The 1,149,037-nt window shown below is 39.7% G+C and overlaps 7 protein-coding genes and 2 non-coding genes across 16 annotated transcripts; 8 read left to right on the top strand and 1 right to left on the bottom strand.

Moving 5' to 3' along the window:
* The first annotated feature begins 16,795 nt into the window (after positions 1 to 16,795).
* On the top strand, positions 16,796 to 16,901 carry LOC118666658. The gene has a single exon (XR_004971014.1). It is a non-coding gene; the product is annotated as a U6 spliceosomal RNA (small nuclear RNA).
* Positions 16,902 to 19,623: 2,722 nt separating this feature from the next.
* On the top strand, positions 19,624 to 20,202 carry LOC118665670 (ATP synthase subunit d, mitochondrial-like). Its single transcript, XM_036326977.1, has one exon. The coding sequence runs from the start codon at positions 19,652 to 19,654 to the stop codon at positions 20,132 to 20,134; it is 483 nt and encodes a 160-aa protein (XP_036182870.1). The 5' UTR covers positions 19,624 to 19,651; the 3' UTR covers positions 20,135 to 20,202.
* A 43,510-nt stretch (positions 20,203 to 63,712) lies between these two features.
* On the top strand, positions 63,713 to 68,080 carry YAE1 (YAE1 maturation factor of ABCE1). The gene is made up of 3 exons (XM_036327449.1): positions 63,713 to 63,902; positions 65,577 to 65,698; positions 67,477 to 68,080. Exons 1-3 carry the CDS (start codon positions 63,774 to 63,776, stop codon positions 67,904 to 67,906), a joined length of 681 nt encoding a protein of 226 aa, XP_036183342.1. The 5' UTR covers positions 63,713 to 63,773; the 3' UTR covers positions 67,907 to 68,080.
* A 9,658-nt stretch (positions 68,081 to 77,738) lies between these two features.
* LOC118665968 (F-box only protein 31-like) lies at positions 77,739 to 79,761 on the top strand. The gene has a single exon (XM_036327448.1). The coding sequence runs from the start codon at positions 77,947 to 77,949 to the stop codon at positions 79,486 to 79,488; it is 1,542 nt and encodes a 513-aa protein (XP_036183341.1). The 5' UTR covers positions 77,739 to 77,946; the 3' UTR covers positions 79,489 to 79,761.
* A 20,525-nt stretch (positions 79,762 to 100,286) lies between these two features.
* On the top strand, positions 100,287 to 142,034 carry RALA (RAS like proto-oncogene A). The gene is made up of 5 exons (XM_036327447.1): positions 100,287 to 100,424; positions 119,732 to 119,880; positions 129,396 to 129,604; positions 136,425 to 136,599; positions 139,901 to 142,034. Exons 2-5 carry the CDS (start codon positions 119,767 to 119,769, stop codon positions 140,021 to 140,023), a joined length of 621 nt encoding a protein of 206 aa, XP_036183340.1. The 5' UTR covers positions 100,287 to 100,424; positions 119,732 to 119,766; the 3' UTR covers positions 140,024 to 142,034.
* A 49,518-nt stretch (positions 142,035 to 191,552) lies between these two features.
* On the top strand, positions 191,553 to 303,078 carry CDK13 (cyclin dependent kinase 13). Of its 4 annotated transcripts, none has more exons than XM_036327443.1 (14): positions 191,553 to 193,369; positions 221,983 to 222,600; positions 227,609 to 227,779; positions 229,014 to 229,168; positions 230,908 to 231,078; positions 258,238 to 258,427; positions 259,345 to 259,401; positions 273,009 to 273,110; positions 273,204 to 273,281; positions 285,827 to 285,943; positions 286,530 to 286,661; positions 293,100 to 293,305; positions 299,035 to 299,490; positions 300,078 to 303,078. In XM_036327443.1, exons 1-14 carry the CDS (start codon positions 192,138 to 192,140, stop codon positions 300,926 to 300,928), a joined length of 4,536 nt encoding a protein of 1,511 aa, XP_036183336.1. In that variant the 5' UTR covers positions 191,553 to 192,137; the 3' UTR covers positions 300,929 to 303,078. The 4 variants fall into 4 exon arrangements, with proteins under 4 accessions (XP_036183336.1, XP_036183338.1, XP_036183337.1 ...); XM_036327445.1 differs by having other exon boundaries at positions 191,554 to 193,369; positions 299,215 to 299,490; XM_036327444.1 differs by having other exon boundaries at positions 191,566 to 193,369; positions 229,029 to 229,168.
* On the top strand, positions 210,970 to 211,158 carry LOC118666695. The gene has a single exon (XR_004971038.1). It is a non-coding gene; the product is annotated as a U2 spliceosomal RNA (small nuclear RNA).
* Positions 303,079 to 326,429: 23,351 nt separating the features above from the next.
* On the bottom strand, positions 326,430 to 328,394 carry LOC118665965 (M-phase specific PLK1 interacting protein). Its single transcript, XM_036327442.1, has 2 exons — positions 327,927 to 328,394; positions 326,430 to 326,947 (listed from the first exon to the last, which is right to left on the bottom strand). The coding sequence occupies exons 1-2, from the start codon at positions 328,377 to 328,379 to the stop codon at positions 326,747 to 326,749; spliced, it is 654 nt and encodes a 217-aa protein (XP_036183335.1). The 5' UTR covers positions 328,380 to 328,394; the 3' UTR covers positions 326,430 to 326,746.
* A 948-nt stretch (positions 328,395 to 329,342) lies between these two features.
* Positions 329,343 to 886,159, top strand: SUGCT (succinyl-CoA:glutarate-CoA transferase). 5 transcript variants are annotated; one of them, XM_036327436.1, is made up of 15 exons: positions 329,343 to 329,515; positions 336,029 to 336,080; positions 336,948 to 337,021; positions 344,473 to 344,558; positions 345,065 to 345,115; positions 354,305 to 354,425; positions 379,019 to 379,110; positions 385,623 to 385,766; positions 436,689 to 436,784; positions 520,811 to 520,882; positions 531,474 to 531,571; positions 564,531 to 564,633; positions 748,165 to 748,236; positions 794,132 to 794,195; positions 885,135 to 886,159. In XM_036327436.1, exons 1-15 carry the CDS (start codon positions 329,416 to 329,418, stop codon positions 885,296 to 885,298), a joined length of 1,389 nt encoding a protein of 462 aa, XP_036183329.1. In that variant the 5' UTR covers positions 329,343 to 329,415; the 3' UTR covers positions 885,299 to 886,159. The 5 variants fall into 5 exon arrangements, with proteins under 5 accessions (XP_036183329.1, XP_036183332.1, XP_036183331.1 ...); XM_036327439.1 differs by lacking the exon at positions 520,811 to 520,882; XM_036327438.1 differs by lacking the exon at positions 748,165 to 748,236 and having other exon boundaries at positions 329,344 to 329,515; positions 885,135 to 886,158.
* The last annotated feature ends 262,878 nt before the right edge of the window (positions 886,160 to 1,149,037 follow it).

Raw genomic sequence — 1,149,037 nt, 5'->3', positions numbered from 1 at the left:
GAGGGGAAAAGAAGTTTTAACAATGAAGTGCCTCCTCTCAAAGGAAAAATACAGAGTGGCTTATCGACCACATCAGAATAGCCTTCACTATTAAAACTTAGGGATTATTTCATTTTTCAAAATAAGTTACTCAAAAGATCTGTGGGCCAAAATAACCTAACAAGCCAGAGGGAAAAGCAAGATGGGAGGATGGCTGTGCACGTGAGCACTTGAAACCTGTGGTTGGTATTCTCTACAGGTATAGGCAACAGGTGTTGCGTTAAAGGAGCAGGGAAAAGGAAACCATCAATATGCCTGCTGTTAAAATGTAAATATTCCTGAATAATTCGTTAATAAGCATGCCCATGCACTCGCTACAAGTAAATTGTAAAAGGAAAAAGAGAAAGCCCACCTCAAGTTGCCCAACTGATGAGAAATGCCATGTTCCCTCCCTGATGAGGGTTTGCGTCTCTTCTGGTAGCCCCTTTGCTGGTTGGGTAAATGCAATGGTTTAATTGTCCCCCTTCCCCTGGGTGATTCATGCAGCAATTGGGACATCACCAGCAAGGAAACTTTAAAAAGAAAAAGCCTGTAGGTGGAAGCGGTCACTTGCAAAGGTGTTTCCATTTTGCCAGTCTGATACTAATTGGACCACAGCTGACTTGATCTTCAATGGTAACCACATCATGGTACCCGTTTCGCCACCTCCAAAACTGTACAAATACCAACAACCCAGAAATCCAAAAGTATATAGATTAAACAGATTATGTATTCTCCAAGACCTGCTCCAAATTCCACCAAGAAAAGCTCCCAAAGAAAACTTAACAAGATAACATAACAGATGATGAATGCTCAATGTTTAAACACGTGCTAGCAGCAGTGACATAAGGCCTGCTCAGTTTCAAGATCTATAATTGGGAGGGTACAACGAGGACAGTGAAGATATAAAATAAAAGTAGTCTTCCAGAATGGAATATAAAAGAAATATATTTATCCCACAGTCGTAAACCCATTCATTTTTTTATAGTTTTATAATTTTGTATTGTTTTATAAATTATTTATAAGGTGTTGTAATGCTTCTTATATTGATTTTTTACAGATAAATTTTTTGCTACAAGGCATAAAAAGGTGCCTGAACAGATTCTTAAGAATATCAATTATATTGTGTATACAAGTCTTCTGAACCACACCTATTGCTTAATTTTATTAAGACATTTCTTATTTTCACTTGTAAACAACTTCATAGGCCAATAGCATTTAAGTGTTTTATATGTTTTCATGAACTGAAGGTAAAGGTTGCCACTAACAAAAAATAAAAGCCACTTTGGGCATATGTGATTGTATTTCACGCTTCAATATTTTTCTTACATATTTTTAAATTATTGTCATCTTCATTTTCTCTATTGTTTGATGAAAAAGAGGAACAACTGGTGTTATATTTTACACTTGCTTTGTGGGAGTTTTTTTCAACCAGAAAACATTTTGAACAGTTGAGAGTTTTAATTGCATTGTAAGGTTTTGGTTTCACGATTGTAATCACATAAATACACATTCAAGTGTGTGTGTGCGCGCGCACACACAAACACACACACACCAAAAGAGAAAGCAAAAAGGTAAAAGGAGCTAGGAAAAACAAACAAGTAGAGGCGTATCAAAGAACTCAAGCTATAACCAAAAAGAAATTGCGAAATGCCTTTGCTCACCTTCTCTATGCTGGACCAAAGCTCAATATTTGTAGGTATGTGCACATTGTACAGATATGGCTAAATGTTGCTGACAATCTCGCAATACTAAACTGTTCCTATTTTAAGAAAAGAAAAAAAAAGTACAAACTGTTCATCAATGTTTTACCTCAGCACTCTACTTGTACCAGTTAATGACCAAGCTTAAACAAATGGAGAAAAGGAAATTGATTTTCATTTAAACGTTTGACTGTAAAATCTGTTTGGATAACATTTTGTAATGAGCTTTTTTGTCATGTGATTTGTTTGTCTTCAACTTGAAAGTACGTGAGGCACATTTGCTTAATTGTTGTTAAGAGAGTGATTTTTTTTTTGTCCTGCGTGCTGTGATCTAGACTGGTCACCAGGGTCCCTGACGAGGCACCACGAAGGAGCCGCCTCCGCTGCCTGGAGCAGGCAGAGGCTGGAGGACAGGAAAACAGACTGGGTTGTTTTGAAAAATCATCATGATGAGAAGTTGACATGATAGACTTGTGACCAAGAAGCCAAACTGGATATTTAAAAGCTCCTTATTTGCTCTAACATTGAAACCAAAGCTGATTTATCTGCACAGGTTGCTTAACGTTAAAAAAAAAAACTGACAAAAACTGTACTTAATCTAGAGCAATATCTGTATGGTCAGTAAAGCTGCACTTTGTGTATTTCTTAACAGCTTCAGATCTGTCACTTTTAATTTGTACCATAAAAAATAAAGAATTGTTTGACATGAGCTTCTAGACTAGCTGTGTCTTAAACGCATAGGTGTCATTTACATTGTAGGCATGTAAATAAGACTATGTTACAACCCCAGATGTTAAGGAAAGGAAGGGGTTAATGTGATTATTTTAAACGAAATACTATATGATTTAGGACTGGATCCTTTGGTTGCAAGTAACAGAAACCCAACACAAACTTCGTTACACAAAAAGAAACTAGGTGGTCTGATTCTGATTGTGGACCACAAGACCAGCTGGATACAGTGGTTCTAAAGACACCATCAGCCTGTCCTGCTTGGCTTCTTTCTCAAAGACCCCAGACGTTGTCATACATCTGTCTCTAAAGTGTATGTTAGGCTAAGCACTGTGTTGGGAGATGGTCTGATTGAATAGGCCATTCAGGATCACAGGCCCAGCCCTGTCTGGGTCTAGGGTAAGGGGCCTCATGATAACAGCCGCACCAGACCACAAGGATGAAGGAGGTTGTCTCAATGAAAAGTCAGAAGACGGCAAACGAGTAGGCCGACAAACCCAGAGCCATCGCAGGCTGCTACTAAGACCCAGCTGTGTGCCAGGTGTTGAGAACCCTGCTGTGGGAAAGAGGTTTTGCTACTCTTTGCATTGCCTGTCATCACATATTCTGGGAAATTTAGAATTTAAAACATGTTTAATGTGAATGGGAGGGGTGAGTTAATGTTGCTAGATAATTTGCTAATTCAAAAGTAAAATAGGAGCATCTTGCTAAAAATACCAATAAAAAAGTTTTTAATGAGGATCATAATCTTCATACTTTTAGTGAGTTTTAGCAGATATTTCTCATGCTATATAGAGACCCATATATCAACTTCATATTATGATTGATAACAAGTGCTTTGGAGCAAGCAATGGGACCAAAAATCTGAGTGCCCATACATTATAAACGGTCCAGGAAAGTGGCCAGGAAGCTCCCAGAATGACTTTAAGAGGAGCACAAAGATGCTGATGCTTCTACTTTCATGGGTGGAGAAAGGCAAAATCAAGTCATTTTCAAGCTTTCTTTCCATCTAAAGTACTCTAAAAGTATTCTGGGTGAAGGTACTGCCTATGATAATACATATTATTACCCTAAAGTGTCTTCTTTTAAAAAGATAGCCATCAGCCCTGGCAGGTGTGGCTCAGTTGGTTGGAGTGTCATCCCATGTGGAAGGTCTGGGTTCAGTTCCCAGTCAGGGCACATGCCTGGGCTGTGAGCTCGATCCCCAGTGGGGGCGAGTGTGGGAGGTGACCTATCCATATGTCTCTCCTACATCGATATTTCTCTCTCTCTCTCTCTCTCTCTCTCTCTCTCTCTCTCTCTCTCTCTCCCTCCTTCCCTCCCTCCCTCCCTCCCCCCTCCCTTCTTCCCTCTCTGAAATAAATTTTTAAAATAAAAATAATTTTAAAAGATAGCCATTAATTGATTAGTTTCATATTCCATAAATATTTGCTAAGCATTTCATATGTGCCAGAAACTTTTATGTGTTAGGGACCCAGAAATAAAAATTTTAAAAAATGAATCCTTGCCTTCAAACAACTAATATTCACTGTGCAAAAACCAGTAATATTTCTCCAGAAATTAAAATTATCTCATGTTCCTGGTACTACAACATTTCACAAATAAAATCAATTTCCAAATTAAAATGATGAGAAGCAGTTCTGAGGCTGACTTCGAAACAGTAAATGAATGGTTAGAAGTAGCCTAGGTTTACAAGTCAATCAGCAGTATCTGTTTTAAATGATTTCAAAAGCCATTCCAATAATAATTTTCCACTAAGCCAACCACATACACATAATCTATTTAATGGCAAATATAGCGAGACAGTGGTTGATAAGTTTAATCAAAAAAAAAAAATCTATGGTTGGAAAGAGTTCAAAAGCAATCGGTCGCAAAGTAGATGAAACCAGCTCCCTTACTGACCCAAGCAGGTCTGGGCTGCTCATCCGTTGTCCAAGCAAACAGCCCTTCTGACCCATTTGGCTTATCTGCTGTACCATGAGGAAGGTCCTGGTCAGGGAAGAAGACATCTGAAGAGGTTTCTAGTGTATTGAGTGAAAATCTATCTAAACATGCTTCTCCTCTCCCTAGTCCCTGGCTTTCTACTTCTCTCTTTTTCTTTTTTTGCCCTTTTAAATTTTTTAAATTTTATTTTTCAATTACAGTTTAAAGTCAATATTATTTTACATTAGTTTCAGGTGTACAGCACAGTGATTAGACAATCATATGCTTTACAAAGTGGTCCTCCCAATATTTCAAATACCCACCTGGCACCATACATGGTTGTTATATTACTGACTATATTCCCTAAACTGTGCTTTACACCCCTGGGACTATCTTGTGATTACCAATTTGTACTTCTTTTTTGTTGTTTAATTTATTTTTATTGTTGAGACTATTACAGATGTCCATCATTCCCCCCACCCCCACTTTGCCTCTCTCAACCCAGCCCTTACCCCACCCAAGGCCTTCAACCGCATTATTGTCTGTGTCCATAGGCTATGCATATATTCATTTAAGTTCTTTGCTATATCTCCTCCCCCCTCCCCCACTTTTCTCTGAAATCTGTCAGTCTGTTCCATGCTACCATGTCTCTGAACCTATTTTTTTCATTAGTTTATTTTGCTCATTAGATCCCACATATGAATGAGATCATGGGATATTTGTTTTTCTCTGACTGGCCTATTTTGCATAGCATAATAATCTTCAGGTCCATCCATGTTGTCTCAAAGAGTAAGAGATCCTTCTTTTTTTTATAGCTGCATAATATCCTAGCTTTTTTACCCACTCATCTACTATTGGGCACTTGAGCTGTTTACTAGAGCTAGAAAAATTATAATAGAAAGTTAGACAGACTGAATGTTCTAAAAATTAATTTGGCTTCAGAAGGAATAAATACCCAGAACCAAATGTAAGGCTCCTAGGACGGCCTTCTTTCCCTAGTGATGGTCTGTTTGGTGATCCTTTCACCTCAAGGATCTCTCGCATTGAGCTGTAAGTCAAGATAAAACCACAGAACAGTCACATGAACTGCCGTTGTCATATTTTCACCTCATAAAATTAATTTATGTTTTTAACCCAGGTGCAGGATTTTGTGCGCATTCCTGTTTAATTTCATCTCGTTAGTTTGGGCCCACATCCCAGTCCACCAAGGTGTTTCTTGTATTGATTTGGTCACTTAATAAAATATCTGCTCGCTCTCAAAATTGAAGGCCAACATTTTGCAGCTCCTGAGTGGATGTCTTCATCACAAGTTAAAGAAATCATCTGTAACAGGGGTGGGCAAACTTTCTGACTCGAGGGCCACAATGGGTTCTTAAACTGGACCAGAGGGCCGGAACAAAAGCATGGATGGAGTGTGTGTGTGAACTAATATAAATTCAAAGTAAACATCATTACATAAAAGGGTACGGTCTTTTTTTTTTTTTTTTTTTTTTAGTTTTATTCATTTCAAACGGGCCGGATCCGGCCCACGGGCCGTAGTTTGCCCACGGCTGATCTATAACTTTCTTAGATTAAACAGGACGACTTATTGAGAGGGAACTAGGACCTCAGTGAATTGAAATTGTCCAGATGATCCGGCTAAGAAAATGGATAGGAACTGCAGACTAAGAAGCAGGAAGGACAATTATTTTTTAGTAGAAATAATCTAGCTAAGATACTTCAGCTACCACCCTCAGACACCATTGCCATTGCCCATGACTTGGTGCTGCTTCCATCTTGAATGAACATGAAAATCCCTTCGTCTTACTTGAATTTGCTAAACAGAGTATCTAATTAGCCAAGACTCTGCCGCATGCCTGGAAGCCAGGGAGTGGGGAGAGAAAAATCTTGGGCCTTTTACCATCAGTAGCAAGAGAGTGAATTCCAGCCACTACAGCATGAAGGCCACACACCGTGGAGATTACCCCCAATACAGCAGCTAGAATTGGACACTGGAAAGGCAAAAAATATCAAAGTTCACCATAAATGTGAAATTTTATTTTAAAAAGTGTTTTGAGATAGCATAAAGCAGAACTGATGTTCAGCTATATACATCACTATAGGTATGCCTATTGGTCATAGCCAGCATCTGTTCTAATCAACCTGTGTTGTCAAATATTTTTCCTATCATCCTGTATAAAACTATACGAAACAGATTTGACTAAATAAGTTGGGTTGATAATGCTAAGTAATATAATTTTTGTCAAATAACAAGAAGTGATTGATAAGCAATGAAGCTACTTTTCTGGTGTGATTTGTAGATAAGCTCTAGGGGCAACTTCAAAAGAGGAATCCAGAGTTGTTTTGTTTTGTTTTTAATGTTTCGGGGATTTTTTTCACCTTTGACAGTAGCATAAAGAGACTATTGGGAGAGATAGTTTGGGTTTTCGTTGGTTTTGTTTTTGTAAGTAAATGCTGGTGTTTGTTTAGAAATCAGTTTTATTTTGCTTTACCTCACGGTCCCAGAATAAATGTGCCCACATATAAAAAACAAAACAAGACATCCTTTATGTGCAAAGACAATATGCCTGACCTATTGCTGTTAGTCATGAGCTTTGCAAAGAGCAGCAATAGGAAACTTGGCTAAGAAAGTGAGTAAAGGAAAGATTTCTTTTAAAAGGTAGTGATTGTGTTCAAATAGCCTAGAATCCATGCCAGCAAAAGAGAGTTGGAAGGAAAAACATAAGAAGGAATAGCATGGACATGCATTCAATGAACCAAAAGGATCAGCACAACGAGGAAAGCAAACTGGACTCACAAGATAAAATTTTAAAAAGAGGCAACCACAGGCATAGGAGAACAAGGGGAGGGGAGAAATAAAGAACTCAAAATGAGTCAACAGAAAATATACAAAGAAAAATAGAATTGTAGATCTTAGAGCTGAAAAATCAAACCACTAAGACCATACAAAGCCCCTGGTGAAGGGATACTGTTCTCTGTACTAAACCTTTTCGTTTTTCATCTTCTTGGCTCTGAACACCCAGAGAGGGACATCTGTCTACAAACCTCTCCCTAATCCCCCCCCTTGTTGGGAAGTTGGATCCTCATAACTGAGAAGTTTCCAGTATTCTGATGAAACCCATTATTCTTTACTATACTTTTAACCACAGTTGATAACTCGTCTCTTTTCCTTCCATTATTACTCCTCGCTATTTATAGATACAGCAATGGTCTCTTTCCTTCAAAATATGCATATTCAGTTCCCTTGATCCCAGCGGCCTTCAAAATGAATGACTTTGAAAAGAGTGGGAGGAGAGACAAGAGTCATCTTTATGATCCTTTGCATATCCCCATTATCAATGTCTTCTCAATAATGAGAAAGGCCATGCTGGGCCAGACATTTAGTCCTTTAAGTGAGCACTTCTACCTGCCCTCCCTACATATTGATCAGTTGATTGGTTTTTAAGATTTATAAAAGTGTACTCACTGCCAAGGTCTCCGGGTACCTCTGTAATAGTAACATTAAGCAACATAAAGAGGTAAATTGTTCTTGTCCCAAAGGCTTCCTCTTGTCACTTGAGAGTTTTTTAAATGCACATTTACAGGTAGACTTTGCCTTCCGCTGAGGGTCATCCAAACAAGGTTTGCGTGGGGTTCAAAAGGGAAAAGCTTGCAATGCCAATGACAAACGTATGCAAAAATCCCTCTCTCCAGCCTTCAGAAATCCAGAATTATAATCTTGGTAAAGCTGTTAAGATTGACTATTTCCAAACACTAACCAATGGTGGAGAGCCAGTCTTTCGCTGGTCCAAGTAAAGTTAGAAAAAAGCCAAAGAAGTTTTCCTAAAACCTAACTCAACTTAAAGAATCAATTAGTACTCTGAGATAATGTTCTTCCTAATTTTTAGTATTGAAATAGTTGTTTTAAGCAATATTATACTTTACTTGACAAAGAAAAAATAATTCAAAATCAAGAAGCCACTGATTTAACAGATGAGAAAACTGAGCCTCAGAGAGGCTGAATGAGGCCTCCTACCAGCCCTACCCAGTGCAGATGAGGAGACAGACCTAACTCCCCCACGGGCCTGCTGCTCCTTTCCATCGGCCAGGGCTCTGAGAAGCCCACTTAAGTCCCCAGTGGATATGTGTCATTTCTTGCCACCCCAATTCAAAGCTTTTTTCCTCTTTAGAAAATTTCTCCTCACCATATAGCTCAGAGGTTACTTCCTCTCCTCCACTTTCTGGTAGCTATAGGGTGTGGATGCTTGGGCCAGGCAAGGTGGCTCAGATGCTCCCATTTGGGACTTCAGATCTTGAAGGAGTAACTTAGAGATATAGCGACTATTAGACACTTTGATGGAGGCAGAGCTAAGAGCCAGCAAAGGAGGTACAAAGAGCCAGTGGCTCCAGAGGCATCTCCCTAACCAAATACTTCAGCAGCGGGGCCTCAGCTATACCCTTGGCTTCCCAGCCTCCTTGGTTCCTTCCTTTTCTTAGCCTGTAACTCTTGAAATACGTGTGGGGCTTTTTGAAGGGTTGCTAGACTTAGTAAAAAATATATAGAGTTAGAGTGACCTAGGTTACACTTGAATGCTCTTCTTAATCTTAGCCCTACCTCTGGGCACTGAATTTGCCTCCCACTCCACAAAGAAAATAAAGGCTATTAAACATAGTCTTCTACCATTTCTTGCCTCATCTCCAAATACTAAGTCCAAATTCTTGGCCTGCTTTCCTGTGGCAGGAATGATAGGAATGAGGAAGAGAAAACATGCTAAAGTGCCCATCCAGGGTTGGAGGGAGTATTTATGAGAAGAAGCAAAAGTAAAGTGAGCAAGTCTGAGTGGGGTGGAAGAACTCAGGGCCTTAGGCAAACTGCCAGGTCAGAAGAAGCAGTGGGTAGACCACAGCCCAGAAAAGCAGCATAGGGTCAAAGGCGTGGCCTCTGTATGTGGTGTACAGTGGCAGCCATCCACTGGGGTCACTGGCAAGAAACCAACAGTGCCGGGGAAGCATTATGGAGACCCGGGTATCACAGAATGAACATGTGCCTGAGCCGATAAGAAGGAGCAGCAGGCACTTGTGGGAGTTAGGTCTGTCTCTTCATCTGCACTAGCTAGGGCTGGTCGGAATCATTCAGCCTCTCTGAGACTCCGTTTTCTTTTCTGTTAAGTCAGTGGCTTCCTGATTTTGAATGTCACTGGTTTATTTCTCTCTCTCTATAAACCAGCTCTCTATGTTCCTCTGTAAATATGCTGGATGATGATCCTTAAATATCCACCCTGGTCTAATCAGCCATGTCTAGGTCAGCACAGTCAACATGACACAAACTTAGATTCTGAGCTCTACCATTGATGGCAAGGCAGTTTAATGATGGTCTCCGTGGAAGGGAAAGGGACTGGGCTGGTGGACGGCCCTGAATGTATCCTAGAAGATCCTATTTCCCTTCCTGATGTGGTTCCTGACTACTTCTCAATCTCATCCCTCACTACTCCTCCACAGTCCTGTATGCCTCAGCATCCTGCACTCATCTTCCCATCCTCTTTCTCTCTCATTTCCAAACCTTGACCCCAGTTGGTCCTTCTGCCTGGGAGCATACTTTCTTCTCTCCTCCTGACTAACTCCTTCTTGCCTACCAGGTCTCTGTGTAGGTGTAATTTCCTTCAACCAATCTTCCAGGACAAAATTAGATGCTTCTCATTTGTTTTCCTCCAGCTCCCAGATCACTGTAGCAGTTAGCACACTAAACTATTTAATTAGCTACCCCTCCAAATAGCCTGTATACTTCTCAAGGGCAGTTTTCCCAGAACCTGTGCCTGTAGCTGCCTGGCATGTTGTCAGTGACCAATAAATGCTCAACAAATAACTCCATCAGCTCCCCAGATTCCCCTTCCTTCTCTGCTCCACCCAGCTGAGCTTTCCAATCAATCACTCCAACAATTTTACAAACTTTCTCAGTCCCCTTACTCTGTATTTCTATGCCCTACCAGGCCTGCACTCTGCTCATCCTCAACCCTGATTCAATTCAAACCTCTCTTTTCTTCCTGGGCTGCCAACACTGCTAGAAAAATTACAGACAGATGCTGAAAGGAACCATTTCAATCATAGGTCTCTGGTCTCCATAGAGCAATGAGTGTTCAGCAATTTTGAAACTTTTTCTTAGTCTTGTAGATTTTTCATTCCCTAGGCAGCTATTCTAAAACTTTCTTGCCCTGGCTGGCTTGGCTCAGTGGATGGAGCGTCAGCCTGTGGACTGAGGGGTCCCAGGTTCGATTCTGGCCAAGGGCACATGCCTGGGTTGCGGGCTCAATCCCCAGTGAGGGGGTGTGCAGGAGGCAGCCGATCAATGATTCTCTCTCATCATTGATGTTTCTATCTCTCTCTCCTTCTCCCTTCATCTCTGAAATCAATAGAGAAATATATTTTAAAAAAATAAAACTTTCTTGGCATGCAGTCTAACTTAAGTCTCAGTTTGATGCGGTCATGTTCTGGCCTGTCTGGATATGTTGAGGGGAGGTATTAAGAGAGGGTTCTCTGAAGCCTGCTGACACGGGACCCAGGTTATGCCCATAGCTAAGTTTTAGACGATGTAGTGGTGTAAGGCAGGAGATGATGATGGAATCTGAAGATGCCTTCAAGACAGAAGTCTTGTGAGGCTATTATTCACATGTATGCCTACTCCAGTCCTTGGGTATTTGTCTATACGCCAGGGAGAAAGAAATAAAAACTGAAGGAGCTGTTTCTCTTCACCCTGAAGCCCGTGCAGGCTTTGGGACATGCTAACAGAGAGTAATCTGAGGAACCAGCAGGAGGAAACTGCCAGGTCAGAAGAAGCAGTATAGAGACCACAGCCCAGAAAAGCAGCATAGGGTCAAAGGCGTGGCCTCTGTATGTGGCTCTACAGTGGCAGCCATCCACTGGGGTCACTGGCCAGAAACCAATGGTGCCCAGGAAGTACTATGGACACCCTGGTATCACAGAATGAACATGTCCCTGAGCACATAAAAGACACTCTGGTAACTCCTGAAATACTTGTGGGGCATTCTGAAGGGTTGCTAGACCGAGTGAAAAATATGGAGAGCTAGAGTGACCTAGATTACACTTGAATACTCTTCTTAATCTTTACCCTGCCTCTGGGGACTGAGTTTGCTGCCCACTCCACAGAGAAAATAAGCACTATTAGATATAGTCTTCTATCATTTTTTGCCTCACCTCCAAATACTAAGTCCAAATTCCTGACCTGCTTTCCTGTGACAGGAATAATCAGAGTGAGGAAGAGAAAACATACTAGAGTACCCATCTGGGGCTGCAGGAAATCTTGATGAGAATGAGCAAAAGTAGAGTGAGCAAGTCCTAGTCTAGGGTGGCTGAACATTGGTCCAGGGACCTCCTTTGGATCCATGAATATGGATAGGAGAGATGCTGCCTGTCTTCAGCACAGAGGCTTAGGCTCTGCGGGAGGAGAAAAACTCACACAACTTCAGACCATGTTTATACCAATACTTTACAATATTTTAAATCACATGGTCACCTAGAAAAGCCTTACCTGCCATAATCCTTCAGTGTAAGGGTGGAGGGCTAAGAGGGAGTGGCCTGCAAAGAGCAGATGGATGGGATTTGAAAGGACACTTATAAAGTAGCAAACTGAGGAGAAGGAAAAGAAGAAAAAGAAGGAGAAGGAGGAGGAGGAGGAGGAGGAGGAGGAGGAGGAGGAGGAGGAGGAGGAGGAGGAGGAGGAGGAAGAGGAGGAGGAGGAGGAGGAGGAGGAACAGAAGAAGGAGGTGGAGGAGGAAGAGGAGAAAGGAAAACAGAAGAAACAGCAGACTTCATAAACACAAACCCAAGCCTCAGTTGGAAAAGACAGATACCTTCATCTGAGCTATGGTCCAACTCAGGAAGGGAAATGAACCCCACCTGCTGTGATTTTGTCTGAATCCCTTTACAAGTGAACTGCTGGATCAAAACGCTTGCTAGGAATGGCTTTCCTGGGCCCATAGGTAAGGTGAGCCAATGTCCTTCTGAAGCCATGAAAAAAAAAGAAAGAAATTGGCTTGGTATGGAAATGCAATAAACTTAAAAGCAGTAGGTCCATTATTTTTTTCTCAAGATTGACATTTATCAATAAATATCAGTTTATACCTGGCCTAGACATGTGATATTTAGTCATACATATCACATTTGCAGTGAAAAAGTTCACTGACCCCAAAAAATAAAATAAAGTAAAAAAATAAAGCAAATCATTTAAATTAAATAGTTTCTTTATTAGATTTCATTTTCCAGCTCTTTTAAGTTAATAGACTTTTTTCCTTAATTTCAAATGGTATAATGCCTTTTGGCTGAACAATGATTATCTTTCCTACCCAACGGCCTTTTTTCTGTCAATGGCAATTAAATGCACAAAGATGGTGTGCTCTCTAACTGTTTAAGATTCTTATTTTCCCATTACACATCAGAAATTTGGCTCGTGTCAACCAAATTTTGTTACAAAAATTGTATTTGATAAGAAAGGATCTCATGTAGAATTGTACACCTGAAACCCATATAATTTGATTAAGCAATGTCACCCTGATTAATTCAATAAAATATGTTTTTAAAGAAAGAATTCCAAATCCCCAAATTAAAACGCAAACATCCTAGAGGGATGCCAACTACAAGTTGTTTTGCTGTGCAATTACTGCGGGGCTTTTTACATACTGAGGAGCTGAAAACCAGACTTCTTAGCCGTTTTGTTTTCTTGAAGTGTATTTTCTAGGCTCACCTAACATAAACCTCCACCAAAAAATTTCTTTTACTGTTCTTTACTACTACATGGCTTCATACTTTTTATGTGGGATTTTAAATCTCCTTATTTTAAATAATCATTATCTATCTCTTAGTGAGCATAGGTGAATCTTTTAGATAAAAGTGAACAAAATAGATCCCAAAGCTATTTTTTTACAAAAACATCCTACATTTTACAACTCTTTTTAAACCATAGACATAAGCACCCAAAACAGATTAAAATACAAAGTTATGATTCTTCCTTTTTTTCAACTGTTTCTGAACTATCCAAATCAATTCTATGTGTTATTGCACTTTTGAATGGCTTCTAAGGTTTCAAAATTCAAGCTTAAACACTTTACTCATTCCTCTGACCATGGGATTATATTCTTTGAAACACACAAAATCTAATTAAGTCCAAACTTTTATACAGAATGTCATTTTTGTCTACCTGGTTTTATTCAGCAATCTAAATGAAACTAGATTCAACCAATGACCAATGAGGAGTACTTAATATAGATGTTCAAAAAGGGGAAAAAAATGTATATTAAGAAAACTCTCTATTCTAGAATCAGGTCTTGAGGTGGAGGAGAAATAATTCCTCCTCCAAATTGTCTTTGTTCTAAATGCCCAGATAGGAAAGACCGCATGTATTCCATTATGCCCACAAAAAGGACCTGACCACAAGAATCTGAAAAATTGTAATGAATTCTGTCCATCAACAACATAGGCCATTCAGTCCTTTACTCACTCCTCCAGTGGGACTCTCTGCTCACCTCCTCTCTGGCAATCTAAAATTCTCACTTCCTCTAGGACCCAGCTCTCAGCTTCCAGAAACCCTTCTCTGACCTGCTACTGTCCATGCTAATCATCCCTCACCTCTTTCTTTCATCACTCCATACAGGGCTTGGAATCTTGCTTCCCCAGCCAGACTGTAAGTTCTTCAAGGGCCAAAAGTTTACCTCTGCTTCTCCTGTCTCTCCAGGTGCCTGTTCAATTAATGCACTAATAATAATTGTATTCTTCTTTAGGTGAAAGATATTGAATGCAGAGGATATGACTTCCAAACCACACTAATCTATTAGGATACCTATGACTCAGGGACTCACTAACACTACTTAATGCATTATTTATCTAGTTTATTGATTCTATTTTCCATCTGCAATAAATGTGCATGCCCTCTTCCCAAACAATAGCTCAGTAAGTACAAGATAATTCAACTTCACTTAAAACCTGCCACTGGCTTCTATGAGCTGCTTAAGCACTTATTTTTTATGAGCTCAGGGCTCCTGGGTCTATCAAAATTCTTGCCTATAAATGAATCTTCTTAATCACATCACTCTGGATTTTGACATCAATTCTCATTAAGTAATTCTGCCCATTTGTTAGTTCCGCTAACCTATGTTGTGATATCAAATAAACCAAGATTTCTTGGTGGTTTTGTAACCTAAAAGTTTGGCCTTAGCCCACACAAGTCCTTGCTTTGGAAAGCAAGACTCTCTTCTAGCCCCTATAACATAAGAAGAAAGCAGATGGAGGAGGGACAACTGCCTTAACATAAAAGTGACTCTATGTCTCTTCCACTTTTAGTCCATTGTTCAGAACTGGTCACATGGTCCCGACTCGCTCACAAGGGAAGCTAAGAAATGGAAGGCAGCACGTAGCCATTATTAACAGCCTATAACACACCATCCTTCAAGGCCCAACTCAAATGTTTTTTTCCTCCACAAATTTCTCTGCAATCCTCCTCAAATAGGTGTGGTGTCTGTCATTTTAGCTCCAAATACCCAACACCACACTGGGCCAGGTTCATGCCTTGCAAGGTTTATATTTTCTGCCACAGATGGGATGTGCTTGTTTTCTCTACACTTTCTGACCCCTGTGCTCCTTGAAGTCAGGGACTATGTTATAGTCAGCTCTTTAAGGCCCCTTTAAAAGCTGGCACTGCTCAAGAATCTTTGCCGAGTTCACAAGAATCAGACACAGACCAAGGAACATCGGGATCTGAAAGCACCTTTGAGAAAACAGAGGGGCAAACAAGGCAGCAAGGTTTATAGAATTTGAGAAACAAAGCCTCCTTTTGGAAAATGCTTCCTCATTTCCTCCTCTTTGGTGGGCACAGCAAGACAGCATCATTTGAAAACATTGGCTATGACTGAACAATACATTACAGATTTGCTTAAAATTGGCAGCTTAAAAAAAAACACAAACGTTCCTTTGGACAGGTTCGGCAAAGGAAAGCTCTCGCTCCTAGAACTGTTGTAAAAGTTAGAAGGCAGCTTTCTGCCCATTCCAAATTGCCAGAAGTGAAGTATCAAGTCATAAATGCCCCCCAGTGACTGCCTGGGCTAGCTGGTAAGGGTTTTCTCCCTTCTGCTTTTCAGAAAGAAAAGATAGCAAAAGTTCCTTCAGCAAGCTGCCAAGGTGCTCCCAGGCCATTGTGCAGAATCATTGTCAGGTTAAATTAGGGAGTACAGACTCCATGAGTGTAAAAAAATCAATACTTGATGGAAGATTGCTCCCCAGAAAATCTGTTTTGATTCCAGGATTAATTTGCGACCAAAGGCTTCTGCAAAATGACATGCCATTAGTCAGAAAACGAACACATTCCATACTTGAAATTGGATGGAAATATGTCAGCTGATTGACCCATTCATTCTCTTCACTCCCTAGGCAGAAAGAGTGGGTGTGGTAGCTATGTGAATCAGTGCCCCAAACCTGGTCCATTTTCAAAACTGGATTAAAAAAATATTTTTTAAAAGTCCAGTGTGAATTGGGAGTAGTCTCCAGGCCATTGTTGGGAAAATATTGCAAATGTGTTCTGTCAAGGCAAATGCATTTGTCTGGAAGGTCCGACTCTCTGGAGTTTTCTAAGCCTCAGAATAAACCCTACTAAAAATCTTAAAATAAGACAAGAATGTTCCCCCCAAAAGCAGTGACCTGCAATATTAATGACGATGTAATGTCTTTGTCATATATGAAGCAACATTCCTCTCACTCCTACCTGTTAGGTTTCTTCAACTAGAAAATTTCACAAGAGGCAAGTCCCAGCTCTTCATGTGTGCTAATGTCCTCAACCTTCCGGGCCTTTCTTTCCCAATTGGTGTTGTTAGATCTGCAGCAGGGATGAATTTCATCCCACACCCTAATACCTGTAAATATCACTTGCTGTGATATTTAAATCAAATTAAGTGTAACTCTGAGGCCATCAGAAACAAAAGCCAGCCCTGACTGGTTTGGCTCAGTGGATAGGGTGTCGGCCTGCAGACTGCAAGGTCCCAGGTTCGATTCCAGTCAAGGGCATGTACCTTGGTTGTGGGCACATCCCCAGTAGGGGGTGTGCAGGAGGCAGCTGATCGATGTTTCTAACTCTCTATCCCTCTCCCTTCCTCTCTGTAAAAAAAAAATCAATAAAATATATATTTTTTTAAAAAGCCAAAGCATGGGTGGGGGCAGGTGCCAAGAAGAACTAAGAAACAGAGTTGAGAGAAGGAGGTTTATAGAGAGAGCATTTCTGAAGGGCCACAAGATGTGTGAAAAGAAGAGGGAAAAAGAACAAGACTTTTAAACATGTGCCGTTATTAATGTTCTTTGAGATATTCAAGGAAAGGTTAAAATACTCATTACTTATCTCAATTGCTATAATTGTGCATTTGATCATGACACCCTGTATAAAAAGTAGCCTGGTGCTTGCTTTGGCTGCACATATATTAAAATTGGATGATACAGAGAAGGTTAGTAAGGCCCATGTGCAAGAATGACAAGCAAATGTTACAAAATCTTAGCATTTGTGACAGCATGGTGGACCTAGACCAGGGGTGGGCAAACTTTTTGACTCGAGGGCCACAATGGGTTCTTAAACTGGACCGGAGGGCCAGAACAAAAGCATGGATGGAGTGTTTGTGTGAACTAATATAAATTCAAAGTAAACATCATTACATAAAAGGGTACGGTCTTTTTTTTTTTAGTTTTATTCATTTCAAAAGGGCCGGATCCAGCCCGCGGGCCGTAGTTTGCCCACGGCTGACCTAGACAGTATTATTCTAAGTAAAATAAGCTAATCAGAAAAAGACAAATACCACGTGATTTCACTTAAATGTGGAATCTAAAGAATAACATAAACAAATAAACAAAACAGACTCATAGATATAGAGAACAGAGGAGAGGGGCTTTGGGGGACTGGGTGAAAAAGGTGAAGGGATTGAGAAATACAGATTGGTAGTTACAAAACAGTGATGGGATGTAAAATACAGTATAGGAAATATAGTCAATAATATTGTCATAATTGTGTATGATGCCAGTTAGGTACCGGAAATGTCAGGGGGAACACTTTATAAAATATATGATTGTCTAACAACTATGTTGTACACCTGAAACTAATATGAAATAATATTGAATGTAAACTGTAATTGACAAAATTTTTTTACTAGTAAAAATTTTAAGTAAAACAAAAAAGTTGCCTGGATTTCAACATCATCCTCTGCTGGAATTCTGATTGTATCATCATCCATAAAGGTAGTCTCTAGAATAACTTTTGGGTCTCTGTAACTGAGGCAGGGTTCAAGGATTCTGGAACTACCTGTGACTCATGCTGCCAAGGGGGCAAGAACAGTACTCAGCACATGATGGGCACTGAAGGAATGTCAGCTCCTCGGGGAATTGCAGTGTTCAGGAGCCAGGTAGGGAGAGGGTGGTATCAGCGAGGTGGGCTGATGCTCTCCTACATTCCCTCAATATTAGGTCAATGTGGAGAAATGTTAGAGAAAGAGGGAGAGAGAGAAATAGAGGGAGAGAGAGAGGGAGGTAGAATCTTATTTGAATAATTTAATGTATTATTCTTGGACTTGTCCTTTGGGGAGCAAACAGTAAGAATAGAACATTCTAGGAAGTGACTATTGAAATAGGGACAGAAGACTTAGTACTACTCTTCCCCTTCCCCTTTAACTTGTAAAGTTGAGGGTTAATATGCTGGCCTATGAATTGTAAGTCTGCCAAGGGCATTTCAGTAGTTAAGTGTTAAGTAAAATGCCTGCAAAATGGGATATTGAAGAAAGGGCCCGACTGAATGGATAGATCTCAGCCTGACAGCCTGAGCACGTGGGAGCGCCTGCCTTGGCAGATGGCCAGGGAAAAGGGTTCCAAGTGTGACTCTCCTTGATAACAGCATCTCATTATTTGAGATTAGAACTCTAAAGACCAACATTTCTTGGTGCCCCTATTGGTGTTCCTGGTTGGTAAAGGCCTAAAGAAGAGGGGTTTTGTTGAACCCACTTAAGCCCCAGCAATGCACACCCTACAGACACTTGTAAACCACTTTTGAGTCAGGAAATTGGGATTGGTAGGGGGACAAACTCTAATATAGTTTTCATCAGCAGGCATGAAAATAAAAGTAGCATGTCAAATAGTTGAAGGCAAAATATATTTCAAATTCTTTTTTCATAATAGCAAATCTTTAAGACATCCCTAGAATTAAGTATTTTTGTCAATTATTTAGTAAGTGCCTAATTTTCTCTTGCTAGGGAAGAAAATTACATGGTTGTTCCTAAACTATTAAATAATGTTTTTATGGCATTGACAGACCAAGTAGCAAGCAAGGTATTGACCAGTCACTCTGCTATAGGAAAACTCTAGGGCCACTCAGTTTTGTCGTCCTAGGTGAAATTGAAGAGAAAAAAAGTAATTAACTTCTGTGAACTACATCTGCAAACTCTGAGGGAAAGTCACACATAAAGTTCATTGTCCGTTATCAGACAAAGTAGAAAAGTCCACAACTATCATCATACTTAATGATGAAAGACTGAATGGTTTTCCCCTAACTCAGAAACAAGACAAGAATGTTTACTCTCACCACTTCCATTCAGCATTGTACTGGAGGTTCTGGCCTTATTTCTATAGAAATAAGAAAACTTATTTCTACAGATACCATGATCTTATATGTAGAATGTTCTATTGCATCTACCAGAAAAAGAGCTACTAGAATTAATAATTAAGTTTAGTGAAGTGACAGGATACTGTATCAATATACAAAACTCAATTGTATTTTATACTAACCATGAATAATCAGAAATTGAAATTCAAAATATAGTATTTACATCAAAAGATATGAAATAATTAGGGGTAAATCTGACAAAAGTCATGAAAAACTGCAGGACCCTGTTGAGAGAAATTAAGGAAGACCTAAATAAATGGAAAATGACAATGTGTCATGGTTCAGAAGACTAAATATTGTTAAGATGTCATTTCTCTCCAACTAGATCTGTAATTCTATTCAATTTCAATCAAAACCTCGGCAGACTTTTTTTGTACAAATAGATAAACCAATTCTGACTTATGGAAATGCAAAGGATCATCTACACTAGCCACAGTAACTTTGAAAGAGATACTAGCTGATTTCAAGACTTACTATAAAGCTATAGTAATCAAGACAATATGGCATTGGCATTAAGATCAACAAATAGATCAATGGGACAAAATAGAGAATTAAGAAATAGACCATCGGCTCTGTGGACCTTGGGCAGCCGGGGTCGGTGAAGGATCTCAAGATGGCTGGGCAAAAACTTGCTCTAAAAACCATTGACTGGGTAGCTTCTGGGGAGATCATACCCCGAAACCAGAAGGCCATTGCTAACACCCTGAAATCCTGGAATGAGACCCTCACCTCCAGGTTGGCTCCTCTACCTGAGAAACCGCCTGCTATCGACCGGGCTTACTACAAGGCCAATGTGGCGAAGGCTGGCTTAGTAGATGACTTTGAGAAGTTTAATGCCCTGAAGGTTCCTGTGCCAGAGGATAAGTACAGTGCCCTGGTGGATGCTGAAGAAAAAGAAGACGTGAAAAGTTGTGCTGAGTTTGTGTCTCTCTCAAAGACCAGGATTGAGCAATTTGAGAAAGAGCTGGAGAAGATGAAGAACATAATTCCATTTGACCAGATGGCCATCGAGGATTTGAATGAAGTCTTCCCAGAAACCAAATTAGACAAAAAGAAGTATCCCTACTGGCCTCACAAGCCAATTGAGAATTTATAAACTTGAGTCTGAGAGGAAGCTCTGCTCCTTGTATTTTAAACTCTGGACATTAAAAATAATCAGATGGTAAAAAAAAAAAAAGAAGAAGAAGAAGAAAGAAAAAGAAATAGACCATCACATATGCGGGCAATTGGCTTTTTTTACAAACATGTAAAGGATGTTGATAGAGAAACAATATCTTTGTTTCAACTATACTTGCCATCCTATATTAATTTCAGGTGTACAGCATAGCGGTTAGACAATTTATATAATTTATGAAGTGATCCCCCCCAATAAGTCTAGTACCCATCTAGCATCATACATAGTTATTATAATATTATTGACTACTTTCCCTATGCTGTACTTTACAATCTCATGACTATTTTGTAACTACCAATTTGTACTTCTTTAATTTTTATTTTTTGGAATTTCAATTAATTAACTTACTAATCATTCTTTATTTAATACATTTTTTTCTTTTTTCTTTCAACAATTATATAATTTAAAAAGTGATCTCACCAATATTTCAAGTACCCACCTGGCACCATGCTTACTTATTACAATATTATTGACTATATTCTCTATTCTGTACTTTACATCCCCATAACTATTGATTTTGTTAATTCTCATCCCAGGATATATTTTTCCATTGATTTTTAGAGAGAGTGGAAGGGAGTGGGGGGGAGAGAGAGAAAGACATAGATGTGAAAGAGATAAATCGATTGGTTGCTTCTCACATGTGCCCCGGCTGGACAAGGGATCAAACCTGCAACTCAGGTATATGCCCTCAACCTGGAATCAAACCCACAACCCTTCGGTGTGCAGGCCGATGCTGTAACCACTGAGAACACTGGCCAGGGACCCGTAAATATTTTATGTAACTACTGGTTTGTACTTCTCACCTTTTTCACCCAGCCCCCAACATTCCTCCCCCCCTAACAACCATCAATTTGTTCTCTGTATCTATGAATCTGTTTGTCCTGTTTGTTCTTTAGATTCTAAATATAAATAAAGTCATATAGCATTTGTCTTTCTCTGTCTGACGTATTTCACTTAGCATAATATCCTCTAGGTCCATTCATGTTGCAAATGGTAAGATTTCATTCTTATGGCTGAGTAATACTCCCTTGTATATATGTATCACATCTTCTTTATCCAATTGTCTGTTGATGAGAACTTAGGTTGCTTTCATTTCTTGGCTATTGTAAATAATGCTGGTATCATGTGCACTTGAAAAATGTTATAGTGAAATGCTCTAAAACTAACAATTAAATCCATCTGGTCTAATGTGCCATTTAAGACTGCTGTTTCCTTGTTGATTTTCTGTCTGGAAGATCCATTGATGACAATGGGGTATTAAAGTTCCTTACTATGACTGTGTTGTTGTTGATCTTTTATGTCTGTCAGAATTTGCTTTATATATTTAGGTGCTCTTATGTTAAGTGTGTAAATGTTTACAAGGGTTATATCCTTTTATTGGATTTATCCCTTTATCATTATGAAATGTTTTTCTTTGTCTTTGTTTTAAAGTCTATTTTGTGTGATATAAGTATTACTACCCCAGGTTTTCTTTTTCCTTTCCATTTGCATGAAATATCTTCCTGCTTCCATTTACTTTGAGTCTGTGTGTGTCTTTTGATTTGAACTGGATCTCTTGGAAACAGAATATTTATCAGTCTTGTTATCTTATCCATTCAGATGTCCTATTTCTTCTTATTGAATCCATTTACATTTATTTTTTAAATTTTTTTAGTTAAGTTTATTCATATTGAATTATTGGGATGACATTGATTAATAAAGTTATATAGGTTTCAGGTATACAATTCTATAATACATCATCTGTATATTGTAGTGTATGTTCACCACCCCAGTCCATTTACATTTAAAGTGATTATTGATAGGTAGGTAGTTATTGCCATTTTATTATTCATATCTATGTTCATATTTTTTCTTCTTCTTAAAGAAGTTTCTTTAACATTTCTTGTAATACTGGTTTGGTGGTGATGAACTCCTTTAGCTTTTTCTTATCTGGGAAACTCTATCTCACTTTCAATTTTAAATTATAGAATTGCTGAGTAGAGTAATCTTGGTTGTAAGTCCTTGCTTTTCATTTCTTTGAATATTAGATCCAGATTTCTAGGATTTTGAAATAGTCAGTCTACTCATCTTCTTAACTGATGGAGCCTCAAGATATTACTAAAAATTTAAATCATGGTAAACTTGGAAGGGTAAATAGAGAACTGTGACTATCACTGTTAAAGTATATTTTACATATTTTGGCTCTTGTGAAAATGTATATTAGCCCTTATTGCTGTTGTCCTCAGAATCTTCTAGAGACAACAGAGGAAAAACACAAGATTATAAATCTAAACCAGGAAAGGTTGGGTCACCCATTGAACATCTATTGGTTTTCTTGCTGTAATGGGTTTTCATTCTACAGAATTTTGATCACCATTAGTAATCAAATTATAATGCACAATATGCATTATAAATTTTATAACTAGGACATTGTATAGAGTGTTTGTGAAAAATTACTTGATTTTGGAAATGTCTCAACATCTTGAGAAACCCTAATGTTTTGCAGCACACAATTTAGGAAATTTTGCCCTGGAGAGGTTAAAATGAGATGTTAGTTCTCTACATAGTCTTCTCCCCACACTCTAATCAGCACCATCTAAACTATCATGGGCTAAGAGCTGAAAACCCAAGCCGGTTTCATGAAGTTCAACCCCCCTCCCTAATGCAGTCTTCCTCCTAGATATCAACCATTTCTCTTCCCTTAGTTCCGATTCACCAGATTGGATCATGTCCATCTTCACCTATGAATCACTGAGCTGGCTTGTTCCACTCTACATCATCAAATATTCATTCCAACGGTGCACACATATTCTAGAAAGGGCATATCTTGAATTCCAGCCAAGCTGGTGGCAGTCTCCTCACAGTGAAGCTCTTGAAGCTGTTCCTGGATAAATGTTCCAAGGTCACTTAACACCAGGCACAAACTTGAAAACATGACGTGCCCATGGATAAATGGACCATTTACGAGATTAACTGACAAATAGGTTTAAACACTTCAAACTTAAGATCCATGCTCCAAAACCCACTCATAATTCAGATATCCTACCATCCTTCTTAGCTAGCTGATAATATATTTCCAATGGCAACAGTTTGACAAGACTGGCACAGGCAGTGCTGACAAGGAGCCATTGTCAGAGAAGGTACTGGGCCAGAGACTACGTCTGCTAGGTGAGTTGGACTTACTAGAATGCAAAAGTTCTCAGTAGAGTTCACAATCTCTATTAACCACCATTTATGGATCTAATAGCCCTCGTCTTTAAATGACCATCACCAAACAAATAAATTTGTTCGAACACAATAAGTATTTTTCAATTTGAATATATTTTCTGGCAAAATTCACTGTCAAAGAGCATGATTATTAAGGGCCCATAATTGCTCCTGAATGGAAATGGAATTCAGCTTGCCAAGTTTGAGATTCCTGAAGCCATAACATCAAGCTAAGTCTTTCACCCTGTGTGTTAATTTGGATAATAGTCTTCTCTGCCAGGGTTGCCTATCTGCAGACTGGCAGTGTGGATGAGAGTCCCCATGACTATCTTAGGAAGCTGACAATCCTTCTATACCTCCATTTCCTAATCCAGAAAACAGAGAGCATCACAAGCATCCAACCACCTTACAGGGTCTACACTTAATCATACGCATGTTTGACAAGTTTGTATGAAATTCCCCAGGCCTTAGGGAGTGGTCCCAAACACAGCATTTTTATTGGCTTATAAAGCTTTACTAATGAGGGAGGATACTAGTTAAAATAGAAGGAAAATACATGATGTTTCTTTTTCCCTCCCTCCTATCTTACCCAGAAAAGGAAACATCCTCAATTACTAACTTAGCACAGAGATTCAGATACGTGGCTCCGAACAGGCAGCTGGTGCCGTAGAGACTCCTTTCTTATTAAACAGAATCTAGCACAGGGTGCTGCAGGGGGTCAGAGGCCTGCACACTTTTGCCTTCTGACTGCTGTCTGAGAATCTGCATATCTTCAAAAAGAAAAAACAGTTATAAAATACAGTTGCTATTTTAAGGGACCTGAAAAAAAAAAATCTCAGCTAGGTAAACTGCCTTTGGTTCTGAATAAAAGAAGGCAGTATTTATATCAGAAGGATAAATAACTCCACAGGACTCCTCAGGCCCTCTCTCCCATCATCACACATAATGACTATTACCCTCCAGTCCCTCACTACCCCCATTACACCCACCACACACACACACGCACACACATGCACACGCACACACTCTTGCTCATGCTCACACACTCACACACACATGCACTCACACACTCACATTCATATTCCTACTTCCTAGTCCAACAGACCTGGGCTGGGCAGTTATTATATCAAGCAACATTCAAAATAGCTTCAAAATCAAGTTTCATATTTTTCCTTGGAGTCCCTTGACCTGGCTCTATGAAACACCTGGCTGGAGAGAGCAGAGCCTTCCTATTTTGGGTGATGGGTACAGTATTAAATAGAAAATAATCCAGATGGTTCAGCTAATAGAGTCCCAGCAGTAAGCCTATATTAACCCAAGGGGAACCGGGATTACTAGGAGAGAGGTAAATGCCTCAGGATTAAGCAGGACTCTAGCTGTTTTCTACCAAGAAAACCTCAATGGAGCTGAATGTTCTTAACTTCAAAAATTACTCAACAAAAACCAAGTGAAGACAAGGAGAGGGATAGGGGAGAAGGGATAATTTGGTCACAGAAAGGGTTGGAAATACTTGAAGAGAGCTGACACACAGAGACACAGAAGCCATTTTTCTACCTATAAAAGAAGCACTCCCATTATCCACACAGATTTAGCAATGCCAGAGAATTTACCAATGTTTTGGAGAATTAAAAAAGAGTGTGCTGTCTTTCATTCTCTCTATGGTGGACATTGGAAAGTTTATGTGATGTTATAAACCTTCACTTAATTTTTAATTGAAGTACAGTCAGAATATGAAGTTTACTCATAAGCAGTATAGATGAGGTTTGGTTCTCAAAAAGAGAAGCAGGCAATAATAGTTAAGTCTCTCTTGCCACATAGGTATGAACTAATAGTGATGTACACACTTTGCATATCAACCTCACACCTCACTTTACATTATCTATCTTACCTTTATTTCCTAAACCCTGATCTTATCTGCCCTGATTGATTTCAGAGAGGAAGGGAGAGGGAGAGAAACATAGACATATCAATGATGAGAGAGAACCATTGATAGGCTGCCTCCTGCATGCCCCACACTGGGGATTGAGCCTGCAACCCAGACATATGCCCTGACGTCCTGATTCATAGGTCAACACTCAACTACTGAGCCATGCCAGCTGGGCATACTCCTTTTCTAATACAGTGGGGCCTTGACTTACGAGTTTAATTCATTCCAAGACCGAGCTCGTTAAGGAGCTCCTTAAGGAGCTCGTTAATTCAAATTACTCTGTCAACTCAATGCAAAAAATCGGCGGAGAGACAGCTGGTATCTCAAAAAACTCATTAGTCGGGACACTCGTAAGTCAAGGCCCCACTGTACTGCATTTTGCATTTTTTTTGTTGGCCACATTTAAATTATCTCTTAAAGGCTTAAACCATACTACTTACATGTATTTGTGACTTAAAAAATACAGCTAAATTACTTCTGGCTAACATTAGTTTTAGCCCAGAGGCATATAGTGAGTGTCCATTTCTGACATTGCTGACAAATCAGCTGCCAGGGAAGCTGAACTATAACAGTGTTTTTCATAGTGCTCCTGGACCGACATCCTGGGCATCACCTGAGAATTTTTACAAATGCAAATTCTCAGCTGCACACCTCCAGACCCAGACTATTGTTTTGCTTTTCCATCACTACTTAATAAATTACCACAAATCCAGCAGCTTAAAGCAACATACACGCATTACATCCACAGTTTCCATGGTCAGGAGTCAGGGACACCCTTCTGCTCAGGGTGTTACTAGGCTGAATCAAGGTGTTGCTCAGGATGTCAACTCACCTGAGGCCTGGAGTTCTTTTCCAAGTTCACTGTTTTTTGGAAAACTCAGGTCCTTGTGTTTATAGGACTAAGGTTCTTGCGTTCTTGATAGCTGTCAGCCAGGTGCCATTCTCGCTCCTAGAGGATGCCACATGGCCTTCTCCACAGATAGATTGAGGAGATTTCTCTTGTTTCCAATCTCTTCTGACTGCTAAGAAAAAGCCATAAATAATATAATATAATGCAATATAACATAATGATGATTATCTCACCTTTGTCATATGATATAACCTAGTTAAAGGAGTGACATCCCATCATATTCACAGACCCTGCCCACACTCAATGAGGGTATTACACAGGGTGGGAATCTTGGGGCCGTCTCAGAATTCTACCTATCACACCTTTTGAGTCAGAGTAACTAATCTGAGATCTTTGATGATTTCTCCATACCTCCCAACAGCTCAGCATAAATTGAGAAATTTAAGGAGGTGGACTATTTGAAGGAGTCTATCAGATGAATGTCTCCTTAGTATTTCAAAAGAAACTCTCCACAAAAAATATTCATCTATCCTGAGCTTCACGGACATTCTACTCCACAGGTGCACGGAAAATCAGTCTCCACCCTGACAGCTGAAAGACCAGATCAATCAAGGGGTTAATTACACAGATCATTTTCCTGGTTCCCACGGGCATGAAGGTTTCAGACGGCCGCATATTTATGCAGTCATTGTTAAAAATTCAACCGCAGCATTTATTTCAATGAACTCCTTTGCTACATGATCAGATGCACTAAGGGATGACATAAAACATTATCTCCATTAGTTCAAATTTTCTGACTTCTTAAAAGCTTTCACTGACTGAAGGAATATAGTAATGCATCTGCAACATATCCCCTTCAATGACAAATGTATTCATTAAAATACAAACAGCATGGCAATAGTGAGCATGATTAGCACGTGCATACACACACACACACACACACACACACACATACACACTCACAAGGTGCAGATTTTTAATAGCAGTTACATTCCAGGCTTTACAGTTATTAACAGATCAGGATGATATATACAAACCCTCAACACATCACTTTAAATTATAATCAATGCCTCAGATGCTTTCTAAGTACCCTCAGTGCTGCCTGGTACTGTCCACCAAGAACAGCAGGGGCTTCTGCTCCGAATGGATAGGAGAGAGGCTGTCGTCCCTAAGGGTCCTTGGTATGTCCCTGCCCAATTTCCAGCCTCAAATCTCCTCCCAGTTAGAGGGCGTGTGTAGTACAATGCTAATTCATATGGTGGGTCCCACATCTTCAACAAAATCTACCCAGGGAGAAGTCCCCCAAAGCATCAAGGCATGTGTCAGTGTTTAATGGCGCAGTGGGAAGTCGCCTCAGAAAGGAGAATAAGAGACACTCCTCTCAACACTGTCTGCAATGGCTTTGCCCACGAGTGTCCCTTACTCCAGACCACCCAAGTCTGGATTACATCAACTTTCCTGGCTGACAGTGTGGCGAGCCTGTGCCCACACCTTGGTTACATAGCTGCGTACTCTTAGAGATGATGGCTGACTGTAACCGCCTCGGATACCACACAGGTGATGCTTTCTCCGACCTGCCACCTGGTGAAATGGTGTTTCCTTGTAATCACCAGATAGTAAGTAGCGTCAATAGAAACCACTGTGCAAACGTGTGAAAGGACTAACTCTGCCAAAGAATAACAACCTGAATTACCACAGCCACCATGAGGAAGTGGCTTCCCTAGTGTCAGGGCAGTGAGGAGAGAATTTCTCTATAAGTTCAGACTCCTCTAGTGCTGAGAATTACTGTTTGTCCTTGGAAATTCACCCTCTGAGAAGACGCACCAGCTCCTCTCTGGGGGTCTGAGGAGCCCCTGGCACTCTTGTTGGAGAAACAGGGAGTCTATGATGGGGAGCAGAATAATTGGACAGTACTAGCCCCAAATGGTGAGTGGAAAATCTCCCTGTCATATTGGGAAGGTGGATTTAAGGACAGGAAAATAGGGGAGCTACCCTTCTTCGCCAGCACTGAGTAGGGTTAGGGGGACATCTCCTTCGGATTGCACGCATTTTGCTGATGAGGAATTGACACGTGAAGGATTTCACCACAGCAAACCATTGATTATGCCTAAACTCATACTTGGGTCTCTAAATACTGTGTCTTTATGACTTTACTATCTTAAACCTATCTTATACTTTGGCCTGTGTGAGCACATGTTTTTAAAATCCTTTTGAAAACATACATGAAAGATATTATGGAAGTATGGAGTAATGTAGAATCATTGGTTACCTATGGGAAGAGAAGGTTATCTTAATCACACGTCTAGCCTTACAGTCAACTCTTAAAACAGCTAATAATATTCCTTCTCTCTTCCTACTTCTGTCAGAGGCTGAACAAGTTTCAATTAGCATCAACATATCTAAATAATGGTTCCAAAAGGGAACGTTGAAATAAGTAGAACTAAGAAGACCTAGGAGAAAACGTTGTTCCCTGTGGGCCAGGAATGAGCTGCTCTCCAGATGCTTTTTCCACTCTGCCGCCTGGTGAAATGGTTCTGCCAAGAAAAATGATTAGGACTAAACTAAAGACACCAAGACAGTTAACCCTCCCCACCACCTTCTCTTCTCCCTTGTCTCACAGAGGACCTTGAAACATGGAGAGAAGAGTGGAGAGAGAAGGAATTATTTTACTTTAAATCATAAATCCCTGGTGCTACTGTGTTTGGGGTTCACCCCACACATGCTCAGCCTCCCTCTGACAGCAGGAGAATAACATGAACAGGGAATGACAGGGAATGACCTGTGGGTGCCAGGTCAGATCCTGCTAGGTGAGATGGTGGATTACTGAAATAGGGTGAATTATTTGGTTCAAAAGTTGTATCAAAAATGTCCCTCAGTGATGTGCACTGTTCCTCTAAAGAAGTGGCCATACCACTCTGCACGAGATTCCTGTAAATCAATCAATCAGCAAAATGTTTAACTCCTGGCCTGCTGTTTTAAGGGACTTGACTTCATAAAAAGCAGAACTGATGAAAATTTCACTCATTTTAAAACATCCCTCCTTCCTCATTGCCAGGGTTCTTGTTCCAGCATTAAGAAGGGTTCAGGAATCTGGAGAAGGCTGTGCGTAGATTAAATAAGAGTCCAGAGACGAAGCATCATTTTGAAAGGCATTTAGGAGTCAGAGGAGCTTAGCTAAAGGAGCTAAGATCTAAGTTCTAAGTTCTCCTCATCTCAGGGCCCCATGCTTTTTATTAACACAATTTGTCCTAAGGCGAGGCAGAGATATACACTTCAAAGGGTCAGGGTTTCCTACAGAGTCCATTGTCAGAATGGGGGAATTAGCCTATGGCTGTTCAGGTGTTTGGCCAGTAGGAGGCAATAACATGTAGATTAAGATGCCCTGAGCTGTTGGGCAGCCAACAATCAATTTAATGTATCCTATTCAGGTTTGGGGAAATGCCCCCAGCCATTTCCAACAGGTGACTACATATGTGACTCAACCCTGTTGAGTCCCCATGTTCCATCAACCTTTTGATGAAACTCCTGAAATTAAGACATGCTAGAATTGGCTTCCAGCACCTCATCCCAGTCTCAAAATCTCTTCCCACAGACCTTCACTCTCACTATTCCCGTACCCCCGCCCTAAGAAGCATCCTCTATGTTCCTTGACGCCTTCCAGAAAGACTTGTCATTCTTTAACTTCATAGCTTCCATGTTTCAGGCATATACCTGTTGCACACCTTTCTTACTTCCCCTCCTGCTTGGCTACTTTCTGTCTCCTTGGAAGTAGTGGGGGGTTATTCTGATTTTTAAATCTATGGTCTCTGTTTTGAGGTTTTATTTTCCTCATCACAGTCCTAAAGAAAACACTCGTGAGCACAGTGGAGGCTTCTAGGGAAAGGGGGGTTGCATTAAATAGTAACACCCAAGCTGGTGGGAATTCTGACCCCAGGCATCCTACAGTGTGTGAGCATGGAGTCATGAAAACTACTTTTGCAGTCTCTTCCTGGAAAAAGGAATTTCAGGGGATGTTATTTCTTCTCTTGCTACCCTTGTCCAATCTACATTTCTGGGTACCTACAATGGTGAGAGCAGGACTGAATCCCCTTCAAAAAACAAGTTTAAGTGAGATTTGTTTTCATTTTTCTTTAGAAATACTGTGAATATTTTTGCCACTTGAGACCTCAGTAAAGGTACTGTGTGATCCATACCTTTAGGGAGTGTCAGCTCTCCCAGAAAGGGCCCTAGAGTAGACAATTTGACAGGGACAATCCTTAGCATCACTGGTAACAGGGCACAGTAATCAACGAACTCCCAACTAACAAAAGTCCTGGACTGGGTGGCTTCACAGGTGAATGTTACCAAACGTTCAAAGAAGAACTAACACCTATCCTTCTCAAACTATCCCAAAAAAATTCAAGAGGGGGGAAAATTCCCAAGCTCTTTTTACAAGGCCAGCATTATCCTAATTCCAATACCAGATACAGACATGGCAAAGAAAGAAAACTATAGGCCAATATCCCTGAGGGACATAGATGCTCAAATCCTCAACAAAATATTAGCAAACCAATCCAGCAATGTATTAAAAATATCATTCACCATAATCAATTGGGATTTATTCCAGGGATGCAAGGTTGGTACACTACCCACAAATCAATTAACACCATACTCCACATAAGCAAAATGAAGAATAAAAGCCACATGACCAACCCTAACCAGTTTGGCTCAGTGAATAGAGCGTCAGCCTGCGGACTCAAGGGTCCCAGGTTCGATTCTGGTCAAGGGCATGTACCTTGGTTGCGGGCACATCCCCAGTAGGGAGTGTGCAGGAGGCAGCTGATTGATGTTTCTCTCTCATCGATGTTTCTAACTCTCTATCCCTCTCCCTTCCTCTCTGTAAAAAAATCAATAAAATATACTTTAAAAAAAAAACCCACATGACCACATCAACAGATGCAAAAAAACATTTGACAAAATCCAGCACTCATTTATGATAAAAACTCTTAGTAAAGTGGGAATATAGGGAACATACCTCAATGTAATAAAGGCCATATATTACAAACCCACAGCCAACATCATACTCGATGGACAAAAACTATAAGCACTTCCCTTAAGACTGGAAAGAAGAAAGGGATATTTGCTTTCACCACTCTTATTCAACATAGTACTAGAAGTTCTAGCCACAGCAATCAGACAACAAGAAGAAATAAAATGCACCTAAATTGGGAAAGAAGAAGTAAAACTGTCATTATTAGTAGGAGACATGATACTGTATATAGAGAACCCTAAAGATTTCACCAAAAAAACTACTAGAACTGATAAGTGAACTCAGTAAAATAACAGGATTCAAAATAAAACCAGAAATCAGGTGCATTTTTATACACCAATAATTGCTGGGAGCCGGTCCATGCTTGCTGTTTCAAGGGACCTGGCATATATGGCATACTGTTCTTAATATGTTTGCTCCCCTTAGCGCTGTGTGTTTTAACCAAGGTTACCTCTCCGAGAAAGGTTGTTTCCCCAGGTAGGGATTTTTCCCTGAAGTTAGGGAGGGGATGAAACTCCTTAACTAAGTGCCAGGCGGGTAGTTAATCACTTTAACTACAAACAATCATGCTTAAGCTACATAATCTTTACTCCCTGGAATGGAGATAAGAAACGCCCTAACCTTTGTAATAGAAATTGACAGGATTAAAATCAACTGGTATAAATACAGATGTAACAAGACAATAAAAAGCAGAACCTCTCTGGAGATCCAGACCAGAACTTGGCTGGAGATCCTGGCTGGAGATCCTGGCTAGGCTGCTGATCAACTGAACACTGTCTCCGTGTCCTTCCTTCTTCGCCGACTCCATCTACACCTTTGGGAACCCCTGGACCTGCTGGGGTTGGACCCTGGCAAATAATGAACCATCAGAAAGGGAAACTAAGAAAATAATCCCATTCACAATTGCTTCAAAAAGAATAAAATACCTAGGAATGAATTTAACCAAGGATAGAAAAAAACCTGTACTCAGAAAACTATAAGACACTGAAGAAAGAAATTGAAGAAGATACAAATAAGTAGAAGCAGATACTGTGTTCAGAGACAGGAAGAATTAACATCATTAGAATGCTTATACTGCCCAAAGCTATCTCTAGATTCAATGCAATTACTATCAAGATAACAATGGCATATTTCACAGAACTAGAACAAATATTCCAAAAATTTATATGAAACCACAAAAGAACCCAAATAGCAACAGCAATCTTAAAAAAGAAGAACAAAATTGAAGGAATCACCCTACCTGATATCAAACTGTACTACAAAGCCATAGTAATCAAAACAGCATGGTACTGGCATAAAAATAGACATATAGATCAATGGCACAGAATAGAGAGACCAGAAATAAACCCACCCCTTTATAGTCAATCCATATTTGATGAAGAAAACAAAAACATACAATGGGGGTAAAGATATTTTATTCAATAAAAATGTTGAGAATATTGGACAGATACATGCAAAAAAATGAAACTAGACCACCTTCTTACACATACACAAGAATAAGCTAAAAATGGCTTAAAGACTTAAATGTTAGACTCGAAACCATAACAATTATAGAAGAAAACATAGACAGTTAAATCGTGGACATTTCTCATAACAATATTTTTTTGAAATATTTCCTTGGGCAAGGGAAACAAAAGAAAAAAAAACAAGCAAATGGGAATATACCAAACTAATAAGTTTTTGCACAGCAAAGGAAACCATCAACAAAATGAAAAAGCAATCCACTGAATGGGAGAACATATTCACCAATACACCTCATAAGGGGTTAGTATCCAAAATTTATAAAGAACTTCTAAAACTCAACACCAAAAAATCCAATTAAAAAATAGGTAAAGGACCTGATTAGACACTTCTCCAAAGAGGACATATAGATAGCCAATAGATATATAAAAAAATACTCAACCTCACTAATCATCAAAGAAATGCATATTAAGACCACAATGAGATATCACCTCACACCTGTCAGAATGGCTATTATCAATAAGTTCACAAATATCAAATGGGGAAATGGAAACCCTCATGCACTGTTGATGGGAATGCAAATTGGTACAGCCACTATGAAAACAGTATAGATGGTCCTCAAAAAGTTATAAATGAAACTGCCCTATGACCCAGTGATTCCACTTCTGGGGATTTACCCAAAGACAACCAAAACAGCAATTTGAAAGAATATATGCACCTCTATGTTCACTGCACCAGTATTTACAATAACTAAGATTTGGAAGCAGCCCAAATATCCATCAGCAGATGAGTGGATATAATTCAGCCATTAAAAAAAAAAAAAGGAAGAAAATCTTACCCTTTGTGACAGCATGGATGGACCTGGAACACATTATACTAAGTTAAATAAGCCCGTCAGAGAAAGACAAGTATCATATGATTTCACTCATATGTGGAATCTAATGAACAAACTGAACTAACAAGCAAAATACAGACCGACTCATAGATGGAGAGCAGACTGACAGCCGTTGGTTGGGAGGGGGCCTATGTGTGTGATGGGGGGAGACTGGAGAGATTGAACAAAAAAGAAAAAATCATGGACATGGACAATAGTGTGATGACTGCTGGGGGCAGGGGCTGTGCAGGAGGTGGAGGAGAATATAGGGGGGATAAGAGACCAGAAATGTGATGGACAGAGACTTGACTGTGGTGGTGAACACACAGTGTGCAGATGATGTGTTGTAGAATTGTGAACCCAAAACCTGTATAATTTTGTTAACCAGTGTCTCCCCAATAAATTCAATTTTTTAAAAAAGTTTAATAATAAATAAAACTTCTAAAAAAGCATCATGTTTGTACCAAATAATCTTTCCAAGCTCAGTCCTTTAGCGCCACCTGGTGCTAACTACTCTAACCAGTCTTTTACCCAACAAAATTAAAAATACCTTTATAAATTTCTTTTCTAAATGACCTAACTACAGAAAAGTCTAATTATACAGTGCCGAGCTCACATACATAGGTAGCGTTCAGATGAAAGAACGACGTTAGCATTGCCATTCTTTCAGTGAATCACAGGGCATGGCACACAGTCAAAGTGAGAGCAACCATAATTGTTTTTATTGCCATGTCTGTTATTTTCAAAGAATTCAACAGATGGGGATTTAAAAGAAGTTTTAGTGATGAAGATATAGTAGCTTTTCAAATTTTCAATGAATTGCCTTTTATGAGGCACAAATAACAGATACTTGAAAAATCTAACAAATATAGGTGTTCCCCACTATCTGAAAGTAGAGCGTGCCTATGAAACCTTTGTAAGCTGAAATGGTGTAATATAAAGAAGCAATTTGACCGCCCTGGCCAGAGTGGCTCAATTGGTTGAGCATTGTCCCCTGCACTGGAAGGTTGTAGATTTGATTCCTGGTCAGGGCACATACCTAGGTTGTTGTTTTATGTCTGGTTGGGGCGCGTCTGGGAGGCAACCAAAGATACATTGATGTTTCTTTCTTTCTTTGCCATCATCCCTTTCTAAAATTAAAAAATAATAATAAAAGTGGCAGGGGTAGGGAGAGGGGGGTGATCAACCAAAGAACTTGTATGTTTATATGCATAACCCATTGACAAAGACAATAGGATGGTGAAGGTTTTGGGGAGGGGGGGGCTAGAAGGGATCAAGGGGGGAGGAGAAGACATATGTAATACTTCCAACAATAAAGATTTTATTAATAATAAAAGTAATAAATGCAATTACCATCCATTTATATGCAAAAAAAACTGTAATGTTCTGAGACCCAAAAAACATAGTAAAAGCAGGAATGCACAAAATAAATGGAGATAAAGCACAGATGCTCATAGACAGTTCAAAGCTATGGCAGTAGCTTGAGATGCTGGGAATGTTCTTCTGGGGAGCTTGGGAAGGAGTTTGGCTGGGCCACTCTCACTGTTTGGGGTGCTCGCTGCCTCTGTGAGGGCTCGCTACATGCTGAACACCATTTTTGCTTTTTGCCTTTTTCCCTAAAAGCAAAAATTCTCTCAGATTTCTTTTGGTTAGTGTAAAAGATAATGATGCAGGTAGGTCTTTTAGGTCTCCTACAAGCAAAGTGGCCTAAAGCGAACTTTTGTAGAGCAGGGAGGGGACCCCTGCATAATATTAAAGAAACATGCCTCAAGTAATTAAAATGCTTAAAGAAGGGTAAGCTCTCCCTAACTGACTTTTATCCATAACAGAGGCTTAACCAAAAAAATGTTGAGTTTGTTTCCTTTCATATTTTAGAATATTCCTATAAAATAGGGATGTTAGTGCCCATCTCCCTGAGAAAATACAAATAATAATAGAAGCTTTGATATGGCCTTAAAGTTATTGTTCTGAAAATAAAGTATATAAACAAGACAAACACCTACTCAGATCTCGGGATATAGCTTAAAACAGTGGTTCTCAGCCTTGGCTGCACATGAGAATCACCTGGGAATCTTTTTAAAATTCTGATTTCTGGGCCTCGTCCTCCGGAAATTCTGTTTCTTTGTTATGTGGTGGGGCCACAATGGCAGCAGCAGGCAAGCAAGCTGCCAAGGACAGGGGTGTAAGAGTGAGCACCTTCTGCCAACCCAGAACCTCTTGGGTGGGGCCACAACATTAGTAACAAAGAAGCAGAATTTCCGGAGGATGAGGCCCAGAAATCAGGATTTTAAAAAGATTCCCAGGTGATTCTAATATGCAGCCAAGGTTGAGAACCACTGCCTTAAAAGCTGATGTGTGTGTTTTCATTATACTTTTCCCTAAAATTGAGTGCAGCAAAACATTTCCATTAATTAAACCAGACTATACCAAACATGGCTGAACTTATAAATGAATACATATTTGAAAATTCTCACACATAACCTGTCCCAAGGAGTCAAGACCTGAAAGAAATTGATGAAGGCCCTGAGCTATTGGATGATGAGAATCACATCATCTGAAATAAGTTCTTCAATCGTGTATTGTTCTAAATGGAGAGGGAATTGGTCAAAAAAATAGTTATCAAAATAACTTTTGAGCACTTGCTATCTGCCCAGCACTGTTCTTCGTGTTTAATATGCATCATCTCATTTATCTTCAACCTGATTTTTCTGATTCCTCAAGAGTTTTCGTGTTAACTATTCTTTCCATGTTTGACAGAAGAGAAAACTGGTGTTGAGAGAGATTAAGTTACTTGCCCAGTGTCAATGGTAGTTAGTAGCAAAGCTCAGTGTGAACCCACTTCTGTCGAAAGAACCAGAATAACCCTCTCCAGGAAAGACCTGTGTCAAACACAACACAACTCTGTTCTCCTGCCCAGAATGGGTAGGGTGCTGCATCAAGCCAGCCTGGAGTCCCCAGCTGCCACCAGTGCTGCTGCCTCTGGGAAGGGCTTGGTCTCACTAATGGGAGCTATCACAGCATCAACAATTCAAAGCCACAGGTGCTGACAGGCTGTAAATAATTTTAAAAGTATAATCTGTGTCCATCCTGAATATGGGAACCATTGGACTCCAATTCCTCTGATATTTATTAAAATGGAGACATCCGTTCCTACAAAGGCTCTGACTAACAAGGATAAAAATAATACCTCAGGTAAATATTTAAGTTTTATATCCACTCTTGCGCTGCGGCCACTGAAGTACAAAGGACGGAGGTTGTGAGTTTAGCATGGGTTTGCCGTGAGCAGGTGTCTTTCCCCCTTTGGCTGACATGAAAGAAGTTGGCAATTGTTCAGTGATAGAAAAAAAGGAAACAACAGTGTTTCTAAACAGCAAGCTCTGCAATTCTGTCTGTAGGAATATTCCACAGAAGAAAAATGTTAAATAAGCAATGGTTTCCAGAAGAAAAAAAAAGACCAAGAAACAGACATTTCTCAAAGCCTACAGGTGTGCTGAACAGGAATATGAGTAAAAGAGAAGTAGAGATGCATTCTACCATGTATCTGCCTCGTTCTGGATGAAAAGCAAAGAAAAATGAGAAGAAAGAAGAGAAATAAGAAGGATGGTGAAAGAAAGAAAAAAAATTTAAAAAAGAGGGGTATGCAGGGAGGGAACCAAGATGGGGCAGGGGAGACTGAAGAAAGAGAGAACCAAGACCAAGGAACTGGAGTGAGAGAGGAGAACGGACCGAGGAGGGGGGTGGGAGCATGAGGATCCCTGACTTCTTGCCGGGACCACTAAGGGGCCCTTCACACTGGAAGAAAGAGAGCCTTGCTCAAAGATGCCTTTACACATTTTCTCTTACACCCTCATGTCCTGCAAGGAATTTCTGAGCGGAGGAAAAAGCCTCCAGTCTTCAGTGAACACCGAAAGCCTGAGAAGGACTCTTCATTCGTTTCTTAACCTCCAGAGTGAACAGCAAGTCTTGCGCTATCAGACATTTTCCTCTGATTCTACGCACACAAACACACTCACCTGTACATCCACGCTCATGCACTCACACTCTCATGGATACACAAGTATGCACAGCCACAACTATGCTCATACACATGTATCCACAGCCGTGTCCACTTAAACACACACAAACACACACACACACACACACACACACACACACACACACACACACACACCCCTCCGCTCCGACGCACCCCTTACACCTCTCTGGCCCAGCACTTTGCCCTATAGTGGGCCACCTGGGGCCTTATCTTCCTTGGGAACTGCACATGGGGCCTTAGAATTTCAGTATCACTCCCTGCAGAAAAATATTTTTGCCCAGTGTACTCTCCTAGGAGTACAGTTTAAGGTTTGGCCAATTCTAAGAGAAAGATTGAATTGATTATATTGCTTTCAAAAGGAAACTTACAGAAAGAAAGAAGGGTGAGAGAAATGTATATAACCCTTCCTAAGAACCTGCAAGGTACAAAAGCTATGCTAAGGGTCTTAAGCCATTCAGGCTGCTATCACAGCAATACCATAGTCTGGGTAGCTGATAAACAACAGAAATTTATTTCTCCCAGTAATGGAGGCTGGGAAGGTGTAAGAGAGCTCTCTGGGACCTTTGCTGTAAGGGCACTAGTCCCATTCATGAGGGCTCATGACCTATTCACCTCCCAAAGATTCCACCTCCTAATGCCATCACCTTGGGGGTTAGGGTTTCAGTATAGGAATTGCCTGGAGGCACAGCCTTCAGCCCATTGCACTAAGTCAGTGGTTCTCAACCTTCCTAATGTCGCGACCCTTTAATGCAGTTCCTCATGTTGTGGTGACCCCCAATTTCATTGTTACAAATTGAACATAATTAAAGCATAGTGATTAATCACAAAAACAATATGTAATTATACATGTGTTTTCCGATGGTCTTAGGTGACCCCTGTGAAAGGGTCGTTCGATCCCCAAAGGGGTCGCGACCCACAGGTTGAGAACCGCTGCACTAAGAGTTCCACATGTGGCCGCTCAGTGATGCCTCAAACAGTAAACAGAGGTGGAGTTTATGATCTTCTTTTGAAGATAAGGAAGCCGAGGCTCAGAAATATGAGATCAGCTGCCCAAGAACACACAGTTAACTCAGAGCTGGACTTGAACCAGATCTGCCTGGCTCCGAGTAGGGCATCAAGAACTGTGTGAGGAGAGAGGGCGTCCTAAATGTAAAGGCTGCTACTGGGCACCGCGCTCCCTGAAGGAAGTTACGGGCGTAGGGGCCGGCCCTGGCACCTCACCAAAGAATGACAGGTTCCTACTATACAGTTTGGTTCTGCCTCCTTGCAGGCTCCATTTTGTTCCCTGCTCTTCTTTCACTTCTTTCTTTGGCTCCTATGCTAACCCAATAGATTTCGAGTATTCTTCAAAGCCATCATCAACCTGTTTTTTTAAAACTCCTTAAAAAATAACGTATAAAAAAAGAATTCAAAAGAAACGTGCTGGCAGCATAGATTCCAAATCACCCAGGACCAGATTCTAAATGACCTGGGACCGGAGTGGCCCATTGGGATGTGATTAACTGAGGGCAGAGCTGGGTCTGAGCTGTGAGCCAGGCCTGGCTCCATTTCTCCAAAGCAAACTGGATCTGCCATTGCTTTCCTGAGTGAGCATAGCCCGTTGTTACCCTGCAAAGTGTGATCACAGGATTTCCCATGAGGTGTTTTAGAAAGGGTTTGAAGTGCTTGGGTGAAAAGAACCATAACACAATCTTTTCTTTTCTTTTTTTATTGGAATGTCAATACCTCGCACCCATTTTTCAGTTACCTCTTACGAGCAGCTGAAGTTTGTGGTGCTCCAACGCCGCTCACTTGGCATCAGGATTTGGTCACTGAACGTTCTTAAAAGCTTTTTAAAAACAACAAACGAGCTTATTCCTGAGCCCCAGTCAAACCCTCAAGGCCCCAGGACAGATATTTCTCACCTCCCCACAGCACTGCGTCGCTCAGGGCACAAGCAGGCCTAATGCAGGCAGACAGACCTGGGTCAACCCCTGTCTGCACCCCTAACCAGCTACACTGACCTCTATATCCCTGTCAATGAAATGAAAATTATAGCGGTACCCACCTCAAGCTTTGTAATTAGGATTAAACCAGATGATGAATATAATGTGCCCAGTGGATGTGAGTTGCTATCTCCACATGACTAGCAGCAGGGTGTTCATCTTCTCTCCTCCACCTACCCTTTCTTAGAGAAGACACAACAGAGGTTTGGGTGGTGAAAGGGTTCGTTTTGGACCTGGCAGAATGTGCTAGGAACTCCATTTTATTGATAGAAGATCTTTTCGATTCATCTCCTCCCCTGGCCGCTGACAGGGATTTGACATTGCCAACCTTAAAGTCCCTGCCAAGATTCAACCAGGCCACCATCCCATGTGAAAATCAAAGGCAAGGCTCCATGTAGCTGGGAAGTCAGGAAGCTATGCCATCTATGTCTGAGACGAGTGGGGAATTAAATGCTCAGGATTTCTCCCTCTGTCTCTTTGTTTTTGCTCTTTTTAGAATTGGGGTCCTTGTTACCGGATTTTGGAGACAGCAGAATTAGGAGGAAAATTGGGGGAAGCAATTGTTATTTGCACAAGCACTTAACCAGGGCAGCTCCTATCAGGGTGTGTGGGGCCCTAGCAAATATTTTTTTGCAGAGCCGCTGTCTATATAAACAATTTGAGTCACCAAAATCTGTGTATCGGCACAGCTGTTGGCCCAGTTTCTCATGTGATCCCACAAAAGAAATACCAGACAATGAGTATTGTTATGCCCAGATTTCAAGATCCCCAATAGACCATCAGGGAGCCAGCCGAGTCCGATGCAAAAGAGAGAGTCTTTATTCAAACTAGTTTGGGCCCCCCATCAGCCACATTTGCCGACGCAGTGGCAAGCGGGCCGTGGGAAGAGGGGTTTAATAGGGGGGTTGGAGTGAGGGGAGGAGAGATGACTGTGGGCCCTGCTGATTGGCTGGGCGTAAGTCGGTGTCTCCGGAGTAAGATGGAGGGCATAGCCCTCGCCCTTTCAGTATGAGTTATCCTCCCTCCAGGCTGCCCGCTGGAACTGGGCCTCTAGTCCCAGAACAACATCACAGGCATGAGTTGCAGATCTTCTGAGGCATCTGATCAACCCCATATGAATGGTAGAGGATAGGAGAATGCACTAAAGGGGACAAACAGCCACCAAGCCCCACACGAGTCCTGGTACAGGGCCATGAATCCCACCTGGATGGCCCTGCTACTCCTGCCTATCTCCAGTATCAGAAATGAAATAAGAAAAGTTCCAGGAAGATATTCCATAGAGTCCTCTGAGGTATGAAATTGGGTCAGGGGCCCAGGTGGCCTAGTTCTCAGGACAGAACTGCACTTCATTCAAAAGCCTCTGTGAGCTCTAGCTGGTTTGGCTCAGTGGATAGAGCATCGGCCTGTGGACTGAAGGGTCCAGGGTTTGATTCCTGTCGAGGGCACATGCCTGGGCTGTGGTCTGATCCCCAGTAGGGAGCATGCAGGAGGCAGCCAATCGGTGATTCTCTCATCATTGATGTTTCTGTCTCTCTCGCCCTCTCCCTCTCCCTTCCCCTCTGAAATCAATAAAAACTATTTTTTTAAAGCCTCAGTGAAGGTCTCCCTCTCTGAGTCAATCTCAGAAAGAATACTACCTCCTTCCTCTAAGAATGTGTGGACATCATGGGATTCTCCTAAATTCTAAACCAGAAAGTCTTCTCTCTTTTAAGTAACTCCAGTATATCAAGGATCATACTATGGACTAGTTCATTACCAGGAACTATTTGCCCTACTAATAACATAACAGCTCAATTCTAACAGAAACTATTTGAAAATTCAGTGTGTGTTTTTTTGGTAAATTATAAGCCTGGACTCCTGCACAGGCCTACTTCATTTGCAGACCTAGGGCAATAATGCAAATGGAGGCCCCTGGCTCACAGCCCACTCCTCTCTCTTTCCACCCCTGGTTCTACCCAGATCATAAAAGTCCCTTTCCATATGCATATGGCTATCCCCGCTCACTCAGCCAATCTATATTTCTCCCCTCCCCTGCCAATCAGCCACTCCTTGGCCACACCTTGGGCACACAGGTGGCACCATTAGCCCTGGAAAGGACAGACCTGGGGAAGAAACTCATGCAAGGCTTTGTGTTTGGGCAGGTAAGTCCAGTGTCCCTGGTACTTAGCAGATAGTCTAGACATACAGGCATTGGCTCCAGGTGGGCACATCCCTTGGCCTCCTGGACTTCCCATCCCATGGCAAAGGCATAGCTGAAGGAGAGCCACAGCCACGCCTTTGAAAGCATGGAATCAGAGTAGAGGCCCATCTGCCTTGGTCTACAGATACACCCCAGCATATGCTTTCTAAACCCATACCCTGACTCTTACTTCACTTTCAGTTTCTACTTTCTCAATCCTCTTCAGCCCACTCCCAACTGCTCTTTTCTCTCATGTATAAGACTTCCTAATTCCTATTTTGTTGTTGTTGTTAATCCTCACCAGAGGATGTTTTTCCATTTATTTTTAGAGAGAGTGGAAAGGAGGGGGAGAGACAGAGAGAAACATCGATGTGAGAGAAACACATCAATGGGCTGCCTCCCGCATGCGCCCCCACCAGAGCTGGGGATCAAGCCACAACCGATACGTGCCCTTGACTGAAATCAAACCCAGACCCTTCAGTCCACAGGCTGGCACTCTATCCACTGAGCCAACTGGCTAAGGCCCTGGTTTCTGAATCTGACCTTGAAGCTAGTGTTCTACCAAAAAAAAAAAAAAAAAACCCAGAGAGAAAGAGATTGTATCTTTTTTTTAAAGTCTACAGAACCTGAATATTTATGATATGCCACATCAAGATGTCCTGGTAAAGAAATGTAATTATTGTCACCTATGGCTACTGAAAAATGACTTTCTGGATACACTAGTGGCACTTTCTATCTTTCATAGGCTGACAGATAATGGGATTGCAAGTTTCAAGCAGTAATCTCCTCATCTTATGTGCTTTCTGGGGGGCAGGAGGGTAGAAAGGCAACAAAATTAAGTTCTATAAAGTACTAAACAGACAAGCAAACAAAACAACCCTGTACAGCAAGACGCCCCTGTCCAGTGAGAGATCTGAGGCAACTCACACTCTTCCCAGGGGGATTGACATTGTTCTATTTTGTGATTGACGATAGCAATGAAGAGACAGGGGAATGGCTATGAGACTCCCCAGAAGTCAAACCCGGATTCCAGAATCCAAGTTCTTCCACGTCACGTGATGCTGCGATATCACAATAGGAGATCTGAAAACATGCATCTGATCTTTCTTTGCTCCTAATCATGTAACACTTTCCTTGTAATTTCCTGATGGTGGTTGTGATAGGATAAAAAATACTTGGTCTTTGCCCCCAGTTGTTGGCACATTGCTCCTATAATAACCCTTGGAATGTCTGGAGTGATGAGTGTCTTTTGTATGGTAATGAGAGGACTGATGGCTGGGTGCCCCTAAATCGCTTCAGGGGGCTGGTCTCCATAAAGAACAAGTCTGATTAAAAGCTTGGAACTTTCAGCCCCGCCCTCCAATCTTCCATGAGGGAGAGGAACCAGGGACTTGAGTCTAATCACCAATGGCCAATTAAACAATTGTGTATATGTCATGAAACTTTCATAAAAACCTCAAAACAGTAAGATTCAGAGAGGTTCTGGTTGGTGAACAGATCCATGTAGCAGGAGGGTGCTGTCCCCCAACTCCACAGGACGGGAGACCCCTCCAGGTCTCCTCCTATGTACTTCTTCCGCTGTATCCTTTATAATAAACAGTAAATGGGAATAAAGTGTGCTCTTGAGTTCCGTGAACCATTCTAGCACATTACAAACCTAAGAAGTTGGTCACGGGATCTCCCAATTTACAGCTGATGGGTCCGAAGTAAGGGAGGCCCAGCATTTGTAACTGGCATCTGAAGTGGGGAGGGGGCGACCTTTGGGACTGAGGCCTGTGGCATCTGCACTAACTTCAGGTACTGTCAGAATTAAACTGAATCACTGAACACCTGGCTGGTGTCTGGAGAATCAGAGAATTCTTCGCTGGCATGTAACACACCCCAAAATGACCACCCGGCGCTGTGCTGTGATGCAGTCGTTTGTGGTGGGGGGCACCCTTGTTGCCCTGGGTCCTCCATTTTTGGGGCAGCCGCCATGTGCTCAGGAGAGTGCCTTCTTCCTCATTTTCTTTGAGGACAAAAATTGTTTTCATATTCACCTTTGTATTTCTTACAACACCTAGCACAGGGCCTGCGTTGTATTAAGATGAATAAATAATATTGAATAAGTTCTTATTTGTCAACTGCTCCTTGGGTCTTCTTTATGATCCTGCATGTTTAGGAAGGCCAGGCTGGACGAGGCTGGGCTATGGCTTGAAGTCACCAGACATTTAAGAAGCATGGCATTAAGTGTAGTGGTTGCCACAGGGAGGGGGTGGGGGGAAAAGAGGGTCCTAATAGGAGGTGACAGGAGAAGATTTGGCTTTGGGTGGTGGGCACATGGTGCTATATACAGATTTTGTAACTTAGAAATCCACATATGAAACTTATATGTTCATGTTGACCAACGTCACCTCAATAAAATTTAATTTAAAAAAATAAATAAAACTAATTACCTCCCCAAAGCCCCACTTCCAAATATTATCACATTGGGGGGTTTGGCTTCAATATAAGAATTTAGGGGGACACAGATCAGTCAATAGGTTTCTTTTCTATCTATTACCTATCTAGCTAGCTATCATCTATCTACCTATCATCTACAGATACATATCCTATTGGCTCTGTTTCTCTGGAGAAAACCGGCAAATGCATCTTATCATCCCTAGAATCTAAATTCCCAATAGCCCCCTGACCAAATCCTATTTATAGATCCCTCACTTGCTTTTTTTTATTTATTTATCTTTGTTGTTGAAAGTATTACAGAGGTCCCCTTTGTTTTTGTTTCTTTCTTTCCCACCGATCCCTTCCACCACGCACCTGCCACTCCCAAGCCTTCACCACACTAGTGACTGTGTCCATGGACTACGCATATATGCATATAAATTCCCCGGTTAATCTCTCCCCGTCACCTACCCACTCTCACCTGGCCTTCCCTCTGAAATTCGTCAGTTTGTTCCATGCTTAGAAAAAAAGAAGCATAGCATTCACCAAGGATAGTCTCCAAACCTTACACAGAATAATTTAAGAAGCATGGTATTCACCAAGGATAGGTCTCCAAACCTTACAGGAAAAAAGAACGGAAAGGGCTGTAATAAAAGGTAGAGGGAGGCCAACAAGATAGGTCTGGTTACTGTTGTGCCCAGATTTCAAGGTTCCCAGGACCCCCAGGGAGCCCGTCAGTCCGATGCAAAAGCAAAGAGTCCTTCATTTCGAACTAGTTCGGCTCCCCGACCACACTCACCGATGCAACGGTAGCCCAGTGGCCGAGAGAGAGCGAGGCCTGATGGGATTGTGGGTTTTATAGTAAGGGCAGGGGAGGGGACTGTGGGCCCCGCCGATTGGCCAGGCGCGAGTCGGGTAAAGAAATCCTGGGCGTGGCCAGCAGGGGCCTGGGCTTCCGGGAAGAAGGCACTCTCCTGAGCACATGGCGGCTGCCCCAAAAATGGAGGACCCAGGGCAAGATGGAGGGCGCAGTCCTAGCCCCCCCCCCCCCAGGGCGAGCTGAGCCCGGGCTCCAGGGGCCAGTCCAGTTGCTGGGGGTCCAGCAGATCGACCAGTTCCAGCCCAGACAGGAAGTCCACGTCCTCCATCTCCTCGGGCGAGGGCACGCGCCCCGCCCCGCCGCCGCTGCTGCTGCGTGGGTCCGGTCCGGGGGCGGCAGGCGGGTGGCAGCCTGCGCCGGGCTCCCGCCATGGGCTGGGGAGTCGGTGCCCGAGGCCGCCAGCAGCGTGGTCAGGCCCCGCGATGACTCGCCCTTTCAGTTACTAGGTAACTGACTCTCAGCCACAACTCCCTGGCGGTTTAGGTCATTCCAATTTATGCCCAAGCAACATTCTGTAATTTTTCTTATAGAATGGACTTCCAAATCACACTCAAATGTCTTAAACTGTAAAAGTTACAGCTTAAATGGTCAGAATCTACTAGGATGTGAAAAATTGCTGCACAGCCCAATCAACTAAGAAAATGTAAGATAAGTTGAACTAATGAGGAGAAACTCCCCAAGAACTGACTTGAGTCCTTCTCAGCCTCTTTTTTAAACTGAGGAAAATTGACATATAAAATTATATTAGTTTAAGGTGTACAGCATAATCTATAATAATAAAAGCATAATATGCTAATTAGACCAGACGTCCTTCTGGACGACCTTCAGGACCAAGATGCGGTGATGGGGCCAAGGCAGCCCCTTGCATGAATTTCATGAATCGGGCCTTAGTGATTTAATATTTGTATATATTATAAAAATGATCACCACAATAAATCTAATTAACATCACACACAGGTTACAAAATTTATTTTCTTGTGATAAAAAAATTTTAAGTTCTACTCTTAGTAACTTTAAAATATACAATACAGTTTTATTAACTATAGTACCCATGCTATATATCCCATGATATATTTATTTTATAACTAGAAGTTTATACTTTTTAGCCCCCTTCACCCATTTCGCCCACCTCCAGCCCACCCCACTCCCACCTCTGGTTACCACCAATCTGTTCTTTTTGTCCATAAGCTCGATTTTTTGGTTGGTTGGTTAGTTGGTTGTTTTTGTTTGTTTGGTTGGTTGGTTTCTAGATTTCACAAATAAGTGAGATCATGAAGTATTTGGTTTTCTCTGTCTGGTGTATTTCATTTAACATAATGCCTTAAGGTTCATCCATGTTGTCACAAATGGCGATATTTCATGCACTCATTTTTAAGGCAAAATAGTGTGTGTATATCCATTGTGAAATGGCCAGCACACCTCATTAATTCTTATTTCTCATGCTGACTCTGGTGGGCTTAAACCTCTAATCTCCTCCAAATGCCAAACCACAAAGCAGGGAGCAACAGAGAGCAGACATCTTAAGAAACACCATGACGACTCATTCTCAAAGGAATGCTTTCCGAGCCTTTGCCATCCTTTATTTAGAAGGGAGTAAGGGAGAGGAGGAGAGGAAGGGAAGAAAGAGCAGAGAAAAAGGAAATGAGGGAGGAGAAGGGAGGGAAGGAAAGAAGAGAGGGGAGAAGGGAGAGAGGACGGAAGGAGAGGGGAGGTGTGGGGAGAGGTGAGGAGGGGATCAGCCAGTGCAATGTGCAAGACAGATGCCACACCTAACTAGCCAGGACATGGGCATGTGGGCTTCCCAAGGCTCAAACACTAAAGTGTGATTCTTCAGTTCAGCCTGGAGAAATTTATATTGGTTGCAGCAAAGGATTCAATAAAGCAAGAGCTGACTGGATACCCCGAATCATAACCACAAAAGGCCATTTTGTGGTTTTTGTGGCTATTTTAGTTCACTCTCTGGAGCAGAGCACAGTTGATTCCCTGCAGGATAATCTTCAGTATGTCATCCAATCGCTTCTCAAATGCCTTAAGCAGTGGGATTTTCACAGCTTCCCTTAGGAAGGTATTCTTTTCAAGCAGAATGGCCGGGGTATTTTTCCTGATATTGAACATCCATCTTTCCTTTTCTTAACTTCATCCCTGTTATTTCATGGAATAAGCTTATGTCCTCAGCACTGTCTTTTTCTCTTAGTGTTTACTGATGCATTTGCCAGGCATACTGACTGTACCACTTCAGTTTCTATGCACTCGAGCCTCAGAGATTAAGAAACGGCTAAGAAATGCAGTGACAAATAAGAGCTCTGCCACCGGGCAGGCATAAACATAAATGAGATGTGAGAACAAAATTTCAATAAAGAAAGGATCATCATCAATCCACCCTCCATGCAGAGGCCCATGACAACCGCAGAATTACTCTGCAGTGACTGATGCTCTGCCAATGGGACTCTGTTCGCACTGTGATTCATTTTTACAACCTAATGAGTTCTCCCTCCCTCAAAATGATTTTATGAAACATTAAATTTATCTTATTATATCTACCTTTAACTTTATTCACACAACTTGTTGTACTTTCTATCTTCACTGTGCTATGGCATGAAAACAGAAGCCTGGTGTATAAATTCTCATCCTACAAAACTTTTGAGAGTTAAGAGCTTGCTAACTCCTTGCTTTAGGTAGACAAGTCAAAGTGAGCTCTGACAGTGGGCTGCCCAAGTGGACATTAGCCTTGTTTTTACCCTGATGAATGTAGAGGGATTTGGCTCTTTTCTCCCTACATTTAGAACCTTTTTTCACGACCCAGGAAATCTCTAGTAATTAAAAATAGCTGTTTATGTGGCTTCCAGTAAAGCTGGTGGAGTAGGTAACCTCTGTGCTCACAACCTCCCACAACCACATCAAAATTACAACTAAATTACAGAACAATCATTTTTTTAAAACATATTTTATTGATTTTTTTACAGAGAGGAAGGGAGAGAGAGAGTTAGAAACATCGATCAGCTGCCTCCTGCACACTCCCTACTGGGGATGTGCCCGCAACCAAGGTACATGCCCTTGACCGGAATCGAACCTGGGACCCTTGAGTCCGCAGGCCGATGCTCTATCCACTGAGCCAAACCGGTTAGGGCCAGAACAATCATTATTAAAAAAACACCTGAAGACTAACTGATCAGAATTCCTGTAACTAGGGATGTACAGAAGAAGCTACCCTGAGACTGGTAGGAGTGACAGAGATAAGGGTCAGACAGGTCCCACACACATGTGTGGCAGTTAAAAATCTTGAGGTATATCTCAGCTATGGAGGTCCCCCCTAAGAAGTGAGGGGCTCCAGCCCCACACCAGGCTTCTCAGATGAAGGTACCAGTGCCTGGAAGAGTGAGTGAGACAGAGGACTTGTGGAGACACAGACGTCCTGTTATAGAGCCCACACACAAACTCACTCACACACAAACGCACTGGCTGTGAGTTCCAGTGCTGGAGCAGCAGCTTGAAAGGAAGTGGAATTGATTAGCTTCAGGGTGATGTCTTGAGGGGTTAAGGGTCAGGACAACTCTCTCTGGAGACAGAAGTGCCCGCAGGTGCCATTTTTCCTTTGTTGAACACCCCTCTGACCTAGCCAGCCAGAAATAAGCTGATGTCAAATCTATGTTCTCCATGAACATAGCTAACACCACTCACGCCACCCTGGTGATTCCCTGAGATCCCACCCCAGCCAACTCACCCATCTCTTCCAGCAGCTCCTCCACACAAACAGTCTGCCTCGGCTCATGCTATGGACTTTCCCAAAACCTCTTAAAGATCCACAAATCCCAAACAGCAGCGGCTGACTTCAGTGTGCCTTGTAGCAATTACTAAGAGGCTCCCAAGCCCAGCCCAAGTGGTGGCTGACTTCAGTGCACATTGAGGTGCCCATCGAGGGGTTCTGAGCCCGGCACAAGTGGCAGCTGACCTTGAATCACTACATAGCCTCCCCCAGGCACCTCCAAGCACAGCACAGGTGGCAACCAACCACAGATCACTTTGTAGCTCCTACCAAAGGGCCCCAAGCCCAGCAAAAGAATGGCTGGCCTTGCCTCACAGAAACACCTCACAAGAGGCTCTATAACCAACACACCTGATGGTCGGTTTCAGACCACACCAGAGCACCACCCAACCAGCTTCACAAATGACACACCTAAGGCCAGACTCAGCTGGCACCAGAGCCTTGCTAAAGTTGAGAGCACTCAGTGGAATCAGTCCCCATACAACAGCTCATCTGATGTATTCACAGTCAGTCTGAGAGTCAACCCAATGCACTGACATGCGAGAGCAATTAGGGCTCATCCACCCGCAAAACCCACACAGGTGACCAGGGAGACTGCACCACTGAGCCCCACAAGACACCTTCCACATAAAGATATTCTGTCAAGACTGGAAAACACAGCAGATCTACCATAAACAGAAACAAATACAGGAGGTCAAAAAAAGTGAGGAGACAAAGAAACTTGTCTCAAATGAAACAACAGGACAAAACTCTAGAGAAAGAGACAATCTACCAGGTGCCAAGTTAAAAACACTGGTTATAAGAATGCTCAATGAACTTAGGGAAAGAATAGATGAGCTCAGTAAATACTTCAACAAAGAAATAGGAAACACAATAAAAAAATAAATAAATATGAAACATAGAAATGGATATAGAAAACATAAGAAGAACTAGTCAGAAATAAAGAATGCAATAACTGAAATGAAGAACACAGTACAAGGGATTAATAGCAGGTTAGATGAAGCAAACAATTGAATCAGTGATCTGTAATACAAGGTAGCAAAAAACATCCACTAAAAAAGAAAAAAAGAATTTTAAAAATGAGGATAGTTTTGCCCTAACCGGTTTGGCTCAGTGGATAGAGCGTCGGCCTACGGACTCAAGGGTCCCAGGTTCAATTCCAGTCAAGGCCATGTACCTTGGTTGCGGGCACATCCCCAGTAGGGAGTGTGCAGGAGGCAGCTGAATCGATGTTTCTCTCTCATCGATGTTTCTAACTCTCTATCCTTCTCCCTTCCTCTCTCTAAAAACTCAATAAAATATATTTTTTTAAAAAATGAGAATAGTTTAAAGGACCTCTGGGACAACATCAAATGTACCAAGAATTGCATCATAGGGATACCAGAAAGAAAAGAGGGAGAAAGAGACTGAAAACCTATTTAAAGAAATAATAAATAAAAACTTCCCTCCCTGATGAAGAAAATAAATATACAAGTCCAAGAAGTGCAGGGAGTCCCAAGCAAGCTCACACCAAGACATATCATAATTAAAATGCCAAAGGTTAAAGACAAACAGAGAATCTTAAAAGTAGCAAAAGAAAAGCAGTTAATGACCTACAAGGGAGCTCTCATAAGACTGTCGGCTGATTTCTAAACAGAGACTTGGCAGGTCAGAAGGGATTGGCACAAAATATTCAAACTGATGAAAACCTGCTACAACCAAGATTATTCTACCCAACAAAGTCATCATTTATAATTGAAAAACAGATAAATAGCTTCCCAGACAAATAAAAACTAAAGAGGTGGTTTCCTCAAAAAACTAAAAATGGAACTTCCATTTGACCCAGTGATCCCACTTCTAGGAATATATCCCAAGAAACCAGAAACACCAATCAGAAAGGATATATGCATCCCTATGTTTATAGCAGCACAATTTACAATAGTTAAGATTTGGAATCAGCCTAAGTGCCCATCAGCAGATGAATGGATTAAAAAACTGTGGTACATCTACACAATGGAATACTATGCCACAGTAAAAAGGAAGGAACTCCTACCATTTGCAACAGCATGGATTGAGCTGGAGAGCATTATGCTAAGTGAAATAAGTCAGTCAGAGAAAGATAAATATCACATGATCTCACTCATTTGTGGACTATAATGAACAACATAAACCAATGAACAAAAACATATCTAGAGACAGAGAAGCATCGATCAGATGCTCAAAACTCAGAGGGAAGGTAGGGGAGGGTGGGGGTAAGGGGGAGAGATCAACCAAAGGACTTGTATGCTTGCATATAAGCATAAGCGATGGGCACAGGCAACAGGGGGTGAGGGTGAGGGCAAGACTGGGGGGATGAGGGGACAATGGGGGGATAAAGACACATTTGTAATACCTTAATCAATAAAAAATTTAAAAAAAAAAAAAACATTGAAGAGGTTAATCACCACCCAACCAGCATTACAAGAAATGTTAAAGGATCTTCTTTAAAAAGAAGAAAAAAAGATCAAAAATATGAATAATAAAATGGCAATAACTACATTTCTATAAACAATTACTTTAAATGGAAATGAATAAAATGCTCCAATCAAAAGACATATGGTGGCTGAAGGAATAACAGCATATACATTTAAAAAAGAACTACCTTTATGTCCCAGCAATTCCACTTCTGGATATTTAGCCAAAGAAATCCAAACCACTAATTAGGAAAGATACATGCATCCCTATGTTCATGGCAGCATTACTTACAATAGCCGAGATATGGAAGCAACATATACACAATGGACTATGACTCAGCAATAAAAAACAATGAAATCTTGCCATCTGCAACAACATGGATGGGCCTAGAGCAGGGGTGGGCAAACTTTTTGACTCGAGGGCCACAATGGGTTCTTAAACTGGACCGGAGGGCCGGAACAAAAGCATGGATGGAGTGTTTGTGTGAACTAATACAAATTCAAAGTAAACATCATTACATAAAAGGGTACAGCCTTTTTTTTTTTTAGTTTTATTCATTTCAAACGGGCCGGATCCGGCCTCGGGCCGTAGTTTGCCCACGGCTGGCCTAGAGGGTATTGTGCTAAGTGAAATAAATCAGACATTGAAAGACAAGTACCATATAATTTTACTTATATGTGGAATCTAAAAAACAAAATAAATGAACAAACAAAGCAGAAACAAACTCATAGATACGAACTCATTGAAAACAAACTGGTGGTTTCCAGATGGGAGGGAGTTGGGGGGATGGGTTAAAAAGGTGAAAGGATTAAAATGTACAAACTGCCAGTGATTGAAACAGTCCCAAGGCTGTACAGTGCAGCAGAGGTAATATAGTCAATAACATTGTAGTAAGTATTATGGTGTCAGATGGGTACTAGATTCTCGGGATGATCACTTTGTAAAGTATATAAATGTCTAATCACTATGTTGTACACCTGAAACTAATGTAATATTCTATGTCAACTGTAATTGAAAATGAATTTTTAAAAGTTAAAAAGTAAACACAGAAAATAATGGCTTTTGAACCACCTAATTTATCTCCTATCCACACTCTACCTCCACTATATATGCACTCTGTTCATCCCACTCTCTTTCGGACCTTTTACTGTGATGCCTCTTAGAAAATGTTCCTTTTCCCCACCAAACATAGTTTAAAGAATTTATATCTGGACAGGTCCTTAGTTGAGACTTTTTGTAGATGACAGAACTAGAGACTCAGAAAGAAAAAGTTAAATCTGATGCTCAGTTTAGTGCTTTTTTCCCCATTTTTTAAAAATACATTTATTGTATGGCATAGAGATATAAGGCACAGTCCTTACCCTGAAGGAACTCTCAGGGTAGTGGAGATGATAAACAAATAAACAGAAAATTGCTTTTGTGATTAATAAGTGCTTTGTTCAACAACAACAACAGAAAGTACCAGGTTCTTTAGGAATATCTAGGAGGGACTGCTAACCCAGAGTGGGGTACATCATTCTTTTTGCTCTTTATCTCCCTCCTAGCCATTCTCCAGATTGTAGTGAGAGTAATCTTTTTAAAAATGTAAATAAAATCAGATCATTCCTCTGCTTATGAAAGTTCAGGGACTTCCTATGCATTCAAATGGAATTCAAACTTCCTATTCGGTTATACACCATTATAGGAGAGCTGGCCTTGACTACCTCTGTAACTCCATCTTCTATCACCCTCTCCATGGCTCATCATATTCCAGCTCCACTAACCTGTTTTCAATTCCTAGACTTTATTTTTTAAAAAAAAAAGGCACAGAGATTTCACTTGCCCAACTTCCACCAAGTGAGGGTACAAGAAGTTGCCAGTCAGCAACTTGGAAGAGGGCCTTCACCAGAAGCCAACGAGGCTAGCACCCTGATCCGGGAGCTCCAGCTTCCAAAACTATAAGAGCAAGTCTTAGACTTCAGCAAGAGTGTGAAGTAAATGGTCTCTGCCCCAGTGGCGTCATAAAAATCTTGTGTGGCTGGACAACCTCCATCACCCATTATTGTCTGATGATTTGCGAAGGAAAACGTTGCCTCTCCAATGTTTAAGTGATTTATACTTTCCCCCGAAAAGTTGAAAATAGAAAATGTAGACACTTTGAAAGCATAAAACGCTTGGCAAACTTCACTCACCCTTGTCATTCCTGAAGATTGAACATGATCCCTGTCTTTATTCACATGGAGAATTGTCACAGCTCCAGGGAAATGATTTTTCCCCTGAACTCAACAGATGATGAGAGACTCTAGAGAAGATAAACAGAAAGGAAACAAAAGGAAGAACTGAACACTGAACTACATTAAGCTGACTCTACTAAATAAAAGGTGAGGCTTCACTGCTACACTTCACTATGCAGGGGGGATGCTTCCATTTTATTACCGGAGTAAATTCAGATCAGAAAGTGACAGAATATTGGCATTTCAATCAAGGCAGTTTCACAAAGGCACACATGTGGACACACACACACACACACACACACACACTTTCACATACACATTTTCCTGCCCAGTTCACTGATCTCTGTGTGTTGAAAGCTTTATGAAAGAAAGCCTAGAGGATATCCAGAGATCACTGACAAGATGCAAAGGGATAGAACTTTACAAATCCTTATAAAAGAACTGGGAGCCCATACCAATAGGAAGTTGAAATATGTCCCTCCACTCCTCTGGCTGTACAGAAAAATATCATAAACAACTTGCAGAGAATATACATTCCCACAGAATATATCACCCTCAAGCTGAGTCTTACTGTCCTCTCTTCTTCTTTAAAAGCTAGGAATTAGTGATGTTGCTTGGGTAATAAAGACTTGCCTGGCTCCTTCAATCACTTGGCAAATTATAAAACAGAGGTATGTCACTTCAGCTACTGAAATAAGGAGGCAGACTGACATTACCAAGTAAGCAAGTCCAGTGCAGGGGTATAAGAAATGGGGTGATATTTCAAGTGCTTAGAAAGTGACAAATTTTATGGTGAGCTACATTCACTGCAGGGGCAGACATTGCATGAGAGTAAACTGTTTGGTGCACATTTGTAAAATATTTACATTCCACCAGGAAAATAATAATGCTTCTTTGCACATATGCCAGATAAGTTTTATAATGGAAGTTTTAGCCTGTTTCTATGTAAATTATTAAATCACCAGTTCTCTAATGAAATATAATTGTCTGCTCTGACCTTCCAGAGAAAATGACTGCCCCAGAATAAGGGAGCTAATATGATACCATACTTCAGAAGATTGTAGAAAATTAAAGAAACCAGCATTTATTGAACAAAATGTCAGGCACTGAGTAGATGACTTGCTATGTAATTTTACTAAATCCTAATATCAACTTACAAAGAAAGAATAATTTCTCCCATATCAGAAATGAGAATATTCAAAGAGGCTAGATCACTTGCCAAGAAACACAATCCTAAGAAGTGGTAGAAATAAGGTTTGAAAATCTAGGTCTTACTAAAACCTAACTTCATTCAAATACTGTATACAAACTCTCAACCTGGACAAAGCTGGCCTAGATAATCTTGCCCTGGCTTTTCAAGACAAAATTAAATATAGTCTTAATAAGTAAGTCATCTATCAACCAATGTATGTTAATGTCCATACATGTTAGGTAATTTGTGTCAGGCACTGTACTACATTTCATACATATAGACTGTGTAACCTAATGTGATTGCTCTTAGTAATCACAAGTAAGGTCAGAACAACTTTTCAAAAAGAATTTATCAAAATTGGAAGCTAAGTATCATCTAATTCATCTTTCAATTTACTGACTAATTCATTCAACAAATATTTGTTGAGTGCCTAGGGGTCATGTACTGTTCTAGACACTGTGGATATAGCAGTAAATAAAACATATATCATCTCTACTCTGATAGATCTTAAATTTTAATGGTGAAGACAGATAATAAATAATATCTTTACCTTGGAGAAACTTAGCAAACACTACCTTAACCAAGTGATGAAAGTTAACATCACCAGCATATCATGTGGATGACATTTACCTCTGATATGATGTGATGAAAAAGGCACTTCACCTTTCTAGTATTCTTTCAAAAAAAATAAATAAAAAACAACAACCTAACTCCAGTCTAATTATGAGAACAATATCAGGCAAACTCATACTGGGGACAGTCTACAGGATACCAAACCAGTACTCCACAGGGCTGTCAAGGTAATAAAAAAAAATAAGTTTACAAACATGTGGAAACTAAACAACTCACCCCTGAACAAACAAAAAGTCAAAGAAGAAATCCAAAGGGAAATAAAAAAATACATATCTGAAAACTAATGAAGATGGAAACACAACATATCAAAATCCATGGGATACTGCAAAAGTAGTTCTTAGAGGGACATTTATAGCAACAAATGCATGTATGTTAAAAAGAAATATCTCAAATAAGTAACATATTTGAGATATGGTAACCTCAAGGAACTAGAACAATAAAAACAAACTAACCCAAAGGTTACCCAAGGGGTCCCGGATTGGAGAGGGTGCAGGCTGGGCTGAAGGGCCGCCCCCCCCCCTCCCACCCTGTACACAAATTTCATGCACCGGGCCTCTAGCCCTATATAATAATAGCCTAATATGCAAATCGACCAAACAGTGGAATGACCAGCGGAATGACTGGTCGCTATGATGCGCACTGACCACCAGGGGGCAGACGCTCAATGCAGGAGCTGCCCACAGCCCACAGGCCCCAGACCAGCCAAGGCAGATGCTAGTGGGGGTCCCCCAATCGCCCCACTGGTTGCCCCATAGATCGGCCCTGATCGCCGGCCAGGCCTAGAGACTCTACCCCTGCACAAATTTCGTGCACCAGGCCTCTAGTAGTATCATAATTGACTATTATGAACAATTACAGGGTAAGGCAAAAGTAGGTTTACAGAAAATATGCAATAAATAATAATACAAGCATAAACTCTGTGTTTCGCATACTCACAACTGTAAACCTACTTTGCCCCAATCTGTATATGCCAACAAATTTGATATTTTGGAAGAAATAGATAAATTCCTAGAAACACACAACTTATCAAGACTGAATCATGAAGAGAAAAACAATGTAAACAGACCAATAATGAGTGAGGAGATTGAATCAGTAATCAAAAACCTCCCAACACAGCAAAGCTCAAGACTAGATACTTTACTATTGAATTCTACTAAATGTTTAAGAAAGAATTAATGTCAATCCTTCTCAAACTTGTCCAAATTATTTAAAATATTTTCAAACTCATTTTAGAAAGCCAGCATTACCCTGATACCAGAGCCAGATAAGAACACTACAAGAAACGAAAATTATAGGCCAATATCCCTGATATATATAGGCATAAAAAAATTCTCAACAAAATATTGATCAAATACAGCAGCACACTAAAAGGATCATATACCATGATCAAGTGAAATTCATCTCTAGAATGCAAAGATGGTTCAACATATGAAATCAATAAATCTGATATACCATATTACTAGAATGAAAGATAAAAATCATATAATCATCTAAATAAATGCAGAAAAAGCACTTGACAAAATACAACACCCTTTCATTATTAAAAAACCCTCAACAAATTGGGTATAAAAGGAACATACTTCACCCTAACCGGTTTGGCTCAGTGGATAGAGCGTTGGTCTGCAGACTGAAGGGTTCCAGATTCGATTCTGGTCAAGGGCATGTACCTTGGTTGCGGGCACATCCCCAGTGGGGGGTGTGCAAGAGGCAGCTGATTGATGTTTCTCCCTCATCAATGTTTCTAACTCTCTATCACTCTCCCTTCCTCTCTGTAAAAAATCAATAAAATATATATTTTTTTAAAAAGGAACATACTTCGACATAATAAAGGCCATATATGACAAACACAGGTAACATCAGACTCAATGGTGAAAAGTTAAATGCTTTTCTTCTAACATCAGGAACAAAACAAGGGTGGCCACTATTATCATTCTTATTCAACATAGTACTGGAAATCCTAGCTAGAGCAATCACACAACACAGCAAAATAAAAGACATCCAAGTCAAAACAAGAAAAAGTAAAATTGTCCTTATTTGAAAATAATATAATCTTATATATAGAAAATCTTAAAGACTCAACTATAACATTTTAGAATTAATAAGTTTAGTAAAGTTGCAGGATATAAAATCAACATACAGAAATCAGTTGCCTTTCTATACATGAACAATGAAATACCTGAAAAATAAATAAAGAAAACAATTCCATTCACAATAGCATCAAAAACAATGAAACAGTTAGAAATAAATTTAACCAAGGAAGTGAAAGATCTATACAATGAAAACTTTAAGACTTTGATGAAAGAAATTAAAGAAGACACAAACCAATGAAAACATATCCCATATTTATGGATAAAAATAATTAATATTATTAAAATGTCCATACTACCAAAGCCATTCACAGATTTAAGTCAATCCTTATCAAAATCCAATAACATTTTTCACAGAAATAGGAAAAAGAATCCTAAATTTCTATGGAATTACAAAAGATCCCAAGTAGCCAAAGCAATCATGAGAAAAAACAAAACTAAAGAAATTACACTTCCTGCTTTCAAACTATATTACAAAACTATAGTATTTTAAAAAGTATTTTACTGGCATAAAAACAGGTCAGAAAATAATCCCCACCATGAAACAGGTTTAGAGAGGCCAGAAATAAACCCCCACATATACATTAAAGTAATATTTGACAAGGGAGCCAAGAATAGTCAATGGGAAAAGGATAGTGTCTTCAAGAAATATTAGTAGCCCTGGCGAGGTGGGTCAGTTGGTTGGAGCATCATCCCCATACACCAAAAGGTTGCAGTTTTGGTTCTCAGTCAGGGTACATACCTAGCTTGCAAGTTTGATCCCTGGTCAGGACACATACGGGAGACAATTGATTGAAATTTCTCCCTACCCCATTCCCCAGAATAGCCAAAGGAGAGCTTGGAGTTAAGGAAGGCATTTTTGAAATATAAGACAGATTTGAACATGCTTAAATGCTTCAGACATAGCTGTCCATCAATTGGCCATTTGAAACACCAATCAGCCTTCCTGTCTGATATTTCTACTTATCCTATCTAATACTCAACAAACATTCCATACTGGACTAATAATTTTCCTCATAGCTTTGACAGCTATATTATAACTGGGGTCTTCTGTAGACACAATACTTTAAAATAAAGGCATCTCTACCCAGGATCAACCTATCTACTGTACTTATTCTAAAGCCCTCTCTTTAGAAGCCATATTTTGAATATTCTCCCATCATTTTCAACACTAGCAACAATTATATTTTTAATACATATTATACAGCCTTAGAGAAAACATGATATTAAAATTAAAAGATGACACCCAAAGACTTAGTCAACCGAATAGCACTGAAGTTCATAGAAGATAGGAAAGTTTAGAAGGGACAAGGAAAAATGGAAAACTACTTCCCTTGACACATAGAAATCAGGAATTCTGCCGGCTGGTTGCCAGAGATTTAATGATTAAAGCCAGTATGCTAGAAACTTTGACAAGGAACCAAGAAAAAGGTCTGTGCCCTTTTAGAGTTTATTATACCAACTACCAAATAGCAGTTTACAAAAGGCACAAATAAGGTGTAGGAAACTGAGATAAAAATGAAACATAGCAGGAGATGGGAGATAGAAGGACATAAAAAAGAACTGTTGAAGGCCTTTGAAGGAAAAGACAGGATGAAGGATAAACAGAATAGGAAAAAAATCTAGTGCATGCTAAAGGTTGACTTCCTCATCATAAAGTATATATATATAAGAACTATTGAACTGCACAATAAGTTTCTAAATACTTTGAGTAAGTTCGCACTGTGACACCGAAATTTATACAGGGGGTTGTCACCGTTATTTACACTTCATTTTAAAAAGAAACGCTATTTTGGAAAAAAATAGAATCACATTTGAAAGGACCTTGAAAGATCATCTTGTTCCTGGCAAAGGCATACAGCTGTCAGCCTCCAGCTGTTAGCATTTACAGGACTAAGTGGAAATCCGCCTCAGATTTCCAACCAAGGTCACACTCTACAAAGTCATGACCCAGCCAGTAACTAACCATGGCAGGGGTACCAAGGCCAGGCCTTGTGTGCATAACACAGAACTTCTCTTTGCCTTTTGCCCCAAAGCCCGCTTTTATATTGGCCAAGACTTTGTCAGATCTACATACCAATCTGAAGCTTCCTCAGCCCAATCCTGCTCCCCCCCACCACACACACACACACACACTTTCCTATTGTAGGGATAAGATCAGCATCCCCTTCCCTTTTGTAATAAGAAAGAAATCAGGCAAGAGGAGACTTTTGCAAGATCTTAGAGCCATAAATGCCACCATGGAAGATATGGGCTCCTTACAACCTGGATTGCCCTCCCCAGTGGCAATTCCACAGGAGTATTGTGTTGTTGTTATTGACTTACAGGATTGTTTTTTTCACTATACCTCTTCACCTGGCTGATTTTCAAAGATTTGCATTCAGAAAATTTTAAACAGCCTTATCAGAGATATCAATGGAAGGTTCTCCCACAAGGGATGAAAAATAGTCCTACATTTTGTCAAAAGTTTGTAGATCAGGCATTGCAAGTTATTAGAAATAAATTTTCAGATCTATATCTTATTCATTATATGGATGATATTTTACTAGCTCATAAAGATTGGGTTACTTTACAGGAAATTCTTACACAGACCGTCCTTGCTTTAGAAAAACATGGGCTAAAAATAGCCCCAGAAAAGATTCAGACTGAACCTTCTTTTTCCTACTTAGGCAGAATATTACATACCTCTACTATCACCCATCAGCCTTTACAATTAAGAAACGATCATTTAAACACATTAAATGATTATCAGAAACTATTAGGTGATATCAACTGGGTCAGGTCATATCTAAAAATAACCACTCTTGACTTAAAACCTCTATTTGACATTTTAAAGGGAGATTCTAACCCTAAGTCTCCCCGAAAATTAACTGTAGAAGGAGAAAAGGCTATAGCAAAAATAGAACAGGCCATCAATAAACAGCAACTATAGTATCTAGATTATTCCAAATCTTGGACCTTAATTATTCTAGCCACTAAATATACTCCTACAGGATGCTTATGGCAGGAAGGACCATTAGAATGGATACATTTACCCGTCACTCCTAGGAAGATTGTAACATCCTATCCCTCCCTAGTGGCCACTCTCATTATCAAATGTAGATGACGAAGTATCGAACTCTTTGGAAGAGAAGTTACTGAGATAATAATACCTTATAAAAGAGAACAATTAGACATACTATTACAATTTGAATAAGAATGGCAAATAGCTATAGGTAACTTCCCAGGACAAATTTTACATCATTTGCCAAGATCACCTATATTGCAATTTCTCTCCCTACATCCGTTTATATTTCTGATTAAATGTTCAAAAGAGCCATTATCACCTCCTGCCTCCTTAGTATTCACAGATGGTTCCTCTAGTGGTAGGGCAGTAACAATCATTGACTCAATAACCCATGCTCAACAAACCCTAGAGACATCAGCCCTGAGAACAGAGCTTTTGGCAGTCATTTATGCTTTTGAACAATTGCAATAGGTTCCCTTTAACTTGTATACTGACTCTCAATATATAGTTAAATTATTTCCTCATATTGAGACCGCCTCTCTCCCACAAGGAAGAACAGCCATTTTCTCTTTGTTAGCTCAGCTACAAACTTACATTCACAAACGAGAAAAGGCTTTCTATATTGGACATATTAGAGCTCATTCCTGCCTACCAGGACCCTTAAGCGAAGGAAATTATCAGGCGGATTTACTAACTCGCCCAGTAGTTTGTACAGCTCTAGAAGAAGCCCGGCGGTCTCATGCCATTCACCATCAAAATGCTTCTGCTCTCCGTCTATATTATCGCATATCTAGAGAAGCTGCTCGAAGTATTGTGCGTGACTGCGGCCATTGTCCTACTCATTTTCCTAGCCCTGCTACTGGAGTTAATCCAAGAGGACTTAGACCCTGTGACTTATGGCAGATGGATATTACTCATGTCCCATCTTTTGGCAAACTGTGCTATGTGCATGTTTGTATTGATACCTTTTCTCATGTTATCCTTGCTTCAGCATGTACAGGAGAAGCCTTTAAAGATGTAAGTCAACATTTATTCCAATGTTTTTCCTACCTAGGAATACCAAGGGCACTTAAAACAGACAATGGGCCTGCCTATACCTCTAGAGCTTTTAAAAACTTATGCTCTACATTCGACATCGCACATACTACAGGAATACCCTACAATCCTCAAGGCCAAGCAATAGTAGAAAGGGCTCACCAAACTTTAAAAACACAAATTAAAAAATTACAAGAAAACGAGCTTAAATATTCATCTCCTCATCATGTTCTACAACATACTCTATTTGTAATTAATATACTAAATGTAGATTCAGAGGGAAATTCCCCGATGTACAGACATTGGAACCCTGATCTAACCAAACCTAAAGCCCTCGTCAAATAGAGAGAATTACTTTCAGGACTTTTAGCCTGGGGGCGAGGATATGCATGTATATTTCTACAGGACGCAGACTCACCTGTGTGGATTCCAGACCATCTAGTCCAACCTTATGTCTCACCACCCTCCTTCTCAGTCTCATCCTCCTCCTCCCCGGTATCATCCATATCAGCCAACTCAGGGCACAGCTGACTCCTCCCCGGACACCGACACCACCATCAAGCGCGGCCCTGATGGACCCTTTGATCCAGCCGTTCAACACGCTGACACTTCGGGAAGGTCGCCACCAACTTGGTGACAGCTGAAATCCTTAACTGAAGAGGCCAGCAACCTTCTACAGGAACAAGGCTCTGTGTACACTCCATCCACTATGTTTATTGCTATGCTCGCTATTATTGCTTGTCAGTCTTCTGAGTCTTAAACAACCCAATCCGAGAGGTGTCCGCTGATTTACAGGTGCTATCATTTAAAAAATTAGAAAGGGGGAAATTGCCAGAAGCCGGTCTATCCTTGCTGCTTGACACAGTCACTGCAGGGAAGAAACATCTGTACAGCATATGTTTCAAGGGACCTGGCATATATGGCATACTGTTCTTAATATGTTTGCTCCCCTTCTTAGCGCTATGTGTTTTAACCAAGGTCACCACTCCAAGAAAGGTTGTTTTCCCAGGTGGGAATTTTTCCCTGGAGTTAGGGCTTAACAGGACTAAGGAGAGGAATAAAACCTCTTAACTAAGTCCCCGGTGGGTAATTAATCACTTTAACTATGAACAATCACCTTTAAGCTACATAATCTTTACTTAGGATAATCTCCTTCAGTTACTTCCTTGTGTTGAACAGAACAATAGAGTAGTGACTTTGGAATAGAGATAACAAACGCCCTAACCTTTGGAATAGAATGGATAGGATTAAAATCAACTGGTATAAATACAGATATAACAGGAGAATAAAGACAGAACTTGGCTGGAGATCCTGGCTAGAGAACCTGGCTAGGCTGCTGATCAACTGAACGCTGTCTCCATGCCATTCCTTCTTCACTGACTCCGTCCACACCTTTGGGAACCCCTGGACCTGCTGGGGTTGGACCCCAACACCCAGGCTACCTTTGGCAGAGGTCAAGGTCAGAGGGCCCTGGTGTGAGGAAGGAATCACCTTACCCACAACAGGTGCAAGTTGACACTTCAAGTCAACTAAAGATGCCTGTGGACTAAAAGGGGACCAAATACTAAACCTGACAAGCTCAGGGGAGGCCTGCATGGTGGGTCTCACAAACTGAGACCTAAAGTAACCGCATAGTACTGTCTGAAACTAAAACTTCCTAACTAAAAGTGAATTGTGGTGGGTAGTCCTGTCCTAGACCAGTATCTTCTTGACAAAAAGGTCCCTCTCTACTGAGCCTATCTACTGTCACTGTCTTTTTGCATCTATGAATGTCAGAATAATTCCCTTTTGCCATACCCCTCAGGGCACAATCTCCCTCCAGAGCAGGGAGCAGACCACAGAACCACCACCCCCCCTCCCCCCATTCTTGTCTGGTTCCACCTCTGTGTGTTGTAAATGCCCCACCGTTATAAATAGATGTGTCTATTCATTTTTTTATCCAATCCCAAGGACTGCCGGCTTTGCTTTCTCCCACCTCCTTAATCTATCATCAATGGATTTCATGCAACCCCTTGGGCCTCCTCCTTCGGGTGGAATGAATAAAATAAGGTGCAAAGCTGCCATTCCCTGGAGGCATTTCCCCAACCCGTTGAGATTTTGCTCTCCGGCAATTGTCGTCAGTTTGGCTCAAATGAACTTTTAAATCTTCTCTGCAGGTTTAAACGTTTCTCAAGTTGACGTGCCCAGAACCCCAGTGAGGGGAAAGCTCCTGCCAGAGCCAGGTCCCACGTGTCCGCCCCGCCCACCCACACACCCTCTGCGCGTGCGCAGCCCCCGCCCGCCAGTCAGGACTCCAGGCATCCCCGCCCCTCAGACCGGAAGCGGCTGCGGGCGCTTCCTGCGCTCCCCGGGCCGTGGGGTTGCCTAGCGATGTCCTGGGTCCCAGCAGCTCCCGGGGTCCGGGGCGGCGGAGAGGAGGGGGAAGTGTTCGACGAGGAAGCGGACGAGTCGCTCCTGGCGCAGCGGGAATGGCGGAGCCAGATGCAGAGACGAGTGAAAGTAAAGCTGCGCGGGCGGCCGGCGCGGGGTCCCTGCTGGGCTGGGTTGCGGGGAGGGGCGCGGGCTGGTGAAGAATCTGGGCCGGACCTGGGAGGCCGGAGTGGTCTGGCCCGGCCCACGGCGGCCCGCATCCTGCCAGGATCGCCCAGGGGGGTCCTTTAAGGCAGTGGTTCTCAACCTCCTGGCCCTTTAAAGACAGTTCCTCATGTTGTGACCCAGCCGTAAAATGATTTTCGTTGCTACTTCATCACTGTCATGTTGCTACTGTTATGAATCGTCATGTAAATAGCTGATAGGCAGGATGGTCTTAGGCGACCCCTGTGAAAGGGTCGTTCCACCGCCAAAGGGGTCGCGACCCACAGGTTGAGAACCGCTGCTGAAGGCGTGTGAACCACCGCTCGCGCGCCCGCGGGTGGGTAGGCGCAGGGTCCGACCGCAGGGAGCCGTGCACACTTGGAAGAGGTTGGGGTTTGCCGAGGGCCGCAGGGGCGCGGAGGGGGATGTAGATGCTGACGGTGCTGGTTATGGCTGTCAGAGGACGTGTGCGGTTCGCAGGGCTGCTTGAATGGGTGAGGAGCCCACGGTTCGGGGTGATGTTAACCCGGGTACGTACATGGAAACATGGGTGTAAGGATGTTGTCAGAGGGCTATACGGGGAGGCTAATTGGAATACTGGTGACCGGGTGAGAAAGCATTAACGTTGGGGGTTTTTATCTCTTAGGTGTGGTTTGCCCGTCTCTGATTTGATTCACTTTTCATGAGATTAAGCTTCATACCACACCCCCCGTTGCCAGGTGGAGCCCTGGCACCAAATGGCGAGGTCCACTTGCACTCACTACCATTGCCAATCATTAAACTGCCCTGAGCCTGCTTTTATTTAATATTTCAGTCAAATAATGGCTGAGCCCAACGACCATGTTGTCGATTTCAGAAACGCCGTTGGTGAGGCTGGGGCATCTTTTGAGCATCTTTTGCGCGGGGTGAGATGCAGGACCTAAAGCCCTGCCCGCCGTGGATTTGCCGTTTAATTGAATGTAGATATCAAGCAGAATTTCTAAAGCTGGATTTTTTATTTTCCTTTTGCTAAACCAGTTTCCTCGTTCCCTCCTTCAGCTAATTATCCAAGGCCTTTGATAACCCTACTTACTGCCTTGCTTCCTCACCTACCATACCAAGCCAATCATTGGCAAAGGGGCCAGGCATGAAATTCTCCATGTACCCTTTCTGTGAAGCCGCTGCCAACACAGGATGTTAATGGGATAGAGTCTATCCCGTGGTCGGCAAACTGCGGCTCTTTGGCCCCTTGAGTGTGGCTCTTTCTAAGCCTTAGGAGTACCCTAATTAAGTTAATAACAATGTACCTACCTATATAGTTTAAGTTTAAAAAATTTGGCTCTCAAAAGAAATTCCAATCATTGTACTGTTGATATTTGGCTCTGTTGACTAATGAGTTTGCCAACCACTGGCGATAGACCAATAATATATTTATATGAGAAATATAGTCCAGTCTACTTTGTGTAGCTACGCCATATGTTTTAGAACCATGATGTTAAATAACACAGGAAAAGCTTGTTTTCATTAATTTTCTAAATTGATTCTATGACTTTCTAGAAACTCCGATAGTGGTTCACTTGATGTTCGTTACAGCTGCAGTTCTTCATTACTTATTTTTAGGAAGGCTATAGAGATGGACTACAGGCTGGCAAAGCAGTTGCCCTTCAACAAGGCTTCAATCAAGGTTATAAAGAAGGTGCAGAAGTCATTATAAACTATGGACAACTCAGAGGAACGCTGAGGTAATTTTTAAAACTTAAATCTGGAGTCATTTTAACCTCAGGACTACTGGGAGATTTTTATAAAAGTAGTATGTGAAAACCAAAGTGTTTAAACGAAAGTGCTTTTTCTGGTGTTAAATCCACAAGAGGGCTGCAAAGCATTAGAATAATATTGCCTTCAAAAAGTCAAGATTATCAGTTCATCCCACTTTAATATGTGAGCCAGGTGTCCTTTATAGCAAAGAAAAGATAGAAGGTGTGTATTTTTTACTACCTGAACTATCACCAGTCTATATCTCAACGTCATTTAAAGGATCTTGAGGTTTTGAATAAAGCTTTTAGTCTTGCACATGTGGCAGAACACAGTATGACAGAAGTCTATACTAGAAGTACATGATGAAAATTATAGCTGGTAATAGAGAGAAAAATTATCCCATTTACTTTAATCCTGAACATCGAATACCTGCCAAAATCCCATAGCAGTAATGCCATATTTTAGAGCCAGTAGTCAAATGGCACGTGGAGCTAAGAGCATGACATAGTTGTCCTTTTTGATACTCTGTATCAGGGGTCCTCAAACTGCGGCCCATGGGCCACATGCGGCCCGCCGAAAACATTTATCCGGCCCTCTGGGTGTTTTTGCCGCCGCTGCCTGTCCTGCTTAGCAGCCAGCTCGTCCAGGCCCGCAGTGCACATGTGTGGAATGTCTGAGGGACAGTGAACTGGCCCCCTGTTTAAAAAGTTTGAGGATCTCTGCTCTATATCTTTTAAATTGCCCTCAATAGAGAAAATGCTGCAAAGAATCATTGACTTTTTAAAGGGTAGAAAATAAGTTATCAAAACAACAAAAATGTATTGTTTAAGGTTTTAGAAAATTCAATGGTAAGAATCAATATGTATCCTACTACCATAGGAAAATGATCATCTTTATCTTTACATCAGGTTAAATCCTTTATAAGCTTAGAAAGCTTATTGCTAAGTCTTTTTCATCATTTGATTCCATTTTAAAACATCATTACTTTTCACAATCTTTTTATGTCATATCTGAACTATCAAAAAAAAAGTACTATCTATACTAGAAAAGTAAGAAAAATATTTATTAGGAATAGAATGATTTTTACCTTCTTCAAGAAAATTGTTAGCTCAGCAAACAGTGTCTGCTTATAACAAAGTTGGGAAAGTGAAGTGGCCTAAAAACTTATTTTCCTAATCTTCAGTTTTGATGGCAAGCAACTGCTGTATATGATTAGAACAGTGGTTTTCAACCTTGGCTGTACCTTGATATCAGCTGGGCAGCTTTAAAAAATAATACCCCTAGCCTAGAGATTCTGGCTTAATTGGTCTGGGATATGACCTAGATCTTGATAGTTTCAAGAGCTCCCCACCTGATTCTAATGTACATCCAAGATTGAGAATCACTAGTTTAGAAGCTGTTTGATGTCTTTAAAGGAAAAACTAATTTTTCTGGTCTCTCTCTCTCATTGTACCCCTCTTCAACAGAAGCTACACAGTCATAAGGGGGAAATCTAAAATGAGGAAAAGTGGATGTAGATCTGTGAAGGAGGGGTTATGATATAGAAACAGTTTATATGGTTAAGCCCAATTGTTTAATTCCTGTTGAAAGATATATATTTTTAATCCTATTTTGCCATTATTACTTTCTTTATTTTGACTTGCATTATTGTTAATTCGCTTTGCATGGTGTTATCTAGAAACGAAACAGGTAGCATAGAAAGTTCAAAAAGCCTATGATTGTTTAATTTTTTCCCTATTAAACTCTTGTTTATATTTTCATTCAGTGCTTTGCTCTCCTGGTGTCACCTTCATGATAACAGTTCGGCTTTGATCAGTAAAATAAATAACCTTCTGGATGCAGTTGGCCATTGTGAAGAGTATGTGCTCAAACATCTGAAATCAATCACCCCACAGCCACATGTTGTAGATTTATTGGACTCCATTCAGGACATGGACCTTTGTCATGTATCTCCAGCTGAGAAAAATATTTGTGAAGCTGAAGATGAAAGACTCTGTGAAAATAATGCTGAGTTTAACAAAAGCTGTAGCAATAGTCTTAGTGGGGTAGATTGTTCATCTTTAGAATGTTGTGGAACACAGGAGCATACACATTCTGAAAACCCAAGCCTCACTTGGATTTTAGAACAGACAGCTAGTTTGGTAAAACAGCTGGGAGTATCAGTAGACATATTACAGCACCTCAAACAACTATGAAAATTATCTTCACTTTTCTGGTGAAAATAATGTTCAGAACATTCCTTGGAGCATTTTGTTTCTTAACAAGTTTACCAAAATTTGTACTGGTTTCTACATTGAACCCTTCACTAGCCTTTGTGGAAGTTTGAAACATCTTCAGAGTTAACACTATTAAATGTAATATAAGCTCTTTTTCTCTGTCACTGGTAATTTTTACAAAGTTTATGATATGCTCAGAAATTCCAGTTATCATCATCATTTCCAGATTTCTGATCAAAACCATTTTCAGACTCACTAGCAAAAGTGAATCAAACATTTTGTAAGGGCCTAACCCTACTTTCTGCTCTATCACCATCATTTAGTTAGGACCTCATTTCCAGCTAGTCAGACCAAGGTTACCAAATATAATGGCTAACATCGTAAATAGATAAACACACATAAATTTGTAGATAATATATTGAAAATAAGAGGCCATAAGTATAAAAAAACTGAAGATGTGTTTATACTGATTAAAAACATGCTATAAACACTAAAATTGATCTTAGTTTAGTGTTAATTAAAAGTAAAAACATACAATTCCCTGAAAAATACAGAAAATAACTTATTTTCTACCCTTTTTAAAATCAGTGATTCTTTGCAGCATTTTCTCTATTGTGGGCAATTTAAAAGATATAGAGTATCAAAAAGGGCAACTCTGTCATGCTCTTAGCTCCATGTGCCATTTGACCACTTGGCTCTGAAATATGTCATTACAGCTATGGAATCTTAGGTATTCAATGTTGGTGCTGAGGCCACCAGCATTTTTTGTGATTGATAGGAACTGGGCAACTAAATTCCCCTACCTGCATCCTTATTTCATTTATATCCTAACCCAGCTTGCTAACTGCTTTGTGGTAAACCAGAATGAAAGCTTTGAACCAAATCCAAGTTGTGGTCCTCGCCCATCTTCAAACTAAAATTAAAGGTTTGTGTTCCAGTCTGAGACTGAAGATATATTAATATATATATAGGAATAGAGTCTAACGTAATTCTAAGTCTTATTCTTAATTTCAGAGCAGTGGATGAAGTAAATATCATATGCTATATTAATAAACCACCAATCAGACTTCTTGCTCTGCAGAAATTCTCCAAGCTCCGTCATGCAGATACTTCACAATCTTAGTTGGCTCTCTACCGCCTTTCCCCAGCAATCTTACTCCTCTTCCTCATTCCTGGCTGTTCTGCCCAGAATACTGGAAGAGGAGTCTTGTCACTGTCTCAGCTTGTTTTCTTCCCATTCATATTCCTCAGCTTCAAACTGCTTTTGGCTAAGGTCACTGATGGCCAAAGTCACACAACTGCCCCTGACTTGTTTTAGTTCTGTCACATGTCTCCATCACTGGACATGAACCATCTCTACTTTTATAATCCTTCCTTCTACAGCAGCTCTTTTTCTTATTATTACTACTTATTTCTACTGTACCAGTTATACACTTGAATTTTTCTGGGCCCAAGCAACATTGTCATTCTGATCTCTCATCCTGCCTCCTGCTCCCCAAACACTCCACACTTTTTTATGGATGATGCTATAATATTTTATGGACAATTCCCAACTTGCAATATTACTCATTCCTGACTGTTCTGCCCAGAATACTTTCCCACATCCCTCCTTACCAGAAAAGTCCTATTTATCCTCCAATTACAGCTCAAATTTCAACTTCGTCAGTTAGTTGCTCTTCCCAGTGTTCCCTCTGCGTTGTTTTGAGAATCTCAGACTTCATATTTTTTTCAAGAAAGTGCCTTATTGATTGTTACATCACCAGTACTTAGCACCATACCCTGTACATAGATGCATAGGTGGTATTTGGTGAGATAAAAAATATTTAAATGCATCTACCAATGAAAATCAGAAATTTAAGAAAGTCCACATCTACAAATTGTGTTGTCTTATACCAGGCTAATTGTAACGTATTTACCAATCACTAAAAGAATTGCACTAATGAATAAATTACATTAAAATATATTTAAAGATACAAAATTTTGTTTATAGTACAGTTTCACATAATAAAGGACAGTAGGAAACTGCAAAAAACCCTGGAAGAACACCCAAAAATATTAGTTTCTATCAGGATGCCTGGTGCATAGTATCTAATAACTGTAAGAAGGAGTTGGAAGAAATAGAGGAATGGAAAAGTAATAGCTAACACATGGTGTTAACGATATGCAGGCAGTATTCTGAAAACTTTACATATATTAATTTGTTTAATCCTCATAACCCTATCAGCATAACTATTACGTATCCTAGAGATGAGGCAACCGGGACACTGAGAAGACTGGGTAACTTGTCCATTTCACAGCCACCAAATGGTCCAGTTGAGATTTAAAGCAAGGCAAATCTAGCTCCACCGTTTGTTCAGGATAGAGGCACACAAAATAATAACATTAGCAGTCATTGTGTTTAATAGAGGGACTAAGCTATATTTCCCCCTTGCTGTTAATTTCTAGTTTTGTGCACTTTTCAAATCTAACCCAGCAGCAATTATTGTTTATAATGTGTATATTAGTCAGCAGCTACAAAGAACAAATAAATTACCAGAAGTTTGTTTGCTGTCCATCTAGAAAAAGAAATACCATTCCCTATTGGAGAGAATCTTTGTCATCTAGGAAGTGGTATAGAAAGGTGTCTTGAGCCTTTACAGAAACTAAATTCTCCTTGGAGGCCTTAGACTTTCCATACTCTTGGTGGAGAGGATAATTTGTTTCACTCATTTTGTGATGCTTCTTAGCTCTCATAAACTATTTAACTTTCAAAAACAGACGTTAGCTCACTACAAATATATGTATTGCCAAAAAGAGCCGAAAGTCCTTAACATACACCAAACTCCATTTTCTTGTCCTATAAATTGTCTGATCTTTCCAGAAAGTAGGATAACAAAGTAAGATCAGAACTACCTACAATGGATTCAATTCTGCAAAAGTTAAATCCTGGTGCTTTCAGGCATGCCTATGTAATACACCATTCAGAGAGGCGCTAGACTTCGGGGTCATATTTCCAAGGAGCTGCTAAATTCATTCAAGGCCACTGGGTGGTGCTGGTGCATCCTGATTTGTAATGTGCTCTATGCTGCGTTTTCATGGTCACAAGGACAAAAAGCCAATGATTATCCCTAAAGCTGTGCCAGTCATTTGTCAGGTTGGGTGGGTGAGGATAGTTTTCTGAGGTATGTCCAAAAATGCAAGAAATTAGAGTACCCACCATTTTTTAATTCTAGGCTGATATTTTTTCTAAATCAAAGTAACCAATCATAAGGAAACCCATTCACAAGAAAAAAAGCACATTTTATTCTCTCCAAACCCCTGAGGCCTAAAAATAAACACCTAGAATCCAAAGCATACAGCCTTTAATCAGAAGTGATATAAAATTATAATTTCACAGGCATGAAGCATCTTTGTCAGGCAGGACTGTACCTAAACTAAAAATCAATCTCTCTCTCTCTCTCTCTCTCTCTCTCTCTCTCTCTCTCTCTCTCTCTCTATATATATATATATATATATATATAATGTCATCTGCAAACAATGACAGTTTTACTTCTTTCCCATTTGGATGCTTTGTTTCTGATTGCTGTGGCTAGGACTTCCAGTACTATCTATAATAATAAAAGCATAATATGCTAATTAGACTGAACACCCTTCCGGACGACCTTCCAGACGAAGCTGCAGTGGCAGGGGCCAAGGCAGAGGTGGAGACCAAGCCCCCTTGCATGAATTTCGCACATTGGGCCTCTAGTGTTGAATGAAAATGGTGAAATTGAACAAACTGTCTTGTTCCTGATCAAAAGGAAAACACTTGTAGTTTTTGCCTATAGAGCAGCGGTTCTCAACCTGCGGGTCACGACCCCTTTGGCAGTCGAACGACCCTTTCACAGGGGTCGCCTAAGACCATCCTGCATATCAGATATTTACGTTACAATTCATAACAGTAGCAACATTACAGTTATGAAGTAGCAACGAAAATAATTTTATGGTTGGGTCACAACATGAGGAACTGTATTTAAAGGGCCAGAAGGTTGAGGACCACTGCTATAGAGTATGATGTTGGCTACTGGTTTGTCATATTTGACCTTTATTACATTGAGGTATGTTCCCTCTAGTCCCACTTTGCTGAGCGTTTTTTATCATAAACTAGAGGCCTGGTGCACAAAATTTATACACTCAGCGGTGGGGGGTCCCTCAGCCCGGCCTGCACCCTCTCACAGTCAGGGAGCCCTCAGGGGATGTCTGACTGCTGGCTTAGCACTGGCTGCCATGGAGGTGGGGGAGGCGGGAGAGGCTCCCGCCACCACAGCTCGCCAGTCCTTAGACTGGCTTCTGGCTGAGCAGTGCTCCCCCTGTGGCAGCACACTGACCACCAGGGGGCAGCTCCTGCATTGAGCATCTGCCCTGTGGTGGTCAGTGTGCATCATAGCAACCGGCCCTTCTGCCATTCGGTCGATTTGCATATTACACTTTTATTATATAGAATAAGTACTGGATTTTATCAAATGTTTTTTCTGCATCTATTGATTATGTGATTTTTTTTAAAAATATACTTTATTGATTTTTTATAGAGAAGAGGGGAGAGGGATAGAGAGTTAGAAACATCGATGAGAGAGAAACATCGATCAGCTGCCCCCTGCACACTCCCCACTGAGGATGTGCCCGCAAACAAGGTACACGCCCTTGACCGGAATCGAACCTGGGACTCTTCAGTCCACAGGCCGACGCTCTATCCACTGAGCCAAACCAGCCAGGGCGATTATGTGATTTTTATCCTTCACTTTGTTTGTGGTATATCACATTTATTGATTTGTAGATATTGTAACAACCTTGCAATTCAGGAATAAATCCCTTAATTATGGTGTAAGATCTGTTTAATGTATTTCTAGATTTGATTTGCTAATATTTTGTTGAGAATTTTAGCATCTATATTCATCAGGGATATTGGTTTATAATTCTTTTCAGTGTTGTTATCTGGTCTTAGAATTAGGATAATGCCTGTTTCATAAAATGAACTTGGGAGTTTTTCCTCCTCTTAAATTTTTTGGAATAGTTTGAAAAGGACAGGTGTTATTTCTGCTGTGAGTGATTGGCAAAATTCACCTGTGAAGCCATCCAGTCCAGGACTTTTGTTTGTCGGAGTTTTTTTTATTACTGCTTCAAATTCACTAGTGTCAACTCAGATTCTCTGATTCTTCCTGATTTAGTTTTGGAAGATTATATATTTCTAGGAATTTATCCATTCCTTCTAGATTGTTGAATTTGTTGGCATATAGCTGTTCATAACATTTTCTTACAATTATTTGTATCTGTGTTGTCAGTTGTTACTTCTCCTCTTTCATTTCTGATTTTATTTATGTGGGTCCTCTCTTTCTTTATTGATGAGTCTGGTTAAAGATTTGTCAACCTTGTTTATCTTTTCAAAGAACCAGCTCTTAGTTTCCTTGATCTTTTGTATTGTCTTTTTAAACTCTATTCCTTTTTATTCTTCCTGCTCTATCTTTATTATTTCCGTCCTTCTATTCACTTTGGATTTTGTCATTCTTTTTAAAGTTCCTTTAAGTGTACAGTTAGATTGTTTATTTGAGATTCTTCTTGTTTCTTGAAATAAGCCATTAATGCTATGAATTTCCCTCTTAAGACTGGTTTTGCTATGTCCCATAGAATTTGGGTTGTTGTGTTCTCATTTTCATTTGTTTCAAAGTATCTTTTTATTTCATCCTTGATCTGATTGTTAACCTATTCTTTGATTAGTAGCATGTTTATTAGCCTCCATGTCTTTGTGTGTTTTTCAGTTTTTTGACTGGACTGATTTCTAGTTTCATACCATTATGATTAAAAAAAAGATGCTTAATATGATATCAGTCTTCTTAAATTTAGAGAATTGTTTTGTATCCTAGAAAATGATCTATGAGCAACTTGAAAAGAATATATACTTGCTGCTTTGGGGAAAAATACTCTGAAGATATTAGTTAGATACATCATATCCAGTATGCAATTTAAGGTCTCTGTTTCCTTGTTGATTTTCTGTCTGGAAGATCTATCCATTGATGTCAATGGGGTGTTAAAATCCTCTACTATGATTTTATTATTGTCAATCTCTTCCTTTTTGTCCATCAATATTTTCTTTACATATTTAGATGCTTTTATATTGGGTGCATAAATGTTTACTAGGGTTATATTCTCTTGTTGGATTGTTCCCTTTATTATTATGTAGTGCTCTTCTTTGTCTCTTATTATAGCCATTGTTGTAAAGTCTGTTTTGTCAGATCTAAGTATTACTATATTCCAGCTTTTTAAAATTTCCGTTTGCATGAAATATTGTTCTCCATTCCTTTACTTTTAGTCTGTGTATATCTTTCATTCTGAGGTGGGTCTGTTATAGACAGCATATATATGGGCCTTGTTTTCTTATCCATTCAGTTACTCTATGTCTTTTGATTGGAGCATTAAGCTGTTTACATTTAAATTGATTATTGGTAGGTACATATTTATTGCCAATTTATTCTTTAAACTTTGTTCTCCTGTCTCCTCCTCCTCCCTTTCTTCTTCTTCTTCAAGTAGGCACTTAAGCATTTCTTGTAATATTGGTTTGGTGGAAACAAACTCCTTTAACTTGTTCTTGTCTGGGAAGCTCTTTATTTCTGCTTCAAATTTAAATAACAGCATTGCTGAGTAAAGTAGTCTTAGTTACAGGTCCTTGCTTTTCATCACTTTAATTATTTCATACCATTCCATTCTGGCCCGAAATGTTTCTGTTAAGAAATCAACTGACTGTCTTATGGGAGCTCACTTGCTTTTCTCTTACTGCTTTTAAGATTTTCTCTTTGTCTTTAATCCTTGGCATTTTAATTATGATGTGTCTTGGTGGGGACCCCTTTGGGTTCATTTTGTTTGGAACTCTCTGCACTTCTTGGACTTGTATGTCTATTTCCTTCACCAGATTAGGGAAGTTTTCGGTCATTACTTCTTCAAATAGGTTCTCAATCCCTTGCTCTCTCTCTTCTCCCACTGGTGCCCCTGTAATGCGGATGTTATTATGCTTCATGTTGTCCAAAAAGTCCCTTTAACTATCCTCATTCTATTTAATCATTTTTTTCTTTTTGCTGTTCTGATTGGGTGTTTTTTCTACATTGTTTTCCAAATCACTTATTTGACCCTCTGCTTCATCAAACCTACTGTGTATTCTTCCCAGTGTATTTTTCATTTCAGATATTGTATTATTCATTTCTGATTGGTTCTTTTTTATGGTTTCTATGTCCTTTCTCATGCTGTTGAGCATCCTTTTAACCATTACATTGCACTCTTTATCTGATAAATTGCTTGCTTCCATTTCATTTAGCTCTTTTTCTGGATATTTCTCTTGTTATTTCATTTGGGGCCTGATTCTTTGTCTCCCTATTTTGGATCCTAGTCTTTGTGTGGTGGCCTTATGTAGTAGGTGTCCTTGGGGGTCCAATAGTGTAGTCTCCTTGATCACCTGAGTTGGGTACTCCAGGAATGTCCTTTGTGTGGGTCATATGGACCATCTTTTTGTTATTGAGTCTTGATTGCTATTGGCCTATTCATGCATGGATTGACCCTCAGGTTGGCTGACTCTGAGGCTCAACCCTGACCATCACATGAGAGCTTCTGTGCAGGTGCTGACCATCTGAAGCAGAATTTACCTCAGCTATGTTTGGTGCCTGCTGATATCATCCTTTAGATATCTTGCTTGTAAAGCTAATTAGATCCTGCTCTGATGTTATCTGATGCTGGCCACTGGGTGTGTTGGTTCTGGGTCTCTTGGGAAGGAATCTGGTGCAGGAAAATGTAAGATGCTGTCTGTGACTGGCCCTGGGCAACCTCTTTGTAGCTACAAGTGATCCAGAGTTTGTGGCTACTTCTTCAGGGCCTGAGTGTGTGAAGGACGGAAGGTTGAAGCTACATACCAAGACTGGCTTTTACCAGCACCAGGCTCGGGACAGGTCAGTAAGAGTCTTAAGGCACTCAGAGATCTGCCTCTGCTGGCCTTCACCTACGGGCTGCTCTTAGGCTCCGTCACTGAAAGAGCCTCTGGCAGTACTCATATCGCTGGCGGTAGATTCACAATGAGTCACCAGGTTGGGGCAAGTGGTTGTCCCGTAAGGGGGAGGTGCTGGTCAGGCTTCCAGGAAGATGGTGTTGTGGCCCCCAGGCTGATACTACACATAGGGGAGTGTTCCACCCAAGAAAGATGGTGTCTGAGGTATAGAAAAATGATTCAGCACAGGGATCGTGGTGCCTGTCCCTTCAGCTCTCTTGCCAGAAACATAAACCCCAGACTCTCCTCATGCAACTCTAATCTGCTCCACTCCTCCTTTGAAGGAGCCCAGGGTGAGTGTCTGTGAATGAAATTTTGTGTGTCAGCCTTTTAAGAGGGCACCTGGTCTCTAGTGGACTCTCATCTCTCCCTGATGAACAGAACCACTAATTTTCACAGCCAGATGTTATGTGGGCACCTTTTCCTGGCCCTCGTGCTCTGGACTGGGAGCCTGGCTTGGGGTCTAGACACCATGCTTCTCAGGGGGAACCCCTTTAGCTGAAATATTGCTCCAGAACTTCAGCCACTGCCCATGAAAGCAGGGCGAGTCTCCTTGACCCACCAGACACACAAGTACCCTTGGAGACCGTCCCTCAAAGTCCCATCAGTGCAGGATCCTGAAAGAAGAGTCTTTGCACCCATTACCCAGTTGCATACCAATAGTAATATGCGGCTATTCTTCAGGGGAGGGATTGAGAAGTTTTAGTCTTTAAATGATCGAGGTCAGTGTCTGTGGCAGATGGAGTTTGCACCCCTCTATCAAATAAACTGCCCTGAATGTCTATTCCTGACAAAAGGCAAATCAAATTCCTTCCAGGGCACTGGGAGGACCCTCCAAAGGTCAGAGTGTTTCTCTGGTAGGAATCCAGAAAGGTGGAGAGAAGAAATCTAGCTGCTCTCAACATGAGAATGGAGGCCTGTCTGAACAAGCGGGGCCAGTCTCAGCCCATAGGAGAGTTATGTTCACGGTGGGCAGATGGTGAACTTTTTTTTGAGGGCATCCATTCACCCAAGGAGCTAGCAGGGTTAGTCACGTGAAAGTGAAGAACTGAGGTCAACCGAAAGTGAGGAACTGGAGTCCATCCTTGCTCACATGTAGGAGCCCATTCCTACCGGGGGCCTGGGAGATTTGGCAGAGGCTGGGTTGAGGCTGAGCATAGAATGGATTTCCCTTATGGAGTTCAGGGTCAGGTCAACCTACAGTCAGTGACTCTGCTCTAAACTATAGTGAAGTACCACTCAACACTCCCTAGGATGGCTATCATGTATTTTTTTTTTTTTAAAGCATTCATGAAAATGTTTAAAAGTTGGACCCCTCGTGCAGTGCTGGTGGAAATGTAAAATAGTGGGGCCACGTTGGAGAGCGTTTTTGGCAGTTCCTCAACATGCTAAGCATAGAGTTCCACTTCTGGGTGCATGCCCAAAGGAAATGGACACATGTTCACGCAGAAAAACTTGTACACAGTGTTGGTGGCAGCGTTGTTCATGAGGGCCTCAAACCGGAAACAGCGCAAATACTCATCAACTGATGAATGGGAAAACAAAATGTGGTACACCCATACACTAGAATATAGCATACATAAAACTTTAAAATGTTATGCTAAGTGAAAGAAGCCAGTCACAAAAGACCAGATATTATGACTGCATTTATGTGAAATGTCCCGTTCCCCCCCCCCCCATAGGCATATCCCTGGAGGCATATCCCTACAGAAAGCGGATTAGTGACTGCCTGGGGCTAGGGCGGGAGGACAGGGAGGGGGCACTGGGAAAGCGTATGGGATTGTCAAGGGCGGGGTGGGGAGGAGACATATGTAATACTCTTTGTAATACTTTAAGCAATAAAACAATTTAAAAAAATAAAGTCCTACAATTGGCTCCTCTCTGGGGGGGCGTGGCTAGACCCTGGGGGGCGTGGCTGGACTCAGCTTACTGCCCGGCTGAGGAGCAGGAGCCCACACTGGTGGCTGTTACACGTGGAGGCATGGAGGAGTGCGCTTGCATCTGCGGCGTGGGCTCTTCGCGGGGACGTCGATGTCGTCAGCAGCGCCAAGGCCCAGCTGAGACGGCAGCGGCTGAGGGCAAGCCGGCCCGGCACCAGCAGAAAAGCGCCTCGAGGCGGAGGCGCAGGAGGAGGCGGAGGCGGAGGCGGAGGCGGCAGCGGCGGCGGCAGCGCGGTGCCGCGCGGGGAGTGGAGGAATCGCGAGCCCCATGCCGCCCCCCGCACTGCTCGCTGCAGGACCTGCCCGTGGAGATGCTGGTGGAGATCTTCGCCTGGCTCCCCGGCACCGATCTGCTCAGCCTGGCCCAGGCCTGCACCAGATTCCACCACATCCTGCACATGGACAGCATCTGGAGACGGCGCTGCCGCGAGGAGTTTGGCGTTGGTGAAAACTTGCAGAACCTGGAGACGATCGGTATGTCTTATCGAGAAGTCTATGCGAAGCTGTTCCACCCGTACAGACACACTTTGGGATTGTGGCAGCTAGGTAATGACTATAGAAGACTGCTGAATGTCGCGGTGGACGGCTTAGGCATTACTGGTTGGACGTACGGACCTTCCCTTGACACCCACGTGGATGGCCCAATGCAGTTCGAGCCCGCGTTCAGAATTCGCCTGACGGAGCGGAAATCAGCCGCGGTGGAGTGCATGGAAGGCCGCCACCGCAGGCCCCACCACCGCCACATGCAGATTGAGAAGAACAGGTTCACCACCCAGTGCGACAGGACAGACCACGTAACAGATTCACCAACGCGGCTTAGGGGAGGACGGGGGCTGGAGCTGTCGGAGGAGGACCTACAGGGGTTTGACTTCCTGACCTACCACCGCCTCTACCTCCCGCCGAGCCACCCGGACGACCTCATCAGGCCAGGCCTCTTCCAAGGCAAATACGATCCCTTCGGCCTATCGATTGTCATGCTCAGCTTCCATGGGGAGTATGCCAGGGTCACGAAGGTCACGGGATACTCCAACCAGATATTAGAGATCCACCTCAAGCGACGCATCCAGCTGCGAGATGGCGAGATCTTCCGCAACTTCAACGAGCTCTCCCGCGTGGTCCAGGAGATTGACAAGCAGGTGATCCGGGAGCAGCAGCAGCAGCAAAAAAACAGGACTGAGGAAAGCAAGGGCCATGGCTGGCAGAGCCCTGCCCAGCCCAGCGGCGGGGAGTCCGGGGCTGCAGCTTCGGAGGAGCAGCCGGCCCCGTTTGTTCTGCCTGTGGGCGTGAGCTCAATAGACCAGAACTACCCCCGGACCTGCAGGATGTGTCTCTGTGCTAGCGTGGACATTGTTATTATTGCCCGCCATGGCTTCCCCTACTGCATGCACTACCCTGGAGTCTTCATCCTGTTCGATGAGGACCACTTCGGGTTCATCTGTCTGGAGCTGAATTACTTCATCCTGTACGGCAGAGTCCAGAACACCTTCCAGAATGTGGAGGCACCATCCCCGCACGCTTTTCTGGAGATGCTCTCGAACATTCAGTCCGGATTCCCTGGTAGGAGCAGCTTGCATGCACTTTGAAGATTTGACCTTCTGACCAGGTTACCCACCTTTGTTTGTTTTTTAATCCTCACCCGAGGATATTTCCCCATTGATATTTAGAGAGAGTAGGGGAGAGAGGGAAAGACAGAAATAATCCATGTGAGAGAAACACATCAGTTGTTTGCCTCCTCCCCAAGCCCGGACCAGGGCCAGGCTGGGTAGGAGCCAGCAATTGAGGTAGAAATAAACCTTAGACCAGTGGTTCTCAACCTTCCTAATGCTGTGACCCTTTAATACAGTTCCTCATGTTGTGGTGACCCTCAATTTCATTGTTACCAATTGAACATAATTAAAGCATAGTGATTAATCACAAAAGCAATATGTCATTATGTATGTGTTTTCCGATGGTCTTAGGCCTTTTGCATCCGCAGGTCCAGGCTCTATCCACTGAGCCAAGCCAACTAGGGCTGAGCATGTCTTTTTTTTTTTTTTAATTGTTTTATTGCTTAAAGTATTACTAAGAGTATTACATATGTCTCCTTTTTTTTTTAGCCGCCCTTGACAATCCCCTGGCCTCCCCTACCCCCCAGTGTCTTATGTCCATTGGTCATGCTCATATGCATGCATACAAGTCCTTTGGTTGATCTCTTACCCACTCCCCTCCTGCCCCCCAACCCTCCCCAGCCTTCCCGCTGTAGTTTGACAGTCTGTTCGAGGCTGCTCTGCCTCTTGAGCATGTCTTTTTAAAAAGAAAGAAAGAAAAAGGAAAGATCCTAAAATTAGATAGTGGTAATTGTTAGATTGTACAACTCTGAATATAATAAAAACCACTGAATTGTACATTTTATTTTTTTAATTAAATCTTTATTGTTCAGATTAAAAACAAAAAAAGAGAGCAGGGCGAGCCCTTTCTATGACTCTGTTCTTCCTACCAGTCTTGATGTAGCTTCTTCTGTAAATCCTTGGCTATCAGACCTCTCTTCAGCTAGTCTTCAGTTGGTTACTCAGGATGATTATTCTATAATTTGGTTGTAATTCCAGTTTGGTCTTGGGAGGAGGGGAGTGTAGCTTTTACCTATTTCACTGCCATCTTGATCTCTTGTAAGGGAATATTTTAATCAATTCATTATTTTTAAAAAAATATCTTTATTATTGAGAGTACAATTCATTTTTTTAAATCTCTCAACTTCTCATACTGTTTATAATACACATACAAATTGATTTTTTCTTTTATTGAAGTTGATATATTTATCATGCCTTTAATAAAAATAAAACTATTGAAAAATATATTCAACATTCTCTTAAGTAATACATTTTTTAAAAGTAAATTGGGGCCCTAACTGGTTTGGCTCAGTGGATGGAGCGTTGGCCTGTGGACTGAAGGGTCCTAGGTTCAATTCCCATCAAGGGCATGTGCCTTGGTTGCGGGCACATCCCCAGTGGGAGGTGTGCAGGAGGCAGCTGATCGATGTTTCTCTCTCATCGATGTTTCTAACTCTCTATCCCTCCCCTTCCTCTCTGTAAAAAACCAATAAAATATTTTTTTAAAAAGTAAATTGGGTCTTTCAGTCTGTTATATGATCTGAACAATGTTTTTTAAAATGTGAGGCTAAAATTTCTATATTTAAATTTTTATTTCTCTTGATTACTGAAAATAAAAGGATAATCCATTTTTATAATTAATTCTGTTATGAGCCTTTTTGTTTTTCATAATTAAAGGTAACTTACTAAAGTCCCTGACATCTCTGTAACAAAATACTCTCCTGTTTGCCAGGAGGCCCTATGACGCCTATCAAGGGTAATTTCAGGAATTTGGGTGGCAGCATCTACATCAGTAACAAAGCTACTGCAGTCGGTCAGCATTTAGGGAACTGCAGCCTTATTTCAGGAAGCTCTGCTTGGAGGCAGTAGGCAGATGAAAAGTCACATATCACCACAAGACATAAGACGATGAATCACCAAAATCCCCTTTCCAAACCTTGGGATTGAGAGACAGATAACACCTGACATTTGTCACTAGTAAAATATCTATGTGATTACACAAACAGGAGGTTCCAAATACAAAGGAATATAATTTCAGTACAGTTCACCCCCATCAATGTGAAAATCTGTGTCTATAAATGAATTATTAATGAATATATACTATGTAAGTGTTTAGTATTTCAAGTATTTACAAAGACACTGTACTAAATACTGTAAACCATAATAACATAGTTAACATCATAATCAAACATAATTACATGTTAATCATTTTAATTACTGGAGATATTTTTAAAGAAATTATCATTTATATGCATCTCACAGAGTTGTCATGAAATTAAATGATAAAATAATGGTACTTATTGAGCACTTAAAATGTGTCAAATACTAGCTAAGGGATTTACATAGACTGTTATTTTATTCTCATTAAGTGATAATATTATTCCTATTTTACAGATAAATAGCCAGTAAGATTCAACCCATATCTGCCAGGCTCCAAAGCCTGTCCTTTTAATTACTATGATCTTTAGAAATATCCTCTCAGGCCTTTACAATGGAATGCCCACTTTTTTACAGAGCTTAATATAACACTTGCATTGGCTGCCTTTCTTTCCTTTCTTCTCTCCCTACCTCTCTACTGTTAAACAAAAAAATTTAACTTGCTGGACAGGAAGTCTTTTTAAAAGTAAGGGTTAGGTCATTGCTAGAAAAAAATAAAATAAATAAAAAGAACACTCGTCCTAGGTCATGGAGTCTAAACCACCAGCAGTTTGGCTGGGTAGAAAATACATGTTCAGCCCTGACCGGTTTGGCTCAGTGGATAGAGCATCGGCCTGTGGACTCAAGGGTCTCGGTTCGATTCCGGTCAAGGGCATGTACCTTGGTTGTGGGCACAACCCCAGTCGGGGGTGTGCAGGAGGCAGTTGATCGATGTTTCTCTCTCATTGATGTTTCTGACTCTATCCTTATCCCTTCTTCTCTGTGGAAAATCAATAAAAAATATTTTAAAAAAGGAAAGAAAAGAAAATACATGTCCAACATCCAAGAGTTCTGCAAGCACTTTAATGCACCAAGTCATTCTGAAGGAATTTACATTAGCTATTGGGGGTGGGAGAAGGTGAAGCAGGGCTAGTTCTGTAGCAGAGTCTGCAGCACAATGAGTTAAGCTCATGTGTGAAGAAGATGCGGAGCTCCTGGGGTTTTCAGGGGCCTGGCTATTCTCTCTTGGGTAATCACAGACATCACCTGAAAATTAATCCTAAACTCTAACATATGTACGTTTGTTTTTTAGGGTATTTTTCTTTTATGTAAAACATCAAAAAATTTTAAATTACAATATTATATTTGTTTTATGTGTACAACATAGTGATTATACATTTACATAACTTATGATCACCCCAGTTAAGTCTAGCACCTACCTGGCACCATACATATTATCTAATCTAATAAAAGAGAAACATGGTAATTAGCATACGACCGCTACTCTTTTCATTGGCTAATCAGGGCAATATGCAAATTAACTGCCAACAAAGATGGCGGTTAATTTGCATATGTAGGCACAATGCAGGGAGGTGAAAGGGAAAGCAAGAAGAAGCCCCCTGTCACTGACAGTGATCGGAAACCCAGCGGGGAGCTAAGAGCCGGGGGGCAGGGCAAAGGCGGCCATGGTCGGAGAATTGGGCGCCTTTGCCGCCCTGGCCAGTGATAGCGGGAAGTAGGGGTGGAGACAGCAATGGGAGCTGGGCACGGGCGAAGCTGGTAGTCCCAGGAGCTAGGGGTCCCTTGCCTGGGCCTAAAGCGGAGCCCGCAATCGCTGGGCCACTGCCGCTGCAGGTTCCCACTGCCCAGGCCGGACGCCTCGGCCAGAGGCGTTAGGCCTGGGCAGGGGCGGAGCCTGCAACTGCAGGGAGCTGGGGGTCCCCTGCCCAGGCCTGACGCCTCTGCCAGAGGCCTCAGGCCTGGGCAAGGGGCCGATCCGGTGATCGGCGATCCGAGGGTGATGAGGGTCAACTCCTCTGGCCGAGGCATCAGGCCTGGGCGGGGGCCGGAGCCGGTGATTGGGGGGATATGAGGGTCCCCTTGCCCAGGCCTGAAGCCTGGGTCAGAGGCATCAGGCTTAGGCGGGGGGTGGAGCAAGCGATCAGAGGGAGATGGTGGTCCCCTGCCCAGGCATGATTCCTGGGCCAGAGGCATCAGGCCTGGGCGGGGGTCAGAGCCAGTGATGGGGGGAGATGGGGACCCCTTGTCCAAGCCTGACACCTCTGGTGGAGGCGTCAGGCCTGGGCAAGGGGCTGATCAGGCGATCGGAGGGTGATGGGGGTCGACACCTCTGGCCGAGGCATCAGGCCTGGGCGAGGGCGGAGCCAGTGATGGGGGGGAGAGGGGGGTCCCCTGGCCAGGCATGAATCCTGGGCCAGAGGCATCAGGCCTGGGCCAGGGGCGGAGCCAGCAATCAGAGGGGTCTGGGGGTCCCCTGCCCAGGCCTGACGCCTGGGCCAGAGGCATCAGGCCTGGGCAGGGGGGGCAGAACCAGTGATCGGGGGGAAATGAGGGTCCCCTGCCCAGGCCTGACGCCTCTGGCAGAGGTGTCAGGCCTGGGCAAGGGGCCGATCCTGGGATTGAAGGGTGATGGGGGTCAACGCCTGAGGGCTCCCAGTATGTGAGAGGGGGCAGGCTGGGCTGAGGGACACTCCCCACACACACACACACACACACACACACACACACACACAGTGCACGAATTTCGTGCACTGGGCCCCTAGTCCTATATAATAAAAGGCTAATATGCAAATTGTCCCCTCGGGAGTTTGACTGACTGGGAGTTTGACCACTTGCTGTGATGTGTGCTGACCACCAGGGGGTGGCACAGAACGAAGGAAGGCCCTAGCCAGCAGCTGGCAGCCAGGGAAAACAAGGCCTCAATCAGCCCTGATCGCTGGCCAGGCCTAGGGACCCTACCCGTGTACTAATTTTATGCACCAGGCCTCTAGTTTATTATATTTCCTATGCCCCATGACTATTTTGTATCTGCCAATTTGTACTTTTTAATCATTAAAGGGCATTTTTCTATGGAGATGTAAAACTCTAGATACTTTTCCTAGGTATGTATTAGATTAAAACTCTGGCGTTTGAGTTTTTTTCCTTTTAGCACTTTATGCCATTCAGTTGCCTTCTGGCTCCTGGTAACAGCCTGTTGTCATTATGTGTCACCGTTGCCCTGTTTATAATGCGCTGGTTTTCCCTGGCTGCTCTAAAGAATTTCCCTTTAATTTTGGATTTCAGTGGTTTGATTATGACATGCCGAGGTGTGGTTTGCCAAGTATCTTGGATGTTTACTGAATTTGAAAACATTTTGGCCATTGATTCTTCAAATTGTGGAGTCTCTCGCTCTCTCTCACTCTCCCCCACCACCCCCCATGGGACATCAATTACACATACTGTTAGACTTCTTGATATTGTTCAACAAGTCACTGGGGCTTTGCTCATTTTTTTCCCAGGTTTTCTTCTGTTTGTTTGTTTGTTTGTTTTGTTTTTCAGATTGAATAATTTCTATCAATCTATCTTAAAAGGTACTAATTCTTTCTTCTATTATTTTCAATCTATAGTTAGGCCTATCTAGTCAATCTCCCATATCAGATATTTTAACATCTAGTTCTAGAATTTCAATTTTTCTTTTTTTAGTTTCCGTTTGTTTGCCTAAATTTTCTATATGTTAATTCATTAAAATTCTATTTCCTTTTACGTTTTGAGTATAGTTATAGTATCTGCCTTAAAATCCTTGCCTGCTAATTACAAGGCATCCTCAGGTTAGTCTCTACTAATTATCTTTTCCTTTGAATATTGGTCACATTTTTTTGTTTCTTCACTTGTCTTGTAATTTTGGATTGTGTAATGGACATGGTGAATGATACATTGTAGAGACTCTGAACTCTCTTATTTTCTTCTCAAGAATATTGACTTTGTTTTAGTAGACAGTTAACTTAGCACAACTCAAACTCCAAACTCTGTTTCCTTTATGTTGGGCAGCAGCTGAATATCGTGTTCTGTTCTTTTAGCCTTTAGGCCACTTAGATTCTGCCCTGAGCACACATAGTGCAGTGGTCAGCCAGATGTCAGGCAGAGTTTATACTCATGAACTGGGAGCCCCTTCTACTGCTCTCTCTTTTCTGGAATATTCTTCTTCACATTTCAGCTGTGGTTGTTCTAAGCATTGACTCTGAATACTTAACCTGTAAAATTCAAAATTTCATTGGAGGAGAAACTGTTCCATGATGTGACCACTGTCTGTCTAGCAAGTTGGACCTGGGCCAGAACAGAGGTTGCTTCCTGCAAACCCCACTTAGAAACTGTCTGATCTTAACTGATGCCCATTCTGACATTAATCAGCACTCCTCCTTTGCTTCCTGCTAAGTGCTGATTCCTACAACAGATTGTTGTCCTGACCTGGTCAAACAGGTAAAGTAATTTCTGTACCTGATGGTATACACATACCCTTTACCCTATACAATTATCTGTCACAAGGATCCATTTTATCTTTCAGTCACCTAAGATATGCCTGTATGTAAAACTCCCTTAATAAACAGACTCATAGATACAGAGAACAGACTGACTGATGCTTGCCAGAGTTGAGGAGGTTTGGGGGACTGGATGAAAAAGGTAATGGTATTGGGAAGTACAGATTGGTTGTTAGAAAATAGACATGGGGATGTAAAGGACAGTACAGGAAATATAGTCATTAATAACATAATATTAATAACTAGAGGCCCAGTGCACAAAATTCATGCAGTCCCTCAGCCTGGCCTGTGCCCTCTCGCAGTCGGGGAGCCCTCAGGGGATGTCTGGCGGGCCTAAGCCGGCAGTCGGACATCTTTAGTGCTGTGGTGGAGGTGGGAGAGGCTCCCGCCATTGCTGCTGCGCTAGCCAGCTGTGAACCTGGCTCAAGGCTTCTGGCTGAGCGGTGCTCCCCCTGTGGGAGTGCACTGACCACCAGGGGGAAGCTCCTGTGTTGAGCGTCTGCCCCCTGGTGATCAGTGCAGGTCATAGCTACTGGTGGTTCTGCTGTTTGGGCAATTTGCATATTAACCTTTTATTATATAGGATAACCTTTGGGTACTGAAAATATCAGGGGAACACTTTGTAACGAATATGATTGTCTAACCACTGTGTTCTACACCTGAAACTAATACAAAGTAATATTGAATTTGAACTGTAAAAAAAGGTTAAAATATAATCTGAAAGTCCAAGAGCACCTTGTTAGCAAATTATATAAGCAAAACAAGGCAGGTATACAAAGACAAACAAGTGTTTAAAAAAGGAAATGCAACCATAGTTCTCTGTTTGGTTTTATAATGAATAATATTTACATCATCATAATGATATAAACATTCATTTTTGGTTTATCAAGAATAATGATGTTACCAAATTGGAAGGAAGGGAAAAGTTGAGGGGGTTGTTTATAACAGAGCCAAATCATTATCTATCAAACTGCAAGTCAACAGATAATGTTTACAGCTGATAAATAAGAAATGATGGTGCGAGCTCATTATTGAGAAACATGACAATAAATACTGGAAAAAACAGGTGTAAAAGCTAAAAAGGGATTTCAATATTGTTTTATTTTTTATTTACAGTATCAGTTTGATAATGATTTATTGTGGTGAGCTGAATACTGCCCATACCCAAAGATGTTCATGTCCTAAAATTTTGGAACCTGTGACTATGTTATTTTATATGGCAAAAGAAACTTGGTAGATGTGATTAAGCTAAGGATATTAAATCAGGAAATTATCCTAGATTTTCTCATAAACCCAGTGTAATCATAAAAATTCTTATAAGAGGGAGGCAAGAGGGGCAGAGTCAAAGAGGAGATGTGATGACAAATCAAGGTTGGAGTGATACAATTGCTGACTTTGAAGATCAAAGAGAACCATGAGCCAAAGAATGTGAGTGGCCTCCCTATGCTGGAAAAAGCAAAGAATAGAATTCTCCCCTAAAGCCTTTAGTAGGAACATAGGCCTGCCAACCACCCACATGAGACTTCTGAGCTTTGGAACTGAAAAATAATTGTCTGCTTTAAGTCACTAAATTTGTGGTAATGGTTACAGCAGCAAGAGAAAACGAACACATTTATTTAGAAAATAGATAAGAAAAAATAGAACATGCTAAGACATGAATTATAGAAACTTACCAGCTACTGGCAAAAGTTCAAAATGAAGGAATAAATTCATCTGAATTAGAAAGGGATAATTTGAATATGATTACATGATTACTTATTATGCATTAGGACAAGGTTAGGTAACTAAAGGGTAGTCATATGAGTCGATGCTTAGCCACATTGATATTCTTTACCGTATATATTTTTCATTATTCCTCCTCCGTTTTTCTTCCCCACGCCCTATGTATCTTTTCTTCCTGTCACTGATATACTGTTGTGATAGCTGTCTGGCTCCCAGTCCAGTGATTCTATCATATCCTGAAATGGTCCCTATATCAGTCAGGGTTCTCCAGAGGAACAGAACCAATTATATAGAGAGAAATTTACTTTAATGAATTGCCTCACATGATTGTGGGTGCTGACAAGTCCAAAATCCATATATTCATTGGGCAGGCTGGGAACTCAGCAGAAGTTGCCATTGCAGACTTGAAACACAATTCTCTCTTTTCTAGGAAATCTTTGTTTTTGTTCTCAAGGCCTTCAAATTCAACCACATTATCAAGAGGAATCTCTTTTACTTAAAATCCCGATTGTAGATGTTAAACGTATCTACAAAATGCCTTCACAGTAACAACACCTAGAGTTTAATTAAATAGCTGAGTACTGCCCTGACCGGTTGGCTCAGTGAATAGCTCAGAGCGTTGGGCCTGGGGACTGAAGGGTCCCAGGTTCCATTGCGGTCAAGGGCATATACCTTGGTTGTGGGCACATCCCTGGTGGGGGATGTGCAGGAAGCAGCTAATCGATGTTTCTCTCTCATCGATGTTTCTAACTCTCTATCCCTCTCCCTTCCTCTCTGTAAAAAAATCAATAAAAATATTTAAAAATAAACAAATAAATAGCTGAGTACTATAATGCAGCCAAATTCACACATAAGATTAACCACCACAGCCACCAATTCTTGAGGAGTGGGTGGCAGGCACCATGTTTGTGCTCTGTGACTCCTGCTCACAGGTGGCTGGTTCAAGAGTGGACACATCACACCCACAAGACTATACAAAGGCCTAAGATTGTACTAAAGGAATCTAGAAAAAACACTTGGCCCTCTCTTTTGTGGTGGCAGCCTTGAGAAGCAAAGATTGGAAGATATCAGTGGCCATATGATAGCTTTCATTCTGAACTGGAAGAGGCTAAAGCCAACGTACAGAAAGAATCAGAAAAAGATCTGGAAGAGTCTTGGTTACAAATATGACAACTCCGAGCCACTCCTGCATTTTGAGTGGTTTAATTTCTTTCAGCTCTACGATCTCATTATTCCCTTATCTCCTAAACTAGATTGAACTGGATTTATATCACATGTAACTAAGAGTCTTGACTAAGACATACGAGTAGGGTATCTTTGGGCTATATAGAAATGTTCATGTTTCCCTCTCCTTCTGGGCACGTGGGGGGTTACCTGCTTTGAACAGGCAGGACTACATAACTTGCTCTGTCAAAATATGAGCAAAATATGTCACTTTAAGAGCAAGTGAAAGATTTGCCAGGTTCTCGGTGCCTGCAGTGACTGTGGAACACTTGTCACTTGGTGCCTCCAACAGATGAGTTCCTAAGTGACAGTGAGGAGAAAATCCCAGCAAGCTGGCACATGTATCATAAGCAAGCAATCACATTTTGTGATGTTAAGCCACTGAGATTTTCTGCTTTCTGTTCCTGCATTGTAACCTACCTTATCTTGACTAACAGAGAGGGCACTTACCTTCATAATATTTTTTGCCATGATTCATTCATTTAAAAATAATATTGATCTAATATAGGGCCATAACAGTACACAAAACAGATCTACTTCCTGACTTCCTGAGTAAGAATTGTCTTTCTTACAATCCCAATAAAGTGTGATATGTGCCAAGAAAAGTACAGGCACAAAGGGAGCTCAGGCTTCTGTCACCTACCGTCTATGGGAAGTTTAGGAGAAGCTTCCTGGATGAAGTGATATAAAGATGAATGAAGGGGAAGTAGGAGGTTGAAGGGGGAGGAGTGTGAGATTTTTCTCCAGGCAGAAAAAAGAGCAGGGATAAGAGCACAGGGAGAGGTGGCATTGAACTTTACACATGAATCCCCTCCTTCCCCACCCTCTACTTTTTCTAGGCTGAACTGGGATCACAACACATCCACTGATAAAAAGTGAAGCTGTTATTACATAGTGGTAATTGTCAATTAATAGTCTAACTTCAGAGTAATGCCACCTTTGCACAGCAGTATTTGTGCAATTATTTATATAATTTTTTGCCTTTGAACTTAATATTTTACAAAACTTAATGAGAAAATTAAAGTGCTGCTAACAACAGTATAATTGAGACAAAGGTTGGCCTAAAGTTGTAAATCTTTAGCCTAAATCAGATGCTTATTGGACTTGAAATTGCCTATGAATTCATATGTAAAGGAAAAGAACTACATTAAAGAACATTGGGGAAATACTAGAGATTTATCCTTGACAATTGTGTCTAAGACATAAAATACAGTAACAAAAGATATGGAAAGGTCATTAAAATTATCAATTGATAATTACATCCATAAATATTCCAATGATTTAAATACATAAAAAACATAGTATAAATGAAAATAGGGATGTGCCCTAACCGGTTTGGCTCAGTGGAAAGAGTGTTGGCCTGCAGACTGAAGGGTCCCAGGTTCGATTCCAGTCAAGGGCATGTACCTTGGTTGCGGGCACATCCCCAGTAGGGGGTGTGCAGGAGGCAGCTGATCGATGTTTCTCTCTCATCCATGTTTCTAACTCTCTATCCCTCTCCCTTCCTCTCTGCAAAAATCAATAAAATATACTCAACAAAACAACAAGAAAACCCACTGCATGGGAGAACTTATTTGCCAATGATAACTCTGATAAAGGTTTAATCTCCAACATTTGCAGGGAACTCATACAACTTAACAAAAGGAAGATAAACAACCCAATCAAAAAATGGGCAACAGACCTAAATAGAAACTTTTTGAAAGAGGACATACATAAGGCTGAGAGACGTATGAAAACATGCTCAAAGTCACTAATCATCCGAGAGATGCAAATCAAAACGACAGTGAGGTACCATCTCACACCTGTCAGAATCATCAACAAATCAACTAGATTGAACTGGATTTATGTCACATGTAACTAAACATCAACAAATCAACAAATGACAAATGCTGGCGAGGATGCGGAGAAAAAGGAACCCTTGTTCACTGCTGGTGGGAATGCAAACTGGCGCGGCCACTGTGGAGAACAGTATGGAGTTTCCTCAAAAAACTAAAAATGGAACTCCCATTTGACCCTGTGATCCCACTTCTAGAAATATATCCCAAGAAACCAGAAACACCAGTCAGAAAGGATATATGCACCCTATGTTCATAGCAGCACAATTTACAATAGCTAAGATTTGGAATCAGCCTAAGTGCCCATCAGCAGATGAATGGATTAAAAAACTTTGGCACATCTACACAATGGGATACTATGCTGCTGTCAAAAGGAAGGAACTCCTACCATTTGCAACAGCATGGATGGAGCTGGAGAGCATTATGCTAAGTGAAATAAGTCAGACAGAGAAAGATAAATATCACATGCTCTCACTCATTTGTGGATTATAATGAACAACATAAACTGATGAACAAAAACAGATCTAGAGACAGAGAAGCATCGATCAGATGCTCAAAAGTCAGAGGGAAGGTAGGGGAGGGTGGGGGTGAGGAGGAGAGATCAACCAAAGGACTTGTATGCACACACATAAGCATAAGCGATGGATGTGGACAATAGGGGGTGAGGGTGAGGGCAGGATTGGGGGGATGAGGGGACAATGGGAGGATAAGGACACATTTGTAATATCTTAATCAATAAAGGGAAAAATATATTTAAAAAAAGAAAATAGGGATGCAACTTACTAAGGAATCTGTTATCAACAGAAAGCTGGAATTCAAAATTTTCAGTAATTTTTCGAAGTTTATAAGACAGTAACAGAAATACCATCAATACTTTGCAAAATCTACATTATCAACTTCTTCCCAATGTGAAAATAAATTTTGTCTACTAAATGTCACCACAAATGAGATCATAATGTGAGTAAAGAAATTAATTTATGATATTTTGTGTTTAATCTGTTTTAAATATATATGTACTAGTATATACATGGCCGGGATTAAAAACTAAAACTGTTTTAAATATGTTTTTATTGATTTCAGAGACAGGGAGAAGAACACAGATAGAAACATTAATGATGAGAATCATAAATCAGATGCCTCCTGCACACCCCCTATTGGGAATCAAGCCTGCAACCCAGGCATTTGCCCTGACTGGGAATTGAACCATGACCTTCTGGTTCATGGGTCGATACTCAACTACTGGGCAACACCAGCCAGGTAAAACTGAAGCTTAAAAACAAATAAAATTAAATTAAAAAAAAAACACACAAAAAAACAATAAAAAAGAGAAACAAAAAAAGAGGGGGTAAAAAAAAAAAAGTGTGATAGCCCTAACCGGTTTGGCTCAGTGGATAGAGCATCGGTCTGCAGACTGAAGGGTCCCAGGTTCGATTCTGGTCAAGGGCATGGACCTTGGTTGCGGGCACATCCCCAGTAGGGGGTGTGTAGGAGGCAGCTGATCGATGTTTCTCTCTCATTTTCTAACTCTCTATCCCCCTCCCTTCCTCTGTAAAAAAATCAATAAAAAATATATATTTTTTAAAAGTATAATATGTGCCAAGAAAAGTACAGGGCACAAAGGGAGAAAAAAAGAAAAACACCAACAAATCTAAAACTTTTATACAACTGGGAATTTTAGAATTTTGATATCTTTATAATCTTTTTTTTTTTTAATATATTTTATTGATTTTTTACAGAGAGGAAGGGAGAGAGAGATAGAGAGTTAGAAACATCGATGGGAGAGAAACATCGATCAGCCGCCTCCTGCACATCTCCCACTGGGGATGTGCCCGCAGCCCAGGTACATGCCCTTGACCGGAATCGAACCTGGGACCCCTCAGTCCGCAGGCCAACGCTCTATCCACTGAGCCAAACCGGTTTCGGCCTTTATAATCTTTAAAACCTAACTTTTACTCATTTAACTTTCATGTTTTTTTGGACTGCCATATGTACAAAAGCAGGCACCCGTATTTTTGGAGCCAGGTGTGTGTGTGTGTGTGTGTAGTGAGGGAAACAGTAAGTGACCAGAGATGAGACTACAGAAAGAAACAGAAATTAGATTGTATTAGGCTGCACAAGACACATGAAGGAATTCAGACTAACTTGAGATTAATGGGAGTATTGAAAGAGTTTAGGCAGAGAAGATATATGATCCTATTTGCCTTCCAGAAAGATCATGATGGTTTCAGTGTGAATATTGGATTTAGAGGAGGAAAAGGCTGAACCCACTGGACCTATACTGCAGTAACCGTAAGCAGGTAATAACTTGAATTAGGGATGTAGTAGTAGAAATGGAGTGGGATGGATGATTCCGAAATATACTAAGGAGGAAGGTTTAACTGCCTGATGATTGAGTGGATACTGAGGAAAATATAGAAATTCAAGGTTAACATTTAGATTTCATGGGCATTTAATGTATGATGGCAATAGCTCAGTTTAGACATGTTGTGTTTGAGTTGGATGTCTATAAAACACCTAAGAGATACCAAGTAGGGAACTGAATATTTGGTTTTCAAGCTTAGGAGTCAGCTCATGGGTAGAAGCCATCCATGTATAGAATGCAAGAATCATAGCATAGATGAGATCATCCAAGAAGAATGTGTAGATTAGACTAGAGTGATAAGAGTCTTAGAATTCCTTGGAATGGCAATATTTAAGTAAAAACAGAAGTGTCCAAAGGACAATGATGAGTGGCCAGAAAGGAAACAAACAGTGAACTGTGTTATTACAGAAGGTAAAGAATGTTTCAGAAAGGAAGTAATGATCAACAGTTAAAATATTAAAAATTAAGACGTCATATAATAGGGATGATATTGGTGACTTTATTGAGACTAGTTTCACAGCAGTGTTGGGAATATAAGCCTGATTACAAAATGATTGAGAAGTAACTTGGAGAAGACAAAGTAGAGATGGCAAGCACAGAAAATTCTCTCAAATTTTTTATTTAATGAAAGGAAGGAAAATTTGGGCAGAAGCTAGAGGGAGGAAGAATATGTATGAGGGAAACATTTTAAACAACTGAGCATGCTAATGGCAAGGACCAGTACTCTGAGAGATTGTGTTATGGGTTGGCTCAACGAGATAGACCACCGACTCAGAATTTAAATTTAAGAGCCTTTATTAAGCTGGCCAGCTGACCACAGCCCTATCTCCCCCTCTGGGAGATTCGGAGCATGTGGCAGAGATCAAGGGTGCAGTATGATCCTTTATAGCACAACAGTGTTACCTTAGAAGTTCATGGAAAGTTCATAAGAACAAAGGGGGGGGGGGTAAACAGAGTCACACCTGGCTGGAGCATATCATAACACATTGTTTTTCTAAGACAATCTAGCAATTTTTCTTCCATGGTTCTTAACCCTGACACAATCCTCCATACGTCAGTCCCCCCTCCCAGCACATTCTGTAACATTCTGTAACCCTTCCATGCCGCAGTCCCTCACCCTAGCACAGTTGAAGAAACAATAGAAAGAGAATAATTAATGGAGCAAGGTTCTCAAGTAGACAGGAATTGAGATCCAAAATAGACTGAATGATGGCCTTCCCTTCAAAAGAATGAAGGGATGGGTATGGTTCAAAAGTTGGTTTGATCATGCTAATTAACATGCACTAGTGAAAGGGCGAGGGCTATGCCCTCCATCTTGCCCCGTACCCTCCATGTTGGGGCAGCCGCCATGTGCTCAGGAGAGTACCTTCTTCCCGGAAGCCCAGGCCCTGCTGGCCACGCCCGGGATTTCTTTAAACTAACCAATGACAATCAAGGGAAGTGCACGCCATCAATATGACTACATCCTGTGTAATGAGACACCAACTTGCGCCTGGCCAATCGGCAGGGCCCACAGTCCCCTCTCCTGCCCTTACTCCACCCTCCTATAAAACCCCCGTCCCATCAGGCTTCAGTCTCTCTCTGCCACTGGGCTCACCGTTGCATCGGTGAGTGTGGTCGGGGAGCCAAACTAGTTCGAAATGAAGGACTCTTTGCTTTTGCATCGGACTTGCTGGCTCCCTGGTGGGCCCTTGGGAATCCTGAAATCTGGGCACAACACTAGCTCATGTAATTTTTAATTCTTATAATAAACTATACAGTATAAGTATTTTAAAAGACAGGGAGTAGCCTGGGCAGTATGGCTCAGTGGTTGAGCATTGACCAATGAACTAGGAAGTCACAGTTCAATTCCAGGTGAGGGCACATGCCTGGGTTTTGGGCTTGGTCCAGTAGGGGCCTGTAGGAGGCAGCTGAGCAATGATTCTCTCTCATCATTGATGTTTCTATCTTTCCCTCTCCCTTCCTTTCTCTGAAAACAAACAAAAAAAGTTAGAGAGTAATGTAATTTGTTCAAGTGTCCTGCTTGTTAATACTATTAATACTATTTTTCTGACTCCGAGCCAAGATTTAAACTACCTATGTTGTAATGTACCCCTCAAATCTCAAGAAGTCGAATTAAAGAGTCATATTTATTGCAAATCCAGGACTATGAGGGGGCATTTCAGCTCTCCCAAATCTCATAGTGATAAGATGGCTGCAACACCAGATTTATAGGCAAAGATCACAAAGTTATTGATTACATCCCAGGGTTTGGAATGAGGAACCTGGTTCACAAAAAAGCAGTTTACAGAAGCAGAAGCAGCATGTTATCTAAATTATAGTTTTGGGTCTCTGGATCCCTGAATTGACAGAAACACATTATCTAGAGCCCTCAGGTCTGGAATGAGGAACCTGGTCAGACTTAAGCATGTTATCTAAATTACAGTTTTTGGTCTCCGGAACACTGAGTCAACAGGGACACGTTAACTGGAGCCCTCTGACCTTGGGATAATCGTGCTGTCCTTCCCAGGTAAAGGAAAATGTGCTTTCTATTTCTAAAACCAGTATGACCAAACCAATGGGATATTCATATTACAATCGATAGAGTATTTAATCGAATGGAGTGATTTATATAATTCAGAAAATTAAAATAACTTTTCTATTATTTTAGCAAGCAAATAAATACAGAAACCAAACAGCAGGGTTAAAGTTAAACTATAGTTTCTACCTGAGATGACTGCTACCATACTTCACCTAGATTTATAGAATTTCACCAAATATTCCTTATTTCAGCAGTTTTCAACCTATGGGTCGCGACCCCTTTGGCGGTCGAACAACCCTTTCACAGGGGTCACCTAAGACCATTCTGCATATCAGATATTTACATTACGATTCATAACAGTAGCAACATTACAGTTATGAAGTAGCAATGAAAATAATTTTATAGTTGGGTCACAACATGAGGAACTGTATTTAAAGGGTCAGGAGGTTGAGAACCACTGCCTTATTTTGTAAGATGCCTGGTACAAAGTCTGAAATATAGTAAATATTCAATAAATACGAGTTTAATTCTCTTTCCTTGACTAATTCCTCCTTCTGGCTTCTCAGATCTAATCTATTCTACTTACCAGATCCCTCCTGACTCTATTTTTTGGTCATTCCTCACCTGAGGATATTTTTTCATTGATCTTTAGAGAGTAGGAGAGGGAGAGAGAGAAGCATTGATGTGAGAGATAAACATCGATTGGTTGGCTCTGCAGGCACTCCCTAACCAGGGCCAGGGATTGAGCCTACAACCAAGGTTCATGCCCTTGACTGGACTCTAACCCGGGGCCCTTCAGTCTGCAGGCTGACAGTCTACTCACTGAGCCAAATTACTAGGGCCTTCCTGACTTTATAAATACTTTCTGTCTGGTCTATCCCTACCTTTACCCTTTCCCAGGACAAATTAGTTCATGTATAATAGAATTCATTTGATGAAGTACATTAAACACTAAATTAGCATTCAGCATGAAGATATGAAGGTATTCTGTGTGTGTGTATACACACAGACAACACACACAATAATACAGGAGCCACTAGATACTAGAAATTGATACTAGGTATGTGGAAAAATAATGCAACTTATAAAACTGGATAAAAATAAAATGGGTATCAATTTCCATAGAAATAGATGCTGACCAAAGGCGTATTTTCCCATACTTTGCCAAAATGTATCAAAAAACCCTTAAAAATATTGAACTGGCCAGGCGGCAGTAGCTTAGTGGTTGAGTGTCGCCCTATGAATGAGGAGGTCAAAATATTGAACTGGCCAGGCGGCAGTAGCTTAGTGGTTGAGTGTCGCCCTATGAATGAGGAGGTCATGGTTCAATTTCTGGTGGCACGTGCCTGGGTTACGAACTCAGTCCCTGATGGGAGGCATGCAGGAGGCAGCCGATCAATGGTTCTTTGTCATCATTATGTTTCTATCTCTCTCCCCCTTCCTCTCCCTCTAAAATCAATAAAAACATATTCTCAGGTGAGGATAAAAAAAGAAAGGTCATAAAGAGTTAAGTCACTTTTCTAGGATCATACAATGAACAAAACGTAAAAGGGCCTTAGCCAGTTTGGCTCAGTGAATAGAGCGTTGGCCTGTGGAATGGAAGGTCCCAGGTTTGACTCTGGTCAAGGACATAAGCGTGGGTTGCGGGCTCAATCCCCAGTAGGGGGCGTGTAGAAGGGAATCAATCAATGATTCTCTCTCATCATTGATGTTTCTGTCTCTCTCTCTCCCTCTCCTTTCCTCTCTGAAATCAAGAAAAATATATTTTAAAAAAAAAACAAAACAGAAAAGGAACTCAAGCTCAAGATCATTTACGTTAATATACCTAAATATAGGTGTCCCAAAAAACGTATACACACACTTTGAATAATTATAAAGGCAGGGTTTATAAAAAAATACATTTCCTTTTCAAAATTGTGCTATCAGCTGCTAAGGTGTGTATACATTTTTGGGGGGACACCCTGTATATTTCTACTCTAGAACAATTAAGAATAATGTACTTAAATAATCTAAGAACTGAAAGTGAGAGTTCCTCATTTTTTTGTGTTTAAAATGCTGCTCTCGCCCTGACCGGTTTGGCTCAGTGGATAGAGCGTCGGCCTGCGGACTCAAGGGTCCCAGGTTCGATTCCAGTCAAGGGCATGTACCTGGGTTGCGGGCACATCCCCAGTGGGGGGTGTGCAGGAGGCAGCTGGTCGATGATTCTCTCTCATCGATGTTTCTAGCTCTCTATCCCTCTCCCTTCCTCTCTGTAGAAGGATCGGTAAAATATATTTAAAAAAATAAAATAAAGAAATAAATAAATAAAATGCTGCTCTATAGGAATATAAAACAAGACCTAATAATCTTTGACACTGTAGCTATTATTTATAGGGCTTTTGCTATTTGTGGTTTTCTGAAGCCTCTGCTCAAAATGATCCATACTATTTCTGAGGGCTTTAAGACAGGTTAGCAAAGCTGTGAACAACCGAGACAGCTGAGACAGGCTAATGAATTTAAAGTTGTCTTTCCTTGTGTTCCCGCTGCTCACTCCTAAGGTCATCCTCCTTCTAGTTCTCCATTCAGCAGTTATTTGCACAATCTGCCATCCTCAATCCTTCATCTGTGGCCAGTTTAACTAACCTAATATCAGAGATCAAATTTAAAATATCTTTTCATTAAAATTACATTTCAATTTACCAGTTTATGATGCTATACTCTTACCGCTGTCATATTCAGTTCCCTGTAAGCCTAGCCTTTATGATCCTCAGACCGTTAAGCGTTTGGGTATTAAGTCTATAGATGGGCAGAAATCATCACATGAGGGAGGGGAGTGGTTTCAGTGTAACATTTCAGCACTTTCCCAAGAAAACATAGGAAGAAAGGAGAAGTGGTTTTGAAACTGCTCAGTGAAGTGAGACTGCCGTCTGCCTGGATGTGGTTAATACATACCTGGGGCTTTTCTAAATCCAGCCTACATCCTCCCCAGAGCCCTAGATCCATATTGCAACTGCCATTTGGCCACACCACTGCTACTTCAAACTCATCGGGTCCCAAATGGCACTCATTTGCTGCACCCCTCCCCCATCTGGCTGCCACCCTTATCTCATTTATCCTCTCCCGAAATCAAAACAGCCTCACTGCCTCATTCCTCCCCTTACCCCTCCCACCTGACCCCAGCAATCAATTACCAAAATCAGTTGATTTGGCCTCCTGAATATTTTAGGAATCTATCTTTGCATGATCACTGATACTCACATAATGATCCTTGCATCCTCGATCTCTGGTCTACAAGTTCTCTTCTTGCCCTGCTCCTCCCAACTAACCTGTCCCTCGGCCCACAGCTTGTACAAGTGCCCAGGCTCATTACTCTAGTCATTGCCTCACCATGGCAGGGAAGGTAGTTCTCATGATTTGTCTTCTGGCTGCTTCTCCAGCCTCATCTTTTTTCAGAAATTCGGGCCTGGAATGAATTCCTCAACACATTATCTGTCCCTGCGCTGCATGACTTTTCTGTTAGGATCTGGACTTGCATCCCATCCCCCATTTTTGAGCTGGGAAACCCGCATTTGACTTTAAAATCTAACTGCAGAGTTAGTGAAGTCACTTATTCTTGCTCCGTCAACCTTGATAGACCACACTTCCGATCATAATTATATGCTTTCATGTCTGCCTGCCTACCCACTGAGTGTGTCCTGCCGATCCCTGAGTTGGTACTCAGGTTGGAGGCAGGGCGCAAAGATAAGAGAAGAAATAAAAGTTAAAAAAAAAAAGAGAGAGAGGTAAGGCTCTGTAGTTACAACAAATGCTAAACAAATGATCTATTTTGAACCTGTGGCTGGATTTAAACAAAGCAACCGACTCTGGGAGCACTTCTAACAGCAACCAAACCCAAGGGTGGAGCCGCAGGGCGACCTCAGCGCCGCGCCGCCCAGCAGGGTCCCGGGGGGCAGGGGGGGGGGGGTGTGGGGGCAGGGGGCGCGAGCCCCTGGTCAAAGGCTCCAGCGTCCAGACCACCTGGGCGGGCAGCGACCTCCACGGACCAGCCGACGCGAGGCCCGGAGGCGGCCCCCGAGACCCTCCCGCCCGGGCGCTGGGCTGACCCACTTCCTAGGACTCGACCCGCGACCAGCCACGGCGCCGGCTCCGCTTCGGCAAACCCCGGCCGCCGGACGGAGAGGCCTCCATCCTCGGACGCCCCGGGAGAGGGGCTGCTCCCGAGAAGCAAGATGGCGTCCTCCGGTCTTCCCTCTTTCCCCCCAAGAACCCCCTCTTGGCCCCCATAAGAGAGAGAGACGTCGCGGCGCCGACGCAGAGATCGGGAAAGTCCCCGAGGCTGCGGCCACTCCCAGGCCCGCGGGGGGTGACTTCATCCCGTCGGGCACAGGGAGCTGGGGGTGGGGACGCCCGGCGGGCCGCGCAGCCGGGCCGCAGCCCGCAGAGGGTGGACGCCGGAGAGCCCGCGCCCCCCGCCCCCCGCCAGCTATTGTTCTCCAGCTCGGCCCCCGACACCCTCGGCTCCGCCAAAGGAGCGGAAGTCCCGCCCCATCTGGGCTGCTCCGCCCCTAGCGCCCCGGAAGTGCTCTGCGGCGGCTGCTGCAGAGCGGGCGGGAGGAGGGTGGATCTGTCGTGAGCGGGGCGTCCCTAGTCCTCCTCCTCCTCCTCCTCCGCCTCGTCCTCCCCCTGCCGCCCAGCCTCCTCCGCCACCGCCCGTCGGACGCCTCCTGCTGCTGCTCGCGGCGCAGAGCCTCCCTGACGAGGACCGAGCACTCTCGGCCGGAGCCAGCCCTGCCGCGGCTTCCGGTGCCCGTGGGGCGGCGGACTGGTTTGCGGTGCAGGTGAGCGACGCCGGTCCCGGCCGCTCGGGAGGGTGGGGGCGGCCGGGGGGCGGCGGGGGTGTGTCCGGCTGGCAGCGGGCGAGGCCGCGGCGCGGGGCCCGGCGCGGGGATTGCACATCGCGCGTTCTGCCCGGGGCGAGCCCGGGATGGAATCCGCGCGCCGTGTTCGCTCGGGGCGGCCGAGCGCGCCTCCGAGGGCGGGCGGGCGGCGGCGGCGAGGGCCCCCGCGCCCGACACCCGCTCCCAGGTCTCTCCGTCGGAAGGTCACCCCGCATTTCTGGCCCTGCGCGCGGAGGACCTTGCCTGGGCGGTGCCCGCGACCTGGGGGACCCGCCGCCGCTACCCCAGCCCCTGCGCCTCCCTCCGCTTCTGTCCCCTCCATCCCTTCCTTTCAACTCCTGGCCTGGACGAGAGCGGTTACAGGGAAGGGTTTTTTTTTTTCCAGACTGGTCGTTAGATTTTACGCACTGAACTCAATAGCCGGCTCTGGGCTCTTGCACAGGTTTGGCCCCTATTCGGGTAATTCCGTCTCTAAGACGAGGAAGAGAGTGTAATTATTTGGAGTGCAGGGTGGTCCGTCCCTACCGGCTTTCCAGAAGTGGCAGGTGTGATTGGTACGCGGGAGACTGATAGGTGTGCAAGTGGGCGGGGTCGCCGTGCGGCGTTGTTTCCAGGTTTGGGGAGAATGAAGGAGTTAACTGGCCTTTGCTCGGGAACCAGAATGTCCAGACGTGTGAGAGCTCATCCAGGTGCCATGGAGGTTGTGTGAGAACTCCAGCGCCACACCCAGCATGTCAACCTGAAAAACACCTCATTTACAAATTGTGTCTGGCGGTGATGGTAGGGGGAAGCTATAAAACATGTGTCATAGGTTAAATCCTGTCCTTAATGACAGCTTTAATCGTGTTCCGAAAACGGGGTAACAAATTTCCTTAGTGAACTCACAGTAGAAGGCATTTGCCTTAGCTTATGTTTACTGATCTGTTTAAATACGAATATCTTATTAGTTGTTTTTGTGCCTTTATTAATACAGTGTTACTATAAAATGACTAACTCTAAAACATTATTTTTAGACTTAGAATTTCTTCAAGGCAGAAGCCATGTCTTCTGTTTCCATGTGATGGGCCTACATAGACGTTATTCATTCATTTCTTCGTTGAATGAATGAAAGTCTAATTAGCTCACAGTTGCCTTCCAGGAGTCGTTTATTTTATTTGGCTAGGTTGTGTGTGTGTGTGTGTGTGTGTGTGTGTGTGTGTGTTCCAGTTTCTTAACACATACAGACTTTGCTTTGCCTGTCTGTTCTTTAGCACGGTCAAAGAACAATTCAACAAGAATCCCTCGCTCTCCTACCAAAACTCTGTCCTCCCTTGAAAGGTTAAAATTATATTTGGGGAATTGTGACTAGGCATTATAATAATTTGTATCCCAGTGTTAAAGGTTTACTACTTGAGCATGTTTGTCCAAGGTTATCAAGCAGAGATTTCCTGGTGATAGTAAGTTTAAGTTTAGAGTTGACAGCCATACCCTGTCTTAAAAAGAGGAAATTGGGAGCTGCCATTGTTGGGAAAACATGGTGCATCCTGGAATTGCTTATAGTGGCTCATTTTTCCCATGGATACATGAAATCCTATGACGTCCAGTATGACCTTGGCATAATTTACCAGTAGCCACGTTCACATTTCTTTTCAGAGATCCAGATGCTGCTCTCTAGTGTGTCTGCTGAGCGTGCAGTCATCTGCGTCCTCTATTTTGAAGCAGTTCTTCAACCCTTTTTTTGAAGGGCTTTCAGATGGAAAGAACCAATTATAGGAAAGACCCTTGCCTACCATTTGTGTGGGGGGATAATTTCTGTCTGTAGGTAGTTGGGTTATTTTCACTTTAGGAAGGTCCAAATAAAAAAGTGCTGATACCTTCTTTCCTTTCCAGATATCTGGTGGTAGTTCTGCACTGGTTTTCTAAGCTCCACTTCTAAATAAATGTACCAATATCATTTCTTGTATGTGTGTGTATCAGTGTAATACGTACTAGTAACCCTTATTAGTTGGATGGCAAGGACAATCACTTTTAAAATACTAGAATAAGAGGCTGCTAATGAGGAAAAAGATTTATGATTTTCAAGAAGTAGGGAGACAGTATATGGTTTCCATTGTTTTATAAAATGTTTTCATTTTTAGACACTAAGGAGAGGAAGGAAGCCTGCAATTTCTTACCTCATTGTCATTATCACTGTACAGTGGTCAGATTTCCCTTTTTGAATGTACCAACCCTCCTGATAATAACATTCCTCATACATTGATTGCCTGCCAAGTCCTGTGATAAGAGCTTTACTTACAATATTTCAAATCTCCACAGTACCTCTGCAAGATAGGTAGTTTTCCTACACTTTACTAAGTGAAGCTATTTGCCAGTGGCTAGGCAGCTAGCTAGTGTGTAGTAAAGTCTGAATTTTAAAGTAATGACTTCTTAAAGCTTGGGTATTGCAATTAATCCTAAGAGGCGGAGGAAAATGAGATTCAGGAAAGCAAGATACTGATCTCAGCACTTGGTTGGCTAGTGGGGCCTGGGGCTGCTAGTAACCCTGGCCAAGTGGCTGGCAGTGGCAGTGGCAGTAGCAACTCTTCTGTTTATCTCCAGTGTACCTATAAATACAGTGTTATCACCCTTTATATGTGCTGTGATAAAAAAAAAAAAAAATGGTTGGGCATTATTCATATAAGTGTCCTGGAAAAATAGAGTACATATTATGAACTCAACTATGGTGTTTGATGACTGCTTTTTCCCTCTGAAGTATTTGAAATGTGAGAGGATTTTTTGAAACCTATTTATAGTAAGCTTTCCTTGAGGCATGTTGTTTTTTCTTTCACTAAAAGAGATGGGGGAGAGGTTGTAGGGGAATGGGAAGAATGGTAAAAGAAGCAAAGGTGTACTGGGTGTATTTTTACCATTTTAGACCATATGTCATTTCCTTTTTGGTTTTAATATGGAGGCTTAAAGTGGGCTGAACTCTTGTAAGGGTCTAATTGCTATTCAGTGCTAGAAGAATTCTCTTCACTCTCTCTAAGCCTGTGCAATTTTTTGTTTTTTTTTAACAATTTTAAATGGGCTTAAGACAAATGTGTTCATCTCTTGGTTTTAAAACAAGTACATAGCTGTATGTAAAAACAGCTCATTATCTAGCCCTCATTAGTAACAATTATTTTCTTATTTCTTTTTAGCTCTAAGACACCTTATCATACTCATTAGGATTTGGTTATAATATATAAAAAGTAAAATGAAAGGTCTTAGTTTTTCAAGGACTTGTGAGTAAATTTTATAAGAGAATTTTTATCTTTGATTTAATTTTACCTTAAGGTGAAGACTTAGTTTCTCAATGTCAAGAAGGTAGTCTGTACAAGCCAAAAAAGCAAATTTCCGTAAAATATTATAATACTATTCTGAAGGGCTTTCCCAGCTAGAGTCCTATATGAGATTCAGTAGATATAACCTTTGACACAAGTAATCTCTTTGAAATGTGGGATCCAGTTTCACTGCTGAATTCACTTATTGAAGCTAAATATCAGGGTTTGACAGTGTCATCTTGAAGAATAAAACAGCAAGATTGTGAACTGACTTCTACTCCCAAATGCATTGTGAAGGTGAGGCAAAGATCCCAGGTTTTCACAAAGATCATGATTGTCGTCATCAAAACCACAGGATCTCTGCTTCTGTGTTAAGCGGTTGGATAGCCAGCATACTAGTGCCTTGAAAGTGGAGGTGCCACACCACTGAGTGATTGCAAATGCTTTAGTTGAGCTGCTCTGTCCAGATCTGCTCTGGATTTCTGCAGCAGCCTTTTAGCCTCGGGTTGCTCCCCACCACCAACCCCTCTCTCCTCCCCATTTTGTTAGAGCAATCATGATACTCCCCCGCTTAAAACCCTGTTGCAACTCCTTTTTGCCCATTAAAATAAAATCCAAACTCCTCTTATCCTCAATCACATATACAAAACCTTCAAGATCTCCTTCCTAACCTCTTTTTTTTTTCCAGGAGATTCAGTCTCAGCTTCTGGAATCCAGCATTTTCTCAGTCCTCCATTTTTCTGGAATTCTAGCCACTCCTTCCCCCCAGTCTAGTATACTTCTACTGGTCCTTCGGAACTCAGCTTAGGTTATGTCTCCAAAAATTTTATCTTGATTAGATGCTTTCTCTTAACACAATTTCTGGGGGGGAAGGGGGAGACAGACAAAAAACAACTTTCAAGACAGCTACTTGCTCTTATGTGCCATCATAAAAATCTATTATAGCTCTTATACTATGGACAGTGCCTTCATTAGCCTATTGTAAATTTTGTTAACCACAATCCACAGTAACCTCATAACTATGTACACATACACTCTTAAAAGCCTTCACAGGCCTTTATCAGAAGTTCCCAAACTCTCAGTTTATGGCAGCCTTATTATGTCAGTAAGTTTTTTATAGCATCCCTAGGTCAAAAGAAACATGTAATGGTTTTATTTCTTACATAGTTAGGTCCAAACAACTTAATATACATTTATGTCCTAACAATTTAGAAGCTGTTTGAAAAACTGATACACATAAATAACTTTTCCTTCTTGACTGCCTAGAACTCAATTGTGTGTACAAGGGTTTATTCAACCATTCTCTTGTACTTGGACATTTCAGTATTTACCAATATTTTTCTATTACAAATGATCTATAGTAATGAAAGCATAATATGCTAATTAGACCAGACGTCCTTCCGGATGAAGCCAGGGCTATGAGGGAAGCCCAGGTCCCGGGTGCTAGAAGGAAGCCCGTGCCGGCAGCTGGGGGAAGGAAGGCCTACTCTTGCACAAATTTTGTGCATCGGGCCTTTAGTGTTATAATGAAAAACTTTGCTTATATGTATTTTTGTATTGTTGGATGTGTATCTTCAAGATAAATTCCTGTATAAGATTTATTAGATACTAGAGGCCTGGTGCACAAAATTCGTGCACTGGGGGAGAGGGAGTGTCCCTCAACCCAGTCTGCACCCTCTCCAATCTGGGACCCCTGTGGCATCAGGCCTAAACTGGCAGTCGGACATCCCTCTCACAATCCGGGACTGCTGGCTCCCAACCGCTCGCCTGCCTGCCTGCCTGATCGCTCCTAACCACTTCTGCCTGCCAGCCTGATCACCCCCTAACCACTCCCCTGCCAGCCTGATCGATGCCTAACTGCTCCCCTGCCAGCTTGATCGCCCCCAACTGCCCTCCCCTGCAGGCCTGGTCCCCCCCAGCTGCCCTCCCCTGCTGGCCTGGTCGCCCCCCACTGCCCTCCCCTGCAGGCCCGTTCGCCCCCAAATGCCCTCCCCTGCAGGCCTGGTTGCCCCCAACTGCCCTCCCCTGCAGGCCTGATTCCCCCCCCCCCCCCAGCTGCCCTCCCCTGCTGGCCATCTTGTAGTGGCCATCTTTGATCACATGGGGGCGGCCATCTTGTGCAAGGGTGTGATGGGCAATTTGCATATTACCTCTTTATTATATAGGATTGCTAAATTCCTCTCCCTGTGCAGTTTACTATTTTGAGTTCCCATCAGTAGTGTGTAAGAGTGCCAGTCTCTGCACCCATGCCTTTCCCTCCCCTCTGCCCTGTTTACCCCTATTCCCTCAGGTGCATTACCTTTGCCTTTCTCTTAAGCTCCAAGGGCCCTTCTTTTGCTTCTATAACTTGTTTCCGTAGCCCATTTCTTCTACAGCTCACTTTTACTACCTCTGTAACTTTCTAAATAAACTTTCTCTTATAATTTGAGTTCCTGGTTCTGAATTCTTTCTTTGCCAAACGCAAGAACTGAGATTAATAATACATCATCTATATATTGTATTGTTTGTTCACCACCCCAAGTCAACTCTCCTTCCATCACCATTTATCCCCTCTATACCCTATACTTTTTGTGTTATAGAAAAAAGAAAGAAAGCAAAGAAAAAAAAAGAGCGCCACAGTCTCACCAACAGAGTATGTTACCACGCTTTTGAATTTCTGCCAATCTATTAGATGAGAAATGGTGTCCTGGTGTAGTTTTTTTTATTTTTTTAATATATTTTTAATTGATTTCAGAGAAGAAGGGAGAGGGAGAGAGAGATAGAAACATTAATGATGAAAGAGAATCATTGATCAGTTGCCTCCTGCCTGCCCCCTACTGGGGATCGAGCCCGCAACCTGGGCATATGCCCTTGATCGAACCCTGGACCCTTCAGTCTGCAGGCCGACACTCTAGCCACTGAGTCAAACTGGCTAAGGCTGGCCTGGTGTAGTTTTAATTTGTATTCCTCTTACTACAAGCGAACTGAACATTTTTTTGTGTGTTGAAGGGCCATTTTTTACATTTTAAAATTATTATCTGTTCATGTCTACTTTCTAATAATTTTGGGTCTTCATTTCCTCAGATTTAAAAATTTCTTTATATTTAAAAGTATTAGCCATTTAACTTTGGCATACATTGCAAATATTTGGCATTGTTTATGGTGGGGTTTTTGTTTTTGCTATGCAAAAGTTTGTTTTTGAATAGTCAAATGTGTTAATGTTAAATTTATCATATCTGGATTTTTAGTATTAGAAAGAAAGCTTTTCTCTACCAGGTCATAGAAGAATTCACCCATACTTTCTTCTAGTACTAATAGAATTTCATTTTTTCACAGTTCTCTCATCCATTTGGAGTATATTTTGGTATATGGTGTGAGGAATGCATTCAATTTTATCTTTTTTTCACAGAATTATCCAATGCCATTTATTTATTTAAAGAACTACACAAAACAACCTTTGTCATATGAAAGGTTTATATATGTAGGTGGGTGTATTTATTCTGTTGGATTATCTGACTATTCATGCACCAGTACCACACTGTTTAAATCAGAGAGGCTTTGTAAGTATGATCTAATATCTGGTAGGACTAGTCTGTCATTGTAGCTTCTTCAGTGTTTTCCATGCTATTCTTGCATGTTTTATCTTTCCCTATGAACTTGAGCATCAATTTGTGTAAATCCATTAAAAAGTTCATTGTTATTTTTATTGTGATTGTATTAAATTCATGATTGATATATTGAGCCCAACCAGCATGACTCAGTGGTTGAGCATCAACCTATGAACCAGGAGGTCAGGGCTCGATTCTCAATGAGGGCATATGCCCATGTTGCCAGCTTGATCCCCAGTCAAGGGTGTGCAGGAGGCAGACAGTCAATGATTCTCTCTCATCATTGATGTTTCGCTCTCTCTCCCTTCCTCTCTGAAGTTATTTGAAATACACACATACACACACACACACACACACACACACACGCCCCAGTGCACAGATTCATGCACATTGAAAGGAAATTAATTAGAAGGTGGCTGAAGGGGCGGGACTGGGCGAGATGGGCCTGCCACGCCCTGGAGCCAACCTCCCGCGGTCCCTCCCCGCTGGCTGTACCTGGGGCAGCGCCACCGCTCGAAAGGCATCTGCGGAGTGAGCAGGGTCCATCCAGCAGGTGGGGTCCCTCGGCCTGGCCTGTGGGGATTGGTCCAAAACCAGGGGATTGGTCCAAAACCGGCTCTCCGACATCCCCCAAGGAGTCCTGGATTGTGAGAGGGCAGTTCTCGGGTGATGCACCCTGGAATTGGGCTCCCTCCTCTCTGGTTCCCGGGTGCGTCACCTGAGAACTGCCACTGCCAAGTCACCACAGCTTAGCAGCTCCTGCGTTGAGTATCTGCCCCCTGGTGGTCATTGCGCATCATAATAACCGGTCAGACGGTCGCTTAGCCTTTAATATATATATATAGATTTTTAAAAAGAGCACTGATATATTGATGATATTGAGACATCTTAACCCAGAGCAAGTGATGTCTTTCATTTTCCAATGGTTTATAGCAGCGGTTCTCAACCTGTGGGTCGTGACCCCTTTGGGGGTCGAACGACACTGTCACAAGAGTCGCCTAAGACCATCAGAAAACATATTGAATGTATAATTACACATTGCTTTTGTGATTAATCACTATGCTTTCATTATGTTCAATTTGTAACAATGAAAATACATCCTGCATATCAGATTTTTACATTACGATTCATAGCAGTAGCAAAATTACAGTTATGAAGTAGCAATGAAAATAATTTTATGGTTGGGGGTCACCACAACATGAGGAACTGTATAAAAGGTTCGCAGCATCAGGAAGGTTGAGAACCCCTAGTGTATAGTTTTCTTCACATAAGTTTTTAACATTTCAGTTTATTCATAAGTATTTTATTTTTTGTTGCTATTATAGGGTTTTCTTGTCCATTCTATCTTCTAACTGGTTATTCTTCATGTATATGAATATTGCTAATTTCTGGATATTTCCTGCTGCCTTGCTGAATCCTTATTGTTTGAGTTACTTTAATCATTGCTTCTCTTAGATATACTATCCTGTCACCTGTATATAGAAATTGTATCCCTTTCTTTTCCAATGTTTATGCCTCTCATTATTTATCTTATCTAATTGCATTGATTAACATCTCCAGAACAAGGTGAAGTAGCAGTATTACAGTGTCTTTAGTAGATATGTTGAGAGCTTTATTGTATTATCTTCTCTGGATATACAAAGATGTACATTTGTATGTTAATTTAGCTATGGATATGCCTGTCAAAGACTGTAGTCCTTCGCTATCTCTAAGATGTCTTTAATGGAGATGAATGCAGTAAGAGGCAGGGCTTTCTTGGTGGGCAGCAGCACCAAGTACAATGATAAGCAGTGCTAGAAATGTTCCATGGTACCCGGTTCATACAACTAGCCCTGAGTTTTGTTCCTGCTTCTCCACACAATTCATCCAAACTTCATTGTAGTCTTCACTCAACCAGTCATGGATGTCACTGTGACTTCTAGGCTAATGCTGCTATAGGTCGATGAAAATCTAAGGATTGCCTTCTAGGTTTTCATAGTCTTAAGTGGTTTCTATGTTTTGCAGATGAATTGGGTTAATGTCATATTGATGTGGTTTTGGCTTGGGTCTATAGGTTATTTGGCAAGGCAAGTTTGTAGACTAGTTTATCCATTGGGATGGCCTAGAGTACACAGCTGTGGGACAGTTCCAGATACACTTGTAAAGCCTGGATCGTCTGACTTTGAGGCTATTCATTCTCCAGAACTCATTTATGAAGACCTAGTTCTCTGGCTGGAAGTGATGTGTTGGTGTAGAATCGGGTGTTGGCCCAGCATCCTGCACATATTCCACCCACATGCAATTATAGGCAACACCAGTGCTCAGTCTCCCAACTTTGGTGGAGTGTTTTTATTTCACTGCCATCTAATTCATCCAGAAAGTTCAAGTAGGATATTTTCTGTAGATTCTTATTCAAGTTTATTTGGGTGCATGTGTGCACTCTTAGTTCACATGCCATTATTTATCTCTGCCGTCCGAAGTATTTCCTTTCCCGGGAGTGTTGATGGTAGGATATTTGTTAATTTCTTGTCCCTTATGCTGAGATACTTCTCTCTAGAAGTTTCTACAATTCTCAGTTCATCTTTGCTGACCCAAGAGTGATGGTAGCTGGGTGTTTACTAAATAATCTCTTCTTGTCCCTAGGTTGAGGAGCTCTCACTTACTTGGTGAGTACTCTTTGTCCAGGGCTGATTGTCCATCCCTACTTTTCCTGGCACCCATGTTGCCTTTTACTCTCCAGGTCTTGCTGCCTAACTGGCATGCCATTCAGCCTTGGGTTGGAGGTTAGGGGGTGTCTCACCCTCTAGTACAGTGGTTCTCAACCTTGGCTGCACATTAGAATCACCTGGGAATCTTTTTAAAATCCTGATTTCTGGGCCTCATCATTAGTAACAAAGAAACAGAATTTCCGGAGGATGAGGCCCAGAAATCAGGATTTTAAAAAGATTCCCAGCTGATTCTAATGTGCAGCCAAGGTTGAGAACCACTGCTCTAGTATATGCTGCCATCCTGATGGCAGGGCTTGGTCAGGAGGCTAATCTTTTCCATTCCCTCTATTTGCCCCTCCCCACACTCCTTTTTAGTCTGAGGACAGTCTGTTTCCCCTCTTATTTCTGCCTGAGACATTTTGTCGGTGACAAAATCCCTGTGCCCTGAGGACTTAGGTTTCTGGGACACCAACCCTGCTCTCTTAATTTTTGGATTATTAGTAACTTTCCCAACACCCTATTAATCACCAGGGTCTTCCTATTTCATGTGACTAAACACTACAACTAAGATAATTCTCTCTGAGTCTGTTGCTTCATTTAATCTTACTTGGTGCTTGGGGTTTTGTTTGTTTGTGTGTGTGTGTGTGTGTGTTTTATATGTTTTTATTGATTTCAGAGGGAGGAAGGGAGAAGGAGAGAGATCAGAACATCAATGTTGAGAGAGAATCATTGATCAGCTGCCTCCTGCATGCCCCCCACTGGGGATTGAGCCCGCAACCTGGGCATGTGCCCTGACTGGGAACCACACCATGACCTCCTGGTTCATGGGTTGACACTCAACCACTGAGCCACACAAGCCAGGTAGTGCTTGGGGTTTTTAGTAGTTGTCTTGGTCCTTCACAATAAAATAAAACTTGCTCTAACCGGTTTGGCTCAGTGGATAGAGCATCAGCCTGCAGACTGAAGGGTCCCAGGTTCAATTCGGGTCAAGGGCATGTACCTTGGTTGCGGGCACATCCCTAGTAGGGGGTGTGTAGGAGGCAGCTGATCGATGTTTCTCTCTCATCAGTGTTTCTAACTCTTTATCCCTCTCCCTTCCTCTCTGTAAAAAATCAATAAAATATATTAAAAAAATAAAATAAAACTTGATCAGATTATAAAAACTATTCCTGTCTTTATGTTTTATTTTGTTTTGAAGATTATATGTTTGGTTACAACTGTTTGAACTTTTGTACATTCAGTGGTTATTTATATTTTTTATTCTGTGAAATGCCTTTTTATGACCTTTGCTTATTTTGGGGATGTGGGAGACTGATTTTTTAAAATAACAAGTTTACTAAGATATAATTCACATATCATAAAATTTACTCTTAAAGTATGCCATCTAGTAGATATAGTGTGCAATCATCACCACTATCAAATTCAAGAACATTTTCATTACCCCATAAAAGAAACCCCATGCTCATTAAGTCATCACTCTTGATTCCATCACCCCTATAGCCCCAAGCAACCACAGTTGACCCTTGGACAATGTCGGGGTTATGAGTGTGGACATCTGTACATTTGAAAATCTGTGTATAAGTTTTAACTCACCCCAGACTTAACTACTAAAAGCCTACTGTTGACTGGAAGCCTTATCGATAACATAAACAGTTGATTAACGTATTTTGTATGTTATATACAAATAATATATATTCTTACAATGAAGTAAGCTAGAGAAAAGAAAATGTTATTAAGAAAGTCATAAGGAGCCCTGGCCGGTTTGGCTCAGTGGATGGAGCGTCGGCCTGCGGACGCAAAGGTCCCAGGTTCGGTTCTAGTCAGGAGCGTGTGCCTTGGTTGCAGGCACATCCCCAGTGGGGAGTGTGCGGGAGGCAGCTGATCGATGTTTCTGACTCTCTGTCCTTCTCCCTTCCTCTCTGTGAAAAATCAATAAAATGTATTTTTTTAAAAAGTCATAAGGAAAAAAATGTACAGCATTGTACATATTTAGTGACAAAAACCCATGTATAGGTGGACCCGTGCATTTCAAAACTGTGTTGTTCAAGGGTCAACTGTACTTAATCTACTTCCATCTGTACAGATGGGGCCTGCGGGCTGGGGCAGCTCCTGCGTGGAGTGTCTGCCCCCTGGTGGTCAGTGCACATCATAGCAACTGGTCATTTCGTCATAACGGTCGCTTAGGCTTTTATATATATAGATTCTGTTGCTTTTGCTGCCAGAAACCAGTAGGTATATTAATTGGAATAGGTTAGAATAGTCAGGATTATATGTCCTACCAGTTGAATTTCTTTGCGAACCCATCAAGGTCCCAGAGAAAATTGGGAACAGTTACTGGTTCCTTTCTGGCTGAGACCAGCTTTTCTCTAAAGGAAGCTGTTAGAATTCTTTTGTTCTCATTTTCTCTTAAGTCAGTAGGGAGTGGTAGTGGAGGAGATATAAGGCAAAGGAAGAAGGGAAGGGCAAGTCTGGACAAGGAAGCTCAGAGAGCAAAGAATATAGTGGAGAAGTTATAGAAGAGTGAGAAGTGGAGTGTTGTAGGCATTTATCAGTTTCAGAAGAGTTCAGAGACTATCTCTAAAATTTCATTTGGCTGCCTCCAGCAGGCCCCTTACTGGGCATCGAGCCCACAACCCACGTATGTGCCCTGACTGGTGACTTCTTGGTTCATTAGTCAACCCTCAACCACTGAGCCACACCAGCTGGGCTGATTAACTTTTCTTAAAGAGGTTTTATTATTATTTCTTTTAATCCTCATTCGAGGATGTTTTCTCACTGATTTTTTAGAGAGAGTCGAAAAGAGAAGGAAAGACAGAAATATTGATGTGAGAGAAACACATCGATTGGTTGCCTCTGCACACGCCCTGATAAGGACCCGGGCCAGGGACGAGCTGGCAACTGAGGTACATGCCCTTCAGTCTGCAGGCAGATGCTCTCTCCACTTAGCCAAACCAACTAGGGCTAAAGAATTTTTTTAATTAAAAAATTTTAATGTTGACATTGCAACTTCCCCTATTTCTTCCCACCTTGCCCACCTCCACCTACGCCAGCCTCCCTTTACCTTGGTGTTTCTTCACCACACTATTGTCCTTGTCCATGGGATATGCATATATGTTCTTTAGCCAATCCCTTGAACTTCGTTATCTAGATACACACACACAAATCCAGCACTCCCCAATCTGTTCCTTGTATCCATGCTTCTGGTTCCATTTTTTTCATCAGTTTATTTTGTTCATTAGATTCCACATACTGCTGAGATCATTTGCCTTTCTCTGACTGGGTTATTTCACTTAGCATAATACAGTGGGGCCTTGATTTACGAGTGTCCTGACTAACGAGTTTTTCGAGATACGAGCCATCTCTCTGCGATTTTTTGCTTTGAGTTGCGAGCTAAAATTCGGGTTATAAGCCAGCTTCAGATACCCCACCGCTAGTTGGCGCAGCGAATGTCACAGTGAACGCCACAACATCAGCCCAGCATCACGTGTCTCACTCGTTCACTTTATGATTTGACATACGAGTAATTTGAGTTACGAGCTCCATCACGGAACGAATTAAACTCGTAAGTCAAGGCCCCACTGTACTTTCCAGGTCTATCCATGCTGTTGCAAAGGGTAAAAATTCCTTCTTTTTTACAGCTGAAATATGGGATGTACAGCACATAATTAGTAGGGAACTAGAGGCCCAGTGCATGAATTCATGCATGGGTGGGGTCCGGCCGGTCTGCCCTGATCAGGGCCGATGGGGCTGGGCCAGCCAGGGGGAAGGGCCGTGGGCAGTTGGTGGGCTTGCCCAATCCCCGATCGGGGTGGGGGGTGCCAGTCAGGCCTGGGGGTGGCCGGGGGAGGGACCCCAGGTGGTTGGCGGGGCTAGCCCTGCCCCCTGGTTGAACTCTGGTCGAACTTTCAGTCGAGGAGATAAATTGCATATTACCCTTTTATTATATAGGACTAGAGGCCCGGTGCACAAAAATTTGTGCACTCGGGGGGAGGGAGAGGTCCCTCAGCCCGGCCTGTGCCCTCTCGCAGTCTGGGACCCCTCAGGAGGTAACGACCTGCTGGCTTAGGCCTGCTCCCGGGTGGCAGAGGGCAGGCCCAATCCCTAGGTGCAGCCCCTGGTCGGGCTCAGAGCACGGCCGATTGGGGAGTTGGGGCACCGCCCACTGTCATGCACAGAGCAGGGCGGATTGGGAGGTTGCGATGCCACCCTAAGTCACACTCAGGGTAGGGCCGATTGGGGGGTTGGGGCACCGCCCCCTGTCACACTCAAGGCAGGGTCGATGGGGAGGTTGCAGCGCCACCCCCCGTCACACACAGAACAGGGCCCATCAGGGGGGTTGGGGCTCCATACCCTGTCATGCACAGAGTAGGGTCAATCAGGGGGTTGGGGAGCTCCCCCCTGTCACTCACAGAGTAGGGCCGATAGGGGAGTTGGGGCACTGCCCCCTGTCACACATAGAGCAGGGCGGATCAGGGGGTTGGGGCGCCACCCTCTATCACCCACAGAGCAGGGCCGATCAGGGGGTTGGGGCGCCACCCTCTATCACCCACAGAGCAGGGCCGATCAGGGGGTTGGGGCGCCGCCACTGTCACACTCAGGGCAGGGCCGATGGGGAGGTTATGGCTCTACCCCGTCACACACAGAGCAGGGCCCGTGGGTATGTGGGGGAGCTTGGGGCGCCACACCCTGTCACACACAGAGCCGCAGGGCGATCAGGGGGTTGGGGAGCTCCCCCCTATCAGGCACAGAGCAGGGCTGATCAGGGGGTCGGGGTGCCTTCCCCTGTCACGAACAGAGCAGGGCAGATAGGGAGGTTGTGGCCCCACCCCCTGTCACACACGGAGCCGCAGGGCGATCAGGGGGTTTGGGCGCTGCCCCCTTTCACGCTGATCCCTGTGCCGGGAGGCCTCTCGGCTCCGCTGATACCGGTGCTGGAAGGCATATTACCCTTGTACTATATAGGATAGAGGCCTGGTGCATGGGTGGGGGCCGGCTGGTTTGCCCTGAAGGGTGTCCTGGATCAGGGTGGGGGTCCCCACTGGGGTGCCTGGCCAGCCTGGATGAGGGGATGATGGCTGTTTGCAGCTGGTCACACACCCTTCAGGGTGGGGGGTCCCCACTGGGTGCCTGGCCAGTCTGGGTGAGGGGCTGAGGGCTGTTTTCAGGCTGGCGGGTGACTGAAGCTCCCAACTGCTCCTTTTTTTCTTTTATTCTGGGCCAGCTTTAGCTCTGGCTCCAGCTCTGAGGCCTCTGCTGCTGAAAGCAGGTATCTGGTTTGTTTGGGTTCTATAATTGAAACACTGTATCAACTCCAGCTCTGAGATCCCGGCTCGCTGAAAGCAGGTTTCTGGGGTTTTGTTTAGCTTCTATATTTGTTACAATGTTTCAAACTGCAAGCTCAGAGGCCGGCAGTGGCAGGCGGGGAACGTTGGTTTCCTCTGTCACTGAAGCAAGCAAGCCTCATGTTAGCTTCAAGCTGCCTGACTGCTGGCCGCCATCTTGGCTGGCAGTTAATTTGCATATCGCCCTGTTTAGCCAATGGGAAGGGTAGCGGACGTACAGCTAATACCATGTTTCTCTTTTATTAGATAGGATTATTATATAGGATAATTGCACTTTGGGAATATGTCTTTGGGACCCTCTTCCTTTTCTAAGTCACAGACTATATTTTAAATTGTTGTGAAAGGAAAAGTGTTTTAACCCAGTTGGTATAATTGCTAAATGTTTTGCTTTAAAAATGAGCACACAGCTCTGGCCCATGTATCTAAGTGGTTAGAGCATCAGCTCGAGAACCGAAGGGTCACAGGTTCGATTCTGGTCAAGGGCATGTACCTGGGTTTCAGGTTCCCCTGGTTGGGGCATGTTGGGGAGCAAACAATTGATGGGCTCTCTCACATCAATGTTTTTCTCTGTCCTTGCTCCCTCTCCCCCTTTCCATCCAGTCTCTCTAAAATCAATGGAAAAAATATCTTCCAGGAAGGATTAACAAAACAAAAAATGTACACACACACACACACACACAATTTTCGAGTATTGATATGGTAACACCCTGAGCTCATGTGATACTTAATGTTTTAAAAATAAAACCATAGTTAAGAAGCCATGAAATGATTACAGCTAGTAAGTAAGGATTATAATAGTGAGAAAGAAGTAATTTCCTGATTTATTTAGGCATACCAGCAACAGCACACTCTATAAACTTGTTCAGGCTTGGTTTACACTTATTTGAAGTGTATCCTGTTTTCACTATTTCTGAGCAGTGGTAGTCAGAATCAAATGATCATGTCCTTGGTATCCAGGAAAAAGAGGGACTCAATCCTGTTGTTTGTGGTGAACTTCAAGCCTTCAAGTGTGGATTCTTTACCGTACATTTCACAGTTTAAGCTGCTTCTGCTAAAATGATCTATATACATAAAAACCTAAGCGACCGGCCAACCAGCCGGTCGCTATGACGTGCAATGACCACCAGGGGGCAGATACTCAATGCAGGCGCTGCTGAGCTACAGCAACTGTGCAAAGTGCCCTCTCACAATCCGGGACCCCTCGAGGGATGTTGGAGAGCCAGTTTCAGCCCGATCCCCGCAGGGCAGGCCGAGGTACCCCACTGGTGCACAGATCTGTGCACCAGGCCTCTAGTTATGATGTAATGATAAGAATAAGATGAAAATTTACATCTTACAGTATGATCTCATTTATGCTTCAATTAGATTCAAAGCAATCTCAAAAAGTGTTAATGCCCCGACCAGTTTGGCTCAGTGGATAGAGCGTTGGCCTGCGGACTGAAGGGTCCCAGGTTCGATTCCAATCAGGGGCATGTGCCTTGGTTGAGGGCACATCCCCAGTTGGAGGTGTGCGGGAGGCAGCTGATCGATGTTTCTCTCTCATCAATGTTTCTAACTCTCTATCCCACTCCCTTCCTATCTGTGAAAAATCAATAAAATATATATTTTTTTAAAAAAGGTGTTAGCATATCATGTTGTTAAACTTGCTATCCAGCAAGTGTGTGGGGGTCTATTTCTTTCTTTCTTTCTTTTTTTGATAGCTCAATTTTGAAAGTTACATGTATTTTGCCCTAAGCAGTTTAGCTCAGTGGAGGGGGGGTCTATTAATACGTTTCTGTATTGGGCAAATAGTCATGTGGAAATGATATCTGGGTGCAGCCTGAATTAGTCTTGAGTGCCCTGTGTAGATAGCATGTGAGGCACAGACTCCAAGCAGATTGTCCTTGCACAGACTTGTGATTGAGTCTCTCATAGCAATGGCTACTTTTACCAGTACAGTGTAAAGCAGCAGTTGCCAACCAGGGGTCCACGGACCAATGGTGGTCCGTGAAGACCAAAAGGTTGGTGACCACTGGTCTAAAGCATGTCCCAAGTTTAAGTCAGACTTCTGACATTTGTTTATTTGTTCATTTGTTCAACACATATGAACTGAATGGCTGATTTTGCCAAGGCATGTTAGTTACAGCACGTGTGAAGTAAACCAAATAAACATGGCCCCTGTACTCCAGTTACTTCTGGTATATTGGGGAAGACCCCTATTAAACGGCTAACACACTCAATTTCAACTTGATAATGGTTGTGAAGGAAAAATATCAGATGCTATAAGGAAAGAGAGCAAAGGACAGGGGAGAACCTAATTTAGACTGAGATTTTCAGGTAAGGCTGAAATCCTAAAACTGAGAGGAGTTTGCCAGCTAGAATAAGAATGTGCCAAATGGAAGAAACTGTATAGCAAAGGCTAAGAGGTGGAGAAGAGCATATGAAGAACTGAAGGGAGACCAGTGTGTGTCTGATGCAGCTGAGCTGAGAGAAATTAGCACAATATAGGGAAGTAGGCAGGATGGTTGTGGTCCTGTGAGTGGCAACTTGGGAAAGCTGTATCTGTGGCCAAAATAAGTGAAAGAGATGCTGAGAAGGAAAGGTAAGTCCCCGGATCTCCTAATAAGATAAACTCTTCTTGCTTGGACCTCCACATAGAGTCAGTGTTTGTTGTGACCTCGTGGCCTGTTGGGGTCCAACCCCAACAGGTCCAGGGGTCCTCAAAGGTGTGGACGGAGTCGGCGAAGAAGGAATGACACGGAGACAGCGTTCAGTTGATCAGCAGCCTAGCCAGGATCTCTAGCCAAGTTCTGGTCAGGATCTCCAGCGAAGTTCTGGTTAGGATCTCCAGCCAGGTTCTCTGTCCATGTTCTCTTGCTAGGTTCTCCAGCCAGGTTCTCCAGGTTCTCCAGCCAGGTTCTCCAGGTTCTCCAGGCAGGTTCTGTAGCCATGTTCCCTCGCTAAGTTCTCCAGCCAGGTTCTGTCCAGGTTCTCCAGCCAGGCTCAGTCACCAGGTTCTAGTCAGGTTCTCTTGCCATGTTCTATCCAGGTTCTGTAGCCAGGTTCTGTCTCTAGGTTCTTCAGCCAGTTCTCTCGCTGGGTTCTGTCTCTAGGTTCTGTGGCCAGTTTCTGTCCAGGATCTTTTGCCATGTTCTCTCGCTAGGTTCTGTCTCTAGGTTCCGTCTCCAGTTTCTGTCCAGGATCTTTTGCCATGTTCTCTCCAGCGAAGTTCTTCTGTCTCTAGGTTCTGTGTAGGTTCTGTGTCTAGGTTCTGAGTCCTGTTGTCTTGTTACATCTGTATTTATACCAGTTGATTCCAATCCTATCAATCTCTATTCCAAAGGTTAGGGCGTTTCTTATCTCCATTCCAGGGAGTAAAGATTATGTAGCTTAAGCATGATTGTTCGTAGTTAAAGTGATTAACTACCCGCCTGGTACTTAGTTAAGGGGCTTTATACCCTCCCTAACTTGGGGAAAATCCCTACCTGGGGAAACAACCTTTCTCAGAGAGGTGACCTTGGTTAAAACATATAGTGCCAAGAAGGTGAGCAAACATATTAATAACAGTATGCCATATATGCCAGGTCCCTTGAAACAGCAAGCATGGACCGGCTCCCGGCAGTGGCCTCCTTTTCTAAGACCTGGTACCATAGTCAAAGGTAACTCGGTGCCATTAATTTACCTCACCAGTACAGCTTCTGAAGGAACCTGGCCTTTCCACGCTGAGCACATGCATGCAGTAAACAAATGATGCTTGTTCCACAGAAGGGCACAAGATCCAGGACTTGAAACATTTGTGTATTAGCCATCCACCCAACATTCCAGTGCTAGGATACTTTGGAGTTGGGGTAGATGGTGTTGGATTCTATTCATAATTCTACCACCAAATTGCTGGGATGTGGTTTCTTCTTTTCTAAACTTAAATAAGCCTTCCAGTTGGCATTCTTCTTTTGTTGTCCAGTTTCTTACTGGAACTAGAAAAATATCTCTTCAATTATTGCCAATAGAGGTTAATATGAAAACAAAGTGATCATTTAACCGATTTTCATAATCTATGCGATTATGGTCTCATACAACTCTATTATCGTCAACGTGTGGTTGCACTGGGATGTTTTCACTTTTGGTCACAGCTCATTACTGAAAACTATTATAAGAGAAATGACCTTGAGTTATATACTTGTTTTATTGGCAAGGTGTTGTTCTCTGATAAGTGGTTTTTCCCTTAAATGAGCACATTTCATTTGCCATCTGTTTAAAATCACTGCAGGATGAAAACTAGTATCTTGAAGCATAAGGACATCATACCTCTTTCCTTTACTGGATTCTGAAGAAGCATATACTGAACATTACTTATTCTCTCATTCTTTTTAGATTCTCCTTACTCCTTTGGTGAAAACTGATATAAGATGGCCACAAATAAGCCCAAGGGTCAGAATTCTTTGGCCTTACACAAAGTCATCATGGTGGGCAGTGGTGGTGTTGGCAAGTCCGCTCTGACTCTGCAGTTCATGTATGATGAGGTAAGTGCTAATTTTATAATGGATATCAAAGTTTGGGCTTTCAGAGAGTGTTTCTCTAGCTTAGTTTGGTGCTGTTTTGGATTAATTCCTTGAATCTTTGAACACTATTAATCTTTTTTTTTTCCTTTTTAAATTCAGAACCAACATTTATATACAGATTTATATACCAAGTCAAGAACGCAAAAGTTCATAAAAACCTTATCCTTTAAAAAAACAAAACAGATCTAGAAGCAGTACCTATTCTTAAGCAATCTAACTTGGGCCTTTATTTTTAGTGTTTTAATGGCAATTCTCACCTTGAATTAATAGAACTGGTGAATATAGTACCTAATTGAGACTTGAGGTCTCAATACATAAGGTGTCCTATAATAACTTCAGTTAAAAGGTTCTTTATTGTGTATTTGGCATGGTACTACATTCACCATTAAACAGGTAAAGGCTGTATGCCTAAAATGTAATTGCTAGACAGGTTATCAGATTTGTGTGCATATAATATATCAGACTTTATCGATCCAGATTCTTTCCCTGGAAGACTATTATCAAGTCTAAATAAGTTAAGAGTTGGTCACCTAATTTAAGCATTTATCCTCAACTCTTCTAATAGAAGCAGGGTTTTGTGGTTACTCTTTCTTACCTAATGCTCATAAAAGTCCTGCATGGTAGGTAGTAGTATTCCCATTTTACAGATGAGAAAACAAACCCTCAGAGAGGTTATTCAACCTGCTTAAATTGGTCTCTTGAAAAAAATCTTGCAGATTTCTACCACCCCATGTCTTCTTCTATTGCATCCTTCTATACCATATTTTTCATACACACAAAAATCTTAAATCTATCAGTTGTCTCACTTGTCAGTGACTATAATAAAAAATTTGAACAGAGGGAAAATTGAAATAGTACTTTAAATGAAATTACTAGCGTACCTGTTCAATTCTGTTGTCCATACTATTCATTTTAACAGCTACTCTTCTTTTTTTAATTTATTTTTTATTGATTTCATAGAGGAAGGGCGAGGGAGAGATAGAAACATCAATGATGAGAGAGCATCATTGATCAGCCGCCTCCTGCATGCCCTCCACTGGGGATCGAGCCCGCAATCCAGGCATGTGCCCTTGATCAGAATCAAACCCAGGACCCTTCAGCCCGCAGGCCGATGCTCTACCCACTGAGCCAAATCGGCTAGGGCTCTTCTTTTTTAAAAAAATCAAAGTGTACAAACTACACTTTGTCAAGTGGTAAGAATAATGGTTTCCTTTTTCAAAAATTATGACTTATACAACATTCGTCCACAAAGTACTTGCTCTAGCATCCTAATTAATATTTCCTTTTTCTTTTTTAAAATCATTGTCATCTTTTAAAAATTTTTATAATTCATTTTTCAATTATAGCTGACATACAATATTATATTACTTTCACATGTACACCATAGTGAGTAGACATTTAAATAATATATGATCACCCTGATAAATCTAGTAGCCATCTAGTACACCATACATAGTTATTAAAATATTCCCTATTCCCTATGCTGTACTTTACATCCCCATAACTATTTTTATAACTGGCAATTTGTACTTATTAATTCCTTTCACATTTTTCACCCATTCCACAAACCCCTCTCTGATATAGAGACCATCAATTTGTTCTTTATATCTAAAGTTTGTGTCTGTGTTATTCATTTATTTTATTTTTTAGGTTTCACATATAAGTGAAACCATATAGTATTTGTCTTTCTCTGTCTGACTTCACTTAGAATATTAATCTGAGTGAAGGGTGTTATGTTGTTGCAAATGGCAATTTTTCATTCTCTTTTACAGCTGAGTAATATTCCACTGTATATATGTACCACGTCTTCTTTTATCTATTCATCTATCAGTAGACACTTCGGTTGCGTCCATATCTTGGATATTGTAAATAATGCTGCAGTGAACATTGGGGTACATAGGTCTATTCAAATTAGTGGTTTGGATTTCTTCAGATAAATACCCAGAAATGGAATTGCTGAGATGTGTGGTAGTTCTATTTTTAGTTTCTTGAGGAGCCACCTCCATACTGTTTTCCACAGTGGCTGTACCAATTTCGAGTCCTATAACACCAGTGCATGAAGTTCCCTTTTCTACACAACATGTTGTTTGTTGATTTATAGATGATAGGCATTCTGACAGGTGTGAGGTTGTATTTCCTTCTGGCTTTAATTTGCATTTCTCTGATGATTAGTGACATTGAGCATTTTTTCTTATGTGTATTGGCCATCTGTATGACCTCTTTGAAGAAATGTCTGTTCAGGTCCTCTGCCCATTTTGTAATTGGATTGTTTGTTGTTGTTTTTGGTGACAAGTTGTATGAGTTTTTTATGAATTTTGCATATTAACCTCTTATTGAATGCATCACTGGTCAATATCTTCTCCCATTCAGTAAGTTTTCGTTTTGTTGATGATTTTAGTTTGATACAGTCCCATTTTGTAATTGGATTGTTTGTTGTTGTTTTTGGTGACAAGTTGTATGAGTTTTTTATGAATTTTGCATATTAACCTCTTATTGAATGCATCACTGGTCAATATCTTCTCCCATTCAGTAAGTTTTCGTTTTGTTGATGATTTTAGTTTGATACAGTCCAATTTTTTATTTTGTTTCTCTTGCTTGAGGAGTCATAGCTCCCCAGAATATTGCTAGGGCCGATGTCAAAGAGTTTAATGCCTATTATTTTCCTTCTAAGAATGTCATGATTTCAGGTTTTATATTTAAGTGTTTAACCCATTGTGAGTTTACTTTTGTTTATGGTTTAAGAAAGTGGTCTAGTTGCTGTTTTTTTCCATGTGTTTGTCATTTTCCCAACACCAATTATTGAATGCACTATCTTTACTCCATTATATATCCTTGCTTCCTTTCTCATATATTAGTTGACCGTAGAAGCATGGCTGGGCTCTCTGTACTGTTACATTAATCTTTATGTCTGTTTTTATGCCAGTACCATGTTTTGATTACAAAAGCCTTGTAGTATAGTTTGATAACAAGTGGCATGCTACCTCAGACTTTGTTCTTCTTTCTCCATATTGCTTTGGCTATAGAGTTTATTGTAAATCCACATAAATTTTAGGATTCTTAGGTCTAATTCTGTGAAAAATGCCATTGGTATTTTGATAGGGATTGCATAGACTCTGTCGATTGCTTTGGATAGTATGATATTTTTAACAGTATTAACTCTTCCGATCCATGGGCACAGAATATCCTTCCATTTGTTTGTATCTTCTTTTATTCCTTCAGTGTCTTCCAGTTTTCCAAGTACAGGTCTTTTACCTCCTTGGTTAAATTTATTTCTAGATATTTTATTCTTTTCAATGCAGTTGTAGATGGCATTGTTTTCTTAATTTCTTTGACAGTTCATTGTTGGTGTATAAACATGCAACCAGTTTCTGAATATTAATTTTGTGTCCTGCTACTTTATGGAATTCATGCGGATGCTTTTTTCCCCCTTATTGGATTGCTATGGTGAAAGTTATGGTAACTGTGGGTTTGTCATATATGATCTTTATTATTTTAAGGTTTGTTCCCCCATCCTCCTCACTTCATGAGAGTTTTTACCATGAATGAATTTTGGATTCTGTCAATGCTTTTGCACCTATTGAAGTGATCATATTATTTTTACCTTCCTTTTTGTCTGTTTTAATCCTCACCCGAGGTTTTTTTTCCATTATTTTTAGAGAGAGTGGAAGGGAGGGAAAGAGACACAGAGAGAACATTGATGTGAGAGAGACACATCAATTGGTTGCCTCTTGCATACACCCTGACCAAGGCCGGGGATGGAGCCTGCAACCAAGGTACATACCCTTGATGGAATTGAATCCAGGTCTCTTCAGTCCGCAGGCCAACACTGTATCCACTGAGCCAAACCAGACAGGTCTTTCATTTTATTCATGTGGTGTTATCTATCATGTTAATTGATTTGTTCACATTGAACCAACCTTGAATCCTGAGAATATATTCCACTTGATCACAGTGTATGATCTTTTTAATGTATTGCTGAATTCAACTTGCTAATATATTGTTGAGGATTTTCCTCTATGTTCATCAGGGATATTGGCTAGAATTTTCTTTGTCTGATTTTTTCAGAGTATACTGGCCTGGTAAAATGAGTTTGGGAGTCTTTCCTCATCTTTAGTTTTTTTTTTGAATAGGTTAAGAAAGATAGATGTTAATTCTTTGAATGTTTGGTAAAAGTCCATCTGTTCCAGGACTTTTGTTTGTTGGGTATATTTTGAGTACTGATTTGATTTCATCAGACTTTTTGGTTCTTCCTGATTCAATCTTGGAGGATTGTATGTTTCTAGGAATTTTTTACTTCTTCCAGGTTGCCCAATTTGTTGGCATACAAATGTTCATAGTATTTTCTTACAATTCTTTATATTTCTGTAGCATCAGTTGTCAGTTTTATTTCTGATTTTAATAATTTTAGTCTTCTCGGGTTTTTCGTGATGAGTCTGGCTAAAGGCTTATCAGTTTTGTTTATGTTTTCGGGGAACCAGTTATTGCTTTCATTAATCTTTTAAAATTTTTTTCTGCTTTGATCTTATTATCTTCTTCATTATAATCACTTTTGGCTTTATTTTTCTATTTTCTTTAGGTATGAAGTGAGATTTTTCTTGCTTCTTGACATAGGGCTGTATTGCTGTAATTTTCTCTCTACAACTGCTTTATCTTGTCCCATAGATTTTGGGTTGACTTGATGTATCTTTTGATACCTTTCTTGATCTCGTTAACCCATTCATTGTTTACTAGCACATTATTTAGCCTCCACATGTTTGTGTGTTTTTTCAGTTTTCTTTTTGTAGTTCATTTCTAATTTCACACCATTATGGTCAGAGAAGATGTTTCATATGATTTAAGTCTTCTTAAATTTATTGAGACTTGTTTTGTGGTCTGACATGTGGTCTGTTCTGGAAAATATTCTGTGTGCACTTGAATGTATATTCTGCTTTGGGGTGAGATGCTCTAAAAATATCAACTAAATTTATATGGTCTAATGCATCATTTAAGGCCACTGTTTCCTTGCTGATTTTCTGTGTGGATGTTCAACCCATTGTTGTCAATGGAGTGTTAAAGTCCCCTACTGTTACTGTCTTACTGTTGAGCTCTCTCTTTATGGCTGTCAATATTTGCTTTCGGTATTTACATGCTGCTACATTTGGTGAATAGATGTTTACAAGTGTTCTGTCCTTTTTAAGTATTGTTCCCTTTATGGTTATAAAGTGCTCTTTATTTTGGTATAGCCTTTGTTTTAAAGTATATTTTGTCTGCTATAAGTATTGTGATTCCAGCTTTCCTTTTTGCTCTCACTTGTCTGAAATATCTTTTTCCATCCTTTTCAAGGTGTATCTAATCTGAAATGGGTCTCTTGTAGGCATCATATATTGGGTCTTGTTTTCTTATCAAGCCAGCTACCCTATGTCGTTTGACTAGAGCACTAATTAATTTATACTTAAAGTAGTTATTGATAGTTATGCAGTCATTGCTGTTTTATTATATCTTTGATCTTCCTCCTCCTCCTCCTCCTTCTTCTTCTTTTTCCTCCTCCTCCTCCTCCTCCTCTCCCCCCCCCCCCCCTTAACATTTCTTAAAATACTGGCATGGTGGTGATAAACACTTTTAGCTTTTTCTTATCTAGGTAGCTCTTTATGTCTGTCTGCTTTGATTCTTGTGGGGTAGAGTAATCTTGGTTGTAGGTCCTTGCTTTTTATCACTGAATATTTTGTGCCATTCCCTTCTGGCCTACAAAGTTTCTGTTGAGAAACCAATTGACAGTCTTTTGGGAACTGCCTTGTAGGTAATCGCCTTTCTCTTGTTGCTTTGAAGATTCTCCCTTTGTCTTTAACCTTTTGCATTTTAATTATGATGTGTCTTGGTGTGGGCCTTTTTGGATTCATCTTGTTTGGGACTCTGCACTTCCTGGACTTGTATGTCTATTTCCTTCACCAAGTTAGGGAACTTTTCATTCATTATTTCTTTGAATAGGTTTCTAATTCCTTGCTCTCTCTCTTCTTATTCTGGTACCCCTGTGATGTGAATGTTGTTATGCTTGATGTTGTCCCAGGAGTCCTTTAAACTAGTCTCATATTTTTCTTTTTTCTTTGTTGCTGTTTTGATTGGATGTTTTCTTCTACCTTGTCTTCCACATCGCTGATTCTGTCCTCTGCTTCATCTAATCTGCTGTTGATTCCCTCTAACACATTCTTCATTTCAGTTATTGTATTCTTCATTTCTGACTGGTTCTTTTTTATGGTTTCTATCACTTTGTGTAAGTTCTCACTGAATTCATCTATTCTTCCCCTAGGTTTTTGAGCATTCTTATAACTATGTTTTGAACTCTGTATGAGATAGATTGCTTGTCTCCATTTTACTTAGTTTTCTGGCATTTTGTTCTATCCTTTCTTTTGGGGAAGAGTTTCTTTGTCTCTTCACTCTGGTTGTGTGTGTATGTTTGTGTCTGTTTTTAAGTGGATCTTGCTATGTCTCCTGGTCTTGATAGTGTGATCTTTTATGTAGAAGGTGTCCTATGGGGCCCAGTAATGTAGTCTTCCTGGTCACCTGTGCTTGGTGCCCCAGGAATGTCTTCTGTGTGGGTTGTGTGTGCCCACCAGTTGTAGTTGGGGTTCAGTTGCTGTTGGCATGTGAGTGAGTGGGGTTGACCTCGGGCTGACTGCCTATGCGGGTGACTGTGACAGTAGCAGGCATGCTGTTGTGTCTTGACTGACCCATTGAAGCAAGAGTTGCTTTAGTGGGGCACTGGTGCCCACTGAGTCTGGCCTTTAGGTTTGTCATTTGTGGAGCTACTAGAGAGATGCTGTGGTGTGTTCTGATACTGGTCACTGGGCATGTTGGGTCTGGAGCCTCCTGGAAAGGGCTCCAGTGCAGGTCAAGGTCAGCTGCCTTTTGTTTCATGCTTGGAGTCTCCAAGTAGAAGCTTCAAAGTGATGTATAGTTGGTTGCCACTGGCACTGGATTTGGAGATGCTTGGGAGAGGCTACACTGTCTGCTGAGGCTGGGCGCTACTCGTTCCTGTCATGGGACCCTGTGATGGGCACCATAGTGCAAATTGAGACCAGACACCACCTTGCCAGGTTTGTGGCTGCTTAGTTAAAGCTGTGTTCCAGGCCAACACTGGCTACTGCTTATGCCAGGCTTGGGGTCTGCTGATGGGAGTTAACAGTATAAGTTGAGACCCGTCACCCTTTTGTTGGGCTTGGGGCTGCTTATTAAGAGCTATAAGGTACACCAAGGTCAACTGCTGCTTTTGGGGGTTCGGGGATCTTTCAGACATTTTGAGAAAGTTCACAGCAGTAGCCAAGGCAGGGTACTTTTCTGTAGGAGCTGCTGGAAGAGGCTTGGGCTGGGCAAGTGAGTTGGATGGGACAGGGTCTTGGAATCATCAGGGTGGGGTGCATGGTGTTCGCCAGGTTAAAGGAGAGCACGAGCACAGATTTGGCTCCCCCTTGTGCCTGGCTGGCTAGGTTGAGGGGGGAGTTCAACAAAGGAATGGTGGCACCTGCCAGCTCTTCTGTCCACAGAGAGAACTGCCCTGATCTCCCCCCCTCCAGCCCCCTTCCTGAAGTCAGTCAGTTTAGTTCCTCCCCAGATGTTGCCAGTGGTTTTCAAGCTGCTGCCCTTGCATGGGAACTTAGAGCTACTGAGTTTGTAAGTGAGTGAGTCTGTTGCTGGCCTCCCAGGAAGTTCACATCAGTTCCAGCAGTCCCGTCTTTCTCAAATGCACAGCCCGATGTGCAGACTCCTCTTTCAGACCTCGGTCTGCAAAGCCTGGTATAAGGCTGGATCCACTTCCTCCTCAGGGGACCTCCACAGCCAAGATACCCCTCCTGATACTTAATGTGGGGCCTGCCCGTTTCACGTCTTCACCCATCCTACCAGTCTGGATATGGATTCTTTATACCCTTAGTTTTAGGACTTGTGTGCAGCTAGTCTTCAGGTGGTCTCAGTAATGGTTGGTCTATAATTTAGTTGTAATTTTGTGGGGTCATGGGAGGAGGAGAGCACAGAGTTTACCGACTCTGCCATTCTGACCGAAACCTAGCTACTCTTTCAACCTAATCCTAAATCCGTCTCCTTGACAATAAGGAGGTCAAAAGTAAGAATATTCACAATCCTGACCTTTGATGAATGGTTAAGCCTTCATTTAATATTCATAAATATAAATATTCATTTGATGTTCATAAATATTTGTAAAACATTAGCATGTAAATATGATAGAATGTTCTATAGCTTTTATAGTTATAAACACACTCTGTTCATTTTCTAAAAAATAATTTTTTATTGGTTGTCTAAAATGTACCAGGCACTATTTTAGGCTTTGGAGATATAGTGATAAGTCCCAGTAGTCAGCACCTGCTCCTAGAGGTTAAATTCTAGCAGGAGGATATAGACATTGAGTAAATTAATAAGAGAGTATTAAAGAATGAAATACTTATAGGAACTAATAAAAACCCCACAAAAGTGTGTTCATATATAGACTCACACTAACAATAATGCACTGATGAAAATATCAAGGTGAGATTCATGAGGTTGAAAATAGAAGTGGGCATGTAAAGTTGTTTAATTTACTATTTAAAAATATCAGCCCTAGCTGGGTTGGCTCAGTGGGTAGAGCATCAGCTTGTGGACCAAAGGGTCCTGGGTTTGATTCCAGCAAGGGCACGTACCTTGGTTGCAGGCTCCTCCCCGGTCCAGGCCCTGGTCGGGGTGCATGCAGGAGGCAACCCGTCTGTGTGTTTCTCTCACATCAATACTTCGGACAGAGGTCTTTCCCCCTCATCCATTCTCTAAAAAATCAGGAAAAATATCCTTGGATGAGGATTAAATATATATGTCAAAAGTTTAAGAAGAAATCTCAAAATTCAAGATTTGACATTCTGCAGAGAAGTATAAGCCAGTTTGACTTGATTCATTTTGGAGAAAGAAAAGATTTAATGGTACTTTCAGTGTTGACCTAAATATAGACTTACTTTCAAGTTATTTCCTTATTTCCACAATTCTGGCATGAAAATTTATATTTAGAGTCACATAGAAAGGGATTCTTACGCATTTAATAAAACACTGGCATGCGTCGTTTTATAGCACCACACTTTACTGTGCTTCGCAGGTTTTATGTTTCCCAAATTGTAGGCAAGACCCTTTCCACCAACAGAAAGATTACAACTTGCTTTATTGTGGTTGTCTAGAACCAAACCTGCAATATCTAAGGTATGCCTATACTTATGTAATAGTGTTTGCAGGTAGTGTTTTAAGGAAGAAAAAAGGCACACATTTCAAGCTGTAAACAGCCTCACTTTTTACAAATGAGGAAGCTGCCAAATTGTCTAAAATGAAAACTTAAATTAACACCATCTTTATCATTGGGGAAAATTGAATGAGGGTACAGGACCTCTCTACTATTTTGGAAACTTCATGTGAATTTATATTTCAAAATAAGAAGTTTTGAAAAGTAAAGCTAATTTTTTTTTCATCTTTTTTAGTTTGTGGAGGACTATGAGCCTACCAAAGCAGACAGCTATCGGAAAAAGGTAGTGCTGGATGGGGAGGAAGTGCAGATCGATATCTTGGATACAGCTGGGCAGGAGGACTACGCTGCCATTAGAGACAACTACTTCCGGAGCGGGGAAGGTTTCCTCTGTGTGTTCTCTATTACAGAAATGGAATCCTTTGCAGCCACAGCTGACTTCAGGTATGTCAGCGAGTAATGTTGATGCTCTTATTGCATAACAGTTTCTTCCCCAGAAACATGTGGACAACTAGAGGTTCTTACTTGGTAGGCTTTCACTCTGTCTAATTTTGTTTATTCCTTCTTTGATATGTGGCTCTGTCCACTATGTACTTACACGCAGATGCTATTCCAGTTCCAGCTGTATTGGAGCTTGAGTTTGTGACAGCCTCGCTACCCAACATTACAGTAGTCTCTTCATGCATCATAGTAGTATTTCTCTTTGAAATAGAGTATTACTGCTGCCATAATAGTTGACATTTGGATCACATAATGGAGCTCTGACCCACATTTTAAATCTTTCTTCGCTAGTCACTGTTTTCTCAGCACCTGTGTAGTGCTCAGCAGGCATATTGCCATCCTCCTCACAATATAGATGTCCTGATAGCATGAAATGAGGTTTTTAATAGAAATAATAATACTGTAGATTGGCACACTAGGTTATTTTGTATAATATCTTTTCTATCTTATTTACCATTTGCTTAATCAAAATCTGACATCCATTTGGTTTGATGGAGAGAGGAATATGGGAGAGAGGGGTTCTCTTTATACCCAAGAGAAATGTAACATAAATAAGCTCCTGAGTAGTCTCATAAATACTACATGCATAATCAAAAGTATTCTTTAATTACATGTTTTTATTTCTGTGTTAAGTACCTGCTTTGGTATGGGGGACACAAAAGAAGCATGTCTTGTTTTCAAGATTCATACAGCTTAGTTGAGTAAGGCATGAAACCAAAAGCAGGTTAGTCACAAGTAGGAGACATGAACAGTGATCATTACAGAGGACCCAGGAGAGGCCTTCATGAAATAGATGAGCCTGAAGAACAAGAAGGACTTCTACAGTTGAGGAAAGAAATTATTTCAGGTGGCTGAGTAAAGAACTGAATCTAGGCGTATACAAAGTATTCCTTTTTATGTACACTTAAAAGTCTCAAGAACTTAAAGGATTCTAGAAGAACATTCTTTACAAAAGCATATCATTGAGAACCTTTTAAAATAATGGATTTATTTACAAAATTAAGTTTGTTGATTTCTATAAGGAAGCAGTTTTGTATGTGGTAAAGTGCAAAGGGTGGCAGATTGTGGTAGCTTGTAACACTGGGAGACAGGTTGAAAGTTACATAAATGTCAGTGCTTATTCATTCAGCAAATATTTGAGTGCTTATTGTGTCATAGCAAGTTCTATTGTAGGTAATGGAATAAATTTTATCACCATAGTCACCAAAGCCAAAGTGGTATTTCAAGGAAATAAGGTATTTTTGTGCCAAGAGAAAGACTCTTGGGCTATTGCTATTACAGTGAATCATCCATTACTCCTCTGTTATACCTGCAGTATGTTGCCCTTCTCATAAACAACAATGTCCTAATGACTGACCAGCGATTATCGGAAGGGGATTGGGGACTGTCAGTCCACATGGTCAAACCTGCAAAGTGCACCACAGGTGTCAGCTCCTCTGTGTAGTCTTCCTGGTCCTCCCCCTCAGGGTGGAATCCATTGTTTCTTCATCTCTGTTTGCTATGTACTTTCCCCAGCTCCAATAGCACTTATACTGAGCTTGATTTATAGGTAAAGATTCTTGAGAGCAGAACTCATTTCTTATCCATGTCAGTGTTCCTAGCACCTGTAATTGGCACAGTTGCTAGCATATCTATACTAATAAACGGGTAATATACTAATTAGAACAGACGTCTTCCGGACGACCATCTGGACGTCCTTCCGTGCTGGGGTCCAACCCCAGCGGGTCCAGGGGTTCCCAAAGGCATAGACGGAGTCGGCGAAGAAGGAAGGACACGGAGACAGTGTTCAGTTGATCAGCAGCCTAGCCAGGATCTCCAGCCAGGATCTCCAGCCAAGTTCTGGTCTGGATCTCCAGAGAGGTTCTGCTGTCTATTGTCTTGTTACATCCGTATTTATACCAGTTGATTATAATCCTGTCAATTTCTATTACAAAGGTTAGGGCGTTTCTTATCTCCATTCCAGGGAGTAAAGATTATGTAGCTTAAGCATGATTGTTTGTAGTTAAAGTGATTAACTACCCGCCTGGCACTTAGTTAAGGAGTTTTCATCCCCTCCCTGACTTCAGGGAAAAATCCCTACCTGGGAAAACAACCTTTCTCGGAGAGGTGACCTTGGTTAAAACACACAGCGCTAAGGGGAGCAAACATATTAAGAACAGTATGCTATATATGCCAGGTCCCTTGAAACATATGCTGTGCAGATGTTTCTTTCCTGCAGCAACTGTGTCAAGCAGCAAGGATGGACCGGCTTCCGGCACTTCCGGACAAAGCCATGGCGGCTGCTACGAGGCCTGGGCCAAGGCTCAGGCCAGCAGTGGCAGCAGCAGCGGGGGTAAAGGGGGCGGCACCTTCCCCTGATCCACCAGGTCGCCTCCCACAGAGGGAGGCCAGACTGCGGCTTAGGCCAGGGGCCAAGGCAGAGTCAGTTAGGGTTGATCAGGCCAGCAGGGGGGCAAGGTAGGGGCAATCAGGCCGGCAGGCAGAGGCAGTTAGGGGTGATCAGGCAGGCAGGCAGAGGGGTTAGGGGCGATCAGGCAGGCAGGCAGAGGGGTTAGGGGCGATCAGACAGGCAGGCAGAGGGGTTAGGGGCGATCAGGCAGGCAGGCAGAGGGGTTAGGGGTGATCAGGCAGGCAGGCAGGCAAGCAGTTAGGAGTCAGCGGTCCCAGATTGCAAGAGGGATGTCCCAGATTGGAGGGGGTGCAGGCCAGGCTGAGGGGACCCCCCTCCCCCATGTACAAATTTTGTGCACCGGGCCTCTAGTCTATAATAATAGCAGTGTACTATGCTAATTAGACCAGATGACCTTCTGGACAAAGCTGGGGCTGCAAGGGAAGCCCGGGTCCCAGGTGCCAGAGGGAAGCTGGTGTCAGCAGCCGGGGGAAGGAAGGCCTACTCTTGCACGAATTTCGTGCATTGGGCCTCTAATAACATATAATGCTTAGTAAACAATTGATAGAAATGTTAGTAGACTCTCTTGCTTTTTTTTGATTCACACTTTTATGTCAAAAATGAAGAAGCTGGACCAGTTTGTAAAGGTTCTTATTCTAAAAGTCTATAATGTAATACCCTCTTTAGCTCTATTTAAAGAGAGCATCACAGTAAGCAAATGTGTATGAATGTTCTAGACACAGCAGTATCTTTCTCTGACATCCAGGAAAGCAGCTAATAAAACCAACTTATTAATAACTTCAAAGAATGTTGCCTTCTCACCTCTGAACCCATTACGTCCAAGTTTTCCACGGCCATGTTTCTGATAGCATTAATCACACTGTAATTTCAATACTGGCTCTTCCTGAAGCACCTGACTCATAGTAGTTTTGTAGGTATTTATTAAGAAATAAATTTGCCCTAACCAGTTTCGCGCAGTGGATAGAGCGTCGGCCTGTGGACTGAAGGGTCCCAGGTTCGATTCCAGTCAAGGGCATGAACCTGGGTTGCAGGCACATCCCCAGTATGGAGTGTGCAGGAGGCAGCTGATCGATGTTTCTCTTTCATCAATGTTTCTAACTCTCTATCCCTCTCCCTTCCTCTCTGTAAAAAATCAATAAAATATATTTTTTTTAAATTTTTTTAAAAGAAATAAATTAATGATTATATATAATATGACCAGAAGTGCTAGAGTCACAAATTAGAGTTATTCTTACATTCCTGGTGGTTAGTGAGACTGAGTGGTAAGTCAGTTATTAACATCTTAGTTTAGGCCAGTGGTTGGCAGAGTGTGGCTCTTCCACAAAATACCACGTGCGGGTGCACATGTACAGTGCAATTGAAACTTCATGGCCCATGTACAGAAGTCAGTATTTTGTGGAAGAGCCACACTCAAGGGACCAAAGAGCCGCATGTGGATCGCGAGCCGCAGTTTGCTGACCACTGGTTTAGGCTGGTGTTCACAAAAGAAACTGGGTAAGAAAGTAGCAGCAAATTGGTGTTACCAGCACTGGGAAGATTGTGATTGGCCGAAATCCTCTTCACAGATACATCATAAATTTAATACCAATAATGCTGAGTGTTGAGATGCTTTTTGCAAGAGATCATGTGAGTGGTAGGAAACATAGCATTCTAGAACTGTACAGCTCAGCCTGTCACCCATATTCGGTACTCCATTAACATTTCTACTTTCTGAAAGAATGTTTAAGGTAACTACAAATCGGTGAAGGATGGAGGTGACTGTATGTATGGTCCGTAGTTTATTCATACTAGAAAAACTAATAATTCGGATCCAAAGAGTGTCCTGCAAGCATTGAGTCAGAGTGTTTATCACTTCATCAGTAACCAGGTGAATGTGGTACTAATGATGCTAAGACACACAGTTTTTACATTTTGTCATCTATTAAAATCAGGGCTGCATCATATTGTATGACATCTTAATTGGCAGCAATTTTTCTTAGTAGTTCATGAAATAAATAATGCATATCATTAGTGACTTCTTAAAAGTGTGTGTATGTTAAATATTATCCAAATTTATAAATGAAGGAACCAAAGCACACAAAGATTCAGTGACCTCCCCCCGGCCATGCAGTTAGGAGTGGCAAAGCAGTTAAAATCAGGAGGTCCCTATTCTTGCTTTTAAAAACTCTGCAATACTGGCTCTCGTTAAACAACTGATGGCTGTTTTATCACACCATATGGCCATCCCATTTCATGTTGTTAAAATGGAATATGGCGAATTTTCTTTTTAAAATGCAGCCCTTTCCCTACTGTGTATTTTTTAATGTATTAAACATTATTATGTAAGGCATTGTTTTTAAACTATGTAATTAAAGTATTTTATGACATCATATTGTATCACTAGTTACCTTGTTAGTATCAATCCTAACCCTCAGTTGAAACAACTAATTGAAAACATTTTCTCAGAAAGGTAAATGTCTTCATATGATCAACACTTTTCTCCCACCTTTCTTTTACCTCATCTTCTCCCACAGGTTGGCTCTGATGACTATAACTAGAATAAAGAGGTTTCCCTCTGCCAGTTTGTAACTTTGCCATGCAGGGGAAATGTCCTGTAACGTGGAGACCCTCACCATAATGCCCAGTGGACACCTTGGTGTTCATTCCGTATCAGAGGTAGGGGGCTCTTGTGATGACTAACTTTTGGGAACTAAACCTTTTGAACAGGGTTTGTTCCGTTAGACATTCCATTATGGGGAGGCCCCATAGTATCTAGTGTAGAAGTGTGTGTGTGCTCTGGAGTTAGATTTCTCAAACTCATATCCTACTTCTACTTAACTGTGACTAAGCAAAGTACATAAGTTCTCTGTGCCTCATTTTCCTTACCTGTAGTAGGACGATAATACTAGTATTATCTGTAGTTAGGGGTGAGGATTAAATCAGATAATAAATGGGAAGCACTTACAACATTTAAAGCACCTGCTGCATTGTGAGCACTCAAAATGTTAGCAGCAGTGGAGGTGGTGGCATCATTTAGCAGATGCTAAGAGCCACAAAATAAACTAACCTGGAAATAAACCAGGACAGATTGATACTGTGAAACGTCACGGTAAGAGTCCTACAAAATCAGATGCACCTGCTGATCTGTCACTCTAATCCAGGGGTCCTCAAACTTTTTAAACAGGGGCCAGTTCACTGTCCCTCAAACCGTTGGAGGGCCGGACTATAGTTTCAAAAAAAACTGTGAACAAATTCCTATGCACACTGCACATATCTTATTTTGAAGTAAAAAAACAAAATGGGAACAAATACAATATTTGTATTTGCATGTGGCCTGCGGGCCGTAGTTTGAGGACCCCTGTTCTAATCCCTTAATTTTCTGATTTTCTCTTAGTCTAAAGTATTTACATTTCTATAGTTTCAATGTCTCTTGATTTCAGAGGAGAGGCATCTGTAAGATAGTAAGCTAGTAAACCTATCTCACAAATTTCTCTTGTTTGTTGATTTTATAAGAAAACATCTTTCTCCAATGGATTAGTAATAATCCATAAGAGTAGCTAGCATTTCCTGAATATTTACTGTGTGCTAAGCACTTTATGTTTAATTCTCACAGCAATTGTATAAGGAAGATATTATTGTAGTCCTACTTTACAAATGAGAAAACTGAGGCAAAAAAAAAAGGGCTGTATTCAGAGTCGCATGACTAGGAAGGGCAGTGCTATCTTTAAAATTGGTGGCACTTTCAAAGCTGGAAACTCATCTCTAAATGCAAAATCTATACTAAAGAGCTGACTTCCAGATATTTCCAGCATGTGTGGGGCTTTAAAAACATTTAGTTGGATCTTTGATATGGTGTGATAAGAATGGCATTCTCTCCATTTGTGTCCTCCAAAATCCCATGACCCCAGTTTAATCATGCGAAAAGCATCAGACAAATCATAATAGATATTTTTCTACAAATTACCTAACCAGCACTCTTCAAAACTGTGAAGGTCATCAAAAACAAAGAAGGTCTGAGAACTGTCCTAGCCAAGTGGAATCTGAGGAGATAGGATGACAAAAGGTCATGTATCCTAGGTGGAATTCTGGAAAGCATTCAGGGGGAACTTGCATTTGATACTTTTATTTCGTACCTCATCTGCCATATTTTATACTGTCTTCCTTGGGGTATTTTTCCTTTTTCAGTTAAGTGAATGTGTAACTCAAATGGTTGATGGTAGAATAAGGAAGAAGTGCTGCACATTTCCTACTATGGAATAAATGAGCTGATTGTTATTATGCAGAAACAAATAAGTGCCAAAAGCAGGTGGCATTTTAATTATTTTAACAAGTACAGGTAATGTTAATGTTTCTTTCCCATTTTCTCTCATCCAGGGAGCAGATCTTAAGAGTAAAAGAAGATGAGAATGTTCCATTTCTGCTGGTTGGTAACAAATCAGATTTAGAAGATAAAAGGCAGGTTTCTGTAGAAGAGGCGAAAACCAGAGCTGACCAGTGGAATGTGAACTATGTGGAAACATCTGCTAAAACACGAGCTAACGTCGACAAGGTAAAGGTGGCCCGCTGTACTGCATGTTAAAAATAGGCTGATTTGATTTAACTCTGCTCCATTTTGTCCAGACATTCTGAGACTTTCAAATCACAATTTAATATGTGTTGATTTTTTTTGTCAGCCCTGAATGCTCAAGTGCAACATGTTAGGGATTTCTTACTTCACTTTGTCCCTTGGTTTCCAAGAGACATTACAACAGGAGACACCATAGCGAATGCACATTTTTGTTGTTGCACTGCTGGGATTCCTGGCTTGAATGCTTGCCCTTTTTTTCCCTCCCCTTTCTTTTCTTGATTGGTGGCTGGATGATTTAGAAGGAATTTTATCAGTCCGCAGAGCTGACACCTGTCTCCCCATTTAAGTTCTCAAAAGTGAAAGAGCCCTAGATTAGAGGATTTTTAAATCTCTGTATAACTCTACTCCCCATCCTCAACCTCTGTTTTGCCCTGAGTGGAAAGGGAAACTGCCTACCCTCTTTCCTTATAGTCCCACTTGGTTCAGATTGGTCTTTCCTGGAGACCGGGAGAGGAACACGCTACCTTGTTTCTAGGAGCCTTCCCAGGCGCATTTCATCCTGCTGCCAGCGATTGTCTTCAGTATTTAGGAAAACTGCCTGTTGGGCTGAGGCAACACAGGTGCTTAGAGCCGGGGTGGGGGAGCCTTTTTCAGCCCCCAACCATCTAGACCCCACCAAGTGCTTGATAAACACACATTTCGCCCTAGCTGGTTTGGCTCAGTGGATAGAGCGTTAGCTTGCGGACTGAAGGGTCCCTGATTCGATTCTGGTCAAGGGCACAAGCCCAGGTTGTAGGCTCGATCCCCAGTAGGGGGCGTGCAGGGGGCAGCCGATCAATGATGCTCTCTCATCATTTATGTTTCTCTCTCCCCCTCTCCCTTTCTTTCTGAAATAAATAAAAATAGGTATTTCTTAAAGACACAGATTCCTGGTCTTACTCCCCAGAGATTTTGATTGCTTTGGTTCAGGGTGGAACCTGAGAGTTTGCATACTGGTTGTCTCCCAGGTGGTGCAGACTGGACTGCTGAAGCCCACTGCCTGAGGAACAGCGCTGCTCTAGGTGGCCTCATGTTCTAGGGAACTCTCCTTGTGCTTGTAGATTTACAGCCCTGATCCAGAATTCAGAAGGTTAAAAACATTAGCAATTTTTTTTTGTTCACTTACTGTAGGTCTTAAGACAGTGTCATTACTATATCAAGCTGATTAAAGTTTTTTTAGTCACATGGTCAGATTCCTATAGATCCAAGATATCTGTACAAAATGAATGCTATAAAATTTCTCCTCAGTATACAAGTTTTCTCTAAAGTTATGGCCAATGTTTTTTAAAGTATTAATGAAAATATGTTTTAAGGTTGTACGTTTGGGGTTTTGAACGGCAGTATTGCACATTATCATAGCATTAGTGTATATATACTTTGTTTTCTCCTCACTGATGTTTTGAGCAGGTTGTAGAACATACTCTAAACCAGTGGTCAGCAAACTCATTAGTCAACAGAGCCAAATATCAACAGTACAACGATTGAAATTTCTTTTGAGAGCCAAATTTTTTAAACTTAAACTATATAGGTAGGTACATTGTTATTAACTTAATTAGGGTACTCCTAAGCTGGCCTTTGCTAAAATCATCCTCAATCTGATTGAGGTACGTTCGCTGAGGTCGACCCCTTCCAACTCTCCCATCCTCAACTCGTGCATGAATCGTGCGCGTGCAGGCCCCCCCCCCCCCCCCCCGTGTATCCCGTGGCCCGACCGACCGACACCCCCCACTTCTTCTAACGCCACTTCTTCAAAATAGACTCACCCAGGCTGAAAACCGACTTCTGTGCATGGGCCACGAAGTTTCAGTCGCACTGTATGCGCGAGCCCGCATGTGGTATTTTGTGGATGAACCACACTCAAGGGGCCAAAGAGCCGCCTGTGGCTCGCAAGCCGTGGTTTGCCAACCACTTCTCTAAACCATACGGTCTATCAAGTGGAAAACTATCATGTTTTGTCACAGAAAACAGATACTATCTCCCTACAAAATTCTGTCCTCATCTGGTTTCCAAATGGACCATTGGGTAGATGCTTCAGAGAGGCAGATTTAAATCCATCAGTGAATCCACCTTGTGAAAAAGCTTCGTGACCATCAGAGTTGTTAAGCTAGAGCAGGGGTCCTCAAACTTTTTAAACGGGGCCAGTTCACTGTCCCTCAGACCGTTGGAGGGCCGGACTATAGTTTAAAAAAAAACTATGAACAAATTCCTATGCACACTGCACATATCTTATTTTGAAGTAAAAAAACAAAACGGGAACAAATACAATATTTGTATTTGTATTTGCATGTGGCCCGCGGGCCGTAGTTTGAGGACCCCTGAGCTAGAGCCTAGCCTGTTCCAGGAGGCTATGCCTATCACAGAGGAATTACCCAGATTTAGAGGACCATCCGACATACCTGCTTGTGTACTGACTGGGTGCCAGGTTCATCTGATGACCTTCTTAATACCCTTGTAGCTAAAGGCTTTGGCTTTTTAATATTATTTTGTTTGCTTTTTCATTGTATATTGCTTATACAATATGCTTATTGTGCAAAAAAAATTCATAATTTGGAGGGAGAAGTATGAGGAAAAAGTGAGTCACTCTTCACCTAGATTCTACTTCCCTCCCCTTCCTGTAGGTAACCGCTGCCAACATGTATGTATCTTTCCAGGCGTTTGCTTGCATTTATAGGCCAGCATACAGAGTCTAAGGGAGAGTGTGTTTGCTTGTTTTTCCCCGTATAAGTGGGGTTTTTACAGTACGTAGTATATAAATGTATAGTGTGTTTATATATTATATGTATAGCATTTCTGTATATGATGATAGACAATTTCTGTGGTTTGTTTTTTAAATTGTACGATGGATAGGGCTTGTAGTTCTTTCCATGGCATTCTATATAGATGTACCACATTCTTTTTAGATCTGCAAAGTGTTCTATAATTAGGCTTTTTCATAATTCAGATGCAATCCATTGAGTTTTATCTTTGGAGCTGTCATCACTTTTATCTTAAAAATTGGAATGGAAAGACCGGGTTATATTATGTGAACATTTTTACCAAAAAATGTAATTCAGAAAATTTCCCAATTTTTACATTTTTCCAATATACGTAGAGAAGTAGACTTTAATTTTCCTCTCCCTATGCTCCTCAAACAGCCCTTAAATATTTTTTCTTATATTATGTCCAAGGGTTACTGCTGTGATTCCGACAAGTACCAAGCTCATACTATCTGTTTGCTTTATTTACCTTCTTTTCTTCTTTCTAGGTATTTTTTGATTTAATGAGGGAAATTCGAGCCAGAAAGATGGAAGATAGCAAAGAAAAGAATGGAAAAAAGAAAAGGAAAAGTTTAGCCAAGAGAATCAGAGAAAGATGCTGCATTTTATAATCAAAGCCCAAACTCCTTTCTTATCTTGACCATACTAATAAATATAATTTATAAGCATTGCCATTGAAGGCTCAATTGACTGAAATTACTTTAACATTTTGGAAATCGTTATGTATCACTAAAAGCATGAATTGGAACTTCACTGAAAGTCAGATTCGCTTTAAAAAGAAATTAATGAGGCTTCACAAGAAGCAAAGTTCAACTTACTTCATAATTGCCTACATTATCACGATCCTGAATGTAATGTATGAGCTTGTGTTTTGAGGGCAGTCTTTACTAAACTGTTAAAGGGGTGCGCTGGGGGTGGAGAGTGGGAGGTAAAGCTATTTTATATCATTTTAAAATGTTGTGGTCTCCTACTGCCTTGAAAATGACAATTGTGAACGATAGTTAAACTGTACCACTTTTTTTAACCATTATTATGCAAAATATAGAAGAAAAGTTATTGGCATGATTGTTGCATATAGTTATGAGAGTAATTTATCTGTGAACCTGCATTAATTACCTGGTGATTGACCTAGAAGAGTGGTGTAAACTTGCACATGGACATTTTTAAATATGCCTTAACTTAGAAACTAAAAATACCCAGTTACATCATTCTGGGTGTGTCCTCTTTGGTGCCATGGGCCATTACCCCGTGTGTCCTGGAGAGAGAGACTGCACCTGGTAAGGAATACAAAGGTTCTTGAGAAGTAACTGCTAGGGAGTCTGTTCAAATTTAAAATGTGTGCCATACTCTGGTTCTTCAAAGTAAGCTTCCAGAGCTCCTGAATGCTTTTAATTAACAGTACGGGAGCTTAAAACGAAGGGCCAGCATATACCTGTAAGATAGTTTTAGACTATGAGGATTCAACACCAGTTACATTTTAGTGAACCCTCTTTTTCTTTAAGATGCTAGTCGCTGGAATTCTCTTTCCACAAGTGGCAAGCATGTTAAGGTTTTTTTCTCCTTGGAGCAATCACAGGAAAAACATCAGTAGCATTAATGCATTTTTGCACTAGAACTTTGGGGAAATAGTCATGCTTGCCACCTGTTAAATTTTTTTTCCATCTTCATCACAGGATATGTTTTTATTGATTTTTAGAGGAAGGGGGTGGGAGGGAGAACCATCGGTGTGAGAGGAAAACATCCATCAGCTGCCTCCCATGTGATTGCCCTGACTGGGAATCGAGCCTGTAACCTTTTGGTGTACAAGATGACACTGACCAACTGAGCCACCCGGGAGGGCACCACCTGTTAATTTCTAAACTTGTACTCATGAGATTACATTTTGGCTATATGGGCGTTATTAGGTGTATTGTCTCCTGTTTGTGTTCATAATGAACACTGTAGCTATATTTTCCTTAAAGTTAACATCAAGCAATCAAACCTGAGTACAGTGCAGAAAACAAGCATGCACAGGTAAAACCTTAGGCCTGTGTCACCATTGTGTGGGGTGCCCACTGGAAGAATTCTAGCATGCTATTTAGGAACATAATTTCAGTGGGAAATCTACCACTGTCCGATTTTTCTTTTATTTTTTGGAACGGAGCTAAGACAATTGATTCGCAGAGTTTTTCTTTCTTTTTGCTCAGTCCTAATTTCAATAGTTCAGGCATTCCAGGTAACAGACGTGTAAGTAAAGTTAACAAAAATAGGCTTTTTAGAAACTCAGCTCTTTAGATATTGCACCTGGCTTGTTATGTTAAATACTTGTCCTGAAAGGGTTTGAGATGTACATCTTTTATTTGGTATTTTTCATAGGCTATGCCATGTCAGAATTAAAGTACCAATGTCACACCGGCCCTGTGGGCCCTGCGCTCTCCATGTGTACTCATTGTGGTCTTATTTAACCAGGGGTCCTAACCACTAACATTGTGACTTTGCTTTGAGACCTTTCCTCTCCTGGGTACTGAGGTGCTATGAAGCCAACTGACAGACACATCACATGTCTTAGGCTGATGCCACTACCCAGTTGCTTTATTTGCAATTTGAGCCATTTAAAGACCAATAAACTTCCTTTTTTAAAAATGTTTGTGGTGTTACTTGATGTTTACAATATGACATGTAAAATTCAGATTTATCAACCCTGGGTATCTTTACCAGAGATTTAGAAAACAACTAGATCTTTTGAGCTATCTGTTTTTGAGACTTCTTTTGTGTGACACCAGATTTCCTAAATAACAGTGTTATCATTGCTCAGGTTTAGTCGAGGCTCAGAAATAGAAGAATCCCACGCGCACAATTACATAGAAGGTACTCAGGCTGCCGTGAAATTCACAAAATTGTGCATTAGTTTTAGAATACATTAAACTCTAGAATGAATAGAGTGACAGCTTCATATTCATGTGCAAAACAGAAGCCTCCCCTCCCCCTGAGACTATTTAATTTCCAAATTGTTGCTGGAGTAACCACCCTGTTACCATTTCACCAAGTTTCAGCCCATTCTCTCTCACATTCGGGGTCTGGTGAGAAAGAGTGGCCTGTTAACTATCAAACAGCCTGTGGGTTAGAAACGATTGATCCAGTACTGAGCACAGTCTTTCAAAATTCAGTTCATTTAGGTATTAGAAATCTCCTTTAGCAGATACTTTGGCAGTCAGAAGTGGCAGGTCAATAGAGGTCTTCATACCTTTAGTTTTCAGTACATTTTTATGGACCACCTCCTGTGGGCACTACTGGGAATCCAACAGGCCAGGTGAGGGACATGAGTTACGAGCCACATGCATTAGGAGAGAAAATGAAGGTAAGAGATTAAGTTTAGTTCTTACTCTAGGCTAGACCTACTTATGATTTTCAACCCTAACAATAATGGCAGCAAGCTCACAGTGCATCTAATAACAAGATACTATATATACATTTACATTTCATAACCCTATGAAATAGGTGCTATCGTTAACCCCTGTTTTGCAGATGGAGAGCAGTTGAATAACTTTCCCAGGGCTACAAAGCTAGTAGTAGTGATTATTAACTGAAATTGGAAGCAAAGTAGTCTGGCCCCCAAGTCTATGCTCTTTATCACTGCAGAGTGGAGACTAGAATTAATTATGGAGTAGCCTATACTAAGGTGGGAAATGCCTGGTTTCCCCAAGGCCGTGGCCACTTGTTCAGTGATTGTCTTCGGAGAGCTTGCAGAGGCTGCTTTGCACGGAAGAGGCGTTTTGTCATGACGGCCTGGCTGTTAATAGATGAGATGCTGGGCGGGAGAGCCAGGCGCAGAGCTCAAATGTAGAGCCGGGCCTTGCCGTGCTTTTTCCATGACCTCAGTAAAGAGGCAGCATTTCTCTGGCAGGTCACCAGCTTTCATCCCATACGTTTTTAACTGCAGAATAATTTCCTATTCCTAGCCTTTGCTCCAGCAGCCCTGCATGCAGCTGTGGTGGGCTGCAGATGCATGGCCAGCGGGTGGGGAGGAAGGTTCGGTCATCTGCATTCTCGATCTTTAAGAAACTCCGTTTCTGGGGATAGAGGGCGGGCAGGGCACTGAACATCTGTTTAAGAGGCTGAAAGACCTGTCATTCACTTTCATGGTTAACGTAATAGAAGGACAAGGTGGCTTTTATCAAAAGCTCCAAGGAACATAAACAGCTGAAGTGCTTGGTGCTTCACCTAGGACCTAGCAGAAAATGCTCCTAAGGGCAGAGTGTGTGGGAGGACCAAAAAAAAAAAAAAAGGTCGGCAAGGCTTGTTTAATTGGAAGGTAAAGGAGCAGGTCTGAGAGCTGACGCCTGGGCTTCTGCGGAAAGGAGCACCTCCATGGGCGGGAACGACTTTCAGGCTGCAGCCCCGACAGTTACAGCACCTGCCAGCTCTGATTGTGGACTCGTCCTTATCACGACACCAGAGCCTCCCGTACAACACTCTTCATAGCAATGACATTTACTGCCGCAGGTGCTTAATACCTGCGGGTGCCTCTGGACTGTGACTTCAATGCGTTAGCTGCAGTCTGCTTTTCCCCGTCATGGCCCCTTGGTAGCACAGGCCAGGCACACATGCTAATGCGCAGCAAGTATTTGTTGGGGTGAATAGGATTGGTAGAGATTTGTAAAAAAATAAAAGTAAAGAAATTTTAAAAAGGCGCAAAGAAGCCTTCAAACCAGAAAAAAGAGAGACAGATTCTGTGACCAGTGTAAAGCAACATGGGAAGTGCTATCAAGGTGTGAAAAAGTCCTGTCAGATTTAAAAAGTGGGGAGTCTGAGTTACATCCATGGAGCAATGTTATCTATATAGCTTGTTACTATAGACAATTTAGTTATTCATAAGAGTGAAGAGAATAATGGTATAATAGACCCCGGGTACCTTTCATCCAGTTTCAGTAAGTATTAATATTTTCCCAAATGTTTTCATCTTTTTTCCCCAACTCCACTTTTTTCTAGAGTATTTTCAAGTAACTCCAAGGAATTATATCACTTTACCCATAAATACTTGCATCATTCCACCCATAAATACTTCAGTATGCACCTTCAATAGGTCAAGATGATTTTTGTTCATAAACATCACATCTAACAAAATATTTTTAATATTCTCTAATACCCAATCTATATTCAAGTTACTGATGTTTTCTCAAAAAAAAATTATAATTTGAATCGGGATCCAAATGTGTCTCCATGTATTTTATTACATGTTTAAGATTTTTTTAATAGGTTTTTGTGTTAGAATTTTAGATTTACAGAAAAGTTGCAAAGAATTCCTATATATCTTTCCTATATACTACTAACGTTAATACAATCAGGGTCACAACTAATAAATTAACATTTGTACAAAAGACAATTAGTTAAACCACAGACTTTATTAACTTTCACCAGTTTTTCCAGAAACTTTTTCTGTTTCACAGTCCAATCCAGAGTCTGCATTGAATTTAGTCTTCATATCTCCCTAGATTCCTCCGGTCAATGACTGTTCCTAATAGAGATGAACTGAAAGTATGTGGCTGGGACACAGAAGACAATAAGTGTGAAAGGTCTGCCCACCTTACCCTCACCTGCTACTTGTCTAAATCCCACTCCTGCTCAAGGCCCACCTCAAACATTCCTCCTCTTTGCAGTTGTAGGCAATTGAAAAACAAAATAGTGGATCTTATATTCAAAATTATGTGGCTGTTGGCCATTGTATGGGAAAACACACATGTTGGTGAGCGCTTTGGCAGGATCTACTAAAATATAAAAAGCCCATACCTTAATACACAAAGTTTACTTTTTCTGTCTCTCTAAAGCAGGGATGTGGGACTTTTTTTCTGCCAAAGGCCATTTGGATACTTCCAACATCATTCGTGAGCCATACAAAATTATCAGCTTAAAAATCAGCCTGCTGTTTTTGCTCAGACATTTAATTAACTCACCGCTAATGCCTTGGTAGGGCCAGACTAGGATTTCTCGGGCCTTCTGCGGCCGGTTCCCCACCCCTGCTCTAAAGAAACGATTGCAGAGTCACGTACCAGGTGTGGTTTATTGTAGCCGTTTCCCAGAGGAACACTAGCCACTACCTAGATGCCTAGGAACAGAGGAATGACTCAACAGAATGTGTCATAGTCATACAGTGACTTACTGACTGTACAGTAGTTTAAAGAAACAGACTGATGATGTTTATCAGCACAGGAAAGCACTTTTCAACCAGTGTGCGGCAAGGATTTTTAAAACATGCAATAACTGACTAGTCAGAGTGCTGACCTCTTTTCCTTTAGATTATCAAATTTAGAAATGAAAACAGTCAACAATGGTCATCTGGTGAATGAATCAAAATTATACCTTTTTTTGTCAGATTGGCAAAAAATATATTTTTTGGTGTGCTACAGAATTTTAGTAATTAGTTTATGTGTGCCATGAGACGAAACAGATTGAAAACCACTGGCATGGAGAAATCCCTAAAATATTTTTGAGTCAAAAATGCATTTTGCACTGTGATACAAATAATACAACTATTTTGCAAAACATATTTCTAAAACAACACTATAGGCATTTTATGAATTTGTATATTTTGAGAAAAGTATTTTTAAATATCTAGATAGCTATACCTCAAGTACATAATAACGGTTACCTCTGGGAGGATGGTGGAATAGGAAAGGATTTGCGGGTTTAAACTTTATCTTATATTACTATTTTGGAATTAAGAATGCATTCATGTTCTTCTTACATAGTTGAAATTAATTTTTCAAAGTATATGATTATGCATAGCCAGCAAAGGCCCTATATCTAGAATATATTTTTTAATTCAAAACAGTAAAAAAAATTAGAAAACGGAAAAAAGACAAACAGATATTTCACTAAATGGCAAATAAACATATGAAAAGATGTTCATCATCATGCCACTTGGGAAATTCAGATTAAAGCCATAAGATACTACTATGCACTTATTATAACAGATAAATTAGAAGTAACACCAAATGTTGACAAGGATGCAGAGAAACTAGATTTCTCCTACATTGCTGGAGGGGGAATATAAAATGGTACAGCCCATTTGGGCAATTTATTAACAAATCTGGAAAGCATTTTGTCAATTTGTTAAGAAAACTAAACATGCATTACGCAGTAATTGCACTCTTAGACATTTATCCTAGAGAAATAAAAACTTATGTTCACACAAAACCTGCATACAAATGTTCAAAGCAGTTTTATCCATAATAACAAAATACTAGAAAGAACCCAAATGTCCCTCATTGATGAATAGTTAAACAAACTCTAGGACATCCATAAAGCAGAATGGATATCAACAATAAAAAGGAATAAACTATGTTCATTTACAGCATTATTTACAATGGCCAAGATTTGGAAACAACCTAAGTGTCCTTTGACGGATAATTGGATAAAGATGGGGAGGAGACACACACACACACACACACACACACACACAGGAATAATACTACTTAGCTATAAAAGAAAAAAAAAAGATGGAATATTGCCATTTATAACAACATGAATGAACCTTGAGAGTATGATGCCAAGTGAAACAAGTCAGATGGAAAAGGACAAGAAACATATGATTTCATTCATGGGATATAAACTCAAAAGCAACAAACAAGAAAAACAAACAAATTCATAGACAGAGACAACAGAATGGAAGTTAACAAAGGGGAAGGGGGTTGGAAGAAGAAGAGAATAAGGGTGTCAAGTGGGTGGTGACAGAAAGACTAGAATTTGGGTGGTGAGCACACAATAGAGTATATAGATGTCATATTATAACATAAACCTGAAATTTACATAATGTCATTAACAAATATTATACCAATACATTTAATTTTTTAAAAAGAACAACCTACAACCAAGATGGCGGCATAGGTTAACGCCGGAGTTTGCTGCCTCGAACAACCACTTCAAAAGTGAAACTAAAAGACGGAACGGACATCACCCAGAACCACAGGAACACTGGCTGTGTGGAAGTCCTACAACTAGGAGGAAAGAGAAACACATACCGACACTCAGAGGAGGTGCAGTGCTGAAGTCAAATACTGAGGTGCGGAGTGCATGCAGAGCAGGCTGGTGGCTGAGGGTCCGGTTGGCGTTTTCAATTGGGAGGGAGTCGCAGACTCTGAGCTCCAGATCCGGGCGAGTCTTTAGGGACCCTGACTCAAACAGGAGAAGCGGTACTGTCTAGCTTCGGTCCGAGCGAGTGCAGCTTTCTCTCCGAGGTTTGCAGCGGTTGCTGGGACTCAGAGAGGCAGAGCCCCTGGGGACAGGACTGAGAGCAGCCATAACTGCTCTCTCTCGGCCCACCCTTTGATCCCCTGCAACCCACCCGCCCCGCCCAAGCCCTGCACAGAGGCATTTGCCGGATAGCCTCAGGCAAATGCCAGATTAGCACCTCCCTAGAGGACAGAAGTTCTCTCACTGCAGACACAGCTGATTCTCACAGCCACTTGGCCTGGAGGTCAAACCCTCCCTGGTATTAGCTACAACAATCAAGGCTTAACTACAAGACTGAGCACAAAGACCACTAGGGGGTGCACCAAGAAAGCATAACAAAATGTGGAGACAAAAAAAACAGGACAAAATTGTCAATGGAAGATATAGAGTTCAGAACCACATTTTTAAGGTCTCTCAAGAACTGTCTAGAAGCCGCTGATAAACTTAATGAGATCCTCGAGAAATCTAATGAGACCCTCGATGTTGTGATAAAGAACCAATTAGAAATTAAGCATACACTGACTGAAATAAAGAATATTATACAGACTCCCAACAGCAGACCAGAGGAGCCCAAGAATCAAGTCAAAGATTTGAAATACGAGGAAGCAAAAAACACCCAACCGGAAAAGCAAAATGAAAAAAGAATCCGAAAATACGAAGATAGTGTAAGGAGCCTCTGGGACAGCTTCAAGCGTACCAACATCAGAATTATAGGGGTGCCAGAAGATGAGAGAGAGCAAGATATTGAAAACCTATTTGAAGAAATAATGACAGAAAACTTCCCCCACCTGGTAAAAGAAATAGACTTACAAGTCCAGGAAGCACAGAGAACCCCAAACAAAAGGAATCCAAAGAGGACCACACCAAGACACATCATAATTAAAATGCCAAGAGCAAAAGACAAAGAGAGAATCTTAAAAGCAGCAAGAGAAAGAAACTCAGTTACCTACAAGGGAGTACCCATACGACTGTCAGCTGATTTCTCAACAGAAACTTTGCAGGCCAGAAGGGAGTGGCAAGAAATATTCAAAGTGATGAATACCAAGAACCTACAACCAAGATTACTTTATCCAGCAAAGCTATCATTCAGAATTGAAGGTCAGATGAAGAGCTTCACAGATAAGGAAAAGCTACAGGAGTTCATCACCACCAAACCAGTATTATATGAAATGCTGAAAGGTATCCTTTAAGAAGAGGAAGAAGAAGAAAAAGGTAAAAATAAAAATTATGAACAACAAATATGCATCTATCAACAAGTGAATCTAAGAATCAAGTGAATAAATAATCTGATGAACAGAATGAACTGGTGATTATAATAGAATCAGGGTCGTAGAAAGGGAATGGACTGACTATTCTTGGGGGGGAAAGGGGTGTGGGAGATGCGGGAAGAGACTGGACAAAAATCGTGCACCTATGGATGAGGACAGTGGGTGGGGAGTGAGGGCAGAGGGTGGGGCGGGAACTGGGAGGAGGGGAGTTATGGGGGGGAAAAAGAGGAACAAATGTAATAATCTGAACAATAAAGATTTAATTAAAAAAAAAAAACAACCTAGATCAGCGGTTCTCAACCTGTGGGTCGTGACCCCTTTGGCGGTCGAACGACCCTTTCACAGGGGTCGCCTAAGACCATCCTGCATATCAGATATTTACATTACGATTTATAACAGTAACAACATTACAGTTATGAAGTAGCAACGAAAATAATTTTATGGTTGGGTCACAACATGAGGAACTGTATTTAAAGGGCCAGAAGGTTGAGAACCACTTACCTAGATAAATCTGGTATTCATTTTCTATTACTACTGTAATAAATTGCCACAGACTTAATAGCAACACAAATTTATCATCTTATAATTCTGGTGTAAAGAATCTGATATGAGGTTTGAAGTCCAAAATGGAACTCATTAGGTTAAAATTAAGGTGTCAGTGTTCATTCTGGAAACCTATGGGAGAATTCATTTCCTTGCCCTTTCCATCTTATGAGGCTGCCTGCATTCTTCGACTTACAGTCACCTTCCATCTTCAAAGCCAGCAACACTGGGCCAACACCTTCTCACAATGCTGTCTCTCTGGTTCTCTGCCCATGATTCCCTCCGCTTGTAAGGCCCTTGTAGTCACACTGGACCCCCCAGGATAATCCAGGATAATTTCATTATTTTAAGGCCAGCTAATTAGTACCCGCATTCCCTTTGCTATATAACTTAATGTATTTCAGTGGCTCCAGATTAGGACATAAACATCTTTGGGAAACCATTATTCTGTCTACGACAAACCCAAGTCAGTCTATAAAGGTTACCTATTCACATACTGAGAGGAGGGGGTGGGATGGGTACCTCGCAGGAGCTTGAGGAGACAGCACGAAGGCCTCAGGTCCTAGCACTTGGAAGAGACAGGTTTTTGGGAAATGGTCAGGGTGTTATCAAGAAAAGATATCCTCTTAGTGAAATAAGCCAGACAGAGAAAGACAAATACTGCATGGTATCACTCGTATGTAGAATCTTTAAAAACAACAACAAAAAACACGTCAAACTCATAGAAACAGAGAGTAGGGACTTGGTTGCCAGAGGCTGTAAGTGGGGGAAATAGGGAACGGTTGGTAAAAGGGTACACACTTCAACTACAAGGTGAATAAGAGGCTGTAATGTAAAACATGGTGACTATTGCCGAAAACCCTGTACTGTTTAACTGAAATTTATAGGGAGTGAAAAGACAAATATGTGGGGTGATGAATGTGTTAATTAGCTAGCTGGGGGCATCTTTTCACAACGTATATGCATGTCAAACCACCATGATGTACATGTTAAATAAACTACAACTTGATGTGTCAATTATACCGCAATAAAGCTGAAATTTAGGGCCACGTCTGGCATGATCTGTTCCCTGTGTTCAGCACAGATGATTTCTCTCAGAACAGAGGCTGCAGGATAGAGTCTAGAATTCAGGTTCCAATGCATCCGGGAACAAGTCTCCCTGGGGGCTGGAACCTCGCTGTCTTATCCATTACGGTATCTTCAGCACTTGGCACAGGGCCTGGCTCATAGTTGGCCCTTAATACAAAGAAAGGAAGGAAGGGAGGACTGACCTCTTTTCAGGGACCCTCCCCCAAGCTGGGCTGAGCCAGGGTCTGTTTCCATCCGAGGAAAACACCAAGGCCTGTACTTGATACAGACACTCCCCTCCCCAGCGCCCTGTCCTCCAGAAATACCAGCGGATAGACGCCTGCCATGTAGGAATGTCCAGCCGCCTCTGGCTACAGACCCGCATTTCTCACTGTCTGCTGGCCATCTCCGCGGGACCCGGGGAGACTGCCTGGCAGTCAGCCTCCCTATAAATGCCACTCTGGCCAATCCCCCCTCCCCTAGGCACACCTCCATTGGTTGAATAGACTTCTTGGTTTTCCAGGGCGGCATGTCCCTCCCCAGTCGGGAAAAGCCCTCCCCAGCCTTTCCTCCCATTGCCGCCTGAAGCCCACGCAACCTTCCCAGGCAGAATCCAAAGTCAGCGGCCAGATTCCTTAGCGAGGCCTTCTCTGACCCTGCCCCACTCGTGGCCACCACTCCTAGTGGACACAGCTGTGCCCACTTTGAAACCGAATTCAGGAGGGGGTGCCTCTGCCAGGCACTTAAATATGGCCATCCCTCTGGGCACTTGGCCTAAGCTCTCTTCTCACCTCAAGTGCCATCTCTGCGGGTAGTTTCCAAGCCTCTGTTGCCAGCTCAGATCTCTCCTGACCTGTGAACTGTACTGTGTAATGTCCTCATTCTTTCACTCAAGAAAACGGGTCTCTCCATTCTCTGAGGGGGTCTCAGGAAGAATAAACCAGTGAAAGACAAGTCCCCACTTCTCACCTGTCAGCCTGGAGGGTGGCAGACCAGCCTGCCTACCTCCTCCAGCAGGAATGGGAATGTTCCGTGTGACATCCGAGCCCCTTAAAATTAATTGTTGCCTTAACCGGTTTGGCTCAATGGATAGAGCGTCGGCCTGTGGACTCAAGGGTCCCAGGTTCGATTCCGGTCAAGGGCATGTACCTGGGTTGCAGACACCTACCTGGTAGGGAGTGTGCAGGAGGCAACTGATCGATGTTTCTCTCTCATCGATGTTTCTAACTCTCTATCCCTCTCCCTTCCTCTCTGTAAGAAATCAATAAAACATGTTAAAAAAAATTAATTGTCCAGTTAAAGCTTTGAGACCCACGAGACTGTATGTTCCCCACCTCAGGGAAGAACTGGAAGTGGACCCCAGAGCAGGAAGGCCTTGGTCCAGGAGGACTCCGTGTGGGTGGTTTAGAGAAACCATTTGATATCCTCTTTTCTCCTTTCTCACTGTTGGAGTTAATTTAGGCCTTCGGGACCCCGGGGCTCACAATTCATTTTATGAAAGGCTTACGTCTCCACACTCATCTCTCATGGCTCCCTTTGTCCCCCAAACGTACCTCGGAGACTTCGCACATGCTGTTTCCTCGGTCTCGTCCTCTGCTCCTGGTGACAGCCCTGCCACCTACACTCTCACCAGCCCATCTGCTACCCCTCCCTCTGATCTCAGCTTACATGTCACATCCTCTAGGAAGCCTTCCTGAACCTCAGAAATTGGTTAAGTCTTCTTTACAGATGCATATTAACGGGTGTAGGAATGAAAGTGACACAATGTCTAGGATTTGTTTGAAAAATAAAGAAAGAAGAGAAGTAATTATCAAGAGTGACCAAATTTTGATACTTATTGAAATTAGATTGTTATAAGAGAATTTATTACACTATTCTCTCTACCTTTGCATATATTTGAAATTTTTCCAATTTAAAAAAGAAAAGAGAAAAGGCATATATATATATATATATATATATATATATATATATGCTCTGAGTGGCCAGATTATTATAACCACCTGACGTTTATAGGCAAATTAGCTATAATTTCGCGCTGAAGTTGCTAGAGGGCCAGACCATTATAAATAGGGAAGCAGGTTGTTTACCACGACAGTAGAAGTGATTTTTTTCTGAAGATATGGGTAAACCACGCGATTTAACAGCCTTTGAACGTGGGATATATATATATATATATATATATATATATATATATATATATACACACACACACAAAATCTTGGGTAGGAGTGACAAAGCCAGAACCAGACACTTCCACTTTTGCTTCTGGCCAGTGTCCTGTTCTTTGTCTAATATAAATGATTAGCTAAGATTAGAACCATTTGTCCCCTTGAAGCCAGCTAGACACAGAGATGGTAAACATTTCCTGTTTAGCTGACTGAGACTTTTCCTGATTGCAAAACAATCCCGACAGTAAATCCCCACACCTGCAGCTTGTCTGCTTCTCCCTGTAAATGTCTGAGGCAAAACCGCACTGCCTAGGCCCTACTCTCCGGCCCTCAGATCTCCCTAATGCAATAAATGGAAGAAAATCCTTTTACTTACTTGCCTGGATTTTGTCTTTGATAGGAGTCCCTTCTAGTTTCCACAGAAATCCTCTCCATCAGAGATATCCTGATGAACTGTAATTGCCTGTCTGTCTGTCTATCTTCCCCCATATCAAGCACAATACCTGGCATAAAGTAGATGCTCAATAACCATTTACTAAAATTTTAAAAATAGTCAATCTGTGACTCTTTTTTTCTGGTAATAATGATCTAGCAGACAGTCCTCCTCGTTTGAAGGAATAATGCATACCATATGTTTATTACAAAATGCTTATCTTTCCGTTCACTGTAACAAGAAAATGGAACTGATCCCATGTAGAAGTTTTATGCTTTTAATAAACAAATTGAAAAGAAGGGAGAGTAGATCATAGCACTGTGTTAGGTTTGTTTGAAGATTGTTTCCATGGAAGTCTGGCTTCCGCTTTTCCAGTGACAGACAGCTAACAGTGCTTCTCAACCTTAGCTCACCTGAGAGTCCTAAAAAAAAAAAAAAAAAAAATGCTACCTGGGCCCCTCCCCTAAAGATTCGGATGCAATCGGTCCAGGGGGTGTCCTGGCTACAGATCCTTAAAATGTCCCCAGTGGTCGCACTCTGCAGCCAAAGTGAGAATCACATACGTCTGAGGCAGAGCACCCTCCGTGCCCCCTCCTGGCAGCATCAAGGGGACAATGGAGTGAGTCTCCACTTGGTGGCACCTCCCTGGGCTTGGCGATCTGACTGGCAGTGCTGCCAGCAATCTCAGCGATGGCACCTCTAGCCAACTGCAGACAACCCAGCGTTGCCAATCTGGACTGGTGGCAGGAAGCCATCTCTGGGGTGGGTCGAGGTCTGGCAGCTCTGATCTCATTACCAAGAGGCCTGAACAGGGGAAACTGGTCAGTAGCCAGACCGAGAAAGCTGCTGGAAGAGCTGGATGAGGGCAAGGCTGGTGCTGGCCAGGGTTGCCGGGATGACAACCTCAGTGTCCTCATCCGTAAATTGGGGCTAAAAATAGTATCTGTTCATAAGTCATTATGGGGAATAAATGAGTTGACTGGTATGGGCAGGAAGTATTGCTAAGTGGTGTGTAGGCCTTAGCCATTGTTGTAATTGTTTGGAGAGGTGAGGAAGCAGGCAGCTGTTCCAGTGGATAAAGCAGGAAGGCTTTTCATGCGCATCTCTTCCCTCCCCGTGTGGCCTCTTCATATGAAGGTGCTCCCCCTTGACTTTGTTTTTAGCTCCTATCCCAATGAAAGCGCTTGCGGTGGTGATGTAAACGCACTGCTGCGTTGTACGTCCCGCCATTTTCATGTACTAGCATGACCTGTGTTCTGGCAGACTTCGTTGCATTTTCCTCCTTTAGAACATCAACACGACGCTGGGGTTTATCCTAGGACTTGCCATGTTGGGGGAGTGATCGGGAGGGACCTCACGCCCATGTCTACCAACCAACTACCGTGCCTTTACCTGCGGCCTGACCTCCTGGGCTAGCTGATTGGGAACAAAAGACCCTTAGGAGGCTGACACTGGGAAGCCAGGGACAGGCGGGTGTGCCATCCCGTCTCTGTGAAGTCACGGGGTGAACCGTCCTGAGGGGCCCCCCTGCTGTTCGCCATACCTGCGCAGGTCCGGGTCTGCGGTAGCACCAGAGCTCCTCCTAAGCCCTGGGGGTGTGGACCTTTCAGCTGTCCAACTGGAGCACAAGCACAGCAATTCCACCTGAAGACACACAGGCTCAAACAAGAGAATTCAGCCCCCCCACCCCCTCCCCACCCCCCGCCAGGGGTCCCATTATTGTTGTCCCCTGAAGAAAAAAAGGCCCAGGAATTGTCCACAATTTTAACCAACTGACACAAGGGGCGGGGGGGGGGGGGGGGGGGGGGGGCGGAAACACTGTGTCAGAACAAGAGAGACTGTAGACTATTGTCTAATCCTCTGGAAAACCAGGCATCTTTTGAAACGATTTGTATCTGAAATTCAAATTCTAAATTTAAGTACCTTGAACCTATCAAAAGCAGCTCACTGACATTCCTTGGAGCCCTTTGTATGTCAGTCAATGATAAATGCTTTCTATATGTTTAATCATTTAAAATCCTTTTAACAAAACGAATGCAAAGATAGCCCAGAAATTCTGAAAAGGAAAATAATGGAAGGGGAACTCCCCCCCGCCCTCCCCACCCCCCAAACACTAAAAGACACGGACAAGAGTTTTCCTAGTGGCATTACTGACAATAGCCAAGAATGAGATAATATCCGCATTCCCATCAACAGGAGAATGGATAAATGCATTGTTGTGTATTCATAGAATGATGCAGCATAAGGAATGAACTCCTGCTACACCCAACAATGGGGGTGAATCTGACAGATACAACGATGAGTGAAATAAGCCAGTCTTCAACGAGTGCACGCTATATGATCTACTTCCACAGAAAGCTCAAAAATCAAGGCTGACAGAAGCTGGAAGAGAGGTTCCCTTTGGGGTGTGAAAAAACAATGTACATCGAGCCACTTCAAAATGCAATCGGCAGCTATCCCAGAGGAGCTGTTTTGCATGTCTTACTCCTCACACCTTTTGAATGTTAAAACTAGGCAAAATAACCTTTGGACTGGGCCTAAAGCGGCATTGTATTCTAAAACTTTCTTTTAAAAAAAAAAATTTATTGATATTTTACAGCGAGGAAGGGAGAGGGATAGAGAGTTAGAAACATCGATGAGAGAGGAACATTGATCAGCCGCCTCCTGCACACCCCCCACTGGGGATGTGCCCGCAACCAAGGTACATGCCCTTGACTGGAATCGAATCTGGGACCCTTCAGTTCACAGGCCGACGCTCTATCCACTGAGCCAAACCACTCAGGGCAAAACTTTCTTATTTTATTTATTTTTTATTGGAGAGAGAGAGAGAGAGAGAGATTTATAGCTCCGCCTATTTATGCATTCCTTGGTTGATTCCTGTATGTGCCTTGACCAGGGATCAAACCCACAACCTTGGTTTATCAGGAGCGTGGTCTAGCCAACCGAGAGGCCTGGCCAGGACTGCACCATGGTACTCTAAACAGCTGTTTGTTCTGACTGTGGGACTGAAAATTAAAGACTCTCTTTGGAGTTAGCGTCTCTATATGATCTTTTCTGCGTTCCTTAGCTTATGAATCCCCATGGACATTCCTTGCTTCTATTCATGCAATCATTCCCCTTCTCTTCCTCAGAAAGACTCCTTCCTTCACCCAATCAAACCGCCACTTGGCTTTCTGCCCCAATCAGTGCTTCCTGAATGGCTATCCTTTTGGATCTCAAATTCAATGCGTTTTCCCTTTAGCCTTTTCTTTTTAGGCTAATAGGGGCACAAGAGAGGATTCCGATGTAATGATTACACTTTTTAAAAATTCAGTATTAGGCCGAAACCGGTTTGGCTCAGTGGATAGAGCGTCGGCCTGCGGACTGAAAGGTCCCGGGTTCGATTCCGGTCAAGGGCATGTACCTGGGTTGCGCGCACATCCCCAGTAGGAGATGTGCAGGGGGCAGCTGATCGATGGTTCTCTCTCATCGATGTTTCTAACTCTCTCTCTCTCTCTCCCTTCCTCTCTGTAAAAAATCAATAAAATAAAAAAAAAAAAAATCAGTATTAGAATTTACCAGGAAATACAGGGAAGAAAATAAGTGAGCTACTCAACAACATGCGTAAGTTCACCAAGTTAATATTGAGTGAGATAAATCAGGCACACATGTATGATTCCATTTATATAAAGCCAAAAGATAGTCAAAATCCATGTTAAACTTCAGAAGAGCGCTCATATCTGGGAAGCCAGCTCTGAACGAACGCGAGTGGCCCAAGCCACCCTGGGCTCAGAGACGGGAGGACCCCATCGGCCCCCCGTGTGCCTGTGCCCCTCCCGCTTACGCCCGATGTCCTGGCGTCATTACTTCTACTTCCCTTTTCATCCTCCGAAGCGCCCCAGTGTGAGTGGTAAATTATATATTATCCTTATTGGGAACCTGACGGGAGTCCATTCTCTCAACAGTCAGCAAGATTTGGCAGCCTCAGTTTGGAGAACCCGGGTTCGGGGACACTGTGGTGGTCCCCAAAAGGTAAAAGGAAGGGTGAGTGCAGGGGGGGTTGAAGTTGTTCAGCTGAATGTAGAAAAGACCCAGCAGGCAGAGACATGCTCCGTTCACCCCCTGCTCCTGTCAATGTGAGAAAGGGTTAAACCTGTAGAGAATTCGTGTGAGTTTATTTGAGCCAAACTGACGACAATTGCTGGGAATCTCAACAGATTGAGGAAATGCTCCAGGGAATGGCAGTTCTGCGCCCTATTTTATGTTGCAATCAAAGGAGGGGGTGTAAGTGGTTTACTTGAGATCAATTGGTGATCGATTAGGGAGGCGGTAGGAAGGAAAGTTGGTAAAATGAAAGCCCGGCCGGTGTAGCTCAGTGGTTGAACCCAGAGGTCACTGATTCAATTCCCAGTCAGGGCACAGGCCCAGGTTGCGGGCTTGATCCCCAGGAGGGGGCATGCAGGAGGTAGCTAATCAATGATGTTTCTCTCTCATCGATGTTTCTATCCCTCTACCCCTCTCCCTTTCTTTCTCTCTAAAAAAGAAAAAATAAATCAATAAAAACATATTTAAAAAGAAATAAAGCGATATACATATACATCTTTTACAGAGGTGGGTACAGGATAGTTAACAGTCAACAATGAACACAGTAACAATAACAGTGAGGGGATATGTGAAGTCTGCTGTGGTGAGGTCTTTGTGCCTAGAGAGGTCCCGAAAAGGGGAAGTACCTTCCTATTCCAAAGGTATGTAACTGCAGATGCAAAAAGACAATAGACAGGCTTAATTAAGGCAAAGATTGACTTTTGTCGGGGAAGGTTCTGGTCTACGACATAACTACCCACCATCAACTGCTTTTAGTTAAAAGGTTTTCATTTCAGACCATCCTATGTGGTTACTTTAGGTCTCTGAGTTTGTAAGGCCACCACGCAGGCCTCCCCTGAGCTTGTCAGGTTTGGTGTGACGCCCCTTCGTCTGCATCCCTGTCACCCTGTCTGCTGGGCACCCACCCTGCTGCTCCCCGTACTGGGAATCCAGATGCATGAAGCACTGACCTCAGCCTGTGATTAGGAGAAATCAAACACTCATGCCATCTACCAAGCATCTGCGGATGCCCTCCTTAGGGCTGGGGACAGTCATACATCCTGGGAATCCAAAATGAATTTCAGGAGAGTAAGTAAAGACATCATTCAGTGAGGTAAATGCTGTCAGTTAGTTGAGCTCAAGGTGCCACAGGAGCCCAGAGGAAGAAGTGGCTGGCTTTTCCTGGAAAGGGAAGGGGGTGGGTACCAGGAAAGCTGCCACAAAGGAGCTGTGTGCGTCTGGCTCTGCAGAGAAGAGGAGGGATCAGATATCTCCATGTGGGAGGCAGGGAATTCTCAGCTTTCAAGAGCCAACCAGCCATGATTAATAGGACGTGTGAGACAGCAGCAGGGCCCAGGCGGGCAGATGAAAAACAGGATGATAGGGTCTTGGAGGATGGGGCTGGTGCTCCTTCCACTCTCCTCTTAGCAACAGCTTCCGCCAGGACCTGAGCTCAGGCTGGGTCTGCAGGTCAGTGGCCTCTAGATAGCCTTCAGGAGGGGAGGGTAGAAGAGGGGAGGGGAGGGGAGAAGAAGGGAAGGGAGGGGAGGGGAGGGAGGGTCTGAGAACCAGAGAGGCTTTTATAAAGTTTATCTGACATTAGATAAACTTCCTGGGAAGAGCGTGTGAAGCAGCAAAAATAGGCAACCCCCCAGGACTGGATTATGTGTGCCCAGAAGAAAAGCTTTAGAAACAGGGCTGCCTTGCTCACACCTCCAAGCCCCTTCACTGTCCACGATTTCTTCCAACTGCAGGTTGTGCTCAGTGGTGAGGTGGAGATCCCAACACTGAGGACTCGGCCCTGGCGGGTAGTTCAGTTGGTTAGAGAGCATCATCCTGAGAAGCCAAGGTTGTGGGTTTGATCCCCAGTCAGGGCACATACAAGAATCAAGCAATGAATGCATAAGTAAGTAGAACAACAAATCTCTCTCTCTCTCTCTCTCTCTCTCTCTCTCTCTCTCTCTCTCTCTCTCTCTCTCTCTCTTTCACACACACACACAACAACAACAACAACGAGAATGCCATTAGGTTAGGGTCTGCTTGAGGTTGCCTAGTGGTTTTCAAGCTTCAGCATCACCTGGGAGGGCTGTTAAAACACAGATTTCTGAGCCCCAGTCCAGAATCTTTAAGTGCATAGAGGTGGGGTACCCCAAGTTTCCAGTTATCTGACTCTTGTGTTTTGAGAACCACCGAAGTAACTTGTTCTGACCTGAGAGGCTGTCTGGGGCTGAGGAGAGGGCATGGGATTTGCAAACAGGCAGCTCTGGATATGGGGTTTGACTCCTCAGGGTAATTCTGAGGCTCAACTAAGACCGTAGTTGCAAGCCCATTTGTAAACAGAGAGGTGAGATTCACTGTCAGTTATCATTGCACCCAACATAGAGCTGTAAAATGTGCTTTCTTCTCCTAAAATAATTATAGCTGTGACCTAAGAATCACACTCCTTTGTCACTCCTTTTCTCCCATTGGGTTAATCAGATCCTCCCATGTAAGTGTTCAGAACATGTTTAATGTCAGAAGGAAATGCGCATCTCTTACATTTGAGAAATGCAGTCCCTTTAAATGTCTCAGCTACTTGTAATTTTACTGGTCCAGTCCTTGGAATGGGTTATCCAGAGAAAGAGATTCAGGCATTTCGTTTGCGAAGGTGAAATGCAGACTGGGTAAGTCTCTTCCTAGAATGGCATCCTCTCTGAGGGCACCACATCTACTGGAGGCGTGGCTTAGCACACAGCCGCCAGCTGCAGCCCCTGCAGGACGTTGGAGGTGTGAACCTGTGTGCAGCTAATGGATTCTCTCCGTGGCTCGCTTCAGTAGCTTGCCCTGTTCCGTGTTCATCTAGCATTTCTTGCAGAAGAAATCAAGTTCCCTCATGTATCAATTCACACTGAAACTGTTACAGAAGACCAGAGAAGACCAAGCAACGCTTAGAGAGATGGAGTTACATTTTTTATTATTATTACGAGCAGGCCCAGAGAAAAATGTCTCTAGAATTCTGGGTGAAGTCACACAGGAAGTTTCCTGTATTTATACCTTTTTATCCTCTTTGTCTCCCAAATATGGGGTTTTTCCGGTTCCCTTTGCAAGTTCTTTTTTTTTTTTTTTTAATATATTTTATTGATTTTTCACAGAGAGGAAGGGAGAGAGATAGAGAGAGTTAGAAACATCGATGAGAGAGAAACATCGATCAGCTGCCTCTTGCACATCCCCCACTGGGGATGTGCCCGCAACCCAGGTACATGCCCTTGACCGGAATCGAACCCGGGACCTCTCAGTCCGCAGGCTGACGCTCTATCCACTGAGCCAAACCGGTTTCGGCACCTTTGCAAGTTCTTAAAGAGCCCTTATGTGCTGGGGCTTTGAGACCTCAACCAAAGGTTTGGCCTAGTGCCAGCACTGATAACTTCATCTGGGAAGGTTTAATGGCCTCTCTGAAATGGGAGTAGTCTTATTTTCCTTATTATTTAAGCCAGCAAGCATCTACAGAAGCCAAAATAGCAGGGTTAAAATGTCGAACAGCAGTTTTTATATAAGATAGATGCTCCAAAACAAATTTGTATTTTCTAATAGCAAAACTGACTGTTCTGCCAGAAGGCTGTAATGCAGTCATTAAGAAGGTGCTGATATGGAAATAGCTCTAAAATAAATTGTAAAGTAAAAAAAAAAACAAGGTGCAAAAAAAAAAAAAAGTGCTACATCTCTGTAGCCTGGCAGGGAAAGTGTTTGTGGATTTAGAATACCTAACTAACAACCTGAGACTTCCTCTGAGCTTTCTGCTGAATTGCCTGGGGTCACTTCATCACAGCACCCTGGAGTGCGAGGAGGTATGAGAGCTGTTCTTCCGAACTGCAATGTGTATACTCAGCACACGGTGACTGGTCAAAGGTAAATTAGGATACCTTCGAAGAGCCTATCTGACCAAAGATCAGTTTGGATCGGGCCGTACCAAACAAAAGGTGGTCACGAGCCCTCCATCAACAGGTGTGAGGAGAACGATTTTTATAGAGCAGATGCCAAAGCAAATCCAATAAATTGCTTGATCGGCTGTAGCTTGAGCATGGTCTTATTTAGGAAATCCTAATTGGCTGTTTGTTCTTAAGTTTTGTTTTCTGAGATTCGAGCGCATTGACTGTGGTTTAGGTTTTGGTTTGTTTACGTACGCTACCGAGGCATCAGCGCCACCTCGGTCCATAGTTTTACACTAGGGTTTACTCTCGGTGTCGCACATTCTAAGGGTTTGGACAAATTTATAATGACAGGTATCCATCGTTATAGTGTCATCCAGAGCGTTTCACGGCCCTAAAAATCCTCTAAATTTCATTTGTTCATCCCTGCCTCCTCTCTAACACCTGGCAACCACTAACCTTTTTATTGCTTCCATAGTCTTGCCTTTTCAAGAATGCCAGATTGGCTTCTTTCCCTTGGTATAGTAAAATGTATTTAAGTTTCCTTCCTGTCCTTTCATGGCTTGGTAGCTCATTTCATTTTAGTGCTAAATAATATTTCATTGTCTGGATGTACCACAGTTTACTTATCCATTCACCTACTGAAGATTCTAAAAATCTTTTATGAGTAAAAGGAAACCCCATACTCATTAAGTACTCACTCCCCATCCCCTTCTCTACCCACCTCCTGGCAACTACTAATCTACTTCTGGTCTCTATGGATTTGCCTCTTCTGGACATTTCATATAAATAGAATCTCATTAATTCTTTTACCTTCCTTACACTTTAGTCTTTCATTCATTTGCTCATTTTCCACTTCTCATCCCTAGATGCTCAACCTTCTCCTGCTACAAAGTGTGACATTGTGTTAACTTCCTTTGGTGTATTTGGATTTTAAACCCATATGAATGTAGCAGGCATAAAGCAAAAAAAAAAAAAAAAAAAAAAAGTATTTTGAATCATTTTTCTGGGCCAGGTGATTCCCCTCACCTGGTTCATCCTCAGAGTCACCTGGAGAATTTCATGAACTGCAGATTCCACCTGGCCACGAGAGAAGTCTTACCTAGATTCCTAGGGTGTCTTTGGCATGGCTTCGAAAGTCGTCTTTTGTTCGTGTGCATTTGTGAGCACTCTGGGCAGGGCTGGAAGCAGTGTAACAGTGAGCCCTGGGCACAGCATGAGGGTAGCACTCATGCTACCCCCTTGCTCCACCCCAGTCAGGGGTCTCCTAAAATTGTGTGGGGAAAATAGGTGCCTCTAGTCTAGGCAGTGGTTCTCAACCTTGGCTGCACATTAGAATCACTTGGGAATCTTTTTTAAATCTTGATTTCTGGGCCTCATCCTCCGGAAATTCTGTTTCTTTGTTACTAATGTGTGGCCCCACCCCATAACAAAGAAACAGAATTTCTGGAGGATGAGGCCCAAAAATCAGGATTTTAAAAAGATTCCAAGGTGATTCTAATGTGCAGCCAAAACTGAGAACCACTGCCCTAGGCTAGGGGGTTGGAGCCAGCAGCCTGGCTCAGAAAATACACAGGTTATACTGATAAGGCCTCTTGACTTAAATGGCATGGGTTTTCACTGTTATCTTTTAAAAGATGGTATCTTTAATCAGTGGCCACAACCACAGGGCAAGAGATGTCTGAGAACTATTTATAATTTGTGACATTGACTTGTCTCAAATGGAAGCGTTCTAAGACGCTGCATTAGTCTCCTAGGGCTGCTGTAACAACTACCAAAACCTGGGTGGCTTGGAACAGCAATTCATTCTCTTCCAATTCTGGAGGCCTGACGTCTGAAATCAAGGTGTTGGCAGGGCCATGCTCCCTCTGAAACCTATAGGGGAGAATCCTTTATCTGCTCTTTCTGGCTTCTGGGATGTGCTGGCCAACCTTGGCATTTCTCAGCTTGCAAGTGCATCCCTCCAATCCCTGCCTCCACGGTCACATGACCTTCTCCTCTCCTTGTCTGTGTCTGTATCTCTGTCTCGAAATCTCCCTCTCCTAGTAAGGACACCGATCATTGAATTTAGGCAGCTGTAATCCAGTATGACATCATCCTAACTGGATGGCATCTGCAAAAAAACCTATTTCCAAATAAGGTCGCATTCATAAGTTCCGGATGAACATGAATTTTCACGGGGTGGTTGGGGTTACTATTCAACCCAGTCCAGGTCGTTTTTCCATTTGATTTGGGCTTGTTCTCTTCACCTCGCTCTACATAAGCTGGGGACTTTCGTCAGGATTTTAATGTTGCCAACCGTCTAGCACCAATTTAAAAAGAACGGAAAAGGATATTCTCACACCTGAATCGGCACATCACATTCTTCGTGTGCTCTGCTCCCCCATAGAAATGCACATTTATAAGGGAGCTTCCTCTAGGGTCTCACCAGCTTGTACATTCCCAAATATAGCTTGTCTCAGTTTGTAGTCAATTCAGCCCTAGGGAGGCTCAGTGATTTTCTAAGTTCACGCAGTTCATCAATCGCCTACAAAATGTTTGTTAATTCTCTACTACATAGAACCCTCTATGCCGAGTGGTGTAGGGGCCCTTGACTCTAGATTGCTCGTCTCTTGCTTTTTCCTGTCTAAAATGCTATGTCGGCCCTGGCTGGTGTGGCTCAGTGGATAGAGCGTCAGCCTGTGGACAGAAGGGTCCCGGGTTTGATTCCGGTCAAGGGCACATGCCCAGGTTGCTGGCTCGATGCCCAGTGGGGGGCGTGCAGAAGGCAGCCGATCAATGTTTCTCTCTCATCATTGATGTTTCTCTCTCTCCCTCTCCCTTTCTCTCTGAAATCAATAAAAATATAAAAATAAATAAAATAAAATGCTATTTCATCTCACAGCCTCAAATCATCTGCTTCTGAACCCCAGCCATGATTTGCTTTGTTCACTATGGGACTGATGGTGAAAAGCAATCATGGTGAATTTGTTTTGGGTTTCAGCAGCACCAAGCTGTATTGTAGTCATTGCATTCTTTATCTCCGTACACTGGCAACTTTTGAAAAAGCCAGTATCATTTAAGAACGTTCTCTCTGTTTGTTCCATTTGAGTTCTGATTTGAAGGAGCGTATGCTGGGTTCTTACAGTCCCAGTGAGGGGCAGCGACAGAACACTTCCTGTGAGATAACTTGTTAACAGCAAGTCCCAGTGGCCTCGCCCTGCAAGCCCACATAGGCGTGGGGTGGTAAGGAATATCGGCGTTGGCCTAACACTACCTTCTGGGAGGTATCTAAACCCTTCTCCCACTCCTGGGCTCCAGCCAAAGGACATTCTTGATAAACCAGTAAAATGTCATTAATTTTTATTAAATCTTGATCCTTGCATTGACATCTTTTGAACAGCCCGTATATGAAATAAGTGCATGTAAAGCACTTTTGCTGCATACTGAAGTACTGTGGTTGTCTGAAAAGGCACTGAGTCATTGTTTAAGTTGCAAACGGAACTGCCTGCATTTTCCATGGAGCACCATTTTTATTTTCTGAAACAACACCTAGCAGACAAACTAGATTTATTCCCACTTGAGTATTTGGCAGGCATTTCTTAAAAAATGAGTGAAGTGAGCATGCCACTTTAAGGAAAAATTATCAGCATTGTTGCCAATGATAAAATTTGAAGTTTCAAGTAAAAATTAGAATTTTGGAGAACTTGTACCCATCACTCTAGTGAGTGGGACTGGAGGAAGGGTTTCCTCATGTCAGTGTAGGGGGCCCTCTTCCATGATGACTAATTGATGCCTCAGATGGACCTTTCCTTTGCTTTCTTTCAAATCATACATGTTCCTGCTTCAGGGTCTACATTATTCCTTCTCCTGGAACATGCTTAGTTGAGATCAGGGATCAAAGATCAGGGGTCAGCAAACATAGCCAATAGTCTATTTGTTATACTGCATCTGATCTAAGAATGTGTTTTGCATTTTAAAATGGTTAGAAAAACATCAAAAGAAAAATAATATTTTGTGGCCCATGAAAAGTACATGAAATTCACATTTCTTTTTGTCTCCTCATTTTGACAGGCTCCCTGTGTTTGTTTCTATGTAGTAGACAGCTCTGTTATGTCTCCCAGTCTTGGAAGAGGGGCCTTATATAGTAGATGTCCTGTAGGGCCCAATGGCACAGCCTCCCTGGTCACCAGAACTGGGCATTCCAGGTTAACCCCCACGTGGGCTGTATGCACCCTCTTGCTCCAGCTGAACCTTGATTCCTATTTTCACATCAGTGGGAAGGATTGACCCCAGGGTGATCAGCTGTGAGGAGTTGACCCTACAAAGCAGAACTTGCTTCAGCAGGGCTCTGGTACTTGATGAGTCTGCTCCTTGAATGTGTCGCATGTGGAGGTGGTTGGGTGGTGTTTTGGCATCGTCTGAAGCTGTCCACTGGCTGTGCTGACTCTGGGGCCTACCAGAAGGTCAAGGCCAAAGCCAGCTGCAGCCTGTGCCCTGCTGTGGGCCAGCTGGCATGAGCTACGGAGCAATTTGCGGATGGCTGCTACTTGTGCTGGGCTTGGAGGTGCCCAGGAGACGCCAAACTGTGAGCCGAGGCTAGCTGCTGCTAGTACCAAGCCTGCGCCCCCTTAGCAGGAGATATGGGGCACCTCAAGGCCAGATGTTATTTTGGGGGTGTTTGTGAATTTTTAAGAGATTTTAGGCAAGACTGAAGCATGAGCTAAGACAGACCATTTGTATGGGAAAATCACTGGAAACAGCTTGGGTGGGCCCACAGTTTGGGTGGGCAGGGTCTCAGGGAATCAACTGGGGAGGGGAGAGGGGTCGTGATCAGTGTTAGCCAGGTTGGTGGAAACTTGGATATGGTGCTGGTCTGCCGTCTCTGTGGAGGGAGGACTCAGCAATGGAACAATGGCTCTGCCAGCACGCCTGTATGAAAGAAAGCTGCCCCTCCTGCCTTTGCCCTGAATCTAGATAATTCAGTTCCGCCCTCTGTGTCCCTGGCACCTTTGGGCCGCTGTCCCAGAACTGGAGCTCAGAATGAGTCAGCCTGAGTAAGTCTGTGTGAAGGCCCTTTAAGAGGAGCACCTGGGACTCCAGAAGCCCTCTGTCTCACTCAGGGACAATCTCTGCTAATTTTCACAGCCAGAAGTTATGGGGACTTCTCTTCTTGGCACTGGCACCCTGCGCTGAGGAGCCTGGTGTGGGCTGGACCTGTCACTCCTCAGGGGGGACCTGTGCCACCAAGGGGTCTCCACCCCTCCTGCCATTCTTGATGTGGCTTCTTCTGTATATCCTTAGTTATACGACTTCTGTTCAGCTAGATTTCAGGCAGTTTTGAATGATAATTGTTTTGTTGTTTAGCTGTAATTTAAAATATATATATATATATCAGAGAGTAAATGAGAGGGAGAGAGAGATAGAAACATCAATGATGAGAGAGAATCATTGATCGGCTGCCTCCTGCACACCCCACACTGGGATTGAGCCCACAACCCAGGTTTGTGCCCTGACTGGGAATCAAACCATGACCTCCTGGTTCATAGGTTGATGTTCAACCACTGAGCCACGCCGGCCAGGCTGTTTAGTTATAATTTTGATATGGTTGTGGGAGGATGCACATACCACACTTATTAACTCGGCCTTCTTGACTGGAAGCCTGCACCTTGGATTTTAGATGTGATCATTGGTTTCTATCAGGCAAGGCCAGGGCAGAGAAGACCCAGGGAATGGTTGGTATGCTGCACAAAAGATGCCTTCATAAGGGCTGGTGGTGGGGTTTTAAGTGAAGGAGATGAAGAGAATATTTGCAAGAGAGGCAATGGGAATTCCTAGGGTAAAGAGAGGGGGAGGTACTCTCCAAGGGACACAGGTCAAACCCAAGTTACCTGTAAATATGTATATCTCTTATAAATAAATAGGAGAAATTTAGATAGTGCTTCTATGTGCCAAGGATTATTCTAGGTCAGTGATGGCGAACCTATGACACGCGTGTCAGAGGTGACACGCAAACTCATTTTTTTGGTTGATTTTTCTTTGTTAAATGGCATTTAAATATATAAAATAAATATCAAAAGTATAAGTCTTTGTTTTACTATGGTTGCAAATACCAAAAAATGTCTATATGTGACACGGCACCAGAGTTAAGTTAGGGTTTTTCAAAATGCTGACACGCCGAGCTCAAAAGGTTCGCCATCACTGGCCTAGGTGTTTTACAAGTTAACCTCCCAGCAACCTGTGATGTAGGCACTATTAACATCTCCAGTTTCATGTGAGTGAGCTGTGGTGAAGAGCAGTTAAGTAACTCACTCAAGCTCCCGCAGCTGCTAAATGGTGGATCTGGTCTCAAACAAGTCAGGCTTGTTTTAATATCCTTCCACCAAACCATGAAACGGTGGTGTTTGTATGACCCGGTGCTGAGGATAGCACAAAAGTCAGAGTTACAAATTCTGGTTGATCTTCCTTCCCCTGAAACTGGATCACCCTTACAATCCCTTGGTTTACTCAGCCAGGACACTGTGGGTCTCCAGCCTTTCCCCCTGCTCACAGCCAGTCCCGGGATCCCTCTTGGCTTGTCCTGTTCTTAGATGGGGTGTCCTGTCTCTGTTCCAGTGAACAGTCAGGGTTCAGTCAGAGAAATAAAGACCACCACCACCAGGAGTGCTGTTAAACGGGGGACTGACAACGGGCACTAAATCATTTGGGGAGCTGGTCAAAAGGTCTAGTATGATGTTCTGGAAGTGAAGATGGATACAAAGCGGGGGGGGGGGGGGGGGAGGACAAAGACAAACTTGAACCCACAACCATAAAGCCAGAACCAAAGGAGAGACTGCAACCCACGTATGTCTTTCAAAAAGCCTCCAAATTCAAGGAAGTGGGTGTCCCATAGAAAAGCCAGACCTGCCCCTATGGAACTGAACACACACTTGGCCCAGGACTCAGAAGCCGAAGGAGGTGCCAGTGGGAGCTGGGGAGTCCCTGAGGCACTGTGACCGACCGCACCTCAACACCCTGCAGCAGTCTATGTAGAAGGAATTTGGCAGCTGTTTCACTTCCGCCTTCCAAATCCCATACCAGATGTCTCCTGCGGCCATGCCAGCCGAGAATCTGCGGGAAGGGGAATTCCAGGAAACGTAGTTCCAGTTTAACTAAATTACTACATTACCAAGCCACATACTTGGGATGGGACACCCTACTTATGCTGGAGAAGCCCCACTGGCTTTCACTGGCTTTTAAAATTTGGGGGTGGGGTGGGGTGGAGAGGCTGGGTAGTAGTGGGGGCAGAATCCAGAAAATTTCCTTTCTTTAATATTTACTTTGTGTTTTATTTATTCCTCCCACGCCCACCCCTGGACATAGTGGTACTTTTCAGTTACAGTTCATGTTTAATATTATTTGGTATTAGTGTCACATGACTGGCTGCAAATAAGAATTTGTGTGCTGGCCTTTTAAGAGGGCACCTGTGTCTCTAGCCGACTCCCTGGGGGACAGAATCCCCACTGATTTCCACAGCCAGATGTTTTGTGGGCGCCTCTTCCCCCTCGGGTGCTCTGGGCTGGGGAGCCCGGCATCGGTTTGACCTCACACCCTCCGTGGGTGCCTTTGCGGCTGAGGTATCCCTTCAGGTTCTCAACCGCGACCTGTGGGTGCAGAGAAGGCCCCTTTCGCACCTCAGCCCTTCCTGCGAGCCTGGGTGTGGCTTCTGTACATCCTGGCTTATAAACTTCTCTGTTCGGGTAAATTGTGTTATAATTCAGTTGTCATTCCAGTTTGGGAGGGAGGGAGTGGAACTGTCGCTTTGGGCAAGTGTTTTGTTGACTCCAAGCCCAACAGGAACTTCTTTTGGAGAAGCGTGTTCTGGCGCCCCCTGGTGGCTGACCCGCCACCGTCTTGGCTCCACTTCGTGATTTAGCTCTTAGAGCAGCGGTTCTCAACCTGTGGGTCGAGACCCCTTTGGGGGTCGAGCGACCCTTTCACAGGGGTCGCCTAAGACCATCATCGGAAAACACATATATAATGACATATTGTTTTTGTGATGAATCACTGCTTTAATTATGTTCAATTTGTAACAATGAAAATACATCTGCATATCAGATATTTACATGATGATTCATAACAGTAGCAAAATTACAGTTATGAAGTAGCAACGAAAATAATTTTATGGTTGGGGGTCACCACAACATGAGGAACTGTATGAAAGGGTCGCGGCATCAGGGAGGTTGAGAACCACTGTCTTAGAGCCTCTGGTGGGGACACCCCATGGGTCCTTCAGAGTCACCCTCCCCCTCCGATGTCCTTGAGCCTCTTCTCCGCAGAAGCGGTTGTTATTCCCATCAACACTCAGTTATGAAGAACAGAGAATCCCTGACAGTCACCAGTTTGGGAAGTGCAACTGATTTTTTTTTTTTTTAGGATCTTAATGATATAAGCCTTACATTTCAAAATGCATTTCCCCTTAAGTATTGAACAGTGTCTTTTGAATATGCCACAATTACATGGCAGAACGTAAAGGACAGTGTAATCATATCTCCCACTCTGATCTCCAGGGTAGGCCCAGGGTTGTTTTTACTTAAATATCCTCACAATTGGAGGTAACATAGCCTCGGGCAGAGTCAAACTTTTGCCTGTGGCAGAACCGCCTGGAGGGTTGGTTAGAACTCTGCTGGTTCCCATTCCCAGAGTTTCTGACTCTAAAGGTGTGGGGTGGGGTCTGAGAACTTGCAGTCCTATCATGTTTCCAGGTAATGATGGTGGGTGCTGGCCTGTGGCCATACTTTGAGAACCACTGGCTTTGTGGTTAAGATGACAGGCTTCGAGGCCAGGCGCCATGGGTTGGGCTCCCAATTCACCATCTCTTTGCTGTGTGACCTCAGCCAAATTGCCCAATATCGGTATGCTTCGATTTCTTGCCATGTGAAATGGGGATCATAAGGGTACCCACCTACTTTTGGGGGTTACAGTGAGGCTTAAATAAATTAATCCACATAAAATACAGATACTGTATTTATCCATAAAATACCTTACCCATATAAAATATAGAGACAGCATATAGTAAGCACTCCGATATTTGCCATTATTTTAATTCAGAATGTTTTGTGCGTCAGTAATTATGTAGCAAGTGCATATTATAAAATAGTCCAGATCCACAGGTGTTTCATACTTACTTATGAAGGTGGAATCAGCAAGAAATTGGAGGGGGGTTTTTTGTTGTTGTTTTTTTGTTAGTTTGTTTTTTTGTTTTGCTTGTTTTTTGGTGGAGGTGCCGGGGATTGAACCTGGGACCTCGTGCTGTTTGTTTTTTTAAATATATTTTTTATTGATTTCAGAGAGGAAGGGGGAGAGAGAGAGAGATCAATGATGTGAGAGAATCATTGACCGACTGCCTCCTGCACACCCTCTACTGGGGATTGAATCCACAAACCAGGCATGTGCCCTGACAGGGAAGCCAACTGGGACCTCCTGGTTCATAGGTCGATGCCAACCACTGTGCCACACCAGCCGGGCAGAAATTGAAGTTTTAAATTGAATTTCTCAGTAATTCCTTGTGAAATTTTTGTATCTTTTCATATTTGCCCCTGCATACTTTTCTAATGACAATCACAGAACTTGGAAATGTCCAGCAAATGCACTAGGAAAAAACGTATTATGATAGAAATACAGCGTAACATTTAATGGAAAAGCTAATTTTAAGGCAAAGTTTTAATTTCCTAGTTGAACAGAGGGTGGCAGCACTACACGGGAATTCTGCAGAAGAGTGTTGCTCTGAGCTGCCTCCCTATCTCCGACCTGCACTTTCCACCACAGGCTGGCTGCTTTGTACTTTGAGCCGCATTTCCTGGGTCTCAGACTCTTTAATATTCCTGTTTAGGCTTTAGACCTTCAGTGGACGGAGCTCCCTTCCTGTCGGGGACTCCATGTCAGTTCATGGGTTAGGAAACAAGTTTCACCACCGCAGCAAGGCTAGCCCGAAGTGGGACTCCAAACTGGTTCCTGCGCCTCTGAGTTCCTGTGTAAAAGGAGGACAGTGGAATGGGGGCTCTCCGAGATCATCAGCCCTGACAGCCGGGGAAGTGGAGGGGCGTCCCAAGTTCACAGTGAGGCTTGCAGGAGGTGTCACAGCAGGCAGGGCCATTTGAGCTCCCCAGCGAGTTCGGGCTGCAGGACTGCTGGAAGCGTGGGTCCGCGCCAGCCTGTGCCAGGCCAAGACCAACACGGCGCCCCCTGGAGCATCCTGTTTAGCTGGTGTAAGAAATGTAAAAACACCGTCTGCCAAGTTAAAACAAACCAGGATGTGCCAGGAAATTCAGTGGAAACTCACATCCATGTTTAACATACAGCCGATGACGTCAACGAAGTTGCATCCCTCCGTAGACTTTTTCAGGGGCCCCCTCTTCTGTCTTTGGGGTACTTCAGTGGAGATTGTCGCTTTGGGCAAGTGTTTTGTTTAATCAAAGCTTAACAAAAACAGATCCAGAGACGGAGAAGCATCGATCAGACCGTCAAATCTCAGAGGGAGGGTAGGGGAGGGTGGGGGTAAGGGGGAGAGATCAACCAAAGGACTTATATGCATGCATATTGGCCTAACCAATGGACACAGACAACAGGGGGGTGAGGACATGAGAGGGAGGATAGGAGGTAACGTGGGGGTAAGGACACATATATAATAACTTAATCAATAAAAAAAAAGCTTAAGGTGTTTTTGTTCAACAGAAACGTCTTTTGGAGAAGGATGCTCTGGCGCCCTCTGGTGACTTCTCCTAAGTAAGGCACCATTCACCTTATTAATGCCTTTGAACCTCTCACACCAAAATAATCCCGTTTTTACCTTGGAGTCCTGTTACCTGCTTCTGGATTATTGCTTTTTTAAAGCTAATTCTATGATCCCCCCCAAGTAGCGGTTATGAGGTTCCAAGTTAGTAATATGGACTCCAGACAAGGTCAGAGCAGAAACACTAATTAAGCTGACTTGGTGGCACTGCCAAGTCTCTGGTGGTGGTGATGGTTGTCAGTCCTAACAGGGACAGGGAACATCCGCCAGGAGCCTCACATTTTCTGTGCTGGTGGTCCAGGTAGCTGTCACTCTGGAATCCCCGCGCCTACCCTTTCCTCCACCTCCTGACTCCTCGGCTCCACGTCAGGTCCTGCTTGAGGTCACAGTTTCTCACAGACGGGCTCCTCTTGGAGCCCCGACATGCAGTGAACGAGGGGCCAGCTCCTGACCTCTGTGCCTGGAAGTGTTGCTAGAAATACCAATATTTCTCTAGGGACCAACTGCATCAGAATCTTCTGAGATGCTGCTGACGTCCAGACTGCTTGGGTCCAGGCCCCTCGGGTCCAGCCCTGGAATTGCTGCACTAGACTCTCTGAAGGTGGAGATGAGAATTGTGCATTTGCAACAAGCTCCCTAGGTGATTGTTAGGCAAGCCGAGATTTAGAAATTGCTTCATGGATCTGTGACTCATCGTCATGATACCCTCTGTCCACATAATCTGTGCCTGCATTTCTGCTGCCACTTCCCCACCCCACCTCCAACCGAACTGCACCAGCGAGGGTGCATGAGAAACGCAGAATAAACACATCATAGAGTAAATTCCTCAGCTCTTTTCTGGACTCATTTTTGCTTCCATCGGGCTAGTGTTTCTCAGATTGCAGCAAAACTCTTTGCTGAGCAACTTTAAATTATGCCCCTAACATTAAAATAAAAAATGTCAGGGAACTTGTAAGGTCATAAAGGCGTATGTAAGCTGTTATGAACATATCCCCAGAATCATTTATATTTAGGCAAAAATAAAAGCTACCTAATCAAAACAATTGTGCTGTATTTTGGTAGCTTTGCTCAGCTGAGACACCTTTGTCTCCATTTGTGTCTGTCAGTCTGTCTTTTTGTCTGTGACAGGCATGGCACTCAGTTGTGCACTTATCATTAACAGGAATAACTTGAAAGTGAGCATTTGGCATTTCTGTTAGACAGAAACCCATCCCAGGGTTCAGGAGCTCAGTGTTGGGAAGGACAGTAAAGTCCAGCGTCTTCCTCAGGGCAGGAATCCCTTCCCCACACGCCCACTCAAGGGACATTATCTTAGATACCGACTTCTGCAACTGCCTGCCCTTGGACCTATGTTCAGGTATACTTTTTTAAAAATATATATATTTTATTGTTTTTTTTACAGAGAGGAAGGGAGAGGGATAGAGAGTTAGAAACATCGATGAGAGAGAAACATCGATCAGCTGCCTCCTGCGCACCCCCCACTGGGGATATGCCGGCAACCAAGGTACATGCCCTTGACCGGAATCGAACCTGGGACCCTTCAGTCCGCAGGCTGACACTCTAGCCACTGAGCCAAACCGGTCAGGGCTGTTCAGATATACTTTTAATTTGAGTACCTGAGTGCTTCCTCACCCAGAAAGGCTCACAAAATAGGAAGAGAACAAAATAGCCTACAAGCTCACTAACGCTGGTCAGTAGCATTAGAGTGCTGTTGCTCACAGAGTCTAGGGTAGTGCTAACACCATAGCCAGGGACCACATGTGGCCGCTGAAGACTTAAAATGTGGCTCACGTGGGAGGAACCAACATGATGGTGTAGGTCAGTGATGGCGAACCTTCTGAGCTCGGCGTGTCAGCATTTTGAAAAACCCTAACTTAACTCTGGTGCCGTGTCACATACAGAAATTTTTTGATATTTGCAACCATAGTAAAACAAAGACTTATATTTTTGATATTTATTTTATACATTTAAATGCCATTTAACAAAGAAAAATCAACCAAAAAAATGAGTTCGTGTGTCACCTCTGACACGTGTGTCATAGGTTCGCCATCACTGGTGTAGGTAAACACTGGTACTCACATCCTCCTACAACCACATCAAAGTTACAACTAAAATACAGAACAGCCATCATTCAGAACTACCTACAATCTGGCTGAATGAAAGTCCTACAACTACATTAGTTTATATATATATATATATATATATATATATATATATATATATGTATATCCTATATTATATATCCTATATAATAAAAGCCTAATATGCAAATTGTCCCCTCGACCTGAGTTCGACTAGAGGGCAGGGCCAGCCAGCCAACCACCCATGGCCCCTCCCCCCAGCTGGCCCCGCCCCAGCCGGCAGCAGCGGCAGCTGGGGGAAGGGGAAGGGAGGCCCCAACCAGCAGCCGGCAGCTGCTAGGGACCCTACCCGTGCATGAATTTCATGCACTGGGCCTCTAGTATATATATGTGTATATATATATATATATGTACGTATATATATATATATACATACATACACTAGTGGCCTGGTGCACAAAATTCATGCACATTAAAAGGGAATTAATTAGAGGAAATATTTTAATATTGCTATTTGCCCTTTCTCTATAATAGAAGTGTCAGAGATGAAAATTAGTAAAATGTATATGAAAATCTTCCTCCTGTGAGAGTCTGGGGTGCGCCGCAAGACCTAGAGTCAAGTCCCCACCCACCACCTGCATGCACTTTGAAAACGCAGAAGACCCAGACCCAGCCGGCCCCACCCTTGTCAAGCCCCTCCATGTGGGGGCATAGCCTTAGGTCCCTGAGCCCGGCACCGGGAGGGTGGGGGCGCAGTCTCAGGTCCCCTGGCCCAGTGCCGGGGCGGGGGACACAGCCTGAGGTCCCCTATCAAGCCCCGCCAAGCAGGGGGTGCAGCCTGAGGTCCCCTGGCCCGGCACTAGGGCTGGGGGGGGCACGGCCTGAGGTCCCCTGGCCTGGTGCTGGGGCAGGGAGGGCATGGCCTGAGGCCCTCCGTCAAGCGCCGCTGAGCAGGGGGCACAGCCTGAGGTCCCCCGGCCTGGTGCCGGGATGGGGGGTGCGGCTTGAGGTCCCTGTCAAGCCCCATGGGGTAGGGGGCATGGCCTGAGGTCCCTTGCCCTGGCCAGGTGCCATGCAGCCTCAGGTCCCTGCTGTTTGGTCATGACGTTATGGTGTCCTGGCTAATTTGCATATTCCTCTTTTATACAGATAGATAATATTCTGGATATGTTGGACTATATAAAAACATCGTTAAAATTAATTTTACTTGTCTATTTGTCCTTTTAAAATTTGGCTACCAGTGGGCAATTTAAAATTGCATAGCATGGCTCCGATCCTATTGGGCTAAACCTGTGGTATTTATCTAATGTTCTCTACTGTGACTAACCTTCTGGGGCTTAACTGCTTCCCCAGACTATGTGATCAGTCTGGTTCTTCCTAGTTCTTCCCTCCGGGCCAACCCTATCCTAGTGCCCATGGAGCTGTGTGACACATGACAGGTCTTGCTAGAATGCTGCAGGTTGTTCATTTCATTGCTCCATAACACCAGCTGTCAGAAGATTCAACGTTTATAGAAGCCAAAATATGCTTCCCTGGGGAGCAGCTTTCCATGAGAATAAATGAGTCATAGTTAATGACCACATAGGAACAAATTTATGCCATTTATTTAACCAGTTCCCTAATGCTATTATTTAGTCTGCTTTCAGGTTTCTAAAAATTGTATTATGGTAATCATCCTTACACTTAAATCTTGATACACATGTTAAATGATTTCCTTTATTTTTTTAAATATATTTCTTTATTTCAGAGAGGAAGGGAGAAGGAGAGAGAGATAGAAACATCAATGATGAGAGAGAATCATTGATTGGCTGCCTCCTGCACACTCCCCACTGGGGACTGAGCCCACAACTCAGGCATGTGCCCTTAGCCGGAATCGAACGGGGGACCTTTCACTCTGCAGGCTGACGCTCCATCCACTGAGCTAAGCCAGCCAGGGCTAAATGATTTCCTTTAGATAAATTCTTACTGATATCATCATTAAAACTTTTGACACCATTCTGTACTACCTGATGACATTATATATATATTTTTTAAATTGGCTTCAGAGAGGAAGGGAAAGGGAGAGAAAGAAACCTCAATAAGGGAGAATAATTGATTTGCTGTCTCCTGCACACCCCATACTGGGGATCAAGCCTGCAACCTGGGCATGTGCAGTGACCTCCTGGTTCATAGGTCGATGCTCAACCACTGAGACACACCACTTGGGCTAGATATTATATTTTTATCTTTGTATTTCTATTTATTTATTTATTTATTTATTTATATTTTATTGATTTTTTACAGAGAGGAAGGGAGAGAGATAGAGAGTTAGAAACATCGATGGGAGAGAAACATCGACCAGCTGCCTCCTGCACATCTCCTACTGGGGATGTGCCCGCAACCCAGGTACATGCCCTTGACCGGAATCGAACCTGGGACCTTTCAGTCCACAGGCCGACGCTCTATCCACTGAGCCAAACCGGTTTTGGCTGTATTTCTAATAAAATGATAATTTGTTTAAGATGTTACATTAAAATGATTTAAAATAAGTTAAAAATGTTAATTTATTTTTTTCCTTTACTGTGGTGGTATGATATTGGAATTTTATTAGTTTAATTAGCACCTAATTTCATCTCAAGCTCCCTTTTTGTTATGGTAGAAATTAAGTAGAATTCAATTGCTAGGTTTTAGCTGTGTGTATTCTTCAGGAGGTACTTTTTGCATTTTCTTTAAAAAAATTTTTTTAATATATTTTTTATTATTGATTTCAGAGAAGAAGGGAGAGGGAGAGAGAGATAGATACATCAATGATGAGAGAGAATTATTGATCCGCTGTCTCCTGCACACCCTCCACTGGAGATTAAGCCTGAAACCCTGGCATGTGCCCTGACTGGGAATTGAACCATGAATGCATTGAAGATTCCTCAAAAAATTAAAACTATAATTCCCATATAACCCAGAAATTTCACATCTGGGTGTTTATCTGAAGAAACCTAAAACACTAATTCGGAAAGACATGTGCATGTCTATGTTCATTGCAGCATTATTTTATTTTTATTATTTTTTCATTGCAGCATTATTTACAATAGCTAATATATAGAAACAATCCAGGTGCCCATAAATAGAAGAATGGATAAAGAAGAGGTGGTACATACATACAATGAAATATTACCCACAGGAAACAATGAAATGTTGCCATTTGCAACAACATGGATGTACCTAGAGGGTATTATGCTAAGTGAAGTATGTCAGGGAAAGACAAACACCATATGATTTCACTTATGTGTGGAATCTAAAAGACAAAATAAACAAACCATGAAAACATAAACAAACTCATAGATAAAGGGAACATTTTGATGGTAGCCTGATGGGAAGGGAGTTGGGGGTTGGGTGAAAAAGTGGAAGGGATTCAGATATACAAATTGCCTGTTAAGAAAGTTGGTCACAGAAATGTGAAGTTCAGCACAGGGATATAGTCTATAATATCAAAATAGCTATGTATGGTGTCAGACGGGTATTAGGCTTATTGGGTGATCACTTTGTAAGTTATAAAAAGGTCTAATCACTATGTTGCACATCTGAAACTAATATAATAGTATATCAACTGTAATTTAGAAAAATGTTAAACTATTTTTTAAAAGATTAGTGATTGCCAAGGGTTAGAAGGGAGCTTGAAAGGTTTAAATAGATGAAGTGCAGGGGATATTTTGTTGTATGTGTGTGGGAGGGGTATTTTTTAGGGCAGCTAAACTGTTCTACGTGGTACTCTAATGGTAGATACATGAATTTCATAGCTGTTTTATTAATAACTAGAGGCCCGGTGCACAAAAATTTGTGCACTTGGGGAGGGGGGGTGGTCCCTCCGCCCGGCCTGTGCCCTCTCGCAGTCTGGGATCCCTCAGGAGATAAGGACCTGCTGGCTTAGGCCTGCTCCCGGGTGGCAGAGGGCAGGCCCAATCCCTAGGTACAGCCCCTGGTCGGGCTCAGAGCACGGCCGATTGGGGAGTTGGGGCGCCGCCCCCTGTCATGCACAGAGCAGGGCGGATTGGGAGGTTGCGATGCCACCCTCAGTCACACTCAGGGTAGGGCCGATTTGGGGGTTGGGGCACCGCCCCCTGTCACACTCAAGGCAGGGTCGATGGGGAGGTTGCGGCGCCACCCCCTGTCATGCACAGAGCAGGGTCAATCAGGGGGTTGGGGAGCTCCCCCCTGTCACGCACAGAGCAGGGCCCATCAGGGGGTTGGGGAGCTCCCCCCAGTCACGCACAGAGCAGGGCCGAGCAGGGGGTTGAGGAGCTCCCCCCTGTCACTCACAGAGTAGGGCTGATAGGGGAGTTGGGGCACCGCCCCCTGTCATACACAGAGCAGGGCGGATCAGGGGGTTGGGGCGCCGCCACTGTCACACTCAGGGCAGGGCCGATGGGAGGTTATGGCTCTACCCCATCACAGACAGAGCAGGGCACGTGGGGGGTGTGGGGGTTGGGGCGCCGCCCTCTATCACCCACAGAGCAGGGCCAATCAGGGGGTTGGGGAGCCGCCACTCTCACACTCAGGGCATGGCTGATGGGGAGGTTATGGCTCTACCCTGTCACACACAGAGCCCCAGGGCGATCAGGGGGTTGGGGAGCTCCCCCCTATTGGGCACAGAGCAGGGCTGATCAGGGGGTTGGGGCGCCTTCCCCTGTCATGAACAGAGCAGGGTGGATAGGGAGGTCGTGGCCCCGCACCCTGTCACACACAGAGCCGCAGGGCGATCAGGGGGTTTGGGCGCTGCCCCCTGTCACGCTGATCCTGGTGCCGGGAGGCATATTACCCTTTTACTATATAGGATAGAGGCCTGGTGCATGGGTGGGGGCCGGCTGGTTTGCCCTGAAGGGTGTCCTGGATCAGGGTGGGGGTCCCCACTGGGGTGCCTGGCCAGCCTGGATGAGGGGATGATGGCTGTTTGCAGCTGGTCACACAGCCTTCAGGGTGGGGGTCCCCACTGGGGTGCCTGGCCAGTCTGGGTGAGGGGATGAGGGCTGTTTTCAGGCTGGAGGGTGACTGAAGCGCCCAACTGCTCCTTTTTTTTTTTTTTTTTTTTTTTTTTTTTGTATTCTGGGCCAGCTTTAGCTCTGGCTCCAGCTCTGAGGCCTCTGCTGCTGAAAGCAGGTATCTGGTTTGTTTGGGTTCTATAATCAAAACACTGTTTCAACTCCAGCTCTGAGATCCCGGCTGGCTGAAAGCAGGTTTCTAGGGTTTTGTTTAGCTTCTATATTTGTAACAATGTTTCAAACTGCAAGCTCAGAGGCTGGCAAAGCAGACAGGGAACGTTGGAGTCCTCTGTCACTGAAGCAAGCAAGCCTCATGTTAGCTTCAAGCTGCCTGACTGCTGGCCGCCATCTCAGCTGGCAGTTAATTTGCATATCACCCTGGTTAGCCAATGAGAGGGGTAGTAGATGTATGGCTAATTACCATGTTCCTCTTTTATTAGATAGGATAGCTTTAAATCAACAACAATCTGAATGTCCAACCACAGGTGAATGGAGAAATAATGTGTATATCCACACAATGGAATACTGCTCAGCAACAGAAAGGAAGGACAAGGTGATGAATCTCAAAAACATTATTCGGAGCAAGAGAAGACAGATCTGCATAGTCTATGATTCAATTAACCAGAAATTCTAGAACAAGAAAACTAATCTATAGTTAGTTGCTGGAGGCCAGGTGGTGGTAGTATATCAGCAGTAAGGTTGACTGGATGATCTGCACACAGAGGAGATTCTCAATGGATAGACCTTCTTTCAGAGCACAGGTAAAGTCCTAACTGGTTTGGCTCAGTGGATAGAGTGCCAGCCTTGGACTGAAGGGTTCCAGGTTCAATTCCTGTCAAGGGCACATTCTCAGGTTGCAGGCTCAATTCCCAGTCAGGGGCCTGCAGGAAGTAACCAATCAATGATTCTCTCTCATCATTGATGTTTCTATCTCTCTCCCTCTCCCTCCCTCTCTGAAATCAATAACAATATATCTTTAAAAAAGAATGGAAGATTTTTCCTGCTGTACCCACTCCTTCCTAGCACCCCTAGTTCTCTCTAGGCCAGCGGTTCTCAACCTGTGGGTCGCAACCCCTTTAGCAGTCAAATGACCCTTTCACAGGGGTCGCCTAAGACCATCCTGCATATCAGTTATTTACATTACGATTCATAACAGTAGCAACATTACAGTTATGAAGTAGCAGCGAAAATAGTTTTATGGTTGGGTCACAACATGAGGAACTGTATTTAAAGGGCCAGAAGGTTGAGAACCACTGCTCTAGGCAGTTCGTTAGAAAAGAAGTCTCCATTCCTCCCCAACCTGCACCACCACCCATCCAGGGGTAGTCAGTCACCTGACTGCCAACTATTCTGTTTCAGGGTTTGGATGGCACTTGTTCTGTTCCCTATATGGCTTCAAATCAGTCTCATCCTGATGCACTTCTCCTTCCTTCCCTTTGTGATATTTTCTATACCCAAGTCCAGAACCTTTTCCAAGTTTTGCAAATGCAAAGGTGTTAATTTTTTCTGAGGATTTTGTGTGTGTGTGTGTGTGTTGTCCTCTGATGAGTGATTTAATCTGATTAAGGGAAACCATTTTTTTGAGAATAATTTAGCATTTTAACAGTAATCCTTTACTTGTCATCCTAACTTTATTTTTTATTGCCTTCCTTTTTTAAAATTTCTTTTTTTTTTAAAAAAAATATATTTTTATTGATTTTTTACAGAGAGGAAGGGAGAGGGATAGAGAGTTAGAAAAATCGATGAGAGAGAAACATCGATCAGCTGCCTCCTGCACAGCCCCACGGGGGATGTGCCCGCACCAAGGTACATGCCCTTGACTGGAATCGAACCTGGGACCCTTGAGTCCGAAGGCCGATGCTCTATCCACTGAGCCAAACTGGTTAGGGCAAATTTTTTTTTTCTTTATTGATTAAGGTATTACATATGTGTCCTTATCCCCCCCTGACCACCCCCCCCACCTCCACTCATGCCCTCACCCCCCTGGTGACTGTGCCCATTGGTTAGGCTTATATGCCTGCATACAAGTCCTTTGGTTGATTTTTACTTCTTGATGTGCATCCATTTTATCCTAGTTGAAGGGCATTGCATTAATTATCTATTGCTTCATCACAAATATCATAAAATTTAGGGGCTTAAAACACAATAAAAAGGAGATGAAAATCATTGGGGATCATCTTGGAAGCTGACTAATGCAGTCAGTCAATGCTTGTGTGTTTATGCCCATCTACTTCATTTTTATGCCTCACAGCTGTTTCACCTGCCACTTGTGAAGAAAACACTAATCAATGTTATTAGTGCAATAAACATCACTAAGAAGTTCATAGTTTTTAAAAGTACAATTGTATGTGTTTTTCTCTTTTAAAAATTTAATAGAATTTTTAAAGCAGTTTTAGGTTTATGAAAAAATTGAGCCAGAAACATAGAGTTCCCCTATACTCCTCATTCCCCAGATTCTTCTATTAACATCTTACATTAGTGTGGTACATTTATTATAATTAATGAGCCAATATTCACACATTACCAACTAAATTCCATAGTTTACATTAGAGTGTTCACTGTTTGTGTGTTGTACATTCTATAAATTTTTTTTTTTTAAATATATTTTATTGATTTTTTACAGGGAGGAAGGGAGAGAGATAGAGAGTTAGAAACATCGATGAGAGAGAAACATCGATCAGCTGCCTCCTGCACACCTCCTACTGGGGATGTGCCCGCAACCCAGGTACATGCCCTTGACCGGAATCGAACCTGGAACCTTTCAGTCCGCAGGCCGACGCTCTATCCACTGAGCCAAACCGGTTTTGGCCATTCTATAAATTTTGACAAATGTATAATGACACATTTTCTTACAGTACAGTTTCACTTCCTGAAAAATATCCCTTGCTCCCCTAGTCATCCTCTCCCTCTGAAATTCTGATCTTTTTACTGTCTCTAGTTTTGCCTTTCCTAACATGTCATATAGTTGGAATGATGCAGTATGTAGCCTTTTGAAATCGGCTTCTTTCATTTAGGAATATGCACCTAAGATTTCTCCATTTCTTTTTGTGGCGAATAACAATTATTTTTAATGCTGAATAATAATCCATTGTATGGATGTACCACAGTTTGTTTAACCATTCCCTTACTGAAGGATACCCTGGTTGCTTCCAAATTTTGGCAATTATGGATAAAGCTGTTATAAATATTGATGTGCAGGGTTTATGTGGATACATACCTTTTCATCCCTTGTTCTTCAGGTTTTCTTAGATGGCTTGTTTCTTCCACATCTGAGAAAAACTCTTTCATCTTGCATAATGAGCCTGAATTCTTATTAGGTTCTCAGAGATATTACCACAAGGTTTTTCAAAATTCATAGAAAATCTATAAAATTTGTTGAGTGATTTTCAAAGTCCTTTAGATTTCCAGGAGCTGGCCATTTTTACAGAAAGGTAGAATTATGTGCTATAATTGAGACTGGAACACTAAATAACTTATGCATAGTGCAACAAAAATTATTTTAAGTTCTTTTCCGTTGATATCTTAAATGTCTATTTTGTAATTTTTTCTACCTTTAACTGAATACTTAAGTAAAACTTCTAGCACAACACAAATTAATTACTAAACATTCCATTTGACTACAGAATGAAGATTTGTTTTTATAAAAGCATCACTCAATTCAAGTGTTTTGATGACCTTTTAAGCCATTCCATAGGCCCTACATATGCCCAAACAGACTGCTTTGTGTGGGAACACATGTTTTGCTTTAGTTCTACATAGCTGTAACAGACAGCTGTACTTTCTTGGCTGCTCCATAGCAAACCCTTCTTCCTGTTTGAGGGCATTCCCCCACTGTCTTAGTCACAGGCATGCCCTCCTTTCCACTCTGGAAGTGGGGAGGGACCATATCCTGATGTTCCCCACCTCTAGCGGTCTGAACATGGGCACTTGATCTTTAGCCAATGATAATTTTTTCCAGAAATTTGAATCTTGACCAATTGACAAAAAGACAAAGAGGTGATGATGAGATATAATTCGCAGCAGCGAGGAGATTATTCCAAGGGGGTTGAGGTGGAATCCCAAGGAGGCAGCAGCAGGGCCCTACAACAGAGGTGGTTGTGTTCTGCTATTCCTGCAAACATTTTCCAGCTTCCTGGCTTCCCAGAGTTACCTTGGTCTTTACCTATTTTTTTAAGTTTGCTACTATAGCTTTCTGTCAATTTGTGAGCCCTTTACACTTATCCAATAAATTCCTTTTTCACTTAAGATTGTTAAGAGTAGCTGTTACTTTCAATAGAAGTATTTTAGCCGAAACCGGTTTGGCTCAGTGGATAGAGCGTTGGCCTGCGGACTGAAAGGTCCCAGGTTCGATTCCGGTCAAGGGCATGTACCTGGGTTGCGGGCACATCCCCAGTGGGGGATTTGCAGGAGGCGGCTGATCGATGTTTCTGACTCTCTATCTCTCTCCCTTCCTCTCTGTAAAAAATCAATAAAAATATATTTAAAAAAAAAAAAAGAAGTATTTTAACTGATGAATCAGCAAAATCAATTCATTCATTAATTCTCCCAATATTCATTAAGCACCTACCAGGTACCATACATTGTTCCACGCTTAAGAATATGATGGTGAGTAAAGAAGACATCGTCTCTACTGTCTTGGAACCTACAGTTTACTGGAAAATACAGATGAGGAAAAAGATGACTGCAGTACATGTCTGTTGGGGGAGGACACTATTCAATGGGAACAGTAAGGAGGAGTATTTAATCTAACCTTAGTGGGGGGGTGGGAAGGGGTATCAGAGAAAACTTCAAGAGATAGCTACATTGAGATTTAAATATGTAAAAATTAGGCCTAGTTGATATGCAGGAAGTGGGATGAGTATTCCAAATAGTGGGGACAGTCCATGTGAAGGCCCAGAGTTGAGAGAAGTCCAGAACCTTAAAGAAACTGAAAAAAAGTCCCATATGACTGACGTACAGAGTTCAAGCCGAGATAGAAAGATGAGTCTGGAGCAGTAATGGGACTCATGCAGAGTAGTGTGTACATTATTGCACAGAAGATTGCCCGAGACTGTGCTCTTTAGTGTTTTTGCTTGTATGTCCTAAAAAAGTTTTGAGAATCTATGTATCCCTTTGCACCTTTTGATGTTGACAGTTAAGATTAAGATTCTGTTAAGTATAAATTTAAATAGTTGCAAAGGATGCAATTTTTTGTGGTTTTTATGAAGATTAACATCTAAAAATAACACTATTATATCATTCTGTGTGTATCCAAAAGACTCTCAAACAAAAACTATTTGATATCCACTATCATTCTTTTAGTAAAATGATATCAATTGGCAGAATTTTACATTGTTCTTTTTACTTTTTCAATTTGTATTTCCATTCCATTACTCTCACCATTTTATCCTAATGTAATACACTAACATCCATTTTTGCTTTAAAATCTTTTGTTAATCACTCTATCATCCTGCCATAAAATATGTATGTAAATGGGAATTTATGTTGATTTTTCTCTAGATTGAGTCATAATTATAACTATCAGTACTATACAATTGATTAAAACAGCAGGTATATTTCACATTTTGATGAATAATTTTTAAACATTAATGTGCCCCCTACTAGTTCATGTGTCCATAGAAGAATATCACTTACTATGAGACAGATTGTCTTGATTAAAAAAGCCTTTCTTACACCAATGTTTTGAATCTTGGCCTGGTTTGCCTTTGTTCTTACACTTTTGGGTAATAATATTAGAGAATGAATGACAATTGTGTCTTTGTTTTTTAAAGTGGGACAAAGAGAACCAGCAAGATACTTTGATCACATTTTCAGGCTGATCAATGTTAGAAGTATTGAAGTTGAGGATCTGAAAACTGATTTCCTCAAAACTTTCTAACCTATGTACCCTTTAGAATGTCTTTGGGCACCACTAATGAGTTTGAAAACCATGAGTTCATGTAAAGAGTACTGAGTAAGAGAGAGATAAAATAAATTGGGCTTCCTTGACAAAGTAGCAGTAAGATCTTAGACATTGGATTTGTGTAACTCTCAGTTCCCATCAATAAAGTGAGGAGAGGGGTATTGAGCTAATTTTTACAGATTCTTTCCAGCTCTAAGTTTCCTTAATTACCATTGGAAATTTTTAGCTACGCCCAGGACACTGGGAAGAAGGCCAGGCACCAATAGAGAAATGGAAAAGAAGTACTTTGTGGCCACTGAGGACAATAAAGGACAAAGGCATTGCTTGGATATAGATTAAGAAACACTTTAAAAAAAAAGTAATACCTTAACCAATAAAGAAATTAAAAAAATAAGACTGTGTTACAAGCTTAATAATGTAATAATAAAAGTTTTATGGCCGAAACCGGTTTGGCTCAGTGGATAGAGCGTCAGCCTGCGGACTGAGGGGTCCCGGGTTCGATTCCGGTCAAGGGCATGTACCTGGGTTGCGGGCACGTCCCCAGTGGGGGATGTGCAGGAGGCGGCTGATCGATGTTTCTCTCTCATCGATGTTTCTAACTCTCTCTATCTCTCTCCCTTCCTCTCTGTGAAAAATCAATAAAATATATTAAAAAAAAAAAGTTTTATGTAATATTTTCCTTTAAAAAAAGTGTTTTTCTGTTCAGGATGCATATGGGGGTTAAAATTCCAGTTTCACATTATTGTTTATATGGTATAGACAACTCAATCTCTGAGCTTTACTTTAGGTTAAGAGAGGAAATAAAGCTTATTTCACTTAGCATCAAGTTTTCAAAGTTCATCCATTTTGTAACATGTATCAGAAATTAATTCCTCTTTATTGCTGGAAAGATACTATATTAGAGATATGTCATATTTTGTTTGTCAGTTAATCTTTTGGTGGATACTGAGGTTGTTTCCATTCATGTGCAAGTTTTTGTATGGAAATATGTTTTCATCATATCTTGTGGGTATATACCCAGGAGTGGAATCAAGTTTAAATGCCAATTCTAATACTTTTATTGTAATGCTCTGAAAATAAAGTAAGAGTCACATTGTCAGTTAAAAAGTGCTGGTAGAAATTATTTCCTTTGATTTATTGTAAGATTATAATGACCTTATTTATGAGAACTTTCTTTTCTTTTTTCTAATAAGACTAAATATATTCGGGGGAAAACCAAGATGGCGGCATAGGTAAACACCGGCGATTGCTGCCTCACACAACGACTTCAAAAATACAACTAAAAGACGGAACAGACATCACCCAGAACCACAGAAAGGCTGGCTGAGGGGAAATTCTACAACTAGAAGGAAAGAGAAAAGCATACCGAGACTCAGAGGAGCTGCGGTGCGGAAGTAAAATACAAAGGTGCGGAGGTGCGTGCAGAGTGGGCTGGCGGCTGAGGGCCAGGTTGTCTGTTTCAATCAGGAGGGAGTCTCAGGCTCTGAGCTCCAGTTCTGGGAGAGTCTCTGGGGACCCAGACTCAAACGGGAGAAGCGGGACTGTCTGGCATCGGTCGGAACGCGAGGGCAGCTTTCTCTCCGAGGTACTTGCAGCGGTTGCTGGGACACTGAGAGGCAGAGCCTCTGGGGACGGGACTGAGAGCAGCCATAACTGCTCGCTCTGCCTGCCCTGTTGATCCCCTGGGACCCGCCCTGCCCAAGCCCTGCAGGGAGGCTTTTGCTGGATAGCCTCAGGCAAAGGCTATATTAGCACCTCCCTAGAGGACAGAAGTTCTCCCACTGCAGACACAGCTGATTCTCACAGCCAGTTGGCCTGGAGGTCAAATCCCCCCCAGTGTTACCTACAACAATCAAGGCTTAACAACAACAAGACTGCGCACAAAGACCACTAGGGGGTGCACCAAGAAAGCATAAAAAATGCGGAGACAAAGAAACAGGACACAAATGACAGAAATGGAGGAAAGCAAAATGCTGGATATAGAGTTCAAAACCACACTTTTAAGGTCTTTCAAGAACTGTCTAGAAGCCGCAGATAAATTTAGTAAGGCCCTCGAAAAGACTGGTGAGACTGCCGATAAATATAGTGAGAACCTCAAGAAATCTAATGAGACCCTCGATGTTGTGATAAAGGACCAACTAGAAATTAAGCATACACTGACTGCAATAAAGGATATTATACAGACCCCCAACAGCAGACCAGAGGAGCCCAAGAATCAAATCAAAGATTTGAAATGCGAAGAAGCAAAAAACACCCAACCGGAAAAGCAAAATGAAAAAAGAATCTGAAAATACGAAGATAGTGTAAGGAGCCTCTGGGACAGCTTCAAGCGTACCAACATCAGAATTATAGGGGTGCCAGAAGAAGAGAGCAAGATATTGAAAACCTATTTGAAGAAATAATGACAGAAAACTTCCCCTACCTGGTGAAAGAAATAGACTTACAAGTCCAGGAAGCGCAGAGAACCCCAAACAAAAGGAACCCAAAGAGGACCACACCAAGACACATCATAATTAAAATGCCAAGAGCAAAAGACAAAGAGAGAATCTTAAAAGCAGCAAGAGAAAGAAACTCAGTTACCTACAAGGGAATACCCATACGACTGTCAGCTGATTTCTCAACAGAAACTTTGCAGGCCAGAAGGGAGTGGCAAGAAATATTCAAAGTGATGAATACCAAGAACCTACAACCAAGATTACTTTATCCAGCAAAGCTATCATTCAGAATTGAAGGTCAGATAAAGAGCTTCACAGACAAGGAAAAGCTACAGGAGTTCATCACCACCAAACCAGTATTATATGAAATGCTGAAAGGTATCCTTTAAGAAGAGGAAGAAGAAGAAAAAGGTAAAGATACAAATTATGAACAACAAATACGCATCTATCAACAAGTGAATCTAAGAATCAAGTGAATAAATAATCTGATGAACAGAATGAACTGGTGATTATAATAGAATCAGGGACATAGAAAGGGAATGGACTGACTATCTTGGGGGGAAAAGGGGTGTGGAGGATGCGGGAAGAGACTGGACAAAAATCATGCACCTATGGATGACAGTGGGTGGGGAGTGAGGGCAGAGGGTGGGGTGGGAACTGGGAGGAGGGGAGTTATGGGGGGAAAAAAGAGGAACAAATATAATAATCTGAACAGTAAAGATGTAATTAAAAAAAAAGAAATAAAAATTGAGAAAATGTAAAAATATTCACTTAAAACAATAATCCCACCATATATGAATATAAATAACACATTTATTTTCTATTAAAATATATTTGTTATTGTTGATAGTATTACAGACATCTGCAGATCTCTTTATTGCCTGGTTTAGAAATGAAATTAATTCTAATATCTGCCTTTTTATGCAAGTTTGCAATATGTTGTTTTACTGGAAATATATGAACACAATGTTTTTGGAAAAGGGATGGAATATCAATAACCTTTCAAGATAATTGTGTTTACTCTTTGACACTGTACTAAAACTCCACAATAGTGTCTTAAAGGTTAGTTGTGGACTCTGAAATTATATCAATGAACTTTTTGTGCTGTTACATTAGAAACAATCTGTCTTATAGTTTGAATGAATCTTTTACTCATGCTTTTTTGTTGTTGTTAATCCTCACCGGAGGATATTTTTTCCCATTTTTTTAGAGATAGTGAAAGGGGGAAAGGGGGAGAAAGACAGACAAAGAGAAACATCGATGTGAGAGTGACACATCAATTGGTTGCTTCCAGCATGCGCCCTAACCAGGGCCCAGGATAGAACCTGCAACTCATGTATGTGCCCTTGACCGGGAATCAAACCCTCAACCCTCCAGTGTGGTGGGCCAATGCTCTAACCACTGAGATGCCGGCCAGGGCTACTCATGCTTTTGTAATATTCATTACTCATTTGGAAAATATTGGTTCATTTCAGAAACCTAATAGCTAGAACATTCTAGAAAACATGTGACACACAAGCACACATTCCATTAGCCATTAGAATGATGATGTCATATTGCCTCTGGAAAACTCCACTATACATTTGTGAAAGAATGAGAGGGAAAAAGATAAATCATAACATTATTATTATGAAAGTAATCTTGACTATGCTATTCATTGAAAAGGTTTTAGTTTCAGAGCATACTTTAAGAATAGCTGATATGACCTGTTAAAGCCAAAAACTTACCACCTGTTTTTAAAACCAGGATACAACCAGCAAAATACTAAAATAGAGTCCCAAGTAACAATTTCAAATCTCTTTATATGAAGGCAACTAGACAAGCCTATTAGAAAATAAGATGGCTTCTAATTTAAAAGTCTTTCTCATTTTTGGGAGTTTGAATCCTATTAGCGTTTCTGTGCATGTGGGCAAGTATTTGGGGGAGCTCAAAATGCTTCATTTCTTCTGCTTCTACACATCTCCCCCAAGGTAGAATCTTCGTGGAAACATGTAGCTGGCAAAACCCCCATTAAAGATATTTTAATACATGTTTTCTGTTTGTAATGTTTGCAAATTTCTATCCATTTACTAAGGATCAAGTTTTCTTTGCAAGAATACAATAGAAGATGACTTTTCAAGTGGAACTGGTTATACATGTGAAGAACTTCTAGATAAATCTTGTATTTTGCTCCTTGTTCTGTTACATCAGGCTTTTCAAAGTAGGATGATAGGGTAGGTTGATCTTTTTTTTAAAAAACAACAACAAACAAAAAACCTTGCTAACTAGTTTTAGCAGGAGGCTGGTTATAGGACCTCCACTCAGCAATTCTCAGCCAAGGAGAAACTTGTTTTAGGCATCCTGCCCCCCGCTTTCCAGTTTCCCAACGCGCTCATACCACTTCCTTTTGGCTGCATCGTAGGTGGCACGATGCAGCCCACCTGGGCCTACCCTCTTAAGAAATGCTGTGACTTCTAGATAACCGATTCCTTCGCCTCCTCTTTTATCCTTCAGCAACAAATACCCTTTGTATTCATTTTTTTTTTCATTTAAGTCTGGTCTTAGACCAGTCCAGTTTGAGATACAGTGTTAGTGGATGTGATAATTAAAATTATTGACACTAAGGTCTGAATGAGGGCTAGATACCAGATGTTTAAGAACTAAGAACCGACTAACGGTCTGAACAAAACAATCTGCAAAGGGGTGACAACATGTAGCCAAATGAATGGACCTAACTTTTATTTCCAACAAACCATATTAAAAGCCAGTAAGCCATTTAGATTTTTAACCCAATTATTCAAAGTGTCCAATCTATAAATAACAAGCAAGCCTGGTAAGGCAAGAAATGAACCCTGCTGGCTTGGCTCCATGGCTGAGCTTGACCGATGAACCGAGAGGTCATGGTTGGCTTCCCAGCAGCAGGATGCGCCGGGGTTCACAGGCTCCATCTGCGGGAGGCAGCGACCCGGGATTCCCCCTCATCATTGATGTCTCTGTCTCTCTCTCTCTCTCTCTCTCTCTCTCTCTCTCTCTCTCCCCCTTCTTCTCTGAAATCAATAAAAATATTTTTCAACAATCTTACTCTCCCCCTGCCGCCCCCCCAAAAAGACAACGAATGAGACGCGAGGGTCCCGAGTGGCTACTCGGTGACAGCCGCTCAGATTAGGTGTCAGGAGAAAGCGGGGAAGTGCCCAGAGGGCAGTCCTCCCTGGAGCATGATGTTCCGACTTCAAGGTCGTTGGTAATGATCCTGATGTTTCTCTGTAGCCCCTTTGACGTTTCATTTATTCCCCGGATTAGTTTAAGGCTTTTTTTTTTTTTTTTTAAAGTAAATTTCAGTGCTTATGAAAGCTCGACACCGTGATTTCCAAGTGTGTTTTCAGGGTAAGATGTGGCCTCGGGTTTGGACGGACGTGAGGCCACGGAAGCCCACGCCACCTTCGCTCTCCTTGGCAGGCGCCGTTCAGCGCTCAGCTGTCCCCACCCCGGGGTTGGCGGAGGGGAGATGCTGGGTAACTACCGAGCCCACAGGCTCGCGAACGGCATGTTCCCCGTCAAAGTCTTCCGGTTCTGGCCTCTCGCCCTGACCTCCCGGCAGGCAGGCGGTGCGGCGCCAGCGGAGGGTCGGGGCCGGCTCTGCGCGCGGGACGTCAGCCACCGGCGCGGCCTGCCAGGCGTCGCCGCGAGTCCCCGCGACAGCAGTGGGCGGCGCGCCGAGCCTCTCCTTTCTTTCACCCCGCTCCCCACGCAGGCGCACCCTCGCCGGAAGCTCGTACGCTACGTCACATCCGGTCGGGGCGCCCGTCGCCGGCGGGAGCGAGCCCGCCGGTGCGAGGCCACTTTGTTCCCGCCTCCTTCGCCCCGACGCCACTCACCTTGGGCTCTTGCGGAGCGTGGCCTGCGTGCGCGCTCCCGGCCGGGCGTCAGGGCCCGGGGACAGGCCGAGGGAGCGAGGCGAGGAGGAGGGGCTGGGGAGGTGCGGGCCCAGCCAGCCAGTCTCGGCGCCCTCCCTCCGCCTGACGGGGCGCGGAGAGGGAAGGGGAGGAGCGAGCGGGGCCGGCCGCACACCCCAGAACCCTCCTCGTGGGAGGGGGGAGCGGAGGACAGGGGCAGCTCCGCCACCTCTGCTCGCGCCGGCGAAGGAAGGAGAAAGTCCGGGCTCCTACCCACCGCCACGGACTCAGAAACCCCCCCCCGCCCCCATCTCCCCGGAAACAGCCCCCCGCCCAGTTCCGCACACTCGCTGCCCCGACCGAGAGCCGTAGCCCGGTCGCCTCCGCCTCGCCCCGCCGCCCGCCCCTGCGGGCCGCAAAGTGCGCGAGGCCCTAGGCCGGGAGTTGTCAAGACCCAGCCATTGCCGAGGCGCCCGCCGTGCGTCGCCACCACCCCTGGAAGACGACGTCGACGCGGAGGAGGAGGCGGCGGCGGCGGCGGAGGCGTGTTGTTGTCTCGCCCACTCCCCTCCCCTGAACTCGCACCCAACGTCAGGGCGCGATGGAGTGAAGCGACGACGAAGGTGGTACTTCCGCGTTGCGCTGCCGGAGCCGAGCGCGGCCCAGGCCGCTCCCCAGCCCCGGGGGCACTTGGAGGACTCCGGACTCCCCCGCCGGTCGGCGCCCGCCCGGCGCATCGGCTGTTTCGGCTGCTCGGGACTAGGACGACCAGCGCGAACCGGAGCCCGGCCGCCCGGATCCCTGCTGCCCTCGGGCCTGGAGGCCGCTGCGTACCCCACGGTGACCTGGAACCCGGGGACCCGCGTCCCGACCCGGATTATCGTGGCCTGCGCGCCGCACCGCCCGGGTGCTCGGTGTCCCTCCGCCGCCGCGGTCCCGTTTCCGGCGGGAGCGATGGCCAGGATCTGACCCGGGAGGAGGCCGCACCCGCGCCGCGCTCGGCGGCGAGCCCTAGGCGATGCCGAGCAGCTCGGACACGGCGCTGGGGGGAGGCGGGGGCCTGAGCTGGGCGGAGAAGAAGTTGGAGGAACGCCGCAAGCGGAGGCGATTCCTGTCCCCTCAGCAGCCGCCGCTGCTGCTGCCGCTCCTCCAGCCGCAGCTCCTGCAACCGCCGCCGCCCCCGCCGCCTCTGCTCTTCCTGGCTGCTCCCGGCACGGCCGCCGCCGCCGCAGCCGCCGCCGCCGCCGCGGCCTCCTCCTCTTGCTTCAGCCCGGGCCCCCCTCTGGAGGTCAAGCGGCTGGCGAGAGGCAAGAGGCGCCCCGGAGGGCGGCAGAAGCGGCGCCGCGGGCCCCGCGCCGGGCAGGAGGCGGAGAAGCGCCGGGTCTTCTCGCTGCCCCAGCCGCAGCAGGACGGCGGTGGCGGTGCCAGCAGCGGCGGGGGTGTGACCCCGCTGGTGGAGTACGAGGATGTGAGCTCCCAGTCCGAGCAGGGGCTGCTGCTGGGGGGCGCCAGCGCGGCCGCGGCGGCGACGGCTGCCGGGGGGACGGGGGGCAGCGGCGGGAGTCCGGCCTCCTCCTCCGGCACCCAGCGGCGGGGGGAGGGGTCGGGGTCGGGGTCGGGGCGCCGGCCCCGCCGGGACCGCCGGCGCAGCAGCGGCCGCAGCAAGGAGCGCCACCGCGAGCACCGGCGGCGGGACGGGCAGCGCGGCGGCGGCGAGGCCTCCAAGTCCCGCAGCCGCCACAGCCACAGCGGCGAGGAGCGGGCCGAGGCCGCCAAGAGCGGCAGCAGCAGCAGCAGCGGCGGCCGCCGGAAGAGCGCCTCGGCCACGTCCAGCAGCAGCAGCGGCCGCAAGGACCGGGACCCGAAGGCTCACCGGAGCCGGACTAAGTCGTCCAAGGAGCCGCCGTCGGCCTACAAGGAGCCGCCCAAGGCCTACCGGGAGGACAAGACCGAGCCGAAGGCCTACCGGCGGCGGCAGCGGTCCCTGAGCCCCCTGGGCGGCCGGGACGACAGCCCGGTGTCGCACCGGGCCTCGCAGAGCCTGCGGAGCCGCAAGTCCCCGAGCCCGGCGGGAGGGGGCAGCAGCCCCTATTCGCGGCGGCTGGCGCGCTCCCCGAGCCCCTACAGCCGCCGCCGCTCCCCCAGCTACAGCCGCCACAGCTCGTACGAACGGGGCGGCGACGTGTCCCCCAGCCCCTACAGCAGCAGCAGCTGGCGGCGCTCCCGGAGCCCCTACAGCCCCGTCATCAGGTGAGTCGGCCGGGTTCCGGGGGGCAGGGAAAGGGGTAACGGGGCTCTGCAAAACCACCCGGGACTGAACCCCCGCTCGGGGCGCGCTTCGAGGATCCGGAGGCGTTTGGGCGCCCGTGACGCCGTGGAGGGGGCGGAGGCACAGCAACAGGTCCGGCAGAGCGTGTCTCCTCGGTGAGGGAGGTTTCCCGGGAGAGGGCAAAGCCTTAAACTTGTTGCATGGATAGGTCAACAGGTTCCTCCCAGCTGCCCTTGCTTTTTCCAGCACCGTTAGTTCGGGTAAACCCAGAGCTTGTTTAATGTGTCATACTTTTTTTGAAAGCCCTCTAAAGAGGTTTCATTGTTGAAGATTTAGGGGCTATTTATTATAAAGGAGGATTTGAGTCACGTGCTGATGTCAGGTTTAGATAGATTGTTAATGTGTCAACGATGGGAAAGCAGCTTTTCTGTAAGGTGTATTTCTTAATATGTGGAAAAAGCTTATAGTTCTAAATTCTTGAAGACAAGGAAGAAAGTTCATTTTGCGATATTTTGGGTGGTAATAGTTTCTTATGCAGTCTTTCAGTCATAATTTCAAAAAGTAGAAAAATGACAAAGACAAGATTGTTGGTGTGTTTTTTTTAAGGCTGTTGGTTTTTGATGACACCAGTTGTTAATTACGTGCAAATGTAATCTAGTTGATGTAGTCCAGTGTAACCAAGTAAATGTTCTAGTACATTCTCACGTTAACTATTATTCTGAGTTCCTATTTACACTTACTTTAAAGTAAAATACTAGTAGACCCTTAAATATTAGGATTTTTGTTTAGAAATCTTCTAAAAGGTAAATTTAACCTAGCAAAATTAGAGTAAATCTTTCATATAGCTATTCTGCCTTGCTGTATTTCTCAAAAAAAAGCGTGAGCATTGATATATAACTACCTGTCAGCACGGTGAATTATAAGGAACTTTTGAGTATTTTGCATGATCTTATATTCTTTAAGATGTCTGGAAATTCTAGGCCTCGTAATTTAGGATTTTACAGAATGACATTTGCATTGATTGTGATTTTCCTATTGGTCTTAGTTTTCTTTCAGTAATGACAAATGGATGCTTAGTACCTCTATGTACGAGTTATGTTGACTAAGTATAGTATATGTACGTGTAAAATTAGCAGATTTTTTGAAGTGCCAGCCTAGTGTTTGTAAAGATGTGATGTGAATAGAGATACAGGTATGAGTTTATCTTTAAACTAAAACAGCTGTATACATTTCATTTCTTTTTTTAAACTTTATTTTTATTGTTTAAAGTATTACAAATAGTAGTACATGTGTCTCCTTTTCTTCCCCATTGACCTTCCCCGGGCCTCCCCTACCCCCAGCACATGCCCTCACCCCCGCCCCCCCTGTCTTGTGTCCGTTGGTTATGCTTATATGCATGCATACAGGTCCTTCTGTTGATCTCTTACACCCCCTCCCCCAACACCTCCCCAGCCTTCCCGCTGTAATTTGACAGTCTGTTCGATGCTCATTTCTTCATTCTTACAGTGTTCAAGCACACTCAAAATGCTAGTTGATTGATGCTTTACGCAGACTATCAATACTGAAAAGTCATTTCACCAAATTTATTCTTTACATCTTGTAAGACCTTATATCAGTGGTTCTCAGCCTTCCTAATGCCGCGACCCTTTAATACAGTTCCTCATGTTGTGGTGACCCCCAACCATAAAATTAATTTCCTTGCTACTTCATAACTGTAATTTTGCTGCTGTTATGAATCGTCATGTAAATATCTGATATGCAGGATGTATTTTCATTGTTAAAAATTGAACATAATTAAAGCATAGTGATTAATCACAAAAGCAATGTGTAATTATATATGTGTTTTCCGATGGCCTTAGGCGACCCCCAAGGGGATCGCAACCCACAGGTTGAGAACCACTGCCTTATATTTTACTTTTAGTTAAGATATTTTAGGTTTGCCAAAAGGTTTGTGTTTTTTTTTTTTTAATTGAATTTGTTTTTGAAAATCGATTAGGCAAAATTTCAGGACTTTAGTAATTTTCAGTGTGATGTAATATTAAGAATGGATTTTATGTTTAGCAGGCTTTTTAGTTGCTGGATACTTTAGCAAGGTCCTTTATTATCTAATAGTGCTATGCATTTTGTTTATTTGATATAATAGTGGTATGTGTGATTAGGGTTATCCATATTTAGCAAGTATTTATTGAGTATATATTATATGCCAGATACTGTTCTAGGGACTGGGATATAGCAGAGAAGAAAGACAAGGTCCTTGCCCTTAGGAAACTTGCCTTCTAGAGAACCATTCATAACTGAAATATTTCGTGGTGTTTATATTGACCACTAGTATTTCTAAAAGATTGGATTTGGAATGAGCTTTAGAATATCTTGACTAACATTCCTGACAGCTGGCCATTTGGTGTGTTCCTGAATACATCTAGAGGTGGGAAGATGTTGCTTTGAAGACAGCTTATTTCATTAGATCTGGGACTCAAGTTCTAGTCTTGGTTTGCCCAGGTTTTAGCTAGATCCTTGGAGACTCAGTTTCCTAAGCTGTAACAGGAAAATACCTGTTTTGTGGTGTGTGTGTGTGTGTGTGTGTGTGTGTGTGTATGTATTTCAGGAATTAAATGAAAATTTATGTATAGAAATAGTGTAGAGTATTACAGAAATCTAATGTGGTTTAGATGTTATTGAATTATTAGAATTCTTCATATGGAAACAGAAATCCAGCTCTGTGTCAGTTCTAACCATTGCTTCAAATTTAACCCTTTGAAATGATTACAGAGCAAACCTGTATGCTACCTCTTTAAATATAAAGAGTTACTGTATCTTTTGAGTCTTCTTTTCTTGGCCCCCAAACTCATTTTTCATAAGGTATGCTATTTAGATTTTCCACATTATATCTAGTTTGTCAAATGTCCTGCTTAAAATGTGGGGCCCAGAATTTATAGCTAACATAGTTGATCGAAAAACTTAAAGATTTTTAAATATAGCAAATGTATTAATTACTGTTTAGGAACAATTAATTGGACTCACTTGTCCAGTTTAATACAAAAAGTTTTATTTATTTTTAGAATATAGTAATTGTGGTAGGTGACCCATATTGTTTAAGGAATAGACTACTGGATTGGGAGCCCCATGAAGGCAACTAGCCTGTCTTGACCACCATTATAATCCTAGTGCTAATCATAGTGTCTGACAGAAGTAGACTCAATAATTGTTGAAAGGGTAAATGAAGGGATGATGGACTTTACTGAGCATATGAAATATTCATGTGGGCCCGGATTATATAAGTATTTAATATAGACCACATGTTATGCTGCAGGAAATAAAACTTGGATCTGTTTCCAGCCACATGGAGCTTACATATTAATAAATTGTCAATGTAGATATTTTTAAGGAACTGCAAACACATTCAAAATACTAATATTGAAACCATGATTGATATTTTTCTTGGTATTAGCTCCTAGATAAACCCTCTCCATTCTATTGATACCTGCGTTACAACGGCTCTTTGCCTTTATTTGAACCTTCAGTCCTTTGCTCATGCTTTTCTTGTAGTCAGTCACTTTGTAGCTTGACTCTCCCCCCGTATAACCAGTTTACCATATTTTCTTTAATACTGGAATGTTGGAGTGTAGGAAGTCACATAGTTTTGCTGATTGCTCCTGTAATAAATATGAGGGTGCACTGAAGAGAGGGGCTGTTTAGGAAAGGTACTAAGATGAGTTTTACTATGTGCCACACGTCGATAAATATGATAAATATTTAACGTACATTCACCCCCAAAACACATGTTATCGGTAGTTGGAAACATTTCTGTTGATAGTTTGGGAAATGGAAACTCTAAAAAGTTAAGTGATTTGTTACAAGGTCAGCTTGGATTGGACTGATTCTAAAGTACATGCTGTTGGTATTATGCTGTATCAAACCTCACCTGGCATTCAAGGGAGCTGGCCACCTCACATAATAATTTGCTTTGCTAAAATTCAGTTACTGTTTGGATATTTATGTATTAATTTCAGTTTTCCTGGCCACCATTGCAACATTTGAGGATTTTAAAAAACATGTTCTTCTAAAGATTCTTTCAGCTCATTTTGTCTTTACTAATTCATAGCTTTTATGAATAGGAACTTACAAAAAACGTTTCTTAAAGACGTTAATTACTCTTAGTTATTGATTCTTGATCCGAAGTTGATCAAGTCAGATCAGGTACAATTAATACAGTACATTGTTATAAATAATTGGTTGTCTCTCTGAACCTATAGAAGTTCTATTCTACCAAGAAGTAGCAGAGTCTCCATTATGGAAAAACAATATGACCCAGTGAATCTAAAGATGGGTGGATCTAGATGTAAATAAATGAATTTATTAGTATTCACTTGCATATGATGTGGGATATCTCTATCATGGATTACTTAGTGTTTTGTCCTAAAAACCTGTGTTCTAAAATATACAAAATGAAGACATTCTAGAATTTTAAAAAAAGAAGCTCATAATGCTACTGGTTTTAATATATATTTAGTAGAAGTAAGTCATGGGTATCCTTAGATGAATGGAATTCTTAAAATGCTTTTTAAAAGCGTCAAAAGTATAGGATACTAGAATAAATGCAGAAACACTCAGAAGGGCTGTAAATTTAGGTGAACTCTCTTAAATCTCTAAACTTTTAATCACTCCTTTTGTTATTTTGCTCCTTTTTCTGACCAAATCTTACTTGACATTTGTATCTACTCAGCCCTTACCACATTTTTGTTCTAACACAAGTTATTTATCCCATTTCCATTTTTAGCTCCTTAGTTCAGCCCCCCCCCCTTTTTTTAATCGCACTTCCTGTTATTATTTCTTCCCTATTCATCTATTCTTTTATTTCTAACTAGAGGCCTGGTGCACGAAATTCGTGCACTTGTGAAGGGGGTCCCTCAGCCCATTCCGCACTAAGCCAGCAGTCGGACATCTCCCAAGGGGTTCTTAGTGTTGCCATGGAGGCGGGAGAGGCTCCCGCCACCACCACTGCACTCGCCAGCCGTGAACCCGGCTCAGGGCTTCTGACTGAGCGGTGCTCCCTCTATGGGAGTGCACTGACCACCAGGGGGCAGCTCCTGCATTGTGCGTCTGCCCCCTGGTGGTCAGTGCATGTCATAGCGACTGGTCGTTTCGCCTTTCGGTCACCTTGCATATTAGCTTTTTATTATATAGGAGGACTAGTGACCCGATGCACAGTTTCATGCACATTGAAAGGAAATTAATTAGAAGGTCGCCGGTGGGGTGGGACTGGGTGAGACAGGCCAGGCATGCCCTGGAGTGAACTTCCCACAGTCCCTCCCCAGAGTCTGGAGTGAGCGGGGTCCCTCTGGCAGGTGGGGTCCCTCGGCCTGGCCTGCGGGGGTCAGGCTGAAACCAGCTCCCTGACATCCCCCCAGGGGTCCCGGAGTGTGAGAGGGCACTCTGCAAAGTTGCTGTTGTACAGGGTGTGGAATGCAAACGCAAGTGTGCAGTAAACCAGATTCGGGGCCGACAGTGCCCCCAGCAACAACATAACCCACGGCTGAAGGTGGAATCATGCTGCCCTGCGTGGAATAGCACAGCCCTGCGAGGAATCGGGCTCCCTCCTCTCTGGTTTTGGGGTGCGTCACCCGAGAAGCGCCGCTGCCATGTCTCTGCAGCTCAGCAGATCCTGTGTTGAGTGTCTACCCTACCCCCTAGTTGTCAGTGCGTGTCGAAGCGACCGGTCAGACGAGCAGAGGGACACTTAGCATATTATCCTTTTATATATATAGATTCATTCATTATTAGAATTTTCTTAACATCATGGTTAGATGTGTCACTTTCATTATATAGAATTAAATCCAAGCTTTCTAATGCATAATCAGGTAATGTCTTTTATGATCTGGCCTCATTCTAACAGAATTCTGTTTTTAGAGGCACTTTCATTAATTTTACACTTGCTGTTCTTTTAGCTTGAAATGCCCTTTTTTCTCTTCTCTGCCTCCAGTTGCATTCAAAACCCAGCTCAAATCCCACTCCATCTTGTAACCTTTCTGCATTCATCTAGAAAAAGTTTATTCCTTTTCTTATATTCCTTGCACTTTGCTTTTTCTTTGTTATGGGGCTTAAAAAACCTATTTAATATTCTAATTACTTGGCTGGCTACATTTGTGTTTTCTCTACTAGACTGTAAGCTCCTAGAGGACAAATTCCAAAGTGTATTAGTGGTTGAATTAATTGAAATACCTTTTTTTTCTTAAAGTAAATATACTAAAATGTTTATTAGATTGAAATACCATTTTTCTCCACAGATTAATGCAAATGAATCTTTGCACAGATATCAGTTGTGTGTTTTTCTTAGTGATAATTTTCTGAGCAGACTGAATGTCAAGCTCCTATAAGCTAACTGAAAAATTGTAGCTATTTCTGAAAAACCAGTTTAAAATTAATGTTGCTTAACATTCACTATTTAAAATCATTTTATTTACTTGTTTTTTATTTTTTTAAATAACTTTATTGATTTCAGAAAGGAAGGGAGAGGAAGAGAGAGATAGAAATATCAGTGATGAGAGAGACCTCCTGGTTCATAGGTTGATGCTCAACCACTGAGCCACGCTGGCTGGGTTTAAGATCATTTTAGTTTTTTCTCGTGTACTTTTAAAATAAATATTACTGAAGTCTTTATTTTTTTGGTTTGCTTTGTTTCATACGTAGATATCTGTAAGCTTTAAAGTGGGTGTTGGAAGCAAAATGATCAGAAGTATTACTTTTTGCACTGATTTTTGTTCCTTAAATTTCTAAATTGTGCATATCTAAATTGTGGGAGAATCTTATGGTCTTAATATATTTGGAAAATAAAATGTAGATTAGAGGGTAAAATTTAGGTTAATACTGGAATTTTTATAAAGTGGAAAAGAAAAGGGTAGTGAGATAAACGGAAAGCTGAAAATAGTTACTGGGCTGTGTGCCTTCTTTTCTATTTCTTTAGTTTCAGTTGCATAGGGATACTTTCACTGAGAGGTTTTTTTTGACACTCCAAACTTAATTTATCTAACATTAAATTAATTATTTTACCTTTCTTGGAGTCATATTTTTCAGATATTGCTCGCCATTATTTTTCACTTGTTTACAAAGATAGTAGAGGCTTGTAGAAATTTTTGGTTAGTATAGAAAAGGGTAAGAGATTCAAGGTGTGTTGAGTCCAACCACTTGAGATGTTCACCCTTGATATTTTGATGAACAGTCTTCTAGACTTTTCTATGCATATGTACATAGGAACATAAGATTTTATATAAATGGGAACATACTACAATGCTGTTTTGTACCCTGTAGTACAGCTGTGGGCAAACTACGGCCCGCGGGCCGGATCCGGCCCGTTTGAAATGAATAAAACTAAAAAAAAAAAAGACCGTACCCTTTTATGTAATGATGTTTACTTTGAATTTATATTAGTTCACACAAACACTCCATGCATGCTTTTGTTCCGGCCCTCCGGTCCAGTTTAAGAACCCATTGTGGCCCTCGAGTCAAAAAGTTTGCCCACCCCTGCTGTAGTATATAGTATATTTTTATTGACTCCTAGGATTCCATTGTATTGGTGTCCTATAACTTGTTTGGTCAAGTCCATTTTGCTACTCTTAGACTGTAAGCTCCTAGGACTTATTTTTACAATGTGTTTGTATCTATTGCAAATTTTGTGTGCATTTGTCCCATAATACCTTCTAGATTAGATTTCCCAGGGGTAGAATTCTTGGGCCAAAAATGCTATGCACATTTGTAGTTTTGATAGTTCTGTCATATTGCATCTTCAGAAAGCTTTTATCAATTTGTATTTTCCAAGTATTGGAGTACCCATTTCCGCAGTCTCCACTGTCTGTGGAGTTGTCAGTTATCCCATTCCTGTTTTCAGTTGCATTTCTTTAAAATCTAGTAATGCTAAATTTATTTTCATCTATTTTTTGGTTCTTATATCTTGATTTTTGTTAGTTTTCTTATTAGCTTTTAAGAGCCTTTTTTGTATTAGAGATATTAACTGGTTATTTTGTGTGTGTGTGTGTGTGTGTGTGCGTGCACGCGCATGGCTTTAATTAGCAAGTATTTTTCATGAGTTGTCTTTTGTCTTTTAACGTTGTTTATGTTTTAAGAAGTTTTTGATTTGTCTATGTGTGTGCAAGTGTTTTAAGAGGTAGTTGTTTCTCCCAGACAGCTATGCTTAAAGTAATATTTATCTTTTCTCCCTCCCCACTTCGAATAAATTGTTTGTTCTGTTGGTGCTTTTGCAGTGGTTTCTAGTCCACTCTGATTTAGTTTAAAACTTCTTAATTTATGGATCTTCTTATTGTTGGATCTGCATGCTTTGGGTCTTGATTCTTCAAGCTCCTACCGTTTTCTGCATTGAAATTAATCTTAAAATACCACTTTGATTCTGTCATTTTCCTATAAAACATATTTACAGATTCAAATTTTTCTTCTTTAAAATATATTTTTATTGATTTCAGAGAGGAAGGGAGAGAGAGGTAGAAACATCAGTGATGAGAGAGAATCATTGATTGACTGCCTCCTGCACACCCCTCACTGGGGATCGAGCCTGCAACCTGGGCATGTGCCCTGATAGGAATCAAACCATGATCTTCTGGTTCATAGGTCGATGTCTACCACTGAGCCATGCCAGCCAGGCCAGATTCAAATTCTTGTATTGGGTATTTAAGGTTCCCCACCCAAGACTCACCCAAATTACCCTTACTTCTTATATACTAGAGGCCTGGTGCACAGGATTCATGCACTGCTGGGGGGCTTGGCCTGCCGGGATTGGCCTTCTGTTGGAGCACTTGCCCTCTGAGCGGTTGCTCTTGCAGTGGTAGCAGCCACTCATCCCGGTCAGCCAAGCAGCACCCCATTGTGGGAGTGCACTGACCACCAGGGGGCAGCTCCTGCATTGAGCGTCTGCACTCTGGTGGTCAGTGCACATCATAGCAACTGGTTGACCTGTCGTCTGGTCATTCTGCCGTTTGGTTGCGGGGCTTTTTTTTTTTTTTTTTTAAATATATTCTTATTGATTTTTTTACAGAGAGGAAGGGAGAGGGATAGAGAGCTAGAAACATTGATGAGAGAGAAACATTGACCAGCCACCTCCTGCACACACCCCACTGGGGATGTGTGGTTGCTGGGCTTTTATTATATTGGATGTTGATTACAGTACAAACTGGACTCCTTAATATTTTCCTTTCTTTAATTGTTTTTTTTTAAGGAGGAGATAAGATGCATTTATAGAATAGAATTCATTTGTGAATAGAATTTTTCTCCCTGCCCCTTATTATATGCCACTCAGTTGTCTCATATTGGTCTAGTGTTCTTTATTTAAATAAAAGCAAATATGAATATATGTTCTTATTTCCCTTCCTACTTTTTTATACAAAAGGCAGCACATTACATAACTTTTCTGTAACTTGCTTTTTGTCCTTAACAGTATGACCTGGGACCTTTCTATGTTGGTACAGGAAGAGTGTGGGAAGAGCTCAGGAGATTTATCTCAGTGCAGTGGCAGATGCAATGGTGTGAGCGCACCCCGCCTATACAAGCTTCCTCGGCACACCGGGAAGTGGCAGCGCCCGCCTGAGCAAGCCCCCTAGAGCCCCTACATAGTACCCTGATCTTTCCTACTATTGGCTGCCCTAAGGATTGTGTAAACTTCTGATTGGTCCAAAATGTTACATATATTGCTGCACTTACACAATAAACTTAGATCTGCGTCACTGAACCTGGTCTCCGGAATCAGGCATGCTTCATTAGGACTCCGTCGGCCTCACCCCCGCGGGACCCCCTGCTTCAGAAGAGTTCCCTTATTCTTATATTCCAAAGGTGCATAGTATTCCATTGTGTGAATGACTGCCTCCTAGTTTATGGAACCAGTCCCTTACAAATGGAAATTTTAGTTGTTTTCAGTATTTGCTGTTACAAGCAATACTTCAATGAGCAAAAGCAGCTTTTTAAAAGGATTGCACAGCACTGCATATGCTACCTTTTTTCCTTTTTATTGACTTTATTAGAATGACACTGGTTAGAATTCTGTAGGTTTCAGATGCACAATTCTATAACATCATCTGTCCACTGTATCATGTATTCACCACTTCAGTCAAGTCTCTGTACATCACCATTTATCCCCCCATACCCTCTCCCATCTCTCCCTATCCCCCTCACAATCACTATACTGTTGTCTGTGTCCATGAGTTTTTTTCTCCTTTTTGCTCAATCCCTTCACCACTTCATATGCTATTTAAAGTGAGATTATTATTTTTCAGTCTTAGAATGCTGGTTGGTTTTATTGGTTGATAAATTCCCAATCATTGGTATTCATGAATGAAACATTGATGGTAGGACTGACATCCCTTCGTAATTAAAGTATCATTAATTTGCCCCATGGAGGCTTATTGCTCTATCTTAAGTTTATCTATATCATAAAAGCCCAGTGACCGTTACAGCGGAACAACCAAAATGACAGGTCGCAATGACGCGCAGGCCGCAAGGGCCGCTGCTGCTGAGCCCAAGGGCCCCAGGGCCAGTTGTGCAGCTGTTGCCAAGGCGCTGGTAAAGAAGAACGCGAAGGTGGCCAGCGTGAGTGCACAGCTTGAGATGAAGGCTCGGTGGGACGAATTCAATCAGCTGGGCACCGAGATGATCATCACCAAGGCTGGCAGGTCAGGGCGCCCCTCTCCCCGCTGTGACCCTCCCCACATGGCTCCAGTCTCGGGCAGCGGGCTTTGGCCCAATCCACGTGAGCGAGACTGACAAGCGGGGTGGGGGCACGGCCTGGCCACCTGTGGGTCCCTCTTAACGCGGGCCAGCTCCTTTGCTGTCTGAGTCCTGGCTCTAGTGACAGCCACCTGGCGTGCCAGGCTGGAGGGTACTGCTTGGGAGGCCAGGAAGGCAATGGAGAGAAACCCTGTGGACCTGCCGCCCAACCAGCAGCCCAGGGCCTGGCACCACCAGAAAAAGACTGGCTCAGAGCACACTGAGCTTGGGGGGAAGGCAGCCGCCTGTGAGGGGCCTTGTCACCAGCTGGCTTCTGGTGGATCCCGCCTCAAAGGAAACTCAGTTTTGGTTCCTTAGTTCAATCTATCCTGGCTAAAGAGGAGCAGCTGGGCATATTTTAGGGGAGAATTAAGACTCTAAAACAGTGTGTTCTGTTCTGTGGAGATTGCTACCCAGTTGTCTTAGGCCTAAATTCTGGGTGATTGTGGGGCCTGGCTCTGCCACTGGGGCCCACGTCTTCCAATTAGCCTCTATTTGTTGTAAGGGCTCAAAGAGAAGAAGGGGAACAAGTTTTTTGTTTGTTTTTTTAAAATATATTTTATTGAAATTTTACAGAGAGGAAGGGAGAGGGAGAGAGAGTTAGAAACATCGATGAGAGAGAAAACATCAATCAGCTGCCTCCTGCACACCCCCATTGGGGATGTGCCCGCAACCAAGGTACATGCCCTTGACCGGAATCGAACCTGGGACCTTTCAGTCTGTAGGCCGACGCTCTATCCACTGAGCCAAACCGGTTAGGGCGGAACAAGTTTTTTTGATGCAATGGATTTGACCAACAGACAAAAGCGAGTGCTGGGCTGTGTCTAATGTACACACAGAGACCAGCTCTGAGTCCGCCTGGCCAGAGGGAGTTCAGGGTCTGTTTGTAGAGTCTTCTGGTGGTTTCTGTTTCCTTGCTGAGGCCATCCTCCCTGGAAAGCCTGGGGCCCATGCTCAGCTCTAGCTCAGTGGGTCTTTTCCAGGCCCCTCCCCCAGGATGGCCCCACCCCCTATCCGCCTGACCCGACCCCACCTGTGCACAAATTTGTGCACTGGGCCTCTAGTATAATAATAAAAACTTTGGAAATTTTAATAGTGAAAGCTTCTTAAAGCCCTTTGCTCAAGAAGTCTGAATCATTGATCACTGACATTTCTGTCATGGCAGCTGTAGAGCAAGTTAACATAATAAAAGTGAATAAGGTAAATTCCACTTCAGGTTCTTTTGTGTTTTGTTTGTTTGTTTGACCCATCCCTCCGCCCCCTCCCTTCTGGTAACCATCCAGCTTGTTCTCTATTTCTATGGGTCTAAACTTCTTACTATTTTAAAAAGCGTGGAATTGTAACCCTCTGTACTGTAGTTTATGCTCTTGACTCAGTTAGCCAATCCTCTTGTCCATTCTTCCAGCTATAGTTCAGTTGACATTGAAGAAGCCTTCATTAATCTCATCCAGAAGTGATTTCTCTTAATTTCTTTAGCACTGAGATAACTTTTTTTTAATATATTTTTTATTGATTAAGATATTACATATGTGTCCTTGTCCCCACGTTACCCTCTACCCCCCCGCGCCCCCCCCCCGCTCATGCCCTCACCCCCCCCCCCCCCTCCCGTTGTCCGTGTCCATTGGTTAGGCCTATATGCTTGCATATAAGTCCTTTGGTTGATCTTTCCCCCTTACCCCTTCCCTCCAAGGCCCGACAGTCCAATCAATGCCTCTCCATCTCTGGATCAGTCCTTGTTCATCAGTTTATGTTGTTCGTTATATTCCACAAATGAGTGAGATACTGTGGTATTTATCCGCTCTCCAGTTCCATCCATGCTGTGGCAAATGGTAAGAGTTCCTTTTTCTTCTTCCTCTTCTTAAAGAACACCTTTCAGCATTTCATATAATGCTGGTTTGGTGGTGATGAACTCCTTTAGCTTTTTCTTATCTGTGAAGCTCTTTATCTGACCTTCTATTCTGAATGATAGCTTTGCTGGATAAAGTAATCTTGGTTGCAGGTTCTTGCTATTCATCAGTTTGAATATTTCTTGCCACTCTCTTCTGGCCTGCATGGTTTCTGTTGAGAAATCAGCTGACAGTCGTATGGGTACTCCCTTGTAGGTAACTGACTGTTTTTCTCTTGCTGCTTTTAAGATTCTCTCTTTATCTTTTGCTCTTGGCATTTTAATTATGATGTGTCTTGGTGTGGTCCTCTTTGGATTCCTTTTGTTTGGGGTTCTCTGCGCTTCCTGGACTTGTAAGTCCATTTCTTTCACCAGGTAGGGGAAGTTTTCTGTCATTATTTCTTCAAATAGGTTTTCAATATCTTGCCCTCTCTCTCCTTCTGGTACCCCTATAATTCTGATGTTGGTACGCTTGAAGTTGTCCCAGAGGTTCCTTACACTATCTTCATATTTTTGGAATCTCTTTTCTTTTTTCTTTTTCGGTTGGGTATTTTTTGTTTCTTTGTATTTCAGATCTTTGACTTGATTCTTGGGATCCTCTTGTCTGCTGTTGGATCTCTGTAAATTATTCTTTATTTCAGTCAGTGTATGCTTAATTTCTAGTTGGTCCTTTTTCACGTCCTCCATGGTCTCACTATACTTATTGAGGGATTCATTAAATTTATCGGCAGTTTCCATAAAATTCTTGAAAAACCTTATAAACGTGGCCTTGAACTCTATATCCAGTCGTTTGCTTTCCTCCATTTCTGCCATTTGTGACCTGTTTCTTTGTCTCCGCATTTTGGCTGCTTCCCTGTGTTGATAGAGTGGCCCTGCGTGCCAGGTGTCTTGTAGGGCCCAGTGGCTCAGCCTCCCCAGTTACCCGAGGTGGACACTCTTGGTGCACTCTTGGTGCCTTGGTTGTTGTAGGATCACTGGGAGGAATTGACCTCCAGGCCAATTGGCTGTGAGAATCAGCTGTGTCTGAAGTGGGAGAACTTCTGTAGCACTGAGATAACTTTTATGAATACTTATTATATCCAGATTATATTAGAGTTGTCCCTCCTCCTTCTTAGATATATATAGGATGTTTCAGTAATTCATTAAAAAAACAATCACAAATCAGTTATATTGAGGTATGATTTATATACAATATGATTCATCAATATTAATTGTATAATTGAGTGGATTTTGACAAAGATACACTTGTGTAACCACCACCACAATCATGATAAAAAGAACATTTCCAGCCCCAGCTCCAGATGTTTCATGTATCCCTTTCATTCTGTCCCCTCCTTCTACCTGTGGTCCTTGGCAACAACTGATCTATTTTCCATCACATTACTTTGATCTTCCTTGAACTTTATATAAATGGAATAACATGGTATGTATGTGTGTGTGTGTTTTTAATCCTAATACTCGAAGATATGTTTTTATTGATTTTAGAGAGAAAAGAAGAGGGCGGCGGGGTGAGAGAGAAACTGATCGTAAGCACCACAATCAGAGATCAAACCCGAAACCTTTTTGGTGTATGGGACAATGCACCAACTAACTGAGCCACCCAGCCATGGCCATAGTATGTAGTTTTCATTGTCTACCTTCACTTAACATGGTTTTGAGGTTCATCAGTGTTGCATGTTCAGGTGTTTTGTTCCTTTTTATTGGTGAGTAATACTCCACTTATGGACATACCATTAATTTGCTTATTCATTCACCAAATTGAACATTTCGAGTTATTTTCAGTTTTGGGCTGAACAAAGCTGCTGTGAACATAGGAATACAGGTCTTGTTTTTGTTACTTGAACATTACAGTTGCTTCACGTCCTCACCAAGACTTCAGTTTATGTCAGTCTTTGATTTTAGCTATTGTAGTAGATGAGTAGTGGCATATCATTGTGGTTTTACTGGCAATTCCCTAATGACTAACAATGTTGAGCATCTTTCCATATGCCTATTGGCTTTTCATATCTTTTGTGAAGTGTCTTAAAATTTTTGTCCATATTCTTCATGAATTTTATTGTCTTACTAAATTGTAAGAATTCTGTACATATTCTGTAAACAAGCTCCTTGTCAGACATATGTTTTGCAAATGTTTTTTTTTCTCAATCTGTGGCTTGCCTTAATTTCAAAGAGCAAAGGTTTTCAATTTTGATGAAATCCAATTTAGTAGTTTTTCTTCTATAACGTGCTTTTTGTAGCCCCCCTTAAAAAAACAAAAAAAACAAAAAACTTTGCCTATCTCATGGTCACACAGTTTTTCTCCTTGTTTTAAAGTATATCTCTTCAATTTATCAGTCTACTTTCATGCATAGTATGACATTACAAAAGTATACTTGCACTTTCTTCTTCTCTAATACTATTCTTGTCATGCTTTATTTCTACATATGTATGACTTATGCATGTTATATATACATGAAATTTAAAAATGAGAAAAGTTTCTTTTGTAAACACTTTCTCATTTCTTTGTGCACATTCAGACTTTGATGTAGTATTTTCTTCTGTCAAAAGGAATGGCTTTTAACATTTCTTACAATGTAGGTCTGCTGTTTTGTTTGTCTGAAAACCTCCATTTTGAAAGATATTTTTGCTGGGTATGGAGTTCTACATGTACTTTTTATCCCTTAGTACTTTGATTCTGGCTTGACGACTATTTTCATATTTTGTTTTTACTTTAGCTACTAGATTGTAAGTCCCATGAGGTTCTTTTTAAATCTTGTCTTTTAAGCACTGACACAGCGTATGATAGATAGTAGGTACCCGGAAAATGATGTTAAAGTGATTTAGATAAGAAAACATCCAGAAACTCAGAATTTAAAAAAATATATATTTTCATTGATTTCAAAAAGGAAGGGAGAGGGATGGAGAGATAGAGACAATGATGAGAGAGAATCATTGATCGGCTGTCCCCTGTACACCCCTTACTGGGGGTTGAGCCTGCAACCTGGGCATGTGCCTGATTGGGAATTGAACCGTGACCTCCTGGTTCATGGGTCGATGCTCAATCACCTAGCTACACTGGCTGGCAAACCTCAGAATTTAAAAAAAAATCCTGTTGATATTAACAGGGTCCAGTGTTGGCCTATGAATAAATTCATAATAACTAGGCTGGACTAATCAAAAGTATGTGTCTTTGGGCAAATCAAGTATTACGCTCTTCCTCTACTCCTCGCCATCTTTTTCTTGAGCAAAACATGAAGACATGCGCAGAGTTTATGCTCAGTGAATTAGAACTTGTTTAGCTGAGCCACTCTGTAAAAAGTCAGCCATGTGTCTTTCATTTTTTTTAACTTTTAGTGTTGTGTAAGGAACATATAGGAAAGGAAGTATACTTTTAGAACAGCAAAAAACATTTTAATTTTGTTACTTTTTTCTAGTTTTAAAAATAACGCCTTTTTTTGAGATATAATTCACACACCCCATGCAATTTACTCTAATTTTAAGTGATACTATCATTGGTCTTTAGTATATTTACAGAGTTGTACAGCCATCATCACTAATTTTAGAACATATTAATCACCCCCTCCCCCCAAAAACACACACACAAAACTCCACCTGTTAGTAATCACTCCCCATTTGTACCTCTTGCAGCACCTGGCAACTACTTTCAGTCTTTATGGATTTGCCTATTCTGGACATCCTATATAATAAAAGGCTAATATGCAAATTGACCGAACGGTGGAACAACTGGTTGCTATGATGCACACTGACCACCAGGAGACAGATGCTCAATGCAGGAGCTTACCCTAGCCCGCAGGCCCCAGGCCATCCAAGGCGGGTGCCAGCGGGAGCCCCCAGATTGCCCTGCAAGTCGCCCCACAGATTGGCCCTGATCACCAGCCAGGCCTTGGGAACCCTACCTGTGCATGAATTTCATTCACCGGGCCTCTAATTTCATATAAATGGAATTATACAGTTTATGCTCTTTTTTTTTACTCAAGCATAAGGTTTTTAAGACTCATTTATGTTGTATTATTTATCAATACTTCATTCCTTTTTATGGCAAGTATTATTCCATTGTATGGATATATTGCATTTTATTGTTAGTTGATGGACATTTGGGCTGTTTCCACATTTTGGCTATTATGAATTATGCTTCCGTGAACATTTATGTATAGTTTATTTTTCTTGGGCATATACCTAGGAATGGAATTTTGGGTTGTATGGTAAATCTATGTTTAACATTTTAAGGAACTGCCGAACTGTTTTCAAAGGCTGCATCATTTTTATATTCTGACCAGTAATATATGAAGATTCTGATTTCTTCATATCCTTGGCATTAGTTGCCTTTTTTATTATTATCCTGGAGTTTAAAATGGTATCTCATTATGACTAACGATGTTGAGCATCTTTTCATGTGTTAATTTATATATCTTTTGGAGGGAAATATTCATTCAGATCCTTTACTTATTTTAAAATTGGTTTTTCTTCTTATTGTTGAATCTTACGAATTCCTAATATACTCTGGGTACAAATCTCTTACATGACTTGTAGCATTCCTCCTCCTAGAGAGAGGAATTCTTGTATTCAGGAGAGTCAATTTTAATTTAATACAAAGAAGTGGAGTCTTCCCCAGGTGATTTGTTCATAACCATTTCGGCCATTCTAATAGTGTAACATTGAACAAGTCATTTAGCTTCTGAGTCATTGTTTCTGGACTCAAAAGAAGAAAAGAAAGAAGTTCTAGGGTGAGGTGTCAACAAAATCAAATGACCACTATCTGTTAAATGGGTAATTATCCAGTAGAAAAAAGCAAGGGCTTAGAAATTATACAGATATGGATTTAGGTGCTTTTGTAGCAGAGTTATAATAAGCATTTCCATTAACTTACCTTTTTTGAACTTTGGTCTTTCTTGTAAAATGGGATGAATAATGCCTACCTAATTAAAAAACAACTTGATCACTTCTCGGCCTTTTGGCTAAGATCAAGTGTAGTATCTTCTTATCAGTTTAACATCTGATACGTCCTCTATCTGAGAACATTATATTAAATGTATTTTTGGAATAGGGAGATGGAATAGGAGCTTGCTCTGTCCACTCCACGCATTGACCCAGTATTGCAGTACCTCTGGGAACAGTGCACCAAGGGGGAAAAACAAACAAACTCAAAACAACCCAAGTACTATGAATAAAGGAGCAGTTAAAATAAATTGTGGTACAGGTACTTAATTTGCAAATACTTTCTCCCATTGTATCCCTTTGATGATGTCCATTAAAGCACAAAAGTTTTAAATTTTGTTGAAGTTCACTTTGTTTTTTTCTTTTATTTATGCCTTGGTGTCATATTAAAGAAGGCTTTGCCTAACTGAAGGTCACAAATATCTATATTTTCTTCTAAGAGTTTTACAGTTTAAGCTTTTACATCTTGGTCTTTGATCTGTTTAGAGTTAATTTTTTGTATGATGAAAGAGGTCCAACTTCATTCTTTTGCATGTGGATATTTAGTTGTCCCAGTTGTTAAAAAGACAATTTTTTCTCCATTGGCATTCTTAAAAAAAAAAAAAAGTAATTTGTTGTTGACAGTAATACAGATGTCCCCCATTTCACACTCCTCCCCCTCCACTCAGCCCCTACTCCACTGCAGACCTTCAGCACTATTTTCTGTGTCCATGAGCTATACATATACAATAAAACCTCGATGTAACAGGCTAATTTGGGCTAGGGAGTATCTGTTAAGGCGAAAGTCCATCATAAAGTGGGTTTTCTGAATGGGTACGTTAAAAATGGATAAATTAGTTTATCTGTTTTTACTTATGCCAACACATTTGTGTAATTAAAGTTAAGCATGTATGAAAAGTTTAATTTCACAGAAGAGTTTTCTATATGTATTACTGTAATTTTAAAATCTACTGAATTTAAATGCATGCATTCACCAGTAACCTCTAGTAAACAAATGCACACAGCTGGGGCATGACTTAGAGCCCAGCTGGGCAAAACTGCTGCAGAAAGTTCCACTAGAAACAACAGAACCAATTACTGAGGGATGTAGTGTGATCACCTGCTAATCATTCTCTGAACATTGCTTGAGAGCAGTGACTCTTGGATTTAAATATGTAGACTTCTAGGTACCCAGTGCAGGAATTCATGCACCTTGAAAGGAACTGTGGGCCATGAGGCTGTGGTGAGCACAGGGGCGGGTTTTGGCCCATCCTCCATGCCCCCACCTGGCCCCTCCTGTCATGGCTCCCAGTCCCGTCTGCCGGCAGCTCCATTCCCACCACTACTGCACCCACACCCCGAGGGTGCTGGCCCTGCTCGCACCTGCTGAAGGCATGGTGCAAGTGGGGCTGGAGCCGTTAGTGGGTACAAGTGGTGGTTGCTGCCCTGATCGCCCCTCAGGAGCAGGAGGAGGTGGAGAAGCCCGCAGGGGCGATTGGGACCAGCGCTGGGCGCTGGCAGCAGGTGAGAGTGCCGGGCGGGACTGTGGTGCACGGGAGCAAAGAATTTTCAGTAACCACCAGAGGCTTGCCCTGATGACAGTGACCAATGCCCCACCTTGGTCTGGTGCCCCCACTCACCTGCTCCACCATCCCGTCACAGCCGACGCCCACCATGTTTCACACTCTGCCGCCTGCTGCCAATGCCCGCATGTTCTGCATGCGCCCCCGGTGGTCAGCACACATCATAATGACTGGTTGTTCAGTCTATTTGCAAATTAGAGTTTTATGTATATAGATAGTTGTAGAAATATAATATATAGTTGTAGAAATATAATATTAATTTATGTCAGTGAAATTACTACAGTGTTTTTTCCAACATGTGGCCTATTTGCTAAAATGTATTAAAAATAACAGTGAGCTAACAAAAAACTCTGATAATTTAATTATAAGCAAATCTTAACTAAAAGCATTTTAAAATGAACAGGGTTATAATTTTCACATATGACATATGGACTGGGAATTTTGTCCATTAAATCCGAAGTCTGTTAAAATGAGACCCCCAAAATCGAGGGTTTACTGTACCACACATTCTTGATTATTCTGCCTTTATAGTGATTTTGAAACAAGAAGGGAGTCTTTGAATTTTATTCTTTTTTTTAAATATGTTTTATGGATTTTTTACAGAGAGGAAGGGAGAGGAATAGAGAGTTAGAAACATTGATGAGAGAAAAACATCAATCAGCTGCCTCCTGCACACCCCCCACTGGGGATGTGCCCGCAACCAAGGTACATGCCCTTGACTGGAATCGAACCTGGGACCTTTCAGTCCACAGGGTGACGCTCTATCCACTGAGCAAAAGCAGTTAGGCTGAATTTTATTCTTTTATTTATTTATTTATTATTTTTTTAAAATATATTTTATTGATTTTTTACAGAGAGGAAGGGAGAGAGATAGTTAGAAACGTCGATGAGAGAGAAACATCGATCAGCTGCCTCCTGCACATCTCCCACTGGGAATGTGCCCGCAACCAAGGTACATGCCCTTGACCGGAATCGAACCTGGGACCTTTCAGTCCGTAGGCCGACGCTCTATCCACTGAGCCAAACCGGTTTCGGCAGAATTTTATTCTTTTAGATTGCTTGACTTTTTTTAATTTGGTGTGGGGGCTGCATTTCCATGTGAATTTTAGGATCACCTTGCCAGTTTGTGCAAAGAAGGTAGCTGAGACTTTTGTAAGGATTGCATTGAATCTGTTGATCAACATGAGAATATTGACATTTTAATAATGTTAAATCATCTAATATATGAACATGAAATTTCTTTCCATTTAATTACGGTTTCCTTTATATTTTCCATTGTGTTTTGAAGTTTTCAGAGTACAATACTCGCACTTTTGTTAAATTTATTCCTGGGTTTCTTGTTAAGCCTATTGTAAATAGGAGTTTTTTTGGTAATTTCATTTTGATTGTTCATTGCTAGTGTATAGAACTACAATAGATTTTTCTATATTTTTCATTTTTCCTTCCATTTTCCTGACTTGTTTCTTAGTCCTAATAGTTTGTTAGTAGATTCCTTCAGATTTTCTATATACAAGATTAAGTCATCTCCAGAGATAGTTTCACCTTTTTTCCCCCCTCAGTATTGGATTCTTTTATTTTTGTCTTATCTAATTGAAATGGCTAGAATCTCAAGTACAGTATTGAATTGAAGTGGTGAGATTGGACTTCCTTGTCCTGTTCCTGATCATATAGAAAATGTATTCAGTTTTTCTCCACAAAATGATAGCTGTGAAGTTTTCAGAAATGCCTAATTTTATTTTTTTATGAAATTATTTCACACAGAGTCTAATTTTTGCTGTAAAAACAATTCTGGGTGTTTTGGTTGACCTTAAACATGAGCCTGTGTAATTATCCATTACTATCCTAGAGGCTAGGAAATAAAGAAATCTTCTATTTGTTATGAAAAATATATGCATAATGTTGGTAGTATTTTCTTTATTTAGCTAGTATTACTAAAAGCATTCTGATTTTCTAGATTTAATTATTTGAAGTTAAGCAGTTGTAGTAGTGGGGTAAGAATAAATCTGTACACCTTTTTAATTTTAATTTATACTATATGTTTTGGTTTATAGTAATTTTCAGTGGTGTTTATCTTTAAAATTTTCTGTATTTTTTTTTTAGTTTTCTATTATAAAGTTTTTTTGCTTCTTTTAATCTGCCCTCTCTTTATATTTAAAACACATATGAAATTACTGAAAACAGTACAGAAGCATACAGAGCAAGATGTAAAAGAAGCCCTTTATGTCTTTTCATTCCCATTACCTTCCAAACATATAACCATGCAAGTAGATTGAAGTACATCCTTTTTCTGTGTATATAATTACAAACATATATACATATAAATGTTAAGAGTGTTTGCCATCAATATTGTTATTTACATGCTTTTTTTAAAAGTAGGATTTGCAGGTCCTTCTGTAAGGCTACATAAAATTCCATAATGAAATTTATCAAGTTTTATTTAACTATCAGTTGTTGGGTACTAAGCTGATTTTTCTATATTACAAACTATCCTTTAAAGGATATTGTATAACAACTTGTTGACACAAATGGAAATATTTTCTACGAGGGTATTCTTGTAAGTAAAATTGCAGATCAAAAGCATTTGGTAGATATTACCAAATTGCCTTTTAAAAAGCCTTAACAATTTTATATTCCCTTAACAATTTATATTTATAAATTGATAATTTATGTGTGACCATTTCTCTGCATTCTCACGATTACTTGATATTTTCAAAATTTCTATTTTGGCCATTCTGATGGTTGGAAATTTATTACCATTATTTTGTTTTGCCTTTTCTGGTTACCAAAGAGAAGGGAGCATTTTAATTTCTTTACTGGTGATTTGTATTTCTTATGTGATTGTATTATTTTTATAATCACTAAGATCCTCTATTATTAAAAATAAGGAAATGTTTACATTAGAAAAATTAGTTTTGCTTATTACATTCATTATTAGAAAATGGATGTAAAATGTTTGATTGTTAATGAAAATAATAAAATCATCTCAGTGTTTATATGAAGATACCAATTAACTAAATGTAATAGTTTTCTAATTTTTCAGTTTAAGGAGAATTTTATCAATGGACCTATGACTATTGGTTAACTAGCTGGTTATCAATGACGAAAAGCATTCTGTTAATATTTGCAGGCATTCGGAGAAGAAGATAACCTGTTTATTCGTTTTTATTCATCAATTCAATAGAAATCTTTTGATCCCTTGTTGCATGACAGAAAAAGTTTTAGGCACTGGCGATGTAGTGATAAACCAGACTGGTGGAGGAGAGGGGTATAGATGTGTTAATATATCTTTCTGGTGAGGGGAAGTCTCACTGTGGAGTTGATAAATGGAAACCAGAATGATGAGAAAGAATCAGCCATGTGATGATCTAAGCATCCCAAGAGAAAACAGTATGTGTGAAGATACCAAGTCAGGAAGAAGTGTGACCTTTTGAAGAATCAGAAAAGAGTCCAGTATGGCTGGAGCCTACTGAGTGAAGTAGAATATAAGGATGAGAGGCAGTTTGGGTTTTGTAGATGACAAAGATTTTGACTTTTATTCTAAATGCAGTGTGAAGCCATTGGTAAGTTTTAGACAATCCAGCTTATGTTTTTAAAAGACAAAAGACAAAATACAAGGCAGTATGTAACAAGTATTATGTGATTTCAGCAAATGTGGAGGTTATAGAGGAGATGGTACTTTAGCTTGATCCATGAAAATAATTAAGAATCAAATAAGTGAAGGGGAAGGATGTAGTATGGTGTAGTAGCAATAAATAGTGCCTGGCTTTGAATTGGAAAACTTGGTCTTGAGTTTGACTGTACCTCTTCATAGCTCCTGGACTCTAAATAGACTTCTTAACCATCTTTATTTTAGCCCCCCCATCTGCTTTCTTTTATACCTTGGTTGCTATGAAGAGCAAGTCAAATTAAAAATGCCTAGAAAAGTGTTTTGTAAACTGTGAGGTTCAATGCAGTATGTTTGTTTATTCAGTAAAAAACTGCTATTTATGTGGTATTATGCTAAGGGGTGTGGAATGATAAAAAAAACAACCCAAAAAACAATAGACATCAAAGAGGTCCATTCTGCTCCTCAAAGAGGATGTAGTATAGTAGACAATCTATATATATAAAAGCCAAGCGACCGGAACAACTGGTCGCTGTGACGTGCACTGTGGCCGGTCAACCAGCCAGATTGGGGTGGGGCCAGCAGGCCAACATCCTGTGGCCCCTCCCCCTGACCAGCCTGGCACCGATCGGGGTGGGCCAGCTGGACCCCACCCGTGCACAAATTCATGCACTGGACCTCTACTGTGGTACATAAAATACAACGTTGAGTCATAAAAATCATATAAAGTGCTATTGGAAGTCAAGCAAGCAAGGAGAGCTTGCTTCTTTCTTGGTGTTGGTGGTAAGGCTTTTTGAAGAAAGGACTCTTGAAGTAGGCCTTAAAAGATGGATAGGACTTTAATAGAAGATGGGAGGAAGAGAAATTTCTCAGTAGATGAATCTGTGGGAGTAAAGGCATTGAAAGAAGCATTAGGCAGATTCAGAAATTGATAAGAACGGCAGGGTTTCAGGCTAAAGAAGGTGAATTAATTCAGTAAGAATACTATCAGCAGTATACTTAATTCTGCAAATATTTATTAAGCATCTGCTATTGCTATGTTTGTACTAGGTAGGACTATGAAGACACAGTAATCTCAGTTTAGTTAGGGAAGATAGATGATCTAATTATTCTAATGAGATATGATCAAAAGCTGATAATCACAGGACAAGGAACATCTTCAGCTGCCTGACTTCATAAGGGAAAACTTTATATAGAGGTCTTGTATATCTGATGCTTTGAAATGAAGTATCTCTTTGCTTAGCAGATAAAAGAGGTGAAGAGAGGAATGTCAGAGAAATATTTCTCTTTATGTGTTTTGGGATGGCTTGGCAAGGCCTTTGTATGCAGTGCAAGGCTGTGAAGAGTTTTGTAGAGGGGTAACTGAAAGATGCAGATGGCAGTATGGAGAGTAAATTGGAAAAGATAGAGACTAGAGGTAGGAAACCTGGCAAAAAGGATATTTTGGAAATGACGTTTTATGGTTTTGGTCTCTATACTAATTGGGCCAAGTGAGAGATGATGTAAGCACTAATGTGAAATGGTAACTATGGGGATAAAGAGCCTGGAAAACTGGAGAGATGCTTATATGTAGAATTAGCAGGTCTTGGCTATCAATGGATATGGAAGAAGGGAGGAAAGGAATATAGAATGACTTCTGGGTTTCTATTTCAGTGAATGCCATTGCCTAAGAATAAGATACATTTAAGGAGAAAGGAGGGTGGGTTTGGAGAGGAAACAATAGTTTTAACTGTATGGTGTTGAAGGTACATATAGGATAGTTGGAAGGGGGAGGATGACTTGGTGGGGTAATCAATAGTTAGGTGATAATTAAAGCTGTACATAAGCATAAGTTAAATTATTGTGGGAGAATGAGTGTAGTGAAGAAGATAACCTTAAAGAGCACCGAGAATCCTAGAAGTAAAAGAATCAGGGAAAAAGTAGTGGAAGTAATTAGGAAGTATTTTTTAAGGGTGTGATCAACATTGTCATCACAGATACTGATATTTTTCTTCCCTCCTTTCTCCCACTGCCCAAAATAAAGGAAAGGTAGATCATTGGTCACCTCAGTAATTACAGTGAGGGTAAGAGCCAGAATTTGGCTGCAATTGGAAGAGGTAAAAATATAACATCAAGGTACCATCATTTGCATGTTTTGTTTTGTTTTCTGGTCTGTTTTTAAAAAGCTGAAAGACTTGAGTTAATTTATGCCTTGAGACGAAATAGCAAATGGACTATTGCAACAGAAATGCTCAGCATAGTGCATCTGAAACTTTAATGAGGGTCTTATTAAATGTAGGCTCTGTGTCAAAGGGTCTTTGTTGAGGCCAGAGATATAACATTTCTGACAAGCTTCCAGATGATGCCAGTGTTGCTGTCTTTAGACCATACTCTGAAGATCTAGACTAGAGAGTATGAGATTGATAGCATTTTAGAGAACTTAGCCTTGGACCTCTACTAAGGTGGAATGTAACTTGGATAGAGATAAAGAATACATTTGCAGGCAGGAGACATGCTTTTGATAATCTTTTTATTTTTTCTGTGAAATAGAAGTACAGTGATGTTAAGAAAAGACATTGGGTATGGTAGGTGAACTTGAAGAAAGTTGTGAAGGTTTGGAATAGGTACAGAAAAGAGAAGGAAAGTGAGTGGATTGGAGACATGCAATAATCACTGAATAGTGAGGATTACTTTGGTTATCATGTCTATAGAAATAATTGGAGCAGGGAGAGATTAGATATGTGAAAAGATCAGTTATTTTTAATAAGTTAAGGAAGGAAGCCTACAGGGGAGGTAATGAGGTCTGAAATAGAACAGTACCCTGGAGAATTGAAGATGAGGGCGTGTAGTCTGAATAATGCCACACCCCTCCCCAAAGATATTCCTGTGAACCTGTGAATGTTATCCTACATGACAAAAGGGACTTTTAAAGATGTGATTAAAATAGGGAACTTGTGATGGAGAGATGATCCTGGATGGGTACTATGTAATCACAGGGTCTTTTTTTCTTTCTTTTTAATTGAATTTATTGGGGTGACCGGTTCGCAAAACCATACAGGTTTCAAGTGTACAACTCAATAAAACATTATCTGCGCACTGTATTGTGTGCCCATAGCACCAGGCGAAGTCTCTTGGTCCCCATGCCCCCCCACTTTGTCCACTTCCACCTAGCCTCCACCCCCTTTCCCTCTGGCTACCACACAGCTGTCTTATCTATGTGTTATGTATCTATGTTTTTTTAAAAATATATTTTTGTTAATTTTAGAGAGGGAAGGAGGGAGGGAGAGAGTGGGAGGGGGAGAGAGAGAAAGAAACATTAATGATGAGGGAGAACAATTGATCAGCTGCCCTCCTGCACTATGGAGACCAAGCCTGCAACCCTGGTATGTGCCCGGACTGGGAATCAGACCGTGACCTCTTGGTTCATAGGTCAACACTCAACCATTGAGCCACACCGGCCAGGCTGTATATATGATTTTTGGCTAATCCCTTCATCTTCTTTCAGTCAGTCCCCACATGCCCCACCCCTCTGTCAGCTGTCAGTCTGTTCCAAGTATTCATGCCTCTGTTTCTATTTTGTTCATTAGATTGCACATATAAGGTATTTATCTTTCTCTGACTGGCTTATTTCATTTAGCGTAATGCTCTCCATACTGTCACAAAGCATAAGAGTTTATTCTTTTTCATGGTTGAATAGTATTTCATTGTATAAATATACCACAGCTTTTTCATCCACTTATCTACTGATGGGCACTTGGGCTGTTTCCAGATCTTGGCTGTTGTAAATAATGCTGCAACAAACATAGGAGTGCATATATTCTTTCACATTAGTGTTTTGGGATTCTTAGACTGTATTCCCAGAAGTGGGATCACCAGGTCAAAAGGCACTTCCATTTTTAATTTTTTTGAAGAAATGACATATTGTTTTCCACAGTGGTTGCACCAGTTTGCATTCCCACTAACAGTGCATGATGGTTTCCTTTTGTCTACATTCTAGCCAGCACGTTTGTTGATTTATTGATGATAGCCATCTGGCAGGTGTGAGGTAATATCTTATTGTAGTTTTACTTTGCACCTCTTTGATGATTAGTGATATTTAGTATTTTTTCATATGTCTGTTGGCCATCAGTATATCTTCTTTGGAGAATTATCTATTCAGGTCCTTTGTTCATTTATATATATATATATCTCCTATATAATAAAAGCCTAATATGCCAAGTGTCTGGTCATCCAGTCGACTGTTCAACCAATCAAAGTGTAATATGCTAATGATATGCTAAGGCCTCTCAACTGCTCACTATGATGTGCACTGACCAACAGGGGGCAGATGCTCCGACCAGTAGGTTACCTTGCTGCTGGGGTCCGGCTGATCAGGACTGAGTGATATGTGCCAGACATACTCTGGAGCCCTACTGTGGTCCCTCTCTGGCTGGCCAACCTCCCGCATCCCTCCCTGGCCCCGATCATGCACCAGTGGGGCTCCTCAGCCTGGCCTGTGCCCTCTCACAATCCCGAACCCCTTGGGGGATGTCAAAGAGCCGGTTTCAGCCAGACGATGTAACAACCAGTCGCTGTGATGTGCACTGACCACCAGGGGGCAGATGCTCAATGCAGGAGCTGCTCCCTGGTAGTCAGTTCGCTCCTACAGGGGGAGCAGTACTCAGCCAGAAGCCAGGCTGATGGCTGGGGAGTGCAGCAGCAGTGGTGGGAGCCTCTCCTGCCTCCGCAGCACTGCTAAGGATGTCCAATTGCCATCAGTCGGAATCCCCTGAGGGCTTCCGGACTGCGAGAGGGCACAGGCTGAGCTGAGAGGGGACACCCCCCCCCCCCAGTTCACAAATTTCGTGCACTGGGCCTCCAGTGTGTGTGTGTGTGTGTGTGTGTGTGTGTGTGTGTGTGTATTCGTACATATATAAATATATATACCTTTATTATTGATTTCAGAGAGAGGAAGGGAGAGAGATAGAAACATCAATGATGAGAATCATTGATTGGCTGCCTCCTGCACACCCCACATTGGGGATTGAGCCCGCAACCTGGGTATGTGCCCTGACAGGAAATTGAACCTTGACCTCCTGCTTCATAGGTCGATGCTCAACCGTTGAGCCAAACCGGCCAGGCCTCCAATAATTTCTGAGACGTGAATTGCACAGTCATTAAGTAGTTCCCAAGATTTAGAGACTTTTACTTATTACCTAATGACAGGTGTTGTCTTTTTCACTCTTGTAGACAGACCTACTTCTGAACTTAATGGGTGAAGATGCTTTTGAGATGTAGAGATCATCTCCCTGGTAAAAGATCAGTCACCCTGCTACTGCTATCCATGGTATCCTTGTTGCCTGCTTCTGTTTTCTTGTTTTGTTTTGTTTTTAATGTTTTTATTGATTTCAGAGAGGATGGGGGAGCGAGAGAGATAGAAACATCACTGATGAGAGAGAATCATTTGATTAGTTGCCTTCTTCCTGGCCCTCCCCATTGGGGATCGAGCTCACAGCCCTGGTAATCGAACCATGACCTCCTGGTTCAGTGCTCATCCATGGAGCCGCACCTGATGGACTTCCTCCTAATTCTTAACAGTATTTCTTCTCTCAGAATCTGTTTTCATCCAACCTCACCTTTGAGCTTTTGTAGGCTAGGTCAAGATACTCAGACATTCGCTCTAGTTTCAGTAAAACTATAGCCACCAGATCACCAGACACTATTCTACTTAAAAGCACTTTTTGTTTTTTAAAAATCCTCCCACAAAAACTATATTATGATTTTGAAATTAAATAAATCTTTCATTTCACAGGCTGGAGTTAGCAGTTTTTATAAATTTCAACTGAACTTTTCTGAATTACTAACTAAATCTTAATTATTTTCCACCAGACGGTCTGCCAAATCCCGAAGCAGAAGCCCATATTCATCTAGGCATTCAAGATCTCGTAGTAGGCACAGATTGTCTAGATCCAGAAGTCGGCATTCTAGCATTTCTCCTAGCACACTAACTCTGAAGAGTAGCCTGGCAGCTGAATTGAACAAGAATAAAAAAGCACGAGCTGCAGAGGCAGCCAAGGCGGCTGAGGCCGCTGCCAAAGCTGCCAAAGCCTCCAACACTTCGACACCTACCAAGGGGAACACAGAAGCTGGTGCCAGCGCATCACAGACAAACCATGTGAAGGATGTGAAGAAACTTAAGATTGAGCCTGCACCTTCTCCCTCAAGTGGTGGAACTTTAAAAAATGACAAGGCAAAAACAAAGCCACTTATTCAGGTAACAAAGGTGGACAATAATTTGATTGTAGATAAAACCGCCAAGAAAGCAGTTGGGAAGGAGAGTAAATCTGCTGCTACAAAGGAGGAACCAGTATCTCTTAAAGAGAAAACCAAACCACTTACACCAAGCACAGGAGCCAAGGAGAAGGAACAACATGTGGCTCTAGTGACCTCTACATTACCACCGTTACCTTTGCCTCCCATGCTGCCTGAAGATAAAGATGCTGATAGGTAAGTGCAGAAAATTTGGTCAATAACTGTTTATTATTATTTTTTTTGTTAATCCTTACTTGAGGATATTTTTCCATTGATTTTTAGAGAGAGTGGAAGAGAGAGGGAGAGACAGAGAGAAATGTTGATGTGAGAGACACATTGATTGGTTGTCTTCTGCATGCACCCTGACCAGGGCCAGTGTATGTGCCTTTGACTGGAATCAAACCCAGGACCCTTCAGTCCATGGGCCAATGCTCTATTCACTGAGCTAAACTGGCTAGGGCAGGTCAATAACTGTTTTAAGAAAAAAATATGTAAGTTTGAAGTGAGAAATTATTTGACTTTTTTCCCCAAAAAAACTTTACATTGTATAATGACAAAATTATAGCTTATGCTTAGAATTCCCTGGAAAAACTTGCCAATGTCTTGGAATACAATGTATATATCAGTTTGAGTTTGAGAATTAGAACTGCCGGTATATACTTTGATTTAATATTCCTTGATGATAGTATCAGAGACAGGACATTTAAAAAAATATATATATATTTTATTGATTTTTTTACAGAGAGTAAGGGAGAGGAATAGAGAGTTAGTAACATTGATGAGAGAGAAACATTAATCAGCTGCCTCCTGCACACCCCCTACTGGGGATGTGCCCACAACCAAGGTACATGCCCTTGACCGGAATTGAACCTAGGACCCTTCAGTCCATAGACCAACGCTCTATCCACTGAGCCAAACCTGTTAGGGCTGAGAGACAGGACATTTTATGAGGGAGTCTGTACTGGGTAATATAAAGCATGTGTCTTGGTTTTTTAAGTTTCTTTAGTGGCCTTTTAAATTTACCAGTTTGGGTGGATTTATGAATTTATCCTTTTAGTCTTTCTTGACTTTAACTTTTTTGCAATTAGGGATTGATTATATATTACAGAAAACCCATAATGTGGTTATGCTTTCCTTTAATATATTTACGGATTTCTATTATGAATATTGGGGATGTGGCTTGCTTTTTATTTTGAAACATTTTATTTTTAAGAGGATGAAGGTAAGAATATGTGTAAATTTCTTAAATGTATGCTAGGATAGATGCATTATGCTATTGCGTTATATCTGCCTATTATACCACTTAATTTTTTCAATTTTTATGAAGGAATTAGAGCTGTTTTCCTTCTTTCTATTGAGAAGCAACTTTATGGACAATTTTCCTAACTGAAAGAATTCTGCCAAAACAAGCAGATAAAAACACCACGTGGGTAGTTCTTTCAAGTGCTCACTTTGGTTAGCATTATGAAAATTTTATAACTTAAAAAAAAATTTCCTGTGTCATGCCTTCTGAGGCCCTTTTATCCTACAATAAAAAAATGTTACCACGATACCCCTTTCAATTTAATTTGGTGTTATTCCATTATACTACTATAATTGTGGTAATTCCAGGTTTGACTGTTATCTAGGAGTATTGAAGGTTCATAATAGTGATTTGGAATTTTTGTAAGTGCTGGAATGGGCTTTTCAGCACAATTGAGTGCAGATTTGAGTCACTGGTACCTGAGAATCCAGTGATTCTGGACCAGTGAGACTTGTCTCTACTTTATTTTTCATACATGCTTTAGGGATAAATTTTTACTGGTGGTATTTTCAAGAACTCAGGACATACCCATGTGAATGCTCAAGGAGGATATTCTCTGTGCATCTGTTTTTGTGTGTGTGTGTGTGTGTGTGTTTTAAGTTTATAGTTTATTAATCCTCTCATGAAAAATCTGCACAGACACCACAGATAAAGTCACCGAAGAATCTTTACTCCTTCTGTAGTTCAATCTCCAGCTCACTTTTTGCCAGCACCAATGTTGGCCTTTGCAGTGCCCCTGACTTTCTTCATTCTGTTCTTGCGTTCCTTTCTCTGTTTTTTTGAGGTCTTCTTCTTATATAGGCCATGTCTTGCCAAGTCTGTGTTTGGGTTCATTTTTCTTTGCGTAATCCAAGGAATCATAAATCATGCCAAAGCCAGTGGACTTGCCACCACCAAAGTGAGTTCTGAATCCAAACACAAAGATGACATCAGGTGTGGTCTTATACATTTTGGCTAATTTTTCCCGGATTTCTGTCTTGGGTCCTGTTGCCTTCCCAGGGTGAAGGACATCAATGACCATTTGCTTCCGCTGAAGTCGTGTGTTGCTCATGAACTTCCTGTTCCGGGTAGTTACCGTGTCATTCGTGATGGAGGTTGATCTTTAAGCAGCCAGGGAGGAAAAGAGCTCTGTGCATCTATTTTTAATGAGATGGTGACACATTTCATATTTGGTCATTAAAAAATTTCTTTTGATCTACCTTCTTTTCTGTTTTTCTATTTGTTGTGTCTCTGCTTTTATTTTTCTGAATGTGTTTGTATGTTTCGTGGATATATAATTTTCTTCTTTTTTTTTTAATCGTCACCCGAGGATATGTTTTCATTGATTTTAGGGGGAGAATGAGAGAGAAAGAAACATCAATATGAGAGAGAAACATCGACCAATTGCCTCCTACATGCACCCTGAACAGGGATTGAACTCTCAACCTGGGACATTGCTCCACCCAACTGAGCCTCAGCAGCCAGGGCAAAGATGTTTCTTTTTTTTTTTTTTTTTAATTAAATCTTTATTGTTCAGATTATTACATTTGTTCCTCTTTCCCCCCCCATATCTCCCCTCCTCCCAGTTCCCGCCCCACCCTCCGCCCTCACTCCCCACCCACTGTCCTCATCCATAGGTGCACGATTTTTGTTCAGTCTCTTCCCGCATCTCCCACACCCCTTTCCCCCCCAAGAATAGTCAGTCCATTCCCTTTCTATGTCCCTGATTCTATTATAATCACCAGTTCATTCTGTTCATCAGATTATTTATTCACTTGATTCTTAGATTCACTTGTTGATAGATGCATATTTGTTGTTCATAATTTGTATCTTTACCTTTTTCTTCTTCTTCCTCTTCTTAAAGGATACCTTTCAGCATTTCATATAATCCTGGTTTGGTGGTGATGAACTCCTTTAGCTTTTCCTTATCTGTGAAGCTCTTTATCTGACCTTCCGTTCTGAATGATAGCTTTGCTGGATAAAGTAATCTTGGTTGTAGGTTCTTGGTATTCATCACTTTGAATATTTCTTGCCACTCCCTTCTGGCCTGCAAAGTTTCTGTTGAGAAATCAGCTGACAGTCGTGTGGGTATTCCCTTGTAGGTAACTGAGTTTCTTTCTCTTGCTGCTTTTAAGATTCTCTCTTTGTCTTTTGCTCTTGGCATTTTAATTATGATGTGTCTTGGTGTGGTCCTCTTTGGATTCCTTTTGTTTGGGGTTCTCTGCGCTTCTTGGACCTGTAAGTCCATTTCTTTCACCAGGTGGGGGAAGTTTTCTGTCATTATTTCTTCAAATAGGTTTTCAATATCTTGCTCTCTCTCATCTTCTGGCACCCCTATAATTCTGATGTTGGTACGCTTGAAGCTGTCCCAGAGGCTCCTTACACTATCCTCGCATTTTTGGATTCTTTTTTCATTTTGCTTTTCCGGTTGGGTGTTTTTTGCTTCTTCGCATTTCAAATCATTGACTTGATTCTTGCGCTCCTCTGGTCTGCTGTCGGGAGTCTGTATAATATTCGTTATTTCAGTCAGTGTATGCTTAATTTCTAGTTGGTTCCCCAACATAACATCGAGGGTCTCATTAGTTTTCTTGTAGATCTCATTAAGTTTATTGGCGGCTTCTAAACAGTTCTTGAGAGACCTTAAAAGTGTGGTTCCTCAACTCTATATCTTCCATTGACAATTTTGTCCTGTTTCTTTGTCTCCGCATTTTGTTATGCTTTCTTGGTGCACCCCCTAGTGGTCTTTGTGCTCAGTCTTGTAGTTAAGCCTTGATTGTTGTAGCTAATACCAGGGAGGGTTTGACCTCCAGGCCAAGTGGCTGTGAGAATCAGCTGTGTCTGCAGTGAGAGAACTTCTGTCCTTTAGGGAGGTGCTAATCTAGCCTTTGCCTGAGGCTATCTGGCAAATGCCTCTGTGCAGGGCTTGGGCGGGGCGGGTCGCACAGGATCAACAGGGTGGGCCGGAGAGAGCAGTTATGGCGGCTCTCAGTCCTGTCCCCAGGGGCTCTGCCTCTCTGAGTCCCAGCAACCGCTGCAAACCTTGGAGAGAAAGCTGCACTCGCTCTGACCGAAGCCAGACAGTCCCGCTTCTCCCGTTTGAGTCTGGGTCCCTAGAGACTCACCCGTATCTGGAGCTCAGAGTCTGCGACTCCCTCCCGATTGAAAACGCCAACCGCGCCCTCCGCCGCCAGCCCGCTCCGCACACTCCGCACCTCAGAATTTGACTTCAGCACTGCACCTCCTCTGAGTGTCTGTATGCGTTTCTCTTTCCTCCTAGTTGTAGGACTTCCACTCAGCCAGCGTTCCTGTGGTTCTGGGTGATGTCCGTTCCGTCTTTTAGTTTCACTTTTGAAGTAGTTGTTCAAGGCAGCAAACTCCGGCGTTAACCTATGCCGCTATCTTGGTTCTCCTCAATAGCTTGTAGTTTTATTATTTCTTACAACAAAACAACTTTCGTTTCTTCATTGGAATAAAACCAAATGCTATTACAAAATTAATTTTCTTGTAAAAGTTTACTTTTTGTTCTAATAGAGCCTTATAGTAATTATATATTATTTTTAAAAATACACAGACTTTTACAGAAAAATAAGAGTCCCCCATAAACCCTGCACTCAGTTTCCTCAGTATAAACAACATTAGTATGTTACATTGGTTAAAATTAATGAGCCAATATTGATAATCCATACTTTGTTCAAATTTCCTTAGTTATGAAATTATACATAGTTTTTTACCACCCGATTTTAAATTTGCATTTGAATATAGTATAATATTTTATCTGGAAAATAAGAAACATAGTTCAGTATTTTGCCATTGTATGCTACTTAAATATAAGACTTGGCTGCATTTTTATTTTTCAGTGAAATAAAGTTTTATTGGTTTGCGTTTTTTTGTTTATTTTTGTCTGACTCCTTTGTTTTTTAGCTTACGAGGAAATATTTCAGTAAAAGCAGTTAAAAAAGAAGTAGAAAAGAAATTACGATGTCTACTTGCTGATTTACCACTGCCCCCTGAGCTACCAGGAGGAGATGATCTCTCAAAGAGTCCAGAGGAAAAGAAAACAGCAACACAGTTACATAATAAAAGGAGGCCTAAGTATGTGCTTGCTTTCTACCTGCTCTTAAATTGACCAGAGGTGATTCTGGATCCTTATAAAACACGAAATTAAGATTTAAAATAATAAAAAGTGTATTTATTTGTTCGACTTAAATATCTGAATAAACTCTTATTAGAGTTTTGAAAAAAATTTCTTAGTTGCCTGCATACCTATTCAAAATGACTAATAAAATTAAATTTAACTTTCTCTCACAGTTTGTAATGTATTGATTTTGGGGGTTATTGTATGTGTTAAAGATAACTTTTATAATGAAGATATTTAAATAACAGAAACACTGAAATTGGGCAGGTGGTAGTCAGCATTAAGTAATCCCAAGCAAAATTAGTAATGGGCAAGCTGCTGGTCTTTCCTAGGCTGCATCAGTCAAGCAGGGAGAATGTTGATTTCTTTTTTTTTATTTTTTTTTTAACTTAACCAATCGAATGTGTAGAAGTTACATCCGTTGTAAGCATTGCTGTTCAGGTAGCACCTATTGTAAGAATATAAGATGATTTTTCTAGTATGGAGCAGAAAGCTAGAAAACTTTTAAAAATAGTCTTTCTTTGCGTATTAATAGCTTTATTCCATTATATGAATTTCTGTTACCGCAGAATATTAAAATACTACAAAACTACATTTTTTTTAAAGAATGTCAAATATCATATGTATAACACACACATACACGCACACACACTTAAAGTGTGGATTCCTTAGTGTTGATTTTATTAATACTTGTGTACTGTCAGACTAAAGTCTTTCTGGTGTTTCCATTTTCAAGATAATTTTATCTACCATAAGTCTAAATTTGTCAGTGAGCCTTATAGTTAGATTTTTGGTAATGCTCATTATCAAAATTCTGTGTTTTGAAAGCAGATATATAGTCAATGAATGAAAAAGAAAACTTTCTGGAGGTTGGTTAGAGAACTTAACTTTGGCTCTTCATACCAATGTTGGTTTTTTCCACTAACTGCAAATGAGGTTTTATTTCTAAAAGTCCTTCATATAAGCTTTACGTCTTTTCTTCCACAGTTTAAGTGCTATTGTACAAAAGAAGAGTCAGTGTGGAGATTGATACCTTGACTTTCTTGATATTTTATAGTACCAAATCCCGGAGTTACTTGCATTCAAATGTGGAAGGGTATGGGGAAATAAAGGATGTAGGATTAGGTGGTGGGAGGAGATTGAGTATTTAACAGTTTATTCAGTTTGCTTGATTGTATATAAAAACTTCAGAACTATATTTGATAGAATATGTGGGCCTCGCTATGGTGAAATCAAAGAAAAAGATATTGACTGGGGAAAACGATGCGTGGATAAGTTTGATATCATCGGAATTATTGGAGAAGGAACCTATGGACAAGTTTACAAGGCCAGGGATAAAGACACTGGTAAGAATGCCAAATGCTGTGGATCTTTAGGACTATGGAATGTATTTGTGTTTCTTTTCTAATGAATAACTAACTTCAGCAATTTTCAGGAAAACAGTTAAATTTTTATTATGTTTTTGTTTCATCTTGTTATTTTATATATGCACTTAAGTAAGAATTGAGTACATGTAAGTGGGTGTGCATATATTTATATTCTAAAAGTGTTTAGTATTTGTAATATGTAGTATGCTGAGATTTAGGTTTCTTTTTTTATGGTGAGTAAATTCTTAACGTTGTCAGTAATCAGAGGAAAAAAAGTATATTGATGTTATTAGACTTAGTAATAAATCTTGTTGTAGTAAGCCTTATACAACACTTATTTTGGCCAAAATCTTTTTTTTTTTTTTTTCCTTCTGTAGAAATTACCCTTTATTTGGAGGCCAGATTTAGCAGCTGAATCTTTCAGAACATAATCAGGAACCTGAGAGAAAGTTTTAAAAGGCCTTGCAGAAGAGGAAAATGTAACTGTCAGAGGCTGTATATTTTACAAAGTAATGCTCTGAGCCAGAGTATAATCTTATAATTCCTTGTTGAAATAACCAATAGATTAAAATAGCATAGCTATTCAGGCCATTTAATACAGGGAGGACTACCTTATGCTTAGAACCTCCTGAAGGCATTTATAGCGTTGGAGTAATAATATTGATAATGATGATTCTGCTTTATCAAATATAGATTAAATTATAACCTTTAAACCTGTTTAGTAAAACAAGAAGTCCCACATTTTAGAATTCCCTATAAAAGAGTCAAATACATTTTAATTACTAAAGGTAAAAACATTTTTCTTTTAAAAAATTTGTAAATACAGAATTCTTTTTTCTCCAAAGTAGAATGAACAAACCTTTATTATAGTGATGAATATGTTCTTATAATAGAATTTGTATATATGCATGAGTGTATTTTACTTATTATTTAGGGTTTATCTGACACAAATATGTGTAAATTATTAGGCTATTAGAGCAGTGGGAAGAGCAAATTTTGAGACAGCTAAACCAGATTTTGAATCCCACTTTCACTACTGGATAATTGGCCAACTTTAGGCAAGTTAATATGTCTTAGCATTTCTCACCTGTGCAATCTACAGAATTTTCTCTTCTGTTCAGAGGGATCTTATGCATATACTAGAGGCCCAGTGCACGAAATTTGTATACTGGTAGGGTCCCTAGTGGCTGCTGGCCAGGTACTCCCTCCCTTCCCCCAGCCGCCCGCCACAGCTGGCCAGGGCATCCCTCCCTTCCCCCAGCTGGCCCCACCACCTCATTAAACTCCCGGACAAACTCCCGGTTGAGGGGACAATTTGCATACTATGCTTTTATTATATAGGATAAGCTTATTGTATATATTTGTCTTCTTTACTTTTCAAAAATGGCAGTGTAGTTTATCTACTCTTTCTCATCATTCTTTTTTCATTTATCTTGGAGAGCATAAAATAACAATACATATGCACCTACCCTATATTTTTATACAGTTGTATGGTATTCCACAGCTTGGATAAATATCTCATAAGTTATTTAGCCAGAGATCTAATTTCTTAAACTCTCAACATTATAATGTGGTATGTTGGAAACTAAATATATATTTTGGGTTCTAACTTGAAGAGGTAGGAACAAATATTATGAATTAAAATAAATTTAAAATTAAGAAAAATGTCCTGTGGTTTTTGTTAGCTAGTAACTTGATTTTATTTAATTTTCTAATAGGAGAAATGGTTGCCTTAAAAAAAGTACGTCTCGATAATGAAAAGGAAGGCTTTCCGATTACAGCAATTCGAGAAATTAAAATTCTTCGGCAGCTTACTCATCAGAGTATTATCAATATGAAGGAGATAGTTACCGATAAAGAAGATGCTTTGGATTTTAAGAAGGATAAAGGTATGTGTGCATATTTAATGAACCAATCTGTGTATTCATGATTAAGCTATCTTGAAGATTTTGTTATAGGTGTTGACCACTTAAGTAAATGTAGTTGAATTGAAGAGTTAATTTATTTACTTCAGTGGTTTTTGAGTCACCCAAGTAGACATCAAAGCACATTTACCAGTATCACACATAAAATATTCACTAATAATACTTAGTTTTTGAGCATCAGTGTGATGGAGAAATAATTTATAATAGTCTTAGAATATTTATTTATACCTTACATTTTTAATGTTATAATGTCTTAACATACAAGGAAATTTATGGTAGGCTTATATATTAATTCTAAAAGTCTGGAGTCAAAAATCTTACCTGAAATTGCATTTAATAAACTGTACCTGGTACATGGTTGGCTTTTAGCAGAAAAGTTGAAAAGAAATTAGTGTATACCATTAGGGAACATGATGGGTGAAAGAAAAGCTCTACTGGCCAGTAGGTTTTAGATCTTCAGAGTAAGATTTTGGAGCCAATGCTACCTCCTTTATAATCTATGGTTTTTGAAGAGCAGAATTTTTTTTCAAACAAACTCTAGCAGCCCTCGCTGGTTTGGCTCAGTGGATAGAGCATTGGCTTGGAGACTGAAGGGTCCCAGGTTCCATTCAGGTCAAGGGCACATGCATGGGTTGGGGGCTCAATCCCCAGTAGGGGGCGCGCAGGAGGCAGCTGATCAATGATTCTCTCTCACCATTGATGTTTCCATCTCTCTCTCCCCCTCTCCCTTCTTCTTGAAATCAATAAAAATATATTAAAAAAAACAAAAATCCTAACTCTAGCATAAAACAGATTTAAGTGGGTATGTTCTGATTGAACATGGTCTTAACTTCCTTCTATCCTCAACCACACATATTCTCATTCTCATTCTCTCTCTCTCTCTCTCTCTCTCTCTCTCTCTCTCTCTCACTCTCACTCTCACTCTCATTCTCTCTCTCTCACACACACAGTCTTATTCTGGGGAAAACACTGTAAAATGATTGATACACGATAATTGTTTTGTATAAAGGAATTTCTGTTTGAGAGTGTTTTTATGCACTCTGGAGATCATCAAAATTATCTTTTTAATCTATGTCACTTCCATTAGTTTTTGCCATAATAAAGCTCATATTCCTTTAGCCTTATTTTTAATCCACTTTGTATTTTTAACTTTATTTTTCATTACTTCTTATTGTGTAGTTGAAAGGATACTGGTTTGACTTAGGCTAGTATGTCTGGGATTTGTGACATAGCTTATTAGCAGTGTAGCCTTATTAGCTGTTTATACCTTCATTCATTAAAGGGAAACATTACTTCTCTAACTGGATAGTAAAATTTAATTAAAATTTTATATCTGAGGATTGTGTGGAAATGTTTTTTATTACCCTAGTACTATAATCAAATTAATATTTTCTTTTCCTCCATCATACCCTGAACCTCCTGTTTCTTTGATCTGTGGGGACACACTGCCTGCCCATTTCTTCAATCCCATCTTTGCCATTTTTCTGATTGCTCACCAAACTTCACTTACATTGGCCTTTTGAATTATTACATATGCCATTGCACTTCTCTGCCTTAAACATGCTGCTTTCCTGGACTTAAACATCTGCACTCCCAGCACATACATACCACACACTTACACACAAATATGCATGCACCTGATTTAAAAGGCTAACTTCTTATCCAGTAGGTCTCAACATGAATGTTGCTTTATTCATTAGTAACGCCTTACCTGACCAGTCTTTCTATTTCCTGCTGAATATAGACACACACAATTTAAGAGCCCTAGCTAGAGACTTGGAGAGGGGGTTGTAAGTGGAGACTGACAATGAGTACGAGGCTCTTTTTGTGGTGATGACAGTGCTCTAAAATTCAGTGTGAAGATGGTTGCATAACTGCAAATACATTAAAACCAGTTGAATTGTACACTTTATAAATGGGTGAATGTACAGTATGTGAATTAGATCACAATAAAATTATTTAAGACACACACAAAAAACCCCCAATAGCTTTCAATAATTCCATGTTCTACCCTGGCCAGTGTTACTCAGTGGTTGAACATCTATCCATGAACCAGGAGGTCACGGTTCAATTCCCAATCAGGGCACATTCCCAGGATGTGGGCTTGATCCCTAATAGTGTATGTGCAAGAGGAAGCATATCCGTGATTCTCTCTTCTCACTGATGTTTCTCTCGTTCCCTCTCCCTTTCTCTCTTTGAAATCAATAAAAAAAGAATTCCGTGTTCTGATGAAAGTACTGTGTGAATTGAGAGGGATAACTGTTGGGGGGAGTGGTGGATCTGTAGAAAATGATGCTGTAGAAGTAGGTTAGGACCAAAATTGGTGCTTGACCTTAAATCTATGCCAAGAAACTAAAATATTAACTTTTACCTTCTTTAACAATAATAGTGCAGTGCTTATCGTGTATTTGAACTAGCATTTATAGTAATTTTATTTGATCTTTAGCAATTTGACAGATAAAAAATTGTATTTTATCTTTTTAATATTTCTTATTACTATGACGATCAATGGTTTTTTGTGCTGTATTTTATCTTTTTAATAATTATTTCTTATTACCATGGAGATTGATGATTTCTTGTGCCCATATAATTTCTTTTCTCATATAATACTTGTTTATGTCTTTTGCCCATTTTTATTAGTGTATTAATGTTTTTCTTAGTTGGTGTTAAATATGGTTTTTTGTTGTTGTTAATCCTCACCCGAGGATATTTTTCCATTGATTTTTAGAGAGAGTAGAAGGGATGGGGAGAGACAGGGAGAGAAACATCAATTGATTGGTTGCCTCCCTCTGGCACATGCCCTGACCAGGGCCAGGGATGGAGCCTGCTGCAACTGAGTTACCTGCTGTTGACTGGAATCGAACCCAGGATCCTTCAGTCCTTGGGCCGACGCTCTATCTACTGAGCCAAACCTGCTAGCACAGATGTTAAATTTTTTTTACATAGTAGGAATGTTTATATTTTGAGTGACTAACAGAAAAACTATATAGCCATCTGGTTTCCTTCTTTTCCATGTTTCTCTTAACGTTAGTGCTCAGTAAATTTTGAGTTGAATTGAGGAGAAAAGTATTTATAAAACAGATAGTAGTCTGTTCCAGATTAACCAAATGAACCTGTCATGATTGTGAATTTTGCATAATCAGGAAAAGATATAGGAAGGTGCTTTAGTTATATTTAGTGAATTATAGCAAATAATCCTTTGCAGGGGAAAAAATGACTTCCTTTTCTGGGTCACAAGGAAACAGAGTTAGTATCATGTGTTGAAATTCAGAGTTTATAGAACATAGAGAAATCAGAATATATAGGTGTCTACCAGGAGATAACCTATGGCAAAGAATTTAAAGGAAAAGGAATCTGTGGCAAAGTAGGGAAGGTATAGTGGAAATAGAAAGGGGTGGAGGTGGGGCTTTCCCCTGCCAATATTTCCTAAATAGGTGAATAAGAAATAATGTTCTTTTGAGGCAGATGTAATAAGGTAATAATAATGGGAATTACATGTAGTGGTTAAGAATATAGTTTTGGATCCTTGGTTTTCCCATCATTACATACTGTTTTCCTCATCTGGAAATGGTGTAATAGGACCTAACTCATAGATTTGTTATATTAAATGAAATAATGCATATGAAACACTTATCCTAGAATATTACACATAGTAAGTACACAGTAAAATTTGCTTTTATAGCTTGTTGGTACATCATGAGGGCAGAAATAGATCAATAATATAATAATAATTGTTTATAATTAAGCAGAGAGGATGGAGGTTTGGAAGAAATTAATATTTTACTTTTAGTCCTCTAATGAAATTTATGTGGAGATCAGACATCAGGAATGGTGTTGACCCAGAAGTAAAAAAAGAATTTTTTTCTGAAAGTTTAGAAGTAGTCTCTAATTATTGATTGTAGAAGTTTCAAGAAGATTGAAAAGCTCTAGTCACATCTTGTGATTGATTGGTTAAACTAGCTGTATAAGGAAGTGTTCGCCATCACCTACCTTTACCCAGTGTCCGTGTGCCCTGTGAGGCAAGGTCCCACACGGCCACCACAAGGTGTCCCTGCAATTGCACCTAGACCAGGTGGATGAGGACAAGGAGGATGCCAGCTGCCACTTCCAGATTCTCGGGAAAGTATTGCATTCTGAATGGCAGAGAGCTGTGTATGATGAGCAGGGAGAGTGGATGAGGTTTCTGCTGTGTGCTCAACCAAGGTTAGGACTGGAAGGTATATTGGATGTTACTCTTTAAAAATATATCTCTATAAGACATTCAAGCTTTCAAGAAGACAAGGAGATTCAGAAGAAGAGCTGGCTGATATTAAATAGGCCTATCTGGACTTCAAAGGGGACATGGATTAGGTCATGGAGTCTGTGCTATGTGTGCAGTATACAGAGGAACCAGGATAAGGAACATTAATCAGCAAGCTATTTATGCTAGAGAGGTCCCATCCTATAATGCCTTTGTCAGAGAATTGAAGCAAAAGATGAATGCTAGGAAAAGGAGGGCTCAGGAATTGGCTAAAGAAGCAGAATTGAGCAGGAAGGAGTTGGGACTTGAAAAAGAAGATAACTTGAGAGCAATCATTGAGAGAGAGCGAGACAAAAGGTTGGTCAAAAGAAAATGGACAATTTTCTGTCTCTGATGGAAGCAGAGTACTCAAGAATGAAAAGAAATAATGGAGTTTTCTCTTCAAAAGTCCTTAAGTGTCAATTGGTGCCATTGTAGGCAAGGTATAGTCCAGATTTAAAGACAAGCCAATTCAACCCCCGAGAACAGTTGTCTTTCCTGTCTAAATTATTCATATTGAGTATGGTAACCACATCTTAGTATACCCTAGAAATCCCCTGACATTCTGTGAGGTCCTCCTATGAAGGAATTTGATGGTGATCAGTGAGGGAAGAGGGGGAGGTTGGTGTACTTCCGACAACATTTTTGTGGCTATTTTATACAAGGATATTTATCTAGAATGTGCGTCTGCCTATACATCCTTTACCAGTTGTCATTTTGCCACACAAGAGTGAGCTGCAGAATATTCTGAGTGATGTGTGTGTTTATTATAACAGGCACTTCAGGCATCTTTATAAGACTTATACATGATTAAATAAATTAACAAGTAAAACATGACTGTTAAGTTTTAAATGATCATTGGGAAATTACTGCTGAATGTCCTTAGGCAGGTCACTGAGTTTGTCTGAACTTGTGTTCTCACCTAGGAAAGGCTGGTGGAGTTTGGGTAAATGACTTAAGCCATCAGTGCTTGTTATCTTGTACTCATGGTATTGATTTGTGAGAATAGTACAGACATTTTCATTTACATTTAATTTAATTGTATGTATTCATTAGAACATATGGAAGTTTTTAGGGACTGTTCAACTGAAAATCGCTTGATTTATAGACTAATAAATACATTTAATGCTGTATGCATGAAACAAGCCTTTTGTTACTGAGCTTTTATGTGTCATAACTTATCTGAGATGAGCACGACATGTTTTCAGTTTGGATTATAACAGGTTAAAAATACTCTTTAATTGTATTAGAATATAATTTAATGCATTAGAATGCTTTGATATATTAAAACAATTACCCCTCCTCTGAAAAATAAAATAAATATTAATCACATCTAAAAAATATCTTCACAGCAATATCTACACTGAGCACTATAGCCTCGCCGTGTTGACACATATAATTAACTACCACACTGTATTGGAGTGATTTCAGCAGAGTGACAGAAAATCCAGTTGAAATTGTTTAAACCAAATGGGACTCTCTTAGCTTACTTAAGAAGAGGTCCAGAGACTAAGCAGACTTTAGGGTTAGTTGATTCAGTGGCTTAAGGATGTCATCAAAGACCCCAGTTATGTTACCCATGCATCTGTTTCATACTCATTGTAGTATGACTTGGAGTGGCAGTGAAAGAGATCCTTGGCTTCCTTTCCATGGCTTTCTGAAGTCCAAGAAGGCTTCTCAGGGGTCTTATTGATATTAAATCTAGGACATAATGTAAAATTCCAATTGGAATTTTAGCTGGACTGGCATGCTAATAAAAGGAGTTTTTAGGGGTAAAAAGACAGGTTTAGGAAGCTTTAGAAATTAGGGGGCCCATGGGGGAGAAATACAGGGCTGCAAAGCTGGGAGCTGCAGAAGGTATATATTCACAGAATAAGGGAGCTGCCAGAAGGCATACATTCATAGAATAAGGGGCCTGGGAGCGGCCCAAATGTATACATTTATAGAATAAAGGGAAAGGAAGCCACTCATTCAGAAAAGGAAGCGGAAGGCCAAAGGAAGCAAAAAAACAAAAAAAAGAGAGGAACCCCACGTAGGGTTTGAGCTCTGAAGCTGCTTATATAGGAACCAAGAGAGAGGGGGTATCAGGACACAACTAGCCTTTATAAACCTTAGAGAAGAGGAACTTAGTGCAGTGATGGCGAACCTTTTGAGCTCGGTGTGTCAGCATTTTGAAAAACCCTAACTTAACTCTGGTGCCGTGTCACATATAGAAATTTGTTGATATTTGCAACCATAGTAAAACAAAGACTTACATTTTTGATATTTATTTTATATAGTTAAATGCCATTTAACAAAGAAAAATCAAGCAAAAAAATGAGTTCGCGTGTCAGAGGTGACATGCGTGTCATAGGTTCGCCATCACTGGCTTAGTGGGTCTCTCTCTCCCTTTCCATGTGGGAGTCTGTGCTTGTTTCCCAATACATTTCCACCTTTTTCTATACCACCTTTTTTTCATGGCTTCATTCTTTGAATCCACCTGGACAAGAACCCAGGAAATCACCTTTGCATCCTGCCCAGAGGAAAACAACGCATTTCATTTTAATTCCGCATTTCACTACTGTTAAAAATTAAATGGTTACATTTGTCTTGTCCTCGAATGTCATTGAGGTTGCACATACCTCTCATTGTATAGCCAACTCTTACAGCATGTTACATTAAAAGGTGACAATTTAATGGAGCACTCATGATTAATTTAAAGAGAAGTTGAGTAAAATAATAAATAGCCTTTTTAAGTGGTGATGATATTGTTATGGGTAAAGCAAGTTATAGGTAAAGTTTTTAGAAAGCCAGGTAACTTTGAAAGATAAAGTTGCTTTAAACATATTGAATTTATAAATTAAATTAATCCAAAATTCACAAAGGTTAGTTCATGTGCTAGTCTTTAGAAATAATAATTTTGACTCTTTAACTCTATACAGTTGTCTTTGAGGTAGACCAAAAATTTTATGAAAACAGTACTAAAAAAGTAGAAGCAAATATACTTTTTGAAAATTAGAGAAAATTTTAACAAATCCAAAAAATGAGTTAGTATTTTATGTCATTTGAAAAAGGAGCCAGGTTCTGTCCTAAGCTCCTTACATATTAATCCTCATTAAAAAATCTGTGAGGAGCAGAGAAAGAAATGAGGTACAGGAAAAGTTAGAGCCATTCTTTGATAGACACAATACTTGATAAATGAAAATAGTGACTAGAAATATTCTTTTTCAAGTATATAGTCATTTCAGTTTATTTTAATAGGATGTGAAAAATCTAATTTCCATGTATCACAGTATATTTGTGGGAAAAGCATTGGAAATTCAGATTTGAGGCCAATACACACCTATTCCCTCATACTCCCAGTTTTGGTAGCATTAATAGAGCTCTACTCTTTTTACTCCTATCACCTTTCATGTAGTGGAAGCACATTTATTTACCCAGCTTACTATCACTGGAAGCCTGAATAAGTTAGGAATGGAGGCCCTGAAGTGTGAAGAGCCAGAAGCTCTCAAGTTTTTAGCATTTGAAGCTTGGAGAGCTTGGGTTTTCTTTGAACCTCTTTTTGGTGTCAACACCTCTGAATTTGAGATAATTTGTTTCCAGGCTGGTCTAATCATCAAACCTTTCTCTTCTGCCATTTCAGGAATTGATAAATTTCTCTCTTTATTGCTACTGCCACTCTCAGCCACAATTTCTTATAATATGTAATGTGCATGCACTCCTTTTTAGGTTTTCTACCACTAATACCAATGAGACAGAGAGGTGTGCGAGTTCCTTCCTTCTCTGACAACACTCACACCCCCCAACCCCTACCTCTCATTTTTTCCTGTCTCTCTGACCTATGGGAATACAGACTTATGAATGTGACTTTGAGGTAAATAAAAATGCTGAAATAAGATCCATGAATACTTTTAGAAGAAATTAATTTCTGTTGAATACCTATTAAATGCCATGCATTGTTCTAGTTGCTGGGAGCAGGCAGTAAATGAGATAGACAAGGTCTCTACCCTATGGCCTACATTAGCAGTATAGTGAGTATGACTTTCTTTGACTGTCTTGGATATTCTATCCTAAGAGCTTAGGATTGGGGCTGGTGGTGGTGGTGGTGGGGGGAGGGGGGGATGTTAAAGAAACAAGGAAAAGAAAAGAACACAAGTTCAAAGAAGAGTGGAGGAGTGTCCCTATCCGTCCTCAGTGGTAATATATGGGTTGGGACTCCAAATCTTAGGTTAATTCACTTCCTCCTGTTAAAGCTAGAAATGTTTTCTAGCAAGTATGGATTAAAGTCAAAGATGGCCACAGGAAGAAATGTTTTGCTTTTTTTTCCTTTGCAGATTTCAGGCAGAAAGTTTTTGAATTTCATACAAATGTCTTGAAAATTTACATATTACAAATATTTAGTACTTGATTTTTTAACTTGTTTTCTCAAAGAGCAGTGTATTTTTTTGTATCCTTAGTTTTACAGTTAGAACTGTTAAATCATGTCTGTTAACTTCTTTCTTGATTATTTCTGATGTTGTATTTGAGAAACAGAATTCTAATATATCTTACACTTTTCTTTTGAATTTATAAAGATATTTGGAGTTGTAATTAATGATTTTCTAAGACTCTTCACAAAGAAATTCATACCTATTTATTTGTCCTTCTGTTATAAACCTGCCCTAACCTTCAATCTTGGATTGATCACTTTTTTTAATATTAAACTTACTGGGGAGCGGGGGGGGGGGGGGAATCATATAGCCATGTAGATTATTTTCTCCTCAGACTTATGGCCCATAGCAGTGATGGCGAACCTTTTGAGCTCGGCATGTCAGCATTTTGAAAAACTCTAACTTAACTTTGGTGCTGTGTTACATATAGAAATTTTTTGATATTTGTAACCATAGTAAAACAAAGACTTATATTTTTGATATTTATTTTATATATTTAAATGCCATTTAACAAAGAAAAATCAACCAAAAAAATGAGTCCGCGTGTCACCTCTGACACGCGTGTCATAGGTTCGCCATCACTGGCCTAGAGAGCTGGAACTCCAGGACTGCTGGACAGTCCTTAATCAGCTTCTTCTTCCCTTCCACAAAGCAAACACTCTGTTCTCTGAAGAGAAGAAATTGCTTCATTCTCTACAAAGAAGCTTACACTTACCGATGAGAGTTTACTCTCTCAACTTCTAACTTTCCATGCCTTTCCTTCACTCTTTACTATTTCACTCCTTTATTTCAGAGTAGGTAGTATTTCTCCTTCCTGCTCAGAGCTGATGCTTTCAGGTTCTTAGGAACCAATGTGTGTCATCTCTTCCTTTCAAACTCTTCCCTCTTCACTGGCTTCTTACTTTCAGCACTAAACCTACTCAAATCTCTGTCTTAAACAGACAAATCTTGCTCTGATTTGAGTCAGCCAATGGCTCCATTACTCTTTGTTGCCAGATTTTTTGAGAGAGTAATCAGTATTTGCTGTCTGTACTTTCTCACTTTTTCATTCATTAATTGGTCTGAATTTTCCTACTACTTTATAAAAATAAGGTCACTAATGATCTCTTGCCAAACCAGTAGTAATTTCTTAGTTTTTTCTTTCTTTTCATGGGCAATATTTATTATGTTGATTTGCTTCTTGAATGTTTTGGCTTTTCTGAAAAAGCTCTAGTCAGATTTGTTTCCTCTCTGTCTGATTATTGCTTCATAGCTTAAATCTAATTGGCCCTTTCTTTGCCTTATTCTTAAATGTTGGTGTTCCTCAGGGTTATGTCGTTGGTGGTCTTACCTCTTCTTCCCAGATACTCTCATAGCTCTAAGGTTATCATCATCATCAGCTCTAGCCCTGAGCTCCAGAAAGCTACAACTATTCACTAGATCCCTCCATGTTCACATTTTACAAAGGTATCTCAAACTGAGCACGCCCCTGTCCCCATCATTCACTTGCTCCAAGCCCTGCTATAAATCTCAGCTTAAATTTCTCTTCATGATTCCCGAGTCAGATTTCATCTTTCAGGATACCACTGCATTTTAAAGCCTATTAGTTAAAGCATTATGATATAATTATTTAGTTGTCTATCTGTAGTGCTACCTTATCTATTTGTGTTACTGTATTAGGCTACTCTTATTCTTTTTTGTACTTAATAAAAATATATTTCTGTTGACTGTTTTGTTGTATAAAGTCTCACAAAAGTAAAATCCTAAAATAATTGATAATAATATAAAGAGTTCATATAAATATATAGTCTAAAAAATAAATTAGGATTTGCAAGGGAAACTTGTAGCTTTTTGGTTCACATTCACTATTCCTATCAATTATGTCTGCTTTTAGCCATTACTGATTTATTATTTTTGAACAAATAGTCTCTAGGTTAATATATATCATTTATAGAATGGATAATTGAAAGTAGATTGGTCTTTCACATCCTTTTCTTGAAATGTGTTTTTAATTAGGAATAATTTTACTATAAGAATTTTAAAACACATTTTTATAAATTGTGCTAGCTATGATTTCACCTTTTCCTAATTGGTCATGATTTTGGAATTAGTAATAGGTAGACAATTTAGTTTAATCTATTTAAATTGGTGTGCCAGTGAAATTGTTTACTTTCTTGGTGTAACCCACGCTCCCCTTGCCATATATTTTTAATATAATTTATTTTACCCAAAATATTGTTTTAACATGTAATAAATATTAAAATTTGGGGGTTATTTCCCTTATTTTTATACTAAGTCTTCAAAACCCACAGAACATCTCATCTCAGTGAGTCTAGCCATGTTTCAGGTGCTTCATAGGTACTTCCAATGGCTTCTGAATGGACAATATAGTCATAGATAGAATAGATTGGCCTTTTGTTGAGGATCCACCTTTTATCTAATCTAAGTCCCTGTAACTCTGGAGCTGACTCCACTTTCAGTTCCCTAGGGGCATGTCACTCAGATCCTTTCCGTTCTCCTGTCCAGAGTTTGAGACTTTCCTAAGATTTTACATATCGTAACTGTGAGATGTGAGCCTAAGGCAAGAAGGGTCCGTTGCTGCAGCAACCACCTGAGGCCGTATGGGTTCTGAGGATACAGCCAGCACTGAGAAATGGATAGAGGGACCCTTTTTTTAAAAAAAAAATATTTTAAATTGATTTCAGAGAGGAAGGGAAAGGGATAGAGAGATAGAAACATCAATGATGAGAGAGAATCATTGATCGCCTGCCTCCTGCACGCCCCCTACTGGGGATCAAGCCTGCAACCCAGGCATGTGCCCTTGACTGGAATCAAATCTGGGAACCTTCAGTCCCCAGGCTGATGCTCTATCCACTGAGCCAAACGGCTAGAGCTAGAGAGAGGGAATCTTGCCATAAAAATTCTGAAAGCTCTATTTTACTCCTTACCCCAAACAAAGGAAAATTTTTAGAAGATTGATAAATTTTCTTTTTTTGTTCCAGCCAGTGTGCATTGGGTTGTAGAACATCCAAGTTTGAGAGGTATGGGTTAGGGAGGTCCATCTTAAATAGCCTGTCTTAGAATGCCCCAGTAGCATCACATTATTCTGAAGTTGATGATTGGAAGTTGACCAAGTAGAAGTCAGGTCAAGTTGATTCCCAGTCCTCAAATGTTTGGCTTGACTTCTTTTTAAAAAAATATATCTTATTGATTTTTTTTAAAGAGAGGAAGGGCGAGGGATAGAGAGTTAGAAACATTGATCAGCTGCCTCCAGTAGGGGATGTGCCTGCAACCAAGGTACATGCCCTTGACCGGAATTGAACCTGGAACCCTTCAGTCCACAGGCCGACGCTCTATCCACTGAGCCAAACTGGTTAGGGCTGGCTTGACTTCTTGTCAAGGGTTGTTCAGATCTTTTGGTGGGCAGATATTGAAGGATTCAACCTAATTACAGTGAACAATAATGACTGTACCGTCTACTACTCAATGAAGGGGATCAGAAATGCAAGTAGCACAATAATTTATTTCCCCTGCAGTGTTCTCATTCCATTTTATTTCTTTGCCTATGAGGAAGGAGTTTAATGTGACTAGCTTTTACTGAATTAAAAATCGCTTGTATTTTAACGGCTTATAACTATTCTGTAATTTTTTCTTTTGGAAGTAGAATTCCTCTGTAAAAAGTATAAAAGTAAAATTAGCTTACCATAATCGTTGAAATAATGCTAATCTATGTGAATAAGAAAAAATTTCCCATTTTCTGTTGCAACTTTCTGCCCAACCCATTGTTATCAGCCTGTTGTATCCTTCTAGACCTATGCTCAAGAATGGCAATTCTTTTTTTTTAAATTTTTTTTATTTTATATTTTATTGATTTTTTTACAGAGAGGAAGGGAGAGAGATAGAGAGTTAGAAACATCGATGGGAGAGAAACATCGATCAGCCGCCTCCTGCACATCTCCCACTGGGGATGTGCCCGCAACCCAGGTACATGCCCTTGACCAGAATCGAACCTGGGACCCCTCAGTCCGCAGGCCGACACTCTATCCACTGAGCCAAACCGATTTTGGCAAGAATGGCAATTCTTGAGCATAGAAGGCCTGCCTGTTTGGTTCAGTGGATAGAGTGTTGGCCCTCTGACTGAAGGGTCCTGGGTTCAATTCGGGTCAAGGGCACTCTCGTACCTTGGTTGCAGGCTCGGGGGATGTCAGGACACAGAAATAGAGACAAAGACAGAGGCATAGGAAGTCCCACAGACACAGAGAATCTGACTGACAGACAGACACATACACACATAATATTCTGACTTTTAAAAATACTCTCTTCCACCTATTCATTCTCACCTCTTGAAACCCTGGCAACCACTGAATTTTTTACTGTTTCCATAGTTTTGCCGTTTCCAGAATGCCATATAGTTGGAAACATACAGTATGTAGTCTTTTCAGATTGATTTCTTTCACTTAGAAATATACATGTAAGTTTGCTCCATGAATTTTCATGCCTTCAAACATCATTTCTTTTTAGTGCTGATTAATGTTCCATTGTCTCAATGTACTACAGTTTATTTTTCTCTTCATTTTGGCTGCTTTCAAATTTTGATGGTTATGAATAAAGCTGTTAATAGACATTCATATGCAGGTTTCTGTGTAGACCATAAGTTTTCAGCTATTTTTGATAAATACCAAGGAGTGTGATTGCTGGATCATATGGTAAGAGTATGTTGGATTTTGTTAGAATCTTTTACACTGTCTTCAGTGGCTGTATCATTTTGTATTCCCACAAGCAATGAATGGTGGTCCAAATCCTTATCAGCACTTGGTATTATCACTGTTTCGGATTTTTGCCATTCTGATGTGGATATGATTTCACATTATTGTATTAATTTGCCATTCTCTAATGAAATATGTTGAGAATGTTTTCATATGCTTATGTGGGATGTGTCCATTCTTTGGGGATGTGTCTTTTCATATATTTTGCCCACTTTTTAATTGGGCTGTTTGTTTACTTATTGTTGATTTTTAAGACTTCTTTCCATATGTTGGATATATTTTTTTAAAAAGATATGTTTTATAAAGATTTTCTCCCAGTCTGTGGTTTGTTATTTCATCCCCCTAACAATGTCTTTCTCAGAGCTGAAGTTTAACATTTTAATGAATTCCAACTTCTTCTTACACAAAAAGACCGTTTCTTCTTTACAGGTTGTGATTTTAATGGTATATCTACCAAGTCATCGCCACATCTATGTTCACCTAAATTTTCTCCTATGTTCCCTTCTAGGAGTTTTACAGTTTTGTATTTTACCCTTAGGTCGATGTAAGGTCTGTATCTAGAATCTTTGGGGGTGTTTTTGGTGTGTGTGTGTGTGTAGGGGGTTGTTTGTTTTTGTTTTTATATCTGTGTTTACTTGTTCCAGCAGCATTTGTTGAAAAGACTACCTTTTTGCTAGTGAAGTGTTTTTGCTCTATTATCTAAGATCTGTTGACTCTTTGTAAGGGTCTATTTTGTGAACTTTCTGTTTTGTTTCATTGACCTACTTGTCTGTTCTTTTGCTAATACTACAATACTAGTATTGATTATTGTAGCTTTATAGTGAGTCTTAAAGTCAAATAGTAACAGCCCTCTAACTTCATTCTCCTTTAATACTGTATTCAATATTGTGTTGGCTATTCAGATCTTCATTCTTTTTTATATTAAATACTAGAGGCCTGGTGCACGAAATTCGTGTACTTGGGGGGGGGGGTGTCCCTCAGCCCGGCCTGCAACAATGCCAGTGTCCCGTGCCCGGCCTCTGGCCAGAGACCCCTCCCTCCACACGGCCAGGGCCAGGACGCTGGGCTCACGATCCTGGGGCGATACTGCCAGCATCCCCCTCAACCCCCTGCCACTATGTGCACCGCCATATTTGTCATGGAGTGATGGTTAATTTGCATATTCTCTTTTATTAGATAGGACTAGAGGCCCGTGCATGAAATTCATGCACTGGCGGGGGTGTGTGTGTGTGTGTGTGTCCCTCAGCCCAGCCTGCACCCTCTCCAATCTGGGACCCCTTGGGGATGTCCAACTGCCGGTTTACGCTTAATTTCTGACTGGTCCTTTTCCATGTCTTTGACATTCATACTTAGACTCTTGAAAGTCTCACAAGTCCTTTGAAGCTCTCATTAAGTCCCTTGAAGCTCTCATTAAGATCCTTGAGTAACCTTATAATCATTGTTTTGACTGCTGTCCAGTGGTTTACTTGCTTTCATTTCTTTCATTTGTGACGTTTTTCTTTGCCTCTGCATTTTGGTTGCTTCCCTGTGTTTGTTTCTATGTTTTAGGTAGAGCTGCTATGTCTCCTGGAATTGGTAGAGTGGCCTTGTATATTAGGTGTCCTCTAGGGCCCAGTGGCTCAGCCTCCCCAGCCACCTGAGCTGGGCACTCTAGGTGAGTCCCTGTGTGAGCTGTGTGCACAGTCTTATTGTAGTTGAGCCCTGATTGCTGTTGGCATTATTGGGAGGAATTCAAGTGTAGACCAGTTGGCTGTGAGGACCAGCTATGACTACAGTGGAAGAGCTGCTGTGCAGGAGACACCCCTATGGAGCAGGACTTGCTTCAGTGGGACTCTATTGCTAATTGAATCTGCCCCTTAAGTGTGTCACTTGTGGATATATAGAGTTGTAACCTGGCATGGTCTGAAACTGTCCACTGAATTAAAATGGCTCTGGGGCCTCCAGGGAAGTGCAAAGTCAGCCACTGCCTAGGGCCACCCATCAGGAGCTACAGAAAGGTCTACAGATGGCTGCTTTTTGTATTGGGCTTGGAAGTGCCCAGGCAAGGCCCTGCTGTGAAGCAAGGCAGGCTGGTGCTAGTGCCAGATCTTGAGCCTTTTACTGATAGGTTTGGGGCAAACTGATACCAGCTGCTGCTTGTCTGAGAGATTTTAGCAAAGCCTGAAGCCTGAAGCAGGATAGGCTATTAATAAGGAAAAGCCACTGCAAACAACTTGGGTGGGACTGCAAATTGAATGGAGAGGGGTCTCAGGGAATTTCCAGGACAGAGCAAACAGTGTGAGCCAGGCTGATGGAAACTCAGATATGGCTGCCAGTCAGCTCTGGGACAGGGGAGGTCTCAGCATAGGAACAGTGATCCTTGTGAGCACCGCTGTCTGGGAGAAAACCACCCCTGAGTTCCTGCCCTGATGGCAGACAGTCCAGTTCCTACCCGTATGTCCCTGGATTTCCCAAAGCCACTGCCCAGCACTTGAGCTCAGAGGAAGTGGGATCATGTAACTTTGTAAGTCAGCCCTTTAAGAGGAGCTGTCTGGGTCTCCAGCAGCCTCCATTGTCACTCAGCCACAATCCCTGCTGGTTTTTACAGCCTGAAGTTAAGGAGACTTCTCTTCAAAGCTTGGGAATCCTGGGCTGGGGGGTTTGATGTGGGGCTAGGACTCTTGCTTATCATGGGAGGCCTCTGCAGTGGAGATATCACTCCCCACCCTGTGCCCCAATTAAAAAAATATGCGCATGTGAGTGTCAGACCAGCCTGTTCTGTGACTCTACCCCTCCTGCCAGCCTTGATGAACTTTGTTGTTTACTTCTTTAGTTGTAGGACTTCAATTCAGCCAGCATTCCAGTGGTTCTGAATGATGGTTGTTCTATATGTTATTTGTAATTTTGATGTGGTTGTGGGAGGCAGCGAGTATTGGCATTTACCTGTGCCACCATCTTGGTTCCTTTATTTCTTTTTTTGAAGTTTCATTGTTAACATATAGGAAAGCAGTGGATTTTTATACATTGCTTTTGTATCCTGCAACTTGACTGTATTTTTTCATTGTTTCTAGTAGTTTTTTTTGCTGGGATCTTTAGGGTTTTCTATATATAGAACATGTTATCTGCAAAAAGTAACATTTTTATTTCTTCCTGGATGCCTTCTATTTATTTCTCTTGCCTTATTGCTCTGGCTAGGACTTCCAGAACTATGTTGAATAAGAGTGGCCTCCTTGTCTTGTTTCTGATTTTAGAGGGAAAGCTTTTAGTTTTTTGCCATTGAGTATAATATTGTCTGAGGGTTTATCGTATACTAGAGGCCCAGTGAGGTCTCTTGGCCTGGCCTGTGGGAATTGGGCCAAAACCAGCAGTCCACCATCCCCTGAGGGGTCCCGGATTGCAAGAGGGTGCAGGCCAGGCCGAGGGACCCCACCGGTGCACAAATCTGCGCACCGGGCCTCTAGTATGCATATAAGATCTTTGGTTAATCTCTTCCTGCCCTCCCTCCCCCCCTTCCCTCTGAGATTCATCCGTCTGTTCCATGTTTCCATGTCTGTGGTTTTTGTTCCTGCGTTGAGCGTCTGCCCCCTGGTGGTCAGGGCGTGCCATAGCTGATGGTCGGACAGTCGCTTAGGCTTTTCTATATATAGATGGCTTTTATTACGTTGAGGTACCTTCCCTCTGTTTCTATTTTATTTATTAGTGCTTTCATCATAAATGGGTATTTAGCTTATCAAAAGCTTTTCCTGCATCTGTTGGTAAGGTCATATGATTTTTATTTTATTTATTTTTTGGGTTAATTTACACCTGAGGATATTTTTTAAAATATCCTAGTTCTTTAAGATGTAATGTTGATTTCAGAGAGGAAGGGAGAGGGAGCGACAGATAGAAACATCAGTGATGAGAGGAAGTCATTGATTGGCTGCCTCCTGCACGTCCCCTACTGGGGATCAAGCATGCAACTTGGGCATGTACCCTTGACCGGAATCGAACCTGGGATCCTTCAGTCCACAGGCTGATGCTCTATCCATTGAGCCAAACTGGCTAGGGCTCCATTGAGTTTTAGAGAGAGTAGAAGGGAAGGATGTGAAGGGGGTGGAGAGGGAGAGAGAGAGAGAAACATCAACGTGAGAGAGTCATATTGATAGTTTGCCTCTGCATGTGGCCCAACCAGGACCAGGGAGTGAAACTGAGACCCAGATATGTGCCCTTGACTAGGAATTGATTGGGTGACCCTTTGGCACATGGTCCGGTGCTTTAACCACTGAGCCACGCCAGCCAGAGCAAGATCATACGAGTTTTCGTGTTTTTGTTGATGTTGTGTATTACATTGATTTGTATATGCTGAACCATCCTTGTGCTCCTTGAATGAACCCCATTTGATCATAATGTATTAATTTTTTGTTGTATTGCTGTATTTGATTTATTAGTATTTTGTTTAGGGTTTTTATATCTGTAGGTAGTTTTCTTTTTGTGTGTGTTATCCCTGCCAGGTTTTGGCGTGAGGGTGATGTTGGCCTCATAAAATGTGTTAGGAAGTATAGCCTCCTCAATTTTTTGGAAGAGTTTGAGAAGGATAGGTTTTAAGTCTTCTTTGAACATTTGATAGAATTCGTTGGGGAAGCCATCTGGTCCTGGACTTTTATTTTTTGGGACTTTTTTTATAGTTGTTTCAATTTCTTCACTGCTGATTTGTCTATTTAGATTTTCCAGTTCTTCATGATTTAGTTTAGGAAGGTTATACATTTCTAGGAACTTATCAAAATTATTGAATTTGGTGGCATTTCTTTCTATTGTCTTTGGGTTGCTTTTGTTTTTCTTTTTCTAGTTCTTTAAGATGTAATGTTAGATTGTTTAATTGAGATTTCTCTTATTTCTTGAACTAGCCTTGCAGTGATATAAACTTCCCTATTACTGCTTTCGCTGCATCTCATAAGTCTTGATATGTCATATTGTCATTCTTGTTTGTCACTGTATGTCTTTTGAACTCACTTATTTCTTCTTTGACCCAGTCATTTTTTAGTAGTATGTTGTTTAATCTCAACATATTTGTGGATTTCTTTACTTCCTTTTTGCAGTTGACTTCTAATTTCAAAGCATTTTGATCAGAGAATATGCTTGATGTAATTTCAGTCTTAAATTTATTGAGGCTAGTTTTATAACCTAACATATGGCCTATCCTTGCGAATGTTCCATGTACAATAGAGAAGAACGTGTAATCTGATGAAAGGTTCTATAAATGTCAATTATGTCAATTCTAATGTGTCATTAAGCTTTTTTATTTGTTTAGAGAATCATTTTCCACCCTTTCACTTTGAATCTACCTTTGTCTTTGCAGCTTAGATATTTCTTTAGAAGGCAGCTTATGGTTGAGTTTTGTTTTTGATGCACTCTGCTACTCTGTGCCTCTTTATTGGTGAATTCATTTCATTTACATTTAGGGTAATTATTGATGTACTTGAGGCCCGGTGGGGTCCCTAGGCCTGCAACCTCTCGTAATCCAGGACCCCTCGGGGTATGTCGGAGAGCCGGTTTCAGTCCAATCCTGCAGGCCAGGCCGAGGGACCCCACTCATGCACTGTGTCTCTAGTATGCACTTAAGATCTTTGGTTAATCTCTTCCCGCCCTCCCCCTTCCCTTCTGAGATTCATCAGCCTGTTCCATGTTTCCATGCCTGTGGTTTCCGCTCCTGCGTTGAGTGTCTGCCCCTTGGTTTATTCCTGGTTGTTCAACTTTAGCTGCTTCAATGAATGGGTTTCTCAGGTGTGCTTCTATATTGAGCAGGGAATCATTTGTTATAGTTGAAGTTTCAGGAGGAGAAGCCGAGGGGATCATCATGCTGCCATTCCTAGAAGCAAATATTATTGATGAAAACACCTCAAAATTTACAACTAATTGACAGCACTTGCTTATATTAAAACAAAATCTAAATTGCATTGTTGCTTGTAGTAAAAGAAATACTTCTTGGCAGCTATAAATGCTTCACATTTTACAAGGATGCTATATCTTATTTATCTTCAATAACAGCTTCTATAAGCCAGCCACAAGGTTATTGCAACATCCACCTCACTACCTCTTCAAGGTCTTTATATGAACTTTTTTAGCTTGTCAATATCCATAAAATAACTTGCTGGGATTGTGTTAAAAATCTATTGATCTATTTGGGAAGAATTGACATCTTGACAATTTGAGTCTTTCTTTTCCCATGTACATGGAATATTTCTACTGATTTAGAGTGTGGTTTCTTTCATCAGAATTTTGTGGTTGTTCTTATATAGCTCTTGTATATATTTTGTTAGATTTATACCTGGTGTGTGTTTTTCTGCTAAGGTAAATGATGTAATGTTTTTAATTTCAGATTCCAGTTGTTCATTGCCAGTAGGGGGAAAGCAATTACCTTTTGCATATTATCTTGGTACCTTGCAACCTTATTGTAATTGCTTATTAGTTCCAGGACTTATTTGTTGACTCTGAGATGTTCTACATAGACAATTGTGTGATTTGTGAACAAAGGCATTTCATTTCTTCCTTGCTAATCTATATATCTTTTCCTTCTTTTCCTTGACTTATTGCATTAGCTAGGTTTTACAGTACAATGATGAATAGAAGTGGTGAGAGGGAATATCCTTGGCTTGTTGATATTATTGGAAGTTCTCTCACCATTAAAAATGATGTTAGCTGTAGGTTGCAGATATTCTTTATCAAGTTCAGGAAGTTCTCCTTCCTAGTTTTTGTGTGTGTCAGGAGGAGAATTATTATTATTTTTTTAATCATGAATGGTTGCCAAATTTTTTCAAATACTTTTTTGCATCTGTTTCTATGATCATATATGTGTTGTTTTTGTTGTTGTTTAATGTAATGGCTTACATTAATTGAATTTTGCCTTGCATACTTGGAACTAGAGGCTTGGTGCACAAAAATTTGTGCACTGGACGGGGGGGGGGGGGCGGGCCCTCAGTCCAGGTTGCCCCCTCTCACATACTGGGAGCCCTCAGGGGATGTCCTGCTCCCTGCTCCCTTGGGGAGCGGGCCTAAGCCACAGTCTGGCCTCCCTTTGTGGGAGGCGACCGGGCTGATCAGGGGAAGGCACCAGCCCCATCACCCCGCTGCTGCAGCCACTGCCAGTCACCGCAGCCACCAAGGTGTTTTCATCAACACGGACTCCAGTCCCTTTACCATGAAAAAATGACAACTTTCTTTAGGCATTTTCAAGATGTGTCTTTCATAGGATATGACATTTCTTTCTTTCTTTTTTTATCCTCACCTGAGGATATGTTTCCATTGATTTTTAGAGAATGTGGAAGAGAAAGGGAAAGACAGAGAGAAACATCAAAGTGAGAGGAACACTTTGATTGGTTGCCTCCTGCATGAGCCCTGACCGGGCCCAGGCCAGGGAGGAGCCTGCAATGTAGGTACATGCCCTTAGTCAGAATTGAACCCAGACCCAGCAGTGATCATTATCCACTGAGCAAAACCAGCTAGGACAGGATATGACATTTCTTAACCCTCCAGCAGCGGACCTTCCTTTTTTTCTCCAGGAGTGTAGTAAAAACCCCTAGATCACCTATTTGGATTCTTATTACCAAAGTTACTAAGAATATTACCAGTGGCATACAGGGAGTTAAACCAATGAGCAGTCTGAAAAGGTGTTTCCTCTGCAGTTCACACCAATTGCCGGCTTGGCTCCTGCCCAGGCCTAACACCTCTGGCCGAGTCATTAGCCCTGGGCAGGGGACCTCCAGCTCCCTCAATCATCGGCTCAGCCCCTGCTCCCCATGATCGCTGGCTCTGCCCCTGCTCCCTGCCATCGGCAGCTCCCTCGGTGCTCCCCGCAGTCGCTGGCTCTGCCCCTGCACAGGCCTAATGCCTCTGGCCAAGGCCTTAGGCCTGGGCAAGGGACCCCCAGCTGCCACCATCACCGGCTCCGCCCCTGCTACCCCTGATTGCTGGAACCACCCCTGCCCAGACCTAACACCTCTGACCAGGGCATTAGGCCTGGGCAGGGGACCCCCAGCTCCCCGCAATCGCGGGCTCCACTCCTGCTCCCCACCATTGCTGGCTCCCCCACTGCTCCCCACCATCACAGCTCCGCCCATGTCCAGGCCTAACGCTTCTGACCGAGGCGTCAGGCCTGGCAGGGGACCTCTCAGCTCTGATTGCAGGCTCCGATAGCTGCTGGGCACCTGTGTATGCAAATTAACTGCCATATTTGTTGGCAGTTAATTTGCATATCATGCTGATTAGCCCATGGGAGGCGTAGTGAAGGTACGGTCAATTACCCTTTTTTGTCTATTATTAGGATGACTCTCATTTGTCATGGTTTATAATTCTTTTTATATATTGTTGGGTACAGTTTGTTTATATTTTGTTGAGGATTTTTACATATATGTTCATGAGAGACTGCTTTTTAGTTTTCCATTCTTGTAATGTCTTGTTTGATTTTGGTATTAAAATAATGCTGACCTCAAAGAATGAGTTGGGAAGTGGTCTCCTTGTATTTTCTGGAAGAGATTGTAGAGAATTGGTATAATTACATCCTTAAATTTCATCAGTAAATCCATCTGAGCCTGGTGCTTCCTGTTTTTGAGAGTTATTAAGTATTGATAAATTTTCTGCAATAGTTATAGGCCTATTGAGATTATCTATTTCTCCTTTTAGTTTTGGTAGATTATGTCTTTCAAGGTATTGATCTATTTCATCTAAAGTATTAAATTTATGTATATCTAGTTGTTCGCATATTCCTTTACCATCCTTTTAATGTTCCTGGGAGCAATAGTGATGACCTGATATAGTGATTTCATTTCTCATATTAGTAATTAGCACCTTAACCTGGCTAAAGGTTTACCAGTTTTATTGATCTTTGCAAAGAATCAGCTTTTAGTTTTGTTGATTTTTTCCCCCCTCTGTTGAGTTCCTATTTTCAATATCATTGATTTAAGTTCTGATATTTATTACTACAAAACCTTAGTTTTTGAACTTTTTTATTCTGAAGGCTGTTTGAGAAGTGATTTGTTTGAAAAGTGAATCATTTTTTCCTATTTGAAATGTAAATTGGCCTGGGATGGGGCGGGAATAAGGTGGCAGTGGGCCCTGGGGGGGCGGGGGGGGGGTGAGGGGGGAACATCTGTAATACTCTCAACAATAAAGATTTAAAAGAAATAAATAAATTGAATTAATCTGTTCTAGACACACAAATAATTCCATTTTAACCTTTCTTATATACAGTACATGTCTAATGTACTGTTTGATATAGAAATAAACACTTCTTTTCTTAAATTTATCGAACCACCCCCTACTAACCTTAAAGGAATCACTTTCAGTACTAATTCCAGAGGTATCTTTCAGGAAGTCTGTATGCGGCATCTTCCTGCCTCCAAAACGGCTGTCACTCTCAAACTGCTTTTCCTTTATCCAAATCACCAGCAATCTTTCTACCTCTTCAGTTTCCTGTGATCCTTTTTTTCACACCCTAGCAACATTAGCACTCTTGATGGCTTCTTTATGTTTTAAAACTAGTGGCCCGGTGCATGAAATTTGTGCGGGGGAGGGGGTTCCCTCAGCCCGGCCTGCACCCTCTCCAATCTGGGACCCCTCAGGGGATGTCCTGCTGCTGACAGTTGGACATCCCTCTCACAATCCGGGACTGCTGGCTCCTAACAGCTCGCTTGCCTGCCTGATTGCCCCTAACCCTTCTGCCTGCTGGCCTTCTCGCCCCCAACTGCCCCCCCAGCCAGCCTTCTTGCTCCCAACTGTGCTGGCCTGCTCGACCCCAACTGCCCCCCCTTCCAACCTGCTCACTCCCAACTGCCTGATCACCCCCACTACCAGCCTGCTTGCCCCTAACTGCGCACCCCCCCCCCCCTCCCCGTCGGCCTGCTTGCCCCTAACCCCCTTACCGCCTCTTGTCTTGGCCCCACCACCATGGCTTTGTCCGGAAGGTCTCCCGGTCTAAGCATATTACCGTTTTATTGGTATAAATGGTGCTGATCCTTGATTTTGCCATCAACAAAAGCATTTTCTCATTTGTTTCCTGAGAGATGTTTTTTTTTTGGTGAGGTATCAGCATGAAAGGGTTGTCTGGTCGAAAACTGAAGTTTTGTTCTATAACCAAGACATTTTTTTCTGTGAACAACTTGGTTGAGAACCAAATTGTTTCAAGGTGGGAGATGTTTGAGAACCAAGTTGTAACTGTATTTCTACTTTTCTGCTTACTTGTAAATTTAATTTGCTCTTTCTCTAGAGTCCTAAAGTGGATAGTTAGGTTGTTGATTCTAGATCTTCTTTTCTTATACATTTACTTAGTGCTATAATTTCTCTCTAAGGAATAGCTTTGCTGTATCCCACATATTTTAGTTGTTTTTATTTTAATTTACTTCAAAATATTTTAAAGCTTCTTTTTAGACTTCATCTTTAACTCAGGCGTTATTTTAAAGTTTTTTATTTTTTTAAACTCTGAGTGTTTTTGGTTTTCAGCTATCTTCTTGTTACTGATTTTTAGTTTTATTTCATTGGCATAGTTTGTATGATTTCTTTTAAATTTGTTTAGGTGTGTTTTATGGTCATGAGTATGCTCTGTATTGGTGAATGGTTCATGTGAATATGAGAAGAATACGTATTTTGTTATTGTTGGATGAAGTACAATATAGATGTAATATTTATTTACCAGTGTAATTCTTTCAGGTTTTTTTTCTGATGTATTTTGGCAGCCTTTTGTAAGGAGTGAACACAGTAAAGGTTATTATATGTTCTTGGAGAATTGACCCCTTTATTCGTGATAACTTTCCTTGCTCTTAAATCTGGTCTGTCTGAAATTAATAAATTACTCCCACTTTCTTTTGATTAGTGATAGTATGGCATAGCTTCCTGTGTTCTTTAATTTTAATCTTTGTCTTTCTCTATTTTTTAATGCTTGCCCAAGGATATGTTTTTATTGATTTTTAGAAAGAGGATTTTTAAGGGGGGACAGGGGAGAGAGAGAAGAGAGGGAGAGCGGGAGAGAGGAAGGTGAGGTGAGGTGAGAGAGAAACATGGATTGGTTGCCACTTCTACATACTGTGACCAGGGATTGAACCCACAATCTAGGTATATGTCCTGACTGGGAATCAAACCCATAACCTTTTGGTGTATGGGAGAATGTTCTCCAGCAGTCACCAACCTTTCGGACCTCACGGACCACCAGTTGGCAACCGCTGCAGGGCTCTATTTATATTTAAAGTGTATATAGGAAATATCTAATTGGGTCTTATTTTTCTTATCCACTTTACCAGTCTCTATGTTTTAATTGGTATATTTAGATCTTTGGTATGGAAGGTGATTATTGATATAGTTAGATTAATATCGTCCATATTTCTATTTGTTGCCCCCCCCCCCCTTTTTCTGCCTTCCCTGGCTTTCATTAAGCTTTTCATATGGTTTCATTTTTCCCTCCCTTTCTTTAGCATATCAACAATGCTTATTTTTTTAAATTATCTATAGTAGTTGTGCTTATGTTCACAGAATACATTTATAATTTTTAAAATAACATTGTACTACATTATAGGTAGTATAGGTACCTCATAACAGAGTATTCCCAGTTCCTCGCTCCCATTTGTTGTAACATTATTATTATTCTTTCACAAGCTAGTTACAGAAACCATTGCTGTTATTTTGAACAAACAGATCAATTAATAAGAAAAATATTTTATTTTACCTTTATTATTTTCTAATGTTCTTCCTTCCTTTATGTGGATCTGAGTTCCTTTCCTGTATCATTTTCCTTCTTTCTGAAGATTTTTTTGGCCTTTGGCAAAGCAGATCTACTGATGACAAATTTCTTCCTTTTTTTTTTGAGAATGTTCTTATTTCTCTGTCACTTCTGAAGAATAATTTTGCTGGATATGGAATAGGGAATTTTAGGTTGGTGGATTTTTCTTTCAACACTGTAAATATTTCATGCCACTCTTTTTTATTCAACGTTTCTTAAGATAAATCAGTTATAATTTTTATCCTTGAATGCGGTTATAGGTAAGATGTTTTTTCCCTCTGGCTTCTGTCAAGGTTTTCTTTTTTTGTCTTTGATTCTCAGCAGTTTTGCTATTCCCCTTGATGTCCTCCCTAGTTTCCTGGATCTGTGGTTTTCATATATTTTATTAATTTGGGGAAATTTCAGTCATTTTTATTTTACATATTGTTTTCCGTTCTCTCTTTTTCTGTTGTTTCTTGTATTCCCATTACACATATGTTAACACTTTTTGTAATTGTCCACATTTTGGGGATATTTCTGTCTTTTTCTTTGCATTTTTGTTTTGAAAATTTCTATTGACTTATCTTCAAACTCACTTATTCTTTGCTAGGCCATATCCTTCAAACTGATGAGCCTGTCAAAGGCATTCTTTACTTGTATTATGCTGTTTTTGGTTTCTAGCATATCCTTTTGATTCTGTCTTAGAATTTCTATTTTTGTTCACTGACTTAAAATGTTTTAGTAATTATTAGATATACAGGGTATTCTCAAAAAATGTATACACACTTTAACCGCTAATAGCTCAGTTTTGAAAATGAAATGTATTTTAATAAACATGCTTTTATAATTATTCAAAGTTGTATGTATACATTTTTTTGGAACACCCTTTGTATTTGGGGTTTGTTTTCTGGTGTATGTATATTACACTGTTCTGTCTGTCCTAATAGTATGGTAATTCATATTAATTTCTGGTAGAGTAAATGTTTATCACCAGAAACATTTTGGCTGGTACTCTGGTTTTTAATTCTTATTAAAATTTATTCCTAGTCATTTGTAATATAATTTTTTTCAATTGTGGAGTCATTTAAATTTTATTTTCTAATGAATTGTTGCTGGCATATATGAAGTCCTTTGCTTTTTTGTATGATTTTCTGTAACTCTCTTTTTATTCTTTTGGATTTTTAGACAGTAAGTTTACTATGAGTTCTTTGCTTTGTTTTTAATTAGAAACTGTGAACTTTCTTCAGATGCCTTTTTTTGACATATTGATATTTTTTCCTTTGACAAATAGATGTATTGAATTTTATCAGCCTTTTCATTCTTGAATTGCTAAATTAAACTGTACTTGATTGGGATATTTTTTTGATACAGCTTTGGATTCAATTTATGCAAGTTTCACTTAGGATTTTTGAATCTCATAAGTACAGTTGTGTATGTGCTATGTTATGTTTTGGTAGGATTAAGCTGGCTTTATAATACAAAGTTGTAATTTGTATGCTTCCAAATGCTCTGGAGCTGTATAGATAGAATGAAATTATATGTAGAAGGCTTAAATGGATTCATCTAAAGTCCAACTGAGCTCAGATTTTTTAAAAATTAAAAACAACTCTTTTGCCACCTTCAAATTTTCTTTAATGAGCTGTACTGATTTTATTCCCTTTTCACTAAGAGACAATTTGTTCAATATGTAAAACAGTTAAGAATTTATTTTACATTAATTATACCCAGAAACTGTGCTATGTGAAAATCAACAGGGTTGGTTATATAATAAGAGTTTTGTTTACGAGGCAAAAACTGGGTTAAATGTGTCCTTGGGATGTATTTATTGATAGTAAACTCAGAGAGAAAGATGAACATTATCAAAGTGATAAAGTAACACTTCTTTTCAAGGAAAGGATTAGTTTTCAACGTAGAATTTTAAAAAATTTTGAACCTATAGAAAAGTTGTATAAGAATAAAAATCTTTAATGTTTTAATTGTTCTTGTTCTTAGGTGCATTTTACCTGGTATTTGAATATATGGACCATGATCTGATGGGACTACTGGAATCAGGCTTGGTTCATTTTAATGAAAATCACATAAAGTCGTTTATGAGACAGCTCATGGAAGGTCTGGATTATTGTCATAAGAAGAACTTTTTGCATAGGGATATTAAATGTTCAAATATTCTTCTAAATAATAGGTATGATATAACTTTGATATGTAAGTTCAAAGTGAGTGTTATATAATGTATACCTTGATTTTGTTCAAAGGATTTTTAATTTAGATTATAGTTGACTCTTGAACAACTTGGGGGACGGGGGGGGGGGAGGGGGGCGCTAGGGTGCTAACCTCCTCTTCATCCTCCCAACACAATTGAAAATTTGTGTATAATTTTTGATTCCAAATACTTTACTAATAACCTCCTGTTGACTGGAAGCTTTACTGAGAATATAAGTATTTGATGAATACAAATATCAAAGTTTTAAAGTGGCCTTTTTGAAGTGCATACACACACACACACACACACACACACACACACAAAGCTTGTATTGAATATTTTACTGGCAGCATAACCTGAACTCCTGATAAGTCTATTGTAATTGGTATTATTTGTTAGTTTAAGTGAAGCATGTCTGGTCCTGATTTGGGTTAGTATAAAGTGTTCCAGGCACCTTGCCCCTCTAAGAACAGGAAAATCAATTTAAATTCAAAACATTGTGATTTAGATCTTGAACATTATTGACTTGAGCAAGTAATTTGTCTTATTACTAAGTCGTAGAAATTGCCTCATTTTGTGTTATTTTCTTTGAAGTATACTTTTCTAAATAGCAACTAAATAGTGCTGAAATACTGTTATACTGGTAATACTGTAATAATAGCAATAATAATAAAAATAGTACTAGTATTATGGTATTAGCTGAACTTCTTCCAAAGAAAAATTTTTTACCTTATTTTATCCTGAGTTTATCTACTTTCCTATACCTATAGTACCTTGAGTACTGCAGTGTGATCAAAGTTAAAGTTTACATATTTTTTATTAGTTCTAAGAACATGATTTTGTATGACCACTTCAAAGTAGAATAATATCTTTTATTCATTTTGTTTTACTTCCACCAGAGGGCAGATAAAACTTGCAGATTTTGGACTCGCTCGATTGTATAGCTCAGAAGAAAGGTAAGGGTACTTTAAATTAATATAGACATATTGGAGACCAGTTTTAGAAGCTATGTAAGAATATCTTATTGATAGTTTATTTTTTTTAAGAAAAAGGAAATTTACTTTTTTGTAGTTAAATAAATGGGGTAATAAAACTTTACACTATAATTGGCTTGACTATTTTAATTACAGAATTTTATACATTTATCTCAATTTTAAATAATTGTGTTTTTAACACTTAGAGGTAAATATAATTTCTTTTAAAATGTGCCATTGTAAATGTAACTTAAGTGAATTTAGGAATTTGTTTTTCAGTTTTTTATTTCAAGAAAAATGATTTTAAATATAAAAATGTTACATGCAATAAACCTTAATATTTCAAGAAAAATAATCTTAAATATAATGTTACATGCAATAAACATTAGTATCACAAGAAAAACAATTTTAAATATAATGGTATATGCAATAAACACCAATTATTCAAGAAAAATGATCTTACATATAATATTATATGCAATAGACATTAATATCTCAAGAATCAAAGGATTTTAAGTGTAATAATAATTCTAAAACTGTACTAACATGGTATGATACCACAAAAGTTGTAGGGAATATTAAAAGTCTGCAAATAAAAGATTACTTCTATTATATTCTAGAATATTTTTCCCCTCTCTGGCTCTGTTTTTGTTCATCAGTTTATGTTGTTCATTATAATCCATAAATGAGTGAGATCATATGATATTTATCTTTCTCCGACTGGCGTATTTCACTTAGCATGATGCTCTCCAGGTCCACCCATGCTGTTGTAAATGGTAAGAGTTCCTTCTTTTTTATAGCAGCATAGTATTCCATTGTGTAGATGTACCATAGTTTTCTAATCCACTCATCTGCTGATGGGCACTTAGGTTGTTTCCAAATCTTAGCTATTGTAAATTGTGCTGCTATGAACATAGGGTGCATATATCCTTTCTGATTGGTGTTTCTGTTTTCTTGGGATATATTCCTAGAAGTGGGATAACTGGGTCAAATGGGAGTTCCATTTTTAGTTTTTTGAGGAAACTCCATACTGTTCTCCACAGTGGCTGCACCAGTCTGCATTCCCACCAGCAGTGCACGAGTGTTCCTTTTTCTCCGCATCCTCTCCAGCACTTGTTGTTTGTTGATTTGTTGATGATAGCCATTCTGACAGGTATCGTTTTGATTTGCATCTCTCGGATGATTAGTTACTTTGAGCATATTTTCATATATCTCTTGACCTTCTTTATGGTCCTGTTTTAAAAAGTGTCTGTTTAGGTCCTTTGCCCATTTTTTGATTGGTTTGCCTGTCTTCCTTTTGTTAAGTAGTATGAGTTCCCTATAAATTTTGGAGATTAAATCCTTATTAGAGATAACATTGGCAAATATGTTCTCCCATGCAGTGGGCTTTCTTGTTTTGTTCATGGTTTCTATTGCTGTGCAGAAGGTTTTTATTTTGATGTAGTCCCATTTGTTTATTTTCTCTTTAGTTTCCATTGCCCTAGGAGCTGTATCGGTAAAGATATTGCTACGACATATGTCTGCTGTTTTTGCTGCCTATGGATTCTAAGATTTTTATGGTTTCCCTTCTTACATTTAAGTCCTTTATCCATTTTGAGTTTATTTTTGTATATGGTATAAGGTGGTGGTCTAGTTTCATTTTTTTGCATATATCTGACCAAATTTCCCAACACCATTTATTGAAAAGACTATCTTGACTCCATTGTATGCTCTTGCCTCCTCTGTCAAATATTAATTGAGCCTAATGGGTTAGGTCGATTTCTGAGTTCTCTGGTTCCATTGGTCTATATGTCTGTTCTTGTGCCAATACCAGGCAGTTTTGAGAACCGTGGCTTTGTAATATAGCTTGATATCTGGTATTGTGATCCCTCCAATTTTGCTCTTATTTCTCAGGATTGCTGCAGCTATTCGGGGTCTTTTTTTATTCCAGATGAATTTTTGGAGAGTTTGTTCTAGGTCTGTGAAATAAGCCGTTGGTATTTTAATGGGGAGTGCATTGAATCTATAGATTGCTTTGAGTAGTATGGACATTTTAGTGGTGTCTATTCTACCAATCCATGAACACAGTATATTCCATTTGTTTATGTTTTCCTCTACCTCTTTTTTTCAAAGTCTTGTAGTTTTCTGAGTATAGATCTTTTACCTCCTTAGTTAAATTTATTCCTAGGTATCTTAATTTTTGGGGGGTGCAACGGTAAATGGGATTTTTTTTTTTTAGTTTCTCTTTCAGTGATTTTGTTATTGGTATATAAAAAAGTCATAGATTTCTGGGTGTTGATTTTGTATCCTGGTACATTGCCAAATTCATTTATTAGTTCTAGTAGTTGTTTTTTGTTTTTTGTTTTTTAAGCAAATTTGTGAAGAAGTTCAGTGTATCCTAGTAACTTCTTTTTGTGGAGTTTCTCTGGTGAAAGTTGGCATGTATATCCCGCTTTGGTACTTTTATACCTAGTGGCAGTGAAATATGACTTGTTTTATTAGAACTAATATGGAATTTTAAAATATTTTTTGTGAAGTAGTGGATTTTATATAAACAAACTATGGAATTATAACTGAGTTTGATAAAGCTCTAGTTTAGCCCATTACTTTCCTGTCAGTATAATTTCTTTATTTTTAAATACATATTTAATTCTAACATTCTTTATGGCAACTCTGTAATTTCTTTGGTGTAACTACAATGTAATAAAATATTAGTTAATTAGAATTCTTAAAAACAGGTATTTACTTTCACTGAGTTTTTGCCAGTTTAAGATTAGTTGAAAAAAATCCGGTTTTGTTTGAATTTTTAGAGTGAAAAAAAATCTGTTTATTTTCAAATCTTGCAGTGCCCGTGACATCATTCTGAAAGTTATTTTCATTGTTTACTGTTTAGGAGGTTGTTGAATGGTGTGTTTTGGGTCCATTTGAGTTTGTGAAACCCCTCAGAAACTGTGGTGTGGATGGGTTATTGGGAACATGGCTACAGTCCCCTCTGTCCACTTTAGCCAGAGCCTTTTTTGCTTTTGTTTTACCCACTACACAGCTATAACCCTCATTTTGTATTTGAGAAAACTGAGATCCAGAAAGGGTTGAGTGACTTTAAATATAAAAAAATACGTTGTTGGCAGAGTTAAGAGTGTATATATAATTCAAGGTTTCCAACTCCCAATTTTTTATTCTTTCCATCATATATAATAGTGCCTCATGGTAGAAATTGAAGGGAAAAAAATGAATTGGTCCAAATGTGTACTTAATCCAACACTTCACTTGAAATAATGTTTTTTGAATGACTAAATTTCAGTTCCTATTCTTTAGGGGGAAATTCTACTTAATTAAGGCATCTATCTGCTTAGCTGATTAATTGAGATTTCACTGTAATTAGATCATTCTTTCATAATACAGTATGTGTCTATCATACTTGAATATAAACTCACTTTTTCTTGTTTATATGTTAGGTGTCAGTGTAGACGGAGAACAGCTAAATCACCATTTCCCCTCTCAGGTTCTTTTTATGCAGATATTTGTTCACATTGGAATAGATATGTTCCAGAAAATCTGATTTTAAAGCCAAATTTTATCAAAACGTTTAAAATGTAATGTTGGGTGTGCCATGGGTGTGGGATGTTCACTGAGCCATGGTCCTCATTGCCCTGCTAAATTCATTTGGGAATTTTGAGCTTAGAGGAGCAGGAAATTTAAAATCTTGGCATTTTTATATAATATATACTGAATTTTTCTGCTTAATCAAATTTGTAAGATAAAAATTTGGTGTATCATTTTGTTTCATAAGTAAGTATCATATCCTTCAGGAGTTTATATATTCTTTTAAAATTTATGTTTTTCAGATTTGAATATTTTCAATTTCTTTAAAATTAGAGAAGTAGGCTTATTTTGATGGTATGACTTTAAGAAGTATATATTGTTCCAGTAAAGTTTAATAACATAACTTGATTTCTAACACTGAAACCTGCCTTTAACAGATTGTGCTGTGTTGTCCCAAGTTTTCTGGATATTGAACTAAACATACAGCAAATGATTTTTCATTCATATTTTTTAAATTATAAACAGAAAGGTAGAGCTTGACCGTAATACTTATCCATCCAAATGTCAAATCAAAGAAAATATTACTTTGAAATATTTTCTAAGTAATTAGCAATAGATAGAATAACTAAAGGATTCAAGAAATTATTATAAGGTTTATTTGTTTAAAAATTGAGCAGATTTGAGCTTGCCACTTTAATAGCATCAACCACATCTTTTCACTCTTGTACTTTTGGATATCTTTTTTGAGTTTGAGGAAAACTGGATGGAGTTACAGCTAATATGGAAGAATTGAACATTGAGAGGGTGTGAACAAAATGGATCTCCGCTGTCATGTGTACTGCAATATAAGAAAAAGCAAGAACTACTAGATTAAAATGAGAAGGAAAACAGTTCCTTTAAAAACTTGCAGAATCATTTTCTCGTTTTGAACATTAATTATTCATATTTTATCTCATTTGGCATTGGGAAATATAGATCTTGAGACCAGACCCCCAATTACTTCATTTGATTATTTTTGGTAACTATTTTAAGTCCAACTTTTCCTGTGACTGATATGCCCTCTTTCGAGTTTTTATTTTACTAGATTGCTCCAGTGCTTTACTAAATGATGGAATATCTCTTTTTATGTGATTGTCCCATATAAAAAAGTATGTGCTTTCCTATTAAGTTGAAATTAATTTCATTTTCTATAGAAGAAACTATAATTTAGCACATTTACTTTTTTAATGCAAGTAACATAAAACATGTAGGCCCTAGTCCTGGCATTGCTGTTTAATCTGTTGTGGAATATTGGGTAAGTCACTTAATCTCTCTAGACCTCATTGTTCTCAACTTTAAGAGGTAGGATTAAAAATCTCTAAAATCCTTATTTATAAGGTATTGAAAAACATCTTTTATGGTTCTAAAAATTAACTGATCAAAGTAAGTCTTGAAAACATTTTGGAAGGCAATATCGCCATCTAGTGTTTTTTCATAAAACTACCATTAAAAGCAAAATTAAATTTCTCCAAAGCTCTATGTATAGGTTAAATGGTAGAGAGGTATTGCCTCTGATATTTATCCGAGGACTGAGTGAAATTATATTAATGATAACATTGTCACCTTAACGCTGATCTTATTACTTGTGTTCTTGCCTTTTCACTCAAGCTAGAATTGTAGTTATACATTTATAGTAACTGTTTCATTAATTTTTATTTATAAAAAGATTATCCTGATCTGGAGGATGCTTCTGGTATAGACTATTGCAGGTAGCTTTGGGAATTCTAGATAATGCAGAGGATCTTCTGGGAGACCGTGGACACTGTTGGAACCATGGTAATATAAAAGATCACTCATAACATGAATAACAACAAATAATGTGACTAAACAAGCTTCAGAAATGGAAATCTCATTTAGATTACTGATTTAATTTTAATTTAACAAGATTAAATTGTACTTTTCTTTGTGGCCCTAATGGAGTAGGCTACATTTTGTGCTGGGGTCCAACCCCAGCAGGTCCAGGGGACCGGCTTCCGGCAATTTTGAGCATATAAAATGGGAAAGGCAGTTTAATTCTTTCAGGTAGTGTTACCATACCTCAGTTCCATTAATGATGAAAACTTACATATCTGAATTTCAAGCCTTGATCCTTTTTTTGATCTCTAAATCTGGGTGTTTACGGGACATAATCTCCTCCTAGATTATCTAAGTACCTTAAACATAGTTACAAAACCTATCTTCACATCCCCTCAAAAAAGTCTATTTCTTTTACCTTATTCTCCACTTTAGTTAAAGGTATTCAGTCATTTTCACATATAAATATCTCATATAGACCATTGCAAAGAAAATTTAATTATTTTTCCTGCCTCTGTTCTTTTGCCCTAACATTCTTTTCTCCTATCTATAATAATAAAAGCATAATATGCTAATTAGACCAGACAGCCAAACAACCTTCCGGACATCCTTTTGGATGAAGCCAGGGCTGGGAGGGCTGGGACTGCAAGGTCTGGGGCTGCGAGGGCCGAGCCCCTTGCACGAATTTCGTGCGGCGGGCCTTTAGTATTCTTATAAACTACCACCCCCCCCCCCCCCACTCCCTAGTAATAACAATGTTGAACTATTAGCACTTTCCTAAACAGGTTGGGCTCTTGACTACATTTGTGATTCTACATAAGTTGTTTCCTTTTGTATGGAATTGGACTTCCCTGTTTCATTAGTCTGACAAATTTGTGGGTTTTTTTTTTCTTTTTTCTCTTTAATGTGCAGTTTTGACATTATCTGAAATCTTCCCTGAATCCTACAGGCAACATCAGCACATCTTTCTCTATGTGTCCAGAGCATATTATTCATTCTTTTATGTAGTACATAGAGTATATTGTTATAATTTATATCTATATTGCCACCAGACTTTAAGGCTCTAAACAGCTACAACCATGGTTGGTTGGCTGGCTGTTAATGCAGTGCCTAGCTTAGAATTTAAGTAAATATTTGTTGTTTATAAAGAAATGAACACACTTGCCGAAACCGGTTTGGCTCAGTAGATAGAGCGTCGGCCTACGGACTGAAAGGTCCCAGGTTCGATTCCGGTCAAGGGCATGTACCTGGGTTGCGGGCACATCCTCAGTAGGAGATGTGCAGGAGGCAGCTGATCGATGTTTCTCTCTCATCGATGTTTCTAACTCTCTATCTCTCTCCCTTCCTCTCTGTAAAAAAATCAATAAAATATATTTAAAAAAAAAAAGAAATGAACACACTTAACTAGCATTTGTGCATGATACTATTCTTTTTATTATATTTTTTAAAATCCTCACCTGAGGATATGCTCTATTTATTTGAGAAAGAGGGGAAGGGAGAGAGAGAGAGAAAGAAATCAATGTATGAGAGACCTGGGAATCAAACAGGCAAGCTGCATGGAGCCACGCTCCAACCAACTGAATTACACCAACCAGGTCGCATGGTACTTTATTTATACTAGTGACCCAGCGCACGGATTCATGCACATTGAAAGGAAATTAACTAGAAGGTGGCCTGCAGGGTGGGACTGGGTGAGACGGGCCAGACACGTCCTGGAGCCAACCTCCTGCTCCCCCTCCCTGGTGTCTGGAGAGTGAGCGGAGTCCCTCGGCAGGTGGGATCCCTCGGCCTGGCCTGCGGGGATCAGGCCAAAACTGGCTCTCTGACATCCCCCCAGGGGTCCTGGAGTGTGCGAGGGCACTCTGCAAAGTTGCTGTCGTACAGGGTGTGGAACGCAAACGCAAGTGTGCAGTAAACCAGATTCGGGGCCGACAGTGCCCCAGCAACAACAACAACAACCCACGGCCAAAGGTGGAATTGCGTGGCCCCGCAAGGAATAGGGCTCTCTCCTCTCTGGTTTTGGGGTGTGTCACCTGAGAACCTCTGCTGCCAAGTCATTGCAGCTTGGCACTCCTGCATTGAGTGTCTGCCCCCTTGTGGTTAGTGCATGTCATAGCAACCTGTTTGACACTTAGTATATTAGCCTTTTATATACTAACTAGAGGCCTGGTGCACAAAATTTGTGCATGGGTGAGGGGTCCCTCAGCCCGGCCTGCACCCTCTCCAATCCAGGAACCCTCGGGGGATGTCTGCCTGCCGGTCAGACATCCCTCTCTCAGTCCAGGACCACTGGCTCCTAATCACTTGCCTGCCTGATTGCCCCTTACCACCTCTGCCTGCCGGCCTGATTGCCCCCTAACTGCTCCCCTCTGCTGGCCTGATTGCCCCTAACCACCTCTGCCTAGGCCCCTGCCACCGTGGCTTTATCCGGAAGATGTCCGGTCTAATTAGCATATTACCCTTTTATTAGTATAAGTATATACTAGAGGCCCAATGCACGAAATTCGTGCAAGAGTAGGCTGCCGGCACCAGCTTACTGGTGTCAGTTCCTCTGACACTGGAACCTGGGCTTCCCTCCAGCCCAACAGGCACCTGGGACCCAGGCTTCCCTCGCAGCCCTGGCTTGTCCAGAAGGACATCTGGCCTAATTATCATATTACACTTTTATTATTATAGATAGATGGTTTCCTTTTACAATAGTTATTTTAAGGGAAAGCAGTCCTATGACATGGGTGGTGTGAATATCATTATTCTTACTCGCGTTTTAAAAATTGAAGTTTAGAAAACTGAAGTTTTCACACAGTAAGTGGCAGAGCTAAGTAAGAATTAAACTTGGATTATTTGGCAGAAAAGCTACTTATTTTCATTAAATTGGAGTGCTTCCCTTGTTGGACTCTGGATGTAACCTTGATTACCTAAAAAGTATTTTACAGGTGGAGAGCTCAAGCCTGCTTTGGAGATATATGGCAGTTTTTTGGAGCTCTTTTGTAGCAAATATTGTCTGCTGAATTTCATTGTCTCTGTTATCTTATCCTTCAAATATTGTGTTTTATTTTTGCTTAAAAAATGTTACCTTGCCGAAACCGGTTCAATGGATAGAGCGTTGGCCTGCAGACTTTAGGGTCCCGGGTTTGATTCCGGTCAAGGGCATGTACCTGGGTTGCGGGCACATCACCAGTGGGAGATGTGTAGGAGGCAGCTGATCGATGTTTCTCTCTCATCGATGTTTCTAACTCTCTATCTCTCTCCCTTCCTCTCTGTAAAATATATTTTAAAAAAAAAATGTTACCTTATTACCAGGTTAGCAAGTGTGTGATATTTTAATTTATGAATCTCACTTGAAGTTTCTTAAGTATCTAATAAGAAGTGAGAAATATTTTGGTAGCATTAAATATTTAAAATTACCTGGGATTTCACATGAAAGTTTTATTAGTAAAAATCCAATGACTTTACATTTTAATATTTTTGTTTGCCACATTAAGGTAGATAGTTTAAAATAAAAAGAAAGTGTTTTTATTTTTAGGTGTTAATTCCCCAACTGTTCCCAAGAAATAGTTCTTCTTTTATTTTTTAAAATGTTATTGAGATTCACAGAGGAAAATATTTAGTAGAAATTGAAATTCAGAGTATATAACATTGTCACCATTATTTCTTTTTAAAAAAATATTTCTAAATTTTTAAATTGATTTGGGGGTGGGGGGGGAGAAAGAGAAACATCAATGTGAGAGAGAAACATCTATTGGTTTGTCTCCCTCACATGCTGCACGCTCCCTGACTAGGAATCCAACCCACAACCCAGGTATGTGCTCCAACCAGGAACTGAACCCACCACCTTTTGTGTACCGCAGATACTCCAGCCGATAGCTACACCAGCTAGGGCAAGACCATTGTGTCTTGATCTTTACAAAATTTAGTTTTTGTCCATCTAAGAATGGAGCTCATTGGTATTCGTATTTTTTTTTTTTTATTTTAATGGTGGAGAGATTTTATGTATTGGGTGTGTTGCTAGGTTATGGGATATATTGCTTGGAATTTAACTATGAGGATAAATTTGGTGTTCATCTATTTTTAGGTTTTCCTTTTTTAAAGTATATTTGCTCTGTAACACCTAAGAACCTGACCATATGTTTTTCATTCCTGTTTTTCAATAGGAATCAGTTTTTTTTGTGTGTATGTGGAGAAATTGGGTAGACATCTCTCAGAAATGTAATTTTTAAAAATTCATTAGAAAAAATAAAGCATCATGTATGCGGTGTCACATCAGTTTGCGTTTTCTTTTTGTGATCTAGACAGGACCATCTTTAGAAGTTGACAGTAGGTAGCCAAACCTAGTTGACCCAAGTTTAGAATATTCACTTTTGAGGAGTCTAGATTTTTATTTATTTGTTGGACTTTGGATGATATATTTTCATATTACAACAGTACTTCAGTTTTCTGGGATTTAAATGTTCTCGTTCCTAAACACAGTTTCAGTGCCTTTTACTTTTGTCTTTACGTTTGTAAACACAGCATCCTGATCATAGCATGGAATATTTTCTTCATAATGGTCTAAACCAGTGGTTCTCAACCTTCTGGCCCTTTAAATACAGTTCCTCATGTTGTGACCCAACCATAAAATTGTTTTCGTTGCTACTTCATAACTGTAATGTTGCTACTGTTATGAATCGTAATGTAAATATCTGATATGCAGGATGGTCTTAGGGGAGCCCTGTGAAAGGGTTGTTCGATTGCCAAAGGGGTCGCGACCCACAGGTTGAGAACCGCTGCTCTAAACAGTTATTGACTGTGTGATTCAGTTGACCTTGTTTTTTGTTAATGCCACTTAGCAATTTGCTTTTATGATTAAAGTCCTTTTGTCTGCATACTTACTCGATGTTTGCTTCTTTCGCATTAAACACTAAAGTGGAAAGTGATGTGTGGCACCTGTTTTGCAAAAATTTGGAATCATCAAGAAATTTTTCTTGACTTTAATAAAGCAATCTTTTTTATTGTCTGTTGTCGGTGTTAACTTTTAAATGTTTATTAGCCCAGCTGGCATGACTCAATGCTTGAGTATTGACTTATGAACCAGGTCACTTGCCAGGGTTGCGGGCTCAATCCCCAGTGGGGGCTGTGCAGGAGGCAGCCAATCAATGATTCACTCTCATCATTAATGTTTCTATCTCTCACTCTCCCTCTCCCTTCCTCTCTGAAATCAATAAAAAATATTTTAAAAATGGTTTATTAACTAGTTTATTAAAAAGCTTAAAGTATTTTTTGAAAAACATTTAAAACATATTTTAAACTGCTAAAATGCTCTAAGTGTTGCCTAGAACTTGAGATGTAAAATAATAATCTTATTTAAACTTCTTTCTCATTAAGATTTAGTAACCTTTTTGTGTGTAATTTCTCCACATAATTCAACATGTTTTTTAAAAAAACATCTAAGCCTTTACCTGTGTGCTCAGTTGGTTGGACGTCATCCTGGGCCTGTTCAGTTCCTGGTCAGGGCACATGCCTGGGTTGTGGGCTGTATCCCGTGTAGGGGGCATGCAGGAAGCAGCGGATCAATGTTTATCTCTCACAGCGATGTTTCCCTTTCCCTCTCTCTTCCTCTCTGTCTAAAAATCAATAAAAACATTAAGAAAACCATTTTAAACATAAAAAGATTTTAAGATTAGCTATTTACAGATAGATTTATATTAATTTAAACATTTTCTTTACTATAGATAAATCGTTGCACTTTAGTAATAAGAGCATGGGTTTCATAGGCTTATAGACGCTTGAAATGTTTTAGAAAACTAGTCTTCATAATTTTCACAAGTTTTGTTCTTTGAAACAGGTCGCTAATTCACGTATGTAACTTAAAGTTGCAGGCCCATAAACATTAAGGTGTCTGCCCTATGCCAGCATTGTTCAGGCTTTGTGTGTGGGGTTCATAATAGAGAATGGTTTCTGGGCCTTAGCTCGTTTGGTTCATTTGGCTAGAGCATCGACATGTGGACTGAAAGGTCCCAGGTTCGATTTCAGCCAAGGGCACATGCCCAAGTTATGGGCTGGATTTCTAGTAGGGGGCATGCAGGAGGCAGCCAGTCAGTGATTCTCTCTCATCATTGATGTTTCTAGCTCTCTCTCCCTCTCCCTTCCTCTCTGAAATAATAAAAATATCTTTTTAAAAAATGACTACATTGAGCATGTATTATTTTTTTTTTAAAAAAAAGGATACTCTCTGGGGTCGTTTGACTCTTTGGGAAGGTAGAAAACCTAAAATAGAGTGTTTAATACAGTGGTTGGTGTGATACAAATTTCAGAATGTGAAAATAAATCTAATGTAAACAGAAATTAGTCATTATGGAGATGGGTCTTTCACTGTTCCTTGAAAGAGATACAGGATTTGATTGAGAAAAATAGGGAAGGAATTTCAAATTTATAATGAGATAAACATATTTTTAAAGAATGATTAAGTCCAGTTTAATTAGAGTAGTGTGGTACTAATTTAGTATCTGTATTTTAAAAGACCTTATGTGAAAATAAGTGGTTCTGGTAAACAAACAAAAATCACTAAAAATGGTATTTTAATAATGTTAGAAAAGTCAAATTCTAATTTACTATTAAACATATACTTCTTATACTATATTCCTTATTTTCACAATTTATACCAAGGTCAATCTTTTTTTCTGCTTTGGCATACTGTTACTATAGTCCTGCCTGTGATAATGCTGTGATGCCCAGATTGATGGCATATAGCACAAGTGTTTAAATTATTTGGAGAAATTTGGCTGGGTGCAAGCTGCTGAGGTCTTACGCTATCTGGAACTTCAGACCTATGGTTAGTAAGAGGGAATTGCTTTATAAATTATACTAGAGACCCAGTGCATGAATTTGTGCATCAGTGGGATCCCTCAGCCTGGCCTGTGGGATCAGGCCGAAACTGGCTCTCCAACATCCCCCGAGTGGTCCTGGATTGTGAGAGGGTGCAGGTCAGGCCAAGGGACCCCACTGGTGCATGATCAGGGCTGGGGAGGGATGCAGGAGGTTGGGGAGGGATTGTGGGAGGGCTCCATGGTATGTCCGGCCTGTCTCGCTCAGTCCTGACCGGCCAGATCCCAGAAGCAAGCTAACCTACTGGTCAGAGTGTCTGCCCCCGGGTGGCCGGGTGGTCAGTGCACGTCATAGTGAGCAGTTGAACAACCTTAGCATATCATTAGCATATTACGCTTTGATTGGTTGAACAGCCAACCCGTTGACTGGACACTTAGCATATTAGGCTTTTATTATATAGGATACTCCTTTCCCTATTCCCAAAACTGATTCAGGGCTAAGCCAACCTCAAGTGAAATACAGCCTTAATGGGGCATTTCCTATGAGATGGCCTTGGCATTCTTGTGATTCAGATGATATCCAGAAAGAGGTTTAGAGTTGATCTAAACACATAGTGATCAACCTGAAGTATATAACCTAAACACGATCAATACAACAACCACCTCTAACTTCTTAAGACCCTCTTTAGTCATGTGAATCAGCAGGGTATGATCATTCTCTAAGGATTGAAAACATTTTGCCAGAGAATTTATACTGTGGTGGTAAAACTTGTCCCTAATACAACTTACTAGATAATCTCTTCTATGGTAAATAAAGAGATAGCAGTATATATATGCCCTCTCTGTTAGAAGGTGACAAAGGAATCATCTGATAAAGTATTATACCTGTTGCTAGTGATTTTTTGCAGCATAGACTTCAGCTACTACAATCTACATTTCTGTACTTTCTGTTCACATACTAAAGTGGATTGAAACCAATGAAAGATTGCCAGAGATATGCCCAGTTGAAAACTTTTGTTAGGTGTTCCAGTTGAAACTATATCTTGCTACATATTGGTAATTTGCCAGGTTTAGTCAAAATCACCTCTCTTTAAGCCAGTAAATCTCTTTAAACATTATTATAGAAAGGAAAAGCAGTACTGAACAGTGGAGTTGATAAAAAGACCTTTCTTTGGCCACATTATAATTAAAACCAGCCAATTTTTATTTTTATATATTAAGGGATTTTTCAGTTAATCACATTGCTCTCATGTATTTTATAATCATATATTATTTGTCTGTATTTAGTAGGCATATGAAAGTGATTTTAGTTAGGATTTTAGTTTATTTTTGGGCAGCCAAACTAATATTTCCTAAGAGAATTTCTCTTATTCTAACAGATAATAAATCTAAAGAGTTGGTGTGTTTTTGTTTGTTTGTTTTGCTTTGTTTTAGTCGGCCATATACTAACAAGGTCATCACTTTATGGTACCGTCCACCTGAACTGCTGTTGGGAGAAGAGCGGTACACACCGGCTATTGATGTGTGGAGCTGTGGGTAAGATAGAGTTATTGATTGGTTTAATTTACTTGAAACCTTTGTTAAGTAAAATCCATATCATTTGCTAATGATGGGTATTTTTTCCATTAGATGTATCCTTGGTGAACTCTTCACTAAAAAACCTATATTTCAAGCAAATCAGGAACTTGCACAACTAGAATTAATAAGGTAAGCTTATGATTGTAATATTTGCCAAGTGGAGGTTGTTATACTCTGTAGGATATTTAAAATCTTTCAGAATGTTTTCAGAGGGAGAACAGCATGATTCTCTTGATGGCTGTAATGACTGCTGAATGATAGAGAAACTAGAATGCAGGCACTTTGATCTAGTAAAATTAAGGATCTTAAGGTCTCTAAATCTGTGTGTGTGTGTGTGTGTGTGTGTGTGATTAAATCAAAGGGCTTGAAGTAGAAAAGATGAGACTGGGAAGGAAGAATAAATATGAGGGAGGAGAAAATGAATGGTAGATACATTTTCATTAAGTATGACAGGATGGAAGAATTAATGGTTTGGGATATTGCAAAGAAATACTCTTATTTTATATACATTTGCATATATGTTTAAATGTATCTACATATGTATACACAGCAAAATATATTCATCATGAAGCATGGGTCTTCATGATTTGAGCCCATCATATGACCTAGGTTGTAAGTAATTATCATACATCAGTCACCTTTCTCTTCATCTAATATTTTAAATAATTTTTTTTTAAAAAAGAGCTTTCCCACCCTGGCTGGCTTGGCTTGGTGGATAGAGCATCAGCCTGCGGACTGAGGGGTCCTGGGTTCGATTCCGGCCAAGGGCACATGCCTGGGTTGAGGGCTTGGTCCCCAGTGGGGAGCATGTGGGAGGCAGCTGATTGGTGATTCTCTCTCATCATTGATGTTTCTCTCTCTCCCCTCTCCCATCCTCTCTGAGGTCAATGAAGAAATATATTTTTTAAAAAAAAAAGCTTTCCCCCCATATATAATACTAGAGGCCTGGTGCACGGAAATTCGTGCACGGCCGGGGGGAGGGGGGGTCCCTCAGCCTGGCCTGCGCCCTCTCACAGTCCAGGAGCCCTCAGGGATGTCCACTTGCTGGCTTAGGCCTGCTCCCCGGGGTTTTGGGCCTAAACTGGCAGTCAGACATCCCTCTGGCAGCTCAGGAGCCCTTGGGGGATGTCTAACTAATGGCTTAGCACTGCTGCAGAGGTGGGAGAGGCTCCCGCCACCGCCGCTGTGCTGGCCAGCTGTGAGCTGGCTTCTGGCTGAGTGGCACTCCCTCTGTGGAAGCACACTAACCATCAGGGGACAGCTCCTTCGTCTAGTGTCTGCCCCCTGCTGGTCAGTGTGCATCATACTGACCAGTCGTTCCACTGTTGGGGTCAATTTGCATATTACCCCTTTATTATATAGGCTTAATTTATAACTTGTAAGATTTGCATAAGTATTTTAAAATATGTATGAAAACTTTTAGAAAAGGAATTGATATGAGACAGATACCAATATACTATGAATTTTTCCTTCAATAGACTTGTTAGATTAGTAGATAACTTTCCATTTCTTCTGTAAATAATACTAGCTTAGATAACATGGGAAGCTGAATTTTTGCAGCTAGTAACTCTGGTAACTATCCCACTAGTTGAAGAGTATGATGACCAAGAGGCAGTTGTTTCCAATCTTTCATGCCAACTTTTTATTACTGTATATTTGTCATTTAATTAACAGATGCAGTGCTTTGCAAGGACTTAAAGTTTGGCAAATAGATATATATTAGAAAGAAAAGTCATAAAAATTTAGAAGACACTCTGATTGTTTTAAATCCTTGATGATATGTATCGATGTGGTTTATGCAAGAAAGCTAATGTAGAATCCCATTCAGTGAATCCTCTGTGCAAAGAGAAAGCGTTGGCTATGTCAGGAGATTGGAGAATAAATGTTCATTTATAAATTTTATGTTAAAATAAAAATGTTTAAATTATGTATGTGTATCTTTTTTTTTATGATTCCCTCTGACCATTTTTTCAGTTTACTTACTGTTTGTTCTGATTGTATTGGATACTAGGGCATCTATTTTAATAATAAGTTCACACATATGATGCAAGCATTGTTCTAAGAATTTCATCTGAATTGGCCACATTTGAGCTCTTTAACAACCCTTTGTCTTCTTTTTATAAAGTTAAGAAAAATAGACTTTACAGAAATAAAGAATTTGTCCAGGGTCAAATAACTAGAATGGTGACAAAATTAAAATTTAAATGTAGACATTTTTACCTTAGTATCCAGACTTTTAATCAATTCTCAGTACAATGTAAGAAATAAAACTTTTTACAAAGTTAGTGTGATACAAACTTCAAATTGACAAAGACAACATGAAAAATTTCTATAGAATATTAGTCCAAAAATTCAAAAGGAGAGATTAGCCAATAGTGTCAGGCTTTTCATTAGAAAATTAACTTGCAGAAAGTCAAGTAAAGTTCACTTCAAGAATAAAGGATGCTTTGTTTTAGGAAGTCTGTTCTTATAACTCTACATTTTAATAGAAGTAAAATAATATGGTTATCTTGATAGGTGTTGAATAGGTATTTTCTAGAAATATAAACTTCCTAAACTGAGGAAGTGTAGAGAGATATTTCTTTAACATAATAAAAATGTATATCACAAATTAGTAGCCTGAATAATATTTAGTGGTGAAATATTAGAAGTAAAGACAAGAATGATAAAAAGTTGTCTTCTAGTATTATTTAAGAGTGTTTGAGAAGTACTAACCAGTTACCTAAGAGAATTAGAAAAGGGATCCAGTAAGAGGTATAACAGTGGAAAAATGAAGGCAGAATTGTCATAATTCATATATGACTAGAGGCCTGATGCACAAAATTCATCCGGAAGGCCATTCAGCTGTCCAGTCTAATTAGCATATTACACTTTTATTATTATAGATAACATCACATATATGCATGCCACATAGAAAGGAATTACCTGAAACATCTTAAATAACAAGTTTGGTAAAATGGGGAAGTGTGAAAATTGTGTGTGTGTGTGTGTGTGTGTGTGTATACACAAAAATGTGCTAATATATGTTATATAATCATACATACATATTAAAAACAATAGCTTTTATAAAATATGAAACAATAATCACCAGTTAGAAACATGGTGGGAAAGATGCTTTTTTAAAAACCACCACCATATATTCTCCAGAAATATTAAAAACTATAATGTCCTGCTTAAAACTATAAAGAAGATTGAATAACTATTATATAGACATAACTTGTTTTAGACTAGGAAGACTTAATTGTTTTTAAATATGATAATTCATTCTATGTCATTGTAGTTCTAATGAGAACTTAAAAAAATATTTTGAAATGATGTTTGATTTTTGATATTCATCCTGGAGAGATAAATATGGGAATAATCAAGAAAATTCTCAAAAAGAAGGAAAATTTGGCATATCACATGTTAAAACAAAATTATAGTAACTAATAAGACTATTTTGTACTGGCACATGATACATAGATAAATCAATAGGATTATATGGAAAGTCCAGAATTAAACCAAGTTTATATGGACCTTACATTATAATATAGAAGACATTTCAAGTTAGGAGATTAATTGAACAGTATTTATTGACTGCTGGTTGTGTGCCAGTTCATAGGTTCTTTTAGGACACAACGGAGGGTCAAGGCTATATCCTCAGTGCCTCATAACTGGCACACAACTTCTTTTACTTTCTAGTTGAAGACGTCAACATTAACAATAAAATATATCGAGTGATTATATGTGAAAGGGGATGGAAAATGGTAGAAGGTAGTGTTGTAGGTAGAAGGGATGTCTCTCCCATAAGGTATCATTTGAGCAGAGATCTGAAAGAAATGAAGGAACAGCAAAGTAATCAAAATCCTGAGGCATGAGTGTAGTTGAGTTATTTATGAGCATGTTAGCTTAGTGTGAACCACATGGGAAAAGAAAGAAAGCTCAGTCCATCTGCTTAGCAGCGAGTGTATAGTAATTAACAAGGAAATGGTAGATCTGAAGGTACTAACATGGAAAAGCAGCATGATTCCATGAAAAGAGCGGTTTTCCAGAAGTCTGTGTTTAATTTGATCCCATTTAGGTAAAACAAACACATCGAGTCTGGAATTGTTTATCAACATGGACCTGTTTTGCTTTCCAGTTTATATATTTCAGAATGTTTTGGTTTTGTTGGTAAGAGACCATATTTAAAACAGAAAGAGATGCTTCACCTTTGATTCTATAGCATTATTTTTTAAAATATGAAGAGAAAATGGAAGTTTCTGATAAAAGAAACAAGTCTCTGATTTGAAGGAGGCAGCAGAGTGTATTGAAAGGGGTGGGCTTTGGAATCTTACAGACCTCCGTTCTAATGACCATCAGCCACTTCCTGCACTTGTGACTTACGGTAAGTTCCGTAGTGTTTGTTTCTCCACAAGTAAAACAGGACTTATGCTTAGGGTTATAAGAATTAAATAAATGTAAGTTTCCAATACATACTCCCCCCCCTCCCCCATCTTATTTGCAGTAATGCTGGGATATTTCTGTCATCTTAAAAACAAAACAAAACACCTCAGGAATGATGAGGTCCAGAGTTTATATTATAAAAATAATGTGTAAACTGATCAAGAGTGGGAATACTAATCAGAATCTGTCTTAAAGAGCTTTATACTACTACAGTAGGCAGGTAGTCTGTATGTTGCTTTGTCCCAAAAAGTATCTTAGGCAGATCACAAAAGTTTTGTGATAGAAGAGCATAGGTTAAAAAGTGATGGCAAGCCCTGGCCGGTTAGCTGAGTTGGTTAGAGTGTCCTCTTGATACTCAAGGTTGCAGGTTTGATCCCTGGTCAGGGCACATGTAAAAATCAACCAGTGAATGCATAAATAAGTGAAACAACAAATCGATGTTTCTCCCTCTCCCTCCCCCCTCCCCTTCTCTCTCACTTTTCCCTTCTCCCCTCCCCTCTTCCTCCCCCTCTCCTTCTCCCTCCCTCCCCTCTCCCTCCCCCTCCCCCTCTCCCTCCCTCCCCCCCCTCTTCCTCCCCCTCTCCCTCTCCCTCCTCCCTCCCTCCCTCCCTCCCTCCCCGTCTCCACCTCCCCCTCCTTCTCCCCGCTTTTTCTCTCTCTAAAGTTTTTAAAAAGTGATGGAAAAAGTGAAAAGCAAAGGTGAGGACATAGTGGGATGAATGAGGGCAAAAATGTTTTTACACAAGAGTCAACCCTTTTTAAGACTTCTTGCTGCCAGCGAAAGACTGTTTATATATCACACAGTGTACATTACTTATGAAATAAAAGACACTTATAATCATGGAAGAAATTGAAAATAGATTGGAGTGAAAAGAATCCTGCTTCTCTTTATCCAGCCTTCCCCTATTCCCCCCACTACTCTTCCCTCCAAAGCCTCAGGCTTGGATGGTGACTCAGATGAAATTTTAAAAACATTAACAGCACAGGCTTTGGCTTTTTTCAGAATATAGGAAAAGAAGGAAAGTTCCCATTTTTTAAAAAATGAAGCATATGTAAATAATAACAAAAAAAAATTCTGTAGACTTGTGCTTCTTAAGCAGTTTTGGTCTCAAAACTTATCTACACTTTTAAATATTATGAAAGGCCCCAGAAGCTTTTGTTTATGTTGATAGTATTTATTGATATTTACCACATCTGAAATTAAAACTGATAAATTAAAAATACTTTTAATTCATTTAAAAACAATAGGTTAAAAATAACATCTAAAATTGTAAAAAAATCATCTAAATGGAAATAAATGTTGGTGAAATGAATAGCATTTTTATATTTTTAGAAATCTTTTACTTTTTGGCTTAGTAAGTACATCTGGGATCCTTATGTCTGTGATACACTGTTCTCACTAGTCTTTTCAAATCTTTGTGCATATTCTTTTTTCAAACTGCACTAAATAAATGGTAATTTTTTTTGCAGGTTAGTTATGTGCAATCTGAAACCAAATGAAGGAATACTTTGTACTCTAATATATTGAAATCCATTGGTCTCTCTTACCATCTGAATGGATTTTTTACAACTCTGATGATTTTATAAATTGTATATTGGTCATTTGGAAAATATTGTATCACTGAATTGGGCATCTCTTCCACATGTAACATTTCATTATATATTATTTATTATCACCACTGTTCTCAGCAGAGGAGCCTGTAGGTATTTATTATGAAGCTGTCAATTTCATGGGGTAGATAATAAGCTTTCTAGTATTCTGATTTTTCTCCTGAAAGCTCGAATTGTGTAATTGGCAGTAAATATTGCAATTGTCTTCCTTGAAGTAAAAAGCTGACTTTTAACATATTTGAGAAAATGTCTGACAGATACCCAAGTCTGAATGATCATAGTTTGTAGTTGTTTTTGCAGGTAAAAGTGATCCGTGAATAAAGCAGCTACTTCAGCTTGCAACTCAAATAATTGTTCAGGTGCTTCTCAAGGTAGCTATCAGATTTTGTTGTGCAGAAGTGCTTTATGAGTATTTTATATTTCATTACTGAGAATGTTAAAAAGATATATCCTCAAAGTATTAGGTTTAATACATTAATATTTTTTACTGCTTCAACAAGTACATTCTTAAGTGAAACTGGCTTCTGCCTTGCTCCTAGATTGTGTGGTAATGAAGAGTACTTACTGCTTTGTGTCATTGCCTTGAATCATGTTAAGGTTATGGTAGTTTTACCCACTATTGGCTGTCTCCTATCAGTAGTAAGTCAACATATTGAAAAGGGCACATATGTCTTAGTAATACCTTCAAAGTGCCAGGCCCTCGAAGGGCCTAGGGGACACCCAAGGGTCTTTGGATCCCAATTTTGAAAACTGCTGCTATATACCAATCTCACATGAGTGTTGATGCAGGACAAATTAACAAGTAGAATGCACCATATTACAAAAATAATAGTACTTTTATTAGGCCTAGGTGGCATTCCTTTTCTGAATGTAAGGATAATCGAGTATTAAGGAAATTTTTTTCTACATTAGTAGCTTAGTGAAGGAAATGCAGATAATGATTATAAGGTTTCTAAAAATTAAACTGATTACACTAAAGCATCCTTTAAATATTTAAATCCATAGTAAAAAGGAATAAAAAATGCTTCCTGAATAGGACATCTGGCTGAATTTTTGTGTACCAGTAACTATCTTTATTATGTATTGTTTTCAAACGAAAGTCATCATCTTTCCCAGTGGTAAGCAATGAAAGTACTCCCATTAAAATCAGAAACAAAGCAAAATTATCCAGTATTGTGTAGCACATCATTATCATTATTACATTGATTGGAAATTACTATATAATGTAACATGCCATAATGATAAAGAGGTATACTCATTTGAAAAAATGGATGAATTTTGATTACAGGTAATACAATTATAAACCTAGAAAGCCTCAAAGAAACTACTACTAAAACTGTTAGGAGTCATAGGATCTCAGATGGCTGCCTAAAATTTTTATGTCAAATTTCAAACTTTTCCTACAGTAAAACTTTCCTACTTACTGCTTAGGGAATACAACAAGGATAGGAATTTTTAAAAAGTAAAAACAAAACACACACCTGTAAAAGAAATATATAAGCCCTAGCCGGTTTGGCTCAGTGGATCGAGCATCAGCCTACGGACTAAAGGGTCCCAGGTTTGATTCTGGCCAAGGGCACATGCCAGTGGGGGGCGTGCAGGAGGCAGCCGATCAAGGATTCTCATCATTGATGTTTCTGTCTCTCTCCCTTCCTCTCTAAAATCAATAAAAAATATACATTTAAAAAATATGTAAGATCTAATTGAAGAAATATATATTAAAATGAATGAAATATTAAAAATTTATTTTTGTGATAGAAATATTAAGCTTTGTAAGGATAGCAATACTTTCTGAATTAATCTATAAATTCAGAGCAGTAGTTGAATTCCAATAGGATGCTCTTACTTATGGAGTGTGGCAGTATTGATTCTACATTTTAGCCGTAAGGAAATTCTGAGAAGACTAATTAGAGGAATGGGTAGGTAGAGGGGTTTGTCCTGTCAGCCTAATAAAAAATGTAGAACTCATATTGTATTGACATCAGAATATATAAGTCAGGTAATAGATTTCAAAATTAGACCTCAAATATTTGAGGTTTAGCATACAATACATTTTAAGACATTTTCAGTAAATGATTTTCGGATAGCTGGCTGATCATCAGGCACAGATGTTGCTAATATGTAGTTATCAATTCCTATCTGCTTCCCTAGTTCTAGTAACTTTCCATGCCTCAGTATGTCTATTCCATCCTGAATGCTGGTACCAATTGATAATTTTAAGACTTAGATAATTTCCCACCACATATATAATGAAGTAATTAAAACTCTTTAGCTAAGAGGTATTGAAACTGATATTTATTATAAGGCTATTAATGGGCCAGGATGCTAGCTCATTTAATTTCACAGCTCTTAAGTAAAATTAATCTGTTTTATGAAAGAAGAAACAGATTCTTATGCAATGCAATTTGATCATTATCACATAGGATTCAGTTCTGAAGTTTGTCTTCATTGTACAGTTGACCGTTGAATAACATGGGAGGTTGTGGCACCGACCCCAAATGCAGTCAAATCTGAGTATAACTTCTGACTCCCCCCAAACTGAACTACTAATAGCCTACTGCTGTCAGAGGCCTTGCCAAATAACAGAAACAGTCAGCTAATAAATATCCTGTTACATGTATACTGTACTCTTACAATAAAGTAAGCTAGAGGAAAGAAATGTTATTGTAAGCAAAATACATTTACAGCATTTATTGAAAAAGATCTGTGTATAAGTGGACTTGTGCAGAACTGGATTGTTTAAGGGTCAACTTTATTTAGGCAAACTGCCTCTTAAAACTGAATTGTGTGGCCCCTGTTTATCTTCCAGGTAAACCTCCCTGAGCTCTAAATTCCTCCTGTACTGATTTTCCTAGTCTTCCTCCTAAATGTCTAAATTTGGCCACTTCATACTTTTGCCTGAGTACTTCTCTTTGACATTAACATATTTCTTATTCCCTTCCCACCTGTATATTGTTTAAAGGTCATGGTTTCCAAATAATAATTTAGTAAGACAAGCGCACATGTAAACAACTAACATACAAAGCAGGATGAAATAGTGTCAGAGGAAACAAGTAGCATGCACAGAGCAACCATTCTGAGTAGTATTGGGGAGAAAGAAGGCTTCCGTGACTGGATTACTTTTTATCTGACCCTTGAGAAGTGAAAAAGATTTAGGTAGGTAGGATCTAGGGCAGTGATGGCGAACCTTCTGAGCTCGGCGTGCCAGCATTTTGAAAAACCCTAACTTAACTCTGGTGCCGTGTCACATATAGAAATTTTTTGATATTTGCACCCATAGTAAAACAAAGACATATTTTTGATATTTATTTTATATATTTAAATGCCATTTAACAAAGAAAAATCAACCAAAAAATGAGTTCGCGTGTCACTTCTGACATGCGTGTCATAGGTTCGCCATCATTGATCTAGGGAGAAAGGAATATGAGCATCAGTAAGGAGGCATGGTTGGTCTGTGGGGAGAGAGGAATTGGGAGATGAGACTAGGGAAGGCAGTTTGGGACCAGATTATAAAAGGCCGTGCTCCTAGTTTGGCTTTCTTCCCTAAAAAAGAAAAGATTGGGAGTGGACAACGAATAAGATTTTGGTACTTTTCTTAAAGCTTGGGCTTATAAAAATTGAAAACTATAGTAGTCCCCATTATCTGTGGTTTCAATTTCGGTTACCCTCGGTCTGAAAATATTAAATGTAACATTCTAGAAATAAAACTTAGTTTTAAGTTATGTGATGTTCCTGGTAGTGCAATGATGAAATCTTACGTCATCCCATTCCTTCCCACGGGGAACATGAATCATCCCTTTGTTCAGGATGTCCACACTGTATAAGGTTAAGTCCAGTGCAATAAGATATTTTGAGAGAGCCCTAGCTGGTGGTGTTCAGTTGGTTGGAGCATCATACCATACACAAAGAAGTGGCAGGTTCAATTCCAGGTCAGGACACATACCCAGGTTGTGGGTTCAATCCCTAATCAGGGTGTGTGCAGGAGGCAGTCAATCAATGTTTCTTTCTCACATAGATGTTTCTCTCTTGTTATTTCTGTCTCTGAAATCAATAAAATTAAAAAAATTATAAAATAAATTTTTATTAAAAAAAGGATTTTGCCCAGCCGGTGTGGCTCAGTGGTTGAGCGTCGACCTATGAACCAAGAGGTCACAATTCCATTCCTGATCAGGGCATATGCCCGGTTTTAGGCTTCATTCCCAGTAGGGGACATGCAGGAGCCAGCCAATCTATGATTCTCTCTCATCATTGATGTTTCCATCTCTCTCTCACTCTCCCTTCTTCCCTGAAGTCAATAAAAAAAAGAAAGGACATTTTGAGAGAGAGACCACATTCATATAACTTTTATTACAGAATATTGTTATAATTTTTCTATTTGATTATTAGAGTTGTTAATTTCTTGCTGTGCCTAATTTATAAATTAAACTTTACCATAGGTGTGTGTGCATATATAGGAAAAAAACATTGCATACATAGGGTTTGCTACTATTCCTGGTTACAGGCATCCACTGGGGTCTTGGAACATATCCCTCAGAGTTAAGGGAGATTATCGTATATTGAAACAAAAAGCACAGTTTGGTTGACATACAACTTTAAAAGTGTGAGAGGTTCTCTTACATAATAAACGTGCTTCTGAGATAGCATTCTGAAGCCCAACTAAAGAATGGCAATTTCACTTGTCAAATGCTTACGCACATTGGTGCATACATTTATATTTATGTATGTATAGAATATTTTTAGTCAGCAATACATGGGCCTTTTCTTTTTACGTTTAAATACCAGCTGATCATTTTACATACTATATACATTTATCCTTGAGATTTAGTATATTTAAGTTAAGCATATTTAACCAATTTTTTATCTGCCTATTACCAAAATCAGTTTTTAACTATTTACCAGCTGGAGTTACCTATTACTACATTTTTTAAATAAATTATTCTAACAAAGACTTACTAATTAATAAAATAATTATGAGGGTTTTCTCCCTGGCTGGGTGGCTCAATTGATTGGAACCGTTGTCCTGTACACCAAGCATGTCAAACTCGCAGCCCACAATGAATGTTTTTGCGGCCCAGCCAATGTAATGGTATGTAAGAAACGTTTTAATAAAAATTTTGTAAGTTAATTCTTACAATATCTTGTTACACATTAGTAATGAACTACAACGTTCAATAATGACGTATTATAATAATTATAATTATTATAATCGTGTTGCATTCATTTCCCTTATGCGCCTTACGCGCAGGCGCACTATTTCTCTCCACTAATGCTAGCAGCGAATATTTCAGCAGCCCATTGCCACGTCATTAGTCTTGTACTGACTTGTTTGGTGTGTGCAACAGGAAATAATTTGCCTTTGGAGGACAAGAAAAATAGGTTTATTTGTGATATGCTTATTAATCTGAGCAGTTATTCATTGTCTGGTAAGTTAATGTTCAAAAATACTAATTTTTATTAAAATGTTCTATATTTTATGTTAACAATTACTCATTTATTTCAGCCCTTTGTATTCAGCATGTCTCTATTGAAATAAACCTACGTTTCTATGAAAATGGAAGGTTGTTGTTTTTTTGAGACCCACATACACTTAAACCTTGTTTATTTGGCCCATGTTAGCCTTTGAGTTTGACATGCTTGCTGAACACCAAAAGGTGTGGTTTGATTCCAGTCAGGGCACATACCGCGGATGGGAGCAACCGATCTATGTTTTTTTCTCACATCGACATTTCTCTCTTTATATATATAAAAAAAATCAATAAAAACATGTCCTCTGGTGAGGATTATTTTAAAAATATCTTTTTTAAAAATTAGTATTCTTTTTTTTTTTTTTAATATATTTTATTGATTTTTTACAGAGAGGAAGGGAGAGAGATAGAGAGTTAGAAACATCGATGAGAGAGAAACATCGATCAGCTGCCTCCTGCACACCTCCTACTGGGGATATGCCCGCAACCCAGGTACATGCCCTTGACCGGAATCGAACCTGGGACCTTTTTCAGTCCGCAGGCCGACGCTCTATCCACTGAGCCAAACCGGTTTCGGCAAAAAAAATTAGTGTTCTTAAGATACAGATAAGCAGAGAGTAAAGCAGTTAAAATTTCTTAATACCTTGAAATCTGTGGCACAGTTTTAAAGAACTTACATGTTTTAAGAATGTTACTTTTAGGGTCCACCAGTTGACAGAATTTAACAGTCTTTATTTACAATGTGCTTACCTTCCTGAGTGTAGTATATCTGTTTCTGATTTTATCGCAAACTTCATTATATTTATGAAAAGTGGTAAATGACAGGTACCTATAAAACCAGAGAAAGGCATATACTAAACTCTTGTTTCTCAATTTATTGGAATAAATTTTTTATTTTGTTCAACATATGATCAGCATATTTTGAGTGTTACCTTTAAGATTTGATTTTATAAATAAGAAGGTTTTTTTTCTAGGAACTTGAATGTTTGGAGTATTAGAAGTATCCACGGAAAATAAATTGGTTTCTTAAAACAAGTAATTATGTTGGGATGACTGAAATATTTAATAAAATTTCTATAATTATATCAGGACTTAAATGAGTTGATATTTTGTATAGCAGTTGTATTATTTTGTCTGTGTAGTTTATAGTGATGTACTTCTTTTTATGTTTAGCCGTATATGTGGGAGTCCATGTCCTGCAGTGTGGCCCGATGTAATCAAACTACCATATTTCAACACCATGAAACCAAAGAAGCAATATCGTCGAAAGTTAAGAGAAGAATTTGTTTTGTAAGAAGGGGATGCTTAAACATCCATATTGCATTGAATGGTTTTTGTTTGTTTGTTTGTTTGTTTAGTTAATTACTCTGAATTCTAAATGTTACTCAATTCTCTATTGACTGAAAGTAGATCTATCACAATTATTCTGTGTCATTTTATTTTGAGTTTCCCTTTGCTACATGCAAATTATCATTTCACCACCATTATGGAATCAGTGGTTTGTGTTTGTGTTAGATTTGGTACTTACATAAGAAAGAACTTTTACATTATTTTAAATTTTATTGAAACATCTTTCAAGTTACTTGAGCTCAGGTTTTTATTTTTATTGTAGGAAACTATTCTGTTCAATTCTTAATTTATGTTATAACAGCAAATTGCCCATAGAGTAATAAAATATACTATTGTTTGCCCAAACTAAAATATTAGAATGATAGTTATAAAAATATATGAAGTATTTTTCAAAAGAAAATTGATATTTACTGGAATAAAGTATTATAAACATCGTATAAAATGCTAGTACTTGAAATAAGCTTCTAAAGAAACATTAAACTTGTGTCAAAGACCATAAATGACTTTTTTAACCCTCTCATGTTAGTATTCCTGCAGCCGCACTAGACTTATTTGATTACATGCTGGCCTTGGATCCTAGTAAGCGCTGCACTGCAGAACAAGCTCTTCAATGTGAGTTCCTGCGGGATGTGGAACCCTCAAAAATGCCCCCACCAGAGTAAGTGACTTTTTATTATTAGGTCCCTTACATAAAGAAACTGGATAGTTTTAATAACATCTGTATGTAACTTTCAGAAGCTTTTTCATGGTTAAGTCAAAAGAAATAAAAAGAAGTAGAATAACAGTATAAAATATATAATTTGCATATCTAGAATGGTTAATGTTCAGCTAACCATAGGACTAACAAAAGTAGCCTTCCTCTAGCCAATTTTATTAATATATTTTAATTCAAAGAAGATATTACTGCTGCAGCTTATTGTAGTACCCATACTACCGCTTATACTATTAGTTGGTGTTGCTAAAATTTTGAGTGCTAATGTTAAACATTTTTCATGTGTTACATTCATACTCTCAGGTGAGTATTATTATCATCATCACCATTTTACAGAAGAGTAAGCAGGCACAAGGAGGTTAAGAAACTTGCCCAAGAATACAAATATAGTAAAGGGTGGACCCCGCTCTCAAATTCAAGTTAGTCCAATAAGAGAAAGAAGTTCTAATATATTCCTTGGCAAACTATATAATAAATTTTTTATATATATTATAAAATTTCTAATCATTGGATAAAAGAATATTAGTATCAAAAGCCTGTATAAACTGAGTTTATTGTCCAGTGGGGGGCTGTGGAATGCATAGAGTTTGGGAGTCAGAATAGCTGGGTTCTTGAAACTTTACTCTCTTATGGCTCCTATACTTTCTTTAAGATCAATTTGGGGAAATGGGAGAGGACAAAGCAGATTATTTGGTTCTTGGCAAGATCTAGAAACTTTGCAGGGATTTTCTTAATAATTTAAAAAAATGCTGATGAGCGTCATAAAGCAAGCCTGTGCATACAATAATAAAATGTTTCCATGTAATACAGTTAACATATTGTAAATGAACAAACATGGGCTTTGGAGTTCAAATCTTGACTCTTTCACTTACCACTTAGGTTGGGTTTACTGTTATATTTCTGTGAGACCCTCACACTCAGCTTCATTAAGTTTTTGCTGTATACAAATAGCCTTTGTGGAGATGATTTGAAAGGCTTAAAGGATATATCATCTGAAATATTGAGGGATCTGAATTATTCATTGTTGAATTGTCTCATGGATTTTTGTTGGGTTTGCTTATTAGTAGCTATTAGCTGTCATGAAACTTTGGCTCTAGTATCCCTTTAAAGAATTTTTTCAACTTTGGATTTGGAAATTTTTCTCATTTACATTAACATAGAAAAAAATAATACAGTGAGCATTCATATGTCCTTCACCTAGATTTAACAGTTAGTATTTGGGCATGTTTGCTTTATCACTCTATGAAACTTTTATCTGAACTGTTTGAATAATATTATATTGTGGAAGTGATGCTTCATTTATAAGTGATTCTATAAGAACTAAGACTAATTCTGTATAAAGCATAAGAAATTTAACATTGTAATATTTAATAGCCCATAGTCAAATTTCTCCACAATAATTTTCTTTTATACCCCCCCCCCCTTTTTTTTTTAGGGCAGGCTTACATATTTCATTTAGCTGTCATGTGTTTTCAGTCTTTAATCACTCTTTGGATAAGATTTTTATGACATTGACACTTTTGAAGAGTACAAGCTAGCTGTTTTGTAAAACATTCTAAAATCTGACTAATTGCTTTCTTAATATCAGGATTAGAGTAACTTTTTTTTTTTTTTTTTGCAAGAACTAGCTAGGTAATAAAGTGTGCTTCCTGCTTTATCATATCAAGAGGAATATAATGTCATTTTTCTTATATTGATAATGTCTAAGTTGATCTAAATTGATATCTTGGTTTAGGTATTACACATGAAAGAATTCTGCTAAAACTGTATGAAAGTTCAATTTTAATCGACATCTAAACTTTTTAAATCAATGGTTTAAATAGTTGCAAAAGATGTAATTTTCAGTGTATCATAAATGTTGACACTTAAATGGAACAGTTACATCACTCTTAAAAATATATTCAATGAAATAAAAATATCTTTTCTTTATATTCACAAACATTCCCTTAGAAAACATATGAAGATCCCTAGTCGTTTGGCTTAGTGGATAGAGTGTCAGCCCATGGACTGAAGTGTCTCAGGTTCGATTCCGTTCAAGGGCACATACGTTGGTTATGGGCTTGATCCCAGGCCCCAGGGCCACATGCGTAAGACAACCAATCAATGTGTCTCTCTCACATCGATGTTTCTCTCTCTGTCTCTACCCCTCCCTTCCATTCTTTCAAAAACTCAGTGGAAAAATATTCTTGGGTGAGGATTAACAACAATAAAAATGTATGAAGAAACTAACAATTTGACATTACTCTTTTTTCATTTTGGACTTACATTGCTTCTGCAGATTTTTAATGCAGCATATATTTTTGCTTGAAAGCATTAATTGATTACCTTGTGATACATTTTTAAAACAAATATATGTATACATATAATGGAAATTTGATTTTTAAAATCTGACTACAAAGTTCTTTTTCTTCTTAATTTGTCATTGCAAATATTAATAGCACACATTTCAGTTAAGAAAAGGAAAAAAATATTAAATTTTGTTGGAAATGCAACCTAATGAAATAAGTAGGGCTAATTTCCCCATGCAATTTGCATATCTATCAATTAATAGTACTTATTCTAGAATGCAGTAGCTCCACATTAATGTTAGTATTATTATTATTTTTTTTTTTAATATATTTTATTGATTTTCCACAGAGAGGAAGGGAGAGAGATAGTCAGAAACATCGATGAGAGAGAAACATCGATCAGCTGCCTCCTGCACATCTCCCACTGGGGATATGCCCGCAACCCAGGCACATGCCCTTGACCGGAACCGAACCTGGGACCCTTCAGTCCGCAGGCCGACGCTCTATCCACTGAGCCAAACCGGTTTTGGCAAATGTTAGTATTATTTTAATAAGTTCCCTTGTAAACAAGCATTTGAGAATAGGTGGAGTTTTGTCATAGTTATATCACTGAGTTTTAAATTCCCTCCATATTATATCTCCAAAACCACATAGTAATCAGTCATCAAAAATTATTTTAATGACCTTTCAGATATAAACTTAAGATTTTTTCCTCCTTTAATGTTTTTGACAGTAAAGCCTGGAAACTACATGACTTGCCAAAAGATAAGTTATTCAGTCATTAACCACTTAATTTTTCAAATTTTGGGAAAGTAAGCCAAAGAAGCTTTACGAATACTTACTAAAATACTTATTATACTTGTTACTTTTTCTTTTTATTTATACTTGTTTAATCCAGTATACTTACAAAAGATTAGGAAGTCAGCATGTCATTTCAGTGCTACTTTGCCAGTCAATTTATTAAATTGTTTCTTATTACATTTTTAAACTACATATGTTTTTTGTCAAAACTTTGGCACTATAGATGTATTCCCTTCAATTTATGAAAAGTGTCTCCCACATAACTTAATTGAAAACACTGTTCATATTATCAAATGTAACACCTAAATTCACTGTTTTTATCAGAACATACCTGATTACATTTTTTTTCATTAAGAATAAACATTAATACACATTTTGATGAAAAATCTGTAAATCAGTAATAAATTATGGGAAATATCACTAAGGCAGTCAGGTAAAATTATAAAGATGTCAATCTAATATTTAAATAAAAAGTTATATAAACAATATAGCCTCTCATTTTGTAATATGTAATAGATAATTAAAATTATAAATTATTTATGAGCTAAGGACGATGAAGAAAGGCATGGCATTCCTTAGGAAATATGTGTATATAATACTCTCTTCTGATCAATTTTTTAGGAATAATCAAATGAGAGTGGGGTATTAAAAAATACAAAAAATAATTCTATTAATTGTGTTAGATGTCCTGTCAAAATTTTCTGAAGTATTTAATGAAAAGAGAAAAAAATATATATTGTTAAAAAGGGAATTAGAATGGCACCTAGCCTATAGTTTTTTTCTTAATAGCAAGTATAAAGTATTAAATAATGCATTAGGTAAAATATGACCAGCTATATTTGCATAAATATTTCATGGTGTGATTTAATAAAAATAGCTTTAAGCTACCTTTTTGAATGATGATAAATTGAATCAAACATGAATATATTGCCTAACCATGCTCGAGATCTTACATATGTTAACGTATATTACCTCTACCCTATAATGTATTGTTATCTCATTTTTAAAAACATGGAAATTGAGGCACAGAAGTCATTACTTGCCTAATGAAACACAATAAATAAGTGGCTGAACCAGCATTCGAACCTTCAGAAAAGAACATAAAAATGTGCTCATCCTAGAAAACATTCCTGGCATATCTGTGAGTCAGCATCACTGATTTAATACTGTGTTGGCTATTTGTTGGGTGATGTTTCTCTGTCCTAGAGATGAGTGTTGAAATCATCCATAAAGAATCTCTTACCTTTAAATTATGGGAGGGAACAAAGCCCTTTTAGTGGATTTCTTTGCTTTACACTCATGGGACTCATTTTCATAAGAGCCATGCATTCCCAGAATATTTGGATGGTGGAAGTAAAATCACTCGTTACTGCAGTACTGTAGTACATCTGATTTCAGAATATCTCCACAGAGGCTAAGGCTACACATCTTATAAAAACACATGAGGGGCCAAGGGGAGAAAAAGGAGAGGAAAGGCTTTGGCGGGATTATGATGCCTTATAGCTTCCCAGTACCAATATTTCAAATTGTCCCTTTGTTTGTTACTCCAGGAGGTTTTTACACGCTGAGGCAATGCGCCATAGTAAGATGGCTGAGAGGTATGCCTTTGTTTTGTTTTTGGACCTCAGGTGCATAGACTTGGTTTAATCATAATCCTTGTATCACTCATCATTGGTCCATGCATGGCTCTTTTTTTTCTTTAGTTACTTAGTTATTTTCAGTGGTTTTGATAAGCAGCTATGAGCCTACCAAATGAAAGCTGGAATCTTGAAAACAATCTACTTTAATCATATCATACCTTTCCCCACTCCAACCTTACACCACTACCTATATCCCCTTGCCTTCCTGTACCTGAGGTAACCATCATCCCTGTTTTCTTTTGTATATACTTTTTGTTGCCATCTACATGTACTCATAATAATTTATATTTTTTAATTTTATAAAAGGGGGTCATGCTGTTTGTATTCTTTTGAGAATGACTTTTTTTTGCTTAATATTATATTATTACATTGCTAAGATTCAACCATGTTGTTGCATATGCCTTTCTTTTATAACATGACATAGAGTAATTGTAAAAGAGGAGGTATGAAAGAATTTGCTGAATGTGCAGGCCATTCTCAAAGATCAATTGTAGGAAAGAGGACATGTGGATATGGAAATTATTTTAAAACAATTTTAAGTGTACCCCCTTAAAAAGTCTTCATGTATCCTTAGAGGAAAACATGTATAGACTGAAGACTGCAGACTTTTATCACCAGGTCGCGGCTTCTTAAGGAAAATTGTAGTTATTCTGGGCAAGTTTATTAACCTTTCCAAGCCTTAATTTTCTTATTTTAAATAGACACAATATTGGATTATTAGGGTAAAAAGAAAATATTTATAAATCAAATATTTAAGTCTCTTTTTAAGCAAAAGTTATTCTGCATGGTTGTCAGGTTTATGAAATTACATTCAGGTAGAGTTGTTTCATAATTGAGGGTAATTTTGATGATACTTGCTAGCTATTCAGAACTTTTGTTGATGAATAATGAGCCTGGATTACCTATTTTTGAAATGCCTCTAGCATCAGTTTAATTCTAGGGCATTTGCTTACAGCAGCAAATACAAGGGTATTAAAAAGTTGAAAGTTTTTGCAAGAAAATTTTTCACAGTTAGTATGTCTTAGTCTTTGTACTTTCAATCCTCTGTCTAGTCTAGTTTCTGCAAAGGCATATTTTTTGCCTTTTTAAATATCATATTCAATGTATGATGTTCTATGATAAGAATTGGCTTTAAAAGGTTGTACCAAGGATCATTGTAACCCATTTTTATACATTATTTTTTTAAAATATATTTTTATTGATTTCAGAGAAGAAGGGAGAGGGAGAGAGAGAAACATCAATGATGCAAGGGAATCATTGATCAGCTGCCTCTTGCACGCCCCCTACCGGGGATCAAACCCGCAACGTGGACATGTGCCCTTGACACCAGTATCGAACCCTGGACCCTTCAATCTGCAGGCCGACGCTCTATCCACTGAGCCAAATCAGTTAGGGCTGACCATATATTCTTCACTTATAGTTTTAATAAATGGTTATTTAGTGATTATTCAGAAGCCACCATCTGTTTATAAAGGTGAAGGACTGAAGGAGGTGTGCATCAAGGGCAATTTTTATTGGAACAGTTTGTAAAGCCTGTGTGTGAAGTCTTCAAGAACAACTTGCAGGGGCATGGGAGTGGCAATTTGGTTGTTCAGAAATATTAGCATTTTGTTAAGAAATGCCACTGAGAAACAATTTTATTCTCTTTTTTCTAGCCTTCCTTTATGGCAAGACTGTCATGAGTTGTGGAGTAAAAAGCGAAGAAGACAGAAGCAGATGGGCATGACTGATGATGTTTCCACAGTGAAAGCCCCCAAAAAGGACTTGTCTCTGGGCTTGGATGACAGCAGAACGAACACACCCCAGGGTGTGCTGCCAACTTCACAACTGAAATCTCAGGGCAACTCGAATGTGGCACCTGGTCAGTAATGCTTCCGTGGTTTTCTTCCAGTTTTGTGGCTACTGTTGATTATATTGTTCTAGTGCTAAGGCATTGGAGGTTAAAAGTTGAACATTAAGCTTTATTCACTGAACTTGACATTTTTTTATTATTTGCTTGTGCCAGTACACATGTGTTGCTGGTATTGGCACCGCAATATTAAGCAATGTCAAGGTAAGATGAACTTACAAAGAGGGACTCAAATTATATATGACTAGTCATTAGTCAGATTTCTCTTCTTTCTTTGTCCTCCTAGTACAGGAATCCCTAGGTCTTTTGCTAACACTGTTCTCACTGAGGCTCAGCATTTAATGTCTGAATGCTCAAGAAGTAAGAAGGATATAGGAAAAGAGCCAAAAATTAGAATAGAAGCTCTTTTGTACTGTCTATAATATCCTTAGAAGTTACTCTTAATACATTTCCCATTATATTATAGAATCTCAAAGATTGGAATCTGATTTTTTGTGCCAAAAATGACTTGAAGGATATTTGGGGAAAACTTAAATTTCTTCCTCTGACTCAATCTATTGTAAGAGTAAGCGTCTTCATGAGAAATCAGTCTCTTCAGTGTTAACTTTTTAAAAAATGGAATCTATTCCCTCATTTGGCCTCAAGAAACCAGAAAGCATTCAGGTTTAGTTTAGTGTGTGTGTGTGTGTGTGTGTGTGTGTGTGTGTGTGTGTGTGTGTGTGTGAAGACAGAGACTAATATGAAATATATACAGGCATACTTTGTTTTATTGTGCTACACTTTATTGCACTTCATAGATATTGCAATTTTCATAAATTGAAAGTTTATGGTAACCCTGCATTGAGCAAGTATTTCAGTGCCATTTTTCCAACAGAATTTACTCATTAGTCACATTTTGGTAACTCTCAGAATATTTCAAGCTTTTTCATTATTATATTTATTGTGGTGGTCAGTGATTGATCTTTTATTTTTAAATATTTTTTTTATTGATTTTAAAGAGAGGGGAGAACATCAGTGTAACAGAGAAACACTGATTGATTGCCTCCTATATGCAACCCAACCAGGGGTCGAACCCCATATATGCCCTGACAAGAAATTGGTGACCTTTTGGTGCATGGGACAATGCTCAACCAACTGAAGCCACACCGGCCAGGGTGGTGATCAGTTACTATTGTTATTGTTTAGGGGCACCCCAACAGTGCCCATAGAAGACAGCTTACTTAATTGGTAAATGGTATATGTGTTCTGACTGCCCCATTGACCTTTTGACCATCTCTCCCCATCTCCTTGGACCTCCCTATTCCCTCAGACACAACAGTAAATTGAAATTAGGCCAGTCAATAACCTCATAATGGCCTCTACATGTTTAAGGGAAAGGAAGAGCCACACTTTAAATCAAAAGCTAGAAACAATTAAGTGTAGTAAGGAAGGCATGCCAAAAGCAGTGTCTGACCAAAAGCTAGGCTCTTGCACCAGGTAGTCAAGTTGTAAATGCAAAGGAAAAGTTCTTGAAGGAAATTAAAAGTACTACTCTAGTAAACACACAAATGGTAAGAAAGCTAAACCGCCTAATTCAAAGCAAGGCCATAACTCTCCTCAATTCTGTGATGGCTAAGAGAGGTAAGGAAATGGCAGAAGAAACATTTGGAGCTAGTAGAGATTGCTTCATGAGGTTTAAGGAAAGAAGCTGTCTTCATAACATAGAAGTGCCAGGCAAAGCAGCAAGTCCTGATGTAGAAGCTGCAGCAAGTTATCCATAAGATCTAGCCAAGATAATTAATGAAGGTGGCTACACTAAACAACAGATTTTCAATGTAGAAATACATCCTTAAACTGGAAGAAGATCTAGGACTTTGATAACTAGACAGGAGAAGTCAAAGCCTGGTTTCAGACGTCAGGCTAACTCTTGGTAGAGGCTAATGCAGCTGGTGATTTTAAGTTGAAGCCAATGCTCATGTACCATTCTGAAAATTTTCGTGTCCTTAAGAATTATGGTAAATCTACTCTGCCTGTGCTTTATAAGTGGGACAACAACGCCTGGATGACAGGACAGCTGTTTACAGCATAGTTCACTAATATTGTAAGCCCACTGTTGAGGCATAATGCTCAGCAAAAGAAAAAAAAAAGATTCATTTCAGAATATCACTACTCATTGACAATGCACATGGTCACTCAAGATCTCTGATGGAGATGTACAGCGAGATTAATGTTGTTTTCATGCCTGTTAACATAACACCCATTCTACAGCTATGGATCAAGGAGTAATTTCCAATTTAAAGTCTTACTATTTAGGAAATACATTTTGTAAGGGTATAGCTGCCATGGATAGTGATTCCTCTGATGGATTGGGCAAAGTAAAAACCTAGAAAGTATTCATCATTCTGTATGCCATGAAAAACATTCATGATGCATGGGAAGATTTCTAAATAACATTAACAGGCATTTGGAAGATGATTCCAAACCCAATGGATGACTGAGTGTTCAAGACTTCAGAGGAGGAAGTAAGATGTGGTGGAAAGAGCAAGAGAACTGGAAGCAGAAGTGAAGCCTGAAGATGTGACTGAATTGCTGCAACCAATCTGATAAAATTTCTAACAGATGGGAGTTGTTTCTTATGAGAGAGAAAAGAAAGTGGTTTCCTGAGATGGAATCAACTCCTGTGACGATTGGTGAAATGATAAAGGATTTAGAATACCACATCAACTTAGATGATAAAGCAACTTCAGTGTTTGAGAGGTTTGACTCCAATTTTGAAAAAAGTTCTACTTTGGTAAAGTGTTATCAAATAGCATTGTGTGCTGCAAAGAAACTGTCACCCTAACCTTCAGCCACCACCATACTTCGTCAGTCAGCAGCCATCAACATTGAGGCAAGACCCTCCACCAGCAAAAAGGTTATTGACCAGCTGAAGGCTCAGATGATGGTTAGCATTTTTTAGTAATAAAGTATTTTTTTATTAAGTATGCATATAATATTTTTAGAAATGTACACTTAATAGACTTCAATATAGAATAAACATAGTTTTTATATGCACTGAGAAACCAAAAAATGTGTGTTGACTTGCTTTATTGCAATATTTGCTTTATTTGTGTGGCACCAAACCCACTCTATTTCCAAGGTATGCCTGTATGTACTAGTATATATGTGTGTATGTGTGTATGCAGAGGTGGTAGTTTATCAAACATGAAAAAGTAGCCTAGTACATATTAAGAGATGAATAAATATTGGTTGGTTAGTTAATTGATAACAGATCTGTGAATCAGATTTGACTTTTGGTGGTTGAGTATAAATATAGATTAGACTAGCTGAGAAAGCTTGAGTAAGATTACCATTAATGCTTTCCCACGTAATCTGCAAGCTCATACTTGATCTTGGTCAGACAACATTAAAGTATTGATACATGTTACTTTAAAAACCAGCAGCAATTTTTATTTCTTGTAGAGAAGTATTCAGAATTTCTTGAAAAGTGAATTTCCCTTATACATTAAAATATTTTATACATAGCTCTGGAAAACATGTCTGCTGTACACATTTTTTGTTATCTACATATTTAATAACCCTATTAATGGTGGACAGTTTAATTTTATTATTTTGTTTTCCTTTTTTTAAAATTCACTATTAAGTGAGAATTCTGATTTTTTTAAAATAGGAATGTATCCTCTTTGCTTAATTTTCTTCATTAATCAGTAAGTGTCTTGAAATAGGGAAATGCCACTTCTGTAGAGGAGACACCATAAAGAGTACTTCTGAACTCATACAGAGACTGCCTCTGTTAATAGAGAAATGAAAGGGAAAATGAGGAAAAATGGCCTTTGGGATGTAGTAATCAAACTTTGTTCCTTATTAATGCTGGTCACAAGAATAACTTATAAAAGTTTGATTTAATCTAAAACTGATATCTGTAATAATAATAAAAACATAATATGCTAATTAGACCGGATAGCCGAATGAACTTCCGGACATCCTTCCAATGACCTTCCGGATGAAGCTAGGGCTGCGAGGGCTGAGGCAAGCGGCTGAGGCTGCAAAGCCAAGTCCCTGGCACGGATTTTGTGCATTGGACCTGTAGTTATATAATAAAAATATCTCAAAATCTATAAAGAGAGAATAGAAAAAGACAGCATTCATCATCAGTTTTTAATCTTTTTGGAGTGTTTCTTCTATGATGTGGTTATGGAAATTGCTTATCAGTGTATGTAGTATTATGTTGTACTAGAGGCCCAGTGTATGAAATTCATGCCCTGGGTAGGGTCCCTCGGCCTGGACTGTGCCCTCTCGCAATCTGGGACTCCTCAGGGGATGTCGGACTGCCTGGATTGGGCCGAAACTGGCAGTCCGACATCCCCCAAGGGATGTAGCAGTGCGCGAAGTGGCAGGCAGCTGGGTAGGAGCCCGAGCCAGGCTCAGCGCTTGGTACTGCTAACCACTTGCTGCTCGCTCCTTAGTGCTGCTGCAGAGGTGGGAGAGGCTCCTGCCACCGCCGCTATGCTTGCCAGCCGTGAGCCCGGCTTCTGGCTGAGTGGCGCTCCCACCGTAGGAGCGCACTGACCACCAGGGGGTAGCTCCTGCCTTCTGGTTGTCAGTGCGCATCATTGCGACCTGTCATTTTGGTCATCCCATGTAAAGGTTGCTTAGGCTTTTATATATATAGATTATATGCATTTGAGCTTTGTTGTTATATAGGGGTGGGGAAAAGTAGGTTTATAGTTGTGGGGGTATGATAGTTTATTCTTATATTATTATTTATTTGTTTTTGGATTATTTATTATTAGTAACCTACTTTTGCCCACCCCTGTATATGATCCAGATAAGCTTTCACAAGAACCTGTATAAACCATCACAAGTCTAAACTGGAAATTGGAAAATGAAAAACCACTGAATCTGTTTTGCTGGTGATGAGTTATTTACCCAGAATAACTTAAAATTAGAAAAAAGTAATTTAAATAAAGTATACTTTATCAAAGAGCCTATGACAAAAGTTTGAATTAAGCACAAATCCAAGATGGAAGATTTGACTTGGGTGGTAAACATACAATATAATATACAAATGACATATTATAGAATTGTATACCTGAAACCTATATAATCAATGTCACCCCAATAAATTCAATAAATAAAAATAAAACATAAACTTAAAAAAACAAATACAAGGTTAGGTTCTTAGATAATAAGCATTATTTTAGATAAGCAGTACAGTGAGTAGTTAAAAGAGTGCAGATTCTGGAATCAGAATGCCAGGTTCAAATCTCAACTCTGTCACAGAGTTTATGACCTTAGACAAGTTATTTAATCTCTCTGGATGTCAGTTTCTTCTTCATTTAAAAATGGGGCCAATAATAGAGTATGCCTTATATTGTTGTAAGTAATAGAGAATATAAAATGCTTAGAAAGTACCTGACACTAGCTGTCGTTGTCGTCATCATCATCATCCATTCACATTCACAGGTGACATTTCCTAGTTACCTTTATAGTATAGGGTTCTAGTGATAGTTCTGATTTTCCTTTTGAAATATTTACTCCTAAAGATAATTTATTCAAAATGGACCACATTTCTTTTTTTAAAAATTTATATAGTTACATCTTAAATGAATATGAAATTAAATTAAACTGAGATTCCCTTTTTACAGTGTTTCTTAAACTGTCCTACAAATATACATTTTCATGTGGTCATACAGAGCCATTTTGTGGGTGGGGCAGCCATGAATTACAGCAATTCTAATTAATACAAATTTTGTCTTTAGTAAAAACAGGCCCTGGACAGCAGTTAAACCACACTGAATTGGCAATTCTACTAAACCTACTACAATCTAAAACAAGTATTAATATGGCTGATTTTGTTCAAGTGTTGAACATTAAGGTAAACTCTGAGACTGAACAACAGCTAAATAAAATAAACCTTCCTGCTGGAATTTTGGCAACAGGTGAAAAACAGACAGATCCATCAACACCACAACAGGAGTCTTCAAAACCATTGGGAGGAATTCAGCCTTCTTCTCAGAGCGTCCAGCCTAAAGTGGAGACTGACGCTGCCCAGGCGGCCGTGCAGAGTGCGTTTGCGGTTCTGTTGACTCAGTTAATAAAGGCTCAGCAGTCAAAGCAGAAAGATGTGCTGCTGGAGGAAAGGGAAAATGGATCGGGCCATGAAGCAGCATCGTTACAACTGAGACCGCCGCCAGAACCTAGCACTCCAGTATCGGGTGAGTGTGCAGATAGCAGACCACTAATGTAGCTGCGTTCACACTGTTTTCTTGCTGTTGATGGTTATCTATAATGTGTATTGTTGAGTGGCATTGCTAGGAGATGTCTGAAAATTCTCAGGTTTTAGGTTTTTTAATCTGTTTACTTCTAAAAGTTGACGCTTTAGCAAATTATCCATGTGCGATATAACTTCTTATGAACGTCATGGATTTCTATGGTTAAGAAATAATCTTTTACTCCAACTACAACAGGATGATTGACCAAGGCAGAAATTTTGCGTATACAGTAGCTTTTGTTCTTCAAGCAATAAACAGGTATATATGAGATACCTTTGAAAAGTCAAATATGGTTTAATTTTTTGGTCACGATAGACTTAAATGGTAGTAGGCAGTATTAGGATTTATATACCGTTTCCCTTTTCTTTCTTTTTTTTGGGAGAGGGGGAGCGGTTATGCAGAGATGGAACTTCTAATGCTCTTTAGGACCACCCATAGGAAACATTAACTATTTTGAACATTTGGTTTTCCACAGTATATTTTTACTTTTCTTCTTCTTCTTTTTTTTTCTTTTTTCTTTTTTCACTTAGGGCAAAATGATCTCATTCAGCACCAAGATATGAGGATGTTAGAGCTCACACCAGAACCAGACCGGCCTCGTATTCTGCCTCCTGATCAACGACCTCCGGAACCACCTGAACCACCACCAGTCACTGAAGAAGATCTGGATTATCGGACAGAAAACCAGCATGTTCCCACCACTAGTTCTTCACTAACTGACCCTCATGCCGGAGTGAAAGCAGCCCTGTTACAGCTGCTTACTCAGCATCAACCCCAGGATGATCCCAAAAGAGAAGGTGGTATTGATTACCAGGCAGGTGATACTTATGTACCCACTTCAGACTACAAGGACAATTTTGGATCCTCTTCTTTCTCTTCTGCTCCTTATATTAGTAATGATGGTCTAGGAGGTGGCTCTGCTCTACCATTGGAACGACGTAGCTTCCTTGGCAACTCAGATATTCAGTCTTTGGATAACTACAGTACTACTTCATCTCATTCTGGTGGTCCACCTCAGCCTTCTGCCTTTTCCGAGTCGTTTCCCAGTTCAGTGGCTGGATATGGAGACATTTACCTCAATTCTGGTCCCATGTTGTTTAGTGGAGACAAGGACCATAGATTTGAATATAGCCATGGCCCCATTGCAGTCCTGGCGAACAGCAGTGACCCTTCCACAGGGCCAGAGAGTACTCATCCTTTGCCAGCAAAGATGCACAACTATAACTATGGTGGTACCTTACAGGAAAACCCGGGGGGCCCCAGCCTCATGCATGGACAGACCTGGACTTCTCCTGCCCAAGGACCTGGATATTCACAAGGATACAGGGGACACATTAGCACATCAGCTGGCAGAGGTCGAGGCAGAGGGCTACCATACTAAGTATCAGTTTTTCCTCAGGCACATCATTTTTATCTGGAAAGACTTTTCTAGCTGCAATTTAAGGCAGCAATCCAAGAGACTTGAATAATATTAATTCAACAACAGCTTTATTTTTATGTGGAAAGGGTCTTGCATACAATAGTTTAAAAAGACCAAAAAAACAAAAAAACCCACCTTTGCTTAAATTCATGCTGTTCTAAAAACTAGATCTATTGATTGTACATCTTCACAAATTCTAGTTAACAGTTTTATTTTGTATTCTTGCAGTTTTAAGTGGATGCTAATATTAGGGACATAAAAGTTCTTTATGGCCCTCTTGCAGATCTGAACTATGCACATTTGTGCTTTTTTTTTGTAAGTTTGGACCAACTTTTATGTAACAACCAACCAATCCCTCCCTTCTCCAGTTTTACAACAATCAGAAAGGGCACTGATTTATTTGGTATTTTTCTTTTTACAAAGCTACCTTTAGTCAAAGGTCACTGTCAGTCTTTGCACCTGCTTTCAGTGTTATTGTGAAAGGTGTACTTTGTGCTCATTTCAGAAAATAAAACACAACCTTTCTCTTGATGCAAGTTTTTATAAAAAAAAAAATGGTCAATGTTATTTTTATTTTATTTTGCAGATTATCATAACCTAGCAAAATGCATTCAAATGAAAAGTGGGTTTTATATGAAAAATATGGGTAGGGTGGGGAGGGTAAGTAAGTGCCTTAACAGGTAAGCTTAAGGTCTGAAAAGTAGTTAACCTTTACACGAATTTGTCTTCTGAAGGGAATCAATACATTGTATTGAAGAGGAAGGGAGCTCTTGGGGGTTTAGGGCTGCCTGTTCAGTTCCTGTTAGATCCATTCTCTGCCCATCACACTTTCTCCTTTTCTGCCTGTCTTTGGGCTGTGTTATCTTCCACTACCACCTTCTCTTGAAAAGGGAGGGAGAGTAAAGAAAGGGAATAGAACTGTGATCAGTACTTTGTTACTTCCGATAAGGTCTAAAAAGTTTTGTCATTTAAATGTTGAAAGTAAAAAAATATATATTGAAAGCAATAGCTTAATGAGAATTTCAGAGCATGTTTTCTTTTAGGCTGCCATGTCCTTCCATTTCCATTTGCCATGGGTAATTGACGGGCAGTAACATAGAAGCAAGGCATAACAACAGAATTTGCATAATTCTATTACCACCATTGGGGGGAGGGGTAGCAAACACCATATTTTAAGTTACACAAATGCCATTTTAAGAAAAATTAACGCTGTTCACTTGTTAATTACAAACATTGCCTAAATTTAATTTATTGCAAGTAAAGAAAAAGTGAGAGAAAACTTCTCCTCTCACCTGTGAGGTTTATTAGGACTTCTGCCAGACTTAGAGCAACTGTAGTTCAATTCAGCATTTTATTAAAAGCAACAAAGAATGGAGAAATTTTTATTTAAATTGTAATGTGTCAAATCTAACTTTTTGTGCACACTCACACAGATAATTACAATAATTTTAGAAAGGAACCAAAGGTACATAACCAGTGTTTCCACATCATTAAATGAAAAAATAGCCTCTGGAAATGAGAGTTGTATCAATTTACCATTTTGTTTTCACTGTTCTCTCCTGGAATCTGATTTGGAGTCTTAAATTGAAACAACTGTTATAGAATGGAAATTGCTCCAGTTCTAAAGTCAGTCTTTTAACCCTGTGCCCTCTATCTGACTTGTGAACCTTCCTTTAATATAGTATATGGGAAGCATTCTAGCTTGGTGAGAATAAGAATATTTTAAAGTGGATAATTTACCATTTTACTGCTATAAAATGATGTCAGTTGACCATTTTATTTTTTGATGGAATTTTTTTGTTGGGAGAAATGAAAGAAAAACTTATTTTGCTTTTATTTGGATATTAAGTACTAACAACTTATAATGAAACTGCATTGCAGGAAGTGAATAAATATTTTGAAATTTTACAAAATAGCTACAGTATTCAAGTATCTGAAATTTTAATATGGTGAGTCTTAGAGCTTTAGACTTTCCTATAAGTGACAGTATCTAAGTTATTCTTAATAGTCATACTTGTTAATTCTGCTGACCATAGTAGCTAACATAAAATTGAAGATATTTATGTGTCATGAATAGACTGTGTTTTAAAAATTAAATATTTTATATACAATTGAACTGTGTTTGGATAGTTTTTCTAATTAAATCTTTTAGTTATGTATTTATGTTGCGAGAGCGGCTGGATGGATAGGGAAGTTGTTACTTGAATATTGCCCTAACGCAGCATTGATTGAGAGACATACCAGTATTTTATGCAACACTTAGAAATAATGTTGCCAATTAAACCACATACAATTCTAAATAAGATGAGCGAATTTAAAAATTCTCCCCAAATTCAGAAATGGGAAAGAATTTGTCTTAAAATCTATGAAATATGGTAGTAAAAATTTTATACCATTTAATATTTTAGGAATTTGGATAATAAAAAGAGCAGGGTTAGGAAATGGCTAATTCTGTAGGTTATAATAATTGTAGTAATCACTAGGTATTCTGGAGAGAAATCTAAGGAACATAAAATATTGCTTAAGTTTTTTGGAAAACAACCACACGGTAAGTCGGATTCCAACGAAAACAGAATAGATTGACCTATCAAAAGAAGAAAATGTTTGTCGCCCATGTGAAATGCCTTTGTGTATTTCCTGACACAGCAAGTTTTTCTGCATGCAACTCATTATGTTTCCCATCTTTATTTAGTTCATTATGTGTGGGAGAGTTATAGTCACCCATGTAATTTAAAAAGACTCATTTTAAGGGGTTTATTGATAAAAACAGTTTTCAAATGTGAATTAAGATAATGTGTTAGCTGTGATTCAGAACTTCATTCTATCAGTAAATATATATTTAGTGCCTACCAAGTGCCAAGTACTGTTCTAATTACTTGGAATACATCAATAAACATGGAAGGCATTAAGTCATACTTTCAGTAGGCTGACAGTGAACAGGGAGATTTTTAAAGTGTCTTGAAAAGCTATTTGCCACTTGAAAATGTGAATGTCTTTGTAAAATTTTAAAGTCATAGTTGAATACAGAAATAAGGTTCTGGAAAGAATAGAACAACTGGAAACTCAATAATGAAAACAAATTTTTAGTTGCATCTAGCTAGTTTGTAGTAAGCCAATTTGTAGGAAATATCAAGATTTCTTGAGAAAAATGGAAGGTAAATGGGTTCAATGCTTCCAAACTACTCTCACTGGTACTAAGAGTTAAAGTACCAGTATTTGTATGAGCTTAGTCAAATTTTTAATAACTTTTCACCATAGGTCCTTTATGTACTTATTTTTTTGGAGTAAGTCTGAAATACATGTTTTGAATAAAGATCTGATTCCCTGGGATATTGGTTTTGATATTTTAAAAGTCTGAACAGGATGTCCAAGTAATTTAAAGTTATCTGGTCCATCTCTTCACTTTACAGCTAAGAAAATGAGACTTAAGAGAGATGGATTGCCAGTGCTTGTTCCTCTAGCTAGGTTTAAATTCTGCAGAAAATACTTAACTTTTCAATAGGAAAATTGACTATTAAAGTACCAATGTTTTAGTAAGAAAAATTAAATTTAGAATACTGAACAACTAATTTAAGTCAGATGACTTTAAAAAGTCAACAATCCAGAAAAAATAGGAAAATAAGCAATTTTAGAAAATTTAATTAGGGACTATTTCATATGTGGGTAGTCTTTAAAAAGGAGGCTCCTCTTTTTTTTTTAAAAAAAAGATAATAGCTTCTTAAATATCCAACAATTAGAAAGTAAGACTGAATCGTTAAAGTGTATTTTCTATTTGTAGGAGGAAGAGTGATATCAGCAAGTCTGCAAACATTGCTTTTATACTTTATCAAGGTTTTATGATTTTTAAGTTGTTTTATAGGGGGAGCAATGGTTTGTGAGGTACTAGAGGCCCCTCCAGATAAGGTCTTAAACTGTTTCTAGTTTAATTAAAAATAATAGCTGTAAATTAATAAAGTATCAAGGGATCCAGTTGAAGAAGGGGAAAACAAAATTTTAATCATAATGGAAAAACCTTGCCCTTCAAACTATATAGACTAAAATTTTGTGAGTCTTATTCCTTTCACCATATCAAATGTCCCATTAAAAAAGAATTTTCTGGTTCTACTTGCATTCCAAATGCTGCTGTGTAGTGAATTACCCTTTAATTTTTTCCACAAGTTAATTTGTTGTAAAGTTATGCTTTCTTTTTTTTTTTTTTTTTTGGCAAGAACTTTTAGTAAAGTCTTGTAACTGTTAAATCTAATGTGTTTAAGCCATTTGTTTTAAAAAAAAATCTGTATTTGATAGTCTGTAAATAAACTGCCATTAAGAATTTCCAGGCCATTTTTAGCCTTGTTTTCTTCTTGTTTATCTGCAGAACAAATTTAGGAATCTTGTCTGATAAAGGTGACCACTTGTTATCCCCACTCTGGCATGTTTTATTGACTAAGTTTTAAAACCTGGAACCTTTTTTCCTTTTTTATATGAGTACATATGTGAAAACATAGGAACACAACCAGAGATAACCACCATTAATATTTTTCCTTTTGATGGATGTGAAAGCAAATCTATTTTTTAAAAAAACAATGGGATTACATTTTGTGATTAGTTTTTTTTTTCATTTAATATATTGTGAACATACTATGTCAATAATTCTATACTCTTTTTAGTGGTTCTAAATTCTTTTATGGAAAAACCGTAATTTAACAACTTCTTATTGCTGAACATAAAAATATTTCTAATTGTTATAAATAACAATATGATGAAAATCCACATAAATACATATATACAAGCATACACAAATTCCTTGGAGTTGCTGGCCTAAAGAGTATACTTCTAAACTTTTGCTTCTAAATTTCTAAGCTTAAAATTGCTCTCAGGAATGGTGCTCAAGTTTTACATTCTTCTTCTGCTTTTCATTTAGCTATGTTAGCTATTTAAAATTTTTAAGTCTTTGCCAGTTTAACAGGTAATACATCATTTTATATTTCTTAGTGAAATTTATTATTTCATGTTAGCCAGTTGTCTCTTGTTTATGAACTATTCATAAGCTTAATAGGTATTTATCTCTTGCTCTGAAGAGCTCTTTATATAAGGAAGGTAGCCCTTTTTAATCTTAAAAATTCTGGGGATATGTTTTAATTATGTATAGTGAAGTCTGTCTTTCTTTATGGTTTCTTCTTAGAAAAGCTTTCTCTAAGATTACTTTGCCCTGGCTGGTTTGGCTCAGTGGTTGGAGCGTCACAGGCTGAGGGGTCCTGGGTTTGATTCCCGGTCAAGGGCACATACCTTGGTTGCAGGGAGATTTTTAAAGTGTCTTGAAAAGCTAGTGGTATTTGCCTAGTAGGGGCTCCTGGGAGAGGCAACCGGTCCATGTGTGTCTGTCACTGCATTGACTCTCTCTGTCTCTCCCCCCGTCCTTCCTCCTTTCCACTCTCCCTGGAAATCAATGGAAAAAATAGCCTCAGGTGAGGATTATAACAAACAAAAAGATTAATTTTTTACACAGATATTAGTTTACTTCTCTAGCATTCTACTTTTACTGTTAATTCTAAGCCATTCTAGAATTTGTTAGATGTGAGGTAATGACCCAAATTTATACTTTGTTACTAATTAGGCCAACAACATTTGTTAAACAATTCATTCTATCCCTAGGTAGAAATTCTTGATACTCATTTGGGGGTATGTTTTTATTGATTTGAGAGAGGAAGAAGCATCAACTGGTTGCTTCCCATTCTTGCCCCAACCTGGGATCGAACCTGCAACCTGCGTGTGTATCCTGACTGGGAATGGAACCCACCACTTTCTGGTATAAGGGCTGACTCTCCAACCCGCTGAGCCACACCGACCACGCTGGCTATCCCTAGTTTTAAAATACCAGCTCTGTCTTACGTGGGTCTATTTCTGGGCTTTCAGTTACGTTCCACCCCGATCTTTCTCTTCTGGTTACAAGTACTACACTCTGTTATAAACTATGCATCTTTCATTGTAGTCTTTTTTAAATCACTTCAATTCCAGAAACAGTTTGTGACACAGACAATATTTGTTGTAGGATGGAACTTAATTGTTCCTTTGTCAAAGTTTTCTATTGCTGCCCATTTATTTTTCGATGTGACTTTCAGAATCACATTTTGATCACTTAAGTATTGTGTTAGTATTTTAACTGTAAATGTACGCTATATTACGTGTTTAAATTTATAATGGTGAGCAGGTCTTTTCATTGAAAGCATAGTGTTTTATTTTGGAATGTTCCTCATTAAAAGTTTGAAATATTCTTTATTATAGTTCTGATATATTTTTTTTAAGTTTCAAAAAATATTTGTTGCCCTGGCCGGTTTGGCTCAGTGGATAGAACGTCGGCCTACGGACTCAAGGGTCCCAGGTTCGATTCCGGTCAAGGGCATGCACCTTGGTTGTGGGCACATCCCCAGTTGGGGGTGTGCAGGAGGCAGCTGATCGATGCTTCTCTCTCATCGATGTTTCTAACTCTCTATCCCTCTCCCCTCTGTGAAAAATCAATAAAATATATTTTAAAAAAATATTTGTTTTGCTTTTAGAAATGGACTCTTCTATTTAAAAAAAAAAAAAAAAAAAAAGCCGAAACCGGTTTGGCTCAGTGGATAGAGCGTCGGCCTGCGGACTGAAGGGTCCCAGGTTCGATTCCGGTCAAGGGCATATTACCTGGGTTGCGGGCACATCCGCGGTGGGGGATGTGCAGGAGGTGGCTGATCGATGTTTCTCTCTCATCGATGTTTCTGACTATCTCTCTCCCTTCCTCTCTGTAAAAAATCAATAAAAATATATTTTAAAAAAATGGACTCTTCATATTATTATTAAGGATTGTAATATTTGAAACTAGTCACTACTTATATAGAAAAGCTGTTGTGTGTTTTTTTTTTAAATTGGCCACAATACTTGGCTTTTCTATTATCATTTTTAATGGCTTTCAGTTGACTGAATATGATAATGGGAATTCTTTTTCTTTTTTAAAAGATTTTTTATGGATTTTTAGAGAGGGAGAGGATGAGAGATAAACATTTATGTGAGAAGGCGACATTGATTGGCTGCTTCCTGCATGCCTCCTACTGGGGGATCAAGTCCGCAACCCAGGCATGAGACCTGACTTGGAATCAAACCAGCAACCTGCCAGTGCATGGCACAACACCCAACCAACTGAGTCACACTGGGTAGGGTGGGAATTTTTGTTTTGGATCTTATGAATGTCTAATTTTTGCTTTTTGTTAATCCTGTCCAGAGTTTATTTTTCCATTGATTTTTTAGGGAGAATGGAAGAGAGAGGGAAAGACAGAGAAACATCGATGTCGATTGGTTGCCTCCTGCGCAAGCCCTGACCAGGGTCCCACCAGCCAGGTTGCAGGCTCCAACCAAGGTACCGGCCCTTGACTGGAATCAAATCTGCGACCTTTTGTTCTGCAGGCTGACGCTCTATCCACTGAGCAATCCGGCTACGGCATGGATATCTAATTTTGAGTATTTCAAGATTTTTTTTTTTTTAAATATATTTTATTGATTTTTTACAGAGAGGAAAGGAGAGAGATAGTCAGAAATATCGATGAGAGAGAAACATCGATCAGCCGCCTCCTGCACATCCCCCACTGGGGATGTGCCCACAACCAGGTACATGCCCTTGACCGGAATCGAACCTGGGACCTTTCAGTCCGCAGGCCTATGCTCTATCCACTGAGCCAAACCGGTTTTGGCGCAAGATTTTTTTTTTTTTTTTATGCGTTTCTGTATTTACCAATATATGGATTTTCTCCTTTAACCTAGTGATGATAGATACCAGTTACATTAGTAGAATCTAATATTGAGCCATCTGTTTGCTGCATTCTGTTGACTAAACTTGTATTTAGGATTTTGTATTTACTATTCACTCATAAGAGAGAAGTCTGGTTTTGATTAACAGGTTTTGATGTCTTTCCAGAGTAAATTAGAAAACGATTTCATGTTTTATTTGATTTAGAATAGTTTATATATTCTGAGAATTACCAGTTTTCTGAAGTGATGTTATTTTATTTATATCCAAATACACCTGAATCTTTTCTTGAATGTAATTCTTTCACAAGTTTTCTGTTTCCTCATGTGTTCTTGTTTTATCTCTTGAGTAAATCTTGGTAATTTCCCTTTTTCTGGAAATTCATATATAGTCTACCTTATATTTAAAATGTTTTTTTAGCATATGGGTACACTTAATGTTTTAAATATATATGTTATCTACTATTACATATCCTTTTTTTGTCTTTTCTCCTTGTCTAGACAAATAGGATTTGCCCCATTCCACCTCCATATTCTTTTCTCACCACCAGAGAATAATTATCATGTATTTCTAATTTATTATAGTATATTGATTTTGATTCCTTTCCTTTACTGTCTTTATTTTTCTTCAATTCTAAAAGAAACCATTTTAATGATATGAATTCTCTTCTGATTATTTGGCTCCATCCTATAGGTTAAGAATGTATTTGTTTTCTAAATTTCTGGCAGTGCAAATTTGATTGCTTGTTTGATCCAAGAATTATTTAGGATAGTGTATTTCAACTTCAGGTGGTTGGGATATTTAGAATTTTTAGTTTAGCTTTTTTTGTTAATCACTTGTAATTTCTATTACGTGTAGTTTTCTTTTAGAATTTATTAAAGATTTCTTTTTAGGTTGCTAAGCAAACAACTTTTGTAAATATTTCCTGGGTGCTGGGGTGGGTATGTCCTTTGTACAGTTTTCATATAACTATTAAATTGATATTATTAATTAAACACTGGTGAGATTCTCTATAACTTTCCTTATCTCTCAAGAAGTGAGACAGTTAAGTAAATTCTTATGCTGCTATTATGTATTTTTTCCTTAGATGTCTAATCCTTTTTGCTTTATGTATTCAGCATACACCTAATCATAAATACTTAATTTTTTTCCATCCAAGTTTTTTTTTTAATATATATTTTGAATTACTTGGGCTCTATCAGTTTATTCTGTACTTTGCCTTTAAATTTTATTTTTTAAATGCTACCTTGCTGGCTTTGTTTCTAATCTTTTGCTAAATATTTTTCATTTTCTCTCTTTTTTAAATTTGTACTTTGGGGTTTTCTGTTGATTTTTAGTGTGTACAGGCTTTCTATTTAGCTTTAAATATTTCAAAGACTTTGAAAATTCAAACTGATTGTAGGCTATTATTGACCTTAGTGGTTTAAAAAGCAGGCTTACAAGCCAGCCCAAATCCTGGCTTTATTATTTATTAATCTGTATGACCTTAGGTTATCGAAATATTGATTCTCAGTTTTTACATTAGTGAAATGGAACAGTGAAACAATACCTAAAGTTTTCAGGATTGGATAACTTAAAAGTGCCTGGTATATTGTATAGTAATTGCTTTATGAATGTTTGCTGTTGGAGAAAGAGATTGGGTGGGTGTAGTAAAGGAAAATTTTACTTCATCATTGATGACTATTTCTTATTCTAATTAAAAAAAATGTCTTTGTATTAAAATAAATTCTGAGTTGGAAGGTGTCGATTTCAATCAACCAATAACAATATTCACCATTGATGCTTTCCACATAATATAAAATATTTGAACTATCTTGTTTCTAGTTCCATCTTAAACATCTGAAGGAGTGATTAGTGCAGAACTCTCTAAAGTGTCATTTTCTTTAGAACACTACAGTTTATTTTCAAATTCAGAGAAATGATTTATTTCTCTGTGTCCATTGGATGAGATAAGGTAATTCTACATTTGCTAGAAGGAAATGGTATAAGTCTTCTAGCATCTGAACCATTCACTTCGGATATCCCATGTTCAGATTGGCTCTTTCAGGCCATACCTGAACACAAAAGTTTCAGCCTTGAATGGGTATCAGACTCACATGTTAAGTTTCATTTTTAATTTCATTTTAAAAGTTATTCAAGTATAACATGTATAAATTAAGGTAATATTAAGTGCACTTAATGAGTTTTATATGTTTACTAGAGGCCTGGTGCACAAGTTTGTGCACCAGTGGGGTCTCTTGGCCTGGCCTGCGGGATTGGGCCAAAACCAGCTCTCCAACATCCCCCAAGTGGTCCTGGATTGTGAGAAGGCACAGGCCAGGCCAAGGGACCCCACTGGTGCATGATTGGGGCAGGGAGGGATGCAGCAGGTTGCAAGCCGGGGAGGGACAGCGGGAGGGCTCCAGGGTGTGTCTGGCCCATCTTGCTCAGTCTCAATCAGCCTGACCCCAGCAGCAAGCTAACCTACTGGTTGGAGTGTCTGGCCCCTGGTGGTCAGTGCATGTCATAGCAACTGGTCAACTGTCTGCCCCATGGTGGTCAGTGCATGTCATAACAAGAGGTTGAGTTGCCTTAGCATATCATTAGCATATTACGCTTTGATTGGTTGAATGAACAACTGGACACTTAGCATATTAGTGTAATATGGATACCCATGTAATCACCACCCAGAGCAAGACAGAATGTATCTATTATTCCAGGCCATCTTGCTCCTTCCCAATCATTACCCCTAAACAGAACTATTCTCATTTCTATCACCTTTAATTACTTTTGCCTGTTCTTAAGCTTCATATTAGGGGAATCAGACAGTATATACTCTTATTAACAACTTTGGTCCAATAAATTTGGTAAGTTAGATGAAATAGACAAATACAATTTAAGATTGGCAGAAGAAGAAATCTAAATGTCTTGTATGTATGAAAGGAATTGAATCTATATTTTTCCCACCAAAAAGAACCCCAACCCAAATATATCTGAAGGCTAAGAATGCTTCACTAATGAAATCTTTGAAACACTTATGGAAAAAGTTATAATTTTACTTTTAGAGACTCTTAGAGATTAGAAAAAGAAGGAATAAGTTCCAATTCATTGTATGAGTTCAGCATAACCCTGACACCCAAATCTGACATGGACCTCATGAGATAATTATAAGCCAATATCTCACTGAACGTTCTTAACAAAATAAAAAATTCAGAGATTTTTTAAAAGGATGCTACATTATGACCAAGTGGAGTTTATTCTAGGAATGCAAAATTGAGTAACATTCATTAATCAATGTAATTTACCATGTTCATGTAATAAGGGCAAAAGGTATAACATTAAACATCCACTTATAATTCCCAGCAGACTAGAAATAGAGGGGAATTTTTAATTTGGTAAGGATACCTATTAAAAAAAAAAACTACAGTAACAAAGCTAATGGGGAAATAAGGAACATTTTCTCCCTGAGGTCCAGACAAGACAAGGATGTTCACTATCACTACTTGTCAATATTTTACCAGCGGTCTGAGCCATATGGCAAAGGGGAAAACATAAAGATTGGAAAGGAAAACAAAACAAAACTGTATTTGAATAACATGATTGTGTATACAGAAAATACAGAAGAATCTATAAACAGGTTATTTTAGTAAGAAAATTGAATAAGCCCTAACCGGTTTGGCTCAGTGGATAGAGCGTCGGCCTGGGGACTCAAGGGTCCCAGGTTCGATTCTGGTCAAGAGCACGTACCTTGGTTGTGGGCATATCCCCAGTGGGGAGTGTGCAGGAGGCAGCTGATCGATGTTTCTCTCTCATCGATGTTTCTAACTCTCTATTCCTCTCTGTAAAAAATCAATAAAATATATTTTTAAAAAAAGAAAAAAAGAAAACTGAATAAGGTCAATATACAAAAGTCAATTGTATACACACACACACATATGCTAGCAAAGTTGGAAAACAAAATTAATCACATTAGCATAAGAAGTCATCTGCTTAGGAATAAATCCTAAGGTGTACTTCTATACTAAAAACTATAAAACATTGCTGAGAGTAAAGATCTGAAGCTATGCAGGGAGCGGGAGGGAGCATGGGAGAAGGCACTAGCTCAGGAATTGGAAGCCTTGATAGTATAAAGGTGTACTGGTTAATAATGCAGATTTTGTAATCAAAGAAAACATGATAATTACAAGAGAAAAATCAAAAGTGCTTTATTCAAAGTAATGTCCGTTGCTAGCTACACATTTCCCCATCTTTAGGTAATTTGTGGATACCGTCCCAATAGAACTTTTCTTGTTTTGAGGCAAACCATTCAGAGACCCAATTTTCCACTTCTTCGTATGTTTTGAAGTGCTGCTCAGAAAGTGCGTGTGCCATCGATCGGAACAAGTGGTCATCTGAAGGAGCAAGGTCTGGTGAATACGGCGGGTGGGTTAATGCTTCCCAGGCAAGATCTTTTAATGTGTCTTTAACTGGTTTTGAAGTGTGTGATGGTGCGTTATCACGAAGCAAAATTACTTTGCCGTGTCTTCTGGCCCATTCTGGTCATTTCACCATCAAAGTGTGGTTCAAATTGATTATTTGTTGTTGGTAGCGATCAGTATTAACGGTTTCACCTGGTTTTAGAAGCTCATAATACACCACACCTTCCTGATCCCACCAAACGCAGAGCATTGTCTTCTTTCCTGAGCAGTTTGGCCTTGCAGTTGATGTTGATGGCTGACCTGGATCAACCCATGATTTTGTGCGTTTGGGATTCTCAAAATAAATCCACTTTTCACCGCCAGCCACAATTCGATGCAAAAAAGACTTTCTTTTATGCTGTTGAAGCAACATTTTACTGATGACTTTTCGGTTTTCCATTTGTCTTTCACTCAGTTGATGTGTCATCCATTTTCCTTCCTTTAAAATTTTTCCCATTGCTTGTAAAGGATCAGAAATAGTTTGCTGAGCAACGTTTAATCTTTCTGCAAGTTGTTTTGAGTTTGACACGCATCTTCATCCAAGAATGCTTGTAATTGTTGGTCTTCAAACTTTTTCAGTTGACCTGGATGTTCTTTGTCTTTCACATTGAAATCATCACTTTTAAAGTGTTTAAACCAGAGTTCACAAGTATCTTGAGATGGAGCATGTTCACCATAAGCTTTCTGAAGTATACGATAACTTTCAGCAGCACTTTTCTTCAAAATAATGAACTAAAACTTTCAGCAAATGCTCTTTTTTTGGCATGAAAATCGACATTTTTAAGCGTAAAAATATTTATGATGTTAACACCTTCAGAAAATTTGACATATGAAGTTTTGAAGCTTGCTGTCAATACAACAAAATAGCATACATATCAAATCGCATATATATCAACATATGTATAATTCCATCTATTGGAAAAAAAAGCCGCATTACTAACCGGTACATCTAGTATTAAAATTCTCATGTTGGGCTATCTATAGATTCAATGCAATCCCAATTATAAACCCAGCAGGTGTGTGTGTGTTTGTAAATCGACATGTTGACATTAAAACTGATGTGCAAATGTAAAGAAACTAGTCAAGGCAACCTTGGAGAACAAGGCTGAAAAACTTTTCTACCAGATTTCAATGCTTAATATAAAGTAACAGTTTATTAAGATCATGTGGTATTGGCACAAAGACAGGCATAGACCAGTGATTTTCAACCAACGTGCTACAATAATTTTTTTCTTAAATCTTTATTGTTGCACAAGAATTTTTAAAACATGCAATACCTGACTAGTCAGGGGCACTTTGTCAAATTTAAAAAATGACAACAGCCAACACACTAGCTGCCCAGTATGAATGAATCAAAATTATACTTACTTTTTTTTAAGATTGGCAAAAAATATATTTTTTGTGCTACAGAATTTTAGTAATTGCTTTATGTGTGCTATGAGATGAAAAAGGTTGAAAATCTCTGACCTAGGCCAATCAGAAAGAAAACAAATTGTTAGAGGAGGGTGTGATACATGTTACACCAAGCTGTACCAGAGGCTCCGCCCTCCCCCGCCCCATCCTTGGAATGTATGTTCTGTCCACCATTGCCACAGTAGAGGGCATTTTTGGGGACACAGTCTTGAGAAGGCAATGTGTTGTTGAGACCATCTGGGTGGTATATGTGACTGAACCATCCATATAACCTTTTAAAAATCTGGCAGAGGGGTGGAAGTCTACTCCTCGAGGAGCCCAAGATAGGCGTCATATGTAAGTTCTCTTGCTCATTAAATCTGCCACATACCAATCTGGAGTGGTCTGCCTCTGTCTTCACTCTCTCCTTGCCCTTTACTGGAGCCCATTTCAGATTTCATCTGGGAAGTTCCCAAGGTTTTGAACCAACCCAAGTCCAGAAACAGACCCTGGCGTACATCACCTTGATGGTCCCTCCCCAGCTGGCCAACTTCCAGCATCCCTCCCTGGCCCCGATTGTGCACTGGTGGGGTCCCTCAGCCTGGCCTGCGCCCTCTCGCAATCTGGGACCCCTCGGGGGATGTCGGAGAGCCAGTTTCAGCCCGATTCCACAGGCCAGGCCTAGGGACCCCACTGGTGTATGAATTTGTGCACTGGGCCTCTAGTTTTCTTAAACGAATCCAGAAAAGGTTGGGCTTCAGACATAGTACATGAGGAATTCACGTTTACTTCTTGGTAGTTCTCTTGGTTCTGTCTTTCTCTGTTTGGCTTTATCTTTAGCATAGTAGTGAGATTGTTGTGGCTGTTCCATGCATCATAGTGAAACAAAATTCCCTAGAGCAAGAAGGATCACCTTTTAAGAAGTATATCTCACTAGCCCAAATTGAGCTACATACACATTGCCAAGTCCATTACTGAAAAGAGGAGTGAAATTACCAGTGACTTAGACCAGGGTTGTAGGAATGTTGGAGAATCACCTATATTTATTATTAAGCATTCATTAAAAAATAAAACAAAAAGTTGACAAAAGAAAGAATCAGAATTATTGAATTTAAAAACATGATTGCAAAAAAAAAAAAATGTGGATGGGCTGTAATATAGAATATCCACAACTGAAGATCAAATTAATGAGCCGGAGTATCAAGCTAAGACATGCTAGGGATGATCCTCCCTAGAACTCACCACTAAAAAAAAGGGGACATATGTAATACTTTCAACAATAAAGATTTAAAAAAAAAGAGAGGGAAAACTAACTAACTAAAATTAAGTAGAAAAAAACATAAAATGAAAATTAAGAAATAGAGAGTAGATTTAGATATTCCAACTGTTCATCTGATAGGAGTTCCTAAAGGAGAGAATGGAGAGGAAGAAATAAATACTAGAAGTTTTCCCAGGGTTGAAAGAGACATGAGTCTCTTCTAATTAAAGAGGTCCATGGAAAGCAAAGCAATATATATGATAAAAGATTTACTATTGAAATACATCAAAGTGATATTTCAGAATTTTAAATTTTATTGGAAATCTAGATTTATTTTTATTGAAGAACTAACAAAAACAGATTGTCTACTAGTAAAAAGAAAGAGAACCAGACTGGTGTCAGACCCCCCACCATTAACACTGAATGCTAAAACTTTCTGCAAAATTTAAGGGAAATAATTTTGACCTTAAAATGCCATAGTCAGTGTGTTACAGTGTAGTTGTGTTCCCTTGGCCTTCTTGCTTTGAGGCATGGCTCTTCCCTGAGAACACTGATTGCCCTGCATCCCTCGCAAGCAATAGCTCTTTTGTCCCCCTTGCATCAGTGGGCCTGGAGTCTAGTTAGGTGTCCTTAATCTTTCTTTTCACTTTCAGGCCATTCTTGTTGCCTCCTTAAAGCTGCATAGCTTTCAATTAGAAAGTAAAAGAAATAAAATAATAAAAAGCAAATAACAAAGCACCATACCAAACACACACACACACACACGCACGCACGCACACGCACACCTGCATAGCTTTGACTCTCATGTCATCAGACTGTATCACTCATTTCCCCCTGTTGCAGTTATTTACTGATCTCTGAGTTATTCTTCCTCCTTCACTGTCCCCACCATACGCTGCCTCCTACCCATTCTTGGAAGATTTTAATTCCTGGCTTTCACTCTCTCCTATTTCTATCTTTTTTTTTTTTTTTAAATATATTTTATTGATTTTTTACAGAGAGGAAGGGAGAGAGATAGTTAGAAACATCGATGAGAGAGAAACATCGATCAGCTGCCTCCTGCACATCTCCCACTGGGGATGTGCCCGCAACCCAGATACATGCCCTTGACCAGAATCAAACCCGGGACCTTTCAGTCCGCAAGCCGACGCTCTATCCACTGAGCCAAACCGGTTTCAGCTATTTCTATCTTGATGTCAACATGCCTGTGGATGATCCTTCAAATCTTGGCTTCATTGTTTCTTGACCACTTCTCTAATGCTCTTATCTTCCACCTCATCTCAGCTACTTTTGCTCTTGTAAATCCCTGGACTTAAATATCAATCACATACTCTCCCCCCTCCCCCAATGGCAACTGAAAGCATACTATTTATACTACTTGAAAACCCCCTCTTAAGTTTGCAGCTCACTCCCTTTAGTACTCAGACTCCAATTACCTTTTCCATAATCACTCCCTCACTCGCTTATATACATATTCAACTTCCTTGTCACTCTCTTGCTTTCCTGTACTCGGCTGAAAAAACAACATATTTTTTAAAAAATGAGAAAAGTATATGCATTATTTTGTAGGCGTTTACGTTTATGTGAAGAATAATACATAGGCTTTGTGTGGGTCTTTCCTCAAAATTAGTTTGGAGTTTTTCGTATTGTATCATATAGTTCTAATTAATTCAATTGCTGAATTATGCAAATATGCAACTTATGCATTCTTTCTCCTATTGGTGGTCAGATTGTTGCCAGCCTTTTGATTACTACAAAGAACATTCTTGAATATGTCTCCACACAAATTCGAGTGCATGTATTTCTCTAGGTTACCTATGTTTTCAAATACTTTGTCATAGAGTTCATCATCCTGTGTTTGTGAGAATTTCAAAGCCTTTACTGGTATTAATATAATTTCTTCATCTTAAACCTCAGTATACCAGGAAAACCAGTCATCATTTGTTATGTGTCCAATGGACCTTTTTAATTTTTAAAAATAATTCTGTATTTAGTGAAAAGGTAGAGAATAAAGAAATAAACTTTAATAGAAATTCTAATAAGAATGTAAACATAGAAAACACAACTTTTAAAAAATATTTTTTCTGGTTTTGAAGACATTTAATACACAAAATGGTTATCATCCCTTAAACACAATTGGGTGTTCAACTATCATGAACCTAGAATATAATCACCTTATGAACCGTGACTCAATTTCAAATGTATCTTTAATGGGCTCTCGCTTATTATCAATTTTTATTTTGTACTTGCATATTCAAAATGTAATACATTTAAGAACTCTGATGTCACTTTTTTTTTAATCCTTACCTGAGGATATTTTTCCATTGATTTTTAGAGAGAGTGGAAGGGAGAGGGAGAGATAGAGAGACACATCAATTGGTTGCCTCCCACATGCGCCCAGATTGAGCCTGCAACTGAGGTACATGCTCTGGATCCGAATCGAATCCGGGACCCTTCAGTCCAGGCTGATGCTCTACCCACTGAGCCATACAGGCTAGGGCTGATGTCACATTTTTATTGGAGAGGATGGCCACCTTTTTTGCTTCATAATTGCAAAAACATTTTCACTTTGATTTCTAAACACCTATCAGAATGGTAAACCCAATTGATTTTTCACTCTTATATAATCTATTTACCCCCTCCCCCCCACCCCAGTTTGGTTGGATATCTTTATTTCAGTTATGTTTGGCTAGAATAAGTAATGAAATTTGGAGATACAATAAATTCTCAGAGAAACTGATCTGATCATCAGGCTTATTCAGCTTAAGTTGTACCTGACTTTACTTCATCTTTTTTTTTAAACATGTATTTTTTATTGTTGATAGTATACAGATATCTATTTGCCCCCTCCCCCCTTCCCAGCCTCTACCCACCCACTCTAGGCTTTCACTACCCTATTGCCCGTGTCCATGGGCTATGAATATAAGTATATAAGTTCGTTGGTTTATCTCTTCTCGTCCCCCCAACCCCACATGGAGGTATGTCAGTCTGTTCCATGCCTCCATACCTATTTTGTTGGCCAATGCATTTTGTTCATTAGATTCCACAGATGAGATCGTGTGATATTTATCTTTCTCAGATTGCCTTATTTCACTTAGCATAGTATTTCCCAGGTCCATCCATGCTGTCCAAAAGGGTAAGAGATCCACAGCTGCATAGTATTCCATGTTGTAAATGTGCCACAGCTTTTTTTATCCATTCAACTACCGATGGGCACTTGGGCTGTTTCCAAATCTTAGCTATTGTAAATAATGCTTCTATGAACATAGGGGTGCATATAGTCTTTCTGATTGGTGTCTGGGTATTTTTTGGACATATTCCCAGAAGTGGGATTGCTGGGTCAAATGGAAATTCCATTTTTAATTTTTTGAGGAAACTCCATACTGTTTTTTATAGTGGCTGCACTAATCTGCATTCCCACCAGCAGGGAACTAGTGTTCCCTTTTCTCCACATCCTTGCCAACACTTGTTGATTTTTTTGACGATAGCCATTCTGACAGGTGTGAGGTGATACGTCATTGTGGTTTTAATTTGCATTTCTCTGATGATTAGTGACTTTGAGTATTTTTTCATATGTCTCTTGGTCATTTGTATGTCCTCTTTGGAAAAATGTCTACTCAGGTTTTCTGCTCATTTTTAAATTGGATTGTTTGTTTTCCTTTTGTTGAGTTATATGAGACTATATATTTAGAATATTAACCCCTTATCAGATGTAACATTGGCAAATATGTTCTCCCGAACAGTGAATTCCCTATTCATTTTGATGATGGTTCTTTTGTTGTGCAAAAGCTTTTTATTTTGATGTAGTCCCATTTGTTTATTTTCTCCTTAAAAAAAAATATTTTATTGATTTTTTACAGAGAGGAAGGGAGAGGGATAGAGTTAGAAACATCCATCAGCTGCCTCCTGCACACCCCCTACTGGGAATGTGCCTGCAACCAAGATACATGCCCTTGACCGGAATCAAACCTGGGACCCTTCAGTCTGCAGGCCGACACTATCCACTGAGCCAAACTGGTCAGGGCTGTTTATTTTCTCCTAGTTTCTTTGCTTCAGGAGATATATCCATAAACATATTACTACGTAAGATGTCTGATACCTTAATGCCTATATTTGCCTCTTTTTTATGGTTTCATGCCTTACACTTAAGTCTTTTATATCCATCTTGAGTTTATTCTTGGGTATGGAGTTAAGTTGGTGGTCTAGTTTCATCTTTTTGCATGTGTTTGCCCAGTTTTCCCAGCACCATTTGTTAACAACATTGTTTTTACTCCATTATGTTCTTACCTCTTTGTCAAATATTAATTGACTGTAATGGTGTGGGCCAATTTCTGGGGTCTCTGTTCTGATCCATTGGTCTATAATATAAGCTTGTACTTACACCAGTACCAGGCTGTTTTGGTTATAATGGCTTTGAGGTATAGTTTGATATCCAGTATTGTGATCCCTCCTACTTTGTTCTTCTTTCTCAAGATTGCTGCAGCTATTCAGGGTCTTTTATGGTTCCATATAAATTTTTGGAGTATTTGTTGTAGCTCTATGAAGTATGCCATTGGTATTTTAAAAGGGATTGCACTGAATCTATAGATTGCTTTGGGCAGTATAGACATTTTAATGATGCTAATGCTTCCAATCCATGAACATGGTATACACTTCCATTTGTTTATATTTTCCTTTCTTTTTTTCAATGTCCTATTTTCCCAGTACAGGTCTTTTACCTCCTTTGTTAAGTTTATTCCTAGCATCTTATTTTTTGTTGTTGTTACAATGGTAAATGGGCTTGCTTTTTTCATTTCTCTTTCTGGGAGTTCATTATTGGTTTATGAAAATGCCATTGATTTCTGGATGTTGATTTTGTATTCTGCTATGCTGCAAATTCATTTATTAAGTCTAGTAGTTTCTGGTCGAGTCTTTAGGGTTTTCTATATACAATATCATCTGCTTCCTCCTTTCCAATGTGGGTGCCTTTTATCTGTTCTTGTCTCATTGCCATGGCAAGGACTTCCAATACTATGTTGAATAAGAGTGGTGAAAGCAGATATCCTTGCCTTGTTCCTTTTCTTAAGGGAAACGCTTTTAGTTTTTGCTCATTGAGTATGATGATGGCTGTAGGTCTGTCATATATGCCTTTTATTATGTTGAGGTATGATCCCTCTATTCCCACTTTACTGAGTTTTTATCAAAAAATGCTTTTTCTGTATCTATTGATATGATCATGTGGTTTTTATCTTTCAATTTATTTATGTGAAGTACCACATTTATTGATTTATGAGTATTGTACCAGCCTTGCATCCCTGGAATACATCCCACTTGATCATGGTGTATGACCTTTTTAATATTCATCTATTTACTTGAATCACTTTTGAATATATACCTTCCTTTAGTATTTGCCTACTTACAAACACTATCATGTAAATTATGATGAACAAACATAAAAGATGTTGTCATAAAGTATTGTGTGATTAAGTCCTTTCTTTTGGATGACTGACTGGATGAGAGTATGTATTCCTTTTGTCCTTAGAAATATATATATTGTCTGCTCATTGAATTTTGAATTTGAGAAAATTTTCTGTCTGAGATTTTACTTTATGAGTTCTGAGTACTGATTTGTTTAAAAATTATGAAGCATCTGTTAACATGTTTTGGCATTATGGGTGAAAAAAGAAAAACACTAAATTCCTAATTGTGCCCAAATAAAAGCTTAAAAGACATTTACAACCTGGCTGGGTGGCTCAGTTGACTGGAGCAATATCCCCTACATCAAAAGGTTATGGGTTGGATCCTTGGTTGGGGCACAAGCAGGAGGTAACCAATTCATGTTTCTCTAACATCAATGTTTCTCTCTTTCTCTCCCCCTTTCTCCTAAAAAAAAAAAATCAATAAAAATATATCATTGGTTGAGGATTAAAAAACATTTACATAAATTATGTCTCCAGATTTCTTTTATACCAGTGGTTCTCAACCTTGGCTGCACATTAGAATCACCGGGGAATTCTTTTTAAAATCCTGATTTCTGGGCCTCATCCTCCGGAAAGTCTTTCTTTGTTATGTGGTGGGGCCACATTAGTAACAAAGAAATAGAATTTCCGGAAGATGAGGCCCAGAAATCAGGATTTAAAAAAGATTCCCAGGTGATTCTAATGTGCAGCCAAGATTGAGAACTACTGCCTAGACTAGAGGCACCTATTTTCCCCACACAATTTTAGGAGACCCCTGACTGGGGTGGAGCAAGGGGGTAGCATGAGTGCTACCCTCATGCTGTGCCCAGGGCTCACTGTTACTCTGCTTCCAGCCCTGCCCAGAGTGCTCACAAGTGCACACGAACAAAAGACAACTTTCGAAGCCATGCCAAAGACACCCTAGGAATCTGGGTAAGACTTCTCTTGTAGGCAGGTGGAATTTGCATTTCATGAAATTCTCCAGGTGACTCTGAGGATGAACCAGGTGAGGAGAATCACCTTGCTCAGAAATATGATTCAAAATTGGAAATTGCATAGATATCTTGAAGATGATTATATAGTGATTTAGAAATGTATTTGAAAAGTATTTATGTTTGTTACAAAATTAGAAGAGAATATAAAAATCTGACATGGAAGAACTAATCTTAAGTAGTTTTCTACAGTTAAATGCACTATGTCCTTAGATTACATTTTATGGGCATTTACACCTATACCTACATGTAATTATATGTTCTGCTTTTAAGTATTGTTTAAGCCAGTGGTCAGCAAACCGCGGCTCACGAGCCACATGCGGCTCTTTGGCCCCTTGAGTGTGGCTCTTCCACAAAATACCACGTGCGGGCACGCACATATAGTGCGAAGTTGACTTAAAACTTTAAGTAAAGTTTATTAAGTTAATTTTAGGGAACATTGTGGAGTGAAAGAAGATGTAGTGTTGAGGATTGAAAAAGGTATGTTGAGATGGTTTGGACATATAGAGAGGATGAACGAAAGGAGATAGACGAAACAAGTATACAAGATGAGTGTGGATGGGAGAGTTGGAAGGGGTGGCCTCAGTGAACGTACCTCAACCAGACTGAGGACGTTTTTAGCAAAGGCCAGCTTAGGAGTACCCTAATTAAGTTAATAACAATGTACCTACCTATATAGTTTAGTTTAAAAAATTTGGCTCTCAAAAGAAATGTCAATTGTTGTACTGTTGATATTTGTCTCTGTTGACTAATGAGTTTGCCGACCACTGGTTTAAGCTATTTATCAAGCTAAGATTCACATTTTAACATCTCTGAAATTAGGATGCATCTTATAATCAATGGCATATCATAGTTTATTCTTTTTGGCATAACATAATTTAGTTGGCAATGTTTTTCTTTTTACTAAGTGATATATAATGGCGAATCATATAATAATAATGTCTTACATTAGAAAAAATTATATTTGCCTATGGAAATTAAAAGCAAAAAGATAGTCATTAGTAATTTCAGGGCTTATGCAAGGTATCCTGACGGCTATTATGTTTTATGACTACTACTGATGACTATTGTTTTATTTACAGTAAAACCCACACTATACTTGTTAATTTTTAAACCTAAATATATAGTAAGAATGGAAAAAGCAGATAAATAGCTCAGAGACAATAAGCAGGAGCCTTGGACCAGGTAAAATTTTAATATGAATTTACAGAATCTAATAATGAACCTGGCAAAGGTTAATAAAAAAATATTTCACCCAAGAATCTGAAAAATGCTCTAGAAAATATAAAATCATGAACTCACCTCTGAAATATGATCTTTCAACTTGAAGATGTAATGTTAATTTGTGAGAAATAAAAAAGTAATACACTTGTTCTAATTTTAACTTTCTCCTTGAAATCATGCAAATTCTGCTACTCAGACAGGTTTTAGACGTATTCATCAGGCTCTTTACCATTATTGATAATGGTGAAGACAGTTTGCTTGACATCAGATTCACCAAAACCCGTAATGCTTGAATATGCTAAGATAGATGAGGTCAGCAACCTTCCAATTAGTTGCCTAAAAATAAGGGTCTTTCCCTCAGGCTCTCTTTGCTTTACTTTCACACTACTCAACTACAGGAAAAATGGTTTTTTGAATAGTCAGGTGACAGAAAAAGCAAAGTCATTATACAAAACCTGTCATCACTCTGTCTTCCTACTTGACAATACATCTAAATTCTGAACATCTCCACATTGGCCAATATAACCCATTTCTAAGACCACATCTCAACCACAATGAAAATACATTACCTTCCACCATACTTCCTTGGTGGAAAGGAAGGAAAGATCTACTCAAGTTCAAAGGGAAGGGACCTAAGTTCACGTCTTGATGGGGGTAGTGGCAAGGTTCTAGAAGAGTATGTGAGACCTGAAATATTATTGGGGTAATTTTTGAAAAATACACTGCCATAGGTATTTTTTTTTTTAAGTGGGATAGGATGATTACATAATGGCAGAAGAAAAATGGAGAACTGGCATAATCCACTGGTCATGGAGGTGGTCTTTAAAGGCAGATCAGTTTTAACAAAGAGTACAGAGGGGAATTGAGGATCTGGCTCTGGGTCCCTTAAAGCTTTCTGTGCCTGCATATCCCTTGGAAAAGTTGGATATTGTTGCCTGAAGACACAACTATAGATTATTTTTACATTCTTTAATTATATAAATATTTAAGATGCATACGTAAGTATAAATTTTTCTAATGAAATTATTTAGCAGGTAAAAGTGTGTATTCTGAAACACTAAAAAAACAACCATTTTTCATTTAAAAGAATAATCCACTTTTTTTCATTCAGCTAAACAAAAGTAGGCTAATAGAAACAAACCAAAATATCAATGTCAAAAGAACTTTGATAACTGACATGACCAACTAGAGTATACAGCAATGTATCTTTTCTGATAACAAAAAGTGTTTCTCTTAAAAAAATTAGAAAAAGTCAGACCTCTGGAAGTATATGTTGGTAACTTAACAGGAAAAATAAGTTTTACATTTAGTTGTTTAACATTACACTTAGAGTAAAATAAAATGCACATAAACTATTAGAAGTTAAAATTTGAAAGTCTTCCAAATATATATTTTAGCACAAAAATACTCCTTGACTTCCTTTATCATTTTTGCCAATAACCCAGTGATCTCTGAGTTGCTTTAATAGTTATTTCCAAAAGCTATTTCCTAAAGATAATATTTCTTACCTATGAAGTTCAATAAAAGATTTAAAAAAGTAATACACTTGTTCTAATTTTCATTATACGTCATGACCTTGAATCATTTGGAAAGACGAGATGTTAGGGAATAAAGCCATTTCCTTTAATATACTGGGGGAAAAGTATTTACTATTTTTTAATATACAGGATATAAGGGCAGAACGATATAGTAGATATAATCAGAATGTCTGCATTTATTCACCTAATATTGATTAAGCACCTACTTTTTTTCCAGGCATCATTCTAAGAGCTGAGGATATTGGGGTGAATGAGAAATAGCCACAAACTGTGTGAGTGCTCACCATGTGCCAGGCTCTGGCCGAACAGGGTCACACATGTAAACCCATTTAGTCCTCAAATACAGCACCTCTATGACACGGGTGCTGTTAATGTCTTCATTTTACATGAGAAAACTGAGGCATAGAGAAGTTAAATAACTCATCCAACTAGTATTTGGCAGTAGTACTCCTGGGTATCATGGAGTTTTTATTAATCTAAAGTCCTTCCCTTCTCATTTTCTTCTTTGCCTATGTGAAGACCTAACAAAATTAACTGAGTATGGCTCAACTAGGTGGTGTGATCATTTCATTTTTGGACATTTATTTCTGGGAACGTGTAAACAAAATTTTAACTAGCTCTATTTTCATGTATTGTGACCTCAAAATATTTAAAAAGCCTGGATGTTATAAGACTTGATTTTTTAAAAATAAAAAAAAAATCCCTTCATATTTTTCTCTTCATTACTGTATGTAAATATTCATAACATTTCTCTCGGTGGAAAACCACTTCTCTACTTCAGGTAGGCATAGTGGGGCTAAAAATCACAGCTCCATCTCATTCAGGGGAGTGTTCACTGTTCAAACTAATTAGGCCTCATACCTTGGACAGTTACTGGAAAAGGACTACACAAACACAACCTAAGGAAGCACGGCCAACCTGCCTTCCCTGGATTCCTAAGGTGGGAAAGGTCCTCTTCACAGGGGAAGTGAATAGAGACTGCCAGCAGCCATCTTTCTTAGCCTCAAGAGAAAATGACTCCACATACTGAGTAATGTAGAGACATTCAGACACAAAATTCTTTGACCTCGCTATGCAAGAAATAGGTATGTTCTTGCCTTTTCCAGTTAAATAAGGGTTCAAAACTCTTTACTTAAGCTTGAGTTTCTGTGGCTTCCAGTCAAGTTCCGATGCATTTTAACAAAAGCATTACAGAAAATATGCACAGAAAACAATGGTTATAACAGACAGGAACAGAACTCTCCTTTATTCTCTTCCTTGACCCCTCTTTCCCTGGGTGAACAAATATCGAACTGTCTATAGCTCAAAGGATGGTTTATTAATTTATTTTCAAAAGTAGTAGGCAAAATATTTACTTACGAATTCTGATGACAAAGCATTAATTTAATACTTCTATTCCTTTAGCATATGACAAAAGCACAATATAGCTAGGAAGACAAAATGTTTTATTTTAAAACACTGGAAAAACATTAAAAGACAAATGTCCATTATATAACCAAGAATGTTAAATAGTTGGAAACTGTAAATCTTCTAAAATGTGGTAGGCACTTTCAGAGAAATATTGCAAATTATCCTACCATATTTCTTTTCTCATACCCACAATATTTGACATGATGAAAAATACCAAGAAGACTCAACTAATTATTCAGTCAGAGTCACCATGTCAGGGTTCAACTTAGGCACACAAGTGAGTTTTGTCCAAGATGTTCCTGACACATGAAGCTTCCCGTTGAATTTCAGAAATGTTAACAAAAGTATCTTCCTTTTTTGCCTGTGAATGTTTGAGTATTGCTGTACTGTTGGCTTATGTCCACTACAGACACTGGTTCTAGGCCAGCCCAAGGGTCTTCAAGCATTGAAGGTTTGAAATAACTTTCCAACTCATTAGACATTCTTTTTTCTCTACCACGCCCTGATCCAAAGGGTGTAGATGTCCTTGGAGAACCCTTTAGGAGAAAAATCATCAGTTAAAAAAAACATTTCCTAGGGATGACTGGTACTTTCGAAAAGGTCGTAAGGGTCACACTGCCAGTTTCAAGTTGATGTGCCTTTGAAGCCAAATACGTTCAATTGCAAACTCCATCTGTATTTAATCTAGTGTTTTTGTTTTTAAAATGTATTTAAACCAACTTGGTATGCTCTTCTATTATTAATTCCATGCTCACGGTCACCTCAAAATACTTTGGGTTTTCTAACTTTGCAGAACTACCAACTGGTGGTGAAATTAAGAAACAATTGTATTTCATTTTTTCTCCCCCTCAAAATGCCCCTATTTTCTGGGGGGATTTAAAACTTGTAAACCCTACAGCTTAAAGATTTCTAGAACCTTCCCATCTTCATTAGCTCTAGATTTAAAGGGACGGGGTTGACTTAGCATAAGCAAAGATGGCAAGGCATCGAGTACACGCGAGTTGCAAGCCACCAATCCTGCGCCCACCGGAAGCCCCCTCTCCCGCACCCGCTCTCACTGAGGGGAACAGGAAGCGGCCGCCAGCACCGAGCTTCCCCGGACAACCCTTGGGGCGGAAGCCAGTGCGGTTCGCAAACAAAGCCGGGGAAGGAAAGGGGGGAGGGTGCAGGAGCTAGGACCCCGCAACCGAGCCGACCGCTGTGCCGGGAGCCGGAGCTGTGCGCCTGGAGGCCGGGCTCGGCATAAATGCACTGAGACGGGCTGACGAGACCTCCGACAACGGGGAGAGACCTGGGGGCAGCCGAGGGCTCTAGAAAGAAAGGCTTTGCTCGGGGAACCTGGAGACCGTTACTTAACTTCTCTGAGCCTCAGTTTATTCGTCTGCCAAGAGGGGCTACCAAGCGATAGTCTCACCTCAGAGAGGATCGAAAAATAAAAAATAATCCACGGACAGGGATTACTGGTACCGTGCCTGCCATACAGTAAGAACTCCGCCAACGCTGGCCATGTGTTACCTGGGGGTGGGCCTGCTGCCCCGGGGAGTAGCCGAATTGCTGCTGGGACCCCGCGGGGGACCTGGAGTAGGAGCCAGGGTAGCCGCCAGGGGACGGAGACCCGAACCGGCCCCCGGGGAAGCTGCCGCCGTGTCGCGGAGAGTGGCTGCTCCCATAGGGCCTACACCGGGGCCCGAACGACGGCGTGTGATGCGGGCTCCCGTACCCGTCCCGAGGGGAGGGAGGCCGCGGCCCGCCTCCGCCCGGGGTACCCCGGTAGCTGCTCCCGCTGCTCCAACCTCCTACCCCCGGGCCGGGGTAAGGAGGAGTCGGAGGTCGGAAGTTCTGTCGGTGCATGTCGGCAGAGGAAGGCCTCACTCCCGCGTCCCCGGAACTGTCTGAACTGAGCCACCGGGGAGAGCTGGTGGTCCCATACCAAAGCAGTCCCCCGGCTGCCGGAGCCGCACAGCACATTGGTTCCGGCTCCCCAAAGGTTCCGTTAGGAGCAGGGGAACAAGTGGGGCAGTATTTATTTCTATTGATTTCAGAGAGGAAGGGAGCGGAAGAGAGATAGAAACATCAGTGATGAGCGAGAATCATTGATCGGCTGCCTTCCGCACGCCCCACACTAGGAATCGAGCCCACAACCGGGCACGTGCCAGGAATGGAACCGTGACCTCCTGGTTCAGAGATGGACGCTCAACCACGGAGCCACGCCGGGCGGGTTATTTAATGGGGTAAAGAACCAGCGAATTAAAGAAAGGCAGGAGGAAGAAGAGGACACTAGAGAGGCCGGACGCCCGGCTCGGAAACCGCCTGTACAGTCTGGCGGCGCCTGGTCGGGGCAGCTGGTGGGACACCTGCCCAGCCAGTGACGCGAGCGGGTGAGCTCCGCCCCGCGCTCCCGCCCCCGCCCAGGCGGGGAGAGCTCCGCCCCGCGCTCCCGCCCCCGCCCGGGCGGGGAGAGCTCCGCCCCGCGCTCCCGCCCCTGCCCGGGCGGGGAGAGCTCCGCCCCGCGCCCCCGCCCCTGCCCTGGCTGGGAGAGCTCCGCCCCGCGCTCCCGCCCCTGCCCAGGCGGGTGAGCTCCGCCCCGCGCTCCCGCCCCTGCCCGGGCTGGTGAGCTCCGCCCCGCGCTCCCGCCCCCGCCCGGGCTGGTGAGCTCCGCCCCGCGCTCCCGCCCCCGCCCGGGCTGGTGAGCTCCGCCCCGCGCTCCCGCCCCTGCCCAGGCGGGTGAGCTCCGCCCCGCGCTCCCGCCCCCGCCCGGGCTGGTGAGCTCCGCCCCGCGCTCCCGCCCCTGCCCGGGCTGGTGAGCTCCGCCCCGCGCTCCCGCCCCCGCCCGGGCTGGTGAGCTCCGCCCCGCGCTCCCGCCCCTGCCCAGGCTGGTGAGCTCCGCCCCGCGCTCCCGCCCCCGCCCGGGCGGTCCCGGCGGCGGGGGGCGTTCCCCGCGGCTGCAGGTCGCGCGGGCGCCGGGCTCACTCCCGCTGGGGCCGCGGTGTCGCAGAGGCTCGAGATGCTGGCTGCGCTGGCGCGGGTGGCTGCTCTGCGGAGGACCGGCTGTGTGCGCGGCCCGGGCGGCAGGAGGCAGCTGTGGACCGGCCCCCCGCAGTCAGGTACCCCCACGGCTCGGTCTGGGCGGCGAAGCGCACCTCGCCCCAGCCTCCAGCCTCCGGCGGCGCCCGGAGCCAAGTGCCCGAGCCTTCCGAAACTCCTGCTCGCCCCGCCGCCCGCCCTCGGGGCTGTCCGCCTCCCCGCGCCCGGGCTCGGGGCCTCGGGGCTGGCGTCGTCCGCTCCACGGCCGCCCCAGCTGCCCGGCGTGCGGCCCGGGGCTGGGAGCTTCCCGCTGCGGGTCCGCCCCCCGCTCCGCCCTGGGCTACCCGCTCTCTCCTCCTTTAAATAACTTTAACAATGTGCACCCGCATTTCAGAAGGGGGTGCAGAGTGCATCTCTAACTTGGAGAGTCTCTGCAAACAACTGCCGGACTTTACCCCTCTTTTGGATTAGCAGGCGAGGGAGGTGGCTAGGAAGCAGGAGGACTGATTTTCAAAGAACAAAATTTGGCCAACGCGCTCACTTATCGTTTCACAGACTTTTCGTTATAAAGAAAAATGTGATAAATCAAGAACGACACCCAATGTATAATAAAATACGCCTTGGTATCAGACAGCTGTCCCGGAATTTGTTTAGGATTCGAAATTTAAATTGGCCACAGTTGTGTAGAACGTTCTTTACTCTTTCAGAATTTGGGGTTATAGTCACAGAAACCTTGAAACCAGCTTGTAGGAAACAGTCTTAAAGTGTTGGCGGCGGGAATGTCACCAGGTGTTCGACTCCTGGGGTCCCTGGGCCTGGGTTCAGCAACCTGGGTCCTTGCGTTCTGGCTAAGAAAGAATTCAGAGGCCAGACTCAAGACGCAAACTATACGGTAACCTTTATTTATAAAATCACAGAGGTGGAAGGAGTAATTCATAGAAGAAATACGCTTCAGTTATAGAGGCAAAGAAAGGGCCCTGGGAGCTTAGAAGGAAGGAAGGTAAAGTTAATGAACCTGGCAGGGGCGGGGGATGGTGAGGTGGAGGGAGAAGGTGGAGGCAATGGCCTGCTCCAGGGAAGGAGAGGCAGTGGGTCCCCGTCCTGTGGGTTTTAAGGGTAGAGCTTTTAGGGGAGGTCCCAGGGGAAGATCTCAATAGACTGTTCAACAGCTTTCCAGGTGTCCTTTCCGGGTCAGGGTCTCCACTGATTGATTGCTGGGCGCCAGGGCAGGGAGTCATTATTCAGTGTAGTTGGTCCTGAGGTCCGTGGGGCATTGCTTGTCTGTGTGGTTTTGCTGCTTTTCTGAGCTCAAGCTGAAATGCAACTGAGGCCTAGATGTTATCTCAAGGGAAGAATGGTCAGGGAGTCTAAACCACATGACCAGTGATATGCTAGGGGGCAATGGTCACCCTGGGAGCGAGGTGCCACCCTAGAATTGTCCTTTGCTAGGTACCCCCGGCTATCGCGCGCCGCCACCGCCCCCCCCACCTCTGTACCTGCCCCATCGTCCTTGCTCTGCTCATGTGTGTCTAACCACCTACCACAAAAGAACTTAAACTCATTCATTCTTTGCCTCATGGATAGCCTGTGCTTTTCAGCCTATACATGTTTTTGCAGCTGCCACTCCTCACTCTGTTTTGCAACATGCCTAGCCTAGAGTGTTAACGTAAGAAACATTTAAATATTTTTTTTTTTTTTTTTAGTTTATTGGAGCATAGTACTGGAAGTCCTAGCCAAAACAATCAGGCCAGAAGAAGAAATAAAAGGCATCCATGTTGGAAAGGAAGCAGTAAAACTTATTTGCAGATGACATGATACTGTATATAGAAAACTCTAAAGATTCCATAAAAAAAAAACTACTAGAACTTAACAAGTAAATTCAGTAAAGTAGCAGGATACAAAATAAATATCTAGAAGTCAATTGCATTTTTATACACCAATAATGAATTATCAGAAAGGGAAACTAATAAAACAATTTTATTCACAATTGCTTCAAAAAGAATAAAATACCCAGGGATACATTTAACCAAGGATAGAAAGGACTGGTACTTGGAAAATTATAAGACACTGAAACAAGAAATTGAAGAAGATACAAATAAGTGAAAGCATATACCATGTTCATAGATAGAATTAACATCATTAGAATGTCCTTACTACCCAAAGCAATCTACAGATTCAGTGCCATTCCTATCAAAATGCCAATGGTGTATTTCACAGAACTAGAACAAAAGTTATATGGAACCACAAAAGACTCCAAATAGTAACAGCGATCTTGAGAAAGAAGAACAAAGTTGGAGGACTCACGCTACCAGATATGTAACTATACTGCAAAGCCATGTAATCAAAACAGTGTGGTACGGCATAAAAACAGACATATAGACCAGTGAAACAGAAAAGAGAGCCCAGACATAAACCCATGCCTTTATAGCCACATGAATATTTGACCAAGGAGGGAAAAACATACAATGTGGTAAAGATAGTCTATTCAGTAAATGGTGTTGGGAAAATTGGACAGATGCATGTAAAACAACAAAACTAGACCACCTTCTTACACCAAACACAAGAATAAACTCAAAATGGACTAAAGACTTGAATGTTAGACTCAAAACCATAAAAACCCTAGGAGAAAACATAGGCAGTAAAGTCTTGGATATTTCTTGTAGCAATATTTTTTCCTGATATATTTCCTAGGGCAAGAGAAACAAAAAGGAAAATAAACAAATGGTACGACATTAAACTAAAGTTTTCCACAGCAAAGGAAACCATCAACAAAATGAAAAGACAACCCACTGAATGGGAGAACATATTTGTCAGTACATCTGATTAAAGGTTAATATCTGAACTTTATAAAGAACTTACAAAACTGAACACCAACAAACCCCCCAAACAATCTAATTTTTAAATGTATAAAGAACCCGAATAGACACTTCTCCAAAGAGGACATGTAGATAGCCAATAGACATATGAAAGGATGCTCAATGTCACTAACCATTGGAGAGATGCAAATTAAAACCAGAATGAGATATCATCTCACACCTGTCAGAATGATTATCATCAATAAATAAACAAAGACGTGTTGGCGAGGATGTGGAAAAGACAACCCTTGTTCACTGTTGGTGAGAATACAGACTGGTGTAGCTACTGTGGAAAGCAGTGTGGAGTTACCTCAAAAAATTAAACATGGAACTGCCTTATGACCCAGCAATTCCACTTTTGGGAATTTATTTGAAGAAACCTGAAATACTAATTCAAAAGAATATATGCACCCATTGTAGCATTATTAACAATAGCCAAAATTTGGAAGCAGCCCAAGCGTCCATCAGTAGATGAGTGGATAAAAAAAGCTGTGGTACATTTACACAATGGTATACTACTCTGCTGTAAAAAGGAAGAAAATTTCTCCTTTTGGGAGAGCGTGGATGGACCTGGAGAACATTATGCTAAGTGAAATAAGCCAGTGAGAGAAAGACAAGTACCATATGATTTCACTCATGTGGAATTTAATGGACATACTGAACTAACAAACAAAACAAAGACAATCTCATAGATAGAGAGCAGGCAGACAGCTCTGGAGTAGGGATGGGAGTAAAGGGGTGGTGGAGGGGTAATGGTGGGGAGGGGAGGGGGATTGAGCAAAAAAGAAAAGAGAGAAAGTACTCATGGACATAGACAACAGTGTGGTGATTACTAAGGGGAAGAGGGTTTGGGGGGATAAATGATGATGGAAAAAATAAAAAAATTGTTTTTGCCTTGGGTTAATCTTGGGTTAATTGATTTCAATTAACTATTTATAGAGTACTTAGTATGTATAAAGCTTAGTGATCATCAGTGCAAAAGTACAAAATGGATAGGAGATAAATACTGTATAAATAATAAGAACCCAAAGCTGAATAAAGTGAATGTCTTAAGAACAACAACAACATCTGTGAGTTAAAGTCACAGAAATAATACCCAGTTAGAAAATAAGAAATAAATTCATTGAGAACTGGCAATTTAATGGGGACTTGAAGCATGGGTAGGATTTTAGCAAATGATGTTGGGAAAAAGTATATAATGAGAAGGAAGGAACATAAATTAGAGCTTAGAGGAGAGATAGATACAAGGGTAAATTCTTAGGCAAACATTTCAGTACTAGAGGCCCGGTGCATGAATTCGTGCACAGGTGGGGTCCCTAGGCCTGGCCGCCGATCAGGGCCAGGCCAATTGGGGCCTGCTGGCCACGGGGAGGGATGGGGCGCAGGAGTTGGCTGCCAGCTCCACAGAGGGAGCTGGCCTTTGGCCCCCCTCGGAAAGGGATCCACCACCACCTAATCCCGGTTCCCTGTCCCAGCCCAGAGCTGAAGGTGACGGTCACCAGCCAGTGCGGAAGCAACAGACGCCAGCTGCCAACACTGCTGGCCGGCTGTGGGAGGTTGGCTGTGGGGGTGCACTGACCACTAGTGGGCAGCTCCTGTGTTGAGCATCTTCCCCCTGATGGTCAGTGCGCATCATAGCGACTGGTCGACCGGTTGTTCTGGTCATTTAGTCCTAATGGTTGCTTAGGTTTTTATATATATAGATTAACATAGCATAGGATCAACTCTGTGGTATGTTGACAATTTCCCATTTCTTCAGACCTCTTTTGGAATGTCTGGTTCTGCTGTTTGCTTTAGTTCAAAAGCCATTCCTTGAATGTTCACGAAGTAATCAGCACTCTAAGTCACTCACAGAGATAAGTGTTCTCTTTTACTATGTGCTCAGAATTCTCATTAGAATCTTGGAGTGGTCTGCTCAGAAAACTGGAGCATCTTTCTGATGTGTCTTTGTATAGTTTTCCTTTTCATTTCTCCGTTGAAGATGAATGATTCAAAGAATCCAAATAATGCTTGTGAAAATATGCTCCATCTTAAGGGAAAGTGAAAATCACGCCTGACTCCAAAAGCTCTGGAAATGTCAGAATTTTCTGTGTATGGCAGTAGCTGTGATGTACCCACTCCTACAGGCTTCTCTCCCAGCCCACTTAGTGCCGCAGGAACTAATGAAGTCCATTAAAAAAATGTATCGAACATCCCTGGCTGAGTGGCTCAGTTAATTGGAGCATTGTCTGGTACACCAAAATGGTGTGGGTTTGATTCCTGGTTAGGGCTTATACCTAGATTGGTGGTTTGATATCTCTTTCTCTCTCTAAATCAATAAAATCATATCCTCAGGTGAGGATTTAAAAAAAAAATGTATTGAACCAATTAGTTTCATCATTTTTCTTCATAAGTTCAGCCTGATCTGAACTTTGTAAGCCATTTGACCGTAATTTGATTTTGTGATTTAATGTTGATGTTAGATATGCAGTGAATTAATGAGATAATTGCCAACCTATCTTCTTTTCTTTTTTAATCCTTACCAAGGACATGTTTTTTAATTGATTTTTTTAAGAGAAAGAGGAAAAGAGAGAGAGAAACATTAATGAAAGAGAGAAACATCAATCGCTTGCCCCCCACACACGACTGGGACCAGCTATGGGGATTGAACCTGCAAACCAGGTGTGCCCTGACTGGGAATCAAACCCGCCCTCTTTCAGTGCACGGATGATGCATCAGCCAACTGAGCCACACTGTCCAGGGCTGTCTTCTTATTTTTAAAGCTAATGGGTGGAAAGAAAAAGGAAATGCACAGATGATTGTAAATTGTTTAATAAACTTTAAAAAATCATTTTTTCTTCCTGTCTTAAATGTAGAACAAATATGCAGAGGTCTTTATTGTTATTTTTTTGTTAGAACTTTTTTCTTGTTTAGTTTACTTTTTATTTTATTTTTTTTAAAATATATTTTTATTGATTTCAGAGAGGAAGGGAGAGGGAGAGAGAGAATCATTGATCAGTTGCTTCCCCCATGCCCCCTTATCGGGGACCAAGTCTGCAACCTGGACATGTGCCCTTGACCGGAATCCAACCCGGGACCCTTCAGTCCGCAGGGTGACGCTCTATCCACTGAGCCAAACCAGCTAGGGCTGTTTAGTTTACTTTTTATTTGTTTTTTAAAGGCTGTATATTTTTAGAGCAGTGTCAGGTTCACAGGAAAATTGAGAGGGAGTTACAGAGATTTCCCGTATATTCCCTACCCCCACACATGCACAGCCTCCTCCAGAGGGTACTTTTGTTACGATTGATGAGCCTACATTGACACATCATAATCAGCCAAAGTCCATACTTTATATTAGGGTTCACTCTTGGTGATGTACATTCTTCGGGTTTGGAAAAATGTATAGTTACACATCAAACATTAGAGCATCATATAGAGTATTTTCAGTGCCCTAAAATTCCTCTGTGCTCAGCTTATATACCTCTCCACTTCTTACTTTTTATTTTTCAAACTATTGCAAGTGTAGCTGGTGACTTAATAGTGAATAATCTGGGATTGGGGGTTTTAATTTTTACAAACTGACTTAATTGGATCAGGTCAAGATTTCCGTGTTACATATAAAGCAGAAATAGTGTAAAAGAAAAACATTTTCTTTTGGTAGTAATAGAAATTGCTCAATACACAGTGTGAAGAAGTCTTGATTCTTTCTCCTGAAAATTAGTATTCAATACTCTTCAAGTGTTTTCCGTGTTTTGGCAGATACTGACAATGTGAAGCCATTGGAGGGTATAAAAGTTCTGGATCTAACAAGGTTTGTATTGGCCTATCTGTTTTTTGGTGGTTGAGTTTTAACTTCTCAAAAAATATTCATCTTTTATATTACAAGAGGGTGCTTATATGCTTAGTATCTAAATTTTGGAAAGAAAAAAATTCCTGTAATTTTATCATTCTAAACGACAATTAGTATAATACTTATGCATTTCTTTCCAACCTGCATATTTAAATATATTTTTAAAAACAAATATTTGAACCATATTGAAATGATAGTTTTACCCATATTTTAAATATAATGTTATATTTTTAATGTTTTCCTGTCATTCAAAAATCAACAAAAATATACAATATTTTATTATATAGTTGTCACAAAATTAATCATCCCTCAATATTTCACTATTATAAGGTAGGTTTCCTATTACATAAATCTTTGTCTCAGTAATTTTTTTTTAAAATATATTTTATTGATTTTTTACAGAGAGGAAGGGAGAGGAATAGAGAGTTAGAAACATCGATGAGAGAGAAACATCAATCAGCTGCCTCCTGCACACCCACCACCGGGGATGTGCCCGCAACCAAGGTACATGCCCTTGACCGGAATCAAACCCGGGACCCCCCAGTCCGCAGGCCGACGCTCTATCCACTGAGCCAAACCGGTGCTGGCAATCTCAGTCATCTTTTAACTTCTTCCTTAGGATAGATTTCTGGAAGTAGAATTACTACATCCAAGGGAATATACTTTTTAAAACTCTTGAAACATATGGCCAAATTACATTTTGGACAGTTTTATCAATTTTAATTCTTGCTATCATTATATAAGCTTGTCTGTGTTGATGGACTATTAAGAAAATTAATATAAAAATCTTCAAGGTGGTAATTTATATATCATTGTTTAACATTGTAGAGTATTGGCAGGACCTTTTGCTACGATGAACTTAGGAGATCTTGGAGCAGAAGTTATAAAAGTGGAAAGACCAGGTAAAATTATTGCTACCTTTAAAACATTAAAAACAAATGAAAAAGTATTTTTAATAGTTTAAAAAATGTCCACGTACCTGCATATGGGATGAAGAAAGAATTGAAATGAAATGATTTTCTCTTCTCCATTCCTTATTTTCTTCTGGACTTAGACTAATCATCTCTTTTTATTTTTATTTATTTTTTAAAAATCTTTATTGTTCAGATTATTACATTTGTTCCTCTTTTTCCCCCCCATAACTCCCCTCCTCCTAGTTCCCGCCCCACCCTCCGCCCTCACTCCCCACCCACTGTCCTCATCCATAGGTGCACGATTTTTGTCCAGTCTCTTCCTGTATCTCCCACACCCCTTTCCCCCCCAAGAATAGTCAGTCCATTCCCTTTCTATGTCCCTGATTCTATTATAATCACCAGTTCATTCTGTTCATCAGATTATTTATTCACTTGATTCTTAGATTCACTTGTTGATAGATGCATATTTGTTGTTCATAATTTGTATCTTTACCTTTTTCTTCTTCTTCCTCTTCTTAAAGGATACCTTTCAGCATTTCATATAATCCTGGTTTGGTGGTGATGAACTCCTTTAGCTTTTTCTTATCCGTGAAGCTCTTTATCTGACCTTCTATTCTGAATGATAGCTTTGCTGGATAAAGTAATCTTGGTTGCAGGTTCTTGCTATTCATCACTTTGAATATTTCTTGCCACTCTCTTCTGGCCTGCATGGTTTCTGTTGAGAAATCAGCTGACAGTCGTATGGGTACTCCCTTGTAGGTAACTGACTATCTTTCTCTTGCTGCTTTTAAGATTCTCTCTTTATCTTTTGCTCTTGGCATTTTAATTATGATGTGTCTTGGTGTGATCCTCTTTGGATTCCTTTTGTTTGGGGTTCTCTGCGCTTCCTGGACTTGTAAGTCCATTTCTTTCACCAGGTAGGGGAAGTTTTCTGTCATTATTTCTTCAAAAAGATTTTCAATATCTTGCCCTCTCTCTCCTTCTGGTACCCCTATAATTCTGATGTTGGTACGCTTGAAGTTGTCCCAGAGGTTCCTTACACTATCTTCATATTTTTGGAATCTCTTTTCTTTTTTCTTTTTCGGTTGGGTATTTTTTGTTTCTTTGTATTTCAAATCTTTGACTTGATTCTTGGGATCCTCTTGTCTGCTGCTGGATCTCTGTAAATTATTCTTTATTTCAGTCAGTGTATGCTTAATTTCTAGTTGGTCCTTTTTCATGTCCTCCATGGTCTCACTATACTTATTGAGGGATTCATTAAATTTATCGGCGGTTTCCATAAAATTCTTGAAAAACCTTATAAACGTGGCCTTGAACTCTATATCCAATCGTTTGCTTTCCTCCATTTCTGCCATTTGTGACCTGTTTCTTTGTCTCCGCATTTTGGCAGCTTCCCTGTGTTGATAGAGTGGCCCTGCACGCCAGGTGTCCTGTAGGGCCCAGTAGCTCAGTCTCCCCAGTTACCTGGGGTGGACACTCTTGGTGCACTCTTGGTGCCTTGGTTGTTGTAGAATCACTGGGAGGAATTGACCTCCAGGCCAATTGGCTGTGAGAATCAGCTGTGTCTAAAGTGGGAGAACTTCTGTGCTGAAGACACCCTTCTGGGGCAAGACTTGCTTCAGTGGGGCTTTGGTGCTCACTGAGTCTGCTCCCTGAGTGTGTCCCTTATGGATCTGAGGAGTTGCAATCTGGATGGTCCCCCTCTGACCACTGGGTACAGTGGCTCCTGGATCTAAGGAGGTGCTAATTCAGCCTCTGCCTGAGGCCACACAGCAGGAGCCACGAAGAGGCTCAGCTGTGAAGCAATGCAAGCCGCTGCGGGGCCTTGGGCCTTCTCTTGGAAGTTCCGGGTCTGCCTGGCTCGGCTGCAGTTAGGTACATTCACATGCAAAAGCCTCTGCCGCAGCCTGGGTGGGGCGGGGTCTCAGGGAATCAAAGGGCAGATCAAGGAGCTATGGCTGATTCTCCGCCTGGAGTCGCGGGTCTCAGTGACCCGCTAATTGTTGCAAGCACCTCTGACGGAAAGCCGCCTTCAAGTTCGCCCGCTGCCGGACAGATCAGCTTCTCCCCGTATGAGTCCTGGGTCCCCAGAGACTTCCCAGAACCGGAGTTCAGAGCAGTCGGGAGCTTGTGATTCAAAAAGACAGCCGCGTCCTCAGGTGCCACCCCCTTTACTCGCGTGCGCGCGCGAGCCGGCCGTACCTCTGCACTTGTACCTCTGCACTTCACCTCTGCAGCTCCTCTGGCTCTCAGCGTGCTTTTCTTTCCTTCTAGTTGTAGAATTTACACTCAGCCAGCCTTCCTGTTGTTCTGGATGATGTTTGCTCTGTCCTTTGCGGTAATTTTCAATTGTTGTGTGAGGCGGCAATTTCCCGGTGTTTACCTATGCCGCCATCTTAGTTTCTCCAAGCCTTACTGTTGAGACTGAGATTGGACTGAGCCTGGCCACACTCCCTCCTGTGGGATGAAAAAGAAATCAAAGTCTCGGAAAAAAGAAACCCAAATACCCTAACCTAAGTCATTTTTTTTCTATTTTTAATAAAAGAAACCCTTTTCCATTTTATAATTTTAAAGATTTTTAGGGAAAACACCTAAGCTTCGTTTTTATGTTTCTCATCTGACATCTTTCCGGTTCTTTTTTTCCCCCTTTGTCCATCAAATAAATGTTCTTTGTGTATACAATTCTCACTTTTATTTGGTACCTTCTTAGCATTTTGGTGTTCAGTTCATGCTATTATAGACACTTAGAAAAGTGTCATGTTGTGTGCCCTTTCCTCCAACAAGAGCTCAGAGCAGAGTCTGTGTTCTCTATGTCCTCTACATCCTATCTAATAAAGAGGGAATATGCTAATTGACCCTTATGCTGTTGCAAAGATGGTGGCACCCACAGCCAATAAGGAGGGAATATGCTAATTGACTGCCCCACCCTCAAAGATGGCAGCACCCACAGCCACAAGATCGCCAGCAGGAGAGGGCAGTTGTGGGCGATCAGGCCAGCAAGGGAGGGCAGTTGGGGGCGACCAGGCCTGCAGGGAGGGCAGTTGGGGGGAACCAGGTCTGCAGGGGATGGCAGTTGGGGGGTGCCGGGGTCCAACCCCAGCAGGTCCAGGGGTTCCCAAAGGCATAGACGGAGTCGGCGAAGAAGGAAGGACACGGAGACAGTGTTCAGTTGATCAGCAGCCTAGCCAGGATCTCCAGCCAAGTTCTGGTCTGGATCTCCAGAGAGGTTCTGCTGTTTATTGTCTTGTTACATCCGTATTTATACCAGTTGATTTTAATCCTGTCAATTTCTATTACAAAGGTTAGGGCGTTTCTTATCTCCATTCCAGGGAGTAAAGATTATGTAGCTTAAGCATGATTGTTTGTAGTTAAAGTGATTAACTACCCGCCTGGCACTTAGTTAAGGAGTTTCATCCCCTCCCTAACTTCAGGGAAAAATCCCTACCTGGGGAAACAACCTTTCTCAGAGAGGTGACCTTGGTTAAAACACACAGCGCTAAGGGGAGCAAACATATTAAGAACAGTATGCTGTATACGCCAGGTCCCTTGAAACATATGCTGTGCAGATGTTTCTATCCTGCAGCGACTGTGTCAAGCAGCAAGGATGGACCGGCTTCCGGCAGGGGGGGATCAGGCCTGCAAGGGAGGGCAGTTGGGAGGGACCAGGCCTGCAGGGGAGGGCAGTTGGGGGTGACCAGGCCTGCAGGGGAGAGCGGTTAGGGGCGATCAGGCCAGCAGGGGAGGGCAGTTAGGGGTGACCGAGCTGGCAGAGGAAGGCAGTTAGGGGTGACCAGACCAGCAGGGGAGCAGTTTGGGGTTGATCAGGCTGGCAGGGGAGTGGTTAGGGGGTGATCGAGCTGGCAGGCAGAAGCGGTTAGGGGCAATCAGGCAGACCGGCAGGCGAGCGGTTGGGAGCCAGCAGTCTTGTATTGTGAGAGGGATGTCCGACTGCTGGTTTAGGCCCGATCCCTGTGGGCAGTCGACAGTTGGACATCCCCTGAGGGGTCCCAGATTGGAGAGGGTGCAGGCTGGGCTGAAGCACACCCCCCAGTGCACGAATTTTGTGCACCGGGCCTCTAGTCATCCTATAAAAAGCTTTTCTGGGAAGGTTTCAAAAATTAGCATTATTACTTATTCTTCAAGATCTAATCCTTATAGATTTGAAACAGAATTCCCAAATCAGTGAAAATGGTCTAGTTTTGAATTGCACGCATGTATCTATAAGACAAGGGACTAATTTTATAATTATATCAGCTTATTAATTCGCCATAGTGATTAAATGGTATAAAGTAGAATACTCGATTTGGAAGATTCAACTTTTTGCTAAATACATCTACTTAGGAGGCAAAGCAGTTAGCAGAAGATTTTTGATCAGCATGGGGACTCTCTCTATATATATAAAAGGCTAAGTGACCGTCCCACTGGCCAGTACCTATGATGCACACTCACCACCAGGGGGCAGACGCTCAATGCAGGAGCTGCTGAGCTGCGGTGACTTGGCAGCAGTGGTTCTCAGGTGACACACCCCGGACCAGAGAGGAGGGAGCCTGATTTCTTGCAGGGCCGTGCGATTTCATCTCCAGCCATGGGTTATGTTGTTGCTGGGGCACTGTGGGCCCTGAATCTGGTTTACTGCACACTTGCGTTTGCATTCCACACCCTGTTCAATAGCAACTTTACAGAGTGCCCTCTCCCACTCTGGATCCCCCTGGGGGATGTCAGAGGACCGGTTTCGGCCCGACCCCCACAGGCCAGGCCGAGGGACCCCACCTGCCAGCGAGACCTTGCTCACTCCACAGACACCCTCCTAGCTGTGGTGCCACCCAGGTGCAGCAGGCTGGGGAGGGACCATGGGAGGGTGGCTCCAGGGTGTGTCTGGCCCATCTGTCTCACCCAGTCCTGCCCCGCCAGCCACCACCGGGGACCGCCTGCACTAGTCCCTGCACCAGAGCCAGTGCAGTGAGCTGGAAGACCCGAGCGTGAGTTTTCTTTCATTTTTCTCCCCTCCCCCACCCACCCTCACTCCGCAGACGCCCTTCGAGCTGTGGTGCCACCCCAGGAATTCTAATTAATTTCCTTTCAATGTGCATGAATCCACTACTATTATATATTACTAAAGGCCTAATGCACGAAATTTGTGCAAGGGGCTTCGCACTCGCAGCCCCGCTGCCTTGGCTCTCGCAGCCTGGCTGCCTCATGGCCCGGCAGCCCCACAGTCCCGCTCACTGGTTGTTCCGGAAGGTTGTTCCTGAAGGTTGTATCACAGTCGCCATCTGGTCTAATTAGCATATTAGCTCTTTATTACGTAGGATTACATTTATCTGACTTCGTTTATCAGGCTCCATCCAGGTGGTAGAAGAGCCTGGTAAATTCTGCTTTCCAGAAGTAGTACTTTATTTACCCAGCCATTGATGTTTACTGCTTTTAGGCTTTGCTGGATACATGCTGAAAAATGTTTTCTTTCTAGCTAAACCTATTTTCCAGGTTCCATAAAACTTCTAATTTCCACATTGCTATCAATTTCAATACCACAGCACTTTCTAATTTCAACCACTGGGTCTTCTATTTTAGATCGAGCATCTGATCTAATTTCTCTTGCTATTTCAGTGTATCAGTAGATGAAATATTTGTATCTACATTAATTTTAGAAATTGTAGGAATTGTTATTTTTTATTTACTTAGGCCTATTTTCCCTTTGTGCTTTTCCCTTCCCAAGTTGGGGGACACCTTCCTTTGTCTGGGCCTTTATTATGTCTCATAGCCATTTATTTTCTATCAAGCTTCATTCCCAGCAGGTGCTCATCATTGTTTTTCTGACTGATTGATCTCTTTCTTTTGCCCAATACATTTTAGTGTGCATATTATATATACTTAATTGTTTTGGGTTTTCAAAATAGTTATTCAACACAAATATGAAGGACAATGACTTGGCAGTATTTTCAAATTTCAGTAGAGAACTAGTCACTTTTTGTGTCCAGTTCTCTCATTAAATAAAAGTTGGCTGTAGTTTGCTGACTTAGATTATTTTTATTTGTGTAATCAAAGAGTATATCAAGTTCAAGTATATACATATTTTCTTTTTTGAGAGTTAGTCAGGGAGTGTAAACTGTATGTCTGCAGGGCCAGGCAGGTAACCTAAATGAGTGACAATGGACTGTGTATGGCAGCAAATAATGCTGCTGATATTCCAGGACTGTCCTCAGTAGGTGGCGATGTGAAGGTAGGGATGTTGGTTTTTTGTTCACTGCAGTGTGTACTCTCCAGAGAGCAGTGTCTGTGACATCGCAGGGGCCAATAAGTATTTGCTCAATGAATGAATGTGCTAAAATATCAATTAAGACCATCTGAATTTTTAAATATATTGGCACCCTCAAACTATAAAAAATTAAATAATTGAGTCAGTTATTTACCTCTGTTTTTTTTTTTTTTCTGAATTCAAAAGGGCTGTGTCTGTTTTTCTTGGTCAATTTCAGTAAAGTCTAATGGACTGTTAGATTAATTATTTCATTAAAATGAGATTGGAATTTAAGCTTTAACATATATTCGCAAATTCTTTTTGGGAGGTTCCTGATAAATACTTTAACTGCAATTACATAGTTGATTAGTCACTTATATCAAGATATTTAATCAGAAGTTATATTATAAATGTTTTAAGTGATACTATTTTGTGCCATTTAATTGCTGATCTACTTTCTGAGTTCTATGTATGTTGTCTGTCAGTTGCTTACTGTGCAAAGAAAACTTTTTCCTCTAACTCCATAGTGTCTGAATCAAACACAAAGACATTTCAGAATCCCTTGAAGTAGATGTCCAGAATAAAATACCCTATTTTTGATGTTTTTTAAACTTTTACCTTGAGGCCAGAAGTAGAGTAAAATCTTATTCTAAAATAGTATTTTAAACTAGCTGAATTTGCTGTTCAGTAACTTATTTTGCCTCTTCTAATTTGTTGTCGCTACCAAATTTTTATATGGTGTATTTAACATAGGCTCACATGCCGTTGTATCATGTCATTTTATCACTTATCATTATTCTGATTTAAATAATATTTAACAAACATCTTTTGCAGAGTCAACATTTTCTTTGCATATTTAATGCCAAGAAACACAGACTGAATTGCTTGCCAAAAACTGAGTGTAATTTTTTCCCCCCTCAAATTTGCCATTTATTAAATGTAAAGACTGCTGGTAGGATATTTCCTTCTGGATTTTGACTTTCAGGGATGGATTTTAGTGAAAAGATAGGAAAGATTTAGTGATTAACATTTACAGGTAAAGAGTTTAGACAGTTCTAATGGGCTCCTCTACGTTGTTAATTCCACTTAACAGAACTGATTTCTTCAGTCATCTGTGAATGCATATGATGAGTGAGTCTGTTGGTCTAAAATGTCTCATGATGTTTCACAGTTAGAGATTAATAAGTCATACTATTACTTTCAGGAGCTGGTGATGATACACGAACTTGGGGACCACCTTTTGTGGGGACAGAAAGTACTTATTTTCTCAGTGTAAATCGAAATAAAAAAGTAAGAATATAATTCTTTTCTGCTTTCTTTGTGTAATTCTCTTATAAAAACAAAACTTTTGATATCCTGGTTTGTTTGTTTTTACCCTTTTCTGTAGATGTAATTAATATTTTAAATAAGGTGAAATTTTATTCATTTGACAGTTACAAATAGAAACAATAGACCTTTTTACTAATCTTCCCTACTAACTTAAAACAAGAATTGATAATGGAAATAATTTTATTAAACTTATTAAGTGGTTCTTTACATTTGTTATTATTTTGGAGATTGATAACTGCCTAAAAGTGGGTATTATAATTTGAAGCATTTTTACTGTAATCCTTGCTACATTCTAACATATCTAAATTGCAAATAAAATAAGTAAAGATGATTTAAATATTTCTTCAGGAGGAAAATACATTTGCTTTAAGAGGAGAATCTATGGTATGATTTGCTCCCTTATTGAACTGTTATTATTAACAAAGAATTTTATGATACCATTTTAATATACATATTTTAATTTTTAGAGTATAGCTGTTAATATCAAGGATCCAAAAGGGGTGAAAATCATCAAAGAGGTACAGTATACTCAATGAAAGGCATCTTACCACTGGGGTTGTAATTAGGGATATGAGCAACAGAGTAAATGTGTTTTAAAACTTTATTTAATTGACAATCTGTAATCTTTTTGTACATGCCATTTAAGAACTTAACTTTTACTTTTATAGTAAGTATAATTTGCTTTATAATTTCTTTTATATTGTGTATAATGTTTCTTCACACTGTGAAGGTAGGTATTCCATTGTAGTACTGGCTGCTATTGACTGAGTGCCTCCTCTGTATCAGATCTTAGGCTTGAGCACTTTACTTACATTATCTTCTCAAATCCTTAGAATACATGAGGTGTTGCTAGTAGAGTCTTCATTTCACAGGTGTGAAATGAGTCTGATGGGGCTTAAGTGATGCTGTAAAGATCACATAGCTAGCAAAAGGAGGAGCTGAAATTTTGAACCCTGGGTCATGTTACTGGCCAACACTTTTTCTTGTTGTTAATCCTCACCAGAAGATATTTTTTCCATTGATTTTGAGAGAGAGTGGAAGGGCCCTTCATTCTCAGGCACTTCTTTTTATCTTCTCTGTAGTTATTATTATTACTAGTGACCTGGTGTGCGAAATTGTGAGCCCCCCCCCCCCCGCCTTGACACCCTAACCTCTCTACCTAGAGCTTGAGTGCGCCTGGCCACACCCCCACCCCCTACAGTCTTCTCTGGCTGCTTCAAGCCCCACCTTCGGTCCTGCGAGTCGCTTCAGGCTGGTCCTGCCTCCTCTGGGTGCCTCCCTACTTTCGCCCTGTCTCTGGAGCAACACGGCGGCGTCCCCCCACTGCACACGCACACGCAGCCTCCTGCTGATCGGTCGTTATGGTGTGAGGGTGTCATGACTATTAGCATATTAGCTCTTTATTATATATCTAAGGGATTGTTCTTTCCTTAATTCTTCTCTTTCTGCTCTGTGTTTCTTAGTTTCATCTTTAGTTTCAGCTCCTACTTCTTTGCTTTTATTTCAGGATATTCTGATATTTTATCTAGTCAAGGTTTCATGTTTGATTGAACAGATACGGCACCATTTCAATAGGGCTTCTCAATGGGGCAGTGTTGGGTGGAATTCATAACTCTTACTACTAAGACATTTGAACATTTTAGGCCAACATGTATCATTCTGACCAAAATAAATGAATTGCTGGGACTTCCTTTTCACGCTCCTTGGGTCTTGCCAGTGTCCACCATACTATAACAATTTTAAATTACATTTCATTGTGGGCTTGATTTCTCTAATTGTTAACAATAAAGTACATTTCAGCTCATAATAAACTTTGGTTGTCTGGAGACATTATTCATGCCTATGGGTTTTAGCTAGTTATATCACTTAAAAGTTATGCATCTTACAGCCTAGAGGAAAAATTATTTTTGCCTAGTTTTTTTTTTTATTCTTCAGGGCATGGATTTCTTTTTTGACCTTAAGAATAGTAAAATAACATCTTTACTAGTATTCAGACCTTGGCGGCTATTATGGCTAATATAATGAGTCTAGATTATAGAAACGGTTCCAAAGTATTATACCAACCCAACAGTGGATATGTGAGAGCCCCCCAAAATGTGACTCCTTTGTCAAGTAGGTTAACCAAAAACAGGTTGTGTGGAAAACAAAACTCTGCTTAAAAAATCTATGTGGAGCCTGGTATTTCCATGGCAATATGATATGATAACTTTCTAACATGTTATCTATATTTCAGATACTTTTCCATGTTAGTTGACAGTCACACTATCCATACTGTGTCTATAGAACAATGTGATTGGTTTTGTTTTCCTCCAACATTATACTGTGAAACATAAAACATAACAAAAACATTGAAAGATGCAACAATTTTAACATTTTGCTATATTTGCTTATTTACATATGTATTCATATGTGTATGCATATGTTTATGTGTGTATTTTTGAACCATTTGAAAGTAAGTGGAAGATGTTATGAAACTTTGTCCTTAAATCCTTCAGAATACATCTCCTACAGATAAGGATATTCCTTGACATAATATTTAAAAATTATTTTATGATTTTTTAAACTCATAAATATGGTTACATTATCATTATCACTTTCTCCTCTACTTCTGATGTTGCTCATCCATTCTGTTCCTAAGTTACACCTAATAAAGAGAACTCAGAATTTGGTACGCTATATTTCAAATTGATTTTAGTTCTTATTTTACTCTGTGCCTGGAAGGAAGAATTAGTTTTTCCCTTTCAGAAAGAAAGAGATGGTGGGTTCTCTAAGTCACAATTTTTTTTTTTTAAATTTTGGGCAACATTCTAGAAGAGGTTATTTGGTAATTTGTGAGCAACTCGATGAGGCAGAGGTGATCAGCAGTAAAAGTGGGAACCAGTCTTTTTTTTTTTTTTTCTTCTTACTTTACTTTCTAGTAGATTATTAAGTAAGGGAATCCAGTAAACAAATTTCATCTCTACTGGAGCAGTTAACTTGTATAATACTTGAAGGTAATGTGGAGATCAGTGTAACTCAGAAGTTTTCTGATGGCTCTGATTTTAACACTGTTGTGTTTAGAATTTTTATGAATGACTTTGCTAAAGCTATAGGAAACATACATGATATTGAAATGGGTGAACATCCTCAAACAAGAGAGGGAGAGGTAATATTTTGGATGACACATTCACTAAGAATATCTATCTAGTAAGTAGCTAATTTTTATTTATTTAAAATAAACATTTATAAAATGGAGAAAAGGATAATTTCTGCCCTATATCCTTTTCCAGGGATATTTTATCAATAAATATCAAAATGCATATATATAGAGTTCTTGGGTATCATAAAAAAACTACTGGGTATCTTTATCAGGAGAAATCTTTAGCTCTTAAACTCAACTTTTGCATACTTTTTTATCACATTGTACTCTCAGACTGCATGTTACTTTGAGTACATTTTTAGTTAAAAATAGTTTTTCTTGTTATATAAGTTATAACTGTTCATGGGCAAAAGGATTAATATTTTAGCATATCATATAAAATGTCTTTACATCCTTGAGTACCAATTTTTCTCCCCCAAACATGAGATAATACCATGTACATTGTTTTTTTTATCTGATTTTTTTGTTAATTAAAATATTTTGAATACTTTTCTACTAGGATAAGTTATTCATTATATTTATATTTGTGTTTTGTGGAAACAGTGAATTTGTGCTCCATCTGGATACTTTATATGGATTGAGTTGTCATTTAGGATCCCATAGAAGTCTAAAAAATGCAAATACCCTGCATTGTTAAAAAATTTGTTTTTATTGTGGTAAAATATATACAATGAGAATTTCCATTTTAATAATTTTCAAGTTTACAATCCAGTGGCAGTAATTACATTTAGTGTACAACCATCTATCTGTTTCTAAAATACTTCATCACTCCAGGCAGTAACTCTGTATACATTAAGTAATAATTCTCCACTTCCCTCTCTACCCAGTCCCTAATAATCTTTTATCTATTTTTTGTTTCTGATTTTTCCTATTCTGGATATTTCATGTAAGTGAAATTATACGATATTTGTACTTTTTTGTCTGGTTAATTCACTTAGCATAATACTTTCAAGGTTCATTCATGCTGTAGCATGTATAGAAACTTTTAATAGCTAATAATATCCCACTTTATGGATGTATCTGTCTGTTGTTGGACAGGAGGTGTTTCCACCTTTTGGCTACTGTGAATGGTGCTGCTATGAACATTTGCAAACAAGTATTGGTTTGAGTCCCTGTTGTCAATTCTTTTGGGTATGTGCCTATGAGTGGCATTGCTGGGTCATATGGTAATTCTATATTTAACTTTTTGAGGAACTGACATGAGTTTTTTAAAACAAAAAATAATTTATTAGGTGTCATTTGCGTAAGGTACTATTTTATGCACCATGCAGAAATATGACCAGTGTAAAAGCGTAGGTGTGCTTGATATAGTTTGTCTTCTTTAGTGCCTGCCGGAGTGAGTGCCTTGTAAGTAGTAAATAGAGGCTCAGAGAAATATTGTGGAATAAATTGATGTGTAAATATAGATTTGTGTTGTATTTCATACTAACCCCTGCCGTCCCTCCAAATCCCCAAGCAATACTTTGTAGAAAATTAATAATAAATAAATGTATATTTATTGGGATTCTCCCTGGAGCATGCTACATGGAGTTGCCCACAGGAGAAACAGGTCAAATGGTAATTGGCACCTAAAATTCGGAAGAGATGCCTATGCTTGAAACTTGGGGTGCATGCTTAAGCCTTCCTATCTTAACATATTTGTCATTCCTCCCTCGTCGGTGGTCAGTGAGGCTCCTGGTGCATCTGTGTCAGGAGCTCGGGAGGATGACAGCTTATTTCCTTAAATGTGTCCTAAGTTCTCCCCTCCCCCTGAATTTGGTTGTCAGGCAATTCCTTATACACCGTCCCAATTTGGTGATGCAGTAATTGCATTCAATTTTTAATAAGAGTATATTTTTATTGATTTCAGAGACGAAGGGAGAGGAAGAGAGAGATAGAAACATCAATGATGAGAAACAATCATTGATCGGCTGCCTCCTGCACGCCCCAGCCTGGGGACCGAGCACACAATCTGAGCATGTGTCCTGCCTAGGAATCGAGCCGTGACCTCCTGGTTCATGGATCAAGACTCAGCCATCAGCCATACAGGCTGGGCTGTTTCAGATAGTTATTGATACACTGGGTTACAGTTTAATAGTTTAAAAAATGGTTAACTTAATGTATTTAACACACTGGAAAGAAAGCACCTGAAAAGTTTGAGAAGATGTAAGAAGCATGTTTACATGTGCTTATATGTGTATGTTGTAATGAGGGATATCACATAATAAGGATGGAGAAATAGTAGAGTCATTATATTTTGTTTTTTAAGGGTTTAAAAGATGTTTTTCATGTATTTTCTTTACTTATATTCTGCCGGGAGCCGGTCCATGCTTGCTGTTTCAAGGGACCTGACATATATGGCATACTGTTCTTAATAAGTTTGCTCACCTTCTTGGCACTATGTGTTTTAACCAAGGTCTCTGAGAAAGGTTGTTTCCCCAGGTAGGGATTTTCCCCTGAAGTTAGGGAGGGAATAAAACCTCTTAACTAAGTGCCAGGTGGGTAATTAATCACTTTAACTATGAACAATCATGCTTAAGCTACATAAACTTTACTTCCTGGAATGGAGATAAGAAACGCCGTAACCTTTGGAATAGAGATTGATAGGATTGGAATCAACTGGTATAAATACAGATGTAACAAGACAGCAAGACTCAGAACTTAGAAGACAGAGCTTAGAACACAGAACTCAGAAGACAGAACCAAGAGAGACAGAACCTACAAAGAATGTTCTCTAGAGATAGAAGAACTTCGCTGGAGAGAACATGGCAAAAGTTCCTGGACAGAAACTGGCCTCAGAACCTAGAGACAGAACCTAGCGAGAGAACATGGCAAAAGATCCTGGACTGAACCTGATTACAGAAATTGGCAAGAGAACCTGACTAGAACCTGGTGACTGAACCTGGCTGGAGAACCTGGACAGAACCTGGCTGGAGAACCTAGCGAGGGAACATGGCTACAGAACCTGGCTGGAGAACCTGGAGAACCTAGCAAGAGAACATGGACACAGAACCTGGCTGGAGATCCTAACCAGAACTTCGCTGGAGATCCTGAACAGAACTTGGCTAGAGATCCTGGCTAGGCTGCTGATCAACTGAACGCTGTCTCCGTGTCCTTCCTTCTTCGCAGACTCTGTCCACAACTTTGGGGACCCCTGGACCTGCTGGGGTTGGACCCAGCATCTGGCGCCCGAACAGGGACCCCTAGGTAAGCGCCCCGCACTCGGGACAGATCGGACTCCACCGTAGGAAGAGGGTGGATAGTCTTCGCTGACTCCGTCCACACCTTTGGGAACCCTGGAACAGGATTCCCCTAGGTAACCCCCCCCCCCCCATTGAGAACCCCACACTCGGGACGGATAGGACTCCACCAGGGTACTGCAGACCCCCCTATAGAGGATAAGTAGGGTAAGAAGGTGGATAGTTCAGAACTTAGATTGAGAAGATGTGCCATACTGAGTCCAAAGAAAGAAGACTTTGTATTGATCTTTAGATTAAGAAGATGTGCCATACTGAGTCTAAAGAAAGAAGACTCTGTATTGATCTTTTAACACATATGCTTGCTAGCAGAGGAATTAAGGTTACTCCCAGTCAGACAGAACGTTTTATACAAGAAGTATGTCCATGCTTTTCTGAGGAAGGAAAGGTAAATGTAAAGGCATGGGAGGAGGTAGGCCCAAGGAGCCTTATCCTTAACCCCACTGCAGCCTTTCCACCCCAGGAAAGTGCAGGATTGACAGGCTCTCCGTGGGGTGATAGATCAGGACTCAGGTAATAGCGGAAAGCGCCAATCCTACTCTTAAAATGGATACAAAAGAGCATTTTGGATTTTTCTTTTGAATGCCTGCTTTTAAAAAATAAAAAAGGGGGAATTTGCCGGGAGCCGGTCCATGCTTGCTGTTTCAAGGGACCTGACATATATGGCATACTGTTCTTAATATGTTTGCTCACCTTCTTGGCACTATGTGTTTTAACCAAGGTCTCTGAGAAAGGTTGTTTCCCCAGGTAGGGATTTTCCCCTGAAGTTAGGGAGGGAATAAAACCTCTTAACTAAGTGCCAGGTGGGTAATTAATCACTTTAACTATGAACAATCATGCTTAAGCTACATAAACTTTACTCCCTGGAATGGAGATAAGAAACGCCCTAACCTTTGGAATAGAGATTGATAGGATTGGAATCAACTGGTATAAATACAGATGTAACAAGACAACAGGAGACAGACCTTAGAAGACAGAACCAAGAGAGACAGAACCTAGAGACAGAAGAACTTCGCTGGAGAGAACATGGCAAAAGATCCTGGACAGAAACTGGAGACAGAACCTAGAGACAGAACCTAGCGAGAGAACATGGCAAAAGATCCTGGACTGAACCTGACTACAGAAATTGACAAAAGAACCTGACTAGAACCTGGTGACTGAACCTGGCTGGAGAACCTGGACAGAACCTGGCTGGAGAACCTAGTGAGGGAACATGGCTACAGAACCTGGCTGGAGAACCTGGAGAACCTAGCAAGAGAACATGGACACAGAACCTTGCTGGAGATCCTAAGCAGAACCTCTCTGGAGATCCAGACCAGAACTTGGCTGGAGATCCTGGCTGGAGATCCTGGCTAGGCTGCTGATCAACTGAACACTGCCTCTGTGTCCTTCCTTCTTTGCCGACTCCGTCTACGCCTTTGGGAACACCTGGACCGGCTGGGGTGGGACCCCGGCATATGGCGCCGGAACAGGGACCCCTAGGTAAGCCCCACTCTCGGGATGGATAGGACTCCACCGTAGGAAGAGGGTGGATAGTCTTCGCCGACTCCGTCCACACCTTTGGGAACCCTGGAACAGGATTCCCCTAGGTAAGCCCCCCACCTTGAAAACCCCCACACTCGGGACGGATAGGACTCCACCAGGGTGCTACAGACCCCCCTATAGAGGATAAGTAGGGTAAGAAGGTGGATAGTACAGAACTTAGATTGAGAAGATGTGCCATACTGAGTCCAAAGAAAGAAGACTCTGTATTGATCTTTAGATTAAGAAGATGTGCCATACTGAGTCTAAAGAAAGAAGACTCTGTATTGATCTTTTAACACATATGCTTGCTAGCAGAGGAATTAAGGTTACTCCCAGTCAGACAGAACGTTTTATACAAGAAGTATGTCCATGCTTTTCTGAGGAAGGAAAGGTAAATGTAAAGGCATGGGAGGAGGTAGGCCCAAGGAGCCTTATCCTTAACCCCACTGCAGCCTTTCCACCCCAGGAAAGTGCAGGATTGGCAAGCTCTCCGTGGGGTGATAGATCAGGACTCAGGTAATAGCGGAAAGCGCCAATCCTACTCTTAAAATGGATACAAAAGAGCATTTTGGATTTTTCTTTTGAATGCCTGCTTTTAAAAAATAAAAAAGGGGGAATTTGCCGGGAGCCGGTCCATGCTTGCTGTTTCAAGGGACCTGACATATATGGCATACTGTTCTTAATATGTTTGCTCACCTTCTTGGCACTATGTGTTTTAACCAAGGTCTCTGAGAAAGGTTGTTTCCCCAGGTAGGGATTTTCCCCTGAAGTTAGGGAGGGAATAAAACCTCTTAACTAAGTGCCAGGTGGGTAATTAATCACTTTAACTATGAACAATCATGCTTAAGCTACATAATCTTTACTCCCTGGAATGGAGATAAGAAACGCCCTAGCCTTTGAAATAGAGATTGATAGGATTGGAATCAACTGGTATAAATACAGATGTAAGAAGACAGAACCAAGAGAGACAGAACCTAGGCACAGAACCTACACAGAACGTTCCCTAGAGACAGAAGAACTTCGCTGGAGAGAACATGGCAAAAGTTCCTGGACAGAAACTGGCCTCAGAACCTAGAGACAGAACCTAGCGAGAGAACATGGCAAAAGATCCTGGACTGAACCTGACTACAGAAATTGGCAAGAGAACCTGACTAGAACCTGGTGACTGAACCTGGCTGGAGAACCTGGACAGAACCTGGCTGGAGAACCTAGCGAGGGAACATGGCTACAGAACCTGGCTGGAGAACCTGGAGAACCTAGCAAGAGAACATGGGCACAGAATCTAGCTGGAGATCCTAAGCAGAACCTCTCTGGAGATCCAGACCAGAACTTGGCTGGAGATCCTGGCTGGAGATCCTGGCTAGGCTGCTGATCAACTGAACACTGTCTCCGTGTCCTTCCTTCTTCGCCGACTCCGTCTACACCTTTGGGAACCCCTGGACCCGCTGGGGTTGGACCCCGGCAATATTCTAATTTTTCTACCTCGACATCTGAAAATATATTTGCACCATGTAGCCTAGATATTCTTTTACATTTAACATAAGCAGAATCCATTTAATACTATGGTATTTACTGAAAACTTTAATAGTCATTGTTTTACTGGCAGTAAGACCTCAAGTATTTGACCAGAGCCATTTTGTTGATCTAATTCTACTTTGTAATTCTACTTTTCCTGTGCTTTTTGTATGGACTATTATAAAAATGAGGGTCAATTTTGTTTACTGAAATTAGAATTCTATAATGTGCGGATTTGTTAAATGTTTGACAGCCATTTAAGAAATCTGATTCATCTTCACCTCTTCCTTCAGCTTGCAGCTGTGTGTGATGTATTTGTGGAAAACTATGTCCCTGGCAAACTATCTGCAATGGGCCTGGGATACGAAGAGATAGACAGAATCGCTCCTCACATCGTCTACTGCTCCATCACAGGTATTTCGGGACCACATACTCGCCAGGGAATAGATTTTCCAGTTTCTATAAGAAACCTCTTACTAATGTTCGTTTTCTTGATGCGATTCTGCTGTTCTTCCCCTCCCAAGACATTTTAGGTTCCTGAAAAGTAACCTTTAAAAACATTAACTTAAATGAACATCTTTTTTCATGTATGTATCGGCAATTTAAATTTCTGTGAATTGTCTGTCTATAATTTTTTATTTTGCAGACATTTTCAAAGTACTATTAACTCATATAGAATTACAGTTGAAATGTTAATAGCCTTTAAGATAATACAAGAATCCAACATATCTCTTCAATATATTCATAAGTGCTAAGCCAAGGAAAAGAGTGCTATAAAGTCTTTCAGTTTTTTCAGCCTTTGTAGTCACCTTCGTGTGTGTGTGTGTGTGTGTGTGTGTGTGTGTGTGTGTATGAATGTGTGTGAATTTAGGTCAAAGAGGAAAACAGTCATAATATATGTTAGTTTTACATATTTAATAAGCATAATACCACATTTTTTGGTTTCATTATTTTATGGTTGAATAATATTCCATTATTTTATGTACTACATCTTCTTTATCTAATTGTCTATTGATGGGCACTTTGATTGTTTTAATATCTTGGCTATTGTAAATCATGCTTTAATGAACATAGAATTGCATATATCTTTTTGAATTCGTGTTTTGGAATTATTTTGATAAATACTCAGAAATGTAATTGTTAGGGCATCTGATATGAGTATTGCTACCCTAGCTTTTTTTTTCATTTCCATTTGCGTGAAACATCTTTTTTCATTCCTTTACTTTTAGTCTGTGTGCCTTTTAATTGGAAGTGGGTCTTTTTTAGACAGCATATGTATGGGTCCTGTTTTTTTTTATCCATTTAGCTATCCTATGTCTTTTGATTGGAGCATTTAATACATGTACTTTTAAAGTGATTATTGACAGGTACATAGTTATTGTCATTTTATTGTGATATTTATTTTCTCTCCCCCCTTCTTCTTCTTCTAAAAGAAGTCCCTTTAACATTTCTTATAATCCTGGTTTGGTGATGATGAACTACTTTAGCTTTTTCTTGTCTATATATCAATATGAGATCAGGATAAAAAAATGTTTTTATTGATTTTAGAGAGGGAGGGAGAGGGAGAGAGAAACATTGATGTGAGAGAAATATCGACTGGCTGCCTCCTGCACAGCCTGTACTGGGGGTCGAGCCTGTAACCCTGGCATGTGCCCTAACCAGGAATCCAACCAGTGACCTTTTGGCTCATAGGGGGAAGCTCAACCAAGCCACTCGGCCAGGCAGAATTTTTTTCTTTAAATATCGCAGTCCAGTGGAAATGTTGAGGTCTAAAATATTAAAATAAGTAAAATATTATCTTTTGAATTGCCCCCTTACCATAAAAATACTGCGTATGTGACAAATGCAAAATCTTATATGCCAATAAGAATTTATTTCTCATTTCCCATGAATGTGGGCCAACTGGGATTCAGCTGATTTAAACTGATTTGATTTGGCTCCATATTGCAGTTTGGGGCCTGGTTTGCTCTACATGTCTCTTATACTCCTTGGACCAGTGGCTACCAAATGCACGTTCTGCTCCTAGTGAAAGGCAAGAGCACAAAGAGAACAAGCCCAGTCTCACAAGCAAGTTTACAGCCTCTCCTCATGTAACATCTGCTAACGTTCCTTTGGTCATGGAAAATCACATGACCAAGCCCAGTATCAATGGGCCATGAAATATATTCTACTCTTGTGGCAGGAACTACAAAGTCACATGACAAGGAGGTGGCTTCTGAGGAGGTGAAGACTGGGAATGCCAATGCATTTTGTCAATCACCTAGCCAAATAAAGTGTTAATCTATGTGGGAAGCCTCACACTTGCCCAAGTTCCACATCTATAACTAATGGTGGTTAGAGTCAGAAATTCTTCTGGGCCATGGCTTATGACTGGAGAATCTCTAAATTTTCTTCCCGTTCTCAGATCCTTTATTAACATTTTAGTGAGGCAAAGGACCTCGGATATAGGTAATATAATTCAGAAGTTTTCGGCTCGGGAAATTGGGGGTATCATATGCTTTTAAGTAACAGGGATGGGGTAATAAGGAGGTGATGGGGAGAGGCATGCGTAGTCTGAAAAAACACCTCTCATAATTCTGTAATTCCCTACGTGCACATCTAACAATCATTAGAAGAACACCCATATAGTACTGTCTCCTTTATTTCCTGATAAAGAAACAGATCCAGAGCCGCTAAGGTACCTAAGTTCACACAGCTCTTTAATGGCAGATGGGTTTAAAACTCAGGCTTCTCGACTAGTATTAAGTGCCTCTATGCTTTTCATACTCAGACATATATCATTGTTAAGTGATGACATGGATTTTGTGATTACAAGACACTGAACAGCTGTAGTTGAGAATAATATATTTTTGCTCTTCTATTTCATTGGTTGTTAGTCATATTTGCGATGGAGGAAATCATGAAAAAATGTGCTCATCAGGGAGTCTAAATTTCAACAGATTCTTCTAGAAGCAAAGGTCATTTATGAGTCATGAGTTTGTGTGTGTATATAAAGCAAGGGCCATCTCTCTTTTAAAAGTTTGGTATTCTTGGTAATCAGTGTTTGTTTTTTTATTTTTAAGTAAGACTGATTAGATCAGTCTAAAGTTGCACATGTTATGATTGGGATCCTAGACTTTCCTGATGTTTCCCAGTGGTATTGCTGTCTCGTCAGTGCTGTCCAAGCCCAAATAGTCTGTTCTCACTCCCATGTTGGCCTTACTGCTTATGTGAGCAATCTTAGAATGGTTAGGAGACTTACTCTAATGCATCCTGACTGTTGTGTGGTTGAGATTGCCTCGGGCTGTGAAATCTGGTCTGCAGGACAGAAATGCTAGACTGATCACAAAGGAGGAAGGACCCGATTATTTTTTATTAGCATGATCCCACTGTCATTTTAGAGGAAGCTGAGTATGGACATTAGGGGGCAGTGTTTAAAAAGTTATAATTCACTAGGAATTTCATTTTGAGAGAACTTTAGGATTTTCTTCATGCCACTGGGTAGAGAGAATCTCTGAAAGGACCTATTTATACTTTTTAAAAAGTCTTTCTTTTAAAAGCCACTGTTCTGTACCTCTCTATACTTTTAGAATTCTATCGATATTTTCCTTAACAATTTAAAGTTGTACCTTCTTTCCTTCGAATACTCTGAGCTTGTTATTAGTTATAAAAATGTAGCAGTATGACTTTGGTATACCACATTTAAAAATATTTCTTTCTTGTTAACTTCATTATTCTTTCTTTCCAGAAGGATAAACATTACATTATATTTTTGACTAGACTAATTTTGTGGTAGGAACAGTACATATAACCTTTAATTATACCCCTCCCTCCCTTTTTTTAAGGAAAGAAGTTTGGAAAGTGCCTTTTTGTTTTTTTGTGAATTTCCCAGTGGCATTTTCTTAATCTCTGTCCTTGAGTGGACAGATTGCAGGGTTCTACTTGGTCTCATGAGGACCTCTTAGGGAAATGGAAGTGAGTTAATGGGTACCAAAAAGCCATTATATCATTGGTGTAGGTGGAGCCCTGCATTGGAGCCTTCTGTGTGGCTGAAGCTCAGTTGGTTGCTCTTTGTCTTATAGGAAGCTTTATAGGATCCTCAGAGACCTCAGACTGAAGATTTTACCCTTCGGCCTCTGTTTTGTGTGTGTGTGTGTGTGTGTGTGTGTGTTTTCATGTTCCTTATAAAGAGTCTATCTTTTCAGGTCACCTTATCTTATAAGCAGCCCTCATGGGTAAAACTCTCTTTAAATGAACTAGCTCTGCTCTCCTGATAGTCTGCTTGGCCCACAGGGAAAGCTCCCCTTCCGCTCTTCACCATTGGAGGAAGTACAGTTCACTCCCAGATCTGTTAGTTCTGCAGCCTTTAACTGATGTAACCATCGTCTCCTGCTTTTGACATAATTTTAAGCACATGTCAGGTCTTTGGTATCTCAGAGCACAGGCTAAGATTTCAGATACTTTTTATGAAGTATCTCTCATATGGCTTGAAGTAAAGGGGAGGCAGTTTGCTCCTCCCCTATGACATAGTGAAACGACATTTCTTCCTCAGGAAATCCTTACTAAAAGTCTTATTTACCTTTCTGCCTTTTCTTGTGTACTCACAAATGCATTATAAACTAAGGGCAGCAAAACAGATTTCATAGCATGACCTGCATTGTGTTCTGGCACTTAGGATATCTTCTGAGTTGGAAGCCTCAACTGAAATTTATTTTGTTGAAGAAATATGTTTTTCAGGTGGCAGAGTAAACCTGAGATAACCTGTCTTCAAAGTTTTTAGTATGAAGATATAATATTTCCCAAGATAAAAGTGTTTTGATTCATTTCCTATACATTGTCAGTCATTTAAACAAATGAAAAAGTCAAGTTTCTCCAGATATATAATTCTAAATAAATATATTTTTCCAATAGCAAACACCACTTTAAAGCCAATCCTGTCTTGTTCCTGGGATAAGGAACATTATTAAAGTTTTCTTTGGAAACTCCTTATGAAACTGTAGGGTTAAGAAAATCTACTGGATTGGAACATAGACAAAATGAGTCCCCAAAATGATGGAGTGAGTACCACTTCATGACATGATTTTATTCATTTGAATGTATGTTTGAACTATTCAAGTTCCAAGATACTTTGATTTTTCTTGATTGTTCAATAAAAGAGAAATCCAAGACTTGAAAAGGAGATTGGTTTGTTTCTTCAATGCTTTCAAATTCCAGAAGCAAGACATAGCGTGGGCTAGGAATCTGGTGGGAACCTAGAGCCAGCTGGTTTTACCTTTGGTCCCTGATTTCTAGTATGTGGATATAGTGGCTCCCAAGTTAAAGAACCTTTTGGGGACCAGAAGCCAGCAAGAGGGAAAAAGATGACAATGTTAGTTAATGTCAAAACAGTAGTTATTTTAGAACCTTCACAAGTTAAATGTTTCATAGCGTGTGCCAGATAAACATGCCAAGACTTAACCACCATAGAAAAACTCTGTCGTCAGAACTGAATTGTTTCTTCTTTTAGTAATAGGCCTGGGAAATAAATCATAAATTTAAAGAAGCAATGCTAGATAAGAAGAAATGTCATACTTAAATAGGTGAAAAAAATAAATGTTAGATAAAATTTATGTAACATTTATTTCAGGAATGCTAATGATTTTTTTCTATTTAGCATTAGTGCGATATAGCCTTCAGCCCATTATTTGAACCATAGTATCTTTTAAAAAATATATATATTTTTATTGATTTCAGAGAGGAAAGGCGAGGGAGAGAGAGAGATAGAAACATCAATGATGAGAGAGAATCATTGATGGGCTGCTTCCTGCACGCCCCGTACTGCGGATCGAGTCCACAATCCAGGCATGTGCCCTTGACCAGAATCGAACTCAGGATTCTCCAGTCCGCGGGCCCATGCTCTATCCATTGAGCCAAACTGGCTAGGGCGACTATTATTTACTTTTGATCTTTGTGATTAAAGATACTATGGTTCAGCCATAGTATCTTGACTAGTCAAAGAGTTTCATATGCCCTCCCTTCGTTCTTTCCTCCCTTCCTCCCTCCCTCCTTCCCTTCCTTCCTTCCCTTCCTCCCTTCCCTCCTTCCTTCCTTTAAAAAAATCTTTATTGTTGAAAGTATTACATATATGTCCCCCTTTTCCCCCCAATAACCCCCTCCAGCCTGCCCCTACCCCCTGCCCCAGGCCTTCACCACCCTATTGTCTCTGTGTCCATGGGTTGATTACCTCCCATCTACCCACCCTCCCTCACCTTCCCTCCAAGATTCTGCACTCTGTTCCATGCTTCCATGTCTCTGGACCCACTCCATTTATTTCTTATCAAATGCAAATAATATTTAGAGATACCTGAAGGTTTGGCACTTCTATGCTATGAATGGTTCAGGATTTTGGAGCTGATATTTCTCCATTAGTAGGGAGAGGTAGATGCCTGCAGCCCACAGTTCACACTTTTAAGGAAATACCAGGTTATAATTACCTTTTGTAGAACAGAGATTATGGGTCTAAATTAAAGTTTTCTTACAGCTTTCATCCACAGGAGAAAGCCTGTTTTACTTTCCTTACTTGTTTTGGGAAACCCGGGTGTTCTAAAAAGGATTTTAATGTTTTATTTTTCATTTTGTCTTGTTGCAGATGTATAGATAGTTTACAAGAAAGCATGAAGGATCATGCCTGGCTCGTACCCTTTTTATGTAAGAAGGAAAAAGAGATTACAGGGCAGCTAGGAGGTTAGGCCACATGCAAGGATATTCCTGGTGGAGTTTCCTTTTCCATGCTGACTGTCCACTGGGATGCTGGTATTTCCTCTCTCTCAATATTAGACTGAATGGTAAATTGTTTATAGAATCTGTATCTGAATTTAGCAGAGGTTTGTTGCACCAAGGTTTTTAGTCTCTTGCTTTAACTAACTGATACTATTATTAGGCTCGTGCCACAGACACTGTGTGGGGTCTGCCTTCTCTCCTGCCACCCCCCCCCCCCCATGAATTGCTTCCAGAAGTATTCTTATCTCCACCCTGCTTATAGTGCATTTTCTTAGTTATCAAAGCATCCCAGCATGCTGTGCATGCCTTCAAATCCTCATTTAATTTCTCCTCTGTTGTGTACTAGAAATTGGTAGTCTATAAATGGCTGTGGAAACAGGAAAGTGAATGGGCTGATGGAGGACCTAAATTCTGGTTCTGGAAAATTGGTGTGTGTGTGTGTGTGTGTGTGTTTACATGCAGTTTATGGATTCTAGAATTAATGACTGTACCAGGCTACTCCTATAAAATCTTGCATTTGTGGCCTGTCCCAAATAGCTTCTATTTTTTATATATTTAAGGCCCGTCACCTATGTCAAAGTGCGGGGGGTTCCCATATAGGTGCTGCTCCTAAGTGGGACATGCACAGGTGGCCTGGACTATCCGCTTGAGGCTTGTGCCAATACCTTCTGGTCAGATACTTTCACAGAGACAGCACCGAGATCTGAGCCGAGCCCGAGAAATTACACACAGACAAACAGGTTAGATGCAAGCACACAGGGGGTTTATTTACCAGTTCCTGATGGGTCTCAGGCACCGGGAAGCATCCACCCAGTGATGCTCACTGATACACACAAAGGGGTAGACGGCGCTGTTGGCTACTGGCTCTTTCGTCGACGGTTAATTGGGCAGAGTTTCGTGCTGGGAACCGAGACGTGAACACACACTGGTCCTCACGCTCTGTCGACAGGAGAGCTGTGTGCTGCTGGGTCAATCAGACTGTCTGGTATATACCCCTCTGTAGGCGTGGTCTTTGTTGGTGTGTGTGTTATCAGCGGCTGCCATATGTGGATCCACCCGGGGTCTGCTAATCTATGGGTGTGTACAGGCTTTGGGCGATCCCATCAGATAAGTTGTTTACCAGTACTAGTGGGGTTACAAGGGTGCATTCCTGGGTCTCACACAGTATTCCTATATCAAACATTAGGTACTATAATAATTACTATAACAGTCCACACAGGGTTACATGCTTTAAGTCTTACATTCTAAGGTCCTAACATTAAGTGACATAATGATTACTATAACATTATGATTACTATAACATGGCCAGAGATGTTTAGCTATTTGCCACTAATCCTTATAGAAAAAAAATAGCTTAACAAACTGTCACTAGTGTCCCTTGAGTCTTGCATGGTTAGGGACTTATATTCCAAGAACAATTTACACAATTAAAAAAAACACGTGAAAGCAAGAGTTGCTCTGTTAGATTATTTTATTTTACTCTTTGGGGTACTATGCATATAAACTACTTTATAGCAGTTATGTTTTTATTAAATAATGGAAGCCTGGCTCCTAATGCTCCAAATGAGAGGAAAAAAGGGTGTTAGAATTAGCTATCATCATGATCAATCATCTCAATTGTAAGAGTCTGGTCACCTTGTCTCTTAGGGATGTAGTCACGGGGCTGGCTCCATGGAAATTTTCCATGAATGAACCTCTCTTCACCAGGTGTGCTGATAGTAGGGCGATGATTCCATTCTTTGTATGTTTCAAACAAACATCTAATAGGTACAATAAGACAAAAATTAAAAAAATTAAAAACTCGTCAGCAAGAGCTGAAAAAAAAGCAACCAGTGCAGCTAAAACCTTAATATAGAAATTAAAAGGGACTTTGTTAAAAAAAATATCTTTGACCCCCCAAATCTCTGAAAATCTTTCCTTAGAATTCTAAATATTTTGCTAATTGCCATATAAAAAGTATCAATTAACTAATTAGGGTCTGGTAAAGCTATGGAAGTCTATCCTAATCTCTAACTGGCTGGCCTGTATGATTCTGATTCAGAATAGAACACATGATTTATCATTCAAGAATGTGCTTAATCCTTTGCACCAATTGTGCTTTTGGTGGAAATTGTCCACTAAACATGGAATGTGATGTTATCTTCTCTTTAAGTGATTTTCCCCTCTCCCTCCTCCTCCTCCAGTTTTTTATGTTTATTACATGCCTCTGTAGGTATTTTGATGGGATGTTGAGAGAAAGCATACAGGGATTGCTGTCTGCTGCCATGTTAACCCAGAAATTAGAAGGACCACTTTTGCTACATTTCCTGATATTTCGTCTGGCTCTAATGATATTCCCAGAGTGTTACAGATATTTATGTACCTCTGGTGCAAAGTTAGTATTAATTAAAAACATAAAGCTGGCTTTGTAACCTGACTGTATCGGGGGAAACTTGGTATTGGTACATGATTTTGTGATAAGTCTGTTACCAAGTATTTTCAGGCCATGAGACCATCAGACCAAGTGATAGTGCCCGAGCGATGATGGAGGAATGTATTGCTTAGTCTAAATTGTGTGGAGATGACAAAAGCTGACCATCTCTAATCACTTTGTCAAGCCCATTGAATTTAGGTCTGCAACAGAAACCACTCTCTGTGCATTGGCTTTTCATGCACTTAGGAAGTTTTCGATTTCTGGTAAAATTTGACAAATGAATAGAAATAACGTTTTCAACAAAATAATGCCAGCTTCACCTTAGTTTTTTTTATTCTTAGAAAAACACATGGTAGCCTTGGCCGGTGTGGCTTCGTTGGCTGAGCATCGATCGTCCCATGCACCAAAAGGTCACTCAGTTTGATTCCTAATCAGGGTACATGCCCAGGTTGCGCGTTTGGTCCCTAGTTGATGTTTCTCTCTCTCTCTAAAATAAATAAAAACACTTAAAAAAAAGAAAAGCATGGTAAATTCTCAATTATTTATTTTTGGATTAGCTACAGAAAAATTTTGAACCTGGCCCGATTCCCCCAGATACAAAATGTGTTTTTTTTAAAAAAATTCTTAGTTTATTAATCCTCTAATGAAGGATCGGTATAAGCACCACAGTAAAGTCACTGAAAAATCTTTACTCCTTTTTTTTTGCTAGCATCAACCTTGGCCTTTGCAGTCCCCTGATTTTCTTCATTCTGATCTTATGTTCTTTTCACTGTTTTTTTCTTTAAATTTTTTTTTATTGTTTAAAGTATTACATATAGTATTACATATGTCTCCTTTTCCCCCCATTGACCTCTCCCTGGCCACCCCCAACCCCCACATATACCCTCACACCCCTAGTGTGTGTGTCCATCGGTTATGCTTATATGCATGCATACAAGTCCTTTGGTTGATCTCCCTGCCTTACTCCCACCCTCCCCTACCTTCCGTCTGAGGTTAGAGCATCTGATCGATGCTTTTCTGTCTCTGGATCTGTTTTTGTTCATCAGTTTATGTTGTTCATTATAATCCACAAATGAGTGAGATCATGTGATATTTATCTTTCTCTGACTAACTTATTTTGCTTAGCATAATGCTCTCCAGGTCCATCCATGCTGTTGCAAATGGTAGGAGATCCTTCCTTTTTACCGCAGCATAGTATTCCATTGTGTAGATGTACCACAGGTTTTTAATCCACTCATCTGCTGATGGGCACTTAGGTTGTTTCCAAGTTTTAGCTACTGTAAATTGTGCTGCTATGAACATAGGGGAGTATATGTCCTTTCTGATTGGTGTTTCTGATTTCTTGGGTTATGGTCCTAGAAGTGGGATCACTGGGTCAAATGGGGGTTCCATTTTTAATTTTTTGAGGAAATTCCATACTGTTCTCCACAGTGGCTGCACCAGCCTGCATTCCCACCAGCAGTACATGAGGGTTCCTTTTTCTCCACATCCTCTCCAGCATTTGTCTCGTTTGTTGATTTGTTGATGGTAGCCATTCTGACAGGTGTGAGATGGCATCTCATTGTCATTTTGATTTACATCTGATTAGTGACTTTGAGCATGTTTTCATATGTCTCTTGGCCTTACTGTTTTTTTTTCTAGAGGTCTTCTCAGACAGGCCATGTCTTATAAGTCTGTTTGGGTTCATTTTTTTGGTTAATCCATGGAATCATAAGTCATGCCAAAGCTAGTTGTCTTGCCACCACCAAGATGGGTTCCGAATCCAACTACAAAGATGACATCAGCTGTGGTCTTAAGACATCTTGGCTAGTTTCTCCTGAGTTTCTGTCATAGGTACTGTTGCCTTCCCAGGGTGAAGGCCATCAGTGACCATTTGTTTCTGCTGAAGTAGTCTGTTGGTCATGAACTTCCTGGTCTGGCTAGTTACTGTGTCATTCATGATGGTGGTCAGTTTTCAAGCAGCCAGGGGTGAAAAGAGCTTTTTTTTTTTTTTAAATAGTTCTTAGATGAAATGTTTTGAATTATTTTCCTTTGCTATTGTTTGGATTGTGGAAAAAAATGTAAATTTATCTTAATACTTGTTTAGCTGAAAAGATGAGGGAGATAAGTATATTAAAAGAAATCCACGTTTTTATATTGAAGATACACTAAATGGACAACTTTTGTTTTGGTTTTTGGAGTCAGTGTCTTCACCATCAGTGGAGATACCAAAGATATAAGTATGGTTAGATCTTCTCTTAGGATTTATCACATTCTTAGCAAAAAAAAAAAAAAAAAAAAAAAAAGAAATGCAGTTTTTATCACTTTGTATTGGTAAATGTACTTTGTAATAATTAATTGATATCTAATTATAAAATAAACCAGATGTTTACATTAGCTATGTTTTAAAAAATATATTTTTATTGATTACTGGAATTTATTTGATATCTTTCTTACTTGGGTTCCTTTTGTTTCATTAATCTCTATTAAATAAAGTTGGTGATATTACTTAACTAAGTATTTTTCTCTTGGCAATGGAATAAGGCTAAAGGTGATTCTTGTTAATGTATCAGTCAACTGAGTTATTCATTTATCTGAATTTAATTTGAGATGATATTTAGTCTCTGTAAAGAGATTAGTACTGAACATTTTTGTGTTTTTTGCCCAAAATGTCCTTTCGCAGGCTGACGTAGTGCTGCTATTTAGAGTGTGGGAATCTTACTATCAGGAATTGGTTTTATGTGAGAGTCTGGCTGGGTTTTTATTTTCTTTTCTACTCATAGAGTGTGTTTAATATTTCTGTCACTTATAATTTGATTTTGTTCCTGAAAATGATAAATAGATAACAATGGTAATTCTCTTTATTATTTAATGATTTTAAGGGGCATCCCAAAGCGTGAGCTTCATTTGTATTATAGAAAATGTTGACTCTTGGGATATAGACGTAACTGCTGATATAGTTTCTTTTTAATAGATTCTATGAAAATATATTTGAATTTTTAATTTGAGGGACAATTCTCCAATTAATTTTCACGTATCAGTATGGATGATAATATCTTTTCCCCTCCTTATTTGAATAAATTTTCTGGGATTTAGGATATTCTCTCTCTCGCTCTCTCTCTCTCTGTATGTACATTATTGTGGGTGTAGTTAAAGTCACTCTGAGCATGATTATCAGAGCCTTTGCAATTGTAGACTCCATTTGGATCATGATAGTTTTAAAGGCTTTTCATTTTTTTCTATAAAAAAACTGCATATTACAGGCAAGATGGTGTCTTGATACTCAATTCCTGTCAATCTTGTGAAAGCATTTATCTTTATAATTTATGTGAAGAATATCATAGGTATGCACGAAATGGTATAAATAAAAAAATATGTAGTAGTACAAGTAATGAGTGTTTAAGTTCCTACTGTCTGCTTAGTGTTATGCTAACTAGTCGGGGGAACTGAAACACATACATAAGAAACAATTGTCGCCCGGCCAGCATGGCTCAGTGGTTGAGCATTGACCTGTGAACTGGGAGGTCACGGTTCGATTCCTGGTCAGGGCACATGCCCTGGTTTTGGGCTCAGTCCCCAGTGTGGGGTGTGCAGGGGGCAGCTGATAAATGACTCTCTCTCATCATTGATGTTTCTATCTCTCTCCCTCTCCCTTTCTCTCTGAAATCAATAAAAATATATTAAAAAAAGAAACAATTGTCAAACAAAACATACTTTTATACATTGGCACCATCAAGTTGGGTATCATAACATAAAATGGTAATTGTGAGATAATGATATATCATCAGGGTAAAGGTTTTTTTTTTTTTTTGGCTTGGTATGCTTTTGCTGCATTGATGTATACTACTTAACTCACAAATTTATTTACCTTCTCTGACTAGGAATACATACTTAATAGTATTATACTTTGCTGCCTCTCTGGGATAGAGATTGAAGGATCTAATTTGAAAGGTTATTGAGGTAGCAAACCAAATGAATCACATTTTTGGTCTTTGGACAATGTATGAACTACTGATATTCATAGAAAATACTTTATTAACGTGGTTACATAGTAGTGAGTGTCAACACGTCAATAACTACCTATAGAATTATGGTACATAGATGTGTGACCTTGGGTAGGGTACTTAGTTTCTCAAAACCTCATTTTTCTCAGTAGTAATTAAAATAGGGTAATAAAATTTACCTCCTTTAGTTCTTATGGGGCTGAAATGAGATAATACCCAGCAAGCACCAGCATAGTTCCTGAAACATAGCAAGTGCTCGGTACATGCTAACTATTATTATTACTATTATTACCCCTAAATTACCTTTGTTAGTTGGCTTTATGGAGTTCTTGGGTTAAGTGCTAGTTTTGATTGTTTAGCAGGTTTGCAGGGAGGTGTCTTGTTGTATTGAAATTAACAGGAATCTCATTGGAATCCTGCTACACGGTGTGTAATCTTGTAGAAAGGTGCATATCTTACAGGTTAGAAATGCTGTATTTTTACCCCGAGGGAGAAAGAAATAGAACATACCAAAATGAGGCAAGACTGTGAGAATCCTAATTGTTGTGCATGTGACAGAAGTACAAACCCTAATAAATGGAAGGTCTGATTGTGGGAAAACTATAAAAGGAATAGGAAGGTTTTTTTTACAATGCCAACAGGAAAAGCTGAGCGACAGACCATAAGAATGTGCAACTTTGGCCCATTTGCTGAACACATCCCATGTAATTGTCACAGTGGAGGAAAGAGGCTGAAGGGAAATGTCTACAAAACAAAGCACACAAATGAAATAATAAAACACTTATTAGAGAACTGGCTCTTTAATATGTTTCTGAATTAATCCTATAAAGTAGAAGAGATAGGAGAGTCTTCAGAATAGAATAGAACTCTCCTGTTCACATGGAGAACAAGACTTGGAAACTGAAAACTTGAGTGTGAGTCATGGTTTTGCTATTGATGGGCTTTATGGCTTTGGACAAGTCCCTTAACCTGTCTAGGCCTTAGTTTTCTCATCTGAAAAGCAAGAATTTTTGCCCTAAACCTATTCAGTTATAATATTCCTTGTATGTCGTTCTTAAGTTTATTTATTTTTTGACATTTTATTGTGGAAAATTTTAAAATCACATTAAAGTAGATAGAATAGTTTAATGGCTCTTGGCACATATAACCCAGCTCAATAATGACCATAGCCAATCTTATTTTGTTTACAAAGCCACCTCTTTTCCATCTCTCTAGTATTTTAAAAGCAAATTTTATATATTTTCATTTCTAAATATTTCAGAATATATCTGAAAGAACTCTTTTTAAAGCATAAATATCCAATGTTATCACATGAAAATAAAAAATAACTATAATTTGTTAACATTATGAAATATGTAGTTGGTTTTCAGATTTTCCCACTTCTCTTGCTCATTCTTTTTACAATTTGTTAATTTCAATTGGGATCCAAATTAAATCCAGTTATTTCAATTGATTGATATGTTTCTTAAATCTTTAATTTTTAATTCCTCCTCAATCTCTTTTTTCTTACAGTTTATTTGTTGGGAAGTTTGAGTTTTGCTGCTTACATTCCCATGTTGTTTAACTTTTTATTGTTCTTTATAAATTGACACATTTGTGGGCTTACTCAGATTTAAACATTTTTTGGGGGTCAAGAATATTTTATAGAAGGAAGTTTGTAGTTCCAGCAGGAGGAACATAAGGTCTAGCTGTTGGTGTTTTGTGATGTTAACAGCCATTGATGATGATTGCCTAGATCTATTCATTAGGAGCTACAAAATGAAGTTATCCTACTTCTGCCATTCCTTCTTCATATATTGGTTGGAAAGTTTCTATAAAGGGAATCTTCTCCTCATCAACTATTTGATTACCCTGAAGTATAGTTCATTTAGTAAAGGCAGGGTAGATGTAAATTCATTCCACTTACCAATTGTCATGATAATGAACTTATTCCCTAGTATCCTCCAAGGGTGACTTATGATTTAAAAAAATCATTATAAACTCACAAATTTTAACAAATTTGATGTGTTTCAGTCCATTGAAGCTATTGTCGTTATTGATACTCAAACTATTTCATCTTTGGCCAGTAGGGGCCTTTTTAAGATGGCTTCTGCATCCTTTTGATGATCAATAGTCTTTGATTATTGGTATAACAAGATATTCTAGGTGTACTTTGTATATTTCCTGCCCCATCCTGGAATCAACTATTTCCCAAAGGAATCTTAATTCCTTTTTTTGCGGGGGGAGGGGGGGTTAATTTTATTATTTTTTTTTATAATTCTTCATTGTTGAAAGTATTACATATGTCCCCCTTTTCCCCCATTGACCCCCCCAGTCCCTCCTACCCCCCCTAATTCCTTTTAGTGAGAAATGGTATTTAGGGACCACAGTCTGGATGTTAGGGATGCTCATTGCTATTGGGTTAGTCTTTGCTTCAAGGTCTTTTCAGTAGACAGATAAGAAAATAAATATATTTACAAAATTAAATGCATCATGAGTTTATAATTTATCATTTTAATTCAGAAACAGTCTACATACCAGAAAATGAGCAGAAACAGAATCCAGATACTTGTATACATTTTGAAAGATTCTATTCTTTGTTGTCAAATATTTTATTGCCTTCTGTTCTCCTTTTATGTAAAAATATATTGTTGGAGTTTCTCTAGCTGCTGAAAGGTTGATATCGCCATGATATCAACTTCAGACATACCTGTTTTGTTTTTTAATTTATTACCAAGATAGGTCCTAGTCTTCTTGAAACCTCCTTTCTTGTTCTTAGGAGCCCATTATCGACTAGGTCTTTATCTTGAGTTCTTTGTTTACAAGACAGACCAGGAGGTGGGGGTGATAAGTAAAATGGAGTGTACAGAGGCCCAGAGGAATGAAAGAGCCTTATATATGTGGAGAACAGTTAACTAAGTGTGCGTTGTTTTAGAGGAGTGGCAGGAGATGACGTATGGAGTGGTGAGGGGCCAGGTACAGATGACTCAGTGTGTCATACTAAGAAATTATTATTTTATCCTGTAGGCAACTTAATAAAAATTTAATAAGGGAAATGACTTGATCAGAATGACATATTCAGAAGGCATTTATAGCCAGGTGAAGAATAAACTGAGGTGAGGGACCAGGTAGTAAGCTATAAAAGGGCATAATGTTTTAAATTGATTTGTGAGTTATTTGGCAGATCAGCTAATAATGAATTAGTGATTAATTGGTTATGGACACAAACGGAAGGAAAACTGTCCAGGATGACTCTTAGGGTTTGGATCTTGCAGATGTGTGGGCGATGTTTCGTTCAGTAAAACAGTAAATGTGGAAAATGCCTGGTCTGGGTTGGTGGCACGTGAGTGTGACTGAGGTGGCATTTGAGTCTGTTTGGGGCATCTTCAACTTGAGCTGCCTTGGACTTTTGGTGGAGATATCAACACTTGCACAAAAAAATATTTCTGTGTTTACAGGCCCAGACTTGGGTTAAAATCCTAGTCCTGCTACTTCCTATTACTGTGACCTTAGACAGGGCACTTAACCTTCCAAGACTCAGCTTTTATAATGATAAAAAAGGCATAATGGTACCTAACTCATAGGGTTGTGTGAATTAAATGATCTAGTGGACAAACATTTAATAGAGTGCTAATACATGATAACTCAATAAATATTGTTATCATTCTAGATATGGGTGCTTCTAATATCTTGTTTGGGCCATGGTATGGATGAGATGCACAGAGAATGAAAAGAGAGGGGACCAGATATGGCAGTGATGGCGAACCTATGACACGCATGTCAGAGGTGACACGCGAACTCATTTTTTTGGTTGATTTTTCTTTGTTAAATGGCATTTAAATATATAAAGTAAATATCAAAAATATGTCTTTGTTTTACTATGGTTGCAAATACCAAAAAATTTCTATATGTGACACGGCATCAGAGTTAAGTTAGGGTTTTTCAAAATGCTGACACGCCGAGCTCACAAGGTTCGCTATCATTGAGATATGGTCTACTAGGGAGTATGAACAGTTGAACCTGGGAAATTTCGTTGTCGGGACCTTCTTACTCTGTCCTCTACCCTAAACAGGTTATTCCAGGTATTACTGGAGGAAGTACAGTTTAATCTTTGCCTTCTAGCCAAAGAATAAGTGTTAAGTTAGATAAGTATTAAGTAAGGTAAGTGTTGTTTCTATTTCCTAAGCTCATTTATTCACATTTATTTATTCACACATTTACTGAGATACCTGTAGACATTGTAGGTGCTGAAAAGATATGGCAGAGAACTGACACTTGTCACAGCTCTCATGGTGCTTGCTTCTAAAGGAGAGGCAGTTGTTCATCAAAAAATAAAAAATATCAGAGAGTGATAATTGCTATAGAGAGAATGAAAATATGATAAAATGTCAGAGAGTTCCTAGGAGTTTATTTTCGATTGGGCGGGCAGGAAGGCCTCTTTGTGGATGATATATTTAAGATCAGTAGTAGCCAGCCATGTGAAGAGTAGAAGAAAAAAAAAAACATTCTAGGTAGTGCAAATGCCTCAGGAAGGGATAAGCTGTTGGGATAAGTCATGAAGGACTCTAAGACAGGGATAAGTAGTTCAGATTTACTCTAGGTGACTTGGAAAAGCCCCTAGAAAGCTTTAGGCAGGAAAGTAGTGCACTCTGATTTATGTTTTAGGAAGATCACTGTGATCAGAAGAGGCAAGGATGAGGTAGAAGCAGGAGGCTAATGAAATAGTCTAGATGGAACCTTACTTATTTTGTCCTCCTATTTTTGGGCCGAAGACCCATTCTGAAGCTCCTAGTTGCATGGAAGTCTCAAAGGTGTCTTTGAATTGATCCCCCACAGGCAAATTGTGCTGATAATCTAGGTGCTGTGGGCCTGGAGCAGATAGAAAACAAGCAGTGATTACCAACTGAGGGTCTTTAACCAGTTTTTTAGCTATGGGTTCATGAATGGGGTTCTAGGAGTGTAAGCATGTTCAGTTACTTTTTTTCTAGGAAGAATTTATAGCTTCTTACCAGTTTGTCAGAGGGACCTTTGACCTCTAAAAGATTAACCTATGATAGGCAGAGTGTTGAGAGCTGTGGGAGGAGGTGTCATAGGCGGTACAGAAAACAAAAACACCAATGAAGCATTTGCTTTTTTAAGAGCTCATAAGTTAAGGAGACAACCCAGGTAGACACAAGAAAAATGAATGAAACCAGAAGTGGGCAGGCCACATCATCTGGTGTTCAGGCAAATGAAAAGATAAAATATCTTTGCCTGGCTGGCATGGCTCAGTGGTTGAGCATCAACCTATGAACCAGGAGGTCATCGTTTAATTCCTGGTCAGGGCACATGCCCAGGTTGTGGGCTTGATCCTCAGTGTGGGGCATATAGGAGGCAGCCAATCAATGATTCTCTCTCATCATTGATGTTTCTATCTCTCTCTCTGAAATTAATAAAGATATATTAAAAAAAGATAAAATATCCTTTCCCTTTAGCTTCCTTCCCTTGCATTTTTACTTATAAAGTCCGGAAATGCAAGTTTTGCTCTGTATTAAATGTTCATAGAAACCACAAGATGGCGAGGTTGCTCCTTAAAATGAATGTGAGCACCTGAGGGATTGGAATGGGGTTGGGGAGGAAGGAGAGAGAGAGAGAGAGAGAGAGAGAGAGAGAGAGAGAGAGAGAGAGAGAGAAAGAGAAGGGGGAGAATCGATAAGGAAGAGACAGGAGAGAGAGAAGGAGTTAGGGAAGGAGAAGGGAGAGGGAGAAGGAGAGGGAGAGGGGAGAGGGAGAGGTGTTTCTCTCTAATTTTCCATAACCTCTTTAGTTTTCCTTATCTTCTTACTTGATTATAAAATAGAACTGACATGCTTAAATTTTTCCTCTTTAATTTTGATTATAGTTGTTTTTGGAATTGTAAAGTTTACAATTAAAAAAGAACTATCTGGCTCCCATGCTTACCATTTTTTCAGCTCTTTATTAAGTTATTAATAAATAATTCAGTCCTCACATTGCCAACAGAGTAATCTTTGCAAACTACCATTTTGATAATGTCAGTACTCTGCTTTAAAATTTTCTATTTCTTGTCATAAATATATGTTGATAGTACTGGTAGTTAAGGTAAGTATAATGCAAAAAGGTAGAATAATTTTTGATTCATACTACAAAAATATGTAAATATATTTTATTATTATCTTCTTTTCTAAAATGAACAAGTACAAAAACTTTCCATTTTAATGGGTTATTAAACAACATAATTACAACAACACTTAAACTATTTATTCTCATCATTTCATCGTACCTCAAGGCAGTTTTTGTTTTTCTCAATATTTTGTGGAAAGGGCAAGCTACTATATTATTAGCATATTAATCAATGAAAATTTATTAGCTAAGTATATTTAGCTCTCATAGTAAAGTGTATTTTGTTTATACTGTTTTATCAAATTGAATTCTTGTAATAAATCTATGAGATAAATGTGACTATTGTGGACACAGAGGCTCAGGGAGGTTAAAGGAATTGTCAAAAATACAGTCGTTGGCAGAGCTATAATTTGAATCCAAATGTTTTCATTCCTAAAACTCATCCTCTTATTCTTCATGCCATACTCCCTGCCTCCACAAGAGTAACTGTTTATTTTTCTCTTTAATAGAAATATTTGGAAGTTAGAACTTGCATCGTAAGGCAAGCACTGCAGTGCACTTTTACTTAGCAAGCTGTGTGTTTTCTGTGTGTGTTTTCCTGCAGGCTTTGTTTGGAAGAGTCCATTTAGAGTTGTGATGGTGAGGGCTTCTGTTTGTCTCATTTGATGGGTTGGGTTCCTGGCCAGAAGCCTGAGCACCTGATTTCCCTAGCTGGAGCAGACTGACCCTTAATCCCTTAATTCCTTCTTTTGCCTTACTGTTGGGATAACAGGTTTTAAAGAGAACGCGCGCGCGCACGCACACACACACACACACACACACACACACACACACACACACACAGTGTTCCTGCCTTATGGCAGAGTTTCTCTCTGCTCCTGGAGGCCTGTTTTATGCTGGGGATACCAGGGCTTCAAGGCTGGCAGCATGGTCTAGGGTGCCCTTTCAGCTGTGAACTAGCTGTCCTGGAATATAAATTCACTCCTCACACTTGACGCTCATTTCTGCATGGAGACTGTTGACTTGTACTTCATTCCCTTCATGCCCCCTTCATATCTCATTTTGCTTTTCTAATCGCTGCAAGCCCCTTGGAGAGAAAGCTGCCCTAGAGTTCTGAGTGATGCCAGACAGTCCTGCTTCTCCCATATGAGTCTGGGTCCCTAGAGACTCCCCGGAACTGGAGCTCAGAGCCTGAGACTCCCTCCCGATTGAAAACGACAACCGCGCGCTCAGCCGCCAGCCCGCTCCGCATGCACCTCCGCACCTTAGTATTTTACTTCAGCACTGCGCCTCCTCTGAGTCTCGGTATGTTTTTCTCTTTCCTCCTAGTTGTAGAACTTCCACTCAGCCAGCCTTCCTGTGGTTCTGGATGATGTCCGTTCCGTCTTTTAGTTGTATTTTTGATGTGGTTGTTCGAGGCAGCAAACTCCGGTGTTTACCTATGCCGCCACCTTGGTTTTCTTCTATGTCCTTTCTTGTCTATTTTTTAAAAAAATATATTTTATTGATTTTTTACAGAGAGGAAGGGAGAGGGATAGAGAGTTAGAAATATCGATATGAGAGAAACATCGGTCAGCTGCCTCCTGCACACTTCCCACTGGGGATGTGCCCGCAACCAAGGTACATGCCCTTGACCGGAATTGAACCTGGGACCCTTGAGTCCTCAGGCTGACGCTCTATCCGCTGAGCCAAACCGGTTAGGGCTCTTGTCTGTTTTTTGGAAGAGTTTAAAAAGTATTGATACATCTGGTTAAATGTGTAGTTTAAGTCCAGTATTTTCTTTTCTTTTTTAAAAATTAATTCTTTATTGTTGAAAGTATTACATATGTCCCCCTTTCCCCGCCTTGACCTCTCCCAGCCCAGGCCTTCACCCCCCTATTGTCTGTGTCCATTGGTTATGCTTATATGCATACAAGTTCATTGGTTCATTTCTTCCCACCTGCCCACCCTCTCTTGCCTTCCCTCTGAGGTTTGACAGCAATATTTTCTTATTGATATTATGTCTTGGATGATCTGGCCATTATTGAAAGTGGAATATTATAGTCCCCTACTATTATTGTATTGCTGTATTTTCCCCTGCATTTCTGTTAATATTTGTTTTATATATTTATATGCTTCTATGTTGTGTGCTTAAAAAGTTATAAATGTTATGTCTTCTTGTTAGATTGACCCCTTTATTATTATATAATGACCATCTTTATCTTAAAGTATATTTTATCTGATAAGTATAGCTATCCCTGCTTTGTTTTGGTTGCCATTTGCATGGAATATATATTTTTTTATCACTTCACTTTCAATCTGTGTCCTTAAAGCTAAAGTGAGTTTCTTGTAGGAAGCATGTAGTTGGGTCTTGTTTGTTTTATCCATTCCGATATTCAGTGTCTTGATGGGAGAATTTTGTTCATTTACATTTAAAGTGATTATTGATAGCAATCATGGACTTACTATTATCATTTTAATTGTTTTCTGGTTGTTTTGTAATTTCTTTTCTCCATTTTTTTCTTTGTGATTTGATGATTTTCTGTAGTTGTATGTTTAGATTTCTGTCTCTTTATCTTCTGTGTGTCTGTTATATGTTTTTGCCTTGTTTCTTCATCTTCCTCGAGTGTCTGTGTTGGTTTTCACATATTAGCTGAAACAGCTACCTCTTTCAGTCTTTACAGACTGACCTTGTGTAGGAGATGAATCTTGTGGATGAGCCCAGCCTGAGCTCCTGGGTGCCTCTGAAGCCTGTGTAATTGCCCAAGACACTCTCTTTGTTGCCTCTCAGTAGTTGAGGGTGTGAGAAGACCCATTAATGTCCCAAAGGGAATGGTTGCTGTCAGCACCTAGATGTAGGCTGATTAGAAGCTGGGCCCCAGGCAACAACTGTGAAAGCTTGCAACCCTTCTGCATTGAGCCTGGGCATATAGCTGTGGGGGGTGCTCCTTAGCCTTTAAAAAACCCTGCCTGTTTGTTTACTACAGTCCTGTGGGACCCATGAAAGCTTGGCTGGCAGTCTAGCCAGGTGATCCAGGGGCCCATCCCTCAAGAAGTAGCTACAAAAATTGGGGCATGAGACAAGTATACTAGTAGAAGTTCCTTCCAGAGAGTCTGGTGAGTTGGTTTTATTGTTGGCGTTAGCTGGAGAGAGAAAGTGGGGGATGTGCCCACAGGTTCTTTTTGGTTCCAGGTGGGATCACAGTCAGCCTCTAGAAGTGTATTAATTACTAGACTCTCAGGTAACATCTTATAAAGTATGCAGTTACACTCTTTCCAGGGAAGGAGAGACCAGGAGGCAGACTTTTTTTTGTCTGTTCTGAGCCCTGTAGGGGTAGCTGTGGTTAGGGTTCCTCTGCATCAACAACTTTGTTTGCTACAAGTCTGTGGGCCTGAACTCTGCTAGCTATCAGAGCTACTTGTTTGGGGGCCCACCCCTCAGGTGGGAGTTTAAAAATTGGGGCATTTACTGTGCTGTTGAAACCCTTTGCTCCTCAGGGAGAAGCTGGGAGTTCGGGGTTCCATCCTAATTGTTTATCACTGTGCCTAGAGTGGACCTTATGACAAGAGTATGTCTCAGCCTTTCCTACCAATTTCGATGTGGGTATTCTCTCCTGTCCAATATTTAGGAATCATTCAACTGGTTTGTGGATTTCTCTCAGAGTGAAGCTCCACATGTAGCTGTACATTCAGTGTGTCCAGGAGAGAAGGAAAATGACCTTCTATGTTTCCATTTGGTCAATTACAAAACAAAACAAAATAGAAAAAAATCCTGTTGTTTTCTTTATTAATTTACTTTTTATGGATTATTTGTGTTTTGGAAATAATATCTTTTATATAACCAGCAGTCATTCATTCATTCATGCAATAAGTGTTATTGGATTCTATTCTAGATGCTGGGCATACAACAGTGAGTTGAATAGAAAAAATCCTATATACATTTTAGTAGGGAGGAGACAAAATAAATCAATAAAAAATATGTTATATATCTTGTGGTGATAAAGGCTATCAAGACAAATATAATCAGGTAAGGGTGATAAAGAGTGAGGAGTAAGAGTGTTCTTTCATTAACATTCGCTAGGGAAGGTCCCTTTGGTAAGAAATTGTTTGAGTGCTGACTTGGAGGATGCGAGGGAGAGAGTTATGTGGATGTAAGGACTGAAAGAGGGAGCGTGTTCCAGGTGGCTAGAGAAGCAAGCAAGGACCTCGAGACACTTCTTTCCTGATCTTTCTGAAGTAGAGTATGCAAGGAATTTCAGCCAAGAGCTGATGGCTATGAAAGGTTCTTCATCTGGCCACTTTCTGATTGACACATGGGATTTGGAAACAGATTCATGTATCTCCGAATATAACCTTTGTTATTCCACAGTAAGCACAAGGACTGAGGAGAGCAGGATAAAATATTTTTTGTGTTTTAGCTGATGGCAAAAAAAAAAAAAAAAAAAGTGATACCTTTTCAGTCTCTTTGTAACATAAAATTCACTGTTAGGAGATGTTATCATTTTATTCATGCTCAGGTTTTTAATTATTTATATATTTTTTATATACTTGAGATAATATGCAAACAGAACCTAGGGAGACATTTTTTTTTCCACTTTGTATATTGCTTTGTATAGAACAAGAATAGCAAATACCTGTTGGAGTCTGGAAGGTAAGTTAAATGAATGAAACAGGCTGAGGCATAAAGGGGTGAGTGGTGGTGGAGACTGGCAAATTGGAGAATTTATGCCCTGTGTAAAGGGGAAGAGCTATTACTTAACTCTTATTGTTGCCATGTGAGAACATGGGCCTAGTTTTTATTTTCTGATTTTTCAAAAAATGCCTGCAGGGGTTCTTGTTCCAGCATTAAGAAGGGCTCAGCAATCTGGAGAAGGCTGTGCGTAGATTAAATAGGAGTCCAGAAATGAAAGATAATTTTGAAAGGCATTTGGGGGTCAGAGGAGCTTAGCTTAAAGCAGTGGTTCTCAACCTTCCTAGTGCCGCAACCCTTTAATACAGTTCCTCATGTTGTGGTGACCCCCAATTTCATTGTGACAAATTGAACATAATTAAAGCATAGTGATTAATCACAAAAACAATATGTAATTATTTATGTGTTTTCCGATGGTCTTAGGCGACCCCTGTGAAAGGGGTCATGACCCACAGGTTGAGAACTGCTGGCTTAAAGGAAACTAAGATCTAAGTTCTAAATTCTAAGGTTTCCTCTTCCCAGGACCCCATGCTTTTTATTAACACAACTTGTCCTGAGGCGAGGCAGAGATATACACTTCAAAGGGTCAGGGTTTGGTACAGAGTCCATTGTCAGAATGGGGGAATTAGCCTACGGCTGTTCAGGTGTTTGGCCTGTAGGAGGCAATAACATGTAGATTAGATGCCCTTTAGCTGTCTGGCAGTCAAGAAATCAGTTTAATGTATCCTATTCAGGTTTGGAGAAATGCCCTTGCCACTCCAGATGATTCAGCCCTGCTGAACATGCTGGAATTGGTTTCTGGCAATGCCAGAAATTTTTATTTTTTGTGCTAACTTCTGATTTTTAAATGTTCTAAATAAAAAGATTTGAAAACACTCTTCAGACTAGACTTGACTAAAACATTCGTGCAGGTGTATAGTCACCAGTTTGCTACCTTCTGGGGTACAACCCCATGATTAATTTTTACTCCCTTCTTCAAGGGATTGTGTTGACGGTAATAGTAACAGGATGCTGCAGGATTTCTGCATACAAATGGTTTTAAACGCACCATTGTACTACTGCTCTCCTTAAGTGGTGCTGAATGTGTCTGTTCTCATTGTGTTAGGGTACGGCCAGACAGGTCCACTGTCTCAGCGAGCTGGTTATGATGCTGTGGCCTCTGCTGTCTCTGGTCTGATGCATATCACAGGGCCTGAGGTAGGTATCCTTCTTAAGATTATTCATAATTTTTCACCAGGTGTTCCAAAAGGATTTTCAGTCTTTACTAACCCATTAAACTTGAGTTAATTTTAGAAAGAATCCAAGGAAAGCGAATGACTTACGAAAGTTATCTATATCCCCTAGATGTGAATATGGCCTCATAGAAAATAACACTCTTTTTAGCAAGAAGCAATAGAGTGTAAACACATGTGGCATATGTATTATGTTCTTCAAGTTCAACATAAGCACCTTCATGCAATTTAGGAATAGTATTTCTGTTAAATAGAATGGCTGACTAGACTGGTGCACAGATGTCCATTTCTGCAGAGTGCCTTCACTTGGCATGTGTACATAGTGGAGGGTTTCTTTTTCCCTCTGGAATAATGTAAGTTGTTATTTATTTTAAAACTTATTAATAATGCCTCAGGTGTAGTTGTGTCTGATTGTTATGTGCATTAGATTCTGACAGTGAAAAAGTTAATTTGATTTCATAGTAATCCTTCTTCGTTGATGACAGGTAGGGAAGTTCCTAAAAGGTATATAGGTGGCCAAAAGGTGCTTGGTTAGAGCAGACTCTTAGAAAATGCACATTTGGGGAAAATAATAAGAAAGTAATTAAAGTTAAAAAAAAGGTATGAAAGCCTAGTAAATAGAAATACTAAAAGACATTCATTTCCAAAACAAAATAGATTGATAGTCTTAAAAAACTGTTTCTAGTAGGTGTTTCTTCCCTGAATTACTTGCTTCAGTTAATTCTTCAGAAAGTATTGCTTAGTGTTAGGATAAATAGGCAGAGTGCCTTTGTCTTCTTCTTCTTCTTCTTCTTCTTTTTTTTTTTTTTACCGTCTACTTCTTTCTATTAATTTTAAAGCAGGCACTAGGATATTAGTGACTTTAACTATAAGGTCTTTTGTATTCTTCTTATCTGTTTTATTTTCACCAGTCTTAGAAAAAATGTGTATGGCCTTTCCTTAAAATATTTAAGTGCACTGATTTTCTTTCTATCCCTTGTGAGAATAGAGGATGGATATCTCGCTCTTTACTCTTATGTTATTAAAGTTCTTTTATGTATAAGGCATGATTGTGAGTGGTCTTATTTAAAAGCACTGAACTCAATTGTGAATATGTGAAAGGATCTTGGATTTTTAAATTTGTATATTCAAAAATTAAAATGGATTAACACAAAAACAACTGAGGTAGGTGAAGGATTACTGTGGCTCCTTTAGTATACCTTTTCTCGAGATACCTTAAGGACACCACACCAGCACTCAGCTTATTTAAATGTTGAATTTGTTATCGGTGGAAGTGGGGTATCCCTTTCCCCACTGAGTGTTGGGGGTGGTGTTCTTACGATATCTTGAGGAAAATAATTTTCTGAGACTCCCACAGGAGGATGAGTGATTTTTATTTGTTTACATCCCAGGGTTTTCAAAGCCCCATTTCCCTGAATTCCAGACTTGGAAGAAGTGCAGCTGGGGATCCAGTAGAGCTAAAAGCAAAGTCTGTCCAGCGTTTCCGTTCCATGTTGCAGCCAGGTCCAGTTCAACATTTGACTCTTTGCAGCCCATTAGTCCATTGTGGTGGGGGTGCACCTGGGGTGGGTCCTGTGGTTGAACGCAGGAAGCTAAGCCTAAGCCAGGAGCCAAGTGTGCCGAGAAGAACCAAGAGCTCAAACTCCTTGTTTAGGGGATTAAATATCTCAAATCTTTGCACATTTGCTGTGGCCACGCCCATTCTGGCCAATGACCTATGTTCACAGGTGTTGCTGACAGCAAGCATCTTTGCTAGTCCCCTCTCCCCGAAATGTCCAGTCCCTTCCCCCAGGAATCTGTGGGGAATACACTACTGGTTCCTGGGGAGTGTAAAGCTTTAGCTTCCTGGTGAAGCTGCCTAAATGACATGCCTATACTATTTGGCCTTCTCTTTGCTCCTTTCCTGTTATTAATAACTAGAGGGCTGGTGCATGGGATTCGTGCACTGGTGGGGGGCGTGGCCTGCAGAGATCGGCCAGCTGTGGGAGTGCCGCTGAACCCAGTCAGCTGAGCGGCTGCTCCCTGGTCTGGCATCTTCTGTGGAGCCAGAGCACTTGCCTCTCCAGGGGACCTGGTTGGGGCTGGGCCCAGGGACAATAGCACTGAGAGGCGGCGGAGTAGGCCTCAGTCCCAAGGTGGCCATGAACCCGCCTCCCAGCCTCCGGTGTCAGCTCTGTGAACTCAGCAGCGGCGCTGTACTGCCTGTGGGCGTTCGGAGGAGGCTACAGGGAGTGAGGAGGAGGAGCCTGGGGTGAGGAGGGGAGGATTGCAGCTTGGGCTTCTCCCTGTCAGCCGTGGGGTTTGCAGCGAGAGCAGCTGCTCATCCCAGTCAGCTGAGCAGTGCTCGCACTGTGGTAGCTCACTGACCACCAGGGGACAGCTCCTGTGTTGAGTGTCTGTGCCCTCTGGTGGTCAGTGCACGTCATAGCAGCTGGTTGACCAGTCGTTCTGGTCATTCCACCGTTAGGTTGCTGGGCTTTTATTATATAGGATTAGGTTAATTACAACACTATCAATAGGACAAAAAAGGACTTTTAAGTACACATGAATACCAATATAGAAAGGGAGTGTACATTGGGCACATTGTTTTGAAATATCCAGATTATGCATGGATAATATTTACTTACTTCAAATTCCTCTCATTTGGAGGTGCTCATACTTGGTTATTAAACCTGCAACTTCTAGGGTAGGGACAGTGTCACTACTTGTCACTTCTTGCTCTCCAACCTCACATCTAGTCTGTGGTTTTATAACCGTATGCCAACACTCACTCCACTTCTAAAATCTGCGCACGGACCCTCTCTTTCCCAGACTCAGCTTCAGTCATCCTGGGCTTGTCTCTCCCCTGCTATGTTATCTGGGAACTTTAACCCTCACAGTTTTTTTGTTAAGTCCAGTTCCTGTCATTATCTTTATTATCTTCATTGGTGACCTATTTAATGTCTTCATTGAACAGTCTTGGGAATCGGAAAACCAGAATTTGAACTTTCATTTTGTCATTCAGTGTAACATTAGATAAGTTGTCTGACTTCAGTTTTCACTTCTGTAAAATAGGGAAAAATACATTTTTATTTTTATTTTAAAATATTTTTATTGATTTTAGAGAGGAAGGAAGAGGGAGAGAGATAGAAACATCCATGATGAAAGAGGATCACAATTAGTTGCCTCCTGCACACCCCACACTGGGACTGAGCCCGCAGCCTGGACATGTGCCCTGACTGCGAATTGAACCGTGACCTCCTGGTTCACAGGTTGATGCTCAACCACTGAGCCACACTGGCCAGGCGGAAAAATATATATTTTTAATTGGTAGTGATAAAGTTGTGAACTGATGGTGGAGGCATCACCTGAATTATATGAAAAAACCACGCTGAAGTCTAATTCAAATGCCTATTTATAGGCAAGGAAGTGAAGCTGCTTAGGAGTGGATTCTATAGCTCTCGGTTCAGTGTTTCAACTATTAAGTGGGATTTCCTTCATGTAAGGGAAAGAATACTTTATGAAAATTAATTTTGTGACTGTGTTAAAAGCATAATTTTAACTTCAGTGAGTAATTTGAGTAGAGTGTGTGTTTAGAATAGAAGATTCATATACTGAAATAATTCAGAGTTTGTTCTTATGAACTGTGGAGGCAGAGACTGTGGTGACTGTGTTCATGTGCACTGAAATCCCCATTTGATATGAACGTGCCACTTTTTGTTCTCCATGTTGTTCTTTGTACTTCTAAATAAGTTTTTCCTACTAATCAGGACTGTAAATAATACTTACAGTGGTTTTCATAGTCAAAATATTACCTTGGAAACTTAATTTTCTGTTGATTGTTTTTCCAAATTAATTTCATTTTTAAAATATATTTTATTGCTTTTTTACAGAGAGGAAGGGAGAGGGATAGAGAGTTAGAAACATCGATGAGAGAGAAACATCTATCAGCTGCCTCCTGCGCACTCCCCACTGGGAATGAACCCGCAATCAAGGTACATGCCCTTGACCGGAATCGAACCTGGGACCCTTGAGTCTGCAGGCTGATGCTCTCTCCACTGAGACAAACCAGTCAGGGCTAATTTCATTTTTAATCCTGACTCTACTCAGCCAATAATCAAAGTCTAAGAATTCAAATTTCTACGTATCTCTTCAATCCATCCATCCTCCTTTCTCTGTCCTTGATTGAGGTTCTCATCTTCTCTCTCCCCCTCTGAACTATTGCCAAATTATTTTATGAGTCTCCTAGCATCACACCAAGAGTCTTTTAAAAAGTCCCATTTTTGTAGCCTTTTATATTCATAAAGTGCTTTGATGCATCTTTTGTTATATAATTCTCATATCTACCAATGAGGTAGATTTTATCATTACCCTCATTGAATAATTGAGAAAAAACTAAGAAAGGCCAGGACTTTTCCAAAAGTATTGAAGTTAGCAAATGGTGGAAGAATTCATATTTTAGAAAATAGGTCATTAAAAAAATTAATGTGCTCCCAGGTAAAAACAATATTTTCTGTAGATTACAGTAGTATAATGAATGACTCAGTACGAAATAAATGTATGACTTATAGACACAGATACATTTAAGAATAATTATTTATTTTGAAAATGAAACTACTTAAAAAAGAAAGTTTTAACATTTTTGTTGTTTTATAAGTAATTAGGCTGAGTAATAAGACTAAGGAGAAAAACGCTTGGTGACTTTTCAAATTCATGCCTCCTAATTGAATTATCTGCCAGAATTTATTACATTTTATTGCATACATCTTTTAAAAACCAAAACAAGATTATAAATAACTAGAGGCCTGATGCACGAAATTTGTGCAAGGGTCTTGGCCCCCGCCTGCCGTGGTGGCCATCTCTGTCTTGGCCCCCTCCCGCGGCAAGGCTGCCTCTGCTGCAGTTTCGTCTGGAAGGTCGTCCGGTCTAATTAGCATATTATGCTTTTATTATTATAGATAACTTAGAAAACAGATGACTTTTCATTCTTTCTCCCTCCTTTCCTTCCTTTTCTACAATCTAGTTCATTGGGCAGACAAAGTAGGGAAACAGACATGGGAAAATGAATGAAAATGTTAAATAGTCTTAAATTGTGTCTGGAAAATAATCTTTTTAAAATTCTTAATTTTATAATTTAGGATATTGTGATACGAAGGAAACAAAAACTTTACAAGTATTTTCTCTCCTGTTTTTTCCCTCTTATTTTCCAGCTTGCATTATTATCATTATTATTTTTTATCTTTACCCAAGGACATGCTTTAGAGAGAGGAAGGGAGAGAGAGAGAGAAAGAGAGGAAGATAAATAGAGAGAGAAAGATAGATACATAGAGAGAAACATCTATGTGAGAGAGAAACATTGGTCAGTTGCGTTCTGAATGTGCCCCAACCGGGGAGCCAAGCCTCAACCCAAGTATGTGCTCTGACCATGAATTGAGCTGGCAACCTTTCGTTGCCCAGGACAACACTCAACCAACTGAGCCACTCCAGGTGGACTAGCTGCTATTATTTTTTAAAAATAAAAAACACTATAAGATTTCTGCCATCTCAAAATTATCATATTTTATTTTTAAAGAAATACTTCAGGTTTTACTTTTCAACATTTTTATTTTTAAAAGTTTTATACTTACAGAAAAGTTACAAAAATGGTACAGAAGATTCCAATACTCTTAATTCATAACCTTCATCATTACCCTATACTGTATATCCTTCACCATTTTGTAATATTAACACTACAAAACCATAGTACAATGAATGATCAAAACTAAGAAATTAACACTGGTACAAAATTATTAACTAAACTCCACACTTTATTCAGATTTCAGTAGTTTTCTAAGTAATGTTCAGGCTTTACTTTTAATGAGTTTTTGAATACATGGATAAATAGGGGAATGAAGGAGTATAAGAAAATAACATTGATAATAATGACTGTGGAGAAACACATGAATGAATATGAAAAGTGAGTAATTGAGAAGACTCTTAATATTTTATTTTATACTTTTTCCTTCCACTGTAATTGTATATCGTAAGTCTTGAGTAAAATTTTCCTTTTCTGATGCCTTAGTTTTACAGGAAAATCACCAAAGATTGTTCTTACAAAAGAGTTTTGTTAATGTATTAAAAGAGATAAATACATTTAATGCAGTTTCTAAGAGACTATAAAAAAATAAGTCATTCTACTAATAATTTTTAGAATTAAAATTTAGTAAAATATAAACAAGGTAAAATATATAAAAAAGAACTTAAGACATGTTTACAAATTTTATTTTATTTGGTTTGGCTTTGGTTGGTAGGGGATAGGGCAAGAAATTCAGCAAATATACAGTAAATATAAATATATTCTTACCACCAACAGATATCTATAGTAGTTTGTTGTATTTCTTTAGTGTGTGTTTGCATATACAACTTTTTCTTCTCTTTGACCTTAGAATACTTGAGAAATCATATGATGGTTTTAATTCTCAATTGTCTCTGTTTTTCTCAACCCAACTCTTAAATCAGGACGGAGATCCAGTTCGTCCAGGAGTGGCCATGACTGATCTTGCCACTGGCCTGTATGCATATGGAGCCATTATGGCTGGATTGATACAAAGATATAAAACTGGAAAAGGACTGTTCATTGATTGTAACCTACTGTCATCTCAGGTACCAATCCAAATAACATTTTAGATAATGTAGTAAAAGCATGTATCTGGGTTATACTTTTTCATACTACACACAGTGATCACATCTGGAAAAACAGAAAACAAAACAGAAAAAAACAAAAAGCTGTTTTGTTTTGATGTATTTAATTGTTGTCATATTAAAATAACCACAAAAATTTTGTTGTATGTAGACATTGCCACTGAACTAGATTTTAGAGACGGTTTTTATTGTAATAGATCTACTACAAGAGTATAAGTGTTTCTATTTTATTGTTTCACTAGAGGCCTGGTGCATGAATTTGTGCACGGTTGGGGGGTCCCTTGGCCTGGCTGACGATTGGGGCTGATCGGGGCCATGGAAGGTTGGCTGGGGGGAGGGACCGTGGGAGGTTGGCCAGCCAACCCGATCGGAGCTTATCAGGGCTGGCTGGCTGGGGGGGGATCGCGGGAGGTTTGCTGGCTGTGGGAGGTTAACTGTGGGAGCACACTGACCACCAGGGGGCAGCTCCTGCATTGAGCGTCTGCCCCCTGGTGGTCAGTGCGTGTCATAGTGACCTACCAACTGGTCGTTCGGTTGTTCAGTCGGTCAGTTGGTCGGTCACTTAGGCTTTTATATATATAGATGAGCTCTGTAACTTATTTTGACCAAGATTTCTTCACCTTCTTTGTACTTCGGACCCTTTGGGTATTCTGGTGAAGCCTGTAGACATTTTCTCAGAATTATGTTTTTAAATATATAAAATGATATAGGTAGGTGTACAAAGGAAGCCAATTATATTGAAATGTAGTTGTTTCAATGTAAAAACAAATTTTTGCTGTATCATTTATAATTCATACTGTATACATTAATGTGTTATACCATTTACATTAAACCACAAGATCTAATAGTGAGTCCAATAACTATTGTCATTTGAGGTATTGAGCATAAACAACATTTAAAATAGATGCAATAACTATAATATGGTATGAAAATGTGTATATTATTTATTAGTGATCAAGTCATAGGTACTACTATGGTACCTGTCCTGTGTTTGTTGATTTGTTACCTATATTCATAATTGAAGAAAATGCTAAATTTTGTTTAGAGTTTGATGAAAATAAAGATATGCTTTTTTCTTTTATTAAAAATATTTTAAAATATGTTTTTATTGATTTTAGAGAGAATGTTAGGGAGTGGGATAGAGAGATAGAAAGTTGATGAGAGGGAAACATCGAATGGCTGCCTCCTACATGCTCCCTACTGGGGACTGAGCCTGCAACCTGGGCATGTGCCCTGACTGGGGAATTGAACTGGTGATCTCTTGGTCCATGGGTTGACACTCACCAATGAGCAACACCAGCCAGGAAATATATATTTTTTTCCATTCAGGTTAATTAGGTCCCAGAATTCTTTCCATGGACTCTAGATTAAGAACCCCTGGTTTAGATAGCTATCAGTTATGTTATGCTAAATACTAAACTAAAGGAATAAAAGTGTTAACTCTTGCCGAAACCGGTTTGGCTCAGTGGACAGAGCGTCGGCCTGCGGACTGAAAGGTCCCAGGTACGATTCCGGTCAAGGGCATGTACCTGGGTTGCTGGCACATCCCCAGTAGGAGATGTGCAGGAGGTGGCTGATCGATGTTTCTCTCTCATCGATGTTTCTAACTCTCTATCTCTCTCTCTTCCTCTCTGTAAAAAATCAATAAAATATATTTTTTAAAAAAGTGTTAACTCTCTTTCAAATGGACATTTGCCTCTTTTTAACTAGAGCATACCAAGTTGCTGTACCATATGTGAAGCTGATTCTGAGTAGGTAATTTTTTAGGGATACAAAAAAAATATTTAATTTGTACAAGTAAACATTTTACTGTAAAGAAAATTACTCTATAGACAGAGACCTCAGTTGGGTATTTCATATTTAAATGGCATACATGGGAAAATAATAAACTTAGAATACTGCTTTGGAGATTTTTTTTTCTCTTAGGCAAAATTAAAGAAGTGTGTGAAAGTGAAATACTATGTATGGGTTTTCAACACTAGCTTTGAGTCACAGTCAGAATTTTAATGATTACATAACATGGTAAAAGAATTCTCTGTAAATGATCTGTCTCCTTAACAGCGAAACACAAATGTTAGTTATGGGAAGAGCTGAAGTTTTTTTTCCTTCCCTTAATTTTGCATCTGTAAGGAACCTGAAATTAGTTAAGTGACTGGCTAACGGTTGCACATCCAATAAGTATGGATGCCTGGAAGAGTTCATGGGTGTGTGACCAGTTAAGTCACAGAGGGCCCTAGGCTTAGTTTAAATGTTTTGTTGTCATTGCCTTGAAATTCTTAGTCATTTTAAACAAGAGGCCATACATTTTTTATTTTGCTCCAGTACTTAACAAATTTCGTAGCTGGGCCTGGATTTGGGACTCTACTTATGTCTCCTGATCTCTACCTAGATTGCTTTACATATCTGTTAATGATTAATTAATTAGCTTTGGAAAAAGTATTGTGGAGTTTAATTCTCTTCCAGCACCTAACACAGTGATTTACAATGTCAAAGTCTGTGGTTCTGTGGTTTTTCTGCGGGTGGGGTTGGATACAGGTAGAATCACTGCTAGGGTTGTTTCAAGTGAGGGAACAGTAAGGGCAAACTTAATGCATATATACCAGCCCTTTTGGGTGTGTGTCTATATTTATTGTTCATGTTACTCCTTGAGACTGTAAGTTCCAGGAGTGCAGAAATAATATTTGTTCTTGCTTTCATTGGTATCCTCACAGCCCAGCTCAGTTAGTATTTGTCAAATGCTGCAGACTCCACCCATCTTTTGAAATCAGTTGGAGATCAGTTGTTACCAATGGATATGTCTCATGGCCCCTAGGTTTGCTAGAAAAAGGTAGAGAGCCATTGAGTTAGGGTACTTGATAAACAACTAATGTTGATATGATTTGCTTTTGGCAAATATGGTAGCAGTGATTTAGCCTATTGTGCTTTAACAAACTAACGTAATCAGAGGTTGCTAAGATTATTAGTGCATTTAAAATTAATGAACCACCTTTTTAAAAATTGGGATATAATTGACATGTAACATTATATTAGTTTCACATCGACAACATAATGATTTTATATTTGTATATACTGTGAAATGATCACCACAATATTTAGTTAACATCTGTCACCACAGTTACAACATTTTTTTCTTGTGATGGGAACTTTTAAGATCCACTCTCTTAGCAACTTTCAAATATACAATTCAGTAACATTAACTATAATCACCATGCTGTATATTACATCCTCATGACTTATTTATAACTGGAAGTTTGTACCTTTTGACCCCCTTTACGCATTTTGCCCAACCTCATCCCCTGCCTCAGGCAACCACCTATCTGTTCTCTGTATCTATGAGCTTGGTATTTTTTTTTTTAAATTAAAAAAATATTTTAGATTACACATGTAAGTGAAACCAGCCCAAACAACCCTCAGGTTCTTTTGCCTGACACCATGAAGCCAAACACATGACCCAGGTGCTGATGAAAGGAAAGTGATTTATTTCGGTGCCAACATCCTGAGAAGATAGCAGGCTTATGCTTTAATAACCATCTTAATATCTCAGGGTAGGCAAAAGGGCTTTTATAGGGGGAATCGTGGAAAGAAGGGAACTAAGGAATTCTGGTAATTCGTAGTTTCGCATCGGGTGGTTTCGATGCTCTCTTTCATGGGTGTCAGTGTCTGGCATCTTTTCTCTCTGCGGGTTTTATTTCTGGGGACAGGATGTTGCAGGCCTGGCCAGCCATTGGCATCCGCTACACTCCTGTGGTCGAAGTTGGCGAAAAGGGGAACTGGAACTGCTGCTGCCTGCAACATGTTTAATATGAAACTATCAATATTTTAGACTATAAGTTTTGTTAGTATTTTTAATTCTTGGTTAGTTAGTTAACTGTGAGGCTTGTTTTTAATACCCTATACCCTGTTATATAAGTCAGATCATATGCTATTTGTCTTTCTCTGTCTGACTTATTTCACTTAACATAATACCGTCAAGCTTCATCCATGATGGCCGAAAGTGGCAGACTTTCCTTTTTTTTTTTTTGGCTGAAAAATGTTCCATTGTATATAGTTAGCTGTTGAACAACATGGGTTTGAACTTCATGGGTCTACTTATTCGTGTATTTTTTTCCCAATAAGTATACAGTCTGCTCTCCATATCCCTGGGTTTCATATCTTCAGATTCAACCAATTGGAGATTGTAAACAGTATTTTTCTATTTCTTTTTTAAACTTTTACTTTAATATTTTATTCTTTAATTACAGTTGATATACAATATTATATTAGTTTCAGGTTTATAACCCAGTGATTAGATATTTATATAACTTATGAGTGATCACCCTGATATATCTAGTACCCATCTGATACCATACGTAGTTATTACAGTAGTATTGACTATCTTCCCTATGCGGGATTTTATATCTCCTGACTAGTCTGTAACTACTAATTTGTATTTTTTAATTCCTTCAACCTTTTCTACCTGTTCCCTCAACCCTCCTGCCATCTGGTAACTGTCAAAATGTTTTCTATATCTATGAGTTCATTTCTGTTCTGCTTGTTCATTTATTTTGTTTTTAAGATTCCACATGTAAGTGAAATCTATGGAGGTCTTATTTTGTTATCCATTCGGCCTTCATATGACTTTTGATTGGAACATTTAATCCATTTGCATTTAGAGTAAGGGGTGTCCCAAAATTCACGCAAGAAGTAATTTTGATAGGAGACACAGGTTTATAATTAAAAATTGTAAATTTTTTATTGATTCATAAAGTATACAGTATAGGGTTATGTACGGAATAGCATATCGGGTAAATGGCCTCCACGGTGCCACATACCATACAGCCCGAGAAACAATTCAATTACTGCATGAGTCATTTCCTGGTCATGTAATTTCCCGTTTTGGTGATCAGAATTGGCCGCCCAGATCATGCGATTTAACGCTGTTGGACTTTTTTCTTTGGGGTTTTGAAGTCTAAGGTTTATGCCAACAAGCCCACGACCACCCATGCCTTGAAGGAGGAAATTGAGCGCCGTATCAATGAAATTCAGCCACATTTATGCAAAACAGTCATGGAAAATTTCAACAAAAGAGTGCTTATGTGCCAGCAAAGCTGTGGAGGCCATTTACCCGATATGCTACTCCATACATAACCCTATACTGTATACTTTATGAATCAATAAAAAATTTACAATTTTTAATTATAAACCTGTGTTTTCTTTCAAAATTATTTCTTGCATGAATTTTGGGACACCCTTTATTTGCTGATAGGTATTTATTGCCATTTTATTATTAGTGTTTTTTATTTTTTTCCTCCTTCTTAAAGAAGATCCTTTAACATTTTTTTGTAATACTGATTTGGTAATGTTGAAGTCTTTTAGCTTTTTCTTGTTTGGGAAGCTCTTTATCCATCCTTTGTTTCTAACTGATAGCTTTGTTGGGTAGAGTAATATTGGTTATAGGTCTTTGTTTTTCAACACTTTGAATATTTCTTGCCACTCTCTTCTGGCCTGCAACATTCCTGTTGAGAAGTCAGCTGACAGCCTTATGGGAGCTCTCTTATAGATAACTGATTGCTTTTCTTTTATTGTTTTTAAGATTTTCTCTTTTTCTTTAACCTTTGGCATTTTAAGTATGATGTGTCTTGGTGTGGACCTCTGGGTTCATGTTGTTTGGGACTCTCTGCACTTCCTGGACTTGTATGTCTATATTCTTCACCAAGTTAGGGAAGTTTTTCATCATTCTTTGTTCACATAGGTTTCAAATCCTTACTCTCTTCTCCCTCTGTCACCCCCATCTATCCCCCCCCCCCCAATTGCTAATTTTGGTGTGCTTGAAGTTGTCCCAGAGGCTCTTTATATTATCCTAAATTGTTTTCTTTTGCTGTTCTATTTGGTTGGTTTTTACTTCCTCATCTTCTAAATCTTTGATTTGATTCTCTGCTGAATCTACTCCACTTTTGATTCCATGTAATGTAGTCTTCATTTCTGACTGGTTCTTTTTATGTTTTATATTTTTATGTTTCCTATTGCATTGTTGAAGTTCTAAGTTCATCTACTCTTCCCCTAAGTTTGTTGAGAATCCTTATAGCCAATGTTTTGAACTCTACATCTGGTTGATTGTTTGTCTCCATTTTGTTCAGTTCTTTTTCTGGAGTTTTGTTCTGTTCTTTCATTTCTTTGTCTCCATACATTTTCACAGGGCTAAATGACTATTCCTGAACCTATTAATGAGGCCTGAAAGAGTAGGCTGATTGCCTTAAGCAATTCCTGGCACTGGTGTTGGGGTTAACTTCACTCAAATCATAGGGCTATGACTATAGAGAGGTGATTTCCCGCAAAGAAAGGTGTGGTTATTTTTTTTTTTTCGGTTAGAGGAAGGGGAAATGGACATTGGGGAACCAACCACCAATGTTCAGTGTACTAATACTATACTGTGTTGTTTAAAGGATCTAATTCAATAAAGGATATAAAAAATTCTTTGTAAATTGAAAGTGTTCTGCTGATGACTAGTATAAATTTTATTAGATTATAAAAATATTTCACAGTGTTATAAATGTGCTGAGATTTGGTTATTGACTGATTTTATCATAATTATTATAACTTTTCATAATACAGAAATCTTGACTAACTTCACTTAGTCTTTTCATTTAAGATAACATTCACATACTACAGATCCAAAAACCAAACCACAAAATAATTAAAAATGGCATTATGGAAAGTGCTATTTGCAGATAGTTTACAAATAACATAATAGGAAACTTCTCCCTTAAAAACTGTGTTCATTTCTTTTTAATATAAATTTTCACCTGCATTAAGTAGATTATATTAGCACCTAATTTTACCCTGGTGAAGAATGCCTGTGATTTCATACAGTGGTAAAAAACATACTTTTCTACTCATTTTTATTACATTAGAGAATTACAAATGAATGTTTATAACATTTAATATCAATTGCTAAAGATGAAATTTTGTATTTCCTCTCTTAAGCGTGATCTAATGTACAATAGATAAATTACACTGATTTGAATAGTAGCTAATTATTAACTCAGAGATGATTGCCTCAACCACAACAAAACCATTACATTGTACAGATATGACAGTGGCCGGGATGTGGTTTTTAGTGGGCATCAAGTTTTTTGGAGTTTCATGGCTATAAACTTTTAACCCTTTTCATAAAGTTCTTTGATTTTTTTTTTTTTAGTCTTAATATGATTTAAAGTTGTCAACTAAAGATTGTCTATCATCAGCATCTAAACAGTATTCTTTAGATAATATTGGTAAATAACAAGGAAGTGGTTTGGGATGTGGTTCCAATTATTCTGTTGCTTTTATTCTTCTGTTGTGGCTTACAGAAATATCTATTGGAAGTTTTAATATCCTTCCTGTACTTAATTGCAACCAGGCTCTCATAATTACTACTACAATGAGTTAGTTTTTTTTTTTTTTTTTTTTTTTTTTAGCACCAAACTTAAATAATTATTTCACATACAGAATGTTTTGGCATTTTTGTTGTCACTATTCTTTCTCCATGTTTGTAATATTGTTTATATTTAGGGTACATAATATTTTAACTCCCATTATTATAGCACAATTTTATGGATAAACTTTTGAATTTCAAACAAGTATAGTAATCTGAAATTTATCTTTTTTGTGTCTTTAGATGCAACTGTGTTTCTGCTTTTTTTTATTGCTATATCTTTTTTTTACAATTTTCATGAGTTATATTTTATATACCACAAAATTCACCCTATTTGAAGTGACCATGTGATAATTTTTAGTAAATTTAGTGAGTTATGCAACCATCACCATAAATCAGGTTTTGAAATAAATACTCATACAGTTACCTCTGGTCTGGGTGTTCCCCCTGAGGCTAGTGGGGAGGGCTGTAAGGCTGAGCTCATTCAGAGGAATTCAGGGCCCATTATGACTCCTGTGGGCCCTAGAAAATGTTGCCTTTGTGGGTACGTTTCTCCATAAAAATATTAAGAATTATAATTGCATTGATATGAAGATAAACATAATTCATTATTATGTGTTTAACATTATTGCATTCACTTTTTTTCTTCTGATTTCGAAAGAAATTAAAATTAAACGCTCTTTTGTACCTCTGAAGCATGGGTGGAGAACCTTTTTCTGTCAAGGGCCATTTGGATATTTATAACACCATTCACGGGCCATACAAAATTAACAATTTAAAAAATTAGCCTGCTCTTTTTGGTCAAGCATTTAATTCAATCACCTCTAATGCCTCCGCAGGGCCAGACATCATTTCAAGGGCGTTTTATGTCCCACAGGCCTGACGTCTCCCCCCCCTACTCTAAAGTATCATGGGCCTTAAGCACTATACTAAATTGGTAAGTCAGCTCTAGAATGTGCTAAATCTGTGAGGGAAGACAATTGTGCATCCAAGAAGGGAGTGGAAGCTGAAAGTTGAGATTATGCTGAAAGGTGAATAGAAAAAGGAAAGGTAGAGAGGCAGCGGTATATGACCAACGAAGTGGAGAGAACTGGAGTAGGGAGAGGGGAAGCAGGATAATACGAGGAAGTTCAAGAAGTCAGGGAACTGTCAGTGTGCATTTGAACCTCCTCTTTTGAGGAGCCCGATGCATTCCTGCCTTGAAGGCCCTTGTCAGCCTGTTGGCAATTTTTCATCCTAGTCCAGCTTCCATTCTTTAATGAGCACTCTCTCTGAAGCCTCCCGCTGTCTATTAATTTAAGTTCAGGGGATACAAATGGATATTAAGATTTGCCTAATATTAAGAAGAGCAACCAGGAAGATAAAGATATACACACACACAATGAAAAAATCAGGTGACTTCCAAGGAAAGGTACAAAGTACTTTAGATAATTTTTTATTTTATTTTATTTTTTTAATACTGTTGGTTAGATTGAATATAGGTGACTGCAATACAAATCATGGTTCACCATTTTTAAAAGAAGATTCAGTGAAATGCAGGTAGGATTCTCTGGTTTTGTATAATTGAAGTCATTAGTTATATTCATGGGCATTGCATATTTTTATATGTAAGCCACAAACAAGAGCTTGTAAGTAATAGTAATCAATAATTATTAGTGGAGGATATCTCAAAGGAGAAGAGAATAAAGTGGGAAAATAAATTTTATTGTAATCTAATTTAATTCTCTTGTTAGATAGTACTTTAAAACAAGTTGGTGCTTTTAAAATGTTTAAAACAATAGAAACATAATTAAGATCAAGATATAAAATAGGAGAAAGATCCATTGGTATTGACAAATATTCCCTGAAATTAGATTTTTTTCCTTGTAGACTCTTATAGAAAAATAAATTTAATTGTTCTTAAAGGTGGGTTTAACAGTTTTAGAATCACCTATATTCTCTATTACTAGAGTTAGAAAAATTTGTTAGGCAAATGTCTTCTCTGTTCATCAGTTTCACCTCCATCTTTGTCCTTTCTAGAATCAGAAAATTTTATGTAGAATAAAATGTAGTGATCATATTTTTTTGTATTGACTAATTAAGTAGTAGATGTTGCATTATATAGGCTGTTTATAATTAAGGGTGACTGTTTATCTGCCATAGGTATAGACCAGCTGATTCCTAGTGGAATGTGTCTATTTGGCCTCAACTATTATGCCATCATTGTAGCTAAGTAGACCACTAACATCGGGCATGGTAGCTGAGATTTAATTTCTAGCAAAATCATTTTAGTTATTAACAGAATGTGTATTAGGTATAATGGTGAGTAATTTTAAAATATTTTGCAGCCTAGAGTCATTGTATAGCAGCAATTTATAATATCTTGATTAGCTGGAGTGCTTAGCAATTTGGATATTCTGGTTGATTTCATTTTCTAGATGACTGAGGGCTAAAGGAAACTGGGTTGGTTTCCAACATTTTCATAGAAAAATCTTCTAAAATGCTTTAATATACTTTTCTGTTGTGGTAAATGCCATCTACTAAATATATTTTTTACCTTAAAGATTATTATTATGATCTTTATTTTTTTAACCTATTGATACTCACTTTAGGGAATAAGAAATTAAGTCAAATTTGTACTAACAGAATCCATTTATCATCCACCCATCCATTTATACCTGTTTTTCCTTATTTGCCAGAGTATACAATAAGTGATAAATAATTCAGCAAGTTCCCTGCTCCATGAAATTTACATTGTAGTTGGAAATAATAGGCGGTAAACCAAGTAACAAGAGATAAATTCACAGAAGGAAATTAACAGTTTTGATAAAGATAACAGGGTCACCTATTTTAGCCAGGGCAAGATTATTCCAGATAGAGGGAGCAGTACATGCAAAGGCCCAAAGCATGTACAAACCGTGGCAAGTTCTAGGAACCGGCAAAATGCCACTGTGACCCACTGAAAGATGTTCCCTAGAAGTTGACATTGTCACTGGCCATTGTTAATACTCATCTGCAGAATAAACATGGGGTGTAACTCAATATTCTATGGCCAGTAGGCACATTAGAGGTTGGGAATCAGTGATAGCCTGTTCTGTTTTGGGGGGAGGGAATTTCTTGGCATGGTACAAGGTCAAACCTGTAGAGCAAGAGTTGAGTTCTGGTGCAGTTTTGGTAGAATGTTTAATAGAAGCAACTCAAGACTGCAAACAGCTCTTATGTTTTCTGCGATCTGGGCTGACTGGAGACACGTATTGAGAATTTTGAGACAGGTTCTGGAAAAAGAGTGCTGTGATTATTAACAGTGTCTGCCAAGGTGTAGCACTGGGAGAGTGCTATAAACTTCCCGATGTTATAGTAGATGTTGCATTATTTAGGCTGTTTATATTTATCAAAGTTGAATTTTTGAGAGTGACTCTAATAACAGTAAAACTTATGTCACATTTACTTTATACTAGACTCTGTTCTAAGCACATTGCATATATTCACTAATTTGTTTCCCCAAACAGTTTATTGTTCCTGTTTTACTGAGGAGGAAGCAGAATAGCAACATAACCTGGCCTAGGTCACACAGCCAGTAAGTAGCAGGTCTGGGACCTGAACTCAGACTGAAAGCAGACTGTGCTGTGCTTCTACTCTCCCTAAGAGGATAAAGTCCTCCCGGCATTAATTCACTTAAATATTTATTGAGTGCCCAGTGCCTGGAACACTGTTATTCTTGACAATGTTATGGTGAGTGAGGATGTCTGGGGAATATGTTTTAGCTCTTATGAGGGATTTACAGAGATACATCTTGGCTTGTCCTTTGGGGAGAATGATTTTTAATAAGTAGTGTGATCAGCACTGAGCAACGGAACTTAGTATGATGATTGTACATTGATCTTGTGTCTTAGAACCTAGTAGGGCTAGCTTTTTTAGTTCTAAGAGTATTTTAGTGGATATTTTAGGATTTTTCCATGTACAAGATCATGCCATCTATGCATTGAGATAGTTTTACTTCTTCCTTTCCAACATGGATGCCTTTCTTTCCTTCTTTTTTTAAAAAAATGTTTTTTCTTGATTTTAGAGACAGATAAAGGGACAGAGAAAGAGAGAGAAACATTGATGTAAAAGAGACATTGATCAGTTGTTTTCTCTATGCATCCTGACAAGGGATTGAACCCTCAACCCGGGGTATGTGCCCTGATCAAGAATTGAACTGGTGACCTTTTGGCACTTAGGATGATGCTCAACCAACTGAGTGACACCAGCCAGGGCACTTTTTGTTTCTTTTCTTGTCTAATTTCCCTGGGTAGAAAGAATCCCAACAATCTTATATAATAAAAGGCTAATATGCAAATGGACCAAAAGGCAGAACAACTGGGACAACCGAACAATCGAACAACTGGTTGTTATGACATGCGCTGACCACCAGGGGGCGTGCGCAGAACATGGCAGGCATTGGCCGCTGTGGGATGGTGGAGCAGGTGAGCGGGGGTGCCAGACCAAGTTGGGGCGTCGGTCACTGTCATCGGGTGAGCCTCTGGTGGTTACGGAAAATTCTTTGCTCCTGCATGCTGTGGGCCTACCCGGCACTCACACCTGCTACAGGTGCCAGCCCCACTTGTACCTGCTGCCAGTGCCAGAACTGCCGCTTGCACCCACTGCCAGCGCCCAGCGCCGGCCCTGATCGCTCAGCACCGTCAGCGGGTGTGAGTGGTGGCTGCTGGCCCCATCACCCTCAGGGCTTCTTCACCTCCCCCTGCTCCTGAGGGGTGATTGGGGCAGGAGCTGCCCTCATCCCCCAGGCCCAGATTGCCAATGGAGCCTGTTGGCCAACCTCCTGGTCCCTCCCCTCTGACGGTAGGCCTGGATTGTCCTATTGGGGCCAGACCCCTTGGCTGGGACAGCTAACCAAGGGTGGGTGGCAGCGGATGCGGCTCCTTTCCCAAGGGGGCCGAGGGCTGGTTCCCTCCTTGGGGCCGGTGGACAACCTCTCGGGTCCCTCCCCCATCCCTCCCCCAGCTGGCAGGCCCTGATTGGCCTGCTGCCTGCCCACTGTGGTGGCAGTTGGCCCCTCTTCCTGGCTGGCAGGCCCTGATTGCCTGGTCAGGGCCTGCCAGCCAACCTCCTGGTCTCTCTCCCGGCTGGCAGGTCCTGATTGCCCAATCAGGGCTGGGCCCTGGGCTGGGATGGGAAACCAGGGGTGGGTGGTGGCGGACACTGGCAGCGAGGGAAGGAGGAGGCGGGGAGGTGGGGAGGCGGGGAGGCGGGGAACCTGATCGGCCCTGAGGCCCTGATCGCTGGCCAGGCCTAGGGACCCCACTTGTGCATGAATTTCATGAATTAGGCCTCTAGTGTTGAAAAAAGTAGAAAGAGCAGATACTGTTTCCTGTTTCCTGATTTCAGGACAAAACATTAAGTTTTTCACTAGAGTCTAGAACAGTGATGGCGAACCTATGACACGTGTGTCAGAGGTGACACGCGAACTCATTTTTTTGGTTGATTTTTCTTTGTTAAATGTCATTTAAATATATAAAATAAATATCAAAAATATAAATCTTTGTTTTACTATGGTTGCAAATATCAAAAAATTTCTATATGTGACACGGCACCAGAGTTAAGTTAGGGTTTTTCAAAATGCTGACACGCGAGCTCAAAAGGTTTGCCATCACTGGTCTAGAAGATCTATCCAGTGATATTAATGGGGTGTTAAAGTCCCCTACTATGATTGTGTTGCTTTTGATCTCTCCCTTAAAATCCTCCAGAACTTCTAAAATATATCTGGATGCTTCTGTATTGGGTGCATATATGTTTACCAGAGTTATATCCTCTTGTTGTATTGTTCCCTTTAGTATTATGCACTGTCCTTTGTTATCTCTTGTTATGGCCTTCACTTTGAAGTCTACTTTGTCAGATAAAAGTCTTGCTATCCAGCTTTTTTTTTTTCATTTCCGTTTGCCTAGAAATTTTTTCCCCATCCCTTAACTTTCATTCTGTGTGAGTCCTTTGTTCTGTGGTAAGTCTCTTGTAGATAGCATATATATGGGTCATGTTTCCTTATCCCCATTCAGCTACTGTATGTTGTTTGGAGCATATAAGCCATTTATATTTAAAGTTATTATTGATAGGTAATTATTTATTGCCATTCTTATTCTTTATGCCTGTGTTCTTCTCTTTCTCTCTTTTTCTTCTTAAAACTGTCCTTTTAGCATTTCTTGCAGTGATGGCTTGGTGGTAATAAACTCTTTTAGCCTTTTTTTTTTCTGCGAAGCTCTTTATTTCAACTTCAATTTTGAAAGAGAGCCTTGCTGGATAGAGTAGTCTTGGGTTTTAGGCCCTTGGTTTTCATTTCTTTGTATACTTCATGCTATTCTCGTTGGCCTGAAGTGTTTCTATTGAGAAGTCAGCCTACAGTCTAATGTGAGCTCTCTTGTAAATAACTTTCTGTCTGTCTCTTTTAGCCTTTAAGATTTTTTTTTGTCTTTAATGTTTGCCATTTTAATTAACATGTGCTTAGGTATGGGTCTTTTGGGGTTTATCTTGGCTGGGACTCTTTGTGTTTCCCGAACTTGAGTGACCAGGTTGCTTCACCAGGTTGGGGAAATTTTCTGCCATTATTGCTTCAAATAGATTCTCTGTTCCTTCCTCAGATTCTGCTCCTTCTGATACCCCTTTAATGCAAATGTTGTCATGTTTCATGTTGTCCCAAAGCTTCATTAGACTCTCCTGCTTTTAATTTTTTTGTCCATTTGCTACTCTGACTGGATATTTTTTCTACCTTGTCTTCTAATTCATTGATTTGGTTCTCAGCTTCTTATAGTCTATTCTCTAGTCCTTATAGGGTGTTCTTTATTTCAAATATGTCATTCCTCATTTCCAATTGACTTTTACTTAATGTTTCAACCTCTCTTTTCAAGTTGGTGTAGCTCCCATTAAGTCCCTTATAATTTTCACTAATTTCCTTATAATTCTCACTAAGTTGCTTGTAGTTCTCACTGAATTGTTTGAGCACCCTTATTACCGTTACTCTGAATTCTTTATTTGACAAATTGCTTGCCCCCAGTTCATTTAGTTATTTTTTATGGTGATTCCTCCTTTTCTTTAATTTGGGGGTGTTTTTTGTCTCCCCATGTTTTCTGTCTCTTTGTTTTTGTTTCTATGTATTAAATCAAACTGTTATGCCTCCCAGACTTTGTGGGCTGGTCTTATGTAGCAGGTGTTTTGTGGGACCCAGTGGGATCTCCTGTGTTGGGTGCTCTAGGATGTTGGGGTCCAGCCCCAGCAGGTCCAGGGGTTCCCAAAGGTGTGGACGGAGTCAGCGAAGAAGGAATGACAAGGAGGCAGCGTTCAGTTGATCAGCATAGCGAGGAGGTTCTCTAGCCAGGTTCTCTAATCAGGTTCTCCAGCCAGGTTCTCTCTTTATTCTCCTGTTACATCTGTATTTATACCATTTGATTTTAATCCTATCCATTCTATTCCAAAGGTTAGGGTGTTTGTTATCTCCATTCCAAGGTCACTACTCTATTGTTCTGTTAAGCTACAAGGAAGTAACTGATGGAGATTATCCTAAGTAAAGATTATGTAGTTTAAGCATGATTGTTTGTAGTTAAAGTGATTAACTACCTGCCTGGCACTTAGTTCAGGGGTTTTACTGATTTATTCCCTTCCTTAGTTCTGTTAATCCCTAACTCCAGGGAAAAATCCCCACCTGGGGAAACAACCTTTCTCGGAGAGGTGACCTTGGTTAAAACACATAGAGCTAAGAAGGGGAGCAAACATATTAAGAACAGTATGCTATATATGCCAGGTCCCTTGAAACATATGCTGTGCAGATGTTTCTTCCCTGCAGCGACTGTGTCAAGCAGCAAGGATGGACTGGCTTCCGCCACTAGGAAAGCCCCTTACTTGAGTTGTTTGAGTTCTCCTGTTGTAGTTGGGTCTTGAATGTTATTGTGCCATTCGTGGATGAAGTCTCCTCTCAGACTGATTGATTATGTGGCTCACCCCTGACCACATTATGTGAGCTATTGTGGCGGTGCTGTCTCCAGGTGTTTTCTGTTCTTGATATGTCTCCTCCTCAGCTGCACTTCAGTGGGTAATTCCTGGTGAATGTTCTTCAATTTAGTTATATTTCCAATCTGGCCCTGGGACGAGGTGCACGACAGGTCTGTTTATTCAGCTGTCATTTTCTCCCTCCCTAATAGCCTCCATGCTTTTGTTTTGTTCTTCTAATTAATTTTTAGTTACATATAATTTTGTTTGGAAACTATATTTGATATGAATTCAGTCCTCTTAAGTCAATTGAGACTTTTTTGGTTTCATAATATTCCGTTAATTTTGGAAAATGTTCCATGTATGCTTAAAAAGAATGTATATTCTGCCCGGCCAGCGTGGTTGAGCATCGACCTATGAACCAGGAGGCCACAGTTCAATTCTCAGTTGGAGTACATGCCCGAATTGTGGGCTCGATCCCCAGTATCGAGGTGTATAGGAGGCAGCCGGTTGATGATTTTCTCTCATCGTTGATTTTTCTACCTCTCTCTCCCTTTCCCTTCCTCTCTGAAATAAATAAAAATATATTTAAAAACAAGAATGTATATTCTATTGTTTTGTTGTGAAATGTCTTAAACATAGTCAATTAAATTCATCTATTCTGATGTGTCTTTTAAGGCTGCTGTTTTCTTGTTGATTTTCTGTCTGGATTATCTATTGTTGTTAATGGATTGTTAACGTCCTCTACCATTACTGTATTGCCTTCATTCTCTTCCTTTATATTTGTCTATATTTACTTTACATATTTAGGTTCTTGTATGTTGGGTGCATAAATATTTAGGAGGGTCATATTCTCTTGCTGGATTGATAACTTTATTATTATGAAATATCCTTCTTTATATTTTTTATAACCTTTGTTTTAAAGTGCATTTTATCGGATATAAGTATTACTACCTCAGCTTTTTTTGTTTTTGTTTCCATTTGCATGAAATATCTTTTTGCATCCCTTTACTTTGAGTCTGTGTTTGTCTTTATATCTATCGTGGGTTCCTTATAGTCAGCATATATTTGGGTTTTGTTATGTTGTCCATTCACCTACCCTATATCTTCTGATTAGAACATTTAATCAATTTTCATTTAGGTAATTGTTGATAGATATGTACTTATTACTATTTTATTATTCACTAGAGGCCCAGTGCACAAAATGTGTGTACTGGGGGGGGGGGGCTGTCCCTCAGCCTGGCCTGTGCCCTCTCACCGTCCGGGACCCCTTGCTCCTTACTGCCTGCCTGGCTTCTGGCTGAGCAGCGCTCCCCCTATGGGAGTGCACTGACCACCAGGGGGCAGCTCCTGCATTGAGTGTCTGCCCCCTGGTGGTCAGTGTGCATCATAGCAACCAGTTGTTCCCCTGTTCGGTCGATTTGCATATTAGGCTTTTATTATGTAGGATATTTTTTATCTTTTTTTCTTCTTCTTAAAGAAGACCCTTTAACTCTTCTAGTAATACTGGTTTATTGGTGACAAACTCCTTTAGCTTTTGCCTGTCTGGCTTTATCTCTCCTTTGATTCTAAATGATAGCCTTGCTGGTAGAATAGTTTTTGTTGTGGGTTCTTGCTTCTCATCACTTTGAATATTCCATGCCAATCTCTTCTGATCTACAATGTTTCTGTTGAGAAGTCAGCTGACAGCCATTGTAGGGAACTAACTCCTTTTCTCTTGCTAATATTAAGATTCTCTTTTTACTTAATGTGTGGCATTTTAATTATATTATGTCTTGGTGTGGGCCTCCTTGGGTTCAGCTCATTTCAGACTCTGTGCTTCTTGGACATGTATGTTTATTTCCCTGGCCAGGTTAGGGGAGTTTTTTTGTCATATTTCTTCTGATACATTTTCAATCTTGTGCTTTTTTTCTCTTCTATTTTTTGGTACCCCTATTATGTGAATATTGTTACACTTGATACTTTCCTAGAGGTCCCTTAAACTATCCTCATCTTTTATTCTTTTCTCTTTTTGCTGTACTGATTAGTTTTTTCTGCTATTTTATTTTCCAAATTTTTGTTTTATCTAGTCTGCTGTTGGTTCAATCCAATATATTCTTAATTTCAGTTATTGTATTCTTTATTTCTTTTTTTAAAGTTATTTTTTTCCCTTTATTTTATTTTCCATCATCATTTATTCCCCCATACCCTCTTACACCTACACCTCCCTCACATGCAATCACCACACTGTTGTCTGTGTCCGTGAATTATCTTTTTTTTAAAAAATATATTTTATTGATTTTTTACAGAGAGGAAGGGAGAGAGATAGAGAGCTAGAAACATCGATGAGAGAGAAACATCGATCAGCTGCCTCCTGCACATCTCCCACTGGGGATATGCCCGCAACCCAGGTAAATGCGCAGGCCGACGCTCCATCCACTGAGCCAAACCGGTTTCGGCAGAATTATCTTTTTTTGCTTAATCTGTTACTGGGAAACCCCCAATTGGGTTTGAGCTGCCTGTCTCTATGTCCAGCAATGAAGGCAGGGTTGAATCATATAAGGCAGCGGTTCTCAACCTGTGGGTCGCGACCCCTTTGGTCAGGGGTCCTCAAACTTTTTAAACAGGGGGCCAGTTCACTGTCCCTCAGACCGCTGGAGGGCCGGATTATAGTTTTTTTAAAAAAACTATGAACAAATTCAGCAACAGGCAGCGGCGGCAAAAACATCCGGCGGGCCGGATAAATGTTTTCGGCGGGCTGCATGTGGCCCGCGGGCCGTAGTTTGAGGACCCCTGTCTTTGGTAGTTGAACGACCCTTTCACAGGGGTCGCCTAAGACCATCCTGCATATCAGATATTTACATTATGATTCATAACAGTAGCAACATTACAGTTATGAAGTAGCAACAAAAATAATTTTATGGTTGGGTCACAACATGAGGAACTGTATTTAAAGGGCCAGAAGGTTGAGAACCACTGATATAAGGCGTTTATTGAGAAGGCCAGCTAATCAAGAAGACAGGGCCTTACAAGCATTCAAATTCTGTCTTCACAGTAAGGTGTAGGAGACAGGATTATAAAGGGAAGGGACTAGGGTGAGGCAGCCCTGGAGGTCTGCAAATGTCAGCTATTATTCTTTACTCATCAGGTGATGAGATGATGTTGATAAGATGTTGTGACTCCTGGTGGGTTGGTCTGACTCTGTTTATCAGTTCTGTTTGCTGGATTCACAGCTGATTCACCTCCTTATTAACTTTACACAGGCCTTAAAAAGGAAACTTTGGAAAAACGTAACCCCTATTCACATTAGTATATGTGCTCTAAAATTTAAAATAATATGATTATTTTTTAGATTAATTCAGCTTCTTTATCAGATTATAGGTCCCCCTTATCAAATTCTTCCATCCTTTCCCTCACTAACCTCCCCACCCCCCATCAGAGCTATCTGCCTGTTCTCTGAGTCTGTTTCTATAGTTTGTTCTTTCTCTAACTGGCATATTTCACTGGCATAATGTTCAAATCAGGTTATTTATGGTGATACCTTAAGGAGACCCAAGCGAGACTCCACTTAAAATTTATAAGCATGAGCTTGAGTGCATTTGTCCGCTGCTCCTCCTTGTTCAGGTGGGTTCTGATGGAGTAGAATTCACTATCTCCTGGGTCTTCCATCAGGCCCTTCCCTATGTGGATGGTGTAGGGCATGCAGAGAGCCAGCTCGCTCTTCTCCGCTTCCTCCTTGAACTGCTGCATGCAGTCCAGGAAGGCCACCATTGCCTCGTCAAACTTGTTACCCCAGAGAGCACTCTACCGCCAAGTGCAGAACATGGGCAGCCCCATGGGGTTGTCTATTAATGACTTCAGATAGCAGTGGTCTCCACAGGGAAGAGCCGGTACTTCTGAAACTGCAGACCGACTGTGTTAGACGGGGCCAGGAGCAGCAAGGCCGTGCTCCCCAGGCTGTGTTGATCTCACTGCAGCTCTCGGGGACAGTGGGGACGCAGCCCAACCTGAAGCTATTGATGATAGCCAAGGGGCCATCACAACAGATCTCAAATAGGGCCTTGAGGGCATTGGTTTTCTTCAGCCAGGTGAGCTGGGTCTGGCCGTACAGCAGCCGGTCCTCCACGCTCCACAGCTCATCCTGCAATTCCAGTTGTTGCCATTGCAGTTCACTGAGGTCCCTATAGTACTGCCTTTCCTGCTGCGCCAGTGTCTCCGTCTCTGCCCGCGCTACCTCCAGAGCCATAGCTGCCCTTTCTCGGTTCTTCTCCACCTCCTCCAGCTCCTGGACCAGCCTCACTTCCTCCAGCTCCACGACCTTCAGCTCCTCCTGCAGTGCCTCCCTTGCATCCTCACTTCATCCGTCCCTGATCTCCAAACAGCATTTTTAGTTCTGACTGTCAGATTCTGAGATCCTGAGCTGGGGTGTCCAGCTGCTCCCGAAGACTGTCAGTACAGCCCTCCCACAGGGAGTGGTCCAGCTCTTCTTCACCAGTTGGATGTCAAAAACACCCCTCGTGGCTCTCTGGATGCTACTGAGAGTCCTCCCAGAGCCCAACTTCCTGAGCAGGGTGAAGTTGCTGGGACCATACCCAGAAATCTTGTTATCACCAAGGATGGTCCAGCCAGAGGCACTATACTGAAGCTCTTCAAGGTCTACTAGTATCTCCATCCTGGAGCTAGAGCCTTCCTCTGGAGTTGCTCCTGGCTCCCCCTGAGCTAAGGGGAATTTCAAAGCTGCAGGCTCTTGGCTGAGGTCAAGGCCCAAGGTCTCCGTAGAACAAGTCAGCTTCAGGGGCCCGCGGCAGAAATGGCAAATGAAGCGGATGGAGGACATGGTGGAGGTTTTGACTTTCACCGTTGACTCTACGTTTTTTTCTGTATTCTTTATTTCTAACTACTTATATTTTATGATTTCAGTCTCTTTGTTTAAGTTCTCACCGAGTTTATTTATTCTTCCCATAAGTTCATGGAACATCTTTGTAACCAGGGTATTGAAATCTTGTATTTGGTAGATTGCTTGCCTCCATTTTGTTTAGCTCTTCTTCTGGAGTTTTGTTCTGATTTGTCATTTGGGACATGGTTCTTTTTCTTTTCATTTTGGCTGCCTCCCTGTGTTTGTTTCTATGTATTAGTTAGCTCTGCAACATCTCTCCCACTTGGCAGAGTGGCCTTATGTAGTACGTGTCTTGTGCCCAGTGGTAAAGCTTCATTTTTCACCTGAGCTATGAGTTCCAGGTGTGCTTGTCGTGTGGATTGCGAGTGTCCTCTTGTGGTTGAGTCTTGGTTTCCGTTGGCTTGTCCGTGGGTAGAATTGGCCCTCTGATTGACTTGCTATGAGGATGGGCTGGGACTATAGTGGAGAGGCCTTGTGTGGAGGCTCAACCTACAAAGTAGGGTTTGCGTCAGCAGGGCTCTGTTATCCATGGACTCCACCCTTCGGGTGTTTCATTTGTGGGGCTAATTGCGTGGTGCTCTGGTGTAGCCTGTAGCTGGCCACCAGGTGTGTTGTTTCCAGGACCTTGGGGGCAGGGCTGAAGCACAGATTAAGGTCTGTTGCTGCCTGTGCTCTGACTGGAGCCACCTGGTAGGAAATACAAAATGATCTGTGTTTGGTGGCTGCCTATGCTGGGCTTGAAGATCCTTGGGAACGTTACGCTGGTAACCCAGGCTGCCTGCCACTAGTGTCAGGCTTGGTGCCACTTAGCAAGAGGTACAGGACACACTGAGGTCAGCTGCTGTTTATTTGGTGTTTGTGGACCTTGGAGAGAATTTAGGTAAGTCCTCAGTGCCGGCCAAGGCCATTTGCTTCTGAACAACAGCCACGGAGAGGGGTTTGGCCTATGTGTGAGTTGGGTGGGGCGGAGCCTCAGGTAATCGCCAGGGTGGAATGAGCAGGGCTAGCAGGTTGTTGGAGACTCACGCTAGGCAACTTCCTGCTTCTGCTGGCTGTGTAGGAGGAGGGCTCAACAAAGGAACCATGGCTCCTGCCAACACTTACGCCTGCTGGCCGGGTGGGGGAAGGTGTCAACAAAGAACTATGGTGCCCGGTAGCAGGTCTGTCCCAAGAGAGCTGCCTTTTCAGCCCTCACCCTGAAGCCAGACATTTTAGTTCCTCGAACTCTTTATGTCCTTGATGTTTTTTGAGCTTCTGTCCCTTTGCTGGAGCTTAGTGACTGTGAGGGAGGGAGGGAGTCTGTGCTCGGGCCCTCTAAGGGGACACCTGGGTCTTACAGCTGCTCTCCATCTCACTAGGACGGAGTCCTGTCCGTTTTCACAGCCAGATGCTGTGAGGACTCCTCTTTCCCTCACTGGTGCTCTGGGCTGGGGAGCCAAGATTTCCCTCTAGATTCTTAACTGCCACATGTGGGTGTGGGACCTGCTGGTTCTGAGTCTCTGTGCCTCTTTCTAGTCTTGACTTTCTCTTTATAACCTTAGTTATAGGACTTTTGTTCCACTCGTCTTCATGTGGTTCTCAAGGGTGGTGTTCTATAATTTAGTAGTCATTTTGATGTGGCCATGGGAGGAGGCAAGCCACATTGTTTACCTACTCTGCCATCTTGAGTGGAAGTTAGAGAATGGATGTAAAATTCATAAGGAGATATTTTACATTTTTCCTACAGTGTCTTTCCCATTTAACATGTACTTTGTACCTTCAGCACATCTTAATTTGGCATATCCTCATCAGGGCTTATTAGTCACATGTGGTTAGTGGCTATTGCAATGACCAGAACAGCCTTTGAACACAGAGAAGGGGAGGTGCATTGAAATCCCAGTGTTTCCTCTCTTTCCTCCCCACTTGTGTTGAAAAGGAAAAGTAATGTTAAACCATGATGATGTCCAGTCCTATTCCTTTCTTGTTACTATCTGTGCTAAACCAAATAATGGTCCCAGATGAGTCCATGTCCTCATCCTCAGAACCTATGCATATGCTGCCTTTTATGACAAAGGGAACTAAGTTCAGGATGTTGAGATGGGAAGATTTCCCTGGATGGGGGTGACCTAATGTAAATACAAGTGTCTTTTAAAGAGAGAGGCAGGAAGATCAGAGTCACTAGTTTGAGGTGTAACAACGGTTGCAAGAAGGTGGAGTGAGTGAGGAAAAGACCATGCACTGAAGGAAAGCTGACGGCCTCTGGAAGCTGTAAGGCTGCGGTTCTCAACCTGTGGGTCGCGACCCCTTTTGCGGTCGAACGACCCTTTCACAGGGGTCGCCTAAGACCATCCTGCATATTAGATATTTACATTATGATTCATAACAGTAGCAACATTACAGTTATGAAGTAGCAACAAAAATAATATTATGGTTGGGTCACAACATGAGGAACTGTATTTAAAGGGCGAGAACCACTGCTGTAAGGTGAAAGGTATAGGTAACAGGTTCTCACCTGAGAGTCTCCAGAATGAACCAGCCTTGCTGACCCCTTGACATTAGCCCAGTGAGAGGGAGTTTAGACTTCTGACCTCCAGGACTGTAAAAGAATATGTAACTAAATTTGGGGGTATTATGTAACAGCAGCAATTAGAAACTGCTTCACCACCTTAGTGGTCAGAAGTGGCTATGGAAAGTTTGGTTTTATATGTAAACTAGAGTCCTGATGCACGAAATTCGTGCATGGGGGGGAGGTGTGTCCTTCAGCCCAGCCTGCACCCTCTCCAATCTGGGACCCCTTGAGGGATCCTGGTGGGATGGGGCCTAAATGGGCAGTCGGACATCCCTCTCACCATCCAGGACTGCTGGCTCCCAACCGCTCGCCTCCCTGTCTGCCTGATTGCTCCTAACTGCTTCTGCCTGACAGCCTGATCACCCCCTAACCACTCCCCTGCCAGCTTGATCAATGCCTAACTTCTCCCCTGCCAGCCTATTCACCCCTAACTGTCCTCCCCTGCAGGCCTGGTTGCCCCCAACTGCCCTCCCCTGCTGGCCCAGTCACCCCTAACTTCCCTCCCTTGCCAGCCTGGTCACCCCTAACTGCCTTCCCCTGCTGGCCTGGTCACCTCCAACTGCCCTCCCCTGTAGGCCTGGGTCCCCCCGCCCTAATTGTCCTCCCCTGCTGGCCATCTTGTGGTAGCCATCTTTGACCACATGGGGGCGGCCATCTTGTGTGTTGGAGTGATGGTCAATTTGCATATTACCTCTTTATTAGATAGGATTTATGTCAGTGTAAAAGAACTCATGTTCCATGCAAGCTATAATGATTCTGATTCAAGGTTTACATCACTGATTAAGGTACTTATTATTATTATTATTGTTATTATTGTTATTATTGTTATTATTTTTAATCCTCACCCAAGAATATTTTTCCATTGATTTTTAGAGCGTAGAAGGAAGGGGGAGAGAGGGAGAGAGACACATCAATTGGTTGCCTTTTGCACAGGCCCCTATGGGGGCTGGCTGGGGATTGAGCCTGCAACCGAGGTACATGCCCTTGACAGGAATTGAACCCTGGAACCTTCAGTCTGTGCGCCGACGCTCCATCCATTGAGCCAAACCCGCCAGGGCGGTACTCGTTTTTAATGTGAGCAATTTTATATTTTAAGATGGATTTACATAGAGGCAGAGGACTAAAACATTGCTGAGAAGCAATTGCCAGAAATTTCAGGGTAGCTCTAAAATTCCAGGAACACTGTGTCTTCTTGGTGGCATAGTTTCTTTTCAGTTCAATCAGTTCTTCCTGAAACTGAACCACACTTATAGAATTAGATGGTAATACAGATACATTCTGAGGTTTTCTCTAAAGGAAGCTGCAGAAACTTAAAACATGATTTGAAATCATGTAAATCATTGAGTCTTATTTGAAATGATGACTTCCTTTCCACCAAATAGCTCTGTAATTCTTTTATATTTTTGATTCTATTGAACTGAAGCCAGACCACAAATGAGTAAAATGAGTACATTCTCCTTTTGTCTTCTGTTCAATCTATAGTTCCAGTTTGAGTCTGAAATTTGTACTTCTTTGAGTAAAGTCATGCTTTTTAAATTCTGTGACTATGGTTTTGGTTCACTGTGTTCATATATGTTGTCTCCAGTTGAATAGCATACTGTTATGTAAGCCACTGAGGGAAGACCAAAAGACTTAAGAAAGAAGCTTACTGAATCATTTAATTTCTTTGACATTGATACCTTACTGAAAATCTAATTTGTTTTGATACACATTCTGCTTCTGCATCTTCTAAATATCCTCAAATGGTTGCACTTAGATTTGTAACAGTTTGAAAAAAAAGTACAATATTGGTCACTTCCTCCATCAAATTATGTAATGAATCTGATTTTCAATATTTAAAGCATATGTTTTCTGCCATTGAAGGTTGTACTTAATACGTTTCCTTTTTGTTTGATTCGGATAAACTGTTACCCCGCCCCTTGGTATGTTGCCATATCAGTAACGAGAATTTTTCTGTGTTTAAATTGTGATGAACAATTCTTTTCATGGCAGCTTATTAGGTCTTAATTGTTGCCACCATGACTGACTAACTGGGTATTAAAAATTTTTTGTTGTCGTTAAAAATCTCAAGTTGAGTTTGCCCTGACACCCAGAAAGGCTATATTTCGTCTCTGAGCTGTACATTGAGTCAGACTTGGTTATACATTGAAATCACTGGGGAACTTTCAAAAAACTGCTGCCTGTGTCCCGTCCCCAGATTCTGGTCTAACTGGTATGGGGTCTGGCCTGGGCATTGGGATTTATAAGCGCTCTCCGGATGATTCGAATGCCCAGCAGTGTATGGGAACTGCTGTTCCACAAAATGTTTCCCAAAATTAGGATGTATGAAAATCACTAGGGGCTTTTGTTTTAACTTACTGTTTAGAGCAGTTTTAAGTTTACAACAAAATTGAGAGCAGGTACAGAGATTTCTCATATAGTCCTTGCTCCTATCCCGTTATCAACATCATCAGAAGAAGGGTACATTTTTACCAAGGATGAGTCTACACTGACACCTCAGAATCATCCAAAGTCCATAGTTTAACTTAGGGTTCACTTTTGATGTTATACCGCCGGTGGGTTTGGATAAAAAGTATGTTGATTTATTTCTATTATTATAATATCATAGAGTATTTTCTCTGCCCTAAAAATCCTCTGTGTTTGCCTATTCATTCCCCACTCCCCATACTGCCCCACAACCACTGATCTTTTCATTGTCTCCATAGTTTTGCGTTTTCTAGGATGGAATCATGCAGTACATAGCCTTTTCAGGTTGGCTTTTTTTTTCACTTAGTAATAGGCATTTATGTTTTCTTCATGTCTTTTCATGGCTTGGTACTGCATTCCTTTTTGGCGCTGAGTAATATTCTCTTATCTGTATGTACCACATTTTTGGTAATTATGAATAACCAAAGTTTTTGCAATTATAGTTAAGCTGTTTTGGTGGTTATGAATAAAGGTATTATAAACATTCACATGCAGGTTTCTGAGTGGATGCATGTCTTCAACTCTTTGGGTAAATACCAAGGCGTGTGATTGCTGGATCATGTGGTATGATTACATTTAGTTTTGTAGGAAGTGGGCAAACTGCCTTCCATAGTGATTTGCATTCCCTCCAGCAATGAATGAGAGTTCTTGTTGCTCCACATCTTTCCCAAACTTGGTCTTATCAGTGTTTTGAATTTTGGTTACTCTAATAGGGAGATTAAAAAAAATAGCAAACAACAGATTCTCTAACTTCCCACTATTATTCATCAGGTCCAGTGGGCCTGGGACAGGACTCTGGAGCCTGCATTTTTGGAGCAGCACCAAGGTGACTTTGATATAGGAGATCTGTGGGTCATAATTTAAACAGATGTGTCTTAGAGTAAACCTGCAACATATCTCTTCTACGTATTATCTTCATACTCTCAAAATTAAATGGCATTAAAGTTCCCCCAAATAATTTTTAATCAAGACTCAAGTCATACAAGTAGCAAGTTTTTTGGCTGGCCTGCGGGTTTAGTTATGGACATCAAAGTGTACTTTAGGCCTTGGTTCTACTGAAACTCCATGGGACTTTTAGCTGGGCAGGAAATGAAAACAAAAACATAGAGTGGTTAGAAAGAACCTTAAAGTTTTATGACTGTACTAGAGGCCCGATGCACGAAATTCATGCAAGAGTAGGCCTTCCTTCCCCCAGCTGCCGGCACCGGCTTCCCTCTGGCACCTGGGACCCAGGCTTCCCTCACATCCGGCTTCGTCCGGAAGGTTGTCTGGAAGGATGTCTGGTCTAATTAGCATATTATGCTTTTATTATTATAGATGGTACACCTAACTTTAGGCAATGCTGATGATATGGACTAACAGAGGATCAGCAGCTGAGTGGTCAGTGTGATTTGCAGTCTCGAGGAGTGTGGGAACTCTTCAGATGAACCCTTGTCTTGAAGGGAAACAGCTGTGGAGAGAGACATTCCAGTGGCCACAGACACGAACCTCGAGCTTGACTCCACTTCTCACATATTGGTGACCAGAGTTTGCATATTTGTCTTTTTAATCATATTTACTCCCATAGGCTTGTTCTCAATCGTGGCATTTTAAAAATGAAAGAATTTAAAAGCTGGCTTAGCTACTAACTGGAAAATATATTTAAAAAATAATTGGATTTGGAATTAGTTCTGTGGTAAAAGGCATTTGTTTATTTAAGCAAAAGTTGTGTTTTACTTGTGTATGTTAAACATCAGTTGCAAAACAATAGAAATGTGTGAGGTATGTATAGAAAACAGAGATTGGCCTCTGTTTCTTCCTACCGACTGTAATGGAGTGGAGCACAGGACTTTTCTACACTTTTAACAAAAGAAATACATGTTCAGGGAGAAAGTGCCAAAAAATACAAATATGTACCTTAGAAACTACTTTTTTTGTGTAATTCTACTCTTTAGCAATAATTACTATTAAAAGTTTGATGACTGTTTCATAAAAAAAATCTTATTTAAAGAACTCACTGATCGGTCTTTTTGAATTCCTTCCAGGGACATATATAATTATTTCGTCTTAGTGATATAATTAGCTATAATATTATGGTTTTGGATGAAAACTAAACTTTAAAATTCAGTTAAGTTACAATGTGAACATTCCTTATATGAGAATTTTTAAAAAAGTAATTGCCTATCTATTTAGGGCTACAGGTAAATTTTGCCTTGTTTGATGCTTGCCCAGCTCTCCTTTCTACACCATGTATCTCCTCCACCATATGCTTGATTGCTGCATCTGTTTCCTTTTGGAGGTTCCATAGTGCAGGTACTGTGATGGGGATACTTGCTTTGCTGTTTAGAGCAGGTGTTCCAGCCCTCCTCATTGACTGCTTCTGACTTCCACAGTCCACTGACTGAAAGGCTATACTGGGAAGCACTGAACTACCCTATGTGGTGACAATATTATGTCCTCACTGCGTGACTAAAATGCTATTAGTAAATAGAATGACTTATTGAGGAAAATGAAGTACTCTAGTAAATTATCAGCAACCTCTCTTATCCCTGAAGTTAATAGTTTGGATTGGTCTTATCAAACTCGTGTTTTTTTTTTTTTTTTTTTATAATATATTTTTTATTGATTAAGATATTACATATGTGTCCTTGTCCCCACGTTACCCTCTACCCCCCCCCCCCCCCCCCGCTCATGCCCTCACCCCCCCCGTTGTCCGTGTCCATTGGTTAGGTCTATATGCTTGCATATAAGTCCTTTGGTTGATCTTTCCCCCTTACCCCTCCCCTCCCCTACCTTCCCTCCAAGGCCCGACAGTCCAATCAATGCCTCTCCATCTCTGGATCAGTCCTTGTTCATCAGTTTATGTTGTTCATTATATTCCACAAATGAGTGAGATCCTGTGGTATTTATCCGCTCTCCAGTTCCATCCATGCTGTGGCAAATGAAGTACTCTAGTAAATTATCAGCAACCTCTCTTATCCCTGAAGTTAATAGTTTGGATTGGTCTTATCAAACTCGTGTTTTTTTTTTTTTTAAAAAAGAAATATTGGGGGAGATTTAACAGTTAGGGTAATTTGGTAAAAATCATCGTAAAAAAAAAGGTAGGGTACTACTAATATTTGTTTCATTTTTTATGTGAAAATTCCGGATTAGTTATAGAAAAGATGTGGTAACTTGCAGAAGAGGATGTACACGTGATTCACCTACTTTATCACTGGATGGCACTGTGGGTCCATGAGCTGCACTTGAAATACGCTGCCTTGGGTGGCTAAAATATTGTGCTCCATCTTTCTGGGGATATATTAATTTCTAATATTTGCAATTGTACTTGGTACCCGCTTCCAAGTCCACATTGCAATTTACATTGTGTTTATTAAGTAGAACATTTTAATATGCATGCAAAATATATTTTTTTTCTTTAAAGGAAAAAGACTTCAGTTTTTTGTTTTTTTTTTTAAACACACACCCACAAACTTAATTTTAAGGTTATTGTTGAATTAACTTCTTTCCATTTGGTAACCTTATTCAGGCTTATGGGGAAGTGATTAGGAACATGGACTCTGGTGCTAGACTACTGAGATTTAAGCCCTCAATATGCTACTCAGTAAAGGGTGTCCCAAAATTCACGCAGGAAGTAACTTTGATAGAAAACACAGGTTTATAATTAAAAATTGTAAATTTTTTATTGATTCATAAAGTATACAGTATAGGGTTATGTATGGAATAGCATATCGGGTAAATGGCCTCCACGGCTTTGCTGGCACGTACGCACTCTTTTGTTATTGCCTGAGCAGCCGCATTTTCGAAGAAGAATGGTCCGATGATGCCTCCAGCCCAAAATCCGCACCAAACAGTGACACGTTGTGGATGCATTTGTTTCTCAACAATCACTGGTGGATTTTCTGAACCCCGAATGCGACAATTTTGTCGATTAACCAAGCCATGAAGACGAAAATGAGCCTCATCAAAATTCAGCCACAGTTATGCAAAACGGTCATGGAAAATTTCAACAAAAGAGTGCGTATGTACCAGTAAAGCCGTGGAGGCCATTTACCCGATATGCTATTTCATACATAACCCTATACTGTATACTTTATGAATCAATAAAAAATTTACAATTTTTAATTATAAACCTGTGTTTTCTATCAAAATTACTTCTTGCGTGAATTTTGGGACACCCTTTATTTGAGGCCCTTGGGCAAGTCTTAAAATCGCTCTATACCTCAGTTTTCTCATTCATTAAATGGGGATAATAACAGTGTTTGTCTCTTAAATTTGCTGTGAGGATTAAAATTCGTTTATATATGTAAAGTGCTTGCAACAGTGCCCACTACATAGTAAGCACTAAGTCAGTGTTAGCTTTTATTATTATTAATTTTATATTAATTATAATATAATAATTATATATACTAATATAGTCATTATAATATTAACTATGACTCTTACCATTGTCTCCACCTTAGTTTCTCCTGTATTGTTTCCTTTGCTGTCACCCCTCTTCAGCACACTCTCACCTTATTATTACATCCCTTAACCCTGCATGTACTGACCTAGGAGTACATGGGTTGCAGCAATTATTTAGAATATAAACATTAAAAATAGTCTTACTTTGCTACTGCTTTTTTTTTTAAAAATATATTTTATTGATTTTTTACAGAGCGGAATGGAGAGAGATAGAGAGTTAGAAACATCGATGAGAGAGAAACATCGATCAGCCGCCTCCTGCACATCTCCTACTGGGGATGTGCCTGCAACCCAGGTACATGCCCTTGACCGGAATCGAACCTAGGACCTTTCAGTCCGCAGGCCGACGCTCTATCCACTGAGCCAAACCGGTTTCGGCGCTACTGCTTTTTAAGTCGAGAGAATGTGCATGTTCAAATGCCTCAGTCAAAATTAAGTTAAAAATACTGATGACATATTTATTGCTTATTGTAAATATGCATGTGAGGCCGGTGATATCTTGTTGTAAGTCCTGGAAATACTTATTTGCTAGTCAGCTGCAGTGAAGGTACTCTGGCTGACTTTGAACTCTTTCACTAAAAGAGCTGTTACTCTTGAAGTAACAGGTCCACGCCTTTAGCATTAGTTTAGTGAAAATCAACACAGTGAACAAAGTTCAACATCAGTTAGTGAAGCTGGTACATGTTACTGAATACAGGTAAACTCTTGTACTTTTTGCTGTTGTTTTTCTTTGTTTTGTTTTTGTTTTGTGGAATATTGACAAACTTCTCTTGACTTTAGTGTATCTTTTTCTGAGTTCTCCCATGTACACTCTAGAACAGCGGTTCTCAACCTGTGGTTCGCGACCCCTTTGGGGGTCAAACGACCCTTTCACAGGGGTCGCCTAAGACAGTCGGAAAAGACATATATAATTACATATTATTTTGTGATTAATCACTATGCTTTAATTATGTCCAATTTGTAACAATGAAATTGGGGGTCACCACAACATGAGGAACTGTATTAAAGGGTCACGGCATTAGGAAGGTTGAGAACCACCTCTCTAGAATGTCCCATGTACATGGGACCATGCTTGATGTTCTTTTTCCCCCTCCCTTCCTTTTTCCTTTCTTCCTGTTTCTTTAATCTCCTTGTTTCCTTACTACAGTAAAATTGACCTTGTTATAGTTTTGGGGCTATGGTCGAATTTCAAATACTTGTTATTTTTGAGCATTTTGAAAAAAAGAAAAGACCAGTAACCATGCTAAAGTAGGTCTGAGACTGAAAAAAAATCTGGTGGGAGGTAGAGGAGGGAAGATGGAATTTAAAAGTGGTGCATTGAGGTAGACACTCCTGACAAATGCTCATGTGGCTCCTTCCTTGTGGCGTGGTCATGCTTACTGCCAGGACAGTATCTAGAGATACAAATCTTTGATGTGAACTGTTTTAGGAATTTCTGTGGGTCTGTGTCCTTTCCCAAATTTTGTCTTCTGTCTTTTGTCTTTACTCTTGGGACCTTGGAAGTGGTTTGTGGAAAATGCTTTTTGTCTAGCAGGTCTATGATGCTCATGCCCCAAAGGAGGAAGTGATAAATGAAAGTGTTATTGTCTTAGCAAAAATCACATACTGTGACATGAAAGGGAGTATTGCTCACTACTGTCATATCCAGTTTCATGTTCAGACATTCTTATTGATAGAGTCATTTAATCAGAGGTTTTTCTTCTGTAGGAATTTTTCTGCCCAGGTTTTCAAGATCTCCATCAAATATCCATATATGGTCTGTAGATAAGCCAAAAACCTTCATAGTTTTTTTTTTATGTTCAATAAGCATTTATTTATTTTTTTAATTTTGTTTTATTGCTTAAAGTATTACAAAGAGTATTACTTATGTCTCCTTTTTTCCCCCTTGAAGCCTTCATAGTTTTGAGAAGCAATGGCTATTTTGCACCTAGAAATAAAAATTCTCAGTTTTTCATATTTTGCTTTTTAAGAATATGCAGTTAATATTACTAACTTAAAAAAAATACCCATTTTTTGCTAACTGCTCAGTTTCAGACTTAAAATCTATTACAATGTTATTTTTTGCTTAAATAACACAATAGTTAGAAAGGGGAGAAAAAGGAATCTAAAGGCAGTATTTTGATTTGTCCAATAGTGTTGAATTTAAGCCTGGTCTTTGTTTTTAAGTATCAAGCAAGCACATTGACTTGGCTTTTTAAATTTATTATTATTCAAGAGATTTTAAAAATAGAGTATGACTGTAAGCCAGTTTTAGCATTTACCAATTCTCATGGTGTAAATATTTCCATATTGCTAATTTCAAGCTTCAAATGTGATTGTCACTAAACATGTTTTGAAGAGATATTAACAATGGCGTTTTAATAAAAATAAATATATATTTTATTGATTTTTTACAGAGAGGAAGGGAGAGGGATAGAGAGTTAGAAATACCGATGAGAGAGAAACATCGATCAGCTGCCTCCTGCACACCCCCTACTGGGGATGCGCTGGCAACCAAGTACATGCCCTTGACCAGATTCGAACCTGGGACCCTTGAGTCCGCAGGCCGACGCTCTATACACTGAGCCAAACCGGTCAGGGCTAACAATGGCTTTTATGAGCCAGTATAAGCTGGCTCCCTACACCACTAGCCCAGTGTAGCCAGAATTTCAATTTTGAAGCAAGAAATCTGAATTTTTATAAAACTTTTCAATTTTTGAAATACTGTGTAGGCTGAACAAAATACATTAATAAACTGAATCATACTCACAAGCTGCCAGTTTACAACCTCTGGAGATAAACAGATAATACTTGTCTTAGAAATCTTATTAGAAATCAATTTTTGCTACTTTATAGTTAAACTGCAGATGTTTAAGCAGTAGTTCCACTGGTATTTTTCTAAACTAACAGTTTTTCAATGTGTGTTTAATATTTGTAAAAGGTAAAAAATGTACAGTTCAGAAATTTGTCTTTGATAATAAAAGCAGTAAATATACTTGGAATTTCTAAAGCTGATTAGCTAGATTTGCCATCTGCGACAGTTGTTTTTTATAAATGGACTAGAGGCCCGATGCATGAAATTCGTGCAAGAGTAGGCCTTCCTTCCCCCTGCAGCTGGCACCGGCTTCCCTCTGGCACCTGGGACCTGGGCTTCCCTCCAGCTGCTGGCAGGCACCCAGGACCCGGGCTTCCCTTGCAGCCCCGGCTTCATCCGGAAGGTCGTCTGGAAGGACGTCCGGTCTAATTAGTATATTATGCTTTTATTATTAAGATTATTTGTAACAGTGAAAGATAGAAAACACCAATCTAATATATAGAAGCTGTAAATTGCTCTATAGTAAAAGCCTATGTTAGCTGTTTGGTCTGTATTGGCTTGGATAATATGTTTTTCTTTTTTTAAATGATACTTTTGATTCTTACTTTGGAGTATTTTCAAAGCACTTTTATAATGTTATTCTGTAGTCCTACTTTCAGGGCTAGGAGGAGGTTGGTGATGCTTTGCAAACTTGACTCAGGGTTCAGAACTTTGTAGTGAGTGTCTAAGCTGAGGCTGGGATTCAGGCCTGTTGTCTCAGGATCCACATTTCTCTCCACCACACTGCTGAGGATGTCAAAAAGATTCAAAGATTATGCCCTCTTTAGAACTGTCTAGCCCTCCAATTGTGGTTAAGGAGTAGGTGGAGGATGTGGCTAAGAGAATGGTCATTGTCTGATGAATAGGAGAATTGACAGAACAAAGCAGAGTGGCTTCTTAAGGGTTCTATCATATTACAGTCTTCTAGCATATGAAAACATATTTGTGGATATGTTAGAATGCAGATCATATGCAAATGTGCCAAATTAAGGACATATGAGAATTTGGATATATGATACATTGTATCATCAAAGGCTGATTATGTGGGTGTACGTTTGAGGTCTCTTAGAGGTGATGTTGAAAAGCCCCACACGTCTATAATTTGCAGCTTAGATCTTAAAACCTGTCCAGGTTGTGCCATGTGGCCAGTTGCTGATGAGTTCTGAATGTGATAAAAGTTAGTGATGTTCTGAAATCAGTTTACTTGAGTTTAATCTCTGGTGAGATGTATTAAACATAGGCGAGATAGACCAGGTGTTTATATATAGTGGAATATTCTCATTGTTTCTCTTTCTGTGAAGTGACTCCCAAATTAGTCAAGATGGCCTTTATATTTGCCCAATGCATTTTGTGTGTGTTGGTGGGAGGAGGGGGCAGGGAAGTGTGAAAAGAACGTGTTTGTCATACAAACTTAACTTTGAGCTGAATTCCCTACCAGTGGTCAGCAAACTGCGGCTTGGCAAACCGCGGCTCGCGAGCCACATGCGGCTCTTTGAACCCTGGAGTGTGGCTCTTCCACAAAATACCAGCTCTTCCACAAAATACCAACTTCTGCACATGGGCCACAAAGTTTCAATCGCACTGTACGTGCGCGCCCCCACGTGGTATTTTGTGGAAGAGCCACACTCAAGGGGCCAAGAGCCGCATGTGGCTCGCGAGCCACGGTTTGCTGATCACGCGCCTAAGCCTCTTCCAATCAGATTGCTGCCCACAGACCACTCGTGTCACTGGGCAGGCTTTAGCATGTGTAACGTGTGTCTTCTCACTAGACTCTGTTCCATGAGGGCAGAGACTCCATCACTTTTTACCACTATCTTTCTAGCACCTCGCACGCTGACTGAACAAAGTAGCCAATCAATAAGTATTTGCTGAGTGAAGACAATGAAATGTAAATGCAGTATTTTTAAGACTTTTAAATAGAATTAGTATATAAAAATATAGAATGTGTTTTCTCTCTCTTGGTGTTCTTAGAGTTGTTTTTTGTTTTTCATCACGGAGTTGGTTTTTGTTAATTGGCACAGCAGTTCTTGGCACTGGTGTATGTGTATTCATTGTATGAATTTTTTGCTTGAAGTGTAATGACATGACACATATTTTACCTGCTGAATCATTTGGTCACTGACATCGTGATTTCTTGTCCTAATCCACACCTGGCTTTACGCCTTTCCCCAGAACTCCTACGAGGACTCACTAAAAAGCGTCACCACTAAAGAACTCAATCATGGACTGCATTCAGTGAGTCTCCCCTGGTATTCTGGGAACTGTTCCACAGAAGCTCAGCAAGCAGCACAGTGTGACATGGCCAGACAAAAATCATCATCAGATTCACCTTTACATTCTTAGTGTCAGTCATTCAGAATGATCAGCTATAGGCAGAGTGTGCAAGTTAATTTCTTTCTTTCTCATGCCAGGCCTGGTTTATAACCTGTTGTTGTATGCAGGGCTGTCTTATATAGTTCTGTGACCTAAAGGCTCTAGGAAACTGCCATGATTATAAACTTGGAAAAAGGCCTAAAATTTCACTAGGCGGGATTCATTCCTTTAGCTCCAAGGCTTTTGGGTCTTCATTAATTTTCTATTAAAACCTGTATATACTGGAAAAGGAAACATGAGCAATCTTTACTTGACACCATTTTTGGCGATTGGGCCATGCATTCCAGCTATTGTTCTACCTCTTTCCTCCTTTCATTGCTGAATTTAAAATATTTGTATTTGAGGTTTCTGCTTCCTACCTACTTCTCTAATCCCTGTGTTAACGATGTCTACTCCAATTCCTCTATTGATATTGTTGTTAAAGGCTAATTTCTTTGTAAAAAATATTTTTATTGATTTCAGAGAAGAAGGGAGAGGGAGAGAGAGATAGTAACATCAATGAAAAACATTGATTGGCTGCCTCCTGTACGTCCCCTACTGGGGATCTAGCCTGCAACCTGGGCATGTGTGTCTTGACTGGGAATCGAACCGTGACCTCCTGGTTCATAGGTTGACGCTCAACCACTGAGCCACAGCAAAGGCTAATTTTTTTTTGTTGGTTCCAAGATTCTCACTCTCATCTTCCTTGACCTCACTTGGCTATTTGACATGCATTCAACACTATTTCTTTTAACATGCTCCTCTGTTGGCCTCACCACCCTTGTCTGTTATTCTTCTTACCTTTACAACCTATTCTTTTTTTTTTTGTCTCTTACTTGTTTGACTCCAGTGCCCTGCCCTTGTCCTCTGCTTTCTCTCTAATTACCTAGTCTAGTCATCCACTTTAATGGTTTCAACCCTGTATTAGTTTTCTATTGCTGCATAATAAATTACACAAATGTAACTTAAAAATAGCAAAAAGTCATTATCTCATAGTTTCCATGGGCGAGGAGTCCAGGAAAGGCTGGATCCTGTGCTTGGGTCTTAAAAGGCTGCAATCAGAGTGTCTACTGGATTGCATCTCATAGTCCTCTCCCGAACTCAGGTTGTTGGCAGAATACAGCTCCTGTGTCTGTAGCGTTGTTGGAGGCTGCATCTTTGAGGCCAGTGGGAGCATGTCTCTCTGAGCTTCACCTTCTTTTAAGGCTCTTTGGATTAGATCAGGCCCACCCAACAAATCTCCCTTTCGAGTAGAGGTCTTTACCTCTAGGGAGGGCATAAAGGCAGACAGAGGGGATCAGAAATAAAGGTAAACAGTGGCAAATAGAGAATTGTAGAAGGTACCCTGAATTAGCATAATTGAACAAGTGTATGCAGTTCTTCCCAAAATGAACCACAACCGTGTGTGTGTGTGTGTGTGTGTGTGTGTGTGTGTGTGTGTGTGTGCGCTCACGTGTAGAGGAAACAGCTTCTGGGCTCCATGGAACAATAAAGGAAATCTGCAGGGGCAGTGGGTATCAGCCTTTATTCAACTTCTTAGCCTTTGAACTGCCTACCCTCCCTTTTAAGACCTTTTGGATCCCTGTTACAGCCTCACCCAATCCCCTGTTATGACTAAAAGGAAGAGTTGTTATTTCATCTCTCAACTCATCCATGAATTTTTAACCTCATCATATACTCACTTTTAGGTCCCTGAAGATTCCCTTATTATTTCTTAAGTCACCTTTGTTGCTTTTCTCACCCTGAATACGAGCCCACAGGGCTTGACATTGTTATCTAACTCAGCCTCTGTTTTTGTCTACCCAGTCAGCATATGGTAAAAGAATGGGTGGTCTTGTTCTTTGTGACTCCAGTGGCCAGAGCCAGGGTTTAGAAAGAGAGAGGCAAATATCAGCCTATTTTTATTCTATGAAGATGCCTTTTCCTATCCTGCTTTTATGTAGGGATTGCATCCACCTTTTCTCTTTTTCACTTGAACTATTTCTTTTTCTTCATTGAGCTTCTCCTCCCAAATTAGAGAAAAACTGTATCATTCATTCATTATTTACTGGTTAATAATTGCTGAGTGCCTACAGTATGTCTCAGGTAGTGTTCCTACCACTTGACAGAGAGCAGCAAACAAATCAGACACATTCTTTCCCTCCCTAATCTTCCGTTCTAGTGGACAGAGAGACAGAAGAGGAAGCGACTTCATCTCAGCGAGTCAGGGAAGACTTCACTGAGAGATGACATTTTTTACCCTTAATCCTTCACTCGCACGTTCTTACTTATTCTCTTCTGTTTTGCTCAAGACTCCACACCTTCAGTTAATTCTTTTTTCTAGTATATTTAAATGAACTTTAGGGTTTTTTTTTCATCCTCAAAAATAAAACTTTTATTTTCCTCCTTACCTGCTTGAGCTACTGTCCAGTCTCTCTCCTTCCTCCTTTACACAGCCTCTAAAATACAGGCCAGTGTGGCTCAGTTGGTTGGGTGTCATCCTGTGCACAGAGGATCGCTGGTTTGATTCCCAGTTGCAGGCTCAGTCCCTAGTTGGGGGGGGGGGGCACTGATCGATGTTTGACTTTCACATCAATGTTTCTCTCTCTCCTTCTCCCTTCCTCTTTCTCTAAAAAAAAAAAATAAAAAAAGAAATCAATAAAAATTCTTAAAAAATATTTTTGCAGCGCTCACATCCTTTTTATTCATTCCTTAGACCCCTTTAATCTGGCTCTTGTCCCTGCTGCTTTATTGATATTGCATCTTAGTGATCATCTATGATCTTCTGGTCATTACATCTAATGCCTTGTTTCAGTTTTTGTTTTCATTCATTAACTAATTTGTTCAAAAAGACCCAATACTTTTCTATCTCTGCTGTGACTTTGTTCACAATTTTGCTTTCAAATGGGAGGCCCTTTCCTTTTTTTTTTTTTTTTTTTTTTTAACATGACTAAATTCTCTTTATCAAAGGGTCAGCTCAAATGGCACTTTTTATCCCGACTTGATGGCACTGTTATTTTTCTTTTGGATTTTAACCTTCTTGAGAAACTCTGTTTTATTGATTTTGGGACCTTTCAGGACACCTGACAGAGTGCCTTGCATATAATTAATAAGTGCTTATTAATTATCTGCTAAATGCAGGAAGGAAGCAATAAACAAAAGTAACTTTCATCTTGTTCTTAGAACTTCTTTTTAAACCTAGTGTTGCAGAACAAAGCACTATTTTATTCTAAAAACAGACATCTTAAAGAACTAAGTTATTTGAAATGTAAGACCATATCTGAAGAAGACTTTTGAAATTGAACAAATGGAATCACAGAGATAAATAATGTCATTAAATGTTACTTTTCTACATTTCCACTTACTCATCACATTTTTTAGTTCTTCATAACTACTTTTTGAGAATAATGATTGATTGGGTCAGTGGTTCATGGTAAGAAGTATGTTTGATGTATTATCTTAAACATGCTTTTGAAATTCTGTCTCTCTTTGCTGTCTGGTCATACCTCTGGCATTTGATATCCAATTTCCTTATATATCTGTTTTTGACTAAGATGGATTGGAAAAATTATTCTGAGTATAATGCAACTATGTCTTCATTTAGAGTTTATTATATAAAATAAACATAAATATTATTTGACTATCATTAGTGATAATTCAGAGGAATGTGAAATGTGTGTGTTCTTTTCATTAAGTTAAAAATTGTTACGAAGAGGATATGATAATGTTTTTTTCTTTGCTAAGTAAATAAATGTAGAGATTTTAAAGTTAATATAACAGCTCTACTGGTTTTTCAGTGTTCACAGGTAAAATATTTATAGATTGAAATTTATTTCAAGTTACATTGGGATAGAAGCCAAAACACAGTTGCAGCAAAGCAGAAAACTGTGAATGAGTACTACATTAAATATTATATAATAATTAAAGTCAAACTTAACTGCAGAAAGTTTACCTAATTGAAAAGGATGCTTAATCACTGTTTTTTTATTTACCAAGTAGGACAGTCCAATAAAACTTTTCCATGACCAAAGTCATTCAGTAATCTTCAGTAATCTGATTATGTATATAATATAGTATAGATTGCCAGAATATAGACTAGCTGAATTCAAGTACTGGCTGGATATATAGGTATATAACCTTGGGCAGATCACTAAACTGCTCTGTGCCATTTGTACCTAAAATGAGTTAATAGAAGTCCCTTTTTCATACAGTTGTCATGATGATTAAATGAGATAGCTCATATCAAATGCTTAGAACAGTGCACAATAGGTGATTAATAAGTTTTAGCTTTTATCATTAGTAAATACCAAAACTTAATGACAAATGTGGTATGAATAGGTAGAATTCTTATTCTTCTTTCAACTTGAGGTAGTCAGAATAACTTCCCTACTCCTGAATGTTTTTCTCCTTGGCCCTAGTGACTCTGAAGGAATTCGTTTACTTTATGGTGTGAGGGAGAAAGTGTAGCAGATTAAATTGCACAGGAATCTTGACATGCAAAGTAATGAAAAAGAGAGCTATCAGGATCTCAACATGTTTTTCTGATGGGAGGATAATTTTCCCTTTTTGAAAGATGTGTTCTCATTTATCTTCTAGTATTTTTCCCTGAAAATGCTTTGTTGTTGGCAAATCAATGAGGTTGAGTAGAAGAACATGAGAAGAATTATCGATTCAGTTAATGATGTGCTTTCTAAGCAAATGCAGAGGACAGTTGAGTGATCATGGAGGGGTTCCAGTTACTCTAGTATTTGGGGGGGGGGGCTTGCAGGGAATATAAAATGTGAACTGCAGAATATAACCTAGATATATATAAAGTCAAGTGCTACTAGGGTGAGAGGGACTGGGAGCAGAGAGCTTGAGCAGAAGCAGGTACTGTAGTGTGTAGGGATGGCTTAGAGCAGTGATGGCGAACCTTTGACACGTGTGTCAGAGGTGACACGCGAACTCATTTTTTGGTTGATTTTTCTTTGTTAAATGGCATATAAATATATAAAATAAATATCAGGAATATAAGTCTTTGTTTTACTATGGTTGCAAATATCAAAAAATTTCTATATGTGACACGGCATCAGAGTTAAGTTAGGGTTTTTCAAAATGCTGACACGCCGAGCTCACAAGGTTCGCCATCACTGGCTTAGAGCATAGAGTGACCTGAGTGTTAGTCATAGCTTTATCATCCACCAACTGTGAGATCCAGAGGAGATACTTAGTCTCCATGGGCTTAGTTTTCTCATTTGAGAAGTGGGAGTTGTAATACCTACCTCTTGTGAGGTAATTTAGTTGTATTCATTGCCTCTTGAAACCTCATATAAAATCCAGGTAATCGAATTATATAAATCAATGGCTTCCCATGACCCTTAGAATAATATCCCAGATCCTTACCCAAGCCTATAGGGACCCATGTGATCTGGCCTTTGCATACCTTTCTGGCCTTACCTTGTACCAATCCCTCTTTTGCTTACTATGTTGCAGCTCCAGTGGCCTTCTTTCTCTTCTTGCATATGGTAAGCTCTTTACCACAATAAAGTCTTTTAATTAGTTGATCTTGTCACCTGGAAAGATTTTCTCTAGATTTTCACATGTCTTTTCTAGGTCTCAGGTTCAATGTTACATCTTCAAAGAGGTCTTCACTAACCTGCTAGTCTAGAAGAGCCCTTTCTGTGATTCTATTTCAGTTTCTTCATATCACTTATCATTTCTTGATATTTTCTTCTTTGTGTATATCTGAATGTACCTTACACTAGAATGTAAGCTTCATGAGAATGCAACCATATCTATCTTGTTTTCTGCTATATCACTTGTACCTAGAATAGTTCCTGGTACATAGTAGGTGTGATGTAAAGATTTTTGAATAAATGAGTGAACCAATGAGGTGCTAGTTGACATTAAAATAAATAGTAGGTCCCTTTCCTTACCCTACGACTCCTCTTCTTTTTATGCTTTCCCGTAAGAATGGAATAAGACATATAAGGATGAGCCTGGAGCATCCTGTAGTGCCACAAAGAAGAGAGTGCTAAAAGCAAAAAAAAAAAAAGACAAGACACACAAAAAATACATGACAATGGTGGGGAGGATGTCAGGGGACACAGGAACCAACTGAAAGAGCTCCCAGTGTCCAAATCTGGAATGATTTGAGCAACAAAATAAAGTAGTATTGCATTATAATCCAAAGTATAAAATAAATAAGTCTGTGCTGATATAAGTAAATGATTGAATAAACAGGGGAGAAGAGACAGATTTCCTGTGCAGAATTCTAAATAATTTATATAGACACTGACCCTCTAGAACAGGGTCCTCAAACTACGGCCCGCGGGCCACATGCAAATACAAATATTGTATTTGGTCCCGTTTTGTTTTTTTACTTCAAAATAACATATGTGCAGTGTGCATAGGAATTTGTTCATAGTTTTTTTTAAACTATAGTCCGGCCCTCCAACGGTCTGAGGGACAGTGAACTGGCCCCTGTTTAAAAAGTTTGAGGACCCCTGCTCTAGAAGGAGGATCATAGTCGCCCACCTCTTAAGTGGAGAAAAAGAGAGTAAGTTTACAGAGGAGAAACCTGATAAACACAGCCTCACCCAGGTGATCAAGTTCAACACCGAAAGTGATAAATCATGTCGATAGTCTATGCCTTTGATATGATGTGTTGAAAATGGTGCTTACTTTTGTGGTCTTCATTCCAAAACCCCATAATCCCAGGCTAATTATGGGAAAAACATTTAAAAATTCCCAGTTGAGGAACTTTCTGCAAAATACCTCATTACTACTCCTCAAAACTGTCAAGGTCATCAAAAACAAGGAATGCATGATAAACTGTTACAGCCACAGGAGGCTAAGGAGCCAATAACTACATATAATGTATTAGTTAACCTGGATGGTATTGTGGAACAGAAAAAGGACATCAAGTAAAAACTAAGGAAATCTGAACATCTGGATTATAATCATTAACAGTTTAAAAATATGTTTTTATTGAATTTAGAGAGAGGAAGGTAGGGAAGGGGAGGGGCATGGTGGGGGAGAGAGAGAGGAGAGGAGAGGAGAGAGAGAGAGAGAGAGAGAGAGAGAGAGAGAGAGAGAGAGAGAGAGGAGGGAGGAGGGAGGAGGAAGGAAGGAGGAGGGAGGAGAGAGAAAACATTGATCGGCTGCCTCCCACATGCACCCTGACTGGGGACCGAACATGCACTCTGGGCATGTGCCCTGACTGGGAATTGAACCGTTGACCCTTTGATACAGGGGACACCCACCACTCAACCAACTGAGTGCAACCACCAGGGCTAATCATTATGTTTATCAATATTGGTTCTTTAAATATGTGTCACACTAATATGTTAGTAATAGGGGAACTGGGAGTGGGATATATGGGAACTTTCTGTACTATCTTGGTAATTTTTCTATAAATCTAAAACTTCTAATCTCTTCATCCCTTCACCACTTTCTAAAATAAAAAAATTTTTTTTTAAAAAAGAGAGTAGTCAACATTTTCTTAAATAAAGCTGCATTCTTCTGTTGTATTATTTTCAGTGCCTACTTTGTCTTCCACTATATATAAATATTGTATCTTATTTAACTTATGCCCTGTTTAGGGTATTTAAATTGGTGCTAGTAGTTTGTACCTACATCATTGACCATACCTGTGATTAGTGGACAGGCTGTTTTGACATGGAGACTTATCTTTTGTTTTATATTACTTCTGATTTCTTCTCTTAGTTTATCTCTACATTTCCTCTTAAGGCAGTGGTTCTCAACCTGTGGCTCGCGACCCCTTTGGGGGTCGAACGACCCTTTCTCAGGGGTTGCCTAAGACCATCCTGCATATCAGATATTTACATTACGATTCATAACAGTAGCAACATTACAGTTATGAAGTAGCAATGAAAATAATTTTATGGTTTGGGGTCACAACATGAGGAACTGTATTTAAAGGGCCAGAAGGTTGAGCACTACTGCCTTAAGGGATGACTTTATGAATGTTCTATATTTTGATGACTCCAGCCTAATTGATTGTCTTGCAGGCTTCTCCATTTCAAAATGTTCAAATGTGGACTCTTATTTTCCTTTCCTTTCAACTTGTTCGTTTCTCTGACTTTCTTTTTTCTGTTAATGTCTTTTTTAAAAAAATAAGTCTTTATTGTTCATATTATTACAGTTGTTCCTCTTTTTTCTCCCCATAGCTCCCCTCTACCCGGTTCCCACCCCACCCCATGTCCTTGTCCATAGGTGTTCGATTTTTGTCCAATCTCTTCCTGCACCCCCCACATCCCCTTCCCCCTGAGAATTGTCAGTCCACTCCCTTTCTGTGCCCCTGATTCTATTATATTCACCAGTTTATTCTGTTCATCAGATTTTTTATTCACTTGATTTTTAGATTCACTTGTTGATAGATATGTATTTGTTGTCACTTTGTTGTTCATAATTTTTATCTTTACCTTTTTCTTCTTCTTCCTCTTCTTAAAGAATACCCTTAAGCATTTCATATAATACTGGTTTGGTGGTGATGAACTCCTTTAGCTTGTTCTTATCTGTGAAGCTCTTTATCTGACCTTCAATTCTAAATGATAGCTTTGCTGGGTAGAGTAATGTTGGTTGTAGGTTCTTGCCATTCATCACTTTGAATATTCTTGCTACTCCCTTCTGGCCTGAATAGTTTCTGTTGAGAAATAGCTGACAGTCCTATGGGCACGCCCTGGCAGGTAACTGACTGTCTTTCTCTTGCTGCTTTTAAGATTCTCTCTTTATCTTTTGCTCTTGGCATTTTAATTATGATGTGTCTTGGTATGGTCCTCTTTGAGTTCCTCTTGTTTGGGGTTCTCTGTGCTTCCTGGACTTGTAAGCCTATTTCTTTCACCAGGTAGGGGAAGTTTTCTGTCATTATTTCTTCAAATAGGTTTTCAATATCTTGCTCTCTCTCTTCTTCTGGCACCCCCATAATTCAGATGTTGGTACGCTTGAAGTTGTCCCAGAGGTTCCTTACACTATCTTCATATTTTAAATTCTTTTTTCTTTTTTCTTTTCCAGCTGGATGTTTTTGCTTCTTATTTCAAATCTTTGACTTTATTCTTGGGATCCTCTAGTCTGCTTTTGGATCTCTGTATATTATTCTTTATTTCAGTCAGTGTGTGCTTAATTTCTAATTGGTCCTTTTTCATGTCCTTGAGGGTCTCACTAAATTTCTCGTAGCTTTCTAGAAGATTCTTGAGTAACCTTATAACTGTGGTTTTGAACTCTATATCCAGTAGTTTGCTTTCCTCCATTTCTTTCATTTGTGACATATTTCTTTGTCTCCACATTTTGGCTGCTTCCCTGTGTTGATAGAGTGGTTTTGTTTGCTAGGTTCCCGATAGGACCCAGTGGCTCAGCCTCCCCAGTCACCTGAGGTGGACACTCTTGGTGCACCCCTTTGTGGGCTGTGTGCACAGTCTTGTTGTAGTTAAGCATTGATTGCTGTTGGTATCACTGGGAGGAATTAACCTCCAGACCAATTGGCTGTGAGGACCAGTTGTGTCTACAATGGGAGAACTGCTGTGCTGGAAACACCCTTATATGGCAGGACTTGCTTCAGTGGGGCTTTGGTGTTCACTGAGTCTGTCCTGAGTGTTTCTCTTATGGATCTGAAGAGTTGTAATCTGGTGTGGTCTCACTCTGACCACTGGGTACACTGGCTCTTGGATCTCCAAGGAGGTACAAAGTAAGCCACTGCCTGAGGCCACCCAGCAGGAGCTACAGAGAGATCTGCAGATTCCTTCTCTTTGTTTGGGGTTTGGAGGTGCCCAGATGAGGCACAGCTGTGAAGCAATGCAGGCTGCTGAGGAACTTTAGGCCTTCTTTTGGAAGCTCTGGGGTTCTTTGACCCAGCTGCAGTTTTTTAGGTTTTAGATTGCAAAAGGCCAGGCCATTCATATGCAAAAGCCTCTGTGCACAGCTTGGGTGGAGTTGTAAATTGGGTGGGGTGGGGTCTCAGGGAATCACAGGGTGGTTCAAACAGCAATGGTTGCCTGTCGGCCCTGCCCCAGATAGGTCCCTGGGTTTCTATGTCCCGCGGCCCTGTGCAGGAGCAATGAATGCTGCGAGCACCTCTGAGGGAAAGCCGCCCTTGTTTTCCCGCCCAATGCCCGACAGTCCAGTTTCTCCCCATGTGAGTCCAGAGTCTTGCCCGGAACTGGAATTCAGAGCAGTCGGGAGTTTGTATCTCACTCCCGATTGAAAAAGACCACAGCGTAACCAGTTGCCAGCCCGTTTCGCGCGCCTCTGTACCTCCGCTCTTTTGCACCGCTGCACCTCCTACCAGTCTAGATGTGCTTTTCTCTTTCCCTCTAGTTGTCGGACTTCCACTCAGCCAGCCTTCCCGTGGTTCTGGATGATATTTGTTTTGTCTTTTAGTTGTAGTTTTGATGTGGTTGTGTGAGGCAGTAAGTTCAGGTGTTTACCTGTGCTGCCATCTTGGTTCCTTTCTGTTAATATCTTAATAGCTTACCCAATATTCAGCCAAAAATCTGCCAGTGGTGAACCTAAGGGGGGGGTGGTGAAGGATTAAAGAAAACAGACAAGAGAATACAGTTGGGGCCAGGTGGGATACTGTTCTCCGATGGAGAGACAGTGCCACTGCCTGTAAGCCGAGTCTTTATTTTATAGTCAGTTCCCACAAGGCAAAGCAAGGGCATGCTCAAGATGTTTACAATGTTCTCGTGAGTTTTGAATCTACTTGATTACATGCACCTGAGAACTCTATTAAGCTCTGTGTTGGCAGCACTTGCTGCACCTCCCACAGCCTACATCAGTCAGCCACCTGGGACCACAGGTTCAGACTATAATGTCAAGCTAACAACCATAGCCTTTGGCTATAATTGTGCTGGGAGCACTTTGCCCTCCAAGCTGGGACCTGCACGTGGCTTTGCCACGAGAGGACCATGCCTTCTCATTAGTCCGAGGCTTGAACCTGTCCAAATGCTGTAGCCGCTCTCCACATTTTACCATGATCTGCAAGGGCTAGCATGATCTGGCCTCTGTCAGCCTCTCCAATTTCATTCCCTATTTCGTTCTTGGAACGCTTCAGTTACAGTGGTCTACTGTTAGGTTCTCCCCCCCGCCTGCCCCAGCCCTCATGCTAATCACTTTCCAGCATTAGGGCTTTCACACATGTTATTCTCTTTGTTTTTAAAGTTCTCTTCCAGCTCCTTTCCCCATATCAGTTTTAATAAGTCCTAGGGGGGCAGGATAATGTCTTTTGCATTTACTTATGTATACCCAGTACCTAGCATAATGCCTTACACAAAGCAGCACTTAGTATTTGTTGAATAAGTAAGACAACAGTAATTAGTCATTCATGTGTTAAAAAATTAGTGTGCAAGCTCCATGTTAGGTGCTGTGAGAAGGTACAAAGGTTTTATAGTACATAATTTTTACCCTGAAATAGTTCCCAGTATAAAAGGAGTGATAGGATAAGATGCTAAATAAAATTGTAACATGGAGAAAGGCACTATTTCTTTATTTAGCTATCCTATATAATAAAAGGCTAATATGCAAATTGTCCCCTAGTCTGGGAGTTCCACTGGGAGTTCGACCAGGCGGCGGGGCCAGCTGGCTAACTTCTCCCATCCGTTGCCCCAGCCGGCATGGCCTGACTGCCCCGATCGGGGTGGGCTGGCCAGATGCCACCCATGCACGAATTCATGCACTGGCCCTCTAATCTGTAATATTAAGGAATTTGACTAGACTTTCCTCAGGGTTGTTTACAGTTAATAGTCCATTGGTTAAATTATTTTCCCCAGGCTCCATCCTTGAAGAGTCTGATTCAGCAGATTTGGAGAAATCCCCATGTGATTGTACGGCACAACTAGGTTTAGATACTATTGATCTAGGTCAGTGATGGCGAACCTATGACACGCGTGTCAGAGGTGACAAGTGAACTCATTTTTTTGGTTGATTTTTCTTTGTTAAATGGCATTTAAATATATAAAATAAATATCAAAAATATAAGTCTTTGTTTTACGATGGTTGCAAATATCAAAAAATTTCTATATGTGACACGGCACCAGAGTTAAGTTAGGGTTTTTCAAAATGCTGACACGCCGGGCTCAAAAGGTTCTCCATCACTGATCTAGGTCTTTCTAGCTTTTCCATGTTATAATTCGAATTGTAGTACAAGGTTGACTGTGAAAGTGTAGCAGGAGTCAGGCAAATTAAGGTCTCATACCGTATTTGTTCAGAGGCAGGGAAAATATTTTTGTGCTTCAGTGATGGGAGAACTTAATGGATAAGATCACATTGAAATGGACTTTGAAGACTGGATAGAGATATGGGCAAATGCAGAAATGAAGCGTGACTGGGGTTTAGTCCACAGTTTAGTTAGAGGCCAAAATATATGCAAGAGAGTGGGTTTTGCAGATGGTGAAATTACCCATTTTGATGCAGTGGACCATAGTTCTAGTCTTGTTTTCCCCAATTTGCCTGTCATACTTGGTTGTCCTTTTGGAGATGAAAGATTCTATTATTGCAGCTTGATCCTCATTTGGTAGGAGTGAAACATGTGGTGACTGATATCTTGAAGCTGCTTTGGGAAATAATTGTGTGTCTTCTTACTCAATCCTTTAGGGACTCTGCCCTTTGAGATCCACTTTGACCACCCCATTGGTTTTCTGGTCAGAAACAAAGAATATTAGGATCCACTATGTTATCTAAAATAATAGTTTTGCTGTCAGAATGATTATTATTAAATCAAAGATGGCTTTTTTTTTGTTGTTTAGATGAAACCACATAAAGGCAACATTCTGAGTAAATTATATAGCATCCACATGATGAAATAATGAGCCTAAGTTTAGACGATGAAAATAATGATATAATGCAATATTTAGAATGGATATACAGTATGTACTTATTAACCAAAAAGTCACATCCTATGTTCATTTGAGTTTTGCAAAATTTGTCATTAATTGCCAGGAAGCCTCTGTTTTTTTTTTTTTTATTATAAATAATCACATCATAACTGTTGACTTTCTCCCCTTTCTCCTGCCTTAAAAAAATCCTTCTAAATAGTAGATTACTTTCAGATCCGTAATACCCCTTTTAAACATTGGGTTACTAAGTTTAGCCCAGTGCTCTCTTTTTTCAAAGTATAATTCATTTCCCTCCAACTTTGCCTCTGAGTATTTACTGATAAATCATACTTTCTTTTTGGATGACATCTGGCTTCAAATCTTATTTAATCTGTTTGCCCAGTGGGAGCACGCTAGTTCTGAAATGTTTGCTGTTTTCATGAGTCAGCACTGTGTGGAGAAAATGGATATAGTATTCCATTTAGAAACAGTCTGTGAGATGAGTTCTGACTCTTTATTCAAACTGACTCCAAATGGGGCTGCTTTTATTAAATAGTTGTCAAAGACAGCTATCAAGGTGGGGACAGAAACACAGAAGCCAAAATTGAGAAGAAAGAATGAGGTAGTGGGCAAGACAGCCAGGTACGGTCCACCCCATGCGAACCCCTCGCAGTTGTCTCAGGTCAGTCTAGGATTTAAGACTAACCTGTGATCATCCAGTCAGCCCACTATCTCGTGCAGCCCTTGCTGATGTGGATGTATTAATTATCAGTTGACCTTGAGATTAGAGAAGTGGGAATACTAAGCCTGTTGTGATTAATTGTTTGCAAAGAATTACTTTTATTAATGTGAACTAGAGGCCTGATGCACGAAATTTGTGCAAGAGTAGGTCTTCCTTCCCCCAGCTGCCACCATCGGTTTCCCTCTGGCACCTGGGACCGGGGCTTTCCTTGCAGCCTCGGCTTAGTCCAGAAGGTCATCCGGAAGGACATCTGGTCTAATTAGCATATTACGCTTTTATTATTATAGATTCTTTGCCTCCAGTAGCAGCAGAGCACCTTAGAGGATGTTTGAACCTAATGTATTTGAAAGAAACAACCTCCCCCTGATCCATCCCCCCCCCCCCCCGCCCCAAACAACAACAACAACATAGCTAGATTAACGAAGATCCTTTCTTATAGGTAAGAAAATAGAAAAACCTTAGACTGGAGAAAATTTCCTCAATTTTACAGGAAAATTACTATTGCATCCCTGCTATCTTTTACCTGCCAGACTTTTAAGAAGAAGAATAGGGTCAGAAGTGTAGAGAACTTGGAAGCAAAGTTAAGACTATTTACTATTTTGCAAATTGTGTTCTGTGTTCATGTTGCGCAGGGTGGCATTGCAGGTCTGCCTCTGCGTCAGTCAGAGCACGTGGGGTATTATGTGCATATAGAGGGTGTCCCCAAAAATGTATACCCACTTTAACAGCTAATGTTCAATTTTGAAAATGAAATGTATTGTAATAAACAGTGCCTTCATAATTATTCAAAGTGTGTATTCATTTTTTTGAGACACCCTATATATTAGGATTTCCTGTATTATGTGGTTCGATATAGGAGTTCTGCTCTTTTATAAAAAGCTTAAAAAATTGAAAATTGGTTTGGGTCAAATGCCAAATATACAGAGAATGTACCTGAAAAATCAAAGTAGTTAAATTATATACCTACAGTGGTACAACTATTTAGAGGTAGACTGAAATGAGAAACCATGAACCCGGACTTCCCATCCAGTGCATTTTTACTACAAAATGTTGATTTGGTTTTCCATTTTGAAATACACAGAAGTGATCTGTGAAATGGTGATTAACATTAGGCAGCCCCAGGCAGCCCTGGAATGCTCCATGGTTCAAATGCCCAAGACCAGATGGAGGTCCAGAAGTGGATGACTCAAAGTTTATTAGTTTTGCCACCTGGGCAGTACAGCCGAACCAGCTGCCATAAGGCAGTTCCAATTTCAACAGAGCAGTAAATGAACATAAAAGTCAGTGTAAATCCCAAGAATACGCTAAAGGAGAATGGCTGCCGCTGCAAGGGGATTCATTCAGGCCGAGCCCTATTGATGGCCCTGGTAGGAGGCACCAGGCAGAGGCAGTCACAGGTTGTGGCACCGAGCCTTGAAAAGTCACCCGTTGAGTTGTCGCAGGAGTCAGCCTCAATGTGGAATATATTTGACTTGCTGGCTAGATAGATTGCTAGTCACATCTGATGATTTATAATGGGAAAAGCAAGCCCATGCTCTGTCTTGATGATGTTAGAAGTCAAGATGCCTTTTTTTCTGGAAACTGAAAAGTTATTAGGTCACCTCCTTTCCATAGTTCTGGGCCCTCAAAGGCATGGCGTCTCACTGGAACATAGTTTCTTGGGACAGATCTCCAGGGAGCAAGTTATTATCTTCATGCTATCCTTATATGGAGTTGGATTATTGTGGGTTTTCAAGATCTGCATATGAAATGTTGCACGAGTCAGTTTTAGATAACCCCTTTAATAGAACTATGCTTCTTGAACATGGAAATAAGTATAATAATGAGGCCAGAAGCAAGTTGGGAAAGTTACAGTACTTTTTGTTTAAATGAGGGTGATTCATGCTGAATAAAAATCAATAAATAATCCTGATTCTCTGTGTTAGTAAAAATGCTTTAGGCAGCAAGGAACAGAAAACTTGACTAAACGGACTTAAAAACAAAATAGAGGCTAGTTAGTTAGTTTGTTTATCTATATCTGTAATGACAAGTTTAGAGGGATGTGCCTCCTGACTTTGGTTCACCTGCTCAGTGATGACACAGCCTCATTTTGTGTCATCTTGATGGAAAGTAAAAGGGCCGGAGGAGCGGGGAAGGGAACGTATGATTGCTGATTTATTTTGCTCAGGCTTTGATGCTAAAAGCTTGACCAGGTTCCACCTGCTGGGGCAACTTCTGCCTTCAGGTGATCTTTTCAGGAGCTAAGTGTTTCTGTATTTATACTTCTCAAGTGACCATTACTCATGCACTAACATAACACTGCTCTTCCTTGCTTTGTGTGATGAAAGGTGATGCCTGCATATTTTCTAACCTGTTGGGAGTTTCTTTTTTTCTCTCTTATCTTCTGCAATGACATTAAGTGAAATCAAATCAGAACTTTCATATTATAACCTTTTGTCAATGAGTGAGTATAGATACACTGGCTTTTTTTTTTCTTTTTCTTCTGATAGGTGGCATGTTTAACCCAGGTAGCTGCTAATTACCTTATTGGCCAAAAGGAAGCGAAACGTTGGGGCACAGCTCATGGCAGTATTGTTCCCTACCAGGTAAGAATACAACAAGAATATAGCGTTGGGCTACTATAACCTGCAATTTTGTATGGTATGAGTTTGTGAAATGATTTCCTTAAAAAAACATTCAGAATATTCTGTCATATATCTTTGTCTAACTATAACAAGGTTCTGTTGTTCACTGAAAATGCTGTGTTTTGCACATTTCCTCATCAGAAGATTAGTAACAGGACACTTAAATGGATCAAAGAAACTTGCTGAAAGTAAGTAACTATTGGACTCAAGATGGTTTGCTTTATTTTTTTCTTTTTTCACCCCAAAGAGGCACTAATTGTAGCCATTTGAGAAAGTGTGGTTTGTTCACTATGTCACTTATAAACCAAATGTTACCTACCTCGGTTGACAATAATATTCTCACAGGGTTGGAGTAAAATGAAAATTTGCCTGTGACAGATCTTCATTTTTGAGCAAAGCAGATGGTTCAGGAACTGCTGTTCTTTATTAAGTGTCTAAACTTGTCCTTAGAAATTCTTGACTTTGGCTAGTGTGAATGAAGTGGGAAGGAGCCGTGATCTTTCAAAAATAAAAACAAAAAACTCCAACTCTTCTTCCAAACCCCTAACCTTTGCTTAGCCCAGTTGTATTATATCTCATTGTATTTGCTAATGTATTTGTCATATCTTCTGCATTATGTTGTAAGTTTAAGAGTAGAGGTGTCTTTTTCATGGTGTCCTTTTTTATACCTAGTAGAAGCACATACTAGATATTATAAAATTTCTGTTGAATAAGGGAGTGAACTTTGCTATAGTCATTTTAGTGCTAGTGTTCTTAACAGAACTCATAAAAGTCAGCATTTTCCATTTGTCGGGAAACCCATCAACACTGCTAATCATCCTTTTAGTTTTAAGAACAGTATTTCCTCGGGCAAAACTAGTTTCATTTCAGTTTTTTAATACAGATCTGAAGAAAGTGGTGACCCAATATGATTCCACAATTCTCTCTCTATTTCTGTTTATGGTCTTTATGCCTGAGACATCACTATGATTTTCCTGTAGAACCGCAATCTCTCTTTTGAACACATTTAGTTAATCTCTTGGCAGAGTTACAGTGTGGAGATGTTTTCTTTAGTTCCTTCCCTCTTTTCTCCCAATGTGGTTTTGTGACCACCATGGGTTACATTTTGCTTCCCGTCTCCTTAGCCTTTTGCATTTGCTCCTACCCTTTTAGCCAAACCTACCTCCTGTCACAAAAGTGGTCTTTTGGACTAGTTAGAGATGGTCAAATTCAGCCTTCTCATTTTTCAGGTAAGACATCTTGTACTTAGATTGGTTAGATGGACTCCAACTCTGACCTCCTGCCTCCTTGTGGAGTTTTCTTTCAGACCCTGCTACCTTTGATAGGAGAGTGTGTGATTCCAGTTTCCTCCTTCTACTCCACCCCACCCCTGCTCCACCAAACTGGCTCCTAGCTAAGGGGTCTCATCAGCTAATTAATTTATGCTCATCGTTAATAATGGAAATCCCTGTCAAGGGCATTTTTAACAGAGGACAATGCTAGAACCCTTGGGAATTCATCTCAAATAATGTCTGTCTCGGCTTCACTTTTTTTTCTTTTTTTAAAAAATTCTTAATTAGTTAAGGTATTACAAATATGTCCTCATCCCCCCATTAAACTCCCATTCCCCCCCCTCCCCCACTCATGCTCTCATCCCCCTGTTGTCCATGTCCATTGGTTTGGCTTATATGCATTCGGCTTCACTTTTTGATGTGTATGGAGAAAGCATTTATGAGTTGGAAGGTTTTACAGTGTAATTCCTACTCACGTTACATAGCGAGGGGTTCATGTATGTGTTCAAGTATAAGGTTTACAGTTTATCTTTCACTTATTTTAAAAAATAGAATGTATTTTTTAAAAGTTTTGTAAAGACTTCAGTTATCCACCCTGGTGTTTGCACCAGAGCTCTGGCATTTTGGTTGTTTTCTAAATTACTTCATTGTGATGTGAAAAGAAATTTACAATCTTTGGCTTTTGTAATTGTAGTTAAAAGATATAAGTGTCTGTGTGTGTGTGCACGTGTGCGCATGTGCGCGCTTTTGTTTTTTGAAGACACAAATGTACGTCTTCGGCTTGAATTGTCCCAGTGATATAAAATGGATAATGTGCTTATTTGATCTAGTTGATTGCAGCTTTATTATTAGTAAGAAGAGGAGATCTGCTAGGGTCTTTCCTCAGGAGCCCAGAATTAATTTGTTTTCTCTTGGTAAAGTTCAGCACTATGACTAAGGAACAAATACAAATGTAGCTCGAATGAGGCTAGCATACCAAGATAGGTCCTAGATATACTTGTAGAACCTGATCTGTTTACAATTTTAGAAATATATTTGGAAAATATTTTTATGGGTGAATACGAGGATAATTATAATTAATTTTATATAATAATTATTGTTTGTATCTAGTTTGAGTTTTCTGAGTTTTGATATGAAGGTCTACGATGGAAGACTCTGGTGGTCTTAGGAATTAGTTAAGAGGCCCAGTCCACTCTCCTCTATTCTTGCTGAACCATATCTGAAAGATCATAGACCTTGAATGCATGGAATGTAAATGTCTGGAAAGTATTCTATGCCTGCACTCAAGCAATAGATATGGGTAGAAGAAAACATAAATACAACCTAACTCAAAATTTATGACTGCCTCTCTCAAATTTCTCCCAGCTTTACCCAGCTATCCTACATATTTACTTCTGGGATGACTATTTCACACCTCCTCTCTCCTCAAGTCTTTCCCCTCTCTCCTCACCTTTACCTTCTTATTTCACTCAAAAGTGATGCAATCAGAAGAGAACTACTACATCTTTTCTTTATAGTACCTCCCAAACTTCTACATGTGTCTTCATAAGTAGTTCATTTCATTCCCTTCTATCACAATGGATGAATTGTCCCTTTCCTGCACGTCATCTCCTCTATCACTTACATTACCCAGTGTCCGTGGATAAACATATGATCATATCGTTCACCATAAATAATCCCAGAAACCTTCCGTGGATTCCGTGGCACGTCTTTTTCCATCTCTCATCCCATTTCTCCATGTTCTCTATTACAACACTCCTCAAAAGAGTTTTGGGTGGTGTCTGCTGGAAGGAAGCACTCCACCATTTATACTACAATACAATTGGTGCCTCTCAGGCAGAGAGATTTTACAGTACTCTGAGGCCTCAGAAATTTGGGCTCTTGGAAAAGTTGACTTTCTGAGCAGTTCATTAATAAGAATAATCTTTTTTTTTTTGAGCCAAATGTAGAAACTTCAAGTGGAATTTTCCCCAATGGCCTGATAATTTACATGGGGAATTTCTTTTAATTTCCTCCCCCCCACCAATAGCTTCTAATTTAAGAAATTGAAGAAAACAGTTATTCAGATGATTAAGTAAAACCCAGTTTCCCTTTCTTCAGTTGGCCCCATTCAACCAACGAGTGGAGCAGGAAGCTGTGCCCTGTTGTTTCTGGGGGGGACTTTATACTGTATATTGAGTTTGGCACAAGCAGAGACCCGAACAGGCGGTAAATTACAAGCTTGAGGAGATGTAGCACTTTGCTGTCAGTCCTTAGGAAACATCAAAATGCTGTTACATCATAGCTTATCGTATTTTCAAACCTATTTAAGGATTTTTTAGTAAGTCAAAATGTAAACATTATACATCTATCGGTTTCTTTGTGAGTTTTTCCTTTATTATAGTCACACTACACATTAACTAGTTTTTCCGCACCATAACCCTAACTTTAAATCTAACCTTAAACCTAAACATAACTCAAAACCTAACCCTAACCTAAACCTAAACCTTACCTTAGCTCTTATCCTAACTCTAACATTAATCCTAAACTTAATTTAAACACAAACCCCTAAACTCAATGCTAACTCTAATCCTAACCATAATTCTAACTCAAACCTTAACACCAACTTTAGTAAAAACTTAATCCTCACCCTAAAACTAACTCTAAATGTAACTTTAATTTAGCTCTTAATCAAATGCTAACCCTAGACCTAATCTAATTTTAAAACAAACCCTAACCTTTAAGTTAACTGCTCTAACACTAACCCTGAACCTAATCATAAACTCAACCCTAATCCTAACCCTTAAGCATCCCTAAACCTAACCCTTAACCTAAACCTAACACTAATTTAAATCCAAACAATAAACTCTAACTCTTATTCTAACCTTAACCCTAATTATAAACTCAACCCTAACCACAACTCTAACCCTAACCTTCACACAAAACCTAACTCAAAATGAAATTCTATCACTAACCCTAAAACATAAACTTAACCCTAGCCCTAGCCCTTACACTAAACCTAAACCTACCCCTAATTTAAAACCACATGCTAACCTTAGTGCTAACTCAAACCCTAATACTAACACTAATCACAAACTCAGTGTTAACCTCAACCTTAACCTGAACTCTCTCATCCTAACCCTAACCTTATTTTAACTCAAAACATAACCCTAACCTTAACCCTGACCCTGAACTGAGCTCTGATCCTTGCCTCTACCCTAATCCTACCCCAACCTTAACTCTAATAAATCCAAACTAAAGTTTGAAAGTATAGTTTAAACAAGCATATGTTGGCATTGCATATTTAATTTAATTGATGCATTGGTTAGTCACAGTAATATCTTGCAGGCTCCATTGAACATATACTATGTAATGGATTAAATAAATAAATACACATACATTTACACACACACACACACACACACACACACACACACACACTTCTCATTTTATTTGGATGAGAGGGACACCTGGAGTGATTGAGCAACTTTCTTATGACCATACCTAGGGTCAAAAGAGCCTGAGTTGAAACGATGGTTTTAAGATTTCAAAGCTTGTTTTCTTCTTATTTCCAAACTGGTAGTTTTTTTGGTGTTTGATACATTGTGGATACCTGCCGTTTAATTTCTTTGGCAGATGGTAGAGTTCTTCTAATCTGTTTTCATCATTTCTTTGACAAATGACTTATTTGTTACGATTCTAGAAGGTACCAAACCTAACAGGTGACCTTGCTAGAGTAATATATATGAATTCTGAGCTATATATAGGGCAATTATAGGTTTTCCTCTACTATGTTTTTCAACTCATGCTTTTGCAGAGCTCCTGATAAATCAAATAAACAACCATTTCTTGATCCCCCAATGGAGTTTCATGTCCTGAAGGCTTCCAGTTGAGGAAGAACTGGGCTGTTGATTCCTAGAAACTCAGAGATAATGTAGGAGGCACAGCCGGGAGTGTGTGAGCTGTGGAGTCAGGCAGACCTAGGCTCTTGCCTCCATCACATAGTCGCTGAGAAATCTTGGACAAGTCTTTCACTCTCCCTAAGGTGAGCTGCTTCCTGTCCCAGAAGGTAATAATGATAGTTGTCTTTATGTTTAATGAAGGAATTAAATGAGATAGTGTGTGCAAGTGTTTTGTGTAGTACCTGACTCTAATAAGTGTTCAATTAAAGGTAGCTCCTATGATTATTTCTGTAAACTCATAATTATAACTTTGTATAATAGTTATAGGAAACTATGGAATAATTTTATAAAAACCATCATGGCAGCTTAGGGGAAGAGAAAATAAAGATCTAACATGCTGTGGTACTTTTCTGTTTTAAAAATCTGTTCTCAGATCTTTTTCAGAAATTGTAGTATTGAGCCATTGCCCAATATAGCATTGCAGTTAGAGGAGCATCATATATAGCAACACCGCTCAATTTTCAAAGGGAATAGAGAAGGATTCTAGTTTACTGAAGTGTTTAGTTAATGTAGTTTTAGTGTAAATTCATTAACAAAATGAAACATGACAAAATGATTTTCAGAAGTGATTTCTGAGAAGCCTCCAAGAGGGGAACCTATCTGTATAAAAGATACATACCCACCCCTTTGATAGCCAACAGTTGTGGAGATTTCTCTCTCAGTTTTAAAAAGTGAGAAAACCACAGAACATTTTAAACATTTATTCTTATATCCTTAAGATTGCAAAGTACTTTGATAATGTTATCCCAGTAAGAAATACCTGGATATTTATCGGGAACAAAAGTGTGGGCGACAGCAAATACATTAGAGGTTTCTGTAAACTTTTTTATTACTTAGCACTGATAAGTTAGAATATTCAAAGTTTTTGTTTGTTTGTTTGTTTGTTTGTTTGTTTGTTTTTGTAAATTAAGGCATGAGTTGCCTGAATTTCCCCTGCGCCTTCCGTTCTAAAGGTTTTGGTGAGGTAGCTTTTATGTAGTATTTGCTTTAAAACTTATGTGTGCCTTCATCCTTATGAATTTGGGAATCTTGTTGAAACAAAAACAAAACCGTTTATTTGAAGATCCAGATTACTTTGAAAGGAGTGTCTGGGACTCTCATAGTCCTAAGAATACGGGTAATTGGGCATGCTAGGCTCCTGGCATAATAGGCTCCCTCTGGGCTTCTCCTTAGGTTCAACTTTCTTTGATTTTAAGGAACATCCTAAATTTAAAATAAATTAGGCAATATGATGTTTAAGGACAGCATATTGCACAAAGAATAAACATACTTATGACTGTTCAAAGGCCATTGTGTTGTAAAAAAAATCAGAATTGCCTCCAATTGACAAATTGGCCTGTTTTATTTTATTTAAAAAAAAATTTATTGATATTTTACAGAGAGGGAAGGAGAGGAATAGAGAGTTAGAAACATCGATGCGAGAGAAACATTGATCAGCTGCCTGCTTCACACCTCCTACTGGGGATGTGCCTGCAATCAAGGTATATGCCCTTGACCGGAATCAAACCTGGGACCCTTCAGTTCATAGGCCGAGTCTCCATCCATCGAGCCAAACTGGTTAGGGCTATTTTATTTTTTTAAAAAAATACTTTTATTGATTTCAGAGAGGAAGGGAGAGGGAGAGAGAGATAGAAACATCAATGATGAGAATCATTGATTGGCTGCTTCCTACATGCCCCCTACTGGGGATTGAGCCTGCAGCCCCAGGCATGTGCCCCAACTGGGAGTTGAACCGTGACCTCCTGGTTCATAGGTCGATGCTCAACCACTGAGCCACACACAAAGAAAGGAAGTTATCTTAAGGAAAAAACCTGGAATTTCTTTAGGATCTTATCAGCTTCTCTTACATTCTTAATTTTCTCATTGTATTCATGGGATTGTATGTGTTTATGTATCAAATTTGGCTAAAATGATCCCAAATGAATATTCAAATGCCATTATGAATATTTAGTTAAATAATATTATTACTAATAATATTAATAATATTATACTAATAGAGATCACATTTATTGAATGAATATTATTATGCCATTATTAAATATTTAAAATATATTAATTAAATCTTCATAGCAATGCTGTGAAATAAGTATAGCCCCTGTCCTTACTTTCAGATGAGGAAACAGAGGCGTGGAGAGGTCAGGTAACTTGGCCAGCACCTCATGTAAGTGGTGTGGCTGGGATTGCAACCGAGGCAGGGAGACTATACGCTATAACTACGTGAGCAGATGACGCATGCGATGCTACTTACTTAAACGGGCATGTTCAGTTTCATTTTTTATCTTTGACCAACAATTTTTTTTTGGTCAATTGATTTTTTTCTTTCTTTCTTTCTTAAAATATATTTTATTGATTTTTACAGAGAGGAAGGGAGAGGAAGAGGGATAGAGAGTTAGGAACATTGATGAGAGAGAAACAGATCAGCTGCCTCCTGCACACCCCTTACTGGGGATGTGTCTGCAACCAAGGTACATGCCCTTGACCGGAATCGAACCTGAGACCCTGCAGTCCTCAGGCCGATGCTCTATCCACTGAGCCAAACCGGTTAAGGCGGATTTTTTTCTTTATTAAAACATCCCCCCCCATCACCATTTATTCCCCCTATACCCTCTTCTACCCCAACCCCCCCTCCACCCCACAGTCACCACACTGTATCTTCAACCAACTTTTGAGGAAGAGTGATGTGATATTTTCTTCTACATAATTTTTCCTTTAGGGATTGCCAAGAGCAGTTGAAGAGGTATGAGCAATTCCGTTGTTTACTCATTACAGAGATCCTTAATTACTACTTAAAAGCAAATTTCCTTCAGGAAATCAGGTTGTACATCTTTTGAATAAATCCTTTGGTTGCATATGCTAAAATTGTATTAGAATTATAATTAAGTCACATGAACTATCTCTTGCTCCCGTCTGTGTAAAGAGTAATAATGCCCAGGAGGCTTGGTTTTAACTATTGTGAGGCTCACAGTTTCTGGTTTTCAAACTCAGGTTTGTGAAGTTGGTAGTCTGGGGCAGAAGTTGGGGTGTGAAGGAATATTTGAGGCATGAAGAGGCATGTTCAGGGGCCTGGGGTAGGGGACAGCCTTGGGAGAAATCCGGGAGGCGGATCTCAGTTTTCCAAACCCATTTCAACCAGAGCAGCTCTGCTTTTTGTTTTATTTTGCATTTGTTTTAATCCTTCACCTGAGTACATGTATCCCCCCCCTCCCCACCAGCATTGAATCTAGAGAGAGAGGCAGAAAGAGGGAGAGAAGAAAGGAGGAGAGAAACATCAGTGTGAGAAAGTCACATTGGTTGGCTGCCTCCTGCATGTGCCCCAACCGGCAATCGAATCCACAACCCTCTGATGCATACGCCAACCCTCTAACCACTGAGCACACCAGCCGGGGCTACTTTTTGTTTTTTTAAATATGCGTGCCACTGCTTGAGAATGACAATTTGTCCTAGATCAATGGACTTGTATTAAAGGATTCTACTGGACTAGGAAGTGGGCGTTGTGCATTTTTGTGTGTTCGGGGAAAGGGAGACTTGTTTTTCTCAATGTGGGGTGGCTCTGAGAACGGTGACCCCGAACCAAGGAAAGCGGCTCGTTTACCTGGGCTGGGGGCCTTGGCAGGGGGAGTTTGTGGGGGGGGCCTGACAGAGCTCCTCTGGGGCGGGGTGCACACATTACTCTACAGCTCAGAGTCCTGCCTGGTGGCTCTGCATGGAGGTCAAGGCTCTTCGGCTCAGATAAATCACATGGGACTGGACCTGGAAACAGTTGGATTTAAATGTATTTGCATATCCTTTTCTGTTCTTAGGGGTGCCCAGGGCAAATGTTGAAATTCTGAGTAGGTGTGCTTAGTATTTATACATTCTCATGAGGGCTCCCTTTTCAGGTACAAGTTAACTTGGGAGCCGGGGAGCATGTGGAACTGAGTTCTGATATGGCACAAATTATTTTTATAGTGTAACCCAATATTGGGCAAATATAATAGTAAAAGGAAACCTGTAAGATGTTATGTTCTGCAGTGAACCTGTATTGGGGACTTGAGCAAATTGTGCCCACATATAAATGTGGCTGTGAAGTAGGCTCTTTACCTTCTTAGTTTTGTTTCTGGAATGTAGGATAAGGAATACGGTATAGGGCAGCCGTGGGCAAACTACGGCCCTCGGGCCGGATCTGGCCCGTTTGAAATGAATAAAACTAAAAAAAAAAAAAAGACCGTACCCTTTTATGTAATGATGTTTACTTTGAATTTATATTAGTTCACACAAACACTCCATCCATGCTTTTGTTCCGGCCCTCCGGTCCAGTTTAAGAACCCATTGTGGCCCTCGAGTCAAAAAGTTTGCCCACCCCTGGTATAGGGAGTCTGCTCAGACAGGAGATGGTAAGTGTGCATGCTGAGAGGGGCTAGTGAAGTAGGGACAGTTTAAAAAATCATTTGACTTAATTAAATTTTATTTTTATTTTTTAATCTCTATTATTGAAAGTATTACATAGGTCCTACATCCCCCTTTCCCCCATTAACCTCTTCCAGCCTTTGACTTAATTTTTACCTGGAAATGATTCTCTCATGCTGCCCCCTACCCCTCCTTTTTCCCCTTGAGAAGTAAAAGCAGGTGTGAAATGCCCTAGGTCTTCCCCACTCTACGTGGTCCAGTGAGAAGGGGTGTTGGCACTACCTGGAAGCTTGTTAGAAATAATAGATTCTAGTTCATTCTCCTGAACCAGAATCTGCATTTTAACAAGATCTCTAGGGTTCATTGTTAGGTTAGATTTTGAGAAGCCCTGCTCTAAGGTACAGGTGAAATCCTTTTGGGCATTATATTATGAGTCCACTAGATGTCACTCTTGTAACCTGGTAATGGAATGGCAATTTTCTTTGGGGACTCGGAAGACTCTGGGAACATGATCACATTATTAGATGATTTCCTCTCCATCCTTAGAGCTACTGATATTTTATTTAAGGTAAAACTACCGTTTTCTTTGGTTCAGTGTCCTGGAGAGAGATTCCTGGGAATGATTTTCATTTTGTGGAATCAGCACTCTTGCATTTGTCTCTTTCCCTCCTTCCAGCCCCCTGCTGCTCGGGCTCTTCTGTTATTATATAACTTCAGCACTGAGTACCCTGCAGTTGCTCTAAGGGACTGGCTTACCAATGAACAGCATCCTGCTCAGCACAGAATAAATGTGCAGGTTTGATCTCTGTAGAAATGACCGAGAGCAGAAGGGAAGCAACACTGTATCCTAAAATAAGCAGCAGCCTCCTCTGTGATTGTTGGAGGAAGTGCTGACCTTTCTGAATTCTTGGGGTGTCTCCAGGGTGGTTTTACAAAGGAGATCGAGTCCACTTTTGCTGGGAAAAAAGTGTCCCAGGTGTAATCTTGTCGGGCATTAGTTTCAGTTATGAAGATGAATATTAGGGACATTTACAGGTAAAGTAAGATCCACAGGGAGATGATGTACTTTCTGAGATATATGAGGCCCCCAGGACAAGTCCTGTTAACAACTGGTTAGGTCTGCATATTAGGAAAGGGGGTGAAAAGGTTAAGGAGTATGCTTTAGAATTTTCAATCGTTACAGGTAAAAAAAAAAAAAAAAAGTAGTTTTTTTTCCAGCTGCTCAGCTTGAGAAAAGTTAGTTCTTGAAATAAATCAACCTCTTGCAAAGTCTCCTCCCTCTCAGTCTGATATGTTTTTTAAATCTGTTTAAGTTAATAAGGGTAGCAAATAAGTCCCCAAAGTAGTAGAGCTGTGTGTATACTTGGGTGTGTTTTGTGAGTGTGTGTATTTCCTTTTCTTGGTGTGAGTGGGAGCATTTCATTTATGGCATCACTAAATGAGTGAAAAAAGTTTAATTTGATTTCAGTCAAGTTAATATTCTTATTTATGTAAAAACAATATGGCTTTAGCTTGCATATAATTTTCTTTTGTTCAAAATAATTAAGATGGCCAGAGTAGTTACTGTTAAGCTTTAGAGACCTTTTTGTAGCACCATTTGTTATCATGTGATTCTGATGACAAGGAGCAGAATTAATTTTAAAGCGTTTTACTGAAAATCAGTTTCACTTAAAAAACAGTGCCTAAGTTATGGAAAATAAGCCTAAAATTTGCATTTCTATTCCTAGACACAGTCTCAATTCCTGCTTCTGCAGTGATAGGATTTTACATCACTACCCCCTTTACTGTTGAATTTTCTTCCCTCCCTTTTTTAAAGACGATTGCTGCTTAGGCTCCAGATGCTGCCAGATATAGCAGCATACTTAGATGCATCATTTAAAAATACGGCCTTTGGAGTCAGATAGACCTTGGGCAAATTGCTTCATTCCACTGAGCTGGTTTTTTCATTTGTAAAAGAGATAATACTACCTACCTCATGGGTGCTGGTGATGATTTAGCAAGACAGTTGTAAGCCCTGAGGGAGAGAGGGGGAGGCAGGCGGGGGAAAGACACCTAAGAAGGACTCTTGGTGGCTCAAATAAAAAAAGCAGGAACCTAGCTGCCTGTCATGCAAATTGCACTTCACCCAGAAGTCTGCCTCTGTGCTGGACTGTGTGCCTCTGTCCTCAACTGCCTGCGATTCTGCCATATGAGACAGCCCTTACAAAGGAGATCCCGGAGTCCTATTCCAACCAATAGGACTGAGACTTTCCCCATCCAATTAGAGTAGCACAGCTCTGACCTATCAGAGTGGCTCTATTTTGACCAATCAGGACAGTGGCTTTTGTGCCAATCATATCATGAGGGTTCAGAGCCCTCATTTGCATAAGTATGGACCAGTCAAGGACCAGGGACCAGGGCTCAGGACTTCTGTCCATATAAGCCAGCCCCTCCCTGGTTTGGAGAATGCACTTTCAATGAAGTTGTGTCTCCCTGACTAAGCTGAAGCACTGAAGATGTCTCTCCAGAACAGAGTGAAGCAGACCATTATGGAGTGGACCTGACTCTCTGGAGAGAGGCCCATTCCCTCCGGGGCCCCCTTTCCTCAGAGCCGTTCTATAGCTTTGCTGGTTGAAAGCCCTGCTGTATTGCAAGTGAGCTGCTCCAAGCCCTGCTGTTTTCATGCCTGCGCTGTTGCTCTATAGAACTGTTTGCCCTGAATAACATTTCCTTCTTCACTGCATCCCAAATTGGGGATTCCTGTTGGCCTTTAAATTGGTGGCCGTGACCATCAGTTAGCATAGTGCATGTAAAATATGTGGCATTGAGTCAGGCACCATACAGTGTATGTTCAGCAGACGGTAGCTGTTATCACCATTATCACATCCCAGACCCCAGACCTACTGCTCTTATCTCCAGCTCTCAGTTGATATAACCCAGTCCTCCAGCTGCTGGAGGAGCCCTTGCTTCTATACGTCTTCTCTAAGAGGACAGCTCCAAGTCAAGAGGGCATCTCCCTTTCCTGCTGCCTGGAAACTGTGTATGATGAGTTGGGTTGATGGGGAGCAGATTAGTAGAACAGTAGAGTGGAAGGGAGGATGTTGGTCCCAAGACTGCGACAAGGATCGAAGTTCTGGCAACTGACACTGGAGGTCTCCATGAAAACTTCCCTCAGTGTTATAAAATGGTGATCAAGTCCAATAGAATTGTTAGCACTGTTAACGTTGTCAGTACAGACATATCACAGGCTGGCCCATGATCCTATTTGCCAATTTAAACATTGTTTCTAAAGAGAAACAAACTCAGAGACCTAAACTGCCAAATCCCAATTATTTTTGTAACTTACTTTCAGGATTGCCTGCTCTTTACATCTTTACGGCTTTGGAATGACCTTTGTGGTGTAGAGAGGACATCTAGGCTTTGAATATCAGTAATTCATACCCTGGGCCACTGGGACATTACCCGATTAGGTCCTATAACAGTGATGGCGAACCTATGACATGCGTGTCAGAGGTGACATGTGAACCCATTTTTTTGGTTGATTTTTCTTTGTTAAATGGCATTTGAATATATAAAATAAATATCAAAAATATAAATCTTTGTTTTACTATGGTTGCAAATATCAAAAAATTTCTATATGTGACACGGCACCAGAGTTAAGTTAGGGTTTTCAAAATGCTGACACGCCGAGCTCAAAAGGTTCGCCATCACTGTCCTATAAACATCCTTGTACGTCGTTGCAGTTCCATGTCGGCAGCCCTATGGTTTCATTTGATACCATCCTGCTGATGAAGAACAAGGGAGATTTTGATGAAACAGTGTGCTGCCTCAAATAGAAGAGGATAAAAACTATTAAAGAATCATGAGCACTGTGTATCTTTAAAATCTACTCATTTTTCTTGCTAGACTTTTGGAAGCTACATTGGGTTTTGTTTTTACATAGTAAATTTTAATATGTTTTTGGTAATTGTTTAAAATACGTTCCAAAAAACTCTTAAAATGGGGCATAGATTGTTCTTTTTTCCCCCTACCACATCATTCTTGTTTCCATTGCAAGGAGTTAAGTCAGTAAGTTCAGACTTAGTTCAAAGAAGCTGGGGGTAGGGAGCAAAACTTATAATGGTGTTACTGTGCAGATTGCAAAAGAATCTGAGGTTTGTTCAGCAAATATAATGGTGCATTGAGGTGTTGTGTTGATGTGGGGGGTCAGAAAATGAGCTCTGTGTGTAGCAAATCTGTTAAGTGGCAGTTTAGAATTTAACCTAAAAATTGAGAGAAAGTTGGGACGTGCAGGGGAAGCATGCGACTTTGCAAAGTTGATGGTGGCGGAGAGTGGAAGGAGGAGTGAAAGGAGAAGTGAATTGTGTCGTGTATTAGATGAAGAAGGGGGTGGAAAAATCATCCATCTATACAAACATAAAATAGACAGCTTTATAGAACAGCAAAGACCCAAGTATTTAAATGCACATTGGATGTATAAACTCTAGAAGTATGCAAAAGAGTGGATAGAATGATTGGTAGCAAGTAAGGGTCCCAATTCTGTTTTCGTTTGGTAGAAGGAGAAACCTGGTAGAAACCAATGAAAACTGGTACTGCAGGATTAGAAAATCTATACAGGTGTGGTAGGGATCGATGAACTGATAGGATTATATCATTTTATATATAGAAATGATGAAATCAGAATAAGCATAATAAAAACAGTAAAGAAAAATGTGCAGAATAACACAGGACAAATAAATTCTCTGTAGATGAGAAATGCATGCTCAGTTATAAGAATATATTTAGGGACACTGTGGACCAGTGGCTCTTAAACTTTTCCCCCCTCTCATAATTTCTTTGAGAAACTGGAGAAAACTAGAATCCTTTCTCAGAAAAGTGCACATACCCATATATATACATGACTCTGCCTATGATTTCAGGGGCTTCTCAGACCTCCTGGCACCCATCCTTGAACCCCAGGTTAAGATACTGTTATGGGTTCACTCAGTGAGATAGACCACCGACTCAGACTTTACATTTAAGAGCCTTTATTAAGCTGGCCAGCGACTACAGTTACAGCACCCTGCCGAAGCAGAGGCTGAACTGCAGCCCAGACTATAGGAGTTACATTTTATTATTACATTCTGTGGAGGCCCAGAGAAAAATGTGTCTTTCAAATTCTGGGCCCCCAATATGGAGGAAACTCTCTTTATTTATACTTTTCCCAGTCTTTTGTCTCCAAAATTTGGAATGAGACTTCCGGGCCTTCTGAGAAAGAAGGCCTGCGTGCTGGGAAGGGGCCATGAGACCATATCTCAAGGCCTGGCCTGATGTCAGTACCTTCCTATCTGTGTGTTTTAGGAACAGACAGCACAGCATGACCCGTCTGGCCAAAGTGCCAGATATGCAGCCCAGCACAATACACCACCAGAAACCAACTGGATGGGATAAGGATATTGACATTCTATTAATAAAGCTGGAAAATTACACCCAAAAGTAGTTATGAGGGAGATCCTATTCAGAGACTAAAAGATCTCATACATATTCTGCTTCATAGGGCAAGTTTTAGAATTAAGGAAAAAATGAACTTACACTGGACTTGGGTCTAAGATTAGACTGGGATTGGTGCAGGAAATTATCTGTGACTATGGTAGAATGCTCACAACTCAATTACATTCAACCTTTGGAAGGGGAGTAAGAGACCAAAAAAAAAAAAAAATCCTCATCACATTACTGCTGAGTTTTAAAGAATGGAGCTATTATCAAATCAATGTGTGTATTAAGTGAAAATTGAAAATAATATTTTCAAAAGTTTATAATTTGTAGGAAACTTGGAAGTGCTTTAAACACATTAATGGAAGGGCAGGAAAATATGTCACATACCAAAGGTTAGGAGTATATATAAAAACTTTTACATCCATCTCATAAAGTAAAAAAGAAGCAAAAGTAGGGGGAAAAGTAGGAAAAAGATTGTTCAAGTGAGAATAGGGCAGGCGTCAAAGTGTGGTAGGTCAGGTGTAAATAAGAAGCCAGTCAGACAATAAAGGAATTCACGAAACAGCACAAAAGAGACCGCAATGCAGGAATAAAAGCTTTTTTTTTTTTTAATACATGAAAGATAGAAGGTCAACTGGGGAATCAGTGGGACCTCTTGATGATCAGGGTGTAAAAGATGCACCCACGGGGAAGAAAGATCTCGAGTCTCAATGAATTCTTTGCTTTGGTCTTTTTGGAAACATAGAAGCTTCCACTGTCATCATGCCTTTGAAGCAAAGAGGTTGGAGATGTAGTGTTAGATCAAATAGTGGTAAGGGAGCAGGATGTTCTACCTGATTGACATGCTGAATATAAGGAAATTGCTGAAAGTTTATGGCATCTATACTAATAAAAGGGTAATATGCTAATTAGACTGGATAGACTGGACATCTTCCAGACGTCATTCCAGATGTCCTCCTGGACGTCCTTCCTGACAAAGCCGGGGCCCAGGCGAAGTCACCCGGGGTCCTGGGTGCCTGTGGCTGGGAAGAAGGAGGAAAGCCTGGGTCCTGGGTGCCTGCAACCGGCCAGAGGAGGAAAGCCTGGGTCCTGGGTGAGGGGGCTGAGGCAGAGGTAGTTAGGGGTGATGAGGCAGGCAGGCAAGCAGTTAGGGGCCATCAGGCAGGCAGGCAGTGGCGGTTAGGGGTGATCAGGCAGGTAAGCAAGCAGTTAGGGGCGGTCAGGCAGGCAGGCAGGTGAGCAGTTAGGAGCCAGCGGTCCTGGATGGCGAGAGGGATGTCTGACTGCTGGTTTAGGCCCGATACCAGCAGTCAGACATCCCTGAGGGGTCCCAGATTTCGAGAGCATGCAGAATGGGCTGAGGGACCCCCCCAACCCCTGTGCACAAATTTTGTGCAGCAGGCCTCTAGTCCATTATAAGGCTCTGAAGAAACTCAAGGGAATAAACGGTGACCAAACATACAAAATAGGTTATTGCACTTCACTATTAGTGAATTCCAACTCTTGTTTCCATTCTGATGAGGAGACCCTACTGTTTATTGCCTGATGAATCTTATTCATATTGTTAGACTCCAAAAGTTGTAGGATCATTCACCATTTAGTATAATAAGTGGAGGAAAGTATTGTTCTCTATAACATGCTGGAATTGCTCTAAGAGGTAAATAAAGCACCAGGAAAACAACAATAATAAACGTAATTTGTTTAGACTATCAGGCAGTCAGTTACGAAGTTTCACAACAAAGCCATTCCAAATTGTGTTACCATGGTATTAGAAGGAATATTTTGTCACACATAGGTATTAATAAAGGAAACAAAAAGTAGGATGTGTGAGCCTGCTGTTGATGGAAACGTGTAAACAGTGAGCCCCTCGAGGGATTTCTGCTGGGCCACTTTATTAAACATGTTTATAGATAATCTGGAAGAATAAGTCCACAAGGAAATCTCTGAGAGTGCAGGACTAAGCTCTTTTGGCCAATGAAATGATAAAACAGAAGGAATAAGCATTTGAAAGACTTGATAGGTGGACAAGGACAATGCAGGGACCCTCCAATTCTTTGAGAAATGTCACCCATTTAGGGAAGAGGAAAACAGACTAAACTTGTAGAATTGTGGGCTTTGAATTATTTAGAAACCTGCTTTCGTTCAGGAACCAGGAAAAGAATTTGGAGTCATTGTAGTTGCAGCCTTCTGACTAGGCTGGCAGAATGTTGGCAGGTTCTGAAAACGGGTACACTTGAAGGAAACCATGGTGGCTCCCATTCTTTGGTTTTGACGGTCATCTATCAAAAAATGGGTGTGAGGAAGACCTGGTTTTGAACCTGACTTAACCTTCAAAGGATTGTTAAGAGGACCAAATGAGGAGTAAGTGAAATTGCTTAATACAGTGGCCCAGGGCAAGCATTGAATCGGGTCTCAGAGGGGACATGGCTCAGTCACTCAGCTGGTACAGGAGAGGCCATAGTCAGTGCTGAGCCACCTTCCCTCCAAGCCAGCCACAAGGAACTCACTTCTTACAAGGGGGACAGTTCAAGTGTTTAGCAGCTCTAATTGTCATTGAGGACTTCAGACTTTCTCGAAAGCAACCTCTCTGTAATAGCATAACAGGCTAAATGGCTTCTCAGGCCCCACTTGCTCCCATTCCCGGAGAGGAGACGGGACCTGAGAAGCCACTCAGACGAAACCTTTTACTTTGTGGAGAGGATGAGTAACATAAGGTGAAACCAGATCTCGGCAAATAACCCAAGAGACACATTCGCAAATGAGGAATCAATGATAAAGTTATTTACACACAAACGAACACACTTCTGTTTAGTTACTGGTTGCTAGAGGTTGTTTAACTCCGAGTGGTTGAAGTGTGCAAAGTGTGTAGGGCATTTGGCATTCCATTTTCCGGAGTCTTTTAAAAAAGTATCTGGGAGACGTGTCACCCATATCGACACTTTCTAATCCCAGCATCACTATTGGTCTCGCTCAGCCTTGAAAGAATCTATCCGAAATATCTGGGCTCTTTTTAGAATCGTGGCGCAATAAGAAACATTTTATGTGAAGTAATGACTGTTAATAAACATATTTGCTTGCTTATTTATTTATTTATTTATTTATTTATTTATTTGATAAATCTTAAGGCTAAGCTCTGGGGTAAGTTCTGTAGTCATAAACCATACATACAAACAACTACATCAACCTTTTATTCTTAGGTGTATCGCAAATTTTTATACTAATTCATCTGTTCATTCTGAAGATTATTGTTGTTATAGTTGTTAGAAATTGCCATTAGCTCATGAAACCACAGCTGTTATAATTACTTGCATAATGTAAATAAATTTGTGTACTCGGTAATTCATGATATTCATCTATAACAATTACCAGCTTGCTCTCTCACAGAATGTGCTGGACGGGTTTATAGAACAAATTAGACAGACTTGGGACTTGAATCCAGATCTTTTCAAGTGAGGAATCAGCAACCCCGTTTTGTATTCCAGAACTAAGTTCTCATCTCTGCTGTCTGGTGTTTGCTGGCAAACACAATGGGTGGCTTAACTTCTCTTTAGTACTCACCACAGTCTGGTTGCTGTTAAAATCTTTATTTTAAATCTTAATGGGAAATGCTTATTGACATACATTTAGATTCAGGAGGCATTAGGGGACTGGCTGTTGTATCAGGGGAATGATCTCTCTCTTTTTTTCCTGTACATTTGATTTAGCTGTTGCTCTAGTGACTAACTGTTGGCATTATAGTAGTCCTTTCCAAGTATTTGAGTCTAGCCCTTGCCATTCTATTTTCTGTTTGATGTTGTCATTGCACAAATTTTGGAGCCTCCTCTCAGAGCCTTGCTTCTTCTGAGTCGCAAAGTGGAGACTGTGCCACTTGCTCCCCATCTATTGTATCACCATCTCATTCCTCTAGTAAGGCCTTTTATATTATTGTCGATGCTGTTTTTTTGATTGTAAGATTTATCAGTGGATCCCTGGTGATTTCACTTATTTCGGCTCATTTAGAATATGCCTAGCAGAAAATCTTCAAACTTTCTGTTCCAGTGTCCTTTATTCTAGTGCTGTTCTCTTTCTTTCTTTTAAAACAACTTCTAATATAAATAAGTAAATAAATAAACAAAATAATAGATAAGTTTAAATGCATATCTAGGAAGAATAAAGATAATAATTTTCATGTCAACCTTTTACTTATCAGTTACACATTGTTTAAAAAAAAAATCTTTGCCGCCCTAGCTGGTTTGTGTCTGAAGGGTCTCAGGTTTAATTCCAGTCAAGGGCATGCACCTCTTTGCAGGCTTGATCCCTGGCCCTGGTTGGGGCTCATGTGGGAGGCAACCAATCAATGTCTCTTTCTCACTTCAATGTTTCTCTCTCTCTGTCTCCCCCTTCCTTCCACTCTCTCAAAATCAATGGAAAAATACCCTTGGGTGAGGACTAACAAAAAAAAAAAGTTTAAAAAATCTCTGCTATGGAAGACAGTATGGAGTTTCCTCAGAAAGTTAAAAATGGAACCCCCATTTGACCCAGTGACCCCACTTCTAGGGATAATCCCAAGAAAACAGAAACACCAATCAGAAAGGATATATGCACCCCTATGTTCATAGCAGCACAATTTACCATAGCTAAGATCTGGAAACAGCCTAAGTGCCCATCAGCAGATGAAAGGACTAGAGAACTGTGGTACATGCACACAATGGAATACTATGCTGCTGTAAAAAAGAAGGAATTCTTACCATTTGCAACAGAATGGATAGAACTGGAGAGCATTATGCTAAGTGAAATAAGCCAGTCAATGAAAGAAAAATACCACATGATCTCACGCATTTATGGATAATAAAGGCCATTATAAACTGATGAACAAAAATAGATACAGAGGCAGAGCTGCCTCGAACAGACTGTCAAACTACAGCGGGAAGTCCGAGGAGGGTTGGGGCGGGGGGTTGGGGGGGGAAAGAGATCAACCGAAGGACTTGTATGCATGCATATAAGCATAATAGTGGACATAAGACCCTGGGGGGTATGGGAGGCTGGGGGAAGGTCAAGGGGAGAAAAAAAAGGAGACATATGTAATACTCTTTGTAATACTTTAAGCAATAAAACAAAATTTAAAAAAAGGTAAAAGAATTGATAGGTGAATCATACTCATTGTTTTATTTTTACTTGTTATATTAAGAATTTTGAATGCTTTTTTAAATTAAATGTATAACAAATTATTTCTGTTCTTTGTTTATTGTGGTGTAAGTCTTATGAGCTTCAGGTGACAATATTGTGCCTGTTAGTTGTTGTAACTGTTCTTTCCCAGTTTGTTTCTGTTTTCAATGTATAAAATGTTATGGTTAGGTATTAAATTTAATAATTTTTTGTGATCTGTTATTGGTTTTATGCTTCAAAAGCATTTTTCATTCTGAAATATGACAATAATCTATCTCTTTTGTCAAATTCTTATGATTTCACATTAAAAAATTTATATCTGCTTATTTTCCCCTTTGGGGAAAAATAAACAAATCATGTTCCTGTTTCCTTGAATGGATCGTTAGATTTATTTTGGTATTCAGCATAATGTACTAACAGTAATGTGATTGTGTTTTTTTTAATTATCCTTCCAAGATTCTCCAAGCCTTTACAAACATTATCTCATTAATTCACACAGCATTCTTGTGGGTTAGGTAATAACTCTGATCAGAGATTCACATGCTGTTTTTAGAAAATCTCTAGAATAAATAATGCTTCATTTTGTTAACAGAACATTTGTAAGCAGTCTTTAATGACTAGGTGACATCACATTTAGAGTTTGGGATAAAAACATACTTCTATTTAATGGCAGCTTTGCTAGCTTATCTGTTTTCTGTCTTCATTTTTTAGTCAATGGAAAATTTCTACTCTTACACCTCTTTAATACGTAATAGTAGGTGGGTTATGATTGAAGAAAAGGATATTTTAAATTTTAGATTAGTGGTTCTCAATCTTGTCTTCACATTAAAATTATCTGAGAAGCTTTTTAAAATTTATTTTCAGAAATTACTTGAATTTCAGTGTTTTGTGGTGGAACTGGACATTAAGAGTTTTTTAAAAAAATGTTTTTATTGATTTCAGAGAGGAAGGGAAAGGGAGAGAGAAATAAAAACATCAATGATGAGAGAGAATCATTGATTGGCTGCCTCCTGTGCACCCTCTACTGAGGATTGAGCCCACAATCCGGGCATGTGCCCTGACCAGGAACCCTGACCTCCTGGTTCATGGCTCAGCACTCAACCACTGAGCCACACCAGCCAGGCAAGAGTTTTGTAAAAGCTCCCCAGGTGATCTCATCTACAGCCAGAGAAGAAAACCATTATTTGCCATCAGTGGTTCTCTAAATGTGGTCCCTAGACTGTGCATTCCCTAGGATCTTGTTAGAAATGTAAATTATCATGTTATGTTCCATATCTGTTGAATCAGAAACTTGGGGGATAGAGCATAGCAGTGGTGTGTGTGTGTGTGTGTGTGTGTGTGTGTGTGTGTGTATGTATGTATGTAATTTTAAATTTTTTTGATGAAATAACTATAGACTCACATGCCATTAGAAGAACTAATAGAGATCTGACTTCACCAGTCTTACATGCACTGGGGTGTGTTTAGGTCCATGCAATTTTATCACATGTGTACTACAACCACAGTCAAGACATAACAAGGATATTTTGGGCTCTAGGTGATTCTGATGCAGCTGAGTCTTGAGAATCACCTCTAAAATGAAACTAGAAGAACAGGAATAGACAATTTTTTCATAAGTATTTGTCAAGTATTCAAAGTGAACTAATAGACAAGCAACAGTCTCACCACTAATCTGTGTCCCATAGATTTTGGGTTGTTGTGTGTTCATTTACATTTATTTCCAGAAGACTTTATTTTTTCCTTGATCTCATTGGTAATTCATTCATTGTTTAATAACGTGTTTAAATGCATTTGAGTGTTTTTATTGTAGTTGATTTCTAGTTTCATGTCATTCTGACTTGAGAAGATGCTTGATATGATTTCAATCTTCTTGAACTTGTTAAGACTTATTTTGCGTCCTAATGTGTTCTATCTTTGAGAATGTTCCATGTGCACTTGAGAATACTGTATATTCTGCTGCTTTGGGATGAGAAAATTTCATGGGACTAACAAGGGTTAAGCTTATCAGAGAAAATGAAAACCATCATTAACACTACTAGTTTAATGTCACATGATAAATTCATATCTTTTCCTCAAAGTATTTGCTGATGAATAATTGAATGAATAACCATAGGCTTTAACCACCCTGGTGGGACAGGAGTCGGGCGGAGGGGGCAAAAAGGAGGGGAAGTGGGGAATACAGTACATTTTTACAAGCTCTGTAAATCTGTCATAGTCTCTTTTGCTCCACACATAATTTTTCCCACCCAAAGTTGTAATACATAGTAGATCCCACTGAAGTTGTATTGAATTAGTGTTTTTTTTCAACTTTTTTGGGAAATATTTTTGTTCATAGTTGTTCCATGCAGTTTAGTTATAGAGGCTAATTCTTTAATCACTTCAAAGTCGGCATTGACTCCTTGTATAAAGAAGAATTGAGCCGTATCTATAACATCTGTTATCTCATCAAAGCCAAGGAAAAGCACTCAGAATAAAGAACTTAAATGCATATATGCACAGCCCATGGACACAGACAATAGTGAGGTAAAGACCTCTGGTGGGACAGGAGTCAGGTGGAGGGGGTGAAAGGGAGGGAAAATGGGGAACATCTGTAAGACTCTCAACAATAAAAATAATTAAAAAATGTGCTTCATTTTAAAATTGACTGTTTATATTGTTCCCAATGTCTTCAACTCTTAGTTGAATAGTCCTAAATGAGTTTATTCTGTTTGGACACATTGCTTCAGCTGCTGTAATCAAATACAATTTAATTAACTCACCATTGGTAAATGACTTTCATTGTTTGGCTAACAAGTGAGCCACTCACAAATTCACTTTGGTTACTGTCTCATTTTCAGGGTTTTTTTTTTTCTTCTTTTTTTTGACTTTAGTGAAGAAATTTTGCTGGGATGAGATATTCTGTTTCAAATTTTGTAATTTTTCTGACCACTGATTTTTTGCAACTAATACATTGCAACTAATATGTTGCAAATATCGTGATACATGCTTAATTGGGCACATATTGTATACTTTTAGTAAGGATATAATGTCATTGAATAATAAACAAAATGCTTTGTCATCTAATTCAATAACAGCATAGCCCATCTTCAGTGTGTGCTACAACTGTGGACCATGTTGTTCTTTTCTTGTTTTGATGAGATGGTTTTTTAGCGGGAATAAAATAAATTGGGGTTAAAAGAATACACATGAAATTTGAAATGCTGTCACATTATGTTCATGTCACTGTGATTTGCAGTGCATTGTCAATGTACGGAACATCCAAATCTGTACAAATTTTTATGAGCCAAACTGGTTACACTTGCCAGGAAGCACAATCTGAATGTATAGACATTATACAATATATGGGATCCTAAAGAGAATGAAATTAAAATGAATTGTTTCATATTAGGTTAAAAATAGCTGAGCATCATGAAAAAGTGTTTAGTAGCTGGGAATCATTTAGTCTAGGTTACTAATTTACATAATAATAACTGAGAGCATATTATTTTGGGTAATTCAGATGTGAGGGAAGTTGCAGCAGACAAATAGAACACTCTATAGGCTATTTCAATAAGGCTTCTTACTGTTACATTTTATAATTAAACTAGAGGCCTGGTACATGGATTCGTGCACCGGTGGGGTCCCTCTGCCTGGCCTGAGCCCTCTTGCAATCTGGGACCCCTCGGGGGATGTTGGAGAGCCAGTTTCGGCCCAACCCCCACAGGTCAGGGAACCCACTGGTGCATGAATCTGTGCACCAGGCCTTTAGTATGCATATAAGATCTTTGGTTAATCTCTTCCTGCCATCCTCCCGCCCCCCTTCCCTCTGAGATTCATCAGTCTGTTTCATGTTTCCATGCCTGTCGTTTCCACTCCTTTGTTGAGTGTCTGCCCCCTGGTGGTCAGTGCATGTAATAGTTACTGGCCAGTTGGTCAGTCGGCTGGTCAGCCTGTCGCTTAGGCTTTTATATATATACTAGTGGCCCAGTGCACGAAATTCGCGTACTGGGGGGGTGTCCCTCAGCCCAGCCTGCACCCTCTCGCAATCCAGGACTGCTGCTTCCTAACCACTCTACCTGCCGGCCTGCTCGCCCCCAACTGCCCTCCCCCGCCAGCCTGCTCGCCCCCAACTGCCCGCCACTGCCAGCCTGCTCACCCCCAACTGCCCTCGCCTGCCGGCCTGCTCGCCCCCAACTGCCCTCCCCTGCCAGCCTGCTCGCCCCCAACTGCCCCCCCTCACTTGCCTGCTCACCCCCAACTGCCTTCCCCCGCTGGCCTGCTCACCCCCAACTGCCCCCCATCCCGCCCGGCCTGCTCGCCCCCAACTGCCCCCGACTGTTGGCCTGCTTGCCCCCAACTGACCCCACCTGCCGGCCTGCTCGCCCTCAACTGGCCCACCCACGCTGGCCTGCTTACCCTCAACTGCTCCCCTCCTGGCCTGATCACCCCTAACCGCCTCTGCCTCAGCCCTGCCACCATGGCTTTGCCTGGAAGGATGTCCAGAAGGTCTCCCAGAAGGTCTCCCGGTCTAATTAGCACATTACTCTTTTATTAGTATAGACTAGAGGCCTGGTGCATGAAATTCGTGCACAGGGGGTGGTGGTCCCTCAGCCTGGCCTGCATCCTCTCACAATCCGGGACTTCTTGGGGGATGTCCGACTGCACAGGGATTGGGCCTAAATCAGCAGTCAGTCAAACCTCTCGCAATCTGGGAACACTGGCTCCTAACTGCTCACCTGCCTGCCTGATCGCCCCTAACCAACTCTGCCTTGGCCCCTGCTGTGGTGGCTTTGTCCAGAAGGAGGTCTGGAAGGTCGTTCGGCTGTCCAGTCTAATTAGCATATTACGCCTTTATTATTATAAATAGATTCCTTGAAAAAAGTTATGCAAAGAAACTGAATTTTCAACAGGAAAAGAATTTCAAGCCAAAGAAACTAGTAGCTAATAGTGTTTTTAGGAGGGTGAATTAGTGTATTTTAACTATTTAATGTACTAGATTATTTAAATAAAGTCCCCCATCCCTAAATAAGGAGTGCCTTTAGGAATCTGATTAGTCTCTAGGACATGGGTAACTAAGGGACATAAGCCTATTAGCCAAAGGTGCATTTAACACAACATTTTCCTTTTTTAAAATTGATTTTAGAGAGAGAGGAAGAGAGGGAGGGAGGGAGGGAAGAGGGGGGGAGAGAGAGAAAGAGAGAGAGAGAGAGGAGAGAATACCGATGTTCAATACATTTTCAAACTCAGTATTGCATGCATATGAAGAACTCAGCTTTTAAGCATCACGTTGGCATGAGGCTCTGTTCCATGAATATGCACTCCTTATACTAAACTCAGAGGCATTTCTCACTCCAGTAGCCTTAACCTTGTGTTCTGTCACTTCCTAGAGCAAGATTGGATGTGACATGGCCATGTAAGTACAAGTTTCATGTTTGCTTTGTTTTCCTGCTACAAGGGTATGTTAGATAAGGGTTGGCATACTGGCGTTTTCATATCCTAGCTTGACCTTGTGGGCCAGGTGCTTACCCTTCTGGAGCCCTGGTTTCTTCCTCTGAAAAGCTGTAATCTGATCTACTTCAGAGCTTGATTGTGGAGATTAAATGAGACAATATGTGTCAACTGCTGAGCACAGTGCTTGGAGAATGGTAATTGTAGATATTTATATTAAAGGACAGATTTCATACTTAATGTTTCTTAATTTAAGATGACTAGGTGACTGTTGACACTGCATAATACAAGCTCATTATGGACAGAGTTAGCACTAACTACTTACAAATGTTGGATGAATGTCTTGCCCGTGAAAAATCACGTTCTTTCATGGAGCCTCAAGGAAAGCATTCCAGGGACCCACACATGGGAGATTGTGGCGTGGTAAGATTTATTTTGGGTGGAAACAGAAGGCTGGCCTCAGGTTCCCCATGTCTCATCTCTACCCTTCCCGCCGAGGAAAGTCCCATCTTGTCTTCATCAAGCTCAGTAGAAAGGCCGACATCCAACATTTCTGTGCCATGCCAAAGCTTAGTTCATGTCTGGCCCCATCTGGGCTAGCATAGTCTGTTCCTGGCTGGTGCTGTGCCCAGGCCTGTGCTTGGTCTGTGTGACTGCGGGGCAGCAGGTGGCTGCTAGGGCCACACAGTTGTTATGGAGGGAGAATGTCCAAAGGAATAGGCCAGAGTGTGTTACTGAGCAAGAGAGAGAGAAAGCTTCCATGTTAGGGTGACTATATTATCTCGGGCTTGGGACCAGGTACTTTTTCAAAATAAGCAATCAACTTCCCAATCTTTCCCCGGCTTCTACTGGATCCACCCCGTAACCAATGTATTTCCTAGGTCTTTCAGGGTGCCATGTCCCTTACTCAGTCCCATCCTTTTCCTGGGCTAGACTGTCAGGCCATCTTGGTCACCATCTTGGTTTTTACTGCACGTGCGTCCAACAGAGGAATTTCTCCTGCTGTTTTTATTCCTCCCCCAGGGAGTGTGCGAAGCTGTTGCTTCCTAGTGAAGCAGCAGGCTCAGTGTCTGACTCAGCTCCCCAGCTGATTAGGCTCAACCTGTCCCATTCCCTTTGTTCCTTCCCTTTATTAATATTTAGCTAAGTATGCTAACAAATGAACTACAGCCCTTTAATATCTACTGAATAATCCATGAGTCTGCTTTGCATGTGTGTGCAAGATATTTTATCACTTTGTTAATCCTCACCCAAGGATATTTTACTATTGATTTTTTGGAGAGAGTGAAAGGAAGAAGGGATGAGGGAGGGAGGAGAGAGAGAGAGAGAGAGAGAGAGAGAGAGAGAGAGAGAGAGAGAGAGAGACATTGATTTGATAGACATTGATTTGATCAATTGGTTGCCTCCCACACATGCCCCCAACTGGGGCTGAGGATCAAATCTGCAACCCAGGTACTTGCCCTTGACCCAGGCCCTGACTCAGAAGGGTCATGGGAATTGAACCCATGATCCTTCTGTGTGCAGGCTGATGCTCTAACCAGGAAGCCACATTGGCCAGAGCTGTGCAAGACTTTTTTACTTCCTATTTTTCTTGTTTTTAAACTTTGATTGAAAAAAATCAATGCAATTTTGGTGAATGAAATGTGAGAAGAAATACAGGGGCTATTAATCATTCATTAATTTATCCATTTATTTTAAAAAATTTAGAGTGGTTTTTGAGAGAGAGAAAATCATTAACTTGTTGTTCCTCTTATTTATGCATCCATTTGTTGATTTTTGTCTGTGCCCTGACCAGAGATCGAACCTGCAACCATGGCATATCAGGACAAAGAAGCTCTAACCAACTGAGCTAACTGGCCAGGACGGTCCATTAACTTTTAATTTCAACAAATAGTGTGAGCACACTGTGCCAAGTGATGGGTGACAGTGAAGAACAAGATGTGGACTCTGTGCCTAATGTGCTGCTCACCTGTAGCTGGGGAGACAATCAAGTTAGTGATTGATTCAGTAACAGAGGAAGTACGTGGTGATATGGAGATGCATGAAAGGGGCACCTAACCTGTTTTGGGGAGACCAGCGATTTCCCAGAGGAAGGGAATCTCTGCGGAAGCCAAGTGAAGGGGTTGAGAAGGGATTGGACTAGTAGCAGAGGCAGCAGTGAAAGCATCTGGAGGGTTTTTATGGGCCTTGTAAGCCATGTTCTGAAACACAAGCACTATCCTAAGGGCAGGAAGGAGCCTGTGAGAGGTTTTAAGGACACAAAACATTTGTGTTTGGAAATACAGTCTTGGTAGTAGTGTGGAGCAAGTTAAGACCGTGGGCATGGAGACTGTTTAAGAGGCCGTGGCAGTCTTCCAGGTGAGAGAACATTGTGGCTGTGGGGCTAGAGAGAGAAAGCAAACAGATCGAAGATCCAGTGAAGAGTTTGAATTGATTTTACTTGGTCATGATTGTGGGTGAGAATGTAAAAGATGGAGGATTAAGTCATGATTCCCAAGTTTTTTTACGTCAGCCTCTAGGTGGATGTTAGCGCCATTCACTGACATGAGAGGAAGAACAGGTTTTTTTTTTTTTTTTCTGGAGAAATAATGAGCTCTGTTTTAGTCATATTGGTTTTGTAGTGCTTATGGGACTTTCAGATGGGGATCCCCTAAATGTCTGCAATTTAGGAAAGGCATTCTTAACATGTGTTTGATTTCCCAGTAGGCAGACTAATCAGATTTTTGGGATACCAACAGAATACAGGCATCTTACCCCTCAAAGAGGGAGAGCGTTAGAAAAATCTAGAAAGTAGTGATTTTTAAACTTCAACATACTTTTAAATTTTGTGTCCACTTAGAATACATAATTTTATTTTGTGCTTTGGTGTTGTTTTTATTTTGAGTGACGAAGGCAGTGGGAACCAGAAATATAGATTTGGAAGTCATTGGCATAAAGATGATAAAGTGACTGTGGATGAGATTGTTCACAGAGGAATAAAGAGCAGTAATTTCCTTTTCTGATTGCACAATGGAATCACTTAGGGAACTTTAATAAGTCCTAATACCTGAGACCTATCTCCAGAGGCTCTGACATTGTTGCTCTTGGGCAGTGGTCGGCAAACTGCGGCTCGCGAGCCACATGCGGCTCTTGGCCCCTTGAGTGTGGCTCTTCCACAAAATGCCGACTTCTGCGCATGGGCCACGAAGTTTCAATCGCACTGTACATGCGCACCCACACGTGGTATTCTGTGGAAGAGCCACACTCAAGGGGCCAAAGAGCCGCATGTGGCTCGCGAGCCGCAGTTTGCCGACCACTGCTAGGGTGACCTGGGTTAAGGTTTGAGAAGCACTGGCCTGGAGTGAGAAGAGATCCCAGTACAGAATAGGGAGGATCACAGCATTTAAGGACCTGGTCAGAGAGGAAAGTAAGACAGGGAAGCTGCCGCAGAGCTGAGGGAAGTCACACCCTTCAGGAGAGCATCAGGGTCGCTGCATCACAGGTGCTTGCTTCAGGTAATTGACAAGTTCAACACCAACTAAGCAACCAACCAATTATCACGATCCTCCCAAGTGTCCATCAATACCAACAGCAGTAGCCTGCCTGGGATGTGTAAGGATGAACATGACTACTGTGTCAGAGATTCTGTTACTAGGTCTGCATGCTAGAGAAGGGAGCTTAGGAAAGGAATTCCTGTGTGCATCTGGCCGCAGTGTGTGTGTAACCTGAACACCAGCTGCGTCTCCCATATTCAGAAGGGATCCTGCTGCCTCTTTTTTTTTTTTTTAAATAGGTATAAAGATTAATTACATCATATAATTTTTTTTTACTTCAGAATGTGCTACATAAATATTTTTTCCCTTTTCTCAAATTTATTTTTCTACAAACGTTGAAAATGCTTCACATTTCTTTCTAATTCTATCTTTTTTTTTAATGCATGTGGCTGTTAGCATTAAGGTGATGTGTGGGCATTTCTCATTAAAGCAATAATTTATGCCACTTTATATGGCATGCTAACATCCTGTCTTGACAACCTTGTTGTGACATGTTCCAGTTGTTAGGTGGGGTTGCTGCATATACAGATGCTTAACCAGATTTTATTGATTATAAATAAAAGAGCTTAAAAATAAAACTTTAAAAATATAATCACTGCTGCTATTGTCACAAAAAAGTCAAAATAAAAAAAATATAGGGTGTTCTCTGAAGGACAGAAAGATGGCTTGGTTTTCTTTGCACCAGGATACAGATGCAATCCGGAAAGCCACCTTCAGAACCATTACAATTACGCAATGTGGTGCGTCCTCAGGAGTGTGCAGAAGACAGGCCGAGAATGACCATGGTTTTAGAAAGCCCTTTACGCTATACTCTTAAAAATGAAATGTAGATAGGCTGTATCAGTCTTCTCAGTTAGCTCCCCTATGTAAGAAATGCCACGGTACTTAATTCTTTTTAAATCAGCCAAAATCCAATCCAACTCAGCTGCCATCTCTCCACCTTGAAGGGAATTCAACCTCCGTCACAACGCACAAAGTCATGGCCTGAGAGAATGATCTACAGAACAGAGTGACCCTTTTCCTTTTAGTCCAAATTTCTATTTTGATGCCCATCGTTCACCAGTTTCTCTTAACAGTGTACTGTCATTTCAGTTGAAACAGTTCTTGTGGTGTAGGACTGTCCTGTACATTTAAAAAAATATATATATTTTTACTGATTTCAGAGAGAGATAAAGATTGAAACATCAATGATGAGAGAGAATCATTGATTGGCTGCCTCCTGCACACCCCACACTGGGGTCTGAGCCTACAACCCAGGCATGTGCCCTGACAGGGAAATGAACCATGACCTCCTGGTTCATAGGTTGATGCTCAACCACTGAGCCACACCCGCCGGGGCTGTCCATTGTTTTTAGTATCCATGACTCCCATTCTTTGTGACAAGCCGAAAAAGCTTTCCCCACATTTCCAAAGCCCCTTAGTTGAGCTCCCTTAGTTGAGCTCCCTAATTGACAGACCTACTTTTTTTCTCCCCAGCCAATCCCTTGGAATCTGATGGTGTTGGGACTATCATGCCCTCTATTGTGAGCTCAGGGACTCTGAATGGAAACGTGTATGGCTGCTTTGCTGTCATTTCATATGGAAACCCAACCTCTTTCCTGGAACTCCGCAAGAGGGAAGCTGTGGGTCTCTTCACTGGAGACTCCACAGACCTCCAGCCCTTCCTTATGTTTGGGATAATCGTTTCATTTCTCTTGCTGCTTCTGCCACACCTGTCTCTCCCTTTATCCTCCACTCTCATATCGAATGCACTGGCTCCTTTTCTATCTCCATAGCACAAGCCTTTTGGAAAACGATGGCAAGTGAGGGAGGGTCTCTTCAGGCCATTTCTGCTTTGGCCCTGCAGCCTACCCTGGGGCAAAGGGTGCAGAAGGTCTGGCCATCTTCTCAGAAGGCAGGGGTGGAGTATAAGAAGGAAAAATAAAAACACAAACTGCTAGATGTTGTTGTACTCTCTTGGGCCATTCAAAAGCAGCAAAACCAAAAAGCTAAATAATATCTCAAATTATCCCGCCATGAGTAGAATTTATATCCTATTTCCTTCAAAAATGAATGTTCCTGCTCTACCTCTATGGTCGGATTTCTTTACCCCAGGGAATCAGAGTTCTCTAACTTGGGCAAGTAGGAGGCATGGCTATCAGTAATACTATTGGAGGCAAAGGCAGGGAATAACTTGGCAGGATTGAGGGCTGTACTTCCTTTTTTCTTCTGGGGTTCCTCAGTTTTAATACAAATCACTGGAAAAACACAATTCAGAACATGTTAACATTTTAAAAAATTTTCAGATGTTCTTGTAGAGCTTAACATTTTATAATTTCATATCATCATGCTCAGAAGAACAACAAAACAGAAAGCTATTTGAGTTACTGTTTTTCTCAGTTCTCCATAGCTGGTACTTTCTAGTTTGATAGGAGAGAAGTCAATTCATTTCATGTAATGGATACCTTAGGTCAGTGATGGCGAACCTATGACACGCGTGTTAGAGGTGACACGCGAACTCATTTTTTTGGTTGATTTTTCTTTGTTAAATGGCATTTAAATATATAAAATAAATATCAAAAATATAAGTCTTTGTTTTAGTATGGTTGCAGATATCAAAATATTTCTTTATGTGACATGGCACCAGAGTTAAGTTAGGGTTTTTCAAAATGCTGACACGCCGAGCTCAAAAGGTTCGCCATCACTGCCTTGGGCAGTGGTTGGCAAACTCATTAGTCAACAGAGCCAAATATCAACAGTACAACGATTGAAATTTCTTTTGAGAGCCACATTTTTTAAACTTAAACTATATAGGTAGGTACATTGTTATTAACTTAATTAGGGTACTCCTAAGGCTTAGGAAGAGCCACATTCAAGGGTCCAAAGAGCCACATGTGGCTCGCGAGCCACAGTTTGCCAACCACGGCCTTAGGGTATTAGGGCTTAGTTCCCTTGCTGAGTTCCCTGGAGTGGTTAGTGCTGATCCCTGTTTAAATGGTCTGTTGTCCTGTGAAATAATCAGAACTGCGGTTTAGAAATGGCTTCTTGTTGTTAAAGGAGGATGATAACAATACCTACCACAAAGGGGCTGTTAAAGAATTAAAAAATTAATGTACTTCTGGGATTACCTCCTAAGGATCTCAAAACACTAATTTGAAAGAATATATTCACTCCTATGTTCATAACAGTGCTATTTACAATAGCCAGGATCTGGAAACAGCCCTCGTGCCTATCAGTAGAGGAATGGATAAAAACGCTGTGGTACATTCACACAATGGAATACTATGCAGCTGCAAAAAAAGAGAGAAGAATCTCTTATCCTTTGTGACAGCGTGGATGGACCTGGAGATTATTATGCTAAGTGAAATAAGCCAGTCAGAGAAAGACAAATATCACATGATGTCACTTATATGTGGCATCTAATAAACAAAATAAACTGATGAACAAAATAGAAAGAGAGGCATGGAGTGAGGGAGGGAGTGGAGACTGGATGAAAGAAGGTGAAGGGATTAACCAAAGAACATGTATGCATAACCCAGGGACACAGGCTGTTTTGAGGGGGGAAACGAAGGGGAATGGTGACATCTTTAATAATGTTAATAATAAAAATAAGTGAAAAATAAAGTGCCTAGACTACTGCACGCACTCAGTAAGTGCTGTGTAGGGGATAATGTTAATGTGTCCAGGCAAAATGCTTTATATCTTTGTCTATTTTCATTTATGCTCCCTAACCTCTCCTGAGGTATAGTATTATCCCCATTTCACAGAGGAGGAATATGAGGCTTCACAAGTATTTTACTTGACCAAGGAAGTACAACTTGTGAGTGGATGGGTTGGAGTTGGTTGCAAGTACAGAAGAGAGTGTCTGGTCTTGCAAACATGGGGTGGGAGGGGAGGAAAGGGCTCAGGCTCACCTAATTCTAAAAGATTCCATCATTATTGTGTTGAGTTTGGTCTTCTACAGGCCTGCACACTGCTTTGAATCAAAAGTAGGGAAATGAAGTAGAAATCTAATCAAAATTATCACAATGTTAAGACTGAAAAATAAATCTAGTTAAGTCTATTGAGTACAGAGTCGACACCTGGAATATATTTTTTTTTGGTCCTTCTGACACACTGCTGAAGAATATGTTGTAATTACAAATATTTAATGAAGCATATGGTGGGCACTTTGGTAATAGATTGCAATTTATTTTCCTTAGGGCAATGAACAGGCTTGTAATATAATGAGAAAATTTTGGTTTTGGAGTTGAACTCAATTTTAATTCAAATCACTGGAAAAATACAATTCAGAACATTTTAACATTTTAAAAATTAGCAGATGTTCTTGTAGAACTTAACATTTTATATTTTCATATCATCTTGCTCTGAAGTAAACTAAAAGCAGGATCTCCTGTTATTTTGTGTGTGGATAATTCATAATGATTTAGTATAAGGGACCTTTTTCCCCCCAGAGAAAAGTCATCCATGGTTCTTAGTTTTCATGATTTTACTCATTCAGAATTAAAAAAAAAGTTTGAGATATTGATTGATTGATTGATTGATTGTGGGAAAACACTACTGTGGCCCTGACTTTTCATTTACCTTTTAAACAAGATTCTCAGTGATTTGGATGCAGATTCAAGTTTTAGAGTCATTGATCTGCTCTCGGCTATACTACCGCCTCCCTTCCCCTCCCCCAGCTCGGAGGATGGGGAACCTCTTCAGCCATCCAGTTTCTCAGTGCAAGAAAGCTATTGAAAGCTAGAGAACATTTAAGGGGAACTCTGAGATAAGAAGCTGTCGCCCAGGTGTTCTGTATTGCTTAATAGTTCACATAGTCTGGTTTTAGGTCTAAGAAATACAAGTGGAAAGTTGACAATCTGTTATAAAAATGAGCACAGATAGAAGATCTATCTGTATACAGAGTAGACATACTGTGGTTTTTGGAGGCAGAACCAAGCATTTCATTAAGAAACACCTTGAATTTATGCAACAGCTAACAAAGGGTTTTCCCAGACTCCAGAGAACTACAGCCAGGAACATGTAAGAGGTCATCTTAGCTTAGCTTTGCGGGGGGAGAGGGGACCATGAAAATCATGAAAGAATATTACATGTCTAAAAACTAGCTTATCTTAAAGAAGAGACCCTTACCTTTTTTGCATTGCTCAGATTAAAAAAGTGAATCATTTACTAAATTTACTTGCTTCTAAGACTCTTTTCAGGTAAATTGGACACAACATTAAAGTGGGACTCAAAATACCATATTACAACTTGGGCATGGGGAAGCCCATTTACTTTTTTTGTACCTTGCTTTTTTAAATCTATAAATGAGGATATATTTTTTTGACCCATTTTATTCCAGAATTATTCTAAAGATTAAATATATGGAATGTGCTCTTAAAATTATTAATTGATATTCTGATGTAGATTAACCCAGGCCATTGTGGTTTTTTGTTTGTTTGTTTGACTTTTTGTTAATCCTCACCAGAGGTTACTTTTCCTTTTCTATTTTTCATTTTTATTTTTTTAGGGAGAGTAGAAGACAGAGGGAAAGACAGAGAGAAACATTGATGTGAGAGAAACACATAGATTCATTGCCTCTGCCTGGGCCGGGGAGGAGCCTGCAACCAAGGTGTGTGCCCTTGACCTGGATGGAACCTGGGACCTTTTGGTCTGCAGGCCGACGCTCTATCCACTGAGCCAAATCAGCTAGGGAATGCCATTGTGTTTTTAAGAGCTGCACTAAGATTGTGTATTTGAGGGTTGACAAAACAATAGTTAGGACTGTCTAAAACAGTCCTCAAGCTAAACTGAATTATTTATTCTGTAAGAAAGAAACTATTTTTCCTTCAGCTTCAGTTATTACACTTTAGTCAATTTACTTCACATTCGACTCTGGTAAGAATAAGATTAATAATAAAGCTGTAGCAAAACTAAAATATTAATTCCCTCCGGATGTGGAGAAAAACCACATGTGTACAGATGTGTTTAACATTGATTTCCTACTTTATTTACTTTGGCTAATTTCCTTTCAAACTCATATATATATATATGTAGATTCAGGCACCTGCTGAAGAGAATATTAAGCAGTGACTTATTTTGTTCATTTATCTTTTTTTATTACCTTCTTTTATAAAATACAAATGATCACTTCTTCCTTTAAGCAGTATTTGGACAAAGAAAGACAAAAAAGATCACAGGCTTTTAAACTTTTATGCTATCCTTATATGACCACGAGGGAATGACCCCTTCTGACTTTCTGCATTTCCTTTCAACTAGTTTGATCTTGTAAAAAATTTAAAATATAAATACAGCTCGGCTGGCATGGCTCAGTGGTTGAGCATCAACCTATGAACCAGGAAGTCATGGTTTGATTCCCGGTCAGGGCGTATGCCCGGTTGTGGGCTCCATCCCCATTAGGAGGCATGCAGGAGGCAGCCAATCAATAATTCTCTCTCCTTATTGATGTTTCTATCTCTCCCTCTCCCTTCCTCTCTGAAATTAAAAAAAAAGTAATAAAATAAAGAATATAAATACAACCTGGTGTTAAAAACCACGATGCAGCTGATAGACCTTACCACCAGACGCATTAACGTCATGCCACTTATAAGAGGTGACAGCTCCGATGATAGATGGTGACAGTACTCCTTTGTCATGTGGACGTTTTGCTTCAGCCAAGCCAGACTGTTTCTCAAAGGAGCATGCGTTTTTTTTTTCCTGTGGGTAGAATGTTGCTTATAATATTCTCTATATATTTACATATAGTATAGAGGATATTACTGACAGAATCCCATCTATTCTTCAAAATTCAGCTCACAAGCCTACTCATTCACATATTCTTCCTGATTCTGCCAACAGACAGTCATGCCCATTGAGCCCCCAAAGCACTTTGTATGTACCTGTCTTTTGGTGTTTAGCTCATTCTGCCTTAGGTTTTAGTTATTTGTGACCTTGACTTCTTCCCTCTGCTGGGTAGCTGGAGAACAGGGACTATGTCTTCTTTACTCTTTTTTTTAAATATATTTTTTATTGATTAAGATGTTACATATGTGTCCTTATCCCCACATTACCCCCTACCCCCCCCCCCATTGTCCGTGTCCATTGGTTAGGCCTATATGCTTGTATATAAGTCCTTTGGTTGATCTTTCCCCCTTACCCCCACCCTCCCCGACCTTCCCTCCAAGGCCCGACAGTCCAATCAATGCCTCTCCATCTCTGGATCAGTTCTTGTTCATCAGTTTGTGTTGTTCATTATATTCCACAAATGAGTGAGATCATGTGGTGTTTATCCTTCTCTGACTGGCTTATTTCACTTAGCATAATGCTCTCCAGTTCCATCCATGCTGTGGCAAATGGTAAGAGTTCCTTTTTCTTCTTCCTCTTCTTAAAGAGTACCTTTCAGCATTTCATATAATGCTGGTTTGGTGGTGATGAACTCCTTTAGCTTTTTCTTATCTGTGAAGCTCTTTATCTGACTTTCAATTCTGAATGATAGCTTTGCTGGATAAAGTAATCTTGGTTGTAGGTTCTTGCTATTCATCACTTTGAATATTTCTTGCCACTCTCTTCTGGCCTGCATGGTTAGTGTTGAGAAATCAGCTGACAGCCGTATGGGTATCCCCTTGTAGGTAACTGACTGTTTTTCTCTTGCTGCTTTTAAGATTCTCTCTTTGTCTTTTGCTCTTGGCATTTTAATTATGATGTGTCTTGGTGTGTTCCTCTTTGGATTCCTTTTGTTTGGGGTTCTCTGCACTTCCTGGACTTGTAAGTGTATTTCTTTCACCAGGTAGGGGAAGTTTTCTGTCATTATTTCTTCAAATAGGTTTCCAATATCTTGCTCTCTCTCATCTTCTGGCACCCCTATAATTCTGATGTTGGTACACTTGAAGCTGTCCCAGAGGCTCCTTACACTATCTTCGTAGTTTTGGTTTCTTTTTTCTTTTTGCTTTTTCGGTTGGGTATTTTTTGTTTCTTCGTATTTCAAATCTTTGACTTGATTCTTGGGATCCTCTTGTCTGCTGTTGGATCTCTGTATATTATTCTTTATTTCAGTCAGTGTATGCTTAATTTCTAGTTGGTCTTTTTTCATATCCTCCAGGGTCTCACTAAATTTATTGGTGGTTTCCAGAAAGTTCTTGAAAAACCTTATAAACGTGGTTTTGAACTCTATATCCAGTAGTTTGCTTTCCTCCATTTCTGCCATTTGTGACCTGTTTTTTTGTCTCGGCATTATTTATGCTTCCCTGTGTTGGTAGAGTGGTTTTGTGTGCTAGGTGTCCTATAGGGTCCAGTGGCTCAGCCTCCCCAGTTACCTGAGGTGGACACTCTTGGTGCACCCCCTTGTGGTCTTTGTGCACAGTCTTGTTGTAGTTATGCCTTGATTGTTGTAGGTATCACTGGGGTAATTGGCCTCCAGGCCAATTGGCAGTGAGAATCAGCTGTGTCTGCAGTGGGAGAACTTCTGTGCTGAAGACACCCTTCTGGGGCAAGACTTGCTTCAGTGGGGCTTTGGTGCTCACTGAGTCTGCCCCCTGAGTGTGTCCCTTATGGATCTGAGGAGTTGTAATCTGGATGGTCCCACTCTGACCCCTGGGTACACTGGCTCTTGGATCTAAGGAGGTGCTAATTTAGCCTCTGCCTGAGGTTACCCAGCAGGAGCTACGAAGAGAACTGCAGGTTCCCCTTCCTTTTTTGGAGTTTGGAGGTGCCCAGATGAGGCCCAGCTGTGAAGCAATGCAAGCTTCTCTGGGGCCTTGGGCCTTCTCTTGGAAGTTCTGGATCTGTCTGGCCCAGCTGCAATTTGTTAGGTAATTTTCAGGTTGCAAAGGGCCAGGGCATTCATATGCAAAAGCCTCTGCCACAGTTTGGGTGGGGCGGGGTCTCAAGGAATCAACAGGGCAGAGCAAGCAGCTATGGCTGATCCTCAGCCTTACCCTAAGGGGCCCCGCGTCTCAGTGTCCTGGTAATTGCTGCAAGCACCTCTGAGGGAAAGCCGCCCTCAAGTTCCAACTTCTGCCCATTGCCAGACAGTCCAGTTTCTCCCTGTATGAGTCCTGGGTCCCCAGAGACTTCCTGGAACCGGAGTTCAGAGCAGTCGGGAGCTTGTGACTCCCGATTGAAAAAGACAGCCTTGTCCTCTGGTGCCAGCCCCTTTCCGCGTGCTCTCGAGCCTCAGTACCTCTGCACTTTACTTCCGCACCTCTTCTGAGTCTCAGTGTGCTTTTCTCTTTCCCTCCAGTTGTAGAATTTCCACTCAGCCAGCCCTCCTGTAGTTCTGGATGATGTCCGTTTTGTCTTTTCGTTGTATTTTTGAAGTTGTTGTGGGAGGCAGAAATTTCCGGTGTTTACCTATGCCACCATCTTGGTTTCTCGTCTTCTTTACTCTTGAAACTCTTGAGAATTAATGCTCCTATTTCCTCAGGAAGATCATTCCCGAGGAGACTAAAGACAGACTGGTCAGAAAAGGTAGATTATATCAAGGCACGTGTTTCTTTTGTCTTTTAAATAATATTGACCAAAGGGGAATGTATTATATTTAATAAGGAATTATATCAATGTTAGAAGTAGAAAAAATATGTTAAATAGGTAAATGAAGAGCAAAGAGATTATAGAGAAATCCATGAGATAAAGAGGAGGAGGAGACAGATGAATGTTGATATTCATGTGATCCTGAGATGAGGTAACTTGACAGCTTAGTTGAACTGTGTAAGGGATATTGTTGATGTCCCACCCCATCACACTTCCAACTACTTCTGAGTTCTCCCACAGTGTGGGTTCCTGTAATCACTGTCAGCTTTATTTCTGAAGCATTTGTGTCTCTCTGATTCTCTGTGTGAGGGCTTACTTCCATGTTATAGTTGCTTGCTCAACACACACATGGCAGCTCAGAAATTCCAGGGAATTCATGCCCCAATGGGCAACCCTCAACAAGTGAGGATGCCATCAGTGATTAAATAGCCCACCTTCTCTGTTCCATGGTAAGATAATTTTGAGGTATATTTTATGTAGTTTTCCAGAAATTCCCAGTGAGATTGAGTCTCAGGTAGCCACAGCAGTAACTGTTTATTAACACATTATTTATTGGCTTTTCTCCTTTCCCCATCTCATTTTTATTTCTTTCTAACTTGTGCTTCCTAGGATTATATAACAAATAGGGTCTTCTTGTGTATTAGCCCATCATAAGACATTCTGAGCAAGTAGAGCTGAGGTCTTCACAAAGAATAAATTCCTTCAAATATGAGGTCCAGTGTTCATATTAATAATATTATAATGGCAGTAGCCACAGATGAAACAAGCATATCATAATTGGAGTGGGAACACATGGTTTAGTTAGAATCATTTTGGAGAAGGATTTTTGGAGGGGCCTGGGAAGAATTTGTGCAGTGAACAAATTCTAATGTAGGGGTGATCTTGGGTTGTAGATAAAAGTAATTGTATTGAGCTGTCATCTGGAAAATGTAATATGTGTTGCATACCTCTCATATCTTCTGATGAATTTGGCCATAATCAGTATAAATTACAAGCATATTTTTTACCTCTACCTTGCACAAATCTGCCATGTCTGATTGCTGTTCCACTACTATTGCAATATGCAAAGTTAATCTAGAAGGAGAATAACAGATGAATCTACATTACCACCTTTTGACATTGATGCAGAGGTTTACAGGGGACTGACTTCGGTTTACCATTTGAGAATTAAAATATAATTTTTTACCATATTACATTTATTTATTACATATTTGGCAATATAATATTTATACTAATTTTTATGTTGTTATTTTACCTATTCCAGTTAGATTAACAGTCATTCTTCAGAGAAGAAAAAAGTAACAGCAAAAGAAGTCAAAAGTGTAGGCCCTGAGGGGATTTAAGACAAGAAAGAAGATATGAGAAAAAATTTGAACTTTTAGGTGATAACCCATATTGGCTTAAGCCAAAAAGAGAATTTATATAACTGAATGGCCCAAGGAGTAGAACTGTTCTTAAACAAGCTTGATTCATGGCTCAATGTCACTAGGATCATTTTTAGACCCTGCACTTAATGAGGTAATTCTGTTCTCAGACTATACTGTGGCCTCAGAAGCTTGAGGTTGTCTCACCACAATAGAAGACAGCACAGCAGGAGAGAGAATTCATACTCAAATTCAGGAATTGGACCGTGTAGCCTGATTTGGGCCAGGTGTCCATATCCAAATAGAAGCCAAGATAATGGAAGGGAAACATTATTTTACTTTGTACTTTCCAATTTGTATGTCTTTAGTTTCTCTTTCCTGGTTTACTGCACTGGCTGGGTTCTCCAGTACATTGCTGCATAGAAAGGCAAGAGCAGGCATCCTAGCTTTTTTTGATATTAGGGAAAAATGGCTTAGTGTTTCATCATAAAGTATGATCTTAGTTGTAGGTTTTCATAGCTTTCATCTATTAGACTGAGGAAGTTCCATTCTATTCCCTGTTTGCTTAAGATTTTTAAAAAACCATGAATTGGTGTTGCATTTTGTTAAATGTGTTTTCTGCACCAATTGAGATGATTATGTAATTTTCTTCTTTATTCTCATAGTATAGTGAATTATGTTAATGAATTTCACCTTGATTTCTGGCATAATCCCTATAAAATTGTTATGTATTGGATACATTTTATAAGTTGCTAATTCAGTTTGTGTGTGCATAATTTTCATATGTCCATATTATTGAGTGTTATTGGTTCATTTTATTATTTTTTTGCAATGTCTTTATTGGTTTTGGTATCAGGGTAATGCTGGCCTCATGAAATGAGTTAGGAAGTGTTCTGTCTTCCACTATTTTCAGAAAGAGTTTGCATAGAAAGATTAATTAATTTTAATTCACGATCTTACTCCTGTTCTCAAGGGGTAGAGTTAGTTTTGTCCAAGTACCTGAATTGACAATGGGAGAAGGATGATCCCCTTGAAAAAAAAATGAGGTGTAATTGGCACAAGAAAGAAGAGTGGAAGCTGGGTGGCATTATATGAGACAGAACAAGGCTTCTCATCACCAAGACTAGAAAAGATTCCTTGGGTTGATGGGGCAGAAGAATTGGAGAGGAGTGGGATGGGGAGATAAGGCTCTTAATGAGGGGTCGAGAACTGGAGCAGAGCTTATCTCCAGAGGACCCCCAATGCACTCTCATGGGGTCCCCTTGGGATCCAACTTTAGTCTCCATATGAGCAGAGTTTATTCATGTGTCACCTGTGGCCAGGACATGGCATGGGTTTCTCTTCTGATTGGCATTTGGTGAGGACCTAACCCCCTGCCAGCCTGCCTGCCCTTGACTTTCAGCTGGTGTGATGTGATTCATGTCTGTGCCTCCACATTGTGTTTGCTTCCTACTCTACGTGCTTAAGTGGCAACCTACCTCCCAGTGCCCCAATCTCCAGAGAGAAAGGTATGAACCCAGGAGGGTGCTAAGGATGTGAAGGGGGCAAAGCTCCCTGCACCTGACTTGGATGGGTTTGAACAAAGCCAGACGGAATTCTCCAACACAGGTAATCATCAAAAAAGCAACCGAATGCATCCTCTTAAAATTGCTAAAATGCTTTTGTTTTATACCCTTCTTTTATCTCAATGTTAGTCTTTAGCTGTTATTTACTCCTTTTTTGGTCACTCTTGAGTTATGAATTATTCTTCATAATTTCTGAGATTCAGGAAAGATAACTGGCTGAATATTTTTCCTTCTGGATTGATCTGTATATCACAAAGCCTCAGATATATTTTAAAAAAATTACAGTGTCTGGTCTTAAAAAGGACAAATTTTCCTTATTGTCAGCTGGAAAAAGAAAATCTCCCTAGACTTTTATTAGACTAAACTTAAGAAGTCATTGTATGGCGGTATTGGGTCCTGTACAGTAACAGATGCCTTGCTCAATTCACTTATACTTTTTAAAGGGCCTGCACTAGTGACAACAGGGCTAGATCTTGAGATGGTTCAGGCCAAGGCTCTGCCCTCCAGGTGCTCTACTACCCTGCATCTTGGGACTGGTGGGTACTGAGGACTAGACAGGTAACCCTGGAAGTGTAACAATGTGAGAAGCTGCTAGTTTAGTAACTTATACAGCACACTGTTAATGCCCAAGTAGAAAATAGTCAGTTACATTGAGAGAGTCCTTGGAGAGGGTCATTGGGTGCGGGGGCTGGGAGGGGGAGGAGGGACATATGTAATACTTTCAACAATAAAGAACTCTTAAATAAAAAAAATAAATTGAGTCTGAGAGCTGGCCATTCAGTTCACCTAAAGACTGAGTAAGCGCTAGGGAAAAAGTGTTCACAATGACCGAATTCTGATTTTCGCTAGATACAAGTTTAATAACCTAAAATAGTAAACCCTCCTAGAAGGGGAGTGTACATAAGATTAGAAATATCAAGAGCTATAAATCAAGATCAGAAAGCACCTTGGTGGATATGTAGTAGTTGAATATGGTAGCATTTCCTAGGAAAAGCCTATCCCAGCTATTAGTTTAGTTAGGGCTCTTCTCTCCTTAACTGTGATCCTGTTTCTTTCTGGTACTCTTTCAAAAATTCCCCAAGTTGCTCCCTTTAATATTTGTGGTTGCATGAACTTTGGTTTAAACCAGTCACTCCAAATTGTTTCATAAAGAACACGTTTAGTGAGTACTCATAACAACAATAATAGCTAATATTAACCAAGCATTTGCTATGTGCCAGGAACTACTCTAAATGTATCTATGAATTCTCTTCTTTAGCTCTTACACCCACTCTATAAAATAAGTATGATTATTATTACACCCTCCCCCTTTTTTTCAAATGAAGGAGTTGAGGCCTGTGGAAGTTCAGCATGCTACTACCCTAGGTCACCCTGTTAGGAAGGGCGGGTCCAGAGCCTGTGCTAGTACGCATTTGTGGTTCTGCCTCGGTCTTCCTTGGGATGCTTGAGACATTAGCAATGATTTGGTGTAATCTGCTTTCATTTGTAAGATGGGTGAATAGAGGAGGTTATGGGAGGCTGACATAGCAAATGAAGCTGCCAGCCACTCCTATTGTGCTTTCTGACATCCTATGGCCTGGAAATCAACTGCTTCAATTAAGAAGGGCAACATGTGTTATAAAAAGCAAACATTTTCTTTTTATAAACTTCCATGGAGTAAAATTGATGATAAGATAGACAAATACAGCCCAATAAAAATGTGCTAATGCAAAGACAGTAAAATAGATGGTTCTGGAAATAAAATCTCCTTCTCTCCCTTTCTTCCCCCTTCCTCTTCCTCCTCCTCCCTCTCCCCCCTCTTCCTCTCTTCTGTAGGCTTTTAGAAAGTCCTCTCTTATTGCTTCTTTCTGACCAGGTAAGATCTACCCTCTTTAGGTTGAGAGGAAGTTCCGTCCCAAACAGCTTGAGTTTTGGACTCTCCAGAGCAAGCACTGCCCACTCGCTGATTTATGTGTGGTGTTAGTGACGAGGGCTACTGTCTACCATGGATTTCGGTGAGGACACCAGAGGCTTTTGGGGGAAACTTCATGCTGTGTTCACTTAATTTCCAGTAGGTTAGAGCAGCAGTTTCCAACCTTTTTCATCTGATGGTGCACGTAAACTAATTGCTAAATTTCTGCGGCAAACTGAAATTTTTTTTTTGCCAATGTAACAAAAAATAGGCATAATTTTGAGTCATTCACAGTGGATGGATATTATTGTGTTGTGTGTTGTCATTTTTTAATTTGACGTCTAAGGGGAAAGAGATCAGTGCCCCTGATTAAATAGTCAGGTATTTCATGTTTTAAAAATTCTCGCAGCACACCGATTGAAAACCACTGTGTTAGAAGCAGCCTGATAAGTGATTGTATGTGTAGAGGCATTATCTGGTCTCGATATCTGTTACTTATTACATTTTAAAACGTAACCTTATTCCTCATGTCCTTTGTTCATTCTTACATTTTTTTTCATTTTCCTTCTTTTGCCTTTAGGGAGTAGATGACTATAAATTATATGTTAAACACAATGATTTTCTTTTCGCTCTCATTTTCCATACTTTTATTAGGTTTTATACAAAAATGTAAGTGCTTTGCTGGTGACCTGTCATAAAAGTAAGGAAGTAGATATGCCAAACAATATAAAAGCCCTTTTGTAAATAAATAAAGTGTCCCATGCAAGTTTTGTTCACTTATAAATAAAACAAGACTTGTCATGCTGAATGAAGCTGGATAGTGTTTTAACCACCACGCATTTGAATACGGTACAAATTATTTACCTCATTGTATTAAAAACAGTGGTAACACTTTCAGGAACACTTGACTTTTGCCAGAGGTATTGTAAGCCTAAAGCGACAGAGGAATAGCATTTGCAAAGAAGGAACAGTAACTATATTTTAACTATTAGGATGTTGGGCAAAAGGGGAAAGTTACACGGGCATAAAAATGGAGGAGCCATTCTAAAATTCAGGAGGAATGTTTACATAACCCAAGCAGGTCACTATGACCTGAACATAGGTCAGAGTGGCTAAAACTTTTAATCTGCCGAAGTCTGGTCTTGTCTCTGCTTTTGATGTTCTTAGATGACTCATAACTTGTTTCTACTCCATTTCTTCATAGAAGAATGGGACTAATTTGACGCAGTTTGATGGCAGCATGTTTTCATTGTCTGTATGGCAGACAGGCTGCGTTTACAGTGTGAACATGCTCTTTTAATCTCTTTGAAGGTTAATTTTGGAAGCGGGATCTGCTCCTGGGGCTTCTTTTGACTAGCTTGCTGGCTGATGAAATGTCATCAATCTAGATGGAATCATACATTCCAGTCTTTGCCACTTCTTTTACTTGGTGAGTTTCCTTTTTTCAGATTCTAGCCACATAGGGAAAGGAGATAAGACAGGGAGAGAAGCTGCACTGGCTTCATTCAGGGACCAAGTGCAAAGTGCCTGGACACAGGTCACGTAGGAGCGGAAGCAGACACAGGTGCACTGCTCTATGCAGTTGGAGGGCCCCTGCCTGCATCTTAGGCAGCTCCACTTATGACTGGCTGATCTTGGGCAAGTCGCTGTAGGTCACTGCGATTGACTTTTGTCATCAGAAAGATGAAGAATTAGAGCGGAGGCAGCTCCATACAGTTATTATTCCACAATTAGAAGTAAAAAGGAAGTTGATGTTGGTTCTACTCCTTAGGAAGCTAGGCAAGGCTCCTGGCACCTCGCACAAGAGTGTGTCCCTTGGCCGTGACCTTTGTTACCTTTTTGTCCTCCTTGGCCTAAGGAAGACACGCCTTCGGGAGAGATCTCTAGTTGCAGTTGTTGCTCTAAATTTGTACATAGAGGAGATTCTGATGTTCTGCTGCCTTGATAACATAGCTTCTTACAGAGAAACTTTTCAAGCCTACTGAGGCTCTTTAGTATGCCCCTGTGCTCTGCCAGGTCTGTCCTGATGACAGAGAAATGTGCCCTCACAGTGCCGGGACTAAGTGGTTTCCATTTATAATTCCGGTGTCTTTATAGAATTAGCTGGGCTTTTTAGCTAAAACACCACAGTAAAAGTCGCTGGTATTCTGAGCTGGGTTATGTGGTTTAATTTCTAGGCCTCTTCATCACCTAAAACCAAACTTAAACCTCATCTCCTTCCTGCAAACTGCATAGGAAATCCTAGAGACGTGGCACCTGGAGGATCTCCCAGAGCAACAGAAGGCCATATTGCATCTTAGCGAGTTCCTCTGCACTTTACCAGTAAAACCAGTGTTTTGAACTCTGCATCTAGTAGATTGCTTGTCTCCATTTTATTCAGTTATTTTTTTAAAAAAATATTTTTATTGATTTCAGAGAGGAAGGGAGAGAAAGAGAGAGATAGAAACATCAATGATGAGAGAGAATCAGTGATTGGCTGCCTCCTGCATACCCCACACTGGGGATAGAGCCCCAAACCTGGGCATGTGACCTGACCAGGAATCGAACTGTGACCTCCTGGTTCATAGGTGGATGCTCAACCACTGAGCCATGCTGGCTGGGCCTATTCAGTTATTTTTCTTGAGTTTTGTTCTCTTTTTTCATTTGGGACCTGCTTCTTTGTTTTCTCATTGTGGCTTCCTTCCTATGTTTGTTTCTATGTATTAGGTAGAGATGATACATCTCCTGGGCTTTGTAGAGTAGCCTTCCATAGTGTCATGTAGAGTGTCACAGCCTTCCCAGTAACCAAGTTGGGCACTCCAGGAATGCCCCACCGTGTGGGTTGTGTATACCCTCCTGTTGAAGTTGAGCCTTGATTGCTGTTGGCACCTCGATGGGAGGGATTTACCTCCAGGCCCATTAGTTGTGAGGACTGGCTTCGACCATCATGGAGGATCAGCTGTGCACGGGTTGATCCCACAGTATAGTCCTTACTTCAGCAGGGTTCTGGTGTGTCATCTTTGAGTGTGTCACTTGTGCAGGTGGTTGGGTGGTGCTTTGATGTGGTCTGAAGCTGTCCATCAGGTGTGCTGGCTCTGGGTCCTCTTAGGAGATGCTAAGGTCAGCCCAGGCTGCTAGTGTCAGGACCACTTAAGCGAGAGATAGTGGTACACCATGGCCAGATGTTGCTTGTTTGAGAGATTTAGGCAAGTCTGAAGCATGAGCCAAGACAGGCCATTTGTATGGACAAGCCACTGGTAAGGGCTTGGATGGACCTACAATTTGGGTGGAGCAGGGGCTCAGGAGAAAACTCACAGGGGCGGGTGGGTGATCAGTGTTAGCCAGGTTGAAGGAGACTTAGATATGACACCCACCTGCTGGCTCTTTTGGGGTTGGTGGCTCAGCAAGGGAACAATGGCCTCTGCCAGCACTTCTTCTGGAGAAAACTGCCCCTGTAGCTCTCGCTCTGCTGCCAGACAATTCTGTTCCTCCCTGTGTATCCCTATTGTTTTACAAGCTGCTGCCCTAGCACTGGAGCTCAGAGCAAGTGAGTCCTAGTAAGTCCATATGTGGGCCCTTCAAGAGGCCTACCTACAGCCTCAGCAGCCTTCCATCTCACTCAGCCACAGTCTCCTTTGGTTTTTACAGCCAGAAGTTATGGGGACTTCTCTTCCCAATACCAGACCTTTGGGCTGGTGCTGGGACTCCTGGAAACAGAGCTATCCCTCTGGATTTTTATCTGCTCTGTGAGGGTGTGGGACCAGCCCATTCCATGTCTCATCACTTTTACCTTTCTTGATGTGGCTTCTTCTTTATATCCTTAGTTGTAGGACTTCTGTTCAGCTAGATTTCAGGTAGTTCTGAATGATGGTTGTTCTGTAGTTTAGCTGTAATTTTGTTGTGCTTATGGGAGAATTTGAGTACCTCATTTACCTAAGCTACCATCTGGACCGGAACTTCTGAATATGTAATGTTTTAAGTATTACAAAGCACATTTTTCTTTGTTTAAATAACACCAGTGTTTCTTATTATAGGAAATATTTTATAAAGTTAGCATTTTTAACAATCAGGAAATTTTTCTTTTAGTTTACGAAATCCTATTATGCCATCACAGCAGATTTTAATTGTGATGTCATTAGGAAACTAGAGAGATAATCTGATCAGGATTTGTTTTGAGTTAATTTATACAAATTTCTTTTATTGAGAAAGTTGTAACTTCATCATAAAAATATAGCTCAAGGATAAATATGCCCAAAATCTGTTCTAGTCTTTTGGGAAGTTTGCAAAGAGTAAATAATCTTGTACAATATACTAGTGTTTTAGGTGCTTATCCATATTCAATGTCAGTTTAGCGAATTGTGAATTTTTACAATGATCACTTAGCTTGGGTGAAGAAAGAATCTCTTTTATTTTCCATTTTTGCTGAGATTTAAATTACACATATGGATAGAAAACTGGGAAATATAATGATAGTCTAAGTTCTTGGCTTAAAACAAATGTTGAAATAAAGTTTATCCTACAAAAATAATACAAATACCTTTTTTAAGAAAAAAAGAAAAAGAGAGCTAAGACCTTCTCTTAACAGTCTACAACAAACAAAACAGAAAATATGAATGAAAATGAGAATTCAAATGCATAGACTTATGGAAAAATACTTGTAATTTCCCTTAATGTAATAATATTTTGCTGTTGACATCTCTTTCTTGACTAAAGAAAATATTTTCCTGACTTATTTGGCTATCTGAATAAAAATATAACAAATGTAGGTATGCAGTGTTTCAGGATGAAGTGACTTGTAAAGTTTAAGAACTATTCCTGTTATTTAATTTTATTAAAACAATAAAAGCCAGAAAGGATTTGTCAGGATATAATCTGAAATTAAGGTAACATTTATTTAATCATATATTATATTTTTAAATATGATGATACATAAAATTATGTACGTGCTACTACTAGTGGCAAAAAAGGAAAACCAAACAATGTCATTATTTTTCATTTGATATGTTTATATTTTAAAAGTGGCCCAATATAAGTCATTAAAAGATTGAAATAGCTTCAGTACTTAAGGAGATCATGCAAAAAATGAATGAAAAAGTTATACTGAGCTCAGTCTGTAAGTATTAAAGAATGAAAAAAATTGAGAATACTTTGCTTTCGATCCTGTCATTCAGTTTTGGCAGTCTTCAGCAAAAGAATTTGGTAGGTCAGCACTTTAGAAGGCTCTTAAAGGAATATAGGTAATATAAATATCCCCTCCACCTGGCTTATTTCTCAGTGCATATAGGAGAATTGGCATCACAGACTAGAAGAGCATTTTCATTTATATTTCTTCTAAACAATTTTATCTTAGCTTAAAACAGGACATATACTCTGAAATAAGAGCCATTCTCTAGTGAGATGGGGTAGTTTCTATTATCATTAATTCTCTACCCTACCCCTGAGTTGAGATGTTTTATTTAGTCCTGTTTCACCCTTTTTCCTTGGAAGGATATTAATTATTTGTTGATTTGATGCCAGCAAGCTTTCCAAATCATTTAAACTAAATGTTCTTTCCTGCCGTTTTTGGTGGTCATTATATAAAAAAACCCAAAAGGCAAATTGAAAATGATGCCTTTCTTTTTTAGATGGCAATATTCCTAGAGCATTCCTCAAACTTGAAAGTGACTTCCTACAGTTTTCTCCTTCCTCTTAAATAACAGATGTTCCTGGCTATTAGTGTATAATGAGCATACTTAGGTATTCTTATCATATATGTTGGAGCTACAATTGAGAACATATTCTTTAGTGATTTTTCTAGACATTCTCATCTATATTAGTATTAATTCAGAAAAAACTGGTCATTTTCACTTGAATATTTTTATTCAAGAAACCATGTTAAAGAGATGCTTATGCAACCTGAGAAGGGTTGACTTTCTTCTATTGTTCCCATCCGCTGTGGATGCGTCTCCTTCCTACCTGCAGAAGGTGACCTTCTGGAATGCCTTCTGACTCTGTTCCTCACTGTAGCCTGTCCCCAAGGCCCACTTTTCCCAAGATGGTTTTCACCTCTTTTCTCTTTCACAGTTTGCCTGGGTTATAGTTTGTTACCAAAACAATTTTTTTTTCTTAGTTGCCTTTCACTGTGGAAGGAATCTCACATTTATTGAATTAAAACAACATATTTTTCTTTTCTAATTACAACTTTAATTGAACCCACACCATTACAATAACATTTATGAGGTTTTTCTAATTACAAATTAAAACATTCTTAATGTTGGAAATTTGGAGAGCTCAGGAAAATACTAAAACACTATGGAAAGACAAAACAAACTGAAACAAAACAAAATAATCATTTTTAATTTTACTGCATAAGTAGAGTTTATATTTTTTCATAAATCCTTTAGATAATTATCTCATTAAATTATAACCACTTATTAATTTAATCCTTCAGTGGTAAGAAATAATTTTATAAGCACAGATGCAGAGGCCCACATGATTCTGGACTTTATGTTCTCTTTTTCTTTCATATTTTGCCTCAGGTAAACTCCATTATTATTATTTTAATTTATAACAAGTTTAGACACCTATTTTTATAAATTCTTTTTTCAATATTTTTATGCCTATTATTTTCTGTATAAATTTTCAGAGAAATTTTGATTCAAATGTCAAGTTAAAAACATCCCTTCAGTTCTGAATGGAATTCTTTCAATATAAATTTTAATTTGATTAGATTTGATCTGTTAACCATAATTGAATCTTCTTATCCAGGAACATGGTACTAATCAACTCTTATAATATGCCCGTCAGCTGAGTTTTATAGATTTCTTCATATAGGTCATATGCTTTTCTCTTGTTTATTTCTAGATATTTTACAGGTTTTGGGAGCTGTAGTGGGTAATATCTTTTCCCATTATGTTTTCCAACTGGTAGCTGCTTATGATATACTAGAGACCCGGTGCATGAAATTCATGCACGGCGGCGGGGGGGGGGGGGGTGTCCTTCAGTCTGGCCTGCACCCTCTCCCATCTGGGACCCCTCGGGGGATGTCTGACTGCCTCTCGCAATCTGGGACCACTGGCTCGTAACTGCTCTCCTGCCTGCCTGCCTGTTCGTCCCTAACTGCTCCCCTGCTGGCCTGATTGCCCCTAACCGCCTCTGCCTCGCCCCGCACCCGGGACCCAGGATTCCCTCCTCTGGTCAGTTGCAGGCACCCAGGACCCGGACTTCCCATTCCTCTCTCGTGAGCTCATTTGGGCCTGGCTGGTCCCCATTCATCTTTCCCCAGTGTTGAGTGTCTGAGCCATTACGGCTTGATGGCATGAGGGCATGATGGCCATTTGCATATTAGATCTTTATTATATTGGATACACATAACTGGCCACATCAACCAATATTCTTTTTATTTCTAACTAGAAGCCCGTTGCATGTAATTAGTGCATGGGGGGGTGGTGTCCCTCAGCCTGGACTGTGCCCTCTTATAGTCTGGGAGCCCCACGATCAATCACCCTGCAGAGGGAGGCCCTCCCCACCTGCTGCAGCGCTGCCTCCACTGGGTAGCCTGGGCCTCCCTCTTTGGGGTGGTCGATCACGGGGCTCTGTGACTGATCGCCCCAAAGGGGTAGACCCTGCCTACCCGGCTGGGGCTCTGTGATGGATTATCCCCACAGAGGGAGGCCCTGCCCATCTGCTGCAGTGCTGCCGTGGGATAGCCTCGGCCTCCCTCTTTGGGGTGGTTGTGTAGCCCTCCGATTGATCGCCCTGCTGGCCGGTGGCCTGGGCCTCCCTCTGCAGGGCAATTATGGGGCAATGGCTGGGCCCCCAACCAATCACATTGAACCCACCTTGGCTGGCCTGGCACCAGTGGGTGTCATAGCGTGGTCGTCTGGACTGTCGTTCCGCTGTTCGGCCATTTGGTCGATTTGCATATTACGCCTTTATTATTATAGATTAGTTCTAATTCAGATCTTGGGTTGTATTATAACCTCCAATTTTATCTAGCTGTTTTTTATTTTTATTCAATTTCATATTTTTTTGCCTTGGGTTCTATAATATTTGTTTGTTTGCATGACATTGTTTGGTACAACTTTGACATAAAAGAAAGGCAACAGAGAGACATGATTGATCTGCAGGGACGAAGAGTATCATCATGTTTGAGCACAGCTTAACCATAGGGGTAGGTCAGGCAATTTTGTTATTGTGATGATACCATACAGTGAGTGTACTTACACAAATCTGGATGGAATAGCCTGCTGTGCACCTAAGGTATATTGTATGGCTATTGCTCCTAGGCAATAGGCCTGTACAGCATGTTACTGTACAATAAACATGAGATTAAATCAAGTAGGAGAAAATATGATGCAATCAAGAGACACAGTAAATGAGAGATGTATGAGGCTGTTGCTGACATAACACGGCATACTGTTTTACAGCCAACTATTTTTTTAATAGGTAGAAGGAGTACACTCTAAAACAGTGATGGCGAACCTATGACACGTGTGTCAGAGGTGACACGCGAACTCATTTTTTTGGTTGATTTTTCTTTGTTAAATGGCATTTAAATATATAAAATAAATATCAGAAATATAAGTCTTTGTTTTACTATGGTTGCAAATATCAAAAAATTTCTATATGTGACACGGCACCAGAGTTAAGTTAGGGTTTTTCAAAATGCTGACACGCCAAGCTCAAAAGGTTCGCCATCACTGCTCTAAAATAAGGATAAAAAGGATAGTGTAGTGGCATAATTATTTATTATCATTATCAACTATTATGTGCTATACATAATTGTATGTGCTGTACTTTTATATGACTGACTGTGCAGTAGGTTTGTTTACACCAGCATCACCACAGACTCATAGGTAATGTGTTGTGCCATGATGCCACTATGTGATAAGAACTTGTCAGCTTTGTTATGATCTTATGGAGCACCATCATATATGCAGTTCGTTGTTGACCTAAATGTTATGTGGTGCATGACTGTATTGTGATGAAAACCAGGTGCATTTGTGCCAGGCTTCCTGGGTTTGACCATAGAGGTGTTACTTATTACCTGATTAACCAATTTCTACCTCAGTTTTCTCATCTATAAAATGTGGATGTTTTGAAGATTTGAATGAGTAAGTAGATGTAAAACGCCTTTGGTGGTGCCTAGAGCGTACCACTCACTCTATAAGTATTTGCTATTATCATTATTATTTTAATATTTTTGGAATAATTTTGATTTCGATATGTTTTTTAAAATGTAGTACTCTAATGCTCACTTGTATATTACTGATATACTTCTGAAGAACGTGGTTTGAATTTTTAAAAATCTTTCCTATTGTTCCCTTTGTTTTGTGTCCTTTGAAACCTTGCTGTATTGGTTTTTTGTTCCATCTAGTACTTTGGAGGGCATATATTTGCTTCAATTTTTACTGAAAAGATTTTTCTGTTAAAAATGTATTTGAAAATTTATTTTTCCAATTACCCATATGGAAAAAGAAACCAAATTGTTTCCCTTGATAAATCAAAGGAATTTGGACCTTTTTACTTTCTTTGCTCTGCAACTTTCGGATTTCTGTTTGCATACTTGGTCGTTTTTTATCTCAGTTACTACATAAATGATTGCTTTTAACTCATGTATCTTTTCTTTCAATTATTATAGTAGTATATTCTATTTCATATTTATATTTTAGCAGCTATTTGGATATGATTCTGAGATTAAGTAGTGGCAATATTCCTTCCTATTTCTTTCATAGCACAGTTTGCATGTTCATGAGTTTTTTTGTTGTTTTGTCTCTGTGACTGAAATGTGCCTCCAAGCATTTTATTTTTCCTTGAGTATGCATAGCTGGTATATGTTATGAGCCCTTACATATCTGATAATATATTTCTGTTGTCTTTAGAAGTGAGTGACAGTTTGTCTGAATATAGAACTCTTGAGAAGTGCTCTTTCTCCATTAAAAAAATATACAGACATATCTGTATATCCAATTCCATCTGTAATATTGTGAAGAAGTTACCTAGGCCCATCTGCTATTTTTTTTAAGCACACTTTTAAAGGACTATTTCCCCTTCCTTCTTTCCTTCCTTCCTTCCTTCCTTCCTTCCTTCCTTCCTTCCTTCCTTCCTTCCTCCCTCCCTCCCTCCCTCCCTCCCTCCCTCACTCCCTCTCTCTCTCTCTCTCTCTCTCTCTCTCTCTCTCTCTCTCTCTCTTTCTTTCTTTCTTTCTTTCTTTCTTTCTTTCTTTCTTTCTTTCTTTCTTTCTTTCTTTCTTCTGTTTTGTTAATCCTAACCTGAGGATATTTCTCCATTGATTTTTAGAGAGAGTGCAAGGGAGGTGGAGAGACACAGAGAAAGCAACTTTGATGGGAGCCCGGCCAGAGTGGCTCAGTGGTTGAGCGTTGACCTATGAACCAGGAGGTCATGGTTCAGTTCCCGGTCAAGGCACATGTCTGGATTGTGGGCTTAATCCCAGGTGTGGGGTGTGTAGGAGGCAGCCAATCAATGATTCTCATCATTGATGTTTCTGTCTCTTACTCCCTCTCCCTTCCTCTCTGAAATCAATAAAAATATATTAAAAAAAAGAAACACCGATGCAAAAGAGACCCATCAATAGGTTGCCTCCCGCACACCTTCCACCCCTCTACCAGGGTCAGGATCGAGCCTGCAGCCGAGGCACCTGCCCTTAACCAGAATCGAACCTGAGACCCTTTAGACCACGGGCTGACTCTCTATCCACTGAGTCAAACCGGGTAGGGCAGGACTATTTCTTTATATTTGACAAATATTTATTGGGATTTGTCTAGGTTTAATTAGTTGTGTCATGTATGAGGTGAAGATTTTTAGTAAGAAGATTTAGATTTTTATTCAGCTCAGTAATTTTGTTATAGATAAGCTCTGGTTAAGTTAAAAGAATACAGGCTAGGCAAAATGCCTCTAACCCACTGGCTTAGAACATATTACAACCCCATCTTCTTTCCTAACCCTGTTCAAGTGCACTTTCTCTCTTTGGGCATTGTTGATGGCAAATATGATGTAAAGGACTTCTTAAAGATGGGAGTCAAAAGGTGTCAATAGGGTTTTATATCTGACCATTCCTTATATCATGTTCAAAGCCACAAATTCTTGTCTATTAGACCAACGATCTTGTAGTTGTTCAGAGTCCTCATGACTCTCACTTCAGAAGCCACGCTCTTCTCATTGGCTTGTTTCCTCCTAAGTCTGACTCACAGAGTGCTTAATTCTTTTTGGTCCATCCACATGTCTTGTTAGGAAGGCAAAGTTTAACCAGGAACTAACAATTTTAGTGGTGAAACGTGCTGATCAAGACAAAATTCTTATACTGCTTAGAGTAATTGGAGTTTGTAAAACTAGTTGATGCTTATTCCAGTTTCTTCATTCTTCCAAGGTAATATTAAACAACAACAAACAAACTTTAAGGAAAGTTTCTTATGTAATATTAGATGCTTTTGTCTCATTTGTTTAGGTTTCTTCTGTAGTAAAATAAATTATTTATATTTGTTGAATCTCCATTTTGTATCATATATTTTTTTTATCATTTTAATTTTTGTCCCTTTCTTCCTTCAGTCTTGGCTACTTTTATAAGTTTGTCTTCCATATGACTTACTAGATTTTTTGCAGTATAGATTCTGAGCTTTATAAGTTTTAGTGCAATTTTTTAAAATTTATCTTTATAGTTGAGAGTATTACATCTCCCCTATTGCTCTTACCCTCTCCACCTGGTTCCTGCCCCACCCAAGGCCTTCACCACACTGTTGTCTGTGTCCATGGGTTATGAGTTTTAGTGCAATTTTAAATTGTATGAAGCCATTCTCTCTTTCCTCCCTACATTATTTTAGTGAGTCTGTCAATTTTCTTAGCTCGTCTTTACTTTTTTTTTCCCCTGAGAGTCCAGGGTATTTTTTAAAATTTCCTTGGGAGCGTAAATAATGTGCTTTCCAAAATTTGCTTATGTTTACTTATATTTACATTAAAATTATGTTCTTTACCTCTTACATGCTGTATTGATTTTCTTTTGTAGGGCATAATACCTTTATGAGTATCCTTTCATCTTTATATTTATACATTCTTAAATGAAAAATATTTATTCCAACAATGTATTTGCTAATAAGTAGCATGGATGGATTTTCTGGGGTCCTGTTAATGCTCCCTTGTATGTTGGGATCCTTCCCCGAGATCTACAGTTGAATGGCTGCGTTGGGCAAATTTATATTAGTGACCCAGCAATCTGAAAGAAGTTGGAGACATGGGATACCCAAGCAGGGAAATTTTTTCTGTGCTTGGTTTATTTTCTATACATGGGAAAACTACTATTCTATAAGCCAGTTTCCATAGCTAGGTTTTTTTTTCCTTCTGGCTCCCCCTCAAAAATACTGTTTGGCTGTGTCTGACCTGCTTCCTGGAGCTCCTGCCTGCTGTTTCAGGCAAAACCTTATTTCCAGGGGAGAGTCAGATTTCTAACTCACTTCATTCACCAAAATAAACTCCAGATGGTTTAAAGATTTACATGTAAAAAATTAAAACTTTATGAGTACTCAAAGAAAAAATGGGAAAACATTTATATACTCTTTGTGTGGCAATACACATTTTAAGTCCAACACAAGGGCAAATTAAATTACTGATAGATTTAACAATTTAAAAATGTATAGCATCTCTATGTGAGAAGGCTTACTTCATATATACCATTATATGGTAAATACAAATATTTATAACATGATTTGATGATCAAGGAGTGATTCCTTATGTATAAAGAATTTTTTGTAAACCAATAAAGAAAATATGAAAATCCTAATAGAAAAATGGGCAACATTAAGAGGCAAGTCATAGAAAATAAAATGAAAATGGCCAATAAAAACATTGGTTATCAAATAAATGTAAATTATAGGAATGAGTTATAATTTTCCACATAATATTGATAAATATAAAGAAAAGGTAATAATACTTATCCAGTACATCATGATCATGGAAATATCTTTTTCCAATACATCATTCTTTTGAATAGTTGCATACTTCCTGGCTTGGATATAACATGATTTATTTCCCCATTGATAGACAGTATGTTATTTTCATTTTTTGCCACTATAAAAATTCTACAATGAACATTCTTTTAAGTATGTGTAAATTATGGTTATTATATTCACAGTATAGATTATCAAGATGGGTTTGCTGTAAGTTAAAGGACTGCAGAAGCAATTCACATTTTTATCAACAGTATATGAAAATGCTTTTCTCTTACCTCTAATTTTTCCTAATACTGGGTATTATTATTCTTTAAAAATTTACCCAACTTAATGGGTAAGAAATTGAATAGCAATGCTATTTTAATATTGTATATTTGCATTTCCTAGTCAGATTATATTTTTGTTTGTTTTAATATTTCTATTATTAAAGGAACTCCTTATAGTAATAAAATTTTCCTGTTCCATTTTTCATCTTTGGTAAATATTTTCCTTATTGGTTTGCAAATTGGTTTATATTTGTTTGCCTATGTTTTTATCTTTTATCTAGCCAATTATATCTCATTTTTCTTGTAAGCATTTGAGTTTTCTACCTTTGATTAAAAAGTCCTTGATTAAAAAATTTCTCCAATATTTCCTAAATTTTATTTTATTTTTCCATTTGTGTCTTTACTTTATATGAAATGTTTCTTTTTATCATGGAAACTACTATCCAACTTAATTTACTTATAGACGGATGGTTAGTTTTGACAGTATTTTGAATAAATACATTTTTATTATTGAAATAAAATTCTGTATCTGTCATATTAAATTCTTGTATATATTGGCAACTACAACTTACTCCCTTCCTTTTAACTGAACGATTTACTTGTAGGTTTCTTTAAAAAAATACAATGTGTAGATCTTATTTGAATTCTGATTTGAACAAACTAATAAACAATTGAGCAAACTAATAAGTAAACCATCAAAACCGTGTTTTTGTTGTTGTTGTTTTTTGTTTTTGGTTAATCCGCACGTGAGGATATTTTCCCCATTGATTTTTAGAGAGAATGGAAGGAAGGGAGGAAGAGAGATAAAGAGAGAGAGACATCAATGTGAGAGAGACACATCAATTGGTTGCCTCCCGCATATGCCCCGACTGGGGCTAGGGATCAAACCTGCAACCCAAGTGCATGCCCTTTACCGGGAATTGAACCCAAGACCCTTTGGTGTGCGGGCCAATGCTCTAACCACTGAGAAACACCAGGCAGGGCAACCATAAAAACTCTTAAATACATTGGTGAAAATTGAACCTAGACTTGGTATTTAAGGCATTTAAAAAGTTTGTTGAGTGTGATAACATTATTTTTAAATAATCCTTATCTTTTAGAGATACATGTGAAAATTCATGTGAGCTTAACTGTATGATATCTGAAATTTTCTTTAAAAAACTCCAGAAAATAGAAATAAAATTTAAATTAATGAGTGAAAACTAGATGAAAGAAGAATGACAAAATGCTGTTAATTGTAGAGGCTAGTGACAGGTACAAGATGGCTTGTCATACTGTTCTCTCTTGTGTATATTTGAAAAGTTTCACAATAGTGAGTTAAACTTTTTGCTTTTACAAGTATGCACTCATTTTAACAGGTTTTCATGAACTAATTCCTTTATTTATTTTTAAAATTACAGATTACAGTCAATATTATTTAGTATTAATTTTAGGTAGATAGCACATGGTTTGACAATCATGTACTTTACAAAGTGTTCCCCCTAATATTGCCAGTACCCAACTGGAGGGTCTTCATTGAGATAGTGAGGCGATCTATTAGCTTCTTGTACCCACATGTCTAGTTATTTTACCAAGTTTGGGAACTTCTCAGCTATTAAGTCTTAAAAAAATTTTTTTTCTTTATTGATTAAGGTATTACATATGTGTCCATATCAGCTATTAATTCTTTAAATAACCTCTCTGCCACCTTCTTCTTCTTTTCTTCTTCTGTTATATCCATTAATCTTATGTTGTCTTTTCTAATGGAGTCTAGTAACTTTCAGAGTGTTTCTTCACTTTTAAAAAAATCTTCATTTTTCTTTCCTCTTCTATGTGAAGCATTATTAGATTTCTATCTTCTAGATTTCTAATTCTCTCTTCCATTGGATCTGCTTTATTTCCAGTACTTCCTAATGAATCCTTTATCTCATTTAATGAATTCTTCAGCTTCAGAATTTTTATTTGGTTCTTTTGTAGGATTTCAAACTTTTTTGATAAAGTATTCCATTTGCTCATTAATTTTATTCTTGAGTTCATTGACTTGCCTTTCTGAGTTTTCTTATAAAGGTCACTGAATTTCTGCATAAAAGATATTTTGAATTCTTATCACTTAGATCCCTGTCTTTGTTGGCTTGAATTTGGTTGCTGGAGAATTGTCATTTTCTTTTTGTGATACCATATTACTGTGCTTTTTGATGGTGTTTGGTGAGATGTGCCTCCACCAGTACATTTGAAGTAACAAACACCTTCCTTAATTAGATAAAGCTTTGTTTGCTTTGATTTTTGACAGTTCAGTGGGTTAGGAATTAGAGGCCTTTCTTTTCATTTCTAGTAGGTGGTGCTATAGGACAAGTTTATTTTATTATTCTTACTCAGCTTTTGGAAGTGTGCCCTTCTCACCCTCTGCCTCCTTTGTCAGAGTGGTGGCCAGAATCACTGAAGTTGTTGTAGTCACCAGGTTTGTGGGTGCCACTATTGGGGTCACAGTAAGCACAACCACTGCCAGGGGCTGTGTTTCAGTGGGTGCCACCACTACTGGAAATGTTGGGTTCGAGGGCACTGTTGCTGCTGCTCCCCCGGTTTTGCTGCTGCTCTTCTGGTTCAGCCACCTCCATGAAATCTAATTCGCCAGTCTTCAGATGTGTGGATCTGTGGACCTCTCAGGTGTCCTGGTGTGCTGTGTGTAGAAACCTTTGTTGGTGTGAATGTCCTCCTGGTTGTAAATTGAAGGGGAGAAACACTGGGAATAACTTGCACTGCTCTGATGATGAGGTCACTCTCTTCTTCATATTCTTCCTGTCTAACATCTATGGGAGGAAATGAAGAATTAATTCAAAGCTTGGGCCCTGACTGGTTTGGCTCAGTGGATAGAGCGTCGGCCTGCAAACTGAAGGGTCCTGGGTTTGATTCCGGTCAGGGGCATGTGCCTTGGTTGCGAGCACATCCCCGGTGGGGGGTGTGCAGGAGGCAGCTGATCGATGCTTCTCTCTCATCAATGTTTCTAACTCTCTGTCCCTCTCCCTTCCTCTCTGTAAAAAATCAAAAACAGTTGCTTGAAAAAAAGAAGAAGAAAAAAAAAGAGCTTGGATATCTCTTTGTGAATTTACAGTTCAAGTCTACCGTTGAGTTCCATTGCCAAGCAGCATGTCTGGATGGAAGTGGGGGTGAGAGGGGCTGATATCTTGGTAAAAAGTCTGGTTGTAAGTAATTGATTTTGATGGTTACCTAGTGCAAATAGCCTGGTTCTCTCCATTGTTTAATCTGCAGCATTACAAGAAGAGTTAATGAAAGAGCTGTATTATTCAGTGCTTCTGCCATGCCAGTCACTACTGTATGTTAATCAGTTTCTATGTATTGTCTCATACCCTTCCTGAAGTTTTCCTGTGAGGTTGATCTTATCTGTGTTTTGCAGAGGAAGGTAAGGCCCAAGGTAGTAAATTACAGAAACAATAGCCTTTGGTCTTAATCTCTTCATTCAACTATTTTTTCCATGTGACTGGTTATAGTTTTAGGCGGGAGAACAGAAAATCAAAATTAGCACTTATTATATGCTATGTACCATGGTAATGAGATATAGAAGCTTGCTGTGGGAGTACATGGACTGTAATGAGATGAGAAAACTTTAGGAAAATCAGATACTGAGGTGAATTTTGAAACACAAGAAAGAGTTGATAAATGAAGATGATGGGGAAGGGCATTCTGGTGACAAGGAATAGTATTCTGTGAAATGATGTGGGTGGGTAACTCTATGGGGTATGTCACTGCAACTAGCTGCAGTGGAAGTTCCTTGTAAGTAGTGATGGGGAATGAAGGTATAGAAGTGGGCTGGAATCAGATCAGATTATGTAAATGCGTTTTACAAAGATTATGTCTGCACATTCCATTTGAAGTTTCGGAGTGCCATGAGGGGGAGCCTCTTCCTGGCTTGTTGTGCTGCTGCTATGATTTGCATCCTCATTTCCATGGAACAACCTACCTCAGCATCCCATTTTCCCTGGCCTGGTCTACTATGCAAACTATGCCGTCTTCTCTATTTTTTAAATAATATATACTCTCTTGAACATAGAAGCCAGAGCTTTGATCAGGTCTCTTTCCTGCTTGCAAACTTACAGAGCCTCTCTTAAGATTTATTGATTAAAATCCAGCTCCCTTAATATGGAAGCTATTGAGACTCCTATCCATTTTTCCAATGGCATTTCCATATTTCCTTTACCTAACCTATGCTGTTATCAAATGGGACAAATATTTGTTCACGTACCTTCTCTTTGCTCTCTCATTATAGCCTGGTTTGGTCAGGCTCAGGTCAAACTACCTTCCCACATCTTTGGATTTGCACTATCTTGTCCAGGCAGGTACAAAGCTGCAATAGATTCTTCTTAACCCATTCCTGAGACCTTTGCCGCCCTTCAGAGATTTTTAGGAGCTACCCTCTACAGCTCTGGGGATTTTTCTAGCATTTACCTTCTACTGTTCACTTTCATCTAATTTTCTGAGTTTCCATCTTATCAACTCCTAGAGATCTGTTGCCTCCCTTTTCCATTATTTCCTCCTCAATACTCCACCTCTAGCATCAATAACATTTGCGTTGAGAGGCCCTAGGGACCCTACTCCATGTCCTTGCCAGACCAAGCTCCAGGATACTTTACCAGAATCCACGCTCAGCATACCTCTTGTCCTGTGGCCCCTGGAAGGATGATTGGTCCTAATTCCATGAGTCTGTTGATTTGTTTTGTAATTTATTCCTTCAACAAATATTTACTGATTACCTACTGTGTGCCAGGAACTGGGACGTACTGGTGACCCCAGCTGGCTAAGGAGGTCAGGAAATGCCTCATTGAGAAATCCCCAAAGTTGATACTTGTCACCATCCCTAAAACTATGCACTAACCCTGAGCTGTGACTCATCCACACAAAATGGCAAGGCCTTCTGAACTTGCCATTTTGTCAGAGAACTGTTCTGATCTTCCATCCAGGAGCCGTGTACTTGCCTCAGTTGTCTCCCTTACATGTATTAAAACACTGCCTATGCTTTGGTGATGTGGTGTCTAAAATTTGAATGCCAATATCTTCCACTTTTTTCATTTGCTCCCAAATCAAGACCAGGTTTAGGTAACCTAAGGAACTGTTTGTATCCTGTTTTGATCCTTGGAAGTCTGTGGAATACAGTCAAAATGACTTTAAATGCTTCTACATTAGTCTTAAATTTATAATATATATGAACACAGTGGAAGCAAATGGAGAGTAGAAATATGTTGTGTATTTCTGTGTTTATGTTGATAGTATTTCGTTAGTATTTAAAATGCGGTGTAATTAAATTTTTAATAAATAATTTATTGGCTAGAATTTTTGAGGTTTTTAGTATATACAGGCACTGTACTAAAATTTACCATATGTATTATTTCATTTAATTCTTTGAAAGAACTATAAACATAATTTTTATTGAATTATATATAAACTAGAAGCCTGGTGCATGAAATTTGTGCGGGGGGGGGGGGTTCCCTCAGCCCACCCTCCACCCTCTCCAATCTGGAACCCCTTAGGGGATGTCTGACTGCCGGTTTAGGTCCTGTCCCGAGGATCAGGCCTAAACCGGAAGTCGGACATCCCTCTCATAATCCAGGACTGCTGGCTCCTAACTGCTCACCTGCCTGCTGGCCTGGTCACCCCCAACTGCCAAACCCTGCTGGCCTAGTCACCCCTAATTGTCCCCCCCCGCCCCAGCCTGGTCGCCCTCAACTACCCCCATCCCCCGCATCATCTCAGTCTCGCATTATTTCTGTCTCTCATTATCTCTGTCTCCCATCATCTCTGTCTCGCATCATCTCTGTCTTTCATCATCTCGGTCTCGCATCATCTCTGTCTCGCATCATCTTTGCCTGGCATTATCTCTGCCTTGCATCATCTCTGTCTCACATTATCTCACCTCCATTTGCCCCCTTGCCAGTCTGGTCACCCCCAACTGCCTCCCTGATGGCCTGGTTGCCCCCAACTGCTTCCCCCACCAGCCTGGTCACTTCCAACTGTCCCCCCTGCCAGCCTGGTTGCCCCACTCAGCCTGCTATTCAGTTGTTTGGTTGTCCCTCACTAACCCCCCTGCTGGCCTGGTTGCCCCACACAGCCTGCTGTTTGGTCGTTATTGTTACTGTGATGGCATCCTGGACAATGTAGATATTCCTCTATTATTAGTGTAGACTACAGGCCTGGTGCATGAAAATTCATGCACTCGGTGGTAGGGGGAGGGGTGTCTCTCAGCCCAGCCTGCATGCTCTCACAATCAGGGATCCCTCAGGTAGGGTCCAGTCCCATTGCAGCATGGCTCTGGTTCCCCAGGCCTGCGGGCAGCGGGGGAGGGATCAAGAGGCCAGTCTGATCACAGATTGGCTCTGTTCCCACCGCTCCCTCCTGCTGTGCTGTGGGCGGCCAGGACCCACAGTTCCCTCCCATTGCAGGCGGCTGGGACCCAGGACTGACTCCCACTGCACCCCCGGGATCCAAGACTGACTTCCGCTGCGCCGGCCGGGACCCTACCCTGGTGTTCGGTCGTTCATCTGGACGTTTAGGTTGTGATGGACTCTGGTTCTTTATTTATTAGGATGCTTTGGGGGCTTTTCACAATTTGGCCTATACCTTCTTGTCTAGACTCATTTTCCACTGTCTTTGGATACTTTCTGACAACCAAACATGTTCTTATTTTGTGAACCATGTTAGTATTAGCATATGTTCTTTTACTCCACCTAGAATGCAGTCTTTTCTCTTCACATCAAAATCTTGGGAGTTGGTACCTCTTCAAGACACTCTAGTCAATCTATATTGGATATGCTCTTTGACAAGTTCCTTAAGTAAAGTAGATGCTCAGTGAATATTTGTTGAATTAAACATCAGATGCTTTGGGTAGCTTTGGTAATTTATGTCATTTAAATTAAGCCTATATAGCCCTAGCCAGTTTGGCTCAGTGGATAGAGTGTCAGCCTGCGGACCTATGGGTCCCAGGTTCGATTCTGGCCAAGGGCACATACCTGGGTTGCGGGCTTGATCCCCAGTAGGGGGTGTGCATGAGGCAGCTGATCAATGATTCTCTCTTATCATTGATGTTTCTATCTCTCTATCCCTCTCCCTTCCTCTCTGAAATCAATAAAGAAATATATTTTAAATTAAGCCTATATAAACTAATCAAATAATTAATATGATTTGAGATGGTTTGTAGCTCTTCATCCCTGCCATCTTAGAGAATTAACCAGCTGTAAAAACAAACATCATCTCTAAAACATACAATCACTAAGATTCACTAATACTTCATTTTGAGAAATTTTCATGATTTAAGAGTACATCAATTGTATTAAATAAAGCAAGTTCCAGGAATTATATTTTATAGCTGTTTGCCCCAGCAGGTACTTACTGTTTTTGATTGAATGGCTCCTCTGAGATGGGTGCTGTTATTATCAGATTAAAAATAGGACGACTGTGGCATAGAGACGGTAGATTGCCTACGTCACAAAGTAGCAAGCAGCAGAGCTCACACCTTAACCTTGTGTGTCCTTGTCTCTGGTCCATATGCTCAGCTGTGTCAACATTTATCAGAGGTATAATTTTCAATTGAGTGTCTTTTCACATTTAACTCTGTTGTTACTCTTTGGTATGCCAATCTTCCAGGACTACAAGGACTCCGAAATGTTATGACTAGTGAGTAGTGACTGCAGAAAGATATTAATGTTATTGCTGATGCATTTCATATCCAGTAAGAAAGTGCGTGTCAAAATTTCTGAAATCACAGATTATTTTATTAGAGAAAGGGCTAAATGTATTTGGCAACCAACTTTGAAAATATATTTACAAATCGAATTGTCAAGGTTTTTGTTTGACTTTCCTTTACAGTACCTGTTTTTCAAAATAATTGGGGAAAAAAATCTTCTTGTAAATGGTCAACAGTTGCTTTTAGTTTCCTTTTACTTTCTAAAAATGTTACCAAGAACGTACATGCCACATTTTACTTAATTGCATTTTTATAGACCAGCTATTAACCTATTGAAAAAAGTAGCTTAAATGGAAACACTGACATAAACCTCATTACACTGGCTCCAATGTGTTGCTATCATAAAGCATTCATCTTCTATATGTGTATGTTTTCATACGATACTATTGAGAAGGTAATGGAAAATTAACGTTGCAATGGAGAATTTGATTCTGTGTAGATATTTTTAAACACTCCAGCACAGTGTATGTTTACAACATCAAGGGGTTTATTTGGAATTAAGGTTTATCATAAATTTTATGATATTTAAAACAGATTTTACAACTGGCCATATATTATTTCTGCTCCCCATTTTCAAGTTTTTTCTCATTTAGTTTTGGACAAAATATTTGTTACATGTCTCTCTTTGGGCTAATAACAGTTTACTTATAATTAATTTTCAATAAGAAAAAAACAAGTCTTTGTATTTCAAAGTGATCAATTGCAGCTTCCTTTATGAATAATTTTTTGACATTTAAAGTTTAAAACGTGCTCTGATGTGGTGGTCTAACGTGTTAAATGGTAGAAATAGTTGAGTCTGAAATAATTTTAAAGATACTATTATTGTTATGATCATTATCATCGTTATCATCTCAACACCATCTTTGGTCATACTGGTGTGGGCAGAGAAACTTGCCCATGTGGTTTTCATACAGAAAAGAAGCCAGGCGTGGGGAACTAAAGCAGCTGAGATAGTGACAGGAATGTGGGGATGTGTGCAAGCTTGGGGGTGATTTATTTCCATACATACTTGATATATGTGTAGATATGGGGAAATAGTAGAGGTGGAAGAATTTCATGATTTGAGACTCGATAGTCATTCCTTATCAATCTAATCAGCCTGCACCCTGCATATCAATTTGTGAAACTTGGGAAGAAATCAGCACTTTTCCTCTAGATCTGGAGCTTGTACCACATTGCGGGTGCTTTGCAGGAAGGGGTTCGAGAGCATTGATTTTTTTAAACTATGTAACTGTGGACAAATTACTCAACTTCTCTGTGCTTCAGTTTCCATACCTGCAAATGAAGATAAGAGTGTCTAGCTCAGTGATGGCGAACCTTTTGAGCTCGGCGTGTCAGCATTTTGAAAAACTCTAACTTAACTCTGGTGCTGTGTCACATATAGAAATTTTTTGATATTTTCAACCATAGTAAAACAAAGATTTACATTTTGATATTTATTTTATATATTTAAATGCCGTTTAACAAAGAAAAATCAACCAAAAAAATGAGTTCGCGTGTCACCTCTGACATGCGTGTCATAGGTTCGCCATCACTGGTCTAGCTGATAAGGCTGCTGAGAGGCTTAAAAACGTTTTTATGTTTGAAGAATTCAATAAATGTTACTATTATGGTTTAAGTAGTGAGCAGATTTCAGTTATTGTGAACCAGCATGGCAGAGCAGAGCTGACAGTCTCTGGTTCTCATCTTTGTTTCTTATTTAAGGGTGTTCAGCTGAGCTCCTGTAAACTCTGAGGCCCAATTTTCTTACGAGTAAAGTGGGATAATAATACAGGCTTGTTGGAAAAAGGGGATTATGTATGTAAATTGCCAAGCATGGAGTCAGACCCAATAGTGTGTGCTCGATGAATGGGAACCATTATAATTATTTACAAAAAACACAGTAATAATTAGATTGAGTGCCTAAGGACACTATGTTTTTACAAAATATCATTACTTTACCCAACAACATAAAGAACAAAGGTCAGTGTTCTTAGAAACTCATGTAGTTGAACATTACCTCTCAGCCAAAAGAAATATATTACAGAGTAAGTGGTTGTAAATGCTATGTTCTATTTATACATGATGAGGGTGCTGTGAACTCTGGAGCCACATTTTAAATATCATGTGTGTGAGGGCTTTCTTGTTTTTTACCTTATAAAATGTCCTCATTTTAAATGTCTCTAAGTGCATGTAAACATGTATAAAATAGGCCCAAACACTCACAATAAAATAAGCAAGATCTTCCAGCCAGACCATTTTCTTTCTTTTTCACTGTTTTATTACAATCCTCCTATCAGGATTTCATGTTTGATCTTAAAATCACAGAATTTTATAGCTGGAAGGAACCAGTCCAACACCCTAAATTTATAAGCGAGGAAACTCTGACATGGCAAGTTTAAGTGATTTGCCTGAGGCTCTCGAGTACGTTAGTGGGAGAATCCTGGTCTCTAGCCTCTGAGCCAGAATATTTAGGGAAGAGAAATGACAACTGGATCCAGACAAAGCTGAAGCTTTTATAGCTCAGGAGAGGTGGTTTGGAATCCTCTAAGTGGCTCTCAGCATACGTGTGTACGCCATGAAGCATACAGCTGAAAGAAAGGGAGAAACTCGTGCTGGGGTTGGCTGTTGTGAAATGACTTGGCTAGAATAATAAACTGTTTATGGGAGATATTGTGATCTAAGGAACGTTCAGGTAGCGATAATCTAAGGATGTCAGGTGGAACCAGAAAGGCAAGCATCAGGTAAGTAGAGGGGTAGTCGATTCAAAGTCAGAAAAGCAATAGCACCTTAGCTCCAGGCGAGGCTCTGCTAATTAATAGCTTGAGGAAGTTGCTTATCTTTCAATACTTCAGTTTCCTCAACGGTACATTTATAATAATACCTATGTATTATGGTTGTGCTGGTAATCAAACAAGGTAATTCATGAAATGAACTTAGCATTGTGCTTGGCACATACGGTAACCACTTACTAAATAATAGCAGTCACTATAATAACCAGTGATCCATGTCTGTGGTGGGAGATCTGTTACAGGGAGATGAATTCTACCCCAAAGAGGATGCTGAGAGAATTTATTAAGTTCTCAGAGTTTTAGCAAAGTCATCCACACTTTAGGATAACAGTCTCCTCTGGACAGATAAAAGGAGCACTTGGTAGAGAAACTGAGGTGACACCGGTTCCCTGAACTTGTCAGTAGGTGGGTATTTAGTATTCGTAGGGAGTGCAGTCCAGGGAATTTTGTGCTTTCCAGTATATACAAGTGAGATGAATATTTCGTAGACTCAAGAGGCTCTGAATCTAAGACAGATTCCAGTGATTTTATCCTGACTAGACTCAAAGATGCTCACACTGGTATACTTTCCTCCTGGGCTCCTTTAGACAGATGAATTCTAAATAACATCAGATTAATACTTATTGTAACGAATTACTTTTAGATGTGACGTTTTCTCAAGTTTTTTTTTTTTTTTGCTGCTGCTCCAAAATTAATTTTTAACGGTTATGATGATTGGATATAGTGATATTCAAGGTTTAGGTTCTAAAGTGCTGCTCTAGGTTTTAGTAAGGTCAATAAAAATCCACCTGAAATTCAGAATACTGAGGAGCAAATTTGTTCCCATCACAAATTTCTGATATGTGCTAAGAGACATGAAAATCTATGGTTCTTCTTAGTACTTCGCATGGCTTACTTTCTATCTTTTGTTAATGGAGTTTCATGGGAGTTCTGTGCAACCTGAAGCAGCTTGAGTCAACAAATCATGTGGACATGATATATGTTCAGCCTGTCCATTAAAGATGAATAGAATAGACAGATCCACAAATAATAACTCACATTTATTTGTACATTTCTTACCACTTTAGGTCTTCTCAGGTTCTTCTTGGAATATAGATATAAACATTGAAAACTAAAGCCAAAATACAACCATGAAAATAAAAATTTGAAACAAAGTGTGACAGAACAACATTCTGTTTTTATTAGCCCTCTCATTTCTCTCTTTATCCACTGGTTCATACACTTTGACATTAGACCTCTTGAAAGTATATTATTCTTATTTGTATTCCCAGTGCCTGAGATAGTACCCATAAGAATATACGGTAGGACACAACAAATATGTACTGAATGAACAAATAATGGTGGTTTGCTTTAATAACCCTGGGATAAGGAATAGCCTTTAAATCTGGATAAGTTTTGGATGTTTTATGCTATGTGCTGAATACTCTCTTTTTTATCTTAGTATGAGAACCTGTGTTTGATCAAATAAAATAAATGTGAAAATTCTTTGAAAGTTGTAATATGCTCTGCCAAAAGTAGGCTTAGTCAGTACTTTGTGTTATTACTCTGAGAACCTGGAAAGTCCACACTCTCTGAGTAAGGACCAAAGTCTAGGAATATATTGCAATAACCAACTTTAACAAAGGCTAAAGCCAAATTCATGATAAGTTCAAGGCAGTCTATTAGGTAATTCAACCTGCTGGCCAGAATAAAACCTAACATCAACACTGTGGAATTTTATAGGAAGTTAACGTCATCCAGAGGCTTAGCAATATAACCTTTATAATGTTTAACACGTAATTGAAAATTTGTAGGTGTGATAAAGTTGAAAAAGTGACTGATAAGCAAGAAATAAAATAATCAATGGAGGCAGACAAAGATGAACCAGATATTAAAATATAAGAGGCAAGGACTCCAATAATAGTCATTATAAATGTGTTAAAAATAGAGGAAAAGATGGTCAAAATGGTGATGGTAAAAAGATAGACTATTTCAACAGAAATATAAAATTAATTAAATGGAAACTAAACAATACCAAAATATATCAGATATTTGAACTCATTAGATAAATTTAACCACAAGTTGCACACAGTAAGATAGTACTAGTGAATTCAGGGAGAAGTCAATAAAAATATCCAAACTGAAGTTCAAGATAGAAAAAGTAATGGGATAAAGAAAAGAATGGAAGCAAAAAAAAAAATGAGATATATGTAGATCATGCTCAAAAGCTCCAACACACGTGTTATAATTTCAGAAGGAGAGCACAGAGAGGATGGGATTAAGCAATATTTGAAAAAGTAATGACTGAGAATTTCCCTAAACTGATGAAAGATATTGACCAACAGATTCAAGAATCTCAGGCAACTGAAAATCGTCAACGTCAGAGTCTAATGAATCTTCTGAAATGAGGCCAGAGGTGGAGAAAGTCGTATTATCTTTGAAGAGCAACATAAAGCATAATGACAGATTTAAAAAAAGTCTATGGAGCCCTGGTTGGGTAGCTCAGTCGGTTGGAGCATCCTCTGGATGCACCAAGGTTGCGGGTTTGATCCCTGATTGAGTGCATGGGCAAGTGGAACAACCAATCAATATCTCTCCCTTCCTCTCTCTCTAAAAATTAATCAATCAATAAATATTTAAAATAAATCTATGGAAGCCAGTAGACAATGTAATGTTATTTTTAAAATGCTGAAAGCCTATCTAATAATAGATAAACACGGTAATTGACCGTACCTTTGTTATGCCTCCCATTGGCTAATCAGCGTGATATGCAAATTAAGCACCAACAAAGTTGGCAGCTAATTTGCATACTGCAGGCAGGGTGAGACGGCACCATCCCTCCTGCCCCGCCACCATCTGGGCCTGCTATTTGCGACCCGGGGCAGTGGGGTGGGACAGCGCAATCCCGCCTGCCCTGCCGCCATCCGGGCCTGCTATCTGCAACCCGAGGCGGCGGGCGTCCGTGTGCGACCCAACCCGGGGTGGCTGGCGGTGCAGCAGCGATTGGCCAGCCCGCCTGGCATCCATCTGGGCATCCCATGTGCGACCTGAGCCAGGGTGGCCAGGCAGGGCAGCAATGATTGGCTGGCCCACCCGGGCGTCCTGTGTGCAACCTGACCTGGGGCGGTGCCCCAACCCCCGGATTGGCCCTGCCGTGTGCGGGACCTGGGGAGGTGGGGCAGGCACCGAGGGATCGGGCCTGCCATCTGCCACCCGGGGAGTGGGCCTAAGCCAACAGGTGGTTATCTTCCGAGGGGTCCCAGACTGTTAGAGGGCACAAGTGGGGCTGAGGGACACCCCTCCCCCCCCTCCCCCGATCAGTGCACAAATTTTTGTACACCGGGCCTCTAGTAATAATAATAAAACCCTGTATGGTATAAGACCTAATATTAATATGATGTTCATTCTTGACATCTGATGCCAGGAGGCCCTCAAGTGGGCCTAATTGCAAGTTCCTGTCCTCATTCTGCTCAAGTAACTGAGGTTCCCGAGCCAAACCAAGTCTCCTTAACTAACAGACCAGGCACAGGTTCTGTTTATTCCTGAGTAGTGTTTCAGTTCCTTGCCAGGCAGTGGAATTATTCAAACAAGTCAGTCACATTCTGTGGGAGCCAGAGGATGCCCTGCCCTCTTGATGCTATCAAGCCTGCTTCCCCCGGACCCTGGCTGTTCACTTTGTTACTGAGTGCAGCTCCCATGTGGCCCTGTATGTGCACAGTGTCCTCCTCCCTGGGCTGTGGGTATCTGTGACTAGTAAACTGCTGTTGATCCTATCTGTCCAGTTTTGGGTGTTGTGTTTGGCCATCCCCTAATCCTAGGGCAGGGGAGTCCTCCTTCACCCATGATGTGAAGAGGATGTAAGATTAAAAAAACTCTGCCAACCTGTGAGGAAGGGAGAGGGAGAAAGAGATAGAAACATCAATGATGAGAAAGAATCATTGATGGGCTGCCTCCTGCATGCCTCTTCCTGGGGATCAAGTTCGCAACCTGGGCATGTGCCCTGACCAGGAATTGGACCATGACTTCCTGGTTCATAGGTTGATGCTCAACCACTGAGCCACATCAGCAGGGCAAGACAAAGAGAGAATCTTAAAAGAAGTGAGAGAAAGACAGTAAGTTAGCTATAAGGGAGCTCCCATAAAACTGATTTAACAACAGAAACATTTCAAACCAGAAGTGATTGGCATAAAATATTTAAAGTGATGAAAAGCTAGGACCTACAATCAAGACTTCTCTTTCCAGCAAAGCTAGCATTTAAAATCAAAGGATAAATAAAAAACTTCCCAGAAAGAAAAAGCTAAAGGAGTTCATCACCACCAAACCAGTATTCCATAAAAATGTTAATGGGGCTCCTTTAAGAAGAAAGAGAAAAACAAAAAGAGGAACATAGTTATAATGCATAAAATGGCAATAATATGTACTTATCAGTAACAATTTTAAATGAAAATTGCTTAAATGCTCCAATTAAAAGATATAGGGTAGCTGAATAGATAAGAAAATAAGACCCATATATATGCTGTCTACATGAGATCCATATCAGAACAAAAGATGCACACAGACTGAAAGTGAAGGGATGGGAAAAGATAATTCATGCAAAAAGAAATGGGAAAAAAAATCTGGGGTAGCAATTCTTTTATCACAAAAAATGGACTTTAAAACAAAGACTATAGTAAGAGACAAAGAAGGACTCTGCATAAATGGAGCAATCCTACAAGAGGATATACCCCTTTTACACAATTTTGCACCCAACATAGGAGCACCTACATATATAAAGCAAATGTTTTTAAAATATATATTTTATTAATTTTTTAGAGAAAAGAAGGGAGAGGGATAGAGAGATAGAAACATACATGATGAGAAAGGAACATCATTGACTGGCTGCCTCCTACATGCTCCCATTAGGGGATTGAGCCTGCAACCTGGGCATGTGCCCTGTCTAGGAATTGAACCGGTGGCCTCTTGGTTCCTAGCTTGATGCTCAGCTGCTGAGTTACACCAGTGGGCTATCAAGAAAATCTTGATGGACATAAGGAGAGAGGTTGACCGTAATATAGTCATTGTGGGGGATTATGCCACCCCATTAACATCAGTGGATAGATCTTCCAGACAAAAAAATTAACAAGGAAACAGCAGCATTAAAGGACACACTAGATCAGGTAGATTTAATTGATATTTTCAGAGCATTTTTCTCCCAAAGGAGCAGAATATACATTCTTTCCCAGTGCACATAGAACATTTTCTAGGATAGACCACATGTTAGGACACAAAACAAGTCTCAATAAACTTAAGAATATTGAAATCATATCAAGCATCTTCTCTGGCCATAAGGGTATCAAACTAGAAATCAGTCATAAAAAAACCTGGAAAACACATAAAAACTCATGGAAGCTAAATAAGGTTACTAAATAATTAGTGGGTTAACAATGAGATCAAGGAAGAAATCAAAAGATACCTTGTGACAAATGAAAATGGAAACATAACAACCCCAAATCTTTGGGACACAGCAAAAGCAGTCCTAAGAAGGACGTTCATAGCACTACAGGCCTACCTCAAGAAACAAGAAAAATATCAAATACACAATCTAACCTTACACTGAAAGGATCAAGAAAAAGAACAATAAATAAAACTCAAAGTTACTAGAAAAATGGAAATAATAAAGGTCAGAGCAGAAATAAATAAAATAGGGTCTAAAAACACGATGCAAAAAAGGAATGAAACTAAGAGCTGGTTCTTTGAAAAGATAACAAGGTTGTACACTTTTAACCAGACTCATCAAGAAAAAAAGAGAGCAACCCAAATAAAAGAAATGAGAAATGAAAGAGGAAAAAATAACAACTGACACCACAGAAATATAAAGGCTTATAAGAAAATATTTTGAAAAACTATATGCCAACAAATTGGACAATCTGGACGATCTTGATTAAATTCCTAAAAATATACAATCTCCCAAACTGAATCAAGAAGAAACAGAAAATCTGAATAGACCAGTTACAATTAACAAAATTGAAGCAGTAACTAAAAAACTCCCAATAAATAAAATTCATTGAGTGGATTGTTTGGTGAATTTTACCAAACATTCAAAGAAGAACTAATACCTGTGCTTCTCAAACTATTGCAAGAAATTCAAGAGGCGGAAAGACTTGCAAGCTTATTTTATGGTGCCAGCATTATCTTAATTAAAAAAAAACAACAGCAAAAGACATTAAAACAAAGAAAATTATAGACTAATCTCCCTGGTAAACATAGGCACAAAATCCTCAACTAAAGATTATTAAATTGAATTCAGCAATACATTAAAAATATCGTATACCATGAGCAAATGGGATCTATTCCTGGGATGCAAGGTTGGTACAATATCCACAGATCACATTTAATGTGATATGTCATGTAAACAAAATGAAGGATAAAAATCATATGATCATATCAATAGGTGCAGAAAAGTGTTTGACAAAATCCAGCACCCATTAATGATATAAACTCTCAGCAAAGTGGTAACAGAGAGATCATACCTCAATATAATAAAGGCCAAAAATGAAAACCCCATAGCCAGCATCATATTTAGCATGGAAAAACTGAAAGCCTTTTCCTGAAGATGAACAAGACAGAGATGCCTGCTTTCACCACTCTTATTCACCATAATACTGGAAGTCCTAGACATAGAAATCAGACAAGGAGGAGAAATAAAATACATTTAAATTGGAAAGGAAGAAGTAAACTGTCATTACTTGCAGATGACATAATACTGTGCATAGAGAACCCTAAGAATTCCACCAAAAAAACTATTATAACCAATAAATAAATTCATTAAAGTAGCAGAATACAAAAAATATCCTGAATAGGTTGCATTTTTATACACTAATAACAAACCAGCATAAAGAGAAATTAAGAAAAAATCCTATTTGCAATTGCATTAAAAACAAAAGCCTAGGAATAAATTTAAGCAAGGAGGTAAATTATAAGACACTTAAGAAAGAAACTGAAGCCGAAACCGGTTTGGCTCAGTGGATAGAGCGTCGGCCTGCGGACTGAAAGGTCCCAGGTTCGATTCCGGTCAAGGGCATGTACCTGGGTTGCAGGCATATCCCCAGTAGGAGATGTGCAGGAGGCAGCTGATCGATGTTTCTCTCTCATCGATGTTTCTAACTCTCTATCTCTCTCCCTTCCTCCCTGTAAAAAATCAGTAAAATATATTTTTTTTTAAAAAAGAAAGAAACTGAAGAAGATATAAATAAATGGAAGCAAGTATCATGGCCATGGATATGAAGAATTAACATCATTAAAATGTCCATCCTACCCAAAGCAATCTATAGATTCATTGCAATTCCTATCAAAATACCAATGGTGTATTTCACAGCATTAGAATAAATAATCCAAAAATTTATATGGAACACAGAAGACACCAAATAGTGATAGCAATCTGAGGAAGAACAACAAAGTTGGAGGAATCGTGCTACCTTATATCAAACTATACTGCAAGGCTTTTGTAATCAGAACAGCATGGTATTGGCATAAAAACAGACATATAGATCAATGGCACAATGTAGAGAGCCAGGAAATAAACCCATGCCTATATGGTCATTTAATATTTGACAAAGAAGGTAAGAACATGCAGTAGGGTAAATACAGTCTATTCAGTAATGGTGTTGGGTAAATTGGATAGATACAAGTAACAATATGAAACTAGACCACCTTTTTATATCATTTATAGAATAAACTCAAAATGGATTAAAGACTTAAATGTAAGACTCAAACTTATAAATCTCCTAAAAGAAAAAATAGGCAGTAAAATCTTGGACATCCTCTTAGTAATTTTTCCCCCCTGCTATATCTGCTCCAGCAAGGGAAACAAAAGAGATAAGAACCAGTGGGACTACATCAAACTAAAAAGTTTTTACACAGAAAACAGGAAACTATCAACAAAATTAAAAGAGAACCCACTGAATGGGAGAACATATTCTCTAATGATATATCTGATAAGGGGTTACAGCCGTGGGCAAACTACGGCCCGTTTGAAATGAATAAAACTAAAAAAAAAAAAGACCATACCCTTTTATGTAATGATGTTTACTTTGAATTTATATTAGTTCACACAAACACTCCATCCATGCTTTTGTTCCGGCCCTCCGGTCCAGTTTAAGAACCCATTGTGGCCCTCGAGTCAAAAAGTTTGCCCACCCCTGGGTTAATATCTAAAATTTGTAAAGAATTCATACAACTTAACACCAAAAACCCCGAAACAACCCAATTAAAAAATGAGTGGAATACCTTAATAGACACTTTCAAAGAGGACATACAGATGGCCAATAGACATATGCAAATATGCTCAATGTCACTAATCATCACAGAAATGGAAATTAAAATTGCAATGAGATATCACCTCACCTCTGTTAGAATGGCCATCATTAACAAATCCACAAACTACAAGTGTTGGAGGGGATGTGGAGAAAAGGGAACCCTCATACGTTGTTGGTGGGAATGCAGGTTAATGCGGTCACTGTGGAAAGCATTATGTAGTTACCTCAAAAATTTAAAAATGGAACTGCCTTATGACCCAGTGATTCCACTTCGGGATATTTATCTGAAGAAATCCAAAACACTCATTCAAAAGAATATATGCATCTGTGTGCTCATTACAGCATTTTTTACAATAGCCAAGCTATGGAAGCAGCCCAAATGCCTATCAAAAAATGAGTGGATAAAGTGGTGGTACATATACACAATGGAATAACAAAGAATGAAATCTTACCATTTGTGACAGCAAAGGAAACTAGAGGGTATTATTCTAAGTGAAATAAGTCAGCCAGAGAAAGACAAGTTCTATATGATTTCACTTATATGTGGAATCTAAAGAACAATATTAATGAACAAACAAAACAGAAACAGACTCATAAATACAGAGAACAGACTGATGGTTGCTGGAGGGGAGGGGAATTGGGGGACTGGGTGCAAAAGGTGAAGGGATTGAGAAGTAAAAATTGGGACTTACAACTATATCGTGCCAGGTGGGTACTGGAAATATTAGGGGAACAATTTATAAAGTATATGATTGTGTAACACCTGAACCTAATACAAAATAATTAGGTCTTCCTGGGCTCATTTACCACTTGTTACACAGTTCCATTTCATAGATGACACTGTTCTTGACTGGTAAGCAGTTTGTGCCTCATAGCCATCTGGCTCAGCCAGCTCTGACACCATAAGGTGAACTGAAGTGTTGGTGATAGGAAATAGTGCTCTATATTTGTCACAATGTACTCTCCCAGCCCCAAAGCCAGTGACTGCTTGACATTCCAGAGAACATTCTCATGGCAGTGAGTTAAACTTCATGGAATGTCTTTTTCCAGTGAATGATGAAGTCATTTAGCAAGGGTTACCTTTTGTGGAAGAATGTGGTGTTCAAAATTAAGTAACCCAAAGGCTTAACATTTGTGTTCTTTTTTTTTTTTTTTTAAAGTAGACACTACCAATTATATGCACTTTATCTAGACCAGAGAAAATACTGGTAAATCAACACGGGTAGCTTACGAGGGTGATGCAGAAGGTTCCAGTTTTTCTTTTTTCCATTCGATCATCTAATAGATTAAGTTGATGCAGAACTTCCTCCTGTGGTTTTGTATTTTGAAAGCTCAGTAGTTAGGGCATCATCACATGGGGTCAGCATGCCTAGAAGCTCAGAAAGCGGAGCATCTGGGAAGAACAGAAACTTCCAAGAACAATGGGAATTCCAGACGGACCCTCCTATTTCTCTGCCTTCACATCTGCTCACTATTCCCTGCTCCTGTATTTCACGTCTTTACCCCCCAGTCAATCGTATGGTCACATTTCACATCTGAAACTGCTCTAACTAGAGGAGCTAAACTCTGAACCCTCATGCTCTTTACATATCTTTCCATGTCTTCCAATGTGATGACTTGTGCCATTTCCTTGGGACATCTACTCCTTTACCAATAAATATTTCCTCAGCCTGAAAAACACCTCTCTCCAAAGAGAGGAGGTTTATCATGACTAGAATGTGAAGAGAATCATCTCATTTCTGCGTGATCTTCCAACCAGTGAAACTTGTCACGCTTGGATGAGCACAACCCACAGAAAGAAGCATCTTTCCTCAGGAATAATAAAATCTGGTCTCCTCTGTGGAAAAGCTTAGTTCTGGCTTTGTCTTTTTGAAACTAAAGATAAATATCACATGATCTCACTCATATGTGGGATATAATGAACAACATAAACTGATGAACAAAAATAGATCCAGAGACAAAGAAACACCAAACAGACCGTCCAACCTCAGAGGGAAGGCAGGGGAGGGTGGGGGGTTAGAGATCAACCAAAGGACTGGTATGCATGCATATTAGCATAACCAGTAGACATGGACACTGGGACGGTGGGGGCTTGTCCTGGAGGGTGGGGGTAGCCGGCGAGGGTTCAATTGGGGAAAAAGGAGACATACGTAATACTTTAAACAATCAAAAAAAGATTAAAAAATATTAAAAATACAAAACAAAACAAAACTACAGATATTTGCTCCTACTGCCCTTTTCCCACCTTTTCATGCAGAAGCAATTGCTTTTTTCCACCTGAGGCTTGACTTCCTTACACAAGAAAAGACACCCTAGTCCAGCCGTGGGCAAACTACGGCCCGTGGGCCTGATTCGGCCCGTTTGAAATGAATAAAACTAAAAAAAAAAAAAAAAAAGACCGTACCCTTTGATGTAATGATGTTTACTTTGAATTTATATTAGTTCACACAAACACTCCATCCATGCGTTTGTTCCGGCCCTCCGGTCCAGTTTAAGAACCCCTTGTGGCCCTCGAGTCAAAAAGTTTGCCCACCCCTGTGCCTAGTCATCAGTGTTTGCAGCTCAATTGGATGCTTTTGATCTGTGAGGGTGTGCATGGCCTGTTGTCACTTACCATGCCTGGTATAGAGAGTGAGGCAGCCGAGGATGAGGAGTTATTTGCAGAGTGGATGAGGGCCCAGGCACCAGAATCTGAGGGCTGGGAATGCATGCGGGAGTTCCTTTTATGCAGAACCCAGTATATAGAAATTGTTTAATAATTATTGAGTCCCCAACTTTTATCAGCAACTATTGTATGTCCCTCCTACTGTGGCTCTCACCTCACACTGAAGTTGTTTCACTTCAATAACCACTGAATGAAGCATTTTACTATCTGACCTTCCCACCTTGCATGTTGAGTTACTTTTATTATGAGAATTTGTTGACTTCACAGGATTTCTTATGCACTATCCTATCCATAGAATCCTCCTGTCTTCACCACCTGTTTCATACTCAGCCCATTGTTCACTGCTCAGTAACGTTCTGGGTATTTTTCCTAAACTTGTATCTCTGTCATATCCATCCGATAGAACCCTAAATCTAGTGAATGTAAATATTCATTTATTCCCTGTAACTGAGTGATGATGGAAGAAAGCCACTTCATTGGGCTCTCAGCACTTCAGCATGACAGTTGTGCTTATCGGGGTACTCTGTTCTCTCCCTCTTGGTAATGATACGTCAGCAAGTCTCCACTCCTTTCAGTCTTCTAGTCTCATGTCTCCCAGCCCTACTCTCATTTGATGGCCTCACCTCTTCCTTCATCACAAAGCAGAAGGATCCAGTGGGAACTTTCACCCCAGCTGACATGGGGCCTGGCTCTGCATCGTGCTCCCCCTGTGCCCTCCGTCCCTTGCTCATTCTTCACTTCTTGGATGTTTGCATGTGCTGCCTCCATTTCCTTACCTGTTACTTAGTCCTTGGTCCACTTCAAACCAGATTCTGTCTACATTGTGATACCAGGGCCACATTCGCTGAGGTAAGGAAAGACGGCCTGTGGGCATCCATTAGTGCGCATCTTACTCTCTGGCTGACTTCTCTTCTGCCCTCTTTCAAATGGGGGAGGCCTTCAGACTCATCCTTGGCTCCCGTACCCCTCCCTGCTCTGCAGTATGAACTCTTTGTAAAAGACCTCACCTATGTGATGGCTTTAGTAATGGGTGACAAGCAAATGACTCCCAAGTTTTGTCTACAGTTCAGGCTTTCATGTGGTCCCCAATTCCTACTCATTTGAAATTTCCTCTGGATTATCACAAAAACTCCTCGGACACCTAAATGCCATCCATGGTGCCTTCCTTTCCCTTATATTTCAACTCTTAACTGTCATGTTCAAGTCATTACCAATGGTAGTAGATTTTAACATCTAAATACTTCTTAACTTTATTTCCTTCCATCTCTGTTATCAGGGCTCTAGTATTATATAGCAGCATGTTTTGGAAAAATGAAAATAAAAATGCTGACCTCTTTTTTACAACTGTAATACTTTAAACAATAAAGATAAAATTTTTTAAAAAGTTGAGATAATTGTAGATTCACATGTATTGTAATAAATAATAGAGACAGATTCTGTGTACCCCTTGTACAATTTATGCCAATGGTAACATCTTGCAAAACTATAGTATAATATCACAATCAGGATATTGACATTGATATATTCTAGATACAGAACATTATCATCACCATAAGGATGCTTCCTATTGTCCTTTTTAAAAAAATGATTTTTAGAGCAATTTTAGGTTCACAGCAAAATTGAACAAAAAGAACAGAAATTTCCCATTATACCACTTTCCCCCACACATGTAAAGTCTCCCCCGTTATCAACATCCACGTACCCCTTACCCAGGAGTAGTATATTTGTTACAATTGATGAACCTACACTGACACATAATGATCATTCGAAGTCCATTGTTTATATTAGGGTTCACTCTTGGTATACATTCCATTGGTTTGGACAAATGTGTAATGACATGAATCCATCTTCATGGTATAACACTGAGTATTTTCATTGCCCTGAAAATCCTCTGTGCTCTACCTATTCATCCTTCCTCCCCAACCTGCTCCAGCAACCACTGATCTTTTTATTGTAAAAATAGTTTTGCCTTTTCCAGAGGGTCATATAGCTGGGATCATGTAACATATAGCTTTTTTAGATTGGCTTCTTTCACTTAGTAATGTTTATTTAAGGTTCCTCTATGTCTTTTCATGACTTGATAGCTCATTTCTTTTTATGAGTAATATTCCATTGTCTGGATGTATCACAGTTTATTCATTCCCCTGCTAAAGGGTATGCTCTTATCAAATGGCCACTTGGCCACACCCTTAATGTTTTCTTCTGACCATAAGTTCTCAGTTTTCACAACATACAGGGGGTCCCAAAAATGTATTACACACTTTAACAGCTGATAGCTCAATTCTGAAAGTGAAATGTATTTTAAGAAACACTGCCTTCATAATTATTCAAAGTGTGTGTATACATTTTTTGGGGGACACCCTATAGATAGAGAATTTTCAAATCCTTAGTTTCTGTTTTCTTTTTGCTTAATCATTTTACCTTTGAGTCATTTCTCTTTTTTCGCATTGTACTATAAGCAGTCGGGAGGAGCCAAGTTGTACCTTCAACATGTTGCTTAGAAAGAGCTTTAGCTAAACATCCAGCTTCATCTCTAGCAAGTTCTGCCTTCCATGAAATACTCGAACATGAACACAGTTCAGCCAAGTTTTTCGACTTTGTAACAAGGATCACCTTTCCTTCAGTTTCCAATAACATATTCCTCATTTCCACCCGAGACCTCATCAAAATGATCTTTACCGTCTATATTTCTACCAACATTCCATTCAGATTGACTCAGGTTATTTTTTAAGAAGACGAAGGCTCTCTCCACGGTGCTTTCTTTTCTTTTTGAGCTCTCACCAGAATTCCCCTTAATGGTTTGTTCATGGCAATGTAGATTTTTTTATTTTGTACCTCAAAACTCTTCTAGTCTCTATGCATTACCCAGTTCTAAAGATGCTTCCACATCTGTAGGTACTTTTTACAGCAGTACCTCTCTTCTCAGTACCATTTCTCAGGTTGCTATAACAGAATAGCATAGGCTGGGTGGCTTAAACAGCAAACATTTATTTCTTACAGTTGTTGAGAATAGGAAGTTCAAGGTCAAGGCATTGCAGATTTGGTGTCTGGTGAAGACCTACTTCCTGGTTCATAGATGGCTGTGTTCTTGCTCCTAATTTCATCTCACTGGGGTTAGGATTTCAATATGTGATTTTTTTTTTTTGGGGGGGGGTTAGGGGTGGGGAACCTATAACATTTCAGTCTACAGCATAATGTAGTATTTTTTTTTAGAAAGTTATTAAAATATATTTAGTAAACACTGTAACAACAAAGGAGGGACCAAATAACTATTTAAAGCACGAATAATCTTACCTTTATTTCTATAAGTCTGATTAGGTGCTCTTTAGTCTAATCATATTCTGGTGGCTTAGCTGTTATTCACTTTCCTGTGATCATTAACTAGTTATCTCTGCTTAAGTTTTTAAAAGTTATATGTCGGTAAAGATGTATTTCATGGTAGGTTTCAAGCTTAAGGAAAAAACAAGCATTTCATCATTAATTAAAAGGAAAATAACCTCTCCCCCCAAATGTAAACTTGTTTAACATGTTACTAATATAAATTTTTGAAAACCTTTCCTTACATTATACCTGTCAACACACATTGATACTTCACATAAGTTCTGCACTCCCCAACTTCCTCTTCCTTTGCAAAAAGGAGAGCAAATATACTACCTGTGTTGGGATACCTTCGCTCAAAAACCCTTCGTCTCTCACTCACAGCTGTATTTCAGATCCCTTTTGGTAGTTTAAGAAACACTAATGCCTTATATATAATATTAATTTTGCTTTTCCCTGTGAACAGGGAAATGAATGTTTAAAATAGTGCATGTGATATCTTTTTAGTAGCATTCATTACCAAATCAAGCAAAAATGTAAATAGGATAAACCTATTTTAGTGTTTTCCTTACAATCCATTTAGCCACAAGTCTACTACATGGAAGCAATCACTTGATTGATTCATTAACAATTTATAACAATTTATTAATTGACATTCTTAAGATATCATGTTAGTCTTAGTAGGAACAATAAAGAAAAAATACAATCTACCAGCTCTGCTCTACCAGTACTGTACTCCTTTCTATGGTGATGGTGGAAATGCTCTCCATTATCAAATTACCAAATACGACAGCCACTGGCCATGTGTGGCTATTGAATGATTGACATGTAGCTAGTGTGTCTGTGGAGTTGAACCATTAATTTAATTTTTCTTATTGACAGTTTCATTGGGAAATAATTCACATACTACATAAGTTCACCCATGTAAGTTATAGAATTCAATGGTTTTTAGTGTATTCACAGAGTTGAGCCGCCATTACCACAGTCAATATTACTACTTTCCATCACCTCAACAAGAAACCCAATGTTAATTAGCAGTAGCTCCCCAAATTTTTACAACTTCCTTAGACCTAGGTAGCCATTAATCTGCCTCCACAGATACGACTCTTTGGATTTTTCATGTAAATGGAATCACATATATAAAATTTTGTGACTAATCTAATTTTAGTTTATTTAAATTCAATTGCCACATGTGGCTAGTGGCTACCATAAGAAGCAAGTGAACTAAAAGACCAAGTAAAGATGCTTAAGAAATGCTGAAGGCTGAGGAGAAGATACCCCTGCAAGACAAGTAAGAGAGATTGAAGATGAACCTAGACGGAGCTTAGAGACGACAGGTTTCTGGAAGATGGGATAATCTGTTAATAACAGTACTAAATAATAAAGAGGGGTCAGCGTGGTGAAGAAGGGCAGGCAGGTGGCACTTTCATACCATTTAGAGATGGAGGGAAGATCATTTGAGAGGGATGACAGGATTGATGGAAATTTTGTTTTGTTGCTGTTAATATTTTTAGTAGGCATTAGCCTATAAGTAGGCAGTAGACAATTTTGTTTTGTTGCTGTCAATATTTTCAGTGTAGACATGAGCCTATAAGTAGGCAGTTGACAAGGATCCAGTGGAAGTAAAGAGATGCAAGGTGTTTGAGCAGGGTTCTGGAAGATGTTAGTTAAAGCAGCACCAAGGTCATTAGCATGGGAGTAAGCCCTGCTAAGAAAGATAGAGGCAGGAGTGAGAGAAGAAAAAGTAGGCAAAGATACAGAGCAATTTTTACATAGAAAAGAAGGAAACTAAAGGAATGTATTTATTTAAGGAAAGTGGGAAGAAATCTTTCTGAGGGTAAAGTTTGGTTACTCCAAACTCTACTGTGATCAAATGTGGAGAAGAAGGTGCTGAGTTCTCCAGAGAGGCTAGGATTATGGGACATGGGAATGTTGATTACTTATCGGTATTGCTGTCTAAATGTCTGTCTCTCCAAAAAGGGACAGACATTTTCAGGTAGATAAGCCACAGGAAGTCCAGGATCCAGATATGCCCATTTTCACTTACTAAAGAGTAAAAACTGTGCACAAGTTTGCATCTGAGGTTTTCAAAGATGAAATGTAGCTGCATCAGTGCACTCGTCCACCCTCTTTCCCTTCCTTCTTTCCTTCCTTCTGCTTTCTTTTTCCCATCTATTCATTTATTTTGTAGAAAACAATGTATCCTCTTGTTCTGTCCTACAAGAAAAAAGTGGAAACAAAACACAAAACTTTGGGAAAATTCAACATTATTCGTGTTGTAATGAATACAGAATTTCACATTATGAGCTGTAATAAAATTCCCGTATTTTCTTCATTTTCTTAAGTTATTTCCCCCTCCCATGTTATAACACCGGAAGAGCCAGAAAGTGCTTTGAAAATCCCAAATGAAAGCCACTATGCAAATAGAAGTGGAAAATATACTAATTTGTTGATACTGGCTTAATAACATTGCTTTAGAACAAGCTTTTTTTATATAGAAGTTTTAGAAATTAAAGCCAACTTTTGTGGTATTCTCAGTATATAAAATTATATACTTATGTATGTATTTTTTATTTTAGGCTTTTAAAACCAAGGATGGCTATCTTGTAGTTGGAGCAGGAAATAACCAACAGTTTGCTACCGTGTGCAAGGTAACTTGTAACCTTTGGGGTGGGTGGATGACATATGCAACAACTCATGTAGTAAAAAGCCAGGAAGGTTTAATTTTGCCTAGAACAGTGTTGCTAAGTCTATAAGCAACTCAAGAACCTCCTGTGTTAAGACTTAAGTTAAAGTACGCCATTTTCATGCTTATAAATGCCAAGTACAGGGTCTGAATCAGCACTCTCACTGTTTTATTATTTTTTTCCTGAGGTATGGGGCTGTATTTTGAAATGAAGAATGATAGTACCTTAAATTATTCTAAAACCTGACCTGTCTGCCAGTCCAAACAAAAGGAAACAAACAATAACAATAACAAAATTAAAGGGAATCTTTAACACTTGTTTTTTTCCTCCCTCCCTCTTTTTTTCTTCCTTTCCCTTTTTTCTTCTACAACGTGGGCCTAACTAGGCCCAAATATAATCTTCTACCAAATTTATTTTATTTATCACCAGAAAATTTTGTAAGAATTTGAAGTATTTTAATGATTACCTTTCTGCAAAATTTGTTTTAAGATTTTAGCATCCAGTTTTATAAAAAATGTTGCTCCTCATAAGGCCTTAAAAGTGGCCTTGGATTCATAAAATAATTTTATGTTGAAGATACTCTTTTTTTTTATTAAAAATATTTTTTTATTGATTTTAAAGAGGAAGGGAGAGGGAGAAAGAGATAGAAACATCAATGATGAGAGAGAATTATCAATTGGCTGCCATGCCGTGACCAGGAATCAAACCATGACCTCTGGTTCATAGGTCAGTGCTCAACCACTGAGCCACACCAGGCGGCCTGAAGATACTCTTATTTTTTAGCAGTGCTTAGGAATTTTAAAAAAAATTAATGTTTTGCATTTATCTAGGCTCTCCTTGGTCCTTTTTTTTTTTTTTTTTTAATTTAAGGCCTTAGATTTCAGTTTACTTTTTCCAGTTGTAATGCCATAAATATAATCTAGTTCTTTAAAACAAAATGCATGTGTTTTTTTCTTGCTTATAGGCAAAGGCCTCAATTACTGAGGAACTGAGGATGTTTTTCCTGATTCGGACTTTTTTTTTTTTTTTACTAACTATAGTACCATGAGCTTTCAGTTTTATTAAAGATGCCTATGAGTTCCTTATAGGAACCTTATTTATTGTGGTTAACTTATTATGTACAAAACTTATTTATTACTGTGCCTCTTTCGAATGAGAGGTTAACGAGCAGAGCTAAAAACCACAGCAAAGGGGTGGGAAGTACCACAGAGAAGGTGACAAATGGAGATAGTTCTGATTGGAGCAAGGGCTGGAACATATGAGGTGGGGACGAGGGGGGCTTTTATAATGGTTTCTCTGAATAAGCGTAGAGAAAATTGATTCATACATTTGATCTGGGATCAAAGAATCTTTATTGTGAACGGTCAATGTTAAAAATATGAAACATACGGAAGCTGTTGCCTATGAAGTCATTTGTGTACTCTAGCTCCAGAGATGTAAAAGCCAGTTCATTGCTATAAATGAGTACAGATTGTCTTCCTGGGCCATATGTTTTGGAGTTTTCTCTCTCCAGAAAAGGTGGGGGAGGAGAGGAGAGAAATTACTGGTTGACATATTCTTTACTGTTGAAAATAACTGTACTGAATTCTTTTTATTTTTGATTCATTATTGCTGATTAATTTGAAACTTTTGAACTTCCTCATAAATATCCGTAAGAACATTTATTGGAAAAGATTTTTATTTCAAAGCAGGATATTTTCCATAAATTATAGTACTAAAATATGAGTTATTGTTGAGTGTTATGACACATTGTTTAAAAAAAAGACTACCAGAGGGCTTTGGGGAGTGGCATACTGACCTTGTTTTTTCCATATGTGCGTCAGGAATGATAATTCCTATTTTGAGCCATTAAGACAGTATCTATAAAATTCTGATATATTCAGAAAAAATTGTATAAAAGATTTTAATGTTATTTACATCATTTACTAGGCATATTGAGCAAACATTGCAATCTGATTGGCTTTTTCAAACTTCCTAATTATATCCTTACATGTAAACTTGTTTTAAAAAGACCTTTTCACCTAAGAAGTATCACCTATGTCCTTATTTACTTTATTATTTAAAAAAAATCTTCACTCAAGGATTTTTTTTTTTCTTTCTTAGAGGGAGAGGAAGGGAGAGGGAGTGAGAGAGAAAGAAACATCGCTATGAGAGAGAAACATCAATTTGTTGCCTCCTGTATGTGCCCCAACCAGGGATCAAACCCGAAGCCTGGGTATGTGCTTTGACAGGGAATCGAACCTGTGACCCTTGGGTGCATGGGCTGATGCTCCAACCAGCTGAGCCACACTGGTCAGGACACTGGTGTCCTTACTTTGATGCAAGATTTCCCCCCTCCCAACTGTAGTGGGTGAGTTTCTTCTAAGTATTTTTTTATTCAGATATATCTCATACTGAGAGGCTTGCTATTCAAGCTGGCTTTATAGAAGATGAGATCCCCAGTTTTTGACAGTGAGCCCATCAAGATTGTTCTTTTGCCAAGTAAGATCCACTTTGAAATATATGGCCACTCTACTTCCCTACCTCCTGGGGAGAAATGTAGCAATATTGTCTGCCACAAATGAGTAGAATTCACTTAGGCCTAATCTCTTCCCAAAATAAAATTTGATATACTGCTTAACTAACACTTTTTGGGGAGGTTCCTGTTAGGGAGCTCTTATTGTCAGGGATTAGAGAGGGCAAGAACATTGGGTTCAAAGCTTGGAGTTGAGAATATCTTCCTACATATAAAGTGAACCTTGCTTTATAAAAAAATCCTACTTTATGGCCCTTAACATGATACAGAAGAGTGGAGAATGTGAGCATATGTAAGATATTTCAAGCTGATTAATGCCAAATCTAATGGGTATTCCTATTTGAAGTATATTGACATCCTTTTAAAAGTTATTTGTACTTAAAGTTTAAAGTTTCTTTTATTGGAGGCAATATGCATTGGCTCCCAACGTCAGCATGCATAGCAAATGTCCATTCCCAAAGATTTTGACTTAGTATGTCTGAGATGGGGCACAGGAAGGGATCACTGAAGGGCCCACACACAGACTTGTCTAACCTGGGCACAGAGAAAAAACCGGTTTAAAGGGCACCTATATATATGGGAAGTAAATTCATTTACTAGCCCTAGAGCAGCGGTTCTCAACCTGTGGGTCGCGACCCCTTTGGCGGTCGAACAACCCTTTCACAGGGGTCGCCTAAGACCATCCTGCATATCAGATATTTTCATTACGATTCATAACAGTAGCAACATTACAGTTATGAAGTAGCAATGAAAATAATTTTATGGTTGGGTCACCACATGAGGAACTGTATTTAAAGGGCCAGAAGGTTGAGAACCACCCCCCTAGAGCATTTGCCAAGCATGTGGGCAACTGTGGGAACTCTCTCTGATGTCAGAGACACAGAAGAGCACCATTTGTTTTGCTGCCACTCCACCTTGATTTCATGAGCACAAACACAATCCAGAAGTCCTAGGCAGCTGGCCAAGGCCATCCCTGTCTGCCCCAGACCCCATGCCCACACCAGCTCTGTGGCTGGCCCCTGGACTCCCCATGGTGCATGCCTCCTTTAACTACAGCTCCAGCCGCGTGCAGTGCTGTTTGTCCCCTGGACTTACCGAAGCCTCAGCCTGCTCCAACTACAGCTCCACCTGACCTGCCAAAGTGGCCTTGGCTCTGCTTGCCTGCTGGGACTGCCGGTAACCTGTGCCGGCCCCAACTAAAGACCCAGCCAGCCTGCCAAGGCAGCCCAGGTGAGGCTTGCCTCTGGGTCTCCCTATAGCCCTCACTTTCTCCAGCTCCAGCTTCACCTGGCCTGCCGGACACCTGGTACGCATAGTTTGCAAAGGGGACGCTCTTACATAAGGCCACTTCTTCATTACCAGAGGAGGTAATGCTGTTTTGTCTAATTCAAAGAAACGTAGCCTAAATGAAGAGACAGAGAAACATGTTCCAAATGAAAGAACAGGACAAAAACCCAGAAGAAGGACTAAATCAAATGGAGATAAGAAATCTACCAAGTAAAGAGTTCAAAACATTGATTATAAAAATGCTCAACAAACTTAGGAAAAGAATAGATGAACTTAGTGAGTACTTCAACAAAGAGAAAGAAAATAAAAAGAACCAATAAGGACTGAAGAATATAATAATTGAAATGAAAAACACACTAGAGGGAATCAATAGATTAGATTCCACATATAAGTGAGACCATATGATACTTTTCTTTCTCTTACTGGCTTATTTCGATAAGCATAATACTCTCCAGATCCCTCCATGCGGTCTCAAAGGGTCAGTGATTCTTCTTTTTTACAGTTGCATAGTATTCCATTGTGTACCATGGTTTTTTAGTCCATTCATCTACTCGATCTCACTTATATGTGGTACCTAACGAACAAAATAAACTGATGAACAAAATAGATCCAGAGACAATGATGTGTGCAACAGACCGATGTATTTCAGAGAGAGGGGAGGTGGGAAGAGATTAACCAATGAACTTATATGCATATATGCATAACCCATGAACAGACAGTAGTGTGGGGAAGGCCTAGGGAGAGGGTAAGAGAGGGGTGAAGAGGGTATGGCGGGGAGGACATCTTACAAAAAAGATAAATTGTAAAATATAGTAGATTAGATGATGCATAAGACTGAATCAGTAACCTGGAAAACAAGGTAGTGGAAATCACAAAATCAGAAAAGCAAAAATTAAAAGAGATAGTTTATGGTACCTTAGGGATAATATCAAAGAAGCATTTAGACATTTACATCATAGGGATACCAAAAGTGGAAGACAGAAAGGGACAGAAAAATGTATCTGAAGTGATAATGTCTGAAAACTCCCCTAACCTGGAGTAGGACTAAGCATTCAAGTCCAGGAAGCACAGAGAGTCCCAAACAAGGTGAATCAAAAGAGGTCCACACCAAAACACATAATAATTAAAATTTAAAGATAAAGAGAGAATCTTAAAGATAATTTTCTTTAGTGATGTGTTTGAATTCTTTTGTCTTTATTTTTGTGTATCTATTATAGGTTTTTGGTTTGTTGTTACCATGAGATTCATATATAATCTATGTTTATAACAGTCTATTTTAGGTTTTAAAATTAATATTTAAAAATCAGTTTCATTTTTATACACAAAAAGTGAATTATAAGAAAGAGAAATTAAGAAAAAAAGTCTCATTTATAATTGCATTAAAAAGAATGAAATACCTAGAAACAAATTGAACCAGGGAGTAAAAGACCTGTATTCTGAAAACTATAAGACATTGAAGAAAGAAATAGAAAAAGACATAAATAAATGGAATATACCATGCTATTGGATTAGAAAAATTAATATTGCTAAAATGTCTATACTGGCCCAATTAATTACCAGATTGAATGCAATCTCTATCCAAATGGCAATTTCCACAAAAATAGAAACAAATAATTCTAACATGTATATGAAGCCACAAAAAACCCTGAATAGCCAAAGCAATCTTGAGGTAACGGAACTAAGTTGCAGGTATCATGTACCCTGATTTCAAACTATATTATAAAGCAATGGTAAGGAAAACAGTAGGGTTCTGAAATAAAACCAGGCACATAGATCAATGGAACATAATAAAGAGCCTGAAATAAACCAACATGAATATGGTCAATTAATCTATGACAAAGGAGACAGATATATACAGTGGGGAAAAGATAGTCTCTTCAAAATATATGTTGATAAAATTGGACAGACACATCCAAAAACCATGAAACTAGGCCACTTTTTTTTTTTTACATCATGTACAAAAATAAACTTAAAATGGGCTAAATACTTGAATGTAAGACCTAAACCATAAAATTCTTAACAGAAAATATAGGCAGTATACTCTTTGACTTAGCAATCACTTTTTTTTTTTTGGATATGGTTTCTTGGGCAAAGAAAAAAAATTAAAAAAAGCAAATGGGACTACATCAAACTAATGAACTTTTGAACAGTGAAGGACAGCATCGACAAGATGAAAAGGCAACCTACTGCATGGCAGAAGTTGTTTGCAAATGATATATCTGATAAGGGGTTAATATCCCAAACATATATAGATTTCATATGACTCAACATAAAACAAACAAACAAAATAGAAACGGACTCATGGATACAGAGGGCAGACTGACAGTGTCAGAAGGGAAGTGGTTGGGAGGTTGGGAGAGATTAAGAAGTACAAATTGGTAGTTAAAAGTCAGGGAGATATAGATTACTACATAGGAATATAGTCAATAATATTATAAACACTATATTTGGGGCCAGGTGGGTACTTGAAACTTGAGGGACCACTCTGTAAAGTATGTAATTTTCTAACCATTATGTTGAACTTCTGAGACAGAATAATATTGAATGTAAACTGTAATTGAAAAATACTAGTAGGTAAGTAAGTAAATAAATAAATAAATAAAATGGAGAGAGAAGTGAAAAAGATTCTCCAGAGTAAAGAGAGAATCTCAATGGTATAATTTCTCTTTTTAATGTTTCACTTTTTCATTTCCTTTAGTAATAATAAAGACCGCATTACTCTCCCACATTTTACAAAGCTACAGCACACAGAGTGCTCTTTCTGAAAACCTCAGTCACCACACCTGATCCAAGAATTGACCTCAAGACTTGTGAAGGAATACCAATCTTACCTCCCTCCCGTAGAGTGAATAAGTTATTTCATGACTAGAGGCCCGGTGCACGAAATTTGTGCATGGGGGCGTGGGTCCCCTCAGCCCAGACTGCACCCTCTCTAATCCGGGAACCCTTGGGGGACATCCCTCTCACAATCCTGGACCGCTGGCTCCTAATTGCTCACCTGCCTGCCTGCCTGATCGCCTCTAACTGCTCCCTCCGCTGGCCTGATCACCCCTAACTGCCCCCCACTGCCGGCTAGGTTGCCCCCAACTGCCCCCTCCCTGCCGGCCTGGTTGCTCCTAACTGCCCCCCCCCCAACTGGCCTGGTCACCCCTTACTGCCCCCCCTGCTGGACTGGTTGCCCCCAACTACCCCTTTCTGCTGGCCTGGTCACCCCTCATTGCCCCCCTTGCCAACCTAATTACCCCCAACTGCCCCCCCTGCCAGCCTGGTCACCCCCAACTGCACCACCCCCACCGGCTTGGTTGCCCCACACGCCCCACCCCCACTGTCCTGGTCACCCCATGCAGCCTGCTGTTCAGTCCTTTGGTCGTCCCTCACTAACCCCCCTGCCAGCCTGGTCATAGGCAGCCATCTTGTGAGGGTGTGAGGGTTAATTTGCATATTACCTATTTATTATATAGGATGAAGGCCTGGGGCAAGGGGAGGAGGCAGGCTATAAGGGTTCAATGGGGAAAAATGGGTACATCTGTATAACTTTAAACAATAAAGATAAATTTTAAAAAAGCAAGTGCCTTCATTAAATCACAGCTTAAATTTATAAATCTGGCCTCACCCAGAATATACTTTAGCTACATATAACACTACTCTGTGACTGCACTCAAGGGTAACTGATTTTACTTATTGGACCTCTTTTCTCGTGTGTCCTTATTTGACTTATTGGACCTCTTTTCTCTTTGGAAGTGTTAAACAGTGAGCAAAAGTAATGTTTCTAGAGAAACTGCTTCATGTGTTATGATCATACTCATTCTAATTATTCTTTAGGTGCTTTAAAGAGTGCTGCTTCAGAAAAAAATGAAACAATGTAAACAAAAGTGCTTTATCTATTAAGCACTAAACAAATGTCATGTACTCCTACTAGGTACTATTTTCCCTAAAAGAAATAAAAAGCATTTGCTTGTTCAAAACAGAATGGCAAAGAGGGAGGAAGAATGCTTTCACTTAACCTTCATTTTAAAAGGACATTTCTATTGGGTATAGAATTCTGAGTTGACAGTTCTTTCCTTTCAGTCCTTTAAGCACATTGTGCCACTTTGCTCTGGGTTATGTAATTCCTAACAAAAAATCTGCAATCAGTTGAGTCAATATTCATTTTTCTTGGGGGAGTTTCAAAATTTTTATCTTTGTCATTAGTTTTCACCAGTAAGATTTTGTTGTATTTGGGCATGGATGTAGTGAGGTTTATCCTATTTGAGGTTCTATGAAATTATTAAATCAGTAGGTTTTTAATTTTTACCAAATTTGGGAAGTTTGCAGCGTATACTCTTTCTCCTCTCCTTCTGGGAGTACAATAACCTAAATATTAGACTTTTTGCTATTGTAATACTGGTCCTTGAAGATGTGTTCTTTCATTTTTTGGGGGAGGGGACTAGTTTTCTTCTTTCTGTGGTTCAGATAGAATAATTTCTAGTTATCTATTTTCAATCTTTTGATTGTTTACTCTGTCATCTCCATTGTGCTATTGAGCTCACTTAGTGAAGTGTTTCTTTCTTTATTTAGCTGTATTTTTTAGTTCTAAAATTTCCATTTGGTTCATCATATCTTCTATTTCTTTTGCTGATCATTTCTACTTTTCCATTTAGTTCTTTTAATATGTATTTTTAATTATAGTTGACATGCAATATTATTAGTTTTAGGTGTACAACATAGTGATTCAATATTTATATTCCTTACAAAGTGATCACCATAAGTTTAGTAATTACCTGTCACTGTTCATAGTTATTACAATATTATTGATTATATTCCCTATGCTATATATTACATCTTCATGAATTGTTTAGTTTATAATTGGACATTTGTACTTTCCTTTACCCCCCAATCTCCTTACTGGTAATAACCATCAGTTCTATCTAGGAGTTTGCCTCTATTTCATTTTGTTTATTTGTTTTGTATTTTTGATTCCTCATAAAAAAGAAATCAGAGCATATTTGCTTTTTCTGTCAGACTTATTCCACCTAAAAAAATGCTCTCTGTTCCAATGTTCTATATGATCCAAACTTTTTTCCATAGCGGTTGCATCAATCTGCATTTTCACCAACAGTACACTAAGGTTTCCTTTTCCCTGCATCCTCCCCAACACTTGTTGTTTGTTAATTTATGGATGGTAGCCATCTGACAAGTGTGAGATGGTATCTCATTGCAGTTTTGTTTTAAAACTAATTAAATTAAATTAATTAAAATTAATTTAATTTAATTTAAATTAAAATTAATTAAAATTAATTTAATTTAATTTAAATTAAAATTAATTTATCAGTTCTAGTAGGTTTTTTGGTGGTATCTTTAGTGTTCTCTCTATATATAGTATCTGCAAATAATGACAGTTTTACTTGTTTCTTTCCAATTTGGATGCCTTTTAGTTTTTCTTCTTGTCTGATTGCTGTGGCTAGAAGTTCCAGTATTATGTGGAATAAGAATGTTGAAAGTGGACATTTCTGTCTTGTTCCTGATCTTGAGGGAAACGATTTTTGTTTTTCCCCATTGACTATGATGTTGGCTGTGGATTTAATCATTTATGGGCTTTATATTGTGGTATGTCCCCTCTATTCACACTTTCCTGAGAGTTAGTATCATAAATGGGTGTTGGATTTTGTAAAATGCTTTTCTGCATCTATGAATGTAATCATATGATTTGAATCTTTCATTTTGTTAATGTGGTATAACATATTAATTGATTTGTTGATAGTGTATCAACTTTGCATCCCAGGATCATGGTGTATGATATTTTTAATATATTGCTGAAGTCGGGTTGCTAATATTTTGTTGAGAATTTTTGCATCAATATTCATGAGGGATATTGGCCTATAATTTTTTTTTCTTTGTAATGTCTTTACCTGGTTTTGGAATTAGGGTAATGCTGGTGTCGTGAGCTTGTGTGTCTTCCCTACTCTTGAATTTTTTAGTGTAGTTTGAGTTACTTCTCCTCTTTTGTAAGATGATTAATGGATTATTTTATTTATACTGTGGGAAACAAATGAAACCATTAAATGTTTTTATTTAAAGCAAATACATTAATAGATGTAGTGAAGTTTTCTGTAGGCTACATGCCCTGACCCTAGTCTATAAATGCTCCTGACTTTCCAACCCAACTGCCAAACTCTGCCTCCACATATTGTTTTTAAAACATCCATTCCAAACCCACTAGATACTTCTATTATGATCTTGTTAAGATTGCAGGATAGTGAGTGGAACTTGGCAGATAGATTTTTCGTTTACGGAGGAGGAGCCAAAGAGGAAGTATATAAAGCATTTTTATTTGTTATTCCTTCAGGGAGAGATATTAAAGAAAAATAGTGGTACTTGTATTAGAAGAATATCTTTAAATTTGACATTATTTTAATGGTGAGCATTTAGGGTAAATGTGTGTGTGTTTTGCCTTTATTTTAGCATCTTGTACAACATCATGGATAGGACTAGCAGCACAGATAATATTTATTTACATGTGGAATAAATAAGTAAATGTATCTACAAGATATATGTTGATTAGAGGATTTCTGTAAGTGCGGACAGTCACAGCATCACGCATCCTAATGGCATGATTCTTCCCTCTAGTTTCCTTTGTTGCTCTTGTTGAGAAAAGGATAAAGACCAGCAAGGAATGGTCTTGGGGAGGGAGTGGCAGGCCTTGAACACTAGTACCCACAGGCAGGTACGAGAAAAACTTGTGAGTTATACATTAAAATTATTTTTCTCTTTTAGATCTTGAATTTGCCTGAACTGATTGATGACTGCAAGTATAAAACTAATCACCTTCGGGTACAGAATAGAAAAGAGCTTATTAAAATATTATCTGCACGGTAAGCTTTGATCTACTATTTGTACATTCAAGAATTATGTCATTAGCATTTATCTGGTGTTTTGTGGTGTTCTTTTTAGGCTTATTTAGATTAACTTGACTATTTTTTTTTCCATCTCACAAAATTGGTTAATGGGAAGGTATTTTAAAACTAAGTGTTTTCTTTATTTGAATGCATTTAAAAGCATTTTAATTGTCTTCTTAAGTACTGAGTCTTAACAGTGCTATAAACAAGATGTATTGATTGTCTGTGGCATGTTCTTTGGGGTTAGAACATCATGAATACCAACAACAACAATAATTAACATTAGTTTTTACCTTTACTTTCTTAAACACTCTACATACCTGATCTCTCTTAACCTTTACAATCATCCTGTGAGGTCAGCTTTATTATTCCCCTTCTTATAGACAAGGAAACTGAGACAAATAGAGGTTAAGTTAGGAGTTTTTTTTGGCTTTTCGGACCCTCTTCTGTGAAGTTTGTAATGATGTTTTGAAAATGCCATATTGAGCTATGGTCACAAGCATTAATGTTAATTAGAGTATATGATTTCCCAATTATTCCATTCACATCAGGTTATGCTTCTGTTAAAACCTGTACCAATTTGTCAAGTTTGCCTCAGAAGACTGTAGTAATTCTTAATTTTTAAAATCAGTTTTACTTGTTTATTTCTACATTTCTAAATATATAAAATAGACTTTATGGTTTTTGCAGAATTAGATGCCCACTTGAGCTATTCTTCATGTATGGAACATTGGCGCTCATTATGCCAATAAATTATGTACTGTTGTTGAAATACCACATCTTGTGTTTTGAAAAGGCACTTGTATTTCTATGTAGTATATATCAAAGTTTTAGAAATTGAATTTCACTAATACAGTATTTAGATCTGTCTCCTTTATATCTGGGGCTTTCTACATGAGTTATCATTCATTACTTATATTTGCTCTCTCCTGGGGTTTAAGCACTTCCCCACACTGCCTGTATCTCCCCCATGTGCCAAAGGTTTTGCAGTCAATGGGAGCTCTGTGTGTGGGACTGATATGCAGAAAATGGGGGAATGAGAATGGGGCTCCCCTTTCTTAGTCATTAGTTAAATATAACTCTGATTCTACTGCAGAGCATAAGAGCCCTCAATCATTAACCTTTCTCCACATGAGAACTGGCCAGTTAGTTCTGTTTTTGGCTTCTTTGCCTCTCAAGCAGTTTTTAATTCATTTAATTCATTGATACGACTTTTTTTCTTTCACACCATGGTTACCAAGTTTCAATAATAGGCTCTTGTGAGAACCTTATAAAAGCTCTTTGATAGTCTAAATAAATCATATCCATTCTGTGGGAAGAGTGGACCCAAGGAAAATACAAAACCCAGGCAGATACAAGTGTCATCTTGCTATTTAGTTGCCAGAACTTTCATAACTTCAAGAACCTCGAAGTTAAGTTATTGGTTTCCTAAGTCCTAAAACTTGTATTCCTTGCTAAATTCTGTTATAGAATTCTGCTGTGAGAATACTTTTAGCAGCACCTGTAACAGATTAATTTTTATTTTTCTCTTTAGGATGAATTAAATATTATCATATTTTTCCTACTCATATACACAGAAGGGGAATTTTAGCATTTTGGAACCCATAAAGTTCGTATGTCTTTATTTGTACTTAATAAGAAGCATCGATCAGACTGTCAAACCTCAGAAGGAAGGCAGGGGAGGGTGGGTGTAAGGGGGAGAGATCAACCAAAGGACTTGTATGCACGCATATCAGCCTAACCAATGGACACAGACACCAGGGGGGTGAGGGCATGTGTGGGAGGATGGCGGGGTAATGGGGAGATAAGGACAAATACATAATACCTTAATCAATAAAGAAAAAAATAAAGAAGAGTCTAGGCAGGGAGTAGTCTTAAGAGAGATCCTACTCAGATCACACACACACACAGAGCCCTTATTGTTTGGGGGCCAAGTTTCATGTGCTCTTGTTTTGGTATGTTGACATTTTTTGGTGCTCTCTTGTGATAATATAGTTCTTCAGTCTTTCCCAGCTCATGTCTCTTTTCCTATGTGATGAGTCAAACGGTGATGACCAGGGAGATTAGGATATGATTAATACCCATTTATAACCTTGTCATTTGTTTTTCTGAACAAATGTCACTGGGTTCATTAGTACCGCCTGCTGCTCAGCTTTCAGAAGTCTCTGAACATTTTAAAATTTACCATTTTATTATTCTGTGTCTTACTGATTTTCAAATGTTTAGTGACTCTCTGGCTCTCTACTAATTATAGTATGAAATCTGGTCTTTTTAGTCAGACATCATGATCTTTCATAATCTTACGTGACCTTTCCTTTCTCTCTTTTTCTCAATATATGGCGCCTGCTCCAGCCACACTCCCATTTGGCTTCTTTTGTTCTCTCTCTGAAATGCTTCCCAGATTTACCATTACTCTAGAACAGTCACGTTTCAACGTTAATTCTGCAACTTCATGAAATCATCCTCAAATGTCTCTATTTGGTTTCCCAGTCAGAAAAGAAGGTGTCCTTTTGTTCCTTGTATCCGGTTACCAAACAGAAACAGAATCCACAGGAGTTGTTTTGGGGAAAGACATTGTTAAAGGTCTGCTCAACACATTGTTCCTTTCATTTAACAGCAATCGCAGAACTTGTGAATCATAGACACATTAGCTCCCAACCACGAAAAGGAGGCAGCGTAAAAGGAAGGAGAGGAATCAGCATTTATTTGAGGCCAAGGGTCTACCAGAAAAATATTATTAGTTTTTCTTTACAGATGAAAATTCTAAAGTAGAGGGAAGTTAGTCTACAGTTAGACCCCATAGTGAATAGTTAGAAAAGATATTCAAAAGACAGAACCTTGATCACATATCATATTGTCTCCTTGAAGTGGTATATAAAATGTTATTGTGTCCTTGTTTATTCACTCAATAAACATTTTTCTCTCTTTATTGATTAAGGTATTACATATGTGTCTTTATCCCCCCATTGCCCCCGACTCCTCCACTCATGCCCTCACCCCCCTGGTGTCTGTGTCCATTGGTTAGGCTTATATGCATGCATACAAGTCCTTTGGTTGATCTCTTCCCCTCACCCCCACCCTCCCCTAACTTCCCTCTGAGGTTTGATGGTCTGATCGATGCTTCTCTGTCTCTGGATCTGTTTTTGTTCATTATATTCCACAAATGAGTGAGATCATGTGATACTTATCTTTCTCTGACTGGCTTATTTCACTTAGCATAATGCTCTCCAGTTCCAATATACATTTGGTAAGCACCAAGGATAGAGAAGTAAAAGATCAAAATAAGTTGATGAAAAATAAATGTAGGGAAGGGGGGGAAATGAGGAGTGCCAAAAGCTGGGTCTGAGGCTGGCTATTCCATTTAGGCTGTCACTCTCTGATAAAGTGACATTTGTGCAGAGTCCTGAAGGAAACGAGATAGGGAGAGCAGCAGATATCCTGGAGAAGCTTTCCAGGCAGTAGTGCATGGTTGGGAGTTTAAAGAGTAGCCAAGAGGACAGTATACCCGGGGCTCAGTGATCAGGGGTAAGAATGGGAGTAGGTGGGTCCAGAGAAAGGTGGCAGACAAGTCATGTTGCAAAAGTTATGACTTTATGCTAAAGTAGTTTCTTAAACTTGTGAAATTAAGGAATTGTTTTAGATCTAAAAATCAGCAACTTCTATTTTCTAATTAACCAGAATAGGCATATTTCCCCCCACTTTTATTGAAAATATAATTAATACATGTATTAATTTAAGGTATACAACATAATGATTATATATGTATATATATTGCAAAATGATTACCACAATAAATTTAGTTAACATCCATCCCCTCAAGTAGTTATATATATTTTTTTATTTTTATGAGAATTTTTAGGTCTACTCTCTTAGTAACTTTCAAATATACAATAGAGTATGGTTAACTGTAGTCACCATGCTGTATGTTAAATCCCCAGAACTTTTCATCATATAACTAGAAGTTTACATTTTGACACCTTCACCCAGTTCTCCCACCCCAAAGAGATGACTTGAAGGGAATACTATACCTGGTAGAGTTCAAAGTTTTCCAGCAACTGAGAGGCAGCAAAACCTCCTTTTTCAAATGAAGATACTTGAGGGACTCAAGAGTTTCAATGGTATATGCTTCCCATTCATTCATTCTCTCACTCATTTATTAACAAACATTTATTGAACCTGTTATATACCAGTGACTGTTTTGAGCACTAGAAATATTGTTTTTTAAAAAACAAAGATAAAAGCCCTACTGGACTTTCCTGAGAGTAACCCTGCAGACCTTCTAGAAGACTTAATTTTTTTTTTTTTTTTAAGAACTCTTCTATAGAGGATCCAAGAATGCTACAGGACAGGTGAAAGCTACACACAGTTCCTCTGAGCACCAAACTGGATTTATAGCTAAATTATAGAGCAATCAACCTGAATAACTAACTGAAGGACAGCTGAACAGGAACATTATATTCAAGGGTTTATAGAAGAAGCTACGCAGAGAAGGGCAGAGACGTAGAGAGGGCTGGCCCTTGCACCCAGGTGTGGTAGCTGATAAGTAAGAAGGATATGTTGGCTACAAAAGTTCCCTTGAGGACCATGGGGTCTCAACTCCATTCTGGGACACCCAAAACCAGAGCACTAGGGCCGAAAAGAGGAGCCTTCATTGTGCCTGGCAGCAAGAATCAGTGGGACAAAGTCCCACTGAAGAGGAGGGAGTCTGCTAGAATCCCAAGTGCTCTCCTAAAGGGCCAGCACACAGGAGCTTGTGGTAGAGGGAAGGTGACTCGTGGGTGTACAGAAGCCTGGAGGGTCGGCTACTGAGGTCCCAATCCCAAGTTAACATCCCACACCACCTGCAGGTGCCATCTCCCAGGGTCGGGCACTCCTATTCTTACAGCACTAGCTGGGGGACTACACTAACCCAGTCCTCCAAATGCTGGCGACAACACCCTGCCAAGCTCAAGTCCAGCAGAAAGGACTGTTGGCTTCTGCAGAAGCCATAGGCAGACTGTAAGACAGTCATTGAATTCTGTGGCTTTGGAAAGGAGGCTAATCTTTCCCCCTCTTCTGTGGGTTTGGCAGGTGCCACCCCCAACAGAAGACTCCCTTGTTGGGGTCTGTGGCATGGCTGTGGAGCTAAGGGAGGTGTGCAGCTTGCTCCCCTCCAGCAAGCCTGCACCACCCCCAGTGGAGAGCTGCCTTGATCTGCTTCCCCATATCCTGCTGGCCCTGTCCTGTTGAGCTCAATTCCACAGGGGGGAGGGGTGCAGCTTAGAGGTGGAACCACTGGCGTGACTCCTCTGGAGCCTCCTGTCAGGGTCTCTGATAGCGCAGCAATTTCACTTCTTATGACCCAGCAATTTCAATATGGGAATATACCCAAAGAAATTTGAAACACTAATTCAAACAAATATATGCACCCCTGTGTTCATTGCAGCTGTATTTACAATAGCCAAGATCTGGAAACATCCCAAGTGCCCATCATTGGATGAGTGGATTAAAAAGTTGTAGTACATTTATTGAATGGAACACTACTTGGCTATAAAAAAGAAGAAAACCTTACCTTTTATGACAGCATGGATGGGCCTTGAAATTATGCCAAGTGAAATGAGCCAGTCAGAGAAAGACAAATACCACATGATCTCACTTATATGTGGCATCTAATCAACAAAAATAATTTAACAAACAAAATGGAAACAGAAGCATAGACACATCAAGCAGACTGATAGCTGTAGGCGGGGAGGGGGCTTGTGGGGCTGGGTTAAAAAAGGTGAAGGGATTAAGGAATATATATGACACAGACATACATAGCAGTATGGTCTGAGGCAGTGGTCGGCAAACTCATTAGTCAACAGAGCCAAATATCAACAGTACAACGATTGAAATTTCTTTTGAGAGCCACATTTTTTAAATTTAAACTATATAGGTAGGTACATTGTTATTAACTTAATTAGGGTGCTCCTAAGGCTTAGGAAGAGCCACACTCAAGGGGCCAAAGAGCCGCATGTGGCTCGCAAGCCATAGTTTGCCGACCACGGCCTTAGGGTATTAGGGCTTAGTTCCCTTGCTGAATTCCCTGGAGTGGTTAGTGCTGATCCCTGTTTAAATGGTCTGTTGTCCTGTGACATAATCAGAACTTTGGTTTAGAAATGGCTCAAGGGGCCAAAGAGCTGCATGTGGCTCACGAGCTGCAGTTTGCCGACCACGGGTATGAGGGAATGGGGGCAGGGGGAGGTGGAAGCGGGCACAAGGGGGATAAATGGGGATGGAAAGAGGCTTGACTTTAGATGGTGAATGCCCAGTGCAGTGTGCAGATGATATTTTATTGGGTTGTACACTTGAAACCTATATGGTTTCATTAACCAATGTCACCCCAATAAACTTAATAAAATGAAAAAAAGAACTCTTCCATAAAAACATTTATTGTGATATGTCTAAGTAGATAGCTTTCTACTACTTTTTATTTTTCAGGTAACATTTTTTTAAGAAAATTTACTTTACAAAAGTATTGCATTCACAGACTGTGCCTGTTAATAATTATCTTTTTGCCTTTTTTTTTAGCATGTTCATATACATGCTATAATTTTGTTTAGTGTGGTGTTCCCATCATTTCTATTATAAAAGCATTGTTTTGGTAACAATAGCTACATTACCATGTGAGTATACCATGTTTTTGCCTGTTGTCTGCTATTAAACATTACATTATAAATACTTTCCTTTAATGCTCATAGACAATTTCCTTGACCTACATTTTTATTTTAAAAAGTTGTTAAAATATGTATAACTGTAGAGGGAGTTGTGAGAGTGAATTTGCACTGCAGACAGCTTTGAAAACACATTCTAGGAATGATGGACACAGTGTTTATTTTTCTTTTTTTAAAAAAAGAACAACTCTTACCCCTTTTTATCCAATTTGATATCCAAAAGTAAAAAACAGAAGCATTTATGGGTTTTTACAAGGTCTCCTCTCCTAAATGTGCCTACATATATCCTCTCCTATTTCAAAATCTTTCTTACGAAGTATTTTTTTCTGATTAAGTTTTGATTAATTTCTTGCGTAATTTTCCAAGATAACTTCTCTGTCCACGGTAAGCCATCATTTAGTTTTTTAGAATCAGATGATGCACTTTTCGTTCTTCTATGAAATCCATAGAGTCTTTTAAGATGCTTATCAGACATGTCAGTCACTTACATGCCTTTTCCGTTATTCGTGCTAAATGCAGTTTGATGCTACTCTCTGGGAGTGGTTAGCCTCATTCAGAGGATGGCAGCTGCATGTTTTTGTCATCAGTGAGTTTTCCTTTCACAGCCAGCGCAGGCCTAGTTCCCCTCAAGTGCTCTCAGGTATTACTGTTATCATCAGTGTGGCGAGCAACTTTTATTTTATTTTTTAAAATGTAAAGATGGAAGACTCCTCTCCTGAGCTTGCCATTCTAGCCAGGGTGCTGCAGAACGTTTGTTGACCCAGCTGCTGATCTTGAAAAGTAGGCAAAGCTAAAGCATGTGAAAGTTCCCAGCTAACACTCAGAAGGGATATAAAAAAGGTTAATCCAGAGCCTGTAAAATCTAACCCCTTCCTTGCAGTGCTAAGTAGCAGCACACTTCTGAACCTCAGCCACTCACACATTCGACCGGCATGATTTGCAATAGTCAGGACCTCAGGAGAGAGGTGAAAATCATGAAACTGAAGAGAAGTAAAGATGATGTATTAGTACTTGGGGAGAAATAATAGGAAGACATGAAATGAGGACAAAGGAAAAGAGAAATGATGGAGAAAATAGAAATACAATTCATTTTATTTTTCCCCCTTTCTCTCTTTATAACATTATTGGCCACTGACTATGGGCCCTGCCTGCTCCTGCAAATACAGAGATGAAATATGAGGTCTGGGATTTAGAGGAGCTCATGTTATAATCCTATATAATAAAAGCCTAATATGCTAAGTGTCTGGTCATCTGGTGATCTGTTCAACCAATCAAAGGGTCATATGCTAATGATATGCTAAGGCTGCTTAACCGCTTGTTATGATGTGCACTGACCACCAGGGGGCAGATAGTCGACCAGTTGACCAGTTGCTATGACATGCACTGACCACCAGGGGGAAGATGCTCCGACCAGTAGGTTAGCTTGCTGTTGGAGTCCAGCTGATTGGGACTAAGTGAGAGGGGTCGGACATGCCCTGGAGCTCTCCCCCATCCCTCCCTGGCTGACCAACCTCATGCGTCCCTCCCTGGCCCTTATTGTGCACCAGTGGGGCCCCTCGGCCTGGCTTGTGCCCTCTCACAATCCGGGACCCCTCAGGGGATGTTGGAGAGCTAGTTTTGGCCCAATCCTGCAGACCAGGCCAGGGGACCCAACTGGTGCATGAATTCATGCACTGGGCCTCTAGTTAGGAAATAAACTAGGAAGACAATGATTTAAGTAGTGTGTGCAGCATGCTAGGATCAGCCTAGGCACAGGGTGCTGGAGTCCAAAGAAGGGGTTAAACACCTCAAACAGGGGAAGTCAGGGAAGGCTTCCTGCAGCTGGTGCCACCTGGGTCTTGAAGGGCAAGTACAATTTGGTAAATGAGGAAAAAAGATAGTTCTTAAGAGGAAATAGCAAACTAAGTGTAATTTCATAGGGAAGAAAAGAATCACGGGAGGAGAAAATGTATCTTGGAAGATGACACCTTTTAAATTGACTTTTGAAAAGTGCTACACATGTTAAGCAGGTGTATGTCAATATAGTATAGTAAAGGCATTTCTGACATGTTGGTTACACTCAGTTGCCGTAAATAAAACTTCACAGCACTAGGATAAATTTACCTTGTAAACCGCTGTGACAGTTCCCTTTAGTGAAATTATTTTTAGTTTTGAATGATCATATTTTTTCTAAATTATGTTTCTAATATGTAATTGAATACCTGCTTATTTTCAGACTTTACTATATTATAATGTTGTAAAATTAAATGCCCTAGTTCAGGGCCTTCTAAACAGAGGTGCTAAACAAATACTTTTTGAAATGATTCAAGGGTTTATTAAAAAGCTTCATTTAATCTGATCACATTTTTAAAATTTGGTGTCAAATTATTTTTACTAGACTTGTGCAGAATATTGGAAAGTAGGACCTGGAGCAATATTTGGCCGTTGATGGAGGGATTGTAACCTCAAAGATACTTAAATGTAACGTTAATTTTTAAAAGCTGCCATCTTGGTACCATCAGGTAAATTTGGCCGCTCTACTGCCGGCGCAGGTCTTCCGGGGCCTCTGCAGGGTTTGGAGGGTAAAGTTTGAATTACCTTAACACCTGGAATTGCATTTCCCAGCCTGTCACCTTACAATCACGTGCAATTCCTTATAATGTGGCCTGGTGTTTTCAGCCTCTCTGCTCACATGGCCATTCCTTTTCCCTGAAATGATGCAGCTTTTTTTTTTGTCTCACTGGTTGCTACTACCAGTCCTTTGACACGAGCACGCGTTTCAGGAGCTTTCCTTCTGCACTTGTCTATTTCAGCAGCCCCTCCTCTGCTGCCGCATCAAAGCACCTATAGCACTCAATTGTCCTCGCTCATTTACCTCTCCCTCCTGGCAAGAGAGTAAATTTCTTGAGGTAGAGACAATTTCTTTTTTCTTATTAAGACTTTATTTTGGAGCAGTTTTAGGTTCACAGCAAAATTCAGAGGAAAGTACAGAGAGCTCCCATATCCCCCTGTCCCTTCTCAACATGCCTTACCTGAGGGGTACATTTGTCACAACCGATGTACCTACAAGGGCATAACCTAAGAGACTATATCTTTTTAAATTTTATTTCTAGTGCCTATTTGGGTTTCAGGCACTCAGTGGGGGAGGCCAGAGCTTTCCAAGTTTGGCGGAACTGGCCAAAGGGAAGAGGGAAGATCCCTCAATGTCAGGTCAAAATAAAAACAGGGGAGCAAGTGGTAGCCGGACTTGGTCTGAACTAACCCAGGAGACCGCTGTTGTGATCACCTAAAGTCAGAAGCCTGAATTGGAGACGAGAGTCCTCCTTTGACTAACTCTGGGTCTTGAGCAAGTCCTCTGAGTGCTCTGAGCCTCAGGTTCTCCTACGTACGCCACGCATTCCAAGACCTACCTCATAGTGAGAAATAACAAGCAGATCAGGCATAGAAACTGCTATCATAGCACTCAGCACACCACAGTGCTCAGTCTATTTTAGGAGACTCTCAACCCTCAAGAATCATAAATTACAGCTCCTGAATTTTTTATTATCAAAGTTTATGTCATTTTTTAAAATTCATGAATCCCATATTTTGGAGAGGATTTTCTCTTCCAAACTGTAATTTTATGAATTAACTTCCACAATTTTGATTTCATAAAGTTCTATTTAACTGCCAGTCAAATCCTGATAGGATGATATAACTTGGTAGTATTGTATTGATTTGATTTAATGCTAGCAAAAGCAAAGCATGCTATTCTAGTTGGCCTGTACGGCCTTGCTCCAGCTAACTTAAAAAATAAATTTAAAATAGCTCACAGGACTCAGGAATACATTTAACTTTGTATATAGCACTCTTAATAAAGGCTATTAATAGTGTTTAGTATTTTTATTTTAAACCACAAGTGGATCTTAATAACTCGTATTCTATTCCTTTTCAGGAGACATTTGTTTCTCAGTGTTGGCAGTGACTTTGGAACTTGTGAATATTCTACTTGCTCTGTTCCGTGCAGTTGTGACTGTACTCTATAAAGAATGAAACACTTCTGTGTGTCCCTTAGTTGCTCTGCAGTGTTAACAGACGCTATGAAAAGGTTCAGTCTGGGCCTTTGAACTAAGTAAAATACATCCTGTGTCATTTTTATGGTTAAGTCTTTCAAAGCTTTAATGAGTCTTTGGCCTTCCTGAAAGCTGTTGACTTACTTTTCTATTAAATAACATCTGTAATATCCTTAATTTTTATTTTTAGTAGAAAATAACACTACCTCATATTTTATTTCTAATAGCTTTCTATCTCTTGCCCCTTCTCCTTTCCCCCTTTCTTAATCCCCATTTCAGTCCTCCTTTCTGCCTTCTTTCCCTGCCCCATCTTCCTGTCCTTATCTTGTCTTTCACATTTGAACTGTTTTAAAAACATATAATAAGTGGACATCATGTATCAACTTCCTAGTTGGCTTTTACTTCTTCGTATGAAGGCTTCATTGAACAAGTGGTTTGCTTAGAGAACAGGGGGGATTTTATCAGTGGCCACCCTTATGCTATCATTTAGAAGGGCTGGAAGGAACATCCAGTCCATGGGATATAACCCTACTTTACACTTAGTTTGCTAATTTTAGAGAATCTTCAATTATAGATTTTTTTTTTTTACTTAAAAGTTTGCCCACTCTTCAGATTTAAATAAATAACACAGGGAGAGTTAAAGCAGGAATGCGTATTCCTTAGTGCAGGGGTTCTCAACCTGTGGATCGCGACCCCTTTGGCAGTCGAACGACCCTTTCACAGGGGTCGCCTAAGACTATCCTGCATTTTAGATATTTACATGATGATTCATAACAGTAGCAGCATTACAGTGATGAAGTAGCAACGAAAATAATTTTATGGTTGGGTCACAACATGAGGAACTGCATTTAAAGGGCCAGACGGTTGAGAACCACTGCCTTAGTGAAATAAATTTTCCCAGACCTTTTCCTCAGCCTGGATTTGAATGTGGAGAAGGGAGAGGGATCATGCAAGCAGTGTTTGCCTAAGGTGAATGAAGAGAAGAATGAAAAGCCTCAGAGATTAGGTTCCCCTAACAGATATTCCGGCCCGGCTGGGAAGCTATGGAAGTCTCTTTAAACTCTGATTAATTCCTCCCCTCTCTAAACCTGGCAACAATTGACTCTCCCATGTCTACATGTTTTTAATATACATAGAGAAACTTATTGTTTTCTTCTTCTGAAGCTTTTTTTTCCCCTTTGGACTAATAGTCTCTTTCCCATCTGATCACATTTAAAATCGCTTCTGCCAACCCTCTTGCCCCTACACCCCAACTTCTATTAGTATCTTATGAGGCTGCATTTCATGTGATTTATATACATCCTCAACCTACATATTTAGTTTATTGTAACCTCCCCCCAGCCCTCCATAATGCTTTGAATCATATCATGGTAGGCTTATCTGGCGTACGCCGAAGAGGGCTGATTTGGATAAATAGATGTGACATTTGGTGAGGGTCACATTTGTTCTCTGATGCATTCCATGGGAGCCCTGCCATTATCAGCTAATAGATGGTCCCTTGTAAAATGTCTGTGTTTTATGTGGTCCATTTTCTGAATGTTGGTGATTTGGAGATAGATTTAAGTGGATATGTGTTGTTGCTATAAAATCAGCCTGGAGGGGAAATGAATGAAACACAGCCCTGGAATGCATCCTTCTGGCTTTCAGAATGCACAGGGAACCACCGCAGCTCCAAACAAGCTCCTCATGACCAGGCCTCTTTCCATCCTGTTAGGAGAATTCTTTGTGACTGAGAATCAAATGATGACTTTAAGTGAGTCAGGATGCACTGGAATGTCATCCCACTCATCACCCTCCCTTCTTTTTTTTCCAGGAGGGCTATAAAACATCCCACACTGCCTTTTAGTAGGAAGAATTAGGTGGTAGTGGTGGGATATTTATATGTCCTTGTGGGGTGAGGGTGGGGAGTGATGGTGGCGGGTAGGAGTCCAGTAAACTGTTTCCCTGAATAAAAAAAAAAAAGGAATTTCCTCGTTTCTCTTTTGAAATGTAATGTATATTTTTAGATATATAGAACTTGGTGAGCTGGATAGAATTTGGATATCATTGAACTTAACCCCTTTATAAGTGTAAAAACTTAGAATTTAACAGCATCTTGGTCAGAGACCCCTGGAAATCTGGTGGAGATTCCACAAAGCCAACTCCAAAGGCCTTGGTGTGGGGAGGCAGTAGGCACAGCTCTCCAGACGTTTCTGGCTGACCTTGTTTTGCTCTTGACTTTTGAATTGAGTAGAGAATCTAGAGTTTGACTGGTTCTCCTGTGACCCTGGTTTGAACCTCAGACTCCCAGACTCGCTTCTGCCCTGCCCAAATAAATTCCTGCCTGCCTTTGGCTCAGACTGAGTTCTGTTTGGCAACTACTTGGCCCCCACTTGGGTTCTATTCTTACCTCCGTTTAGCTTTGGTTTTCCAGCCTTCCTTAGGTCTTTGATCTTACATCAACTGATGTTTCCAGTAAGACCTGACAGCTGACATCCCTGCTGTCTTGACTTCCACCGGCTGTCCAGCATCTGGACATATTCTCTAGTGACCAGCTGCTTCTGACCATCTTCACCTGCACAATCCACAGTAGCTTTGGCAAGCTACTCACTGCTTCCGGTGCCAGACTGGACCTACCGTAGTTCTACTTTAACATGTTTTTCCCCAGTATCATCACACAGTCCATTGGTGAGACTGAAATGGGAGTCTTCTGATGATCAATGCCTTTTCCACAGTACTTACAGAATAATTGCTTATTCTCCTTTTCTATAGCTATACATTTTATGTTTCAAACAATCCTTCCTAGGAAAAGAGAATAAGTGAACATTCTGTCACCCCCAAACCCCTCACTTACACACACACACACACACACACACACACACACACACACACACACACCTTTTAGTCCTTCAATTTATACATTTTCCTTTCTTAATGATTTTCCTTTACTGTATTGTGAACTGTTTTTCTTTTCTCATTTTCTAACTTTGGAAAAAGAAAAATCCAGACTTTGGAATGTCTGAGTTTATTTAAGTCTCAGAACTCTTTTCAATTTAATGAAGGGAAATAAAAAAGGAAAATCAGAATGCTGGCCTGGATCTTCCTGGTTTGGGATTGGCCCTTTTTGGTGGCCATTGCTATATACTGTACTTGGAAAATAAGAGTCATTGATGGTTCTCAGCTATTTTAAGCACATAAAAGTATAGAAATAAATTCTGAAATAAATTTAGAACTACCAGACAGTTAGAAATTGTGAGAAACATAATTGTTTTATAAAAATTTAACATGCTATTTTCTAAAGTAGATTAAGAGAGGAGGATATATGTAGTATATTTAATGAGGTAGAAGTAGTAGATATGTGTCATACTTGCATACTCAGCTAACAGAGAGCATATATTTTCTAGTTTCTAAGGGATATTTACAAACATCGATTACAGACTAGGTCACAAAGAATATCTTACTAAGCTTCAAAAAAGAAAACTAAGCTACAATGAAATAGTTCAGCAATTAATAACTAATTTAAATATACAAGCATAGGTATAACTTTAAAACACAGTGTGGTATGCAAAAAAAAAAAGAAAAAAAATTTAAAATCTTAAGTATTGCCTCACAGCATACTATCCTAGAACTTATTGCTTTAAAATGGGTTGGGAAGTCTTTTTCTTAAAGGACTAGAGAGTGAATATTTTAGGCTTTCTTGTTAACTCTACCTTTGTAGCAAGATAACAACCATAGACAATACTTAGTGAGTGAGTGTGACTGGGTTCCAGTGGAATTTTATTTATGGACATAGAAATTTGAATTTCACATAGTTTTCATGTCTTATGAGATATTCTTCTCTTGACTTCTGTCAACCATTTAAAAATGTAAAATCCATTTTCGGCTCAAGGGTTCTACAAAAACGGAATAAATGTGGCCCATGTGGCCCTGTCTTGAAACAATGATTTATTATTTTTTATGGTTCTAAGGTTTTTTTGGTGGTACTGCTGGATTTTAGGGGGCCCACTTATATGTTTGTTTTCAGCTTCAGGGGTGGGGAACCTTTTTTCTGCCAAGGGCCATTTATCTACACTAATAAAAGAGAAACATGGTAATTGGTGTACGACCGCTACCCTTCCCATTGGCTAATCAGGGCAATATGCAAATTAACTGTCAGCCAAGATGGCGGCCGGCAGCCAGGCAGCTTGAAACTAACATGAGGCTTGCTTGCTTCAGTGACGGAGGAAACCAACCTTCCCTTCCGGCTGCTGCAGGTCTCTGAGCCTGCAGTTTCAAACATTGTAACAAATATAGATGCCCAGAAACCAGCTTTTAGCTGGCTGGGATCTCAGAGCTGGAGTTGATACAGAGTTTTGAGAACCGAAACAAATCAGATACCTGCTTTCAGGAGCAGAGGCCTAAGAGCTGGAGCCTCAAAGCTAAAGCTGGCCCAGAATAAAAAAGAAAAAAAGGAGCAGTTGGGAGCTTCAGTCACCCGCCAGCCTGAAAACAGCCCTCAGCCCCTCACCCAGACTGGCCAGGCACCCCAGTGGGGACCCCCACCCTGAAGGGTGTGTGACCAGCTGCAAACAGCCATCATCCCCTCATCCAGGCTGGCCAGGCACCCCAGTGGGGACCCCCATCCTGATCCAGGACACCCTTCTAGGCAAACCAGCCGGCCCCCACCAGTGCACCAGGCCTCTATCCTATATAGTAAAAGGGTAATATGCCTCCCAACACCGGGATCAGCGGAGCAGCGAGGCCTCCCGGCACCAGGATCAGCATGACAGGGGGCAGCGCCCAAACCCCCTGATCCACCCTGCTCTGTGTGTGACAAAGGGCGGTGCCCCAACTCCCCTATCGGCCCTACTCTGTGAGTGACGGGGGGAGCTCCTCTGATCGGCCCTGCTCTGTGCGTGATAGGGGGAGCTCCCCAACCCCCTGATCGACCCTGCTCTGTGTGTGACAGGGTATGGAGCCCTAACCCCCCTGATGGGCCCTGCTCTGTGAGTGACAGGGGGCAGCGCCCCAACCCCCTGATTGGCCCTGCTCTGTGCATGACAGGGGGTGGTGCCGCAACCTCCCCATCAACCCTGCCTTGAGTGTGACAGGGGGCGGTGCACCAACCCCCCAATCGGCCCTACCCTGAGCGTGACTCAGGGTGGCATTGCAACCTCCCGATCCGCCCTGCTCTGTGCATGACAGGGGCGGCACCCCAACTCCCCAATCAGCCCTGCTCTGAGCCCGACCAGGGGCTGCACCTAGGGATTGGGCCTTCCCTCTGCCACCCGGGAGCAGGCCTAAGTCAGCAGGTCGTTACCTCCCGAGGGGTCCCAGACTGCGAGAGGGTACAGGCCGGGCTGAGGGACCCCCCTTCCCCCCGAGTGCACAAATTTTTGTTCACCGGGCCTCTAGTCCTATATAATAAAAGGGAAACATGCAAATTAACTGTCCCTCTGCTACACTCACAGCCACACTCACAGCCACACCCACCAGTCAATGAAGAGTGAGTATGTAAATTAACCCAACAAAGATGGTGAGTAATTTACATACACAGAGCAGAGCGGGAGAGCCAGCAGCTTGAGGGGACCTGGCTTCCTTGGTCGGGGAAAACCCAGAGCGTGGGGAGCACCAGGAATTCTGGGAATTGTAGTTTTGGTGGCAGCTCCAGGACCGGAAGCAGAAGCCCAGAGCATGGGGAGCACCAGGAATGCTGGGAATCATAGCTCTGATGGGAGATGGCTCTCCTAGACACTAGAGCAAAGTGAACCTGGAGCAAGTACTGTTGCGGTTGGGGATGGAGGGAAAGCAAAGGTGAGAGACATAAGTAAAATCAGAGTGTCTAGGAAAAATTAAAGGGAAGATACCCTAAAACTTCCAGGAAATCTCCACCAATGAAGCAAAGAAAAAAAAAAGCCTCTGTTATTCTGTGAGCAACAAACCAAACTGGGTTGGGGGTCTCAGACAATTTGCTCATATGATTGCAAAGACGGACAGAAACTCCTGGATTGGAGAGGGCTCCCCTGAGGGCTCCCAGATTGGAGATGGTGCAGGTCGGGCTGAGGGATCCCCCTCCACCCTCCCATCCTCCCAGTGCACAAACTTTGTGCACTGGGCTCCTAGTATTATTATAATATATTTATATTCTAGGGGCCCGGTGCATGAATTCATGCACTAGTGGGGTCCCTCGGCCTGGCCTGTGGGATGGGACCAAAACGAGCTCTCCGACATCCCTTGAGGGGTCCTGGATTGTGAGAGGATGCAGGCCAGGCCGAGGGACCCCACAAGTGCACTGTTGGGACCAGGGATGGACATGGGAGGTTGACCAGCTGGGGAGGGACCATGGGAAGGCTCTAGGGTGTGTCTGGCCCATCTCACTCAGTCCCGATTGGCCGGACCCCAGCAACAAGCTAACCTACTGGTCAGAGCGTTTGCTCCCTGGTGGTCAGTGCATGTCATAGTAAGCGGTTGAGCGGCCTTAGCATATCATTAGCATATTATGCTTTGATTGGTTGAATGGCCGACCAGACACTTAGCATATTAGGCTTTTATTATATAGGATAACATATAATGATAACATAGTAGAACTTATTTCAGGTATTAACATTATAGGAAACCTAGGAGTTGAATTTACATAGGAGTTTTGAATTTTACTGATGTCATTGTTGGATTAGACTGGCTTATTTTAATATAAGAACAAAAAGCCTGCATATTCATTACCTAAGAAAGATGGGAAAGGTGATGAGATAATCACAATATTTTTCTAGGGTTTGGGAAATACTAAATCCAAAGAGTGGGATGGAATTTGGGAGAGAGAATAAAGTTGATCTCTGAATGCACACTAACAAGTACAGGTTGTTCACTAAAACAGTTACATTTGTTAGATTAAAGAGTCTACTTACAGTGGTATTACATATAATACTAAAGAATATGCACTGGCTTGGTGGTTCATTTGGTTGGAGTGTCGTTCCATACACCAGAAGGTTGAGAGTTTGATTCTGGTCAGGGCACATACCTAGGTTGTGGGTTCAATCCTCAGTTGGGGTATGTGTGGGCAGGTAACCTACTAATGTTTCTCTCGAACATCGATGTTTCTCTCAAATCAGTAAACATATCTTCAAGTGAGAATAAAAACCTTTTTTAAACAATAATACATTTAAGAAAAATTTATAACTAATGGAGTTAAGCATGTACTAAATACAAAAGCAGTGTACAGAAAACAGCATTTTTCCTATACAATCCAAAAATGTAATGGAGAGATTGCATGTGTGGTAAACAGCAGTGACATCAAGTACAAAATACTTAAGGACAATGGTAACAAGATATGTATGGGACCTGCATGAAAGAACTATAAAATTTTCTTGGCTAGGTAGACTCAATATTGTAAAGTTGTCAATTTTTCTCATTAATATTTTAACAAAACTTTAAACACCATTTTCAACAGGGTAATTTTTGAAATTTAACAAATTTGAAAGTTCATCTTTAAGAATAAGTAGACTAAATTTTTTAAGTGTTGAAGATGACAATCCCTCCTATATATTAGAACAACTCCAATGTTTTAACACCATCAATAGAAAACAAAAAAAAGGTGGGGAACACATTTCTAACAATAACCCAAGATGATGGTAGTTATTTTATAAAAGGAACAGTCAAATATATCCAATTAAATCCACAATAGCCTCAATAAATTAACTTGAAGAAATACTTTTTATTAACTGAAATTCTAATGTTAAAGTGATGTATGAAAAAGCACTTGGTCTTCCTAGTAATTAAGTATCTGTAATAAAAAAAGCATAATATGCTAATTAGACCAGACGTCCTTCCGGATGACCTTCCAGATGAAGCCAGGGCTGTGAGGCCGAGCCCCTGGCACAGATTTTGTGTATTGGGCCTGTAGAATACAAATAAAAATAGCTCAAGTATTACTTTCTCTTTTTATTATCAATGTTTTAATCACTAATTTTTAAACATAAATACTAATTAGTGTTGCCTAATATATAGTAAGACATATAGGTTCATGATCTGCTGGAGGTAAAGCAATTGCACAATAGACATATAGAGCCTGAAAGTGCTATTCTTAACTCAATAATTCTATTTGGAAATATCCATCCTTTATTTCCTCATAACTCTCCTTAGATGAATGAAAATGAAGGCATTTGCAGAATTGTGCCCAGTAATGAAGTACCACAAAGCACATCAATATCTAGCATTAGGGAAATAAATAAATACTTATTTTGAACTAATCTATAACAAAGGAGGCAAGGATATTAGTTTACTTGAGGTAAAGATAGTCTCTTCAATATCTGGTATTGGCAATAACTGGGCAGATACATATAAAAATAAAATCGAACCACTTACACCATATTAAAAAATAAATTAAAAATGAATTAAAGACTTAAATGTTAGACCTACATTAAACAACTTATACAAAATATAGGCAGTAAAGCTTTGACATTAATCTTAGAAATATCTTTTTGGCTATATATCCTGGAGCAAAGAAAACAAAAGAAAAAATAAACAAATGGGACTACCTCAAACTAAAAAGCTTTTTCACAGTGAAGGAAATCGTCCATAATTTGAAAAAAAACAACAACACTGAATGGGAGAACTTATTTGCTATTGATACATCTAGTAAAGGGTTTATATCTAAAATATATAAAGAACTCATATATTTTAACACCAAAAAAAAAAATAAACAAACAATCCAATTAAAAAATGGGCAGACAAATGAATAGACATTTCTCCCTAGAGGACATACAAATGGCCAACAATGTATGAAAAGATATTCATCATCATCAGGGAAATGCAAATTAAAACTAAAATGAGATGTCACTTCAAAGTTGTTAGAATGGCTATCCTCAATACATCAACAAATAACAAGTGTTGGTGAGAAAAGGGAACCTTCATACAATGTTGGTGGGATGGTAAATTGGTGCAGCCACTATGGACGACAGTATGGATATTTCTCAAAAAATTAAAAATAGAGCTGCCAAATGATCCAGCAGTTCCATATCTGGGTATTTATTTGAATAAAATGAAGACATTAATTTAAAAAGATATCTCCAGCTCTATTTTCATTGCAGCATTCATTGCTAGTAATAGCCAAGACGTGGAAGCAACCTAGATGTCCAATAGATGAAGGTGTGATATGTAAAAAGAATATTTGCAACAACATGGATGAACCTAGAGGGCATTATATCAAGAGAAATAAGGCAGACAGAGGTAGACAAATATTGTATGATCACACTTTTTGTGGAATCGAATAAAGCAAAATAAGTGAATTAAAAAAAACCAAAGCAGAAACAGAACCATCGTTATAGAGAACATGCTGACAGTTGACCAAGGGGAGGGGAAAGGGGGTGAGAATGAAAAATACTTATTTTAGGAATATTGTACATTCACTAAAATTAAAGTTGCTGGTAGTTTTTCATAAGAAGGGAGTACTTATTATAGAATATTAATTTTAAAATGCAAAATTATATAACAACAACAAAAAGGAATGGCAACAGTGGAGGTAGTGTAGCTAAATATTAACTTTTGTCTCTGGGTAGAATCATAAGTAAGATTGGTTTTCCCATCCTTATATTTCTGTTTCTTTTCCAAATTTTCTTATATGAACAGCATAGTAATTAAGAAATTAATAAAATTGACAAATAACCTTGCAATACACACCAATTTTTCATAGAGCTAACAATACAATTCCAAAATAATCAAAAGCAAACAATTCTGTGCTCTGTTCTAGTTGGTAAACAAACCTGAAATTTTATTATAAGCCTTTGGTCATTGAGGACTAAGAACAGGACAGAATATAAAGGTCAAAATAAAGGGAAGAATTTATTCCTCCTGTCATTAGTTCATGTTCTTAATTTCACTTTGTGTGAATATCAAAATAAAAGGTATCTGACTTTTTTCTAACTTTTATATGATTCTGGATAAAAAGCTAAATTTTTATAATTATACTAGTATATTGTACTTATTTTCAGTTAAGTTTTCTCTCTAATAAATTAATTGAGAAAGTTGTATATTTTCCTTGCTTTGACTCTGGAAGGGAAAGTGTAAACTTGGTTTAGAGGGGAGAGGACCATGTCTTTTGTTTGTGTGCTATAAAACTTCTCAATTTTTAGTGGGAGAGAGAAGGTTTTGATGAAACACAGTCCACCAGTGAATTGTGTGTGCCACAAGTAGCAGACACTACTAACAATTTGTGCATGCTTTTTATGGTTGTTTACTGCATTGTTCAATAAAACTTACATACCTTTTTTTTTTTTAACAATAACCATACGAAGCATGTTAAAGCAACACGTTCATGCAAAAGCTGTATATTAGAGAAATGTCAATAATTTTATGATAGTTGGCTACCTTATTTTTCTAAATATGTCAGTTTATTCATGCAACAGTAGCAGTTGAATGTGACATCTGATTATTAAAATATTATTATTCAGTGTAGTAAATTAACTAAAACGGTAAGGTTTCATTTAGGATACTTTTAAAAATAGCCTTTATTTTTCCCATTCCCAAGGTGTTTCTAATCTGAATTGTTCATCTGTAAGATAGCAGCACCTTAGCATTAGTGAATTATCAACAGCACTTTTTTAGCATCTCCTGAGTGTATTCCTGGAATTAGAAGAGTATGACTGTGACTATAAACACAGTAACAATTGGTGGGGTGATTTAATTAAGCACATGAAATAGTTTTCCAGTTTGTTAGCTCAGTTTGATTTATATTTCTAACCACCAAGAACTCCCTTTGAGCATATCCAAAAAGCAAATTAATTAATGAACTTACTCTTTTCAGATATATTCTTGAGAATGAATCAGTTTTGTAATTTGGTGCTGGGAGTCCACGGGGTTGGGCTGATGGGGTTGGGCAAATACCTGAATTTTACTCACCTTGTAGTGATTAAGTTTAAAATTCCTGTCTCAGATTCCTCTTCCATTGTTTTGCCATTTTCCCTTCCCTTTCTTTCCCAGCTACTATTGGGCTTGGCTGGTGGCCTGGAGGAAAATCATGCTAGCCTCTTTTATTTTCCCCCAAGTCATGCTCTAGTTCAGCTCATAACATAAAATCATCACAGAATGTATAATTAATGCCGGAACTATCTAGGGTACGCTTAAAGATAAATTATTTAAATTCTTAAACTAATTAATTTCTTAAATTTAGTAAAAGATTTAAAAGTGATTCAAAAATAGCATAGGGAGGTATCTTAGTTTAGGTTTTCCCAAAAGCAGACCTTGATCCAGGGGCGTGGGTATAGGTAATTTACTAGGGAAATGTTCTCAAGAAATACGAGTGAACATCGGGGAGAGAGAGGCCTAGAAGGTGCACTGACAGGCAGGTTGCCATTGTGGGCAGCTAGGGCTCCGCTGTGCTGGGGATACCGAAAACTGTGGCACATTCTTCAGAATCATCTCACCGGAGGATGGGGAAGCTGGGGGGGGGGGGGCGCATTTATCCGCCAGCTCCTACTTCCCCTGTTTGAGGATTGCCACTGCAGGTGCAGCCCAGCAAACTCCAGGGTGTTGGAGAAAGCTCACGTACCACGAAGAGATGCAGCAGTTTGAGAAGGGAAGCTGGCAGCGGGCTGAAATTGTCTGTATATCGCTGCTGTGGAATTTATGTTGGTCAAGGGCCCATGGGATAGAACATCTACAGCCTCTGCAGTTTTTTCTGTCAGAGAACAAGAAAGGCTGAGTAGAATCATGGTTAACCTAAGTGGAAACTGGAATTAGACTGCTCAGCTTTCAATACTGTCCTGTCCTATTAGTTGTAAGATATTTGGCAAGCTGTGTGACTTCTCTGTTTCAGATTTTTTTTTTTTTACTGTAAATTTGGGATAGTAATAATAATAATCCTTATTTCTAGAATTGTTGGAGAATTAAAGAGTGAATGTAGCAAAGGTAAAACTCTCAGAAGAGTGCCTGGCATATGGGATGCACTTGATAAGTTTACTAATTGTAGGGATCTGGCTGGGCAGCAGTATAGGAGGGTGGTGGTTAACTTGTATGGTGTAACAGAGTTCTGTGAATGAAATGTACGTCTCCGTCTTATTTGGCAGACATGAGGCATGTTGACTTCCGTTAAGTACTAACAACAAAAACACCTTAAAACAAACGCTCCCTCTGTTTTAGTGAAAGATGACGACATCTAGGGGCTCCCTCCTAGGCTTTGCCTCTTGGAAAAAGAGCGAAGCCAGCTCCTGATGCCACCGCTGCCCGTTTCACTGTGGCCTAGTTGGTGGGGGCTAGGGCCTGGAGGGAAACTATTTACCCTGAGTTTGGACCAGAGACTGACACCCAGAGAACAAATGAAGCAAGTACAAAGGGCTCAGTTTGCTTTTTCTTTCCCTGTTTTGTTTTGTTTTAAACCTAAGTATGAAGGTTCTGAGACAACAGCATGGGCAGCATCACTCTTCCCAGAGGCCAGAAGGCCTGTGTCTGCTACAGGTGTAAGAGGAAACGAATGTTTCGCTGTGTGCATGTCCTCTCTTCTGTGGGCAGGTGGCACCCTCAGTCACCTCTGTCACCCAGTGACTCAAGAGTGACCCCCCAGGGCACATCACTCTTTAGGGCCCTTGAGCTATTGGTGCACAGCTGGTTGTAAATGAATCTGCTGCAGGGAGGTTGTGGTCTTTGTTCCTGTGTCCATTGGGGCGGCCAGCCTTTCTGCCTGCAGGGTTCAGTGGAGAAGGCCACCTCTGAGCCCTCAGACACAAGGAAGTGGGGGCAGCCAGGGCTGCTTCTGAGCTCCCCTCCTCTGAACACTGCAGATGTTAAAGCTGTCAGCCACCCCTCAATGTTTATCTGTGGCAAATTGCAGGGGAGGTTTCTCTGAGAGGGACATGGCTAGGGGCAGTCCAATCTGGCCCTGGGTTTCTGGAGAAGGTGCAGTGGAAGGCAAGGGAGGGCTTGGGCCCTGTGGGCACTGCTGGACCCTTTCCCTAGAAGGGTCTCCCATGTTTTTTTTCCTTGTGGACACCAAAGAGAAGACAAGTAGGTGGCTCTTTTAACCAGCTTTCCAGGTTTCTGTCACTTCAGAGTTTCTCCCCAAAGTCTCACCTTATTTAGAAGAGAATAAAAAGATAACTAAATGTAAAAAAAAGAAAAAAGGATCAATGGGAGGACGTTTGCAGAGGCGGATTCTGGGATGAATGTGAATCGCTGTCTTCTAACATTTATGGCATTGGTTTCAGCTGGGAGGAATCTTAGACTCTCCATCAAAGGGAGGAGGCTAGTGAGGGTGGTGCCAGGGAGGATGGAGAAAGAGCAGGAAGACTGGGGAGCGGAGTCCTTATTCAGCTATTTCCAATTGTGAGGCGAGTGGCGGCTGAGGACTGTCCACCCTGGGAGAGCACTTCCTGCGCCGGGTCCGCGCGAAGGCAGGCTGGGTGACCGTTCTTCTGGGTTTCCAGCGCTGGAGGAAATTGCCAGTAAAATTCATTTCGCCTTCGGGATCCTTTGAAATCAAATATAGCATTTTATAGCCTATAACTCTTTTTTCTTTATGCCGTTTTCATTTTAGTGTATTGTGTACAAGAGGAACATAATGTTTTCTTTTCTGAGGCTGTTCATTCATGGAAGACACCAGATGAGGAAACGGGTAAATCCGGGAAGCCGGGGATTTTCCTACTGCATTTGAAAATTTCCTTTCTTTAATGGATTTAGATTTAGTAGAGATATATTACAAATGGAGTTTTGAAACAGGAAAATTAAGGAAAGCAAAACTGGTCTTTTGCTTCCTTTTACCATATATCGGGATTTAGGTTATGTTTAGTGTGGTGCTGATGGTCTAAATGTGTATTTTAACTGACTTTGGGGACTATAAGAGATGGACCTCATAAATCACCTAGGTCAGTGGTCAGCAAACCGCGGCTCGAGAGCCACATGCAGCTCTTTGGCCCCTTGAGTGTGGCTCTTCCACAAAATACCACGTGCAGGCGTGCATGTACAGTGCAATTGAAACTTCATGGCCCATGTGCAGAAGTCAGTATTTTGTGGAAGAGCCACACTCAAGGGGCCAAAGAGCTGCATGTGGCTCGCGAGCCGCAGTTTGCCGACCACTGACCTAGGTGATATGTTTTAATACAGTGCACAACTGGGTTAAAAGTAATGAAAAGATGCCTGTTGGTCAAAGGAAAAGAGATTGAATTTGACCAGGAAAAGAGAATAAAAATTGGATCACAAATGAGTGTCTGTGAGCTCCAAATGGCAACTGACTAGCAGTCTATAAGGAAGCTTCTTCAAATACCTTTAAAATAGTACCAGTAAACTTCAGGTAAGATGGTGGTGTCAGAGGCAGCGTAGTTTATGGATCTTCCCAAATGTCCATATAAAAACAGATAGAGCTACTAGAGAGCAAGATTGGAAAAATCATGGAAAACATTTACAGCAAAATGACAAGGAATTCACTTGCACCCCAAATTGTGGGAACAAACCGTCAAAAACCATAAGAAAGCACGATATGAGCATTTGTAAGGGAAAACATAGAGCAAAGCATTGGGGTCTCGAATGGACCAAAGAACAAGTCCAAACTAGCCTGCAGGTGATCTTTAGAAGGCACAGAGCAAATTTGACTTTAGCAACTAAAACTAGGAAGGGAGTGCAAGGGGTTCCTGGTAATATCTGAGAGACTGGGGCGGTATAGCTTCTTGAAAACCACCCTCTACTAGAGAAACTAGTGAAATAAAAATTAAGCAGGAAATGAACAGGAGACATAAGGACAGAAAAGGTACAAATAAACCTAATAGAGGGGAAGAGCCTCAAGAAGTTTTGAAAAGCAAGTTACCATATATATATATATATATATATATGGCACCACACAAGAAAACTGAAGACGGATTTCTGTGATGGTAGAAAGGCTATTTGAACCAAGCCTCCTTCTAAAAGTTCAGGAAAAGCTAATTTGATATAAAAAATAAAAAGTAACATTCTAGCTGGTTTGGCTCAGTGGATAGAGCGTCGGCCTGTGGATTGAAGGGTCCCAGGTTTGATTCCGGTCAATGGCACATGCCCAGGTTGTGGACTCTATTCCCGGTGGGGGCCGTGCTGGAGGCAGCCGATCAATGATTCTCTCTCATCATTGATGTTTCTCTCTCTCTCTCCCTCTCCCTTCCTCTCTGAAATAAAAAAAATATAGGTAAAAAAAGTAACAGAAAAGTGCAGAGATCAAATCTTATTCAGTATTATTATGAGATACAAAAGGGATAAGCAGAATAATATCCTTATAGACTTCCCATATAATGTTTGCAGTGATGCTGCTTAGACTGTGCAGATAGTCATAGCAAAGCTGGTCAGGCCAGAAACCATTATAATCTATCACCTACACGTCATTTTGAATTTATACAGAACAGAATGTGTTTCTGAGCTGTGAATGATGATTTGTATGGATGGAAATTATTAATGTGGTAATAATGAGTGTGGATCTTAAGACATGGTGGTTACTTTGCCTAGTAAGTGTCCCACTGTGTTTAAGAGCCAGTTGTATGTAAAGTCCTGAGCGACTCCGAGCTAGAAGGCGGTGATTGGGTTTCCTGGATATACTCTTCTTACTGCATACTTTGTGTGGCCTATGAATTGACACACAGACAAAGGAGAGAGCTAGTGAATGCTAGGAGGAAAAAAAGATAACTTCAACCATAATTTATCAGTAATGTGTAGAGATAAATACCTAAGAGGAAATAAGGTCTGCGGAAATTACAGGAAATATTAAATCTATGGTTCTGTTTACGGTAGAAACGCCGACCAACAAATTCCAGCTGTTTCTCTGTGGGTTATGGAAGTGTCACAGGTCTGTTTATAGTTAACTGCATTGTAGACTCCAGCCTGAGTCTTATGGAATCCCTGGTTGGGTTTGGCTTTACTTAGATTTGTCTAAAGAGACGTTTTCCTATTGGCAATACATTTATGGACTGTAGCCCTGTACCAAATTTTTATTTCCATAACTTCTATTTTAATTTCTTGTCCCTCCTTGCCAAAAGTGTTAGCATAAGTTTTATTTATTTAGCATTTATGTAGCACTTACTAGTACAATGCACCTTTAAAGTATTAATACTTTAATTTTTCATGACAAGCTTATGAGCTAGATACTATTTTTGTATTGCTTAAAGTATTACAAAGAGTATTACATATGTCTCCTCTTTTTTTCCTCCGTTGACCTTCTCCCAGCCTCCCCTACCCCTCAGTTTCTTGTGTTCATCGGTTATGCTTATATGCATGCATGCAAGTCCTTCTGTTGATCTCTTACCACCCCCCACCCCAACCCTACCCGGCCTTCCCTCTGTAGTTTGATAGTCTGTTCGATGCTGCTCTGCCTCTGTATCTATTTTTGTTCATCAGTTTATAATGGTCTTTATTATCCATAAATGAGATCATGTGGTATTTTTTTTCCATTGGCTTATTTCACTTAGCATAATAGATACTATTTTTTAAACCAACTTGAAAAGCAATCTTAAAGGACAAAGAATAATGAAGTAAATAAAGCTAAAGAGAATAAAAAAGCTAGGAGAAGAAATTTGGAATGCATATAACTAGTAAAGGATTTGTATATAGGGTACGTCAACTCTGAGAATGAAGGTGCCTGTTGAGAAGGGCTCCAAAGAGGACACTAGGCATATGAAAAGATGCTCAAGGTCACTATCATCAGAGAAATGCAAATAAATATGATAAGGAGCCGAAACCAGTTTGGCTCAGTGGATAGAGTGTCGGCCTGCGGACTGAAAGGTCCCAGGTTCGATTCGGTCAAGGGCATGTACCTTGGTTGCGGGCACATCCCCAGTGGGAGATGTGCAGGAGGCAGCTGATCGATGTTTCTCTCTCATCGATGTTTCTAACTCTCTATCTCTCTCCCCTCCTCTCTGTAAAAAATCAATAAAATATATTTTAAAAAATAAATATGACAAGGAGATATAAGCTCACATTTGTCAGAATGGCTATTATCAATAAATCTACCGACAGTAAGTGTTGGCCAACATGTGCACTGTTGGTAGTAATGCAGACTGGTGCAGCCACTGTGGAAAGCAGTTTGGAGTTACCTCCACAAATTGAAAATGGAACTACCTCATGACCTAGTTATTCCACTTCTGGGAATTCATCTTAAAAACTGAAACACTATGCTGTAACCGGTTTGGCTCAGTGGATAGAGCGTCAGCCTGTGGACTGAAGGGTCCCAGGTTCGATTCTGGTCAAGGGCATGTACCTTGGTTCCAGGCACATCCCCAGTAGGGGGTGTGCAGGAGGCAGCTGATCGATGTTTCTCTCTCATCTATGTTTCTACATCTCTATCCCTCTTCCTTCCTCTCTGTAAAAAAATCAATAAAATATATTTAAAACAACTGAAACACTAATTATAAAAAAATATATGCATCCCTATGTTTATTGTAGTGTTATTTACAATAGCCAAGGTTTAGAAGCAGCCCAAGTGTGCATCAGTAGATGAGTGGATTAAAAGCTGTGGTATTTTTACACAATGGAATACTACTTGGCCATAAAAAAGACTGAAATCTTACCCTTTGCGACACATGTCTGGATCTGGAGACCATTATGCTAAGTGAAATAACCCTGGCAGAGAAAGATAAGTACCATATGATTTCCACTCATAGGTGGAATCTAATGAATAAAACAAACCAGCAAATGAAATAGAAACAGATTCATAGAGAGAGAACAGATTGACATCTGTCAGAGGGGAGGAGGTTTGGGGCTGGGTGAAAAAGGTGAAGGGATTAACCAAAAACCCCCAACAAACAAACTCATAGGCACAGATAACTGTATGGTGATTACCAGAGGAGAATGAGGGTGGGGGGAAGCAGAAGAGGTTATAGGGAGGATCATGGAGAATGGAAGGAATCTTTGTTTGTGTGGTGAACACACAATACAATATATAGATTATGTATTATAGAATTGCGCACCTGAAACCTATATAATTTGATTAGCCAGTGTCCCCCCCTATAAATTCAATAAAAGGTGGGGAAAAAGAAAAGAGTTCAGCTGGAAAATGGACAAAAGATATGAAGAGAAATGAAAGAATAGAGAGAAAAATATCTGAAAGCTTGTAAACTTATGAAAATATGTTCAATTTCTCCATTTGTGAGAAATGCAACTTAAAGTTACCACTTTTATCAGTTTGGCAAAACTTCAGTCTGACAATAACAACTTGGTAAGCACCGAAGGACATGGAGCATGGTGGAAGCGCAAATTGGCATCAACCACTTTGTAGAGAAATTTGGCAAAATATGAGATAGCTAATGATATGCCTGCTTTATGACTCTGCAATTCTACCTCCGTGTATAGCTTAGGGAATCAACCCTATAGAACAGAGAAACTGGAAATAATGTGCCATTGCTAGGAGAAAAAATAAATTTAGAATTATTTCACAGAAACATGCCAAGTGGATAATAAAATGAATGAACCAAATCTACATTTGTGAATATGGATAGATCCTGAAATTAAAACGTTTAATAAGAAAAGCGAGTTGCAATGTAAAATTTAAAAATACACATCCAAACAGATACACACGCAAAATATATACAATAACATGAATAGAGAAATGCACATGAACTTTTATTGGATGGTGGTTACTTCTGAGAAGAAAAATGGGGGAAGAGGTTAAGGAGAGTACAAAAGGGACTTTGCCTGTGTCTGTACCATTTTGTTTCTTAAAAGATATGAAGCAAATATGCTAAGATGTTAACATTTTAACAATGTGGTGGGTGAAGAGATAAACGTATTTATATTATTTTCTATAGTTTTCTAGTCGTATACTTCTTTTGGGCTTGTTTGAAAGGTTTCACAATAATAAAATAAAAAATAAATTTAATAATTTAAAAACTGACTCTCATGGGTAAAGTCCTAGATTTTCTTTTAAAAATCTTTGGGAAACATTGTTCTTATATTGAGATAAACTTCCAAAAACCTTTACGTTATGTGAACAGCATCTTTTCTCAAAGTTTTATATTCAGTTATTACTGGTTTATAGTGTAATGTGTTTTGCCATTCTTCATTGTTTTTGTTAAGTCTATGTAAGATGTTTGCTTAGCTTTTTCACAAAATTATTTAGAATTTAAAGGCACAGCTTTCTGGGTCTAGTCATCTGTACATCCAGAAAGTTGGCATGTTAAGAGGATGAAACTAATGTGTGCAAATCTTAAAATATTATGGGTTTTTGTTATACAAATATCAAAAGTTATTTTCAGAAAACTGTGCTTGGCAAGTCTACAACCCTACCATAGAGACAGTATAACAAAAAGAAGAGGGCTTTTTAAAAGTTAAATGTTGATGTTAAGAAATTTAACCTCATTGTAGCTGTGTTTTATCTACCTAAATGATGCTGTCTGATTAACAATACCCAATCCAGCATCAAGTAAATTCAAAAAAATCTACAACTAAATATAGGAGTTAATTTAGTAAATTCACAATTAAGTATGTATTGTTTTTTTTTATATATAGATATACGTATTTTTATTGATTTTAGAGAGGGAGAGGAAGAGACAGAGATAGAAACATCAATGATGAGAGAGAATCATCGATAAGCTGCCTCTTGTACACCCTTCCCTGGGGATCAAGCCTGAAACCAGGCATGTGCCCTGACCTGGAATCGAACCGTGACATCCTGCTTCAGAGGTCAAAGCTCAACCACTGAGCAACACGGCCCAAGTTCAAATTGTTTTTTTGATTTTCCTAGAGGAGGCTCCCGCTTTGAGGATCACTAAACTGGATCTAAGGACACCATACTTGTTTTATCTTCCAGATTGTGTTTCTCTGTGATTTAGATCAGCTTTTTATAAAATTTTAGCAGAATTTTTGTGGCTAATAAAACATGTGCTTAATAACTTTTTTTTTTTTGCATAGATAAAGGAAAGGAATCTACATCAGATTAGATCAAGAGATAGATTTTCAGAAGAAAATGACTGATATATCCTCTGGGAGCAGTGGAATGCAGACATGCTCTGTCTCTGAGTTTAAGGCATCTATGAACAATTCCACACCCACACCCACACAAAGACGCAAACAGTGGTCACAACTGCATCTCCAGAAGCTGCCTCGCTCCTGTCTCATTTCCAAAGTGCATCCACTGTTTTCCATAACATAAAATAAATCCCTCTCTTTTGCCCAGTGGTGAAAAGCTTATATAAATACTAAAATTTCAACTATCCCCTCGAGCTTTCTCTTGGCAAGCCTGCAGCTATGGGTTTGTTTGGTTATTGACATATGTTTTCTGTGTAGATCTTCCAGGCCACTTGGGTGAGCCCAGTGGTGATAAATGCACTTGTCTGGAAAATTTAGCAGACTAATCATTATAACACTCTGTTTATGAAAACTTAAATAATTAACACTCTGAACGAAAAGGCTCTATATTTGAAGTATCTCTTTTATTCTTTCAACATACATCATTTTGGTGATACATATCTCTATAAATCCTCGAAAGTCTTAGCCAGGAGATGACTTTAACAGTCATTGAAAAGAAAATATGGATGTAAAGGATTGATTAGTGCAAGACATTTAATCTTGCATTGTGGTGTTCCCATGAAGGAATATTTTTCAATATTTGGGAGTGAGATATTTTATTGTGTACTGAATAGGGATAATTAACATTACTAATCTGTAATTAAAATTTATAATGAAAAATCTTTATTTCTCATAATGGAGAGAAATGGGGAGGCATTATATTTAAAGACAATAATCAAGACATTCTCTAGCTGTTTGTAGAATAAGTGGATGCATGAATAGGATTAATTACATTCCTAAAATGTAATATTACCTACATAAAAATTATCAGATTCTTATTTATATGGAAATTTTAATGTAAAATAATAATGTAAATTATTTTATATAAATATGTAAACATTATAGTTCATGTAGTAGTCTATCTTTTAGAGAATACATTAATTCAAACTTCATGTTTTTTTTTTTCTTTGTATCTACTAGAAGGCAATCCGAGAAATGTCCTCAAAGTATTGATAGTGTTTTTACACTTTTTTCTATATGGAAGAAGTCCATTTCTCTAATATAATTTTCCATGGAATCTGTAGAATCTATGTGTAAGAGCGCTGAGTAGAAGTCCTTGAATATAAACATTTCTCCTCTATTTGCACTAGTGAAGTAATTTACGTGCTGCCAGTAATCTACCTTAGCTAATGCTTTTAAAAAACCTTTTCACCTCGATTGTTACTTTAAAAATAATTTGCTATTTTAACAATTAGCAGTTCTAAAGTTCTTCATATATACAAACTATGAATGTCTTTGAGGATCCAAGGCTGTTCTGTCCTTTTTTAAAAGAGAAGAAATATAAAACAGTAAATTTCATTAATGAATTAGGTTCCCTTTCCTTCCTTAAAGAGAAAATGAAGAAAATCAAATAAGCATTTATGCCCATGAACTCCAGTTTTAAGTTATACTAAAAACGAAACAAAGGTAAAAGACTTTAATGAATTTGAGTGTTGTTGGCTAACCTGAGATATCTGTCTTTATAAGTAATGTCTAATTTTTTTCTGATTAGTAAGTCACAGTATGGATAAATAAGTAACTGAGATTATTTTTAGTAATGCTTGTGGCTGTTAATTCTGATGCACTGTGAATGTAATGGTGATAAAACATGTACCTTTCTTTTAAAACAACCACATTAGTTTATTTTTTTTTGTTTTGAGGAGTAATATAGTATATCAGTCTCTATGCCTGAGACCTAAAAAATACTTTGCCCAGTAATATGATATTCTCAAAATTGCAATGATACTATTTTTATAAGGAACTCAATGACACATTGAAACAATACAATTTTTCACATACTCTCTCTTCTCCAAGGGAGTCTTTGTTAAAAAGTACATATGGACAGAAATAGGAGGAATCGTGGATTTTCAACAATTCTACCTGGTTGGCTACAATGCAGCTTAAGCCATTTCATATAGGCAACATTCTCTCATAACTAAGATCAAAGAAACTAGAAAATACTGCCATTACTGGTTGCTGTAAAAGAGGGTCACATGAGAAATAAAGTTGTTACCTTTTCTAAAAAATATATATTTTTATTCATTTCAGAGAGGAATGGAGATGGAGAGAGAAATAGAAATATCAATGATGAGAAAATCATCCACAGGCCACCTCCCGCATTCCCCCAACCAGGGATTGAGCCCGAAACTCGGGCATGTGCCCTAACTGGGAATCGAACCATGAACTCCTGGTTTATAGGTTGATGCTCAACAACTATCACACTGGCCGGACACCTTCTTTAGAGTATAAAAATGCATCTTTTTTTCGGTCTCTTTCTAGGTTTGAAGAAGAAATGACCAGCAAGTGGTTACACCTCTTTGAAGGCAGTAAAGTCCCCTATGGCCCAATAAACAATATGAAGAATGTATTTGCAGAACCTCAGGTTTGCTTTTTGAAGTTTTTATTACACCATGATTAAAACAAAAATTTGCTTTTGTTTTCTATCCAGATTTATTCATATAAATATAAATTAGTCATTAGTCTTACACTTTAATCATATAACTTGATATTTTACTGTTATGTTAAACTATGGGTATGAAATAGAAATAATTAGAATTTAAAATGGGCTGTCTACAATCATAATTTTATGTTTACCAGATCTAATATATTTCTTCAGCCGCCACTACATAAAATTTCCAAGGTCAGGACATTTTTTTCCCTGTGAAAAATAGAAATATAGACCACTGAGAGGTTGGGGTCAGACATTCAGAAAACATCCTCTGTAAAAAGAAATATGAGAATTTTCACAGTTACAGCGTATTTCTCATAATATGGCTCTCTTAAAGTGTACAAAGCAAGGCATAGTTAATTCCTCAAATGAGAGGCTTTTATATGCTTTGATTAATGTGTGTTATTCATGAAGAATAAATTGTACTTGAATAGAGATTTGTGCTCTACCTTGATACAGGCTCCTTAGTGGGGCCCAGGGAAAAGGGTCAACTGAAAAAAACACACAGTTCTTCTATAATATTGTTTACCTGGTTATTTTTAGATAGTGTCAAAATAATGTTTTTATTTTAATCAATATCATGGCAAGCGATTTATCATTTCTGAGATTCATATATTAATCCCCAAAGCTAGAAGAACTTCATTTCTCTGGGAAGGTTTCACTGTGATTATTTCTATATCTTGTCAGTTTTCAAAGTTTTGAATTTCTAGAGTTTTAAAAATCCTTTTGATTTATATAGTGACAGATCCTTGAAATGAATTGTTGAAAATGGAATAGACGTTTTAAGCTAAGAGAACTTTGTTGAAAACTGACCTAACCCTTTACTTTGGTACCTTTATCTTACATGAATATATATATATATGAAAATGTAATGATTTAATTCAATGTTTACAATATTTACTGAAGAAAAAAAGTGAATGAATTCAGGAATTCTGCTCGTGCTGTTTTTCAGCCAAGATTGTGAGTACGGCAAGGCTTGGTCAATAAGTATTTGAAGTGAGGGAGCCCACTTGATACTCACTGCGTTTATGTGAAAGGGTCCGCACCACATCAGCAAATTAATTCCTTGTGATTCCTTGTGGTGAGGTAGCATATACACACTCTGGGAGTAGTAGACCAGACACCCCATTTTCTTACTTCATAACTTTGAATAAAAGGCAAATCTTTGGCTTTATGCTGTACTGGGACGGGGAAGGGGGGGGGGTAGTTGGGGGTAGGGAAGGGGGATGGTTGTTTTTTATTGTTACTTTTCTGCTTAAAACTGATACAAAGCTGTGTAGGGCTTTACATTTAACTCATTTGGAGGGCACATTTCTCTAGAGATAATTCCTGAGAGCTTTTCAGCAGTTTTGTTGCTCCACTTGTATTTAATCAGGGGTAAAGTCATTAAAGTAAAGAATGTCACCATAAAAAATCATTAGATATATTCTAACATTACCTATTTTTTAGGCTTTGATGAAAAAGGATACCCCCGTCACCTTAAAATTGTTCACTTTATGGGCTGGTTCAAATTGAATATAGGATAATTAGAATTTTCATTCCCAAGTTTAATTATTTCAACTCTTTTGGACCTTCAAGAAATTTCTATTGTTGGTCTATGGTATATTTCCAGTACTTAGCTCAGTTCCTAAATGGAGAAGGTTGAAATTATCTAAGCTAGGATATCAACTTTTGCTTCTACCCCCAAAGGCTCTGAAAACTGCCTTCTTACACACCAAAAAATAGATTCTAATTGCTACAGTCCTAACCTCAAAAATTCTTAAGCATACAGTGATAGTTGTTGATAATTTTACTCTAGTTGCAAAAGTAGAGTTGGTCTCATATATAATTTTATTCTGTGGAATTTAAATGCTAAATTGTATGTATAAAATTTATCTGGATTTTTAGTAAGACTAGAGAGCAATGTAGTATTATTACATTTAAAAAGTAATCAAAGGCAACTATGGCAATTGTAAGTAGGACTTTTTTGCACAAGAGGCAAGGGCACTGTCTTTCCCCTGTGCTTGGATATTTGGCTCATTTAGAAAGAAGTGCATATAATTTTGAATTTTGAAGGAATGTAGACTGTGAAAAAGATCAGAGTGTTTTTCTTAACTTTGTGTAAAATAACCGATTTTACACAAATTTAAATAGGGCATCTACAAGTAACTATTTTGATAGTTTATTCAAGAAACCTTTATTGTTGTTAATGTACCAGGCTCAAGATATTCAGTATGAGTTTGGTAATTTTCTTCCTTTCTGAAAAATAAATTCAAAATGGACTTCACTAGCAAATACTCAATAAATATTTGTTGATGCATGAGTCAGCGAATGAATGAGTTGATTCTCTGCAAAGTATAGATTTTTCCAAATGATCCAGTGACTGACAAGCTCTATCTATGGGCCTGGCTGAAAAGCCTTTGGTTGAAAAGCTCAGGGACCAAGCATAACGTAATGGTGAAGACCATGGAGTTAAAATTGATGGGCAGTTTTATAAACTCTCTAGGTTTCAGCCTCCTCGACTGGAAAGTGGTGAAATGGGATCCCTCCTTTATATTGTTGTAAATGGTAAATGAGATCGTGTTGAGTAAGGACGCATAGTAGGGACTGCCAGAGGTAAATGCTTAAGGAATGGGAGGAGCTCTGGTTTTGATGGTGCCCTTTGTGGTTAGTTTTTTGTGAAAAAACACTTTCTTTTGCTTATACCTTTGTTTGATGGGTAGAGGCACACCCAGTGTACCTGTGGAGTTGGAGATCATTAGCTTCAAACTGAGCTCCAACTAACATCCTTAAAAAAAAAAAAAGCATCGGCAAACTCTATGCCAAGAAGTTCTCAACCCCTCACCGTTTCTGATGACTGAAAATCCTTTTATTTTTCACTTTCCGTGAAAGTATAATTTCCGTTTAAGGTGTCCTCCCTTGTTTTCCCCCTGATGAGCTGTGGAGTTTCTTGGCCCTGGGCGCATGCAGCCGGCCACTTCTGTTCAGGTGTGGGGCGGCACTGCTGGCGCCTGGGGCCCAGCGCTCAGTGTGTGCTGTGCCAGTGCAGCTGCTGGTTCCACTGAAAACTGACTTGGGTGAAGTACAAGGCCTGGAACATGGTGCAGAACGTGAGACTTTGATGAGGTGAAAGGGGGTATGTTTAACCACCCCCCCCCAAAAAAAAACCCCACAAAAAGGTTTTGAAGCATCACCAAATAGGAGAGCATTTTCTGTGGCTGTACTTATCAAGTAGACATTTACATTTCATCTGTGGTTTACATTTTCATCTTGTTGGCAACAAAAATTTACAGGATGGCAGAAACTATTTCTATTTCTAACCTAAATAATTTCATTATTGTCTAGTGTTTGGAGAAATCTTTTTTTTTTTTTTTTTTTTTTTTTTACTTTACCTAAGCAGCAGATCACTTTTTTTTCTTTGATAGATGCAAGGTTCTCTACCCTCTATCTCTGATTATATGCCTCAGCACTTTGCACAGTTAAATTGATGCTACAGGTATCTACTGATGAGTTAATCAGGAATACTATGGGAGGGGGGCAGGGAGTTGGCCTATATTTACTGATAATTTTTGATCCCAAACCTTTTTACTAGTGGTAGTTTTGTTGTTTTCTTGTCCCTCAGTGATAAATTGTGGAAAACCATTTGCATTATAGAAGTATTAGAGGCCTGGTGCACTAAATTTTTGCATGGAGGCGGGGAAAGTCCCTCAGCCCAGCTTGCACCCTTTTGCAATCTGGGACCCCTCAGGGGATGTCCTTCTGCAGGGATTGGGTCTAAACCAGCAGTCAGACCTCCCTCTCACAATCTGGGACCACTGGCTCCTAACCACTTGCCTGCCTGCCTGCCTGATCATCCCTAACCACTCTGCCTGCCTGCTTGATTGCCCCTAACCACTTGCCTGCCTGCCTGATCGCCCATAACTGCTCTCCTGCCTGCCTGATTGCCCCTAACCTCCCCGCCACCATGTCTTCATCTAGAACAGCCGTGGGCAAACTACGGCCCGCGGGCCGGATCCGGCCTGTTTGAAATGAATAAAACTAAAAAAAAAAAAAAGACCGTACCCTTTTATGTAATGATGTTTACTTTGAATTTATATTAGTTCACACAAACACTCCATCCGTGCTTTTGTTCCGGCCCTCCGGTCCAGTTTAAGAACCCATTGTGGCCCTCGAGTCAAAAAGTTTGCCCACCCCTGATCTAGAAGGACGTCTGGAATGATGTCTGGAAGGTCGTTTGGCTCTCTGGTCTAATTAGCATATTATGCTTTTATTATTATAAGTAATATAGATTATCTGCATATAGATTTTAATAGTTGTTTTTCCAAGTGCTTTCTTAAAATATTTTTTTTAATCAGGCCAAGATTGTGCAGTACATTAAAGGAATTCTTAAAAAGCTTAAAAAACTTATTAGATGACCTCAGTATGGGCCCATTTAACGTACCCTTGGGAACATGTGCATGAAATACATTGTGGTTTGAGGTTTTCCAACCCAAATAAACTTAAAAAGAAAATTCAGCTTTTAATAGAAAATATTCAAATTCCTGCAAAAATAGGTATGGATTTCACCACTGAGAGGGTTTAAAAGCATCAGTATCAACCATGACAATCTAAAGAGAATGTGTTATCTTGCTTTCTGTATTTTGCTTAAGACTGTATGTTTGGCGATTCTAGTGTATTACTATCTTTGAATGAACTGCTCAATATATATATATATATATATATATATATATATATATATAAATATAACTGAACCTCTGATTCATATTATCTTTCCTTGATACGGTGACCTCTGGTCGGGCAAAGGGTGTCACAAAGCTGGTGTTACTTAGCAGAGCCTTCCCGCTTGTACCACACACGTTGAACACATCAGGTGTAAGACATCACCCTGCAGCATCACTTCGGAGAACTATTGGGAGGGAACTCTCAGAACTGAAACATCACAGCTGGCCCTGACTTTAACGAGTGCCAAACACCTGCAGGCTCTAAAAGGAACCAAAACAAAACCCCACCCCGTGGCAGCGCGCCACCCCCCCAACAACCCGCATCACCATCAGAATGAATTTAACATTTTCTACAGAAACCTTATTCTTTCTGTCCCAGGAGGCCATGACAACTCCTTTAGCAAATCTTTTGTATGGGATAAATATGTCATAGAAACAAACAGAGGGAAGTATTGAAATATTTGATAGTTTAAAATTATCTGTTCTTTTTACATAATAATTTGTGGAAGCTTGTGAAGTTGGAGGTTTTATTAATCTCTAGGCTAGCTCATATCCCCTAAGTGATTTTGTTTTAGCACATTTTGGCAAAATATCTGAGCATCTGGAAAAAAATCCTTCAATATATGTGCCTTAAGCACCCCAAAACATAGACCTATTTGTCAAGTTTTTTCTAACACACACACACACACACACATACAACTGGTGTGTTTTAAAGATTACCATTTCATTGATATTAGTTGATATTTACTAAAATGCAGTTGCATAGCCCTGGGAGGGTTATAAACAAAATTGTATCCTTGTCTCTGTGCTGCTGGGAAGTGCATACATGCAGTGCTCTCTCTGCAACTGGAAAGCAGTTGATGAAGACCTAGGGTAAAACAGTATCTGCAAGTAGACAAAGGAGATACAAAATACATTTTATGTTTATCTCTGAATACACATGAGACATTTTAAATGATGAATAAGTTCAGAATCATTACATATGTCTGTTTTATGATACCTGGGTATAATATTTTCAATTTTGAAGAAACAATCTATGTTAGACTTCAGTGATTAAAGGAAATAAAAATTGAAAGTTTATGCTTCAATTTTATGTTAAAACTAGAGGCCTGTTGCACAAAAAGATTCGTGCAAAAGGCCTTCCCTTCTCCTGGCTGCCGGCACCGGTTTTCCTCCGGCACCTGGGACCCAGGCCTTCGCTCCGGCTGGAGGTGCCTTTAAGCCTCTCACGGCTCCCGCGGCCGGAGCCACCTTCAGTCTTCGCTCCGCTGCTTTATGTATGCAAATTAACCGCCATCTTTGTTGGCGGTTAATTTGCATATCTTGCTGATTAGCCAATGGGAGGCGTAGCGAAGGCATGGTCAATTTCAATCTTTGTCTATTATTAGATAGGATATAAGGTATTAGGCAATAATATTTAATTTTACTTGGCTGAGTTGAGAAGAATCTAAATGCAAAACACCATCTGGCCCTAGTCAGTGCCACTAATAAGTGGTTAGAGCATCAGCCCACACTGAAGGGTCATGGGTTTGATTCTTGGTCAAGGGCTTGTATATGGGTTGTAGGTTCGATCCCTGGCCTTGGTTGAGGCATGAGTGGGAGGCAACCAATTGATGTGTCTCTCTCACATTGATGTCTCCCCCTCACTATCTTTCTTTCTACTCCTCCCTCCCTTCCACTCTCTCTAAAAATCAATGGGAAAAATATTCTCAGATGGGGATTAACAAGAAAAACAAAACAAAAACATCTTATGTGTTACTATGTAAGAGGAAACTCATTGAAATGTCACATAAAATTGTTGTTATTCTATGTTCATTTTTTCATATATCTAAGAAATTTGGATATACTAATTTCTTTGAACTATGATCTATATACACATACCTATATGTATATGTATTTAGATATTTATATATCCAGCTGGAATGCCTTGAGCATTTCTTGAATGACATTGATGGAAATAAGTTTTGAGAATTTATGTTAAATTAAAGAAAAGCCTCCTTCCCTTTTCATCTTTTCATAAAAACATAAAGGACAAAGGAAACCATAATCACTTATTCATTTTTTCATTCATTCATTCTTCTATTCATTCAGCAAATAGTAACTGAAGACCTATCATATAGTTTACATATGACTCCATCAAAAGCACAAAGACGAAGCTATTAAATATTCAAGGAGGATGCCTAGTCCAGTTCAAGGTAGAAAGGGAGAAAGAATAGGCATAAAACAGCATGAAATGAATTGACAAAAGCTTAAAATCTGACAAAAAGACTTTTAACTTACCAAAGAACTCTTTATCCTTTTAAATACTTATTGTAATTACTTTAATGTACTAGTAATAAGTTCCTTCTCAATGATTAAGAGGAATTTAATGGAGGGTTTCAACTTTTACTATTCAGTGATTTTTAAAATTATTTTTGACCTGGGAACATCTGAAAATTTTGTTTGTGTTTTTTGTTTGTTTGTTTTTATAAAGTGTTTCTCTGTATCTGTCTATTTCTTTCTTTAAAACACAGCTTAATCCTCAAACACAACATAGACATCTCATATTTTCCTAACATTTTCAAAATATTTCAGAGTGGAGATACAAAGTATGATCATTGACTTTTCCTAAGTCGTGAACTTTCAAACCAAAGACCTAATGTATTTTTTTATAGGTAAAAAGTGAAAACCAAGAAAGTGTAACCTCAGGGAAGTAAAAATCGGAACCTTATGCCATTTTCCATAGTTCTGTATCAGTTTCATTCCCACCAGCAGCACAGGGTTTCCTTTTCTCCGCATCCTCACCAGCACTTGTCTGATCTTTTTGGTAATAGACATCCCGGCAGGTGTGAGGTGATATCTCATTGTGGTTTTGATTTGCATTTCCCTGGTGATTAGTGATGTCAAGCACTTTTCTATGTATTTGTTGACCTGGGAACATCTAAAGTGTTTTTTTTTTTTAAATAAATGTCTATTCAAGTTATTTGCCTATTTTTAAACTGTAATGCAGATTAAGTAATTTGAAAGTTATTAATACAGTGGAACAATATATTGCCTTTATCATCTTTTTGAGGAATGATAACAAAGTTTTGATTCATAAAAATGGAACAAAGCTTCATACAAAATTATGTTTAATATAAATTCAGTTTTGTAAACATAAGTATAGTTTTTAAAAAACAATCATATACTACCATTTTATTTAGGAAAAATGGTTAAAATAGTCTCATAGTTTGCCCTAGCTGCTTTGGCTCAGTAGATAGAGTGTTGGCCTACGGACTGAAGGGTCCCAGGTTCAATTTCCAGTCAGGGCACATGCCTGGGTTGCAGGCTCAATCCCCAGCAGGGGGCATGCAGGGGGGTAGCCAGTCAATGATTCTCTTTCATAATTGATGTTTCTATCTCTCTCCCCCTCTCCCTTCCTCTCTGAAATCAATAAAAATATGTTAAGAAATATTCTCATAACTTAAATGGTTTCTTAAGTGGAAATTTAAAATGAGTTATTCTAATGAAAACACTTTTTTATTATTTTTGTAGTTACTTATATACATAAAACATTTTAGTAGTACTGAACATGAACAAGATTGTCAGGGACTGAGCACATTTTATATTTTAAGAACTTTTCTAAAATGATTAACAATGAAGGAGGAATAGATACAAAATGGCATAGTCATAGTCTAAAGGGATCTTGGAATGGAATTCTGTTCTTTGAGAACTCAGCAGTTAAAAGTGGACCCGGAATTTGCAATTTATCTTTTTTATATTTGTCTCTTGTACTTTAGTTTCGTACTAAGAAACTACTGACAAATTTGTGGATATGAATATTTTCACTTATAATTTCTTTTAGAGGTTTTGTAATTTGACTTACATTAAGGTGTGTGATCCATTTTGAGTTCATTTGTGCATGTTTGGGCATGGTGTGAGGTGGAGAGTCCCACGTATTATTTTGCATGTGGATATATCCAGTTGTCCCAGCATCATTTATTGAAAAGACTATTCTTTTCCCATTGAATTTTCTTGTTACTTTATGATAAAAATCATTTGACCATTAATGTAAGGGTTAATTTCAGAACTTTGATTACATAGGAGTGTCTTACTTCCACATTTGTATATATTTATTAAACTTTTAAATGTTGATTTTATTTGTAAAATAAAAAAAAAACATACTTTGCATAATTTCAGCTTCTTCATATTTATTTAGACTTGTGTTATGGCCTAACACAGGATCTATTCTGCTGAATGTTCCAGGTATTCTTCAGAAGAATGTATATTTTTTGGCATATTTTATAGATGCCTGTTAGGTCTTATTTGTGTATTCCATTGTTAACTCTTGAATTTCCTTGTTGATCTACTAACTGATCATAATACCCATTTCTGAAAGTTGGGTATTGAAGCCTGCAACTATTATGTTGAATTGTCTATCTCTCCTTTCAATCAGTTTTTGCTTCATGTAGTTTGAGCTCTGTCGTTATGTGCATATATGCTTATTGTTATATCTTCCTGATAGATTGCCCCTATTATCATCATGAAATGTCCCTTTTTACTTCTAGTAACTTTTTGTTTTAATACATATTTTAAAATATATCAATATATATTATTTGATATTAGTATAGCTGCCCCCTTCTCTGTCATGGTTGCTATTTGCATTATACATCTTTTTCTATCCTTTTATTTTTAACCTACTTGCATGTTTGAATCTAAAGTATCTCTCTCTGTTTTTTTAGTTATTTACTTACTAGTTTCTCTTAGGCTTGTAATATACAACTTAATTTATCAGAATTGACTTCAGTTGCATACTGACTGAAATATGAAAACTTTGTTACAGTGAAATATGAAAACTTTGCTCCTATATAGTTTCTTTTTTGTGTATATAGATATGAAACATCTATGTATATTGTGAACTCAGCAATTCACTGTTATAATTATTACTCTATATGATGTTATATAATATTAAATATTTCCAGGAAGCTGATAGAAGAAATGAGAGCCAGCCTATATTTATGAATTTTTTTATATTAATTTTATTTATGCTGTCTTTTCTTAATTTCTTCCTATGGCTTTGGGTTATAGAACTGAGTTGGATCTGATGTCCTTACCTTATTCCAATAGAGCTTTTTGCTTTATCTACATCCCTGTGCTATTATTGACAAAAATAGGCTATTTCTATATGTGATAGGCCCAAAAGTGCCCTTATATACATATACTTTATTGCTATAACTTTTTAAATCAGTCAAGAAAGGAGAAGTATGCAATTATACTTTAAAAAAATAATCGCCTACATAATTATTTTATTGATATTCTTTCTGTATTCTGTGTGTGGATTTGCAGTGCTTTATGGTATCATTTACTTTCAGCCTAAAGAATTTTCTTTCGTATTCATTCAAATGTAAGTCTGCTACTTAACAAATTATCTGCTTTGGTTTATCTTTAGTTTAGCTCAGCCGTGGGCAAACTACGGCCCGCGGGCCGGATCCGGCCTGTTTGAAATGAATAGAACTAAAAAAAAAAAAGACCGTACCCTTTTATGTAATGATGTTTACTTTGAATTTATATTAGTTCACACAAACACTCCATCCATGCTTTTGTTCCGGCCCTCCGGTCCAGTTTAAGAACCCATTGTGGCCCTCGAGTCAAAAAGTTTGCCCACCCCTGGTTTAGCTTCATTTGTGAAAGATAGTTTTGCTGGATATAATATTTGGTAGTTTGGTAGTTTTTTACTTTCAGCATTTTGAATATGTTGCTCCACTGCCTTCTGACTTTCATGGTGTGTGATGAAATGTTAAATATTAATCTTATTGATTACTTTTTATTTTGTTCCTTTCAGGATTTCCTCTTTGTCTTTAAACATTGAGTGTGGTGTGTCTGGGTATGTGTGGATCTCTTTACATTTATCCTACTTAGAGTTTGTTGAGTTTCTTAGATGTGTAGATGAATGCTTTCATGAAATTTGAAAAGCTTTCAGTCATTTAAAAAATATTTTCATCCCTTCCTCATATCTCTTTCTGGTACTCCTATTATTTGTATGTTGATATGCTTAATAGTGTCTCACATATCTCTGAGACTGTTCATTTTTCTTCATTTTTTTCTCTGTTCTAGGCTTGCATAATCTCTATTATCTGTCTTTGAATTTCTGGTTCTTTCAGTTCAAATATATGGCTGTGCCTCTCTAGTCAATTTTTCATTTCAGTTACTGTACTTTTAGTACAGTAACAGAATTTTCATTTGGTTCCTCTTAATAATTTGAATATTTCTATCTCTTTATTGATATTATCTCTTTGATGAGACATTGTCCTCATATCTTCTTTTAATTCTTTAAGCATGGTTTCCTTTTGTTCTTTGAATGTATTTATGATAGCTGCTTTGAAGTCTTTTCTTCTAAGTTCACCATCTGGGCCTCTTCAAAGGCAGTTTCTATTGCCAGCTTTTTCTTTCTATTTATTGGACACACTTGACTATTTCTTTGCATGTCTCATAATTTTTTGTTGATGTCTAGAAATTTTAGATCCAGGAGTTGTTTAGACCCAGGAGTTGTTTTACTTTCTGCTTACTAAGTCAAACATCAGGGACTTGGCTGCACCAATCCTGTGAAGTCTATTTTCCCTGTAATGTATAGCCTCTGCTGTCCCAGCTCAGAATATTTCCACTTATTTTTATCTTTAACTTAGGGGTCAGTCTTGGGTTGGCATCAGCCACTTATTGTTCAAAGATTGCTCTTAGCCAGCTAGATTTTTGTTCTTCATAGTAGGGTGAGTGTGACTGGGAGGCTGCTATCACAGTACAGGGAGTTTACTTCCCCCTACTTTCAGCCAGAGACTATTAGCATGGGGATTCCCCCTGTGATTGCTTCTGAAGGAACACAATGCTGTACCTGCACACTACTGCCCTGACTTTCAGGGATAACTGTGGTTTTATTTTTCAGTATAGCTTCTGAGGCATTTCGCTTGGGTCTGAGTAGCTTACTATTAAGTCAGTGTTTGTCAGAGATTATTGGGCATTGGTGATCCATTCAACTTCTGACCCCTCTCCCCTTTCCAGGAAATCAGGGTGGGGGATATGTCCACACTCTCTTTGAGTGTTATGCATTCTCTTTCTCATTCCTTGCTTCTGGCGCTTTCTCTGCCTGCATCTGTCTTAGTTCGTTCGGGCTGCTATAACAAAAATACTATAGACTGGGTGGCTAATAAACAACAGAAATGTATTGGTCAAATTTCTGGAGGCTGGGAAAATCCAAGATCAAGGTACTGGCAGGTTCAGTGTGTGATGAAGAAGGCCCATTTTCTGGTTCATTGGTGGCCATTTATTTTGCTCTGTCCTCTCATGGTAGAAGGGGTAAGGGACCTCTAAGAGGTCTCTTTTATAAGGGTGTAAATACCATTCATGAAGGCTTTGCCCTCAGGTTCTGTGCCGGGGTCCAACCCCAGCAGGTCCAGGGGTCCCCAAAGGTGTGGATGGAGTCGGCGAAGAAGGAATGACACAGAGACAGCGTTCAGTTGATCAGCAGCCTAGCCAGGATCTCTAGCCAGGATCTCCAGCCAAGTTCTGGTCTGGATCTCCAGCGAAGTTCTGCTTAGGATCTCCAGCCAGGTTCTGTGTCCATGTTCTCTTGCTAGGTTCTCCAGGTTCTCCAGCCAGGTTCTGTAGCCATGTTCCCTCGCTAGGTTCTCCAGCCAGGTTCTATCCAGGTTCTCCAGCCAGGTTCAGTCACCAGGTTCTAGTCAGGTTCTCTTGCCAATTTCTGTAGTCAGGTTCAGTCCAGGATCTTTTGCCATGTTCTCTCAAGCTGTGTTCTAAGTTCTGTGTTCTAAGTTCTGTGTCTTGCTGTCTTGTTACATCTGTATTTATACCAGTTGATTCAATCCTATCAATCTCTATTACAAAGGTTAGGGCGTTTCTTATCTCCATTCCAGGGAGTAAAGATTATGTAGCTTAAGCACGATTGTTCGTAGTTAAAGTGATTAATTACCCGCCTGGGACTTAGTTGAGGGGTTTTATTCCCTCCCTAACTTCAGGGGAAAATCCCTACCTGGGGAAACAACCTTTCTCAGAGACCTTGGTTAAAACACATAGTGCCAAGAAGGTGAGCAAACATATTAAGAACAGTATGCCATATATGCCAGGTCCCTTGAAACAGCAAGCATGGACTGGCTCCCGGCAGTTCTGGTCACTTCTCTCAGACTGCACCTCCAAATGCCATCATGCTGGAGGACCCAGTTTCAACAAATGGGAACTTGGGGGTGGAGGGGCAAAAACACACTTCTTGGTTTTCTATGTAAGTTCAGACTAGGGATATAGCATTTTTTTTTTAAAAAAAGGTAAATTTAACACTTATATGGTGGCATTTGAATTCTGTTCTTCCCTAATCCACTTGTTGCTATTTAGTTTTGAATTCTTGAGTAGCTGCTCCAGGTATTCTGTCTAGGTTCTATAGCCTCATTCAGTGGGAGATGTATAGGGTACACTTGTTGCTCTGTAGTATCTGAACTCAAATGTATCTATTTTAAAGAAAAGTTTCTTACTATTTTAAAAAAATTAGGTCATTTTTCTTGAAGAGAAGTCTGAAATAGTTGTTAGTTGAAGTGCTCAAAAAGTTTATATACTTTATAGGTACTTATTTATGCAAATAAGTAATTGGAAACAAAATATAAAAATAAATTGACTTAAGAAGTTAATAAATAACTAACTACAAATTTAAAATCCTAATTTTTATATTGCTTGTGGGGTAAGCGAATGCTGTAATTTTGAACATTTACGTTAATATATTTACACTAATACACTTTTAAATGCTTTATATATATTGGGGGTTTATTTACTTTTTTAATTAAAATAAAGCGTTTCCTGATAAAAAGAAAAAAGTGTAAAGTGGCAATGGGCAGTCCTCTATAGAACACGCAAAATAAAATGTTAAATTTCAGGGTTCCATAATTTAAAACAATGCTTACAAAAAAAATCAGAGGATTCTTATATGCCATTGCTTTTGTTTTCTCACAATTCAAATTCATTGATTATAATTCTCCCTTTGCTGTTTTAGGGACATGAAACCCTGAGTAGTATGAAGCCTGAGCTATTATTGATATTTCTGCATGCCAGCTGAGGTTTTATTTCTGATGCCGGAGGAACACTAAGACAGCCTCACACTCAATCAAGTGTTCAGATCTTCTCCTCACAATTGTAGTTGATCCCTTGTCAAGAATTTAAATGAAAGATAATTTAAATTCATTTTTTTTCTTTACCAAACAGATTTTTGCTAATTTATAAAATGTAATTAAAATGTTACCAGAATGCAGTTACTCTTGGAAATACTTCTCTACAGATTCTCATTTTTGCAAAATAGATATGTCTCATTTAACTTTTATGAAAAATGGTTAAATTTTCAAAATTGGTTTCAGATGCTCTCCAATTTCTTAGTGTTACACAGTAGTGTCAATAGTTGCTGTAAGCTCTTCTATATCATCAGGACATTTTCTCAAACAGGATGTGCACTAAAGTCACCTAGGGAACTTTTCCAAATCATGGATCCCAGAGTTCCAGTATCAGGGATTTTGATAGCATAGGTCTAGGATAGATTTTGGGATATTTAGGAGATTCCCCAAGGAATGAAGTGTTATGGCTATTAATATGGTCTTTATAGTTGAACAGACCTGACTGTTATTTGGGCTCTGCCATTTTAACAATGTTCTAATTATTGACTTGACCCTCTGTAAGTTCCTTAATATAATATCATAAAAAGATACCCTGGCAAATGGATATAACATATTCTAGACTTTTTGGCAAGAAATGATTTGCTCTCCTTGCTAAGAAATAATTTGGTATCTGTGATTATTAATTAATCTCATATTTGCTTCGAGCCAACCAAGTACTGTGATTCTTTCTCTCCAGTCCCTAAGACACCATTCTGAACACAGCTGGCACTCGTGAAATAGATTATGAGTGAATTCTGAATCTTCAGGTCTCAGACAACAAACTGAGCTGTGGTGGCTCCATTTTGGTACTGCGAAGCCTAGTCTAAAGGTAATGTCAACCTACGTAGAGTATCAACTTTTTTCCCCCAGAAAGATTTTCTTTTTTGGTGCAATTTTAGGTTCACAGCAAAATCAACAAGGTACAAAGAGTTCCCATATGCCCATAACCCCTACACATGCATAGCCTCACCTATTATCAACATATACCACCAATAATATTTTAAAGCTTTTTATGTTGAAATTATTAGATTAACAATTAGTTACAAAGATGGTACAGAGAGGACCTATGAATTCCTCACTCAGTTTTCTTCAGTGATTGCATCTTACATAAAATCGTATAATAGCAAAACCAGGAATCTGATATTGGTAAAATGTGTATATATAGTTCTATCCCATTGTGTTACACCAATGTATAGATTCATGTTACCACAACCACAATCAAGATGCAGAACTGTTCCATAACCACAAAGATCTATCCTCCTTATACCACTCCTTGTAGTCACATCTACCACTAACCCATTCCTAATCCGTAGCAACCATTAATTTGATCCCATCTCTTGATTCATGAGGAGGTTATGTCTTTCCACTTATTTACTCTTCTTTATTTCAAAAGTATTTTGTAGTTTTTGGTGTACAAATATTGTATTTCTTTTGGTTAATTTTATATTTGGAAGGATTTAGTGAAGTATCACCCTCTCTGAAGCCCCTACCAATACATTCACGGGTTGAAGCATCTAATGTATCCATACAGAGGGTATAGCTTCAGACATGTGTAGAGTCATTTTAGGACTACCTTGGTTTTAGCAGACCCTTAATTTTCTTAATCTCTCTGTCAAATTGTCTGCCTCTGTTGATATAACATCCTGTTGTTAGTTTCCATTAGTTGACAGGTTATTTTTATTAATTTATTTGTTTGTTTATTTATTTATTTATTTTTATTTATTTTTAGCATAAATAGCTCCACAGTTTGAATGACGACATTGGTCCCGCTTTGCAGGGATAGATTTTAAGGCCAGTCTTTGTGGTTTATTCTGAAACCAGGATAGGGAAGGGGCCTACTTAACTGTCTTTCCCCTGAGCCTCCAGTTTACTTTTTTTTTTTTTTTTTTTGCTTTTTTATTAATTGCCACCAGAAAGTTTCCAAATCTCCATTGCTTTTGAGAGCATCCTTAGTCATGATCTTCTTCATACTCTTTCCAAATATAGTCAGTTCTTTTGAGGGTAACTCTTGAAATTTCTGTTATTATTTTCTCTTTCTCTCTCTGGGCTACATCTCTGAGGGACTGCTCTGGAGCTGTAGGCAGGGACAGTAGTGACTTCTCTCAGAGTGACACCCCTGCTTTCTGAGCAAGGCACTGGGGGGGAGGGGTAGCTTCTGGCCTTTGTGTTTTTAATACGTGTTTTTTTTTTTTTTAAATCTTTATTGATTTCAGAGAGAGGAAGGAAGAGAGGGATAGAAACATCAATGATGAGAGAGAATCATTGATCAGCTGCCTCCTGCACACCCTACACTGGGGATTGAGCCCGCAACTCGGGTGTGTGTCCCAACTGGGAATCCAACCATGGCCTTCTGGTTCACAGGTTGATGCTCAACCACTGAGCTACCCCAGCCAGGCAGACTTTGTGTTTTGCCTTTCCTAGTATAGGACCTCTGTTCTATGAACAAGCTGGGACAAAAGTAACTGGGATCTCAATATTTTTGGCCTATCCTACCTGGGTAGTGCCTCTGTTCTATGAGTTGGAGTTGTGTGGAAGGAGACAGCCCTCTAATAGTTCTTTCCTGAAATAGAGACTCTGCAATAGTGAGCTGAGACTGGGGCAGAAATGAGATATGCCGTGGACCTGCACCTTCTGGAGATATACTTTAGTGCTTGGCTGGGAGCTGGGTGGATTGGGAGCTCTGTGTACTTGGATGTACCCACTTGGAATAGGGCTTCTATCCTGCTGATCTCAGAGGCGCTGAAAGGAGGGGGTTTGTGGAGGGAGTGGGTTGTGGCTCAAGGGCCACAGACTTTTGATGTTCTTTTTGAGATTTATTAAATATTTATTCCTTTGCTGTGTGCCTTGAGGATAACTTAAAGAAACTTTAAATAGTTGTTTTTAATAATAATTTTCACCAGCAATGGTTGTTTCACCAAGGACTGGATTTGTGGAGCTCCTCATGTTATCATTCTGGAAGTCTCCAAATACCTCTTGGAACACCCTTCCGACCAGCCCCTCCCCTCCATACACACTAGGTAAATTTTAACTGCATTTTACTATGTGAAATAAATCAGGGAAAAAATGGCTGCATATTACATAATTTAATTACATAAATATATAATTGTATAATATTCCAGTAGATGCAGAAATATAGTTAGAGACAGATGAGTAGTTGATAGTGTTTAAGAGTGTGGGTAGAGATTGAATATAAAGGGGCAGCACAAGAGAATTTTGGGGGTGATTAATCTGTTCTGTATGATACTGTGGCAGTGAATAGAGAACTTAATGCATTTGTCAAACCCATACAACTGTAAAGAATATGTAAATTAAGAAAAAATCATCCAAGATGTCAAGAAACCCCAAGGTACTATCTGTGACAAATGAATGGCATATTATACTGAAAAGAATAGGTAAGAAAGGAACTGACCTAACTAACTTTTGGAAATGTTTATTTTTATTGGCTACTGTAAGCTAAAGACACAAATTAGTACACAGAAATAATGTATTCTAGTTGGGAAACTTGTTTTTCAAATGAATTTGGGTTAGGAATTCTCAAACTACATTACATGGAAGATGGCGCTATATTACAAATATCCTGTTTTCATTAAACATTCACCCACTAGTTTAAATCTTCACTAGTGGATTTTGTCTACAGCAATTACTACTGTGATAGTCTATGGTAATTTTCTACTTATTTCATTCCTTCTACATTTTTTAATACTTCTGTAAAAAAGACTTATTCCTTAACCCCAATTATTTGTTTAATCATTTGTTATATCAGTATGAACAAATGGATATTTATGTTCCTTGAGTTGTAATTCAAATGATATTTTTGTTATTTGGATCATTATATATAATAACAATTCTTCTTGTTCTTCAGTAATCCTGAATTAGATCCAGGTATAGAAAAAGGATATTAGTGGAAAAGTTGGTGAAATCCAAGTAAAGTCTGTGGTTTAGTTAATAGCATTGTACTAATATTACATTCTTAGTTTTGACAATTGTACCATGGTTACATAACAGGTTAGGATTAGGGGAAATAGGTAAAGAGTTCATAGAAACTCTTTGTAACTATTTTTCAACTCTTCTCTATGTCTTAAATTATTTAAAAAATAAATAATTTAAAATGCAATGAAACAACACTGTAAAAGAGATGTTGCTAGATGCTATAATAGATGCAAAAAATTCTTTGAGCTAAGAATAGGAATAGGGGAGAGCATTATGCTAAGTGAAATAAGCCAGTCAGAGAAAGGTAGATATCACATGATCTCACTCATTTATGGAATATAATGAGCAACATAAACTGATGAACAAAAACAGATCCAGAGACAGAGCAGCATCGATCAGACCTCAGAGGGAAGGTAGGGGAGGGTGTGGGTAAGGGGGAGAGATCAACCAAAGGACTTGTATGCATGCATATAAGCCTAACCAATGGACACAGACAACAGGGGTTGAGGGCTTGAGTGTGGGGGGGGGGAGTGGTAGGCAATGGGGTGATAAGGACACATATGTAATACCTTAAGCAATAAAGAAAACAAATAAAATAAGAAAAAAGAATAGGAATAGGTTTAGAAAATCCTGACAGCATATGTCTGAATTAAATCTATAAAATAAATGGACAGAAGAGTACGTAGATCTTAAAAAGTATTGTAATGGGGTCAATTCATAAAAGATAAGACAGGCTATTGATACATTTTATTAGCTTATAGCAAACAAACAGAGCTTATATTTGCTTAATAATTCAAGAGGATTTTCCTTCTAGAAGGGGAACCAACATTGCGATGACATTCTGTGAATTAGGATAATTTATAAAAGTGCCCAATAAACTTCAACTTTGTTGAAAAACTCATTCAACCACTCATTTATTCTCGGTATTGAGTAAATGACAAGTCATCAATAGCCTGTGACTGTTATTCTATATGATGCTTTGGAATTTGGACTAGTCTTAAATAGAGGAAGCTGAATAGCTTCTAATTTTAAAGTGGAATACTATGAGATAAACAAAGGGAAAGTGGCTTAATTATTACAGACAGAAGGAAAAATAAAAAAGAGATAATATGGAATTTTTCTGTTGAACTAGAAGAAAAAATAAAAGTCAAAGTAAGGGTTGACACCCAATTCATATTTAGCAAGTTTCCTAGACATGTGGAATAGAAACAAAATACTAAAATATACAATATTTACAATATCTTTATAATATTAAAATATCCATAATGTTCAACATATAGCATTGAATATAATTAGAAAGGTTAAAAATGAGACAGATTGAAAAAATTCTTGTGGCTATTAAGCTTTCTAGGGACTTTTATAGTTCAGAGGAAATGTGGGTGAGAACATCTGCGTTTCAATCCTGTAATTTTTAGTACATCTACCCCTGTGTACCTCAGCTTCGTGAGTTGTGAAATGCTGATACTGATTTCTGAAGTTATCATGAGGTTAAAGGAAATAATGGGTACAAAAGGAATTTGGTAAAATATTGCCCATTATATTTTAAAGAAAATGTTACAAAACTTAAACAACTAGGACTCTTTTAGGTTATTTGCTGAGTAGGAGGAAGAGCAGAATGAACTATTTGCCTGGACAAACCAAATTTGAGATGAGGAATTTGCCACTCCATCTCAGCTCTCGCTGCTGTAATGCTTCTGGTGTGTGGGCACAGTATCCCAGATAATTTAACTCAACTCATTTTTCTCTTATAATTTAGTAGGACACGCACCTGCCATTGCAGAGTCCCCGAAGAAGATGCTTACTGCTGCAATTTAGATGCAGGAGAGAGGACAGGGAAGTTAAAAAGGGACACATTTTCATACAGATTGGCAGGTATAATTTCTAAAATTTTGCTTCTAAAACAAGATGCCACTCCAAAGGAAATAATTTTGTTGCAAGAGTCACTAAAGGATTTAAAGTATCTCGAATTGTCATGCACTGAAGAATATAGGTGAAAGATTATAGAAAATATGATAAAAGTAAAACTGGAGGTGGTCAGGATAGAAACAAAACGCTTTCACTTGTTCCACGTTTACATGGGGTATATGTGAATTTATTGTTGCTGAGTTTTAAGATCGAGAAGCACTGATTAAATTACTAATTTAAGCATCTCATCTCAAGGACTTTCTCTCTCTTATTCTCTCCCTGGCACTGGAACTATCCAGTGGGTGGCGTGCTGTGGGTCTGGGATCCTTGGCTCCTCAGGGGTGATCTCCACAGCCCAGAAATATCACCCCTGATTTTTATCTGCCAACCGTGGGCCTGGGACCAGCCCTTTCTGTGTCTCCACCCCTCCCAGCAGTTTGGATGTGGTTTCCCTTTTATATCCTTAGTAGTAGGACTTCTGTTCAGCTATATTTTAGGCAGTTATGAACGATGGTTGTTTTGTAGTGTAGTTGACATTTTGATGTAGTTGTGGGAGGATGTACCACATTTACTTGCGCTGCCATCTTTACTGAAAGCCAAGACTCAGAATATCTATTTAATATCTATTTTATTGACATTTAATATTGATTTCAAGAATTGTATGTATCTATTTTCTCATTTTAAGCACTATGAACTTAAAGGCAAGAGGATATCTTAGTATTTTTATAACCTAATATGGTATCTGATTATATTAGTTGTCTATAATTGCTAAAACATTTTTCTACAGAATAGTTTAAAATAATGCAAATTTATTATCCTATGATTCTGTAGATCTGAAATCTAAAATTGGTTTCCCTGGGCTAAATTAAATATGTGTCCTATTAGAGGCTCTAGGGGAAAATACATTTCTTTGCCTTTTCCAGCTTCTAGAACAGTGATGGCGAACCTTTTGAGCTAGGCGTGCCAGCATTTTGAAAAACCCTAACTTAACTCTGGTGCCGTGTCACATATTGAAATTTTTTGATATTTGCAACCATAGTAAAACAAAGACTTATGTTTCTGATATTTATTTTATATATTTAAATGCCATTTAACAAAGAAAAATCAACCAAAAAATGAGTTCGCGTGTCACCTCTGACACACGTGTCATAGCTTCGCCATCACTATTCTAGAAACTGATAGTCCTTGCCTTATGGCCAGCTTCTCTCTTTAAAGCCAGTGCTGGTTAGTTGAGTCTTTCTTTCAGTATGTCACTTTGGAAATGATTATGTTGCCTTTCTTTTTCTCTCATATGGACCCTTATGATTACATTGGGCCCACTCACATGGTTCAGGAAAATCTTCCCCTCTCAAACTTCTTGGCTTAATCACACTTGGAAAGTGACTATTGCAATGTAAAGTAACACATTCACAGGTTCTGTGGTTGGGATGTGGATATCTTTGAGGGGTTATTAGTCTGCCTATTGCACTGACCTATGGCGGAGAACAAATCTTTTTGACTCAATGGACACAATAAAGTTATACCCAAAAAATTTCCATGAAAGTATTTATTATGCAATGGTTAAGGGTGTTGTGCAATGGTAGGCAATGCTATGGTTAGCATTATTTTTAAAGAATCACTTTAGCTATTTTAAGATCATTCATTACTTATTATTTACATATTATGTTATACTAGAGGCCTGGTGCACAAAAATTCATGCACTGGGTGGGGGTGTCCCTCAGCCCAGTCTGCCCCCTCTCACAGTCCAGGAGCCCTCAGGGGATGTCCTACTGACAGCTTACGCCCTTAGAGCTGCAGTCTGGCCTCCTTCCGTGGGAGGCGACTGGCTGATCAGGGGAAGGCGACGACCCATCACCCCGCTGCTGCTGCCACTGCCGGCCACCACGGCTTCCTGAGCCTCGGTCCAGCCCTCGCAGTAGCAGCAGCCACCATCTGCCACTTGCTTGAGCTTTGGCCCAGCCCTCGCAGAAGTAGCAGCTGCCATCCACCGCTTGCCTGAGTCCCTGCGAGCCTGCAGCATGTCAGCCAGGCCAGGCGGGGCCTGGGGAGGCCTTTCCCTCCTGGAGCCGTTCTTCCCAGGGTGGCAGTGTCGGCTGCTTTTTTTTTTTTTTTTTCTCCAATTTATTTATTTTTATTGGAAAGCAAGCTCTGGGTTTGTGGTTCCTGGGATCCCTGAGTCAAAGCATGCTCCTCCTGGCCTCACTGCGCCCCCCCAACCCCTCCTAGGTCAGTGATGGCGAACCTATGGCATGCATGTCAGAAGTGACACGCGAACTCATTTTTTTGGTTGGTTTTTCTTTGTAAATGGCATTTAAATATATAAAAAAAATATCAAAAATATAAGTCTTTGTTTTACTATGGTTGCAAATATCAAAAAATTTCAATATGTGACACGGCACCAGAGTTAAGTTAGGGTTTTTCAAAATGCTGACACGCTGAGCTCAAAAGGTTCGCCATCACTGTCCTAGGTTGAGCTGCTGGCCCCTGGTGGTCGTTATGGTCATTTCACCCTTAGGGCTTTTATTATATAGGATTATTTTTAAATTTTAATGAACTAAATATGTATTTTTAAAGAATTGTTAAATGAATTCAGCAAAGTAGCAGAAATTGATGGCATTTTTATATACAAATAATGAACTCTCAGAAACAGAAACTAAAGATTCCATTCCATTTACCATTGCAACAACAAAAAAATAAGATACCTTGGAATAGTTACCCAAGGAGGTAAAAACACCTGTACTCTGAAAGCTACAGGACATTGTCCTCACCAGTGTGGTGAAGTTGGTTGAGCATTGTCCCATGCACCAAAAGGTTGCTGGTTCTGATTGATGCTTTGCTCTCACATCGATGTTTCTCTCTTTCTCTCCCCTCCCTTCTTTCTTTAAAAAAAAAATCAATGAAAAATTTTACAAAACATCAACAGAAAATGACAAGACATTGAAAAAAGAAATAGAGGAAGATACAAACAAATGGAAGAATATATCATGTTTATGGATTGGAAAAATTAAACATCATTAAGATGTCCATATTACCTAAAGCAATCTATAGATTCAATACAATTCCTATTAAAACATCAATGGCATATTTCACAGATCTAGAACAAATATTCCAAAAATTCGTATGGAATCAAAAAAGACCTTGAATAGCTATATTAATCTTAAGAAAGAAGAACAAAGTTGTAGGTATCAAAATACCAGATATCAAACTATACTACAAAGCAATTGTAATCAAGACAGCCTAGTACTGGCATAAGAATGGGCATTTAGATCAATGGACCGGAACAGAATCGACCTACACCATCATGGCCAATTAATATTTGACAAAGTAGGCAAGAGCATACACTGGAGTAAAGACAGTCTCTTGAGTAAATGGCGTTGGGAAAATTGGACAGGTACATGCAAAAAAAAAATGATACTAGATCACCGTTTACAACACCCACAAGGATAAGCTCAAGTTGAATAAAATACTTAAATGTAAGTTGGGAAATCATAACAATCCTAGAAGAAAACATAGGCAGCAAAATCTCAGACATCTTTTATATTAGAATTTTCACCAATACATCTCCTTGGGCAAGAGAAACAAAGGAAAAAATAAACAAATGAGACTGCATCAAACTAAAAAGCTTCTGCACAGCAAAAGAAATCATCATCAAAATGAAAAGGGATCCCACTGTATGGGAGAACATATTTGCCAATGACATATCTGATAAGGGGCTAATTTATAAAATATATTAAGTACTAATACAGCTCAACAAAAGGAAGACAAATAACCCAATTTAAAAATGGCACAGGACCTGAATAGGCACTTCTCCATAGAAGACATACAGTTGGCCAAGAGACATATGAAAAAAATGCTCAATCACTAATCATCAGAGAGCTATCACCTCACATATGTCAGAATGGCTACCATCAATAAATCAACAAACAACAAGTGCTGGTGAAGATGTGGAGAAAAGGAAACCCTAGTACACTGCTGATGGGAATGTAGATTAGTGTAGTTACTATGGAAAACAATATGAAATTTACTAAAAAAAAAATAAAATATAGAACTATTCTTTGACCCAGTGATCCCACTTCTAGGAATATATCCTAAGAACTCCAAAACACCAATCAGAAAGAATATGTGCACCCCTATGTTCATAGCAGCATTATTTACAATAGCTAAGAAATGGAAACAGCCCAAGTGCCCATCAGTAGATGAGGAATAAAAAAGCAGTGGTATATTTACTAGTACACAATGGAATACAATGCAGCTGTAAAAAGGAAGGTTTTCTTATCCTTTGTGACAACATGGATGGACCTGAAGGGTATTATGTTGAGTGAAATAAGGCAGTCAGAGAAAGACAAATATCACATAATCTCACTTATATGTGGACTCTAACTTATAAATATAAAATTGCCTAAGCAACCGAAGGACTGAACGACCAGTTGCTATGATGCACACTGACTCCCAGGGGGCAGATGCTCAATGCAGGAGCTTCCCCCTGATGGTCAGTGCACTCCCACAGCCAACCTCCCATGGCCATGCAACCTCCCGTGGTCCCTCCCCCCCCAGCCAACCAGCCCTGATTGACCCTGATCGACCCTGATCGCTGGCCAGGCTGAGGGACCCACCTGTGCACGAATTCATGCACCAGAGCTCTAGTAAACTTAATAAACTGATAAACAAAATAGGTCCCAAGGTACAGAGGCATGGAACAGGCTGACATATCTCAGAAGGGAGGGGGGGAGATGGGAAGAGATTAACCAAAGAACTCAGATACATATATGCATAACCAATGGACACAGATAATAGTGTGGTAAAGACCTGGCATGGGGCAGGGCTGGAAGGAGGAGGGTAAACTGGGAGAAAATCTGGAGACATCTATAATACTGTCAACAATAAAAATAAAATTTAAAATAATAATATAAATAATTTTACATTTACAGAAAATTAAGATAGCACAGAGTTCCCATGAACCTGGCACCAGTTTCACCATTATTGACATCTTACATTGCTATGGTGTATTTATTACATTTAATAAGCCAATATTAATATATTATTACTTTTAAAATAGAATGCATATTATGTGGAAGTAACAAATTTCTTTAGATGTTACAGCTGTGACTTGAAATGTTTAACTGATATGCATAGGAAGATGATGAACATCTTCATTTTTATCTTGACTTGTGCAAGTATTTCTAGAATAAATTCCTTAAAGTATTACTTGTGGTTGGCTGGGTCAGCACCACTTAATATTTTGTAAAAACTACCAAATGCTTCTCAAAGGAGGTGTTAATTTATACTCTAGTCAAAACTGAATGGAGAATGCTTGTTTTCCCACATTATCACTAATACTAGATATTATCAGTCTTTTCAGCTTTCAGTAATCTAATTGCCTAAAAGTGATGGCATTTGCATTTCATAAGCACTAGAATGAGCACTTTCATGTCCTAGATTAAAAAGAAAACAGAAAACAAATAATGAGACGTTCTGATGTCTGTTTGTCTTAACTGTCAAAATCCTTTGCCTATTTTATTATTATCTTTTAAGACATTTTTACTTTTGTATATTATGAATTATAACCCCTTTTGTAGTAATAAACAGTAAACTAATTTTCTACAATGATGCTTATTTTTTAACTTTATTTATACTTTTTGTTGCTTTATTTATTTTTGCAAAAAGACCATTTTAGCTTCTAATGTAGTCAAATAAATCTCTTTTTTCCATTTGTGATGCCTGGGGTTTGTGTCTTGCATAACACGAGCTACTCTTTTAAAGTTATTAAACTGGTCATATTTGTTTTTTCCTTGACATTTTTATAGCTTTGTTTTTAGCTCTTAATTATTTCAATAGTTTTGTCTATAAGACAATACCTTAATTTGTTTTTTAACCAAATGGCTTTATCCCAAAGCCATTTATTTTTGTAGTCTTCCTTTTTCCTGCTGCTTTGTAACAGAACCATAATCAGAATATATTTCATGTATCTTTTTGTGGATTCTCTATTCTGCTTACTGTCCAGTACATATATACCTGGGTTAGTTTTTTGCTGGCTTTTAATTATTGCAGTTGCATAGTACATTAGGCCAAACTTTCTTCTTTTTTTAAAAAAATGTTGTTGCTCATTACATGTATCTACTTTACATAGATTTTAAAGTGATATGACTGATTTCTGTAATTTGTAGATTAATTTGAGGGCAAATTTACACTTTTATGATATTGAATCTTCCCTTTCAGAAGCATGATGTTTCTTAAGTAAGGATTTAAGCCTTATTTTATGTCCATGGCAAGACTGACAGATTGACAGTTTTTCTAAAAATATGTTTGGCACATTTACTTCATCTTTATTCTAAGTTATCATATGAGTATTATTTGAATTCTGAATGAAATCCTTATGGGGTGCATCCTCTAATTTGTTATTGTTAGCATGTAAGATAACTGCTGATTTTATATGTTGATATTTTATTCATCTGGCTTAGTAAACTCATATTTATTTTAATAATTTTCTAAATGTTTCACTGGATGTCAGACTGTTGATAACGAATGCTAATTTTGTTTCTTACACTACATGCTTGATTCTGTATGTTTTTTTCCTTTTTTAGTATATTTGCTAAGACCTGTTTTTTTCCCCCCTTTTACTATACACTGGGAGATTTTTTATGATCTTCTAAGTCACTAATTTAATTTTTATCCATATCCATCTTAATATTTGCTTACTATTGGCTTATTTTAGCCACAGTGTTTTTAATTTCCAAAATACACAATTATTTCTCTCCTTCCTTCTTTTCCTCTTTCTCATCTTTCTTCTGAGCAGTGTTTTTTTAAAAGAATGCAATATTTTCTTTGGACTTGTCAATTGTTATGATTACTAGAGGCCCGATGCACAAAATTTGTGTAAGGGTCTTGGCCCTCGCAGCCCCTGCTACCTCGGCCCTTGCAGCCCTGTGGCTTCGTCTGGAAGGTCATCCGGATGGTCGTTCTAATTAGCATATTAGCTCTTTATTATATAGGATAGTCCTTTTAAAAGTTTTATTTCTTTCAGAAATTCTTATTTCTTAGGGATTACTTCTGTTTGGAACATTTTAATCATTCTGTTGGTTTCCCTAAATGATCATTCTTGTTCATTTTTTAATAGCTGTATTCGAAGAATTCAGTTGAGTGGTTTTGGTAGGTGGTGGTGGGGGGGTCATTTCCTAAGGACAAATTAGGAATCCCTTTTACTTCAGCAATGAATTTGGTCAAACCCAGGAACCCTGGATTCAGGGGCAGTTTCATGGAACGAGGAAAAGAGGTGTCAGTTTTACATCTGGAGCAGAAGCCCTCTTCCTTTATAAATATGTTTACTCTGACAGCTGGAGTAGCACTAGCTTAATATTTAATCCAAATGCTGCTATATAGGTTAACCAAAGACTGATGTTAAACTTTTAGACACTTGGTATTGTTTCCTAACAGTTGTAAATTCAACATGGCAAAATAATGAATTTGGAAGCACTGATCTATAATTAAATCCTGGATAGTAAGCAGGCTTTAATTTATTTTCCGCCTTAATGCCTATCCTCACTTGCATTTTTCATCTATTGTCTTTTTTCTCAAGCTGTGGAGAGGGATGTAGAAGAGCTGCTGGAACATTCAGGAGACGGTTTGGAGGGTGACTATAAAACTGATTGAACTTTAGGATTCACATAAAGAAAGAGTGGAAGACAAAGCTGGAGTCAGGCAATGAAGATGTTTATGTTTACAGAGTTTGGACTTTACCCTGTCAATAGGGAAGGGTTGTGAGCAAGGAAGCATCATAATAAAAGCAGTTTTATTTGACAACAGTTTTTATGATAAATACTAGAGGCCTGGTGCATGAAATTCGTGCACTTGGGGATAGGGGTCCCTCAGCCCAGCCTGCAGCCTCTTGCAGTCTGGGAGCCCTCGGGGGATATCCGACTGATGACTTAGGCTTGCTCCCCACTGGGAGTGGGCCTAAGTGGGCAGGCAAACATCCTTAGCACTGCTGTGGAGGTGAGAGAGGCTCCCGCCACCGCTGCTGTGCTTGCCAGCCATGAGCCTGGCTTCTGGCTGAGAGGAGCTCCCCCTGTGGGAGCACACTGACCACCAGGGGACAGCTCCTGTGTTGAGCATCTGCTCCCTGGAGGTCAGTGTGCGTCATAGCGACCGGTCATTCCACAGTTTGGTTGATTTGCATATTAGCCTTTTATTATATAGCATTAGGGAGAAGGAGATTAAGAGACCATTGCAGTAACCTAGGATGAGGAGAGAGGGTAAGGGCATGAGATAAAGTAGGGGAAGTTGTGGAAAGTGACATATAGAAAATTCTGAGCAAAATAATATTAGTCTTTGGTGATTTCTTGGATGGGATGGTGAAGAAAGAGGAATGCTCAAGAAGATATCAAGGTTTCAGGCTTGAATTGGGAAAGAGGTAATAGATCTACATAGGGAAATAAACAGAGGCTGCTGTCTATTTTTCTGATTTTAGCTGTCATTTATGCACTTAGACACAAGCCTGATTTATATCTTTTTTTAAAAAAAATATTTTTATTATTGATTTTTTACAGAGAGAAAGGGACAGGGATAGAGAGCTAGAAACATCGATGAGAGAGAAACATCGATCAGCTGCCTCCTGCACACCGCCCGCTGGGTATGTGCCTGCAACCAAGGTACACGCCCTTGACCTTAATCGAACCTGGGATCCTTGAGTCTGCAGGCCAACACTCCATCCACTGAGCCAAACCAGTTAGGGCCTGATTTATATCTTGAATTCTTTTATATTCTTTGTTCATTAGCACTATGAATATCCATTGATAGCATAAGGCTGTGGTGATGGGAGCAGGGATGAAAATGATGGTGTTTGGTGCTGGTCAGACTTGACAATTTGGTTTCAATATCTACCATCTTACTTACTTGTCACCAATACTATCCAGTGCATCTTGCTAGCTGGACTCAGTTCAGCTTCCATTGTGGACCATAATGAAGGATATTAGTCTGGAAATGATTCAAGAAGTTATTCATGAAAACACACACACACACACACACACAAAACTAGACCTTGACCTGTTCATCTTTCAAGAGAAATTTCAAAATTTTATGAAGATTTTTACCAGTAAAAGTTGCTTTAAGGGTACTTGGAAATCCTCTTTTCAGGCCTCCTAGTGTTCATGTCTCTGTTACTATTGGTAGGTAGACATTCAAGAAACTCATACTTCTCTATTACTTGGCCATAAAAAAGAATGAAAACTTACCATTTGCAACAGCATGGATACACCTAGAGGGTATTATGCTCAGTGAAATAAGTCAGACAGAGAAAGACAAATACCATATGATTTCACTTATATGTGCAGTATAAAGAGCAAATTAAACAAACAAAATAGAAACAGACTCATAGATACTGATGGTCGACAGATGTGAGGGGACTAGGGAGTTGAAAAAGGTGAAGGGATTAAGAAGTATAAATTGGTAGTCACAAAATAGTCATAGAGATATAAAGTACAACATGGGGAATATAGTCTATAATATTCTAATACCTATGTATGGTGCCCGGTGGGTACTTGAAATATCAGGGGGACCACTTTTAAAATATATGTTTGTCTAAACACTGTGTTGTGCACCTGAAACAAAACAATGCAAACTATAATTAAAAAATGAAAATGTAAAGGTGCCACTCTAAAATGGTGCATCATTATAGGGAATCAGAATAAGACAAAAAGTCATAATTTTTTTAAAAAAGAAACACTTCTCATAATAGTACTGTCTATTTTTAGTTACTTAGTTTCACTGTGCCCTGTCTAGCTAACAAATTACACGGGTGTAGTAGTTATAGAGTTGCCATAGAATGATTAAATGAGCAAGTATAGGTAATATGTCATGAAGAGTGCTTTGCTCATAGTAAGCCCTCAATAACTCTTGACTGTTATTCCTATTAGGTTTCACAGACTACTTTTTCCTGATAATGTTGTGATGTTTCAGGCAGTGGATACCAGACTTTCATGTGCTTTGAGATAACCTTTCAGGTGTATGAAAACAGATTCCTAGACCTCATCTCCAAAGTTTCTTATTCGGTTGGTCTTAGGAGGGGCCTGGGAATTTGTATCTCTGACAAGTTCCCAGATGATGCTGATGCGGCTGGTGGGGGACAAACTTCTTGAGAATCAGCTGTTTGCAGGTGGGAAGGGGGACTGAGATTTATAGTCATAAAGGAGTCAGTTACTTTACAGTTGGGCATTCTGTTCTTTTCTGGCTGTACATTCTGAACCGTAGTCTGCTGTGCTCTTTGTTTTCTGAAGCGGCTGTACCAGTCAGCAGGTGACAAATTTCATTACTCGACTTTCTTTGAATTTTCCCAGGGAGTACTAATTATACCAGTGTTGTTAGTGCTGGCACTTTCCTGTTATTTTAAGGATTTGTTGGCTTTTCAAAGGTGGTTTTTCCTTGATGCCAGAGGATGTGCATAGGATTATTATGATTTGGCTTGGGTCTACCTTAGTATTTGATATACTATACAGTTTATATTTTCATTTATTTTTAATTTTAATACATGCTTTTCTTTCTCACATCCTTTTAAATTCTCACTTAAATTAGTCTGAGTTACAAATGGCATCACTTATAAACATACTTGCAAGCACAGCAGTGTGGCTTTCGGCATCTCTATAATGAAAGTTTAAACTACTTGGAACTCTAGCTTACATTCCTTTAAGTCTTTCTGATCTAAATATTCTTTTCCATGATGCCAAAGGTTCTTTGTGATCATCTAAAGTTTGAAATTCTTTTTCAAATCAAAGGCACTGCCAAACTCAGAAGCAAGTGTGTGAAGGAAATGTGTGGAAACACCAGTCATTACAGGTTGGTTTATAAAAAGAGTTGCAGATTGATAGGTCTTTGAAAAATGTTTGGTGACACAAAACTCTTTCAATCAGTTCCAAATCTGGCAACTCTCTTGTTGCATTAGATTTTCTTTCCTTCACTTTTCTTCTCTCTCTAACAGAGACAGACACATCCCCTTTCCTGCATCCCATTTTAGATGACTGATGGAAAAGTAAACACCAAATATGAGCATGTGGGGATGGTTTATTTCTTTTTACATTGACTAGAAGGCAGTGTTGAAAGGGAGACACTGCTGTCATTTCACAATGTAGGAAATTTAGAAAAGGTGTTAGAGCTGTTTTAAATAATTCCTATTTTTGGATTATGCCATTCATGAGGGTATGTAGTCTTTCCTTTATAGAAGGAATTTGTTTAAAGTATATCTGAGATCTCTTGGTGACAAATAAACAATGTGTTCAAAAGAAAGCCCTGTAATTTTTTCATTAGATGATTCATGCTTAAAAATGTCAAATGATCAGAAATGAAAGACCCAATGATCGGGTCATTTGAAACATATGGTTCTGGGAGTTATCACGCATGCCAGCTCTAAATATGGAATCTCAGTCCCTCCTTTTGTCCTTCTAAAGATAGCAGAGTCTTCGCGCCTCGTTATTCTCTTTTTTTGCATTTTAAATTTAGTGCCCTCACATTTCCTTTACCTGTCAGGCAGCATAGGATCATGGTTAGATGTACAGACTAGGAAGTGGGTTTGCCTGGGTTCAGTTTCTGATTCATTGAGTGGTGGTGAGAAAGCTACTTAGCCTTTCTGTGCCTACATTTTCTAATTTGTGAAATCCAAAATAATGAATATACTTAACTTGAAAGATTGCAGTGAAGATGAATTAAAGTAATACATGTGATACTTTAGAACAGTTCCTGCTACATAATAGGCACTCTCAATCAATGTTAGCTTTTATTGTTTACTTTGATTGGACTATACAGTTGATCAGTTATTTCCCCTAAAAGAGGGAAGATTATTTCAACCTCAGGGTAAATTTCTATTTATGATATTATTTGGGGGTGGTTCAGACTTAAAATAGCTAAAATATTGTGAATTCAGTATCATCTTTATGAACATTAAATATGTGATATTTTGATCATGGGTTATATTTCTACAGAGAAACCATATTGCATTACAGTAATTTCTCCGTGCATTAACAATGGGAAAAAATTTTAGGCCAATAGATTTTGGATTCTTTTGTTTAGTGAGAAAGGATCTATGATCTTTACTTTTATTCTGTTTTCTCTGATGGATGAAAAGTTTATACAAAAAAAGAGTAATTTGTTAACTATATTGAAACTGTTAAGAATGGCTCAAGTGATATAAATGTCTAACTACTATGCTAGATACCTAAAACTAATATAAAATAATACTGAATGTAAAAGGTAATTGAAAAATTTATAAAAAGGAAAACAAACAGTGGCTCAAGTTAAATCTTAATGTAAATAAATAAATTCATAGAAATGAATTCTTTTGAGCTGTATATTTGGATGTGAGATATTTTTTGGGGGGGCATTAAAATAATATATCTAGATTACTTATAATCCCAGGTGTCTACTTTTTCCTTAATTCTTCCAAATTAGTGATCAATAGCATCCATTACTTCTTGGAAAAAACCGTTCCCGCTGAGAACAATAGAGTCATCATTTGGCATTCAACCTTCAAATAGAATTTGCCACATCTATAGCAAGATGATGGGCTTGAAGTAAGCACCAACATTCTCTTTTGAGAAAAAAAGAGAGATGTTTGTTATGATTTCCTTGCAAATCAGAACTTGGAGAGGGATCATGGTCAGAGCAGAGCAGAGAAGAGCCCAGGTCAGAACATATGGGAAGTTCCCACTATGTGGGGAGGAGCAAATCTCCCAGTGCTAGAGTGCGTCACTGAGAGAGAAGAAAGTCAAGAAAGCTGGCAGAAAACCTTCCCTTCCCCATCCTGCCACCTCCAGGTGGCATCTTGAAGTTGGGAAAGGAGAAGTAAAATATTCATATTTGTCTTCGTTCAAGAACATTGGAAATTGATACCCCCATTTACTTGGGAAAAAGCCTGGGGCAGTTGCAGACTTTTTGTCATGGCAAAATGTCCAGCATGACAGCAGAGGGCCAGTGGCTAATGGGGGAGGCTAAGGGTGCTTGGGCAGAGTCCTGCATGCTGTGCTGTGCAGCAGAGAAGGCAGCTGAAGGCCTTCTTCCCTATTTCTGCTCCACTGTCCCCATTCTGGGAGGACCGGTGGACCAGAGGGCTGGGTACTGGAGGATGACAAATGCTGAGATCTCAGCACCAAGCACAATGCCACGCTCCATGGTCAGCAGCCGTGGGAGCCAAGCTGACACCATGAAAACCAGATCAGCATGATTCGTGTCGCTAGCTGAGGATTCCCAGTAAAGTGAGAAGATTGTGGGGCATCTCAGCAGAAACCCAAGAAAACCCAGAGGATAAAGGAACACTTGACAATTCCATCTTGCGAAGAAGGAAGAGGTAAAAGGAAGTTTTCCTATTCAGGTTAAAAGATTTTTTTTTGTTTGTCTGTTTTGACATCAGTAGGAATGAAGCCTGTAAGGAAAACCATGTCAGTGATAGTAAGTAAAACAAGAGAGATGCAGAATATAAATTTCGTCCTCACTACAGAAATTACTAGTTAAGATAATGTTCTATGTTCAAAAGCACACGAAAGGTTGAATTTTCCAAGGTCAGCAGCGGCATCACACAGCTCATTCCGCCCTGATGTGGACCACACGCCCCCAGAGTCCCGTGTCTGGAGATTTTTTTAACCTAATTGCTCACCTGACTCTAATTTCTCTTCTGTAAATTCTTTCCTCCTGGTTTCTCCGACTGATCATCTTCCTGCAGTCTGCATCTTTTGTCAAGTAGTTCCCTAACTCAAGAACCTCAGTATTTGTTTATACCTAGAAGTACTGTGATGCACTCTTAAGGTTTATTTGTTTTTTGCTTTATTGCTGTATTTTTGTTCCTTTGAGTGGTTCTAATTATAACTTATGGCAAGTCCGGAGTAGTGTTCTGTAATTTTTAGCTACAGAAAATGACTCAGTTTTCTTTCTATGTCCCTAATGTTATTGGAAACATAAAATATACTTTTTGGCATGAAGATATAATTGTTTTAGTAAAGAATCAAGCTGATCAATAGCAAGAAGTGTATTTAACTCTTCAAATACTGCTGCTAAGAAGTTGATTAAAATGAGCAAGAAACTTGAGAAAAGCAGGCTTACAATTTAACTTTGTCACATATTGAAGTCTTGTATGTCAGTGTGCCTATTTCATGGGATTTGTAAGCTGAAAGACCTTGAGGCTAACTTAATACAAACAAGATAACATATTCTTAACAGAATGTGCTGACCATATGTGGGATTCATTTGATGATGCTTTTTCTTTTCTTTCTTTTTTAAATAAGTTTTTATTGATTTTAGAGAGAGAGAGGAAGAAAGAGGGAGAGGGAGAGAGAAACATCAATTGGCTGCCTTCTGCATGCCCCCTATGGGAGATTGAACCCCAAACCTGGGCATGTGCCCTGACCAGGAATTGAATTGACAACCTCTCAGTTCATGGGATGATGCTCAACCAACTGAACCACACAGTCCAGGGCTTTATTTTCTTTATAAAACACATCTCAGGACCACTAGCAGTTACTGTCCAGAAGTTTAAATCACAAAAATGAAGTGCTATGATGGTAACCAAAGGATCCATTGCCTCTAAGGGTTAAATTTTAGATTCACCTAATTTAAGCTGAATCCCTACTACATCACAAATGACGAAGCCCATATTTTTGTATATGTCATGAAAAAATATTTATTGAATCATTCATTCAGGGCTTTTGTTGTTGTTTTGTTTTGTTGTTTTTTTTTTTTTCTATGGGTTAAGCATGTATTAAGTATAATGATGAGATGGAAGGCATAGTTTAGGAACTCAAGGAATATAGAGTATGGTCAGGGAGTTGGATCAAGAAACAAGTAAATATTAAAATAAATATTTGTACAGGCTGATCTTGGAACCTAGAGGATGAGCTGATTCAACTTGGAGGTGGTCAGGGAAGGTTTCATTGAGTGTTTATTACTTAATACTTATTATCCACATGACAGAGGAAGATAGCATTCAAACAGAGGGGAAGAAGGGAGGTGACACCTTTACAGAACCTCAAGGAGGTCCAACCAGAACATAAGACCCCTGTTGAGAAAGTGGTTCAGTGATGTAGGGTGGAAGCCAGCTCATGAGCAATTTATTTTAAACATCACAGGAACTCTGTGGGATGTGGTGTTATGCCTTTTTACAGATGAGGAGATGGACTTCGGAGCTTAAAAAACTGCTTATGGCTACAAGGTCCATAGCAGGGCTGGGTCTTCTGACCTCAAAGCCAGTGCTCATCTCACTACCACAGCAGAGGGTTTTTAGTCTCTTCATGGCCACTTTTTGTTTTTAACAATATGATCAGCCATAAAAATATGAGAAAGTATTGAATTAGAATTGCTTTCTGGTTGTCAACAATGCTATTCAGATAAACTACTGAAAAGTATATTAATAATAATAATAGTTCTTGCTCTTATTATAGCGGGCAAGATATATCTATCTCCAAACTGTATGGTTTCAGTTTGTATTGAGCATGAGAAAATTTTAAACTATGTTTCTACCACATGCATAGGACGGTCTCTAGTTCACTTCTTCTGAATATCTACCTGTCCAGACGCCTGGGAGATAAGATCAAATAGCTCATGAAACAGACCTAAGAGAGGAGACAGGCAGGAAGAGAGGCCTCCTGTGGGTTTGGCCAGTATCACTGAGTGAAATCTTCAAGAATAAGGATCCACCGCTGGTAAATATTTTGATGTCTTAGAGTGACTTTACAACAGCAGGGACATTAAAGTAATTTTAGAACCATGACAAAACAAAACAAAATAAGGCAAAACAAAATTTAGCCATGTCTTATGCTCCTTTGGGGACCACAGAGGGAAAAATCATCTATATTTTTAAGGGAAAATTGATGAACCTGGGGCCCATCATTCCTGGGATAGGTCCAATATTAGGCTCTAGCCAGGTGTGTTTGTGTGTATATAAATTATCTGGAATGGAGGGAGGGAACCATAGGATTCCTTATATTCTTAAACGGATGCAATAACTCATGAAATATTAAGGTTTTCAAATGTTACATCACTAAGTGAGCATGTATATGTGTATTTTATGTTTGTGGGTGGTCTAAGATTACTTTTTTTGGTGATTATTCCTCACATGAGGATATTTTTCCATTGATTTTTTTTTGAGAGAGAGAGTAGAAGGGAAGGGGAGAGACACAGAGAGAGAAACTTCGATTTGAGAGAGAGAGAGAGACACATCAACTGGTTGCCTCTTGCACATGTCCCAATCAGGGTTGGGGATCAAGCCTCGAACCAAGGTATGTACCCTTGACCAGAATTGAACTGGGACCCTTCAGTACGCGAACCAATGCTCTATCCACTGAGCCAAATTGGTAAGATTACTTTTAACCTGTAGTGTTGAATTTTCCGAAGTTGGTCCTAACTAAGCATGCAAGAGGTTTTAGAAGACGTTTCATGTTAACTTTTGACAAAAAAACTTTTGTATATTAAAAGAGGAATTTCATAAAGTAACATCCCGCTTCCATTATGTCTTCCAAACAATATTACGTTCCACAACAATAAAGCTTTGGGCCTATAAATTAATGTTTAATATGTGAATTATAAAAAAGGTTTTAATTATGGAATTTAAATCAATACCACATTACCAGTCTAGTCTCTCAGCTCATGTGAATGAATAGAACTGTCGCATTTAAGTTCAGTTGAGTTGGTTAACACTTTCTGCTTTTTAAAATTTGTGAGAGGCTACTAAATAAAAAAACCTCTCCCTTCCATACCCCCAAAAATGTTTTCAGATAATTCAGAATACAACATGAGTTGCTATAATAACTGTACAGCTAAAGTAATATACCATGTAATAGCCATGAAATTAAGAAGCATTATTATGAAGTTTGTATTAAATAAACAAAGAACTAGGGTGATTTAACCATAAAAAATTTTATTTTATGTTGACCACTGAAATTAAATAAGGGAATTATGTTTGCATCATCTATAAATGCTCAACATCACTAGTCATCAGAGAGATACAAATTAAACCCACAATGAGGTACCACCTCACACCTGTCAGAATGGTTACCTATAATAGCACTGTTCTCTCTTTTTTTTAAAAATATATTTTATTGATTTTTTACAGAGAGGACGGGAGAGAGATAGAAAGCTAGAAACATCGATGAGAGAGAAACATCGATCAGCTGCCTCCTGCACACTCCCCACTGGAGATGTGCCCGTAACCAAGGTACATGCCCCTGACTGGAATCAAACTCGGGACCTTTCAGTCCGCAGGCCGACACTCTATCCACTGAGCCAAACTGGTTACGGCATGTTCTCTTTTTACAAATGCATACAAGATGCATAAAAGTTTTAAAAATTCTTTATTGTTTAAAGTATTACACATAGTATTACATATGTCTCCTTTCTCCCCCATTGACCTCTCCCCAGCTACCCTCAACCCCGTCCCCACACATGCCCTCACCCCCCTAGTGTCTGTGTCCATTGGATATGCTTATTTATATGCACACATACAAGTCCTTTGGTTGATTTCTAACCCCCATCCCCCGCCTTCCCTGCCGGGGTCCAGCCCCAGCGGGTCCAGGGGTCCCCAAAGGTGTAGACGGAGTCGGCGAAGAAGAAATGACATGGAGAGAGTGTTCAGTTGATCAGCAGGCTAGCCAGGATCTCTAGCCAGGATCTCCAGCCAAGTTCTGGTCTGGATCTCCAGAGAGGTTCTGCTTAGGATCTCCAGCCAGGTTCTGTGTCCATGTTCTCTTGCTAGGTTCTCCAGGTTCTCCAGCCAGGTTCTGTAGCCATGTTCCCTCGCTAGGTTCTCCAGCCAGGTTCAGTCACCAAGTTCTAGTCAGGTTCCCTTGCCAATTTCTGTAGTCAGGTTCAGTCCAGGATCTTTTGCCATGTTCTCTCGCTAGGTTCTGTCTCTAGGTTCTGAGGCCAGTTTCTGTCCAGTATCTTTTGCCATGTTCTCTCCAGCGAAGTTCTTCTGTCTCTAGAGAACGTTCTGTGTAGGTTCTGTGCCTAGGTTCTGTCTCTCTTGGTTCCGTATTCTAAGTTCTGTGTCTTGCTGTCTTATTACATCTGTATTTATACCAGTTGATTCAATCCTATCAATCTCTATTACAAAGGTTAGGGCGTTTCTTATCTCCATTCCAGGGAGTAAAGATTATGTAGCTTAAGCATGATTGTTCATAGTTAAAGTGATTAATTACCCACCTGGCACTAGTTAAGAGGTTTTATTCCCTCCCTAACTTCAGGGGAAAATCCCTACCTGGAAAACAACCTTTCTCAGAGACCTTGGTTAAAACACATAGTGCCAAGAAGGTGAGCAAACATATTAAGAACAGTATGCTATATATGCCAGGTCCCTTGAAACAGCAAGCATGGACCGGCTCCCGGCAAATTCCCCCTTTTTTATTTTTTAAAAGCGGGCATTAAAAAGAAAAACCCCAAATGCTCTCTTATATCCATTTTAAGAGTAGGATTGGCGTTTTCCGCGATTACCTGAGTCCTGATCTATCACCCCAGGGAGAGCTTGCCAATCCTGCACTTTCCCGGGGTGGAAAGGCTGCAGTGGGGTTAAGGATAAGGCTCCTTGGGCCTACCTCCTCCCATGCCTTTACATTTACCTTTCCTTCCTCAGAAAAGCATGGACATACTTCTTGTATAAAACGTTCTGTCTGACTGGGAATAACCTTAATTCCTCTGCTAGCAAGCATATGTGTTAAAAGATCAATCCAGAGTCTTATTTCTTTAGACTCAGTATGGCACATCTTTTCAATCTAAGAATCAATACAGAGTCTTCTTTCTTTGGACTCAGTATGGCACATCTTCTCAATCTAAGTTCTGTACTATCCACCTTCTTACCCTACTTATCCTCTATAGGGGGTTCTGTAGCACCCTGGTGGAGTCCTATCCGTCCCGAGTGTGGGGGTTTTCAATGGGGGGGGGGGGCTTACCTAGGGGAATCCTGTTCCAGGGGTTCCCAAAGGTGTGGACGGAGTCGGCGAAGACTATCCACCCTCTTCCTACGGTGGAGTCCTATCCGTCCTGAGTGCGGGGCGCTTACCTAGGGGTCCCTGTTCGGGCGCCAGATGCTGGGGTCCTGCCCCAGCAGGTCCAGGGGTCCCCAAAGGTGTGGACGGAGTCGGCGAAGAAGGAAGGACACGGAGACAGTGTTCAGTTGATCAGCAGCCTAGCCAGGATCTCCAGCCAGGATCTCCAGCCAAGTTCTGGTCTGGATCTCCAGCGAAGTTCTGGTTCGGACCTCCAGCCAGGTTCTGTTACCATGTTCCCTCGCTAGGTTCTCCAGCCAGGTTCTGTCCAGGTTCTCCAGCCAGGTTCAGTCACCAAGTTCTAGTCAGGTTCTCTTGCCAATTTCTGTAGTCAGGTTCAGGCCAGGATCTTTTGTCATGTTCTCTCGCTAGGTTCTGTCTCTAGGTTCTGAGGCCAGTTTCTGTCCAGGATCTTTTGCCATGTTCTCTCCAGCGAAGTTCTTCTGTCTCTAGAGAACGTTCTGTGTAGGTTCTGTGCCTAGGTTCTGTCTCTCTTGGTTCCGTATTCTAAGTTCTGTGTCTTGCTGTCTTGTTACATCTGTATTTATACCAGTTGATTCAATCCTATCAATCTCTATTACAAAGGTTAGGGCGTTTCTTATCTCCATTCCAGGGAGTAAAGATTATGTAGCTTAAGCATGATTGTTCGTAGTTAAAGTGATTAATTACTCGCCTGGCACTTAGTTAAGAGGTTTTATTCCCTCCCTAACTTCAGGGGAAAATCCCTACCTGGGGAAACAACCTTTCTCGGAGACCTTGGTTAAAACACATAGTGCCAAGAAGGTGAGCAAACATATTAAGAACAGTATGCCATATATGCCAGGTCCCTTGAAACAGCAAGGATGGACCAGCTCCCGGCAAATTCCCCCTTTTTTATTTTTTAAAAGCAGGCATTAAAAAGAAAAACCCCAAATGCTCTCTTGTATCCATTTTAAGAGTAGGATTGGCGCTTTCCGCAATTACCTGAGTCCTGATCTATCACCCCAGGGAGAGCTTGCCAATCCTGCACTTTCCCAGGGTGGAAAGGCTGCAGTGGGGTTAAAGATAAGGCTCCTTGGGCCTACCTCCTCCCATGCCTTTACATTTACCTTTCCTTCCTCAGAAAAGCATGGACATACTTCTTGTATAAAATGTTCTGTCTGACTGGGAGTAACCTTAATTCCTCTGCTAGCAAGCATATGTGTTAAAAGATCAATCCAGAGTCTTATTTCTTTAGACTCAGTATGGCACATCTTCTTAATCTAAAGATCAATACAGAGTCTTCTTTCTTTGGACTCAGTATGGCACATCTTCTCAATCTAAGTTCTGTACTATCCACCTTCTTACCCTACTTATCCTCTAAAGGGGGGTCTGCAGTACCCTGGTGGAGTCCTATCCGTCCTGAATGTGGGGGTTCTCATTGGGGGGGGGGGCTTACCTAGGGGAATCCTGTTCCAGGGCTTCCCAAAGGTGTGGACGGAGTCGGCGAAGACTATCCACCCTCTTCCTACGGTGGAGTCCGATCCGTCCCGAGTGTGGGGCTTACCTAGGGGTCCCTGTTCGGGCGCCATATGCTGGGGTCCAACCCCAGCAGGTCCAGGGGTCCCCAAAGGTGTGGACGGAGTCAGCGAAGAAGGAATGACACAGAGAGGGCATTCAGATGATCATCATAGCGAGGTTCTCTAGCCAAGTTCTGTCTAGGATCTCCAGCCAGGTTCTGTAGCCATGTTCCCTCGCTAGGTTCTCCAGCCAGGTTCTGTCCAGGTTCTCCAGCCAGGTTCAGTCACCAGGTTCTAATCAGGTTCTCTATCACCCCAGGGAGAGCTCTCCCCCATTGACCTCTCCCCAGCTACCCTCAACCCCGTCCCCACACATGCCCTCACCCCCCTAGTGTCTGTGTCCATTGGATATGCTTATTTATATGCACACATACAAGTCCTTTGGTTGATTTCTAACCCCCATCCCCCGCCTTCCCTTTGAAGTTTGACTGCCTGTTTGATGCTTCTCTATCTATGGATCTATTTTTGTTCATCAATTTATGTTGTTTATTGTATTCCACAAATAAGTGAGATCATGTGATATTTATCTTTCTCTGATGGCTTATTTCACTTAGCATAATGCTCTCCAGCTCCATCCATACTGTTGCAAATGGTAAGAGCTCTTTGTTTTTTTATAGCAGTGTAGTATTCCATTGTGTAGATGTACCACAGTTTTCTAATCCACTCATCTGCTGATGGGCACTTAGACTGTTTCCAAATCTTAGCTATTGTAAATACTGGTGCTATAAAAAATATTTTTGCAAATGCATACAAACAATTGATAGTATTAGTTTGTTCTCTAAAACAGCACTGTTCTCTATAAATCCACTGATGGCCAGATCTACATTAATACTATTCAGTGCAGTTAGCACTATGGCATGGCTTTCATATTTTTTTATGAAACATTATAACACTGACTTTTATTTCAACATATTTCTAAGTAACCAATAACTGCCCCCCAAATCATTGACAAAATATTGAATTATTAGAGGAAATATGTTGTACAAATGCTGACAAATGTTTGTGCAGAGAAATTTCTGTGGAATAGGAGAGGTAGAGCCCTGGTAGAATAGGTTTAAGTGTTCATAGGAGTGAGGAAATCAGTTGGATTGATCTTTTCAGAAGCTTGACTGTGAAGGGAAGGTCAAAGGGATAATTGAAAAGTGGTGCTGGATCAAGGATGGGGGAGACTTGCACACTTCAGAGACGGTACGAGCAGTGGGGGGGCGGATTTCATATTCTAGAGAAAGAAGGAGCATAATGAAAGGAAAAATATCATGAATATGAAGGAACTGGGAAGGAATGAATTCAGAACCTGGGAGAAAGGGGACTTTATGCTCTGTGACTGGCAGGAAGAAGGCAGGGTGGGGAAAGGTGGATCGAAGTTCAAGGGACAGGAAGTGGAAGTAGTTCATGCTTTGTTCATTTTCTCTATTAAGCAGGAGGCAAATTATTTATAAGTGGCAAGAGGGCAAGGCATTGTGAGGGGTGTGAGAATGGAAAGTGTCGGAATGACAGTTCTCAGAATTGGAGGTGAACTAGCTAATGGGCCAGGACAGTACTTAGATGTATGATGCTGAGATAGTATTTTACAAGCATTCCTGAAGGATGCTCCATGTGAAGTACCTGGTTAGACCCTGGGGATACAGATAGGAAAGATCTGGTCCTGGTCCCAAGGAATTTACAGACATGTAAACACTGGGTACCCTGTGGGTGCTGTGATGGGAGCTGAGAGGAGAGATGTCTTTTCAGCCCGAGGAGAAGAGGGAAGCTGATACATTTTTATTAAAAAAGAGCCTTTAGACCCTTTCATGTGTCTGGTTAGCTTTCTTTTGTGCATGTGTTTCAAATACGATTATCTAGTTTTTAAGCAAATCAGTAGCAGAAAATTCTAAAGGTCGAAGGTATGTACTAAATGACTTCTGACAGAACAATAGGAAATAAACCACAAAACCTAAAAAATAAAATAAAATAAAAAATGAGCACCTATGTGTTAAATCAGACTTTTTCAGTTGTTAGTGACCAAAATCCAGTTCATAGTGGATTAAAGAGAAAAAGTGGCAGTACGGATTCACACCATTGCAAAAGTCTGGACTCAGGAGTGGCTGCCTTTAGCGCTTCCAATAATATCATCAGGTCTTCCTGCGTTTTTTGAGGAAAGCGCCTCTTCTTTTCTCCAGTGTTTCACACTGTAGCACCCACAAGCCTGTGTATTTCCCTTTGAGGTTAAAATTTTCCCTTTTTCCGAAGCAATGTGGCAGACCCTTGAGCCTCTGGTGCAGGAAAGCTTCCTTCCCTATCAAATCTGGCCACAGAATCAGATGGGTAATATTTACCTTCGCATTATAGTAAGAACAAAGAAATGAAGTTACTCATATATTTGTTAAAACTTGGGTTAAAGCTACAAAATCTACTTAAAGCTTATTATGAGTTTTTCCTATGTATTAGATAAGCATTTTTTAAGTTTTATTCATTAATTCTGAAAGCTTCATCTTTCTTAACAATATAGCCACTAATTACTGCAATATAATTCTAAATGTATGCCATGTGTAACTCTGGTGTTTAGAGTAATTTAAACAGTAGAAAATAGGAATATACATTAGAATTATAGATGTTGATGTAGACTAAATCACATGTGCTGTTGAGAAATAATTTTTTGTGGTTATGTAGCTCTGAATAGACAAAACATAAATCCTTCATTGTAGGGTTCCCATAACATTAAAATATACTGACCTTTTAACAGAGATCTTGAAGATTTTTTGTATTTAATAGAATCCAAAAGACTAATAAACACTTTTCCTAATAATGTTTAATATACAGATAGGAAATTATCAGATAGTGAAAAATTAATACTCCTAAAGATAAAAAAACAAAACAAAAACCAGACAAAATGCAGTAGCATAAGGCTAATTTTAAATTACATTATAAGCAAGAAAATTACTATTTGGGGAAGTTTAGAAAATAATGCATATGTGTTTTGTATCATTATAAGTCACCTTAGTGTTCTTTATTGCATATATCTGAATTTCTATATTCCTTTCTTTTTGTTGTTAGAGTAATGACCAAGGATATCTACAGAACATATTATTTTCTTTACCTGATTTACTTTAACCTCTTTACAACCTCAGTGGCATTCATCAGTGGGCAATTAATTTAACTTTATTATTGATGTTACTCGTACAGTAAGTCAAGTAAGAAAACACATCTATGGTGAAGCATGCTATATTGTGTTTTGATAGTTCAATTTTATTCTATGATTAATGACAATAATAACTATTATTATTTTTCCATCATTTAGCATTGATGTTTTTAACTTAAGAAACCATCAGCACTAATCTGTTTAGCATTAATAATTTTTAATGCTGGGAATTTGAAACTCTGAGAGCAGTTGGAAGAATGCAAACATTAGGATTATTACTGATTACCAAATAAATGTCCTGGCATGAAAGCTATGAAACAATATAAAAACTTTAAAGTTTGTGCACACACTATTAGAAAATGAAGGCTTATGTCTTGATCTTTGCACTAAAAATATCTTCTCCCCTTTTGCCTATAATACACTTAACCAGATAAGATTACAGTTATGGTCACCACGTGTTTTATTGGAGCAGGGCATTCTGTCTTCTAAGTTTCTGGTCGGAGGTTGAAGCTGTGCACAACAAAACAAGCACCATCCTCATACAAGCACTGCATGTGGCAAGTGTCTTTAGCTTTAACGATAGTTCACAATATTAAAGGTTAGAGTATGAAAGCTAATAATCTTGGTTATTTTTTCAAGAAATGCTTCTTAATTTAAAAAAACAGACTCAGAAAAACAAAAAAAAACAAAGATTAAGGCTCAGTGCTGACAATACAAAGGAATGATAAGAAATACACATTAAAATTTCACGAGACATTTTCTTGGGTAAAGACTGAACATGTGAGACCACTGACCCTGTAAAGTAGGGGTGCAGGTGAAGAAAGGCTGAATATCTCTCCTTTAAAAGGCTCTAGCCCAGCCGACATGGCTCAGTGGTTGAGCATCGACATATGAACCTAGAGGTCATGGTTCAATTCCCGGTTAGGGCACATGCCTGGGTTGTGGGCTTGATCCCCTGGGGGGGAGTGTGTGTGCAGGAGGCAGCTGATCAATGATTCTTTCTCATCATTGATGTTTCTCTCTCTCTCTCTCTCTCCCCCTCTTCCTTCCACTCTAAAAACAATAAAAATATGTATATTTTTTAAAGGCTCTAAAATGAAGCTCATACTCACTCCTCCTTAGTAATTGAAATTGTTCTGTTTCTTTATCTAAATTTTATTCAAGAAGATAAAAGCAAAAGTAGGGAAAAATACATGAACAATAAATTCAAGAGATGATAAATCTAAAAACAAAAAATGAGAAAGTAGGCAAACCTAGGCAAAGAAAAGTATGTGTAAGCGATACCTCTGGGAAGAGGAGAGAACAAAAAATATAAAATGTAGCCCAGCACATTCAGAAGTGACCTCAACTTTGGTTCTGAAATTTCTAGCAGCCAGCAAAAAGAGGGAAACCAGGTCACCTACAAGCACCATGATTTTCATACGATTAAAATAAACAATTTTCTATAGAAGCAAAATTCTTCTCTGGCACTAAGAGCCATTTATTTCATTAGTCCGTACAGAAATGCTTGCTCCTGTTCTTTTGTCTCAAATGTTATGTAGAGTCTTCTGATTTCCAAAGTACTAAATAAAAGTTGGACATTTCTCAATAAGGTAAAAGGTTAAAAATTCTGCCAGCATTATTTTTACCCCTAGAAAAATGCTTCTGACATTTTGAATCATGGAATAGATTATTGTTTTTAACACTAACTATATGCCAGTAATAAGGTGCTGTCATGCCGGGGTCCAGCCCCAGCAGGTCCAGGGGTCCCCAAAGGTGTGGACGGAGTCGGCGAAGAAGGAATGACACGGAGACAGCGTTCAGTTGATCAGCAGCCTAGCCAGGATCTCTAGCCAAGTTCTGGTCTGGATCTCCAGAGAGGTTCTGCTCTGGATCTCCAGCGAAGTTCTGGTTAGGATCTCCAGCCAGGTTCTGTGTCTATGTTCTCTTGCTAGGTTCTCCAGGTTCTCCAGCCAGGTTCTGTAGCCATGTTCCCTCGCTAGGTTCTCCAGCCAGGTTCTGTCCAGGTTCTCCAGCCAGGTTCAGTCACCAGGTTCTAGTCAGGTTCCCTTGCCAATTTCTGTAGTCAGGTTCAGTCCAGGATCTTTTGCCATGTTCTCTCGCTAGGTTCTGTCTCTAGGTTCTGCTGCCAATTTCTGTCCAGGATCTTTTGCCATGTTCTCTCCAGCGAAATTCTTCTGTCTCTAGAGAACGTTCTGTGTAGGTTCTGTGCCTCCTGGTTCTGTCTTCTAAGTTCTGTGTTCTAAGTTCTGTCTCTTGCTGTCTTGTTGCATCTGTATTTATACCAGTTGATTCAATCCTATCAATCTCCATTACAAAGGTTAGGGCGTTTCTTATCTTCATTCCAGGGAGTAAAGATTATGTGGCTTAAGCAGGATTGTTCGTAGTTAAAGTGATTAATTACTCGCCTGGCACTTAGTTAATAGGTTTTATTCCCTCCCTCACTTCAGGGGAAAATCCCTACCTGGGGAAACAACCTTTCTCAGAGAGGAGACCTTGGTTAAAACACATAGTGCCAAGAAGGTGAGCAAACATATTAAGAACAATATACCATATATGCCAGGTCCCTTGAAACAGCAAGGATGGACCGGCTCCCGGCACTGTCAAGCTTTGGAAATCAATGATATTTAACATGTTTTATGCTATTTTGCAGGTTGCAAATGCTTTCATATTTATCATCACATCAGATATGTACAGTGTCTCTGTGGAGGAGATAGTATTATTCCTGCGTACAGGTTTGAGGTCAAGAGACTGATTTGCTTGAACTCATACTGCGAGGAAGTGTTAGAGCTGGGACTCAAACTAGAACCAAATCTTTCTTTCTTAAAATAGTATATTTTCCCCACTATAGCAAATACAGTTTAATTCTGCAAGGGAAAACCTCCCACCTAATCATTTATTATAGTTATAGACATTTCTTTCCAATACTTTATACTTTCATCTATTGCTTTAACCTTGATAATATGGAATAGTTTGGTGAAATAATCTACATATATAAAACCCTAATATGCAAATAGACCAAACAGCGGGACAACTGAACAACCAGGGGGCGCACGTGAAACATGGTGGGCGTTGGCTGTGGCGGGATGGTGGATCAGATGAGCTGGGCACCAGACCAAGGTGGGGCATGAGTCACTGTCATCGGGGCAAGCCTCTGGTGGTTACTGAAAATTCCTTGCTCCTTTGCAGTCCCGCCTGGTGCTCGCACCCACTGCCAGTGTTCGGGCGGGCCCCAATCACTCAGTGCCGTCAGTGGGGGGTGAGGGGCGGCTGCTGGCCCTGATCACCCCTGAGGGCTTCTCCACCTCCCCCTGCTCCTGTGGGACGATTGGGCCAGCAGCTGCTGCTCATACCCACTGATGGCGCCACCCGCTGACGGTGCCACCCACTTACAGCGCTGGCCTGCTCGCACCACTGCTGGTGCTGGCCCCAATGCTCTGTGCTGTCAGCAGGTGCGAGTAGGGCTGGTGATGTTAGCTTGTGGGATCGGCAGCGGTGAGAGCAGGACTGTTGGCAGACAGGGGACTGGGGACTGTGGCAGGAGGGTCAGGGCAGGGGTGCGGAGGATGGGCCAAGACCCACTTCTGTGCCCACAGCAGCCTCACGGCCCACAGTTCCTTTCAAGGTCCATGAATTCATGCACGGGGCCCCTAGTAGTCATAATAAAATAGCTACTATTCATCAAGTACTATACCACTATTTCATTTGACTATTACAGTAGCCCTATAAAGCTGGTATCATTGTCCACATTTTGCAGATGAGGAAACTGATGTCATCAGAAGAAATGAAAAGTAACATATCTGGTATGTAGCAGAGTCAAAATTCTAGCCAGGTCTGTTTGACTTCAAATACCTCGTTTTTGATGACCACGCTGTGTGACTTGTCAGCTTTCATGATAAACATTACGCAAGTGTTTGTGATGGTAGGGTGAATTAAGTTTAAGACCATTGTTGTCCTGCCTTTATCAGAACGTTAAAGAAAGTATAACTACCTGCACTGGCTACTGGGTAAATGCCTATTTACTCTGTAGGGTGTATTCATGTTGGCAGTCAAGGCAATTTTCGGAACCAGTCTTTGCACCTGTATTTAGGAGCAGGGCTTTGGAGGTTACCAAGATGAAGCTGCAGCCTAATTTTCATTAGGTCCTTAAAGTGAGTGGTGAAGAGAATGTACTTGCTCTCCTGACCCAGGGACTGATGTCTGTGTCACAGTAGAATCTCCACTAATGGCAGCATGTTAACACCTTCCTTCTATCCTTCACGGTGGTATTTGAGGGAGTAAATGGGTGCCGCCATTTTCAGTTCAACTGGTCAATGGAACTCATGGTTTTAGCAAGAAGAGAATTAACTATATCCAACTTATTTTAGAATTTAAAGCACTCATTTTTCTCTGCAGTTGTTTTTATCCTCTCATACTTCCATGCTTTCCATTTATTTTTGAGTACATGTTTTAGGTTGTTCCTCAGGTGCTATTGCAGGTGCTGTAGTGAGTGCAAAAATGAGCAAAAACAAACAAACAAACAAACAAATAAATATACCCCTACCTTAAAGTGCTCTATGATTTTGCAAAGAGTGAAGTGTAAAGACAAGTATTTTTATTAAAAAACCTCCAGGCTATGTATGCTAAATGCCCAAGAAAAATAGAACTATGAAAATTAAATGTATTAGCAGAGGGATGCAAATGGAAACCATTATGAGATGTCAGTTTACACTGAATAAAGTAGCAAGAATTAGAAGGTTGGATAGAGCCAAGTGTTGGCCAAGATGTAAGGATATAGAGGCCAACATGCACCTTTGTTGAGACTGCACACTATTGCAAACTTCCTGGTTTGGCATTACTTAGTCAATAAACTTAACCTATTCCTGTGATCCTTCAATTCAGCTCTTTGATACAAAAACAACAACCCAATAATGTTTCCAAACAGGTCCTTAAGGGGTCATATGTAAATATATTCATTTCTGGTGGTTGGGAGTTCGTCAAATGTGTAGGTAGAATGTGGGCAGTGCACATCATGGAGTATTATAGCAGCTAGAAATATCCATAGCAAAATGGAAGGATCACAGAACAGCATTGGGCAGTAGAAGCAGAATGAAATCTACCTCAGTATCCATTTAAATACATTTACATGCATACATAAACTAGTACATATTTTCCAAGAATCCTTATTAATAAAAAATACAGATTCATTACAGCGGTGGGCAAAAGCAGGTTTCAGTTGTTCATATGGGAAAATAATGCAATAAACTGTAAATAGTAATAGGAGAATAAACTCTGTTTTGTGTACTCACAACTGTAAACCTGCTTTTGCCCACTCCTGTATATTAGAATGACTTTCTGTGGTAAGAGGAGAGTGGGATGGGGGCTTGGGAATGAAAGGGAAAATAAATACAACACAGGGACTATCCATAAACCAATAATTATAATGTGACATTAAATGGTTGCATATGTTTAATTCAACCCTCTATAGCAGAAAGATAAAAACCACGGAGATCCAAGACAGTGAGAAGTCACAACTTGAAGAGTTCAAGAAATACTGCCTTGCCGAAACCGGTTTGGCTCAGTGGATAGAGCATCGGCCTGCGGACTGAAAGGTCCCAGGTTCGATTCCGGTCAAGGGCATGTACCTGGGTTGCGGGCACATCCCCGGTCGGGGGTGTGCAGGAGGCAGCTGGTTGATGTTTCTCTCTCATCGACGTTTCTAACTCTCTATCTCTCTCCCTTCCTCTCTGTAAAAAAATCAATAAAATATATATATATATATATATATAAAAGAAAGGAAATACTGCCTTGAGAAGGTAGTATTTGAGTTGTGGCTTGAAGGATGGATATGATTTGGATAGAAATTGGAGAGGATGGGAAGCCGGCAATAGATATTGGGATATATGAAAAGAGCCTTCCACTGAAGAGTCAGGACCAACAAAGGATTATCACTACAGTGGCAGGAGGTTAGGGTTCAGTGAGGAGTGAGGGATTCACTTTGGTGGGAGCATAGGGTACAGTGGGGCAATGCAATAATACCTAACATTTAGCACCAAGTGCCAGGCTCTGTGCTGATTCCTTTATGAACCTTATCTAATTAATCCTCACCATCACCCACTTTACAAATGGGGAAACCATGTCTCAAGGAGGGGAGGTAACTTTCCACGCACACATCCTGTGCTGGAGTCATGAGGAAAAGCCAGGTATACCTGACTCCAAAGTCTGTGCTCTTTTTGATTATTTTTAAATATATTTTTTATTGATTTCAGAGAGGAAGGGAGAGGGAGAGAGAGAGACAGAAACATCAGTGAAGAGAGAGAATCATTGATCGGCAGCTTCCTGCACGCCCACAACCAGGCATGAGCCCTTGACCGGAATCGAACCTGGACCCTTCAGTCCGCAGGCTGACGCTCTATCCACTGAGCAAAACTGGCTAGCTAGGGCCAAAGTCTGTGCTTTTAACCTCCATGCCAGACACCCTTCAAGGCCATGCTCTCTAGTCCCCTGTCAGTGTAGATGCAGAGGGGTAGTGAAGTGGTTAAAGTAGCCAAAACTCAGCTCTGTGCTATGTATGGCTTTAATTATCCCTTACTCCTGATTAGTTTGATAGCAAAAGGATATTCGAGAAGGAAGCTGCTCGTATTATAAAGGCCTGCCTATTTTATAAAGCCTTTCTGCTCATGTGTGTCTCATTGAAATGATGGAGGGGCTCTGCCAACATTAAGCTAAATAAGGAGAAAACATTTATAAGCACCCTTTTAACCCTGCTAGAGCTATGCATTCTGAAATTCCTGCAAGTAACAAATGGCTAAGAACAAAAGGGGCAAAACTGGCCTTTCAACTGCAGACTGTGGTTTAAGCTTTAGAGGTTTATCATGCTGTCTTGATGCAGTTAAACTCTAAGCTTCTATGCAGTTAAAGATGGGAGCAATGACCTCTCTAAGGTAGGGTTCTGAATCTCGGCATATTGAAAGGGAATGTAGAACGTATTGTTTTGGTCAGTATAGGAATAGAATATATTAATTTGTTGGAAATGAATAGCCAGGTGAACATTTAGTCCAATGTCTATGGGCTGTCGCCATGTTTTGGACATTTGCAACATGAGAAGTGGTTAAGCTGGAAGCCCACCAATGGAAAACAAAAGTCAAGATGTTTAGAAAGGGCTTTTTGTTATAGATTCATGTGAACCGAAGTTCTAACTGGTCTGTTTTTTATTTATGCCTTTCTCCTTCTTGCATCTCTACCCATTTCTCAAATTCTTCCTTGGCTATTTACACATCAGAACATCTGGAATTAGGCTTTCAGCACCTGCTATAGGAAGCAGAGATTTTCCTGATGAAAACATGTTTTTAAATGGCAAATTTTAAATTAATATTCCTTACTTAGTTCAAGAAGAATATGTTTTAAAATCTGGTTCTAAACAAATACGCAGCTTAAGGAACAATAACAACAAAATAATTTGAACAAAAGAAATACCCAGACCTGAAGATCTTGATAAAAGAATAAAACAAATGGAAGATTCAACACAGAGACTGAAAACAGACTCTTCATAGTTTAGACCTGGAAGACTTTACAGTACATCTGTTTAACATCTTGCAGTTTGAAGAACTGTGCCTTGAAAAACCTTCTGTACCAAAGACACACTGAATAAAAGGTTATGTTATGACTTTCAGATGGAAACCTGCAAAAGTTTATCTGCTGGACTGGACCATTAACTCTTCTTACTTCTGATTCCAACTGTTAAAAAGATTTTTCATGTGTGAATTATAATTAACTTTTCCAGTTTACATCAGAAGCCCACGAAAGAATTTTTGCTTGGAGAGAGTGAACATGCTGTGGAATGAATAGAATGCTTTAGTTGTGATGTCCAAATGGAACTAAAATCTCCCCAGTAGGGATTTATAGAGTGCATTTTAATAATAAGCATATATGTCTGTATATTGGATGGGGAACATAAGTACCATATTTGAAATATGAGTGTGTTACAAAACCTCTGCAACTGGCAACATTCATTGAAAGTTTTGCTGAGATGACAGGAGTCTATTTGCTTCAAGCCTGTGCAGAAAAATGCCTTTTTATTGATGTGGCAAAAATCTTACTTGATAAAGAGGCACTACAGTCTGGAATAGAGTTGTAGAAACATTAGAAATCCCTTTTGAGATTAGTTTGCTACCAGAATTGCATTGTCTTTGTTTACAATTTACATGGCTTTTGGGTGTGTGTGTGTGTGTGTGTGTGTGTGTGTGTAAAAACACAAAAGAGCAGTTTCTGTACACACCAAGTTCTCCTGTGTTTAGCTGTCAGGTGGATGTGCATTTTCTTGATTTGTGGGAAGGAGGTACTTCCTTCTTCCCCAGCCACACATGAGGCTCGCTGCCAGCCTCTTGCCTCTGTGCCCCCAGCATCCAGCAGACACATCTCGGACATGCTACTTGAAGCTCACCGCGAGAAAGTGGGTGTGTGAGAAGAGGAGGGATATCATTTCCTTCAGAGACATACACACCCTCTGACCCAGACGGAGGAAGAATCTGCTGTGCAAAGGGCTTGCTGCTGGGAATTTTCCATGTGCATTATATTATGCCGAAGCTGACCGTGGTGACAAGTTACACATTAAATAGCTATCTGTCTTTTCTGAAATTTCACATTCTCTTCTTTTTTGTAGGGAAAATGATGTAATACTCTATTGCTTGTCTAAACAATATCATTTAATTAGAGGGTGTCCGTTTCCCCTTGCACAGTGCGCGCGCGGAATTCTCCTTGCTTGGATGCCATCATGGACTGGTTACATGGGCTGATTACATAACTGTGCTCTTGCGCTCTTGGGGACCGTGAGGTGTATATTCCTGCCTTGTTAGTAGCCAGAAGCTTTCGCTAGGGAAATAAGTTTAGCATAGTGCTATTCGTTTGGTTTAGAAAATAGCTGCAGACTTCTCAGACAAATAAGACGTAGCAGAACACATGGTCTTTGTTATTCAATAACTCTCCCCCTGTAAAGGAAGCATGGTCTATTTCCCCTTTGAGAAGGAGCTTACAACAAACTAGTAAATATGGAAAGAGGGCTACACATGTACTATAATTTTATTGAATAGTTCTCCTCATGCACTTACACAGATAGCCCTCCCTCAACCCAGCACACTCCATAACATGTCCACATAGATGTATTCCCAGCTGGTATTAGCATAATCATTACCACATTATAAACAGGCTTGTGGAAAAATAGCCTGAGAGATTTAGATGACTTGTTTTCTAAATGAAGGCAGGTGGAGAGGGAGAACCAGATAGTTTGGAACAAATTCTCTCCCCCCCTTTAGAAATAATAGGCTAGATCTCGTAAACCTTAATTGATAGTATGGACTGAGGAGGTGGAGCTGAAAGGAGTCATGACATAGTCAGTGTTCCTGGATAAAAGTCAGGGAAAGGTTTGCCATGGAGCCCCTCTGCTGGAAGAAGTCCTCACTTAATGGTGGAAACATTGAGCCTCTCCTTTTTTTCTTTCCCGTTGGAGAGCAAGTGGAATACTTTTCCTCTGGCTTAATGTAGGTTCTGTTGGTCAAGGTCGGTGGCTCTTCCTTTCTCTATTGTACTTTTTCCTGGAGCTGACTAGATGAGAAATATGGACTAGCTAATTCCAAGTTTACTGCCAAGAGCAGAAATAAAATATGATGTAAAATATGGCCTTACCTGAAAGCTTCAGGATGTTAAATGCTGTCAGATCAAGGTTTCATTATAAAAAGAACCCAAGACGAAGGAAAATAATTTTATAAAATTAAGAGCTGGCACATATGTGCAGGTTCTAAGAGATGTCAACAGGAATGTCCTTTTTTCTTTATTTCTCTCGCTTCCTTTTTCTTTTTTTCTCTCTTTTTTTCCATCCCCTCCCCCCCCCCCGTGTTTGTGTTTCTTTTCTATTGATTTATTTTTTTTTAATTGATTTCAGAGAGGAAGGGAAAAGGAGAGAGTGATAGGAACATCAACGATGAGAATCATTGATTGGCTGCCTCCTGCACTACCCTCACTGAGGATCGAGCCCGCAACCTGGGCATGTACCATGACCAGGAATTGAGCCATGACCTTCTGGTTCATAGGTCGATGCTCAATCACTGAAGCAACACCGGCCAGGCTTCTATTGATTTTTATAAGCATACAGAGAATAAGCATGCGAGCCACCGAAGAATTATGGATATGTTCTTCTAAACTTCTGACTTCAGAAATACCCAGAGAACTGTATGGTTAGGCTGATAATGGCATTGGTGAATGTGGGTAAGTCAGTACACTCTTTTATTACGTTTTCTGTGGCCCAGTGATTTGTTTGTAAAATTGCCTTGATTTGATCAGATGAGTTTGCCATGTGTGTCTATAAAGCCAGAATCATATATAATGCGGATCACATGAATTTGAACATCCAGGCAGTTAATCTTCAAATACAGTACTTAAGTATCTCTAAAGTTTCACATAAGATTTCTGTTTGGAATAAGATTAATAAGGCTCCTTTCTCCTAGGCCAACTTAGACTCATGTAGGTACCCATGACACACAGCGGATCTATGGGAAGGGGATGCAAACATATCAAACTTGCATTGCTGTCTGGTCTACTGGAAACCTCACTCAATCCTTGTGCAGTATCCTCAAATTGCATTAAGTGCTGAAGTTATTTAATGTTTCTTTATAAGAAATAATCTGGTATAAAATGTGTTATTCTCATAAATTGGCTTTTTCCATGATTAAGAAAAAGAATTAGATTAACACAGGCCTATTTCAAAGTAATGTGCCTATTTTTCCATTATTGTTTGCAAAGTTAATAATTGATAGTACAAAGACTTTGCTAAAAGGCAGGGCATTTTCAGGCCTTACAATTAAACCATGATGTCCAAAAGAACTTGCTAAATGCTTTATTTATTGAGTACTGATGGAATATTCAGTGTAGTAATGAACAAAGTTAAGCCAATGTACTCATAGTTCAAATAAAATCCGCTAAGTATTGTTTCCTATTGATAATCTGATTTTAGATTTATAGAACAGAAAAGGACCCTGGAGGATTTCTGGTCTAAATAACTCATTTAATAGATGAAGAATCAGAGGCTTTGGAATAAGATTTTTCTTACTCCAGGGCATAATAGCTCAGCTGGAATTAGAACTCAGCCCTGTTGATTCCCTTTTAACCATAATCTGCCTGTTCCCACTGGCTCTACTGGAGGCCATCCCCTCATCCTTTTTGCCCAATTTCTGTAACATCTTTCAGGCTGGATACTTAGCCTCTGGCCTTCCTGACTCCAGTCCATCCTACGTACTACTATAAGATTAACCTTTTGTAAACATATTTCTTATGGAGAATTCCTTCAGAGAAACAGAACCAGTTGGACACACACACACACACACACACACACACACACACACACACACGCGAGCCAGTAGTGCAGTCTGAGTCTAAAGGCCTGAGAACCAGGAGAGCCCTGGTGTAAGTTCCAGTCTGTGGGTTGGAGAAGAACAATGTGCCAGCTCAACCAGGCAGGTGATATTCCCGCTTACTCAGTCTTTTTGTTCTGTTCGAGTCTTCATTTGATTGATGACAGCCATCCTATTGGGAAGGGTGATGTGCTTTATTCACCCTTGGGTGTGTGTTAAATGTTAAATGTTAAAAACATCCTCACAGACAGACATATTAATGTTTGAACAAATATCTTGTACCTTGTACTCCAGTATAATTGACACATAAAATTAATCAACATACCTTCCTTAAGAAGTTATAATGGCTATGTCTTATTATATATTTTTTTCTTTTTAGTACAGCATTTTACTTATTTCAAAACTCTTTTATGGATTTAATCATTTTTAGCTCTTCCCTTGCTCACAGGGAGAAGAGGGGAAAATGCTGACTTTGAGTTCCAGATTGTTCCTAGGCACTAAGAAAATCTTTTAGTGTTTATTTTCCTTATTATAAAAGAATTGCATGTTTGTCATAAAATGCCTATAATAGGCATAAGCAAAAGAAGAAAATAAATGTTTTCCTTAATTCGAAAATCATAGGCAACCTCTCTTTATAGGTTTTTAGACTTTAATACCTGTAATTCATTTTATAAAATATATATAATACTCATTCTGATATGTTATCATCCTTTTTCATTCATACCTATATACCTGTCAATGGAAGGATCTTGGGTTTGATTCCCAGTCAAGGGCACATACCTGTGTTGCAGGTTTGACTCCCCCTCCTTGGTCTGGGCAAGTGCAGGAGGCAACCAATTGATGTGTCTCTCTCACACTGACGTTTCTCTCCTTCTCCGCCCTCCTCTCCCCTTCCCTTCCACTTTCTCTAAAAAAAAAAAAAAAAAAAAAAAAAAAAAAAAAAAAAATTAGTGGAAAAATATCTTCAGATGAGGATTAACTCAAAAAAACAACAACAACTAAATAACACCCCCCCCCCCAAATAGAGCTATTTTTGTAATAGCTAAGAATAAATACTAATAGGCCTTAAAATGATCACTAAATTTAAATGGGGTATGAAATTAGAACAAGCATTAAAGTAATGCAAGCCTCTGGCTGAACCTTGTTTAGGAGGAAACGGTGAAGATGATAAGACAGTGTACCCCTGCCTAAGGAGCTGTCTATCCAGTTGGAAATTTGTACACACAACTCTCTAGTATGCCAATTTCCAACACTGATGCCATTCAACATTAAGTTAATGTGATTTCGCCATGGAGCGAAATAACAAATAGTGTGACTAAGAGGACCAAGGGAAGACTCACTGATGAAAAACATTTGAGCAGGGCCTTAAAGGTAAGTGCGAATAGTGAAAAGAAAATTATAGGTGTGGGGATAGCATGAAGAGGCAGTGTAAATATCCAAGTGTGCGTACTTGTTCCTGGAATGTTGAACAGTCTGGTTCAGTAGAAGAAAGGGATAGGGGAGGAGGAGAGCGGTAGAAGATAAAAGTGGAAAAGCAGATGGAGGTCTGATTCTGAGGCATATTCAATACATCCTAAACAGTTCAGAATTCATTGTTTAGGTCTTGGAAGTCGACTAGGAGAGGATTATAAGTAGAGGATGGCACAATTGGGTTTAACTCTTAGGGTAATTACTCTAACTTTGCCACAGAAACAGATGACAAGGGCTAGATACTGGAAGTGAGAGAACAGTTGGGAGTCCTTGTTCAGGATGACTATCCTCAATCATGAATGGTCATTTATAATAGTGACACTTCCACATGATAAAGAGATACTTTAATTGAATTTAAACCCTTTTGGGTTTTATCTTTGACTTTAGGTCTTCCAGTACTTTTATGGGGTATTAATGCCATATCTTTTCTTTTGCTATTGGTTGTATCTCTTTCGGTAAGGAGGGCGTATTTGTGTTGTCATAGGGGTTTCCATTGGTCCTAAGTAGTCTCGATATTTAATAGTTCATGATTCATCTTCTCTTAAATACTAAGACTTTTATGAGGTTTCATTTCCTATCTGGGACAGAGTCTGCTTCATTCCACCTCTCCTGTTTTCAGACAGGAAGTCAGTGACAGAGGCAGATCCAGTAAAGAGCTTATTTATTCCTGCTTGCTTGGAGGATAGCTATTAGTGCTCTCACTTTGAGGCATTTGTTATAGTAACAATTTCCTTACAGGGGTCCTATCCTAAAACCTAAAACCTATATGATTTTATTAACCAATATCACCCAATAAATTCAATAAAAATAAAATATATATGATTGTTACATGTCTGTATTATGGCACTCATCCTACCACACTATAATCATTTGAATTCATGTTTGTCTCCCCAAATATACTGTTACTTCTTCTGAACAGAAGTATGTCTTCTAATGTCTTACATCCACAGAACCCAGCACATGGGGTGCTCCACTGTGTATGTTCTGTAATTGCACGAATATACTTCAGTATGAATTGTTAATATTTATTATGATCTAGCACAACATAGATTTACTTCTCTTTCTGTCTTAGATTGTATACTTTCTAGTAGTTTAACTGAACCACTTCTCTGTTTACAAACCTTGCGAGAGATAGCTTAAATGTGTTTTAAAGTTATATGCAAGTATAGATTAAAAATGTCTATAGATGTGATAGTACTCCTGGTAGCATTCAGCCTGAAAGCCAGTTCTTTCCCTCCACATAGATAAGATATTCCAAGTAAAAATAAAGAGAACTTTGTATTCAGAAAAATTGAGTTGTCTTATATATAGGAGTTTGCAGCTTTTCAATGCCAAGGCCAAAACATTTGCTAAGGATTTAACCAAAGCTGGGGGCTGGAGGTGGAAGGGCTGTGCAGAGTTGGGAATGGGAGAGCCCTCCACTGTGCTCCCACCTACCCCAGGCCTTCACTTCACTATTGACTGTGCCCATGGGCTAAGCATATGTGCATGTAAATTCTTTGGTTAATCTCTTCCTGCCCTCTTCCCCACCCGCTTCCCTCTGAGATCTGTTGGTCTGTTCCATGCGTCCATGTCTCCGGACCCATTTTGTTTTTCAGTTTATTTTGTTCATTAGATTCCACATAAAAGTGAGATAATGTGATATTTGTCTTTCTCTGACTGGCTTATTTTGCTTAGCATAATAATCTCCAAATATTAATTGGATTTATATCTGGGCTGTCTGTTCCATTCTGTTGATCTATATGTCTGTTTTTATGCTAGTACCATTCTGTTGTGATTACTTATGGCCTTGTAGTATAGTTTGATATCAGGTAGTGTGATTTCTCCCACTTTGTTCTTCTTTCTCAAGATTGCTGTGGCTGTTTAGGATCTTTCCTGGTTCTCTTGTGTGGGTTATGTGGGCCCTCCTGTTGTAATTGAGTGTTGATTGCTATTGGCTCATTTGTGTGTTGGGTTGACCCTCAGATGGCTGACTGTGAGGGTCAACCCTAACCACATTGTATGAGAGGCTGTGCAAGTGCTATCCATATGATGCGGAATTTGCCTCAGCAGGGTCTGGTACCTGCTGAGATCTCCCTTTGGATATGCAGCTTGCGAAGCTAATTGGATTCTGCTCTGATGTTGTCTGAAACTGGCCACTTGGTGTGTTGGTTCTGGTGCAGGCCAATGTCAGATGCTGTCCGTCCTGGCCCTTGGCAATCTCTTTGGAGCTGCAAAGTGAGCTACAGTTTTGTGGCTGCTTCTGCTGGGCCTGGTTGTGCACTGCAAGGTTGTGCACCAAGGCGGGCTTTTACCAGCACTGGGACCAGGGGCTGGTCAGCAAACGTTCTGAGGCATCTCTAGATTTGACTCTGCCTCCCTCTGCCTGCCTGCCTGCTGCCTGTTAGGCTCCATCACTGAAAGAGCCTCTGGAGGTACTTGACTTGCATGAGGTAGGTTCTTAGTGAGTCGCCAGGTTGGGCGAGTGGTATTCACCAGATTGATGCAGGTTCAAACTCTGTGCCCGAGCTCAGCCTGAGGCCACTCAGCAGATGTCCCAGGTTAAACCAAATCGAGCTGCCACGGGCTGGGTGCGCCCATGCCTTTGTGGTTGGGCGGCGTCTCAGGGAGTTGTTAGGGTGAGGCCGGCAGAGTTATGCCCAAACAGACCAAGATTTGGTGCTGCACCTGTCGGGGATGCGAGGGAAATCTGGCCCCAACCTATTGCCACACAACTCAGTCTGTCTCAGATTCTGTCAGGAGCCCCATCTTAGCAGGGTGGGGCCACCACTGGGAGTCAGGATAATGGGGTGGTGGATCTCCCATGAGGGGGAGGTACCAGTCAGACTTGGGGTAAGGTGGGGGAAGTGGCCCTGGGCCCAGAGCCACACAACTCAGTCTGTACCAGATTAGAGCCACCGGGAGTTGGAAGTTGTGGCCAATGGAGGCCTAGTGAGTGGGGCTAGCAGATCACTAATCAGGTTCACGGGAAAGTAAGACCAATGGCCCCAGCCACAAAGCCAACAACTCAGTCACTGATAGCTCCTGAGTGCCCAGAACTCTACACCCTCCCCAGACAGTTGACTCCTTAGCAGGTGCAAGTCCAGAAGGTAGAGCTATTCCTTCCCTCTGGGCTGATGCCCTATGGAAGGGAGTGCTGGGCCCGGGAAAGGTGGTGTCTCTGGTTGGGAGGTGGACTCAGCACAGGGATCCTGGCAACTGTTTCTTTAGCTCTTTCCCCAGAACCACAAACCCCAATCTCTCCTCACAACTATTGTCCACTTAGCTCTCCCTCCACTGGAGCTCAGGGTGAGTGGCTGCAAATGAGATTTTGTGTGTTGGCTCTTAAGGCGGGCACCTGTGTCTCTAGCAGACTCCCATCTCTCCTTGTTATATGGAATCCTTGCTGATTTTCACAGCCGATGTTACGTGGGTGCCTTTTCCCAGCTCTGGTGCTCTGGGCTGGGAAGCTCAGCTTGCAGTTGAGACCCCATGCTTCTCAGTGGGAACTTTTGCAGCTGAAATATCCCTCCAGAATCTTAGCCACCACTCATGGGAGCTGGGCTAGCCCTTTTCACACCTTCACTCTTCTTACCAATCTTGATGTGGGTTCTTCTGTAAATTCTTGATGATAAGACTTCCCTTCAGCTGTCTTCAGTGGGTTGATTGCTCTATATTTTAGTTGAAATTCCAGTTTGGTTCTGAGAGGATGTGAGTGTAGCTTCCACCTACTCTGCTCCCTTCTTGGATCTCCTTTGTAACAATCATTTTGAGGATGCAGGTAAGAGAGTGAATAATTTTCACCCACCTAGGAAGCTGCTTCACAGTGGTGATGGCCAGTTAGTCTGAGAACAACAGAAAGGCTGGAATAAATGAGCCTTCACAGGCCAGGATTACACTTGGTTTGTAAGCAATGGGAAGCCACTTTCCAGTAATTACATATCGATATATCAGGTTCAGGCAAGGGAGAGTCCATTAAAGCAGAAAGACTTTTCTATATAATAAAAGCCCACTGGCTGAATGGCAGAATGACAGGATTACCTGAACAACTGTGGCCCCTCGCCCTGGCCGGCCCCACCCCTGATTGGCACCCATCAGGGCGAGCCAACTGGACCCCACCAGTGCACGAATTCGTGCACTGGGCCTCTATTTATATAACAAAGTAGGTTTTCCGAATGCATATGTTAAAAAATTGACTAATGAGTTAGTTGCCTATTTTTCCTTATTGTGGACACATTAGTGTAATTAAAATTAATTAAGTATGTATGAAAAGTTTAATTTCACAGAAAAGTTTTCTATATGTATTACTGTAATTTTAAATTTATACTGAATAGGTCTAATAAATGTGTGCACTCACCAGTCACCATGAGCAAACAAATGCACACAGATGGGGTGTGGCTTAGAGCACATAGGAACATTGGCCTGCACACATTAAAACTGCTGCAGAAAGCCACCCCATGTGACAACAGAACCAATTATTGCAAGATGCAGTGCGATCACATGCTAATCATTAGCCAAACATTGTTTACGAGTGGTAAATCTTGGATTTAAATATATAGAGTATAGTTGTAGGTATATAATATTTATTTATGTTGGCAAAATTACTACAGTGTTTTTCCAACATATGGCATATTTGCTAAAATTTATTAAAAATAACAGTGAATTAATAACAAATTAATAAGGTATTAATTTCCACATATGACATATGGACCTGAAATTTTGTTCATTAAATCCAAAGCCCGTTAAATCGAGGTCCACTGATCAAAAGCATATGCCCTGGTTGCAAGCTAGATCCTGAGCAAGGGGCGGGCAGGAGGCAGCCAATCTATGATTCTCTCTCATCATTGATGTTTCTCTCTCTCCCTCTCCCTTCCTCTCTCTGAAAGAAATAAAAATATATTTAAATCGAGGTCCACAAAACAAGGGTTTGCTGTATAGAGTTAATCAGAATCATTAAACTTGAGCTTCACCATCTTGGAGAGCTTTATCAAACTTTAAGGATCCAGATTGTCTAGAGCAGTGGTTCTCAACCTTGGCTTCACATTAGAATCACCTGGGAGTCTTTTTAAAATCCTGATTTCTGGGCCTCATCCTCCGGAAATTCTGTTTCTTTGTTATGGGATGGAGCCACAACATTAGTAACAAAGAAACAGATGGAGGATGAGGCCCAGAAATCAGGATTTTAAAAAGATTCCCAGGTTATTCTAAAGTGCAGCCAAGGTTGAGAACCACTGGTCTAGAGCAAACATGTCAAACTCGTGGCCTGTGGGCCGCACGCCTCATTTATTTGGCCCTTGTTAGCCTTTGAGTTTGACATGCTTGGTCGAGAGAACAAAAAACATCTATGAGGTTATAGGTTGTTGATGCCCTTGTCACACTGACACTTTCTCTTACGAGCACCATGACAGTAAAGCAGTGACAGCTGTTGCTGTGTGACTGTGCTGTGAATGCATTGAAGGGGACAGGCAGTGGTTTAGTGCAGCCTGTGACTTGTAAGGAATTTCATATGGAGAGAATTCTACTCTGTGGTTCTGAAATTAGGGAAAAGAGGAAGTCGCTTTTATTACTGTGGCAAAAGAAAGAGGCCCCTCTGCCCCAGGTCTCTTTCTTTTTCTAATTTGTAATCATTTCCTGACTGACATTCATGTTGCATGCTTTTTCATAAGTTCCCCATGCTTAAATCAGTTAGTTAATGGCTGGGTCTGCACTCGACACGCCTGCAGCCGAGCCCCACACCTGGGCTCACACTGCTAATAGATCACACAGAGCCTGGTGCCGGCCGGCGAGGCCAGATGGAACTGTTCAGCCCTGGGTTCATCCGTCACGATTACCATGTGCTTGGCTTTTGCTAGGCTTGCTCCTCTCATTTTCTTTGTCAGCGTGACTAAGATCAAAGTGCAAGAAGAATACATAAATGATAACCTAGAACTTTGCCCAAACACAGAGGCTACTATCTGGGCAACGTCTTCCATCATACTTTCCCCAGAGGCACAGAAAGGAAAGGGCAAATTACATTTAAGTATAGCCTCTCACACAGCCACTTACAACACACCCCCTCACTGTGCTTCCTGAACCCATCATGGTTGTATTAATCATTTGGTGTAGGGACTCGAGATTTCTCGACTCAATCACGGGATTTTGGAAATACATATTAATTTCTGTGTATTTGAAGCTGTGGCTGTGATTGCAGACTTTGTACCTGGCTGAGCTCACATCTATCATTCCATATTTAGGATTTGAGGTGGTTCTGGCCACTTTCCTGAAAAGTGGGGATGAATGATCTCTGCTTGTGTTGTGAGCAGAAGTTAATGTACTTGCAGAATGCATTTTGTTTAAAATACTATTGACAAACAATATTCATAAGGGTGACAATAGTTATGGAAGTAATGGTACAGATAATAATTACCTCTGGGCTTGTGTTCCAGATTTAAAAAAAAAATTGCAATGTTTCTGAGTTTACTTTTTTCATGCTATACTTCTCTTCAAAATGAATATTGGTGCTTTAAAGAAAGGGAGAGCCCTGGCTGGTTTGGCTCAGGAGATGAACTGTTGGCCTGTGGACTGAAGTGTCCCGGGTTTGATTCCATTCAAGGGCATACACCTTGGTTGCAGGTTCCCTGCCCCAGTCAGGGCACCTGCTGGAGGCAACCAATCGGTATGTGTCTTGCAGATCAATGTTTCTCTCTCTGTGTCTCTCCCCCTTCCTTTCACTCTCTCTAAAAAAATCAATGCAAAGAATAATACCCTGGGGTGGCAATTAACAAAAAAGGAGAGAGATGAATTGGGGGTATGGCCACAAGTTAGGAAATAACTAGCAGTTGACTAAGAGGAATAATTCTTTCAGAAAAATACAGCTTAGATAACCTAATAGGTCTCTCATTTAGGTAGCACTTTATATGACTGTTCTCTTGATTAGTGTTGTCTCTGAGACAGTGCATTGTATAGAAGAGCCCTGGAAGTTGAGGTTGAATGATCAGCCGTTGTAAATGCTCAGTGTTTTCTTTATCAGGACGATTATGTTTTACGATAACAGGTGATAATTCCTCCATACATTTCCAGAAATTACAGCTAGTCCAGGTGCCACTCTCATTCCTTTCTGAAGACAGATAGCTATAGATTTATTTATAACTGCCTAGATATCTACACACACACACACACACACACACACACACACACACACACACACACAGAAACTGATATATCATTAACTGAGACTAGAAAGCTAAAGTGTAGATGCTTCCCACTATTGCCTTTCCTAAGCTGCCACATTAGTGATTGTGCCCATGTGCATACATCTGCAGTGCTGTCATCTATACTGTATTTCAAGTGTTTTGCTTTCTTTCGCAGAAAATATTGGCATGGTTTGAACATACTGAGAATGCCCCCATCAGGGTTACCCTTCCACTAGGTGGTGGAGCAGCACTGCCCGGGGGCTCAGACAGCTTAGGTTAGTTCTTCCTGATGACTTTTGTTGAACTTGACACTTACCTTCTCTGAGTGTCATGTTCCTCCCCTGTAAAATGGTGATAATAATAATAAAGGAGACAATATGTGAAGAGACACTGTTTAGTGCTTTCTGCTTCTTGAGTCTGCAGATGTGAATTTGAATCCTACTTAAAAGCTATCTATCCTTAGGCAATTCATTTAACTTTCTGAGTCTCAGAAAAAATATAAGGCATGTAAAGGGCATAGTGCCTGGCACAAAGTAAGCATTCAATATGTATTTGCTGTTGTTATTAAATTATAAAAACTATGCTGATGTAAACTTTTATGACGAGCTGATAATAAGACAATGACTTTGATAGTTAATGGTTTCTCTAAACCTATTCTAAAAACAGATATGGAGAATTTAGTGGCATGTCAGTTAGCATTTTCTAAATGTATAGCCTGCCAACTGTGTGAGTGAATGAATGTATCTGTAGGTTTAAGCTAAAAGTTCAGTCACATGCATTTGTATTAAAGACACCTGGAATCATTTAGGTTGTCCATGTTTCACAACTCTTCTATGGTAAATATGAAAGTTAAACAGCATTTTTATGATTGCAGCTTCTCTGTACTATGTTTTGCTTTGCAACTCATTTTAATGACTGTTGTCTTGAGGGTAATGGTGAGTTTTCTGTTTCAGCTGAAACAATCAGACGTTTGTAGAAGAGGAGTATAACATTTATTGATATCTGCAGTCCACAGGAAAATGTACCTTGTGTTTCCTTAGCTAAATATTTGTCAATTTTATGCCCAGAACTTCTTATATATTTTTTTTACCTTTCCACAGTTCTACTTCCAAGACTTTTAAGATATTTCTTTTCTCCCAGGATACCTTCTCCCTAATTCATTTTGCACACCTTACCAGGGACACCTTACCTAAAGCTTAGGCTCTGTTCATTTCACTCACAGGCCTAGTGGTTCCTCATCCTGACCTAGGATGCCTGTCCCCCAAATCATATTTCCATAACTCCTTTCTGCATATTCTGTCCTACTAAGCTATGCTAGTCTTTCATAAAGCATACTTTTATATGTCATATATTCATGGTCACTTCTAAGTCTGGTCTTCTTTTTTTAAAATATATTTTATTGATTTTTTACAGAGAGGAAGGGAGAGAGATAGAGAGCTAGAAACATAAATGAGAGAGAAACATCGATCAGCTGCCTCCTGCACACCCCCTACTGGGGATGTGCCCGCAACCAAGGTACATGCCCTTGACCGGAATTGAACCTGGGACCTTTCAGTCCACAGGCCGACGCTCTATCCACTGAGCCACACCGGTTACGGCCTGGTCTTCTTGATATATGACTTCAAGTTATGGTGGTGCTGCTTGTCCTCACTCTCTGTTGGCATAAACCATTGGCCTGTCATTTTCTGAGGCAGCGTGGGTATTTGTGAGCCTCTGGAGCTGACCTAGTCCTTAAGAAAGGAGGAAGAGCAAGAACTCCTAAGAGATGGATGGGGAGGGTGGCTCCATGGTGGTCTAGGCCCTGCCCTTGGACTAATAAAATTGTTCTCATTTTTTTCTCACTGACTTGGCCTCCTGGAACTCTGCATCACCCTAGCCTCAAGCTTATTTGTCACAAAGGCTGCCCTCCAGTTTGGCTGTCCCTTCTCCTAGCATCATAGTCAGAAGCATGGACTCTGGAGCCAGAAGGCCTGGGTTTAAATCCCAGTTCTGCTACCTACCAGCTGAGTGACCTTAGGCAAGTTACTTAATTCTTTGTGCTTTAGTTTCTTTACCCACAAAAAGGAGTTAAAGTAGTACTTCATCATATTGTTATGAGGATTAGATAAATTAATACTTATCAAGTGCTTAAAAATTATTTCTGGCATAGTGTAAATGCCAATTAACTGTTTGTAACAACAAATTAAAATAAATCCTTTGAAAGAAATTAAGAAAACACAAATAATTGAAAATACATTCTGTGTGTTCATTGATAAGAAGACAATATTACGAAGGTGACAGTACTACCCAAAGTGACCTATAGATTCAGTGTGATCCCAAACCAAAAATCCCAATGGCCTTTTTTTTGCAGAAATAAAAACCCATCCTAAAGGGGCTTTGAATAGTTAACATTATCTTGAAAAAGACTAAAAAGTCAAGTGACACACTTCCTAATCTCAAATTACTACAGAGCTACAGTAATAAAAGAAGTGTGGTACCAGCATAAGAACAGACATGTAGACCAATGGGATCGAATAGAGAGCTAGGAAATAAATTCTCATCTATGTGATTAATTGATTTTCCACAAAGGTGCCAAGACCATTCTATGGGGAGAGGAAAGCTTTTTCAACAAAAGTGATGGATACATGCAAAAGCATGAAGTTGGATTTTTATCTTATACCCTATACAAAAATTAACCAAAAATTGATCATGATCCTAAATGTGAGACCTAAAAGTATAAAACTCTTAGACAAAAAATGGGAAATTTTCATGACTTTGGGTTTGGCAATTATTTCTTAGATATGATTCCAAAAGCACAAACAACAAAAATAAAAACAGATAAAATGGAGTTTATTGAACTAAAAAAATGACTTCTGTACATCAAAAAACATTATAAAAAAGTGCAAAGACGATCCATATAATGGGAGAACATATTTGAAAATCATATATCTGATTAGGGACTAATATGGACTATACAAAGAACTTCTATAGCTAAATAACAAATAAAAAGACCACTTCAAAAAATGGGCAAGGGACTTGAATAATCATTTCTTTGAAGAAGATATACAAATGCTAAATGCTTAATAAGCAGAGAAAAGGCACTCAGCATCAGTCATTAGGGAAATGCAAATCAAAACCACAATGAGATACCACTTAACACCCATTAGAACAAATAACAAGTTTGGGCAAAGTGAAGAAATTGGAATCCTCATGCAATGTGGAAATGTAAATGGTGCAGCTGCTGTGAAAAATAGTGTAGCAGTTTTTCAAAAAGTTAAACACAGAATTATCACATGAGCCAGTAATCTCCCCCCGCCCCCCCCCCCCCGCCCGCCACCTGCCCCCAGGTATATATCCTAAAGAATCGAAGGCAAACACTCAAGCATATCATTGTATACCAATGATCATAACAGCATTATTCATAATAGCCAAAAGGTGGAAATAACCCAAATGTCCATTACAGATGAATGTCTAAGCAACATGTATACAATGTAATGTTATTCAGCCATGAAAAGGAATGCAATTCTGATACATGCTACAACATGAATGAACTTTGAAAGCACGCTAAATGAAATAAACCTGACACAAAATTACAAATAGTGTATGATTACACTTATTTGAGGGACCTAGAATAGGCAAATTCATAGAGAAAAAGTGGAAGAGAAGTTACCAGGGAGAAAAGGAGAATGGGCATTTATAGTTTAATGGGTACAGAGTTTCTGTTAAGGATGATAAAGTTTTAAAAATAGTGGTGATAGTTATATAGTATTGTGAATACAGTTAATGCAATTGTATACTTAAAGATGATTACAAGGGAAAATTTTATGTTATGTATATTTACCAGAGTAAAAAAAGTCCATTAGTTATAGTCTTTCATTTTGCTATTCCTATTGTGTCTTTGAAACTTTGATATGTCTCATTAATGTTTCCTTTCTCTCTCATGAAAGAAGTACATGTGAGTCATCTATGGGCATTAAAACAAAGTGCCTGAATAGCTGTGAAATTTTAAACATCCAGTTAAAAGCACGAATAAATAAGAGAATAATTAGATTATTTGAGAATTCTTTCGGTTTAGTCAGAATTTGCAATAACCCAATGAGTGCAGTGAGTTCTGTTTAATTATTGAACCCATCAAGCAATCTGAGTCTAGCTTTACCGCTTATGATTTTATAAAAGCTATCCATATGGGTCCACTTGTTTGGGCTTATAGGCAAATTGGTCTCGAGCCAGATGCTCCATCTTCATATGTATCACACCTCTCCATTGAGCTGAAATGTTCCCCTGAAGAGAAACTTTAAAAAATCCCACAAACTCTTATTTAGATTTGGCAGTCACTGTGCTGTGTTTGAGTGTTTTGAACTTAGCAATAAATAATGTTTTAAAACTTCCAATGTCTTGTGTCTTAGTTGCTGTGCTCTCTGTTTGTATTTGTCAGCAAAATCCCTAGACGAAAGAGTAACTTATTGGTTAAGATTGTCCTTCCCTCCCCATAGCCTCAGATTCTCCTCATTTTTTTACCATAAATAGTGAAGTGAAATGAAAGAAGGAGGAAGGAGAGGAGGTGTGTTTGTTTATGAGATAGTGTTCCTCAAGGAATCAGTTGACAAGTTTGACTAATCTTCATAACATGTGGTCTGACATATTTTTGCTGTTGCTTCTCAGACTTTTACATCTTTATCTTAAGACTTTTTGGTCTTCATCTAGGCAGTCCAGAGTTGGGGATCTCTGAGACAAGGGACTGAACCATTTATATGTTATTTTACATCTAATTTTATTCAAAGGAAGGCAATAGGAACGCAGGCAAACTTCCATTTTACAACTTTCTAAATTTCACCCAATCTCACACTCATTTTACACAAAACTACTTTAAGTCCTTTCTGGAACAAGAGAAGGCATAAACAGACAAAACCATAATATGTCAACCTTTTTAATAAAAAAAATTTTGATCTTTGGATATGTAATAGAATATTTTTTAATCTTTGCAATTCGGATTCAAATGAGCTTGTTTTCTGCTGTTGGCCTAGGGGCAGTGATTCTCAACCTTTTTCATCTCATGGCACACACAAACTACTAAAATTATGCGGCACACAAAAGAAGAGGTATACTTTAAAGTCATTCACACCAGAGGGCCATTGTTGCGTTGGCTGTTGTCATTTTTCAATTGGAAAAATCTAAGTGAAAAGAGGTCAGTGCGCCAGACTAAATAGTCAGGTACTGCATGTTTTAAAAATTCTTGTGGCACACCAGTTAAAAATTGCTGGTCTAGAGTTCTTAGGTGAAATGGTAGTCTGTTATAAATTATTCTGTTTAAAACATCGTGATGTTACTGGTGGATCTGTTCTTAGAGAGTGTAGAGATAATACATCTCCCCATCCTTTGTGGATAGGGTTTATAACAAGAGATGAGTGACCCTGAGATATAACTAGGTTGACTACGTGAGCACTTAGTCAACACCCACTTGGTGGAAATCTGAGCATTAGGAAAGTGACATATATATATATTCATTCCCTCCACTTTGGGGGTGGAGGGATCTTAGAAGCAATGACATGAACAATGCACAGAGAGACAGAAAAAGGAATGGCCTCTAAGCAGAGGGCAGCATTGAGGTATAACTTGTAAACCGAGTTTGTGAGGGGCACCGGCCCTCTCCGCACAAGGCAGAGAGCCATTCTCACACAGAGCTAACAGTATCAGAACACACGTCCTATGCCAAGCACAGACTTCCTAGAAAGTCTCTTAGCAGTGATATATCAACTTAAGTGAAAATCCTGTGCCACAACCATCTTAGGTTCCTGAATAGAGAGAATACTGATAGAGATAAATTGGTTATTTTCACCCAACCCTCCAAACCTCACTGTGTGCCTTTGTACAGAAAATAAAAAGTAAACCTTTATTTATTTATCTTTACTGCAAAACTTGAATGGTGAAAGTTTGTTGATGTGCGGTGAATCCCTAGTGGGAAATCACTGGAACTAACAAGAGTAGGAATATTTGTTTTTAAATGGATTTTTAAATTGACCTTGATAGTTTTCAATGTTTCTTAATTAGTGTTTGCAAATCTGCTGATTTTACGAAAAATCTGTTTCTTGCTGTATTAGAGTATAGCATCACAACAAAATTAGCATTCCATATGTTGTTTTGTTAAACATACTTGGTGAGTTTCTTTAAAATCTCTTGGGAAGTGTGGTGAAATTTGTTGAAACAAACATGCAACGCTTGAAATTAAATGGTGATTATCACCACATTGTCCCTTCTTTGAGGCACCCTGGGTATGTTTGGACTCAGTTAGGAATGCTATCACTAAGCACATACTCTTCAGAAATTACTCATGAATAGGTTGGACCTAGACACAAGCGTTTTTCTCAAGGTCAGTAAACGTAGCTTGCTACAGAATTCCAGCAATGCCATGGTGCCATGATGAAGCACCTCTTCACCAAAGGCTGCAGTGGCAAAAGTGATTGTGAAGCTTTTATTAAGGTTTTCTCTTCTCTAAATGGATGAGAATTCATCTCCTTTTCCCTAAAATCTCCCTCAGAACCCTTAAAGAGAAGCAGAAGAACATGTTTCATCTGAAATTAGAGAACTGACTTGCATACCATTGGTAGTACTAATCATTTTAACATTCAGTCATGTATTGAAACTGGGATGTAGAAAAAGTTATCTTGTCTGTGTCTTCATTTCAGAATAAAAATGTAGTCAGCAAACATACTGAACATATACTCTGTGCTAGGAACTGAAGTTAGTGACGCCAATAACTCTACTTTGAGGGCCTGAGAGTTTAGCATGGGCACGAACAGGCACTATTAGGGCAAGCAGGGAGGTGCTCAGGGAAGATTTCACAGAGTAGATACTTAAGTTGAATGTTAAAAGATGAATGCAAGCTTACCAGGTAGAAAAGGCAGGAAAGAACATTCCAGGGTGAGTGGCTGACCCACATAAGGCACCTAGGCGTGACAGATTGCAGGATGTTGGTGTGATAGCAATTCCTTTAGTTTATTGGGGCTCAGGATGAGCCCTGGGGGAAAATGCATTTGGAAATGTTGTTGGGTGTGTATTCTGCCATGCTGAGGAGTGGATTTTGTCTTGTAGAATATGGAAACTTTGAAGAATTTTAAGAAGGGACAGACATTGATCAATGTTGTATGAGGGGGAGGTGAAGAGATAAATATACTAGTATTAATTAGGAAACTATTTTAATATTATCTCCCCACTTTTTTTCAGCATACTTCTAATTCTTTATTTTTACTAATTCACTCTCAAAAATCGAATACAGCTCTTGCCCCCTAGATCTCTTTGTATCTAAACACGTATATTTATAGTCACACTGGGCAGAAACTGTTAAGTCAGTTAACTTCTAAAACACATTGATGACGTCAAGTGACTAAAAATGGTGATACCTTTTAGGTGTATTGTTCAATGTAAAAATGGTTTTGATTAAAGGTATAATTGTGAATCAGCTTTTATTGAGGCATAGGCTATCACCTTAATATCACACTTATTTATCCTTTCTTTTCTTCAGCAAATCTTTATTGAACATTTAGTACGTGCTAGGCACTGTTTCCAAGTATTGTGCTCAAGATCTCATAGTTCTGCTCTAGGTAAAAGCTGATGTGATTTGCTCTAGTCATTGCCCAGCATGATCATCATGCCCCGTCTCTGTTCAGACCCCCTGGTTGCTTTCCATCACAATGAGAGGATTTCCAAGGCTGTACATGATCTGGCCCGTTACCTCTGTCACCTTATCTCCTACCCCTATTCAACTTAGTCACTCTGCTCCAGCCCCACTGACCCCCTTGATGTTCCTCAAGCAAATGAAGGAAGCTCGTGCTTTAGAATTCTTGTATTTGCTGTTCTGTTTGCATGGAGAACTCTTGCTGCAGATATCCATGGGCTATTTCCTCATTTTGTTCAGGCCTTTGCTCGAATATCATGGCAATAGAGAGACTTTATCTGACATGGTCCTTCTTTATTTTCTGTTCTCCTTTCTTGCTTCATTTTTCCCCCTGTAGCACTCATATATATTATGTAATGGCATAAAATAAAACAATTGTGTGTGTGTGTGTGTGTGTGTGTGTGTGTGTGTGTGGCCTTTATCTCCACTAAAACATAAATGCCATAAAGTCAGGCACTTTATTTTGTCATATTCCTAGCACCTAGAAAAGAGCCTGGCCATAATATGTGTGTGTGTGTGTGTGTGTGTGTGTGTGTGTGTGTATTATTGATTTTTTACAGAGAGGAAGGGAGAGGGATAGAGAGCTAGAAACATTGATGAGAGAGAAACATCTATCAGCTGCCTCCTGCACACCTCCTACTGGAGATGTACCTGCAACCAAGGTACATGCCCTTGACCAGAACTGAACCTGGGACCCTTTAGCCCTTCAGTCCACAGGCCAATGCTCTATCCACTGAGCCAAACCAGTTAGGGTCATAATGTATATTTGATGAGTATTTATAGATTTTCTAATGACTTCACTTCACTTGGAGCAACTGCAATTCAATCTTCTTAATCTTGGGTTTATGTCTCTTGCCCAGGACATAATCAACTAAACAAAGAAGGAACAGAATTACCACACCGAAAATATGTATTAAGGGAATTCAATCATAAGAAGTCCCAGTTATTTACCAAAAAATACAACTAATAGTATATCCACCAGGTCTTTTCCTAGAGCCCTGTGTTCAGGACATGTGGCCGTTGTAACTTTGGCTTGGCTTTGCTGTTATTTTTACATGGTGTTAATTTGTTCCTGACATATTTCAGAGACCACGCTTGTCATTTACTTTGAGGGGTCCCATTAATTTCTCTCTTACACTTTTGAAATGAAATTTCAGAATTGAATCAAATTTATTGTTTCAATCAAAATGGATTTGATTTACAGATGTCTGATCCCTTAAATACAAATCTAAAAAAAGAACGCTTCCATCAACTTCAATTTTTGTTTTCGTGTCTCCTCTAAACAAGAAGGACTTTCTGTAAGACATTTTCTGTAAGACTATATTGTGTTGAAAACATCAGTACACGTTAAACTAAGTATATAATATTTGCTTATATTTTAAGGTTTGTTTCATCAGGGAAGTAGTATAATCCACTAGCAAGTTGTGTGTGCCTTTTCAGAATGTGATTATTGCTCATAAAAGTGGTTTTAATTGAAACTTTTATGTCATGGATAGCCTATAGCAATCTTAGATCCACATACCTATATTTATGTGTCTATAACTTATATTTTAGGATTCCCTATACAACAGTATTTTGAAATTACTAAAGGGCTTTTCTTTTTTTGTTATTCATATGGGAAACTTTAAAAATATTGCTGTTATGTTCAACTGTTGGCACTGTTGCAGGCAACTAAAAGCTTAAGAAAATTATTTCCCCGCCTGTCCACCTCCCCCACAGCCCCCTGCAAATTCACATCTAAAAAGGTCGCAAAAGGAAACACACAATTCAAGTAATCGCCATGGTATATCTGAGATTAACTTGGGCACAGATGTTTTAACTTACAGTTTGATCTGGCGTAATATATACATTTAAACAAAATCCTGTTTTGTATTGCTTCTATAAACACTGACGTCTGATAAAAGTGTATTGATTTTTCTGCTATTTAAGAGCTTTTGAACCAGTGCTTAAAGTGGGTTTTCTCCAAGGCTTAAATTAACTCTTTCAGCTTTTGACTTTGGTTTTTGTGTAGGGGTATGTGTGTGCATGCAAGTATGTATTTGTTTATGCTGGAAATGGATTAGAATGGCAAACCATTTTGTGGTCTGCAATATTTTACTTGCTTGGGATAATCATTAGACTTTGTTCTTGATTTTTTTTCTTAGAAGTTGAAGTGATTCAACACTGTTCATTACTGCTCATTTCCTAACCACGCTGTAATCATTATAGGCCTAGATATTATCTGAACAGTTACTGAAAGTATTAATACAACATGAATAGGGTTTCCCTTCGCACTCTGAGCATTTAAATATGAACATATTTCCTTTTTCTGGCTTTCAGGCCTTCTAGCCAACTGATCTGAATGTGAGGGCCCTCCAGGAAGTGACTCAGGAAACATCAATCCAGTTAAAGTCCATCTTCTTTTTAAAATCATGCCCACACTCTCTTCTCTCTTGGCCAACATTCTAACACACCACCAGGTCAGCGTCTCACCTTGTGCAGGGCACAGCAGCCATCACCACTGGGAGTAGCTTCTCCAAATTATTTGTGTCTTGTGACCCAAATTGTGACCTTGGTAACTCCTGGGGGGGAAAGGGGGAAGATATCCCCATTTAAAACACAAAAGGAAATGTCACTTTCGCAACACCACAACCTTTTTGCAGCTACAGAGACTTTCGCTAAGTGGATTCTCTTATGATGGCATAAAAATATAGGTTCTGAAATAGACAAGACACTAATATGAGGGCTTATTGGACTTTGTAATTTACAAAAGATCTTCACATGGATTATTTCATTTGTGTTTCAATGTAACTTTCTGAAGAATGTGTTTTAGGTATCTCCACTTTACAAATGACCACACAGTCTCTGAGATAGGAAAATTGGTAGAGGCAAGAGTCTAAATTCTGCATTTCTTTTATTTTGCCCTGTACAAGGACCATGGGTCTTTGAATAAAATGGACAAACAAGCATTTAATTCAGTGGGAAGTTAGTCAGATGGCTATTTTGTGATATTGAACTACATTTCTTAATTTTTAAGTTCATCATCCAGGTATACAGTAAGCATAATGTATAACAGTGATAAGAATATAAGAATATTTATCTACTTATCAGTCTCTCTCTCTTACATGCATGTGCACACGTGTGCGCGCGCACACACACACACACACACACACACACACACACACACACACTCCTCAAGGGACAAAGAGGAATGCAGAACCAAAAACTAGAACCCTATAAACTGTTTTCTTGAACAAAACTTATAGAATATAAAAATCTATTTAGAGTTTGCATAAAAATCACTTTAAAGAGAATTTGCTTCTCAACTCCTGAAGGTTGGCTGCTTCAGTGCGACAGAACTTCCACATTCACTCGTGCCAGAGAGCATCAGTCGCTGGCCAAGCTTCTTTGCAGAGCATAACCGGGAGGTGTGGCTTGTCCACACACCTGGCTGGCAAATGACACTGTAGTTGTGAGGCTCTTGGGAAACTCAGGACATATTCTCAGGTAAAGTTATTATTTATTGATGTCAAGATAATAGAAGTGTTTTATACTGGATGGGGCAAAAGTAGGTTTACGGTTGTTTGCATGCAAAATAATACGATAATTAATAAATAATAATACAAGAATAAACTTGGTATTTACTCACAACTGTAAACCTGCTTTTGCCCCACCCTGTATACGTTTTTGAAGATTTTCTTTAATTCACATTTTCATTATTATTTATTTACTAGAGGCCTGGTGCACAAATATTTGTGCTCTAGGGGGGTCCCTCAGCCTGGCCTATGCCCTCTTGCAGTCTGGGACCCCTCGGAGGATGTCCACCTGCTGGCTTGGGATCGGGCCCAAGCTGGCAGTCAGACCTCCCTCTGGCAGCCAGGCAGCCTTCAGGGGATGTCCACTTGCCAGCAGGGAGCAGGCCTATGCTGCAGTCAGACATCCTTAGTGCTGCTGAGGAGGTGGGAGAGGCTCCCACCACCACCGCTGTACTGGCAGCCATCAGCTTGGCTTATGGCTGAGCAGAGCTCCGCCTGTGGGAGTGCACTGACCACCAGGGAGCAGCTCTTGCATTGAGCATCTGCCCCCTGGTGGTCAGTGTGTGTCATAGTGACCAGTCATTCCCAGTCGTTCTGCTGTTAGGGTCAGTTTGCATATTACCCCTTTATTATATAGGATAGAGGCCTGGTGCATGGGTGGGGCCGGCTGGTTTGCCCTGAATGGTGTCCCAGATCAGGATGGGGGTCCCGCTGGGGTGCCTGGCCAGCCTGGGTGAGGGGCTGAGAGCCGTTTGCAGGCTGGTCAAGCCCCTCACCCCCCAGTGGGGACCCTCACCCCATGGAGGTTTGGCCAGCCTGGGTGAGGGGCTGATGGTTGTTTTTAGGCTGGCCACCTCCCCTTTAGGGTGGGAGGTTCCCACTGGGTGCCTGGCCAGTCTGGATGAGGGGCTGAGGGCCATTTTCAGGCTGGCCAAGCCCCCGGTGACGGAAGCTCCCAGCCTCTCTTTTTTTCTTTTTTCTTTTTATTCTGGGATTTATTTACCTTCTATAATTGCAACTTTGTAGCCTTGAGAGGAGCTCAGAGCCAGCCAGGGAGGGCGGGAGGGAAGCCTCCTGCTCGCTCCAGCTCCGTGGCCATGGCTGGCTGAAAGCAGGTATCTCGGGTTTATTTACCTTCTATAATTGAAACTGTGTTGCTTTGAGTGGAGCTCAGAGCCCGACATGGCAAGCGGGAAGCTTGGCTTCCTCCATGATTGGGGAAACCAAGCCTCCTGCTTGCTTCAGCTTCGTGGCTGCCAGCCACCATCTTGGTTGGGTTAATTTGCATATAGTTGCTCTGATTGGCTAAAGCGTGGCTTAGGGCATAGCAAAGGTACAGTCAGTTTGCATGTTTGTATTTTATTAGTGTAGATTGTACATTTTAATTTACATTCTTTTAGCAGATAATACTTAATAACATCCTCAGTGAGAATGCAGATTCTTTCAGCAGCAGTAGAAGGCAGGAGAATACTATAATTCTGAAAAATGTGGCCTTAAATCCTAGCTCTGCTTCTTCACTAGCTGTGTGATCTTGGATTAGTTGATTTTCTCTTTGAGCCTCGTTTTTTTTTCTCATCTGAAAAACATAAATATTAACATTTACCTTGAAGGGTTGTTTAAAAGATTGTAGAGAATATATGGAATTGGCCCAAGATAATTTTTGAAAAATTGGGTATTTAATTTATTTGAGGAATGGCACCTGGATCATGAAAAGTCTCAATGCAGGATGTAGGAACTGCCAAGGACCTCAACTTCATTACCTGAAATACCAAATAGGGGAGGTGATATTGGGGGGCAGGAAGTTTAGATTGTAAGGAGCAAGGGAATCCTAAGGAGGCACATAAGCTCCTCCTTTCCTGAAAGACTGCTGACCCTTCAGCAAAGGCACCACTCACCCTATCAGAATTGTGAAACACCATCCTATTGGTCAATATCTCTTTCCATATGTCTTTGATGGGTATCTGCTCATTTTATCCACAAAACTTGCTTTCCTGATCTTCAGCTTCGTCGAGCCAGCACATCTTTGCAGGAACAAGCTAGATCTGACTCTGCTTCTCACATCCTGGAAAGAACTGTCAGCTTCATTTCTATCGCACAATTTTGGTCGCTCTCAAGGGTGCCAGAACTCAGTGTTTCCCCTTCCAGGTTGAATTGGCACAGCTGGGGCAGAGAGACATCTTTTTGAGACTTGTGAACGGAGCAACTTAGATTGACGAATCATTGAGAAGATTCACATGGGAACTTGAGTTTGTACTGTAAAATCTCAATTATCTGAATGTTGAAGGATCATAAAAAATGAACTTGGAATTAATTCATTATTAAAAACAGATATACCATCTGATCCCTTTGACCCGTGGTCCATTCTGAACATAAAATTTCATTAAAAAGCTTTTATTAAATCTGAAGTCCTAGCCTAAATAATAAGGTTGGTATTGTTTTTTACTTAATCCATTGAAAAAATTAATAGACAGTATTTACGCTGTTATTCTCTCACCAAAATCTGAAGTATGGTGTTGATTTGATGGCATGTACTTGCTTTCATAAAGATGAAGGCTGCATAGCTGCATTGCTATGAAACCTTGCTGTCATACTAAGGAAAATGTGAGTTTCAAAAGAATTTATTACATTGGGGTAGAAGTTCTGTGGTGATAGTGTTACAGTTCAAAAAATAAGGGTTTTGTTAATTACCTGAAGTTGTTACAGCTTTTATCTTTAAGACTGCCTCATTTTAATCATTTTTTGGTGCATATATTTTATTTCACTCTGCATTTTATATAAAATATACTAAAGATAGCTCTTCCTGAAGCTCACAGGGCTAACATTATATATATCTTTCATTTACTTACTCAACAAATATTGTATAAAATGAGGTTTGAAGAAAGAGACTGTAACCATGTGAAGAATGGGGGGCAAATAGTTCTAGGCAGAGAGAAGAGAGTGAGCAAAGCCCTAAGGTGGAAAAGGACTTGACAGGTTTGCACAACTGGAGTTTAGTGAGGGAGGAGAATGGGAGGGGGAACAGAGGAAGATAGACTGGAATGCAGCTGCCCATTGAGGGGCTATTAATGTGCATAGAGTGATTGCCCTTTCATTTAAATGCCACCAGGATTCTGTAGATTTTGTGATGTGTGTTATGTCTTTATTTTGTGATCTGATGTTGTTTCCTCCAGTTTCTTCCTTTATTATTAATTCCTTGACTGTGCAGCAATTATTGCATCTGATTCCAGTAACGTTATCTTCTTTTCTTTCTAATTTTCTTTCCATTGGGAAGATGAATCAGATAACCAAACTAATTAGAATTATGTCTAAATAGTAGAAAAACCATGAATTTGAGACAAACAGCCTCCTCTGGACAAAATACATAAGCTTTTATAAACGAACCACTTTCTACATTTTAGTTTTCTCATCTATAAAAGCAGGCTAATGATCAAAATAACACATAAGTGCTCTTTCAATCTGTAATCCAATCTACAATGATTTTATAAAAGTTTTAAAAAATAATTGCATAAACTTGCTACATTTTAATTATCTGGAAGTGTTAACAACTTCTTTAAATAAAAGTACCCAGTGCATTAATAATTCTGCATTTTGGCCCTGGCTCGGTGACTCAATTGGTTGAAGCATTGGCCCATGCACCAAAGGGTCATGGGTTCAATTCCCAGTCAGGGTACATACATACCCAGGGTTCGATCTCTAGTCAGGGCCCGTACAGAAGGCAACCAGTTGATGTTTCTGTTTCACATTGATGTTTCTCTCTCTCTCTCTCTCTCTCTCTCTCTCTCTCTCTCTCTCTCTCTCTGTTCCTATTTCTCTAAAAATCAATAAAACATATAAACACACCCTCAGGCAAGGATTAAAAAAGAATAATTCTACATTTTGAAGATGCATGTATTTTTCTTATTCCAAAATTCTAGACTCTAAACTTTCCATACACAGGAGTGTATAGTTGTGCATGGACACACAACCATTAATTCTTTTTTTTGGGGGGGGGGGCGGGCGGGGGGAGGAGCTGTCTCTTCTATTTATATATCAACTGTGGCGTTTGTCATAGTATTTTGAGAAAAATAGATGCTCCAGCAAACGTTGTTTGAGTGAATCCACAAATGAATAGGATAAGTTGGCTTGAGTCTGACTTATAGTTTTGCTAAATGCATCAGGAGTCATCACTCAGCTGCTTTTCTGTCTTCAGAAATCTTTTTTCAGGCACCAGCTTCTTAAAAATAAAGTGTGAATACAGGGCATTCTAGAATTCTCTGGGATTATGTAGGAATGTGTAAGATGGTCTTCACTGTCTCAGGAGAAAAGGGTTGGTAAGCAACACTTACATAGAAATAAGTTCGTTTCAGACAGTGGTCAACCTCAGCCAAAGCATTTGCAAAATAATAGGCAAGTGACTTTTCTCCTTTGCTTCTGGGGTCAGAAACTGTCCACTTGCCTCCAAACCTCACTCCTGGCTGATTGCAGGGGAGGGATGCATGGCACGCAGGGTGCTGGACAAGTGCCGACAGCTGTCCTGGATGCGGCCTCTTATTTCCTGGAGGCCCTGGTCTGTGCAGCACTACCCGGTGCTGAGCTTCGGTCAGGATGTGGGCAGTGCTTGTTGGAAGGTGTACGGGAATCGGCTTTCCAGGAGGACAGCTCCTGCACATGTACACCGTGCATGCAAATTTCAGTGTAGAAAATTGCCTATAAAATTTGGGGGGAGGAAAACAAATGTGTTGGTTTGGCAGCAGAGAATATCTATATATCTATATCTATATCTATATCTATATCTATATCTATATCTATATCTATATCTATATCTATATCTATCTATCTATCTATATCTATATCTATATATATTTGCCTCCCTGAAGAAAAAATCCACAGGGCTTCTAGTCTATATTTGAAAAGAGAGAAATTCATTCCTAGAAATATTTTGGAATCGCTGGCTCTTAGATGGCTTGGGGTCCATTCATTAATGGCTGGATGCTTCTGGAGAGCTTTGTGGGGGTCAAGGAAAAGAAAAATGAAAAGTTGAGGTGGAGGGCGTTTTAAAGATGGTGGGTACACTTGTAATACAACAATCCTGGAAGAGCATGAGGAAATCGTGAAAACTATTTGTTGAATTAATTGGTGCTTAAACTAAATGGGGATTGTCTTTAGTTTAAAGAGCAGCGGTGGAAGAAGGTGTCTGGAGAAAAACCTGAACACTTCTGGGAGAAATTTATGATTTTAATCTCTTCATATTACTGTGGTATTTAGAGGATTAACTCTTCCTTAAGAGTAAGCAGCTAAATTGATGATGTGTGAGGTCCCTGCTGGCTTTAGATTTCGGTGATGCTGGGATTAATGAAGAATGAAGGCGTGTCTGGGAAAGACCTGTCATGTCTCCTTATTTCTAAATCACCTGGTGTCATTGGCAGCATCCGTTGTGACAGCAAACTTCTGTGGAACAAGGAGACAGGATCGAAGCCACATGGGTACGTGCTTCACGCAGATGAAGAGATCTGTCCTCCGACTTGTTTGGAGTGTGGGGTGAGAAACCCCGGGACTCAGGAAGGATGTTAGACACAAAAATGTGTCCCATTAAAACGGGTGAGCACAAATGTTCACCTTTTGCTTCAGTTTGCGCCAGTGACCTCTCAAAAGTGCTTATTCAGCCTTTCTTAATACCAGAGCAACTTAAGAGCAAATCCCATCTTTTACCGAAGCTGCATAGAGCAGCTCCTTTGGGCCCCTGGCTTTGACAAGATTCATTCTGAAATGGTCCAGTGTCATGTGGCCTGTGCAGCAAACTTGTTACTTTTCTAAAAGAACAAGCAGACGAGGTTTTCCAGAGTCCAGCTGTGAATCTTTAGGTTGTCGTCATGTTACTCAGAACAGAACAACTGTTTGAATCAAAGCCAACGATGTCCTTGAATCATTTGGTATCGGGGCACTAATGAGCTCTGCAGACATTTCAAATTCCTTTTCCGTCCCTCTTCTCCCTCCCCTCCCACCTTAACCAGGTGTGACTTAATCCAGTCTACTTTTCCCATAAGTAATAAGCTGTAACACACACACACACACGCACACACAAACACACACACACTTACATACATATGTATATGCACACACATAAAATTTAGGTGTATAAATTTTCTTTTGTATTGTGATGTCAGCTTTCAAGACAATGTTGCTACTTTTTAAAAAATAAGAGTGAGGTATTTCCCTCATCTGTTGTATCAATAAATCTATAAAAGCAGAGTTTTAATTTTCATTGCATCCTAGGCTTTTTTGGGATGACAGATACCTTGGTGATCTGCTAAGCCAACTCTTGGTCATTAGAGAGGAGAACACTGGGGCTCAGTGTTTGAAGAGCTTTACTCAAGAAAACATACATAAAGACTGAGAGAGCCAGACTTGCACCAGGCTATTGAACTCCTGCTGCTCTTTCCTTTTGAACACGTGATTTGAGAGCTTGGTTCCTATTTTTTACTTCCCCCATTTTCCTCCACTTAAAATTGTCGGTTATAAATGAGCTAGTTTTCTTCACCTATGATGTTTCTCTTTTGGTGAATTAATGAAATCATATTATTCTGAAATTATATGTTAGGTGAACACGTGTCATTTCTGTCTATCTGATATGCTCAGTGCTCCCCCCCGTCCTGTGAACATATCTGTCTGATGAATTTCCACTTATAACCAAGGCTTCACGGCCTCTGTGAATCTCTATGCAAAGTAAAACTTCCCTGGACAATCACCTCTGCTCACCCGGAGTTAGAGTTCCCTTAGGTTCCCCCGATGGAAGCACCTGGACCTGAGAAGTTGTGTCACATGGAATCTTGTCTTGTGTGGTGAAAACTAGACAGCATTGCTGAGCTGTGACAGATCAGGCTTTTAAAAAAATCTCTTGTTGTTGAGAGCATTACAGATGTCCTCCTTTTGCCTCATTCATTGCCCTTTCCACAGACAAGAAAGAGCTAAAGGAGTTCATCACCACTAAAGCAGTATTACATGAAATGGTGAAGGGTATTCTTTAAGAAGAGGAAGAAAAAAATAAAAAATATGAACAATAAAATGGCAATAAATACTTATCTATCAACAATTGGAATCTAAAAATCAAGCTTTTATAATTCACTGTTTCTCATGTTTGTCATTTATCAATTAGAACTGAATGGTAAAAGATGGCCTTTTTATTTATATAAAGATGTAAAATAAGGCTCATCAAGCTTACTTAGCTTTTTGAACAACTCAGCTCTAGTGGCAGAGCAGAGATGTGTTCAAAAGAAATAAAATAAGAAAAGTGTTTATCTGTTTGTAGAGCAGTAGCATGAATGTGGAATGTGAGCTGTAGCTTTGCAGCTTTTGGTTATGAACTGTGTTTTGTCTGTGTCTCAGGTAAAAGGGAGAGAAGGGAGCGAAACGGGTCTGCACTCTCCAGAGGAAAATGCTTCTTAGATGTGGTTTGCTTAGAAGCTATTTCATCCCACCAAAAAAATGAAATTATCTTTCTAGTCTGTTGAGAATAAAGAACATGTGCGTCAGGGAAATCAGAAGGCTCTTGGAGACTTGAGTGTTTTTGCAGACCTAGTATGTGAAAGTTAGAATGAGGTGATAGGGGAAGGTTGTTCAAAATCACTGATGGGCAATGTAGTCCAGGGGTCAGCCAGACCAGAGGGAAGGAGTTGCCAGTATTCTTAATTTTATAGACAAAGTCTTGGCTGAGTTTTTTGTTAGAGCCTTTGTTTTCAAATAATTTTTATATTAATATTTGTACTTCTACCATTTTTATTTGCATATGCCTATCTTTTTGTTAATATTAAATCTTTATTACTTTTGTTAACTAAAAAGAACCTATTCTTTAAATCTCTTTTTAAATGGGAGAATCATGGCCATTCACATTTATTTGATCACTGATATATTCAGTAGTTTTCTTTACATTTAATATTTATTTCCTTCTTTTCCCTTTGTGGAAAATTTATAATTTTCTTAAGTTGTAATTTATTTACTTTATTCCCCTTGCCAAATTAATTTTTTATTCCATTAATGATTATTTTCACTTTCCAGTGCTCATAATCTTACACATATTTCTATATTATCACATGGAGTCAAGACTCCAAAGTTTCTTTACCAACATACTGTATTCTTCCAGGAAAATAAATGAAACCTATAAAAGAATCTTCATTATCTATTTATCTCTTCCCATATCCTTACCCAAATTCCTCAGTTGTAGTGAGATAGTATAATATTAGTGCAATATTTAATTCTGCGGCCTATTAAAATCTCTCTCTTTTACCTCAGGAGTCCTTATTTAGCATGTATTTTATACATTTCTAAACAGCCTGTCAGTGTATTATTATCTGTACATTTAATTATATGTGTGGAATATACATGTGTATGTGTTTCTATTTGTTTCTCATTGTTTCCTTCTTTATTAATCTTCTCTTCAGACTTCTCTGCATACCTGTTGTTTCGATAGATTTGTTTTTGAGTATTTTCTTTAGTTGAATAGATGAGTCATTTGTTACTTGAATATTTGCATACCTAAAGACATGGGTATGTTTTTTCAAGTCTAATGACGAGTGGACATTCTTTTAGTTGTAGTTGTTTACCTTAGATAATCTATAGGTATTATTTTACTCTCTTCTAACTTCCAAGTTTGCAAATGAGAAGTCTGATCCGTATGTGTCTCTTTTTTCTTTTTGCAAAGAAATTATTTCAGTCTAGAAGATTATAAAATTTTGTTTTGGAATTTTTGGATTTAAGTAACTTTTTAAATCATATATATGTATGTATATTTTATTATCAATTCTGATTAAAACTCTGTGAAATCTTTCAAGTCTTTCTCTTGGGGGACTTTAAAAAAATTATTTGTTTAATATTTTTCCTATATTAGTTCCTCCTCCTCAACCCCCGGAGTTTCCCATTCTTTGGATGTTAAGGACTTCTGGGTTTATCTTAAATTGACTTCTCTTTCTTTCATGATTTATATCTCTTTCATTTTCTCTTTTATTTTCTCCTGTACTAATTTGACCCTTAACAGAGACCATCCTCTCCTTCAGTTTATGTAACAATTTTTTTTAAAGTTTAGAGTGATTTTTGTTTTTGTTTTTAAGTCTTTGGGTAGGGTGCCACAAGTGGTTGTGGTTATGGGAATGGTAGAAGGCCGGTTGGCTCTGACCCCAATGCAGCAACAAGCAGATGGTGAGTTTTATGTCCAGACACCAGAAGGCTTCTCTGTTCCGTGGTTTCTACACACTGTTCTTCCTGTTTTGTGGTTCTCATTCCTGGCTGTCCCTTAGAATTGGCTCAGAACATTTAAATGATACCAGTTCCCACGCTCCAGCACCTAAGCCCAGTGAAATCAGAGTTTCAGATTCCTTAACACCCCACGGGATTCTCATGGGCAGCCACCATTGAGAATTACTGTGTTCTCACACAAGATCCAGTCATTGGTGAAAAACACCCATACTCTCCATCCTGACAAATTTGTAATATGCTTACCACTTCCTGTTCTTTTCTTCTTTCTCACATCTCTATTTATTTATTTTCTGCTTCCTCTCCTCAAAGAGAATGCTAGTACAAGCCCTGTGAAGCAAGAGCTTTGTCTTGTTTATCAGTTGTGTATCCCCACATCTCAGAACGGTATCTAGAACAGGTCACCACTCAATAACTCTTAGTTCATGCCTGCAATATGCTAAACACCGTGTTAGTCCCCAAGATCAGTACAATAATGAATAACAATAGTAGTAGGAACAGACAAAAGAGTACAGGCACACCTCATTTTATTGTGCTTTGCTTTTATTGCACTTCACAGATGTTGTGTGTATTACAAACTGAAGGTAAGACCCTCCACGGGCAAAATGATGACAACTCGCTTTATTGCAGTGGTCTGGCACTGAAACGGCAAAATCTCTGAGGTTTGCCTTCATAGAGCTCACAATCTAGAAGATTATTAAAAAAAGACCTTTTGTATTATTCTGTTAGAACCTCCCAGAAAAGTAAATGGTTATACAAATAAAGGGGAAACATTTTACCATGTAAAGACTGCCACTAGCATCTTATCTTTTTATTATAGTTATCAGCCACACATATTTACACAATTAGATGAACTTAGTGGTTTGCAGAAACTGAAGTGACATTTCAACTGTGCCATATAAAAACCTGAGCCCTTGATTTCGGGCTCTGTGACTTCTGTCTTCCCTTAAAGCTCAGCGCTATCAGGAGCTGAGATAGTCCAGCTTCCTCCCCCACAGCCAGTCCTTGGTGCAAGCCTCCTAATGGTCTAAGAGCAGGGGTGAGCCCTGTGGTTGGGCTGCAGGAAGCACTCTGTAGTCCCTCATTTCAGCCAGACAGACACATGGAAGGGTCCAAGAACACACACAGAGAAAACATGAAAGTGTACAGTCATCCATTAATATGGAAGCAGACATAAATGTGGGGGAGGTGCTTTAGCACATGAGCATCTAGATTCTAGAGGGTTTAGTCAGGAGACAGTGACAATCTTGACTGCAGAAATTTCAATGAAGGGGGAACTCTTTTGTGGAGATCAGGACTAGGGCATTGCAGGCCAAGTGAATACATGTGAAAAGTCTAGGGGACTTTAGCTAATACACCACATGTGAGACCAAAGCAAATAGCCCCTTTACTGATCTTAGGGAGGCCTGCCTAGACTGGAGCAGTTTAGCCTTCTGGATTAGGTAGAGCCAGCAGTTCTTCATGCTACCTTGACTTCTGAAATCATTCACATATCTGATCAGATTTATTAAAGGATTAAAGGGATCATTTTAAAGCAACTTATTCAGCCATTTGAAACAATCTGCAAAGGCAGTATAGACATTTCAAGGAACTAAACCAACTTTGACTAGCTTATCTAGGTTTATTATCTTTAATTATTAAGCTATTAGAAAAGCTTAATCTAGAGCTCTGTTTTTGCAATGCAGACTTATGTAGAGACATTCATTAGTTAATTGAAACATAAATTTGAACAGGAAATATTTTTCCATATATAGTATATATGGTATATACTAGTATATATAATCCTATATAATAAAGAGCTAATATGCAAATGGACATCACGCCCTCACACTGTCACACCATGATGCCCTCACGCTGTCACAACCATCACCATGGGGCTGCATGTGCAGCGAGCGTGCGCATGTGGGCTGGGACTTGATGCTGCATGCACAACACGCAGGCAGGTCCCGGCAGCTCCGCATAGCGATGCCGGGGTCTCAGCAACTCTGCGTGGTGAGGTCTGGGGGTCCTGAGGCTCCGTTTGGCATGGATGTGGGACCCAGGGCTCTGGCCTACCTCTTTGGGGCAATCCATCAAGGAGCCCCGGATGGGTGGGCGGGGCCTACCTCTTTGGGGTGATCGATGCAGAGCTTCTGCACTGTGAGAGGACACAGGCCAGGCTGGGGCCATCTCCCCCAAGTGTGTGATTTTCATGCACCGGGCCTCTAGTATATGTGTATATATATATATTATGTGTATATGAGTAGTTATCTGTCTGTCTAAATGAAATGACAAATTCTTTGTTTGCCAAAAGATAGTGACTTGTTATACTTAGAAAATATGTCCTATAAACATTTAAATATTTATGTTTTTATTTTTAATTTAATTTTAAAATATTTTTATTGATTTCAGAGATGAAAGGAGACAGAGAGAGATAGAAACATCAATAATGAGATAAAATCATTGATTGGCTGCCTCCTGCGTGCCCCACACTGGGGATCGAGCCCTCAACCCGGGCATGTAGGCATGTACCCTGAGGATCACACTATGATCTCCTGGTTCAGAAGTCAATGCTCAACCACTGAGCCACACTAGTCAGGCTAAAATATTTATGTTTTTAGTGAAGAAAGTTTAACAAAAGTGCTGGAAGTCTTGTAGCTTGTGCAGGCATTGTCTTTTAAATTACCATGTGGGCCCAATACCTAAGCTACTCTGTCAAATGCAAACCAGAACCCCAGAATGTCCTGGGCAGTGTATCTAACCCTGCACTGAACCTTGTTTAGAGCTTAAGTAGGAAATCAGCCCCTAATAACTGCATAAAGCAAATATGGTGAGTCAGAGGAAAGGACACGACATTTCTTGATTAATTTGTAATTGTAGATTTGTATAAAAATTTACTTGCACTAGCAAAAGATAGTGCAATTATTGTCTGATACAGCTTCATAAAGAAGCCTGCTCTCTGTTTTACTATTTATTTAATCATTAATTCAATACATATTTATTTAGAGTTATGGTCACTGGATATATAATGATTAAGAAATTTTAAAAGTTTACCATTAGGTGAAGGAGGCAGGGCAACAATAATAAAAATAAATTTAAAAACCCTCTATAGTTACAGGTGTGATCTTACTTGAATAAAAGTGGTACTATGCGAGACTGATTTGGGGGATATAATTTAAATGGGGGGTGGGGTGGGGCAGCTAAGAGACATTTAAGGGAGTTAGCAGCCAAAATGGACCTTACATTTTAGGTTTTCCAAAAAATCTGCTAAGTTGACATCCTTTATATTTTACTTTCAAAATTAAAGGGAGAAGAGGGACAGTAACTTGTTTTAGTTTTATTGCATTCTTGAAGAAAAATGTAGAAATTCGTTTTTCTCCTAAAATAGGTTAATTATGGAGGAAGTCTAAAATTGGACTTTATTTTTGTTTCAAAATTTCGATTTTTATCCCATACATTTAATACTCTACATCCCATAACATGTGTGAATGTGTGTGTATATAATCTTTTTCCTGATACATGTTGGGTAAAAGACTATGCTTGCACAGGAAATAAGAAATAAGAATACCCACAGGCTAGAATATTTGAATAATTTCTGCAAGATGTAGTACAAATAGGACCTAATTTAGGGAGGTTCTGCTCAGCCTGCCATTTACAGCAAGGGAAGGAAAAGTCCATCTAGAAAGTGAGCAGAGAGGGTCTCAGCATCCCAAATCACCTCCGTGTGTGTAAAGACTAGCCTATGAAACTAAAGACAAGAAACCACTGGCACAGAAGTAAATGTCCTTCCTCCTACATGAGTAATTTGGGAAAACAAAACTTCACAGGACATAATCCTTCTTCTTTCCACTTTGGTACTGAAAGAATTGAAGAGGGACATACAAAATCCCTCACAGAGTCTATTGTAATTTCCAGTCCTGGACCAACACACACCACTTGTATAAAGATGAAAAGGGAAAAGTCGCAAGAGAGATTGCTTCCAGAAATAGCAAGGAAACATAAAAACATCCTCATTTTCCTTTCATGGAGAATGGGGTCATCACAGACTATAAATCCACGACAATTGCGTCTGAAAAAGGAGTCATTCCCTTGGCAATCGCTTCACTGGCAAGATTGTGAGGTGTACAATTTATGATATAACTTATGTTATTTCTTAATTGAGGACATAGTAACAAATTATGTCATGGTTTTAGTGTCTCTCCACAATAATGTATTTGAATCCCATTCTTACATTTCACAACCAGACTAAAGTTTAGTCACTATTTGCCACTAAATCCTTACTACCAAGGCATAGTATCTTGAGTTAAACCGTTTTTCATCTATAAAAGTGTTGTAAATATAATTCATAATTAGGGTATTTGATAGTCTTCTTTTTGTGGACACTAAATCTTTTTACTGTTTTGAAAATATACCATGGCCCGAACTTTGAGAGAATTTCTTTATAATGCTATATAACAAATGCTTTTTTACTGAAGGCTTGCTCCTTCTCTGCCAGTTCCTGCTGCAAACAAAACATCCAGCGAGTGCTCTGGAGTCAGATGACTCCAGTTTTCTCTAGCCACTTGGCCTCAATTTCCTCATCTCTACATTGGGAATCTAGGGGTAGCTTTTGCATTGGATGAGTCCTCAGCTCCATGCCTGTCACAGAGCATGCCATGCTTAGTATATTTGAGTTCTCTATCCGAAAAGGTTGGGGAAACAATGGTTTAATAATGTCAGTAAATGGCATTTTCTATAGTAATAATGCTGATAATACTAATATTTTCTAGATATTGTTATTTTTTTTATTCACGAAGAACCTTAGGTTAGCTCTATTGTATGTATAGGTATATCTTCCTCCAAAACTAAACCAACACAATGGCAAAAAAACTGATACACCATGAAAAAAGACACACAAAATTTGGCAGCTCAATTACTTGCTTTACAACATAATACCCTTAACAATTAACCGGTTATCTGAAACTTTTGAAAACAAGGAGTTTATTGGATGGGAGGAACATCAGTAAAGGAAGATATACTTTTAAAAACTTAAAACTAAGTGAACGGGAAAGGTAAAAAACAGCCTTTGAATTCCTGTCATAAGACAATGTAATAGTCTGAACCTAATGGTTCATTTAATGTGAAATAAATTGTTTTCTTGAATACAGAAGGAGATAGATTTTTTTTTGGTACTCTATAAATCTTTCTGTCTTATATAGATAGAGCTTTCCTTGGTTTTTTTAATAATTACATTTTAGCATTATATATTCATCTTAAGATGATAATTAAACATCAAATATCTTTGCTGTTGATAATTCAAACTATATTTTCTAAAATATGTTGTTCCTGGACTTGTTTGATGATCTTTACTTACATTGAGTCAATGATTTTACCTTCCCATTCAGACAATAAGCTTGAAACCAATTCTTAAACATAAAAAATTGAAAAGAATGCTTCCAAATTAAACCAATAGCTCTTCTTTTTTTTGGTATCTGCAGCATGCTTTCATTTCTACCAGCTACACATAAATTGGCAAAGTATGTTATTGACTACAATAATCCTGATGACTTCAAAACAGTGTTTTGCCATCCTTGAACAAGTCCTGAGCCCATCTACCCTGGATTTGGGGATAAAGACAAAGCTCTATCCTGCCATGCACCTGGTCAGTTGTGCAACACTGACCAATAAACAGCTGCTAACAATAAGGTTATTGTGCTTATGTAACACAGTTCAGGATCTGATGGTTAGTCTCTTGATAAATGGTGAAACACTAGGGATTTTTTTCTTGCCAGGATGCCTGCTTCCTGGAAAATACTATGTCTATATTTGACTGTACACTTAAATCTTCTCTCTATGTGAGTCGGTGGATTCTAGAAGGTCACATTAGCCTTCCCAGTTGGTTGTGAGCGGGTTAAGCTTCTCTTAGCCAAGAAATGGCCATATAGTGTGGCAGGGGATGTAATTTTAGGAACTATTTTTTGTAGACTTGTTTTACCATGTTAACAAAAGTTTGTATTATGTTTCTTCCCATTGATGTGGGTGTGTCCTTGTGTGTGTATTCAAGAGAGGCTTCCGTTTGTTGAGTGATCTTCATGCAAACATCTTGGAGTGCTTTACAAAAGAATTTAAAAAATTAAAGCAAACAGGATATGAAACTGTGCTGCCAAACAAGTAAGTCTTTAGGCATGATTTAAATTTAGTTAATGACATAAAGAGCTAAATCTGTGAAAGGAAGCAAGTTCCTTGGATCAGAGAAAAAGAAGCAGAAAACAGATACGAATATTTTGTGTAAGTCTTCCTTTGAGTAGCTCCAAAAATGTTCTTTTAGAAGTGCAATTGGAAAACCCCAGGCTAAGTGAGTTCCAAGAAACAGTGTTTTAGGGAAAAAGACCAGATAATAGCTTCCATGTGCATAGTGATTACAAAGTGTTTTCCCATCCATTATATCATTTGATTGTCACAACATCCCATCAAAGTAGTTAAGGAATGTGTTATCCCATTTTACAGATGAATAAACTGATGACAGGAGAAATTAAGGTATTAAAGTCACTCAGCTAGAAACTGATAGAGTTGGATTCAAATATGGATCTTTATCTAAATCTAGTGTGCTATTTACAGTACTGAGTCTATGGCAAATCATTTACACTGGATATGCTTCCCCTGCCCTTATAGTTCTTGGTCTCTGAGGTAAAAATAGCTTCCCAGGATAACCTAGCATTCTGCTCCCTCTCTTGAGGAACTCCTGACATTCTTGTATACGTGGGAAATTAGAATACCAGTCTTCTAATGCAAGTGCATTGCAGATGATAATGTCAGGACTTGATCCTTTCACAACATTTAAACTGAATTCCATGGTTTGCTTTTCAAGTCACCCTCCAGGTGTTCCTATAATCCTCTTTGAGGATATGTGATTGCATGACATCAGCTTCTGTGGTTGTAGGTAGCTTCTCATGATTAAGACACTATAGTGAGGAAAATGGGGAATTCTTAATGAGCATCCTATTTCTGATCAGACCAAGGGTGGTTATTCTAGAACCTCTGAAGATTCTATCAGCATTGTGGTTTCTGACAGTGGGCCATGTCCTTGTGCCTGGGGTGAGTGATATACTAGTACTATCTGAATTGGCTCTTGAGACATATAGAAACTTTTTAAAGTAGATCATTCAGAAGTGACTGTGCTAGTGCTGTCAATTTTGTTTTGCCTTTTCCTCTAAAAGCACACTTGATTTCTTATCTAAGGTTTGGACCTTAAACAGCTTACGTTTTCTTTTGATACTCCTACAGCCGAAGCTGGGAAGAACACTGATTTGTGATTCTATAGATCTTTTGGCAAATCACATGTGATAGACCCAACAATAAGCAACTGAAGCCATGTCTCTGTAACCCGCTTCTTGAGCAAGCCACTCAAGCCAAATATTAGCTCAAATAAGGAATGGGAAAATGAAGGGACACCATTTGAGCAGGTAGGGCTTTTCAGAAAGCTAATAAATGTAAGGATTACTTTCTAAATGTAGATTTCAATGTACTAGTTTTTGTGGAGTTTACCTCTATGTTTAAAAATATTAATATAAAGACTTCAGCTATCTTGCTTTGTACCAATAAACAAAGCCTATCCAAAAGATTTGTATCACTTCCATATGCCATCTGAACATACGAGATAGGAAGACACACCATTCCATGAGGAACTATCAGGGATAAAAGATAGCTGGAACGGCATTTCCAACTGGCTACATTCCCCAGTCTGGCCTCCTGTATGGGCACCCATTCTCTCATCCTTCAGTTCTCTGATGTGAGTGATTTCTGGCTGCATGTGCTGATCTTTGAATACTGCCTTCCTCTTTGAGCCTGTGTTTATCTCAACATTACTTTGATTGCCTGGTCTCTATTTATAGATTCATTTTTTTCATCTTGACTTTGCTTGTTACTGCCTACCTCTGGATTTGCTCTGTGCTTACCTTTGCCAAACTATCCTTAGTTTGATCTGCATTGAACATGTGTTTTTGGATCCTCATCACATGACTGTCACATGTCACCCTCTGTCACATGACTGCATTTATCCCTTTTCCTGATCATTTGATTCCTCTATGTCTGATGTGTTAGTTATGGCCCTCTATATCTGACACTGTGCTTGATTTGCTGGAAGGAATATATAAAAAAGTATAAGATAAGGCTCTGCCCATTTTTGTAACTATGTGAACGCTTGCTTTTCATATATGTCCTAAACCTTTAATGACCTACTTCTTTACTAGTCTGGTCTTGATAGTCATTTCTTCTTTTATATGCCTTTATTTAGCATCTATTGTCCAAATGGCTCAAGATCACATAAACAATATTGCATCATTTCTTAATGTTTGTTTTATTGCTGGGAGCCTGTCCATCCTTGCTGTTTCAAAGGACCTGGTATATATGGCATACTGTTCTTAATATGTTTGCTCACCTTCTTGGCACTATGTGTTTTAACCAAGGTCTCCTCTCTGAGAAAGGTTGTTTCCCCAGGTAGGGATTTTCCCCTGAAGTTAGGGAGGGAATAAAACCCCTCAACTAAGTGCCAGGCGGGTAATTAATCACTTTAACTATGAACAATCATGCTTAAGCTACATAATCTTTACTCCCTAGAATGGAGATAAGAAACACCATAACCTTTGTAATAGAGATTGATAGGATTGAATCAACTGGTATAAATACAGATGTAACAAGACAGAAAGAGACAGAACTCAGAAGACAGAACGAAGAAGACAGAACCTACACAGAACCTAGAGACAGAAGAACTTTGCTGGAGAGAACATGGCAAAAGACCCTGGACAGAAACTGGCAACAGAACCTAGAGACAGAACCTAGCGAGAGAACATGGCAAAAGATCCTGGACTGAACCTGACTACAGAAATTGGCAAGAGAACCTGACTAGAACCTGGTGACTGAACCTGGCTGGAGAACCTGGACAGAACCTGGCTGGAGAACCTAGTGAGGGAACATGTCTACAGAACCTGGCTGGAGAACCTAGCAAGAGAACATGGACACAGAACCTGGCTGGAGATCCTAACCAGAACTTCGCTGGAGATCCAGACCAGAACTTGGCTGGAGATCCTGGCTAGAGATCCTGGCTAGGCTGCTGATCAACTGAACACTGTCTCCGTGTCATTCCTTCTTCACCGACTCCGTCCACACCTTTGGGGACCCCTGGACCTGCTGGGGCTGGACCCCAGCATTTTATGATAAGTTCTTAGAAGGCAAATGTTCAGATCTTCAGTCCCTGTCAGAGTATCTTGCACATAATAAGTGCTTAGTCAATATCTTCTAGTTATTACTTTTGTATGCGATATAAGATTATGTACATAGAAAAACTAAGAATATATCTTTATTATATAACCCAGTTCTAAATAGAACTATATCGTTTTAAATATTAAATAGTGTTGTCCAATAGAAATTCTGTGAGGATTGAAATAGTCTATATCTTCGTTAACCAATATGGCAGTCATTAGCCACTTTTTGTGTTGAACTCTGTGACTGAAGTGTTAAATTTCAGTTTTATTTAACTGTAATTATTTTAACATTAAAAAGCCACATGTAGCCATAACCAGTTTGGCTCAGTGGATGGAGTGTCGGCCTGCGGACTGAGGGGTCCCAGGTTTGATTCTGGTCAAGGGCACGTACCTTGGTTGCGGGCACATCCCCAGTAGGGGGTGTGCAGGAGGCAGCTGATTGATGTTTCTCTCTCATCGATGTTTCTGGCTCTCTATCCCTCTCCTTTCTTCTCTGTAAAAAATCAATAACATATGTGTTTTAAAAAAAGCCACATGTAGGTAGTGGCTACCAAATTGGATACTGAGTGCCACAAGAACGTGAAGAATGAAAAGATAAATGTGGACTATAAATTGGGAATATTTTCATGGAGAAAGATAAACAGGGGTCTTGAAGATGGGAAGCAGAAAGAAGTGATAGTATATTTTAAGTTAAGGGATGTTGGAAAAGCTCTGAGATGACTGAAGATGCTATGTTTGGGATCAGTTTGAAGACTCAAAGTAAGGAGAATTTGAGAACTAGAGATAATAGTAATAACGGCAGCCATTTATTCATACTACAAGTCACTTAATAATTTAATCTTCACAACAAGACTATCACTCATAAAAATATAAGTAATTTACCCAAAATTACAAATGAATATATGGCAGACTTGGTATTTGAAATAAAGTCTGTGTAGCTCAAAAACCAGAGTTCTCAATAACCACACTATACTGTCTCATGCTCTGACATATTAATAAAGACAAGTAGAAATAGCCCAGCCTGAATCCTTCATCTTATAAATGGGTAAACAAGTAATTAATATATTCAACCAATGAAGAGTACTTAACAATATAAAAGTAACACAATTACGCATAAAGTAATAACATGGATGAATCTCAAATGCATCATGCTAAGTGAAAGAAGCCAGATGTAAAAGGTTATACCTTATATGATTTCATTTATATGACATTATGGAAAAGGTTAAATTAGAAAACAGAGCAGTGGCTGCCATGAACTGGGAGTGAAGGGAGGGACTGACTATAGAGAAACGAGAATTTTGGGGGGGATGATGAAAATATTCTGTATTTTGATTGTAGTGGTAGTTACATGATTATGCATTTGTCAAAAATCACAGAACTGTAAACTAAAAAGAGTGAATTTTACTATATGTAAATTGTACAATAAATTTGACTGGAAAAGAAAAACTTACAAGTAGATTCAAGTTTATTTTCACAAAGGGAGGTGGGAATATGGTTGGTTATTTTAACTCAGGATCTTTTGAAAAATAAATAATTCTAAATTTCTTTTGTCTAAACATATCTTCATATTTATTACATATAGACATATAATAGAAAAATGATGTAGGAATTGACTTAAAAGAGATGTGTGTTTGTGTGTGTGTGTGTGTGTGTGTGTGTCTGAAGCGGTTATATTTGTATTTAGCATGAGTTGACACAGTAAATGTTTATTCAACTTGATGTTTTTTTGCCATTGGCATGGGAAAGAGGGTGGAGGTGGAGCAGGAAGAGATATTTTAATTAAACCTGAATGGTAAGATGTTGTATGACTTATCCCATTTTCAATTTATTTTGTTTAAGTGAAAAATAACTACCATATGAGGTCATCAGCCCTTTTGAAAGCTTGCTCTAAAATTTCCCAATACATAATGAAATTCTTGTTTTTACAATAAACCACTTATTTGAGACAATAGTACAATGGATATCTTTCTGCATATACTGATTTTTTCCTTTTATATTTCCAAGGAAAGTGTCATGCAGAATTAATTATCTAAAAGGATTACATGATTTTGATTTCATTCATTTTGTTGTGTGTTCATATAACCATAGTTACATCCATTTCTTAGGCAGAGGGGATTTCAAAATATTATACTGCCCAGCCCATGTCTATGAGCAGGTAAGGGGTTACCTCTATGTTATAACTGAAGAGATGACATACAGAGTAATTAAATAGTGTTCCCATTGTCACATTTCTAATGCCTAGAGATTTATTCTTAAAGAGTGATTCATTTTAAAGAAGAACTGTAAACAAGATTATTTAACAATTCTGATTTAATCATTTTTCTTGGTTTTTCTGCTTTAAGCATTTCGTCATTTTCAAGATTTATTAACATAATATATAATAACTAGAGGCCCGGTGCACAAAAATTTGTGCACTCGGGGGGGAGGGGGGCGTCCCTCAGCCTGGCCTGTGCCCTCTCGCGCAGTCTGGGACCCCTCGGGAGATAACGACCTGCTGGCTTAGGCCTGCTCCCAGGTGGCAGAGGGCAGGCCCAATCCCTAGGTGCAGCCCCTGGTCAGGCTCAGAGCAGGGCCGATTGGGGAGTTGGGGCGCCGCTCCGTCATGCACAGAGCAGGGCATATTGGGAGGTTGCGATGCCACCCTGAGTCACGCTCAGGGTAGGGCCGATTGGGGGGTTGGGGCCACACTCAGGGCAGGGCCGATGGGGAGGTTGCGGCACCACCCCCTGTCACGCACAGAGCAGGGCCCGTGGAGGGGGGGGTTGGGGAGCTCCCCCCTATCAGGCACAGAGCAGGGCTGCTCAGGGGGTTGGGTCCCCGCCCCCTGTCACACACAGAGCCGCAGGGCGATCAGGGGGTTTGGGCGCTGCCCCCGTCATGCTGATCCTGGTGCCGGGAGGCATATTACTCTTTTACTATATAGGGTAGAGGTCTGGTGCATGGGTCGGGCCGGCTGGTTTGCCCTGAAGGGTGTCCTGGATCAGGGTGGGGGTCCCCACTGGGGTGCCTGGCCAGTCTGGGTGAGGGGCTGAGGGCTGTTTTCAGGCTGGGGGTGACTGAAGTTCCCAACCGCTCCTTTTTTCCTTTTTTTTTTTTTATTCTGGGCCAGCTTTACCTTGAGGCTTGGCTCCAGCTCCTAGGCGGTATTTGTTACAATGTTTCTTAAACTGCAGGCTCAGAGGCCAGCAAAGCAGGCGGGGAACATTGGAATCCTCCATCACTGAAGCAAGCAAGCCTCATGTTAGTTTCAAGCTGCCTGGCTGCCAGCCGCCATCTTGGCTGACAGTTAATTTGCATATCTTGCTGATTAGCCAATGAAAAGGGTAGCGGTCGTACGCCAATTACCATGTTTCTCTTTTATTAGTGTAGAGATACTTTAATAAAATTCATTAATTTTAAAATAGTCTTATTAGGGAAAGTATAAATTACAGAATATGTTATTCTTTGAATAGACTGCATTTATCAATGTGGTATTTGAGGTAAAGAATATGAAAATACTTTGCTGGCTATGAAACACTAGACAAATGTTATTTTTTTCTTTGATTTTTATCCTTCAGTCATTTATTTACAGTTCTTCTATATTCCTGAGTACTAGAATGCTTACATTTGTAGAGAAAAGTGATAGCTGATTATTTTCCTAGCTAGGAAATAATTCTGTTGCAGTACAAGTAAATATATAATTAAATATCTACATCTACATATAACTAAATTTCAAAGAGTGACCTAATTAAAATAATATAAATAAAATTGCTTTTGAACTGATACAAAACCTGTAATTGATATCATAGTGACTTATCACTCTGTTCAGTAATCTTGTAGCATTATTTAAATATATATAATATGTGTGTATTTGAGTGTAAGTATATTCTTAAGCAACATTTCCATATTTACCCCTTTTATTTTTCTTCTTGTAATTTCACTTTAAAGATATATAGGGAGAGAGAGATTAGATATGATAGGGTCAGAACTTACCAGCTCTTAATTGGGTTAAGGCAATATCTCCATTAAATATATTTCTTTTGACACTTAATAAAAACTTAAAACCAAAGAAAAAAATTTAACTTTGTTGATTTTATGACTTTTCTTAGGACTTCATACACACACACACACACACACACACACACACACACACATATACATATATATGAAATATATATATATATTTAAAGCATTTTGGGTATATTCTTTTACCATTTTCCCCATTTCTAATATTTTCTCTTCATGAAATATAGAAAAACTTTGCAAAAGTACAGAATATTTTAGCCATGTGGTAGGAGGTATCAAACTTATATCGGAAGAAAAATCTTTGATAATATAAAGAATGGGTTTAAACACTTGTTAATAAGTTGGGTTTGATTTTTATTCAGGTCATTTTCACTTTTGGGAATTGCTAGTCACCATAATCATGGGCTAGACAACTTTAGCTATTGAGAACTGACAGCCCATAAGATAGGGATCTGGTCCCAGTGTCTCCCTCCTCTCCTTGTCACAGAGATTCACATAAAATAGTGATGCTGCTGATCCTGGATTTGCAGGCTATAAGATGAGAAGGCCTACAACCACTGGTTGTCAAGAAGAGAAGGTACACCATTGCACATTGAGCCTGTAAGCCCTGGTCTGAGAGCTTGCATCGGAATAGGAAGGAAAGAAGGGAGGTGGAGGTCTGTGTACAGTATAAAATGCGAGGTTGCTAATGGAGGGAGATATATAAGGAATGGGAGACAGTGTGATATTTAGAAAAAGTGTAGTAAACATAGAAGGTAAGTCATTCCTGGGGCTTTCCAATTTGATTTTAGATTCTATATTTGGGTTCTGCCAAGGTTCTTACCTCGAGTTAGGCAACAATTTGAATATGGTTGTGACTGATATATTTTGATGTGTACCAAAAGCACACAAACAAGGTAGTCATAACTTAGTATATATTTTCCACATTACTAAGGAGGCAAGGATGGTCTACAACTCATTCCTGTTCCTCATCTCTAGATCTTGGGGATGGTGACTGAAGTTCGGGGATGGCGACTGAAGTTCAGAGATGCCTGCTGCACACATGTCCCAGTTATAAACAGTGATTTTTTTTTTTTCATTTTGACACATTTGCATCAAAAAACTCTCCAAAGAGCTAAATGAAATATCCTGCTTGGAATTAAGGTCAGAAATAAGAGCCAGGTGATTAAATCAGAGCCTATGAGGAAAGCATAATGCTAGGCCAGACTCTGAGTGAGTAACAAAGAGGAAGAGGACCAAAATGTGAAGGACGTGGCAGGTAAGAAGGCAGGGTCTTGTTGGGACTGTTAGGAATACAAGTCTAGAGGGGTTAGAGTGGCCTTGGAATACAGACCAGGGAAGGTGCTGCGTAGCCCAGCCTTGCTCTGCCTTAGTCCTAGATTTCCTGGTATCCAAGCAGGGCCTCTCTCCTTTTATTTCTTTTTGGTTTAACTGTTTCTCTCCCTGTCTCTGGTGAGGATTAAATGAATAAATAACTGTAAAGCACTTGGGCTTGGCACATATAATCTATATAAGTGGTAGCTAAATTATATTTTTTGTTTCTGCCTCATGCAAGCCCAAGATTAAGCGCCTCTTTTCTTCCTGTCTCCTGCTTATCTAGCTCAGACTCTTCAAGTCACCCGATGGTTGCCTTGGGAGAGCATGATTGGTTAGGTGTCTTTTTCCGGTGATAATGACTGCCACACGTTGGTTTCCAAAGAATGACATCATACTGATTTTCTCCAAATTTGGACACAGGTCCTTCCTAAATAACCACAGTCTATAAGAGTCCATCCTAGCCCTTTGTATGAGAGTTAGGGATTCATGAGAGAACACAACACGGGGTATGACTCTCAATAGTAGAACAAGTTCGGATCCAAGTCCAGACTCTTCTTAGGACAACTGCTGACTCTCTCAGCCTCCCCCACCATAGCAGGGGCAGCTCATCCTCCACTACCCAAACCGTTCAGGCCTCAGGCTAGGAACCTGGGCCAAATGTTGAAACTTACCCACGGTTATGCATAGTAAGAACAGCTATCCCTTTTGGCCAAACTCCTCCTCTCTTCATAGGATTAGAGTTAGTTCCCGTGTGGCACCGACAAGAAAATCATAAGCAGGCCATCGCTGGTACATTTCCCAAGCCCTATGTTATACACAGTCAATATAAAACAGAACAAAGTACAGGTGCTTTGGTTGAAGTAGGGTGAGAAACCCAGGCCTCATCTGCTTGAACTTTGCACTCACCTCATCAACCTCTCAGGTTACTCCAGTAGGTTTAGAATGACAATCAGATCTTCAAAGCACTTTATCTCCTAGGAATAGTTTATTGACTTTTTCTGTGTTACTACTGAATCATTTTCTCTTAAAAGTTGCTGCTGGCATTGGGGAAAAAAAAGGAATTTTTTGTTAGACATCAGGAAACACTATGTTCCCCATATACTTAATATTCTAAAGAAGAGACCAAAAATTTTAAAGTTACAAAGTTCCAGGTGCTTTTAGATACATTGTCTTATATATTATCTGCCATAGCTCTGTGATAAAAGTATTATGCTTCATGTTACTGTTGATGAAAATGGGCACCTAAAAAAGGGGAAGCTATTTGGCCTGGGTCATAATGCTATGAAGTGATGGATCTGTATGACACTAAAGGCTGCATTCCTTCCATTCCCCCTTTCCATCTGTGGAGGCTTCAGGTAGTGTATTGTGCTTTAATTTCTGCTATTATGTATTATTATAATCCATTAATGCCTTGAGCAGAGAAGCAAGTGGAGTGGAGCCTGTGAACCATGGAAAGCATTTCATAGAAAGTGGGAGTAGTTGCCGAAACCGGTTTGGCTCAGCGGATAGAGCATCGGCCTGCGGACTGAAAGGTCCCAGGTTCGATTCCGGTCAAGGGCATGTACCTGGGTTGCGGGCACATCCCCAGTAGGAGATGTGCAGGAGGCAGCTGATCCATGTTTCTCTATCATCGATGTTTCTAACTCTCTATCTCTCTCCCTTCCTCTCTGTAAAAAATCAATAAAATATATTAAAAAAAAAAAAAAAAAAAAAAGAAAGTGGGAGTAGTTAACTGGCAAGTTGAAGTTGATGGGACTTACAGCATTTTGGAGGCAGAGGAGAAGTCCTCACATTATTTCTTGGATAGAAGTATGGAGAGAGAAAATCTTTAGGGACCTTCAGCAGCTCCCTTTGTGTTGTATATCTCAATGGGCTATTAGCTCCACCCCCTTTCTTTTTCTTCATTTGCCATAGCAGGATGAACACAGTACATTTTCAATATGTTAGGAACTAGCTACAGCTATATCAACATTCTCTTTTTCAAAATCACTCAGCTATCACAACTCATTAAAGGTGAAGTGGGGTAACCAGAATAAAGAGATGGTCTTTGCTAACAAAGGTTAGCATAAACTCTTTACACTTCTGAACTGGGTAGGATTTAGAATCTGTACCAATGGTTGATAGCCTATGATCTTAATCTTAGTAAATTAAACAATTTAGTTCATCAAAAGCAGGAAATTTTCCCCACCTAAAATTGATGGGGAAAAATGTCCTAAATAGGACAAATAATTGGAAAGAAAAGTGTCTTAAAATAACACTTAATCTTGAATATGTTGAAAATAGTGACATTCCCATGTAGTGTGAAATTTCATTTTATTCAGAACATGGTTGACATGTTTATAAGTTAAGTTTATTTTCAGTCCAGAAAATCCCACAGATGTCTCATCTGGGAGGACTTACGAGCTGTGTGACTTACTTTATTGTTATTGTTAATAATAAAACAAACTGTTCAATAATGAAATCTTTTCTTATCCTTTTCATTGTTCTTTGAACATTTCCTTTGTAGCTTTAAAAAGATCTTTGGATTTTAATATTTCACTCCTTCCAATAAAATTAAACTACAGTAGTCATTGGGCGTACACCATGTTCTTGGAAGCCGCATTGGTATACCAACACTAAAAGGACTACCAAGGCACAGACAAAATTCTACAACTGCTTTTGCGAATGTATAGCGAGCATTTTGCTATGCTACATGTTGCTGCTGCAATGTACATTTTCATGTTTTTAGAAAACTGAATTCTTGGATATGCACAAATTATTCTAAATTAAATACTTAGGAAGCCAAAGAGAACCACCCTCTTAAGGCCCTATGACTTAGGAAGAACATGAGACTTCACCTCCCAGAATGGGCCACACACTGACAGGTTTGACTTTACATAACTTTTAACACTTGGAACAGTTTTCATTGTATGCTGGAATCCCAGTAGTTGGGGATGGGTGAAGATCTTTCAGATATTATATTTGGTTATTAAAGTGTTCATTTACCTCTCATATTCTTTGACTCACCAATCATTTATCTTCCCTAGTACCTCCTTTAGGGGCTCGTATATCATTGCATTTAACAGATTAGTGAAAGTTTAGTAATTTTCATATTATGTTTATCCATACCTGTATTACCACATCCTATTATTTAGAATCAAGTGATTTTGACCACTAGTGGGAAATAGATTATAAGATTCATGAGCTCGATCATGCATTTCCCACCCCTGTGTTACCAGTGCAGCCAAGTACCTATATCCAGTAGATGTTAAGTGAATATTTCATAATTGGATGAAATAATATTAATTTCTGTGTAGAAAACTGAAGCATATGAGCATATGAGACTTTAAATAAGCTAGTCACCAGGTAGACAGAAGTTGAGAAACTAGGTCTCATATCTTTTTGGCAGTCTAATAAATCATTGTTTTCCATCAGATTCTGCTTCCTTTAAAAAGGAAATTTTTAATGGTTGATCATAAACCCAGGCACCAAGAGGTCCCTGGTTGGATTCTGGTCAGGGCACATGCCCAGGTTGTGGGCTCAATCCCTAGTTGGGGGCATGCAGGAGGTAGCCAATCAATGTTATCAATGTGTCTATCTCTCCCTCTCCCTTCCTCTCTCTCTAAAAAAATCAATTAAAATATATTAAAAAAAATACACACAAATATTTGATTGCTAATAGTTGAATTAATTTTTCCTAACATATTTATAATACAATGAATTTGTCTGTTCTGGCTTCCTTAGCAAAAACTTTTAGAGATGTAATTGTGCAAGTTGTGCTACTTCAGGTTCAAATAGGTTTTTCCAGAAACTTTCAAACTAGATACAGAGGCTCTCACATCTAGGAACAATGTGCATTTTATCAATTTATACTAAATCATCAGAAAAACCTGTTTCAGTATAATACAACTCAATTTATTGTAACAAGTGTGATCTACTTTACAAGCCTGGGGTACAAATAAGGTCATGTGGTAGTCATCAGTGCTGTTTACCAAGTATTTCCAGCTTTCTGCCTTCTTTCAATATGGTAGGATTGCACTTCCTAGCTTTTTTATAGTGTGCTGGGAACATGTGACTAGATCTGGCCAAAGTGTTGAGAACAGAGGGCGTATGCCATTTCCAGGCCAGAGCATTTAATATCTGGTTTAAGACCCAACAGAGTTGTCATTCTCTTTGGCATGGTAGACTCTTAAATGTTCGAGACTTCTTTCTCACCCTGGTGCCCTGAGTTATTAAAAGGAGCAGAGCCTATTGCAAACTTGAAGTTGTCATATAGCATGGGAGAGAATGAATCTGTGTTAAGTCACTGTGGTGGGGTTGTTACTGTAGCATAATCTAGCCTATTCTGACTACTATAAATAATATTTTTTTATTTCTCCAGCTAATCTTTGGAATACACAAAAATTATCATATGCCTTCTGCATCAATTTGTCCCACAAAACCTACTGTTTTATTTTATTCAAAAAGGTCAGAAAAAGACCAGAAAGTCTTAGCAGTTCACTACTGCCTCTTCTCCCTCTCTGCCACATAGTATATCCATTGCTTCTCGCAAACAAGTGTTTTTTTGTCCACTAAAGTGATAATACTTTTACTGGTTTACATTCTGTATAGGTCTAAGTAGTGCCATATCAGTTATTTAAATTCACACTTACACCCGTAGCCATTGCTGCAAGTGTAGCAGAGTGAAAGGGTAACTGGACCACACAACTCCATATACTGGAACCACAACTCTTTCAAGTACTGGGCTTTGTGGGGGTCCCTCTCTGGGCACTTGATGCCATAGTCTGTCAATAGAGCATAATTAGATTCATGACCCATTTGAGATACTCTAATAATCTTGCCCACCAAGAGGGAAGAAACCAGTGCTTGGTCCTTGCTCAGGGAGATAGACAGATTCATACACAATACATTCTGATTTATCAACATACCATGTCAATATTATAGAGGCAGAAGCTCTTGTGAAAGGTGATTGTAGGAGGCTTTAGAGAGTGATAATTGATTTAAACATTAAGGTATATGGCTTTTTATCTGGTAGGAAACCGGAGAAAGGTACTATAAGAAGAGGAACTGTTTATGTAGCCCTGAAAGTATTAAGGAAGTGGTTGGAACAAGTCAGGATCTGATGAGACATATATTAGGAAAGGAGTTCTTTGGAAGTCATGGGGAATGAGAAATAACTGTAGGATATTATTCAGAAAAACCAGATGGTAAAGAAGGCGACATAAGATCATAACTGACCTGTGAATGACAATCACCATCCCAACATGGCAGCTTTATATACAGGGTGCCACTTTCCAAACCCCTCACATGTGCTGCTTGACTTCTAGCATTGAGAGTATTTCTCTTGAAACTGAACTGGAGAGAGGGAGCCTATCAGACTTTGAAAATCCTGGCAAAGGAATAGTGATTCCTAACGAGATCATCTCCATGATCTCCACGACCACGTTCTTTTCCATCCACAATTCTAAGCGTGATGAATGTAGAGCCGGAATGGGAAGGGAAACCTACGTGTGGCTCACCTGGCTCCTCACTTCCTTCTGGATTAAATGCTGTCTTTTGTTTCTGCTGCTGATTTCAGATGCCACAGGAAGGGGCTCTGCTTTGTGGTCAGATTCAAGAAAGGGAGGTTGAAACCAACACTTTCAGGGCAGCCTTGGAAGCTGGTGCTTGAGACTTGCTTGCCGCCCGTGCGGTGCCTGCCACAGGATACCACAGTGTTGGGGGAGTTTTCTGAGAAGTTTGTGGGTAGCTTGTTCATTCTCATTAATTAGGAAATTAGGTTGTTGAGTATAAATTGGAGAGTTAGAAATGTCTTCATTTAAAGTTGAGGAAATGAAGCGTGGGAGGTTAGATGATAGATATGCCTTTTGCACCACATTGCAGTGGTTTACTTGATTGTGCTTTGGGGGGTCATATTAACTTCAGCACCAAAGCTCGTCCCTCAGAAAGCTGTTCAGCCTTCCTATGGATGGATAGGTTCGTTTTACAAGATTTCCTGTATGAGCATGATTCTGAGTAATATAAGTAACCCTATTGATTACAAGTCTTTTTTCTCATCCCCCAAACTGCCCACTTGATTTTTTTTTTCCTTTAAGGCGCTTGTAATTCTTCTAGAAACAAATTTAAAGTCCAGTTGCTTTGATATATAAACCAAGGTTCCCTAAGGTTATCAGCTTGTGGATACTACACAATACAATTTAATCTCATCTCCATTCACTTGTATATTCCGGTCCCTAGTCCCACTCTTAAGCAGTCTTTTTTTAAAAATATATATATATTTTATTGATTTTTTACAGAAAGGAAGGGAGAGGGATAGAGAGTTAGAAACATTGATGAGCGAGAAACATTGATCAGCTGCCTCCTGCATACCTTCTTCTGGGAATGTGCCCGCAACCAAGGTACATGCCCTTGACCGGAATCGAACCTGGGACCCTTCAGTCCGTAGGCCGACACTCTGTCCACTGAGCCAAACCGGTTAGGGCAGTCCTTTTTGTTTTTATTGTTTGTTTTGACACTCTGAGGTTATATTCTTTAAATTTTTTTTCAATTACAGTTGATGTACAATATTGTATTAGTTTCAGTGATTAGACAGTTATATAACTTACAAGGTGATCACTCTGATAAATCTAGTACCCATCTGATACCATACATCGTTATTACAATATTATTGACTATATTCCCTCTGCTGTAGTTACATCGCCATGACTATTCTGTAACTGTCAATTTGTACTTCGTTTTTTTTTCCTTTTTTTGCTCAATCCCTCAATCCCTCTACCCATCTCCCCACCCTCCGACAGCTGCCAGCCTGCTCTCTGTCTATGGGTCTGTCTCTATTTTGCTCGTTAGTTCATTTTGGTCATTAGATGCACCATATCAGTGAAACCATATGGAACTTGTCTCTCTCTGACTGGCTTATTTCACTTAGCATAATGCTCTCCAGGCCCATCCATACAGTTCTTTATACATGTTGGATATAAATGTCTCATTTTAGAATACGTTCTCCCATTCAGTGGGTTGTCTTTTCATTTTGTTGATGGTTTCCTTTGCTGTGCAAAAACTCTTTAGTGTGATGTAGTCCCATTAATTAATTAAGTTTTTGTTGTTTCCCTTTTCCAAGGGGATATATCAGAAAAATATTTCTAGAGTGATCTTGCCAACATGCAAATCTGATCATGTTACTACTGCCTGTTAAAAATTCTCCAAAGGCTTCTGATGGCATCAGGATAAAATCATACTACTTGGCATGATGTATGAGTTACACCAAGCTTTATCTTTCACTGCTCCCCAACTCCCCGCTCCTCTCTTCAGGCAGCTGGGAGCACCCGCAGCCTTCTAGTAATTCCCCATTCTGCTTCTAGGCCCTAGCACAGGAGGGGAGGAGAGTTCCTCAGTTTGGGGGTAAAATTCCTTGCAGATCTTTTATCTCTGTGTGAGGTGTCCTTTGAAGGAAAAGAACATCATTGTGGGCATTCTTTCTGAGGGTTAACAAGAGACTCTCGCTCTCTGCTCCCTCTCAACAGGTTTTGGGGTTAACAGAGCGGACAACCTCCCTGCAAGGTCTATGATGTTATTTTACTCCTCTCCAGCATAGCATAGAGAGGGATTATGGAACATTACTTGAGGAATCTGTTTGGTTTATTTTTAATTTTCCTCTTCTAAATTAGTGGTCCTTACTCTTAAGTGGACAACAGATGCCTCTGTCTTTAGAATGTGAATGGATGTCATATTTTCCCCTCTTCTACTTAGTTTAAATATGGATTTAAGGGAAGGAGTTTCCCCCATTCAGCCTTTTAATAGCCTGATGATCTTAATGTTACACTTCTGATGCCTAAAATATATAAAATAAATCATGAAGAGTGGGAAATCATTTTCCTTTAAGTTTTGGAGGAGGCACATTTTGAGAGTCTCCACTTCCATGTCCCTTATTCATTCTTAGAAGGAAGGTATAAGAGTGGGTACTATAACTATTGCTGTTGGAAATGGTATCCTTTCATGAGTGACAAGGAACGCATTCCAGGGACCCGCATCTGGGAGGATAAGGTATAGTGATAAGATTTATTGTAGAAGCAAAGTCAAAGGACTGCCCGGGGTTCAGCTCCGCCCCACTGTGCAAGAAGTCCAGCCTGGTCTTCATCAAGCCCAGAGTAAAGGCCAGTGTCCAGAAGTTTGATGCCATTTGTTCAGTCCGCATCCAAGCGTAGTCCAGTTCAGCCGTAGTCCCCATGTGACTAGGCTGGTCTCCGTTCCAGGCTGCGCTCTGGCAGGCACTGCATTGTTGTACCCAGGTGTGCATTTGGAGCCTGCACTTCGAGTCCTGTAGCTGCTGGTTTCATGGCAATTACAGAGAGAGGGTGCATGAGTGAACGGGGCAAGCACCTGTTAGAGAGAGAGAGAGAGAGCGAGCATGCAAGCTCCTTGTCAGGCTGATTATGTTACCTTGGGCTTAGGAAGGGCCAGGCGCTTTTTCAAACTAACCAATTTATTTCCCAATCCTTCATGGGCTTCTCCTGGCTCCTCCCCCTAACCAGTCCATCTGGGGTTCTGTGTCCCTTATCCAATCTGGTCCTTTTCCCAAGGTGGGCCCCTCATTATTGCCATCCTAGTTCCTACTGAGAGTGCCTCAAAGTAGAAGAACCTCCCCCTGTGCCATCTTGGCTTCTGGGCATGCATCCAGCAGAGAAAAAGTTATTGTTTATTCTTCCCCCCATGGGTGAGTGAGCCAGTTATACCCTGGGAGGATGGCAAGCTGGTCCTTTCTCCCTTCCCAGGGGAGGAAGGCATGTTAATCCCCTTGGCAGGGAAAAGCAGCAATCTCCTGGGGTGCCTAATGCTGCAGATTCCTAGTGAAGCAGTTTAGCCCCCTCGTTTATTATGCTTAATAATGTCTGATTCCCTTTGCTCCATTCTTTAATGAATATCTAGCTACCTATGCTGACATAACCAGTTTAGGTTATAGCTATAGCTGTAATAGAAGTAAGAGTCAAGGTTTCCTTTTGTAAGAAATTATCATACTCCTAAGTGAACAGCTCCTTCGCCCTCTCCCCATTCCTCCCAAACTAGTGTGCCTGAGATCTGGAAGTCTGGTAGCCCTTCATTGTGAGTGGCAAGAAAAGAACTGAGCACCAGGGAGCAGGCAGGGACAGGATAGCACACTGATACAGACTAAGAGGCTTTGGTTTGTTGAGCAACTGTGCCCTAGCTCCACCAGTTTTGTTGACCCATCTTGCACCATACTGGGGGCTGTGTGCCCTCTCTGGACAGAGCAACACATGAGGGCTCCCCACAACATCTGGCCTACTGAGTTACAAGCTGTTGCTGACACCTGGGCAGATTTTCTTCTCAGGAGTGGTGTTCTGACAGGGAAAGATGATGGCCATGAAAACAGAACCCTGAGTTGTTTAGGGTAATTTAAAATCTAATCTGAACAAACAAGCAAGAATCATTTTATGTTCTACCCCAGTCAACTTAATACCCATACATTTCCTCTCTGTGCAGAATGTGGCTTTAGTCTTGGTCTAATGCCCTTCAGTTCAGTGGCACAGTACCCCAAAGTCCACGTCTTTGTGGTCAGAGTAAATGGAATCACAAGAAGAATCACCTACTAACTTATACTTTCTATTTAACGTATCTCACATTTTATAGGGAAGTGTACGATATTGACATATTTGAATGCTTTTTCTTATGTTTAATATAGTTCTTTCTAACATTAATATTTCAATTGCAGGGCTCAACATTTTATTTGAATTTTACGCATTTGTTTATTATTTTAGTTGTTCAATAAGCATTAATGGGCACCGACTATATACCAGGCATTGAGTAGAGTTGTGGAGAGCACTATGAGATAGAGGAGAATAGAGATACCTGGAATCTTGAATAGCTCAGTCTAGAGGGGGACTTTCAGATTTGCAACTTCAAAAGGCATTAATTAAGAAAGGGGCACGCGGTTTGGGGAACACAGAAGTCAGAATAATAACACTGCAAAGGGGAAGAAGTTAGGATATACTGTAGGCCGGAGACGTAAGTACGGAGAGATGTTTGTGTGTCTTCCAGTTAGACAAAATGGGACATGGCAGATAGTAGATGGCGGGGGGAATGGCATAGTGTGTATGTGGCTCGAGAAAGGCATGGCCTTTTGAGAGGTAGAGTTTAAAGTGGAGGATGCCAAGAACTGAGGCTAATGTGGTAGCTTACAGCCAGCTTCTGAAGGGCCTTATAGTGCACTAGGAAGAGTAGATTGTGTCTAACTGGAGATGGGAAGTCACCTAAGGACTGTGGCCAGGGGAGAGTAAATAGCTCAGGAAGGTAGAGGATGGATAGAGGATAGGGGACTGTCAGAATAGCAACAGGGGGCTATATGAGAAATGGTTGGAGTAGAAAAGAAAAAAAAAGAATGAGAGTGGGGATCCTGGAAAAAGGATTAACTGGAAAACTGCTTGAGAGGTGAAAACTGATTGGATGTGGAGGATGAGGGAGATGGAAGACTTGACAGGTGGATTATGGTGATGCCAGAGTGAGCAGAAAAAGGTTTAGTGTAGCAATGATGACTTGCACTTTAAGCATGTTGCATTTGAGCTGATTACATGTAAGGATATCCCCTAAATAGATGGAAATAGGGGTCTTGAGCTCAGGGAGAGGAAATGGCTAAAGCAGGAGATTGGGGATTCACCAGCGGAGCCTGAGGAGTCAGCGAGAGTGTCCAAGAGTCTGTGTGTGGAGAGAGGGAGACGCAAATGGAGCACCTCACACTTCCCTTTTACTCCCTAGAGTAAGGAGACAATTTCATTACCTGCTATTTAAATATTAAATGTTGTCAAGGACGTGGATTTGGGAAACATTTTATCTTAATGAGAAACCTATTCAAAAGTAAGTTTTAAAAAATATTTGTATTTCTACATGATCAACTTTTCATTATGGAATTTGTTAGCTTTAGCATCTTGGGTTTAATGTCAATGTATATTTTTAAAAACTCATATTAAATCAGAAATGACTTAAACTCTCAGTGAAGTTGATCTATTTAAATTAAAACAAGGATTAAGTTATATACATGATAAAACGTCAAAGATTGCATTCCTTTGGGGTGTGCTTTGGAGTGGGAAAATATCTAATCTGTCCTGATCTCAAGGGGGAATCAGCATTCATTTTTATCTGTATTCATATGTATAATTAGTTCTGGGAAATGCCTGAAATTCTAGCCTTTTAATGAGGAAGGAGAAATTTAGAGAACATGTAAAATCCTATGTTTTATCAATGAGGAAACTGAAAAATGGATTTGAGAAACACTGTAGCCCTGGCTGGTATTACTCAGTGGTTAGAGTGTCAACTCATGCACCAAAGGGTTATGGGTTCGATTCCTGGTCAAGATTTTATCCCTGGCCCCAGTGCTGGAGGCAACCAATTGATGTGTCTCTCACATCAATGTTTCTCTCTCTCTCTCTCTCTCTCTCTCTCTCTCTCTCTCTCTCTCTCTCTCTCTCTCTTCTCTCTCTCTTTTACCCCTCTCCCTTCCACTCTCCTTAAAAATCAATGGAAAAAATATCCTTTGGGAGGATTAACAAAAAATTTTAAAAAAGAAAAGAAACACTGTAGACTGTCTCTTATGCCTCCTTAAGAGAGTTATAATTCACACTGTCACATTAAAGGTTCCGAGAAGTATTGAAGGACATAGAATAATGATTTTGTTTAACCTAGATTTCCCAGTCTGGTTTGAAGACCAACTCAGTATTTCTGATTTTGGATAATGGTACTTTAAAGATTTATTTTATAATTTAGTGGAGCAAAAATGTAAGATTTCAAACTATTAGCAAAAAGCTCAGTTCAGTTAGCAAACATTTAATGATCACTAAATATTTATCAGAACTGTGTTAGGTACTAAGGGCACAAAGATCATTAATAAAATAACCATAATAGTAGTAGCTAAAACTTGCTGAGTGCTCACCAGGTGCTAGGAACTTTGCTACGTATTGGACTTATACCATCTCATGTAATCCTCTCAACCCTGTGAGGGATGTAAGTACTAGTTCCATTTTAGAGATGGGGAAGTTTAGGCTCAGAGAGGTGCCATGATTTTCCTAAGGCTATAGACCTAGTGAATTACAGAACTGGGGTTCACATGTAGTTCCTATCTGATGCCACTGTTCACATTCTTCACTACCACAGCACTGTCCAGGGAGGATGTACAACCTACATCATGTCCATAAATTCTCAAGATGGGCTTCAGGTATTTTGACTTGAGAATCTCCAACCTATGATGTCTAATGTTCACCCTTGAGATTAACCTGACAAGTTGTCCTCATCTAGCAACCAGGGTAACCTTTTTTTTCTCTGAATCTGAAGCTTTGGGTATAAAAACAGCCCTTTGTTGGGGTGTAGTATTTCATTTCTTCCACGTTACATAATGCAACATATATGAAGTAGATCAGGATATAGCTAATTTACAACTTTCCTGTATGGTTCCTGAATGTTCCTTTCTCATTTCTTTAAGTGGAAAAAGTGTGCACTATATTTTAAATCTTCTTTATGCACCCTAGGCAATACTTAAACATTTAACTCTTAGCAATTTGTGTTTTTAATGGAATAGAGCTTTCCTTTTGGGTCATTTTCATAGAGTAACTTTGGTTGTCCAAACACACTCTGAAATACATTGGGGATTATGGTTTCTACACATGTAAGCCTAAGGCCAAAGTATGAGCAACACATGATATTTTGTTACATTTCGTGAACAAACCACTGTTTTGTGGTATAATACAAAACACAGTTAAGTAGTTTAGATCGCTATCAGACATTACAAGGTTAGATTTTCAATTTATGTGATTACTCAAAGCTCATTAGAAAGTATATTCTCTAGCTCTAGGGAATGCAGCCTAGAAAACTATGTTTTTTCCTTGTGAAATAATGCTATATTTTTAGTCCATTTATTATGTTTTTAGTTTATCTCAATTATATTCCTTTGTACTTTTAGTATAATATTTGAATTCACAAATAAACTTACAAAGCCTATCTAACAACAAGCCAAAAAGGGTAAAAAAAAAAAGAGAGAAATAAAATACATTATTTTTATTTATTAACTTGGGTTCTGTCTTCAGAATGTCACAGCCCTTCCATCAATGAAACCACTATTACAAATTATTCTTTTCATATCATACCAACTGTGATGTGGTAGAAAAGCTCTAAGTTCTAGTTCTGGCTCCAGTGGACACTGGAAAGCCAGTTTGACTTTCCAATATTTTGGTTTCTTCACTTAGCAAATGGGTCTAGTACCATGCACTCTGCAATGTGCAAGTTCTTTTGAGATATGTTAGGAATAACATGAGCTTTGAAATTACCTCAATATATAGGGTTAATATTCTCTTGCTGGCTCTGTGATCTTGAATGAATTATCTAATCTCTGAGCCTCGGTTTTCTGTGTCTACTTGATAGCAAGCTAGGATCATTGTGGAGATTAAGTTAGATAAGGTATGCAAGTGCCAGAGAACAGAATGGACTGCAGGGTACTTTCTCATAGCACGTTGTATTCTTTCCCTTTTTCCTTACACATTTTCTCTATCTATCTATCTATCTATCTATCTATCTATCATCATCTATCTATCTTTACATACGTGTGTGTGTGTGTGTACAGGGGTGGCAAAAGTAGGTTTACAGTTTTGAATACACAAAACAAAGTTTATAATTGTACTATTTATTAATTATTATTTTATTTATTTGTATTGTATAAACCTACTTTTGCCTATCCCTGTAGTATATATACATACATATCTTTTATACACTTTCTTAATTGTGTTTTATTTATATGTGAGTACTTCTAAAATTGTACTTAAAACCCTTAAACAACATGAAAACAAGAACTATGAATTGTGATAATATATCTGATATCTGACAAATTAGGCCTAATTTGATCTAGCACATTTACTGAGCTTTTGCTATGCATAATTCATTGGATTAACTAATGAAAACTGACCTCTTTATGAATTCTTGAGAAGTTCACATTAACAGGGCATTTTTTTTTTTTTATTATTTTATGTTGGTTGGTTTGTGTTTTAATAATAGTAAAATTTTTATTAAAAACTAGAGACCTGGTGCACGGATTCATGCACTGGTAGGGTCCCTTGGCCTGGCCTGTGGGGATCAGGCCAAAACTGGCTCTCTGACATCCCCTGAGGGATCCCGGATTGCGAGAAGGTGGTTTCTTGGGTGATGCACCCCGGAATTGGGCTCCCTCCTCTCTGGTTTTGGGTGCATCACCTGAGAACCACAGCTGCCAAGTGACTGCAGCTCTGCAGCTCCTCTATTGAGCATCTGCCCCCTGGTGGTCAGTGCGTGTCATAGCTACTGGCTGGTCGGCCGGTTGGCCAGTCAACTGGTTGCTTAGGCTTTTATATATATAGATAGTAAAATATGATTGCATTGTTGGTAATATAAAGACCATTTCTTTGGTTTAAAATAGAAGCATTGACCACATTGTAAAAACTGAAATATTGTCGGTAGAGGCCGTCCTTCTGCAGAGCATAGAGGCCTTAGCAGAAAGAGTAGCAGGATTTTGCTCTGAAAAAGACATGCACAAAAGAAATATTTATGTAGTGTTGATCTGTGAGCCTGAAATAGATACACATTCATTGAAATACTCTGACCTGTAATTGTGGGATAATCATTTAAATCTGCCTGTTATTTGCAATCCCTTTAAGTTAATTCTTGGAGACCTTTTCTCTTCTTGCTTTGACCATCAGGAAGCTTAAGACTGAATGTGTGATCCATTTATTTTTCATGGCCTGTAAATTTATAATGTATCTTTTATTAGCGATCTCATAAAATTTGTTGATTAAGTGGAAGTATTAATAAGACAAAAAAACAAATAAATAAGTAAGAAAAACCTTGTAAGCCTTTTGTTAGAAGAGAGCTTGTTCCCAAATGAGGCAGACAGTTGACTTGTAATGGGGTAAGAAAAACATGGGTCAACTTACACCTCATCTGCTCTCTTATGGAAAATGCATTTGTTTTGGCAAACTCCAAGTTGAGTGATTGGAAATGGGTTATTCTTAGAAGAGACCAGCAAATCCCCATATTTCTGGACTGCCCTTGGGATCAGAGTGCTGGTTTGAACAATAATCCTGATTTTTTTAACAGTTTATTATGTGTTGCTCCACTTTGGGCCAAGGGGATTTATTCGTGCTTAAGACTTCAAATTCCATCATGAACTTCGTAGTGGCCCATGTCAGTTTAAGATTAATTATGGCAATTCTCGAAGCACCTGAGTGTGAGTCAGAGTTTCTGTCTAGATCCACACTCCTCCTCTGATCCGGAACCCAGGGCTTGGGTGGCTGGGGGAGGACATGCCTTTTAGACATTTACTGAGCATGCTTGGTTCCAATGGTCCAATGCCTTGACCTCCCATTGCCGATAGCACCAGTGGGCACCTCCATGTACTTCCACTGCCTATTTCCTGGCTCTCTAAAGCATTTTTATAGCCAGGGTACATCAAATTTAGTTTAAAAAACAACAACTCCAGAATGACCGTATGCCTGGAGGTATAACCCCTTTTGTAACATCAAAAATGAAAAGATTGTGAATCTGCAAATAATTAGTTATTCCCTTGTTTAAATAAAACAAGTTAGCATAGCTTAGCCATAAATTCAATTTCTTTAGAGTGCCATTTATATCTCCATGCTGTATCATGATGGTTAATAATGACTTACTAAACACAATACCTTAGGAAATTTTCCATTTTATTTATTTTTTAAAAATCTTTATTGTTAAAAGTATTGCATAGGTCCTCCTTTATCCCCCATTAACCTCTTCCAGTGAAATTTTCCATTTTAGATCGCCAGTGGTGACATGTGATTGAAAGAGGACCAAAACATACTGGATGCCTCTTGCAAACTTGAAGAAATTGAATTATTGGATCTGAATGAGTATTGGCTTTATTTTATATCCAATGTTTTTCCTATATCACAGGCACCCCATTGTTTCTTTTGGGGCAATAATTCTATGAGGAAAAATGTCACAAGATATATGGAGTTATATAGTCGAATTGCACAGTGGTAGTAGTAATAGTGATAGTAATAGTACTACTAGTAGTAGCAAAACTACATTTTTTGAGTATCTGCCAAGATTTTTTTCTAAGTACATTATATATATTATCTCCTGTAAGCTTCATACTCCAAGAAACAAAAATTATTATCTCCATTTTATAACCCTCTAAATACAGACATTTTTTATTTTCTTCACTTTACCAGTAAGGAAACTGAGGCACAGACAGGGGAAGGCACTTGTCCAAGATCACACAGCTATTCAGTAGTGAAGCTGGGCAGCTGATATGCAGAACTGCTGCTTTAACCAGTATCACAGAATTGCCTCCTTAGTCATTTTTTATTGTTAATGTTTTATAAATTTATATTACATTGCTAGAAGCTTAGATTAACCCCCTTTTTATAATATGGGGATGGTTTGTAGCAGCATTGCATTCATGCTGTTATAATGATTATTGTGGTCATAGTGTGCTATGAACTTTGACTGTACTAGTATGTGCTTGATGTGTCTGATAGCGAACACTTATTAATATGCTATGTGAGGCATTGTTCAAAGTTCTTTACATGCATTAAAACATGTAATTCTATTATTTAGGTATCGATAAGGATCATAATAGTATCTACTTCATAGAATTAAAGATAAAAATATATACAAAGGGTTTGGATGCATGGCATATAGTAAATGCATGATCAAAGCTAGCTATGATGATCCTTATGTTACAGACAGGCAGCTGAGACTTTAGAGGTTAAATACTTGCTCACAGCGCACAGCTGTTTAGAGGGAGAATGGGGCTTTGAACTGAGTCAGTCATGCTCCAGAGCCCACACCCAACCACCACACAAGCAAGAAACATCAGGACATGTGTGTATTATACTTCTGTTTGTACTTGCTTGGATTGCCCGACAGAACTGAAGCTTTTGGTTTACTTAGGAGAAGCAGCATGGTATCCGGCTTCAGAGGACGGATCTGGAGGCAGCCTGCCTAGATTGCAATATCATCTCTACCCCTCGGTGGCTGTGAAAACTTGGGAAAGTTACCTGAACTCTCTGTGCTTTGGGTTCCTGATCCTTAAAATGAGAATAATGATATTCCTTTATATTACTGTGAAGATTAAATGAGAAAAAAATTATCGAAAGCTTTTAGTATACTTCTTGGCAATTGGCCCGTGGCATTCAAATAAGATTAGCTCACATGTTTAGGTTATTCAAATAAAACTACATTTGCATTTCACAAGTACACTTTGAATTTTAAAGTCACAGATTAAATCTGGGGAGCCAAATTCAAGGAATACTCCTGTAAACCACACCAGACTCCCTCTGAAAGTCTGTGTGTGAACCTTCTTACGCTGAAAGTCAGGGCTTTAGAGGGAATACACTGTATGGCTGGAGTAGCTATTGGGGGCTCTGGCTGAAAATGCCAGAATGATCCACATTGCTACATTTATTTGAGGCACTTAGCCATTGTTGAGGCAGTTTATTCTCTAGTTGTATGGGGGGTCAGAATTCACTTAGCTCCAACACCTGGGAAGAAAGACAAAGAGCGTACACAATGACTTCTTAGCACTGTATCTTCCTCACCTTAGAATCTTTTATTCTTGGAGGATAAGCCAACTGCTGTCGTCTTTCTGAAAGAGCCAGCATGCACATTTGCTGTTCCCTCTCAGTCTTACCACACACCCAGTATTTCTAAATAACACAGAAGTGAAGGGTATGAGTTAGAGTTTTGATTTTATTAATTTTAAGTTGTTTTTGTTTGGTTTTGAATGTCTTACTTATGCTAATTAATAAGCCTAAGATTTTTATGGTCCCTCTCTCTGAAATCCTACATTTTTCCTCAGGAAATAAGTCTAGGGAGAAAGGGGTGAAAAGATAAATAAAAAACATACACAAGCCTAAGGCTGTGTTTGTTTCAAAACCCATTCCATCATCCAGTTGACATTGATGGAGCTTGCTTGATTTTTTTTTTTTTTTTTGCTTTCTTTTAATTTTGTTGAGTTCTGCATTCAAGAAGATGACATCTTCCTATGTGGCTACTACCTGCTTCCCTAGTCTATTCTGTACTTGGGGGTTCAGAGGACATTATAGATGCTCTGCTAAAGAAGTGTGCTGTTTTACATTAGTTTGGGAAGCACTGGCTTATACAGCATAACCAGGCTTCTTTTCTCCTAGACTGCACAGAGCCTTTGTGAACCCCAAGTACATGTCAGTCTCCAAGAGATGACCAGAAAATATGCTTATTTAACTATTGCATCTTTATTTCTTGCAACATCTTGCAGTGGGTGTTTGAGGGCCATGCTTTGGGAAATGCTAATTTATATGGTCAGTCATTTTTATAATGGAAGTTGGGAAAAGTGCCACAGCTTAATGGTAATTATGGTTTTAATTTTAAAATGTTAAATAGATGCCATACCACAGCTTATTAAAAAAACAAAACAAAATAAAAATCTCGAATTTGGAACTTACTAGAGTGTTTTCCCCTTCTATCCAACTTAGGAAAAGAGGAAAATTACAAAAAAGGAATTTATTTAAAAACAGACTAATTCTATAATGAATCATGAATCTATCACACATTTAGTATAATAGTATAATATTATATCTATAGATAGACTCCTGGGGTATTACAAGCTCCTCAATCCTCAAAGATGTTATTTTTTTGTATGTTTTACAATTCAAGACAATACAATATCCTATCTAATAAAGAGGTAATATGCAAATTAACCCTTACACCCTATACAAGATGGCTGCCTACAACCAGGCCAGCAGGGGTGTTAGTGAGGGACGACCAAACAACTGAATAGCAGGCTGCATGGGGCAATTAGGCTGGTGGGGGTGGGCAGTGAGGAGCAACTAGGCCGGCAGGGGGTGCAGTGAGGGGCGACCAGGCCGGCAGAGGGGGGCAGTTGGGGAGCAACCAGGCTGGCAAGGGGGGGCAGTTAAGGGCAACCAGGCAAGCAGGCAGGTGAGCAATTAGGAGCCAGCGATCCAGGATTGTGAGAGGGATATCCAACTGCCAGTTTAGGCCTCATCCCCAAGATCATGCCTAAAACGGCAGGTGGACATCCCCCAAGGGGCCCCGGATTGGAGAGGGTGCAGTCTGGGCTGAGGGGACCATCCCCCCATGCATGAATTTCATGCACCAGGCCTCTAGTAGAGTAATAAAATCCTGATAATTTGTATAATAGAGATTATACAAATCTGTTTCTTTGTTATGGGGTGAGGGCACAACATTAGTAACAAAGAAACAGAATTTCCGAAGGATGAGGCCCAGAAATTAGGATTTTAAAAAGATTCCCAGGTGATTCTAATGTGCAGCCAAGGCTGAGAACCACTGCTCTAGAAGAATACTGGATAGCAAATCAGAAGGTCTTGGTGATCTTTGTTAATTTCAGACTCCAGAGGGCATGGTGCCTGATACAGAGCAGGTGCCCGACAAGAGTTTGTGGAATGAACCTCAGGTGCCTGTGCTTTAATTCTCATCTGCTCATAGAGGAGGTTGGGAGAGAATGCGTGACCTCGGAGGTTCCTTAGAACATGGGAATGTGGGTTCTATGGAACCCTATGGTTCTTAATTGTTTAGGGAACATGCAGGGTCATTTGTGAGCAAATAGAAACATTTTTAGCTTGCTGAGTATAATAAGGAGACCAATATAAGCTTTATTTTAAAAAGTGAGTCCTCCCACTTCAGCTTCATCCTATTGATTGTACATGACATGCTTCCAAATGTGAAGTGTGATCTCCCTTCTCTGCACAGAAATAAACCAAATTATTATTGTACTGTTGCTGATATAGAAGAGCTCTCAATCTTGAAAATCATGCATACTATTTAATATTTTTAATATCATTAGGGCTTAGTTAATGCACTTAATTAAGTCTTGGAAAAATAAAGTTTGTTACTTTATTCTCTCTCAAAGTTCTCTGTATACTTTTAATTCCAGGATCACTATGTCAAAAAATATAATTATAGGACTGGAGAATGGAGTTAATATTTATTGAGTGCCTATTATACATCAGATACTATACAATATGTTGAGCTATTTATATATGCTATCTCCTTTATTTTTTAAAGAAACCTAAGTATGATAAATTAGTTTGAGAAAATCAAGGCTAAAGTTCAAGTGATTTGCACAAGATCCAGGAGCTAGTGAATGATGGACTAGGAATACAAACTTAGTTACCCTCAGAGAAAAAGAAAAATATTTCAGGACTAAGTAGTACATTTCAAATAGATGGTAGTCTGTGTAAGGAACTGTGAGATTAGTAGGAAGAGAAAAGACCCTGAAGGTGGCCGTGGGCTCAGGGCCCTTATGGTCCCTGAGCAAGGGTCTTTAGTAGAAGTGGGGCATGACCCCTTCGCACTTTGCACTCTGAGGGGAGCTGTAAGTTTCAAGTGGCATTTCATTCTGAGTGGTGTGCACTTGGTGACTACACATTTCACCAGATATTTTTATTTCATTAATGTTGGTTGTCATGGCAAAGTCTCATTTTTCCATTTACATATAAATGAACCCAGATATTAAATAAATGTTTCCACTTCAAATATGCAAAGGATATCTTTAGTGGATTAAAGGTCAGAAATAATTATGGCCTTTTCATACCATGCTGTAAGGCAAATGAATATTATGGGGTTTTTTTGTAACATACTTTATTTTTCAATCTTTTTTTTCCCTTCCTGCTTAGTGTTTAGAAAAAAAAATCCAAGATATTTGCCTCTACTTTCACTATTTTGAAGAAATCATTCCTAAAGACTGGAATTATATCTTTAAAAGATGGATGAACACCATTTTGATCTCTGGCAAATACCTTTGTCATAGGGGGGGTTAATGAATGCCCTTAGATGATCAAGGTTAGATGAAAGCATTGGGAAGTCAAGTGTCATGGGCTTTGAATAAGATCTTCCCTAAGGCTTCTATCAAGCGGAAGCTTTATTCTTAGATGCTATCTGAAGTTTGCCCGTGAAATGTGTGCTCTTGACATATTATTAAAAGAAGTTTTGATTGTCACAGTAAAAGAGCTCAGATGTTCAGTAAAATTCTGATATAAATTCAACTGGTTAGATTTCTGTTTTTTAAATTATTATTATTAACAGACCTGTTTTTCAAGGAAAAAAACCCCAACTTAGCTACTTTTTAAAAAGTCACTTGTAGATCCTTACTTAGTGAGATTAGAGCATTACGTTTTAAATCTCGGAAGACTCAAGTCAAACATCTCAGAAATCCCATATGCTTTACACTGTGCTTATAAATTGACCCTAAGTATTGAAAACCAATAACTATATACATATTTTTCAGTGAAGAACTATAACTACATCTTTTTTCCCATGGTTTCAGTGTCCTGCCCCCTGTGCTACTAAAAAAATGGCAAGTAAGTTCTTATTTCTTACATTGCACCAATTGTTCAAAATTATATCTTACTTCAGGTTTTTCATATTCTCTCTATCAAACTTTCTCAGTTTAGATTTTTCTTTCTGTTTTTAGTTGTTGTTCTTTTATATATTTGAGAGGAAAAAATACATTTTTACTTTGCTCCTTAATCCCCTGGAATCTCTCATAATCTCTTTCTTTTTCCAAAAGGCATTCATTGTTCCTGGAGATTTCCACTGATTTTGAATGATTGTTCTCTAGGCTTATTACAAAGCTAACATCTTGAGAACTATTTTCAAAGTACTCTTGAGCTTATTCAACATTAGGTACCACTGATGTCTTTCTTTTTTGGTCTTGTTGTTCCTATTTTGTTGCAGTACTACTTGACATCTCTACTTGGATGCCTAATAAACATCTCAAATGTAGTTGATCTTCCCAGTGGACCTGCTATATCCATGGTCTTCCTTGTCTTTGTGAATGGCCACTCCTTCCTTCCCATGGAGTCAAATATCTAGACACCACACTTGATTCTTTCTCTCTCGGTCCACATCTCATTCAACAGGAAATAGTGTAGCTTTACTGCCAAAATATATCGGAATCTAACCAGATCTCTACAGTAACCATGTGCATCATTGAAGTGGTAGCTATACTGCCTCAGACCAAGTGACTTGGTTGTAATTACCAACCTGGAACCCTTGAGAGGCTACAGCCAGGCTAATAGAATGTCTTGTTACATTTTTTAACATGAAATTTTTACCCCCTCAAAGACCCTTGATGGCATTTGGTAACTTCTTTCAAATAACTTAGGGACTGTCAAATAGATGGAAATAGTAAGAAGTAAGGTCTGGAATTTACAGTTTATAATGCACTTTATAGAATTAGCTCATTTGGTCTTCATAAACTTTCTAGGTGATGAAGAAACTGAGGCTCAGAATGTAACTGATTTGACCTAATCTTGTTAAAGGTGATGACATCAGAATGTAAATCTGATTTTTCTGTTTCTAGTTTTATACTCTTTTTTGTCTCTGTTCTCTGTCTTTTAGGAGGCATAATTAAGACCAGTACTAGGAATTTAGAGACAGCGATTGTTATTGAACAAAAATGGACACTCTCATGATTAGTGGTATCCAAATTATAATGTGCCCAAGAGATCGCAGGTTTTCTATTAATGGTAGTGTTCAGAGGCTGATATTCCATCTCTTGGCTCCGTTCCCGCGCTCCCCTTAACCCCGGCCAGGGATATTCTGGGACATGGGATTTCTGCATTGCTAGCTGGTGCTTTAGGTTGCCTTCTACATATCCTTTCAGGGATGAAATCTGTTATTTATAAAGGCCTATGGGCATGTCTGCTTCTATAAGAACTCATATATCAGCGATACTGCCGAGCTTCTTTCATTCTCATTTTAATAATTTAATAATTTTTATTAAAATATTGAGACAGTAAACTATTAGTAATGGCTACCTCTGCCTTGTCCATTACTATTTTTCATATTTGTATTATTTTCTTTCATCCTGTAGTAGGCTAATATATTTTATAACCTTTTTAAAAATTGAATTTTGAGAGAAAAGAGAGAGAGATTTGTTGTTCCACTTATTGATGCATTCATTGGTTGCTTCCTGTATGTGCCTTGACAGGAGATGGAACCCACAGCCTTGGCATATCGGATGGGCCCGCTAACCAATTGAACCACCTGGCCAGCGCCTAGGCCAGTATATTTTAAATGAAAGCTAAAAATATTTCCTGACAAATATGGAAAATATGTTCTGCATTTAACATTGCCAAATGACATCTATAAATTTACTTTTCAATCAGAGCCCTTAAACTTTATATTAAATCATTTCTGACAATTTTATTTATTGTTTTTGTTTTTGCTAATCTTTATACATTAGTTATAAGTGGACTTTCCATCATGTTTATGTTTTTTATTATGAAATTTTTCACATATGAGAACATATTTCTATGACATAGTTTTTAACATCTGATATAGAGGGAAGATTTATTTTAATTTTATGATCATACATAATGTAATTCCTACCTTTTACGTCAGAGATTTTGTCAGTCAACCAAAGCTTTTTTAAAATTCCTTTCCCTCAAATTCATCTGTGATATATCATCACCAGGCTGATGATTGGTTTTAAAGTAAATGTTGGGGGTTTGCTTTTTCATCTACCTCTCTCTCTTCTTTTTGGGCATAGACACTATGCATGACGTAGGCCATTTTTCAAAATACAGATATTCTTTTCTCCTTTGCCTTTCAGTAGTAGTCATGGGTTATACAGGTATTGTAAACACCTCCTAGATTTATACCTTGTCCTAGAAGGTGAATATTAGGGTATTTTGGAAAGTTACCAATCAAAGACATTTGAATGGCTTTAGCACAATGTGGTATACAGATGAAAGACAGAAAGATAAAACACTGGGTATTACAGTGAGGACTGCGTAATATGGTTTTTCTTTATTGGATGATAACATTTGGTTTAAAAAAAACTCAAGCAGAAAGAAACTCGGCCTCATGTCAAGAGTGCTCATATTTCCCATTATTAGACATATTATACTTTATATGATGTTTCCTTGCTATATTATTTCCAATTCAGCTTTCAGAGTTATTCACAAAGGGTTTTCATTTTTGATTCAGACTTACCCAGAATCAATAGGATGATTTGGTGGCTTTCCTCTATAATTTACCTTTTCAATGAATGCAAAAAGCAAATTTCTACAAATTGTCCCACACTGTCAAGATAGAGACATGGGCATTGCTCACTTCCCATATTCATACAATCACAGGAAGGCTGCAATAAATGAATATTTTGCTTTTGGAACAAGGCTGGCCTAGCGTTAAGCCATTGTATGCTGGCGCCAGTGCCTGGCTGACATGATGTGGCGTTGCTTATCTTTCCCCAACTCTGTGTTTAGTGACATCACCTTGGCAGCTTGAAATCCACTGGTGGGACTATTGACACCATGGAAATCAGCAAAAACTATAAATCAGAACTTTTCCCTGAACCCAAAGAGCTGATTGGTACACATTTACCAGCATAACAGTGATTTGAACACATTTTGTGTCACTTTGCTCAAGATGTTTAACCTCTCAGCCTCGTTCTCCATATCTGTAAAATGTGGGAAGCTAGTACTTTTGAAAAAAATAAGTGAGATAACATAGATGACAACTCTTACTATAGCATTTAATGAATGGTTGTACCAGTAATGATGATGATAAAAATAATTATATCAAACACGAATAAATTGTTAATTTACACACTGTTAGGTAAGTAGCAAGGGGAAATAAATTGCAAAACACTAGGAGAAACTTCATGTCTTTTTAGTCTTGGTGAGCTCTTTCCCTTGTCAGTCTTTTTAATTTTTTTATTTAATTCAGTATCTATCTTCAGTATGTATCATATGACAAATCACTATGATAAATATAGTGGAGACTATATTTTATATTTTGTTGCCTGTTTCCTTTTGCTACTTCTGAAATAACGAGTAAACCAGTTCTAGCAGTAAGTACCAACAATTTACCATGTGCTTTTTATTCTATCTTCTGAGACATTTTTATTATATTTATTTATACACATAATATTTATTATATATATTTATTATTATTATATTTATTATTGTAGCAGGTTGAGGAATAAATGGAAAGAATTTGAAAATACAAAAGGAAGTCAGCCATTATAGCCCAGCAAATGCATCAGGAGGAACACTGTGAGTGAGAGAGCTTTATTTTCTTCCTTCTATATATATATATATATATATATTATTGATTTCAGAGACAAAGGAAGAGGGAGATAGAAACATCAATGATGAGAATCATTGATTGGCTGTCTCCTGCACGTCCCCCACTGGGGATCGAGCCTGCAACCTGGGCATGTGCTCTGACTGGGAATCTAATCATGACCTCCTGTTTCATGGGTCAATGCTCAACCACTGAGCCACACTGGCCAGGCAGTTTTCTTCCTGTCTTTTTCCTTGGAACAATCAGTGATAAAAATGGGCCAGTGTGAATGCTCTTAGAGTCAGCTGGAGTTGCTGAGCTGCATATTGCTCCCTGGCTTGCAGCTTGAGAGGAGGAGTTTCAAGGGTAGAGTGGGTGGAAGTAGCTACCTAAGGAGAAAGAACGAGATGAAATCTCTGGGGCATTTGCCTCTAAAGCGGTGGTTCTCAACCTGTGGGTTGTGACCCCCTTTCACAGGGGTCGCCTAAGACCATCAGAAAACACATATATAATTACATATTGTTTTTGTGATTAATCACTATGCTTTAATTATGTTCAATTTGTAACAATGAAATTGGGGGTTACCACAACATGAGGAACTGTATTAAAGGGTCGCAGCATTAGGAAGGTTGAGAACCACTGTTCTAAAGCAAAAGAGCACAGGGGAGGTAGGGTTGATCAGAAGAGGTGACAGTGAGGTTTCCTGACATGGGGAGCAGTTGTAGAAATCTGGTGATAAAAGGAGAAGGGTGTTTCAATAGCTTGAGGGGAAGGTAATAGGCAAGAGAAAATTAGAGATGCAGGATGTGCAATCAAATGATGGGACTTCCTTAATGTAGACCATCAGGACATCTTATTTTTAAAGCAGTGATTTCTCAGACATTTTTCATCTTATATCATGATGACCATATGTCCCAGATTTCCTAGGATAGGCCAGATTTAGGATATTTTTGTCATTGTTAGATCATTGGTACCAAGTTAGGATTGGAAAATCCTATCTAATAATAGACAAACATGGTAATTAACCGTACCTTCGCTACGCCTCCCATCGGCTAATCAGCATGATATGCAAATTAACCCAACCAAGACGGTGGCCGGCAGCCACGCAGCTGAAGTGAGCAGGAGGCTTGCTTGCTCCAGTGATGGAGGAAGCCAAGGTTTCCCATCTGCCGCGGCCCGGCTCTGAGCTCTGAAAGCAAAAAAGTTTCAATTATAGAAGCTAAACAAATCCCAGATACCTGCTTTCAGCAGGCCGTGGCCACAGAGCTGGAGCCGGCTCTTAGCTCCAGTGACAGCAACACAGTTTCAATTATAGAAGCTAAACAAACCCCAGATACCTGCTTTCAGCTGGCCATGGCCTCAGAGCTGGAGTGAGTAGGAGCCAGCTCTCAGCTCCAGTAATGGCAACAAAGTTTCAATTATAGAAGATAAATAAATCCCAGAATAAAAAAAAAAAGAAAAAAAGGAGAGGCTGGGAGCTTCAGTTGCTGGCCAGCCTGAAAATGGCCCTCAGCCCCTCACCCAGGCTGGCCAGGCACCCCAGTGGGGACCCCCACCCTGAATGGGGTGTGACCAGCTGCAAACAGCCATCAGCCCCTCATCCAGGCTGGGCAGGCACCCAAGCGGGACTCCTACCCTGATCCGGGACACCCTTCAGGGCAAACCAGCCAGCCCCCACCCGTGCACCAGGCCTCTATCCTATATAGTAAAAGGCTAATATGCAAACTGACGCTAACAGCAGAAAGACTGGGAATGACTGGTCACTATGACACACACTGACGACCAGGGGGCAGATGCTTAATGCAGGAACTGTCCCCTGGTGGTCAGTGCGCTCCCACATGTGGGAGCTCTGCTCAGCCACAAGCCAGGCTGATGGCTGCCAGTACAGCGGTTGTGGTGGGAGCCTCTCTTGCCTCCCCAGCAGCGCTAAGGATATCCTATTGCAGCTTAGGTCTGCTCCCTGCTGGCAAGTGGGCATCCCCCGAGGGCTGCCGGGCTGCCAGAGGGATGTCTGATTGCCAGCTTAGGGCCAATCCCCTGGGGAGCAGGCCTAAGCCAGCAGGTGGTCATCCCCCGAGGGGTCCCAGACTGTGAGAGGGCACAGGCTGGGCTAAGGGCCCCCACCCCCCTCCCAGTGCACAAATTTTTGTGCACCAGGCCTCTAGTATTTCAATAATTATTCTTATACCTCCATGTACCAACTTCTATTACCTTTATCCCATTCCATTTCCAAGTAGAAAACAGCATCATGAAGCAGCTATTCGAAGCAGAGATTCCCAGACATGACTGTGTATCAGAATCATATGGGACATTTGTTAAAATACTGGTTCCTGTGGTACATTCTCCATCTCTGTAGCTCACAAAATTCAGATTCTTTAGGATTTGGAAGATAATCAAATATCCGTATTTTTTAAACAAGTGTCCCATGCAATCCTGAGGAGCTGGCTCATGGACAGGGTGTTGGGAACCAATAGACCAATCAATTGTATTCACATCTACTTCTAAGCTTTACAGAGTTTCTTATAATAGGGCTTCTTATATGGGGGTCCTCTGACATATGGAAATCTTTGAGTTCCTGATATTTTATCATTAATTTGGTAAATATGGGTCCAGAAGCAGTTCCCTAGGAGAGGGCTATAGCTTTAATCAAGTTCTCAGTGGAGTTAATGGCCCAGAGAAGTTACAAATTCATTGCTTAAAGGCCAAGAATCAGACCATCCAGAAGGTGGAAGGTACTTTTTTCAATGATCTCAGACATAACTGCCCTCATGGTTGTTTTGTTTTGGGGAATGTTGTTGTTGTTTTTCCATCTCAGAACAAATTACTGATCTACCAGGAGTTTCTTTTCTGGGTTAAAGAAGAACACGCACCACCTATAAACACCCATGATGACTTCTCTCAAACACGTACAGTGGGGCCTTGACTTACGAGTGTCCCGACTAACGAGTTTTTTGAGATACCAGCTGTCACTCAGCCGATTTTTTGCATTGAGTTGATAGAGTAATTTGAGTTAATGAGATCCTTAACGAGCTCCTTCACGAGCTCGGTCTCGGAACGAATTAAACTCGTAAGTCAAGGCCCCACTGTATTTTCAGTTTTGTCAGCCAATAGCATTTAATAGTGTGTGTGTGTGTGTGTGTGTGTGTGTGTGTGTGTGTATGTGTGTGTTTGAAGGATGATGATTTGCTGGGGTGGGTGATCTGATCACTTAATTAAGCTTCCTTATATCCTGCCCCCTTGCCCTCTACCTTACCCTGAATATTCACCAAAACAGATTCTGGATCTATGATCCAGGGAAATGCTGTCTGTTTTAAACCTTGGGGTTAATATTCTCCAGCTGTGTTGCCTCAGCGTTAAGGAGACTTTTCCTTGACACGCATTTGTGGTTTAGGGAGCCAGGCAATAGATTGGAAACTTCGGGGCTGTGAGTTCTAACTCTGGGTCTGCCCTGACACAGCATATGACCTTGGCCAATTCATTTGATCTCATTCCAAACTCTCTGATGCTTGATAACAGGATTTTCTAGAAATCTTCCTGCCAATGAAGGCATATGGAACCACTCCTTGGTTCCACAAGTGAAGGCTACACTTCATTATCTTTCAGGCTTTCAACTCTCTTTCTCTATTTGCCCACCTCTTCATGCTAGAGACACTAGAGCAGGGGTCCTCAAACTTTTTAAACAGGGGGCCAGTTCAGTGTCCCTCAGACCGTTGGAGGGCCGGACTATAGTTGAAAAAAAAAACTATGAACAAATTCCTATGCACACTGCACATATCTTATTTTGAAGTAAAAAAACAAAACGGGAACAAATACAATATTTGTATTTGCATGTGGCCCGCGGGCCATAGTTTGAGGACCCCTGCTGACTAGAGTCTTACCATGGCTGTTTCCCAAGTCTTTTTCCAGCGCTCCCCAGGATTACAAACTTTGTCTCCAAATACATACCCCACAAAATTAAATTGTCCAGGCTGCTTTGGAAGAGTGTGAGTATGCAGAACTGGACTCTGCCCTGGATTTCACCTGGCTGCTGTAAATAGAAGAAAGTTCATTTTTTTTCTCATTTTTCAGCTTTCTACAATGTACAATTTATTGTTTTATGAGCCTCCACAAATCATGTTTATACTTCCTCTACTTTTAACATCTCCTTTTAGAGAAAATGATTAAGTTGATAAATTATATTAAAAATAATACAATTCCAAGGATTTTTCTGTAGAGAACATGCACTATTTCAGCTTTTGGACTTCATTAGAAGATCATTTACTCAGATAATACGTATCTTTTAAGTTTTGGGAACACACACACATATTCCAGTATGTAATCAAGGATTTTGTGTGATGGCATAGGAGAAAATTATGTTTTATAAGGAACTTTTAGATTCCTGATAATTGCCAGTTCCTCATTTAAGAATAGGTTGGAGAGTACAGTTGTGACTCTTACTAATATTTTCTTCTGCCTTCTGCCTTAAGATACTATGCCCTTTTGTACATTACAGTCACTTTATTTTTGCTAATGATAATTAAGTGTTCTTGGGCCAAAATACTAACAAGAGTCAGCATATGGTTCAATCAAATGGAGTTCGGAGTTAAACAGTTTAGTGGAGAACCTTTGGTTGTGTTATGAGTCAGCTACCCCCTGACTTGGAGTGATGCTGGTAGTTACTCTTCTGGGATGGGGAACCTTCCTTCTGCTTGGTGCACCTTCACTCTCCTCTTAGTCTTAGGCTTCCTCATGGTCCCAGACACTTGTTGCGTTTCCCCAGTAGACCATCTCCTTTCTCACAAGAGCTCCATTACACAAGACCTCTTTTGTGTAATTGCCAACCTGGAAATTATTTGATAATCTAATATCTGCATATTATTCCTGTGAAAAGGAAGCATTTTAAAGTAACAGTAATAGTTAACATTTATTATTTGCTCTGTGCTATTATCTTTTATAATATTTTACATGGAAATTTGCATTTAATCTTCGTAATAATCCTGTGAGGTCTTTTACTTTTATATACCCACCATGTAGATAAAACACAGAAAAAAGGTTAAGGTAATTCACCTAGACTCACACAATGAATAAAGGCAATCTGATTTGAGACCTTGTGCCCTCAAATAAACTGCTCCATCTATGAAAAATAGCCAGATACACCTTTTTACGTGGTTTAAAAACTGTGATGGTTAGAACCAATCACAGATAGACCTGCTCTATGGTTGAGAGGAAATTGGTGTGTGGAGGAAGCAAGTAGACAGGGCACTGACTCCCCCTCCTTCATTCTCTCTCTCTCTCTCTCTCTCTCTCTCTCTCTCACACACACACACACACACCCCACACACATGTGTGCACACAGACCAAGCTGAGCAGATATTCTTTTATCTGTTTTTACACTGGACTTCCAAGTAATGTTTCATTTGAAGAGAGATTTTCTCTGTAAAATACAAACAAGCTTTGAAAATTACTGCTCTCTACAATCCCACTTATCATAATGCATTCTTATCTCCCCCCTACCCCCATCTGGAAGTGCTAATGTAACTCAGATGTTAGCTGAGGTCACCCTTGTCTCTGAGGTCACCCTGTCCTTTGAGATTTAAATAAAATTGTCTCAATCCCCCATTTCATATCTCCTGGAAGGTTCCAATGCCATACCCCAGGTTTCTGCACATTCTCGAACTGATTCCCACGGGCAGGTTTCCTGGTAAACTCTTGACCTCCACTGTGTCCTGCCTCCCACAGCTGCCTTTTTCTCTGTGTTCCATGCTGACCTTGAGGGGAACTAAATCTTTGTTTCCTAACTTGCACCCCTTCCCCCACCGCCCAATTCACTCCCACAGGAACTGTTTCATAATGAAGATTGGGCAGGCACCAGGGGAGGGTTTATATCCCAGCAAAATATTTAAATAGGAATATTAAGCTTCCTTCTTAAGCCACTTTGCCACCAGGAAGTTCTTAATGACTATATCCCTCTGTCATACCAGGTCCAGGCCCTCTCACTCTCTCAGTACCTTTTCTTCCTCCCCATCTTCTTTTCCCCTCCTCTGCCTCCTTATCTTTTCCCCTCTCTTTCCCTTTCCCGCTCCCCTCTTTTTCTTCCAGCTCCTCCCTCTCCTCCTCCTCCTCCTCCTCCTCCCTCCCCTCCTCCTCCTCCCTCTCCCCCTCCTCCTCCTCCTCCTCCTCCTCCTTGCCATCTCTCAATTTAAAAACTCTCTGTATTTCTTTAGCTATTCTTTATTTGCTGCCTCCTTCTTAACTATGTCTCCCAGAACCTCACCTTTTCTACTGTGAGCAACTTAACAGGCTATTTTTTCTAAATGAAGATAGGTTTCTGTCCCAGAGAAACTGTAGTGCAAGCTATTGAGATGAGTATTTCCCAAGCTACATGATCCCAGTCTAGCCCTATTGAATCACTATGACCAGGCTTATTAGCAAGTCCACACTGGAGACTAACTTCACCCCTTGCTGGAGAACAGTCAGGAGCCTGTATGAAGGGTAGGTAAACAATTTTTTTTCCTTGAATAGTTAATATTAAGATTGATATAAATGCCGAAACCGGTTTGGCTCAGTGGATAGAGCGTCGGCTTGCGGACTGAAAGGTCCCAGATTCGATTCCGGTCAAGTGCATGTACCTGGGTTGCGGGCACATCCCCAGTGGGAGATGTGCAGGAGGCAGCTGATCGATGTTTCTCTCTCATCGATGTTTCTAACTCTCTATCTCTCTCCCTTCCTCTCTGTGAAAAATCAATAAAATATATTTAAAAAAAAGATTGATATAAACCTTTTATTAAGCAGATACTCAGCACTAGGTACTATGCTCAACACTTCACATTTTTTATTTAATTGAAATTTCACAATCTGAAGTACATATTTGTATTTTCTTTTAACTAATGAGAGACATTAAACAATTTTTCCAAAAGTCATAGAGTTATTAGATAGTGGTACAGCCCTGCTTTAAGCCCTGCACTGACACTCCATGTTCTTATGCTATTCAACCATCTAGTGGTCAAATGAACACTCTTTCCTAAATGTTCCAGTCCACCTTCTGGCAGCCCTTACTTCCCTCCGGAAGCTCCACAGACTCTATGTCATTGTCCTGTCTCCTGAGAGACTGTCAGAGAATTTGAGGAATGCAACTATTTTCAGCTCCCTTTGGGGAATATGTGCTTTTTCTAGTATATAGCAAAGAACTGGGCTTTATATGAAAGTCATGTTAACTCTAGGTTTAGATATCTGTGTTTCTAAATGAAATGTGCTAAGTAAACTTTTTTAAAAAACAATAGTAAGAGATAAGAGAGCTTGTGAGAAAAAGGTCCAGATAGTCATGGGCCTAAATTCTGGTTCCATATGCTCTTGTGTATCCTATGGCAACACCCTTATCTTCCCTGAGCCTTCATTTTTGTTTAACATCCTATATAATAAAAGCCTAACATGCTAAGTACCCTATTGTCTGGTCAGCCATTCAACCAATCAAAGCATAATATGCTAATGATATGCTAAGGCCGCTCAACTGCTCACTATCATGTGCACTCACCACTAGGGGGAAGACGCTCCGACAGACAGGTAGGTGAGCTTGCTGCTGGGGTCTGGCCAATTGGGACGGAGTGAAACGGATCACACACGCCCTGGAGCCCTCCTGTGGTCCCTCCCAAGCTGGCCAACCTCCTGTGTCCCTCCATGGCCCTAGTTGTGCACCAGTGGGGTCCCTTGGCCTGGCCTGGCCCTCCTCACAATCCGGGATCTTTCAGGGGATATCTGAGAGGTGGTTTCAGCCTGATTGGTTTCTGGCACCAATCCAATGACTTGACAAATATCTTTTCTTAATAACCATACATATGAAATAACTACATTGTACTTTTCTAGAAACACTGATCAGGCAGATAGGACTTAATCATCAAACCATGTTATTTAATTTCTCCTTAAATTGTTGGTTTCTGTCAGGAGGGGCTTCTATATCAGGCCCTCTGGCTAGGGCTGAGGCACACACAAGGAAGGATTCTTGTCATCTTGAATGGAGTAATTTCACTTGATAGCAAATTCTGCTCCTTTAAAAAAATATATGTATATTTTTATTAATTTCAGAGAGGAAGGGAGAGTGAAAGAGAGATAGAAACATCAATGATGAGAAAGAATCATTGATTGGCTGCCTCCTGCATGCCCCCAATTGGGGATGGATCCCACAATCTGGGCATGTGCTCTGACTGGGAATCAAACCATGACCTCCTGGTTCATAGGTTGATGCTCCATCACTGAGAACATTGGCTGGGCAAATTCTTCTCCTTCTTAATCAATACTGCAAGCTCAGAGGAAACATGTATCCAAGAAAGGCGATCTTTCTCCTTTCAGGTTCTAAATTTTTTCTGAAAGTGAATAGTAGTACAAACTTTGAAGTTTGCTCTCTGTTTAAGCATACTTATTGTACAGCATCAGCTCTCAAACCTCACTGTACAGCATGATTTGCACAGCTCCTAAGTTCTGATTGCATTAACTTGGGATCAATTCAAGAATCTTGATTTTTCAGTTGATCTCTTACCCCCCCCTCCCTCCTGCCCCTCAACTCTCCCTGTCCTTCCCGCTGCAGTTTGACAATCAGTTTGAGGCAGCTCTGTCTCTGTATCTATTATTCAACCGAAGGACTTGTATGCATGCATATAAGCATAACCAATGGACATAAGACACTGGGGGGTAGGGGAGGCCAGGGGATTGTCAAGGGCAGGGGAAAAAAAAAAGGACATATATGTCATACCCTTTGTAATACTTTAAGCAATAAAACAATAAAAAAAAGAATCTTGATTTTTCAAAAGTTTCTTCAGTATTTCTGTACATATTGTGTCTATCTTTCAAATGACTATAATATAGACACCTGATATACACAAATGGCTATTTCTATTCCTTCTCAACCCCTGATTTCTCTGTTTTTCTATCTTTTCCTATCCTCCACCCTAACCCCTTGTTGTTCTTCATAGAAAATGGTTTTAGAAATATCTTTGGGTTTCTATGGACTCGGAAGTGAAAGGAGATCAAGCAATGGTAATTAGCATAGATAATTCTTATGCAAGCCATATATGTTCTTATATTTAATTCTTATAATTCTATGAGTTAGGCATCATTATTTTCCTTCCATTTTACCAAAAGGGAAACCAAAACTGAGAGATTAAGTAACTTTCCAAGATCTAGAGCAGGTAAATGGCACAGCTAGGACTTGAATCTAGGACTCAAATCATCCAACAAAATTAGTATTAATGGAACTTTAATATAGGTATATATTTTAATCTAATACCAGATGGTTTAATTTTCTCTGTCTCTTTTCTGGTTCAGGTGTATGTGTGTGAATTCAGTTTTGAGCATGTTTAATTTGTGGTCCTATGGAGCATTCTTTTATCTTCCCATCCTTGTTTAGAGTAAATTTTTAAGATAAAAAGTTTATTCATCTACAGTTCCAAAAGAAATACTAACCCACATTCGTCTAAATGGTAAGCAGGAAGGAGATTGTATAGGTTCACAGCTCATCAAAAAGTAGAACACTCTTGTGATACTTCACCATCTGGTGGTCAGAAACTCAAGTGAGCCATCTGGGCACTAAGCAAAGACCATGCTATTGAGCTACCTTCTTACTTAGCTGAGAATTCTGTTATAACTTGGCCATTTGCCAGTCCCAAGGCCTGCTAGCTAGCTGTCATATAAAAGTGGAATTCTCAATTTATGCCCCAATCCATGCAAATCTTAGCATACATAATAAATGTGCGCCTTTCTGTGCCCGCACCATGAGAGGTGCTGATTCTGTATTGCACTAAAACCCATTTTCACTAAGGCTACCTATGACCCTTCTAGTTGTCATATGCAATAGCAATTTGCACTCTTGACTACTTCCCCTTTCTAAATTCTATCGTCCTCTGATTACTAGAAACATACACTCCTAGATTTTTCTTTTCTGTTCCTTTAGTCCTTCTCAGGCACTTCCTTAAAAGTTCCTCTTGCTTTGTCAGTCCCTAAAATTTAGATGTTTATCTGGGTCCCCTGTTTGGCCTTTTGGGTTCAATGGGGAGATCTTGGCAACTCTTAGTAACTTCTGACTCCCAACTTCATCCCCAAGGAAGAGGGATGATTAAGTGGGATTACGGGCAATGACATTTATTAGATCCAGGTGCAGGGGATTCTCTGTCTCCCCCTCTCTTGAATATTACCCTTATACAATCTCTCTCTTCCTCCCATGACACTGGGAGTAATATGGATTTGGGGCCCTTACTACTAGGGAAATACCTTATCCTGAGAATACCTCGGTGCCTGGATTAGGCAGTCTTTACCCTGAATCATCCCTCTTGTATACCTTAATTTGTCTTCTTTGGCACATTTTCCTTGACACTGTAGTGGTCAGATACAGGGGACTGAGCCACGTGTTTCAATTTAAGCCTTCCAGCTTACTTTAAGTGTTGTAGACCCTTTATATCTGCCTCTGTTCTTAGAGCATGAATGGTCCAGTCTCACTCATAAAGGGAATTTTCTGTAGTGGTGAAGTGTTATAATAGTAAACCATATACTTTGACCTGGTCTTATTAGTTCTTGACCTATAAGCATTTTTTTCCTTGGAGAGTTTTTGATGAGAGTTTAAAGATCAAGGGTAGAGCTTGGGTATTCTGTGGCAATAAGGTTAGGATTCTGGTTTACGGATATCTCTTAATAGATTTCCATCATAGAAGACCAACTTCTTGTTGTATATATCCTTCCTCTGCTTCTAAATACAACCCAGCTACCACATATATTCCAACTTTCCCAATATTCTTGTCTTCAATCCACTTGTCTCTACTATAGCACAGGCACATATAGTCATTTCCCATCTGGAAGTTTTTCCTTGGGTGCCCAATAGGATCTCAAATATGTCCCAAACTAAGCTCATAATATTTCCTTCTTTTACCCCCTGAATCTGCCCTTCCTCCTCTATTTCAATAATAACAGCTGCTTAAGTCAGAAAGAAAGAGATCACCCTTGACCCGGATCTCTCTTAGTGTGCCCCCCACCCCCATTCAACCTGTCATTAAGTTATACACAGATAACTTTTAAAAGTAGCTTTATTGAGCTTTCCTCTCTCCTTCACTCTCACTGTTACTGCTTTATTTAGGCCTTCATTATTTCTGATATGTTTATAAATTAAACTTATTGGGGTGACATTGGTTAATAAGATTGACATTTTTTTAAACAACAGCATCCTAAGAGGTTTCTCCACTTGCAATCACTCCCTTTGTAATCAGGAAGATAAAACTACACATTTCTTTGACCAGACCCTTCCTATAAATGTCCATCACTTCTCAGACATAAGACCAAATCCGCCTCAAAAGCCTGGGTGGAGTATGGCAAACATAGTAGAAGACTACTGAGTTGAGATTCCTCTGACCTGGACAGGCCTCTTAGTCTTCTCTAGGAAATAGAGGTCTACTTTATTGCTACATGGATTTGAACTTTCTTTTAAACCTGGATCCTCCTCTGCACCCACCTTTGGCTTTTAACTCAGCTTGGATTTTGAGGTTACTGAATTTTTTTTCTTTAGACTCTGACCTTACTCCCTACAGATGCTCCCAGGCCCAGAACCCTGTATATTTTTGCAGGAATGCTATTTTCATGGAAGTGGGACCTCATTTTCTGCAGTGTCTCTGTGGCCTAGAATAGTGCCTTGCAACTACTGTGCCCACTGTAAGTATGTGTGGGATGAATTTGGTGCCATTAGACATTCAGGGTGATCATCCTTTCCTGAGGCTGCTTTCATCCCAGGGTGGAAGACCTGCTCCATCTTGGCCCTATGTCAGCATTTATAGTGAAGTCTTTTTTTTTAAGCTCCCCTAGCCCAGTTTCACTGAGATATAATTGATACATACCACTGTATAAACAATGATTTGATACATGTATATGTTTTGAAATGATTAACACAATATGTTTAGTTAACATCCATACTTCACATAATTATAAATTTTTATTCCTTGTGATGAGAAATTTTAGGATTTACTCTTTCAGCAACTTTCAGATATACAATACAATATTATTAACTACTAGAGGCCTGGTGCACAAAAATTTGTGTACTCAGGAAGGGGAGGAGTCCCTCAGCCTGGTCTATGCCCTCTTGCAGTCTGGAGCCCCTTGGAGGATGTCCACCTGCTGGCTTAGGCCCGCTCCCTGGGGGATTGGGCCCAAGCTGGCAGTCAGACATCCCTCTGGCAGCCCGGCAGCCCTCAGGGGATGTCCACTTGCCAGCAGGGAGCAGACCTAAGCTGCAGTTGGACATCCTTAGTGCTGCTGAGGAGGCGGAAGAGGCTCCCACCACCACCGCTGTGCTGGCAGCCATCAGCCTGGCTTGTGGCTGAGCAGAGCTCCTCCTGTGGGAGTGCACTGACCACTAAGGGACAACTCCTGCATTGAGCATCTGCCCCCTGGTGGTTAGTGTGTGTCATAGTGACCAGTCATTCCCAGTCTTTCTGCTGTTAGGGTCAATTTGCATATTACCCTTTTATTATATAGGATAGAGGCCTGGTGCATGAGTGGGGGCTGGTTGGTTTGCCCTGAAGGGTGTCCTGGATCAGGGTGGGGGTCCTGCTGGAGTGCCTGGCCAGCCTGGGTGAGGTGCTGATGGCTGTTGGCAGGCTGGTCAAGCCCCCGCCAGTGGGTACCCTCACCCCATGGAGGTTTGGCCAGCCTGGGTGAGGGGCTGATGGCTGTTTTCAGGTTGGCCACACCCCCTTTAGGGTGGGGGGTCCCCACTGGGGTGCCTGGCCAGTCTAGGTGAGGGGCTGAGGGCTGTTTTCAGGCTGGCCAAGCCCCCTGGCAATGGAAGCTCCCAGCCTCTCCTTTTTTTCTTTTTCTTTTTTTCTTTTTTTATTCTGGGATTTATTTACCTTCTATAATTGAAACTTTGTAGCCTTGAGTGGAGCTCAGAGCCGGCCAGGGCAAGCTTGGCTTCCTCCATTGCCAAGGGCAACCCATATCTCCTCCTCGCTCCAGCTCTGTGGCCACGGATGGCTGAAAGCAGGTATCTGGGGTTTATTTATCTTCTATAATTGAAACTTTGTTGCCTTGAGTGGAGCTCAGAGCCGGCCGCGGCACTTGGGAAGCTTGGCTTCCTCCATCACTGTGCAACCAAGCCTCCTGCTCACTCCACTCCGGCCACCATCTTGGTTGGGTTAACTTGCATATAGTTGCTCTGATTGACTGGTGGGCATGGCTTAAGGCATAGTGAAGGTATAGTCAATTTGCATGTTTGTCTTTTATTAGTGTAGATAGTCCCCATGCTGTGCATTATATCCCCAAGACTTATTCATCTTATAACTGGAAGTTTGTACCTTTTGACTATCTTCACCCATTTCATCTGCCCTCCTCCCCCTTCCACAAAAACAAGTGTAATCTCTGTTTTTTGGATTTGTTATCTTTAGATTCCACATATAAGTAAAATTGTACAGTATTTATTTTCTGTCTGATTTATTTCACCTAGCATAATGCCCTCAAGATCCATCTATGTTGTTGCAAATGGCAGGGTTTTCTTTTTTTGTGATTGAATAGTATTTCATTATATATGACTTCTTCTTTACCCATTTTTCAGTTGATGGACACTTAGGTTGTTTTCATGTCTTTTTTCTGTAGTTTCAAGGGAAGTTTTTTATTTGTTTTCATATGAGAAAGACTTGAGTGCAATTTTAAAGGAAGAAGTATATAATCCCTTTACATGTCCCTATTGTATTGTTCATTTTTAAATTCATTATTCATTCAACAATTTTCTTATTGAGCACCAACTATATGTGAGGAACTGGTACAGATGCTAGGAAGACTTAGGTAAATAAAACAAATAAATTTCCTTCCTGCAAGGAAACTGTGTTACCCACTCTTGATTATAAAATTCCTTAAATTTCTTGAAGAAAGGCTCCCTGAGCTCTTTGCCATCCAGCCGGGGCTCCTCTGTGCTCTGCCTGTGACCAGGCCATGCCGCCTCACCTGAGATCACTAGGCCTGTCACATCTATAGGCTGGATCTTCCTCCAGGATAGGGACCTCATCTCTCTCTCTCTCTCTCTCTCTCTCTCTCTCTCTCTCTCTCTCTCTCTCTCTGTCTCTCTCTCTCTCTTTCTCTCTCTGTCTTTGTGGAAAAACTTGATTTTTATTTTTTTTAATTTTAATTTTTTAAAATACGTCTTTATTGTTCAGATTATTACAGTTCTTCCTCTTTTTTCTCTCCCTAGCTTCCCTCTATCCGGTTCCCACCCAACCCCATGCCCTGACCTCCCCCTCCCCATTGTCCTTGTCCATAGGTGTTTGATTTTTGTCCACTCTCTTCCCACACCCCCACACCCCCTTCCCCCTGAGAATTGTCAGTCCACTCCCTTTCTTTGCTCCTGATCCTATTATATTCACCAGTTTATTCTATTCATCAGATTTTTTATTCACTTGATTTTTAGATTCACTTGTTGATAGATATGTATTTGTTGTCATTTTGTTGTTCATAATTTTTATCTTTACCTTTTTCTTCTTCTTCCTCTTCTTAAAGAATACCCTTCAGCATTTCATATAATACTGGTTTGGCAGTGATGAACTCCTTTAGCTTGTTCTTATCTGTGAAGCTCTTTATCTGACCTTCAATTCTAAATGATAGCTTTGCTGGGTAGAGTAATATTGGTTGTAGGTTCTTGCTATTCATCACTTTGAATATTTCTTGCCACTCCCTTCTGGCCTGCATAGTTTCTGTTGAGAAATCAGCTGATAGTCATATGGGTACTCCCTTGTAGGTAACTGTTTTTCTCTTGCTGCTTTTAAGATTCTCTATTTGTCTTTTGCCCTTGGCATTTTAATTATGATGTGTCTTGGTGTGGTCCTCTTTGGATTCCTTTTGTTTGGGGTTCTCTGCGCTTCCTGGACTTGTAAGTCTATTTCTTTCACCAGGTAGGGGAAGTTTTCTGTCATTATTTCTTCAAATAGGTTTTCAATACCTTGCTCTCTCTCTTCTTCTGGCACTCCCATAATTCAGATGTTGGTACGCTTGAAGTTGTCCCAGAGGCTCCTTACACTATCTTCATATTTTTGGATGCTTTTTTATTTTTGCTTTTCTGGTTGGGTGTTTTTTACTTCTTCATATTTCAAATCTTTGACTTGATTCTTGGGATCCTCTTGTCTGCTGTTGGATCTCTGTATATTATTCTTTATTTCAGTCAATGTATGCTTAATTTCTAATTGGTCCTTTTTCATATCCTTGAGAGTCTCACTAAATTTATTGGAGGTTTCTAGAAGATTCTTGAATAACCTTATAACCATGGTTTTGAACTCTATATCCAGTAGTTTACTTTCCTCCATTTCTTTCATTTGTGACCTGTTTCTTTGTCTTCACATTTTGGCTGCTTCCCTGTGTTGATAGAGTGGCTTTGCGTGCTATGTGTCCTATAGGACCCAGTGGGTTAGCCTCCCCAGTCACCTGAGGTGGACGCTCTTGGTGCACCCCTTTGTGGGCTGTGTGCACAGTCTTGTTGTAAGTAAGCCTTGATTGCTGTTGGTATCACTGGGAGGAATTGACCTCCAGACTGATTGGCTGTGAGGACCAGTTGTGTCTACAATGGGTGAACTGCTGTGCTGGAGACACTCTTATGGGGCAGGAATTGCTTCAGTGGGGCTTTGGGGTTCACTAAGTCTGCCCCCTGAGTGTGTCTCTTATGGATCTGAAGAGTTGTAATCTGGTGTGGTCTCACTCTGACCACTGGGTACACTGGGTCTTGGATCTTCAAGGAGGTGCAAAGTCAGCCACTGCCTGAGGCCACCCAGCAGGAGCTACAGAGAGATCTTCAGATTCCTCCTCTTTGTTTGGGGTTTGGAGGTGCCCAGATGAGGTGCAGCTGTGAAGCAATACAGGCTGCTGATGAGCCTTAGGCCTTACTCAGTTATCAGCCTGTTTCATGTGCCTCTGTACCTCTGCTCTTCTGCACCTCTGCACCTCCTACCAGTCTAGATGCACTTCTCTCTTTCCCTCTAGTTGTCAGACTTCCACTAAGCCAGCCTTCCTGTGGTTCTGGATGATATCCATTTTGTCTTTTAGTTGTAGTTTAGGTGTGGTTGTGCAAGGCAGCAAGTTCAGATGTTTACCTATGCTGCCATCTTCGTTCATGTTTTCATGTCTTGACTAATGTAAGTAAGGCTACAGTGAAAATAGGGGTTTGATATTTCTTTGGGACAGTGATTTTGTTACCTTCAGATATACGCCCAGAAGTGGAATTGGTTGATCATATGATAGTTTTATTTTTAATATTTTGAGGATCCTCATATTGTTTTTCTCAGTTGCTGCATCAATTTATATTCCCATCAACAGTGCAGGAGGGTTCCATTTTCTCCACATCCTTGCCAACACTTGTTTGTTTGTTGATTTGTGAATGATAGGTATTCTGACAGGTGTGAGGTGCTATCTCATTGTGGTTTTAATTTGCATTTCCCCGATGATTAATGATATTGAGCATCTTTTCATTTACCTATTGGCCATTTGAATATCTTCTTTGGAATAATGTCTATTAGTGAAGCTTTGAAGTACTCTGTTTCTTGCCTTTGGCTGGAAGATAAGAATCATGTCCTTTTATATCGGACCTAGCATAAAGCTTATGGCTAGTATATGCCAAACATTCTCTTCTGAATCTTCTACCTCTGAATCTCAGCTTAACTGATCTGTTCAGTCATCTATCCTTCTAGACTTCCTTTTCCATTTCCTAGACAACCTCACTCACCATGAAGGTCAACTAGACATCCATGAAAAAGGACTGTGGAGCCACCCTAACAATTCTTTTCTTCTGACTTTTGCCCTTTTGTGCCTGAGCAAGAAGAAAAGAATAAGGCATATAGCTGTTTCCATACATATTATGTAAAAAACATATCATTCATTAAAAAATATGTAATGAGTATTAACTATATTTGGTCACATAAATTTGTGAAAATGCGATTTATTTTTATCTGTATCTTCAAACAGGAGAAGATTTAGAAATATTAAATAATAATGACTAGTTTACAAGTTTTCTTGACATTTAAGAACAATTATATTCATAAATGCCACTGTTACATTTAATAACCTGCACATTTCATCAGTCTGAGTGCAAACTGCACTATAAAGTAAGTTTTCTTCAGCTAATTAAAAAAATGGTAAGAGAATATCTTCAAAAACTATGAGAGGGAGAGAGGAAGAGAAAGAGAAACAGAGACTGTTTTAGAAGGGTTTCACCACATATTATACAGCAACTACTATCTTATAGAATAAAAGGCTAATATGCAAATCGACTGAATGGTGGAATGACCAGTTGCTATGACACACACACTAACAACCAGGAGGCAGATGCTCAATGCAGGAGCCGAGCTCTCACAGCTGGCGAGCACAGTGACGGTGGCCAGGCTGAGGATCACGCGCCCGCCCCCCCCCTCCCCCCTGCCAGTGCACAAATGTTGTACCGGGCCTCTAGTATTATAAATATTATACAATTGGCTCGAGGAATAATTGTGTGTGTTTTAGAGATTTTTGTATCGCTTGATGAAGGTGCTCAGTAACTTCCTCTGAGTTCCTGTACTGACAATTTAAAATAAAATAAGAATATCTGTATTTTAAAAAACCTAATATTTAATATTAAGAATTGAAAGAACATCTTTCCTTTTTAAAATAAAATAAACTTTCTGCAAATGATATAACTCATATACAGAAACTGACCTCTTTGCAGAAAGACAGGCCTACACTGAAATGGGCTAACTCTGCACAGAGTTTTTTGAGCATATTAAAGCTTGCTCAAAATGAACTGACATGTAGACCAATGTTTGGGTGAAGTCTATTGTCAGTGCCTATGTCAAGTCAGCTGCCCCTTCAGCCAGGAAAATGATACCTTTTAGCAGGTGCTTGGTGAAACATTAAGCAATCAGAACTTGTCTTTGACAATTAGAAGAGCTAAAGAACCGGTTCTCACTTGGCTAGAAGCTTGTTTATGTTATGAATATTAAGCAAAAATCTAGTAATTCAAAAGATTTAAAGGGTTTCAAACCATTGTGGAGATCTGCAAATGTTTCATTTCCCATATGAGGAATGTAACTTGTGATTCTCTGCATATCTTCTGCTTTTGCGTAGATATACACTATATTTAAAAGCTGTATTCTTTTAAAAAATATATTTTTATTGATTTCAGAGAAGAAGGGAGAGGGAGTGAGACATAGAAACATCAATGATGAGAGAGAATCATTAATTGGCTGCCTCCTGTACTCCCATACTGGGGATCGAGCCTGCAACCTGGGCATGTGCCCTGACTGGTTTGGAATCAGACCATGACCTTCTGGTTCATAGGCTGACGCTCAACCACTGAACCATGCTGGCTGGACTAAGAGTTGTATTTTTTTGGTAGTACTAGCACTGCCTCAAATATTGTCAGAGTCCTGTGTTATATAGAACACTTGCTTCATAGTATTATTTTCATTCCTTTATTATAGCAAATATATCATCTTATGCACTGGTGGAATTACTTTACACTCTCTTCAACATGACAAAGATGAAAATTTTAACTATAAAAAGAATATGGATTTTCATGCAAAATAGAGAAAAAAGTAATTACTTTTATTCTAATTTTTGCCTCTGTAGCCAAGATGGCAGAGTGGGAACTCATGCAGTGCAAAATAGAGAGTGTCTCTCCATCCATTTAGGACACAGAAAATTTGGGGGGGGGGAACTTTAAAAAATGTAGAGTTTCCCTAATAAAGCAGAATTTATAATAACAATCTCTGGTGAACAAACACAAAATGAAAATTCTTCTGGAGAGCAGGAGCTGAAGCACCAGGACTCGGAGACTGGAAAGAGGGGCCAGGCCCAATAGTCCAAGGCTCATGCAACACTGAGTGTGTCCACCGTGGTGGGTGACACAGCCCGTGGCCTTTGTGATGTTAGGGGCTTGTTAGAAATGACCTGGCGGGAGCAGAAGCAGAGCTCCCTTGATCATTCCAGTGGATTTTCCAATAAAATTTTCATTTGCGAACATGGGGGCTGGACTATAGTTTCCCCATTGTGCAAGGCTCCTATTTTCTAATGTAGTGCCTAGTTCTGAGCTGGGGGCTGTCAGGTCAGGCTGAGGTAATAATGAAACTTCCCACTATATGGAGGTGAGGTTAGGAAGAGCTACAGACAAAGAAATAAAACAAACAAAATTTCCTTGGCATGAAAAACTCACAAGCCCAGATTTAAAAACACATGTGGAAATTCAAGACAATAAAAGATAGCCAGTATACCCCTCAAGTTGGAGGCATTATACTTGAAGAATTAGAAATAATCATTTGTCAAATGGTTTCAATAAAATTAATTTATAAGTCTGAAAGGATAAAAAATGGGAGTGGTATTCTGTAAATAAAAATTAAAAAATTTTGAAACAAGTATGGATGAATATGGCTAATAATCCATTAGAAATCTTGCAAATGAATTTTACATGTAGATTAAAAATTGAAAAAAATGACTCTAATAAAGAGGATAAATAATAGATTGGACACAATTGAAGTGTTAGTTACTTAAAATGAAAAATAGAACTAAATTACACCAACTGTGTTACAGGAAAGAAAGAAGGGAGAAAGGAAGAAAGAGAAATAAAGGAAGGAAGGAAGGAAGAAAGGAAGGAAGGAAGGAAGGGGAAGGAAGGAAAGGGAAGTGATAAAAAACATAAAAGAAAAGAGTTGGAGGATGAATTGAAACATTGAAATATATTTCTAAAGGATTTATAGAAGGAGAAATGAAGAAAATATAGAACAGATAACAGCTAAGATTTTTCTAGAACTGAAGAAAACTGTATGCTCGCAGCCAGAAAAAGCACAAAGTGCTAATCAGATTAAATTGACACAAAACAAAAAAAATCTGGTTGTAAACACATTTTATTGGAGTTTTAAAGTAATATTTGAAACATTATCTTTTTTTCTTGCAGTCCTATTGTTGCCAAAACACAGCCTGTCTGCATTATTGTTTATTTTTTTCTACTAAGATCTCCTATTAACTTATTTTTATCTCCATTATTTATTAAGTGAAGGAGCAAGTAAAGTAGCCAAGATTTGTATTTTTTTTAATTATCAAGGAGAAACACACTAATTTTGCCAGTGGATTAAACACATTTTCTCAGAATTAATTTTACATGTTCCCATCAATACCCAATGCCCAATTAACTATTTTCTAATTTTCTCCCAAGGTATGAATATTACTTGCTATTGTGCAGAAACTCAAGTATAACTAGTTGATTCAAGAAGGTTGATTCCTTGCCAGGCCTGTGTGGCTCAGTGGTTGAGCATTGACCTATGAACCAGGAGGTCATGGTTTGATTCCCCGTCAGGGCACATGCCTGGGTTGCAGGCTTGATCCTCAGTAGGTAGCATGCAGGAGGCAGCCAATCAATAATTCTTGCTCATCGTTGATGTTTCTATCTCTCTCTCCCTCTCCTTTCCTCTCTGAAATCAATAATTATACATATATATGTGTATATATATATATATATATACACACATACACACACACATATATATATATATATACATATCAGTATATATATATATACATATATATGTGTATATATATATAACATATATATATACACATATATACACACACACACACACATATATAAAGACTGTTGATTTCTTCCTGCATTAACTTTGTTCAAAGTTATTAAGAAATTATTTACTTGAATATTCCAAAGCCATCTTGTCTCCAGGATGCCCTGGAGTGGGGTTCTGATTCTTTTGCTTATCTATTTTGTGGAATAGTGAGAGGGCTGATATTCAACTGATAAAAACCTGAGTGATATACTGGCTTGCATTCATCTTGATTAGTTGATATTTCAATGATCTATTGGTACATAATTAAGTATCTCAAAATTTAGTGATATAAAATGATGACAGCAACTCTCTTCTTCATGAATCTGAAATTTGGGGAGGGCTTCATGAAGTCTACTTACCTCTGCTTCACTGAGCGTCAGCTGGTGTGGCTCCAGTGCTGCGGGCTGGAATTATCTAAAGCACTCAGATGCCTGGTGCTTGAGGCTGGCTATCAGCCGGGTCTTCTGCTGGGGCTGCAGCCAGGTTACCTACACTTGACCTTTTCATGTGGCTGCTTGGCTTCCTCACAGTATAGTGGCCGTGTTCCCAGGGCGAGATGAGAGATGAGGCCAGGTGGAAGCTGTATGGTCTTTGTCACCTAGCCTTGAAGTCACCCAGTGCCACTTCTGCCTCATTCTATTCATTAGAAGTGAGTCACTAAGATATCAAGTAGAAATGTGGCTAAGATACAGGAATCAGCATCTCTGAAAAGTAGAATTATTTAAGAGTGAGCAGGGTGCACTCAGCCTGGGATCAGTCATTTTGTGTGGCACAGACCCTGGCCAGTTCAAAGAGCAGGAATGTGTTTCTGACATATATGTTGCTAATTCTTTTACATCAGACCTTAGTCTGCAAACTACCACAGCACATGGCTCACTAGCCTTAGAAACTTGGCACTATTCATTTCAGGGCCGGTCCTTCATGAGGATTGTCAGAGCTTTAACTCATGTTTTGCCGCTAATTGAGAATCCAGACAAGTGTTCTCATATTAGTATATTTACCTCTGTGGTTTCTTAGTTTTATAACAGCAACAACATTTTCATGCTGACAAATGATTATTATGCTAAGAGCATAAAATACACTACTTTGAGGATGTGATAGGATGTTTGGAAGATTCTTTAAAAGAAAAGGGTTAGTAGGTGTAAATTTAACACAATCAACCATAGTGAAAGGAAAGCATTTGGCTTGGTATTGCAGTGTTTCTCTTTCTGACTTTCACTGGGTATTTGGAAGTATTTGATATCATTACTAGTGATGTGTGGTAATAATGTTTGAACTTTTCAGAAAGTGCCTTGAGGTATATACTATACTTGCACATACATATGTGGGGAATTTTATCAGACCTACTCATGACCGCAGATTCTGTGACATAAAAAAGCTTCCCTCTGTTGAAAAGGAATTTGCTTTACAAGTAAAAGTCTGTTGCGTTTAGAAGGCTATGAGCCATTGTCTCCAAACATCATGCAGAGATTTTCGATAGCACATTTGTAACCACAGTGCCTCAGTGTGTTGTACTGTAAAGCCTAGATAATTACTTACCTACTAGTTAAGTGAAATTTTTGAGTGCTTTATTTTGAAAAAAAGAAAGAAAGAAATTAGGATAGATTTAAGGTTTCCTCTTTACCAATATTGACTTGCATTATGACTGCTTTCTTGTTGGAAGAGAGTAGTTGAAGGTATGCTGGGTCACTTCTGTGAGAGGGTATAGATCAGCAGGCATAGATCATCCATCACGTGCATAGCGAAAAATTCTGGTTAATTTAGTACTTTATGTTAATCATGGAGGTTTGCTTTTGTCCACTTTTGAAAAATCTCAAGATCAAAATGATTGAATACATCCCAACGTGGTGAAAACTGCATTAGATGGCTTCTGGAAAAGGCCTCCCTTTTCTGTACTAGGAGAGGACCTACTCCCCAAGAATGATAGGAATTTGTCCTTTTTGCTTTTGGGATTGTTTGATCCTAGTGTGTGAAAGTGCTGTAGAGGCCAGTAGGGGAGGAGAAGAGAAGATGAGCACATTAGGGAAAGGATGTAGTAGTAGGGATGCAGTGCCTGGGGTATGAAAAACTTTGAGGAAGCGAGATGCAGATAGAAGGGTCATGGCTGGGTGAAGAGAGAGGGAATAATGGATTGCTTCAAAGATATAGGTGGAGCATGTCTATGGAGGAGAGCTTTGTAAAACCTTGAAATACAAAGAAAGTAAGGCCAATTATTCTTTTCTTTGCATTTAAGATCTCTTCTAGTACCTTTCGCTTTATTCTATCTGGCACTGCTAAAATCACAGTCAACCGAAGAAAACTGATTGGATGGTATGGTATTGAAACAGAAATATCAAGATATATAAACGTATCAAGATTGAATTGAGTGAATAGTCAGATGATTTAAAGTTTGGGGAATGAACACGATTACTCAGCAGGCGTATTTTCTCTAATTTCTTGTGAGGTCTGCAGAATTTATACCATTTGGGCGCATTCCGCTTGTGTTCCCTAGCATGCTCTCCTGCCAGTGAATATGTCTGTCTTCCTGTCTAGATTGCACACTGTGAAGGCATGACCACATCTACCCTACTAACTTCTACATTCCTAGTATAGTCCGAGGCAAAAAGTCAGTGCTACGTGAAAGTTGGCAAAAGAGGAAGCATAAATATAGAAAAAAGACCACAGCATCTCAAACCAGATGGACCTGAGTTTGAATTCTACCAACTTATCATTCAGCTCACTTGAGCCAGTCATATTAATTACTCTGATTTTCAGTTTATTTGCTCATAAAATGAGGGTAATAATATATGTTTTATAATGATGTTATAAAAATTAAAGACACTATTTGTAAATGATTTTATTCACTTTCTGGTTTTTCATAGCCTTTTAATTAATCATTTTTATTACCTATAATGATACTATTAAAGTCAGTTTTGTCTGGTTGCTGCTGGATTGGTTAGAGGGAGGACTTCAGTGAAAAAGCCATGGAGACTCAGCATCACTGTGGTTGAGTATGTAGGTGAGGTGTGCAGACTATCCTTAAGATCTTGATTTCAGAAGAATATGAAACAATGCTTGTACCTTCTTAATGAACCCCCTTTTTTAAACTTCTATTGGCTCTCTTGTCTTTTTCCATTAAACCCAGTAAATCAGAAAATCAAACAATGAAACCAAAAAAGCTAAAACTTACCATGGGGAGTGAAATAAATATTTACACATGGCTTCCATAAGCATGATATATGTTTATACCTTTAGTATGTTTTGATTTGTGTATCCTACCACCTCGAGATGTAAGCTTCTAGCAGCTGGGATCCTTATCCTGGACATATTTTGTTTGCTCTTTATGGGATCTAATGACGCTCAGAGCCCACCAATAAATATCTTAGACTCAATGGAGATGCATGCATGGATAATTTAGCAAGCATTCTTATCTACAATTCTGTCTTGTTGCTTGGCTGCTGTATCAGTAGACCAGAAGACTCAGCTACAGCTGTCCTCAGAGGCTATCTATAAAAGTGCAGGTGTTCAGCATTAGCAAATAGTTCTTATTATATGTATCGACTTTGGGCAGCTAATAACCATGTTTTCTGAGATTGAAAAATGATTTTGTACCTTAAACAGTGGTTTCACATTACTGGAATGCCAAAATACACACACACACACACACACACACACACACACACACACACCAAAATTCTTTTCATCAAGTAGATGAAACTGTTTTTGTTAGTTGTATACATTTCATGATTTGTATATTTTATAGTAGAATTTAAGCCTTTCTTTTTAACTGTTGTGGTTAGGTTTAGTTCCTTTGCCAAATGAAGTAGACTATGAAGAATTAGGAAGGGTAATGTAGCCCGGGATTCTGTTCTTGGTAAAGGGGACCAGGGCCTGGTCAGATGCCAAGGAAGGACCTGGGGGGCTGGAGATGTTTTCAAGGCTTTAAAAATATTAGGGCATCTTTTTGTTCTACTATTGGAGAGTTATTTTTACATCATCAGATATTAGCATATCACCTTTTATCCCTATTTACAAGGAGTTCAAATGTCCTTTGTGATGTAACTCTTACCCCTCCTCCATCTTAACCTGAGGATCATGACTGGGCAGAATTTGAGGACCTTGTTTAAAATGATGAATGGGTAGTTGGGAAATCCTCTCTCTGCACTCCTCCCATTTCCTATATACATACCTATTGATTAAACCAGAGGATGAACTGTAAGGCTTGGTATCTTGTTAACTTCTAGATCAAAAATACAAGATTAAACAGGTAAATTACAGGGAAAATCATTTGTAAAGGGGTAGCAAAGCTTGCACCCAGTATTTCAGCTCTTCACTGGTTGCTTGGGAGTTTATTGAGGCCACAGAGAAACCAGTTTAGCTAAAATGAATGACAAGACATTGATATTGGTGGGGTGGCATTGGGGGGACTATACTTGAATTGATCTTAAGGCTGGTTCTGTAAAATACTTTCCCTTACTTTGGCAACACATCACTGACTTTATACGGTCTTTATGAGGCAGGTAAGCCTTGATATTGAGGAAAACCAAACAAACCGATGTCAATTATCTGCACTAAGCTCTGCCTTAGCAGACGGCCCATGGCAGGATAAATTCAGAAAGGTTCCATGTGTTAAGGTTTCCCCTTCATCATCTTACCTTTTCTCTCCTTCAGGTCTTTGCAGCAGAGTACATTTCAGGTTTTTGTTCAGCATATGAAAGGCTCAGTTTCAAAGGCTTGGGTTTTCACATCCATGTCAGTATCACAGATTGAAATGTGACACGGGTACCTGGCCGCATACTTTCTTTAAACCTGAGCCAGTAATACTGCAAAATGTTAGGGCAGGCACTCTTTCATCTCACACTTTAAAGTGAAAGGTTTGTTGATGTAACCTCATTTCCAGTCTGCAGAGGTCACCCTGTCATGTAGCACCATGATGATAAGCCCATCAGTGCTGTTTGATGTTTGAATTTCCCTCCCCCTGGTTTTTTTTTTTTTTACCCCCACTTTGTTTTGTAAAGTAAGTTTGGTAATAGTGAGATCCGGGCTTGCTAACATGTGACAATATGATTTCCCCTGACACACAGAGTGGCTTTTTTAAGCCATGCATGTGCTTTGCAGGGATCATACCTGGATATGATTATTAGAGGGATACTGGAAATAAGTATGTTCTTACATACATTTGATAATGTTCTTGGGAAGGGTCAGTGATCAGAGGCAGAGATACTAAACTGTGGTCCCTCGCACTCCTGTGGCCTCTGACAGTGGTGAAAGTTGCTCCGAATTGTAAGCACTGAGCATCAGTATTAAATCAGTTGGTGATCTCAGTGTAGTCTCTGAAGGATGTAGGTGTGTGGGCATGAACTGAGGGTGGGGGAGAAGGAAGGGAAATGGATAGCAACAAGAGTTATGGAGAGGGGGGGCCATGAGATAATTTCTCTGACCTACTCATTTGCCCTTAGTGGACCCATATAACCTAAAATGGAAGGCCACACCATCATTTCTGGTCCCAGTTCTAATTTAAGAAGCAAAATCAGGGGTCAGTGTGGACTAAAGTGTGGATGAAAAGGGACCATGTGCTAACCTGACAAGGTCAGGGAAGGCCTTTCAAACTCAAAGACCTAAAGTAACCGCAAAGGATGGTCTGAAATTAAAACTTTCACTAAAAGCAGTTTATAGTGGGTAGTCTTGTCCTAGGCCAGTATCTTCCCTGACAAAGATCAACTTTGATGGTAACTGAGCCTACTATCTTTTTGCATCTAAAATAACATACCTTTGCAATATCAAGGTAAGTTGTAACTTCCCTTTTGCAGATCTTTCAGGGCACAACCAATGCACCAGGGCTAGACCACAAATTTCCTCATTGTTATTGTGTTCATTGTTGACTGTTAACTATCCTGTACCCCACCTATGTAAAAGAAGCATGTGTCTATCATTTTACTTTTTATCCAATCCCTGAGCTTTTCCCCCCTTTGCTTTCTCCCGCCTCCCTAATCTATAGCCAGTGGATTTCATGTAATCCACTAATGTCTCCTCCTTTGATTGTAATTTATGAAACAAGGTGAAGAACTACCATTCTCCTGAGCATTGTCTCAAACCATTGAGATTCCACTTCTTGGCAATTGTCCACAGTTTGGCTCAAGTAAACTCACAAAAAATTCTTACAGGTTTGAATGTTTCTTATGTTAACATAAGCATGTTACCTAGAATATTGGAAGGTCCAAGTTGATTGGGAATCAATCAGACCAGTGAAATACAGGTTGAAACATAAAAGAGCCAATGTTTGGCCTTTTATGATATACAAAAGCATATGACCCAATGTTTTTGTTTCATTTTGAAACAGGAATTTTTTGGTGTAAAAAAGACAGGTTTTAGGAAATTTTAGAAGTCAAGGGGACCATGGGAGAAGCACAGGGTTGCAGAGCAGCAGAAGACATATTTCCATAGAATAGGAAAGCTAAAAAGCTGGAACAGGTACATTTTCAGAGAATAGGGAACTGGGAACAGCAAAAGGTCTATATTTACAAAATAAAGGGAAGGAAGCCCTTCATCCAGAAGGAAAAGAAGAAAGCCCAAAAGGAATAGGAAAACAATAAGGAAGGAGGGAGGGACCTTTGAGCCCAGGAGTTACTATAGTAACCAGTCTAAGGGAATAGTGACCAATCAGAGTGGATATCAAGGCACAAGGATCTGTAACCTTTATAAGCCATAGGGAAAGGGAAGTCATTGGGACCCTTTCCTCCTCCCCACGTGGAGTCTGTTCTGTGGGACTCTTTCCCTCTCCCTACGTGGGAGCCTGTACTTGTTCTTCAATAAATCTCCACCTTTGCTATACCTCTCTGTACGTGGATTCATTCTTCGACTCCAGTGGACAGAGAATCCGGGTTCCAGTCCAAAAATTCCATATCAATTTGATTTCAGATTAGTTCAACCTAATTCTATCTTCAATAGCCAAATTATTTTTCCCTTCTGGTTTAACACCTTTACCATCCCTTTCATGTGAAAGGCTAGGGCAGGGTAATGCATTCTGTCTAGCAGCTGCCTATTGTGACAAACATGTGTTATCTTTGTTGTTTGGTCCTTCTGGAAAAGAGAGACAAAAAGACCTTATTCATATTATGGTGCTGGAGGTCACCATGGGAGCACTGCAAGTCTGTCCCCTTTTCTTCAGTTAAATCATCCTGATAATAATCATTTACTCTTTTGTAAAGTTCCATATCAGCTGGAGTGGCAGTTTTGGGATTCATGGTTCTTCCTGGTGATGCTTTTGGTGTAAACTCCCAGCTAGGTGCAGCCTCCTTGAAGACTATGGGCATTACCAGATGGCGTGTATGGTAGTAGAAAAAGAAATGAGACCGGCATTAAAATAGGTCCCTTCCAAGTGAGTTGAAACGCTCTATGTTGCTTTTAAGCCCTTGTCACCATGATGGATTGTAGCATCCCCGTCTGTACCACTGACTTAGCTGCGTAGTTTGGGCAGTCATATAACTAATCTGGTTAGCATGATTCCAGCACAGTGGGTTGGGAAACTACAGTGTGAAGGAGGTTGGGGAACTATGGTGTAAAGTCCTAGGGTTCTTCTGAGTTGCCTTTGAGTGGTAGCTGCTGGGGAGGGAGGGGCATCGTCATGGGTCAAGACTGGTCTTTCCATACCCTCTTACCATTTATTCCTTTCAGCCAGAACAGCTTTGTCCTTGTTGTTTTATATTTGAAGAAAGAGCTCAAAAACTAACAGGAAAAAAAAATTTGAATACCATTGGACTTAATGATCTTTGGGCATTCTTTTAGCTCATTGAGAAATTAGAATTCTTTCTCTGAATGTCAACATGTACAATCTGACAGCGCATGCCTGTACAAAGGAGAATCATTTTCTTCTCCATGCATCTCTACTGAGGCCCATAAAATGGAAACATCTGTCCTTGAAATATTGGGAAGGGAGGAAACTTTCAGCCTTCCTTCCAGCCCCCTCCCAAAGGAGAGGGAGACTTACTTGATTGCCTAATTGAAGGAAAGTAACCTACATTGCTGGCTCAGCCTCCTCTGGGTTTTCTGTCAGCCCCGTTTGTCTGCAGGCAGGGCATGTTCTTTCCTCCTTGTGGTTCTAGCAGAGGACAGGCTGTGCCTCTTGCCTCAGGGAAAACCTGCTTTTTGGTCCTGTGTGGGGAAGATGGGAGCCCGACTGTGACCTCACATGCTAGGCACATGCTCTGACCCAGCTTTACTAGTAAGTAAGCTGATAGATTGATCCCTATGTGACTCCTGCATCCATTTCTCAGTAAGTTCTGAAACTGTAGGAGTGAGGAGAGATGGAGGCAGTTTCTTTGGAGAAACTCCAACAAACTAAATCTTTATTCTGTGGCTGTTTATTCCTGATTTCCCCAGGATAGAGAAGACCCCCTCTGTAGACCTCTTGACCTGTATAACAGTACCTTTCATGTCTAGACCAAGACCCTGGCCTCTTACATGTCTCTCTTCCCCTTACTGCCTCTCTTGCCCTGGGCTGTGCCCATGGCTGATGCATGGCTGATGCACAAGGATTGTTCACTGGATTAATGAGCCACTGTCACTACTGATTACACTCTCCTGTCCTGGCACTGAGCTTTTCCTCACATTGCCTCTGTAGTTTAATTAATTCATAGTCCTGTGAACAGGTAAATCTGTTTTTCACAAGAAAGCCTTCATCAAGAAACCATGCAAGGAGTTCATTTCCGGTTGACAAGAGCAGGCAGCTCAACCACAGCTCTCTGTGCTTGGACATGCCCAACCCGTTACTCTCAGGATCCTCCCCTCTGCTCTATCACGAACAGAGGTGCTGCCAGTTGCCTGCTGTCAGGGAACCTTGCAGTCTGGCATGAAGTTTGTGACTCCAAGAAGACACCCCTGTCGTTCCTGTGCCTCGTCATGTCCCTATTGGGCAGACTTCATGCGGTGCTTGCCTTCCTCAGGCTGGTTCAGGGTGTCTACCCAAGTCCCTTTGTGGGCCATCTGCCCCTCTGCACTTGGGTCAGGAGAAGGCAGATCTTATGCTTCTTCCTCAATTACATGGTAGCTGTGTTTCTGTCTCAACTTTTCTAAAAGCGTGAGCCTAAAGCGTGATACATTTCATAATGCTTCTCTGCCCTTTCCATCCTCCTGCCACCTACTAGTGTTCCATTCCCGTTGGCTTGTGAAATGGACTACAGCTGACTGAGTCAGTGGAGGCAGGCCTTTGGATACATCGGAGCAGATGTGAGTCAGTGTTGATCTGAAAAGCTGGTGCTGCTCTTCTGCATTGTCCCTTTCCATCTACTTAGTCAGCACCTACCTTAGGATAGAGGGCACTGAAATGCTGGTGGCTGCAGGCCACACAGCCTGCAGCTCAACCCTCTGCCTCCCCTCCTATTGGCTGCTCTTTCAAAAATGCCCTCCCACCACTCAGGGATTTGGAAAAGACTAGGGAGCCATTGCTTTGGAGGGCAAGTGAGAGGACCCGCCAAGATTTTTCCTACCTCCCTGACACACTGATCTGTCTTCTGTGGGGAGACACTGCCTTTCCACTAAGACTCATTCAAAATACAAGTGCACGGTGCCCTGGCAGGTGTGGCTCTGTGGTAGAACGTCGGTCCGCACACTGAAGGGCTGCGGGTTCCCTTCCCCGTCAATGGCCCATACCTGGGCTACAGGTGCGTTCCCTATCGGGGCATGTGTAGAAGGCAACCAATTGATGTGTCTCTCTCACATTGATGTTTCTCTCTCTCTTCCCCCTCCCTCTCTTCCACTCTCTCTAAAAATCAGTGGAAAAAAATATTCTCAGGTGAGCATTAACAACAATCGATATGAGTGCATGGTTTAGTACAGGCTGGATTCCAATCACAGGAGGCAGATCTGGGGTCTAAAAGCCTGGCAGGGAATCTTTAGGTCATTTCATGAGAGATGAGTCCCAGTAGGATCCAAGGGTAGAGCTCACTCTACTGCAGGGCCTCCATCCCCGTGAGGAGGAGTGGATGGGAAATCAGTCCCTCAGCCAGTCATGTTGGGGTTCAGGCCAAGGCTGAGTCTAAGTGGGAACTGCCTCCCCAGGTCTGGCCATTTCTGATGCTGACCAACTTTGATATATGTATCTCGAGCACAGACCCGCACATCTCAGTTCATCTCCATTCTGATATTAGATGCCCAAATATTTCAAAATATTGCATTTGGAAAACAAAGCTCTCACCCCCATTTTCAATTCTTCCACCACCAGCCCCTCAGCAAAATTTTCTCTCTAAGTTTATCTTTACCTCAATCAATGGCTCTTTCGTATAACCAAGACTTCTGGCAGTGACACTTGGTCCCTTCCTCTTTCCCATAAACAGTGCAGTAGCTAGCTCAATCAGGTCTGACCCAACAGAGTACTCAAATGCATCCGATTCTCTGCCTCCACACTAGTTCAAGGCCCCACTACACTTTACCTGGAACCCTTCATCACCTCCTTATTGTCTCCCCATTTCTATTCCTTTCTATTATTGATCTGTTTTTCCAGAATGCAGCCAATCTTATAAAAACATAATTTGAACAACTGTTGTTCTTTTGCTTAAAACCTGTCAATCAATGCCTTCTCAGTGCAATTAAAAAGGATCAACATTTATTTCTTATTGTGGCCTCTGTGTAGCTAACCCATTTCTTTCCTCCCTCCCCTGCGCCACTTTACTGGCTTCATTTCCATTATTTGAATTTGTCTAGTGCTTTCCAGTTCAGGAGCTTCATGCAGTATTTCCTCACCTGGGCCACTCCCTGCCCATACTCCGCCTCCTTGCCTAGCCTGTCCCTCTAATCCAGGGGTGGGGAACCCTTTTTCTGTCTTGGGCCATTTGGATGTTTATAACATCATTCATGCATCATACAAAATTATTAACTTAAAAATTAGCCTGAACAACATAAACTGATGAACAAAAATAGATCCAGAGACAGAGAAGCATTGAACAGACCATCACACCTCAGCGGGAAGGCAGGGGAGGGTGTGGGGGTATTAAGAGATCAACCAAAGGACTTGTATGCAGCATATAAGCATAACCAATGGGCACAGACACTGGGGCAGTGGGGGCTTGTCTTGGGGGGTAGGGGTGGCTGGGGAGAGGGTCAATGGGGGGAAAAAGGAGACATATGTATTATTTTAAACAAACAAAAAAATTAGCCTGCTATATTTGGTCAAACATTTAATTAACTCACCCCTAATGCCTTGGCAGGGCCAGACCAAATGACTACACCGGCCTTATGTGGCTTTCTGGTGGGCCAGCCATCCCCCATCCCTGCTAATCTTAATCCTTCAGGTTTTTAATTAATTGTCACCTTCTCCAAGGGGCCTTCTCTGACTACCCAATCTAACTAGGCCATCTCTTCCTCTTTTTCTCCATCTCTGTGCCCTATTGGTTCCTTCATGATGCTTATCACAATGTACAATTCTGCATTTGTTTAGTCCTTTAATTCACTAAGCTTAAGGAGGGCAGGTGCTATTTTGTTCAGTATCTAGTACAGGGCCTTGTAATCAATGAATATTTGTTATTGGACTGAATCTCTTAACCCAGTGTGGGTCAGGGTGAGCAGGATGGTGATACTGACTCAGAAATCAGACACACTTGCCAGCAGAATTGTACAGTGGGAAAATCCCAGACTCTCTTGATCTTGGGGAGGTTACTTGGAATACACTGCCCAGGGTCCCGCCGTCTGGGCTGGGTACACTTGAGGGTCACAGGCCTCCACACCTGTAGCTTGACAGGGCAAGGCAGGAACAGATAGGAACTAATAATATCAGGGCCTCAGCACCCTCTGTGGCCTCTTTCACTGGGGGCTGGACAAGTTACTGAAAGACTGTAACTTTAAATCATTATAATTCAGGGTACTCAAAAGATAGCAAATAATGCTGGAAGTATATCAGACTTACTATTTGGTAGAGGAGGAGCTGGAACAACTATCTAATTCCCATTTGGTCACTTTATGATCTCTGTGCCCTCTGTGTCATAAAATTATCATACTATATTTCAGGGGACACAATCAGAATCCTATATAATGAAAGCCTAATATGCTAAGTGTCCAGTCGTCCATTCAACCAATCAAAGCATAATATGCTAATGATATGCTAAGGCCATTCAACCACTCGCTATGAAGTACACCAGGGGGAAGACAGTTGACTGGTCGACCAGTTGCTGTGACATGCACTGACCACCAGGGGGAAGACACTCCGACCAGTAGGTTAGCTTGCTGCTGGGATCCGGCTGATTGGGACTGAGTGAGATGGGCTGGACACGCCCTGGAGCCCTCCTGCAGTCACTCCCCAGGTGGCCAACCTCCTGCATCCCTCCCAGACTCTGATTGTGCACCTGTGGGATTCCTCCACCTGACCTGTGCCCTCTTGCAATCCTGGACCCCTTGGGGGATGTCAGAGAGCCGGTTTCGGCCTGATCCTGCTCAACACAGGAGTTGCCCCCTCGTGGTCATTGCCCCCTGGCACCCACAGGGGGATTGCCGCTCAGCCAGAAGTCGGGCTCACAATTGGTGAGCACAGTGGCGGTGGCAGGAGCCTCTCCCACTTCTGCAGCAGTGCTAAGAGTGTCAGACTGATGGCTTAGGCCTGCTCCCCATCAGTCAGACATCCTCCAAAGGCTCCTAGACTACAAGAGGGTGCAGACCGGGCTGAGAGACACCCCCACCTGAGTGCACAAATTTTGTGCACCTGGCCTCTAGTATAGTATATGTGGAATGTTTAGAAGGCACCACTTATATTCCTACAGCTGCTATCAGACACCCCGCATGAAATTGCTGGCCAAATTGTAGGTAAAAAGCAGTTGAAATGTATGATTTTTGTTGATTATATGAGCAAAAAGTTTGCTAAAACAATGTTCTGATTTGGATCCTATTAAATACTTCTAGCTTACAGATTAGGTCGCTGAAACATATAGAGCAGTGGTTCTCAAGCTGTGGGTCACGACCCCTTTGGCGGTCTAACGACCCTTTCACAGAGGTCGCCTAAGACCATCCTGCATATCAGATATTTACATTATGATTCATAACAGTAGCAACATTACAGTGATGAAGTAGCAACGAAAATAATCTTATGGTTGGGCCACAACATGAGGAACTGTATTTAAAGGGCCAGAAGGTTGAGAACCACTGATATAGAGGTTAGGTCGTTTGCCCAAGTTTATGCAGCCAGAAAGTAACAGATCCTGACTGTAAACCCAGGTTACTGGTGTGTGATCTCAACATTACATGTAAATGTACAACTGTCTCACATCCCATACGTTCCTTAAGCTTTTTAACATTCCTTTAAGAAACTCACAAGCATGTGCACAGCTCTTCAAAGGTAAGTGTGAAAAATTACTTTTATTGTTATAAATCAAACAGGCTGGGAAAGTCTAAAAAATCATTTTAACTGTAAGAAACTATTGAAAGTGCAGCAAATTATGATGAGAATAGAAATCACCTCTGATTCTACCAACCAAAGTTAACCACAATTACTATTTTAGTGTACTTTAAGTATCTATATTTCAATATTTTTACTTTAGATCATATTGCTAAGGGAAATCGAATTTCTCTGTCACTAGTGAGAGTGGGGTTCTCGGGGTGCCACTGGAATAAGCATTTCCGGAGCCCCCCCACAGGAGGATGAGATGTGGTAAAAAGCTTTATTTTCATGGAGGTATATTCCTTGGGCTCCCATTTCCCTTAATCCAGTCCTGAAAAAGATGCAGCTGGGGCATTAGCAGAGCTAAAAGCAAAGCCTAGTGTGCAGAGTTTGCATGCCCTGGGGAGCTGGCTTCAGTGTAGCATCAGGCTAGTTAAAGTCCATGAGTTCATTATGTGGAGTCCACATGGCGGTGGGACACATGGGAGAGTGTGGGAGAGCTCTGTAAGTCAGGGTACAGGCATGAGCAGTGAGAGAGAGAGAGAGATGAGAGAGAGAGAGAGAGAGAGAGAGAGAGAGAGAGAGAGAGAGAGAGAACGAACTTTCTTTGTTCAGGAGTTGAGTATCGTAGATTTCATGCCCTTGCAGAAGCCACGCCTATTCTGGCCACTGACTCACTCCCAGGTATGACTGACAGGTAAGCATATTCCCACATCACCCAGACCTTGTGTCTGTTGTCCAGTGGGCATATGTCTATTGTCCAGTGTCTTCACCTAGCAATCTGCAAGGAATAAACGTGGATAATGTTACCTGCAGCTTCCGGGCAAAGCTGTATAAATGGCATGCCTATATTATCTAGTCTTCCCCTTTCTCCTTTCCTGTTAATAGTAAACCAGGTTATTAATGGTATCAGTATCACTAATATTTTTTCACATATTAATTATTCATTCACAATCTGATTTTTAGTAAGTTTTGGATATTTGATGATATAGATGTTTGCTAATTTAACTCTTACTTTCTTGTCACATATTTAGGTTGTTCCCGATTATTTTTAGGTGTGCCCTTTGTAAATAGTATTTTGCTCTTATGGAATTGTGTCTGTCCCTTAAATGATGTGTTCATGTCCTAACCCCTCATACCTGTGGATGTGGCAAATATAATCAGGTTAAGATGAAGTCATTTAGGTTTAGAGTTGGCCTTAGCTCCACTGGCTGGTGTCCTTATGAGGAGAGAGAGATTTAGAAACAGTCACTGACACAGAGGAAAGATGGCCTGTGAAGATGGGGGCAAGGTTGGAGGGCTGCAACTCTTGAATGGACGTTCCCTGAGTGTATTTAAAAAGCTAAATGCAATTGCCCTCTCCTTTTTTGTCCCTTTCAGCTCCCACTCCACTCTCTTCTAGGATTAATGGTTTAAACAACCTGAGTAACCTGGGAGTGGCCTGTTGGGGGCATGGGCTCCTCATCCTGGCCCAGGTGGGCTACACATCTCGGAGGAAACCATTTACCCCTTTGGGTGTCTCCCCTTTAACCTCTGAGAAACAGGTTGACCTGGCTCATTGGATTGTTTCACATAAAGTAGTGCTGCTTTTTCTTCCCGAACTCTAAAATCAGCTTCTGTGGAAGTGATTTAGTTGTTCTAACAGCATCACTGAGTCCTGTGTGACACAGTAGCAAGTACACATCAGCTGTTAACAAAGACCTTGCTTTTCTACTGGAGACATATGGTTACAGCCCCAACAACAATTATAAAAAGTACCAAAAGGAGAGTTTGCACACACAGAAAAAAATTTAAGAGAATAAGTTTAAATAATGTATTACTGACCTTTCCTTGAAGGATCAATATCTCATAAACACTGAATAGCATTGAGCTGATTAAAAAAAAATATTAAATTAAGAGACTAGTTACTTTAGCAGCGGGGAGATGGGTAGAGTATATTAGAGAGCAAGGAGTTGTAGTCTCTTGCTGTTGTCATTTCTGAGAATGAAAAATAAAAGAAGAGCTCAGGCAGAAATAATATTTCTAATTGCAGTACAACTCACAAGCTTGCACATCCTATAAGGAGAAAGTTCCTTGTTAGCTGCCAAAATCTGCCATCCCATCTGTCTTCTAGTTATTACATTTTGATGTGCCCTTGACAGGCCTTAGCACACAAAAACTCAACACCTCCCCCTGAACCCCTCCGGTACCAGAAAGATCATGGAGGGCTGACAGAGGCCTGTGCTGGGCGCTTTATTATTCACATAGCTGGGATGTTTATAAACAGAACAGTGTCAGGAGAGCAAACGCTTAACCACATCAGGCGGCTCGCTGCCTTGCCTGCCATTTCGATATCAACTCTCTCTTGCCCTGTACTTGTGCTCCACACCAAGGCCCGAACTCGGTGCCTGAAAACTGTCCTGAGGGTTTCAAAAAGGATGGCAAACAACTCTCTTTTCTCTTGATAATTCTGATGATGCCTTGTCCCACCCCTTCGGGCCTGTAGCAGTTGGTGTTTTTGCAAGCATCTTTCGATGTCACCGTGATCTCCTGGGTCCCAGCAGCAGCCACTCTTGGCCCCCTAACTTATCCTCACAGATTTATTCCTGCACCTAGACTCAAGTGGGGACAATAGAAAGGATTCAATATTGCTATTCATTTCATGAAATGTGTTATAAACCTCAGAAAAATTGAAGGGAAGACAATAAAAACAATGCCACAGTGTCTTTGTGACTATAATTATAACCCCTCTCACACTTTTTTCCGTTCACTCTTGTTAATGTGATGTAAATGTTCTGGCTGAGTTTCATTTGAAAGGCCATCACCTGCTCCTCCGGAATAAATTGTTGCTTTCAGCATCATTCTTAGCTCTATTAAACTTTTTCAGTGCAAAGTAGAATTCTCTTGTATATTTTAGGCCGAGTATTAGCTTGCAAACTTGTTCATTGCTAACCCTGAATGTTAGACAGAGATTGGTTCCAAAGGCCATGACACACTGGGGTCCAGGGTGTACTCTAACCCCAGGGCCTGTGATTGTCCTGATTTTGTTGGATCAAGATGATTATAATATGCTACTATTGACTATGTTGGTGGGGCCAGTGGAGGGATGGGTAGTAATGAAAATATAAAGTACAATTTGCTACTATCATAAAAATATATTTCATGAAATGCCTTTAAGTGTAATGATAAACTTTTCTGAGATATACAAAGGAGAGCCCTTTCAAATCTATGGATATGTTTAATCTCTTGTACTATACCAGTGTTCAGCAAACTGCAGCTCGCGAGCCACATGCGGCTCTTTGGCCCCTTGAGTGTGGCTCTTCCACAAAATACCGACTTCTGCACATGGGCCACGAAGTTTCAATCGCACTGTATGTGCGCACCCGCACGTGGTATTTTGTGGAAGAGCCACAGTCAAGGGGCCAAAGAGCCGCATGTGGCTCGCCAGCTGCAGTTTGCCGACCACTGTACTATACTGTTATCAGAGAAAATGGGGGGAGGGGGTGCCCTCTTCCCCACTGGGTGCTGGGGGTGGAGTTGTTAGGATATCCTGAGAAAAAGAATTTTCTGAGACTGGTAAGGGAGAATGAGTGATTCTTATTTGCGTGGAATTACATCCCTGGGTTTCTAAAGTTCAATTTTCCTTAGTCCAGTCATAGAAGTGTAGCTGGGATTTCAGAAAAGCTAGAAGCAGAGGCAGAGTCCAGAGTTTCCATTCCATGTTACAGCCGGGTGCAGTATAGCATCAGGCTGGTTGCAGCCCATTAGTCCATGTGTGTGTGGGGCGGGGGAGGGTTTGCATGGCCATGGGCCACAGAGGAGAATGCAGTAGAGCATGCCCCAAACAACAAGAGTCCCAAGGGTCCTGAAAGCACAAGAAGGAAAATTCCTTTGTTGAGGGGATTAAATATTCCAGATCTTCCCTTGCTTGTGGTGGCCACACCCATTCTGGCCAATGAACTCTGTTCCCCCGTGTGACTGATAGACAAGCACCTTTGCTAACCCCCCAACTTTACTACCTTCCCTTTGTTCAGTCCCCTTCCCCCTGTGTTTGCAGGGGACAGGCCTATAATGCCTGGCCTTCCCTTTGCTCCTTTCCTGTTATTAATAACTAGGTAAATTACAATGATATCAATACTACTGACATTTTAAGTTGTAGGGTACATACAACTTCCTGTCTCATTATATTGGCCAAAAATATATTGCTTTTAGAAAAAATAAATTAACAAAGAATAGACTGAAAAAGGGAGAATCAAGACTGCTTTTACCAATATTTGTGGAATGCTTTTTTTACCAACACAGTCTCCTAATTGTTAGGTGTTTTATATATGTTATAAATTTAATATAATAATCAGAATACAGATATCTTAAAGATAAGAATTATTCCCATTTTCCAGATTTGGAAAGATAAAGTACTATTACCCTCAAAGTCAGAAAACTAGTAAATTAAAATCTAGGTCAGTTTGATGCCAAAACCATGCTTTTCATAGCATCTTTTCTTTTTCTTCTTTTCCTTTTTTGTTTTTTTAAAGAAATAATATGTCTAAAGACATAGATTTGACCCTAACGCACAAAATCTTCCAGGCAAAATGTACACCTCAGAGGGACAATAGAAAATTTGCCTCAATTAATCAACAACTAATGGAAACTATGGAGATATACAAATGGTTCTGGTTGAAATGAGAAACAAATATATTCACTAGCCTGTTTGCATGTGAGAATAGCTAGAATTCCTAGGTTACTCTTTCTTATTTTAAAAAGGTAATTAAACCAACTGTCCTAAGAAAACTGTTCCTTCTGTTCCACATATAACGAATTCCAGATGTCCCTACAATAATTGGTTAGTGTTTTACTTTGACTGGTTTGACCTTTTTTGAGACCTACTCCTCATCAAACTCATTTAGATGCTAGTTTTCAGACTGAAAATCAAATTTGGATCCTCAAGTGTGGAATGTCTGCAACTGAAAATTCCAATTTAATTTCCACACTCTGAAAACATTAGAGGTGGAAAGGAAGGAAGGAATGATGATCTCCCTAGGACCAAAGTTCCGACCCCACTCTGGTGTCTTCCTGTAGCTTAGTCCCTCTTCCAGACAAGACCCTCAACTGGGGCTTTCTTGGCTTGGAGTCATTTTACTGCAGTTAACATTTAGTTCACACATCATTAGGTAAAACCCAGGTTACAAAGATACACTGCTCTTGTCATAGCAGAAGTATGCTGCATGCACCTGCAGTTTGAAGTTTTAGTTGAGGGAATAGACTAAAATGAATGAAAAGATTGAAACCATTTACGTTTTTGTGACTCCACCTGCTGTGGTATATTTGTTTTGGACAGGATAACTAGAGGTGTGTTTATGGCTTTAGGGAAAGGATACATTAGGGGTTACATAGCTTTAAGGCTATTTTTTCTTTCAAGCTATAAATCAAATTTTCATGAAAACAGTTATATGGACATAACTGTTATAGATTTTGTGTGTGTATATCTGTATGCATTATACATTGGTGGGTCAGGAAGGGATAATTCCCTTTGTTGTTGTTAGCCTAGGAATAATTTGCTTGTGGTAGTAGGACCATCTCTGTGCTATATTTGACATTAACAACAGGTCAAAATAAAAATTAGCCTATCGTCCTTATAAACTTAGAGTTATCAGATTTTTCTTTCAGGAGAGCATACTCTAAATCAAGTGTTCAGTGAGGCCCTGATATATTTAATTAGTAATCTCATAATCTCCATTTTCCAGATGAAGAACCTAAGGTCAAAGATAAGTGACTTCTGAAGCTCTGGTAGCTCATAAGTGATGATGCCAGGTTAACTAAGTTGATTGGATTCAGTGATCTACGACTACGCAATATCACCACGATTAAAAACTCAAAAGCCCTGCCCAGCCGGCGTGGCTCAGGGGTTGAGTGTTGACCTATGAGCCAGGAGGTCATGGTTTGATTCCTGGTCAATAGGCTCAGGTTGAAGGCTCCATCTCTCATTGTTGATGGGCTCGTTCTCTCTCTCTCTCTCTTTTCCTCTCTGAAATCAATTTAAAAAATATATTTAAAAGACAAACAAAACCCTCAAAAACCCCAAATGACAGTCAAACACATTGTCCCTTCATGAATATGTATCAAGTCTTCAGTTAATACATCTTTTTCTATTTATGACTTCTAGGTATTCCTTCTATATGGCATTTCTGTTATTAACCTTTGAATATTTACAAGTCAGAATGACTATAGGAAGTATATCCTTTATACAGTATTGAGGAATCTCAATTTATTAAAATAGAAGCATGAAATTAATGTTTATGATTCTATTATGTTGAACCTCCCCACACCCTCATCTCTTAATGTCATATTGGGATGACTCCATAAATGTCCAGTTATTTTGATATTAGAACTAATATTAATTTATTCCTGTACTCATTTTAAAGCCCTCTCTTTTTCCTACTAAAGGCTAGGCTTCTCCCTAGGTGTGTGGCCTAGCTCTGACTTACTTTCCATTCTCTTCAAGACTTAGCTACTTATCTATTGGGATTAGGGAGGAGGAATTACAGAGGCAGATATTTTCTTTTTTTCACCTTTATTGAGGTATAATTGACAAATAAAATTGTAATATATTTAAAGTGTACAATGTGATGTTTTAAAATATGTATACATTGTGAAAGGATTCTCACCATTGAGTTAACACATCCATCACACCTCATACATTTACCTTTTTTTCTCACTTGGCTTTGGGTGTGGGATACCAGCATTCTTTCCTTCTCCTTAGATATATTGTACTAGTCATGAAGCCAACAATTCATGGCTTTCCTCTTTTTTGTCCTTTCCTTACATGAGCTGGGGTGTGTGGGGGATGTGGGGTAATGGTTGGTGAGTAGTAGGGACACTACAGTTGTAATTTTTTGAAGAGGTTTCTGGCTATAATTATGAGACATATGATAGATGATATAGGATAAAGTAGTAATTCTAACTGCTGTAATAAATAACCCTGAAATTTTAGTGGCTTATTCAACATAAGTTTACATTGTTCTCACATAGTCTCCTAACCAGGAGCGTTGCTCTGTATAGTCATTCAGACTAAGAGAGGCTCTGCCATCCTCCTATATAATAAAAGGTAAATATGCAAATCAAACAGTGGAATGATTGGTCGCTATGACACGCACTGACCACCAGGGGCAGACGCTCAGTGCAGTGGGAGCGCCACTCAGCCAGACACCCTGAGCTGGCAAGCTCAGTGGCAGTGGGGTGGTGGCAGGAGCCTCTCCTGCCTCCGTGGCAATACTTAGGATGTCTGACTGCCAGCTTAGGCCCACTCAAGCCCTCGGTCAGACATGCTCTAAGGGTTCCTGGAAAGAGGGTGCAGGCCAGGCTGAAGGACTCCCCCCCCCAACCCCCCCATGCATAAATTTTGTGTACCGTGCCTATAGTATTCAATATGAGGCCTGCAGTGTGACCTTGACCTTTGACTTCTAGCCAGTGAAAAGGGTAAGCTAGAAAGTATAGGAAGTGTTTGTGGGCTAGACCTTACTTGGCATTCATCACTTTCTGTTCACATGTCATTGGCCAGAACTTAACACATGCCTCCCCCTAATTTCACAAGGAGGGTGATAGAGAAGGTAGCTGGGAAATATAGTCCTTGGTTGGGAAGCCTCTCCTCATTCTGCACTAAGAAAGGAGAATATGAACTTTTGGTAGATAGCTGGCTATTGCTGTCATTGCATGGCGTTTACAAATGTTACATGGCATTGTGTGAAACCTGACACACGTGAGGAGAGCATAGAGGCAAGTGCTCTGGACTGAGACCTTCCCACAGGGATTGGGCCACATTCCCTGGGCCACAAAGCCTAAGTGGCCACAGGCCTCTCTGAGCTTGCCAGTCACTGAGTGCGCAGACATAAGACCAGTCCCATGAATCTTCACGTCCTCAGTTGCCGTCTGAGTTCCCCATTTCTACTGCTTAGTAACCACCTCAGTCATAGCTCATTGGCCACCCTCCACTCCCGCACTCTCCAAACCTCCCCATTATGAGCTCTTATCATCAACTTCCTTACAGTCTCAACCTTTCCTTGGAAAGTTCCCTTCACTCTCTTTCTCTGACTTCAACCCAACCTAGCTCTCAGCTGAAGCACTGTCTCTCCTCCAGTCCTCTCCAGTGATGGCTGGTCCACCGATCTCAGGGCTGAAAGGCCAGGTAGTTATCACTTTCCCCTATTTTCTGCTTCTGAATTGTCTTTCCTTCTTCTGTCTTTGATATGCATGCTAATAGACTTTACTACCCATAACCCTTCTTATCATCATCTGTTACACTCTCGACTGCTTTACCTTTCATTCTAGCAATTTCCACATGAAAGCAGACAACGCAAACAATAGCCAGGCTCCTGGTTCTCTGAGCTTTTTGGCTTGGATGATCTTCTCCACATGTTGGCAGCTCACTCAGGTGTAATATCTTAGGTGTTAGAATCAGTGCTGTGCCACCTCAGAAAACTCAGTTTGGAAATGACAACCCAGAATGACCATCACCTAATATATTTCTGACTCACTTATGCTGGCTTCTAACTTTCCAAGAACTCTCCCACTAATTCTTAGCTGTGTCTCTTTTCAGCTATTCTTCATTCTCCTTGTACCTTCCCTTCCCTGCCTACTGACCTACATTTCATTGTCCAGTACTATAATCTTGCTTATAATCTCATGTTTCTTGCTTCTCTCTCCTTTTATGGTGCTTGACTGGTAAAATCTAAGTCTGGTAAAAACCAACTATCTACTTATGTCAGACCTGTATGTGTGCAGCTGAACATTGCGAATGAAAACACATACAGCCCAGGCTGGGTGGCTCAGTTAGTTAGAGTGTTGTCCAGCTATGCCAGGGTGCAGGTTCAATCCCCAGTCAGGGCACATACAAGAATCAACCAATGAATGCATAAATGAGTGGAGCAACAAATCGATGTCTCTCTCTCTCTCTCTCTCTCTCTCTCTCTCAAATCAATAAATAAAAATAAACGTACAGCTTTACTGACTGTAGTCACTTCAAATTTATGACTGAAAATCTCAAATGGGAAGTAGTCTTGGTTTCCATACATAGAAGACAGAAATATTTTAGTACTTAAACTGACATTAATAAAGATTTCAGCATAATGCCCAAGTAATGAAAAAATTATTAGTGTACTACTTTATCTTCATACTGCAGTAATTATTATTATCTTCATGCTACAGATAATTAACTGATCAATGTTATTTATTTTGTTTTAATTTGTAATTAGGAAAATTCTTTCAAAAATAAGATTATTTTCCTTTTCCTGCTTATTATTAATGTAATACATACATATTGCAAAAAGTTTGGAAAATTTATGGGAAAATTGTTATGCAAAAATATTACTTTTATTTTATTTATTTATTTTTTAAAATTTATATTTATTATTGAAAGTATTACAGATGCACCCTCTTTTTTCCATAACCTCCCCCCCACCCAATACCTGCCCCTTTCCAAGCCTTCATCACACTACTATCTGTGTCCATGGTCTATGCATATAAGTTCCCAGTTAATATTCCCCCCCCCCAACATACACACACACACTCACCTCCCCTTTCCCCTCTGAAATTTGTCAGTCTATTCCATGGTTCTGTGTCTCTGGATCTATTTTTTTCATCAGTTTATTTTGTTCATTAGATTCCACATCTGATACTTATCCTTCTCTAACTGGCTTATTTCATTTAGCATAATACTCTCCAGGTCCATCCATGCTGTAGCAAATGGTAAGAGTTTCTTATTTTTTATAGTTGCATAGTATTCCATTGTGTAAATGTACCACATCTTTTTATCCACTGAACTACTGATGGGCATTTGGGCTGTTTCCAAATCTTAGCTGTTGTAAATTGTGCTTCTCTGAACATAGGGGTGCATGTATCCTATCTGATTGGTGTTTTGGGATTCTTAGGATATATTTCTAGAAGTGGGATCACTGGGTCAAATGGGAGTTCCATTTTTAATTTTTTGATGAAACTCTGTGCTGTTTTCCACAGTGGCTGCACCAGATTGCATTTCCACCAGCAATGGACTAGGGTCCCTTTTCTCCATATTCTTGCCAACACTTGTCATTTGTCAATTTGTTGACGATAGGCATTCTGACAAATGTGAGGTGATACCTCATTTTTGTTTTAATTTGCATCTCTCAAATGATTCGTGACTTTGACCACAGAAGCCTTTTTGAAAGAATGAATGTATCAAACCTATACTGAACACTGGAAGCACAATGATGAAAAATATTTATATAGTCAAGCTAAGTGAGATTAAGACAAAATAGTGGGGACTGAAATTTATAGGTGCTCAAAGTGTTTCTAAAGTGATGTCTAAGATGAAGGAAGGGTGAGAGTGAGCTAGGTTAAAAGAGTCAGACAAAATGGTCTAGGCCAGCGGTGCTCAATCTGTGGGTCGCGACCTCTTTGGGGGTCAAACGATCCTTTCACAGGGGCCTCCTAAGACCATTGGAAAACACATATATAATTACATATTGTTTTTGTGATTAATCACTATGCTTTAATAATGTTCAATTTGTAACAATGAAATCGGGGGTCACCACAACATGAGGAACTGTATTAAAGGGTCGCAGTGTTAGGAAGGCTGAGCACCACTGGTCTAGGCAGAGCAGGCTCTGGTTGCAAAAGTCTGGGATTGAAAAAGCATAAGGAAGTGGGAGCAATTTGGTATGGATAGGACATCAAATGAGCAGTGAGAGTTGGGAGATAGAAGGAGGTGTCAAAACAGGGAGGCATGCTGAGAGATGGGACTAGGGAGCAAGTGGTGGGTGAATGACACAGAGTTTTGACTTAGTGTCCTATCACGGAGTTTTGACTTAGTTCTTTAAACAACTGCTGGGGTCCAACCCCAGCAGGTCCAGGGGTCCCCAAAGGTGTGGATGGAGTGGGCGAAGAAGGAATGACATAGAGACAGCGTTCAGTTGATCAGCAGCCTAGCCAGGATCTCCGGCTAGGAACTCCAGCCAAGTTCTGTCTAGGTTCTCCAGCGAAGTTCTGTTCAGGATCTCCAGCCAGGTTCTGTGTCCATGTTCTCTTGCTAGGTTCTCCAGCCAGGTTCTCCAGGTTCTCCAGCCAGGTTCTGTAGCCATGTTCCCTCGCTAGGTTCTGTCCAGGTTCTCCAGCCAGGTTCGGTCGCCAGGTTCTGTTCAGGTTCTCTTGCCATGTTCTATCCAGGTTCTGTAGCCAGGTTCTGTCCAGGATCTTTTGCCATGTTCTCTCCAGCGAAGTTCTTCTGTCTCTAGGTTCTGTGTAGGTTCTGTGTCTAGGTTCTGTGTCTAGGTTCTGTGCCTCTTGGTTCTGTCTTCTAAGTTCTGTGTCCTGTTGTCTTGTTACATCTGTATTTATACCAGTTGATTCAATCCTATCAATCTCTATTACAAAGGTTAGGGCGTTTCTTATCTCCATTCCAGGGAGTAAAGATTATGTAGCTTAAGCATGATTGTTCGTAGTTAAAGTGATTAATTACCCGCCTGGCACTTAGTTAAGGGGTTTTATTCCCTCCCTAACTTCAGGGGAAAAATCCCTACCTGAGGAAACAACCTTTCTCAGAGAGGTGACCTTGGTTAAAACACATAGTGCCAAGAAGGTGAGCAAACATATTAAGAACAGTGTGCCATATATGTCAGGTCCCTTGAAACAGCAAGGATGGACTGGCTCCCGGCAAACAACAATGTATAAACATGAGCAAGTTTAGACTTGAAAAAGATATCAGTGGCTGCTGTCAGATTTGAGGACAGTCAGGGCGACTAGTGAGGAGGCAGAGGCCAGTCACATCAGGGAATAGACAACATTGAGGAAAATTCAAAATATATAATTAACAATAATAGACATCAGGAGGCATTACAAAAGCTTTGGAGCTACATGGACAGGCCTGCTGGGATCGAGTTGTTAGCATCTTTAGTTTTCTCATTTGGCAAAGGGACTGTTGAAGCTTAATAGAGTTGTTGTGAAGATTAAAAAAAATACTGCATGCAATGTACTTTAAAACTTAGTACAGGATTAATATGTGGTTACTATTACCTTTCTAATGATTGTTATTTTATCATAGGACAAAAAGTGAAATACACTTCATGAGATCTTATGCTTGCCAGTTTTTATTTCCCATTCATGGGCTAAATGGGAAAAGAACATATCAAAATGTACAAAAATGTTTACCTGTGCCTTGGCCAGTGTGACTCAGTTGGTTGGGCATTGTCCCATGCACCTTAAGGTTGCCAGTTCCATTCTACATGCCTGGTTTGCCAGCTTGATCTCCGTTATGTAGGAGGCAGCTGTGTTTCACTTTCACATTGATGTTTCTCTCTTCTCTCTCTCTCTCTCTTTCTTTCTTTCTTTCTCTCTCTCTCTCTAAAAATCAGTAAGACATCTTTAAAAAGAAGTTTACTTATTATTTATCAAAGCAGACAAAAGGAGAAACCCCTCATGTTTTGAAGTTGCTTATTTTGTTACATAAAAGTTGTTATAGGAAAGCAAACATACAAACCCAAAGCTTTCAGAATGATGATGAGTTAATGTGTGCGCACGCTGTACTGTGTAAAAAAGGTCCTAAAGTGCCCACAAAAGTCACTTACTTCCCCATGTGAGTGTTCTAAATGTTCTGAAACCAACACAGAGTGTATGGAAAAATCAGCTATCATACCAGCTTTTCTACATTTCCCCTAACACTGCCTCTTTTCTTCAGCATGTATCCCAACAGGCGACAATGAAAGCAAATACTGCATCACCACATAACCAGGTTGATCCTCTTTCCAACAGGAATAGTTGGAATTTCACAGCCTGATATCCTGTCCCTTTTCTTCAGCCAATTTTACATGTTAGTATCTGTTATTTAAAACACCTCCTCTTGGTTCCAAAATCTGCATCAATTTGGAATGCTATCAGCTGCAAGTAATAGAAACTCCAGCTAATAGTGGTATAAAAATAGGGTTTGTTTTAATCACTTACAGGTGATAGGATGTAGCCAGCACAAGTTCACTTAGCCAACAGTGTTATCAGGAACCTAAGCTCTCTCCTGTTTACTCCATAACCCCTTGCCCTTAGTTTTTCATCCTCATGCTCGCTGTATCCAAGCTGTAAGATAGCTGCCTCAGATCATGACATAAAAATGTTCAAAGCAAAAACATGAGGGAGGGAGCTGTATCAGTAAATTCTCCTTGTGCATGTGTTCTTTCTGTAAGAAAGCTCCCTTAGTAGACTCCCCTTACCTCTCACTGGTCAGAATGGCGTCCATGGCCACTTCTAATTCAAGGGAGGCTAATGAAAAAAAATCAATATCTTTTTAAAATCTCTAGAGTAGAAGACAGTCAAAAAAGAGAATGGAATTGAAAACACTGTTGGGTGAGCAGCTGTATTAGTTATCTGTTGCTACATAAAATACCCCAAAATACAGTGACTTTAAAAAATAAATGGTTTATCATCTTTCACAGTTGGTGTGTACATCAGAATTCAGGAGCAACTTAGATGGGAGTTTTGAAGTCTATCATGAGCTTGTAGGGACTTGTTGGTCTCAGATGCAGTCATCTGAAGGCTTGACTGGGGTGCAAGGTCTGCTTCTAAGGTGGCCCCAGACAGGGTTGGCCATTTGGTGCTGGCTGTTGGTGGTGGGCTTCAGTTCCTCTGCTGAAAGCCTGTTCACAGAGCATGGAGACTCATTTCCCACAGAGCAAAGAATTCAAGAGATCAAAAAAGGAGCTTCAGATATCTTTTGTGGAGAGCAGCTACAGCGTTGGGACAGGTTCAGGCCTTGGACTAATGAGAGGGCACAGTCCTCTCATGGCCACGTGCAAGTCCCAGCTTGGAGGGCAGGGCCCTCCCAGCACAATTATAGCCAACAGCCATAGTTGTAAGCTTGAACCTACGGTCCAAACACATGGTCCCACGTGTTGGAGTAATATGGGCTTGATAGAGTTCAGGTGCATGTAATTGAGTAGGATCGAAACCCAGGAGAATGTTGTAAACATCTTGACCACGCCCTTACTTTGCCTCGTGGAATCTGACTATAAAATAAAGACATGGTTTGTAGTCCGTGGCGCTGTCGCTAGCTCTCCATCGGAGGGGACAGCGTCCCACCGAGACCCAGCTTTCATTCTCTTGTCTGTCTTTTCTCAATCCTTCACCATCCCCACTCGGGCTCACCGAACCTGGCTGAGCTGGCGCGGCACATAAGGCGCCCAATGAGGGGTGAGTATGCCTTGGCCTTGCCAGCCCGCCACAATCTTTTATGCCCTATTCTAAGAGTTCATACACCATTACTTCTGTAGAGTTCTAGTGATCATGCTGGTCATCCCTATACAATATGGGAGGAAACCACACAGCTCCTGAGTACTAGAAGGTAAGGACCATCAGTTGCCATCTTGGAGGCTGGCTACCACAGCAACAAAGATCGACGGTACTGTTTCGATTTTACCTTCTGCCTCACATGGTGTTTCCTTGGCAGCCATGGTGACATGTTTATGCTTCCTGTTCAGAGTAGGAGTGAAAGAATGTATGCTGAAATAGAGAAGATGCTTAATCTAGACTTGTATTTAACTGTCAAGAAATAATTATCCATACCTCTTCACCAGAAAAAATTTCTCTGAATTACCAGTCACCAAAAGAAAGAAAATTGGCATGAATAAGGTACTCATGGCATATCCTGCATTCTGTCCTAAGTATATTCACTGAAAAAAAAAAAAGCCAGACATGTCTGGGTGATTTTTAACAAAGTCATAAGAAAAATTCCATGACAATAACAGAGTGAGTGGCATGAATTACTTTCCCAGAGATGGTGTGCTTATATGGTATACATACTATAGGGACTATGACATTTTGAATACAGTTTTGGACTTTAATATAGATACTTTTTTTTTTACATGAAGAAAATAAAGATAATTTGATCCAATTAACCCTCACTGTAACCAATTTTGTTATTAGGAAGACCCCCTAACCATTAGTGCAAAAGAACCTTAGCTAATTCAATGATTCATAATTTTTAGGTTTTTTTCTGGTTGACTTTGATAGATGTGTATAGTTCAAGATAGTGGTGACTAACAATTTTTCAAATCAGGGACTGGACACAAGACTTCTTAAGAAAGCCCAGATTCCCATTTTGAAGGGTTCGGGCTATTAAGCTCATCAGATTTTTAAAATTTATTTATTTGAATGTAGAAATGCCTCTACAATATTTTTATTACATATATGGCCACTGATTTCACTGATTAAAGAATATCTCCAATATTCATTATGCTAGTGAGCAAAGCTCCTGGTATATATTAGAGCTGAAGACATCTGAAGACTATCTTGTGATAACTGTATCAGGAGCTGACATTTTGATTGTGATTTTTCTCATGTGAGCTCACCATTGCTGGGAGGTACACTCATGATTGGCACAGATGACCAGTCCAGGGGTATAGATGAAAAGTAAAACACATGTGGATACATCTCCTATCTATGCTTGAGTATTTTAAAGAAAGTTACAATCTCATAAAAACCACTCAGTAGAGCCCTAACCGGTTTGGCTCAGTGGATAGAGCATTGGCCTATAGACTGAAGAGTCTCAGGTTCTATTCTGGTCAAGGGCATGTACCTTGGTTGCAGGCACATCCCCAGTAGGGGGTGTGCACAGGAGGCAGCTGATTAATGTTTCTTTCTCATCGATGTTTCTAACTCTCTATCTCTCTCCCTTCCTCTCTGTAAAAAATCAATAAAATATATTTAAAAAAACAAACCACTCATTGGAAAGCTGAACAAGGTTGGATCCACTACACACAACTGCCCTTATCATGCAAGTCCCTTCAATAGAGTCCAGGTCCTTTATTAAATAGGAGTAGTACTCTAGGAAACTTTTTCCACTTTGCTCCTGTTTTGATGGTTTAGCCCCTGTTTTGGTGGCTGAAAACAGAGAACACTTTGTCTGGCATGGACAACAGAAGGTACCTAGTTGATAAAATAGCAGTTACATTGGAAATCCTATATAATAAAAGCCTAATATGCTAAGTGTTCAGTCATCCGGTCGTCCACTCAACCAATCAAAGCTTAATATGCTAATGATATGCTAAGGTTGCTCAACTGCTTGCTATGATGTGCACTGACCACCAGGGGCAGATGCTCCAACTGGTAGGTAAGCTTACTGCTGGGGTCCAGCCGATCGGGACTGAGAGAGATGGGCCGGACACACCCTGGAGCCCTCTTGTGGTCCCTCCCCAGCTGGCCAACCTCCCATGTTCTTCCCTGGCCCCGATTGTGCACTGGTGGGGTCCCTCAGCCTGCCCTGTGCCTTCTCACAATCCAGGACCCCTTGGGATGTCAGAGAGCCGATTTCAGCCCAATCCCACAGGCCAGGTTGAAGGACCCCACTGGTGCAGGAATTTGTGCACTGGGCCTCTAGTTTTATAATAAAAAAATCCCAGATGTTAGAGTCTCGAGTTCACAGCGAAGCCCCTCATGAATTAAAATTTGGTTGTATTTTCTAAATTTACCCTCCCTTTTTCAGTCTCATTTGCTGTTCTGTCATTGGTCTCTTCTCACTCACTCAAATATTCTCTCATGATAGGAATTTCATATCTAGTCTAGACAGTGCCTTAACTTAAAGCCATTTCCCATACCATAGCATTTTGTGCCATTAATAGAAAGATATACTATTTTATTTTAAAACCAATATTGTTAATATGTGTTTCTCCATATTAAATTAGAGGGTTAGAAAAAATGAGAAGGTAATGTCACATTTTTGACCCTTCAACTTTTTAAGGAGCAAGTCTACATGTGGACATACAGAAAGTTTATTTTTACAGAGAGATGCAACCCTTTTTCTAATGACAGAATAAAGACTTATTGTCAAAATAACCTAAATAAATAGAGCTATATATTTTTTTTGGTTTGGTAATAGAAGGATTTGGTTCTTTAAAAAATTAAAGTCAGCTGTTTAACACCTGCAAAAAATTTAGGATATATTATGTTCAAAAAGTGTTAACTTTTTAAAAGGAGATAAAAATCAGCAAACAAAAAAAAATTGTTTTTGTACAGTAAATGTTAGCATCTGAAGCACTCTCTTTAACTTATTCATGAGTGTTACTTAGAAGTCGGTCTGAGGCTCATTAGGCCGTTTAAAATCACAGGTCTATCCATATGTAGACCAAATGTTTAAAAAAGGATTGCACATCTACAAAAGAAATAAAATAAAAATAAAAGGCCTAACAGTTTTGCCTTGAAAGGCCCAGAGTACATTCTATTGTCAAAGGTAATTACATTACCTACTCCCTCCCTCCCCCCCAGGTATTAACTACTCATTGTTTCATGAGGTTTTATGGGGGTAGGGGAGTCCCATGTTTCACATTGGTAAAATCTTAATCTCAAGGGAGTTTGGACATCATTTATGATGGGGAATCATATTATCTCCCATTCTGCATTTCCTATGTTCTCTTTGGTTATTATGACCATAGTTCCCAGATCCAAATTTGGGATGCTTGGTCAGTGTAGCCATGGTCATTCTACCTGGGGGTACAGTAATAGTATAGTACAGTGATGGCGAACCTATGACATGCATGTCAGAGGTGACATGCGAACTCATTTTTTTGGTTGATTTTTCTTTGTTAAATGGCATTTAAATATATAAAATAAATATCAAAAATATAAATCTTTGTTTTACTATGGTTGTAAGTATCAAAAAATTTCTATATGTGACACGGTGCCAGAGTTAAGTTAGGGCTTTTCAAAATGCTGACACGCCGAGCTCAAAAGGTTCGCCATCACTGGTATAGTAAGTGAGACTCTAGGGACAGTAATGAATAATGAAATGAAGCACCATGTCCAATTTATTACCATGACCCATTCAACATCAGGTAACATACACACTTACATTAGGAAAGTCCATGCATTTTCTTTAAACTTAAGCACAGCATTAAGTGTGTGCAATTTTCCACTAGCAAAGGGACATTTACCTCCAAACATTCTGATCTCCCTCTGTCAGTACACCTCAGGTACTGGAAACCTTTGAGGAGGTTTCATAGAAAACTGAGACTAACGGTCCCCTTACTCTCCCAGGGAAGAGGGGGGAGGGGAGGTTAGTATTTTGTTTGTTTTTACTTAGCTTGAATATAGTTTTTATTCTTTATTTTGCAAAAGTAGGCATAAGTTATATTCATTTTATTCTCTTTTCATTTTCTAATGTCTTCAAAAAGAAAAGACTTGATAGCAACAGCCCTTGAGGCATGCGGAATTTGAAAGGGTCAATTCCGTCTCTATTATTGTTATTCTTTCAAAAGGTTTTGGACCTGTAGCACGTCAGCAGTAGAAATAGGATTTCTTTGTGTTTTGTAGTTTGTCAATTTATTTTTCTTGCTCTGTATTAGTAATTTCTTCTTTTAAAATTTAGTTTAGATTACTTTTCTGCTTAAAAAATCAACATAGACTTTTTCTGTAAAAATAAAGTGTAATAAAAGCACTTTTCCAGTTATTCTGTGTAAATTTCAGTAGTTTAATATTCTAGTTAAGAAAAGGATCATGAGAAGATGCTCAACATTGCTAATCATCAGGGAAACACAAATCAAAACCACGATGAGATATCACCTCATACCTGTCAGATGGCTATCGTCAAGAAGAAAAGAGTATTGGCAAAGACGTGGGGAAAAGGAAACCTCATGCACTGGTGGGAAAGCAAATTGCTGCAACCACCATGGAAAACAGTATGGAGTTCCTGAAAAAATTAAAAATATAGCCCTGACCAGCTTTGTTCAGTGGTTAGAGCATTAGCCTGCACACCCAAGAGTCTTGGGTTCAATTTCTGCTCAAGTGCACCTATCTGGATTACAGGTTTGATCCCAGCCCTGGATGGGGCCAGTGCTAGAGGCAACCAATGGGTGTATCTCTCTCACATTGATGTTTCTCTCTGTTGCTCACATATCTTCCTCTCTCTCTCTCTCTCCCACTACCCTTCCCTTCCACTCTCTTTGAAAATCAATGGAAAAAAAAATCCTCTGGTAAGGATCAACAAAAACAATTAAAAAATATAACTGCCATCCTAGCTGTTTTAGCTCAGTGGATAGAGCGTTGGCCTGTGGACTGAAGAGTCCGGGGTTCGATTCCGGTCAAGGGCACATGCCAAGTTGTGGGCTTGATCCCCAGTAGGGGGTGTGCAGGAGGCAGCCAATCAATGATTCTCTCTCATCATTGATGTTTCTATCTCTCTTTCCCTCTTCCTTCCTCTCTGAAATCAATAAAAATATATTTAAAAAAAATCAATAAAAACATTATATATATATATATATATATATATATATATATATATATATATATATATAATCTGCCATGTGATCTAGCCATCTTTCTTCTGGATATATATCCAAAAGAAATGAAAAGTGGATATCAAAAGGACATCCTCATCCCATATTTATTGCACATTACTTACAATGGCCAAGATATGTGAGATATATATACATGTATATATATCTCACATATCTTGGCCATTGTAAATATATATATTGAATATATTGCATATATATTATTTATATATGAATATTATTTAACCATGAGAAAGAAGGAGATTCTTTCATTTGTTTCATGTGGCAATCTTGAGGGCATTATTTTAAGTGAGATAATCCAGATATAGACAGACAAAAGCTGTATTATCTCACTAATATGTAGAATCTAAAAAAGTTGAACTTGTAGAAACAGTAGAATGGTGGTTACAAGGCTCTGGGTGTGAGGGACCTGGGGAAACTATAATATGGTGGTAATCATATTACAATATATAAACATATCAAAGCAACATATTCTACTCCTTAAATTTATAGTGTTATATGTCCATTATATCTCAATTTAAAAAATTCCCACATTAAAAAAGAAAAGAAAAAGATCAGAGCTATTTACCTCATTTGCTGCCTGTCAGGTAACAGTAAAGGACAGTTTATAGCTTTAATTTTATTTAGCCCTGAAACTTCTGCTCATGTTGCTGCAGAGGTGGCTATTTGAGGAGGTCAGTTTTTTTCATTCTCTGGCCTGTACTCAGTACTACTTCCTTTTTGCTGGGCTTACTCATGAAGTCAGAGATTGTGCTTTTATCTTTGGTGTTTATAAGTATTTATATTCCATCATAAACACATCCCACTGACTTGGGATAGATTTGATAGGGATGGCTCTAATAGAAAAATATGGTAGAAATGTGGATGTTTGAAGTTCTCGTTCCACTGTTGGGAATCTTCCCACCTCTTGTTTATGTGCAATCATTCTGTGGTTGGTAGGTAGGTCCTCCATTGCTTGACTTGCAGTTGATCCTTGCCAATTGAATTGACAAGATAAGACAGTCTCTCTTGTGAATTTTAAATTTATGTATTTATCAAGCTTATGGAGTGTCCACATTCACGCTCAGACTTTGTCACTTAAGGTTCTCTCTCATGGACAGTAACTGAGTTAATTGGTTTAGGAGTTGGCCATCTGTATTTGTTCACTAATGTTACCATAACAAATTACCACAAAGATAGCAGATTAAAACAACATAAATGTATTATCTAATAATTTGGTAGGTCAGAAATCTGACATGGGTTTCACCAGGCAAAAACCAAGATGTCAGCAGGCTGCATTCCTTTTGGACACATCTTGGGACAGTCCATTTACTTGCTCATCTGGGTTTTGGCAGAATTTTCGACTCCTTGTGGTTGTAAGATTGAGGTCCCTATTTTCTTGCTGGGTGTCAGCTGAGGGCTGTTTTCAACTTCTAAAGGCTGCTGCACTCACCGGGGCCCCATAGTGTAATGGTTAGCACTCTGGACTCTAAAGGCTGCTGCACTCTTCGGCTCATGACCCCTTTTTTATCTTCAAATCCCAACAAGGATAGGTTGAGGCCTTCTCATGTTGCATGTCTTGCTGCAGCCAGGAAAGGTTCTCCACTGCTAAGTCCTCATGTGATTAAACTGGACTACCAGATAATTCAGGATAACTCCTCTCATCAAGGTAATAATTGTACCTTTGCTTTTCCCATACAGGGTAACACCACAGATTCCAGAGATTAGGGCATGGCACCTTTCTGCTGACCACACACTCTCTGTTGCTCTGATTTGGCTTAATTCTCTATAGTCCTGCTAGTCAAATGATTTACCGAAGCTTCCCCTTATTGCCAATTTGGGACTATTTTCTAGAACCAATTCTTTCTATTAGAAAAAGACACATAGGATATAATATTATTTATTTAGACTTTGCATGTTGAAAAAACTCTATTTTAATAATTTTCACCTTTGATTAATATTTGGTCAAGTGTCTCTCATTATCATCTGTCTTTCAGAGTTGCTGTTGAGATGCCTAATGTCATTTTAATTTTTTAATCTTCTGATTTTATTTTCTTTCCTCTCCAGAAACTTTTAAAATAGTCTTTTTATAACTGATGGCTGAATACTTATCAGTGATGTGTCCTTGTGTGAATTTTTTGTCATTCATTTTGTTAGCTGGATATTCATAGGCTCCTTCAATCTGGAAGTTTTCTTGTATTATTTCTTTGATAATTTCATGATCACAGCTTAATCTGTTCTTATTTTCTGGATGAACCATCTTAGTTTTCTCTCTTTGTTTCTTAGTTCCACATTCTATTTTTTAACTCACCTATTTAATCTTCTGCTCCGATAATCTCTTGTTCTTTGAATGAGAAGGCATCCTTTTTTTTATATGGGTGTAATGAATAAATAAGTATATTGATTACATTTTGGTCCCTTGTTACTTGTTTCTATTTTACCCCTTTTTGTTTTTTTCTTAACTTTGTCTCTACTTTTCTTTTGAGAGGCTGCTGATATAGTAGTTGTAATTTCTTGTGGAGACTTTCCACTTTACTCCATATCTCTCTCAGAGTGTCAGAGAGGAAGATTAATCTCCCTCAGCTGTACCCAGTAGTGGATGATGGGCCAACATCCTCTCTTCCTTCCTCCCATCCTCCCTTCCTCCCTCCCTTCCTTCCTTCCTTCCTTTTTTGTGTTTTTTTTTCTTTTTTTTACCTGAAGTGCCTTCTAGGTTTTTCTGGCGGTCTCTTGGCTCAGGAACAGCTAGTTCCTCTTCCACATCTCAGAGTTTCATGGGGGAAGTGGATTGGGGTGCCCACACTTTTTTCTTCACACAAACACTATATGATACTGCAACCACTTCATGCTCTGTTGACTGGGGTGCTATAATAGACCTCCGTCCTTCAGTAATTTCTAGATGATATGCAAACACTAGCCTCTTATTTTTACCCTATATACCTCATAAGACTTATGTAAAATCCCTTAGGAACTCTCTCCTGAGGATCAAGATCCTCCAAGAGCATTTCCATAAGATCTTCCAGGTTCTTCAAGTCAGCAAGTCTCAAGCAGAGGATAGGTGGCTATACTTGGAAATGGTGAAGATAAGTTGTTCTTGTCCACTTCTTCTGTGACTTGAAATTAGCAGACATAGGCCCAGAAATGTTCTTTTATCCATCAACTTATCTATCAAAGAAGTGATTTGTTAATATGGAGCTACTCATCCTTCAATAAAATTTGTTGAACATTCAAGATGTTAAGACAACCTGGAAGGTGTCATAGAAATGGAAAATCTTATTAGTAGTCTTAATGTTGTGGTAAGTAAATATTAGTGCTGTGTAGGTAAAGACTCCCAGGGCATGATAAATCTTGGTCCAATAGACTGAAACTTTTTGTTCATATTCATTTTGCAGTGGTTACCATTAGAGATACAGTCTCCCTTGTGGATGTGCAGGGCCCAAAGAAGGTCGTTTTGCCAGAGATCTAAAGTGAGATGCTTCAAGATCTACTAGCCATGTGCTTCTGAGTTCCAATTTGCCCAAAGAAATAAAAACCCAGATGTTCTTCCCAGTCACTGGAATAGTTGCTATGGCACTTTTATTTGTCTGAAATTATGTTTGTTCCCAAGATAGCATTAAAAATAAAAAACTAAAGACAATTACCAAACCCCAAAGTAGTTATGTCTGAATAATAGATTACCATCAAACAAACTGTATATAATATTAAAGAAGAGATAGCAAGATACAAAATTTCAAGCATTCTGTCATTATAATTATAAGAAAAGCAATATGCAAAATAAAAAAAATTTGGAGGGACATATCCTCAAATATTAATACTAATTGTGTTTGGGAGTAAGAGTATATAGCCCTTTAAATTTTTTTTCCCTGCATTTTTCAAATTTTCTATAAAGAATTGTTTTTAAATTACTGTTTTGTGTATAAAATGATGTTAAAATAATATATATTACACTATATAAATATTTATATGATAAAAGACTTTAAATTAAAATTGGCATATTTGTGTATGAGATTAAGTATTTAAATTCTATATTCAAATTTTAAAGAAACTTTGGATGGAGTAAACATTCTAATGTCCCACTATGGAATTTTGCAATGAAATGGATTTACTTAAAGGCTAACTTAAAGAACCGTGGGGCTGGAGTGAGTTTTAAACATTGACTCCTCGTCATATAGTTTGTCAGTGAAGGAAAGAAGGGAAGGCAATTATTTAATCACATTAGGAAAATACCCAAATATACATTTTTTTGAAAACTTGTAAGCAAGACTTGCTCAGAAAGCCACAACCTGACCTCATGTATTCCAATTTCCACCGACCTGCATTTTCCCCTCTGTGTTTGCTCATTTTAAACTTATCAAGTAATTGGGGGAACAGCAGACATTTCATTGTTTGAGAGAAGACTTAAGTTTCCAGTGGCTGGCAAGTGATGAACCCTCAACTTCTTGGGAAAACAAATATAATAGGAGGGCAGTATATTTTATTTTTTTTACATCTAAATTTAAAAAAACAGTTTTCCAAGCAAAAAGAGAGCAGCAGTATTTAGAATGTTGCTCTCAAAAGAAAGATTATTATGAGTATTTTCCCAATGAGAGAAGTAAAGAACCTTATGGGATTGCTGTCTTCTTAGATTTCAGATGGAGCCTTCCTGCTATTGGCCTGCAGGCCTTCCATAAATACTGTCCTTGGTCCATAGTCCCTTCCTTCCTTCTCACTGTGTGAAGAGCACCATATAGCAAAGGCAGGAAATCTTCATGGAATCCTGGAATGAATGAGATGAAACCACAGTAGAAGGCTCATTTCTTATAAATAGACCAAGTCTGTTTGCTGCAATTCAAATTCTTGTAGCAAACACTGCTGGATATTCCTCATTTAATTGAGTAGCTCGGTGGTGGAGTGGATGGATTGGAAGGTGAGGAAGTGAGGAAGTGGGGTGGGGGTAATTTGGGGTGGGGGAGAATGATACAGAGTTAATGATGAGGATTAGCTGTGTATATTATTTTACCCAAGGTACTCTCTTCATTCATTTCCAATCTCTAGCCCTGTGGATTTTCCACATTTAAGGAATAAGTAGACACTGTAAATTACCACTTAACAGGATTCGTTTTTCATGTCAGAAACCTAAAGTGTTCCAACAGAAAGGGAAATTAATATATATATTTTTTTACAATATATATATTTTTTTACTTTCTGAGGGTTGGTTCATATGGTCACCATACTCCAAAGAGTTTCAAATTCATATTTAGATAAATGGATTTGTTCTCTCATGCATTTGGAATAGCAACAAAAAGGAATCTTCATATTTGAGCCCTTATTGTTGAATCAAAAAACCGATGCCAAAAACATGTGGAGCGTGGGACATGGGCCAAGATGGTAAACATAATGGTTACAATTTGGTTGTCTGTGACTATTGCCTTAAAGCTCTTTTTAAAACTTGTGTTTACAGTATCATTATATGTATGAACAAGAATAGTTTTGTGATGTGAGTTGACTTCTGTTCAAAAGAAATTTAAAACAAGAAAATATTTTAGACTTTAGACTTCCTATCCAGACACCTTCACATGTGCTTTGTAACTCCAATATTATTTTTCTTAAGAGCTGACTTTTTCCCCATGGCTAATTAAGTTCTATATTAATTAATGAAAAGCTACATTTTTATGTCTTACTGTAAGTCACATTAATGGAATAGTACCAGAGATTCATCTATACAAACATTTAAACTGGAATCGTTAGGAGGACTTAGAGATTGTGACTGAGCATGTTACTGACAAGGTCTATTTCTCTCCAGTGGTAAAAGCAAGAATCCATCAAGACCAAATACACTTATGCCTTTTGCCTTGGCTTTCTGACTTTCCTCTTGGAGACTTAGAAGAGGATCAAGTTAAAACTGAGGTTAGGGTCCTTACTGTTGGAAAACTAGGATGTCAAAGAATGCCCTTGAAATCTATAGGAACCGTGGGGGGGAAAGCTGAATGAAGCCTGGAGTGTTCTGGACCTCTCATTGAAAATGCAGGACATTATTTTTGTGCATGTTTTTAAGCTCTGTCATATTGTCTCATGCTACGATAAAATATATATGAATGTGGTAGACTCCAGGAAGCTGATGAATGTATGTGAGAAGAGTCTTTTTGACTCTAAGACTAGAGGTTTTCTCCTCACAGCCAGATCATAATCAAAAGCCATGCCATTTTTTGATCATGAAATATCACAGTCATAGGGGTCTGGAAAGAATCAAATTCAGCATGATCCATAATTCTCCCCAGATAGCAGGCCCAGCTTTCTGGTGAGTGTGGAATCAGAATAACCATGTTAGAAGTATTAAAAATGTAATGGAGCCAAGCCAAAATAGCCTGCAAATATCTATTCCATAATGGTGATAACTTTGTCAGTGGGGCAAGAAATTATTAAAGACTATTGGCTTAGCAATCCTACATTCATCTCCATACTAAGACCACCCTTGATATCAGGATTGTGTTCCATCAAATAGATGTCTCCCTCCCTTAGATTCTCCTAAAACCTGTCATTATAATTTTCCTTTATCCAAACTTTTGAGAGCTACATTCTCTGCTCTAAAAAGAAGAAATGGGGTGGGGGTGGGAGAGTGGAAGAGGAGCATAAAGAGAAGAAAATATGCACAAAATTTAAGACAGACACAAAAATTTGTTAAATGTGCACGATGTAGCAAAAATGTTTATATCCCTTTCTCATTTATTTCTTATAGCAATACTGTCTATTTTACAGATGAAGAAACAGGTTCATAGAGGTCTTGCCCATGATCACATAACTAGGAGGTAGTAAATCAAAATCTGTTAACCTTTAATGGTTTTTCTCAGTAAATCCCATTGAGTGTCTGTTATATCTCAAGGCTATACTAGGTGCTGAATAGAGAAAGATTATGAAATAATATGCTAAGTGTTATAGGGTTATAAGAAATTGAAGAATACAAAAGAGGTAATTCTTTGCCTTGCAGGGAACACAGATGATCCTGAGGTCTAGGAAAACTACAGTGAAGATGTACCATTTGTCTGTCTTTAGAGTGGTGGTAAGAGTTTGCCAGGTTAAGATGGCAAAGGGGTGAGGGAGGGGAAAAGAAGAAGGTTTTTCAAGTCAAGAAGTAAGAGCAACAAAAGCAAAAATTTGAAGGCTCAACAGTCCTGATTTTATGGACTTCCATGGTACAATCCCTGAAAATGCAAAAGGTCTCTTTTAATCTGTACTAAAAGAGTGGGAGCCTTCATTAGGGGGAAACTGGATGAGAAAAATAAAGCTGTAAAATTTGATGATGTGAATATGCTACCACAATGGACCCTTTCACTAACCCAAGAACATTTCATAGATCCTTGATTCCTAGGGTGGAGTGGGGGAAGAGGTTGTGGTGGGGGCAAGGATAGTGGCAGAGGAAAGAAGGTTCCAGAAGAAAGACAGATAGAACCCAGGCACCAACCTTCATTTTAAAATTCGGCAAGAGCCTGCTAGGCTGCTGCCTTCACCCAGAAGTCAGCTGAAATTGACTCATACTCAGCAAAATTCTACTAATGACAGACTCATCATGATGAGAGGGGCACATTCTTGAGAAGTTTGTTGAGGAAGGGGAAGGAGATGGCTTTCAGATAATCACGCTTTGTGCTAAGTGTGAAGAAAGGGACCCCTTAAATGGAGGGAATAAGAGTTTTAATAGGGTTCATCTTTGTAATCGTACCCCTTCATTATAAGTGATTTGGGGAGAGGAAAGGAGTTGTAGATGCCCCTTAGAAAGTTATGGAAATTACTTCCTGGACTGAGAACATTCCTAATCTCTGCCCTAGTAGCTATTATGTCCTTTAGTAGGAAAGACCAACTCTTCCTTTTTATAGTCATCTTCCCAAATACATTACATGTGGAGTGCTTGTGAACTTGAGCTTTGGCCTGAGAGAGAGGTTGTTTCTAGTACTGGCTCCACCACTTAAGAGCTGTCTGATCTTGGGCAAGTTAGTCTACCTACCAAATCCTCACTTTCCTCATCTGTTAGATGAGAATGATGGGCAGACAGTACTTACTTCACATCTTCTGTGTGAAGATGAAATTAGATAAGGAGAGCTACAATTGATGGAACATTTAATAAATTAGGTGCTGTTCTTCCAAAGTTCTTACATGCTTAATTTTTAAAAACAGTGGCCTTATTATCCCCACTTAACAGATGAGAAAGCTGAGGGTTGGAGAAGTTTAATAAGTTTCCCAAAGTCACACAAGTATCAGAGCTGGGATTTGAACCCAGACTTTGGACTTCTGAGGTCACACTGTTGGACTACCATTCTCTACTCTCAAGGAGTGTAAAGCCTTTGATCACATTAGCTGGAAGATATAATCATGGAATAAAGATAGACCAACTAAAGAAAACCTGGCTTTTTACATGAGCCTGATGCTCAGCATATTCATCAATATTAGAATTTTGAAATTCTCATCTTACCTTGATGACACTTTAACTGATATTCACTTCTTCACAAATCCCAGCTACATGCACACAGTTAAAATATTTGCTCTTTCCATGATCTGGAAGGTTTTAACAAGTGGTACTCCTTTCAGTCAATGTTTGAAAACATTTTATTCTAACCTGTGGAAAATAGAAGTCAGCATATCAAGCTCTCAAAAAACATTACCTTGTCATGTTCTCACCATACTTTTTGAAAGCATTTCCACAGCTCAAACAAATTAAAGATGTCCATACCCACAATATAACCAGTATGTATCTAGACTTTTTTGGAGGTTCATATTCAAATAAGTTCAAGTCTATTCTGATTTTATCAGCCATTGAATTCAATGGGATCTCCAGATGTTGTAAAAATTAAAATCTTGATTTTGACTGGCTGCCATTTTTGTTTTCCATTTTGAAAGCCTCTGTCAAAGGCCCCAAATGTGAATGGAGAAGATTGCCTTTAGTCTAAACCATACCAACTTGTTTCCATGCTGCGAAAGCTGACATGGAGAAAGCTCAGCAAGGATGTCAGATCTGCCCTAACATATCTATCATGGTTTGCAAAGTGTGTGATCAGTGTCTTGGCAAAACCATGAGGAGGGGAACTTCTCCAGCTGTAGCTCCAGCCTGCCACCCCTCTCTTGAACTTGGCACTTAATGAATTGGTCTTTGGTGTGTTTGCATCATAGTCAGGCTGGAATAATTTTCATTCTGAATGTAGGGCTTTTCAGTTTTGTCTCTAGTATTTCCTTTGCAATAGAAATTTTATTAACATTCATAAATAAAGTTTTCCACATACTGTCATCTATCTCTCTTCCACCTAACTTATCCCAGATTTTCTGGGGCTTGTCTGAAAATGATTCACATTGCTAGTGAACAATTGCCACATTGTTCTTGCTGGTCTGTAAATAGAACCTTGCCCTGGCTTCAGCCAGTGCGAAATATATGAATTTGTCCTCTTTTGGTCTTATTACACAAACAAATCAAAGAGGACATAAACCAATTCTGGCCATCAGTGTCCAAATCACTCCTTTTTGAAGATATTACTGTGTAGGAAATGGTGCTGCACTTTCCGAAATGAAATTAACACCTTGCCTCAAGAAGAAGCAGATGAATATGGACCACATGCCTAGAAACATTTTGGGGGATTAGATAGCCCAATGCCACTGGGTTACATGTCAGTGCGAGTGGCTTCAGCTTGAAAATCAGATACATTTGTGCTGACCACACCTTTGTTTTATGAGTTTTGGTTTCAGGAAGAGTAAGGTTAGCATTGGGCATAAGATAAGTATTTATGAAGTATTACTAAGGGGGCTGAGATTGCCAACTACAGTAAAATAGCCGACACAACATTGCCTGCGGTTAAGAACTGCTGCATGAAGGGGATGAAGAAACCAAGGCCTGGAGAGGTTGAGCAGCTTTCCCAGTCACGCAGTGGAAGAGCTAGGACCACAAAGCTTTTCTGAGTACAAAATGTCTATTCATGACCCTATACATATTCCATCCAGCCATCTTCTTTCATGTCCAATATCATGTCTCATGGACATTTGCTTAATATGTGCATACCTGCATGCACCCATGTCTAGCAACTGTCCTATATAATAAAAGCCCAGTGACGAAAATGGTGGAACGACCAGAGACCAGGACACCACGGCCCCTTGCCCCAGCTGGCCCCACCCCCCAGGGAGTGGTTAGGGGCGATCAGGCAGGCAGGCAGAGGTGGTTAGGAGCCAGTGGTCCCGGATTATGAGAAGGATGTCTGACTGCCGATTTAGGCCCCATTTGCTGCGGGATTGGGCCTAAACTGGCAGTTGGACAGCCCCTGAAAGGTCCCGGATTGTGAGAAGGTGTAGGCCAGGCTGAGGGACTTCCCACTCCTGTGCACAAATTTCATGCACCGGGCTTCTAGTCTGTTAATATTTGAAAGCACTTCTAAACTAACTTTGCATTAATACTTAGGCACCATCAGAGAGGAATGGTGGAAAAGGAAACATACTTGTATCATTGCAGTAGCTGTCTTTGAGCCAGGAGGCTGTTTGAGTGGAGGTCTGAGGTCAGAGGTTTAGGTGTGAGTTCAAACTAGGTGTCCCCAGTGCAGAGAGCCTTGCATTTCCTAGGGGCAGTTACACTGCCCAGGCTGTATCTTATGTGCAGGGTAAGTAGACTATCCCAGTCTCCAAGTGATAAATTAAAAACATGAAAAGAATTCTTACCTATGGGCTGTTAATACGAGAGAATTGACATCTAGAGCCATAACTAGCCAATGTATCTTTTGTTTTACTTCACACCCTATAGTCATTATCAAAACCTCTAAACTCCAAGTTTTGGCTACCTTGTCTGAAGTAACTGAGCCTCTAGGAAGGTGTGAGAATGCTAATAGATTTAATGTGATTCATTTGCTTCTCACTGTTTATATCAGCTCTTCATGCTCAGCAATATTTTCTTCATTACTTCATAAATGCTTGAATATTTATTACTTTGGGGGAAAACACACTACTGTTCACAATGACTGCAGCTGAAAAAAATGATAATAAACATGAGAGATTAACAGGACTCCGGAGAGGAAGCAGTTCAGGATGGTAAACCAGGATCTGTGGAATGTTAAAACAACTGTCAGCCGAAGGACAGCTAACATGTTAGAGACATGCAAAAGGTCATTGTGGGAGAAAGTAACCAAGGGGATTATAGTGTGTAATTAGTCTGTAGTTAACATTTGCATAAATATTCACAGCAGAGGACTTTTTGGATAGTAGTAGCAGATAACCAAAACACACACACACACACACACACACACACACACACAGCTAAAAGGCTGGGAAAATGTGTATAATTATGTACTCATCATTTAAGATCTGCCTCAAAACTCATCTCTAGAGCTAAATCTTTCCTATATCCTCTACGAAGACTTGTTGCATTTCACTCAGCCACCTCTGGCTCTTCTCTGTTATAAATCTATTAACTCTCCAGACTCTAGACATCTCTAGACCCTCGGCTTCCCTGATTGTTGCGTCCTGATTGTTGTTACCTGATTGTTCACACAGTGCCTAATGAAATGTGTGTATATAGGTGATCAGTAAATGATTGCTGAATACATAAAGCTTGGTCAAGGCAAGAATTATGTGGCTCAATTTTATTTAACTAACTGATAAGGTGCACCAGGCACTGTGTTAGGCACCGAGGAACAGAAACATCTCAAATAACTCTGGCTTTTACCTCCCAGTGGCCTGAAGTGATGGATCCGACTGCACCTTATTGCTGTCAATTCATTCAACTAGTCAGTCAGTCAACAAGCTTTCTCCTTGGGGCTCACCATGAGCCAGCTCTTTGTGGGACCTTTGAGGACACAAGGTAGAGATAACAGGATTTACTGTTTGGAGTCATAAATGCTGTGCTTACTCTAGGTCCAGGACTTTTGGAAAACACAGAGGAAGAGATTTTAGCAGCCTGGTGGAGTCAGTAAAACTTCCCAGGTTGTAGGAGCTGAGTCTGAAGGATGAGTGGGCAAGGACAAGGTACTTGGGTGGGCATCTGAGACAAGGTGCAGCATGAGTAAGCCCTGAAGACGGAGAGAGTGCTATGAGGAGAAGCCTGCCCGTGGTCGGCATGGCTGGGGCAGGGGTGTCAGTGTCTTAGAGGCCACTAGGAGGGAAAGGCAGTGTCCATCATGAGTATCACATGTTCAGGTGGCCTGAACCAAGGCTGTTAGAGGTAGCAGGGAGGAGTAGGCAAGAGGAGAGTGGCTCAAAGAGTAAACAAAAGAAGCTGAAGCTTGGAGTGGGTTTGCCCTTGATCTGAGTCTCAGCAATCTGAGAGCATGTGTTCATTTGTAACTGGAGCGCCAGCACAGGCTGAGGGCTAGCTCGGGATGCATACCGTCTCCTTCATGGTTGGGCCCTGTATGTGGGCCACATCAAAGAGGAAAAAGTGATTACATTCTGCTATTTGTGTGGAAAGTTCACAGATGCTTTGCGTTATACATGTCAGGATAGCAACATAATCTTCTTAAATAGCGTACTCTTTTTCTCTTGACTTTTACTTTGATATACTTTCTTTTGCTTTTACTTTGCCTAATTGGTTGCTAAGATTGGCCTCAGTATTCAGTTAGGGTTGAAACATTACATTTTACTATCCAAATAATTGGAGTTAAAAATACTTCCAACAGTATATGACTCATACTTTTCAACCCATAGATGAGAAAAAACAAAGTGGGTGACTGGATGCCTGTGATTGTGGTACAGGCTTAAGTACCACTGAGTTCTAAATGTCATTTCGGGCCCACTGGGAAGGCTCTGACACTCCCAAGTCATCCCAGACTTTCTGGCTATGCCCGACATTAGTTAGAGCCACATCCATTTAGATTCAAGTTTATTACCTACAGTGATATAGAACTTTTTAAGTTCCCATCAATCATACAGCTTTTATGTGTTTGAAAGACCTGAGAGTTTGATAGATGGGAATTGAGGTTGAGAACTAGAAATTATAGAATGGGGATGAACAAAATTTACCTGTTCTGCAATTGTATCAGATTGATTCAGTTTGGTTCAACCAACCAAATATTTACAGAGCACGTGCTGCATGAAAGATGCAGGGCCACTTCCTAAGATAGGCGTACAAATAATTGAGATGACAGCTTGTTGTGTAATGAGACTAGCTGCTAAGGGACATGGAGGGTGGGTGGAAGTGAGTAGGCATGTGTATGCCTGTGGCAGGGGTGACAACTTGGAACTCAGGCTACATGGTGGTGGACGCTGAGCAAGGAGGCTGAATGTGACAACAGCTCTACCAATATAGAAATGTAACCTTTGTCAGGTTATGCAGAGCTCAGAGTTGGCTTGCTCATCTGTAAATTAGGGATGACAAAATCTTCCCCTGTCGCTCAGAAGTTTGTTATGAAGGTCGGATGAGTTACTGAAGTGTTAAGAATGTGAAGTATACAAAGGGTGCTTAAATGCTTTTCATTATTTGATTGTTAGCAGAATGAGAATTGGAACCCAGACTATCTGATTTAATCCATGAACCACTAAATTCTGTGAGCCCTTTGAAACTATTTTTTTTCCTTGTTGCTGGAATTTGCTTTATGGGGGAAATCTTTGTGGTTACCGTAGGCAGCTGAATGTGTCTCTTGATCTATAGAGGAGGTTGGAACAAGGACAAGGAAGAAGATGACATTGAAAAGCATGGGTGGAGAATTCTATTCTACATGTTATGAGTCACATACAGTTCCTGGGACTCCGAAGATGCTGGGAACTTCTTGAAAGCCTGCCTTACACACTGTGTTCTAAGTTGCAGTGTATGTACACAAGCTAAATGGCTTTTGGTCTCACATTTCTAGCCCTATCTTAGGATTGAAGATGCTTAAAGCATTCAGGAGGACCTAAGGCGTGGGTCTTCTGGCCTTGCTGGAGTGAGATCTTACACTGTAGGATTGAAGTGATTGTGAAATGAGAGACCTACGCATTGAATCTATTCAGGGAATCCCGAATAGGAAATATCCTGGATATACTAATGTTTGAGCAACTTGGAAAGCTGAAGGAACTAAGCCCGTCATGCTGTCCTGTTTTGAACAATTTTCACTTGTTCTGCTTTAAATCACTTATTGATATTTTTATGATGGTGAAAATGGACAGATGTCAAAGGGAATGTTCCCTGACTCCCCTGGTCCTGGAAATCAATGAAAGAAACATATGTATTAACTGTATTGTTGTTTTTTTCAATATCTGAATTATGGCTTCTGATTGAATCACTTCCTGAGTTTAGACAGCAAGGATTCAGATAGCAAGGGATACTTTCTGACCATGGAGTACTACATTTTATCAGAGACTGCTAGGAGGTGCGTGATGTCACTCACTGAGGAGAAAGAACCACCACAGAAACAAAACCACACCTCGTGTCCCTTCTGCAGACCTTCCTGTAGCAAACCCAGTCTGAAAATTACAAGCAAGCGTTGGGCTTGAGAGGGAATCTTCCCCCTCCCTCTTTGGTTTGGTTGATAGTGGCCCTGCTAAAACCCTGGCTCCTTTTATCATTTGTTCCTGTTCTAGTTCATTTTCAAAAAAGCCCCAGGCCTCTGAGGCTGGCTTCCACCCCCATCAGAGATTTGAATTATGAGGACAGGAAATTAGTTCGGCTTTGTCATTTTATGACACTGTTGCCCACTCCCTCACCCACGTACCCTCCTGAAAAGTCCTGCCAACATTAAGCAGCCGTCTTTTCATGTGGCTTTGGCTGAACTTGTCCTCTAGGAAGTGCACCCCTATCTCAGCCACTCCAGCCACTTCCGAAAGCTGAGTTCATCTGTCACTCCAGTGTTCAGGGGCCCCCGGGGTGGGGGTGGTCTGTGAACAGGGCTGGGTGGCCTGAGGGCTCAATGCTGCTTCAGCAGGGCAGGCTGGCTGCTCTCGCAGCTAACACTGCTGTTCAGGGGTAGCTGCTACCTGCTTTATGCAAGACAGGAATCTTGAAAAACATGATTGTATGCAGGCTTATATCCATAGTATTTTCCTGATGGTCATCTGGAAAATGACAGAAGTGATTTACAGAAATAGAGAAAAACATAGCAATTAAAGGAATTGTGTCAAGTCCACAAGCCATTCGGGCACCAAGAGACGGTGCATTTTCAGATCTCCTTTCTACCACATTTTATCTCGCGAGAGACACTTGGTAGCTGTGCATTTTTACTGTTGAGGATTTCCAGAGCAATTCTAGAAATGTAACATGCTCTGCCACCTCGTTTTGTTAAAACTCCACTGAGTAGCTCTGTGAAGGAGGTAAGTGGGGGCTTCCCCTCACTTTCAACGGAGGAAATTGAGTTGTAGAAGGAGTTTGTGTGTGGCCTGGAGCCAGACAGTGAGTTAATGGAAGATATGTTCTAAAAACCCAGCCTGGAGTTAGGAGTCCCTGGTGTACCCAGGCCACAAGTTATATGACCCTTCTCTGACGCAGGCTTGCCAAGGTGAAGCAGAAGAAATGCTTAAGAAATTCAAAGGTTACTGTGAGACCCACCCTGGTTACATCATCGCAGGATGCAATTCTCGCTTTGTCATCAGCCCATCCTTAAACCCACCCAAGGCCTAGCTTCCCAAAATAACCCTCACCGCCACCAAAAGCCTGACCGTCCTGCCACGCTCAGAGCGATTTGAAGGCAGCCAGTTCTCTCTCAGATGATCTAGGTGGAGACAAAGAGATAATTATCAATGACCGAATTTCTTTTGTAGTGGATGGGCAGGCGGGCCGCTGGACAAGTTTAGAAGAAATGTAAAGTCCGGCTCCTAATCTTTCGTACTGTTGAGGTCTTTTTCTAATGTGAAAGAAACTTGGCATGTTTCCGATGAGGAGGATAGCAGGGTGGAAAAAAAGATATTTTCATGTGACTTTTTCCGCAGAAACATCGAAAGTCAAGGAAGCCAAGTTCAATCGTTCTTCTTAGAACCACAAATTGCCTTTTCGGCTTCTTGGACTGTGGACTTCTGTCTGCCTTTTCCTCCCCCGTGTGCTCAGCAGTGATATCTGGAGCAGATGGGGGTATTGATACTTTAGATGTATGTGTGTTATAAAGGCTCTGAGTCCACCTTGCTTTAACCCTCTCTACTTTAGGAGCCAACCTGTTATAAAGCTACTTCCAGTTTCATCATGACCCATCAACATGAGCCGGCTCCATGTTTTCAGGGCTGAGAGACTGTGGAGTAAGGTGTTCCTGTGAATGCCCTGCAAGCACCAGTGTGGGATTTCAGGCTCAACAGAAGATCACTGAAAAACATTTTTTTTTCTGGGGTAGTTTCTTGTCCTGTGGAGCCCTCACCTATAAACCAGAGCTAAACACAGGCTGCTCGTATAGGAAAAAAAAAAAAAAACTACTGCTCTCAAATCAGCGCACAAGGTGTGCAAGATTTTGATTAGAGGCGGTTCAGTTCTGTATGCACAACAAAGCCATTCTTCCGTCCCCACCCTGCCTTTGTTATTCCAAGGGAAACATCTAAGTGATATCCACATAGAGCAGGGGTGGGGAAACTTAACCGGCTATATTTGGTCAAACATTTAATTAACTCACCCTTAATGCCTTGGCAGGGCCAGACCAAATGATTTCGTGGGCCTTTTGGGCTGGGCGTTCTCCCTGCCTGACACAGAGTATCATAATAGGAGAAATATGTATTGTGTGTGTGTGTGTGTGTGTGTGTGTGTGTGTGTATGAGAGAGAGAGAGAGAATGTGTATGCATACCGGTATCTCTGACTTCTCTATGAGTGTTGGTTGTTGCTGGACCCGGTTGACTTAGCTCACCAGGGGAACTCAGTCAGCAGAGGTGCGGCTCTGCATTGGCCCATGGCTTTCCCTGGGAGTGTGTTTTGTGTGCCCTCCTCTCCTCCCACCTTCCTCTAGTTATAGATACTCAAATTTCTTTGGAGATTGAAAGGATTAGAGTGTGTCTTGCAGTGTGTATTTCCTGAAAAGTGAAAAGTTCCTTTCACGATGTGGGAAAAGAGATCCAGTAAAGTTTAGCCACTTGCCCAAGGTCACACAAAATAGTGATTTTATGAAAATTCCATTCTTGGCTCCAAGAGCAAGCAATATAAAGCAAAGTCACACAGCAATCAAGTGATAGAGCTATGGTTTAACCCAAGCAATTTGGCTCCAGAGTCCACACTTTTAGCCACTATATAAGTGATATTAAATTAATTAAACCCTCATTTGTCAGATACACAGAAAACATCTGAATATTTGCCTACCGATTTTGTATTTTTGGACATTCAGAAAAAACACATTTTATGTGATTAAATTTATTAATTAAAAAAATAGATTCTCCCTTCCTCATGCTAAGTTCAGCTATTGTTTTACTTTATTCTAATTCTTCTGTGATTACATTTTATTTTGACTATTTTGATTTAATTATAGGTTCACAGGGAGTTGTAAAAATAGTACAGAAAAATCATGTGTATCCTTCACCCAGTTTCCTCCAGTGGTTACATCTTACATAATTATAGTACACTATCAAAACCAGGAAACTGACATTGGTACAATATGCGTGCATAATTCTATGCTATTTTATCACATGTGAATATTCATGTAATGATAACTGCAATTAAGATACAGAACTATTCTATCACCATGAAGATACTTTTATTTAAAATTTATTGGTTCATCTGGAATTTATTTTGGGTGTTCTTGAGAAGTAGGGAATCTATCTTCTAATTGCCATTTTTTCTCAGTACCACTTATTTTCCAAATCATCATTTTGACATTAATTAGAAACTCCACCTTTCTGCTCCAGTACATGATTAGAAACCCCAGATCTTTCAGACCTCACAGCCATTGTTTCTTCTTATTCACAATATTACCACCTACAATTTGGGAGGAGCAGGAGCAGGTTTTGATTTGTATGCAATTAGAAATAATGGAGCTTACAACAGGGGTCTTGGGCCACTAAACTATTACTGTCTTTTTTTTTTTTTTATTAAATTTGATCTTTGGTGTCATCGAGACAGTGGGGAGGACAGTGGCTATCCATCTGCCTCCTTTCTAGTGCAGTGCTTCTAGTTCTCCCCTGGTGGCTTTCTTCGAAGATGGCACATCTCAGAAACTCAGAGGGACTGGGCATGAGTTCACAAAACTCCAGATTCATCACTCTTCTTAATTTCATTAATTGTTTTTCGGCCTTAGTTTTCCCATCTGTAAAGTTGGGAAAATTACATCTACCTCAAAGGACCATGATTTTTATGAAGATTAAGTGAGTTACTATATTTAAATGTATAGCCTAGGAATGGCTCCACATAGTATAGTACTTTTATGCTCGTTCCCATTTCTAATAATATACTATTTCTTTTATTTAATGATGAATATATTTTTATAATTTATATCAGCATGTGCTGTCAGTCTTAATGGTATTATTTCCTCCTGAGAAGTCAGTGTGATCATGTCTTAGAATTGAGGAAAGGTGTTAATTATAAGATACAAGTATGAAGTTGATGGTCAGTGTCTTAATCTTAGTCTGGTTCAGGCCGTTATAACAAAATGCCATGAACTCGGTGGCTGATCAACCACAAAAATTTATTTCTCACAGTTCTGGTAGCTGGGAAGTCGAAGAACCAAGTGCTAGCAGGTTCAATGTCCACTTCTTAGTTCATTGGTGGCCATCTCTTTTCTGTGTCCTCACAGGGCAGAAGGGGACAGGGACATTTTGTATAAGGGTGCTAATCCCATTAGTGAAGGCCTCACCCTTATGATCTCATCACTTTCCAATGGCCCCACCTTCAAATACTATCACTTTGGGAATTAGGTTTCAGCACACGATTTGGGGGGGAAACACGAATGTTCATTCTACAGCAATCCATAAGTGAAAAAGTCCTCTTTCTTCCCTGGGCAGTGTTTTTCATGGCAGTGGCTTCTTCTGTTTGGCGGGCATGTCCATCCATCAGCTTTCTAGAGGCTGCTCTGGCACAGGGACACCTTGCCTTGCTTCTAGGACCACTTCCAGTGGGCAGCTGTCTCTAGAGACCTGGCTAAACCTTAATCTAGAGGCAGCGACAGCATCACCCAGGGTTTCTAAGATAACTTTGTGTGACAGTTTTGTGTGTAGGAAGGTAGTCTTCATAACCCAACTGCACCTTTTTCTTTCTTTTGTGGACACAGCCCCACAAGCCCTCACTTAGGTCAGAGGAGCAGTCTTATACATAAAGGAAGTCATAACAAATGTTATGGTTATGACACAGTTCTGACAACCTGAGCACTACTCAGCCTCATTATCCAGCTTCACCGTGGAACACAACAAGCACCTGTTCCAATAGCAGCCTTGGGTATCCTATGATTGCCCAAGATAGAACTGCTCTGAGCTATAACAGTGTCTCAGATTGCATGAACCTGTATCTAACACTAAAAAGAAGGGGAGAGGGTATAGATTTGAAATCCCAGTGTAAGCTATGGAAATACTGCAATAGTTACTATTGCAAGCAAGAGGAGAGAGTTTGGGACGCGCAGAACATTTCTTTCCTCTCTTTCCTCTGCTTCCTTCTCCTTTGGTTTTGGGAAGTGTCTTGTATATGTGTATATGAGTGTTTCGCTTCTCAGTTATCACTAGAAAACACAAGAATTATGCTGTGATCATCATTTCCGAAAGAGTCTCTCTTACAGGAAATTGGGCTGCAAGAGGGGGAAAGTGTATGCTTTCCTGAAGGAAGTGTGTGTAGAAAGCTAAGTCTGGGAAACAAATTATGGAGAAAGTATAAATAAACTCCTGGCGCTTTACATTTGAATGGTGAGATAGTACCTCTGGTCCCAAGGAAAGCAATTTCTTTTTGGACATGATCCTTAAGGCATGCGAACGATTCAGGTTTAATTTTAAAACCAGTACCTTCATTCTTTCCATTTTCCCTAAACCACCTGACCACAGGCACATATTCCACAACCACCAACATTGGGAAATCTACGAATGGGAACGTTGAATTCCACTTAGAAAAGGAGTATTAGAAATCTCCACAGATTTAAGCCTTAAATATTATTTCTAAGTAAGCTCTGGTGGGTTATTGTTCTTTTTAAAAGAGTTTACCTCTAATGTTAAAACTTGCTTGGATTATAAATTGTAATTTAAATCTCTTTTCCATGCATTTAAAAACTTACAATACAATATTAGCAAAGGATATATTTTTATTAGGAGCAAAATATGAAGTAGAAAATTTTAGTTGTTAGCATAGATGGTATCAAATGTCTTCTCTTATGGTACTGTTTAATAACATATTTATACACTTGAGTAAAATGAAATGGAAATAAATTATTCCTTACATCGTGGCTTTCGAGAATAGAACTTGGTAAAACTTCCCAGATCTCCACAGTACCATATAAAAGGACAGGAAGCAGGGAGCTGTTTCATGAAATACAATAATTCTAGTGTCAACAAACGGGCACCAGGATTGAAACACTTCTTGGGTACTCTGTGCTATGCTGATGTCCTATACCTAACTCACACTGGGTATCTGAGACTTAATGCCTTTGTAAATCCTGCCTTCCCGTTCCAGGTTGCGATACAGCAAAGAGGGAAGGAGAGTTGCAGAGACTGCACATCTTGTAGGGCTATTCAGAATTCTCATTGAATTAAAGAGGTAAATGAGTAGATAAGTAAACTTTTCTGCAAGCCGTTAGTCTTCATCTCATTCTTGCCTCGTCTACTGCAATATCCTCTCATCTGTGGTCTCTGATTCTCTTGCACCACCTAAAGTCTATTCTCTGTAAGTCTATAAGTGTAGACTTTGAAAACCTATGTCCAGCCATGCCACCACCTGCTCAGAACCTCCGAGAGCTTCCCATCGCATTATGTTTATACTATGACCTACAAGCCCCTCCTCTCCTGCCGTTGTCTGTCTCACTAAGTAAGCACCTACCTGAGGCCTTTACACTTGCTGTTTCTTCTGTATAGAACACGTTAGATAGTCTCATGACTTTACTTACGGCATTTAATATCACCTCCTCAATGAGTTCTCAGCCCTCACCCCAAGTTATCCCTCTCTATCCACTTTTCTTGTTTTACTTTTCTTCATAATAGATATTTTTTTCATTCCTTGATGTCAGAGTGCATGTATTATGGGAGCTCCCTGAGGATAGAGACTTTGCCTATAGAGTTTAGTATGGAAGCCCCAGTGCCTGGCACAAAGGGGCTCAATAAACATTTGTTGAATGAGTTCTTTTATGTTAGTGAACATGAGTACTTGCCCCTCTTGGTACTTGTCCTTTCTTTTCTTATAAGGTAGGGCAAAGGTAGGTTTATAGTTGTTCATATGGAAAATATAATAGTTAATAAATAATAATACAAGAATAAACTGTTTCATGTACTCACAACTATAAACCTACTTTTGCCCCACCTTGTATAGTTGTGAGTACATGAAACAGTTTATTCTTGTATTATTATTTATTAACTATTATATTTTCCATATGAACAACTATAAACCTACCTTTGCCCTACCTTGTATAGTTGAACACAAGTAAAATTGTACATTAAGAATCTCTTATTCACTATCATGACACATACAATTTAGAACTTGAATGGTCAATAGAGATCATCTGGTCTACCAGTTTTCAACCTTTGTTTTTACTGTGCTGAAACATAGAGTATAATCTGATATACTTTTGGAGAAGACTCTTTTGGGAATTCCCATATTAGGAACCTCATTCCTCACCAAAAAAAGTAAATAAATAACAAAATAACAAAATAACCATTCCCACCCATCATTGCTCATAGAAAGGCTTTGCAATAACTTATAATCATTACAACTATTAATAATGTCTTAGCTTCTCTAGAGGTGGAAGGTAAGAAAGGAATATGGGTGTGCAGGTTTCGGAAAGATTGGTAAAAGACTGAGGAGAGCAGGGTAGAGGAGGATAAGGAGTCCCCAAGGATGTGTTCTTAGGGAAAATCTAGCCTTGGCCTGAGGCATGGGGCACACAGGGCAGAGCTGTTCAGCCCTCTAAGGGGTCTGGGCTTAAGTACCTTCTGTAAGTCATCACTGGCTGCCCTCCGCCCCACCCCCACCGCCCTGGGTTGGGGATGGTAGCTGGGTAGCTTCCCAGGCGTCTCCTCTTGTTCTGTCAGCCAAGAATAAGTCACTGAGGAAGTTCTCAGGAGTAAGTCCTTGTCATTGTCACTCAAAGCATCCAGAGGATGGGTATACCGGCTGGTCAGGAGGATCTGAATGTCTGGGCACCTGTAACCTCTTCTACACACGGTTCTCAGTAATGGCCGCTTACTATGAGGTTATAATAGCCGCTCTCAAATTTCAGCGTACAGCAGATTCACTTGGAGGGCTACTTAAAATACATACTGCTGGACCCTCCTTTCAGAATTTCTGACACAATGGGGGTGGGGCTCAAGGGTTATTCTAACAAGTTCCCAGGTGGTACAGATGCTAGTCGGGGTTGGGGGAACAACTTTGAGAACCACTCCACTGGGTTGCATCATACTGAAGATTTCCTTAAAGTCAGAAACACAAATCTTACTCCAAAAAGCTTTCGAAGCATAATGTTCTTCAGGTCCATCCATGCTGTCGCCAGTAAGAGAAAGACCAGTACCATATGGTTTCATTCATATGTGGAATTTTATGGACAAACTGAACTACGAAGCAAAACATTTTAGACTTTATGACACTTTCCATGGTGATATTGCTTAGCTAATATTCATTATTGAAAACAAAATCAAAACAAGAAACAAAAGAAATATAAATACTTATTCTTCAAAAGATATCCTGAGACGTGTCATTTACTGAGTGGATTGTCTCTAAAAACTGAGCGTTGTGGTTCGGCTGCAGTTTCTGTTTTGTAGTTTCTGTTGAATCTCCCAGCGTTGCCCAAAGCCATGAAGTTGGCCTCAGAGCCAGCTTCTCTCCAGCCCTTAACTCACAAAGTGACAAACGTGTTTGTGTGGGTTATTTTTTCTCTTGAGAGTTCTTTTTCATTATTTAATGAAACTATTTAGTATTGTATAGGTCTTAAATAATAGGGTTCACATTGGCTAGTATCAGGTTAGTCACATTAACACAAACACTTGTTCTCAGAAGCAAATTTAACTCTAGACGTGTTTAAAGCCAATCACAACACCGTAGAGCAGTGGTCGGCAAACTGGAAATCACATTTAAAAAAAGTTTTTATTGATTTTAGAGAGAGAGTAAGGGAGAGGGAAACAGAGATAGAAACATTGATGCGAGAGAAACATGGATCGGCTGCCTCCTGCATGCCCTGCATTGGGGATTGAGCATGCAAGCCTAGTATGTGCCCTGACTGGGAATCGAACCTGCAACATCGTGGTGTATGGGTTGATGCTTAACCACCATACTAGCTGTGCGGAAATCACATTTTTAGTTCTACTGAAACAGTATTTAAAAAAATAAAATCTCTCTTTTGTTTTTAAAACATATCAACCTAGTACAGATAAGTCATTCTTAAGTATTTATTCATTCCATTTGTTTTGCAAAGAATGAGAAGTTTATAGCCAGTGCTGCAAACAGAACAGATGTTAATGTGGGGGGTGGGATAAGGAAATGTTGCCATTGTGACCTAATCTACACAACTGTAAAGCACATTGGCCTGCTTCTGCTGCCTTCTAAAACCCCTTCTCTTGTTTCCTGGCCTCCCCTCTCCTGCCCTTTAGGAACCCAATGTCTTTGACTGTAAGGTGAAAGGAATGTCACCTTGTATATAGCATGTTCCATCTATGAACTTTCTTATTTCTCGCAAAACAAGCAGACAAGTGAAAAAGCTCACCTCATTCCCCAGTGAGGGTGCTCTCACTAGGAAAGCAAATGACCTAAAGTAATTTGCAGTTGGATGTGATTGACTCACCTCTGAGCTCCAGATTTGTATGTATCCAGCTCTGAGCTGTGCTTTCCCCTGGGCTGTGTCCACCTACAGCAGCTCACACTCCACAAGTCTAAAACTGAGTTGACCTTGGTCCATCCTGCTGTGTTTTCTCTCTCAATGGATGGGCACAAGCATAGTACCAAACATAAAAGCTACTAACTGGATAATTTGCCCAGACTTTTCTTTGAACTTCCTTATATTCCATATTCAATCAGTTGTCAGGTCCAAATTCCATTCCTCACTGTATCTTCTATCTGATTCCTTTTTCAGTTTCCCCAGACTTGTCATTTGACATTCTCACTGTCATTTCAATGCCAGAGCCCATGGGTACATTCCTCATTTGCTTGTTAAACTGTTCCCACCTTCATTGTTTCCACTTGGCATCTTCAGATACCTCTCCAAGTGTTTTTTCTATCTTCCTTCCTTCCTCTTGGACCACTGTTATGTCTTTTCTATTGCTCTCCCAGTGGCACTGGTACACTAAAGTTTGAATTTTGTAGCATTTTTTTATTGACTTCTTTTTCGCCCACTGGCTGGTTCTCTGCCTGCCATTAGTGCTAGGCACAGACTAGCTGCTCATCAAGTGTCAGCTGAGTGCACTGACTGGCTGAGGGTATTATAAAAGACTAGAGGCTTGGTGCATGAAATTTGTGCATTAAGGGGGTTCTCTCAGCCTGGCCTGTGCCCTCTTGCAGTCTGGGACATCTCCCTTGCAGTCCAGGACCCCTTGCTCCTTACCGCCCACCTGCTTGCTGCTCCTTACCACTTGGTTCGCTGTTCCTTAGCCTGGCTCCTGGCTCCTGTGTTGAGCATCTGCCCCCTGGTGGTCAGTGCGCATCATAGCGACTGGTTGTTCTAGTCATTCCACCGAAATGGTTGCTGAGGCTTTTACTATAAAGATAAGCTTTTGAACTGATTTGTATGTGTGTGTGTGTGGCGGGGGGGGGGGGGGGGGTACCTTACTTTAACATATTGCCCTGGTGGCCTCAGTAAATTTCTATGGAGTTGTGTTGAGTACTGAAAGGAGAGACTTCCCAGCCCTGCTCAGTAGTCCCTCCTCCCTGATGTCAGTGGGCCAGAAGAGGGTTGTCAGCACTGAGGAACAGTAGTTTTCAGTTTTCTGGATTCTATTATTTATTATGTGACTAAAGCGGAGATAAGTCCAGGAGCCAAAATTGCTGATTGGCATTTCCCACCTAAAACTAGAATCCCTTCAGATGTTTTAAACCATGGCTAAAAAACCTTAACTTAGACCAAAGTCTACAAATTGTTTCTATAAATTTAATTAGTCAATCAATGAAAATTTATTAAGTGCTTATTGTGTTTAAAACGCTGAAATAATAGGGATTACTAATGTTTAAATAGAATAAACTTTAAATATGATATCTTTAAATACAAATGTGAGCAAAAAAGAATTATTCAATAAATATTATTAAGAGAATTGGGTAATCCATTTGGGAAAAACTAATTCTCAAGTTTATTAAATAAAAAATATAATAGAAAAAACACAGGTGAATATTTATTGCATAAAACAAGAGAAATCATGAGCATGCCAGCTAAAGAAGAGACAATTAGACTACCTAAAAGCTAAAATCGCCTGTGTATCTGTTAAACACAGCCACACATATAAAGCCAGACCATATTTTATGGCATTCCAGACATTGGTTATATGATGTAACAATATATTATAAGTATCACTAAGAAAGGGAAAAATAACAAACCACCAGTTAAATTATGATATACCATTAATTGTTAAATGTGACTCCATTGTAAGCATATTAAAATGTATGGGGATCCCATGTGCCTCCTGGGATCAAGGAAGTATGGTAGCAACTAGAAAAAACAACATGACAGAAAATGTCATCTACTCAGCTGTAGTGGGACTATCACTTAGTACAGTCTTTCTGGATGCAATTTAGCAGTATGTACAACGTTTATAAAACATGCATCCTTCGACTCACAGATTTTACTTTTTGGAATTTATGCTGTTGAAATGATCAAGAATGTGTAGAAAGATCGAGCTACATATTTGTTCATTGCCATCATATTTATAAAACCAAAACATTGGAATAATTTAAATGTTCACAAATCAGTGACTACAAATCAGCTAAACAAATTATAGCATATCCATATCAGGGCACTGTCTCTAGTCATTAAAAATGATGCTGTAAGTGAAGATTAATTGCCATGGAAAGAACTTCACTGCTTGTTTTGATTCTGTTTCAAGAAGTAATTATAGATATAGTTGTAGATATATAGATATAAATATACAAAGAAAAAAAGCTGGAACTAAATTTATATTAGAGGTGGTTACTGAGGGTGGTGCCATAATGAGAATTTTATTTTCCTCTTTTTTATTCGTCTGTTTTAGTTTGTAAAATATATACAATCTATAATAGCACAATAATTAGTTATTTTCTATTTAAAATAAAAATCATGCTTTTAATAGATTTAAAAGATTATTTGAAATGTTAAGGGGAATAATACAAATGAAAATTATTGAAATAAAAATACAAACTATGCCCTTCATTTCTATAAAATCATTGTTCCTGCAAAGTAATGAGCATTCTATAAAAAATTTTCTCTGTTTTATTGCTACTTTGATTAATAACAAGTCAAATTCCTATTTGTGTCTCATGTGTATTAAAACTCTAATCTCTACTAACAACTTCAACAAAATCTTATGAAATATTTTATAAATAATTCTTGAGAAGTAACTAGGCACTTAAAAATTAACAAGTATTGAGTGTAAGCTGACCTTCAGTGTCACATTTTAACATCTGTTTTTCATGTTGTGATACTTATTTGAGATCTGGTATTATTAAGTAATGAGGAAAATATCTGACTGTTACCATAGGTTACAGGACAGTAACTTGAAGCCGATGGATCAGCATTCTTCAAATAAAATTCAAATAAAATCATGACATTATGGCTCTAGCCTTCATCCACAAGCATCTATACATTTTTTTTTCATCTGATAAATGAACTGCTAGGCTTTCTGACTGGTTAATAATAGTCCAATAAAAGGAAGAGAAACAGCTTTTGGCCTTCCATTTAAAATTGCTCTCAGCAGTGTGCAGATTTAGGTATATACATAAATATTTTAAGTGATTCTGCAGTGGCATTTTTTGTTCAGTGAACGACATTGAGTAGTTTATTTTATTTTATTTTTTTAAAAATATATTTTATTGATTTTTTACGGAGAGGAAGGGAGAGGGATAGAGCGTTAGAAACATGGATCAGCTGCCTCCTGCACACTCCCCACTAGGGATGTGCCCGCAACCAAGGTACATGCCCTTGACTGGAATTGAACCTGGGACCCTTGAGTCCTCAGGCGGAGGATCTATCCACTGAGCCAAACCTGCAGGGCAGACATTGAGTATTTTAAATAATACTTATTGAAATGGATTCCACATACTTGTGTCTGAGCCAGTGTTCATACTATTGCCACAAACTCTGAGAACAAGTTCTTTTAATATTAGAGACTATAAAAATACTTATTTATAGTCTTTCTTCCCAAAGACTATTCTATATAATAAAACCCTAATATGCAAATTGACCAAAGGGTGGAAAGATTGGCGGAATGACCAGTCGCTATGTTGTGCACTGACCACCAAGGGGCAGACTTTCAATGCAGGAGCTGCCCCCTGGTGGTCAGTGGGCTCCCACAGGGGGAGCGCTGCTCAGCCAGAAGCTGGGCTCATGGCTGGCGAGCTCAGAGGCGGTGGTGGGAGCCTCTTCCACCTCTGCTGTAGGCAGACAGTAAGGAGCGATAGGTCCCAGACTGTGAGAGCCCCGGACTGCAATAGGGATGTCTGACTGCTGGCTTAGGCCCAATTCCCCCTGTGGGGATCCGGCCTAAGCGGCAGGTGGACATCCCCCAAGGGGTCCTGGACTGCAAGCAGGCTCAGACCAGGCTGAGAATGCCTGCTCCCACTGCATGAATTTTGTGCACCGGGCCTCTAGTTCTATATAATAAAAGCCTAATATGCTAAGTGTCTGATTGTCTGGTCGGCTGTTCAACCAATCAAAGCATAATATGCTAATGATATGCTAAGGCCATTCAATTTCTCGCTATGATGTGTGCTAACCACCAGGGGGCAGACGCTCCGACCGGTAGGTTAGCTTGTTGCTGGGGTCCAGCTGATCGGGACGGAACCCTCCTATGGTCCCTCTCCAGCTGACCAACCTCCCGCGTCCCTCCTCAGCCCCAATTGTGCACTGGTGGGGTCCCTCAGCCTGGCCTGCACCCTCTCACAATCTGGGACACCTCGGGGATGTCAGAGAGCTGGTTTTGGCCCGATCCCTCAGGCCAAGCCGAGCGACCCCACTGGTGCACGAATTCATGCACCGGGCCTCTAGTCTATTATAACAATTTTTAAAAAAATCTGCAGATATTAAAGGAGGCCACTTTGAAAAGGTGATTGAATATAGTTGTTTTAGCTATTAAGGTTGACTGGAGATTTCCTATGCAGCATTCCTAACATGCAAGTTTCATCACGTTATTACATGTTTGAACTTTTTAGTTTCTCTTCATTGTCCTTAAGAGAAAGTCCAAGCCCCTAACATAGCTTACAAAGCCGTCCGTGACCTGGTACTTACCAGCTTTCCTAAGCTCTTTTCCCAATGGATCCCTTCCCATTCCATCTTGCACCAGGCAGCACTTCCTTCAGGCATTGATCAACTGGTCCCCTGCTCTCTGGCGTATGGGCCTTTGCTCATGCTATTCTTCCTGAAGCTGTCTGGACATGTTTTCATTCCCTGGTCTTCAGTCCTATTTATCACAATCTATTTCTCATTGTGAACCAGGCTCTTTTACCTCATCCCTTATCGACTATTCTCCTCCTCCTCCTCCTCCTCCTTCTCCTCCTCCTCCTCCTCCTCCTCCTCCTCCTCCTCCTCCTCCTCCTCCTCCTCCTCCTCCTCCTCCTCCTTCTCCTTCTCCTTCTCCTCCTCCCCTCCTCCTCCCTCTCCTCCTCCCACTCCTCCTTCTTCCCCTCCTTCTTCTTCTCCTTCTTCTCCTCCCTCTTCTCCTCCTCCTCCTCCTCCTTCTCCTTCTCCTTCTCCTCCTCCCCTCCTCCTCCCTCTCCTCCTCCCACTCCTCCTTCTTCCCCTCCTTCTTCTTCTCCTTCTTCTCCTCCCTCTTCTCCTCCTCCTCCTCCTTCTCCTTCTCCTTCTCCTCCTCCCCTCCTCCTCCCTCTCCTCCTCCCGCTCCTCCTTCTTCCCCTCCTTCTTCTTCTCCTTCTTCTCCTCCCTCTTCTCCTCCTCCTCCTCCTCGTCCTCCGTCTCCTTCTCCTCCTCCTCCTCCTCTTCCTCCTCCTCCTCCTCCTTCTCCTTCTCCTCCTTCTCCTCCTTCTTCTCCCTCTCCTTCTCCAATTCCCCTGCTACTTTAACTGTGAGGTTTTTGCTTTAGGTCAGTTTCTCTATTCCTGACTCTGATCTTACTCAAGAGCTTTGGTTCCACTTGTTTTTACCACTTTGATACCTTGGTAACATACTGAGCTGTGGCCAGCCCTGAAGAGTCACATGCCAGGGAACTTCAAAATGTACAGAACCTCTACAAGCCATGAACTCAGAAACCAACAAAACTGAAAACTGGGTTAGGAAAAGAGTTAACCAAAGTCCACAACAGGAAACTCAGACAGAATGAAGTTGAGAATTGGGTGAACGCAGGGAGAACTGGGATCAGTAATTCGCAGGTGTTCACAAAGCTAGAGGATAAAAACATCACATGTTCTTGGAACATTACTTTTATATAATGGAGCAACATTAAATGCCATTTAAAAAATCCATAGCAAAGTGGATATGGAGTCAAATGCAAAATTTGAATACAGTTTTAGGGTAAAGCATGTGATTACAAAGACATTTTATCCATGCCAGGCCTCTAAGTCTTCCCCCAAATCACTGAGGAATCCCTGCTCACTCCTCTCTTCTATTTCAAGCCTTTCAGTGGACCTGGGTGAGAAGCAGATACTATAGTATTTCTCAGGCTCCTTCCAGCTAAAACAAGAAATTTTACTTAAAAAATAAAAAGATTAGTGCAACATGTTAAATATAAACGTTGTTTACAGCAGTATTCTGCCTCTTTGAAATAAGTAAAATAATAACCTTAATGTTACCAAATACTGCTATCTATATATCATGGATTAGCCTCTTGAATGAATATATCTTGTATTAAAACACATCTTATATGTATCATCTTTGAAATAGGACAAGAAGCCTCATGGAGTTTTGAAAATAAGAAGGAAGCTCTATCACATGTTACATAAAAGATTTGAAAATGGACCTGTTTTTCTTTCTGTCTTTCTAAGTTCTACCTCAATTTATAATGGTAGGATTTCTTTTCCTGGTCTTTATGAGCCTGAGCTTTGGTTAATTTCCCCAAATACTCACAACAATGAGTCTAGTGACAGTAATTTGGGCTTTTGATGTGACCATTCCAGTGACTTACTAATGCAAGAGCCCCAAATCGGTAGGTTCTGGAGCCAGGCTATAGCAGCTCCCTTTACTCTGAGGATTTGTTGATGGACTAAGGCAGAACCAAACAGTCGCTACCTATCAGTTGCTGTGTAAACGAGGACCCCTTGATTTAAAAAAAAAAAGTGAGGGGTAAATCTTGGTGCTGGGATGTAACAAATCAGATTAGCACAAAACAGAACTCCCATTTTGTCCTGTGCCTCATTGAGGCCACACTCATTCAGGTGGCTTTTTTTTTTTTTTTTTTCATTTCCTGAGAGGTATTATGGATTTTCTTTACTTAGTGTTATATTTAAGCCCTTTGAATAGTTTTCTTTCTGCAGCAGGGGTGCCAGATACAGAGTGCTATCAGTGCATCTCACTGTGAGACATAATGGTGAAAGGCTGCAATGCATGGAATTTTATTTGGGACTGCTGTTTAATAAATGATGGACTATCTCTAGGTCACATCTAGTCCAGATCAGTCACTACCATCTGTCACCAAGCTACAGCCAACTGGCAGCTGGTTGGTGGCTATTATGAAATCCATTAGTAATTTCAGTTCATTTCTTAATTAATGGACATACTTATGCACAGAACATTCCATAATTGACCATTTTCTTAAGCAGCTTTATTTTGTTCCTATAACCTGGATGTTCTTTGCCTCTGAGGAGTATCTTCTGGTTTGAAATTGCTACAGTGGGGATAATGTTTCTTCTATCCCTATGTACGCATATGTGCGCAATCTGTGAAGGAATGGTAGGTTTGGGCATTTTATTTTCCATAGATTGAGGTAGAAAATATCAGTCCCAGTCAGACTTCTGAAGTTAGAAGCAAAGCATTGCAAGACTGCCCTTTCCTGAGGGATTTGAGTACTGCACAGGTATTCTGGACCCAGGTCAAAACAGGTCTTGCAGAAGCCTGTGACCAAGAAAACCTAACCATTCAAATGCGAGGAAAACAGGCCTGCATTGGGGCCGCTTGCCAACCCGTTTGGATTTTATCTGAATAATTTAATCCGCCACAAATTGACAGGCTGAAGGACTTCCTGATTTTTGATTGCCAACAAGCACATTTTGCTACCAGTAAATTCTCCTAAATAATAGGCACCACAAATGACACTAATAAAGAAAAAAATTAAATGTAAAAAAAGGCTGACAGCTGTGAAAACAAAACAAGCATGCCTTTCTTAAATTTAAAGAAATCCCAGATCACTCATACTATCATGTAGGAAAGAAAGTCGCTGGGCAGAGTCATAGTGTTCCTCTATTTTTGTATAATAAATACACATGCCATCAAATGAAAATAGGCCTCGATGCAGTGCTCAGCCATTCCCATGCCGTGACGATATAGCTTACTTAAATGCTCCTTAGGAATGTTAGCTCATTCAATGAGAAAACAGTCAGTTTTAGACCAAATATAGTCAATTCCAAAAAAGAAGTCAAACCAGTTGCATGGAAATGAATTTTTTCACTGCCCCACTGGTTGTTTTGGAATCACATTGACCCGCAGATAAGATGGAATGAGCATTTTAAAACCACATTGTTATCCACTCTAGATATAGTGGCTCTCAAGGATCACTGATGAATCTTCATTTTCTAAAGAAGCTCGTGGTTGTCTAAACAGGACCTTTCAGAGGTGGGGGCAGCGGGGGTGCTCTCTGGATCTGATCAGTTGGAGTACAGATGATGTGACGATCCCAGGCTTGTGTGGTGGCCAAGGGCCAGACAGTGTTCTGTTCCCCACCACCCACCCTGTGCACAGAATTTCCCCTCCTTGTGCAGTTGACGAGTCTGGAACGCGGGCTATGTGCAAATCTCCTGCCAAAGCAAGGGTTTCTCCTTACAAGGAATTAACTTCATGAGGAAATTAAGTCCGATTCAGGGGCTAAGCCTTTACTTTGTACATAGACTTTGCTGATGGCCCCGTTTTAGCAAACAGCATTAGAGGAGACGACTGTGCATAGGATGCCATTCTCAGTAACTAACCGCCTAGAGCTGCTTCTTCCGAGACTGATTTATTCATTGACTCCCTCCTCCAATGGATGAGATGAATAGAAATTTAAGGAAAAATTACATACAAGTTTTCCTCTTGCTTTCAATCTACCAGAACTCATGGGCATGGATGTGAGAACAGAGCACCAGAATACACATCTGAATTGAATTTGTAAGATTCATGGCAGTTGAGTGCAGACACAGTAAGCTAGTTTCTGTGTCTGAGGGGTTTTGGTATTCGCCTTGCTTAAACCAATAGCGATTATGTTGGCACTCAAAACACAAGGTAAAAAAACTAAAAACCCTCTTAGTGATCTTAAAACCTCCTCAAGCCAACCTAACACAAATCACAAATCCCTGAAAGGTACTACTTTACAGCTACCATGCAGGAAAGTGATCAAGACAGATCATTTAGTCCTCTTTCCTAGAAAGTCAACATATTGAGTCTATTGGCTCAGAGAGGAAAGATATGAAAATCATAATATGCATTCCAATAGTCTTTATACACTTTACAAAACTGTTGCTCACCCATCTATCATGCCAGCGAAGTTAGAGAAAGGTAGGCGTTCCCAGAAGATGCTTGACTTCTAGTTCCCAAAAGCTCACATGTGAAGTCTACATTTATTTGACTACATCCATACAGACAAATAATGTAGTAAGTAGTTTTTCTTGTGTTGGAAGAGGATGTGTTTTAGCATAAGCTTAGTCTTCTGAGTCCCCTGTATTTTAATATAGCCTGAAATTTAAAAAGTCATAGAAAGTAGAGAAATCCCACTAAATTACGTAAAAATGTAAATCATGTCCAAATGTTGTTTTTGAATAAGTGTAGCCAAATATTATTGTTTACAAGTTCTACTCTTAAGGATTTGAATTTCTTAGTGGGAGATGGGGTATAAATAAATAAACCAGTCAGTTTAGAAACACATTACTAGGAAATATGGGTCGGTAACATTATTTTAGGGACAGGTCCAAAAGGGATGACTGACTGATACATTATTAAGCATCATGTTTGTGTAAAAGATATTTTTCTCTTAATTTAAATATAGAAATAATCAGTAAAAGACTCGTGAGTGCATGAACAAGTACCATATATTTCTATATAATGTTACAATGTTCATTACATATATATATATATATATATATATATATATATATACACACATGTATATATCTTCCCTAAGCTGAATTACCATGTTCCTACTAAGCTTTTTCTATCACATCTTTTTACTGTGCCCCTTTAAGGAAAAGTATTCCCACCCCCTTGTTTGGTCAATAAAATGTCCAGGTGACACATTGAGGTGATGTCCTTCAATCTGATAAAGTTATTTATAAACTGCATACACCATTAACAACATTGACCATCTGAAATGAATCCACCAATAGTGCTGTTGGAAGTGATCTGCTTCTGAGATCAGCTAGCTTGGGATTTAAATACAGAAAGCAAACTGGCAGAGTTTATAGGAGTATTAGAACTTCTGGCTAAACTAAAATGATAAAATGCTTCTGAAGCACTGTGTGAAAATTGGGGAGTCATACCACTTCATCAGGGATATTTCCATGAGGTTGGGCCTTAAGCTCACCTGGCACAGGATACAAGAAGATCAACTTTAGCGGGAGGTGGATGGGCTGGAATCTTGGCTCTACCACTTTGTGACATTTGAAAATCACTTCATTTCTCTGAGTTTCAGTTTCCTTCGCAGTTGATGCGCAGTAAGCAGGTCTTACCATGAAAGGAGATGATGACCTGTGAGCCACTGGCGCAGTGCCAGGAAATAGTGGTGTTGGCAATGGCGTTTATTCTCTTTACCTCTGTCTCTCCCCTACTCAGCAGGCATCGGGGCTGCTGCTTTTTCTTTTCCTTTGCTCCCATTGCAGACAGATACAAAAAGCACCGATACCTCAACTGATCACTGGGGAGGTGAGCCTTTCCTCTCTGGGATGCCCAGTCTCCTTGAAGTCACAGTTCTCTGAAAGAGAATGAGGCTTGTTTTGATTTAACAAGATCAATTTCTGATACTTATTCTTGGAAATGGACTCCTACTTCTGACTTTGACTTTCAATTAAATCACAAAACCACAGTAAATCACTGACTAATTTGGTGTTTAAGACTAACATTTTGTTGATAAAACAAAACTTTGATTTGCTAGCAAATATTAGAGTCATTAATCTTACGTACTACATCCTTTTAAGGCGCATAGTAGGGGTGTTGAGGCCTTAAGCTCTACAGAGCTCAATTGTCTACTTGCTGTTTGCATCTCCATGACAGGGGTTGTTACTCCTCTCCACCCCTACTGCCTCCCTTATAATAGACACTTGCCAACTGTTGCTGGATCAAAAAATGGATCAATATTTATGTTAATTTCCTGTCTGTTTCCTACAAGGATTTAGGCAGTTTGCAACAAAACACATGGGAAAAAGTGCAGTCAAATTATGATAAGAAAAAGTCCAGACCCTATGTATCCCTGCTATAGCTCTTCCACCTCCCACCAAACCCCTCCCCCCACAATCACCACACTGTTGCCCCTGTCTCTGTTAACTATTGGGACTCACCAGAATGCTCTCTCCTCGCACTTGACTCATATGCTCCCTTCTAGGGATAATCTCTTGGTAATCCGATAATTAATCATGTATACCTACCTTGATCTTGTTTGTCAGCAGATTTAATCCAAGTCTCTAGTTCCCAGAATTGCTCTGCTCTTGTTGAAAGTTCTGGACTCTTTCCAGAAAGAAATTGGATTTTTCCTTATTTTTATTGCCTTAAACCCTCTGGCAGCCTTGATTTATGAGGATACAATTTTTAGGTAAGGAACCCACCAGAGGGAGTAAGAAGAGTATAGTTTATTACAGAGAGAGTCAGCGAGCAACTCCTGGTAAAAAATAATAGATATCTGGATAACCAGGGAGACAGTTATTAGACAGTATTAAACAGGGGTGGGTAGCTTTGGCCCTGGCACCAGGAAGCCCCAATTCAGATCCCAGCTCTGCTATTTAAACTGGCTGGGTGACCTCAAAAATTACATACCTTGTGGACCTCAGTTTCTTGGTAAAACAGGGCTAATAGGCAATGAAAGGAAATAATCCATACAAAATGCTTGGCTCATCGTAAGCATTCATGAAGTATTGGCAATTATTACCTAATAAATACTAATCTGTATGCCCCAGGCACTGAACTCTTTCTTAGGTGTGTAAAGGCAGCATCTTATAGTCTGGCATAATTGCTCATGGAGAGAGGTTATATGGGGAGTGGGGTGAAAGAAAAGCTGCGGGTCCACAGCAGTGCAGTAACCTGCCAGCCGAGTTGCCAGGGTTTTGTTTTGGAGGACATCGGTGTGGGGTTGACTCCCCACCACCATAAGTGTATGCACACCATAACTCACTACGCAGGTGCTGCTTGGAAATAGGCAGCGTTATGCCAGAAATGAACTTCATCAGCAGGGAAGGAGTTAGTGCTTATCAACAGCATCACTGTTAGCTAAAGGGCTTTGCACCAAGAAAACGAAGAATGATATATAAAGAAGGCTCACCACTTGCCTGGCAGGTGAGAGATGAATGGGGAACTGAAGCAAGGCTCCTGAGGAGAGCACTGTGTGTGTGACGGAAAGGCTGCACAGCCTATGTATATGGTGTTTGGAGAAACAGGTGAGGCCCTGTGGGCTGTCAAATACAGAATAATATATTAGTAGGGATGGCATTGTGTTATTGTCAGTGACTCCTTTGCTCACGGTGAGCTAACGTACTAACTTTTTCTCTACACAAGGATTTCATGCCATTTGAGATTTCATTTTTGCTCGGTACAAGTATATTTTTCCATGCTATATACAAAGCTGTCATGATTTCTTTGGTAGAAGATCAATTATTGTTGTCCCCTGGAAGTTGTTTTTAGCTTATCCAAGAGATATGAATTTATTTTTGTATTTTCCAGTCAGTCACAGTTGTTGATTCCCTCTTCTCAGTGGAAATAAAGCTGCACACCCATTTTTATTGACGTTCTACTGAAAACGTTCAGTTATGCTCTTCATGTCTGATAGCTGGGCCATGTAACGCTCAGAAAAAAATATCGTAGGTGTGGTTTCTTTCAAATGACCCATCCTGTTCAGATTAGATTCTCAAACATTGATTCTTGACATGTTGCTATCAATTTAATATAAACTTTTTGTGTGTGTAATTTTGAATGCGTGAGTCATAGAGATGAAATGTTTAGTTACTATGAGCAGAATGAAAATTTTGCCTAGCCTAGGAATTCTGTGGTTCTAGATGCTAAGATTAAAAATGTGTAGATTTCATATATAAACCTGAACTTATGAATTTTCATGAAAGACAACATGGTCTTGAAAGCCTAGATCTAATCTATGTGAGCAGAGGCAGCTACTGTCTTCAACTTGGCATATGCTTTCCTGTTTTTCCTAATGTTGGTGACCCAATCTACTTCACTGATTGTCCTTATCTGTTACTTCTGGTCTATATGATAAAGCCCAAACTTTAGCACAGACAAAACAAAACAAAACAAAAACAAAGCAATAACAAAAAACAACAAAAAAATCAAAACAAAAACTTCACACTCTTGCCCTAGACTACTTTTCTAGTCTCATCTCACCCAAATGCAGCATCAAACACTTATAGAGTCCTGTACACTCTTTCAAACTCCTTGACTTTTAATATGCTTCCACCACCAGCACACATCCCCAATGTTATCTTCTTTGCACATGAATCTTATTACTAGACCCTACTACTAGTAAAGCCTTATTTGGTCATCTCAGAACAACTTTGGTGGTGCTTCCTCTTCGAATCCTACACTAATAAAGCATTTATCACATTGGTTTAAAATCATCTGTGACGTGTAGTCTCTGAGAAAAGGGACCACACCTACTTAACTTTATATCCTGTCCTATTCCACAGTACCTGGCAAAGGTATTTGTTGGTTAAAAGAATCAATACGTTCAAGTGCTTATCTACCATTTGGCACATAGCAAGTATTCAGTAAATTTGATTTAAATTGAAGTAAATAGTATGAGGTGTCTTAGACTAGAGTTTTATATGAATGAATTTCACTTTGGATTCTATCAAAAGATGAAGTTGTAGTGTAGTGGCTAAAGGTGCAAGCTCTTGAATCAGGCTTTCTAGGTTATATTCTAGCTCTCAGCCTTGCTAGCTGCTCAAGGTTCAACTAGTGACTTTCTTAAGTTAGTTTAATCATCTGTAAATAAGAATTCTAATAGTACCTGTTTCGAAGGCTATTGACCACATGGTTCAGCTCATTGTGAGCAGAAGCAAAATATCCAAATTAGAGACGGAGTGTCAAGTGCCAGGTCCAAAAGATAACAGAACATACAGCTAGAATTTCGAAGACAGTGTCTCCCATGATTCTCATGTTAGGAAAACCAGAGGCAAGAGGCACTTTTCTGGCTACTCCATCCAGATGTGACAGTGCCATGAATATCCTGGCTGAAAAATATGTCTGTAAGGCAGGTTGATAGCATGGAACTGAAATTATGAGCCACTGGATGCAAAAAGTTAGCTGAGAAAATTGACTGTGTCAAAAGAGGATCAGGCCTACCTCTGGACTAAGTTTATGTCTCTCTGTTTTATTTTCTGCGTATTACCATCCCTACTCCTCCACGCCACACTCCAACTAATTCAAGCCAAAATTACATATGTATGACTCAGCCTTTTGGGGTGATAAAATCTCTTGGCATATCCAAAGGATTACTTGCCCACAGAGTTATCAGTGACCCTGCTCACACATCAATTTTATCTCCCCCAACCTTAGTCATACAGACTCCTTCCTAAAATAGTTCTCCTTACCTCTTGCTTTGGAGCAAACAAACATCTTCCTGCAACAAGCAAAATATTTCCCCACCAACACAAATTCCCATGACCACCAAACCAAAATGTAAAATTAAAACACAGAATTTATTGCTTTTTACAACCACCACCTTAGTGTTTTTCACTTGGAAGCATGCTAATTGTCATCATTGTTTTGAGTTTTATTTGTTTATTTTGAACCTGAGCAAATTTTGCAAGTGATGATTTGGGTGCAAGGAGGATGTAGTGAGCTGTGTTGATGATCTTTCTGTAGTCACAGGACAGTTGCTTAATTGCCCCTTGGGTGGTTATGGTTCTCTAGAATGGCTGACATAAAGTAGACAAATAACAGTGCTTCCTTGTGATACAGGACTGAGTAACTGTCACATGTATCAGTTGATATTTTGCTTTGTGACTGTTCAGATATCACTTGTGCCATGACATTATATCCTCTGGTTTCCTGATCCTAAAAATTTTCCTGGTTAAACTTACATCATACTGTCTCAAGAGTGATAAGGAGCCAGACATATTTGGCATACATAACTTTATTAAAGGAGGAATTGTTAAGGAAGCAGATGCTGATGCTTTGTTACATCCTGCAGTCCTTCATATTCCTGTGGACTTACTAAGAGAAAGCACTGCTATACCAAATTAAGTGATGCTTTATTGTAATTAAATCCCAGTAGATATTTAATTTCAATAAAGTTCACAACACACTACCATCAAGGAGACAGAAAGCAAGCCCTCAATAAAATATTACTTGCATCTTACTATACCCAAGCTTCTAGACAGCACTTCAGCCAACAGAAGAAAAGAGCATACTCATGTCTCCCTGATGGCCTCGCCTAGAGCCCTTCCACCACACTATTCTGTCTCTCAAGAGTTCAGTACCACTCCCCACTATAACAAGATTCTAGTGTTCCCGACCTGGGTGCACACAGATATAAGGAAAAAGATCACTGTGGACACCAAACATTCCAAATGAAACCCCAGCACCCATTTATGATTAATCTAAGCAAGTTGGGACTAGATGGAAGGTATCTCAACATGATCAGGGTATATATGACAAGCCAACAGCTAACGTCATACTCAATGGGGAAAAACGAAAAAGCATTTCCCTTAAGATCAGGGACAAGACAGAGATGTCCATCATCATCACTTTTATGCCGCATAATGCTGGACGTCCTAGCCAAAGCAATCAGACAAGAAGAAATAAAAGGCAAAATGGCATGCAAATTGGAAAGAAATAAGTAAAACTGTCATTATTTGCAGATGACCTGACACTGTATACAGAGAACCCTAAATATTCCCCCCAAAAACATAATAGAATTGATGAATACTAGTAAATTCAGTAAAGTTGCAGGATAGAAAATAAATGTTCAAAACGCAGTGTCATTTTATATACCATCTAGAGGCCCAGCGTGCAAAATCATGCAAGACCCAGAGTCCTGCCCACTACCCCCTCTGGACCCATCAATGCATCTCCTGGTGACCGGTCATTTGGTCATTCCAGTGTTCTGGTGTTCCAGCCACTAGCTTTTTATAATATAGATAATGAACTATCAGAAAGGGAAACTAAGAAAACAATCTCATTCATAATTTTATTAAAAAAATACCTTAGAATAAATTTGACCCAGGGGGTAAAACAACTGTTTTTTGGATAATTATAAAATACTGAAGGAAGAAATTAAAAAACAACAACAACAAAGAAATGGAAGCATATACTGTGTTCATGGATAGGAAGGATTAACATAATTAAGTGTCCATACTTCCTAAAGCAATCTATAGATTCAACACAATTCCTATCAAAATACCAATAACGTTTTTCACAGAACTAAAAAACTATTCCAAAAATTTATATAGACCCACAAAGCCCCCAAATAGTCATAGCAATCTTGAGAAAGAAGAACAAAATTTGAGGAATCATGCTACCTGATATCAAAGTATTATTCAAGGCTATAGTAATCAAAACAGTATAACACTGGCATCACAACATACATATAGATCAATGAAACAGAATAGAGACCCCCACAAATAAATCCAAGCCTATATGGTCAATTAATATTTGACAAAGGAGGTAAGAACATACAATGGAACAAAGAGACAATTCAATAAATAGTGTTGGGAAGATTGGACAGATACATGCAAAAAATGTAACCTTCTTATACCATATGAATGAATAAACTAATAATGGATTAAAGACTTAAATATAACACTCATAACCATAAAACTTCTAGACAAAAACATAGGCTGTAACAATTTTGACATTTATCTTAGCAATATTTTTTTTTCCTCAGGCAACAGAAAGAAAAGGAAAAATAAACAAATGGGACTATATCAACTAAAAAAATGTTTTTCATAGCAAAGGAAACAATGAACAAAAAAAAAAGACAACCTACTGAATGGGAGAACATTTTCACCAATTATTCATCTGATAACAAGTTAATATCAAGAATTTATGAAGAAATAATAAAACTCAACATAAAAAAATCAATCTTTCCAGTTAAAAAAATGGCCAAAGGATTGAATAGACACTTCTTCAAAGATAACATGCAGATGGCCAATAGACATGAAAAGATGGTCAGCATCTCTATTCGTCAGAGCAATACAAATTAAAACCACAATGAGATATCACCTCACACCTGTCAGAATGATCATCATCAATAAGTCAACAAATAAGTGTTGGTGAGGAAGTGGAGAAAAGGGAACCCTTGTGCTCCGTTTGTGGGAATGCAGATTAGTGCAGCCACTATGGAAAACTGGATTGTCCTTAAAAAAAAAAAAAAAAAAAAAAAAAAAAAAAAGGAACTGCCTTACATCCCAATGATTCCACTTCTGGGTTTATATCTAAAGGAACCCCAAACGCTAATTCAAAAGAATATATGCACTCCTATGTTTATTGCAGCATTATTTACAATAGTCAAGATATGGAAGTAGCCCAAGTGCCCACCAAGAGATGACTGGATAAAAAATGGTCATACATATATACAATGGAATATCACTCAGCCATAAAAAAGAATGAAATCTTACCATTTGTGACAGCACAGATGGACATAGACGGTACATGCTAAGTGAAATAAGTCACTCAGAGAGGGGCAAAAACCATACGATTTTACTTATATGTGGAATCTAGAGAAAAACTAAATGAACAAACAAAATTTAAACAGACTTTCAGATACAGAGAACAAAGTAATAGTTGCCAGAGGTGATGAGGTTGGGGAAACTGGATGAAAAATATGAAGGGATTAAAAGTACAGATGGATAGTTTCAAAAGTAATAAGTACAATTTGGGAGTGTAAAGTTCCACACAGGGAAAATGGTCATTGATCTATATTTATAAAACCCTAATATGCAAATAGACCAAAAGGCAGAACAACTGAACAACTGGTTGCTATGACGTGCACTGACCACCAGGGGGCACGTGCAAAACAATGCGGGTATCAGCAGCAGGTGGCAGAGTGCAGAACATGGCAGGCATTGGCCGCAGTGGGATGGTGGAGCAGGTGAACAGTGGCACCAGACCAAGGCAGTGTGCCGGTAGCTGTCATTGGGGCGAGCCTCTGGTGGTTATTGAAAATTCTTTGCTCCCACGTGCCACGGTCCTGGTGCTTTGACCTGCTTCTGGTGCTGGCCCTGCTCGTGCCCATTGCTGGTGTTGGAGCCGCAGCTCGCACCTGCTGATGGCGCCTGGCGCTGGTCCTGATTGTTTGAAGCTGTCAGCGGGTGCGAGGCGGCTGCTGGCCCCAATCACCCCTGAGGGCTCCTCCACCTCCTCCTGCTCCTGAGGGGCGATCGGGGCAGTAGCCGCTACTTGCACCAGCTGACAGCACCGGCCCTGCTCGCAGCCACTGTTGGTACCAGCCCCGATCACTCCACGCCATCAGTGGGCAGTCAGTGGATGGGAGCGGCAGCGGCAGTAGTGGGGCTGCTGGCAGACAGGGGACTGGAGACCGCGGTGGGAGGGGCTGGGCGGGGGTGTGGAAGATGGGCCGAGACCTGCCCCTGTGCCCACCTCAGTCTCATGGGCCAGAGTTCCTTTCAAGGTGCACAAATTTGTTCCCTGGGCTTCTAGTATTGTAATAACTATGTACAGTGCTTGGTGGGTACTGGAAATATAGGGGGATCACTTTGTAAAGTATCTGATTGTGTAACCGCTATGCTCTACACCTGAAACTGATACAAGATAATATTGCGTATAAACTTTAATTGAAAATAAAGTATAAAGTTCTTTTTAAAAAATGAATGCTATTAAGTGAAAATATACACTGTGTAACCTTATGGAATTGGCTTTCCCCCCGCACCCCCCACTCAGCAAAAATTCCTTCAAGATTCATCCAAGTTGTTGCATGAATCAATAGTTTGTGTCTTGTTATTACCTAGGAATATTCCATAATATGGATGTACCACAGTTGGAAAATGATTCACCAGGTGAAAGATATCTGTGTTGTTTCCCATTTGGGGCTATTACACACAAATAAACTGCTATGAACATTCAGTGCAGGTTTTTGTATGAACATGAATTTTGATTTATGGAATAAAGGCTCAGGAGTGCAACCCCTGGGATGTATGCAGCTGTATGTTTGGTTGATTTTGTTTGTTTGCTTGTTTTGGTTTTTAAGAAACTGCCAAACTTTTCCAAATATCTGCATCATTTTCCATTCTAACTAGAAATGAATGAGTGATTCAGTTTCTCTTTGCCAGTATTTGATGTCACTTAAAAAAATTTAGCCATCTGACACTAATATTTTGTTATGCTTTTAATTTGCATCTCCCTAGTGGTTATTGATATTGACCACTTTTTCATGTGCTTATTTGCAATCTCTGTATCCTCTTTAGTGAGATGTGTGTTTATGCCTTTTTCCTATTTTTTACTTACGTTGTTTGTGTTTTTACTGTCTAATTGTAAGACTTCTTACATATATGCTGGATACTAGTCCCTTGTCAGATATATTGCCTGCAAATATTTCTTCCAGTTTGTAGCTTTCTCATCTTTTTTTTTTTTTTTAACATGAGCTTTTGCAGAGCAATCTCCAAGATTTTTCCTAGGGTTTTGTCATTTTAAATTTATACATTAAAGTCCATGGTCCATTTTAAGTTAATTTTTGTATAGGATATGAGATTTAGGTGGAGGATTTTTTGTTCTTTTTTTCACAATTGTTCCAGTACCATTTGTTGAACAGGTTATCCTTCCTCAACTGCAGTTACACCTTTGTCAGCAATTATTTGGGCATATTTGTGTGGACATATTTCTGAGGTCTCTATTCTGTTCCATTGATTTATGTGGCCAACCCTCTGCCAATACTTCTCTTAGCAACTATATAATATACTTTAATATCAGACAGATTCTCTCTTTTTAAAAAATATATTTTATTGATTTTTTTGTGGAGAGGAAGGAAGAGGGATAGAGAGTTAGAAACATCGATCAGCTGCCTCCTGCACACCCCCTACTGGGGTGCCCGAACCAAGGTACATGCCCTTGACCAGAATCGAGCCTGGGACCCCTCAGTCCGCAGGCCGACGCTCCATCCACGGAGCCAAACCAGTTAGGGCTAGACAGATTCTCTTTCACTTTATTCTTATTTTCAAGATTATTTAAGCTATTCTGACACCCATGTCTTTCCATGTCCATTGTAGAATAAGCATTTTCTATGTCTACAAAAAACATTTCTAGGATTTTGGTAATAATTACATGAAAGCTATGGATAAATGAAGATGTTGACTCTTCAAAACTAAGGACATGGTATGCTTCTTCATTTATTTAGGTCCCTTTGATTGCTTTCTTCAGCATTTGTAATTTCCAATATACAGAGTCTGTACACATTTTGTTAAGTGTATATCTAAGTATTTCTCTCTTTTTTTGGAGTGATTGTTAATGATACTGTGTTTTGATTTTGGGTCCCTTATTTATGTTCATTGTTGGTAAACAAAAGTGACTGATGTTTGTGTGTCGATCTTGCACTTTTGACCTTGAAAATTCATTAGTTCTAGGAGTATTTTTTATGCAGTCAGTCATATTGATCTGTATGATTTCTTCCTTTAAAATTTTCTTCCTTTTATTCATTACATTTATTTATTTATTATTTTATTTCATCCTTCCTATCTGTATGTCTTTATCTCTCAATATTGCAATGGCTAAAAACTTCTAGTAATATGTTAAATAAGAGTAGTGAAAGCGGTTGAGTGTTGACCCAGGAACCAAGAGGCCATGAGTTCAATTCCCAGTCAGGGCATAGCCCTGGGTTGTGGGTTTGATCCCCAGAGTGGGGCAGGCAGGAAGGAGCCAATCAATGATTCTCTCTCGTTGTTGATGTTTCAATATCTCTCTCCCTCTCTGAAATCAACAAAAGTATATTTAATAAAAAGTAGTGAAAGCAGACATGCTTGCCTTGTTCTCAATCTTAAAGCAAAAGCATTCAGTCTTTCACCATTAAGTATGATGTTATCTTTAGAGTAATTCCTCTAATCCTAAACTTGCTGTGAGCTTCTATTATAAACTAGTGGCCCAGTGCACGAATCCGTACACATTGAAAGGAAATTAATTAGAAGAAATATTTTAATATTGCTATTTTCCCTTTCTCTATAATAGAACTGTCAACCAAATTCACGTTTGACAGTGACAGATCAAAACACATGCATGTGATTGGTGCCAGCAAGAGCTTTATATATACCATGTATGCGCTAGTCAACTTAGCCTTTTATACATATAGAATAAACTTGCTTAATTAGACCTGCTTTCTGATGTAGCTAAACTTTTCCCAGCCCAGTGAAGCACCCCAGCTTCTCTTTCAGGCAACTATTAGCAACACAGCAGTAAATATCAACATGCAGCAGATTATTACTGTAGACCACGCAGGGAGAACAAAGGGTAAAATATTTAACCGAAGCGGCGTTTGACTATATTTTGTGCAGTGAGAAAACCTGAAGTCATTTTCAAGGTCCATCATTTCTTACTACTTTTCAGTTGTGTCAAGTGTCTAAGTTTTCTAAATCTGCATTTTCCAGCTAATGAAAATAGGATTCCACTGAGTCTCCTATCTACCTACTCCAGGACTTCTGTGAGGATCAAATGAGATGAGGCACAGGAAAATGCTTCACAGACATTTGATTACAGTGTAAAGTGTTTGCACCTGGCTATAAAGCAAGTCATGTTTCTGGGCTGAGGAAACTGCAAGGAGGCTAGTCGCTAGGGAGAGGAAGCCAGGCATTGCTATATGACGTCATTTCCTGGATGGCTGGACACTTAGCATAGTAGCTCTTTATATTTATAGATTGGCCACTGTCAAAACCATTGTAGGATAATTTAGGAAGATATCTTTATCACCTAGAGTAGGGAAGACATTTTAAAATATGTCATAAAACATGTAGCCATAAAGGCCCAGCCAGTGTGTTACCGTGGTTGAGTGTCGACCTATGAACCAGGAGATCATGGTTTGATTTCTGATCAGGGCACAGGCCTGGGTTGTGGGCTCAGTCCCAAGTAGGGGGCATACAGGAGGTAGCTGATCAATTATTCTCTCTCATCATTGATATTTCTACCTCTCTCTCTGAAATCAGTAAAAACATACTTTTTTTAAAAAAAGTAGACATAAAGGAAAATTTCAATAAATTTGAGAATGCCAAAATTAAAAACTTCTGTTCACCAAAGCACCATAAAGCAAGAAATACAGAATAATATCGAATGTAAATTATAATTGAAAAATAAATAAAAAGGTAAAATAGAGAAAACTCTCCAATCACCCCCCCCCCCACTAAGTAGAAAGGAGCCACTTTCTACTTAGTGAATTCAATTTTATAGATAAATAAATACATTTAATTCAATAGATTCAATAAAATATTATTTATCATCTACCAGATAGTGCCAAATAATGTTCAAGGCACTGGGGATATAGCACAGAACTAAACACCTGTTATGTAACAGTAACAGACCTATGGATAGCAATTAATTCGAAAGTCTCCCTTACAGGATTATAAGCTTCTTAAAGGCAAGGACCTTGCTTGTTCTGTGACCCAGTTTTTCCTGAGTAGTTAATAGTGCGTGGCACTAATAACAATTGATATTATTGACTAGAGGCTTGGTACATGAAATTTGTGCACTTGGTGGTGGGGGGGGTCCCCCAGCCTGGCCTGTGCCCTCTCACAGTGCGGGAGCCCCACAGTTGATCACCCCAAAGAGGTAGGCCCTGCCCACCCATCTGAGGCTCCTCGGTGGATTGCCCCAAAGAGGTAGGCCAGAGCTGGGGGTCCTGCCTCTGTGCCATGCACACAGTGTCAAGTCCCTGCCCACCCATGCACGCCTCACCACGCACGCAGCCCCACCCACCCCCGTGCACCCACTGTGCGCGCAGCCTCCTGGTGATGGATTGTGATGGCATGAGGGCATCACCATGTGAAGGCATGAGGACGTGATGACCATTTGCATATTCGCTCTTTATTATATAGGATTATTAATCATTACTGTTGATACATTTACATGTTTGTTGCATGAATGAAGGTGACGCAAAGCCACACTGGAACTTGGTAGAGCCAGAGTTTGAACCTAGTTTGTGGAGAGTGGTGAACCAATTGCCATTCACTGTGCTCAGTGCTTTGCCCTCATCATCTCACTTCACCCTTGGACATTCCTGAGAAAGATATTCTTACTCCCTTTTTACTGATGAGGGTTCTGAGCCTCATATACTTAACCACTTTGCCCAAGGTCACCCACTGGATCTGTCCCCTCTGAATCTAAGCCTGGCAGGGCCCAAATCCTTTATCTTTCACAGACTTTGTGTCTGTAGTAGCCAGCATTTCCTTGGCTACCTATGAGGGAGCAGTTCAGTTTATTAATGAATTGGGTCTCATAATGACAAGCAATACAAGCCGTTCGTTTGGCTGATTCTCTTTCCTCCATGAACTGACTAATTTGTTTTACAAAATTGACCACATCAGCTAGTTGGGTTAGTGGTAAATCAAATTATGCTTGTTTATCTTTTCTTTTCACTGTCAGGAACCTGGCAGCCACTCATTAATTATGAAATCCTGGGCAAGTACTTGGCCTCTTTAGGCTTCCACCACTTGATCAGTAGAAATGCAGATGATAGTAATTCCTACCTAGTTTAGCTAATGAAGGGGTTAAATCGAGACAACTCCCCGGGGTGGGAACTTCCTGCCTCAGGCCTTATATAGCCCTCAAAAGCATTTGGTCTGGCCCTGCCAAGGCATTAGGGGTACGTGAATGAAGTGTTTGACCAAATATAGCAGGCTAATTTTTAAGTCGATAATTTTGTATGACCTATGGGTATTTTGTAAATATCCACATGGCCCTTGGTAGAAAAAAAGTTCCCCACCCCGGCTGAGCTCCTAACTCAATGCTTGACCCTCAGGAGTTTGGGTAAGCAATAGCTGCTGTTATCTTGTCTACCATTGTAATTGTTAACCTTAAGGTTATATTTCAACATCGTTTTTATTCTAAGACTTCTGCTTGCCTCCTTCACCTACATCCTTCAGCTTCCTTTGGAGGGAGGCAGAGTTACTTGTTTCCTATTGGACATTGTGGAGTTTAAATTGTGTCTTACAAATTGGCTTAGGTCTCTTATTCCCTACCCTTTTTTCTAATCATAGGCACTTTGAATGAAGTTTGTCTTTTTATCACCAGCCCTTTCACATTGTCGGCAAACTGCGGCTCATGAGCCACATGCGGCTCTTTGACCCCCTGAGTGTGGCTCTTCCTAAGCCTTAGGAGTACCCTAATTAAGTTAATAATAATGTACCTACCTATATAGTTTAAGTTTAAAAAATTTGGCTCTGAAAAGAAATTTCAATCGTTGTACTGTTGACATTTGGCTCTGTTGACTAATGAGTTTGCTGAACCACTGGTAGCATGTAGGTACTCTATGATGTTTGTTACATTCAATGAATAGATTATGTCTCTATTCATAGTGAATGGATAGATCAGTTCTCTTGTGTGTCGTTAAGATCATTGACGGTATTCCATTGATTTTTTAAATTGAGTTTATCCTGGTGACACTGGTTCACAAAATCGTACAGGTTTCAAGTGTACAAGTCAACAAAACATCATTTGCACAGTGCATTGTGCGCGCATTGCCCAAAGCAAAGGCCCTTTCCATCCTCATTTATCCTCCCTTTGTCCTCTTCCACCTTCCCCCACCCCCTTTCCCTCTGGCTATCACCACACTGTTTCCGTGTCTATGTGTTATATATATATAATGCTTTGATGTGCTCTTTACATGTATCATTTGTACGTTATTTTGTAACCAGACAACCAAGGGGTCTGGGCTGCCTGTCACTACTTCGGCCAATTAAGCAGAGACAGGGTTGAGTCATATATGAATGTTTATTCCAATAATGCCGGCGGTATGGGAGAGCAGCAGGTCATCCACAAGAGTCTGCTTTGCACCTCAGCATAAGCCAGCTGCTTATATTGGGTAGAAGGACAAGATTACATGGGGAAGTAGGAATTACAGGTATGGGCAAGTGGGCGTGGGATAATCATTACAGGTTACAAGTCATGGTGGGGTGGGGCGGTCACAGATAGTGGGTGCCCTGGGCCCCCCGGGACCAGATTACAGGTAATAGAGGCCAGGGGTTGTAAAGAACAGGTGCCTCCAGGACTAGGTGCCATGCAATTATAAATCTTTCCATAAGGGTAGGCAGTTCTCAGGAAAGGAGGATGGACTGCATTCTGATGTTAGCTCCCAGGTCCCAGGGCATACAACTCTCAGGGAGGTTAGAATGTGCTTTCTCTAATCAGAACAGAACAATCACAGTTAACAGAGCATGGTTACCTAATAGTTATTATAATAATCATTAATTTCTAATATTCCATTTGTGCCCCTAACAATTTAATGCCAGCGCCCTAGCAGTCTCTCTTCATGTCAATATGCTTTCCTACTTCTGTTCTTGACCCAGATCTCTTGCTTTCTGTGTAGATTTTCACATAAAGTGGGTATTTTTATTTGATTTGTTTTACATTTTTTTCTTGCTAGTGTTATATTATAGACTTTTTCCCCCTGCCATTCCTGCCATAGGACTTTATAAAAGGACTGTCTTACTTTCACTTAAACTTTTATTTCCCACGTAACTTTAAGGTATACATTTTACTCCTCTCCCCCTCCCCCCCCCCCATCATTAATACATTACCATTTGACTCTCTCATTAGGCTGTCAATCTGTAAAACTCTAGAAGAAGAAAGAGAGGCCTTCTTTTAAATAGGCCTGATACTTTGCTAAAGATGTTGGTGCACTGTCTACAATTCTATTCTTGTCAAGAAAATGCTTTTGAAATTTCAAGGAGAAATGAAATTAAGAAAAGCTACCAAGCCAGGAAAGATTTAGAGAGGATAACATAAAGAAAAGAAGGACGGAATCCGCTACAAAAATCTAGGGAAGGTCCGTGCCTTATTTAAAATAACTAAATAAGTGCTGAAGAGTATCCTGAATGGCCAGACTGAGAGGTTCTAGGCATCCTCCCTATGGGAAAATGGTGGTTGAAGGCCCCTAAGCCAAGCTTCCTGTGCCCTTGTTCGTGGTCAGCCAATGAAACACTATTCAATGTGGATTTCTAGGTTAAGGTAATAGAGACTGGGGCGTTGAGCCTGGGTACGAAAAGGAAGGGGAACATTTAGTAACGATTCCCACAGAAATTCCCCCATACAAACGTTGGTAGGGGGCAGTTTCTCCAGTTTCAGTGAAGCTGAGATGAGACAATACGCCTGAAGTGCAGCAGGAGCGACTTATGTTAAAATTCAGGCAGACGGTCTGGTCTCTGAGATCCTCGAATATGTTACTAAGCAGAGCAGGACTTGCCCCACAAACAGGGCTGGAGAGTTTTCCAAGATTCCAAGTCATTAGGCAGGGTTTCCCGGGACGGCACTGCCACAGCCTCAACTGTTCTCTGCGAGCCTCTGACCTGATTCACGAAGAAAGCCTATGGAATTCTGTCGACTTCAGACTTGACATAAAAAGGTGGGTGGCAACCAGGGCAGGTCTTTCTGAAGATGGGAGCTCGCATGTCCCCCTTTGCCTCGTCAGGGCACCGTGGCTACCGCAAATGAGAAACTGCAGTTAGCTTTCTTTGCCAGACAGCAGGAAAATTTATATTTCTGCTTAAAACAGAATGCTTTTCACGGCAGAGGAATTAATAAGGTTAGAAACAAAGTTTCTTCTTGGGAATGGTGTATGGAGACTGCAGTGGGGGGTAGGGCTGGAGGAAATACACTCCTTAAGCTGCTTCTGTGAAAAACTTCCATCAACTGCTAGCTTTTGCTTCTACAAAACTTTGACATCTGTCCCTTGACCTTTACCAACTACCCTTTCACGTTTGACACTTAGCATTTGCTACATAATTACAATTCAGCGTTAATTAATTTCAGCACTATCAGTTAAGTTATATTTAGCTGGGAACACTCACTTTTGTCTTTTGTGAGTAGCAGTGCAGTGTTATTACTGAGAGGTAGTCAGGAGGGCAACAGAGATACGAGAAGAATGATTCAGTGTGCGGATAATTGTTTCGAGTGAAATTTAGCTCGGTATTTTTGTTCCTGTCCTCAGTAGAACTGAGATTTAGCACCTCGAGTTGGCATTTAGCCCCCACCCCCACACAGGGGGAGGTTGTGCTGGGCGGGTGCTGAGAACGAGCCACACCAGAATGAAATTATAGCACAGTTCTAACACTGGCAAGCTTTCTCTCTGGCCAGCTCCTGGGTGCAAAGCTGGTGACTCCAAAAGAGAGGCAAGGCATCCCTAGAAAGGATCGCCATCTGGTGTGGCGTCACCCTCAATGAGGGGGGCTGACTTGGTTGTTGTTTAAAGAGCATGTTGCCATGTTGCTCAAAAAGTGGTGACCACACCCCCCTCCCCCCCAAAAACGAAAAAAAAAAAAAAAGTGGTGGGAGCCTGCATAGTCATAGCAGAGTTATAGTTCTAACCTTAAAAAGTCACCCATGAGGTTATCTTTTTTTGGGGGGGATGAGGGGGGATTATTCCATAATGGGACCAAAAAACCTTAATAGAAATGGATTAAAAAAGAAAAGATATTTGACCCCTTTTTCTGAGTTTTCCAAGCGGGAAAACATTTTTACTAGTTTGTGCATGGCATGCTCTTTTGCTTTGTAAGAGGGTTATATAGGAATAGGAATATGCTTCAAAACACTACAAAACCATTACAACTTGCCATTCTCTATATGCCAAGGATTTGAGTAGCTCTAGTTCGGTTAGCATGAAGTTGTGGTCCACTAGTTTCCTGTGCCACTGAAATGAGTCTGTTCTTACATCCATGTACAGAGCAGGAAGAGAGAGCTCTCCACTTGGTAGATAGTGCAGGTGAAACACAGTGTGAGCCCCTCACACATGGTTCCCTGAAGATGCAGTCATAACAGTAAACTGAAGTTTTGGGTGTTCTTTGAGACAGTCTAACCAGATAGCCTCCAGTTGTTAAAAAATATACAAAAAAGGCAACAATTTTATAGCATTTTTATTTGTGGGATTATAGAACATTTTTGCCTCTAGTAATTCAACTTTTACCTTTAGAATCACATTCTATGCCCCCATCTCATCCTCTTCCTACAGTGGGAGGACACTTGTGCCCTGGCAGATTTTGTTTTCCTGCCCACCCCCTTGGAAAGAACGGCAGCCTCTATATGCCAAGGATCTTACTATCTCTGGCTCAGTAGTCAAGCAATTCAGCATCAAGTCAGATTTCTGCTGGTTGGCCAGTGCTAGATGGTCCCTGTTAGACAGTAATTGACCTTGAATCTTAACCCTGAGACCAAGTCACCTTGTGTTCCTGATGGGATACTAATAAATATCCCTCTTGGTCCCAGTGCATGAGAATCTAACTGGCCCTCTAAGATGAGGTCTTTGGTGTTTTGTGTTTTTTTTTTCAGTTGTCTCCTCCCTCCCCAACCTGCCCCAAACTGACTGCAGGATAGTGGAATCCTAGTTATGAAGCCCAGTCTTATGATGAAGGTCTCACTATCACTGAAAACATCTCTGCTTTCAATCTCTTGCTCAGGCCTCTGACCTGGGCCCACTCTGGGCTCCCCCGACAGCTGGCTCTGTTCATTGCTTGTCACAGCAGCCCTGAACCTGTCCACTTCCGGAAGTCACTGGGCCTCTGGATGCTCTGATTCACCTTTCAAACTGCACTGACTCCCCATACCTTCCACCAAATAAATTGCCAGGAGCATATGTGCCACCCCAGGGGGCTCCTCTGCTCTAGGTCTGCTTCTTCCTGTCCTGTCCTGGAGTTGACCTTGGCCAAACCCTGCTATGAAGCAGTGCAGGAAGAGGCGAAGCTTTATTATTTAGAGCAGTGGTTCTCAACCTTCCTAATGCCGCGACCCTTTAATACAGTTCCTCATGTGGTGGTGACCCCCAACCATAAAATTATTTTCATTGCTACTTCATAACTGTAATTTTGCTACTGTTATGAATCGTATTGTAAATATCTGATATGAAGGATGTATTTTCATTGTTACAAATTGAGCATAATTAAAGCATAGTGATTAATTACAAAAACAATATGTAATTATATATGTATTTTCTGATGGTCTTAGGCAACCCCTGTGAAAGGGTCATTCGACCCCCAAAGGGGTCGCGACCCACAGGTTGAGAGACTGATTTAGAAGATCATACCTAGATGAAGAGGGAAGATCATACCCTAATTTAGGAGCAAATAATATTTTTAAGAGTGGGAAGAATCTTATTTTTTTTTTAGCTTCATTTGGTAAAATACAAAATAGAAACGTTATTTTTGTATCAAATATTTACTTTGAAACAAAAATTTCAAGCATCTCTCTTTTCTAATATCTTTCATCAATGGACTGAATTGGTGGTTTTCTATATACCTTGAGGTTGAAGATAATTTTAGTTGTAATGTATTTTCTCTCTCTTTTTACATTTTAAGGTATTACACAATGGCCTCATTATGGAAATGAAACATCCAACTGTGGGGAAGATATCAGTCCCAGGTTTGAAAAATTTTATTTTTCTTAATACCTTCCTTTATAAACAGTTCCCTATGTTTATACCCCAAACAGCTTGTCAAGACATTGTCCAAAATTTTTGTTTTTGATGAAAGTTAGAGTCACACCAACAAGACTGCATGCTGAGGCTACAGAATTGTGTCTTTGCTCTTACAAATGTCTGATTGTCTCACCATCAGCAAAATGCTTGTATCACCTAACTCCATTTTCTGTAATCATGTACTCACAAGGGTACATTGTGAAATTGCCAGCAGATAAGTAATGATAGATATGGCAAATATTATGAAATTACATGCAGTTATTATGCGAATAAGAACGGAAGCCAGGCTCCAGAGAGGTGGTGTCCAGTGAAGGATACTGACTGCGCAGGCCAGGGCATTTTTCTCTCTGAACTATGGTTTCGGGTCTCGATCTTAGCTTTGTAGATCAAGAAACTAAATGTTTTCGGTAAACTCAGAATATATTGAAGTTTTGTAATTTGACTCAGACCAAACAAACTCAACCAAAGAATTTTGGCCAAAATGCCAACCTTATACTTCCGGGGGGAATTCTTTTCCTTGTAGCCAGGAACCTCCTTCCTCCTCTCAAAGCATCCAGACTGTGGCAAGAGCTTATGATTAACCTGTTACCATACACAGGCTTCACTTCTCTAGTGATCGTCATGTGACCGTTCCTCAGGTCTGTTGTCTCTCCTCTGGGGATTGCTAGTAAAACACTCCACATTCTTCACTGTGTCCCTATTTTCCAGACTATGTGCAAACCATGCACTTTTATTTTCCTTTTCTTCTAAGATTTGGGATCAACTTACAGTATTGTCCCAGAACAGATCAGATAATGGCCACTGGCATATAAAAAATAATAATAAGCCCTGACCGGTTTGGCTCAGTGGATAGAGCATCATCCTGCAGACTCAAGGGTCCCGGGTTCGATTCCTGTCAAGTGCATGTACCTTGGTTGCGGGCACATCCCCAGTCGGGGGGGGGGGGGGGAGGTGTGAAGGAGGCAGCTGATCGATGTTTCTCTCTCATCAATGTTTCTAACTCTCTATCCCTCTCCCTTCCTCTCTGTAAAAAATCAATAAAATATATTTTAAAAAAATAATAATAAGAGGGAATTATGATAAACAAATAAAATTGAAATAGAAAATTCTAATGCACAGGAGTATAAGGAACATTATACACAAATTAAGGAAGGTAACTAAGAGAGAGAGAGCAGGTATAAGCACATCAGAGACTGAGATCATATGTTCATATGGAAATGATATGTCATGGAGAAAGGTCGTAGGGGAAAAGCATGTTAATACAAGCTAAAAAAGTCTTTTATTCGTTCATATTATTGAGCGTATACTATGAGGCAGGCAATGCTTTGGGTCCTCAGAATTAAAAAATAAACCAGATTCCTTGGCTCCTGGCCACATGGAGCTCATTCTCAATGGAAATGCTGGCAATAAAAGCAATCAACAAATGTTCCTATAACTATAATTCATGGTATGTGCAAAGATGGGGAGTGAGCAGTGTGCTGTCACAGAGAATAATGGGGAAAGAGGGACCTGTGTTAATTTGGTTGATCCGAGGATGACTTATAAACTGAGAACTGAAGGATGTAAAGAAGTCAACATTTGGAGAGTAGGGGGAAGAGCATTCCAAGCAAAGGGACCAGCATGCGAGACGACCCTGAGGTGGGAAGGAGCTGGGTGTGTTTTAAGCCAGGATGGTAGATGGGGAAAAGGAGGTAGGACATGAGACTAGAATGCAGGGCAAAGCCTTGAAGGCCCCACTAAATCCGATTTTACTCTGGTTTTAAGCAGGGGAGTAAAATGACACAATGTATAACTTAAAGCGGGTTAAGAAGTTATTACAGGAGTTCAGGTAATGATGTCTTAAGTTAGGGTCATCGTAATAGCAATAAAGGGAAGGGGGTGGTCAAAATGTAATCACAGGGTTTTCAGTAGGAAAAGACTTTAAAAGGCATTTTGTCCAGTAGTTTTAACTTTATTTTTTAAACAGTAAACTGATAATCTAAAACAGATCAAAACAGAGTTCTGCTGATCGATAGATGAACACTCCAGCTGTTTGACTTTCTTCTACTTTCATCATGCCTTCCAAATCCGTCCTTAAACCCACCGGCCCTAACGAACAACCCAGGAACCACTGGCCCAATTTAATTCCCCAAGTTTAAAGATGAGGTCCAACAGTCATTTATATCCCCAACACATGAGAGGAAAGGTTAAACACTAGAAAGTTAATACAAATATTAGTATGATAGTAAGGAAACAAGTAAGTCAGTGGCCAACCTAGAATGAACTCACTGGATGTAATCCTCTCTCAATCAATCAGACATGAATTTGCTGACTTCCAGGTAACTCAGGAAGATGGAAATATTTTTTCAGATTCCTTAAAGGGAGACGTATACCCATTTCATTCACTTTAATTTATAAGTGTATTTATTAGCTATAGTCACAAGAAAGCTGTATAACAAATAACCACAAAAATCTCAGTGGCACTCCAGCATAATCATTCATTTATTCCATGGATGTGGATCTAAGTGGGGGATGGCTGAGCTGGGTTGGACTTGCCCGGGTAGCTTTTATTATAGGTGCAAGCCTGGAATCTATCGAGGTTTGCCTCCTCACTGTGTTAGCCTCAGTTCTGCTCCGTGTGTCTCTCCTGTTCTCATGACAATGGCAGGAGAGCAAGAAACTAAGCAGAAACCACAAGGCCACTTAAGACCTTCTGCAGAGCTATCAGATCCTTCTGCCCACACTCTATTGGCCAAAGCAACTTTTAGGCTTTACCCCAAGAGGCGGGGAAATAGATATCTTTTTAAGTGAAACTGCAATGTTACATGGTAAAGGCTTAGGAGGGGTAAATAAGGCTTGGATCAAAAATTCACCGTTACCATGATAGAATTCTCAGATCTGTCGTAATCTTTTTTATCCTTCATTTTTATCTTTATTCTCTTTGGGGAATTCTTTCTTTTCTTTTTTCTTTTCCCTTCCTTCCTTCCTTCCTTCCTTCCTCCCTCCCTCCCTCCCTCCCTCCCTCCCTCCCTCCCTCCCTCCCTCCCTCCCTTTCTTTCTTTCTTTCTTTCTTTCTTTCTTTCTTTCTTCTTTCTTTCTTTCTTTCTTTCTTTCTTCTTTTTCTCTTCCCTCCCTCCCTCTTTCTCTCTCTCTCTCTCTCTCTCTCTCTCTCTCTCTCTCTCTTTCTTTCTTTCTTTCTTTCTTTCTTCTTTCTTTCTTCTTTCTTTTTCCCTTCCTCCCTCCCTCCCTTCCTTCCTTCCTCACCTGAGGACATATTTCCATTGACCCCAGAGAGAGAGAGAGGAAGAGAGAGACATCCATTGGTTGCTTCCTTTATGCCCCCCACCCCGCCCTGACTGAGGATTGAACCAGCCACCTTTTGGGGTACAGGACAATGCTTTAATCAACTGAGCCACCCAGCCAGGGCTATTTTTGTTTCTTTAATTTCTATAGAGCTTAAGCATATTATTATATATCTATCTTATTGGCTTACCTTATATCCTTTCTATAGAATTATCAATATTGGAAGTCTCAGATTTGGGATGAAATGGATGCATTTAGGTCATTTTCAAAATTAGTATCTGAGTGTTTCTCCAAGGCAATACACCTGGACTCCCCATGAAAAGGGAGAGAAAATCAGATAAAAAGTTGCAATTGCTGCTTCTAATTCAGTGTATCCTAGTAAGGGACCTCTCAAACAGGATAAGATATATTAATATAAATACTTTCACAGTAAATAATTAAATTTTTCCTGTGGCTTGCCCCTTTCATTGATTTTATTGACCTATGATAGTTCTGTCTTTCTTTGTAAATGTTCCCTTTGGAGACCTCATGAATGTTGTAAAAATAACCCACAATGCCTCATTAAAGTGAATCAGCCAAAACAGAAAAAGTGGGTAGAGTGAAAGGTGATTTTATGCTACACTGTTTGCTAGTTAGCCAGTGGAGACACATTTTGAATTCATTAAATGTATTTCTCTAGATTTGCATATACATGGGTGTGCAAAAATAGGTTTACAGTTGTTTCTATGGAAAAATATATAACACAAGAATAGTATATAATAAAAGCCTAATATGCTAAGTGTCCAGTCGTCCAATTGGCCGTTCAACCAATCAAAGCTTAATATGCTAATGATATGCAAAGCCACTGAACTGCTCACTATGACATGCACTGACCACCAGGGGGAAGACGCTCTGACCAGTAGGTTAGCTTGCTGCTGGGGTCTGGCTGATCTGGACTGAGTGAGGCAGGCCAGACACACCCTGGAGCCCTCCTGCGGTCCCTCCCTGGCTGGCCAACCTCCCACATCCCTCCCCAGCCCTGATTGTGCATCAGTGGGGTCCCTGGGCCTGGCCTGTGCCCTCTTGCAATCTCGGAACTCTTGGGGGATGTCAGAGAGCCAATTTCGGCCCCATTGGCAGAATAACCAGTCACTATGACACACACTGACCACCAGGGGGAAGATGCTCAATGCAGGAGCTGCCCCCTGGTGGTCAGTCCTCTCCCCTTGTGGGAAGCCGGGTGGGTGAGTGCAGTGGCAGTGGCGGGAGCCTCTCCAACCTCCGCAGCAGCGCTAAAGATATCTGACTGATGGCTTAAGCCTGCTCCCCACAGGGCTCCCAGACTGCACAGACTGGGCTGAGGGGATTCCCACCCCCCCGCCAGTGCATGAATTTCATGCACCAGGCCTCTAGTAAATAATAATACAAGAATAAACTGTTTCACGTACTTACGACTGTAAATCTACTTTTGCCACCCCCTGTATATCTGCATCTTCACATTTACAGTAAAAAAAATCCTGTTGACATTACTTCAAACTACTTATTTATATTTCCTTTGTTATTAGTGAACGTGTACTGAAATTTTGATATATTCTATTAATTTACCTGAAGCATTATGTCTTAGTAGTTACTAGAAATCTGTCTCTTAAAGAAAGCAATAATTCTTATGTAATTTTGATTGTACCTTTTTAGAGATGTATAAGTCCACAGCATTCCCTCAGATTCTCAAATTAGAGCTCCTGTGTACTCCTAATTGATTAATACTTAAAGGTATTGGTCAACCAATGTTTCCCAACTACTGGGAAATTATTTGCCTCTTCAAAATTCCTGTTGCCTACTTAAATAATTATTGTAAGCATTTAATACATTGTTACAATACTTGCATTCATTACCAATATTAAAATATACCATGTAATATGATCTAAACTATCTCCTTTATTAATTAACATATATTCCAATATACTTTTTATATCATTTCCCATCATCTCCAACACAATTAATAATTAGGAAAGACATTTATTTTGTATATATACATGTCATAGTTAAAGAATGCAATCTAGTTAATGCTCATGAATTATCACTAAATATGAATTGTAGTTATGTTAATGCTAATGCTGTTGTTCTTTATTTCACATACTGTTCATGACACTACTCATTTGAGCTTTAAAGCCTATTTTATGGTTAAAAATGGAAAGAAACTAATAAAATGTATTATTCATGGGGGTATAAATGAGAAAATGTATCATATTTTTCTTTGCCAGACTTAAATATTCTGGCGTTCTAATCATACCCCATGAGGGTCATAGTCCTTAGTTTTCGTTCACCATTAGCTTAGTGGGCAGAAGTGTGAGCACACTGGGCACAATGTACTGATTTGCTCCTAATTAACTAATTTAATCTGTCGCAGTGACAAATCTTCAAGCACACACACACGCTCACACCACACACAACTGAACTCCCTAAACCTGTTGTCTTCCATGTGCTCTATGAAGATCTGGTGAGAGAGCTGCCCCCAGAACAGACCAAGCCACTCGTGGAGATTACAGTTTGGCAGGGAAGGCAGCAATCAGTACATACAGAGAAGCAGGATGAGTGTTTCCATAGAAAACCAGAGGCTACAGCAGGGTGCTCTGGAAGACTGACCAGGGAGACCTAAGCTAGTGTGTGGGATCAGGAAAGTTTTCTTGAGAAGTGAACTGTAAACAGACATGGGAACAATGACCAGTTGTCAGCGGAGCCAACCTGGTGTGGCTGAAGGAGCAACAAAGAGGCCCAGTGCTAGTATCTGGAGGAGATGAGATAGGGCTCAAATGGAGAAATGGGGGTGGAACAGGCTGATGGTTACCCTGGGGAGGTAGACAGAGGCCAGAAGAATGAGACCTACAATAGAACTAATGACTAAATTCAAAACAAATCAAAATGTCCAGGAGAGCTATGCTGGGTCTCTAAGATCCCTACTATCTAGGGGGAAAGGTGGGACTTGCAAGAGGAGCTTGGGTAGGAATCTCAAACCTAGCTGGGCAGATGTTCTGATTGATTGAGTTTAGGGGTAATTTCTAAGTTGGTTAAAGAATTTTATAAAGCTCATAATATCATGCATTTTAAAGTGAAATAGATAAAAATTCATTAATTACTGAAAGGCAAAGGTACATTAGAGTTCCCACCATGATATTTCTTCAGCAAGACATTGGCCATTATATAAACATCACCTTATTTGTGAGTTTACTGAAAAGATCTTACATCAGTTATTATATCAAAAGGACTGCCAATTTCCACTGAGCCATTCACCTACCATTTGCACCTTCTTTTTGAAATACTGCTACCTATTGGACTTTTAGCCAGAGCGGAATGCGCTGTCTTTCCATGTAGCGTGTAGGGGCCAAAACAGTCTTGGTGCTGAGTTCCAAACTTCAAAGAATATCACTGGCATAGAGTTTGCTGTGGGCTCAGTTCCTCCCCACAGTCTTTGTCAGATGTTTCCCTGTGCGTGTGGGTTGTGGTGACGTGACTCCAGCAGCACTGCTGGGAAGTATTGTACTGATGAGCGTGTCCGCGCGGTGGCAAGGATGCCGTCTTCTGCGCATAGAAAATGAGTTTCAATGGAATTAGCCTTGCCTGCTATCCCACCCCCATCCCCACCCTCCCGCCCTGTGTTTTTCAGAAAGTAGCTCCAAGTGATTTTAAATGAAACTTTTCATAAGTCTCTTCCCATAGGATTTTAATACTCATATTTGGAACGTGCAACCATTGTTAGCTAGTGGATGTCGGATGTGGGAAGAACAATCACCACTATGAATTAATGTAGCTCAAACCAGATTATTAGAATTCTGATGTTTGGATTTCATAGTGAATTTTGGAAAAGTTGAATGTTTGTTATTTGATTATGTGACATATTTTATTTCTGAGTGTTTGGCAGCTTATATAAAAGATGGTCCATAACACCTTTCTTTTGTAAGCTTTTGGGAGAAAAGATGCTGTCATTTAACATCTAATGAACACCCTCTATAACAACTAAGTTCTTAATAGATATTTTCTGGATGATGATTAGAGTAAAAACCTTTAGATGAAAAATAATTTAAAAAGATAATTCATGACTATTTTTAGCAATATGCCTTTTTTTATGAACAGACTGGCTACCTGTAGAAGCTATCCGAAAGAGATTCATTTCACTTCTTCAGTTTGTTTCCAGTTTGAAGTACATAAATGAAGTTACCACCTTGGCTCTTGCTTACAAATCTTCCTCTTCTAGCTACATGAGACTTTACCTTGCCTTTACTTTTAGCTTTTTTTCCTTCCCTTCAGATACAAAATTAGTTAGTGTTTTTGAAATCGCATACCCTCAAAGTGCAGTTAAATTTCTATAATGGATAACAGCTATGGGGAAAACTGTCACAAGTCTCACTGGGAGAAAAGAAAAATTATGAGGAACCAAAGTTTCAGCTTACACCCCTCCTTAAAGTTTAAATATGTGAGTTCTAAGAAGGAATTCTAAGTAAAACCAACCTGAGAGTAAAAGGTGGGATAACTTATTTCTTCCAGGTAGAGAAATCTCTCAGGTGACAACAGGAAGCGTGTAAAGTTTTCATGTTGTGCGTAGTGCGTAATCTGTCTCCTAGAAAGAGCATACCCCTTCAGGGAGCAGGTTAAGCTGTAAAAAAGAGGAAAGAGATGAAAGGAAGGTTCTACAGTCTGTCAACAGAATGAGAGAAAGCTGGCAGGGAAGTGAATTTTCAAATAGACTAGCCATGGTACTTCCCAAAGTCCTCAATTATTTTTAACTTTATTAAACCCTTAACCCAAGGCAGTGTACTGATGGCTAAATAAATCAGTATTATTCTCAGACGATTTGACATTGAGTGCCGGCAGCCTTCTCTGGAAGTCCCGTGTAGTGAGGCGGGATCGTAGGCATTGTTGCCTTTCAGTGAGAAATGAATAGCACAGTGACTTCCCTGCCTAGGAGAGCCTGGAGGAAGCAGGAGTGAATCACAGCCCCAGGAATGTCTTTCCATCAGGAACCTGAGAAGCCCTAAGAGCCAAGTCACTGTCACTGATAGGACTTAGGAACCTTCATCAACTATGCTTCTCTGTGCTGTGAGGAAGACATATTTTGTTAGACCAGGGCTTTCCTTCTCAGGGAATTCACATCCCTATTAGTTGGGACCGGGAATGTGGCCAAGAACTCAGTTGTTCCTCTTCAGCATATGCTCATCAATCTAGACACTCAGATAAGTGAGTCTAATAGACGAGAAACTCCTCTTGCAAACTCGTCATAAGTTATCAATGAAATGAGAGTAAGTTTTCAGTATTAGGAAGTGACATTTAAGCTAAAGGATTTTTCTTGGTGTATATTTAATTAGACTTGTAAATCATTTGGAATATTTTCTCAACTATCAAGATGTGGAATGATCCTTGAGGTGAGAGTTGTGTTTGAAATCATCTGAATGAACCACTGAATGCTGAGCCAAATCTAGAAATCAAAATAAGATAAAAACAAAAATCAAAAGCCACAGGAAGAGTGGAAGCCTCAATGATAGTAAAGCATTTTTTTTGGTGGTTATTTTGTCTTAGAAAGTGTATCAGTTATTTTCTGGGATCAATTCTTTAGTTCTTCAATTTGCTGCAGTCAACTTTCATTGGGTACTCAGGGAAGTCTTTTATTGGATCAAACTTCAGTGCTGACCTTATGATAGATCTTAGAGAATAAAGTGATTAAATGTAATTAGGCAAGTAGACTGGCTGGATAAATAAATTCAAATGCCATGTAATAGCTAAATATAAAAAAAATTAAATTATTTTCCAGTTTGGACTTCCATGTTACGGAGTTAACTTGGATAAGCAAGAGGTGACATCAACTTTGCCACCAAGTGGGTTTCAGCCTAGAGTATGTTGCTTGACTTCCTTGCTGGATTTATCTATGCCTGAATTCTTCTTATGCTCTGAGATAAGAATGGCTTTGTTTTCCTCTAGCATCACCAGGTAGGGACTTTTTAGTCCATGAAGATATGACAATTGGGCTGAATCCCATAGGAAATTTAAAAAATATATATGAATTCTTAAGATATCAATATATATTCCTGTTCAGAAGGCTTAGCTAAAAAAAAAAAAATCAATGGAGTGAGCAATATTTTTATTTAAAGACACTATGGCTTAATTTTTACTAAGCACAGTGTTATGTTAATATAATAAGTATTGGAGGAGGTGAAGAAATGGTAGTTAAAGGATTTATTTGACACTGAGCTGGTCTATGGGGCTCATTGCTTGTCTTCTCAGTAGGAGCAAATGGTATTTTGTGTATGTCAATTCTGTATCAGTCTTCATGGAACCATATCCCCATGTTGTTATTATCTATCTGGTATGGCATTAGTAGTCAATGTGTCTCTGAGCTCATCTTTTGAATAATATTGAGATACCACCTGAGGGGAAGGGATGAGGGACCTTGAAATGTTCACCCAACATGTCCTTCACCTGAACACATCTAAGTCACAGCACCCATGTGACTCTCAGAGGGGTGATCCATTAGTCTAACCTACTCAAAACCCTGTGTCTGTTGAAAGTGTTCCTATGAACCCTCTACTTCAGGTTATTACAAGAAGCCACATGCTTTTCAAACAAGTAAGCAAAACCTAATTTTCATTAAATGAAAAAAGTTATTAGAAGACATTTTGGGAATTTCAGGACAGGGTGTGGTGAAATAAGATTCTGCAGCCACAAAAAGATAGGGAAGTACTACCCATATAGATTTAAATATAGTTTACCCCTGTAAACTCCTCAAAGACAACTTGCTTTCTCTTTGCTGGACCTTCAAATTGGTGTGTGACTTTAAGTAACTCACCTCACCTTTTAGTGCAGTGGTTCTCAACCTTCCTAATGCTGCGACCCTTTAATACAGTTCCTCATGTTGGGGTGACCCCCAACCATAAAATTATTTTTGTTGCTATTTCATAACTGTAATTTTGCTACTGTTATGAGTTGTAATGTAAATATCTGATATGCAGGATGTATTTTCATTGTTACAAATTGAACATAATTAAAGCATAGTGATTCATCACAAAAACAATATGTAATTATATATGTGTTTTCCAAAGGTCTTAGGCGACCCCTGTGAAAGGGTCATTCGACCCCCAAAGGGGTCGCGACCCACAGGTTGAGAAGCGCTGTTTTAGTGCCTTATAATCTTGTGCTAATGGGATCAATCTTTTTGTTCTTTTAATTTAAAGGAAAATGCAATTCACTGTACTACATATAAATATATTATGTGAATGGATTTTAATGACATCATTACCATGGAACATTTAAATTTGAAAAAAAGAATATGAGCAAACATCTCTTGAGTACTTCTCTGTATAGGGTGTGTATGTAAGCCCTTTATATATATAATTTATTTAATCTCTAGGACAATTCAGTAAACCATATATTATTATGTCCAATTTACAGATGAGAAAATTGAGACTTGGTGAATGTTGCAGCACCAAATCCAAGTTTGAGTATCCCTGAAATCTGTCTTCTTTTCCCTATTTACTACTATCTCCTGAAGTTGAGCCAAAAAGGAAAATTAAGCCCACTCTTATGTTTTTGACCTAACAACTTTGACCTCTAACTTAAAGGCTGCTTAATATATTTTTAAATCTTTCATTTAAAGATCAGCTTGGTAATTTATTTAAAGAATGTTTACATTCAAGAATTTGAACTTAGATTGAGTCTACCTCTTTTGGGGATTCAGGTTTTTTTAATTTATTATTTATTATTAATATTTTTTTACAAAATCTATAATTGTGCTTCTATGAAAAAAAAAGCCATTGGAAAATGCATTGGTAGGCCATTTTCATATTCTCAAGAGCATATAAGTGTAAATGCACCATAACATGTGGATTATATTTCCTTCAAGTTGTACTGTTTTCACACATTAACAGAAAAGCAGTTTGGAAAGAGGAAAAAAAGAGAAATGTTTGGGATATACATGCAAAGACCCAGGATATAAGCTGCCACCCTGACGTTCCTGGATTTCGCATCCTGTCAGTGATCACCCGTGGTCTGGGTGCTGTGTGGGCAAATTTCCTCTTGCTCACTGGGGGTTGGCTTTGTTATAAAGTTAGAGCCAGATTTTCTTTTAGCAACATTAATCGGTGTGTTGTTATAAGAAAGTTAAGATGAGTGGTTGATACTATGGCCAAAACAAGAATTTAAAAATTTGTGAAATTCTGTATGACTCTACTGACAGGTGGTGCCTAAGTAGTCAAATTTATAAAGACAGACATAGAAAGGTGGTTGCCAGGGGTTGCAGGGAGAGAAGAAAGGGGAGTTAGTGTTTCATGGGTATACCATTTCAGTTGGAGAAGATGAAAAAGTTCTGGAGAGATTGGTGGTGATGGGCATGCAACAATATGAATGCACATAATGTTGCAGAACTGTCCACTTAAAAAAGGTTAAAGTGATAAATTTTATAATATTTTACCACAATAAAAATATGATTACCGCACATAGATTAGCTAAGTTCTGTGTTGTTTCCCCAGTGTACACATGGTAGGTATGTGTGGTGTGCGTACAAGACATGGCAGAGTGGAGAGCGGATAGGCTCCATCACTGAGGCCCGAGTGCAAAACCGGGCTCTGCAGTTTATAGTTGGAGATTATAGTAGCCTTTCTAAGCCGCCTCGCTGGCATCTATCTTATCTGTAATGGAAAGGTAAACACTTACCTCACTGTGACTTATAGTAATTCAATAATAATATATTCCAAGTGCTCGGCACATAGAAGGAACAAGTGAAAGCACATTGTAGATAATATACTCTCAAAATATCTACAGCAGCAACAGTAGCAACAACTCCTGCAGCAAACAAAACTAGCCACTTTGTCGGGTATTTTTCAAACATTAAATAATTTTGCACAATTCTCTAAGACATACAGTTACATAATTCTTTTGTTTAATAAGTGTTTATCTGGTATCTGCTCTGTGCCAAGTGTTGGCTGACAAGGAGCTTAGATTAATGGGCATTTTATAGTGACCAATAAAATGAAATGCAGTGGGGACAGGGAAACCCTGGGACTGGTGCTGCCAGGTGTGTGTTAGGCAAAACCAGTCCCTATAACCGCCTTCCCGCTAGGAGCTCTTGGACAAATATATTGTGCATAAAGTCACTGGAGACCATGCAGTATGAAAGCATCCTTCAAAAGCAGCATTGTTCTCTGACAGGTCATGCAGGTGAAAATAATAATTCAGACATCACACATGAGACTATAATAACTTGTTTCATAGAAATTAGAGAAGAGCCTTGTTACAGCGCAATGTTTCCAAAATATACTCTGCAGAACCTATAGTTTCTTGTAGCCCTAATATTTGTCTCACCAAGAAATGGACATGTTGTCAAACAGCTTTGGGAAACCTACATTAAACAAAAGTCAATGAATTTTCTTTACCATGACATTTCTCAATATTAACATTCTGAAATATCATTGTCTCTAAGAAGGAGATACCGAATATCTTGTTTTCTTGTTACTTGACAGTGGGGCCCTTTTCCCTCAGAGCTCTTATTAAGATCTCATGGAAAAGCATTTTGTGGGTCACTCCACTGGGAACACGTGTCCCTTGGAGCCACATGAGACAAGTTGTAATGTCACTTCCTGGAAAAATGGGTAGTTTTCACTAACCAAGGGAGGGGAAGCCAAATAAGACAAGTATCCTCTGAGGGTTGAATTTTCTTTTCTTTTTTTCTTAGTTCAAGGGACCAAGGGTCCTAAGGAGTATTAGAAGGCTTTTTTCTCTTCTTCTCTGGATGTTAAACACACATGAACACTGGGCAGGAAAGGGTCAGCTGGGAGCAGAGCCAAGGGGGTGTCTGTGTGGCTGAAAGGACATAGTGGTGCTGGGGGCACTTTCAGTCCAAGCTGGCTCAGCCCGTACCAGTGAGAGCCTCATTAGATCACGGAAGGCATCTAGAACGGAAATGGATTGAAGGCAACACCAAAGTGCAGATCAGGAATAGCTCACACGGTGATGCTCTTGCACTAGAAGCAAAATCTATCCTTGGATCTAAAGAAATCACTTGAGGAGAAAACACTTTCTCTTCATTGAGCCTCCATCAAGCTGCATTAGAAGAATTCTGCACAGTTGTTCATACTCTAGCTTAGAAAATGGAGTTGATTAAGTGGAAGGAAATTTTAAAAATGTGACAAAGATGATGAGGTGATTAAGAGGTAGGATTTAAGTAGTGAGGTATGGAGAATTTAAGATGTATGACTGAGTAGCAATGACAGTGAGGTGTATGACAGCTGCCTATAAATCCCCAATTAATTGCCTAATGTGGCAAATGAGAATAAACAGGCTTTAAGCACCGAAAGGGAAACTTGAATTTAAATCCATTAGGGAAACATTATTTACAGAGCAAAGGAAGTCGGCTGAGTTATTTGAAGAAAGATTCAGGATGATACTTTTCTTTCTTAAATGATCTTAAACTAAGTTTTTATTTTATTTTAAGAGGATACATAATTTTGTATGTTTCTTAGGAGTAGAAATTGAAGAATAAAGAATACATTTTTAATTTGCTGCAGGGTATTGTGAACTGGTGACAACACGTAAGGCTGCTTCAAGCCTCTAGACATGTTTTCCTTCTAAGGTGAATTATAGTAATATGCATGGTGGTAAGAATCATAGAAAACCTACACCTTGGGTTACACTGTGGAGATACACCTTGTAGTGTACAGCATAATAAGGGCAGTTACTATAGAGAACACTTGATAAAACTACCCAACCTTTGGCGAGTCTGCTTATGCATTGGGCGCATCACATATATAGTATCTAATCATCATTTGACACTCTGAGGGAGACACTAGTAGCCCCATTTTACAGATGAGCAAACTGAGCCTCAGTGACCTAAATGAGCCGACCGAAGGCACACAACCAGTAAGTTGCAGAGCCAGAATTTGCATTCAATTCGGAGTCACTTACAAGTCCATGCCTTTTAGTGCAATGCTATGCCACCCCCTGATCGCCATTTGTATAAACCCTGCACCAATGGCTAGTATATAGGAAGCACTCCTGAGAGTGAAATGGTTTGCTTGTGTTTGAGAGTGGGTGGTCGCTAAGCGTGCTCCCCACACTTACTCTGCTTAGGCAAACAGCTGGCCCAGGGTTGTCCATGGCATGAATTAGGCAAGGCTGGAAGGAAGGGCAGTGGGCTCTAGCCGCTGTATGGAGGAGCTCTGTCAGATCTCAAAAGCAGCATCTAGATTTGATTATAACTTCTCTTTGTGGTCTTTGAAGCTTTTTGGTATTTCGGTCCTTGCCTCATGGAGTTCAGATCTGTTTTCACATAAACAGAAATGATTCCTCCTTTCTGAGCACTTCATTGTTGGTGGCATTGTGGAATGTTCCAGGAAGGGGGAAATGAGGCCAATTATAAAGGAGAAATTCCTCTTCGGCTTGCATGTTTATATGAAAATGCCAAAGCTACCAGCTGTTACTATAGCAAGCCTGGCTAAAGCCCCTTTTCCCAACTGTCCTACAGACTACATACAGCAGGGGGAGATACTTCTAGTAGACTTGGTTAGAAGATGAAAAGAGTTCCCACAAGTGTCATCCTGCATTGGTGAGTTTTACAGGAAATTTAGGAAACATGCACGTTAGTACACTTTTTATTTTAGTAAGAGTTTCCCAAACTGTAAGCATGACAGTGACAACTCAAATAAATGCTAACCATTCTCTATTAAATACCTTCCCTCAACTTACCACTGCGGAGTGTTTTCCTTGAATAGAGAGAATGTAGATTGAAAGAAATTAATTTCACATTCCAATTTATAGGACATTTGAGACGAACAGCCCATCAGTGTTACCGTTACCTCATTCGCCTTTTTTAGCCATCAGGACTGACTGCTTATGTCTTTTACACTCATGGAATGCATTTCAAATGTAAGGAATTCAGTTCCATAGCAGGGACTGAGCAGAGACGGTATATATCATCTTGTTGGCTATCTTGATCATGCTTTCTTCTTTTCTTAAAAAAGGAATATAAATGGCATATTAGGACTGATGGAAAAAACAGATCTGAAAGGAAGGTTGAAAAAAATTAAGTTTATTTAAACAATTCTCCTGGAATCATTCAAGGGTGTAGAGTGGAGTAGATTCAAAAATCAGAGCAATATAATCCTGAGATTATATTTTCCAAATGGAGCTTAATTGGAGCAGTTTTACCGTATTGAACTGGTTAAGGCATCTTTCCTGTCAAGACTCCCAACAGAGGTAACCCTAGTCCTATTTCCTCCCTCTGCCACCGGGTGTCCAAGGTGAGCCTTCAGTTTCCTGGACATAGCAGTTACAGCTGGGACTCATACCAGCTCTCTCAGGCAGCCACAGTCTGGAGCAGTATGCTCTTTCTGGGGGGGGAGAACTTCACCCTGGAGGTGCTGGAGGCCCACCTTCCTCTCCTATTCCAGTGTTAAAGATTTTCTTGTGGGTTTACTGCAGCTCAAGTTATGGTCAGAATGACACCATGGTGTTCCTGGTTCTCTTTGGCCTGGGTATAATAATGGGGAACCTTAAGTCCTCAAAAAGTATAAGTGACAGCTTATTCCATATTTGGCATTTTAATTCCAACAATAGTTTCATTAGTTGCCTTCCCTTCATTTGTGGTGAATTACAGACAATTTTCTTTCTGGTCTATTTTTCTACCAATTGTGAAATTTTTCCCCAGTAAGACCAAAATGAAAAGAAAAAAGAAGAGCTGTCATTTAAACACGTGTGACTTAAATCAAATTGAAACTATACGAACTCCAAACCAAAGGCTGCCATTCTGGTTGAAATACCAAGATGTTGTCTGTGGAATGAATTCTTTTCATTAAAAAAACAAAAACAAAACAAAACAAAAATAAGCTTTACTTGAAGATGCTTCTTGGAGTCTCTGCATTCAGTCATCTCCTCCAACTCCCTGCCTGCGTTCCAGAGTCTGATACAAATGATTTTGGAGGCCTGCCTTTTTAAAAGAAAATAAAAACCGTGTGCTTTCCCTGAAATAAAAAATAACCAACATTTAGGCCTTCACGTCATCTATTGAGTATTTGAGCCAAAAGAAAAATTAACTGTTTAGAATCAGAGGTTTCCTAACTAACATAGACCTTTTTATCATTTGTTCACTTTGTATGTATTCCAAAGGGTATAGGAGGTAATATCGAAGAAGACTTAAGGAAGGCAAATAAATGGGGAAAAATAGAATTTATGAGTGAAGAAAATAGAGGGATTACTCACATTTGAACAGCCTCTGAAATGGTTAAACTTTCACTGCACTCAACCAGTGCACCTTCTCTCATACACGGGGAAATCCTTTGACAACACGCCTCTTCCTGTGCTTTTCTTGAATATCAAACATCACCCTCTAAGTTTTCAGCCGTGCATTTTCTTTGGACTGCTCCACTTTACCCTTATTAAATATTTCACATATCCGAAAGGAAATGTCAACACTTAACCTTTTGTGTGAGGTGGGAAAAGGAAAAAGTTTATTTCACTATTCTTCCATTTAAACACAATGGAACTCTGCTATAATATAATTTTTATTCTTGCATTCCAATATAATATGGGTGAAACCGTGACTCCCTCAAAAGTGCAGAAAAAGCAATACATAACATCCATCCACAAAGCCCGGTGTCAGTCCCGGTGTTAAAACAAAATTTAACCTCATATTTTTATATGTGGCTACTATGGCTGTTGTTGTTTTTTTTCTCCCCCAATTTAAATTTCTCCAAATCCCAACCTATTATTTTTTAACAAAACCGTAAGTCGTAATGTTAGTGAGAATTCAGCTTTTGATATGATACCACTTATATGTGAAATCTAAAGAACAAAATAAATTGACAAACAAAATAGAAACAGATTTATAGGTCGAGAACAGACTGATGGATGCCAGAGGGGAGGGGTGTTGGGGATCTGGGTGAAAAAGGTGGAGGGATTCAGACCCACAAATTGGTATACAGGAAATATGGCGGGGAGCGCTTTGTAAAGTGTGTGATTGTTTAACCCCTACGCTGTACACCTGAAACTAATACAAGAAAACCACAGTTCCATATCTAGACAAAACAGAAGAAATCCAGCTACCACTCAGTGAGGAGTTAGTGAATTTTCATTCCAAATTTATTAGTATTTATAGGCAAACATTTAAGTGCTGCACTTAAAGGAAGTTGAGATGACTAATTACTACTGGATTAGCCACAGCACAGTAATTTTCATTGGTATTATTTAAAAAATTCAACAAGTGTATAAATAGAAAAAAAGTACTAACTGATAGTTATAGAATAATCATAGGGGTGTACAATAAAGAATAGAGAATATATTCAACGATATTGTAATAGCTGTGTATGGTGTCAGGCGGGTACTAGATTTATTGGGGTGATCACTTCATACATTATACAAATATCTCATTACTGGGCTGTACACCTGAAACTAATACAAGATAGTGTTGAATGCAAATTACAATAAGAAATAAATAAACACATTTTAAAAAGCCTTTGAAATAAATTATTTTTTCTCTGCAGTGTACTATTAGGGTAAATATAGAGAATTTGAAAAAGGTAGTCAGTTTTAGACTTTATGAGATACACATATTTTCAATGTAAGCAGCCAACTTTTATTCTTCTGGTTTATATATGCAATTTGAGGTGTATGTGTGTTTGTGTGATATATTTGAAAATGTCATGTCAAATATTTTAAGTGTTAAATAAATGTCAGCTTTTGCTAATATTATAGAGGTGACATCTACTTTGTGCCATGAGAAATTCAGTGATGTTGGATGGAGGTGATGGATTGTGGGTAGTAGTGTAGGCTGAAAACTGGAGTTCCTTAAGGAGAACTTATTTTAATAATGATTATATAACAGCAATACGTACACATCTCACATAAACCATGTTTGAAAATGTTGTCTGGCTTATTTACTTACTAGGTGCTTTTGAAAGTGTTCCAGTGACAGGAGACCTTTAAGTCTGCATTTTGCAAAGAAAGAGAAAAGTTTACCTAAACCACAAGACTAAAAACAAATAGAGTAGTAAGAATTAACCTCCTAATTTTTGCCTTTCTAATATCATAGGTCTCTTCATAGAATTTTTCTAATATTAATTTCTATACTTAAAATATGCTATCTGTATATACTTCCATACACCAAAGGTATGCTATAGAATGTAAGCTATGCAATATAAAAGTAAATTTCATGGTATTTCTAAGCTTTGGCACTCCAAAAACTATCTTAAAGGGTAATTTTAAAAAATGCCATTAGTCCAAAGGTCCCTGGGTCTTATATCAAACCAGAGGAGAGAGGCAGTGTTTGTCACACTAGTAAGATCGAGCCCGGGAGGAACTGGACAGACACACTGATGTGGGTAGAAGGCTGGCAGAAGACAACCTACCTGTGGACAATGGAGAGACTGCCAGCTCATCGGCGGGCACAATAACTGGTATACATAGGGTCATATTTACCAAGAGATGGCAAAGTGCATTGGCAGGCAATGGATAAAGATCATAGGTTCAAGGGGCACCGGAGTCCTAGAAAGTAGTATGCAGTGGACCCCAGGTAAATTCTTCAGCTTAGCAAGGCCTCAACTTCAAGACTGGTATCTAGGAGCTCTTATGTCCTGGCATAAGAAAGAGAGAGGTAAGAGCAAGTTGGAATCACTTTTCCTATATCCTGGAAGGACAACGTTCCCAGAATGGTTTGAAAGACAGCAATTAACCCAAGGGAAGAAGGCAGAACCTACTTTTCAAAACTTGAGCAAAAGGCAAGACTTGGTTTCAGGGCAAATTCAATTACATCACTGGGTCTGAGGCACACAGTGAGGACCAGCAGGCCCTGTGTCTTCTGCGCACAATCACCCAGGCTCCACAAAAGTAGAGGAAACGTATCAAGGGGCAGAAAGCCAAGCAGATATCAACCAGAGAGTGTTTCCAGCTCAGGTCTTGGGGTTATCCTTCTCTGTTCAGCAGGTGAGTCCAGAAGCAGTGGACTCAAGGTACTTAACTTGTTTCTCAGAAATGTCCACCAAGTCAGTGGAAGAGGCGGTAACTTCCCCTGGAATGAGCTCAGCTGTGTGACAACAGGAATCTACGCCAGTTCTGTGTGTTTCCTGGGGTCCTTGTTGGCCCAAGGACTCTAGATCTTTAAGAAAAACACCAAAATGATGCTTAAACTTCTGTAGGCCACTTTGTGGAAGGCTCTTTGTGACCAGGGGGCAAAGCCACGCAGGAATCTGTTCAGTTTATTGGGACAGCTGGATGCCAACAACCAATGTTTCAAAAGTCCACAGACCATCATTCTCTCACCATTTCTAGGAAGCAGGTATGCCCAACATGACCAAGACCAAATAGTACTTTTTAAAAGAATGTTTGAGAATATCTTACGTGTGTCAAATGCCTTTATTTCCTTGGTTGTCTCTTGCACTGGACCATGAGCAATTTGAGGCAGGAGCTCTGTTTTTATCAATGTACTAGAGGCCTGGTGCACAAATTCATGCACAGATGGGGTCTGGCCAGTCTGTCCCAATTGGGGTCGATTGGACTGGCAGGTCAGGGGAAGGGGTCGCAGGCAGTTGGCCAGCGGGCCCCACCCCCTGGTCAAAGGGGACAATTTGCACATTAGCCTTTTATTATGTAGGATTGCCTAGCACAGTGGCTTTAAAAATTTACTTATATTGAATAAGTTAATGAGTTAATCTTGAAAAGTTTCCTGATGTCAGTGTCCAAAGAATTTTGCATTTTTAGTAGATATTTTAGTTTAAGGTGTACTGTTTTTTGTGCTCTTAATTTATTTTGGTGAAAGTTTATAGAAATAATAAGCCATATGCCTAAATACTAGTATGTAGCAAATATAGCTGTGTATGAGTATCTTATAGTTTGAAAAGTGAGAATTTGCCCAAAGTAAGACATACTTGGATTTTTTTCTACACTCCCACCTCACCTTTCCCTGAAAAGATTGTTTAACAAAATATAATCAAGAGGATTTTATTTTCACTCAAGCCATTAAAATGAAGCAGATGCATGTAGACCACAATCTGTATCAATGCAACCAAATGATATAGATAACTGTAACTCTGTAAAGTTAAGAGATAAATGCTCTGGCCCATGTTCCTCAGTAGTTAGAGTGTTGGCCCGCTGACTGAAGGGTCAAGGGTTTGATTCCCAGTCAAAGGCACGTACCTGAGTTGCAGGTTCAGTCCAGGCCTGGTTGGGACAAGTGTGGGAGACAACCAATTGATGTGTGTCTCTCACATTGTTCTCTCTCTCTCTCTCTCTCTCTCTCTCTCTCTCTCTCTCTCTCTCTCATGCTCTATCTCTCCCTTACCTTCCTCCCTTCTAACTCTCCCTTTTAAAAAAATCAATGGAAAAAAATCCTTTTGCTCTTAATTTATTTTTGAGCACATTAATGATAATAAAACATTAAGAGGTAAACTAATAAATTTATTGAAACACATAATTTTATTTTTAGCAATTTTTTCTGATATGCTTTTTTTTAACAGTGCCATGAGATTATTAATACTAGAAAGGTATGTACTAAGGTCTGGAGAAATCTAGACTCCTATAGTACTTTCTAAGTTCAAGCAACTAATTTTAGCCCAGTAAGAATAATTTAAGAATAGATGGGAGAATAAAATTATAGTTATTATTTTCAATATGTAGGTTTTCATTTTTTTTAACAGATACTTATCATCTAATGAGTAAATCAATTACATGAGACTTGAAAGAAAACATAATGAAAAAAGACATGGTAACAGCTTTTTAAAAACTATAACCTATAAGGAATAGAGTTTATATTAAAAATTGTAATGTGTTACAGTGGGTGAGGTTAACTGAGAGGATGAATTTGACTATGAGAGTGAGGAGACTATTTCTTCAGAGTATTATAAGGAATTCTTTGTGAATTACCTGTTCATGCTTTTCTACCATCTTCTACCTCAAGAATGATTAGAGGATGGTATTAGCATAGTATTTTTTGCCTTGCTCTTTACAACTAGGATGACCATATTTTCAGTTTGCCTGGGAACCGTCACCATCTATGCCTGTTGTGCCAGCATAATTATTAATAGTGCTCTCTCACTGCCGCTTCTCCACCCTCAGCAGTATGAACCGTCCTTTACTCTTCCTCCTTTGCTGCTCTCCATAGCAAAAGCATGGAAGAGTCGGAAAGAAGGTAACTCACTCTCCTCGAAAGCTCAGCTTCTGGCCTACATTCCATATTCCTGCTACACCTGCTGAAGATCAGCTCATACTCACGTCTTGCAGATTGTTTCAAGTTCTATGGTTTACAAATAAAAGCGTATGTTCTTTGGAAGAGAACATGCTTCTGATTTAAAGGGGGGAAAAAAAGACAGATTTCCATGTTTGAGCTCATAAGTATTTCTTTAAATAACTACAGATCACCCAGCACGGCGTATATATGCTTTCTCAAATTGAGTAATTTGATCTACTGAAAATGTATAACCTATAGGGAATATTCCCTAATTAATTTAGCTTTTGGCATTAAAAATATTTTCTTCTGAGGGAATGAGTTGTTCCATAGAGAGAATGTACTGTTTAGTATTATCAATCAGCGAATAGATAGATGGTAGTCACCAGAGCTCATCTTTCTAAGTGCTAATCCTTTTGGAATGTTTTCCTTATTTGACGGAATTTTATATAATGACTTAAATACTTAGCTGGCTTTCTTAATGTGGCCTAAAAAATAAATTTTCTACTTTTATAATCATTAGGAATGTTTGTTATTTTTTATGTGATAAGCAATGTTCTCATTGACTCCTAAGGTGTATGGGTTGTTTGTCCTTTTCCTATACTTTTTGAATGTGTCTTTTTTATGTCATATTGTTCTCAGAGGAACCTATTAGTTCCTCTTCCTCCCTTATGATTTGTTTCATCTCATCTGTTGTAGGCTCAAAAACAATATCGGTATAATGGTTGCCGTTGTTAATAAAATCAAGGTAAATATGCTCTAAATGATTAGCAGCTATCAGAGAGTGAAAATCTGAGTTTTATGACATCACTTTTGGCTGCACAGATACTTTTTTTGCTTGCTTTTGGTCTGCGTTCCAAGTAGTTGACCTCTAGATAAATAAAGTGTTTTTGTAATTCTATTTGAAAATTAGTGTGGAAAATTAAGGTGTGCACCCCTATGGAGAAAGTTGAGGTCAAGCAATTCATTCCTAAAGCTGTGCAGTCATAAAGATTCACACACTGGGCTCAGAAATAGTATTAGCCAATCAAATTGCTCCCGGAGGGGTGCTCACTTCTTAGTTCAACTCTTAAAACACTCCACATAGCCATTTCAGTCTTCCAAATACTTGCTTGGTGAATGGACAGAAAAACAGGAAATCAGAGTGAAAATGGATGCTATAAATCTGTTTCATACAGAAATATAGTGAACAACTTTTAGTGAGGGCAAATGCACTACATCAGACTTCAGGATTCCACAGTACAACCTAATTCATCTGGGAAACGAAGCCTTTCTTTTGTTTCATTTCTTTTTGTAAGTCTCATAGTTTAAGACTCACCAAAATTATTTAAAGCTTGGGATTATTCCTGACTTTCAGAAGTCAAAGTTTTCCTCCTCTTTTATCAAGGGGTTGAAAACAATCCCTCTAAAAGTCACAGAGAAGGTAAGCAATTCTACAAAGTAGATTTAACTTGCCTACTTAAAAATTATGTTTGCCAAAAGAATGCCTCCAAAAGCAGCAGGCAAAACTAAAACTAAAAGCTGTGCTCTAATTTTCATAAAAGGGAGAGATCTCAGTAAGGACAAGGATACATACATACCTGTTACATTCCTTTAAGAAATGGATGGAAAAAATTAACCCTGAAAAGTTCCCAGATACCAGTGTCCTAAAACAATCAATCTGTAATTTTCACAGCATTCCTCTGGAAATGGGGTGACAGTGGGAAAGGGTGTAGATTTTGCTACATTATTTTTTTCAGGTGCTCATGTGCAACATGTAAGCCAAAAGTAGTCTTTTATTTTCAATTTTATTTTGTATTAGTTTCAGGTATACAGCTTATTGGTCAGACAGTTATATACTTTACATAGTGTTCCCCCCATATTTTCAGTACCCCAATTGGCATCATATATAGTTATTGCAATATTATTGACTATATTTTCTATGCTTTACTTACAACCCTGTGACTATTTTGTAACTACCAATTTATACTTCTTAATCCCTTCACCTCTTTCACCCAGTCCCACACACCTCCTCTCCACTGCAGCCACCAGTTTGCTCTCTGTGTCTATGAGTCTGTGTCAGTTTTGTTTGTTCACTTATTTTGTTCTTGAGATTCTATATGTAAGTGAAATCGTATGGTTATTTGTCTTTCTTTGACTAATTTCACTAAGTGTAATACCCTCTCCATCCATGCTGTCACAAATGGTAAAATCTCATTATTTTCTATTTCATTGTATATATGTACCACCACTTTTTTAATCTACTACTTTTGTCTATTGCTTCCATATCTTGGCTATTGTAAATAAGGCTGCAATGAACACAGAGGTGCTTATATTCTTTTGAATTAGTGTTTTGGCTTTCTTCAGATAAATCCCCAGAAGTAGAATCATTGGTCATAAGACAGTTCCATTTTTAATTTTTTGAGGACCACCTGCACTGTTTTCCAGGGTGACTACACCAGTTTGCATTCCCAGCAACAGTGCATGAAGGTTCCCTTTTCTCCACATCCTCGCAAGCACTTGTTTTTTTTGATGGATTCGTTGATGATAGTCATTCTGACATGAGTGAAATGATCTCTCATTGTTGTTTTAATTTGCATTTCTCTGATGATTAGTGATGTTGGACATCTCTTCAAGTGCCTATTGTCTTCTTTTGAGAAATGTGTATTCAGGTCCTCTGTACATTTTTTGTTGTTGTTCTTTTTTTTTTTTTGGTGCTGAGTAGTATGAGTTCTTTATAAATTTTGGTTATTAACTCCTGATCCGAAGTATTATTAGGGAATATGTTCTATTTAGGAGGTTGTCTTTATGTTTTGTTGATGTTGCCTTTGGTATGCAAAAACTTTTTAGTTTGATGTAGTACTATTTGCTTATTATTCTTTTGTTTCCCTTGCAAAAGCACCATGTCTTGCCTGAATGCAATTGTATTTCCAAACAGTTAATTTCTGGTACTGATAATATTTGTAGGCAGATTATTATAAAGCCTTGAAAGAATTCCTGGATTCTGATTTTTTTAAATATATTTTATTGATTTTTTACAGAGAGGAAGGGAGAGGGATAGAGAGTTAGAAACATCGATGAGAGAGAAACATCGATCAGCCACCTCCTGCACACTCCCCACTGGGGATGTGCCCGCAACCAAGGTACATGCCCTTGACCAGAATCGAACCTGGGACCCTTGAGTCTGCAGGCTGACACTCTATCCACTGAGCCAAACCGGGTAGGGCCCTGGGTTTTGATTTTATGTTGGCTTTTCCCACAAGTTACATATTTCAATCTACCCCAAGTAGTGCAACTGTGAAATATAATGAGTACGTGATTTTATCACAAAACACAAATTTGTCCTGAACATCAAGACATAACACATCTTAAGTTTTCATGGCCATTATTGCTCTTCCATTAGTAACATTTAGGAAAAAATGGAAAAAAAATGTTTTAAAATGATTTACATCTTTTAAACTGTGAAACAACAACAACAACAAAACCTTTAAATGGGCCAAATGCTTGCCAATGAAAAATGTATATTATACAGTAGTATTTAACACGTATTTTTTGTAACAGCTTGTTATATTATGCAATTTCAATAGTGGTATTTTTGTGGGTTGTTTCAGCACAGAAAAGATACCAAAAACAAAAGACAAACTAACAAACAAAATAAACATATTTGAGAGCCATAATAGTTGCCTGAATATCTCTGAAACTTAAAAGATTAACCGCCTTTTCCATCTGTAATCATTAAAGTAGCTTGTCCTAGAAGGAGGTGGTCTTAAGGGTCACACACACTAATGAGCTCTGCTCCTAATGAGTGGGATGTCCTTGGTCCAATTACATACCCTGATTTACAAGTGGATGTATTTTGTATTTTATTTCGGGACTCAGCCACTGACTTATACCTGAGGTCTCTGGCAGGACACAGAGTCCCAGTTTCTCTTCTGGGCAACTGAACTTCTATAAGCATTTTCAGTTAATGATACCAAGAGGGAGGTATATCTATGTATAAGCTAGTAGTTACTTGATCACTCTCTGTCAGACACTGGATCCCATGCCCAACGTATACTATTCTAAAAATATTCTTTCATTCTGTAAAGTAGACACTGTTTTCTCTGCTTTATAGATTAGAAAACCAAGGTTTAGATGGATTAAGGACATGTTTGAGGTCACCCAGCTGGTGAGAAGCAGGACCAGTGTTCCAACTGGAGTGAGTCTGATTCTGAAATCATTGCACTGTACCTGTCTTTGCCTCACGTCTCCAGCGCAGAGAGTCTAGTCTGATTTTAGACAGATACACTTCATGCCTTTTAGAGGGCGAGCCAAAAATATTAAAATGTCTCTGGCTTAAGTGTAAAGTGAGTGGATTATTTCTGTGCTTTATCTCCTCTCGTGGAAATATAAATAAGTCAATACAGGTGCAGTCTTCAAAATTCCTTTAAATAAGCAGCAACATAAAATCAAGTCCCCATATAATGTCAGAGGGAGGCACTTAATACATATTTTGAAAATAGATGAGGCTTTCAGAAATGGTTAGATTTCTGGATTTATCAGGGCATTGCTTTCCCTGTTTCCAAAGTTTCTAAAGAATCTATTCAGTTGAGATACATTGTTTTTCAATGTCAGCTAATCTTGTGAGCACTAATCTGAGCCCTGCCCATCATGAAACGTTGCCAGTCTCCTGCTGGCCATATTGCAGTTTGCAGGGAAGTACCCAGTGGTTGTCTTTATTCTGCTGCTGAGAAAGTCAGCCAGGGAATCCAGGTGTCTGAGGACTAAAACAAGTCAGCTCTAAATTAACTAATTTTCTATGCCCAGAATCTGCTACTGATTCACGCTGGTGTTTTTGAACCCAACTGATGCAATTCATATTCTTGTGCCTGAACCCAGACATTGGTCTCTAAGGGTAGTTCCTACTAACCTTTCCACTCTGCCTCAGTTTCTTAAATATCAAAGAGAAAAAGCATATGTGTTCTGAAGGGAGAATCCAGTCTTATTTAGACAGAAAAGCTTTTGAGGTTCTTTTTAAGATTCATGTCCCAGTTTATTATATCATTACTTTTATTTTTCAATTTGATGGTTATTTCTGTTTGACTGGCATATTGTTCTTACACATCATGAGATAAACTCTAATTCCTGGATTTGAGTTCTCATACTTTTCTGTATGTGTCAGTTAGTAATTTCTTGCTTCTATTTTTCCAGAACCTAGAGGCAACAAGTTTCATATCAGTGTTATTTTCTATATATTATTATGGTTCTAAATGCCAAGACCTCGATCTGAAATGGATATTTAAAGTTAAATAGTTTTTGCTGGCTCAAATATGCAGAGTGCTAAATCCAATACTTGTTTATACATTAAAGGTGTCAACTAAGGTTGGCCAGCATCCAGCATTCAGGCTCTTTTCCCTCCCATGCCTGTGGCATACAGTGTGAATCAATCCTGCACTTCCCCCCACCAACCATAGAAGCTACTTGGTTTTAAAGAGCCCTTTTTGGCACAGGGCTCAAACAATCATTTGGAATTGGTGTGCAAGATAAAATCAATTTTCCCTCCATGGAACAATGAATGGCCCATGTGATCAATACCAAGACAAACATAAATGCTTTCTACTTTAAAACCTTAACAAAACAATACTTTGTAGTAAACCATGGAGAAAACCCTAAAATTATTATAAGCTCTATAATGAAATAATGGAGATCTCTTCTATTTTACAAATATTGCAAACTATTTTTTGAAGAAATGACGTTTTGAGTTAAAAAATCTAGAGTCAGGGAGGAGAGAGAATTTGCTTCTTTTCTATAGATTGCTTTTCATTAGGTTTCATCTGGAAAGGTTGCTCAGGTTCATGTCCTACAAACACTGATGGAATTCATATTCTTATGCCTGAACCTAGACATTAGTCCCTAGGGATAGCTCCTACTTACCTTTTCTCCTGAGCTTGAACACAAAGGAAAATTGTGGAAGTATAAACCAGATGGGGCATTCTTATCTTCACCATGAACATCAAGATAAATTCCTTGCAGTAAGTAGGAGAGTGACACATTCCTGTTGATGAAGTGCTAGAGTAAAAAGAATTGGATCCAAATAGTCATATTCCTAGTTATGTTTCCTGCATGAAAAATTTTAAAATCAGTTCACTTTATTTTTATCATCTTTTAATCTAAGTATAAGCAGTATAAATTTCAGCAATGCTTTGTATTAACTTTGGAAGAGGAATGACCAAGCTTCTTGAAGAATTCTAATCAACCAGGAGCTGTGCTGGGGGCTCCCTCTTCCAGGAGACCTGGCATTGCCCTGGCCTTGGGGAGAGCTCTGTGTGCCTGGGGCTGGGCAGCTAGAAGGTAGGATGACCACAGAAGGTCTTTAATCATTTCCTCAGAGGCCTTAGTTCTTCTCAAGGTGACAAGAAACAGACATGCACCTTATATTGCCTTACATAAAGGAGGGTTGATCAAAAGTTTGTGTATGGGAGAAGCTGGATTACAAGCATAGAAGGACAGATGCTAAGTTGTAGCACCCTCCCATCTATGTTTCTCTGAATCGTAACGCCCCTGCCACACTCTCCTCTCAGTTTCCCACCTGGGTTCCTCTGAGCATTCCTGGTCACTCCCCTCATAAATCCAGCATATGCTTGACCCATAGTGGCCACCCTACCACTACTTGTTAGCTATAGTCACCTCAGATAACTAAGCTCAGTGACTTAGCTTCCCAGTTCTTAATTCCACTAAGAGGACTTGGGAGAGACATCTTTCCAAGCCAACCATTGATCATAATGTCACATTGACTGAAATCCAGGCATTAGCTGCCCTAGGTTTCCTACTGGTTTAATCGGTTATGGCCAGAGGTTGCAGAATCACACTGTACATGTCACAGCTTCCTTCGATAGCCTGTGTAGTATTCTTGTGCTTCCAGCCCCCTTGGAGGTATGAGAATATAATGAACCAGTCTAGAAATGGAATCATAAGAATCAACTATACTTACCTAGGGAATAGTATAAAAGTACAGTAGTCATTTCCAAAGCTGACTTCAGAGAGTTGATAATAGGTTTAAAGTTATGGTTAGAAATTTAGCTATGACATTTATTCCATGTGAAATTTGCATCCATCTTCACTTCTTTTTCTGGCTGAAGTAGAATAATTTCAGAAGCACTCATTTTTTTCCTGTAAGTATTGTCATTGGCTTATTTCATAATTTAATGATGTAGGAATGCTCTCTGTAACACCAAGGTGAGGCAAGGCTACAAAAAAAGGACTTTTTACATTCTGTTCGCACTCTTGCAATGATCAGAAAATCACCAGAATGGATTACAGGCTTGGAGGCTAGGGAAGCTGCGCTAATTTGTAGACCCACTTGGTACAAAGCTTGTGCTTTTCTTACCCTCCCCTTTCTCATTAATGAAATATGAGGTTGTTAATAATTTGGGATTAGACCTGAGAATTTTGAAGTGGTTCTTTGTAGAAACATATTTCCGTGGTAGGTAAAATGAGACCGCATGTGGATAAGAGTTTTTCCACAACGTTGCTATTTTCTGGATGGCTTTTAAAAAAAACAAACAAAACACACACAAAACAAACAAACAAACAAACAAACAAAAAAACCAAAAAACCAAAACAAAAAAGCAACACAAATCAAGCCATGATTAGAGACCATTTATCCAGCTCTTTCAGCTTCCTTCCAGCCATCTAAGAAATGTTAGCATGTACCTTGACCAGCATTCCCACCCAGGTGGGTGGCATTCTGAGCAGTGATCTTGGAGAAAAAGATCAGGCAGGATGGCCAAGGGTCTGAGATTCTGTTGGATTCTTCCTGCTTATTTTGTCTCTGTTGATGTCCTTGCCCTTGAAAAATTCACCCAACCTCTTTCCAGGTCTCAGTTTCCTCATATGAAAAATGGGATTCAGTTTCCATCAATGATCTCTAAGGAGTATTGGGAAGGTTGCCTGTTAATGATGCGAAGAATGCTTGGCACTTATAAATATTTCTTAGGGAAATCTGGTATCTTTCTTTTTGCTATAAGATTGGAGGAAGTATGCAGCATCTCTTCTGTTCATCTATAATTTAGTCAGGTTGTGTACAGACTGCATTGCATTAAACGCTGAACTCTGATCCTAGTGTTTAAACATATTAAATACAAAATATAGGTAGTATAAATTGTGTGAAACACTTTGGTCTCCTACTTGGAAGCCTAACAAGATTTTGATGCAGGGTCACCGCAAACATTATACAGACACTGCTAAGAGTAAGTGGAAGTCTTTTAGAGGGTGGAAAATAGTCTTACAGCAAAAGTAGCAGAAACCCATCACTAGGGGATTTATAAGTGGGCCAAGAAAAATTGAGGGGAACCAGTCTGCAGTGCTCGTGGGTGGGCAAGGATTAGAGGTATTTGTTTATTTTATTTGCACATTAACTTTTATAATGCTATTCCTCTATAGAACACAAAAGAGCTTTACAGATAACAGACTCCAAGTTTTAAACTCTCCATTCCCTCAACAGCTTTGTAGGGGTTTGCTGCCATATTAACCCCAAAGAACATTCACCCCATTTCTCCTTTTAGAAATATAAAACGTTAAGACGAGGTAGTTTTCCATTGGTGTTTGGGGCTGGAGAACACCAGCACATACCTTTTATTTTTGAGTTTGGGGTTCTGGGTTTTCATTAATAAAAACACAACAGATTTGTAAGTAGGAGCCTACTGACATAAGGAAACTAGGCAGAAGCCCATGCGGATGATTCTCATCTTCATTGTTGACCTGCCACTCTAATGATTTTCTTTATCCACAGATTCTTTAAATTATGGATTTTTCCAGAAGAAGAGGTCATCTTGTGCCTTCCTTGGCTTTTATGTTTGAGTAGCAGCCTCCACATCACTACAATTGCCTTTCTTCAGGCACAGAGTGAATGTTTATGTCTTAAAAGAAATTGAAGCTCTTTGACCTTTTTCTTCTTACATCAAGCTGTTTTCTGTTTTGTCCTAGCCTAGACTATGATATCTTGAGGTCTTTAGTATTTTCCCCAGAGCCAAGCCCAAGAAGAAAAAGAACTCTGGGAAGAGTAGTAGAAACTGTTGACAAGGAAAGTTTGAAAATGACCAGGTTTTATTGCAGTTTTCAAAAACTATAAGCTGACATGGAGAAACCTCAACAGTTACACATATTGGTTGATGGCTCTTTCCTCTGAGAAAAAGGGAGAGATTTATGAAATCCTCAGAGGCTAGGGCCACATAACCCAGTTTGAGCTTAGAAGGCACTAGCTCCTTAATGCCAAGTAAATTTTGGAAATGATTCTCCTTTGCTGACAGTACCCTCATTACTGATTGTGTAGAGTAATTTATCAGGCATTTCTTAAAATAAACCATTCATTTATACTAATAGGACTTGGCAGGAAGGAAAAATTGGCAGGACTTGGAGTTCCTAGTGGGTTTTTTTTTTCTTCTTCTTTTAAATTTTGTCTTAAAAAATTTAAAAACACCAACATTGATAAGTTTTAAACATTTTGAGGAAACAGTTTTTAGGGGCCAGCTTGAAGTTCATTAAAACATAAGTTGCATTATAAATCTTCAAAATGGAAGAAAAGAAATGTTTCTAATAACGAAGTTCACCAAACGGAAAAAAAGTACAATGTCACCGATTTTATCTTTCTGCATTCTTCAGGCATTGGTTTCCTCATGTTGATGCCTTTGTTACTTACTTTTGCTATCATACAGGCTTTTGAAGAGGGCACATTTTACATTTTCTTCCCCATGCAAAGTTATAGTATCCTTCTCCTTGAAGCCAGTATCAGCTAGCTGTTTCTCCTTAGTTCTGCCCATAACATATCAGTGTTGTTTACATAGACCCAAAATAGTTATTTTCAAGGTTTTCTGATTATCTACATGGTCTTAGCCTTGGGCCTCTGACAATACATTTCCATCTTACATTCCCTTGGAATTAAAAGGACATCACCAGGATTGATAACGTTTTCTCCTAATAATAAAACAATAGCCATGTAAATCATAATAAAATATAGGTAACAATGAAATCTTCAAGCTCAGGAAAAATGCCTCAGCCCTCTTCCAGTACTGGGGATAAGCAAGGCCTAAGAGCTAAACTCTGACAGTGCTAAGCTCTAGTACAGGAGATGTATACATATACATATACATATACATATACATATACATATACATATACATATACATATACATACTTATACAAATACACACTCACATGCATATACACATCCACATATATATTATAAAAACTAAACACATTAAATATGCAGATAACAATGTAGTTATACATATACACACACCTATAGACAAATGCATGTACTTTCCAGTAATGGAGTATATAAGTTATAGTATGTGTTGAGACGTAGGCATGCCAGTAGGTTGTGTGGTTTCAGATTAAAAAAGAAAGAATAAAAGTTATTTTCTGAGAATGAATAAAATTCTTTAAAAGTTCAGAGATCTAATGATGATTGAATTAAACTAGAGAGTAATGTGGGCCCAACGGAACGTACTAGTATAGTAATGAGTTAAGAATTGTTTTCTACCACTGAATCAGAAACTTTATTAGCGTCTCAGGCAAGGCAACTTCCTTAGCTGACTTTTTAACATCAAATGGTAGTTATCTCTTCGTTTTCATCTTCTTTCCTATCAAGACAGTAGAGCTTGTTATTTGTCTAAGGCTCAACTTTTAGATTGGTTTGTGATATTCAAGCTTTTGCATAATGGATATAATGAGGTTTATGCCTCCCCCAAAAAATGCCTGTAAGGAAATATATCAAAATAATGTTATGTTGTGATAAATAATTTTCCTGTGAGGTAAGATTATGGGTAATTCTTATCTTCGTTACTTTTTAATATTTTTAGAAATTTTACAATGTTATTTTAATGTTTAGAAAAATATTTCTAGAAAAATAAGGGGAAAAGGCATATGGCTTATTTTTTTAGAGGTACAGTATAAACAAATAGAATATTGTTTTTCCTAGAAAGTTTAAATTATGTTTCTTGTTTTTTTTTTCTCAATGTGCATTATCAGGCCTTTTCGTAATCATATTATATCCTATATATCTTTATATTTTTATATCCATATTTTAAAAATGTGCCTGATCCACTGATAACTTCTAATTCTCTAGTTTTCTCATAATAAGTATTTTTACCAAATAAGTATTTTTGCTGTTTTTTTTTCTTCTTTTCACTTTTAGACTAGTAAGACAAGCGTAGGCAAAATTTTGAGATATCATCACCATTTTATTTGGACTATTATCTGTGGTCTATGATCTAAAGAAGTTAGGTAATAAAAACTTGATATCTGTGTGTTTCCTTCTTTTCCTATCCAAAGATTTTAAACAAAATCTTTAGCAGAACTGTCTCTGCATTCATCAACTTTAGATCATTGCCTTTAATTCCAAGTTGAAGGACTGTCTAGAAAAGTTTCAGGGCAACATGTATTTGGATTGGCATGCAGATTCAGTGAGTCTGAAAATATTAAGAGAATCCAGAAAAGTTAATGGCTGTTAGGGTTGAAAGTAGTTCCATGGGCCTCATTCCTTAGCACTCTTAGGATTAAATCTATGGCATAAAATTGCCCATGCTCTTCTTTAGCAAGAACAGTAGGAGAATGGAAGAACAGAGTTGTTTCATCATGAAGATTCTTTTTATAATAGTAGTTCAGGATGTCCAACAAACTCAGGAGATTTCATCCTCTTCTTTTATTTAACCTTTCTAACCACAGGTTGCCTTTTCCTTCCATACTATGCCTTTGTCAGGAGGGAAATCTGAGTGAATAGGAATGAGTGGAGGGGTAACTCCCCACGTGCAATGTTGCCTATATCCGTGCTGTGTGGTTATGATGTTGGGGTAAGATATTGAGGTTCAGTTAATTCTGTGCCGAGTAAAGTTCATCTTGAGCGTTGGTTTCATTCTGATATCAATGATTAGTCAGACCTCCAGCCAGAATTGGAATGGAACTTGGATCTTTTGTTAAAACTCTGGGTGGGGACTACATTCTGAAGCTTACCATGTGGAGGATTGCTGGTGCTAGGCAGAGGACATCCAGCCACCTTGCTAGCGGGTTATTTTAGTCCCTGGGATCTAGAGGGTAGTGACCCTTTTCAGGGAACACCATATAGAGTGAGATAGGACTTTCAAGCCCCACAGGCCAACTAGCTTTGACAGCTCAGAAAGCTTTTCTTAATGAGCTTGCCTGTGAACATATAGTCTCCTTATTTTCTTTTTGTTCTTTAATATTTAGTAGAGAATTGTTTGTGAAAGTTTCAACCAATTTCAGCTGAAACTAATGAACTATTGGTTAATGTCTGTTTCAGGGCATCAGAGGGAGAAGTCCTAAGGCAGTGGTTCTTAACCTTCTGGCCCTTTAAATATAGTTCCTCATGTTGTGACCCAAACATAAAATTATTTTCGTAATGTAAATATCTGATATGCAGGATGGTCTTAGGCGACCCCTGTGAAAGGGTCATTCGACCGCCAAAGGGGTCGTGACCCACAGGTTGAGAACCACTATCCTAAGGAGTTCCCTAAGGGGAGAGTAAGAATCAGAGGGGAGAACTTGAACTGGTTCACTATGATTTACTTACTCAAGAGGTTTTAGGCCCCGATAACATTGATTTTTGCCCTTTAAATTTATGTAAAACAAATTTGCACCAAAAAGCCCATTCAATTCTGAGTTTGTAAAGGCCTATAGTATCTTTATCATTTTGGAGACTCAGTGCTGTGCATGGGTGTGTGACCCAATTAATGCTTGTTGAATGAATACGTATTAATGTGTGTGTGGGGGAAGCCTTTAACAGTGTCTAGATATTTCTATCTTTGCCTACAGTACCTTCCTCTTAGTTTAAAAACAGTATGGCAAGTTGGTATCTGCACAATGGTTTGAGCCTAGTTTTAGAGCAAACAGAAGCAGGTAGTTTAGAGCAGTTGTGTAGGGAGGGTAATCTCAGAACTTTGTGAAAGATTATTTCTGCTTCACTCATCAGTATATCTTTGTTGTTATCGGACACTTATGCTCCTCTCAGGGTGTCTCTCTTGGACAGGGCTAGCAGCATTCTTTTCATTCTCAGTGTCAGTGTTTCAAGTGGACCACTCAGAACTGCTTAAGTCATCCTCTTCTCATAGCTATTTCTAACACTTTTATATCATTAAAATCCTACCTTACTGGGGATTACATTTGGGGGACTAGATTCATTTGCTTTTGGGAGGAATTCTCATAGACTAATCCCTTATTAACACCATGTGAATTCCAGATCTCCTGGACCAGGGAATGCCCCTTCTTTGACCTCTGTATAGTTCATCTTTTATGTAAGAAGGACTGGGCAAGGAAATAAATTTAAAACAATTATGAGCATAATGCCAACATGACTTAAAAATTCCTGAATTGTCTGAATATCATTATTTGACGTGAGTGGAGTATATGCAAGTATTACTTGGACTCTAATCAAGTGGAACAGATATTGAACTAAGAGTTAGAATTGGCTTTCCTACTTATCTATCTTGTTACATTGAGAAAGTGACATAATCATGTTAAGTCTCTATCTCTTCACTTTAAAATAAATAAAATTACTATCAGAAATAAATAATATTAACATATATCTATAGGATCCCATAAATACAAGGTAATGTGGCATATAATATCTCAATAGCAAAATAAGAGGAATGTCCTCATTTGCAATCACGGCCAATAATTAGATGGCTTTAGTTTATCAATTCATGCTACCACCATTTATAAATCCCTAGATGCCTTGACATTTATAAATTTTTAATTTTCTACATAAATTTTAACAACTGAAAACTACCTCTTAAAGTGAATCAGAGTGTATTCAAAATTGGTATTATCTATTTCTTCTTTAAGGAAGCATACACTGCTGTATTGTCCATTATTAGAGAAAAGAGCTGTTCTCAGATTGAGTTGTTTTGACTACTTGTTTTTCACTAATTTTTTAAAGGGTAGGAACTATTACTAAATTAGCACAATGGAATGAATTCTGACCGTCTGAGTCTTCTATCTAGTAAACCATTCCTTACAGTAGCTTCAGATATGTCAGTCTCACAAATCCCTTTAAAAGAAGCGTAGCTTTAGTGAGGCAGTGTAAATTTGATATTGAAATTTATTTGGGTACAATGAGTAACTCAGAACTTGATGTAGATCCAAGAAAAGCCTCCATGGCTTGGTCATAATAGTTGGGAACGAGTAACACATCTATACACACGTTTCCTTTTACTTGCAGCACACAGCACCATTTACAACACAGTACATAAAGAAAAAAAAAGCTAAGGCATAAAAAAATGCATGCAGTATGCTCCACATTGGTCTGTTTTGAAGCGAAAAAAATATGAGGGAGCAGATATTTTTGCCTTTGTATTACAATTTAGCAAAATCATTAATTATACTTATACCTGTAATTTAATTTAAAGAAAAAATAAGCTTAATGCCTTAAGTCTCCCTATAAAAATTTAATGAGTAAAATATTGAATAAGGCTGGGGGTAAACACAAAATATAAAATTCTCATGTGTTTTTTGTGAAATTTAAGCACATACCTCAGACAAGCATAATGGCAATAATATACTCGGACCATAGTTTAAGAAATAAGTGATTCCAGTGAATAATGAAAAAATAAAGATGGCCACCATTAATGAATTTGGAATGATTATTTTCTTGAAGATGTATTATAGAGGGTTCTTAGTTTCATTTATTCAGCATAACACTTTTGATTAGCAAGAAAAAATTGCTATCTCAACTATGAGGTTGGCCTTATCAGAAGTGATTTGGCTTAACCTGGCAATTATGTCTGTTTTTAATTATGTTAATGAAAAATAAAGATATTTATAGATGAAATTAACATAGGGTTCATTAGCAGAAATAATTCTGAATGGTTTGCTGATTATGTAGTTACATATCACCCAAATAAATAGAAGAGCTATGCCAAACAATTCTCTCTGAGAATAACCAAGAAGAAATTATAATTAAATCCTATAATAAGAGAAAAAACAAAATAGGGTATACGGGGCTCAGGTGTACACAGAAGTGATAATTCAGAACACTTAACAGCTAAGTCAGGGCCCTTACCAAAAATGGTGGGATACTAGCCATGGTATAAGAACAGTGCTGCTAAAGGTTCACCCTTTGAATCATTAGAAATTTCAATGGGGTCCCAAGGAAGACATGGGGCATAGAAGATAGATGTTATTTGCTAATTTTGAATATATTGATATTTTGGTAACCAGTATGGTAATACCAGTTCACACAAGATGAATATCAGTCATGGGAGATACCTAAATAATCCATTAGTAAACATTTGATTTATTTCCTATTAAACTTTACAAACAGAATCTGTCCTGACTCTGTGGCCTTCACAGTCAGAATTAATTTATAAGCCCAGGGCAGATATGAAAGGAGGGGATGCCAAGTAGAATGATGTATAAAAAACCTTTAAGAGATATCTGAGTATTCTACTTCTGGTAACGGGAAAACTAGCTTGTAACATACCAATCCTCCCAGCAAGGACAGTAAGGAAACCTTGATAATTTTTAAAAAAATCTGTTTGAAAGCACCGAGGAACTATCGAGAAAGCTAGGATTTCAGGGATCAAATCACAAAGAAAAGGGAAACAAATTAAGGTGAGAACTATACTACTTCACTTTTGCTCCACTTTAAAATAGTTCAGTTTTTTGACGCCCAGTACAGAGACCTACCAGAAAGTGTTGTCTTAGTGCATACATCAGTTTTACTGGGTCTGAGATTAGGGGTACTTATGGCAGCAAGGACTTAAGGGCCCAAGATCTAAGATAAAAGTGGATAGTAGAGACAAAAATAAGAGACTGAAATATGGAGAGAAGTAGCCAACCAGCTAAGGATCTTGGGACCCAGGGATTGATATGACAGTGAGTTCCCAGTCTCCTTCCACCCCCAAATTGGGTATTAAGCAAGCTGACAACCAAAAAATTCCAAGACCAAAACAAACAAACAAAAAACCAAACAAACAAACAATCCCCAAGAATTTCCTGCTCTCTCTTGCCAAAGGACCGGACCAGGGAAAGTGGGAAGGTGCAAGCTAGAATTACAGATGACTTTTAGACAATGACCTCCCTACTTGGGTCAAACACCACAGGAAAAACTGCAGCCCCACTCCAGCTGTCAGAAAATGAGAGGCACACTCCCCCAACACCCACCCACACTAGGGTGGTGTCACCCACTCTTCAGCTCTGTCAGTGAAAGCCATGTGGGTAGGAGGACCCAGGCATTCCTCTCACTATGAGCCACGTTGGTATCTGCAGAGGCTTGGGGGGAACCTGAACTCCCATCTTCTCCAGCAGTATAGAGGAGCCTCCTGCCCCACTTTCACCACAGGGTATTGGTGGAGACAAATTGGGGAGCCTGAGCTTCTACCATCACCTTATAGTAAAAAGGCAATACCCCCTTTGTCAGACGACTCCTTCTAAAACAAATTTAAATAAGATATAGTCTCATAATATGTAAGATGTCTGGGATGCAATTGAAAATTATTTTTTTTAAATATCAAGCACCAGGGAAATCTCAGCTTTAATGAGAATAGACAATCAACTGAAGTCAACATTGGACTGCAGAGATGTTGTAATTATATGACAGAGGTTTTAAGGTATCATGTTAAAAATGCTTCAACGAGCAATTGCAAACACACTTGAAACAAAGGAAAATTTAGAAAATCTTAACAATGACATAGAATGTCTGCAAAGAAAGAGGATGTATACAGAAAGACCAAGTGGAAATGATAGAATGTGTTGTGACTATAATGTTTTCATTATCCTTAGATGGACTGCTGGGTGGGCTGGGGAATACATTTAAAGTTCAAAATTTCTCAAGTCTGTCACAGCTTTTTTACTTTCCACTTAGCTCTCTTATGTCTTCTCCTCCTCACAATAGCTCATGTAGAGTTGCTACCAACTCCCATGGTCACCTGCTTGAGATGAGCTAAGAGATGGGAAAGAAGACATGGTGAGAGTTGGGGTTCTTGCTGGTGACACAGTTTGATCACCTGTATCTACCTGGACTTTGTTGAGTTAGATTTGGAATTAGTTCACTTACTTCTTCAAGGGCCCCAAGAAATGAGAATCCCAAAGAGAAAAAGCTGATTTTATAATTCTATGGATTAAAATATAGAAAGATTTTTGCCCATTGAGTATGATGTTGGCTGTGGGCCTGTCATATATGGCTTTTATTGTGTTGAGGTATGATCCTTCTACTCCCACCTTGCTGAGAGCTTTTATCAAAAATGGGTGTTGAATTTTGTCAAATGCTTTTTCTGCATCAATTGATATGACCATGTGGTTTTTTTCTTTCAATTTGTTTATGTGATGTATCACGTTTATTGATTTGCGGATATTGTACCATCCTTGCATCCCCGGGATAAATCCTTCTTGGCCATGGTGTATGATCTTTCTGATGTACTGCTGGATCTGATTTGCTAGAGTTTTGTTGAGGATTTTGGCATCTATGTTCATGAGGGATATTGGCCTGTAATTCTCTTTCATTGTGTTGTCTTTATCTGGTTTTGGTATTAGGGTGATGCTGACTTCATAGAATGAGCTTAGAAGTGTTCCTTCCTCTTGAATTTTTTGCAATAGTCTGAGGAAGATAGGTTTTAGTTCTTCCTTGAATGTTTGGTAAAACTCCCCTGTGAAGCTGTCTGGCTCCGGGCTTTTGTTTGCTGGAAGCTTTTTGATGACTGCTTCAATTTCTTCCATAGTTATTGGCCTGTTGAGATTTTTAGAATCTTCCTGATTGAGTTTTGGAAGGTTGCATTTTTCTAGGAATATGTACATTTCCTCCACGTTGTCTAGTTTGTTAGAATAGAGTTGTTCATATTATTTTTTAACAATCCTTTGTATTTCTGTGCGGTCTGTTGTTATTTCGCCTCTTTTATTTCTGATTTTGTTTATTTGGGTCCTCTCTCTTTGCCTCTTGGTGAGCCTGGCTAGAGGTTCATCAATCTTGTTTATCCTTTCAAAGAACCAGCTCTTGGTTTCATTAATCTTTTCTATTGTTTTTTTGTTTTGTTTTGTTTTGTTTTTTGTCTCTATGTCATTTATTTCTGCTCTGATCTTTATTATCTCCTTCCTTCTGCTCACTTTGGGCTTTTCTTGTTGCTCTCTTTCTACTTCTTTAAGTTGTAGAGTTAGATAATTTATTACCATTTTTTCTTGTTTTTTTTGAGGTAAGCCTGTAGAGCTATGAACTTACCTCACAGGACTGCTTTCACTGTGTGCCATAGGTTTTGGATTATTGTGTTTTCATTGTCATTTGTTTCCGTGATGTTTTCAATTTCTTCTTTCATCTCTTTGGTAACCCAATCATTGTTTAATAACATGATATTTAGCCTCCAAGTGTTTGAATTTTTCTGATTGTTTTTATTTTAGATTATTTCTAATATTATGCCATTGTGTTCTAAGAAGATGCTTGATATGATTTCAATCTTCTTGAATTTGGGGAGACTTTGCCTGTGATCCAATATGTGGTCTATCTTTGAAAATGTCCCATATGCACTTGAGAAGAACATATATTCTGTGGCTTTGGGGTGAAATGTTCTTAAGATGTCAATTAAGTCCATCTGATCTAGTGAGTCATTTAGGATTGCTGTTTCTTTGCTGATTTTCTGTCTAAAGGATTTATCCAGTGATGTCTGGAGTATTAAAGTCCCCTACTATGATTGTATTGTTGTCCATCTCTCCCTTGATATCTTCTAAGAGTTTTTTTTATGTATTTGGGTGTTCCTGCATTGGGTGCATATATGTTTACCAGGGTTATATCCTCTTGTATCAATTCCTTTATTATTATGAAGTGGCCTTCCTTATCTCTTGTTATGGCCTTCACTTTGAAGTCTATGTTGTCAGATGTAAGTATTGCTACTCCAGCTTTTTTTTTTCCATTTCCATTTGCCTGTAATATAGTTTTCCAGTCCTTCACTTTCAATCTGTGTGAGTCCCTTGTTCTGAGGTGGGTCTTTTGTAGACGGTATATATATGGGTCATGATTTTTTATTCATTCAGCCACTCAGTATCTTTTGATTGTAGCATTTAGTCTGTTTACGTTTAAAGTTATTATTGAAAGGTACTTGTTTGTAGCCATTTTTATTTTTTGTGCTTGTGTTTCTTCTTCCCTTTTTATTTCTTCTTTTTACACCAGTCCCTTTAGCATTTCTTGCATTGCTAGCTTGGTAGTGATAAACTCCCTTAGCCTTTTTTGTGCCTGTGAAGCTCCTTATTTCCCCTCCAATTTTGAATGATAGGATTGCTAGATAGAGTATGCTTGGATTCAGTCCCTTGCTTTGCATCACTTTGTAAATTTCCTTACATTGCTTTCTGGCCTGATGTGTTTCTGTAGAAAGAAGCTGATTTTTATAGCATAGTTATTTTGTTTCCAAAGCACTGTGCTTGGTTTTATACTCATCAACTTTTCTACTGCTAATAAAACCCAATGTGGTGAGTGTCATTCCCACATTTAAAAAATGAATAAAGGAGGAGGCCTGGAAAGATTAGGAGAGGTGTTCAGGTTCCCCTGACTAGTCAATGCCAGAGGCAAAATTCAAAGTCTGACATGTCTGATCCCAAAGAGTGCCTTCAAATTAAGATTTACTTGTGCATGTATAGGAAAGAGAAAATGTATTACAAATAATAATTTCTCCATCAATGAATTTTCACCCCTTTAATACAACTTTTAGATATGTACTTATAGGGGAAAAAACAACAACCAAACAAATAGTGAGCCAACACACAAATATGAGAGTTTTATTGAAATATCTTTTCTTGAAGGCCTAATTCAGATTTAAAGAAGAGTCCATTAGGTAATAGAATAGCAGGATGGGTTATAGAAATAATTTGCAGGCAAATAAAATTAATTTCAAGGCAATAGTGAAATAATTCAAGAATATTATGTCACCACATGCTTACTTATGTGCACATAATCATTTAAACTCTTATCTCTTTACCTTGGTCAAATAAAAATTTGAGGTATTACTGGTGATTTTTTTTAACAACAACTCTTTAACTTGAGCAATGAATAAATACTTCAATATGATCTGTTTTGAATATAGTATTGTATTCTGTACTTAGACAATGACTGATGTTTATTATTTCCATCTGTAAGCAATGAGTTAAATTGCCTTTTTGATGCAGTTTTTTTATTTGCTAGTCAAAGAATATTATGAATGATTGAAAGGATTTATAAAATGAGGTGGCTGAGATTTGTTCTTATTTGCTTCCAGCTGAAAGCATAATACACTTAATGCTTCCAGGATATGGAGGAGCTAACAGATGTCAAATGAGCAGGGAAAGCTATTTAGCTAAGATCTTTCAAAAGCCAAACAAAAATCTTTTCTTTTACAAAATCCATAAACTTTATTTTTCAGACATTAATTATATTTGACAGAAAATGCACTGCTGTTTACATGAAATGTATCTTTTTCTTTTTCAAATAAGAAAATAAAAGTTGTTATGATAAAGGTAAAACCACTGGATTAAAATTAGTGTAACATAAGTTTGTTTTAATCAAATAACCATTACTGTAAAAGTTATCTTCATAACTATTTATTGTCTATATAATGCAGACCAATAATTTTGTTTAAAGATAGAAACAAAATAATTAAAAATCAGCGAATGTTTTTACTCACTATGTTGTTTAACCAGTTTTCTAACTGATCAGAGTTTCTAGGAACTGCTATTTGGTGCTGGATATTTTATCTGTGGATTTACTTTAGTGATCAGAGGTCTGTAAGGCTTGCTAACTAGGTCAATTTGGTATGCTTGAAAGAATAGCCATAATATTGTGCATTGGAATTTTAATAGCAAGATGGTAGTTTGAAGGAATAATTTGCTTAATGCTGTTTCCATAGGTCCCATGTAAGCAAACAGTAGAATGCTGGCAAGTTTTAACAATCAAGCCAGAGTTTAATAAAGGCAGGAAGGAATAAAAAATAGAAATATTATTCCTGGATTTACATTTTGTCTTACCTCCATCCAAATTCTTACTGTTAAAACAACCCAAAAATATATTTAAGATCTCACCTGGGCTGCCACCCTGCTCTTATAAACATGTAACTTTAATGAATTGGTTTGTTTCTGACAGACACTCCCTGTGGAATTAATCAAGAATACTAGGAATACAGCAACTATTTGTTATACACTTCTGTCTTATTTCTCGATTTTGTTGGCCTAATCTTTCCCCCTTTTCTTCCTCTGGGGAAACTCTTCCCACACACATGGAGATCATAAGCAACCATTTTGATCCAGCCCTCTGGCTACACTTGATTGGCCAAGGGTTAACCTAAGATGGGTAAATATTAGGCATCACTACAGAGTTTTACAATTATAATGGAAGGAAGAGTTCCTATCCAGTGGCAGGAGCTGCATTGATTCAATGATTTTATAAGTCACACTAAATCTATACATCTCTGTCTTAAGATACATTTTGACATTAGAAATATGAACATGTGTTGTGTCTTAGAATAGAAAGAGTATATTTAAAAAGTTTTAATCTGAAGCAGGGATAGGGTAATTAGTTAAGGAGTTTTACAGAGGAAATGTCATCTGTACACATCCCATCCCATACAAGTACCGTCAGTCCCATCAACAGCAGACTTTTGAAGCGGACATGCGTGCCTGCCTTGCTGGTTGTTGTCAACAGACTTGTATATTCCAGTCTCGTGTTGAAAACCATCACTTCAATGTGGAGGATATTTGAATGGATCTTCAATTTATCTACTGCCTCTTGTTCTGATTCTACATTCACCAACAACCTATTAATTCTCAAGAAGAAAATATGCTGATGGAATATTCTAGTCTCAGTGTAGCTGTCTGGTCCATGAGACAAAGGTTGCTGATGCAAATTGTTAGTATCTTCTTGTAATTATGTTTCCATGTAGCTGTCTATAGGTGGAGAATGGGCCAATAATGGAAACATTAATATTTGTGCTTCCCAGGACAGCTATATACTTTAGGGAGTGGTACTCTGGTATCTACTTCAGTGTTAAAGGCAGTTTGATTTTGAGTGTGTCAGCTTTCATGAGACTGAGAGCTGATAAGAACCAGGTTGTGGGTCTATAAAGCACAGGCTTGATCTCGCTGGAGTTCCTTCAGACCAGTAGTTCCGAAAGCTGTCAGTGTATCAAAGTCACCTAGAGTGCTTTTTCCAAGTAAAGATCCCTGTGCTTGAGATGCTGTTTCAGTAAATCAGGTATAGTCTAACTATTCACATTTTAAAAGACACTCCCCAGCTGGTTCCAATGTATAGCCATGTTTCGGAACCACTGTTTTAGACTCTATTTCCATATGATAGTCAGATGTGCCTTCTCTTAACTGGATTTTTAAAGACATAATTAGATTTAGTGAGTTGCTAGATTTGCCTGTATTATACTCATAAATTCCTAGATGAAATTTCTGGCTGAGTAACCGTAGTACTCATTTCTGAGTTTGTCGAAGGGGGTTGGGATAGGGGCTGGCCACATGGGAAGTGGCCATGGAATTTCTGATGTAGTAAATAGGCAGCCAAGCTCACTATGCTCTTCCCTAGAGACTTCAGAAATGATTAGTGGTGATTCTACTCTTAACATTAATGATATCCTTTCCCCAGTTAGTCAGATAATTGATCAGCTTCTGATCCTTTTTACTTTGTTTTCATAATTATAGAATATCAATGAGGCCATTTGTACTAATTAGTAGTCACTATACCTTTGCCTTCATTTTTGCTGTCAAAATGTCAGCTTTCTATCTCATTGTGTTTCTTTGTAAGTAATCTTTTCTCTTTATCTATTGCTCACTTGAAACTTTTCTCTTAGATTTCTTTTATTTTTTCAATTTTACTATGATTTTTCTGAGCATGAGTTTATTGATATTTTTATTATCTCACTTGTTGGGCTTCCAGAATCTAAGAAATCATGACTTTCATCAATTGTGAAAAATTCTTCAAGTTTTGACTCTATTTTCTCCTTCTGGAACTCCACTTAGATGTGTGTTAAACCTAACCACCTTATTCTTCATGTCTGTTCACTTCTTTTATATGTTTTTCAAATCTTTGTATGCTGAGCAGTAACTTCAGTTCTGTTTTGCAGACTAAATGCCTCTTCAGCTGTGTCTAAACTGATGTTCAATCTTCCCATCAAGTTCTTAATTAAATTATTTTTTCACATCTAGAAGCTATGTTTTCAAATGTTTCTGATTATTCTGATATACTTTTGTTTTTTCATGTAACTTTGATTTCTTCCCTTATTTTCTTAAACTGGATCTGGTAACCTAATATCTGAAATATTTGAATATCTGATTGTTTTGCTCTGTCTAATACAGCGGTTCTCAACTTGTTGGCCGCAACCCCTTTGGGGGTCGAATAACCCTTTCACAAGGGTCGCCTAAGACCATCGGAAAACACATATATAATTACATATTGTCTTTGTGATTAATCACTATGCTTTAATTATGTTTAATTTGTAACAATGAAAATACATCCTGCATATCAGATATTTGCATTAGGATTCATAACAGTATCAAAATTACAATTATGAAGTAGCAACGAAAATAATTTTATGGCTGGGGGTTACCACAACATGAGGAACTATATTAAAGGGTCATGGCATTAGGAAGGTTGAGAACCACTGGTCTAGTACTTAGAGACTTATTTACAGGCATACTGTGTTATGTTCATTAGAACTTAAAATGACAGAATTCTTTGAGGCCTAGATTGAGAACACATTCCTTTAGGTTGGTCTCTGGTAGACATCTATGACACTATAAATTACATTCCACCCTGTAGTTTTTGTGACCACCAAAGTGGTATTAAGCAAGCTCCAAACTTGTATGAGGACTGACTTGTGGTAAGTTATAAGAATTTACCACAAAGAACATTTTTTATTAATCCTTATCTGAATCAGAGTGAGACATATTTTTTCTTGCCATTGTGCCATGTAAGATGGATTTTATTTCTAATTTACCATTTTACTGAGGTTATACCATTTTGAGGGGTCTCGGCTTTGGGGAAGTCTCAAACATGACTTCTCACCTTGTACAACCCTTAATCTATGTCTTCTGTTCTCCATGTGGTCCTTTATGCCACAGCTGGAAGTCATTAAGCATTGGTAGATGCTCTTGGGGTAGCTTTTGGCTTCAGAACTTAACTATTTATAATTTTTTCTGTTTGTTGGGTCCTTCACAACTCCCCTCATCCCTCGCCACTGCCCAAGAATTTCTTTTACTTTCTTGTTAACTCATACATTTAAATTATTTACAAATATAGCCTAACATTTTAATTTATTTTTTAAGATATTTTATGATTGATTTCAGAGAGGAAAGGAGAGGGAGAGAGAGAGAGAAATATCAATGATGAGAGAGAATCATTGATCGGCTGCCTCCTTCATGCCCCACATTGGGGATCAAGCCTGCAACCTGGGCATATGCCCTGACTGGGAATTGAATTGTGACCTCTCCTGGTTCATAGGTCAACACTCAACCACACCAGCCGGGCTAGCTTAACATTTTTAAATGTCTTGGATCAAAAGGGGTTTTTTAATGATATTTCCATAAATAGAAGTTCCATTAAAATATAATTAAGACCTTTTTATTTTTAATTTTCCAATTCTCATTTTATGCTACTTACATTCATTTTGAGCAAACAATACAAAAAGTTTTCAGGAATTTTAGTATACATTTTTCCACTATCTTCTGGGTGTTTGTGTGTGTGTGCATGTGTGCGCGCGCATATGTTTGTTTGTTTATTTTTTTGGTCTGATGAGTAAATGTATACTTAGAGTAGCACTTGCCAAAGTGAGTTCCATAAAACACTAATTTGTAGTTATGTAGGCAAATAAGTTTGGGAAGCCCTGGGTTAAACAAAGTTACAGATGTTCTGACGGAAGACATTGTGTGGTGTGTAATATGTGCAACTTTGAGAGTGGGATGACTTATAGGACTGATACACTTCCCAGAGGTACACTTGAGGAAAGTTGGCCCAGAAAAATGTCTTCCCTAAGACTACAGAGGAAGTTAGTAGCAGAGCAAAGGCTAGACCCCAGTTCTTCTAGCTCTCTGTTCCTTTTTTTCATTACCATGAAACATTTCATTAATGGCTGGTTATGAAACTACTAGAGGCCCGATGCACAAAGATTTATGCAAGAATAGGACTTTCTTCCCCTGGCTGCCAGCATTGCCTTCATCCCGGCCCGGAGCTGCCTTTCTGCCTTCGCTCTGGCTGGGAGCTGCCTTCTGCCTTCGGGCACTGCCCAGGGGCCTGGAGCAGCCAGGGCAGGGGCAAAACACCTGTGTTGTCGCCATGGCGATGATGCAAGCATCCCAGCTTGGCTTCCGCCATCTTTGTTGTGTCAATTTGCATATTCCCTCCTTATTGGCTGTGGGCGCCACCATCTTTGTTGCAAAGTGATGGTCAATTTGCATTCTGTCTTTATTAGATAGGATTGTCAGTAGTGCCTCATCCTCAAATTGAAATGCATTTGGAGCCTGTCTTCTTTCACTAAATGAAAGAGAAGTTGGCTTCTCTCTCCAAAATAGCTAAATAGGAATGCTCCAGAAGTTCTTTAAGGAAAATAAAGATCTGAAATTCCAGATCTTTACCTGAAGTAGAAAAGTGATGTTTTCACAGGGCTTTAATCCAAATCAATGCAGAGATACAGTGATCTTGTCTGATTTTTAAAAGGTCTTGCATTCTCCTGAAAAGAAGCGTTTTTAGTTGGCAGGGAATAAACTCCCAAGGACAAGTTGTTACAGATAACTTTTTAAAAAACTACTTTTGGATTTTAACCAGCAGAATGTGCACAGTTTCTGACAGCTTATTCTTCCCCATATCACCCAGAAAATGGACTGTGCAAACTTGGGAAGATGAAGTGCAATATTATTTACATTTTTGTGCCAAAAAATTATAAAATAAAATAGTCAAACATGCTGAGTGAGTGCAGCATATGAAAATTAATAGGAACATTTTGAATATGTGATATTGTACTTGAAACAATATAAATGAAAATGGTCTGTTGAAGTACTTTTTTGACCTTTTAAATGTTTCTTTCCCTCTCTCTTTTTTTTTAACACTCTCAATTGTTTATAATAACTCTTTGAATCTTAGACCTTAAAGTTTGCTCCTTATAGAATTTCCTTTCCTCTGTGTGTCTGTTTACAACAAATACTTTTCAGGGGGAAAAATCCACAGTGCCTTGAGTTCACTAAATAGTCAGTTAATGATGTCTAATAGCATTGACGTAGGATGTGAGGATGTGTATTGGGTTTGGAATTCAAGTGTTGGTGTACCATTTAGCAATTAATCTATGAAAATAAGTGGATATATAATATGATATTTAAAGGGAATGAGTACATTATAGCTATTTTAAGGAGAGAACTTATAATTGAAGGTTAAGGAGTGACCTCAGAATTTCTGAAATGGTGTTTTATAAGATGGAAACTTGCTAGAATTTTTTCTAACAAGAAGCATATTATGGAGAATTCATAATAAAGAAAAAACAGAAGAGAAAGAGAAAGCATATTGAACTTTTACTCTCTGTCCAGTATCATGTTCGGTGCTGGACATATATTATGGGATTATTATGTTTGTACCTCAAAAGCTAAAGAAAGTTTCTGTTATTATCCCTGACTTACATGTGAGGCTTAGAGAGCTAACAAGCTAAAAAGGTAATTTGTACAAGATCTTACATCATAAAATGGCAAATCAGGAATTTGAACCCAGTTGTTTTCTGACACCTGCCTTAATTGTTAAACTACATTGACTCCTGCATCAGGCTATGGGCTATATCTTTTTTTTATATCCTTGCCAATTTGGAGAAAGGGCTTGACTTTAGGCAATGAATCTGAACCAGTGAAGGTCTGTAGCCAACTGTTAACCCCAGCAGTTTGGGCATGAGGCTAGGACTGAAAAGAGAGGATGAGTGAAAGTCGGCAATCGATGAGCCTATGGCTGGGGACAAGCCAGGGGTAACCTGGAAGCTGACTGTCCAAACAACAAGGCAGAGTAGAGCCACAGTTGACTGGGATATGAACAAAGTAGCTAAGTGGATCAGGACATTTCTGAAAAAGCATTTTCTAGTGGTCATAATCAAGTTTCAGTTTGCAACCTATAGGGCATACTGAGGGGGCTCATTGAAGTCTTGTGACAACTTTCATAGGCCTCACAAAATAAAGAGGAGAGTGGGTAATGCACGCCATTTAATTTCATGCATTTTCAGTTAGTGTTTATCAAATAGCACATGAACTTTTTTTTAACCATAAAATTGATCCTTGATATCAGAATTTAACTTAAAATACACAGCACTTCATAGTCATAAAATAACCCAGGTTGAAACACCTGCCTAATTTTCTCACACAAAAAAATGCATAGTGGGCAGGTCCTTATATATATATATATTTTTTTCATATATATATATATTCATTTGGAAAAAATGACGACTCTTCACAATACAAAGCTCAGTTATTTTAATTTCTTAACTCAAGATGTCTCATACTACACTCACTGGTCATCGATCCTTTGAAATCTGTTCCTCCTCTTGTATTCACTCTCTATGATATTCACCCCATCGGTTACTATAGCTGGGAGCTTTGCCATCATCCCTAAAAGGCTTCTTCTCCCTCACCCCCATGTGCAGTTGGTCAAGAGAAATCTCAATTCCAAATCATATGTCTCTCTCAAAGTTTTCCTTTCCCCTGCATCCCTAAATTCCTCACCCTACCGACATTATAAGCCAGTGGGCTTCCTAATGTTTAATATTTACGTAAGACACTGATTGTCAGCTCTGTTTATTGTCGTTAAGTTACAGGATCGCATCATCAAAAGCATGGGACCTGAAAGGAAGGGCCAGGGGCCGCTTTGCTTAGAAGGTGTAACGCCTCTCCCTGAAGGGAGTCTGGGGCCAGTCCCTCCTCTTCGTGCACCATGTGGCCCTTGAGATCCCCTAGAACTGGCCTTCTTATTTATCCAAACACTGAAACCAAAAATTTAAAGGACTAACATCAAAGTTATTGCAAAATTATGATAGCTTTGGCTAGAAATAGCATGCTATTTTTGGAACTTTCTGAAGAAAATGTATTGAAAATTTCCTGTGCAATTGGTTTGAAAAATTGACCTAAGTATGTTATTTTAAAGAAAATTACCCAAACAACCAGAAGAAAGGACAGAGGGGAGGGATTGAAAAGGGTTGGTTGGTTGATGGCTGACATGTGAAACTCTTTACCATTCATAAAATATTTAGGTTATTTGAGCTAAGGAGGAAATTGCTAAGGATTAGGTTTATAGCACTTGACCATGTCTCAGAAGTGCTACTCCGTAAAACTTGTCAAAGGCAAAAAAAGGGAAAGCAATCCCATTAGAAAACCTGGGCTTTACTTCCTGTTGTTTATTAAATTTGTCAGTTGAAGCAGTAAGGATTATGGCAGGAGATTTATTAATTTTTCAGAAACCCTGGCATGAAGCAGCCTTACCCTTGGCACTAGCCTGGAAAATGTGGTGCAGGAAGTTTGTGAAACAAGCAGAATGCTGAATACCTGTTGTGAAAAAGTCATTACCACAGCAAACCTGTCACAGAAGAAGCCAGCTAACAAATTTAGGAAGGGCTTTCTTCCTAACACTCAGCAAGATTTTATTCACGATCTTTCTGTATGAAGGAAAATTCTTTTTGTATAAAGGAACATTCTTGTATCAAGGAAAATTCTTTCATAGCACAAGTGCTATGGTGGTTCCTGTCATGACCCTGGGCCTAGAAAATGACATTGTGCTTCAGGCAAACATTTGTTTGCAATTCTGACATTCAAGAGTCATTATCATGGATGTCTAGATTAAGTCTCGCCTACCCTTACCCTGGCTGGTGTGGCTCTGTTGGTTGATTTGCTGGACCTTCTGGGAGGCACAGCAAATGGCCTTGTACTACTCTGAGGAAGTAAATTTAGAAATGAAAGCTTGTGGGACGTTTCAGTTTGGGTTGAACTTTGAACTCACTTATGCACCTTGAACATAGGGATGAGTAGATAAACAGCAACACTACAGATGTTATGAATTATTTGGTTCAGTAGATAGGCTTCAGACCCTTGTTGGCTGGGATGGGTACAGCTTAAATACCCTTGCACTTGCACTTGAGGAGGATGTGACTTCACAGACAAGAATCTGCATATAGTCTTGCATCCCTTCTAGCAAATATTAGGCATGGCTACAGAGAAACTCAATTATTAAAGTGAAAAGAAACTGTTTCCTGGTATGAATTTAAAGAATAGACTTACTTTTTCCCTCCTTTTAAATAGAAACAGTGAGTGGAAGTGGAATAAAATTAAGGTAAATAAGAGGAAACAGTGAAATTTTGTAGACTGTGGAATAGTCTCACTGGGAACATTTTGGAAGCCCCATCACTTAGCCATTTCAAACTAGACCAGACAAATGACTTGAAGATAAGCTGTAAGAGGCAAGGTTGTAGAGAAATGAATGAGTGATTTTTTTCTCTGTTGCCTATGGAAATTTCCTCATTGGTGTCAAAACACACACACACACACACACACACACACACACACACACACACACGTCACTTACTTTAAAATTGTCTCCTAACTTTTTAATTTGATCATCACAAATATGGCATTTTAAAATGTCAAATGCCTCTTTCTATTGCTGGATCTACATTTACTGTCAATTCTGATGCCCTCTTTTCTTCATTATGGACAAGGTTTTCTCTCTGGACTATAAAATCCTTACAAGTTTCCCCTTTGTCATATTTAAAGCCTTGTAAAAACCGTCCCCAGTGTGTCCTAGAGATTGCAAGTAGTGAACAGTAGAGCTTCCTCTCTGAGACTTGATAGGGACAAGGTATAACTAAAGTCCCATCAAATGGGGGTCTGCAGAAGCGGTGCATTTCATCAGGCTCATTCAAAATACCCAACCAGAAGGCCACGGAGCATTCCCTCCATCCCGGGAGTAATACACTTAATGGATAGCTGGTAGAAGTCACAACAGTGAAGAGACAACTTATTGCAAATTGGGAGCTGGAAGTGGGGATATTAAACATAAACATCTCTCCTCTTCCCTATTCTTCAGAGTGTAGCAAGTTTTGCACCAAGAAATATATAAATGACGGGATTAGATGAACTCTTTTGTTCTATTCACTAGAGTAAGAAATTTGAATGAGATTTTAAAAATTATTTGTGGTTTTCCACTTAAACATATTAATTTATATTCCTTAGTTATGGGAAATTAGAAATTGGTTACATGTTTCCTTAAAAAAAGATATTTAACTATTCTAGGTAGTTGATCATAGCATGACATAATATCAATTTTTATTTTCAATTGTAAAATTTTGGAAGACAAAACTTTTCTGTTATACTTCATTCTTTTTCTTCTCCTGGCCTTGTAAGAGAAAAATAAGGGAATAACAATGATGGTAACAATAAAACAACAGCAACCACTTATGGAATACTCACAAATATGCCAAACCTTGTATTAAGCTCTTCATAGGTACTGTTTCATTTTATCCTCACAGCTCTGCAAATAAAAATGTTCTTATTTTACTGATGGGAAGATTGATCTTAGAGAGGTTCAACTATGCCTAAAATCATACAACTAGTGTATAGCAAGATTCAAGCCAATTTTTCTGACTCCATGGCTCATGGCTCATGCCTTTAATTACCTGCCAATAAGCCTCAGAAAGACACATGCTTATTTAGATCTTAAGAGTCGCTGTATTTCCTGTGATCTTCCCTTCCCTCACTTTGTAGCTTCTTATAACATTCACAAGAAGAAATAAGAGTCCATCTTCCAAAATAATATTTTTGAACCACTAGAAATACTAGACACTACATTATTAACTTTGCCAGCTATTAAAATAGTCACACAAATAACATGATCATGCAACTAGGGCTGGACTACTTGCATTACCTAAAGGAAGCAAGTAGTGGTTCTAAAAAAAGAACTCATACAGTAAATTAAAATTTATTTGAAAATGGCACATTTTTTTCTGTTGCTTTTGGGATTTTCCCAATTGCTAGTTTTATTCAAGAATATAAAGCACATGGTTATAATTCTTATGGGAAGGGGTAGTGCATTTATTCCATTTTCTTTTGCAACAAAAGGGAAAGGGATCACATTATTTTTCTATCTAGAAATCTAGGAAGATCAACTTTACAACATGAAGTTTACTCACTTTCCACCCCAAATGCCCTATCATAGTAGGGTGACTAACTGGAACATGTGATGTCAAGAGAATAGTATTTTACTCATTGTTTCAAAGATGCTGATCATAATGATCTAGGAATTGATGATGCGCCAGAAAGAAAAAAATGTGTAGACATCATCCTGTCTCCCCAAAGCTTACCAATTTGTGCAGCATTATATACCTTGTGCATAAATATGACATTGGACATACAACTACTGGAGACGCTTACCAAAAATGCAAGCAAATGCTCAATTGAACAATAAGTATTGATACCTTTATTTTCCCCACTCCAGATAGAATGCAGGCGGTATGAGGACAGAATCTTGGTATCTCTTAGTTAATGGCTCTCTGTCTAGCACCTAGAAGAGTACCTGGCACATAATAAGATACTTAGTAAGTTATGTCTTACATAATGTGAACTTTATGAGAAGTAATCAAGGGGACACTGCAACTCTCCCTGCGTATATTTCTAGATCTATGAGGGGGAATAGTGGGATTGTCCACCCTCCTTTCCTTAATATCACTGTCCAGGCCATTGCCCTTCTCAGACAAAATCATTCTTTCAGGGCAATAACATTGTGGGTGATTCAAGGACTGAATATCTTAAATGAAAGCATCTTTTAGAAAACATGATAAGGTACTCAAGGACAACGTTCTTGTCGTTTATATGTTCTGAATGATGTCCAGCTGCTCATGGGTCATCTCCAAGTTCTAAATTGCCGTAATAAAAAGATTAGTGCTATTGTCCTAGAAGTGCTGTGTTTCTCCCAGCATGAGTGCAGAAAACAAATGTTGGCACCATGGGACTGATTCTGCACCCATGTGGAATAATTTAATTTTATTAATAATGCGAAAAATGTTAAGAAAATAGTTGTAGGGGAAAAAGGCAGAATATGGGGCATGCAAAACCAGTCTTTTTCATCTGTAGTCCAGGATCCATTTGTTTTCCATTGTTTGCTGTACTTATTCTGTATCTGTTTCCACTTTTATTTGTGGTCAGCTTCGATATGTCTATATGAAAGCACATGTCAGAAGTAAAATGACTATCTGTTTATAGTTGGCTACAGACAGTTGGACAGTTTTAGAGTTTACTGGCTCCTGGATCAGTTTCCCATGCCTGCTTGAAGCAAGCTAGTTAATATACCGCAAAGGAAAAAGGCGTTGTCATTAAAGGTACATAAATCCAAGCCATTGAGCTAGATTCTGGGCCCAAACTCTGTCCTTAGATTCTCATGCCTAGCTCCCCAGCTGAAATCTGCCCCTTTGAAATTCTCATGCAATTTTCATTGACTACAGTGGCACCAGGTGTGTCCAAGGGTAGAATCTGGCTAGCTGCATGTAATATACTGTATGGGTTGGGGGCACAAAGCCAAAACAACCTTGTTTACTATTTATATGGGCTTCGCCAACTTCTGAATGTCAAAAGAGATGAACTCACTGCTTCTGAATAACTCATTCATCAAAACAGATGAGAACATTTTTATTTCTTGGGTTTAGTTAGAAGGAAAATATTTGGGGTTCTTCACTTCAGCCCAACCTGACAACACCTTACAAGAAGATGGCTTGCTTTAGGCAGAGAGCCATATGTGCAAGCAGTTGTGTCCATGAGAGTATGGCAAAGACACTGAGGATGACTTGAATCTTCTTGTAGCTTTCCTACAAAGTACAAGTTTTCGTAAACCATTTGCAGAGCAACCACTTTGATTGGTATCATTCAAATGTAGGAAACTGTTAATGCCTCCCCTGTCAGCAATCAATAGTTTTTCTGTGTACTTAATGGCAGTTGCCATTTATTATATTATGTTCTTGTGAAAAGATTACATATTCCTTTGAGGTACTTTTCAGTATAAAAATGCTTGTGTTTTGCCTTTGAACATATTAAATGGTTCCATGTGTATTCCAAGCTATTGTAGTAGTGAAAACAGGGTGTCACTCTGACTTGGTCTAAAATCATTGCATGTCTGTGAAATGTCATTTGAGGAACCTCAAGACAAATACCAGAAATGTAGAGCAGAGAGAAGAAAAGGCTCCTTGTAGTCGTGCCTGCATCATGGAAAGCATTTGGAGAACCTCCTGAGAAGCAATGGAATAGTTACACTTCCAAACCCTCAAATATCAAGCATCCAAGGGAAGACCATTAAGTTTAATAAGCTCTTTCGTCTGTAAAAGAAAACTGAATCCTTAAAGAAATGTCAAGTTTGCAGGTACCTAGGCCTAGATATTTTGGACTAAATTCAAGCTCCTTAAGAAAGGGTATGTCTAAAGCTTACAATATTGACGGGGTTTTGTTCTCAAAGGGTTCCAGGTGGTCCTGTATAGCCAGTTTCAGGGTTTCATCAAACTCATGGTCAAGACTTGCAGATGTCCAATCCAAAGCCCCCTGCTTTAAATCTATGTTCCCCTGTCTGTACCGCTAAGAATGTTGAGAATCTTTCCTCCTAAGGCATTCTTTGCACATTGATATTCTATTCAAGACAGGCTTAGCTTTATCTTCTCTACTGGCACCATTGTAACCACTTTCATCAACCTGATTTTCCTCTTTTTGCTTCTATCTGTTATTCTGTTCTCTCAATTTTATAAAATTAGGGAAACTATAGTGGTTCTAATTAGTTGTGCTCTCTTATACCCATCCTTGGGGGATTTTATGTTGGTTTTGTTACTCCCTCCTATTGTATCTGTTTTGTTAAGAAAAGCAACATTATGAATGTTTATCTTGAGATCAGGTTCTGACTTCACATATTTGAATTCAGAGTAGCTACACCACTTAACCAAGTTGCTTAAACTAGTGCTTTACAACATTTTTAATGCCATGGAATGAAAATTAAATTGATAATATTTGTACAAGGGCTGGGCTGAGAACCCTAGTGGTAAACAAATGAGGCTTCTGGAAGCAGAGGCCAGAGTCTGGCTCAGCTGCTCTAAGAGGCGAGCTGATATATATCCCAGGAGACTCATAACCTATTCTCTATGCTGTACCATGGCATAGCAGGTGGCAATATTTGGCTTCAGCTCTTTATAGACCAGTTTTCTGATCTATGAAATGGAAATAAGAGGCATATCCACTACTCACTTCTTAAAGTTGTAAAAATTAAGTTAGTTCATACATATAAAGAAAGCACTTAGCATAATTCCCATTATCAAAAAGGTGCTAATTAGTAGTGGCAGTAGTTGAAGTAGTGGTAGTTTAACAGCAGTTATAGTAACTTTGTTTCTTTATAATATCATAAGTTGGAGAGAATCATTAATACGCCATATAGGCCAATTCTATTTACATTTTCAAAGGACAGTTGCATTATTTGATGCCTAATGGATGCTAAGAAATATTTATGTGAGGCAAGGTCCGTGAGGAGGGGAAATATGTGGAAAGCAGGATGCCAAGGCAGGTAGAGTCTGGAGACAATGGCTCAGTTTCTCATTAGAAGAAAGCAAACTGTCCAAAGAACAAACAGGTTACATAACTAAAATTTAGTCAATAAGCTGAGATTTAGGAAAGGGCTATGGACCTTGAGGAAGCAGGGAGCTGAACTGCCAGACAGAAGCTCAGTATCCTGATAAGACTAACCTGGGGGTTGCTTGAATGATGACAAAAGGACCATCTGGCTACTCTGGACATGTCCCCAGGCCACTCAACTTTACCCTGTTTGCAAGCACAGGAAGCACGGGAGTAAGTGAGGAAAACCCGGGAGCTTAGCAGTGGATTTCAGGCCGGAGAAAGCTGTTCTGAAGGACTTCTCTCTTGAGACTGGCCCCTGGCCTCACATGCAGATAGAGGAAATCAGATATCCAGCAACAGAAGTCTGGGCAGCTGAACAAGTGGGAATGGCCATCTGGAAAACTAAGAAGCCTTAGATTTGTAGGAACTATATTCAGCCAAGTCTGGATTATCTGCACAGAGGCATCCGTATGCTTGGGCACTATCTCTTACCTCACTGCTCAAATGGTCTACTTCCAGCCATGCTCCCTGGGGACATTGCCCAAGCCTTACTCTCTGTCAGTTTAGCAAAGCCTAGTTGGTTAAATTTCTCTGCCTTCCATTGTTTATGCCTAATAAGGGAGCCAGCCTACTATGAGTTGGGATAAGGAGCTGGTGGTAGGAAGAACATTCTTCCAAGGCCTTTTGATCTTTGAGGCTATGAGTGGCCCAATTCCCTGCTTTTATGTAAAAAATATCTCTTCTATGTGTCATTCAAACAGACTTCTACCCATGAATGTAATTGTTCTCGTGGAGATTTTATATGAAACAGGCTGTAGGCCATTCCAAAGTCAGGCAGAAGAGGAAGGCATATGACTTTGGACAAGCTGTTTCATACCTTTGGGTCTGTTTTCTTTTCTGGAAACTTAACAAGTTGAACTTGATAAGGTAAATTTGATAGTGTGTTATTGCTGTTAAAAACATGATTTTTTATTTATTTATTTATTTATTTTTTATTGCTTAAAGTATTACAAAGGGTATTACATATGTGTCCATTTTATCCCCCCGCCCTAGACAGTCCCCTAGCCTCCCCTACCCCCCAATGTCTTATGTCCACTGGTTATGCTTCTATGCATGCATACAAGTCTTTTAGTTGATCTCTTACCCCCCTACCTCCTGCCCCGCAACCCTCCCCGGCCTTCCTGCTGCAGTTTGACAATCTGTTTGAGGCAGCTCTGCCTCTGTATCTATTATTGTTCAAAAGTTTATAATGGTCTCTATTATCCATGAATGAGTGAGATCATGTGGTATTTTTCCTTCATTGACTGGCTTATTTCACTTAGCATAATGCTCTCCAGTTCCATCCATGACATTGCAAATGGTAAGAGTTCCTTCCTTTTTAGAGCAGCATAGTATTCCATCGTGTAGATGTACCACAGTTTTCTAATCCATTCATCTACTGATGGGCACTTAGGCTGTTTCCAGATCTTAGCTATGGTGAATTGTGCTGCTATGAACATAGGGGTGCATATATCCTTTCTGATTGGTGTTTCTGGTTTCTTGGGATATATTCCTAGAAGTGGGATCACAGGGTCAAATGGGAGTTCCATTTTCAGTTTTTTAAGGAAACTCCATACTGTCTTCCATAGTGGCTGCACCAGTCTGCATTCCCACCAGCAGTGCACAAGTGTTCCTTTTTCTCCACATCCTCTCCAGCACTTGTCGTTTGTTGATTTGTTGATGATAGCCAGTCTGACAGGTGTGAGATGGTACCTCATTGTTGTTTTGATTTGCATCTCTCGGATGATTAGTGACTTTGAGCATGTTTTCATATGTCTCTTGGCTTTCTGAATGTCCTCTTTTGAAAGGTGTCTATTTAGGTCCTTTGCCCATTTTTTGATTGGATTGTTTATCTTCCTTTTGTTAAGTTGTATGAGTTCCCTATAAATTTTGGAGATTAGGCCCTTATCAGATATGACATTGGCAAATATGTTTTCCCACACAGTGGGTTTTCTCGTTGTTTTGTTCATGGTTTCTTTTGCTGTGCAGAAGCTTTTTATTTTGATGTAGTCCCATTTGTTCATTTTCTCTTTCGTTTCAAGTGCCCTAGGAGCTGTATCAGTGAAGAAATTGCTTCGGCATATGTCTGAGATTTTGTTGCCTTTGGATTCTTCTAGAATTTTTATGGTTTCCTGTCGTACATTTAAGTCCTTTATCCATTTTGAGTTTATTTTTGTGTATGGTGTAAGTTGGTGGTCTAGTTTCATTTTCTTGCATATATCTGTCCAATTTTCCCAGCACCATTTATTGAAGAGACTATCTTGGCTCCATTGTATGTTCTTGCCTCCTTTGTCAAATATTAATTGAGCATATTGGTTTGGGCCGATTTCTGGGCTCTCTATTCTATTCCATTGATCTATATGCCTATTCTTGTGCCAGTACCAGGCAGTTTTGAGAACAGTGGCTTTGTAATACATCTTGATATCTGGTATTGAGATCCCACCTACTTTGGTCTTTTTCAGGATTGCTGCAGCTATTCGAGGTCTTTTTTTATTCCAGATGAATTTTTGGAGAGTTCGTTCTAGATCTCTGAAGTATGCCGTTGGTATTTTAATGGGAAGTGCGTTGAATTTATAGATTGCTTTGGGTAGTATGGACATTTTAATGATGTTGATTCTACCAATCCATGAACACGGTATGTTCTTCCATCTGTTTATGTCTTCCTCTATATCTTTTTTCAACGTCCTGTAGTTTTCTGAGTAGAGGTCTTTTACCTCTTTAGTTAAGTTTATTCCTAGGTAGCTTAATTTTTTTGGTGCGATGGTAAACGGGATTGTTTTTATAATCTCTCTTTCTGAAAGTTCACTATTGGTGTATAGAAATGCCTCGGATTTCTTGGGGTTAATTTTGTATCCTGCTACATTGCCAAATTCATGTATTAAGTCCAGTAGCTTTTTGATGGAGTCTCTAGGGTTTTGTATGTATAATATCATGTCATCTGCAAATAAGGACAGTTTTACTTCCTCTTTTCCAATTTGGATGCCTTTTATTTCTTCTTCTTGCCGAATTGCAATGGCTAACACTTCCAGTACTATGTTGAACAGGAGTGGTGAGAGGGGGCATCCCTGTCTTGTTCCTGTTCTTAGGGGAAATGGTGTTAGTTTTTGTCCATTGAGTATGATGTTGGCTGTGGGCCTGTCATATATGGCTTTTATTATGTTGAGGTATGATCCTTCTACTCCCACCTTGCTGAGAGCTTTTATCAAAAATGGGTGTTGGATTTTGTCAAATGCTTTTTCTGCATCAATTGATATGACCATGTGGTTTTTTTCTTTCAATTTGTTTATGTGATGTATCACGTTTATTGATTTGCGGATATTGTACCATCCTTGCATCCCTGGGATAAATCCTACTTGGTCATGGTGTATGATCTTTCTGATGTACTGCTGGATCCGATTTGCTAAGATTTTGTTGAGGATTTTGGCATCTATGTTCATGAGGGATATTGGCCTGTAATTCTCTTTCATTGTGTTGTCTTTACCTGGTTTTGGTATTAGGGTGATGCTGGCTTCATAGAATGAGCTTGGAAGTGTTCCTTCCTCTTGAATTTTTTGTAGTAGTCTGAGGAGGATAGGTTTTAGTTCTTCCTTGAATGTTTGGTAAAACTCCCCTGTGAAGCCATCTGGTCCTGGGCTTTTGTTTGCTGGAAGCTTTTTGATGACTGCTTCAATTTCTTCCATAGTTATTGGCCTGTTGAGATTTTTAGATTCTTCCTGATTGAGTTTTGGAATGTTGTATTTTTCTAGGAATTTGTCCATTTCCTCCAGGTTGTCTAGTTTGTTGGAGTAGAGCTGTCCATAGTATTTTTTAACAATCATTTGTATTTCTGTGGGGTCTGTTGTTATTTCGCCTCTATCGTTTCTGATTTTGTTTATTTGGGTCCTCTCTCTTTGCTTCTTGGTGAGTCTGGCTAGAGGTTTGTCAATCTTGTTTATCCTTTCAAAGAACCAGCTCTTGGTTTCATTGATTTTCTGTATTGTTTTTTTGGTCTCTATGTCATTTATTTCTGCTCTAATCTTTATTATCTCCTTCCTTCTGCTCACTCTGGGGTTTTCTTGTTGCTCTCTTTCTAATTCTTTGAGTTGTAGAGTTAGATGATTTACTACCATTTTTTCTTGTTTGTTGAGATAGGCCTGTAGAGCTATAAACTTCCCTCTCAGGACTGCTTTCATTGTGTCCCATAGGTTTTGGATTGTTGTGTTTTCATTGTCATTAGTTTCCAGGATGTTTCGAATTTCTTCTTTGATTTCATTGGTAACCCAATCAATATTTAATAGCATGCTATTCAGCTTCCAGGTGTTTGAGTATTTTGGGTTGTTTTTATTGTAGTTTATTTCTAATATTATGCCATCGTGGTCTGCGAAGACGCTTTTTATGATTTCAATTTTCTTGAATTTGGGGATACTTTGCTTGTGACCCAATATATGGTCTATTTTTGAATATGTCCTATGAGCATTTGAGTAGAATGTATATTCCCTGGCTTTCGGGTGAAGTGTTCTGAAGATGTCTATTAAGTCCATCTGATCTAGTGAGTCATTTAGGATTGCTATATCTTTGCTGATTATTTGTCTAGAGGACTTATCCGGTGCTGTCAGTGGTGTATTAAAGTCCCCTACTATGACTGTATTGTTGTCGATGTCTCCTTTGATATCTTCCAGGAGTTTTTTTATGAATTTGGGTGCTCCTGCATTGGGTGCATATATGTTTACCAGGATTATATCTTCTTGTTGTATTGATCCCTTTAGTATTATGAAGTGGCCTTCCTTATCTCTTGTTATGGCCTTCACTTTGAGGTCTATTTTGTCCGATATAAGTATTGCTACCCCAGCTTTCTTTTCCTTTCCATTTGCCTGAAAGATATTTTTCCATCCTTTCACTTTCAGTCTGTGTGAGTCCCTTCTAATGAGGTGGGTTTCTTGTAGACAGCAGATGTATGGGTCATGTTTTTTTATCCATTCAGCCACTTGATGTCTTTTGTTTGGAGCATTTAGTCCGTTTACGTTTAAAGTTATTATTGAAAGGTACTTGTTTGTAGGCATTTCTGTTTTTGTGTGGCTGAAAAACATGATTTTGAAGATGAATATACCTGACTTTAAATCCTGGTTCTGTTTCTTGGCAAAAGTGATGCAACTACACTAGAGGCTCACTTTTCTAGTCTACCAACAAGGTTGTTATAAGGATTATAAAAATAATGCTTGTAAAGTGCTTAATAGTACCTGGATATTATAAGTGCTAAGTAAATTTCAGCCCATATTACTTTTCCATCTATAATTTTTCTTCTAGGATTGAATTTTACATACATACTAGAGGCCCGGTACATGAAATTCATGCATGGGTGTGGGGGGTCCCTCAGCCCCGCCTGTATGCTCTCCAATCTTGGACATCCCTCTCACAATCTGGGACCGCTGGCTCCTAACTGCTTGCCTGCCTGCCTGCTTGATCACCCCTAACCACCTCTGCCTGCCAGCCTGATCGCCCCCTAACTGCCTCTGCTTGCTGGCCTGATTGCCCCCTAACTGGTACCCTCTGGCCTGGTTGTTCCCTAACTGCCCCCTTGCTCTCCTGGTTGCCCCCTAACTGCTCCCCTGCCAGCCTGATCACCCCCTAACTGCTTGCTCCCCTGCCGGCCTGATTGCCTCCTAACCGCCTCTGCCTTGGTGCCTACCACCATGGCTTTGTCTGGAAGGACGTCCAGATGGATGTCTGGTCTAATTAGCATATTGCCATTTTATTATATAGGATATTACTCTCTACCACATATGCCAGTACTCCATTAGTGGGGACAAATAAAAATGGCCAATGAAGGCACTATGTTTGATTCTATATATATGTACATTTGTATGTATACATGTATTTTCTTCATTCTTTTCTTCTTTCCCCTCCTCTTTCTACTCCTCCTTTTCCTCCTCCTCCTCTTTTTTTCTTTCTCTCTCTCTTTCACACACAAACTACAACAACAAAAAGGTAACTGGATTTCATACTATCAATGGAATCTATAATTTACTTAAAGATGTATCATACCAGCAACCCTACTGTATGCAGAAGTAAAGGTCCTCTCTAATATAGAAGGAACAAAATATTGATGAGTGAGGTATTCACCACTGTGCAGCATTAGCTATGGTCATTAACCTTAGAAACAGGTCTGTTTTGGTAGGAGCACACATGTAATAAGCCAAATAGAGCTGCATGAAGGTCTTGTAAAGAAGTCTGAGAAAGGGATGGGAGTGGAGGGAGAAATGTTTGTATCTAGTGTCTTTTGGGAAAAGCTTTTCAGAATATGAACCAACACCTCTGTTGTTCAATATTACATTTCTCATTCTAGTTGAGTAGTTTTTGATGTAATTCAGAGTCTGGAGTATCTTTGGTTTTGTGTATAGTGCAGGTAAGTCTGATGTTTTATTTATTTATTCATTATCTATTATTTTTCTAAAAACATGAATACATAATTGTAGTTTTCCAGCATTGTGCTAGATGGTAGAAGTACAAGTGTGACTAAGACTGGATCGCTACCTACTAGGAGCTTACAGTCTTGGAGGAGACAGAAGAAGAAGTCAGTACTCTCGTTATAGTGGATGGATACTATGAAAGAGGTTACAGAAGGTCCTATGGGAACACAGAGCATTATCACTGAAATCAAGGGGAGTCAGGGAAAGAGTACTTGAATAAGGCAGCAATAAGAGGAGTGCAGTGAAGAAGATATATTGGAGAGAAATTAAAGCATGGAGTAACTGACAGCAGTGAAACTGTACTTAGATTACTGACTGGTGCTACTAGGATAATAATGGTATCACCCATTGATGTAAGGAACACAAGATAAAGAGCTGATTTGTGCAAAATAATGAAGACTCTGATTTTAACCATGTGGAATTTGAGGATCTTGTGGGACATCCAAAGGAAGATAAGGTATCCAGCAAACAATTGTCATTAGGATTTAAATGGAGGTTGAAGCCATGAGTATGTATGTACTTCTTCAAAGAGAGAGTATATAGATTTAAGAAAAGTAGTTCATGCCCAGCTGGTGTGCTCAGTGGTTGAGCATCAACCCCTGAACCAGGAGATCCAGGGTTGATTCCCAGTAAGGGCACATGCCTGGGTTGCAGGCTCGATCCCCAGTAGGAGGCATGCAGGAGGCAGCCAATCAATGATTCTCTCTCATCATTGATGTTTCTATATCTCTCTCCCTCTCCCCTCCTCTCTCTGAAATCAATAAAAACATATTTTTTAAAAGGAATGGTAGGTCATAATATGCCTGATTAATTTATATGGATTGAGATGAGGAAATACAGAAGATAGAGAAGATTAAAAAGGAAATAACTTTGTAAATAGGAGAATACCAAGAAGAATTGTATCAGATAAACCAAGAGAGTGTGACCTTCTGGAAGGAGATAGTGATCAGCAGAGTCCAATATCCCAGAAACAAGATAAATTTGGGGTTCTTTTGAGTAAAGAGTATGTTAATTCAAGTTTTCTTAAGTAATAGTGGCTTTTTTGTAAGTGCACACTCAAAAAATGAAGTAGGCACTGACCTTATTTATGTAACCAAGTTTTGGCAGAATAAGAATGATAGAAAAGTCAGGCCTTGCTGAGATTTGAATACTGTTAAGAAACCATAAGTTTGTTCAGGATACATCATAACTTTTGCAGTCAGGATGTATTGTTGCTTTCTAAAGGTTCTATGGAATACAAAGGACAATCTGAGGTCCCTCCATGTAGAGGTCCCTCCATGATCCCGCTTCGAGTGACCTATCATTCTAATTCTTTGTTTCTCTGTGGAGGTCTGCATGCTTTGGCTCACCTGCCATATTGCCGTCTTTAACCAGCCTTTCCAGGAGAGAATCCCCAGTTTCTAATGAGAGAGGGGCCACATAGGCCATAAATTGATAATCCTTGGGTCACTTGTATACACCCACCCCCTGGGATCCAGTCAGCTGTGGCCAGAGAGACAAGGTAACATGTTACCTAGAGCATGACTACCTCTGCATAAAGAACTGCTTAGGACTGCTTTCCTCAAGAGACAGTGGCCCTGGAAGATTATTTCTATTTTAAAGCTTCTTCTTTAGTACCATACTTATTGGTAATGTGGAAGTATTCACATTCTGAGGGAGTGATTTTAACAGTGGAGACAGAGGCCAGAGTTTGAATTTCAGTAGACAGAGGAGTAAATGGGAAGTGAGCCAGTAGAGAACAGGAAATATAAATGAGTCTTTGTGGGAAGAAAGGTAGGAGGTACCAGAGTTAATAGGACATATGTTTCTAAGACAAGATAGAAGTTACTTCAGCCTATTTATATAGTAATAGAGAAGGTAGAGTTGAGAGAAACAAAGGGTGCTTATACAGGGGAGAAGATGATGGATAGACCGACATCCCTAGAGAAGGGAGAGGAATCCTGGTAGAGCACCATCATTCACTTCATATGTATTTACACTTGTCAATGTAGTCCCCTAGCTGAGGCAGACAGATATTTTGGGGTGTGGAGAAATGATGAGAGAAATATGGATAAGAACTAAAACAAAAGTAAGAGTGTTAAAGAAATGGAGAAATACTATGTGAGTATGCAGCTAGAAACACCAATGGGAATAGGAAAGAAAGAAGAGTGGGAAGGTCAGAGAATGTGAAGAATCAGTAGGCAGGAATCCCACCAAATATTCCCAAAGGACAGGTTATGGATCCTCTTGGATATCCTGATCACTCTAAGGATTGTGTTTATTTCTCTGGAAATAAGGAGAAACATAGAAGCAGACCTTGGTTGCGCTGTCTCTTATAAGTCAATACCATAGCAGGAAAGTCCCCAGAGATTTTAGAGCTGCTTATTTGTATCAATAAATGTTTACTGCTAATCATCCACTTGGTGATTTTTTTCCATACATCTGTCTGAATTTCTTGTAACTATCTTTTTAAAAAAAATAATACTAGAAATAACCCAGTGGATAAGCCAATTAGGTCTTAAAAATAGCAACTTTGTTATACACACACACACACACACACACACACACACACACTACAGTTTCTCTTCTGGTATTGAGCTCTGTCATTGATTAATTGCCTTTAACCTCCTCACTTAGGTTAAGACTCTGTTATACATACATATTCTAGAATCAGTAAGATTGTTTTTTCATTTAAAAATAGATCCAAAGGCAAACATATTTCAAGTGGATTTCCTACTAGAGGGATTTCCAAAACTAACACTGGAGAATGAAGGTGGAAACTGTAGTTTTACATTTGTATTTAACAAATGCAATTTCTGCTCTTATAGTTTTCCATTTCCTCCACCTGACTGCTATTCTGCTTATTATAAATATGAATATTAAGTGGCAGATTTTGTAAGCATTTGAGACCTCTATTTTCTGTTTTGAGAGGAAAATGGGCCTCTTCCAAGTTTTCTTCTTCTTTCTTTTCCTCCTTATCCTCCTCCTCTTCCCTTTTCTATTGAGAGAAGAAAAAAGAAAAAGAATTTATTTCAAGATGAATTAAAAAGTGGTATCTATACTTAAAATTTCATTGCCTTTAAGTGTCAGATCTGGGATTCAAATAAGTATGGACTAAGAGATGAGCCAGGCGGCTGTCCTAGAAATTGCCCTAATTCCTCTTACAGAGTCAATTGATTTGCTTCCTGGTTTATTACCTTACCCTATAACAGAAAATGCTAATATGCAAATCGACTGAATGGCAGAATGACCGGTCACTATTACACACACTGACCACCAGGGGACAGACACTCAATGCATAGCTGGCAAGTGCAGGGGTGGTGGCGCACCTGGCCTCTAGTCACTAAATAATAGCCAACATGCTGAGGAGAAGCAGGGAATAAACACTGGGGTCCCTTTTTTGAATGCTCACACTCTAGTACATCTCTGGATAGTTGCTACATTAATGCAACAATGTTGGAGAAGTGGGAGTTAGAAAGGGAGAAAATGACAATGAGCAAGGGATAGATAATGTTCCTCATTTATTCAGTCTCATCACAAGTAGCTAGCTATACTATTAGCCTCACTTTGTGACTAGAGAGAGCAAATTACATTTCTTGCTCAAAAAAAGTTCCCTAAAGAAAGGACTATGCCTGAATCTGATTGATGTCCTTGAAGTGCACGGAGTGACAGGCCTGGTTGCTATTTCAAAACTGAAAAAAGAGTTTGTAAGGGTAAAGGGGTGTGTATGTTGGGGAGGCAGGCACAAAGGAAGGAGCAAGGGAAAAACATCACATAGGAGGGTGGAATAAGTGCTTATGCAGATGAAGTCATTTTCCTAATTTTTATCTTAAAACTAGAGGCCCAGTGCATGAAATTCATGCATTTTTAGGGTCCCTCGTGGCTGCTGGCCACCGGCCGGGGCCTCCCTTCCTTCCCCCAGCTGGCCCCACCCCCTGGTTGAACTCCTGGACAACTCCCAGTTGAGGGGACAATTTGCATACTACGCTTTCATTATATAGGATGATGACTATGGGTAGGCAGGAAATAAGCAACACTGAGGATATGTGTGGTAGATGATGGTATGTATGTTGGTGTTAGTCATGCTAGCCACTGAAATAAGAAACACTTAATTCTCAAAAAATTATTTTTTGTCCACCTCTGACACAGTCCAATATAGTCCTGGGGACAGAGGACATCATATAATACAGCCTTTTGGGGACAGGCTCTTCCTGTCTTTTAATGACACCATCTTCAATATGTGGTCCCAAGGTTTATGTAAAAGGAACAGCGAGATGTGAAAGATTGTGCAGGAGAAGGGAGGATTGTGGCCAGGCCTGGAAATGGCACACAAAATTCTCATTTGCATTCCACTGGATAGAATTCAGACTCATGACACAAAACTCATTGCAGAAGAAACTAGGAAATATAGTCTTCCTGTATGTCCAGAAGGAAAAAAAAATGGGTGTAATAAATAAATAAATGTCATAAATAAATATGGCATTGTCTTGGACATGTGGTAGTCCATCCATCAGGCTGAAATTGACAGTGATGAGTCCTAAAAAAACATACAAGTAAGGTCTTGCCCTTATTGGAACACTGGCTACCTTATTTTCAGCATTACTTAGAAGAGTTTGAATTTATGTGCTTATTATTTATATCTCTAGGACTTTAGTGAAGAACATTTATAAGATTTCAAACTTTTTGAGGAAAGCTAATTACAAGTTCATGGTCTAGGGTGTCTTCCTTCCTTCCTTCCTTCCTTCCTTCCTTCCTTCCTTCCTTCCTTCCTTCCTTCCTTCCTATTAGATATAATTGCTGTGTCAATTCCATGGAAAAAAGGAAGAAAAAAAAGAAAAAGAAAAACATGACTTTTTAAAAGTACTAACATTGCACTTGAGTAAGGAAAAATGGAGGCTGGAATAAGGAAAAATGAAGGCTGGAATTGGATGTGTGTCCACTTTGTAAGAGATACTTCCTTCCAGCTCTGATTGTCAGAGTTGACTCAGTTCATTAAACGTAGGCTAGGCAGATACCCCATCCTGCCCAGCTGTCTGATGATCAAAACAGACAACTCTCCCAGTTAAAGGAGCCATCTTCTTGGATGAAGATTACATAGGTCCTTGCATTCCCAGCTAGAATGTTCAACAAGTCCTCATACATAAGAACTTGCCTTTCAATTTTACCATTATTGTAGAGATAACTAAATGACTATAGTTGCAAAAATAAAGAAAAATAAATAACTCAAAACCCCAACATTATGTATCTCTCTCTATATATATTTCTCTAAATCTTATTTTTATTACATATCGCAGACAATATAATCAAGAAGACTTAAGCACAAAATGTAAAATAATAATAAACAATCTAGATTTTGTCTTTTTAAAATACTCATATTGCACAGCTAGTTGTCTCTAAGTTTTAAATGGTAGTTGCTAAAATATATCAACAAGGATTACTTTTAGCAAAAATAACAGCTGGCTTTGAAATTAATTTTAAAATGAACATAATCTATAACAGGTACATATCCATGAGATGAAGTAATTCTTGGCATCTTTCAATTGATACACTATCTTACAGTTTAGGGGAAAGCATTTAGTATTCAGGAAAATTACACATAAGATTGTGTTTTATGAAATTTTCCCGGGAAGGGTATGAACAAGCATTACAAACATGCTATACACCTGTAAGGCCTACTATTATAGTAGGTGACTAGGGAATATCCACCACACCAAGAAAAATCTGCACAATGAATCAGGCGGAGAGCAGCTGGTGAAGAAATCAGGTGGAGGATCAGCGTGATCTGTGGAAGGTATTTGAATTCACCATAAACATTTTGCAAGCATTCAGTGAAGAAGCTAGACCTCTGGGCCTCATAACCAAAATCTAGCTTGCTGCAGCCTAGAGAAGTGGTTTTCAGGAAGTACACAGCTCAAGACAAAGAATTACCGTTTAAACAATACGTGGGGAATGTTGTTGATTCTGACTTGGGTTATTTTTGAATCATCCACAAGGCGTCAGTCTTCAGAAGAATTGGCCTTGGGACGCTAGAGATTGTGGCCTCTTGGATGCCCTGTCTTTCCGCTGCTAGCAACAAGTGCATCACTAGAGAAAAAAGGGTGTTTCCTTTAAGGACTATATTAAGTCCATGCTGAGCAGGAAAGAGCCTTTGCCTGTCCCTTAAGGCACAAAATAAGAGCACTGTGGTGAGTAACTGAGAACTTGGCCAAGAAAGAGCTATGTTTGAGGTTTGGGAAAGTGGGATGCAAGTTTGTTTTTCTTCACCTCAAATCTGCTAGATTTTCCTCTCTCATCTTTCTCTTGGCACTTCTTACTTTAAATCTTTGTGTGTAAGGCCTCATTTTTTTAAAAAAAATATGAACTGAAAGGAGTCCCCCCAACATACAAACAAAGGAAGATGCTCAGTGAGCTTAGGCCGCAGGGAAAAGGCGGGTTGGGCAGAGAAAGAGAGGCATAGGAAAGAAAAACACAAAAACACAGATTCTGGAGTGAACGCAAGAGCACAAGGTCAAATGTAAACCCGAAGTGCAAATGGCCAAAGGTCAAAGGTGACCGGGTGTGGGGGTGAAAGGTGCTGCCTCTGAGACATTCCCCAGTTGAGAAATTCCACTGGACTCAAGCACCTGCTCCTTTAAGATCGGGGCCTCAGGAAGGGGAGAGAAGCCTTAAGTTGTGCAGGGAGGAGAGAGGGAACAAAGCTGCCCACATTTAGAGGCCAATGCGTTGCTTCTTGCTCACCAGCTTCAAGCTGATTCCGATTTGGGGCCCCAGGTTGTTCTGTAGTCAACTGACATATGAAGAGCTCTTAACTCCAGTGGAAGTTTACACAGAGGAAGCTTGCATCTGGTACTAACCTCGAGGCTCATTTCTCCTCTGGGGTGTGTCCACTTGGGCCTGATCCTCCCTTCCTCGCAGTGGCCAGGGGACTCAATCTGCAAGGCTTTCGCCACCCTTCGGGGAGTTTTTACCACCCAGCTCTCCTTCGGTCTAAGCAAGGCTGGCAAAGGGGGCAAAACCACAAGAACTTAAACTTCACAAGAGCAGCAGCAACAAAACTTCCCTACATGGAAACTCTCCAGTCACTGGGAGGCCCGCCTGTCCCCTGGTGGTGTTGCTTGGATGCCGCCAGCACCGAGGTTGCCGTTCTGTCACATGCTGACAGCAGGGTCTTGAAAATTAGTCCTGTCCTCCAGTGTCAACGCCATAGCATCGGTCAAATTTCTAATTCAAAACTCACACCTGGATTCTTATGTGGAATGTGCCCTCTGCCTGCTTCATCCCTTTGGAGCTTAAATCCAAGCGTTGCCTGCTCTTTTAGGACTCGGAAATAAAACTAAAACAGGTCATTGGAATATGAGAGGGTAGAAAAATAAAAAGAACCAGCGAGTATAGGGTCATGTTCAGTTTTACTTTGCTGATAGAAGTGTTTGTCAATTTTTAAAGTGTTTTTATGGATTTTAGAGAGAGAGAGAATAGGATATATAGTGAGAAACATTGATGAGAGAGAAACATCAATAGCTGTCTCCTGCACGCCCCCTACTGGGGATAGAACCTGCAACCCTGGCATATGCCCTGACCAGGAATCTAACTGGTGACCTCTTGGTTCATGGGTGGCTCAACCACTGAACCACACCAACTGGGTGCATTTCTCAACTCTTGAATAAAATGAGGCTGTCCCAGGGATAGAAACCTGGGGAAAGACTCTCTCACCCACTTTATGACTCTTTGTTAGGAATCAAGCAGTGGAAGAAGTTGGGGGCTATAGGACCAGGTAGTCTTTAGGCTTCCTTCTTCGCCTGGTGTCCATGAAGCTGGAATTTCATATTTCTATACCATTGAACAATAGCTGCAGATCAGGAGGAATAAAAAGGATGGATGAATGGAGAAAGGTTGCTGAAGGTTGCTGAGGGAGAGCTGGTATGTATGTCAGGACTCACAACCCTCTTTGCTAAAGACTTTGTTCCCTCCTCCTATTGCTCTTATTTTCTGTAGTGTATCTGACTCATTACAGAAAACAACATCTCAAGAACACAATGTTAAGTGAAAAAAATCCAGATACAAAAGAGTATAGTACAAAAATTAATTATGTTAATGAAAAACTATAGAAAATTATTATAAAGATATCTTTATATAGCCCTGGCTGGTGTCCATCATCCCGTGTACCAAAGGGTCATGGGTTTGATTCCTGGTCAGGACATATACCCAGGTTGTGGATTCAATTCCCAGTTGGGGTGCATGCAGGAGGCAATTGATCAATGTATCTCTCTCACATTAATGTTTCTCTCTCCCTTTCCCTTTCTCTCTCTCTCTCTAAAATCAATGAAAACATATCCTTGGGTGACAATTAAATATATACATATATGTAATGAAAGCTAGAAAACATGAAGATACACATTAGCAAAATAATAGCAATAACTACCATGTTCACCTCCACCAGCACCATAGTACCTGACCATTATAGAGAACTTTCCACATGCCAGGCACTGTTCTTTAAATTAGCTCACTAAAGCCTCTGGAAAAGAAAGAAGGGGTTGGGGTGTATTTGAAATGAATATAGGAAAGTGCCCAAATGTTCACAAATGACAGATTTTGGCAGTGTGTCAGTTACTTTATTTTTGGTGTTCGGTGTGTTTGAAAGATTTCAAAGTTCTTTAATTTTATAAAAAGAAAATAAAACAAAAGCAATAAACAAAAGAAACATGAATCCTTTCAGGTGGAGGGGGCCCCTTCTGCCAAGGGTTCTGCCTTCTCACTGATGGAATATGTCCCCCCAAGACCGCTCACTGCTTCCCTGGCCGTGGTTTAGTCCTTTTCTCTTTTCTCTGTTCTACTTCCCAGACAACTGACTGCCTCTAGTCCCCTGCCTTTCAGACCACCGTCCTGCCAAGGGTTCCACAGTGTCTGTTCCAGGCCTGTGCTCCTTCCCACACTCCAGCGGGCACTCTTCACAACCACATGGATGCCCAGTGGGTATAGCAAACTCCGCCTGCTCAAGAGAACACTGATCACCACACACTGAGTTCTCCATCCCAGTAAATAGCATTACCTTTACAGTAAAAACAACAATCTGAGTCTTTCTCAGCCACCTTCTTTCTGTCACTTTCTAGAACTGACCCAACCGCAAGTCTTACTGGTTCTGATTTCAGAACACACATTGAATCAGAACATATCTTGGCCAACTGCTGCTGCCCCACTGGCCCCGGGGCCATCGTCTCTGGCCTGCACCGCAGACTGCAGTGGCCTCCCAGCGTTTGCTGGCTCCCACCACGATAATCTGTTCTCCATATGGCTTTCCTAAAACCTCCCCAGTGCTCCACTGTACTCAGAACTAAGTAGAAAGTCCATTTGGTGGTCTGCAGAGTGCACATCAATGGGCCACCAGTCCCCTTTAATGCCCATCCTTTCTTTGCTCCCTCCACTGCCAGCCTACATCCTCTGAGACCTCACTGTTCATCAGTTTGGCCCACAAATGGCTGGCCTTTAGCCTTGCTCTCCCCTCTCTCTACCTGGACACCTCTTCACCTAGATATTTTGATGGTTCTCTTTCTTCCTCTCTTCCTTCAGTCTCTGCTGAAATCTCATCTCTTCAGAGAAACTTCCCTGACCACCCCACCTCATATAACAGCCTTGTCATTTTCTTTCTCCTTGCCTGGATTTATTTTTTTTCTAGAATCGTGCCTGGCCCATATTAGGCGCACACCACACATTTGCTAAAATATTGAATTAATAATACTTCTCAAGCACGAGCTGGTCGCAGGCATTAACTTACATGATGTCATTTTCGAAGAGCACAGAGGACTGACACTCAGAGAGTGTGCCCAGGTTCTCATGGGTGCCCATTCTGAGAGTGGAATTTGAAACTGTTCCTTTCTATTCTGTTTTTCCCCTATATCACACTGCATCTCTCAAAGGGGAAAGCAAGAAAAAACCACAACATTCAACTGTGTGCTGTTTGCTGCCAGGGGTTGTGCCGGTCACATTTACAAAGTTATTTGGATCTTCACCAGTATCCCAAGAAGTAAACATTGTCTCCATTTTAGAGATGAGAAAACTGAACTGCCTGAGAGGTTAAATATTTAGCATAACATCACCATTTCTGCTCAGGGGAAGAATGTACCCCAGGCCTGCCTCATCCACAGACTGTGCTGTCTTAATGACATCCATCCTGCTTGCCTAAAAGTTCCATTTTAATTCCTATCAAAGGCCTTCCTCCCTGTAGCATGGGCTTAGCAATCCTTGCTGTTTTGTGAATGATTCCAGCCCAGTCTTCTTCCCTCTCCTCATTCCCTCCCTCGGCTGCCGGGACCTTTCCCCAGAACTTTCACCTTCCACTCATTGCTTACGCCTGCTCTAGTCTCAGAGGAGCAATAGCTCTCATGGGCCACCCAGAAGTTGGACATGAGAAAACAGGTTAAGCCGACGAGAGCGCGTAGGGGAACAGCCAGTGCTGGGAGACAGACGGTGCCCAACTTGCAAATGGGTTTGTTTGCTACAGTTTTCGGAGGGCTGTCATGTGGAACTTGAAACACATTTTATCAATGATGGATGGGGTCTTGGGATCATTCATGAAGCCTTGTATAATGTAAATGTCAAACCAAGATGCTACTAGATACTTCTAGAATGTTGGCTCTTCACTAGCAGATCAGCATCAGTCACATGGATTCTGTGAGAAAATAAGATTTTTGAGTTTCAGTTGGAGACTGAGTGTTCCCTAAAGACGAAGCCCAGACATCCCAATTGTTCCAGGCCTTCTCCTACTTATGGTCCTCCCTGCCTGTTGGCCACCCCTGGGTCAGACCACGCAACGAGTGATCTGCTCCCCGCAACGAGTGATCTGCTCCCCCCTTAGCAGAATCTACCTTGCCAGCAGTGCCCCCTTGCTTGTTGTTGTTGTACTGTTGGAGAAAATCTAATAAATAATTTGTAAACCTCCTAATAATTATCAAATAGATCACATTTTTGTTGCAGATTTCTGGAGGAAAAACAAATCTTTATCCAAACTCCAAAGGTAGGCATGTTGAGCTGAGATGGTTCATATTCTACAACCCTGCATATAACAAGAAAACTTAACAAACCAAGGAGAGTCCTTATTTGGAAAACACTTCCACCTCCCCCCGCTGAATCACTTCTCCCCAGTTTGTGACATAAAGTTCCTGTGTGGAGAGCAAATATGAACCTGACTGACTCCTTTTAAATGACTATTTTTTTGTATATAAGTCCACCTATTTAGTGCTTTGCTATTTCAACATGTGTTCATAAAAGTATTGCTTAATTTTCAACAGTCTCCGTGTTAAGTCCCAGACTGCCTTGTGTCTTTTGAAAATTGAAGTCATGGACACAAACCATTTTAAAGTTGAATTGATATTAAAAATAATGGTGTCCTTTCAGGAGCATGGCGCATAACTGCATCATTACTGTATAACCACCTGCTTTGAGATCAGATGCTGCAAATGCTCCTCTATTTGTCTCTAGACTGAATGAGTCACTAAGAGATTTGGTTCTATAACATACCAACTGGGCAATGGTTAAACTAGCATTTACAATGCTGATTTCCCTCTCCCACTGCCAGTTCAAGTAGTTGTAGAAAAGGTGCACTTGGTGGAGGACTGTGGAAAATGCCAAACTCGTTAGAATTCCGTTGAACAGGACCTCACCTTTATTATTTTTTCAAAATCAGTAATGTCATTAAAAAATGTTTCTCTGCATTGTTGTACTATAAAATGTGGGTGCCAGGATTGGAGGTGCAGTCTCAGTGTTCTAGGTTTGATGTGTACTTTCTTGTGCTATGAAAGTTTTTCTGGTGATTGTAAACATAAATTTCAGCATCTGGTTTTAGAGTTCTAGGAAAAGGTGAAGTATGTTGTAGGAAATTCAGTATAAGTAGATTACCAGCTATGTTTTTGTGGGTAAAACAGAGAAGTAGGGACTAGACACTACTACAGTCCAACTGACTTGAAAATGGTTGGATTCAAGTGGTGATGGTTTTAGGGATGGGATGGATGATGGTGAGTTTTCCAAAGACATATTGGGGATGTAATTTAACGTGAAAAGGTGTAGGAAACCATGCACTTGGATCTGAGACAAAACCAATGTTGTTAATGAATTTGCCACCTGAAGTATTCAGAAGTATGCTGGTGGCCCACTTCACGGAGACATTATTAGAAGTAAGATAAAAAAACACCAAACATTTCAATTAGCTGGAGCAATGGCTACATTTAAAAAATTGCAGTAGTTTATTTTACTGAAAACTCACTGCAAAAAAATAAATAAATAAATAAAGCTGACTAGTTAGGTTACTAAAAGACACCTTGTGATATTAGTCTATAAAAATAGAAGTGTACTATCCAGAATAAAGGAACAGAAAAATATTTTAAGCTCTGAGCACCTGAATCATGCACTTCATTTTGATTATTTGATTAGAGATATAGGTAAAATGGAATCTAGAGTGGAATCCAGCAGTAAGTGGCCAGAATGATGAAAGACTTATAACCATAAAATACTTACAAAGAACAGAAATGTTTCTCTTACCTTGGAAAAAAATGAGGGAAATTATAATATTTGCCTATAGAAAAAAATGTTTAAACATAGGCTGTGCAACCACAAAGTATCAAGCATATGACAAGTGTTTTGGCATGATAGTATTAAGGTCCTTTGCAAACCTGCTCTTCTAGAAGGTCATGGGCATACTTCTATGAAGGGTCCATTTTGTAAAATGGTGCCCTTTAAAAAATATTTTAGATCTTTGTAGCATTTTCCTTAACTATCTAGACTAGAGCATCGGTTTTCAACCTGTGGGTCGCGACCCCTTTGGGGGTTGAACGACCCTTTCACAGGGGTCGCCTAAGTCCATCGGAAAAAACCCATATATAATTACATATTGTTTTTTGTGATTAATCACTATGCTTTAATTATGTTCATTTTGTAACAATGAAATTGAGGGTCACCACAACATGAGGAACTGTATTAAAGGGTCCCGGCATTAGGAAGGTTGAGAACCTCTGATCTAGAGTGTAGCTTCCCAATATTTTATTGAGATGATTAAAAATATTTTCTGTTCTGTCCAGTAGGATAGCCACTAGCCACCTGTGGCTATTCAACACTAGAAATTGGCTAATTTAACTAAGGAACTAGTTTTTCATTTTACTTGATTGTAATTTTAATGCCCACATGGGGCTGATAGTCATGGGCAGGGCAGCTCAAGATATTGTCCTGCTCTTCCATTTCCCCATGCTAACACTTTAAGAATTTAGTCTTTAGTTTCTTCCAGATTCGCCTAAAAGCCTAAAAGCAAATGTGTAACAGAATTAAAATCTAATTTACAGATTACTAAATGTGGACTATTATTTTTCAGATTCCTTCTAGATATTTTCTGAGTCCCAAATCCCAGTTCTTCAAATTTCTTCTTATCAAATGACATCTGCTTGAGAGCACCTTTCATTATTTCTGGCTTGTTGAAATGTTGATTGCAGAAATTAAGTTCTGGTAGTGCCCTCCTTCTGTCAGCACCCACATCCTATTGCCAGGCCTCCAGAAATAGGGCTATCTAGGAAGGACCTGCATTTGCTACTCTCAATCCAGAATAAATATGACATGGTAGGTAATGCCCAAGGCTTGCTAACAACTTGGAAAAATAACATATTTGATAGCTGTGTTTACTAGTATATACTCATTTGTTTTCAAGCTTTTAAAAAGATAAGCAACTTTTTGGATTCAAAGAAAAATATTTTCATGGTTTGAAGTAATCTTCATTAACCCTTTATTAAGCCCTCTTTTCTAGGAAAATCAATTTTTCAGCCCCAATTTCAAGATCAATGCAGTTATAGAACAGGGAAATATCCAGTATCTTCTTTTTGGAGGAAATCATTAGTATCTTCCATTCTCTTGAGATGAAGTGTTAGATTTGAACTGCTTTGTTGTAAAAGATAAAAAGCACTAATCAAATGCAATCAAATTGCTTTTGTTTTTCTTATCTTTTTATAACTCTTTAAAAACTTTTGATTTTTGAGATTATATATATATATATATATATATATGCAGTTGTAAGAAATAATATCTTCACCCAGTTTCCCCCATTGGTAACACCTTACATAAATATAATACAATATTACAGACAGGAAATTAACATTGATGCAATCCACTGATCTTTTTTAGATTCTACCAGTTTATGTGACTCATTTGCCTTGTTTAATTCTATCCTTAAAATACATATTATGTATGTGATGTTCTCGACTTTATAACATTGTTGATAGTGTGATAACCTCCAAGTCCTTTATAGTGCACAAAAATAGTCATTTTTCCTCACGTAGACTATTTTATGCCTCTTCATGTAATTTTAAGGTACAAAAACTTCCAGAGAAAGTATAATCCACACAGGACTCTTAAATTATAACCCATTTTTTGTTATAGTAATTAGACTTTTTCTTTCATGATATTCAAAATGCCATGTGAAAGACTTATAATTAGAGTATTTATTATTTACTTTTTAACAACATAGTGTATCACTGCTCATCAAAGGCTTTTTTACTCATGTTAATCTACAAATAATTATCTGGGATCAGGTCTTCTGCTTTTATGGCCTTTGTGAACCTAGAAACCTAAGAACAGCAACATTTTGAATTTGGTTCTCATTAATTTGGAATGCGTGATCACTTAGATATTTAGATGATAATTTTGAAGTTTGTTTTTATGCTATCTTGTTAAACACACACAGACACACACACAAAATCTGAACAAATTATTGGCTTAATTATGATTAGACAGGAAATGTTTTTGCTGCTCCTAAAAATAAGTACACTCAAACAAGAATAAGTTCCCTTTGTGGGCAAAAGATTAATTTAGTAATTATAATCCACTTGTGTATATTATTAAGTAAGCTTTCTTATAATTTACAAGGCATCTCTGGCCTAGCTTAATTTATTTTTAAGAAATGATATATTTTATATTTCTCATTTACTTAAGTTGGATTGTTACTCAGGCAAAATTAAGGAAGTTCCAATGTGGAAATGTCTTTCCACTTAACATGGACAGAGGATAACCTAACACATTTCATGCCAATTCTACTCTTAGCAGATGAAAAGAACTAAGTTTGTGTTATTGGAAACTGCAAAGAACTCCATGCCGGGAGGGAACATTACTCATTCATTTTAATTAATGTATAAAGAAGTAAATTACCATCTTCAAATTTACAATGAAACTGTGAAAACGAAAACAACAGTTTAGCTATTCAATAGTTATTGGCCCTTTTTACCTTGTTAAATACTTTTAAGTAATACAAAGGATACTAGGAAAGAATAACCACAGAATTAATGTACAAGAGAGTCAGCAGGGCATTTTGTAAACACCAATCAAAATAGCTAATAAGGAGAATGTGGAAAAGGGAAGAAATAATAAATAAGAAAATGTTTGTGTACCACAACAGACATGTATTATGCAAAATTCATAATACTCACGAGCAAAGAGAAACATAGGAGACAATATTAAATTAACATGCAATTGTCAAAATTATAGTTCATATAAATAAAATCAAGACATTTTCCAAGTAGAAAAAAATAGACATTAAAATTTAGAAGAAATTATGTCCTTCTAAGAAGGAATAATAAACATTTTTAAAAGCCTGACAGTGTTTTCCGAAGCTATTTTACATTGTTCAGAGTCCTAAGTACTATTGTCATATTAAAAAATTAATTTCTAAACAAATTAATTTAAGGTAAAATTTGGTATCACTGTACTAACATCCAGGTGGTAAAACTTTTCTTGGTGTGAATATTAACATTATTTTTACTGCCTTTTTTATTTCTGAAAATATAAGGGTCCTTTCTCTTCATTCCTATATTCAACAAATATGTATTGACCATCACAATTTACTGGCTTCTGGACATAAAGTGGACTCAAAACAGATATAGTTCCTGTCCTCACAGAATCATAAAAATTCCACCCAACTATTGGAATGTTTCATCTCTGGAATGTTGTAGTTATCCGTCCTCATGGGTAATGTAAGTGCAAGATTCACAACTAGATAAAGCAGAAGCATGAAGACAAACACATTGCATTGAATACTTTTTGTTTACATGTGATTCTTTTGGTTCATAGTAATCACAGTGCTTCACCTTGCTTTTGGGTATGTTTGACAAGATTCATTTTGCTAGAATCTTGAAGTCTTAGAGTATGAATACTTTGAGTTTTATTGTGGCAGAAACCTGAGAACTAAATTCAAAATCTAGTTGTGTTCATTCATTCATTCATTTGTTCATTCATTCATACATAGTTAGCAAATATTTGTTGAGGAAACAGACACAGCTCCCTGCCACTGGAAATCTAATGCTCTAGCAGAGGGAGACAAAGAACAGTAGACATACAGGAACAATGTGGAAGAAAGAGAAGGTAGAGCAGAGTAAGGGGGATTGGAAATGGCAGCGTCAGAATGGCAGGTTGCCATGTTAAATATGGCAGATAGTGAGCAGAGACCTCGTTGAGCAAAGGCTTGAAGTGTTTATGGGAACGATATGTGCAGACATCAGATGGAAGAAAGTTCCAAGTAAAGAGAAGAGCTGGAGCAAAACCTGAGGATGAGTGTACCTGGTGAAGAGCAAGAAGGCCAGCAGGGTTGGAACAAAGTGAGTAAGAGAGGAAAAGGCTGGAGGAGAGCTCAGTTAGAGGGAAGGTTGGTGGATTATGTAGAATTTTGGAATCCACTGTCAGAATTGTGAGCAGAAGAGTGCCATGATATGAATTATGTTTTTAGAAGATAACTTTTTCTACTTTTTAAAGAATATATTGGAAGGAAGCATGTAAGAAGGGACACATGATAGGAGGCTCTCACCAGCAAGAGATGATGGTAGCTAAGACCAGGCTTGTTGTAAAATGTGGTTGGATTCCCAAATATTTTGAAGGTAGAGTCAACAGGATTTGCTGATGGGTTAGATATGGGGTGGGAAAGAGGAAAGTAAAGATGACTTCTTTTAGAAACTTGATGCAAAATACATTAATTTCCAAGATTTAACTTCTCCATACATATTTCTAATTCTGGACATCTAGTTAGTTTTTTGTTTCCTTTATGTCTAATTCATTTTGTTTAATAATTATTTATTAAACACTCACCATGTGATAGGTACTGTTGGAGATTCAAAATGAGCAAAACATCAGTTCTGGTCTCAAAAAAAAAAATCACAAGAGGCAAAATAATTAGAAATTGAGATAATACCATAAAGGAAATGCCAGTCAAATGTTATAGGACAGAGAAGGGAGACGCTCCTTTCAACTGCGAGAAAAAGGGAAGGCTCAACATCAAGTGAGCTTGAACAGAAATTTAATGTGAGCTTGGGGATTGCTAAAATGAGGTGTATTCTAGGTGGGTCCAAGGAGCCACATAGCATCAGGTCCAGAGGAGAATAATACAGTTTGGCTGGAGGGAAAAAATGAGGAAAAAAAATTAAGTAAGCTTTCCTCCTATTTCAGGGTGCTTTGGCCAAGGAGGTAGCAGAAAAGATCAGAAGTGTGTGGATATGTAAGAGACATTTCAGAGATAGGACTCCTGGTGTAGCAAGGTATCAAAGGCAGTGCTGAGGATTAGAACATGCTAACACAGAAGTAGGGACATGGAGGAAAAGGACTTTCTCCTAAAATCTTTCCATCTGGAGCACAGAGGCAAGCAAAGTGAAAGGGAAAAACTACAATAAATTCTCGTAACAAATAGCACATTCCCATTTTCTCAGCAGCAGGTCTGGGGACCTAATTTTCTTTTTTTTAAAAAAAATATATATTTTATTGATTTTTTACAGAGAGGAAGGGAGAGGGATAGAGTTAGAAACATCAATGAGCGAGAAGCATTGATCAGCCGCCTCCTGCACACCCCCCACTGGGGATGTGCCCGCAGCCAAGGTACATGCCCTTGACCGGAATCGAACCTGGGACCCTTCAGTCTGCAGGCCGACACTCTATCCACTGAGCCAAACTGGTTAAGGTGGGACCTAATTTTCTTGATCCTCTATTTGATTGGGTTGTGATTGTAATTTCTGTGACCTCAGAGACTCTTGGGAAAGGAAAGAAGGTGGTAGATAAGGCTGATTCCTTTAAGAGAGAGATTAAGAAGTGCAGAAAAATTTATTAAATTACAAAAGACCTTTAAAGGTTTACAGAACAACTTTTCAAAGCTATTTGAGGTAAGAGCCACAAATAACCACCTGCTTCAACTCTGTTCAGTTCCTCCTCTCCAAACTGAATCGAAATGCAATCTGGCTTCTTTGAATGGAAACTTCTTCCGGTATTTTCCTTAATCGAGCATAGAGGCAGAGGAGGTGAAGAGAAGGTCACTACTTTGAAGGTCTATGAAGCTTAAAATGTTCTGGCTACGGACTCCAGCTGAACCAATTTTGTTTTCCGTGGTGAAGTCTACCAAACAAAACCTTGGGAATGTGCCCAAGGAACTTGTATTGAATATTTGAATTTTAGAAGGCAAAGAAGCAGGATAATTGATTATTTTGGCAAAGAACACATTGTCAGCAAGGTGTTTCTTCACCCTTCCTCGCGTTTTCAGAAGTGTTAAAAATAATTAGAAGCAAATACAAATGTTGGGAAGAAGCATTCAGGGGAGATTTTCTTCCAAGCGGGCATTTTTCAGAGACCTCAGCTGAAAGTTTGGGTAGCACACTTTGAGGGGAGATGGAGTATTTGCTAATGAATATGAATAGCATTTCCTTATGGGCCATATATTTTTCCAGCAGGAAATGGATAATCTACTATGACATTTCAGTGGGTTGGAACAAGATAGATAAATCAAGTACAAGTTGCCGTGTTTCTTTTTCAAATGAAAGATAAATGCCTCAATGGAGTAGCAATCATAAAATATATAAGTATTTATAATACAGTACTGTTTTATACCATCTGCCAAAGAATGGTATTTATTCAGCCACTGATATGAGAACAGATTTTCTTCCACATTATGCAGGGAGGAAATACATCCTAGTGTTAATGAGCATGCACTTTGTAGTTAGCCAGCCTAAGTTCTAACGAAATTTTTAGTTGACTGGCTGTGTAATTTTGATAATGTTACTTAACCCCACTTTCCCTGTCGATCCAATGGTACAATAATAAGTCTACGTTTTAAAGTCATTTAGTCTATCAAACAAGGTAATATATGAAAAGCATTCTACCAAATGCCTAACACATGCAAGTACTCAATAAATAATAGCTGTTCTCATCATTCCACTGGTAAAAATTGGCTACATACAAAATGAGAGTTTCAAAGTATTTGGAACATTTGAACTGAATGCTTTTTAAAGGAATGCGGAGGGACTAGATTAATGAGTCCCTCTTCTGGTTCAGGCAAATATGTCTCTGTATTAAAATTGAGGCATATAATCAATTTCCCTGTAATTCCCAAATAACATTGGCTCTAAACAATACAAATATATTACATGCTCATACTACTACATGTCCATCATGGGTTTAAAGGCCCCAGGCTGGTGGAGCAGTCACCATCTCACACACTGCCAAGTTGTCATGAAAAAGAGAGCAAGTGAGTATTCTGGCCTGGAGGTAGCATACGTATCCCTTCCATTTACAATTTGTTGGCCACTCACGTGACCTCATCCAACATCAAAGGGGTCAGAACATAATATCCTGCTCTCAGAAGGTGGAAAGTGGAAATTTGATGGACAACACTGATGACTACCATAGGATCATAGACATAGTTGAAAATGCACTGTTCCCTTACAGGTAGTGGCACGTGAGGTACGCTTTATTGGTCACAAAATAGCGAATTAAAGTTCATTACATCAGGAGTGATAAATGGTGCCTCTGAACTCTGGGTGAGACGGGAGGGTGACCCATCTAGGTTGGTGGTACCCACCCAGGACATGTTGCCTTGAGTTTCTGGAATGCTTGACAACCTAAGCAGTCCCATAGATTGAGCTCTTCTGTGAAAGTTGTCCAAAGCCATTTTTAACTCTAAAGCCTTTTCCCACCATTTCATTCTAGTTCAAATGGCTTTATCTCATATCTAATGGGTTTAATGTGTTCTATCTGTATGACTCCATTTGGCGCCTTGGATGCTATGGCTGAGAGGCATCATATAAATAATATTGTTATTGTTATGATGATGAGTTCAAGCACTGGAGGGAAAATTGTGAAATAACTTGGTACTGAAGCCATCATTATTTTCAGCAAAATGAAGTTTGGCTTCTTATGACACTAGTAAGCCTTGAAGATCAAATGGTATCTACAGCCTGTATCTGAGTAATGGTCTAAAGAAGTCAAAATAAAAATGTTTGATATAGCATTTTACATATTATAAAACAGATGTTTGCTTTTAACTATTCTTGATATTTTAAAAAGTTGACACTCGTATCTGCTATTAAAAGAAACAACAAATGAAAAGACTCACACAATTACCTTTAATATTATTTATTTTTGCTTCCCTTATGATAGGACAGGCCAACTATGTTAATTATTTTAACCCTTAGTGTTGATCATTTGCCAGTGTGTTGTGAGGTTGAGCAATAGACTGTTTCATTGCTTTCAAAATGCATCATCAAGACGGGAGGTGCAGAGAGTTCTGGAAAAAAAGGACTGTTTAGGTTCCTTCCCTCGTGATGATGTGATATTATATTCCCATTACTTGAATATTCATTATGGTTACCCACATGCTTTTGGCTACCTCTGTTTCCTGCAACTGTTTACATTATTAAGTTGGTCTGGGTTATAAAATGTAGCTTGAACTCTGTATATAGTTAGTGCAGCGTGGGATGTTTGCATATATTGGGTAGATTCCCTTTTCAGCCTAAAAGAATCATGGAAGGTTTCTAAAAGGAGATGAGACAAAATAGGGTCTTGTTACTGCAGGGCCTCAAACCACAGATGGAAAATACTACAGGGATAGTCTGAGGAATTCTCTGGCACATCAGGATCTGGGTCCTCCCTGTGGCTTACACCAGATAACTTTCTGCAAGAAAATACAGCAAAGGCCTCATTCCTTTTCGGGTGGGGAGGGTGGAGGGCCTTGGAGAGCATTGCCTAACTCAGAAACATGAGAAAATGAAATGTATTGATGGTGCTGCGATTTTATGACTTCCTACAAGGAAATAGCTGGCATATGACAAATTAATTTGAAAAGGTGAGATAGTAATGTGTAAATATTGCATAAGATATCTAATAGAACTGTAATCTGGAAAGATAGAGAGAACAGTCTGGTCAGAACATGAAACCTGAAGCTGTTCTTGGCCTGTTCTACTCTAAGACCCCTCAATTCAGTTTCAAACTTAGGTAATTCCCTCTTGCTCCCCCTGCATTTTCACCAAGAAGCAGTGTGGAAAGAACCCAGCCACAGGCCTAATATACAGTAAACACTCACCAAGTAGTGGTTTCCAATGTTATTCTCTATGACTTGGAGATTGAGACAGGATACTTCCTTACCTACCTTTGTATTTTGTCAGCCTCAAGCTGTTGAACTCTAGATTCCATGAAATTTATCAGTTCAGTCTTCCTTGATAGGCATGTGCAGATGTCAAATAAAAAAGCTTAGCATTGTTTTAGAATCATACAGACCATCCCTGAGGGAACCATAGGCAGTTCACACACAGTCCTCAGAGGTAGATATAGCCTTCAAAACATGTCACCCAATTCCCTTAAAAATTTTTTTAAATGTAGTTACAGTTTACATTAAATATTATTTTGTGTTAGTTTCAGGTGTATACAAGTAGTGGTTAGATAATCATATACTTTACAAAGTGCTGCCCCTACTATTTTCAGAACTCACCTGGCACCATCCACACTTACTATAATATTGTTGACTGTGTTTCCTATGATGTGCTTTACATCCCTTTGGCTATTTTGTAACTTCCAACTTGTATTTCTTAATCCCTTCACCTTTTAAACCCAACCCCCCAAGTCCCTTCCCCTTTGGCAGCCATCAATCTGTCCTTTGTATCTATGAGTCTGATTCTGTTTAGCTTGTTCATTTATGTTGTTCTTTAGATTACACATATAAGTGAAATCATATGGTATTTGTCATTCTCTGACTGACTTATTTCACTTAGCATAATACCCACTAGGTCCATTCTTGCTGTTGCAAATGGTAAGATTTCATTCTTTTTTATGGTTGAGTAATAATTCATTGTATATGTGTACCAGCACTTTCTTATCCACTCATCTGTTGATGGGTACTTGGGTTACTTCCATATCTAGACTATTATAAATAACACTGCAATAATCATGGGGATGCATATATTCTTCTGAATGTGTTTTGGGTTTCTTCAGATACATACCTATAAGTGGAATTGCTGTGTCATAGGAGCTTCATTTTTAATCTTTTGAGGAGACTCCATACTGTTTTCCATGGAGGCTGCACCAATCTGCATTCCCACCAACAGTGAATGAGAGTTCCCTTTTTTAAAATTCTTTTTTTGTTTAAAGTATTACATAAGTCTCCTTTTTTCCCCATTGACCTCTCCCCAGCCACCCCCATCCCCCAGCAACTGCCCTCACACCCCTACTGTCTGTGCCCATTGGTTATGCTCATATGCATGCATACAAGTCCTTTGGTTGATCTCTTACCCCCTTACCCCCCACCTTCCCTCATAGGTTAGACAGGCTGTTTCCAAATCTTAGCTATTGAAAATAGTGCTGCTATGAACATAGGGGTGCATAGATCCTTTCTGATTGGTGTTTCTGTTTTCTTGGGATATATTCCTAGAAGTGGGATCACTGGGTCCAATGCAGGTTCCATTTTTAATTTTTTGAGGAAACGCCATACTGTTTTCCACAGTGGCTGCACCAGTCTGCATTCCCAGAGAATTCCCTTTTGTCTACATCCTAACATTTGCTTGTTGATTAATTGATGATAGCCATTCTGATAGGAGGGAGGTGATATCTCATTATGGTTTAACTTTGCATTTCTTGGATGATTTTAACTTGAGCATCTTTTCATACGTCATCCTTATGTCCTCTTTAGAGACATGTCTATTCAGGTCCTTTCCTCAATTTTTCATTGGATTGTTTGTTGTTGTTTTTTGTTCTGTGTAGTTTGAATTCTTTCTGCATTTTGGATATTAACCCCTTGTCAGTTGTATCACAGGTGAATATATTCTCCCATTCAGTGGGTTGTCTTTTCACTTTGTTGATTGTTTCTCTTGCTGTGCAAAATCTTTTCAGTTTAATGTAGTTCATTTGCTAGCTTTTCTTTTGTTTCCCTTGCCAAAGGATTAATATTAGAAAAAAATAACACTAAGAGAAATGTCTGATACAGTACTACATTTTCTTCTAGGGGTTTTATTGTTTTTAGTCTTTCATTTAAGTCTTTAACTCATGTTTATTTTATTCTTGTATAATGTGTAAGGAGGTGTAAGGCTCATCAGGGGGAGGCCAGCAATGTTTATCAGGCCCAAACTGACCAGGATTTGGACATATGAAGGGAGGACTCTTCACCCATTAGGTATGTGTGGGAAAAATGGCACCATTCTAGAACCACACAACTCAGTCTATTCCATATTCTTTCCATACCTCCTGGAGAGTTCAGCCTCAGCAGGGTAGGGTGACAGGGAGTCGGTAGGATGGGGCTATGTATTCCCCAAGGCTGATATAGTATAGAGGGTAGTGCTTGACCCAAGAAAGATTGCATTTGCTGGTGGCATGGCAGAGGGACTCAGCGCAAGGACTCTGGCAGCTATCCATCCCTTCAACTCTCTCCCCAGAGCCACAAACCCCATCTCTCCTCACAAGACTGTAGTTCTCTGTGAGCTGACCCACCCTCCTTCTGCCAGAACCCAGGGTAAGAGGCTGAAAACAAGATTTTGTGTGGTGGCCCTTTAAGAGGGTGCCTGGGTTTCTAGCAGACTTGCTTCTCTAGCTAGAAAGACATAATCCCCATTGATTTTTAAAGCCTTGTGTTATATAGGCCCCTCTTTCCAGCTCTGGTGTTCTGGGCTGGGGAGCCTGGTGTAGGGTTAAGACCTCACACTCCTCAGGGAGTTCCTGAGCCACATGTGGGTACAGAGCCAGCCCTTCCTGCATCACTACCCTTTTTACTAGTCTATATGGCATCTTCTATAAATTCTTGGTTATAAGACTTCTGGTCAGCTAGCCTTCAGTTGGTTATTCTGGTTAACATTTCTATGTTTTGGTTGTAATTCTGGTTTTGTTCTGGAAGGAAATGAGTGTAACTTCTACCTACTCTATTGCCATCTTGGATCCCATAATTTCCCTTTGTTTTTGTGAGGGGTGTAAGGAGACCCAGGGCTTTAACTACCAATCATTAGATTAGCTAGGCCCCTCAGAAGCACTTGTGGTTTCAGTTGATGTACTGGAAATTGCTATGCTGTGCCTTTATTTCAGTGTTTTTCAGTTTGATTGCTTTTTAAAAATATGTCTTTATTGATTTTTTGACAGAGAGGGAAAGAGATAGATAGATTGAAACATTGATGAGAGAGACACATCAATTGGCTACCTCCTGCATGCCCCCCAAAGGGGAACAAGCCCCCCTCAGGCATGTACCCTGACCTGGAATGGAACCAAAGACCTCTTGGTTCCTGGGTTGATACTCAACCACTGAGCCACACTGGCCTGGCTGATCACTTTTGTTAAGGCAGAGGAAAATCACCTCACCTTTGTTTACCCCTAAGTGGCTATGACTCAGTCAAAGAGAACCCGAGTTTCTTTCTCTGCCTCTTCTGTGGGACAAATAGGCCACGGTTCTTTTCAATGTAAAACTATCCTAAGTCTACCCTTAAGTCAATAGCAGTTTTCTTGTTTAAGGCCAAGAATATGGAATGGAATTTATTTTAAAGAAATGCATTTATCTCCAAACTTATGAGTTATAGGGATTAATTTTTCATTCATTTAATTTTCTTCCTGTGGACACTAAACATTTTTGATGCAAGAGATTTAGTATAGATATTAGATAGTAGAGAAAAGGCTGCCTAAACTACTTAAGACCTCAGCATTAGGGACGTCTCATTTCAGGTAATTCATTTGGAAGTCTCATCTCAGTGGGAAGTCTCATTTCAGTTGGAAGTCTCATTTTAGGTAATTCATTTAAGAAAAAGACACATCACATTGACTTCAGACATGTACTACCTCAGTGGGGTTCTTCTTTTGAAAGACAAGTTTTAGATTAAAACTGTTGATAATTAATGTCAAAATAGAACTGAATCTGAGAGAAAAAAATGAGTAAGGGTCACATCCCTAAACCATCAGATTATCAGTTTTATCAGGAGAGTAGAACACCGTGCCTGCCAATGCGTGCTCCTTTAATGAAATGGAACCAACCGATGAAAAACAGTCATGCACAGGGGCATTTAAAAGGAGATATGAGAAGAAAAAAATGGATTTCACTGAGCTTCAGAGAAGGAAAACTTTGGGTATTAATTGAAAGTTGCCATTTATCTGTAGTGGATGGTATGTGTTACACAGAGGCGTGGCTTAATGGTCTCTGTCCTTTAACTCTATTGCAATGGTTTCTACAGCAATACTTTTTATTAATGGAATTCTACAAAGAGCTCAAAGCACGTTTGCTGCTTTCCTGACTGACATTCTGTTACCTAAACATGCATTGGATTTACTTTTTGAAAATGAGATTCCAAATCAAAAGGAGGCTGAAAAAATTTTTATTACTGTTTTGCAGACTTCTTGTGACTAGTTTGTTTTCCTGAAGGCTAATAAAATGATATAAAGGAAAGCCAACATCTATACCACTTCACTTAATGAGGCAGGCAAGATAAAATCTGTTCCCCAATGTCAGTTCATCTTTTCAAAGAAAGAGTGGAGAGTAAAAAGAGACTGCTAAGGCTAAGACTGCTAGGGTGTTCAATGGGAGACAATGCAAATGCACATGGATTTGCATCCTGGAACCATTGATAATATTAGCCATGTGACCTTAAGTAAACCCTTAGCTTTTGGGGCTTTGGTGGCCATAAATGAAGAATGGGATAATCTATTCCCAACAGTGGGGTGGAAGTATTGCTTGAGCTACCCTGTTTACAGTGGCTTAGTGTTCAGCGAATAGCTGGTGATATGTCTTTTCCCCTTGCACTGTAAGCTTCAAGATTGACGCTGTGACAGCTTTTGCCACCAGAGTAGCCAATGGATTTTGTGCATTACTGTGGCCTATGGAATATTTGCTTAGTGCTTTCTGTTGTCAAGTTTATGTGGTTAACACCATCCCCAATTTAGAGCTGTGGAACATAAGGCTCAGAGAAGTTAATTTATTCAAGATGGCTCTGCTAGAATGGCTATCATCAACAAATCAATGAACGACAAGTGCTGGAGAGACTGCGGAGAAAAAGGAACCCTCCCTCTTAAACTGCTGGTGGGAATGCAGACTGGTGCAGCCACTGTGGAAAACAGTATGGCGTTTCCTCAAAAAATTAAAAATGGAACTCCCATTTGACCCAGTGATCCCACTTCTAGGAATATTTCCCAAGAAAACAAAACACCCATCAGAAAGGATCTATGCACCCCTATGTTCATAGCAGCACAATTTACATTAGCTAAGATTTGGAAACAGCCTAAGTTTCCAAATGAAACTTAGCAGATGAGTAGATTAGAAAACTTTGGTACATCTACACAATGGAATACTATGCTGCTGTAAAAAAGAAGGAATTCTTACCATTTGCAACAGCATGGATGGAACTGGAGAGCATTATGCTAAGTGAAATAAGCCAGTCAGAGAAAGATAAATATCACATAATCTCACTCATTAGTGGAATATAATGAACAACATAAACTGATGAGCAAAAATAGAACCAGAGTCATTGAAGCATCGCAAGACTGTCCCACCTGTGAGGGAAGGTGGTGGGTGAGAGGGTGAGAGATCAACCAAAGGACTTGTATGCATGCATATGAGCATAACCAATAGACACAGACTGGGAGGGGGGTGTGGGGAGAGGGCATGTGCCGGGGGGAGGGGGGGCAGCTGGGGAGAAGTCAATGGGGGAAAAAGGAGACATGTAATAGTTTTAACAATAAAGAATTTTTAAAAAGAAAAATATATGGAAAAACAAACAAAAAAAGATGGCTCTGCTAGAAATCACATGAAAAAATGCTCAGTGTCACTAGTTATCAGAGAGATGCAAATTAAAACAACAATGAGGTACCACCTCACACCTGCCAGAATGGCTACCATTAATAAGTCAATAAACAGCAAGTGCTGGCAAGGATGTGGAGGAAAAAAAAACACCCTAGTACACCGCTGGTGGGAATGCAGACTGGTACAACCACAATGGAAAACAGTGTGGAGTTTCTTCAAAAAATTAAAAGTGGAACTACCATTTGACTCAGTGATCCCACTTCTAGGAACATATCCTAAGAATCCTGAAACACCAATCAGAAAGAATATATGCACCCCTATGTTCATAGCAGCATTATTTACAATAGCTAAGATCTGGAAACAGCCCAAGTGCCCATCAATAGATGAGTGGATAAAAAAAAGCTGTGCTACATTTACACAATGCAATACTATGCAGCTGTAAAAAAGAAGGCTCTAGGAAGGATCTCATACCCTTTGAGACAGCATGGAAGAACCTGGAGATTATTATGCTGAGCAAAATAAGCCAGTCAGAGAATGACAAGTGTCACATGGTTTCACTTTTATATGGACTATAATGAACAAAATAAACTGACAAACAAAAAATATCCAGAGACTTTGAAGCATGCAATGGTCTGGCACATTTCAGAGGGAAGGGGATTGGAGGGTGGAAAGACATTAACCAAAGAATTTATACGCATATATGCATAGCCCTTGGACAGATAATAGTGCAGGAAAGACCTGTGGATGGGGTGGAAACGGGATGGTGGGTCAGTGCAGGGGTGTGGTGGGGAGACATCTGTAATACCTTCAACAATAAAGACAAATTTTAAAAAAGAGGTAACATTCAAACTGAAGTCTCCCTAACAATGGAGCTTGCATATATAATTCTACCATCAAAAGGGTTCAACCAGGGTCTGGCTGCTGTATAGTTGATTTGCTGTTTGTTGAACTAAATCTTGGAACTATACAGTTGGCAGTGAATAGTAAAAATTTGGGCTATCCTCACCTGGGATCAGATTTTCAGTTTCAGAAAGACACTATATCTCTTGGTCGTTGTTCTCTTGGACCCTGAGTGTCCAGTCAGTTGAGCACCCTACCCCTGACATTTCCTGTGACAGGACTGACAGCTTCTGAACAGGCTTAGCACATACCAGGCATGGACATGCAGTCCCCTGCACAGTGGTAGGCAGATCCGATGACGACTGTGCAATTGGATGAAATCGAGTCAAGAAAAGCCACATGTAAAAATACATTTCCTTCCAAAATGATGGTGCATCTGCAAGGGTGTAACGAGCAGTGATATTCTTGGCATTCGTTGGAAACACCCCGGGCTGCTTGGGTAATACATTTCCTAGGGTTAGTCATTAACAGGCTTCCTGCTTTCCACCTCTTTTGACAGGCCCAGCTGTGAGATACAGTAAGTTCAAGATGTCAGAGGCCAGGCCACCTCCCCTGCTTGGGCAGCACACGACGCACATCCTGAAAGAGGCCCTCAGATACGATGACAGGACCATTGCCGAGCTGCTCAGGACTGGAGTAGTGAACCAGCATGAAGCCGAATGACAGAAGAAAAATGCTCTTTCTTAAAAACAGCGTCTGACTGCACTTTACTAGCAAAGGCAATACTCTTTCTGAACCCTACTTCCCAATTCTGGTGCTTGGCACTAAAAAGAAGAATAAATTCCAGATTTCCTGCCTAGCATTTGGCTCTGGTATCAATGAATCTAGTGCTTCTTAAATGTATCCCACCTTTCATTCATTACCATTTTTTTCCTCCAGATAATAGATTAATTGTGAATTTGTGGGATTTTTTGGTAAAGATTTTTTTTTTTTTTTTTGAAAAATGCATTCCTTCTTCTAATTAGATGAATAGCCTAAACATTTTGCCTCCCCAGCTCATGCAGGTCTGAAAAAGAGCAGGTCTCTTGACATTCTCTACTTGCACATAAAGTCCTCATTTAAACCTTTGTTAGGAAGTCAAAGCAATAAGCAGAATGACAGTCTCAGTGATTGATTTTAAACAGAATAACTTAATTTTGAGCTCATGAGCTCTTTGTTAATCTGTAATTTAAACCATGGATTTTGCTGATGGCCATTATAAAACCGAACTTCATTCTCCACAGGGGAGTAAATGTTTGACTTATGCTGTATTTCTCTAATTAATTTCATGATACATAGCAGAAAATCGATTTCCACCAATGCATTTTGAGGTGTAGGTATCTATCTGCAATAAGAGTAGAAAAGTGGTTCTTTAATTGATACCTTATTTTGAGCCAAGTGTAAATGCAACATGTTTGTGAATGAATAGCAGATGACTACCTAGGTATTAAATAATGTATAAACAATGACAAATAGAAGAATAAAACATTTTTCTTATAATTTGAGTATCCACTGTAGAAAAATGTATCCTGTCTTGATATTAAATATTTGTACTTAAACATTTAAATAGTTGTCAGTGAATTCAACGTATAGAAAATATCTTCTGTCCAGAATGTAGTAACTGAATTGTATGTGCATTCCAAATTAAACTGTCACTCAGACTGTCAATCACCCACACCTAGGTATAGACCAAGGAATCAGATAACACCTACTATCAATATCCAGGTATAATCTCAATTCATGGTTGTTAGACACACATATTTGAAAGTCATGTCATTACATATCAAGTGGTAAGTTAGATTATAGATAGATATTCATCCTTCAAACTATGATTTTGAGCTAGTTTTCTTTTTGTGTCCTTTTTTATTGGAATAATTGGAGCCATTTATCCATGTTGTAAGCCCAATATGTGTCTAGACTCAAGGTTCTGAATAAAAAAAATGTCTTCTCACAAGGCCTCATAGGGCTTTTGAGAAGAATACCTGCTAGTTCTTAAAACAGTTATTGTCCTCCCTGCTCTTTTTTTTTTTTTTTAAAGATATTTTATTGATTTTTCACAGAGAGGAAGGGAGAGGGATAGAGAGTTAGAAACATCGATGAGAGAGAAACATCGACCAGCTGCCTCCGGCACACCCCCCACTGGGGATGTGCCGGCAACCAAGGTACATGCCCTTGACCAGAATTGAACCTGGGACCCTTGAGTCCGCAGGCCGACGCTCCATCCACTGAGCCAAACCGGTTAGGGCTGTCCTCCCTGCTCTTGTTCTCTGTGCACATCTTATTCGGAAGAGCTCCTGCTGTTATTCCACCAGATAGAATTTCATTATACGAGGGTAATTAATACCTTCTGTAGTACTTCCCCCCCCCCCCAATGGCTAATTCACAGATACATCTTTGGATACATTCACTTCAGGCCAAACATCTAAATAAAATCCCTCCATAAATATACAATTAGCAATGAAAATGGTAAAAGGCTGGATGAAGAGAACTCGCAAAACCACATATCTTAAAAGACAAATCCACCATTTCTTCTACTGATCCAAGTAGATATCTTGAGAAGCAAATTAATTGGATCCTGAGCAATGACCCTAAATATCTGGGCAGCCATATGTGGGAGCATACTGATCATTCAAAGAGCGTCGCAGAATTCCTCAAAACCTTGAACTCAATCAAAATTGCAATCTTCATCATAGCAGAGTCACCCTTAGAGACAGTCTCCAGTGTAATCATGTATTGTAGTAACTAACCAGTTTTCTAGCTACGCAACTCAAAATGATCCAGGAGAACTTTGAACCAGTTCATCATCCAATAAAAAGCATTCACTTTACCTATTTAGTGAGAGAAATAATTCATAATATATTTTAAATTCAGATAGATAATTAGCCCTGAAAGAAACATGTGCTTGCTAAATTTTTTAGCAGTGTGCCCCAGATCAGGTTATGCCTATAAACAAATGTGCTGTTTTAATTATCAGGCCCTATTACCTTCCACTCTCCCTAAGCTGAACACACTGCTAAGTACCATATGCTCAAGTTCAGTCTGTGTCAAGGCCTGCCTTCTGACAGGTTTGTGTCTGAGGCTCGCCTAGAAAATGCTTTGAAACTTAGTGGGTTAATCAATATGAAAGTGATGGTGTGTTCACAAGCAACGAGGCTTCCTTTACTTGACTTTTTTTTCTGGAAACTTTTGCTGCAATAATTTTCTGGTTAAGCAGGCATGGTATTTTCCAACATGCAGTCTGATATGCTGAATGTTACCCTAGCAGAGTCGCCCTTGGAGACGGTCTCCAGAAGAGAAATGAGCGCTAACCAACATTGTGTGACTATCCCAGATAGTTGGTATCCTTTTCTCTTTGCTCCGTTTCCTAAGAGTTAGAAGCACAGATGTGATTTTAAAAAATCAAAGAGGTTTCATGTAGGCTATTTCATTCTATGCCATTCGGCTACTAAACCTTGACAACCTCACAGTGGGGACTTTTATAGGAAGACTTCATGATCTCTGCTTTCAACATGCAGGGGTATTCACACCCACTCCCATCTCACCTGGATTTGACATTTCACCACGGACTCTTATCCTGTGACATTGGCATGTTGCCTACTTTAAAAGCTTTATAGATGCCAGTCTTGCTTATCACTTTTCATATGGCTCAATGCTGCCTTCATCCATAGAACTGGTCCTCCAGATAATGGGCCTATAGATACTGAGGAAGAATTCCAGCTCAGGGGTGAATGGACCATCCAGATCTTCTGCCTTTCCCCTGACTACTCACCATTGATTCTCAATTGGCAAAGGAGACAAGTGTGAAAAAATTACCCTTCCTACCCTGAACCTGGGCTATTCATTTTCAAACTCATCCTTCAATATTATGTTATTATTCTTGCATTTGCTTCTATTTATAGGGGATTATCCACTGTAGTGAGCCCTTATAATTGATGAGATTCCTGAGACACAATAGGCCTGAAAAGATAGTTGTTAATCTTGATTATAGTATCAGTGATCCTTAAGAGGCCAGAATATCGAGCTCTTTTCTTTTCCCTCTAGCTTTCGTGGTACTAGTACTGGTACAGTATTATTTGAAAAGGAGGAAAATAAGATTCAGAGAAAAGTATATATTTCCATTCCAAACAACAATTGGAAACACAAAACATCACAGTCTCTTATCACCATCGATAATGAGGTGTAGGAAGGCATAAGGATAAAATTGTATTTTTATAGCAATACCAGGGTTAAATGTCTTATAAATTACTACTCTCATAAGACGATGAAATAATTTCTTAATGTAGACATACCAAGCTATCTTGTGAGTCCAAATGGCCCTGAACTTTTAAACCAGTCTGGCTTTATGCAGGCCAGGTTTATGCGGTACAATTAGTAGATATAAGCAACTCCAATAGATATGTTTCTCCAATACCCATTCAAAAACCTGTCTTCTGCTGTCACTCCAGAAGGTTAAAGTATTAGAGTCAAATGAATGCAAATTCTTTGCACTCATACATTTAATTCCATACAAGCTATGGGAGTTAGAACAGATACATTTAATTAGCAGGAAAGGAAAAGAGCACGCCCAGGTCAGGCAGGCCCAAGGGTGCCTTTGCGCAGGATACTCTGGAACCCATAGCTGCATGAGCCCAGCCAGATGCGGAGGTGCCAAGAAGGGGAGGCAGACACTGGCAGAAGCTCAAACACTACCTAGGGAACGGATTTTACCCACCTCAAAAATTTTCCTAAGAAATAGCTCTGTTTTATTTTCCATTTCTTAAGACTTTCGTTTTAAAAGCACTGCCTCAGATCCTGCCACTTTACAACATTCTTAATAAAAGAGTGTGGTAGGCAGAATCATTGCCCACCAAAGACGTCCACACCCTCATTTCCAGAACCTGTGACTATGTTACCTTGCATGGCAAGAGGGAATTAAGGTTGCTAATTAGGTGACCTTAAAATAGATTATTCTAGATGATGCAGTTGGGCCCAATATAAACACAGGGGTTGTTTAGATGTAGAAGAGTAAATGCCAGTTATGTGATGTGAGAAAGACTTTACTGACCAACCATTGCTGGCTTTGGAAATGGACGTGAACCAAGAAACATAGGCATCTAGATGATGGAAGGCAAGAAAGTGGACTCTCCACAGAGCCTCCTGAAAGAACGCAGCCCTCCTTGATGTTTGGCTGGTAAAATTTATTTTGGACTCATTTTGAACTTCTGACCTCCATAGGTTTAAGATAATAAATTAGCATTGTGTGAAGTCACTAAATTAGTGACACTTTGTTACAGCACCAATAGAAAACTAATACCGAGGCTGCTCTGCCTCTGCAAGTCTAAAGTGACAAGTAAATCACTACTTTGCAAAGTGACCAGATGACCCTGTGTTTGTTTCTCTATTTTTCTGTCTACTGACTTCCCTAACTTTCTTTTCCCCCCATTCTTCGAAACCCCTTATTCTCCTCTCTTTCTCAGGGGTAATCTTTTTTCTCCCTCTCCTTTTACCTTCTTTGCCCCTTCCTCCTCTTCTATCTCATCTTCCTCTCCCTTTCTCTACATGGACACACAGAGGCAGAGTTATATATTCATGTTACACAAGCATGGATGCCAAAACCTTTGACCGACTTTCAGAAAAATAGGGCTTGCTCAGTAATTTGGAAGATAACTAGTGGTCATTCTGGCCATGACCTCACCTCCACAAGCAATCTTGAATTAATCTCTGGGTGGGGTGGTTCTCAAATAACTGGCTGCCACTTCTTCTGCCTTGAAACTCAGGCAAAAACATGAAGGGCTGCTCCAAGTGCCAATCTGGGCTGAGGCAGAGCCCTCGGGCTTACTACATCTCGGTCACATGCCCCAGTTCTAAGAAAAAAGCTAAACTAAATAAAATATAACACAGAACAGAATCTAGACTCTGTGACAACCAGGGCCCTGCTGCTTTGGTTATTGGACTTTCATCTGAGCAAGCGGGGGTGGGGAGACACGATGGTTCATGCACTAGGCCTTGGCCTCTGTTTCTGGTTCCTTTTTAGAGAAGGCAGCTTACTTGGCCCTCAGGTGGTGATGACTAGTTTGTCCCTGGCCATTATACTGGTACTCAAATGGCGTCCAGAAGGAAGGTACTTTCTTCCCTCTGTTGGTTTTGCCATCTGCTAAAAACGGTGACTGGATCCTCACAGCTCTCTGTCATTTCTTCTTGCAACAGGATGGAAAACACTTTAGCACATCTCCGCTCCCCTTTTCATTTTCTTGCAAAGTAACCACATGGCAATCTGTCCAACTCAACTTGGTTTCTTTGGCTCCTCACCACAAAGATTGGAGGAAACATGCTTTCCTGCCCCTCCTCCTATCACCCGCACCCTTTCCTCTCACCCAGAACTTTTGCACAAGTGCTCACCATGAAGCAAGACATTCAGCTTCAGAACACACAACTGAGATTGAAATTAATGTAACACGGCCACGGGAAAATATCTTTCTTTCCGCCCCTTTACCTCTTTGTGAACCCTAAAGAAAAATTTGGACTTCCACAGCATCTCTTGGTTTGAGAAGTGGCAACATGTGTAACACACATTTGCCCTGACAGTCATGAATTTATGATTTTAGATTTCACAAAGAACTTTCTGGCTGTTCTTGACAGAAGTTTTGAAATGTACTACTATTAGACATTGCTGTGTTCTTTCTTTGGAGAGGGTCAAGAAAATTGTGGCATCTACATTGGGGGAGGGGCTTAAAAATCTCTATTTCTGGGGATAGATAAATGTACTATATTTCCCTCTCTAGGATTGCCCTTACATTGAGTCAAACATGCTAACAATGGCATTGACACAGACAAGAGGGAAGGACAAAAATGTGATGACCCACAGGTCACATCTGGAAATGGTAGCCAGTGACTTGGACGCTGAATATTTTCTCAGCCTGATTTTCGAACTGTGCGATGGGAAAGGTCTGAGGCAATAGCAACTAAATTTTACCATTTTAAAAAAACACACCAAAAAAAGCTGGAAATGTCCAATCACTAAGGTTCCATCTTTGAGTCCATGTTTTCCATCTTCTGAATTCCAAATCTTTTTTCTGGTTCTCCACATTTGCATTCTGGGAAAACTTAAGTGATAGGATGTGGACTCAGTACTCAGGCAGAGGTGGTGCTCAGGACACAACTGACAGACAAGTTTGAACAATACTGTTGCAAAGAGAAACACACTTTAAATGAGGAATTAGGAGCAGTCCTTTTGAGTATCTGGTGATCTAGAACTATGGGGAAGTATAGTATTTACAAAATTCACAAATATGAAGTGGCATAATACACACATTCCTTGGCAAGTCTTTCTATCTCTTTGATGTGTGCTCTCTGCAGATGTTTGCTCTGGGGAAGAGTTGAGGTATGATTGAGACTAAGTGCTCCCATGGAAGATCTCGGGTTTCAGCCTCAGCAGAACCTAGGGGTCCCTTGATCAGTGCATTGCCCAATAATATCCCTCATATCTCTGAAAACCTGAGGATCTGGATGTCAGATTCTTCCCTAGGATGGAGCTTTTGAGGGGGACCTGAGGACATGCAAAAGGGAATAAATCTGTGCAATTCTATCCAATTGTTCTGACAAGGCTAAAGTGAGGACCAAAATACTCACCAACAAGCCTCCCATTGGAAAAAGTTACCTTGCCAAAGGAAATGATATTTCAAAGAATTAAATGGAAGAAGAACATTTAAAGGTCATAAGATAGAATTTAAGCCTAGACAATGACTTTTTCTTGGCTATAGTTCTCAACTCTATAGACCTAAGCGAGTTACACCTAGAAGATATGCAAAGGGAAGGGCATCTGGCAACCAGACTTCTGTACCAGTGTGTTGATTTTTACTCAACTATCAGAACATGGCCAGGCTCTGGGATCCACCCATTCCTTCCCATGTCCACCATCACCATTTTAACCCACACCCTTCTTGCTTCCTTTCCTTCTTGCCCTCTGCCATTCCTGTTATTTCTTCCAAACCCAGTTTAAAACGTCACCTCTCTAGTAAGACCTTTTAAAATTCATACTAGTTCATTCTGATTATAACTGATTACTCCTTAACTCTATTCAATACTAAGTCTGACTTTATTTTGCCATCAAACAAGATTGTTGGAGATCTTGTGTTTGTTAAGCGTTGGGCAGGTAGAGAAGATTGGTACAAGGTGCTCAACATTAAAAAAAAAACTGGAAATTGGACTGGGCAGGCAAGATAATTACATAAACTTGATGCAAAGTAACTCCTGGTGGTACATAAAAGATGCCAGTGCTATTGGAGTTCAGAGGAGAGAATAATGGGTGTAATCTGATGTGTTTAGGAAAGTAATTATGTAGGAAGTAGAAACCTTTATCTTCAAAGAAAAGTGAAATTTAAATGAATGGAGACAGGCAGGGTATGTATGGCATATAGAGGTGAGCAAGCCATGAAGGCCGAGCTTGAGTGAACAAATTTAGTTAAAGAGAACATTCGAGTAGTGAAAGAGGGCAGCTGTGTTGTCAATAGAGTGAAAGATGGGAAAGGGACAGATTTTAGAGGGTAGTTGGAGGTCTTAAAAGTCAAGAGAGTAATTTTTCTGTAGGTATTGGGATGCCATTGTGGATTTTCCAACAAGAAAGTGCCTTGCTCAATGCTGTCCTTTGGAAAGATGACCCTGGTAGTTGCCATTAAGTGCAGGAGGACTGGAGTCAAAGAGACCAGCTGCCGTAATCTGCCTGTGAGTCCATAAGGGCCTGCACCAGAGATGGCCGTCTTATATGTTGATCTATACATTTTGTTCCATATATTTATGTTGTATTAGTTTAACCAGATTATAAATTCCTTATAAACCAAGAATATTTCCCCCCAGTTTTATAGCATTCTCTTCTGGTCTATATAGTGCTCAAGATAAGGTATCTGTTTGTAAGTAAATGCTATTGTTATTATTACTTAATGCATTTTTATAGGCTCAGATGTTCCAAATTTGTTTCAAACACACGACACTGGTAGGGCAGTTATGTAAATTGTGATATACAATATATTCTCTATGTAACATATTCTCTTGGGCCAAGGGTGCCGCGCCATCTAGATCAGATCAATCATGTTTGAACACTGAATCCTGAGGATCACTTTGGAAGATGGAGCCCTGAGAAGCCATTGACATACTTTTAGAGCTCTAGAAATTTACCCCCACATCAGTCTTCAAAATGCACTCTTCTCTGGAAGAAGATGTATTTATACAAGGTCATGATAGTGGTTACAGTAAACACATGGGAGAAATTGATGCGAAGCCTGAAAAATTCTGAGGCCATCTGTCTGCCTGCTCCATGGAAAGTATCAGTCCCCAGTACAGATTTAGGCTGAGCCCATATTCCAATTTGCAAAACGGTGCTGCAGTTAATTATGGGATTCTCCCTGGTCAGTTTAGTCATGGCCAATTAAAATTGCTGTAGCGATTTCCTTGAGCCCTCAATTCTAGATGGTCTTGTTCTACTATTTAACACTTTACTGTCCACATACATGCTTTCGTTTCCAAGATAGATTGGAAGTGTCTTAAGGATAGAGTTTGTGTCTTACACTTCTTTTGTATCCTGCTAAGCACCTGCCACAAAACAGGAAAATGAGTTAGTGTTCAGTAAATAGTTGTTGAATTGGTCTGTTGGGAAAGCTCACTCAGAAATCTGGAAGACCAGCTTTTCTGTTAAAATCATTTTTCAGTGGTGATGATGAACTCCTGGCTTTAGTCTGAAAGACTTGAGGAGGTTGAGGTAGTTCTATGAGGCCTGAATTTAAAAATAGTGGTGGAAAGAAAGAGTACAAATGGGACCGTGATGTTGTTCAGTTCCACTCATGGCATTGATGAAGCTATATCTTGTGCCCTTGGCCAATTCCTAGAACTTATCATTTTACCTTCCCCTCCCCAGCAGAGGTCAAACTCCCAAATCCTAGGCACCATTTTAGGCAGCCACTTGCAATAAATCTTACTTGACACTAAAAATAAAATCAATTTGCCATTTAAAGACTTTTGAATCAATTGCCAGTTGCATCTTTGGAAAAACTCCATAAGACCGAGGGCAACATAATGTGGAAAATAATGGAGATAAGTGGTAGTCTTCAGTGGGCATTTAAATAACCTTCTTCTATATCCATTTCTCCTCCAAAGTTGAGTTTGTACCAGTCACAGTGACTCTATTTTTCTTGAAGTGGAAATTTTAAAATAGGCTTGTGATCATCAGAGATATGCAAATTAAAACCACAATGAGATATCACTCGCACTTGTCAGAATGGCTGTGATTAATAACTCAACAAACAACAAGTGCTGTTGAGAATGTGGAGAAAAGGGAATCCCCTGCATTGCTGGTGGGATTGCAGACTGATGCAGCCACTATGGAAAACAGTATGGAATATAATGTATAGATATATTGTGTGTTATAGAATTGTATGCCTGAAGCCTATGTAATTTTATTCACTAATGTCACCCTAATAAATTCAATAAAAAATAAAGTTAGAATGTTTATAAAAAATGGAACTGCCTTTTGACCCAGTGATCCCACTTCTAGGAATATATCCTAAGAAACCCAAAACAACAACCAGAAAGAATATATACAACCCTATGTTCATAGCAGCATTATTTACAATAACCAAGATCTGGATACACCCCAAGTGCCCATCAGTAGATTAAAAAAAACTGGTACATTTACACAATGGAATACTATGTGGTGGTAAAAAGAAAGAACTCTTACCTTTTGTAACAGCATGGATAGACCTGAAGATTATTATGCTAAGTGAAATAAGCTAGACAGAGAAAGACAGATATTATGTGGTCTCACTTATATGTGGAATCTAATAAATAAAATAAACTAGCAGAACCAAGGCATGGATACATGAAACAGACTCCCAGAGATCAGAGGCGAAAGAGATGGGGGGTACTGGATGAAAGAAGGTGAAGAAATTAGCCAAAGGATATATATGTCTGACCTATAGACACAGACAATAGTGTGGTGACGGCCAGAAGGAAGGGGCAGGGAGTGGGTGGAGGTGGGTAAAGGGGGAGGAGAATAGGGAACACCTGTAATAGTGTCAACAAAAATGAATGAATGAATGAATGAATGAATGAATGAATGAATGAATAAAATAGGCTTGTGATTCAATTCTGCCCAATAGGGTGGAGGAAATGTACTGGAAAGCTTCTGGAAAGTTTGCCTTGCCCTTTCTTATTGAACATGAACAAGAAACAGTGTAGTCCTAGTTGGCATAGAAAACAACATGTGACCAGGCAAGGAAGCAGCTTTATGATAAATCAGTGCCAAGAATAGCATATGAGAGGGGGAAAGAACCTGGACTTCTGACAGTCCATCAAATTGTCAATCATTTTATGCTGGAAGCCTGCTCTTCTGGATCCCAGCCTGTATGAAACACACACTTACTTCTCCTTTTAGCCAGTGTGAGTTACTGTTTCTGTTGTTTGTAGCCATAGTACCTCTGCTCAAGGGAATATCCTAACTTCACAGAGATAATCTCAATTAATCCTCATGGGAACTCTGTAAGGTTGACACTATCTTAATCCCCATTTCTCCGTGCAGGAACCTGAGAATTAGATTGCTTACCTAATTTTCCTAGTCACAGAGCACATATGCTTTGGAGCTGTCATTTGAACTCAGGAACCCAGACTCTTAAATATTATGCTAGAGTCAAGCTGCCTATGAATGTATTCCATGGGAAAAAAAAAAAACCATATGGATAATATACTAGGGAATGTACAGGCCGGGCATGTTGACATTTCTAGAAAGTCTTTTTAACACATTAAAGGCAAAGAGATTATTTGTCTGTACCAAGTTTAAGGAGCTAATACCACTCATAACTTAGAAATCTATGTACAAAAAGTGTTTAATTTGGCTCCTTTCCTTCTATCAAGGCCGCAGCTATATTTTAGAGGAAAGGAAAGCTTCAATCCCCCATAAATCAGAGGTTCCTCTCCAAACTCCACATAGGTTGTCTCTGTCCCATGAAGGTGGATTTGGCTCTTTGGGATGGTCATGTGTTGGGGGGTGGGCTATTGAATCATTATGCAGAATGAATTTGTGTGTGTGCATCCCTCCCAGGGCTGCCACACTTAACAAATGCTGCTCAGAGTCACAGTTCCCACTGGGAACAGACACTGTCTGCAACCATTGCTCCTGGCAGGGGGCAGGGGGGTGGGGGCTGGCTGTGCAGCCTGGAGCCATTCCAGTTTTCCACACAGTCAGCGTTCTAGCCCCCCCACCCCTTTTTATAGTACCCTTCCCCAGAATTCATAAAAGCTTTTCTGTTCTTCAATATATATGTGGATTTCCCCCTTTTTCCATTTAGAACTTAAATTAAGTTAAAAAAAATTTAAAGTTGAGGTCTAGTTATGATTTTTTTAATATTTTCCTTTTGTCTATTGCTCCCTTTAACCCCTTTGAAGTCTCCTTAAGCCAAAGATGTTCACAGATAAACAATGTTACTCTTGAATTCTGGCTTGAAATCAAAACTGTAAATGTTCTTTAGCCTGGCTGGCGTTGCTCAGTGGTTGAGGGTCAACTTATTAACCAGGAGGTAATGGTTCAATTCCCGGTCAGGGCACATACCTGGGTTGCAGGCTCGATCCCCAGTGGTGGGTGTGCAGGAGGCAGCCAATTAATGATTCTCTCTCATCATTGATGAGTCTCTCTCTCCCTCTCCCTTCCTCTCTGAAAATAATAAAAATATATTAAAACTAAAATAAAATAAAGTAAATGCTCTTTAGATAAAATATAATAAAAACATTTAGCAAGAGGTTCCTAAAAATATCTTTCACATATACCCAAATATGTGTCTTTACTGGAAATCATATAATTTCAAGGTTCATTATTGGATATTTCCCCAAAATCATCACCAAAGGGATTCTAAGCACTTTGATAAGAATTTTTAGACAGAACCTGTGTGAAAGTAATTTTGACATATTTTGTAGATTTTTTCAATAATGTACTGCAGGCACTAATGTGTCCTCAGTGAGTGGGGTGTGTGAGTAAAATTCTTCCCAATATGTAAACCTTTCAATTTTACAAAAATTTCAAGCAACTCATCTGAAAACCAGAAGCTTTTAAAACTAAAATGGCAGGAGCTTCTCTAGGAAATTGACTTCGCTGGGAGAAATCTTAGATTTTTTGGAAATCATCTTTCTAAACTGTGTGCTGGCAATTAATATAGAGACTAGACTGAGAATTTTAGGTCTAGAAATGAATGCCTGGCTGAGTTATTAGATACTTGAGGATGTACTTATTATGCCGAGTCTTCTTTGGCTTTACATTTCTAAAATGTGCTCATCTCATTGAATTGTTTCTGTATATGTGTGTCATATAATCTGAAAATGCCTGGTGACAAAACCAGACAAGATGAAAGCACTGAAGATCTTAAAAAAGCTCTAGTGTGTGCCTTTCCCTCAGATAAATGGTGACTCCACCCTACCCCTGTTCACTCAGTTTAATTCCTCTCCTGTATGTCTCCAATACTTCCTTCATTTTCACAGGGATGGACAGTATCCTATTCCTCTTTCTTTCTTTCTTTCTTTCTTTCTTTCTTTCTTTCTTTCTTTCTTTCTTTCTTTCTTTCTTTCTTTCTTTCTTTCTTTTCCTTCCTTCCTTCCTTCCTTCCTTCCTTCCTTCCTTCCTTCCTTCCTTCCTTCCTTCCTTTCTTTCTTTCTTTCTTTCTTTCTTTCTTTCTTTCTTTCTTCTTTCTTTCTTCTTTCTTTTTATTGTGAGGACTATATTATCTTTCTTTATCTTTCTTCTTTGTTTTGATGGGAAGAGTGAGAGTTGGGTTGAATTTTAACGTATATAGCACTTTATTTCTCATTTTTCCTTTGTTATAGAATTCTATCCTGTTTTTTTTTTTGCTTGAATGTTATCTTATTTCAAATGTCTCTGAGAATGTTAATCAAAAACTTTTCCTGCAAAAAGATATCCTCTGTTTTCCATTTCTGCTTTCTCTGGTGTCATTTTCCCTCAGTGTTTACCTCTGTGATGAGGCTGGTTTCTCTCATTGTAAGGTGGTCCTTAGTGGTCTGTTCATATTTTCAAATGGAGCAATGATGCCCTGGTTGGTATTCCTCTGTTGACAGGGCTGATCACCTGATGGGCTTCATTTTAGGATGAACATATGGGGAGCAGACCATTATATTAAAATGCTTGATTTTGGAGTGCTTTACTTTGGGGCAAGAGTGCCCATTAGCTATCCCAGTTTACCTCAGAGAGAATTTGTTTCTTTTTGTTTAAAAAGAAAGTAAGCCTACTATTTTTCACCTGGAAGGTAAAAATTGGTTACCATTCCATGTTTAGTTGTGTATTTATACCTACTTTCCATTATACACCCGTTGTCAGCTCTGTTGGGCAGATCAACAACCTTTTCAAACCTACTCTTCTTCTCCCTCCAACCCCACATACACAAGATAATGAAGTTTTCTCATCCTTATTTTCAAAATTACTACTCATCCAAACAATTTACATCTTTCAGAAATTTTGGAATATTTTTTTGGCTGGTGACTCCCTTCCAGTCCTATTTGTCATTTTTGTTAATGCCTTCTATTTTATTTACTATGATTTAAACATTATTTCTAGGGATAAAATTAAAACATACATAAAAATTAGAGACACCAGCATACTTATCCTCTGTGTGCTGGCATCCGGCGTCAACAATTATGACTATTTTGTGAACACTTCGTTCATCTCCTTAGTTTTTTTCTGAGACTATGAAAAATCAAATCCAGACATCATGCCATTTAACCCACAAATACCTCAGTATACATCTCTGCATGCGTATAGGATTGTTCTCATATCAAATAAGTTTAATAATTTCTTAATATTACGTAATGTACTAGTACAAACCTTTTTCAAATTGTTTCCAATATCCTTAAAGTGACATTTTATACTTCAATTGCTGAACCGAGATCTAATCTTGGTCCACAGCATGTCCTTAATGATTTCGTTTCTTAAGGTTTTTATGTATTCCATAACAGTTCCTCTTTTTGTGCATTAAAAAAATAATTAACCAGCTTTGTTGTGGTAATAAATGACCTCCAAATATCATTTTTTATAACAATAAAAAGTTTAAAATTTTTATTTCTGGTTCACTCTGCACTTTGCCTGCAGTTAGGCAGTGCCTCAGCCTGTCTCCATGTGTCTTCTTATTCTGGGACCTAGGCTATTTGTATTAGGATATTCTTGTGGCAGAAGTAAAAGGGCCTCAAAGCAGTGATTACATGATGAGCAAAGCTTTACTTAGATGTGGCATAGCCTCTTTTACTCACTTGCTATTGGTCAAAGCAAGTCATGAGGTCCAGCTTACATCAAAGGAATAGGGATATGTCCAGTTTCTCTGAACGACCAGCCAAAAGGCAGGAGGCACAAATGTATGATCTGCTTACAAGTGTATAATCCTTACTCTCTTATAGAAAAGAGGGATGAATAATTGTACAATAATAAAATCTACTGCATATGCCTTTGCTCAACTAGAGAAGCTAGGTCATTTATTCTGTAGCCTGACTCACATTGTAAGTTTGGCTGATCACTTCCTCATGGTATGGTTTTACTTCTGCAAACAGGTATTTAAATATAGAAGATTGACTGCATTTGGGTTTGGTATTTCTTTAGAAGAGTACTTTCTAGACACTCTTTACTTGTACTTCCTATTGCATCACCCCTGAAGCCACAATATAGTTGATTGCTACTTTTGATCAATGGACTCAGCTAATATCAACCTGACCCTTTCATTAAAAAGTTTCTTATCAACATGTCATTTTATGGTTTCAGCATCCATTTATAATTATTGTCTAGATCCATTGTGTCATTGATGACTGCAAACTAATGATTTTTTTCTTAATTCAATCTATATTAAGTGAAACTAATAAAAAGTAATAATCAAATTGCCATATTGGATCATAGCTACTGTAATTATTTCATATTTTAATATGTGAGCAAAATTTCCAACTGAAAATTTTTTATTAAAAATAGTTTATGAATTGTTGTGCCAGAGGATCTCTTGGATACCTGCCAGCTTTAATGGTTGATGCTTCATGGCAGGACAAAGAAGTAAAGCTGATAGGTTGGTGTGCAATTCTCCCTCTGGCCTAGAGAACTATGATAAAGCCATGGAGGGCTCTCCTGAGCAATAGCCTCTTGTAGGGTGAAGAGAGAATGATGCTCCAGCCTCAGTCTTGAAAGCCATGCAGAATGATTGTAGAGTGCAAGTACATGTACCCACACCAATGTAGGATGTAAAACTGAGATTACAAAGCATAATGAAAAAAAAGCAAACAAACCTTCTATTTCTCTTCCCCCATCCTCCACTATGGGTCCTTTAGCTTCCTCTAGAGTACCCTGTGCCTATCCCCATGGTCTCATGAGATAACACGTTTTCCCCTGTTCTCAGAAATATAAAGTCATCCATCATTAACCTGTTCTGTGACCATCACCCACACCTTGAAATTATACGCTGCCACTATTGAACACAGTTCTGCTATGTCCTCTGCATTCCCTGATGTGCTACTCTGAACTCCTTTTACGTGGGAATAATTCCTCTCCTATATATTTGTGTTCCATTTCTTTATGTGAATAGAAAAGCAATTCTCTTGGTCACCCATAATTTACAGAGATTTTATTGAAACAACTGTCTCAAGTGGAACCTACTGCCTCCTCTCTTGTGACTCAGGCACATGTTTATGGGGCTTAGGATAACAGATCACCTCAATGACAGCTGCTTTACTGCATATCATATGTCTCTTATCTTGCTTTGGCTGGGACATTCAGGTGACCCCATGTCCTGATATAAAAAGAGAGATTGTTGAGCTCACTCTTAACATGAGAGTTCCAATGTCTCTAGTCATGCCAAGAAAAGCAGTAGCTTAGTAGATAACCTCAGATCTCTTCATCAGATCTTAAGTGTAGTGACACCCTTCCCCCTGTTGAAGTTGAAATGGCTTCTACCACATAAGATGGGACTGGAGAGGATAAGATGGAACCTTGTTGGTAGATTATATTTATGTTGAGGTACGCACTCCCACCTCAGAGAATGCAGACTGCAGGAGTAACAGGAAAATTGAAGGGAAGCCTTGGAAAGCAGCAGCATCTAAGGCAATATTAACAGCTAGTGTAGAAAAAAAATACACATGTAAAAGCCAGCAAAGAAAGAGGGTTACTTGGTTTTCTGAGTAAATCATCACTGGCTCTGGTGTCCAAACCCACGAGAAAGGTTCTTGTTCTCACACCTTTGTTTGCTTCCAAGTTTCCTCTCTAAGACAAAATTTTAGAAGCTATAAAATGTCTTGGTAGAGATGAAAACTCACTATATCTGCCACAAACAGGAAGGTCTCCCATTACCTTCTGAGAATCAGGGAATGATCCACAAGGCTAAAAATTATGGAGGGAAAATTCATAAACTTATGAAGGTTAGGAAATATCAAACACTAAATTTTAAGTTCTTCAAGTTTTGCCATTAGAAAGAATTTCACAAAAAGCTCTATTTAGTCCTATTCAGAAGCAGACAAAATGAACCAGTCTCTTTGTGGTACATGGGGCCAAGTTGTCTATCATCAACTGATTGGATTTATTTATGTTTGTTATAAAGAGGACCATCTTAACCTCTGCAGCCACTTCCTCTGATACAAATTTATTCTCTTTTCCCTTATGGAAGACAACACCCAATGATCATTGTTGAATTTATTTGTGTGTGTGTGTGGGGGGGGGTGGTGGTGGTGTCTGAGTGAGCTCTTAAGATTCCCAGTGTCACTAACAGAAGAAGAAGGTAGATGTGCTCACTATTAGAACAATTAATAAGGCTTTCAGAATGATACTCAAACTAAGTGCATGTGACCATGCACTTAGTTAAAAATAATGAAGATGCTGCAAATAAACTTTGGCCTTTTTGAAATTATATAAATGTAGAAACTTAAACAGAACAATAAAGTAAGGTATTGATTTTTTAAAGTAAAGAGGAGAAAAGAGGGTGATCAGAATTGGTGTTTTTCAGTTAAAACCAGATTTATCTTATCTCATTTAATCTAGAATCAATCATTTGTTCGTGACTATTTCTTAGAATAATTCCTTGTGATTTGAGGACTTAAGAAATTGGACCCACATCTGCCTGTTCCTTTTCCATACTCCTATATATGTGAATCAACTTACTCTTCTTCATAGAGTTCTTTCACTACCCTAGACCTTGGTTCAGTAGACAGAGTGCTTAGTGTTTGATAGAGAATTATCTTCACAGTTCACTTTCCAATACTTTTCCTTAATGCTCAATCATCCTGCATAACTGAAAGCAAGAGATTACACTGAGGGAATCAGACCTTGGCATTCCTGACTTCAGTTTTTGTAGTCAGTTCACCAAGCCTCACTATGCTTTTTTCCCCCCAGCACTACAGGCTTGTTAATCCTATATAATAAAAGCCTAATATGCTAAGTGTCCAGTTGTACAGTCCGCCGTTCAACCAATCAAAGCATAACATGCTAATGATATGCTAAGGCTGCTCAACTGCTCGCGATGACATGCACTGACCACCAGGGTGCAGACGCTCCAGCTGGTAGGTTAGCTTGCTGCTGGGGCCTGGCCAGTTAGGACTGAGCGAGACTGGCCAGACACATCCTGGAGCCCTCCTGCAGTCTCTCCCCCGCTGGTCAGCCTCCTACGTCCCTCGCTGGCCCCAATTTTGCTCCGGTGGGGTCTCTCGGCCTGGCTTGCACTCTCTTGCAATCCAGGACCCCTTGGGGGATGTCGGAGAGCTGATTTTGGCCCAATCCCGCAGGCCAGGCCAAGGGACCCCACTGGTGCATGAATTCGTACACCAGGCCTCTAGTTATAAATAAGTCCAGCTCATGAGCCGCAAGAGGTGAAGGTGTTCCCATTGGTGTTTGGAACCAAAAGCAGCATGCTGCTGGTAGCTGGGGACATTGGACTCAGTTACTCAACTGTTACTTATCTCTATAGCCAACTCCAGGTGTGACTGTGATGACCCTGGGAGGTGGAGGATGTGGGACTTGGTTTCTTTTATTTGATCCACAGGTAGCATTATATGGAAGTTAATAGCATGGGCTTCGGAATCCAACAGCCTTAAGGGCACATCTTTGTTCTGACATATATTATGTATGAACTTGTAAAAGTCTCTGAATCTATCTGTGTTCATTTCATCTATAAAATATACACTATATGTCCATCTCATTGGACTGACATGAGGGCTAAGTGTGATAGTGGGTGTAACATGTTTAGATCAGAGTAAGTCCTTCTAAGTTAAGTACTAAAATTGTTACAAATAGTATAAGATTGGCCTTCAGGAAGTTCAGGTTGAAGCTTTTCAGGATTGTTTCAATATACAAATGCCTTACGTGGGGTTTTTAGCATGAAGTTTGGTTTAACTTCCCATACCTTTTACTATAAGCAGTTAATGCAGCTCTACCTCAGTCCTGAAGGAACAGACAGGCCTTGCCCGCCTACACCCAGGAGTGTCCCACTGACCTGCCACCAACTGTGGGAGCGGGATGCACAACCACAGATAAGGGCTCTAGCCAATTCAGTCTCCACGAGTTTAAACAATAGATGTTGATGGCAGATCAATAATCTGTTCTCTGAATCACTGACAGAAGAAAAATGTAGATGTGCTCACTATTAGAACAAACAATAAGACTCTTAGAATGAAACTCAACCTAAGTGCACGTGAGGTCTGCTTCCCATGAATTCGTTTTAAAGTTCTGCAATGGCAAGTTTGTTCCAGAGAGAGGGATGCTATGATCATGGCTTAAATCAAACTGTGCTTTCGTTTCATATTCTCCCTCTCATAACTTCAGTGAAAAAAATCTGTCAAGGAACTCCAACCCTAGGCAAGATTTATGTTCAGCTTTTTGACATTTGGTTCTTTTACTTGGATCAGGCTCATTCCAAGATGTTTATGCTTGAAGAGCCCACTGGAAACTTTTCCAAGCCAGCAACAGGAGACCACTACCTAGCGCATCCTCCCCTCAGTTGCTGGCATAGGCAGAGAAAAGACTCAGGGAACAGACTATTGACCTGCCTGTCAGCATCTACATCAACATTAACTCTTTGTGGTCCATGATGGCAAATGATATTCTAGGCTTCCTGGGACATCTGTGTTTCCCCTCCCTATCACCTCTGGTGGGGGATCAAATGCTTTGGGATTCCTGGAGAGATGGTTCTTCCCTATGGCTGTGTGCCCTGAACTTAGTGGATGGCCGAGCCTGGAAGATGCCCCTTAACTTAATTCAATTCTCACATGTTAAGATTTGGCTCCCTTCTGCTGTTGTGTTAGATGTTGGGGAGCTTTTGTGAACGGAATTATTATTCCTGAAATTTTTAAGAAGTCACAGTGACCTGCTGAGAATTCAAGAATGGCCTTAGGAATTTAGAATAGAAGAAACATGGCAACTGCCTCTCGCTTGGTGGAAATGAGTGAATGAGTGATGGCCCCAATGGAGAAGAAAGGGAATCAGTTATTCTGAGGAGTATGGCATCACTGAAAGTATGAGTGAGCAGAAGGAGAGGGGTAGTTGGGGATGGAAGAGACATGCAGTAAGACTAGCCTTTGCTTTATGGTTTGTTTGTTATTTTGTTAATCTTAATTCTCTTTTCTGTTCCAAAGGGGATCTTCCATCTGGTACAGTGATCGAGACACACTTGAGTGAGAATTTCAGCTCTGCCACTCACAAGATATATATCTTGGTCAGGTTGCATGATCTTTCTAAACCTTGGTTTCCTCATTATTAAGGATAATAACTCCTGTCATATAAATTAAATGACTAGTAAACATAAAACACCTAAAATGGTGCCTGACAAATAATTCAAAGGCATTAAAGATTAGCTGGTGATAGAGATGGAGATGATGCTAGAGGTGGTAATCATGGTGTTGAGGTGTTAGTACAAGTGGAAAAAGAGACTCTAGCTTTTTCACCATATGACTCAATGGTCCTCCAAGTGTGCCATAGCAAATATACTGACTTGGACAGGAAACACATTTTTTTGGCCTCACTCCCCTACTGCTTTCTCCAAAGTACATTTTCCCACCACTTCTGCCTGATTTAACTGAGCCAGCCTTGCAAATGGAAAAAATAAGAAGGGTCAGTATTCCTGACACCTGCTTCACCTGAGCTCCTCAGAGACCTGGCAGTGAAGATTTCCTCAGAGTCCTGGCTAGAGACTGGCCTTTGAGTCTTCCTCTCTGGGCACTCCTGTTCCCTTTCCTTAATCCCCAGCCAGACAGGCCAGGTGGTTTTCCATGCTATCAGACTGAGGTCAGATTTGACCTCAGTCCTCTGAGAAAAGGTACCATTTCCTTTGACCAATCCCCTGGAGCCAACCTTTATCCTGTGATTGGCCTTCTCCCAGAGTGACTCATCAACACAGAGTCTGCCCTTGTACTGACCCCTGACGTCTTCCTGAGACGGGGTGAGATCTGCTGTGAGGAAAGGCAATCATTATATCATCCCTAAGCTGAGGCCACATAAACACTTCCCTTCTCTAATGAATGGGCTCCAAAGGGCAGGCTGACTTGTCTTGGTGTGGCCTTCCCAGGACAAGGGTGTGGATGGGAATTTAAATTAATGTTGGTGTAGGGAACATGTAGATATCAATTTTCCAACTTTTTCCCCATTATACGGAATGTTAATGCTGTTGTAGAAGGACCTTCACCCTTTTTATCCCTTTAAAAGACTTTACAGAAGTAGATTAAGAAACCACCCTACTAACAGTGCATTGTCCAAAAAGTGTCAGAGTGTCATATACCGTGAAGGCCTAGGATATATAAAGATGAGTCTCAAGGGACATGGAGAGACAGGCATGCTTAGGAAGGAGGCAAAATAATGCAATAGTGAAGACAGTGCATGATAGAGTCAGACAGAGGTGGGATTGAATTGTGACTGTAAATATGCTACTGTTTTTTAAGTCTCATTTTCCTTATAGATAAAATGTTCAGTATGTTAGATAAAGCTTATAAACGGATTAATACTGCACCAGTGCAGAAATGATGCTTAATCCATGGTAGGATGTGGTAGGGGCGATTAGAACCCCCAGGAGTGAATACTAAGCTCTGGTTGAAATGAATACCTCAACCAGATTTAAAATATTTGAGAGCTAGGATCTGGTCTGGGCCTTGGAGTAAAATGTGATTTCCACAGTGCCTGAGGAAGTAGCATGGATAGAGAATGGACACTGTGCTCTGAAAGGTAAATTCATCAGACAATGAGGAGTTTAGTGGGACAGAATGCAGGGTATGTGGGGAGAGTAGTGAATGGAAAATAAGCTGTGTTCAATCTTGGTGGGCTTGATTAATATACTAAGAAATTCTTCCAGAATAAGAGGCTTCCATCATGATGCATTCTATCAGCCCTGCTACCTAGCTAAGTCCCAGAACTATGTACCCCAAGAGATAAGAAAATTCAGAAATAAAAAACTTGGTATACAGCGGTCATCCCAACATATTATAGACTTGTTTCCAATACTGGAATTCCAAACTACTGACAGGTCTAAACTATTGGAAGGAAAGGCCCAGAAAAGTCTATTTATCTGAGAAATTGGGACGCTACCAGAGAAAATAACCATTCTAAGAAGTTGCCTCTTGGTCAAAGCCTTCAGCCTGAGAGAGCAGGAGTGATTCTGAACCAGTGGCATCTCTTACTTCAGTCTCCCATGGACCTACACTAGAGTTCTTCATCGGATAAAGGTCCTGTAAAAAAGAAATGGAGAACATTCTAGGACAATAGAATAGCACCGGCAAGGACCTTGAAATGTGAAAGGGGGCCAGCATGACTGGAACACAACCAGTAAGTAGAAGACTGGAATGAAATTAACTTGAAGACCTAGGCAAAGGCCAGATGATAAAGAACATCCCAAGTCCTGAAGAATAGTTTGAGTTTAATTCTATGTATAAAGTGAAATTATTAGGGGGGATTAAACAGCCCAGTGACATGATCTGACTTTCAAGTTAGAGAGACCACACTTGTTTGGAAATTGTGTTGGGTGGGAGCAGGACCGAAAGCTGGAAGACAGGTAAGAAGCTACTGCAGTAGTTGGAGCAAGAGTTGGTGATCAACTAGATTGCTGCCCAGGTAGTGGGGGAGTCATGGAGACAAGGTTAGATTCAAATTTATTTTAGATATAGAACCATGGAGTTCAACAATGGATCAAAAATCTGTTGTTTCTGGCTTTAGCCACCAGGACAATAGTGAAACTATTCACTGAAATAGAACACACAGGGCTAAGAAATTGGCAGGGAGGATCAAGAGTTCTGTTTTTGGCCAGTGGATAGCCTGTTTGGCCAGTAGATAGAGCATTGGCCTGTGGACCTAAGGGTTGCCGGTTCGATTCCAGTCAAGGGCACGTACCTAGGTTTCAGGCTTCTCCCTGACGCGGGGCACATACAGGAGGCAACCAATTGATGTGTTTCTCTCACATTGATATTTCTCTCTGCCTTTCCCTCTCTCTTCCACTCTCTCTAAAAATCAATGGAAAAAATATCCTCCAGTGAGGATTAAAAAAAAAAAAAGGGTTCTGTTTTTGAGAAATTCAAATGGAGTCTCAAGGAGACATTTGTTTATCTAAGACGTTTTTGTGTCCCAGGAACACTTTGGCTGAGGGCTGAGCTTCCTGAGGGAGAGGAAAGGGACAGGGCTCTAGGCCTAATGCCCAGCACCTCCAAAATGTAGTGTTTGGGAGGAGAGAGACTCCACTAAGGGCACTGAAAAGAGGTGACCAATGGGTTTGATAAAAAGTAAGGGAGTGTGGCACGTAGAAGCGGGCAGTGGGGGGTGCTTTCTATCAAGGCCGGCCTTGTTCAGCAAGGCCAGGTGCCACTAAAGGCCTTAGTATAGCAGACATGGCACTAAGCATTCCACACGTAGCATTTAGTCCCTGCAGTGGCAGAGCTGGGCTTGAAAAAGCTGATTTCAGAGCTGATGCCTTTACTTCTCTACTGCACTCCTTAGATACTCTCATTTTGCAGATGAGAGAACTGAGCACGAAGTGGTGAAGCAGCTACACAGACCAGCAGGGACTCACCTGGATCTGTAACGCAGGGCTTCTTGCTCCTAATTCATGTCCTTTAACCCACAGCAGGCTTCTCCTACTCTGTTCCCAACACCGTTGAAACTCAGAATATATGGAAATGGCTTTCCATAAAGACCTTACCACCAAAGTAGAGATACACCCACCATCAGGGTTCCAAAGGTCTTCTTGAAGAATCCAAATAAGCTTGATTTGCATAAGGAACAAGAATGAATGACATTCTTAGCCTTGTGCTTTCAAACTGGGACATAGGTTTTTTGATACTCATGTCACAGAATAACTAAAGCCCTCGGGGGCGGGGGGGGGTGGTGGCAGGCAGGAACACCTAAACAGGGACCCTCAGATGGGTGTGGTATTCCTGCATGTCCTGAGACTGTTAACCTGTTAACGTAAGAAACATTCAAATCTGTAAAGAATTTCTGTGAGTTTATTTGAGCCAAACTGTGGACAATTGCCAGGAAGTGGAATCTCAAGGGATTTAGCTAATGCTCCGGAGAATGGCAGTTTTCACCTTGTTTTGTAAATTACGAAGGAGGAGATGTCAGTGGGTTCCATGAAATCCATTGGTGGTTGATTAGGGAGGTGGGAGAGAGTAAAGGCTCGGGGAAACCTCTGGGATTGGATAAAAAGTAAAGTGATAGACGCATGGTTCTTTTATATAGGTGGGGACATAGGTGTTAACAGTCAACAACATGATAACAATAACAATGAGGGAATTTGTGGTCATCCTGGTACATTGTTTTTGCCCTGCGGGGTCCTCCAGAAAAAGGGAATTTACCCTGACATTCCAAAGGTATGTTCTCATAGATGTAAAATGGTAATAGGCTCGGTTCAGATCAAAGTTGATCTTTATCTGGGAAGACAGGGCCTAGGACATGACGACCCACCATAAACTGCTTTTAGTTAGAAGTTTTAATTTCAGACCATCCTTTGTGATTACTTCAGTTCTTTGAGTTTGCAGGGTCTCCATGGAGGCTTTCCCTGAGCTTGTCAGATTAGCATGCGGCCCCTTTTTGTCCACAAGACCTTGGTAGGGAGTATGTATAGCTGATCAGAAACAGACACTGTCCCCTGCCTCAGCTTGGGGCAGGGTTGTCCACGTGGGAAGGGGTTACCTGGCAGATCCCAGGTGACACGCCCTTGAGTGTGGATAGGAGGGGGGCTCAGATGCAGCTGGGTGTGGCAGCTTCTACTTCTGTTCCTGGAACTCCAGGCTAGCTGCTGCTCAGCAGCTGTTCTGCAGATCTCCTCTCTGAGCTGTCAGAGTCACTTAGGCTGTGACAAACAGCCTGTGGCCTGATGCCGCATGATTGTGTTTTATTTGACTAATTTTATTTTGGCACAAAGGCAGCAGGAACATGCAGATGTGCTGGAGCTTGGCTGCGAGGGATGGAGCAGGGGGATCCAGGAGTTAAGCCGTGGCCTTAGGCAGGTTGGTGGGCCAGGCTGGTGTCCTCTATCAGGAACATGGACCCTGAGGGGTTAGTGGGTTGGCTGGTCTCTGGGGCTCCAGGGGAACATCTAGAAAGTAGGAGTCATCAGTTTATGGCTTCCAGTTGGGCTGAGCAGTTTGGAAGCACATGGCCTGCAGAGCTGCCTGGGAAGACAGCTCCTTTCAAACCCTGAGGGCTGGGTGCTCTATGGAGCCACCTCCTTAATAGGAGGAGAGGTGCCCTGGAGCACTGCTACCTTGGGAGTGGGCCTGGAGACAGGGCCCTGGGAAGCTCTGTCTGATCTATGAGCAGCGGAATCCCAACAAGACTGGCTCCCAGGGGGCTTCACATCCTCAGACCATGTGCCTTTGCCATCTTCAGTATCAGAAATGGAGCACATGGTCCGGCTCTAACACTCCAGTCCACTGCCTGGGGGCTTGGGGTGGATTTTTTGTCCTCACAGACCAAGATCCCCTGCTGTGGAACATAAAGTAAATACCTTCATCACCAGTGTCTTCTCCAGCCAAAAACTAAGCGAACTAACCTCCTTTGACTATATTATTACTACTAGCCACAGCCCTGTTTCAGTGGGCCTTGCTCAGCAAAACTGAAGGAAAATGCAGTCTCTACTTCCCTCCTCCGCACTTCCCCCGTCACTTCCCATTCCCTCCTGAACCCAAACTCCTCTCATCAGAAATAGCCCATGGGCAGGAGTGAGAATGAGGGTGTGCTGTGGAGGGTCTTGAATCTCTCTCTGGGGGCATGCCTGGGGTCATAAGTGGGCAGTCCCCTCTCCCAACCCCCTCTATTGCCATTCTCCACACAGCCACTAGGGAGGTCTATCACAAATGGGAATTGGGTCATGCTCTCCAGTTGCTCCAAGCCTCCCACACTTTTCCATTACAACCAAAAGAAGCCCTAACCCTTCGCCCTGGCTCTGACCTGCCAGCTTCCCTCACTCTGCCCTGCCTGCAATGCTGCTTCCTCAGACCCTGTTCCAGCTGCTCACCTTGCAGGTCTCTGCTCAAGGCTACCTGCCAAACAGTCCTGCTCTTACACATTGTTCAAAGTAGCCGCACAACTCGCCTTGCTTACTGCAAAATAACTGCGACCAACTGACCAACACTAAGATTTGTGTTTAGGCTCCTTTTCTCTTCGAATGCAAGCTCCATGAGGGCGGTCATTTTGCATCTCTTATTGAGTACTGGCAGCATGCCTGACACATACTAGTAATAGTTGCTGGAAAATACTTATTCAATCATTGAGTGAATAAAGGGTCCATGTGATTGTCCCATGGGTATAATGAGGCGACAGGAGAGCAGCTGGAGAGTAAGTCAGGCTCAGAATATGCAACCCCCTTGAGTGCTATGTTAATATATGTGGGTTTTATCTTCTAGGAGGTGAGCAAACCTCAGAAGAGCTTTAACCAGGTCAGGGACAGGATCAAAGCTGTGTTGTGGAGTGATCACTCTGGTGGCTGGGAAGAGTGGGTTCTGCCTCCCGGAAGCAGAGAGATCTCTGGGGGCCATTGCAGAGGGCTGCCAAGAGCCTTCAGTGAGCCACAGGGCCTCCAGCCGAGCCTGCAGAATTTCCAAGGGCAGGAAGGAGGGAAGGGTATGGAAGTGAGGGATAAAGAACAAGCTAAGTGAGGTCTAAAAGAGACCATGAGGTGATTTACTTGATAGGAGTGGAGAAATCCTATAGATCAGGGGCAGTCAAACCTTTTAGCTAAGAGGAGCTTTTCTTCCAACAAAATCCTATTTAGAACTTCCACAGTAAATTAGATGAACATGGCTCTCTTTAGGGCTGGGAAACAGGCCCGAAGCCAAGCCCTGCCCCACTCACTCTGACTTCTGCTCTGCCTCCACAGAGCCCCCCAAGCCCCTCCTGCAGAACCCCAAAGCTCTGAGGGGCAAGTGATAAGTTCTGATGTGGGAGGAGTGAGAGGTACAGCACCCTGGTGTGTCTCTCCTCTCCTCCTTGCCTTAGCTGGCATGTGCAGTGTGTCGCTGTTGACCTTCGCTCTGCGAACAGACGAGCATCCCTCCTCCCCAGCAACATGACTGGACAGAGATCTCTGCAGGGCCCAGGCAGGGCTCCCAACCTGGAGGCAGGGCTTGTCATTCACCCCCCTTGGCACCTCTGCTGCTATAAATATACCTTGTGATGGTAATTGCAAGATGGAGCAGAAGTGGCTCCAAAGCCTGCTGGCTCCAGGCTACTGCGTCAGCAGTATACCTCTGAGAAGCATATAAAAAGACTAGCGACTCAGGAGGTAACGCAGACGCTCAAAAGTAAGAAAGAACCGAAGGGAAAAATACAACAAACAAAACTCATAAGACAACATTATGAGTTTTCCCAGGAGAGTGAAAAGGCTCCACAAAGGTAACACCCGTCCCCTGAGCACACAATATGGTTTTTATACACTTCCCCGACTCCCTTCTATGTTTTTTTGTTTTTACCATTTTACCCTCACAATACACTTTTTTTCTTAAGGAAACTAAACACAAAACACTTACTGTATATTTAATTTAAAGAGGGGAAAGAACAGAGACCCTCTCAATGTTGAAATGTCATTAAGGAGGTGACGCAACGCTGAGAGGCCAGGAAATGGAGTCTTTAACCTGCCACTCTGTCCCTGACACACCACAGTGTGCACCATTGCACATCGCTGGGCTTCCAACTAGGAATTCAGCTTGATTCTAGGGACAGAAGGGACAAGCCCAGTCAGGGAGAAGTTTCCACATCTCCAGGGCTGGGGCGGAGGCTGCCTCCCAGGTTCAGAGGTCAGGGTAGCACAGGGACCACAGCGTCTGTTACTGTGGGAGCTGCTGCCAGGCCTCTGAGATGAAGTTGTAGCCCTACTGTGGAAAGAGCCCACACAGGACAGACTGTGCTTTCCAGCTCTGGAAAGAGGTCTCCTGCTTTTCCTTAAATACCCTCTCATTTTGGCTTGTCTCAAATGTTGCTGTCCTTCAAAGCCCAGGACAAGTACCATAGTCTCTGTGCAGTACCATAGTCTCCAATCCCTGGCTTTTTCTTCCTCTGGCCGCTCTCTGCCCGCATGTGGATTTATAGTTCAGGTTTTGAATTTTGATTTCATGGAGATGTTCCACTATGTTGAACAGATTACTGAGCGTCTTGGTGTTTCCTTGTCTGCAAGACGAGCTAGTTGTGTGGAGTAAGTGAGATCATGCCCATTGAAACACTTTGCATGGGGCCTGGCCCACACTGGTTCACACTGCATTGTCTATTACCATAACCAGTTCGATATGCTTAAGTTCCTACTGTGTTCAGGCGTTCTATCAGGACATAGTCAGTGGCTGGAGCCTCCTGGCTCAGTCTCTTAGGGAAGCTTATCACTCATTTGTGTTTCTTCCATGGCACCCGTCACCTCTCTTCTTCATATTGTAATTGTATTCATCACTCCTTCCAAACAAGGTGAATTTGCCACTCCCATTTTGCAGGTAAGGTGAGTAAGGCCGCTGACAAGGTAAGCAGCTTGCAAAGGTTCTTGCTGTGAGGATCACCCCAGCTCCATCTATCTCCAAAGCCTCAGCCACTCTCTTGTGCTACCTATGCTCCCTTTCAGTGATTTTCAGCTTAGAGTCTAGATCCGTGCAAACATCAGGTGGTGCAGGACTATTGACAAGTGTGCATTTAGTTAGCATCATATTTGAAACTAGAGGCCCGGTGCATGGTGCATGACATTATGCAGAGGGAGGTGGGCGAGGGAGGGGAGAGTGGGGAGCCCTCAGCCCGGCCTGCACTCTCTCCCAATCTGGGACTCCTCCAGGGATGTCCGACTGCCGGTTTAGGCCCGATCCTGCTGCAGGATCGGGCCTAAACCGGAGTCGGACATCCCTCTCGCAATCTGGAACCACTGGCTCCTAACTACTTGCCTGCCTGCCTGCCTGATCACCCCTAACCACTCGCCTGCCTGCCTGATTGTCCCTAACCACCTCTAACTCAGCCCCTGCTGCCACGGCTTCATCTAGAAGGATGTCTGGAATGACATCTGGAAGGTTGTTCAGCTGTCCAGTCTAATTTGCATATTACGCTTTTATTATTATAATAGATTAGAATTAATATTGCTACTTTGTGTTTTCATCATTGCTGGGTTTCAGTAATGTGTTTTCACAGTGAAGAGGTATTTTGGTTTTCATGGATAAAAGATTTACTAAATATTTCTACGTCTGGCTTTAGGTGTGCCATGTTGTAGGTTAATGTGACAGCTGTGTTGCTCATCTTAGAATTGTGAAGGGGAAGTGACTGATCCAAGCTCACACTGGGCTTTTGCAGTGGAGTTGGTGCCAGCTCCCTGACTCCTTCCCAGCTTTGAGGGTCTCAGCCTGGGAGTACAGGGGTCTTCTTCCCAGAAGAACCAGTCCTTCAAGGCTGCTCTTTATCCTTCATTGTTGCTTGGAAACCTGGCTCAGAATCAGCTGATCGGCTTCTTAAAGCTGTGGACTCCTGGACCCAGTGCAGGTTTTCTACGTCAGGCCCTGGGGCAGCTTGGAATGCCCACACTTAACAAGCACTGGTGGTCTGGGCACCAGGAAGGACGCTGACTTTCTCTGGGGATTGTGGCTTTTGTGAATCATGCCTCCCAGCCTTGTGCAGGGGTATCACTTGCCACCACTTTTTCTAGGATGTTCAATCTGTCATTCAACAGTTGTTACTTAAACTACGCTGGTGGGCATAGTGGATGCAAAATAAAACCTGTTTTTGCTCCTGTTTATCTGCAGAGATAGTTCCACAGATTTGGCTAAAACAATAGCATTTGTTTAGTTATCAAAGGTAAGTTCCTGGCTCAGGCCTGGGTCGGTTGGGTGCCAATGGACACGGAGAAAAATGCTGAAAAAATATGAGGTTTCTTGTCCAAGAAAAGCACTGGATACTCTCAGGAAACCATCCGTGCTCAAGAAACCATGAGTTAGCATAGGAGCCATGATTCCACAGGGGACTAATGGGTGAAGTGCTGGGCTGAGGTGATGAGGTCCCTCAAAAGAAAAATGGCACTTCATTTATTTTTTTATGAAGTGATTGATCTGTATATTATTGTTTCTTGAAAGATTTTAGGCATTTTCAGAATCGCATGCAATTTGAAATATAAGATAAACAAGGGCAAATATATATATATATATAAAGTTAATAAGTCCAGGAGTTATATTTGGTCCACTGAGTGTAAAGAAATAAATCAGTTTAATCAGTTTGGCTGTATGGGCATGTGTATTGCAGGGATAGGAGTGTGAGATGTGTCCCCACTCTGAACTTTCTGTTTTGGTTTTCCTCTTGTGATTCATACTCTATTTGGCTTCAATAAGCTTTAAGTCTAGTACAGAGTAGAGGTGCCAGATAACTTCCAGCTATTACATAGATTTCAAGAGAACTTTGTTACAAAGAATTAGGAGAGCCCTAACCGGTTTGGCTCAGTGGATAGAGCGTCAGCCTGCGGACTCAAGGGTCCCAGGTTCGATTCCGGTCAAGGGCATGTACCTTGGTTGAGGGCACATCCCCAGTAGGGGGTTGTGCAAGAGGCAGCTGATTGATGTTTCTCTCTCATCGATGTTTCTAACTCTCGATCCCTCTCCCTTCCTCTCTGTAAAAAATCAATAAAATATATTTTAAAAAAAAAAGAATTAAGAGAATCACCCAGGGGCCTTAGTGACCAATGGCTGGGAAGATGGCTAGAGAAGAAGGGACTCAGGAAATGGCTGGTGAGGAGGAAGGGGATAAATCTCATGGCTAGTCCTAAGTCTCTTGCTTCCTCATCAATATCCTTTGGTTGCCTCTTTGGCCAGGCAATGCTGTCCTTACTATTTGTTTCAACTTACCGGAAATTGTTCAGGAGCCTGGTCCCTGTATCTCCATCTCATGAGGATAACCGTTCAATTCTATGAATCTTTTCAACACACAGTGTTAAGCATCCATCATCTTAGTGTACTGGACAGTGCCTTTGATGTCCATTCATTTAGAAGGCCACCTCCGAGGTCCTCTGAAAGCAAGGCCCTGCCAAAAGGGCTTTCCAATCTACCTTGATTTATGTCCATCTTCAGAGAAAGACTCACAGAGCACTCTGCATGTCCACGTTAACTATGCGAGTTTCTTGGCACATATATGTCAGCGCAAAGGAAGTGAGGCAATAAATTAGGAAGCAGAACTAGGAAATAAACACAAAGAAGAGCAACGAAAATGAAGAATTTATCTGATGAAAATGAGCGGGGCTACAGTCTTTAAAATCCCTTACAGTAGTTCAGAAATGCCAAATGTGAAAGGAGGTGCCTCTCTTTTTAATTAAGACTTGATAATTTAGAGCAATTTAGGTTCATAGCAAAATTGAGAGGAAGGTACAGAGATTTCCCACATTCCTCTTTCCCCCACACATGCATTCCCTCCCCCACTATCAACATCACTCCCCAGAATAAAATCCATTTATTAAAACTGATGAACCTACATTGGCATATCACAATCACCCAAAGTTCATAGTTTACATTAGGGTTCACTCTTGGTGTTGTACATTCTATGGGTTGGTATAAAATGTATAGTGACATGTTATGTATTCATCATTATGAGACCATACATTGTATTTTCACTGCCCTCAAATCTCTGTGCCCTATCATATCTTACCCTCTCTCTCCAGCCCTTGGCAACTGCTGATCTTTTTGTCATAGCTTTGCTGTGTCCAGAATGTCATATAGTTGGTGTCATATAATATGTAGGCTTTTCATAGTGGTTTCTTTCCCTTAATAATATGCATTTAAGTTCCCTCCATATCTTTTCATGGCTTGATAGCTAATATGTTTTTAGCACTGAAAGGTATTTCATTAACTGCATGTACCTCACTTTAGCTACCCGTTCACCTCCTGAAGGAAGAAATCCTGATTGCTTCCAAGTTTTGGCAATTAATGACAAAAGATCTAGATATCTTTAAAATTATAGAATCTCAGACCCAATGTCATGATGCAGTAGGGATTCACTGGTTATTTTGTATAGTGGTGCCAGAAGTAAGGAGTATGGTAATTCACATCAAGCCAGACCCAGGCAGAAAGTAATGGAGAAATGAAGAGGGCTTTGGCCAAGTGAAATATTATCCTGCCCCATCAGGATTTATTGCAGTCCCCACATGGGACCAGGGCTCTGTAGTACATACAAAAGGCATGAACTCCTCTTCAACTCGAAGAGCCAGTGTTTACTGTCTAGGAGTTGTTCTATAAAAAAAGAAGAATCTGTGTTTTCCTTTCAAGTAATAGAAACCATGAGATAAGTGTTCAGAAAAGGTTTTCCTGCAAATCCAGACATTATAGATAAACTTGTGGCTAGAATGATATGTTTATGTTTAATATACTTTTCCTTTTTCAAAAAAAAGATGAAACCATAGAGAATTTATAAGTGTGCTGTTTATCCATAAAGTTATCTTCCTTGCATTTCTTTTAGAGTAATTAAATTCTGACAAAATCTCAATGTAAATGATATTTTTTTTCAAATTGGCTTCCAGGCTCTGTATGTCTCTTTTTGTCTCTGTAAAGTCTATACAAGGAACATGACTGGAAGAAAGGTGCACCTGTATCCAGTCCTTCTCTGGCCTCATCTTTCTGAATGGGTAGAGAACCAGTATCTTCAAGAGATATCCTTTAGGTCAAAAATCAAAATTGTTAGAGCTAAAAAAACAAAACAAAAACAACAACCAAAAAACAAACAAAAACTCAGAAAATATGTTTAATTTTCTCATGTTACAAAGGAGAATCCTAGAAAGATAAATGTTTTCCCCCACATTCAGATCTCCTAACTGCAAGTCAAGATGCTTCGTGTCATCCTGGGGCCTGGCCTGCTGGCAAAGGCAAGGTTGGCCAGCCATTCTGTTTAGTCAAGCTCTTCCTCTGAAAGGCTTGCAGCTGTATCTAGATGAGAAGTACATATGAATGGGCTTCAGCCAGCACAAGTGTCCCATGAGGGACAGTTCTCAGTACACAGTAGACCCGACACCATACCCTAGTTAGAGAATTATGGAAAGTAACCAGGGACAGAGTTGAGAAAGGGAGAAAAGAGGGCTTGGGGAGAGGAAGAGAAGGGCAGTGGGCTCTGGCTCTCCAGTCCGTTGAGCCAGAGGGTCAATACAAGAACGTCCTTGTATACTTTTGGAAGCCACTGCAGCAGCACACAGAACTTATACTAGATCACTTCTGACCCTGAGGTCACTTCTGATACACCTTTTCGTTATATTCCGACTGCCTCAGAATGAGTTAGAGTAACCTTCTCCTACTTGGTTAACCTTCCTCTAGCAGTCCCTGGAGAAAGGAGAAATGCTCTTTTGTCATATACAAAGCAAGGGATAGCACACTAGACTTTCAGTGGGAACTGTTTTTAGCATAAAGTGGCCTCTCTCTCTAGTCTTCATTTCTACATCCTTCTGCCATAAGGAAAGATCAGTGACATTCAAGGGACTAGAGCAGGGGTCCTCAAACCAATTCACTGTCCCTCAGACCGTTGGAGAGCTGGACTATAGTTTAAAAAAAAACTATGAACAAATTCCTATGCACACTGCACATATCTTATTTTGAAGTAAAAAAACAAAACGGGAACAAATACAATATTTGTATTTGCATGTGGTCCGCGGGCCGTAGTTTGAGGACCCCTGGACTAGAGGGTCTTAAAGGGTGCGTCCATATTTATAGTAAGGCTGAGATTGATGTGGAGCCATTTGCTTAACAACCAGGAGCCCATGAGCACTTCATATATTTGGACATTGAAGATCACAGGAAAGATGAGCCTCTATAGGCAGTGCTAATGGCCATAGCCCAAGCTTTGCCCAGCTTACATTAGGCATACCACCCTTCATGGCCAGCCAACTATCCTTGACCTCCTGATGGTGTTTGCGCCAGCAATCGTTATGACTTTATTATCGCTCCTTTCAGCAAGTCATGAATTTTTACAGCCAAATTACAAGTCTGTTTACACTTAAGTGGCAGCAAGTACTTTTAAAGGAAGTACTGTAGATATTTTTACAACTGAGTTTGCACCATCAGAAACACACAAAATATATAGGCAGGACCCAGAAAGCCAGTGAGACTGTTTAGGGTTCAACTAAATAGGGTAAAGAAAGGAGCTTTGTATTTGCCTGACGGAGGCAGGACCCCATCAGGCCAGGGCTTGGATTCCACTGTGAAACCAGGAGGCCGTTGTGTATACTCCAGTGATGGGTTGTTTCTATAATTTAAGGGACATAATTTGCTTGATTAACTGTATTAAAACTAGAATAACTACAATGAAGTTTTAAAAATATTTGTTATTGTATGATAACACGTATACAAGGTACATAGAAGATTCAAATTTATAGAGACAGAAAGTAAGATGGTGGTTTCCAGGGGTGGGGGGCAGAGTGAATAGGGAATTATTGTTTAAGAGGTACAGGGTTTCAGTTTGGGAAGATGAGAAAATTCTGGAGATGAATGGTGGTGATGGCTGCACATAATGCTAATGACACTGAACTATACCCTTAAGAATGATTAAAATGATACATTATTTTACCAAAGTAAAACTTATTTGGAAGCTGAAGACATATTATTGTCTTCAGATAGTGTATAGGGGTTTAGGATTGGATAATTGTGCATGTATGTGTGTATGTTTAAAACAGGGGTTGTCTATTCTATACTATTCTATACTTTGATAACATTGACATCCCAGTTTAATATAAGATGATTAAAATATTTTAGTATTATCGTTTCAGCCATGTTTGCTTGTTTGCCTGAGTAATAGTGGAGGGTGGTATTTTTTTATTTATTTTTGAATTTTTATTAATTTTTATTATTAAATGAAAATAACAACAAAAAGTAAACCTGAACTTAGATTACAAATTTATAATTAAACAAATGTAATTAAAGTAGTATTGAGCAATGTCAAATTATATATATGCAGATAGACATAGATATAGTTGCTGAATAAAAAAAGAATAAAGATAGGATCATTGAAGTTAAGCATTCATAATTTTATGTAATACATATTTTCTAAGCAAGCCTAATAAAAAAATACATGTTTCAAAGGACTAAATATTTTAACTATGAATGTAAACAATTTAAAATGTAAAAAATGCACTATTTATTATCTTGGAAACTAATTTGAAAAATAGCAACATTAAAATTGTAGGCATATTTTCACACTTTCTCCCCAAATTGTTAAATAATAAACAGAAAAACAAATATAGGAAAATTGAAGACATTCAAAGATGAGCATATTTTCATACTAACTCTTGCACTAATAATTACAGTTTAACTCTACAATAAACTTAAGACTCAAAGGTATTTCCCCTCTTGACACCTCCACTGTGGTGATTCATTAGCATTCTGAATCTTACATCCTCAAAACTGAGCTCTTGATTTCTACCCTGTAGACCTGTTCCTCTGCCAGTAGACCCAATAACAGCCCCCAGTCATGTCTACATGCCATCCCTGAAGCTCTGATAGGACGTGGCAAAGGGGACTGTGCAGATATAATTTGGGCACATAGGGAAAACAATTTTGAAAAGGATACAACTACATAAAGAAGAGAGGGAGATATGAAGGGGAAAAGAAAGGGAGAGGAATAAGATACAGAGAGAAAAATAGAAGCACAAAGAGAAGGAAATGGTTGAGCAGCTTGATTGTACTTCTCAGATAAGCCAATGCATTCTCCTTTTTTGCTTTGAAAGTTTGAAATAGCCCAGCCTGTTGCTCAGTGGTTGAGCATGGACCCATGTACCAGGAGATCATGACACACGCCCCATTTGCAGGCTTGATCTCCAGTAGGGGGTGTGCAAGAGGCAGCAGATCCATGATTCTGTCATCGTTGATATTTATCGTTGATATTTCTCTCTCTCCTTCTTCCTTCCTGTCTCTGAAATCAATAACACACACACACACACACACACACACACACACACACACACACACACACACATATATATATATATAGTCAGGTACAAAATTGGTGCATGGATGAGGGGAGTTTAACATCATAGACTAATTGGAAATATGATTAATGCAAGTGACAGAGCATACTCTGGTATGAATTGTTATTTATACATAGTAATCTAGAACCAGATAAATGCTCATATATTTCATCTTAAGACTTAGATCAGATATTTAAATTGTGATTTATTGGCTATTTTGGGCTTTCAGCAAGAAAGAAATAAGTTTCAGTCCATGTTTCCTTGTCTGAAAGCAAAAAATGAGACTAAGTTTTTTTAAAGGAATTTTTTCTACCCATGCATTGCTACCTATGCATGGCTGTCTAATTTCAAACTAAAATAGCAAACATTGCAACCAGGTGCTAAAAATAAAGCTTGACATGACAAAGGGATAAAAAAGTAGAAATAAATTACATACCTTGATGTGGGGTTAGGGGGATGAGAAGAGATAAACCAAAGAACTTATATACCTATATGCGTAGCTCATGGACACTGGCAATAGGATAGTGAAGAGCCGGGGGATGGGTAGGGGCTGGGAGGAGAGGGGTAAAGGGGGGGAAATGGGAGATATCTGTAATACTATCAACAATAAAAATATATTTAAAAAATAAAAATTGAGATGTAATTTAGAGTTGACAAACCAAATACAATTTTCCTGGAGAGGGAGCTATTCCTTCAGTTCTTAGTAGTCTCACAAAGACTCAAGATGATTCTCTCTTTCCATCCTGGAGATGTTGTTGCTGGAACCATGGGCTTACCGTGATGCTGGCTGTTTCTTTGTTTTCTTAATAGGACGTGGCTTGCGTTCAGGGTGCGAAGCCATGAGTAAGATTCTCGTACTCAGGAGAAATATGAGACTTGTTTTCTGAGCTTTCCTGGTTTCTGCACTCCTTCCTGAGCTCAATAATGAATAGTCACTTTCTCAGCTCAGAGATGCAGTATCTACATCCAGGCTTAGCCTCCCTGCCATTGTGTTACATGTCCCGTTCCCAGACGGAAATCAACCTCATTCTGACAAAGTTCTCTAAGGGGTGGTGCTTAATCTCGTATTTTTTCCTTCCTGAGCTCTGAATTCTTTATTCTAATTGTTAGAGCCCATGAAGAGCGGGTGTAATATGAGTGTAATGTAGCCAACACTTATTAAGTTATTATTCAATGTCAGGCGCTATGCTTGTAAAGCAGTGCCTACATGTAGTTAACATTTAACTCATTGCTTTTATATGCGATGCCTCATCTGATGCTCACAAAAAGACCCAATGAAGTAGGCGTTATTAGCCTTCCCATTTCACAGCTGAATAAACTGAAACCGAGATTAAATTATATTATTACGCAATGCCACCATACCTAGTGAGCTGCAGAAAGAACTTGAGTCCAGATTTGTTTAACATCACGGCCTGTTCACTTAACCACAATGTTGTTTCTGGATGGGATCTTTGACTCAAAATTGTGTAAAGATGAGGAGAGTGTGTTGACAATGCCTGAGACACACTGAATTTTACAACTATAATCTCAGATAAACATCTGACATCACCCTCACCAGAATTGAAATAGTAAGACAAGAAAAGTTTGTTAATTTATCTCCTGAGGCTGAGTTGATCTTTACTTCTTAATTTTTAACACTAGGAAATAGAAGTCTAGTCTCATTACTTTATAGTTTCAAAATGTTCAAAAGTAACCATTTTTTGTAAGATATGTTTACAAATCAGCAAGAAAAAGACTCATGCTCAACCTCAACATAAGAGAAAAATGGGAAAGGCATTATCAGGAAAGTCACTTAAAAATATGGATCATAAGTTTGTTAAGTAAATTTTTGGAAGATCTCTACACTTAAATATCAAGTGGCTGTTAAAATAGAGTGAACTGATTGTAGCTGTAGAAAGCTACCATAAATTATTAAAGACAGTAGAATTTATAACACAATAGGGATTCTATGGGTTGTACACTTACAGGCGCACCTTTCTGTAGTATATATTGAATACAGATGCATACATCACCTATAGAAGGAAATCTTTGGAATGGGAGACCTTAAAATATGCACAAAGCCATCTGTGGGTGGTAATTTATGTTTTTTCCCTTTATTCTCAAGTGCTTTTTCTAAAATTAACACAAACTGCAAGCATAGTAATAAACTTTTATGAAGCCTGGCTAGTGTTGCTCAGTGGTTGGGCACTGACCCAGGCACCAAGAGGTCGCCAGTTTGATTCTGGTTAGGGCACATGCTGGGGTTGTGGGCTCAATCCCTGCTCGATCCCAGGAGGCAGCTGATCAATGTTTCTCTCTCATCGATGTTTCTATCTCTCCCTCTACCTTCCTCTCTCTCTAAAATCAATAAAAACATATGTAAATGTTAAAAATAAATACATAAATAAATACAATTTTATTAAGTAAAAGAGATTGGAGACTCAATCATCTGTTAGGGCAGAAATATAGGCCCAACCACTTCCAAAGTCACCAGTTCCTCCTTGGATCACCTGGGCTGGAGTTCCTCCCACAGTGGGCCTAGATCTGGAACTTGGGAGCAACACTGCTGGACACTCACTCTTTGGTTTCCCAATGTGACTAGTACAACCGGTGTATGCCTCCATCTGCCTCTCTGAATTACTGCCTTGTTGTGGGGCTGCATGTCAGCGGGTTCACTCAGCTCCCGCTCTCTGGCAGTGGACCAGGACTCACTCACTGAGTGGCCTATTATTTTATGACAGTCAGAGCTGGTAACTAGATGCAATGAAACATGAAGACACCTATGGTGTGTGCTGCTGATCTCATGACAACTTAGGGAGGGCAGTGCTAGAGGGACATCTATCCTTTAACATCCTGGTCCTCTTTCACTAATGGCTGCCTTTGCATGGTTTTTCTTTCTGGGTAACTTCATCTTTAATTCAGTTTTACTTGATCCCAGATATTTCTTGAGAGATTTTAACTAGGCCATTTGTCTGGTTATTCTGGCACCTTCCAGACAGGCTGGCTCCAAGGTTATGAGGTAGTTTGGACTCATCTAGTGACTTTATCAGGAGGCTTTTCAGAGTGAAGTCATCTGCATGAAATTCCTACCGAGTGACAGCTTTTACAGCCTATGTGTCTGAATCTAAAAACAGCAACTTGGTTAGATAGGAGTCCACCTCAGGGTATCTTCCAGGGATGTGCTCACAGAACCAGCTGACTCCTTGAGTGGAGTTCAGCAGGTTAAGTCACTTCTCACCTTCCTTGTTGGAAGCTGGTGCCAAGAGGGAGAAGGTTCAGAACTGGAAGACTTTTATCCAATCCAGCTGCTCCTACATTAACCCGAATATAGGTTTAAAATGTATTTTATTTTATCTATTCTATTTTATTTTATTTTGGTGTTCAACATGGAAAGTGCTTTTCCAGGCCTATCAGCCTACAGGGGATGGTTCTGTAAAAGGCCCATTGAATAGATAAAACCTTTGAGGTAGGAAGCAATCAAAGGCTTAACTAAAATGTGTATCAAACTGTAGATGAAAATGAAGTACAAGATGGATGGATGTGAGGCCAAAATATGAGAAAGATGGCAAAATGCCCAGTTTGAGATTAACTTTTGAAAAATATTTATTGTTGAGAGTATTACAGATGTCCCGCCATTTCTTCCCCCATTGCCCCACCCCAGGCGTTCACCACCCGATTGTCTGTGTCCATGGACAATGCATATACGCACATGAATTCGTTGGTTAATCTCTTCCTGCCCCCAACTCTCCCTTCCCTCTGAGATTTATCTCTCTATGTGCAATACTCAGTATAACCCATGTCACACAATAGATTGCTAATACATTCACTACTTTGGCATTTATTTAATGATTGACTTTTACATGTAGAAACTATGGTAGGCCCTTAGAAAAGTCAAAATGCCTTTAACAGAGAAATTGGTAGAGTTGTGTTTTTTTCGTTGTTGTTGGTGGTTGGTTTTTGGTTTTGTGTGTATTATTGATTTATTTACTTATTTATTGTAATAAAGGCTATGCTGACATTGGATTGTGACTTAGGGAAAGAAGAAGATTCTTATAATAGATGTTAAAAATTAATCTGGGATTTATTTACATATAGCATTGTGCCCTTCCCTTTGCAGCGCTTTTGCAGCGCCCTTCCTGGGACCATAATTAGCAGGCCTGACTTTCCATTCTTCCTGAACACTTTTCTCAAAGTATCCAGGGTGACTCTTTGGCCTCAGGATATTATTTAGAGGTGGGAAAAGAATAGATAATCAAAGAGAATAAGTTACAGACAAAGAAACACAATGCAAAAGCAAGCAAACTCACCACAAACCTCAGTGTAATTTAGATGTGATTACTTTTTTGAAAATAATCTTTGAGTTCCCTTGAAAGTCAATAACATTATTTTAAAATCTTCTATTGGTGAGCTGCTACAGGAACAACTGTAAAATGATTTTTAATAACACTTAAGTTCTTTAATTACCTCTAATACAATAAGTTAAATACAAGAAGCAATTAATTATAGTAATTAGAAAATAATAAATGTTAGCTAAACCTGTGCCTACTGATTTTCTGAAAGTAAATGAAAAGAAAGCAAGTTCACCAAAATCAAACAAACTTGGGCTCTAGCACTATCCACTTATTTTTTCCTCTCCCCCCTTTCTTTCTTAGTCTTTCTTCATCTTTCCATCTATGTGATCATTTATTTAACAAATATTCATTAAACCACCTTAATGCTCCACGCACCAGACTATGATCACAGTAATCAAATAAGTTCCTTGCTTTCTTTGCAGATTGTAATTGGGCTACCTATGAGTTGTACTTCCTGTTGAGAAATAAAATTAATTTCAAGAATTATTCAAGGCAGCTGAATGGCTGAATCCACATTTTTTTTCTATAATACAAATCTTTGTGTAAAGTGGGGTCTCTTAACTTTTGTTGCAGGGTGCTGTCTTATGCACGCTAGGAGCAACATCCCTGACTTCTACTAATTAGATGCCAATAACACCATCTAGTTGAAACAACCTAAAATATCTTCATCAGACATTACTAAATTTGAAGAAAAATCATGCTTAGTTACAAACCACTGGTATAAAGGAACCATGAAAAGAAGTTTTCCTAGTGTTGTTTTTCTAGACATTACAGTGATTATGCTATAAACTCAGGCAGGATGGAGGGTGTGGGTGTATGTGTGTGTATATGCACGTGTAAGCTAATTATATATGGTGATAGAAATGTTGAAAATTTTAATTTAAGATCTGTTGGTGATTTTTCATAAACATTCTTTCCCAAAGTTTTGCATTTAAAGAAACTCTATCGGCTTTTATTTGACATATTTACAGCAGTGAAATATATTGAGGAATAAGGAATGCATCACTTAAACTCACTGTGTCAGCTTGCTTTTTGTTTTTGTTTTTTTAAGATGTGGGCCATACACACTGTCCTACAAAAGTCTTAATTCACAGTTTACAATAGCCATCTTTCTATTAATTTTATGTTGACCAAATTTATAATACATTAGGCTTGTGTTTTATGTGTTATTTGTAAATTCTTACCCATTTTAAGAAACTGGGATCATAATTTACTAATTGAAATTATTTTTGGAAGTTTGTGGTGGTTGTATCTTGTTTATGTGCCATATTGTTGGTCATATCTATGATTTATTTGCTACTGAGTCCTTGGTCAGGAACACAACTCCTAATTATCCAACCAATTATAAAATTGTTCTGTGGGAAAACTTCAGCAACTGAAGTTGTTGACTAACTATAATAAAAAAAGAGCACCATAATATCAGATAAACTACAGCTAAAATTTTGTTTTGGTCGCCAATCACCAGCGTTCACAAGACAAGTTCTAGTAACTCTATCTATTGGGGATTTATACTGTGCAGTTTCCCATGCAGGATGGGGCCATTCTTGTAGCTTTTGCTGTCAAGAAGGCCAATTGGTAAGACTTGTTCTGAATAATTTCCAATTTAAAAATAATTGGTTAGTTACTACATGATACAGTAATCTGGGTCCTGAAAAACTACACATTTAGGCAATTAAGTATATCCAAAAAGAGCTGACTTTACGTACTGCCATGTGGCGCTCACTATTTCGCTTTCAAAAGAGAATGCTACTTTGCTTGCATTTAGAATGTACTCCATCAATATTTAATGATGCTGTTTAGACACTGGATGAACTGGTCAAAGGGCACACCCCTGGTCTGTTCTAGTCCTGCTAACCCCTACTGTACTTTGTGACTTCTGAATTGCTGGACTACAGCACACACTTAGTCTACCTGTAAAGGACACACCGCCACAGGAGGTGGTATAGAGGAAATGGAGAAACACTGCCATCTGCCACTAGGCCACATGCACATTGACTTTGTAATTCATCCCGGTATAGGAATGTTAGGGTGGAAAACAATATACATCTTAGAACTGAGAAAATCATATCTCCCAAATCTCTAATAGCCCACCCAAAGGAAACATACAATCTAAATAAAAACAGTGTCCATGCTCTGCAAATCCAACTGCTACATAATTTTCTTTGTCCCATTTTCCAATCAGATTTTTGCTTTTAGAAAGATATTCTGGAGCATATACCACAAGAAAGTCTTAATGAGCTATTGCCAAAATAATGCTGGATAGCGATCTCAAAATTTGGTAGCTTACAACACGAGTACTTATTTTCTCACTCACAGTTCTGCAGGCTGAGTGCAGCTGATCTAGAATGGGTTCATCCAGGTGGCTTTCTTCACGCTGTGGGTTGGATTCAGGTCCACTGTAGGTGAGTTCATTTTGGGACACAGACCGAAGGGGCAGCTTTATCCACAGCATTTTATTCTGATGGTATTACAGATGCACAAGAGCCAAGCCAAAATGCACATGCTCATTTAAGACGTCTTCCTGTCATGTCCTCTAACATTCCGTTGGCTATAGAATATCATACAGCCAAGCTGAGCATCAATGAGTCAGGAAACAAACCTCACACACCCAGGAAATAGAAATAAATAAATATTTGCTGAACAATAATCCAAAAAATTACAACATTTGAAAAAGAGACTTAAAGAGATATACAATAGAGGTTTTTAAAAGCTCATTCTTGAGTTAGCATTGCTTCTTTTACATATCCAACTTTGATGTAGATGTTCTCCCCTCCCTCTATTTTATTTATTTATTTTTTTCCCCTCCCTCTATTTTAGTTCCAAATGTCTGGGTAGGGTTCCACCCTCATATCAAGAGTGTGGCATGTGGTCCAAAGAGCAAATTTCATTCCTTTTGTCACAGTGACTAGCGTGTCTTAGGACAAGGTTGATAATGCCGGGACAAGTACTTTCACTGTTTTTTAAGTCATATCTAGGTTTGAACTCAAGTTTTGTGAATCAGTTAATGTCTATGCTTAATACCTCATATTTAGGAACTTAATCGGAGATAGGATCCTGACCGACACATACATCATTAATAGGAGTGCGGTGTTGTATGTAAGAGACCCAAAATATGATAATGCTAAGCTGAGGAGGTAGAGTGGAAGGTATTGAGAACCAATTATTCACAGCATAGAAGTTGGTGAGCCAAGTTATATCTCAGAGCTTAGACCATATACCTACAGAAGCATCCGGGAATGTGGTAGGAGAACATGTGAACCACTTTTTGCAGCCTTTAAAAGGAGACAATATAGGCCCCAGAATTAGATACGCATATGTTAAGCTGACACATCTGAAATCAGAGAAGAACGAGAGTACACGTTTTCTGAAAGATGACTTTCTGGATGAAATCCGTAGAATAAGAAAGTTAAGATGGGTATTTTGGATCCTTGCAGGATCAGAAAAGTTTATTCTCTACCCAACCCAAAAGTTAGTGCAAACTAAGTTAGAAACATAAAAACCATATCAGAAGATATCGTTAGAATATGGGGCAAACCTGTTTCATATCATTGCCAAGCACCTCCTGTTATATGTTTCCTACATAACAAAGAAGATGATTACTCACACTTTTAAGGCATGTGTAGTTGCTACCTGAGTGTCAGGTTGGTGTTCTTATCTCAGTCATTGTTTCAAATTGCTCCGGGGCAGTGCAGAGATGAAGATCAGCAAAGGAAGGACATCAGGGATGGACAGTGAATCTATCTAATTACTTGGAAAGAGAAATTATCAGGCTGGATTCCAATTTAAAGGGTCATAACGAAACAAGACCTCTGGCTTTGGAGTTCCGTTTGGAGATAGATAAAAACTAACACATGTTTAAAAGAGAAGTCAGAACAATTGTCTATGAAAATTTAGTCTCTGAGAAAGCCCGCAGATCTGAGAAATGTTAACAACAAAAAAATGGTCTAACATTCGGAACATTTTCTACAATGTCAAGATATGACCACAGAAGATAATAGTTTATGAAGATTTCTACCAAAGAGCAGAAAAGTTGGGTTACAGACAAACGCCAGATGCGATTCTCAGAGAGAAGAATATGAGTAGGTAGGCCAGCTGAGCATAGAACAGTATATCTTTGCTGTTTCTGTCTAGCTGTGTATTCATTCATTCATTCATTCATTCATTCATTCATTCATTCATGCATTCACTGAACAAATGCTAGGTATCAACCATGTCCCAGTCAATGTTATAGAAATGTATTAGTGAACAATAAAAGTTTACATATGCAAACTACACTACAAATGTTTCCCATTTCCTACACTGGGTGTTTTGTGATCTTTCTGCCATTGTGTATTGAGTGTGTTGGGTGTCTGTTTGTAAAGACTTCCTATCACCCAGTAATCCTAAAGCTGGAGTAGAGTGCAGCATCAAATGAGATTTTACTTTCACTTTCTGGGGATTGAGTGACTATGTTATATCTAGATGTAGACATTAAAGAAAAAAAGAAAAATATACATGCAATAAGCACTAGTAGTAGTAGTTGTACTACAATTGTATATGAACATTGGACAGCCAAGAGGTGCATTGTTGTGGATGGCTGTTGTTTGTTTCTCTATCATCTGTTTCCTCTTCTTTCAGGAACAGACATAATATTCTGTTTGAAGTTTACTCCTTCCTCTAAGTCCACATAGTCTTGACATGGATCCATTTACAGCCCTAGGAATGGAGGTCTAAGTCAATCACTGCATCACATACATTACAAGAACGGCTATGACCAGAGCAAGTCCAATTAAAGTGAATCCCAGAACTTTGAGAATGTCAGGAAAGACTCACTAGGTGCCACTGGATTTGAACCTAAAATTTTATAGTTCCATGAGCTTCAGATATCTTGTGATGATGAGAGAAGAGTCTTTTTGAGAAGGGAGCCAGTACAGATGAAGAGAAATAAACGGAATCTTGATAGCATCATGTGATTCACAGCATGCTATCATAATTTACACTAGGTCTACCCTTAAATAGTTTTCTTATTGAGCTAGTGAGTTGCTATTTTATTACATTCCCCAATTTATATTTAGCCACAAATATTGCAATAACTGATTGACAGAACTTCTTGTCCCAGAAAAGATGAAAACATTGTTGTGGGCTCCAAGCAGCCATTCAAATTCCTCTGACCAGAGCAAGAAATGGTGACTACACCATTTCTTGCTATCATTGGCATGGTGGGGGGTGAGTTGTAGCCATTCCTAAAATCTAGCTCACAAAAAGGTGGAATAAGCCTGTCCACAGAAATAATAATACAGAAATAATTTATTTGCTTTAGAGACATTTTCCTGTCAGAACTTTCACTCATTCTCCAGGTTGAAATGCATAGCATCCACTGAATTAAACCAGAATCCTGGAAGGTGATGATTGGAATAAAAGGATGGGGCAAGAATGGAAACAATAGAGAATGTCCTTCTTGGTGCCAATCTTGGCTTCAAAAAATCTTTGTTTATGCCTAAAATTCCAATCTTAGTGGTTCATTTCTTGGTATTGAAACACTCAACCAGCCAGAATTCCTTAGATTCTAATTTTCACAAGGAAGGGTAATGCTTTTAATCTCTTATACCATTGTTTGCTATAAATATGATTATTTGTCACTGTCAAAAGTATCTGGTGCCTGGGGGATTCTGGACAGATAAAAAAGTCCCATCAAAAGCTATGAGGGAAGGAAAAATACCCTTACATCTCTGATTTTCTTCATAGGAATGAAGAGCCATTCATGGAACTGTTCGAGTTTTCCTTCCCCTCTCCTCATTCCTGGATGATCTCATTGAATCACATGCCTTTACCCACCTTTTAAATACAGATGACTCACACATTTATTTTTATAACCATGACCTCTCTTTAAGCTCTATGCTCATATTCTCAATGCGTACCAGTCATTTCCAACTAGATGTTCCACAGTCACTTCAAACTCAACCTGCCTTATACTATTATTTCCTTCAAAATAAGCTTCCTCTGGTATTGTCCACATTATTTGTTACTTTTAATCCTCTGTCTCCTCTGCTTTCTATGTACTCACTCAGAAAGCTCTATTAATTTATCTTAATAACCCCATTTCTAGGTGTTCTTAATTCAGTTTTCATAATCTCTTAGCCATAAATATTGCAATAACTGGTTGACAGAACTTCTTGTCCCAGTTCTCTCTCCCACTCATCTTACCCTCAACCCTCATTTCATTTTTCAGATTGTTGCTGGAATGATCTAACTGACCATCTCACTCCCTCACGCAAAAACTTTCAGTGACTGCCTGTTACTTAACTAACGAAGTTCTCCAGAATGCAGTCAGGCCCTCCACAATTTGGCTTCCCCTGAATCTCTGAGCTCATTGCCCTCTGCTTCTATATTAGCCCTCTGCACCTTTTGTTTTGGTGTAAACTATAATTCCCTAAACACATATTGATTGACCAATTGCTCATGCTTCTCTCTTCTCCCGTAGTTTTTTTTTTCTCACAGTGTTCCCTACCTGTCCTTTAAAATTCAACCTCAGAACATTTTATGTGGTGCTTAACTCTCTTGTCCATGAATACCTTCTTCCTCCTCTCTGGGGTAAGGCCCTTCTATGTGCTCCCACAGTCTCCTCTACATTACAGAATTCATCCATTAAAATCATTTATATATCTAGAATACCTCCTACACTCTTCTTTTCTCAGGAAGGAACCATGTCTTGCTCATTCTTGTTTCCTAAGTGCCCAGATTTGGCATATGCCATATTATCTTTTCCACTCACCTATATGTTTATCTTTCCTAGTGCTCTTTATATCTTCACATAGATTTGACTTACTTTCTAATGTACTTTTGTTTAATTCTAAAGGGGTCTAAGTAATATTTTTTTGTAGGGCTGATTTTCCAGTTGCACACTCTCTAAGTTCTGTTTATCTTGGAATGTCTTCATTTCTTCTTTAATCTTATTTTGAAGAACAGATTTGTTAGATACAGAATTCTTGCTTGATGATCATCTATTTTCTGTACTTTGCATATGTTAGTCCAATATCTTCTGTTTCCATGTTTGTTAGTGAGAAGTCTGCTAATCATATGATTGATGATCCCTTATGTGAGAAATTGCTTCTCTCTTGCTGCTTTCACTTCAAGTTTGCTAATTCTTCCTTCTGTCCATTCAAATATGATGCTGCTCCTTTCTAGTAAATTTTTCATTTCAGTTATTGTACTTTTCAACTTTAGAATTACTATTGGGTTCTTTTATACTGTCTAGCTCCATGAATATTATATAATTAATGAGAAATAATTCTCATATTTATTTCTTTTGACAAGGTTTCTTTATTTCTTTAGACAGTATTTCTTTTAGTTTTGTGGACATATTTAAACTACCTGATTTAAAGTATTTTTCTAGTAAGTCTGCCTGGGCTTCTTCAGGCACAAATTCTATTGACTGCTTTTGCTCCTGTGTATGGGCCATATTTTCTTATTTCTTTCCATTTCTCATATTTTTTTTCTTAAAAAGTGAACTTTTAAATAATAGAATGTAGCAACTCTGAAAATCACATTATACCCCTGAATAAAATTAGTTATTGTTGTTTTTGTTATTGTCCCTGATGTTATTTGTTTAATGACTTTCCTAAACTAATTACATCAAGTCTATTCCTTGTCATAGGTGGCCACTAAATTCTTTGCTCAATTAACTTAGAAGTCCACTAATTATTGGAGAGGGATTTACTTAAATGCCTGTTGTCCAGTTTTTGCCAAAGGACTCTTTGTATGTATTGAGAGATGTCATCAATGCTCCAGGAGGAAATTTACAATTTTGCGTTAGCCTTCAGTTATTGCTTGTTCACAAGTTTCATCAGCAATTTCATGGTGATATCATAAAGAATAACAGGAGAAATGCCTGAGCTTTTTTCCTACCCAGGATGCAGTAGGACAGATTCTTCACCTTTAGCCAGTGAAGGCTCCATTGCCATTTTGAAGGTTGCAAAGAAATAACCAATGTTTCTTATTCTGTGTGTAGGCTGGTTTCCTTCTACAAAGAAACCACATGGATGTCTTGAAAGTTCTACTCATGTGACATTGCACAAGTAGCTGAAGACCAAACAGAAAATAGTGCTTTGTTTTTTAGTTTTTTTGGGTGTTTTTTTTTTCAGTATATTTATCCATTTGTTATAGCCATGACATTTCTTCTATTCGTGAAAGCACCAACATGGCTATCTCCTTAAAACTATTACCACCCATGAGTGTGTTCCAAGGTAATTGCAAGATAGACCACTAAAGCAATTTAATGGATGACTTCCTTCATCATTTTATAATTCACATTACTTGCATTGGCATGTAACCCACAAACAGATTTAGTGTCAAATCTGGCAGTAACCCTGCTCCCCCAGCAACCTTTGATGCCATATTGCCAAATTGCCAGTGATAACCATTAGATTCTGAGCCTTTGTGTGATGGAAAACAAACAAACAAAAAACAGCTACCCACAGAAAAGCATACCACTTCATTTTCACTCCATTCTTCAAATGTAGTTTCTCATGAGCAATTGTTTTGGAAGCTAAGACTTAAACTATATAGATCTTGTGTTCCTGTCACTGTTCTGTTCCCACACAAGTTTATTCTTGCGGCAGCCATTTTGCATAAATAACATCAGTATTTGCAAGGAGAGTCCCATTAGTGCCATTCACAGGATGATCCATTTTGATTCCAGGTTCAAGCAATAATGTTTGAAATCAGAAAAGGTCTTACATGGTGCATAGCATTCCAATACTGTACACACTTTCAAAGACCCCCTGAATCTAAAAGATTTGGAAATTCAGAGGCCTGTACTTTAGTGACAGTAAAACTATATTTTTAAAGAGAAACATTACACATATATGGTACATCAGTTTGGAGAAATTTGGAGTGTCTGTCTGTTTCCATTTGTTCTTCCAATCTTTCTCACGATTCTAGATATTGTCTCTTTTTTATTAAATTTATTTGGGTGACATTGGTTAATATAATCATATAGGTTTCAGGTGTGGATTTCCATGGTAGAAGATCTGTATATTGCACTGTGAGCCCACCACACAAAGACATTTTCTCTTTTTAAAAATAAAATTATCAATATTATATGTCATTTATGGTTCTTTTAATATCGTAGCATATCAGTACTTTGCTTCTCTTCCAGAACTTGGATGCATCAGTCCACAAACATTTATATGTGTTTCAGTACATATTCAACAGTATCACACACTTATATGATTTGTGATATGACAACTCATTTGAGCAGGTAGGTCTAAAAAGTAGGAACTTCCCATAAGGATTTTTGAAGTTGAATGTTTATTCTTGGAAGTTTGGGATATCCCTTAAGAAGAGAAACAAATATTGTATATACACAGATGGTATTTTAAAACAACAACATTAGGATTTACTGTAATTAGATGCGAATCCCCACCCACCCCCAATCAGGTCACTTTAAATTACATAATAGATTCAAAATATTTAGAAATACTTAAAGAATCTCAAATGGTTTCAAAACTAGAGTAAAGTTTATTAAGTCCAAGTTGACTGTACTTTTTGTCCACACATGGGTGCTCTCTGGTGAAGACGTTGAAGACAGAGTGGTTCACATGTAGTTCCCCACCCTGACCTCCAAGATGGTGAGGGAGTGACCAAAGACTCCCTCACTGAGGACTCCATGATGCCTCCAGGACTCTGTAACCTGTTTCTTGCTCTCTTCTCTTGCTATCAGTCACCCCATTTCCTCACTTGGTTTTAGCTAAGAATTTCATCTCCCACCTCTTATTGCTAAAGAGAGAGGGGAGGACTCAGGTAACCCCAGCTCTTCTGTATTTGCTTCAAAGGCAATCAAAGCATAAGATAGGGTGTTGCCATACTCTTTCCTCAATTGGACAGTTGGTGTGTCCAGATATTTCATATTGAGTAAATGTCCAGTTCAACAGACTTTTCTCCCCAAGAATCACCAGCTCTTGCTATGTGGATCCCTTCAAAGACAAATGAGAGAGAGAGAGAGAAAGAGAGAGAGAGAGAGAGAGGAGAACAACAGAGGGAGAGAGAGAGAGAGAGAGAGAAAGAGAGAGAGAGAGAGAGAGGAGAGAGGAGAACGACAGAGGGAGAGAGAGAGAGAGAGAGAGAGAGAGAGAGAGAGAGAGAGAGAGAGAGAATGAGAGAGGGAGAGAGAGAGAGAGAGAGAGAGAGAGAGAGAGAGAGAGAGAGAGAACAACTAACTGAAATGGTGAGTTTTGTCTGGACAGACAGCACACTTATATTACTATTGAGAAATTCTAAATTAAAAGTCCATCATGAATGCCATGAAAATAGTATGTACTTCAATGGGAAATAGGCTGCGGATTTGGCTCTTCCTGAGCAGGTCACACCATGGTTCAGGCTGACTTTTGATAAGGAACACAGCAGAGTTCAATGTGCTCCTTAGATAGAAGGGTCATGAATCAACTCCTGGAAACTTTTCTACCCTAGTCTTCCCCAGACTCTTTATTTTCAAATCTAAGTATCACTCTTTAGGCAGCTTTTCAGGTGGATCATCAGGAGAAGAATGTATTTCCCGCTCCCTCCCCTTATAATAATGGCCAATAAGAAGCTGACTAAACCAGATGGATTGCATTTTAAACATCAACTACACCTTTGTTGGTAATTTCACATAAAGAAATATTATGATGCTACCCCAGACTGTGCTTTTACAAGTTCTTTTTTTTCTGAGTTATACTATTTCAAAATTTACCCAATTAATTATATTTGAATTATCCCCACATGTATATATTATGCTTATTTTATTTTCAAGTATTTTAACTTTGTACCCAGAAGAAAGAGCCCATTTTGGCAGATGTAAAAGCACTGTTGGTTCCCTAAGTGAAGACTGTCACCAACTCCTCTGCACACTGAAGAAGAGTTCTATCCCCAATCAACTTTCTAATGAGTTAGAGATGTTCTTCATTGCTATTTTTACTGTTTCCATCGCAGCTATTGCATTACCTCCTTGGATATTAGACTCTAGTAGATAGCTTTTTGACATCATTTTTTTTTCTTTTCTTTTAAGAATGAAAAGAATTGTCTTTGGAACGCTGAACAGTAGGATATATTTTCATGGCTTACCTGGAGTCAATTTGTACTGGGTAGGATGGGTTTGTGTTGCTCTCCTTCAGGAAGCCCTGTGCTATATTAAATGGAATACTCCTTTCCAAATTAATTTGCACACAGAATTTAATAATGTTAAATGGAACTCTATGGGATAATTATGGGGCGCTGTTACTTCCATATATCCATATTCTAGTATAGCTCACTCTGGTTATATAAAATTAGCAGTGTGTATCTCATGATTGTCATTCTTTCTGGCAGGGCATATGCATCTAGGTGATCTAGAAGCAATTCCAAATCATTAAGATAAAAGTTAAAAATAAGAGAGGCCAAGCGCAGCAATGTTTCATGTTCTTCAATATTTCGATCCTTTGAAAGATGTCAAATGCAGATTCACACTGTGCTATTGTATAAAGCTCACATAGCTCACGTACCCTGATTAGGGCCACCATTAGGAGGACTTGTCAAGAGCACCTGTTTTTCCTTCAGTTTAATCCTTGAAGTGATGTCTCCCAGATCACTGAATGCTAAATTGAACAAGTGGTATTAGGAGTTTTTAGAAACATTTCTATATTTTATGTAGTATTTTTTGTTCTCTTGGAGGTACTAAAATGCTTTATTAACCTTATTTCAAGAAGAGTTCTCTATTCATTTCCTACCCATGAATCATTCAGAAATTGAAAAAGATTTATCTATGTTTGAATAAACATGGGTCTTGCCTATCTATTTCTTGGTTGGGAAGGTCTTTTGCTATATAAAAAAAAGCCTCATTTAGGTCAAAACGACAGCATATAAGGGGAAACAGAAAGGAACTTGCTAAAATTTAAACATTTTAAACATCTTATTGCATCCTAAAAACAGAAACATCCAATCATTGTGGGGATGTCAGACATGACTGTGCTGATCAGTGTGAGGGTAGGCTGTGAGATCCAGATTCTGGAGAGGGCTTCAGGAAAGCACAGTCCAACCAAGTCCCTCAAGTGTCATAGGCACTTGGCTCTCTCTGGCTGGGATCTAGTCCCCATGACACAAAGTTCACATCATGAAAAATAGTCAATGGTGTGCAGCTAAGTGAGGGTGCTTTTCCTGCCGGAGCTATTCTAATCGCAATCTGTGGGATTGATCCCAGCTGGGTAGACCCAAAGTATATATTCTTTTTTGTTTGCAGAAGGTTCATTCTCAATTCTTTATATGCTGGAAATAATTTTCTACAGGAAGTGTGTCTATATTTACTGCCAGGGCTTAATGCTGTAGGAAAGTGGGACAGCCACTGATAAGGAGAGCAATAGCTGCTCACCTATACCTTGGTTGTGATAGACTGGCATGTTGTGATTGAATTTCTTTTGTCCAGATAATGAATCTGCTTTCAAAGACTTCATCAAACAACTGGCTTTCCATCCCCCACTGAAAAAGTACTAGTAAACCATCTGCTATCTAACCTCAACAAAATGGTTCTCTAAAGGTTAAGCACTCCATGCCCCCACTCAAGCTGGACTGACAGAAACTTTCATAATTTAAAATATTCTTGTTAGGTTGTGTTTTAATGTTGTACTCGACTTTTAAGGAGGGCTCTGTAATGTCGTTGCCTGTAGAACTCCAGTTGTGTACACTGTCTGACAACACTCAGTGTTTCCCATTTGAGGCACCATCAAGCTTGCTTCCCTGAGGAACTAGTATGCTTTTTCTTACCTGACAGTAAGAACTGTGTAACAGAGCATATCTCCCTTTTTTGGCTTTGGTTGCCAGGGCCTTAGAGCAAATGTAACTGTGTTTGCAAGTACGTAAGGCCTATTCTCTGTGATCTTACATTCTTTTATCACCTTCCTTTTTCTTTTTTTCCTCTTTCTTTATCAATTCCTTTGTTTTAGTCTTACCCTCATCACTTATTCTGAGCATAGGAGCAGAATATAAATTAATAGCAAAAAAAAAACATGTTAATAGGTGTTGCATATAATATTTCTTTTAAGCTATTACATTTTCACACTAAAATAAATTTAAAAATACTTTGGTATTTTGGTTGCTTTAAGTTTCAAGAATTTGTTAATTCTTCTTCTGAAAGACAAACTAGACTTAAAAAAACTGACACAAAAAAGAGAGTGACAGTAGATAAAGTGTTTTCCCCCATTGTTGTCACTCATCCCCCACTCCTCCCCATTCCTCTGTTAGAAAGCAGAGAAGACAGAGCAGGGCCCTATTTGCACAGAACATCAAGGTTATGCAATAAGAAGTGGACAATATTATCAACACAAAGGTTTATCAAGTGTATTTTAATTACAAAGAACCAAAAGCTACTTCTAAGGACAAATAGAATTATATAGATTTGAAAGAGTTTAATGGTGATGGAACAACATGGGACATTTGGTTGGGAGGTAGGGTCCTGGGATGAGGGAGCAAGATAAAAAGACTATGAAGGGAGACCAGGAGAGAGAGGACTTCTGAGATGGAGGTTTCATTGATGGACAAATGAAAACAAAATAATCAATACGCAAACCTGTTTTGAATCATCCCTTGGATACACATAAGGGATATTATGATAGCAGTATTTTTTTTTCTGGTCGTAGGATATACTGTTTTACCCCTTCAGAAGTTAAGGACTTTATTAAGGGGTGATAAAAATCTTGACTTAATCATAAAGCAATAGACTGTCATATTGAAAAAGATTTATGACTTGCTCAAAAGAGCTCTTTAAAAGAAACACTGGAGAGGAAATGTGAAATCGTTTCAGAGTCCAGAGATATTTAACTTATCTCCTTGTCCATTGTTCAGAAAGATGTATTTGTGGACATTTCGGGCCTCATATTTCTTCTCTTCTTCTAAGTTTTGGAAAATTTGGTGCTTACCATCACATGACCCTGAATGTAACCAAGCACATTGTTCTCTGGGCTTGTCTATGAAACACAAGCTATGAGTTACTCAGACAATCTGTTTTGTTGCTGAGATGGGATGAGCATGACAGACCCTGTGCTCTCTCTCCCATTCCTACAGAGTCCTGTGCTTCTTCTTCGTGGGCCAGGGTGCAATATCACCATTTTGGAGAAAAGTGCAGCCTGACTCCCAGAGGCAGGGATGTTATCATTGTCACAGTTGGAAAGGAGCAAGTTGAGCTTGGATCATGCATTTTTATTGTAAGTCACCAAGTTCATGTGTAAGTAATGAGAGAATCACAGAATCTCCATTTAATGACTAAGACAAGCACAGAACCCCTTAGTATCAAGTGCATTTCATATGAAACTGATAACCAGATTCTTTCACATCCAAGCAATTAAAATAAAATAACCTCCTCCCCATTTTCCAAACGTACACACTCTCACCTTCAATCAAAATGAAGATGATATACTTACATATAAATTATGGTTATGCAGCTTTGAATGTTTTTTTTCCCCTGAATAATGGAAATTTCTGGAAATAAACCACCTTGATTTCTCATATAGAAATGCCTGTATTAATCACACACAAAAACACTCTTCCACTATTTCTTCCCTAATATAAAGCTTAAGACTGAAATCAAATTATTAAAAACAACATGATGCATATTTCTAAACCATGGAGCATAATTTTAGTACATAACAGATAAAATTTAATAGGTTTGTACTTAACTCACCCATTTTGCTTTGCTTCTTTCATGGACTTAAGGAAATTGCCAAATGAAAAACACACTCATTCTGTAAACAATGGACCTGATAAGAGTTGGAACAAATTCCTCTTTTTGTCTACATCTTTAAGGCTTATTTATATACTTTTGTAAAACTAGAATGAACAAAATAAGATGAGACAGTCTAGATATATCTGAAATATTTATGAAATAAACCCTTTTATAACAAATCATTTACAACACACATGGATTAGATCACAAACTGAACCATCTTCTTAATATGCCCATAACTTTACATTGATCAAATGAAACTACATTTGATGACTTAGCTATGAGAACTGCTTCAAGCTCAAACTCATTCTAATGCTAGGGCTAAACTGAAGCCTGGGGTGGGCATAGTAAATCACAATCAGTTGATTATGCTACCTCTGCATATGCAATTTGGTGGGTGGTTCTAGTTTTGGGGAGCTGAGAAACCCATGCAGTGTGATGTCCATACATTAGTTTTCAACTTCAATGAGTTCACCTCAGAGGCTGGGAGAGGCATCATATAACAGAACAAAGTTCTTCTGGCACTATGGGAAATGAAGTTGTGCTGATCACAAGACAAAAAGGGCTGCCTAAGGTATTAAGAGGATGCAGGACTCAACGTTTAACAAGCCAAGATGGAGTCATCAAAAGCAAGGAGAGCCCTGGCCAGTTTTGTTCAATGGTTAGAGCATTGTCCCATTCACCAAAGGGTCACAGGTTCAATTCCCCATCAGGGCACATTTTCAGGTTTCAGTTGGGACGCATGTGTGAGGCAACTGATCAATGTTTCTTACATTGATACTTCTCTCTCTCCCTCCCTCTCTTTTCCTCTTTCTCTAGAACCAATGAAAAGCATATCCTTGGGTGAGTATTTAAAAAAAGAAAAAGGTGAGCAAAAGAGTTCTCTGGAGCAGAGCCTCAAGCAAAAGAAGGCTATTGTTCTATTTGTGGAGGGCTGTGGTAGACCCCCTGTGGGGCATGATCTGATTTTTAGTCCTTACCTGTTGGACCTAAGAGAGTTTCAAACCCTCCTACAGGAGCCCTGTGGCATGAGTGTCCAGCAGGTATGCTCTTAGCCATGTGGATCCTCAGCAAACCTGGGAGACCCAGTTCCTCCCAGCAGCCCCTTGGTTATGCTTTTGTCTCTAACCAGCTGCCTGAGGCCAACTCAGGATGCTGTGGGTGTCAATAGGAAAAACTTTTTTAAAAAAAATATATATTTTATTGATTTTTTAGGAGAGAGATAGAGAGCCAGAAACATCGATGAGAGAGAAACATCGATCAGCTGCCTCCTGCACACTCCCCAACTGGGTATGTGCCTGCAACCAAGGTACATGCCCTTGACCGGAACTGAATCCGGGACCCTTGAGTCCTCAGGCCAATGCCCTATCCACTGTGCCAAACTGGCCAGGGCAATAGGAAGAACTTTTAATGATACGTTTGATTTGTCCTAATCCTGAATTAAGCTCTGTAAACTCCTCTGTTGCTGATTGTTCCAGAGTCTTTCTTGTCAAAAATTCTCATGTTAGAAATGGCTTATCAAGTGCTATCATGTCACAAGGCCTGTCTTTGACACTTCAAAACATTTCTGCTTAAGATATGAAACCATAATGAAGAAACAAAGAACATTTAAAACTTATATGTAGCCCATCTTTTCAAGTCCTACCCCAAATGATACATTATAAATAGAATATGGAAACTTGATGTTCAGTTTCAGGCTCAAATTCTATTGGATTAATCATTTTTCTAAAAGCTTGTTTTGTTTTCTACTTCAGCTTTGATTTGCTCAAGTTAACATTTGTTTCTGTCCTTGGATGTTTTCATTAATAAATTATGGAAAAGGCTTAAGATATTTTATTATGCTCAGTTCTATAATATCAAAAAGCATATCATGTTGTGACAGCGTTAGATTTTCCTGTTGGCTTTTCTCCCCGGAATGTTTGACATTCCCAAGGTGTTCATGCTCCGATGGCAGTAGAGGGGGGACTGCCATGTGTCACACAGAAACGAATATTTCCAAAGTAACGTTTTTTTTTTGCAGGTAGGAATCACCCAATTTATTCCTTTCTGGGCAGGAAATATTGATGGTAACACATTCAGAGTCCATCAGGAGTTCTTAATTTGGGATTTTCAGCATTAATATTTATTGAACATGTTTGAACTCAGACTCTGAAGTTTAACTATATTTTTGATGTATAGCATAAATAGTCTCCTTTTTGCCAAGTATAGCACTAGATGTTAATAATATAAGTATAAATAAGATGTGGTTTCTGTCCTCAAAGGGCTTATAAACCAATAGGAGAGGAAGATATTAAACAAAACAAAGCAAAGCAAAGCATGGAAGGTGTTTTGAGAAATTTTCATATGATCTGGTTGGGACTCTAAGAAGGGAATTCAACTTGGACCAGTAGTTATGACACACTTCCTAGAGGAGCTGAATCTTGAGAGAAGCATTTACTTGACAGGGTTGGGGCAGGGCATTCATGAGGAAGAGGCAAGAAATCAAAAGAACTGAGTCTGGGAAGCAGAGCAAGGAGGACGAGTCAGCAGGAGCACATAACGGTGGAGGGCCTTACCTGCAAGGCCATTTTGTCAGCATTTGGAAGGCACTGAAGCATATGAAGCAAAAAAGGGACAGGCTCTAATCTGTGGTTTTCGTTTTGTTTGTTTGTTTGTTTTGTTTTTTTAAGTCATGTGGCAGCAGAGTTAAGCTGGGCTAGAGATATATGGGATGGAGACAGAGAAAGTAATTCAAAGACAATTGCAATACCTAGGAAAACAATGAGGAGCACCTTAGATCAGGCCAGAACAATAAGATGAGCTGGAAGGGGTTGTCCGAACAGGTTTAAAAGGGGTGCATGTATAGATGAGTCAGTGAGATTGAGGGCCCACTCTCAGACTTTATCGATGAATTATGGTATAACTCATGGAGGTGACAAATATTCTTTTTTTTCAGTTTTATTGAGGTATATTTGACATATAAAATCATAAGTTAAAGTATATACCATGGTGATTTGATATACATATACATTGTGAAAGAGTTCTTCCGTTAGTAATTAACACATCCATCACCTCACCTTCATTTTTTTTTTATTTTTTTTTTTAGTGAGAACATTAAACTTCTATTCTCTTAGCAAAGGTCAATTATACATTACAGTGGTATCAATATAGTCACCATATTTTAAATTAGATCCGCGGATTTTTTTCATCTTATAGCCGAAAGTTTGTACTCTTTTACCAACTTCTTTCTGCTTCTCCTACTACCTAGCCCTTGGTTTGATATTTTAAGTTTGATATTTTTAAAGATCCTACATATAAGTGATACTATATATTGTTTATTTTTCTCTGTCTGGATTATTTCCTTTTTAAAAAATATATTTTATTGTTTTTTTACAGAGAGGAAGGGTGAGGGATAGAGAGAAACATCAATGAGAGAGAAACATCGATCAGCTGCCTCCTGCACACCCCCTACTGGGGATGTGCCTGCAACCAAGGTACATGCCCTTGACCGGACGGAATTGAACCTGGGACCCCTCAGTCTGTAGGCCGACGCTCTATCCACTGAGCCAAACTGGTCAGGGCTGGATTATTTCATAATGCCCTCAAGCTCCACCCATGTTGTTGCAAATGGCAGGGTTTTCTTCTTTTTTGTGTCTAAGTAATATTCCATCACATTTATATCCCACATCTTTTGTTTATTTATCAATTGATGGACAATTAGGTTGTTCCCATATTTTAATACTGAAGTAAACATTGACGCTTCTGCATAGCAAGTTAAACATGAACAAAATGAAAAGAAAAGCTACAGAATGAGAGAAAATATTTGCAAATCATATATCTGGTAAGGTGTTAATATCAAAAATATATAAAGAACTCACACAACTCAATATCAAAAAACAAACAATCTGATTTAAGAATTGGCACTGGAACTGAATAGCTTTTTCTCCAAAGAAGACAAATGGCCAACAAGTACATGAAAAAGTGCTCACCATTACTAACCATGAAGAAAATGCAAGTCAAAACCACAAAGAGATATTACCTCACACCTATTAAAATGACTACCATGAGAAAGACAATAGATAAGTGTACATGAGGATATTGAGAAAAGGGAAAACTTATGCCCTATTGGTTGTAGCAGTCCTTATGGAAAACAATGAAGGTTCTTCAAAAAAATAAAAATATAGCTACCACATGACCCAGCCATTCCACCTCTGGGTATATACCCAAAGGAAATAAAAACAGGAAATGAAAAAGATACTTGCATTTCCAAATTCATTGCAACATTAGAGTGGGTCCTCAATGTCATCAATAGGTTCTTGGAAACTGTGACTTTAAGTGAAAGGGTATATAATAAAACATTTTACCATGGGCTAATTGATATAAACAGGAATAAGTTCCTATGCCATATTTCCGGGCACAAAATCACCAAACTTCTAAATAAAGACCCCAAACTCTTCCAATACTAAACATTGAAATAAATGTAAGCTACACATACATTTTAGAAAGGTTAGTAAAAACAAGTGAGGTAATTCTTTTCCAACCTGCTTATTCCAGTTCAGGGTTGCTGGTGGCCGAGCCTTTCTCAGCAGCTCAGGGTGCAAGGTGGGAAACCCACCCTCTATAGAACACCCTTCCATTGCTAAGCAAACTCATACCCACACCCACACTCACTCAGACCGGGACCATTAGACACTCCAGTTCATTTCACATGCACGTCTTTGGGATGTGGGAGGAAACCTGAATTCCTGGGAAAAACCCATACAGATATGAGGAGAACTTGAAAACTCCACACTGGGAATCATTTTTTTTTTCATCAATGTGATAACAAAACATTGAATGAAGAAATGATGTTATTTGAGGACCTGCTGTATTTACAATAGCTAATACATATTGTAATTTTCCATTAACATACTAGCATATTTAGCATCTAAGATTCTAAAGAGTAGGTTCTGATACTCAAATGTTCTAAGAAGATTGTGTCTAATAAAGAACTTTTCCATTATTTCTCCTCATTGAGGATCTGTGAGTCACCGTCCATACTGCATGAAAAGCTGTGTTCTGTCAGGAACATTACTTCTTTTTGCAATTTTCCCTTGTATGTACAAGTATTTTGTCATATTTTTTTTGGCAGTTCTTTTCAAGTATAATTATTAGTTGTTATGCATATTCACAATAGAAAGAGAAGACCAGGAGAAAGTAGAAACTCTTAAAAACAAAAGAGCAAATTATCTCATTCCAAACGTTTGTACCTGCTCTTCTCCACCAGCTATTGGCAGGCCATTCTCTTCACCCAAGTTGCAGACCTGAAAGTTCAAATTAAAGGCTCTCTAAGATCTTTTACAGCTTTGGGATACATGATTCCAATGAACAGGAGCACTTACATGTATTACATGATGGAAACACAAAAAATGAGTAAAATTCAGCAATCATTAATGATGGACTATAGTATTAAAAGTTTACATAAAAAAGGAGAGACCATACAAATAAGAAGAGGAATGAATAAAACTCTTTCCTAAGTCCATCAACTAGAGATTGCTCCAGCTGACATTTTTTTATAGGACCATCTAGAAATATTGTGCATATACACCTGTGAAATATCTATGTGTTTCTATAAAGGTAGATCTATTCATATTTTTTTATTACCTGCTTTTTCCACTGAAAACTATAGTTATGTTATTTCCACATCAGTAAATATGCATTCCAAAGTCCTTTGAAATGTCTGCACCACATTTTGTATGTGTCTGGACCATAATTAACTTAATCATATTTCTCCCTGGATAACATTTAGTTTCGTTTTTTTAAACAATGCTGTCTTAAGTGTCAGGTTTGAAATTTGATTGTATCCAACTTGCCAGATTAGAATTAAGCCTGTTACTGTGTTATGGGTGTTGGCTGAAGACATAAGACTTCTAGGTCAGAGATATTGGTTTCCTTGCCCCCAAATTTCACAGTAGTGATTCCATAGGCCCAGATGGATTCTGTGCACATGGTGGGTTTGCATTGCAACCGAGGAATACTGAGTTTACGAAATCTACTTTTTCTATGTAAGTCGTAAGCAAGCCTGCTCTTCGCCCCAAAAGAAGACAGTTCATCCTTCAAGGTCACTTGCTTGAAGCACAAGCCTGAACAATGGCCTGGGTAAAGAGTGGTAAGGCCGTTGCCTTCTTGGGACACCCTGCCAGATGTGTAGAAGCACAAGAGACTGATGGCCATCTCCCAATAATAAACATTCTTACTTATACATTTTAAAATACCCTGATGGTAAATTCAAAGAAATGAAGTTACCCAAAGAGTGTGCACTGCTGTACACTTTCTGTGCATGTTATAAATTACCTTCTAGAAACTTGCCCTTGCAGGTTTGCTTTCTCAGTTGTGCTCTGTAACATGGCTACCGCTTCTCCCTTGCCAGCACAAAAATGACTTTGCTCATCTGATACTCAGGCTCATGCTGGTGTTCTCTGCTTTTCCAAGGCTATGTCTCATTTGCATTAACAGGAAGGGAATTGTAGCGGAGCCATTTCCTGATTGGTGTCAAGCTGAAAATAGATCACTTGCCCCAGGTTGGGTGGGAACAGAAATGCTAAGCAACAACATGGCCTCTTTCTGGTTGCAGTAGGTCAAGTCTCTTCCTATTCATGAGGCCCAGGCCCCTATATTCTCCTTTGATCTAACACTATGGACAGGTGGTATGTTGTGTTTATGTGCTTCTAGGTGAATTTTAATGACATTTCAAGACATTTTGAATAAAACAAAGTCATTCTTTGGATTGCTTTTGTCAAATAAAATTATTTGACATAAATTTTATTGAAAACAGATGTGGAAGTATGCAATTCTTATTCTTTACTACCCTTCCCTGGGGCTCTTGGCTTATGCCAATCTGAATTTTGAGGCTGAAAGCTTCAGTGTCTCTTCTTTGCAGGTATGTTGTCTTTAATATATAGGAAAATCCCAGAAGAGGACCCTAGAGCACTCGCTAACACAATTAAAAGCGAGACTGAACCATCATAGAAATAAAATATTAGGAAAGGTTTGTCCTTAGTCCAGGCCTCCGGGGGTAGGACTGGTGCATGATCCCCGTCATGGCTAATGCCTATGGTTTGGGGCTTGGGAAACTCAGGCTCTTCCTATGAGTTTGGTATACTCGCTTCTTTTCAGTTTCCTCTTCTGTTAAAGAGAATACAAATTTTTGGGTCTGGACTCAATTAGAGAATCACCTGTAAAGTCCTTGCTTTTTATTTATATGTGTGAGACCCGACTACAGGTTGACAGGCAGCATTTTGTATTCCACCTGGAGCCCCGTCTCCTTTATCCCCTAGCATTGGCTCTCTCTGGTGTGCCTGTGTGTTTCCTGGCATTGGAAGCAGATCCATGGAAATGACCTGTTATCTAGAAATGTCTCTCCTGGAAGTGAATGATCTGAGTTCTGCAGAAGGAGACCCTGACTACTGATCTCTGGTTGGCTAATTTTTGTCTCCATACCGGGGAAGCTTATCCTTTTATAGTGGAATGCTTAAAAGAAAGCTCCAGGGTGCCTGAAGAGCTATGTAAAAATAGTGGTCCTATTTTTCTTCCTCATTTTGTGGACCATTGAGCACCATTGCTCTACTACTACCCTGGTGGACATTCCTTTCACAGACCTGCTTTAAGTAAACCAGGCAGACAGAATTAGTCATTGTTATAGACTGAATATTTCTGTGTCCATCCAAGTCCCTACTGTAAATTCATATATTAAAGCTCTAATGCCCAAAGTTACTGTATTTGGAGATAGGGCCTGAGAGGAGGTGATAAAGGTTAAATGAGATCATATGGGTAAGGCCTAATTTGGTAAGGTTGGTGCCTTTATAAGAAAAGAGATCCAGCAAGATAGTGGCTGTTTGCAAACCAGAAAGAGAGGTCCTATCAGAAACCAACCTGATCATATCTTGATCTGAGACCTCTAGCCCTCAGAATTATGAGAAAATAAATTTCCGTTATTAAAGCCATACAGCCTATAGTATTTTGTTGTGGCAGCCTGAGCAGACTAACACAGTTATGTAAATATTCCAAAGATGGTGGACAGGAAGGAATCCCATCACCTTTGAGATGGCTTGTTCCAAACTAACACTCTCAAATCTCTTGAGAAAACACAAATTCTACAACAATAATAATGATAATAAAGCAGATATGCACGTTCCATTTTTTAACTATGCTGACCTACTTTTCCATTTTTCTTTGAAACTTATACATATTCCAATTATCCAAATCTTCATCAAACTTTATAAAAATAGTTGCTGAATTTCTGCCTTGATATATACATTAGTTTTCTGAAAACAGGTAAATAATACTTACCATGTTACCCATGCACCTGACATTGCTATAGGTAGACAATAAATATTTGTTGCATGATGAATGAATGAATGAGTAATAAGTGGAATCTAAACTGTTTATAGGCATCTCGTCAATTTTTAAAATCATTCAATAACTTTTCTATCTTTGAAATAATCTTCTTTACCCAAGAGTTTTGATACATATCCCTTCAGATAACCTAAAGAAACCTGACCAGGATACCTTTATTCAATTCTACTCTGTAAAGGATGGAACATTTGGAAATGGTCATCTCAAGAGCCGTCTCCTCATGTGTACAGTGTGTCCTTCTGGATTTGTATATGTGTATGACTTCTTTGGAACCCATGTCATAGTTGAGATGATCAAATCATTTAAGTCAGATAAGGATGCTTAAAAGGAGATCAAGATTGCATTACTTATAAGTATAAGAAACTCATAGGGGCTTACACTAATGTTTGTATTTTCTTTCTATATATGTCACAAAATTGAGAGGTAGGCTGTCCAGAGCTGATAGTCTCCTGATTCAATGATCTCTCAATTCTGTAGCCTTTTTTATGTTTTCCATATGGCTTCTGCACCTCTAGACATAACATCTGCTTCCCAGTTAGCAGGAAATGGGAAGAGAACCTCTTTTTTTTATTTTGGAACCCATAACTCTGGCTCAGAGAGCTGTGGCTGTATCTCTTTGGTCAGAACTCTATTGTGCAGCCACCCTGAGATGCAGAGGGAAAGGAAGGCAAGGAAGAACTTAGCTGAGAATGAACCTATCTTCCATATCTTCTGGATTTTGGAAAATTCCAGACAAGACTTAAATGGATGGAAATAAAAGTAGCTTCTGAGCAAAAAGAGATTCAGCAAAAATAAGTTATGGATATTTCTCTCACAGACCTACCTTACATAAACTCCAAGTTGGTGTCACCTTGCTCCAATCTGAATGACCAATCCAGGATCAAGTGTCTTTCCTATTCTATGTAAATAGTCATGACTAGGGGTTTTGCTGGCTGAGGGTTATCAGTGGGGGCTTACGCAATGTATTGATGGTCATTCTCAGAGAAAGAGAGTAATTTTTAACCAGGGAATCTGAGGTTTGACTTTGAGAGAGTGAATGGAAATGGCAAGCAGGTTCTTTCAAAATTGTCTCCTGCTGCCCCCAGTAGCCTCTGGATGTGGTTTTAGAGACCATGAAAAACATGTCTTAGCACCCAAAGATGGCCTTGAGTCCCAGCTCTGGGCTATGACTTCAGGCAAATCATTCCTTAGACCTCCATTACCTCATCTGTGAAGTAAGAATAAAAACATCCATAGATTAAGTGAGAAAATGTAACAGGCACACTCTGACAGGCATGCGTGTACATAGAAGGTGTTGTTATAATTTTTAGAACAGTGCCAAGCTGTGATTACCTTTCCTGTTCATTAGTAAGGTTCATGTCATTGAATTGATATAGTGAACATAGGTCATTAATATTTACAAGAAGAATCTTCTTTCCTATGAGCCATACTTCAATTTTTTTCAGATCTTTTGTTACTTCTCACCACCCATGTTCTCTTTTATAAGTGGTTGGGGAAAGATATGTATGTGCATGGGACATGTGTCTGCTCAAACCAAGAACTGTCTCATGATCTCATTTGCAGTGGATGTGAACAGAACCTAAAGGGTTAAAGCAACATGCAAATGAGCTGCATACTACAGTCTCTAATGGGTCATCCAATAATATAGTCACTTGACCACACCACATTCAATGAGGTAATGGTCCCACATGCATCCTCTTCTTGGTAGAATGCACATAAAATATAAATAAATGATCAGATTACAAAATGAACTCTGAGTGACCAATTTTGGTTCAAATAAAGGCCTTCTCCTATCCCACAGTTCCCTGATGATAAATCTTTCAGCAACAGGTTGATCCTTCTCAGAAACAGACTGTCTAGCAATGTTTTCACCTTCTGCACTTGTCAGGATGGAGTGAGTGTGAGTTGGAGGCCTGAATACACATGTAACTACAGACTGAGAGCCTTGAGTGGATTTGCTTTTTTCAAAGACCTTTAAGTTGATACTTTGGCTGCTGCTGGGAGATAGAGAAAAGGGAACAGGTTATGATATCAATAATAATAGCAAATGCAATAGGCCATCTGCAAAAAGGAGCTGCTGATCTGACTTCCAGAGTATGCTAGCTACAAACTTAAAAGAACAGGACAGATATCTTACCACTAAAAAGAGTGGCAATGTCAGTTTTCATTTATGCATGCTCTTAGTTTTCAGGTACGTTATTTAAAGTCTGTCGTGTGTCTTTGCAAATTCATAAAGCAAATTATATGTGCTATCTCATTTACCCAGTTCTATATGTATCCACAGAAAAAGAATATGACGGTATTAGAGCTTTAACATTTCTGACTTCAGGTATTCTTTGGTGACAAGTTGCATGAGGTTTATGCAGCAGGAGGGACCCTGAATTTATAAAGCTGCTGCTCTGACCCAAAACAAAAATCAATCCCTGTCACTGGGATATTGTTCCTGATAAAGAAATAGAACAAAGTTATTCTTAGTGGTCTTGTTTCTCCGATTCCCATTTTTCTCCCAAGTCAAATAGAACCAAAAGGCTTCTAAGTGGCCAGTGTATTCCTATGTAGAATGAGGCAGCTGAGTCTTTTCTGGCATGGCCCTTTGCCTTTGCCTCCATAATACACTAAACCCCACGTCTGCAAGGGAACATTATTTACTTGTTTTTCCCTTAGCATTTTCTATTTTCAAGCTCTAAGACACCCACAAGCAGACATCCTTGGGATTCTTTTTCCCTCTTATATGAAAGAAGTGCGATTCCTCACTATCACCAATTACTAACTCTTTACTGGGATTCAAACCTGGCCCCAAAACTATCTGTGAACCTGACATATTGTACATGTTAATCTAAAGACCATCCAGTGTTCATGCAGTCCCCTCGGAGACCAGGTTGCATCTGGTGAAACTTAATTTTGACACAAGTGTTGGTAACATGATCAAGTTGTCTAGACATGAGAGATTCTGTTGCCCCTTCCCTTGATGGCCTCCCTATACAGTTTCATGGGAGTGGGGGATTTCTGCCTCACACTCAGAGATGTTTTAAGAAGAAAGAATAATTCCAGACACTCAGAACCTTCAATCAAGTCACACTTTCCTCTATCCATTGTTATAAAGGGAACGTGAGAGAGTGAAACACTTTAAGAATCCATGTAAAACTTGCTTAGGGTTATGTTTTGGGAGAAAAGGACCACTGAAAGTGTAGAGTAGTTGGTCAAGAGAAAGATTTCAAATTAGACTTTTGGTTTCAAATCCCAGCCCTACCATTTCCTATATGTATCTTAGTCTGCTTCATTGCCTTATCAAAACATTGTAGATTAGGTGACAATTTATGGTAAATGATAAAAATTTATTTCTCACAATTCAGGAGTCTGAAAACCTGAGATCAGGGTGAACTCATGGTCAAGTTCTGGTGAGAGCTTTCTTCCTGATTTGTAGATGGCCACCTTCTCATTGTGTTTTCACATGCTCATGTGGGAGAGAGAGAGAGAGAGAGAGAGAGGGAGAGAGAGAGAGAGAGGAAATAGTGTTGTATCTCTTCTTATAAGGGCACTAATCCTATCAATAGGGCCCCACTCTCAGGACCTCATCAAACCCTAATTACCTCCTAAATGCCCCTTCTTGGAAATACCATTAAAATGGGATTAAGGCTTTAACACAGAAATTTTTGGGAGACACAAACATTTAGTTCATAGCATTCTGCCCCTGCCCCCTCAAAATAATGTTCTCATAACATGCAAAATATATTTTTTCTCCCTCAACAAACCCCAAACTCTTAATCCATTACAGCATTAACTCTGAAGTCTAATGTATGCCTTATATAAATACCAACTAAATCATATATGGCTGATATTTAAGGTATGATTCATTTTGAGGAAAAATTCTTCTCCAGTGTGACTTTGTAACCATAGACAAGCCATATGCTTCCAAAACACAATAGTTAAGCAGAAGGTAGAGTCACATTCCAAAAGAAAGAAATTAGAAGGAAAAAAGGGGTGATAGAGCCTAAGCACGTTCGAAACCTAGCAAGGCACGTTCCATTAGTTGTTAAAGCTCAAGATTAATCCTCTTGATGTTCTACCCTACAGACCCCCTGGGGTGGCAGCATCAACTCCATGGCTCACCCGAGTGGCTCCAACCATGTGGTTCATTCCAAGGATCACACCGTGTGGCAGTGCTGACATTTAACATCAGGTAATGGCAGGCTTATTGCCCAGGCCTGTGCACTCTGGGTCTGTGGTGGGAGTGGCAACTGTGATAATCTCTACATTGCCTTTTGAATAGTTTTTTCCTTTTCTTGAAAAATAATGCAAGTCTGCAGCCAAATAGTGCTATGGTTCTATCCTGTGAAATTCAAGAAGTCTAATAGCCTTCCTTCAGCCTGTCCCACCTTCTCGGTTCCCTTTAGTTCAAACTGGCAGTGCCCCGGACAGTATAGTCTCATCTGTATTCTTGGCTTCTGGTGAGATGGCCGATAAAGTTCATGAGTCAAACCTACGATCTCGTATTAAACGGCCATTCAGCCATCTCTTTAGGGTTCTCTACAGAACAAGTTGTCTCATTTTTTCACTGGGGCCGAGAGCTTTCTAAACCTTCGAATTCTGGCTCTTTATTGCTTAATGCTTGTTTCTTCAACTTATGTCTCTCTTCATTTTACTTTAAGCAATGGGAAAGAATGAAAGAATTCCAGTCAAGATGACTTAACAGATAAACATTGTGTTCTCTTCTTCCCATGGCCACATCAAAATTACAACTAAATTATAGAACAGTCAACCTGAAGAACCATCCAAAGACTAGCCAATCAGAAGTCCTGTAACTACGTATATAAAGAAGAAGCCATGTCAAGACTGGTAGGAGGGACAGGCACTCAAAATAGGCTGTCCCCACGCCCACATGTGGCAGTTGAGAATCAGGAGGGATGTCTCAGCTGCAGAAGTCCCCCCTGAAGATCAAGGGGTCCAAGCCCCACACCAGGGTCCCCAACCCAGAGCACTAGTGCCAGGAAGAGCCCCCCCCCCCCCAATATCTGGCTGTGAAATATTCATGGGGATTCTATGCATCCACGTGAGAGAGAAGGCTGCTGAAAACCTAGGAATCCTCTTAAAGGGCTCACACACAGACTCACTTGCTCATAGGTATTCCCCTTAGGATCCTGTGGAGAAACAGAGGCTCCGGAAGTGCCAGAGGCACAAATATAGAAATTGAGTTGTGTGGCTTCAACATGAAGGCTGGAGAGACAGCTGCCATTGTCCTTGTATTGAGTCCTCCTCCCACAGAACTGGCAGGCAGGCACCATCTTTCCTGTGTTTAGTCCCCCAGAGGCCTGTGAACCAGTACAAAGTTGTAGGTTCCAGCCCAAAGCCAGGAGCAGATCAATGTCCCAGCTGAGAAATCAGGCAGACTAAGTTTTCTCTTACTGGCCTTTTTGTCCTGAATGTTTTTTTAATTGATTGGATGAGACCCATCCACATTAGGCAGGGTAACATGCTTTTCTCAGTTTACCAATTCGAAGGTTCATTCACATCATCTAGAAATACCCACACAGACATACCTAGAATAATGTTTGCCCAAATGTTTAGGTGCCTCACAGTTGACACAAAATAAGCCATCAGTGTCCATGACGCCCAAGATTCTCATCCTCTGTTTATTGTTTATCAGTCGCTTCCTCTGTAAAATGGGAATAATAACGAAACAAACTCATAGAATTGCTTTGAAGAGCAAACTTTTTAACTGCATGTAAAGCACTTAACAGTGCCTGGCCGACAGTGAAAGCTCAGGTATGGTCATTATTACCAGTGGGTTGTACGTAGCACCAGATAACAAGTCTATCTTGAAAATCAGAATTTTCATAAATGACTTTAATTCACCCCGATTGTTCACAGTGCTGTGATGTCAGGTGTGTTAGTCTTAAGCGTATCATCCTAGGACAATATGACCTGGTATTTCACCTATTGAAACTAAGGAACCTTGTTAAACTCTTCTGGAATACAATGAGAAATGCTACTTGCATTAGAAGCATCATCAAACTTGTTCAAAAAATAAAACTCAGGTGCCACACAAATATCATTATGGCAGCACCTATTGGGCATGAGACCCAAGGATGTATGTACACTTTTAACCTGAGCCTCTGATAATTCTGATGTGCACTAGATATTGAGATCCACTGTCATACTGGAACTCGGCACAGGCTGCTGGCTCATTATTTTCTCCCATTCGTTTCATTATATTTGTGTGTAGTGCCGCAATGTTATTGCCCCATTGGAGTTTCTGTTTACTTTTATCCCTTTGTTTTCCTCTAGCTGAATAGCATCTTCCTTTAGGGCGGGACTCTGTACTTTGGTTAATACTTATGATCCAAGGCCTGCTCACTCCCAGCTTGTTTACTGCTACTGAACACATCATGCCCTTGGTACCCTCCACCATATCAGGCAGTCCTGCCCACTCCCTACTGATTTATTCTGTAGTGTATTATCTTCTCCCCCACCTCCTTCCTGGTGATTTAAGGAGCTGTTTTTATTGTTTCTAGAGCCAACACATCTGTCATATATTTCCCTCCAACTAAAAATATTAGAAAATCACTGGTTACTGAGCACAAAGTTACGCCTGCACTGCAGGACCACTTCTTTTGTAACTAGCTCTCAATTAGTAGGACTGGATGTTTTAGGCGTCTGCCCTCTTGCTCTTCCTTGCTGCCCGTTAGAATAGGCCCTTAAACTCAGCGTAGACAGAAGTGCCTCCTATCCTAGGTTTGTGTAGACAGTTGCTTAATCTTGTGACTTAAAGTAAACTTGTGGTTCATCCATAGTTTCCCATTTTTGTAGACTCCTCTTTCTCTAACACAGAAATTTAAGCCATAGTTATAACGGAAGAGGTGTTATAGCACAGTGTATTAGCAAAGGCATGTAAATTGGTTGGAAAGCATTGGCCTGCCTCTATTATAATTATATTTATAACGAGCATCTTACTAGTCAGAAGTAGCAGAAATTAATATATTTAATTTCTCAACAAAAAATGAATTTGCCGGAGGATATCCAAGAGCACCCAGGAACATCAGGCACAGAGCACATGTAGGGACTAAGGAAGCCTGGGCAGTGGGAGCCTCTTGCTGAATGCAGGAGCCTGATAAAGGCACTGGGTGGTGCCCCTGTGGCCTGTCCAGTCTAGATTCAGAGTCCTAGGCAAGGGTCCTGATTGGATGAGTTCAACCTGGTTCATTATTTTCTCCCATTCGTTTCATTATATTTGTGTGTAGTGCCGCAATGTTATTGCCCCATTGGAGTTTCTGTTTACTTTTATCCCTTTGTTTATCCTGGTGAGTTCAACCTCCCTGCAGACAGGGACTTGCCCTTTAGAATTTCCAGAGTGGAAGGCGATCCTTCTTCCTTCCTCGCAGAGCTCTTCCCAAATCTAAAGATTTGAATGTTGTGTAGCCTCAAACGACAGGAAGTCAGTTCCAAACATGATTTATATCTCCCTATTTCAATATCCATCAGTTATTGAGGACTCCTATTTTTGTAGGCATGCTCCATATGTAGAATCTCTCATCCTTATCACACCATCTAAACAAGTAGTAGTGTAAGTAGTAGTATGTGTTTTTTAATAGTGAAAAAACTGAGCCTCAACGAAAGTAAATAACTTGTCTATGGCCATAAAGATGGTAAGTGATGGACCCAGGCTTATCTGACTCCAGAATTGATGGCCTGAACACGCAATCACACTGCTGCCTCTGTGTATTCCCTTCACTTGAAGTTTGCACTGTATCCCAAACAGGTTAGGCAAGTAGGACTTGTTTCTTAGCAATTATGTCCACATCTAAATAATAAAGGGTATTGACAAAATCATCTCTAAAGCTCCTCCCATTTATGTAATTTTCTTTCTTTAACTGTATTCCAATGGCTACCATTTAAAATGGAATTGAGTATATAACCGTAGGGTGTCTTTGGTGATGTTGGGGGAACCATTTTTACTACCAAGTGTGATTGTTTTCTTTCCTCTTATGCAGATTTCCCTGTAAGATTGTACTTCTTCCACCAAATCAGATTCCTGAAGTTTGTTTAGAAACTAAACCCAGGCCTATTTCCCTGTGGAACTGGCTGCCAAACATACAATTCCTGCTGTCTTGTTGGTGACATGCTAATTACCCTTTGTTCTTCTAAATGAATACACCTCAGCAGAAACTCAAAGGAATATTTTCAAAGAAAGTATATGTGTTCACCATATTTATGGAGACAAAATGAGAAGTGGTTGTTCAAATAACTCCTGATATTATCTTGGGCATATGTGGTTTTACCTGGAAACTAAAAACCATTTGGACACTATTGCTGAAGCATATCCCTGACACCAGCCTGGAACTCCTGTCCAAAACTGCAACTAGCATCAGAGCATTAAAAGGCAGAAACTGTGGGTGTATTCTTTCTCCAGGAGGAGCAGGGTGTGATTTGATTATTCAATTGTTCTGTAAGTGGACATTTATATCACATCTCCTTGGGGCCAGGGATTGTATCAGTCTTGAGTTTTTCTTGCAAAAAAAGGACAAAATCCTCTTGGGCTGGGGGGAGGGAGAGTAGACATTAAAACATGAAAATGCAGGGTGATGGAAATGGCATTATAAATGCCTAGAGACTGTACTAGAGGAGCACAGAGAAGAGGATAACTATATGTTTTGGATAAATCTGAAAAAAAAAAATCTCAGAAGTTATATCTGAGTGGAGTCATCATGAAAACAATTTTACCCAGAAGATAATGAGAAGGGTATGTGAAGGTTGAAAAGTAAAAGCCTGCAAGTTTCAAGACAGGAAGTTCAGGGTGATTGTGAGTTACATAGGAGGGAAGTGAAAAAAGGGTGAAAGGAGAATTTAAAACAGAGTTAACATAGGCCATGATATGAGATATATGAGCCATTTATCTCATGCAAAAGCATTGGGATTGTGTTTGTAGGGAATTACTGAAGGGTTTCAAATGAGAGTGACGTGATCAGATTATATTTTAGAACATCACTCTGTTGACAGAAGGATGGATTATAGCAAAGAGGGGATAGGAACTTTTTAGATAGTCAAATCACAGATACAATTTTACAATTTCTGTAAGAATTTATGGAAGACTTATTATTTTTAAGTCTCTTTTAAAATATGAAAGCCATGAGAATCTGATATTAAAATGTGTGGTATTTTCATAAGGACATAATTACAATGGTTATTTTCATTTACTAGCCTGGAATCTCAAAAATAAATAAATAAATAAATAACCCAATAGAGTATACTTTGACTTTTTATAATGTCAGTTTGATATAGTATGAGTTAAATTTTATACTCTAATCCCTAAAATTATTACCAAGAAAGTCCTCAATTATGGTGAATTGGTAAGTTATTAAAAATACTCTTTTGTATTTGAAAGCTTTCACACTAGTTGTGTAGCCACTGAAAATGCTTACTTAACACTCAGTGCTATACTTAAGAACCATTTTCAAACATCTAGCATGTATCATTAAACTAGATCAGAAGATGTGAATGTGGACTGCTTTAAGACATGTCAAAATGAATAAGTGCTTTATTAAGCTGTTCTATTTCGAATACAAGCCAGTGAAAATACAATGAGCAAGTCTTCAGTGTTGTGATGGGAAAATATGAAAACCATTCCAGCTTATTCCACTCATGGCCATGGTTTCATCGTCTATTACACAGTAAAACAAACATAGCCACTGACTATAACCCTTAATGAGCATATGTAACTCTGATAATATTTATCAGGTTTATTTGTTTGAGGCCAAATGAAATGAAAAGAAAACAGTGTGGGATGGGGTCATTAGTCTCTTCTGACGTGTGCTGTAATTATAAGGAAAACATTAGGGGCCTATTTTTAGCACATACCTTCATCCACTTGCATCCAGTGGGATACAAGTAAAAACTTAAGACTGAAGTGATCCTGAAATGGAAAACAGAAATTCCCCAAATTAAACTTTCTTGCTATTCTGTTCTATGGTCATAAGAAATCTATCAGTACCATCACTTCTCATTAACATCAAGAAATGCTTTATTTCAGATGATTAAGCAATTTTTCCCAATAGGTTGCCTTTCACCTTCATCACCACTTAATAAGTGTTCTTCCAGCCAAAAGAAATAAAAAAAAGTCACCTTGTCTAGGAAGCCCCTCTTTGCAGACAAATGTTATCACTTGTACTTTATATTTCATTTACATAGTCTGTTTATTCTAGTTAATGTTCTTCTATTTATTAAAATGTTATTAAAAAACTCATTCAGAAATGATAAGAGCAAGACATTGCTCTAAGCTCCACAGTGATGGTGTATGGGGGAGACAGCGGAGAGGTGAAAAGGTACAGTTTCTCCTCTACAGAGAAATAAAACCCAGTAGGTGCGATAAGACAGATCTGATCAAAAAGTGGTCCTCAAAAAAAAAAAAAGTGGTCTTCAATATCATTTCACCTAAGCAGTTGAGAGAGATGAAGTCCTCTGGTGCAATCCCCAAAATTCATCAATTGTCAAGAGTGTAAGGACGTGATGTGGTGGCCAGAATGTAGGCTGGCAGGATGGGAGGAGAGAAGAGTAATTTGAAAAATGTCAGGAGGCATTGGTGATCAAAGCAAGGAATTTGGACTAAAACAGGTATGGGTTAGAATGTGTGATTTTGATGAGTTACATAATCATTTTGAAACTAATATTAATAGTGTTAACACTAAATGAGATACTGTAAAAAGATATTGTATTGGCCAGCTTGTAAGTTCTCAGTAAAGAGCATTTATTGTTTTTATTGCTATTCTTTTATTCTTCTCAGAGGGTGTGTCCTCCATGCTTAATTATGAATTAACTCCCAACAGAAGCAGAGCACATGCTGGGTGTTCAGAAGAAAAGCAAGTTAAGCTTTGGAGGAGGGAATCAGACAAGGCTTTATGGAAGATGTGCCATGACAGCTGGTTCTCAAGAGTCAATTTTATTTAAGGAAGTCGTGTGGAAGGAGACAGACCATCCATCCATGAGCTAAATGATAAACAGACAGCAGCTACACACTTCTTTCTTGGTGTTCCAACATGAATTCCAGGCATTTGTTGGCTATTCCTATCAGAAATGGTAAGTTTCTTTGAGCAGGAACAATGATTTTATGTTTTATCTTTTAAATCTCTACAGAGAAGCCAATAAAGATAAAATGTATGCTGGCCATGTCATCATGTCCATATACTCTTAGCAATTGATGAATTTTTGTTGACTATCTGGGACCTATGTGGAAGGTTGATTGATACACTGTTAACAGACACTCACTTCTTCAGAGAAAAGGAGGCTTGGAGAACATTGAGGCGAATCTGGAGAATAGGATGCAGTCCTCTTGTTTCTAGATCTGTGCAGGCTCCCATCTCTACTCCCCAACGACCATTACCTACGCAATAGAATCATGGTGCTTTGGGTTTCTTCATCTGCCACAATTCCTCTTTCATTGGTAAATTCTTTTATTTTATTTGAAAAGTTTCCAATATATTTTCAGATATGCAAAGAGGCAACTAGGTGACGGTGTTCAGTTGGAATGTGTGCAGAAGTGTCAAAGGCCAAGAGCTCCTGTTGAACTGGTGGGTGGACAGAAGACCTATGGTGTGGCAACCCCAAACTCCCAAGGAAATGAAGGTGAGCTAGATATACCTGAGAAGGGGTAATGCAGAGAGAAAGGTGTACGAGCTGCCTAGGAAGCCTGTCAGGCACCATGATATTTCATATGGGGTGGTTACCCCTGCCCTCAAGTTTGGGATACTGGTCAGGTCATGGCTAGCCAAAGCCAAACTCTAAATGGTAAACCCATGGCCCCCCTGGAGGTGTGAAGTATGGACTTAGCTTGAAGGTAAACAGATCTCCTTGCTTTAATAAAGAACATTGAGTAAGAGGATTGAATCCCGTTTCTTCCATGTTGTTGATAGTAGAATGAGAATACCTCAAAAATTCAATGTAAAGAGGTAGAGGGGGCAGGGAGAAAGTATCCACTCTCCTACTCCCCCAAAGAATTATACCCAATCAGGCAAGTCTGCTAGCTTCCTAATATTTTTCTTTTCTAATTCCTTGATCTAAATCAGGGGTGGGGCATGTCCGGCCCATCGGCCATATAAGGCCTGCAAAATCATATAGTCTGGCCCTGCCAAAGCATTAGGGGTGAGTTAATTAAATATTTGACCAAATATAGCAGACTAATTTTTAAGTTGATAATCTTGTATGGACCACTAATGTTATAAATACCCAATGGCCCTTGGCAAAAAAAAAAAAAAAAAGGTTCCCCACTCCTGATCTAAATGAACAAATCCCATGCTATTGTTCTGAAAATATTGGAGCACACGCTCTGGATAGGTTTCTTGATATTTTTTGAAAAATCAGGAATAACTCAGAACCACCTGGCAAATAGAGTAAGTGGTCTGGGACTTGATCAGAGGAGGGCACTGAAGGTAGGTACTAGCCTTTCTGTGTCTTAGTCCCGCTGGTCCCAAAATTAAATGTTCCCTTACACTTCATCAGCAGCATGATGCTGATGGGTAATGAAACTGAAAATACTGAAATGAAGGGTACACCAGCTCATATGTTGGGCTGGGGACAGAAATAATGAGAAAGTCAAAGAATCAGCTTTGTTTGCTCAAAGAATGACTCTTCCATTTAGTGATTGGGTTCTGCCTAAATGTTATCTTCTAGGTGTATCTTCCAGGTGTTAAACAAATTAATACCTACCCCAAGACAAGTACACACATCCCCCTTACCACCTCCTCTAACTCAGCATTTGCCATTTTATTTATTTATTCAGTTTTCTCTCTTCCATCACTATAATGAAAGTTCCATGAAAGATGATTTATTGCTTAGTATTATATCCCTACTACTGACCATGGCCTAAAAATAATAAGGGCTTGATAAATATCTCTGAATAAATAATACTCTGATATCTATGTCCCCGAACCCTTTCCTGACCTTAGAGTTCTAAGGTTATTCTTGTGGGGTTTTTTTTCTTTCTTTTTACCTCCTTTAATATTTTCCTTAGCCTATTTCCCTGTCATCATTGTCACCAAGTTTTCACATAAAATAATTTGCATTCTTGTTCATGGAGAATTTGAAAACCTATGACTCTTCATGGCAACAGCCTTCTGGCATCATAACCATTGGGCACAAGAGAAATCAACAACTGTACTTCAAGTAAACAGTTCCCGACCCTCTTCATGCAGATTGCTTCCTTTGTGAAACCCACTTCTCAAGCTATGTTTCTCTCCAGGGCACTTATGAAAATGAACTAGGTCAGTTAGAGAAAAGGAAAGTCACAAAATCACTTTTCTGGTGAGATGTATCAGGGCAAATGGTATGCCTAATGTTCTCACACCCTGAATTGCATAATGAGTTCTAAGTGGCAAGAAACATGTTTATCTAGTGTGAGAAATTTTGTCACAGGCAGGAAAATATTTTTGGGAAATGTCTGATATATAGTAAGCACTTGAAGTTATTGGAAAGAATGTGTGGATGAAATTCCCCTGCATGCTTTCTTTCTCCCTCCAATGTTGGTGGCTGGAGCTGGGGATTTGTGGTAGAGCTAACCACATGTCCATACTTCGTTTCTCCGAAGCCCAGCTGTCCCTGTGTAGCCTCTGTCTTCCTGTACATAAAATATCCCCTTTGCATCTGGAGACTCAAAGAAAAGGCCCTGCCAGCCTGCACATGAAATTTGCAGCACTCAACTTCTGCACCTGTGGGCTCAGTGATCTGGAATACATTTGCGTTTCCCGGTCACACTTGGAGCAGTGAGATTTAACCTTTAGAAAGCAGTGGTTTGTTAAGAGCCTGTTCTTAGTTCTTTTTAAATCATGTACACAGTGCAAGAGCCGGACACCTCGGCCTACCAAAGGCTAGAGGAATGCACCTGGAAGCCAAGTCTTGACAGAATTCCAAGGCTGGGGGTCAGCGGGACAGGGTGATCACCACAGGGTCCATGCCAACTTTCTGTTCTGCATTTTACCAATTTTGTATTTTGGGATTTTAGCCAATGTGGGAGGTCTTTTGTGCCAAGAATGACTATAACAAGTGGGTTGAGGTTTCCACTGGAGATTAATTTAAATGTTTCACCTTCCTTCAGCTTCTTATTTAGAGAGTATGTGACGTTTCCTGAGGCAGACCCAAGGTTTTCCAGGACTCTGTTTACTGACGGAAGGAGCAAAGGGAGGCCAAGCTATTCTCTGTCATTTCTCAGTGTATAGCCACCTGTAATCAATCATCAGATGAATGGAGATTTACAAAATAGAAGCAAAACAATTGAATTAGCAAAGTAGTAATCCCAACTGTCAATGTGATGAGCAAAATAGAGAATGAAAGTGAACAAAACAGGCAAGACCTTTCTGCCTGCCTCACTTTCTGCAGACGCCCAATCCAGCTTAACAACTCAAGGCTGGGCCATCCCTGAGCTACATAGCTGGCATCCCATTAAAAGCTGGCACCCCAAACCTTCATGTGGTTCATGGCCTTTATCATAAACTACCTGTCTCCACCATTTCAAACTCCATATCCTGAGGGCAACATTTTCCTGGCAACTGAATTTTCTAGGGGTCTGCTCAAATGTGTCACCTTGGGCCAAGTATTTTTTTCTCATTCTGCTCATACCTTTCCATGTTATTTTGAAATTATTTGATGGCATCTCCTTCCTAAACTCTCAGCTCCTGGAAAGTAGGATTGTACCTAAAATGCCAGACCTAATACCTAGAACACAAAAGGTACTCAATAAATCTTTGTCGAAGAAAAATGATTAGCTTCATTTTCTCCTCAAGATAGTTTGCTTGGCATTGATCTCTTGACTTGCTTTACTTCCTGTCTGGACAATGGTGTAGACTATTCCTCCATTGATGCTGTCCCTGGTGTCTTGCTAAACAACCCCTCCAATGCTGACTCCTTACTCCCTGAAATCCAGCCCTGGGATCTCTCAGTGGCCTCTCTGAAGTTGTCAATGAGGATTCATTTCTGAATGAGTTTGAAACTAGATCTGGTGAGTTGAGTATATAATCATTACTAAATTAAATTTTTTTTCCCCACAACAAGGACATAGTAGAATGTAGGGTTAAGTGAAAGAGGTCACAGCTGTATAGGATTCTGTAGGTACAAAGGGTTGATCATCTTATTTAGAAATGTTAATAACACTAATGCCCAGTTGGTACTAAATTAATATTTTCTTCTGAACTCGGATTGCTTATCGACATCACCTAGGGAGCTTTTTAGAAAAATTAATCTCTAGGTTCAATCCCAGCGATTCTGTTTTAATGGGTCTGGATAGAGTCTGAGTATTGGTATATTTAAGGAAGCGTCCCAGCGCCAATGATTTTTTGAGCATCTAGACTCGAGATGAATTGGTCTACGAAGAGCTTGCCCAATTAGGTTCTTCCTAGCCAGAGCAAATCTTATCCAAGGATTCCTAAGGACAGTGGACTTCACAAACCTTTAGGTAATATCTCTTTAGATTAGCTTCAACTGATCCTTCAACTTAGAATTTCACTATAAATGGAATTTGTTGCAAGAAAAAAATAACACTACAACAGTATCACAGTATGTTTTTGTAGCAGTTAGTTTAAGCACTTATAGGCAATGGAAAAATATCCTCAGGTGAGAATTTTTTTAAAAGTACAGATTGGTAATTAGAATATGCCATGGGGATACAAAATAAGGCATAGGAAATATAGCCAATCACTATGTATGGTGCAGATGGTTTCTGGAAATATAGGAGGAACACTTTGTAAAATGTATGATTATCTAAACACATGCTGTACACCTGAACCTAATACAAAATAATATGAATGTAAACTATAACTAAAAAGATTAATTCCGCCGAAACCTGTTTGGCTCAGTGGATAGAGCGTCAGCCTGCGGACTGAGAGGTCCCGGGTTCGATTCCAGTCAAGGGCATGTACCTGGGTTGCGGGCACATCCCCGGTGGGGGATGTGCAAGAGGCAGCTGATCGATGTTTCTCTCTCATCGATGTTTCTAACTCTCTCTATCTCTCTCCCTTCCTCTCTGTGAAAAATCAATAAAATATATTAAAAAAAAAGATTAATTCCAAAAAATAAATAAAATATTAACAGAAGATTATTATACAAAATTTTTAAAAAGAACCAAAAGAAGAAGAACTACATGCAATGTGCACATCTTAGTTGAAACCCAAATTAGGAAAACAAAAAGCCAATCTACAATACATTTTTGTAACAATTTGAGGAAATTCAAATATTAACTGTACATTAAATGGGGTTATACAATTCATATTAATTTAAAATTTTTTTATTGATTTCAGAGACAGGAAGGGAGAGGGAGAAGGAAATAAAAACATCAATGATGAGAGAGAATCATAGATTGGTTGCCTCCTGCATGCCCCCCACTGGGAACCTAGCCCACAACCTGGGCATGTGCCCTGATCGGGAATCAATCCATGACCTCCTGGTTCATGGGTCAACGCTCAACTTCTGAACAACACTGACCAGGGTAATGTTAATTTTCTTAAGTGTGATCATTATGTTGTCATTGGTTTTATATATATATATATATATATATATATATATATATATATATATATATTGCCCTTATTTTTTAAAAGCAATTATAGTTGGAGATGCCTATTATTTATCCATATGCAAATGGCAAGTCAAGAGTTTCAGGGAAAGGCCAGGGATAGGATATCTCTTTTCAACTTTTATGTAGATGAATCTCAAGTGGTGGGTCTTGATGAGTTTTCTAATTTAGAGATACAGGATGGAGCTCTGGGGCAAGCACTAACGTTTGAAGGTCAGTCAGAGTAGGCAAGTGAGGGGAGGTGGGATCAGGAGATCATGGTGTCTCAGAAACTCACAGAAGATACATTACTAGTAAGTCCTGCAAAGAAGTAGAGCAAGAAAAAAGAGGCTGCCAGCGAATTTGGTGGCATGGTGGTCATGAGTGACCTGACAAAGGCAGACTCCAGAGTACAGTGAAAATAGAGATCTTATTGAAATGAATCCCCACCCCCCTCACCCCCTGCCTCATTCTACCTATAACAAAGGGAAGCAGAGAATGAATATCATGGCGGGGGTGGGGGGTGGGGGGGGGAGGGGGTAGCCTCAGGCAGCATATTTTAAGGATGCATGTTTATATGCTGATGGCAGTGACCCAGTAGAAATGGAGAATTTGGTGATTTAGCAAAGACAAGAGCCAAGTCTTTGAAAAGACAAGGCATGAGATCCAGGTGTGTAATTGGAACAGTTACCATTTGATGGGAATGGAAACTTTATCCCTTATCAAAAGACAGAGGGCAGAGAACAGGTATGTCAGCAACTATGGTGACAGAGATGAAAAAGCTCCAGCTAATTGCTTATTTTCTCAGTAATGAGGCAAGGTCATAAGCTGAGGGTGTGAGTGGTTGTGGTATAGAAGATGTGAGAACAGCGGGGTAGGAAACACTTGTTTAGGGAATCTAAAAATAACATGAAATGCACCTAGACCTGGTTGGTACAATTAAGTTCTATTTGAGATTTATAAATGTAAAATTTAAGAGACCAGTCAGCATAGTGAGTCTTTCTGTCCAGCAATGTTTTGCTGTACTGGGGCAGGAGGTGTAGCTGCTATTATTAATAGTAATAATAGCTGGCATATATTGAATGCTTACTATGTGCCAGACACTTTTTAAAAACAATTTACAAGCACTCATGCTATGATGTATATGCTATTATACATGAGAAAACAGTCCTAGAGAAGTTAAGTAATTTGTTCAAGGTCACACAGCAAATACGCCTGGAGCCCATTAGAGATCCGAACAGTTAAACTCAAAAGACCACATAATTCACACTTCATAGTGTTATTACTGGGAAAATAAACCAATGGTATATAAAACACCTAGCACAGGGCTCTGCATTTTAGCTAATATGAATAGCAGTAAAAAGAGAATATCTACCCCATAGAGTTTTTGTAAAGTTTAAAAGAGCTGACATGTGTGAATTCTGAGCCTAGCACCTGGACCTGATCAATGTCGCTATATTCTGTCTTTATCCTCCACAGCAAATGAACCTGTGTAGTAAGTATTCTGACATCTAAGGCCTTGATTGCTGACAACTGTGTTGCCATGTGAGGCCACTAGGTGGCGCCACGAAAGAGCAAGCCTGTTTCATTCACCTTCAGATCTCTAACTCAGATACAGGTGGGCAAGCAGAAGCTGGACATTGACAACCAAAAGAAGAGTTGTCACAATAAAATAAACAGAAGATAGATGATAGATAGATAGATAGATAGATAGATAGATAGATAGATAGATAGATAGTTGGATAGATGATAGGTAGATGATAGATAGGTAGATAGAACAGAATTGCATTTAAAACATATATTTGAGCAAGCAAATAAAACAAAGAATATGTATAGCAAGAAGACTTATTTGATAGGTAGGCAAGAAGGGCCAATGCAAATTTCTTGTGCTTTAAAACCAACTAAGACAGAAATTTTGCTTATTTTCTCAAAACCAAGTTATATTCCTAAACTGTTAAATACATGGGTCAAAACAAAATTTCAAACCGTGGCATGGACATATACATATTTGGTTCTCGTGGCTCCAGGACAGGTAATGGAGACTCAGAGCTGTAACTCAGTAAGGTCTGTGTCACTGCCCCCACCTTCAGTTTAGCCCAGCCTATAATTTGATAGCCATCTTTCTAGCTGCCAACTCCATCCAAGGTCAACAAATGAAAACACCTAGTGTTCCACGGAATGTTGCTTCATAAGTAGACTATTCCAGGTATCTTCCTTTGTGCGACACCTACATTCCAGTCATTTCTCTCTGAATGGCAACAGTCAGCCACAGAAATAGCATCGCATGCTTTCCTTATCTGCATTTACCTCTGAGCAGTGATGTAATGCGATTGAAATCTCTGCCCACTTATTGTGTCACCAATAGCTCTCTATATAACTAAATAGTATTCCAAAAAAGGAAAAGACACAATTAAAACAGAAGTAGAATAAAAACCCACCAACCATATTATCATGGCCTTTAGGTATATTTTCCAAGTTCCTCTCTCCCCATCCCTGGCCATCTTCATGTCTTTCTATTGTTTGCTGGATCGCGCCACTCAAGCCATGTGCTTCTGCTTGTGGCCGGTACCACTGAGCTCCCCAAACACAGATTCCCATGAAAACTGAACAAAAGAGAAGGGAGAGGCAGAGCATGTTAAATGTCTCATTAGGCCTTCTGTCTGATTCTCATTAGATTCACTGGCTGCTTCTCATTAGGCCCATTGCCTCAACTTCTTTCAGGCCCTGGATATGTAGGCCAGTGCTTATTGTCATAGTTGATCAAGAAGATCCATTTCATTTATTCATAAATTGAATGTGGCTTCTGAAAAGTCCCAGGCAAAGTTAATACAGGCTTATTGTTGTTATTTGCTATTTTTTGAGCAACTCTAAGTAGCATGGGCAGAAAGTAATTTAAAAGACCCAGCATAAGAACATCAAACCCTGCTGTGGAATTGGGCCACTGGGAGATAAGTGTTCTCGCCAAGAGGCCAGCCTGGTGTGCAGACATCAGCAACAAGTGACATTGTGGGCCAAGTCACAAATACAACTGGCTTATAAGTTACTATTGTGGATAGAATCAGATGCCCAGCAGGCAGGGTACGGAAGAGGGCAGCTGTCAGGGCACATCAGGGTACTGCAACTCCTGTCCCCGCTGAATTCTGGGAACATTTTTCCAGGATGTTAAATTAAGAACTAGATAATAATATGGAAAAGTCACCATACAGTTGAACATTCTACAAATTATGTGTGTAGTACATTATCCTGGTGAAAAGAAATTACTTATGTTCAACATTCTTCTGACTAAAACAAGTGCCTGGTCCCTTCCACTGGGAGGAAAGCTCCCAAGATGTGGCAGGCAAGTCATGTGGTGATGACATCAGTGGGCATAGGTCTGAAATATAACATGAAGTACATATCTCCAATTGGAGAAGCAGAACTTGATGAACATTTGCTCAAAAAGTGGCAAGCAAATGCTTACTTTCTATGTTCCCTCTTCGCTCTTCTTTTCCATTTTGATGTTTGAAATTCTCATTTGGGGAATGTTATGTGGACTCAGAGAAGTATTGATGCCCTAGCTGGGTGGCTCAGATGATCGAAGCATTGTCCATGCACCAAAAGGTTGTGGGTTTAATTCCCAGTCAGGGCACACACATAGGTCGTAGGCTTGATCCCAGGTTGGGGCACTTCCAGGAAGCAACCAATTGAGATTTCTCTCTCTTTCTCCTTTCCTCTCTCTCTGAAAATCAATTTAAAAGAATCCTCGGGTAAAGATTAAAAATAAATAAAAATATGGTTTTGAGAATCATCTGGTGCTAAAATGAAAAAAATAAGACTCATAAGGAATTACTCCCCCCCCCCCCCCCCCGGACATTAAGGTTACTAGGAAGAGATTTAGTAACCTTTAGAAAGCAGATGTTTTCCCCTGAACTGAATGTGTGGCTGATATAGACCTATAGAGGAAACTCAAGCTGCCAAAGAGGAATATTTATAAAATTAGATGTCAATATAAGATTTGATGTCTTCTCCCTGCCCTAGGCCCCCAGGCAGAGGGGTGAAAAAAAAGTACCTCCATTTAAAGCCATCTCCTCCCTCAGGAGGGAGGTGGGTATTCCCCAAGGAAGGAGGAGAGTTGACTCACTGAGGGGGCAGAGGGTGTAGTGTCTTTCAGACAAGCTCCAGCTGCTCCATAAGCTGGAAAGACATGGTCACTTTTTCTTTGTATTTTTTTTCATGAGTTTGCAATGGCCCATTTTTTACATGACCATATCAATGAAGTTACATATTTTTAAGATTATTACCTTCTTACCCAGCTATGTGGTCAACCTTAAAAAGACCTACATGAAGATTAGAGACTAGAACTTGCTGGTAGGAAAGGGCACAGTCATTTCAAAGATGTTTCTGTAAAAGGTTTTATTGTGTTGTGTTTTTTTCTCCATCTAATACAGGCTTCTCACCAAGTTTCAGCATCATCGCTGAGCTGCCCTCATCCTTTTGTTAATCTTTCACTTCGGAAGATTCAACCTCTGAGCATTCTGAGAAATCTGGATCCCAGACTGATTCATTCACAACATTCTCAAACAATGGTTTTTCTCCCAATTGGCTCACGGAGTACAGTTTTATGAAGCCCTCCAAAGATAACAGGTCTCTATGCATTAATATCAAAGAGACATTCTTATTGGTGCCTATGGGCCATGACCGTGGGGATGACATAATAATTTTGGCTCCAAAGCTCTTTAGCAAAAAGCCCAGTTCAGAGATAGACTAAAACAATGGGCTGAAAATGATCTTGGCCTTTCAAGGACTTTATTCTATCCAAAGTTTCAGGATGCGAACCCGATCTCCCAGAAAGTCTTACTTTTATTGCCAGCCATAGAGAAACCCTGACAAAACTAATTAAAGAATTTGAACCTCATTCTGTCTTTCATAAGTTGACCTTCACCCAGGGGCTGGACTCAAAACAAAGACACTCTGAGCCAACAAGATATAGAATGTGAGGCTTTCGCCAGGGTAAAGGGGGCTGCACATTCTCCTTCTCCTCTTTGAAAGAGCAACTTGAGTGCAAAATACCTTGCCGTTTTTTTATTTTTTAAAATGGAAAAAGTGTTAGGTTCACATCAGAGATAATAAAGTTTGAAGTTCCTGAAAGTTATTCATTTATTGGACTCGACTTTCCACCCTTTCCTCGAATTCCAGGAGCCAGGTCATGACAGTGAGTTCCCATGGAAAATTAAGCACTTTTGCAAAGGTACTTAAAGAAAAACACTTATTTCAGGTTTTCAGACTCTCAAAGGGATAATGGTCATTGGTTTCCAGGCTTATAACAACAGTGAAGACTTCCAGATATAAATGGACTAATGTGGAATCTGGCCAGTCTACCTGAAAGACCTCTTGCCATAAAATATTTGGTTCCATCCTGCTTGTCTCCCCCCCCCCCCCCCCCCACACACACACACATTGTAAGATTGCATAGTTTGGCAGTCATAGTAATGATCACATGGAATGACATTTATTGATTGACTATCTTGGCTGATTGAAGAGTAACTATTTTAAGATTGTTAAATGATTTCTGGAAGTTACATCATTATTCACTGAAGTGAAGGGAACTAATATGACCTACATCTTTATTAGTTTGTTGTATGGCTGACATAAATTTGAAGAAAAGGGATCTCAGGAAGGTTCCTGGCAAAAAAAAAAATTATTTTATTGATATAAAAATATTAGACTTAGAAATTCATAATGTATTTTTAAAACTAAAGAGCAGAAACACAAATGTTATTTTACTTTAAAATATATATCCTTTCCATTTTAACTTTGATAAAAATAAAACAAAGATTTGGTGAGAGAGTTAATATATGAAAATAAAGGATGAGTCTCCTTTTTAAGTTGTGTACCACTAAACCGATTTATTCTTAGTCTATTGATTAGTCTGCCTAATCCTGTTTGTTCAGTTGAGGTTGCTCTCATTAGACATGCTTTTCCAAGAGCATTTTACATTGAGGCAAGACCTTAATTCAGAGTAAAATAAAGCAATTACAGGAGTGGCTAAATGTAAACAAGGGTAGATGTTAGTTAGTATGTGCTCAGGCTGGGAGTTGGTGCACTCCTCTATGAATCTGGCTGGAGCATTGTTCCTGCTGTGCGCGCCTCAGAATACCACCGAGGGAACCGGATGCAATGCCTTGGCATGTCATCAAATCCTCTCACTCTGGAGACTTAGTCTTCAATACCAGATAAATTTTCTTGCAAATGACCAAATACTTGACTTTGAACTTTTGATGAAATATTTAATGTGATCAATGAGTGAAACTACATGATGCAATCACAGAAATATGCAAAAAGTAAGAAAAATAAAAGGGACTTTTACATTCTCAGATTATTTGACCATGAGAGTACGGAAATTGCTTTAAGTATAGGCTTCTATGACAATGGAATCTTGAAGGAAATGCAACAGAGATCCAAAGAAAAGTGAAATAGTCGTATGTATTTTTAAGCATCTCTGCACTCAATAGTGCTATGTAGAATCTACTATTTTCTCTTCCCTAAACAAACTCTTGGGTGTATTCCATAACTTCCTGGTCACATTTGGTAATTAAAACTTAGTGTGGCTTAATTTAAACCCTTAATTGCATATCCAATTTACAGCTAGAGCTGTGACTCTGGCTGCTTTGAAAGAGGGTGGGGGGGTAAGATCTGGCTCTGGATCAATGCTATTCTCCCCTTCCTCTAGACCCAGATTCTTGGGAGCCTGAAGAAGGACTAGTGGACTCAGAAAAATTCTTTCTTAAATGGCCTCTTGCCCTTGGGATGGAAGTACCTCTGGGCATTATTGATTTCTTCTTGGTTCCATCTGCTCCTAGTGGTTTCCACATTGGTGGTGTATGTATGTTTTTAAGCTTTCTCCACTCTCCCCAATGTAGCCTTGTATGCCATTATAGCCTGGAGGAATTCCATGGCTCCAGCTCCTCCACTAATATTTGGGCTCTTTGATAGGAAACCAATAAAAGATCTGAGTCTTTTTTTTCATCATTCAAGCTTGGAAGAAAACTAGGTGGATTGAGGGTTCGCCTTGTCCTTGCCAAGTACTTCTGCCATGGTCCCTCCAAGTTCTGATACTCATGCCTTTAGAAATTTCTAGGCTGAAAGGGGGACACATAGCACATATTCCTATATGTCTTGCCATACCTCAGGGCTGCACATCAAGCTCTCACAAGAACTCTGGCACTTTTCTGTGAAGACACCTTGAGGAATGGTCTTACAGCTTTGGGAGCCCAGAAGGCTTCCAATTGAAGAATGAAATGGGAGAATTCCCTTTTTCCAAATACCCTAGTCATGAATGACTGGAGCCCCCTCATTTTTGTTTGAAAAGGGAAACACTTTTCTCTGCCTCTTGTTAGGTGTAAGAACAAACTGCAACTAATATACTGTAATGGCCACATGATTCTTGCTAACCACCTCTCCTGCCATCTTCCCTAGGCTGGGGAGGGCCTTGTAGGATGATGCTTGGCAACAGGGAAACCATCCTAAGGCCTTTCAGTCACCCTGAGGCTTAGTGCCTGGTCCTGATGCATCATGGTTTCTTCCTCCCTCCTCCTCCTCCTCCTCCTCCTCCTCCTCCTCCTCCTCCTCCTCCTCCTCCTCCTTCTCCTCTTCCTCCCTCTTCCTCCTCCTCCCCCTCCTCCTCCTCCTCCTCCTCCTCCTCCTCCTCCTCCTCCTCCTCCTCCTCCTCCTCCTTCTTCTTCTTCTTCTTCTTCTTCTTCTTCTTCTTCTTCTTCTTCTTCTTCTTCTTTTTCTTCTTCTTCTTCTTCTATTAAAAAAAATATTTTCCCATAATGATGGTTTCTTAATATCTTGTTAAAATATCAATGTATCTTTGTTTCCAATGTTGTTACATATCCTCTTATACCAGAGAAATTGAATGAGACTTAAAAGTAACTTATCTGGAGAAAATGTGGTTCTAAAAAATGTAATTTATATGTTAAGTAATGGGAAATTAAATGAAAGATTACATTTTATATATCCTATTTTAATTATTTATTCTCAAAATGATTTTTATACTTAGGGCTCAAAAAATGTGCTTTTTCTTCATGAAAATTAGAGGAAGGAGATTGAACTGAGCTTACCTTCCCAAATAATAGGCAGGGTGGCACAGGACAGATAAAATGGAAGTCATGGAACATATTTTATAACATATGTCTACTTGATTCAGCTACTAAATGGCAACCTAAAATTACTTGGTTCTGTCCACGTATCCATCTCTCCATCCATCCATCCATCCATCCATCCATCCATCCATCCATCCATCCATCCATTCATCTATCTCAGTGTCTTGATTGTTATAAAAGTATTATAGCACAGTGTTTTATGATGTGTTCCAAAGGCCAACCACATCAGAATCATTTGGAGTATGCATTTTTAACCAATACCCCATATGAGTTTGATTAAAATTTGAGAAACTAATGAGAAATTCAAGTTCGTGAAACTCTGACCTGTATTAAAAATTACAGAAGAGCCTTTTCTCATCAATAAAATCAGTGGTCAGTCACCTCAGTGATATTTTCTTAGGCATGACTGGCCTATTGTAGAACCTTCTCTTGAAACATGTCTAATAGTTTTTATTCACATGCAGACTTTAATGTGCACATCTAAATAAAGTGAGTCTAAAGTGTTTGCTCAGCACATGAAAGGTTTTGTAAAGTGCATTCAGGGAGAGAATTTAAATCAAAAGTAAGCTGATTCCTTTACCTCTAGCCTCAGACCAAGCAATAGTAAGTACTTCTTCACCATCTGAAATTATTTTTTTATTTATTTGTTTAATGCTCATTATCCATCTTCCCAAACATGAATGTAAACTCTGATATTAAGAACTTTGACAGCTTGCCCTTGCTGATGTGGCTCAGTTGGTTGGGAATCATCCTGTGTACTAGTATGGAAAGGTAGCTGATTTCATTCTTGGTCAGGGCACAAGCCCAGGTTGCAAGCTGGGTCTCCTGAAGGGGGCAGGCAGGAGGCAGCCAATTGATGTTTTGCTCTTTCACACAGATGATGTTTCTCTCTCTCTCTCTACGTCTCTCTTCCTCTCTCAGAAAAAAAAAAAAAAATCTTAAAAAAAGAACCTTGACAACTTGTTCACTGCAATCCCCACACTTTGATTAGTATCCAACATACAGTTATTGTCTATAAATGACTCAATAAGCCACATACATATGCATGAGGAAAACACAAAATTTCCCCAAATAATTGGAAAACATTGACGTGAACTAGATATCACAGTACTTAAAAATAGATGGGGTTAACTTTGGCAATATTCCTTGAGGTATCCATCTTAAGCTGAAATCCAAAAGCCTTCTGTATGGTGTACAGGATGAAGGGTAGGTGCCTGTTTCTCCTCTGTAGACTAGTTCAGGCAGAGCCTGTGAGGCAGAAATTGAGAAAAGGGTTCTGAAAAATAAGATCAGTTTAGCTAGAGCAGAGGGACCCTGGAGAGAAGTCACAAGTGAGAGGGGCACGAGGGTGGGGTAAGTGGAGGAGAGTTGAAATCAATGGTCAGAAGTTTATATTTGGTCCAGATGGTAAAAGGAAGCCACTGGAGGGCCATGTTTACACATTTTCAAAATCCAATTAGGATACCACATGTTTTTATGGTCTAATCACCCATTTTGGACCCATTAAATAAGTTAGTTGAAAGAAAAAAACAAAGGGGAAAAAATAAAATGATGTGTCATTTGATAGCATTAGCAAATCATGGAATAAATGTGTGAAGTTGAAATGCTTGACTTGGAACCAAATTAATCCAAATATGGTCTTGATGACTGAGCCTTGAACGGAACCAGACCCATGCTGATATTTGAAAATAAGAATGCTGAAGGGGGAAGAAAAGATAAATTATGGTGGTTTGGGTGAGGAAAATAGGCATCTTCCTCCTTTTGAATGGTTTAAACATTCAATTTCTGAGGGCGGAAGGCTAGGCCAGCTGATTTCTCATGCTCAATTCCAAGGTCTAGAATCTAAGAGTTCTATAAGAACCCGGGTGATGCTCAGGAGGAAGAAGCAGCTGCTTCAGTGGAATTCCCTCTGGGGAATAAAGTGCAGATGGGATCAGGCAGAGACAGGAGGAGAGCAGAGAAAGCAAGCACTGGGAAGAGAGGGAGGCCCACAGGCCTGGGATTTAGTGTGATACCTACTGTCTGTCTTTTCTTCAGCTGCAGCCACAAATTAGAATATATAGAAAATGGGGTGTAGTGACAAAACAGAAGTGGGAAAACAGAAAAATGCTGTTTTCTTGGGAGAAAGTCATGGTCTTCATTCTCTTATGCTAGGATGATTTTATTGTTTTAGAACCACATGATTCACACTGGGGCATCTACAACTTGGTAGCTTGTTAGAAATATCAAAATGTAGACCTTTCCCCAGATTTCCTAAAGGAGAATCTGCGCTTTAACACTATTTCCCAAGTGATTCATAAGCACATTAAAGATTGAGAAGTTCTGTGTTAGAGGATTTGGAGAAAACTCAATAAGATAACATGAGAATTGTAAAAAGTGAGAGAATTATAGTTTCGGTGGGAAAGAAAGCAGTGTAAGTAGTACCGCCACCCTCCAATTTGAACCTGGGTAGGTTACAAACATTGCTTCAGACCCAATCACGAAGGCTCAGATTCACAGACGTGCATTTGTGTAGACAAGGTCACTGGGAATGCGTTGGTGGGAGAATCGCCTCTGTTCCAAACCCAACTCAGCTTGTCTTTTTCTTTATGAGGTGTCTTTGGAGCTACTATCTCTTCCCAGAATTACACCCAATACCTTTCATCAATTATATTTTGCAACTTTCTTGTTTCACTTTATATTCCAATCTTGTATCATTCTTGAGTACAGGCCAACCAATAACCAAAGGAGCCCAAATAGAGACAGTTATATCTGTAATCATTTGTCATTCATCCAAAAAAATTATTTCTAAGTTTCTCAAGTGTGGATATTCCTGGAACCAGCCTCTATCCAAGCCATGGGGACCCTCCCTCACTAGTTCTGGCAAACTTTCCCTTACTCTTAAATATTTACGTATACTCTTCATGGGATTCCAGGCTTGAAAGTGCACACTCCACTGTGCTTCTTCCGGTCACTTCTCCAACTCTGGATTGCCTTTCTTTGTAGGTTTTTAGTCTCTCTGAAGCACAGTGCACTAGAAAGGTGAGGGGCAGCAATTCATATCTGACAGATCTGGGTTCACCCAGTTCTACCACTTCATGATGTTGGTAAATCATTCAATCTTTAGGATAGAGACTGAATTTCTTTACCTGTAAAATAGAAATAATACCAGCTGTATAGACATTTGTCATTATCAAAGAACCAATTTTACCTGAAGTCATCAGCATGGCACCTGCACACAGCAAGCATTCAAAAAATAGTAAATAGCAGCTATCTGTGGCCTTCAATGGTAAATGGATTAAGTAATCTTGAGTTATAAGAAATATTGGCATATCCAAATGCCACATTTATATTATGATTATTTTAATTCTCTCCAGTCAGGGCTACTCTAGGATTCACGTAGGTTTAGGTAGGGAGACTGCCACTTATGCATTCAATTATACTAATCTTATATATAGAGAAACTAAAAGAAAAATAAAATAGAGCAGAAGAATGCAAAATCAGGAAATATATTGTGATAAAGCCCTGGGTATACTTTTTGACTCTCAGAACCTATAATAAAAATTCTAAATGAAAGCCCCGAGAGATTGACCTTGCTTAAATATTTTGATATTCAGAAATCTTACAAATTTCTGTGTAAGTGAATTACATGGTTGCCAGCACACTAATACCATCTGATGATCCAAATAAGGAACTTAGGATAAAATCTCATATTGTTATTTTATTTTTAACTAAGTCACTTATGCGGTTTCAGAAAGTTTTGTCCCACGCAATCAACTAGTCAATGACAAATACAAATGGCATTTCATTTCAAACTACGGAAATAATGCATAATTTCTGTTCCTTGGCTGACCAGTCATTTATCACAGGTCATTTACATAGAGCTGGATGGCTTGGTAAACTAATCACTAAGCTCTTTCATGTGGTTCTGTGTTCTTCTTAGTACATCATGTGAAATTAGTTTGATGATTTCAGTTCCTTCTCTTGGGATCCATAACCAAGTTCATAGACAAACCAAAAACAATTTGGCTGACCCCATCAGCCTAGGTCCACATTGGGGAACAGTTGTGTCTTGATGTTGTATTCAATGATGGCCTGTGAGTCAGTCTGACTTTTGAGAAGGAAGCTTTGGCTGAGAATGTAGATAGGTGTATACATGTGTGTATGTTGTGTATGCATGCATATAACTGTGTGCGTGCATGTGTGTGTAGGTATATGTGGCTATAATAATGAGCTGATTTAAGAAGACAAATATTCTGGCATAATTTTAAGTGCTATTTAATAAAATTTGATCCTGACATGTTTTAGTTGCTGTTCTTTTTTTAAAAAACAAACAAACAGTAACTTTAGATTTCTCCCTTAATTCATTTACCTTCCTAATCTCTCAAAATATTCCTGGTCCCACACACTTTTATAAAACTTTGCTACTCTTATGTCAAAAGATGAGGTCTAAATCCCCTCTCCTCAAAACTTGTGTAGGCCTTTGTGACTGCCCCAGTGAATAAAATATTGGGAATGTGAGGCTGCGTGACTTCCAAGATGAGGCATAAAGAGCTTACAGCCTCTCTCTCTCTCTCTCCTTCTCTCTATCTCTCTCTCCTTCTCTCTCTCTCTCTCTCTCTCCTTCTCTCTCTCTCTCTCTCTCTCTCTCTCTCTCTCTCTCTCTCTCTCTCTCTCTCCATGTGCCTTGGAAACCCTGAGCAGACATGCAAGAAGTACATGTCTTTAAAGTTGCCATGTCAGAAGTGTCTTGGGAGAGACCACATCTCAGACAGAGACCTTCTTAAGAAGCCCAGGTCAGCTAGCCCCACCTTGTGACTTGATATCCATGCAGTGAAAGTCAGTGAGTCTATGTTGTCTTCTGAGAAGGTACTGAGAGGATGTGGGGATGCTATTGCCAGGCTGAGCTGATTGCCACCGAAAGGGAAAGCTACCAAGCTTGATGTTAGTCCTAATCAGTTTGAACTGATTACTAACAAGATGGTTTTTTAAACAAGGGAAAATGAAATTTGGGAGAATTGCACGGCAGTATCCCTAAGAAAATTTTTACTAGACTTTCTGAATTCCCAAAATATCTTCCCAGCTTCCTCGCTTGAATGCCACCAGTTCAACATACAGATGTCCCAGATTGGACATTGTGTGTATGTGTGTATGGAAGGGCATGGAGGTGTGCTGGAAGGGGCACACTCAGTAAAGACCTCTTATCAGCAGGATTTCTGTATTCGTTTAGAACAGATCACAAATGGTTTTGAAGGTCTGGTGCCTCAGGGAGGCCCTCCAGCCTGGAAGGATTTAGGTGCTCATAAAATTGGTTCTTTTTTTAGAAACACTATGACTGTCCAGATTGACAAAGGGAAATGGACTCTTGCTAAAAAATGGATTCTACTAAGCCTGGCTGGTGTGGCTCAGTGGTTGAGTGTTGATCTATGAACCAGGAGGACATGGTTCAATTCCCAGTCAGGACACATGCCCGGGTTGTGGGCTCGATCCCCAATTGGGGGCAGTGCAGGAGGCAGCCAATCGATGAGTCTCTTCATTGATGTTTCTATTCCTCTCTCCCTCTCCCTTCCTCTCTAAAATCAACAAAAACATATTTTAAAAAAAATGGATTCTTCTCAATCTTGTGACCAGCATAGAATTTCACCCTGATCATCTCTGTATTAATTTCATTTCCTTATAATCCCCAAAGGGCAGTAGCTAACATAACAAAGGCTAATTTCTCACTTACATCACAGTGCACTTGTAGGCCACTTGGGGCTCAACCCCACAGAGTTATTCAGGGACCCAGGATCCTTCCTTGTAGCTTTTCTGTCTTTTCCTAGGTCTCAAACTCATATATTGAAGTCTTTGATATATCAGGCAATATCTCCTCTGTATTAGACTAGCAGGTGAGGAATGAGAAAATAACATGGAAACTCTAAGGGTGGTTTACAATGGATAGAGCTTAAGAATTCTGATAGCCAGAACCCGATTTCATGGCCTCATTTAGTGCAAGGGAGGCTAAGAAATGTAGTCTAGCTTTGTGCTTAGGGAAAATTAAAAACAGATTTTGGTCTTTGCCATGCCACCATCTTTTGGGCAGCTTTAAAGATACGATATGATGATAATGGTACTTTATCTGTGGTTTTCTTCCTCCAAAACCATAACCTCCATTGAATCATGAGAAAAAAATCACAAAAATCCCAATTAAAGGAAATGGTACAAAATGCTTGACCAGTACTTGGCAAAACTGTCAATGTTATAAAAAACAAAAAGTCATAATTGTCATAGCCAAGAGGAGTCCAAAGAGCTGCGACAGTAAATGTAATGTGGTATCCTGGATGGGATCCTGGAATAGAAAGAGCACAGTAAGTACAGACGAAAGACATTTGAATAGAGTATGGAGTCTGATTAATAATATTGTATCCGTTTTTGTTCATTGTGATAAAGGTACTACACGAGTGCAAGATGCCAATAACAGTAGAAACAGGGACTGGGGCACATGGGAACTCTCTGTATTACCTTCATAACTTTTCTATAAATAAAAAAAGTTTTAAAATAAAAAGTTTGTTTAAAATTAACAAAAGACATAGAAATGAGTACAAGAAACCCTCTAAATTTCGTCTCCCCACCATAGCCATGAAAAAACACTTTTTCTAGTGAGAAATTATCTTCCCCTTATGCTCATTTTCACCCTCATCTCTGTTCCCATTCCCGTTCCTCATCTCAAGTGATTATTTCTCAAGCACAATCCTTGTACCACCTTTTAAATAGCATGTTTCATGCTCCCCCAATAACACGAAACAAGACAAGATGATAAATAATATAAAAATTAAAAGCCATTGTGCCCCTGTGTTAAAACCTACACATGTGTCCATAGATACGTGCAAATGCGTGTGCACACACACACACACACACACACACAATCCAATAAGCTTATCACCTGGTTTTCACTGGGATCACTACTTTTAGACTTTTCACATCATAAACTTTATTAACATCATTAACTTTCACAAAAACTTATTATTTTTAAAAATACATATTTATTGATTTTTTACAGAGAGGAGGGAGAGGGATAGAGAGTTAGAAACATCAATGAGAGAGAAACATCGATCAGCTGCCTCCTGCACACCCCCTACTGGGGATGCACCCGCAACCAAGGTACATGCCCTTGACCGGAATCGAACCTGGGACCCTTCAGTCCGCAGGCCGACACTCTATTCACTGAGCCAAACCGGTTAGGGCACAAAAACTTATTTTTATTACATTTTTCTCCTTTTCCATGTCATCCAAAAATATTTTGCCCAGAGTCTCTGAAATATATTTGAAAGTTTCACTGAATGGTAATACAGTAGAACTTTAGAGGAATAATAATCCAGAAAGACTACTCATTAAAAAAAATTCCCATTTAAAACTCTCTCAGATTACTTTGGAAAATACAGCACTTCATAATTCTGGAGTCATACATAGGCATGGAGACGAGTCTCCCACAGAAAACATATTAATCTCATTTGGTTTAATCCAACACTATCTAAGCTTTCTTAGCCTGGAGCTTTTGTTTTGTTCTGTTTTCACTTTTTATGTTTACCTTTTTGCCTTTTGTCCGTTAATTGATGTGGAACTAGTGATTCTTCAAATACATTTGAGATAACGTTACACTCAAAAGTGCCAAGTTAAGGGCTTTTTCTGTTTCTTTCACACATTCATAGAGAAGAGAAAAGAAGAAAGAACCGTTCTTTTCTGCTCTTATTTTCAAAAGCAGGCATTCACCTTGAAATTAAAAAAGTCAAGTTTGGTTCCTCTTCTATTTGGGTAAGTTATTCTCTCTGAGTCTTGGTTTACACATTTTATAAAAATAGGTTAATAAGAATGCCTGTTTGGGGAGTTTGTTAGTGGATTTAATGACAAACTTAGTCTGTGTGATTATCTCTGCTCCTGGTTTGTGGAGAGCAGTGCAAAATATCTGCGTGACCCGGGAGCTCCAGTATTGATTAAATAAACTAAACCTGACGACTTCCATCAAATCAAGAACTCCAGTCTTGGACAAGAAGCAGTGAGATTGGTTCCTGGTGGTCAATAAATGAGGGCCCAGGAAGGAAAGCAAATTAGGACATGGGACAAGGAGGATGGGTGCAGACAGGAATTTATGACAGCGCAGCCACATGCCTTAATACCTGTCCTTAGTGCTGACATTTATTGATCCTTTACTACATGCTGAGCACTGTTGTGAGCACTTAACATGCATTAGCTTATCTCATGTTAACAATAACCCATGAGACAGGCTCTTCGACAATCCCCATCTTGTAAGTGAGAGTGGTCAAGAAACTTTGTTTTGGTTAGTAAGTGGCCTTGCCATGATTCCAATTCAGGCTTCCAGAGCCCAACCTTTTACCACCATATCATTTAGATGTTATCTCTGTCAATCCAAGTGTTTTACTAGACTGAAATGGTAACTGCTCTCCATTGTCTTCTTCCCATCCCCCCTCTTTTTATTCCCATTTGTTAGGCTGATATTTTTGTTTGTTTGTTTTTTAATCTCACTTTCCTGACCTAACCGAAATCTTTTTCCAGGAGGAATGAGGGCACTGGCACATCCCCTCTTGAGCCTATGCTTCTGATCAAAGCAGCGTAAGGGCTTTTCATACATCAGGCAATATCTCCTTATCTCTCCAAGTGTGGTTATCTAGAAATCACTCTCATTTATAAGCAGCATCTGCTTTGCAAATAACTTGGACCATTTGCACCTACAGCTTCTGCTACTAGCTGCTACCTATCATTGGAAGACCCACCCCTTATGCAGACACCCTCCACTGCTGTCGCCATATCATTTTAAAAACATTAGACACTGTGACATGGGGGAAAGTTCTGTGAAAATCAGAGGGCAGTTATCAGGCTAGAACAGGAGGACAAGCTCCACCACTATGTCTAGTGTTGTTTCTAGTGGACAAAATGATCTCACGTTCCTAACATCCACAAAGATGTATCTTGGGAAAGGTGGTTTGGTACCCAAAGGTCTCCGAAGGGAACGTTTTCCTTATTGAAATCACTAGAGTTTAAGTTTTGCTCTGTCTTAGATATGCAAGGAAATACAATTTTGAAATTTATTATTTATTTTGTTTGGTAAGTACAAGTAGGGTGTACATATGCTAACTAATCTGATGTGCATATTTTTTAAAAAATAGAAAAGTGTTGTTTTATTTAAAAATGTAACAGCCAACTGGACAGCACATTTTATCTTGGATGGACTTGCCAAGGCAAAACCCATGAATTCCTATCTTCCTGACTCATCTAATTCTTATTCATATTTTTCTTTTGTTTTTCCTTTAAACTCAAATTTTCTTTTTCCAATTATGAAAACATAAAAGAAAATGAAGAAGTAAGTAATGCTATCCTATAATTCCACCATCTAGAAATAACCATGGTTAACATCTTCCAGACATTTTAATATGTACAAATACATAAATAAGCCAGGTGTCAACTGGGTCGCTCTGCTCCTTATTATCTGTATAAGATGGCTTGGTCCTTCATTTCATTGTTCTCCTCAAGATTTTGGCAACTTCCCAGAATCTCACATTCTAATGATCACCTGTGATTTCAACTTCCTGCTTCTTCTGAATTCCATTCTCCACTCTTCCACTCACAGCTGTTCCTTTATTTCGCTTTGGCCAGAGACCCAAGTGTGGAAATAAAATGCTTTCCTTGATTTGATAGCAACAACAAATCATCCATACAAGGATTTTCAATGCATAGCACAATTCACTTCAGGATGTGAAGACCATTACACTTGGATGTTAGATATCCTTTTTCTGAGAATTCTTTGGTCTTTAAGCCATGTTACTCAACCATGCATTTTCTCCCCTCTTCCTGTTCTGTTTTTGCTTTCAACTTCTCACAAGCAGAAATCATATTCTTTACTTTTTTTCTAATGAAGTAATTTAGTTGTCAAATGACTGTATGATCAGTGAAAGTGCAATATCCCTTTTCCCACTGAGTCCTGGGTGTGGGGTCCTTAGGATATCTCTAAATAAAGAATTTTCTGAGGCTCACATAGGAGGATGAGTGATTTATATGTGCATGGAATTATAACTCTGGGTTTCCAAAGTCCCTTTTTCCTTAATCTGGTCCTGGAAGAAGTGCAGTTGTGGATTCAGTAGAGCTAAAAGCAGAATCAGAGTGTAGAGTTTCCTTTCCATCTTGCAATTGGGCCCGGTACAGAATCAGGCTAGTCCAGTGGTCAGCAAACTCATTAGTCAACAGAGCCAAATATCAACAGTACAACGATTGAAATTTCTTTGGAGAGCCAAATTTTTTAAACTTAAACTATATAGGTAGGCACATTGTTATTAACTTAATTAGGGTACTCCTAAGCTGGCCTTTGCTAAAAACGTCCTCAATCTGATTGAGGTACGTTCGCTGAGGTCGACCCCTTCCAACTCTCCCATCCACACTCGTCTTGTATGCTTGTTTCGTCTATCTCCTTTTGTTCATCCTCTCTGTATGTCCAAACCATCTCAACATACCTTTCTCAATCCTCAACACTACATCTTCTTTCACTCCACAACGTTCCCTAAAATTAACTTGATAAAGTTTCAATCTTACTGTACGTGCGCGGCTGCACATGGTATTTTGTGGAAGAGCCACACTCAAGGGGCCAAAGAGCCGCATGTGGCTCGCGATTTGTGGTTTGTAGACCACTGGGCTAGTCCATGGTGTGTGGGGTCCACGTGGCCATGAGCCATGTGGGCAAATGCAGGAGGTGAGAGCCACTCAAGCCAGGAGTTAGCGAATAGGGAACCAGGAGCCAAGAGAGGTTAGCTCCTTTGTTTAGGGGATGAAATATTTCAAATCTGCCCACACTTGCAGTGGCCATGCTTACTCTGGCCAATGACCTGTTCCCAGGTGTGACTGACAAGAAGAAAGTACCTGCCCTGGGCATGTGTCTGTTCTTCCCATCCCCAGTCCCTTCCCCCAGCAATCTGCAGGGAAATAGAGTGGTGGTCCCCTGAGGAGTGTTGAACTTCAGCTTCCTGGCAAGGTTGCACAAATGGCATGCCTCTTATATTTGGCCTTCCCTTTGCTTCTTTCCTGTTATTATTAACCAGGTTAATTACCATGATATCAATCTTGCCCACAAATTTAACCTCAAGAATTTTTTCTTCCTATACACAAAGTTTCCCCCAAAGTTTTGAAATTGTCATTATCAAAGGGGCTGGAATTGTTGGATAAGGTTTGGTCACATCCCCATATATGGTATAAAGTTTCTACTGAGATCTCGATATGCAATACATAGTAAAGACAAAAGGATTTGAAAACAAGACATTTCACATGATAGGAATCTCAAAGGAGATGTTTAAGAAATCAGTTTTGTAGTTCTTAGGCCCCTCCCTCACATTGAGGATATAAAAAGGACAAGAATGGAGATAAGGAAAAGTTTTAGAGAGATGTCATTGAATAGAGCAGTTCCTGGGCTATAAGAATACCCATTCCAACCAGAAAGAGATGGGGAGTAAGATGCTTTTCCATTTCATATCAAGTTCTTGTTAAAAGAGCAAAGGTTCAAGGACTGCTCAGAATTGATTTGATAAGTGTTCTCCTCAATGGGGGAGACACAGTAGATTGATGTCTTATTTCTGCTTAGAAAACTTAAAAGCCGAGATGGGCCAGATGCACCAGACTGGGCCTATCAGCCTTTAGGGACAAGGGAGGTTGTCTCTTATGGAACAGATGTGGCCCCACTGTCAGGGAAAACTGGTCAGACCATCTTTAATGCAGCCCATGAGGGTTCCCTGGGTGGCCTGGGAACTCACAGAGCCTCTGTCTGATGGGCTACTGTGAAGAGAGTGAATAATTGGAAGAAACACATGACAAAGTCATGGGAAATGCAATCCGATGTGTCCAGTGGGTGTCCAGAAAGGCAAGCAAAAGACATACTAGGAAGAGTCTTGACTTCTAGGCAGGCCCCAAGAACATGGCACCTCTATTCTAGAACCTGGTATAAAGTGTTCTGCTCCCCTACCTCTCCCCTGCCCCGCTGGAAACTGGAAAGGGTCAGAAACCACAGTTCAAAAAGTGGGAAAGTGGGGGAAGGCGAGGAAACAGAGTAGGAAATGAAGAATGAAGAACCACCCACTCTTTCAGACCTTGAGACTGCAGAGTGCCCAAGTGAGATAAAGAGAGAAGTTTTATCTTAAAGCCAGTTTTTAAATTTTGAGAATTACATGATAAGAATGGCTGTACTAGTAAAAATGGAACAAAACAAAACATAAGGCTCCCTAAGCTTCTAGCTAGAGGAAGTCCCACTATCTAGTAAAGTCTGAAGAAGCAGTGAAAGATAAAAATAAAGATCCTCACTGACGAATTCCTGTGTTGTTTTGACTATTCTGTAACATTATTTTTCAATTATTAACAATTAAAAATAAGTGTTAACACTTATTAACAATTCTTTAACCAATATCCTTGAACTTTTTTTCTCTCTATAAAAACACATATTATTATTTCATATATATTTAAGTATTTCTTTAGGATAACTATGAGGTTGTTGGATCAAGATTTAGATTCATAATTAAAACTTTAGCAATGGCCCTACTTTGTTGGGCTCAGTGGATAGAACATTGACCTGTGGACCAAAGGGTCCCGGGTTTGATTCCGGTCAAGGTCATGTACCTGGGTTGCAGGCTCCTCTGTGACCTGGGTCCTGGTCAGGGTGCGTGCAGGAGGCAACCAATCAACATGTTTCTCTCACATCGATGTTTCTTTTCATCTTTCCCTCTCTCTTCCACTCTCTCTAAAAATTAATGGGGAAAAAATATCTGTGGGAAACCGCCTATTGTCTTCACTAGCAGAGAGGTGTGGACAAGGAACCAGGAAGGCTAGTGATCTTTGAAGCCCTTGCAAAGGTCAGGGCTGTGCACCCATTGTTAGTCCAGACAATGGTAGCTGAAGCAACTTCCCCATTTATTATTATGTAAATCCTTGCTGATGGGCTAGTCACCTGTTACTGGAAATTGCCTGCCTAAGGGCTATGGGTGTATCCCAAACCAATAAAAGGTTGGCTCCACCTGAGCACCAGTGGAAGTCCTTCCTCTTGAGTTGGACTTACCCGCCTGGCCCCCCAATATTTTCAAATTATCTCTTGTCTTTTCTCTTTCATTTGTGTGCGGCTCCTCTTTCAGATCCTGAACCCTGCACCACGCGGGACGTGGAGGGAAACATTTACAACAAATATCCTCTGGTGAGGATTAAAAAATAGAACAAAACAAAACTTCAGTGATGAATTGCCAAATTTACACCAATATACATGCCATCTATTCATGAGATTGCCATTAGAGATGCATTAGAACCTTCAAGTTCTGCCACCTTCAAGTGACTTCACTCTTCTGACCCTTCTTCCTGGTGACTGATTTATAATATAACTCTCAACAGACACAGTTACTTCCCAGTGCTTGAGGTAGTGCTTCCCCTCACTCTTGTTCCTATACTTATGAATGCCTTTTGGAAATCAAACCTGTTCATAATCAGCAGCTGCCTTAACATAGTTTGTACAGTTTTTATGACTACAAAATAGAACCAAAAAATGCACCATTATTTGTATTTCTTGGTAGATTGCCTATGCTTGGGTTGGGAAAACAAATTCGACAGATCCATTTTTTATCAGCAGATCAAATTAAGCCTCAGGTTTTTCTTTTGAGAAGAGCTGTGACTGCTTCTCCTGACCTCACAACCTTAGCTAAAGCTGTAATTAGAAATAACTCAGTAAATACAGCTTCTACTTGAGAGGGTGTTCATGGTGGCAGCTTGGACCTGAAAGGAGTTGAACTGGTATGGGTTTTCCGGGGCTTTGGCTATAGGGGAACCAAACACATTTTTAAAAATATCTTAAGAAATATTTCAAAACAGCATTTCAATGAGCAGTGATTTCCTCTGTCTATATTTGGCTCTGCAGTATCTTCCTATGAAATATAATTCCTAACTAGCTATCACTTGTCATGTTCCCTGTGTTCAATATCACCAACATAAAGGTCCTGTTTTGCCAACTCCCTGCACTTAATTTTCATTTTACTATTTCTTTTAGAGTGAAAAATAACACTCAATTGTCAAGGGGATTGAATGAATTGTAAATAACAAATGTTATTTTACTCCCTGCAACTTATCTCAGGCTATGTTATGGATTTACCAGGTCCCACAAAATATCAAATACATGATCCTAAAAAGGGAAATCTCCATACTAGTATATAAAAAATTTCTAAATTCCAGAAGGGTGAATGAACAGATGGATACTTTTGGGACATGTGTGTGTATGTCATTTTTGTTTTACATTTCTTTGGCTCCACAAGAGAACACATTTTCTATGAAGTATGGTAGCTGAAGTGAAAGATAATATTAAACTAAACCTGGAAACAAGAAATGAGAAGTAAATAATTTAGCAAAAATGCAGTTCCATATGACAATTTTAAAAAGTTTAATTATCAAAACACAGATTTAAAACAACGTGGCATGGACTAAGACACAAAAGGTAAATAATGACTGATATAATGAAGAATATTTTTCTTACTTGGAATGTAGATGCCATTCTAACACATTCACATATGTATTTCCAGGTTTTCTTCATTAAGGAGATTCAATATTTTAATAAACTTTCATAAATGCAATTACAGATTGGTGATTTTTCTCCTTTATAAAGATATTTTATATAGAAAGTAAAACATTAAGTAGCTCTAGCACCTTGTAGTACTGAACCTCTTAACACAATATAAAAATAATGGATGCTCACCACCAAACCAGTATTATATGAAATGCTGAAAGGTATCCTTTAAGAAGAGGAAGAAGAAGAAAAAGGTAAAGATACAAATTATGAACAACAAATACACATCTATCAACAAGTGAATCTAAAAATCAAGTGAATAAATAATCTGATGAACAGAATGAACTGGTGATTATAATAGAATCAGGGACATAGAAAGGGAATGGACTGACTATTCTTGGGGGCGAAAGGGGTGTGGGGGATGCGGGAAGAGACTGGACAAAAATCGTGCACCTATGGATGAGGACAGTGGGTGGGGAGTAAAGGCGGAGGGTGGGATGGGAACTGGGAGGAGGGGAATTATGGGGGGGAAAAAAGAGGAACAAATGTAATAATCTGGACAATAAATATTTAATTTAAAAAAAATAAAAAAAATAATGGATGCTATTATAGTGACAGTTTATGAAACATATCTGAGGGGAAAAATAAATATAGGGAATCCCCAATTGCCAGAAATAAAGAGTGAACTCCTTGCTAGCTCAGAGCTAACTTAGCAGCAGTTTGACATGGTCATGTGTTAATTTAGACTTAGTTAGGTGTCCTACAATTGATGGGCTGCAGTATTAGTGCTCACACATTGATAGGAAATGTGGACTTTGGCCCCATGAGGCATGGGTGCTTAAACTGAACTGACATTGAACCCCAGAAGGGTTACCCACTCTGTGAAAAGACCCCATAGAAAGAGTCTTGGGACTTGGAAAAGAGTAGAAAGAGAAACAACAAGTCTCTAGTCAGACAGACACACAGAGTGACAGAGTTGCACCACAAGCTAGTATAGAATCTCAACTTAGAAATTCACATGAACCCAGTGTTGGACAGGAAATCCTTGGGTACCTTCAAAAACAAAAACATAAAAAGGGACTCACACAGAAAAGAGAGATTCCCTTTATTTTTTTCTCCTCAGATAGGTTTTTTAAATGGTTCAGTTGTTATAATTTATCTAACTATTCTAAATGATAGCTTTGCTGGGTAATCTTGGTTGTAGGTCCTTGCTTTTTATCACTGATTACTTCATGCCAATTTCTTGTCACCTGTTAAGAAATCAGCAAACAGTTTTATAGGAGCTCCCTTGTATGTAACTAACTTTTTTTTTCTGGCTGCTTTTAAGATTTTCTCTTTAGCTATGATGCATCTTGGTGTGGGCCTCATTGGGTTCATCTTCTTTGGGATTCTCTGCACTTTCTGTGCTTGTATGTCTATTTCCTTTGCCAGGTTAGGGAAGTTTTCTGTCATTATTTCTTTACATAGGTTTTCAATTCTTGCTCTCTCTCTTCTCCTTCTGGTACCCCTATTATGCAAATGTTAATATGCTTGATGTTGTCTCAGAGGCCCCTTAAACCATCCTCATTATTAAAGAAAACTTTTTTGCAGTTCTGATTGGATTTTTTCCACAACTTTGTCTTCTAAACTGTTGATTCAATCCTTGCTCTATCTAATCTATTGATTCCCTCTGTATTCTTCATTTCAGTTATTATATTCTTTATTTCTGACTGGTTCTTTTTGTTTGTTTGCTTTGTAGCTCTGTTTTTCTTTTCTATCCCTTTATTAAAGTTGTCACTGTGTTCATCTACTCTTCCCTTAAGTTTATTGAGCATTTTTATATCCAGTGTTTTGAACTGTATCTGGTAGATTGTTTACCTCCATTTTTTTTAGTTCTCTTTCTGAAATGTTTTCCTGTTCTTTCATTTGGTACATGTTTCATTGTATCCTCATTTTGTTTTACTCTCTGCATTTTGTTTCAATATATTAGGTAGATCTGCTATGTCTCCCAGTCCTGGTAGAGTGACCCTATATAGTAGGTATTCTATGAGGCCCAGGGGTGCAGTCTCCCTGGTCACCTGAGCCAGTTGCTTCAGGTGTGTCTCTAGTGTGGGTTGTATGTGCCCTTCTGTTGGAATTCAGCCTTGATTGGTTTTGGCATGTCAATGGCAGGGATTATCTCTCTGGCTGATTGGCTGTGAGGAATGGCTGTGACTATAGAGGAGGAGTTGTTATGCAGGTGCTGATCCTATAAAGCAGAAGCTGCTTTAGCAGGGCTCTTGTTCCTGCTGAGTCTGCCCTTTGTGTATGTTGTTTGTGGCGGTGGTTGGGTGGTGCTCTGGTGTGGTCTGAACCTGGCCACCAGATGTGTTTTTCTGGGACCTCTTTTGAAGGGCTCTGAAGCTGGCCAAGGTTGGGCTCTGGAGCTGGCCAAGTTCAACCTGCCTGTCTGGTCCAAAGTGATCTGCAGATTGTAGCCACTTATGCTGGGCTTGGAGACACTTAGGTGAGGCTAAGCTGTGTATCAAGGCCAGGTGTCCTAGAGCTGGGCTTGGGGCCTCTTAGCAGGAGTTATAGGGCACAAGGAAGCCAAACACTGCTTGTTTGGGATTTGTGAACCTTTTGAGAGATTTTACAAATATCCACAGAGCAAGCTGAAATAGGCCCTAGAAATGGCTTTAGTGGGCCTGCAAGCTGCATCAGTCATGATCTCAGGGAATTGACCAGGATGGGGTGAAGGGTGTTTTTCAGGTTGATGGAGACTCAGACTTCCCCCTGTGACTGCAGCCTGGGTTAGGGGAGGCCTCAACAAAGGAACAATGGCACTTAATCAGCAGTTCAGGGCAAGAGGTGGAGATAACGCTTTTCCTCCACCTCTTGCCCTAAAACCGTACAATTCAGTTCCTCCCCATGTGTCCCTGGTGCTTTTTGAATGGCAAGTCTCAGAAATAGTGAGTCAATCCGTGAGTAAGTCTGTGTGCGGACCCTTAAAGAGGAACGCCTGAGTCTTCATCAGCCTTCTGACTCACTCGTCCACAATCCCAGCTGGTTTTTACAAACAGAAGTTATGGGGACTTCTCTTCTTAGCATTGGAACCCTGGGCAGCGGAGATACTTCTTTTCCATTTCTTTACTGCCACACGTAGGTGTGAGGCCTGTCTATTCTGCATCTCTACCCCTCCTACCAGTCTCCACTTGGCTTCTTCTGTATATCCTTAGTTACAGGATTTCTGTGCAGCTAGTCTTCGGGTAGTTCTCAATGACAGTTGTTCTGTAGTTTAGTTGTAACTTTTCTGTGGTCATGGGAGGAGACAGGCACAGTATTTACCTACTCTGTTATCTTCACCGGAGGTCTTTCATATATTCTTTATCCATATTAAAGGCACCTGCCTCATGTAAGCTTTTATAGATGCTGATTATAAAATTCTTAGATTTTTTTTCATGCTTAAAAGTGTTTTAAAAAATTAATATTATTTCTAGAACCCAAACAGAGATTGTGCATGCATACATGTACTTTTAGAAGCTGAAGCAATTCTGGCAAAAGAGGTTCAGGCCTTTTGCCTAGGCCTTAAGAGCTGCTCCTACCTCCCAGGGCTCTGCGGTGTCCATGATCAGAAAAAAGATAAGCTTGCCATGTTACAAATAAGCTTGAAGCATATATTCTTTTGGGGTGAGGGGAAAGTCCCCTTTTGAAAGCTTCATTAACTCCCAGATATACATAACCTTTTGTGGTAGAAGCATGTCTGGAATGGAAGGAACAAATATACAGGAAGTTTGTATGTCTATGTTGTACATACTACGATCTGTGGTTGTGAGATATCAAAGGTATTCAGAACAATGACATTCTCGTTCATGGCATTCCACTCGGCTCCTGGGGAATATAAACCAGTCGTTTCCAGTGGAAAAGTCTCAGGCTCCTATTGGGAAAACATTAGGAGAAAATAGACATAACAGAAACATACTTGGTTTTTAAATGTCATCTAAAAACCACAACGAGTCTGTGATATGAAAGACACAAATTCCTCTTTGGTCTACTTAAGCTGAGCAGTCACCACATTATCACAACATGCTGAGGCTTGAAGAGTCCGAAGCAGTGCAGCTGGCATCTCAGTGCCGCCTTGCCTTCTGCCTCGATGCAAGTCAATTACACTCTCTAAGTCCCACTTTCCTCATCTGTGAAATGAGGGTGATATTGGGATCTTCTTCATAAGAATGGGATGTGGTAAAAAATGCTTAATGCAGTACCTGGCATGCAGGAAGCCCTCAGTGGGTGATAAGGATGATTATTAACATGGGCTTCTAGGTAGTCAGGTGGGGCTTTTGGTTTCTGGGCCCAACCTCCTGTCCCTAAATTCAGTGCAGGGCGAACCTCTGTTTTGACAATAGATCTAAAAGCCAAGAGAAAGAAGGGATGTTTCCATTCTGAGACTGCGACCCTGGATATATTGGGAAAACTAGCATAGAATGAAGAGGGCAGAGTAGGTCTAACTGATGCCTCAAGAAATAAAAGTATTGGGACTGACTGTTTCTGTTGACCACTAAGTACTGCCAGAGAGGACTAAGGAACCACTGCATGTCCTGAGTTACTAATGTGGGAAGCAATGTACCTCAATGATTCGGCTCTTCAGCTTTGGAGAGGGGCACACCCAGCTGCTCTTCACCTCTGGGTTTGCCCCTTCACCGCTGGAAGCTCAGGCCTCTCACCTGTAAGACTGGGCTCTCAGTCATACCTCCCTTGTGGGCTTGTTGAAGTATTAAATGTTCAGCCTTCAGTCGTGTTAGCTAGAATAATTTTTAATGTCTCCACAGAAGAGCTATGTTTAGAGATTAAAGTGGTACCACAAATCACATTTTTGGCATGCCTTTTAGACAACAGATCAAAGGTTTAGCATTTCTGACTGTTTGCAGCCAAGCTCAGTCAGCCTTTCCTCTTGCCTTCCTCCTCTCGAGTCCGCAGTACTGGGGGGAGCCCTCAAGAAGACATTTCAGCCAACCAGCCTGAACGCTTAGTCATCTGAAGAGTCTCTGACGTGAGCGTGGTCACCTCACTGTAAATGTTACCATTTATGAGGCCAGTGCTACTTGTTTGCACAGACTATGGGGCTGCAGCTATACAGAATCGTGTCTCCTTGAAAATTCCCAGTCATGGATTAGTCAGCTCACCCCCAGAGCAGAGAGGAGAACTTTTCTCCAGATTTTGCATGTGACTTATGGAACATCTTGAGTAAGCAGTGATAGGCCACACTCTTCGACCTGTGTGTCCAGGGCCAAGTTCACGAATGAATAAATGGATTTCCATGAAAAAGTCCTCTCCACCCTATGAAGCTCCTGCCTCTACCAGGTCCACTGTGAGCATCTGAAACTCCTTGGTCTTCCTTTGAAGAAAAAGTCATGCCAGGGACTTTTGACAAATAAACTTTATTTTTTCATAGCAGTTTGAGGTTTTCAGAAAAAGTGTGCCAAAATGACACTCTCTTCCATTCCCAGTTTCTCCTATTATTAACATGTTGCATTAGTGTGGTATGCTTGTTATGATTGATGAATCAATATTGATAGAATATTAGTTTTTATGTTTTTTAGAGAGAGAGAGAAACATTGATGTGAGAGAGAGACATCAATGGGTTGCCTCCCATACTCATCCCAACCAGGGATCAAATACGCAACCTAAGTATGTGCCCTGATGGGGAATCTAATCTGCAATCCTTTGGTGCATGGGACAGCCCTCCAACCAACTGAGCCACCTGGCTAGGTCATTGATAGACTACCTATATAATAAAAGGCTAATATGCAAATCAACAGAACAGAAGAATGACTGGTCGCTATGATGCCCACTGACCACCAGGGGCAGATGCTCAACACAGGATCTGCCCCCTGGTGGTCAGTGTGCTCCCACAGGGGGAGCATGGCTCAGCCAGAATCCAGGCTTACAGCTGGCAAGCACAGCAGCGATGGCCGGAGCCTTTCCTGCCTCTGCAGTAGTGTTAAGGAAGTCAGACTGATGGCTTAGGCCCGGAGCGGGCCTAAACCAGCAATCAGACATCACCTGAGGGCTCCTGGACTGTGATAGGGTACAGGCTGGACAGAGTCCCCCCCCCCCCCCCCCCACACACACACACTGCTCCCTGAGTGCAGGAATTTCATGCACCGGGCCTCTAGTTATTAACTAAAATCCATAGATTACATCAGGGTTCACTCTTGATGTGCATTCTATGGGTCTTGACAAATTCATAATGTCATATGTCCATCATTACTCTATCAGATAGAATAGTTTCAGTGCCCTAAAAATACCTTGTGCTCCACCTATTCAACCCCCTTCCCAACCCTTAGCCACCATGGATCTTCTTACTGTTTCTATAGTTCTGCCTTTTCCAGAGTGTCACATGTTTAGAATCAAATATAATGTAACCTTTCAGATGGCCTTCTTTCACTTAGTGGTAGGTATATAAGTTTATTCCATGCCCAATAAGAAACATCTCTGTTGCTACCAATTTGGAGCAATTATGAATATAGCTGCTATAAACATTTGTGTGGACAAATGCTATGTGTGAACTGTCTTTCTATTATTAAGATATTCATGTTGATTCCAGGTCTTCTGCTTCTACTAGGTTTTCTTTCCTAGTGAGTACACAACACAGGGTTTTTAAAGGCTTCTCATTGGGAAGGTGGACTGGCGAACTGGGAGTGTGTGCCTTTGTCCTTTAGGAGTTCATTTAATCTCTCTGAACTCTGACTTACTCATCTCCCGAAGGAGTGGTAACATAAAGGCTGATAAATATGTGTGATGATAATAATTACATAACAGGAAGTGACCAATAAATGTCTTTTTAAAAAAATTTCCCTGCACGCTTACTCCCTCTTCTCTCCATTTATCTTTCTTGCTGAGAAATTTAAAAAAATTGATTTCTAGATGATCTTCTGCTTTAATTTTCATACATTTTTATTCAGTATCTGAGGATTTTCGATACCATCTTGATTTACATTCTTGATCAATCACATTATAAATTCGGAATGTATGCTAACATTTCTGTTTGGGTTCTGAAATGTACTTTAAAACTTTATTTAAGTTCCCTACTCCTAGTAATTGTGATTCAGTTGATAGAGCCCAAGAATTTGACTTGTTAGCATTCACCCACATGTGTCAGTGGCAGGTGGTGTCTGGATCAGACTTGAAGAAATACTGAGCTAGGATGGGCCTGCAGTGGCCCTGTGTGAATCAACTGGTTCCCACCTGAGAATAAGGTTTTGAGGAAGATGAACCTGGAATAGGGCCTGGGGAGCAGGATGAGTGGATAAGGAATATGGGGGAAAAAACTTGAGATGAAATACTTTAAACAAGAAAAAAACAAAAACCTTGAGACGAGGGAGGGGAACTAATACTAAAATAGTATTGGACCTGTCAATGCTGTCCTTGTGCCTTACAGTGACAGAATGTTAGCATCCAGTTGTCTGCTTAGCTTAACAATTGCATACTTGTTATAATGGGTTCCTAAATCAATAGAACACAAGATACATAAGCAATTTAATTATAATACTCATCATGTTTAAAGCATTTTAATTGGGCTATATGGGCATATAGAATTAGATCGTTTGAACCTAGAAGATTGTGTATGTAGTTAGTAGGTGCAAGCGAAATGGGGTGTGGTGTGTCATAATTCATGAAATATCTGTGTGGTCATGAGAATTCTTATTTTACAGGAAATTAAGATATTTAAAAAGAAGAGTTCATTACCTCTGGGCCACGGTCTCTATTTTCTTGGATCAAAGCAGCAAGTGTTTAAGGCCGAGCCTGAGCCTGGAGAAAACAAGGCTCACAGTGGGTGTTTGGACCAGGAACACCACCCGAATTGGAGCTAGAGCAGCCGAAGCTGCTCACATGTGGCCCCACTGAAGTCACGCCAATGAGGATTAATTGGTTCTTCCTGTGTACCCGGCTGAGAGTAATCGGGTCCCTGGATATGCTGACCTTTTCTTTTCTTTTCTTTTCTTTTTTTAAATATATTTTATTGATTTTTTACAGAGAGGAAGGGAGAGGGATAAAGAGTTAGAAACATTGATGAGAGAGAAACATCGACCAGCTGCCTCCTGCACATCTCCTACTGGGGATGTGCCCGCAACCCAGGTACATGCCCTTGACCGGAATTGAACCTGGGATCCTTCAGTCCGCAGGCCGACGCTCTATCCACTGAGCCAAACCGGTTTTGGCCTGACCTTTTCATTTACTTACCATTTAACATGAGCTCTTGGCTACTGTGTTTGGAGATTAAACTGTGGTACATTGAAAGCAGTAGCCGCATTCTTCCACATGTCTATCCTTTGCTTCTTGTCTTTCCTCCTTCCTTTCATCGGCCCTTCTTCTGGCCTTCTTATGAAGACTGAGCGACCTCAAATAGAATGGTTCTGCCAATGGAAGACAAACATTACTTGTCTGGCCCTCTGTCTAGAGGTGCTGAGAGGCATCACGTAATGAGGCCCAACCTCAGCAAGAGATGAGAATTCAAACAGCATGGCTCTGCTCTTGGTTGGTGGCTCCAGCTGCTCCCTCCAACCCTCTCAGCACTGGCTGGCTGGACCCCCCACCTCCTCTGTCCCATAGACCAGCTGACAGGCTGTGATGCAGTCACTTGTCATGGGGCAGTGATCCTACCTCTACACATCAGTGGCTTTCCTTTTCATTACTAGCTGCCTACTAGGCTAACTCAATCTATTCCTTTAGCTAGTAGAGGCCTGAAGCACTCAATCCACACAGGCCATGGCTAGTGTACATTTTGTCTGGACTTCTTCCTATTGCTAAGATGACAAGAGTTCCTGAAATGATATCTCTGTCTCTGTAGTATAATCAGGTGACCTTCTGGGATTCAAATAAGATGAATAGCAGTTGAGTTCATGTTTGTTCTGTTAAACTTTAAAACACTATCTACAGTGCAACCCATCTATTTTCATAGCAGGGCGACTGGACCTCTCATCCAGGAACCTCTGTGGCCAATATGCATGTGTTCCCAAATCTTTCTCCAAACTGTCATCTGATCCCAGAGACTTAATTCTAGCTAGCCTACTCCCATATGCACATCAAGTGCAAGGTGACCCTGACCAACGCCCGTCGGCCTCAATCTAGAGCACACCTTGAGTCTAACTCACAGACTGAGTTAAATGCCTGACCAAACCATGCTTTAGTGTTTTGTGACTTTGCACAAATAACATTGTGTCTCCTTGTCTCAGTTCCAATACTTGTAAAGTTGAAAGACTAATTATGTAAGACTGTGTGGGTGTACATGCACTAGGGTAAAGTATGTAAATATTTGGAACACAAAGGAAGTCCCTTCAGTCTGCATTGCCTTTTCACGTTGCCGACCAAGGGCATTTATCTTCATCATTCTTCTCTGGTCTGTCCTGACCCTCCGAAGCAGAATCATTTCCCCCCACACAGACACTCCGTTCCTTGGAGCACAGAGTATGAACTTCCATGGATTTTGTTTGCATGCTATCTTCCCCTGGATACTGTGAGCTTCTGACTTCATGCTGACTCTCTGAATTCTCACACCAGGCTTTCACAAACCAGGCATACTTAGTCATTCAACAGGCATTGGGTGAATTGTATTAAGTTGAATGAAACTTTTAAAAAATGGTATAACACATCCTACTCAATAAGATTCTAGAAACAAAACAGTCAAGTCCACATCCTCAACATTTTTTGCTTCAAAATACTGAGTTCCAAAAATTGAGTTTACTGATAAGGGTACAAATTTCTTAACTAACCTTGGAAAGGTCACTAAATAAAAGGGCTATTTCAATTGCAATTCCTGGAAGCTTTCTGGAGTCAACTTCAGTGTTCTTGGCAAATCTCTAGGCAAGCCCTTCACCCAATGCGTACACATTGGAAAGGCTTTAGTTACCAGTTCACTGCCCTGTCTCTCTCTCTCTCTCTCTCTCTCTCTCTCTCTCTCTCTCTCTCTCTCTGAAAGGTAGGTTGGAGTCTTTGTCCAACTTTTCTTGAGAAAAGCTGAAAAAAATGGAAACTTCTTAAGTAATTGATTTAGCTTCCCTGAAGCTCCTGGTTCTTGGCAGGTCAGATATTGGAAAGTGCAATAAGATTCCTTTTTTTTTGTTGTGTTTTCAACATTTGGTTCTTAATCCATATAAAAGTGCAGTTGCTGCTAGGGAATGTTGTTGGGTCACTCAGAATACAGGAAAGGAAAATAATTATAACGCATACACATCCTGCAAAGGGGGCAGGTTGTTCTTCTTATCCTTCTTATGTTTTTTTTTTTCCTTGAGAAATCCTTGAATTGGGGGTGGAGGGGGTTACAAGAAAACCTTGAAAGCTATACAGCCCAGGTCACCAGGATTCGTGTCTGTTGCTGGGACAGGTAGAAGGGAGGTGACTCTCTTCCCTTCCTCACCCCCTTCTGTTGGCCCTGGGTACAAGCAAGGGGTTGCTGGGAGGTTTGTGTGGGAACTCTTTCAAGAATTCCTACTAATGTCTTCTCTGTGTTACCTTTTCCTTTATTTTTTCCTCATTCCCACCATAGACAGGAAACTGGGGCCCTGAGAAGTTAAACTTCAAAAATGGCACCTTGGCTGAAAGCCCATGTGAGGTGTCTCATCTCTGACTGTTCAGGGTACGTTCCACAGACCTGTTTGTATATTGGTTGTGATTCTGCTCTGAACAGACCAAGTGTCAGATTTTACTCACATCATGTACCCATCTCTTCTGTGACCAACACAGGTTTCAGAGAGGAGTGGGAGACGAGTCACCTCCCCAACAGTGCAGAGGTGCTCTGCTCTGTGACTATGCCTTACAAATCCAGACAGAACTGCCCCAAAGCTGGATAAACCCACAGAAGGAGAACAGATTCATCAAAGGAATCCAGATCTCTGCTTCCCAGACCCCACCTCAGAGTTTCCATAAAAGAGAGCATATGAGACCTCATGTCTCTTCTCTTCAGGTTCATCATCACCAAACAGAAGATGACAACATTTACATCACAGTGTGGTAATCAGAATTAATCGAGGTAGTACATGTGACACATCCAAAGTAGTGGTGGGTGAATAGAAAATACTCTTTAAATCATATTTATTGCTTTATTTCTTTCACATATGTTGTATTATTTTACATTATCTCTATCATTTCACTAACTTTTCTGTTGGCAACTCTTTCTCCATCAAAGAGCCCTTTTCTAAGTCAAAGTCCCCTATGATTCTCTGTTCTATTGAAGTTATCATGAGGCCACCTCTCTAACAAGTACTTGTCATTGAAAGACAATATCACAGCATCCCTTGGATGAGGGACACCAAGCACTGAAAATCTGGCTCTTGTGACAGCAGACTCAAGGCAAGAAGAGGAGAGACGTGTGTGTGTGTGTGTGTGTGTGTGTGTGTGTGTGTGTGTGTGTTGTATATCTATGTGTGTCTGAGTGCTTGGTGTACGTGTATGCACATATGTCTAGAGTTTAAGGTTGAAGTGGGCAAAATTAAGGATTTGGATAGAGAAGATTAATTTAGAACCCAAAGATTTCTTGTTGGGAGCAACCACAGGGGTAATGTTGAGGGAATACATGGGAAGGAGAGTACTCCAGAGGGTGGAGAGAGTTATGAAGAGGAGTCATGGGAAAGAGGACTCCCTTCCTTGCTCCCCACCATTTGTCTCAGTCTACCTTGGGGAGCCTGTTTGGGGCCACAATGCAATCCGTAGGGTTTGTGATATGGCCCTGACAAAATGTTTGTGGTTACCACCTGCTTTTTTTATTTTTGTTGTTTTTTTTTCATTCCAATCACTCATATTTTTGTCTTTTTTTGCTCATGTTTTCTTGTCTCTGGCACTATGACTTGTGCCAGGGTTCCCATGGCTCTCTTTCCACTCCTTCCAATGTGCTAAGAATATTGTTTTTCTCATATTTTTGCTGATTACAGTTTATTTTCAAGGAATTATCCAGTCAAAGTGCATTGGATCAAAAGAGATATTTTCTACAGAATTTGGTGTTGTTGCTCTGTCAGGCTCTAACCCTTTGGCCCTGAATGGAAAACCAGAGAGGAAACTCCTTATTCTGAATGATCCCAAACATTGATGGGGCTTCCATGACTCTCATACTGTTGACTACTAATCTTCTCTGCCCTGCTGTTCTTGGACTCCCAACTTTGAAGCAGAGAATATAGCACAACATCCCATCCACAGCAGCTCATCCTGGCCAGCACCAGAGTGGCTAGGAGAGTAGGGAGATGACAGGAAACAATGCAGGGCTAATTTAAAGTCGGTTGACTTAGAAGGACGAGACAACATTTTCAAATTCTTTTAAAATAGATTTTGTTAAACTGGAAGACTGCTGTGGCATCTATATTCATTGTTCCTAGGTAAGCCAAATTGTTTGTATGTTTAAGAGCTTCATTCCATTTCTGAACTTTAAGAATTGTCTTTTTCATTATTCTCTTTTAAATAGGTCTTTTTAAAATTGTCACCCAAGGATATGTTTTTATTAATTTTAGAGAGACAAGAAGAGAGAGAGAGGGAGAGAGAGAGAGAGAGAGAGAGAGAGAGAGAGAGAAAGAGAGATACATTGATTGACTGCCTTGCACATGTGCCCTGACCAGCAGAACCTGCAACGTGCCCTTTACCAGGAATCACACCCAAGCCCCTCAGTCAGAGCCACACTGGCCAGGAATAAATAGGTATTTTGACAGCCAAAGCAATCTTGACAAGAACAAAACTGAAGGCCTCACTTTCTGACTTTAAAACTTATTGCAAAGCTATAGTGATCAAAATAGAGTAGTACCAGCATAAACAGATGTATAGACCACTGAAACAGAATAGAGAGCCCAGAAATAAATCCTTACATATATGGTCAAACAATTTTCTACAAGGGTGCCAAGTCCATCCAGTAGGTAAAGCATTGTCTTTTCTACAAATGGTGCTGGGAAAACTGAATAGGCACATGAAAAAGAATAAAGTTTGATCCTCACCTTACGCATATACAAAAATTAACTAAAAATAGATCAAATATCTAAACATAAGAAATAAAACTATAAAACTCTTAGAAGAAAACATAGACAAAATATTCATGATTGGGTTTGACAATGATTTCTTTGATATGACACTAAAGTACAAGTCACAAGAGAAAATATAGGCAAATTAGATTTTATCAACATTAGATAAACATTTTATCAACATTCTGTGCATCAAATGACTCAATTTATAATGTGAAAAGGCAACCTACAGAATGAGAGAAAATATTTATAAATCACATACTGATAAGAGGTTAATATTCAGAGTATATATAGAACTCCTACAACTAAATAGCAACAACAAAAGAAAAATGGGCAATGGATTTGAATAGACATTTCTCCAAAGAAGCTACATATGAAATGATGCTCACCATCACTAATCATGAGAGAAATGAAAATCAAAACCATAATACCACCTCACGCCCATTAGGATGGCTACAATAACAGAAAGAGAAAATAGAAGTCGTAGCAAAGATGGGAGAAATTCAAATCTTTGTGCATTCTTGGTGAGAATGTGCAATGGTGCAGCCTCTATGTAAAACAGTATTGTGGTTACTTAAAAAATTAAAAATAGAAATATCATATGGTCTAACAATTTAACTTTTGGATATACATTCAGGAAAATCTAGAGCAGGGTGTGGAAGAATTATTTGCACACCCATGTTCATAGCAGCATTATTCACCCATATTCAGCATTAGCCAAAAGAATGGAAGCAGCCCAAGTGTTCATCAACAGGTGAATGGATAACTAAAATGTGATATATACACCTACAATGAAATATTAAGCCTTACAAAGAGGGAAATCCTGACACATGCTGAACCTTGAGGACATTATGCTAAGTGAAATAAGCCAGTCACCAAAAGACAATTACTGGATGATTTCACTTACATGAGGTATCTAGAGAAGCCAAAATCATAAAGACAGAGATTGGAATGGTGGATGCCAGAGGCTAGGGCGGGGGGAGGAGGGGTGTGGAAAGGGAGAATAGAGAGTTATTATATAGTGGGTATTAAGTTTCAGTTTTGCAAGATGAAAAAGTTCTGGCGTTTGGTTGTCCGACAATGGGAACATATTTAACACTACTGAACGGTACACTTAAAAATGGTTAAGATGGTAGATTCCATGCTATGTGTATTTTACAACAATTTAAAACATCATCAAGAAATAAACAAACAGGTCTTTTGGTGAAAGCTATGGTTTCTGTTCTGCCTCAAGGATTGAATCCGTCCCTAGCCAGTTTGGCTCAGTGGATAGAGTGTGGCCCCTCAGACTGAAGGGTCCCAGGTTGGATTCTGGTCAAGGGCACATTCCTTGGTTGCAGGTTCCCTAGCCCTGGTTGGGGTGCGTGCAGGAGGCAACTAATCAATGTGTCTCTCTCACATTAATGTTTCTCTCTGTCTCTCCCTCTACCTTCCACTTTCTCTCTAAAAAGCAATGGAAAAATATCCTTGGGTGAGGATTAACAAAAAACCAAACCAAACCAAAACAAAACAAAACAAAAGATTGAATCCTCGTACATCACTAATATTAACAGGTAGTTCCACCTTGGTTAAGCCTGTTTTCTCATCTATTAATGTAAGGCATACATTTCCTCATAGGGTAAGGATTAAAGGAGATGTCATTATTTCTAAAGTACTTAGCACGAAGTCTAATATATAGAAGGTGCTCAATAACTCTTGACTCCCTTTACCTAATATTTTGTCTACTCCCCAAAAAGTTGACTAGGTATTTTATCAGATAAAAGAAAATTACTGGGGGAAAAGGAAGGGTTGCAATCCAGTATGTGCAGCCATGGTAAGCTACGTGAAAATCAAGATTTAAAAAAAAGGAGGAAGTTCTTTGTAGAGGGAAAGATAAAGTTCAGGGGAGGGGCTGTTCAAACCACAGAGTTCTTACTGTAGGGCTTTTGCTACTGACATCAGTGTGAGCACTCTACTAAAGGCCCTCCCAGTTCCTGCCCTGGTTATGGTCTCTGTCATAAATTTTGACAAATTAGTGAGCACCCATCAGGGAGGGCCATTTGGATTGCAAAGGTAATGAGGTCTATGTGGAAGGTCTCTTGTCAAGAAGCAGCAACGTGTGCCTTTTAAACAATCCCTGCCTGTTGCTCTGCAGGAGAAAAGGGGATAGTGCATTGTTCACTTGAGATCTTAGGCTAGTGATGCTTTGAAGCTGTGTTTCAGGTTCTTCCACAGGGCTCTCCTAACTGACTATGCTCGTGACCTGTGCTGACAGGGAGGAAGAAATTCTCCCACACAGATTTGCTTATATGCTATTGGGATGAGGGCTGGGCGAAGGGGTGGGGGTGGGGGGGCAGGAAATTACTTACATGTATGGAACATACTGCCATTTCTTTCCATGGCTGTACTTCCCAATTCCTCTCAGAAGCTCTAACTATTCTATGGCTTTTGTTGGAATACTGTTAGTTTCCCAGAAAATTTTAGCTTCTTTTCTAAACCTCCACTTGGAAATCTCAGGATCCTGAGTGATAGACTTAGGTTAAGGTTTTCTGTCCTCAAACCTTAACATTTAGATATTCAAGAGGAAACATCAAAGTTTGAGGAATGTATTTGAACTATCCTCAGTGCCAACTTGTCTATGCTTGGTTGGATGTCAAATTAAGTGATGCTTTGTCTATTGTAGAAAGGTTGTTAAAGCTATCCTGGAGTGTAGCACTCTCCCAGGAAATGAGGTAAGAAAGGTTGGAGGTAGGGGAGAGGAGGAAGAACAGATGAAATACAAACTTGAATCCTATGGTTTTCATAGGAGTGTTGACTACATGTATTAGCCAAGAAATTCTCATTATTTCCAGAGTCAGCTCACCAATAAGAGAGGTATGATTTTTTTAAAAATGATGAACCTTTCCTCCTCTAAATCTCCCCTCCTCATAATTAAAACAGTCTGAAATAATTTCTATTAGATTTTTTCCTCATTTATGTTAAGTAATAGGAATATATTAATAGGTTGCCTAACTTTCTTCCTAGGAAGAATTTATTTTTTTAAATATATTTTATTGATTTTTTACAGAGAGGAAGGGAGAGAGATAGAGAGTTAGAAACATCGATGAGAGAGAAACATTGATCAGCTGCCTCCTGCACACTCCCTACTGGGGATGTGCCCACAACCCAGGTACATGTCCTTGACCAGAATCGAACCTGGGACCTTTCAGTCCGCAGGCCGACGCTCTATCCACTGAGCCAAACCAGTTTCGGCACCTAGGAAGAATTTATCATCTTCTCTCTAAGTGCAGAATTACTCAGGGTCCTCTGGCAGGAGGCAGTAAAGGCTCAGAGTGGGGATGTCAAGTAAAATAGTAGAGAAAGACAGTGTGGCTCTCTAAAGGGAGTCCCCGGAGAGACAGCCTTGGACCAGTAGAATTACCTGAGGATGCTAATGCTCAGGCCCTCTCTAACTGTACAGAATCAGAAACTCTGGGGGGTGTGGCCAGCAATCTGTTTTAAGAAGCATCCAGGTGATCCTGATACCATGGTTGGAAATACTCCTTTACTATCCAAAATCCATAATTCCTGTTTGCTATCTTCACACTGTACTACTGGCTTTGTGCTAGATTTGTATCCATTGTATCTACTAGCTAGAGGCCCAGTGCATGAAAATTTATGCACTGGAGCGGGGATCCCTTAGTCTGGCCTGCCCCCTCTCACAGTCCTGGAGCCCTCAGGGGCGGGAGGCAACCCGGCGATCAGGGGAAGGCGACGCACCCATCACACCTCTGCTGCTGCCACTGCAAGCGCAAGCCTTGGCTGGCCCTGGTTTCCTGAGCCTCAGGCGGCCTTGGGCGGCTAGGCAGCTGACATCTGAGGCTTTCCTGTGCCTCGGGCGGGCCCTGGGCATCTGGGGGCTGAGGGGACTGGGGGATTCCGGAGGCAGGCATGCAGTAAGGCTGCGGGGTGGGCCTGGCCTTGCTGCATGACTGCCACCCTGGGGGGGCTGATGGGACTGGGCTCACAGGACGAGGCAGTCAATTAGCATATTCCCTCTTTATTGGCTGTGGGTGCCGCCACCTTTGAGGGCGGGGCAGTCAATTAGCATATTCCCTCTTTATTAGATAGGATTATAGCAATCCTTTGAGATTGAGAAGTCTGGTTGTATACCCTTCCTCACCCAAGATGGGAGAACAGTCTCATGCTGAGTCACTGGTTTGTACTATTCTCCTACGATCATATAGATGAAAAGAAGGAGCTCTTATCAGACATGACTCTCACAACCTGTTTCCTAAAAATGTCACAAATTTTTCTTAAGCCCCAAAGTAGAAAAATTAGAACACTGGCTGCTTAACTCTTATACTGACTGACACCTCATGTGATTAAGATAGGATTCAGCTACTTAATGCCCAGATGCACTTAGCATAGTGCATATTTTAGGCACAGTAAAGTTTTCCCTATAATCCCCCCTCCCCCCCAATCTTTATTCCTATGACTTTTTATTTCAGGTACATTTTTCTCCATAAAATATAATTTCCATTTGAACTATTTCATTTTTAAATATAATTTATGTTTTGAAGTCCAGCTCATTTCTATGTCTTCTAGAGTTTTCTTATATGCTCACTTTGAAGGTACTCATCCTTCCCTCTGCATTCACGTAGTCCTTAATCTTCACAATTCCATAAACCTCAAAATTACCCTCAGAGAGCCCAGCCCATCTCAGACAACAAAGACTGTGAAATGTAGAAATAAACACCACACTGAAAAAAAAGGGGGGGGGGGGGCGGAATTCTATGACCATTCAGTTTTTCCTAACAATGTCACCACGTAAGATGTGACCAATATGCAATCTGCAGACATTATATCTCATATTTTTTCTCCAGGTACATTCAAAGACCCTTTATGGAGAAAATATTCTCCTGTATAATACTTTGTAGGTATTTATGTATTTTATTCTTCATTGTCAAATGCCTCATAAGAATAGTCTGCAAATACAAATGGGAAATAGCTTCCATTTGGTGTGCCGGTCAAGCACTCCGTTGTGGAGAGCTGTAAGCCCTTTGCCATCTAAACTCAACCGGAAAGATTTCTGTGGTCCTTCCTGGTGTCCTCAGTGAACAAGTAATCCACGGGCAGTCATCAGCAGGCCACGTATTCACGGGTGCTTAGCTACAGTTGCCTCCACTTTCTTTGACTTACTGCTTCTTCATCTCCTTCTTTCTCTTAACTACTCATCCTCTTTAATTTAGTCAAAAATCCTTCAGTGGGCATACAGTAGGTGCCTACTTATGCCAGAAGTTTCATCAATGCTGTGTTATGGGATTCTAGGTAGAAAAAGCCCTATGAGTAACGGCAGAGGCATGGAACAACTCAAAGGGATCCCATCACGTCCACTTGTATGCTCAGAAATACCTACCCATCTAGTCTCAGAAGCCTTCCTGATGCCTGCAGGTGGCACTGATCACCTGCACTATGCCACGGCACCATGCTTCGTAAGACCCATCACTGTGTACATTTACTTGCCAGTCTCTCTCCTACCACCTGACCCACCCATCAGTGATATCAACTGTGTCTTATGCATATCTGTCCCCTGGGTCCCATTGTGTCTGGCAGATTGGGCACGGAAGTCTTTTTTACTTAAGAATGGATGGATTGTCGGGTGGATAACTGAATGAATAAAATTACGTTTTGGCCAATGTTATACAATCTCAACTTAATCTACTTAAGTTAACTTGAAAACAGCAGAGTTGAAGAATTGTAAATTGGGGAAACTGTGTGATACTTATCTACTAAGATTTTACTACATCTCTCTTATTTCAACAATGGACATTCCAAGGGTTATTATAAAAAAAAATGAAAGGAGGCAAAGCTGTTTCTGTCAACTGTTTATACAACCCATGAATGGCCCGGCACACAGACACATGTCCGTACAGCGTAGTCTTCCTCTGGAAGGTAGTGCTGCTGGAGGCAGGACTGGATTTCAAGTAGCAGCTGAACCTCTGCGATGGCCCCTGGCTCTCTGTGCTGGGAGAGAGTTTAAAGAATTATAAGAGCAATGGGCCCAGAGAGTGAGTCATTTCCTCCTTCTGGCTCTCGGCAGTGTTGGCCTGTGAGACTCTGATGTGAAATGGATTTAGAGTGACCCCCTAACATGTTCTTACCCCCCACAAAGTAGCCTTAAAAAATATCTTTGTGCCTAACCGGACATGAGTTAAAATGAAAAATGACTCTGTGTGAGCCAGTAATGTAGGTCACCAAGCGAAGGGGTGAGGTGCAGCTGGTGACGGATGTTTGTGTTGTCTCACCAAAAGTGCCCCTTGGGGAGGGGAAAATGTCAGGGAGGACAGCCTAGGGAGAGGGGCGAGCTGAGCCCTCGGCCAGAGCTTCTTAGAGCAGGCTGCGTCCCTCTCATTTCTGCAGGAGGGGGCCTCGTGCAAACGTGCAATCTTGAGGGTGAGTGGGACACACTCACATGCACAGACATCCCAGGGTTGGGGGCATTTTGTACAGGGATTCCTTCCCTGTCAGCACCTGACAAGTGCTGAACCTGAAGATTAGCAGGGTCAGCGTGCCTGGGGGTTTGTGTGTGGGTGGGGGAGGATGACAGACACCTACCCCTGAACACATTTTCTTGGTGACAACAGGCCAGGGTGACAATGCACAGACTTCCTAGTCAGCTGCGCGGATCTGTGGGGTAGGCACTGAGCGTACACTGGAGAGGGAAAGCCAGAGGAAGAGAGGGAGCCAGCTCCAGTTTGCTAAAAGAGGGATTAAATTTCAACCCCTGGAGGAAAACAAAACAGTGAAAATCAAAAATGCACAACGCTGAAGGCCCGGGTTTACTTTTTGCGCTTATTTTGTTTTTGGATACACTTAACCTGTCTTGTGCGCATTTGCGGGCTGACAGATACCTGTGTTCCGACCACGCTGCCCAGATGCGGTCTGGCGTGCGGGGGCATCACTCTGACCTTTCCTTCTGGGCAGAGCGGCGAAGGGAAGAGCGAAGCCTGCCCCTCCACATCTGTCTGATCCAGCACAGCTGCATTTTCTCATTCCTGAGAACCAGACGAGTTTCCTGAGCCGATATTCCGTACCATCTTTGGTGCAGCTGTAATTTTAACAGGGGAACAGACTCGAACCTCCCTAATCCTTACCCCAGACACCTTGAACTCCTGAGACTGGGGTGTATGCATGGCATTTTTAAGGGTTTTTCAGCTGTGTTTCTGAGAAAGTGTCTCTGTCCAAAATGTAAAAAGAAAAGAAAAGATGTGTGTGTGGGGGGGGTGGGGGGGGGAGCGGGGGGGGGGGCGGGTGGTGTAAAAAGTGGAGATGGGGGTCAGTAACACAACTGTCTGATTCTGACCACAAAATATTTCTGTAGCTTTAACATTTACAACAGTCAAGCTAATGTTATTATGCTATGCTCACCTACTTGTGCCTGTCAATCCCCGTTTCCTTTCCTGAGGTCGAATGATGGAGACCATGCCCCTTTTCAGCTTTGAACCTTGGAAGAATTATACAAGAATTAGAATTATGAGAGGCAGGGCTGGGGGTGGTGTGTGTGGAGCTTGGAAATCCATTGCAACTAGACTCAGAATTGTGCAACCAACTTTAGATTTTTTTTTTTTTCTCTCAAGACATATTTTGGGAAGGAGCTGTTTTATGAATGGATAAAGCCTGACACACGAAACTCGTGGGATTTGTCTGAGCGCCTCATCTGGGTCAGCTGTGACATCTGGCTCTTATGAATCTGGCATATTGTGACTCATGGATACACAAAGAATAACCCTTGATAGGGACCACTTGTGATGGCCGGCAAACAATGTCAATGCCAGAGCACCGCTGGGGACACCTCGGCCGAGCTGCTCAGGCCGCTGCTGTCCCTGCCGCTGTCCGGGAGGCGTCACCAGGCTCCAGGACTTCTTGCCCCATTGGGACCCCGGGCAGCTGGCCCCGCACAAGGGCAGATGGCCTGGATTTGTACCTCAGCTCAGCCACACCTCAGCTGAGAACGTGGCAAGTTATTTCACTTCTCTGAGTCTCAGTTTCTTTACCTGTTAAAAAAAAAAAAAAGTAAAACAAAGTCATTACAATATATAACATTCATAGAAACTTCCTATGGTGTTTCATGATACAGGAATTACGTCAGTTAAAAGTTTAAAAACACGCTGTGGTGGGTACATTTGCCAATGAGGACCCTGGCACACTGCCACATCGTCGGTAGGAAGTGTTTGAGCTAGAAGTCCCTGTGCTCTTTCTGAGACTCTAGAGAAGTGATCTCCCACCAGGGGGATGTTGTTCCCAGGGCACATTTGGAAATGTCTGGGGACATACTTGATTGTCACAACTGGGTCCAGGGGTGAATACTACCCATATTTACAGGGTTGAGGACATGGATGCTGCCTAACATCCTGCAGTGTCCAGGATGGCCCCCACAAGCAAGAATTTTCTAGCCCAAGTGTCAATAGTGCTGAGGTTGAGAACTCTGCCCTAGAGCCTGTCCTCTTAGCCACCAGGCTAACTTACTAGATAGTACCTATTAGGAAAGGCTTAGAAGGATAGAATGGGGGATGCATGCTAAGCACTGAGCACAATGCCGGGCACATAGTAAGTGCTCAATAAATTCAAGCTGCCATTTGCTGCTGCTACTAAGTTTTTCTTCCCCAACCTCTTTTTTCTCTTATTAGCAATGTCTTGAAGGCTACCTGGGCCTTGGCATCTTTTCCAGAAGTACTTGTGAAGTATAGTAAGAAAAGACAGATTTCCTTTTTCTTCCTAGTGCTTACTAATGTTATTGTGTTGTTTTCCCCCCATCAGAATACCTTCTGTGCTCAGACCTCCACAGAGACATATACGTGACTTTCCCTGGGACCTGCAGCCCAGTAGCTTTGTTGGAGAGGTGGCTCTCAGCCAAGCTTCTTGTGAAGATCACCTGGGTGGGCTGGGCTTGATTCTCTAGCAGGTTCATCCAAGAATGGGTAATGTCAAGTGTCCAATTGTTGAAGTTGTCAAACTCGTTTCACAATGAAGAAAGTTTTATAAATAAAGACTCGTAAATGAAGGAAGCTTATGGCTACCTGTTACATGTTTAGCCTCTGTTTAATTCGACAATATCTCCAGAATTCTTCCCTGAAAATTGAGTGGGTCAGGAGATAGTAAAGAAAAGTAAAGAACGGAAGAATCAGCAAATACTGTACAATAAAAGTAATTTGGGGTGACCAGTGACTTGACTTTTATTTGTACCTTTTTCAGTTTGGGGCAGCAACTTCTAGCCCCAGGTGAGTATCCATCATTGCTGAGAGCTGCCTGAGAACCTGTGGCTAAAGTGCATTGTTCTGTAGGCAGCCATCGGCCAGGCCAGGTGATGGCTGGCTCCAAGCTCCTTAGGGTCACTTCATTGGTCACTCCATTGTGTCAGAGCATGTGAAGCTGTACGCCATGATGCTTAGGCAAGTCGGTAATAACCACAACTCTAAACCTATAGGCAGTTAGTGAATGTTTGCCAGGTGCTTGGCACTATTTTAGCCACACATGTATAACACATCACATGTATGAACCAATCTCCATAATAACCATACAAGAGAGATTCTATTTTTGTCCCCATTTTAAATATGGGGAAACTAAGGCATAGAGAGGCTAAGAAATTTATTTGCCCTGAGCACACAGGTAGTTGCCTGCATTCTTTATGAGCTTTTTATATTTCCCACATAGGGCAGCAATTGGTGAGAGGGTACACATAGTCATGGATAAAGGAACCTTACTCAGGTGTGGTTTCAGATGTGAGAAGAACCAACCAGAATCTGTCATCTTGATCAGGGTATGGGGAGGAAATCTGGGGTCTGAAATGTTGCTTTATAACTGTAAACTGCATCTAACCATGATGAGGTATTCACAAATGCACACCTTCCATGAACCATTCAACATATTTTTTCTAAATGCCTGCTGTGTGCCACAAGAAACCAGTCAGCACACACGGGTATATCAACACAGAGGCACCACAACTGTTAAAGGAAGAACTTTAATATAAAAGTCAGCTTGTTCATGGAGTTTTTTTAAATACATAATTGCTCTATAATTCTGTCATATGTTAGAACAGTTGAACCTACATTTTAAAGGATTCAAGGATTGGACACACTTTAGGGACTGAATTTGGTAGAGGAACTGAGTTGAATGAATATTCCTAAAAAATCCCTTACACAGAGGTTCTGGCCACCTCTGAATATCACTTCTAATTAAACTTCTAATGCTACTAAACTATAATTAAAAACACCTGACTACTTAATTGCATCATCTGTCAACTGAAAATGCTGGTCCTGGTCATGTACCAACCTGTTACCCAATAGTCAGGAAAGGTTATTAAGGGATCTTTGTAAATGCAATGATGCTCTTAGGATCATCACGATTATACATACATCAGTGTGTATAGATTCTTAAAAATCTTACATTTATATGTTAAGAGAATCTGAGTCCTTTCAAACTGTTGGGCACACATCTCAGGGCTAGGTGCACTGTATCTTAGAGGAGAATGAGACTAAAGAGTAGAATGGCACTCTGTACTCTGTGCATCTCCTAGGAATGGACATGGATTTGCCTTTTCACAACCTCACATGTTTTCCTAATCCATTTTGTCATTAAAGGCCATGCATTTGAAGACCACAAACTGGGATTAATATAATGATCTGTGTGGCTTCATTGACATTTCTGCCTAACAGCCTTCCACCAACTCCCAACCCCCCACTGCTCTTTTCTTCCCCAACATGTCTGCCTGGGAAGAATCACTGCTTTGACAAATGTAGTGGACAAGTTCCAAATTTTATCTTATTGGACATCCAGGATTTCACATAGTCACCTGCTCATGACTTAATCCTCTCACTGTCTTTGATTTACATAACTTACCCACTTCTCTGACAGGTCATTATTTTGTATTACCTTATGATTTCTAGCAATGACTTCCCGTCGTAGCATCAGACTCCTCTACATATACAAGGACTGGCTAGATATACACATTTGGATTTCCCAAAGTAATCTCAAACTTTATTTGTCCCAAACATAACTCATTCCATTTCCACCCCACATCTTCTCCTATCCATGAAGGCCATCTTTCTAATAACCTGATCAAATATCAGACACTAAACTGAGACTTTAAACTTGCCTTATTTCCCCCAATACAGGAAACTACCAGGTTATACAAATGTATTTTTGAGTATATCTTGACACCATTGTCTTCCCACAATCAGCTTCTGTTTTTAGCTCATTGTCATTTCAGCCTCGCTCACCTGCAGCAGTGTCCTTTGCTACTCTTCTTGACCTCATCATCTCTCCCTTTTGAAACCATGCTCACCATGGGGTTACTATCCAAAATTGTCAGTAACATCTGGGTTACACATAGCCTTTAGGTCAAAGAACCTTTTAATCTAGATTTTTTTTTTAAAAGTCACATTGTTTCAAGTAAAGCGTGGTTACAACATATAATATTATTGGCATAAAAACATATAGTTCAATAGAACAGAATAGAGTCCAGAAATAAACCCATGCTTTTATGGTCAATTAACTTATGACAATGAGGCAAGACTATATAATGGGGAAAGGACAGTCCTTTTAAAAAATGGTGTTGGGAAAACTGGACAATCACATACAAAAAATAAAATGCAACCATTACCATTATCTTACACCATCCATAAAATTTCAAATAGATTGAAGACTTAAACTTTAGACCTAAAACCATAAATGTCCTAGAAAAAAAATAATAGGGGTAAGCTACTTGACATAGGTCTTGGTGATGATTTTTGAATCTAACACCAAAAGCAAAAACAACAAAAGAAAAAATAAGTGGGGCTACATCATATTAAAAAGCTTCTGTACCGCAAAAGAAATCATCAACACAATGAAAAGATAAATTATTTAATGAAAGAAAATATTTGCAAATCATATATCCATTAAGGGGTTAATATCCAAAATGCAGATGTCCCCCAAAAATGTATACACACTTTAACAGCTGATAGTTGAATTTTTAAAATGTATTTTAATAAACAGTGCCTTTATAATTATTCAAAGTGTGTCTATACATTTTGGGGGACACCTTATATATAAAGAAAGTCATATAACTGAACAGCGAAAACAAACTTTCAGATTAAAAACTGTTGGCAGACAACTTACATAGATATTTTTCCAAAGAAGACATACAAATGGCCAACAGGTACATGAAAACATGCTCAACATTAGTAATCATCAGGGAGAGGCCAATCAAAACCACAATGAGATATCACCTTACACCCGTTAAAATGGCTATCATAAAAAAGATGAGAAATCACAAGTGTTGGCGAGGACATGGGGAAAAGGAAAACCTTGTTTACTGATGGTGGGGATGTAAATTGGTACAGCAGGTATGGAAAACAATTTGGAGGTCCCAGAAATCTCACTTTTGGGTACTTATCCAAAGAAAATGAAAATACTATCTAAAAAAGATATATGAACCCCTATGTTTGTTGTAGCGTTATTTACAATAGGCAATATATCAAAATAACTTAAGTGTCCATCAGTGGATGAATGAATAAAAAATTGTGATATAAATGTATTCATATATTCATATATATTGTTATTACTCAGCCATAGAAAATGAAATCTTGTCATTTGTGACAGCAAGGATGAAACTTGAGTGCATTATGTTAAATGCATTAAATAAGTCAGAGAAGACCAATACTATATGCTTGCTCTTATATGTGAAATCTAAAAAAACAAAAAAAACCCACCACACTGTTACAGAGAACAGATTGGTTGCTAGAGGTGGGGGACGGGGATGGGAGAAGTGAGTAAAGGGGGCATAAAAAAGAAACAATCTATAAAATGCCATTCAATCAGTTAACTGCAAACTATCATTCCAAGCACAGTCCTGCTCAGCATTTTCTAGTTAATTTTAAATTTTATTTTATTTGTTATTGAATTTTTTTGGTGCCATTGCTTAATAAAATTATATAGGTTTCAAGTGTACAATTATAGAAAGCATGGTCACAAGACAGAATTTGAGGTAGTTATCTTGTATGTCCATACATCTTTGTGTGTGTGCACATGTGTGTGCATGTGTGTGCTCATAACACATGCCTTCCCCATCTCCACTACAGAGGATGAAAAGTGTCTGCAAGTTTCTAAAAGCAATTTTTTTTTTGGAGGGGGTGCTCTACAGTAAAGTTTGAGAAAATTAGACAGGCAGTTACATGGAAATTAAATTAAAATTAAATTACATTAAATTAAAATGTAAGCTCATTTAAGACAGCTGCTCACGATCCCTTGTTACGCCTCACAACACTTAGCAAAGTACCTTGCTGAACGTGATTGGGTTCAGACCCAGGAAAGAGGGAACGTGCATTAATCAAAAGCAGATGGGGGCAGCGAGGCCTCCACAGGTTAACACATGCCAGTCTTTGAGGAGAAAAACGGGGTGGATTTCAGAAGCAAAATATTTGTGTGTGATGATTTGGATTTGGGGAGTTTTTATTTTTTGAATGGAAAAAAAAGAAGCCCAAAGGAGCCAGGAAGACGCTAATGGATGAAATGCTTTGCACATATGGAATGGAAAATTGTGCTCGGTTAAGTCAAAACGCAGCTTCTGAAGAACTTATTGTGGCTGCGGCTTCACAGGTGCCTGACCTGCTGGCCCCGCCGCATCACTACGCCATGTGTTTGGCCCTGGTCCTCCCCTCCAGCCGCCATGAGGGAAGATCATATTCAGTGAGGCAGAAACTTCTAGAACTGCCTGGAGCGGCTGCTTGTGCCAAAGAAGATCCCCTCCTTCTCACCCTTTTATCCACACACAGGAGCATTAAAGAGCTAAACAGCTCTCATCTCAACTTCCTCCCAACCTCACTCCTCTGGCTCATCTTTCTCAGAGGAGCAGCTGTTTTTCAGCTGATGTGTAAGCTCACACACTCCAAGTTAAATTACTGCGTCTCTTCATAAAGGAAAGAGCTCCTTTTCTCTGGTTTGTTTTAATTTCTTCTAAATATCATTCCTACAGGAGTACCTCACTTTCCACATTTTTAACTTTCCTCAGGAACATATGGTTTATGCACTGCAGCATAAACCCAATATTTGCAAATTGAATCAGGGTTGAAATTCACCAAGAAGGAATGTCAATTAAAGAGACCATGTGGGGAAACTTTTTTTCCTTTTCTTTCTCTTTTTGTGTATTTTTTTTTCCTCCCGAAGCAAAGAATCCTTTGATAATGCAAATGATTGATTTTCTTCAGTCTTTTCCCAGAAAACTACATTCCATTTTTACAAGCTTGGTAGATTTTGATTGATGTGGCTTGGGCTATCTCAACCTGGGACACCCACTTCTCTCTAGGCAAGCAGTTCCTCTTAGACCTTGGCCTAGATCATGTGTCGCTCTTCGTTTTCCCAGCTTGTTATTACTCTTTTAAAATGTGTGGTTGTGTAAGAATGTAATACTTAATAAAAATGTTTCAATTTATACGTTAAAAAATGCCATCCCCACTGACTCATTGTGTTGGGATAACCTACAACATTCTGGCACTAAACTTTGAGAACTGCCTTTAGGTCTAGTTTGGACAGTCTACCACACCTATAGTCTCAGCACTCCAGTTCCAGGGGCAGCTGTGGTCTTGCAGTGTGCTCAGGCCCTGGTCATCAGAAGAGTTGGTCTTCAGGACCAATGGTACCCTCTCTCTCACCAGTTTCTTGTCTCTACCTTCCCTCTACTTTAGAAGTATCAGCAGCTAACCTTAAATAGTACCTCTTGTGCACTAGGCACCATTCTCACCTATTTACATATACCAATTCATTTCATCTACACAGTACAGGAGGAAGATGGTCAGCATCTTCATTTTGAACAAAGGGAAGTTCAGGCAGAGAAGTGTAGGCCACACCATAGCAGAGCTCATATTCTAAGATTTAACCAGCTCACATTACAGCCTGGGGCAGGAAAGAGCACTTTGACTGTAAGCAGTGTCAGTATCCCCCAGTGTTCTTCCACAACAATAACAATTTATGTTTCCTTTGCACACCCTAGATATGAGGCTTTGCTGTCTTATCTTGTTTAGTCCCTAAAAAAAATCCTTGCTATTATCATTTACAAGTGAGGAAGTCAGGTTAGTAACTCCTACAAAGTCACAGAGCTATCTAGTTGGGTGGTTGGGTGCGGTGGTGTGGGGGGGGGGAGGGGGGGGTTCATCCACAGAATTTATCTACTGGTGTGCATAGTTCAGCTGAACAGAAAGAAATGATCAGCTTCTACTAAAGGAAATTCAGAGTAGTGATGGACAAGAGGTTTTTGAGGATAGAGTTAGGAGGGAGGCCCTGAAATTGTATCATGCAAATTTGACTCTTCTTTTGAAATTTCCTGTCTTTTGCACTTTCCCAACTTTCTCTCTCTCTCTGTCCTTGTATCTGTCTCTGTCTCTCTAACACAAACACACACAGCGACTTCACAAATTAAGATTTTCCATTATAAAATGCAGATCTTTTACAATAAGTTAGAATAAGTTGGACAAAATTCATGCCCAAGAAAACCTTGCTAGGATCCCCCCTCTGTGAGGCAGTGGTAGGCTGGCGTGGCTGTGAGACAGTTGAACTCTCAGGGCTCATACCTGTTGCTGGAAGAAAAGTAACTTGTTCAAGTACAAAGGAAGGAAATGCTGCCTGGATGATGTGGCTTCTTCTCCCTGCCTCTGAGGCCTGCCAGCACTCAAGGTACACCCTAAAGGGACCAAGATCAAAGTCAACTCCCAAGGAAATCCTGCCACTCCTCCACACCCTCCGATGTTCTCTTCGCCAGCAAAGGGGAGCTCCCTCCTCCCATGTACCTGGAAGTTGAGACTAATTTGTCATCTTTGATTTGAACTTTTGTTTACCCACACAGCCACTGGCCACTCCATCTGTCCATCCATCTGCACTCTGCTTCCTGGGTCAGACCCTCACCTTGACTTACACAGCAGAAGGCTTCTCATGCAAAAGCCACTTCAATACCTCAAACTGCCTACTCCTAGAACTTTTAAAATATGGATTTGTTTAGGTTATTGTCTTACTTAGAAACTTACCCAGGCTTCCTTTTCCTTGTTAGAATGGATCTTAATTCCTTGGTTTACCACTCTAAGTCTTTCTTATCCTTCCAAGTTTACCTCTCCTGCTAACCTTGTTGCCCTTTCCTGCTACCATGCAGCCCGCACTCTTGTCCCCTGAAGGACCTAATTAACTTTGACACACCAGACACTTTTATTCCTCCATCACTTTGCCTTTGCTATTCCTTTGACCTCCAGTTTCTCTCCAGTTATTGAATTTATTTATCCAAGGCATGACTTAGATAGAATTCCGCTCAGAAGCCTTTCTTGGTACTCCACCCCAGATGTGATCACATGGAAGCCCTTTAAAATAGAGGAGTAATACAATAGCAATACTTCCATTTCACTCGGTGTGTGCCAGAGCCTGTTCTAAACACTGTGCACCTATTCCCGCTTTTAATCCTCAACAATCTTATTCGCATTTATAAATGAGAAAACGGAGGCACAGGCAGGTCCTGAATTTTGCTGAAGATCACATGTATGATAGGTGGCAGAGCCGAGAACTGAAGCCAGGCAACGATTATGCCTCATCCAGAGCTCACCCCAGCATCAGGCAACATGGCGTCGGAGGAAGGCAGAAAATGTTCCGCACTGAGTCTTGTAGCCCTTCATACAAGGTGCTTCAGTGCATGCTTATGACAAAGGAAGAAGTACTGATGCTTAGTACAAGTTTATAAAATAATTGAAGGAAGCTTTCTTCATGAGTCAGATCATTCCAGTTTTTGCCACCTTGGGATGGAGGAATAAAAACAGAGAGGGAAACATGTTTTTGATGATGACCGCTTTTGTCTGAGATTACTTTGAATAAAAGCATGCTGATGGAAGAAATTATTTTAGCTCTTGGTGTCTCTATCAAAATAGATCTAAGAAACCACCTCATCTCCATGGGGCATCTTCAAGTCTCATTCCTGAATTCAATATAGAGTTCCCCTTCAAAGCCCTGCAGGACCCAAGCGAGTCCTCACTTTTCTTGCACACACCAGGTTCCCCTTGCATTTCCAGGTAGCCTGAGGGGTCGCAGCAGAACCCCTGAGGTTCACCTGAGCCTTCCTGGGGGGTGGAGGGTGGTTATAACCTGTGCATTGTGTGGGGCTGAGGTGATGGTGGACCCAGAGGGAAATTCATCAGTTTTCACATCACTGCATCGAAATAATCAGGCCAGAATATTAATATTGTGGCAATTGCTTTCCCCCTTCATGTTTACAGAGAGAGAGAGAAACAGCTGGGGTGGTTGACATCTGAAACAGGAGCGGTTGATCGTTACTGTGCAGCAGATGGGCTTGGGTTATGAATAAGCAGCAAATGTGAAAAGGAGTCAGAGGCTTGAGCCAGGCTTGCTTTGTGTGCAACCATTAACCCTTGCTGCTTGCCACTGGTCCAAGGTTTCAGATGCTGGGCTGCTCCTTTTTATGGTCAGAGATCTGATACCACTGGATGTGACAAAACACTGAAGCAAACTTGTGCTGGGAAAGTGCTCGAGGAGAGCCGACGCATGTTTGGTGAATAAGTGGGAGGTCAAAACACAACACAGACCCTACCATAAATGACTGGAACGAAGCCCCTCTGTCTGTATTCAAACCCCCAGCAAGTGCATCAATCAACACATCAGAGGAGGGGCTGCCTCTTGAGGACAGGAAGTTCATCCAATGGGCATCCTGGAGATGACGGGATTTGAAAGGTATCAGAACCTCCCCATATTCCAAGAACAGCTCCCCTACTAACTTCTCACGAAATCCTGAAATTTTATATTCAGAAAGTATCCCTTTGTGTTATATAATCGAATGAGACTCATTAAAATGCAATGTCCTTGAGAGGGGTGACATTGAAACTTGGCATTTATTATTCCTATATGTAAATTAGCTTGTCATACTCCATCATTCCTAGCTCTCAGAGCTGGATAAATCATGGGGAAGAGGTTAAACTGAGGCGGGGCCCCGAGCATTGTGAATGCCTTGAGCATCTGGTTTTCTCTGTTCTGCCACTTACTAGCCATGTGCTCTTGGGCCAAGTCTTGACCTTGGGACACATAATCTTAGGATCTTCATTTGAAAAAAGTCAGAGTAATAACAAGTACTGTGAATAAGGTGTAGGAGGTTGTGCAGATCAAACAGGGCAAAGGTTGTAAAAACACCTTAAGAACTGTGGAGTAACCTGGTCGTGTCACTCAGTTGGTTGAACATCATCCTGAGCACCAAGAGGTCACCGGTTTGATCCCCAGTCAGGGCACATGCCCAGGGTGTGGGTTCAATACCTGGAGAGGGGCATGCGAGAGGCAGCCGATCGATATCTCTTCCTCATCAATGTTTCTATATCTCGCTTCCTCTCTCTAAAAATCAATAAAACATATTTTGAAATGGTGAATATACAAGTATAGTAAGTTAGTAGTGATGATGATTAGTGTGGTGTGGGTAACAATAGTTCTTAAAATGGGAAGCGTGGCTCTTTCCAATAACTACGTATAACATTAGGGGAGGGGTGGAGGAGCTTCGAGCCTCTTTATGGCTCAAGTAAGCGAAGCCTTTACTAAAAGAGGCATAACATTGCTAAATAGAACAACTCCTTCGTGCAGTTATGGAGGGAATTCCCGCCAGCATTCCACAGACAGGAGCACTGAGCTTATATTTCTGTTTCATATCAGAGGATGCTCTGACCTATCCCAGGGAGCATAATTTAACTCTTTCCAACACCATGAGAGTCAGAGAATGCAAAACAAGAATCTCAGGGGTAATTTGGAACCACACGAATAGGAGGAGTTGGAGGGGAATTGGGAGAGAATACCAATCTGCAGAGTAGGTAGTCAATATCTCCAGATGGGCTTGCTTGGAAATAAAAATAATTACAAATTCCTGATCAAGACTGTCCTTAAAATTAATTATGAGCAACTTTATCAGCATCAACTATGAGGATAAGCCTGCATCGATAACACGAGGTCATAGAAGAAAATTGTATTAGGAAGAGCGCTGTACAGGTGGAGGAGAATTAGCAGAACTTGATGCAAGACAGCACAGCACTAGACTATGAGGGCCAGGGATGAGCATTAGGGTCAAAGGCAGTCAACTAGATGGAGGTGAGGCAATGGGCAGCCTGAGGGAAAGCTCCAGTCCACAGGGCACTCTATACTAGATAAGGACTAAGCAGACCGTACCTTGGGGAGTTTGAAGCTCCCTAGTAACTTGATGACTTGACTGCGGAGATAGGAAGGCGACCCAGTACCACAAGAGCAGATCCCTGGACTAGGGAAAAGCACAAACACCCCAGGCAGCAAGGTCTGTGCTCTGTCCTATATGGCATTTCCTTCCTGGTAAAGAAGGGCCGCTTCCCTTTGCATCCTCATAAGAAGCAGCTCCCCACTGAAGTACCTGGAGTACATCTGCTCTGATCTTCAAGATTTTAGAGATCTGACTCCCATTCCATTATCAATGAAAGCTAGCGCTCCTCCCCCACCTCCTGCTTGGGGAGCGTAGGATTAATCTGCCCTCCCTTGGCTGCTCCTGGAAAAGAGAGCTCCTTGCTTCCTAACCCCTTTGATACTAGAAATTAGAGCCCACAGAGAAAAATAAGGCCCTTAAACACACCTAATGCAAAGCTGATCCCAGCCAAGGTGCTGTCCTTACCCTCTCTACGTGGACAAATTCCTCACCAAAGCCAGTGAACCAGGAATTGGGCCCAAGCTGAGTCAGCCACAGCCCTTGGCATATTCCCAAGTGAAGGGAATGGCGGGTTGAGGTTACTTAAGATAGAAACCCTTTAAACGGTCTCCCATTGGGGATGCTTTGACAAACCAGCCAACGTGCCTCTCCTCATCCCAACAAATGACAAAGTGCAGGCTGCAGCCTCCAGGTAAGCACCCGTTTTGGGGAAACAAGGAAAGCAAACAAAATACTCTATGTGGTTGCAGGGTTCCCAGGCTCCATTTCAAAGGCAGTCCCTTATGGCTTTGTTTGCTCCTGTTTTTCCCAGCATAGGTGTTTGATATCACACAGACCTTTTCTGAGATTTCCAAGGAGAGAGGTATTTCGTTTACAATGAGTAGCCAAGAGTATCCTGGTTTGAAAAAGGGAATAAGTTACCTGTCCACCAGGTATGTGTAAAAGCCCCTAATTGTGCTGGTGCTGATGGACATGAGAAAGTTCAAATCAGGTATCTACAAAAAGCACCTATTGCAATGGCCTTTTCTGAGACAACTTTGCCGCACAATCTATCCTTGGTTGGAGGGCAGCCTCCTCACTGGGACCTCACTCCCCTTTCCAGCTTCAGGTGTGGCAGGAGCAGGTCATGCTGTGAGGTGATTGCCCACACAGGTAAATTTGGAAAAAACTGGATACATTTCAGAGAGAAAAGAAAATGTGACCTTCATGTGATACTCCACAAGTCACTGGGACTTGACGACACTTAGAACTCTTTTTTTAAAATATATCTTATTGATTTTTTACAGAGAGAAAGGGAGAAGGATGAGAGTTAGAAACATCGATGAGAGAGAAACATTGATCAGCTGCCTCCTGAACACCTCCTACTGGGGATGTGCCCGCAACCAAGGTACATGTCCTTGACCAGAATAGAACCTGGGACCCTTGAGTTCACAGGCTGACGTTCTATCCACTGAGCCAAACCAGTTAGGGCAACACTTAGAACTCTTAAAACCCTTCTGCACTTTGTCCCTGACACAAACACGATTACAGCATCAAGGGAACTTTTATTTTGCTTCCTTAACTCTAACCTAGGTAGGTACCAAATTGTGAAAGTGAAGGGGAACTAGCCAAGAGATGCAAAATGGCTCTAGCAGTAAAGGTGTCTGGGAAATGTTGGACTCTCTGTTTAACCCTCTGTGACTGTTTAACTCTCTGTAGCCTCTGGTGTGATGACTACTCAGAAAATTGAAATGTCCCCCAAAGATAAACGTCTCGTCCCCAGGTTAATGAATACTGTATTTTTCCTTGTATAAGACACTATTTTTTTCTAAAATCGTTAGACTAAAAATTGAGGGGCGTCTTATACACGGAAGTCAGCCAAGGAGGGAGCCCCACGGGTGCAAAGCTGCCCATACCTTGTCAAACAGGCTTCCTCCAATCAGGAGCCTTATTGTTACTGACGTCAGCTGAAGCTGTAATTGGAGGTGGAGGTGGAGAGTGCAGATGCAATGGGGGCCAGAGCATTCTGACCCCATAAAGATGTCAAAAAATAAAAAAGATAAATACTGGTAAGGAATTGTGTTAATCTACAAAATTCAAACTGAATCTAATCAGCTATGCAAAAGAGCATGGAAATAGAGCTGCAGAGAGACCATGTGGACCTCCTCCCACTGAGTGTATGACCAGACAGTGGAGAAAACAGGAAGAACAACTCCTTAAGATGCCAAAAAAAAGGAAGAAGGCCTTAAGAGGAAAACCAGCAAGATGTTTAAAATATTGATTTCTTTATTTTGAGTTGGAAAAGTGGGGGGCATCTTATAGATGGGGGCATCTTTTACATGGAAACATATGGTATACGGCATGTGAATAACTGCTTGATGTCATCTGTTAACTTAGAAATGCATTGTTCTTTCTGGTGGTCTATGTGAGTACCCACCATATGCTTTTATCATTAAGCCTCTATACAAAAGAGACCCTGTCCTGGGAAGGGTGTGGACCCTGGCCACCCCTGGGAGCACCATGTATCTGAGTTTCTTCTATTAAAGCTGTTATGAATTTGAACAGGGCTACCTGTCAATCTTGAATTTGCTTTTGGGGCTTTCCCCCAACAGTAAACAGCAGCTGTTATAAAGAAAACAAGAAAGCCAGTCTTTACCCATGAGGAAGAACATTCAAGGGAGTTTTGAATACAAACAAAAGTGCCTAGGGCTTGTTATGGTTCACAGAGGGACATCAATGAAAGGGGCAGGGCCTCCAGCGGGGAGGTCCAGCCACAGGGAACTGCAACCTTGCGCTCTATGTTGCAAGAAGAAGCCGGGGACAACCACGGGGAATGAAAGCAAGGTCTCCATCCCCTCCTCACCCCACTCCTCAGTGGCGGCTTCCTCTTCACCATTTTCTCCTGCTCAGAGACCAGTTCCTCTCGTGCCCTTAAGCCTGCTCACATAAGTCAACCCAGGGAAGAAGGTAGGGATAGTGGAGAGGGTATAGTATGTCTTTTGACCACCCCTTGGGTATTGGCATTTTAACAGAGGAAGTGGTTTAATCTCTAACTTATTGAGAACAGTGCCTCAGTTTGTAGTTTCAAAAGCGGTTAAAAAAAATAAACGCGGCATATGCAATGGCACTTGCCTAAAGATTCATTTCATATAGGCATTTCCATCCTGGAATAGAAAGTAGCATTATTAGTAAAAACTTTCTTTAAAAAATCTAGTCAATTAGAAAACAATGAAGTCCTTCCTTCTGTCCACCAGCTCTCTCCCCATCCACATGCAGGAAAGGGCGCCTGGCAGTATACCTGCAGGCTTGGGTAGGCAGCATGCTAGCCCCTGGATATAGCACATTCTAAACGTAGATTTATGAGCTTCATGAGCGTGACTGGCAATGGCAAGCAGACTGTGAATTGCCTCCACATACACTGGCCTTGTGTTTGAGTGACAGACAATACCTGCACATCCAGCGTGGGAATTCCTTATCCTGCTATTGCTATCAGTAAATGATTCACAAGGCCTACAAAGGAATACATTTTTAACCATGTGGCCAACCATTAGAACCACTTGGACAGATGCCCTCTGCCTGGGCGTGTCCAGGCCATGTTCTTCTGAAGTGAAACACAGCCCAGGCAGAGGGAGGAGACAATCTGGGATGTGGGCCCAGCCGGAGTTGGCACCCTGCCCCTCTGCTTCTGTGCTTTCGGTGGGGCCCTGCCATGGGCCAGGAATGCCAATGAGAGTCAAGAGAGCACAAATGTCTAATGCTGAGGAGGCACAGGCACTCTGTTAGGGGATTTCTGTCCATGGAGTCACATGGTCCTGATCTTGCCAATGATGAAACTGAGGCTTAGAAAGCTTAAAGTATTTGCGTAGCCATACACCGACACATATGGTCTGAATGAATGCCCCAAAGGGTGCCATCTATTATGAGAGAGTAAAAAGCAAAAAGTCACAAATCTTAAAAATGTCCCCCTAGATGTTGTCTAAGCATGATTAACAAGAGCTATATGGAAGAGTGATCCTTCCCACCCCTCATTATAATTACAAGAGTAACCCACAAAAACAATTCATACACAACTAAACTTGGTGGTCCTATTTTAAAATAAAAGACTATTTAAATTTGAGATTAACTTTAAATAAAATATATAAAGGTACAAGTATCTGTATGTTTAATAAATTCCATTTATTAAAAATATAAATGCACACAATTTAAAAAATCCACATATTTATGTATATTCAATGTATAATGTGATTAAGGAAATAAAAATTTCTGACACTTTTAGGTTGTTATATTAATGGGTGACCATCTAAAATGACTAACTACAATTTTGCCTTTCATATTCTTTTCTAGCCTTTCTTTAAAGAAACAAACTAAAAAACCCTTTTATAAGTAATTAAAATAACCCATAACTACATAATCTACATTTAATAAATAATATTCTTTATAATATTCAAAATTTTATAATTTTCGAATTTTGTTAGAAAATAGCCTTGTGATTTAAAAATATTGAATGGGTGTATTAAAATTTATTTTTCCAGTGGGTCAGTTTTTGTTGTTTTACATAAAGCTGCTCTGGATGCTCCTGTTCTCACTGTTGTGATTATACCTCTGACTGTAACCGTAGGATGCATCCTACAGCAGAGTCACTTGGAGAACAAGTCTGAACTACGAATAGTGACAGTTTTACTTCATCCTTTCCAATTTGTTGTTTATTTTTTCTTCTTGTCTGATCACTGTGGCTAGGACTTCCAGTTCTGTGTTGAATAAAAGTGGTGTAAGTGGACAACCCTGTCTTGTTCTTGTTCTTAGGGGAAATGGTTTCACTTTTGTTGTATGGCTCAGTGATTGAGTATCGACTTATAAACCAGGAGGTCACGGTTGGATTCACATGTCCATTGCGGCTTTGATCCCCGGTAGAGGGTGTGCAGAGCGTGCAGGAGGCAGCTGATCAATGGTTCTCTGTCATCATTGATGTTCCTATCGCTCTCTCTTCCTTCCTCTCTTAAATCAATAAAAATATATTTTTTTAAAAAGAAAGAAATAGTCTGAACTCTTTAAGGTTCTTGACACTTATGATTTGCTTTCCAGAAAGGTTTAAATAGCTCTGTTTGCATTAGCAGATTGCAGGAGTGCCCGTTTCCTGTGTTGACCATTTGCAATTTACTTCTTGCCTTGATCATACTATCTCCCTTAGTTAGGATTTTGTTAGTAAATAAGTATTTTCCTTATTGAATTGGAAAAATGGCATACAGATGAAGATTATTAAGCTTCAGATTTTTGTTATAATTCTTTTCCCCAGTTTGATGTTTCTATTTTCCTAAGACATGTTATTAGTATAGCCCAGGTAATTTACAGTCATTTCCTGTATATCTTCCTCTACTTTCTCTTCTGTTTTTCTTTTTCTATTGCTTTTAATCTTAAAAAGTTTGTACCCATTCAAAGATCAGCTAAATATTAAATATTTAATAATTAAAAATTAAATTTATATCCTTCTAAATCATCATTTTCATAAAACACATTTATTAAACAATTCCATTGATCCACTGGTCAATTTTTGTAACAGTAATATACCATTTATATTATTGTTGTACTAAAATATATTTTAATATCTTTTAGAGTAATTCTTAACTCTTCTCATCTGCTTTTTCTTCCATGAATTTTAGAACCATTTGATCAAGTTCTAAGAACAAAAGAAGAAAAATAATTGTTTCAGGAATTTCTGTATCAAATCCATAAATTGCTGGTCTATCAATGTACCTGTATACCTACCTATTTTTGAGACTAATTTTAGTTAGAATGTCTTTACTGTTTAATTAGTATGATTTTTAAAATAGATGTTCCTGGTTAAGATAAGGAAGTAGATACGCATTTCTCCTTAAGTCTTTAGTTTTTTAAGAAAAGTCACATATGGTGTTGGAGTTTGTCCAATACATTTCAACATCTATTGGGATGATCATCTGGTTTTCTCATTACTCTCCTATATGGCCCCTCACTGTAGTTAATTAATCTATTTGCTCATTTTTTAATTTTATGCTTTTATTGAAGTGCCACCCCCCCTCCCTGTATTTTTTAAAATACATTTTTATTGATTTCAGAGAGGGAGCGATAGAAACATTAATGATGACAGAAAATCATTGATCAGCTGACTCCTGCCCCCCCACTGGTGATTGAGCCCCTAACCCAGGCATGTGCCCTGACCAGGAATTAAACCATTAGTATGGTTCATAGGTCCACACTCAACCACTAGCTATGCTGGCAGCCCTCTCTCCCCATCCTGTATTCTTCTACTTGATGCTGTTCTGTTTTAGTCAGGATTTCTACATTGGAGTGATGGAAGACCAAGCTGCAACCAGCTGAAACAGAACATGAAATACATCTGATTACTTAACTGAAAAGTATAGGAGCAGAGTTGACTCAGGGACCCAAAAGATGTCATGAGAAATCAGTTTTGCCTTGCCTAGTCCCTGACACTTCAGACTTTCATCCTCACACATGCAAGTCCAGGGAGAACAGTTTTCTTTGCCAATAGCTGTGACACAGTCCTAAGCAATTCTCTCTTTGATCCCCAATTGCTCACATGCTCAAGTCTATACCAATCACTATAGCAAAGGATACTTTTCTACACTGAGGCTGAAAGTAGGAAAGAGTTTCCATAGGAAAATATTACCAAAAGAACAAGGATGGATTCCAGATGGACATACACATTAAGTGTCTCTTGCATACCCTTAATAGCTTGAAACCTCCCAGGATTGAAGAGCTAAACTACTTGTTTTTTTCCTGAACATGTTGTTTCTCCATGCTCCCCAATCATGGGCTTTCATCTCCTTTTAGTGCAGTGGCAACTCTCCACCAATCACATTATGAAACTGAGATTCCTAACACTCCACAGCTCAGTCTGCTTTTAGCCTGAGTTGTTTCTCTGGCTCAGGGCTTGCATGGCATTCCTCTTAGAAGGCGTCCACTGCTGCTCACCACAGAGGCTGTGGAGTGGGGCACAGACTCCTGGCTCCCCCACGTGCTGCTGCTCCCACAGACAAGTGCTGGTGTTGCAATCAGGATTCACATGCTGATCCCGATACAGGCAGAGGGACATAAAACCAGAAGGAGGTTACCCTAGTTCTCCACTTTTATGAAAACTTTCTCATAGTCCTTCCTGATTGATGGTGTTGATTTTCTTGTTGCAGCTTCCCTCTTTTTTAAAAAAATATATTTTTTATTGACTTCAGGAAGGGAGAAAGAGAGAGAGATGGAAACATCAATGGTGAGAGAGAATCATTGATCAGCTGCCTTCTGCATGTCCCCCACTGGGGAACGAGCCCGCAACCCAGGCATGTGCCCTTGGCTGGAATTGAACCTGGGACCCTTCAGTCCGCAGGCTGATGCTCTATCCACTGAGCCAAGCCGTCCAGGGCCCCTCTTTTTTTGGAGCTAAGAGCTCCCCAGACCTTTTGGCTCTGCCACTATTTTCCCCACATCCACCATTTTCCATAAGGCCCCTCTCATCTCACTTGGTAAGCTTCAAAGGGGTACTAGAAGGGAAAATAAATGTAGTGTCTCTCAGCTTAGATGGATACTTTGCATTAATAAGAACCTTTCTTCAGGTGTTACTGGACTGGACAGGAGTTTTCAGAAAGAGAATAAGGGTTTAGTTGTAGAAAGTGGTCCATGCTCAAAAACACAGGTGAAGTAACATAATGCTCAAAGACGTGGCTCCCCGATGCCTTCCAGGGGATGGGTTATAAAAGGGAAAAATCATTCATCATGGTGACTAAGAGAGTCAGGGCCCTGGCCAGGGTCGTGGCCTTTACTAATTGGTCAGTGCTAGAGTAGGGGGTCATTAGTCATTGCATGTGGTCCTGATGTCAGACATGGCATCCCTTCATCTGGTTTTAAGGCTTTTCTGGTCCTGGAGCTGAAACACAACCGAGGCGTAGATGTTATCTCTAGCCTGACGAAACTCTCTGTGGTCAACAGACCTGAGGCTTTGTTCCTGGTATTATTTGATGCCTCCCAGAACCACACTGTCCTGAGAGCTTTATGATGAAGGAAGTGGACATGCAAGGGAGGAGGCAGGTGAGTCAGGGCACTGGATGAGGACAGTTTGAGTCAAAAGAAAAGAGAAAAAGTCATATTAAAGAAGTGAAGTTTTTACTCGGTTACACAGGAACATCTACCTCCAGGGGCTCTCCAGTCAAACATTTAAGGCATTTCTTTGGATATAAAAGGAAGCCCACACAAAGCTGAATAGAAACCACTTCCGGGCACCTTTGAGATGTGAAAAACTCAATTAGAGGTAAATACTTTGGATCTTCTTTCCTCACAGAAATATTGCAAACATTAGAAATTAACATTTAGAAGCCAAATAGGCTTTCTTGGCAAATCAATCAATCATTAATCAATCTGGCAGACAGAGGAGTATATTAAAGTTAAAGCTGACTTTGAAAAGAAATAGGGGTAATTGACAGAGATTATGACACTGACACCATGAAGGGTTGGCCAGTGAGATGGCAATGGGAGAAAGCTGCTTTGTGTGGCTTGAGGTAGGGCTGAAGTCAGCTGCTCTCAAGCAGTTTGATGCCTGGAGGCTGTGGGTGGGGAAGGGAGTAAAGAGGGCTGGTGGAGTAACCAAAATAAGTTTGCCAAGGTTCTGAGCAGGGTTTGGCTGCTCAGGCTAAGACTGTCTGGTCTGGTGCTAAGAAGTACAATTCCTTCCTTGTGAATCTGCTTGTCTTGAAACCAGGAGAGGGATTTTGTGGTTCTCACCAGTCAGAAACCAGTAAATATTCTTTACTTACTTGGTTTCTCTTTTCTCTTTCATCTTTTGTCTCTGCTGTCCTTTTCCTGAAGTTTTGTTAAACCACGACGAATCACCACACCCATCAGGATGAATTTAGGGTTACAGGCAAAGTGAGGTTACCATGTTGGCCCCAAAATGGTTCCCTGCTGGTGTTTCCAATTGTAAAAGTGCACAGTGGAGGGAAATGAGCATCACCTGATGCCACGTCCCACCTGCAGAGAAAGAAAAAAGAACAGTCTGAGTTGATTCTATGCCTTTTTGAACTTACTTGTCTTGCTCTATCTTGCAAATAGAAGATGTACAACCCTTTGGTGGGGAGGGGAACTATAATGTTGTTCTTTTGTACAAGTCAGAAATCTCTGTACATTTAGTCAAGATGCGATGTATTTTAAAGGATAGACATATAATATTTTATATTATTTTCCAGTTGCCCAATTTGATCTTTATTCATCTTTTCCATCACACTTTTAAGCCAACATACATCATGATTGTTATACTCTTTCAGATGAGAAATGCTAAGGCAGTGGTTCTCAACCTTGGCTGCACATTAGAATCACCTGGGAATCTTTTTAAAATCCCGATTTCTGGGCCTCATCCTCCGAAAATTCTGTTTTTTTGTTACTAATGTTGTGGCCCCACCCCATAACAAAGAAACAGAATTTCCGGAGGATGAGGCCCAGAAATCAGGATTTTTAAAAAGATCCCCAGGTGATTCTAAAGTGCAGCCAAGGTTGAGAACCACTGTGCTAAGGGAATATGGCCTAAGGATAACAATAGCCCAAGCCATCCTTACTCTGCGCTACTGGGCTTTGTCCATCATGGCACTACTGTCTGTCCTCAGTGAAACTGAGAATTCAGTTGTGTGTGAATTCCAAAATCTCATCAGACATATCACACTGCACTACTCTCTACCTCTCACCTTCTAGAATATGAGAATGTGAAGATAACCACCATTCCAAAGGCTTCTCTGACACTGGAAGTTTCTTTGGTAATTAGATGCCCTCAGATCCTTTTAAGAATTAGGTGCCATTGACACAAGAAATTTGAACTGATTTGAAAATGGACCATGAATTCCCTGTTCTTTACTCAGAAAACTCCTAAATACAGATGCTATGACATAAAAAATATTTAAAAATCACATATTGCCCTGAAAGACAGCATTCATTTAAAAGTATACAGAAGCTGGTCATTTTGAATCTATAACATTTCAGCAAAAATAAATGAATAATGGAGAGGAACTATACTACTATTCTCATTGAGCCACTCTCCTTTGCATTATTCCAAGCAGTGAGCACACTGGGGATTCTTAACCTATAGGAAGGGCACAACTCCCTAGGAAGGTATAAAATAATCTCAGGGGAAGTGAGATTTAGTTTGGAAAAAAATATATTCAATAATGTAATAGCATTTTATGTTGGGAAAAATGTTGTTTTACAATATTACCTTCATAAAGTAAAGTTGGTCAAAATTATCTGGCCAACTAGAGATACACAGAAGGTCAAGAGATTCTCAGAGTCCCAGGAGTGGATAGAAACAGAGACAAAGAAACAGAAAGCAAGAGACAAAGAGTGAGAGACAGAGAGTGAGAGACAGAGAGAGAAGGATCTGGATACATTTTAAAAGCTGATGAAATAGGTAAGAACCTCTATTTACTTCTTAGAGTCATTAGCATTTTGGAACCGATGATGAAAAAGACTATGTACTGCGATATTTCTCCAGGAATTGTGATATAGCTATCGCAAGGATACTTACAGCACTGTGGGGTAAATTACTGCTCTCTGATTATTTATATACAGTGGTTTGAACCTGGGGGTTTCTTTTCCTTGTTTGGGTGATAGACCCTTGGATATCAAATTTCCTCTGTCTGCACTGTTGTCCCATGAAACTACTTGATTCTAGTGAATGCAGAGCTTGGCAGTCCTTGATGAAGAATATTTATGAGTTAAGTCCAAATGAATCCAAAACATATGGATTAAATTTCCCTTGAAATATCCAAACTAAAGGTGGAAACCACTTCGAAGAATGCACTGGGGATCCACTGTTCCTCAGGCCAATTTTATTGTTTGAGCTCCTTTTCCCAAACAAAAGAGCTCCAAGTTTGCCCATGTGGTACAGTACTTGACGGTCTCCACTTTGGCTCTTCCGTGGCTACTGCTATCCGGGGCAGACAGGCCTTGGCATCCCAACAGTGACCCCACCAAGATCCAGAGGACCCTGCATCAGGCTGCAAAGGGAATGCTTTACTGAGTGACATAGTTTATTTTCTCTTCCGGGTTTCTGCTTCATCCACAATCTTGAACACAATTAATGCCAAATGTAGAGGAATAAAAAGAAGGTTAGGAAGGCATCAATAGAGTGCCTCCTGCACACTCCCTACAAGGGATAGGGCCCCAAACCGGGTATATGCCCTGATTAGGAATTGAAATGCAGCCCTCCAGTTCACAGGATGATGCTCAACCAACTAACTGATCCACACCGGCAAGGGCTAGTTCAGTATTTTTTAAAAAGAAACATAATAGTCTTCATGTTTTTTGTTTTTGTTTTTCATTTAAAGGTAAGGCATTCTCTCTTAACTTTTAGAACAATTATATGATAGCTGAATTTTATCCCGTGATGTTGAATTTATGTTTTTTACATTTGATATCTTAAAATATAATAGTAATTACTTAAAATAAAGGTGCTCCAAATAGCTCTTGAAGTTTTGTCCTTCTTACACACCTTTTTGGTAATTGTTATCCTCACCTGAGGATATTTCCCCATCAGTTTTTAGAGAGTGAAAGGGAGAGGGAGAGACACAGAAAGAGAAACATCCATTTGAGAGAGACACATTGATTGGTTGCCACCCATACGTGCCCTGACCAGGACTCGGGATCAAGCCTGCAACCAAGGTATGTGCCCTTGACCAGAATTGAACCCGAGACCATTCAGTTTGTGAGCTGATGCTCTATCCACTGAGCCAAACTAACTAGGGCCCCTGCACCTATTTTTTTTTTTTTTGTACATACCAAGGATCATTCAAGAATCTCAAACCATGATAAATCTAAATGAAGTTATTTTAAAAATCATCATATCTTTTCTACATATCTGTTAGTGTTAGATTTAAAGAAAATTCTTGTATATTTCTTACCACTAACATATTAGTCAGTTTGTTTTTAGGAAATAGAAATAATTTTCCTTTGGTCTTTGACCTCAACAGAATGTTCCAAGAAAGTCCAGGCCTATCTACAAACAAGTTAAAATGGGGAAATAGATATCTGGTAATTTGTTCTATCAATGAGCAAGCAAAGAGATTGATTATGCTTTCACTGAAGAGACCCTGATTTTTCTCAGGTTAATGCCTCCTTTACTGAGGCCAGTGTGGATTATCAGAATTCTATGTTCTCAAAAGGTGATCATGTGTACCTTTATCAGAATCTTCAAGTTCTAGTAGTGGTCTTTAGAGTCAAACAGAATCAAGCATTTTGGGCACCGAAAATGCTCTTTGTGGTCAGTGTTTGGCCCATAAGATTGCAACTGGCTCAAAGTAACTGACTATAATTTCAGCACATCTACAGAAAACTAGTTTTAGACCCATTATAAATGGGTTTGCTTTTTAGTCTTTTATCATTAGCACTCATCACAAATGAATACCTTCATCAAATAAACCTGTGCCAAATAAGTTTCAGTTATCAGGCATGATAAAGTTGTCATTGTTTTTCAAAATTTTACATCTAATCTGAACACGCAATTCTTTGTAGATTTACATAGATAAATTTGGAGAAATGGATTTTTAATGAGCTGACATTGTAGGGAAAAAGTTAGAAAAGTTTTACTAGGAGGCATGTTTTGTGACCAGAAATAATTTGATACAATTGTTTGTGTCCATCAAATGAGCAAGGTAATAGTTACCTGCTCCCTTCTCTGAGAAGTCATTACCTTTCCGTCTAGATTTTATTCTGGTCAACCTTAAAAAGAGGGGAAATTGTGAAAACATTGGGACAGATGGCATCTTGTAATGTATCCTCAACAACCCTCAAATAATGGTTCTAGAACAAAGCAATACCTCTCCTTAGTCTATGAGCATCCCCAGAGATCCTGAGTGTTTTAAGAAGAATTCACCTCAAACAGAGATGTTAAATGTGCGAGGACTGTTTTCGGGTGTATCTGTTTGGTGCAGATATTTCCTCTATCCTGTCATCATCCTCCAGGCTCTCTGGGCCAGACCTCCCTGTGCCTTGACCCCCTAGCTCTCTCCTGCAGGCTTTAAGTAATCTAGCTCAATCTTGCACTCTGACTGGAGGGAACAGTGGGATTCTCCATTAAGCATTCAAAATCCCTCGACATCTGACTTTTCCTCCATGTTTCTCTAATCAAATTATTGGAAGCCAACTTTTGCCGTCAACCCACTGAGAGAGAGTATTTAGAGACATAGTTCTCTGTTTCTCCTTTCACACAGTGAGCATTATCTTTTTTAGAAAGGAGGTAAGATAAAGAATTAATTCTCTTAAAACAAAAGGACGACTTCCCTGTATTTTTATAGGTAGAGGTGAGCCTTCTACATATAAAGAGGAAAACCTTCATTGTCACGCCATGCTATTCATTCCAAGTACATGGTGTGCATGCAATTACAAGTTAAGGGCACAGCTTATTTTCCTTTTAGCACCAATAGATCAAAATTACCTTCATTTTTTTTTGAATATTTGAATAATTCATTTTATTTAAAGGAGTAAATTTCATGAATAAAACTGGCTTATTCAAAACGGAAAAAGTAGTGTATGGGTGAAAGAGTAGTATATAGGAATTTTTAAAATTTTGTTTCTTTCCTTTTTAAATCTACTTCCTAAGACTGGTACTATGAACCAAATAGTTGCATGTGATTCTAGTGTCAACTTTCATGACATTGTACACATGGCCAAGCAAATATGCATGCTTGAGAGATTGACAAAAGGTACAAAGTATCTGTCTTGGTTGGTTTGGTGAAGATTCAATGAGTTTATAAAAACAGGATGATAAAAACAATATTTTTTGTCCTTTGTCATTAAAATTAATCATTGTTGACTGATTTTTAGCCTCCTTACAGCCCCCAGACAGCCCCTAATGAACAAGTTTCTTCTATTACAGTGGCCTTAAGTTGGACTCACTGGGGCCACTATGTATTTCATTGTTGAGAGTAATTGTAGTTTCCACGGATGCACCGTTGTTGACTCTTCGCGGAAACATTAGAGAATGACCCAAGGCTTCAGAGAAACTTAGACTAAAAAGCTGCCTCCACTCTTATTAGCCTATGATCTGCAGTAAGTTCTGTCACTTCTCTGAACCTCCATTTCCGTACTTGTCAAATGCAGATGATAATACCTGCCTCGCAAAGCCGTCATGATGATTAAATAGACAAGATGTGTAAAGCGCTTGACCTAAAGTAGGTCCCAACACATACTGGTCACATTTCTCAGAATTGGTGGACTAATTTCAAATCTCTCTGTGTAACATTTTATTCTCTTCCAGTGCAAGGCAGAGAGCTCAAGGAACGGCGCACAATTTCTGCTGTTGTAAAATTTGTTTGATCTGCCCAATTTCACCAGGTTCCAAAGATTATTTAGAGCGATGTTTATAGGTCTCACCTGCTTTGATGGCAATAGGAACTAGCATTTTTATGTTTTCCTGTTCCTCACAGAATATGAGAACTTGCTCAAAATAATTGGAATGAGCAGAATTGCCATAAACATTTAGTTATGTCTTGTAAATACATAATTGTATTTTGACAGATAAAAATCACTTGATTTAAATATGTGCACATCAAGGTAGACAACTGATTGGGATCTTTCCATGTTGTCTAACATAACTAAATGCAACTCCTAATATCATATCATACTCAGTCAATAAACTATTAATTTCCACATAAAACAATTCCAATCCAAACTTGAAAGTTTCATAGTCACTTGAAAGGCTTTAGTGAATTAAAATCACTCAGAATGTGACTAACCTGAAGTCACATTTCTTCTTCCACTTGCACCAGCCCTATTTGAGTAAATAGCAAACGGTAAGAAAAACACTCATCTAATTCTATATTATACACTTAGTTACATTATTAATATGTTTCTTTGACCCAGTGTTATCAAAACGTGGGGCCAGAAGGAAGAGATGTCAGGAAAACAGTAAAGAGAAGAATGTCATATGATATCTATTTGCTGAAATATAACAAAATGAATTCAAAGTGAGCATAAAGCATCAAACACACACGTACACACACACACAACCCTGCAGGGAGAGAGCGGAAAGCACAAAGTTAAATCATAAATCATTAAACTCAACATCGAATGAGGAAAGAGCAAGACAGATAGTCAATTTTGGAAATTGGTGTGGCTTTTACCCATGACTCTCAGAATCAATTTTGGGGGGAAAAAGTAAAAAAATCCAGAATAAAACTTCATTAATATCCCACGAATGGGGGAGACAGAGACACAGGGAGCATGGAGGTACTTGGACAGAATATGGGGAGGAACAAGAAAAACTCTAAGAATTAGAAGCCCATCTTTAATACCCAAAATTCTCACCTGAGGTCTAAAACCAAAAAGTTGGGCAAGACTTCTATACAGATAATTAGAATTGCTTGAGTTTTAATCACAAAATGTAAATAGGCACTTAGCTGAATGAAGACAAAACAGAAAATAAACAAAAAATTCAGAAAATAAATTGTAAGGAAGTAAGATGCTCTATATAGATAAGTTAAATGGAGCAGGTGGGTTAAGGAACTGCTACTTCTTCTATCCTGGCTGGTGTGGCTCTGTTGGTTGAGCATCTCCCATGCACTGAGAAGTCACAGTTGGATTCTGGGTCAGGACACATGCCAGGGTTGAGGGCTTGATCCCCAGTAGGAGGCAGTCGATCAATGGTTCTCTCTCATCAATGTTTCTCTCTTCCTCTCCTTTCCCCTCCCTTTCTAAAGTCAATCAAAACACATTTTTTTAAAAGTACTGCTTTTTATACTTCTAAACTAGAAGTTGTGGCCCACAGCCACAGATCTTACGTCATATTGCCTCCGATTTGCTGGGAGGGAAAGGGGACAGTTGTCTGAGAGCTGTGGGTGAAGCAGGGGAAGGAACCGTTGGGAGCAGATTTGGCAATGCTCTGAAGATACTTCCTGAGTAGACACAGGAGGAGAAATTTCTATCCCTGAAGGTAACCCGAAAAGGATATAGAGATGCCCTAGGCCAGGAGAAGTGAACTGTAGCACACACACTTTAATCAAATTGTTGGAGGCAGAGCAAAGTTCATACTCTCCAAGCAAATTGGTTTATTGAAGTAGAGAAGTGCTCCCTCCCCTTACTCCCTTCAAGCTCCTGGGGAAAGGAAAAAAAAGTTCTCTAAAACACACACTATCTTGACTCCAAATTGAAACTCGAGGGGGAAGTCAAGTAAAGATGGCAGAATGTCCAGGACAATTCAGCTGCATGTTAGAACAAAGATCTAATAGTTTTGCCATAACATAAACATGAGGAAAAACTATTATAGTAATTGGTTACATGTTATCAATATCTATGTTATGGTAACTCAGGTTGTACTGGTAAATGTATAACAACAAGCTTTCTAGAGGGAAAAGGGCAATTTGTAGCATTTGCTAATTACCATGGTATAAATAGTCCCCCCATAGCCATTTCAATCTGCCAAAATGACATCATTGAAAGTGGGGAAGAGATGTACACGTTTGACTCTCACGAGTCAGCTTCAGCACGCCAAAATACTAAGTGTTGAGGCGAGGAAGAGCATGCATAAAACAGATAATGCTTATATTCTCTAAGATGATAGAAGCCAGGAGATGGAAAAAATTCCTGCAGTGAGTGTTTTTCTTTCTAGAACTTAAACAGAGCAAAAATTCTTAAAAAGAAAGACATCAAGAATAAAACAGTGATACATAGAACACACTTTCCAAGCTAAGAAAACAAGTTCAAGATTAAAATAAAAAATTATAGAATAACTAAAGAACCAAATTGACATCACGGAAAATTAGTAACCAAAGAAAAAGGCTTTATATCAATGAATACTGAGGGAAAAAATGAGATTAAAACAATTTTAAAAAACAATAACTATTTATTATAAATATACCCATGGTGGGAATGGCTGGGGGGGGTGGTCAATTGGGGAAAAAGGAGACATATGTAAAACTTTAGACAATAAAAAAATAAAAAATTTAAAAAATAATACATTTGAAATAGAAAAACCCAAAATGATACAGGAAATATACTCTGCACCAATTTTATTTATAAATATGAATTCAAGAGTCTTAAAACATTAGCAAATTAAATTCAGCAGCAACTTGAAAGAAAAATAGAGCACAAGTTAATAAGTTTTCTCAGCAATACAAAGGTGGTCCATTACTAATAAATCATGTAATTAATTATATACATAGATTAAAAGGTAAAAGCATATTTATTTCAAACAACATACATAACAACATCATTTAATACAATTCAGCATCCATTGCTACTTTTTATTTATTTATTTATTTTTGTTAATCCTCACCAAAGGATATTTTTTACATTGATTTTTAGAGAAAGTGGAAGGGAGAAAGGGAGGGGTAGGGGAGAGAGAGACAAACATCCATGTGAGAGAGACACATTATTGGTTGCCACCTGCACATGTCCTGACTGGAGCCAGAGATACAACCTGCAACTCAGGCACATGCCCTTGACTGGGAATCAAACTCTCAACCTTTTGGTGTAAGGGCCAACACCCTAACCACTTAGACATACTGGCCAGGGCAATTGCTAATTTTTAAAGGAAGCACTGACATACAACTCAGTTGATACTCCTGACACATTTTATGTATATTTAATGTATGTAGCTGTGTAGATATTTATATATGTATAAATATATACAATGAATAGCTAGCACCATCTATACACCAGTATATAAAGCCCTAAGCGACCCGTTGACCAAATGACCGAATGACCAAATGACTGAATGACCATTTTACCAGTCACTATGAGGTGCACTGACCACCAGGGGGCAGGTGCTCAATGTAGGAGCTGCCCCCTGATTGTCAGTGCACTCCCATAGTGGGAGTGCCACTCAGCTGACGGATAGGCACCAGAAGCTGGGATCAAGGCTGGCGCTCAGCTGCAGTGGCACGAGCCTCTCCCACCTCTGTGGCAGCACTACCCATGGCAGCTGCAGGCACAGCAGGGCCAGGATGAGCAGGAACAACATGGCCCCTGGCTGGGGCTCGGGCTCCTCCCCGGCCGCCTGCCGTTAGTGCACTACTACATCCCTCGGGGAACGTTGGACTGCCAGTTTTGACCTGCCAAAACTTTGCAGTCCGACACTGCCCAAGGGGTCCCAGATTGCGAGAGGGCACAGGCCAGGCTGAGGGACCCCACCGGTGCACGAATCTGTGCACTGGGTCTCCAGTGTTAATAATAAAACACTAGAAGCATGCTTATTAAGTATCAAGATGTAGATGCCCTCTATAATTGCTATATTTAACACATTTCGTACCGCTCAGGAGTTTTCTCGTGTTTCGCGCGCCATCTGTTAAGGACCGCCCACGAGTGTTCTCGTTTTTCACGCCCGTGGAAAAAGGAGCGAATCTAGATACTTATGTAAATTTTGTTTGGTCCCTCTTCATAGAGGAAAATGTTTTACGCAGTACCATACGTTAAAAAAGTACTAGGAACTTTAATTGTTTAATTGTTTTTGTAAATAAAAATGTTATAATTATTGAAAAGCAACACCTAAAATGCATTACGATGATTTAAATAACGTGCAGTTTGCCCAAAAACGTGCGGTCCCTGGCGTATGTCTTAGAGATTTCTATGCGGTACGCAATCTGTTAGCATCGCTCTGTAAATACTAGACAATGCAATTAAGAAATACACATAAGATCCAAGATGGCAGTGGAGTAGGGAGAAGTTACATTCACCTCCTCTCAGGACCAAACAGGAATTACAACTAAATTATAGAACAAGCAACCCAGATAACCAAATGAAGACTGGCTGAACAGAGGTCACATCGAGACTGGTAGGAAGGGCAGAGGTGCAATAAGACCTGGCCCTGCACCCACATGCAGCGTTAAGAATTCAAAGGCTAAAATCATGTTACTAAACAGTGAGTGTGTTCACAATTAGCTCAAGGAAGAAATCAAAAGGTACCTTCAGACAAATGAAAATGAAAACACAACAACCCAAATTCTATGGAATAAAATAAAAGCAGCCCTAAGAAGGAAATTCCTAGCAATACAGGCCTACATCAAGGAATAAGGAAATCTCAAATAAATAAGCAATCTTACCTTATACCTTAAGGAACTAGAAAAATTACAACAAACAGAGCCTAAAGTGAGTAGAAGCAAGAAAATAATAAACATTTGAGAAGAAATAATAGACTAGAGTAGAAAAATAATACAAAAAAATCAAAGAAACCAAGTACTGGTTCTTTGGAAAGATCAACAAGATTGATAAACCTTTAAGACTGAATAAGAAAAAAAAGACAAAAGATACAAAAAATGAAAGAAGAAATTAAAGAAGAGAAGTAAAAACTGACACCACAGAAATACAAAGGATTTATAAGAAAATATTATGAACTACTATATGCCAACAAATTGGACAATCTGGAAGAAATGGATCAATTCCTAGAAACATACGATCTTTCAACACTAAATCAAAAAAGAAACATAAACTGTAAAGGCTAATTACAACCAAGAAAATTGAAGCAACAAATCTCCAAAAAACCAAATCTTGGACCCAGTGACTTCACAGGTCACTTAAACTAAATATTTAAAGAACTAACACTTCTCAAACTAGTTCAAAAAATTCAGTGAGAGGGGAGACATTCAAGGTCATTTTATAAGGCCAGCATCATCCGAATTACAAATCCAGATGAAGACACTAGAAAGAAAGAAAATTGTAGGCCAATATTCTGATGAGCATAGATACAAAAATCCTCAACAAAACATTAGCACACCGATTTCAACAATACATTTAAAATATCATACATTATAGTCAAGTGGAATTTATGCCTTGGATGCAAGATTGGTACAATATCTGTATCAATTAATGGAAAGTGCCATGTAAACTTAATGAAGGATAAAATCATATGATAATGTTAGGGGGGTACTGGGGAACTAGGTTAAAAAGGTGAAAGGATTAAGAGGTACAAATTGATAGTTCAATACATTTATATAGGGAATATAATTAATAACATTGTAATGCCGAAGCCGGTTTGGCTCGGTGGATAGAGCATCGGCCTGGGGACTGAAGGGTCCCAGGTTCAATTCCAGTCAAGGGCATGTACCTTGGTTGCGGGCACATCCCCAGTAGGGGGTGTGCAGGAGGCAGCAGATCGATGTTTCCCTCTCATCGATGTTTCTAACTATCCCTTTCCCTTCCTCTCTGTAAAAAATCAATAAAATATATTTTAAAAAATAGTTATATATTTAAATGTAAATTACTTATTTTTAAGTATTTAAAGGGAAACTCCAGTGTTAAATCATATCATGTGTTGTATAGAGATAGTGAATTTTAAAAAGATTTATTCATGTATTCATTCATTCACTGAAAAAACATTTATTGAGGGCCTATTATATATCAAGCACTGCTCTAGGCTTTGGGAAGACAGTAGTGAACAAACTAGACTCAAGTACCTGACCTCATGGAGGGGAATCTAATGAGGAGAGACAGACAACATAATATACATGATGATTATGGGCACTACAAAGAAATGTAGATAGAAAGTGCTGAAAATTGGATAAAAGTGGGTTCTTTCAAACAGTATGGCTGTAGGGTGGTCAAGGAGGACTTCACTGATCGGTGACACTTAAATCTGAGACCAGAAAAGTGAGGATTCAAGCCATACACAAAGGCTTAATGTGGGAAAATATTCAGGTAAAATAGTGACCAGGCCCCTGTGGTTGGTGTGGAGTAAGGGAGAAAGTAACAGGAGATGGGTTGAGAGCAAAAGCCAGAATTGAACTCATTGGGTCTATTGGCCATTGTATGGCCGTGGCTTACACTGTGAGTGAGATGGGTTTTGAGCAGAGAAGAGGCATTCTCTGACTATATATTACAGGGAGTACATTTTAATAATCTTAATACCCACCCTATCCAATTTGATTTATTTAAATTACTCACAGTTTGATGAGTGCTTTTTCCTGCTAGGGAAATTTAGAAAATGTTTTAAATTTCATATGGAAAAATCTAATATCCAAGAGTAGTCACCAAAATTATGCAGATAAAAAAAGTGATAATATCAGTCAAATCAGACATTAACCATATCATGAAGGTCTCATAATTAGTGCATTTTGATACTGTAGTAGGTCATATAAACATGTGGATTTCAGTATTTAAAAATGCTAGAATTCTAAATCAATGTTGAAAAGATAAAATGTCAGTAAAATATTATGAAAAGGCTAGACATTTAAAACATAAAGAAAATATATATGAAGAAAAGCTGTGATGTCTTATATCACAATAAAATTTAGTACTTTAAAAATATGTACACATAAAAATAAATTCACAAAAGATCTAGAAGACAATATGGGGGAAATTTATGTATCTATATGTGTGTTTGTTACAGTACAAACCATCTTTATAAGCAGTAATTCAAATCACCACACTATCAAGAAAATAATGAATATTTTCCTAATATAAATTATATTTTTTATTAATGTATAGTAAAATATAAAAAGTAAAATTAAAATATTAAAAACTTAAAAATATTAAAACACATTATTGACTACAGGTTAATTTACTTGCAATAGAAAGAAAATTTTAATCAATATAAAAAATACTAACAATCTGATAGAAACCAAGGCATAAGTGGCAAATGTATATGAAAAATTTGTTCATCTCTATTTCTGAATTAAAATATTCAAATTTAAAAAGATGGTAAAGTCCAGATAGTAGTTTGACAAAAAATCATTTAAAATGATTTATCCAGAGCTGGGAGGATCCAGGGAAATGGGGGTTATACAGTGATCAGGCATTTCCATAAGACACATTGGCATAATCTATACAAATTTTAACTGATTTACCATTTGATGAAAGTGGTGTATAAGAATAACAATACAGCTTATTGAGATAGAATAAAGATTAAATACAGATCCAGAATTTAATATATAACAAGCAGACTTTCAACTCAGTGAGGAAATAATACTTTATTTAATAAATAATATTTGCATAATTGATCATCAATCTGGAAGAAAACTAGACTGGATCCCTACCTTAGAGCTTATCAAAAATAAATTCCAAATAGATTTAAATTTCAAATGCTAAAAATGAAAAAGAGGTTTAAAAATTTTTATTTGTTGACTATATGATCATACTGCTAGAAATTTACTACTGAAATACATTAGCCAATATGTTCTAAACATTGTTTGTAATAGAAAAAAACTGGAAATGGCCAAAAATTAATTAATACAAGCGTAGTGAAGTTTTAAAAATGTATGTCTATGTAATAAAATGCTATATAGCTATTAAAAAAGAATGAGCCAAATCTATGAAAGATCTTTTACCTATTTCATTTGATGAAATAAGTAAAGCAAAATTAAAAACATCATGTCAGTATGTTTGTGTAAATTTTAAAAGGAATCATACATAAATTAGAATTATATTAATAATAAAAAAATAATACCCAGCACTTATTTAATTATGATTATGTGCCAGGTACTATTTTAGGCCAGATGCTATTTTATGCCTAAAATACCTCTAAAAGGTAGGCATTGTTATTAGGTCCTTGGTGAGTCAGAAAGCCAACGCAAATTGCCTATGGTCTTAGTAAGTAATGGAGTCAGGATTCAAAACCAGGCAGTGCAATTCCAAATTTTTCACTGTTGACTCTTAGTCACTGTGCTGTGTACACACACACACACACACACACACAACAACAACAACAACAACAACAACAACAACAAACAAACACACAAACACACACACATTCTAGACACAAAATATTTATTGTCATTATCAGGATGGAAAAACTGAAATTGGGGACAAGCAAATGGGATACTTACCACCATTTTCTAACTTTCTGCACCTGTTTCATTTTTTAAAACCATATGCAGATTTTAATTTTTCTTGATTAAAGAAACAGGAAAACGTAAAAGAAAGAAGAAATAAAGGAAGGGCTCCAAAGCGTCCTCAGGAACTCTAGGGAAAAACAATCCCAGCTGGCAGAAATCTCTCTCTATGGCGCAGAGCAATGAAACTTGAAGTCAGTGACCCTGAGAGCGGCGGGTTCTTTGCGTGTGCACCCCCTTTCCTGAGCTGGTGTGTGGGACTGACTTGCTGGAGCAGAACGTGGGCGCCACTGTGGTGCATTTCCTATCAGCAAAGAGATCAGAGAAGGATGCTGCCCTCTCTATCATGTCTCTCCTATCAATTGATCGAATTCTCTCCTTTTCTGTGTGCTTGACACCATGATACCCAGGAGCTCAGAGAGCAATGCTGGTCTCTGAACAAACGACAATGCCGGGGGGTGCTCACTTATCATCCCCTGGGAAGAAAGGCCTGAGAGCCAGCACTGGTCGGCTAAGTCCCTGGCACGGGGGCTTGGTTTCTTTGGCAGGAAGAAGTCACCATATGTCTCCAGGCACCAGCTAGTTGGCCACCTCCAAAGGAGGAGTCACAGTATCCATCACTAGAGGACTCAGGTATCAGGCATGCTGGCAAGCTCCTGGCTGCTATCTGAAACCTCCAGAACACTGCATTGTTCTTTTCCAGGTTCTGAGATAGAGGTTAAAAGAGGCGACCAGGCCATTATTGTTGGCTGCAGAGAAATAAAATCAGCCCTTCTGCAAATCCACAGTTGGTGTGAACTGATAAAATGTCCGGTGTGTGCAAATGGCAAAAATAAAAGGACTTAGTGGGGTTCCAAATGTGTCTTCCTCCATGCACTGTTCAATATTGGGGTCTCAGAATCTTGTCTTATTTTCTCCAGTGATATAAGAAATGGGTGCAAATTAAGTCCTAACCCTTGACTGGTAGAGTGGACTGACCAGAAAATTACAAGTGGAAAATAGAAAATAATGTGTATACTAGTGTGTGTGTGTGTGTGTGTGTGTGTGTGTGTGTGTGTATGTCTGTAAGTGCATATACAAAGTAATTACCAAGCTTTTTCCCCCCAACAGTGAGGAATCAGACAGTAAAGATATGTATTTCCAAGGAAGGCGTTTAGGAATGAAAGTGCAAAGGCAGTTTACATGGACCAAGAAGAAGTACTGAGGAGGGGGAAGGAGGACAGGAATTGTTTATCCAGATATCATTGTTCTTTTAAAAAACAAAGTTAATCAGACATATCTTATTTGGGGCTTCTTCCTTCACAGGAAATTATTTATGTTGGACTATTAAACTCGATCTTACGACTACTTTGTACTCTTAAAAATTAGTGAGCATTCCAAAGAACTTTTATTTATATAAATTATATCTTATCTATATTGACATATTAGAAATTACAAATGAAAAGGGTTTTGAATATTTAATATTTTATTAAAATAAACTAATAACATTAACATAAGTAACATTTTGTCAAAAATAACTATATTTTCTAGAACAAAAATAAAATTATTGAGGAGTGGCATTGTATCACATTTTTCCAAACCTCTTTAATATCTGCCTTACTAAAAGACAGCTGGATTCTCATATTTGCTTGTGCATTCAATCTGTTGTACTATGGTGCTATTACTGCCTCCAGGAAACTCCATTGCACATTCTTATAAGAATGAGAATTTTAAAAAAGACAGATAATGCTTCTGACTATGAAAATATCTTTTATTACAAAGACCTTCTAAAGAGATTCAGGGACACTGGACTGCACATGGAGAACCACCATTCTGATTAATAAGCAGTCAAGTAAGTACAGCAGTCCCACTCTTATCAGTGGGGGATATGTGCCAAGATCCCCAGTGGATGCCTGAAATCATGGATACTATCAAACCCTATATATAATACTAGAGGCCCAGTGCATGAATTCATGCATGGGTGGGGTCCCTCTGGGTGGCCTGCAGGAATTGGGCTGAAACCCACAGTCCAACACTGCCTGCAGCTCCTACCTACTGCGGGCTCACGCCCAATCAGTCCCGATAGGGAGAGGCTGGCGCTGTCATAGCAGCGCTCACCAGCCATGAGCCCTGCATCTGGCACCCTCCCAAGGGGAGTGGCCTGCAGGATCAGGCTGAAACCGGCTCTCCAACATCCCCTGAGGGGTCCTGAATTGCGAGAGGGCACAGATCAGGTTGAGGGACCCCACCTGTGCACAATCGGGCCAGGGAGGGACCACAGGAGGGCTCCAAGGTGTGTCCCAGCCCATCTTGCTCAGTCCCGATTGGCTGGACCCCAGCAGCAAGCTAACCTACTGGTCAGAGCCTCTGCCCCCTGATGGTCAGTGCACATCATAGCGACTGGTCGACCAGTAGACTATCTGCTCCCTGGTGGTCAGTGCAAGTCATAGCGAGCGGTTGAGCAGCCTTAGCATATCATTAGCATATTATGCTTTGGTTGTTCTGCTGTTCGGTCTATTTGCATATTACCTTTTTATTATATAGGATACTGTGTTTTCTTAAGTAAAATAAGTTACTTGCCTTAGCCAGTTTGGCTCAGTGGTTAGAGCATCGGCCCAAGGATTGAAGGGTCTTGGGTTTGATTCTGGTCAAGGGCACTTACCTCACTTTCAGGCTCCTACCCCTGGCCCTGGTTAGGGCGCATGTGGAAGGCAACCAATTGATGTGTCTCTCTCACATCAATGTTTCTCTCTTACTTTCTGTCTCTCTCCCTCCCTTCCACTTGCTCTAAAAATCAATGGGGAAAAAATATCCTCAGGTGAGGATTAACAATAACAACAAAAAAGTTACTTGAATGCAAGCACTGTGATATCCTGACAGTCCATCTAATAATTGTGAAGGCTCAGAGACCAACAGGTGGGGAGCATATAGGTCCTTGATACTACCTTCAAGCTACTTTCTGGATTTCTGAAAGATTCATCTCTTTCTTTCACACATTTTCTACTTAAACAGAACCTCACCTGAGACATAGTAGATACAGCTGATTAGTTATTCTTCTAAATAAAAATATTAAAACCATCACTTTATCTAAAAATGGATAGCTGCATAATAAAATACTGGTTTTATTCTCAGTTTCCTTTCCTCTGCAGAGTAAAGAAGCCAATTTTATAAATAATTTCCAGCAATGCCCAACTAAAATCTTCTGGAGTGTTGGAAGCTAAAACCACTGATGAGTCATCATATTGATAAATGTCCTCACAAATTCAGACCACACAAGACTTCAGACTGAACCTGGAGTAAGTCAAAGAATTGTCAAGCATTTCAATTTCTTTGTAAAAAAAAATGATTGTTGAATTAATATTTTAAACATATTATCTGGAAGAACTGACATGACTTAAATGTCTCTTCATCCTTCCTTTTCTGCTCTGTGACTCAATTCATAGTTGAATTCAGTTACGTGAATTAACTGATATCAGTTACTTCAGAGTTGAACCCGAGACTCTTCGTTGCACAGGCCTATGTTCCATCCACTGAGCCACCAAACCATCCAGGGCTCTCAATTAATTTTTTAAGATCTTATGCAACTGTTTCTCTGTAGTCTCTTAAAATAAAATTAACCACTTTATTTTGTAGGCATTTAACATATCCTTTTAAGACTTAAAAAACACCCGATAACCTTGATTTGTTTATGTGTACATCTACATTCCTCAGCATGGAAATTTTGAGACTGAGACTCTTATTTACTTTTATGTCCTAAATATTAAGACAGAGCCAGATAGTAAGTGCTTAATTACTTATCATTAATGATTATTGATGAACTAAGGTGGTATTAAATAAAAGACAGCAGCAAAGACTTTGAAGACATAGTTGTAGTACCTGGAAGTCTTCTGGCTGGAGAAAACCACCTCAAGTAATTAAGTTTCTAAAGTATTGGTCTCATTCTTTTACGCTCATTATTACCAATCGGTATGTGTACACTTAACTTTTTAACACACTACCACTTTTTTTCAAAGTTATGGGTACCTTTTTATACTCGACCTGTAGCATATGAGGGTTCTAATTGTTCCACCTCCTCAAAAGAATTGGTAAGATTAGTTTACGTAGCCATTCCAGTAGGTGTATAGAATTTACATTTCTATGACTAATATTGTTGGACATTTTTTTTAGTCCAGTCTGATAATCTTTTTTACTGGCATGTATAGACCAGTTACTTATAATGTGATTAATGAGGTGAGGTGGTTGGGTTTAAATAGACAATCTTGCAATTGCTTTTATATACTTGTGCCATTTCCTGTATTTGTGCTTTCTCTAGGATTAATTGAGGAATTTTCTGATTCCATTTTGTTTTCTTTGTAGGCCTACCAACTATAACTTTATTATTAGTGGTTACATTAAGGATTAAGGCAAACATCTTCAAATTAATACAGTATTCAAGTAATATTATGGCACTTTAAGAACAGTGTAAAAAAGTTACTTAACATATACTTCCATTTCCTCATTCCTGGCCCTTGTGCTATTTTTAAAAATTATTTTCCTTTTGCACATATTATAAACATCACAATTCATTGTTACTACTTTTACTTTAAATGGTCAATTATCTTTTAAGTAGATTTTTATAATAAGAAAAACAGCTTTCATATTGCATCGAAAAGGTGAGGTTTAGACACAAATTTGACAAACATCAGCATATAGATGGTATTTAAAGTTAGGAGATAAAATGAAAACATCAAGGGAAAAGGTGTGCATAGAAAATAGGGTACAGACTTAAGCTCCAATTACTCCATCATTTAAATCAGGTAGATAAGAAGGAACCAGCAAGAGATTAAGAGCGTTGTGGAGTTAGGAGGATGAGTAGGTGAATATGATGTTAAAGAATATGAAAGGTTTTTCACTGATGAGGGTTTCAACAGCATGAAAGGAGTCATTTGAGGTTTTGGATGTGCTGAATCTATATTTTTTCAGACACTATAAAAGCACAAGGTCAGTCTATTTTAGGTACTTCTCAAGATGTAGTCATTATTATGAGACGTGTTTAAAAAGCTATTTTCTAAAGTTTTCTCTTGAATATCTATTTCAGGGGTTTGTGTCATTGTGGCTAACCAGTCTTAGTATGACTGATGATTACTGTTATTCTGTATGCATGTGTCTTCAATATGACTGGAGAGGAGGCCGCAGACTACCTAATGCATGCGTTTGAAAAGTCATTCCTCCAAATACAAGAAAGAACTTGTTCAAAATGACAAAGAAATGGCTCCCTAACACAAACATCTACTCTTCATCTTAAAGCTCACTTAAAGAGCGCATATATATGACTATGAGCTATATAATGACCATTTAATTCACCTCCCAGGTGGCAATTACCAGAGTTGCTGCTATCTCCACTATCCCATTCAGTCCTCAAAATAATCCCAACTTACTTATCCTCAGTCAACAAATGACAAAACTGAGGCTCAGAGAGGTCAGGGTCCTCAGAATAATGCTGTGTTAGGTGAAGATCCGGCATTCAAAGGCAGGTGTTCTGATCCTAAACCACACATCCTTTTTACGAAACATTAATTTTACTTGTAGTGCGGAGTTAATAAACACTCACTGAATTGAATTCAGCAATCCAAATGTAATCAATATGTGAAAAGTCATCACCCAAATGCAAGCAAAATGTTAACCAAATGCAACTTTGCTCCGTCTCCCTTTGTCCCTTTAAAATGCATGTGGGGTAGAGGGTTTTCACATCACCAAGGCTTTGCCAGTTAGTCTGAGGTCACAGGCAGACCTAAAATCACTTGAAATTACAAACGAGTCGATTAAGGAATTAGTGTATCCAGGTTAGAATAATAATTATCATCTCAATTTTCATTTTCAGATCACGCATCTCCATCTCTTCCTCTTATGAATGTGAGTATCAGATAGCCACTCACCTTCTGAGAAGTACGCTTGGCTTTTTCTCTTTCTCTCAAAATTTTTACTCAGTCAGTGACTGGTAGTGCAGGAAGCTGGCCCCTCCTTACGTATGTGCTTGTCTTCCTGTGGTCCTTTCCATGTCTATTCTTAAATCTTTATTGTTGAAAGGATTACATATGTCCCCTTTTTTTCTCCCATTGACCCCTTATAGCCAGCCCCATCCGGGCCTCCACCACCCTATTGTCTGTGTCCATCTGACGACTTAAAAGGACAAAATACTTGCCCGGCCAGTGAGGCTCAGTGGTTGAGCATCAATCCGTGAACCAGGAGTCAATTCCTGGTCAGGGCACATGCCTGGGTTTCGGACTCAGTCCCCAGTGGGGGACATGAAGGAGGCAGCTGATCAGTGATTCTCCCTCATCATTAATATTTCTATCTCTCTTTCCCTCTTCCTTCCTCTCTTTGAAATCAATGCAAACATCTCTTTAAAAAAGAAAAGGACAAAATGCTTGGCTTCTTAATAGTGCTAGGGGCTATATTAAAAGTACCACTCAGTAACTAACAAAGTCAGGAATTAAGAAAATAAAGAGACAAAGAAGAGAAACTTGGTAATGTTAAAATTGGCAAAAGTTAGCAATTGATCGCCTTGAGAATGGCAAGGGGCAGAACAAGTGAAAATGAATGGTAGCTTGAATGTTGGTAAAGTGATTAATTTGAATGGGGGATTGCAGGATCCTGACTACCTGGGGAGAGAAATGTAGTTTGGGATATGATAAATGACAGGAAATATATACAGAGAAATTAAATCCTGGAAATCAGAAGAAAGAATAAATTGGAGAGTCAGTATAAAGGTGGGCCTGAAGCCGTTGCTTTGAGTCAATGATAGAGTACAGATGAAGAGACCACAGGAAAGGATCTTGGAATTGGGGAGCGGACACAGAGGGGATGTTGCTATTAGAGAGCTAAAGCCTAATCCAGCAATACAGGAAGTCAATAAATAATTTCTAAACATGAACAAGTGTAAATACCAGAAGTAACGGGTAAAAAAGTCAAAAGTGGTTGCATTGGGGCAGAAGGACTGGAGCAAGTAAAAGGCCTGGGGCAGGCTAAAGGGTGTCAATGGGTGGGGGGGCAGAGAGGACATATGTAATACTTTCAACAGTAAAGACTTTTAAAAATAAAATATAAAAATAAACAAAATATTTTTTAAAGGACTAGGGCAAGAAACCTGTATTTTTTTCAATAAGGCTCCTAGTAAGATTTAACTTCCCACCTTATGCATTTATTTTTAGATTAATTAATAATTGAGTTAAAATATTATACTGAATTCACACTTCCTCCAGCAAAGAAATCATTTATTGCTAATAACAGTCATCGTGAAGGTCTAGATTGGTAGGATCATCTGGTCCAGGAATTTTTACCAAATTGATTGCTTTCTCTCCAAGTGTTGCAGTTGTGCCTGCACCATGGCGATAACAGAAACTTTTTGGAGCTTGGATTCCAGCTACCCAGACCTCCCAGTATTTTGGCTAAGAAAGTCTTTCACTTACAAAGAACTATGACCAGAATTGGATTGCAATAATCTGACCTTTCATTTCATGTAATTTCTAATGTTAGATTGGTACTAAAACCTATTTATGGGCTTTTTCCTTTTCCACTTTCTTCTAGGAACATTATCTGGCTTTCTAGACTTGGGGAAAGCCTATATAAGGAACCTTCAAATCTTGGCAGAAAATGTAAGTTGTTAGAGGTCTCATGTGTAAGACCAAGCTGTAGAATGTTTCAGGATTGACCTTCAAGATCATCTTGGCCAGGCCCTCATTTTACATGTTATAAAAAACTATAGCCAAAAAAGGCTGTGATTTATATAAGGCCATACAGCTATTAATAGCACAGAAAAGAGAACTCGTGTTTCCTGGATTCCAGTTCAGTGGTTCTTTCACTACATTATTTGGCACTATATTAACCAAATTACACTATACCCCACAAGAAAACACCGCTCTATACCACACTGTGTTACCTTACACTACATTACACTGCATTACATAACATTACTCTGTACTATGCTACACTATACTACACTACAACAAACTACACCACACAGCACAACACTACATCGTACTACACCACACTACACACTACTGTAATACTTTGTACTCACTATTTATAATATATTACACTACACTACAAACACTGTATTATTAAATAAATAACCTGCCATGATTTTTAACCTCCAATCTTCTAGATGCGTTACACAGCAACCCATTAATATTTTCAGCCTTCAGGTTCAGTCCAGCTTGAATTCTTGAGCTGATACTGACCCTATCATTGTCCTACATTTCCTGTGCCTTCTGCAGTGGACTTTGGGATTCATTACTTTCCATTTAGCAGACAACCCTACTCTTTCTTAATTTCGTGAATTGCGTTGGATAATAACCCAGTGTCATTGCCCCAGGAATGTACTCTGGGCTCTCCTATTGTTATCTGCCCACCTGCATGGTACCCTATTTTGAAGACTGAATCCTATAGATGACTCCCTGTGCTCAAGTCCCTTTGGGTGCTGCGGGCTATAGAGCTGACCTTTACGTTGGGTGTCCTTTCTAACACACTGAGCAGGCCCCAAGCTCCATATTTGGACTAAGAAGAAGATGACAGCCTTGTTATTATTTTGCCTTCTCTCCTACCCCAGTGATTGGAGCTGTACATTAGGAACTTGGGCCCCACAACATCATTCCCATCTTTATTGGCAGCAGCAGTGGTGGCATTATCCTGCCATCAAGTAAGAGGGGTTATTGAGAGGTAATTTGCATTTGGCTAAAATCTTGATCCTGCGGTCAGGATTGAATTTATTATTTAAACCCGAGTAGTAGTTTCCTCAAAAATGAAATGTAAATAATAATGACATCGATTCTACAGAATCATCTTGAGGACTAAATATAATTACATATAGCAAGCTCCTTGCACAGTACCTAACATATATTTAGTGTGGAATAAATGTGAGATGTTATTTCACTTCGTCCTTAAAAAAATAAAAGCCTTAGTAACATTATCTGAAACTGAGGTTCAGAAAGATTAAGTAACTTGTCCATAATCATACTGTTAGAAGCGGGTAAATGAGACCAGGAGCCCATGTTCTAACCCCTTTCATATCCTGCCCTTTTGACAATCAAGTCCCTGGCTAGTCTGAACTTCTGAGCAATGCTCTGCCCACCTGTTGGGCAGCTCCAGCTTGGATCCTCCCTGGAGCCAGGCGTCTGCCTGAATCATGACTGGAACATGCTGATCCCTATTGGACCCCTGCCTAGCCCACCCAGCAGTAACTTCTCCACCAGCCTCTACAGCAAAGGACAGCTCTCTCAGTTCCTGTTCCAACCTACAGAGCAGGGCTGGTGCCAGCTCTGCTCCGTGCCCCAGGCCTGTCTGGCTGCAGGTAGGCTGCTCTGACTCACCAGAGAGTCCTGAGTTCTGACTGATCCTTTGTCTAGTCTTTTGTAGGGTCAACATGATAGCCACCAATGGAAGGGGAGCAGGGAAGAAAGCAAAGAGAAAAATAAGAAAGTTTGTGTTTCTTATCTGCCCAATGAAGTCAACAGGAAATGGTTCAGTGTACATCAACCAGTTCACTGTCCTGAGTAAAAGGAAGGCCGGTCTCTTCCTGAGTGATGGTGGAGTTAATCACCACCCCACCCGGGGAAGCATTTGTCACCCAGAGTTTTACGTTTGAATTTTGGAAAATTCCCTTTTTTTTTTTTCTTTCATCTCAGCACAGTCACTTCAGTGCCTGTGTCTATTTTAATAGCCTGGAATGCTATTCCCTTTGCCCATTATTCTCTTTCACTATGGGTTTTTCTGACCCTCGGGGTAGATTTATGCTTCTCGCTGAATGATTACTCAGTGAATCCTTGCCAGGGGATATTCCGTTCCAAGAATGACACATCTCTTTGGGGATGACTCTCTACCTAAAGAGGTGGGTGGGAGGTCAGGGGAAGCCCCTTCCCAGCAGAGAATAGCTCCTTTCTGTGCTTGAAGAAAAAACCCTCAGATGATGAACAGCCTGATTTGGGGGCTGTGAGTGGGTGAGCCACTCCAGTGAAGTCGTCCTCAATGCTCCCTCATAAGGAGAGATTATGAATTTAATGAGCAGAAAAATTCTGACAAGCTTTAAAGCCAAAGGCAATTAGCAAAGGCTGAATTCCTTGAATTCCTTGTAGTTATGAAATCATTCCATCCTAATGAAATTATACACGTATCTATCTATCTATCTATCTATCTTTCTATCTATCTATCTATCTATCTATCTATCTATCTATCTATCTATCATCTATCTATTTATCTATATATTTTATCTGTATATCTATATCACATATAGGACTACATTATATTCTTTTATTTGCATATACAAGCAATTCCTAATGTGTATTATGTGGAATAGCCCAGGAGAAGTTAGAACTATAGTCAGATCTGATTGGAAATGCCACTTGCTAGAGCCTTCTCATTGCTCTGTATAAAGAACATTAGAACATTACATATTCTGAGAAATCCTGCAGGAATGATTTTGTTTAATTTTATTGACTCCGGCACCCCAAATATTTTTGAATATGAAATCCTTTTCTCCACCCTAATACCTACTAATATCCCAAGGAATCAATGCTCCACACAGCATGCACTCTGAGAAATGCTGCTATAATGTGATGTGACAGTTAAGTCATGGAGGAGGCCAAAGTGCTCATCCCTTTGTTGATGCCAATGCTGAAAACATTTTTGACACTCTTATTTTACTTTGCTCATGTTGCTTTAAGATACTATGTGATGTTCGTTAGAACATTCTAAGCTATGTTAAAACTTTGTTCTTTGAAATGGTTTTTATGAACGGTCTTCACTCAAAACTATGTCCATTGAATGAGATGACTGATTAAGCCATGCCATTACAAGTCAATAGCAAAGTGCCTTTAATTACTGGGGGTGGGGGGTCGGGAAGATGAGGGCAGGGGAAGGAGGAAGAGTGGTTGAGGTCTTCCTCATTCTATAATTGGAGTATACCAACGTGTGGCCTGGATCCTGCAACTCTACTCTTTCCCTGCTTTAGTCCACCTCGCCATCAGACCAACCTTTCTAAATTTAATGAATAAACAGCTACCCTCCTTGATCAAAGCCTTGGGCAGCCCCTAGTTCAAGACTTTTTTGCAATGCCTGGTTTTAAAGCTCTTCCAGAATCCCCATGCATCAACCTTACTTTTCTCTACTTCCCTCATTTCTAAAATTGCCAGCTAGTGTTCTTACCATCTCACAAGTTCGCAGGTTCTTGTCCTGTTCTGGTTTTCTGACATATTCAACTTTTCCCCTTGAATCAATCTATAATTCTTAAAGATTCAATTTTTTTTTCTTACCTTTCCTGAAACCTTTACTGAATATACACATCTTCATCAATGTAATTGTCCTCTAGATACCTTCAAGATTTCAAAGCTTTATGAATGGTGATTATATTTTCTAATCTACAAATACAAATGTTCTATTTAATATAAAGTGACCTAAAAAAGAGTGACATAAATATTAGAAATTATTGTAGTTCTGAAATACATGAGATATTCTGTAATAGCTGAAACAATCTCAGATATGTATGACATATTCTCATGTGACACAATTCAGGAAAAAATCATTTGCTCACAAGCTTATGTCGCTGACTCTCAGCGGCACTGTAAGTCATTAGATGCTGAAGAGTTATATTTTTAGCTTTTCTGACTTCCTTGTGCACATGTGTAAGTTTCTCACATGTTTTCTACTGTAAGAATACAAAATAAATTAAATTTTAACCCCTTTCTAAAAATGTATTGATCATTTTATATTTTAGAGTTGCAGTGGGAACAATTGAGTTAGGCAGTTTCTGCTTAAGTTGATGTTTTTGTTGGTTTCTTTATTTCCACATTTTATCTTAAATCAAACCCTCCCCTATTTACAGATGTCTTCTGTTAGGGAGAGACACAGGATGTCTTGTGCAATTCAGGAATCCACTTAAATGGTACTTCTCCCCAAAATGATACATCAGGGTGATGTAAAGAAATAAAAATCCATAGCCCAATTCCTGTCTGTTTCCACACCTGGCTATATCCTTCTATACATTCACCTTATTGCTCTGAGGGTGTGAGCCATGACTCCTCTCTGGAAAATTCAGAATTATGTAATGCGTGATTGAGCCCCTGGCAAAGACTGTAGACTAAAGGTTAGACTAACACTTTATGTAAGGAAGATCATGTATCAGTGGTTTATCATTAATCCCAACACTGTGGATCATGAAATGGCATTTCTGAGCCCACGTTCTGTCCATGTTTCCATTATTTTCTTTGTAGTAAATTGACAATAATTATTACAAAATTTCATGCAACTGGCATATCATAATGACAGATTCTAAGTTCTGTCCAATTGCCTTCCACATTTAGAAACATTTAAAAATTGGAACTTGTCTGATTGTTTTTCCTCATAAATACTACATTTTCTATTGAAGGTCAGAAAGTTAGAGAATTTGAATCATATCTCCAGAACAAAGAAAACTCTGGAGCTCATAGCAGGCCAAAACATGTATGTGTTAAGATTAGAAATGAGTAAACATTATTCATGAAAGAAGCAATATTGCCTATCGTTTATTACTGAAGACTATTTTATGGCTGTTATTGTTGTGATTGCTATCATCATCATTATTATCATTATCAGGATGTCCACAGGATCCTAGTATGCTGCTGGGGCACTATAAAACCTGTATTCTGGAAAATGTTTTCTTCAACTGATCTCTCATGTTTCAGAAGTTCACACACGAAGCTGGGAGTGAGTCACTGGTCTTGTCACAGCAGCCATCCGTAATATATCAAGGAGCAGAAATGTACAGGGCGGAGCTGGGTCGATCTCTTACCCTTGTGAAATGTAAAAGATCGCATAGTTAGCCAGTTTTCCAAACGTGTAGAATCTTGGAGAACCCTATATGATTTAAAGTGTCATCTATTTTGATCCACTCATCACTATATCACTAATAGAGAAAATGTAACAAGAAAAAATAAAGTATTGTGTAGATTTTTCCCTGAGCAGAGGATCTTTATGAATTTCAAAAGGTAAAGGAACTATTGTCAATACTTAGGCTGAAACAGACAAAAATTGGGACATTATCCTGAACTGGGATTTAGAATGTGTTCTGAAAGGTTAAAATTCAGATGGTACTTAAAAGAACGCATGGAATATAATGAGATGCAAGACAAAATAACAAATCAATTACCTCAAAGTGCATATTGGTCTCAGATATTAAAAATTTCCCCCTTGCTTTGCACTCAGCACAGTGAAATTTCCAAAAACACTTCTTGTTAAGAAGCAATCTTATTTTTTTTTTCCAATCTTGAGAAGGGCAGCCCCGTGTCAAATGCTGAGTGTGCCCAGATAATGAGCTCACAAACGGGGTAGAGGTCTTGGACTCTGCCAGGACCTCCTTTTCCTCCTCATTGGCGATTAGTCATGCCGTGGTGTTTAAAACTGAAACGTTCATTTTAAATACTATAAAAATGTGGCACAGAGCGCAGGCAAGGCATCTGTTCCAGCAAAATGTTATGTTTTGATCATTTTCAAAAAAGATTTTTCTGTTTTTAAAGAAAGTGTGTGGACATGGAGATGAGTCAGTCAATCTGAGGGGTACTGTATGCTGAGTTATTTTGAAAGCTGTAAAATTTAAAAATACATGGAAAAAAATAATTTTCCTTAAATATTATTTCAATTTTATTCTTTGACTTAGTATTCTTTTTCTTTTTAAATCTTTTTATAGCATCAAATTCATTGCCAGAGGGAAAAAAATGCCATCTCGAAGGCAGCTATAGAATCATCATCATATGGAAACCTAGATGCAGGCCTACAAGAATGGTTACACTTGTATTTGTAGATCTAGGTTATCTTTATTTGAAAAGAATGGCACACATGATGCAAAGGTGATTTACTTAGATATATAATTGCACTGTTTAAAACAGTTCCTGAATACATAAATATTTCCAAAAATCAATCTATTCTCTGACAAGGGCTCCTACCACTTTAATATTAGACCCACAATTCAAGAGCAATTGGACATAAACTGTATCTAACCTCAAAATTTTCTATGCTGGTCCACATACCCCTTAATTTTACAAATAAGATGCATTTAATGGGTTAACACTGATTAATAGCCTGATAGTAGTTTGTGCTCCAGAGTGAGAATACTTGGAAACTTTAATGTAACACAAACAGAATTTCAAGAAGATTTCTCTTACTTTCTGTCTTTTCTTTTTCAGTATCGCAGCATTGCTATTTCACAGAACCTCAGAAGTAAGTTGTAGTTGTTGTGTGTGAATACTCATGTGTAGTTTGATCTCATTTTGAGAGTTTGAGGTCCCACCAAAAGCGTAACCCACAAGTACTAACAGAGAATTAACACTGACTTGCTGTGTTTTTCTCAAAGCAAATCCTGTTACTTTCAGTGCCATGTCTTCATCTGGAGAACTAGAGAGGAATGACAATTATCTACCTCCTGATAGATGACTGAATTCTGAGTGTGAGAAATTATTTGCATTTGCAAAACACTACTCAGTTTACCACTATACCATTGAAACAAATCAGAGCAGCTACCTAACCAGCTATTTTCCTCTTGATCCGTTCATTTTGGCCATCTAAAGCAGCACAATCAATTGGACCAACCATTCTGAGACACAAATTGGCTGTTGAGGAAGCCAAAACACCAGATTGGCTGCTTTTTTTAAATAGGTGTTTTTCATGATATGAAAATATTGGGTGAAAATAGAAAAACTGAGTCAAAGATCCAGATGTTTGATCCTCCCTTTGCCAAATAGCTACACGTTTTGCAGCATTCAGGTTTGCAACTAAGCTTCTCAGCTTTCACTAGAAAGCCTGTCATCATATAGATATAGCCCTAGAGGAGCTGTAAATCCAAAACTAATATGGTCCCAAGAAAAGCATCTTTTTCACCCAAGATAACAGTTGCCTGTACATCTGCTGTTTTCTCCTCACTAGGCAGCTTCCTGAACAGAAAGGGCACAGGATCCATTGTTCAAAATCCTAGAGTGTTCTCTTCTTTATTTAGGCCTAAGGCAACTTAGAAAGGAGAATACTTGTATAAGCCAAGTAAGAGCCACGACAAGAAGAGCTTCATTACTGAACCGGTCCACTTTGTAATTCAGATATAGATGCAAGAGCTTATCATTGCAACATTGAGAGAGGCATGACCCAGACCTTTGTTTTCTGGATTGGTTTGTCTTTTTATACACTGACTAGGACTTCTAATAGACATAAAAATGTGTGCCTCAAGCTATTGTACATATTCTAAATCCACTCCGCTATGCTAACAACACTTGAAAAGTTCAAATGAGCTTAGCAAAAGTAACTGTGTGTGTGTGTTGAGGGGGATGGGATGGAGAAGGTTACAAGTTTAATGTATTGCCACTTTGCATATTTTCTTTAGTAATTGTTTGTTTGTTTGTTTATCTTTATTATTGAAAGTATTACAGATGACCTCCTTTCCCCCCCCCATTGACTCCCTCCTTCCCACTCCCAACCCCTCCCCAGGCCTTCACCACACTACTCTCTGTGTCCATGGGTTATGCATATATGCATATAAGTTCTTTGGTTAATGTCTTCCCGCCCCTCCTTCCTATTTTTGATGGCTGACATTTGTTTGCATTGCTTCTTCTGCACCTGGGCACATATTAATTCAAAGCCACAATTATAGTGTGTGTTATCTGTAATTTTTCTGTTTTCTTCCTTGGATTCACTTCTCTTGAAATATCACATTTTAATTATGTGCATAGAAATGACTTCATTGCTTCTTAACTCAGCAGCCAACTCATTTTCTCCTGATGGTATGATGACCTGTCCTTGTGGGAGAAACCCATCTGTTTATATTCTTTAAGCTGTACCTACACAAGGAACAGGTTTTGTGTGTTTTGAAATCATCTTTCCTCATTTCACTACTCATTCCTTGCCTACAAAGGAGAAATTAAAATACTAAGAGGAAATCATTGCATTCAATAAGCATTTCCAGCAAAACTAATACACAGTGAGCACACTTGGCATAAAGAACATGGCCTGAAAATTATCAAGAGCCATGGATTTCAACCCATTTAAGCATTTTATCTCAGTGTCAAATATTAGCATAAATCATTTAGCATGGGGCTTGGTATATGTTATTATAAATAGTAGTTATATTTTAAATTGGGATTATATATGATGGGCTCCCAGAGATAAAATATTTGACTCTTAGTAATGGGTGAATGTTAATGAAAACTTTTTTGCAGTCTGGTTGTCTACCTGATGTTAATAATAGGTTTATAAAGGAAGGCGATTCTACCTGTCTGGCATAAATTCTTGGCTTGACAGTAAACATTGGTTAAGATGCACTTAATACAGTATCTTCAAAAGAATTTTTTTACTATCAACTTACTTTTACAAGTAATTGGAGAAGATTGTTATCACCTGTCATAGAAATCTTTCAAAGAGTAGGGTTTATTCCAGGGACAGAGTTGGTAAAAGATTAAAAAAAAAAAAATTCTCCTTCTCACTCCATAGGAAAGCACACCTTCATAGGAAAGAATGAATATAATTCCACTATGCATAGTAGCTTATCAAAGAACTAGGTTAAGGCCCTTGAGGATACAAAGCATTGTCTAATCTGAGCACTGTCAAATTTAACACAAACTCAGAAACCCATAATGATACTCAAGCCAAACCTTAAACATACCCAGTCCTGACTTAAATCCCATTTAGATTGGCAGGAGGGTCTTAAGCCCTTCCTCATGAACAGTTAGGGACTGGAGATAGGTTTTTAGTGTCCTGCTTCCCACAGATCCAAGAGCTTAGAGATGAAAAAGGTACAGTGAGAACATACTCCTTCAGCTTCACTTTCTAGTCCCACCATTGGATGCAGACTGCATGACTAGCCCTTCTGCTAAGGCCACAAGTTTCCCCACCAATTCACTCACATTTCCTTATAATTCCTTTCCATTTCTTGGCTAGTTCAGAGAGATGTGAGCCTGGCTATGGACCCCAACCACATTATAAGGCTTATCACCATTATTTGGAAAAGGGAGGAAAAGCAGCAAATGACCAGAAACTAAGAATACAGAAAAATCACTTTCCCAGGCCGAAAAGAACATGTGTTGGGTTTTGAAGGTGGACAACAGATGAAAATGACATTCTATGAAGATAAATGATGAAAGAAAAGGCAAACTAAAAAGTTGAATTTCAGGGAATAGCCTGGAAGTTAATAATGACAGTTGAGCTCGGGAAATTGACTTGGTGCCATCAAATAGGGCATCACATTGACCCCAGGGACATGAATAAAAAGGGTTTCCTGAGAAAGCAGCAAGGCCTAAGCATCTCTACCGGCGCCTCAGGCAGCTTCCTAGATAGAATTTTCACTGGAAGCAGGGTAACAATTTTTTTTGAACAACTACTTCTTTCCAGGTAAGGTTCTCAGACTTCTGTCAACTATACCAGTCTTCCCCAAATCTTGCAGAAGCACATTTCATGATCCTTATGGGTTGTGTCAATTACTAAGCTTTTGTCTTTCAGTTTCAAATCCACCCTCTGCTAGCAGCAACTTCGTGTTCTGGGCCTTGGACTCTAAACCATAGTCATGCCTGTTGGCAGCTCTGTGTTAGGCTTTGCTGATAGAGAGTGCTAGAAGGACACTGCAAGCTGGAGGAGAGGGCCTTCCTGTTCCCAGTCTGCATTGCCCAAGCAACGCTTCTCCACCCCACAGTTACAGTTCCTTCCTGTCACAGCAGCTTTTCCTACCATGACAGAGTCAGGCTTATGAAACCCGCTCAGAGGTATCAGCACTCAACTGAGTGAAACCTCGCAGGAGTGCAGGGGCTCAACTGCACCAGGCTGCTCCTCCAAGCCTGGAGGTATTAATGATTCCAACCTCTTTCCTTAGTTCCCCCCGTCCTGTGGGTGGTGGCTGTTTCTTGCAGTTGCTTCCATCACAATACCTTCAATTTTCCTTTTACTCTTTCAGTTCTTCCATAAAATAGTTAACAAATCTTTATATTGAATCCTCTGTTAAAATTAACTGGAGTGGTTTCTGTCTCCTGACTGAAGCTAAAACTGAAATTAAATAGGTTCATTAATCAACTAAGTGTTTTGTTTCTACAACCAGCTTGTAACTTATACTCTATAGTTTATCTGACTAAATCCTTTATTCTATTAGTCTTCACCACAACTGTCTCCAATTAGATACTTACAGAAACAGAGCATTTTTTTTAACAAATTATAACTCACTTGACTTAGTCAAGGTTTTATGGTTTTAGGTGATAGAAATTGTCAAGAGCACACAAAAAATTAGCCCCTGGTCAAAGCTAGGCATGTTATGGGTGCTTCATTAAGCCTGTCTTATAGCTAAGGCAAGCAAACTTTTTGCTTTCCTTTAAGCATTATAAGACAAATCATTTTGATCATACAAAATGAAGAGGATATCTGAGACCCCAGTAGTTATTTTTTATAGTTTTTAAGAAGGATTCAAAACTTACAATAAGTTCGTTCTGTCTTTCTTCTCAGTTAATGTAGGTGGTCTTTTATTTAGTCATGTGTCCTTGATAAGTGACTCAGATTTTCATCAGATGATGTTATTCCCACTCATAACTGGACTACTGGACTGGATATTATGACATATGTTTTTGTCTTTTACTGGGATCACAATATCTGCAGTCCAAGTATATGAGAAAAACAGCATGTATAAAGGATGTCCTAAGGATAGATTGTCCATTCCCTTATAGATTCTTAAACTGTGATTCCCATGTGTTTTAAAAAACTTATGGACACCAAGAAAAGGAAAATGTATGTAAAAATGTGTGTTGAATTCAGAAAAGTTAGGAAATTGAAGAGTTTCTTACATGCCTTTGTACAAACATATTACCCTTCTAGACCAAGTCAGAGGAAATGAGAATTATATTATCCGGACCAGTCTCCCCTATGGAATTGTTTTAAGTGATTACTCTTTGCTGATCTGACATCAATTCTTAAGGCATACTCTATGATGCAAATAGTTTTTCTCTTGTGGAGATGTTTATTGAGAGTATTCTGTTGCATTATACAGTTTCCTCTTTATGGGTGAACATTTTGGAAAAATTCTCTTCTGGTGTGGGTATGAAGAATAGTTATGCATCCACTAAGCACTTGTTTGGTGTTTATTCTATGGGAGGAAAATTGTGTAATTGACCACTTTTGTCTCTTCATCTTGGCTGCTGGGAAGCTTAAGGCGAAATTTGTGGCCCACCCATTAGTAATTGTATAGGGCTTTGTAATAGGCATATTTATGTCACTTTCATTCCTGGCTCCATTTTCAGTCCCCAGGACTGTTTTATTTTCTTTTTCACAAAATTACAATATTTATATTATTATGTTGTATGTTACAACTGTTTATATACTCTTGTAATAGTAATAAACAACAAAACAAAAAGAACAGAGGAAAAATGATTAATGCTGTTTCATGGTTGAAAAAGAAACTGATTGTATAAAGGACTTTGAAATGTGAATAGGAGTTCATTCAGTAGAAAAGGGAAAAGGGGAAGCATTGCAGCAGTGGGAACTGCAGTAGCAATGGTATTACGTGAGCTTAATGAGCAAAAGAAGAGAGCCTAACCCTATGTGCATGGGCAGATAATGAAGAAAGCAAGAGGGGCATGAGGTTTGAAAGCTAAGCCAGACTCACAGTGTGAAATAGAAAATTAAGTGAATCAAGTCACAAAATGGCATGATCACGGTGTGCCTTGGGAAGATAATGCTGGTGTCCCTGAAGAGTTGGGAATAGAACTAAAGGAGAGAATGAAGGTGTGAAGATCTGTGTCGGCCCCAACTTGCTCTAGCCTCAGCTTAGCAGCCATGGTTAGGTATCATACTAGCTCAGAGCCTGGTTTAATAAAAACTAAACCAGGTGATACAATGAGCATCTCCTTGTTTCTAGAGAATGAGATCTGAAAATATCCTGCTGACCTGCTCCTGGAGTCCTGAATGTATATTCTCCCTGCATCTCATATGGCCCACCAGTCCCTGAAGTCTGTGCTCAGGTTCTAGGCGCCCATGTATTCTGTTCTTTCTATTCATTAGTACCCATTTCATTGTTCCAGCCCATTGGCCAAGAACCATAGCTCCCCATTTATTTCTGTCAGTTTCTTTTTCTCTAGGGATAGACTATGCAGGCCATATTCTTACATCTTTACTTGAATGCTCTCCCTCCTATGGCTTGCAAAATCCCCTCATAAGAATAGCTGCCATCTGGAAATCTGGATACCACACCAATCTTTCCAACCCTCATTAGACCAGGGCAATTATGGTAGATGTAGTAAGAAGTATTTGTATTCTGGAAATACCCGTAGGTAAAGACTTGTATTTTTTGAGAGATTGGGGGTAAGAGAGAGAAGTCAAGGATGACTCTAAGGTTTTTGACCTAAACAAAACCAGGATAGAGTTACATTAACTGAATTGGGAAATATGACAATACAGCTTTGGGAAGGGTGATTAGAGTTTTGGTTGCAGTGACGGTATTTTTATGTAATAATGAATACTTGAGTTTGGAGAGTTTCAAACTAAAGAGATACATTTGAGATAAGCTGGTATATGGATGGATTTGAAAGCAATGACATTGGATGAGATCACCAAGGAATTGAATTTCAATAGAGAAGAAAAGGGCCCTAGGACACTCCAAAGTGAAGTAGTCTGGTTGATGAGAGGAACATCATGAAGACTGAGAACCATTGAAAGAGAATCAGGAAGAAAACAAGATGTGGTGCACTGAAAGCCAAGTAATATAAATGCATCAAGGAGAGGGAGTGAAAATCTGTGTCAACTGCTGATGGATAAGATACTATATGTCAGGGTCCTCAAACTTTTTAAACAGGGTCCAGTTCACTCTACCTCAGACCATTGGAGGGCCGGACTATAGTTTAAAAAAAACTATGAACAAATTCCTATGCACACTGCACATATCTTATTTTGAAGTAAAAAAACAAAATGGGAACAAATACAATATTTGTATTTGCATGTGGCCCGCGGGCCGTAGTTTGAGGACCCCTGCATATGTCTTACTTTGAACAGGACAGTCTTCAATTACACCTGTTGTTTCAGCATAATTTTTAAAAATATGTTTTTATTGATTTTTTCTTTTTTCTTTTCTTTTCTTTTCTTTTTTTTTTTTTAGAGAGTGAGGAAAAGGGAGAGATGGAGAGAGAGAAACATTCCTGAGAGAAAAACATCATTGATCGGTGCCTACTGGGGATGGAGCCTACAACCCAGACATGTGGCCTAATCGGGAATCAAACCATGACCTCTTGGTTCCTGGGTCGATGCTCAACCACTGAGCCACACTGGCCAGGCCCAGCATCATTTTTGTTTCAATTTTAGATACTAATTGTATTGAGATATAGTTGGTGTATGAATTATATAAATTAAGATAGTTTCAGGTGTACAACATAATAATTTGGTATTTGTACTACAAAATAATTACCACAGTAAGTCTAGTTAGCATCTATCACCACACATAGTTACATTTTTTTTTGATCAGCATAGTTATTAATAGCACCTCCTTTCACTCTCATAAGAGATAAACCAACTAATAGGTCAAATAAGGTCAACTGAGAATCAATTGTTATATCTAAAATGTGAATGTCATAAATAACTTGGACATAATAAACTGTGGTGGAAGTCATGGGGGAACAGCCCCAGCAGAGAGGACTCAGAATAGAGTTCCTAAAGAAATTGGAAACAATGAGTAAAAACAACCGAATCAAGACCTGCTTTAAAGGAGAACAGAAAAGTAGGTGGTAGCTGGAGGGCAAATGTCTGTCAGTCAATGGTGATAGGTTTTGTTGGTTTGTTATGGTAAGATGGGCTTCCACATCTCCTTTTCAATCCCTCTTCCTTTGTCCTCTAAAGGTTGGGCTTCTTCAGAGATAAATCCTTGTCCTCTTTTTAGCCTAAATTATCTTCCTTGTTAACTACCTTGACTCTTATGGTTGTAAATACAATCTAAATGTTGACAACTTCCAAAACAAAAGCTCTGACTTCTCTTTTGAGGTCAAGATCTGTAAATGCAACTTTGTGATTCAGGTGCTTTCTTAAATGGACATCTAATGGACAATTTAGACTTAAGATGTCCCAAATTGAATTTTTGATACTTTTCCCCACCAACTCTACTTCTGGTTCACATCTTCTCTATTCTTTATAAGGTATCAGTTGCTTAAGCCAAGAACCTAGTAATCATTCTTGACATTTCTTCCCTGCTCATCTCTCCACATCCTACTCATCAAGTCATTTAAATTCTACCTTAAAATACAGTTATCATATTAATCCTGCACTCAGATTCATAATTCACCTTTTATCTTCTATATTCTGTAATACAGGGGATATGGCCCTGAAAGTTAAGTTTCCATGCTGCCATACTACTTGGCTTCTGGCTGTATTCCATGAATAGAAACCATTGATAGGATAATAAAGAACAGGAAGGAAGGAGAGAAAAGGTGTTTCTTCCTCCACTCCATTTTCAGATGATATCTTTGCAGTGACTCCAGCTTCCAACCAGGTGACTCTAGCCCTGGAACTCTAGTCATTCCATTTTCTCTCCTGATTCCTCAGTCCCAGAAGGATAAAAATGTTTTGTTGCTTAAACTCGAAGTCATCTCCCCCTCCCCCATTAGCTTAGTTCTTTCACTACTTGACTAGCAACTCCACAGATTAAATCTCCTATACTTTAAGTTGAGTGCTTTCTAGTTGTTGTTTTTTAATTGGATTCTTAGAAATACTCATATTCATCTGTTGTTCAACTCTTTATGAACAACTATTTTCTAAGCTGCCATTATCTCTTTCCTGGACCACAGCCTTCTAGTTGGTGTTTATCACCTCTAATCTTTCCTTCCTTTAATGAATTCACACAACTGCCAGAATTATATTTTTAAAAACTTAAAGCATTCCCTTTAATATTTTTCAATTCTATGTTAAATTATAGACTAACTCCTTAAGCTGCCTATGGAGATCATGAGTATTTGGCTTCTCACTATTTCTCCAACATTATCTTACTCATTCTACCCCATAACTTTCTCTCCCCACCTCCTACAACCTACCTTTAAAATCCTACTCACATACCATATAAAATTGTTTCTCTTCCTCTACTCTGTTATTTTTCTTTTGGTTTTTTGATCTATTCCTTCATTTTATGTATCATGATTTATAATTACATATTTGCTTATGTGCTTACTGTTTTTTCTTTTCAACAAAAAGCTTCAACAGTTCAGATAACTTAATTGTAATGTTCTTCATCATTGAACCAGTGCCAGGCACAGTAGTGGACTTGTGGAATGTGTACCTAGAGGTAGTGTTTGAATAACTGAATAGTGATTAATTCACATTAGCATTTTCTTTATTGTTAGGTTACAATAGTCCGTCTCAGAGGAATAACTATTAACCAAGTCAACTGCAAGTGATGTTCAGAGTCGCCAAACAGATCCAGCCCGACTCCACTAGATAGTTATTGGCTTTATGCTTGAAAGAAAACTAAGGAAGCTCCCTTTTGGAAAGCCAGAACTTAAAGTCACTGAGCCCTTACAAACCCACCTTCTCCTACCTCTATTAAATATATACTTTTTCTCTCCAGCTCGTTCAAATGTGCTCTATTTTCCAAAGGAAAATCCAGAGTTCTTAGCATGACATATAAAGCAGGTGCCGGCCTCTTTCCATGTTCTTGAATGACCACTTTCTGACCCCAACACCTCTTCTCAGGCAGTATCCATTTCCATTACACACACAAGTGAATTCTACCCCCCCCCCCTTTATCGTTACCATTGTTTTCTTGCTCCCATCGCTGGAAATGCTCTCTTCCCCTTGCTATCTGAGAAACCTTGATCAATTCGATGATCTCACAAAAGTACCTCCTCTTCTGTTCAGCTTTCCTAAACTTTCCCCACTGAGTCAGTTCTCTCTGTGCCCTGCTACCATCCGGCATTTCCCTTTAGGCAATTTATCACATCATACTTTAATTTTCTTTTAAAGTTCTCACTCTTGTACTTGATTATGAGCAGGGACCATAAATTGTTCCTATTTGCATTCTAACACAGAGCGTGGTCTTTAAGGTACTTCATAAGCTTCTGCTTAATGGATGCTGGGGTGAATTATAATTTGGCTTTTTGCTCTCTTTCACCATCTCAAAAAATTTGCCACGGAAACTTCTATTTGTTTTCTCTTTCCTTTTAGTTCCCAAATTGCACTTCTTAGTGTGTTCTCCTTTCCTAAAACCTTTCACTTTTTTAGCTTTGAGATAAGCCACCACCAAGTGTTCCCTCTGCCACCTGGCCTATCGACTGCTTTCCTCCCTGCTCAGCAGCAAATATGGCCCCATTGCCACTACTTTCTGAAGTAACAGAAGAAGAAGCTGTGTCAGGGCTGTGATCCTGTATCTGGGGGTAGGAAGGCACACAGTGGTCCTGCCACTCACTGACCCCCTACTTTGTTTTCCTCAGTGCTAAGCACAGTCCTGGGGTTTGATGAGCTAATCCATCTCCCCTCAACCAGGAGAGTACAGTGGGAGGAGACATTCTGCAAATCAAAGAAATAATCAGAGACTTATTTGCATGCACTGTTGATTTTGGTTCCAGGAAATGTTAATAACAGCAGAGCAGCGAGCGAGACCCTCTTGCATCTTTATGCTGAAAAGCAACCCTTCTCCCCTTTCCGTTGCATCAATATTGCTAGAGACTGACTCTGGCACTTAATTAGTAAGAATATGCAAGGTCAAATTCCTCCTTTTGGAGTAGTGATGAACTCTAACCTTTCCCAATAAGACAGCTTCTTGGCTTCTTCAAAATCATTTCTTTTAAGAAGGTGAGCGTAAAGCAACAGTACTTTTTGCATGTGTCGTGCTCTATTTCCATGACAGGTACTAGGAATTATCTGGTCTTCTTTTCCCAGTGTTCTTCCTTGGAGGAGAGGGCTAGGAGGAAGCCCTGCAACCCCACGAGTCCGCCTGTTTGTTGAAAGCAGTTCAAGATCATCCAGGTCTGCAAAACTCAGCTGAAGCAGCTTGTTGCATAATTTACCAGAGAAAAGAGGGCCATCTGGAGAGCCAATCTGGAGAACTAAGCAAAGGCAGAGTCTTTTTTTTCCCCCTCTTAAGTTCTTCTGATTGACTCCCTGCCTATATTAGGCCTCAGCAATCCTTGGCCTGTAGCCTGAGAGATGGTGGTCCAGGTCAAAGGTCTTGGCCTTCTGGCAGTGAACCCTAGGAAAGTATTACCTGGCCCACCACTGCTGGTAGCCCCACCCGCCGCCCCCGTTCAAGGTTCTCAGTCAACTCCCACCAGTCGTACCCCATGACACTGTGGGGGCCTGTGTGTCATTCCAAAGGACAGCTGGTTTACACATACACAGAGGAGGAGGCAGCCCACAAAGGGATGTGGGAAAGCTCTACCAAATTAAAAATAAATAAATAAAAAGAGAGAAAGAAAGCTGCCTTAACCTCTTGTTAAGGAGTAAGTTATTATTTTTTTTTCCACAGAGATTGAATCCCTTGTGTTAAAGCAACCTTTCTCTTTTGAATCCAGAGCCTGTAAAGGATTCTATGGAACAGTTAGCAATAAGCTGTTATCAGAGGATAGTATCTTCTCAATTATTTAGGTGATCTACCAAAGGCTGTGAGGGCTTCCGGTAGTGGCACCCTTTTTACAGAGCCTAAGAAAGAGACCTAGAGGCCAGTTCTCTCCATCCATCAGCCCCTAGTGCGTGCCTGCCTCTGGAGTTTCACTCTGCCCACTGCTCCCAGCTGCCCTGGCACTGGGCGTCCCCTGTGTGTTCACTTCAGTTGATCTGTAGTGATTTCCCTGCCTGTTTCATTAGCCAGATTTCTGGGTTGGAAAGGAAAAAAAACACAGTCCTCAGTTTATGAAGTCTGCCACAGGTATGGGTTGAAAGGATGTCCCAGGCATTTCCTCGTCACTTCCTAATCTGCATGTCCTAATATGATCATATACAGATGCAGTCAGTGTCCATCTGAGCATTCATCCAGTTAAAATAAAATACATTACAGTCTGACATTGGAAAAGTAGTATAACACTCTAGGCTTAATTTCTCATCTGTATAGTAGAAATGATAATACTTATTTCTTTAGATCTTTAGAAATCCAATATATGCCTGCCACATGACTATATGTTCAATTAAAAGGTGTTTCTTTTCCTTTTCTTTCTCATGTGGTTTAAAATGTATCGGTTTAAACAAGCCAATGTTACTGGCCCAGCAGTGTAGAATTTCGTCCATGTGTCCCTCAAGGGTACTGTACCAGGGCTCTGTTTCCTGAATGGCAATGCACCTTCGGCTTCCTTTCCTGCCAAAACCTCGAATTTGGGAGTGTGGGGCAGGGGGAGGATTTGCGCAGTCTTGCATGAACTTCTACAGTGCCTCAGCAGAACAATGTTTTAATTATGGCCTTTCAGTCTTAACTGCACCTGCCCATTTCCCTATCAGAAAGAAAAATCTCTTTTCTTTCTTGCTTCACCGTTATTCTTTAGAACCATGATCGTTTTGCCGTAATAGATATTTACTGGAGAAGGACAAACCTCAAAGGGTGTGGATTAAGTTCTCTTTCTGATAAACATGATGAAGTTTGAATGTTCCATGGAATCTTATTTAAACTATCCTAACTTTTGTAGTCCATGAAAATTGAAAGAAAAATGTCTTTCTTGCCACTTTCTTTGGTTTGCTATTATCAGAGGAGAGCAAACTGCAAGCACATGTCACTTCCAGGCGTTAGCTGCTATTGTTTTATAATGTGTTTTGAGATCCTAGAAAGACCATGTTTGTGTACATGCAAAATACCGTGGTTTTTGGTATCCTAGGGGTTCTTATACATTTATTTTACCCCTGTGAACTGTCAAAGTGACAGTCTGATGAGGTCTGTGTTTTCTAAGTAATGTTTTTAAGTGCATAAGTTAAAACAAATAGGATTTAAAGCACAGCAATCATATTGAAATGTGTGGGGTTTTTTTTCTGTGAGCAAATTAGTTTCTTTGGGGATGCAGAAAGATCTTTAAAAGCAATATTGCTGCCTTTTTATGATAAAATACATGCTCATTATTCAGTAAAGGCATAAAATTTGGGTAGTATAAAGAAAAAACATTTAAAATCACTTACAGCATTATTTCAAAAGAATCTTTGAACATTGAGTGACCTCTGATAGGAGGTCCGATTACAAAAGAGGATTGTTTTCTCGTTTTAAATGTTCCAAACTTAATAAAACAGATGAATAGTGAGCACAATCATTGAAAACCTTTGAATTGACACCTAGACCTGGTGTGTTCGAGTTGAGTGGCATACAGGAGCTCATCTGGTCCTTCAGTCCCAAACCTGGCATGAGTATCAGATTCATTTGGGATTTTTTATTTTATATATATATGCATTTTATATATATTATATATATATATATATATATATATATATATATATATATATATATATACATATAATTTAGGTTTTCAGGTTCTATCCTAGGCCCCCTGATCAGGAATCCCTAGGCACAGGGCCAAGGAATCTGTACTTTTAAAGGTTGCTCAGGGACTTCTGATTATCAGCAAGTCTTGGGAACCTCTGATAATACAACCCCTTACTCCGTCTCTAACAAGCACATTTGGGCTTAGAGATTCCACTCACATGGCTGGTCACAGACTGTCCTAAACTGGTAGCCTTATGGCCTGTGACAGTAACAGAAAAACCAGTAACACTTCAGGATCTAAAATTGTAATTTCTGCTGTGTCCTCATCAGCTCTTTTCTATTTCCCATGCCCTAGTACATATAGGAGCGGGGTGAGCTGGCTGGTCCCAGGAAGGGCTGGATGGAGTGAGATATCTCTTTAAGAGGGGACCAGGGTGGGGGCCTGAGGCTTGGAGTGACTCTCTGGGTCTGGATTGTAGGCTTTTTTATCCTCGTGCTGCGCTTTATTCATTAGCACCTACAAGGGACTAATTGCCATCAGGCATGTAGGTGGAATTCCTGGCAGGGAGCAAGAAATGGAATAGGTTTGATGACAACCAATGATCTGCCAAAGCCCTGTCAGAAGGAGAACAGAGTCTTGCTGTCACTCATCCACCCCTTTAAATTCAAATAAAGATGCTTCTGGATGGGGAGGGGAAGGGGGTCGGCACCCATCCAGCTTTGCGTTGAAGATACTGTACATTTTTACTGTATATGCAAAAGCCCCTGCTCCTGGTGGTGCTGCTTTTTTAAAATGAGAGGCAGAAAGAAAAAAACAAAGAAAATGAGAATGTGAGGCCTTGAGTCCAGCCAGCTACACTTACTACTTTCTGTTATGTCAGTGGGCGAAGGTGACTCAGGCATTAACTGATGGCATCGAGGGTTCTGCACACCTCCTTAACTGTCAGCAGAGTTGCCTGTGTATTATGTATATATGTTCATTAACATTCAAGGAGGCTAAGCTCCAAAAAAAGGGGAAGAACTCTTGTCATAGAGTCTCAAGGCTATCATGGGACACTCAGAGGTCACAGTCACATGGACTGAACCAAGATCCCCTGGCAGGAAGAATTTCAAGCTACCAGTAAATTCCCACTGATCCAAATTGCAGTGTTGCATGTGTCAGTAATTTCATGACATTCATTATACACAAGAAGCATGAGCTGCCTGGGTGTGGAACGACACCCCCCAATGACAGTGGGTAGTAGTAACAGTGGGTGGCAGTGCTCATATATTTAAATCAAATCAAGTTATCCCTGATAAATGCCAAGCATGGTCTTCACTCTCTCCAAATAATAAACTCCAGCAACTCGAGCACAACGCAGCCTTTCTGCAGAGGACAGCCATACCTCTTCCTTTCCTTCCTGCAGTCCATTCCCTTCCTCCCTGCTATTTTTTCCAGCAAGAAGGGAGTAGACCAGTTTCAACCTCTGCAGTGCAGATCCCCTGCTATTCAATAAAGTCACGGAATGACTCAGCTACCTCACACTGTGTTACTGAAGGAAGCTGCAGGATCTCTGGTCGCAAATATGGTTAGCAGAATAATAAAAAAAAGATCTATCTTGGGCACTTCTATGTTTGATAAGAGGGAGTCGAATTAGATGACCCCACAAAGTCTTTGAAGTTAGTAAATCAGGGATTATTTAAAATTGCACCACGTTATTACTCAATTCTATGTAACATGATGGGATTTTCCAGCAAATGTGTTTTGAAGATACGTATCTTACTGAATTACATTGCTACTTAATTCTGAAGTACTTTATTTTGTTTTTTCCCCTCTTCAGAATGCCTACATTTTCTGAAGATGACCACAAATGTGATGCCAGTTACATTGGTAGGTGAAAGCAAAACAGCATTATTTAGTTTTATTGAAGAGTGCTCTGACTTAGCCTGTGTGACCATAACAAAGACATGCTATATTTTTCTTAATTCTTTTTTTTCTTAATTCATATGTGTAGGTAACTAGTCCTCCGCAAAGCAACACGTTACCTTAAAGCACCTCTACCTCAAACCAAAGCAATGCATCAGTTAAAGAGATTCCATGTGGCAACATTTTACTGGGAGCATTGGTGGTTAGTAAATATGTTTGTCCTCATTCTGTTGAATAATGCTCTTATCTAGTTTTAAATGGTGCCTGTGAGCTTTAGATTAGTTATTTTATATTAATCAATAGAAGTGCATGCATTTTCAAGAAGGGACATTTAAATAGATGCTAGTGAACCTTCTATTAAAACCACCAGGGTTAGTGAAGATGGGAAAACAATACACAGGAATTCTGAGTGTAGAGTGAGGAAAATGGGTAGTTAGAAAAGGGCACTTATTTCTCTACATTCCATTTCCTGACTTGCTAGTTGGAAAAGAACACAGCTTCATCCTGCTGCAACTGTTTGTGTGTCAGGGTTGTGAAGCAAGAGGGAGATGGAAGGAGAGAAAAGACTGAGAATGAAAAGAGCAGAGAGGAGAATTGCAGATATAGGATTACACCAAACTGGCTACAATGTGGGCTTATTTCCAAAGTATAAGAAAAAGAACAGGGACATGTAGGAACGGTCCTTCAAAAACTCTCTTGGAATTTCCTTTTAATCTATTTCCACTGAGTCAATGAACTATTCTTATTTTCCACCAAATGAATGGTGGATTGGGGTCCAAGCAGAGCCTCCCAATCTCACAGGGGCTGCATAAACTGAAGAGCCTTGGCAAATGTGTTTTTCCAGTATCTGCCTTCTGTTGTCTAATACCACAGTTTTCTCTTTTTTAAAATACATATATTTTATTGATTTTTCACAGAGAGGAAGGGAGAGGGATAGAGAGTTAGAAACATTGATGAGAGAGAAACATCGACCAGCTGCCTCCTGCACACCCCCTACTGGAGATGTGCCCGCAACCAAGGTACATGCCCTTGACCGGAATCGAACCTGGGACCCTTCAGTCCACAGGCCAACGCTCCATCCACTGAGCCAAACCGACTAGGACCACAGTCTTCTCTTTTTAATTTTTCCAGGAACTCATTGTAGCTTAGGGCTCACTTTTCCCACCCTGAGAAATGTCTCATTTTTAATTACTACCCAACTTCTCTCTCAAATTCACCTGTTTTCTTTCTCATTTCAGCAGCACCCGCTTTCTGCTTGATTGAGAGTAGATGTTGCTATCATATTTTAAATTTTATATGATCTTTGATCAAACGCTCTGTTGCTCTTCAAGCACATTTTACTAATTCTGGTAAACTAATAAACAAATGTCATTTTCCATTAATCACCCAAAGAGGATATGATGGGCAAAGATTGAAAGCTTTGGAGATGTATTTTTAAAATATATTTTTATTGATTTCAGAGAGGAATGGGGAGGGTAAGAGAAATAGAAACATCAATGATGAGAGAGAATCACCAATCAGCTGCCTCCTGCATTAGGGATCAAACCCACAACCCGGGCATATGCAACCCGGGCATTTGCCCTGACTGGGAATAGAACTGGTGACCTCTTGGTTCCTGGGGCAGTGCTCAACCACTGAGCCACACACGGCTGGGCTGGGGATGTAGTTTTGGATGCATCTCTAAATATCTCAAGAGCTTTAACAGACCTGTCCCTTCTCCTGGGGTCAGTGAAAGCTGCTCCAAGAAAAGTTAACCTCCCACCACAGGAACCTATGACTAATCTGGTATAGCTAAGGAAGGACTTCTCAGATACCTATTCCTAAATAGCCCTTGGAGTAGAGTGAAAGTTTTTATGAAAGATTGAGGTGAGAGTGGAACTACTCTTACTAAAGTAGAATTTCTTTCAAGCTTTTTGCTTTCTCTGAAAAATTAATATCTGAAATTCTGTTCCAAACTATACCTGCATTTATACCATATAATAAAGAGCTAATATGCAAATAGTCATCACACCCTCACACCATCACGCCCTCATGCTGTAATGGCTTAGACACTCAACACTGGGGAGAGAGGAATGGGGACCAGCCTGGCTCTGGCCTAGGAGAGGGACAAGCTGCCCGCCCTGCAGTCCCGGGTGCAAGCAGCTGGGGCTGCAGCCTGGGAGAGGGACAAGCCGCCTGCCCCGTGGTCCTGGGTGCCTGTGGCTGCAGCCCAGGCAAAGCAACCCACCCACAGTCCCCTGCAGCTGCGACTGTGGCTGCAGCTGACCCGGGTGAAGCTGACCCAGGTCCTGGGTGCCTGCGGCTGGCCAGAGGGAGGGAAGCCGGGGTCCTGGGTTCCTGTGACTGGCCAGAGGAGAGAATCCTGGGTCCCTGGTGCAGGGTGCAGAAGAGGCAGTTAGGGGCAATCAGGACAGTAGGGAGCAGTTAGGGGCAATCAGGCAGGCAGGCAGAGGTGGTTAGGGGTGATCAAGCAGGCAGAGGGGTTAGGGGTAATCAGGCAGGCAGGCAGGTGAGCAGTTAGGAGCCAGCAGTCCTGGATTGCGAGAATCAGTTGGACATCCCCCAAGGGGTCCCGGATTGGAGAGGGTGCAGGCTAGGCTGAGGGATCCCCCCCCCCCGTGCATGAATTTCATGCACCAGGCCTCTAGTTTATAAAAATGTTTTAAAATTGCTTCAATTTAATTAATGTATTTTTGAGGAATACTTGAAACCCCAGGAAGATGTACCAAGTGCATTCTGTGGCTTTGTGTGTGTCCTTATTCCCTCATAAACTTCGTGTGTGCCCTAGCTACCTAGTGAACTACTACTCCAGACTTTATGTCATTCTAGTCCATTTGAGAAGCATGGACTCAAATACATATGTATAGGTAAACCATGTTTAGAGATAATGCTGAAAAGGAAAGCTGAACTTATTTTATGAGGAATTCAGATCAATGAGGTAATAGGATCAGATTTATATTTTTATAAATTTATCAAAATGATCCCTTCATGTAATGTGTTTTGAAATATAATCTAATCATGCAAAGCAGTTAGTAATGTCGAGAACAAATAGATTATTTGACCAACATTTTCCCGATGCAGATGCTTTTTCCTTTCCAGCCACTAATTTTTTCCTCACTAATCTTTCTATTGCTTTCACACATATCTGACTCTGGGATCTAAAAGCACTCCTTACTTCACTTATGTCCTTAGGCCTTATGATGGGCAGGTGGAAAGGATTAACTTCACTTTGAAAGTACAGGAATGCTTGATGGTTTTGCAAAAGAGTTTGTCTGGATCTAATTAGCGTCTGTAACAGGAAAGCCATACATCAGAATTTGACTCTCTGCTTGCCAATTTTAGTGCAATAAATTCTATGAAAAAAAGTGAATACTAGGCCCCAACCGGTTTGGCTCAGTGGATAGAGCGTCAGCCTGTGGACTGAAGGGTCCCAGGTTTGATTCCGGTCAAGGGCATGTACCATGGTTGTGGGCACATCCCCAGTAGGAGGTGTGTAGGTGACAGCTGATCGATGTTTCTCTCTCATTGATATTTCAAACTCTCTATCCCTCTCCCTTCCTCTCTGTAAAAAATCAATAAAATATATTTTAAAAATAATAATAATAATTTTTTTTAAAAAAGTCAATACTAGCCCTGACTGATGTGGCTCAGTCCTTAGTGTCAGCCTACACACCAAAGGGTCTCAGGTTTGATTCCCAGTAAAGGGCAGGTACCTGAGTTGCAGGTTCGATCTCTGGCTCCTGTCAGGGTGCGTGCATGAGGCAACTAATCAATGTTTCTCTCTCTCTCTCTCTCTCTCTCTCTCTCTGTATGTCTCTGTCTCTCTCTCTCTCCCTATTTCCCTCCATTCCACTCTTTTAAAGCAATGGAAAAAAATATTGTCAGGTGAGGATTAACAAGAAAAAATCAATTCTACCCAACTTATTCACATTTGATATTTGTTTCAGATTTCTTTTCTTCTTCTTCTTCTTTTTTTTTTTTCTGTTTTCCCTCTTGGAGTATTTGAGCTCCTGTCATCAAGACTGACCTTACACCTAGGTCATTGGAAAGGCCCTCTCCCCCATCTCCCACCTTCAGTGATGCCTGAAATACTTCAAGTAGGAGACCAATCAATCAATTTTGCCTCCACAATATGAGTAACACCTAGACCTAAATTCATACAGAGAAATGAAAACTGAAATCAGACATTTCCTAAGGCAGCAAATATGGATCGATAGAAGGAAAGAAAGCACACAGGGGTCCTTGAGGCCAGAAGGAATACCAGCTGTACCAAGTTCCAGAAAAAGAAAAAAAAAAAGGATGAGGTTATGAATAGCAAAGCCAAATGTCACCTATGCCAGTTTTACCCAAGGCTTGTGCTAATGAAACTCTACACAATGACCCTGTGATGCAAAATGACCCGCATGCTTCTTATGCTGGCCGCTTGTGCTGTTAAAGGTGAAAGAAAAGAAAATTGTAATCAAATATAAACTTTATAAGAATTATAATAAGTTTTTATTTAGTCACCCTGCAATCAAATTTAAACCATCTCCAACAAATCAGTTGTAAGTGCCTAAAAACAGCCTCAAGTTTAGTCCCAAACAAAGAAAATTCCCACAAATAAGAAACATTAACAAAATAATAAGAATTCGACTCAATTATTTTTCAGAATGCAAAATATGCCATAATCCCACAATTCAAATCATTTTTTTTTGTGTTTTCTCCAAGTACATTAAAACTGAAAATGGAGAAAGGATATGTGATTATCATGCTTGTAAAAGTAAAGGGTTAGATTGACAATTCTTATAAATGAACAAGTAATTTGGATGTAGGATGATATTAATAACTATGAATAAAACCAGTGAGGAATCAAGTGTGTTGCACAAGATATTTCCATATCTTGAAAGAACAACAATTTAAGTTTTACAGAACAAAATTAGTTTACTCTATTAATGTTCATTTGTGTGCTAAAGGCCATAGACTGTGGAATCTCAGAGGGAAGGTGGGGGAGGGTGGGTGGGTGGGAAGAGATCAATCAAAGAATTTTTATGTGTATATGCTTTACCCATGGACACAGACAATAGGGTGGTGAAAGCCTGGATGGGGGACAGGGGTAGGCTAGAAGAGGTCAATGGGAAGGAAAAGGTGACATATGTAATACTTTCAACAATAAAGATTAAAATAAATAAATAAATAAATAAATAAATATCCTAACTGGCCCTAGGAAAGAATATATACCTAGATGCCATAAGGAAGCCAGAGCAATGATAAGGCCAATGGCTTATCTGAATGTATCACTAGTTTATATTGTCTTGCCCTTGAACTTTTTGGAGGGATATTTGCTACAATGTACCCTAGTGGAGGCAAAATACAACACTTGTATTAGTTGGTGATAGACTGGCAACTGAATTTCTGGAGTTTTCCTTAACCACACAAAATTGGGCATCCCAGCATCTATTCATATGTAATCTTTGAAATCTGGTTTTAACTGGCAAATGTCCTACATTTCTCACAATTGTATTCACATCTTTCCTTCTGATACATTCTAGCAAGGACAATTGACTTCCTTTTCAGTTCCCATGTTTCTAGCTGTCTCTGCACTTAAGCTGTGCCTTTTCAAGTGTTTCTGTTCTGTCAACTGGGGGTGGACTTAATATTCTGTAGAATATTCTTTATTGTTTTTGAAGTAAAAGTGCTTACTTGCCCTTAACTCAATGACCTCATGCTTTTTGTGAGACGCTATATCTGTGTTTTTTGTTTTTTTGTTTGTGTGTTTGCTTTTTAATCCATAAAGCCTAATCAGATGAGGATCTGACTACACACTCTTTTGACACTACCCTCCTAAAATACACAAACTCTAATCTGTCTGGATTGAAAAACCAGACTTTTAAATTTGGAATTGGATTAAAAATAAGACTAGTTAGATGCTAAGTGGGGACCTGAAAAGTGTATGAACTTTGTGTTGTCATTGGCTACCTTTCTGTTTAATTGCAGATTTGTGGTCATATTCCAAAGACATGAACTGTTAAATAAGTGACTCTTGGATAATGAGATACTTGAAGAAGTTTTTGCCATAATTTAGATAAAGCACTCCTGTTTTGCAAAAGTAACATGTCACTTCATTTATATTTCAGGTATAGAAGATAGTTTATTTTATTTTATAACGATGATCTGCTGAGAATGATTACCAACAACAGAAATCTCATAAAGTTAAAAGTCTCTGGTTTTCCTACAGAGGCCGATCTTGTCTAGGAATGTAATACTTCCCTCGTCTTCCAGATGCCTGAAGCAATTAAAGGAAACACTGTTTGAATTTGCTAATGCTGTTTATTTCTTTGGGGTTGCCATTTCATCATCGTTACTGGGAGGGGTAACAATGCATTTGTTTTAACTGAAAAGTAGCTTTTAGTTTTAGTGAAAAGAGATGACCAAATGTCTGATAGGATCTCTGAAGTTAATGAGATGGGATGCTGACTAGTTTTAGGCCACAAAACAGAGCAGAGGAATTCATGTGTTATGCCATTTCTAATGCGGTAAAACTCTGGCAAACAGTCCACTTTTCTATTTTGGTGTTGATTATAAACTGGGATCACATCTTGCCAGACTTACATATATCTGACTGCGAGGACACATGAGCCCAAAGACAAAGCCTTGTGTAACACTATCAAAACATCTGCAGTTGCATTTGTATAATTCTTTTAAAAGCCATTATTGGGAAAATTGTTTGTATTGCCAAAGGATACTCAATTATGGATTTTTAAATAAAACATCAGAGCAATTATGTAGTATACCTTTCAAAATATCCACAAATGCACATGCAAACAAAATTGAAATGAAATTATATTTTAGGAGAACAGTGTATTATTTATTAGGTAACAGAAGTATTAGATATTTTAATTTCTACAAAATAAGTCTAGTTCCTAGGGAGAAGACAGTTCAACCACTGACATACTTGATCAAGGTTGCTATGCCACTGGCTTCCTGAGATTTCATTTTATTTAACAAATACTTACATAGCACTTACTATGTATATAAGAGATTATTCTAAGCACTTTATAAATATTAACTCATTTAATCCTCATAACAACCCAGATAAATACATGTTAGTATCTTCATAGTATATGTAGGTTAACTGAACCGTGGACAAGTAACTTGCCCCAAATGGGTTTTGAAGTAAGCAATCTGGCTGCAGACTCTATGCACTTAACCACTAATATACGTTGCCTCATACATTTACAATCCCATGGTACCTGGGGCTAAGCCACTGTTGCCAAACATACCCACTATGCTAGCCTCACAGGGTCACAAGAGAAGTCAGGACTCACATGCTACATTCAGACCAACTTCTTCAAACAACAGACAAGGCAGGCTCTGGCTTTGAGTCCAGTCGTCAGTACACACTCTTCTCTTTTCATGGTTAAATACACTTTTGTCATTCTTTTAAGTTGAGATGGGGTGAGGCACATGGGAAAGCATTCATTTCCTGTCATTTCATTTCATATGAGGAAATCATTCCAAAAATCTATATATATTAAAGCCTAAGTGACTGAATGAATGACCAAATCACTGGTCCACCGATTGCTATGATGCATACCGACCACCAGGTCAGATGTTCAATGCACAGGATTGGGCTCCCTTCTGTCTGGATTGGGCCTGTGGGGATCTGGCAGATACCAGCTCTCCAACATCCCCCGAGGGGCCTCAGATTGTGAGAGGATGGAGGCCAGGCTGAGGGACCCCACCCATGCACAGATCATGCACTGGGCCTCTAGTATCTAATAATATAAAAGCTTAAAATATAATGAGTTGTGGTCTCAACCCATTTGTTCCCTACAAGTCTTTTGGTGCCTATGCAAACTCATGTCCTCCTCTTCCCAGCAACCAGCTCTGCATAAATGAAATATTGAGAAGTATCCTTTTGCCAAGCTACAGCATCCGTGTGTTAAAGCCAGGCATAATGACTTGCTTGTCGGCCTCTTAGTTTAGCAAGGACCACTCAAGTGATACTCCCAACTTAGCCCTAGCATTCACTGGCAAATTATATGTCAGTTTCATTTACTCACTCACTCATTGAATCAATCATCTATAATAATAAAAGTGTAATATGCTAATTATACTGGACGTCTTTCCAGATGACCTTCCAGATGAAGCCAGGACTGCGAGGGAACCCCGGGTCCTGAGTGCCGGCAGCTGGGGGAAGGAAGGCCTACTCTTGCACAAATTTTGTCCATTGGGCCTTTAGTCTATACATATAAAACCCTAATATGCAAATAGACCAAATGGCGGAACAACTGAACAACCGAACAACCGGTCACTATGATGTGTGCTGAGGACCAGGGGCATGCGCAGAACATGGAGGGCATCAGCAGCAGGTGGCAGAATGAGAAACATGGTAGGCAACAGTCACAGGGCGATGGTGGAGCAGGTGAGCAGGGGTGTCAGACCAAGGTGGGGCGCTGGTCACTGTCATCGGGGCCAGCTTCTGCTGGTTACTGAAAATTCTTTGCTCCCGCAAGCCACAGTCCCACCAGGTGCTTTCGCATGCTGCCAGCACCAGCCCCACTTGCACCCACAGCCAGAGCCACCGCTTGCACCTGCTCAGCGCCAGCCACAATCGCCCCTCAGGGCTTCTCCACCTCTCCTTGCTCCTGAGAGGTTATCAGGGCAGCAGCCACTGGTCACACCCGCTGACAGTGCAGGCCCCAATTGCTCTGCGAAGTCAGAAGGTGCAAGAAGGGCCAGTGTGGGCATCATGTGGGAGCAGTGGCAGCGGGGCAGGGCTGCCAGAAGACAGGAGACCAGGGGCTGTGGTGAGAAGGGTTGGGCAGGGGAGTGGAGGATGGGCCAAGACCCATCCCTATGCCCACCACAGCCTTGCAGCCCACAGTTCCTTTCAAGGTGCGTGAATTCGTGCACAGGGCCCCTAGTTCCATGGTCGGCAAACTGCGGCTCACGAGCCACATGCGGCTCTTTGGCCCCTTGAGTGTGGCTCTTCCTAAGCCTTAGGAGTACCCTAATTAAGTTAATAACAATGTACCTACCTATATAGTTTAAGTTTAAAAAATTTGGCTCTCAAAAGAAATTCCAATCGTTGTACTGCTGATATTTGGCTCTGTTGACTAATGAGTTTGTGACCACTGCCATAGTTCAATCAATAATAAAAATTGAAAGTATGCTTAACCAGATTACATTTCCCACCCTAAAAGATGCAAGATCCTACAAAACACACTGGCCAGTGTTGCCAAGTGATTAGATCGTAGGCCTGTGGACTAAAGGGTCACAGGCTTGATTCCTGGTTAAGGGCACCTACCTGGGTTGCAGGTTTGATCCCTAGCCCTGGTCAGGTTGAGTGTGGGAAGCAATCAATTGATGTGTCTCTCTCACATGGATGTCTCTCTCTCTCTCTCTCTCTCTCTCTCTCTCTCTCTCTCTCATCTCTCTCCCCATCTCTCCCTTCCACTGTCTCTAAAAATCAATGGAACATATCCTTGGGTGAGGATTAGCAACAACAACAAAAAGATCCAACAAAAAATATTCTAGTCAATAACATCAGAATTATCTTCAATTCTCACAACCATTCATTCCTGGGCCATTAGAAAGCAAACTCTCTGTTTATGTGCTCACTAGTAAGTTATCTGTGCCTATTTTTACAACAGGGCTATCATTTACTAACCTTCAGAGGATTGTTTTGCAAAGATAAAATAAAAAAAAATAATTGACTTAATCTGGAGCATTTTGATTGTGAAGTATGTACAGGAGACATCCATGAAAAAGTAGCTCTAAGGCATTTGGAAATGTTAGTGTTGAACTCACAAAACAAAGTAGCTTAGGAACAGACTCAAAGAGTTGTGAATTATTTTCATATATTTAAATTGAAAAGTTCATTGGAAAAAGTTAAATTGTAGCTAGATTGTGAAGGGTCACAGATTTAATAACAAGAAACTCATAACTATTTTACATGCAAGAGCCATGAAAGACATCTTGTGGGATTAAAAGTATCTGAAAGGGGGGCCATAGGAATGTCTGAAATGAGATGATGAGGTCCAGAACCAGAATCATGGCAATGGTCACTAATGTACAGGAGAGGTAAGATCACAGAGAGGCATGAAATACCATTTAAAAGAAAACGGAAACAATCTTTTGTTTTTTATAAGACGAAATTTTGCTGTCTTGCTTAGCTTACTCTAAATAGGCAGAAGAGAAACAATGTGGGCAACATGTCTGAATGCTCGACTGAATTTGAAGAAACAGGGATTTTGATGAGCATGGGGATATCTAATTTTTACCTTAAGTGATTTGTATTACTTTGGTATTAATGTGGTGGATTTTAGGTTTATGGTTGTTTATATTGTTTGCTTTTCTGTGGAAATAAAGGACATAGGCTAAGTTTGACACAGGAAGAGTTAACATGGTATAACAACAAAAATCCATAAATCAAAATTAATCAGCAAATCCAAACTCTCTCTGCATGTGGTTAAGGGTTTGAGTCAGTTTCAACCTACATCTGAAAGGACAGGTGTGTACTCTACTGAGGCAGAAAAAAACAATCTAGGTCTAACATTTAAGTCTTGAATCCACTTTGAGTTTATTCTTCTGTATGGTGTAAGAAGGTTGTCTAGCTTTATTTTTTTGCACATTTCTGTCTAATTTTCCCAGCACCATTTATTGAATAGACTATCTTTACCTCATTATGTGGTTTTGCCTCTTTTGTCAAATATTAATTGGCTATAAAGGTGTGGGTTTATTTCTGGGCTCTCTATTGATCTACATGTCTGTTTTTATGCCAGTGCCATGCTTGTTTTGATTACTATGGCCTTATAATATTGTTTGATGTAAGGTAGCATGATTACTCCAAGTTTGTTCTTCTTTTTCAAGATTGCTGTTCATGGTCTTTTTGGTTTCACATAAATTTTTGGAATATTTGTTCTAGTGCTGTGAAATGCACCATTGGTATCTTGATAGTAATTGTGTTCAATCTATTGCTTTGGATAGGATGGACATTTTAGTGATATTAATTTTTCTATCCATGAGTGAAATAAGCTAGCCGGAGAAAGGCAGGTACCATATGATTTCCCTTATATGTGGCATCTAAAGAACAAAATAAACTAACAAGCAAAGTGGAGACAGACTTATGGATGCAGAAAACAGACTAACTTTCAGAGGGGAAGGGTTTGGGGACCCGGGGAGAAGGGTGAAGGGATTAAGCAAAGAATTTAAAAAAAAAGAAAAGAAAAGCTCATGGACACAGACAACCCTATGGTGATTGCCAGAGGGAAGTGGGTAGGAGGAGGAAGAAGCTAAAGTATAAATGGTGATGGAAGGAGACTTGACTTGGAGTGGTAAACACACAATACAATATACAGATGATGTAATGTAGAACTGGAAACCTGAAACCTGTATAATTTGATTAACCAATGTCACCCTGACAAATTCAATAAAAAAAGAGATAAAGTTTTTAACTCCTAAAATTTTAGACATTAGACCTCTATGCAGGATGTCTTCCTAGAAGATTCACATATGTTAATGCCAGCATTGTCCTAGAGCAGTGGTTCTCAACCTGTGGGTTGCGACCCCTTTGGGGGTCGAACGACTCTTTCACAGGGGCAGCCTAAGACCATCAGAAAACACATATATAAGTACATATTGTTTTTGTGATTAATCACTATGCTTTATGTTCAATTTGTAACAATGAAATTGGGGGTCACCACAACATGAGGAACTGTATGTATTAAAAGGTCACGGCATTAGGAAGGTTGAGAACCACTGTCCTAGAGAGAAAAGAGACTGCAACGTTCTCTAGCTGTATGAAATTCTTCTAAAAACTCTATAAGGATGGTATTGTCACCTAATAAATGAAACGGGAGTACAGACGTCTATACAACCAGTCGGAATTCAAACCCTTATCTACCTGATTTTAAAGTTCTCACTTTTTCCATTATGTCAAATGCAATTCCTCAAGGTGACATTATTATGCATGTCCTTACAGTATAAGACAGTATGTGGATTATAAAAGTCACCACATATACCTATGATATATATACTAGAGGCCTGATGCACGAAATTTGTGCAAGAGTAGGCCTTCCTTCCCCTGGCTGCCGGCACCAGCTTCCCTCTGGCATCCTGGACCCAGGCTTCCTTTGCAGAGGGAGGCCCTGACCACCTGCCACAGATCACTGGTCAGTGGTCTGGGCCTCCCTCTTTGGGGCAATCATAGAGCCCCCGATTGACTGCCCCATTGGCTGGTGGCCAGGGCCTCCCTTTGCAGGGTGATCATGGGGCAATGGTCAGACCTCCAACCAATCGTATCGCACCCACCTTGGCTGGCCTGGTGCCAGTGGGTGTCATAGCATGGTCCTAGATGGCCATCTGGATGGTTGTCCGTACGGTCATTCCGCTGTTCAGCCATTCGGTCGATTAGCATATTATGCTTTTATTATATAGGATGTGTGTGTGATTGTGTGTGTGTGTATCACCATTACACATAAGCACACATACACACATATAAAGCATTCAGAAATTTCTAATTTAAACCTAATGAAATATCACTACACTCAGAGAACGGCAAAGAAAAACCCAACAAGAAACAAAACCTGACAATATCAAGCACTGGTGAATATTTGGAGTTTTGGAGCATTTGGAATGCTCATACCTTGTTGGTGGGAATGCAACAGTGGTTCAGCCACACTGGAAAACTCTGGCAGTCTATTATAATGTTAAATATAAAATTATATAATCCACCAACCCCACTTTTGGTATTTTATATTAGGTTAATCAAATCTTCTGTCCACACAAAAAACCTCTATGTGAATGTTTATAGTAGCTTTCTTTGTAATAACCAAAAGCTAGAAATAACTCAAAGGTCTGCCTATTAATGAGTAAACAAATTTTGAATACATCTATACAATAGTATACATATGTATGTATCCATACCATGGAATGATACTCAAAGGTAATATGGAGCAAACCACTAATATATGTAAAAACATGAAGGAATCTCAAAAGCATTATGCTAAATGAAAGAAGCCAGGCACAAAATGCCATATACATGTATGATTCACTTATAGGACTTTGTGGAAATGGCAAAACTACGGGGGCAAAAATCAGATCACTGGTTGCTAGGGACTAAGGTGTGTAAAAACTGTTCATGTGGGTAAAAACTTGTACTTGCTCTATTCACTAAAAAGGATGGAATTTGATTTATGTAAGGTATACCTTATTTAAAACTGCAAATTACTCTAAAGGGTCAATTTCTCCATATGCAAGTTAACTTCAATAATCCTCATGTTAGCACACACCCCTACAAATGCACAAAGGTCTGTTTAGAAAAATGTACTTTAACAGAAAACTGAATGTTTATGTTTTAATCTCTTAAAGCTCTTATTATTTTGCCCCTTTTCCAACTCCCCTCCACGAGGTAGCATTTTTATGGAAGATTTTGTAATGAGTGAAGATACCAGAATATAGTAAGATGGTAATTTGTTCCATCTACTATCACCCAGCAACAGATGCAGACAATGCATCTGAGTGTGAAAGGATTTGAGCTGCTACCAAGATTAATGGAAACCCAGATAGGGGAGTCCTGAGGAACTAAAAGCTTCCTTTGAAAGCCAGTGGAAAACAACTGTCTTAGAGTCACGTGAATACCATACAAGCTAAAACTTAGAACTAAGTCCTATTGCCCTCCAGCACCACTTGAAAGCCTAGTGGGGCCTGAGAGAGGATGGCTGAAAACAGAGATTTATGCCATAAATTAAGCTCCTAAAACCCCAGTGGAATATTTTTGTTAGCCTCTTGTCCATATTTAACTGCACTGCTAACTGTCACAAGAGAACATTCTACAAATGAGTTTGAATGGGCTCGAGGACAGGGAGTATTTAATGGGGGGGGTGGGAGGGGACTTTGTAAAAATAAAATTTAAGAGCTATTTTGCAATTCCTTAAAACTTGCCTCATGTTCTAATGTCTAAACATGCTTGGGGCCATCGTTTAAGTTATTTTCCTTGACCAGTGGAGTGCATATTGTAAATGAGTGAAGATGGCCAAGGATAGTCATGTTTTTCATCTGTGAAAAACGCAGGAATTTCTACTCGCCCTGCCTCTTACTCATTTTCTGAATCAGTTAAGACCTTGGAGGTTCGGGGCATAAATGACATAAACAATGACACTGAGGAAACTTAAAATGAAGAACAGGACAAAACCAGAAACTTTGTCCCAAATGTGTCTTAACAGAGCCACCTATGCCATTAAATATCATTGAACATTTCATGCATTTTTCTACATGATTTGATAGCTTATTTGATATTAGTCATTGTTGATGCAACAAAAACTCCAAATAAATGATTATTAATATTTTAATATTTTTGCAAAATAAAATATGACAATTTTCTCAGCACTTAGTTTTCCATTCAGTTTATTGGGGTGACATTGGTTGACCAAACCATACAGGTTTCAAGTGTACAACCCAATAAAATATCTGCACACTTCATTGTGCTCCCATCACCCAAAGAAAAGTCTCCTTCCACCCCATATATCCTTGCTTTTCCCTCTTCCACCTCCACTACCCCCTTTCACTCTAGCTATCACCACACTATTGTCTGTGTCTATGTGTTATATACATATTTTTTTAATTAATTTATTATTATTATTATTTTTGTTTAGTCCCTTCACCTTTGTTTCACTCAGCCCCCAAGCCCCATCCGCTCAGACAACAATCAGTCTGTCCCATGTACTTAAGCTTCTGTTACTCTTTTGTTTGTTAAATTATTTTGTTCATTGCTCACAGTGTGCACGAAGGTCAAATAAGCTAGCAAGAGGAAAGAATTATTTAGAGACTATTTGAACAGGAAGAATCATGAATAGTGAATAAATAAATGGAGGGAGGTATATCACAAACTTCTTTGCATTTTGGGTTTGTATCTATATGAATTGGGCCCCAGCCAGTTTGGCTCAGTGGATAGAGTGTCAACCTGCAGACTGAAGGGTCCTGGGTTCGATTTCAGTGAAGGACACATGCCCGGGTTCTGGGCTCGATCTCCAGTGTGAGGCATGCAGGAGGCAGCCAATCAATGATTCTCTCTCATAAGTGATGGTTCTATCTTTTTCTTCCTCTCCCTTCCTCTCTGAAATCAATAAAAATATATTTCAAAAAAAATATGAACTGGTCCTTCTCTCTATTCCCAGGGGCCGGATTTCAAAATACTAGGCTTTCTGGAATATTTACCTAGTTTCTTATCATTTCACTAAAGCTAAATCCTCACCACAAGAAATAATTGTTCCATTTTAAAATGTGATTCTAGCAGCGGAATCATTCAGAATTATGCACAAACATTTATGCCCCTCTTTGGCTACACATACACAGAACCAAAAACAAAAACAAAAACAAACAAACAAACAAACAAACAAAAAAAACGCTAAGGAAAACAGAGAAAGCAGAATTGGTGTAACAAAAAATTCATTGACGTTAGTATAAGATGACTAACCAGGGGGCCCTAACTGGACAAGTGGAATTACGGGCAGGGTCATTAGCAAATGAGTAAGCAGAGAACTCAATGAAAGCAAAAAGATAAGTCAAGAAATCATGATAAAGGGTTGTGATAGATTCTATATCATCAGCTCATGCTCAGAGAAGACATGAAGGTTTGAGATCTTAAAGGAGAACAAATTAATACATTATTAGTCGTGCAATGAAAAGAACTGAAAAGGTGAGGTGACAGATAATTCCCAGAGAGAAGGAACCTACTGGGAAAGGCTAATCAGAAGCCCTCTTTGAGTTACTAACTCAACTGTTGGTGGCAACTTACCAGAGAACTGATCGAAGAAGGAGCAATTAGTCAAAGTGTTCCAGGAATATGTAAAGTCCCAAGGGAAGGAAAGAACTAGTGAATTTAAAAAAATCATAGGAGGTAAGGCTGGCTTCAGCCCATAGGAAGAGGGAGATAGTTGGACCCAGGCTACACAAAGCCTTGTTGACACATGATTCCCAATTAGGTCATTGGGTGAAAACTGAGGTGTTAGGGGTTTAGTATATATGTTCTTTGCCTGGTGAGAAATGACCACATAACTACAAGTAAATAAGTACTTTTTCCCTACTAATCTTAGGTTATTAACATAAGCAAAATCTGGATTTTTGGGGGTCTTGTTTTGTGCTGTGTTTCTCCCCTTACACTTAAAGCATAAAGCTCTAAGTGACTTTCATAAAAACGTAAGTAGGGTGGGGTATATAATGCTGTTCCGGTTAGATTTACTGTGGTTTAACACAGATGGGGAAAGTATTTTAAGAAGCTTAGCTATTTTGTTAAATGTTTACGACTCGTAAATTCCCAGCCTTTTAGGATTATCCAAATTGTTGACATTGATGGTGAATTGAAGGGAAATTAACCAAATATGTTTGTCTAATTAACCAGTGGGGTCTAGTAATAGCTGTCAGGGTTGGCCTGTAAAGCAGGGCTACTTATTTATTGCATGGAGATATGTTCATGTTATTTCCCTTTGAAGTTTAGATTTTTCAATTCTTTCCCACCACTTTCTGGAGAGTCATTGAATGAGCTGTTAGAACATAAATCCCAACTTCTTTCTAAAAAGAAAAAAAAAAAAAAAGTAGCCTTCTAGTTTCATTTCTGCATAAGTCTGAAGTCTGACTCTTCCAAACTTCTATTTCTGTACCTCTCATGAAATACAGAAGGAAAATCACTCACTTCACTTTTGGTTCACTGGTCATAAGAGATAAGGCGTTTGAGTTTCTCATAATGGTTTTTAATCTCTTGGGCTAATGTTTTTACAATTCAGTGAAAATACATCATCCTTGCTTAAGTAACTGTAGTAGTTAGTTATGCAAAGTTGTAATAATTCTGTCAGACCAAAGTGGTAACATTTAGCAAATTATTATAGGAACTCCTGCAGAGAGTAACAGACAAGGAGGAAGAGTATTGTCATTAAGGAATATAACTTCAGATTTCCCTCGAGGTATTTTACATACACTCACACTCATCTTCACCAATAGTACTCTACCCTTTTTTATTATAAATTTGTTTGACACATGAGAAAATGGGTCCATGAGCCCTTACACTGCACTGGGAAGCATTCATTTAGACCTGGATACTTTAAATTCTGAAGTCTGAGCTCTTTTCTTGTTTTGCTCAATGTTGACTCACCACAGCTATTACCCCAGTGAAAATATTCTCATATTCATGGTTACTTCTGTATTAGGCATACTCATTGGCATATTTTGTGTTTTGATTTTTTTGCTTGTTTGTTTTTAATTGAAGATGATGATGATAATGATGAGTGGTTATCATTTGTTCATATTTCTCAACCCACTGAATGGGTCAAAGAGTCGAATAATTTCATTTGAGTGTGACCATTTATATTTTGGGCTTTAAGGTGAAATATTAACATTTTGGTTATCTCAGCCTACAAGTAATATGAATTGCAGATGTACCATGAATATGAGCTATTTGATATAAAAATTATTATTGATCCAAAAGAACCACCTCTTATCAAATTCCTTAACATACTCACTGAACACTACAGGCAGGTTAAGGAACTACCAAGTAAGTGTTTCTGTATTGATTCTACTACTAATGAATACCAATTGCCTAACCATGGAATAAAGTATTTTTAGAGAAGTCTCTTTTAGATATAATTTTTTTTATATTAGGCTCATAAATATCTTGTAGATTAAACAGGATAATGCATTAAGCATTTTTATTTAAAATACTAGAGGCCCGGTGCACGGAATTCATGCACTGGGGCGGGGGGGGGGGGAGCTGTCCCTCAGCCCAGCCTGCACCCACTCTAATCTGGGATCCCTCAAGAAATGTCCGACTGCCCGTTTAGGCCTGATCCCTGTGGGATCGGGCCTAAACGGGCAGTCAGACATCCCTCTCACAATCCAGGACGGCTGGCTCCCAACTGCTTGCCTGACTGCCTGCCTGATTGCCCCTAACTACTTCTGCCTGCCAGCCTGATCACCCCCTAACCTCTTCCCTGATAGCCTGATTGACGCCTAACTGCTCCCCTGCCGACCCGATCGCCACCAAACTGCCCTCCAATGCCAGCCCGGTCGCCCCCAACTGCCCTCCCTGTAGGCCTGGTTCCCTCCAACTGCCCTCCCCTGAAGGTCCAGTCCCCCCCAACAACTCTCCCCGGCAGGCCTGGTCACCCTTAACTGCCCTCCCCTGCAGGCCTGGTCCCCCCAACATCCCTCCCCTGCCAGCCATCTTGTAGTGGCCATCTTGTGGCCACATGGGGGTGGCCATCTTGTGTGTTGGAGTGACGGTCAATTTGCATACCGGTCTTGACTAATTAGCATATTTGGGCTAATTAGCATATCTCTCTCTTATTATATAGGATAATGTTGGTTTCCTTCTCTTATCCACACTAATAAAAGATAAAGATGCTAATTGACCATACCTTCGCTATACCCTAAGCCATGCCCACCAGCCAATCAAAGTGACTATATGCAAATTAACCCAACCAAGATGGCGGCCGGCAGCCACTGAGCTGGAGCAAGCAGGAGGCTTGGTTGCCCAGGCGATGGAGGAAGCCAGCTTCCCTCCTGCCCTGAGGTGGCTGTGGCCTCTGCTCATGGCAACAAAGTTTCAATTATAGAAGACAAATAAATCCCAGATAATCTGCTTCCAACCAGCCTCCACTGGGAGCTTGAGTGGCTGGGAGTTGTGGCTAGACTGCAAACAGCCATCAGCCCCTCACCCAGGCTGGCCGCACCATCATGGGGTGAGGATCCCCGCTGGGGGGCTTAGCCAGTCTGAAAACAGCCCTCAGCCCCTCACCCAGGATGGCCAGGCACCCCAGTGGGGACCCTCACACTGAAGGGGCTGTAGCCAGCCTGCAAACAGCCATCAGCCCCTCACCCAGGCTGGCCAGGCACCCCAGGGGGGACCCCCTCCTTGAAGTTGCTGTGGCCAGCCTGCAAACAGCCATCAGCCCCTCACCCAGGCTGGCCAGGCACTCCTATATAATAAAAGGGTAATATGCAAATTGACCCTAACAGCAGAACGACTGGGAATGACTGGTCACTATGACACATACTGACCACCAGGGGGCAGGTGTTTTATGCAGGAGCTGCCCCCTGGTGGTCAGTGCGCTCCCAGAGGGGAGCTCTGCTCAGCCACAGGCCAGGCTGATGGCTGCCAGTACAGCGGTGGTGGTGGGAGCCTCTCCTGCCTCCTCAGCAGTGCTAAGGATGTCCAACTGCAGCTTAGGCCTGCTCCCCGCTGGCAAATGGACATCCCCTGAGGGCTCCCGGGCTACCAGAGGGATGTCTGACTGTCAGCTTAGGCCCAATCCCCCAGGGAAAGGGCCTAAGCCAGCAGGTGGTCATCCCCCGAGGGGTCCCAGACTGCGAGAGGGCACAGGCCAGGCTGAGGGAACCCCCTGAGTGCACAAACTTTTGTGCACAGGGCCTCTAGTTTTATATAATGCTTAAGTATTTTAGTGTTTGGAATTTATGGGGAAGGAGAGAGTGCTGCTTCTGCATTTTTAGTCCTTTAGAAAATTTTACTTAAGAAAATGCTGAATCATAAGTATACATAAAATGTTTTCTTCTTTTTTGGAAAAGAAGTAGCTTTGGTATATTTACTTTAAAATCTGTAGGTAAATTTGCTTTGTATTTTTGGTTTTATTTTTTTTGTCACGTTGACAATGCTTTATCAACTTGGCCCCAGGTTAGTAATTAACAACCCAGTCAGAGGTTGTTGGTAATTTTATTTGGAAAGAAGATTTTGTAAAGTAAATTGGAATCATGAGTATTAGGAAGAGAAGATTTTTGAAATTGTGTTCAACATAGTAGTATATATTAAAAGGAAATGAGCAAAATAAAATCAAGTTTAGAAGTTAAAATTAAGAATTTTAAAAAGAAGACAATCTTTATAGAAAAGACTATTGTTGACCTCCTAAAATGTTTATGAATATGTTTCATGTCTTTAACTAAAAAAAACAAACAAATCAAAACCAATAAAAAATTTTAAATCCACAATAAGGATGAAAAGGACTGGAATGTTTTTTTTTTAAAAAAATTGAATGCATAAGAATCATATATTGATATTCCACTGTCTTCTCTTTTTTATTTTTATTTGTATTTTTAAATCCTTACCCGAGGACATTTTTTTCCATTGATTTTTAGAAAGAATGGAAGAGAGAGGAAAAGGCAGAGAGAAATATCGATGTGAGAGAAACACATTGTTTGGTTGCTTTCTGCACACGTCCTGACCAGGTTTTAGGCCGGGAAGGAGCCTGTAACCAAGGTACTAGCCCTTGACCAGAATCAAAACCAGGACCCTTCAGTTCTCAGGCCAATGTTCTATCCACTGATCCAAACAGGCGAGGCTTACCTATCTTCTCTTATCTTGACTTTGTAATACATTAAATTTGAAAAAAGTATGAAACGGTGGAGGCTGTAATAATAATAAGTCAATAACCAGAGCATAAAGTAGGTGTTTTTGAAATATAAGTGTATGTTGTTCCCAGCCTCAGAGACTCAGTCACAATAATATGCTCTGACTTAGAAACATGAGTGACATGGAAGAGCAAAGTGGAGAGTGGGGTTACTGGGTGATAGCAGCTAATGATTGGGGGTAACCCCACAATGATCTCTCAGCAAGTCTATAAGAAGCTTTTGCTTTTGTTTCTCATTCATCCACTTTAATATGCATTGAAGTTAAATGTTAAATAAAATTAGTAGTAGAGTTGTAGAAATAAAGTGTTCTAATTTGGAGCATAATTGCAATTTAGATGTAAATAGAATCTTTTTTTTAATAACATGACTAAAACTTTTCAAATAAAAACTTTGTTGATATGTTTTGTTGAAATAAAAATCTGATCTAAGTTTTGACATAAAATTCAGTAAAAACTTACTTAAAAATCTCTTTATATTGCAGAGATTTTACCTTAGGAAGTTATCTCTATCATGCCTGTGTTTTATATATATACTAGAGGCCTGATGCATGAAAATTCATGCAAGAGTAGGCCTTCCTTTTCCTGGCTGCTGGCACTGGCTTCCCCCTGGCACACAGGGCCCAGGCTGGCTTCCCCTGGGCCCCCGCAGGCACTTCGGACCTGGCCTGGCTTAGTCAGGAAGGACGTCTGGAAGGTGTCTGGTACAATTAGCATATTACCCTTTTATTATTACATATTGAATAGTGCAGATACTATAAAAGATAAAAAGAGATAAAAAGAACCAAGGCATATTTTACTAATCTACTCCTAGAAATGTATAGCAAAAAGTCTTTCACTCATAAACTATCAGACATAGAAGAGACCTTAGCTGTCTTCTAGATGATGGTTGGCAAACTACCACCTGGGACTAAATCCAGTCCGATGCCTACTTATGTCCAAGAGCTAAGAATAGTTTTTATATTTTTAAATGGTTGAAATGATAAAAATGAGGATAATATTTCATTTTGTGGGAAAATTACATAAAATTTAAATTTCACAGTCCATAGAACTTTATTAGAAAACTAAAAGCCCAGTGCACAAAAATTTGTGCACTCGGGTGGGTCCCTCAGCCTGGCCTGTGCCCTCTTGCAGTCTGGGGCCCCTCGGAGGTACCTTCCCCTGGCTGCTGGCACCAGTTTTCCTCCGGCGCCCAGAACCCAGGCCTTTACTCTTTGCCGAGAGGGGCCGGCACGGCGGGTTTCTCTCTTCGCTTTTCGCTGGCCTCTCCTGCCCCGGGGGCGAGGCCGACATGGCGGGCGAGGGGCTTAGCTCTTTGCTCTCCGTGCAGGCCTTGGGGGTGTGGCCAAGGCCGCGCCGCAGTGGCGGGGCCGACGTGGCTGGCTTCCCTCTTTGCTCTTCGCTCGCCATGCCGGCCTTCGCTCGCTGCTCCTGCCTGAGGCCAGCTGGCTTCGCTCCGTCGCTTGGCGCCTACATATGAAAATTAGCTGCCATCTTTGTTGGCGGTTAATTTGCACATCTCCCTGATTAGCCAATGGGAAGTGTAGCGAAGGTATGGTCAATTACCCTTTTTGTCTTTTATTAGATAGGATAGCCATATCCATTATGTATATATTGTCCATGACAGCTTTCATATTCCAATGGCAGAGTGAGTACTTGTGACGATGAGCATATAGACCACCACAACTAAAATATTTACTATCTGGCCTTTACAGTAAATATTTTTAGACCCCTGATCTAGATGGAAAACATGTTTCCTCTCTAGAATTGATTCTCAGGGCTTACTAAGACTCTTTTTGAAAAGGATTCTGCTTATGGGTTGGGTAGAAAAGTCCACAGTGATTGACAGGCTGTGTCTCTCTGAGACAAGGCAGGGGGATAGTAGCACTGGTTCAGCATTTTCTAGTCAAACATATTCTAATGTATATAGTCCATTGTCTGAGTTTGAATAAAGTGTTAGTAGCCGAAACCGGTTTGGCTCAGTGGATAGAGCGTCGGCCTGCGGACTGAAGGGTCCCGGGTTCGATTCCGGTCAAGGGCATGTACCTGGGTTGCGGGCACATCCCCGGTGGGGGATGTGCAGGAGGTGGCTGATCGATGTTTCTCTCTCATCGATGTTTCTGACTCTCTATCTCTCTCCCTTCCTCTCTGTAAAAAATCAATAAAATATATTTAAAAAAAAAAAAAGTGTTAGTAGAGCACAAGATCATTATCTTGCCAAGTCTTATTTTCATTATTTCTGGTATCAAAGTAACCGTCTAAGACCAGCTTAGTGTACACTAAGAGTCATGGAGAGCAATTTTTAAAAATACAGCCCCCCATGCCAAAACAAACAAGATACAATTTTATTAGTTTACTGTGAGGCTGAGGGACTTCATTTTCAAAGATGTTGAAACTTAAACAATGTTTATGAGAGACTATGCTGTCCAAAGCACTAACTGCTCAGGTGAATGTAGCTATTTAAATTTAAATTTAATTTGAAATTTCGTCCCTCAGTTAAACAAGTTGCATTGCAGAGAGTTCTATCAGACAGAGCTAATCTGGAAGATTCATAGTTTCATATCAAAAAGTCATTGATCAGCTTTATAAAACAGTATTAGTTTGTTTACATATTGTCAGAAATGTGCAAAAAAAGAGATGTGTTAACTCAAAATTAAGAAGCCAATCCTCATTCACTATGTAATTCATTTACCATTAAGATGACTAAAAATATATATAAATTCAGTAAAACTCACAGTGCACTAAAAATGGGGGAAGGATAATATTTTTATGTCAGATACTTGGAAGAATTTTCATAAAACATAGTATAGAAAAGACAGGATTGAGGTAGGACTGATCAACAAATGCAATTGGAAAATTTGCCTGAAGAGTAAGAATTTGCTTATTTAGTGTAAGACAGTAACAGTGTATTTTATAGTTACCATATTACTCTCTTCATACTACTCAAAAAAAACCCAACAATATAGAAATATGTAAACTTGTCAACTGTAAAGATGAACAAACAGAGAAATGTGAGCAGATACATGAAACAACCAGTAATTCAAAAACAGAAAACCTGTGGAAGAAAAGATGCTTCTGCAAATGTATGGGACAGATTTACTGCAAGAAATTAAAGAAAAATATTTCAAAATTTCTCTGATTCAGGGAACTGTTTTGTCTCCGAATAAGCTGCACCTATCAGAAAAGATAGCTTTCACGTGAAAAGGATGATTAAAAAACGGTGGTAATGACATGAAGGCAGAAAATATATGTTGTATATCCAGAAAAATGAATGAGTTAATTATTATACCAGATTGGTAAATTGTCCCAGAATTTATAGTAAAAGAATTAAGGAAATAAATATACTAATAAAAAATATAAACGGCATCCATGACAACCGTAAGAAGTCAACGATACATACAGGATTAAGGAGAGTAGTTATAGGCAAAGCAATTCCCAAAGAAGTAGTGGAAGAATTTTTTGGGTGGTGGGGACTTAAAACTCAGGAAATATTGCTTACCTAAAATATGATAATCAAATTTGTAAATTTACAAAAAAAACATCAAGATGACAGGAGAATAATTTTATTTATAAAAGGAAAAATATTTCAAGTTGAATTTACACTCTCCACAATTTGAAACATATGGAAGAGAAACAAACACAATACTCTTGAGAGAAATATATTGAAACTCAAGAATGTTATAGCCAGACAAGCTATTTTTCATATTTGAGAGCAGTAGAGAGAAATTAATAGACATAAAATGACTCAATGTTTTTACCCACAATCCTTTTCTGGAAAAAAATTAGAAACTATTTAAAAAAAACATTCTAGCTGACTGAAGAATGAATCAAACTACAACACTAAATAATGAGGATTACATGTTATAAAAGAAAATATATTGAGTAATTAAAATCAAAAGGGATTAGATTGAATTGTAAAAAGAAGGGTAGTGAGTAATTAAAACCAAGCAGAGAATCAATATTTAAATCACCATTCTTAATTTAGTGAGAAGTTGAATATAGACAAAATTTTAAGGAATTCTTACCCAAAAAATTAAAATGTTTTAAAAATGATAATATTCAGGATATGAAATCCCAAATTATACCAACAAAATATTAGAGTAGGCATGTGAATAATTGTTTGCAAAATGTTTCATTTTATGTGTGGGTGTATGGGGGTTCTCAATGACATATATTTTATTTTTGAAATGATAAAGATATACATAATTAAAAAAATAAAGATATTTTACCTGTGAATAACCATTAGTTGGAAAAATTATTTCCAAATTATAAAAAGTAAAAGATACAAAGAAAACTAGGATACATAAAAAACAACCCTGAAAATATACAAGTAAAATAACATGGAAGAAAAAACAAAAACAAAATCATTAATAGAAAACTGAAAATCTTAAGTAGATAAATATGACAAGTTGATGATTTTTTTCTCCTGATCCCAACTCACTCCATTTACCAAAAGTTAAACACAATGATTTCCTTCCCTTATTACCTTAGCAATTATTTGTCTTTTTCAAACGTGACAGCTTTATATTTCATTTGGAAAGCTTCTTGAAGTAAACAGAAATACATTTGCATTCCGTAGTTCTCTGTAATTCTAGTTCCATCACCTTCAATATTAACAGCAGCAGTCAAAACGTCATAGGTGTTTCAGGAAGGATTTTTTTGACTTCCATTTCTTTTTACTTTTGAAGTTCATGATATTCATTTAGTCAGTGTCCTGATCTCATTTTATAAATTTCTACTTGTCTTACTTGTTTCTAAAAGCTACCAATAAGAAATGATAAATATGTACTTGCTTGTACAGTATGTATCTATCAGTCAACCATTTGGCAAATACTAAAGGTTTACCTGTTGCCTAGAATTGGGGATAAATCCCAGCCCTCGTGAAATTTAGAGACTATCTAAAGCAGCGGTTCTCAACCTGTGGGCTGCGACCCCTTTGGGGGTCGAACAACCCTTTCACAGGGGTCGCCTAAGACTATGGGAAAACACATATATAATTACATATTGTTTTTGTGATTAATCACTATGCTTTAATTATGTTCAATTTGTAACAATGACATTGGGGGTCACCACAACATGAGGAACTGTATTAAAAGGTTGCGACATTAGGAAGGTTGAGAACCACTGATAAAGAAATGTGCCAAGTTATCATTTAAGCCCCTGTAAACAGCTGGATGCCCACACAATTCAATGTGTACCTGGTTCCTGTGTAGTTATTCATAGGAAACCTTTTCTCCAGTTATCTTAAGCTCTTCTTCCCACGTTTTTATTTTATTTTATTGTGCATTCTATTTGCTTTACTTGGTATGTTTCTTTACTTTCATCATGTTGGTCACTATTTTCTTAACTCCTCAAACCACTATTCTTGCGCATTTGCTTACAAAGTCACCATCATAAATGATATCTAACTCTCTGAATTTTAGTTTCATTTCATTTAGGTCTGAAGTACCTAGAATGAGCCTTTGATTGGGTGAGCCTAGGTCACTTGCTCTCCAGTCACCTGCCAAGGGACTGAAAGAGGGACTGTCTGTCAGCTTTAACCTTCTAGTTGGCTTCTGCCCAGAGTTCGGATGCTGAAAAACAGCACCTGTTCTCTACAATGCATATGCAGATGTCTTCGTGTAGATGTTTTAAATTTATGTATATTGGGTATATATGTGTATGGATATATAATATTATGAACTCATTTATTGATATTTAAACTCTCTTGAGTCCCTGTTTTCTTGTTATTAAAATACAGTTTTATAGTAATCTGAGCATTTCATAGAGTGTTCCACAGATTCCAAGATTTTCCATAGAAAGTGCCTAGAAAATGACTCAAAAGACCCCAGGGACTGTGAGAGGACAGCTAGGTTTCTGGGTCCCCCCCACCACTTCAGTTCACAGGTGTGTTTTCAGTTGTCCTGTCAGGTTTTATAAAAAGAAAGTATTCTGCAACTTAAAATCTTTGAATACCATGATAGTAGATCCTCGCTTCTCAAGGACCTACAGTGTCAGCACATCTGGGCACATGTTAGAACTGTAGTCTTGCTCCATCTGGACCTTCCAAATCAGGATATGTCCTTTAAAAGATCACTAAGAACCCATACCCAATTAAAGCTTAAGGAACATTGTACTTGCTGATCTCTAATGTCACTTTTAGATATAGTATTGTGCTTTTCCATACATTTATACAATATATAGTTTATCTTTCCTCATTTTGCTTTCCTTTTTCCTGGGAAATTTGGTCCAGAGAAAAAGAAAGCCATCGAAGATATACAGCATAAAGGAACTTGTGATTGAATGGACATACGGATAATTGAATTGAAGTAGTCACCAACTTTATGACCTTTCTAGTGATAGTAACTATGGCAGATGAAAATTATCCGGGTTTATTTGATTTAAATCTCAATTGTTCCTGTGAGAAACATATATGAGTCCAAAATATCGTATAATTAATGAAAAAATAAGATCAATCTTCCAAAGATAGTTCAAAAGAGAATGGGAGGATAAAAGAGTATTCAATATTGATAATGATAAAAATCGAGATAAAGTAATGAGCTCTTGTATTGGTAGAATGCTATAGAGTTAACCAGGCATTTAAATATTCAAAAACTCACTGAAGTCATTAACAATTAGGGAGGAAGACAAATTAGGTATTCTCAACCAACGTTTACAAATTTAAGAAAGCCTGAACAAGTAGTCTATCTTAACCAAGGCTGATGGGTATCATTTCTGTCCTAAAGTTGTCTCTCCCTTTCCTCTAATTTCCTGTTAAAATAACATTATTCCAAGCACAGATGAACCACAGAAAAGAATGTCTTCAGTATATTCACAATATCTGGGATTAACATTTTTCCAGTTGCAGAAGTGTCTCTTTTTGGTGTCCATTTTTCTTATGCTTCTTTGTAATTTTTTAAACCTTTTTTATTTTCTCTTTTCACTTTTCCTCACCAGCTTCTTCATCCCTCCCTAACTTCAGGGGCACCTGAGGAGAGTCTCTGCTAAATTCCCAATAACTGATTCTGCTTCTTCCACATCACTTCATCCTTTCAGCGGCTTCTCCATTTCCTATGGCCACCTTTCTTCTGATCATCCTGTCCTTAATGGAACTGGGGACTTGGTGTGGCTTAGCTCTCTGTTCTACCTCCTCCACTCCACCTGGCCCAACCACTGCACCACCAGAACTCCCTCCTCTGCCTAATGTTGTTATGGCAACCGACAATCAGTGGGTTGGGGAGACACCAAGCTGAGCCAAAATTGGCAGGAAGAGACACTGAGCAGCATCTGTGGGGGCTGATAAGGCCAAGTGTTAGGTCAGACCCCTCTTATAAAGAAAATGAGAGGGAAGCGTTGAGATAGAGCTACCAGAAATGATTCCTGACTTTGTGGAAAACCTGGAAATCTGCTTACAGGCCCTTATTGAGTTACAAGTGACTCTTTGCTTTGTATGTCTCAAACCAGCATTTTGAATCAAAATCTCCATTTCCAGTGCTAATCCCACAACCCCTAGAAAAAAAGAGAAAATGAAAATGAATCTAGGTCCTGGATGGAAAGTGCAGAATAAATTACTGGTTGCTTTATTTAGTACAACATATTGTTATATCCATCTTTATCCAAATATTAGCCCTGACTATTGTGGAGAGGGTTAAATGATAATTTTATATTTTAAAATGCATATGGTAGGATTAGAAGAGCATTCTTCCTTGCAGAAACAAACATAACTAATAAAGCCTTTAATGGTGGTTGCCTCATGTTTTCAAAATATCTCCAAGTACCAAAAATGATAAAAGAAATAATAAGTCTTTGGCAGTCACTCAGGGTCACATAGAAGAATAGAATTAGAAATACTTGTTAGAACTCAAACTCTGGGTCTGCTGCTACTGTACCTGAAACACGTGTCATTGTAATATTCAGTAATTTAGAATATTGAAATTAGCAAAGACAGGCCAGGTTTTCTCTGTCTACAAATGGGAAGAATGAGGCCCAGAAAATGGAAGGGGCTGGTGGTGGCCCACACAGCTTCTGAGCTGTAGACCTGGGTCAACACTTCAATCAGAATATTTCATCATCTTTCCATAAAAACTGCATTAAGCTTGTTAAACTGAAATAAATTTCGAGAAGAGTCCCTTGGACCTCAATATTGGGGAAACTATATGCATGCACTCAAGGCTGCATTATCGTCTCAAGGGGTGCATAGCACAGGATGGCTCTACAAATGATCCATCCACAGTCGTATTCCCACTGATGCCATCAACCTGCCTGTGGGATCTTAGCAAACTTTTATGCTGGTCAGGGAAGAAAGACTTAATTATGATAAAAAAACAGAACAGAAAAGTTATACTATTTAACAACATAAAAAATAAAAGGAAGACAAATAAAGAGGAAGGGGAAGAAAGCAAGAAGTAGTTTAATATGCTGAATTCTTGATTTTAATGAAAGAAAATTAACAAATACTATATCAAGTAACCCATGTTTAAGTTTATTACTTGAAAGTTATAATATTAACCATCAGACACCATAAAAAAACAGATACTATTTAAAATTGAATACCTTTTGGAGACCTATGATGGCAGAGTAGGTGGAAGTTGCACTCAACTCCTCCCATGATCAAAATTAAAACTAAAATATAGAACCGTCAACTGGAATAACCACATGAAGACTAGCTGAACAGAAGTCTCATAACTAAGAACCTACAGAAGAAGCCACATTGAGACTGTGAAACGGGCTGGTCCTGCACTCACATGTGGTAATTAAGAATCTAGAGTGACATCTCAGCTGCACAGGTCCCTTCTAAGGAGCTAAGGGATCTCAAACCCACACCAGTGCCAGGAAGAGGGGTCCACATAACATGTAGCTGTGTAAACCAGTGGAGATTCCATCCAACCGAGTGAGATGGGAGGCATCTGGAAACTGAGGCATCTTCTAAAAGGAACAATATATAGTACAGTATCTTGCTCCCTGATACTCACCCTGGGCTCCAGCTGAGGGAAAATAGCAGAAAGGATGCCAGGTTACAGGGAGAGACTGAGTTGTTTGGCTTCAGAGGGAGAGAGCTGGAGGGATAGTAGCTAATGTACCTGTGTTGAGTTCCTCTCTCACACCACCCATGGTGGCCATCTTTCCTGGGTCAACCACTCTTCATATGGCATTAGCCTGGAGAGCTACACTAGCCCCACCTTGACAATCTCTGGAGAGCCCCAACCTAGCAACCTCACACACAATGTTAGGCTCAGTCGGTGGTGGCCAGCCTGGGCTGGAATTTCAGTCATTTTTGAAAAATGTTTGAATGTCATGTTTTATTGATGGCCAGGTACAGTTCCACACAGCAACCCTCCCCCGACCCCCACCCCTCTCTCCAAGGGTTTACAGAACATTATAAGTGGTTCATATTTACAAGTCAATAAAAGGCAGGACAGACAGATTTTTAAAGCCCCTTTTCTCCCACCTAAGAAAAGCCCTTAGGTCTTTTGCCCTGAGAGATGCCTGTGAGAGTGCTCCATACCACAGCCCACAGTCCACAAGTACCCCCTCCCCCCCCACACACACACAGTCCACAAGTCTCCCCCCTCCAGCTGTGCAGGGGGTGCCAGAGACACACACAGAGAGACTGAGTTTTGTTGCTTTGGGGTAAAGGTTGTTTTTGCCATGTGGCAAACTGGCACCATGGTTCCTGTGTTGGGCCTACTTCAGACTTGTCATTAGCCTAGTAAGCTGTATTAGTGCCACCCTAACAACTCTCTGAGGTCTGGCCCTACCCAACTCATACATGGTTGTAGGCTCAGGGGCTACTGGAGATACACAGGGAGAAGATGAATAGTGTAGCTGTAGTGACAGGACTGACTTCCATGTACCTGATGGTACCACAATTCATGTATGAGCTTGCAATCCATAAGACCGAAGCATAACCTAAACTAGCATGATGAATTATTACCATTTGTGACAACATGGGTGGATTTAGGGGATATTATTCTAAATAAAGTAAGTCATACAAAGATAAATACCACATGATTTCACTTATATGTAGAATCTAAAAAACAAAACAAACAAAACAGAAATAGACTCACAGATCACCAAATGGGAAGGGCTGGATGAAAAGGTAAGGGATTAAGAACTACAAATTGTCAATTACAAAATAGTCATGGGGAAGTAAAGTACAGTATAAGGAATGTAGTCAATAATATTGTAATAACTATGTATGGTGTCAGATGGATACTAAACTTATTGTAGGATTACTTTATCTATATAATAAAAGCCTAAGTGACCGTATGGTGGAACAACCAGAATGACTGGTTGTTATGATTGCACTGACCACCAGGGGGCATATGCTCAATGCAGGAACTGCCCTGTGGTGGGAGCACTACTCGGCCAGTAGCCGGACTCATGGCTGGTGAGCACAGTGGTGGTGGTGGGAGCCTCTCCCGCCTCCGCAGCAGCGCTAAGGAGCAGAGAGCAATTGGGTGGTAAGGAGCAAGGGGTCCTGGATTGTGAGAAGCATGTTCAATTGCTGGCAGGCGGACATCCCCTGAGGGGTCCGGGACTGCGAGAAGGTGCAAGCTGGGCTGAGGGACACTGCCCTCTCCAGTGCATGACTTTTGTGTACCAGGCCTGTAATGTTATATAAATGTCTAACAACTATGCTGTACATATGAAATTTAGATACTATTGAATGTCCACTGTGATTAAAACATAAAAACAGATTTAAAAAATTAAATATATTGAAAATTCCTCATTGGGATTTTGAAATGTATTAAATTTGAATTTTTGCTTTAAATAAGTATAATTTCTTTAACCACTAAAGGAGATAATTATGAGATTTTCATTCTTCTCTTTCCCCATTAATCCATTTTACTAGTTGGAAAAGTTTACTAAATAAATACAAAGTCATAATGAACGCTGTTATGATGTTTTTACACACAGTAGGATTTCATTCTTCTTCATATCTAAGTAATAATCCATTGTATTTATGTAACACTTATTTATTCATTCAGATATTGAATCACATTTAGATTGCTTCCATATTTTGGCTTTTATAAATAACGTTGTAATGAACATTGTGCTGAATATATCTTTTCAAACCAGTGTTACGGATTTCTATTGATAAATACCCAAGGGTGAAATTGCTGGTTCACATGGTAGTTCTATTTTTAATTTTTTTGAGGAATTTCCATACTGTTTTCCATTGTGGCTGCACTAATTTACAATCTTACATACAGTGCATGAGTATTCCTTTTCCTCTACATTCTCAACAACAATTATTCATTAATTTATTGATGATAGCCATTCTGACACGTGTAGGTGATATCTCATTGGGATTGAATTTGCTGTTCTCTGGTGATTAATGATATTCAGCTCTTTTCATAAGTCTGTTGGCCATCTATATATTCTCTTTGGGAAAATGTCTATTCAGGTCCTCTGTCCATTTTTAGTTTGACTATTTTCTTGGTGTTAAGTTGTATGAATTCCTTATATATTTGACTATTAACCCTTTATCTGATGTATCTTTGGTGAATATCTTTTTTTGTGCAGTTGGTTGTCTTTTTTGTTTTGTTGATGGTTTTCTTCACTGTGCAAAAACCTTTTAGGTTGATGGACTTCAAGTTGTTTACTGCCTATGTTTTTTTCTGGAAATTTTATGGTTTCTGAGTCTTATATTTAAGTTTTTAATCCATTTTGAGTTCATTTTAGTATATGGTGTGATAAAGTGGTCTAGATTCATTTCTTTTGAATGTATTTGTTTCGTTTTCCCAACACAATTTATTGAAGAGACTTTTTCCCCTTGTGTATTTTTTCCTTCTTTGTCCTACATTAATTGACCATTTAAATATAGTTTTAATTCTGGGCTCTCTATTTTGTGCCATTAATGTATGTGTCTGTTTTTGTTCCTGTATCATGCTGTTTTGATTGCTATATTATTTTAGTATAGTTTGATATTATGTAATGTTATACCTCCAACTTTGTACTTTCTCAATATTGCTTTAGCTATCAGTGTCTTTTGTGATGCCATATAAATTTTAGGATTATTTGTTTTAGTTCTGGGGAAGGTGTCATTAGTATTTAAAAGGAATTGCATTGAGTCTATAGATTTCTCTGTGGAATATGGACATTTTAATGATATTAATTATTCCTATATAGTAAAAGGGCATATCGTTTCATTTACTTGTGTCTTCTTTAATTTTTTTCAATGTCGTATAGTTTTCTGAATACCAGCATTTTATCTCCTTGGTTAAATTTATTTCTAGGTATTTTATTCTTTTTGATTCAATTATAAAATATTGTATTATTAATTTCTCTTTCTGATAGTTTGTTATTGGTATATAAAATGCAACTGGCTTCTGAATATTTATTTTGGATCCTGCTATTTTACTGAATTCGTTTATCAGTTCTGGAAGTGAGTTGTTTGTGTTTGTTTGTTCGTTTGTTTTGTATGGAATCTTTAGAATTCTCTATTTACTGTGTCATGTCCACTGTAAATAATGACAATTTTACTTCTTTTCTAATTCAGATACCTTTTATTTATTTTTCTTTTCTGATTATTCTGGTTAGGAATTCCAACACTATTGAATAAAACTGGTGAGAGTGGTCATCCTCCTACTTTTACTGATTCTTGATTTGATTCAATCTTCTTAAACTTATTGAGATTTGTGTTGTTTCATAACACGTGGTCTATCCTGGAAAATGTAACATGTGCACTTGAAAAAAATATTTATTCTGCTGCTTTTGGGTGAAATGTCCTAAGAATATCTATTAACTCAAATTGGTATAAAATGTCATTTATGACAGCTGTTTCCTTGTTGATTTCTGTTTGAGTGATCTACCCATTGATGTCAATGGGGTTTTAAAATCTCCTACTTCTCCCTTTATGTCTGTCAGTATTTGCTTTATATATTTAGGGGCACATATATTGGCTACACAGACATTTACACAAGTTATGTCCTCTTTTGGATTCATCTTTCTATCATTACAAAATGCCCTTCTTGGGTTCTTGGTACAACCTTTGTTTTAAAGTCTGTTTGGTCTGTGATGAGTATTGCTATGCCAATGTTTTTGTTTTCGTTTGCATGAAATATCTTTTTCCATCCCCTTACTTTCAGTCTGTGTATGTGTGTTTTTTTCTTTTCATCTCTCTGGTAGGCAGCACATGTTTGGTTTGTTTGTTTTTAATTCATTCAGTCACCCTATGTCTTTTGATTGGAGCATTTATTCCATTTACAATTAAAGTAATTATTGATAGGTGCGTAGTTATTGCCATTTTGTACTGTTTGCCATTTATTTTTAATCCCTTGTTTCTTAGTCTCTTGCTCCTTTTTCTCCTGGATCTTGATGACTTTCTATAGTGCTATGTTTGCATTCCTTTCTTTTTATTTCTTGTATCTGTATACATTTTGGTTTGTGGTTACAATGTGCTTCATATATACCAAGCTATGCTTATAGCAGTCTATTTTAAGTTGATGGTCGCTTAAACTCAAATACATTCTAAAATCACTGCAATTTTTACTCGCCCCCTCACGTTTATGTTTCTGACATTATTTTTTCCTTCTTTTGTGTATGTGTGTTTGTGTATCCCTTAGTTCATTGTGGTAATTACACATGATCTTCTTACCTTTGTCTTTAAACATTGTACTAGTTTTGTAATTAGTCGATTCATTGCTTATACTACCTTTGTAAGTAAGTGAGAATTTTTTCTTTTCTATATTTTCTTATTTAACTATGTTATCTTTCTTTTCTACTTCAAGATGACCCTTTAGCCCTGGAAGGTTTCACATACTGGTTAGAGCATTAGCCCATGGACCAAAGGGTCGTGGGTTCGATTCCTGGTCAAGGGCATGTACCTTGGTCCCTGTCAGGAAGCCAGGGGAAGGCAGGCAAACAACGTGTCTCTCTCTCATGTCAATGTTTCTCTCTCTTTCTCTTTCCCTCACCTCCCTCCCTTCCATTCTCTCTAAAAAAAATCAATGGAAAAAAATATCCTTGGGCGAAGATTTAAAAATATAAAAAATAATTTTTTTTAACATTTTTTGCAATGTTGGTTTATTGGTGATTAGCTGATTAACTTCTTTAGCTTTTTCTTATCTGGAAATATTATCTCTCTTTTGATTCTAAATAATAACCTTACTGGGTAAACTAATTTTGGTTATAGGTTTTTGTCTTTTATCACTTTGAATATTTCATGCCATTCACTTCTGTTGTGCATAGTTTGAAAAATCAGCTGATAGCCACTTGGAGCTCCCTTGTATATAACTAACTGCTTTTCTCTTGCTACTTTTAAAAATTCTCTTCTGTATTTTACCTTTGGCATTTTAATTATGATGTGTTTTGTGTCTTGTTGTGAGCCTCTTTGGGTTTATTTTGCTTGGGACTCTGCACTTCCTGGACTAGTAAGTCTATTTCTTTTATTTATTATTTTTTAAAATTTATCATTATTGTTGAAAGTATTACAGATGCCCATTTATGTATTTATTTACTAGAGGCCTGGTGCATGGATTCGTGCACATTGAAAGGACTAGGCGAGAAGGGCCGGACACGCCTTGGAGCCAACCTCCTGTGGTCCCTCCCTGGCCAGCCACACCTGGGGTGGCCCTGTGGCTCGAAGGGCATCTGTGGAGTGAGCTGGGCCCCTCTGGCAGGTGGGGTTTCTCAGTCTGGCCTGCGGGGATTGGCCCGAAACCGGCAGTCCGACATCCCTCAAGGGGTCCCGGAGTTTGAGATGGCACTCAGCAAAGTTGCTGTCACTTGGCAGCTCCTGCTTTGAGTGTCTGTCCCCTGGTGGTCATTGGGTGTCATTGCTACTGGTCGGATAGTCAGACGGTCAGACGGTCACTTAGGCTTTTATTTATAGAGATGTTATTGTTAATCCTCACCCAAGAATATTTTTCCATTGATTTTTTTTTTTTTTTAGAGAGAGTGGAAGAGAGAGGGAAAGACATAGAGAAACATCGATGTGAGAGAAACATATCAATTGATTGCCTCCTGTACACACCCCAACCAGGTCCCTGGCTAGGGAGGAACCTTAAACCAAGGTACGTGCCCTTGATCAAAATTGAACCCAGGACCCTTTGGTCCACAGTCTGATGCTCTATCCACTGAGCCAAATGGGCTAGGGCCTATTTATTTATTTATTTATTTATTTGCTTGTTTCTTCCCACTGACCTCCCCCTCCTCCTTGCACCCACCTCTCTCAAGCCTTCACCACACTATTGTCTGTATCCATGGGCTATTCATATATGTATATAAGTTCCCTGGTTAATCTCTCCACCCCCCACCCCCAAACCTTCTCTCTGAAATTCATCAGTCTGTTCCATAGTTCTATGTTTATGGATCTATTTTGTTCATTGGTTTATTTTGTTCATTATACCAAATTAAAGAAGTTTTCAGTCAACTACAATTGATATTCAATATTATTTTATATTAGTTTCAGATGTACAAAAGACAAATACCATATGACTTCACTTATATGTGCAATCTAAAGAACAAAATGAACAAACAAAACAGAAATAGACTCATAGATGCAGAGAACAAATTGATGTTTGCCAGAGGGTAGGAGGGTGGAGGGGATGGGAGAAAAATTTAAAGAAATAAAATTGGTATAAAATATTAATGAGGATGTAAAGTTGGACATAGGGAATATAGTCAATAATATTATAAAAACTATGTATGTTTCCAGGTGGGTACTTATATTATTTGGGGAAACACTTTATAAATTATATAATCATCAGTCATTATTTATTCAAATGAGTTTTCAATCTCTTTCTATCTCTCTTCTTGTCCTGGAAATCCTATGATGCAAATATATGATGTTGTCTCAGAAGTTCCTTCAACTATCCTAATTTTTAAAAATTCTCTTTTCTTTATGCTGTACAGATTGTGTGTTTTCTGTTATCTCATCTTCCAAATCATGGATGTGATCCTGTGCTTCATCTAATCTGCTGGTGACTCCATCTAATATATTCCTTCATTTCAGTTAATTATATAATTTTGACACATTTATTTTCAAGATTTCTATATTCTTAAATTTTTTTTATCTCTTTGTTTATCTCTTTGTTGAAATCTCACTGAGTTTCTATATTCTTTCCTTATGTTCATTGAGCATCTTTATAACCAGTCTTTTGAACTCTATATTTGATAACTTGTCACTGGTTTTGCTTTGCTTGGACCCACTTGGCAGGAACTGCAATGTACACTAAGGCCGGCCCCTGCTTTTTTGGTATTTGTGGATCTTTGAATGCGTTTGCAGTGTGAGCCAAAGTCGTCTGCTTATATGCAGAAGGTGTGGAAGAGGCTCTGGTGGGATGCGTGTACTGGGTGGAAGTGGGTGGTTTATCAGAGGATCCCCAGGGAGGGGCGAACCATGGTAGCCAGGTTAATGGAGAGCACAGCTTTGTCTCCAGCTAGGCAGGAGGGGAACTCTATAAAAGAACAATGGTGTCTGCTAGCACATTCATATCAGGAGAGAGTTCTCCAAAAGTTGCCTCTCAATTTAGTTCCTCCCATGTCTCCCTGGTGCATTTTGGGCTGCGATCCCTGCGCTGGAGCTTAGAATGAGTAAGGCTGTGAGCAAGTGAACCTGTGCATAGGCCACTTAAAAGCAGCACTTCAATATCTGGCAGCCTTTTGTCTTTCTCAGAGGCAACCCCCACTGTTTTTCACACTTGGAAATTATGGGGACTTCGCTTCCAGGTACTAGTGTCGCAGGCTGGGGAACGCACACTATATGGGACTGGGACACCTCACTCCTCAGGTGGTACCTCCATAGCCAAGCTATCCCTCCCAATTCTTAATCTCCACATTTGGCTGTGGGACCTGACAGTTCTGCCTCTCAGCCTTTCCTACCAATTTGATGTGGCTTGTTCTTTATATTCTTATTTATCCAAATTCTGTTTATCTAGTTTTCAGATGGTGCTCAGTGATTGTCTGTAATTTAATTGTTATTTTGATGTGATCATGAGAAGAGTTAAGCACAGACATTAGCTACTCCACCATTTTGATTGGAAGTGTACCAGTATTTTCTTAAAACATTTTCTTTCCAAAAGAATTTACTCAGAATGAAATAAAGATTTTATTATTATCATTATCATTATCATTATTATTATTATTTTTCTTAGAGAGCTATGGAAAGATAAAGACTTGGGTCCAATATTTATTTCATCCTTTCCTACTGTGTATAGACATAGTGAAGTTATTGATTGTGCCTGACATCTCCTAATATACTTAGCTGATTGCATTTTATCTTTGTCTTCTCAGTGTCGTGTTTTAGTCTTTCCTAATAGGTAAATGAGCTGGGGTTGGGGGGGGGGGGCAGCTGGAGGGGGCGCCTGTTCATTTCAGATAGAGGCTCTGTGTAGTTTCATACAAACTATCAGGTCACCAGAGGTTTCTGTGAATGTGCGAAATGATGTATGATTTGGATTGTCTGGCGACTCCATCAGAAGATGTTTGCACTTCCTTCTTTTGGCAAAGGCAATAATATTTCCTAATTTCGGCAATTCCCTGACCTTATTCCGTCACTAACCCGAACACACACCACCAGACTTATTCAGGGGATCTACACATACACATGTTGTTAACAGTGAACTCCCTGGACAGTGGGACCCCAAGCAACCCTGTCTGCATGTCTGAGAGAATTAGAAGATGGTCCCGCTATTCGTCTACCTCTGTGCATCAGACTGTCTTTCCAAAGACTGTAAACAAAGAGAAAAACATTTTTTAAGTGAAAGAGGAAGGCAGAGGGGCTCTTCCTCTGCCATCCTCTTAAGTGTATATTCACGTACTTTTGCATCGCATCCCAGAGTCCTACCAGGACCCTTGTTTGATTGATGCTTCTTTAGCTAGACCTATGTTATTTTCTCTTTTCTCACAGGATTTCATTTCATTTGGGCCGAGTCTAGTTTAGGATAAAAATATTTTTGAGAAACTTTTTTGCCACTGTGCATTTGTATAAAATGTTAACTTGAAATATTTGAGGTTAAAATATTTATTTTCTGAAGACAACTGTAACTTTTATCCAAAGTATATGAGGCACAGGGTTTATTAGGAGAATTAGGAGCATAGTGGTTTTCTTGTTTCTCCTCTGTCTTACTCAGGCATTGTTATCTAACATAAAATTAAGACATCATTCATTATCTCGCCTAGAAATGAGAATTTCTATTGGCTTTCCCCCATATTTTAGTCATCTCTTATTTATACATAATTTTTAGTTGAAATCATACTATGTAGATAAGCTACCAATGTGCTGTTATCTACTTGATGTCTCATGTCATTAAAAACTTGAAGGTATTCAGTCATTAAAAAAATACAAATTGTCCAAAAATGCATTTTCTAGAAATTTAGACATACTAGTATTTATAAAGACAAATAAACTATTATGCATAGTCACCTTCCTTAGGCAATAACTATTAGCATTTTAGTACATTCTCTTTCACTCTTTTATAATATATTTTACCTTTCCACAGTTGATATATTAATCTTCCCTGTGTCACCTTTATTTTTTATTTGTGAATAATTAGAATTTTATTTATATAATTAGAATTTTATGTTGAAAATCTCTTCATAAAGATTTTTAATGGCTGCATCATAGTATACCATAATTTTAGTAAACTACTTGGAACTTAAATGCTTAATGGTGTTGTTTGCTTACAAGTAAACTTCTAGAGGATTTATTTCATTGGTAATGGAGGGCCAGGTAGCCATGTGTGAAGGAGGACAGCTGGAGCAATGTCGGGGAGCATGTGAGTCCGTCCAACACGGTGAACTGCTGCAGGACACCAACCTGTCTTCCAAGGGTGCTCCTGCCAACAAGCCAGGGAGCTGAGGAAGAGTATCAGGGATTGCTTGATCCATTTTTTAAATATTAAAATGATATTTCATTATTACTTTTATTATAATATGACACAATTACAGATGTCTCCCATTTTCTACCCATTTGCCTGCCTCCACCAGGTCCCCACTCCTACTCTTCCTCTGGCCACTCATCACCACACTGCTATCTGTGTCCATGGCTTATGCACACACGTTCTTTCCTAATCTCTTTATCTTCTTTCATCCAATTGCCCTCATCCCCTCCCCTCTCACCTCTGTCAGTCTGTTCTGGAGGTCTATCCATTATTAAGTGGAGTTTTGTGATCAAAAAAATTATATTAGAAAGCTGGAGGAATTGGCTTGGTCTGCAACACCTTAACAAGTTGTCGTGCTGTGGAAAGAGAAACTTTGAAATTAAAGCTATTCCTTTTTGTTTGTTTGTTTGTTTCTCAGTTTTTTTTCCACAAAGACCAAAGACATCAGCATGAGGTTACTCAAAGGTCAGTGTTGACTTTGATTTGTTATAAAACAATGGGGTGAATTTGGTGGATTGAAGGACTTAGTGAAATTAGGCATACATCTGTTCATTTCTTTTTATTGTAACTTTCCTTCAAAATATTTTACTATTACAAGGTATACAACACTGCAGTTATTGGCTAGCAAACTATTGTCATTTAGAAAAAGTTAGTCATAGTAAATTTGCCAGCCACTGTGGTGCTTTTGCAGTTTTGCTGTCTGGGTACTTTTTCCATTCTTCCTTCCCTTCCTTTCTTCCCTTTTTCTTTATTTTGTTTAGGTTCCCAGTATAAAATCATTCTTCTATTTAAAGCTAATGAAACTAACATTAAAATGAAAATGTAGAATTCTGGTTAAGATAATAATTTGGTGTCACCACAAGCTTTCTCTTCTCTAATGTCGCCAGTGAAATGACAAAAAAGAAAAGAAAAGAAGAAAAGAAAAGAAAAGAAAAGAAAAGAAAAGAAAAGAAAAATTTCCTTAAACACTCAAAAGGGAAAAAATAAAGAAAGAAGAGAAAGGAAGGAAGGAAGGAAGAAAGGGAGGGAGAGAAGAAAAACAGAAAGGGCACCCACTATTCACAAAAGAGAAATGTGGTTGGTGGGGTTTCAGGAATGTGGGATCCAGGTGAGCCTTAACCGAAGTGAAAATCAATCAGCCTGACTTTTATCTTGTACAAAGGAGAAGCCTATGTGGGACTTAAAAGGGCAGAAACTCACAGACGCTGCCAGGATAAGAGAGGAGGGCGGTGGAAATGGCAGTAGGAAAGGGAAGGCCAGAGGGGAACTTCTAACTTTACAATTGCCACCCTCAAAACTGCAGACTGCAGCTCTCAGCCTGCCTCCACTTTGCCTGGATGGCATCCTAACTGGCATTAAGACAGTGAAGTCTATTGAAGAGCAGTTGCTTACAACTAGAGAAAGGGGGGAAGTACTCCAACTATCTCTGGGCTACTGCAAGAAATACGATTATATATATATATGGTAGCTTGCTCTTAGTCAGCACTTTAGGAGGGAGCAGCTCTGTCTTTCATTTGGTCAGGGAGTCCTGTTGAGTAAAGTGGGGCTAACTACTGGGTCTGCTTACTAGGAAGGCCAGCCAGGTAGGGGAGTGAGTGGTGCCCAGTGATCTGTGTATCCCCACCATGAATAAGTCTCTGCAGGGGAACCTTCTGCTATAGTTTCCTCACTACTGGATATCCACAGGAAATAAAGAATGAACCTGCCAAAAGATTAAGAAGAAAGTGTTTGTTTTTAACAATCACATATTTAATTGTTTTCTTAATTGATACTATATCAATCTTATAAAATAAAAATTGCTCCCAAATTTTTAAAATTTCCCCAATTAAAATTCAATAGAGGCAGTAAAGAATAGATTCAACACATTAGAAAATTAATTAGTAAAATAGAAGGGCAGCTCTCAAAATTCTTTTGTAACTTAAAGGAAAAGTATAAGATAATTCTGATGGAAGAATAAGAGTTAAGAAGGAAATAAACATGTCTACAGTAGAAATTTACATTATTCACAAGGTACATGAAAATGGAGAAAAAATTATTAAATCAGCCCCACTGGTGTGGCTCAGTGATTGAGTGTTGACCTCTGAACCAGGTTCACAGTTCAATTCCAAGTCAGGGCACATGCCAGAGTTGCGGGCTCAATCCCAGGTGTGGGGCATGCAGGAGGCGGCCCATCAATGATTCTCTCTCATCATTGATGTTTCTATCTCTCTCTCACTCTTCCTTCCTCTCTGAAATCTATAAAAGTACATGTTAAAAATACATATTAAATCAATGAAAAAAAACTCCCTAATTTGAAAATTTGATTTTGGTTAAATACTAGAGGGGAAAAAAGTAATGATTAGAATTGGACATAAAAATACTTGGGTGAAACATTTTAATTTTGGATAATGCACATATCCTATAAGCATCCAACAGAGAAGGTCAAGTACGGTACTAAACAAAAGGATAAAACAGGTTAGCATCAGACATCTCAGTAACATAAGTGCTGTTAGACAGTTGAAGTCATACCTGCAATTTTCAATGAAAAGAAAATATTCTGAACATAGGCTTCTATACCCATTGACATTGTCATTCATGTACAAAAGCAACAGAAACACAATCTTAGCCATGAAGCGTTTACAAAGTAATGCATTTCTTCTAAGTAATTGCAAGCCAACAAAATAAGTAATTAGCTTTCTCATATAGCATCAATAACCAGTTTAAAATTATAATAAAAAAATTTATATTATGCAACAAAAGTATAAAGTAAAATATCTAGGAATACATTTAATGAGCGGTGTGCACAATCTATCTACATAAAACCCTAATATGCAAATAGACTAAATGGAGGAAGACCTGCAGAACGACCAGTTGGCAGTGGGTGGGGCCGGTGAGTGGGCGGCACCAGGCCACCAGCCAAGGCAGGTGCCAGTGGGGGCCCTTTGATCACCCCGCTGGTAACCCCACAGATCAGACCTAATCGCCAGCCAGGCCTAGGGACCCTACCCTACCCTAATTATTGGGAACAGTCTCTTAGATTTAAAAATTAAAACCTGGCAAGCCTACTCTAACACTGAAAAAAACAGGATGATGCAGTGATGGCATGCATGGACTCTGGCCTGCACATTTTGTGGTCAGCCCTGATTCTGATAATTATAACTGTGTGACACACCAATTACTTAACTTCTCTCTGCTTCAGTTTTTCCACCCATAAGATGGGGAAGATGGTACTACTGCCTCAGAAGGATCATGTTATGTACTACTTTTTATAATCAGGGCACAAAAATGTAGCTGCCCATACAACAGCAAGTTGCCTTTCACCTGTATGAGAAGTATGGTCACTGGTGCATGCAGCTTCCCAGATTGCGAGAGGGATGTCCGACTGCTGGTTTAGGCCTGTAAACAGGCAGTCAGACATCCCCCAAGGGGTCTGGATTGTGAGAGGGCACAAGCTGGGCTGAAGGCCCTCCTTCCCCCCACCCATACTCGAATTTCATGCACCAGGCCTCTAGTATGGTACTATCGTTCATTCAGAACACCATTCTCCCCAGTGTATGTGGGCATCATCCAGTTGGGTGAGGGCCTGAACAGAACAAGAAGGTTAAGAAAGGGTGGCTGTGCTTCTGTTTTGTCAGGATATCCATCTCCTCCTGCCCTCAGACATAGGCACTGCTGGTTCTCAGGCCTTTGACTTAGGCCTGGGTCTTATACCATCAGTTCCCCTGCTTCTCAGCCCCTCAGGCCCAGACTGAGTGACACCAACTGGCTTCCCTGGTTCTCTAGGTTTTAGATGGCACATCATGGAACTCCGCCTATGTAATTGTCTGAGCCAATTCCAATATTTAATATATATATTTCCTGTTTCTCTGGAGAACCCTGTTTAATGTAGTCATAGGCCTCAATACAGAGGTGAGTTAGGTTGCTTTCATTGCACATAACAGCAAAACACACACACACACATTCAGATTCAATTCATAAGCTTCATTTGTTGCCAATTCTCTCACCCAGAAAGAAGGGAGTTTCCTCGAGCCAGAAGGCATGTCCCAGGAAAGAGGCACTGCACTCTCTTTTCCTGAAGCTGACTGACTAGCTAACTGGGGGTGGCTCTCATTCCTATTGGTCCCCACAATGCAGTCCTAGCTGGCTTACCTCTCTAATTCAACCTCCTCCATTATTTATGCACATTCAAATTTCAAACACACACACTATCTTGACAAGCACTGAACATTTTTAGTCCTACAAATTTCTAATTTAGCCAGTCCTTCGCTAATCATCTAAAAGGCTCATGTTAATAAAAATGGAGGAAGCCATGTCCAGAGGGAATTTCTCAGGATTCCTACTGTTTCAGCATTCTCCACCCTCGCACTCCAGGCCTGGTTATGTCTTACTTGGCCCTGGTCTCTTAGTTTTAATATCTCTTCCTCTTGGAAGATTTCCCTGACACCCCACCCTTGGTGTTGTTAGGTTCATCTGTAAAGTGTTGCCAAATACCTTTACCTTCCCTCTGACATTCTCTTTGTGAATATTTATTGCTTGTGCTCTGCGATTCCTGAAGGAAGACTGTGTATTTGTCGGGGGCCCTTGCCATATCCACAGACCCTGGCGTATGGTGGCTATGAGTATAGATGAATAAATAAATACAACAAATTGTGTCACGCATAGAGCTGGCATTAAAAGTTTATCTTCACTTTTCCCTTTTTATCCCCAGGAGACCCAATCCTCCAGAATTCAAAGAAGAGAATTGAACTCTTCTCACATTAAGCCTATCTTAAAAGCTGCTTTTAGAAATTCCAGAGCACACTCACACACCATTATATGTTATTTCAGGCTGGTGTAATAATAAAACTGTCAATCCTATGAATAAGAACTTTCTTTACTTGGATCCTTGCTCACATTCATGTATATTTATGTATTATTAGAAAAGCAGCATTCTTAAGATTTCTTAGATTGTTTGGATAAGATATGACTACTTTTCCCAGCCTTTCTTATAATAAGAATCTTTAACAAACTCTTTAAACAGTTCATACATGCTACCTGACATTTATATATAATATAAAGTATAGTGGAATCCTCTTTAAAAAAGGATTTTCTTAATATAATATTTAAATAATGAAAGTATTTCTGCTGTGTAATGCTATTGTGCAAGTAGACTACATATAAGTGTTGTGCAGGGAAACATGCCAATTCTTTAGTTTCTGTGGAAGAATAATTACGAAAGATTATTATTTATAGGGCACAGGTAATTTTTTTAATCATGTATCTTTAATTTAGAATCTTTCTTAAAGGGCGTTAATTACAAGAGCTGTTTTGCATTTTTTAAAAATTACAGTTTACATTCAATATTATTTGGTATTAGTTCAGGTGTACAGCATAGTAGTTAGATAATCATATACTTTACAAAATGTTCACCTAGATAGAAACATCAATGATTTGACTGCCTCTTGCACTACTGGGGATGGAGCCTGCAACCCTGGCATGTGCCCTGATCAGGAAGTGAACTATGACCGCCTGGTTCTGAGGTCAACTCTCAACCACTGAGCAACAGAGTCATGCCACCTCAATATTGTCAATGCCCACCTGGGACCATACATCATTATTACAATATTATTGGCTATATTCCCTATGCTGTAATTTACATCCCTGTGATTATTTTGAAACTACAATTTGGACTTCTTAATCTCATCATCTTTGTCACCCAGTTTCCCAACACCCTTCCTCCTCCCTAGCAACCATCAGTCTGTTCTCCGTATCTATGAGTTATTTCTATTTTGTTTGTTTATTTTATTGTTTAGGTTTCACATAAAATTGAAATCATGTGGTATTTGTTTTTCTCTGACTGACTTAGTTCACTTAGCATAATACTCTCTATGTTTATCCATGGTGTCTCAAAAGGTGAAATTTCATTATTTTTTATGGTAGAGTAATATTTCATTGTATATATGTACCACCACTTTTTATCCACTTGTCTATTGATAGGCTCTTGGGCTGCTTCAAAATCTTGGCTATTGGAAGCATGCTGCAATGTACGTAGGAGTGCATATATTCTTTCCAAATAGTGTTTTGGATTTCTTACTATATATATTCTTACTATATATAATTGGAAGTGGAATCACTGGGCAGTTGCATTTTTTATCTTTTTGGGGACTTCCATACTGTTTTCCATAGTGGCTGTGCCAATCTGTATTCCAACCAACAGTGCATGAGGGTTCCCTTTTCTCTATATCCTCAGCAACACTTGCTGTTTGTTGATTTATTGATGATAGCTATTCTGACAGATGTGTGGTGATATCTCATTGTGGTTTTCATTTACATTTCTCTGATGGTTAGTGATGTTGAACAAATTTTCATATGTCTATAGCCAATCTTCATGGCCTCCTTGGATATTCAGGGCGTCTGCACTTTTTAATTGGGCTATTTGGTTTTCTGGTATTTAGTTGTATAAATTCTTTATAAATATAGGATATTAGCCCCTTATCTTATGTATCATTGGTGAATATGTTCTCCCACTTAGTAGGTTGTCTTTTCATTCTGTTGATGTTTTCCTTTGCTGTGCAAAGACATTTTAGTTTGATGTAGTCCTATTTGATTATTTTTTCTTTTGTTGCCCAAGCATATATATCAGAAAACAATATTGCCAACTCCATTTATTGAGTAGATTATCTGTACAGGTTTGTATGATCTTGCTTCCATTGTCTATAATTGACCACATAGCCATGCATTCATTTCTGGGCTCTCTATTTGGTTCCATTGAACTACATGCTTCTTTTTATACCAGCTCCATGATGTTTTTATTATTATACTAATAGTTTAATATCAGGTAGTGTAATACCTCTCACTTTGTTCTTTCTTTGCATGATTGCTATTACTATTGAAGGACTTTTGTGTTTCCATACACATTTTTGGATTATTTGTCCTAATTCTGTGAAAAACGTCATTGATAGTTTCATAGAAATTGCATTGAATCTATAGATTGCATGGGTAGTATGGGCATTTTAATGATATTAATTCTTACTATTAATGAGCACAGTGTGTACTTCCACTTGTTAGTATCTTCTTCAATTTCTTTCTTCAATGTCTTATAATTTTCTGAGTACAGATCTTTTTACCTCCGTGGCTCAATATATTCTTAGGTACTTTATTTTATTTAATGACATCTAATTGGGATTGTTTTCTTTATTTCCCTTTATTATAGTTTATTATTGATGTATAAAAATGCAATATTTTTTATATATATCTATTTTGTATTCTGCTACTTTAGTGAATTTATTTTATCAATTTCAGTAGTTCCTGGTAGAATTTTTGGGATTCTCTATATACAGTATCATGTCATCTGCAAATAATACCAGTTTTATTTCTTTCTTTCCAATTTTGTTGCCTTTTACTTCTTGTCCAATTACTGTTCTAGGACTTCCAGTACTGTGTTGAGTAAGAGTAGTGAGAGTGGACATCTCTGTCTTGCTCCTGATCTTACAAAAAAATGCTTTTAGTTTTTTTAACTTAAAAAACTTAGTATGATGCTGGCTGTGGGCTTGTCATATATGACTTTTAGTGTGTGGATGTGTTTCCTCGATTCCCACTTTGCTAAGAGTTTTTATAAAATATGGATGCTGAATTTTTCAAGTGATTTTCTCTATCTATTGATATTATCATATTATGTTTATCCTTAAATTTGTTTATGTGTTGTATCACATTAACTAATTTATGGATGTTTAAATAAACTTGCATCCCGGAAATGTATCCCACTTGATCATGGTGTATAATCTTTTTGATGTATTGCTGAATTCGGTTTGTTACTATTTCATTGACTACTTTTGCATATATGTTCATCAGGGATATTGGCCTATAATTTTTTTTCTTTGTAGTTTCTTTTTCTTGTTTTGGAATATAGATAATGCTAGCCTTGTAAAATAAACTTGGAAGACTTCCCTTCATTGTTGGAATAGTTTGAGAAGGATAGGTATTTGTTACACTTTGAATATTACATCCAACAGAATAGAAGAGATAATAATAATAATAATAATAATAATAATAATAAACTTCCAACATGCCCTTGCTGGGCGGCTCATTTGGTTGGAGTGTCATCCCATACACCAAAAGGCTGTGGGTTTGATTCCCAGTCAGGGCACATATCTGCTGGCTCCCTGCCTGGCTCTGTCTCTGAAACAGCCTCTGGCAGTTCACAAGTTGTGTGAGACAGATTCTTAGTGTGTCACCAGGTAGGGGCAAGAAGTGTTCGTCAGGTTGATACAGATTAAATTTTGGTTCCCATGTTGTTTTTGGAGCTGCTCAGCAAATGTCTCAGGATACACCAGCACTGCCCAGCATCTGCCTGAGATTCGTGGACCTTTGCGGTGGGACAGGGCCTCACGGAGTTGTGTGGATGAGGCCAGCAGAGTTCACCTGGCTAAAACAGACCAATGTTTGACTGTGTGGAGGGAAGGCTCTGCACAGGAATGTAGCCACCTGCTCAGCTGCATGGGAAAAATGGCCATACCCACCAGGCCCGCAACTCAGTTTCTTCCCCTGTGATCCAGCACTGTTCTAGCCTGCCCAAACATCCTCGAGAGAGTGTTAAGAAGTATTGCACCTTGGGCCGGGCTGGAGTCTGCCCAGGAGTCATTCTTGCAGAGCAGTGACTGCCATTGCTACTCCCTAAGCTAATATCTTATGGAACGGGGTGGTTGGCCCGGAAAAGATGGCATCTGTGGGTGGTGTGGGAGAGGGACCCAGCGGAGGGACCCTTCTGCCTCTCCCCACAGCCACACCACTCAATTTCTTCCTTTATGACTCCAGGCCCCTCTGAGCTTCCATCGCTCTGCTAGAGTCCAGGGTGAGTGCTGCAACTGAAATTCTTGCACTGGCCCTTCAAGAGAGTCACCCCCCTTCTCCCTAGGGCAGGCAGGGTCCCCAAAATGTCTTCTGAAATTTACAACCAGATATTGTATAGGCTCGTTGTGTAGGCTTTTCTTTCCAGCTCCAGTGCTGCAGGCTAGTGAGCCTGGCTTGGGGTGAGGCCCCTCACTCCATCTGGGCAAACCTCCTGAGCAGAGAGATCTCTCTGGATTCTCTCCCACCACAGGTGGTTGCAGGCCAACCCCTTTAGCATTTCTGTCCTTTCTACTGGTCTTGATAAAGGCTTGTCTGTAATTTCTTTGTTATAAAACTTCTATTCATTTAGTCTTCAGGTAGTTATTCAAGTTTATTGTTTCCCTCTATTTTTTTTTTATTGATTTCGGAGAGGAAGGGAGAGAGAGAGAGAGATAGAAATATCAATGATGAGAAAGAATCGTTGATTGGCTGCCTCCTGCATGCCCCACACTGGGTATGGAGCCCGCAACCAGGGCACATGCCCTGACCAGGAATTGAACTGTGACCTCTTGATTCATGGGTCGATGCTCAACCACTAAGCCACACCAGCAGGCTGATTGTATCTTACTTTAGCTGCTACTCTGATATGGAGTAGGCAAGTGTAACTTTCACCGATTCTGCCACCATCTTGAACCCCTCAGGAGCCTTTTTGATGTCAGGGAAAAAAAAAAGTTCTGATGTTTGCTAATCTAACAATTTATTTAGTGCTTCAATTCATGTGACCTGTTTGATAGAAACAACAACACAGTTAAACTCATTAAGTGAAGGTGTGTGGCTTTACCAAGGGCAAAAGATTGTGTATAAGACCACAGGGTGACTTGTCTCAGCCTCATGACCACCAGTGCTTTATTGATCTTGGCTAGGAAAATGGCTCTGATTTTAGCCATTGTAGGCTGCTTTTAAATAGGGAGGAAATAGAAAGAAAGCTCTCTAAATCTATAAAAATATTAAAAATTATAAGGGGAAAATTGAGCCAAATAAGAAAGAATGTATGGAATTTCAGACAATTGACTTAGACTTGGTCCTCTCTTTCCGACCCACCTCATTTCACCATCTTTTTCATCGCTCTTCCCTCCTGTCATTGTTGACTGTGAATTTCTGTTGTGTAATTAAGTTCAGTGGGGCAATGGCGTGGGAGTTTTGATGAGGCTCATGGTGAGGACAAGATATGTGCGTTATGTGGAGGCGTTGATAGCTCTAAGAGGCCATGCTTTCTATTCAAACCAGAGAAAAGTAATAGTGTTCTAAGACACAAACAGTCAAGGAATCCTCTCATTCTTTCTTACTCCTGGTACTTTCCTAGAGTAGCCAGTCACTTACACCGAAAATGATAACACAGAAGGAAAGGGGAAAATAGGGCAACCTACAGATCTTTTTATTTTCTTCACTTCCTTATTCATCAATAAGTCAAAGGTAGAGAATGTTGGTAAAATTTGCACATAAACAATAAATAAATAAAGATAGTTGAATGCAGCAGTTTTGCTATTCTAATAAGAATGAAATACATATGCATGTATGAGCTATGGAATTGTGTAATTTTGGTGATTTTGATTAGGAGTTAAATGCTCCTAATTTTTATATTTGCATCTAAAAATCTCATTGCACAATGGTAAAATTTATGCTAATAATTGAAATGTTTATTCTACCCTTACTTTAGAACATTAAATATCAAATAAAGCAATGAATAAGTCAAAAGAGACTATAAAAAAAGGAAAGGGTTTATATTTTCATAGCTTTAATGGCACTCTTCCCTGCTTTTTGAACAAGGGTATGGCGTTCTCATTGTTACTGATCCCTGCAAATGATGTAGCTGGTCCTGCTTGAAAGTGAAGTCAAAGAAAACGTCAGAGCTCCACTGTGGTCGGCCCAGAAGGGGCTATAACCCACTGGCTTCTTATCATTTTGGAGATTTCTAGGCACCTCTGTGCTGTCCTCCTCACTTGTAGCCTTGATTTCTCATCAGCTTTTGAGCTCCTTATCTCTTGGCTTGGAGAGGTCACACTTTGATGTTGGGGCACTTTTTCTATTCTCAGTTCCAGTTGTAATTTGGCAACTTCCAAAGGGACATAGAGATCTCTGAACACTTTTCTTCCTTCCTTCCTTCCTTCCTTCCTTCCTTCCTTCCTTCCTTCCTTCCTTCCTTCCTTCTTTCCTTCCTTTTTCTTTCATTAAGTATATAAAGTATATATTGAAAGCTTATGATATATCAAGTATTGAAATATTATGGGCTGAAGTATGTCCTCTCAAATTTCATATGCTGAAACCCTAATCCTCTATGTGATATCTGTAGATGAAGCCTTTGGGAGCTTTAGGTTTAGATGAGGTTATGAGGGTGGGATCCTCCTGATAGAATTAATGCCCCTAGATAAAGAGAGTAGAGATACCTTCTCTCTCTCTCTCTCTCTCTCTCTCTCTCTCTCTCTCTCTCTCTCTCTCTCTCTTTCTTCATCATGCGAAGATACAGCATACAGCAAGAAGGCAGATATCTGCAAGACAGTAAGAGGATCCTCACCAGTAAGAAGGTACCCTCATCTCATATCTTCCAGCCTTCAGAACTGGGAAAGATAAATGTTTCTTGTTTGAGCCACCTAGTCAATGGTATTTTGTTGTAATCGCCCGAGGTGACTAAGACATGAACAAATGTGGCTCCTGCCTTTGGGAGAAATAAATTTTAACAAAATACACACCAAATTAAATACAAAATAAAACTGTAGAAAGTGCTGTAAAGAAAAAGAACAGGGTGCCAAGAAAAAATAAGAGGGTAGCCTGATTTAGATTGAGGTTCCATTGAAAGATGATGATTTTTTAGGAAACTGCACTCCAGACAGAGGGAATAGCATGTATGAAATTGGAAATAATTTTTTATGGACATAGCTGACAGAAGTCCTTTGTGCCTGTAAGTATAAATACTAGGGAAAGACTGTGTTTTTATTGTTGTGATTTTTGCTTAAAGTCTGTTTTATTTTTATACTTTTTATATAGCTATAACTGTTTGATAAAGTACGTCTTAGTACAGTGATGGCAAACCTATGACACGAGTGTCAGAGGTGACACGCAAACTCATTTTTTTGGTTGATTTTTCTTTGTTAAATGGCATTTAAATATATAAAATAAATATCAAAAATATAAGTCTTTGTTTTACTATGGTTGCAAATATAAAAAATTTCTATATGTGACACGGCACCAGAGTTAAGTTAGGGTTTTTCAAAATGTTGACACGCCGAGCTCAAAAGGTTCGCCATCACTGTCTCAGTAAGTGAAGTACAGAATAACCACACTTTCTAGACTAAAAACCAAACCACAAAATCCATGAGGTACAAATGTCCACAAGGACTTTGATACTTTGTGTGTGATTTGGGGAAAGTCTCTTCTCTTTGTACATCAGTTAATCATTTTAATATGTATATAACGACAGCCCTTTTTAAAACCAGAGAGTACAAATGAAGCCCTTAACACGGGCCTCACAAAGGATAATGCTCAATAGGTGATAGCAAATCTTAATATTGAGGTCAGGACAGAAAGTTTAAAAATCTCAATTGTCTCCTAACAGCCTAGGATCCATATTATGTGCTTTTGAGCTATAACATCTAACTTGGTTGATATAATATATCTGTTATTATTAGTGATTACCAATTACTACCTGATCACCCCTAATAATTTTTAAGATTTTCCCCCCATACTTTTTAATATCTTTATAGATTTAGAGAGCTTTCTTTCTATTTTTATAGATTTAGAGAGCTTTCTTTCTATTTCCTCCCTATTTAAAAGAATTTGGAAAGCATGGATGTTGTAATCTTAAGTTCAAATACAAACACTAAATAACTGAATCAGCCCCACTACTCTAGAACTTGAATTCACATTGTACTCAAAATGACTATTCTGGGGTGTACTAAAGATCTAATCCAATCATCTACTTTAATTTCATAAGTTTAAACTCTTAGGTTATTGAAAGGGCAAAATGACACCCTCCACACCCCTAACTTGTGTTTGTTAGTGATCATCTGCCTAACTGTAGTCACATGATTATGGAGGTGAAACAGTCCCCTGAGTTCAGAGATGCCTATCAGACACTATGAGAACTGTCCAGTGTATTTCTCAGGGGCTTTATGTGTCCAATGTAAGCCCTCCAGTCTTCCTAACTGAACCTTCAATGATCCAGTCACCTAGTAATTAAGCAAATACTGATTAAATACCTATCATGTGCTAGGTACTGCTCAGTAGCCTATACCCAGCCTTTCAGCATGAAAAAGTAGAAAAAAAAAGAGATCAGATAGAGGTTTGCAAAAAATAATTCTAAATTTATGAAAGTTAAGTTAGATCTGAAATTAAAAAAAAACACACAAAAAAAAATACTTGAAAAAGATGTGTATTTTATAAACGTAGCTTAAAAATGCCTAACAGTAAAAGTTTAGATTTAAGCAGTCTATTGAATCATTTAAGCAATGGTTGAAAATGAAAGCCTTTGATCAAATTCAGCTTGCAAGAATTTAATTTTTCACATTAAATAAAAAAACAATTGCATTTGAATCTTCTTAAGTAGGGCCTCCTTTCCCTTTCTTAGTCATCAATTCTACTATTCTCTATTGCCCTTAAACTTTGCCATTTATGTTGGTGTATGGTCCCTAAAAGAATTTTATTTGGGTCCGGTGCCTTGTAAGTTCTTCCCTGTCTTAGAGCAAAAAGCTGTCCCACGTCACAGAGAACTTAGCACTAGCCTGAAACTGTTAATATGAAACCATAGCTTAGCCCTGGCCTGGTGGCTCAGTGGAGTGGAGCACCTTCCCATGCACCAAAAGGCTGCAGGTTGGATTTCCAGTCCGGGCACATATCCAGGTTGCAGGTTAGATCCCTGGTCAGGGTGCATATGGGAGGCAACTGATCGATGTTTCTTTCTCACATTGATGTTTCTCTCTCTCTCTCTCTCTCTCTCTCTCTCTCTCTCTCTCTCTCTCTCTCTCTCTCTCAAAATCAATAAAAATATTACCTTGGGTGAGGATTAAAAACAAACAAATAATAAAATAAAACACTATAGCTTAGCAGAATGTGGGAAGTTTCTGCTTTGGTTTAGATCAGGATTTTGAAAGACAAAATATATACACAAAGTCCTTCCTTTATAACCCTATATAATAAAGAGCTAACATGCAAATGGTCATCACACCCTCACACCTTAATGGCTCAGACACTCAACACGGGGGAGAGAGGAACGGGGACCAGCCAGGCACAAATGAGCTCGAGAGGAATGGGGACCAGCCAGGCTGCGGCCCGGGAGAGGGACAAGCCTCCCACCCTGCAGTCCGGGCACCTGCAGCTGTGCCTGTGCCTGCAGCACGGGAGGACAAGCCTCATGCCCCACGGTCCCGGGAGACAGTGGCTGGGGTTGCGGTCCAGGAGAGGGACAAGTTGCCTGCCTCGTGGTCCTGGGTGCCTGCGGCTGTGGCCCAGACAAAGCTGCCCACCCACGGTCCCCTGTAGCTGCAGCTGACCTGGGCGAAGCTGGCCCAGGTCCTGGGTGCCTGCGGCCAGCCAGAGGGAGGGAAGCCTGAGGCCCAGGTGCCTGCAACCGGCCAGAGGAGGGAATCCTGGGTCCTGGGTGTGGGGTGGGGCAGAGGCGATTAGGGGCAATGAGGCCAGCAGGGGAGCAGTTAGGGGAGTCAGACCAGTAGGGGAGCAGTTATGGGCAATCAGGCAGGCAGGTAGGCGAGTGGTTAGGAGCCAGCAGTCGGACATCCCCCAAGGGGCTCCAGGTTGGAGAGGGTGCCGGCCAGGCTAAGGGAACCCCCCTCCATGCACAAATTTTGTGCACTGGGCCTCTAGTAAAAAATAAAAGGGAAAAAAATTGGATGTGAAAAGCTATCATTCCTTGAACTCTTAAAATGTTACTAAAACCATAAGGCTTTGAAATTAGTATTTTATCTATTACACTCACTATTGCTAAAATGAAGTCATTTCTTCAATAACAACCCTGTGATAGGGTTGCTTTGCTAGTTAAAGAGATAATACAAACTAGGGGAAGTGAGAGGCCCCACTCACCAGGAGTGAACCATGGAGCTCTTTCTGGGTAGGACTTCATGAGTAGCCCCTAACCAGCAGAGGCACACCTGCAGATCAGTGAATGGATGTTCAAAAAGGAGCCCCCCATGGGAGCCCACTGTCCAAACCACAAGGTGCTGATATTGCACCTGTGTTGTAAGCTTGTTTCTTTGTTTTCACTCTCTCAGAATTGAGCCTAATTGACTTGAATTGAATATATAGGACTTATTCACCAATTAGGATCAACTAGTAGGTCTTCTAAGGTCTGAGATAGTACAAAGAGCAATTTTTTTTTTATAGGGGACAGATGGGGACAATAGTAAAATAATAAGTGGTCATGACCACCATGTAATTTTATTTCCTTCAGCATGATTCTGGGTATTATGCTAAAGGCCTAAAATGAATTGAGAAACTCGATGCAGGAGAATCTAAATTCAACATCATGCTACAAAAGTTGGGCATAATAGTAATAGTAGCCACTTTTCTTTTTCTTTTTTAAATTGAGCACCCATAAAGGGTTAGGAACTATATATTACATTTCTTACAGTTCAAAGAAGTGCTATTAAATAGAGGTTGTGACCATTTATTTTATGGAAGAGGAAACTTCCACTCAATAGCTGACCAGAGAGTCAAGAGTCCATATGTGTTCAGCTTCACCAGGCTGCCTCAATTATATTTACAAGTTTAAACCTGACTCTGGGAATCGTAGAAGGAAACCATCCATCTTACTGTGATCTAAACACTAGAAAGGCAAGATAAAAATAAAGAGAAAGCAGGAAGGTAGAATAGAGGGCAAGGTGGGCATTTGGGAAAACTTTCATAAAAATAGAAGAGCAATTAAATTGATGTATTCCAAAATGGTCTGGACTCACACACCTATAGCCCTGGCTGCTGTGTTTTATCTCATTAAATGCCTGGTTATGGATGGGCAGGTTTGCCATCTGTTTGAATAATAGTTTTCTGTTCTCCATGAACTGAGATGCAGTGTCGAGGACAATTAAAGCGTCATTTCCACCACCATCTCTCTCGGTGGGAACTTTGATATTACAGGACCATTGTGCCACGACCACACTGACATACTCTGCCAGCTACAATTTCACTGCTTTCCCACCGAAGGAGGTAAGTCTTTCTGGCCAAAATGCAGGCTGTACAGGCATGAAATTCCCACTCAGAAAAGAACAGAAAACAGATTAGGAATAGTTCCAGCACCCCTCCTTCTTGGCAATCCAAGAGTGATGGATATGACTTCCTGCGAAATCTTCATAAGCTATTTTCAAAAATTCAGTGTAAAATTAGCGGGCAATGATTAGTTTTGTTCCCAAAGTGACATGCTTGGAATTAGAACTAGAAGAGAAACCAAGTGGCTCTACATATGACAAAGGAAAGAGATCCAGGAAATAAATCCTTTGGGGACACTCTTAAGAGGGCCTGCCAATGGTGGCTGCATGAGGAGAGGATGAGTAAAGGCACATCTCCAAGACGTGGCTTTGGAAAAGAAGATAGGCTTTGGTGCTACCTATTTTTTTTTTTTAATATATTTTATTGATTTTTTACAGAGAGGAAGGTAGAGAGATAGAGAGTTAGAAACATCGATGAGAGAGAAACATCGATCAGCTGCCTCCTGCACATCTCCTACTGGGGATGTGCCCGCAACCCAGGTACATGCCCTTGACCGGAATCGAACCTGGGACCCCTCAGTCCGCAGGCCGACGCTCTATCCACTGAGCCAAACCGGTTAGGGCAGTGCTACTATTTTAAATCATAAAAATATCATACTGTGACAATAAAAATAGAATTATTGAGCCATAGCTGTGAACCAAACAGAGTGATAAGTACTTTATAAATTAATCAAAGCCTTACAACAACCCCAGGATATAAGTATTGTTAGTACGAGTCTTTCTATTTTACAGACAAGGAAACAGATTTTGAGTTTAATTGACCTAGTTGATGCATGAATGAGGTGAACTCTTAACTCTAGCAATTTGTCTTCAGATTCTGTAGGTACAGGTTAACATAACTTATTGACCAGACCAGGACACTTTGAGAAGTAAAACTGTGCTATGGGTAAGTATACCAGGACAACAAGCATAAACTTGGACTGCCCTAAGCAAACTGTCCTGGGGAATAGAGTCACCATTTTCACACTGCTTCTCTAGTAAGTTGAATCAGTATATGTGGCAACATCTCATAACAGTTCATACTTAGTGTTTCCTGGTGCATTGCAGTAGTTCAATTATTCTTTTTTTTTTAAATATATTTTATTGATTTTTCTTACAGAGAGGAAGGTGAGAGGGATAGAGAGTTAGAAACATCGATGAGAGAGAAACATCGATCAGCTGCATCCTGCACATGCCCCCCCACTGGGGATGTGCCTGCAACCAAGGTACATGCCCTTGACCGGAATTGAACCCGGGACCCTTCAGTCCGCAGGCCGACGCTCTATCCACTGAGCAAAACCGGTTCGGGCTCAATTATTCTTCAGTAAATAATTTTTCTCAAGGATCTGAACCCCTAATGCTCTTGCTTCAGCCCAGGATGTTCTCAAAAAAATATATCAAGCTCTATTCATCTCTAGAAATAGGTAAACAAATTTTGACAACACTGGGTAAGAAAAAAATGGGCCATTGCCCCGTTTGCATGTTTTTTAAGAATTGGCACTCACCACCACATAGATATGTGTGTGTATCTATATAATGTGTATATGTATATAATTATAATATATCCTATATAATAAAAACCTAATATGCTAAGTGTCCAGTTGTCCAGTCGGCCATTCAACCAATCAAAGCGTAATATGCTAATGATATGCTAAGGCCGCTCAACCTCTTGCTATGACATGCACTGACCACCAGGGGGAGATGCTCTGACCAGTAGGTTAGCTTGCTGCTGGGGTCTGGTCAATCAGGACTGAGTGAGATGGGCTGGACACGCCCTGGAGCCCTCCTGCGGTCCCTCCCCAGCCTGATCATGCACTGGTGGGGTCACTCAGCCTGGCCTGCACCCTCTTGCAATCCAGGACCCCTTGGGGGATGTCGGAGAGCTGGTTTCAGCCCGATCCATCATGCCACTCCCCTTGGGAGGGCTCCAGATGCAGGGCTCATGGCTGGCAAGAGGTGCTGTAGCAGCATGAACCTCTCCTGATCAGTACTGATTAGGCACGAGCCCATAGCAGGCACAGTGGGGTTGAGATGAGTGGGAGTGGCAATAGGAGCTGCAGGCATCATTGGTCTGAGGGTTTTCAGAATTTGTGCACCAGGCCTCTAGTAAAAAAAATGAATAAATAAACCACACTTAAGATAAGAAGTGAGTACTTAAAAGTAAAGTTTTAGTGATATTTTTTCTGTGGCAATAAGTACAAATTATTGCATTAACAGATTGTTTCTGTGTCATTGGGTAGAGATGCTAGACAACACATGGACTAAGGACCAAAGATGGTTGTGGAAGCCTAATTCCTTGCCTTCTCATGGCCTTTCAGAGTATTCTCACGTAGAGCCTCTGATGTGAACAGTGAAATCCCCACAAGTTGAGAGGAGTTCATTGAGAGAACTTCAAGCTGGAAGGATTATTTATAAGATTCTTGTGAAGATTATAGCTGTAATGGGTACCTCCAAAACATATGATGCAACCCTAACAATAACTCAGAGTGTGGCTTTATTTACAAATAGGATCATTGCAGATACTATTAGTTAAAATGATGTCATTAAGGGATGCTAAACCAATGTCACTGGTGTCTTTATAAAAAAAAAAAAGAAAATTTGGGTTCAGAGACAGACATGCACAGAGGGAAGATAACGGAGAGGCACATAGGATGAAGACGGCCAAGTGATAACTAAGTCAGATGTTGGAATGATGCTGCCACAGCCAAGGAATGCCTGGAAGAGTCAAGTAAGTGTCTCCCCTAGAGCCTTCAAAGAGAACATGGTCCTGCTAACACCTTGATTTCGAACTTCTGGACTCCAGAACTGTGAGAGAATGAATTTCTGTTGTTTCAAGCCACACAGTCTGTGGTACTTTGTCATGGTAGCCCTAGAAAGTGAATAAAATACCCAGTAATATTTCAGCTCATACATTTTGATTGTAAAATATGTATGTTTGTTTTTTATGATGGTCGCATTCAATTTTATGGCAAAGTCTCCTTCCTGGTTACTCCATCACTTATTACCATCCTGTCTCAAGGAACCTTATCTCAGGTAATCTAAATACAAATAACTGGTCATTAATTGTATTATTTGATGCCATTTTGATCCATATTAACAACTCCAAAACATTCTAGGAGATGATAAAAGGTGACAGTCATGACAGTTCTGGATGAAGAGGGAAGATTTCAAGCAAAATATTTGTTTTGCTTTCCTGATAAATTATCTCAAAAAGAAAATAAATGTCTTCCTATTTTTCAGCAACCATTAGGATATAATTTTTAATAGAAATCAAAAAAATGTGGGCCTTCATGAGCTATCTCATTATGCTATTTAATAGGGTCAGTTTACTCTAAACTCTGAATACAGTAATACTAAAGAGAAAACATTATGTGTTCCAGCATTTTTTTGCTTCTCTTCCATTTCACCACAATTTTTCTTATCTAATACTAGAGACCCAGTGCACTAAATTAGTCCCTCAGTCCAGCCTGCAGCCTCTCTGATCTGGGACCCCTTGAGGGATGTAGGCCTAAACGGGCAGTCGAATATCCCTCTCACAATCCAGGACTGCTGGCTCCCAACCGGTCACCTGCCTGCCAGCCTGAGCATCCCCTAACCAACCCCCTGCCAGCCTGATCAATGCCTAACTGCTCCCCTGCCAGCCCAATTGCCCCTAACTGCCCTCCCCTGCCGGCCTGATCACCCCTAACTGCCCTTCCCTCCTGGCCATCTTGTGTCCACATGGGGGCAGACATCGTGTGTGTTGGAGTGATGGTCAATTTGCATATCACCTCTTTATTAGATAGGATGTTTTATTGCATTGGGAAAAAAGTTGCATAGATAGATTAGATAGATAGATAGATGATAGATAGATAGATAGATAGATAGATAGATAGATAGATAGATAGATAGATAGATATAGGGAGTGGCTATAGGGTCAAACCTCAGACCGACCTGTGGCAAAGCCACATACAAGTCCCAGCTTGGAGGGCAGAGCCCTCCTAGCACAATTAAGCTTGACCTTATAGTCCTCTCTTGTTCCTAGGTAGCTAATGGGCTGTGGGAGGTGCAGCAAGTGCTGCCAAAACAAGGCTTGAGTAACAAAATAGATTTGAAACTCGTAAGAACATTGTAATCATATTGATCACTCTCCTTGCTTTGCTTTGTGTGATCTGACTATAAGGTAAAGCTTTGGCTTATAGACTGGGTCACTGTTTCCTCATCCAAGCAGTGATCCACTTGGTCCCAACTGTATTCTCTTGTCTGTCTTCTTTAACCCTTCACTGCCCCTCCTCAGGTTCACCCCTGGCCGTGCTGGACGTGGTTCAGATAGGTATAGATTATTGTCTTGCACAGTGATTGCAAGTTCAATTATGAAACTACGTGATCCTACACAGTAGATTCCAAGTCAAGCCATGTTTAGTCATCAAACCCCAGTTGTCTATTTCATAAAGGAGAGCTAGGGACAATAGATAGCAAATGAAAGGCAGCCTGGATATCTAGCTATCTAATACCTGTCAATGATTCAAAGCATAAGATTCTACCTGTGATCAACAGGGACCACTTTAATCTTTGGCTCTTTCACCCATAAAAACCCATCTAAAAAATTCCCATTTATAGTTTAAAGTGAAAAATCTGCAAAGATAACTTAGGAGTGATTCAAAGACAGTGTGTAGATGGGTGCCCACTGCCGGGAAAACCAAATTTGGCATAAGCATATTTCTGTTACCTCTGTACTTTGGTATCACTTGATACAGGACACAGCAATATATTAAGTGGTGTCTTAGTTCGGCTTCCCCTCAAAAGAGACTAGACAAGGGTTTGTGTGCAGGTAGTTTGTTTTGGGGAAAGTGATCCCAGGGATCAAGAATGAGGCACAGGGAAGAGTAAAATAAAGAAGAAAGTAAGACCAATACAAGGGACTGTTCTCAGATTGGGTACCAGGGCTTGACCTTGTCAGGACTTTCTGAGGGGGCTATTGAAAGATGGCTCAGAACTGTGTGTTCCAGAAAGGGAAGGGTGGAGCGTTTATCCACTGCTTGTTCTGACCAAGGATCAAGGATTGCTCCGTGTGGCTTTAACTCCTTTACAATTTTAGACTGTTTATGTATGCTTGCCAAACAGATAGCACAGGGGTCCCACCTCACAGCATCACAGCAGCTCCAAGCATAAAGCTAGAAGTACAAGGTGCAGCTGAGGCGAGCTGTTCTCAGGTTATGTCTGTGCGAAGCTGGTAGCTGTAGCAATGTCAGCACTGCTATCAGCCTTGAAGATAGGAGGCCCTGGGACCTGAGAGGTCAATGCTTGCCATGTTTTGCACTGTTTGGAGCCACTTGTGCTCTCCATTAAGCTCAACCTATCATCAAGTCTTCATGTTGGCAGCCAGGCACATTCGGTAAAATGCCTGAAAACAGAAAAGCTCATGCAGCAAGGTCCACCTAATGTGCTTCAACTAATCCTAAAATTTTAATTGATAATTACTGTCTTCCTAAACTGATGCCCATTTTAGGTTTCACTCATTCTGGCCTCACAGTTCAGCTGGTCCAAGTTCCTTTCCAGATGGGGAGACAGAGGCTTTCATATCTAAAACATTTAGTCTTTCACCATGCACCTTGCCTGACCGTGGCTGCTACAATTGGCAGTTATTGTTAGGCCTGGAGGCGGTAAGAGGTACAAGAACAAAGGCGTGGTTCTTTGTGCCTTCAGCAGCTCTCATTCTTCATGGTAATAAGGGCCACAGCGGCTCTCACTCTTTATGGTACTAATGGTCACTGAATCCTCCGATATGGCCATTTCTTTCTTGGTCTGCTGTTCTGTTGGCATGATGAGCCTAATATGAACAGGCAACAATTACAGACTTAGGTGAGTGGACTTCTTACTACTAGTATATGCCCAGGTGGAAATATTCCTCCCTGATTCCACAGAGCCTAAAGTAGTACAGATGGAGCACATATTGTCCAGGTGGGTACAGGAGTCATGGTGAGAGGGACCCATCCTCCCTACCTCTTGAGCCCCAAATTGTTTATTGTTGGGGCACAGTCCCTTTACGAAAGATTGACACTATGTTTATTATATATACTTGTGTTGTAATGGCAGTGTCTTTTCTCAAGGGAACCTCACTTTCCCTTAAGGCAAGGCTCTGGGAACTGGGCAAGATATGCATTTCCATTGCAGTGGATGACATCAGCTCTCTGCCCACTAACTCTCTCTCTCTCTCTTTTTTTTTCTTTCTAGTAACACTAGTCAGGTCATCGGTCTTGCCTCTCAGAATATCATGGTCCAAGAATCACCACTATTTTGTAGGTGATTGTCTTGGTGAACACTGTGATGATTACGCCCATCTTGCCTATTTTGGTATGCATCACCAGCTGGCCTCTGCCTTTCCAGAATCCTGACATCCTCACTGATACTAGGGCCGTAGCATCACCTACTATCAATACCAGATCTACGAACTGCCACCACTGAGCTTCTGAAAGAATCCACCAAGAGTGGATTCTCTGTCTCACATAATAACTGCATGTCCTTGTTAGGATATTAAACTCCAAGTGACAGGATAATTAGTGTCCTAATTATTCCCTATATAATATTATAGTTGACCCTTCCCTATGCCAATTCCCTAAATAGCCACTTCTATATGTGTTTCCCTGGCTTCACTTGTTAAATATTAATCAGGTCTTGCAATTCTTTGGGTGTACAAGTTCCTACCAGAGAAGGAACTGTATTTCTCTGCCAGGGCTGTGCTAAAACCTACAAGAACCAAAGAGGGGAATCAAGAGATTGTAAGCAGGACAAGCAACTGTCCCAAATGAGTCTTTGCAGGGTCCTTTGGGAAGGAGAAGGCTGCTGTTCTCTGGGGAGAAGAAAGCTGCTTCTGCTGCCTTACTTCAAGGGTACAGGAATGTCTTGAAGTTCAACTTATCCAGGTTCATCCACCTAAGAGTTTTATCCTGGGTCTTAGGGTTCCACATTTTTGGTCTCAAGGTTCATAAGTCTTGATTTTCCACAGGCGACCTATTGATAAACTCTATTCAGTCCCCTTTTGGTTCTGCTACCCTTATAGTTAAATCTTCAGCCTGATTTTCAGCAGCTTGCCTTGCTGCTACAAAAGTTAAGATCTCTGAATATGCTACCACAGAGGCCTTATGATTTGACAGTTGTGTTTTGAGTTGATCGTTGACTATCTTGAGTCATTTTATTTATATTTTTTTAAGGTTTTAATAACACTTACTGGAAGCCAGCCAATTTCACAATCCTATTTCAAGTGCCATAGGCCAAGGCTTTAACTGTTATTGTACCTTCTCACCCTCTCAACACCAGAGAGTCTTAGGAATTGTGTCACTGCTTAGGAATTGAGTAACCTCTGGAGGCCTACATCAATAATACAGCCCTTATCACCATCTAACTGGAAAGAGATCCCAATCTAAACCCAATCCTGAGGGTCTGTTTTCTAAGGCCACTTACTTAAATGAAGTATCTCAGTCTAGGTTCCCTCAGAAAGCAGAGTGGGAGCCAGGGATTGTGACAGGTTAAAGGTAATTCTAGGGAAAAGGAATGAGGGCTGGGGCGAGTGAACCAGGGAAGGGATTCAAGCCAGGGTGACAGAGTATTTTCCTGTTGAGCACCCTGAGGACCACGAGGGCTCCCTTCTGTCAGGACCCTCAGAGAAGCCTTGCAGAATCTGCCTCAGAATGGCCCACCTGAATGATAGAGGAGAACAGCATTTAGCCACACCTTTTACCTGCTGGTCAGACAGAACATTGACTCCCTTGCATACCCAGGCTACTGCTATGTGGGTCCTGGGTAGGTTCCCACAGGCATCTGTGCTCTGATCAAAAGTCTCAGGCCAAAAAGTGAGAGATCTGGGATGCAGTGGAGGGCAGGTGCTGTCAGGTTACACCTGTTTGCAGCTGGTTTCCTTGTTGAGGCTTAGAGAAAAGTGGGCTGAACGGATGTGAGGCTGGGAACAACAGGTCCAATACAGGTGGGAAGACACTTTTAAAGTTATGTAAGGATCTCTGGGCCAGGAACAAAAGAAGAAAAAACATGAGAAAATTTCCACATATATTTTATAGAATGGGTTTTGATTTTTTACATAAATCTATTAGCCATTACTAAAACTAAGTTTTTCGGTCCTTTGCTAAAACAAAGCCACATTATTTCTCAGTAAATGCTTTGAATAGAAACAATTGAATAAGTATTTAAAAGTAATGAAATATCACTAATCTTCTGCAACCTGACTTATTTAAACAAGTTAAAAGACAACTATTCTTCTTGAGAGCACCCAATTAGAAAATGATCAGAAAGGTCTTAGATTTGCTTCGTTTACAATGTTTGAGTCAGGGAAACAATATTGCCTTTTTATTTTATGAAATAATACTGATTTTTCTCCCTAGTCAGGGTCCATTTTCTCCTCTCTAGGCCTGAGGGTGGCCATCTGCTTCTTCTGTGCTTCTGTCTAGCATTTAACACAATCTATCATAAATTCTCTGGATTCCAGACCGTGAAGGTGATAACTTTGCACAATGCCAAAAGGAATTCCATATTTGTCAATGCAGAAAAAATTTTATTCTGCGAACTTTCGGGCTAATTATTACATCATCTTGTTAAATGAATGAATACATTGAAATCATTTAGAGCAGTGCCGAGCACATAGTAAGAGCTCAATAAATGGTAGCTTTATCATGATTGTGATCATCAGCATTATCATTATACGGAAGCAGCCAAATCTAACAGAATAAGCACTAAGTTCATGGTCAGAAGACATAGTTTGTCTGACTTTACCACTTATCAGTCTTGTTGCTTTGGTGAAGCCATTTAACCTCTTTGAGACTCAATATTCTTATCTCCAGAAGAAAGATAAATTTCACTTCACAGCATTGCTATGAGGATGAAATAAGATAAGTGACTTGTTGGTTTCAAAGTGCTAAACCAGCAGAGGCGTTTCCAACAAATTGTTAATCTAAGCATCTCTCTGGTCACTATTGTTGCTGGTGACCAAGAGGAAGTCCTGCATTCTTCAAAACCCCAGATAACTCTATTGTATGTAAAGAAGTTTATTCCCCTCACCCCTCCAACTTTGATTTCATGTGTAATATAGGCTTCTTTTATTTACAATGGAACTTCGATTCTCTAATTTAATTCGTTCTGGAAGGTTGTTTGAAAACTGAATCATTTTTCCTAATTAGAAACAATGTAAATTGAATAACTCCATTCCAGACTCCAAATGATTCTATGTTTGTTTGCTTGCTAATCCTCACCAGAGAATATTTTTTTTTTCCATTGATTTAAGCAGGACATGGGGGGAGAGAGAAAGAGAAACATTGATGTGAGAAAGACACATGGATTGGTTGCCTCAACTGGGGGTTTGAACCTGCAACCCAGGTACATGCCCATGACTGGGGATCAAACCCATGACAATTCAGTGTGTGTGGACCAACACTCTAACCACTGAGCCACATGATGATTCCCTGTTTTAACCTTTCTTATACACAGTACACGTCTAAGATACAGTTTAATCTATAAATACATACTTTAAAAACAAAAAAACCATGAATTGTAAATAAAAATTTAACAAAAAGGAAATGAAATGTATAATAAAAATAAAAATTTAATAATAATAAATAGCAACAAAAGCAAGAAAAATGAAAATATTCCCAGCACAATTTCCTGAGATGTTAAGGTGAGGTTTAGTGGTAAACTGACTCATACTTGTGCATTTTCTCCTTTGTAGCTTGAGAGATGTGTGACTAACCATAGAGGTATCGGCATGAAAGGGTTCTCGAGTTAAGAAGCGAATTGTTTGAGAAGGGAGACGTTCAAGAACCAAGGTTTGACTGTACTTATTTGGTTCCTTCCTCTGCTTCTTTAATTCCAGCATCCCTCCTTTCCCATTGAAGCAATCTGAATTTGATTTTAAATAACCCGATAAATTGAACCCTGGCTGGTGTGGCTTAGTTGGTTTAGAGTCCTTCCGTGCACTGAAAGGTTGCTGGTTCGATTTCAGATCAGGGCACATGCCCAGGTTGTGGGTTTGGTCCCTGGTCCAAATGGTATATGGGAGGCAACAGATTGATGTTTCTCTCTCTCTCCCTCTTCCTTCCTCTTCCTCTAAAATCAATAAAAACAGCCAAAACCGGTTTGGCTCAGTGGATAGAGCATCGGCCTGCGGACTGAAGGGGCTCAGGTTCAATTCCGGTTAAAGGCATGTACCTTGGTTGCAGGCACATCCCCAGTAGGGTGTGTGCAGGAGGCTGATCGATGTTTCTCTCTCATTGATGTTTCTAACTCTCTATCCCTCTCCCTTCCTCGCTGTAAAAAAATCAATAAAATATATATAAAAGCCGAAACCGGTTTGGCTCAGTGGATAGAGCGTCGGCCTGTGGACTGAGGGGTCCCAGGTTCGATTCCGGTCAAGGGCATGTACCTGGGTTGCGGGCACATCCCCAGTAGGAGATGTGCAGGAGGCAGCTGATCGATGTTTCTCTCTCATCGATGTTTCTAACTCTCTATCTCTCTCCCTTCCTCTCTGTAAAAAATCAATAAAATATATTTAAAAAATATATATATATATAAAAAATAAATAAATAATAAAATCAATAAAAACGTATATAAAACGTATATAAACAAATGTATATAAACAAATTAAAAAAGAATATAAACAAATTAAAAGAATTATAACCTGTTTCTTTTCCTACATTTTTATTATTTTTTGCACTTTCATATTTTTCAGAATGAGAATGTAATTATTTATACATTCACAAATATGAATTTCTAATCAGAAATTTAAGAGCAACTTACAAATCTCTGCAAATGAGACAGAGTATTATTTTTAAATGGCACAAGTCTATAGATTGCTTATAGAAAGATTTTTATTTCTGTAAGGTAAAGAAATGATTTTTAAAGTGAAGTACAAGAGAGATTTGGTTTGTTTTCTCTATGCATTATGTAACTAAATCAGACAGCTTACCACCCCAAGTTTTGATTAGGTTTTGAGTTAATTATTAAACAATAGCTATTTTTATAAATTTCTGAGATTAATAAACTATAAATACATATTTGTAAAATCTAACCCTTTTGGGTTTTAACTGTCAACACAGGGAATATAATAAGGTTGTTAATATTGAAGATGAGAAGGCAGCTGTAGTCCCTACTCTGTGAAAAATCATCCTTAACATTGCCTTTTGTGTAATTTTCCCAAAAGACAGCAATCATATTGAAATCATATTGAGAAGTGACCCAGGCTTAAAAGAAGGGCCAGTGAAGACAGGATGAGATCCCAAACTGACAAGGCCAATGATCCAATTTAGACCACAGCAATTATTAATAAACTAGTCAGTACAATGGCTGGAAGGGCTGTTTCCATTTAAATCCTGTGGGATGAGCATTGAGACAAAAGTTCTAGAGTGATATTCTTCTCCATCTATTCTTTGTTCCTTGGACATACAATTGATTTTGTTACTCTTTTGCCTCTATAACTTTTGGAAAGTGTGAATGGTTTGCTTTTCACTGTTTTCATTAAAGCCCAGGTTTGTTTTTTTGTTTTTGTTTTTGTTTTCCCACCAACTCATCTTATCTCCTTCCAAATAGAAAGCACTTAGGAAGGTCGTTTTATTTATCTAAGTGATCATGGACTCTGGGGACAAACCTAGACAAGTGGATTATTATTTTAAACTAGAGGCCGTTGCACGAAGAGATTCATGCAATAGGCTTTTCCTTCCCCTGGCTGCCATCACCGGTTTTCCTCTGGCACCCGGGACCCAGGCCTTCGCTGATCTGGCCGGAGCCTTCAGTCTTTGCATGCAAATTAACTGCCATCTTTGTTAGGTTAATTTGCATACTCTCCTGATTGGCTGGTGAGTGTAGCAGAGGGACGGTCAATTTACATGTTTGTCTATTATTATATAAAAAATCCTTGTTTCCTTCTCTACAAAATAGGGATACCAAAATTACATACCTTACAGCATTTCAGTGACTATTAAATAAAATAATGCAGGTGATTATATGCTTACTTATTGCTATTGCTATTTACTTAGTTAGTACCATGTATTCATTGACTACCATTTCCAGACACCATGAGAGAGGCCAGGAATAGAAAGTTAAATAAGGCATAGTCCCTGTCTTTAAAGTGCTTGCTGCCTAATATGTCAAAACTTAGGGTTATTCTGTGGACATACGAGTATTTGCTGTAGTTCTGAGTTATTGCCATATATGCACTTATGCATGTATTTGCATTTTTTAAATATTCTATGTCAAAGTTTAGGAACTGGATCCTCCTAGCAAAATTAGTTCCTCCCAAATCTCATTTGCGATCCACTAATGGAGAATTAGGCCTTTCTAGTGGAGAAGCATTTCCATATTTCAGAAATTCTTAGCTGCTGGGTCAGAGAGTGTAAACTCCCACCCAGTTTTTTTTCACCAACTCATCTTGTTTCCTTCCAAATAGAATGCACTTGGAGAAATTAAATAAAACCTTGACACAGTAAGAGATTATTTATCTTAAATGAGATTGAAATGTTCTTGACCTTAAGCAACCTGGAAATTTGTTGGAAGAAAACAAGCACATTTTACTAAGGATCTGTGAAATAGCAATTACTGTGAATACTAATCAAGGTGCTAGTATGCTGATTCTAGTAGATAGTGTCAAATGAGTAAGACACAGGTAGTATGCAAGGGTGTAAGTGTGTGGGGGGCGGGGGTGAAGCACTAACTGGGAATTTAGCAAATGGCAGTTTAAGAAGGAGAGAGAGAGATACAATGCTCAAGATAATCCTGTAGCTTTCAGGTATCTCTGTTGTGTTTTTTTTCCTGAGGATAATTTGAAAAGAGAACCAAATCAAGAACCTCTTCAAAGGCTCAAATACCACTCTGAGTTAATGCCTGTAAGAAGAATTGCTACAGGGTAGATGAAATGCAAGTAGAAAGAAAAATACCTGTATCTATTTTAAGAGACTCTGTAAATTCACTTATTTCAGTAACCATTGTTCACATCTAACCTTGCAAGAAAAATGAACATGGACTCTCAGTGGGAAGCAGAACTCAGTTGGAATGGTGTCTCCTGTGATTGTAATTTTAAAAAATCAGATGCACACTTTTCTCATCGCTGAATACAATGGATGATTACGGCGTTGAAATTAAAGGGCTAAAAATCTAGCCACACAGGCAAATAAAGCCACTATGAGAATTTTTCCATGTAAATGCAGCTCATTTCAATGCCATGTTCTATTCTTAGCATTAAAGCTGTTACGGAGTTATAAATTAAGGGAAGAGGTGTTCAGAAAAAGTTTCACGTATCTCTTTAAAAAATGTCAATCAATGTAACAGATAATTATTAAATTGTAATGAGGAATTTATAAGGGTCAAATCACAGAACTGAAGGTTTTTAGTGATTTCTTTGAATATCTTCCTCCTTTTACAGAAAAGAAGATTCTGAGGTGGAAAGATTACCAGTGAATGACTGGGTAACAGTCACACAGATTGAGAAAAGCTGTGCCTGAATCCTCTGGCTATTTCTGCAGCCCTAAATGTTAGCTGCTCTCATCAGAGCATGCCTGGTTGTCATGCTCACTGGCTCCTAAAATCAAGTAGCGTTTACCCCCACCCTTCCTGGGGCTCCCTGTATTGGTGGCCCCAAAGCCACATGGAGTGTTCAGTCTGAAATATGTCAGGGTGAGCAATCATTTTATTTTTATTAGTGAATTTTACTTTCTTCATTCCCAAACTACCCTTTTCAAAGGAAAAAATATATATATAAGTATGTCCATTTGGGGGAAATAGTATGTTAGTTCCAAAGCTTTATTAGTATTAATTAGCCAGCATCCTTGAATATACTGTGGCAAGAAGCAAGGTGTGAATACTTAAGTTATATAACATTTAATTCACTATATTTGAGAATCTACTTCCAGGTGATGCGTGCACTTCAACCGCAGGCCAGCCATACTCTGCTTTGGCCAAATGTTCAAGAAGAATCATGGACCACTTCCCCAAATTGTGTAATACCTTAAAGCTATTAGAGAAGCCCAGAGGAGAGGAAGGATTCCTGGGATAGTGATTCCTCCATCAAGGTAGAAAGCCAGAGGTAGTGTCTTTGGTTCATCTCACAAGCCACATCTGATGAGTGATGACTGCCCAGTGCTGTGCTGAGAAGGACTTTGAGAGCAGGGAAGAATTCTTGGTCAATTACAGACTGGGGAGTGACTATGTATAAGCTAAGTGTGGCCTTGGAGCAGGGAAAGACAGGGAACTATAGCCAGACAGGAAAAATGCCCTGGCGGCAGAGCTCTGTTACTCAAAGAACAATGCTGGCTTCTTTCTGGAAGTGATTTGGAAACCAGAGAGCTCAGATTAAAAAAAAAAAAAAAAAAAAAAAAAAAAAAAAAAAAAAAAGCTAGAGAGATCTTAAAATAAACAAGTGAAAAATGTTTCCTAAATAATTCCATATACACTTCTTTCCTTTTCTTCTTCCCTCCCTTGGACCCTTACTACCTTTTTTTCCTTCTCCTGTCCTTCCATGTCTTCATTTATCATAGGCATGTATTTCTTTCTTTCTTGATTTCAGAGATGAAGGAAGGAAGAGATAGAAACATCAATGTTGAGAGAGAATCATTGAATGGCTGCCTCCTGCATGCCCCCTACTGGGGATTGAGCCTGCAACCTGGGCATATGCCCTGACTAGAATTGAACTGTGACCTCCTGATCTCCTGGTTCATAGGTCGATGCTCAACCACTGAGCCACACTGGCCAGGCTTTTTCTAACTTTTGAAAGGGAAACCTTAGGTCATTGATTTTTTTTTAATTTTATTTTTTTAAATATATTTTAGTGATTTTTTACAGAGAGGAGGGGAGAGGGATAGAGAGTTAGAAACATTGATGAGAGAGAAACATTCATCAGCTGCCTCTTGCATGCCCCCTCCTGGGGATGTGCCCACAACCAAGGTACATGCCCTTGGCCAGAATCGAACCCAGGACCCTTGAGTCAGCAGGCTGACGCTCTATCCACTGAGCCAAACCGGCCAGGGCAGGTCAATGATTTTAAACTTTTTCTTTTTCAATATCAACATTTAAACCTATTAAAACCAATAAAAAAAGTAAACACAAATAATTCTTAGTTTTTATATGCATTCCAGAAACTTTGATATATTATATTTTCATTACCATTCACTTAAAAATATTTCTAATTTCTCTTGTTATTTATTATTTTTCCATGGGTTATTTAGAAATTTTATTTAATTTTCAACATTAAATGTTTTCTTAGATATTTTATAGTTATTGATTTCTGACTGTGGAAAAGAATATACTCTATGTGATATCAATTCTTTTAAATTAATTGAGGCTTGTCTTATGATCCAATGTGTGGTCTAGTTTGGAAAATGTACCATTTGAATTTTTCTTTTAAGTTACTCCTTACTCCAAGGGTTTCCTAACCAAAAGCCTTAGAAAAATACCAGAGTGCCTACTCTTTGATGGATCCTGGATTCCAATTTTTTTAAAAAATATATTTTTATTGATTTCATTGAGTGGAAGAGGGAGAAATGGAAACATCCATGATGAGAGATGTGGATGAAAGGGGCCACATGCTAACCTGACTAACTCAGGGAAGGCCTGTGTGGCAGCCGTGCAAACTCGTAGTCCTTAAGTAACCACAAAGGATGGTCTGCAATTAAAAACTTTTTACTTAAAAAGCAGCGTATAGTGGGTAGTCATATCCCAGGCCAGTATATTCCCTGACAAAGATCAATTTTTGATCTTTACTGAGCCTATTGTCTTTTTGCATCTAAGATAACATACCTGTGGAATATCAGGGTACCTTGTAATTTCCCTTTTCCGGACCCCTCAGGACACAACAGATGGCACCAGGGCTCAGTCTACAAATTCCCTCATTGTTATTGTTATTATGTTAATTGTTGAGTATTAACTCTCCTGTACCCACCTATGTAAAAGAAGCATATGTCTAGCATTTTACTTTTTATCCAATCCCAAAGGTTCACAACTCCCCCCCACCCCCCGCTGCTTTTACTTTCTTCTCCCATTCTCCCTCCTACCTAATCTATCACCAATGGATTTCTTGTAACCCATTTATGTCTCCTTTGATTCAATGTATAAAAATAGGTGAGAAACCACCATTCTCTGGAGTATTATCTTAATTCGTTGAGTTTCTGCTTCCCAGCAATTATCCACAGTTTGGCCCAAATAAACCCACAAAAATTTTATACAGGTTTGAATGTTTCTTATGTTGACAAAGAGAACCATTGATGGGCCAGCCGGCTTCTGCACACCCCCACCAGGAACTGAGCATGTGCCTTGACTGGAATCAAACCATGACCTCCTGGTTCATAGGTTGATGCTCAGCCACGGAGCACACCGGCCGGGCTGAATTCCAATTTTGGCTGTCCACAGTGACTAGCCTACTTCTGTGGTAGTTTTCTGTCTCTTAGCGCCCATGGTTGGCAAATTGCAGCTCGCGAGCCACATGCAGCTCTTTGGCCCCTTGAGTGTGGCTCTTCCTAAGCCTTAGGAGTACTCTAATTAAGTTAATAACAATGCACCTACCTATATAGTTTAAGTTTAAAAAATTTGGCTCTCAAAAGAAATTTCAATCATTGTACTATTGATATTTGGCTGTGTTGACTAATGAGCTTGCCGACCACTGTTTAGCCTATCAGTTGAGATTCAGCAAATGCCTTAAGGGGGAAAGCAACACTGACTGTTGTGCTCTCCTCCCCAAGTGTCCTTTCCTAGGGTATTGCTACCCCAAGTCTTCTCATTTTAAAAGCTATATGATGCTTCAAACATCTGTTTTCAAACTATTTCATCCAGTTTTTCTAGTTGTTCTCAGCAGTAGGACTGGTGTCTGATACAAACTAATTCCACAGACAGGAGTGGAATTCTGAACTCTTCATTTTAAAAGGCCAAAAATATCAGACTCCAGATATTTAAGTTTTAAGGCTTTGAATAAAGTTAGGCAAGAAACAGTCTTATTAATTCACATTTTGGGATTATTATTAGTAATTTGTAATGAAACACTCCATCATTTTAAGCAAATTCATATACAGTATTAAGGACTCCAGTAATATACCCACAATATGGTTTTCATCTTCAAAGTTAACACTTTTTAGGAATTTACTTTCCAAACATTCTCTATTGTTTCTGCTACATTTCAGATTTCCAGCCTTATTCCTGGTTCTCTCAATTAAAAGGAAAACAACATCATTGAATTCTTAATTGTTCCCATTATTATCAACCTAAAGATTCTAGTAAACGCAAGGTCAAAGAACAAAATTTGGCTTTCTGTCATGCTCTGTTAACCTATTTTTGAATAACTTATCTTTGCAGTGGTGGAGGATGAAATCTACAAATTAACACTTTGCATAAATAATTTGCATAAACTGAGGACCTGTGCTCCTTATAATATTAATCCTTTCAGTGTGGCCTTTATGAGAAAAGGAATCATATGAGATCAAACAGTGTTCTTTCTAAGGCTATAGGTAATTCATAAACTTCAAAGCCCCTTTGAGCTCTATGACTCTGACTCTAATGCCCTGTTTCTAACGTAAACCATTTTAATTAAAGCCTGAATATGAATCTACACAATGAACTGCAGAAATTAGAGAGTTATATTTTTTAGGTGAGCCATGTCATCTATTTTTTATAACAATATTTATTATTATTTGTTTAGTTTATTGATTTGAGAGTGATAGATTTATTTGTTATTTCACTTATATATGCATTCATTGGTTGATTCTTATATGTGCTCTGACTGGAGATCCAATCAGTAACCTTGATGTATCTAGAAGATCCTCTAACCAACTGAGCTACCCCTCCAGGGAAACACCAAGCTTAACATCAAATATTTATTTCTTTATATGTTTTCTGAAGCTATAAATGCATTTGCCAAATAGCTCTGAATTGTGGATAACACTGACTTTAGGGTAACATTGGATATAAGCACAGTTAAGCAATTAGATGCATTTATTTATTTGCCAAAGTCTTTTAAATGAAATGAAACAAAACAAGCTTATGAAACTAATTTTTAAATCTATGTTTGCTTAAATCTTAACTATACATTTCTATGTAAAATGAAAGAGCAATTGAAGTAGTGTTTATATAATCATCATCTTATTTGTTTGCATCTTAATCTCTCTTCTTTCACTACCTCCTTCATACCTTTTTTCTCTTTTGACCTCTCAATGACATGAAGTCATCTACAGTGACTGCTTAGCCTGGCTCATTCCCTAATGGAAAGAGTGTATTATTTACAGTGTCTTAGAAAGTCAAGTCATTTTTATAGTGCCCTCCTCAATTCTCTCTTCATGTCTCTATTATTTTGTCTAGATCAGAAAGTTCAACTATACAAAGATTGATTGAATCTGAATCCCTGAGAAGAATTTATTAGGTATCTTATTCCCTTCCATGTAGAATACAGGACTACATTCGTAGGACAGCAACAGATCTTCATGAAAGAAATTCTTTGGTACACAGACATTGGGAGGTTGCCTGCAGGTAAAGTGTCTTTCACTTAACTAACTCTTTTCGTAGTATAGGAAGATTTTTGCCTTTGTAATGAGTGAGAATTTTACTTGGAAAAGTGCATCTCATTGGTTCCTTTCCCTATTATTTAATCTGATAGGAAGAGAAGATTTGGCAATTTTGTAAAGCATTCAAATCTTTGATAAACTCAGGTGACTCAAACTTCTGAACTTGTTGAGATTTCCCCTTTTGTGAATACAGGAAAGGGTATGAAATTCATTGTTGTGGAAAATCCACAAAGCTTTTCATGCAAAGAATCTGCATGGAAGTGAAGTTGGGATTTTAACCTCTGGATTTCCTAGCTGATTCTTTTCAAATTGACTCTGGAGGTTAGTTTTCCAAGGAGAACACACACATTCTTGGAACAATATCCTCAGATATTATAAAAATGTGATTCATAGCCTTTCTCTAACTCCAGAATTAACATAGGGAATTGTTTTCCACCTCCCACCCTACCCCCATCTCTTGTAGCTTTGCTCTATCTTGTCTACAACCAAGTGTCCTTTGAAACAGAAGCCAAGTTAGAATTTCCCTTACAATATTTTCTTTTGTTATGTAAATCCCCAGTTCAACTATATGATAAACACTTTTGTTCATCTATGGACAAATCTATTCACAATAGAATATTAAATAAAAATATTCTTCTGATTTATCTATTTTACTCTTTTTTCTTTATTTTTGCTATCACCATTTATCCCCCCTCTACCCGCTTTCACCTCTACCCACCCCCCACGCCCTGCAATCACCACACTGTTGTTGGTATCCGTGAGTTCTCTTTTTTTTTTCTTTTTTACTCAATCCCTCCACATCCCCCCAATACTCTCCACCCACCAGAGCTGAGTGCCTGCTCTTTATCTATGAGTCTGTCTCTATTTTGCTTGTTAGTTCAGTTCATTCATTAAATTCCACATATGAATGAAATCATATGGTAGTTGTCTTTTCTCTGACTGGCTTATTTCACTTAGCATAATATTTCTCTGATTTAAACACCATCTTCTTTATCCTTCAAATATTCCCTCTTCACATTTTTGTTCTTAAGCAAATATGTTTTACTAGACCCATAGTTCAATAGACTTCATGTTATACATATTTCAAGTTAAAGCTTCTTTAGCTTTCTTTCCCAAAAAGAACTTTAATGGCCAAAACTGACATTCATCAACCAAGAAACGTTTTATAGGAATAAAATCTGTCAGTAGTATGAAAGTTTTCTCTTGTGGTTAACTGACTATTAATATTGTAGAAGAATCAACAACAACGAATTATTTGTGATTGGGCTGATTTAACTCAACAGTGTCAGAAAACCATGACTAATGAATCATTTGTTCTCACAATTTGCAGATTACAGAAGAGACAGGATTTTAGTTTCTTGAAACTTGGCAAAGTTCATTGCTTGAGGTGAAATTATCCAATCATTAGAAGTGACCGGTGGATCACAGGAACTTCACATAAAAATGACCCCAAAAATAATTTATATAAAAGAATCTTGATATATTAAAATTTTTCAGGGAGGGGGTAATTTTACACTAAGGGTAGGAGAGGTGGCAGGGTACAATGACTAAAGTGCTCCCAACATATCACTCCTTTCTTCTGTCATAGGTTCTAGATGTAAAGATTAAGTGTTTTACTAAAAAAAAGGCAGAGAAGAGAAGGACATAGTCAATAATAATGGGTCCTCAAGATCTGCCGGGGTCCAACCCCAGCAGGTCCAGGGGTTCCCAAAGGCATAGACAGAGTTGGCAAAAAAGGAAGGACACGGAGATAGTGTTCAGTTGATCAGCAGCCTAGCCAGGATCTCCAGCCAGGATCTCCAGCCAAGTTCTGGTCTGGATCTCCAGAGAGGTTCTGCTGTTTATTGTCTTGTTACATCCGTAATTATACCAGTTGATTTTAATCCTGTCAATTTCTATTACAAAGGTTAGGGCGTTTCTTATCTCCATTCCAGGGAATAAAGATTATGTAGCTTAAGCGTGATTGTTTGTAGTTAAAGTGATTAACTACCTGCCTGGAACTTAGTTAAGGAGTTTTATCCCCTCCCTGACTTCAGGGAAAAATCCCTACCTGGGGAAACAACCTTTCTTGGAGAGGTAACCTTGGTTAAAACACACAGCGCTAAGGGGAGCAAACATATTAAGAACAGTATGCTATATACGCCAGGTCACTTGAAACATATGCTGTGCAGATGTTTCTATCCTGCAGCGACTGTGTCAAGCAGCAAGGATGGACCGGCTTCCGGCAAATTCCCCCTTTTTTATTTTTTAAATGATAGCGCATGCAAATCAGTGGCCACCTCTCAGATTGGGCCGTTTAAAACTCGGAAGAAGACTGGCAAGCAATGACAGTGAGCATAACTATAAACATAGTGGATGGAGTGCACAAGGAGCCCCATTCCTGTAGAAGGTTGCTGGCCTCTTCAGTCAAGGGATTACAGCTGTCCTCAAGTTGTTGGTTTGATTGTCTTTGTTGGTCTGGCTAGCAGACGGCATCACTGGCGATGGGCTATTTGCCGGAAGCCGGTCCATCCTTGCTGCTTGACACAGTCGCTGCAGGATAGAAACATCTGCACAGCATATGTTTCAAGTGACCTGGCGTATATAGCATACTGTTCTTAATATGTTTGCTCCCCTTAGCACTGTGTGTTTTAACCAAGGTCACCTCTCCAAGAAAGGTTGTTTCCCCAGGTAGGGATTTTTCCCTGAAGTCAGGGAGGGGATAAAACTCCTTAACTAAGTGCCAGGCAGGTAGTTAATCACTTTAACTACAAACAATCACGCTTAAGCTATATAACCTTTATTCCCTGGAATGGAGATAAGAAACGCCCTAACCTTTGTAATAGAAATTGACAGGATTAAAATCAACTGGGATAAATACGGATGTAACAAGACAATAAACAGCAGAACCTCTCTGGAGATCCAGACCAGAACTTGGCTGGAGATCCTGGCTGGAGATCCTGGCTAGGCTGCTGATCAACTGAACACTATCTCCGTGTCCTTCCTTTTTTGCCAACTCCGTCTATGCCTTTGGGAACCCCTGGACCTGCTGGGGTTGGACCCCAGCATCTGGCGCCCGAACAGGGACCCTTTAGAGATTGATAGGATTGGAATCAACTGGTATAAATACAGATGTAACAAGACAGAACTTAGAAGACAGAACCTACACAGAACCTACACAGAACCTAGAGACAGAAGAACTTTGCTTTGCTGGAGAGAACATGGCAAAAGATCCTGGACAGAAACTGGAGACAGAGCCTAGACACAGAACCTAGCGAGAGAACCTGGCTGAAGAACCTAGAGACAGAACCTGGCTACAGAACCTGGATAGAACATGGCAAGAGAACCTGACTAGAACCTGGCTGGAGAACCTGGACAGAACCTGGCTGGAGACCTAACAAGGGAACATGGCTACAGAACCTGGCTGGAGAACCTAGCAAGAGAACATGGACACAGAACCTGGCTGGAGATCCTAACCAGAACTTGGCCAGAGATCCTGGCTAGGCTGCTGATCAACTGAACGCTGTCTCCGTGTCGTTCCTTCTTCGCCGACTCCGT

Source organism: Myotis myotis, unplaced genomic scaffold (genome assembly GCF_014108235.1).
Source record: "Myotis myotis isolate mMyoMyo1 unplaced genomic scaffold, mMyoMyo1.p scaffold_m19_p_11, whole genome shotgun sequence".
Classification (NCBI taxonomy): domain Eukaryota; kingdom Metazoa; phylum Chordata; class Mammalia; order Chiroptera; family Vespertilionidae; genus Myotis; species Myotis myotis.
Note: the sequence above shows the minus strand (reverse complement) of the source record. Positions and strands in the feature narration are given on the sequence as shown.

What these genes read in the sequence shown, in the direction of transcription:
- LOC118665670 (XM_036326977.1), top strand. Translation starts at nt 19,652, where the DNA reads ATGGCTGGGCAAAAACTTGCTCTAAAAACCATTGACTGGGTAGCTTCT.
- CDK13 (XM_036327443.1), top strand. Translation starts at nt 192,138, where the DNA reads ATGCCGAGCAGCTCGGACACGGCGCTGGGGGGAGGCGGGGGCCTGAGC. An exon ending in GGATTTTAAGAAGGATAAAG is followed by an intron (nt 231,079 to 258,237) that starts GTATGTGTGCAT and finishes TCTTGTTCTTAG; the next exon opens with GTGCATTTTACCTGGTATTT. An exon ending in TCAAAAATGCCCCCACCAGA is followed by an intron (nt 286,662 to 293,099) that starts GTAAGTGACTTT and finishes TCTTTTTTCTAG; the next exon opens with CCTTCCTTTATGGCAAGACT.
- YAE1 (XM_036327449.1), top strand. Translation starts at nt 63,774, where the DNA reads ATGTCCTGGGTCCCAGCAGCTCCCGGGGTCCGGGGCGGCGGAGAGGAG. An exon ending in AGATGCAGAGACGAGTGAAA is followed by an intron (nt 63,903 to 65,576) that starts GTAAAGCTGCGC and finishes ACTTATTTTTAG; the next exon opens with GAAGGCTATAGAGATGGACT. An exon ending in CAACTCAGAGGAACGCTGAG is followed by an intron (nt 65,699 to 67,476) that starts GTAATTTTTAAA and finishes ATTTTCATTCAG; the next exon opens with TGCTTTGCTCTCCTGGTGTC.
- LOC118665965 (XM_036327442.1), bottom strand. Translation starts at nt 328,379, where the DNA reads ATGTGCTGTGCGGCTCCGGCAGCCGGGGGACTGCTTTGGTATGGGACC. An exon ending in GGCAGCAGGCCCACCCCCAG is followed by an intron (nt 326,948 to 327,926) that starts GTAACACATGGC and finishes TTTCTCCTAAAG; the next exon opens with GGTTCTCCAAGGACATCTAC.
- LOC118665968 (XM_036327448.1), top strand. Translation starts at nt 77,947, where the DNA reads ATGGAGGAGTGCGCTTGCATCTGCGGCGTGGGCTCTTCGCGGGGACGT.
- RALA (XM_036327447.1), top strand. Translation starts at nt 119,767, where the DNA reads ATGGCCACAAATAAGCCCAAGGGTCAGAATTCTTTGGCCTTACACAAA. An exon ending in TGCAGTTCATGTATGATGAG is followed by an intron (nt 119,881 to 129,395) that starts GTAAGTGCTAAT and finishes CATCTTTTTTAG; the next exon opens with TTTGTGGAGGACTATGAGCC. An exon ending in GCAGCCACAGCTGACTTCAG is followed by an intron (nt 129,605 to 136,424) that starts GTATGTCAGCGA and finishes TCTCTCATCCAG; the next exon opens with GGAGCAGATCTTAAGAGTAA.
- SUGCT (XM_036327436.1), top strand. Translation starts at nt 329,416, where the DNA reads ATGCTGGCTGCGCTGGCGCGGGTGGCTGCTCTGCGGAGGACCGGCTGT. An exon ending in CGTCTACTGCTCCATCACAG is followed by an intron (nt 354,426 to 379,018) that starts GTATTTCGGGAC and finishes TCATTGTGTTAG; the next exon opens with GGTACGGCCAGACAGGTCCA. An exon ending in TGTCTGTCTTTAGAGTGGTG is followed by an intron (nt 748,237 to 794,131) that starts GTAAGAGTTTGC and finishes TTACATTTTAAG; the next exon opens with GTATTACACAATGGCCTCAT.